The sequence below is a fragment of the Macrotis lagotis genome, chromosome 1 (assembly GCF_037893015.1).
Source record: "Macrotis lagotis isolate mMagLag1 chromosome 1, bilby.v1.9.chrom.fasta, whole genome shotgun sequence".
NCBI lineage: Eukaryota > Metazoa > Chordata > Mammalia > Peramelemorphia > Peramelidae > Macrotis > Macrotis lagotis.
The window spans coordinates 135,828,964-136,982,396 of NC_133658.1; the positions used below are offsets into that span (position 1 = coordinate 135,828,964).

General features: G+C 34.8%; 1 protein-coding gene, 2 long non-coding RNA genes and 2 pseudogenes across 17 annotated transcripts; 2 read left to right on the forward strand and 3 right to left on the reverse strand.

Annotated features, from left to right (window-relative positions):
- The first annotated feature begins 131,308 nt into the window (after positions 1–131,308).
- UNC5D (unc-5 netrin receptor D) lies at positions 131,309–920,732 on the forward strand. 12 transcript variants are annotated; one of them, XM_074208625.1, is made up of 17 exons: positions 131,309–131,682; positions 540,261–540,479; positions 577,336–577,479; positions 597,328–597,431; positions 749,288–749,468; positions 750,333–750,500; positions 754,691–754,855; positions 797,731–797,763; positions 811,710–811,895; positions 816,300–816,677; positions 824,579–824,663; positions 844,823–844,991; positions 850,450–850,677; positions 869,787–869,936; positions 878,043–878,207; positions 888,058–888,236; positions 913,907–920,732. In XM_074208625.1, exons 1-17 carry the CDS (start codon positions 131,565–131,567, stop codon positions 914,109–914,111), a joined length of 2,877 nt encoding a protein of 958 aa, XP_074064726.1. In that variant the 5' UTR covers positions 131,309–131,564; the 3' UTR covers positions 914,112–920,732. The 12 variants fall into 12 exon arrangements, with proteins under 12 accessions (XP_074064726.1, XP_074064743.1, XP_074064774.1 ...); XM_074208642.1 differs by having other exon boundaries at positions 811,710–811,856; XM_074208673.1 differs by lacking the exon at positions 913,907–920,732 and adding an exon at positions 894,576–895,063.
- Positions 139,333–185,816, reverse strand: LOC141503397 (uncharacterized). The gene is made up of 3 exons (XR_012472830.1): positions 185,560–185,816; positions 139,765–139,899; positions 139,333–139,575 (listed from the first exon to the last, which is right to left on the reverse strand). It is a non-coding gene; the product is annotated as an uncharacterized LOC141503397 (long non-coding RNA).
- Positions 497,887–543,220, reverse strand: LOC141503464 (uncharacterized). Of its 4 annotated transcripts, XR_012472855.1 has the most exons (6): positions 543,133–543,220; positions 524,407–524,513; positions 523,155–523,270; positions 512,504–512,570; positions 503,007–503,083; positions 497,887–502,097 (listed from the first exon to the last, which is right to left on the reverse strand). It is a non-coding gene; the product is annotated as an uncharacterized LOC141503464 (long non-coding RNA). The 4 variants fall into 4 exon arrangements; XR_012472857.1 differs by lacking the exon at positions 523,155–523,270; XR_012472853.1 differs by having other exon boundaries at positions 503,007–512,570.
- On the forward strand, positions 918,925–932,322 carry LOC141516450 (COP9 signalosome complex subunit 3-like; annotated as a pseudogene).
- A 35,728-nt stretch (positions 932,323–968,050) lies between these two features.
- On the reverse strand, positions 968,051–968,488 carry LOC141516558 (uroporphyrinogen-III synthase pseudogene; annotated as a pseudogene).
- Positions 968,489–1,153,433: the final 184,945 nt, after the last annotated feature.

A 1,153,433-nucleotide genomic window follows, 5' to 3' on the forward strand; every position in this document is an offset into this window, starting at 1 on the left:
ATATATATGTTACATCCATATATATACTTTCAACCCACTTCATAATACTGTATCATATACTGAAGTTTTGCAGAATGAGGGAAGGACTGAATAGAAGAACATGGAGAGACAGAGAAAGGAGAGGAAAGGGAAGGAGTGAGAAAGGAAGAGAGAGAAGAAGTTGATAAGGGGGAGAGGGAAAGGGAGAAAGAAGAGAGACGGGTGTGTAGACAGGGAAAGTGGGGTAGAAAAGAGACCTGTACATTGCCATATACATTTTAAAGCAGAAGCCTGATGTCCAAGAGCTTGGATTGCTGCCGATGGCATTCCCATTCAAGAATATGTTGGATGAGATGTAAAATAAGCCCCACTATTCTCTGTTTGCTTCTATTTATTTTTCCAGTTAGAAACTGATGGGGAGAAAAAAATTGCTCTTTCGGATGATTTTACTTCCCTTAATATATATTTGCTTGGAGTTGGTCTATTCTCTGTCATAATGAATATGAGAAATCACTTATGGACTAGTAAGGCTTTATGGAAAAGAGAATTGTCTGAGCACTATTTTTTTTCAAGGATGGCTAGGTGGTGGAGTGGATAGAGCACTGGCCATGTAGTCACGAGTAACTAAGTTAAAATCCGACCTCAGACACTTAATTACCTAGCTGTGTGGCCTTGGGCAAGCCACTTAACCCCATTGCCTTGCAAAAAAATATATTTATTTTTTCAAGTTTACCTTCATCTTTCAACATCTATTAGAAAATTTCGTGTCTTATCCTACAGAGATCTCCTGAAATAATAGTGAATGGAGAACAGAATTTGGAGTTAACATGATCTAAGTTTCAATTCTGCCTATGACACTCACTAGCTTCATGACCATGAATAAGTAAAAGACTCTCTGAGCCTCAGATTCCATAATTATAGAAGTGATATAAAAAACAAGTAAAAAGAAAGTATAATATAGAAAAATTCAAGCTCACTATAAGTAAATAATGGGCTCATCTATCTGTATAGTCCTTGACAAATTATTTAATTTCTCATTAACTCCAGATTGCTCTCTCAAGGCTATAATTGAAGTATAGTTGCTAGTGAACATTGGTAGAAAATTTTGTCAATTGAGATTCTTTAAAATGTTGAAATCTCAGGGCTGGACCAATCACATTCTTCCCCATTGCTCCTCCCCTAAAATAAAAATAAAAACCTACTATTTCTGTAAAGTTAAAGTAATATAATATTGTATATTTTCTAATGCTTTTATGTTATTTTATTATTGCAGTCAAAGAAAGTCCAGGATGTAAAAGTCAACATAGAAATAGTAGGCATCTAGAGAATTGGATGCTATCTTTATCATCTCTCCCCTCATTAATGATTTTTAAAAATGGATTATTTTTGGTTTCTGTTATTATTTAATCCTTGAAGAGGATCTAATCAGCTGATTAAGGCAAGAAGAAGGGCTATTTCATTAGAAGAGGCAGCTGTACTCTTCCTTATGGTGAGAATGATTACAACAATGCTAAGTTGACTGATTCTTTTTCCTCTGCTGGTAACAGCCCTCTGATGGGCCTCATTCAGCAGTGAAACACCTTTCTAACTTTACCTTATAATTATGACCCATAATAGGATGTTGTTTCCTGCCTTGCATTAGCACTGACTCTCATTTCCTGTTTTCTGCCTTATTTTCCCCTCCTAAACCCTCTCCATTTCCAGTCAAAGCCACAGCAAGAGATTTATCTAGAAAAAGAGGTAAATTTATCTTCAAACTGGTTAAATTGCCCAAATCAAGTAAAGTGGATCCTGTTGAATTAGGACTATGATCAGCTAGCAAGTTGCAGTTTCATAGTTCTCTGATGTTATTTCAGATTAACAACTGAACTCTTTTACTAGAAAAAAGGAACTTATATTTGATCAAATAGCCTCCAGGGAGGCTGCCAAAATGATCTTGTTTCCTTAGATTTACTCATGGACATGTTTGATCTTTCCCCTATAGGAATGATTCCCATGCAAAACCAGTCTTGTTCGATGCATGACTATGATAGGTATAGAAGTTCTTTTGAGGCATTTGTAGCCTCCAAGAGGCTCAGAAATAAGCACATTTGGATAGCTGCAATTTCCTTTGTTCTCCGGAGTTTGGGCTGATTTTGAATGATTGTTTAAGGACTCCTCTCCTATGGAGCCTATAGGTTGGTTGATTCCAACTTATTTGTAGATAAGTTAAGGACACTAAGCTCTTCATCATCAAAGTTCTTTTAGTGCCCCCCCCCAGGATATGTCCAGTATTCCTATGTTCCTCCCAGTTGAGATCTACAGCAGGAAGGGACGACAGAAAAGTGAGCCCAGAAACTGACAGGGATCCACAACTAATTCCTACATTGAATTTCAAGTTTCCTATTTCTCTAAAAAAGTTGGAAAAAGAAAAAAATTCAATTTGTATAAGTTCTTTGCAACAAGGAGCCAGTAGATTTCAGAAGCACTGAAGACCTTTTCTTAGAATTGGGATTAGAGTAAAAGAATGTGGGCAGTTCCTGATAGAAGTTGGGGAAAGGGTATAATATACCATTCTTTTTAATTTGAATTTGCATAAGTGCACATATTTCAGTGTTGGAATATATTTTATAGAATATAGGATTTTTTTCTAAGTCTCATGAGTTGAATACAATGAAGAATCAGTTTCTTCCTCTGGTGGACAGAAACAGAGATAGCCTTTGATTTTGATACTTTGCCAGGAAGATACTATTGTCTTATTCTTCTACCCTTCGCATTCATGATGTTTTCTATGTATTTTTAGAGAAAAGAGGCCTACTGCCTACTCTTCTATTTCTCTGTTCTTATATATCTTATTATTTACTTATTCTGTTCTCTATACCTAAAGAACCTTCTTTTATCCTTTTTTTTCTGTTAAATACCTATCCATCTTTTAAAGCCTAACTGATATGGTATATTCTCCAGAAAGGCTGTACCCTCTGTTGATAATGGTCTAGATTTCATAGAATACATTATTTTAATGGTCTCTATGTATTGTGTATTAATATATGTATTTTGTATTTCTGGTTTTGTTGTTTTTACTTTTTTCTAACCTTAGGAAGGCAAGTATAATGTTATGATGCTCTAAACCCTTTCTCCCCTAGCAACCAAATAGTACTTTGTTCAGAGTAGACCCTTAACAAATATTTGTCATACAATAATGCATTGCAATGAATTGTGTTAGAATAAATTCATTGCATCATAAGTGTTACTGTTGGAATTTTACTCAAATTCACTCCATACAAATCTTTCTAAAAATATTTGCACTAGAAATCAGCGAAAAAAACAAATATATCCATCTATCTGTCTATCTATCTATCTATCTATCTATCTATCTATTTAATAGAGTATATAAGTTATGTTTGTTAACACCTGAGGAGATATTAGAGTTACTTGGATACTTAGTCTGAATCTAGGGGAAAAGTATCCTTTTACCAACATCCAACTCCATATTTGGAGTCTTTCTGAGAATTTTCTCTAATAAAAGTGTGGTGGAGGCACAAATAATGACAGAGTTGCTGGTATTTTTGAAAAGTCTAAAAGAGAAAGTACAAATGTGGTTTGTGTGAGCTTGGGATTTGAAGTTGCTAGGTCATGTTTTATCCTTTGTACTATCCTTTGTATCTATTTTGCCTTAACTTGTCTATTTACAGGTCTCTCCACTACGTTAATAAGATTTAAACGTTTTAAGGACAGAGTTTGTTTCAGCTTAGCATGATGATACACTAATAGTACTTATTAAATTAATCTTTGTAAAAGATAATCAAGACAATTTGGTAATTTTCCCCTTTTATTCATACTCTTTCACAAGACCAATGTGAAAATATGTTTAATGTAATCACACATCTATAAACAATATTGTGTACTGTGTTGAAAAGGCAGCTGTGGGAAAGAAAGAGGGAAAATTTTAGAATTCAAAATCTTTGAAAATTGAATAATGAAAACTATCTTTACATCCAATTGGAAAAAATAAAATAACATTAAATGGAAGGAAAAAGAGGAATCTGAGAGACAGAAAGGTAAAGTGATGTGTTCAGTGTTGTTTCAGATGTAAAATTTAAATTCAATTCTTGTTCACTCCCAATTCAGTGCCCTCATCATTATATCACCTTACTTCTTGAAAAGTGTATTAGGAATAAATGTAAAGTTCTATATAGACTCAAAAGAAAACTTGAACAATTGAATTAAAGGTAAGATATCATATAAAAATGACCTGGTGGGGAGGGCATTCCTAGAGGAGCTAAAATGGTGGCACAAGGTTAGCAATCTCCCAGAGCATTTTCTGAAACAACTTTAGATGAAGCCTCTAAATAAACTCTAAAGTGATAGAACCCTCAGAAAAATAGAGCGAAATGAATTTTCAACTCAAAGCCCCTCAGAATAATTTTAGAAAACATATGTCTCACATGGGCATTAGGGGAATGTAACCATGTTCAGGTTGTGACCCAACAGTGCAGTAGATCAGCAGGGAGATTTCTGAAACTCAACTCAAAGAGCAAAGTTGAAACCCCAGAATACTAATATGGCATAGGCTACCATAGCCCAGGTGCCTGAGAAGTCAGAATGGTAAGCCAGGACCAGATCCCTGGCCCCCAGCATTAAAAAGCTTGAAAACATTCCCCTATGCCCCAGGTACAGAACTCATCTATCAAAATAAGTCCTCTGAAAAAGAAGACAACAACCATAGAAAGCTACTATTCTGATAGGGATAATAAAAAATTCCATCTCAGAAGAGGAAACGAGTGGCAAAATGCCTACATGTAAACCCTCAAAGGGATTTATGAATTGTTCTGAAATTGAAAAAAGACCTCTTAGAAGAACTCAAAAAGAATTTTAAAAACCAAAGAAGAGAGGAAAATGATATAATGTGAAAAGAAATGAGTCATATAGGAGAATTATGAAACATTAACTATAGAAAATAATACATTTAAAATTGAACAAATTAAAAAAAAAAGCATCTCCTTTAGAAGTAAAGTTACCCCCATACCAAAATAAGATCAAAATGGGTATACGATTGTGGCACAAAGAGCAAAACCATAAATAAATTAAAAGACCAAGAAATTATATGTATAAGATTTAAAGAAAGAGGAAGAATTTATAACCGAATATAAATTAGAGCACATTATAAACTGCAAAATGAATGGTTTTGACTATATTAAATTTACAAAATGCACTAATAAAATCAATGCTGCCAAAGTTATAAGGAAAGCAAGAAGAAAACTGGGAAACAATCTTCACAACTAGTAGTTTTGATCGAGGTTTCATTTCTAAAATATAGAGAATCGCATCAAATTTATAAGGTTGTAAGTTATTCCCCAACTGATATATGGTCAAAGGATGTGAAGACAGTTTTCAAATGAAGAAATTAAAGTTGTATGTAATCATATAAAAATGCACCAAATCATTACTGATTAGAGAAATGCAAATTAAAGCAGCAATGAGGTATCACCTTACACCTACTAGATTGGTCAAGATAAGAAAAAAAAGGGAAAATGATCAATATTGGAGAGGTTGGGGGAGGATTGGGACATTGATGGAGTTGTGGATGGAGAGCAATTTGGTGCTATGCCCAAAGAGTGATAAAACTGTTCATACCCTTTCAATCATAATTCCAATTTTAGATCTATATCTAAAAAAATTGTAAAAAAGGGAAAAGTTCTATGTTTCAAAATATTCATAGCAGCCCTTTTTGTAGTGGCAAAAAATTGGAAATTCAGGGCACCCATTAATTGGGGAATGGCCAAACAAATTATGGTACATAAATGATAGGGAATATTATTGTTCTATAAAGGAACCATAAATGGTTCAAAAGAAGCATGGAATGATCTATGGGATCTGATACTGAGTGAAAAACCAAGAAAATAATGTACACATTAGCAACAATATTGTGAGATGAACAAGCAGCAGTCCAGAGAGCTAGGATAACTGTTTTATACTGGCTATGGACAATTTTATCCCCATCCAAAGGAAGAAAAACAAAACAATGCAACACAGACACACACACACACACACACACACACATACAATAATGAATACTTTCTAAAAATTATCTTTTATGTATCTCTTTCCCTTAATCCTAACCCCTCATACCAAAAATAACTAATCTGTAAACATGTTTATCAAAAATATGTATGTACAATGCTAACCTGACTTTTCACTGCTTAGGGGAGGGGGGGTGGTTAGAGAAGTTGGAAGGAAATTTTGTAACTTAAAAATATATAGGAGTGTCTAGGTGGCACAGTGGCTAGTGCTCCTGGAATCAGAAGTACCTGAGTTCAAATCCGGCCTCAGACACTTAATAATTCCCTAGTTGTGTGGCCTTGGGCAAACCACTTAACCCTATTTGCCTTGCAAAAACTTAAACATTATATATATATATATATATATATATATATATATATATATATATATATATGCATATGAATGAAAATGAAAATAAATAAATTTTGTAAAGTTACCAAATTGGAAAATGAAACACAAAAGCTAACTGAAGACAATAAAAACCTAAAAACTAGAATTGGACTAATGGAAAGTTAAGGTCACTATGAGAAACTAAGATTACTGCAGACAAGATCAAAAGACTGGAAAAAGAATTTAAAATGTAAAATACTTCTAACAAAAAATGACCAAAGTAGAAAATAGATCCAGGGAGATAACTTAGAAATTATTGGTCTACCTGAAAGTCATGATGAGAAAAAGAGTATGGACAATATCTTTCAAGAAATTATCTTGGAAAACTGCTCTAATATTCTAGCACAAGAAGATAAAATAATCCTTTAAAAAAATCATCTATCTTCCTGAGAAAGCAATTCCAAAATAAAAAATCTTCAAGTAATACTTGAGTCAAATTTCAAAAATAACAGCTAAAGGAGAAAGCAATGCAAGCAAGCAACTCAAGCAAAACAATTTAAATACCAGGAAGGCAGAGTCAGGACTACATAGACCTTAAACTTCAACATAAAAAGGAGCAGATGGCCAGGAATATGAATTCTAGAGGGCAATGATTTTGGATTATAATAAAGAATCAAATACCTGGCAAAATTCAACATATACTTTGAGGGTGAAAATAGATTTTTAATTAAATAGAGGACTTTCAAACTTATCTGATTAAAAATCTAAAATTGAACAGAAAATTTGATGTTCAAATCAAAATCTTAAGAGATGCATTAAAAAGTCAATGAAAAGAAAAAAAATAGTAATAAGATCAAACTGTTTACATCCCTACACAGGAAGACAATACTTGTAGCACTTGAGAATTGCTTTTCTTTTAGGAAACTGAAAGGATCATAACTAAACACAGTGTGTGGGTATAAACTGATTGTGATATGATGGTACTTAGGTTTATGAAGGTTGTATTTCTATTGGGACAGTTAGAAGGAGTGCACTTGGATAGAGTTAAGAGTATAAATTTATCATGATGTGATAACACTAAGTTCATGAGGATTACACTACTATCATTTGAAAGGAGGATAAATAATACCATATGAAGAGACACAAAGACACTATTATAGGAGAGGGAAAGAAGGGAATGTGTGACCACTAAGTAAATTTTACTCTTACTAGAGTTGGCTAAAAGAGGTAAAAACACACATTTCCAATTGGGCTTAGAAATTTATTCTACCCTACAGGGAAGTAGGAGAGGAAAGAGTAAAGGATAGATTGAGGCAGAAAGCACTCAGAAGCAAACTACTGGTGAGAGGAAAAAGGGAAAAGGAGAGAGAAAAGTTGGTTTATTGTTTGGTTGGTAGTTATTTTTTGTTATCAAAGAAAACCCAAACGACATCGCTATCTTTATTTTATTTTATATTTTTATAGTAATGCTATTTTGGTCATCTTTGATAACAAAGGACAATTACCAACCAATGGATCATACCAATTCATCTCAGAATCCTCTATCACATTTAAGGAACAAATCATTCATGGGAACACCTGGGGTGGGTACTCTGAACTTATGTATGCACATTTCCTTTGAGTTGTTTCAATTCTGCCTTCCTTATGGAGCACAGCCCCCTCAGTGAGGAGGGTACACCATGCTAGGCAGTCCTGTGCCACTCCCATGCTATACAATCAATTCTAAAGTTCTGGATTTTTTTGGGGGGGTTGTTTTTTCAAATCAAGGGAGGGCTTAAGTATCACATAGCTAGTAATTATTAAGTGTCTGAGACTGAATTTGAACTCAGGTTCTTTTGACTCCAGAGCCCATGCTCTATCTATTGTGCCAGTTAGCTACCCCTAATTCTAAAATTCTTAAGAGAAACTTACAGGGTGCCATGGTATTGTTTCTTCTGACCCTCTTGTGAGTGCATACCCTGTGTGAGTTCTCCATAAAATAATTTTTTTGGCAGGCATACATCTGGCATTGTAACAATGTGTTCAGCCCATCATAGTTGCACTTTCTATAGTAATATTGGAATGCTAGGTAGTTTAGCTTGAGAAAGGACCTCAGAGTCTGATAAGTTCTCCTGCCAGGTGATCTTCAGAATCTTCACAAGGCATTTTAAATTATATGCAGTGGGGATAAGCTAGAAGCATTCTCAATAAGATCATGGATGAACAAGGGTGGCCATAATTACCACTATTATTCAGTATTTTATTAGAAATGTGAGCTCTAACAACAAGAGAGGGAAAAAAGTGAAAGAATTAGGATAAACAATGAGGGAATAAAACTCTGATCTAGCCAAAAAGATATGATGGTATAAGTAGAGAACCCTAGAAACTACTTGAAACAATAACTTTGGAAAGTAGCAGAATATTTAATAAACCCACATATATCACCAGCTTTTCTATATGCTAACAAAGTCCAATTGCAAGATATAGAAAAAAGAAATTCCATTTAAAGTAACTGCAGTCACATAAAATACCTCGGAATCCATCTCCCAAGACAAACTCAGAAATTATATGAAACCTTCCTCCTACTGAAAAAATTAATCTGTAAACATGTTTATCAAAAATATGTATTTACAATGCTAACTTGACTGTTTGCCACTGAAGGAAGAGGTGTGGGAGGAAAGGGTGGAAGGAAATTTTGGAACTTAAAAATATGCATATGCATATGAATGAAAACAAATGAATAAAGAAAAAAAGAAATTATATGAACCCAATAACAAAGCAGTTTTCACAAAAATAAAGTTAGATATAAACAATTGAATAAAATGTCAATTGAGCACAGGTAGACTGAGCTAAAATTGTAATAATGACAATTCTACCTAAATTAAATTATTTATTCAATGTCATTCAATGGCATTCTACTCATTTCACTCAACAGAACAAGAAGTACTAAATAATCATTTTAATTAGTTCAAGCATATCACTGGAGGAACAAAAAGTCTAACCTATCAAGGGAATTAATAAAAAAAAAGTAAAGGAAGGTAGTCATGCTATATCTGATCTAGAACTATATTATAAAGCAGTAGTCTTGAAACATGTTTGAAATATTGAATTAACTATTGAAAGAAATATTGAAGTGGATCACTGGCATAGATTAAGTATAAAAGAAATAGTAGCAAATAAAAATAGTAATCTATTGTTTAATAAACATAAATACTACAGGTTCTGGGCTAAGATAAAAACTGCACGGATAAATGGAAAATTATATGGTAGAAATAGACCAACAGTTCACATCCTATACCAAAATAAGGTGAAATGAGTACAGGATTCAGACAAAAAGGGTAATGCTCTAAACCAATTAGAGGACAACAAGGAATCTGTAAGAGAGGAGTTTATAACCAAAGAGATAGCAAACATTATAAACTGCAAAATGGACCATTTTGACTACATTAAACTAAAAATATTTCACACAAATAAAACTAATGCAACCAAGATTAGAAAAAGATGCATAAATTTGGGAAATTATCCCTACCTCTAGAGTTTCTGATTAAAGGATTCATTTCTAAAATTATATAGTGAAATGAGTCAAATTTATAAGACTACAGGGCATTCTCCATTTGATAAATGGTCATAGGATATGAATAGGCATTTTTTAGATGAAGAAATTAAAATTATATATATATATATAGAGTCATGAAAACATGATTGATTAGAGAAATGAAAATTAGAAAAACTCTAAGGTGCTACCTCATACATATCATATTGGCTAAAATTACACAAAAATAAAATTATCAATATTGGAGGAAAATGTCAGAAAACTTGGATAATAATGCATTGTAGGTGAAGTTATGACATGATTCATCCATCCTGGATTTACGTCCAAAGGGCAATAAAACTTTTCATACCTTCTAATTTAACAATACTACATGGTCTATATTCCAAAAAGATCTTTAAAAAAGGGGGAAAAGACCACATGTACAAAAATATTTATTTTTGGGGTGGCAAAGAATTGAAAATTGAGGGAATGTCCATCAGTTGGGGAATGATTAAACAAATTATGATGCATGAATCTCATGAAGTACCATTGTTCTGTAAGAATTCATGAGTGCCCTGATTTCAAGAAAGCCTGGAAATATTTTCATGAACTGAAGCTGTGTGAAATGAGCAGAACTAGAAATGCATTGTACATTAACAGCAACAATTGTGAGATGATTATCTATGAAAGACACAGCTCCTCTTAGCAGTTCAGTGATCAAGGACCATTCTGAGAGACCTTTTATAGAAAATGCCATCCATATCCAAAGGGGAAAAATTATGGACTCTGAATGTAGAACAAAGCATACTATTTTCCCCTTTAAAGTTTCTTTTATCTTTTTTTCTTTCTTCTCATGGATTTTTTTCCCTTGTAGTTCTAATTCCTCTTTCAAAACAAGACTAATATGGAAATATGTTATACCAGACTGTACATGACCAACCTATATCAAATTGTTTACTGCCATGTGGATGGGAAAGGGAGAGTAGTAGAAAAATATATAACTCAAAAACTTGCAAAAGGATGAAGGCTAAAAACTGTCTTTGATGTAACAGGAAAAAATAAAAGAAAATAAAATCTTTTAAAATAGGAAAAAATGACTTTGAAATTTTACTGAAATTGAGCTCTGGGGCAGCTAGGTGGCATAGTGGATAGAGCACCAGCCCTGGAGTCAGGAGTACCTGAGTTCAAATCCAGTCTCAGAAACTTAATAATGACCTAGCTATGTGGCCTTGGAAAAGTCACTTAAGCTGTTGCCTTGCAAAAACGTAACAAAAAACACATGTTTTACTGAACTACAAGTTTAATATGAGTCAACAACATAAAAAGAATTATTGGTATCTTGAATATCATTTAAAGAGACATTATGTCGAGAAAGGAGATGGTTGCCCAACTATATTGCGACAAGATCAGACTAAATTTGATGATTGTGTTAATTTCTAATGTTCACATTTTAAGAATAATATTTTCAAATTGGAATTGTCCAACAACCAGATGATGATCAGTGTAATTAAAAGGTCTTAAAATCATGGTATTTGAGAATCACTTGAAGCAACTAGAGATGCTTCACCTGAACAAAAGCAAAGCAAACAAAGAAAAGATTAAGTTAGTTACACAGCTGCATTCAGATTTTTAAAGGATGGTCATATGAACTAAGAATAAGCTTCTTTTTTCATTCCTTTCTCTAAGAGTAGAATTAGAAATAATGAATAGAACTTGAGAGACAATGAGAGCTGTCCCAAAGTTGCTCAGTAAGTGATAAACTCCCTTTTATTTAAGGTCTTCAACTAGAACCTTCTTGTGATAGAGAGAAATCTGGTTCAGGAATGGGTTGGACTCTTTAATCTCTGAGCCACCTTCCACATTGTGATTCCATTAATCAGCAGGTCTTCCATAGTCTTGCCTCAGGGTTCAAGATTACAAACTGTGGATTTGATGATTTCTTTTAACCTACTCCTAGAGCTTATCTAAAAATTCCTATGATTAGAGATCAACCAAAAAAGGACTAAAGAAAAGATTCAGTCATTTGGAGAAGAGCTCCTATGAGTTCTCATCTGCCCTGGGGACAGAAGTCAGTAGGATGCAACAAACATTCTGCCCAAATTGCTGAGCATTTCACATTTCTTTGGGGTTGCACTCAGAGAGCATGACATGAAGACACTCTCTGCAGTCAAAACACTGTCTTCCTGTCAGATGTCAGAACCCATCCTGCTGCTCCTGTACATAAAACAATAGGAGTCAGCCTCTTGTAAGAAGCTACATAGGGGTTAGAAAATTAGAATTAACTCTTTTTTTCCTTTGAATTCAGAGAAATTGGGGTCCCAGGATATCTCCCTTCTTATCAGTAAACATTTTTGAATATCTATCAACTTATGAACTGTGAGGAGGATGATGGAGAGGGTTTAGTAAGGATTTGCTATCTATGTAAGCACTTTAAAAAGCATTATCTCATTTGATCTTCAAAACAATATTGGTAAATAAATACTATTTAATACTCACATTTTTTAGTTCAGGAAACTGAAACAAGTAGTTTTAGGTACTTACAAGAGGATCACATAGCTGTTAATGACTGAGACAAGATTTGAAGTTAGATCTTGCAGACCTCAGGCCCAGCATCTATCCACCTAGCTGCTGAGGTAGCTAGGAGCAACTTTAGTTTTAAAAGAATAAATATTTCCCATCATAGCAAAATGAATGTGAGAACCTTGGTAATTGAGGATAAGTATAAATATAATTATATATATATATAATTATGAAAAATAAATAAGCTTAATTAAGGAAATAATAGATTTAGAAATGGAAGGGGCCTTTACAACAATAAAGTTGTTTTCTCAAAAGCCCTCATTTTATAAATCTGGGAAACTAAGTCTGAAAGAGGTTGTCACTTATCTAAGGTTAGATTGTAGAGATTGACAGAATTTGATCTCAAGTCCTCCAGAGACATAACCTGCCCTGTTTCTACTACATAAGTTTAGAAGCAGTAGCTATTCCTAGCAGTAAATCAACTTACTTTCCATTATAATAGATGGCATTAGTGACTTACTGTCAGCAACACACTGCAATAATAAGGTTCATTCCGACAACATCCCAAATAAAGATATTGATGTCTGTGGAGAAATAGAATTTGTTTTTAAAGAAGCCAAAAGTACTAGTACATAAGTCAAATTAGAATCATGGTTGTAACTGGAAGGGTCCTGACTTGTCTTGCTTTATTACACAAAGGATGAATTATTTAAATGAAAATTCATTAGGAAATGTAGAACTAAAAAAAATTAGCAGCAGAAATAATAAATTAAGACTTGGAAGTCAAGAAAACAGCAAAGTGTTTCAGATGCAGAATCTACAATTTTTAATATTTTGGAGGCAGAGAGTCTATTGTAGTAGAAGGACCCTTGGTACTCCTCTTAATTGCATATCCCCATCTCCAATTTTTATTCTCAGAAAAGATTCCAAGGAGAATTATTTTGGAACATCCCAAAGGAAGACATGAAGAGACTAAAGTCAGATTGTCCCCACTGAGTTGGCATGTGACAAAGAACATTTGAATTGGCTCTGAGTGGGGCTCAAATTGCATTGTCAAACTGAATTGCATCAAAGATGTTTGTTGTCTTGGAGCACCCTGGGGAGATGGTCCATTCAGTTCAACCCTAGCAGGATGTTTCTAGACTCTGGAAAAGCTGAGGCTACCTTTCCATCCCATATGGTGCTCCATTTATAGTTTATGCTTCAAAAGAAAGAAACAATAACAGATATTTTCCTCATGCATAAACCATACATAGTTATTGGTTTCTGCTAGAAGTAGTCCACAATCCTTAAAATAACATTTTATCTTATTTAAGCTCCATGAAGCATTACCTAATCTCCAATAGGAATAATAACCTTTTACTATTTGGTCCCTACATAGGACTTGCTTTATACATTTTTTTTTAAATTTGATCATCAAGGAACATATTTATTATAATTATCTATGCTTATCTATAATAGAAAGAGGATTGAACTTGGAATCAGGTAAACCTGGTTTCAAGTCTTGCTTCTCACACAAACTGTGTGGTGCTAATAAGCCACTTGACCTTTTAGTGGACAGTTACAGGCAGATTTGAACTGATAAATATTTAACAATTAGTTCTCATGGGTAAGGTGGGGGAGGAGAAGTGAGCAAGAAGAACTATATTATTAACATTTTTCCATCAATTTCTTAAGTTCAGACAATCATCAAAATAATAAATCAAGCGATTTGCAGCATTTGGTGGTTTCCAAGTTGTAAATGTTCACACTCTAAATTTAACAAGTGGTTTCCACTAGGCAGTTCCAGTAGGCTCCAACACTGAAGGAAATTTCCACATTGTGAATATACTTCATCAATGAAGGCTAGAACAAAGCAAACAGCAAATGGCTCATTTTGCTTCCTGGGTTAAGATCATTGAGGACACCATGTCTCATTTAAATTTCCAGTCCCCATCAATGCTCCTACAAGACAATATTTTTTTGTTGTTGTTGAGTTGAGTTGAATCAAATTGAATTGAATTGCTTTGGAAAATCCTGGTATGATGGAAAGAGATTTGGATCTGGAGTTAAAGAATCAGTGTTTAAATCTGGACATATGAAGGGAGGAGCCAAGATGGAAGCATGAAGGCAGAATTTCCCAAGAAGCCCAACACCCCCCCAGACTCCCAAAAAACAAACAAAGGATGACTCTAGCCAAAATTTAGAGGGGGTGGAACCCACAGAAATACTGAGAGATACATTTCCCCAGTCCAAGATAACTTAGAACTTCTGCAGGAAAAGTGTGAAGCCAGGTGAAGCCAGGATGGGTTGGGAAAAAAGCCATGGTGCAGCCCAGCCCAGCCCAGCACAGTGAGCACAGCTGAGCCCAGAAATTACTGGAAGCAGCTTGAAGGGGTGGTGAGAGAACTCTGCTGTTCCTGGGTGAGTGTGAGGTGAGGGAACAAGGACCAAAGAATCTGCTGGGAGAATCAGGAGAAAGCAGCCTGCAGCCCCAGAGACAGTAAAGGAAGTCTGCAGAGATTTCTCTGCTCTCCCTGGGGTAGGACTGGGCTGTTTGTCTACACTCACATTTTGCCCTTTGGGCTTCCTTACTAAGATAGCTGGATCCCACCTTATAGCCCCAGGGCAGAGGGCAGTGCTGTGGTCATCTAAATATCAAAGCACAGGCTAGAGAGCTTAAGATCTTGGAGGAATAAAGGTCTCAGGGAGCTGGCCCCCCAAAAAACAACAATCCCAAAGCCTTGGAAGTGTTGTAAATTAGTCTTGGGCTGAGGAAGTGAGTAAACAACAGAAAAAGAAGAATCTGACCATAGAGAATTACTTTAGTCCCATGGAAGATCAAAACACATACTCAGATGATGTCAAACTCAAAGCTTACATATCCAAAACCTTCAAGAGAAATAGAAAATTTGCTCAGACTATGGATGAGCTCAAAAAATACTTTGAAAAGCAATTAAGGGAGGTGGAGGGAAAAATTGGGATTAGAAATGAGAGAGATGTAGAAAAATCATGAAAACCAAATCAAAAGCTTGGTGAAAGATATACAAAAAAATACTGAAGAAAATAAAATGTTACAAACCAGTTTAGGCTTAATGGGAAAAGCAAAACCAAAGGCAAAAAAGAATGCCTTAAAAACCAGAATTGGGCAGCTAGAAAAAGAGATTAAAAAAAAACTCTGTGAAGAAAATAACTCCTTCAGATGCAGAATGGAACTAAAGGAATCTGAAGAAATCAGGAAGAAATCAAACTCTTCCAAAAAAGCCAAAAATTAGAAGAAAATGGAATATCTCATTGGAAAAAAACAACTAACCTTGAAAACAGATCCAGAAGAAATAATTTAAAAATTATTGGACTATCTGAAAGCCAAGACCAGGAGAAGATCTTAGACTGTATTTTTCAAGAAATAATACACAAAAATTGCCCTGAGATCCTAGAGGCTGAGGGTAAGATAGAAAGCAAGAGAATTCACTGATCACCCCCTGAAAGGGACCCCAAAAGAAAAACTTCCAGGAATATTACAGCCAAATTCCAAAACTACCAAATCAAAGAGAAAATTCTAAAACCTGCCAGAAACAGACAATTTAACTACTGAGTCTCCATAGTCAGGATTACACAGGATCTGGTAGCATCTACATTAAGGGGTCGTAGGGATTGGAATATGATATTCCAGAAGGCAAAAGATCTTGGTTTACAACTGAGAATCAACTACCCAGCAAAACTGAACATCCTCTTTCAGAGGAAAAGATGGACTTTCAATGAAGCAGAGGCCTTTTATATTTTACTATTGAGACAACCAGAACTGAGCAAAAAGTTTGATTTCCAAGTACAGGACACTGGTGAACCATAGAGGGAGTGGAAGAGAGGGACTAACTATGATGCTGATGTTGTTGATGATGAATTGTTTGTATTCCTGCATGGGAGAAGATAGTGATAACTCATATGAACTTTCACATTTATGAGAGCTGTTAGAAGAAACATATATAGACAGGACATAAGAAGGAGTGAAATATAAAGGTATGGTGTGGTAAAGGGATGGAGTCAATGGACAATGGGTGAAAGTACTGGGAGGAAGGAAAAGGAGATGAAGAAGAAGCTGAGACATTTCACACAAGAGTCAAGAAAAAGCTTTTTCAATGAAGTGGAGGTGGGGAAGGCAAGGGACAATGAGTGAGCCTTCATTCTCATCTGAAATGACTCAGGGAGGAAATGACATACACACTTAATAGGGTGGGGAAATCTGTCTTGCCCTGGAGAAGGATGGGAGGAAAGAGACAAGATGAGGGGGAATTCGGGAAGGGAAGGGGGAATAGGTGATAGGACAGGGCTAGGATGAAAGGAGAGAGAGAATAGAATAAATGAGAGGGGAGAAATAGAGTGTAGGTACAGCTAGTAAAACCAACTGAAGGAAAAATATTGGAGCAATTTCTCTGGTGGACTTACGATAAAGAAAGCAACTCACCTCAGAGACAGAGCCATTGAAATCTGAATACAGACTGAAGCACATTTTTTTTTTTATATCTCTCTCTTTATTCTTGAGGTTTCCCATCTTCTGGGTGGGGAGGCAGTTTATATTTACTCTTATAACATTCAATTTACATCAATATATGGCATGGAAACAATATAAAGACTGTCAGACAGCCTTCTGTGGAGGGGAGGGGAAGGGAAGAGATGGGGAAAATTGTAGAATTCAGAGCCTTGCAAAAAATGATGGGTACATATTACCATTGTATATAATTGGAAAACAAATAAAATGTTAAAATATTAAATTTTTTTTTAAATTTTAAAAATTCTGGCCTTATGTGATCTCAAGCAAATCATTTTCAATCTCTGAGCTTCAGTTACTTCATCCTCCAAATTAAAGCATTCTACTATTTTATCTACAAGGTTCTTTGGGGTTTTAAAATTAATATCCTATGAATCTAACTAAATGCCATGTCCCTGTAATTGTGATTACACTCTACACAGCAAATAGCATCATGGAAGTGGTGTGGGAGCTAGACCAAGAAAACCGGGGTGCAAATTCTTACTATAAGAATTAGTTGCATGATTTTGAGCAAGTCACTTAATATTTGATCTGCCAAATGTAGATACCAATGCCAGCATTTATCTACCTTACAGTGTTGCTGTGAAGAAGGCATTCTTTAAATATAGCACTATGATTGTTATTCCTATTATGCCTATTATTATTATTACTAGGAAATTAATCTAGAAAGTTCTTATTAAAATTCACAATGAGGAAATGGTTCATTATTAAGAATCACAAATGATCCTTTTGTCAGTGGGTAAGTTAACACTGACAAAGGAGAATGCTAAGAAATCCACTTCAACTTATTATTCTGGTGCTTAATTTCAGTTCATTATTCAGAGGCTTCCCAGTATCTTAATGTTTCACAGATTCATTGACACCCTGACTAGCCTCCTTGGGTGACAATTAATAATTAATTTCATATTGTGGAAAAGGACCCTACAACCTTTGGAAGGAAGTTACTATTACATGAGCAATGACTGTCATAGCCTTGGTTTTGCTACATCAAACCATCTTCTTATATATGACACACTAATCTTGTATAATTCAGGCTCTAGGTAACAAAGAGTTGTAGTTTTTTTGTGCTAGAGATTTAAAAGAAAACTTTGAATTAAAAAAGTTAATATGCTTAAAGGGTAAAGGCATTTTGTAATCATAACATGTGTCCAAGGAAGTGAATATGTAATGACTGATTTTTACTGCCACTTCTTTTATGACATCCACATAGTTCTGATACCTTAAAAAAGGAAAAACCAAAATAGACAAAGAAAATTATAGACCAATCTCCCTAATAAATATTAATGCAAAAATCTTAAATAAAAACATAAGCAAAGAGACTACACCAAGTTATTACTAGGATTATATACCATGATTAAGTAGGATTTATACCAGGTAGGCAGGGATGGTTCAATATTAGGAAAACACACAACATAATTAAACATATAATTGTAAAACCAATGGAAATCATAAGATTATGTCAATAGATGCTATAAAAGCCTTGATAAAATACAACATTCATTGATATTAAAAATGCTAGAAAGGTTAAAAATAAATGGAGTTTTCCTTAAAATATTAAATAGTATCTACCTAAAACTATTAACAAATATTATATGTTATGGGAATAAACTCAGAGCATTTCCAATAGAATCAGGGCTGAAACAAGGATACCCATTTTCTAAATTACTATTCTAATACTATATAGTATTAGAAATGCTAATAAGGGAAGAAAAAGAAATTGAAGGAATCAGAATTGATAATGAGGAAGCAAAACTTTCACTCTTTGCAGATGATGTGATGGTATGCTTAAAGAATCCAAGAAAATCATCTAAAAAACTCCTTGAAACAATTACCAAATTTGAGAAAGTAGTAGGATATAAAATAAACACACATAAAACATCAGGATTTCTATATATAAGCAACAAATCTACAGATATAAAGACAAATTCCATTTAAAATAGCTATAGACAACAATAAATACTTGAGAATCTACCTCTTAAAACAAACCAGAGACTGTATGAACACAATTATAAAGCACTTCTTACCCAAATAAAATCTAAATAATCTAAATCTAAATAATTGGAAAAATGTCAAATGTTCATGGTTAGGTCAAGCTAATATAATCAAAAATGACAATTCTACCAAAATTAATTTACTTATTCAGTGCCATACCAAGCAAATTAGCAAAGAATTACTTTACTGAGCTAGAAAAAAAGTAGGAAAAAAATTCATTTGGAACAACAAAGGGCAAGAATAGCAAGGAAACTGATGGGAAAAAAATGTAAAGGAAGGTGGCCTAGCTCTACCAGATCTAAAAGTTTACTATAAAGTGGCAGTCATCAGAACTGCCTGGTACTGGTTAAAAAATAGAGTAATGGATTAGTGAATTAGGATATGTTCAGAAGAAATTCCAACAAACGTACAGCAATCTACTGTTTGACAAACCCAAAGACATCAGCTCCTGGGTTGAGAACTCAGCATATGACAAAAATTGCTGGGAAAACTGTAAATTGTTGTGGCAATAACTAGGCACATATCCACATCTCACACCCTATACCAAAATAAGATCAAAAAGTTTGCAAAGATTAGACATAAAGAGCAACACCATAGATAAATTAATGGTCTAGAGTCACGAAATACTCTACTATCAGTTCTATGGAAAGGGGATAAATTTATGATGAAACAAGAATTAGAGCCAATTATAAAATACAAAATGAATGATTTTGACTATATTAAATTAAAAAGGGTTTACACAAACAAAATCAAGCTGCCAAAATTAGAAGGAAAGCAGAAAGCTGGGAAAAAATCTCCACAAGTAGGAGTTTTGATAAAGGTCACATTTCTAAAATATATAGAGAAAATTGCATCAAATGTATAAGGTCACAAGGCATTTCCCAATTGATAAATGGTCAAAGGATATGAAGAGAAAGTTTTCAAGTGAAGAAATTAAAACTATATATAATCATATGAAAAATGCTCCAAATCATTATTGATTAGAGAAACGCAAATTAAAATGAGGTATCACCTCACATCTGTCAGATCGGTTAAGATGAGAAAAAGAGGAAATAATCAAAGTTGGAGAGGTTGGGGGCATATTGGGACATTGATGTATTGCTGGTGGAATTGTGAATGGATGCAACTTTTGTGGAGAACAGTATAGAGCTAGGACCAAAAAGCAATAAACCTGTTCATACCCTTTGGTCCAGTAATTCTAGTGCTATATACAGAAGAAATTATAAAAAAGAGAAAATTCCTGCATGTCCAAAAATATTCATATCAAATCTTGACAGTGAAAAAGAACTGGAAAGTGAGGGGATGCCCATCAATTGGGGAATGGCTAAACACGTTATGGTACATGAATTATGGATTATTATTGTTCTATAAAAAACCATACCTGGTTGGACTCTTGAGAAGCATGGAATGAGTTGCAGGATCTTATGTTGAGTGAAGGAAGTAGAACCAAGAAAACAATGTACACATTAACAGCAATACTGTGAGACAATCAGCCTTGATGGAAGCAACTGCAGAGAGCTAGGTCAACTGTATTAGACCAGCTATGGACAATTTTATCCCCATCCAGAGGAAGAAAAACAAAACAAAACAAAACACATACACACACACACACACACACAAACACACACACACACACAAATCTAATGAACACTTTATAAAAATTATCTCTTATGTATCTCTTTCCCTTAATCTTAAATCCTCATTCCAAAAACAACTAATCTGTACACATGTTCATCAAAATATATATGTATAATGCTAACCTGACTGTAGCTGAGGGGAGGCAATGGGAAGGGAGGCTGGAAGGAAATATATTAACTTAAAATATACATGTGCACATGGATGAAAATAAATTTTAAAAAAATTCACTGCCATTAGAATGTGACAATGAGGGAGGTGTGTCAAAATTTAACCCAACTAAAAAACAGAACAATCATTTTAGGCCCTACTTTGCTCTAATCCTCTCTCTGCCTCTCCCTCTCTCTTCCATACAAATAAATAAATACACATGTGCAGAAACACACACACATGTGTATATATACTTAGCATCTATATAGTGCCATTGTTTGCAAAGCACTATACAAATATTATGCCATTTGGTCCTTACAAAGAATTCTGTGTCACCTTTGTGGGGGGGAAGGCAGAGCTAAAATGATTGTATGAGGGCAGAAATTCCCAGAAACTATCCCCAATAAACTCCCAAAGCTGTCAAATTATGACTCTAGCCAACATTTAGAGAGCAGAACCCACAGAAAAACTGAGTGATATGATTTCCCCATCCAAGACTACTTAGAAGGTTTTTTTTAGGTTTTTTTTTTTTTGGCAAGGCAAACGGGGTTAAGTGGCTTGCCCAAGGCCACACAGCTAGGTAATTATTAAGTGTTTCAGACCAGATTTGAACCCAGGTACTCCTGACTCCAGGGCCGGTGCTCTTATCCACTATGCCACCTAGCCACCCCTACTACTTAGAAGTGAAAAATATTTGCTTCACCGTGACTGGAGGTTGGAAAATGCAAAAGCACAGACAGGTACCAGTGCAGCTGGATCAGAGTCAACCTGCTCCAGCCTTCCAGGAATAGCCTGCGGCGTACCTGGGTCCCTGGGGGTGCCTGAATTCATGGCAGAGAGGTTGGTTTCTAGACTTCTTGGCCCAAGGATCGCTAGGGATGGCTTGAAAGGGTGGTAAGAGAACTCTGAAGCACAAGAGTGAGCATGGAGCCCTGTCCAACACTAGCCTCAAAGCAGCCCTGCTGGGGAAACCTGTGGTGGAAACCTGTGAAACCACCTAGCACTTCCAGAGCACACAGTCCAAAGACAGAAAGGGGGTGGAGAGAAACTGCAGAGGACTCTTTACTCTCCCTGGAGCAGGACTTTGCTATTTGCTCACACTTAGATCCAGGTGATAGGCTGGGCTCCCAAACCACCATATAGGAGCAGGGATCATCTTCATAGCTCCAGAGCAGAGAGGAAGACCTGCAGTCATCCACAGAAAAGAGCACTGGGCATGAGAGCAATCAGAGCCTCTCATAAGACCTTGAAGGATTTGAGGTACCAAGGAGGGGTATAGAAATGCCCCTCAAAGCCTTGAAAGTGCAGTAATCAATCATAGACTGAGGAAATGAGCAAACAACAGAAAAAGAACCTGACCATAGAAATTTTATTGGTCCCAACAACATATATACTCAGAAGATGAGAGAGTAGAAGCTTCTGTATTCCAAAGCCTCCAAGAAAAATAGAAAATGGGCTCAGGTAATGGAAGAATCCAAAAAGACTTTGAAAAACAAGTAAGGGAGGTAGAGGAACAATTGGGAAGAGAAATGAGAGAGATGCAAGTAAATCATGAACACCAAGCTTGGTAAAAGAAATGCAAAAATACTGAAGAAAATAACATATTAAAAACCAGTTTAAGTCAAATGAAAAAAGGAAACCAAAAAAAGCAAATGAAGAGAAGAATGCATTAAAAAGCAAAATTGAGGGGTGGAGCCAAGATGTCAGCAAGAGAAAAGCCTTTCCTAGGAGCTCTCTCCAAATTATTTTGCAAACCTTAAAATTATGACTCTAACTGAATTTTCAAGACAGAACACACAGAAAGATACAGTGAGACAATTTTCCAGTCCAAAGTAACCTGGAAAATTGTGGGAAGGCTCTGTTCCACGTGACTGGAGGAAGCAGCAGTGTGCTAGAGCAAAGGAGCTCTAGCCTTCTAGGAACAGACCACAGGACACCTGGGTCCCTGGAAGCCCTTGGTCCTGGCAGTTTCCTGACCTGTCAACCCAGGGAGTACCAACCACAACTTGGAAGATCAGCTGGGAAATCTCTTTCAAATCAAGCATGAAGCCCAGGCAAGTATGGCTCTCCTCAGCTCAGTCCAGATCACAGCAAATGGAAGCAAACCTACAGAGTTGCCCAGCAGGACTGCCCAGCAGCTACTTCCAGAGTGCTCAGTCCACAGAAAGTAATGGAGTTGGAGGGGAGACTGTGGAGGTCTCTCCTCTGTTCCTGAGACAGGAAGAGCCTCCCACATCACCTTGAAGGAATTGAAGTCCTTGTGGAGGTGTCCCAATAATACTCAAAAGCTCAGGAAGCACCCACAAATCAGGGCAAAGTCTAGAGAAATGAGTAAACAGAAAAAAAGGAACCTGACCATAGACAATTACTTTGGTCCCATGGAGGATTACACCACACATTCAGAACAATAAAATGTCCAAGCTTCTGTATCCAAGAAATAAAGAAGTTAGACTCAGGCTATGACAGAGCTCAAAAAAAAGATTTTAAAAATCAAGTAAGAAAAGTGGAGAAAAAATTGGGAAGAGAAATGAGAAAAATGCAGGAAAATCATGAAAACCAACTTAGCACCTTAGATCAAAAAAATGCTAAAGAAAACAACATGTTAAATGCTAGCTTAGATCAAATGGATAAAACAATCCAAAAAGTCAATCAGGAGAAGAATGCCTTAGAAAGCAGAATTGGCCAGATGGAAGAGGAGTTAAGAAAGCTCTCTGAGCAAAACAAATCCTTCAAAAGTAGAATGCAGCTAGAAGAAGCTGATTTGCAAGGACTCAACACAAAATAAAACAATATCAGAAGAATGAAAGACAAAATTCTAAAAATCTCATTGAAAAAACAATTGATCTGGAAAACAGATGCAGAAGAGACAATTTAAAAATTATTGGGCTACCTAAACATTATGATCAGGAAAAGAGCCTTGACTTCCTTTGTAAAGAAATTGAGAGAATTCACAGATCTCCTACTGAAAGAGACCCCCCAAAAAATAACCTCCAGAACTTCCAAGATAAAGAGAAAATATTACAAGCAGCCAGAAGGAAACAATTCAACCATCGTGGAACTACAGACAGGATCACATAAGACTTTGCAGCATCCACATTAAGGGCTTGTAGGGCTTGGAATGTAATATTCCAGAAGGAAAAAGAGCTTGGAATGCAATAGAGAGTCAACTACCCAGAAAAACTGAACATCCTCTTCCAGGGGAAAAGATGGACTTTCAGTAAAACAGAGGAATTTAAAATGTTCCTGTTGAAATGACCAGAACTGAAAAGAAAGTTTCATCTTTCAAGTAAAGGACTCAGATGAAGCATAGAGAAAGTGGAAGAGAAACATGAATTATGAGGGATTTAATGTTGATGAACTGTATGTATTCCTGCATGAGCCTTCTCATTTATTAGAGCAGTATGACAAGGCACAGGAGGGTGCTGAATTTGAAGGTATAATATATTATAAAAATGGAGTCAATTGGGGCGGCTAGGTGGCGTAGTGGATAAAGCACCGGCCTTGGAGTCAGGAGTACTTGGGTTCAAATCTGGTCTCAGACACTTAATAATTACCTAGCTGTGTGGCCTTGGGCAAGCCACTTAACCCCATTTGCCTTGCAAAAAAACCCCTAAAAAATGGAGTCAATGGGTGAAAGGGAAATGAACTGGGAGAAAGAGAAAGGAGAGGTAGAATAGGCTAAGATATTTCATGTAAAAGAGTCAAGATATAGCTTTTGCCATGGTATGGAAAGGGGGAAGTTGAGGGGCATGAGGGAGCCTTCATCCTCATTGGCAATGGCTCAGAAGAAACAGCATACATACTCAATAGGATATAGAAAATCTAGAAGGAAAAGAAAGGGGGCAAGGGGAGGGGAGGAGGGATGTAGGTGATAGAGAAGAGGTAGGTCATAGGAGTGGATATTTAGATGTAACATTATTTTTTTTTTACTTTTTGTAAGATAGTGGGATTGGGTGGCCTGTCCAAGACCAATGGGCTGGGTGGTTGTTGAGTCTCTGGGGTGGGATGTAGGCTTGGGGATTCCTGACTCTAGGACTGTTGCTCTGTCAACTGCACCATTCAGCTGCCCCACAGCACATTTTTGAAGAGCGACAAAGTTAAAGGAGAGAAAATATATAATAAATGGTAGTGTGGAGGAATGGATGGAGAGAATTATAATTCACAACAGCAACTGAGGAAAAATATGGAAGTAACTTCTCTGATGGACTTATGATAAAGAATGCCATCTATCCCCACCCTCCCCTCCCCCACAAAAAAGCAAAACTGACCAGATTGAAAAAGAGATTAAAAAATTTCTCTGAAGAAAATAATTCCTTCAAATGTAGAATCAAGCTAAAGGAAGTTTATGACTTTTCAAAAAACAATTAAACAATTCTGAAATAATGAATAATTAGAAGAAAATGTGAAATATCTCATTGGAAAAACAACTGAACTAGAAAACAGATCCAAGAGAGATAATTTAAAAATTATTGTACTACCTGAATATCATGACTCAGTAAAGCACTTAGGCTTCATTTTTCAAGAAATAATGCAGCAAAATTGTCCTGAAATCCTAGAAGTAATGGGTAAAACAGAAATTGAGGGAATCTACCAATCACCACCTGAAAGAGATCCCAAAAGAAAAACTCCCAGGAATATTATAGCCAAGTTCCAAAACTCCAAAGTCAGAGAAACTACTACAAGCTTCCAGAAACTAACAATTCAACTACTGTGACACTACAGTAAGGATTTACACAGCAATTGGCAGCATCTAAATTAAGGGCTCATAGAGCTTGGAATATGATATTTCAGAAGGCAAAAGAGCTTGATTTACAACCCAGATTCAACTACCCAGGAAAACTGAATGTTCTCTTTCACAGGAAAAGATGCACTTTCAACAAAACAGGGGACTCTTAAATTTTTCTATTGAAATGACCAGAACTGAACAGAAAGTTTGATCTCCAAGTACAAGACTCAGGTGAAGCATAGAGAGTGTGCACAATAAGCACTAATTATGAGGAACTTAATGATGTCAAACTGTGTATATATTCTGCATGGGAAGAAGATACTGACAACTCATATAAACCTCAGTTACAAGGAGTATATATACATATATATATATGTATATATAAATATATATACATATATGTATATGTAAATATATATGTAGCACAGGAGGGAATTGAATATAATAGATTAATATGGTATGAATATGGAGTCAATGGATAAAGTAATTTACTGTGAGGAAGGGAAAGGAGAGGTAGGATAGGCTAAGATATTTCACATAAAAGAGTCAAGTAAAAGCTTTTTCAAAGGAGTGAAAGTGGAGAAGGTGAGGGGGAATAAGTGAGCCTTCATTTCATCAGAAACGACTCAGTGAAGAAATAAATGTACACTTAATAGGGTATAGAAGTATATATTATCCTACAGAAAAGTGATGGGATAAAGGGGATGAGGGAGTAGAATGTGAAAGTAGGTGATAGAAGAGAGGGAACCACGTGGGAGATGGCAACCAAATACAACACACTTCTGAGTAGGGATAGTGTGACAGGAGAGAGAGAGAGGAGAATAAATGAGAGTGTGGAAGATTAGAATGGAGGGAGATACAGCAAGTAAAGAGGACTGTGGGAAAAGATTTTGAAGCAACTTCTTTGGTGGACTTAAGGCAGAAGAAGGCAACTGATCCCAGAGACAGAACTGATAGAATCAACACAGACTGAAGCACACTTTTTCTTTTTTTTCTCACTTCCTTTCTCTTGAGGTTTCTCTATCTGGAGGAGGGGGGATTATGTTCACTTTCACAGCAAGATTATAATAATTATATGAAATATACTATAAAAAAGAATTAAAAAAAGAAATCTGTGTTACTTTGCCCATTTTATATATGAGTTTCCAGAACACATGGCTTGAAAGTATTTGAAGCAAAATTTGAATTCTTCTTCCTAACTTATAGTCCCTAACACTTTGGATGACTAGCTGTGCCACCTACTGATTCTCTCTCTCTCTCTCTCTCTCTCTCTCTGACATACACACACAATTTCTGTGTAAATAAGAGAGAGGGAGGAGAGATTAATCTATTAAGTAGGTCAAAACACGAAGAGAAACACAAAGTAGTATAAAACCATATACATACATGCATGCTTACACACTTGCATGCATATATGCATACATATACATACATATAATTTTATATGTCTATACATACATCCATATGCATATATATGAACATATACTTTGTTTTATGGTTGGTTTTTTTAATGCTGGACCCAATTTTTTATCCCCACTATTGTCAAATTCTTATTTTTTAAAAGTTTTTGAGATTTTCATGTTTTTAGTTAATATTTTTCAAGACTTTTGCATCATATCCGTGGCCAAACACTCATGATGAAGAGTTTACAACATCTGAGATGGATTTTTCCAGGAAAACAGTGCCAACCACATTCAATTGTGATTTTCACAGAACCAGAAAGCCCAGCCCTATTCATGTTTGTAATGGGGCTGCCACAGAGGCTGCCTGGAATGTGAGCAATAAGATGCTTTCTATGGAATGGGTCTCTTCCAAAAGATTCAGCAGATTTTCAAGTTTCCAAGCAGCCAACCTGTTGCAGTAGCCATAGACCATATGCACTGGGATCCTAAAGAAGAGACAGGGTGAATGAAGCATGCCCTCCATGCTCCAATTTTGTTTTTAGGTTTGCAGTTGAGAGGAAATGCTGTGATTTTAATTTGAGTTTTGGTTATCATTTCAGAGAAACTAAATCAGAGGCTAAGAAAATAAAAAATGGTAACTGAATCCAAACCAATTTTGTATTTAATTGCCCCTCCCCTTCTCCATGTTCCTGTCCTCAAAAGAAGAGGAAATTGCCCCACACTTTTTTTCTTTATCTCCTAATGTCTTCTGACACCTGATTTTTGCACTCCTTAGCTAGCTCTTGAACGAATTCTTCTCCCAAGTACAATTGGACACATTTATGAGGAGTTCTCAGGACCCCCTGGTGCTTTTACAGATTCATTCTTCAATCCAATTTTCCTTGCTAGTGTTGCTGAAATCTAAATGAGCAGGAGGTCAAAAATTTTTCCCTTAAATGACAACAACTTTCCACTTGAGTTACTTTTGCTGTTATCTTTCTCATAGTAGGAAATTCCCTAGCTATTCCTTAAAATGTATAGTATTCCTCCATTATGACTGGTGGGGAGGAGGTGACAGGTATCTACTTTTATTATGGGATATGTGTTTCTTACTCAAGGATTGTCTGATTATGAACTAAGACACTCAGTAGAAAAATGACAACTGAGTGATTTCATGAATACTTTCTACTAAGGTTTGGTGAGCATTGTAATTTCTATCAGCAGAAAGAATGTACAGATGGGTGAAATCACAATCATTGGAAGTAATATTGTTCTACCACACAGTAACTATCTGAAATTACCAAAAGATTGTTCTCTTAAAAGGTCCTTCTGTTTTTCATTCCTTTTTTTCCCCTCCAGTTTAGAGATTTAATACTAATCCTACCTTTATACACAAAAATGCTTAGCTCCCCGAGTTAAGTGCTTTTCCAAGGTCACAGAAATTGTAAATAGCCAAACCTGAATTTTAATCCTGCCCCTGCTCTGATGCCATGGTCTTCTTCTTTATTACTTTACATGTCTCCACTTCTACTATTGTTGTCATTGTTTTGAAGTTATTGTTGCTGTTGAACAAACCTTAATCTATGCAAATCATCCTATAATGCAACATTATACTGTTGAGGCTTTCTTGAGAGTTTTTTTTTTAACATATTGGTTGTCTAAACTTTAAAAAAAAGGGGATGAGGTTTACTCAGAAAAGACTTTTACATCTAATAGATACAAACATGCCCTTTAGAGGGTTGCTTTACACGTATGGTATCCACACGATCCACTCCACTACCACCTATGGCTCCAAGAAGTCATAACATACACAGACACCACACCTTGGTAAACCATTTTGGCAGATGGGCTAAATCAGGTTAAGGGTAAATGAGGGATCTCATACTCTTGGATGAGATAAAGGGATGTCTTCCCCAAATATGTGAAGATTTCCCTCAGACAAAATGGATAAGTGTGAAAAATTTATGCCAGAAGCCATGAAGGTGACTGAAATACTTAGAACTTGTTTAGGCATCAAAGAAGCCAAGGGTCATCCACTATATCCCACACCATCACTAGTTGACTTTTGTCTTGCCACTGGATTTTGGTGACCCTGGAAGAGTGTGTGAGGTCATAACTACACCTGTGGATCATTTAAATGAAATTTAACTATAAGTCAAAAGACATACCATTTCCCATTTTTACCTACCTCAAAGTCCTATGGTAACAGACAAGTGTCAAAGTAGCAGGTGTGGATACAACTGGAGCTGGAATAATAACCTTGCATACAGGTAATCAAAGCAAGAGGACCAATCTTCTCGCTGGACTAAAGCTTTCATGGGATTTGGCTGTCACCTGAGAGGTGATTATCCTTTTTTTGAAGGACCATATTGCTCACTTCCTGGCATGAGAAAGGAGCTAGAAAAGATACCCTAAAAATTGTCAGCTCTGGCCTGTTTATCACAGCAGGGGAGAATCTCACCCAGTTGTCAAAACAAAAAAAAATGTAAAAATTTTTGCAAAGCTAATTCCAGTCACCATTGGTACCTGAAATGTGATCACACTTAAGGACAATGCAAAATTCAATGGTCCTGAAAGATAAATAGCTTTTATAGTGAGAGAACTAAATAGTTATATTGAACTAATGTGGGTTCAGAAATGGCACAGCAATGTTTGATAAAGTTGATTCTGACACTTCCAGGAAAAATGGCTGGTAAACAACAGAGGTCTGTTCACAATCTCATTGATCTGACCAAAATCTTTGACACTGTCAGTTATGAGCACTTGTGGAAAATTATGGCAAACTTTGGTTACCTGGAGAAGCTCATCAGGATTGTATGCTAGATTCATGATGGTTTGCTTGCCTGGGATCTGAATAATGGATGTTGTTTTTGCACTTTTCTAAAAGTGAAGCTAAACTCTGTGCTTGCTCCCATACTTGTTTTCAGCAATGTTGTTAGACACTTTCAAAAAAGTAAAAAAAATGGCATTAAATTCTGCTAGTGGATTGACAATAAATTTTCTAATGTGAAGAGATTACAGCCAAAACTAAAGTGGAGGGAGAACTAGTACATGATTTATTGTTATTGGATGATTGTACATTCAATGTAGTCTCTAAAGGTGAGAAGCAGCAATGTATGGATTGATGTTCTTCTGCTTGTGCTTATTTTGGTCTAACAATTAATATCAAGGAAACAGGTTTTCCACCAGTTAATACCTTACCATTCATATGTGGAACCATCAGCTACAGAAAATGTAGTAATTTTGAATTTGTAGATAAGTTCACTTACCTTGGCAGCATATTTTCCAAGGATGCTCACATATAATGAGGTTGAAGCATTCCAGCTCAATTTTTGGAAGTCTCCAAATGAAGTGTGAAAAAGAAAATGTATCAGACTGACCAGTTAACTAGAGATCTATAGAGCCATTGGACTGATCTCATTATTAAATCCCTATGGAACCTATGGACAATATGTTGGCACAATGCAAGAAAACTGAATCATTTCACTTTGAATTTTCTTAGGAAGATTTTGAATATCACCTAATAAGATAAAACAGTAAACACTGAGTTCCTTTCTTGAGCTAAATTGCCAAGCATTTAAACTGTACTATAGAAAGTGCAACTATCAAGGTATGACCACATTATTTGAATGCCAAATAGAAGTTTGCCTAAAAGATTGTTTGGTGGAAAACTCACACAAAGCAATTGTTTATATGGAAGTCAAAAGAAGTGATAAGAGGATATCATCAAGATCTATCTGAAGAACTTTGAAATTGAATGCATGTCATTGAAGACACCAGCACAGGACTGTCCATCATGGCATGTCTGCATCAAAAAAAGTTCTATGTTTTATGAGCAAAGCAGAATTGCAGTACCTCAAAAGAAATGTGAGATGAAAAAATTTAGACACATATCAATCAAAATGTTTATGTTGATTATTTGTGCCTGACCTGTGTTAGAGCCCTCTAAGTTTATGTTGGTTTGAAGAGCCGAAGTTGGACATTTGATCACAAAATGGTAAAATCATTTTTGCCACTTTTGAGAAGGAAGGGCAACAATTATTATTATATCATCCAAACTTCCAGTGAATCTTTTCTTCTCCCAGAAAGGCATCTTTTTTAACAAAGAAGAAAAATAAGGGGGAATAATTGAACAAAATTAACAAATAAATTTTAAAAAATCAATTATCTTTAGTGTTCCACCATTAAAGTTCCTGGAATATCACGGGTGGGAGAAAGGAAAAAGATCATTTATTCAGAACCTAATATGTGCCAGAAACTATATTAAGAGCAATGTCTCATATGATCCTCATTACAATATGGGAGGTAGTACAATTATTATCTCCATTTTGCAGTTGAATATACAGTGATAAATAGAGGTTCATTGTCATGCCCAGGATGACACAGCTAGTCAGAATCTGAGAACTAATTTTTAAATAAGGACTTCTTGAAACTAAGTCATGTATTCGGTCCATGTGCCTTCTAGGTGTCTTACCACATCTCTCCATGGAGGCAAAGGTTTGTTTATTGTAATTTCTCAGAATTCACTTTTAATAATTTTTGCTGTTATGCTTTCTATTCACATTATAGTAGCTATCACTGAGTCTATTTTCCAAGTTCTGGTTTATTTACTTTGTTTAAGTTCTTAGATCTTCCAACTCATCTATGTATTCTTATGTCCATTTTTTCCCTTATGAAAGAAATAATTCTTGTGGTCCAAGACCTGCAATGTAATATTTGAACCAAATTTACATATATTTTAGCTTCAATCTTTGCATAATCCCAAATTGCTTTTCATGGCTGCAAATGTGGTGCATTCATGTTTCTATCATTCCAGAACCCTACAGGTCATGGTATATTAGTGTTTACAAATTGACTCTCAACCTAAAAGAGATGGCATGGATGACACAAATCTAATTGGCATTTGTCTCCATCACTTCTTAAGTTGAATTATTCATGAACAATAAATTAACCTTGTTTACTTTTTTTGCATTTACCAATTTCACATGCCCAAATTTTTGCTCTGAAAATTTAACAATCAACTCTTGGAAGCCAGTAGAAATGGGCTGCAGCAGACTCATTACTTCCAAGTCTGCTTATTCCCTTTTTTTAGCTTATTTTCCAACTTTCTAAATGTGAGTTGAAGTCACAGAATTTATTTTTTCACAACTATGGAAATATCTGATCTAGTGCTCTTCTGTATTTTTAGAATTAATAACATTTTATATCTAGGTCATATATCCATTTAAAACTTATTGTGGTATATAGTAGAAGATGTCATAAACTTAATTTTTCTTAGATTGCATTGTAATTTTCTAATGATTCTTGTTAAATAAGAAGTAATTTACCAGAAATTTTTTTCCTGATATTTTTTGTATTGTTATCATATTGGTATACTGTTCTAATTTTAGAGTATATAATGTTGACCTGTATGTCTGTGTCTTTTTGTCAGTCAGGGTTAGATGACTCACAGAACTTGTGACTGAGGCCAGATTTGAACTCAGATGCTGCTGACTTCAGGGTTGGTGCTCTCCACTATGTTACTTAACTGTCCCTATGATTACTCTTTTAAAGGTAACTTGAGAATTAGAATTAGAAGTATTCTAAATTATTACTCTTTTCTTTTTCATTTTTTATTGTTTCACTGACTTTGTTGTGACTTTTTGTTCTTTGATTTAAAAAAATTATTGTGTTTTTCTCTATAAAATAGTTCCTGAGTACTACTTCTATAGTTGCTATACCACTAAATGTTTAATTTTGTTTGCTTAGTACTCTCATTTTTACTTTGTTAGAATACCCCAGATAAGAGCAATGAAATGACTACACATGTTTTTCTTAATTTTTCTAAGGAATATAAAGACTTAAAATCAAGTAAAAGACTCAGAAAGAAAATTGAGGATAGCAAAAATGATATGCAGCATAACTATGAAGTTTTTATAAAAAATTTAAAAATAGACCTGGCCAAATGGAAAAGGAAATACAAAAGCTAACAGGAAAAAATACTTAAAATTTGAATTGGAAAAGTAAAAGCCAATGACTCTATGAAACATCAAAAATCAGTCAAACAAAAAAAAGTGAAAAAAAATAAAAGAAAATAAATGTAAAATACTTTATTGGAAAAGCAACTGACCTGAAAAATAGATCCAGGAGAAACAATTTAAGAATTTTTGTACTGTTTAAAAGTCATCATCAGAGAGAGCAAGGGAGAGGGAGAGGAATAGGGGGAAGAGGAGTGAGAGGGGAGGAGGAGGGAATGGGAGAGGGGAGAAGGAGAGGGGGAGAAGGATAGGAAGAGAGGTAAATAGAGACAGAGAGAGAGACAAAGACACACACACACACACACACACACACACACACACACACACACATACACACACAGATCCTGCAAAGCATCTTTCAAGAAATTATGAGAGAAAACTGTCCTGATATCTTAGAAGCAGAAGGTAAAGTAGTGATTGAACAAATCCAAATCCACCAGTGACCTCTTGGAAGAAATCACAATATGAAAACAACAAGGAATATTTGAGCCAAGTTCTAGAATTATCATGTCAAGGAGAGATTACTACAACTCATCAAAATCATTCCAAATACTAAGGAACCACATTCAGGATTACACAAGACTTTGCAGTTTCAACAATAAAGGATCAGAGGACCTAAAATATGATTTTCAGAAAGGCAAATGAGTTTGTATTGCAACCAAGAATCAACTACCCAAAAAATCTTTCTGGCGAACAGATGGATATCAATTAAATAGAGGACTTCCAAGCTTTCCTGATGAAAAAAACCAGAGATAAACAGAAAATGTGATTTTCAAATAAAAGTTTGAAAAGATACTTAAAAAGGAAAATATGAAATAAACAAAAAATATCAACCTGTTATTCAGGTTATTCAAATAGACTGCAGTATTTACATTCCTACATGGGAAGATGATACAACTCTTGAGAACTGTTTATCAGGAGAGTTATTAGAAGTATACATAGACAGAGTGTGTGGGTATGTCAACTTTGATGGGATATTTAAAATATGCATAAAAAGATTTTGCTGGGAGAAGAGGAAAAGGATATGCAAAAGAAGGTGAAATGCATTGCATGAAAAGGCACTGAGGGCCTATTACAATGGAAGAAAAAATAGAGGGACTGACTTAGCATTGCTTAAAGCTTATTCTCATTGAACTTGCCTCAAAAAAGGAATAACATACATACATACTCAGGTTTATAAATATATCTTATCCTATAGAGAAGTAGGAGAGGGAAAGGAGAAAGAAAAAAAAGGAGTGACTGATACAAAGGAAAGCAGAGGGGCAAAAGTAGGAGAAGAAAAAAGGAAAAAAATCTAAGGGACTGATAGAAGGGAGAGCAGATTGTTAGAGGTGGTGGTCAGAAGCAAAAAATTGGTGAGGAGGCATAAGATGAAAGACAGGAGAAAAATATGGAAAGGAGGAAATAGGTTGAAGGGAAATACACAGTAAATATAAATATGAATGTAATAAAGATGTACTCTCACATAAAAAAGAGGCAGATAGTAGAGTGGATTAAAAAACAAAAATCCTAGATAATGATTTTTTTTTGAAGCAGAGAGATACACAGAATACATTTTACTTCAGAGGAAAGTTTTAAAAATCTGGGGTACAATTCTGATCTCAGATAAAGCAAAGGCAAAATTGGATCTAATTAAAAGAGATAATGAAGGAAACTGCATTTGACTGCAAGGTCCATTGGACAATGAAGTCATATAAAATACTAAGCATATATGTTCCAAAAGGTATAGCATGTACATTCTTAGAGAAGTTAAGTAAGTTACAGGAAGAAATAGATAGCAAAACTATGGTAGTAGGGTATCTCAGTCTCCTTCTCTCTAAATTAGATAAATCTAACTATAAAATAAATAAGAAAAAATGCTAAGGAGGTAATGCAATTTTAGAAAAATTAAATATAGTAGATCTCTGGAGAAAATTTAAAGAAAATAGAAAGGAATATACCTTTTCCTCAATGGGACATGACACCTACACAAAAACTAACAATATATGAGAACATTAAAACCCTTACAATTCAAAGCAAAAAGGAAGAAATATTGCATCCTTTTCAGATCATAGTGCAATAAAAATTGTATGGATTATGGAAAAATAGGTCTGAAAATAAATGGAAAATAATGACTCCAATCCAAGATAATGAATCTAATTCAAAGAACAAATAATAGAAACAATCAGTTCATTAAAGAGAATGACTGCTATGAGACAGCATATCAAAACATGGAATGCTGCCTAAGTATTTTTTTTGTTTAGGTTTTTGCAAGGCAAATGGGGTTAAGTGGCTTGCCCAAGGCCACACAGCTAGGCAATTATTATTTGAGGTCAAATTTGAACTCAGGTCCTCTGGACTCCAGGATTGGTATTCTATCCACTGCACCACCTAGCTGCCAATGTCTAAGTATTTCTTAGGGAAATTTGATTCCCTAAATTTTAAAATGAATAAAATAGAGAAAGAGGAGAACAATGAATTAGACATGGAGCTAAAAAAGCCTAGAAAAGGAAAACATTAAAAATTCCTAATTAAATACTGAATTAAAAATGCTAAAAATGAAAAGACAATAAGATATTTGAAAATAAGAAAACTATTGAACTTCTAAATAAAACTCTAAACTGATTTTAAGAAAAAAATAAAAATAGACAAACAAATGATAAATTTGACTTAAAAAAGAAGAGAACCAAATTACCTGTATGCAAATTGAAAAGGATGAATTTACCATCACTGAAGAGGAAATTAAAGCAATAATTGGCAACAAATCTGACAATCTAAGGGGAAAAGGAATAATATTTATATTGTCCAGATTAACAGAAGAGGAAATAAAAGATTTAAATGATCCCATTTCAGAAAAACAAGTTGAATAGATCATCAATGTATTCCCTAAGAAAACAATCTCAAAAATCAAATGGATTTACAAGTGAAGTCTACCAAACATTTAAAGAGCATTTAATTCTAATATTATATAAACTATTTAGAAAAATAGACAAAAAAGCATACTGCCAAAATTCTTTTACAAGCCTATGGTGCTCATACATATATCAGGAAGAGACAAGACAAAGAAAATTTTGATCAATGATCCTAATGAATATTAATGAAAAAAATTTTAAATAAAATATTATCAGAGATAAAGACAATTTCTCACCTGGATATGCACTATATACAGTTTAATTTTACACCAGGACTGGTTCAATATTATGATTCAATATTGACCAAATCAATCACAAATCTTACAGAAATCATATGGTTATCTCAATAAATACAGAAAACCCTTTTGATAAAATACAGCATCTATTCCTTTAAAAATACTCAGAATTTAAGAATAAATATAGTCTTCTATCAGCAAGCATGTTATCTAATGAGAATAAACTAGAAGCATTCTCAGTAAGATCAGGAGTGAAACAAGAATCCTCATCACCACCATTAATAAAAATTATACTACAAATTTTAGCTTTAGCAATAAGAGAATAAACATAAATTTAAGGAATTAGAATAGAAATGAGGAAACACAACTCTCATTGTTTGCAGATGATATCATGGTATACTAAGAGAATCCTAGAGAATCCATTAAAAATTACTGAAACCAATGAACAATTTTAGCACATTTGCATGATATAAAATAAACCCATATAAATCACCAGCAATTCTATATATTACCAATGAATCCTAGCAACAAAAGATAAACAAAATTCTAGTTAAATTTACTATAGATAATATAAAATATTGGAAGTCTACCTGCCAAGGCAAACCCAGGAACTATGTGATCATAATTACAAAATGCTTTTCATATAAATAAAGTTATATCTAAACAACTGGGAAAATGTCCATTGCTGAGGGTGGACAGAGTTAATATAAGAAAATGATAGTTCTACCAATTAAACACCAAAAATTATTTTATGGAAATAAATGAACAGTAACAAATTTCATCTGGAAGAATATAAGGTCCATAGTATCAAGAGAATTAATATAAAAATGCAAAGGAAGGTGGTCTAGTCATACTAGATCTAAAACTATATTTTAAAGTTACCATATCAAAAGTATTTGGTATGGCTATGAAATATAGTGAAGGATCAGTTGAATAGATTCGGTACAAAAAACAGTAGTGAATGACTATACCAATCAACTGTTTGAAAAATCAGACAGCACCAGGTTCTTGGATAAGAACTCACTGTTTTGACAAAAACTGCTGAGGAAAACTGGAAAATAGAAAGGCAGATATTAGGCATAGACCTACAGCTCAAACCCTATACCAAGGTAAGGTCAAAATAGGTATATTATTTAGACATAAGGGGTGATATCAGTCATTTAAGAGAACAAGGGATGCTTTATCTCTCAGTTCTATGGAAAGGGGAAAGTTTGTTGATCATTACAAAATGCAAAACTTGTAATTTTGATTACATTAAATTGAAAAAGTTTTGCACAAACTAAAACAGTGCATCCAAGATTAAAAGGAAAGCAGAAAGTTAGAAAACAATTTTTACAGTCATTTCTGAAAAGCCTTCATTTCTAAAATATATTGAGAACTGAGTCAAATTTATAAGAATCCATGTCATTCCCAAAAAGTTAATTGGTCAAAAAATATAAACAAGTAGTTTTCATATGAAAAAAATTAAAGCAACTTAGATCCATATGAAAAAATGCCTTAAATCACTATTGATTATAGAATTGCACATTAAGACAACTGTGGGGTACCACCTCTCACCTATAAGATGAATTAATATAACATAAAAGGAAAAAAGTGAATGTGGGAAAATTTGGACACTAATGCATTGTTGGTGGAATTGTGAACTGATACAACTATTCTAAAGAACAATTCACAACTATGTTATAAAAGGGCTATTAATCTGTCCATATCATTTAATCCAGCAATATCACTATTAGATCTATATTCCAAAGAGATCATAAAACAGGGAAAGGATTCACATGTACAAAATTATATATAGCAGTTCTTTTTGTGCTAGCACAGAATTGAAAATTGAGAGGATACACATATGATGAAATATTATTGTTCTATAAGAAATCACAGGGTGGCTAGGTGGCATAGTGGATAGAGCACTGGCCTTGGAGTCAGAAGTACCTGGGTTCAAATCCAGTCTCAGACCCTTAATAATTACCTACCTGTGTGGCCTTAGGCAATCCACTTAACCCCATTTGCCTTGCAAAAACCTAAAAAAAAATCATGAGCAGGATGAAGTCAGAAAAGAACTAGAAAGACTCATATGAACTGATGTTGAGTGAAATGAGCAGAATGAGGAAAGCATTGTACACATTAACAGTAACATTGTCAGTTGATCTAGTTTGGATATATTACACTTGGCTCTTCTCTTTTGTTGAGCAAAGAAAACTCTAAGAGACTTGGAGTTTCAATGCAGCTAAAAGCATACTAATTTCATTTTTTATTTTTTTTTGTTTGTTTTTACTTCCCCAAGTTTTTCCCTTTTCTTCTTATTCTTCTTTAAAAGCATAATTTATTCTTAGTATGGTTGTACATATATAACTAATATCAGATTACTTGATGTTTTGGAGAGAAGAGAGGGATGGAAAGAGAAAAGCTCTGAAATTTAACTCTTACAAAAAGAAATGTTGAAACTATATTCATATGTATTTAGAAAAATAAAATGTTAAATAAAACAAAAAATAATTTATCTGGTGTTTTATTATTTATTTTAGTTTTTTTTGTAGATAAACCTCTAAACTTATATCTCTCTTTTTTGACACAACTATGTAAAATATTTTTGATAATTATTTTCATTTATCCACTAATTCTCATATCTCCATTTATCAACTCACTATTTTTTTTTCTATTTTTTTCTTATGAATCACATTAACCTTTAATGAATGTGGGTGTCATGGAGTTTAGTACATGATAGTTTGATTTTGCTCCTCCATCTTCACTTTTAATCTTTCTTCAACCACTCCTAAGATAATTTTTTCCCAATTCATTCTTTTTATTCCTTGACATGTATTCTTATAAATGATTATAAATTCCTTATTTCTTCCTCATTTTTACTACTCATTAGTTCAGTCTTTCTTTAAGTTTAATAATCTCTAAACATGAGTTAATTGATTCCATTATTTATAGTTTCTTTTATAATTATATATATTTTTTAATCCTCATGTTTCTGTTGCTTTAGGTAATTGTAAATTGAATGGTCTATTCATGTTGATTGTTGTTTTTGTTCTTGTCTCTCTTCTTTCGCATTTGCCTGAAATGCTTAATTTTTGTTGTACATATATATTTTTATATTGAAGATTATTCTCATGTTTATAGAACTTTTCATCTTTGGGTAAAGCTTAAGTTCCTTTACTTTTGAGGAATTGTTAGCAAATCATTTTTGTAATATTTTAATCATATTATTTGAATCTCATTTCCATTTTAAGTGCAGATGTCTCCTTTCCACTGCCTCCCAACCATGGTTACCCTGTGAATTCTCTTTGATGGCATGTTATTGTCTGTATTAGTAATTCTGGGAAGATTTCTTCTATTATTATCTATACTATGGTGGCAAATTTTCTTATTTATCATATTCATCTGAATGAACTATAAGGACTTAAGTTATCTCTTAACAAAGTCTCTTCAATTTCACTCACTTTGATTTACATAGAATTCAAATTTCTAAAATATCATTTCCCTTTCATTCTCTTCTTCCAGATTTTCATCCATATCAGTATTTTTACATTTCTAATCTGTTCATCTCCTTTTGCATTGTTTTTAGTTTAGCTCAATATCATGTGTTTTTCTTTTTTTCTTTTTATTTAAGGCAATGGGTTTGAATGACTTGCCCATGGTTACACAGCTAGGTAATTAGTAAGTGTCAGGTTCTCTATCCACTGCATCACCTAGCTGTCCCCTATGTGACTTTTTCTTAATATCCTAATTTAGGTTTCAAGAGATCTAAATTCTGAGCTATTTTGAATCCTGTTCATTAATTTTGTTTCTCCTTTGAATCATTCTGGAGTATAGTAAATTATTACTGCTCCATGTTCTCTTCAGAGTTCATAGAAGTCTCTATTTCATTAAACTTCAGTTTGCCTTTCCTTGCTTTTCATTTTTTATAAGAGAAAGTTGTGCACTCTAAGATTTTTAGCAACTATGTACTAGTATTCTTAGAATTCTCTTGAAAAATTGGATGCTTCAAGGGCAGAGTCAAGATGTCAGAGTAAAAGAAGGGACTCCCACAAGGTCTCTCCCTAATTATACCAAATACCCTTAAATAATGACTTTAACCAAATTCTAGAGAGTTGGGATGCACAAAAAGCTGACTGAAACAATTTTCCAGCCCATGACAACTTGGAAGATACAAGGGACTGGGTTTAGAATGGGCTCACAGCATAACCTGGGTCATATCAGAATAAACTGGCTCCAGTCTCCAGGAAAAGACTGAAAGGAACTGGAGTCCCTAGGGGCACCTGGGTCCATGGCAGTGGTGGTGATTTCCAGACCTCTCAGGCCAAGGATTGCCAAGGACAATTGGGAAGTATAGCAGGAAAACTCTGCCACATGCGAGTGAAAGCAGAGCATCATCCACTGCACCCAGGGACCAGGAGTAGGGCTGTGGAGCCATTCAGCAGAGATCCACCAGCAGTTTCTTTCAGAGCACTCAGTCCACCGATGGTAAGAGGTTGGGGGAGATTGTGGGGGGATCCCTAAGGGAGGACACTTTTGCTTTGCCCATACTTAAATCCAGATCACAGTCTGAGCCCCAGTCTTAGGGAAAGAGTACAGGCAAACAGAGCTTGCTGCCTTTAATAGAACAGGGAATCATCTCATGTTTCCAGGGCAGAAAGACTTGTTTTAGGTCATTCCCAGATTAGAGGATAGGCCATAACACCAGTCATAGTTTCTCATAACACCTTAGAGGAATTGAGAATTTGAAGTTCCCTGGAAAATGTCCCTGAAAACAGGTGAAAAAACCTCCACCATGGAAAGAGAGCCCCACCTTAACAAAGACTTAAAATCAAGTCATAGGCTGGAGAAATGAGCAAAGAAAAACTGACCATAGAAAACAACTTTGGTTCTATGGATGACCAAAATACACACTCAGATCATAACAAAGTCAAAGCTTCCGAATCTGAAGCCTCCAATAAAAATATTAATTGGTTACAGGCTATGTAAGGTCTCAAAAATGATTTTTAAAATCAAGTAATGGAGGTAGAAGAAAAATTTGGGAAGAGAAATGAGAGTGATAGAGGAAACTCATGAAAACCATGTCAGTAGCTTAGTGAAGTAGATACAAAAGTATACTGAATAAAATAGCATCTTAAAAACTAGTTTGGATCAAATGGAAAAAAGACGTCCAAAAGAACAATGAGGATAATTCCTTAAAAATACAGACTTGAGACTTCTGGCCAAGATGGCAGAGAGAAGCCAGATACTGTGCAAAAGTCTACTGGCTTTCCCTCAGAAATAATATGAAAGAAACTTCTTATGAGAAATTCAATCAACAAGACCAAGGAAAAGAAGCTAGGAAAAGAGCATCTGCCAACAAAGTCTCTCTCAGGGGAGTGTGAACCAGCTGGGGGCAGAGAGCAGAGAGCCAGTCTAGGGTGGTGGGGCGAAGCATAGGATCAGCCCAAGGTCTGTGGGGTGAAGCCAGAGGACCAACCTAACCTGCAGAGGCTTTGGCTGTTGGAATGAGAATATGGATAAAATATAAAAGGGGAACATTATAAACAGAGGGAAGATAGCATGGAAGGCAATAAAGAGTTAGTAATTATAACTTTGAAATTGAATGGAATGAACACTCCCATAAAAAGTAAGCAAATGGCAGACTGGATTGAAAGCCAGAATCCTCCAATATGCTGCTACAAAAAAAAAAAACTCATTTGAAGCAGAGAGATACATAGAGAGTAAAGGTAAAAGATTGGGGCATAGTACTTTTGATTCAGCTGAAGTGAAAAAAGCAGGGGTAACAATCCTCATCTCAGTCAAAGGAGCTGTAAAAATAGATCTCATTAAAAGAGATAAGGAAGGAAACTATATCCTCCTGAAGCAATGTTAATATTAAATATGTTTCCACCAAGTGGTATAACATCCAAATTCTTAGAGGAGAAGTTGGAAGCTCCCACTCTCAGATTTGGTTAAATCCAACCATAAAATAAACAAGAATGAAATTAAGGAGGTAAGTAGAATGTTAAAAAAAACATAGACATGATAGACCTTTGGAGAAAGTTGAATGGGGATAGAAAGGAATGTACTTTTTATTTTTCAGTAAATGGCACTTAAAAATTTACCATGGACTAGGGCATAAAAACCTAATAATCAAATGCAGAAAGGCAAAAATAGGAAATATATATCCTTCTCAGATCATAATGCAATCAAAATCAAATGCAATAATGGGCCAGGAAGAGATAGACCTAAAACTAATTGGAAAACAAATAACCTTATTTTAAAGAATGAGTGGAGGGGTGGTTAGGTGGCACAATGGATAGAGCACCAGCCCTGGAGTCAGGAATACCTGAGTTCAAATCTGGCATCAGACAATTCATAATTACCTAGTTTTGTGGCCTTGGGGAAGCCACTTAACCCCATTGCTTTTCCAAAAATAAATGAGTGAATCAAACAACAAATTATAGAAAGCATTAATGAATTCATTCTAGATAACAACAATAATGAGACAACACATGAAAATATATGGGATAGAGTAAAGGCAGTTGTCAGGGGATATATTATATCTTTAAATGGTTCCATCAATTATTTGGAGAAAGAGAAAATCAATAGACTAAAATACAATTAAAGAAATTAAACAAAGAATAAATGAAAACCCTTCAATTAAATACCAAATCAAAAATTCTAAAAATTAAAGGGGAAATTAATAAAATCAAAAGCAAGAAAACTATTGAACTAATAAATGAATCCAAGAATTGGTTTTATGGAAAAAAATAAATCGATAAACATCTGGTTAATTTGATTAAAAAAAGAAATAGAAAACCAAATTGCTAGTATCCAAAATGAAAAAGGTGAACTCACTACCAATGAGGAGGAAATTAAAGTAACAATTTAGAATTATTTTGCCCAACTCTATACCAATAAATTTGATAATCTAAGTGAAATGGATGAATATTTACAAAAATATATGTTGCCCAGGTTAAATGAAGAGGGAATTAAATACTCAAATAACCCTATCTCACAAAAAGAAATTCAGCAAGCCATTATTGAATGAACCTAAGAAAAATTCTCCAGGGCCACATGGATTTACTAGTGAATTCTATCCAGCATTTAAGGAAAAATTGGTTCCAAATCTATATAAACTTTTTGGAAAAATAGGTGAAGATGGAACTCTGCCTAACTCTTTCCATGACACCAATATGCTGCTGATATCTAAAACATGAAGACTCAAAAGAGAGAAAAAAAAAATTAGAGACCTTTCTCCCTGATCAATATAAATGTAAAAATCTGGAATAAAATTTCAGCACAGCGATTACAGAAAGTTATCACTAGAATAATGCACTATGACCAAGCAGATTTTATCCCAGAAATGCAGGATTGGTTCAATATTAGGAAAACTGTTAGTTTAAGTAACTATATCAAAAATAAACCTATCAAAAATCATATGATGATATCAGTAGATGTTGAAAAAGCCTTTGACAATATCCATCACTCATTCCTACTAAAAATGCCATGGGGCATAGGAATAAATGGATTTTTCTTAAGAATGATGAGAAGTATCTATCTAAAACCACCAACAAGCATTATATGCAATGGGAATAATCTAGAGGTATTCCTACTAAGATCAGGGATGAAACAAGGATGCCCATTATCACCACAACTATTCAATATTGTGTTATAAATCTTAACTTCAGCAATGAGAAGAAAAATAAATTGAAGGAATTAGAATTGGGAAGGAAGAAGCAAAGCTCTTTTTTTTGTGGCCTTGGACAAGTCACTTAACCTCATTGCCTTGCAAGAAACAAAAAAATAGAATGGTGATAACAAGTTGATGACTGTGATAAATAAAGAAGTAATCAAAACCAAGAGAAAGAAAAACCTGAAGGAAAATATGAAATATCTTATTAGAATATCAACTGTCCAGGAAAACAGATATAGAACAGGTAATTTAAAAATTATTGGATCACCTGAAAGTGATGATCACAAAAGAGTTCACACATCATTTTTATTAAGGTTTTTTTTTTTTGCAAGGCAATGGGGTTAAGTGCATTGCCCAAGGCCACACAGCTAGGTAATTATTAAGTGTCTGAGGCTGGATTTGAACTCAGGTACTCCTGAATCCAGGGTCAGTGCCACACATCATTTTTCAAGAAATTTGATATTGTAGAAGCAGAGGGTAAAATAGAAATTGAAAGAATCCATCTATCACCACTGAAAGATATCCCAAAATTAAAACTTTGAATCTTAAACTCAAATTTCAGGACTCCCAAGTCAAAGAGAAAATATTGAAAGCAGTCAAAAGGAAACAATTCAAATTCTGTGGAACTGTATTTAGAATAACACAAGATTTAGCAATTTCTACATTAAGTTCTCTTAGGTTTTGGAATATGATAATCCAGCAGGCAAAAGAACTTGAATTACAGTCAAATATCAATGACCCAGAAAAACTGAACATTCAGGGGAAAAGATGAATTTTCAATGAAATAAGAGACTTTCAACTCTCCTGATGAAATGACCAGAATTGAACAGAAAGTTTGCTCTTCATATACAGGGCTCAGGTGAAGTATAGGAAGGGCAATTATGAGACATTTAATGATGTTGAACTACTGATATCCTGCGTGGAAAGATGATACTGATAACTCAAATGAACCTCATTTTATTAAGGCAGTAAGAATGAGCATATATAGACAAGGAATAGCTGCAAGTTGAATATATTCAAATATATTCAAAAGAGGGAGTTAATGGGGAGGAAAGAAATGCACTGGGAGAAAAGGCAAGGAGAGGTAAAATGGGAAGTTATTTCACACAGAAGAAGTAAGAAAAAGCTTTTGCAATGGAATGGAAGAGCAGGACAGTGAAGGGGAATGAGTGAACCTTCACTCTCATTGGAAGTGCCTCTGAGAGGGAATAACACAATCATTTGGGTTTATAAATCTATCTTTCCCTGGAGGAAAATAAGAGAGAAAAGGTATGAGAGAAAGAGGACAGGGGTAGAGGAAGGGGATGTATGTGATAGAACAGAGGGAAGATCATGGGAGAGGGTAATGAGATGAAACACACTTTTGAGGAGGGACAGGGTAAAAGAAGGGAGAGAGATAATACAATAAAAGGGGATGGGGGGAATAGATGGAGAGAAATACATCTACCAATAGTAACTGTGGGAAGAATACTGAAGCACTTTCTCTGATGGATATATGATAAAAAATGCTATCTATCAATTCCAAAGGCAGAACTAATAGTATCTGAATACAGACTGAAGCATGCTTTTTCCTTACTTTATTTTTCTTGAGATTTCTCTTTCTTTGGGGGGGGGGGGGTTATGCTTACTTTTACAACATGACTATTATAGCAATGTTTCTAATGGCTACTTTTAACTTCCATCAAGTAACTTTCTTTCTCAATGGAGGAATGAGGTGGGAGGAAGAGAATTCAAGATTTTGGAAGTAAAATGTCAAAATTTGCTTTTGCATATAGTTGGGGGGAAAGTTTAAAAATTTATTTAAAAAAAGATGAATATTGACTGTTTCATTCTTTCAAAGTATTTCATTAACTTTAATCAAATTCATAAAGCATATTTGTTGAGCACTTGATATATGCTAGGTACTATAAGTTATGAGAATTTAAGGGAAAAACACTGACCCCTCAGTAAGTTCATATTCTGATGGAAGAGACAGTATATAAATAACTCAATAGACATATGTGATGTATACAGAATAAATAGGAAGTAATCCCAGAGAAACAAAATGATCTAGAAATTGGGAAAGTACAACTGAAGAATATAGGAGATCTAAGATTTGAAGTCAAATAAATCTAGCGAGTCTAAGAATCAGAGGCAAAGAAGGAAACTATTGAAACAAAGATAATCTGCATTTAATGCAGAAATGTGGAAAAGGGAAACAATCTTGTTTAAGAGGAAAGCATGCAGGCTAGTTTTACAGAATCATAGAGTGCATGAAAGGGATTAAAATTGTAAGAAGACTGGGAAGGTTATGAAGAGATTTAAATAGCAAATAAAATTATTTTTTATTTGATCCTGGTGGTATTAAGAAGTCACTGAAGTACAATGAACAGGGAATGGTCCTGGTAAGAATCATTCTTTCAAAAAAATTACTTTGGCAGTCTAATGTATTATCAATTCAAATAGGAAAGGGAGTAAGGCAGGAAGACCTGTTAGAAAGTTACTACAATAATTTAGGGTAGAAGTGATGAGAGTCTGGACTGAGTTTGTTACTATATTAATACATATATAGATATAAATTTGTATATATATGACATACATACATACTTATACATATATATATTATACATACATACATTTATTTTATATATATAGATATAGTTAAATCTAGCCTATATATATATATATATCTATATATATGATATTGAAAAAAGAAGCAACTATATTTGCTAATGGATTGAATTGATACAATCAAAGAGAGTGGAGAATCAAAGATTACATCAATCTTATCAACCACAGTGTTCATTTACTTTCAGCAGTAATAAGGAAGTTCATAAGACAGGAAGAATTTAAAGAAAAGACAGATTGTATTTAAAATAACTTTAGGGCATGGAGATAGACAAAAGTCACTTAGACATACATAATAATAATTCAAAAAAGAGACTAGGGACATATAGAAATCATCGTCATAGAAATGATAATTAAACCCATGGAAGTTGATGATATTTAGAACACATGAATCCTCTGAACAAAGAAGAGACAATCAAAAGTGAAATCCTCTTAAATTAGTCTGCCATTGTTGATCCATGAGTCTTGTTGATACAGGAGGAAAAATCATATTCAAGGGTCAAGCACTCTTGGCATCATTCAGTTCATTGAGTGTCATCAGAATCCAGTGACAAGAAAAAAGTTGAGATTAAATGTAGTAACCCAGGATGTATGATATTATAGAAATATCAGAAGAGAGTACAGGACAGGGATGTTAGTAGATGTGAAATGAATCCAAAAATTAAAAAAAAGAAAGAAAATTAGCAAAAACAGTCTCAGAAGGATCAGTTTAACAACCAACAAGAAAAACATGGGAAAAACGCATCATGAAACCTAGAGAGGACAGAATATAAGAAGATACTGTTGCTTAGTAATAACAAATACAACAGAAAGGTAAGGAAGAAAATATCCATTAGTTTGGGGATTGCCCTTAAACATCCTCTATGTAATCAGGACCCAGGCTATCTTAGTTTTAGTGCCCTCTTCTTCAGGTCCAGAACAGTAATGTAATCTACTCCCCACACAATCAACCAATTCCTCCCTTCTCTGCCTTCTTTTTCATTTCTGTATTTAAATAATATCTTAAATAGCAGTTAATGTAATGTCTGAAACACTTAAAAGTGCTGACTTTTGAAAAAATGACAAAAGGTCAGCTTTTTTTCAGGACCCTTGCCTTCTTCATGTAAATAGACTAAATTGAGATCTACAATATTTTTTTTTTTTTGTGAGAAAAGGTCAGGTAGGTGGGGAGAAATTTGATGATGGAATTTCTCTTCAGGCAGAAAGTGGGGAATGTTCCACTGTCACAATACTGTGAGTTAGCTTTTATCTCTAGAGGAGGAAAATGAGGTCTGGGTGGGTAGGGTTCTGAGAGACTGCTGTAGTATTTAGAGTTCTGCAATGTGTTAATTCAAAATAATAATAAATAAAAATTACATCAATAGTTATCCAATTTCAAAAAAGACCATGTCAACTTTATTCATGGTGGCATAATTTGCACATTTATTTTTTATTATAAAAAGAGGTCTGTTGTGCAAAGACATTCTTCTCACTTATCTTTTCCAGAACCACTTTACACCATGGCTTGATTTGATAGACAACAGAACTTCTGATGATGGACTGGATGATGTAAGGGTCCTTGACACTTGAATATGATTTTTCTTCCTGTATCAACAAGACTCATGGACCAACAATGGCAAGTTAATTTAAGAGGATTTCACTTTTGATTGTCTCTTCTTTTCCCAGTGGATTCAGGTGTTCTAAATCATTCACTTTTGCAGGAATGGGGGTAGGGAGTAGAGTTAATACATAAAGAATGGAGAAGAATTAGTTTTGCATCAAAAGAGGAAGAACCCACAAGAATGAAGTTGTAGAGTTTTTGAAGAATTGGAATAAAAAAATGCCTCTTTATTGTAGTTTCAAAGACTATTAGTGAATTATGCTATCTTTTTTATTCTAATTTAACAAACAAACCACAAATAATAGGTTCATTTTCATAAACAAAGCAGAGTAGAAAAAGACTGACCCTAAAACTACATAGCATTATTAAGTAAGTACACTTTACTTTTTTCTTTTTCTTTTTTGAGGGGGAAGTGGTGGTGGTGATGGTGTATGGGATAGTCCATAAGAACTAGAACTTCTGGTATGAGGGCTTGCTGAGCTCTTTGCAAGGCTGCACATACACTTTTTGTTATCTACCAGCATCCAACTGTTACTTATGGTTCCAAGAAGCATAGCAAGCACAGAGTCCAAATCCCAAGAAAATCACTTCAGTACCCGGACTAAACTAGGTTAAAGATAATGGGAAAGCCTTAGACCTATTGGTAAGTTTGTTGAATGTCTTCCTCAAGTTTTTGAAGATTTCCCTCATGGAATCAAGAAATATGAGAACAATGATTTAGAATAGTTGTGAAAGTGGATTAAACAGGTGCTGTGGAGCAATTAGAGCTTGGTCAGACATCAAAGACATTACATCCTGGGTTACCACAGTTAGTCTCAACTTTTTTCTTGTGACTGGATTCTGATGACTCTTGAAGACATGGTTAGGCTGATAACTTTGTTCAACTCTACCCCCCTTAAATTCAATTCAGGGAAGAGTCAAGACAGCTCGCTGTGGTTTTATTAGTCTTTGAAAACAAATATTGAATAAAAACAACTCCTGGCTTTTCTCTTTTAATGTATGTTTTTGTCTAGGCCTTAAAAAGATGCCATGATGCTGCTGCTCTTTTTCTCTTCCTTCTCTGCCCTCTCTTTTCCCCTTCATCCAAGCATTTCCCCCAAAAGGAACAAAAACAAAGTCTTTGTAACAAATAATCAAATGAATTTTTCTTATCTACTCTTTTTTTTTTCTTTTCCATTCTTCTCCCCCCCTCCTTTTTCCCTTCTCTAACTTGACTTTTCCCTACTCTAATTATTCCTGACCTCCCCTTCTTTCCCCTTGCCTCACTAGAGACAAAAGATTGAGAGAAAGGAAGGCACATGTACTCATACACATACTCAAAGATAAGGGTTATATCTCTTCTTATCATGATTCTTCTAAAGACATTAGGAGCTCATTTTATTCCAGTGTCTAATATCCCAAGTCTTAAACTATGCAGCAGCATACAAAACAGTGCATATGATATCTGAAAGAATGTCTTGAGTGGCTTACTTTTATTACTTGAATTTGAAACATTTTTTTTTTAATTTTTGAAACCCACAATTTACAAATAGTCAGGCTGCTAAATTGCTTGTCTGAGTGGTAAAAACAACCCTGCTGATTTGATTTCCTTTGTTTTCTCAAGCAAGTATGAGATATCACTATGTTGTTTTTAATCACTGTCACTTTTGCTATCTCTCTCTCTTCACCTCTCCAACCCTGGCAGTTTGGGGCAAAAATACTTCCAGAAATTATCATTTTTAAAGGAACCATGTAAATAAATTAAAAGTGCCCACAAACTTGTTGTTCCTTATCTGTTTTATTACAAATATACTAGCTTCCTCCAATCCTCAAGTCTAAATTAGTTGGAGAAAAAACAGACATTTAATGTACTCATTTGGCATATAATGTAACTTGATTAAACCAAGTAGTTTTTCTAAATAAAGCTGTTTTAAAGGACTTTCTTAAAGACTACATGTAGAACTATTTTATCTTTGGTTCTTATTTATGAACTGAAGTCAACATAAGGAAACAGACATTTTGGTGTAGTGGGGAAAGCACAAAGTTGGAATAAAAGGATGCAGCTATAGTATCTCATCATCAAATCACATTTTAAGTCAATTTCTTCCTATTAAAATGGACAATAATACTTAAAACTAGGCAGAAAGATATAAAATGAAAATATTTTTTATCTGAAGTCTAACAATTTGGGTTTGAATCTAGGTTCTGTCACATAATGACTGGTGTGCCATAGGAAAGTTGCTTTATACTTCTGGGTCTCAGTTGACCTCATGTAATATTTTCATCTTACAGTGGAGGAAAACTGAGACTCAAAGAGTTTAAGGAAGGTGCCCCAAGGTCATAGTTACTATGTGACACAGCTCCAGAATTTGAATCCATTATTTTTGACTCCAAATTCAATGCCATTGATACCATGAAATCTCTATTTTCCTGGGCACCTAAAATCTAAAAAGTAAAGGTACTCATGATCATTCTCTTCAACTTGTATAGTAATAGATTATTAATGCCAAGAGAATTTCAAGAATACATGGCTTCTAAGAGTGACTGAAGTAGAAAGCCATTACAAATGAAAAAGCTTGATCTGCCATTTCAAATAACTTGAAGTTGATGATTTAAAAAACATCCACTGTGTTATAATTTTAATTATCCAGATAGAAATGGAATCCACTACTTTATATACCTAGTAGAAATGCAACCACTCTCAATTCTTTTCTTTAGATCAGATTCATTTTTTCTCTATACTAGGTGTCAATTATTAGTTATATTTCTGTATGGCAACATGTAAGACAGACAATTTTCCTTCATTGGGGGTATAATCTGCTTATTTAAGAAAAAAATATTGATTTTTATCTCCCCTGGAGTGCTGGCTTATGACTTTCCATATGGTTGCTTTGCTTGGAACTGTCTGATTTCAGCTCATTCACAACCTCATGACTCTACTTCACGTCCTGGATGATGTGAGAATGATTCTTCATGCTTTTGGATGAATAAAATAAAAAGATGAACACCACACAAGTTGCATATGCTTTAAAACTCCATCTGATTAAATACACACACACACACATACAAGTCAAAAACAAAAATTAAAATAAATAAGCCAAAATCCACTCTCTAATTTCAAGTGTTTAATGTGTTGATAGTGCAGTAGCAGGGAATGTTTGAAGTTAAAAAAAAAAACTATTGACAGTATAATTGAATTGAATTTAATATCCTAGGGTGTTTTCTGCATAGACATATTCCTAAGCACCTTACAAAATTATGAATTAAGTACTATGAGAACTATTTTTATCCTAATTTTACAGATGTGGAAACTGGAATAAATAGGGCTTAAATACTTAAGTATTTAAGGCCAAGGTATAGAGAAAGCAGATTGTGTCTTGTAAGAAAGGAGAAGGTCAGTTTTCCTGATTCCCATAGGAGTATAGAAGTAGTAAAGAAAAATAATACTGAAAGGATAGGGAAGAAACAGTTTCTAAAGAGATTCTAAAGCTAAACAGAGAACTTTGTAGTAATTATATAAAAAATAGGAACCATTTGGAGTTTAATTTGATCAGATCTCTTCCAAAAATCTATTTTATCTTCTCTTCCTTCAAATGTTTCACATATGTCATGATTTCTAGTTCCCTTGCTGTACATATTATCTCATCTGATTTTTCCAGAAGTAAATTCATATTCTACAATAAGATTGTAGAATTCTACATAGAGTGGAGCTATCATCTCCTTTTTTGTCTTGATCCCATGACAGCCTATGATAGCCTTAGTATTTTTGACTGCCACCTTATACCACTGACTTATATTGATTCTGCTTTCTATTAAAACCCTTGACTCTTATATAAACTGCTCTCTAGCTATGTCTCCCCCATCCTGTAATAGTATAATTGATTTTTTAAACCCATGTATAGGACTCTATGTATATCCCTTTTAAATACCATTTTATCAGATTTGGTCTATCATTATACCTTGTTGAAATTGTCTTGGAACTCATTTCTGTCATACAAGTCCTTAATTATTCCTTCCAGCTTTGTCACCTGAAAATTTGATATCTATTGATATCTAAATCACTAATAAAAAGTGAACAGAATAGAAACAAGTACAGAACCCTATCACACACCAATAGAGACTAGTTACTGTTTCATGTGTATCCATTAATCATTACATGTTTTTTTCTAGAATACAACAAATTCCAAATCCCTTTAACTGCACTCATGTGTTTCCATCTAGTTAACAAGAAGAGAATAAGGGTCTTTGCCAAATGACTTGGTTTCCAAGAATGCTACTCTCTCCTGATGTAGTTATCTTTCACAAATGGAAAGAAGATTAATTTGGCTTCACTTTGATTTCTTGATTGCTAGAGATGAAGGTGTCCAGTGATTATCTGGATCATACCCTCTATTTTAATATGATAAAACTTAATTTATATATGACAAAACTTAATAAGATTTTTAAAAAATTGTCCAAATTCAAAAAGATTGGTAAAATCTGAACCAAAGTGTTTGAACTATAAGTCTAGAAATCTTTTCAACTGTGAAATCATATTGATGCTTAGTAATCACTGCATCTCATTTAAATGTGTGCAAACCATCTATTCTGAAAAACTTCGTCCTAGAACTATTCTAGGAATAAAGGTCATGCACATCAATTTATACTCAATTAATCTACCTATTTCACATTTTTTTAAATTTAGAAAACATGTTCTCATCTCTATTCTTTTTGGTAACTTTTCCAGTTACCTCCAGTTCCTTAAATATCACCGATACCAATTTAGCCATCACAAAAGCAACTTTCAGTAGCCTAGATTGTCATTCATCTGAACTGAATTGAACTCCATGAACATAATGAGCTATTCTATCTCCTCACTCGCTTTGATTTCAATTCTCCCTTGAATTTCCATTTTTCCTCAAACCTCCCAATCTTGCAATTACTCTCCATGGTAGAGAAAAGAATAACACAATAGGAATATAGAAGTTCTGTATTTTTGTAATCTAATCATTATCCGATCCAATCCATATAATAGACCTATTTGCCAACCTATTTCTTGACAGCAATGTAGTCTTAAAATCTTTTCTTCTCATCCTTAACATTTTTTCCCCACAAAACTCAATTCATTCTGGGATTTAGCCTTTCTAACACTGTTCTTGATCTTACTTTTGCCCTAAATATCAAGTCATGGAATACCACCAACTGGAAAGACATGGAAAAATCACATTTCTGAAGACTAGAATTTGAGGATCATCCAAAGGGCAAAATCTGATGTTAATTAATGTGTATGAATATTTTGCTGAGCATTAAAGATAAGGGGACTATCTATCTTCCTAGCTACCTTAATAGAAATATGGGTGAATCTCAAGGGTAAAAAGAAGCAACATGTTATTTTACTGACACTTATTTCCCATCTCCATATCTCATAAGTTGACACTGTCTTGAACAGCATTGTGGGCATAGTTGCCATTGCTACTATTGCTGCTATCATCTGGGACTCAGGTGGAAAAAGAAAAAGGCATCCAGAGATTAGTCTAGGGAGTGGAATCCTCCTAATTGTGTAAAAATGATAGAAACCAGAGCAAAATCTCTTTGATTTAGTTGTTTAATAGTATATTCTAAAACCATAGAAGAATATGCTACTATCCAACTCTGGCCATTGAGTAGTGTGTACCTTGGTGCTAGTCAAAATATAGGTTATTGGTTTCATGTTTCCATGACTTTGACTGTTGTTTCCTATTTCTGGAATGTACCATTTTCTCACCTTTACTTCTGGGCTATTCTGGTTTCTTTTGTCAACCCAATCACAACCAAACTTACTTATTGTTATATGTGGAAGATGCTTTTTAGATTGCTGAAGAGAATGGTGACTCAATATTAAGTGCTTGCCTGGTAGGATTGAGAGCTAGAGTGAGAGCAAAACAAGGAAGTCAAATAGAAAAGAATGAAGGCAGGCAAGCAGGATGACAGGTAGGAAAGAATGGAAGCTCTCTATTCACCAGGTTGTTGTCAAAGAGAAATGAAACTAAGATTTTAGAACATATAATAGACAATAAGTATTTATGAAATACAATTTATTGCACTATTTTTTTGGTTGAATTAAGTTTGGATGACAGGTCATAATATTAAAAAAGTTTCTTAATATTTCCAATAAATGATTCCAAACATGTAATAAAGTGAACCTAGCAGTCTTAATATGTGTTCTTTAGAAGGTACATTGCTGTAGGGACAATAGGAAAAGTTGTATGTATACAATAGAAGGCTTAACCAGATTGTATTTGATCAAACCCATGGTACTAGAAAGTATTTGATGCTTTTGTTATTGGTGTTGTTCAGGTGTGTCCATCACTTCATCACTCCATTGGGAGTTATCTTGGCAAATATACTGGAGTAATCTGCCTGCAATTCATTTTATAGGTTAGGAAACTTAGGTAAACAGGGTTAAGTGACTTGATTTTGGGCCAGATTCAGGTCTTCCTGACTCCAGACCCAGTATTCCAGTCATCATGCCACTTATCATCTTCAGTACTACTTATTGTTACAAAAGACATATTGCTCCAAGCTTTTTGACCATGAAATTTATGAAAAGAATAAACTGTTTTTGTCCTTCTAAGATGATAGTAGATATCTTTGAGAAACAGAAAGTCTGTGATTGATAAGTTCAAAGAAAAGTTGGACCATTTGCTGCTACATATTTGGAGAACAGAAGTATTAAGTAAGATCTTGAAAATTATATACACTTATTTTTTGATCTCTATAAGGAGGTTGAGAAAAAATAATAATAGTAGTGAAATAACCATCATTTCACCAAATATGGCCATGCATACCTAAACAAGAGCCAGAGAGTTTCAATGGTTTCTAAAATGTTGAGGGAGAAAGTTTTCTATGTATATGGATTCCCTGCCAAGATCCATTCTAACCAAGATGGACTATCAGAGGAAACTATTCAAGCATGTATTGTCTGTGGTAGAATCAAGAAGTCTAAAATTAAAACATCATTCTCAAGGTGATCCATATTTTCAGCATTTTAATCACTTAGGCCTGAGAAGAAATCTCAGTGAAATTGCTGTATGATATTTCTAATCCATGCAAACAGTTCTAAGAGGAAATATATCACAGACCTTATTGATTATTTACTGTTTTGGGGAAGGAATTAGTTCTGTCAATTGATTTGTGCTTTGGATTCTCTGAAGATGAATAATTATAATGATTCTGCCCTTCTCATGACTGAGAGAAGAGTTGAAAGAACCTTAAAAATTAGTCATGACTTTAACTGTCAGAAATAAATGACAATATAGGATTAGTATTCAATAAACAAATCAGGAATTTATTAAATTCTAGGTCCATTAGAGGAGAAGGAATGTACAAAAAAGCAAAAGAGTTGGACACTGCCTTCAAGAAGCTCACCTTCTAATGGTAGATAATGCATGAAAATCTCCATATCCACTTATATATCATATAAAATTAAATGATAATTGCCTGATAATTGAATTGAGAAGACCCTAATTAGAGTCAAGTAAAAGAGGTAAACAAATATATTTTGAAAAAGATGAGATGTGACCCAAACCTTAAAGGTAACTGGGACAGTAAAGAGGGTAGGAATTCAAGAACATGGTGAGAAATGAAACAGAGAATGAAAAACTCTATTCATTAAATTCCATCAATTCCTTATTAGCTCCAGGATCAAATATAACCTTTGCTGTTTGGATTTTAAAGTCCTTTGTTACCTGTCTCTTTCCTACCTTTCTAGGCTTCTTTCATATCATCCCCTTCCATGTTGCCTGCAATTCAGAAACATTGGCTTCCTGCTCTATCTCCCAGTTCCAAGAATTTTCACTCTCTGTCCCCCATGCTATGTTTTCTCATTACTGCTAGTTTCCTCAGGTTCCTTTGAGTCTCAGCTAAAGTCTTATCTTCTATTAAATGGAATCTTTTGAAAAAAAGAAAAAAACACGAAAAAAGAAAATTTTCAAAGTCTTTTCAAAAAGTCCTAACTTCTGGAAGAAGATTTTTTGTGGTTTTCCTAATTCCCAGTGTATTCCCTCAGAATTAATCCCCAAGTGATCCATATATTTTTATCTTATTCATAAATAGTGGTTTACATATTGTCTTCCTATTAGACCGAGAGTAGGGACTGGTCTTTATTTTATTTGCTACTCATTCATTCATTCATTCATTCATTCATTTAAATGTTTATATTTTTTTAGGGTTTTTTTTGCAAGGCAAATGGGGTTAAGTGGCTTGCCCAAGGCCACACAGCTAGGTAATTATTAAGTGTCTGAGACCAGATTTGAACCCAGGTACTCCTGACTCCAAGGCTGGTGCTTTATCCACTACACCACCTAGCTGACCCTAAATGTTTATATTTTTATCTAGCTATCTGGCTATCTATCCATATATCTAAAAATCATCTTTCTATTTAAATATTTATTGCTGTCTTTGCATCTCCAGTGCTTTGCAGAGGGTTTAGAATACTGCAGACAGTTAGTAGCTTTTGGTGAATGATTAATAGACTTTTGCAGAGACAAAGAGTTAGAAGATAAAGTTTCAGAAAGAGAAGGAGTAATGGAAGGGAATATGTATTTATCAGGAACCTAATAGGTTCCAGGTACCATGCTAAGTTCTTTTTTTTCTCTTTTATAATGAGTTAAGTTTTTTACAAATAACAACTCATTTTATTCTCTTAACAAGTCATTGAGATAGTTGTTAATATTTTCTCTATTTTACATTTACTCAAGGCACATAGAAGCTAAGTAACCTTCCCAGAGTCACATAGAGAGAAATATCTCATGCAAAATTTGTACTCAATCAGTATCACCCAACTGTACCCCACCTGTACCCTTATTGTATGGATTATAAAATTGGCTACTATAGTTGAATTGTGAACTGCATGGAGAGAGTAAGAGGTGGCCAGGTTTGTTATCAAGTATTTCATTCAGTGACAGAATTTTTCTGAGACACCTTGGTATTCAGGGATGAGTGACACAGGGCAGTAACTTCCTAGAATAACTATCATAATCAATTATTTGAATCTAGACAGTTTGCCTGTTTATAAAATAACCCTGGAAAGTAAAAGGTTTATATATTTAATACAAATATAATTCATCACAATCATCTTCTTATGTTCAAGTTAGGCTAAGAAGAGAAAGGAAATGATCAGCTATTAACTTAGCCAACACTAAGCTGAGGAGACCAATCTAAATCTGTCGAGAAATATTCTATAATGGATACAGCATGAAAGATTGAGTTTCTATAAGAAATGACAATGAATCATAATCTAATAATACTATTTTGAACTCAAATGGACCTGAATCCCATTAGAGGTATAAACCTTGAATCCAGAGGCAACTCTTTTCCCACTTCATACATTTGATATGAAAACTCAGGATACAGTGAATGAGTTTAGTGATTTCAAATGCTGATAGTTAACATAAAGAAATTCAGGTTTGGTAATTCAGGACTAAAAGTATGATGGCAGGGATAATCATTCTGTACAATTAATCAGCTAAGGTATAGATATAAGAACATTTAACAATTCAGAAAAGACCTACAATTTTCAAAACACAAAGCAAACTAATTTATGACATTGTAGTTAATAACAGAAAATAATATCAATGATTGTGTATAATTTATTTTCTGTTTATAATTGCATGGTATATATTGATACTTAAATTAATTATTTCTAGCAATTATAGCATGTCATTGGTTTCCAACTTTTATTCATACATATATATATATATATATATATATTATTTCATTAGACTGTGAACTGCATTAGAGTAGGAACTGTGATTTGTTTTTGTTTTTTTGCCTTTTTGTGTATTTCCAGAACTTAATATATGGTCTTTCATATAATAGACATTTAATAAATGTTAGTTGATTTGGTGTTTTGCTTAATGAACTAATGTGCATTAATTGATCTTATTTATACCTCTTACTAGTTATGAATTTTTGCTACCTTAGGATAATTTTCTTGTGCAGGTGATAAACCTTGTGTATAATTTAGATATATGATCACCGAAGCATGATATAAAGAGGCAATTTGAATTGTGCTATCCTCTTTGTATATAATTATTGTTGACTGGATACAAAAAGTAGCATGGGAGGATTATCTGTGAGGGTGGGATAATTTTCTAAGATAGTTTGAGTTTTGATGCTTATTATGATGCTATAATGAGGACTTCCAGCAGAGATATCAACATGCAAGTTTCTACTAAAGGACAGTTCCTTCAATTACTTCTTCAGGAATAATGACAAATTGCAATAAATGAATCAGCGTTTCCACATATCTGATGAGAAATACAACTAGTATAATCCTTTCCTCCATGAATAAAATAAAAAAGCCTCAATAAAAAAAAGGATTATGGTACGATATTCAAATCTGAGTCAGTACCTAAGAGTCCCAAATATTGGATTCTAAAATACCATCTAGAACTATAAATGAAAGAATGGCACAAAGAATCAACCCCTTGCTTCAAGGTTTGAGTCAGGAAATTTCAATTTCTACTTCTTTCACCTTTGAGAGGAATATTATAGGCTGGGCCTGTAACCAAACACTAAGAAAACCTTATATCTGGAATGCACATTTTCCTTAACTTGGCCTCAGAGTTCTTCTCTTCTTTTAAATTTCAGATCAAGGGGCAGCTAGGTAGTGCAAGGAATAGAGCATTGGCCCTGGAATCAGGATGATCGGAGTTCAAATCCACCTTCAGACACTTGTTACCTAGCTGTGTGGCCTTGGGCATGACAGTTAACCACATTGCCTTGCAAAAACGTAACAACAACAAAACAAAACAAAAATTTCAGATCAAGCCTTTGCTTCTTAAAAGAATTTTAATTTTGTACTGCAACATATTCAAATATGTTTGATTTCAGCTTGAATTTTTTCTATTTTTGTTAAATGTTTCCATTCATCATTCAAAATTTGAACTTTGTAAGTTTCATTTTCATTTATTCTAATAAATATATAAGGTTACAATATTTAAAAAAAATTCAGATCAAACATTATCTCTTCAACCTTTCTTGTTCATTTTCCCTAACTGTTGGAGCCCTCCATCCCAAATTACCTCATATTTAACATATTTAACAATACTTTCTATAGAATTCAATTTATCCACTTTATATTTTATATATGCATATATATGCGTATATATTCATTTGTCTACTTCCTGTCTCTTCCATTGTAATGTAAACTATTTGTGAGTACATATTGTTTCATTCTAGTACAAAGCACTAGTACATAGCACACTATCTGGTACATTATAAGCATTTAATAAATAATTTTGATTGATCTCTATTATGATGCTTTCCAGAAATTTATGTGCAACCCATTTTTTTACTGAATTCTAGTCCCACTTCATTGAGGGCATATAAGACATAGAACACTAGGTATCCTGTATTTATCTCAAGTTCAACATGGGCATTTCAAAACTCATTAACTTTACCCAATGACCTTATCACTTTCATTAACTCCCCTATTTATTTTGAGGGCACCAACATTTTTCTATTCTCTCAGGTTTACAATTTCCAAGTCACTCTCAGGTCTTCACTCTTCATATCAAATCAACTGCTAAATTATTTCATTTCTTCCTCTACAGCCTCTCTTGCAACTGTACCATTTTACCCATTCATATGCCCATAAAACTAGTTCAAACCTTCATCATTTCTTCTCTACATTATTGTAATAACCTCCTAATTGAACCCCTTTCCTGATGCCTATTCTCTTCACCAATATGTATCCTCCATAACAGGCAAAGAGATTTTGTTTTCCTTCCTCTTTGCCTTTCCTTTCTTTTCGCAATGGAAATATGAAAATATATAGTAGGGTCCTAGCATCATAAAATCTCAAATTAGCAGGAATCATCAAATACTATCTATTAGGTAATATCTGGGTAAATTATGGCTTATATGTACAATTAACAAGTGTTAAATGTGTTCTATTGAATGACAAATACGAAGAATACAGATAAAGTTGAGCAAACTTGTATGAACTGATGTAAAATATGCATTACCAAGAGAATAATTTTCATCATGACCAAAATAATATCGAGGGAAGAGAGTCAAGATGATGGTCTCACTTGAATTCTTCCTCAAACCCCACTTGAGCTGATGGAAGCAATGCAGCTCATATCCACATCTTGGTCTCTTTTCTCTAAGAATTTTCATTTTTCTCTAAAGTTATTACTTGCACACTTTAGAATCTGTCCTTTGTTTCCCCCTCAGTGGGAGTTTTGTGGAGCAAACACTCATTATGCTATAGCAGAATAAAGAGGGCATGAAATTTTGATTTGACCATAAAATATAATCTCTTTTTTTGTCTCCCTTTGCCCTTGATATTTCAACTTTCCTGATTGCTCCACAGATAACTTGGAATGTGGGAAGCTTGTAATGGAATCCAAACATGGTGTTCATTCTGTATTCATCTAAAAGTAGTAGCTGTCATTAATTTTGAATAGCTGAGTTTTTATTAAGCAAGTAAATTGACTAAAATATCCAGTTTTTTTGATGCAGAGATTCTATAGGAAGACATCTATTTCAAGGTGATCATTGAAAGAATAACTACTCAATATGCACTATAATATTTATAGTAAAGTTTTAGTTAAAGCAAAGACCTTGAAACAAAGTGTATGCCCATTGATTGAGAACTGTCTAAATAAATTGTAGCACATGAGTTCAGAAAACTATTATTACACTGCTTGGTGTATACAGAGAAGTATGGAAAAACATGTACGAACTGATGCAAAGTGAATTAAGCTAACCTAGGAAGTAAACATAAAGTTAGTCAGTTAGTTAACATGTATATTTATTCAATGTTTACTATGTTGTAAGCCTGTGTTGATCTAGGAATAAAAAGAAAGGCAAACAAATTTCACAATTTCTGCTCCTAATTGGGAAAACAATATATGATAGTTAGATATGTAACATTTAGATTTAAAGATAATATGAAAGTGGAAGACATTAGCAATTTGAGGGACCAGGAAAGACCTTATGAAAAAGATGGGAATACAATGTGTTTTTTTTATTGACATTTTATTTTATTTTTCCAATTACATGCTATGGTAACATTTATCTATTTGCAAATTTATGAGTAATACATTTTTATACCACCAACCCCCTTCCCTCCCCTTTCCCTTTAGTTGTGAACAGTTTGGGAAAAGTTGTACATGTATATTTGTGTTTAATATATTTCCTGCTATTCTAAAGGAATTCATTGCAAATAAGAAGTAGAAATGAAGAAAAAAGCATTGCAGGCATAAGGAACAGTCTGTGCAAAGGTTCCAAGTTGGGAAATGGAGTACTCTATGTGAGGAAAAGCAAGAAGCACAAGTGAGCTGCATTGCAGAGTTTGTGGAGGGGAGTAAGGATAAAGAAGGATGAAAGGCAAGAAGTAACCAGGTCATCAGTGCTTTAAAGAACAAAGAGAGGATTTTATTTCTGGTCCTAGAGGAAACCACTGAAGTTCACTGATCATAAAAAGAAAATCAAAAGAGCAACGGTCGGGGTGGCTAGGTGGCATAGTGGATAAAGCACCGGCCTTGGAGTCAGAAGTACCTGGGTTCAAATCCGGTCACAGACACTTAATAATTACCTAGCTGTGTGACCTTGGGCAAGCGACTTAACCCCATTTGCCTGGCAAAAAAAACCTAAAAAAAGAGCAACAGTCAATAATATTTTTAAATGAATGTGGCAGAATTATAGAGAAAAATTTAGTCCCCAGGAGGAAGATATATGAAAAGATAAGTCTCATTAATTTATTGAAGTTTGTGTCTGTGTGTATGTGTGTGTATAGTAGTATTAGTAGTAGTAGTATTAGTAGTACTAAGTAGCCATCATCATCATCATTGTCATCGTCCTTGGATTTTGAAATATCACTTGTAGTTTGGTTGATTCCTCTTTTTCTTGTTTGAAAAACGTTTTATCATCAGGAATAATCTTTGTAGAGGAAGAAGTGATGAATAAGGGCAAATTGAAGTGATAGTGATATACATTCAAAATATCAGTTAAATAAATTGAACTGAGTAATTCCAACCATAGCTATGACAGCAACTATTTATATCACCTGTAACTTGAGACTATAGTAAGATTTTGTATGACAGTCCTAAGAGGCAGCACAGATTATGGAGTAGAGATGGGAGTGAAAATATTTGAAGGAGGGACTACAAACTTCAACCTGGAAGATTTTAAAGTTCTTCCAACTAGTGATCAAAGAACAGAAGACTTTATTCTTTTAAGGTTCTTATCTGCTTTCATATTCTTAAAGATTTCCAGATATACACTCTACTCCTATTCCCTTTCCAGTTGATAAATAAGTAAGTACCACCAAAGAACACACTGATCACATTCCAAAATCCGGGGGTTGGCAAGCAGGAAGACATTTGATAGATGCACATGGAAATGGATGACTACATATTTGAGTGCATAACAAAATTGCCTTCCATTTTTATTATGTTCAGCATACTATGTGATTGATCATATCATATTGAATATATGAGTCTTATAAAGGGGGAAAGGCATTGGTCATGAAAATGCCTTTTTTTAGGTTTTTGCAAGGCAAATGGGGTTAAGTGGCTTGCCCAAGGCCAAACAGTTAGGGAACTATTAACTGTCTGAGGTCAGATTTGAATTCAGGTACTCCTGACTCTATGCACTTCACCACCATGACAAGAATGGAAAATTCAAAGAAGTTTATAGACCATAGACTTTTTACTTTCAATATTTTGATCACTATCCTCTTTCACCTTTTAAAGAAATCTCAACCTAACCATCTATGACTTAATACTTTAGTGTTATTCAAGCATAAAACAGTTGGGAGTAGAATAGGATGATTCAACTTTTTGGAAGTTTATTCCATCCAAATGTCATGGAATAGAACAGAAATTACTGGTGGGCTGGTGACAACACCACTTTGTGGACAAGTCAAATACACTATTCCCTTATTAAAAATGTACATAAGGGCATGTGATTTTACAGAAGGATTAAGGAGAGCTGCATCCAAACTGAATCATCCTTTTTTATATGGCAATGTGCCCAGTTTGGTGAAACAAATGTCACACTCATAATCCTAAGAAAGTTCCAGGGAGATTCCAATCATTTTATGTGAACCCTCTTTAGCAAACTTATGGATTATAAATTAGGGGTTACACATGTTGAGTAGATATAGACAGATTACAACCTTCTGTCTAGAAGAAAGTACCAACATTCATGAGAATATATTTGTTTCAAAGACACTACTACTTTGATACTGGGTCATTGTTTTATGTACAATTATTCATTTTATACAATTATTCATCCTTAAAATATGAGCTTATAAGTGAAAACCACATGGAGATATTTGGTGCCTTTTAACCTGTTCTTCCTTATCTTTTTAATCATAATTGTTTATGACTAGAATACTGAGACTTCTTTCTGAATAGGACACATTAGAAAGAGTGATGCATCTTGATTTATAGGATGTGAAATCAAATCATGTTCCTGTTCTTTCTGACCAGTGTTACCTTGACCAAATTATTTTTTCTCTCATGACTTCCCTTTCCCTTCTATAAAATGGGGAGGGAGTGAATAGAATGATGTCCAAATCCCTTACAAGTCTAAATCTATGATTCCTCTTGAACTAACTTGATGTTAGTGTCTCATGTAATGAGATCATATTTTCATTTGAAATCTACTTTCTTAAAGTATAGAGCACACCTTAAAATATATTCAGTGTTTTCCTAATCTTATTTTACACACTAGTAGGTTTATATGGTTCCTTTGACCAAATGTAGGACATTATTCTGACCTTTCCAACTAAGCAGTTTATGGTGAGGGGGAAACAAAGAAGAAGAATACAAGCAGACATAAATTCTTATGGAGAAATTGCATCACAAAAGTCCAAATTCTAGATGATTCTTTTTAAAAGGGTGAATCTATTCTGCAAATTTAAGAGTTTTTCTTCTATGATAACTATTCACTATATATTTCATCAGGGCTTTCCATTTAGAATTTGCTATATTGGCTCATCTTAGAGTACAGAATAACATCACTAAAAAACTAATATATACACACACACATTTATATATGTGTGTGTGTGTGTGTGTGTGTGTGTGTGTGTGTGTGTATTAGTGTTTTGTAAGGCAAATGGTGTTAAGTGGCTTGCCCAAGGCCACTCAGCTAGGTAATTATTAAGTGTCTGAGGCTGGATTTGAACTCAGGTACTCCTGACTCCAGGGCCAGTGCTCTATTCACTGTGACACCTAGCCTCCTCCATCACTTTATATTTTGAAGAGGATATTTTCATTACTAATCTTACCTTTTGGTTCCATTAGGGGATATAGGCAAGTATAATTCATATAGTCTTACAACAAGAAAACATTGACTCCTGCCAACAAGTTGGTCAGCACTTGAAATATGCTTTTCTGGTTCACCAACTTCACTGATCATTATTAGAGAATTATACTTTGGCATGTAGTTTTCCATACTCATTTCACAACATGGTCACTTACCTTATCTACTCAAGGAAGGTCGCATACCCTGTCATGCCACACATTAGCAACTCTTGTCCTAAGAAATATTCCCTATAAACTCATGTCTTAAAATGACTACCAATAAATAAAGAGATTATTTAATGTATTTTATTTGTTTCAACTTGTTCCAATCCTCATCTCCTCCATTTAGTGAGATCAAAACTGGAAAACATATTTCATTCTTGGAAAGGATACAAATCTTATTTTCATGAGATAAAGAAGCAAAGTTCATAAATCTTAAATGCACATGCATGCATAAAATGTATATGGACACACAAATCTATACACATGATGCATACACATACATTTACCTAATTTTCTTCATTATGTGTATTTGGGAGAATTACAAAAAATAAACTGTCTTTGATATTATACCAATCCAACTTAAAATCAATCACCTGCTTGCATTTATTCCTAACTCTATAAATATGATTTTTACACTCAAAACAAGCAAACCAAAAGAAAAAAGTGGCTTGTGTTTTCAAAGAGCCACTAAATTGAAGGTCTAAGGCATTTGTTTATTAAGAGTACTGGTAACATAAATGATATATGCTTAAAGTGATATATATATATATATATATATATATATATATATATATATATATATATATATATATACAGCCTATTTATACAGCAATCTGTATGAAAGTTAACTGTCCCTGAATTCAAAATAAGCATCTCCTTGTTTGTTTTTTTCTTGGCCCAATTCAGCATCCTTGGAAAGGAATTGAGCCCAAACCAAAGAACAATGATTAAACAGCAATTAAAAAATTCATTAGGAAAACACATAAAAATGCAGACCTGTAACTGCAGTCTGTTATAAACTTCAGGGCAAAAGCAAATTCTACTTTGTTCCAGTCAGATGCCCTGCATACGTTATGCTGTCTATACATTGGTTGAAGTGGCATCTGGTTTACCCTGATGTCCTTCTTGTTCCAAGACACTGCCATTTGAAATGGAAGTGCAAAAAGGACAAACATAAGGTGATAACAATTATATACCATGTGAAAGGGAACAGCCCTGGGATTGAATAGGGACCAGAAAATCTTGTGCCTCGCTTCCACTATCTCACATCCCCTTCACTTTTAGGTAATGCTGGGCTCTTAGAGTTATTTTTTAAAATTTATTTATTTATTTTCATCCGTATACATGTTTACTTTTAAGTTACAAAGTTAACTTCCACCTTTTATTCCCACCCCACCTCCCCTAGCGACAAACATTGAAGTTAGCATTGTACATACATATTTTTGATAAACATGTTTACAGATTAGCTATCTCTTAGAGGATTTTAAATATGACTGCTATAAAATGACTGATCTTTGCAGTTCAATGTTTCTGTAACAAACTTGGAGCTTTGTCTTACACTTCTGTAATAATGGAAAAATATGAAATTATTAAAACTCAAAAGGGAACCATAGTGTTTGGCCATACCATCCTCTACCCCACATCCCCCATCTTGAGAGCTCCGCCACTGCTTTTATCATGTTTAACTGTTTTTTTTTTTTCTGATGAAAAGAATCACATGAACTCTAATAGAGACCTTGAAAAATTAAAGAAATCACAATAGGCAATTTATAAACCTAGGAGAGTATGGAAAAAGTCAGGGAACTAGTACACTTCTAAAGTAAGCTTCAGTGACAAGTCACAATATTTTACAGATTATATATGCACAAAAACAAACAAACAAACAGAAAAGCATATAGGGGCAGTTAGATGGAGCAATGGATAAACACTGACCCTGGAGTCAGGAGTACCTGAATTCAAACCAGACATTTGATACTTACTAGCTGTGTGACTATGGACAAATAACTTAATCCCATTGCCTCACAAAAATCAAAAAGTAGAAAAACAGTATATGCAAAAGTCAGTATTATATAGGGAAAAGAATAGAGCAGGATGTTAGAAATAGCATAGGACTTCAGATCAAAGTCATGGATTCATATTTAGGTTCTCACATTTCATACCATGAGGGAATCATTTCCCTTCTCTAACCTTATTTTTCTCATCTGTAAAAGGGGTAAAATAATACTTACACTCACCTTCACCATATCTGTTATAAAAAAAGTCTGTTGTAAACTTTAAAGCACTTTATGAATGTATACTATCTGTACCCTAAGAAAGAGCTGATAACTAGACATATATATATATATATATATATAATGATTTTATACATGCACATTTGTGCATATGTACCTGTGTTAATTTACATATATGCATATGTATATGTATGTATGTTTACCTTCATAATGATAAAAGAAGGCTATCCTTAACTTATTTTTTTAAAGGACATAAATGTGAATTCTTACTTTGCTTTTCTTTCTTTGCTCGATTCTATAGAAAACTCTCTGCTTAGGCAGTCACAACTTGATTCCCTTTTGGCAAACATTGTTCTTCTAGAGCTTTCCAGACTGCTTCCAATGAATCTTCTTTAGAAAAGAATTCAACAATTAACTCCACTATTACTCTTTTATAGTATGCCCCAACAGTCCCATGTCAGAACTTTTAATATTCAGGTAGGCTCCATGGCTTACAAGAGGGATGATTTAATGATCCCTAGAAGCATCTAGTTTCCCTTGAACTAGAGAACAGTAGTCTCTAGGGTCCTTGAGCTCCACTTGACACTTGAAGGAGGTAGTTTAGGATAAATAAAAAGGAAACACTCCTTTACATACTTAATATATCAAGAATTTGTGATACTTTTAGTATGGGTACTCCTGCCAATCTAAAATGATCTTATTTTCTGAATGATATGGGTTTATGGTTCTTTAGTTTCATTAAGGGTGAAAAGTTCACCAGTATATGCCCACATGAATGTATTCTTCATTCTCATCAATGATGCTGTCAAAGACACACTCCCCACATTCTTTCTCAAAATTTTTCTAGCGTCAGAGGACCTTTGGACCTACACTTCACTGGAAAAATCTGTGAGAATACAGGAATATGCCCATCATGAAAGAACAATAAAATCAACACTTCAGTGAATTGATTCCTAAAAAAAAGAGGGAATGAACATGGGGAATTTGTTATCCCCGGAATACTATCAATCCCAAAATGGAATCAATTAAAATGTTATATATAAAATATTAAGAGTTAAAGACCTTTATGGGGCTATTAGAAAAAGTTAAAAAAAATTTCATAGTGTACAGTTTAAGTTGCTCTCTAGAAACTGGATCCATCATATTGGATTTACGGTCAGACAGCATGAGAGAGATCGGGGATCAACTGTATGCTTGAGTCAGTTTGATGTCATAAAATCAGATTGTGAAATTTTCAGTGTGAGTCTTTATACTTCAGATATCAGCAAACATTAAAAATCACGAATTTATTTTTATTGTTTGATTGTCTGGATTTAAATTGATGGGAAATTTCAATAGTCATATTTAACTCAAAATTGCACTTTATATAACCCCCTTCACCCTGAGAAGTGACTGTTAAATACGTAATATCACAGTGTGGTCTGGGTTTCAGTATTGCCTCCAACATAGACTGACTTTGTGCCCATGAACAAGTCACTTGAAACTATTAATATAGCAGATAACTTTCTAAAATTCTAAAGTACAGAGAAGTTGTTAATCTCATTAAGTGTTTTCCTTGTTGTTGCTGTTTACTTGTTTTTCTGTGGATATGGTTTATTAGAGATAATGAGAGAGTATAAAAGTTATCCTAAGGTATCAGAGCAGGAACAGAAGTCATAAAAATTGAGTCATCAGTGGGTTTGATATTTCCCCAGTGTTTTTGTTTTTGTTTTTTGTACCCAGTGAAGGTCTGATAGGTTTCCTTCTGGAATAGGCCATACAATGATTTCATCCATTTTATATGAGTAAACAGAACCAACAACTTTTTTTTTGTCTTTTTTTTTGTTTGTTTTTGCAAGGCAATGGGGTTAAGTGGCTTGCCCAAGGCCACACAGCTAGGTTATTAGTAAGTGTCTGAGCCCAGATTTGAAATCAGGTCCTCCTGACTCCAGGGCTGGTGCTCTATCCACTGCATCACCTAGCCACCCCAGAACTAACACCTTCTGTTAGGATTGGTACCAAGTAACTTTTAGTCTTGCTCATTGTCAGTACCTTGTCTTTTCTATATAGAGAAAAGTCACAACTATGAAATAATCTATGCTATCCACCTACCCATCACTAAACGATAATGTTTTAAAGGTAGTAGTTATCACAATTACCTGCTAGATATTTTTGGTGCCATCAACAGAGAAATGATTTTGAATTGATATATATTATTTATAAACATACACACATGAAGTCTTGTGTTGTTTATACATAATAGATAATGAAATAAGTACATCTAATATTTTTATGGGAGAGAGAGAGAGAGAGAGTTAGTTGAAGGCCCTAAGTTCAAATTCAGTCTTATATTCTATATAGTAAGTCAATTGACCCACTTGATCTTACTTTTCCCATCTGTAAAATATGCTAGAGAAGGAAATGGAAAACAACTGTATCATCTTAGCCAAGAAAACCCCAATGGGATCAAAGAGAGTTGGATATGATTGAAATAACTTACCAACAACTATAAGCATGTATGTATAGAAATATAGTTACATATATATAAATATATATATATATATAGCTATATAGTCTTAGATATAGCTATATATATGTAACTATATGTGTAACTATATATATATGTAACTATATATAGCTATATAGTTTAGATATAACTATATGTATTTTATATATACACATGTGTATATTGATATAGATTTTTATCTGAGTTTATCCTTTTTCTAAATACATGAGGGGAAACTGAGTAATGCTAGAATTACATTTCATATATCTTCTCAGAGTCCCTGCAGGAAGAAATGCAGATATCTAATCAATAGCAGCTTATACATTTTTCATATTGAATATTTTCCCCTGTACCTTGGAATTCTCAGAATCATTTAATTACATGTGGGTAATTGAATAAATTATATTGAAAGGGAAGAAAAAACCCAGCAGATGTTGTATATTCAAAGAATGTCATATCTGCTGTACTGATAAAAACAATAGTATTTCTTTGAAATGGAGAGCCTTCACATTCAGCATGTACTTTCCCTCTCCTATCTCCACTATTTCTACCATCCCATAGTATAAAAATAAACTAAGCCTACAACAATTCCTTTCCTTAATTTCTGCAGGTTCCTTATCTATCTCTCATTGAAATTTCCTTGAATTTCCCATTCAGAAAGTCTTTCAGGATTAACTAGAAATGAAAGGATTCATACCTCATGCCATATAACTGTGATTTGTAATTCACATTTCCCCTAAGAACAGAAAAATTCCCCACATCTACATATTTACAAGATAAAATTTTCTACTTGATAAACATTATGGTTTGGGGGAAAGAATTCTGGTTTTAGATACAAGAGTCTTGAATTTGAGTTCTAGTGCCTATACTTACCAGTTTATTTTTTTTTAATTTTTTTGCAGGGCAATGGGGTTAAGTGACTTGCCGAAGGTCACACAGCTAGGTATTATTAAGTGTCTGAGGTCATATTTGAACTCAGGTCCTCCTGACTCCAGGGCCAGTGATCTATCCACTGTGCCACCTAGCTGCTCTGACTATATTTATTTAAGTCAGTGGACCTCAGAGAGGTCAGTTAACCTATCTGAAATTCATTCTTCACATATATAATATAGATAGAAAGAAACAAGAATTGATTAAGCACCTACTGTTTACCAGGTACTCTAATAATATTTTACAAACATTGTTCCATCAGTTTCAAAGGAACCATTATGTCTAATGATCCCTACTTCAAGAGATATCTGATGAACTCTGGGTATAAACTGAAACTGTTTTCCTCTATTTTTTTCTTGTTTTTTCTACAATATGGCTAATATGGAAATGTGCTTTACATGAATTAAGATGTATAATTGATATCATATTACTAGCCTTTTCAGTGGTTCGGGGGGAACATAGAAAATTTGGAATTCCATTTTTGAAATGAATGTTAAAAGAAAAAATAAATAACAAGTCTTGGCCTCCTTGACATTTTAAAATGATTATGGGAAGTAAATTCTATTATTATCCCTATTTTCCAGTTAAAGAAATTGCAAAAAAGAAAGGTAAAGTGACTTGCTCAGTGTCAAACAACTTATAAATATTTAAAGATAAATTTGAACTCAGGTTTTCCTGACTCTAGTTCTAGTGCTCTAGCTACAGCAAACTATATCTCCCATAATGCCTCCAGTAATACATGGATAATAACTCACAAATATGTGGTAAGTGCAATACTTTATATAATAGTAGGTTATCATACAAATTTCATAATTCTCTAGATTTGAGATTATTTCCTGCTTGTTTATGGTTTTTCAGTAGGTTCCTTCTTAATAATTCAAATGTCCTTTCAGGTCTAAGTTCCCGAGGGAGAAGAAATGCTAGGAAGAACAGAAACCTGACTTACAGTTAGAAGTTCAAGAGAAATGTTTGTGATCACTTAAAATCCAGGGCAAAAATAAGGAGAGTAATGATCACACTATTCCTTAGATCATATCACCTTTAAAGAACTAAAACTTTACAGACTCCCAGAACTAGCTCTGAGGGTAGCAGAGAAAAAACCATGAAGTTTCAGAAAGTTCTCTCCTCACCCCAGGAACAGAGTCCATCTGTAATATCAAGTTGAAGACAAGAAATAGGTTGAGAAAATGAGCAAAAAAAAAAACAAAAACAAATAAAAGATCAACTGACCATAGAAATTTATTATGGTGGCAGAGAAGATCAAAACACAAACTCATGAGAAAACAACAATGTCAAAACAATTACATGCAAAGTCACAAAAGAAAAATGTGAATTGGTCTCAGGTCTGAAAATATATTTTTAAAAAAAATCTCAAAAATATTTTAAAAATCAGAGAGTAAAAAATAAAGGAGGAAGGGGAAATGAGAACATTGTAAAAATATGAATAGAGAATTAACAGCTTGGAAAGGAGGCACAAAAAATACTAAAGAAAATAAAAACTTAAAAAAAGCCTTGAAGAAAAAATAAGAGACAAAAAAATCTACTGGAGAAGAATTCCTTAAAAATCATAATTATTCAAATAAAAAAGTTGTACAAAAATTCATAGAAGAGGTAAAACTCCTTAAAAAGCAGAATTGCTAAATGGAAAAAGAGACCTGAGTCAAATACTCACTGGAGAATATCATTCCTTATAAATTAGAATTGGTCAAGTGGAAGTTAGAGACTTCAGGAGATATTAAGATATAAAACAAAACTGAAAAGTATGAAAAAATAGAACAAATGTGAAATTTCTCATTGTAAAAAAGAACTGACCTAGAAAATAAAGATTGAGTAGAAATAATTTAAGAAATGTTGAACTACTGGGACAGCTAGGTGGCACAGTGGATAGAAAGCACTGGCCCTATGGATAGAGCACTGGCCCTGGAGTCATTAGGTACTTAAGTTAAAATCTGGCCTTGGATGCTTAATAATTACCTTATGGTGTGGCCTTCAGCAAGTCACTTAGCCCCATTGTCTTGCAAAAAATAAACTTAAAAAATAATTGTCGGACTACCTGAAAGTCATGAATGACAAAAAGTACCTAGAAATCATATTTCAAGAAATTATCGCAGGAAACTGCCCTCATGTCCTAGAACCAAAGGGTAAAATATAAAGTAAAAAGCTCTACTCATCACTACCATCAATCCACAAATGAAAATTCCCTGGAATATTATAGTCAAATTCAAAATCTCTCAAATCAAGGAGAAGATATTGCAAGCAGAAAGAAGTACTTTAAATATTATGGAACAGCAGAGAGGATAATAAGAAATTATCTACTTCTACATTGAAGGATAAGTGAGCTTAGAAAACAATATTCTGGAGTATTTAAAACTATATATACCACAAAGAATTACCTACACAGAAAAATTAAATATTGTTCTTCAGAGGAAATTGGTTATTTAATGGAATAGAAGTCTTTCAAACATTTCCTATAAAAAACCAGAAGTGAATATAAAATTTGACTTTTAAATATAAAGCTCAAGTGAAGCATGAAATGATAAATAAGAAAGGGAAATCCTAAAGTATTCAATAAGCTTAACCTATTTCCTAATGAGAAGATGATGCTTGTATCTACTAAGAACTTCATTATTATTAGACAGTTCAAAGGACTATTCATAGACTGAAGGGCTTGAGTGTGAATTGATTTTGATGGGATGATATAAAAATAAAATAAAATAAAATTGATCTACTTCTGGAGCAGAGTCAAGATGATGGTGTGAAGCTAGAATGCACCCTGAGCTTTTCCCAACACAATGCTAAATGAAGGCTCTACACAGATATTAAAGCTGAAGATCTCACCAAAACAAGACAAGATTGAGGAAGAACTTTCTAAGGGGCAGAGTCAAGATGGTGCTTTTGCAGGAGCTCTCTTCCAAAATATTTCAAAAACCTTAAAATTATGATTCTAACAAAATTTTAGAAAGACAAAACCTACAGAAAGATCCAGTGAGGCAATTCTCCAGCCCAAGGTAACCAGGAAGATTGTAGGAAGGCTCTGTTCTATGGGCTTGATGAGTGTGGCAGTGCAATTAGGAATACTGTGGGGCAGGGAGGGAAGGAGCTCCTGGCTTCTGGGAACAGCCCATGGGCCACTTGATTGCCTGGGAGTGCCAGCTCATGGTAGCAGAAATAGTTTTCTGACCCGCCAACCCAGGGAACATAAAGCACAACTTGGAAATTTGGAACATGAGTGGGGAAACCTTGCACAATGAGCATGGAACTCAGGCCAGAGTGGCCCTCAGCACAGCCCAGAACCTAGAAATGGAAGCAGGCTCACAGAGCCACCCAGCCAGGTGTTGCCCAGCTAAAGGTAAGTTGGTAGGGGGACAGTGTCGAGGTCTCTCATCTGTCTCTGGGATAGGACTCTGGTGCTTCATCCATATTCAGACCCTAGTCACAATTTGGCCCCAATACTGTCATAGTAGAGCATGGATACTCCTCACAGCTCCAGGGCAAAGGAGTGTGCTTGTGATCATCCACAGACCAAAGTAGAGGCCAGAAGAGCAGGCAGAGCTTCTCCTTAAACCTTGAAGGAACTGAGGTCCTTGCATTAGAATGCAAAAACCCCAAACCAGGGCCCAGGCAGGGGAAATGAGAAAACAGAAAAAAAAAGGAACCTTAACATACATAATTATTTTGATCCCATGGAGGATCAAAACTTATTTTCAGAAGATGACAAAGTTCAAGCATCCAAGAAAAATAGGATTTTGGCTCAGGCTCTGGCAGAGCTCAAAAAAGATTTTGAAAATCAGATAAGGGAGGTAGAGGAAAAATTGGGAAGAGAAATGGGATGCAGGAAAAAACAAGAAAACCAAGTCAGCAGCTTAGTCAAGGAGATCCAAAAAACTGCTGAAGAAAGCATGTTAAAAATCAGCTTAGGTCAAATGGAAACAGCAGTCCACAAAGGTAATGAGGAGAAGAATGCCTAAAAGAGCATTGGCCAGATAGAAAAGGAGATAAGAAAACTCTCTGAAGAAAACAACTCCTTCAAATGTAGATTGGAGCTAAAGGAAGCTGATGATTTTGCAAATAATCAAGAAACAATAAAGCAAAATCAAAAAAAAAAATAAAAACTAGAAAAAACCACAACATATCTCCTTGATAAAACAGAACAGATCCAGAAAAGAAAATTTAAACATTATTGGACTACCTGAAAGTCATGATCAAGAAAAGAGCCTTGACTTCATTGTTAAAGAATTTGTACAGGAAAATTGCCCTTGTATCCTTGAAGCAGATTGTAAAATAGAAATTGAGACAATCGACTGATCTCCTCCTGAAAGAGATAAAAATAAATGAATGAAGGAATGGATGGATGAAAAACAAACAAACAAAAAACAAACAAATAAATAAATAAATAAGCAAGCTCAGGAATATTATAGCCAAATTCTAGAATTCCCAAGTCAAAGAGAATATATTATAGGCAGCCATAATGAAACAATTTAAATATCATGGAGTTACAGTCATAATTACACAGGATTTAGCATCATCCATGTTAAGGGCTCGTAGGGCTTGGAAAATAATATTCCAGAAGGCAAAAGAGCTTGCAATGTAACAGAGGATCAACTACCCAGCAAAATGTAATGTCGTCTTCCAGAGGAAAAATGAATATTCAATGAAATATAGAATTTTCAAATGTTCTGTTTGAAACAGCCAGGGCTGAACAGAAAGTTTGTTCTTCAAGTATAGTACACAGTTGAAGCACTGAAAGAATGGATGAGAAAGGTAAATTATGAGGGATTTAATGATGTTGAACTACTTACATTCCTGCCTGGGGAGATGCTACTGATAAATTATGTGAAACTTGATCATTTCATAAAGTAGTTAGAAGGAGCATATTTAGACAAGGCACACGAGGGAGCTGAACTTGAATGTATAATGTAATGTAAAAATGGAGACAATGGGTGAAATGGGAATGTACTGGTAGAAAGGGAAAGGAGAGGCAGAATGGATAAGATATTTCATATAAAAGAGTTAAGAAAAAACTTTTGCAATGGAGTGGAAGGGGGGAAGGTGAGGGGGAATGAGGGAACTTTCATTCATATCTGAAATGTCTCAGAGAGTAAACAACAGGGGGCAGCTAGGTAGTTCAGTGAATAGAGCACCAGCCCTATTGTCAGGAGGACCTGAATTTAAATCCAATCTCAGACACTTAATAATTAGCTAACTGTGTGACCTTGGGCAAGTCACTTAACCCCAGTGCCTTGCAAACATAAAATAAAAAGAGAGTAAACAGCATACATAATAGGTTATATAAAACTAGAGGAAAAAAGGATAGGAAAGGGATAGGAGAAAGTGTACAGAGGGACAAGAAGGGGGATGTGGATGATAGAGGAGAGGGTAGATCATGGAAGAGGGTAGTCAGACACAACACAATTTTTCTTTACTTTTTGCATGGTGGTTGGATTGGGTGGATTGTCTGGGACCACATGACTGGATGGTTGCTGGATCTCTGGGATTGGATGTAGGCTTGGGGCATCCTGGTACCAGGGCCAGTGATCTGTCCCCTGCTCCACTTGGCTGGTCCATAGCACACTTTTGAAGAGGGACAGAGTGAAGGGAGAGAGAAAATATAATAAATGGCAGTGGGGAAGAATGTATGGAAGGAATTACAATCAGCAACAGCATCTGTGGAAAAATATGGAGGCAACTTCTCTGATAGACATGATAAATAATGTGATCCACCCCAGAGACAGAGCTGATGGTATCTGAACACAGAATGAAGCACATTTTTTTTTCTTTCTTTCACTTTATTTCTAGTGAGGTATTTTACTTTGGGAGGGAGAGGGATTATGTTTACTCTTGCAACAAGTCTATTTTAGTAATGTGTAAATAAAAATGTAAATTAAAAGATAAATAAATGTTTTTTAAAGAAAAAGGAAAAAAACCTCAAGATTGAAATAAGTTTTCAACTATGAACATCATGAAGAAGGTTCAGTGAAGGTTTGTCTCTTTGGGGTGAAAGTCAAAGTAAATCCTAGCTAGGCAAGAAAGAGGATTTTAGCCACAGTGCTGTCCAGGAACCATCAGCTTAGACAATAAGAAAGGTCACCACAGCTATAGAGCAAACCACCATGGAGAGTTTCAATCTCAAAGTCTGAACCTGAGAACAATGGAGAAAAAAAAGGAATGGGTTGGGAACAAATCACTGCATGGGCAGAATCTGGATTTAAAGGAGGAATCAAATCACTCCAAAGACAATGACTGGGTTCCATAGGGAACATCTTGAGTCTATACTCCCTATACCCCAGGAGCAAATCAAAATGACCAAAAACCTAAAAGAGTGCTAACCATAGAAAGTTACTAACCAGAAAACAATAATATAAAGGCTTCAGAAGAAGAAATCAGTGAAAAATTACCCATATAATAAGTCTCAAAAAAAGTCAATAAATTGAATCAAATCCAAAAGTTCATTGAAGAATTTTAAAAAAGGAATTAAAAACAAAGAAGAGAGAAAGAAGAAAAATGGGGGGAGGAATGAAATGATAATCATGCAGGAAAATTATGAAAAATTGACCAAAGAAATAAATTCTTTTGTTCATTCAATTGATATTTTATTTTATTTTTCTAATTACATGCTATGAAAACTTTTCAATATTCATCAACATGCATATGTATATTGTAAGTTACATAATTTCCTTCCACCCTCCCTTTCCATCCCCTCCACTCAACTGCGAACAGTCATAAATATTTTTGGGCATAAATATTTTTGTTAAATATATTTATAGATTTTTAATTTTCTGTATGAGGAATTAAGATTAAGGGAAAAGTAAAAAATAATGATATAAGAAAGAAATATATGAGAATTTTTTTTAAATTAATGTAATGTTCATTCAGATTACGTAGGATTTGTTTGTTTGTTTCTTTATTTTAGGTTTTATTTGGTTTTGCTTTTCTTGATGGGGATGGCATGGTCCATAGTCAGTCTTTAAGAGTTGTCTTAGCTCTGTGAACAACTGAGTGAAACTATATCCATCAAGGTTTATCAGTTTACAGTAGTTTTGTTAATGTGCACAATATTTTATTGGTTCTGTTCCCTTCATTCAGCATTAGTTCCTGTAGTTTATTTCATGCTTCTCTACAATCTAACCATTCTTGGTTTCATTCATATACCCCAATTGATGGGTATCGCCATAATTCCCAATTCTTTGTCACTACAAAAAGAGCTGTTGTGAATATTTTGGAACATGTAGGACATTTCCCATTTTTATGAATATATATATATATATATAATATTGGAATAACTGGATCAAGGGGAATGAAAATTTTTATGGCTCTTTGGGCATAGTTCCACATTACTCTCCAGAATGGTAGGATCCATTCATAACTCCTACAGCAATGTATCAATATCCCAATCCTCCCACAACCTCTCCAACATTGACCAGTTTTCCTTTTTCTCATCTTAACCAATCTGACAGATGTGAGATGATACCTCATTTTAATTTGCATTTTTCTAATCAATAATGATTTGGAGTATTTTTTCACATGATTATATATAGCTTTACTTTCTTCATTTCAAACCTGTCAATTCATATCCTTTGATCATTTATCAATTTGAGAATGACTTGCAACCTTACAAATTTTATGCAATTCTCTATATAGTTTAGAAATGAGACCTTTATAAGAACATCTAACTGAAAGTTGTTTCCCAGTATTCTGTTTTCTTTCTAATTTTGGCAGCACTGGTTTTATTCATGCATTTTTTTAAAATTTAATATAGTCAAAATCATTCATTCTGCAGTTTATAATGTTCTCATTTGGTCATGAGATTATCCCCTTTACATAGACCTGATAGAGTATTTCTTGGCCTGTTAATTCAGCTATGGTGTCACCCTCTATGTCTAAATCCTGTACTTATTTTGACCTAATTTTGGTATAGGGTGTGAGATGTGAATTTATGCCTCATTTTTGCATACTAATTCTCAGTTTTCCTAACAATTTTTGTCAAATAGTAGATTACTGTGGTCAGTTACTACTCTTTCTTTTGAAACTATACTAATCCACTGATCCATTGCTCTATTTCTTAATCAGTCCCAGTCAGTCTTGATGGCTATCACTTTGTAGTATAGATTTAGACCTGCTAGAGCTAGGTCATCTTAGCTTACATTTTTTTCCATCTGTTTCCTTGATATTCTTGACCTTTTGTTGCTCCAAGTGAATTTTTTTCCTATTTTTACTAACTGTGCAAAATAGTTATTTGGTAGTTTGATTGGTATGACACTGAATAAGCAATATAATTTGGGTGGGATTGTCATTTTTAATATAATTGCTGGACCTAACCATGAACAATTGACATTTTTTCAATTGTTGAGATCTGATTTTATTTGTGTGAGAAGTGTCTTTTAATTGCATTCATATAATTTCTGCATTTTCCTTGGGAGGTAGATTCCCAAATATTTAATGTTGTCTATAGTTGCTTTAAAAGGATTTTCTCAAGGGGCAGCTAGGTGATGCAGTAGATAGTGGAACAACCCTGAATCAGGAGTACTTGAGTTCAAATCCAGCCTCAACCCCTTAAAATTGCCTAGCTGTGTGACTTTGGGCAAGTCACCTAACCTCATTACCTTAAACAGATAAAATAAAAATAAATTAAAAGGTATTTCTCTTTCTCTCTCTTGCTCTTGAGCTTTCTTGTTCAAATATAGAAATGCTGATGATTTATGTAGGTTTATTTTATATCCTGCTACTTTGCTGAATTTGTTAATTGTTTCAACTTTTTTAGATGATTTTCTTGGGTTTTCTAATTATATCATCATATCATCTGCAAAGAGTGAAACTTTTGCTTCCTTGTTGGCAAATCAAATTCCTTCAATATCTTTTTCTTCGGTTGCTAAAGCTAACAGCTAGGTATAGCTAGGTGGCAGAGTGGATAGAGCACCAGCCCTGGAGTCAGGAGATTCCCAAGTTCAAATCTGAACCTCAGACACTTAATAATTATCTAGCTGTGTGACTTTGGGCAAGTTACTTAACTCCATTGCCTTGCAAAAACAAAACAAAACAACAACAACAACAACAACATAAAAGAATGAAGGAAAATATTAAATAGCAATAGTGATAATATGCATCCTTGTTTGACCCCTGATCTTATTAGAAATGGTCAATTTGTCCCTATTACATATAATATTTGTTGATGGTTTTAGATAGATACTGCTTATTATTTTAAGGAGAACTCGATTTATTCCTAAACTTTTTAGTGTTTTAATAAAAATGTATTTTGCATTTTATCAAATGCTTTTTTAGAATCTACTGAGATAATCATATGATTTCTGTTGGTTGTAGTTTCTGATATGTTCAATTACATTGAGTGTTTTCCTAATATTGAGACATCCTTATCTACCTGATGTAAATTCTATCTGATCATGTTGTAGTATCCTAGAAATAGCTTGCATCAATATTTATTGAGGAGATTGGTCCATAATGTTCTTTGTTTGTTTTGGTTCTTCCTAGTTTAGTGTCAGTACCATATTGGTGTCATAAAATGAACTTGGCAGAACTCCTATTTTTTAAAGTAGTTTATGTAGAATAGGAATCAATTGTTCCTTAAATGTTTTGTAGCATTCACATATAAAACCATCTTTACCTTGGGACTCTTTCTTGAGAAGTTTATTGATAATCGCTTCAATTTCTTTTTTGTAAAATGGAGTTATTTTAAGTATTTTATTTCTTCTGTTAATCTGGGCAGTATGTATTCTTTGTAAATATTTATTCATTTCACTCATATTATCATATTTATTGGCTTACAGTTTATCAAAATGACTCTGAATCATCTTTTTAATTTCATCCTCATTGGTTGACACTTTTCACTTTTGTTACTGGTAATTTGGTTTTCTTTTTCTTTTTTTTAAATCAGATTAACTGAAGATTTATCTATTTTATTATTTTTTTAAAAAACTAACTCAGTTTTATTTTTTAGAATAAATGGTTTTCTTACTTTCAATTTTCTTGATCACTTCATTGATTTTCAGATTTTCTAATTTGGTATTTAAATTAGAGATCTTTAATTTGCCCTTTTTCTAGTTATTTTAAGTGACATACTGAATTCATTGATCTCTTTCTCAATTTTATTCATATAATTATCTGAATATAAAATTTCTCCTAAAAACTACCTTGGTTGCATCCCAAAAATTTTGGTATACTGTCTCATTGTTATCATTTTGGGGATGAAATGATTATTTGTATGATTTGTTGTTTGATCTACTTGTTCCTGAAAATATTTATTTACTTTCCAATTAATTTTTGGTTTTAATTTCAATTACCCTCTATTCCATGTAATTTTTATTGCATCATGCTCTGAGAAATATGTATTTATTATGTCTTCATTTCTGCATTTAGTTATAAGTTTTTTTATGCTCTAGTACTTGGTCAGTTTTAGTATAGATGCCATATACAGCAGAGAAAAAGGTATATTCTTCCCTTTTCACCTTAGGTTTTCTCCAGAAATCTATCATATTATTCAAAAATTTTAATTCAGTTTCTTAACTTCCATTTTCTTTATTTTGTGGTTAGATTTATCTATTTCTGGGAGAGGGTGGTTGAAGTCCCCCATGATTAAAGTATTGCTGTCTATGTAAACTTGTAATTCACTCAGGTTTTCCTCTAGGAATTTGAACATTATACCACTTGATGCAAACATGTTTAATCATGATATAGCTTCATTGCCCATGGTACCTTTTAAGATATATTTTCTTCCTTGTATCTTTTTTTTAGATTATTTTGCAAGGCAAGTGGGGTTAAGTGACTTGCCCAAGGCCACACAGCTAGGTAATTACTAAGTGTCTGAAGCCTGATTTGAACTCAGGTACTCCTGACTCCAAGGCTGGTGCTCTATCCACTGTGACACCTAGCTGCCCCTTCCTTGTATATTTTAATGAGATTGATTTTTGCTTTTGATAAAGCATTTTTATTGCAATACTGAGATCAGGATCACCAAACCCTGATGTTTTTATTTCAGATGAAGAATAATATATTTTGCTCCATCCTCTTCCTTTTTCCCTGCAGGTATCTCTCTGCTTCAAATATATTTCTTGTGCACAATATACATATACATATACATACATACATAATACACACACACACACACACACATATATATGTGTGTGTGTGTGTGTATATATATATATATACGTATATATATATATATATATATATATATATATATATATATATACATGATTTGGGTTTTTAATCCATTTTAATCCATTCTTCTATCCATTTTGTTTTATGAGAGAGTTCATCCCATTTATATTTATAGCTAAGATTACTAATTCTGTAATTCCCTCCATGTAATCTTCTCCCATTTCTATTTTTCTCTTTCTTTTTCCTCTTATTCCTCTTCACCAAAGTTTTGTTCCCTTTTCCCTTTAACTTTTCTTTTAAATTTTAACTTTCAGTTTATATTCACTCATACTTTTGCCTTCCCTTTTATCAGTCCCTTCTCTCCTTCCCCCCCTCCTCCCCCAATTACCTGTGGAGTAGGATAGATTTTTAAACCTAATTGATAATCTTTCACATTCCTTCTCTGGATCAAATCTATTGAATAGAATTTACTCAGTTTTCACACCCTCCCTTCTTTCCTTCTACCATAATAGATCTTTGTGCCTCCTCACCTGAAGTTATTTTTCAATAGTAATATTATCAATTAAGTACTATTAATCAAAGTACCATCAATCAAAGATTGATTAATTGATTGCTTGACATCCTCAAAGTACTATCAAAGTACAATCATAAGTTGATTGATTGATTGTTTGATACAGCATTTCCTCATAGTCACTGACCCTCCCCTCATTTATCTCATTAGGAATGCAGTTCTCAAGAATAATAAATCACCATAAATTATAATCACTTAATACCTTATCCCATTTCCAAGTACCCTCCAAGGACAGACAACCCTCATGAACCAAAGCATCTTTTAAAGCCAAATCATTTCAGGAAACATTAGTACCCCCAAAGTATAGTATCCCCCTCAAATTAGGTCCCCAACCACAGTTGCTAAAATTTTTTTAACTGAAATATGGAATAATCCAGCCCTTCTAAATAGCTTCCCGTCCTATGACCCTAGAATCACTTCTGATTTAAGTAACTATAGAGTCTCAAAGTGCTCTAATCACTGGATCACTCTGAATTACTTAAGAATTTAGGAATTTTATAATTTATTTAAGGTATATCAGACACTCAATCCAGACAGCCAAGTTTAGGATGCCCTTATCAGAAAAAGTACTAAGCTTAATGAGCAAGATAAATTTAAATAAGGTCAAAAGAAACTGAGATACATAAGTTTAGAGTACACAACCCAGCTTTTCATGTGGAACTTCTTGTCTCAAATTTAATGATGTCATCTTGGTCCTCTTCAATGAAAAGACAAGAAACAACCCTACCCATGTCCTCTAAAGCCATATTCAATTATATTCAACCCTTTAAATATTATAAAAGAAATAGTCAATTATATTCAACCCTTTAAATATTATAAAAGAAATAGGAGGATCTTATTTCTTTTATAATATTTAAAGGGTTGAATATAATTGAATATGGCTTTAGATATCTTTAGAATCTTGAGAATTAAGAGTCACAAGTATTGTATCTTCCCCATGGGCTTCTATACGAGTCAGTATTATTGATTAATATTTGTTTGTTTTCCCCTTTCTGTTTACCTCTTTATGGATCTCTTTAGTCTTATGTTTGGAGACTGAATTCTCTGTTTAGATCTGGTCTTTTTATCAGGAAATTTTGGAAGTCCTTTATTTTGCTGAGCATTCCTTTTTTTCCTCTCAGAGAATATTCTGAATTTTGCAGGGTAGTAAATACTTGGTTATAATTCAAATTCATTTCCCTCTGAAATGATACTCTAAGTCCTCTGATCCTTCAATGTTGACAATGGTAAGTCTTTTCTTTGTATTTAAATTACTTCTTTTTTATTGCTTGCAGTGTTTTCTACTTTATTTTAGAATTCTGGAATTTGGTTATGATAGCCCTTGGAGCTATTATGTCATCCCTTTATGGAGGAATTCTGTAAACTATATCAACAGTTATTTTGTCTTCTTGCTCTAGAATATTTGGATGGTTTTCCCTCTTAATTTCCTGACAGATATTTTACAAGTTCTTTTAAATTTTGATTTAGGTTATCTGGTAGCCCAAGTTTCATACATTATCTCTCCTGAATATATTTTCCAGATAATTTGTTTTTCCTAAAAGTACTTTATGCTCTCTTAAATTTTTTCAGCCTTTTTACATTGTTCAGTGGAATCTTGGTAGTCTCATAGTTTCATTGGTTTCTATTTTTCTCATTCTAATGTTTAGACTTTTGTTTTCTTCTGTTGGCTTTTATGTTTCCTTTTCTAGTCAGTGAAAAACTCTTTGCTGAGTTGCACTCCTTTCCAGTTTATTGATTTTATTTTTTGAAGACTTACATTCTTTACCCAGTTAGTTATTTTTACTTTTTTTTTTAGTTTTTGCTAGGCAATGGGGTTAAGTAAATGGCCCAAGGCCACACAGCTAGGTAATTATTAAGTGCCTGAGGCCAGATTTGAACTCAGGCTCTCCAGAGTCCAGGGCCAGTGCTCTATCCACTGCACCACCTAGCCGCCCCTAGTTATTTTTGCTTTTAAAGGAGCTGATTTCTTTGGACAATTTTTCATATTTTTCAAAGAAGTTCTGTCTTGGTAGAGCCAAGAGGGCAGCATGAGGGTCAGATTTCTGGGAAAATCATTCCCCCCAAAACTCCAAAAGCCATCAAATTATGACTCTAGCCAACATTTAGAGGGGCAGAATCCACAGAAAGACCAAATGATACAATTTCACAATCCAAGACAACTTAGAAATCCACATAAAGGTGTGTTGCACCAGGACTGTGGTTGGATAGAGCCAGCACAGCAAGGTCCCAGTACAGCTAGGCTGAAGCAAATTTGGTCCAGCCTTCCAGAAACAAAACAGGGGTGTCTGGGTCCCTGGGTCCATGACAAAGGAGGCAGTTTCCAGAACTCTTGACCCAGGGATCACCAGGGATGGCTTGAAGGGGTGGTGAGAGAACTCTGCAGCACCAGAGTGAACATGGAGTCCCATCCAGTGCTGGCCTTAGAGCAGCTCTATGGTGGGAACCTGTAGAGCCACCCAGAACTTCCAGAGCATTCAGCCCACAGACGGTAAGGGGTGAGAAGAGATTGCAGGGGTTTTTCCTACTATCCCTGGAGCAGATATCCAGGAGCAAATCAGATTCTGGTTGCAGTCTGGTCCCTCATACTACCATAGAAGAGCAGTAGCCCTCCTCATATCTACAGAGAAGAGGGGAGGACCTGTGGTCATCCACATATGAGAGCACAAGTGAGAAAGCAGTCAGAGACACTCAAAAGCCCTTGGAAGATTTAAGGTCTCTGTGGAGTGTCCCAATCCCACCCCCCAAAGCTTTGGAAGTGTGGGAAATCAGTCATAGGCTGAGGAAATGAGCAAACAATGGAAAACGAAGAACATGAGTATTGAAAATTATCTTTGTCCCACGGAGGATCAAAATACATACTCAAACGATTTCAAAGTTGAAGTTTCTGTATCCAAAGCCTCCAAGGGAAATAGAAAACAGAGTCAGGTTATTGATGAGCTCAGAAAAGAATGTTTAAATACAAGTAAAGGAGATAGAGGAAAAATTGGGAAGAGAAGTGATAATGATAAGTTAAATCATGAAAACCAAGTCATCAGCTTAGTGAAAGAAATAGAATTACTGAAGAAGATAACAAGTTACATGCAAGTTTAAGCAAAATGGGAAAAGTAATCCAAATGGTAAATGAGGAGAAGAATGCCTTAAAAAGCAGAACTGGCCAGGGAGAAAAGGAGATAAAAAAGCTCTGAGGAAAATAACTCTTTCAAATGTAGAATAGAGCTAAAGGAAGCTGATGATTGCAAGAAATCAAGAAACAATAAAAGAATACTAAAAGAACAAAAAATTAGAAGCAAATGTGACATATCTCATTGGAAAAACAACTGACCTAGAAAACAGATGTAGAGGAGATAATTTAAAATGTATTGAGCCACCTGAAAGTCATGACCAGGAAAAGAGCCTAGAATTTGATTTTCAAGAAATAATGTGGCAAAATTGCCCTGAGATCCTGGAGACAAAGAGTAAAAAAGAAATTGAGGAAATACTAGGATCACCTCCTGAAAGAGATCCCAAAAGAAAAACACTAAGGAATATTATAGCTAAATTTCTAATTTCCAAGTCACAAAGAAAATACTGCAAGCTGTTAGAAATAATACAACTACTGTGGTACTACACTCAAGATTACACAGGATCTGGCAGCTTCTACAATAAGGGCTTGCAAGGTTTTGAATATGATGATCTGGAAGGCAAAGGAGCTTGATTTATAACCAAGAATCAATGACCTAGCAAAATTGCACATCCTCTTTCAGGGGAAAGGATGAATTTTCAGTGTATTGGGGGATGTTCAAACTTTCCTGTTGAAATGACCAAGGCTGAAGAGAAAGTTTGATCTCCAAGTACAGGACTTAGGTGAAGCATAGAGAGGATGAACATGAAGGACTAATTGTGAGGAACTTAATAATGTTGAACTCTGTGTATTCCTTAATGGGAAGAAGATACTGATAATTCATATGAACCTTCTCATTTACAAGAGCAGTTATAAGGAGCATATATAAGGCACAGGAGGGAATTGAATATAATGATATAATATAGTATAAAGATTGAGTCAATGGGTGATAAAGGAAAGTGTTGGGAGGAAGGAAAAGGAAAGGTAGAATGGGCTATGTTGTTTCAAATAAGAGAGTCAAGGAAAAAAAAACTATTGCAATGTTTTAGAAGAGGGGAAGGCAAGGGGGAATAAATGAGACTTCATTCTCATCAGAAATGGCTCATAGAGGAAATAACATACAATAGGGTATAGAAAGCTATCTTACCCCAGAGAAAATTGAGAGGAAAGAGATGGGAGAAGAGGAACAGGGTACAGAGGGGTAGTAGGAGATAGAAGAGAGAGGAGAGTGTAGTCAGATACAACACACTTCTGAGAAGGGACAGGGTGAAAGGAAATAGAGAATAGAATAAATGGGAGTGTGGAGGAATAGAATGGAGGGAAATATGGCTAGTAATAGTGATTGTTGGAAAAGATATTGAAGCAACAGAACTAATTGAATATGATCACAGAATGAAGTACACTAATTTTCTCTCTCACCTCATTTCTGTTGAGGTTTATCTTTCTTTTCGGGGCAGTGGGAGGGTGTTCATGTTTACTTTCACAGCAAGATTATTGTAACAATATAAAACAAATAATACATTAAAAATAAAAATTTTAAAAAAAGAATTGGAAAATTGTTTTCATAATTTTGCTGCATGACTCATTTATTTTTTTCCTTTTTTCTTCTTTCTCTCTTCTTTGGTTTTCAATTCTGTTTTAATTTATTCTATGAGCTTTTAGATTTGAGTACAGTTCATAGACCCTTGAGACTTCCCCTGTAAGTAATTTTTCACTGTTTTCTTCTTCTGAGTTGGCATTGTTATCATCTTTGTCTGCATAGTAGCTTTCTATAGTGAGAGCTGTTTTAGCTTTTTTTCATTATTTGTATTGCTTTAGCTCTGCTACTGGGGTATAGAGAGTACAGACCTAAGTTTTTTTTATGCTAGGGCTGTGGTCTGATCCATGGTTTGACATGTACCAAGACATTGCCTAACACAGTCGAGGTTTTGCCTTTGCAGAGGTTTGTTTCCTCCTTTATGTCCATATTCTACCTCTGCGATGGTTTGTTCCCAATCCAGTCCTGTCTTTTGCCGCAGTGTTCCTAGGATTCAGACTTTTTTGGGGTATGATACCCTCCCTGCTAGCTTTCTATCTAGTTGCTGGAACCTATTCTGTTGTCAAGCTGTCAGTATCTAGATTGCACTGTAGCTAAAAGTCTCCTACCTACTCTCCTTCCTATTTGGGTTTTACTTTCCCTTTTCCCCCAAAGAGACAGACCCTCACTGAAGATCCTCCACAGTGTCTACTGTTGAAAACGTTTTCTGCATCTTATCTTTTTTTGGTGGCATCTGTAGCTTTAATGTCTGTGCAGAAGCTTCAAGTGGTTTTCTGCAGGGAAAACTCCAGGAACATGCTATCTTCACATTCCAGAAGTCTCAATCAATTCCTTTAAAAGTATAAATAACCAACTGAAAAAGAATGTGACACTCCAAAGAAGTAAAGTCAACCAACTAGAAAAGGAATGTAAATCATCTAAAATTCAAATCATCCAACTGGAAAGGAAATGCAATTCAGCAGAAATTAAAATTAACCAAATGAAAAAGGAAATTGAAAAAAATAAAAGGATAAAAAATAACATTTGACAAATAGAAATCAGTGACTATAAGATTCCATCAAACAAAGTAAAAAGACTGAAAATTTGAAGAAAAAAGAAATTTACCTTTTTAGGAAAACAGATGACCTGGAAAATAGATCCAGGTGAGATAATTTATGAATTATTGGATTACAAGAAAACGTAGATCATTAAAAAAGGTTAGAAATATCTTTAAGGAAATTACAAGGGAAAACTATCCATATTGGCTAGATAAAAAAAGACAAAACAGTGATGCAGAACTCCTCCAGAAAGAGACCCAAGAATAAAAACTCTAAAGACAATGAAAGCCAAATTCCAAAATGTTCAAATAAAGGAGAAAATAGTATAAACAGCAAAAAAGAAGCAATTTCAGTACAAAGGAAGCACAATCAAACTTACAAAGGACTAATCAGCTTCAACAATGAATGTCTGAAGAATCTGGAATATTTGTATTTCAGAGGGTAAAGGATGTTAGATTACCACCAAGTACTTAGTTGCAAAATTTAGTATATTGTGTCAAGAGAAAAAATGGATGTTCAACAAAATAGAGTATTACCAACTTTCCTGATAAGAAGACCAGAACTAAACATGTAATTCAATCTCTATGAATATAAGACTCAGGTGATGAATAAAAATGTAAACAGAAAAGGGAAAAACTAAACCAACATTAATCAAGAACATTGAATTGTATACAACCCAATGGGAGAAAATACAGCATTTGTTACTGTTGAGAATTGCATTTCTCCTAGGAAAGTTAAAGTTTTGGATACAGGTGAAGAAATTGGCTTTAGAGGATATGGGTATGGATCAAGATCACATCACTATGTTTTAGAAAGATAGCCCAGGTGAAAAGTTGTGGTGTTTACTCTAAACTTATGTGTCTCATATTTCTGTTGACCAATTTTAATTCTGTCTTGTTCATAATGCTAAGCACTTTCTCTGATGAGTGCATCCTATGCTGATCCAGTGTCCCCTATAAATTATAAGCATTTGTAAATTTCCAAGTGAGACCTTCAGAGTATGACAGTATTAGAGTACTTAGAGAATCTATTGTTAATTAAATCAGAAGTGATTTGACATTACTAGATACTTAAAGATTAGAAGTACCAGAGGAGCAGAGGGTAGGAACCTAATTTGAAAGGTGGGACATAAAGAGACTAGAAAGTGACCTCATCTTAATCCATACTTAAGTTAAGGAGAATTTAAGGAGCATGGTTGGGGAGCTTGCTGGGGGGGGGGCAATACATGGTTCATGAAATAATTCGGCTTGGCATGATGCTTTTCCCATGAGGATTATGTGTCCAGGGAGGTTACTTGAAAGGGGATAACATATAAAGTGACTATAATGACTATAATTTTATGTGATTCATAACTGTTAAGAAGTGTATTTCTAATGAGATAGAAGAGAGGAGGATACTTAGTGACCATGAAGCAATGATGCTCATCAAACAAGAAATCAATCATCCTTTGTTCTTTGATTGATAATACTTTGAGCTTAACAAACAATCAAGCAATCCATTAATCAACCTTTGATTGATAATAGGTCAGACAAAAGGAGTATAATTTTATAAAAGTGAAGTGAGTACAAGGCATGTTAAAGCAATAAAAACATCAAAAGGAGAAAGCTAGATTTTAGTAGAAAAATAGTATCAGGTGAAGAGGCACAGAGATCTATTATAGTAAAGGGAAAGAAGTGAAGGTATGATCACTGAGTAAATCTTTTTTTCAATAGATTTGACACAGGGAAGGAATAAGATACATACCCACTTGGGTTTAAAAATCTAACCTACTCTCCCATCCTAGGGATCACAGTGATCACTGACAACAGCTTGAAGGGGCCATGAGAAAAGTCTGCTATACCAGAAGGAGTGTGGAGTGAGGAGCACCAGCTGAAGAACCTGCAGCGAGAATCAGGGGAAACTAGCCTGCACTTCCAGAACACAGCCCACAGGCAGTAATGGTGTCAGAAGAGCCAGCAGAAAGCTCTCTGTTCTCCCTGGGGCAGGACTCTACTCTTTGCCCACATTCAGATCCAGGTTGCAGTTTGGCCTTCCATACAGTTTGGCCTTCTCACAGCTCCAGGGCAGAGGAGAATACCTGTGGTCATCTACATATCAAAGCACAAGCAAAAGGGAATATACCCATGGAGGAATAAAGTCCTAGTGGGGTGTAACAAAAAACTCCCAAAGTGGGTGTCCCAATAATACTCAAAAGCTCAGGAATCACACCTAAATCAGGCACAGGCTGGAGAAATTAGTAAACAGAGAAAAAAAGAGGAACCCCAATTGAGAAATACATTGCCTATGATCCCAAGAAGGATCAAAATACTCAATCTGAAGATCAGGAAGTACAAGCTCCTTCATCTAAAGACTCCATGAAAAATGAAAGCTGGGCTCAGGCAGTGACAGTTCAAAAACAATTTTGAATATCAACTAAGGGAGTTAGAAGAAAAATTGGGATAAGAAATGTGAGAGAGATGCAGGAAAAACACACAAAAAAGAGGTCAGCAGCTTAGTCAAGGGGAAACCAAAAAATGCTGAAGAAAATAACATGTTAAAAAGCAGCATAGGTCAAATGGATAAAACTGTTCAAAAAGTTATTGAGAACAATGCTTTAAAAAAAAGCAGAATTGCCCAGATGTCAATTTCCTCTCTGAGGAAAATACATCCTTCAAATGTAGAATGGAGCTAAATGAAGCTGATGACTTTACAAGAAGTCAAGACATAATACAACACCAAAAGGATGAAAAATAAGAAGAAAATGTAAAACATCTCATTGAAAAAACAACTGATCTGAAAAACAGATTCAGGAAAGATATTTTAAAATTCTTTAAATTTCATGACCTGAAAGTCATGATCAGGAAAAGAGCCTTGACTGCATTTTTAAAGAAATTCAACAGAAAAATTGTATAGATATCCTAGAAGCAGAGGACAAAAGAGAAAATGAGAGAATCCACCAATTTCCCCTGAAAAGAGATCCAAAAAACAATGCCCAGGAATATTATATCCAAGTTCCAGAACTCCCAAGTCAAAGAGAAAATATTACAAACATCCAGAAGGACACAATTCAAATATTGTGGAGCTGCAGTCAGGATCACACAAGACTGAGCAGCAACTACCTTAAGAACACATGGGACTTAGAATATAATATTTTGGAAGGCCAAAGAGTTTGGAATGCAACCAAGAATCAAATACCCAGAAAAAACTGAACATCCGCTTCCAGGAGAAAAGATGGACTTTCAATGAACCAGAGGAATTTCAAATGTTCCTATTGAAATGACCAGTGCTGAACATAAAGTTTGACCTTCAAATACAGGACTCAGATGAAGCATAGGGAGTGGAGGAGAAGGGGAAAATATGAGGGACTTAATGATGATGAACTGCATGTATTCCTGCATTGAAAAATGATACTGATAATACTCATATGAAACTTCTCATTTAATAGAGAACTTAGAAGGAGGTTTTATAGTTGCAGCACAGGAGAAAGCTGAATCCAAAGATATAATATATTGTACAAATGGAGCTAATGGCTAAAGGAGAAATGCACTGGGAGTAAGAGAAAGGAGAGGTGGAATAGGCTAAGATATTTTGATATTTTGCATGAAAAATAATTTTATTTATTTATTTATTTATTCTTTTATGATGAGCTTTTGCAATGATATGGGAAGGGGGAAGGTGAGAGGGAATTAGGAAACCTTCACTCCCATCAGAAAAGGCTCAGAGAGTAAACACCATGTACACTCAATAGGGTATAGATATCTAGAGTAAAAAGGAGAGAAGAGGAAAAGGGGGCAGGGGGGATTGTGGGTGATAGAGGAGAGGGTAGAATATGGGAAAGAATGAGAGAACAGTCAGATATAACAGATTTTCTATTTTTATTTCTTGCAAGATGCTGAGATTGAGTTGCTTGTCTGGGAACACGAGGCCAGGTGGTTGCTGGGTCTCAGGGATGGCATGTTGGCTCACAGCCTATTGGCACCAGGGCAGTGATCAGTTAGGTGCACTACTCAGTCACCCTAAAGCACATTTTAGAAGAGGGACAGAGTGAAAGGAGAGAGAAAATATAATATATGGTAGTGGGGAGGAATGGATGGAAGAAATTACAAACAGCAACAGCAACAGTGCAAAATTATGGAAGTAACTTTTATGACAGACTTATCATAAAGAATGTGATCCACCAGAGACAGAGCTGATAGTATCAGAACACAGACTGAAACACATTTTCCCCTTTCCTTTACTTTATTTCTCATGGGGGTCTATATTTTTGGAGGAGAGGGGTATTATGATTACTCTTAAACAAGGATATTTTAGTAATGTATAAAAAATAAAACTTCATTTGTACAAAAATATTCATATCTGCTCTGTTTGTGGTGGCAAAAGTATTGGAAATTAATGTAAATATCCTTCGCTTGCAGAATGGCTTAACAAAATCTGATATATATATATAGATAGATAGATAGATAGATGTATATATATATATATATATATATATATATATATATACATTATTGCTTTATTAGAAGCCAGGAAGGATAGGAATTCAGGGAAGCTTGGAAAGATTTGCATGGATTGATGCTGAGCAAGATAAGCAGAACGAGAGGAAGATTGTGCACCCTGGCAGCAACTTGGGGGTGATGACCAACCTTGATGGACTTGCCCATTCCTTTAGTGCAACAATCAAGCAGAATATTTTTCCTTCCTTATGGATATGATTTCTCTCTCATCACATTCAATTTAGATCAATGTATACCATGAAAACAATGAAAAGACTAGTAAACTGTCTTCTGTGGGAGTGGGGGAGAGGAAAGCAAGTTTAGGGGAAAAATTGTAAAAATTCCAAAATTAAAATTAAAATTAAAATGATAAAAAACTAACCTACTCTAAAAGGAACTGGGCATGGGAGGATAAGAAAAGAAGAGACTGATAAAAGGGAAGACCAAATTATAAGTGAAAATAAACTGAAAGTTAAAATTTGAAAGAAAAAAATAAAGGGTAAAGGTAGTAAAACTATGGTGAGGAGGTATAAGAGGAAAGAAAAGAAAAAAGTATAATGGGTAATGATAGCATGGAAAAAATACAGAATTAGTAATCTTAGCTGTAAATGTGAATGGGATGGGCTCTCCCATAAAATGGAAGTGAATAACAGAATCCAAAATGATACTGTGTATAAGGAACAATTTGAATCCTAAAAGCCAGAATTCTACTATATGTTATTTATAAGAAACACATTTCAAACAGAGAGATACACTAAAGGTAAAGGCCAAAGTAAAGTATAGTATGTTTCAGTCAAAGCAAAAAAACATATATCAGGAATAACAATCCTTATCCCAGAAAAAGCAAAAGCAAAAATAGATCTGAATCAAAGGAATAAGGAAGGAAACTACATCTTCTTAAAAGGCATCATAGGCAAAGAAAGTATAGCCTTCTTAAACATGTATATACCTAGTGGTATTGTGACCAAATTTTTAGTGGAAAAAATGAGTACATGGAGACATAGGCAGAAAAACTTTAATAATGGGGATCCTCACCCTCTCTCTTTCTGAACTAGATAAATCTAAGAACAAAATTAAAAAGATAGAAGTTAAGAAGTTGAATAAAATCTTAGAAAACTTAGATATGATAGATATCTGGAGAAAACAATGGGAATTTGAAAGAATATATACCTTTTTCTCTGCCTTTATGGAACCAAGACCAAAACTGACCACAAGATGTTATTACTAGGATTATTCACCTTGATTAGGTAGGATTTGTACCAGGTAGGCAGGGATGGTTCAATTTTAGGGAAACACTCTGAATAATCATAAATATAAATAGCAAAACCAACAGAAATAATATAATTCTCTCAATAGATGCTGAAAAAAAACCTTTGATAAAATACAACATCCATTCCTATTGAAAACACTAGAACATTTAAGACTAAATGGAGTTTCCCTTAAAGCAATTAATTGTATCTATCTAAAACCATCATCAAATATTATATGTAATGGAAAAAACTTTGAGTATTTCCACTAAAATCAGGGGTGAAACAAGGATATCCATAATCACCATTATTATTCAATACAGTATTAGAAAAGCTAGCTGTAGCAACTAGAGAAGAAAAATTGAAGGAACCAGAATTGACATTGAAGAAATAAAGCTTTTACTCTTTGCAGATGATATGATGGTATACTTAGAAAAACTGAGAAAATCATCTAAAAGACTCCATGAAACAATTAATATTGAGCAAAATAGCAGGATATAAAATAAACCCACAGAAATCATAAACACATATATGTAATATATGCAAAAAAATCCCAAGAACAAAAAATTGAAAGAGAAATTCCATTTAAAACAATTATAGTCACATTAAATATTTGGGAATCTTTCTCTGAAGACAAACCCAGAAACTATTTGAACACAATTTTAAAGCACTAAAGTCAGATTTAAAAATTGAGAAAATGTCAATTGCTCAGGTTATCTCTAGCTGATATAATCAAAGTAACAATTCTACTCAAATTAAATTACTTATCAGTCCCATACTAATCAAATTACCAAATAACTACCTTACTGATGTAGTAACAAAATTCATCTGGAGCAACAAAAAGGCAAGAATAGCAAGGGAACTGATGAAAAAAAATGTAAAGGAAGGTGGCCTAGCTCTACCAGATCTAAAAGTATACTATAAAATAGTAGTCATCAAAACTGCCTGGTACTGATTAAGAAATAGAGTAATGGATCAGTGGATTAGTATAGGTTCTAAAGAAACCCCAATAAATGGCCACCGCAATCTCCTGTTTGATAAAACCAAAGAAATCAATTTCTGTGATAAGAACTCACCATTTGAGAAAAATCGTTGGGAAAACTGGAAAATACTATGGCAAAATCTAGGTATAGACCCACTCACACCTTCACAAAATAAGGTCAAAACGAGTACAGGATTTAGATATAGAGGACAACACCATAGATAAATTAATGGACCAAGAAATACTCTATCAGATTTATGGAAAGGGATAATCTCATGATCAAATGAGAATTAGAGTATATTATAAAGTGCAAAAAAATGATTTTGACTGTATTAAATTAAAAAAAATTTTGCACTATTAAAATCAGTGCTACCAAAATTAAGAGAAAGCAGAAAGCTGGGAAATGATCTTCGCAACTAGGGGCTCTGATAAAGGTCTCATTTCTAAAATATTAGAGAAGAATGTCATATTTATAACATTACAAATCATTCCCCAATTGATAAATGGTCACAGGTAATGAATTGATAGTTTTTGATGAAGTAAAAGTCTCTATATATAATCATATGGAAAAAAATATTCCAAATCATTATTGATTAGAGAAATGCAAATTAAAACATCAATGAGTAAGCACCTCACACCAATAAGATTGGCCAAGATGAGAAAAAAAGAAACGGATCAATGTTGGAGATGTTGTAGGAGGGTTGCGATAATGATGTATTGCTGGTGGAGTTTTGAATGGATCCTACCATTCTGGAGAGCAATATGGAGATATGTACAAAGAGTAATAAAAATGTTCATTCCCTTTGACACAGCAATTTCAATTCTAGGCCTATATCCAGAATAAATCACAAAACACAGGGGCAGGGAGAAGGGAGAGTGGAAGGAAATTATATAACTTAAAATATATACATGTGCACATGGATGGAAAAAGAGACTATTAATTCTGTTCCTACATAAACTATGTAAAAATAAGAGATCTGCCAAATTGCTTTTATGACACCAATATGGTGCTGATACATAAACCAGGAAAAGCCAAAACAGACAAAGAAAATTATGGAACAATCACCTCAATGGGCATTGATGCAAAAATCTTAAATAAAATAACAGAGATTACAGCAAATTATTACTTGGATGATACACCATGATCAAATGGGATTTATAGGAGTAGGGAGGGTTGGTTCAGTATTAGGAAAACACTCAACATAATTGAAGACAGATTTCTGGGGTGGAGCCAAGATGGTGGCAGGAAGCTAACACACTCCCAGAGCTTTTCCTTACCAAAGATAAATGAAGTCTTTACTCTGACATTCACACTACAGATACTACCAAGAAAAAGAGAATATTCAAGGAAGTTTTAAATTGTAGACATTGCAGAGGACCTTCAGTGAAGGTCCATCTCTTTGGGGGGAAAAGGGAAAGTAAATTCCAAGAGGTGGGAGAGGAGGGAAAGTCAAAGGGAGGCTTTTAGCCACAAGGCAATCCAGGTTCTAATAGCTTAACAAATAGCAGAGGTCCTGGCAGCTACATAGCAAGCCAGCAAAAAGGACCCCAACCACAAACAAAGTCTGAATCCTGAAAACGCCAGGGCAAAAGACAAGAATAGGGGTCAGGAATAAAATACTGTTAAGTCAGAACCTGGACAAAAAAGGAAGTGATAAAAACTTTCTTCAAAGGCAAGTCCTAGACTGCATAGGCAACATATTGGACAATGACAAGCCAGAGATAAGAACCCAGCCCCAGCAAAGAAAATAGCTTGGATCTATACTCCCTATACCCCAGGAGCAGAGCAAAAAAAAAAAAGAAAAGAAAGTTAAGAGTGCTCAATACAGAAAACTACTTTATAAAAAAAGATGACAGCAATGTGAAAACAGTCAATAAATTGGACTCAAGTGCAAAAGCTCAACAAAGAGTTTATAAAAAATCTCCAAACCAAAGAAGAGAGGAAGAAGAAAAATGGAAAAAAGAAATGAAAGTCATTTGGGAATACTATGAAAAAGATGACCAAAGAAATAAACTTCATTAAAAGTAAAAATAACTAACAGGAACAGGAAACACAAAAGTTAATTGAAGAAAATAAAGCCCTAAAAATCAGAAATGAACAAATAGAAACCAATGAATCTAGAAAACTATAAGATTCCATCAAACAAAATATAAAAGCTGAAAAAATTGGAAAAAAAATGTAAAGTACCTCTTAGAGAAAAGAAACTAGATCCAAGAGAGATGATCTACACATTGGACTACCAGAAAGCCTGGATCAAAATAAGAACCTGGAAAACATCATGGAGGAAAGTATAAAAGAAAATTATCCAACTCTACTAGAACTGCATAACAATATAAAGATTGACAGAATCCACTGAACCCCTCCAGGAAAGAGACCCCAGTTTAAAAATACCATAGGCTTTAATAGCCAAATTCCAGAAATCTCAAATAAAGTGAGAATATTGAAAGCAGCATAAAGAAACAATTCAAATACAAAAGAAAAACAATCAGACTCACCCAGGACCTATTGGACTCAACACTGAAGGATTAGATGAATTGGAATAAGATATTTTGGAGAGCAAACGACCTGGGATAAAACCCAGAATGTACTACCCTGCAAAATTCAGCATATACTGTCAGGGAAAAGTTTTATGCTCAAGGAAATATAAGACTTCTAGAATTTCCTGACACAAAGACCAGAACTCAACAGAAAATTCAATAAACAAATACTTGACTGAAAAGTTGCATAAAAAAGGTAAATTAAAGGGGAAGAAAAATACAAAACAAAAAAAAAATTGGACCAGTCCATAAAATTGTAAATAACCATAAAAAGGAAGATATAACACTTCTAATTGTTTATAACTTTATTTTTCTTAGGATAATTAAAGGGTAGAATACAATAGAAAAGAATGAACCAAAAGGATATGAATATAATTGGGTTTTCCCACACCATTGAAGAGGTCCAAGATGACATCACTATGTTTGAGACAAAAAAGGCCCAAAGAAAAGAAGGGGTATTAACTTTAAACATAAGTGTCTCATTTTCCTTTGACTCACTTTAATTTAATAAGAAGTTGCAGTAAATGACTACAGTAATATACTATTTAACAAATCCAAAGACATCAGTTTATGGGAAAAAAATTCACCATTTGACAAAAATTTTTGGGAAACTGGAAAAAATATGACCAAAAAGAAGGCATACATCCACATCACATGCCCTATACCAAAATAAAGTCAAAATGGGTGCAGGATTTAGACATAAAAAGCACAGATAAATTTCTACACCAAGAAATATTATATCTACCAGATCTATGGAAAGGGAGTAAATTTATGACCAAACAAGAGCACATTATAAATTGAGCACATTATAAACAGCAGAATGAATGATTTTGACTATATTAAATTAAAAAGGGTTTGCACTCATAAAATCAATGCTGACAAAAATAGAAGGAAAGAAGAAAGCTGGGAAAAAATCTTCATAAATAGGAGGTCTGATATTGGACTTATTTCTAAACTATATAGAGAATTGCATCAAAAATATAAGATCACAATTCCCAATTGATAAATGATCAAAGGATATGAATAGACAATTTTCCAATGAAGAAAGTAAAATACATATGTATATATGTACATATATATATTATATATAATCATATAAAAAATACTCCAAATTACTGTTGATTAGAGAATTGAAAATTAAAACAATGAGGTATCAACTCACACCTATTAGATCAGCCAAGATGAGAAAAAAGGAAAATGATTAATGTTGGAGAGGCTGTGGGAGGACAGGGATACTACTGCATTGTTGGTGGAATTGGGAATGGATCCTACCATTCTGGAGAGCAATATAGAGCTCTGCCCAAAGAACAATAAAACTGTTCACATCTTTTGACCCAGCAATTCCAATTCTGCGTCTATAACCAGAAGAAATTATAGAAAAAGGGACAAGTCCTTCATGTTCCAAAATATTCATAGCAGCTCTTTTTTGTAGTGGTCAAGAATTGGAAATTGAGGGGATGGCCATCAATTGGAGAATGACTAAACAAGTTGTGGTACATGAATACTATGGAATACTATCGGACTGTTAAAAACCACAAACGGTTGGACTCTACAAAAGCATAGATTGACTTATAGGATCTGATGCTGAGCAAAAGGAGTAGAACCAAGAGAACAATGTGCAAATCAGCAACATAGTGAGATGAACAACTCTGATGGAAGCAGCTCCTCTCAGCAGTTCATTGAGCTAGGACAACTGTGTTAATTAATTTTAGACTATATTATCCTCATACAGAGGAAGAAAAACAAACATAGCACACACACAAAATAAAACAACTCCTTAGAATCTGATGAATGCTTTTTTTTAGGTTTTTGCAAGGCAAATGAGGTTAAGTGGTTTGCCTAAGGCCACACAGCTAGGTAATTTAAGTGTCTGAGGCCAAATTTGAGCTCAGGTACTCCTGACTCCAGGGACCTGGTGCTCCTTCCACTGCATTATCTAGCTGCCCCTCATGAACACATTTTAAAAATTATCTGTCATGCATCTCTTTTCCCTTAATGCCAATTCCTCATACTGAAAATTACTAATCTGTAAATATGTTATCAAAATATGTATGTACAATGGTAACTTTACTGTTTTTCACTGAAGAGAGTGTGGCGGGAAGGGAGGGTAGAAGGAAATTCTGTAAGTTAAAAATACACATGTGCATGTGGATGAAAATAAATATATAAAATTTTTAAAAATATAATTGAAGGCATAAATAACAAAATCAATAGAAATCATATGATTACCTCAATAGATACTCTAAAATCTTTGACAAAATGTATCCATTCTTATTTCAAAACCACTAAATGTATAGAGATAAATGCTGTTTTCCTTAAAATCATAAGCAATATATTTCTAAAACAATCAACAAATATTATATGCAATAGGGACAAACTAGGTGCATTTCCATTATGATCATTAGTGAAACCAGGATACCCAGTATTGCCTTTACTATACAATATAGCATTAGAAATGTTAGCTTTAACAATAAGAGAAGAAAAAGAAATTTTAGGAATAGAAATTGTCAATGAGGAAGCAAAGCTTTTCCTCTTTGCAGATGATATGATGTTATAATTAGAGGACCAGAGAAAATCATCTAAAATCTGCTTGAAACAATTAACAAATTCAGCAAAGTATCGAGATATAAAGTAATAAACTCACAAATCATCAGTAAATCTGAAAATGAACAAGAAAACTCAAGAGCAAGAGATAGAAATAGAAACAGACAAAATTAAATACTTGGGACTCTACCTCCCAAGACAAACTCAGAAACCATAAGAACACATTCACATAACACTTTTCACACAAATAAAATCAGATTTAAACAACTGAATAAATTTCAATTGTTCATGGTTAGGTTGAGCAAATATAGTAAAAATGAGAATGCCACCCCAATTGAATTACTTATTCAGTGCCATACCAATGAAACACCTAATAATTATTTTAGAAAGACAGTAAAATAATATCAAGATTCATCTGGAACAATAAAAGGTGAAGAATATCAAGGAAACTGATCAGAAAAAATGTAAGCTAAGATGACCTAGCTCTACCAGATCTAAAACTATACTATTAAGTGGCAGTCCTCAAAACTGACTAGAACTAGTTAAGAAATAAATAGAGGAATGTGTCAGTGGAATTGGTTAATTTCAAAAGAAACAGGATAAAATGATTACACTAAAGTGTTTTACAAACCCAAGCTTCTGAGATAAGAAATCACTATTTGACAAAAAAGTGTTGGGAAAACTGGAAAAGAGTATGGCAAAAATTGGCATAGATCCAACATCTATGGGTAGAGAATTTTGACATAAAGAAAAATACCATAGAACATTTAACAGGTGAAGAAGTGCTTTGTCAGATCTTTGGAAAGGTATGGAATTGGAAAGGTATGAAATTATTTGACCACGCAAGAAATAGGGTACATTATAAATTGAAAAATGGATGATTTTGACTATATTAAATGAAATTGTTTTAGCACTAATAAAAACAATGGTGACAAAATTCTAAGGAAAACAGAATCCTGGAAAACAATTTTCACAGCTAGAGGCTCTGATAAAGGTTTCATTTCTAAACTAAGTAAAAAATTACATCAACTTTATAAGGTTGCAAGTCATTCCCAAATTGATAAATAGTTAACAGATATGAACAGACAGTTTTCAAATGAAGAAATTATAACTTTATATTATCATAGGAAAATGCTCTGAATCATTACTGATTAGAGGAATGAAAATTAAAACCAATTATGAAGTTCCACTTCACAGATATCTGATTGATTACAATGACAAAAAGGGAAAATAAAAAATAAAACTAAAATTAAGTGCTCAGAAAGAGGAATACCCCCAAAAAAGGAAGAAATCAGAGGTACAATGAGTTGAAAAAAAAACTTTTACATTAGATGGAATGATGGGTGGCAAGAAATGCTTGAGTCTTACTCTCCTAGGAATGGACTCAAAAAGGAAATAACATACATACTCACTTGGTTTAATAAATCTATCTCATCCTATATGAAAGTAGGAAGGGGGAGATAAGATAAGGAGATCTGATAGAAGTAATGGTGGATTGGGAGAGCCTGTGACCATAAGTAAAACAATTTTGAGGAGGAACAGGGTGAAAAGAGAGAAAAAGGATAGAGGGAAGAAAACAATAGGTTATCACATCTTTGAATGTGAATGGGATGAAATATCATAAGCAAATTAGGGAAGCAAATAATAGTTTATCTGTATGAACTATGAATAAAGAAAGAATTTATGACCCAACAAGTGATAAAATAATTACAGGATGTAAAACAGATTACATTTTTAAAAGTTTTATTCAAAAAAAAATCTTTGCAGTCAAGATTAGAAGAAAATCAGGGGCAGCTAGGTGACACAGTGGATAGAGCATGGGCCCTGAAGTCAGGAGGACCTGAGTTCAGATTTGACATCAGACACTTAATAATTACCTGGTTGTGTGGCATTGGGCAAGTCACTCTTAACCCAATGTCTTAAATTAAAAAAAAATTTAAAAAAAGATTAGAAGAAAAGCAGAAAAATGGGAGGGGGAAATATGTAGAATAATTCTCTGATAAAAGTCTCATTTCAGAATTTTATAGAGAATTAAGTCAAATTCATAAAAATAAGCTCTATTCTTCCTTTGATAAATAGCAAAAGAATGAGAACATGCAGCTTTCAGTTGAAGTCATATGAAATAGTTATGTACAGATAGATAAAAAAGTCCTATTTTCATTAAAAATACAAATTAAAAGACTTCTGAGGCTCCATCTCACACCTATCAATTTATTTTTATTATAGCAAAAGAAAATGATAAATGCTGTAGGACATGTGGGAAAATTGGGATACTACTTCATCATTGATGGAGTTGATAACTGATCTAGGCATTAAGTAGAGAAATTAAGAATTTTGCTGAAAAACTATAAAACCAAGCATCCTTTCTGTGTGAGAAGAATCAAAAAAAGGAAGAGAATTTTTAAGTACAAAAATTATTTATCACAGCTCCTTGTTGTGTGGAGAACAATTTGAAAGATGAAGGAGTACTCCCCATTTGGGAAAGGGAATAAACAAATGTGGTATATATATATATATATATATATATATATATATATATATATATATATATATATATATATATATATATATTTAAGATTTAAGGGTGGGAAGAGGGAGGTAAGATTAGGGGGAAAATTGTAAAACTCAAAATAAATAAAATCTTTAACAAAAAAAGATTTGATACTATAATTCTATAAAAAACATGAATAGAATGGTTTCAGAAAAGAAAATAAAAACCTGACAAGACATATTAACTGATGTAGACTAAAGTGAGCAGAACCTGTTGAACATTGTATGCAATAACTGTGATATACTATGATAATCAATTGTGAATAACCTAGTTATTCTCAGCAATGCAATGATCAAAGATAATTTTAAAGGAGTTATGATAAAAATTCCATCCACCTCCAAGAAAAGAAATGGAGTCTGTATACAAAGTAAAATATATTTTTCTATTTTGTTTTGATTATGATTTAGTTTTTGGTATGTTTCCATTTATAGCATTACTCATATGGAAATATGTTTTGTAAGACTACATATGTGTAGTCTAAATCAAAATGCCTTCTAAATGAGATATGACAGAAGGGAGGAAGGGAGAGAATTTGGTACTCAATTTAAAAAAACATATTTCATGTAATTATGAAATAAAATATTAATAAGAAAAAAATAAAATGAATTATTAGAAGTGCTCTATTTCATTAAATATCACTTTTCTCCTGGTTATGCTAAGTTTTTCTGGATGATTCTTGGTTACAATTTTATTACTTTTGTCTTCCAAAATATCATATTCCAAGCCCTCTGATCCTTTAGAGTAGAAGCTGCTAAATCTTGTATTATCCTGATTATGGCACCATAGTATTTGAATTGTTTCTTTCTTCTGTCTGTTATATTTTTCTCTTTGAATTTCTCTTCAATTTAACTATAATATTTCTTTAATTTTCCATTTTGAGTTTTCAGGAGGTAATAAATAGATTCTTCCAAATTTTAATTTGTCCTCTACTTCTAGAATATCAGTGAAGTTTTCATTGATAATTTCTTGGTATCTGTGCATTATGTGTGTGGTTGTGTTTGTGAACATGCTGCTATTTTCAGAACCAGCTCTTGAAATCTGCAAAGTGTTAGTAGTGTTGTTGTGAGAACCGTGTGGTCATTACATTCCTGTCTGGGCTCTTTTCTTGATGCAGAAAATGCCCTGCTACATTGAAGCCACAAGTACCAGTGTTCTTCCTCATCCTGGAACTGTGATGTGGGTCCCTGCTCCCTTATGACTTATCACAAGCACTTCTCTTTATCCTGGAATTGTGACCCAGAATTGCTTATGCGCAAGAGAGTTTTCTATCACCAGCAGCTGCACCCAGTGTAGTAAAGGGTCCCTGATAAGTTTTCAGACCTTCTTACTATCTCTGGCATAGACAGCCTCCAAAGTCTACTTTTGATGTTGCTGCAGAAATCAGAACTGGCACCCACCTATAGACTTCTCTTGTAGATCTCCTTAGTTGCCTCAATGTGGAAAACTGTCTCCCTCAGATCTTTTGCTAGCTCTGTTGCTCCAAAATTTGTGAGACATTATTTTGAAATTGTTTGAAAGGGATTGTTAGAATTCCACTGAGTTCTAGTCAAAATTTGTCATATTTTTGAAAATCATTTTTAGATATGTATGTCCTTAATATGTCATATAATTCCTGGTTAGACATATCTTCTACTAGTCTTATCTCTCTGATGCCAAACTGGATGTGCACTCTAATGTTCTGGGAGGGGTAAAAATGAGAAAGAAAGAAAAACAGATATGCTTTTTTTCTTTAAGAGTGACTCCTTAAAATTTGATGGCATTTCCCAACCCAAAATCTTTTTTTATGTAATTAGAGACCTCTCCAATTTGCCTGGTATCCTTAACTAGCAAACTCCAAATTGAGTTGTTTATTTTATACATGACTTGATCTGAAGCAAAGCACATGACTTGACCTGAACCATTCACAAGATGTATACTTTGAAGTATCATCTGTTTTCAGTCAATGCTCAAGGTACTACAATCTTTTTTAATTTAAGATTTTATTCACACATTAAGCTAATAGTGTAGGAAAAATTCTTAATCCCTACTTTAATTGTTGATTATTTCAATTGAACTGACTAGATCTTCTGTGATTAAATTAACTGAATTAGAAGTGTAACCCCACTCCTTAAAACAAAATCACAGAACTGGGACTGAAAGGGACCTTAGAGATGTTCTCTTCTAAACAGCTCATTTTCCTCCAGAAAGCTGTGAGGTCACCAGAATTTAGGTACCTCTTTGACTGTTACCAAGATTACTCCACTTTGCTTGACTTTTTGATATGCAAACTTTTGTTTGTAGTACCTCATCCAAAGATATCTGAGGACTATAACAATAAGCAACTGTAAAGCCTTAATATAGGAATTTGGTGTTGGATACATGAGGTACAATAGATTTTTATTCTTCAACAAAATAGACTGAATATGTTCCAACTTGAACTTTCCTTAGTAGATCCTAGAAAAATCCAATATTTGTGTCTTAGTTTTTATCATCTGTAAAACAAGGAACTTAAACTTGATTATTGTTTATCTCTGTCCTGGCATCATATCCTATTATCCTATTATTGCATACTTGCCTGAATGATCAACCATAAAAATTAAGTATACATTCAATATTCTGTGGTAAGCAAATACAACTAACTATATGACTAATTTGATACAATTAATTACATAAAAAAAGTTCCTGAGTATACAAAGCTAAGAACCAAATCCTCTTGCAGGATAGACATCATGAGGCTTTAACTGAAATAAATTGCAATTAATCATCTCAGTTACTACAAATGTAGTTATAATTTTACTGAAAAAAATGTAGGCATATCAAACAAACAGTTTATATACTTGAAACTTAGTTTTACAACCAAGTCATAATCTTAGTTTATTTTCTTCTTATTATATTGATTTCCTAGAATTCATAATCAGTTTCACTGTCAGTCATTTTTCCTGATACAGTGTCCCACTGAATCTTCATTATAATAATAAAAACAAAATTAGATTACATATTATACCTCAGATTCATCCCAAACTCTCCATTGTACCATTGCTCATATTTACTATTCTTGGAACAACATTTTTGCCAACACTACCTGTAGAACTTGTACTTATCCTTTTATCTGCTGCCTAAATGATTTATTCTCCAAAAAGTACTTCCTTATCCCTTTAGTAATAACCTTTCTACCTTTTCTCATGATGAGGACACTGAACATCAGAAAATATAAATAATAATAATAATAATGATGATGATGATAATGTCTAAGTTTTATAGCACCTTTAAGTTTATAAAATGTTTATGTCTTATCTCATTTGAACTGCAAAACAACCCTGGAAGATAGAAGCTATTGTTATCATAACTCACAAATGAGAAGTTGAGGCTGAAAGAGGATTTAAGTGACTTGCCAAGGGTCAAATAGCTAGTAAATATATGAGGCTGGATTTAAGCTCAAAACTTCCTGACTCTAATCAAGTGTTCTTTTTACTATACCACAATCCTTTTTATTTATTTTTTTTTTCAAGGCAATGGGATTGACTGGTTTGACCCAGGCCACACAGCTAGGTAATTATTAAATGTCTGAAGCCGGATTTCAACTTAGATACTCCTGACTCCAGGGTCGGTGCTCTATCCATTGCACCCCCTAGTCACCCCTATGCCACAATCCTAATGGAGTATTTTATTTGTACTTCTCTTAGACACTTATTTCATCTCATCTTAAATAACAGCATTATTTGTCTAAGTTGAATATATAGAAGTTTCACAGATGCAAGAGCTTTCAATATCTTAGTCAAGCAGAGGGCATATTTATGATTGTTGAATGACTTTTTCTGAAACTGATAATGATATTTAGATGACCGTTACTATTGATCATCAAAAAACAAGAAAATAAATATATAAAAGACTGAACAAATAAAGAAAAAATAAAAGAAACTGTTCCTTCGTTTTTCTCTATTGTACTGTCTTGGCATACTGCAATGACCAATATTTGATTGTGGCCTCTTAGTGAGATCTCGAAGGTCTCTTGTCTACAACTGAGAAAAGAGTCCCACCCTAGGGAGAAGTTCACATTTGAAAAGGAATGAAGTTATTGCCTCTGGAAAATAAGTGTTAATTTATACATTTAATTACAGATGGGACCTCTTTAAATTTTATTTTCAATGAAACATTCCTTAACATGAAAGGCAGGTCTTTTCATTTCCAAAATGAATGGAAGACATTAACTAATTAATGTTTTAAATGTACTGCCTGAGACTTAAGAGATAATAAATAATCATAGGATTCATTGCTTTATATAAGAGGGAAAGCAAAGTGGAATATAAGATTTAAACTAGGAATATTTGCTAAAGCTGAGGTTAGAAAATTTGGTCATGCTTCATTGTACCAAAAAGTTTTCCTTCTTCCCACTTTTTTACTTTAATAAGTGATGCACAGAAATAATTGAAATCCTATACTAAAGATACCAAAACCTGTTCCCTACAAAAAGAAGCATCATATTTATCCCATTGGACTGGCTCCATAAACAAAGAGCCACTGGACTCAGCCTTTGCCATGGAGAGTGGTGGATGATCAGTCCCTTCCTGACTCAAAAATCTGTATCTCAGGGAAGGAAAAGCAAGTGCCCTGCTCCCTTTCTGCAGAGAATGGAAAGACATCAAATACCTTACATTGTGTAGATTCATTTTAATTCAGCAATGATGAATTAATTCAACATACCCATGGACCAGATCTTTAATAAAGATGGATCCTGTCTAATTCTGATTCCTCCCCATCAACTCCTCCCTGGCACCATGTTTATTTAACTCTAATCAGTGGGCAGAGCAATGAGTATGATGGTTCAGTATTAAGGCTTTTAAATCTTATGAGTACTATGTCTGATGATGTAATCTCTGATTTCCTCTTCCATCATGGACTTACATTTTCCTATATTTTAAATAGTGAGAAATAGTGTTTAAGGGGTTTTGCCTCTGCTTCTAAAAATGTATCTTTCAGTCTTTGAGCATTGCAAATAGTGAAGGAGGTGAAAGAGGCTTCCATCAGCTTTCAATTAACTGTTCAGGACAGATCTGGATGGTTTTGTTAATTACCACTTATCTCATATGTAAATATAATTCCTTAGGGAGGCCTGAGACATTGAGTTTCCTTTAGAAAGTTCAATAATAAAACTGGAAAGTAAAAGTGATATAATATAGATATGTATATGCTCTTTAAATATTTATCCTACTAGTACATGTGAATATATATATATATATGTATACTCTCTAATGCAAATATCCTTGTCTCAAGAAATATTCTATGTTTGCTCTTAAAGTTATCTTCACATATATACAATTGCATTTGATATCTATATCTATATCTATATATGCTCACATATAATGCATATCTATCTTTCTATGATTTATCATCTATCTATCCATCTATGTATATCTCTCATTTTTGGATCATTCTTTTGATTTCATTGATTTAGGAAACTTCCAGGGACAACCTTATTGGATAGGGTCTTTTAAATTTTTTGTATTAGAGGCAGAGTTTCTTGATTCCCAGGCTGTCTCCATATATATACTGCCTTTCATATACATATATTGATATGTATATGATATAGGTGTATATGTATTTGGCATATCTGTATAATCTATGTGAATTTGCAGGTATATATAGGTATGAAATTTATATGCATATAATGTTATTTAAGACTATATGTGCCATTATAAAATTCAGGGTCAGATTAATGGTCTTTCATTTGAAATAGTATTTATACTTCATTGTCATATAATACCCATGTCAATTAAATTCCTTGGATTTCTGTAGGTATTTAATGATTCCTCTCCTCCCCTCCCCTCCCCTCCCCTCCTCTCCTCCTTCTTGTCCTCCAGGTAGGAAGTTGGAAACATGTAGCTTGTGAGAAAATTGAGATTGGTTAGACTGAAACAGTGTTGCAGTTTATAATTTCCTTTATGCTAGTAAAACAATTCCTGTCAATTCTGTGCATTTATTCAGCTATAAAATGAGGGTGATAACTTTATTTTGTCCTATGTAATTCACAATTTTGCTTATAGCAAAATATGTTTTCAACTTTAAAATACTACAGAAATATGAGTTGTTAATAATGTGATTTAATTTAATTGGATTTTTATTAAGTTTCCATAAAGCAACATGACTCAGGATATTAGGTTCTGTTGAGCAATGGAAGAAACCTTTGATCCATTTGAGCTAATATAGGGCCTGCATTGCATTCAGAGTCCATTGATGAATTCTCTTTGCTAGAATAGAGAGAGTGCTGAATTTCCAGCCCAAAAGATCTTAGTTCAAAACCTATCTCAGATATTTACCAGGTAACCTTGATAAGTGTGATTTCATCTCTGTATTAGAGGAATGGGCAAGTAAGAAACATAGTGGATAGAATGCCAGACCTGGAATCAGGAGGATCTGAATCCAAATCTGGCCTCAGTTACTAACTGTGCGAGTCATTTAAATCTGCTTCTAATTTGTAAATTGAGCTGCAAAAATAAATAACAAACCACTACAAGATCTTTGTCAAGAAAACCCCAAATATAATCATAACATGACTGAAAAGATTGAACAACTACAAAATATGCTTCATACAATCTTGTGAAGAACAAAGGAGATCATGCTTACAAAATGCTTACTAAATAATAAAAAACTATATATATATGTATATATACATATATATATATATATATAGAGAGAGAGAGAGAGAGAGAGAGAGAGAGAGAGAGAGAGAGAGAGGAGAGAGAGACAGAGAGACAGAGAGACAGAGACTTCCAGCCAAGAGGGCAGAGAGAAGACAGGCACTGTGTTAAGTGCACCTCTTTCCCCTCAAAAACAACATGAAAGAAACCTCTTAAGAGAAAGTCAATTGCCAAAACCCAGAAAGAGAAGCTAGGAGAAGTATACCTTCCAAGAAGGTCTGTCTCAGGGGACCATGTTTGATCTCAGAGACAAGAGCAGAGGTTCTTGCTGCCAGGGACAGCAGCTGGGGGAAGCCAGAGGGTCAGCCTCAGCCTAGAGACTTTGGTGAGTGGTGGGTTAGAGATCCAACTTTAGCTGTAGAGTCTTTGGTGGGGGGGGAGGGGAGGAGAGGAGTGGCAGGAGGGTGAGGGACCTGAGCTCCATACTTCCAATAGAACCCTTTGCCCAGGACAAGCAATAACTCCACCAGCATCCCTTCAGGCTAAGGGTAGGCAACAGAGTTCACTCAACTGAAAAAGAGATTAACTCCCTTGAAAAAGAGATTAACTCCCTCCCACAGGGCTCAGCACTTTCTTCAAGGTGGACTCAGAGCCTGCTGCTGAGGGCCCTGAACACTCTAGAGAAAGCAAACAGAGCTCTCTACTGACTAGTCCTTGGAATTACTAAGCCAAGTGAACAAAGCCTCTAGGATTGTCATAAGCAAACCTCTGAGAGCCAGCCCCCTTCCCCCCAACACAAGATCCTAGAAATATGAAGAAAGGCCAGCAAAAAGGGCCCCCCCCACAGAGAAATATTTAGAAGAAATGGATACTAACCCAGAAAGATCTAGAACTTCTGAGAAGAATATGAATTGGTCTCCAGCCCAGAAAGACCTCCTTGTTGAAATCAGGAAGGACTTTAAAAATCAATTGGAAAAAATGGGGAAAGAAACTCAAGAGAAAATTAGCACCTTGCAACAAGAAAATAAATCTCTGGAAAATAAAATTGGACAATTACAAAATGAGAATAACTCTCTCAGATCTTCAACTGGGTAAAGGCAAAAAGAAAATAATTTTCTCAAAACTGCACTTGGGCAAATGGCAAACTCTTTCAAAAATAGAATTGACCAACTGGAAAAGGAGTAGCAAAAGGTAAATGAAGAAGATTCTTCTCTAAAAAAAAAGAATGGAATCATTGGAAACTAATGACTTCATGAGACAAGAAGATTCTAATAAACAAAACCAAAAGATGGAAAAAATGGAAGAAAATGTAAAATACCTCATGTGCAAAACCAATGACCTTGAGAATCTATCAAGACAGGACAACCTGAAAATTATAGGCCTTTGTGAAAACATTGAAGAGGATAAAAGCCTGGACTTAATATTACAGGATTTAGTGATAGAAAATTGTCCTGATATCATGGAACCAGGGGGAAAAATAGTTATTGAAAGAATACTTTGGGGAGGCTAGGTGGCGTAGTCGATAAAACACCGGCCTTGGAGTCAGGCGTACCTGGGTTCAAATCCAGTCTCAGACACTTAATAATTACTTAGCTGTGTGGCCTTGGGCAAGCCACTTAACCCCATTTGCCATGCCAAAAAAAAAAAGAATACTTTGATCCCCTCCAGAAATAGATCCTAAAATGAACCCCCCAATGAATGTAGTGGTCAAATTCCAGAACTATCAGATAAAAGAAAATATCCTGTAAGCAGCCAGAAAGAAAAAAAATAAATACCAAGGACATACAGTAAGGATTATGCAGGACCTGACCACATCAACATTAAGGGATCAAAGTGCTTGGAATGAGATATTCTAAAGAGCAAGGGAGCTTGCAATGTAGCCAAGAAACCACTACCCAGAAAAGCTGAGCTTTCTCTTCCAGGGGAAAAGATAGACATTTAATGAAATGGGAGACTTACAATATTTCCTGATGAAAAGACCAGAATGAAATAAAAAATTTTCGACTTCAAACAGGAGACTTGAGACACATATAAAGGTAAAAAAAGGGGAGGAGGTTAAAGAAAAAAAAACTGATTCAATAAGATGAAACTGGCTTCATATCCATTTGGGAGAAATGAGTCTCATAATTCATGTAACTGTATTAGAAAATTATACTTAGCCAAAAGTGATGGACACAAATAAATTTTCTATGACTCAGAATGATTTAAAAACAATATCTCCTTAAAAAGGGGGGACAGTAAAGGAGATGGAAGGGTGAAACCTGAATGTAAATATCATTACATCAAGAGGTACAAAAGACCTGTTGTAATGGAGGGGAAGAAAAGAGGAGGTAAGAACTACTTGAATCTTCATCTCATCAGACTAGACTTAAAGTTAACTTAGACACATTCAGTTAAGAAAATTATCTTACCTTTCAAGCATTAAAAGGGGGAAAGGGTAGTGGAATTGGGGAAATGGAGAAAAAGGGGAACTAACAGAAGGAAGGGAAGAAGGGGAAAAGGGAAAGTGAAAAGAAAGGGGAGGAGGGTTATATACGAGGGCAAACATATTGAAGGTGGCTCTATTCAGAAACAAAACAGTGGAGAATAAGGATAAAGGCAAAAAAGCAGAAAATAAAAAACTGAAGGAAAATAGCATGGATAGCAATAAAGAGTTGGTAATTACTCTCTTAAAACATAAGCGAATAGCAGAATGGATTAAAAATGCAGAATCCTACAATATACTGCTTACAAAAACTCATTGGAAACAGAGTAAAAGTAAAAGGTTGGAGTAAAATATATTTTGCTTCAACTGAAATGAAAAAAGCAGGAGTAGCAATCCTTATCTCAGAAAAAAGCAGCTGCAAAAAAGAGATAGCATTAAAAGAGATAAGGAAGGAAACTATATCCTCCTAAAAGGGGCCATAGACAAAGTAATTTTAATAAAAGTAATAAAGTAATTTCAATACTAAATATGTATGCACCCAATGGTATAGCATTCTTAGAGTAGAAGTTGAAAGAACTACAGAAAGACATAGACCACAAAATTCTACTAATAGGAGATTTCAACCTCTTGCTCTCAGATATAGATAAATCTAATCATAAAATAAACAAGAAGGAAGTTAAGGAGGTAAATAGATTGTCAGAAAACCTAGATATGATAAACCTCTGGAGGAAATTGAATGGGGTTAGAAAGGAATATACTTTTTCCTGTACTTACACAAATATGGAACATATACTAGGGCATAAAAACCTAATGATCAATTGCAGAAAGGCAGAAATAATGAATACATCTTTCTCAGATCATAATGCAATAAAAAACATATGCAATATTGGGCCAGGGAGATATAGACCCAGAACTAATTGGAAATTAAATCAACTCATTTTAAAGAATGAGTGAATCCACTCAAACAAATTATGGAAAGAATTAATTATTTCATCCTAGATAATGACAATAATGAAACAACATACCAAAACCTATGGGATACACTCAAGGCAGCAGTCAGGGGATATATTATATCTTTAAATGCTTACATGAATAAATTAGAGAAAGAGGAAATCAATGAACTAAGTATGTAACTAAAAAAAATAGAGGAGAAACAAAAATCCCCCAATTAAATACCACATTAGAAATTCTAAAAATTAAAGGAGAAATTAATTAAATCAAAAGGAATAAAACTACTGAACTAATAAATAAAACCAAGAGCTAGTTTTATGAAAAAACCAATAAAATTGATAAAACCCTGGTCAATTTGATTAAAAAAAGAAAGAAGAAAACCAAATCACTAGTATCATAAATGAAAAGGTTGAACTCACCACCAAGGAGGAGGAAATTAAAATAATAATTCAGGATTATTTTATCCAACTCTATGCCAATAAATTTGACAATCTAAGTGAAAATGGAGGAATATTTACAAAACTATGTAGCCCTGATTAAATGAAGAGGAAATAAAAAACCTAAATAACCTTATCTCAGAAAAAGAAATTCAAAAAGCTATTATTGAACTCCCTAAGAATACATCTCCAGGGCCAGATGAATTCACATGTGAATTCTATCAAACATTTAAGGGGGGATGGCTAGATGTTGCAATGGATAGAGCACCAGCCCTGGAGTCAGGCTACCTGAGTTCAAATCTGGCCTCTGACACTTAATAATTACCTTAGCTATGTGGCCTTGGGCAAACCACTTAATCCCACTGCCTTGCAAAAAAAACTAAAAAAGCAAAAAAAACCCAAAGCCGCAAAACATTTAAGGAACAATTGGTTCCAAATCTATATAAACTCTTTGGAAAAATAGGTGAAGATGGAGCTCTGCTTAACCCTTTCTATGACATCAATGTGGTGCTGATACTTAAACCAGGAAGAGTTAAAACAGAGAAAAAAAATTATAGACCTCTCTTCCTGATGAATATAGATGCAAAAATCTTAAATAAAATCTTAGCAAAATGATTACAATAAGTTATCACTACAATAATACATTATGATTAAGTAGGATTTATTCCAGGAATACAAGGTTGGTTCAATATTAGGAAAACTGCTGGACAATTAATTAAATCAATAACAAACCAATCAGACATCATATGATCATATCAATTGATGCTGAAAAAGCTTTTAACAAAATACAGTACCCATTCCTACTAAAAGCACTAGAGAGTGTAGGAATAAATGAATTATTCCTCAGAATAATCAACAGTATATATCTGAAACCATCAACAATCTTTATATGCAATGGGGATAGGTTTGAGGCATTTGCAATAAGATCAGGGGTGAAACAAGGATGACCATTATCACCACTACTATTCAATATAGCATTAGAAATGTTAGCTTCAGAAATAAGAGAAGAAAAAGAAATTGTGAAGGAAGAGAGAAACTCTCACTCTTTGAAGATGGCATGATGGTATTCATAGAGAATCACAAAAAATCATCTAAAAAACTACTGGAAGTAATTGGCAGCTTTAGCAAAATAGCAGGGTATAAAATGAAACCTCATAAATCCTCAACAGCAGAAAGAGGTAGAAAGGGAAATTCCATTCAAAGTAACCTCAGATAATATAAAATACCTGGGAGTCTACCTGCCAAGGCAGACTCAAAACCTTTTTGAAAACAATTACACAACACTTCTCACACAAATAAAATCAGATTTAAATAACTGGACAAACATCAAATGTTCATAGATAGGTCTAGCTAATATAATAAAAATGACAATTCTACAAAACTAAACTACTTGTTTAGTGACCTACCAATCAAAATTCCAAAAAAAAATTACTTTAATGAGTTAGAAAAAGTTGTAAGTAAATTTTTATGGAGAAATAAAATGTCAAGAATTTCCAGGATTTCAATGAAAAAGAGTTCAAAAGAAGGTAGTTTGGATTTACCAAATCAGTCATCAAAACTGTATGGTATTGACTAAGAAATAGAGTGGTGGATCAGTGGAATAGACTAGGTGTAATAGCAGGAAATGATTATAGTAATATGCTGTTTGATAAGCCCAAAGAGTCCAGCTATTGAGATAAAAAGCCTCTATTTGATAAAAACTGATGGAAAATTGAAAGTTAGTATGGACCAATCTCAGATTACAACAATACATCACACCCTATACCAAGATAAGATACAAATGGATACAAGATTTAGACATAAAAAGCAATTATAAGCAAACTAGAAGATCAAGGAATAGTTTAGCTGTCAGCTCTATGGAAAGGGGAGGAGTTTATGACTAAGGAAGATTTGGAGAACATCATTAAAAGCAAACTAGATAATTTTAATTACATTAAACTAAAAGGCTTTTGCACAGACAAAACCACTGTAACCAAGATCCAAAGAAATGTAGTAAATTAGGAAACAATTTTTACAACTAGTATTTCTGACAAAGGACTCAATTCTACAACATACAGAGAACTGAGTCAAATTTTCAAAAGAACAAGCCATTCCCCCAATTGGCAAGTGGTCAAAGTATATGCAAAGGCAATTTACAGATGAGGAAATCTAAGCAATCCATGGTCATATGAAAAATTGCTCTAAGTCTTTACTTTTTAGAGAAATGCAAACTCAAGCATCTCTGAGATACAAACTCATACCTCTCAGACTGGGTATTATGACAAGAAAGGACAATGATCAATGTTGGAAGGGATGTGGGAAATCTAGCACACTAATTCATTGTTGGTCGAACTGTGAACTCATCAAACTTTTCTGGAGAGCAATTTGGAATTACACCCAAAGGGCAACAAAAATGTGCATACCCTTATACAGCAATACTACTACTGGGTCTGTACCCTGAAGAGATTTGAAAAAGGGTAAAAACATCACTTGTATAAAAATATTTGTAGCAGCTCTGTTTGTGGTGGCAAAGAATTGAAAATTAAGCAAATGTCCTTCATTTGGGGAATGACTTAACAAACTGTTGTATATGTATTTCATGGAACACTGTTGTTCTATTAGATACAGGAGAGATGGGAATTCAGCAAAGCCTGGAAGGATTTGCATGGAATGATACTGAGCAAGATGAGCAGAACCAGAAAAACATTGTATACTCTTAAATGGGAACACATGCTATTCTAATGGCCCCACCACCTGAACAGTCTCAGGAGCTGGCAAGTCTCCCTGGGAGATAAGGTGCACTGGAGTCCTTGGCAGCTTGTCTTTCCATCCCATGACCCAAGAGCACAGGACCCAGCTGTGTTTTATCACCTCCCCCCTAACATACCCCCTTATCCTGTAACAGAAGTGCTGCACAAAAATCCTGCTTGCCACATCACCCCATTCCCTCATTCTTCTTTGTTCTACCCTGGAAGACCTAACAGTATATATGTAGAAGCTAAGCAGTAATAAAATTGAGCTGGAGGCATAAGGCAGTGTGGCTTGACTCCTTATTCTCAGCTCCCCTCTGGGAGGGTGGGCATCACTGTTAGGGCCCCAAGTTGAAGCAAGCCACAACACTCTTACAGCAACATGGGGGTGATGATCAACCTTGATGGACTTGCTCATTCCATCAATGCAACAACCAGGGACAATTTTGACAATCTGCAATGGAGAGTACCATCTGTATCCAGAGAAAGAATTGTGACATTTGAAGAAAGACCAAAGACAATATATTACCTTCCATTTAGCAAAAATATACCCATTATCTTATTATGTAATTTTGCTATCTCTTCTATTTTATTTTTCTACCTTAAGGATATGATTTCTCTCTCATCACATTCAACTAAGATCAGTGTATACCATGGAAACAATGTAAACACTAACAGAATGCCTTCTGTGGGGGGCGGTGTAGGAGGGAATCAAGAATGGGGGAAAATTGTAAAACTCAAAATAAATAAAATCTTTCAAAAAAAGAAAGAGAAATTAGAACAAGGGGGGGCAAGAGAAAGAAAGAAAAAGCATAAAAGAAATTTTAAAAAGTGAACATAGTAATAAAAACCCCTATATATAAATAAACTATCATCATTTTTTTATTATTAGTACTTTGTATTGAACAGGTCCTTGTATTGTACATCAACAGAGAGTCTTAGTAAATAATCTTCTCATGAACAAGAGACAAATTTCCTCTTCTTTCATCTCTGATTGGCATTTATTAATTTTTCAAGCAACTTAAACTAACCTGTGTGGATACAGGATGTCTTCACTACTCTCATCCTCAGTTATTCTATTCACTTGTTAACATTTTATTCAAGAGGCATAGCTAGCTAGCATAGCTAAGTCTTTCATGTTTTAGGACAAGCTTAAGTAATTCTACTTTCCCCCTTTTATTGACAGTAATTCTTTATATGGAAATGAAGGATGGTAAAGAATAGACAATATAAGAGGTATTTTTTTAAATATACAAAATTTCTTCTCTTTATTGGGGGGGAATTAAAAAAATGCGAACTTTTAAAAATATACTTTGCCAAGTAAAACAATTTCTGTCATCAGTCAAGTTCAAAAATATCTGTCATTGCTTTTAATCTTTATTCTATCACTTCTCTGTTTGGTAGTGAGCAATGTTCTTCACCATTCATCCTCTAGAATCATGGTTTTTCATTGTATTGATCAACTTTATTGTCTTTCTTTGTTATGATATTTTTATTTATAAGTTATTTTCCTGGCTCTGCTCCCATCAATACATATTAAGTGACAAAGAATTGGAAGTGTAAAATTCTTTAAAATTGAAATTCTTTAAAGATTTGAAGATTAGAAAAAAAACATATCCCAAACAATCCCATTCAATTTCCACCCACAGATTTGTTTGCTGGATGATAATAATTCATTTAGGTAAAAAAGATATATTCTAGGATAATATAGTTCCAATTATAGAGGATCCTAGATATCTAAGCCAATGTCCTCATTTTATAAATGAGGAAGCCATAGACCAGAAATATAAACTGCCTTTAGGACTGTACCTTCAGGACCACTGATACAATTATGCTCCCCTTTTTCAAGTCCTAGGAAAGGCAATGATAGAGGACTACAATTTTTAATGTACCATGAATGGATGAGGAGGAAATATTTCTGTAACTTGTCTCTAGTTTCCAATTTCTATAATTTTACTCTCAAATTACAATCTGTTAATGGTATCCTTAACTTAGTTCCTCTGTCTCCTTCCATCAGAAGAAAGGGTTCTATTTGTAGGGAACAATATAACTATATAAATAATACCAATACTATTAATTACATCTCACTTTAAGAATAATGAAATGCTTTTCTCATGATTTAACAGCCATAGGTGGAGTTTGGAAGGAGTAGATAGAGACATATGAAATATTTGAGTCTGCTTCTCCATCTCCCAGACTCAGTGGACTCTTACCCCACCAATCAACCACTTTTCATTGACCTTGATGAACTGGGCTACCATAACCCAATTTAAGATTATTGTGTTCAGTTGGTTTGGGATTATTTTCTTTGCTTATTCTCAATACTAGGTGAAAGCTGTGTAATACCCAAACATATTCTGTAGTATCTTTTGAAAGAAAGCAAATAAGTTCTATTTTGCATCATTCCTTTAAAAAAAAAAGAAAAAATGTTGGGGTAGGGCTGAAAGACTTTAGCTATATAGTATACATAGTAATTTGAAGTTACCCCCATCACCACCTTCTCATTATTTTAAAATCCTTTTATTCATCTGTTCCAGCAGCTGTGGTTGAACTCCATGAGGCTCACTTCCAGGTATAATCTCTAGGGGGAAAGGCGCACTTTCCCTTTCAGGGAAAAACCTGTTTATTTTGGGTCTTATCTTGCTGCCCTGCTGCCCTTTTAAAACAAATGTATTGGACTTGTGCATTTTATTGCTGCTTCATAGCCCAATATCTAAAATAGACTTCTCTAATTTTGTGTGTGTGAGAGAGTTTACTTAAACAAATGATCCCATATTGCCTTTAACAGGCAAGGTTGTTAACCTGGATTATTGTATACAGATAGAACATGGCCTATGAAGCTCTCACAGCTGCCTCTTTTTTAACTTTTTTTTACTTTTTTCATCCTGTTGCTTCCTATATCTTCATGAATCATAGGATGAGTTCTGTGCAAAAAAGTGATGTATAAAATTCAACCTGCTCAGCTTACTGCAAAGGCAAGGGTATCTGAAATGAGCCACTCTGACTGAAACAGACCTTCCTAGGGAAATGACTGGCACTAAGTATTCCCACTGGAAATATCCCTTGTACAATAGCTCATTTAATTGTATCTCTGCATTTACCAATTGAAGTTGCCAGCTGTTGCCCTTTTGCCCACTTGATTTTAGTCCCCCTTTTTGTATTATCATAATTACATGATTAATAGCAACAGTAACTTTCATCTGAAACAGCAGGCAGTAGCAGAGCTAGAAATGGACACTTAGTTGGGCCTTTGGTGATGGTATGGAAAGTTTAAGAAGAAGGGAATATGCAAAGTAAACACCTGAAGTTATTGAGCCAATTGATTTAAAGCTAAAAGGGATCTTTTTTGAGGGCAGGCAGTACAACCCACTCCTTTAGAGATAGGAAAACTGAGTGATAGAAATGCTAAGTGAATGGTCTAAGGTCATGCCAGTAATAAGTGTCAGGGCTCACTTTCTCTGACTTCAGATTCAAGAGCTATTTTGTTGGAAGGTTGACCTTCCCAAGGTCCCTGTTCTGTCTCTACTGTCATGGTCTGCCAAGGCAACTGCCACCTACAGGTAAACAAATCAATGCACCCTGAAGGGAAAAAGAGGAGGAACATTGTTGTGCCAACTGGGAAAAGCCATCACATTGCCTCAGATTAAAACTCCAGATAGCAATAGTTTTCATCCCTTATAGGTCATCAGTTGCTTCTAAGACACACCTTCAATCTTTCTTAATACAGTAAAGCAACCCTTATACAGAAGCCATTCAATAAGGCAAATACTGTAGCTGATCCCTACTCAGTAGCCCACAGTGTTGAATACCCAGACAATACAATTCTCTACCAAAATTGCTGGCACTATGAAATGATCATTTTTGTCAGTGGGAATGGAACTAAAGAAAATGAACTATCACTTTTCAATTTCTGCTGTATTTTGTGATCTACTGAACCTTTTTATGTGCTCTTCGGTTTACTTCTTACATTGGAATGTGAGGTCCATCAAAGAAATGTTTGTCTTCATTTTTCAGAGTGCAAGATAGTTCCTGATAACATCAGTTTTCAAGAAATTATTTCCTTCCTTCCTTCCTTCCTTCCTTCCTTCCTTCCTTCCTTCCTTCCTTCCTTCCTTCCTTCCTTCCTTCCTTCCTTCCTTCCTCTTTTCATCCCTCCACAATAGTTTCTAATGAAAGCAATCTTAGGAAACATTATATTATAGAAAGCAATTGGATTTAGGAAACATGTCCAAATCCAAACAATTACTGTAAGTGTGTCACAGTTTCCCACTGGAATAAAAAAAGAACATGGTGAAATGTGGGAATAGTCATACTTTTACCTACCTCATAGCTTTATGAAGAAAACACTTTTGCAAAACTTAAAATCTTATATGAATATGAGCTATTGACAAAAAATATTTCTGTGATTCCTTTTTGTCTCTTGGACAAATAGAAACTCTAACAGTATTCAAAATCCTCTATAATAAGAAAGTGTCCAGATGACCAGTGGATAAAATGATGGCATCGAAAAGACCTAAGTTAGATTCAGTATCAAGCATTTTCTAACTATGTGACCTTAGACAAGTCATTTCACTTGCTTCATTTTTCTCAACTGCTAAAATGGGGTGATAATAGAACATGTCTCACAAAGTTGTTGTTTGAGAATCAAATGAGATGTTTATAAACCCCTTACCAGACATTTCCTGATGTATTAGATGCTGCAAACTGCTGATCATTTTTATTATTGTATTTATTATTATTATGTCTTTAAACTACTTTTTCAACATTTCATATTAGTTTCTCTTATAGATCACATAATTCAGTTAAATGAATCCACAGGGTCCACTCTATATATGACACTTCTTCTCACATCTCCATATCTTATCATGGACCTCTTCAACCTCACTTTGACCCATAGGAACCCCATCTACCCATGTATGCCCAGTTCTAGGGCTCCCCTTGCCCATTGCCTCCTTTCATCATTATTTACTAATGCCTGTTTTCTCTATTTAATTAAATACTCTGCATATGTTTTATCTTTACTTATTTATGAACATACTTTTTCCCACTGATATAATGTAAGCTTTGGGGGGTAAATATAAGTTTTGGGCAATGAAAGTTTCAGGGACTAATTCTTCTTTTTTGTCTTCTTCCCTTTTATACCTGGTACAAGTTTTGTATAGAGTCTTAACAAATATGCTTTGAACTGAATTCTAAAGCTTGAAGCAAGATAGAAATTCATTGCTATTTTTGTACTTGAGGTTTTGAGCTTTCATATGCAAACCCACTTATTAAAAATGACTATCCTGAATGTCTGACATTGACAATATCATTATACATCCCCTGTGTCTTGGTGACTGTCTACTTTGCCTATCACTGGATCCAAACTTTTAACCTGGAGATACTCAATAGTCTCAGGTAGGAGGTCTACCTACCTAACTACTAACCTACTTACATACCTAACTGCCTATCTGCCATTTCAGTTTCCAACTGTAGCTATACTTGGTCTTCTTGGGAGAATATGCCATTTTGATACACTCCTCCCCCAGATTCCAGCTTTTTTATACCTTTGCTTCTCTCATTAGACTGAAAGCCCCTTGATGACAGGAACAATCTTTTTTTTTTCTCTTTTCTATTCCCAGAACATAGCATGGTATCTGGGCACATAGTCAACACTTACAAAATGTTTTTTAATTTCTCTGTCTGTCTGTGTGTCTCATATTATCTTTCTAATATCAATTTACCTTTTTTCACTATCTATCATGCTTTCATGCTCCATTTCCCTTCCCCCAACCCTCCCCTGTGTCTTAACTCCAGTCAGAGCACAACCATTTTTGTTGTTTTGAGTCAAACTGAATTGAAGTCTCCCAAATTCTGATGAAACTAAAAGTCTTCCTTCTCCATGATCACTGGGTGAAAAAAAATTGAGGAATTGGATGACTTAGGGATAAAAATGCAATTGCACTAATTCTATATATTTTAGTTTTTACTGACTTGGTTCTTCCAGCTCAATGACTTAGTACCCTCAATTAAGTGTTACTTCATTATAAGAAAGTATGTTTTAAACTCATAATGCTTGTCACAGAACTATTTTAAGGTCTTCCATGAAAAACAAATAGGTGATTTGTTGTCCAGAGTATCAGAACTAATCATTTCTTTTCAGATCATAATCTTACTTCTAGGGTCTTAGAGTTGAAAGGGACCTTAGAAATCATCTAGAACTTTAGTTCACAGATGTGTAAAAGGGCACTCAGAAAAGAGAAGTAACACCTATTTTACAGGTTAGCAGCTTTTTAAAATGAGTTTATCTCCAAAGATTCTTCTGTCTCTAATTTCAATATTTATTAATCTCTCTATAATGCAATTTTATTTAAGATTTGTTTAAGAGGAATGAACATATAAGGGTTATAACAAATGCTCCTCTCATACCATAAATTAACACCTCTATTGAAATGCAGCAAGTCACAACCTTCACACTCACAAAGCATTTGTTCAGCTCCTCTATATATTATATTAGAATGCTTTATATTAGTTTCTCTATTGCTTGCCTTATCTATCTGCTAGAATCTAAGTTCCAGGACTTCAATTGTCTGTTTTGTCTATACTTTGTACCTCAAGACAAATTAGGACAATTCTGCAAGCATTCAATAAAAACATATTTGTTTATTATCTTTTCATCATGCATTGTGCTAGGTGCTAGATTTACAGAGAAAAAGACCCCTACCCTCAAGATGCTTATAATCTATTGCATGTAGCTATTTTTCAGTCAATACAAATTTACACGACCCCATGGAATCATAACATGAAAGGTTCTCTATCATTCACTTTCTCCAACAGTATTTTCAAGCTTATGTTTGCTGCTGCCATGATACTATTTCTTTATCTCATCCTGTGTTGTCCCATTTTCCTTTTGCCTTCAGTCTCTCCCAACATCAGAATCATTTCCAATAAGTCCTATCTTTTCATTATGTGACTAAAATATTTCAGCTTTAAGTTTAGTTTTTGAATTTCTAGTGAATAGCCTGAATTTATTTTAAGTATTGACTGATTTGATCTCATTGCTGTCCAAGGGACTCTCAAAAGTCTTCTCCAATTTGAAAGCATAGGTACTAAGTTTTTTTGTATAGTCCTACCTTGACAGTCATTTATTGCTACTGGAAAAATCATACTGTTGAATATATGAATCTTTTTTGGCAAGGTGCTGTCTTTGCCTTTAAATCTACTCTCAAATTTTTGTAGCTTTCCTTTTAAGGACCAAGTGTTTTGTTTTTTTTTTTATTTCATGACTGCAATCATCTGCAGTATTTTTTGAGTCCAAAAATATAAAATTGGGCACAGCTTCCATTTTTTCTCCCTCTATTTTCCAGGAAGTGATATGGTCATTTCCCTAGATCTTAGTTTCATTTGTTTATTTAATTTATGTTAAGCTTCAAGGTAACTTTTATATTCTCATTTTCCATTCTCTTCTAAAGGTAACTTAATTCTTCTTCTCTTTCTGCTATCAGAATATCTGCTTTCATTATATCTGTGATTGTTGATATTTCTCCTGGAAACCTTCATCCTCACTTTTGAATTTGTTCAGTTTGGCATTTTGCACGATATACTCTGCATGTAAGTTAAATAAATGGGACAATTATATAGCATTGCCTTAATCATTTTTTTCCTTCTTTAACTAATCAGTTCTTCCTTGTTAATTTCCAACTATTGCTTTTTGGTCTACATAGAGGTGTCTCAGGAGACAAGTAAGCTCACTTTGAGAACTTGCAGCATTTTGTTTTAATCAAATCCAAAGCTTTTGTCAATGAAAAAGAAATAAATATTTTTTTTCCTATAATTCCCTTGCTTTTCTTGTTAGCCATTGAATTTTGGCAATTTGGTCTCAAGTTCTTCTGCTTCTTCCAAAACCAATCTGCTCTTCTGGTAATTCTGATTTCCCATATTGCTGAAACATCGCTTACATAATCTTAAGCATAACCTTTCTGGCAAGTGAAATTAGTTCAATTGTTCAGTAATTTTATTCATAAAATATATTCAGAATTAATAAAAGGCTATTTTTTGTAGAAAACTGTGAGAATCAGTTAAAGTTTCATGTGGAAAGCTGAATCTTGGATACTGAGCTGCTGAGAGGAGGTAAGTCCATTATAGTTGATTATCATATAATGATGCTGTTAATATGTACAGTATTCTTCTGATTCTACTCTCTTCACTCAACATCAGTTCATGCAAATCTTTCCAGGTTTTTCTGAAGTCTGTCTACTCCTGATTTCTTATCAAGCAATAGCATTTCATTACATTCATATATCATAATTTATTCAGTAATTCCCCAATAGATAGACATCTCCTCATTTTCCAATTCTTTGCCCTACAAAAAGAGCTGCTATAAATATTTTTGTACATGTCAGTCTTTCCCCCTTTTTATGATATCTTTGGGATACAGACATAATAATGGTATTGCTGCATCAAAACATATACTTATTGTCCTTTGGACATAGCTCCAAATTGCTCTACAGAATGGTCAGATCAGTTCACAACTCTTCCAAAGGTGCATTAGTGTCTCACTTTTCCTATATCCTCTCTAACATTGATCAATTTCCTCCTAGCAGTTCAGTGACCTAGGATAATTCTAAAAGATTTTTTGATGGAAAATACCATTTACATCAAGAGGGGAAAAAACTAGGGACCCTTGATGCAGACCAAAGCATATTTTTACTTTTTAAAACTTGCTTCATGTTTTTTTTTTCTTTCTCATATTATTTTCCATTAGATCTGATTCTTCTTTCACAATATAACTAATATGGAAATATGCTAAACAGGAATATATATATATATATATATATATATATATATATATGTGTGTGTGTGTGTGTGTGTGTGTGTGTGTGTGTTTGTGTGTAAAACCCATATTAGATTATTTACTTTCATAGGAAGGGGGAGGAAGTTAGAAAAATGTGAAAGTCAAAAGCTTACAAGAAGATGAATGTTGAAAACTATGTTCACATGTAATTGAAAAAAAACATTCAAAAAAAGTTGAATCTAGAAGAATGTTTGAGATTCTAAGGATGAGTTACCTGGTATGTAGTTGTTATCAACCTACATTGAATGTAGTTATCAGTTATGTAGGATATATAAGAGTTATCAGTTATGTAGAATAACTGATTCAAAGTTATCAGTTATGTAGGATACCTAATTCAAAGTTAAGGAGAGGGAGCAGCTAAGTGGCCCAGAGGACAGAGCTCCAACCCTAGAGTTAGGAGGAACTGAGTTCAAATCTAGACTTAAACAATTGATACTTACTAACTATGTGATTTTGGGCAAGCCAGGTAACTACATTGTTAACCAAAAATAACCCAAAACAACAACAACAACAACAAAGTCAGTCAGGGAGAAAGGAGATAGTGTTGTATATGGGAAATGTTAAAAATATATACTGTGAAGCTGAAAGGTAGATTGAGGTCAGTATTTGCTGGTCTTTAAGTACATGAGACAGTTTACACAGAATCTCAAAATTTATAGAGAAATGACCTCAATGGTCATCTGTCAAAATTATTAAAGTAATTCATTACTATTAATTATAAAAGTACTTGGCTTGGGGTGGAGCCAAGGTGGCGACAGGGGAGGATCTTCTCTTAGGTGCTCTCTCTCAAAACTTATAAACTAAGGGAACTAACTAAATTTTCGAGAGATAGAATCCGCAGAGGGATCCAGTGAGGCAGTTCTCTAACCCAAGGTAACCTGGAAAAGAGTGGAAAGGCTCCACTCCATAGGGTTAGAGGGGTAACCTGCCAAAACAAAGGAGCTTCAGCCTCCCAAAAGCAGCTCCAGGGTGCTAGGAACTGTGGCTTACAGCAACAAGGGCAGTTTCCTGATCTACAACCCAGGGAGCACCCAGCACAACTTGGGGAATCAGCAGGGGTACCTCTGCCAGAGTGAGCATGTGAAGCCCAGCTGTCAGGGCACACAACGACTGGGGCAGCCCAGATCCAGGAACTCGAAGCAGGCAAAGCCAGTAAGCAAGAGCCCCCAGGGAATGAGTGCTGAGCCTAGAGAGACTGCCCAACTCTGTCCTCTGTCCCTGGAAAAGGACACTGGCATTCTGACAACATTCAGATCCTGATCACAGTCTAGGCCCCCCCCCATAGAACAGCAGGGCCCCCCCCACCTCAGTCCCATGGCAGAGGGGTGTGCTTATGGTCATTCACAGACCAGGAGGGAAGACAGAGCCTTACACACTGAGATCCTTGTGGGGGGGGTGTCCTAATAATACTCAAAAGCTCAGAAAGCACCCCAAAACCAGGCACAGTCTGGAGAATATGAGTTAGCAGAGAAAAAAGAGGAATACCATTGAAGAATACTTTGCCTGTGATCGCAAGAAGGATCAAAACACTCGATCTGAAGATGAGGAAGTATAAGCTCCTGCATCTAGAGACTCCAAGAAAAACAGAAATTGGGCTCAGGCTATGACAGAGCTCAAAAAAGACTTTGAAAATCAGGTGAGGGAGGTAGAAGAAAAACTGGGAAAATAAATGAGAGAGATGCAAGAAAAAATATGAAAATGAAGTCAGCAGCTTAGTCAAGGAGATCCAAAAAAATGCTGAAGAAAATACCATGTTAAAAACCAGCATAGGTCAAATGAATAAAACAATTCAATAAGTTATTGAGGAGAAGAATGCTTTAAAAAGCAGAATTGGCCATAAGGAAAGGGAGATAAGAAAGCTCTCTGAGGAAAACAAATCCTTCAGACAAAGAATGGAACTGAAGGAGGCTGCTGATTTTACAAGAAATCAGGACACAATACTTCAAAACCAAAAGAATGAAAAATTAGAAGAAAATGTGAAACATCTCATTGAAAAAACAACTGATATGCAAAACATATTTAGGAAAAATAATTTAAAAATTATCGGAATACCTGAAAATCATGTTCAGGAAAAGAGCCTTGTCATTATTTTCAAAGAATTACTACAGGAAAATTGCCCTGATATCCTGGAAGCAGAAGGCAAAAAAAAAAATTGAGAGAGTCCACTGATCTCCCTGAGAAAGACATCCAAAAAAACAACCTCCAGGAATATTATAGCCAAGTTCCAGAACTCCCAAGTCAAAGAGAAAGTATTACAAGCAGCCAGAAGGACACAATTCAAATATTGCAGAGCTGCAGTCAGGATCACACAGGACTTAGCAACAACTACATTAAAAGCTCATAGGGCTTTGAATATAATATGCTGGAAAGCAAAGAAGTTTAGAATGAAACTGAGAATCAACTACCCAACAAAACTGAACATCCTCTTTCAGGAGAAAAAGATGGATTCAATGAACCAGGGGAAATTCAAATGCCCTTGTTTCTCTGTGGAATGGCCAGAGCTGAACAGAAGGTTTGATCTTCAAATACAGGACTCAGGTGAAGCATAGAGAGTAGAGGAGAAGGGGAAAATATGAGGGACTTAGTGATGATGAACTACATGTGTTCCTGTATAGAAAAATGAGTCTGATAATAATCATATGAACCTTTCTAATTTAATAGAGCAGGTAGAAGGAGTTTTTCTCTAGATGAAACACAGGAAAAAAAGCTGAATTTGAAGATATACTGTTGTGTAAAAATGGAGTCAATAGATAAAAGGGAAATGTAATGGAAGAAAGAAAAAGGAGAAGTGGAATAGGCTAAGATATTTCATATAATAAGATTTTTCTTTATTACAATGAGCTATTTCAATGATATGGAAGGGGGGAAGGCAAGGGGGAATGAGGAAATCTTCGCTTTCATCAGAGGTGGCTAGGAGAGGAAACAGCATATATATACTCAATGGGGTATAGACATCTGGAGTAAGAAGGAGAGAAGGGGGACAGGCAGAAGGGGGGTGATGTGAGTGATAGAGGAGAGGATGAACCATGGGGGGAGAGTGGTCAGATATATTTTCTTTTTTACTTCTTGCAGGGGGCTGGGATTGGATGGCCTGTCTGGGACCATAGGGCTGGGTAGATGCTGGGTCTAAAGGGTGGTATGTGGGCTCAGGGCCTTGTGGCCCCAGGGCCGGGGATCTCTCTGCTGTGCCACTCAGCTATCCTACAGCAGAGACACAGTGAAAGGAGAGAGAAAATATAGTACATGGTAGTGGTGAAGGACGAATGGAGGGAGTTGTGATCAGCAATGGCAACAGTGGAAAAATATGGAAGTAAGTTTTGTGATGGACTTATCATAAAGAATATGATCCACCCACAACAGAGCTGGTGGTGTTGGAACACAGAATGAAGCACATTTATTATTATTATTATTATTATTTGGGGGGGGTTGCAGGACAAATGGGGCTGGGTGGCCTGCCTGGGGTTGCATAGCTGGGTGATTGTTGGGTGTCTGAGGACAGATTTGGATCTGGGTGCTCCTGGCTCAAGGGCTAGTGCTCTGTCTACCATCTGGTCACTATTATTATTATTATTATTATTATTATTATTATTATTATTACTATTTTATTCTATTTTGTGTCTTTTTTGTTTTTTGTTTTTGTTTTATGTAGGGCAATAGGGTTGGGGTGGCTTGCACAGGGTCATAAAGCTGGGTAATTTTTGGGTGTCTGGGGCCAGATTTGGGCTTGGGTACTCCTGGCTCCAGGGCCAGTGCTCTATCTACTGCACCATATGGCCATACCTACTATTATTATTTTTTTAATTTAAATTAAATTTTTTTTCTCTCCTCTTTGCTTTGTTGCTCATGTGGGTCAATATTTTTTGGTGGGAGGGGCTATTATATTTACTCTTAAACAAGAATATTTTAGTAATGTATAAAAACACATTTGTACAAAATAAGAATAAATAAAAAAATAAATGAGAAAAAATATTGAAAAAATATGTCCTCACCTTGAAGATCTTCAAGGAAAGAAAACCTGTCACCCCTTGGGGTAACTGCTTCCATTTTCGAATAGCTCTAATATTTAGGAAGTTTTTCCTGACATCAAGATTAAACTTGTTTCTTTATTGTTTCACATGTGACTCCTTGTTATTTCTTCTGTGGCTAAACCAGGGATGGGAAACCATTTTTTTCCTGCCAAAGGTCAAAATTCTTAAATTATTCTGCTATATTTTGTCAAACATTTAATTAATTTGTTCTTAAAAGGCTCCTACATTTGCTGAATATCAAGTCCTGCCTGCGTTACCTTGGCAGCACAAGAAAAAAATGATTTTGCAGGCCTTATGTGGCCAGACTTCCCACCTCTGGGATAAACAAAATAATATTAACTCTCTCTCAACATAATAGTCTCTTCAAAGACATGAAGACAATTCTGCTCTTTGTGTATTTTCTTCTCTAGGCTAAATGTACCAGATTCATTTCATCATTCTTTATATGGCTTTGAATTACAGACCTTTTCTATCTTGTTTGCCTCTCTGAACAGCTTCCTCTTTGCTGTCTTTCTTCAGTCATGATGCCTACAACTGGGCATAAATACTCTCGCTGAGAGGTATCAACACAGTGCAACAATCATTTTCTTCATTCAATAAGTTCTTGCCTTCTTAATGTAGTCCACATTTCTTTCTATTTATCATCACCCTACTAATTCATATTAAGATAGGTCTACTTCTAAGCACTCCTTGATCATCTTACATTTGTGCAGTTCATTTATTTTTTACTTATTGTTTTTACAGCCTGTCATTTGTGATGTTAGGATCTTGAATAGATTATCCAATGTATTAGTTATTCTAATACCACCCCAGCTTTGTGTCATTTGAAAATTTGGTGAACAACTATCTATACCTTTTTTAGTCATGGATAAAAATGTTAAACAACAGAAGTTTAAGTATAATTCTCTGAGTGACAGTGGAAATTTCTTAGCACATTAGCACTGAACCATTAACAACCACTTTGAGTCTGACCATTCTTCCCACTCTGAGTACATTAAAAGTGTATTTATATTCCTTTATTTTCCTCTTACCTACTAGTCAGTAATCTGGTCAAAAAAGGAAATGAGTTTATATCTGGCATGATCTGTCACACTGACTGTATTTTCCCCTGGAATCAAAGTAATGTCCATTGTGCTACTATTTGCAGACTCTGTCTTCCTGCCTTTTTGAAATGAGGCCAATTTACCTTCTCCCATTTGGTGGCATCTCTCCTGGCTCCCATGATCTTTTGAGCATTATTGACAGTGGTTCAGAAATCAAATTTTTAAATTCTTTCCCAGACCTGAGGATATAGTTCATTAAGATCAATTTTTTTCATCTTAGAGGTAATAAGAATTCATGGGATTTTATTGCATGTTTTAGGAAAATTATTATGGAGATCATGTGTTGACTATGTCAGAGAGGGGAATGAGGAATGGAAAACAACTGTCATTTTACTTGGTAGAAGTTGTACCAGTAGGTAGTCTGTATTATAAGTATATCTCATTTATGTTCTCAGATCCCTAGATCAATGGTGCCAAATATAAGTAGAAATAGATCTCTACAGACTACATTTTGGTTTAGAAAAGCCACAAATTAACATTTTAATGTGGTTTTTGGTTTCATTATGATATTGTGTAGTCTCATAAGATCCTTAGGTCATGGTATTTGAGTGTGACACCTCTAAACTAGGTTACCTTCTCCCTTCCTTCCTTCCTTCCTTCCTTCCTTCCTTCCTTCCTTCCTTCCTTCCTGCCTTCCATAGAAACCTCTATTATCATAATCCTTCAATAATAGTGCTGGGTAAGAGAAGTCATATCTTCCCTGTCATCTGATTTTATCCTAAGTTATTCAAATCCTAAGGTTTAATCAGATACATTTGCTCCTGCAACTAAGATGAAAAAGCAATATTATAGTGACACCTTAGAAGGAAAACCTATCTTGCTCATTAGTTCTACAAAATGTCCATTACTCTGGTTACAAAAATGTGAAACAGTCTTGCAGAGCAAGTAAGTAAAAATTAGATCACCTATTTTTCAAAAGAAGGGTAGAGATAATCCCAATATTTTCCATGGAGTTTCTTCTCAAAGATACTATTGTGATTTGCCATTCCTTTCTCCAGTGGATCACCTTTTTTCCCAGAATTCTATAGAGGGTAGTGTTCTATGGTCCATGGAGACATGAAAAGTTGGGATAATTGAGCAGCAAAAATTTTGGTATGTAATTCCATTGTATGTTTAATTTCCTTAATCACCTCCTAGGATCAGAATAAAGCCTTTTGAGGATTTTAAGAACTTCTTATGAGGATCTAGACAGATGTTCAGCTAATCCCTTTTATGTTGCTATCTCTAACTCCTAGATGCTCTGCTTTCTTGACCAAGCCCTGTCCATTTTTAGAGCCAATAGAAGATATAAGAAACAATCAGTTCATTCTTGCTGACATTCACACATCTCTGTGGCACTCAGGAGAGGGGATGGCATGTGTGCTTAACAGGGGAATCAATCTTTCTGCCTATCATCTTCTCTTGTCTCCTGAACAAAGTGTGTTAGTGCAATTACCTCACCCAGACCAATTACCTCACTGTAAACTGTCTTCTCCCCTGAGAAAGTTGTTTTTGAGCAGGTAGCATTTTGATAGGGGAGATGGATTCATTTTCTCTCTCTCTCTCTCTCTCTCTCTCTCTCTCTCTCTCTCTCTCTCTCTGTCTCTGTCTCTGTCTCTGTCTCTGACTCTCTCTTTCTCTCTCAATTCTCCTTATTCATCTAACAAAAAGTGAGTGAAGATAACAGGGACACTTCTGACTATAATGCTCCCCCTGAATGTACAGAGGGGGAAAAAGGGAAATACCTTTTATTTTTAATCAGAAGCTTCTTTTCTTCTAAGGTCAAAATTAGGCAAGAGGCAATATTTTACCCAGATGTGCCTTGGCACCATTTAGATAGCACCACTCACAAACAGTACCTGTAGTGGGTTAATAGATGAAGTACGTCCTTGGCCCTTTTCTCACTGTCTTTAATTTCTCCATGGACAAAAAAAAAAGAGAGGCAAAAGTATAAAGTACTCTGAATCATCGTTGGATTAAAAACATAACATTATGTAACTATTAAAACAAAAGTAAAAGCCTTCTTGGTTTAGTTTCACTACATGCATACAGCCTGACCTGGTCACTAGACTGAAAGGTACTTCCCAAAGTGCCACAGTAGGAAATGAAGGGAACCTCCTAGATAAGAGGGGCAGATTTGGAAAGTGGAAAATTCGGAGTTCATTTCTGTACTGTCAGTGGTGGAGAAGGCTTAGAACTCAGAGCAGTTAGACAATGCTCAAAGTTCATAAACCAAGTGGAGTCAACTTTGCGAGAGAAAATTCAGCTCCCACTTTGAAAGTGAAAAAGTCAAAGGCAGGACGGGATCCTTCCCCCGTACCCCACTTTCACTGCATTCCTATTTGAGTCGACCACCAGCTCTCCCTTTGCATTATTACCTGTCTCCTTCCGCAGCCCCCCCCCCCTTCATTTATTCCTCAGGTCTTGTTACTTCCAGTAGAGCATGGGAAGAAAGTGGGGGAAGAGAAAACTGTTCGTCAGTAGAAGAAGGAAATCTCCCTACTGGAAGGGAAATACTCTCTCACGCACCTAAGCTACTCTAGGGCTGGGGTACCAATCTCTGTTCCTTTTCATCCTCTTCCTCCTCCTCCTAGCCAGTCCCGCCCAGGCCTGGCTCATTGGCTGCTGAGGAGAAGGACTTGGGGGAGAAGAGGGGGGCTCTCATTAGGAATGCGGACTCCTTCCTCCGCTCCCGTAGTCTGGAGCCCAGCAGCAACGTGCGGAAGCTGGGAGGTGCTCAGCCTTGCCGAGTAGGGGAAAGGCAGCAGCAGAGGCGGGCGGCAGCTGAGGCGTGTGACTGTCTCCCCGCGCAGGGAAAGGGATGGGGGCCAGCGCTCCCTTTGGGTCCTCAGCCAGCGGCAGCTCGGGGCTCCCTGCTCTACAGCCTTAGGGAGAAGCTGAGGACTGGAGTCCCTGGAGAGCTAGGAGAGGCCACGCATTTTTCCATTTCTCCATCTCTGTCTCTTTCTCTCTCTCTCTCGGTGTGCCTCTCCCCCCTTCCCGTTCACCCCGAAGGAAGAAGCAGGAGTGCTGAAGAGGAGTCAGCCGGAGTACAAGAGCATGGGGGGAGCAGCCCGCGGAGGAGGAGGTGGCGGCGGAGGCAGCTGTCCAGCGGGGCTCTGCCGGCTCCTCTTGCTGGGGCTTTGCTGCTGGGCTGCAGGCGCTGCGGCTGTCCGAGGTAAGCGAAGCGATGGGGAGGCAAAGGGAGGGGAAGGAGAGCCCCGAGAAGGGAGCCAGATCGGCAAATGCTGCGTGTTCTTGACAAGTTGCGTCCCGCAGCTCCGGGAGCCGCTAAGCGGCTGCTGAATGCGCCCAGGGCTGTCGGTCCGAGGGGACGGGCAGACCCTCGCCTCGGAGCCCAAGTTTGCCATTTGCGGCAATCCTACAAGTTGCAGCAGCCTGAACGTCTGCCTGACCCCTCTCTCCGCGACCCTGTCATTTCACCCTTTAGTTTCCTTCCCGGCCTGGGCAGAGGAATCACTGCAGAGAAGGTGGCCCCTATAAACACCTGCTTTCCGAACCTGGGTTCTTTCTCCTCTTCTGATGGGGAAAACAGGTACGAAGCCTGGGGACAAAAAGACTCAGGTGCACTCACACTCCTCGACCCCTACTTGAGCTGTCCAGCACTTTCCACACAGGGCAGGAGTGAGGATGGGGAGTCAGTGGGGAGCAGAGAAGGTCGGGGAAAGTGACTTACTCCCCCACCCTGAACACTCCCCTGCATTGAGCTTACTGTTTCTGAGCGAAGGTAAACGGAGCCTCCAGAAAGCAATGTCAATGCAGGAGTTCCCTCTCGCCGCGCCCCTCCCATATATCTCGGATATCCCTTGTCCCCTTCCAGTCTATGGCACAGTATTCTACCCTATTCCCCCAAGCTTAGCCCGGGTTTCTTCCGAGGTTGGGTGTGTACTTGTGTTCATTGGATGGAGATCTGGGAGATTCCCTGACTGGTTTAGTAGATCCTGTCGGGCAAGAGGAGGACTAGGCAATTGGCCTGCCAGTCCAGTGACCCAGCCTTTCCTTCCTTCGTATCCAACCCCCAGTGGTCTTGTCACCCAGGGTCTCAGTTCTTGCTGAGCAGTCCCGCCGCCTCATGGAAAGACAGAGAAAGCTTGACTCTTCTTCGGTTGGAAATGCAGACACCTTTTGCCTGGAACTGTTGGACTCCAGCTGTGTGTCATTTTTGCAACTGGTTTCTGTTCCACCTGAGGGAGGCCATGGAACATCAACTTAAGGGCAAGACTGGGATTCATTTAAAAGATGTGCAGGTTCTGATGACAAATAACTCTAGGCTTTCTATGCTTTCTCTCCCTTCCAAATAAAATCACCGGGAATCTTCTTTTCTAATGTCTCTTCTCCCCTCCCCCTCCAAAGCCAGTTTGGCCATCGATTAGGCTTAGAAAATGTTACTGTTAGAAATAATTTGCCCTACAGTTGTCTGGTGCGTGATGGAGCACCGCTGCCCCTCTCGTCTTCTCTTTTGTTTCACTAAATCTCGTGTAAATATCAGGGAGGTTGGAAGACGAACCATGGCAGTGGAAAAGGCTGAGCTTGATCACAGAAGAGCCGATTAATACCTTTTCCCCCAAAAGCGCTGGCTTGAATCTAGCCTAGAATCAAGAAGAAAAAAGAAAAGAAAAGGTGGTAGATCAAGCAAGGTGGATTATAACCCTTTGTATTTCATATTTAAAAAGTTTTGGTTGATTGTTTTTAATGGAGTAAGCATTTAGGAAAACAGAGAAAGTTAAGAGTATCTCTGACAAGATTCTATGGATCATATGAAAGTACAGCTGTTTAAAAAAGACCAATGCTTTAGCTATTTCTTTCACTGTAAAAAGTATTTATGGGGAATACTCCGATTTGTCCCCCTTCTTAAAAAAATGGTACATTGTGACTGAAATCTTACACTTCATCTCATTTTCGCTATTGTGTAGAGTCCCACCTGCTCTAGCCCTTAACTCCAGTTACTGACCCCTTCAATACTAAGATCATAGTTTGTGAAATTGTCTTCCAGGCAGCTCTAAATAAGGGCAGGGAATGTGTCCAAAAGCCTCCTGGAGTGGAGTTTGCACTGACTGTGAAACTCAGGCTAGCACCTCTTATTTTCAAGCTGTCCTTTAAAGGGCTTCTGGAAAACATACTGCACACTCTACAGGCTTTTTTATTTACAACTAATGTCTTGCACAGATCATAGTAATGTTCAGTACACACAGACTGGAATGATAACTGACTAATATTTCTCTTGTAACATTTCATTCACTGGGGCATGTAACCCATTTCTCATGACCTATGTCAGAGATCCCTGAAGAAATTATCAAGGAGTAGACTTCTGAAAAATCCAAAGTCACGGGCCATTTGGTTCTTAAACAATCAAGCAGCTGTGTCCTATATGCTCTTGGTGTTTGCAGATCAAAGATCATGTCTCTGTACTTCAGGGTCTCTGAGAACCATGGCGACTTCCCATGGTTTTATATCAAAGAAAAGGACATACTTCTCTGATGTTGCTATGGAGGACATTACTATCATGTTCATTTTGATGGACAAAGGTCTGTCATTAAAGGTAGTCTAGGAGAAATGCATTTTGTTCTGAGTTCTATTTGAACTCCAAGGTGCAAGTCCATTGGGACTGTGTCTTCACCAATGACCAATAATAGAATACAGGGGAAAAAAGTCAAGTTGGACTATATGATCTCTAAAGTCCTTTTTGCCTCTAACATTCTATGAATCTGTGACTGTATGACCCATTTCCCCATTTCTTTTGAGGGATATTTTGACAAAGAAAATATCATTCAATGGCATTTCTCACTTGTGACCTTTGCTATCTTTACCCAAGGCACTATCTATTTGCAGGATTTTTTTGTTCTTTCTTCCCCACTCCTTTTCTTTTCTTTTCTTTTCTTTCCCAGTTAGTTAATAAATATCTCACTGAGAACCCATAGTGATATTTCCAGATGGTTCATGCTAATTGGATTTAAAGAAGACCTATGGGAGGAGAGCTAGAATGGAGTGAGGGTAGAGGCACAAGAGAAACACTGTTTTTCTCCCTTTGTTAGTCTGAGAATTGCCTACTCAGGTTCCTATGACTGCCAGTCAGCATGCTGGAGATGCATATTAGTTACTTGTGACTACTATGTATTTAACACTTTCCATCTTAAAAGCAGATGGTTTAAAAGTTATTTCTGACCTACCAAGTGTTAATTGAATCCATGTCTAGCTGTTATACTGATTGTATTTGTTCTGTACTTTAATATATATATATATATATATATATATCATATATGTTTTAATCAGATTTACTAGTATGTCTTGCTATGATTCCTGTGTGGGGAGAGCTTCAACAAAGGCAGTCAACTTATTGGATACAGTGAAGAAAAAAATCCAAGGAAGTCAGTCTAGCTTGTAATGAGTTGATTTTAATTAGGTCACCCATTTAGTCACTTTGGACATTTTCCCTCCCCCCACAACTTTTCACATGTACAAAGGGGTTAGGAAATTGATGATCACCATCTAATCATAATGTCATAATGTTTTTTTCAGTACTTCAAGAATTCCAGGATTCTATTGATATGGGCACTCTACATACCTAAATCTTAGCCCCTGCGGTTGATTTTCATAAACTGCTCTGATTAAAAAAAAATCCCAAAACAAAAGGGGTCTTTCTAATAAGTTTCAGTACTGTATGCTATTGGTGTTTACAGGTCAAAGAGTATTTTCTTCAGGGTCTCTGAGGCCCATGGTGGCTTCCTTTGGTGTTATATCAAAGAAGGGATGCATTTCTGCAATGTTTTCATGGAAGTTATTCATTCAGGTGATACACAATATCCACTTGCAGTGAAAACTTGAAAGTATTTTCCAGTTGGGAGGACATTACAGAAATTCTGCTTGATGTTTATAACTCATTTTTTTACGATGATAAGAAATTTTGGAGGATGAATGAAGTCATCTATAAAAACAAATTCATCAATACATTTAGTTTTATTTATTCTTTCATCTTTCTGTGTTTAATGCCTACTGCTTTTCTTATTCCAATTACTTTATCTATGCCCCATGGAACTATGTTTGACTAAAATTTATGTTTATTTGTTTATGCCTCATACTTTCCAAACCTTGAGAATATTTCCCACTTCCAGTATCCTCTAACTTTCTTATTTTGATCGCAGTGGTCTCCATTCTAAATGAAAAGTTCTTTGAGCTCCTCACTTTTCAAAATGAGACTTTGCCATTAATTACCAGACTTAACACACATATTCTGATATTCTAACATAGGATATGGCTCTTACTTTACTGTTTCTAATACCTAATTATTTTTATGGTACCTTAATTTCCCCCAATGTCACGGGGAAAGTCAAACCCCACTGTTCTTCCAGGTGTTTTTCTTATTTTTAAAAATAATGATAATTGAAAATGTAAGATGGACCCTGTGAAGTTTATGCAGAGAAATCATTTAACGTTTGGTTGTTGTTGTCTTTAGAGTACTACCTTATGGCTCTTGCTTTGCTCATCCCTTGTCCACTTTTTGACCCCCTGTACATGTAGCAGTGCCTATTCTTTGTAGTTGAAAGTATGGCAGGAAGCAGTTGGAATGGATAATTAAAAGAGATAAGCGTCATATTTCCATCCCTAATTTTAAATCTCCTCCATTACACCTTGTCCATTCAGGTAGATGAAGATTATATTAATGAAAGTTCCATCTTGAACACCAGTATGTGTAAGATGCTTTTGAGCTCATAGCTCATGATAAGGGGAAAAGGAGAATAATATGTAGTCTAGGAACATATACTTTCATTATCAAATAATTTTAGGTGTACCACCTTCCTGAACTTAAAAATCACTCCTGAGCTGTTAAAGGAAACAATCCAATTGTTTACGTTAATCCATCTATAATGGAATAATACTTACTTGCTTTTCTTCCTTTTTCTTTGATCTTTTTCCTAATGCCAAGATAGAAATATTGTTAATAACTTCCTCATAGCCTTCTAAATGATATATACTAATCAGAGAATGCCCCTCCACAACCACGTTATCTAGTTCCTTACTTCCTAATTCATAGATAGCACTCTTATGAGGAAAGTACTTTATAAATTAAAAACACTATATAAACATAAGTTATTGTCATTAAAATATCATTTTTCTCCTGCACTCCTTTGATATCTAACAATGGCATAGAGTTCAGCTTGAGCTCTCAAAATATGTTCTAGAAACTGGAAATGCTTGGAATTATGGTCTAAGGGACAAGCTGAGTCCCTTAGACTCTGTGGTCCAACCATAACTGCTTAACTAAGTACAATGGGGCTCATCCTGCGAATGTTGGATGGTAGTTATTGTTTGTAGTTTGTTTTTTTTTGTTGTTGTTTTGGGGATAGGGGTGGTAACAAATGATAACCAATTACTAACATGATTGCACTTGGTATCTGCAGAGGGACCACAGTCACTAATATAATCTCTGATTCATTATGAATTAGATTTTCAATTATCATAATTGAAGTTGTCATCATTATCAATACAAGAAGCCACAAATGGAAACAGGCCCCTGTCTCATTGTTTGAAGAGACCATTAAAATTATTGGCATGCCTGTTTTAACTGAACAAAGTATGTAGTCTAACATGGAAAGTGTTAACATTAACAGGGAAAACTGGGTAGATTATTTGACATTCAAGTTTTTTGTTTTATTTCATTTTTGCTCTTTTATTTTACTGGCTGTGGTAGGAAAAAGAAAAACAATGCAAAAATGGAATCCATATGGACATCAGACAAAAGATATATGCAGATATATATCATATAGTAGAGGGCTATGTAAGCAATTAAAGAAATCTCCAGATATTTTCAGACCAACCTCAGAAGTGCAAGTGGTACCAAAACAAACATTGGATCAGCATCCAGGCTGATGTACTTTAGACTTGGAGTAACACAATTCAGAATTCTGCTTCCTAATAGGATGGATGGATCTCTCTCTCTCTCTCTCTCTCTCTCTCTCTCTCTCTCTCTCTCTCTCTCTCTCTTCCCCCTCCCTCCCACCCTCTTCATTTTAGAATTTCAATAGAAAATACTACTCTCAGAGTGAACACTTTATCCATGGAATGGCAGGTCCCTGGAGACTATTTGTTGCATCTCTTGTATTTTTAGGCTTATTTATGGGGAAATGTGGAGCATGAGATTTGAGAATAGATTGTTAACACCAGAGGCTGCTGTTTCTGCTGTTTTGGGTACTCCTGCTGCTGCTCTTCTGAGGCAGATGGCTTGATTCATTTATAGAAAATAGATATTCGTTCCATTTTGCATTTCTACTTTCCAAAAAACTTTTAATTGTTTGTGCCACATTGCCTCATATGGTCTTATTGTGTGTGTACACATATACATGCTGTGTGTATAGATAATTTTCAGATTTAGACGGGTGTTGATGTACTCAGTTTGTACTGTAGCAGAAGTCCGTGCAAAACTCAACTATGATTTTGGAAAATGCTCCTTGAAAGGAGACAAGAACTGTTTAGTTACAAGTTTATTTAGGAAACTCGACTCTCACTATGTCTTCTGTTCCTTACTTCCACTTTCCCTCATTAGTTCACTGGCAAACCTTTGGCATTCCTCTTTCTTTTCTTTTTCTCTTTGTTTCTCCCCTCCATTTCCTATCCTCTTGTCTGCTCTTGCCTTCACCTTCCTCCTCCCCTCCCCCTTCCCTATCCTTCTCATTTCCCTTCCTTCTCCCCTTTCTTCTCCATCCCCTCTTCTCCCATTCCTTTTCTTTCCTTTTCTTCCCTGCCCTTCTCCCCTTCCTCTTATCCTTTCCCTTCTCTCCCTCTCCTTTCTATTCTTTAGAATTATGTTATATAACTATACACTTCCAAAGTAAATTGTTAGCAAAATATTCCTGTACTGAAGGATCCATGCAAAGTGGGAAAGAAGAAGCCTAGATTAGTAGCAATGGAAGAGGACATCACATTGTTGAGTCTGGGGTCTTTATCTCTCCCCTCCCCAAACTGAATATGCCATAATTCCTTGTTGATGTTCACAACAGGCTTTACTATTAAAAATTGCGTTTTGTGAGACAATCAAGGAGTGGCAGCTTCTAAGCTTGGAATATGATCAGGAACTTACAACAATCTTTTTAACAAATGAGGAAAATGAAATAGTATACATGTGTAAAAATTCTTCTCCCTGGATTTTGACTTGCTGGTTCCAATTTTCTAATTTGTATACATGGTGTTTAGAGGCAATTTGTCATAGGGGATAGAGAGTGGCTTCCAAGGCAGAAAGACTTGGATTCAAATTTCATTTCTGAGTTCTCTTTTTTTGATTTCAATTGTGTCCAACTTTTCAAGACCCATTTGAGGTTTTCTTGGAAAAATATTAGACAGTTGCCACAGTTCCTCCTTTATCTCATTTTATGGTTGAGTAATTGGAAGCAAACAGAGTTTAGTGACTTGTTTAAGGTCACACTGTCCGTAAGTGTCTGGGATCAAATTTGAACTCAGGAAGGTCTTCCTGACATCAAGCTTGGTATTCTATCTACGGTTCCAAAAAGTTGTCCCAAGTGCTCTAGGCACCAATTTTAGACTATAAGTTTTATTAAAGGGTCAATCTACATTAGTAGAGAAGATTCCCATGTAAGAGGTACCTATTTCAGAGGAAATCTTAATTCTATATCCTATCTGTATAAAGAGAGTAAGGAATATTTCTTGTTGGGTCAGAGCACCTTGGAGACAGAATTCTGCATGAATTATCAGTGATTCCCTGAATTTGTGAGAATGTATCACAATAGGCATATTTGTATAAAGAAAAGACTTCTTGGAAAACCCAGCTGTTGGATTTAAACTTTTCATTTGGGATAAGTTTGAAGGAAAATGGCATTACAAGATGGTTATTGACCTACTAGTAGAACCAATAAATAAATCCAAGGTGAAGCAGTCATTATGATCACTTGAAGTGTCCATTAAGCTCTTGGAGAATAGTATTTTGAATATTATATTTCATAATTTAGAGTTTAATTTTGATCTTCTACTAGTTTAGCGATTCTTTACCATAGTCATTTCATAGTCTTGTGAAGCCTGTGGATCCCTTCTCAGAATAATATTTCTATGAGCATAAAACAAAAGAAATAAAATATATTTCAATAGTTGTATCATATTTAGATTGAAAGTGAATTATATTTAAAGAAAAAATGTGAAAGAATGCTTATAATTGATAATAATCGGGGACTCATTTAATTCTTAGGTATATATATTTTAGGGCAGCTGGGTGGGGCAGAGTGGATAGAGTACTAACCTTGGAGTCAAGAAGATGCAAGTTCACATCCAGCGTCAGACATGGACATATTAATTGTAGGTCCTTGTACAAGCCACTAAACCCTGATTTTCTCACATCCAGAATCATCTTCAATCTTCAGGATTCCAGAAGGCACTGGAGAAGAAATTGAGACTGGTGACTTAACACATCACCCCCTCATTCATATCCAATTCATGGGCTTTTTACTGCATCACCTCCCTGATATCAAAGGCTTCTTTGAGAATGAAGGACAAACATTATTGTATACATTTCAACAAATTATAGGGCAAAAGAATGAATAGGTATTAAAACATTTTTTATAGATTAAGATACAAAAATTTTAGGTGGTGGTATAGGTATCAGTACTTTGAATTTTTACCATGATCCTATTCCATTTTCCCAGGTAAGGTGCAACCTTTTCACCTCAATCAGGGAGTTTAATGAGCCTCTGTGTTCATCCTACCATCTGGCCATTATCAAAACTATCCTTGCCTAGTGAATCCTGTTTCCATCCTTCAGAATGCAGTCCTTCATCAAACTGGTTCTTCTAGTCTTTTTAGTCTGATGGGGACTTCTAGAGTCTGTTTTTAGGCAAAGATATCAAGATTCACAGGTCACCTCCACACCTCCATAATTCAAATTAGACCTTATGAAAGATCAATAATATAGAGCAACCTGAACTTGACTCTTGCTTGGGAGTCAATGTCAGCTAGTTATTGGCAGCCAAAGCAGGAAATTCTCAGAAAGATCTTTAAAAGGCACAAGTGAGCACAGATTCTTTATGCAGATAAACAGTTACAGAATCTCATCTTCAATTGGTATTTTTGATTAGAAAATTCTGAATGTATTCTAGAAGTAATTCTTTTTTTTTAGAATCTTTTTTATTAACTTTTTTATTTAAGATACTGAGGTTAAGGGACTTGTCAAAGGTCACATGAATAGGCAATTGTTAAGTGTCTGAGGCAGGAGTTGAACTCAGGTCCTCTTGACTCCAGGGCTGGTGCTTTATCCATTGTGCCACCTAATCGCCCCTAGATTTGATTCTAAATGTACACAAGAGAGAGAAGATGGTTCTGTTTTCCACAATGACATCTTTTAAAAAAGACAATAACTTGAATCCTAAAGATTTCTGTTGCTGATAATGTTGTAAAGTGGGAAATTATAATCTAGTTCCATCCCTTTATTTTGCTAATAAGGTTATTCAAGTTTAATATTGCAAATAAGGTACCTGAATTGGACAAAGTCAAAAAGTTATTTAAGAAAATGGAATGTCTAGGCCTAAAACCCAGGTCATCTGATTCCTATTTTGTAATCTTTTTCAATAAAAACATAATATAAATAGTAAACATTATTTAGTATTTTAAAGTTTGTAAAATACTTCACAGTTTATAATAATGATCTTTATCCTCAAAGAAGAACATGACATCAGGGTAGTAATGCCATGACATGTACATATATTGTATTTGAATGAAGGGATGCTGTGCTTAGTCACCAGCCTCACTTTCCCTCTGGAGTCATCTGGTTCCAGTGACCAGATATGATTAGGTCCTCTGAATATAGCCCTGGATGCAAGGCAATCAAGGTTAAGTGATTTTTCCAAGTGACACATGGCCAGAAAGTGTCTGGGTCCTGATTTGAACTCAGGTTCTGCTGCCTTAAGGGAATGCTCTACACTGAATGATCTGGCTGCATATATACATGTGTGTGTGTGTGTGTGTGTGTGTGTGTGTGTGTATATATAATATATATATTATATATACACATATATAGGTATATATACCTATATATGCACACATTTGTGTATGTATGTTTATATATTCATATATGTATATGTGTGGGTATAAATCTGATCTTTAAATTAGGTCTATATTAGAAATTAATTTAAGCTCAAAAGTAGAAAGTTGGTAAAAAGTAGGTTTGTGTTAAACCTAAATTTGTAATCCAAAGGAAAACATGCATCATGCTCATGGGAAACCAATCTTCACTGCCACCAAATGGAGTATTAATGAGATATGGTGATTTCTTTGTTTTATTTTCTTTTGTTTTTTGGAGGTAAGACACAAAGATCTTAGGTGAATTTTCCTGCTCACCTACTTTACAAGTTAAGATACATAGGATATCACAATTGAAGGGAGAAGATCTTGTTAACCTCTGACTGAGATGGGGAGAGTGTTCTACCATTAAGCCTTTCTAAAAAAGATTTCAATAAACAAATTGCATCTTAAAGTATCTGTTAATATTTGTCCTTTCTGGAAGAAGACAATGGCATCAGGGAGGTGATTTCATGACAAGCACATGAATTGGATTTGAATGAGGGGATATTATACTAAGTCACCAGCCTCACTTTCTTCTCCAGAGTTATCTGGGTCCAGTGGCCAGATATGAATCAGGATGACTGAAGATGACTCTGGATATGAGGCAATCAGTGCCCAAGGACACATAGCTAGCAAGTGTCAAGTGTCTGAAGCTGAATTCAAACTCCTGTCCTCCTGACTCCAAGGCCAGTGCTCTATCTTTAGAAAAATGACTAGGATGAAACAATTCAGATTGATAATATAAGTTCCACCCTTCATTTTTATTTTATTCTATCATACATACACACACACACACACATATATATATATATGTATATATATACTAAACTATTTCTTAAAACACTTAGCTCATCTTTACTTGCTTCCTGGGATAGAGCTATCATCACTCCTATATAATGGGAAGAAGAGGTAGTTAAGACCCGAGAAGGTGATGGGTATTGTCCACAAACATCCTACTTGGTAACCCAGAATGGAATTAGATAACAAGTCTTCTATTTCCCATTTCCATATTCTTTTCACTCTCCCACCAATAACTTTATTTTTTTTAACTGAAGTAAAGTGATGTTGCCAAATAAGAGAATGTTTGCCCTTAGAGTGAATTTGATAAATGGGCTTTGGATGAGGTAAATGGAGTCTGAAGGGACAGAAGAAATAAAATTATTTCAAATCTGAAAACATTTCATCTTGCCTTAATGCTCAGAATGCTATTTGTTTAGCACTATTCTATTCACAGTGTTGTGAATAAAAGGGGCCACAGAGAATCTGTTGAAAATGAATGGGGAAAACATAATCATTTTTTGAATATAAAGACAGCAGAGTGAAAATAGAATATTTTGTTTTTAATAAGTTTGGGATTAACTGATATGCAAAACATTTCTAAGATAAATACTAAGTAGTAGTGGTTTCTTTAAAAAAGCTAAGGGATTAAAATAACTTATTCAGATAAGTGTGAACATAGCATTATTCATTCTTGTTTTTTAAACACCATTAGAGACCTAAAACTTTGCAAAAATATTGGTTTGCATAAAGCATTTCCTCAGTCTGTTTTACTTTTTAAATAACTTACTTTGTTTTCAAATTGTTTGTTTCTTTTTCTTTCAGTGTTCTGTTATAATGGGAGATTAAAGTATTCTAAATTGTGTCTGACAAGTACTGTAAAAGCACACTGCTGTCTGGCCCTCAAATAACAATTTCCATGAAGTGTGTCCTAAGGAATTATTTTATCTATTTTTTTAGAGAAAGCTGTTGGTTTTTTCCTATGTCAAAAGAAAATTCTTTGTATTATAAAAAGCAACAGAAAAAAATTACTTCTCAGGAATTTTTTGGGGGGAGGGGGTTCTTTAAGTTAGTTTGGGGGAGGAGGGGAGTACCTATAAACAGAGATCCATCCTAGTTTGCTTTGACACTATAAAGTTGTCAAAAAGGAAATCTCCCATGTATGACTGTTTAAAAGCATAAGGAGATTCACAGGTTTGTTAGTGTGCACTATGTGGGTAGGTGGTATTGTGGGTTTTATTTTAATAAAGAAAAAACATGAATAAACAAGACATTTCTTCTCCTCTTAGAAAAGCAAGAACTGTTTCTTTCCTTTATTTTCAAATTTGCTATACACATTGTGCCTATTTTCAGTCATTACTGCCTACCATGTTCCAAGTTTTGGGGATGCAAAGAATGAGCAAAAAGCAGACCCTGTCCTCAAAGAGTTCACTGTCAAATGCCTTATTTCATTCACTGAAAAACTCCAATAGATTGTATGGAAGAGGATTATCTGCCATACAATTTATTGAAATTTTTCAGTAGAGGAATGGAAAGAGTGAAAGACAGAGACAGAGACAGGCAGAGAGACAGAGAGGCAGAAAGACAGACAGACAGACAGACAGACAGACAGACAGACAGTGACACAGAGACAGAGAAACCGACAGAGATAGAGACAGGAGACAGAGACAAACAGTAAGAGAGAGAGAGAGAGAGAGAGAGACAGAGAGAGAGAGAGACAGAGAGAGAGAGAGAGAGAGACAGAGAGAGAGAGAGAGAGAGACAGAGAGAGAGAGACAGAGAGACAGAGAGACAGAGAGACAGAGAGACAGAGAGACAGAGAGAGAGAGAGACAGAGAGAGAGAGAGAAAGAGCGAGAGAGAACTATTATATCAGTTCTTGGAAAAATCCTTTTCATTGCTCTGCTTTTTTTACAATCTTAAGTTATCCATTCTACTATTATTAACAATTTATACCTTTCTTTTCAATGATTCTTCAAGCAGGACAGAATCCAAGTAAAATTGTAAAGCTAAGTTGAACTTTGGAAGATGTTGTCACCTTTCTTTGAATTCAATGACTGTCTCTCCTATATAAGCTCTTTCCTCTCCCTGCCTCCATTAAAATAATATTCAGATTATAGTGTGAAATATTAGTATTTAATGCAATATTTACATTTGACAAGTTTAAGCACCTTGAACTAGAGTTCTGATGCTGGATTTATCAATATGCAATGGCTAGATAAAGGAGTTTGGGGGATTTTGAAAGTATTTTAGGCCTTGACGATTTGGGTCTTCCCCAACCCCACAATACTTGTTTATAAGGTTCCCTAAGATACGGATTGCTTCATTTTGTCTTCTTAATCACACCTATTTGTATAATAAGTAAATGTTGATTGATTGATTCAAGTGGCAATCTCTAACCCTGGTCTGGAGCTCTTTCAAGCAAGTTCAGACAATGAAAAGAACTTGTTCCTTATGACCTGATCTCTCTTAAATGAATGTCTAGCTCACAGTTTAATCATGAGACAGAATTGATCAGGTAGCAATTGGTCTTGTTTGAGTTATGGGAGTTTAAAGACTTTTCACTAGGTGGCACATGGTTTATTGGCCAATATAGGAAAGCAGGACATTCTTAAAAAGCAATAGAATGTGAGCCCAGAGACCTAGACTTAGAAAATACTCAGAGTGTAGCATTTTAGAAAAGGAATTAGAATTGCATTCAGAAGGACTGGGTTTGCAGTTAAGCTTTTTCTATTTAATCATTTGCTGATTTTATGCAGGTAACTTCTGTGGGTCTCAGTGTCCTCTTCTGTATAATTAAAAGACTGAAATAAATGATCTCTAAATTCCTTTCTAGCAGCTTTAATTATTTTATGATGCTTTTCAAACTAATATGACTGACTCATCTTGTCTGACCCATTCACTTTATAGAAGAAGTGACTTGTACAGTGTAACATGGAAAGTTGGTAAAGAAATAAGCAATTACTAAGTATAATGCAGTTTTCAAATATACTAGATTTTTTTCAGTAAAGTGACAGTCTGTGAACTTGCTTTTATGTCCCTATAGGCTTTATTTCAATTTCATTTCTTCTTTAATCCTCCACTAAAGGCTCCCTCTGCCAAATTTTCCTGAGCTAGTAGACTTTATTCAAAGATTGAGGGATGGGCTATCACAAATTTCAGGGAGAATTATCAACAGAGGACTAACTATAATAATTATGGCATTTTGGCCATTGTTAGGACTAAGACTTAGAGGAATTTCAGTTTTCATTGGTCAAGAAAGTACCCACACTGGAGACATCACAGATATGTTGATGTACATAATATATTGTATATTTTGAGGTATATGTATCTAATTGAAACATAGATGGTGCAGTAAAGAGCCTACCTGAAATTCAGAAAGCCATGGATTTAGTGTCCACTTCTGATACAGATTGTCTATGTGATCCTACTTAAGTCTTTGAACTTCTCAGTGGTCTAGGTAAATTGTCAGGGACTCTAACTGACAAAGAAGTTGCTGACTTGTATTGACAAAAGGAATTTCATTACCCAGGTGTTCCTCATATCAATGAAATCACTAGTTCGGTCACTGTCCTTATAAATATTGAATTATGTAATTGACTGAAAATCATAAACTCTAGAGGGTACCTGCAATACAGAACTATCAATAATGCAGGATACTAAATAGTACTTTAGTTTTATAGTGTTAAATCACAAATTTTTAAAAAAATTATATTATAGCCATTTGTATGGGTTAGAGACTGAATGTATGCTTTCATTGGTATAAAAAATTTCTGAGTGAAGAAATTCTTCTACAATAAAAGTTGAGACGTGTTCTGATATTTATCATCTTGGAAATTTCATAGCTAAAACTTAAATGGGACCAGGGTCAGTACTTTTGAGTCACAGAAAATGAATTTGCATCTATCGGCTTCCAGACCATGCTGTCTCTATCAGTCTGGTGTCTGATCTTCCAAATGGAATGTAAACTCTATTGGGAAGTGTCCAGGTTTTATCTAAAATTTGTATCTTCCTCTGGCACGTCTAGCTTAATTCTCTTCACAGAAGACTCTACATGCTAAAATTGGAATCAGGAAAAGCAAAGTTTACATTTTACGCTGTCACTTGACAAATATATAATCCTAAGCAAGTCATTTAACCTATATCAACTTCAGTCTCCCAATCCTTAAAAAAACCAAGTTGAGATGTGCAAAAACTTTTGTGAATCTTAAAGCTTATATAAATTTTGTATAAATTCCATATGTCATGATGATGTTTATAGACCCCTTCTTTGAAAAATATTTTTACATAATTTAAAGTACTAAATTCCATCATTAGAGATTATTGAAAACAGATAAACTGATGAACTATTTTAAATGTGTGTATAATATAGGTATATATATATATATATATATATATATAGATAGATAGATAGATAGATAGATAAATGAATGGTATTTATTTATATAGATCTATAAATATATATACACACTATCTATAAGTATATGTAAACACATGTGTATATACACATATAGTAAGTAGTATATATGTGTACATTATATACATCTAGAAAAAGAGGAATATATCCTTGTAATATTTTGTATTAGTTATTTTTAGAGTATGAGCATTTTTTTCCATACTTCATATTTGCCATCCCAGTTTACTGACTCCCAGTAATCCAAATCATTAAACCTGGTTAAGAACCCCTGAGATAAATGTTAATTATTATTTTTATCATCATCATCATTATGAACATAATAAAATATTTTATTTTAAGGGTTATATCATTCTAAGCAAGTAATAGATTTAAGATTGCTATATAATCTTTTATATTACTATCCTCAAACAAAATACATAGTCAATGATAACTCTCAATTCAGCAAGAGTTAAATTGGTGACATTTAGGAATTTTCTAACCTTCTATATTAAGACTTGCAAATAAACCTCTGTTGGGTGTATGTATGTATGGAGATTGTATATGATGTCAATAGCTTTCCATTTTCTGGATATACAAACTATTTATAAGGTGGGGTAATCTGGCTTTGATGAACTGCTGAATATAATTGAGTTGATGTACAAATGGATGCAATGGTCATTCAGAGGACACTAGGTGGTGCAAATTTTTAATATTCATCTTATGCTGTGCTTTCTGGCAAAGGCTGTCAGTGTTGACTGAACAAAACTTATTCCATAACTTCAGAAAGATCCACCTGCTTGGAATTAACTTTCCAGAGGTTTAAAGGTGGCAATTTCTTATTCTTATTATTTCTTCTTCTTCTTCTTCTTCTTCTTCTTCTTCTTCTTCTTCTTATTATTATTATTATTATTATTATTATTATTATTATTATTATTGAAAAAACAAAAGTATTTGAATTCTGTTTCTGTCTTGAGGACAAGTAAAAACAATTCTTATGTGAAACTCAGCATGTGAAGTCAGAAAAGCACATCATGATGATTATTCCTATAGGAGCCACCTTGCTGGGGAAAGTGTTAGACGTTCCATTAAAGACTTGGGATTCTTGGAGATTAGGTGCCAAAATATTCAGGGGTTGGATATTTTTAGCTATGTTTTGGGAAAGAAATTTATTGGGAGAAAAGATGGGCAGTCGAGTTGTCCCTAGCCACCTGCCCAAGACATTTCCCAGATGAAACTGCTCAGGGGAGCATCTGTAGTGCTGTCACACAGAGTTAGGCGAGGAGGACTGCCGACAGGTGTTTTGAACACGTGTGGGCATTAGGATTTCCCAGCATAAACTGATATTTAATTGTTGCCATATTTTTAAACACTCTTATTGATTCATATTAGTTGAAAAGATGAACACTGAATGTTTCAATTAACTGCTGTTGATCGAGACAAAAAAAATTCTGACAAGGGACCAGAAGTGGTTTTGACTGATATGTCATTGGGGTATGAGCAGTAGAAGATGAGCTGTTGGAGCAATAGCCAAGGTTATTTCAAAGAAGTCATTTATAGTAAACGGGTAAGGCAAATATCTACTGGTTCTTAGTCCCTGTAGGGCATCTTTCAGTACAGGATCTCAAAGGGCTTTATAAATACTATCAAAGTTTCACAAATCCTTTCAAACAGCTAGGATCTTAAGCATTATCTACATGTCACAGAAGAGGGAATTGAGGCTCAAAAAGGAAAATTCGTAATAGAATCTTCCAGGAACCCCAAAGTGAAGACATCTCATAAAGACATCTATAAATTTTCTCTGGATGAGCTGCTAACTAAAATGTTATAGAAACTGGAGTTTCTTACATTTTCTTTTAAGCTTGCTGCCTGATTTCTTTTGCTTACTGATCTATCTTTGAATTTTAGAGCATATTTTAATGATCATATCAGAAGTTATCCTTTTGGCTATCTTTTCCTCAAACTGACATTCAAATAAAGCAAGGTGCTATGGATACCACAGCTGGGAAGCTCTGGGAAACCAGGGAGTCAGATGAAGTCATTTGCTATTTAGAGTGGCATTTGAAGGGTAGATAGAGGTTGCAAGTGGGATGGTGCAAAGGGAAGAGGGTGCAAAAAGACATCTAAGTCATGCTTTGTCCACTCTCATTTTTTTTCAGAGGCACTGTTAGGAACAGAATCCCTGGTTGCTTAAAACCTCAACATGAATTATTTTCTTTTTTTTTAAATAAATATTCTGTTTTCCCATTATATACAATAGTCTCCACCAGTCATTTTTGCAAGGTTTTGAATTTTGCAATTTTCCCCTTTCCTCCTTTTTCTCTCCCTCCCCCAACAGAAGGCAATCTGATAGTCTTTACATTGTTTCCATGATCTGCACAAACCAATATTAAATTTGTTGAAAGAAAAATATATTCTTAAGGAAGAAAGAAAATATTAGGGATAGCAAAGCTATGTAATACTGACGACAACTTTTTTTTTTTAAATTGAGGATAATAATCTTTGATCTTCATTCAAACTCCACATATCTTTCTCTGTATACTAATGGTACTCTCCATTATAGATCCCCCCAAATTGTCTCTGATTATTGCATTGGTGGAGTAAGCAAGTCCATCAAGGTTGATCCTCATCACACATTGTTGTTAAGGTGTACAATGTTCTTCTGGTTCTGCTCATCTCATTCACCATCAATAACATGAACATTTTCTAGTGGTATCAGTTAGGTATTAGAGACAAACTCAGAAATCCTGGTTCTGAATCATATTGTTTTCATATGTATATATTCTTTTATATGCAGCCAGGGGAAAGCCACTAGCACATTTACAGCATTGTGAAAAACAGATAAGCAGCAAGATATTCAAAGTGAATATCTTATAGGCATCTAAAAAGTCAATATGTCAAAAATAGAATTAATGTTTTCCCCCAAATTCAGCTATATTTTAATTTTTTTGATTGATTGAATAGTTGAAACTGGGAATCCATTCAAGGATGTTGAGGTGAAGAAGAAGAAGATCACAGGCATGGGGACCTTTAAGTCCCTAAGATCCTGAGAACTTTTTTTATCTGTTCCCTTCTTTGCCTATATGTTTTATGGATTCAATGTAAACTAGGGATCAAAAGATGCAGAGGTAAGCAGGAAGAGGATCTATGGCTTGGAGAACATTCAGACTACAACCTCCACAACAACTTTTCTATTTCTCCCTTTCTCTGAACTTGCAATGATGCCATCATAGTACAAATCTTTATTACATTGCATTTGAACTCTCACGAACTACATAATTAGTTTTCCTCCAATCTATGTCACTCCTTTTTCATCTTGGATCCATCAGTGAACTAAAAAGGACTACAAAGACTTTCCCCATTAGAATAGGAAGATAAGAACAATCTGTTATAAGGGCCACAAAAGTTGAAGCAAGCTCTGAGGAATTCAGGGAGTTTTATCAGACATCAAAGATGCTAAGGTTATCCATTGCTTCTTGGGACAATACTATTCTTCTTGACTTCTGTCTTTCTATTTACCATCAATGTTTATGGAAGTGAGAATAAAGGTGATGACTTTGTGCAACTCTATCTCACTTAAATCCAGTTCACTTGTAAGTCAAGGCATCGCCTCATAAGGAAGGGTGAACAATTCCAACATCTCTCATCTTCAAACTCTCTCTTCAACAGTTGCCAGAGCATAATATCTGAAATAAAAGCATGACTCTGTGATACACCTATGTGATAAATTATAGTGGCTCCCTACTATCTATGATGCAGAGAAACTTGGGCAAGGGAAGGATGAAATCAGAGACAAACTTTGTAAATATTTGGTTTGCATTGTTAAGGGAATCTTCCTTTATCATCTCATTTAGGCTCCACTGGAGGGCCTGACCTTCAACATGACTTATATTACATGTCTTCTGTTGGGGCAGCCAGGCAGCAAAGGCACTGGAAACACCCAAGATCACCCAAAATCGACCCCTCCCCAAAAGGCAAAATCTCCAGTGTGGGACTTGTGCCACTCCCAGGTCACCACCCCTCCCATGGACTCTGGGGGAAAATTTAAGGAGATTGAGGATGGGGCTCTGTCTCTTTTTACCTGCAAACCTCCTGTTGAAGCCCTGGTCATCTGGTCTTACCAGTTCAATCAGCAATCCACATGGTTTTCTCTTTAAACTCTTCTTAACTTTTCAATCACTTAATGTGTTGTAACTTCTATTAATAAATCTCTATTTTCTTTCCAAAACCTGCATTACTGATTCTGAGTTTCGATTCATCTCGAGGCAGAAATGAACTCAAGAAACAAATCACTGACAACATCTCTATGATCAAATACATACCAAAGTTAAGCATTTAAAGTTCTTCAAAACCTGACCTCCAATTTACTTTTCTCATTTTATTTTATATTACTTAACTTTATATACTCTAGCTTTAAGTTCAATTGGCCTTCATGTTTCACTCACAAAATTCCATTTCCATTCTTTTTGACTTTACCCTAGTTGTCTTACCTATCTGGGATGCAGACTGAAGCATCATTTTATGCACATAGTCTTTTCTGATCTATATGTTAGTGTCTCTCTATTATCTTATTCTTACATATGTTCTACATACTTTAAATATGTTCCTCTTGTCTTCCCTGAAATAATGTAAGCTCTCTGAGATAAGAAAGTATAACAATTTTGTCTTTGCATCTCTAGTATCTTATCATACTGCCTCCAATTTAGTGGTAATTTCCTCTTGGTTTATTGTTACTGCTTAGAGGAAGCCATGGGAAGACTATTGTGTCAATGAAAGGAAACTAAAATGGCCATAGCCTCCCATCCTTAATGGTATGATATTAGCAAGTGAAGTTAGCTAAAAGCAAAATTGGGTGCTCCAAATGTAATCTGTGCCATTCTAGCTGAAGCAATACCATCAAGAAGTTGGATTTTTTCCTGTTTACCTCCTTTAGTAAATTTCTGCTAATACCTCAATACTCTAGACCTGGTAGCTTTTCAAAAACATGTTGTTTTGTTCTTCATTCATTTCAGTCATGTCTGAATCTTTATGAACCCATTTGGGGTTTTCTTGTCAAAGGTACTGGGGAGATTTACCATTACCTTCTCCAATTGATTTTACATATAAGGAAACTGAAGCAAACAGGGTTAAGTGAGCTGTACAGAGTCACATAGATAGTAAATTTCTGAGCTCAAATTTGAACTCAGGAAGATGAGTCTTCTTGACTCCAGACGTGGATGTGAACTGCACCACCTTACTGCCCTCAAGAGCGAATACTGAGGGTTATAATATATACAGCCTATTAATGTTTACAAAGAACTTTCTTCCCATCAGCCTGGTAAGGTTAACATTTTCTTTCTTTTCTACTCTACCCAAAAGGCTTAGGGTTACTTATTAATTTTTGAATGACCCTTATTTTGCTCTAGATCTAAAGTTCATCTCCTAGACATGTCTTGGATTCAGCAGGAGCAGATTCTTTTAACTACCCAAGGACACATATACACAGTTATAAGATAGAGCATTGTGTTAATCAAATAAAAGAAAAGAAATTGAAAGCATTTTATCTTTCAGGATCCAGGAAGGTGAGGGAATAGGATTATTTCATTGTTATTCAGAATAGATCCCTCCTCAGTCCCTAGCATAAGTCCTTCAGGAAAACCTTGTAGCACAACTTCACTATTCCTAGCAGGATTATTAGCAGTTTTGATTCACTTTGTCATTTTCTGGTTTAGTTTTGATTTGAGAATGAATCAGACCCTGGCATGATGAAGCTCTTCAAACTACTGTTAAGGAGAAAAGAAGGAAAAAAAACATTTATTATATGTCAGGTAGACTTTGTTTTGGCTATTGGAATACAAACAATAAGAAAGTTATCCTCTGGCAAACAGTACAGGAAAGGTAACTGAAAAGGGGTGATGGGGAGATAATAAATGTACTTAGTATGGGCCATAGTTCTGAAGTCCTGTGGCCAGAAATAGTACCAAGTGGGAAATAAAGACCAGATTAGATCTTTCCACAAAATGGACATCCAAGGAAGCAATTGTCAATGGGATGGGAGATGGGGGAGAAGTATGGATTTCATAAAGGGCCACATATGCAATTAAATGTTCCAGGATCAGAGAGAAGTATTAACATGAGATAATAGCAGACGAATGGTTTTTAGGTCCAGAAGCCAAGAACAAGTCCAGGGGAGGCAGGGAGTGGGAATGAAGGTTTTTAAGATAACAATTTCCTTTACTTATTTGGAAATCTTGACTTCCCCAAAACTTAGATGCCATATGAGTCTCTAGAGGTCATCTGATTAGGGCAATACATGATTGTCAAAATGTAGACAAGAATAACACAGAGAGCTCAAATTCTATTCTGTTCTCCTCTCTCTCTCTCTCTCTCTCTCTCTCTCTCTCTCCTTTTTTCCTTCTTTATCTTAATCCCTATAATTGAACAGTAAGAAAAGAACTGGTGGAATTTTCAGAGACAAATTTAGTTAAGATTAAAGTAGTTCCTCTTCCAGTTTCCTATTCACACTATTATTTATAAAATTTATCTTTTTTGGATAAAAAAGGTGTGCTTGTTTTGTTTTGTTTTCCATTTAGATGGGCAATTCATTAAGTTAGATCATCACTCTGTGTGTGTGTTTGTGTGTGTGTGTGTGTGTGTGTGTGTGTGTGCATATGCATACCTTTATGTTGAAATCACATTGTAAATAGAGGATGGAGACCCAAAATTGCCTAGAATAAAAAGAGCTGGTGGATTGCATTTAAGAAAATATACAACAGATTGAATATACTCAAACTGCATCCTAAAACAGAAAGGCATCTTTTTAATACTCACATTCTTCCAGCAATACAGCATAGCTTTGAGTCAGGGAATGCCATTTAAAATTGTGTGTTGAGCCAAAAGCAGTGAAGAGACACATTGTTGGTAGAAGTAGCCTTCAACATATTACCATGAATGATTTGCATCCATAGAGGATGCATAATGAAGAGAACAATCCAGGAAGTATATAATAGAACATATAAATTGTCTACAAATATAAATATTTATATATCTAGAAATATAAATCTAGTGAATATGAGCATAATTATAATAGTATAATATAAATATTTAAAGAAGTAGTTTATACTCATGTATATAATGGAAGGGAGACTAGAAAGTTCCCATAGTGTTAAAAGGATCAAACAAATGCCTCCAGTGAGTTGGGTAGAACCTTTATGGACATCTGATGGGAGAATTTAAAGAATTGCCCCTTCCCTCTAAAAAGGCCTGAATGTGTTATCTGCATCCATAGATAGACTGCTAACTAGAATGAAATCACTAACTTATTAATGAATTGAGTTTTAATTGGGATCACTGGCTTATTGATGAATTGAGGTTTTTTGGTAATTGTGAAGAAGGTGATAATTACGTTAGGTCCATAATCTAAAGAATGCCCTGCACAACTTATTTTCTAGTACTCAATTTCCTGCTTCATCTCTTCCTAATGTGAAGTTGTGTAGAGTCTTACAAATATATTGTCTAAAGTGTCACAGATATTTTCCATCCAATGGTATGATGACATACATAGATAGGAAGCTTCTTTTAAAAACTTTTCCCAATTGGCTTTTAAAACAAGTTTTAATATTTCTTTTTAAAAATTGAGTTCCAAATTCTATCCCTCCATTTCTTCTTCACTCTTCCCTGAGAAGGCAAGTAATTTGCTATTGGTTATCCATGTGCAATCATTTAAAACATTTTCATATTAGTCATTGTATACAAAAGATTAGAACAAAAAATATAGTATGCTTCAGTCTGCATTCAGACAATATCAATTCTTTATCTTGGAGTTGGATAGCATTTTTCATGAGTTAGACTTGTCTTGAATCATTGTATTTATGAAAATTGATGAAAATGACTTCAACATATAGGTATGTAGACACACACATACATACTGATGATCTAACTTGATGAATTGTTCATCTAAATGGAAAATAAAAAAAAACAAGCTTACCTTTTTTTATCCAAAAAGATAAATTTTATTAATAATAGTGTGAATAGGAGATTGGAAGAGGAACTACTTTAATTTTAATTAAATTTACCTCTGAAAATTCCACCAGCTCTTTTCTTACTGTTCAAACAGTGAAATCATATAATCAGTTTATATGCCTAGTTGATCTGTATTGCCTTTTAGCTCTAAAACACATCATAAAATTAGATCAGGACTCTATTTTTGTCATTCCAATATGTCTCCTAATTTCTTCCTCTTCCTCCCCTACTCTACAATTGCCACAAAGACAATGTACTATAGCAGATAGTGTCCTAGACCTAGAATCAGTAATTATATTTTTAGGAGCAACTCATCTTTCATAATATAATTTTGCTTTTGCTGTTTTCAACCTTTTCCTGTTTTGCTCACTTCACTTACATAAGTTCATATAAGTCTTTCCAAGTTTTTCTGAAATCACTAATCTTGTCATTTCTTATAACATAATAATATTCCATCACAATCATATACTGCAACTTGTTTAGCCATTTTTTGAATTAGTAAGCATCTTCTCAATTCCAAATCTCAGCAATCACAAAAAGAGTTGCTATAAATACTTTTGACCAAGTAGGTTCTTTTCCTTTTTTTAATCCCTTGGGGAAAAGACCCAGCAGTAAATTGCTAATTCAAAGGGTATGCCCATTTTTATATCCCTTTGGGCCTAGTTCCAAAATGCTTTCCAGAATGGTTGTATGAATTCACAACTCCACAAACATTGCATTGGTTTTTCCCACAACTTCCCTAACATTTTTCATCTTCCTTTTTTGTTATATAAACCAATTTAATTAGTATGAGGTGGTATTTGCATTTTTCTATTCAATAGTGATTTAGACCATTTTATAAAATAATACATTTGATACTTAAATGTAATCACAAATTGTGAGAGTTCGAATGTAACTTTTAAGTTTACTTAGTGAAAATCTCTTCTTTAGCAATTATGGATATTGAGTCCTCATGTTTAGAAGCTAAGATTACTTTTTAGTTAAATTCATATTTATATATTTTCACTATTTTTCCAGTATCTTAATTCTGTTTTTATGAGTTTACATGTTTTAGACTGAACTCTGAATTGCATTGTTATATTTGCTGGGTCTGATTGGGTGGGGAAAATCAGTGTCCAGAAGGAACTTGTACATGAAAATGTTTTTTTTTTTTTTTAAAGAGGGGTGTTTAGCATCCTGAAAAAAGACTTTTTCTAAAAAAGGTATGCCTAAGTGACCACCAACCAAGGTGAGATGAAGGGTTTTTCTTAATCTTTCAATCAACTTTCCAGTGACTGTTAATTTCAGCATTGATAGTGAAGATATTTTTCTAAAATCTTTTTTCAATCATAGCCCCATAGATTGGAAAATGATTTTCACTATGGGTTTTGATAGACCTCCCATCAGTCAGGTATCTTGACTATCTGTGTGTGAGGTTTAATAAATGAAAGACTCTCTTTTTCAGCTTTGTTTATTCCCTCTTTCTCATTCTTCTCAACTTCTTCCTTCTTTCCCTTCCTCCCTCCTTTTATCCATCTATCTTTGCCACTCTGAGAGGTAGCACAGCATAATAAAGAGTGGGCCTCTGTTTAAGAAGCTCTCCTTTAAGGTCTCTCTTTGTCACAGTTTTATGCTCTCAGCAAGTCAGAATGTCTTTATGTTCTGGACCAGTGGTGTCAAACTCAAATAGAATGGACCACCAAGGACCACATATTGACTTATAAAACCACAAATTAACATTATCTTTGTTGTAATGTATTTTTGTTTATTTTGTTAAGCATTTCCCAGGTATATTTTAATCTTATTTGGGTTGCTCTGGTACTTTTGCTGGCTCCATGTGGCCATTGGGCAGCAAGTTTGACACCTGTTTCTAGGAAACTCTAAGATTATAAATTGTAGAGAGGATATCGACCTACATTCATAGAGGAAGTTTCCTCATCAGAAAGTTCCCCAGAAGAGTGAAGTCATATGATCAGTTTATATGCCTAGTTGATCTGAATTGTCTTTTAGCTCTAAAACACATCATAAAATTAGATCAGGACTCTATTTTGTCATTCCAATATGTCTCCTAATTTCTTCCTCTTCCTCCCCTCCTGTACAATTGCCACAAAGACAACATAATATAGCAGATAGTGTACTAGACCTAGAATCAGTAATTATATTTTCAGGAGCAACTTATTTAACACAACATAGCATAGCATAGGTATATAATTCTGTAAATGACAACACTAATAGTGGCAATGCTTACCCAACAGGATTTTTGTGAGACTCAAATGCGGTAATGAAAGAATGAATGAGTGAATGAAATTAAAAAAAAAATCACTCTATATTGGGTCCTGGGAACCAAATAAAAGAAAGCAAGATAGTCCTTGGCCCTCAGTGAGCTTACATTCTAATTAAGGAACACATATTTATAGGGGAATGAAAGTTAGAAAAGTGTGACATGAAAGAAGATTTGCATAGGGTGAAATGTCTTGGGGATAATGGCTAGAAAGTATCTTTGTGTGGTAATCCAGACACTTGGTAAAAGAAGGGAAAAGTTCACTGATCAGAAGTTTCTTGGGGTGGGAGGTGGCTAGGTGGCTAGGTGGCTAAAGTACTGGCCCTGGAGTCAGTAGTACCTGGGTTCAAATCCGGTCTCAGACACTTAATAATTACCTAGCTTTGTGGCCTTGGGCAAGCCACTTAACCCCATTTTCCTTGCAAAAAAAACTAGAAAAAAAGTTTCCGGGGACAGAAGTTTGAGATTATTTGCATAAATTCACTAATTGCAACCATGGAAAGAGGTTTGAAAATTTCAAACTACTATATGAATGCTGATTACTATTATTATGTTAACATCAAGGTCCCACTGTGTCCTCCCATCCCATACCTAGAATTGAACGCCAGAGGATAGACCTTTCAACATAATAGACTGTTAATACTTAATTTTCTATATCCTTTGAGACCAGTTCCTCCCATCTAGGCATGACCCATCATAGATTTCTAGGAACAGTTTTTGAAACACGTTTGTGCATATTATTTTTTTAGTTTTATTCTTATTTGCCTTGCCTCAGAATCAGATTAAATTACTTTCATTAAGACTAGATAAAAAAAAAGGTCAAATGCTGGAAGAGTAAATATCTAGACTATGGATCCAAAGAATAACTTTTTTTATTATAACAACTTCCATCCAAGTAGGGGTTATGAAATGACCTTGCTCTGGGGAAAGATTGGGCTTCAATTGATGCCAAATCCCTTGGCATTAATGTGGATTGTTTATTTGGGTTGCTTTCTTATATAGTGATGGAGACTGAGGGAAGAGGGGCAGTTTTGATTATAGTATAATTACTCTCCTAGAGGTAGAATTGTTTCTCATTTTCTATATGGTTCTTGATGAACTAATCATACAGGGATATTGTAATATTCATTCATTCCTCAAAAGACTAAGCATACTTAGATTGGAGTGAAAGACATTTAAGAAATACCTAGAGGTTTGTAAAAGTATATTCTGCACTAGAAAGGTGATGTCTAAAATTACTTTAACAGAAGACAAAAGTGATGTGGTCACATAAACACTGAATTAGGAGTTAGAAAATCTGCATTAAAATTGCCTTTTCATTATCCCTTTAACCTTGTACAGGTTAATTTATATCATTGGGGGGGGGGGGGGTCTCAGTTCCTTTATTTATTAGGTGATAGTGCCATCTAGATGATCCCGAAGGTTTATAAATCTCTCCTTCCAGATTAAAATATTATAGGATCAGGGCGCCTAGGTGGATAAAGCACTGGCCCTGGAGTCAGGAGTAACTGAGTTCAAATCTGGCCTCAAACACTTAATAATTATCTAGCTGTATGGCCTTGAGCAAGCCATTTAACCCCATTGCCCTGCAAAAAATAAAAAAAATTATAAGCTCATAGACTGAAACCTATTGAGGAAATGAGAGATCATCTAATCATATACACCCATTAATAGTTTAAAATCTGAAGATCAGAACAGTTAAAAGTTTAAAGATTCTTTCTTTTTACTTTTTTTAAAATGGAACAATGTGGTTAAGTAATTTGTCCATGGTCACTATCTAGTAAGTATCAAGTGTCTAAGGTCATATTTGAACTCAAGGCCTTCTGACTTCAGGGCCAATGTGCTATCACTGTACAATGTAATTGTCCCAGTTTAAAGACTGTAGCACCACCATTCCCACCCTACTGCCCTCCTAAGTGAGCATAGTCTAGAAAGCAAAAACACAAGACCATAATTAGAATTCTGGCAATTCTAGGATTATTTAGAGGGGGGGAGGGAATATTTTATTTGTTGTTATTAACAATGTCTCTGTGTCAATAGAAGCTTTGATCTATTAAAGCAAAGTTTGTGTGAGACTACATTTAATCAAGTCAATTTAGCAATTAAAAAACCTGCTTAGAGAAAACTCTCTTAATTAAAATAGAGGCTTCGTCATCCCATCAAGGGCATCACCAGACTATACTTTGATTTGCTCCCCCCGTACCCTCTTCCTTGCTATGTTCCCCTTCCTCTTCCTAGGTTCAGGGGAAGTGTACCCTTTTTTGACTGGACAAGTCAGATGACATCTTCTGGTGGTCAAGGTTATTTAAGGAAGACATTAGTCTTCCATCTTGGAAAGTCTAACTTCCCAGCTAGACTCCCTGCCCCCACAGGCCTTCATAATTCTTGATTTAGACAAATGTCATTATATGTGCTTAATTCTGCTTTGCTTTTTCCTTAAAGCCAAAACCTCTGGTGACCTTTGTCTTTGATAAATACAGACTCTGAGAAGGTTACCACATATTTATTTACAATACATCAAAACTAAATGAAACTTGAAATAAACATATTCCAGGATAAGGTAATTTCGTGATTTAAGATTGAAGTACACATTTAAGTATAAATTTCATGACTTAATAACATTATCAGGACTATGTTTTGTCATGAAAATTTCCTCGCTCCTGGTTCATTAAATATTGTGGAGGAAAGAGAAGTGATGCTATGAAAATAGAGAAAAGACCCAGAAAAGGGAAGTCTAGGACATCAGTGACACCATACTTGCTTTCTATGTTTTCTGAAGAGAGTCAGTTAATACCCACTCAATGCCAGTAGCTCATGAGAACTAGAGCCAGAGCTGACTTGATTTCTTTAGATCCCTATAGAAACAAAACACAGTTTTTGCTTTGCCTAGTCTCTCATGTTTAGCTTTCGTGTGTGTATGTGTGAATATATATATATATATATATATTATATATATATATATATATATGTGTGTATATATATATATACACACATATATATATATATATATATATATATATATATATATATATATATATATATATATATATGTCACTTTAGGTGTTCTGACTCCTCTCCAATGCACTGGGGGAGGTCATTTCTTCCTTTTCCCAAGAGAACACTGAGGCAATTTGATTGCTTCCCCCCACACCCTGTTCACCCCTGAAATAGAAGACTGATATTTAGCACTTTTGCCTTTTGGAAATATAAAATCACTCAAGGGCTTTCATATTTTCAAAGGGATGAATCAAGTTTAGGAAGAGGAAAAGAATGCAAAAACCTAAATGATGAGGTTTTTAAAATGCTAAAATGAAGATACGTATAAGACATATCCTCTGGCCTCTTCTCTGTGGATATTGGTAATGAAGGAGGTACAAAGTGTACTCTGAAATAATGGTTTCATGGTCTGTTGTGTTTCGGTTGCTTGTTTTTGTTTAATAGAGAAGAAAAATTCATTAATCTTCTTGCTATGCCTTCCAAAAAATAGCATAGCTCCTCAAGTTATGAATTCAGAATCACAAATATTTTCACTCTTTGTCATTATTGGCCAACCCCTATCTCTGCAGTAAATGCAATCACAACCATCAAGAACCTGGCAAGACTACTCTTAAGTGAGTTTTGCCTTCTGACGTTCCGGAATCACTATGTCTCCTAGAAATGGCAGAGAAAAAGGTACACCTGTCATCTCAGCAACAAATAAAGGAGCTACTAGACAATCACGTTATCTTTGGTCTCTGCTGCACTATCACACAACTTGAGAACAGTCCATCATCTGGAGTTGCTGTATTTCACAACTGGTAGACATTTACCATGAGAGCTAGAGAAATAATCAAATAATTCGGAACTCATTGGCAGTACCTTACTATGGCATTTCATGTCAGAATAGGCCATAGGCTAACTCTTTTTCAAGCATGTTATCTCTTTCAATATGTTTTCTTCATATGTTGTTCAATTATTGTTTGTACGCTTTAGTACACTTATTCCAGATAAATGGGAACTATTATTATCATTACCAATTATAATGATAAACATCACCAGTGCTGGAAGTAATTGTTTTTTTTTTTTGGTCATATCAATAGTGAAAGCATTAATCACATTCCCTGAAGAGATAATTTGATGACACATTTTACTGTGGCTATCCTACAAGCAGCTGACTTCATTAGAAAGAATTTGTTTCGAGCGTTAGCTTGAGTTAGGCTCTGGTCAATATGTTAACAGTATTGTCACTTTAGTGACTTGGTGGAATCATAATGACATCCCTTTTAAATCTGCCTGCACAGGCAAATTTGGTTCTGAACAGGCTAGAGTCCTCTGGGCAGTAAAGTCAAGCTTTTCCTTGAGTTTACTGCAGAGAGACAATTAATTGTGAAACCATGTAAGAGTTTATGATGCAGCTTCACATGGACTTGCCCATCAAAGGACCACTTAAAATTCATGCAGAGTAGCTACTGTGAAGGAATACCTAAGACTCATAAATAAGGCAAACCTATCTTAATTTATTGCTGGTACCTTCTCTACCCATTGAGCCATTCAGAACCTTGCACAATTGATGTTTCTTTCCTCCAGTTATTTCAGTAAAAAATGAACTCTATTTTATGCCACACAAGCATACTAATAAACTACTGTTTTGCTGCTTATAAAGGCAAACTGTCACCTGTTAAAATATGTAACTGTCATAGAAAGATAAAAAAGGATCATTTAATCATGATGAACAATGTGTATGTGGCATAAGTAGAATCCCAAAGGTAAACAGCAGTTTATTATGTTAGGGCCAGTCAGAGCTATTCTTCAGGGGAGGGAGGAGCTTACTCCTTCTTGGCTTGTCCTTTTCTATTGGAGGGAAGACATAGCTGGGATTGATAATGATTTGTTAGATTTTTTTAATGCAATCTCATTAATACTTCAGAATGTGATCTGCAATTGTTAAAGAAAATACAGGGCTTTTTGTTGTTGTTGAGGAGGAGATGTTTTTTAGTTTTTTTTTTTTGCTTGCTTATTTTTTTACACGTTGTTTATATAATTCTGAGCCTGATATTATTTAGTTTTCAATCTCAGTCATCAGAGCTAGTTGATGATCTTGAAGTTTCTTGGTAGCAATTGGAAGTAGAGAAGTAGAGAAGTAGGAAGTGGAGAAATTTTTGTCACTAAGATTTTTAAGCTACTTTTCTAGGATTCTTAAATCCCGATATGTGCAATAGATTTTGGAAATACAGACTTGTATTCGTGTTTGGACTCTATCAGTTCTAAATTGGGCAACCTTGGGTAAATATAGTCAAATCAAGACAAAATAATAATTATTTATTAAGCATTTACTGTGTCCTGGGTATTATGCTAAATTCCAGACCAGTCACTTAACCTCTCTATGTTTCATTTTGTTCAGTTGTAAAATAAGAAGCTTGAATTAAATTCTCAATGATATTACTTCCAACTCTTCAATCTCATAATTCTATATAATAAGGACTAGTCTAATAATAATGACTAGTCTAATGTTAGTAAATATAACACTTCAATCTTCAAGAGACAGCTGAAGGAAGTGTCTTGAACTTTTTCACTAGAGAGAAACTTAAAGATTATCACACTCAATCCCTTTACTTTAGAGACTAAGAACATGAACCCAGCTCCTCTGGCTCCAAGGGTAGCTCTTTTCCTTCTGTATCAAGTCAGAATGGCCAATGGAAGGTTGGAAAGATCTTACAATACTTAACCATGAGTATGTGTATTATGCAGCTAGATGATGCAGTGGTTAGAACAAGACCTGGAGTCAGGAAGATTCATTTTTCTGATTTCAAATCTGGCCTCAGATAATTATCAGCTGTGTTACCATGGAGAAGTCATTTGCCACAGTTTCCTCATTTGTAAAATGAACTGAAGAAGGAAATAGCAGTATCTTTGCCAAGAAAACCAAAACAGATTCTGAAGAATTGGACCTGACTGAAATAGCTAAACAACATTAGGTGCATTGTCACTTTATATAGGAATTATTAGCTCTCATAATTTGAAGGGGTTTCAGAGGACATCTAATCTAGTCATACTTGAGCAGAAATTCTTTCTTTGGCGTCTTTAACCATAATTACCTATTCTACACTTAAAGACAACCATTGATAGCAGAATAAATAAGTTGTGCGTATTTTCACATTCCTCAAAGGTCTTTTTTTTGCAGTATGTGCTGCTAAATAGATGTTCATTTGATTCTGTTAAATATTGATCAAGTCCCTGAGATCACCTCATTTGACCTTAAGAAGGTCATTTAGTGTAGAGATAATCCAAAAATACAAAGAGTGAGATAAACAGCAATTCAATCTCACAACACAAACCCTTATTCTGCCTCTTCCAAAATGTCTGTTCTTCCCATTCCCAATGAACATGTGTTTACACTATATAGTGTGCTGAATAAACACTGCATATTTTAAAAATTATGTAAATATTTGCCTTATGGCTGGCCCTGTTTTCTTAAATATTTGGCCTTGTTATAGTAAATGTAATTTAGAAATGATTTAAACACTTCAGTATTTATATTATTGAGAAAAACACTCCCACTAAGAAAGAATAATTTTCATCAACAAAAGAATACTATTATTTGTGCATCATAGGAAACTTGGCTCTCCACTAAGAAGCCTAAGAAAGTAGTAGGAGAACTAAGTCATATTTCACTTCTTATATGAAGAATCCAGGTGCTGTAGAATCATGGATGAGAAATCAGGATTCCTTAGGTTTAAGTTTTGTTCCATGGACTTCATTAATACTTTGCTTGGGGAATGTGGTGATAAAACCCGCTGCCCTATTTCTATAAAATGATTGAAGGCTATACTGACTGTGAACATTACAGCAATTAAAGATGATGTTTGTAAGGCAAAGCATCATGAAGACATTTTGGTCAATTGACCTATTAATGAAAGTGATCAGTTGCAACACCATGAGTACATTTCATTTAAGGCACAGAATAAAGACTCTATTCCAAATGTATGCACAGAAAGTCAAAAATAGAATCTGGATTTAAAAATAAGACTTAGTAATAGCAAAATGACAGAATGAATGAAGGAAAAAGCAATTATTAAAAGACTGAAATTTAAGAATTCATCAATTAACTCACATACCAGAAACAACTGAAATTATTTATTTTGAAGTAAAATTGTAATATCTTCTTTTAGCTATTAGTATTTAAATGTATTTGGATGCACATGGGAAATAATAGTTGCATAATATCACTTAGTATTAAGATTAATTTAATATTAGTGTTATATCATGTTAATAATATAATAATAAGATAATTCAGAAAATCAACTTGCCTAATTTTTTTATTAACTTGACATGCCTAATCTTTTTAATGTTAAGTTGATGATATTCAAAAGACTCTATTAAGCACTGGGGTATGGAAATAGAACAGTGAGATATCTCTCAAAGAGTTTGCATTCTAATAGAAGGGGTTAACACATGTAGATGAGTATTAGCTAGGGAAGGTTTTTTGGAAGCCTTAAAGACCCAGAATGAATATTTGGTGAGTTGATTGACAAGCCCTTTCCAGGATTAATGGCATTATTGATTTGATTATGAACCCTCAGCTTGATAGAGAGAGAGAACAGGATTTTAGAAGTACTAATAGACTGAAAATATGGAGAATTGACTAAGAATATTATTGAGAGGAAGAGTTTTCTGGATGTGAATCATGGCTGGGCAGACTTCTTTATTCTTTGAGATAAGAGAGTAAGTAGTAGGAAATGAGTAAAAATATGGCAAAATTTAGATGAGAACAAGAGGGAAACTGACTGAAATGATTGAATCTCAGAACTGTAACCTGAGATCTAGCTTACTGGATAGCTCATAAAAGATGTTTGTTAAAATTATAAATGTTTAAAGACTATAGAATCTTGTTTTTTAGGTTTTGTTTTTGGTTTGGGTTTTTTTTTTTGCGGCAAACGGGGTTAAGTGGCTTGCCCAAGGCCACACAGCTAGGTAATTATTAAGTGTCTGAGACCGTATTTGAACCCAGGTACTCCTGACTCCAAGGCCGGTGTTTTATCCACTACGCCACCTAGCTGCCCCAGACTATAGAATCTTAATATATTCTTATACAAATACGTACAATGTCAAATGACATTCTATGGCATAATATACAGTGAAACTAGATAGCATGAATTCAAGAAAATTGATATTTAAGCCAAAAATAAAATTATATTGCTTGAAAATTGAGTATAAAATCTTAGGACTTCTGACCTTGTTATGGAATATTCTCACCTCCCTCCCTTCCACCTCATCACTTCCCCCAAACCCTCCATACTTCTGGGAAAGAACAAGGGTATTTTCTCTCTTTTTTAAATTCTCTTTATGATTTACATCATTTGATGATAATCTTCCTATAAAACTGAAGGTGTCTTCTCAATCTGGCAAACATGACCAGAAAGGACAATGATGAATGTTGGAAGGAATATGGGAAATCTGGGGCACTATTTTGCTGTTGGTGGAGCTGTGAACTCCTCTAACCTTTCTGGAGAGCAATTTGGAATTACACCCAAAATGTTCATATCCTTTGATCCAGCAACACCACTACTGGATCTATACACTGAAGAGATCATGAAAAGGGGCAAAAATAATCATAGCAGCTTTGTTTGTGTTGGCAAGGAATTGGAAATTGAGCAAATGCCCATCAATTGGGGAATGGCTGAGCAAATTGTGGAATGTGTACATTATGGAACACTATTGTTATAGTAGAAACCAGGAGGGATGGGAATTCAAAGAAACCTGGAAGGATTTGTATGGTCTTATGCTGAGCAAGATGAGCAAAACCAGAAGAACATTGTACACTGTAGCATTAACATGTGATTTATGATCAATCTTAATGAACTTACTCATTTCATCAGTGCAACAATTAGGGACAATCTGGGGGTATCTCTGATGGAGAATACCATCTGTATACAGAGAAAATTGTGGAGTATGAACAAAGACTAAAGACTATTACCTCTAGTTTTTTAAAAAAAGTTATCTTACTATATAAATTTTCTATCTCTTATACTTTATTTTTATCCTTAAAGTTATGATTTCTCTCTCAACACATTCAATTTGCATCAAAGTGTAGCATGGAAACAATGTAAAGACTATCAGACTGCCTTATATGGGGTTGGGAGAAGGGAAGCAAGATTAGGGGGAAAAATTGTAAAATTCAAAAATAAATAAATTAAAATATCGAAAAACCCATGAAAGTGAGTTAATACTTGAAATATCAATGCATGAGAGTCTAGATTGGAATGAACGTTTATATGAACAGGAGTCCATATCACACCATGCAGCTAGGAATACACGTGTTTTAATTCTGATAGAATAGTAGCTGCAACTTGTAGAGGAAAAATTACTTTGCTATTATGATTCTTTTACTCAAAATAATAGAATTTTAGTGTGAAGAAACTTCAGAAACCATTTAGACTGACATGAATCAGCATCTTCCCTACAATATATATGGTAAATATCATCAACTTTTTCTTTGGTATCTTCAAACAATGCCTTGTTTCATTTTTGTCTTTTTCTTTTAGAGGTAATCAGGATTAAGTGATGAAGTCAATAATGGTCAATGGCTGTAACTGAACTCAAATCCCTCTGACTGCAGCACTGATGCTCTGCCCCCAATACCTTGTTTTCAACTTATGATTGTAACAACTCATTCTAATGATGGTACTATATATATATAATGGAAGTCCATGTTCATTGGATAAAATTAAAATAATAAAATGAAAAATAAATTTGCTTAATTTGCATATATGATGTTTATCCCAATGTTTTATCATATTTATATCCTATCTTTCTCCTAGAAGAGATATACTGCCATGTTTTTAAATGCAAAAAATGAAATGGATCACAAAAGAAACCATTTGAAATACATTTAGCAAAATACTAGCATCAAATTTCACAGATCCAAGTTTAAGAACACTTTTCCAAGAGAATTAGCAAACTCTCAACATGTGAATTAGATTTGAATGTACTCTGTCTGCATTGTTTCATAGTCTTTCTTGTCTACACCTTTTAAACACTTCTTTTTGCTATTTGGCTAGTCTTCTCAACCAGCCTCATTAGTCATTATAGCCTCAGCTGTAATGACCAATTATAACATCAGAATTCAATTGTTAAGTGGATGCTGTTTCTGCATTCACATTCTTAACTTTCATTTCTGGGTGCCTCACAGGAAACATTATTCTTTGGGGATCTAGAAAAATCTTTTAATTTTGCTCATTTGGAGAGAGAGAGAGAGAGCGAGAGCGAGTGAGAGAGAGAGAGAGAGAGAGAGAGAGAGAGAGAGAGAGAGAGAGAGAATAATAAAAACAATTTATTATGTATATTTTATCTATCACATTAGAGTGAAACAGTAGTTGCAATTGTAGGACAATTCAGCAGAACTTGTTGAGATACACAGGAAAGACTTTAAGGTGCATTAAGAAGAGGGAATATAATATTGGAGGTAGCATTTCTCCCTAGCTTGTTCCTAAGATTTCATAGTAGTTTTAAATTTGAAGACAGATAGAACTAGTAAATTTTCTTAGAAGTGGTTATCTTAATGAAAAAAAATTTCCTTAGTGAAAATGACTACCCTTGATAGACCCAATCTCATAATGTTTCTGGTAAGAAGACTTGTCTCTTCTCCTCTGCTTGCTCCCATTGTTTCTCTGTAGGAATTTACATGAAAATACAGGACTATTGTCTCTTTCACTCCTTTTCCTCTCTCTACACTAAAAAACTTAATTAAAAAAACTCACTGTGATTTTTATAAAGGAATTAAGGGATCTTTTTGTCTTCTTTTTGTCCACAGCCATCATATGAATGCTTAATCAATAATGTTGATTATTGATTATATAATATATATAATATATAATACATCTTCTGATTATTTAAAGATTATAATTAACTTTTAATTATCCACATGTAGATTAACACTTTTCCATTCTGAAATATATTACTTATTATGGTTAACTTATCCCAAATGATTTAGGCTGTTACTCTGGATACTTCTAGGCTACTTTCCTTTCCCAAATTCAACTAGCATGTAACCAGGAAATAAATTAATTTTAACTTCTCTCTAAGCAAAAACAGAGTAAGTTGACAAATCTAATCTATAAAATCCAGTGAATTTCAAAGCCAACCAGTTCCTGGTAGATTCAGTGGAAAACATGTTTGAATAAGAATCAGGAGATTCAGGTTTGAGTCAATGGACAAAGGACTGGCCCTACAATCAGAAGATGGTGGATAAAACCTCAGTTCTACTAAGTACATCCTATGGAATCTCAGACAAGTCCCTTCACTTACTGAAACTTCTGTTCTTCATATGTAAAATGATGGGGATTGACTAGACCTTTGAGTTCCTTTCCAACTCTAAATCTGTTCTCCTATGATGTACCCTTGCCCCTGCTTTAGCTTAAAGAAGAGTATTCCATTTTTGAATATCTCTGATTGGTATTGGTTTACTTAAGTATAAAATCTCCCTCTCTGAAACTCTATATTTCTATGAAATAAACCTTCCTTGGACCATTTCATCTATATGTTTGTCTGTCTGTCTGCCCATAGTTTGATTACTGCCTTTTATCCATATGGCATAGTAAATTTCTCTAAAATCTTGCCTTTCCTTTTGAACCCTTTGTTGGTACAAAGGGAAAAAACAATATTGCTGCTCAAAATAAAATCATTGCATTTTTTATTTTGGTTTCACTATTAGCTGTCATCTTTCTTATATTGTTTTTATTTGATTAGTTCATTTTGAATGCTGAATGACCTTTTGTCATGCACAAATGACAAAAATAAGAATTTTCAAAACATTGATTGTGTTATAAAGTTCTTCGTTCCAGGGAGTGATAGCCTGGTGTGTTTCTGTGTGTGTGTTTGTGTATGTGTATGTGTGTGTGTATGTGTATATATGTGTGTGTGTGTGTGTGTGTGAGAGAGAGAGAGAGAGAGAGAGAGAGATTTCATGTCTGCAAAGTTACTTGCATAGAGGCTAGTGGTGTGGTATTTAAAAATAAAACTTTTGTATCCTGTCAGATTTTGAATTACAAGATGTGAGACCAAGCTTAGATATTCATTTGTATTTTTATGAACCTTTTAGTTTTGTACAAGTCTATAGCAGACACCTGCTTCATGGCCCTTTAAAACAGTGCTTCATAATGTACAGTAAATTTATAGGCCGTCATCTCTTCAAATTGCCAGCTTATGCCACTACTTGTGACTGCAATAAAAAAACAGCTATTTATTTCTTTAACTTTTAACATTGCAATGCTCCCCAAAAGTATATTACAATATATTTTGGGAAATGGCCGACTGCCATTCCTCATCAGTAGAACTCATTCATTTGGGTCAGTCATGTATTTAAAGTACACACACCACAAAAATCCCAAATAATTCAAATTAGATTAATGACTTCTGCACTTATATTTACCTGGGTGGAAATTGAATCTTGTCATCTATTTGATAATCAGGTAGATTTAAAAACCAGATTTTGTATAGAAGTTTAAAAGAAACCATAGTTGTTAAGATAACATTTGGATACCTTTTTTTGCCACTGTTGTGGGTAAAACACTGTTGGGTTGGCAACAGTAGAGATAACAGCTCATTTTCAGCCACATGTGTTCTCCAGTCTTACCTGGATATAACATATGGTCAATTTGCCCACCACTGAAATACAATCACGTCTCAGGGAAAACTCAGCAGCTGTAGAATGGAGTCAGATAATATTGTTTTTGGCCCAAAAGTACCAACTTTTATTTTTAAGAAAGAAACAGTTGAAGCTATTGCAGGTATTTATACATACAGAAACTAAAGATCTACATCTTCAAAATATTTTTTAGAGGAAAAAGATTATAGTAGATTATTAACAAAATGTGTTTTCTCTTAATAATTTTTATTGGACCTCTTTTCTCATTGATATGGAAGCTCCCCCTACTGGTATAGACATGTTTTTTCATTCTATGTAATTCCCATTTAATGGCTTTCCAGAAATTCTGTCTAAAGTAGGGGCTTTCAAACTGCACCCTGGACCAAACTATCTATCTTTTGTATAGCCTTCAAGCTAAGGATAGATTTTTACAATGTTTTTTAAATAATGGGTCATTAGATTTTAAAATATTTTAAAAAATCATTCTTAGCCTCTGGGACAGCCCTCTAAGAGAATCCTACCAGTACACAAGAGGCTTTATTTTGATTCTTAAAAATTATTGTAGATTCTAGTCATAGTCAAGTCTACCTCATCACCAATTCATTTAGTTATGCCAATCATTGAATAGATTTGCCCTTTTTAAAGTTACTTTTTACATATTCTGCATCTATCTTTTATACACTGATTAATCATTAACTTCTCAATTAAAATGTCAGTTTCTTGATGGCAAGGATTGTTTTTGTTTTTTCTTCTGATTCTCAGAACTTACTATAGTACTCCAAACATAGAAAGAATTTAATAAATACATATTGATTGTTAACCTGGTTGTTGCCGTAAGTATCTCTTGTCATTTGGATCACCTCCACTTTTGATCCATCCAGGATGATTAGAATTATTAGTAGCAATATAACATCATCATCAGAAGATTTTTTTCTACTGCATGATGATGGTGATGATGATTATGATGACAATGACAGGCAGCATGGGGAAATGAGTTGAGAGATTTCTGAATCAAATCACAACAACACTTTGACCAACATACTCCCTCGACCATAATGGATTCAACCCAGGAACTTGGAAATAACAGTGTCCCCAAACCACCATTTCTGTTTTCAGTCCAGTTCCTATGGCCATGATAGGAGAGAGAAATCATTGTGGAGACAGGAACCCATACTTTGTCACCATCAGGAACAAATGCCAATCAGCTGCTATCAATAGGCAACAGAGCACAAGAGCTTTAGTAATAGCAATGTGACCCAAACCACCAACTCTGTTTCCAGTCATCATCTGGGAAAATAACTCCAGTGGAGAAGATACCAGTCATCTCCACCAAATTACCAATGAACTTCCATTCTGTGGCCAGGCAACTAACTCGTCTTGAGCAGCAAGTCATCCTGAGGGAAACATGAGAGGTAGCATGTGCCAGCAAAGTCAAATAACCACCAACAACTTAATTAGTATCCCCATGGATCCTGATGGAGTTAGCCCAGGACCTGAAGCAATGCATCCAGACCTGCTGAAAAATGACTTCCTGTGGAAATGAAACTCTGCTTCTGCAGATGCTTCAGCCACATCTACTAAAGACCCTTCTAGAGAAGAAAGTTCTTGTTCTCACAAATGCTTTGAAATTGTCAAATGGTTTAGTGTCAAAAACCGATATGATTTTTGGCAGTAGAAATGCCATTCCTGATGAAGTATTACTTTCTTCTTTGCTATTGCATCAGAAGGACCATGAGAACTTTCCATCTAACTTGCATTTGAAAAACTTCCATGTGTGCTACCTCGCCAATTAGAATGGGAGCTCCTTGAAAGGAGAGAATTTCTCATTTTTATATTTCTAGCCCCAGCACCTAACTTCACACTTTGTGTGTAATAAGGTATTTAATAGATGCTTCATTCATTTATTCTTTCTCACAATCCCACCTCTGACACTTACCACATTTTCCCATGTATAAGACACACATTTTTTCAAAAAATTTTGGTCTAAAACCTGGGAGTGTCTTACACAGTGGTTGTAGATTTTTTAAATTGCATTTCCCACTTTTTTGCTCTTGCTGTTTTTGTGCTCATTGCTTTGCATTTGTAACTGCTATGTTAGATTAAATTTTGCCACATTCTGCCCAGAAATGGCTCAGAAAAGATTTTCATCCAGTGCTGAATTCAAGTTTAAAGTAATCCAGGTGACAAAAGGGAATGGAAATTTTACTTCTGAGCAGAGGTTTGGTTCTTCTCCAACTGAGAAGAAAATTTGAGACTGACTACAGAGTAAGAAATCCTACTGAAAATGCCCAGGTAGAAGAAGGCTATGAGAGACAAGTCAGTCAAATAGCCTGAATTAAAGAGGGAATTGAAGAGATGGATTGAAGAGCAGAGGGTAATTGGAATTCCTGTGTCCACAAAGATAGTTCAGCAGGAGTCAAGAAGGATTGCTGATGAAAAAGAAGTGACTGATTTCAAAGGAGGACACAATTGGTCCTTTAGGTTCATGAAATAGAATGGACTAAGCATGCGTCCATATACCAGATTTGCACAAAAGGTGCCTGAAAGCAATGAGCAGAAGGTCTTTGAATTTCATGATAAATAAAACTTCAGTTCAATAACTTCATGTAATACATTTTAAAAATTTTGTTCAAAAATTAAGGTGCGTCTTATACATGGGGAAAATAGTATGTGATGGTGGGCAAAACTTAAAGAATCTCAGGCATCATTCTGAGGATATAATTTGCATAAGGGGTGATCATCTTCATTGGTGGAGTTACTTTCCTCTCTGTGAGGTACCTTCATGAATATCACAGGTACATAGGGAGAGGGGAAAAGGAATAACTGATATTTATATATTATATCAAGTATAGCACTATAAGGGGTGAAAAATTTTACTTTTATAATCGTATTTTGAGGTCCTCAACCACTTTTCTTATCCTTGCAGATGAGGAAACTGAGACAGAGGTTAAGTGACTTGAAATACAGTCATATGGCTAGTAAATGTCAAATGTAGAGAAAGTATCACCTTTACCACAATCTGCCTACCACTTCTCTGGGAATATCTAGGGTCTCTGAAAAGAAAAATTCTAAATTGATTAGCTAAAGCCAATTAAATCAATTATGATAAGTGCACAAAAGTATATATCTTCTGAGTTTAATTGGATTACTCTGGTACTCAGCATTGCTTAAGTAGATAAGGGCATCAACACTTTGAAGGGCACTCAGCTTCTTAGCTAGCTGGAAAAAAATAATAGGTTCAATGGTGGATATTTATATTTTACTTTAAGCTTCACAAACCACTTTATATTATCCCAATTGACCCTCATAGCAATCCTGTGAGCAACAGTGTGACTGTTATTTACATTTTATAGATCAGTAAACTGAAAGGTTAGTGGTTTGCCTAAAGAGTCACCTCTCACCAGTGAGCATGTATTAGAGTCAAGATTGAGAGATAGCTATTATAGCTTTGGTTTAATTCTTCTTTCCATTATACCACAGCTGCTTCTCATGTAGAGGGTACTTCAGGCTGAAGGGGTGGGGGAATAGAAAAGGAATAAGCATTTATATTTCTTCCATCATGTTCTGGGCTATATAAGTACTTTTTTGCTTAACCAACATTAACAATAAATAACCCACAAACAAACAAATATTACCTCATTTGATCCTCACAACAATTCTAGGAAATATGTACTATTAGTTTTCTCATTTTGTAGTTGAAGAAACTAAGGTAAAAAGAGGTTAGATGACTTGCTCAGGGTCACAAAACTAGTAAATGTCTAAGACTGTATTTGAACTCAGATCTTCTTGACTCTAGGACAAGTATTCTACCCAATGATATAACATTAATTATTTTGATGTAGGAATTCTGGATATTTGATATTACATTGACCTTTGGAATCATAATATATATATATATATATATATATATATATGCATATATACATATATATTGTTTGGTAAACTATAATCTTTGTTAATTTTTTATTGTAGTTTGGTAGTTTTTTGGTTTGGTTTTGTTTTTTAGTAAGTACATCTCGGTATTCTGAAATAGGCATCAACTCAATGCCATTGCATGTTAAAAACCTGGCTCATATAGACCTGGCCAATTTCATTTCCCTTCAGTAAGTATGTATTAAACTTCTATTGTATGCAGATCCTATCTCTTGGGGAAATGTAAATCAAAGTTCTGAATCACACAGATTGTCATCTAGTAGGTGAATAAAATAAACAAATAACTATAAAGCACAGTCATCCCTATTAGAAAGCTATTAAGAAGAGGTCTGAGGGAAATGGTCAGTACTGAGGAGGAGGCAAGGAGGGAGTTTTCATTGGGAAAATAGTATTAGAGTTAGTTTTAAAGAATGGGTAAAAAATGAATGGATAGACATTCTCCAGGAAAGAAAGAAATAGCATAATCAAATATACAGAGGCAGGAAAGCACAGAGTATGTTGAGGGTGTAGGGAATAGAATTGTTTGGTTGGAGCATAGTACATATAGAAAAGAAAAAAACATCAAAGACTGGAATATTTTTCAAATAGTGTTTTTTCAACTGCATAAAATTAAATATAGATAGGATTACATAAGAAATAATTTTTACTGAAATAGTCATGAAAAACCTATTTAACATATTAAAAACAGATACAAGTTTAGGAATTTTTGATTATGCAAAATTCAAACAAGTTTATAGATTACATTCTCTATTAAAGAGAATATATATCCTGAAATATGATAACATGTAAATTGAATTTTAGACAGTTGAATGTTTGAATTTGTAGAGAGACAGAACCAAAATTCCTTTCAGTGTGGAAAATGAGGAGGAAAAAAACAGTTTATTTTTCTTTTCAAGAAGTTTAGGACACTTCTAGATGGATTTTATTTTTTTGAAATTATTCCTTGAGCCCTTCCTTGAAGTAATATATTATCAGATGCCAAACTTGTCTGAGAAAGGGAGAGAAAATGGCAATCTGGAATAGATTGAGTTTATAACTTGTTTACCAAACAAATAATGACTGGCATTCAGCAACTGGTTTTCAAAGAGTAACTAACCCTTTTTGGGTGTGTTGGTGTTTGCCAGTGGGTAGACTTGACATATGGACACATAGAAAACTTGTTTTTCATCCAGGAATACTACACCCCAAATCCCCTTGCTAGTGACATCCCTGTATGCTTCAAAGTAGTTTGTCTTCTAGGGGTTTGATTAGAACATTAATTCATTGCTATAGTTATTCTCACACACATATGGAGTGACCAGCTGTCTGGTGCAGCCTCACAGAATAGAGATTATTTTTTAAGATGTCCAAGTGTTTGTAGCCTCCAATGACTGTAGCCGTCTTCCCCTCCCTCCAACCCCCCATCAAAAGAAGTATACAAATCTGGTTCCCCTTGCCTCTGAACTATTTTTCTCAGTAGTGGTCCATCCATTTAATTCTCACCTGGCTTCTTCCCAATTCTGAAGCAGGCAACATTCAGTTATTGCTTTTCCTATTTCAATTGCTGCTATTTACGTTTAAGTCACCCCCACAGCATCAGACTAAGGGCAGACTTTAAGTTGAATTCTAGCTTTTTATCCCATTATCTTCCTCTTTGCATCTTAAAAATGGTTTCCCTCATTCATATCATTTTCTACCTAGCTATACATCATCCACACTAGCCTAATATCTGATGAAGTCAAACACAAATGAGAATTTTTACGTTTGGGTTACATTAAGTTTCACCCCACTTACATCCTTCCTCCTCCTACTGAAGGGATAGTGCAAAAGACAATACATGTTGTGGAGTACTATTGTTCTGTTAAGAATTCATAAACAGCTGAATTTTAGAAAGGTTTGAAAAGACTTGTATGAATTGATGCTGAGTGAAGCGAGCAGAACCAGGATATTGTATCCATTAAAAGCATTATTGTGAGATGATCAGCTGAAATGGATGCAGCTCCTCTTAGAAGTACAGTGATCAAAGACAGTCCTGAGAGACCTGTTATAGAAAATGCCATCCACCTCCTGAGAAAGAACTATGGAATCTAAATGAAGAGCAAAGTATACTATGTTCCCTTTTTAAAATTTCTTTTACGTTTTTCTTTCTTTCTCATGGCTTTACCTCCTTAGTTCTAATTCTTCTTTCCAACAAAATTAATATGAAAATATGTAAAAAATAACACTTAAATTTTCTTAGCATCTGTTTTTACACTTGTAAAATGGATGTAGAGTGGATGGCAGTCTGCCTAATTGACAAAAAATCCATCAACACATTTATTAAGAACTAACTATATATGAGACAGTGTGTTATGTGTACAGGACACAAATACAGGGTGACCCACAAGGCTTAGCAAATTTTTAATCTTGCCTATAAAAGTAGTTTTGGGACATTTCCTAAAGTAAAAAATATTCCCTTAAGGAACTAGTATTCTAATGGGGGAAATAAAAGCAAACAACTGTTTATATACAATATTTATGCAGGGAGAATTGAAAGTAGTGATCTCAGAGCCTTAGCCATGTGGCACTGGGATTGGTGGAACAATCAAGAAAGATATTTTATAGAAAGCAGAATCTGAGCAGAAACTGGAAGGAACACAGGGAAAACAGAAGACAGAGATAAGGAGGGAAAGTAGGCCAAATATGAGGGTTAGTCACTGGTAATCAGGAAATGGGATGACACATGTGAGAAACTATTCCTGGAAGTGTGGGAAGGGGTCATATTGTAAAAGGGTTTGAAAGTGAAACAGAGCATTTTATATTTGATCCTGGGTGCAATAGTGAACCACTGATGTTTATTGTTTAATAAATATGGTCATGGTCAGACCTGAGATTTAGGAAGATCACTTTGGGAACTGAAAGGAGGATGAACTAGAGTAGGGAGTATTTGAGGCAAGGGGGTAAGCTAGATACAAATCCTGCCTGAGACATTTCTGACTGTATGATCCTAGACAAGTTATTTTACCACCTACTATTCCTTGAAAATTTTTGAAGACCATAATTTTCAGAACAGTTGCTAGATTGTATTGGTAAAAAGATTTCTCAACAGGAGTGACCCATAACAATGAAGTCACACATTCTGTGCCATCCTAGAGGCCCTCCTCTCCCCATACTCCCTAAAAAAAATCTTTTCATTTCTTCACAGGGCTATTAATAGGCAGGTAAGTGGTACGAGAGTGAAGAAATCTTGAGGCTGACTTTGACCTAAAATTGATCCACTCTATATATTAATTTGCTACCTGTATGACCTAGGGCAGATCATTTAACATCTAAATGTCTCAGTTTCTCCATCTGTAATTTGGGATAATAACAGCTACCACTTATGGTTGTTGCATGATAAAATGAAATAATATTAGTAAGAAAAGCACTATTATTATGGTGACAAAAAAGGATAAAATGATATAAGGTATTTAGGACATTTTGCAAACTCTATGAAGGTATATAAATTCCAGTTGTCATTATCATCATTATCAATAATAATTAAATGTATTAAAAATCACATTTTTCTCCTAAGATAAATTCAAGGAAAAGAAAGAAAAAAACAGTTTCAGATCTTTTTAAATGTAATTTTGCTTTATAAACTGTGAAATGCTATGTAAGCATGAGCTATTATTATTATTATTATTATTTATGATGATGATTCTCAGGGTTGTCTAATCAGAAGGTTTATTTGTAGGGAAAAAAGCATTAAAAATAGAAAACAATACTATTTAATCTTCATCATCCACAGGTGAAAAGTCTGAAAGCAGTAATAATAAAGTGTTCCCCAAGGTACCTCTGTCTTCCTGAGGCTCTCATCACAGATCAAGTCCCTTGGAGCAAATCAAAGCTTTTGTTTGTTTGTTTGTTCAATTACTTGCAAATATTCACCTTAAAACCAACAACCATAAAATGAATACAATTAGAAGTTGGGAAGGAGTGTAGGAATAAATGTATTGTTCCTCAGAATAATAAGCAGTATTTATCTGAATCCATTAACATGCATTATATGCAATGGGGATAGGCTAGAAGCATTCCCAATAAGATCAGGGTTGAAACAAGGATGTACATTATCAACACTACTATTCAATATTGTATTAGAAATTCTAGCTTCAGCAACAAGAGAAAAAAAATAATGGAAGGAATTAGAATTTGGAAGGAAGAGACAAAATTCTCACTCTTTGCAGATGACATGATGGTATACCTAGAGAATCCCCCAAAATCATCTAAAAACTACTAGAAATAATTAACAACTTTAGTAAAGTCACAGGATATAAAATAAATTCTCATAAATCCTCATCATTTCTATTTATGACTAGCAAGATACAGCAGAAAGAGCTAGAAGGAGAAATCCCATTCAAAGTACCTTCAGACAATATAAAATACCCGGGAGTCCACCTGCCAAGGCAGACTCAAAAACTTTTTGAAAACAATTGCAAAACTTATCACACAAATAAATTCAGATTTAAATAGCTGAGCAAACAACTGTTCATGGATTGGTAGAGTTAATATAATAAAAATGACAATTCTACCAAAACTAAACTACTTGTTTAGTGCACCCAATCAAAATTCCAAAAAAATTACTTTAATATGTTAGAAAACTATGTAAGGAAATTTACATGGAGAAATAAAAGCCAAGAATTTCTAGGGATTCAATGAAAAAAAGTGCAAAAGAAGGTGGCTTAGCCTTACCTGTTCTAAAATTATATTATAAAGCATCAGGCATCAAAAATATCTCATATTGGTTAAGAAATAGAGTGGTGGATCAGACTAGGTACAATAGCAGCAAAAGATTATAGTAATCTGCTGTTTGATAAGCCCAAAGACCCCAGCTATTGGGATAAAAACTGTTAGGAAAATTGGAAGTTAGTATGGAAGAAACTTAGATTAGACCAACACCTCATACCCTATGCCAAGATAAGATCATAATGTATACAGGATTTAGACATAAAACATATTCTAAGCAAACTAGAAGATCAAGGAGTAGTTTACCTGTCAGAAATATGAAAAGGGAAGCAGTTTATGACCAAGGTAGAGATGGAGAACAACATTAAAAACAAACTAGATAATTTTGATTACATTAAATTAAAAAGCTTTTGCACAAAGCCACTGTAACCAAGATCCAAAGAAATGCAGTAAATTGGGAAACAATTTTTACAACTAGTATTTCTGACAAAGGAGTCATTTCTAAAATATACAGAGAACTGAGTCAAATTTACTAAAAAAACAAGCCATTCCCCAATTGACAGATAGTCAAAGGATATGCAAAGACAATATATATATATATATGTATGTATATATATATATACATATATATATATATATATTTATATATATGAGGAAATCAAAGCAATCCATAGTCATATGAAAAATTGCTCTAAATCAATACTTATTAGAGAAATGAAAATTAAAGCATCTCTGAGTACCACTTCACAACCTCTCAAACTGGCCACTATGACCAGAAAGAACAATGATCAATGTTGGAAGATATGCAGGAAATCGGGAAATCTGGGACACTAGTACATTGTTGATGGAGCTGTGAACTCATTCAACCTTTCTATAGAGCAATTTGAAATTATTCCCAAAGGGCAACAAAAATGTGCTTACCCTTTGATCCAATAATACCACTAGTGGGTCTGTGTCCGGAAGAGATTAAGAAAAAGGGTAAAAACATCACTTGTACAAAAATATTCATAGCAGCCCTGTTTATGGTGGCAAATAATTGAAAAATAAATGATTGCCCTTCAATTGGGTAATGGTTTAACACTATTGGAACACTACTGTTCTATTTGAACTCGGAGGGGTGGGAATTCAGGGAAGCCTGGAAGAATTTGCATGATCTAATGCTGAGTGAATGAGGGGAACCAGAAAAATATTGTTCATCCTAACAGCAACATGGGGGTGATGATCAAACTTAATGGACTTGCTCAATTCATCAGTGCAACAACTGGGCACAATTTTGGGCTATCTGCAATGGATAATACCATCTGTATCCACAGAAAGAATTGTGGAGTTTGAACAAAGACCAAGGATTATTACCTTCAATTTAGAAAAAAGAAACTTATCTTATTATGTAATTTTGCTATCTCTTATACTTTATTTTTCTTCCTTACAGATATGATTTCTCTGTCATCATATTCAACTGATGTCAATGTATACCATGGAAACAATGTAAAGACTAGCAATGCCTTCTGTGGGGGGGTGGGGGTGGGAGTAAGGAAGCAAGAATGGGGGAAAAATTGTAAAACACAAAATAGATAAAATCTTTCTAAAAAAAGAAGTTGGGAGGAATTAAATAAAGAAGAATGAGCATTTTTTGTGGGAGTGTAAGGTATTTGATATTTAAGTGGAGCAAATTTACAGCACTAATATGTAAGCTCTGTCCCAAGGCCTATTGGTATGGGACTCTTTCCCTGTGTGAGGACAAGTTAGTGAGAGGCAAGACCATCAGTTCTCGAGCAGTCTTCCCTTTGGAGATTTTTCAAATAGAAACACCATGTCAATTAATGGAATGCCCCCAATTTGGTTACTTGGGTCTAGTTTTCAAGATGTTCAAATGGATGAATTTTCATATTGCTATGATGGTTTAAGTCTATCTCCACATGGGTTGGGGATAGGGAGGGTAGAATAAGTCATGATTCTAAGGCTCTTCCAGTGTTCAGATTTTTTAATATAATATTTTTAGATATTGAACTTTTAGAATTTCTGTTTAGAAAAGGTATGGTGTGTGAAAAGGTATGGTGGTGGGAAAAGAAATTGAATTCCAGAAGTTTGGGTCTTAGATCTAGTTCTTTCATCAAAGTTATTTACTTTATTCATAAATGGGAATAATGATGTCTTTTCTCTATGAGAATCTTATAAGGTGAGGAGGACAATTTTTTATTCTATTTTTAAAGATAAGGAAACTTAGGGTCAGAGGAGTCAAGTGATTTTTCTAAGGTCCTACCACTGGTGGTAGTTAACAGTTAAAGCTATTCCTAGTTAGTAGCTTGAAGTCAAATCTAATTTCAATATCAGAGCCCTTTCATAAAACAAAACTATCTCTCACAACTATTGTGTGACCTTGGGCAGGTCTGTTCTCCAATAGGCTTCATTTTTTTTCTTCTCTAAAATGAGAAGGACATCAATATGATATTGATATACTACAAATGAAAGGAGCCTTGACTCTGCAGAAAGAGGCCCTGAGATAAAACTCCACCTCTGATGCTTTTTTATTGTGCAACTAGAGTTGCTAAAACTCCTATGGTCTTAGTTTCCTCATCAATGAAATAAGAGGGTTGACTAGCTGACCTCTGAGGTCTCTCTTCCTTCTTGATCCAAATACTAGAGAATTTCTAAGGCCCTTTTAAACCCTACAATTCCATCATAGGATTTAAAGCTAGAAAATATCTGAGTGTGTTTAGTCTACTACTCTTCATTTTACAAATGACTTGAGCAACCTTAGGACAAGGGTTGCTTCTTAAAGTCACTTGGCAAAGCTAGGATTTGAATCTATATCCTCTTTCTCAAAGTTTGATTCATACACTTTGTTGCTCCACTCTGAATTCATTCAACGGATCTCAGAGTTTCTTGGGGAAAACAGAAATTCTCAATGATATCTCCTAGGTGAATGACAAGACCTTAGTAATCTCCCATTTCATTTGCTCAATTAATATTTTCCTTCTGTAACAGTAACACAAGAAGCATGGGACATATTGCATAAGGATGATTAGACTTGGGATTCAGTGGTCTAGGTCTGAATATCAGGTCTGGTACTGTGGGACTTTATTCTGTACCTTCTATTAAAAAAGAGAATAGTAATACCTATGTTAACCAATTCAGGATTATACAAGTAAACTAATGAAAATGTATATAGAGCATTTTACAAACATAAGCCATTAGACAGGTGCATTATTCACAGAATCCTAGAATTGCAGGGATCTAAAAATCTAAATTGTTCCTTAAAAAAAAATTCACAGGAGAACAGATTTAGATATGGGAAGGACTTTTGAGGTAATTAAAAACAAATTCCTCATTTTTTAGAGATAAAGAATCTGAGGTGTGGAGAGCTAACATGATTTACCTAAAGTCATACAGCTAGTAAGCAATTGAGTCTAGTGTGCTATGTCAATAATGTCAAGAAAAGTACATAAAAACTAGGTTTATAAAAGAGAAATGAACATGCCAGAGCAAAGAATTCACAATCTATACAGAAGTTTATACATTATGACAGTATAACAAAGGTAGGAGGAAAGCACAAATCTCCTAAAGGGGAGAGTCATAGGAAGGGGGAAAGCGGAGCAAAGATGGGAAAAGGACAAGACTCCTTCCAAAGTCAAGGAAACAAAGGGGAGCTGCATTCTTTTCTCTTGAGATATGATAGTTCCCTTATCTATAAGGGTAATTGCACAAGCAAGTATTCAGCTTGGAACCCCTTAACATTATTTAAGATTTCCTACTCCCCAATTTAACCTTTCTCACTTTCCCTCAAGTGATCATCCAACTTTTGCTTAAAGATCTTCACCATGAAAAATCCATTACTAAGACGTCACATTCCACTTTTAAATAGTTTAAGTAATTGTTAATAATAATAATAATAATAATTCCCAAGAACATTCAGTAATAGTTGGATGAAAAGTTATCAACTCAATGATTTTTCTAGTTGAGAAAATAAACAATATAACACCTCTTGCATTGAAGATAGAACCTCGCACACTGATTTTGAAAGTTAAAAGGAACCTTACTGATCATGTAGTGCAAAACATACCCCTAAAGGAATCCTTACTATAGCATTAATAGCCATCATCTAGTGTGTGATTTAAGAGGTCTATGGAGAGAGGAATTTATGATCCCAGAGGCAACCTTGGACACCCTTGGACAGCTCTGATTGTTAGAAATATTTTCCTTCTATTCAACCTAAGTTTACCTCTTTGCAAATTCAAACTATTGTTTCTGGTATTGCCTTTACAAGTCTAATCTCTTTTTCCATGTGAGAGTCCTTCAAATATTTGAACACTGATATCATGTTCCCACTGAGTCTTCTCTTCTCTAAGCTCAATATCCCCAGTTCCTTCATTTGATAAATGCTAGTTGAATTTCTTTAGGCATAAGTTTGCCTAAGTGACTCTCGAGATTTACTCCACCTCTGGGATTCTCTATGAGCAAAAATAAGAAAGACAATATTTGTATAACCTTCTAGACCTGTTGAAAATACTATAGAAATAGTAGTTATTGACTTCTGAACAAGCCAAAATGAAGGTCTGTTGAATGAGGATTCCCTCTACTGCCTTTGAAAAATGTTCTACTTGCATACTCTCAGACAACCACTCTCAGGTTTGTGCACTTTGTGAATTGTCAGTCAACAATAAAAGTAATTGTATAACTGTGACCAGGCAGAGAAAACCTTTAGATTTCAATAGTGTCCACTGTTGAAATGCAGTGATAAGGCAGACTACAGAGCCTGAGTTCCAACAACTTCCAGTGAAAATTCCTTTTAGCCTTCCTGCTCAACTAAGCTTTTAATAGGTAAACACTTGATTCTGATGGAGTTAACAAGTTGATGCTTCTTTATTGGCAGAATGTTTTCTAGAATGGACTAAAACTTCAAATTAATTAGAAAGAAAGGGGAGGAGAGAGGGATAATGAATAAGAGAGAAGAACAGAGAGAAACAATTTGTGAATAGTCCATAGTTAAGTTTAGTTGTTTTTACGTGCATTTGAAATGGTAAAGGACAGGACAGTTGAATATTAAGAACCAACTGCCTCTCAGATTTAGTTCTGTACTTGTAATACAAAGAGAGAAACACACAAATAAAATCAGTTTCTTATGGGCTGTAAATTGCTCCCAGGCTGCCTTCCCCTTCACAGAGTAAGGAGCACTTATTTGTATTGTATTTCATGTCACACCAGTGATTGATGAGGTGGGAATCCAAGTGTAGAGAACAGAGAAATCAACTTTCTCTTAGGTGGCTATTTCCTTATTGCATCTTTGTGGGTGTTGACTTGGTCCTCTTCCACTCCCCATGTGTTTCTCTCTGTATGATGAGCAACTAACTCTTCAATGACCTTCCCTACCTTCAGAAAGGCAGGGTCTTGTGAAGGCCAGTTGCAATTGCTGCTGGCTCTCCCACAGGCAAAAGATCTCTAGATTCTAATTATCTGTAGAAAAACTCAACCATTACAGAGAGAAGTTTAAGAAGGATCACAGAATTTTTATCCCCAATGCCTTCTTACACATGATTGCTACAGCATTTCCTTTCTGGCCTTGGTATATAATATGAATAGATTATGTACTGAGTGTATATATATGCTATGAAAGTTGAAATTTATATCTTTAACTCTGAGGGATGGAATTATTGGTTAATTTGAAGCATTATCTCACATTCCTCCAACCCTTCCATACACACCCAGCCCAGGCACTGGTATACTAGATTTTAGCATCAGCAACTAAATGAATTAATGACTAGAGCTTGGGGCCTGGTGTGGGAAGGACCTGTATTCAAAATCTGACCACCCTGGGCAAAGTCATTTAACCCTAGTTGCCTCAGTTTCCTCAATGTAAAATGATCTCTAGAAAATGAAATGGCAAAGCACTCCAGATTTTTCCCAAGAAGATACTAAATAGGATCATCATCAGATACAATTGAACAACAATAAAAACAAAAGAACTGAGGTCAAATAGAAAAAACAGGGGCAGCTAGGTGGCATAATAGAATAGAGAACCAGCCCTGGAGTCAGGAGGACCTGAGTTCAAATCCAGCCTCAGACACTTCATTGCCTAGCTGTGTGACCCTGGGCAAGTCATTTAACCCCATTGCCTTAAATAAACAAATTTTTAAAAAAAGAAATAACAAATAAAAAAAAAACACTGAACACTGGATTTATAGTCAGTGAATTCAAATAATTAGTCTGCTTCTATTTGTAGAGTTGCTTCACTTCTTGGATCCTCAGTTTTTTCTTGAAAATGGGAATAATAGTTGCATCATCAATTTCAAAGTTGTCTTGGGGAGAATATTTTACAACCACCAAAGGGTTAGGGAGACTAGAACTATTATTAAAAGTGGCTCATCAATATTGATTGGCCTTCTTCCTAATAAATCAGTGCAAATAATTTCATTTCTTTCTTCCCAATATGATACCCTAATATCAATCAACTAACTGAGAAGTAAGGACTTCAAATAGAATCAACTGAACTTTCTAAATAGACTAATTATTGATTAGGCTTTTAAAATTACAGTGAGAGGTTTTTAAAAAGAATTCTCTACTTCTTTGGGCATATTTATTATTGCATTGAAATATCAATAACTTTATCTACTAGATTTTCAGTTTAAGTGTGACAGTGTTTTATAAATCCTTAAATGTGGCTCTTGCTTATTGAAGAACCACTGCCTAGTATACAAACTTTTCCATCACTTTTTTGGATTTGCCTTTGAAAATGAAAGTAACATTTTCTTCACGAAAGGGACAGCAGTACAATAGGGTAAACTGCTGAAAGAAGAGTAACATTCAAAACAGGGAAAAGATGAATCCATAATTTTCCACAATTTGGTAAAATAGATTTTGAAAATTCTAATTATATATTTAATAAGTTTTAGTAGAAATCATTAACTAAGAACTCATGATATTCCTAAAGACAAATTTCTGAAAGGCATCATGTGAGAAAATTATGAAAACAAGTTCTATGAGATTAGGTACCATTTCACATTTTATTTGCATCTTCTGATATCCAGAGCAATTCTTTGTATATAGAATATATTTAGTAAGTACCTATTAATTGATTGATGGATTGAATATTACAATGGAAATAATATGAAATTTTGAGTTTCAAGAAAAATTCAAATTCTGTTTCTGTCATTTATTAACAATATGATCTTCAGCAAGAAACTTAACTTCCTTCATGCTCAGTTTCCTTATATGTAAAATGAATATAATTATCAATATTGAATAAAGCTTATATCACAGAAAAATGTTCTAGATATAATTACAAACCAGGGTCTTGTAGAATTAGTATGTTTCCTCACCTGTATTCTCCTTGGCAGTGATCAGTGGATATCTTTTAGTGCGGGGTCAGGAAGTGTTCAGTTCACAGACCATTTGATCTGGTGCTGCCATAGCAACCACTGGAAGGATTCTTCAATAAATTTAGAAATTTTTCTCTGTACATACTTCTATGTCTGCTAAGAATTCTTGCAGAATTGCCAATGTATAAACATTGTTACTCAGACAGCTAAGTGATTATAATGGAAAGAGAATTGGGGGAGAAAATGAGGCTGGTGACTTTGCCCATCCTCACTTAAATCCAGTTCTTGCGCTTATTGTGACATCACCTCCCTGAAGTCATGGGCTTCTTCTAGAATGAAGGACAAGCATCAGCAATAACAATAACATTGTCAACCAAGTTTGCAGTACTGACATTTACCTTTGTGTCCTTGAAGAATGGAGGATGACCAGGTTTGACCTGAAGTAGTTGGTGGAGGTTCTGAAGTTCTTTGTTCTTGTTTCCTGCCCCTCTTTTTGTTTTAACTAGTGACATTCTCTCTTTCTTTCTCTTCTAGTGGCTAAGGAGAAGTCCCTCTGAATTCTTCTGGCCTTTTTTCCCTACCCCTTGAATTGAGTGAAGGACTAGAAGCCTGGCTTTCTGTCTTCTACCCTTAAGGCTAAAAGCAAAGAAGTGACTGCCTGGTGTCCCTCTTTCCTCTTTCGTTGCCCTGACCCAATCCTTTTACTATGACTGTAGTAGAGGATTTAACCCCACTTTATTCTATTATTTTCTTTCTTAAATTCTTCCCCTTTACCTATAATCATCTTCCCCTCCCTCTTTCATCTTTCTTTCAACACACTTCTCAATTCCCTTTCTTTCCTTTCCTTCTCTTTCTTCCTATCTTCTTCTCCCTATCCCCTTTCCAAAAAAATAGGCCTATAAATGAAAAAAAAGTAAGATAGTAGGAAAAAAATATTAATTTGAAGTTAAAAGAACTGTATTTCAAACCTAAATCCTGACTCAACCTCTTCCTACTTATGTGATCTTAGTCAAAGTTTCGAGAAGATAACTCTATGTTCCTTCTAAAGCTAAAATTCTTGCAAGTGATCTGAACATGATTTGGAAAAACTGTAACATTCATTGCTGCTGAGGCACAAGACCTTTGGGCAGCAAAAAAAGAAAACCATGGCTTCCAAAGCAAAATTATAAATTCAAGTTGTGGAAGGATAGTTTATTTTTTTAATTTTATTTATTAACGCAATGGGATTAAGTGACCTGCCCAAGGTCATACAGCTAGGTAATTATTAAATATCTGAGGTCACATTTGAACTCAAGTCATACTGACTCTAGGGCCTGTTTTCTATCTGCTGTGACACTTAACTACCCCCTGACACAAGAGGTTTTCAAATTATTTTCTTCACAAGTTATGTTTGGAATGTGATGAAAGTATCCTATTTTACAAATGAGTAAAAGGAAAACTAGAAAATTTAAATAATTTCTCCATACTCTAATATCTCTTAAGAGGAAGAACTGACAACTCAACACTCAATATATAAAGTCAACCCCTTTTGAGCTAGTTGAATCATTCCATATTTTAATAATCCACATTGATTGTATAGAAAGTCTTTTTTAAAATTTTCTTAATCTGATTTTACAACTAGCCATTTTGAAATTTAAAAAAATATGCACTTCTTTGTTAAAATAATTATGATGATTTTAATAGAATTCATATGAAAAAAAAGTTCAGTTTGTTGTTTTAATCCAATTTAACCCCATAAAGATTTCTTAAACATCTACTATGCCAGTGCCTATGCTAAACTCTGGGAATACAATTGCTTGGCAGTCCCTGCTCTCAAGTCATTTACAATCCAAAATATTAGAGACTGTACACAAAAGGTCAGAAAGGTGGGGATCCTGATATAAGTAGAAAGGGACAACTGACAGTGGGGCATTTTGTTCCATGGAGTTGAAACCAGGCAGTGCAGGTAAAGCGGAGTGATTGTTTTAATCAAATGATGTGTTAGCTTATATTTTTAATTATGCTTATATCCATTAGTAATCAATTAAATTATAAATCATTCATCTTTTGATTATTTTTGCAAGCATTAACTCCAGTTTTGATGTGGAAATAAACATGAGATAGAGACTAGATTTAGAATTTCTTTTAACCAGGAATTTCAGGGTGAGGAAATTCCCTCTACTAATGCACCACAACCTTAGTATTAAGGTTTGTTTCCAATTATAGGTTTATCTCCAATTATAGGTTTAGCATTGGGAGCTTCATTAACTTGCCCCAAATCTATCATGTATTAGATGTATGACTTGAACCAGGTCTTCTTCACTTCAATGTTTACTATCTATCAATTTGATCATGCTCCTCTCATAAAATATGAATAAATAATTTTAAAAAACATTTTATGATTTTTACTATAGAATTATCCTGAAAAAATAGGAATTAAATAAACAGTATATGCTGGAGAAATAGAATGTCTAGGCTTCAATAAAATATTTCAAAAAGTCTCTGCAGCTATTGATTTGAAGAAGGCAAGAGAGAGATGGGTTAAGTGGTAATAACATCAAGTTGCTTTGGGAACTAGTTGAATAATAACCCCAAAAGAGGACTAATAAATAGGTATACATAAATTTGGAAGAATATTCCCTTTGGAAGGCCCCAGTGATCTGTCACTGGCCCTTGGGACTATTTAATAATTTTATCAGTGACTTGGATGAAGCTGTTGATGAAATGTTTATATGATTTGTAGATAACATTAAGCTGAGAAGAATTACTAATATTTTACTATTTAAGATCTCTTAGCAAACTAAAATGAAAGGCTAAAGTGAGCAAACTGAAAACTAATAAAGGGTATGGTATAAAAGTAAAGTCCCTGTTTTTGTAGACTGGGTTAGTACTTTGAGCAGTCTTAGAGGCCATTTGGTTTCTTTACTGCCTGAGGCATGAAAGGCCAATGCTTTAGGACTATTTACTTCAAAGGATTTAGATGATTCCCCAAGCTCTATAAGAATGTCTATGTGACTGGCCTTATGAACTAGAGTGGCTGCTTTTTGTGGTGAAAGGAAAGGGAATTTGGGGTGGGGAAGCAATCATTTCATTTGAATTGTCTTTGTCAACTTTAGTAATTACATCTCTTTCCTTTTTCTGATTAGAAAACCCATTCTGCTATACTTTAGAGTTCTCAGGTATCTCATTGTATTCTTTTAAAAACTGTTATTTTTAACAAGCATTTCCATAATAAAATATAAAAAAATAAGATGGCTGCACATGAAATTTAATTTAGAGTCCATGTCTGGGTTAGGTCTGCCTGGCCTAAAACAAAGATAAATGTAACATTCTATACTTAGGTTAAAAAAAAACTTCAGAAACACAAAATAGGGTAAATACAACACTTCCCAAGACATGATATAGCTGGGCTATATGAATGGGATATAGGATGGTGCAGGGACTGGATGCTTTATCCTAGAGAAGAAAGCATTATGAAGGACATTATAGGTATCTTAAATATTCAAAGGAACTAGTACATGGAAGAAGGATGAGCTTTGTCCATTTTTGCTGCAGAGGACAGAAGTGGAAACAGTGGTTACCTTATAACATAGGTTTAGGCTAAATAGAAGAAGAAACTTCTAGATACTAATGTTTGGTTCAGTGGGTTGAATCTCCTAAAATTATACAGTACATGAGCCCCCAATGGCATGCTTAATAGTTAGCCAGTGTAGAAAACTAACTCAAAAAAAGGTATTTACTAAAATTTACTAACTTCCTCCAAAAACATATTCTTCCACAAAAATATATAATGTTTATCAGGAGACAAATTTAGAGCACATGATAGTGAAGTACATATAGGGAATATACATGACCAATGAAGTTCATACTTTTTGTACTTAAAGGTTCCAAATAATCCTGTCTGCCTTGTCCAGTCATTTCTGAAACCTTTGAATCCATTAGTGGCTCTCCTCTCTGCTACCAAACCTCACATTCTTTTGAAACTGGTTCTTTCAAAGAATGACTACCTCCAAGTGACCATGTCTAACTGTGGAATATTCTTGGGCTGTTTGAATGTGACAAACTCCTAAACTGATGGCTTACGTTTCAACTACTGGATGTATAGTTTCCTTGTTAGATATAGTGGCTTATGGGGGTAATCATGTTATATAGACCTAGAAGTCATATTCTCCACGACCAGTTTTCAAATACTCGATCCTAACATTGCCTTAAAATTAATCAGAGAAATATTTAAAAGCTTTGTAAGGGACCACATGGCATAGAAACATCTTAATAGTTCAATTAATTACTTTGGACATCTGACCTGATTTTCAATGACTATATGACTGAGGTATAGGGAGGTCAAGTGGAAAGAGAACAAGAATCAATGGGTCAAAAACCAGCTTCTTCAAAATCACAGTTCTGTTCTTACTATAAAATTGAAACATTAAAGCATACTTCTAAAATATTAAAATTAAATTAAAATATTATAGCTATCCTTTCCACATCAATACTTTGTTCACTGCAGTTTCACTATATCAATCAGCATAAGAAATTAGCAATTTTTGGAGATTCTTGCAGAAGTCTCTGAGGACTTGAAAAGATTAACTGATGACACAGAATCTCCCACTAAATATTTAACCCAAATTTTTTAATAATGCACTGTAAACACCCCATAAAAAATGAAGATTTCTTCTCTAGTATGAAGGAAGTACCAAAAATTTTTACACAGATTTTCCAGATCACAAGGGTGCAACACTCATAGCTCTCCACAATATAGAAGGGATAACTGTATTTCTAAACATTAAAACATTAAAATATTGGAACATTTTTTGTGACATGTGAAGAGTAAGCATTATGATAATATCTAGTAGGAAATAAAGTTCTATTCAATAGGAATAATTTTATAGTAGGCAATATTTAATAAATTGAATCTTTTTTATTAGTGAAACATCAGATATAGAGGACAACTTAAATTATGGAAAAAAAGAAAAAACCCTCAGTGTCAAAGGGGAATTAGCTCCTGAGAAGTCCAATCAAAAGGAAAAAAAGCAAACAAACATCTGTCTCCAATAATATGATATCATTTTATTTAATTTGCTTGGATATAACTGGTATATTTATATTATAAGTGGATTCATGGTTTCCCCTAGTAGAACAGAAACTTCTTTAGTGTCAGTGGTTCATAATTTTTTTTTTTTATTCCTGATGCATAGGGAAGTATAAAGTAGGTTTTTTTTATAAATATTTGTTAAATTGATTAGAAGGCAATCCTTGATGAACTTCAAACTCAAAGTTTCTGAGAAACTTTATATAATAGCCATACCTACAGGTATCTGGGATAGATATTATGGATAGAAACCAGTGAGATTTGTATGAAATAGTCATCTTAAAATTGAAAGAGAAAAATGAAACCTCCTTAAACAATTTTGTTTATTCGTACCCAGAATAAGAAAGTCACTCTTCAAAGTTGAGGATCAGAATAGAATAAGAAAGAGCTTGGACTTAAAGAAAGCAAAGCCCTTAAATGGTTAGGAGGTGGTAGAGTATTCTCCTAAGGGAAATGGTACAAACTTCATTGCTTAAGATGTTTCAGCATAGACTGGCCAGAGCCCTGGGGAAAACTCTGTATTGCCTCAGGCAGAAAATGACCTACAGGAATTTATCTTTCTTCTCCCCTTCCATATTTCTGGTAATGAGCCTATCAGCATTGCAAAAGAGTTTTATTCCTATCTAGTTGGAGTTTGAGTTTCAGAGGCAGTTGAAGATGACAATATCAGAATTAAGTTTAATATATACTCTTCACCCGGGTGATCCAGTAGAAAGTGTGATCCAGTAAAAAGAATATTTTATTTGGAGTCAGGAAACCTAGTATTTAATCCCTAATCTAAACTAGCTTTGTGATTGTGGCCAATTCATTTCTTCATCTATGTGTCTCAATTTTTTTCTCCATAAAATGGAGATGTAGATACACTACATTTCTCACCTTTTCTTATGAGAAAATCACTTTTTTTATAGGTTTTAGCATGGCAAATGGGGTTAAGTGGCTTGCCCAAGGTCACACAGCTAGGTAATTATTAAGTGTCTGAGGCCGGATTTGAACTCAGATACTCCTGACCGCAAGGCCGGTGCTCTATCCACTGTGTCACCTAGCTGCCCCTAAAGTCACTTCTTTTGAACTCAAAGCATTGTAGAAATGTATGGAATTATTATTAAAAAAAACATAAGGAACACTATTTCTTTTTTTAGAATTGTGTTTACTAATTTATTTACTTTTATTTTTGTACAAATGATGTTTTTTTTTATAATTACTAAAATATTCTTGTTTTAAGAGTAAAATAATACCCCCTCCCCCTAAAGAATATAGACCCTCCTGAGAAATAAAGTAAAGGAAAGAGGAAAAAATGCTACTTCCATATGTTTCCACCATTGCCTTTGCTGTTCGCAACTTCATTTATGCCTCCCCACTCCCATATACTCTATTTTCTCTCTCTTTTCACTCTGTCTCTCTTCTAAAATGTGCTGTAGGGTAGCTGAGTGCCACAGCAGAATGATCCCTGACCCAGGGGCCAAGAAGCCCCGAGCCTACATACCACCTCTTAGGTCCAGCAACCACCCAGCCCCTTGCAAGAAGTAAAAAAGAAAATATGTCATATCTGACTACTCTCCCCTACCTTTTCCTCCATCACTCACATCCCCACCCTTCCCCTATCCCCCTTCTCTCCTTTTTACTCTAGATGCCTATACCCTATTGAGTGTATATGCTGTTTCATCTCTGAGCCATTTCTGATGAGAGCAAAGGTTCCCTCATTCCCCCTCACCTTCTCCCTTTCTATATTATTTCAAGAGCTCATTGCAATTAAAAAAAAATCTTATTGTACAAAATATCTTAGCCTATTCCACATCTCCTTTCTCTTACTCCCATTACATTTCCCTTTTAGTCATTGGTTCTATTTTTTACAATATATTATATCTTCAAATTCATCTCTCTCTTGTACTTCATCTATAAAAAACTCCTTCTACCTGCCTGATTAAATAAGAAGTTTTATATGAATATTATCAGTATCACTTTTCTATGAAGGAATAAATTCAGTTCCTTATATTTTACCCTTCTCATCCACTCTCTATGCCTCACCTGAGTCCTGTATTTGAAAGTCAAACTTTCTATTCAGCTCTGGTTGTTTCAACAGGAACAATTGAAATTCCCCTGGTTCATTGAAAATCCATCTTTTCCCCTGGAAGAGGATGTTCAGTTTTGCTTGGTAGTTGATCCTTGGTTGCATTCAAAGCTCTTTTTATCTTCTGGAATATTATATTCCAAGCCTTACAAGCCTTTAATGTAGTTGCTGCTAAGTCCTGTGTGATCCTGACTGAAGCTACACAATATCTGAATTGTGTTCTTTTGTCTGCTTGTAATATTTTTTCTTTGACTTGGGAATTCTGGAGCTTGGCTATAGTATTCCTGGGGTTTGTATTTGGATCTCTTTCTAGGGGAGATCGGGGATTCTCTCAGTTCTATTTTGCCCTCTGCTTCTAGGATATCTGGGCAATTTTCCTTTGGAAATTCTTGAAAAATGAGGTCAAGGCTATTTTCCTGATCATGACTTTGAGGTATCCCAATAATTTTTCAATTATCTTTCCAGAATTTGTTTTACAGATCAGCTTTTTCAATGTGATGTTTCACATTTTCTAATTTTTCATTCTTTTGGTGAAGTATTTTTTCTTGACTTCTTGTTACATCACCAGCTTTCTTTAGCTCCATTCTGTATCTGAAGGATTTGTTTTCCTCAGAGAGCTTTCTTATCTCTTTTTCTATCTGGTCAGTTCTGCTTTTGAAAGCATTCTTCTCCTCAGTAAATTTTTTAACTGTTTTATCTGTTTGTTTTATCCATTTGTCATCTACTTGTTTTTAATATGTTATTTTCTTCAGCATTTTTTTTGGATCTCCTTGACTAAGCTGCTGACTTCATTTTCATGTTTTTCCTGCATCTCTCTCATTTATTTTCCCAATTTTTCTTTTATGTCTCTAACTTGATTTTCAAAATCTTTTTTTGTACTCTGTCACTGCCTGAACCCAACTTCCATTTTTCATGGAGTATTTAGATGCAGGAGTTTGTACTTGCTCATCTTCAGATTGAGTATTTTTATCCTTCTGGGGATCATAGACAATGTATTTCTCAATGGTATTCTTCTTTTTTATCTGTTTACTCATTTCTCCAGCCTGTTCCTGATTTTGCAGTGCCTCCTGAGCTGTTGAATAATATTTGGACAACCTCCCCTACAAATATCTCAGTGTGTGAAGCTCTAACTTCCCTCCTGGTCTGTGAATGACCATAAGCACACCCCTCTGCCATGGGGTTGAGGTGGGGGGGGGTCTGTACTGTGGTGGGGGGGGCTAGACTGCCATAATGATCTGAATATGGTCAGAGCCCCAGAGTCCTGTTCCAGTTACAGAGGACAGACTTCTGAAGTCTCTCTCCACTCCCCTACCTTTGGTGGGCTGAGCACTCAAGGCTTACTTGCCTGGGGGCTCCTGCTTACCAGGCTCCGTGCTTGCTTCAGTTTCCTGGATCTGGGCTGCCCCTGCAGCTGCTGATGCTGAGTTCACCATGTTGACTGCTGCAACTGCCCTGAAGGCCTGAGTTTTGTGTGCTTGTTCTAGCAGAGGTCCCCTCCGCTGATCCTCGAATTTGTGCCTGGTGCTCCTGGGGTTGTAGGCCAGGAAACTGCTCCTGTTGCCGTGAGTCACAGCTCCGAGGAACCCTGGGGTTGTCTCCAGGAGGATGAAGGTTCTTCTCTCTGGCAGGCCACCCTCAAATCCCATGGAGTGGAGCCTTTCCACTATTTTCCAGGTTACTTTGGTCTGAAGAATCACCTCACTGGAGATTTCTGTGGGTTCTGTCTCTTGCAAATTTAGTTAGAGTCTTAATTTTAAGGTTTTTGAAATACTATGGAGAGAACACCTAGGAGTGGCTTCTTCTCCTGTCACCACATTGGCTCCGCCTAACACTATTTCATAGATGCATTTTAGGGGAGAACATTTAAAGACCGATTTAGGGAAAGATGAAAAAAAGTACAGAATTATAAACTTCTATTAAATCTTTCTTGACAACTGTTAAAATGCATTATCATCAGAAATCGAGCCCCATTTTGCTCTATCAATATCACAGAAATAAAGCCAGCATAAATGTTTTCAAGAAAGTGTAAAAAGGATAAGTGTCTAAAGTGGTTAGAAGAAAAGATTCATAACCAATTATGTCTGACCATTTGGAAAGGTATGAGGTTAGCATTGGAATATGAATTACTGAAAAGGCAAATGGTTATTGTGCTTCTTGAAACTGAGTCACAGAGAATGAGATATAATGAAATGATTTGCAGTCAACTTGATATTTTCCTTATGGTTTTATTAATGAGTCTGGAATTGAACATTGAACTTGTTTAAAGTATTAGATAGTTTGATTACTTTTCTTGCAGATTTCTAGTCTCTTTCCTGATGGTCTTGGAAACAATGAATCCATTATACATTATAAGTAGGAGAACCTACTCAAATTCCAACTACTTTAGAACTATTTCTGAGAGAGGAAACCTGATTTTAATGGTGAGAAAAGCTCTGAATAAGAAGCTACATGTTCTGCATTCTTGTATGTTTCCTTTCTTAACTATTTATGTGATCTAGTACAAAGTGATTTCAATTCTTTCTTGGGACTTATTTTCTTTATAAAATGAATTTGCAAATTGTAAATCGTATAAAATGAATTTATTAAATGAATTAGAAATGCCTTTCTAATGTCATCTAATGGTTTATCACCATTATATTCGAGGTTTATGTATCTATCTTGTTGTCACCATTGCCTTTTCCCTTTTGTAAACACTTAATTTTTTTATGTCACTAATCTACTTCCCAAATTGGTAGAATATTTTTTTCTGTGAGTTATTTAGTCTATACTTCCATACCATTACAGTGCATTATAGTTGTCAGTCTTTATTTCTTTTCTTCTTCTTAGATGCTAAATTCCACAAGGCAGGGATATTTCATATATATATATATATATATATATATATATATATATATATATATATATATATGAATTCTTTCAAGAAATCACTATCTAACTAACATAATGTTTTGCTCACAGTTAATATATTTTTTGCTCATAGTTAATATATTTTTGTTGAATGAATGTCATCATATGTATTTTGAAATTTTTTTAAATAGAAATATCATCTAATGACATTTAAGGAAAATAAGAATATTTACCTTATTTTGAATTCATTTCAGATGGGTATGTTTTAATTACAATCATAATACATGTGTTTTATATCTCTGTATATGTATATAAATATATATATATACATATACACACACATATAAACTTTGTTGTATTACTCCTTCCATTGGTTTTAATTTCCTATTTTTCTAAGGAATCTAGTTATCTCCTCTCCCTCTGTGAATGAATTCATAAATCAGATATAGACCATTAGCCAGAGAGACCAGGAAATGTAAAATTTTCATGGAAAATTTTAAGAAAAAGTATACGCAGAACCCATAATTCTCAAGGCAAGAATTAGATTTTGTGTCTTTTTGTATCTCCAGCACTTAGCATAGGAACCTGGAACATAATAGATGCTTAATAAATGTTTATTGGTTATTGACTCATGTAACTGAGATTTGTGTTACTTTGCTTATGGTTGTTTTATTTTTTCTTTTGTTTCCCAAGTGAAATGGAATAGGAGTTAAATCCTTTCTATGAATTCCAAATAGCCAGAGAAGAAAGACTTTTTTTTAACTTTCCCTGCACCTCTAATTTATTTTTATCTCTAATGTTAAATTTAACTTACTCTGCCAATTTTTATTTAGTTACAAAGCCAATTAGGTATCAGATAGACCATGATGAGCATTCTGGGTATTTTCAAAGAACAAGCTATTTGTCTGTTTGTAACAGTAAATTTTTGCTCCAATTATTGTGGTGAATCATGGACAGGCAATGGATAGTGACTCCAAGAGTGGCAAGATAACAACTTCACTTTAAGTATGTCTTTCTAAATGGGTTGTTTTCTGGTGACTTAAAATCAAATAACAATAGCATCAAAAAACCAACACCCAAATTGTAGCTTCAATTTTATCCTTACTTTCTTTCTGTATATTACCTGATATAGAAGACAATTAAATACAATAAAAACAATTCTGAATTTATGATCCCATCTCTGACACTTAGGATCTGGAAGTCACATCCTCTCTGGGTCTTACATCTTCATCTGTAAAATAAGGGAGTTGGATTTGGTGAATCCTTGTATTCCATCCACCTTTAAGTTTTTCATTATGCTATTTTAGGATCCCTGATAGAGTAGACATTGACAGAATTACAGAAATTAAAACCTAAAAGGGACCTCATGAAAAATTTATCCTAAGCCTCTCAACTCAACTTATAGATGAAGAAATTAAGGCTTTATGCAAAAATCTTAAATAAAATTTTTGCGATAAGACTACAGCATGTTATTACTATGATAATACACCATGATCAGGAAGGATTACACCAGGTAGTCAGGGATGGTTCAACATCAAGAAAGCACTCAACATAATTAAATATATCAATTGTAAAACCAACAGAAATCATATGATTATCTCAATAGATGTTGAAAAAAGTCTTTGATAAATACAACATCCATTCCTATTAAAAACACTAAAAAGTTTAAAAATAAATGGAGATTACCTTAAAAAACTTATAATAATAAATAATAAAATAAAAATATCTAAAGCTGTCAACAAATAATATATATACTAGGAATAAACTCAGAGCATTTCCCATAAAATCAGGGGTGAAACAAGGATGTCCATTATCACCATTATGATTCAATACAGTATTACAAATGCTAATGGAGCAGGAGGAGAAGGAAAAAATGAAGGAATCAGAATTGACAATAAGGAAGCTAAACTTTCACTCTTTACAGATGATATAATGTATACTTAGAGAACCAGAAAAAAATCATCTAAAAATCTCTTTGAAACAATTAACAAATTCAGCAAAATAACAGGGGAGAAAATAAACCCACATAAATCATTGGAATTTCTATATATGAATGACAAAATCCAAAAGTAAGAGATAGAAAGAGAAATTCCATTTAAAATAACTATAGACAACATTAAATACTTTGGAAACTACTTCCCAAGACAAACCCATAAAATGAATGAACATAATTATAAAGTACTTCTCACCTAATTAAAGTCAGATCCAAATAATTGGAAAAATGTCAATTTTCATGGTTAGGTTGAGCTAATATAATAAAAATGACAAATCTACCCAAATTAAATTACTCATTCAGTGTCATACCAATCAAACTATTGAATAACTACTTTATCAAGCTAGAAAAAATAATAAAATTCATCAACATCAAAAGGGTAAGAATAGCGAGAGAATGGATAAAAAAACTGTAAAGGAAGTTGGCCTAGGGGCAGCTAGGTGGCACAGTGGATAAAGCACGAGCCCTGGAGTCAGGAGTACCCGGGGTCAAATCCAGTCTCAGACATTTGATAATTACCTAGCTGTGTGGCCTTGGGCAAGCCACTTAACCCACATGCTTTGCAAAAAAAAAAAAAAAAAAGAAGTTGGCCTTGATCTACCAGTATATTCCTAAAGGCAACAGTCATCAAAACTGTCTGGTACTGGTTAAGAAATAGATTAATGCATCAGTGGATTAGGATAGGTTCAAAGGAAACTGCAATAAATGACTACAACAATCTACTGGTTGCCAAACTCAGACATCAACTTCTGGAATCTGAACTCAACTTTTTTTCAAAATTTGTTGGAAAAACTGAAAAATAGTATGGCAAAAACTCATCAAAGATCCCCATCTTACACTCTATACCAAAATAAGGTCAAACTAAGTACAGGATTTAGACATAAAGGGTGCCATCACAGATAAATTAATAGACCAAGAAATACTCTATCAGATCTATGGAAAGGGGATAAATTTATGACCAAACAAGAATTAGAGCACATTATAAACTGCAAAATGAATGATTTTGACTATATTAAAATAAAAAGGGTTTACACTAATAAAATAAATGCTGCCAAAATTAGAAGGAAAGCAGAAAGCACTAAAACAATCTTCACAACCAGGAGTTCTGATAAAGGTCTCATTTCTAAAACATAAAGGGAACTGCATCCAATTTATAAAGTTAAATGTCATTTCCCAACTTATAAATGGTCAAAGGATATGACCATATCAAATGAAGAAATTAAAACTCTATAAAATCATATGAAAAAATGCTTCAAATCATTATTGATTGGAGAAATGCAAATTCAAACAACAATGATGTATCATCTCACACCTACCTATCAGATTGGCCAAGATGAATAAAAGGGGAAATGATCAATGTTGGAGAGACTGTGGGAGGATTGGGACATTGATACATTGCTGGTGTAGTTGTGAATGGATCCAACCTTTCTGGAGAGCAATATGAAACTATGCCCATAAAACAATGAAGTTGTTCATATCCTTTGACCTAGCAATTCTAATTCTAGGTCTATATCCAGAAGAAATTACAAAAAAGGAAAAAAATCCTATAAGTTTCAAAATATTCATAGCAGCTCTTTTTGTAGTAGTAAAGAATTGGAAATTGAGGGGATGTTCATCAACTGGGGAATGGCTAAAGTGGTTGTGATACATAAATACTATGGAATACTGTTGTTCTATAAGAACATGCTTCTAGAGAAGCATGGAATGACTTAAGAGATCTGATTCTGATCAAAGGAAGTAGAACCAAGAGAAAAACGTACACATTAACTACAACATTGTGAGATGAACAAACAACTCCTCTCAGCAGAACTGTATTAGACTACCTATAGACAATGTTATTCCCATCCAGAGGAAAAAAAGCAAAACAAAACAAAACACACACACACACACACACACACACACACACACACAAACAACCCTTCAGAATCTGATGAACACTTTATAAAAATGATCTCTTTCTCTGAATCCTAATTCCTGTTCCCGAAAATAACTACTTGGTAATTATATTTATCAAAAATTTGACTGTCATTGAGGGAAAGGGGGTCAGGAAGAGAGGGTGGAAGGAAATCTTGTAACTTAAAAATATACATGTGCATGTGGATGAAAATAAATAAACAAGGGGGGGAGAGGAAATTATGGCAAAAGAGGTGAGGTGAATTTTCCAAAGTCATTCAGGAATATAAATGGTGGAGTTGGTACTATTTCAAGTCTCTCAAATCTCATGCAAATAGTTTTCCATGGTATTCAGCCTTGAAATAAATTTAAATTAAAAAAAGTTTAGGGGTGGCTAGGTGGCGCAGTGGATAAAGCACCGACCTTGGAGTCAGGAGTACCTTTTCAAATCCGATCTCAGGCACTTAATAATTACCTAGCTGTGTGGCCTTGGGCAAGCCACTTAACCCCATTTGCCTTGCAAAAACCTAAAAAAATGAATGAAGTTATAAAAAAAGTTTATCTTGAAAAATTGGATCAAATTAAAAGAAATTTGCATAAATAATCAAGTAAGTAAATATGTAAAGAAATTTTATGAAGGAAAACAGATTTCAAAAGGAGAACTTGATCTGCCAGATTTTGAATGTATTACCCAATAACAAGTTATTAAATTTTTATTGGTATTAAAGCCCAATTCTACTCCCAAAACAAAAAAAGAATACAGGAAAATAGTTTGGTTGAATAGAATGTAGAACTCAGAATTAAATAGATACAAAAAGATACAGAGTTTGACAAATCCTTTTTTTCTATTTCTATTTTTAATCAAACTTTATGGAATAGAATCATTGGTTAATACTAGCTAGACCTAGATTAGCATAAATAAATCATGAAGTGTTTGAATTATTTGAATTTTCACTGCATATTTCCGTTGAACTGGACTCAATTATATATTTTACATAATTATACCTTCTAATATTGTGTATTTAAATATATATGATCACTTCAGAAGATGTATTATTCAAAATAACCATAATCCCACTATACATACTGTTAGAAAAACTAAATGGCCTTATGTCCAAAAATAAATTTTGATCTATACATTGCACTGTTCACCATAATAATTTCTGCTGGGCCAAAGCCTTGAACATCAAGATAAAATGAAATTAAAAATTGGAAGAAAATAAAAGAACATATTTATCCTTTGTGGGAGCTAAATTTATTTCTATTGAAAATAAAATTAAACAATTAAAGCTATTTGATGAATAAAACAGTATAAATTGAAGACCATGAAAAATAATGTAAACAAATTATTTTTAAAAAATTAAATAATCAAGTGAAATATTTGTAGTAAATATGTCAATGAACATTGTTTGATATTAATAATTTATCGGTCATGAGAAAAGCATATAGCTAAGTTCACTCAAAGACTTTTTAGCTTTGAAAGATAACACCATGTGCTAGTTTCTATTTCTTTAAGAACTAGGCAACATTTAGATCTCAAACTGATAGTACCTGTGATTACTTTATGAGGGCATGTAGGAAAAGGTTGAACTAAGTATTTACAGCAACCCTGACTTGATATTGTATGAAGATCAGAGAACCCTGGACCAAATATAATTCACCAATGAACCTACAATTTGGATTATTATCATACTCCAGGTCAAGAATTCTGTGCTTTTAGAAGCTTAGAACTGTTATTGCCATGAACAGAAGAGAGGGAAACCCACCTAAAGATAGAAATTGGCAAAGTGCCAATCTGCAAAATACTTTCATAGCAGGAATAAACTCTCACTAGCATTTTCTTTTTTAACAACATTGGATGTTCCCTGCATTGAAAGCAGAAAACAAAAGCCGGAAGCTTCTAAAATGCGATGTTGAGCAATTACGTTGTTATCAACTGAAAGAATTGTGCATTTTGCTTTAGTAATATACATATTTTCCTTCTGGAGATGCTGTGCAGTCTCACGAGGGCTTTTAGAGCATTTTTACATGCCTCTTTGAAACATACACACTTCTGCATGGGTTTTGGTCAACAAACACAACAGAAGAAATGTAATTTATATATGTGTGTATGAGTTCGAGAATGCATGTGAGAAAATAAATATGGCTATTATGTCAGACTTTAAATCAGGAGAATTGTTTCAGTTTTTTCCAGATTCTTCTCATTCTATGGCAAGACATCCTTTTGGTAATATAAGCCTTCACCTGTCTATTGGCAGGTGTATTGCCAAAGGCAAACTTTTGAGAATTGGTTCAGCACTAAGTCTATGCCTGCATCAAATAAAGTAAGGGTAATAAAAGAAAGGATCAAATTTGATTTTAAAAGATGTCATTCTTTTGAATTTTTAAGATTGAATTATAAATTCAGTTTCAGAAAGAAGTTTTAGAGATAATCTAATCCAGTACTCCCAAAGACATTCTGGGTAAGTCCTCCAGTTGAGGGTAATAATACATCATTATCCTAAACTGACCTGGTGGCAACCTATTTCATTTCAGGGAAAACTCTTGTTAGGAAAGTGTTTCTATATTGAGTGGAAAGTATTTTTTTGGAAATTCTCACTCATTTATCTTAGTTGTGCCTTCTGGACTTTGGTAAATCTTGTCTAAACTCCCTTCTCATTATGGATTGTCCTTCAAATATTTTAAAACATTTCTCCCATGCTCTTTTAAGGCTTTCTTCTTGTCTTTAGACTAATTAGTTTTCTCAGATGTTATTGATTCAAATAATCTCATCATGCTGGCTAGCCTCCTCCACATTTAATCCACTTCTCAATGTCCTTCCATAAGATGTGGAACTAAATATACTATTACTGTAATTAATAGATTTTGCATGAAGTAATAATACTTGGTAGTATTTTAGATATGAAGACATTTAGTTGAAATAAGTTTTGGTCTAGGTTAGTCTTTTTTAGATTTTGTTTTATTATTCTCTTTCTCAAAATTAGAGTATGGTGAAGCAGACAGAGGAAATCTTTTGTGGGCTAACATGTCACCTATTTTTGTCCTCTAAGTTCACTTAAGTTCATTTTGGACCATTCACTTCCCTCTTGGAAGTTTATTTTCCTTATCTGTAACATAAAATTATAATAGTCATATTTTCACTACAGATTGTTTTGGGGGAAATATTTTATAATCCTTAAGGTATATTATAATAATGTTTGTTCTTCATTTTTGAAGAAGACCACATCAGGGAGGTGATAACATGACAAGCACATGAATTAGATTTGACTGAGAGGTAGCATCACCGGTGTCACTTTCTCCTTCGGAGTCAGCTGGGTCCAGTTGCCAGATATGAATCAGGACTTCTGAAGTTGGCCTCAATGGGAGGCAATCAATGTTAACTGACTTGCTCCAGGTCACATAGCTAGTAAGTGGCAAGTATCTGAGGCTAGATTAGAACTCCTGTCCTCCTGAATCCATGGCCAGTGCTCTATTCACTGTGCTGCTTAGCTGCCCTTGAGGTATAGTTACCAGTGGAGTTCTTGATGATGTTTCTTAAATACAGGCAGTCTTTTTAATAAAGAAATGCTAATGGCTGGAATTTTGATATTTCCTCCTGGGTAGTAACCCAAAATATTTTAAAATATTTCAGAAAGATTTTTTGAGGCAACCCTTTGCAGAGCAGGAAAGTAGAAATAAGAGTAACCATACTAGAAACATCTCTTCTTCCACAAACCAACACACTAATGTACTTCTTATTTAATCTTGATCATTACCACAAATAAAATTGGAACAAAAATATAAATGGTCAGCAAAACCATTTTCCTCTAGAGGCTCATTCCACTTTAGCAAAATTCCCTAGTTGAACTTCATTAACAGTCCAAGTTGTTTGTCCTTGTCATGGCCCTTTTAATTTTGTTTGGTACATTTTGGGGCTCTTTCATGTTAAAAAACAAAGGCTATTAGTCTGTCCTTCTCAGGGGAGGCATATTGATCTCCTCATGAGGAGGTTTGGCTTATAAAACAAGTACAATCCAGCTGAAATCCTTTGATTGGCAGGGAAAATTGCCGTGGACTTGACTTTTCTTCCTACAACCCCACCAGAGGATCATTTTGATGCTGTCTTGTTTCCCACTAATATAAAAACAAAACTTGCTGCATTTCCCAATAGCTGCCTATCTGTTGCAGATGAGGTCCCCAGAGGAGACATTTCCTCATTAGTGATTTGCATTTTTGACAGCCGTTTTTTTCCTCCACTTTAAAACGCATAAGGCGATACTTGTTGACAAAAGCAAAAAACCCTTTTTCTTGACTTGACTACTTCAATTTTTATTTTTTTCCATTTCCTCCCCTGCAGAAGTCAGGGAAGGAAACTGAGAAAGAGGTAAGAACTGATTGACAAGCATACTATTTTAGTTAATTCTCTAATAACTTAATATATGTCAGACAATGCAAACTTATTCAAAGCATACATGTAAATGGTTTTTATTGAAAATAGTTCAGGCATACCACTTCCATCATTTGAGTGTGTGTATGTGTGTGTATGTGTCGGATCTGTGTGACCATATTCTGCTATTTCAATAAGGAAATCAGTAGAACAAAGAAAAGGAATGAATATTAAAATGCTATAGTGATTTTCCAAATCATGGTTGTGTTTTTCTTTAAAGCTTTATATATGAAATGCTGTATGCAAATTATAAGGGATAAAACTATTGTTCTCTCCTTGAACTGTGGTCACACTGTGACCCATCAGACTTGCTCTATTTACGGTTTCTGTGGCATAATTATGAAGACTTAGCTGCTCTTCCAAACAGTTACAGATGTAGAAAAAAATAAATTACTTTTGCATGCCGGTCCTAGAAGTCTTGCTGTTGTAATATAATGTAATTGGCCATGAACAAAAGAAAGTTATTATACTCATTTATATTGGTCTGAAAGCCTCAGAAATGTATTAAATTCATTTAAGCTGAAGGAGCCAAGTAACACCATTGATGGTTTCTTCTGGAAACAACATGCTTTACACTAAAGGTCACAGTCATCCCATAGGAATATATTTTTAGTTTTTTCTTTCAGGCAATAGGGTTAAATAGATTGCCCTAGGCCACACAGCTAGGTAATTATTGTGTCTGAGGTTGGATTTGAATTCAGGTACTCCTGACTCTAGGGCAGGCACTCTGTCCACTGTGGCACCTAGTCGCCCCTGATAGGAATATTTAAAACCATTAAAGCTTACTGAAGACTTAGGCTTGTCTGCTAGCTATTGCCAGATGGTGGTATCTCATGCACCAAATCTGAAACTGGGAAGTACTTGAGTCATGTGGGTTCTGACATTGGTTCTGTGACTGACAAACCATGACCTTGAGACAAGTACTGTTAATATGTTGTTGTTTCATCATTTAAGTTAAGTCTGACTCTTCATGACATCATTTAGATTTTTTTTCTGACAATGATATTGGAGTGATTTTCCATTTGAGTCTCCAGTTCATTTTACAGATGAAGAAAGTGAGGCAAACTGGGTTAAGTAACTTTCCCAAAGTCAGACAACTAGTTCTGAGATCAGATTTAAACTTAGGATAATAAGTCTTCCTGACTTCACATCTAGCATTCTCTCTATCCATTGTACCATCTATTGTCTCTATTATTGACATGTCTCCAATTTGTAAAAAGGTAAATGAAATGAGGGGAGAAAGAGTAACATTCTTCATATAATCCAACCCATTCTAACAAACATTTATTAAGCAAATCTTTTTGAAGAAACAAAGACAAATAGCCCTTGTGCTCAAGAAATTTATATTCTATTATATTAAACCTTCAAAGAAATATGGGAAACATCAATATATACATCTTTGTGAAATGATTTGGTTCAAGATTTTGTTTTTAATGAGTTTAAAGTAAAAGCCATTACATCAAGGTTTTCTTGTTCCTTAGTTTTCCTTTTTCCTTTATTTATTTATTTATTTTTCCGTTTACATATAAGGATAGTTTTCAACATTCTTCCTTTTGCAACTTTTTGAGTTTCATATTTTTCTGCCACCCTCTCTTCCCTCCCTTCCTCCATGGCAGCAAATAATCTGATACCATAAACAATCATGTTTAACATAGTTCCATATTAGTCAAGATGTGAAAGAAGGATTAAAAATAAGGAGAAATAACATGAGAAAGAAAGAAAAATACAAAAGTTGTAAAAAGTAAACATAGTATGCTTTGCTTTACTTTCATAGTCTATAGTTTTGTTTTGTTTTTTTCCACTGGATGGGTATGACATTTTCCATAGCAGGTCTCCCAGGATTGTCCTTTATTACTGAACTGCTGAGAGGAGTTATGTGCATCATAGATAATCATCCTACCATGTTGTGTTAATGTGCACTGTGTTTTCCTGGTTCTGCTAACTTCATTTAGCATCAGTTCATGAAAGTCTTTCCATACATTTCTGAAGTACAGACACTTCTGATTTCTTACAAAATAATAGTACTCCATGATATTCATATATCATAACTTTCTTTAGCATTTATATTTTATAAAGCACTTTATGTTTCACATATAAATGATTTCACCAGATTGTCTACTGGGCATTGAGTTGTATGAACTCAGTTATTTTACTTCTGGGTTTCAGCTTCCTCTTCTGAATGGACTAGGTTAGCTCCTTCTAACTCCATAGCCTTTGACCACTGACCTTTATTATAAGGGACAGTTGCAAGGAGATCACATGAAAAAGATCTATTCCTTTAGTGCTTCCAAGTACTATTATTTCATCAGAATAAGCATTTTATTCCCCAATTCCCTGAAACAAAATTGGAAATTGTCCAAGACTACTATGACTGAAAGATTCTTCATCTAACTAGATGTAGCTTTATGGATCATGTAAAGGTAGTTCTTGAACAAAAGCCATACAATTCATACTATCTTTAAAGCCTTTCTAATTTAAGAGAACTCATATTCTTCTAATATAACCTTCAAGAACAAACCATTTTTGAAGTTGTTTTTCCCTCAAAGTAAAAATTTTCCAATGTAATATTCTCTTTAAATAAAGAATTGACAAGCATTACAAAAATATACTTAAACAAGTCTAAAATATTTGTTTATTGAACACTTTTACTTTTGATTTGAAGAAACATGAAAGCAGGTCTGGAGAAGGGGAGAGGGAATGGTTTTATTCAGAAAGAGTAATTCCATATCTGATAATTTTTGACATGTGGTAGGCCCTTTAAGAAAGGAAATAAAATAACATATTGTGGAAATAATAATTTGCAGTGAATTTTAATTTAATTAACTTTACAAATACCTTTTTTTGCTATTCTTTTTATAGAGAGGGGAGAAGTTTTCCCAATTAAAACGACCTTGGCTAAATACACATATACATGTATATTTGTATATGCACACATTCCCATATATATATACACATAATGTATATAAATGCCATGCAGAGGCTTTCCAATTAATGATTGATTTTCTGTCAGAACAGAAACATTGATTACATTGGAAAAAACAGTGGGGGGGGGGGTGGATGAATCTCCTGGAACTTTTGTTTGGAATACATGAAAGTAAAAGCTTTGATTATTTACTTATAGAAGTGTTTTTAAGGGTTTTTAAGATCTGGTTTTGGAAACTATGAGGATTCAATATTTATGAACTATAGAGGCAGTTTTTCCCCTACTAACTAGAATGTAAGGTATGACTTTGTTACTAATAAAACCTGAGTCTTTATCATGACTTCATTTTCCCATTCCATAAAATGGGGGGTTTATATAATATATATAAGGTCCCTTTAAATTCTGAATCTAAATTTGTGATATATATATATATATATATATATATACATATATCTATACATATATACATACATTTATTTTAAATGCATGTGATGGTGTATCTTAAATCTATGTGGGTATGCACGCATAGATAACCACATGTATATCTACATATAAAATGCAAAGAATGAGCAACCTATTATTTGGAATTTTGTATACCATGGTGTAGGATATGGATAATGTAAATATTATGACTCTGCACCAGCTGGGTTGGGTCACAGAAGGTTAGACCAATAGCCATGATTCTTATTCACAATTCCTTTGTCAACTCTATTTATTCCTTAAACTGAGTTTTTTTTTTAATTTTGCTTCATTGAAATTGTTTTACTATGAGTTCAAAAACTCAAATCCTACTTCCGCTACAAGATAAAATATTGACTGTAACCAAGTTCTTTCACTTCTCTGAGACTTCCTCACATGTAAAATGGAAATGATAATTACATTTACTGTTGCCTAACTCATAGGGCCATAGAATTTAATATTGAAGTCATATAATCAAAACCCTTCATTTACAACTGAAGAACCAAATTTCATCTGAACTGAAGGGACTTGCCTGATTCATACAATCATAGAATTTAAAGATGGAAGGAAATGTAGGAATCATATAATCCAAAGCTTTCATTTACAAGTGAAGAAACTTGGGCCCAGTGAGATAAAGTGATTTATCTGAAGCCACATTTTTAGTATCAGAGTCATGATTAGAGCTCAAATATTTTGATGGCAAATGTATGGTTCTTTCTGCTCTGCAGTCTATACCATATGAACTCTCATAAGTTGTTCAGAAGAAAGTGTTTTGTTAATCTTAAAGCACTAGATAAATTCAGGTTGAGTTTCAGAGTTTTTATATGGCAGTGGTCTAGTTCTTTTCTCTTTTCTTTACTCCATCTCTTTCTTTCATTCCTTTCTTAGCAATGGATAAGTATTAAATACTTTGTTCTTTATTTTTGTTGTTGCTCAGTTGTGTCTAACTCTTTGTGGCTACATTTGGGATTTTCTAGGTAAAGATACTGGAGTGGTTTGCTATTTCCTTCTCTAGTTCATTTTAATAATAATGTATTCCTTCATTTTCAAAGAAGACCATGACATCAAGGGAGGTGATGGATTGACAAGCACATGAAATGAATTTGAAAGAGAGGAGTGCTGTGCTAAGTCACCAGCCTCACTTTCTCCCCCAGAGCCATCTGGGTCCAGTGGCTAGATATGATGACTGGAGATTGCCCTAGATAAGAGGCAATCAGGGTTAAGAGATTTGCCCAAGGTCACACAGCTAGTAAGTGGCAAGCGTCTGAGGTTACATTGGAGCTCCCATCCTCCTGAATCCCAAACCAGTGCTCTACCTTCTGAGCCAAGGAAAGGGAGGCAAAAAGGATTAAGTGATTTATCCAAGGCTATACAGTTCATAAGTGCCTGAGGATAGGTTGGAACTCAGGAAGATGAGTCTTCTGAAATTCAGGCTGATCCCAGTAAGTACAGCATTGTGTTACATGCTAAAGAGGATTTACCCTCAGGGGATTTATAATCTGATAGGATAGGTAGGTAGTATTTGGTGGTTAATAACTTGGTCACAAACAAGCAAGTACAAAATAGCAGGAAACTACTAATTACTAGGAGCAACTGAGTTTCTTCTTTGGTGTAAGAATTTGCAAAACCAGACCCGAAGAAGAAATGCATTAAAGAAATAGGGTATAACTTGAGAATGGCTACTCTTAAGAGATTCATATATTTTCAATATATATAGAAAAATCTTTAAATTATCCTTTTCTGTTTGTGGCTAGTTGGTGTAGTGGATAAAGCACTGGCCCTGGAGTCAGGGGTACCTGGGTTCAAATCCCGTGTCAGATATTTAATAATTACCTAGCTGTGAAGCCTTGGGTAAGCCACTCAACCCCATTTGCCTTGCAAAAAAAAAACAACCTAAAAAAATTATCCCTTTCTGTAATAAGTTCTAATGCTATTGTCCACACACGTATATCAGCCTTAAGCTAGGAATTCACAGTTGGAAAATATTCTTAACAAATTACCACAGAAGAGACAAAAATTATATGTTTTGATAGGGGAGAAAAGGCAGTGAGAGTTCTTAAGTTCTAGAAGAACAGGTCATGATAAATAAAAATAAAATAATTTTCAAGATACAGATTGGACAAGAATTGAAAGAGTCAGTTTTCTCCTACTTGATAATGGAATTCATTAGCAGTGGATGATGACAGAATATCTCTGTACATTCCCTCTCAATGGGAGCCTTATGTGATTAATGGAGCCTAAACATGGTAGATCCACTAAGGAGTTGTGAGCAGTTAAAGGGAGTAGTGGTTTGAAATAAGTTATATATGTCACAGAAAGATGTGGGTTAGATAGGAATTCTGAGCATTCTCCCAGATTTTTTCAGGCACTAGGTTCTCTGTTGTTGTTGTTCACTAGCTAGTTTAAGGAAACCTATCAGCCAGTGGAGTAGGAGAGGGGTTGACTAAACAATATTAAGCTCTAATCTCTATAGGAACTAAATATGGTAGCTTTTCTATGCTTTAACATACAATTAGGGCAACTTCAGCCTATTCAGTTTAGCCTATAAAGATTGCACACCTTGGTTTTTGGCCAGGGTGGGTGGGGGAAATCAGTATTGTGAGTTAACATGGTACTTGATAATGACTGTATACAAGCAGCTATCTTATTACTTCTCTCTGGGTTTCAATGTCCACAACCATAAAATATAAAGACTGGACCTCCAAGGACCCTTCCAACTCTGAATTTATGCCTCTGTGTCACATCAGTGATCCCTATATCAACACAGTCAGAATACATACTGTCTGTATATCTTCCAGTCTTGCTTCCAGAGTAAAGAAGAACCACCTTAATTTAAAAAAAAAAAAAAAGCTGAGCTTTTATGCGAGTACTAAACCCTGTTCAATCAGCATTTCATCCTCGGAGGAAAAGTCATGTTCCCCAAACTAGCATTGTTTTTCAATTAATTAAAATCAGTTAAGAACAATTTAATTGAATGCAGTCACAATCACCATAAATCATTGTGATGACTTGCTGTCATCTCAGCCCTTCTGCAAACCTCTCTTGTGGCACAATCCTACACATCTTACAGGAGTATTCAAAATGTTTAACTAGGATGATATAATTGTCAAATATGTAATTGTGTTTTTACTGCCACTATCATTTACTACTATTTGAAAATGGCAGGCATTGCTGCTTCTAAGCTTGGCACACATATAAGTATCTGTCCAAAATGTGGTCTCTGCTGAGATCAAAAAGCATCAGTTTTCCTGAGTGACTTTAAAGTTTAATGCTCTGTGTATCAGCAAATGTCTTCCTTTCACTTCATGCTTCATTTCAAGTTTGGAAAGAAGGTAGCTTACTTCAGATCAGACTGCGGAACTCAGAATCATTAGGTGTGGAAATTGGATACAGAGAGCTTTTGAAGGGGCTAAGGAAAGGACTTGTCACAATGGGTAATATTTTTAAATGCACTTTTACAGATAGAATAGCCTTCAGAACAATTGATTAATATCTCTGAATACATGTGAACTACAAAGACACAAGCTCATTTCCATAAGATACTGCCAGCAGATCAGTCCTCTAGAAACAAAGGAAAACCTTACCTCTCCCTTCCATTTCATTCTCCCTTCTCTTTCCCTTCTGCTTTCCTTTCTATTGTGACTCCTGCTTGGTCAACATAGACCCCTACTAATGTAAGCTTCTGTTAATTTCTAATCATACTTTAGTTTGGTTTCCTGAATAACCTTATAGTAGCATTCTGGTTTTCTTTCCCTGATAAAGAGCCTAGACTTGGTTTCATCGTGAATTTCCAAACCAGGTGAATCCAATTCCTAGGTAACTAACTTAACTATTCAACAAACATCTGTTATGTCCAGGGCACTGTGCTATGTTCTATGAATACAAAGACAGAAGGAGGAAAAAATTACTAACTTCAAAAAGCTTAATTTTTGAAGAATAAAAAGGCATAGGTTATGCACAACTGTTTCCTTAAGATTATGACTTCCTTATTGATATCTATAACTAGATCAAAGTTCCTTAGGTTGCTATCAGACTCAATGCAATCTCTTAAATATAGTAATAAAAAAGAAATTAAACTCACCTTTTTATATCAATTATAATTTAATTGAATAATCTCAATAATGGAAGCAGTTTCAATATATATTTATTATGACTAATCCCAGTGTGTTAAAAATATAGATCTATAAGTTATATCAGGTAAAAAACACTTAAAAAGGTTTATGATGTGCTAGGTACTATGCTAGAGATATAAAAGAAGGACAAAAAAAATTAAAAAAGAATCAGAAATTTAAAGAATAAACAAATTTTTGACTCATGGTTTATTGGAGGCTACAACATGAAAAATAACTCAGTATAGACAAGATACACACAAGATAACCTGGAGATAATCAGCAGAATTCTAACCTAAGAGTGATCCATGAGGGCTTTTCTTATGCTTGTCCTTCATTTCTTCTTCTTCTTTTTTTTTTTTTTAGATTTTCAAGGCATTGGGGTTAAGTGGCTTGCCCAAGGCCACACGGATAGGTAATTATTAAGTGTCTGAGGCCTGGTTTGAGCTCAGGTACTCCTGACTCCAAGACCAGTGCTCTATCCACTGTGCAACCTAGCTACCCCTTGTCCTTCATTTCTGAAGAAGACCATGACATCAGGGAGGTGATGCCATGACAAGCAAATGAATTGAATTTGAGTGAGGGTGTAATGTGCTAAGTCATTAGCCTCACTTTCTACTCCAGAGCCACCTGGGTCCAGTGGCCAGTTATGAATCAATATACTTGGAGATGGCCCTGGATTTGAGGCAATTAGGATTAAGTGACTTACCCAAGGTCACACAACTAGTAAGTGACAAGTGTCTAAGGTTGGATTGTGGGCCTTTAAGGAAATCAAGGAATCCATGAGACAGAGGTGAGGAGGAAGAAAATTATAGGCATGGGGAAAAATCACTGAAAATGTGGGGAAATCAAATATTTTATTCAAGGTACAGCACAGAGTAGAGTATCTACCTAAATATCAGCAATATACTAGCAAATATCATGTATCCATCTGTCATCACTTAGAAAAGAACATGTTCCATGGAGATTTTTTCTAAGTCATCAAGCATAATAATACTTTTAAATATCACAATGTATTTTCCTTTTGATTCTGCATTATTTCTGCTGAACTTCAGTACCCCAAAAACATTTGAAGACATTGTATACTGCACATCAAATTTCTTCTTCCATGAAATGAAAGAGAAGTATGTCCCATGTGATGGAAAATTACTATAATTATCCCATTCATATTGGAGTGCCATGATTGCTCATAGGAAGACGAAAAGACAACCTTTCAAGTCAGAGATGGCCAGATTATTCTGATGATGTTTAAATGACACTGTTCCTTTAGTGGGCTTGAACTAAAGCTTTCTTTCTTGGAGCCAAATAACTGAACATTTCTCCAGGTAGGATGGGTGAACTACTTTTGATCATTTTTCTGAAATTATGGGAAATGGGAAGAAATCATGGGAAATGAGAGAGGTACTAGAACACTCATAGGATAAATAACTGTTTTTTCAAGATGTGGATTCTGGAAACTGCAGACTAATGAGCTTCATATCAGTTACTCCCTAAATGCTTGCTACAAAGTGAATCTAATATGATCTTAGCTGTGTTTGAGTTTTTCATTCATTTCTAGGTGCTGCAGTTTAGAAAATACATGGATAAACCAGGGAATGTCCAAGAGATGACCATCAGAATGGTGAAAAATCTTATATCTAGGTTATAACAGAATAAGTTGGAGGAAATATGTATAATCTAGGGGAGAGAAGGAAGGATGTGGTCTCCATGTAGTAAAACATTGTTTTGTTCTGTTTGCCATTAGAAGGCAGAACTAGGATCAATGGGTGAAACTTATGAAGAAAGGAATGTAGCTGTGTCATAAAGAAAAAAAAACAAACAAAAAGAAAACTTCATAACCATTAGAATGATTTAAAAGTGAATTGACCTCCCTTGAGATGGTCTCAGGACAATGTAAATGAATCACACTTATCCATTAATCAAAAGATCTTTCAGTGACAGAATGGGGAATTTAACTTATACTAGAGACAATAGAGAAAACCTTAAACAGGAAAGTGAAATGGTCTGACCTAGAGAACAATTTAGGAATATTTTTTGGTTGTTATTTAAAGGATAGGAAGGAGTTGGAGGAAACTAGAAATAGGGAATAATTAGGGAATAATTCAACTATCAGGCAAAACATTTTGAAGACCCAAATTGGTGTTTTGATCATGTAGCTAGAGAGATGAAAGTTGATGAGAGACTGGAGTTGAAAAAGTGATGAAGATTTGATAACAGAATTATAAATTTATATGTATGAATATCATAATGAAAATATAGACCCTGATGATAGACTCACCAAGAGAGTGAAGAGAGAATAAAAGAGTACCTGGGCCAAAGGCCTAGTGTATACTCATACTTAAAGTTTAGACTATTGATGGGTATCATGCAAAAGAGATTGAGGATCAATCAGATAAGGAGGAGAGATTTAAGAGAAAGCAATTTTATGATAACCCAGGGAAAACAGTGAGTATACAAGAGGAGGGAATGGTCAACCATGTTACAACCTACATAGAAGCAATAGAAATGAAGACTGAGAAAAGACCATTGAATCTAGTCATTAGACGACTTCTGACAATATTATACTTAAGGAGTTTCAGTTAAGCTGTGGAGTGAGATGCAAGATTGATAGGAGCTTAGAAGTGAATACTAAAATCAGAGACATCACCTTGTTGAGAAAGGTTTGTATAGTCAAAGCTAATTGTTTTTCTTCGATTAAGTAATGAATGACTTTAAAAGTAGGATTATAAGGAAAACTGAGTATGACAGGATTGATGCTTTCAAATTGTGATGTTGGAGACTTTTGAGAGTACCATAACAGCAAGAAAGTCAGATCAGTCAGTGCTTAAATTAATTTAAACTATTCACTGTGAGATCAAATACTGAGGCTAAAGCTTACATACTTTGGCCATGTAATGAGAAAATGATATTCGTTGGAAAAAGCTTTTATGTTGGATAATATTGAAGCCAAAAGGAAGAAGGAATGGCAAAGGATAATCTGGGTAGATAGTTTAATGAAGGTAAACTTGGATAGACTTTGAGAGGTATTGAAGGATAGAAGGTCCTGGTATACTATGGCCCTGGATGTTATGAAGAGTCAGAAGTGATTGAATGATGGAACAATAGCAAGAAGTAAATAGGAGATAAGGAAATAAAGGGAAAGAATGGAGGTATTTGATTTCAAATAAACCTATGTTTAGCCTTAATTGACAAATAGAACATCTCAGGATCATAGAGATAAGATTTCAAGGAATCTCAAAGTTCATACATTCCAGCTTTTCATTTTATGAAGAAAAACAAAAACAAAAACTGAGCACCAGTTTCCTTAAGATTCTTGCTTAAGCCAAAGCCAGGTTTGCTCAGTTAATAAATGCCATTGCAAAGATTAGAACCTAGGTCCTCAAGCTCCAGATTTTATTACTCTTTCTATTTACTATACCTTTATTAAGCCCCTACTTAGATATTTGGTGTAAAATTCAGTGAAAATCTATACTTTTTTGCAATAACCTGTTCAGCTACCTGAACATCTATGGAAATATTTGTTTTGTTCCATTTCTATGCTATTTTATCAATAACTAGGGAGAAATTGGATGGCTTATCATAATTGTAAAAAGATAGTGTTTTGTTCTGTTATTTTATTTAATGATTCTTGGGCATTTGATTTATAGGATAGTTTATGAGAATCTGAATAGAAATAAACACAATTTAATTGAATGTATAGTTTATTTAGAATAAACCTATTGTTTCATTTGCAATATAATAAGACAATAAGAGAAGTCACATCCTAAAGGTTCTCTTATTATTGTTCTCCTACCCCCTTCCCCATTTCTAAGTATTTACCTCAATGTTCACATAGTATCTTGTCAGATGAGTTGGAAGCATTTGAGGTATCCCATTAATAATTATTTAATTATTGAAATTTAAGGTATCATCCATGAGCTAATGTTTTCAAAGAAAATGCCCTCACATAGCATAAAATAAATATTACAACTTGTAGAAGACCAACTATAACTTTAACATAAAATTTTAGAATAGCCTTCTTAGATGATTATTATAAAGGACTTTAGAAATGTTACAATCAACTAGACCAAATCCCTCATTTTACAGATGAAAAAGAATCTAGAACCATGGAATGTTTTTCCCAAGATTACCTAGCTAATTTAATATCAGATAGTGGTAGGAAGAGTTCTTAGGTTTCCTAATCTTTCTACTTTTACCAGTGAATTCAATTGTTTCTGAGTATGTGTACCCTTAATAGAAAGAGCTTCATGAATCCCCATGTGATAGTGGTTGGGTTATTAATACATATTGATTGAGAATATACATGATGATAAAAGGTTGCTTTGCTTTCAGTAACAATCTTTGCTTTTTCAAAAAATATATGTGCAGATTAAATTCAATAAATATTAATTATATTTGTTTTATATTCTATTAATCACAACTGTACCTGTATACTTGTGGAAAAAAGTATTACCCATATTATGTGGCATATTATTTATTCAGCCTACAGATGGTGAGTTCGATTATTAATCACCTTGAGTCATTAATGTGATGGCTGTTGTATATGTGGATTTGTAGATGTCAGAATACAAGCTGGGCAGGTTGGAAACACTGTATTATATTATGCTGCTTCCAAATTTTCAAAAGTGTAGGGCTATTCTGCATATATAATTCTATATTATATAACATCATTCTCCCTGCTGTAAGCTCATCTGTGAAAAGTTACCCATTTGGAGATAAATAAACCTCCCTGTAAATGGCCAGATGAGTTCTGCCTAGATGTCAAAAATTGTTAAGGGCTTATAGTCCTAACAAAAGTGTCAAAACACTTTGAAAGAGGGCTTTTAGTAATGTAAGTGACAAATCACCTCTGACATAACTCACAGAAGGAACAAAGCAGTGAATCCATTATAAAGCTTTGAGGACTATATTTTGGTGACTTTCAAAGCCAGAGAAAAGAAGCTCCCACTTGGGAAAGAGATTCTGCTAATTGGCTTAGTAGCTTTGAACATCAGCAGTGATTCTTTGAATTTGGCCAAGGTCTACCTGACATTAGAAATTCAATAAATGTCAATTGAATTAGATAACATAAAATGTAAAGATATGAAGAATTCTGAATAATAATAATAAACTGCTGAAATTTATACAGTACTTACTATATGGCAAATACCGAATTACTCTTAGCTCATTTGATCCTCACAACAACTATGGGAAATAGGTGCTATGATTTTCCCCATTTTACAGAAGAGGAAACTGAAGCAAGTAAAAGGTGACTTGTCCAAGGTCACATAGCTACTATGCTTTTGATTCTGGATTTGAACTCAGGTCTTGCTGACTATAGACCAATATTTTTATCCTCTTAGCCACCTAGCTTCCTCAGTGAAGAACTTGGCCTAGTACTTGGAAAATAGTAAGCTTTCAATAAATAGCTATTGACTGACTTAAAAAGATTATTATGCATTCATTCTATGCAAGGCATCCATTTAATATGTCTGTGATAGAATGTATGTACTCACATATGTTATATATATCCACATTAATACCATATATATGTGTGTATACTTATAATTATATATGTTTTGAAGTCAAACACAATGCAGTAATTTATGTTTGGAATCCAACGGCTAGGTAATTATTAAGTGTTTGAGGCTGGATTTGAACCCAGGTACTCCTGATTCCAAGGCCGGTGCTCTATCCACTGCGCCACCTAGCCACCCCTTACATAACCCCTTTTTAAAGGATATTATGGCAAAGAGTGCCTCCAAAGCATATTCATCTAATGTTTTCTTTGGCTCTCAGGGAAATTCAGCAATCTAGACCTCAGTTTCCCAAGGTATCCAGTTAGGATGATATGTGTTGATTTTTCCCTCTAGTAAGAAGTTCAGTCACATTATAACTTATTACTAAAATTTACCTGCAAGACACTCTCATTTATGTAAAACTGAATAGGTTTCTCCCCTCCCACCCTTGATCTGCACATTTTAATTCATTATGGTTTCCAAACTGTATTTTTAATTTGCTTTGCTGCTTGTCAGTAATAGACCACATTTTGTTTTTGTTGTTGCATGAGCCTCAGCCAAGAATCCTGAATGGTTGAATGTGAAACTGTCTGAAGCCTTGAGATAATGTGCACTTGGATAAAGGGAGGATTAACCTGCTTCCTTCAGTAAGGATGTATATTTCCATGTGGAATATGGTGTACTTCTACCTTGGATATGGATTGCTGAGATTGTAAAGACCTTTATCCCTTGTGTCCAAATGGATTTTCTGCCTTTTTCTATTTCAAAATGGATGAATACTTGAAAGAATGACCAGATCCTGCTAAGACAAGCTACTCTTAAATTAAAGATAGGAGTCAAACAAGAGTCTTTATTGATTGAATTGTGAATGGAGTACTGAGAGGGGGTTTTCCCCCAAGGAATTATCCAGGGAAACTCTGGGTTGTTCACCTTCTTCCAAAGGTTGTTCATTCGATAATAAGGAAGAACTAGATAGCTGCAGCATACAGCTTGCTTTGCTATTATAATTGCTCTATTTAATCAACACTTAGTTTTTCAGGAGCTGATTTTCCAGTAGATGAATGATTCAAATCTGTCACATATCCTCCTATCACTTGATGCCAACAAATCTGCATCATTTTTCCCTGTACCTCCTAAAGTAGACAAAGTTGTAGATGGAGAAGATAGATTATTTTTTCTTTCTACTAATGTAAAATTTTAATGAAAACTTTCATTTGAAGTATAGTGATCTAATAACATAAATATATGTTTAGGAATTATTTGTAGAGTCTAATTGCTCATGATTATCCAAGAATAATCAAGAATTAATATTATGAAATGTTTTTCCTTAATGACAAAAGTAAAATTATATTTAATTTACTGGAATTGGAATGAAGCATATTTAGACATTCTTGCAAAGATAGTGATGGGATAGAAATTATCTTTCCATATAAAGCTATTTCTGTGCGCAAGGATTTGCCTTAAGGATGGTATGAATCCTCATTTCTATTGCATTTGTGTAACATAATTTACTCAACCATTTTCTCACTGATGAACACAAGAGATCTTGTTTATTCTTTCTTTCTTTCTCTGTCTTCCAGCCTCAATCCCTGCTTCCTTTACTTCTTCCCTCCCTTCCTCACTCCTTCCTTCCTTCCTTCCTTCCTTCCTTCCTTCCTTCCTTCCTTCCTCTCTGTCTACTTCTTCTTTTTTTTTTTCTTCTTTTCTTTTTTCTTGTGATGAGAAGTAGAGAAAGTAAATTCTTGGTAAATGAAAATTATTTAATTTAAAATAAAGATTGGGGGTGGCTAGGTGATGCCATGGATAGAGCACCAGCCCTGGAGTAAGGAGTACCTGAGTTCAAATCCAGCCTCATTCACTTAATTACCTAGATGTGTGATCTTTGGACAAGCCATTTAACCCCATTACCTTGCAAAAACTAAAAAAAAAAAAAAGGATAATAAATGTGCTTAAATCTTTTGCCTCTCTGACATGGCAATTTTCAATTAATTGAACACTCATAGACTTCCAAAAATCTAGAGATAAAATAGTCTAAGAGGTCATTTATTTATTCAGTAATTTATTCATTTATTAATATTAAGTACTTACTAAGTAAAACACTTTATGAATACTTGAAGGAATGACAAGATCCTGCTAAGACAAGGTACCCAAATTAAAGATGGGAGTCAAACAAGGTATTTTATTGATCAATTTCTGACTAGAGGTCTGAAGGTGGTACTCTATGAATCTAATGATAAACACAAAATGATATCTAAACTCAAGAAGCTTGCATTATTTGATGAGGAAATAATATATATATATATATGCATAAAAGTAAATGGAGTGTCATTTTTGTGATTTGTGACCTCTATGTGCATCAAAGCAGGCCTTCTTTGGAAAATATCACTTTGAAGGGATTATGAGACTCTAATAGGTAAAGTTGAGAAAAATAATTCACGTACAAGGGAAAACCTAGTCAAAGACTAAGATTCAAGTAACTTGATACTGTATATGAGATAGCAAGTTGCCCAGTATCATTAAAACAGTTTGTGTTGATGAAAATGTCACAATTAGTTAATATTGCTGCCAAATAATAGATATATGATTCAAATATCACACTCACAAATATATTATTGTTATATAATAACCAACAACAATATCAGATATATGCAGCAACACAAAACAAACTATTTGTTCTACCAGAGAGCAGTTTTTGACATTGAAGAGGCACTTATTGTCTAAGAATGTTGTGTTTTACAGATATTATCTACTTTATCTCATTCAATTTGAAAAATCCATTTTATTGTTTGAAATATATTCTCCAAATAATATATGTTTACATAGATGAACAAAATGTGAGATATTAATAAAGATGCATTTTCTTCTCTTTGGCATAAATAAATGGAATTTTTAATCTTATTAGAAAGTGATGCCATTCTATGACTCAGTGTCCTCAAAGAATGGGAAGTATTTATAATAACCAAGCAAATAATCTTCCCCTATGGGTGAAATCTAAGCAGTTATTAGCACTTTTGTAAGTCATTGAAAACAAAGAAAAAGTAACATCCCAATGTATAATATTATTGAGAAGAAAGAAGTTAAGAATTCAAAATTAGATTTGTCGTAAATTATCTATTGGACTTTAAGTTACTTAGATTCATAATGAAATTAACTGAACAAACTTCATTTAGCTTGGTCTTTTCTATAAAATCGTTGCTTGCTTAGGAGTATCTGGAATATAGGTTGGAAGTTCTAGGGTCAAAGTATTATCGAATCTGAGAGTTGGAAGAAATTTTTCATGTCAATTTGTCCAACTTGCCTCCCAGTGAAAGAATCCCTTTTAACTTATACACTGTAAACTTAGCCATAATGCAATGAAAAGAAAATTGAATGTGGAAGCCATGGATCTGAGTTCAAATTATAGCTCTGCCATTGTTCATCCATGTGACCTTTGGCATCTAACTTCTCTTCTAGATGTTTCAGTTTACTCATATGCGAAACTGAGTTATAGTGGTTAAAGTAGATGTTCTTGAGATACTTTCCACATGTAATGTTCTCTGAGTTTGCATTTTGCTTTTGTTTTCACAAAATACCTTCTACAATGGCACTTCCTCCTTAGAATGAAAAGCAATGTTTGTTATGCTTTCATTTTACATACTCATCCTTTCAGTTTCTGAAGATTTTTTTTTTTTTGTTGGAGGCATTTTTGACATCTTTTACTTGCTTTCAAACTGTTACTTTTACTTAATGGATTCTTAGATTCCACAAGGAGGAGGTGGGAGAGTTGAATGTATATTTTAATCCTCTTCATCCCTGTGTTCTCATCTGAGTACTTGATAATGATGTGAATAGGGAATAAGTAGATGTTTATGCCCCTAATTTGCAATGCATGCTGTGTCTGCCTCTTTAAATAAAGTAAAGGTTAATATGTTGATTTCCTATTTATAGTTAACTTAATGTCTTTAATTTCTTCTAATTATGACACAAGGTTTTGGATCAGTTCCTATGATTTTTAGATGATCTTTCCAAATCACTATAATGTTTTGATGAGTTTAATACTCTCAGAAGAAGCATGATTGGCAGGCTCAGGAATTTCCATTATTTTATGCCATTGTATAGCATTTTATTTCAGGACAAACTTATTAATATGTTTCTTATTCAAGTTCACATTTGATTATAAAGCAACCAGATATAAATACTAGTGACTTGGTGAATACTTCCCTAGGGACTTCAGAATAAGAGGCAAGTTTGGGAACTAAATGAAAGAAATAAATTCTTATTACCTACAGTGACCTATAATTTCCAAAGTCCAATTACTTCTGTCACACATATGCACACAGAGTGGTAAAAGTTAAAAAGGAATTCTCAGGGTCAGTCTTTGACTGACCATATGACAGTGTCATCATAACCTGGACCTTATGTTTATTCAATACATAAAATTTCAGAAAAATTATGGACAAACCCATGTACAAAACTTTTCTGAGGAACACATGCTATAAGATACCTAGTTAAAACATCTTAACAGAGATTCCCAAACTCCCTCAGACTGTTCTATTCTGTCACAAAAATATCTTATAAGAATCATTTTTTTTTTTTCTTTTCTTCCTATTAACAACTCATAGAGTGTGCACAAAGATATTCCAGTCCAAAGATCTAAGCTATATCTAATTTTATAGGCTAGATACAGGTCACTTCAAAGTAGAAGAAATGTTGATATCTGATTAGACATATCAATTCATAACTTCCTTCTTCAACGGTCCAACTGTCCTACCTCCATGATTTGGCCTTGGCACCTCATAAAAAATGATACGCACTTACTTCCTTTGATTATGGGGGTAAGAGGACTAATGGTAGAGAACATTGCATAAATGAGCAAATGTGATCACTCATTTGGTGATTTTTGCTTGATAGTTTTTCTTTGTTAAAATTAAGAGGATTATTATTATAATTATATTGTGAAAGGACCATAGTATGGAAAATGAGACATCATTAAAACATTCTAAAATAAATCAAAATATGCTCTATTTGGTATGGCTAGGTGGTGCAGTGGATAGAGCACTGGTCCTGAAGTCAGGAGGACCTGAATTCAATTCCAACCTCAGATATTTAATAATTACCTAGCTGTGTGGCCTTGGGCAAGCCACTTAACCCTATTGCCTTACAAAGGCCTAAAAAAATTCTCTATTTTTTCCCCCATAGACTTCAGGCATGATATATATTTATAGTTCATCATGATTTCTCAAATATCATTGATGGCAGTAAAACAATCATATCTATGGGTCTTTCTGTACCTTGGAAGTTTAATTGATCTATGCCTGGTGACTTGACATCATTGAGGGAAGCTATATACTCCCTTATTATACTTCATTTGTATTACATCATCCCAATTTTTGTTAAATGTTATGTTTTATTCTTCACAGTTTAAGAAATCATTATTTTCTCTTAATTTCAATTAGTGATCCAAAACCAAATTGGGATGTTCTGATAAATAGTGAGTTTTTTAATCACTGAAAGTCTTCATGGAAAGGTTTTATCACTATCTGCCAAAGATACTGAATTGATGAGGAAGTTATAACCTATGGCACTATATAAACCCTGAAGTCCCTTCCAACTCTAAACTTTTATCATTTCACATTTTAAAATTTTATTTATTCAAGGCAATGGAGGTAATTTTACTTATCTTAAAAATGCAGCACAACCATTAATATATTATAGAAGTTTTATATCTGCCTATCTTCCCATTCTTTCTTTTTATTTATTAGGTGATTATGGAGAATGCCATCTATGGTGGTACATATTTCTTCTTTGTGGACATAAAACTAATTATAATTACCAGTTGGACAAGGATTGCTTTTGATTTGCTTGCTTGTACCATGCACTGGGTAATTGGACTCTGATATGATTGTATGAAAGTAATGATGATGAAGAGCAATTTTTTGTTGTTTTTGTCATTTTTTTCACTTACATTCTCTATCTAAAAATTAATTTTTCTCTTATGTGTCTGCCATTTTTATTGAAGATCATCTAAAAAAATTTACAGGTAACTTGTTCAGTCAACAACAGAACTAATTTAGACACAATCAGTCCTTAAAGGAAATGATAGGACAGAAAATATGACTTCCAAGTGTCCTCAATCAAACAAAGCATTATTATCGAGCTTCAGGGAATCATTTCTGGCCCCACCCAACTGCCTATGATTCCTGGATTCCACATGGTTTATCTTTTGATGATCTGATCTGTTCATTTCTTGACTTTCTAACAAAGACATGTTATATTGCCCATTCAGACTCCAAATGAAATATTTCTAAGGCTCTTTGCCTAAGAAGTTTTGCACTATTTAGTTCGGTTTTTACTTTACTGCAGGGAACATTTCTGCTCCTCATTTTTCTAAGTATATTTTACTTAGGTCACTTTCCCAGTTATTTTTGTAGGGGTTTGTGACTCTTACCAGCTAAGGTATGCATAGGGTATACAATCACACTCTCTTTTCTTCCTTCAGGTAGGCATAGAAATGGTTTTCTTATTTCAGTAGCATTCCATCTTACTGAATAAACTTGGGGTTTGTGGTTTGTGCTTATTGTGTAATATGATGCACACTCAATTAAATATGCAAAACTAATATTCAATATGATATGGCCCTGTTTCTTAATGAAAATGAATATTGTATGATGAAGGGAAGTTGCAAATTTAGTTGGATTTTTCTATCACATTAGTGGCTTGCCTGTTACTTAAAATGAATACTAATTAATTCTGGAAATGTCTGATAACATCCCACATGTGCCCTTGTGTGGTGTTTCCAAAATAGGCTAGTTCCTCTTTGAAGCTGATTTATCTGTATCATCCTATCAGCACAGAAAGAAAGGTACTTAATTTTAGTAAAGTTGAAACCAACCTTAGAAATGTTGAGAGTCAGGGGCGGCTAGGTGGCACAGTGGATAAAGCACCAGCCCTGGAGTCAGGAGTACCTGGGTTCAAATCCAGTCTCAGGCACTTAATATTTACCTAGCTGTGTGGCCTTGGGCAAGCCACTTAACCTCATTTGCCTTGCAAAAAAACCCTAAAAAAAAGAAATGTTGAGAGTTACAGTTAAAACAAATCATAAACTATTAAAAAACACAATAGAGAGGCAAGCAAAAAGATACAGAACAAGAGCTAGTTCAATTAAATAAGCACCGATCCAAGAATTCACTAGCAGGGTTAGCAAGATTGGTAAGATTGTCTAATTTAATTGAAATGACTAGAATTGATCTATTATTTTAAGATTTAAAAAATATTGTTACATCTTCCATCTCATTTGATCGTACAGCAACATGGAGATGTTATTTCTATTTTTCCAGAGAAAGAAACTAAGGCTGAGAAAATTAAATTGATTTATCTTAGGTTTTCAAATCTAGTCAGTTTCTGAGGAGGACTTTTAGCTCAGGTCATCATGAGTCCAAATCTCACATTCTATCCTTAAATCACCTAGTTGCCTCCAAATAAGCTTCTGAGCTAAAAGGTTACCAGACTGTCTTTTTTATAAGGTCAATTAAGAAAAGCAGCAGAAGAAAAAAATGGAATGAATGAATATATATTTGAACTATAAATACCAGAGTATCTTAATCTTTCTTTTAGTTCATTAATCTTAGTCCTTCACGCTACTGCCCTTTTGGTGTGTCAGTGCAAAAAACAGTAGGTTTTAGCAAGGTTTGTTTCAAAGGATTTTGCCTCATGTCACCAGAACAGAATTGGTGATAGCTTGAGTGAGTAGGAACAGGATAGGAATTGTAATTGAGGAGATCCGGGAATGTGTTTGTTGAAGATAATGGTGTAGATCAGTTGGTATGTGAGGTGCCAAGCAATAAGGTAGAAGTCCAAGAACTAATACAATTCAAAGCTCATATTGAAATAGAAGTAAGAAAGAATATAACCCAGTAGAAGGTAAGAAATAGGTCAAGAATAGGAAATAGAAGCAAACACCAAATTAGCGGAGGTAATAGTACAAAGACCATGTAGAAAACAAAGTAAAATCATGTGGTCATGTATACTGATAGTAGAGAAAGTTCTTGTCATCAAAGCCATTGGCATGGTCAAATGGTATAATTTTTGCCAATGGAAATGACATTAAAGAAGATACATAACTAGTAGTTTTGATGCTGTATCCCAATGACTATGGAACCTTTCCATCTGATCTGAAGTTTAAACATTCCCTATGTTCCCCTTAGAATAAAAATTCCTTGAGAGTAGGGCTGTTTCCCTTTTCTTTTTTTTTTTGTATCCTGAATCGCTAGTACAATGTTTTACAATGAGTGATTGATAAATGCTCCAGTCATTCATTCTTTCACAGGCTTCAGAATTCACAGAATCAATGGCTTATTGAATATTCATACAATCAGGAGTAAATAAAGTTACATAAATCAAAGAATAAGGTTTAGACAGGGATGAGATGATTCTAAAGCAAGATTTTGACCCAAATGCAACCTTATATATTTCTTCGAAATGAGACAATGATAGATGGCAGGTAAGGATTTTACTCTGATAATAACTTAGTTTTGGAATACTTAAATTTTTTTCGGTTTTTGCAAGGCAATGGGGCTAAGTGACTTGCCCAAGGTCATAAAGTTAGGTAATTATTAAGTGTCTAAAGTCAGATTTGAACTCAGGTCCTCCTGACTCCAGTGCTGGTAGTCTATCCACTGTGCCATTTAGTTGCTCCAGAATGCAAAATTTTTTTAAAAAAAAATTGATTTGCCAAAGTTTTCTTGATTGTGATACATTTGTGATAATCATTGGCCTTGAATAGGTTGACTTGAGAAAAATGCACAAAATAGAAAATTGTTGAGCACACATCTCTATTAGTGGCAAATCACAGAGAGTATGCTACTACAGTGCTTTGGCAGAAGGATGCACAGGAGCAATCTCCTGTTAAAATTAGACTCCCACTGAGTTCTGCAGTATGCTTCTATAGTAGTTCTTTCTAAGCTCTGTGTCCAAAAGGATTTCCCTAAGTAGCATGCAATATAAGTTCAATTGTTATAACTCTGTGAATCCTATCAGTTAATTTTTAAGTTGGCTAACTGGTGTCTCTCAATGGTTTTGTTCTTTCATTTCTCATGGAAAAATAATTTCCTTCTTTAAATACATTTTCTTCTATATCTATCACTTTTTATATACTCTGCTGTGTCTCAGTGGAATAAAATGTATACACATATGATGCACATAAAAGTGATGAAGAAAAAAATGATCATTGTTTTACTTTGCCTACTTATCTGAGAATGTGGAGATAAAAGGAACCTTGTAAATCAACTGGTCCAAATTTTCATTTTACAAAAAAGGAATCTAAGGCCCAGAGGAGTTAGTGCCTGGTCCACAAACTACAGACAATAGAGAGAGAGTCAAATCCTTTGACCTCCAAAGCAAAAGCCCATTCTTCTTCACTACAATTCAGTGATAAATACTGCCTGCCTGGCCATGGATTCTTGAATGAGACAAGTGTTTATGGTTTTGGTTTTTAAGTCCTCAATTGTATATTTACTATGGAAATGTCTATTTGGAGTAAGATGTATTTTTATGTTAAGTTGTAGAGGAGGTCAGAAAATTGATCCCTTACTTTTGTAATTGACCAAGACTCCTCTTGAAAGAGACTAACCTGGCTCCAGATGCAGCACTGTAACCTTCCCCAATCTGCAGTGATGGATGGAAGATGACAGTGTGAGTTAAAGTTCTGAAATCCCAGCTGGTCAACTGGTTTCACAAGTACACTGTTGCAATAATCATTTGTCAGAAGTGTGAACTGAGAGAGTGGGGTGTCTGAGGTGACAGCTCTTCTACATGCCACATGGAAATATAATTCATAGAAGATTAGGATAAGAGGATATTTGATGGATTAAAGCCTGTATTTCTTCCCAGTGATCTTGTGGGTTAGGGGTGAAGGCAATTCTCAACAGATATTAAATCAATTAAATATCAGAATAATTGCTTTCTTTTTAGTTATTGGGATAACAATAGAACTTCTTACAGCCTGTATGAGACTGGGGATGTGATCTTCAATTGTGTGTGTGTGTGTTTCTATGTATATTTTTTGTTTTATATTAAATGTTTAACATCACTGAAGAAGCCATTGAACTCTTTCTCTAATAAAGGTTGATTTATTTTCAGTTGAGGCCTTCAATTGTAAAAGAGAGAATCATGTCTAATTCTTTTAAAACCTTTTTGAACGTAAATTTGCCTCAAAATGTATTTTCTGTGTATAATGTTCAGAGAGTAAGAAAAATGAGAAGAAAGATGAAGATAATCAATGTCCTCATGTCCACACCTGAGAATAAAATGAACAAATTCATCATTCAGAATTCTATTTATTCTTCTTTTATCGAGACCAAATCATTTATTTTAAGTAAGGTACTTACTTTTAATTTCACAAATGGAACCAAGGCTAATAGTTGTTGTAGTCAGGACATAATATGTGATTTAAATTAGTATAATTATGCTTCACAATATGAGTATAATGAAGTACCACAATTAATTCACATCTTGCTTGTTCTTCCCTATCATTTGGTCAGACTTTGATTCAACCATAGCACATGTCTTCAAGGCAGATAAACTAATTTTGAGATGAGATGTTTATATAAGACATCAGATAACAAATTTTAATTTAATAAGGTCAGTTCCTCCCAGAAGGTAAATTTTCTTTTATGCAGTCCATCTCTGTCCAGAACTGCATTTTCTCTTTCAGGCCACAAGGGCACTGCTAAGTAAAATAGTTACAGAAATGAACTAATTCTTTCATTATATAGTCCTCTATCTTTTTCTTTCCTTCTTTAGATTGATCTCACTTTGTCTCTTTTTCTGTCTCTGTCTCTGTTTCCATATCTGTCTCTCTCTGACATGTGGGTTCATCAAACCATTTAAGTTCTTTGAAAGAGACAAATAAATGGGATCCTGCTGTGGAGGAGAGAGTATGATTGGTTTTTTAAATCTAATATCATTATCAAGAAGGTGTCAGTAAGTCAAGAAACTGGAAATTTCTTGCCTGGTCTAGGCATGGAAGATTCATGATGTTGAATTGTGAGGAGTTTTCAGAGAAGGGTCAGGTCACAGAAAAGAAAAAAAAATGACCTTGCCTTTCTAATCCAAATAAAACAGAGCATTTTCTCCAGCAGATATGTTGAGACTAGAAAAGGAAGATTACCTATGTTTTATCCAATTTTTTTTTCCCCAGAGATCATTAGGAAAGAGGTGACATTTGAGGATCAATGTAAAATCATGGATTTTGCCACTAATATTACTCAAGCTAGAAACTCATGGTCTAACTATAAATAGAAGCTCTCTCTCTCTCTCTCTCTCTCTCTCTCTCTATATATATATATATATATATATATATATATATATGTATATATGTGTATATATATGTATATTTGATTTATATAAAGTTATAACATAAAATCTCTCCTTATTGATAGCTTGTTATTAGTAATAAAATATATTATAAATGGAGCTCTCTATGTGCAGTGGGTCTTATTCTTAAGATTGATGACCTGTAGGTTGAAATTTTTCCTCTGATTTTTATTTATAACACTAATAAATATTGTTGAAGTAGCTTTCAAGAAAACAAAGTTTGATTCACCCACCAATCCTTTATATTAGACTCTTGAACTCCTTTTGTGACTGTAGAGGATGCACCTTTCTATGAAGCAATTCAGTGATCCCCTGCATTGTTAAACAAATTCATCAAAGCACTATTTACTGAGAGCTATATGGCAGAACCCCACTTTAAGAGTTCATCTTTTTATGGTCACATCTTATATCAATTAGGAAATTCAGCCAATTCAAACTGTTTGGGGGTATTTAATTAGACAAATGAATATGAGATGTTCATGAGCTCCACAGAAGCCTAGAGGACATGGAGTCCTACCACTTCATTTCAAATGAGAAACTGAAGCTTAAAGATGGTAAGTTATTCAATCAAATTTACATGAACAATAAATTCTACCTGGGAGATTACAATCTAGTTCTTCTTATTCCTATTCTGGTGACATTTCTGCTTTAACACATTTGGTTAGAATAAAAATTCAATCTATAATTTCTTTGGAATTTTGAACTACCATTGAGAACTCTCAACAAAGGTTTGTTGACATCTTCTCTGCTATTTACTGTCTTAGAGAATTGCCTAGATCATTCAGAGTTTAATTGATTTGCTCAGGGTCACATAGCCTGTATGTGTTATAGATGGGACTTAAATCCAGGGCTTCCAGATTTTAAACCAGTTATCTATCCATTATATCAGACTACCTCTCAATATTCCATATGCTAGCTGATATATTTTAAAAGGAATTGCTTTGAAGTTCTTGAAAGGCCTTAGTGTTTAGCCTAGCTAGTATAAGCTGTCCTCCTAAATCCATATTGTCTTCTGTCCTGTTTTGGATATAGAATTAATCTTCCTCCTCCAAACTGAAATGGGTACAACAATCAAATCAATAAAACCAATGTTTCCAGAAAATTCATACAAATTGAATTCTCTATTGACCAATTTATCATGTCTGAGATTCATCAAATGCAAATGTCTTTCTCTAGATACCAGATTTCTATCTGTGTTGCTTCTTCTTTTTTTGCAACACAAGCTTGGAAAGAGTGAAGTTAACCAAGCTTTTGTATTTTTATTCCCAGAGCTTTCTCTCTGACATATGGTAAGTTCTCAATAACTAAATGCGTATTCTGTCTTTCCTTCATGACATATTTACTAGAAATGTTGCTTTCCCTTTTAAGATCAAATTCTATTCTCATCACAAGGGGATTGAACATTCTGGTAAAATGAAGTGTAGGTGAATGTCAATATTCAAGGTCAAGTACTAATTAATTAATTCAATAAATATTTATTAGCTCCATTTGATTCATAAGACACTCCTCCCTGAGAATTAATCAGGTATCTAGAGAAAATAAAATAAAATAAGATATACAAAAAACTAATTACCACTTAGTTCCTGGGGGTATTTCAAATTCAGTAGTAAAAGAAATGTATTTTCTAATCCTTAAAGGCAATTTTTTAGATTGACATTTGAAGGTGCTATGACATAATGGTGAGGATCCGTTCTTACATTTTTTTGACCTTAGGCAACTTGCTGAACTCATAGGCAATTAATTCTCCTAAGACTAAGTTGGTGGGGTAGTGAGGTGGTGAAGTGAATAAATCACCAGCCCTGGAGGTAGGAGGATCTGAGTTCAAATATAGTCTCATGACTACAATGTCTTGTCAAAAAAAAAACTAAGAAAATAGACTAAGAGATCTTGATCTATACTGTTTTTTTAAGTTCCTGACAGAGCTTCCTATGCTAATAAAATCACAGAGGCAGTTCCTTTTCCTTTTCTTATTTTAGTAAAGAACTTTATAAACTTCACTTGTCTTTACTGAGGAAAAAAAAGCGATTTGTCTGAGTTTTTGTTGCTGTGTTATTTTGTTTTGAGCTATTTTCTACCTTAAAACAACCATATCTAATGATGATGATGATAGTTAACAAGTACACAGTACCTACTATGAGCTATACACTGTGATCAGTATTTTAGAAATATAATTCCATTTAACACAAACAACCCTGGAATGTCTATCTTTTATTATCCCCATTTTATATTTGAGGACACTGAAGCAATTAGAGGTTAGCACAGTTAATGTTTGAAGTCAGATTTCAAATCAGTTCTTCCTCACTTCAGTCTAGGAACTCTATCTGTTGCATCACCTTGATAGTTATATCTGAAATATTTCATTCAATACTACAGAATAACTTTAGTAAAGACCTTAACAAGATAAAAAGTAAATATGTTGGGATGATCAGGGTGGCAAACAAACAAGGCATCATGCTATAAGAAGAGTCATTGAAGAAACTATTCAGCTTTATTTTGATAAAGAGAAGATTTAATTAAGGACATGATCTCCATTTTCCAAGAGAGGATATATAAGTCTAAAAAATTTAGAGTAATGGGCAAACATTACAGAGAGGCAGATTTTGACTTGATATAAGGAATAAATTTCCTAACATTTAGAACTATTAATTGAGTACCTCTGCTTACCAAAGGCCTTCCATGGAAGCTTGCACGACAGCTAGAAAAGTTTCAGAGTGACTGAATGTTTAAATTGGGGCTAGGCAAGATTGTTATAGAACCTTTGGAATTCTGAGAAAGTCAGATAGTAATTCTGTATTGGAACAACTTATGAAGTTCTAAGAAACATAACTAATGAATGGTAGATTTAGGTGTACAAATGTACATTTTCTCACTCTCTTCCGAAGAACTGACTACTACAATATATGGTGATACATTTCCTATACTCTCAAATGTTATTTTTTTTTATTGGATCATATCATAGCTGAAAACTGGTTAAAGAGACAAGTCATCTTCCTCATTCCAAGTCAAATTATGGAATGGGTGGGAGTTCAAGGAGGAGGAGAAAAATAGATTCACAAAAGAAGATGCCACACAAGTAATTTCACATAAAGAGGGGTACAGAAGGAGAGAGAGTCTGAACTTAAAAGAATAAGAACAGAGGCAAGGGCCAGGAAAATGACTCAGAATCAGTTCAAGTACAAAAATGACTGGGCAGAGAGTACTGCATAATTCCAGGAGCTCTTCCTGCTAGGCAGACGTGGCATCATTCCATTTAGATCCAATCTAGATACGTTTCTGCCAGAGCCCTATCATTTCTTCAGAGTGTTTGAAAAACAAAATACATTTAGGCTTCTAACCCTCCATTTGAAAACCTGAAATATACATAGGCTTGCTCATATCATTCAAACTTTGATTACCATAGAGTGGTGGAGCTGGGGGCTGTAATATAAAAACCTATAAAATTGAACTTGATATGAACCATGACAGGCCTCCTTAACGTGCTGATGCTCTAGCTTTCAAGTGGAATCTTTCACTGTATTATTCCAAATGTGGATAAAGTGATAAGTGAATTTTAAAATGATTGTATAAGTGAAGTGCATTGTCATTCTGTAAAGCATTTTGCCCTGGGGGATCAGAAAAAAATGTAACAGCCTCATTTCCTTTCATCAAAGTGCCTAAGGTTTTGGAATGGCATTGGAAGAAAGTTTTGCTATGTGTCTTTATGTGTGTGAGTGTCTGTTTGTGTGCCTGTGTGTGTGTGTGTGTGTGTGTGCGTGTGTGTGTGTGCATGTGAGTATATGCATACATTTCTTTTAATAAACTACCTTAGTTTCAGTCCAGATTAATTAGCCAACATATAAAGGAATATTGTCAAAAGGAGAGGGGGGAAGGCACAGAGAGAAAAAGGGAAATGCGAGCAGAGAGAGAGAGAGAGAGAGAGAGAGAGAGAAGGATGAGGAGGAGGAGGAGGAGGAGGAGGAGGAAGAGAAGGAGAGAAGTCTCAAGAAGAAACTATGGAAGCAAGGAGATGAGAGGGATCATCATATGAAACTTCATTTTCTGCCCATTTTCCACATAAGAGACTGAGACTCAGTGAAGTGAAACCAAATTGTCAATATAATACAGTTATTAAATTACAATGTTAAGTTTTGAAGCCTGGTCTTCTGTCTTCAACCCAGTGTTATTTCCACTTTATCAGGGGAGAGTCAATAAACTGTTGTGTGTGAATTTGTGATAGCGTTGACATTTGAAAAGGGACAGAAATATCAAGAGAGACAGAGAGAGAGAGGAGAAATAGGAAAGTTCAAAAAGGAAGGAAAGGATAAGAATGAGAAAGAGGAAAATGGAAGGAGAGAAAGAGACAGAGGTAAGAGGAAAAGAGGAACTATTTGCCCATATAAGCCCATGAGGAGAAATTACATAAAAGTTTAAGAAAAGAAAAAAAACTAAATATCATTTGATTTTTATTTCCAATTTCTTTTATGAAGAACAAAGCATGAAACCAGCTAAGGAATAATCATAATTTTAAATATTTAAGGGAGGAGGATACTTCTGTATGCTTTTGATTCACTATGAAGATTTATGTTTGTGCCCCCTAAACTCAGATAAGACCCTCCCCACCCAGTAAAAGCTAGATCTTTTTTCATCGGAGGGGGTGGTAAAGTAATGTTTTTTTTTAATTTTTATAATTCATTTTTTTAAGTTTAAATAGAAAATCTGAAAAAAAAATTTCCAAGTGCACAGCAGAACATGAGAATATTCAAATTATAAAGTAATAAAATTCTATTTTGAGAAAACCTATAGAATAAATGCTATATATTGTATTCAAAATTGTTCATCTTTTCTTTGCTTCCTTATAGGTGTTCTTTTGTTCTTTGCTGCACATTTTAAAATTTTCCCCTCCTCCCAAGGCATATTTATAAATATACATATATGCAAATAAATGCATACACATATATGCCCATACATAAACATATATATTACAACATATTTACATACACCTATGCAAACACATATCAACATTCATACATATAGACATATATGTTATATATAATATTTATAATCACAAACACATTTATATGTTCATATACATTCTTATTTACCCCTTTCTGCTGTTACTTTGAAGGTGGATAGTATCTTACTTCATAATTCTCTTTCCACATTTTTCTATATCTACCAGCTCACTATTTCTCCCATCATAATAATATTTCTATCATACACCATCTAGTTATTTTAAATATTTCTGATATCTAAGGCAGTTCTCTTATTTTCCTTTTTTTGATTTATATAATAAATTCTACTTCTGATTTGTATTATATTTGAATATTCTGTAGAAGCATCAATCCTTCTACACTCCTCTGCTTTATTCTTATCACTTCCTTGCCCTCCACTTCCTTAACCTACTCTATCTCCAAGTCCCTTCCACTCACACCCATCTATATCCTTCATTCCTGTTAGTCTATACATCCTTCTATACCCATTTTTTCTAATTTCTCTATCTCTTCTAACTCCTTTCCCTTTAGGATCTTATTTCTTTCTGAAAATAGTAGATTTTTATACCCTTCTAGACATACATGTAAGATTCCCTCTTCATACCATTCCTGATAAGAGTACAAATCCTCCTTCCCCATCTAATTTCATTGTATTAGTCCTTTCTATCACATATCATCTGTATAATTATTCTTTTTTCTTTTTCCTATACAATTTTAATTTTAGAATCACAACCTACACAACTCTACCCCAATCTTTTATTCAAACTACCTAATTACTAATAACATTATTAGACTTATAGTTTATATACTAAACAATGGTAAACAATCTGTCCTTTTTGAGAGCTTGTAATTAGTCTTTACTGTTTCTCTGTGATATCTCTGGATCATAGTGTCAAACTTTCTTTTAAGTTCAGGTCTCATTGCAACAAAATTGAGAAAGTCTAGGAATCATTTTTTTTCATTCAAGATTTATGCTTAACTTTGCTGGGTATGACACTTTTGGCTGCCACCCCAGATCTTTTGTTCTTTGATATATAGTCTTTCAATACCTATAGACTTTTAATGCAACTAATGCTAGATATTGTGTAATGCTAATTGTGACTCTACTGGATTTGAATTGTTTTTATTTCTTGTTACTCAATATTTTCTTCTTAACTTGGGTATTTAAGAATTTTGCTATTAGAATCCTGAATATTATCCTCCTAAGATCTCTTTCAAGTAGTGATTAGTGATTTATTTCTATTTCAGTTTCCCCTCTTGTTCTAACACTTAGGACAAATTTCTTGAATTATTTCTTGTATTATTGCATCGATTCTATTTTTGATTGCAGCTTTCAAGTAGTCCAATTTTTTATGTTTTCTTTTCTTGATCTACAGATAAGTTATTTTTCTTATATATATTTTTCTTCTATTTTTTCATTCTTTATATTTTGTTTCATTATTTCTTGGTTTCGTAACTTTGCTTGCTTACACTTGATCAATTCTAAGGCCCAACTTAAAACTCAAGATCAACTCAATTTCCAAAAATCTACTTTTCCAGTTGGTTGACTTTCTTTTCATAATTCCTTAGTTTTTCTGAGATTATTCTTACTCTTAAGATTTTCCTCAGTCTTTTTTGATTTTTAAAATTGTTTTTAACATTTCCTGTATGAATTCTTTTTTTGGGGCAGCTAATCATTTGATGGGCTTTTTTTTTTTTTTGATTCAGTATTCTCTGAAGATGAACCCAGGTCTTCTCTTTTCCCATAGTATTTGTCTATGGTGGTGTTCTTTCTCCTTTGCCTGCTAAATTTTGCTTTTTTTAGCAACTTGTTTTACTCATCTCTAATCCTAGGAATAGGGGATATTTTCTCTAGCCTCAAGTCCTTCTTACTGGTTTTTTTTTCTTAGTCTTGTCCTGGGCCCACATTCTTTCCCCCTTTTAAATCAGAATTAGGATCCTCAGTAAACTGTCCCGGAAATGCTCTTTCTCTCTGAGAACCTTTCAGTGGTTAAAATCATCAATCCTCCCTCTCTGGTTTGGAACCAACAACCCAATTCTATAAGTATCCACAACCAGCTATGTACCTCATGTCATTGCTTTTGTACATACCTAAGATGCACTAGTTTTTTTGCCCAGACCACATCTGGCAGCTTAGCTGGACTTGGCTTCCCTTGTCAGCAGAGGTTCTCTCATTCTTCCCCCATTCAGATATCTGACTCTCTCCCACAGTGTTCCAAGAATGAAAATCCCTATGGCTGAGATTGTGGCACTCTCCCAACCCAGCTGCTCCTTGTTGTTTCAATCAAACTAATCAGGAGCTGTTTATACTTACTTCTCTGGTGCTGGACTTTCATCCTGGGACCTTTCTTTGGATCTTCTCTAATTGTCTATGGAGGATTCCTGTTCTGACCCCACTCATGTATTTTTTATTCATAAATGTCTTCAAACATAAATGACTAAGATAAAATTAAGAGACTTAAAATTTAAAATAGAAAGGAAAGTTTGACAATTCATTTCAATTTATGGAAGTCATTTTGAAGTATGATTCAAAAATTAAATCTTAAAAATCACTTAAACTTCTTTCTTTGGATAGAAATGATGTTGGAGCTTCAGTTGTCACCTATGTGTTATATTAAAGTCCTAGTATTTGCATAAAAATTATTTAAAAAGCTGGGTGAACTTGAAATTAAATTATATTTTTTATTATATGAAACAAATACTATATTTTTGAAAGGTAGATTAGGATTTAAGTGAAATTTAATTTTAATCAATAATTTGTATTATTCAAATTCCTGACACTTTTAATTATTAAAAAAACCTTTGGACCTAGAAGGGAATCTGAAATATTACACAGGAAAATATTTCTGAGCACATTAAATACAGCTTTCATAATACTCTTGCACTTTATTTCATAGGAGAGTATCTCTTGTTTTCTTAGATATAGACTCCATGTTCCTTGATTTCACAGCTGTGTTCAGTTTCCTATGTCTCCTAAAGCAGGTATGTTCATGTTTTAAATAGACTTCAGTTTTCATAAATAAGTAGATTTAAGGTATTCATGACTGATGGACTAATTCACATTAATTTAACAAATAATTATGACTGTCTACTAAGTACAAGGCAATGTACTTGCCACAAGGATAAAAATCAAAGCATGTATATAAACATTCAGATAATGAGATAGATTATGTTAAAAACAACAGGGAAATCTAGACAAAATGCCCCAAGAAAATTTGTTAAAGGACAAATCCATTCAACTGGAGATGTCAGCAAGACTTCATAGAGGAAGCTGAGACTTGCAGAACAAAGAGAAGTATTTTCCAAGTAGGGATCCAAGTTTTGCATTCACAGAGATGAGACATTGTAGCATGAGCCTGGAAATGATAGAATATTTGAAAAGAAAAGATGCAAATAATTCTGGGAAAGTACATTTTAACAAGATTACAGAGGGCCCCAGAGAAATAAGCTCACATTTTGTTCAACATGTGGTAAGGAACTACTGAAGGCATTTCATTGCTAGAATGAGATATCTGGAATAAAATTGATGATGTAGAATATCTGGTTTTTGAGAATGATAAATAAATGAAGTGTATTGGACTGAGGAGGTAGGGTTATTTGTAAGATGAATTAAGACCAAAGCAATTAGATAATGTAGCAAGTAAGCCAAAGAGCATTTATTTTGGAATGATAGACCTCATTTTTGAAATAACATATATTTGTATATTAAAATATGATGAGTATGCATCTAATTAACAAAGTGCTGGCAGTCCTTCACATCTCTCCAACCATTTATAGTCTCCAATTGTTATTTTGGTGAGCAGCCCTTAATATAAAATAAATATGGAAATTGAAAGCACTGAGCTAAAGGAAGTTCAGAGGCAACTTTGGTGCAGTGGATAGCATTCTGGGCCTTAGATGAGAAGACCTGAGTGCAAATCTATCCTCAAGCTCATACTAACTGTGAGCATAAAAAAGTCCCTTAATTTCTGTTTGCCTTAATTTCCTCAAGTGGCAGAGTTACTGTGAGGTTCAAATGAGATAATATTTGTAAAATCAGTGCTTAGTACATTGCTGATACTCAGTAGGGGCTAAATAAATTCTTATTCCCTTCTTTTCCCTGTATCAAGAAATTGCCAAAAAATCACAAAACCAATAGCTAAATATCTTAAATTTAAAAAAAACAACTAAAAAGAAATGTCTAAAAGACTATTACATGCTCAAACTGATAATGTTTGCATAAAAACTGATAAAGGAAATATATCATCAGAGAGTTCACTTAATGAGTTGAGAGTACAGAAATATATTTAACTCACTGAGTGAGTTAAAAAGAAGATGCTTGGCTAGAGTGAAAGTTAACACTTGAACAACTCAGTTTGAGCAGGTATACTTAATAGTTTTGGAGAAAGATAATAAGCCTACCCAAAAATATTTGGGGGGCCCCCCGCAGAAAACTTGTGGAAAGACACAAGTGAAAATATCACAGGATGGGGCAGGCATGGGCGAGTTTACTTGTCTCAAATGAATAGCTAAATAAATGAGACCACAGACACATCTGAATATTTGAATTAAAATCTATGCCATACTCTTTGAAAGCTTTATTACTACCAAGCAAAAGATATAATACATCATTGATATTTTTATGACATAAAACATCTCCAGACTCCTCAAAGACCTATGAGTATTGTGGTAGACACACTTGAGCTCTTTATTTAGAGAAGGTTTAGATCTAAGTAAGAATTTCAAAGTTCAGGTTTGTGGAGTAGAAAGAAATTAAGCCTTGCAATGAAAAGACTTGAAGATGAGTTCAGGCTCTGCTACTAAATCTTGGGAAAATCATTTCACCTCTCTTATCTCAATTTCTTCACCTGGGAAATTCACTTTCCCTATAAGCTTTCAGGGTTGCAGTGAGGAAAGCACTTTTATAAGTTGTTTGAAAAAAAATATAAAAATTTTAATAATTTTATTATTCCTCTCCAGCTACATTTTAAGACATAGACAATATAAAATTTGGACACCCCTTTATATATATATATATATATATATATATATATATATATATATATATATATATATATATGTAAAATATACTCAGAGGAAGCATAACAATGTCAGAAAATGGTCCATGCTAAAGACAGGATCCCTGCCCCTTCATGGCCTTTTGTATTATATTTCCTTCTAACTAGTACTTGAGTTTTTTTCCCCCTACCTCTCCTCAGCACTATATAAAGTTAACTATAATCTTGGTTTTAAATTGATGCCTTCTTTCTTTCTGTTCAACTAACAGCTGCATGAACAGATGCCAATGAAAGAGTGAAGTCCAATAATGTAAAAGGCTTGATTCTGTCAGGAATTGCATTTACATTCTTTTCATAGTTATTTATTTATGTGTACATCTATTATTCTCCAAGTAACATTCAAAATGCTGACCCCATCATATGTGTGTAATGATTTAGAAATACCGCAGTGGTTATAAATTTTGACTTTTAATATATCACAGACTTCAATTCCTGAATGATATGCATTTGGGCTTCCTTTAAGATATGTGCTTAAAGAGACACCAGTTTATTTGATAAATTTTTATTCTTTGCCCCACCCCTCATCATGCCACACACGATTTTCCCTGTCACTCAGTAGGTATAAGACATCATTTGTTGGTGAGACATAGCAAGCGTTTTATTGGTACCTCCTAAATAACAAATAAATATGGTGTACTTTTAATGTTTTCTTAGTGAAAAACAAATTAGCAAGGGTCTCACTTGATTATTGCTTTTAAACAACAAGGTTCTTTCTCATGATGAAATAGAGAAAACAGGAACAAAAAATTCCACTGTGGGGTCACCTCTGAAGTGAAAATTATACAGTTAAACTATTTAAGAGAACTGTTGCGACTGGGCAATGTTATTGAGATGAGACTTCAATGATTAAATGAAATTGTCCTTTTTACTACTAGGTTAAAAGAATATGACTTCAAGTTATGGGTAAATATACCCTTATAATATGCAATAGATCCTATTAATTTTGTGGTGCATCATTTGGCAAGCTCTGAAGTCTACCGAGTCCTAAAGAGCATTCTTCAGATACTCATCATTTCCTTAACTGGCAAACTTAGTTGGGGTTTTCTTAAATGAATTTCAAACTGATCTTCTTTGTGGAAAAGCATAGGGAAGATTTATTCAGCATTCATTTTTTCCATGAAAATATAATAAAAAATTACTTTTGAATTTAATTATATCTCTTCTCCTTTTAAAAACAAAAAAAATTATTTGGATAGATCTCAATAATTTAAACATGGAAATCTTATTTCCAGTTCTTAGTGGGTGGCATATAAATTTATATTTCTATATATGTGTATATGCATATGTATGTATATATGAATACACATATATGCTATACATAAAATAAGTATATCATATATACAAATATATCTATGTGTACATGTGCGTAGAGGATATCAGGCAATAACAATAATTCAAATTACTATAACCACATAATAACTTGCATTTCTGTAGTGCCTATTATGAAACAAGCACTGTGATAAGTGCTTTAAAAATATTATCTACTCTTAACTTCACAAAAACCCTGGAATGTAGATACCATCTCTCTCTGCAGATAAGGAAGCTGAGGCTAATAGAGATTAAGTGACACATGATCAGGGTCATACAGTATAAATGTCTGAGATGGAATATGAACTCAGATCTTCCTGACTCCAAGTATGGTGCTCTGTACCACTTACTTGCAAAAATAAACATTCCTCAAAAGTCTATTATGTTCCAGGAATTGTGCTACTAAGATCTAAGGATATAAAGAATGGGAAAATTCGGTCCCGGCTCTCGAGGAGCGCACTGTTTAATGAGGAAGACAACAGGGAAAAAATTATGTTCCAACAAGTAATCTACATATAAACTAATAAATTGGAAATAATCAACAGGGCGGAGATAGTAGATTTAAGAGGACTGGGAAGTGGTTTCTTGTAGAAGGTAGGATTGAGTGAGGACATGAAGGTTGCCTGGGAAACCAAATGAAGGAAGAGGTCATTCCAGGAAGAGTAGACAGGCAGGGAAAAAGCCCATGGTCAGGAAATATAGTGCTATGATCGAGGGCCAAGCCTGGTAACATTGTATCACAGATTACCTGGCAGAGGTAACAAGACTGGAAAGATAAGGGAGGATGATTTTATATGTGATCTTGGTGTTGGATCTAATGAAAGCCACCAGAATTGATTGAATGTGGGTGGGGGGGTGACATTGTCGGACCTGTTATTTAGGAAGATTACTTTGAAAATTGAATATTGGATGGATTGGAGTTGGGAGATACTTGTGGCATGTGTGTGTGTGTGTGTGTAAGAGAGATTTTTCTTTTCTTAGATTTAGTTTACCATCTAGAAAATGAAGAGGCCCCTCTGATTCCAATGATCCTCTGAAAAATCTTCTCATGGACTACTTGGTCATTTGCAGTCTCTATTTTGATTATAATGAATTGTTATGCAAATAATTTGCATTATATATGTGGGACTTTGGATGAAAATATGAATTTTTTAAAAATGGGAAAGAGAAGGCCCTGAAACACCTTTCTTGAGGAGGCCACATTTTGTCTACAATTGGCTGGAAAAACCTGAGGCATTTATTTTTGTTATTGTTCATGATTTTGGTTCCTATATTGGGACACATAACTAAGATAAAAGGATTATATACTTTCACTCATCTTTTGACCTCTCAAATATCTTCAAAGTAAAAATTATGTTGAAGAGTTAAAATATTTTTAGTTTTTTCATGATCTGTCACTAATAATTTTAAGGAGATAACAGCATGATGGATTAATGAGAGAAAATTAATTAGTAATAATTTATCCAGCCCTCAATCAGCCATCATGCACTGGGAGAGGATTGTGCAAATCCAACCCATTAGGCTTAAAACAGAATTCAGCTGTGCACCACATTCTCTTCTTAGTTGTGAAAAGACAAAAACAAGAATGTTGTATAATGGAGAATAGCAGTGTGGTAGTACATATGATGCTGTGATACTTAGCAGAGAGCTGCAGAATAGAAGGAACTGAGGCAGTACAACAACACTGGTAGATCTGAAGCAAAGGGGACTAGTATTTATCTGGAATTGATTCTTCCCTTCCTAACTTGCAAATTCACTTGAGACAGAGATAAACCTGACAAAACATGAACTGTCCATGGTAGGAGAAGCTTTGATAACTTTGAGATCCAAGCTCTGACAAACTATCATCAAAGGAAGGGAGATAGAAAGGCAGAAAGTGATTGTCAGAAGAATATAAGGGGAAAAAATACTGAAATCACAAAGGGCCCACTTTCTGTCTTTGTCTGTCTCTGATTCTGTCTCTCTGTTTCTGTGTTTCTCTCTTTGTCTCTGTCTCTTTGATTCTGAATCTGTCTCTGCCTGTCTCTGTCTCTTTCTCTCCCTCTGTATCATTTCTCTCTCTCTCTCTCTCTCTCTCTCTCTCTCTCTCTCTCTCTCTCTCTCTCTCTCTCTCTCACACACACACACATACCCCACTTATGCATCTTTGTAATACAACAATATATGATCACAGATCATAGAAGTTAATAAATTTGAGTTTATTGGATATTACTTGGACATAACAGTCAATATTAAAAAAAATTAAAAAAACAGTGCAGAAATATGTTCTAGACTTGTGTTGAAGAATTGTTAAAATAAAATATTTGCGAATATATTATCAGAAAAAATTGACTGGTCACTAATTGATAATGCAGACAAAAGTCACAGAGTATGAACAAGTAATCCACTGAATATTGAGGGGAGTATGGATAACCTCTAGTGTAGTGGGGAGTGGTTGGGTATAGTATAGAGATTTTTGTTTAGGGAGGACTTGGGTTAGAGTACCTCTCTGATCTCTTGTACCTGTGAGATCAGGTAATTTTGTGAAGGCTTGAAGTGATATCATATATACCATTAGACCATTAGAGGAAGTATTCTTATTGAGGAGATCATCTAACAATGATTTCCTTTGATTTCTTTTCGAAATATAGATTCGTAAAGCTTTGGAAGAGAGATAAAAACTTTGGCACTTTCACCCAAGCTGAGAAGGTGGTATAGATGTAGTAATAGATTGTGTCCTTTTTTACTTTTCTTTTAATTACCAACCAAATTAAGGAGATCATCACCAAAAAAGGTTCATAATATTAATTTACTTGACCACTAAAAATATGAAGATAATGCATTCTACATCTCATCATAGATTTCATCTGGAGCATTAAGTATTGTACCAATTATACCCTCCCCTCCCCTTGCCTCACAATACACAGAATTGGAATGACTTCAATTCTGATGTGTGAATTATGGCAATCATAATATTATTACTGAGCAAAAAGCTTCTATATTTTTGAGACTAGTCTTTATATCTCAGATCATTGCAATGGGAAAGTTTGATTAAGCTCTGTTTTTGATATTAATGATGATGATATATTAATAATAATGGTAATTACTATTTTTCATTTTAATTTATTGAACTTTCAGATTTACCATATGTCTTCCTTATAGAAATTCTATGTAGTTATAGAGCATAAAACTGGGGAATACAGATGCTGTGTCTATATATGTGTGCACATTTACATGTACGTATATGTAGACATGCGAGTCAGGAAAGAATGAATCAACCCCTACCATCAAAGAATTTTCATTATATTGTTAGAAAGAAGAGGCCTCTCATACATGAGGATTATGTTAATGGTTCAATGAATCCCTCATTGTGGAGATACTCCTTTCTTCTTGCCCCTATTTTGCCTCTTTGTTCTCCATTCTTTATCTTTTCATAGGGAAGAGATATATAGACTCAAAAAGACAGGACCTATGTGCTTTGGCTTTAATATATGTTTAATTTAAATTGTACTGATTTCTATTTCCCTCAATGCAAGTAAATTAAATAAACAATAAATCAGGAAAAAGGAAAACTGACTATAACTTGGGATGAATTATGAGAGAGTTTCCCCCTAATTTTTGGCTAATTATATAGTGAAAATTAGCAGGGTATATTCCACATTTTGTTTCAATAATCCCACAAATTAAATTAATTTCTCTGGGAAATTCTGAATACTTGTGCTCTAGAAACCTCTATAAGTTACATGTGTGTATGTGTATATATATGGTATGTAGCAGACACAATATGCTATTTAAGATATAATCATATTATATATAAAATATATGTATATTTATTATTTATATTTATAAGGTATATAAATTCCAAATTTATTTATGCAACAGATATTTATTGAGTTTTCCAAATTTGTTGCATGGAAAAATGGAGAAATTTGTAAAAACATTCTGAAAACCTCAAATTGATATGTAAGTATTCATCATCATTAATATGTTTGGTATGGTAGTAGGTGTTCAATGATATTGGAAAAGAAATATAGGACATGAGCACAGTCTTCCAACAGTTTAGAATTTTGGATATTGTGTCAGTCAGGAAAATTTTTTATCTGGCAGTATGTAGTTCATGATTACCTTTCATGTTGATAACCAAACTTTTTTTCAGCTATCATTGTTGGGAATTTATTTCTTTGGTGAAGGGTGGTAGGTGTGTAGTATATGGTACAATCTTCCTAGGAATTGCCACAAAACAATTAAAATTATGCATTAAGGGTCTTCCTTGAATACAATACTCTGTTGGATATTGTTGCCTTTAAGGACTTTACCTTCAGAAAAAATACAAAATAAGAATAATGAATATATCTTATTTTATCAAATGAAATAATATTTGTAAAGCACTTAGCACAATGTCTGATATGTAGCAAGATCAATATAAATTTGTATTTCTTTCCCTCCCACATCTTCAGTTCATGTGGTTGTTTTAAATATATATTTCATTTTTTCACTAATGACATGGGTAGTAGACATACTAGAAATAATCTGCATTGTTTCCACCTATAAATACTGAATTTTCTCCTCATGGTCATTATGGAATTTAATTCCACTAACCACAGGATCTTGCTCTCTTAATCACAGTAGGTATTTTTCCTTCATTGGTCTGAGAATCTAAAATATAAATACACAATGTAGTTTCCTTCCTCAAGTTTGAGTGGCATGGGATTGCATGTATAGGAGGGTGTTTTATAGCAGTATTGGGATTTTATAGCTCTGTTGAATGATTTTCACTTAATTGTTCTTCTAATGTAGGAATCATTGTGGGGTTTTTAAGTGGATATCCAGAAATGATTATATAAATTTTCAAATAAATAATGATATTTTTGTTTTGTTTTGTTTTTGCAAGTCAGTGGGGTCATGTGACTAGCCTAAGGTCACACAGCTAGGTGATTATTAAATATCTGAATCCAGATTTGTACTCAGGTCCTCCTGACTCCAGGGCCAGTGCTCTATCCACTGTGCCACCTAGCCACCCTAAAACAATGATATTTTTAAAGAACACAGTCTATAATGAAAATACTTGAAAATACAACAATATCCTTGATGTGTACCACTTCATATCATAGTCTAGTAGCATTTATTGATTAATTTCAACAGCAAATGTTAAGCAACTCCTGTTACTAAATATCATTCTCCATTCTGATCTTCAAGAGCTCTTTAATTACATTTTAATAGTATTCATTATTTCTATACTCAATCTATTTCCAGTGTAAAATAGAACTTTCTGTGAACTCTTATTTGCCTTTTGAGACCAAAAGTTTAAGGATACTGATGATAACTCACCAAAAATCACAATTTAGAGGAAAGATCTTTTATTACCTTTCTTTTTTTCCATGACTTTTGTGGATTTAGACTTTGGGTAGTAGTCATCATAAAACCAATAAATCAAAATACTTCAGGAAGACTATGAATGCAAAGAATTTCCAAAACTTATAGTACAGACAGACCATTGCTATAGAAGTGCACAGGATCATATATTTATCACTGGATGAAATCTTAAAGGTTTTATTCAATCCCCTCATTCCTTATTTTATAGATGAAGAAAATGACCCTTTAGAAGGGAAAAGATTTATCTATGATAACAAAGTTTATAATAAATAGCAAAACTGAACCATGATTCCTATTGAAAGTCCCTATTGGGAAAAACCTATTTCTTCTCTAAATCCAAATGTTTTTCCTATTACCCAAAAAGCAGCTATCAATGCAAGTTGAAATTTTTGGGGGGAAAATCTTTTTTTAGATGGAAACTTGACAAGCAGAGAGAGAAAAATGAAAATTTTGGAGGAAGTACACCCTTTTACTTAATGTACATTCTACTTTTGGTGAAGGAGTATCATAATTATTGATGCCTGTCATAGCAAGGAATTAATAATAATATGGTTTAATAATGATGTTTTTCCTTCATTCATTTTCTACATGTGTTCCCAAAGAATGGAGAAAGGAAAAGTAAAAATACATATAGTGGTCATCTAAAAATGCCACAAATGAGTCCCAATGGCAGCAATTTTTTTTATAATATGTCAAACTGACCACAATCACTGTATAGGCCTGCCAGCAGAATTTTCCAGGTCTCTGGTTTGTCACATGGCATAATGCTGTGTGACTCTGCATATTGGGAATTGTGACTCTTATATCTTTATTTTAGTCTCTCATCTTTGGATTTGGTTAATCACTCCATGTAGCTCTCAAAGACTTTAAATGATATTTTTGATATGCCAAATAGCTATGCTGGAATATAAATAATATTTATGAGGAAGTTCAGAGTGCTTTAAATATTGTGAAAATGCTGACTTTGACACATTGAGGATAATGATGCAGAAACAGTAGGCTCTTTGTAAACCATTTAATAGCAACAATTTTCTAAATCAAAGCAATCTAGGCTTCTCCATTTACAATCTCATCCTCAACTACTACTGTCTCATAAAGAACTTTACAACAGTGATTCTTGTGCTTCTCTGAATGATTATCTGGAATTTAGAGGCTTGAAACTATTTGTTGTGTTTTATCTTTTCCATGAACAGAAAAGCTATTGAAAGAGAATAGTGGTAAAAGTAGGGGAAGCATAATGTACATTTGTGTATGTATTTTTTTTGTAGATGTATCATTAAGAGATATAGAATTTAAGAAATACCATGTTAAGGATTTGAAATGAATTTCCAGTTTGTGTTGCAGTGTTAGTGCTCTATATAAATGTTAGATGTTAGTATGAGTAGGTTTTGCAGGTTGTATACAAAATAATATAATGATAATCTTTGTAGGTTTCTGGATAGTTATCTTTTGGATAGTGTGGTTGTTGTAGGAGCAAAACAAAAGAAAAGGATTACTGCAATGCAACTTATTTCTTTTAATGTAGCACTTTTGGCATAGTTTAATTTGTATATTAACTTCTATATTTGCTAAGTCCTAGATATTACCACAGAAAACATTTTTCCTCAGTAGAGAAATGAATGTCTTCTATTCTAATTATATTTGATGGTAGCCAATAGTGTTTGGATTTCATAATACCTATATTTATTCATGACCTACTGTATCTTCTACTAATGTATCTCCTCTTAAACCTTCTATAACACGTTTTCCTTCAATCAGAAGGGAAAATAAACTATCTTACATAGAACATTGGAAGACTGGGGCTCCCAAGTTCTAGGAGGTCACACTAAATTTATTCCCAGGGAGCCAGGGAAGGTATGTTTGTTCCTGACCAGAGGGTAGCTTTTGAAATACCTCTGGAGATAGAACTTGCTTGGATTGCATTTTCTTTATGCAATTCAGTGTTAGAAAGTTTCCTGGGTTATGCCTAAATTTTCATTTGCAGGAGGCTGGTATCTTTCAGTCAGAAAGGAAATATGCCGTATTATCTTTGAAGCATTTGTCATCTTTGGCAATATAAGCCAAAGAAAGACTAGTAAATCCATTTTAAACATAGCTTATGTGCTCAGCAACACAATCTGCTGTCTTTATATTCTCGGGACTTCCCTATAAAGTTTTATTTTAAATATCCTCCTGAGGACTCAAAAAATATAGGTAATATGCATTAGATTTATTTCTACTTAAAAATGGGGGGGGAATAAAAGAAATGGGCATGGAAGTGTCTAGTAAAACTGATATTGGCCATAGTTAAAAATGGGGATTTTATGACTCTAATTTCACCCCGTCAAAAGAATTAAGTTTGAATGGCAAATTGAACTGTTTGTGAAAACTGTCAGCCCAGAGGGAGCTGGATGTTAAGGAAGATTTGTGCTTTTAATTTCCACAGTTAACTTTCAAATCTTCGTGCAGTCCATCTTCCTCCATGAGAATTTCACTTTGCTTAGTTGCTGAATTCATTTGGAGCCATTTTCATCAGGTTGAAGTCAGTGAAAGGGGATAGTTCCCCTCAGTTCAAAAATACACCCACATTTCTTGCATTTTTAGTTTGTTTAGGTTTCTGGGGAAAAGAAGCAATGAATTTTAACTCAGGATGTGGTGAGCAAAATTTGTCAGTGAAGGTGTCAAACTTTTTTTTTTGTTTTACAAAAGAGGGAGAACTAGCAACACTGAACTTGGTGTAGAATTACCCTTAAGTTATGTGGTTATTTAAATGATTATAATTAATTGCAAGTATTCTTAAGTAGCAAAGAAAAGAACTTAATTAAAACTGTGAATTTTTTCTTTGCAAAAATTTTTAAAAAACCAATCAATTTTTACAATTTAGAAATATTGAAAATTTAGAATATTGACAATTTAGAAATCTTAAGGTGCATATCTTTACTAAACATGTTCTTTTCTTCTCCAGGGAATGACTGAAAACAAATAAATATTAAAAAGTGACATTAGGGCATATTTAACAAGCAAAAGTGGAGAAAGTAGGAAAGAAAATCACCAGTGGAATTCTAAAGGGTACTTTGTTCATGAAGGCAAGAGAAGATAGAACTAAGAGGGAACTTAGTATAGTGCAAAGAATCTGGATTTAGAGATGGTAAGAGGACCAACTCAGACAATTACACAGTGTTATAATGGAGAGGTTACATCAAATCTTTGAGAAACATCAGTAGAATAGTCATATTTTTGCTGACTATTTCATAGGATTGTTTTGAAGAAAATTTGCTTGTAACTCATAAAGTGCTATGTAAATGTGATTTTAGAAATTTTGATGCAGTTATATTTCATTAATACATGAAGTAACATGTCATTAGTTCATACAGTTGCACATAAAAATACTTAAGTATAAGCATTTAAAATTTTGAGATTGTGGCTCTTTTGCTTGGAAGTCCTATGACATAAGCAATTCCAAAAGTGATACCTAAATAAATATTATTTCTTTGGACATGGGTCTGAATATACAGTATAATTGTAGAGGAGGAGAAAAATACATTAAAAGTCCTGAAAATGGCAGTTAGACTATTTTATGTAAACATATAAGCAATTATAGTTAAACAAATGAGTTAGTAAAGTTTCTGCATGTCTCTAATTTGTTGAGTATCTCCGTTGCAAATACACCTGAGAATGTGACATTAAGTGATTGTATATTGATCATCTTAAATGTTCTTAGCTCTGGAAGACATAGCTAAGTATCCTTCCCTTTTTACTGCTATTTAAATAATTTGTATATTGAGAATATTCAAAATTATAACACTTGCAAATTGAAAGCTTTTAAACAAAATATTTGGCCATTTTGTGCTTTCAATATTATTCCATTAAACATTTATTAAACTCCTATTATATACTAGGGACCATGCTAAGTACTGAGATGCAGATGCAAAATGAAACAGTCTCTGTCCTCAAGGAATTTACATTCTTTTGAAAAGGGGGAAGATAATAATAATGTATACTCATGTAAGCAAAATATAATATAAATAAACACAAGCATAAGCACAAAGATGCACAGGTACACTATAAGTTGCAGTTTGTTAACAAAAAAAAGGAAGTTCCAAAAAGCAGTTAAAGGACAAAAAATGTGACAGGAACAGTGGAGGTATGATGCTGAAATGGATGGATAAGAACAGGGAATGGAATGGTGATGGGGAAAGGAGTTTTCACCCAGACAATCTACAACACCATATCAAGAAGAAATGTTTTGTTGATTTGATTATCTATTACAGAGAAAAAAAGTAGAGTGATAAATTGGCAAGAGATGGAGATGGTGAATGGTATGTTTATGGTTCCAAGGAAGAAGTTAAGTGTCTTTTCTTATTTTACAGTCAAGAAAGGGGCTGATAGAAGCTGAGGATAGGCTGTTTAAAGGAGTAGTATTTGAAGTATTATCATCTGAGAAGAGTTCTCAAGTCATCTCTGTTTCAGAACTCACTCCAGTCACTCTCTGCCAATAGTCTCTGAACTCCTTGAAAGCAGGTATCATTTCTTTGCTTTTTTTTGTATCTCCAACCCAGTTCCTGGTGTGTTACAAGTTCTTAATATATACTTAGTTATTTGTTGATTGACAATGTTAAATAGATCATCTTCCCCAGGTTTGGGGAAGAGTTGGCTATTAGGAAAGGTTTAAGTATAACTTTCTCTTGTTTTTTCTTCCCCCCCCCTTTTGTAATAAAAAATTTCTTTTATTTTTCTGATTTCATACTATGATAGTTTTTCAAAATTCATGCATTTTCAAATTTATGAGTTTTACATTTTTTACCATCTTCTCTTACTTCTCCCCTCCCCATAACATTGAAAAGTCTAATAATAGTTGTACATATGCCTTTGTGTTTAACAGATTTATATCTTAGTCATTTTGTGTAAGAGTTATTAGAACTAAAGGGAAAGAAAGGAGATCATAAGATAAGAATGAAAAAACATAAGAGTTTTTAAAAATATGCAACCATATCCATGGTGTTTTTCCCTCTGGATGTGGATGACATTGTCCATAGAACATCTCTCAGGGCCATCCTTGATGTCTTACCTATTGAGAGGAGCTACATCCATCATAGTTAATGATTTCACAATTAGGTGCACCTTTCTCAACAGAATGCTACATAAAGTAAAAATGATGAATGTTGATTGAAATCCTGTATCTGAAACTTATTAGAGGCATTACCCTATATAAGTCACTTACACTTCTTCAGTCCTAATTTCTTTACCTATAAAATGGATATTGTTATAGTACCTGTGAAGCCTTGAAGTTTAACAGGATTTAATGAGAGTCATGTGGATAAGATATTTAAACCACTTTGAAAATTTTTAAAGGTCTATATTAATGCTGGCTGGAATTATCATTATAATTGCTATTGCAATACTAATGCCATAAGAAAAGAAAATTATATGGCAAAGTCTATCCAAGTTGGATTGAGCTCTGCTTAGTGGCAATCATCTCTGTTCTCTAACCCATTCTATATCCAGAACTCATTAATCTTTAGGTAAAAATACTGAAGAATAACAAAAAATACAAGTATTAAGATCATGTGATCTTATACAACTGTGGATTGAAGTTATACGTCTGAGACTTGCATCAAATTCCAAGTCCTGTATCAGCAGAACACTATTCTAGTCCTGTGCCTATCATATATCTATGCCTATTGCCTGGAATTCTTTGCTTCAGTGTTGTGCCTCTAGTTTCATTCAAGATATAGCTCAAGTCCCACCTTCTTTAAGAGGCATTACTTGGTCCCTCCTACTGATGCTTTACCTTTTCAAACTACATTTCAACAAACACACACATACACACACAGACATGCACATATGTACTATTTGCATTTTATCTTCACTGTTAGAATGTGAGTAGCTTGCCTTAATAGGAACAATGTTGGACTTGAAGACTGAAAAAACAAACAAGTTTAGAAATGTTTGCTAGTAGTAGCAAAGGGAGTAGAACCAAGAGAACAATGTACATATCAATAACCACATTGTGAGATGATCAACCTTGATGGAAGCAGTTCCTCTCAGCAGTTGAGCTGCATTAGACCAGCTATGGACAATGTTATCTCCATCCAGAGGAATAAAAACAAAACAAAACAAAACACACACACACACACACACACACACACACACACACACCCCTCCTCCAAAAAAAAGCCTTTCAGAAGTTGATGAACTCTATAAAAATCATCTCTTATGTATTTCTTTTTGTTAATTCTAATTTCTCATACCTAAAATAACTAATCTGTAAATATGTTTGTCAAACCTGACTGTTTGTTGCTGAGGGGTGGGAAGGGTGGAAGAAAATTTTGTAACTTAAAAATATGCATGTGCATATGGATGAAAACAAATAAAAAGTGATACAAAAGAAATGTTTGCTTTGACCTCAAATCTTATATCTTATTTAATTTTTGCTAGTTTAAGTTATCTCATCTGTAAAAAGGAGAGATAGATAGCAGATACCTTGTTAAGATCTTCAAATGAGAGAAAACATATATAAAATATTTTGTAAACTTGAACTACTATAGTCAATTATTATTTTTATTATATCCCAAACAAGGGAAGGAATAGGGTGTATGTTTGTGTGTGTGTGTGTGTGTGTGTGTGTGTCTGTGTTAGGTAGATTGAATTCATCCATCCACATCTAGTATAGTCTGCTCTATAATAAGCACCTTATTTTAAGAAAAGAGTATATCCAGAATAACAACTAAAACAGTTACATATATATAATATAGTACTTTAATAATTGCCAAACACTATAAAAATATTAGCAAATATTGGCAAAAAAATTTCTTCTCACAACAATCTTAGGGGGTAGGTACTATTATCTCCATTTTCATATGAGGAAACTGAGGCAAATAGGTACCCTTGTGTCTGTGGGTGGATCTGAACTGTCTTCCTGACTCTAAATCAGCTCACTATTCACTGTACTACCTCAGTACCATGAAGACATGCAGATGAATGACAATGTCATAGGAGAAAAGTGGAAGGAACTTGGAATAATTAACTTGGAGAAGTGAATAGTTGTGGAGGCATGATAGCTATCATCAATCATCTGAAGGACTGTCATGTGCAAGAGGGATTAGATTTGTTCTGTGTTGCTTCAAAGGACCATTGGGTGTTAATTAAAGGGAAGCAGATTTTGCTTTCTAATGATTAGAAAGGCTCCAAAATGGGATCCTTTTTGTCAGGAGTTTCTTTCCTAGAGTACTCTTAATGTCACTCCTTTGCCCTCATCTCATCCTATCTTGTTTCATATTTTTTGTCTGTATTACATAGCCTCTATTAGACTGGAGATGCCTCAAGGACAAGAACAGTTTTTATTGTGTATCCCTGTTGCCTGGCACACAATTGGTCCATAATAAATGTTAATTGAATTGAATTTTCCACAAGGCAAAGAGATATATCTCCCCAAAACAATCAGGGATAGGAGCCAAGGTAGTGGGATATAATCAAGCAATTGTCAACATAAGCACCAGGTTTTGCAAATTGTAAAAGCATCCTTAATTTCTTGCACTCCCCCCCACCCCACAAAAAAGAGGCCTTGTCAACTTTGCAGTAGAATAGCAACATTATGAAGGTGATAGAATTAAGGACCTAGGTGGTCTCATTTCAGGCTGAGTTAAACACAAACTAAGACTTTTTTTTAAGTCATGCTTCAGTATGCCAGTCACCAGGAGAAGCTTGTTTTAGCTCTTTGGCTCTGATTCCCCCATGCCTCCAAGAACATAATTCTAAACCCTACCCCTACTGTAGGGAAAATTTAAGAAAAAGAAAGCAGAGGAAGGATTCGCTTTCATGTGCCCATTCACTTGGACTTCTGTGTTTGCCTTTCTGTTTCCAAGGACACTTGAATTTTGCCTTCCCAGGTCTAATAGATCATTCAACCTTTGCCAACACTTTGGCCTGGAATTATTGTCTGCCTAGCGTCGTATATTGCCCAGTTCTTTTTGCCCCATATACCTCTCTGCTCTTCACCCAGTGCCTTTTTGAACTGTGATTCCTGCCAGACTTGACTTGTTTAATTGTGCTCTTCGTTCTGGCCCCTCCTATGCAACCTTGCCCAGCTGCCATCCCTGCTGAAACATGGTGCAAGATGCCAAAACAACCATTCAATTTGGTTGATTTTGTTCAGGGCAAACAAATCAGTCCAACTGGCTGGTTGGTATCTTGTAAACACCTGGTTTGTTAACCGAATTGTTTGCCTTTTCCAAATGTTTCTTTGGCATCACGTAGACAGTCTAAATATCTGTACTTCTCCTTAACACCAGCCCAGCACAGGAAATGCCAGAACTAGCTAATTTATTCCTTCCCAGTAACAATCTCTTCAAGATTATAGAGAGAAATTCACTCTCTCTCATATTCCTCAGCTGTTCTGGTGAGAGGACTCACACACAGCTGGTTGCTGATCTTTTTTTTTTCTTTAAACATGATTATGAACTCTCTTGCCAGTAGACAGATTCTCACACCCCATTTCACAGGAGATTAAAAGGCTCTGAGAAGACAGCAATAACTCTGGGACACCACTGTCCTTGTTCGGATATAAACCTGTAACTTGAGAGACCCCTGTAGTTTTATAGACACGTTAAGAGCATGATTGTCAGTTAAAACACCAGACCTAGGGGTGAAAACCAAAAATTTAAAATATAATTCCCCCCATTTATAGAGTCTTAAAATGGAGTTAGAAAGGACCTTGCAGAACTTTTGGCTAAACTCCCTCATTTTAATCAAGGCAGAAACTGGGGTTCATTGAGAAAAGATGACTTAAGATCCCAAATCAAGGTAAATCAAAACTGATGATAATGTTTGTCCTTCCTTTTCGAAGAAGACCATGTCATCAGGGAAGTGATGTCAAGCACATGAATTGGATTTGAGTGAGGGGTTGCTGTGCTAAGTCACAGTCTCACTTTAACCTCTAGAATAATCTGGGTTCATTGAACAGATGACAATTAGGATGACTGCATAGCCCTGGATGAGAGGTAGTAAGGATTAAATGACTTGTCCAAGGTCTTGGAGCTAATAAGTCAAAAGTGTCTCAGGCCAGATTTGAACTCTGGTTCTCCTGAGTCCAGGGCTGGTGCTCTATCCATTGTACCACTTAACTGCTCATTTAATAGAGTTTTGTAATATAACTCATTATTTCCTGAGACCATTGTGCATTTTCCATTGTCCTTTCTGGTAGTTCTGATAGTTAGAAAGACTTCTTTGCATTGTCTGACTTGTATAGTCTTTGTTGAGACTCTAAGCACTCCATACCATACCAAGAGTCCATATTGGGAAAAGTTTCTTATGGTGGCAATTGGATGGCTCAAAGATCCTGGACTTGTTTGTAGAGGGAAGGGTTACTTTCCTCCAAAGACCATCTGGCTCAGTAAAGCACATCTCCCCTCCCCCCACCCCAAATTGCCCTAGCAGTATTGTTGATGGAATTGTATCCTGGGCGGGGTAGTCTTATTTAGTCATCATCAGAAGAAACTCAAAGTCAGGGAGGAATTGATGCCGATCTGGTTAAACAGAGGGGACTTATGGCAAATAGTTTTCCCTGGCTTACTTGCTGCTAATGTGTACATTAACCCTGACCTGGTCTTGGGAAATTAAGACCTTGAGATCAGGTGAATCCAAACTCTCATGAAGGAGTACAATCCTAGGTCATCAGAGCTGAGAAAGACCTTAGAATACAGATCAAAGGTGGAAGAAGCCTCAAAGACCAATCAATCAGCCTTTCCATGTTTTTACAAATTATGACTCTGGGATTCAGAGAGAAGATTCCATCCTACCATAATCATGTTCTTTTCATATATTAGGGTATGAGCTCTTACAAAAGACAGCCCTAAATTGTTTCTTGTTCAGGTTAAACATTCCCAGTTCTTTCAAATAATCATTGAATAATTTAGAGTCCAATTACCTAGGTTTTTAAAGATGGGGAAACTGAGACTCAGAGAGTGGCTGTGGCTTATTCAGGGTCACAGAGTTAAGAGGCAGAGCTTTGCTAGAGTCTAGGTCTTCTGCTTCTCAAGTCATGGCTATTCTATGCTGCCACTAGGAGCTGACCAGCAAGTCAAGAAAGGTGAGAGAGGTCTGAGAATTCAATTCTAAGGTGGCCCCTGATAAGGGATGTTCCACAAATCTGCCAGATTCTCAAGAGGCAGCAGAATACAGAACAAGGGTAATCAGCTCAGGCAGGAAAGACAACTGCTAGCAAAGATCTTAGTAGGTCCTTGGGGCCAGAATCTAGCTAGGGCTAGGATCAAAATATTAGATTACCCCACCCCACCCCAGAACCCTACAGAAAGAGGGCCAGAAGAATAGTTTGTAAGATCCCTTTTTCATGACTGTCCTGTGATGGAATTAATGTAAATATTAATATTATCATTTTAAGAGTGATGATTCTGATATCTTAGAAAGTTAAGTGACTTGTCCATGGTCACCCAGAAAAAGAATACAAATCTGATGATGCCTCTCCCTTCCCCCAAGAGGCTATAAAGCCTCCCTTTTACCTCAAAGATGAAATAGTAGTTCCTCTGATGGCATTTAAAACCCTTCATAATCTGGCTCCTGCCAATATTTCCAGGTTTAATTCCAATCCCCTTTATGCAACAGATTTGATTAATCATCTTAATCCATCAACAAAATATGAGAGTACAACTAGAATACAGACCATCTGATTTTAGTCCTCTTGGGGAGTTCTTTTTGTTTTCTGTCTTTCCTCTATTTCTTTCTTTCTGCTTTTTCTCATCTTCCTCTTTCTCTTTTCTCTTCTCTCTCTTACACTTTCTTTCTCTTGCTTTCCCTCTTTCCTTTTTTCTCTCCCCTTTTAAAGTATTTATTTATATATTCATCCACATGCACATGTATTTTTTAAATTAAAATATTTCCTTCCATTCTTCCTTCTCACTCCCCCTCCCCTCAGTGGAGAGCAATCAGTTTAGCATTGTGTGTGTGTGTATTATATATAACATATTATACTATATAATTGATATATATTATATAATATATATTTACATATTAGTCATTTTCTGTATGAGGAATTAGGATTAAGGGAAAGAGACACACAAGAGATAATTTTTATGAAGTGTTCATCAGACTCTAAAAGATTGGATTTTTTGGTTTGTTTTTTTTTTGTTTTGTTTTTCTTCCTCTGGATGAGGATGACATTGTCTATATTTGATTTGATATGGGCGTCCTAGGTCTCTGAACTGCTGAGAGGATCTGCTTCTATCAAGGTTGTTTATCTCATATTGTTCTTGTTAATGTGTACATTTTTCTCTTGGTTCTTCTTCCTTCCCTCAGCATCAGAGCTTGTAACTTATTCCATGCTTCTCTAGAGTCCAACCATGTATGGTTTCTTATAGAATAATAATATTCTATAGTATTTATGTACCATAACTTGTTTAGCCATTCCCCAGTTGATGGACATTTTTCTTTCTCTCTCTCTCTCTCTCTCTCTCTCTCTCTCTCTCTCTCTCTCTCTCTCTCTCTCTCTCTCTCTATCTCTCTCTCTCTTTCCTTCCTTCTTTCTTTCCTTCCTTTCCCTCAAACTTATGCAAGAAAGAGGAGAAATTTATACAATTAATTATGACACAAAGGAGAGTGAGATGAGTTTAAAAAAGAAGACAAAATATTTATGGATATTTGGGGACAGATTATTTTCACTTATGAGTGAATTTGGTAAAGCGCCAAGAAAATAGTTGTGGCACTTGGATCGAGTCTAAAAAACAGGGGGTATTTGATGAACAGAGAGGGAGGAAGATCCTCATTTAGACAGGGAAGTCAATGTGAGTAAAGACACTAAGATAGTCAAGGTAGGATTTCGAGAGCACTAAATACTTCATCAAAGATACAATGATGGACTTTGTCCCATCAATCAATCCCCACTCTCTTCTAAGGGTAGTAAAGAAGGAATGAGATGAAGCCAGCAAGAACTTTTACCATGCACTTACCTTGCTACAATATTGAAAGATGGTACTCATTAAGGCATTAGTAATGTGCCTGGCATACAATTTAATCTAGACAGAAAAGTGAAACAAACTACTTAATAAGAGGTTTTTATTCTAATGTGAGAAACATCAAGTTCAAGCATAAGTGTATAGAGCATAAATAACTTTATTTTAGCAGATCTGAATTCTTCCTAACTCCAGGGCTGGTACCCTGTCCACTATTCTATGTAAAATAAAAAAAATGCAAAATGGTTGAATACAAGTTTGGCAAAGAGGGAGCTAATAAATTGAGGGATCAGGAAGGGCCTCCTGAAGATGATGCTTTAAACTTAGAGAGAGATTTGAGGCAGAGGGAAAGAGGGAGTGCAATGATTTAATGAGTGAAAAATATATTCAACACTTAATAACTATGGTAAGGACTTGAATACAAAGTTAAAAGTTTAGACATTCCTTTCTATCAATTGGGAAGGAAAGGATAATAAATAAAAACAAGTTTAGTTTTAGGGCAGATACTATACCTTGAAATGCTGAGGGTATATTGATAGAGCAGATAGAAAGCCCTAACAGTACCTTAGAACATTCACTTAGTTGAGATGAAAGTTTGAGGTGATAATATGCCACAGAGATAGGCCAAGTGGTAAGGCCTGATAATTTGCTATCTCACCTGAAAAAATAGAATTGTTGATTTTCTTTTAATTAAAGGTCTATGACAGGTCATGTAGACCAGACAAGGTGCAGTGGGGGAAGTAAGGAGGGAGAATAACGCAAAGTGGTGGTAATTTCTTGATTCTTGATCAGAGATGGGTCTGCAACTTGAACATCCAATGCAAAGTCATGAGGTAGGAGATATAATACCCTGTGGAAGAAACAAACAAACAAAAAAACCCCCAAAAGTTCTGGTGGATCTCAGAGTACAGGACAGGAGGTAATTTATAACAAGGTTAGAAATATTAATTATGTCAATAAATAAATATGCTAATTCCAATTTTAGAAATGTAGAAACTGAGGCTTAGAGAGGTGAAACTAGTAAATACATCTGCTACCTATCAGAGATGGAATTTCAGCTCTAGTTTCCTGTTACAGCATTTGGTACTTCTCTTTAATTCAATGGACATATTAATAATGGATGCATGTCTGCCCATTAATTCGGGAATGGCTAAACAAGTTATGGTATATGAATGCCATGGAATATTATTATTCTGCAAGAAACCAAAGATGGTCAGACTCCAGAGAAGCATGAAATGAATTATAGAATCTGATGCTGAGTAAAGGGAGCAGAACCAAGATAACAATGTACACATTAACAACAACAATGTGAGATTAACAACCTTGATAGAAGCAGATCCTCTCAGCAGTTCAGAGACCTAGGACAACCATATTAAATCAAATATAGACAATGTTATCCCCATCCAGCAGAAGAAAAACAAAACAAAACTAAACTAAAAAAAATCCTTCAGAATCTGATGAACACTTTATAAAAATTATCTCTTATGTACCTATTTCCCCTAATCCTAATTCCTCATATTGAAAATGTAATCTGTAAACATGTTCATCAAAAATATGTATCTAGTGGGGCAGCTAGGTGGCGCAGTGGATAAAGCACTGGACCTGGAGTCAGGAGTACCTGGGTTCAAATCTGGTCTCAGACATTTAATAATTACCTAGATGTGTGGCCTTGGGCAAGTCACTTAACCCTATTTGCCTTGCAAAAAACTAAAAAAATATGTATCTATACATGTATACACACACACACACACACATACACACACACACATACAATGATACAATGCTAACTTGACTGTTAGCCTGTTAGCCACTGTGGGGAGGGGTTTGGGAAAGGAGGATATAAGAAAATTTTTTAACTTAATTTCCATGTGTATATGGATTAAAAAATAAAATTTTAAAAATAATAGGCACATATCTCTAGATGCTTATGCATACACATATAGTCATTATAGGCTCAGGTTTATAAACAACCCAAAGTGATTTTAATAATTCAAATTCCTATAATACATTGAAAGTGTGTCTTTTGGGTTTAGAAGTTTTATTTCCCTAGTGTGGCTTTATGGGCTACCTATGCCTGTCCCTGAATCTTCTCTTTCTGACACATTCATCTCATCACTAGTCAGATACTGAGGTTCTCACCTGCACCCTTACAGAAGCATGTGTCTCCTGTTTTTGCTTTTTTTGTTGTTGTTTTATGCTTCATTTTCCATATATAGAATATGCAGCCCTCTTTGACTAAACACAAACATTTGTCGAATTCCTCTACCTAGCATGAAGAGCTTTTACTTTTGCAGCAAATGTTTTAATTAGTGAATCTCTGGGCTCTAAATTTGGTTAAAATGTTTCTGTGTTTGTCTCTGTGTGTGTGTGTGTGTGTGTGTGTGTGTGTGTGTGTGTGTGTGTGTGTCTGAACCTTATTAAATTGGTGCTATGGCATATTCAGACTCTGAATTTGGACTTCACTGGACTCATTGACTTCCTGATAAATTCACTCCACATTTTCTAGAATGTTGAGTATGTATCAGGACTCTCTAATATCTTATTTAATTCGGTATCTATAGGTTACCAGTCATTTCTATGAAAATGAGTCTATCTATTAAATGAATCTGTACTTTAATTATAACTGCCTGATAAGTGTAGTATGTACAACCCTGAATTGTACCTATTAATTTCTTCTTGATACTAGAGTACTTCACTAGCAGTTGGGTATTGCTATGAGTGCCAGCACTAAAGCTACTATATATTCTCAATATATAGGAGAGGAGACTTCCACATGTTCATTTTATATATTCATATATTTAGATTCAGATTGAAATATAATAATTGAAAAATTAAATCTTTTCAAAACACATAACAAAATTTTTATTAGAAATTGTTTTCTAGGTTGTTACTGCTTTAGAGAATTTTATTTTTATACAAGTGTTTGGTTTTTTAAAATAATGTAGGTGCTGAATCTGGGCTTCTGGGCTGATGTTTTCTTAAAGAAAAATTAATGCAATGAATAGCAAAGATTCTGTTATAAATAAGGAATATGATCAGTTGGGAGAAGGAAAACTATATTCAGCAGACATTCCACTTAAACATGATATGACAAAAAGGACATATGAGAAAGGAGATTTAATGCTAGTTCTGTCTCTGTGATATACTATAAGACTTTGAACAGATCACAACATCTCTGTATCTCAGTTATTACAACTGTAAAATGAGAGAGTTAGACTAAATTACCTCTGAGGTCCATTCTACAACTAGACTGTAAATTCAAATTGGTTATAATCTCCCTGGACCCAAATTTTGGTACCTATAAAATAATAGATTATGAGAATTGATATCTCATGTCTAGTTTTAAAATTCAAAGTCTATGCTTGATTTTGTAATATTCTAAACACTTCCTGCTCTACCCTGAAGTTACCAGACTGGCTATGTCTACAAAAACAGCAAAAACTCCAGATCAAAATGATCGATATTCAGTTATTAATCCCTATATTTTGCATATTTAATTCCAAATAACTGTGTACATGAAAAACCTGCATTTTTTAGTCCAACTATTTCTCTAGTAGACAACTTAAGTATTATTTTTAGCTTTTAGGGTTTTGTTTGTTTGTGGTTTTGGAAAAATGTGAGGATGAAGATATTGAATGGAAGAAGAAATAACTGTTTTCTGTGCTTTCTATTTTGTTCCCAATGGTACGTATAAGTCTCAATCTTGACTCTGATGTTTTGCAAGGTGGACGTTGTATTATCATCCAATAGGCAACACTAGAGACAAAAAGAACCTTAAAAATATAAACTGCTCTGTTACAAATATGTAATTTATTATTATTATGGCTGCCAGAGAGATTTTAATCTAAGCCACATTCCAAATAAGGTAGAGATGGAAGGTTGAAGTACATTCCAATATCTTCTGAACTGTGATTCACAGAATGATAGAGATTAAATCATCTCCTATTTCATTCTTATCTGTAGTGGTTTATGTTTTCCTTAAAATCTAAATTAAAGCAAGATTTTGCTTAATTTATGTACCCAGACTTTGAGTGAACACTATTTGCTTCAAAACTCATGGCCATAATATTATGCATGTTTACATATTTTGAGACAACTGAGTGATTCAATGAATAGAGCAATGAGCCTGGAATCAGAAAGATATGATAGATTTTTGCTAACCATGGCAAATCACTTAACCTTGTTTTATACCATATTTGATATTTATAAAGTTTTATAAAATTGCTAAAGTGTTTAACAGAGTTCCTGGAATATAATAGATGCTTATTTCCTTCCTTTCCTTCCCTTTCCCATTCACAAATAAGTATAATTATGTACCTCCCTGCCTCACCCTTTAGTAACAACAGACTACATTAAATGAAGCATAGTATCAAAATAGTAACCTAAAAAACAGTGTCCTGCTCTGATTGTTTTAGAGTTAGGATATGATATTCAGTTCTAGAAATTACATTTTAGGAAAGATGGATAAGTTATAGAACATGAAGAGAAAGTCAAATAAGATGCTAAAAGGTCTGAAGTTAATGCCATACATTGGGACCAGTTGAAACAACTATGTATTTTTAAAGTAGTAGAGATATGACCTTCAGGAAAGATGGCCTTAAGCATCTGAAGAGATCTCATTTACCAGTTACCAGTCTGGGAAAAAAGATTTAGATACCCAGATGTGACACCTATGACTTGTGTGACCATGGACAAGTCACTTTACCTTGTTGTGTTTAAAATTCTTACTCTATAAGATGACAGGAACAGAGCCCCCCAGATTCCTTCCAACTTGAAATCTATGATCCATTGGACTGGCCTACAGAGAAGGCACCAAGGTATGGGGAATTCCAGAATTTTGAATCCTAGTTTAACATACTAATAATGACCTTGGATAAGATGTTTAATCTCAGTTTCCTCATCTATCTAATAGTTTGGAACAGATAACCTTTGAGATCCTTTCCAGACTTCAATCTACCATCTTAATTACAAAGAAAAAGTCTGTGGTAACACTTGAAATGGTGACAGCCAGAATAGGATGAGTTAGTCAATGATTCTTTCAGCTAAATTTCAACTCTACTATTTAACCTTTTAAACTATTGTTCACATCTGAGTATAAATGCTGTTATCTCTGATGTTGATGAACCAGGGAAGTGATCTTGAGGATTGTCTGTAGAGGTAGAGAAGAAGATTAGAAGAGAAGAGGGAAAGTAGAAGCAGTAAATGCATTGTCATTAACTGCTCATACCAAAGTTCAGAGTTGAATGAGTAAGTTTCTAACAAATTTCTGAGCATGAACGTTTAACAGACTGGGATTCAAGAACTGCCTTATTCAGTATTTGTCAACTACAATATCCCAATACTGGGGCTGAAAGTTTTTCACTTTAAGTTCAGGTCCGCCTGCCTCCAGGCTGGTGCTCTTTCTACTGCAACACCAAGCTACCCCCTATTATATCCTAATACCAGTGCTAAAAGTTCTAAAAGATCAGAAGTATTGTGCTATTGCCCCTAACATCTGCAAATGCAGAATAAAAGAAGAGAACTCTCAAATTTCTGATGAGTAGCAAGTTATAGAATTATTTTTTGTAATCTGGAAGGTACTATAAATTTCAGCTTGGCTAATTTTCTCATTATCCCCTCATTTTACCAATGTCACATAGACACAAAATAGGGGAAAATGTGGCTCAAACTCAGATGTGATCTTCTACTTCTTTTTTTTTTTTTTAGATTTTGCAAGGCAATGGGGTTAAGTGGCTTGCCCAAGGCCACACGGTTGGGTAATTATTAAGTTTCTGAGGCCAGATTTGAACTCAGGTACTCCTGACTCCAAGGCCAGTGCTCTATGCACTTCGCCACCTAGCCACCCCCATCTTCTACTTCTTACATCACCCTAAAGTCTAAATCTATACATCTAATATCTAAAACAATTTTCATATATATGTACATAAACACAAATATATGCACACAAATAGACATTTATATAATATAAAATAGACCCAAATATATATACACACACACATATATATATATATATATAAACATATACATACACATTCCTATCTCTATCTTTATCTATAGCTATCAATCTATCATTCTACCCTCCTGTGAATTTAACCAAGTAACTACAAATGCAGCAGCATCATTCTGTTTGTGTTGTGTTCTTTGCCAGAGGTTTTGACAGTTATGAAGGTACTCCAATTCTTCTTATTTTATTTTCATCTCTGTACCATTGGCTATCCCTGTGTAAAAGTGCTCATGAGAATTCATGGAAGTGTGCCAGGGGAGTAAGTCTGTAGTTAGAAGGAGGAGCGGATTCTGAGAAAAGCCAGGAGCTCAGAAAATCTACACGTTGAATCTAATTGACTGTTTGATGGCAAAGAAACATTTAGGATGAGAATGTATTGGAAAACAATTGAAAGAGAAAATAGGTTTATTAGTGCCGATTAGTATCACTTGGATTCATTACATATTCTCCAGTGTGGCAGGTTAGACAGGTTGATAAAACCCTAATAATCACTTAAGATTAATGGAAATTATTTTTTCAGCTATGTCATAACAGTGATCATCAGCCTTATGCAATCTTCCTTTATGCAATCCCTAGTGGGATAAGTTTGAGGAAATAATTTCAAATCTGTAAGTACTTGACATGCCTGTAGTGACTCTAATTTACTAAAACAGGGAGCAGTGACAAAGGGTCTTATGTCTCTATTTATGAGGTTTCAGCCACTGATATCTTATATTCTTCAAAGGTAAAAGGACCATAGTTTATGACAAGGTTGTTTATGTGACATTAATGAAGGAAATAATCCCTGTTTGCTCTCTTTGATCTCCTTATTTTGTCCAAATGAAGCCCAGGAGCTTGGCATACTGACTTTGCTTATTTTTTAACATATGATATGAGATGAAATATGAAGACTGCCATGCATAAATAGTATTTATGTGAATTAGTTCTTGTCGTGAGCATCCTTCTACCTCCTTTGCAACTTCTTCATTCTCATATCTTTCCTCTTTTTATTATTTTATAAATTCTTTGCTTGCATATTTGATTCATTAAGCCAAGACCTATTTCAAAGAAAAGATTCTAAGAAAATAGAGACCAACTCACTTTAAGCAAATATTCTAAATATTTGCATTAACAGAATGATAAAGTGATGGGCTTGAAACATATTTCTTCTTGAAATATTCTTCTTTGCACAGCTCAGTTAACTTTGTCAGGGCCTCAATTTATTCAGTTATAAAAATGGGTGCTTCATAGTAGATGATTTCTAAGCTCCTTTCCAGATCTCAATCATTTGCTTTTCCTTTACTGGATTAAAAGTTGATTATTTATATTGAAGGGATTTTTTTTTACTTTACAAAAATGCTGATATAGTTAGAACTTTCAGTTGGAGTTTTCTTGGCAATGATTTTGGAGTAGATTTCTATTTTTTCAGATGAAGAAACTGAGGCAAACAGGATTAAGTGATTTGTCTAGGGTCACAAAGCTAGTAAGCATCTGAACTCAGGAAGATGAGGCTTTCTGATTGCAGACCTGGTACTCTATCTGTTATACCACCAAGTGCTCAAACGCTTTAGAACTGCCTTTTCTTATCTGTAATGAGAGGTGAACCAGATAGCCTAAGAGGTACGTTCAAACTCTAAATCTCTTTCTAATTTTCAAAAATTCTGGGTTTCTCTTACCATTGTGTATCTTGTTCCATGATGTTACTTGCCATCATGGATCGGATCCATACTAATTTGGAATAATATTGAATTCTCTTAGTGGTGCAAACATACATAAATGATTCTTGCCAGCTGCATATTGGCTTCATTTTAAATGTGATGTCATCTATATTTTATTGTATTTTTATTTATTTTTTCTGGTTCATTTTCACCACACACATGAAACTCCAGTGGTTAGGTGCCTATATTAAATTAAATTAAAAATAAGTTTTAACTGTGGTTAAAACTTTTCACCAGTCTTGGGATATTAGGTAGATCTCATTTCACAGTTAGGAAGATGCAGGTTCAGGAACTGCCAGTGCTTACTAATTGGAAACTTTAGAAAAGACACTTAATCACTTATTATCTAAGAACTTAAGTTGCTGAATTTTTGCTGCTCTGCAATGTTATGGGGAGTTCCAATTTTCAACGCAATTATATCACTGCCCTCTCCCTCCCTACTCCCCTAAAAATTATTTTTGGCAGATTCGAACTTGTGATCCCATTTAGTTATTTTGTTTTCCATTCATTTTCTTGTTCCCTTTTTCTTGTTTTCATACTTCTCCAATACAGACAAGGCCTAAGTTCATTAATTTTCACATAAATGTTAATTAAATAGAAATTGATGGAGCTAGCATTTCTGACACGGGTTAGATTTCTAGTAGAATTTCTAGTAGAATTCACTATTCAAGAGATGACTAGTAAAGATATTGTGTCATATAATTGGAAAAGGCCATAGCATTATTCTAACCTTCTTCTTCTGATTGTTCCCCAAGATAAGAGCAGATTACATTGAATTACCAAACTCCCTGTCCCTAAGGAATTCTAACTAGTATTGAATGGCTATTTTTCAACAATGCCACAGGTTTGTTTTTTTTTTTCACTATGTGGATGCTTGAACTAGATGACTTTTTATTTCCCTTTCAACCCTAAATTTTGTAGCGCTGCAGATCAGTGGTTACAACTATGACACAAATTAAAGTGAAAAGACTTGGGGAAAAAGTCAAAGCTTGGCTTTTCAAGCTTTTAAAATACTGGAGGAAAATAAAAATATTTTTGCAAGTAAAAAAGTGTTGAAATTATAAGACTTTTAACAGTTTCTTGGGATAAAAGCTTGAGATACTATTTATAATGGGAAAAAAAGTAAAAATGACAAAGGTCATGAATGCTGTTTTCTAGGAGTCTGAACACAAATAACTATTTTTAAAAATGTGAATCTTTTATTGTTTCTTTCTCTTCCTTTTTTTTTCAATGAGAAAATAGTGTTGTCATTTTAAGGGTTCCTCTTAAAATGCTTTGTCTCACATATTACTTAAAATTCAATTTAAGTTATTTGGGATAAAGGGCAGCATCACTTAAATTTCCAAGGCAATCAGTTTCAGATTTCTTATATCATTCATTGAAAGGGTGCCATATTTATTTAAGGAAAATATTGTGGAGGTACTTCTCATTTGAGAGTAAGTTTGGATCAGAATAGATGATACTGTGTATTTCTTCCATTCATGAAAATTCAATGAATGAATCTTTGAAGAAAATATCAGGCCCTAATAATTTTGACTAGCTTTATTTCTTAGCCATGAGGGTCTAGAAGAGAGTAGGCATATTGGAGGAATATGACTGGCTACTTCTTAGACTCCATACCCATAATGGGAAAATCAAAAACACAATTTATAAGATTGAAACATAGCATCTAGTCAAGTCAAATTCATGTCATGACTCATATTAAGTTTAAGAATGAGGAGGAATTCAAGGAAAAATTTACACATGCATACATACCCAATCCATGTTCTTCCAAGTCATCTCTATATAAAGTAAGATAGAATCCTATTATAGGATCATAGGATTAAAAGTAGGAAAGGTTCTTAGAGATGATCTAATATAACACTTATTTTAGAGATGAGGAAGGGGCAACCTCAGAAAGGTCACATATGTCATAAATTCCAGAATCTGGATTGAAATCCAGGTCTTCTAACATTATTTCCAGCTTTTTTCACTACTCCTTTATTTTTCTGAATTTCTTTAAAATCAAGCCTTATTAGTTTCAATCAAATGGAAAGGAAAAAAAGTGTGCATTGACACACACTTTACTGAATGAATGTTCTCTTTTAAAGAAGAGGAATTCTTTATGTGTTTGTTGCCAGTGACCATTCATTTCTAAGGGAAAATTACAAAATCGAATGCTGAAACAAGTTTGATGATTGCTCCATGGCATATGGCTAAATGAGGAAAAAGAAAAAATATAGTTTATAGTAACAGATGGATTTGAACTATACTTGGGTCTGTTGAACACTTTTTAATATTTAATTTACAATGAATCTTTAATATAACATTTAACTAAGTATTCTGTCATATTCCTTTTAAATGTATGAAGCTTTTTTACAATATAATTGTGTCTAAAAAGAGCATATGAATATTGAGTGGTTAAAATTAAAACCATCATTGGGAAAAATATAATTTCCTTGAAATTTTTATGGTTCACTTATATTTGTGTCATTTAGAATGTTGTATATTTTCTTAACAGTCTGTCAACCACTTCTTTATTTCTTGTAAGCTTGAGGGGATAAAAGAGAGAATGGAGCAATGAAAGTAACTTTGAGATCTGAAAATGCAGTGAAAAAGGAAATCATATTTAGGTTGTTGAACCAATTGTGTGTGTTGATCTGGAGCCAAGTGTGACAATAGTTTTAAAATGATGTCAGAAATGATGGGTAGATCATAATCATAGTGGTTATACAGTGTAAAGATCCAGTGCATAAATAGTCACTTAGTAAGCATTTAAGCACCCTTGTCATTCACATCTGAAGAAACCCATGAATAATTTTCATGTAATTACTTACAAAGTACTTGTTAAAACATTTCATACAAAGTTATTTTTAATTTTTTCAAACAGAGTATTAAACAGGAGATACTGGGAATCGGGCAGTTAAAGTTTCTTTGTTTTTTGATTAATACCTCATGCTGCTTTGCCATTGGATTGCTATGTCTTAATCATGATGATAACACCTGGGTCCCATTAATGTAGCAAAGGAAGAAAGGAATTTAAAACAGCATTTGTTTCTTTTAGACCAATACTTATTGAATGACATTTTCTCTTGAATCTAATAATGCTCTTTATTTTGACTGGGAGTAGGGCTAGCATGTTCTTTTAAATTTAAGAATAGTATGGAAGATGTGCAGGCTTATTGAAAAACCTATTGTAAAATCTTACAGAATTCTAGAACTGAAGGCAAGAGATAGACTCAGGTTAAAGTTGCTTACCTGAATATGGAGAAAAAACAAAACAAAACCAACAAAAAAAGATTATCCTCTGTGAGGGACAGTGTTGTAGTTAGATAGCGATATGGGATTAGAGGAATTTTCAGATATCAGAATTATCTTATTTTGAGTAAATATTGTGTACATAATTATGTATTGACATGTTATGGAAAATTCTTGAGGGTAAAGACTAAATCATTTTGTTTTTGTATCTTCATCATCTGGCACAGTTTCTGGTGTACAACAGGTACTTAATAATAAATGCCTATTAATTATAAAAGATTATAGGATCAAAGAATTTTGCCTAGGTATGATCATATCCTGCCTCTACCCAGGAAATTTAAATTTCTCCTTCTTGATTCAAAACAAAAGACACATTCCTTCCTTTTTTGCTTTTAATAGTTTTCTCCATCTGCCTCTCTTGTATTTTCTTTTTTATTAACACACTGTTTTCTTTCACATACTCCACCAAAACTGAACTACTTACTCTACCATAAGTAAGTATACTTTTGAATCATTTCCTTCACCTTTTTCCTTGCCTTTGCCCAAGGACTATGGCCTTGTATTCAATCTTCTGCAGGAGATAAAGTACCAGACCTGAAGTTAGGAAGACTCATCTTCCTAAATTCAAATCTGCCTCAGACACTTACTAGCTGTATGACCTTGGGCAAGTCACTTAATCATGTATGCTTCTGTAAAATGATATGAAGAAGGAAACTGCAAAACTCCAAATTGGGTCTCCTTTCTCCTTTTTTTCCTTTCTTTGCTTTTCTTCTCTGCTCTGCTTTCACTTTTCCTCCCATATCCTTCATCTTTCCGTTTTTCTTTTGCTTCATGCCATTTCTCTTCCCTTCCCATGACTGTAACCTCAGAAATAACAATAGTAAGATTACAAATTCACTGTGATCTTTTCTCCAGTCTATATTTCCAAACTTTTCACTCCTTTAAAGTTCACATAACTGGAATTCTAGCCATTGCTTAAACATGTCCTATTGTCACATTCTGTCACCTTTATCCTAATATCTCCTTTGCCTGAAATATCCTTTCTCCATAAATACACTTTTTCAGTTTTTCTAAGATCATATACAAGGATATATTCCTCTATGAAGTTTAAATTCATGTCCCCAATTAGGGATACTACTTCCCTCCTTTGAATGTTTTTAGCTTTGTACCTCTTATTCATCTTCTAGAACAGAGTAATTTGTGTGATTTCATCTTCGTTTTGGGATTACATACATTTTTGCTATATTATGAAACAGACCAAAGCTTTCAATGATGGCAAAGGCATCGTCTTATCAGATCTTTCTATAGCCTTGATGATTAAGAACAGGGTAAATGTTACATTAATATTACTGAATTGAATTGAGGACAAAGCTCTATGCAATAATTCATTTAGTATGCCTACTGTGTACAAGCAACTATGTTAGACATTGGTTTATAATTGTGACTCTTCCCCATTATACAAAGAACAGTTTCTTGTCCACTGTAGGTGCTTAGTAAATAAATGATCATTAAATTTATAAATGAATTCAGTTTGTGGGAATTCCATCCATTTCAATCTGTTTAGTCCTGCCATTTAAACTTTGAGGCAAGCAACTGATATAAAACAGTATTTCAAACATAGATGGATCACTTAAGATTAAATATTATATAGCCTGACTTGTACTGCCCATTTAGGATGTTAGACTCCATTCTCCTTATTTCTTAAGGTTCATAAGAGAAATAATTTGATGCCTATTTTAAAAGCTTCAAAAATTTGTAAAGAGAATAAAGCATTTTGTGTCTCATTCTGCTTTATCTCAGTCCACAATTTGGAGCAATGGGTTGAAGTTATAAGGTGGCAAAAATAGGCTTAACACAAAAAAGTCTTTCTAAAGCTAAGAATTTTCCCAAAGGGAAATATACAATCCTACGGTATTCTGCTTCATTCCAAGTAAAGTCCAGATGGCCACTTACTTGATTATATTTAGAGAGGATGTTTTTTTTCAGATATGTCTTGAACTACATGACCAATGAAGTCACTCCTAATTTTAAAATTCTTTGGTTGTAAGATTAAAGAAAATGGAGAATTAAAGCAGGGGCTGACCTATAACTCACACATGCTGGCATCTGCTCCTATCTTTGACATCACCTCACTTGGTGTTTATAGGGTAATCTCCCTGCTTCCCCTCCCTGCTTTGGTGTCATCTTTTGTCAAACTGGACAGAATCACCCATGTTCACCCTATCTTTCCTCTGTTGCAAATGAAATGACAAACTCCGTTTGCTATTTAAACAAACAAGAGTACAAAGTGAAATGAATTCAGATTTATTTGTGCCCCACTGTTCAATGACATTATAGCACCATATGGTGCAACACTGAATGATTTCAAACATACTGGGAAATGTTATCTACTGTACAGTACAATAGGCTTTACTTTCAAAAATGTGTAGCAGCAAAATGGGGGGGAGGTATTTATCCTTTTCTTCTCCCTGACAAACACATTTTAATGCAGTTTTTTTTTTCCTTATTAATAAGTTAGCTTTCCTGATAATGAGGTACTGTATGCTTTATTTGGAGTCAGGAAAATCTGAGTTCAAATGCCACCTCAGATTGTGTGATGTTTGGCAAGTCAAAAATTTCTCTAAAGCTCAGGTTTCTTAACTGTAAAATGGGGATAATAACGGCACCTACTTCACAGGGTTGTTATGAGGATCAAATGAGATACCATATGCACTGTAATTTGTAGAACTTAAAGCTCTATGTAGTGATCATCACCATGATTATCATCATCACAGAGCATGTAGCAGTTCAGTTGTTCTGCTTGACTTGGAAATATTCATGAAAATTTTACATAATTCTAGTTCAATAAGGCAGAAAAAATGATGCATCCAAGGGCTCTTGGACAAGTCAGTAGATGCTTTGATACTAAGTTCATCCTACCTTGAAAGTATATAAAATAATTCACTGAGAATTTTTCCTGAATTTACCCTGAAAAAGGATAGTGACTTGAGGCAAGAGTTATTGAGTCATTCAGTCATATATGATTTTTCATGAACCTGTTTGGAGGTTTTCTTGGCAAAAATATTAGAGTGCTTTGCCATTTCCTTTTCCATTCAGGATGGAGGTATTGTTGTTTAAGCTGTTTCAGTTGTGCCTGACTCTTCATGACCTTATTTGTAATTTTCTTGGCAAAGATGCTGGAGTGATTTGCCATTTCCTTTTCCAATTCATTTTACTGATGAAGAAATTGAGGCTAACAGGGTTAAAATGATTTGCCCTGGGTCACACACCTAGTGAGTGTCAGTAGATGAGTCTTCCTGACTGTTGGCCCAGTGTTCTATCCTCTGTATCACCTAGTTGCCCATTAAGGATTTAAATATATGCAGTTGCATAACTCTTGGAATTTTAAACCTTTAAGTTATCTCAAGGTGCCTGAGTTTGAACACATCTTCATTTTTGTGTTATTGTCATGGAAAAAAAATAATGATGATGGATTCCACAGAACTGGCATTTACTTATCTTGGCTAGGCACCAGAATTATAAAAATCCAGATGATCTTTCATCTTCTAGTGTGTTTTATTTTTCTAAATGGACTGTTATTATTTTTTTCTTAAGGACAAACCAAGTTGGGGAATGAACAATGTGAATTTAAAAGGCTAATTTTTTACAGGTTTGATTTACTTTGAAAGATGTTGTAAATGCTGTAGAGAAATAATGCATTTTTGGGTGACATACTGGCTATTTAGTACCAATCTTAAATATGTATTAATGATCTTGCAGTCCAATTCAGAGAAATTTCCATCACTGTTCATTTTTTTCTTTAACCATAAATGGCTCTTTTGCTTTTTGGTACTGGAGGTAATTCACTTAAATGATGACAGAAAGCATCCAACACAATTCACTGGGTGTTTCCAGCCAGGTGTCTGTTCATGATCATGTGATACCAAGAATGGGAAAGAATTTTGACATTCTGCACTCAAAGTTCCTGGTATTAGAAAAAGGGGGGGGGGAAAGCAATGGGCAAAAGTACTGAGGAAAATATACAGTGTATGTTGGTAGGGAATGGCTGTAGTTTAAAGTGCACAGAAGGAAAGATATTGCCAGTCCACAAGCCTTCATTAAGTTTGTGCCAGGCCCAGTGAATGACTCCATTGTGGAGAGATTTGAATGCAAGGCAAAAGAGTTTATAGGTCTAGAACAGAATGGCAGCTGTTTGACTCCATTGTTATATAAATACTTTGAAATAGAGAATGGAGCAATAAAAAACTTAGAATGTTGCCAGTGTTTTACTCATTCTTCTCATCTACATTCCATTAATTACAATGATATGTAGACTACAAAGATTATGAATTCACATTGAATTAGTGAATTGACTAAATTATTAGGGTATTTTTTGCAGAACTGCCCATTTTTAATTATTCAAGCACATATAATATATTTCATAAAAATTCTGAAATTTTAAAATGTGCTAATGATATAGGAATGTTTCTCATATTCCAACTATAAAGTAGATCAGAATCATTTGTAATTAGAATATCATTTTATATATATCTATTTACATATATATATAAAATTGATGGTTCTAAAAGTCTCAAGGTCTGTTCTTTTAAATAAATAAATATTTCCCATTCAATCTTATATACTCAGAGTAAGATAAGCAGGACCAGGAAAGCCATATATATGATAAATAAAACTATTTATATAAAATACCAATAAAAATGAAATCATAATTATGATCAATGAACATGGCATTGGGAAATTATCATGGGAATGTACCCCCTCCCTCCTTTTACTGAAAAAGTTGGGGCTAAGGGTATGGAATATATGCACTGCCAGATATACTCAATGTTTTGATTGAGTTTCTTTATTTTATTTTGTTTTAATTTTATTACAAGGAGAAATGGTACATGTATACAGGAATAACTATAATGCATAAAAACATATTAAAATTTGAACTTTTTATCTTTTTTTTCAAGAACTTCCCCTTTCAATAATGCAAATGTAAACTTTAGCCTATTCTTTGGCAATATTAATAAAATACATAGGTCAAATCAAATTATTTTTTTCTAAAGAGTAAATTACCTTAAGAATAAGCCAAGAGGAGTGGTAAAATATCAACTAGAAAAATTTCCCCCCCAAAAGGGGAAAAATAACAGCCATGTACCCCTGAGTTTATTTGTTTTTGCTGTCTTTTAGAACTGCAAAAGCAACATATCCTTCGGGAAACATATAAATGCTCAGTTATTGACTCTTTGTAAGGGGAAACCCAGATCACCAGTAAGATGGTGTTAAATACACTGGTGATGTCCACCCTTGCTGTGTATAGTATAAACAACAGAAGGAAACACCATATCTAGTAAATTACACACATCATGTTTGGGATTCTGATGTTATGGTTCAACCTATGTTTAAAGGGAATAACACATTCTTCATTCAGTACAATAGTAACAAATAAGATTAATGGAGTTGGCTTTGCGATCTATATTCAATTTTAACAGTGGGAATTCCATTTGTTAGAAATGTACCTTTTTTTTTCATTTTAGAAAGCAATAGAATAAAGAAAAGGTCACTAAGTTTTCTGTTTCCCACATCATCCTCTCTTTACCTTCACATTCTCCAATTCAAACTGTTGGTTATGTTGTTCTACTTGGAGCCTATAATCTCTGAAAATTAGAAATGCTGAAAATTGTATCTTTCCTCTTCAGACATAGTTTTGAAAATAGAACTTATTTGTTTTAATTTCTTCAAAATACAATCCCAGCACACTTTGGAATAATACTAAAAAGGACTCCTAAACCCAAAGGTTTTTGAATATGTTTTTTCTCATGAATTCCTTTGACAATTTTGCTACACCTATGGGTCCTTTCTCCAAATTACTACTGTTGCCTATAGTCATGATTGAAAGAAATGAAAATGTCATTTAGAGGTTAGTGAAAATAAAGATTTAGTCTTCCCCCATTCTAAATTTAAGGACTCTGAAATCTATGCTCAGATAGATTGAAATTTGACACTAGGTTAAGATTCCCTGTCTTAAATTTTTCTTTCACGATGAAGTTTCAAGGAACAAAATATTTAATTGAATTGGGCTTTGCTGTGGGTCCTGTAGCTTTTTATCCATAGGCGAAGTCTTGAAATGTTAGTTCATACCATTTAAAATCTCTTGTGGAGAAGCTTTATTTCATAATGGAAAGAAAATTGGGAGTGGAGTTTGGAGATCTGAGTGTGAGGATCATGGGGGTGTTTGGGTTTCAAAAGAATGAGAAGGGAGAATTGTTAGTTTACATTACAAAGACTGGGGTCTGCTTGTATTGTTGCCTATGAGCAGGTGTTGAATTAAGACAAAAGATTTAACCTCAATCTGAGTAAAAACTGAGATTAGGCCAGGTCTTCCCCACCAAATTCTAAATTAACCTAGTTTCTGTGACCTTCTCCTTTGGGCATGCTCAGGGAGATATCTGTTCTAGCTCATTAGTATAATGAACATGGTGGGGAAAACTTATGGGGACCAATCTATCAATTAGATTGTGATCCCAGTCAATGATGGGCATGAAGGGGAAGGAACAAACCTTTCAGAGTGCATAAAAGACCTAACTTTTTCAGAATTCCTTGCCCCTCCCCACTTGAGAGAGGTGTGCCATTTATTAAGATGTCTTAATAAAAACCATTTTAATCATACTGAACTAAGTATTCACAAGCCATTTATAACACTGAATTTGAAATTCAATTTGGTTAATGGTTACTAAAGTAAGATTTGGTAAGTTTCTTTGACACCCTAAGTTAGTACTGTTCTCATCAATAAAATGGTAAAAGTAATTCCTGTACTATTTAACTCACACAATTATTGTCATCCAAACTACTCTAAACTTGTGAGTATCAATTATTTTCTCATACTATGAAAAATTTTGCTCTCTATGCTTCTTGGAAAATCAAGTGCCTAAAAGAAAATGAAATATGGTAATTAATAAACAACTTTAATTGTAGTCTGAGTTAGGGAGCCCTCGGAATTATATTCACTTTGATCTGATATAGTCAGGGATACCATTACATTTTCTCTTTAATAATGCTTACATGCCTCTCCCCAAACACATGAACCCTAAGATGGTTGTTAAATTGATTTAGGAAGAAGGTTCAGAAAAAAAATAAATCAGATCCTGTATAATAAGAATCTACAATGAAAGTTGATCCAGAAAGTTTCAGAAACATTCAAGAATAAAAACTTGAAGATGGAAAGAGAAAAATTCCAATGAAGTAGTAGAAAGGTAAAATTGTCTGTACAGACTTATGTAGGTGCCTCAGGAACTTAATTATGAATTTAAATTTTAAAAAATCATATCAAAAGATGGAAGCAAAAGCAGATGAAAGAAAATGAATATAAAAGGGTGATATGGTCCTCTAAATATAATTTTAGTCATGCTAAAGCTTCTCATGAATTGATTACCTATGAAAATTAAGGACAATTATTAGAATGATGGTATTTGATTTTGGTGATGATGATAATGATGATGACTTGTTATTGTTATTGAAAATACACTGGAGTAAAGAGAATCAATGAATGTAAAATTAAACAGTTTTGATAATGATAGGGAAAGATAACATGATAAAAGGAAGATGATATTGCTCAACTCCTACTTATTTCAATTTAAAAGAACACATGAATGTTAGACTGGACAAGACTTAACAAACATGGCTAATAAAGAGTTGATTCCCTAAAAACAGGTAAGGATAATTCAGGTCATATTGCTCAGATGACATACATTTAGAATTAGCACATATGATGCTTAGTAGGGGGCTTGGTATAGAGTATACAGTTAATAATTGGTTACCCCCTCCCCCCAATTTGATTCTATTTCATTTCATGTATTTTTTGAAAATTTGTCACTTATTGATGAGAAATCATGAAGAATGGAAAAGGAAGAACTGGATTTGAGAGTGACAAATGTTCCTATTTTCATGAAAGGGAAGAGAATGGAATGTGCAGTTCTATGAGCTTGACTTAACAAAAATGTATTTTTGTAAAATGTACAAATATAATCTATTATTAATTGTATGTCTAATGAATACTAGAAAAGGAAGCAGTGAACATTAAGAATCAGCATTGTTGCATCAAGAACAGGTCATGTCAGACTTTATTAACTTTTTTGATAAGATTATTAGATTATTAGGTGAGGGGACTGTTGTAGATATACTTAGGTATTAGTTAACCCTTTACTTTTGATTTAAAAGAGATGGGAAAATGTGAGCTAGATGAGAATAAAGGTTATTCTGAATCAGTTTGAAAGGATAATCTCAAAGAAGAATGGGTTGATGTTAAAACTTTCATTTCTCTCTACTTATTTAAATTTTCTGTGTACTCTTTATTTTCCAACTCTTTTAACATAGATGCCCTTGATATGTTCTTAAACTATTTTCATTTTTTTTGCCATAATCTCATTCAAATCTGAAACTTCAGATCTCATATCTAAGCAGAAATTTCCATTGAGAATTCCAAATAAGCATCATCATCATCTGTCTGCAGGATATCTGGTTTCACCATTGCTTTAAGGACTACACCAGTCAATTATTTTTTTATAATTTTATATTTTATTTAGTTTTATATATTGTGAATGTAAGCCCTGTGAGAAAAAGTAGTGGGATTCCCCCCCCCTTTTTTTGATGTTCCCATTCCTTCATAAACAACTGTCACTTAATAATACTTTTTTCTAATGAAAATTTTCATATTTTATTTTTGCTTCCAATTACATGTTAAAGCAATATTGATATACATATAAACATGTACTTTGAATTCCAAATTCTCTTCCTCTGTCCCTTTCTGCCTCCTTGACATGGCAAGTAATTTGTATAGATTATATATATGCAGTCATTAAAAATTAGTTCCCTATTAACTATGTTACAAAAGAAAATACACAGACAAATACACACAAAACCACAAGAAAAAGTAAAATAAAAAAGTATTCTTTAATTTGCATTCAGACTCCACATGCTCTTTCTCTGTTTGTGGATAGCATTTTTCATCATAAGTCCTTTGAAATAGTCTGGGATCATTATATTATTGAGAATAGTTAAATAATTAACAGTTGATCACTGTACAATACTGCTGTTATTGTATGTTCTCTTGGTTCTGCTCACTTCACTGTATATAAGTTCATGTACATCTCAGGTTTTTCTGAAACTGTCCATCACAATCACATACCCCTCAACTTATTTCCCAGTTGAGGGACATTTCCTCAATTTCCAATTCTTAGTCATCACAAAAAGAACCAATGAATGTTTTTTTATAAATATAGGTTCTTTTATTTTTAAGAAAAAAAATCTTTTAGGGCTATAGGTCTAGTAGTCATATTATTTGGTCAAAGCATATAGTTTAAAATTGCTCTCCAGAATGATTGAATGGATGAGTTCATAACTCTACCAACAGTGCATTTGGGTACCAATTTTTCCACATTCCCTCCAACAATTATCATTTTCATTTTTGTCATTTTAACCAATATTATACATTTGTGTTTATACCTCAGAATTGTTTTAATTTGCATTTCTCAAATCAATAGTGATTTAGAGCATTTTTCACAAAACTATAGTGTTGATATCTTCTTCTGAAAAATAGTTTGTGGAGCAGCTAGGTGGCGTAGTGGATAAAGCACTGGCCTTGGAGTCAGGAGTACCTGGGTTCAAATCTGGTCTCAGACATTTAATAATTACCTAGCTGTGTGGCCTTGGGCAAGCCACTTAACCCCATTTTCCTTGCAAAAAAAATAGTTTGCAATAAGTGTAAAAGAAACACTTCTTAGTCAATGTTTCTTAAGAAATTTTTCCAGGGCTCTATGTTTGGCCCCATGTTTTTTTGATATTTTTTCAATATTTGGAGTAAAAGCATAGATGGTGTGCTTTTGAAATGTTCAGATGATCCAAAACAGGGAGGAATATCTTATATGTCAGATAACAGAATAAGAATTTGCAAAAAGGTTTGAGCAGTCAAGAGAAGTTGGTTGTTCCAAATATGAACCACCAACTTATTTTTATATATCAGACAAGTTAAGAATGGCTTACTTGGGGAGCTAGGTGGTGCAGTGGATAGAGCACCAGCCCTGGAGTCAGGAATACCTGAGTTCAAATCCAGCCTCACACACTTAATAATTACCTAGCTGTGTGGTCTTGGGCACGCCACTTAACCCAATTAGCCTTGCAAAAGCCTAAAAAAATTTAAAAAAAAGGATGATTTACTAGTCATACAAAAACTGGTAGTGGTCTGGATTTTACCCTTGGGACATGAATTACTGACTTCTTGGTATAGAATAAATATAATTAAACAATATAAAATTTGAAGAATAGATGTAATCATATGATTATGTATCAAAAATAAACTTCTTATATAATACATAGGAGAATTATAGTAAGGTGGCAATTGACCAAAAGAAAAAGATCTGAGGGTTTTAATGGTCTCACAGTGAATCATATACTAGACGACTTGAAATCAGGAAGACTCATCTTCCTGAGTTCAAATCTGACCTCAGACACTTAATAGCTATATGACCCTGGGTAAGTCACTTAACTCTGCTTCAGTTGCTCATTGTAAAATACCATTCTGGTATCTTTGCCAAGAAAATCCCAAATGGAGTTACAAGGAGTTGGACATAATTGAAAAAACTCAACCAAAGCAATAATATTCAGTCATGAGCCAATAGTGTGATCTAGCAGCCAAGAAAGTTAATATTATCTCAAACTGATTTACAAAAGGTAGAGTGCTCCGAAATATTCTTACTGTACTTTGTTCCATACTATTATGTATATTTATGTTTAGAAAATGATTTCAGGAATGACATGGATAAGCTGGGGAAGATTCCAGAGGAAGGCAACTCAAATTAGTGGAAAACCTTTAGTAGAAGTATCAATTGAAGGAACTGGCTGGAAATGTTTAATCTAGGAAGGAGAAACCTTGGGGTGGGATGGGTGCTTAAGTAGTAATAATCATCTTTAAGTATGTGAAAAAGTGTCATTTAGAAAGGACATTCAATTTGTTCTGAGGATCACAGAGGGTAGAACAAGGAACAAGGAGGGAAAGTTATAGAGAAGCAAATTTGGTTCCTTAGACTTAGAACTACAAAAAATGAATGGGCCATCTGCCTCAAGTAATTATGGATTTTTTTCCCCTCATTGAACATCTTCAAGAAATATCTGGATGGCCAGATTGGTTTAAATAATTTTATTTGGACTAAATCCAAAAGACCTTTGCAGCCTTTTTCATCTTTAAGATTCTATAGCATTTCACTTAGACATGTGATTTTGTCCCTTCGCTCAAACAATTTCTCTATAATTTCACAAGGTACTTTACAGAGTTGTGGTGGCTAAAAAAAAATTCATCATTCTCTGATCATTCTCCAGATGGACATTCTCAGCTTTGCTAGACTGTTCCTCAGATAGTAGAAACATTATGCCCATACAGTCTTTCCTGCTTGACACAAATTGTCATAGCTGGTGTTCAGTTGGCATTGACTTTGACTTTGAGAATCCAGGTTCAATGCCATGCTGTAATGAAACATCAGGATAGAGGTCTTTATTGGAGTATTACTTACAGCATTATATCAATAGCGGTGGGCAGGGGGGACAGAGAGCTGTGCAAAACAATATCTTTCAAGGATCAAGTTCCACTACTGCTATATTGGCACTCATCACATCCTGAAAGGTAGGTTGAATTGTTTGCAGGAATTTATCCAGTTTCACTTGTGTGAACTGTGGCAGCATAAGTAAACATTTGTAGGTTGTCTGTCAGTAGCCCTTGGGTGCATTTCCTCTGGAGCCTACTCCCTGTGGAGTCAGCCATCCACAAAGCAAGAAGTGATCAATGTATCTCTGCAGAACTTTAGCTTGGGGTTGTAGAAGTGAATTGTTTCTATAAATGTGACACCATAGGAGAAATGTCCACATCTGGTTTCTGGAACATTGATCCTGGCTCCCCCCTCCCCCAATGTAGAGTAATAGTTCTCCACTATAGAATTTCAAGGGAATGTTATATTTCCTGCCTCCTGTTTCTGATGCTTTGGTTTCCTTGAGTTTAAATGGAGAGATCAAGGTGTAAATGTGAAGGTCCCCAAATGATTCACTATCAAGGGAGTGTTGCATTGTGTCTTTACTGTTGGAAGGGAAAACACAACAGAAACAGCAGTAGCAGTAATGGCAATAACAATAACGATAAAAGTAATAGTTTTCCAGAGACATTAAGAAGTCAGAACTTAATAACGTTTTTCCTTTTTTCCCAATTCTTTCTCTTCCCTACCTTCCCCCAATTTAAATTTCCCTAGAAGTATCTTCATTTAAACTGAACTGGTTGGATAAGATTTGGAAGTGATCTCAGAGTCCTAAGAATTAATGGACAGGATTTCAACATACATGATCAGTTTTTATCCTATCTTTACCTAAAAACCATTGGTAAGTTTTAATAATGAAGAACTTTTTGATTATAATTTGTTTATTTTCCCCTTGCTTATACCTCCCACTTGCATTGCAACCCAAACAAGAATTGTAAAATGTGGCTACTTCTTAATTTATAGGAGTCAGAAACAGTTATTGTATGTCTCTCCTCCCCTCATCCTTCGAGTCTTTTCTTCTTCTGCCTAAATTTCTCCAGTTCTTTCGGCAAATCTTTGCATGAACTTTGGACCCCTTATGATACTAGCCTATTCATTGTACTATGAATCTGCTTTGGTTTGACACTAAGGTTCTTGCTAAAATGTGGCAGCCAGAACTAACTAGATCTCTTCAGTTCTTTTCAACTCCAAGTTTCTATGATAATGTTTATTTCTATGTGGCAATTTAAATAGGGAAAGAGGAAAGGAATAGGCATTTATACAGCACCTCTCATACATAAGATATTGTGCTAAGTGCTTTTACAAATATTATTTCATTTGATTATTGCAACTATGGAAGGTAGGTTCTACTATTATTTCCATTTTACAGTTGAAGAAACTGAGGCAAATGGAAATAAAGTGACTTGTTCAAGGTCATACACATTATAAGTGTCTAAGACTAGTTTTGAATTTAGATCTTCTTGACTTAAAGATCCCTCATGACACTATATATATATACATATATATATATATATGTGTGTGTGTGTGTGTGTGTGTGTTATATATATATATATATATATATATATATATAATATATATATGCTTTTCAGTAATTTTGTTCCCCTTGTATGCACATTGTGTTTTGTCAACTAATTCATTTTCATTTTACTCAAGTTACACTTATTCTTTCTCAAATTTTCTTGATCTTTTTGTCTTTCATACAAAATCTATGCTTCTAGGATATGCATAGTAACAACTTTCCATCCAGTCCATTGCCTGTGACTTGTTTTTGTGATACTCTGAGGATTCATTACATTTTAGCGATGAAGAATTATCTGAGTATTATTGACTACTGTAATTGAAAATACCATGTTATCACAGTTATTATATAGTGTGATAACTCATACCAAAACATCAGTTATATTAAAACCGTGCAGATTTACCAGAGGAACCAACCTTTGGCCTCTTTAAATATTAGCATGTGCAGAGAACTACCTGCTTCAGGAGAGCAGCACATATATTCCTGCCTTATCTGACCACAGTAAGAAAGTCCTTAAAACCAGGGCAGTGAACAAAAGTATAGAAATGGTCTTGGACTAGGATCATTAATCATTCCTTGACTTTTCAGTAGCATGGAATTGCCCAGCAGGACCACATCCTATTTTTTGCTTCTTCTCATCTGCTCAACTTGAAACCTACCCATATTTACTGATGATGTTTCTGCTTGGTTTGAATACCTGGACATTAGCACAGACACATTTATTGAGATTTTTTGTCTATTCATTATGATTTGAATTAATACTTCACACTTGCATCTCAACTTAATCCTATGAATTAATTTTATGTCCATGTTTTTACTTTCTCAATCTATACTATCAACTTACTAGCTGAATCATCCTCAATCACCCTCCTTTTACACTGCAGGTTTCACCATACATTGCCAACCTTTCTCCCATCCTTCATAGATTTAAAAGAAATCTTAGAGATCACAGAATCATCAGCACAGTAAATACAATGGTAATCTGCATAATATTAATGCCACATAATGAATGGCAATTTAGATAAAGACTAGTTTGTGAAGTCAATGAGATATTTCACATTTTCTTCCAGTTTATGTTCTTTGAGTTCATTTTATTGTTTCTTGATTTCTCACAAAGTCATCAGCTTCCTTTAGCTACATTCTACATTTGATGGAGTTATTTTCTTCAGAGAGCTTTTTTATCTCTTTTCCAGCTGGCCAATTCTGCTTCTTAAGGCATTCTTCTCCCCATTTGCCTTTTGGGCTGCCTTTTTCCATTTGACATAAATTGGTTTTTAGCATATTATTTTCTTCAATTTTTTTTATATCTCCTCACCAAGCTGCTGACTTGGTTTTCATGTTTTATCTCATTGCTCTCATTTTTCTTCCCAATGTTTCCTCTGCTTCCCTTCCTTGTTTGTCAAAGTCTTTTTGAGCTTTTCCATAGCCTGAGCCCATTTAACTATTTTTTCTTAGAGGTTTTGGATATAGAAGCTTTGATTGCTATCTTCTGAGTGTTTATTTTGATCCTCCATGGGATCAAAGTAATTTTCTTCTTTTTCTGTTGTTTGCTCATTTCCTCAGCCTATGATGGATTTACTGTACTTCTAAAGCTATTGGGGTTTTTTGGGATAGTCCCTGCCACCTCTTATAAGAAATTCTACTGCTCTCCTGACTTGTGCTCTGCTCTGTGGATGCTCACAAGCACTTCTCTCTACCCTGGAGCTGTGAGGGGAATCCCTGCTCTGCTATGTCAGTATGGGGACACAGACAAGTCCCCTGGACCACAGTATGAACAAAGCAGCAGATTCCTGCCCTAAGGATGACAGAGAGACCTTTGCAATCTCACCCCACCCTCTTACCAACTGTGGGCTGTGTGCTCTGGAAGCACTTGTTGGATGGCACCTCATCTTCCTGCTGTAGGGTTCTCTTCCTGCTGACCTGGACTCTGTGCTCACTTTGGAGTGACAGAATCCTTTCATCGTCCCTTCAGGTCCCTTGAAATCCTTGGGCTAAGAGGTCTGTAAACTGCTCTGTTGCCAGAGACCCAGGTACCCCCAGGGACCAAAGTGCTCTGTAGGCTGTTCCTAGAAGGCTGGAGCTGGTTTGCTCTGGTGTGGGGTGGCTGCTGCCCATCTGAGCTGTCCCTCTTTCCAACCCTCAGTCACAGTGAAACATATCCTTTCCCATGGATCTTCCAAGTTGTCTTGGACTGGGAAATTGTATCACTCAGTCTTTCTGTGGGTTCTGCCCCTCTAAACTTTGGCTAGAATCATAGTTTTAAGGCTTTTGGAGCTTTTGGGGGATGGGTTTCTGTTATCCTTCATTCTGTCTCTACTTGTGAAACCAGGAAGAAGAGTGTATGAAACCTATCTCAGTAGCTGTTTGGCCCTGAGCAAGTTATCTAAAGTATCTGATCATCAGTTTCTAATTAGAAATAAGACATGCAACTCAGGATTTTGGCACTACCAAATTATGCAGAGCATTTTGCACCCTTTAAAACTTTATATAAAACCTTTTGCCCTTTGTGGTATTTATTAGGTACTCAATTCTTTCATTTTACAAATGAAAATCTGAGGCTTAATGGGGGCTAACTGCTCAAAGTGGTAAAAAAAAATAAAGATTCAATTTTGGGCTTTCTAACTCAAAATTTAGTGCCCTTGCCACTGTACCACATTACACCTTAGCTTACTCTGGCACATTGTTCTCATAGGCCAGATGCTGGCACAATCAACTCCCTATTTCACATCTAATTGGAACAATCATGGTGAGCAAAAACATCGGAGTGAAGTGGGAAACACAAACATCCAATTCCTGCACCTGGATTGCAAAGGTCTGGTGGGCCAATGGGATGATGGTAGATGAAAATCAGATGATAGAATCCTTAGTCAAGGCAAGGTGCCTGGCCCAGATTTGGGCTATGACTGTTTTTAAGGCAGATCTTTTAATTCTGCTCTCTCTACTCATTCACTTGCAGTGTAACCTCAGCCAAATTGTCTATCTTCTTGCTGTGTTTTTCTTGGTTTCACCTCCACTTATTCCTCCCACCAATCTTCCCAACACTTTCACTCTAAATTCCAGGCATTAACAGAAGGTGCCCCAAGGTGAAAGTTGCCTCATTAGTGAAGAGGCTTCCCAGTTGGAGTGCTCATTCAAGGAAGGTCTACTTGCAGTAGAATAGGAATACTTTATTCAAGATTCCCTTCAAGTCTAATTTTCCATTCCTGTGCTTAGAGAACAATCATCAGTTCTTTGTGTACTATCTTTTAATTTGGATAAATATGAATGATTAAATTAGAATTAAGATTAGACTGATGAGTTTAGCATTAAATTAGAATGAATGAAATAGGAAGGGACTTCAGGATAACATATTCCAGCTTGGTCCACATACCATTTTGTAGAGAAGGAACCCGAGATTCAGAAAGGAGAAGTGCTTTGCCCTAACTTATAACAGAGTCAGGACTAGAATCCAGGTATAATGAGTCCCTGGTTACTGTTCTTTTTACTTCAGCCCAATGCTTTCCAAATTGCTTTTATTGTTATTATAAATTTCAGAAATGGGAGCCAAAAAAGAATTTGTTTGTGAGAGGTAAAAGCTATGTGCATGGGTTATATCAAGGAGTCTTGAGAGGAAATGCTACACTTGGAGCCCAGAACTAAAATTGAACTGAGTTGTGAAAAAAGGGGAAGAAATGAAGCAAAAAAGAGTAGAGCAGGTGAGTGGATAAGAGGACAAAACCAACCAAGATAATGAGATTTAGATAAAGTTTGAGTTTATAGGTATGAGACTGAAACAAAAGGAATATTACCAGCTTGTAGAAAGAGTAGACTATCCAGTTCAAATAAAATGAAATACAGGTCTAAGTCATTTGGAAGATAGCCTTTGGCAAGGATGTGCCTTGTTATTTTGAATACAACTTTATTTAGAGTTATTGTGAATAAATAGATTTATTTGTTTAGTAGGGATCTTCCAGGTCCTCCTCTGCCTTTATCAGTCCTCTTAAGTTCCTCTCTATCAAAGCAATGAAAACCTCTGCAATGTGAAGTTTTAGCCTGGGCACCAACAGGTTAGACAACTGATCCAGAATTACAGAAGAATGTTGAATTTGAAGAAGGAATGTCAATCATTAATGGAGTCTTCCTGATTTCAGTGGTTAATTCTCTATCCAGGAGATAACACTCATAGTGTTATCATAGTGGAGTGTGATTACAAGGATTATCCTGCACATTTAAAGTGTGATATTTAATTAGGAGGCTTGCTGATATCTTTTCAGAAGGCGTGATGAAGGGGTGCTATCTAGAAAAGATCATTCAGAGGAACCACCATGGTGGTGAGGGTGCTGTTATGTGCTTAGCATTTAATTTTATGATCTCTAAGGTCCCTTCTTGGCTCCCAAAATCTTCTGTGTCACTAATGATGTGGAAATGGCCAGGTGCTCTTGAAGTCTATGTTAGTGGAGTAGAAGCTTTAGCAAGTCCAGTCCTAATGAGAAATTCTGGTACTTAGGGCAAATTCAGTTGAGATCAAAGATTTAGAGCTTGAAGAGAAGAACTTTGAACAATATCTAATCCAACGCCCTCATTTTTCAGATATGGGGAACTGAGACCCAGAAAGATGAGGTCATTTGATTGTAGTCTTATGTGGTAGAGTCAAATTGATACTTAGAGCCTTTAAATAAATCTAGCAAACTCTTAATTGTATTACAGCAGAGGATGCTTCTCAGAACACAGTGAAGAGGGAAGAAAGAATGATAGGAAGAACTAAGAGCTGGATTGAATATAATACTTGAGAGGGGCAGAACATCAGTAATTAGCTTATGAAGTTATATCCCCTTAACTAATTTCTTGTGGATCTGTTGTCATCCAGTTGACTGCAGATGGATTCTTTGAAGGATGGAGGATAAGTCTAGTCTGTTTCATCTAATAGGAAAGGTTCTGGGGGAAGGGACATAGCAACCAAGGCTGATCTTACACAGGATTCTGAGACAGGATATAGGCATGTGGAACGTAGCCCATACCAATTCTACCTTTTTAAGCAGGTGCTAATTAGCAGTCTGAACGTACATCAATTCAAGGTCTGTCAAAAGCCTATTTCCTATTATCTGTGGCCCAACCATGATTCAATATGGAATTTTTAAAATCAAGAGATTGTTTACCAGGTGTCCATTCCTGCCCCTGTGGCCCTCCCCAACAACAGCAATTCAAGAAAACTCTTAAGATATAGAGGAGTCACAGTCTTCAAGATATAGACAATATAGAGAATCTATTTCAGTAAATGTGGGTACTTCAATGGAGGTCCCTTCCCAATTATGAGTCTATAATCCTATATGATGCCAGTATTTTTTAGATTACAGATTAGATTATAGAACATTTACACCAGAAAGTAAGATAATGGGGACTTGAACCTTAAAACTGCCAAGACCAAAGACTCTCTTTTTAAAATCATATTTTGTACATGGGATGAGATTCTTAGATCTAATTTGTCAGTGAAGCAAAGAAACCCATAGAGGTAACTGTATTCATCAGCCACCTGAACTCTAAAGTTGCTTCAGTTATTCTCATCACCTCCCTTGAGGAATATATTGCCATATATATATATATATATATATATATATATATATATATATATATGTATATATATTTATATATATATGTATATATGTACATATATATATATGTATTATCAGAAAGAAGGATCAGGACATTGCTATTATTGTGCTATTATTGCTATTATTTGTGCAGACCAGGTTGATTCACCTTGAATCAACTAATAATCAGTTATGTGTTTTGCCTCAACTATGCAAAGATTCTGAGCTCTAATTTCTACCAAGAAAAAAAGAAATATGCAATCATATTTGCCCTCTGGTATTTGTCCTAATCTATCTGGAAAAACAAGGCTTTTATGTGAAATGTTAAGTAACAATACATTAAAAATCATAACATTTAAATAGTGCTTTTCTCACAACTCTTGTGAGATTGACAGTGCTACAAATATTATTTGGATAAGGAAACTGGGACTCAGAGAGGTCATTTGCTCTTAGAAAATAGGATTATAAATTGAGAATTGTAAGATGCCTTAGAAGTCATTTAGTGCTAAGAGCAAAGGACCATAAAGTAAGAAATAGAAGGTATTTTGGAGGTTATGTAGTTAAATTCATTCATTTATATAGGTAGGTGATATAGTGAATAAAGTCCTGGGTTGGAGTCAAGAAGACCTGACTTCAAATTTAGCCATAGATATTTACTAGCTTTGTAACATCAGGGAAGTCACTTATCCTCTGTTTCTCTCAGTTTCCTCAGCTGTAAAATGGGGATTATTATAGCAGTTGTCTTGCAGGATTGTTTTAAGGATTAGATTAGTTTATATTTGTAAAGTGATTAGCATAGTAACTGCATATATGGCAGAGTACTATATAAAGGAAAACTATTATGAACATTATTATTGATACAATTAATTTTTTTTCAAATGAGGGAACTGAATCCCATAGAAGTTAATTTATGTCTCTAACCATATGTGGAACAAAGTAAAAGTCTATGTTATGACATTTTGCTATACCTTATTTAAATAATGTGAAAAATGATATATGTATCAGTTATTTGTGCTATCATTATCACCATAATCATGAACTAATTTTCCAAGACCACATGAGTAATTATCATCTTAAATGCAATCTGACTTAAAATTTGGTGTTTTAGTTTGATTTGTTTTATTTTTATTTGGTTACTTGTCATATGCTTCTGCTCCTATCTCTTTTAAATATCTTTTAATTTTAGTGAAATAAAACAAAGTCCCATGTTGATTATTTAAAGAAAAGTTTGTTTATGCTCTGAGTTCATTTCCTTTCTTTTAGGAGATGGGTAGTGTGTTTTATCATGAATCTTCAGTAGTCAAGGTTGGCCATTGCATAGGTCAGGGTTCTTAAGACTTTCAAAGTTGTTTATCTTTAATTTGATGATACTACATAAATTATTCTACTGGTTTTGCTTGCTTCACTCTGTACCAGTTCATAGATGTTTTTCCAGATTTCTCCAAAAAAAATCCCCTTTGTTAGCTTTACTTTTTAATTTTATTTTTCCAAGTATATGCAAAGAAAATTTTCAAGATTCATCCTTTTGCAAACTTTTGAGTTCCATATTTTTCTACAATCCTCCCTTCCCTTCCCCTCCCCATGGCAGCAAGAAATCTGATATAAATGGTATACTTCATTAACTTTTTTAGTGTAATAGTATTTTATTCCATTAATATACCACAATTTCTTCAGTCACTCCCTAATTGAAGGGACACACCTTAGCTTCCAATTCTTTGCCAAAATGAAGGATTGCCATAAATGCTTTTATACAAAAGGATCCTTTTCCTCTTTCTTAGATTTCTTTGAGATTTATAACTAGTAGTCCTAGAGTTGAATCAAAAGGTATACAGAGATTAATAACTTTGGGGAGAGGGCTTAGTTTCAAACTGTATTCTGTAATACCTGGACCAGTTCCTAGCTTCACCTATAATTCATTATTGTATCAATTTTCTCACAGCCTATCTGCATCTGAAATTTTTTTTCTTTTTGTCAGCTTTTTTTTTTAAACTGATTGGAATGGGATAGCAACTACATTACTTTCCTCATCTCTTTGAGACTTTACCCACAGTCAGACAATCAAAGCTGTGATTAGAATTCAATCTGCAGGTATTTTCTATTTTATTGAAGTTGCTTTCCATAACACCTGCCTCTACATTAAACTGTGTTGGACACCCAAGTGTTTGACAAGTAATATAAATAATTTCTCATAGGAGTTCAAAGAGAATAGATTATGTATATTAGGCACTAATAAAGGAAAACTACTTATTATTGACATTATTACTGATACAATTAATTTTTTCAGATGAGGGTACTGAAGCCCATAGAAGTTAATTTCTATCTCTAAAAGTATGGGGAACAAAGAAAAAGTATACATTATGAAATCTTGCTAGACTTTATTGAGATAATGTAAATTTAGCAAAAAACTTCTAATGAAATTGTTCATGCTATTCATGTGAAGGAGATGGAAAGATGTGAACTACATGATAATATAATTCTCTGTCTTTAGAACTGGTTGCTAGTTGAACTTAAACAGTAATGGAACAAAAAAAATAATGCAACAGCATGATTACAGAGATCTCTAGTGAGTTACCTTAGGGATCTTGAGATGGCCTTCCATTGTTTAACATTGTTTTCAATGACATTGATAAAGGAACATATGGTGCCCACATCAGATTCCCTGATGATACAGATTTGGGATTCATAGCTAACACAGTAGAATTAGGATCCAAAAAAAAAATACTTGACAGAACAGGACATTTAAATTTATCTTAAAATATGAAATTCAAAAGAGAAAATGGTAAAGATCATACACAGGAGTTATAGAAAAAAAGTAAATTTCACAAATACAATATGAGAGAGGCATGGTCAGATAGCAGTTGTTCTGAAATGATAGTGGTTTGCAAGCTCAAAATAAGTCAATTGTGTGATATTACATCCATAAAAGCTGATAGTACTGTATGTAAGATCTCATCTATAGACTGTGTTCAGTTTTCAAGGCCACAGATTAAAAAGGTCATTGGGAAATCAGAAAATATCAAGGAGAGGGAAGCCTGGTTGATGGAAACTCTTGAGTCCTGTCTTCTATAAGTTGAAAATAGAAGACATTGGTCATGTTGAGTTTGGAAAAGAAAAAAACTGGAATTGAGAAGAAATCTGATAGCTCTATTCAAGTATTTGAAGAGCACTCATATAATTGAAATATTAGATTTGATCTGTCTGACTTCATGGGGGAACACCAATGGGAAAATTTAAGTTTCATGTAAGATTTTTTATAAGTCCAAATAATTGATATCCAAATGTAAAATGAGTAACTCCACAAAGATGCATGTGTTTGTGTGTGTGCATGCATATTTGTGTGAATGTGTGTCTATCTGTATAAGTAGTGGTCTTATTGAAGGTCTCTTGGTCTTCACTCTGAGCCTGGATAGCTGTTTCTCAAGTTTAATAGAAATTTTGCTTTGGTTATGGGTTGAGGTCCCTTTCAAATATGTCTCATTTTGGTTTTCTGTGAGGTTACTGTTGTTTAGTAGCAGTCCAATAAGACTCCACAGAGCATTTGGGACTTGACCTCGACCTTTAATGACACTCACAGCAAATACAAGAAACATTTACTTAATATATGCAGAGCACTGCTAGGTCCTGGAATGGATAAAAATTTAGATAAAGCAGGTTCACTGACCTGAAGAAAGTTCAAAGTTTTTTATCCAAATTCTTCCTTCCTCCAGATTTTAGAGAACCCCTGAATAATAAGAGTTTTAACAACAGACCTTGAAAATGCACAAGGAAATAGGAGAGGTACGTATGCTATGTTAAAAAGTCCCTTCGGCTCTGAGAACTTATGATTCCCTAACTCACTGCTTCAACCTGGTTATAGCCTATTACAACCACCCACAAGGTTGCTAATCCTTCTATGATTCTCAGTCATGGCCTTTTATTCTTCACTCTCATTATTTAGGGTGAGTTTCTTAATTCACAAGGAGCTGATCTATTTTTTAAAAGTTTGATTAAGTAGTCATTAAAATGCCTAATCTCATGCATCTTTTTGCCAGTCTGAAGCACTGCCATTAGTTTAGACAGCACTTATTAAATTCCCAGTCCTGCCAAGGCACTGTGGTAGCATGAAATATTGAATTTTTGCTACTTTGATTCCAACATAAAACCTTCATCATAAAGCATGCAGCCAGGGTGTGCTTTGCACATTCGCCTAGAATGGAATGAATAAAATTAGGCATTCCTTTCCTCCTCATTGACCTCCTTGTCATGCATTTCAGTTGCTTTTGTTTCATGCCAGAGGTTTAATTTCACATTAAGTACTTCTTAACTTGAAAGGTGAGTTGATATGGCTCAGAAATAATGCTGGCATGACATCTTTAAAGTCACAACATCTTAATAACAGAAATTAAGACTACAGACTTTTGAAGGAGTACTGTTGCCCTCTTGGGCTTTTAAAAGGACCTTGTAATTGTGGCTCACTTCATACCAATATACTTTCAAGTAACCAATGCCTAGAAATCTATCTGTAGTAAATTCTGTGCAAAGCAATCTCAAATAACCTTGCAGAGTTCTTCCCAGTTCTGCGCAGAGAATGATAAAATCTGTCAAGGTGATTTGAAAGGCATTAAGGAGTCCTGAGTTTGAGGTCCTGTTTTTCTCCCTACAGACGTTAATGACATTTCTGATACCCAACACAGGTTAGACAATTGTATTTCTTATGCTACTTTGGAGTGTCCGTGATTTCTTAGACATAATAGAAGCGATATAAGCAGAAATTCAACTTTATTTACTGCAAGTCAGCAAAGGGTAGTGAAAAAGTTCCTGGAATAGATGTCAGAAGATAGGTGCTAGTCCCATTTCTGCAACTTACTAGCAATGTGACTTTGACCAAATCATTTCTTTTTTAAATGCCAATTTTCTTCTCTATAAAGTGGGAAGTAATAATCTTTGCCTACATCAGAGAGTATGGCCAGAGAAGAAAGAAATAAAATAATGTTTGAGAAATTGCTTTGTAAACTGTGAAGCACTACATTGGTAGAAGGTGGCCTGTTATAATTTGCATCATGATCATTAATATTAAAGGTAATATATATTACTCATGCAATTAGGAACAGAAAAATATTTCAAATTTTCTTACTCAAAATATACTTTGTAATAAGCCTCAAGTATTGCCTTACTTTATAAAAGTGTGTACAATTGCATCAAGATGCATAATATTTGTTTTCTTGATGATATAGCTTCTTAAAGAGTTTTTATTTTTAAAAATAAAATAGTTTTCCATTCACCTTAAAGTTTATTGGCTCAAGTATTTTATATTCCGCATTGTTTTGAGACAGAACTTTAATATTTCATTGGTAACAAATTTCACCAATGAATAAGATTCCAAAAGGAGGGTTTTTGCTTTGTATATTTATAATGGATCTAACTGAATTTGGCTCCCACTATCACACCTCTCAAAGCTCCAGGGCCATTTGCCAACCTAAACATTGTTTGTGTATAGAGCCAAGGCCTCCTGGTGGAGCTTCTCAGAGCTGTGTTATGGCTGTGTTTTGGATGTCTGTGAATATAAATAGCCTAGAAGAATATATATTTGCAGACTCTTGATCTCTAGTCAATATTTTGGCAGTGTCCCACCATTTTTGCAAACTTGTAACTAAAGTTTGATTTAAATCTCATGGGATTCTCTACTGGCAGACTGGACAGACTCTCTGTTCAATAAGACTTAGTCTTTCTTGGATTCCTTTAGAAACTAGGAAGTAAGAGAATAATGAAGAATAAAAAATCTTTTGAAGTCAATTTGGCCTAGCCATGCTGAAACTTGCCAAGAATAGCACTGACTTGATTTTTTTTCCTTTCAGTTCTACTCTATCCTTCCTCTGCTATCCCATGGGTAGTTTAAAGGGGGGGCAGATTTTGATTTTGGAAACTGAAGGAAGACTATTATAAAACTATTGTGTGTTTAACTGAACTTTGGATGATTTGGCTTTGCTTATAGTATGTTGGTCTTTTTGTTTTGTTTTGTTTTGCATGAACTGGCCTACTTAGAAGTCTGTTCACAGCCTGCTATGTGGCCACTGGAGGTAAAAGGTCTACACTCAAACATGAAGTCATATTTTCTACATTGTTTCCATTCTTTACAATGCTGAGAGCTTAGTAAAAGTTCAATTTATTTCAAGTCAACATGTGTAATCTTAGAAAATATATGCTATATAGAACATATACATATATAGCATATATAATGTATGTTTTGCCTATTCTGTGCAAAGATTACAAGATTAAGAATGAATGTGGAGTTAACAGAAACAAAAATAATTTTAGTGCAAAAATAATTTAATATATAGATTTTCTAAGGAAAAAGAACTTTGTTGTCATTATAGAACTTTATGTGATTGTTATTATCACAATGATAGTACAAGATAAATGCATTAGGTTCAAAATGCAGAAATTTGTGAAGTTCTAGCGAGGAATTTATTATTGGCTGAGGTGAATGAGGGACTTTCCTGTGAAGTAGCATTTGTGTAGACAGAATGGGGAAGATGAAAAGGGAAGATGATACAGGAAATTGTGTGAGCAAAGGGAGAGAATATAATCCAGGCAATGAGTAATTTAGTCTAGCTGAATCATAGGTCGAATGGAAAGAAGTGGCATGAGATAAACTTGAAAATGTGGATGAATTGAAGTCTGTGAGTTCCAGGCAAAGAGATCTGAACTTTACTTGTTTGAACATAGTAATAAGGAAAGAAGAGTCCATCTACTGCATGGTTATGCTCAGGATATCAAGAGAAAAAGGAAGACCTCTGGAATATTGGTCCTGACCCCCATAGTGAATATATGGACAGGCTTAGAAAAGAGTATTCTAAGATGAAAAGTTATAGATATTTGTATTGTTAGAAAGAGTGCATAAAATGATGAGTTTGAGGTCAGAGATGTTTTGTAGAAACATAGCAATTGCTTGGGTATCCAGGTATCTATGCACAAAGATAATATTGTTCTCAGTCCCAACTACTTTGACCTCATCCCTTGTTAACTTGCAAACCATCTCTTGTCTTTTTCCATTAACAACCTAACTGATGGAGTCAATCTTCTGGGCCAGCATTTGCCCCTTGATTTAAATTCTCATCTTTTGTTGTTACTCTGCTGTGGCCTGCCTGTTCCCCCAAGCACTTTTGTCTTCCTAAAGAAATGCAGAGCCTTTAATCAAAGATACAGATGGTGGCAGTTGTATAAACCCAAACTGGGACAAAGAGAAGAAATGGGGGGGGGGGCAACTGATCTAAATTTAAATATCCTATTAATTAGCAAATGCAGAGTTTCAGATATTCACATTATATCATTCTTTTTCTTTTAATTTGAAAAATCTGGGCAGAAATATTTAACCTCCCCCCAGGGGGAGTTTTAACTACCAGAATTGCAGTAATCATCATTGAAGTGGGTAAACTTATAAGGTTATGCATGACAAGGTCCAGACAGCATTGGAAGTCTTGGCGTTTAATCCTTGTTTAGTTTTTTATATTGTTAGTAAACTGAACAGGAATTCTTCAAGACAGGTACTGAGGTGGAAGTGATCAGCAGAGCATGGCTGTTGTAGGTGTGGAGCTAAAAAACTAATGCAAGAAAAGAAGTTGGGGGAGGGGGAATGGAGGAAAGGGATGTTCTGAGAACTCCAATGTGAAGTCAAAATAGACCTGGGCAAGAAGCCAGTGCTAACAGTCTGCCTCCTTAGTGAAATTATCTTGGCTCTGATGGTGCTGTGAAATCACAGAAATTAGAGATGGGGAAGGCCTATTAGGTTATTGTCCATCCTCTCCCATTCTGTCAATGTGGGAATTGTTCCTTCCATTTTACTTACCAGTGCTCTGTCTAGTCTACTTTTCAGTGATTCTTGTAATAAGGTATTGATCTTTCCTGGTACAGAATTTCTTTTGATTTGCTCCTGTTGTCATATTGCACAAAAACTCCAATATCTTATCTCAAAGACTTTCTTAACACCCTTCCACCAAAAAAAAAATCCACTTGCTGCCAATCTTAGAAGTGAATTGTGGGCTTTAAGGAGAAAGGTCATGCCCTTTAATTTTAATATTTTTTCCTTCTCTCTGCAATACTGATGAACTAGTACTAAATTCCTTGTTCAGCCTTATGACCATACATTAATAGAAAAGCATATTGCTGACTGAATTATTTTCTCTCTCCCAAAAGTTTGCTTTCTTGAGCCAACTCCAATTATACATTTTCTATCTGTATTTACTAAATTGTTTCAACTTTCATAGGCCCCCTGGCCCCATGCCTCAAAAATACTCTCTCCTTTTTTCCATCTCTTAGAATCTCTGGTTACATTCAAAAGCCAGCTTAAATGTGATTTTCTATGTAGACTGTTTCTAGAGGTCTCAGCTGCCCATGATCACACCCATAAAATTACCTTGTCTTTTTTGCATATTTTTGAAGTTATTTTTACATTTCTATTCCATTTCTCCTGAATGAAAGTAAAATTCTTCAGGACAATGTTTAGTTTTTACTTCATCTTCAGCAGCCCCTAGAATAGGGTTTGGCACAACCTAATCTTTCAATAAATTATTACTGATTCATAAATTCAAAATATATGGATACTTTTTGAACAATTGCATCTTCATGTAGTGGCCTATTTGAATATAGGGTAGAAGACAGGAAATTGGAGAAAGTGACACTAAGGAAGAAATCAAATTGGGGGACTTCAGAGTTGGAGGAAAGTCAAAGAGTGACATCAGTATGACAAAAGTTACTTGGGTGCCCAAACATTGGTAAAAACTTTCTTTCAGGACTGTCTGACATTCAGATAATTGATGGACTTCGATTGACCATAGCACAGTATAATTGAATAATAACTATTAGAATTAAAGAAGAGATTATCATCTTAAATTTCAGTTCCTTTGATTTTTGTTTTTTTTCCCACCATGTTCCATTATTTCCTGTAAAACATGTACTCAATGATTCATGTTTTATCTCAGCAAGATATTCCTCCTGTCTCTGAGCATTTTCACTGACTGTCCTATATACCTGGAATGCTCTCCCTCTACATGCTGATTGCCTTGGTTTCCTTGTAATACCAATTAATATTCCACCTTCTACAGGAATCTTTCTATACCTCTTAATCCTGGTTCTTTCCCTGTGTTGATTATTTGCATTTTATCTTGTATAATGTTTATTTGTATATAGATATCTGCATGTTGTCACATCAGTCTGTGAGGTCCTTGATAATAGGGAATGTAACTTTAGGAGGTAAATAAATGTGTCTCTATGGAAAGGCAGCACCAAATCCATCTTTGATCAGAAAAGTAAGTGATCCTTTTGATCCAATAATTCCAATTCTAGCCTATATCCAGAAGAAATAACAAAAAAATTCCCACATGTTCCAAAATATTCATAGAGCTCTTTTTGTAGTGACAGGGAAATTGGAAGTTGAGGGGATGCCCATGAATTAAGGAATGACTAACAAGTTATGGGACATGAATGCTATGGAATATTATTGTTCTATAAGAAACTATAAATGGTCAGACTCTAGAGAGGCATGGAATAAATTATAGGATCTGATGCTGAATGAAGGGAGTAGAACCAAGAGACAATGTACACTTAACAACAACATTGTGAGATGATCAACATTGATGGATGCAGCTCTTCTCAGCAGTTCAGAGATTTAGGGCAACTGTATTAGACCAACAATGGACAATGCTATTCCTATCCAGAGGAAGAAAAACAAAAAGAAACAAAACAAAACAAAAAAAATTTAAACCTTCAGAGTCTGATGAACACTTTATTAAAAATATCTCTTATGTTTCTCTTTCCCTTAATTCCTCATACTGAAAATGACTAATCTATAAACATGTTTATCACAAATATGTATGTACAATGTTAGCCTGACTTTTTGCCACTGAGGGAAGGGGGGTGGAAACAGAGGGTGGAAGGAAATTTTGTAACTTAAAAATATACATATGCATATGGATAAATGTTGAAAAACTTTCATAATGTAAAAAAATGTGTAAAAAATAAAATATCAATAAAAAAGAAAAGTGAGTTGGTCATGTAAGAATGTTGTCCTGTCATTTGTGAAATATATCTTTATCTATAGCTATAGATCGATATAGATATATGTGTATATGTACACATGTAAGTTTTTACATAATTTGTGAAAATTTGTGAAAATTTTTATATATAATTTAAAATCCAGAGAAAGATCCCTGGCATTTTTGAATAGCTTCTTTGTGAAAACTCAATAGAAAAATGTGAACAGGAGTTTTATAAAGTGAGAATGCATGGATGAGTTGTGATCTATGCAGACAGCTGGAACATGTATGCCAGTGGGATCACTGAGCCATTGAGATATTGGCATCTTCAGTCCAAGTCTGAAGTGTGAAACACATCACACATAAATAAAAGAAAATTAAAACAAAACAATGCATGGATCACATGCTATTGAGAAAGACAAACCAATCCAGACCACAAAAGCATGGTCTTCAATTTTAGAACCATCATTTAAGAATATTAGCTTTGGAGTTGAGAGGACTTGGGTATAAATTTTTTTTCAAGCAGATGAAGTACATTTCTTAAACTTTATAAGCCTCAGTTTCCCCATATGAAAAATGAAATAATAAAAGTAGAATTCATTGGAGGTCTTCAAGTATAGGCTAAATCGATACTCATTGGATAGGTTAAGATGAGGATTATTTTCCTGGTTTGGTCTGGACCAGAAGGCCTCCTTAGTCCTTACTAAGTACCAGGTCTTTGAGTCTGGGATCCTATGATTCATTAAAAAGTCTATGTGTGAATATCATCTAGAAAATGTCTCATTTGCTATTCTGGAGAGAACAAACAGAAGTATACAGGATATAAACAAGAAAATCATTTTGCCCAGTAAGCTTATAAATCAATTGTTTGCATTCTGATCACAATGCCACTTTTGTTTTGTTTTTTTTAACTCTAAGATTGTCTGTTAATGATTTAGGTGAAGGAAATTTAAGATTGTGAAAAGGAAATCAGCTGGAAACATGAGAAAAAATTCTGCATGTTTAAATGTATATGTTTATGTGTTAATATATACATATCTATAAATATATATTCACTGTTTATATGAATTTATATGGATTTTAGATGAGACATCATTGTATTAACCAAACCCAGCTGTACCAGGTGATCCAGATCTCTGACCTATGAAAAATTGTTTGGATTCCCCTCATTTATCTTGTTTCAAGAGCAAAGAAAATTTAATTGAGGAGATGGCATTGAAGAGTATCCCTGGTTACTCTTCATTAAGGTAGTAAATGGTGAATTTTTACACCTTAAATATATAAATCAGGAAATTAAATTTATAAGATTGTAAAGGGCCCAAATGACTTTGCTTTCTCATTGAAAATATTGGTAGAGGTAGGGAGTGTCTTCTTCCCCCTCAGTCTAATTTTAGATGCTGGAGGAGAAAAATTACAGCAGTAAACCATTTCCTTAATTGCACAAAATAGGAGAATTGAAAAATTATACGTGGTGAAATAAAAAGTTTGTTCCATGAGGAAGGCATGTAGGTGGTGTAGGTGGTCACATATATGGTATCTGTGGGGAGAGTCTTTCTATCCCCCAAAATATATGCTTGATCTACTCAGAAAAAGACTTCTTCCATCTGCTTCCTGATTCCCAAGATTTCTTTAACAAGGGACAAAGATTTTAGTTTCAGAAGAATTTTTCCCATTTTGTGTAAAATATGAAAACTTCCAATATACTTCAAATAATTTAGCAAGGAGTAAGTAAACAGCATTACTGCATTACTTTTATAATTCTATAGTAATACAATGAACATGAATACATACATCAAATAATTCCCATCCCTTCTTTGTATTTTCTTTTGACAATGTTCTCCCAAGGATGTGTTATAAATAATTTACTCAACATGCTGGAGGTTTCCTAGGTCTTCTAACAGTTTTTGTGGATAATAATATAGCAGATATGTGGACCATCCTTCGCTCTAACTAAATGACTAATTCATGTCCTTTCTCATTATTGTTGTTATTTGGTTATAACATCAGCAGCAGCAGAATTTTTTTGATCATCTTATATAACTTGCATTGATATTTATGGCTCATATCCTAATATCCTTTTTTCCATAAAGAATTTCAATTCTTTGGCAATACTAAGTTCTGTTCTTTGTAGAAACATAGTATCACAGATTAATATTGATATTAATTTTTGGCAGCAGTTATCCAATCTGTATGCTTGAAAGTACAACTCCCATAAAGTGCTGTAAAATTTCTCAAATATGGTACAGCCTGTTTTCTTTTTCATTTGCATTATACGCCTACCATATTTTTAAAAAGTATTTATTCATTCAACAAAAATTAATCTGTGCTGGATACTGGGCCTACAATGTAAAAAAGTCAAACAGACTGAGTATTACTAATTAATAATTAATTAATAAAGTAATGATTTCACATTCTATTAGGAAGAAAGTAAATAAAGTACTTATTTTGTAAGTAAAAAGAAAATATCTTTCAAATAATATCTGAGATGAGGATGATAATAAATGGAATATCAAGATTGTTGTCCTGTAAAACACTTAAACTGAATTTTTGCTAGATACAGTGTTTCTATGAGGTGGAGATGAAGATGGAGATATCAAACTGTAAAATTAGGTGGAGATGAGAGACATATTTTTAAGTATAAGAACAATAAGCAGGACCCTTGGACTGGAATGTTAGCCAGATGGCACAGTGAATAGTGCTTGGATTCAAGAAACCTTGCTTTAAAATCCTGCCTCAAACATTTATTAATGTTAGGACCCTGGCCAAGTCAGTTAACCACTTGTAGTTGCAATTTCCCCATCTTATAAAATAGGAAAAACAATAAAATAGACATCACAAATTTGTTGTGAGGATAAAATGCTATTTTAAATGTAAAGGTCTTTGCATACAGTATAGTGATATGTAAATCCTAGACATGCCAGCTATCTAGAGTTCATGAGTAGTATACAAAAAGCCTGGAAGGGCTACCTAGAGTCAGATTATGAAGGGTTTTAAGTGCCTTATTCAAGAACTGAAGAGATATTAAAGAGACTACCTACTGTTCTCCACCAAGAATTGTTATTGCTACTCTAACACCCAAGAAACTCAATGCATTCCGAATCTAGGAAAATTTCCAAGAGAAAAATAGAATATTTAGAACCCAATAACACTGAAAATCATATTATTTTGCTTGCTAGAGAAAAAAAATCATGTAATTAGAATTATTAAAGTTCAGAAAAATTTCTTTTTTTATTTCTTTTTTTAAATTTTTTTGCAAGGCAAACAGGGTTAAGTGGCTTGCCCAAGGCCACATAGCTAGGTAATTATTAAGTGTCTGAGACTGAATTTGAACCCAGGTATTCCTGACTCCAGGGCTGGTGCTTTATGCACTATGCCACCCAGCTGCCCCAGAAAAATTTCTAACAATGTAAGTCATAAAAATTAATTGATCATTAATAAATATTTATTATGAAAACAATATATCTATATATGTATATATTGAGAATGATACTGATTCTTGACTGTAAATTAAAATGAAGTATGCAGGTATTTTTGAACAAAAGGCAGGAATCACATTATTAACTGGTAGTTTTTTTTTAAGACCTGATAATTCTTCTCTTGTAGTCAACAGTGAAGAATCATTGTGCTGATAATCAGAAGAAGAGAGAAGGGAAAGAAACTCTCAGACAAGAGGATATTGCAAAAGTTTGCAATCAGACTTTTTAGAAAACTCTCTAGTAGAATTTGGTTTATTGTAGAAAGGATCAGAAAGAGAGAAATAACAGACTGTGTTGTGTTTCTGGAAAAAGAGTGAGAAAGGTCAGTGGTGTATCTCAGAATTTTACAGCCCGTGCAGTAGTTGTCATTTGTATATAATCAACCTTCTAGAATTCATAGCCAGCATCACAATTGCTATTCAGCATGTTCCCTATATATGCTTCATTTTCCAGATGTGCCCTGGGTTTTTATCTGCACCATGGATCAAAGCCCCATGCATGATATTTCTGAATATTCAGTCTGAGTATATGTGTATTTTTGAAATAGTCAATTCAATTTTTATGGGGAAATATTCAACTCTTAACCATTAATTATGTAAATTCCATTGCTTTGAATTAAGTGGGCAGCAAGGTGGTACAGTGTATAGAATGCCAGGCCTGTAATCAGGAAGACACATCTTACTGAGTTCAAATCTGGCTTTAGATACTTGCTACCTGTATGATCCTGGGCAAGTCACTTAACCCTTTTGCCTCAGTTTCCACATGTATAAAATGATCTGGCAAAGGAAACATTACTCCAGTATTTTCCAAGCAAGAAAATGACAAATTTGGTCACAAAAAGTCAGACACAACTAAAATGACTAAAGAATAAGCACTGTATAAGTGATTAACTGGGAAAAAGTAAAGTATATGATTTAGGTCTTGTGAACTATACTTCAGAGAAGATTTTGACCTGCAAAATATGTACAACCATGGCTCAGACAAGAATGAATGGTGCCATCAAGTCCCATGAATAGCTACTTATTCAGAGTCTAGTATTTCTTCTCCTCTACCTCTTAAAATTTCCATTTTTCTCCAAAACTTAAACAAGATCTTCTGAGGACCTTTCTGGTTTTCCCAAATTATTCTTAACTACTTCCCCACTAAATGCTTTGTAATTATCTTGTATATACATACATATATATATATATATATATATATATATATATACACATATATCATATGTATGTATATGTGTATAAAACACATGTATATATGTGTAGGGATTATATAAATATAGATAATAGAATATTAACTCTTTGAGGTAAGCTATAGTATCCAGCATAGTTTCCTGTAATTAGTAAATATTTTTTAAATGCTTTTTGATTTAGAAAATATGTTCAAGGGTTCTGCTTTATGCATTGGAGATACATGGACCAAAAATATCCCTTCCGTACTTAGAAGAAGTTCTAATCGACTGACTTGTTGTGGAGAACGTTTTGTAACCCTAAAAGCTGTGTATCCTTGGGAATTAGGTGAACTGATATTCTTAGCTCATCTTTCAACTTATCAATGCTATACCAAAATCATGTCTAGAAGTGTAGTTAATAACAGACACTCTCCTATCCAAATGGAAACCTGTATGTTCTAGTAGTAACCTTTATCATTCAATTCTGGTCTTTCTACTGATCAGAGGAGTCATTTGTGAAGTTTGTGTTGCCTTGACCTCTTTGGAAATCAATTTGGGTATGAGAAGAGAGATAAAATTCAGTGCACTGGATTTAATAGAGAAAGGGAATTTCTAGTAAATGCTGAATGACTATGCTGATTTCCAACATTCTGGAAAATTTCAGTTCATTGTTGCCTTTAGTATCACAGGTTTCTGATCAATATTCATTGAATGATTTAATGAATGAATTTACTTTCTCCTCTTCCCCTAAGGAAAGGATTGATTAGTCCTGCTATTGGAAAGTGGATATTGGGATGTTGGTCCTGGTTCTGACATTAATTTGCTGTGTGATTTGTTGCAAGTCATTTCTGCATCACAGGTGAAAAGGACCTCATCTGTAAAATGAAGGGGTTATGTTATCTCAATACCTCCTTTAGTTTAAAATTTCTATAGTTCCTTGATTCTATGCTTACCATTCTTGCTCCCAAATGAAATTCAGAACTATTATTTGGGCAGGAAAAGCACCATTTCCATTTTGGAGGAAACAGGGTTTATGATCCAGCATAAAGTGTTGTTTATTTAGAATGTTCAACTCTATTTCCCCTAATTATGAAATATATAGTATATGATGATATTTTTCTCTCCTGAAATTCATAGTTGATATTGAAAGGACAATAGAATTGTGAAATAGTTGACTTTTTTTTTTCTGGAGTCGGTAGAACCAGGATCTTTTGAGTCTTGAATGCATTATGCTAAATCCCAGTTTCTTCAAGGATCTTTTCAGGAAACAGGAGTCAAATAGGGCATCATTTACATTATGGCCAACTGAATCATAGTATAATTATAAATGGGTAAAAATCTCTGGTACACACTATTTAAGCTGTAGGGAAGATTATGGCCTTTTTGTCTCTCTTTTTATAATTGAAAAGAAAATTTCCTGCTGAGGATAGGTATTTTCTTTTCTTCTTTACACACTGGAAAAATAATGATATAGTGACTGAGAAGTATAATGCACCATATCAAGAATGTTGCAACTGCAGTTAAATTCCTTAATAGAACATTAGAAGTTTTTGTTTTAGTTTGAGAAAGAGGTCAGTTTTGTGGGACACTATCTAAGATAATCAGAAGCTGAATCAAGAAAATTTTTATGAGTTTATGTGAGGGTGTCTGTTAGTATATAATTGCATATATGGATATATATGCATAAATACACATTCTTATGAACACAGCAGTGGACTTGGAGGAAAATCTGGATTAAAATTCTGTTTCATATATTTACTAGCTATATAACCCTGAGTAAGTCACTTAAGCTTTCTCAGTCTTCATTTCCTCATCTATAAAATGACTATAATAATATATCTATAACATTTAGTGATCGAATGAATTAATGTATACAAAAGTGTTCATAAAACTAAAAGTACTACATAAATGTCTATTTCTGTCCTATTATTCCAGGCCAAGTTCAACTGGGTCATTGCTTGAATCATGATTTGCTCAGAGTGAATGTCAATTACTTCTGCTTTGACTAGAAACAAAACATAGAGTGTTTTCCCATCTTAGATTGATTTTTTTGGAGAGACTATATAAAAAGGGACATTCTTTTCTTCATTTCTCTTTCTTACCTAGTCTAGATCACTGAATGAGCACTGCCTCAGTGAAAATTGAGATCTGTTAAAGACCTAAGTTTAAAAAAGGCCAAGGCCACTTCAACCAAGGTCAACTCCAGTCATCCTGATTTTTATATTGTTATTGGACCTAGATAACTCCAGAGGAGAAAATGAGGCTGGTGATTTTGCACAGCCCTCCCTTACTTAAATCCAGTGCATTTGCTTATCATCACATTCCTGAAGTCAAGATCCTATTTCATAATGAAGGAAATAAACAATGTCTTTATACTTTTTATCAACCAAGAGGATTCATCACCATTTTGAAAGGTATTATAGTGAGGAATCAAATGACTTGAAGTGACTCAGTTTATATTAGTGTTAATAATAATACAGCTAGCTAGGTGGCAAAATAGATAAAACCATAGGCTTGGAATGAGGAACACTCATTTTCCAGAGTTCATATCTGGCCTCAGACCTTTAGTAACTGTGTGATCCAGGCTGCCACTTAACCCAGTTTCCTTCAATTTCCTCATCTGTAAAATGGGCTAGAGAAAGAAATGGCAAATCATTCCAGTATCTTAGCCAAGAAAACCGCAAATAGGTACAAAATTGAAATGACTGAATAACAATGATATTGCAGCAAAGCAACTTCAGTTTGAGCAAATTTTTGTGAAAGATGCTTGAGATAGCTTCTACAAAGAACCTCTTTTGATACATCATCATGATGTGGAAATGATTATGGGTATTCACAAGGAAAATGTCAGCAAAGTATGTTTTGTCTTATAAATTGAGTCCTAGAATAAACTAGAACTCTCTTGCCTGAGGCCTAGCTAGGTGGAATGAAACTAGACAACACAAGGTTGACCAACAAATGATTTTTTTTAGGTATATCAAATTCTAGAGATTAGAGGCAATGAGGACTTATGATATATATTGATAGAAGGAGACCAGATTCCTAGAAGTTATTACAAAGAGCATTTATATTTATTTATGGATTCTTGAAAACTTGAAGTTTATGTAAGGATACACTCTCATGCAAAGAAATATAGAGAGAAAGAAAGAGAAAGAGACACAGAAATATAGGAAATAGAAAGTATTTAAATATGTATAAATACTAAGACTTTTACCCATTAAAACTTTTGTTTTGGGAATGAGTGGATCTTGGAATCTATGATTTCATTGATATGGGGAATTCTTTATATGGGAACTCCTACTCTTTCCACTTTGGCTAATAACCAAAAAATCTGCAATTTATAATCTTAAAAAGTTTCCTAGAGTATCTACACTCATGCAATATTATTTGTCAGAAGCTTGAATTCATTTCTTCCTGGCTCCAGTGCCTGTCTCCTACCCACCATACACTGTTGTCTTTCATGACCTCTTTATAGGACTAAGTCCTGATTATTGGAGAAAGACAAGTGTTCTCAGCAGAGAAAGTTCAAAAAAAGAGAAGGAAAAGCTTAACAATATTGCAGCCAAATGAATTTTGAAAAAAAAGAAAAAAAGACTTACAAAAAGGTGAAATTGTTTCTTTTGGTCAGTAAACAAATCATAAGAAAAAAGCTTTCGAGAGTGTTGACAACATTTTAGCAGTTCATTAATCCCAGTAAAATCTCTCCTAATTTACTGATGCGTGGATTCCATTTTCAAATATCTCATTAGTTCCCCTTTATGGATTAAATGCTGATGTTCACTAGTGAAAGCCCACTGCTTCAGCTGACGGATGTAATTGGTCTGTAATGGATTTTAGCTCTTCTTCCTTGTCATCTAATCTGGCTCAAATACTGCATCAAACTGTTCTCCCCACTATTCTGTGATAGGAAGGAGGGTAAGGAGTCTACGAAGGAAAAGACAGCAGGTTTTTATATGTTGTATCTAAATATTATAGTCTCTTTAAACTTTTTGGTATTGTTTACGGATAGAAATATATAAATACGTATATATGTATATACATTCATATGTGTTTGTGTATATATATATTATGCATGTAATATATAATATATATATATGTACAAAGAGAGATAGAGAGAAATTACAGGATTTTCCTTTCATGTTTGATCATTTAAAATTCCATAATTTGCATTTGGAGTATATAACTAAATAGGAATATAGCAGACAGACATAGAGATGGAGGGAGGGAGGGAGGGAGAGAGAGAGAGAGACAGAGAGATGAAGTGTGTGTTCTTAAAGCAAAATTCAAATAATTCATTGATAAACTTCCCACAGCATTTGAGGAGATCAGTGTCCCCCACACCATGGATGGATATTCCCTTCACCATTGCCTTTTGTCACCCTATATGTACCTTATAATATAATTGTGAGTTTCTGTGTCCAATGGATATCTTTACCTGATATCCAGGTGACTCCCTCTACACTTAACTAGACTGGCTAGCTGATAAGATCTGTCACTAGGTCTACCTTAAGCTTTTCAAGTTTGAAGGAACCCATGAAATATTGTACACTCCTGTCATAGTGTTTGAGAATCCAGGTTCAACTCCATATTGTGGACCTCAGTGGATGACAAATAAACATCCTCTAAGTCAATGGAGCTGCCTCTATTTGGGAACTGGGGCAATGTTTTTTGATACATCTCTTCCTGTGTCCACCATAGGCATTTCTCATTTCCTGTCATACTGGTAACAAAGTTTTGGTGAAGGAAAAGGAAGAAACTCTTGTATTATTCCTAGATATGTTTATAGGTATTCTCTCTTCTTTATCAGTAGAATCCTGATGGTTTAAGTTTAACAGCTGGTTTGAATTTTCATACCTTTAAAAATGCTTGTGCTCTGATGCACCTTAAAAGACCATTTGTTCCAATCCTCCAAAAAACAATGAGGAATTGATAACCTGCTGAAAATTTCATAGCAAGCTAGTGACATAGAGCTTTGTACCAAATCTCTTGATCCCTTTCAAACAGATCATAGCCACAACACAAAAGAAAGTAGAAATCACTTTGGAGAGACGACACCATATAATATTATAATAATATAGCTGGTTATATTATTTACTATAAGTGTGACTTTGTGTAAGTCATATGACCCTTCTTTGCCTCATAAAATAAAGCTTCCTCATAAAATAGAGTTGTTGAACCTTTGCCACAGATGATGTTGCACAATTCTTTCCTTTGATTGAGAACTGATGGTTTGGCTAACTGATTTTCTTCACTTCAAGGAAGACTTCCATGGAGGAGTAGGTGGATATTAATAGATGATTGTCTTGTAAAAACACACTTGTAAAAACAAAATCAATCAATATTTTTTCTTAATAGATCTAGGAGTGATAAATTCAATTTTAATACCTCAGGGAATGCTTTTAAGTCTGAAAGAGAAAGAATATCATCAGTATTCAATAGCTGATAAATATTGATCAACCACCTACTATGTGCCAGGCACTAAAAAAAGTGCTAGTGACATAAAGAAAAGCAAAAGACAGTCATTGCCCTCAAGACATTCACAACTTAATGAGGAAAATAGCATAAAAAACGAAACTGAAAAAGTGAGCAGGCTCCTCAGTGTGAGGTCAAGATGAAGTGAAAAGGGAAAATAAGAAAAGAAAAAAAACAAATTTAAAAAAATGGTTCAAACAAGATGGAGTATAAAGGATTGCCTTCAGGTAAGATAGTTGCCCTCCTTAAAAAGAATTCTGGGAGGAGCACTCTGATGTTCAACTTGCAGTTGGAGGGAAGGTGGAGTCCCAGGGGCAGCTGGTACTGAGCAGATAAGAATTTTAGCTGATGTACTTTTGCCTCATGATGAATTTGTGGAAACTATGATGAAATATAGAATTGCAGTCAAGTGGGGAATGGGAGTTTCCACTAAAACTCCTCTCTCCTAATTCCTTTTTAATTTTTAGTCTTGTCTACTCTGTTTCCTTGGGTTTTTGCAAGGCAAGGGGCCCAAGATCAGACAGCTAGGTAATTATGAAGTCTGTGAGGTCACATTAGAATTCAGGTTCTCCAGACTCCAGGGCCTGGGATCTTTCCACTGTACTACCTAGCTACCCCTGTCTTTTTGTCTTTTGCCTGATGCTTTGGAAATCCAAGTAGAAAGCTGGAATGCCATAAACAAGGAATATGGAGTCAATGTTTTGAGTACATTATTACCATTAGTTATATACAGGAACTGTGCTTATTTGGGGAAATATAAATACAAGAAATCCAGATAAACTTTGCCTTCAAAAGTGTAGCTTAAAAATGACAAGGATATGATATGGATGTCTGGTTATAGACAAGCTGAGGTGAAAGTTCATCTATCAGAGCCCCGGGTCTCAGGGCAGAGTGTAGGATTGTACATTAGTAATAAAATTTGGAATGAAATAATAAATATAGGGCTTTGACTACAAATACTCATGTTCCCTTCCCATCAATTCCTATGAATTAATAACCCTTTCATTCTAAAATATTTGAGAAAGCATCATTAACATTCTACAAAATACTTGTTTGAATGGATTTATGAATATAGTAATTTTTCTACATGTGATACAATGAAGAAATCAGGTACATGAAACCCCTGACCCTTGAAGAATTCACTTCTAATAATCCCGGTGTTTCATTTTCTCTTGTGGTAGATGAACTCACACTGGTTTAAAAATATCTCTGATGAATACTATTCATGTTTTCTTAGTCTGGTTTAATTTCAGTTGTGCTGATGGATGAATTGTGCTGAGTCAGGTAACCCTGATGACTGGGAAGGGAAGATGAATGTATCAGCCATGGGGAACACCTCATCTTCCTTCAGCATTTGGCTGTCAAAATGACCTTGCAGTGTCTATAATTCCATTGGCAAAAAACTGACTTCATTTATTTATGTATGTGGAAAAGAAGAATATTATGCCTACATCACTTGGAGAAGAGATAGATGAGTCTCAAGTGGGATAATTAACATCTTTTTTTTCTTTTAAAAGTTTGAACCATAGTAGTTTTTTTGTGAAGGACATATGCATGTATGTATATTTTCATATATGCATGTTAAAATATATGCATTATTTTATTTGTTGGTATATTTCTTAGTTGTCAAAGCACTATTCTACTTATTGTCTTGCTAGTTGGGCCCCAGAGAACATCACAAGCTACTTTACATGATTATGCAAATACAACTAAATATCTGAATACCTGTTCCTACTTTTTATCCTCTGTAATCTAATGTCTCCCTTGACACGATACTGTTTCAAATTATCTTCAGTGAGTAATGACTTGCATTTAGCTTTTTATATCAAACTGTCATATAGATCATTTTCAGTAATGCTTTACATAAATTAGAAGTCCTCCCCCATTGCAAGCTCACTGCTGCCAGTGGGTCTCGCCAAATTAAAAGCGCAAACAGCATGATCTGGATGTAATTTGGAAAGCACCAATGACATATAGGGAGCTGTAATATCTTCATTAGTTGCAAAGAATTTAAAGCACCACTGCTCATGGTCATTCAATGGGGGCATCTTCCCACACTCTTACTTTTTCTTATTCTCTTACTTCTTAAGCAATAGATTTTTTTCTCAGTAGATGTCCCAAGGATGTCCAATCATCTGACTAGTATATCAAACAAAGAAGCCTTTTTGGCAGCTTTAACAGACAGGCTTGAATTATAGTGCTGAAATCAAGGAAACATAGCAAATTTAGGTCTTTTAAGCTATCATTTGGATGGGAAATGTGCTAAAAACCTTAATAGGTTCTTGGGTGGCATGGGAAGAAATTGCTTATTCCTTACTGCTTATATTCTAAACTCTATATAGGGTGCTCCTCTATATATTTTTTTCATCTCTAACATTTTATGTGTTCCATTTATATACAATAGTAATAAGTACCTATCATTTTTGTAAGGTTTTGAATTTTAAAATTTTCCCCCACCCTCCCTTCCCTCCCCCCCCAAAGAAGGTATTCTGATAGACTACATTGTTTCCATGCTATACATTGATGTAAATTGAATGTGTTATAAGAGTAAACATAAGGGGCAGCTAGATGGCACAATGGTTAGAGCACCAGCCCTGGAGTCAGGAGTACCTGAGTTCAAATCCAGCCTCAGACACTTAATAATTAACTAGTTGTGTGCCCTTGGGCAAGCTACTTAACCTCATTGCCTTGCAAAAAAAATCTAAAAGCAAAAGAATAAACATAAGAGTAAACATAACCCCCCACCCCAAGAAGATGAGAAACCTCAAGAGTATAGAGAGGAAAAAATATACTTCAGGCTGTGTTCAAATTCCAATGGCTCTGTCTCTTGGGTGAGTTGCTTCCTTTATCATAAGTCCATCAGAGAAGTTGCTTCAATATTTTTCCCATAGTTGATATTACTAGCTATACCTCCACTTTATTTCTCCCTACTCTCATTTATTCTGTCCTCTCTCTCCTTTCATCCTGGCCCTGTTCAAAAGTGTATTGAATCTGAGTACCCTCTCCTTTGTTCTTCCCTCTCTTCTATCACCTATTCCCCACTTCTCTCCCCCCATTGTTCCTTATCCCAACCCTTTCTTCTTATTTTTCTCTAGGGTAAGATAGATTTCCTCACTCTATTAAATGTATTTGTTATTTCCTCTTTGAGCAATTTCTGATGAGAATGAAGGCTCACTCATTCCCTCTTGCCTTCCCCCCTTTCCACTCCATTGAATAAAGCTTTTTCTTGACTCTTATGTGAAATTTTTTGCTTCTCCTATTCATTCTTCCCAGCACTTTCATTTACCATGCATTGACTCCATCTTTTTACTATACTATACAATTATATTCTGCTCCTTCCTATGTCCTGTCTATATACGCTCCTTCTAACAGCTCTTATAAATGAGAAAGCCCATATGAGTTATCAATATCTTCTTCCCATGCAAGAATACAAACAGTTCATTATCATTAAGTTCCGCATAGTTAGAACTTCTCTTCTACTCCATCTGTGGTTCACCAGAGTACTGTACTTGGAGATCAAACATTTTGTTCAGCTCTGGTCATCTCAGTAGGAAAGTGTGAAATTTCCCTGCTTCATTGAAAGTCCATCTTTTCCCCTGAAAGAGGATGTTCAGTTTTGCTGGGTAGTTGATTCTTGGTTGTAAACCAAGATATTTCGCCTTCTGGAATAGCGTATTCCAATCCCTACAAGCCCTTGATTTAGATGCTGCCAGATCCTGCATAATCCTGACTATGGAGCCTTGGTAGCTGAATTGTTTGTTTCTGGCAGCATTTAGAACTTTCTCTTTGATTTGGCAGTTTTGGAATTTGACTATAATATTCCTGGAAGTTTTTCTTTTGGGATCTCTTTCAGGAGGTAACCGGTGAATTCTCTTGATTTCTATTTTACCCTCTGCTTCTAGGATCTCAGGACAATTTTACTGTATTATTTCTTGAAAAATGAAGTCTAGGCTCTTCTCATGATCATGGCTTTCAGATATCCCAGTAATTTTTGAATTATTTCTTCTGGATCTGTTTTCAAGGTTGGTTGTTTTTCCAATGAGATATTTCACATTTTCTTCAATTATTTTGTTATAGTTTTATTTCTTTCTGATTTCTTGCAAAGCCATCAGCTTCCTTTAGTTCCATTCTGCATTTGAAGGAGTTATTTTCCTCATAGAGCTTTTTTATCTACTTTCCCAGGGCCAATATGGCTATTTAAGACATTCTTCTCTCATTTGCATTTTGTGTTGCTTTTTTCCATTAGGCCTAAACTGTTTTTAACATTATTTTCTTCAGTATTTTTTGTATATCTTTCACCCAACTGTTGATTTGGTTTTTATGATTTTTCTGCATTGCTCTCATTTCTTCTCCCAGTTTTTCCTCCAACACCCTCAATTGCTTTTCAAAATATTTTTTTGAGCTCATCCATAGTCAGAGCCCATTTTCTGTTTCTCTTGGAGGTGTTGGATGTGGAAACTTTGATTTTGTCATCATCTGAGTATGTGTTTTGATCTTCCATGGTACTAAAGTAATTCTCTATGGTCAGATTCTTCTTTTTCTGTTGTTTATTCATTTCCTCAGCCCAAGACAGTTCTTCCAAGGCTTTGGGTTTTTGAGGGGGACACCCCACTTTATTCCTCCAAGGTCTTATGCCCTCTTGGCCTGTGCTTTGATACATAGATGGCCCCTGTACTTCCCTCTGCCCTGGAGCTATAAGGAGGATACTGCTATCTTAGTATGGAAGCCCAAACTGCAAGCTGCATCTGAGTGTAGGCAAACAGCAGAGTCCTAGAGGGAGAGCAGAGAAATCTCTACAGTCTTCCCTGATTGCTTACCATCTCTGGGGATGCAGGCTGCTTTCTCCAGATTCTCACTTCAGGTTCTGTGGCTGGTGCTCTTCACACTCATTCTGGTGTAGCAAAGTTCTCTCACTGCCCCTTCAAGCTGTTGCCAGTGATCTCTGGGCTGCGCTGGGCTGCACTGTGCTGTGCTGTGGCTATGGGCTGTTTTTCCAACCCCCAGTCCTTGTGAAACACACCTTTCCTGCGGAACTTCTAAGTTATCTTGAACTGGGAAAATTCATCACTCAGTTTTTCTGTGGCTTCCGCCCCTCTAAATTTTGTCTAGAGTCATAATTTTGACTTTTGGAGTTTGGGGGATAAGGAGTTCCTGGGAAATGTTGCCTTCATGCTGTCATCTTGGCTCCACCTCCCTCCCCTATATTTTTGATAGTTCTCTATTCTTCCTTCCCACCTTGTTGGAGCAAGGAGAATAGGAGCACTTGCTAAAACATTGTAACAAGACTAACAATAAATGGTAACTATACTTAGGTTTTTGTAGACTCACAGACTTTGATAACATGAGATTTTATTGACTAAGATTGAAAATAATTCCGTGCTTGATCTTAAGGATACACTGAAATTTTGAAGTCACTTGGGCAAGTTATTTTACCTTTTTGAGTCTCAGTGTCCCATTTGTATAATAATGAGATTGTACTAAGTGTCCTAAAGTGCCCATGGCTCTATCATTCATTTCATAGTTTTAAAAAATATTCCCATCTTTCACAAAACTTCCAGTTTTGAGAATGACATTGATATGGGGTGCATCTTAGGGAGGTAAACCATACCACAAAAGGATTCACTGAAGGAACCTTTTAGTCTACTGACGAAAAGACAAAGAAGGGCATGATGGTCGACTTCCAAGTATTTGAAGTGTCACATAGGAAAGGCATCAACTTTTTTTCTACTTGATCTATTAGAACAAATCTAGGTGTGATGGGTAGAAGTGACAGAAAGAAAAAAATGGCTATTTGTAAGGAAAAAATAATACCCAACAAAATCTAAACAAAATGGGTTTCCTTGGGAGGTAGTGAGTCCATCACTATTAGATCATGAAGGGGAATTGAACATAATAGGTGCTTCATAGGTACTTGTGTCTTAAACTGAAATTAATTGAGATTTTTATGAGATATGGCAAAGGCAGTTACAATTAAAGAATGAGTGGAGCTAGCTATAGAAGTTAAAACAAGAAAGGAGAAAAACATTTGAAAATGATTTTAGTAAAGCATTATTATTTTTATCCTAAAACTCATTAATAGTGAGGAAGGGATGTATCATTTATACCTTTTCAAAAACATAAAAATATATATATTTAGCTCTTAGATCTATTCACACAGTAATTGTTCAATAATGTTAGGTTTTCTTTTCTGCCTCTGTTCTCTCATCTATAAAAAGGAAATAATAATATAGCTCCATGTGCAATGGTTAGAGAACTGACTCCAGAATATTCCTCTGCCTGAGTTCAAATCTGGCCTCAGACACTTACTAGCTATGTGACACTGAACGAGTCACTTAACTCTATTTGCCTCCATTTCCTCATATGTAAAATGAGTAGGAGAAGGAATTGGAAAACCAATACAGAATCTTTGTTAAAAATATCTCCAAATGTGGTCACTGCTACACAACAACAATAATAACTCTCTCCTATGATGATTGTGGATATAAAATGACATAATTTTAAGCCATTTTGCAAACCTCAAAAATGCTATTTAAATGCTAGTTTTTCTTGTTGTTCTCCTTTTGGATTGACTTTCTCTGGTTCTTTTTTTTTCCCTATTTCTCTGGAGTGATAAGAGAATATATGAAAATCTACAAGGAGTCATTTTCAGTGCTGTAAGGAGAGATTTCTTCTCTTTATTCCTGGAAAGAGATGATAGCCTATTTTAATAGGTAAGATTCCAGAATATGTGTATTATGCAACATTGGGTAAGGGTGAGATGGACTTTATAAGAATCAAGAAAATTGAGATTCAAGGCCTTCTCCTAATGTAGCCTATCTGTTTGACTACAGGAAAGCTATTTCATCTCCCAGTGTTCTTGGAAACTCTTTAAGATTAGGTATGTGCCAATCTTCATTAGTGGTAGACAGGTTTCCCTCGAACATTCCTAGAAGGCATGAGTTTTCTCCTCTGTCTAAATTCTGCCTGAAACAGCAGCTGAACCCAGGAATGTGTGTGTGTGTGTGTTTGAACACAGTCAATACTATTTGATGACAGTCATGAAGAAGTGATGTTAATATTGTCTTTCCTGAAGATGTGGTTTCCAGCAGACTCAGGGGTTATTTTTAAAAAGCATTTGCAAATCCAACAATCTAAATGGAAAAAATCCATTTGTTGCATTTAAAGAGAGAGAGAGAGAGAGGGAGAACTGATGTGTGTCTTAGCATAATTATATTAGCCTCTGAATTTGGTTGGATCCTCTTTTGTTGTTGTTTTGAATTTGAAATCTGCTTTCCCAGCAGAATGCTTTTTTTAGATTGAGTGCCAGAGAATACATCCTTTCTCTTGAAGGAAGCAGAGCTTCCAGAATCAGCACTGCCCACGCAGGCTACTCTTCTCAAAGCCAGGCCATGTCCTGGAGCCAGTCCCATCTAGAATCCATAGGCAACAACTGACATACCCTTGTTATCCATAACTGAGACAACACAACAACTTCCCATCAGCAAAAAAAAAAAAAAAATCCATAAGCCCTTCTTCAACATCTAACATTTTTTTTAGCTTACCTCTTGGCCAACCTTATTCTTCCACCACTACTAAATACTGCATTCCTTTTTCTGTCACTCTCTTCAAGTAATGCTTTGTGTAACCCACAGCTGGAGCCTATAAACTGGATTCTTCAGTCAAGTTCAGAGCCAGAGTCAGAGGCCTGGGGTCATTTCTGCAAAGAAGGAAAGGAGTTTCTATTTAGCAGACATATCTCTTTCAAAGGAGGGAATCATTTTCCCAAGGGAAGAAGGAGTCAAGCCTGACATCTAATTGGTCATTATTTGTGGGATAGCTAACCGGCTAGAGAATCTCAGAAGTCATAATTTTGCTGATTATTTTCTGTAGTGACACATTTGATCTGCATTGTTAATTTCTCCCTTATTTTTTTTTTTTAGATTTTTTAAGGCAGTGGGGTTAAGTGGCTTGCCCAAGGCCACATAGCTAGGTAATTATTAAGTGTCTGAGACCAAATTTGAACTCAGGTACTCCTGACTCCAGGGCCAGTGCTCTATCTACTGTGCCACCTAGCTGCCCCTTCTCCCTTATTTTTTATCAGACTTTTATTTTCCTTTCTTATATATTTCCCCATGTGATCTAAATTGTCCAATGTAACTTCCAAAATCTGTACCATCACCTTCCTCCCTTTCAAAGAAAAAAAAAAGAAACCATAAACTTATCAAGGACAGGACAGCCTGGTTTAGAGTAAGTAGGGAGAGGACTTAGAATGAGGAGCACCTGAAATCTAATCCTCCTTATGCCAGTAACTAGTTACTTCATTCAACCTCCATATAATGGCGATAGTCATACCTCAATTACCTACCTGTATTAACCAGTGCTTAGCAAAGTGACTGGAACATAGTAGACAGTTGATAAATGCTTGTTAACTTACCTTAACCTAAACACAGGATCATTGTGAGCCTCAATGTGGATATGATAAACACATATAAGAACTATAGTTTATTCATGACTTACTGTGAGTTTTCTTGAGGGTTTTTTTTTGTTTCCATTTTCTAAAATTAGCTTATTTTACAGTTGAAAAAAATAAGGGAAATGGTGTAAAGTGGCTTGCCCCTGTTGACACGGTGGCTTGCCCCTGTTGACACAACTTGCAATTGTCTGAGGCTAAATTAGAATTCGGGAAAAGAAGATTTCCTGACTCTAGATCAGGCATCTATCCACTTAGCTGCCCTATGCAAGAACTATCAGCTATTAATTATTCTTAGGTTGTTTTTTTTGGCAAAGCAATGGGGTTAAGTGGCTTGCCCAAAGCCAAACAGCTAGATAATTATTAAGTGTCTGATGCCAGATGTGAGCTCAGGTACTCCTGACTCCAGGGCCAGTGCTCTATACACTGTGCCACCTAACTGCCCCTATTGACTATTCTTCCAGAAGACCATTCTCCATCTCTACAACCTCAAGACAACAAGCACAGGGCTAGGCACTTTGTAGGGGCTCACATCTATGTATTCATTTGAATGGTTACTTTATATCAGTCTTTTCCTGTTTGATGCTGAATTATTTTCCCAATCCACTATCCTGTTTTAAAATTTATTTTTTCAACTTCATCTGTAATTGAGAAGCTCTTAAATAAATTATAGGACTTCTCTTTCAGGTGGTGGTTTGTTTAGCAGAACTGAATAAATAAAGTATTAATTTGGTGATATGATAAGGACTCAGTGATGAAATTTTGTACCTCTGAGGATAAAAAAGGGGAAACAGTGGGCATATAGTTTTGAAAGTGATTTGTAAATCTGTGAGTAATTTCTTTAAGGGCTCAGCACATAAATGAATAGCAAGGCAGAGGGTCCAATGCATAATTTCCATGCCTGAGTAATCTTGTTTATTTTTCATCTAAAGCACTAGCTAATAAATAAAGTGGCTATGCATACTTGTAAGTGAGTGTCATGGACTGGTACCCATAAAGTACATATGGCCTTAGGGGAAGGAAAATGCCTTTCGTGGTGAGCCTCAGCCAGGCAGCCATTAGCAGTATCTTTAAGTATTCATCATATCTTACAAACAAACAAAAGTTCCTTGGCCTTGGCACTTGGGGAGCTGATTACTTCTAATGCTGCAAACATTCAAGGAGTCCTTGAATACATCCTATAGTCAGAGATGCCATAGCAAGACACAAAAGGGGGAAAAGATACAGAAGGGAAATTCGTGACTGTATTAGCTTTAATTCTCTGAGGATACCACTCTTGGAAAGTCATAGCCTTTTCTGGATCTGTTTCCTTATTTGTAAGATAAGGGCCCTTTCAACTTTATAGTAATAAATTTATGATATAGAGAAGGGGTCATAGGTTATAAATCTAGAGTTAACAAGAACTTTGGAAATTCTTTTAGAGCTCATCAGTCAATCTATTGTTATAAAGATAAAGAAACAAAGTCAAAGGGAGATTGTGACTTACCCAAGTGTCCACGTGGAGAGTAATTGTCAGTTCAGATTTGAACCCATGTCTTCTGCCTTTTTTCCCATACCATACTATCTCCATTCTGAACCAACTTGCTTTTCATATAATTTCTATATAGTGCCACCTTATTTTCCATTAAACTGGAAAGTGACGTTTAAGGTTAAACTTGCCTTTCACCATGTACTTCATATGTTTGCATTTAGGCAGCTAGATGATGCAGTAGACATTGTTGTACTTGGAATCAGGGGGACCGGAGTTCAAATTCAACCTCAGAAACTTACTAGCTGTATAACCTTGGTTAATTAAGTTACTTAACCTCTGTTTGTCATTGGAGGCAGAAACACCAAAATACTCTAAAATCTTTACCAAGAAAACCCCAGGGATACCTATGTCTGGGAAAATCACAAAGATGCAAACATAACTGCAACAACTGAACAATAACCACCATAAAGTATGTATGTTCCAACCAGATCTGATCCTCTCTTCCAAAACTGAAGCTTTTCTCCAACATTCTCATTGCCCACTACAATCTCCTAGTTGACCAAAGGTGTGGACTTCAGTTTGAGTCCATGCAAGCCCTTCTTTTTAATTTTTTTAATTTATGGGGAAAGACAAGAATTTCCATATTATTGTACAGACAATAAGTAGATTGTACATGAAACTCTAACTCTACTGTGCACAACTTGCTATTCCATTCAAATATACAAAAATGTTATGCAAATTTATATTTTTCCTTTTATTTCTCCCTTCCTCTGCCCCAGAGATAAACACGTATGTATGTTTGTATGTATGTGTATATATGTGTGCATATATATATATATGTATATATATATATATATATATATAATTTACTTTTATGTTCTTTCTCTGGATATAGATAGCATCTTTCTTCTTATGTCCTTTAAAATTAATTTGAGTATTAATCTCAATCCACTGTGCCACCTAGCTTCCCCAACTAAGTCATTCTTAAATTAATATTGCCATTATATAAAATGTTCACCTGGTTCTACTCATTTTGCTCTTAGGACAAACATTGTTTGTGTGTGTTTGTGTTTGTGTGTGTGTGTGTGTGTGTGTGTGTGTGTGTGTGTGCCTTTTTAAGATATCCAGGACAGCTTTTTATGGCTTTTTTGACAAATTTACCAGCTCAAAGTAAAAAAAAAAAAGAAGAGCTATAGCCAACCAAGAAATATTGGTTTACCTCATTCTTGACCAATTCTGCCATGAGTGAGTAGTATATTTTTGACAATCTGAGAAACAGATTGAAAGTTCATTGATTCTTCTTGCTCTTTGATTTGTGTTTGGTATGTGATAAGCATTTCAACCCATTTCTTTACTAGAATTCTTCAAATGGATGAGATAATGTGTGCTATATGAACCCCTATTGCTATTTTATCTTCATCAGAATATAGCAAGTCTATCAGTGACTTCAATCACAAGTATTTTTTATGCATTATCTATAGACCACACACTATGCAAGTGCTGGGAAAATAAAGACAATATCAGTCTTTACCTTCAAGGAATTAACATTCTATAATAGACAGCATTTAAAAAGTTATCTTACAAAGACTCAGTAGAAAGAGTCTGAGTCTAGAATCAGGAAGAATCTTCTTCTTGAGTTCAAATTTTTTCTCAGACACTTACTAGTTCTGTGACCCTGGGCAAGTCACTTCACTCACATTGCTTCAGTTTTCTCATCTTTAAAATGAAATGGAGAAGAAAAAAGCAAACCACTTTAGAATCTTTACCAAGAAAACTTCAAATGGGGTAACAAAGAGTCAGGCACAGCTGAAACAACTGAAGGACAGCAAAAGGTGGATCATTAGATCATTATGCAGATTAATTTATCTTTCTACAGCTATAGATATATTGAAATCACCCAGTCATATCTCCCAGAAATAAATTATATTGACACATCAAAATATCATTTATTTCTGTCTCTGTATACCCACTCATACAAAGTGGATAGAAGTAAATCTTAGAATTGAAGACACTAGCATTAAAGGCTAGAAAAGAAGAGGAAAAAAAGAGAAGGTAGGATTTGAGCTGAGTCTTAAGAAAGCCAAGGAAACTAATAAATCGGACTGAAGTGGCACAACATTTCAGGCATAGAGGGCACAGCCTGAGAAAAGAAAGGAAGACAGGAGATCAAGTATATCATAGAGTTTATAAAAGGGAATTGGAAAGGCATAAAGGGGAAAAGTAGTGAAGAAATTTAATTGCCAAACAGAGACCTTTCTATTTAATCCCTGAAGTAATAGGCAGCCACTGGAGTTTGAGAGGAGTCAAGGTCAACTTTAGAAAAATCCCTTTGCTGACTGAGAAGAGTAAAAATTAGAGCAGTGAGATTCTTGAGGCAGAGAGATCCATTAGAAAGCTGTTGTGATATTTCAAATAAAAGGTAATATGGGGCATGAACCAGAGGGGTAGAAGTGGAAAGAAATGGGAAGTAGAAGCAGTGTTGTGAATCTGGATATAAGATCAAGTGCAAGAAGCTATCAACTACTTGACTCTCATTGGTAACTTTCGTTGCAACAATTCTTTTCATATCCATAAGAACAGTTATCATTCCATATCATGAGGGTTAAGGGCTCAGTGCCCCTGCAATCTGGAAAATTGACATAAAAGATTTTGGCCATTCATTCATACCAGAGAAGTCCAAATTATTATGGCATTAAAAGATAAAACATGTTGATGTTATATAATACTAAACATGTATTATAGTATTTCTAAGTTTTTAAACTACTGTGTCTTCTGGTCTTTTTAATGTCATTTGTGATTTTCACAAAACTCTCCCAAAATTCCCACTCAGTTTCTCATGTGGTTCTACACTATATTATATTAATGATCGAAAAATCTGTGATGTGGATATAGGAGCATAGATACAGAGCTGAATTTAGAGAGAACTAAGAGGTGATCTAAGACTTTTTTATATTAGAAGACACTTTGGAACATGAAGATTAAGAGGCTTATCAAGGTCATAAAGATGTAGTTTTCTTAGTCATTTCAGTCATATGACCCTTGTTTAGAGTTTTCTTGGCAAAGATATTGAAATAGTTTGCCATTTCCTTCTCCAGTTCATTTTATATATGAGGAAACCGAAACTGTGTTAAGTGACTTGTCCAGAGCCTGAGGTCAAATTTGAACTCAGGAAGATGAGTCTTCCTGACTCCAGGCCTAACAATCTCTCTGCTGTGCTACCCAGTTTCTGGGCTATCAGCTATTCTGTCATACAAAAAAAAATATCAAAAACAAAATGTGAACCCAGGTCCTCAGACTCCAAAATTAGTGCATCCTCCATATCAGTAGTGACAAGTGAAAAAAGAAAAAGAAAATGGGATCTCTGATCTATCCTTAAGGATTTTTGCAGGCACAATTTGACCTAGAAAATATATACATATATATATATATATATATATATATATATATATATATATATATGTGTGTGTGTGTGTGTGTGTGTGTGTGTGTGTGTGTGTGTGTGTGTATATATATATATATATATATATATTCTATGTTCTATGGCATTTTTATTTATTTTGTGAGCATTTTTCAACTAATCTGGTTCTGCCACACTTAGGAGTGTTGCAGGTAGATACCTATATTCCTTTCCACACCTAGCATATGAACCATTTATCTTCCCCAAGGGCAGGATTGAGCCTCAGTCCATAGGCCCTCTCAGTGACCTGCTCTTAAGTATGTCATGGTAGGCCATATATGGCAAAGTCCCTAGAGGATCTCAGGACACCCTTGAGTTGGGATCATTTCTTGTTCTTTCTCTAATCCTCATTTTTCCCTCAGTTAACTGATGGAATAGTGGGACTCATGCCATAATAAACAACTTGTCACCTGCTTGAATATCCCTTAAATTTGCTAAATAATGCATTATAGTGAACAGATTCCTCAGGTGGACCTGACACATACTAGTGTGACTTTTTAGATGATTTTTAGAAATATTTGTTAAGACTTTCCTGAGTTCTGGAGATGCAGAAAAACCAAAATCATTCCCAGCTCTCAAGGTTATCACCCCACCCCACCACCCAAAAATATTAATGTCATTATCATCACTACCACCACCATCATCATTATCATCATCATCATCCTCAAAAAACACCAACTGCCCTCTCTTCCCCATTTTCTTATTACTGTAGAGGGCAGCAGCATCTTTTCAGTATTTCAGGCTTAACCTAGGTCTCATCTTTGGTTATATACCATCTCTCACCATCACCCTCCCCCAAATTCAGTCTCTTTCTGATACCTTTACAATAAGAGTAAGAGATACTCTGGCTTATCTACAACTCTGTTACACATCTATACTACCTTTTAATTTGATGGTTACAGTAACTTCCTACCTCAAGGCTAACTAATTACCTATCTCAAGGCTCTCCCCACACCAAGACATTCTCCTTTCAGTAACTAAAGTGATTTACCTAAAGCACAAGTCTGACCATATCACTGCCACCCCACCCCACAAAATCTATTATTTCCCTTTTGTCTCTAGGATTGTCTCTTTGGAATGCAAAGTCCTTCATAACCTAACTGCCTCCTACTTTTGCAGGATTTTCACATCTTCCTTCTACCCAGCTCAACCCTCCATCATGTACTCTTCTGGGACATTAGCTGAGATCTGAAGGAAGCCAGAAAGAAGAGTTGGGGAAAGTGTGGGGTGGGATGGGGGAAGTGGAGAATTCCAGGGATAGGGGACAGCTTGTGAAAAAAAAATCTAGCTATGAGTCATTTAAGTTCTCTTTGACCTAATGTGCCTCATCTACAAAATGGAGTTAATAATATTTGAAGAATCTTCTTTACAGAGTGATTGTGAGGAAATCATTTTGGACACCTCAAAAAATACAACAGAAATGTGATCCCTTATCCTCACTGCCCCAAACTCTTTAAACACACATAGACACATCTACAAAAGCATGTATGTAGAAAAATTTTCACATAAAATTATATACATACACACACACACACATATATATATATATATATATATATATATATATATATACAGGCATACACATTTAATATGTAAATACTAATTATATATATTTACTGTATGTATACAAGATATATCGTAAGCAGATAGTCACTATATATAGTATAAATATTTGCTATATATATATGTTTATTACATAAATGGGAAATATACACATATTATAGATGCTATGGATATACTATTTATGTATATATTAAATATATATTTATAATATATACATATGTATATATATGTATATATATCCATATCTTTCTATCTATTTTTAATGGAACTTTTTGAACTGTGTTACATGCCCCAATTTTCTACCTTGCTCATCTCTCTACTGCTGACAATAAGGGAAATTTTCACCAAGAGAACATCACATATTTTACATTTCAATTAATGAAACCTCACAGCACTCCAGTTATGAATTCTCTGTGATCTTATGACTTATAAGTGGTCAGACTCAGTATAGTGTCCCAGAAGCCTGGCAATATACTAAAAATGCTAAGCAGGATGGCACGTTTTCAACTCATTTGGTGTGAAGATCGAGACAATATCCACCCTTACTTCAAAGGCAGGCAAAGATAAAGTGCTTTTGTAAGCTGTGATCAGAATTAGAATTTTGTTGAACATCATTTCTCTAGTACAGTTCTTCTCTAGAGAGGGAGAGCTCTTGTTCTATTCATAACGAATCAGTCAAAAATGAAGACGTGAGTATGCATAGTCTCGGATCACATTTCTATAAGCAAACTTTGCATACTGAGGTATGGGCATGCTTACACATGTGGACCCCCAGACTTATGTATGTACATACTGACACATATACACACATATACATCTCTAAAGTGATTTCATTTAATATACGTTTTCTCCCTTGAGGATATTGACTCTATATATGAGTTGGTCCATAGGCAGAAATTCACTCAAATTAGCATAGAAAACATTTACAAGTTATGAGAAAGAACATTGCACTTGAATTTTAACTGTTATGCATTCCCTGTGACACAACTCACTTCACTGATCTATGCCTCAGTTTTCTACATAGTAAAATGTAGGACTTATTACTAGATGACACTTTAGGTCCATTTAAACTCTAAATCCTGTGAGATATGTAAAGAGTTTTCCAAAATGTAGAATTCTATACAAATTCCTATTGTTTTCATTATTATAATTGATGCAGTCCTTTTAACAATAACAACAACAACAACAACAACAACAACAACAACAATAATAATAATAATAATAATAATAATAGTTGTCCTTTAGTATTGAAGTTGATCACAATAATAAAATGATTGGTGGCATGACTTGCACAATTATATTTATTATAGTGAGGAATATGCACCACAAGATACCCTTCTCAATTACTTTTTCAAGAACCATTCTACCACATGACCTGATTTGATAGGAAACAGGAAAATTGATGATGGTCTATAAGCTGTTGGTCTTTGGATTGATTTCTCTTCCTTCCATATCAGCCAGACTTACCATCAATGCCGGGCAGGCACCAGCACATATCTAAAACTGTCTTTCAGTGAAATTATCATCAGTACAATCTTTCCTCTCAGACCCAGTGTAGTGGATTGAGTATTGGCCCTGTAATCAGAAAGACTCATTTTCCTGAGTTCAAATCTGACTTCAGACATTAGTTAGCTATATGACATTGGACAAATCACTTATCCCTGTTTGTCTCAGTGCTTTTAAATGAAATCTAATTAAGAAAAACATGCTTCCTGACTGATAAAAGATTTTTAAAAATCTTAAAAATAATCCAAAGTTTCAAACAGAAATAGCAAGTAATAAACACAAACTTTGTCCAATTAACAACTTTGACCAGGGCCTCATGGTAACTGGTATGGATTGCCAGTGTCTGAATTAGGATATCAGAATGAATTGTGAAGCAAAAGTTAAAAAGAAAAAGTCAGTAATGCTTAGTTTCCATACTGCACCCTCACCCCAATTGTCCTAGTCCACACTCTCATTTTTGAGTCAAGTGATAAGAGTACAAATTTGACATCGTAGGCAATTCCCTACTATGGGTCTCAAATTCTATATAAATCTATTTTATGAAGAAAGAAGGAGAAATAAAGGATATGAATCAGATGATTGCTAACATCTCTTGCAGTTCTGTATCTAATGATCCTAATTACAGTCTCTTATTTACTATATCCATTTATATGCATTCTACTCTCCAAACTAGATCCTAAGCCTGAATGTGGAAACAAAGTTGTATTCATCTTTTATTCCCCCATAGGAGAATACAAATATAAGTGCTATGGATTCAGTAGCTATTTTTAGTAACAATAACTACCATTTTATAATACATTGCATTTTTCTTTCATCTGTAAAATGAGGATTATGATGACCATAGTACTTATATCACAGGGAGACTGTGAAGATCAAATGAGATAATATATACAATGTACTTGTCAAATTATAAAATGCCATCAAAATGACAGTCCCTATTACTTATTCTTATCCAGTTAGTTAATTCATTTGAACCTTAAAATAATTATCATATTCATTTTATTTATGTTGCTGTTGAAGATTTGCTCAGGGTCATAAATGTCTCTGATCAGATTCAAACACACATTTTCCTGACTCCAGGTTTAAATCCCTTGCAACTTTGTCCAAAAGTAGCTGCATTGCAGTAGTTAAAAATCAACTCTACAGGATTACATGCAACAGATATTTGAAGAAGGAGGAAATCATGGTTTACTAAAATAGCAGGGAAGCAAATCACATTTGATGATCTTTGTTCCTCACCAAAGTGAACATGTAATGTAGAGGCATATTTTTCTGTTCATATAAGTGATCCCTAACAAACTGTTAAGTAAAAAAAGTAACATAAGAATACAAATGCTTATTTCCTCTTCAGATCATATAGTACTTATTTCTCTATGTGCATGCAGTAAACTGTAAAATCATTTAAAGAAAAGCATTTCATTCCAATTTTTATTTCTAGCACCTCAACATGATGCCTATCACATAGTAGAAAAAAATAATGTTTGTTGACTTGATTCATTGTTGACATCTGGTCTATAAAGTGGTAAGACAATAATTAACATTTCTATATTAAGATACTTTTTACAGAGCTCTTTCTTATAACAACCCTATGAAGTTCCTTGGAAAAATATCATAAGCTCCATTTTTGAGAAGAAATTAGAGACAGAAAGTGATTGAAAGACAGCCAGGGTCACGGGGAATGATAGCATGAGTGAATGATCATGCTGAGTCTTGAATCCACCACCTCCAACTTCAATTTCAGTGTCATTTTCATTTCACCATTGCACATGGAATCAGAATCTGTAGTTTCATTAGTAAGAATATGTTCTTCACAGATGGGTAATATAACCCTTTTCCATTAAAAAGTCATTTCATGAATTGCTATAACTAAATAATAAAACTGATATTAATGACTATAATAATTTGAAAATCATTACTTGAGGTCAGACTCCTAGTATTGAACATCTATATACTAGGTTATTTCTCAGACAATAGACCCACAATTCATTGTTAATCCTATAAGCAAACCCTTTCCAGTTTAGTAGAACCTCTCATGGCTGGCCTTCAGCGTAAGCAGCCTTGCCAAACACAAGATAACTTTTTCATCACAATGAAACATAAACATTGGCTATTCATAATATCACCTTTCTTTTAGAGGGTTGGTTACTCTCTCATTTTCTTCCATGTGAAATTATCAAAGCAATTCCTGTACCTTTTTTCCTATATCTAAAATTATTTTCTCAAAAAAGATAAATCTTACTTGCATCTTTTAAACCTTTTTATTTTTTAACTATTTATCTATTTTTGAGTTTGCTTCCCTCCCCTCATCCCCCAAGAAGGCAGTCTGCTAGTCTTTACATTATTTCCATGCTACGTTGAATGTGTTGAGAGAGAAATCATATCCTTACGGGAAAAAAATATAAGAGATAGCAAAATTACATAATAAGAAAACACGGGCTTTTTTTTTTTTAAATTAAAGGTAATACTCTTTGGTCTTTGTTCAAACTCCACAATTCTTTCTCTGGATACAGATGGTATTTTCAATCACAGATAACCCAGAATTGTCCCTGATTTTTGTACCGATGGCATAAGAAAGTCCATTAAGATAGAACATCAACCCCATGTTGCTGTTAGGGTGTACAATGTTCTTCTGGTTCTGCTCATCTGGCTCAGCATCAGTTCATGTAAATCCTTTCAGACTTCTCTGACTTCCCATTCCTCCTGGTTTTTAAAAGAACAAGAGTGTTCCATAATGTGCATATACCACGATTTGTTCAGCCATTCCCCAATTGATGGACATTCACTCAGTTTCCAATTCTTTGCTGCCTCAAATAGAGCTACTGTGAACATTTTTGTACAAGTGATGTTTTTACTCTTTTTCATGATCTCTTCAGGGTATAAACCTAGTAGTGCTATTGCTGGATCAAAGGGTATCCACATTTTATTGCCCTTTTGGCATAATTCCAAATTGCTCTCCAGAAATATTGGATGCTACTTGTATCCTTTGAAAATGTTTCTTAATTCATCCTCATTTGACCTTTTTCACGGAGGTGTAAAGTAAATTAACCCATAAATATGGGAAGCAGAGATTGTTTTAAGACCAAAAGATATCTATCTCTATCTCTGAATGAAATCAGACTAGACCAGCAGTATTTCCCCAGAATCAGATGAAGAGAAAAATGTGTCCAGTTTTACGGGTCTCCTAGACCATTAGACAGATAAAAATATGTGACAGGACATTCACCAAATCTCAGTTGAATGAATCAGCAGTGTCTGCATTATCTTGGACAAATACTATCATTCTTAGTTCTTGCTTCCAGCAATTTCAATGTTCCCTTACTGAAATGTGAAGAATATGGATCTTAATTTTGTCTTATAAATAATGGATTAGACAGAGAAGTATGTGTTATCCTTTCTCTGTTGGTCTCTGTCTCTTTCTGGCTCTCTCTCATTAGTCTTTTCTAGGATTAATTTTTGGTTTATTTATTATTATTATTATTAATAATAATAATAATTATTATTATTATTTTTTCCATTATCATTATCCTTTCTACATTTGGATCATTGGAAGGTCCAGAAAGTTTGTATTTTAAAAATTAACTTTCATCTTCCCTTTATCTTAGGCAGACTGATGTAAATGTAAATGTAACTTCCATCTGATCTGCTTTTTCCCAATCTCATCTTCCACCCTAAAGACAGGATTTGAAATTTATACAAAAAGAATATCCATAGAGTGTCCAAAGGAGTCCAAGCGATACCCCACTAACTTGACATCTGGACCAGCAAGTAAATAAAGAGTGAATGATGCTTCAGGTTTAGTCAGGTAATGGAAAACCAAACTATTGAAATGTAGGAGAGGAGATAGGACCATCACATGGGTAAACTGTCTTCAGTGACTCTATACAGGTCAAAACCCCCTAAGCATAGTGAATTTTTCAACTGACATAGCTCTAGAGGGACAATGAAGCAATATTGGAACTTGTTGCATGTCTCTTATTCTTGAAAAAGGCCATGACATCAGGGAGGTGATTCCATGACAAGCACATGAATTGGAATTGAGTGAGGGGGTGTTGTGCTAAGTCACCAGCCTCACTAACTCCTCTGAAGCCATCTGGGTACAATGGCTAGATACAAATCAGGACAACTGGAGAGGACCCTGGATGCAAGGCAATCAGGGTTAGGTGATTTGTTCAAGGTCACATAGTCAGTAAGTGACAAGTGTCTGACGCTGGATTCAAACTTCCATCCTCCTGACTCCAAGGTCAGTGCTCTATCCACTGTGCCTTTATTTGGAACTCAGTGATCCAAGAGAGTTATAAAAGTACAGATTTAAGGGGAACTTCAGCAATTAGACTGTTTCATGTGGAGACCAAGGGAAGATAATGGTCCCATTGTACTCAGTCAGCCTTGATCAAACTACTCTAAAATATTATTTTCCATTCTGGGATTCACATTTCAGGAAACTTGATAATGTCGAGCAAGATATTATCCAAAAGATGGTGACTAAGAGGATGAGAGGATTGTAAACTCTGCCATAGAAGGATCATGGGGAATGTTTAAACAAGGGAAAAGAACACTTAAGATCTAGAACAATTTTATTCACAATTTGAAGGGCTTTTATGTGTAGAAGAAGGATTAGACTTCTTTTACTAGGACTTGGAATGAGGCAAAATTTGCAAAAGAAAGAGGAGCATTTGGACTAGTTATAAAGAAAAACTTCCTCACAATGAAATGGGTTTCCTCACTAATTTTGAGTTGCCCTTCACTGCCAAGGTTGATATGTGATTGGGGATTCCTAATTCAGTTAGAGGTGGGAAATAAATGACCTTCTGAGGCCCCTTCCATCTCTAAAGTTCTGTTTCTTGAGCTTCTTTGAAATCAAAACTTTGTCTTCTTACTCTATATACTCTTCACCAAAGCTGCTGCCTTTGTGTTCTGCACTGATCTCGTAGGGACTTACCTGACTATTCATCCAACTTTTTCTGTTTCTGGTTTGAAGCTAAGTATCAAAATGTATGTTTATATTAAGAGGGCCAATTTTCCAAGTGTGGTCACATGCACGTGTGTATGCACATGGCACACACACACACACACACACACAGAAACACACAAACATCCCTTCCTAAAACTTATCATTTTCTTTCACATTGACCATGAATTTAGTTTTGTCATTTTGGCTTTGGGTTTCCTTTTGTAGTTTCTCCATACACCCTGGCTCCTGCTCCATTTCTTTTCTTTATCCTTAATGTAGAGAAATGACTTAATGACAGAAATTCTTTCCCTATAGAAGACCATTTGAGGAAGGAACTTTTATGAAGTCTTCAAATCACACAAACATCCAGTGACAATTTGTATGGTCTTTCTGAAGAACAGAATTAAGGATTGTTGCAGCTTTGAATATATTTTGAATTCTATCATTCTAGCATTCTCCTTTAACATTATATTTCCTTGGAAAATTGTGTATATTTGCATCTTAATTTTTCCTCATTGACTAAGACATTCCAGCCACATCCTCTCCACTCAGCACTCACACCATTAACTCAGTAAAGCTACGCCTGTGTGCACACTCATCATTATCAGTTTCTAGTAGTCAGTGTGTACATGGCTATCTCCTGAGTTAACATTGCCCCCGTGGTGCTGCTTCTGCTTGCTGTCACCTATATTTATTAATCAGACCTGGCTATCACATTCCACAGTGTAAATCAATGAAGAAAAAGTATGCCATTTATAATACTCTTGTCTCTTAGCAAAGGCAGCCTGGCCTACAAACAGTGTCACAATGTCACAATTACGAAACCTGTATTCAGGGCAGGCACCTCCTCAGAGAAAGGAGCAGAATTAAAAAAAAAAATTAAGTCCCCAACCTATATATATGTCTCTCTCTCTCTCTCTCTCTCTCTCTCTCTCTCTCTCTCTCTCTCTCTCTCTCTCTCTCCCCCTCTCCCTCTCCCTCTGCCTTTCTTTCTTTCTTTCTTTCTTTCTTTCTTTCTTTCTCTCTCTTTCATTCTTCCTTCCTCCCCCTCCCTTCCCTCCTCCTTTCCTTCCTTCCTTTCTTCCTTCCTTCCTTCCTTCCTTCCTTCCTTCCTTCCTTCCTTCCTTCCTTCCTTCCTTCCTTCCTTCCTTCCTTCCTCCCTTCCTTCCTCCCTTCCTTCCTTCCATCTTTTTTTAAGGTGACAGAACTCACGATGTCCTCTGTTCTGGACTACTAGTTAATACAGACTAAGGAGGGTATGGATAGAGGAATAATACATATGGTATCCTGGAAGGGGAAAGAGATGTTCAAAACTCAGGACTCCTAACTCCAGGTGCAGTGATGTGAAAAAGGCAATAATGACAGCCAGAGCAAACTGTAATTCTTCCAATAATATGAAACACTGTATATTCATAATCTCAGTTGATCATTACTATAATAATGGGAATTATATCCTTACAGATATTTTCCTTGGTTTACTTATAAAGAGTGAAGCTCAGAAAGATTAATTTGCCGAAGGTCACAAAGTTCCCTAATAAGTGTCAGAGAGAGGATTTGCACCCACATATTTCCTATGCCAAATTATCTGTATCATCTAGAATCTAAGAACTTGTCATTACAATCCCATATAGATAAGAGTGGATTAAATGATGTCAAAGACAAGAACTAGGGAGAAAAAAGGTTTCCTGTGCAAGAATGGATTATTAAAGTCACCTAAGTTTCATTACTTGTTTCCCTGCTTTCAGTCTTTCCCCACTCGTATGCATCAACAAAGCTATTCCTCATGCACAGGTTTATATGCCATACCATAGTTCAAATGAATCAACTAGGTCCCTATTTCTTACAAAGTAAAATTCAGGCTCCTTAAACTGGCATTCAAGTAAAAATATTATTTCAAATTATACATTCAAATTTATTTTATACTTCTCTTCATATGCTCCAGTCAAGTTGAGCCATTCACTTGTTCTCAAATCTGTTTGCTCTCTCCTAACTCTGTCTCTTTGTGTGCATATTAGCTGTAATAGACATAACCCTCTTAACTAGTCCACCAAAACTCTACTTTTATCTTAGAGATCTTCTAATTCATATCCTAAATTTTACATGTTAAAAAACTGGTTTAGAAATGTATTTTCTTACTAATATCCTTTTAGTGACAAAATTGGCAATTGTTATAAATTTTAAAAATGGAATTGAAAGCCTATTTCCTATGTTTATATGCTATGATTGACTGAAAAAAACTGCATATTTCTTTGTAAAAATACTTTAGAGAGAAAAATAAAGGGAAGGAATGAAATGGAAATGAGAGGCAAGGAGAGAAGAGAAGAGAGGAAGGAAATATAAAGGATGAGGGAAAAACACTTGTTTCTGTTTTCTTCTGAAGGCAAAGTTATGGCACTGGGAAACTAATATTCAGAAGGTGATAAGTAAAAAATGAGAGAATACCAACAAGGCAAGTGGTAGGTTGTGGGAAGAAGCAAAGAGAGGGACATTACAATGAATATGAACCCCATGGCAACAAAAGTAACTACCAAATTTCCAAGAATCCTTGCATGTAAAATAGTTTACCAATGAAGTTACATTTGCATAGTCTCTTATTTCACAAATAGAATGGAATCATTCTGAAAAAATGGTCATCCCATTAAGAAAGACAGGTATGGAGTAAAAATGGTTCTGTTCCACATACTTAAGAATCCCTAAAAAAATAGGATTGTGAATGGTTTTAGACAAGTCAGAAAAATGGACAGAAGAGCCAAAGTCCTATTTACCTGAGCTGTGTATCCAAAATAGCTTCAGAATTAATTAAGAACTCTATTGCAAGGGTAGTCACAATAGGACAGAAATTGACTTTTTAGTGAAACATGGAGTGATGCACTCTTTGTATTCTGCTATGTCTCCATACAGTGGTCTTCTCTAATTAGTGAATTGTCCTTTTTCTCTTTAGAATAAACTTTTTTTTTTTAGTTTTTTGCTAGGCAATGGAGTTAAGTGACTTGCTCAAGGCGACACGGCTAGGTAATTAAGTGTCTGAGGCTGGATTTGAACTCAGTTACTCCTGACTCCATGGCCAGTGCTCTATCCACTGCACTACCTAGATGCCCCAGAATAAACTTTTATTTCCATTCTGAGGAGTTCTGAAGGACTATGAGTATACTTCTGAATTACCAATACTCCTTACTTTATAAAAGGGCTATGTTTCAGCAAAATTGATGTTACAGTAAATTATGTAATTTAAATCAGTTTCTTTTCCAAATGTGGTTATCATAAATAAGAAAATTTTAAAAAGTAGAGGGATAGAATACCCCAACAAGAACAATCAGCTCCGTCACCTATCATATGAGTTGGAGTCAGTAAATATCTAGCAGGTAGGACCACTCCAACCTCAAGAGTAACTTCAGATGAAGTGGAGATAACAAAACATCTTTTCCTCCAACTAGAACATTTAAATTGTTGAAGAAAAGGTTGGGGGTCATGGGAATAATAGCTATCCTCAGACATTAGAAGGGCTCTCATGTGGAAGAAAGATTAGACTGCTTTTGTGTATCCTCAAGGGGCAGAATTAGGAAAAGAAAAAAGAGGTTAATTTGACAGAGCAGCAAATTGTTGCTTGATAAAAAAAGGAAATATACCAATAATTAGAATTGTCCCTAAGCAGAATAAATTATTGCAGTGATTTGTGAGCATATTCCAAGGTCATTCATTGGGAATATGAATTGTGGAGGGGATTTCGGCTTCATGTAAAGGGGTGTGCTTGATGAACTCCGAGATTTGTTCCAACTCTGAAATTTAAGAGTGTATGACTAGGCAGTCAGTTGACCAAATCTTTCTTCTTCTTTGATGAGTATAATTTTGTCAGAGAAGTTCCATGCTTCCTGAATTTTGCCTTCTGCAGTTGTGGTCTGGACACTATGAGTTCTAGGGGTCAAAAAAAATGAAACATCATGAGTTTAACTTCTACTTCTGTGACTTTGAGTTGACTCATCAGGGCAGGCAAAATTTACATTACTCTAATAAGTCATTTCTATCTTTTTTATTTTAAAGTTCTATAGGATTGATATTATACATCTTGTGATATTTCTAGTTAAGCTCTGTCACTCTCGGTCACCTAATACGATTTGCTGACTCAACTAGGTTTGTAGAGTAGCATACCAAGTTGTACTGCCATTAAAAAATATTATGCATTTTCATTTTTTGTGTAGGTAGAGATAGAGATATATTTATATACGTATGTAAGTGCTTGTGTTTGATATGTAAAAAATATACAGTGTCCCCAAAGCTTAAAATGTCTTATAAAAAACATGGAATTTTTTGAAAATATGGCCAAGATAAAAGTGAATAAGAGCAGTCAATGTTGTTAGAATTGTGGGATGATGAGAACTCTCAAAGTATTGCTAATGGAGTTATAGATTGGTCCAACCAATCTAGAAAGTGATTGAGATTACATAGGGGAAAAAGTGAGTAAATATCTTCAGCAAATTCAGAAGATATCACTGACATGTAGGAAGGTTCCAGATACCCCAAAATGTTTACAGAATCATATTTTATATGTTTGGAAGAATTGCAAACAAAATAGATCTCTTGATTGAAGAATAGTTAAACAAAGTATGGTACATGAATCTAATGGAAAGTTATTTTGCTTTTAAGAAATATTAAATATGGGGCAGAGTCAAGATGCTGTAGTGAAGGCAGAAAATCTCAGAAACTCTTTATCAGATCACTCCAAATTCCTTTATATTATTACTCTAACTAAATTTTAGAGTGGCAGAACCCACAGAAAGACCAATTGAAACAATTTTCTGACCCAAGACAACTTGGAAGATCAACAGGAAGAGTCTGTTCCATCAGGTTTGAAAAGGGCCACAGCACAGCCTGGGTAAGGCAGGCCACCAGTTCCAGCCTTCTCAGAACAATCTGCTGGGCTCCTGGGTCCATAAGCAGTGGGGGCAATTTTCAGACCTCTCAGTCCAGGGATTGCCAAGGACAACCTGGGAGAACAGTGGGAAAACTCTGCTGTACCAGAATGAGAATGGAGCCCAGGTCAGCATAGGCCTCAGTGCCGCCCCAGCCCTGGGAAACAGAAGTAGGCCTATGTATAGAAATTTAAGAGAGAAATTTAAAAAGAGAGGAAAGGGATGGGAGAAAGGGCATAGGGTCAGGGGAGGGTGTTGTAGGATAGAAGAGAGGGAAGATAGTGGGAGAAGGTAGTCAGGTACAACACACTTTTGAGGAGGGACAGGGTGAGAGGAGAGAGAGAATAAATGTGGAAGTGGAGGAATGGGATGGAGGGAAATATAGCTAGTAATAGCAACTGGGGGAAAAATATTGTAACTACTTTTCTGATGAACTTATGATAAGGAATATAATCCTTCCCAAAGACCAAGCTGATAGTGTCTAAATACAGAATGACATATACTTATTTTTCCTCTCACTTTATTTTTTTTTTTTTGAAATTTATCAGTGTTGGGGCAGGGAGGTGAGATTATGTTTACTTTCATAACAAGACTATTGTAGTAATGTGAAAAAAGTAAATAAAAATAAGTAAAAAATAAAATGTGCTATACAGAAAAACAGAACCATTAAATATAATGAACAGAGGAAGTCTTATATGGTTTGATGCAAGAATCTACAACTTTCAGTGACCATAGCAATCATCTAATATAATTACCTCACTTTAAAGAAAAGGGAATTATAAATCTCAAAGAGGTAAAATTATTTACACCAGGTCTCTCACTTGGTAATGAGATAAACCAGAAATTCAAGCAAAGATCATCTAATTCCATAGCCATTTTCATTACAGCACACTACATTTCATACATGAATCATAATTAGTTTCACAAAAACAACCTATTCATAACTACCATTCTCCATTGTTCTATGGGTCATTGACAATTTTGAATCTTCCAATATTATATTGTTCTGTAATTGTTAGTCGACTAACCACAATGAAAAAATATTGATGTTGAAGAGCTGGTCTTCTTTCAAAAGTCAAGTGTGTAAAGGAATCTAGGAATACTATAAGACTCTCTAGTCCACCCTTATCACTCAGAGATTTGAAAAATGAAACTTTATCAAATAGTAGGAGATGGATTGGTTAAAGAAAGGATCCAGTTGATCAGGAAATATTTTGTTATTAACCCTTGAAATTTTGAGAATTGATTTGCTATATATTTCCATAGAATTTGAGGAACAATTTAATTTCCATAGAATACTTTTGGTGGGAAATTTGCAATGGGTGCAAATGAATGTTTTAAATAATTTCCCAAGTTTCTTGATATTTGATGATATAACCATAATTCAATTTAGTGTTATTCCACTTTACAGCTGAAACTGAGAACCAGGCAAGATGTCTTGATGTGTTCAATGTTATTCAATTTATAAGTGACTGGAGCTTAAATGTGAACCCAAATTGATTCCACAAACATTTAGAACAGATCAGGGAATCTCACCACTATGGTTCTCCCACTATGATATATATTTTATGTTCCTTAAGTCTCTCTGGCAATGTTTGTGAATGCCAGAAATAAAGTAATTTAGTTGCTGGGGGAGAGTAGCAATTACTTTTTATCATTACTTTTTATCCATAAGAAAATCTCACCAATTTAAGAAGTTTTATTCTCAAATAGAATAGATTTTTAAGTGAGAGATGAAAAGGAAAAGTAAGGAATTGTTTGCACTTTGAATCTTAAGAGGGAATCACAGGAATAGTTCTGTTTACATAGGAGACATTCTTCAACTATTCAATGAGTATGGTTCATTGAATTTGGAAGTATGTCCTAGTTGTACATAGAAGTCCTTCATACTAAGAATTATGTCATGAGTCAGTATCATTGAATGGCCAGTAGACTTCCCAATGAGACAAAGTAATTTACTTGGCACCCTAAGAGGCAAAGTGGATGGAACTCTGAACCTGGAATTAGGAAGGTCTGAGTTCAAGTCAAGCCTCAGGTACTTATTAGCTGTGTGTCTTTCAGCAAATCATTTAACTTTTATCAGTCTAAATGACTGTAAAATTCAGGTAACAATAGCATCTATTTTTCAGGGTTATTGTAAGGAACAGGAGAAATAATATTTATAAAACATTTTCAGATTGTAAAGTTCTATATCAAAGCTAGTTAGAAAAAGGATGGAGATTCTTTTATGTAGTGCTGCCATAGAGAGTATTTTAAAATTAAAGAATCCTGCAACTTCTTAACTTCATAGCTTTTTAAAGATGGAAGGGTCCTCAGAAGCCATCTACTTCAATCTTGACAAAGAATACCTCTATAATGTCATCCAGACTCTACTAAAAATCTTCTTCAAGGGAATAGAATTTCTGTCTCCCACAATTTTTAGAATCAGGCCACTGCCCAAAAGACTGTGATAATTCATATCATTCTCATATCTGATTCATTTCATTATAGAAAGGAGTTTTTAATAATGGGGTGATAGCCTTCCAAATTCATTTGAAAGCTTCCCATGAAATGAATGGCTTGGTGGCAACATAAACCTTTCACACCCTCTTTCTTATTCAAACCCAAGTTAAAATTCTAAAGAGCTCTTTTCCACTTAGTGATTTTCCTGATTTTTCTTCCTGTTCTAGTCATGACAGGATAAAGACAAGCCAGGAATGAATCCACTCATTTTAATAATGAGAGAGTCTGAACTGATACCAAGTGAAATTTGGGCAAGGCTATATTTTGAAAGTCTAAAAGTCCATTAGGGAAGTTCCCTTCCTGTATGGGTGTTACTTTCTTTCAATGTAGTAAACCACAATTTACAAGAGAAAGCCAAGTGACAGAGAGGCAAATAATTTGCCCTAATGACATTCCCTTATACTAAGGGTATTTGCTGTTCATTAACACTTTTTATCAGTGAGGTTAAAAGGTGTTATTGAAGGAGAAAAATAGCATGGAAATGTTTCACCTTTTATGCTGAAGTGTATGAGTAACTCCTAAAAGCTCCCAAGACACCTTCATTTTGCATTCTCTGTCTCTGTATCTTTCCAGTCTCTGTATCTATTGTCTCATGAGCTCTGGAGTAATACAGCCTATTTCAAGCCAGCAAGACTTTATTAAGAACTATGTAGGCACTGGAAATACAAAGTGAAAATGAAGAATAATCCTTGTGCTCAATTTGAGGAGGCAAAAAACAAGTATTTATCCCTAAGTGGCTCAGGAAAGGAAGGACAAAGTAGATGAGCTAAAACTTGATGTCAGCTATGGTGATGAAAAAGTAGATCTATGTTTGTGTTAATATGTGTGTGTGTCTGTTTGTGTGTCTGTGTGTCTGTGTCTGTGTCTGTGTATGTGTTGGTTTAGGGAAGAAATTTTTTAAGGTCCCCCCTACTAAAATCAACCCATCCTAATACCTTGATTCCAAGCAGAGCCATGAAACTTAGTTCATTGGGTCCAGTTTGGTTGCCCTGCATTACAAAGCTTTCTGATAATCTACCTTTTTCCTTGTCCTCTTCTTCTGGCTCTGTGAGTCTTCTTACTTTCATTAAGCTAGGTGATTTTGTATTTTGCATCAAAAAGACACAAATTCAAATCTAGTCCCAGACACTGGGTGTCCCTGTCTGGTTCAGTTTCCTTAACTATAAAACATCTCAGGTTTCTTGTGAGAATAAATGAGATAACATTTATAAATAATTTAATATGATTTTTCCTTCCTTTCTTCATTTTTCTGCTGAAGAGATGATGGTATAGGTTTGCTCATTGAGAAGTGAAAAAAAGAGGGACAAAAATGAATGAATCAACTCCTAACTGGAACACTCATGAAGTTTGAATTTGTAAATCATCTAAAAAAATATTCATGTTGTATGTAGACAAATATCACAAACAAATGTATCTTGATTCTATTGTATATTAACCTATTCTACTCAATATTGTTTTTTAAAATTCTTAACTTCTTTCAAGGCTCAGCTCCTGTATGGTTTCCTGAATGAAGCCATTTCTGTTTCCTCTATTGTTGCTGGTAAGAGAGATACACATACACACACACACACACAAATCCATATACATGTATGTACACATGCATTTTCAAATTTACTCAAATACACACATACATAAATATACATGAACTTATGTATATACAAACACATATGCATGTATACACATGTATATGTATGTATATATATATATATATATATATATATATAAAATTGATATATTGTCCTCCACCCCCAGTTGAAGGTAACCCCTTTAAGAGCATGAAGATTCATGGGAATATTACAGCAGAAAGACCGTGCTCTGGAAGATGCAAAGTAAAAATATCACAAAGAATCCTTTGTGAGCCCCCTTTTCCTCCATGCTGTTCCTTATCATTCTATTAGACTAACATAATTTTTTCTGACTAGAAATTGAGGAGGGAGATACACTCATAATAAAATAATGTATACCATATCTTCCACAAGGCATTAAAATCATCTTTCAGTGATCTTTGCCTTAGAGTATATAATCTGAGTTCTGGTGGCTGGAGGAAAAGAAAAACAACAAGAAGAAAATAAAAGAAAAAGAAGGAGGATGAGGAGGAAGAAGGAGGAGGAGGAGGAGGAGAAGGAGAAGGAGAAGAAGAAAAGAAGTTGATGAACAAGAAGAAGAAGAAGAAGAGAGAAGAGGAAAAGAAGTAAACAAGAAGAAAAAAGAGTGAAGAAGAAGAAGGAAGAATCTAATAGCCAACTTTCTGTTCATTAAGTATCTGCAAATTTGTCAAGATCAAATAGTAAGCCTTTCCTTATGGGAGTTTACAATGAGTATATGGTTTTGAGGGACTCAGAATTATAAGAAGCCCTTTAGAGATATTCTGAATTACACTTACCTATATTTTAAAAATAAACTCCCAATATTTAGAGATGTATGGAACCTTAATGATTATCTAATTTAAGTCCCCTATTTTATAGGTAAAGAAATAACTTTACTATGATAAATGGCAAAGTTGATAGAGCATCAGGCCTGGAGTCAGGAGGACCTGAGTTCAAATCCAGCCTCAAACACTTAATAATTATCAAGCTATGTGACTTTGGGCAAGTCACTTCATCCCATTGCCTTGCCAAAAGAAAATAAATAATTTAAAGCCTAAAGAAATCACTTGTCCAAAGTCACATAGCTAGTTAATACTAAAAAATAAAAATAAAATATAAAATCAGATTGAAAGCCAACTCTTTTGACTCTAGATGCAATATTCCTTCCCTCATATGTAATTAAAAATATTCTAAGGAGATACCATATTTTTGAGGTTACTTAGAACTAGTGAGATTATTGAATAGTTTAAGAATGGGATATGAAAGCTTTCTGGTTTTCTCCATTCACTATTTTACATGACAGTGACAGGATGCTAGGATGGAATCCAGAGTAACAATAGAGAAGTCACTTCTTCCCAAAACTTTATCAGAAGAATGGACTTCCTGAAAACCCTAGGAAAGAGGAGAATTTCTATGTTGGGTCTGTAACCATTCAAAATTTAAAACAAACAAAAAACACTACCACCAACAAAAACTTTGAACTGCAGTTTTTGTACTGCTGCTGATTCTGCAAGGGTAGAGTATAATGGTTTTGGAAGGGATTTTGTCTGGGAACCTGTTAAGGTCCTTTTCTAGAAAGACCAAACCTCATATTTTTGTGCCTTGTAGTTACCAAAAGAAGTGGCCTTACCCTATGGCTGGAATGAGTGATGCTGGGAATTTCCTTTTATAACCAGATATCTCCTTTACAGATGCCAGATATTCTATCTTCAGGAACTTTAATCACCACCCTCTGTTCCTCCTATTTTTAAAATGTCAACTCCCCCTTTCCTACATGTAACACATTGTCTTTGACTTGAGGATGAATAGGTTTTCTTAAATTTCTGACAGGAGAGACAATGCAACATAGGAAATACCAAAGTTGTGGAGAGAAGGCATTGAAGGGGCAGATCAAAAACAGTGAGGATTGGCAGGTGCAAGGGTGGCTTTTTTTAGTCTCCTGAATTGCATGCTGATTCATCTCATAGATGAAAAACACTCTGATATGTGTAGTGTAGAACAAAAGTTTTAAGTAAATATTAATCTGTCGTTATGCTTCTGCAGCCTGCTCTAAATTTTGGAGACTTGCTTGAGGTCGTTAAAATTGTCTTATATTTAAATCACAAAAGAATTAATGGATCTTTGTTTTGGTTTGTCCTTTGCTCTTCCTAATACCTCCACAGAATAAAGTTTTTAAATAAATACTAGCCATAAAATGATCAACATTACCAATTATGTTGAAATATACTTACCAAATTATAAAAATAGTTCATTTAAAGAACCCATTTTAAGTAGAGAAAACTTTTGGTAATGTTATAGCCCATATGGAGAACTATGGTTTCTCCTCTATGTAAGAGAGTAAAAGGAGCTTCAGACTTTTGTCTATCATACTTTCTTCTTAGATCTTTATCCCAGCTCTTACTTATCCTGTGAACTCAGACACTTTCTTTCACTAATCCCATTGGAAGTGACTTGGAGGTCCAATCAGCATTTGGGACCCTATGCCTTTCTGTGACCAACAATCAATTGATTATTACAAAATGTTGTTTACAAAAAATGTGGTTTCAAAATTATTGCCCATTATATATTTTCTGGTGTAACTACTGACAACACAAAATTACCTCTTTAGGAAGCATTTGCTGAAAATGGACAATGGAACCTGATGGTATTAATTGATCCCAATAAACCGCTGATTCTCAAATTCAATTGAGTTCATTAAATATAGTTTTGCCTAAATCTTAAGAGAGGTAACTTTATGTTTCTTTTCTTTGTATCTTGATTGACTAGGAAAGTGTCTGGCGTATATTATGGGCTTTAAAAATAATTTTTTGTAGGGCGGCTAGGTGGCGTAGTGGATAAAGCACCGGCCTAGGAGTCAGGAGTATCTGGGTTCAAATCTGGTCAAAGACGCTTAATGATTACCTAGCTGTGTGGCCTTGGGCAAGCCACTTAACCCCATCTGTTTTGCAAAAACACTTAAAAAAAACCTTTTTTATTCATTGAATGATTGATTGATTCTTCAGCCCCACTCATGAGGGGAATGTTTGGTCTTGTCAGAATGAATACTTAATAAATATGGGTTGAATTAAATTGTCACCTTTTAGAAATCAGTGAGTGCAGTGTAGTGGGAAGGGTTATATATGGTAGAGAGATAGATAGGAGTTATAATCCTTTCTATACAATTAAATTTACTATTTGTCATTTTTATATAAATGAAAATTCTGAATTTGGAGTCAGAAGACCTGGGTTCAATTCCTATCTGAGTAACACTAAACAACTCACCTTCCTAGGTTTTCAGTTTCCTCAACTATAAAAAGAAAGTGTTGTATTAGATGACATTTAATATCAATCCCTGTGCCAATTCTATGATTATATAGCATCCTTAATCATGTAATCTCTTAGTCCAATGATTCTTTCAAAATTAGCTGATTGAACCCAGGCTAAATAAAATCTCTATTATCAAGCTGTTGTCATGTCTTTCTTCTTTCCCCTCCTCTTCTTCTTACTTCTCCTCTTCCTCTTCCTCCTCCATGATTTTTATAAAATACCTAAGTATATACAGTATATAGGCAGTTCCAATCCAGTCTCAGACACTTAGTGACTGGGTAATTGTGGAAATCATTTAACTTCTTGCTGTTTCAGTTTCCTTAAGTGTGAACCAGGGACAATAATAGCACCTGCCTCAGGAGTTATTGTGAGGATCAAAAGAGATAATATTGACAAAGTGTTTCACACAATACCTGGCAAATGGTAAGAGTTTAATAAATGCTTTCATCATCTGTATGAGGACTTCCCTCTACCACTGCAGACCCACACTTGATAATTAACTTAATTATTTTAGAGAGTTGCCAAGTTGCCTGGAGAAATACAGCTCCAATACAATACAATACAATACAATACAATACAATACAATACAATACAATACAATACAATACAATACAATACAATTCAGTACAGTTCATTTGCCAGCCCAGCATCACACATCTGAGACATATGTAAGACAGGATATGAACTCAGTTCTTTCCTACTCACAGATAAAGTCTATCCACACTATATCATACTGATCCTCTTTAATTCTAATGAACTCTTATTGAATAGAGAAATAAAATGAAAGCTGGTGTAGTGAAATGAGTAAAATGATTAGTGACAGAACCAGTACTTGACTTCGTAAATTCTCCTGACTCTCAGTCCAAGCTCATACCCCTATACCTTAGCCCCTGGAACTACAAGGGACAGATTTCTGCCCTGCCAGCAATCTTATGTATGCTAAGTGAATAAGCATTTTGCTCTCCAGCTAGAGGCTTGAGGGGTGAGACTTCAGGGCCTGGCCTCTGAATTTATTTATCTTCCCCTTGGAGGCTTTTCAATGACTCAGCTTAAATCATTTCAAAGAATTGGTAGAGGGTTTGAAAGAGAGTGACCAGGATGATAGAATAATTATAAAGAAGGACTTAGAAGAAAACGTTAAGGAGTTATTTATTTCAGTGAGAAAGGCATTCAAGTTCCTGAGGACAGTGAACAGATGCTCTCCATTTTCAGTGAAGACAAAATAAAAGGAAATGGCTTTAAGCTGCAACAAGGAGGATATTAAGTGATATAAGGGAACATCTCCTGGAAGTGAGGGTTGTTAAACATTGAACTGGTTACAAAGAGTTTATGGAACCTTCTTCCCTGAGAGGGTTTTAAAAACAGGAGACTTCCATCTGCTTGGGACAGTTTCTGGGTGGTCCTACTAAAGGACAAGGGATTTACAAAAAAGATATAAAGATTTCTTCTAATATTATCATTTTATAATTATATTGTTGGAAAAAATGAGGAAGTATCTTCTTTGCACTCACTTTCTTTACCATAAAGTGAATCAACCTAATGCTTGTAAAATCACACCTCCCCATTTCCTGTGTCATCTTCAATGTGTTTTCTTTCAGTTGTACTAAAACTGAGACTGGCTCCATGTCCCTGGTCTTCTTGACCTCAGCTTCCCTAGTGTCAACTCCTCAGATTGCAACAAAAGATATTAGCCTCCCAGGGTGTGTATCTTTGGTACTCTTCTGAGCATAAGCTAAAATGCAACATTTAGCTTGTCCACATCGACACTAATTGCAATAAGGTGCTCCACTTGTAACTATACTACTGGCTACTCTGCTATTCTTTCTTCCAGGAAAACTCAAAGTGTATGCCAGAGAGGTGTTAGACATGTACCTTAGTGCTACAGAAGGTACCCACTTTATATTTCCCAAGGAGTCAGCTCCTTCTGGAAAGAACTCTACCCTGTTCTGAGTTAGGAAGATACAAAAATATCTTTGTATCTTGCTTACAGCTAGGAGAATGGAAACTCTCCAAGATTTTACTTTTGTCTTTTAGCCTAGCATAGTTGTTGCTCAGTTGCTTTAGTCATGTTGACTATTTGTGATCTCATCTGTGATTTTCCTGGCAAAGATATTGGAATGGTTTGCATTTCCTTCCAATTCCTTTTGTAGATATGGACACTGAGGGAAATAGGGTCAATTCTGGATCAAGCAGCTAGTAAGTATCTGTGGCAGTATTTGAATTCAGGTCTTCCTAACTCCATTCCAGGCATTCTATCTACTATACCCACTAGCTGCCCTTCTCCACCGTATTTAATAAATGTTTACTTAATTGAAGTTGCAAAAATTAAATCCTAGTAACCAAAAAAAAATCTAGCTGTCTTGTTTCTTCCCTCTTGATTTTGGGAAAGAGGATTTTAGCGATCTATGTATCATTTTGTTATTCTTTACCTCATTAAGATTTTTCTCTCTGGGACTGGGGAAGAAGATGAGAATGCAGACAATCCAAATTTTATGATCTTCACTCTAGTGGTTGCAGAGTGGACCTCCAATCAGCTATAACTCAGTTCAGGTGCTATATCTGGCACCTATTTTTTCTGTGACTGTTGCCTTCTTTTGAATTCTTAGTGCTCCAGGCAATGCTCTAAGACTAAACTCTAAAGACAAGGTGACAATCAACTGGCAGAAGATATTTCCTTAAAAGAGTGTCTTAAACCAATGAAATCATAGTTCAAGTCTTTATTCCTATAGATGAAAATTTGAAGTTCTGAATGATAGTATGGTACAATACAAATATCACTGGGTCTAATTCAGAGAACCTCAGATTCTTCCAGATTGTTAGATGAGTAACCTCAGGTCTAATTTCATCAATCTGTCAATCAATAAATAAACATTTTTAAATGCCTATTATGTGCCAGGCACTTTGCTTAGCAATGAGGATATAAAAAGAGGCAAAATGCAGTCCCTATCCTTATTACTATCTAACAGAGGAAATACCTTGCAAACAAATATATACAAAGCAAGCTATATTGTGATAAGTAGGAAATAATCAACAGAAAGAATGCAGTAGGATTAAGTCAGATTGGGGAAGCTTCCTTCCTTAACTGCATTAAGTGAAGGTCTTGGGATAGATGACCTCTGAAGATCCCTTTTATTTCTAGTCCTATGATCTGATGATGTCATAATTTGTTCAGAGTTACATTGATAATATGCACCATTGTGGGCATGATTGGGATTCAATATTGCAAATATTTGGTGAATACCTGCTTTTGTGGACCAAAAAGATGTAAAGAAAGAAATGAAACCTGGGAGAAATATGTATATAATTTTAAAAGGGCATTAAATAACAAATAAGTAAAGTGCAAATTGTGTTTAAAATCAAGTAATTTTAGGGAGTCCACTAATAATTAAGTGTATTATGAGAAGTACTATCTAAAGAGGATATATTAAACAGATATATTTAGGAGGGAGGCACACCTGGGCCTTTCATCTAACATGTAACAGCCCTATGACCCTGAATAAGTCCTTTCAACATCTAGTGACCCTAAAATTTTCTAAGAAATATTGATTGTGGAGAGGTATCTATCTACATTGGTAAAGAAAATTTCTTAACTAGCAGTTTCCAGCACCAAGTGAATGAAAGGTGTCGTCCAAAATAAACAAACAAGCACAAGCACTCCTAGAAAACAAAGGAAAATAAGGCCTCCTGCAAGAGGTGAGAAAAAACTATAAAGCAATCCAAAAGTTGGAGGTAAAAAGGAAAAAGTATTCCATGTAAGGGAGATAGTACAAAGGCATAAAGGGGATATAATTGAACTGTTCTGTATAAAGCAATGATAATTTGGTCTTATGGATTAGAATTCAGAGCCCTTAGAGGCAGAAAGATAGTGGCAATGAAACCTTTGACACTTTAAGAAGAGAAACATCATTATAAAGGAAAAATAAATAAGATTTGGATGTATCTTCAAAGGCTCTTTTTTTGCCTGCCAAACAAAGAGAAAATCACATTCTCTGGATTGAAGTATCTACACTATTTCCTTCAATTCATGTTCTAACCATTTTTCATAATAGTCTTCACTTGCTTTAAATATTAACCCAAACTACTGTCTGTCCTATGCTCTAGCAGGCCTTCTCCATCTTTATGCCTTTGTTCATGCTCTTGGAATGAGCCTTCTCCTTCCCCAAATAGCTGCTATCTTCTGAAGTCAGTCCCTTCTTTACTTAAAGGTTCAGATTTGGGTATATGGACCCATTAAATTTATCTCCTCTTATACTCTTCAGTCAAAATAATTTTTTCCCTCAATTTTCTGGCAGCCTATTTTTTCTCTGTCTCTCCTTTGCAATTTGTTTATTCTACCTTTTATTTTAATTTTCTATGACCATGTATTTTCCCCCATCAGACTATAAACTTCCTGAAAAGAATGTTTGTAGGATGACTTTCTTTGTTGCTGGACCCTGCACATAGTAAGGACCTAATAATGTGACTGTTGCAGTGAATTAAATTGAATTGGCCACTCTTTTAGACTACCTCCCCTGAGAGACTTCTTATTCTCAGGTTCATCAGGAAGTTATCTAAAGTTTTACTCTTTATCATGCACAACTGTTTGTGAGTGTTTTACCTAGCAAGCCTTGTAATCTGGGAAATGCACCTAACTCTTGTTTCACTGAGAGCTATGGAAAACTGTTTTGGAAGGAAAGGTAGGCATGAGGTCTTCAAAGAGAGTTTGAAAGAATGCATGCAGGCCTCACTGGATTCATCTTCAGCATATAAAATGTTGCTGTACAATTGAGTTTCCCTGTCAAGGCAGTCACTTGTTTACATTTGGTGGCTGCAAATGTACCATATCAGAAATTTGGTTTTGTTGATGCATACTGAGTATTTCAGCAATGATTTTTACTAATATCCAAATGTAATTGTAAAAACAACTAGAAAGGTAATGTCAGAACATGAATGTTTCTTAGGTATACCTTGTGAAAATAGCTTCAATCTCTGAGATGGCCTTATTTAGATTTTTTTTAAATTTGTACTTGCATCCCATTTGCAAAGTCTTGAGGCAAAATGGAACTGGGCATTTGTAGACGAAGGGACTTTAGTCCCTTAAAGAACCTTAAGAGGAAACAAAAATCATAAAACCTATTCTACTGTCCCCTACTTCTACTTGCAAAAAAAAAAAACCCTGATTCTATTAGAATCTGGTATATAAGTACAAAAGTAGCAACAGTGTGTGTTGAACATTAAAGCATTTAATAAATGTGGGGAAGAGATAGGAGGAAGATGATAACTTTTGACATTCTGTAGCCATTTGAATCTTAGAAATAATTGAAGAGATAAAGCAGTGATGATAAAAGAATCTCATTGTCCAGGAAGTTGACTTGAACTCAGTCTGAAATAATGGTCAGATATGAATCAAGATTCATGGAGACAGACCTGGATGGAAAGCAATCAAGGTTAAGTGACTTACCCAAGGTCACACAACTAATAAATATCTAAGGCTGAACTGGAACTCAGGACTGGCACTCTACCACTGTGCCCAATTAGCTACTATTACCACTACTAATACTACTTCTACTACCATTGCTAATACAATTGCTACCACTACATCCAACACCACCATGACTATCTAAAATTTATCTAGTGCCAGAATCTAGCTAAGTACTGTACAATTATTATCTCACTGGATCCTCACAACAAGCCTAGAAAACAGATACTATAATTTTCCCCATTTTTCAAATTAGGAAATTGAGGCAAAAAGAGTTTAAGTGACTTTCTCAGTCTCACATAATGATTAAGAGCCTCAGGTTAGATTTGATCTTGGGGCTTCCTGAATTCATGCCTAGCACTTTAACTACTGAGTCACCTGCCTACCCACTTACTGTATGGCAGACTCTGTGCGAATCACTGAGGGTCCGAAAAAAAAAAAAAGGCAAAAATATCCTCTGCTCGCAAGGTGCTTACTTTTTAAGTGTAAATAACTAGATACATACAGTTAAAGCTAGAGTAGATACAAGGCAACCTTAGGGTAGAAGTCATGGGGAACCAGTCAGAGAGTAAAGACCAGGAAAGGCCTCTGGCCAGCTTATACAGAGAGTTTTCAGTACCAATGTCTTTTCATTTCTGTTTCAGAAAGCCATTAAAGCTTATGGAAGGAGCAAGGTAATGGTCAAAATTTGTCTTTAGAGAAATGACCTTAGCAACTGAGTGGAGGATGGATTTGAATTTGAAGAGACAAGAGACAAGGAGGTCACTTATAAAACTTTGCCAAAGTCAAGGGTAGAAGTGGGAGTGCAGTGCAGGAAGATGATGATTTTGTGAATGGAAAGAAGGTGAAATCTAAGCATATTCTAATGTGGATACAAATACAATAAATGCAATGGTTTCTAATTCTAAAGACCTTGAATTCTAATGGGAGACAACAAATCACATATATGCACATTATACTCATTTATAAGTGTGTGTGCACACACATTTATTTTATTTGCTTGGGATCAATGTACATGCTATAGCTTCTTGAAGCCACAGGTGTGGGTTAGGTGCAGGTAGAAACCAAAGCTAGATGAACAACCCTGAAAAGGATTCAGCAACCCTTACACTGGAAGTGCAAGCAAAAGTTGTAACTCAACTGGTTTTAATTGTAACAAGAACCAACAAGTATGTGTATCAGACATGTTAAAGCAAATTCCAGGAGGCAGTTGAATTGATAATGATGTTGCAAATGGTTAACTGAATGAATGTGTAATGAAAACACAGGTGACCTGACAGTCTTTTCCTTTTACTTTATGTAACAAATGATTCTATTCCTGACATTTTCTTTCTCCTAAAAATGAAGGTGTGAAAAGTAATTGTTGAGATTTTACTAGAAAAACAATGAAAACTGGAAAAGGAGAAATATAAATGACCTTGATTTCCTAACAATTACAATGCCATATTTAGTTTTGCCTCCAAGACATAGACAAATTTATGTCAAGAGCCAGTAGGATAAATATAGGACTGTGATTTGATTGTCTAATTCTATGGTTCAAGAAGTATATCAGTCATTCATTTACCCTTGGTGGTAGTAGGGTTGCTATTTCTTGGAAATCTCTTTGAAATTAACCATTTAGGCATAGGTCTTCAGACAGTGAGGAGCTCATTCCAAGGATTTCTTGTTGAGGATAAATGGTTTGCAGGAATTGTCACATGAGATTCACTGGAGCATAATGAGGTTGGCTTCTACTTTTAGGTTTGGATATATAGATTATATATATTTTTAAAGTAGGATTGATGTGGCCAAGAATCAAAGCTGTACGAATGATTTATTTTCTCCAGCAGATCTATTTGAAAAAAAGTTTGCGTGCAGAAAAGCAATATAATATAGAATGAAACATCTACTATAGCACTCCATTCTGATTTTGCTTGAAGTAACAGGTCAAAAGTATAGATTTTTGAAATTTTGAATATATGGGTATGCTTTTTTTAAATGACCCTAGTCTATATTAGCTAAATACATTTTCCTTCACATGTAAATACTTTTATTTTTTTGTTTAGTCCACCCTTCTCAATCCCCTTATTTACCTTTTATTTACCTTTTAGTTGTTGAGTTACTTTCTCAAAATGGAAATTGTATATATTTTGCAAAGATTATTGAAGAGACAGTTGACAGATGCAGCTTCAGTTTTCATATTTCCAAATAAATTGATAAAAGAATCTTTCTTGCAAATTTAAAAATATGGGAGGAGGAAGGAGGATATAAGGGAGAGAAATAATGGAACTCCAATCACTGGACTTCTGACATCTGTTTGTGTATTTTAAGCATGCTCCTTTGCTACTCCAGTGAACAGTGCAAAGGTGACTAGGATGGCATCAAGTTAATTTTTCACAAAATGCTGAAAACTCTTCCCCACTCTAGACCAGTTGTTAGGTGGCTACTGATCACATCAGCTGGAGCCAGGAAAAGTCTGCTCCCCCCATTTTCCCCCCATCCTCCTTGGTGAAGGGATGAATTATCTTAGCAGGAGCATCTTCGACTATAGTGTCTGTGTTGTTTTATTTGTATCTTATTCCTTTTTGCTCCATTATCAGATCTCTTAGCCTGCTCATACCTATGATGTTCCTCAAATAATCTCAGTATTTATTATAGTAACCCCTACCCCTGTTCGATTGCTAACAGCAATCTCACTACCCTGAGGGAGCAGTAGCTATCAGAGACACAACCTGTTCCCTTACAGGTGTAAGACTGCTGTTGCCAGCATTTCATTTCAGTCTCAGCTGCCACTTCTAGGAGCTTGTTTCATGTGATGGTGTTTGAGGTTGTTTTACTGTTAATTCAAAAATATATGAATAATCATTTAAAGGCCCTTTCCACAGTCCCAAATTCTATATTACCTCACAACGTGTAGAGAGATTTAACTTAATAAGAAAAAAAAGACTTGTCAATTATTTTTCATTTGGGGATAGAGGGAAGGGGGTGATAATTGCTTTCTTTTCCCATCAAGCAACCTCTTTGGGACTCTGATGAATGGAGCAGAAAAAAGAGGGACAAAAAATGGTAAAGTTTTTAGGTGGGGCTTGAGATGGATGGGTATGGAGAAAAATTTCCCCTTTCTCTAAGTCATTATTCAGACTTTCTCCCTATCTTCCCTTTTAACTTATCTATTTAGGAAATTGCATATCATGACTTGGCTTTCCTCCCCACCCTTACTCCCACTCCCCACTCCACATAAGAAAGTTCGATAGCCCAGTGGATAGACTCTGGGTCTGGAATCAGGAAGACCTGAGTACAAATTTTACCTCAGACACTTACTAACTGTGTGATCTAAGGCAAGTCACTCAACCCCTGTTTACCTAGGAGACAACTAGGTGACTCAGTGGATAGAAGCTAGGCTTTAGGATCAGAAGGGTCTGTGTTCAAATCCAGCCTTATATATTACTAGTTGTATGACCCTGGAAAAATCATTTAATTTCTGTATACCTTAATCCACTGGAGAAGAAAATGGCAAACTATTCTAGTATCCTTGAAAAGAAAACCCCATGGACAATATGGTCCACCAAGTCACAAAGAGTTGGATGTGCCTGAGTGAATAAATGAAAACATCAATAATACAAAGAAATGAGTATATCTTCAACTGAGACCTGCACAGAATTTTTTGCTAGCTCAGTGCATATACTTTCATTACTGAAAGGATGACAGGATCTTTGTATAGACTAGAAGGAATGAAAAGAATTTGTGTGAGTTAAGGGTAATAGGAAGATCTTCAGAAGAAATAGATTGCCAGTCAATAAAGTAAACATCAACAGGTGCCAAACAGAAGACTTACCTCATAATTGAGTTACTGGTGTTATGGAAAACAAAATGGAACTCTGCAAATAAAAATAGATGTCTATATTCTTTGATTCAGATATTCTATTTCCAGACAGATAAGCCATAGACACTAGTGGTAAAAAAAAGCCTTTATATCCACCAAAGTACTTATATAGTTCCTTTATTGTCATAGCAAAGAAATGGGGTAAAAATCAAGACTGAATGATTTGTGACTGGATAAGCAAATAACAATACATGCATATAATAGAGTCTTACTGGGTTGTAAGAAACAAAACACATGACGAATAGAAATATAGAATAACACAAATTAATATTATGTGAAACAAAAAGAACCAAAAATTGAACAACTATAAGAATATCAAAGGAAAGATTCATTAATATAAAATAATCTAAGTCAAATACTGTGAAATTATGAAAAATAAACTTGCAAGGCTCCAATAAGAATGCCTATTCATGTTCCTTCTCTTGGGGCAATGAGATTGCTATTAGCAAATGAAGAGGGATAGGGATTACTAAAATAAACTAATGAGGATTTTTTTTTGAGGAATACCATGGGTATGAGCAGTCCTTGTGAATTGTCTAGGGTCAAACAGTTAGTAAAATTTGATACTGGATTTGAACATAGGTCTTTCTAATCCTTGATCTTACTTCTACAGTTGTTTCCTAGGCAGACAGGGATTAGGTAACTTGAGTATTATTGATTTGTCTCTTCTTTCTCTTTATCATTTTTAATCACAATATTTCTATCTTTCATGTATATTTCTATATTGATACTTAGCATCTATCCCAATTTCTATATCTAGAGAGAATTATTATAAGGTATTCTCTGGGAGGGAGAATTCTCAGTAGGAAAGGGTTGTTGAGAATTCTCTGTAGGAAAAGATTATTGAAAGAAATCTAGATGATATGAAAACAAATTAAAATTTTGGGGGGGATTTTGAAAGCCAGTGGGATTAAGTGACTTGCTCGAAGTCTCATAGCTAGGTAATTATTAAGTGTTTGAGGCCAGTTTTGAACTCAGGCCCTTTTGATTCCAGGGCCAGTGCTCTGTCCACTGTGCCCTAATTAAATTTATTTTTTAAAAAGAAAGTTAGAAAAACTAATGGAACTCTAAATCACATAGAGACAAGAAACTACTCTCTGTTAAGCAGAGTGTAGAATTTGATGTTTACTCCTTCAGAATAAAAGTTGGTGGCACAGAAAATATCATGATGAACAACCTTTCCTTTCAGTGGATGACAGTACTCACTTCTTTTCTTATTTATCTCATGAATGAATTCATATTTGCTTTCTCCTTTAGACCAAGTCTTCTGATTTATACTCCCATAGTTTACTCCTGCTCCATCCTCATAGTCCAGGTGGGACACTAGGTAAACAGGCTGTTAACAAGTCACAGCAGTGGTTTGGAAATCTTCAAGGAACACTTATTAGCAGACAAAGACCACCACCCTACATGACTCCCAAAATAACAGCTGTGGGCATCACAAAAAAACTGACTCATTAAAATCTACTTTCTAACCAGTGTACTTTATAAACAGCATCACTGGCTTGCAGTAGGCCTTGAACAAATTGCTAGTGGATTTCAGGGACAATCTAGCATCACCAGTTATGCCAATTAAATGGCTGGGTAGACTTCCCATGGGAAGGAATATTTCACATCCTTGTGACCAACTAATGAAGAGTCATTTGACCAACCTTTTCTTCTGACTTTGATTTTTAGTTATTTTTTTTTAAAGGAAAGTATATGAAATTAAAGGACTTCCCTGGAAAAGCTGTAAAGTTTGCATTATTATACATTTTAATAACATTCACAATCCTAGAGAATGGTTCTCTTGATTAAGAATTTAAGGACAAGCTCCAACCTCCTAGGAAACACCTCATTATAGCTCGCTAAAACAACTCTCTTTGCTTTTTATTTCTCCTCTATTAATGCTTCTCTCATTGTACACAGGGGTACTTGTTGTTGTGGGAATGGCACATGCTGCTTTGCAAAGCATCAAGGAAAGAGTATGAAAATGAATCTCAGGCTGAAGTGTATGTAATCCCCATTAATTTGGATACAATTAGTTGTGAGTCTGGGGAAGCAGTATCTCAAGAACAGAGTAGCAGATGCATTTATGAACACACCACTTTTCCCTTAGGGATCCAGATGCTCCTCCTTTCCCTCCTAAGCCCTCTCCCTAACTGTAATAACCTATAATTTAGGATGTAAATGAGTGGAAAATCATACTGATGCCATCTTAATTGAATGACAGGCATTAATAGTATGGATTTTTGAAGGAGATTGGTGTTCCATTTCCTTGGAAGGGAGCCTATGTATTTCTTTCATGCTATAGTATATAATGTGTAGTCCCAGAAGATCTATAAAAAATCGCTGTAATATAAGGTACATGACAAATCAAATAGGATTCAAGTTAGAAATGATGTGTGATTATTTTTTTTCTAGAATTACTTGAGACTAAAACTCAATTTATAGGTTTGCTACTGTTATCTCATATATCAAGGACAGTTGTGGGCAAAATTGGTAAAAAGGAGAAGACAATCCTTGTCTTCTCCAGAGTCATTTACTTACTAACCTGATCATACTTAAACTTATATACACTCATTGACACCATGCTTTCCCTATTTTCCCTATCAAATCCTCCTCTCACAGAAGGATATATTTTTTAAAATATATTTATTCATTTATTTATTTTCATCTATATGCTCATGTATATTTTTAGGTTACAAAATTTCCTTCCACCCTCCCTTCCCACCCCACCTTCTCCTCAGTGTCAGACTGTCAGGTTAGTGTTGTACATACATATTTTTGATAAACATTTTTACATATTAGTCATTTTCGGTATGAGGAATTAGGATTAAGGGAAAGAGATAAATATAAAAGATAATTTTATAAAGTTTTCATCAAATTCTGAAGGGTTGGTTTTTCTTTTTCTTTTTCTTTTTTTTTTTTTTGCAGTTTTGCTTTGTTTTTGTTTTTTTTTCCTCTGGATGGAGAGGACATTAATTGGTCTAATCTCAGCTCCCTGAACTACTGAGAGCAGCTGTTTCCATTAAGGTTGATCCTTGGGGCGGCTAGGTGTCGTAGTGGATAAAGCACCCGCCTTAGAGTCAGAAGTACCTGGGCTCAAATCTGGTCTCAGACACTTAATAATTATCTAGCTGTGTGGCCTTGAGCAAGCCACTTAACCCCATTTGCCTTGCAAAAACCTAAAAAACCACACACACACAAAACAAACAAACCACAAAACACATTAAGGTTTGTCATCTCACAATGTTATTGTTTATGTGTGCCTTGTTCTCTTGGTTCTGCTCCCTTCACTCAGCCTTAGATCCTCTAAGTCATACCTTGTTTCTCTAGAGCCAAAACATTTATGATTTCTTAGAGAACAATGATATTTCATAGTATTAACGTCACTGTTTAAACATTCCCCAATCAATGAACATCCTCTCAATTTCCAGTTCTTTGCCAGGTCAAAAAAAGCTGGAATGAATATTTTGGAACATGTAGAACTTTTCCCATTTCATATAATTTCTTCTGTATATAGACCTAGAATTGGAACTGCTAGGTCAAAGTGTATAAATAGTTTTATTGCTCTTTGGGCATAGTTGCACATTGCTCTCCAGAATGGCTGGATTCATTCACAACTCCTCCAATAATATCTCCAAATTTGATCATTTTCCCTTTTCTCATCTTGGTCAATCTGATAGGTGTGAGGTGATCACTCATTGTTGTTTTAATTTTCATTTATCTAATCAATAACGATTTGAAGCACTATTTCATATGATTACATATAGCTTTAATTTCTTCACTTGAAAACTGTCCATTTCCTTTGACCATGTATCAATTGGGAAATGATTGTGACCTTATAAATTTGATGTAATTCTCTATTTATTTTAGAAATGAGAACTTTATCTGAACTCCTGGTTGTGAAGTTTCTTTCCCAGCTTTCTGCTTTCCTTCTAATTGTTGCAGCATTGATATTATTAGTGCAAAAACATTTTAATATAGTCAAAATCATTCATTTTGCTGTTTATAATTCTTGTTTGATTATAAATTTATCCCTTTTCCATTGATCTAATAAATAATTTCTTAGTCTATTAATTTATCTATGGTGTCACATTTAGGTCTAAATCCTGTACCCATTTGGCCTTATTTTGATATAGGGTGTGAGATATGGGTCAATGCCTAGCTTTTGCCATATCAATTTCCAGTTTTCCCAACAATTTTTGTCAAATAGAGAGTTCTTATAACCAAAGCTGATGTCTTTGGGTTTGTCAAACAGTAGATTATTGTTGTCATTTACTGTCATTTACTGTCATTTACATTTTCTTTTGAACCCATTCTAATCCATTATTCTATTTCTTAACTAATACCAAGTAGTTTTGATATAATTTAGTTCTAGATCTGGAAGTGCTAGGCCACCTTCCTTTACCTATTTTTTTTTATCAGTTCCCTTGCTGTTCTTGCCCTTTGGTTACTCCAGATGGGGTTTTTTTACTATTTTTTCCCTAGCTCAGTAAAGTAGTTATTTGGTAATTTGATTGGTATGGCTCTGAATAAGTAATTAAATTTGGGTAGAATTGTCAGTTTGATTATGTTAGCTTGACCTAACCATGAACAATTGACATTTTTCAAATTATTTAGATCTGCCTTTATTTGTGCAAGAAGTGTTTTGTAATTTTGTAAGTAGTTTCCCAAGTATTTAATATTATATATAGTTACTTTAAATGGAATTTCTCTTTCTATCTCTTGCTCTTGGGCTTTGTTATTCATATATAGAAATGCTGTTGAATTATGTGGGTTTATTTTAAATCCTGTTACTTTGCTGAATTTGTTAATTGTTTCAAGGAGTTTTTGAGATGATTTTTTTCAGGTTCTCTAAGTATACCATCATATTATCTGCAAAGAGTGAGAGTGTTGCTTCTTCATTGCCAATTCTGATTCCTTCAATTTCTTTCTCTATTCTTACTGCAGTAGCTAGCATTTCTGATACTATATTGAATAGTTATGTTGATAATAGACATCCTTGTTTCACCCGTGATTTTAGTGGAAATGCTTCAAGTTTATTCCCATTACATATAATATTTGTTGATGCTATAGATAGATATTATTTATTATTTTAAGAAAAACTCCATTTATTCCTAAACTTTCTAGTGTTTTTAATAGGAATCAATATTATATTTTATCAAAAGCTTTTTTGGCATCTATTGAAGATAGTCATGTGATTTCTGTTGGTTTTGCTATGGATATATTCAATTATGTTGAGTTCCTAATGTTGAACCCTCCTGCCTACTAGGTATAAATCCAACTTGATCATGGTGTATTATCCTGGTAATAATTTGCTGTAGTCTCATTGCTGAAATTTTATTCAAGATTTTTGCATTGGTATTCATTAGGGAGATCATTCTATAATTTTCTTTGTTTGTTTTGGTTCATTCTGGTTTAGAAATCAGCACCATATTGGTGGCATAAAGGGAGTTTGGCAGATCTCCTTTTTCTCCTATTTTTAAAAATAGTTTATGTAGAATAGGAAGTAATTGTTTCTTTAATGTTTGCTAGATTCCACTTGTAAATCCATTTGGACATGGAGACTTTTTCTTAGGGAATTAATTGATAGATTTTTTAATTTCTTTTTCTGAAATGAGGCTATTTAATTAATTTATTTCCTCTTCTGTTAATCTGGGCAGTTTGTATTTTTGTAAATATTCATCCATTTCACTCAAGTAAAAAAAGGTACACCTTTAAGGCAAGAAATTGGTAGTATGAATTTGAATGAATGTATCACCACTCCCAGGGTTATTATGTTTTAAGACTGATCTGTACAGGAAAATACAAATTAAAACAATTTTGAGATATCATTATACACCTATCAGATTGACTAAAATGATTGGAGGGAAAATGAAGAAATGTTGGAAGGCATATGGAAAAATTGCAACACTATTTCACTGTTGGTGGAGCTGTGAACTGATCCAAGCATCTTAAAGACAAATCTGGAATTATGTTCAAAAAATTATATAAGTGCTTTTATACATTTTCGTCCCAAAATACCACTTCTAGTTGTGTTTCCAAAAAGGTAAAGAATCTAATTGTTCTAACATATTTATAGTATTTTCCTTTTGGTGGCAAAGAACTGGAAATTGTGGGAATGGCTATCAATTAGGCAGTGGATAAACAAATTGGCATATAATCATGATGGAATATTCTGTACTTTGAAAAATGATGAACTTGAGGATCTTAGAAAAACTGAAAAGATTTGCATGAAATAATGAAGATTGAAATGAGCAGAACCAAGAAAATTTTGTATACAGGAACAGCAATATTGTTTTCAGAACAACTTTTATTGACTAAGTCATTTTGACTATTATAAACAACCACATTACTACAAAGAACCAACCTACAGAGGATAATGCTATCTGCCTCCAGAGAGAGATAATAAATAGAAGTATTTTGAGAATGATTTTACATATATATATATATATATATATATATATATATATACACATATTTTTGTCAACTAGTAGTCATCACTATGGTTGGGGGAGGGAGAAAAGAAAAAATGTTAAATGGTAACACACACACACATACACACACACACACACATATATGGATCAACAAACTATACATAATATATTTGAAATTTCATGTGCAATATTTTTTCTATTTTATTATGTTTCAGAAATTCTTATTTTTTTTCATATGTTTATAAGATAAATAAAATTAGCATAAAAAAGACCTCTAGTCAAGAAATACATTGAAATAACTGAAAAGGGATTGTTTGCTTGTTTTTTTTAATTTTTGTAGGTCTAGTGAAATGATCAAGGAAACAGTCCTATCATCTCCAAAAGTGTCTATTTTTAAAGTTGGCCTAGCGCCTCATGTCCATCTTCCAAGTAAAGGAGATTTGGATCATAATCCTGCAGGAAGCACTGGAAGAAGCAGAAACATGTTAGTTACACTTTGAGTCAAGAAACTTTTGATAGGAACAAATTTTTTTTGAAGTTAGGAATGGGAATATGCTGTTCTGCAGTATAAATTCTTTAAAGATAGAGACTTTTATTTCAATCTTTATTCCATTTTCGTCTTCCTGAATCTAGCTAATTATTGGCATATAAGAGGTGCTTAATAAATGTTTGTTGAATTGAATTGACCTGTCTAGCTATTTCTAAGAGTATGTAAAGATGAAAAAGAAGAAAAATAAAAAGGATTTGAAAAATATTTTATGGGAACCTGTTTTTGTTTTCTTGAAGACAATAGAAGTTCCATATGAATTTAGTATCATAGCCTAAATTTTGTTCATAGAAGAGGTAGAAAACTACTAAAGAAAACAAAGATGAGGAAAGCACCTATTCTAAACCTAGAATGCATAAAATAATTCAATTTGGAAGTAAAGATTTGGGATAGTTTTGAGGAATTGATTCAAAGATAGTCAATGTCTTGAGATGGTATTAAAGACATGAGAGTGAAAAAAGTAAAACACTACCATAAAATCATGTATGTCAACAACATTTATCTTAAGCATATGGCATAATTATTTATAACACAAAAGTTTTGTTCCTCAACTCTGATCCTACATATCAACTGAGGCACAAAAAAGGAGATGCCTGCTTTCAAAAAGAAAACACCTCTTGTAATAGAGGAGATCTAGCATAAAGTCCAAATTAAAATGGATTCCGGGGGGATGATAAGGTCCATAATGTTCTGTTACTTGGAGATGATATTATGTTACATTCTTCAATCACAAACATTTTGTAAAATTTCTTGGAATACAGCGGCAACCATACCAAAGAGTTTAGTCTGAACATTCAATCAGGAAAAACTAATGTAGAGACAGTAAGAATGTTTATACTTAGATTAGAGCATGAAGTTGAATATCTAGAGTTTGTCTATAAGTCTGTATATCTGGGACATAAAGTACAGATGGACCACATATTTATCCTATTTGAATAGGAGGCAAAGAAAGATCAGGTCTCTCTTAAGCAAATCTCAAATGAAAAAACCTTATTCACTTAATGACTCTATACTTCTCTCAAAGGATGATTTTAGGACCTATATTCTATAGTTTCTATTGAATAACTGTTAGTAGAAAGAATGGAAGAGTCTTCAAAGAAGAAAATGAAGTAAATGTGATTATTGCACAATGGACAAATGCAGAATGACTTTGGGCAATTTTTTTTGTTTGTTTTTGCCAGGTAATGGGTTAATTGACTTGCCCAAAGTCACAGAACTTATTAATAATTAAGTGTCTGAGTCTGGATTTGAACTCAGGTCCTCCTGACTCCAGGGTCAGTGGGCAACTACACCACCCAGTTGCCCCAACTATGAGCAATCTGCAACAAAAAATTAGTAAGAATCTTTGAAGCAGAAAAGAAGGAAATGTTGTAATTAGAGCAATGTATGGTAAGAATGGAAAATGGGCTAGTCACATGGCAAAGTTGAGGAATAAAAGGTAGAGAGTTTAAGTCTTCCAGTATTAGGAGACCAGAAGGATAACTTCATAATATTTCCTGGATGCTGTGTGGGAATAGTAGGAGAGATCATGGTCATAAAGTATAAAAGTGAATAGGTTGTGTTATGAATACTTGTTCTATAAGATGACAGATCTATTTCATTAGCTGAGTAATTAGCAGATATATACAATCCTAATGGAGAAAGCCCAGGACACTGAAGCCAAGAGACTTGGGAATAGCAGTGTGCTCCAAACCACTAGACATGTTCCCAACTTATGCCCCTGAAACTATCAATGAAGGGAGAAATTATTGCTGATAATAACCACCTTCTGTATCACCACCAGTAAACACTGTTAACCAAATTCCACCAATCATTAGAAGAGTAAAAGACAACTGCAATGGTAATATCTCATTCCCCAACTATTGGTTTTTCTTCTAAGATTGCTTAGAAAAGTTTGCTTCTGGGGAAATAACTCTTGTAGAGAGTCCCCACCAATTCCAATCAACTGTTATTTACAGTGGGAAGACAACCTAGTCAAAGCATTGGGGGACCCTGAAGAAGAGACGTGAGGAAGTATTTACCAGGAAGTCAAACTACCACTCTGATGCAACCTTCTCTCCTCAAAATCTGATGGGAAACAAATAAGAAATCTTATCCCTAGAGCCTTTGGAATGCCAAGGCTTCCAGATGATGTTCACAAACATCATTTTGAGAAATAATTTCTGTGGACATGAAGTTTATCAACCTTCATGTACTACAGACATATCTATTGAATACCAAGGCAAAAAAAAATCTTATCATCTTTATCCTTTGCATAGTTGACAGTCTTGACTTAAGAAATAATTTATTCAATCAGTGAAAATGATTAAAGAAGATTCATCACCATCACCTTTGTTGTTGTATTCTAAACATCATGGAACTTTCCCCATATTCCTTGTATCTGAAATTATTGTATGTGTCTCCCCATTAGAATGTGAAGTCTTTGACATCAGAGACTGTCTATTCTGTATTGCCAGGACTAAGCCCGATGTTATGCACATAACATATTCTTAAGAAATACTTCATTCATCTACTTATTGTCTCTCTTGGGAGGTTAAAAGTAATCAATTATGAATATGCCAAGTCCCTGCTAGTGGTCTCTGATTTAGCTTGGAGAAGGGGTAAAACACTATATGACCAAAGAAGTGTTCATATCCCAATTTATAAAATGAAAGAAAGTGGAATCTACAAACTACTGATTAAAGAGCTGGAATGTGGTTCCAAAAAATTCGAGAAGATATTGGTAAAACAATTCTTGCTTCTAAGATGACAACTAGCTGCCTTCCCTCTTCAAAATTCATTTCTTCTTTCATGTCTCTTCACTATTTTTCTCAAAGTATGCCACTAGGGAGAAAACAGATATGTAACTTGTTCCTTGCTTCCCCCTCTTTCTCACTATCACTCAGAAATATATCTTCCTTTTGAGGTTCCCTCTTCCCATCTTTATTATCTAATTAAAATTTTTATCATAATTATCTGTAGACTCCCTGATTTCTCAAGTACATAGCAGTGACTAGTTCAAATATTTTCTCTGTCCCTAAGTCATTGACTTTGTCTTCACTTCAAATCCTCTTCCCATAGTAGGGATTTAAATATGAATACTAATGTCTCTGAACATCTTTGATATATATTTCAATACGGAGTAAATTCCTATCACTTTAACATTTACTACAACACAGCCATACAGAGGGATGGACATGACTGATTCATTTTCATGGTCTCGAATTCTGAAATTATACATTCCCATTGACAAACTCCTAGTTTTCCAAATATTTTCCTGCATTATCTCTCCTAAAATAAAATATTCTTTTTTTCTCTAATGTCTCTACACTTCCTTGTTCTTCCATTCTTTTTCTCATATTTGCCTCCCCTCTTTCCCTTCACAGTTTAGATACTGTGTTTGAATCTAAACAATTAATTATTTAATTTCTTGCCTCCTTGTTCTATAACCAAAACTTCCTTGCAAAACTCTACTTTTGTTTTCCTCTGCTCACCATCTACCTTCTCTGTTCTTCTTCATATGCTAGAAAACATGAATGAGATAATTACTCACTAAAGACAACTGGGCTCATTATAAAGTCTGCTTTCTAAGCTCAATTAGGCCCTTACTGCTACATGATATTCCTTTTCTATTTTTCCAATTGATTCACTGCATATGAATTCCAAACATCCTCCCTAAAACACTTCACTTCTCTCTCAGCCTTAACAGAGAATCTTGCTTCTAACTTTATGAGAGACTCCATCTAGCCTTCCAGATAAAAAAAAAAAAAAATTGGAAACATCCCTTCATGTCCTTTTACTTTCCAATTCCCACAAGCAATCAGTTGCCAAACATCATTCCTACCTTCATGGTATAAATAAATCTGCCCTCTTGTATGTACTCTTACATTCTCTAATTAGTTTTAGGCATTATCCTCTCTTGCTTGAAATACTTCCATAGCCATCTGATTAGTTTTCTCCCATTCTTTCTCTTCTCCAGTTTACCCTCTACAAATAACATAGATCTAAACATATAATCCCCCATTCAAAACTCTTCAATGATTCCTTAATTCTTTTAGGGAAAAAATCATTTAAATCTCTTCACTATCTAGCTCCCACCTACCTTTTCATTCTTAATTTCATATTAATTTACTTCACATACTCTCTGTTTCAGTGAAATTGGTCTTTCATTTCTGATCTCTGTGTTTTTACAAAAATAATCTCCCATGTGTACACTTCTCTTTTCTGTCCAATTATAAGGAGCTAATAAATGAATGGAATATGAGGAATAGAAACAACTAATGCAGAATTACTCTTGTCCCCTCAGAAATTTGGCCAAGAAAATGATGGAAAATCTAAGATGACTGCTTGAGGGAATGAAATGTCAACCTTTGAAAACACATGTACCACTTATCACAAATACTTCATTAGTTAGGTTTGAATTAATGAAGTTAGATATGAAAATCACTATAACCAATTGTTAAATCCCTTTGCCTTTGTTAACCTCAATTAAATGAAGATTCTGATAATGATTAACATTTTCCTGTTTAGGCTTTACGTAATTAGTTTCTGTGGTTATATACTGATATACTTTTATTTAGTTGAAGCATAAAACAAAGATTTATCTGAATATAGGAGAAAAAAAGCAAAATTAATTCTTTGAAAGGAAAAAATAAAACACAAATGTTCTCTTCTAACTGATCTTTCCCCCATATGTCATAATCACTAATGTGTTTTACTTTTTTTAAGGTTTTTGCAAGGCAATGACAGTAAGAGACTTGGATAAGGTCACACAACTAGATAATTATTAAGTGTCTGAGGTCAGATTTGAACTCAGGTCCTCCTGACTCCAGGGCCAGTGCTCTATTCACTGTGCTACCTAGCTGCCCCCCACTAATAAGATTTTATGGGCTACTATGTGGTTCAGTGAATAGAGCACCAGCCCTGGAGTCAGGGCTTCAGATACTTGATGCTTTCTAGCTGTGTGACCTTGGTCAAGTCACTTAACCCCAATTCTTTTGTATCTAGGACCACCTTCAGTCATCCAGATTCATATCGGGCAAATGTAACCAACTGAGTCTTGAGGGGAAAGGAAAGGTGCTGACAGCACAGTCCCACTCCCCTCACTCAAATCCAATTCACTTGCTTGTCATGGCATCACTTCATTGTTATGATCTTCTTCTAGAATGAAGGACAAGCATTATCAATGACGTGCAATTATAGACTACATTCAGTTTTTAAACAAAAAAGGTATGAAGAGAAATGTGAACATTATTTAGACCAACACAATATACTTTATAAGCTGAATCACTTATAGAATGGGAAAGAACTATAAGACTAGAGTTAGGTAAATGTGCATATTTTTAAAAAAGGAAAACTTAAGAGTAGAAGTTTGGGATTATGCTACCTATAGATGAGTGAATTTCTCTTAGATTCTGAGTAAATTTTGTACATGATATCTCTGAAATGACGATAAATACTTAGAAAGGAAAATTAAAATTCTTTAGAGCTGGTAAGGCTGCCACTGATATATCAGTGACAAGAGAGACCTAAGTCTGGACCTGAATTCAAACATATCTCGGGCACATACTCAACTGTGAGATGCTAGGCAATTGATTTTACCTCTATATTTCTCAATTTCCTCAATTCTAAGATGGGGAATATTTCATACCTACCTCCTAGACTTCTTATATCACATGAGATCATATTTGTAAACACTTTACAAACTCATGTGGATCTCTTATTTATGAACCTATAACACTGGTAGATAGAATTGATTTTTTTAAATTGGAATTTAATTCACCCTTTTTAATGAGATTTAATTCACTCCTTTTTAACTAAGAGGACAGATGACTTGGGAATTGTCATTGTCTTCATATATTTGAGGAAAACTTAGAATCATTTTGCTGAGGAGAGAGGGCAAAATAGGAATAAATAAAACTCATTGAAAAGCATCATTATGCAGTAGAAATGGGTATTTATTTGAGAATTATTGGTCAAGGATTAAAATCTTGTCATTTTTTCTAAGTGAGGAACCAGGGTTAAGTCCCTTTCAGTTTACTGAGGCGATCCCCTATTTTTAAAACAAGGGGGTTGAACAAGTTTCTATGATCCCTTCTGATTCTGAGGGGAAGGTAACTTTAGTTTTATGTCTGAAATGTGTCATGATAGATGTTAATTTTTGACATGTTCAGATCCTATCTCAAACACTAACTATTTAACCTTGCTCAGATCACTCAATCAACTTCAAATTCCTTATTTGTTAAATAAAAGAATTGAACTTTAGGACCTCCAAAAGAACCTAAGATCCTTGAAGTGAAATGCAAAATAAGTTCCTTATAATTATACCTATCCAAATATGGAATGGCATACCATTTTAGGGAATATTTTCCTGATCACTTTATATGTTCAAGTAAAGGTGAAATGACTACCAGTGGGTGTATAAAATCATTTATTCTACAAGAATTTGTCCATGTGATCTCTTTGAAACATTAGATTCTATAACTATTTATATACAAATATGACAATATAAGGGAAGAACCACCCAATATTTCCAACCCATTGAGGGTTAAAATTAATATCTTGATTATTATCTTAATTATTATTAATTATTTATTCTCTCATGTACATAGCTAGGGATCAAACAAGTATTACGTCCAAGATATGAACCCAGGTCTCCTGATTTTTAGATAAGTGATAATACTAATTCTTTCTTGATGCTTCAAGATTCATCAATGTGAACAATAGCTTAATGTACACAAATAATATTCTCCCTATACCTTAGCAGACAAATCCCATGAGTGTCTGAGATCAAACATATATCTGATGATCAACTGCCTGGTGTTAAACCTCTCTGAATTTAGCTAGGTTAAATTCATATGAAATTAACTATTAGAAGGTCAGTACTTAATTGTCTTTTTTGTATATGTATTTTATTCTTCTAACAGTGATTTCTGATTAAATCTAGCAGAAATATGGTATGTAGCATTAATGAGCAAATCAAGAATTTGTTGCATAAAAATTAGTGTTTATCATTGTGTTGTTTCAGTGCTTCCAGAAATTGTGATTTCATCAGCATAATTTTTTTCTCTACTCTCACAAGTATCCTAGTCCTTCTTTGACATAAGATGTGGTTTAACAGAGTTGCTATAGTTTGAAAAACATAATCACTAAATACTGTTGCTGCTGCTGTGCCTCTCCACACATATTGAAGTGGACTTGTGGAGAAATATCCAGTCTGTCATTGGAACAACACTGCATTCTTGTGTCTTCATAAAGACCTGAATTCAGTCTCTACCTGTTGAGGAAATAAGGATTAGAATCATGGTTATTGGCTGTATATTGTAACTACAAGAATTCCTAACTAAATCGAAATGACTTTACATCAACTCTCATTTAGTGCAAATAATTATGAAGGGATCACGTTATTTGAATTTGTACTTTGTATTCCTATTAAATAGAAGTCAAATAATGTATCTTAAATAATCGTAGTTTTGAATAGTTTGAATTCAATATATAAAACCAATTCACTGGGCTTCATTATTTGCCATAATCAAAGTGTGATTGCATCATTTGGAGTATTTATATTGTTGGGTTGTTTTTTTTTTTTTTGGTAAGGATCATAGTTCTGATAGTTCCTAGCTGTGTGACATTGAGAAAGTAATTTTATTTCTCTGGGCATCAAATTTTTCAACTTTCAAAATAACTATAATAATGTTCTAATAGCTTCATGGAAATAAGGATCCCAATTCACATCAGACTTATCATTTGCTTGTATTTTTATAGATTTCAGGGTGAGATATATCTCAGGATAATTTATAGGTTTCTAGCAGTATTGAGGTACTTTCTGGGGAAACAAAGTGTCAGCGGGGAGGGGGAAATTATGAATAGTATGAACCATAAGGAACTGGGAAGTCTCTGTAAAGAATGAGAGGACAGGAAATTGGTGTCCTTAGAATTTCAGTCCTTATAGGTGTCTTACATAAGGATAAGGAGAAAATTTCAAAAGTTCCCTGATTTTATTCTGTATGTAAATTACATTTATTTAGTATATATAATCTCAAATGGAGTTTTCTTGGCAAAGATACTGGAATGGTTTACCATATCCTTCTCCAGTTCATTTTACTGTTGAGGAAACTGAGGTAAATAGGGTCAAGTAACTTGCCCAGGGTCATGCAGTTAATAAGTGCCTGAAGGCAAATTTGAACTCAGGTCTTCCTGACTCAAGGTCCAGCACTTTATATATACCATACCACTTATTTTCTCCCTTTAAACACTGTAATTATTTAATTTTTTAAATTTAGAAATGAAAAAGTTTTAGTACTCCCTCCAAATTCTTAATCTGGAATTGGAAGAATTCAGCTCCACATCTTACTAGCTTCTTAGTCATGTGCAAAACACTTAAAAGTGTGTGAACCTCATTTGTTTTATATATTAAAATGGAATAGTAACAAATATTCACTGTTCAATATTTATTATGGAAAAAGTGTACTAAGCAGTATGCCTTTTTATATTTTGAAATAGGATGTGTCTTAGGCCACATTCTTTCATACTGTCTGTGATGGAAATCTCACTTATGGATTTAGAGTGTTTGGGGAAGTACTCACTTGGGATCAATGGATTAGAAGAGGTATACTATGGAATGCTTTCCTTTCTATCAGAATAGCATCTGTCAGTCAGATTGTTGTGATATAAATCTGTCATGCAGAATTAACTATTTAATGAGTCAATTAAGCTTTCTGGGATTCAATTTGATTATTAGTATATGGCACTAATAATGATACTTTCTATGTACCCCAATGGATTGTGAGATTGTGATGAAGCTCAATTAAAATGATATGTGTAGAATACTATACAAACTTGAAAGCACTAGAGTAATGCCAGTAACTGATATTATTTTTATTTCTTTATACAAGCAACAAGGTTCAAACTACCATTTTTGAAATTAAGAACAGAAAATGGTAGAGGTAATTAAAGTGAATATGTTTGCTGGGATGAAAAGTAGAGCCTTAAAATAAGTCTTTAATGGGACTGTTAGCTAAAGATGTTGCAAAAATGGGGGAATATGCTGTTTTTTCTGCCTTGCTCCCTTGAATTTCATTCAAATACCCATGGCATGTCAAACTTACCTGGATATCCAAAGAGACAGTTGGAAGTTAAAATGTCTTAGGCTTGCTTCCAACCTAACTTCTAGTTCAATATGAGATCTTCTCTGCTAATCTCTTCTCTTCATGGTGAATTTGCTTATCCAACCACAAAATGAAGTAAATGCTGACTTGCTCATCATCTGAAATCCTAGGGCAAAAACACTGCTCTGCTCAACATACCATGTAACCTTTGACTTATGAAGCTTCTACAACAAATTCTTGTGTTGGGGAATCTAAAGGGCTTTAACAATTTGGAGCAGAATTTTTAAGGACAAATAATTTTTCGAAGGGCATCCTATTAGATGGTGATAATCAGATTGGGAAAGTCCCCTCAATTTAAAAAAGTTCCATCTTATTCATCTTAAGGAAGAAGGAAGACACATCTAGATCATCTTCTATAATCCTTGTAACTGAACTGATCCTTAGAAAACAAGCAACAGTTTGAGTCTATAGCTTTATGCATTTCTTAATCATTAATTTATTATAAATATTTTACATGTGGATTTTATTAGTTAAAGGAGCTAAGGAAAACAGAAAGCAGACATAAAATGGTCATATTCTTATCATATCACTTAATAATAAGGAAAAATAGCTGTAAATGTTCTCTCTTTGAGAAACATAAGTCTCTATAGACATTGAATTTGGAGCCTGTAGAAATGGGGTTTGAATCCCCATTCTGACACTAATTATGTCACTTTGGACAAATTATTTATCTTTTGTGAACTTCAACTTGCTCATTTATTAAAGTAGAATAAATAGAATAACATAAGAACTATAAGGTTCCTATCTCATAGTGTTGTGTGGTGAAATTACATCATGTCATAAATAGAGAAACATAATACATTATTATTATTATCATTTTGTTTATGATGATGGTATAATCCTTTCATTCAATCTTTTTTATTTCCTCATAAGATTTACATGGAATAAAATTTTCCCTCCATCACCAGTCAAAAATTCCCTTTTAGTTAAGCCATTAAGGGAGTCATTATGGACACAACCTGATTTAATTAGCAAAATATTTTGATAGAATATCTTGAAGATACATTAAGCTTGTGTTTTTTAGCTTGAAGATTCACCTTTCTTATTTGTACAGTTAACAGATTTAAAACTATAAAAGGGCTATATTTTTAACTTCAGAGTTTTGTTACCCCCACATGCCCCCTTTTAATGTTTGAAATTAAACAGCAGGGAGATTTAGGCTGAATGTTCCAGGGCCATTAGAGTTAGCTAGACCTCTGAGATGCATTCAGATCTGCAGAGCTAACCAAGCACTTAATCCACGTCATTGCATGGACTCCAGGGTGCATGCCCAGTGGAAGGCATTTATTTACCAAATTAAAAGCACAGCAAGTAAAAGCTAGGGTATTATTTAAACACATTTATCGACTCCTATTCTGATGCTATTTGCTAAATTTCTCACTGATGGAAGATGATGAACGAGTTGATTCTCACAATCACTTTGCTCTGCTAAAGGTGAAATACATCTTCCATGATTTATTCCTCTTGAACTGACAAAATATCTTTGGTTGAATAGGAGGATATACAACTTTGGCTGGATACCTTATACAGAATTCAGGATTAGTTTGTGTTTATGTCTGTGTGTGTGTGTGTGTGTGTGTGTGTGTGTGTGTGTGTGTGTGTGTGTGTTTTACTTTGTAAAACTTGCTGAATGAAATTGCCTAATACTAAAGTACATACTTGGGTTGTGATGACAATCTTGCTATAAAAGATTTATCTATTCTTTCCTTATCTCTCTTGGACACACCTTTTCCTTCCTCAAGGGAAGACATTCCAATGGATAGATGATACACACTATATTTTCAAACCTCTCAACTTGGAATCAGGAACACTCATCTTTGTGTGTTTAAATCTGGCTTCAGACAATAGCTGTATACTGGGCAAATCAGTTAGCCCTTTAATGGCTCATTTTCCTCATCTGTAAATGAGCTGGAGAAGGAAAGGGCAAATCACTTCAGTGTCTTTGTCATGAAGACCTCAAATGAGATCACAAGAATCAGACATGACTAAATAACAATATACAGATAGGAAAAATAAAGTGGGAATACTAAATAATTTCAAAATAGAGATTTAAATTACTTCTACTGAATAAAAGGTCTTTATTCTCAAAGAAGATTCTAAAGATAATTCAGAAAATTATACAAAAGCAGGGCTTAAAGAGATTGAGGCATAATGGAGAAAATATTGGCTCTATAGTTAAGAGAACTTGGCTTCAAATCTTACCTTTGTGGTTTACTGCTGTGGATGACCTAGGTCAATCACTTAACTTCTCTCGACTACTGGCAACATAGCTTCTGAGTTGTCCTTTAGCTCCAAATCTATGATCCTCAGGTACACTATATGTAATACAGTCTTAACTAAACTGTAGCAGATATCCTCTTTACAATACCCATAGGATGTGGTAATTCAATCTTTGTTGAAAATAGGCTAACCTACCTTTCTTTAACTGCCATTCTTGTACTTAATTCAAGAGAATAACAAGAAAAACAAGCAAGCAACACCAAAAAATCATCCACTTTGTGAAATATTTAAAGCAGTGATCTTCTCCCTTTTATGTATTTTCTACTTGAATTTCTCAGCCCTAATTTCTTTATCCTTTCCTTGTATATTAGTTTCCAAATCCTTCACCATTCTGATAGACATACTTAGCTTGAATTCTAACTTAAGTTCCTTCCTAAAAATTTTGACCAAGAAATAAAGGCATTGTAATAAATAAATAGAATGAAAAAAAAAACACAAGAAGGAAACTGATGATGCCACTCTTAATGCAGCAAGATAGCTTAGTCTGTAGAGCCCTGGATTTGAAGTCAGCAAGACTTTGAATTTTGCCTAGGATACATAAGAATTATGAATCTCTTGTTAGGTCATTTAAATTCATAAGAAGCAGTTTCTTAATCTGTAAAATATCTGTAATTATAGTACTTCTATTAGAGGGTTATTTAGAAGATTAAAGAAAATAATAAATATACATATAACATTATTTTGCAAATTTAAAATTGCCATATAAAGGCTATCTATAATAACTTTAACTTGTCTTATCATTATGGTTGTATAAATATAGCATGAGTCACTGATAAATTTTGTTTTTAACAGGCAAAAAGAAAAAAGCCATAATATTGAAATAATTTGACAGCTGGTTTAAATAATATGAAGAGTGATTGTGATATATTAATTATCCATGCAACTAGAAAAGTTTTGTAGTTCTATCATTTATTCATTTATTTATTTATCTATCTATTTATTTGGTTGGTTGTTTATTGATTGATTGATTGATTGATTGATTTAAGGTTTTTGCTAGGCCAATGTTGTTAAGTGGCTTGCCCAAGGCCACATGGCTAGGTAATTATTAAGTGTCTGTGACTGGATTTGAACCCAGGGCTGGTGCTTTATCCACTGCGCCACCTAGCCGCCCCCTGTTCTATCATTTATTAATAGAAAACAAAATTTGTACTTTAAAATATACATTTTGAATAGTAGGTTGTGTTTAAGATGAGTTTTTAGTCATTTACCATTATCATCATTTTCACAGTTGTAGTTATTGGATGAGTTGTAGTTTTATTTATGCCTTCTTTTCTTTCTGTATTAGATTTCTTCATATTCGTTTTCCCTATATCACAATATTTCCTAGATTTATAAGTATAATTTCTTCAGCCATTCTCTCTTTGTTGAACATATATTTCATATACAATTTTTTTGCTTTTACAAATAGTTTTTCTATTGATAAAATATAATTTTATGTTGTTTTCAATGTGATTTATTAAGCTAATATTTCCCTAATATTTTTTGTTATAAATCAAAATTGGTCACATATTGGCTTTAGTCTATAAATCTCTTTCTCTGAGCTATGCATCTCTAGACTGAGCACCTAGAAACTATTTATGTCAAAGATAATATTTGGTTGAATTCCATATTAATCTCTTTTTTAAAATGTTACAGGATGGGATTATTTGTTCTTTAAATAATTGATAGAATTAACCTAAGAGACAATGGGATACTGGAATTGTGTTTTCCATACCTGTCCCATAGAAATTCATTCATCACTTAATTTCCTCTTGAAAATCAGGTCCTTTAATTTAATTATTAATATTTCACAAATTTGAAATTTGTGTTTTGCTTTAAGATTTTTATCTAGATCAATATTAATCTATATTTAGCATGGTTATAAATACAACTTTTATCAGATTGTTTTCATGTCAGTGGGAGGAGGAAGGGAAAGGAGATAGGGAGAAAAATTTTAAAACTCACAACCTTCCAAAAAAAGATTTGTGAAAAACTACAGATGAATGTATTTGGAAAACCAAATAAGATATTTAAGTTTTTATCTAGTTCATTAATAATTTCATTGCTATAAAACATTATTAAGTATAATATGTTGGGATAATTTTATGCATTTGCTCTTTATTTATTTTGCTTTTCTCTTATTTGAGATCTAGTTAATTTTATTTTCTATCGTTTGATTTTTTAATTAAATGAGATGTCAACTTATAGGGTTTTGCTAATTATTTGAATACTAGATATTTTTGTTTATTTCATCTATAATTTTCAAAATTTTATCTACTTTAATTGCTTTGGAATTTATATTGTTTATAACTTGCTGAAAGGAATGCTCATTTCATTACAATTTTTTTTATTTTTGATTATATAAGAATGGAAGGATATAAATTTGCCACTTAGCACTGATTTAGTTATGTCCTATAAATGTTGGCATATTGTATCTCTCTAGTCATTAGCTTTAATATAATTTTTGTTGTTTCTATGATTTGGTCTTTGATTCACTCATTATTTAGGAGATTATATTCTAGTTTCCATTTAGAGCTTTGTGACTTTATTGTGTTGTGTTATGTAAGAGATTTCTTAAGATTTTTCCCTTTCATATCAATCTTGAAATTCTTTTTGGGCAAGAACATGATAAAATTTTTTTTTCTAAAAGTATCATACATGAATCTCCTTCAATACATTTTCTAAGATAATTTTCCAGTTCTCTCCATACTTCCATAAAATACAGATTTTTTTTTGACCAATCAGTTTGAGTTTAGAATTTCATATTTAACTTTAACATAATTTTTTTGGTAAGGCAATGGGGACTTGCCCAAGGTCACACAGCTAGGTAATTATCAAATATCTTGTGCCAAATTTGAACTCAGGTCCTCCTGACTCCAGGGTCCAAACTCTATCCACTGCACCACCTAGCTGGCCCAAACATTAACATGAATTGAGGAACTCAGCTCATTATTTTTTGTATTTTGAGTTTTGTATTTCAATACATTTTTATACTAAGTTCTTGGTTGTTAATGCCATTCTTGACACTGATATTTTCATTATTTTCTTATCACTTATGCATTATACTGTCTCCCTTATTATCTGCATGTTATCTGTTATGATTTCCAATTAATGTAAAGTTTTAATATAAACTTCTACTTTTATGTTTTAAGGTATAAGTGAAGTATCCTATAGCCAACTTTATCCTAATGTTAGAATGGGATGGAATAATTTATGAATCACTTTCTCTTGCTCTGCCAACTCTTCATTATCTTCCTCTTTATATGTGGAAATCATCATAATGGTCTAATAGTTATCTTTCCATCTTTATACTCTTCATTCTCAAAATTATATAATTCTGTCTTTTTTCTTTCTATGAGTTTTGCCCTTCAATTTATAACCATTATTTTCTGTTTCATTCATTCTTACAAAATAATAGCTCATGTAGGCATTAACTTTTATATTTCTGATTGCATGGAAACATTATTAGTTATCCCTTATTCATTTTTTTGCTTTAAAGTTGGCTTATATTGTTAAGATATACATGGCAAAATACATACCAAGAAATGGCTTCTTTTGTAGAAAGGTCAAGAAATTTTTGATTATACAAAAAATAACCATTTTATAATAGAATGTTAAGATTTAAAAACAAGACAAAATGAATCTAACTCCTATTTTTCTTATAAATATGAAGCATTATCTTTCATTTTTCATTTCCTGAAATTTTGGATTGGTGTTTTACCACATGAGATGTTTCTTCCTGAATACTATTAAAATTTTCTCTTTGTCACCTAAACTCCAATATCAGATAACTATTTTTAAATTAAGTAAAATTCAGATGTGCTCTCTGATAGCATTATATAGCTTCTATACACTTATAAATTACCCATTTATAATATTTATTGATAGTTTGCATTTTTTAAATATGGTATTCACAATTCTTATATTTTGGTATTTTTTTCTAGAGAGATCTACAATTCTTAGATTGTCTCATTGAAGTCTATTGTGCATCACATTCACAGTTGGCTTATCTTTCTTCTCATCCTGCATTTGGAACCTCCATAGGAGAACATTATTTCTGAACACTGGTCTTAGAATATTTTCTTTAGTGAGATAATTTCCCTTTTGATGACATTGATGTTTTGGTATTGATATTTGGTTTAGCACTGTGTGCAAGTAGTTGGAATGTAGTGGAAGTTGTGGTGGTTAGAAGGATGAGAATTACAGATAACTATCAGATATTCCTTCCTTATCCAATAGAAAGGCAGAGACTAATATTTCACTTATAGTATACCTACATTTCAGAGAGTATACCTCATATTATAAATATGAACAGATGTGTCCAGCACAATAAAAAGACATAGGGTATAAAGAATCAAAGTATATGACTGACCTTACAATCAGGAAGTCCTACCTCTAAAAAGTTCTATTTGTGTAATCATGGAAAACGTAGTTAAAGTAAAAGTAAACACAGTAAATTTCAAATACCATGAAACTCCTCTTCTGAAATTTTAGTATAAGGCACCCTTTAAACTTTAAAAAATAATTGAGGCTCCCCCAAAAACTTTTGTTTATATGAATTGCATCTATTGCTATTTACTATATTAGAAATTAAAACTATTAACTTAAAAATCTTTATTCAAATAACAATAATAAAATAATTTCTTGTTAACATAGTTTATGAAAAAATATATTTTTTCAAAAACAAAAAAAATTTATTCAGAAGAATGATACTGTTTTACTTAATTTCTCATACAGAATTCCTTAATTCTTTCATGCAGAAATCAGATGAATTCTCATCTCTATTTTTGTATTCAATGTAATTTTATATAAGTAAATCTTGCTCCTCACAGAAAAGTATTTGGAAAATAAAAGAGGATTTTCATGTGAAAATTGAAAGTCTTCCATAAATTTGACACTTAGTGCCTAGGAGTCTCCAGTCTCTTCCCCAGAAAAATTTTTGTAATCTACCCAGTTTGACTGAGGCATTTTATACATATTTAACAGGTCTCCAATAGACAAGTAAGCAAGCAAAAAATTCTAAGGGCAAGGAGATCTATAAATATGTTGCCTTTTAACATTTGACTTTGGCTAATATTTATTGGTTAAAAAGAATAGTTTCAGAGAAAATATGATAGTAATAAAAATAGCATTTGCTTCATTTAAATTGTGAAAATATGCATATTGGTTGGATTCTAGAATGGAGAAGTAAAATTGCTTCCAATTCAATATCCCTTCCTTCTTATTACTAATCCATAATCTAAATTAGTGATATAGAGTGGGTCCAAGAATACAAAAGAATATGTTTAACTCATGGCAAACAAGAAGGCAAATATGGACAAAAGTAATTTCTTTTAGAGACATGAAACACTGAAAAACATAGATTTACATCTGGAAGGTCATTGTTATCAATTTAGTTCAACCTCCTAAATTTTATAAATGAGGAAATAGATTTAGAGATTTAAGGAGGCTTGCCCAAGTTACATAGGAAACAAATGGCAGAATCAGTATTCAAAACCAGGTCCTCTGACTACACATCCAGGACCCCTTCCATTGTATCACAATGTATTTATAAAAGAATGCACTTTTATGATATTGCCCCGATATCCCACTATCTCATTGTCCTCTTCTCATAAAAATGAATGAAATTTCAAAATAATTTAGTATTTGGTCTGTGATAATGAAACAGTGAGGTATTCTTTAAATATATCTACAGATTTACTTGAAAGCTCATTCATAATTTTATCAACCATTAGTTTTTTACAAATGACTTTAAAATCTATTTTCTTATGTTCAACATCTTAGAATTGCAAATACCTATTGGGTATTGATTTACCAAAGCTCACTACATGTTATATTAAAGTAATCTGACTTTTATTAATCCTAAAACTATTCTTTTCAAGCTTCGAAGACTAGCTGCTAATCCTAGTGTTTTGGAATTTGGGGAAGGAATGCATTTTTCCTGGGTATAACCTTCATGCTTAGGTAGGTTTTTATAATTTCCCTTCTCTGAATTAATCTTTCTAGAGGTTTAAGATAAGCTGTTTCCCTCAACAGATGCACAACTCCAAAAGAATGATAACAGTACCTTACAGATAAATGTGGACCTTTATTTTTTTTCTCTTTTGTATAAGAGTGTTTGGGGTGCTTTGGAGCTCTTAGAAGAAGCTTTCAGTAGGGTAAAAAAAATCAAGAAATATTTCTGTTAGAAATATTTGACACTTTATTTCCTAAAGACATGTGGTGTTGTCCATGGTGCTTTTCTTTCGCCCTTAATAGATTCTTTTTAAAATAGATTTAATTTTAAAGATACTGGCTCATGAATTTTGCAAGGCAGTTAATTGTGTATCAGGCAGCAGCAATGAATATGTAAACAATTACTGGAATCCTTCCATTATGTGGGAAAGAAATCAAGTACATAATGCTACTTGATTAATGTTACACATTTGGGATGTATGTGTGTGTGTGTGTGTGTGTGTTTGTATGTGTGTGCGCACATGCGTGCAGGGGTGAAATGAGGGAAAATGATTCAGTTGTCTCCCAATCCATTTTATCAACCCATTTAATGATTTTGTATTTTCAAATTTTTCATCAAAGTAAGTACTTCAAGGATCTTGGTATAAAGAAATTAACTTGTTTGGAAAGGAATAGATGGGTCAAGATTTTGAATGAGATGAATTTTTGCATAGGGACAATGCAGTGATTTGTTTTGCTCGACAACGAGTATTTCTTAAAGAGTCTCTCTCACACACATAAACACACACACAACACACACACACACACACACAGACACACATATACAAACTTTTCTTTGTGTGTGTCTGTCTCTTTCTCTGTCTTTTTCTCCCAACATTGATGATTCATCACATCAGATGAATTCTTCTTGAAAAAGAAATGAGGCAGGTGTTGCATGGTTTTAGTGCTTGACTTTCATAGATAAATTAAAAATGCTAGATTTTTTTTCACCTAGATTTTCATTATTTCCCGATTCATATTGTTGCTACATTGAGAGAAAACAATCAATTTCGCCATGCTATAATTTGGTGATCCCTGAACTTCATGTTTTGTTTTGAAATAGAACCTCTTCTAACTCCACATTTAATGAGGCATTGAATTGATCAAATGTAGTGCGTTATAGAATAGTAGTAAATACAGCAAAGTAGCAGGAATGAATAAGGTAGATGATATTAATTGTGAGTTAAAGTAAATAATTAAGAATTTCCTAGTAAGTCAGAAATCCTGATGTAGATTAAAATTTTGTTGTTGTCATTGTTGCTGTTTTGTTTTGTTTTGTTATTAATGATGTCCAATTGAGGCAGTTCAGTAACATGGAAAGGACACGGAAATTGGAATCAAAAGATTTGATTTTTGTTAATTTTGTTAATTTTGATTTCAGTCTTTGCTCAGGCTTTTGCTTTTCTTTTCTTTCCTTTCTTTTTTCCTTTTCTTCCTTTCTTCTTCCTCCCTCCCTCTCCTCCCTCCTTCCCTCCCTCCCTTCCTTCCTCCTTTCCTCCCTTCCTCCTTTATTTCCTTCCTTCCTTCCTTCCTTCCTTCCTTCCTTCCTTCCTTCCTTCCTTCCTTTTTTTCATCTTTCTACCTTAGGACAAATCACTTAATCTCTCAAAATTTCATTAAAATGGAGATAATTATGTCTTTCCAAAGTCCCTCATAGGGTTTTTGTGAGTATTATGTTTTGAAATAATATTTTACTATATAAATATGAGATAGTTGTTTTGGTAATGTGTTATATGTTTATATTTTAAAATAATTTTATAGTTATATACAGATAGATGACCAAGCAGGTAGAATGCTTCTGTTTCAAGCAAGGAAGACCTGAGCTCAAATTCTGCTTCATATACATACTAACTGGGAAGATCAAATATGATCATATAAAAGGTCCTTTCCAAAACTTTAAGCACTAAATAAATGTAAATATGAATGTCAAATTAATTTTACTTGAGCTTGAATCTGTCCATATAATACCCTGATTCTATAAACTCAAGTAGTTTTCTATGACCTTCAATATAATATTCATCATTTTAACTTTAAAGTATCTCAGAACCCTAGATGCAACTTACTCTTGTAGCCTCTTTAGACATTACTCCCCATCATGTTCTTGGAAATTCAGTGAACCTGACCATCCCTTTATTCTTCACACATGATAGTCAATATCCCTTCTCTACCACTTATGCCTGGAATGTACTCCCTTTTCAACTCTGCCTCATAGAATCTCTCTTTCTTTATAATTCATGCTTTACCTTCTGCCTGAAGTCTTTTTAGCAACTCCCAAAGCTATTGCCCCCACCCCCTTGCATTTAACTACTCTGTACCAAGTCATATTTATTAAATGTATATAGATAGATAGATATGGATAAATATATATATATATGTATTGTGTATATGCACACTTTTTGTTTCCTCCATTAGAACACAAAATTCTTGCAACCAGAAAATTTTTAATTATTTGTACATATATCCTCAAATCTTAGTGCAGTGTCTAGCAGTGCTCCATAGCTAATTGATCCTCAGAATATTGAAGATCTAACTTGTTGAAACATGGATTGTTGAAGTGCTGAAGCATTGACTGAAAAACTTTTTTGCTTTTGTAGTTACTGTAGTTATTGTTCACATATCACTCTTTGTGATACCATTTGAGATTTACCTAGTTTATCTAATTCAGTTTTTACATTTTGAAGTTAGAAACTGGAAAATGTTATTCTTTCAATTTTATAAGTAAAACATAGAGGCTCAGAGAGACTATGTCCTTGAAACACTTGTATAGCTATTGAGTCAAAGATTAGAGATGATCCCATTCTTCTGACTTCAGATACTCCTCATTAAGTATAACAAAGTTTCTAAAGCAGATAACATTAATGAGTAGTTACAAGGATTAAAAGTCTTTTTTTAAAAAAAGTAAGGTTTAATGTATTGAAAGGTAAGCAGAGCAAGGCGCCTGCCAGTTTTGCTAAAACTTCCTTTCTAGATCAAGTTGCATTTGAGAAAAAAAATGTAAAAATTAAAGTTCTACGTGTTTTACTTGAAAGGAATAAAAACAATCTGCTGTAATCACTATGTCAATAATTAATTAAGGGATGTGGCACCTTTTTTTCTCATGTTCCTTCCCAATCCTGAGACATATGTGACATTTCTTAGCTTAGCAATAATAAACAAAATGCTCCAAAAAATTGATAAGATCATTTAAGGTTTGGAATAATTTTACATTGTCATGGATACCTGAAGTAATTAACACTCTAGTTTCATCTAAACATAAATTCAATTGACATTAACAAAGGGATATTTACTGAAATGCTATTTCCTTTATCCTCTTATGTTTACTTATTTCTTCTTGTGTAGTCATTTGAAAGCATATTTTATTGAAATCTTTTTCTCTTTATTCAGTTTTTCTAATGCACCCCTTTTACTTTCTCTCCCAGAAAATTAATCCTTATAACAAAAAATTAAAAGAAAAAGAAAATGAAGATAAAATAATTTTAAAAATACATTGAAAAAAATTTGATATCATATGCAATGCTCATTTCCATGAACTCCCCACCTCTGAAAGAGAGCAAAAGAAGGTAGCTTCTTATATCTCTTATTTGGGAATAGGCATGTACTTCATCACATTTTATTTTTTTCTTCATGTTTATATTTTATGTTTCCCCAGTTACATGGTAAAATGAGTTTCAATATTCACTATTAAAATCTGAACTTCAAATTCTTTCTCTTCCTTCCAAACAAGTCTCCCTCATTGAGAAAGCAAATTATTTCATATTTCATATAAAAATGTTCAGTAATGAAAAACATTACCACAATAGCCATGATGTAAAAATAATCATAACCCTCCCGTTGAATAGAAAGAACCTCAAGAAAAATAAAGTTAAAAAAGTATACATCAATGTATGTTCAGATACCATCAATTCTGTTTTTGGGATGGATGGTATTTTTAACCAGAAGTTCTTCAGAGTTCCTTGGGTCGAAGCTTTGCTGAGAAAAGGTCAAATATTCACAGCTGATCATACTAAAACTTTGCTGTTATTTTGTGAATAGTGTATTTCCCATTGAACCTGCTCTTGCAAGTTTTTTAAATTAGGTCATCCTGTTCATCATCTCTTATAGCAGAAGAGCATTTCATCTTAATCACATGCCACAATTTGTTCAGTCATTCCCCAAGTGATGGGCATCCCTTCAATTTCCAGTTTCAGGCTGTCAGAAAAGAATTGCTATAAAGATATTTATACATATCAATCATTTTTCTTCCTGTTTTACTTCTCTTCTGGAATTTGTAGTGGCATTGCTGGATCAAAGGGTGGGCATACTATTATAGCCATATTGGAAGATTTCCAAATTATTCTACAGAACTATTGAATTTTTTCATAACTCCTCCAACAGTGCATTAAATTCTCATTTTTTCTGATATTCATTGAAACATTTGCCATTTTCACTTTCTATCATATTAGTCAATCCATTAGTATAAGTTGGTACCTCAGAATCGTTCCAACCCACATTTCTCCTGTCAATAGTGAGATAGGACATTTTTTTGCAAATTAAAACATCTCTGAGGTACAACCTCAGTCCTCTTAGATTGACCAATGACAATGGTCAATGTTGGAAAGGATATAGGAAATCTGGGAAACATACATTTTTGGTGGAACTGTGAACTCATCCAACCTTTCTGGAGAGCAATTTGGAATTATGCCCAAAAGGGCAATAAAAATGTGCATACCCTTTTATCCAGCAATACCACTACTGGGTCTATACCCTGAAGAGATTATGAAAAAAGGGTAAAAAAAAACAACACCTGTACAAAAATCTTCATAGCATCTCTGTTGTGGCAAAGAAATGGAAACTGATTGAAAGTGCATCAATTGGGGAATGGCTTAACAAACTGTTGTATTATGTATGTGATGGAACACTATTCTTCTATTAGACAGCAGGAGGGATGGGAATTCAGGGAAGCCTGGAAGGATTTGTATGAACTGATGCTGAGCGAGATGAGCAGAACCAGAAGAACATTATACACCCTAATAGCCACATGGGAGAGATGATCAACCTTAATGGACTTGCTCGTACCAACAGGGCAGCAAGAAGGAACAATTTTGGGTGTCTGTTATGGATAATGCCATCTGTATGCTGAGAAGGAATTATGGACTTTGAACAAAGACCAAGGGCTATTAATTTTAATTTTAAAAATGTCTTATTATGTAATTCTGCTATCTCACATACTATATGTTTCTTCCTTAAGAATATAATTTCTCTCTCATCACATTCAACTTAGACCATTCCATACTATGAGAATGATGTAAAGAATAACAAACTGCCTCCTATGGGGGTGGGGGGAGGGAAGTGAGATTGGCGGGAATATTGTAAAACTCCAGATAAATAAAACATTTCTAAAAGTTTTTTTTAGGGTTTTTTTGGGGCACGGCAAATGGGGTTAAGTGGCTTGCCCAAGGCCACACAGCTAAGTAATTATTAAGTTTCTGAGACCGGATTTGAACCCAGGTATTCCTGACTCCAAAAACATTTCTAAAATAAAAAAAAAAATGATTCAGCTAGATAGCATTGATAACCATATATGAAAACTATTCATATCTTTTAATCATTTTATAATCATTTTGTAAATTTGACTCAGTTCTTTATGAAAAATGAAGTCTTTATTGGAGAAATGTTTCAATATTTTCCCACAGTTGTTATTGCTAATTGTGGTTCCCTTCATCTTATTCTCTCCAAACCCATTTATTCTATTCTCTCTCTTTTCACCCAATTCCTCCTCAAAGGTGTTTTGCATCTGACTGCCCCCTCCCACAATCTTCCCTCCCTTCAATCACTTACCTCCCACCCCTTTCTCCCATCCCTTTTCTCTAATAATTTCTTCTGGGATAAGATAGATTTCTTCACCCAATTGAATGTATAAATGTTATTCCCTCTCTGAGCCAATTCTGATGAGAATAAGTCTCATGCACTATCCTCACCTTCTCCCCCCAACTGCAAAAGATTTTTTCTTGCCTCTTTTATGTGAAATAACTTACACCATTTACCTCCCCTTTCCCTTTCTCCCACCCATTAACTCCATATTATTAATATATTATCCCTTCAAATTCAACTTGCACTTGTGCCTTGTCTATATATGCTCCCTCTGACGTAATAAAGGATAAAGTTCATTTCATTAGGCAATATCATCTTTCCATGCAAGAATATAAGCAGGTCAACATAATTAAGTGCCTTACGATTTTCATTTCCTATTTCCTTCTTTGTGATTCATTTGAATCCTATATTTGAAGGTAAAATTTTCTGTTCTGGTTGTTTCATCAGGAAAGTATGAAAGAATGCTATTTCTCTCTTTTCCATTGAAAGAGTATGCTAAGTTTTGCTAGGTAGTTGATTCTTGAGTGTAATCTAAGTTCTTTTGCCTTTTGGAATATTTTATTCCAACTCCCACAATCCCTTAATATAGAAGCTTCTAAATCTTGTATTATCCTGACTGTGGCTCCATAATATTTAATTCCTTCTTTCTGACTGCTTGCAATATTTTCTCCTTGACTTGAGAACTCTGAAATTTGACTATAATATTACTAGAAATTTCCATATGGGGATTAATCAATTCTTTCACTTCATATTTTACACTCTAAAATATGAGGGCAGTTTTCCTTGATGGCTAGGTTCATGACTTAAAGGCATTCCAACAATTTTTAAATTATCTCTCCTGGATCTGTTTTCCATGTCACTTCTTTTTCTTCTTTTTATACTATTTTTTGCAAGGCATTGGGGTCAAGTGGCTTGCCCAAGTCCACACAGCTAGGTAATTATTAAGTGTCTGAGGCCAGATTTGAACTCAGGTACTCCTGACTCCAGTGCCTGTACTCTATCCACTGCACCACCTAGCTGCCCCCTCAGTTCTTTTTCAAATGAAAAATTTCAAATTTTCTTCTATGTTTTTCCTTCTTTTGGTTTTGCTTTATTTTTTCTTGATTTCTCACAGTTATCAGTTTCCCTTCGCTACATTCCAAATTTTAAGGAATTATTTTTTCAGTGAACTTTTGTATCTACATTTCTATTCTAAAAGCAATTCTGTTTTTAAGACATTCTTCTCTTTATTGACTTTCTGGATATCTTTTTTTCATTTGATCTAATTTGGTTTTTAAGATGTTATTTTCTTCAGTATTGTTTTGTATCTCCACCAAACTGCTGACTCAGTTTTTATGATTTTCCAGCATCCCATTTATTGCTCTTTCAAATTTTAACTCTACCTCCCTATCTTAATTTTCAGTTCTCCTTTTAGAGCTTCTTTTGGAGCTCTTTCATAGCCTGATTACGGTTCATATTTTTATTGGAGGCATTGGATGTAGAAGCTTTGACTTTGTTACCATCTTCTGAGTGTGCATTTTGAGCTTTCATATGACCATAATAATTGTCTGTAGTTGGATCTTTTTCTTCTCTTGCTAGATAATTTTCCCAGCTTGATATTCACTCTTTGTTAATGGGGATCTCTGCTTCCAGGCTGGAAGATTCATTATCCCAAAATTTGATTTTTTTCAACAGTTTTCAGAGATATTTCTGGGGACGTGCAAATTTTCAATTCTTCTAAAGTCTTATGAGAAGTTATAACTACTCCTCTGGCCTGTACTCTAGTCTATGGGTGACCTCAAGCAATCTTTTCTGCCCTGGAACTGTGAGGAGGGTTCATGCTCTGCTGGAACAGTAAGCTCTGTTGTGCTTCCACCCTGTTCCTGGGACTGGGGTCTCAGATTGCCACCTGGATCTGAGTTTGGGCAAAGCAGCAGAGTCCTGCCTCAATGATAGCAAGAGACTCCTGTCATCTCCTTCTAACTCCCTTACCATCTGTGGGATGATTGTTCTGGAAATAGCTGCTATTGATGATTCAATGGCTCCTGAGGCATGTTCCTGGTCTGCTCCAATAGGATCTGCACTTCTGAAGCCTGCTATGAACTGTACTCCAAACTCACCTTGGTGTGGCAGGCTTTTCCTGCTGAATTCCCACTTCGTCCTTGTCCATCCCTAGCCCAACAGGTCTAGAAACTTCCACTGTGTAATGAATCCAGTCACCTGGCTTCCAGTTCCTGGATTGTTGGGGTTGGTTTGCTTGGACATGGATCACTTGATCTATGCTCCTCTCTCACACTAGTCCAAAAGAACCTTCCTGTTGGTCGTCAAATTCTCTTGGGTTGGAAGATTGTTTCACTCTGTCTTTTTGTGCATTTTATCACTCTAGAATTTAGTTAGCATTGTTATTTAAAGATATTTTATTTAGGGGAGAGATTGGGCACATCCCTGCCTTTACTCTGACATCTTCTCTCTCATGTACTCAATAATTTTGTGGAATTTATCTATGATTACTTTGTGGTAGTTGTTCTTTCCATTTTCAATGATGTAGTCAGTATTTATATTATCATCATCCTGTCTTTTTTTTACTTTTTATCAGTTCATACGTCTTTCCATGCTTCTCTATATTCATCATATCCATTATTTCTTACAGTATAGCAATATTGTGTTACATTCATGCATCACAATTCTTTGTCATGTGTCAATCATTGGGGAATACCTCCAGTTCCTTGAACACACACGCACACACACATGCTATAAATATGATATCTATATGAAGTCTTTCTTTTTATGTATGGCTTCGTTGAAGTATAGACCCAGTTGTGAAATCACAAAATCCATGAGTGGTCTGAAGATGATGTTTGGGAAATCCAGATGTAATAAGAATGATTTGGGGTTTCTTAAGTAGCATTTTTTATTATCATGGACTTCAGGTTTATTGGGGATATTAATATTGCTTAGGGGGAATTTACAGGTTTTCCCCCACCCATTAATCAAATTTCTTATTTGAATATATTAGCTATTTTAAAGAACTGTAGTCAGGGAAAGGAAAGAGAAGAAAATTATCCTGCATTAATCACTCTCCAGTTTTATTGTGGCATGTCATGACATTTCTGCTGTAATTTCTCAAACCAAGTACAGTTATTGTCCGAATTTTCAAGTGCTTTATCTTTAACATATACATGGAACAATTAGTTGATTCTAACAGTCCTTCTACTCTCTTTAAATATTTTAATATTCCAAGCATGAGACCTGGGTTTATTATTTAATATACCTGATATTATTTTATCTGTATTTACAGACAGTATGATGTAATGGTAAAAGCACGGTCCATCTTGTTGGAAGCCCTGGGTTCAAGTTCAATTTTTAATTTTTTTTATACTTAACATTTACATAGATATTTAACTCTTGCTACTTCTAAAATAAAATTCAAGCTCCTTATTTTGACTTCAAAGTTCTCTAATGTCTGAATTCTTCCTGTCTTTGAGTACTTACTTAATACTGCACTCCTTTATGTACTCTGCTTTCCAGGCATTCCTGGAAAATTATTAGGTGGCCATTCATAGTAGGAATGCAACATACATTCTCATCCCTGCTTTATAGGATTCTTAACTCTCTTCTACATTCATAATCTCAAGTTCCTTTAGGAAGGGATTCTTCCCTGATACTCTTCTTTGAACTCAAAATTTGTTAAATGATTTTCTATTTTCTGATCTGCAAGAAATCATAAAATTTATATCCCATCCCCCTATTAGAAGACTAGAAAGACTCATTTCCATTTTTTCTTCTTGCACTTTAGAACTTTATTTTTTAAGATTAATTTTATACGGATTATTTCTTTTGAGCCTGTTAGCAAATTGTGGAGATAAATGGCATAATTCTTATTTCCATAGATGAGAAAAGTGAAGTTCAATGAGATTTACTTACCCAGACCACATAATAAGAAGTAAGTAAAATTTGAACCAAGGACATACTGACTTTAACCTTAATCTCTCAACTATTTGATATAGCTTTGTATCCTTAAGTAAATAATTTTAACCTGAGAATGAATTTCCTCATCTGTAAAGTTGGGATAATAATTACAATGCTTACTTTCCATTATTGTGAGAATTAAATAAATAAATTTAATTTACAAATTTTTTAAAGTATACTCTTTATTTTTTTTAGGTTTTTGCAAGGCAAACAGGGTTAAGTGGCTTGCCCAAGGCCACACAGCTAGGTAATTATTAAGTGTCTGAGACCAGATTTGAACCCAGGTACTCCTGACTCCAGGGCCGGTGTTTTATCCACTATGCCACCTAGCTTCCCCAAAGTATACTCTTTAAATAAATCATTGTGCTAACTACTGAGGGAGACATAACATTTTAAGGGTGATAACTATGTCTGCCATCATGGAATTTCCAGATTTCAAGGTGATATGACTATATGTATATACATATGTAAATAAATAGTAATATATATCATTTTAATATAAAATAAAGCATTGTAAATGTACAAAGGGATTTTTAAGACTAGATGAAATTTAAGAAATGAAAAATATTATTGAATAGGGAATTAGGAAAGGCTTATCAAGGAAAAGGTGTCTTGCTCTGGGCTAGTATTTCAATAACTTGTTATGGGAGTGGAGGAAAAAATCCTCAGTCAAGATAACTTTTAAATTTCAGAACTTCAAACTCAAGAAACAAATATCAAACAAAACTCATGATTTTTTTTTCTCAGTATTCTCCTGAATTCATTCTTTACTCAGTGGTACCAATAGTAATACAGTCCTACATAAGTCTGGACATTTATTCAATATATCAACTTGAGATTTTTCTTTATTTTTCCCTTTCTCAAATCTGTCACATTCAGTTTCTTTGATATCTCCTGAAGTAGCCTACAATACCACTCCCCTAATACAAATCTTCCTTATCCCTCAATTTGAACTCATGCAATAATCTTCAAACAGGCTCCCTACTTCTGTAATATTATTCTTCCAAATCATTTTTTATCATTGTCAGAAATAAATATTTTGAACAGATTGGGTCAGATGAATACTTGCTCAAAAATGCTTGGTGACTCCCTATTGTCTCCTGAAAAAAATTCAAAAATGATTATCTGGAATTTAAAAATGGCTATAACTTGATGTTACCCCCACTTTCTCAACTTTATGTCAACCTACTTTCTTCAAAAATAATTTAATTATAAAATCTCATAGCTGATAAAGACATCAGGAGTCATCTAGTTCAAACCTGAGAAGGTCTTTTTTTGAGTATATCTAAGTACCATGGAATCTGCTTTTTTTCTGAAGACTTCAGTGATAGGAATCCTACTTGATGGGAACCTTTGCTCAGAAAGTTCATTAGATTTTATTAGAGCTCTCACTTTTAGGCAGTTTTATTTCTTCTAAGTCTAAATATATTTCTTCATAACTTTTATCTATCACTTCTTATTCTCTTGTAGGGGTCCAAATAAGACAAATCCAATTACTGTTCCGGTTCACAGCCTTCAGTTCATAGGTAAAGAGAATTATCATGTTTTCTCAAGAGTCTTCTCTTCTCCAAGCTAAATATCTTTATTTCATTCAGTTGACATTCATGTCTTTTCTACACTGTATATTTCCTGTACTAGATAAAGCATTACTCTATCTACAGTAGTTGTTTAATAGGAATTCTATTTACCTCTGGCTCTATTTATCATAGTACCAATTGCAGAAGTAAGATACTTTGTAATTTATCTTGAAAATTTTAAATTATAATATACATGTTTCAGTTTGAAAAGAAACAGATTTGTATTTCCACTGATATATGAATATGGTATATTAAGGTTTTATTGATAAGAAAGAACATATTTTTACATTATAAACACTGGCTCAGTCATCAGCTAACTTGGATTCACATCCCTCCTTTTATGTTTGCTATCTATATGCCTTTAGTCAGTCACTTAGCTTACCTATCTGTTTTAATTTTCTCATCTGTGAAATAAGGGAACTAAGACTAAAAGTCTTCAGATCTAGGATTCCATGGTTAGGGATATATATTAGACCGGTGAGTTCATTTTTATATGAAACTGCAGGATTAGGAAACTATTTCTATCACTGTAGCATGAGTCTCTGCAATTTATATGCTTAGAGAATTTCCTAGAACACTGTAAATTTAAATGATTTGCCTAGAGCCTCATAGGTAGGAAATGTCTAAAAGAAGACTAGACCAGGTATGTCTAATTTTCAGTTCTGCCAAACTGCCTCTAAGGAGCCTAGGATCTAGAATACTTTGCCAACTAGTTAAAAGTTCACTTTAAGAGCAATTAAAATGAACGTGTACATGTCCAAGTATTCATTTAATGATCCAAATGTATTTGTTTTTACTGACCAAATACATAAGTTCAATCAGGTTATGAAGGTCATTCAATTCTTCAGAATAGAATAGTTGATGGAAGGACATGTTCATGTTTATCATGAGGAAGAGAAATGAGTGGGAATGTGAAAGCTGCTTTGAAATATCTGAAGGATTGCCATATGGAAGTGGGATTATATTTATTCTTCATCATCCTGGACAACAAAACTAGAACAATTGAATGGAAGTTACAGTGCAAGATTTTAGCTCAACAAAGATATCCTAACAAATTTCAGCCAAATCTAACAATCAGAGCTGGAGAGAGTGATCCTATTTCAGGGAGTTATGAATAAACTATCCCTGAAGACTACCAAAAAGATCTCAGAGCCACTTGCTGATTGTATTATTGAAAAAATGAATGATTTTTGTCAAGGTTTGTACTGATTAACCTCTGCAATCCCTTCCAAATCTATCTTTATGAATCACAATATATTGATGTCTCTCTGACTGAGGTTTCTCACTGGCAAAAGAGTTATCATGGAATTCCCATTGATTTCCTCATAGGTTCATTAAACTAAGAATGACTTAAATAGGAGATATTAGTGCTGAAGCAAGGCAAAAACTATAAGTCCATAGAATAACTTCTGAATATGGAAGGAAATTCTGAAATGATTGATGCTAAACAGGATAGAGCAATGACCCTAACATTAAGAAGACCTGAATTCAAATCAGCTGTATGACAATTTGATAGCTAGGTGACCCTTGACAAGTCAATAATTTATTGCTACTTCCATTTCCTTATCTGTAACTGGGGATAATAATAGCTACTACTTCCTAGAGTTGTTGTGAAGATAAAATGAGGTATTATTTTTAAACTACTTTATAAATATTAAAGTGAGACATGAATGTTGTTGATCAGATTGCTATTACTAATAAATTATCTTGAAATCTCTACTTGATATAAATTTTTCTCAGTTTTTGACACCTATATAGGAAAAATACACTTGCATGATTGTTAATCAATAGAAATATATGCAAATGAAGTGAGGTGCTAAAAGGTTTTCAAGAGATCTAATGCAATAATAGCAAGAAAGAAAATATCATAATCATGTATGCCTGGGTGCAAATCCTTCCTCTAACACATACTCTATCTTGGCATTGTTTGTTTTAAATGATACAGCCACATAATACTATATATTGCAGATCAGGGACTTAACTTTCATTGATAGAGGGAGTGTACTCCATGAGAGATTCCAGTGTTCCAATGGCATCACAAGTCTACTGCACAGTCAAGAAATGATGATAAAAATGAGTTTGTTCACCAAAAAGTTAGAAAAAAGTAAAGCTGCAGTCTTTGAATTAAGTGCTGAACTAGAATCATAACTATAAAACAATTTTGTAACCGTCACCCACCAGGAGGATAGGTTAGGGAAATAAAGTGAACATTTTCTGCAATAGTTCTATAATTTTATTCGACATCTTTTGGAAAAGAGTCATGGGATTTACAACTAGAAGAAACCTTAACGGTCAGCTGCACAACCCTTTATTCTGTAGATATTTAAAAAAAAAAAAACCCAGTCAACCAAACAAACAAACAAACAAACAAAACAGAACCTGAAAAGTCTTTTATTGGGGATTACCTATCCAAGGTAAAAAGAAAGATGTGAGCACAATGTCCATATTGACCCCAGTCTTCTACTGCAATTCCAATGTATTTATTCCATTAATTTTTCTTGCCTTGTTGTGGCAATTCATTTTGAAAATAAATGCCTTTATTTCAGTGGGAAATTTGTTGTTTAGGTCCTTAGAGTAAATTCATGGAGGTTTCCGCTTTAGGAAATTTTATATTGCTAAGTTTTTATTGTTGAAATTTTAATGATTAATATCATCATTTAGTGATTTAATATCATCAGGTAGATTGTGGTATCTGAACTTTAAAATTACCTAACATAAAAGTATAGTATTGTGAATTAAAGTGTCTCTTTAGAAATCACCTAGATAAATGTTTACATTTCAGATAATCATAAAGTTTACAGACAGGACAATTGAGTCTGTCATTTGCTTAATTTTAACTAAAAATTATCTATAAAGAAACCATTAAATGTTTTCTTAGAACTGTTAATAAACAAGTGTTCCAACTGACTTATGTTTTCCCTGAATCTGAAAATGTAGACCAAAGGGAGGAAGTTCATTCATAAGGAATCTCCTTGTCTATGTATAAATCTCCCCCTTCCCATTATTTTTCCCCTCTCATTCTTTTTCAATCAAGAGAGAGCTCGAAAATGGCCTATTTAATTTGTCTTTTCTCCTGGTATTGCCTCTTTGCAATTGGTTAAATATCCTTCTTAACTATATATCTCTTAGCTTTGAGCTTTCTAATTTGAGTTTTTCAATGGATAATGTTCTTTTTTAAGGAAATCATTCAATTTTTTAGTTCAATATATTATTTTTATGCCTCTCCTTTGCTTGTATAGAAAATCACATCATAGTGGAGACATGCAAAACTGAGAGAAGACATGCTTCCTGCTCTTCTGGAGTTTATTTAAAGTAAAGAGATGTCATATATATATATATATACCAAGAGCTATAACAATACTACATTAAATATAGATCAATTACTGTGTGAGATTTGAGCTCTGAAAGGCCATTCCAGCTGGGAGATTTAGGGAAGAATTCTTGAAGGAGGTTAAGGAATTGAATAGACTGGGCCTAGGGAAAACTCTACATTTCTTTTTCATTGGTGAAGAAAATATACATTTTACAGATGACTTTTGTTTTAAAGTCATTTTGTTTATGAATACATTCCTCCCATCCCATCACAAACTCAGTCTGTTCCTTATTTAAAAAAAATTAGAAAGAGAAAAAAAACTTGTCAGTAAAATCAATCATTATGTATACTATTGAAAAGATAATATTTATCTAACCAGTGGTAATATAACACATTCATTGGTATATACCACATTCTACATCCACATTCTTTCTAATAGTCCACTATCTTCTTCAATGAAGGAGCAAGGTGCATTTTCTCAACTTTTCTCCAAGTCCATGATTGGTAAAAATAATTACATATTGTTCAATTTCATTTTTTTCTTTTGTAATATTGTAGTCATTAGGTAAATTTTAGTTCCTGAATGTGATTATTTCTCACAGCATCAGTTCATATGAAACTTCCCATGCTCCAATAAATCCCTTCATATTTATTGTTGCTTTTTATGGTACAATAATATTCCATTACAATTATGTTGTATACTTTGTTAAGCCACATTTATTTTCTTGAAAAAGTGCAGCTATGATTTTTTTATTTCTTAAGACATATCTTTTGAGTGAATAAACATACACGGTGTTTCTGGTAGGTGCAAGGTATAAGTCCAGATGTATTAGAGAGGAAGACTCAGAGTTGATTCAGAGAGGGAATGACTGAAAAAAATAGGAAAAAATATCTCTTGAAAGATAGTCTCTTTATAAAAGTCAAGAAAAGTCTCATCAATAGTGTTAAAACCTAAAGAAACCAATGAGGATGAAGAATGAAAATTGATATATCTCATAATTACGAGGTCATTTGAGTACCTTTAAAAGGCAGTTTGACAAACAGTAATTGAAAAAGAAGTTATTTTACAAAAAGTTTGAGAGTTGATAATGAAAAAGTATGTTGGAGAAGCTAAATTAAGTTGTAAGAATTTTCTTGTTGGAGGAGGAAGAGGAGATGAAGGAAAAAAGAGAAGGATTGAAGAAAGTTAAGTGAATTTTCAGGCATGTGGTTAAAGAACCAAAGGTCAAAGATTGAGATGTATTATGAAGATCATATTATATTATTATATTAGAACAAGTCCTTGAAGATTGAGGATGTAGTTGATATCTAGTACAAATATAAGTCTTAGATAAAACTATATACAAGGCAGATATTACATTTTTAAACAGAACATTACAGAATATTTTATATAGATATTTTTAGTGATTTATTTATTTTCAATATTCAGGATTGTGTTTTCTAGGAAATGAATTGAAGGAATGGTTAGAGGAAGTGTTTTACTACTGAACAAAATTTCAGGAGCTTTACTTATTAGGTAACTTTAAAGTAATACTGACCTAATATTTCCTCCAACTGAGCAAAATTCAAAAAAGGACTTCAATTAGCAAAAAAAGATTTAGTTCAGACCTAAGGAAGAACTTCTCAATGCTTTTGAACAGCATTAAAAAAAAAGCTTTGCATTAAATTGATCCTCTCATCTAGTTCTAAAAATGACTTCCAATTTATTTCCCTATGTTGATGAATCTGATGATCATCGATTTCTCCCCATCTCTGAATAAACTCAATGTATTTCCCTTTTAATATGGTTAGTGTCTTGCCTTAGTAATCCAGGATCGCCATCTGAGCATGAACAATAATAGTTGCAGATCTACACTCAACCATACCAAACGGAAACTTAAATAAGTAAAGTTTCAGGATCAGATATCCAATTTACTATCCAGAAATATATTGTTCAATATGCTGAACTTAGACTTATGATATCTGGATTCAAATTTTAATACTTATTAGTCAAGGGACCTTTATTGAGACACTTTACAATTGCTTTCACCTTTGTGTAGTAGCACATAAAGAGCAATAATATGACTTGGTTGCCTAGTATGACTGACATTGAGACTATGTCGTTTAACCTACTTAAGGTATTTTGCCTCAGGTTCTTCATCTTTAAAATGAGGGATTGGACCAAATGGTCATTGAGATCCCATCCAACTTTAAATCTCCATTCCTTCCCTTGATCATTCCTTACATTTTGATTTGTAAAGAGAGGAACAGTGATAGTTTTACTGGCTATCTAACAGGTTTTTGATGGAAAGAACTCCAAAAGTGATTAATAACTACATAAATAGCAAATATTGTGGTGATGATGATGATTGTTATTTTAGAGGGCCAGCCAAGGGTTTCATTTATTGGGGAAGAGGTCATTACCTTAAGCTAAGAAGAAAAGATTCTGAAAGAAAATCTACCCCATGTTCCAGGTCTTGCAGACATACTACTGGAACCCCTGCTCATGCTTATTGAGAACATAATTTGAGGACTCTTCTCTAATTACCAAGGTTCTTAAGTCCTCTGTATTGTTAATACTTATAAGTGCCTTTCATTTATAGATTAGACTAGCTAACCTCTGAGATCCCTCCCAACTCTGAGAATCTGTGATTCTATGATTTTGTGATCTTTATCTTTCCTTTGTACTTTTTATCAAACACATTTACTATATATAACCTCCAAGATCCAGAAATTATGAAATTCTTCTCTTTACCAAATCATATCCTTTGATATTCCCCTATTTATCATCCATTCAAAAATCTTATTTGTCCTCAATAATCTTTACTATTTTCAACAATCTCCTTATTTCCCTAGTTCATCAGTTCTTTTCTGTCCTCATAATTCCTTTAAAAAATGTATGCTGTCTTTTACCTCGAATGCCTTGGCCCATTTTACTATCATTTTAAAAAAATTTTTTCCCCAGTAGATAAATGGTCAAAGGATATGAACAGACAGTTTTCAAATGAAAAAAATTAAAGTCATGCATAATTATATCAAAAATGCTCCAAATCATAATTGATTAGAGAAATGAAAATTAAAACAACTTTGAGGTATCACCTCAAATCTATCAGATTGACTAAGATGGAAAAAAAGGGAAACTGATCAATGGTGGAGAGGTTTGCTAGGTTTGGGACATTAATATATTACTGGTGAAATTGTGAACTGAGCCAACCATTCTGGAGAGCAATATGAAACCATGTCCAAAGAGCATTAAAACTATTCATCCCCTTACCCAGCAATTCCAATTCTAGGCCTATATATCCATACGAAATCATAAAACAAAGGAAAAGACCAACATGTGCCAAAATATTCATGGCTGCTCTTTTTGGAGTGTCAAAGAATTAGAAATGGAGGAGATGCCCATCTCTTGGGTAATGGCTAAACAAGTTAATGTACATGAATATTATGAATTCTGTTGTGCTTTAAAAAACCATAAATGATCAGACTCTAGAGAAGTATGGAAGGAGTTGCAGGATCTGACTAAAGAGAGCAGAAGCAAGAGAACGATGTACAAATTAACAATGAGAGTTGACCAAACCTGATGCTTGTAGCTGCTCTCAGCAGTTCAGAGAACTAGGACAACCTTATTAGACTGACTATGGACAATGTTATCCCATCCAGAAGAAGAAAAGCAAAACAAAACAAAAAATCCTTCACAAGCTGAGGAACACTAAATTCACTTTTAAAAATGTCTCATGTATTTCTTCCCCTTAATCCTAATTTCTCATACCAAAAATGGCTAACTTTTAAACATGATTAACACAAATGTGTAAGTGCAATATTAACCTGTCTGTTCACCCTTGAGGGAGGGGGATGGGAAGGGAAGGTAGGCATATGAATGAATGTTAAAAAAAAAAACTTTCATAGCATGTATTTGAAAAGTAAAACACCAATAAAAAATCATAATCCAACTATTTTATCTAGCCCTATTCTTCTATTACTGAACTGTTCTAGAAATCAGACAATCCTGCTGACTGAGTCCACTGTGAATTTATTTATACTATCTAATCTCAATTTAATCCTCACTACTCTATGGCAGTCCTTTTAATTTTCCTGAAGTGACTTTCTACAGTAGTTTCTCTAAATGCTTTTATCCCCAATATTATACACATCCCTCATTTTACTCACTCATAAGGACAGACCTCAGATCAACTATAATACAAAAAAAAGTACAACAAATTTAGGCACAGCATTCCCTTTCCCCTCAGATCTCAAATCCTTTCAATATCATCTTTCATTTTTTTAAATTGCTATAAGCTCTAATCAAGGTACCTCCCTTCTTCTTGCCAAGGCCAAACTTTCCATCTGTATACTTTATGACATTTAGTCGCATCTCTTTTGGGATGCAGGAATGAATTTCATAGGAGATAGTAGATTTGTTGAGTCATCTACATGGAGATAGTAATTAAATACACTGATATTGATGAGTTTGTCAAGAGAAAACCTGTAGAGAAGAAGACTGTCTAGGACAAAACTTAACTATATATATAGTTTTAAAAAACAATTGAAATTTAATTTAATTTTTCACTTACATATTATGAAAGTTTTTCCACATTCAACTTTCATACTTATGTTATACATTTTTTACCACTCTCCCTTCAGGGGCAATCTATTAAAAGTTGTACATCTACATTTGTGTTTAACATGTTTACATATTCATCATTTAGTGCATGAATAATTAGGACTAAGGAAAAGGAAAGGAAACCTTGTACAAAGAAAAAAAACAAGGGAATTTTTTTTTTAAGTGAGCATAGAATGCATTCAAATTCAGTGGTTTTAATTTTGTTTGTTTGTTTGTTTTCTTTACATCAGGGTGGTATTGTCTATAGCAGGTCTGCTAGGATTGTTCTAGATCACTGAATTACTGAAAGGATCTGCCACCATCATAGTCAGGCAACTCAAAATGTTATTAATGTGTACAATACTCTCTTGATTTTGCTCCCTTTGCTCTGCATTAGCTTGTGTAATTCTTTCCATGCTTCTCTAAAGTCCAACAATTCATGGTTTCTCTTATTTTTCTTTTTCTCTTTTTAGGTTTTTGCATTACAATGGATTTAAGTGGTTTGCCCAAGGCCACAGAGCTAATTATTAGGTGTCTGAGGTCGAATTTGAATTCAGACCTTCCTGAATTCAGGGCCAGTGCTCTATCCACTGTGTCACGTAGCTACCCTAAATTCATGTTTTCTTATAGACCAGTAATACTCCATAACATTCATAAGCCAAAATTTGTTTAGCCATTCACCAATTGATGGGGATCCCCTCAATTTCCAACTCTTTGTCATTACAAAAAGGAAGTGCTATGAATATTCTGGCACATGTGGTTCTTTTCTCATTTTTTAAAAATTTCCTTTTGATATAGGTCTAGTATTGGAATTGCTAGGTCAAAGGGAATGATCAGATTTATTGCTATTTGGGCATAGTTCCATATTACTCTCCAGAATGGTTGGATCAGTTCACAACTCCACCAACAGAGAATTGATGTCCCAATCTTTCCACAACCTCTCCAACATTGATTATTTTCCCTTTTGATCATCTTAACTAATCTGATATATGTGAGGTGGTGCCCCATAGTTGTTTTAATTTGTATTTCCCTAATCAATAATGATTTGGACCATTTTTTTCATATGATTAATTTAGTTTTAATTTCTTCATTTGAAAATAGCCTGTTCATATCCTTTGGCATTTTTTCAATTGGGGAGTAACTTGTAAATGACTTAAAAATCTGTGTTAACTCTCTGTATATTGTAGAAATGAGACCTTTTTCAGAATCCATAATTGTGAAAGTTGTTTCCCAGTTTTCTGTTTTTCTTCTAATCTTATCTACATTAGTTTTATTAGTGCAAAACTTTTTAATTTAATATAGTCAAAATCAATTTTGCATTTTTAATATATTTCACTTTTTGTTTGTCATAAATTTCTCCCTTTTCCATAGATATGACAGCTAGAGTATTTCTTGATCTTTTAATTGATATATAGTATCAACCTTTTTTCAAAATTTGAACTCATTTAGACCTTATTTTTATTTCAATTATGAGATGTGAGTCTATGCCTAGTTTTTGCTATAATATTTTCCAGTTTTCCCAGAAGTTTTTGTTGAATAGCTAATTCTTAGTCCAGAAACTAATGACTTTGAGTTTGTCAAAGAAGGGATTACTATAGTCATTTACTGCTGGTTTAGGAATCAGCATCATATTGTGTCACAAAAGGAATTTGGCAAAACTTTTTTTCTACTATTTTTAAAATAGTTTATGTAGAATTTGAATTAATTTTTCCTTAAATGTTTGGTAGAATTTCTTATAAATCCTTCTGTATCAAAAGATTTTTTTCTTAAGGAGTTTATTGCTGATTTCTTCAGCAATTTCTTTTTCTGAAATGGGGTTATATAAGTTACATAAGTATTTTATTTCCTTCTCGATTAATCTGGGTATTTATATTTTTGTAAATATCCATCCTTTTCACTCAGATTGTCAAATGTATTGGCATATAGTTGGGCCAGATAACTCTGAATTATCTTTTTAATTTGCTTCTCATTGTTGGTGAGCTCACCTTTTCATTCTTAATACTGGCAATTTGGTATTCTTTCTTTTTTTAATCAGATTAACAAAAGGTTTATCTATTTTATTGATTTTTTATTTTTTGTAAGATTTCATTTATTTTGAATTTTACAATTTCCTACTCAGTTTTATTTATTGGAACAATGGTCTTCTTGCTTTCAATTTTCTTAACCTCTCCTTTGATTTTCAGAATTTTTAATATGATATTTAATTGGGAATCTTTACTTTGTTCTTTTTCTATTTTTTTAGATGCATTCCCCTTTCATTGATTTCTTCATTCTCTCTTTTTTATTCATATAAACCTTTAGTGCTTATAAAATTTCCCCTAAAAACCACTTTGACTACATCCCATAAATTTTGGTATGATGCCTCACTGTCATCATCATGTTGGTTGATTATTTCATTGATTTGTTTGTTGTTTGATCAACTCATTCTTTAAAATTAGGTTATTTGGTTTCCAAATAATTTTTTTGTTTTCTTTCCATGATCCTTTATTATATATAATTTTTATTGCGTCATGATATGAAAATATGTGTTTACTATTTCTGCCTTTCTGCATTTGAATGTAAGGTTATTATGCCCTAGTATGTGGTCAGTTATGGTATAGGTGTCATGTTATGTGGCTCAAGTGAACATCAAAAGTGGAAAGCAGGGTACAATAGCCCTCACAACAGAGTTACCTGTCTTCCTTGAACACACCCTACAACCCAGGTAGAGTTGCGTGAAGTCATCTGCCTTACTCTTTCTCCCAAAGTCATCATGATACAGCATGGCAACAGAGTCAAGAAAACAGATGATGCAGTGGATGGCCTTGCCATCTTCCATCTTACCAAGGTCTAAGCACTCCATACCCACTTCAGCTGCCTTCATAGTCTTTGCAATAAAGTGTTCTCATCCACCCAATCCAGCGGAATATTTCACATGCTTGGGATAGATACACCCCATAACTCACTGATGAGTTTGAAGCTCCCTCAGTTACCCTCAACCTTGTTTAACCCATATACTGAAATGGTTTATGGGGATGTGACTGCTGGGCATACCACAGCTTCTTGGAGCCATGGGTAAGAGATAGACTGAATATTTCCATAGTGTTCTTAACAGACTGTCTTCAAGCAATAGAGAAGTCATTGACTATTTACTTTAAGTTGAAGTCAATCAGTTCCTAGCTGAAGTTCAAATTGAAGAAGAGGTTTTGAATGCCATTAGTCTCCTTTCACGTGGCAAAGCACCTGGTTCTGATTTTATCCAAGCTGAGGTCCACAAGGTGGGGGATCCATTGCTCATCTAAAAGCTGACTGAAATTTTCCCAGTTACATGGCATGAAGAGGTATACCCCAAATGCCTCCATCATCCATTTCTATAAAGGTAAAGGGACTAGACCATTCTGTGACAATGACAGAAGTATTTCTCTTTTAGTCAATACTGGTAAAATTCTTGCTAGAGTTCTTAGCAGTGGGCTGATCTTTTATGTGGAAGATGGTCACCTCTCTAAGAAACTGTGTGACTTATGAAAGGATTGGGGAATAGTCAATATGGTGTTTGATGCCCAACAACTCCAAGAAAAAATGTCTGGAAGAGAACAGAGGTCTGTATACAACATTTGTAGATCTGACCAAGGTCTTTCATAAATCATGTGAATTTATGGAAAATATGTCAAAATTTGGTTGCCTGGAGAAGTCCATCAGTATTGTGCGTCAATTTCATGACAGCATGCTCGCCCAAGTTCTAGATAGTGGATGATGCTATCAAGAATTTCTGGTCAACAATGGAGTGAAACAAACTGTGTCCTTGCTCTCATGCTTTTTTTTGTTTTTGTTTGTTTTTGTTTTTGTTTTTGTTTTTTTGCAAGGCAAATGGGGTTAAGTGGCTTGCTCAAGGCCACACAGCTAGGTAATTATTAAGTGTCTGAGACCGGATTTGAACCCAGGTACTCCTGACTCCAAGGCCAGTGCTTTATCCACTATGGCACCTAGCCGCCCCTCTCATGTTTTTTTTATCATGATGCCTTCAGTCAAGTTTTCAAATGCTTTCACTGAGTATGAATGTGGCCTCAAGGTCAGCTACCATAGTGAAGGCAAATTTTTTAACTTGAAAAGGGAACAAGCCAAGACCATAGTGTAGGGTGTATTGTTGCATGATCTTCTGTTTGCAGATGATTTTGCACTCAATGCAGCCTCAGAAGCTGAGTTGCAACAAAAAATGGATCAATTCTCTGCTGCTTGTGCTCATTTTGGTTTAACAATTAAAACAAGGAAACACAGGTGTTCCATCAGTTAGCATCACACCATTCATATGTAGAACCATTGATTGCAGCAAATGTTGAAGCTTTGAGTACTCTGGATAAGTTCACTTATCTTGGCAGTGTCCTTTCCAGTGATGTAAACATTGACATAGCTAGCTTAGTATTTGGGAGGCTCTGAAAGTGTGGGAAAGAAGAGGTATTAGACTATCAAATTGAAGGTATAAAGAGCTGTTTTGTTGACTTTGTTGCTATATTCCTGTCAAACCTAGACAATCTAACATTGCCTTAACAGGATACTGAATCACTTCCATTTAAATTGTCTTAGGAAGATTCTGAAGATCACCTGGCAGGAGAAGAGTCCAGACATTGTCCAAACTGTCTGGCATTTCAGCATTACCAGAGAGTGAAACTATGATGGGTTGGAATTGTTAGAATGCCAGATGTATGCTTGCCAAAAAAACTATTTTATGGAGAACTCACCCAGGATAAGCATTCACAAGAGGATCACAAGTAATACTGGGATACCCTGAAGATCTCTCTCAAGAACTTTAGAATTGATTGCACAGCATGGGAGACATTGGCACAAGACTGCCCATCATGGTGTGCTCTCATCAGTGAGGGTGTTGTATTCTATGAGGAAGGTAGAAGAGTAACAGGTAGGAGGAAAGGTGACATGCAGAATTTTCAAGAGGGCACTCCAGGTGTTCACATGGACTACTTGTACCTGACCTTTGGTAGAGTGTTCCAAGCTCATATTGGTCTAGTCAGCCACACTCAGACATACTGTAATTTTCCCAAATATAGTGATGTCATTTTGTTCTTTGATAACAAAGGACAAGAACTAAAGGTGATATCTTCTACAGAAAAAAAAAGATGTGTTCTTTTCTATTCTGATCAGTTTTCTCCAGAGGCCTATCATATCTAAGTTTCCTAACATTCACATTCTTAATTGACTTCTTGTTTATAGGAAGTTGAGGGAAGAAGAGGTCCCCTACTATTAGAGTTTTGCTGTTTTACTTCCACCAAAGCATGTTATATATTTTTTTCAAAGCATGATATATTTTGCTACAGCCTTTTACTTTTTCACTGTGCATATTTCTCTGCTTCAAATGTGTTTCTTGTAAACAACATATTGTAGGATTTTTGTTTTTAATCCATTCTATATCTGCTTCCATTTTATGGGAGAGCTCATTCCATTCACATTTATGGTTAAGATTACTAACTCTGTATTCCCTTCCATACTATCTTTATACTTTTTCCTCTTTCCTTTCCTCTTATTCTTCTTCACCAATTTTTTTGCTCCCTTTCCCATTTACTTTTCTTTATTTTAGCTTTGACTTTACTTTTACCTTTACCTTTGTCTTCCCTTTTATCATTCCCTTCTTCCCCTCTTTTTTTCCTTCTTCCCCACTTCCCTGTATAGTAGGTAGATTTTTAAACCCATTTGGGAATGTATGTAATTCCCTTTCTTGGTCAAATCTATTGAGTAGGATTTCCTCAATGCTAACATCTTTCCTTTTCCCCTATACTTTTTGACTCTTACCTGGTGTTTTTTATCCAGAATGCTTAATCTGATCCTACTATAGACTTTCTTTTTATGGTTTTATTGTTTTAATCAAATCTCATAAAAATTTTGTTAAAATCTAATTCTTTTACCTGTCTTGACAGAAATACTATTCTTAAAGGTTGATTGATGGCTTAATTCATTGATAAGCAACATTGTCTCATAGTCACTAACAACCTTCCACTCTTCTGTCTCATTTGAAATACAGTTCTCAAGAGTCATGAATCACATAAAATTGTATTCAATTTATACCATTACTTCACTTTTCAAGTACTCTTCATGGACATGCAATCCTCATGAACCAAAGCATCATGCAAAGTCAAAATATTTCATGAACCATTTATGCTCATACCCCCAAGTACCTCCATTTGTAGCTAAAGCATCAAGCAAATCAAAATCTCTTCATGTTTTCATGTCCAGTACCTCTAAGTATACTCTCTCTCTCCACGTCTATAGTTCTCCAAACATAAACCTACTACCCTCCCTGACCAGAGTATCAGGTATACTCTCTCCTTCTGTCCCTTTAGCACCCCAACTATGGTACTAACACTCATTGATTTAAGTATGAAATAATTTATTTATTTCCAACCCTCTAAGTACTCTCCTACCCTCTGCCCCTATAGTACTACAACATTCCTTAACTAAGATATCTAATAAAGAAAATCACTTCTTATTTAATTATAAATGGAGCCTTTAAATACACTAAGTAATGGGAAACCCTAAAAATCTCTCTTAAGAACTTTAGAATTGATTTTAAGATATGGAGGATACTGACACAGAACCACCTAGAATACTGTGCATTCATTACAGAAAATGTTGAGCTCTATGAGCAAGGTAGGATTAAAGTAGTTAAAAGGAAATGTAGGATATTTAAGTTTAGAGTAAACACACCAGATGTTCACCTGTGGTAGAGCATTTTAAATTCATATGGGTCTGAACAGCCACAGTCAGACTCTCTCTAATTTATCTCAAACATAGTGATGTCATTTTGGTCTTCTTCGATAACTAAGAACAAGGACCAACAATACTCATACAATCCCTTCCACTCTTCTCAACCCTTTAACTATCCTAAGAAAAATACAATTCTCAATAGTAGTGTTTTCCTCCCTTTTAGGGAATTTATACAATTTAATATTCTGGATTTATATTTTTATTTTTGTTCCTCCCCTTACCATTTGCTTTTTTATTCATCTCTTGAGTCTTGTATTTGAATATAAGATTTTCTTTTCATTTCTTGTGTTTTTATATGAAAACGTTGGAAGTTCTCTATTTCATTGATATCTTTTCCCCTGACAGACTATGCTGGATTTTACAGGGTAGTTAATTCTTGATTGTAATCCAAGGTCCTTTGTCTTCCAAAATATGATATTCCAGGCCCTCTGGTCTTTTAATGGTGAAGTTGTTAAGTCTTGTGTAATTCTGATTGTTCTTCCTTTGTATTTAAATTGCTTCTTTATGACTGATAGAAGTATTTTCTCTTTTAATTAAGAATTGTGGGATTTGACTCTGATAGTCCTGGGAGTTTTTATTCTTTTATTCTTTTTTTTTGAAAGGCAATGGGGTTGAGTGGCTTGCCCAAGGCCACACAGCTAGGTAATTATTAAGTATCTGAAGCTGGATTTGATCGCAGGTACTCCTGACTCCAGGGCCAGTGCTCTATCCACTGCACCACCTAATTGCCCCAGGAGTTTTTATTCTGAAATCTCTTTCTGGAGCTGTTCTGTGTATTCCTCAAGGACTGTTTGTCCTCTTGATCTAGGATATTGGGACAGATTTTCATGATAACTTCCTGAAAGACATGTTCCAGACTCATTTTTTTGATCTAGGCTTTCAGATAGACAGATATTTCATCAATTAACTCTTCTGGATCTATTTTCCAGGTCATTTGTTTTCCCTAAGAGATATTTACATTTTCTTTAATTTTTTCAGTCTTTTGATTTTGTTTGATGCAATCTTATGCATCCTAGAGTCATTAGTTTCTCTGTCTAATTCTTACTTTGAAGGTTCTATTTTCTTCAATTGATTTTTGTTTTCCTTTTCTAGTAGGTTGATTTGATTTTTTGATTAATTACATTCTTCTTCCAGTTGATTATTTTTACTTTTTAAAAGACATGATTTCTTTGGTCAATTTTTCATAATTTTCCTGCATGGCTCTCATTTTGTTCTATTTTTCTTTTTCTCTTCTTTGGTTTTTAAAATATTTTTAAGCTCTTACATGAAGTATTGAATTTGAGACCAATTCATAAACTCTTAAGAGTTCCCTTGTAGGAAATTTGTTTCAGCTTTCTTCTTCTGAGATAATATTTTTGTCATCTCTATCTGAACAGTAGCTTTCTATTGTTAGTGATCTTTTTTGTTTTTTGCTCATTTTGGTAGTTGAACTCTATTACTGGGATATAGAGAGCATAGTCCTGAGCTTTTTGTGCTGGAACTGGGGAGTCTGGTCCCTGACTTATCATGTGCCAACATGCTGCTAATGTAGCCCAGACATCACCTATGCAGAGGTTTGCTTCTTCCTCTAAGTCCAGACTCTGTCTATGCCTGGTTTTTTCCCCATCTTTGTCCTGTCAGTTGCCCCAGTGCTCCCAGGGCACAGACTTCTCTGGAGTTGGGACCCTACCTGGGGCCTGCTATCTAGCTGAGTGTGGACCTGGGCTGCTGTCTAGCTGCCGGGATGTAGACTGTACTGTAACTAGAAGTCTACTGTTGACTTTCCCACTCTCTTGCCTTTCCCTGAAAAGACATATTTTCATTGAAAATCTCCATGATGTCTATAGCTGATAACTTGTTTTGCTCTTTTTGTGGTAAAATCTGTAGCTTTAGTGTCTTTGTAGAAGCTTCATTTTAAGATTGTACAGGGAAAATTTCTAGGAACATGCTAGCTTCATGCCATCATCAAGACTCCACCCCAGAAGTCCTGGAATATATCTTTAATTAATTTCCTGTTGTTATGTTGGACCAGCAGAGGAGACAGGGAAGAATTGACTTCATAGCTAAGAGGAGAACATGGAGATAATAGTGATACAAATAACGCAAGGGAGAAAGGTGGAGGTCAGTAATTTCAAACTGAGCAAATAGTTCAAGAAGGATGAAGACTGTAAAAAGATCACAGTCCTTTTCAGTAAATTGATTATTGGTAATTTTGGAAGGAAAAGTTTCAGTAGACTGAGGAGGCTATAATACAGATCACAACTGATTGAAGAATGAAAGGGGAGAGAGCAAATGAAGCAATAAATTTGAATGCCATGTAAGCCAATATAACTAGAGTGTGTAGAAGAGAGTAATACTTATGATAATTGAAAAGTAGAAGTTAATTTATCTCATTAATTGCTATATATTGCTTTGATTTCAACTTCCCATCTTTCTTTTTATTAAATAGATTCCATAGTTGCCACCAAACATTTACTAACTTTGAATGACTTGACCATTTAGACCAAGCCAGTAGGTGGTCATCAGTGTCTTAATGTCCACTGAAAACAGAAGTTTTCAAACATCCATTCATTGAAAAAATTCAAAATTTTTTTCTGGAGTCTGTTTAATTCTCTTTCTTAGTGAGAGAAAGTATGTATTGCCAAGTGGAGGAAAGAAGTTCAGATTCCTTGGTTGGCTGAGAATAAAGCAGACGCTTCTCAGTTTGGCACATAGAAATTATGGTAAACAAGATATGGTAGGAAAAGGTTTCAAAGTTTTAGGGATCATTACATAATCACCAGGGTTTACCCAGATGCCTTGATTTCTTTCTTTCCTGGAGTGGTCTTAATCTCATCCTTTTTGCTTCTCCCAGGATAATAATCCAAGTAGACAACTCTTTGTCTGGTGGCCTTTACTTCAACTGAGTAGCAATAGTTACCAGATTGATAGATACAACTTCGATTTTGTTTTTGTTTTTGTTTTCATTTTGGAGATATTTTTCCTTATATGTAAGAAAAATATCCATCTCCATTTGGACTTCTTTGAAAGCCAAAAATGTCTTCTGAATATGTGTTCCTGATCTTATTTTGAAAACCCAGGTCTCTATTCCAGCTTATCATAGTAGCAGTAATCACTTTTAAAACTTATATTCTTTCCACTTTGGTCAGGCCAAATGATTTTGAAACTATGTTTTCATACTGTTTTTTTGCTAGACTACTTTTAATTCAATCTGAGACAGAATTTATTTACTAAGTGCCTACTATGCATCAGACACTGTGTTAATCAGTAGTAATATGAAGAGAAGCAAGAAAATAGCAATCCTTACCTTCAAGAAGTTAATGAGGAAGACAATGTAAAAATAGTTATATGAAAAGGAGTTAAATATGGGATCAATCAGAGATAATTATGGGTGGGGAGACCCTAGCATAATTAAGGGGGATTGGGAAAAGCTTCATTCAGGAGGTTGAATTTTGGCTGAAACTTAAAGTAACCTAGGAACGTCAAGAGGCAGAGATGAGGAGAAAGAAAGTTTCAGGCACTGAGTGAATATGCATAGAGTCAAATTTACTTTAAATCAAATAGTAGTTTGAAATATTCTTGATAGGTACTTTTGGGAAATAACTGTCACAAGTTTGATTCTGAATATACCCAGACTTATAAAATGCATTCAGTGATATAATTCTATTGTTCAATCCTAGTGATATTTAACATTGCATCACAGGATTTAAAGGGATATGGCTCCTTAGATAAGATCCTGTTCAACTAAGAAGCTAGTTGACACAGTGAATGATAGCATGTTCAATTTTAAATAATAAAAAGAATAATAAAAGATACAATTTTTAATCCTCTCTCATGCACTTACTGCCTGTGTAAGCTTGAGGTAGTTATTTACTCTCACTCTCTCAGTCATAATTCCATTGTCTGTAAAATTCAGATGATAATATTAGCATCTCAATTCTAATATTGGTTCTCCCTCGAGCTCTCATAGGGTTTTTTTAGTGTCTAATTGTGAAATTGTATATAAAGTTGTTTGCCAGGGGCAGCTAGGTGGCACAGTGACAAAGCACCAGTCCTGGAGTCAAGAGGACCTGAGTTCAAATCCACCCTCAGAAACTTATTACCTAGCTGCGTTACCCTGGGCAAGTTACTTAATCCCATTGCCTTCAGAAATTATATCTATATCTATATCTATATCTATATCTATATCTATATCTAGATTTAGATCTAGATCTAGATCTAGATGTAGATCTAGATATAGATATAGATATAGATATAGATATAGATATAGATATATGTAGTTCTTATTTCCATAGTGGATATAAAATACTTGTGATGGTTTAAGGACAAGAACCACATCTTTATTCAGGGTGATGGATTTTAAAATTAGAGAGAGGACTTTAGAGGTTGTTCTGTCCAACTACCACATTGTGCAGATCAAGAAACTGAGACTGAGAAAGATTTTTACTTGTCCAAGTTCACAAAAATAGTGACTAAATGAAATGAACTTAATATTAGGTCTTTTGACTTTAAATTACTTATGGCACTATGCCTAGAAATTCTGTTTTTGAGAATATGCAGAAGATTCTCAATAAATAGTTGCTGGAATAAAGATTTTCAGATCTCCACTGATTACATTAAGAAGGAACATTCAGGTGACCAATTTAAACTATTCCCCCCAAATCACTAAACTTGATTGAAAGATAACATCATTAGGTGTGTATAATGAAAAAAAAATTAAGAGGGAAAGATCACAAATATGCAAAAAATACATATAACAGTTCTTTTTATGTAGTTTTAAAGATTGGGGTAGTTCAAAAGAAATAAATACAAATTGAAAAAAAATAAGAAAAAGAGATCTAGTTTGAAGTTAACTTTTCCTTTCTCTAAGATAGTTTCAATTTTCTTGGTCATTCTTTAAAAAAACGCTAAATTTGAGACTTGGGTTATATTCAAACTTTCAAATAATTATTTTCCCCTTTGGAAATGGGATGAGGAAAATTTCTCCTCAGCAGCTAAAGCTTTCTTCCAGTTATAAAGACTAATAATATCAAGGATTCTTCCCTCAAATGGGAGAAAAGAGAGGTTGTTTCATCCTAATTTTATCACTTCTTGCTGTTTTACCTGAGGTAAATCACTTCATCTATGTGAAGCTCAGTATCTTTCTCAAAATGGTATTGTTATTGCTGCCCTATAGTACTTTCACGGAAGTATTATATGAATTAAATGAGTCATTGGATCTGAAAGTGTATTGTCACCTATATAAGATTATATAAATAAGTTTTATTGGGATTTTCATGTCAATCTCCATCTAACTTCATCATTGGATTAGATTGTACAGAAATACATGGAGGGATATAAAGGCTACTTTCTAAATTGAGGCAAAGTAATCTTAGTCACCTGATAATGCATTATAAAAATTTACTTCTATTCTTCATGATCTGGGATAATATTTCTATTAATTAAACCTTTTAGTTGAAGAAGCGTAAAAGATTAGTTGAATTATTAATCAGGAGTATAAAAGCCAATAAACTAAGTGGTTGACTTTTCTCTTTTCCATGATACTTTTTTCCCATAGAGTAATTGTTTAGAATTCTTGCTCTTTCAGAGGGTGAATAATGAATGATTTATTGAATTTTGATCCCAGAAGATACTTGAGAAGAGAGAGAGAAAGTTTTACTATTTGTATTTTCTTTATACATATTTCATACTTATTTATACATATCTGCTATATCCCTTCATCAAAATGAATTCTCCTTTAGCTAAATAACTGTTTACTTTTTGTAAATTTATTTTTAAGTCCCCCAAATCATACCTAGAATAGTAGTCTCAATAAGTACTTGCTTAATTATATATATATATATATATATATATATATATAAATGTTTAATTTATATATAGAAATGGTTACATCATAGACTAATCAGGCTTAGAGTATATGCAGGAGAGATTATATTGGAAGGAAACTACAAATTGAGAGACCATTAGCAAACTATTGGAATAATCCTTATGAGAGGTGAAAAAAGCCAAAACAAATATAAGTGTCATATGACTGAAGATAAGGGAATGTATTAAGTGATGTTGTGGACATAGGATTAGCAGAATTAAGCAATGGATTAGACTTGGTGGAGGAGGGAGAATAATTATGTGAGATGGACTCTGAGATCATGTACATGGAAGATACAGATAGAAGTTTGCTGATTCCCTCAAAAGAAATAGGAAAGTTTGGGAATGAGACATGTTTTATAGAAAAGGTAGTGAATTCTTTTTTGGACATGAGGTGAGATAGAACACATCTTGCTATATCAATAGAAATAGTCAAAAAATAGAAGAAGCCATAAGGCAAGTTGATGCTATGAGTTAAGATATATATAGCATTTATAAAATAACATAGGTACCAGTTATTGTCATTATTATAATCTTATTCTCATCTTTTGTGGGATACAGATAGAAAGAATGCTGGAGCAAGCAGTTATTCTACTATTAATCTCTTCTACTTAATGTTTTATAGACTACAGAAAAGGCAGATAAAATCACTGTTTTACAGTTGAATGTGAAAATTAGGATAGAAATATCTTCTCTAGGACCACTGAAAGAATTCTTAGTACAAGTCCAATAGAATAGAAGACAAATGGAATTATATGTGCCTGTTTCTATTCCAAAAGAAATTAGATATTGTATTTATTAAGAAATTATCAAGCCAAGATGGCGACAAGAAGGGATTGAGTCTTAGGCGCTCTCTGATAAAACTTGAAACTAAGGACTCTAATTAAACTTAAGAGACAGAACACACAAAGGCACCCAGTGAGGCGGTTCTCCTACTCAAGGTGAGCAGAAAGGCTCTGCTCCCTGGGGTTGGAGGGGCTGCCCACCTGAGGGGTGGCCCCCCAGAGTGAAAGAACTACAGCCTCCTGGAGGCAGCCCCAGGGCTCTGGGAGCCTCGGCTCACAGCAGCAGCGGAGTCTCCTGAGCTGCACCCCGAGGAGCACCGGGCACAAAGTGGGGGAACAGCGGGGGACCTTTGCCAGAGCAAGCTGGGGGAGCCCATCCCTCAGGGCACACAGCTAGCAGCTTGGTCTTTCAGTAGCCCAGATCTGGAAACAGAAGCAGGCAGAGCCAGTAAGTAGGAGCCCCCAGGACATGAGCCCATTGAGCTGAGGGAGGGGAGTGAAGAGAGACTGCAGAGCTCTGTCCTCTGCCTCTGGAATAGGACTCTGGGTTTCTGACCACATTCAGATCCTGATCCCAGTCTACGCCCCCCATAGAACAGCAGAGGCCCCTCCACCTCAGCCCTGTGGCAGAGGGGGGGGCGCTTATGGTCATTCACAGAGCAGGAGGGACAACAGAACCTCACACACTGAGACCATTGTGGGAGTGTCCCAAAAGCTCAGGAAGCACCCCAAAACCAGGCCCAGGCTGGGAAAATGAGCAATCAGAGAAACAAGAGGAAGACCATTGAGAAATATTTTGCATATGAGCCCAAGAAGGATCAAAATACTCAATCTGAAGAAGAGCAAGCACAAGCTCCTGCATCTAAAGACTCCAAGAAAAACAGAAATTGAGCTCAGGCTATGACTGAGCTCAAAAAAGACTTTGAAAATCAAATGAGGGAGTTGGAAGAAAAACTGGGAAAAGAAAGGAGAGAAATGCAGGGAAAAACATGAAAATGAAGTCAGCAGCTTAGTCAAGGAAATCCAAAAAAATGCTGAAGAAAATAGCATGCTAAAAACCAGCTTAGGTCAAATGAATAAAACAGTTCAAAAATTTATTGAGGAGAAGAATGCCTTAAAAAGCAAAATTGGCCAGATGGAAAAAGAGATAAGAAAACTCTCTGAGGAGAACAAATCCTTCAGATGAAGAACAGAATTCAGGGAGATTGATGAATTTACCAGAAATCAGATATCAATACTTCAAAACCAAAAAAACTGAAAAATTAGAGGAAAATTTGAAATATCTCATTGAAAAAATAACTGATATGGAAAACAGACTTAGGAAAGATAATTTAAAATTTATTGGAATACCTGAAAGCCATGATCAGGAAAAGAGCCTTGACATCATTTTCAAAGAATTACAACAGGAAAATTTCCCTGATATTCTAGAAGCAGAGGGCAAAATAGAAATGGAGAGAATCTACCGATCCCCCCAAGAGATTCCCAAAAACAAACCCCTAGGAATGTTATAGCCAAGTTCCAGAACTCCCAAGTCAAAGAGAAAATATTAAAAGCAGCCAGAAGGACACAGTTCAAATATCATGGAGCTGCAGTCAGGATCACACAGGACTTAGCAGCAACTACATTGGAAGCTTATAGGGCTCGGAATATAATATACCAGAAGGCAAAAGAGCTTAGAATGCAGCCAAGAATGAACTATGCAGCAAGGCTGAATGTTCTCTTCCAGGGACAAAGATGGACTTTCAATGAAGCAGGGGAATTTCAAATGTTCCTTTTGGAATGGCCAGAGCTGAATAGAAGGTTTGATCTTCAGATACAGGACTCAGGTGAAGCATGAAGATTGGAGGAGAGGGGGGGAAATATGAGGGACTTAATGATAATGAACGGCATGTATTCCTGCATAGAAAAATGACATTGATAATACTTATATGAACCTTCTCAGTTAATAGAGCAGGTAGAGGGAGATTTCATAGTTGAAGCACAGGAGAAAGCTGAATTCGAAGATAAAATATGGTATAAAAATGGAGTCAATAGATAAAAGGGAAATGTAATGGGAGAAAGAAAAAGGAGAGGGGGGAATAGGCCAAGATATTTCATATAATAAGATTTTTTTATTACAATGAGCTATTGCAATTATATGGAAGGGGGGAGGAGGCAAGGGGGAATACGGGAACCTTTGCTCTCATCAGAGGTGACTAGGAGGGGAAACTGCATATATATTCAATGGGGTATAGGCATCTGGAGTAAGAAGGAGGGAGAAGCAGGGGGAAGAGGTGGGGATGTGAATAAAGGAGGAGAGGATGGACCATGCGGGGGAGAGTGGTCAGATATAACACATTTTCTTTTTTACTTCTTGCAAGGGGCTGGGATTGAAAGGACTGTCCAGGACCATAGGGCCAGGTGGATTCTAGCCCTAAGGGGTGGCATGGGGGCTCAGGGTTTCTTGGCCCCAGGACCAGGGATCTGTCTGCTGTGCCACTCAGCAACCCTACAGCAGAGTCAGAGTGAAAGGAGAGAAAAAATATAGTATATGGTAGTGGAGAAATATGAAAGGAGGGAGTTGCGATCAGCAATGGCAATGTTGGAAAAATATGGAAGTAACTTTTGTGATGGACTTACCATAAAGAATGTGATCCACCCATAACAGAGTTGTTGGTGTTGGAACAAAGACTGAAGCACATTTTTTATTATTATTATTTGGGGGAGGGTGCAGGGCAAATGGGGCTTGGTGACCTGCCTGGGGCCACATAGCAGGGTGATCTTTGAGTGTCTGAGGCCGGATTTGGACCCGGGTGGTCCTGGCGCAAGGGCCAATGCTCTGTCTGCCATCCATCCAACCCCTACTATGATTACTATTTTATTTTATTTTGGGTCTTTTTTTTTCTTGTTTTTGGTTTTTGCAGGGCAGTGGGGATTGGGTGGCTTGCAAGTCACAAGGCTGGGTGATTGTTGGGTCTACATGGCTGGATGTGGGCTCTGTTGCTCTTGGCTCCAGGGCTGGTGCTTTGTCCACTGCGCCACCTGGTGCACAATTATTACTATTATTTATTTTATTTTAATTTTTTTCCCCTCCCCTTTACTTTATCGCCCAAGCAAGTCTATATTCATGGGGGAGGGGTATATTGTTTACTCTTAAACAAGAATATCTAAAAAAAAACATTTGTACAAAATGAGAATAAAAAAATAAAAGAAAATAAAAAAGAAATTAGCTATTAAAAATTATCCTTAATTTTTTCATCATCCATGTGATTGCTAGTAACAGTTTACTCTGCGATGATTCAGTTTCAATATGGTTTATTGGCTGTGTTTGCTAGAATATTTAAAGTGTATATTTTTAGTATGAGAATAGGGCAACTATTCGTCCATGATGCAGAATTCAAATTTCTAACATAGTATTCTTGCTATTCATGTATCACTAGGTATTTGGTATTAACTTTTGTACAACCTACAGTATTGATATTTGCATACCTTTCAAGTTTCTACAGTATCTTGACATAATTTTTACTTTTCACTAAATCCTTAAGGGTTATCCTATAATTTCTGACCTGGTCCTGAAGTAGTATAATAAACCTCTATTTCCACAAACAAATCAGCTTGACATAACTATTGTTTTAAAGTTTCTTTGTAAACATATTGTTGGTTGAATTCCTGTTATGAGTGTCCATGAAATATGTTTTGATTTTCATTTTAAATTTGATCCATTTATTTCATTCATTTTATATGGGTTTTGCAAAGGATACTTTCTAAATATAATACATATATTAAAGTCCATTTCATATTTCTAAAATGTACACTAAAGCTTTCATTATATAGATGCCAATGGTTTGAAATATGTGCTTCCCCTTCAACTTTGCTATTAGCATACCAATATGTTTCTTAATATATTCAGTCAATCTTCTCAATACTTTTATACTCGAGTCTTGCCTAGAGGAGGTCAAGTTGATTGTATGTATTGTCTTTATCCGGTGGTTCAAATTGACCTCAGGATTAAAGATAGAAGCATTTAATCAATACTTTCCCTTGAAACATATTAAGAATTTTATATTTAACAAGCTCAAACAACAATCCAATGTCACTGGAGAATTATTTTATGAAATGAAATAACTGTTTAATGTATTTTTCCCTTTCAATGATAATTAATATCATCCATCATTACATTCTGGTTTGACTCCATCTTGAACTTAGAAACCATACTTGGTTATTTTTAAGAGAGAATAATCTCCCTAAGTCTAAAGAGAACCATAATGTGTTTAAATTGTTTCCCTGAAAAATTCCACATTTTACATCAATTATTCTTGTTGTTGACATAGTATAAAGACCAATTTATTTTTATATGTACATATATGCATTTATATATATACAATATATGTATAGTATGCACATGTAAACACACACATATGTGTCTGTTCATGGGTCTATGTCTACACACATCCAAGTACAATGAGAATTCTATTATATCATACATGGACATATGCAAGTGTATGCAGGCATTTGTTTATTCATATAGTACATGAATAATCCATGAGTATAAGACTAAGCCAAAAGTTTTGAGACAATCACCAAAGTTAGTATATGCATTTATATATATACAATATATGTATAGTATGCACATGTAAACACACATATGTGTCTGTTCATGGGTCTATGTCTACACACATCCAAGTATGATGAGAATTCTATTATATCATACATGGACTTATGCAAGTGTATGCAGGTATTTGTTTATTCATATAGTACATGAATAATCCATGAGTATAAGACTAAGCCAAAAGTTTTGAGACAATCACCAAAGTTAGTATATATTTTATAGCCATTTTGGACAACTTGTTCAACAAATACCAAATCAATATGTTGCTATATTTATATTCTGAGACTTTTTGACTCACCTGTTTTTTTTCTTTAGTTAATTATTTTTGCATTTTTTATTGATTTTGTAAAGTGATGGTAGCTGTGAATACTTCATATAAAGTACATGAACACAATTTGTAGGACTTGGTAGTATACTCATCCTTTGATAATAGATATGTGATACTTTCTACTAATAAAGAAATAATTGAAAAAATCCCTTGATTTCAATTCACATTAACTATGAAACATTTGAGCCAATAATTATTGATCTTCTCTGTCCTGTCTCAAACCTCTCATGTTTTCAAGTTTTGTAGAGAAACTGAAGTTTTAGTGAATTTTCTAGATGTTAATTATTCTGGAATTCATCATCTTAATGTCATTTAAGTTTTCTGCTTAATGATCAATCCATCTTGCATTTATGATGGACTCCTTTCTATCACAGAGATTTTTTTTAGTCTTCATTTTCTTACAATTCTCTATAGCTAAGATTTTAATTTGGATTGACTTCTTTTGTGAATCTTCTACTGTGACTTTAATCTTCTAACTTTTATATTACATTATGATGAAGTAAACTTAGAATTGCTTATATGCTTTTGTATCTGAATTGCCTTTCCACATATTCTTTGTAACAAACTCAGGTGTCCTCTGAGGCAACTATTAGGGATTTTGAGTTGGATGAAAATATAGCACTATATTATTATATCTTTTGTTTCTTAGGTTCATAAGAATACTTTTATCACACTTTGTAAAGTACACATTGAATCATCAGTAATAACAGAACCAAATTGGCCAATGCTAAAGTAGTCTTACAATTCCCCAGTGTGAATCACCATGGCTGTCATTCTTTTACTTTACCACTTATACAAACCCCACATATATGATGTTATTTCTTACCTCTCACATAAGGGATATAGATGAGAAAAAGTATTAAGATATAATCTCATCTTCTATTGATTTAATGAAAGTATCCTCTGTTTATTTCATTTAATGATGAATATTATTATTCATTATATTTTTATTTTATCTTCATGTTTGAAATATATTATTAATAATACTATCCATAGGGGTGAAACTTGAAATAAGAGGAGTATCTGTATAGTAGGGGTTCATAATGGTCCTCCCAATTTCTACCCCCATTCCTTTTGAATTTTTATTGGGGAGAGGGAGTGGGCAGAAGATGAAATGTATAATCTTAATTTCTGAGTAGAGTTGGAGAGATGCTGATAAAAGATTAGATTCATTTGTCATCCACTATTTATAAACATTACAAACATTTCTATCCATTATTTTAAAATATTGTGTCAAGTTTCCTTAGGAAGGGGATATTTTGGTTGCAAAATGACCCATTTTCCTGCTCTTCAGCTTAAGTATTCACCCTAGAGATTCATTTTTGTGTATACTGGTAGCAAAAGCATGGAAGAACTTTAATTTTTGTGATTTTTTTTTTTTGCAAGGCAAAGGGGTTAAGTAGCTTGCCCAAGACCACACAGCTAGGTAATTATTAAGTGTCTGAGATCAGATTTAAACTCTGGTAGTCCTGATTCCAGAGCCAGTGCTCTAGCCACTGTACCACCTAGCCACCCTGATTTTTGTGATTTTTTTTAAAAACCTTTAATCACATCTGCTTTAGAAATCAGCACTATTTCTTAGTTACTGCTAGAAAAAATGTAGAGACAATCTTCAGACAAGAATAGGGAAAAATGTTCCAAACATAGCCATCTCTTCAAATCTTAATGTCAACAGGCCATAATATCATGATTGAAAATGTGTAGATGATTCAGGAGTCATGATCCCAATAATCAAGCCACACTATCCAAAGGAAGTTAGATGCAAGAACTGATACAGTAATATTTGAGTCCTTCAGCAACCAAAGTATGTGCACCCAAAGAATCAAAAACTGGGAATAAAAAGACTTAGCTTACTTTTGGATGACTCATCTGGGGTTTGGGTGAGTGTTCTTGAGGTTGGAAATTATCCATTATTTTAAATGTAGGTCACTGTTAAATTGTTCATCTTATTCAAGTTCTAAATTTGAATTAAAAAATCACATCCAGCATTTCAAAGTCTAACTTTTTTTACTTCCAAGTACAGGCTGTGACTTTCCACTGACCCCAAACATCCCTTGTCCCCACTGATCTGACTTAATTGTAATACTTAAGAGGAATAGCTTACTCAAGCACTAAGCAGGCCAAATGAAAATGACTGGATTTTGGCAGTATTAATATTTTCAGGGGTCTTCAACCACAAAACTAGAAAATAATGCTGTGTTTGACTTGTGACCTGCAAATGTGGAAGCTGTTGCTCTGCATAGCTAATCAATAGAAGCCAATGGTAGAGATAGATTAGGAAGCAATAAAACAAGGCTCAATTATCATGGAGTTAGTGAGTTTGGTTCCTTGGAAACATTAAATTGATACCAGGCATTTTATGTTCCTCAGAGATATTTGAATGGGGAATATTCAGTGGCATTCCAAAAGAACAGTATTTGGGTTGAGTAACTATTTGCTGTTTTTCTCTGTTTGCTTTTTGGGATAGAAGCAGACTAAAATGAATGCTTTGGCTAACAACTGGTGGTTACATTTATGTGATGGACTTACAGATATGGATTCGTTTGAGTCATTCCCTAAAGCTATAATTATTGTTCTAAGTGGATCCTAGGAAAGGAATCTAGAATTGAACTTGTCCATGACCTTCCATGTGTAAAATGTAATAGGAATTAGGTACCAACTGATCCTACTTTTAAATTATACACAATAATTCTTAAGAAAAAATAATTAAAACACTTATAAAATTGCTAAATAAAGTTTTACATAAAGTCATTAGTATTAACAAGGAGAACTAACCAAAAGAATAACATACACATTAACAACAACATTGTGAGATGATCAACCCTGATGGATGCAGTTGCTCTTACAGTTTAGAGAACTAGGACAATCCTATTAGACAGGCTATGGGCAATGCTATCCCCATCCAGAGGAAGAGAAACAGAACAAAGCCAAACTAAATCCTTCGAAATCTGAGGAACACTACATTCATTTTTAAAAGAAAAATCTCATATATTTCTTTGCCTTAATCCTAATTCCACATACCAAAAATGGATAACTTGCAAACACGCTTAACACAAATGTGTAGATACAACATTAATCTGACCATTCACCACTAAGAGGAGGGTAATTGGAAGGAAGGGTGGAAGAAACTTTTTGAAGAAATATATATAGGCATATAGATGAATGTTAAAAAATCTTTAATAATAATAATAATAATAATATATATTTGGAAAAGTAAGACATCAATGAAAATATAAAAAAAAAACCAAGAACTGAATTAGTTGGAAAATAGCCAACAAGAAATCAATAAACATTTATTAAGCACATACTGAGCACCATGTATTCTGTTAGCTGGAAATACAAAAAGTGGCAAAGAACAGTTCCTGTCAGGAGCCAAGAAGGCAGAGAGAAGCCAGAAAGTTTCTGGAGCTCTCCTCTGTTTCCCTCAGAAACAATGTTAAATTAAGCCTCTTAAAGTATTCTAGAGTAACATAATCCACAAAAATACAGAGTGAAACAATTTTCTAGCCAATGAGAACTTAGAAAGACTTCAGGAAAGGTCTGTTTATTTGGATAAAAAGGGAGCAACTCCAGAAAAGTTAACAGGAGGATTTTAGCCACAAGACAGATAAACATTCGAGACCCTGAGATCCTGGCTCAGCAGACCAGAAACCTCCAATCCCAAAACAGTGGTTAAACTGCCAACCCAAGAACCCAGGGAGCAACATATGCAACTAGTCCCCACGAGGTAATCCCTAAAGCAGTGGGCAAGCCACCAGTACCAGAAATCCCAGAGCAGAAAGTTAGTGAACAGACCCTTGGCCACCCAGTACAAGAATCTTTGGACAGTGTCCAAAGAACAGAACTCAACTTTAAAAATAAACCCCCCTCCAAAAAAACCCTAAACAAACTTGAAAAAGAAAGCTACAATGGCATTGTTGTTTGTTTTCTGTTCTCAAAAAGGATAATGACATCAGGAAGATGATGCCATGCTATCCAGTGAATTGTATTTAAGTGAGGGAGGATTGTGAAAAGTCAGTAGCACCATTTTTTCCTCTGGAGCCAATTGAGTCCATTGACAAGATATGGATCAGGATTCCTGATACTGTGATGACAGGAAAGATCAAAACACAAATTCAGAAGAACACAGCTATATTAAATAACTGTCTAAATGTGAAGTCTCAAGGGAAAATGTGAATTGGTCTTAAGGCTCAAAAATCTTGTTGGTAGAGTCCAAAAAATAATTTAAAATTCAAATGAGAGAAGTAGAAGAAAAATTGGGAAAATTGTTAAAAAAAAGTATGAATAGTTTGGAAATGTAAGAACAAAAATTGACTGAAGAAAGCAACTCCATAAAAATTGAATTGGTCAAATATAAATAAGAATCCATTAAAGTAAACAACTTCTTTAAAAGTAGGATTGAACAAATAGAAAAAGATATACAATTAATTGGGAAAAAAATTCTTAAAAATTAGGACTGGACAAGTGGAAGCTAAAGATTCCATAAGACATCAAGAGCAGTCAAATAAAATCAAAAGAAGTAAAAAATAAGAAAATATGTGATAAATATTAAATTTTTTACATATACAAATAGAAGAAAAATAATGTAATAAAAAGAAAAAATATATAAAATATGATTCATGGTTTTGTCTTAGAAGGTAGCTTTCCAAATATTTTGTACTGTCTATAGCTATTTTAAAAATAGGTTCTTTTTAGCTCATGCTACTAAGCTTTGTAGGCAATATTTAGAATTGCTGAGGATTCATGTGAGTTTATTTTATATCCTGCAAATTTGCTAAATTTATACCATCATCTACAAAGCATGATAGCCATCAATGTAATGCATAAGAAAAAATCTTGAGTCAGATGTCTTTTCAAGGGAATTCTAGCAAACATTTAAAGAACAATAAATTCCAATGTTCTATAACTATTTGTAAAAATAGGTGGTCTCACAAAATTTATTTTATAACACAAATATGGTGCTGATATCTAAGCCAGGAAAAGTAAAAATGGAGAAGGAAAATTATAGACCAATTTCCCTAATAAATATTATTCAAATTTAAAAAAATAAAATGTTAGCAAAAATTACACAGCAATTTATAACCAAGAAAATTCACTATATTTTGTTTTTGAGGTTTTTGCAAGGCAAATGGGATTAAGTGGCTTGCCCAAGGCCACACAGCTAGGTAATTATTTAGTGTCTGAGACTGGATTTGAACCCAGGTATTCCTGATTCCAGGGCCAGTGCTTTATCCACTGTGCCACCTATCCCCCCCTGAAAATTCACTATGAATAGATGGGATTTATACCAGGAATGCAAGAATGGTTCAATAAAAGGAGAAAAAAATGTAATTAATCATAATCAAAAACTAAACCCACAGAAATCACATTATTATCTCAATAGATATAGAAAAACTTTTGACAAGATGCAGCACTCATTTCTACTAAAAACACTAGAGAACATAGGAATAAATGGTCTTCCTTAAAATAAGTATTATCTATCTAAAACCTATAGCAAACATTATTTGTAATGAAGATAAACTAGAAGCTTTCCCAATAGGATAAGCGATGAAACAAGAAGGTTCATTATCACCACTATTGTTTAATATTGTAACTAGAAATGTTAATTTTATTAGTAAAAGAAGAAAAAGAAATTGAAGGAATTAGAATAAGCAATGAAGAAACAAAATTATCACTCTTTGCAAATGACATAATGTTATTATACTTAGAGAATCCTAGAGAATCAACTTTAAAAGTACTCAAAATAATTAATTGAGCAAAGTTGCTATATATAAAATAAATCTATTTTGATCATCAGCATTTCCAATAAAGCTCAGTAACAATACTAAGAAAGAGAATTTCCATTCACAATAACTGTAGATAATATAAAATATCACTTGCCAGTTTAAAATGCTGCTTTCAAACCCAGGAGCTATATGAACAAAATACAAAATGCTTTTCACAAAAATAAAGTCAGATCTAAACACTTGGAAAAATACCATTTATTCATAGGCCAAGATAATATAATAATGATGATAGTCCTATTTAAATTCATTCATTGTCATACCTATCAAAGTTCCAAAAATCATTTTATAGAACTAGGAAAAAATAATAAAATTCATCTGGAAGAATAAAAGATCAAGAATATCAAGGGAAATAATTGGAGAAATGAAAAGGAAGGTTAGATAGTTATATCAGATCTAAAATTATATTATAAAGCAGCAAACCAGAACTATTGGTACTGGTTAAGAAATGTAATAGTGAATTTGGTTAGGTACACAAAAGAAGTGGATAAGGTTAGGTACACAAAACTCAGTAGTATGAGACTAGTGATCTACTGTTTGATAAACCCAAAGACTGCAGGTTCTGGAGTAATAATTCCTTATTTAACAAAAATTGTTGAGATAACTGGAAAATATTATGGAAGAAACTAGGCAGAGATCAACATATCACGCCCTATACTACGATAAGGTCAAAAAAGATATTTGATTTGACATAATGGATGATACCACAAACAAATTCAGAGAGCAAAGAATAGTTTATTTTTCAGGTCTATGGAGAAGGGAAGAATTTATAAAGAAAGAAGAGATAGATCACATTATGAAATGCAAAGTGAATGGTTTTGATTATGTTAAATTCAAAAGTTTTTGCACAAATAAAACCAAGACAATTAATATTAGAAGAAAAACAAAAAGCTAGCAAAAAGAATGGTCCCATTTCTCAAATGTATAGATAACTGAGTCAAATTTGTAAGAATTCAATTCTTTTCCCAACTGATAAATGCTCAAAGGATATGAACAGAAAGTTTTCACATGAAGAAATTGAAGTTATCTTTAGACACATGAAAAAGTGCTCTAAATCACTATTGGTTAGAGGAATGAAAATTAAAACAACTTTGAGTTACCATTTCACATCTATCATATTGACTAATATGACAGAAAAAAAATGAGAAATCTTGGAGGTGATTGGGAAAATGGGGACACATTTATGTTTGGTGGAGTTGTGAACTGATTCAATAGTTCTGGAGAGCAATTTGGAACTATGCCCAAAGTATAATCAAATTCTGCATACCCTTTGATGTAGCAATGCCATTACTAGGTTTTTATCCCAAAGATATCATTTAAAAAAGTGAGGTAAGCACAACCAGGAGAGCATTGTACACAATAACTGGACCACTGTGGGAAGATCCACTATGATTAACTAGCTCTTCTCACCAATACAATCATCCAAGACAATTCCAAAAGAATCTTGATAGAAAATTTTGTCCAGATCTAGAGAAAAACTATGGAGTCCCAATGCTCATCAAAACATATTTATTGTATTTTTTTTGTTTTTGTTACTTTCCCTTTTTGTTCAGTTTCTTTCACATCATGAATATAGATTAAATATATTTACATGATTATATATGCTTAAGTTAACATCAAAAAACAAGACAATGCCTGTCTTCAAGGAGCTTCTAAACTAATGGTGAGACAAGATGCAAACAAATATTCAAAAGTAAGCTATGTGGTCTATACCCCTTTCCATATCCATACTTCAGCTATTCTTCCTTTCTACCTCTCTCTTCTTCTTTACCTTTCTCTCTTCTTTTCTCTCTCACCCTCTTCTTTTATCCCTCTTTCATTTTCTTCCCTCTTTCAAATCACTTTGTTCTCCCTAGCCCTCCCTTTCCATTGTCTTTCCTTTCCTTACCCCCCTCCTCTTTATTTTTCCCCCTGTAAATTTATTTTTCTACACCTCTTTTCCAATCATTTTCTTCGTCTCTTATCTTTCTTTTTTCTTTTTTCCTTTTTTTTCATTTTACTCTTTCATGCATGCAATTAGGTACCTGATGTTCTTCCTACATATCATACATAATCACAGGTTAAGTCCTGAAGGGGATCTTAGTTTTTATGTGACAACCTCTTGACTTAAATATGGTGAAACAGTTTCACACAGAAAAATTAAGTGACTTGCTGAAGGTCACTTAAGTAGTAGAGAACCCAGAACAGGAATCCAGGTCCTCTGGCACTAAATTCAGTGTTTTTAATATTGTGTGTCATTCTGCCATATTGATATGTGCCATATATTGTTTCTTTAATATTTATTTTAATGGAAAGATCCCAATTTAATTTATGAATTATTCAATAATATTATATCTATCTTTATAAATATTTACATATGTCTTATATAATTATTAGCTTCCTTCTAAGCATATCTCAGATGCTACTTCCTAAGACCATTCCTTTCCCTTACTGCTTTTACTTTCTTTTTTGAAATAACTATGTAAACACCTTGTATTTACATTTTTTTAAAGTTTTAGGTACCTCTAAGAAAAGTAAACTCCTTTTAGGCAAAAATGGTTTGACATTTAGCTTTGTATTCTTATATATAATTGCCTGCTGAATTGAATTGAATTGAATTTTTCCAATCTGGGTTTATATAAATAAACCAGTTTTGGGTATTTAAGTTCTGATTATTCATTTTTCTCTTTATAGTATTTTTAGGGAAAAATTAAAGCAGGGGAATAGCAGGTCTTAGAGATGTGATCAGTTTTGTAACTCTTGTTGCAATAACACTCTTCCTTTTCAAATTGTTTCCAGCATCTGCAATGTCACTAATGATGTATGTCTATTTCCCTGCAGTCTCAACATCAAAATTTAGTTTTAACTTTTTTCTTTTACTAGTTCCTATTCTAGGGTATGTAAGGTAATATTTTAGGGTTGTTTTGATTCAAGTTAGCATGATTAATAGAGAATTAAGATATTCTATCTGTGGTTCTAAAAACTTTATATATGTCCTTTATAAATTCTCTGTCTATACCCATCATCAATGGCTACATGAAAAACATGAATTGTCAGTCTAATAATTTCATATTTGTCCATTATAAATATTTGACATCACTCCTTTATCTGACTTATATACTATACAATTTTCACTAGTATAATTCTTTTATTTTTAGAAATAGTGTTTTTATTTTCCCCTTAATTTTTAATTAACTCTTAAGAAAAAGGCAAAAAAATTATCAAATGAAAGTTTTCTATTAAGGACATTATTTTTCAAATTCATTCATTTTATTCTTATGCTTAAGTTGTACAGTTGCCCTACCTTTTTTTTTTCCTGAGGTGACAGAGGCTAGTCACTTGGTCTTAATCACAAGGTCAAGAGACAATGAAACCAATCCTTAACCTACTGATGCTACACATTTGTATCAGTGACTTTTACTAAAGTATGGATTACCCACTTATCTCATTTGAAGATGAAACAATTGTGGAATGAAGATCTAACATGCTAGATAACTGAGTTAGGATCCTCAAAAAAATCTTGAAAATAAAAATGTTGCCACAGAATCATAGACTTTCAGAGCTAGGAGGGTACCTTTATATTTATCCACTTCAGCCTCTCCTTGAACAGGAATTCCCTTACATCATCCCTCATATAGCTGAATTCAGATTGACTTTGGAGACTTCTAGAATCCAGAAGATTCCTATTTCAATTTGGGACAGGTATAATTAGGAGAACATTTTCCTTGTATTGATTCAATATCTACTCCTTTAAAATTCTACCTATTGGTCCCAGTTCTACCCTCTGAGGTCAAGTAGAATATATCTAATTCTCTTTTAATAATTCTTCAAATATCTGAAGACATAGCACATGCTCTAAATATTTATTCTCTTCTCCATGTTTAATGTTCTCTATGATAATTATATGGAGTGATCTCTACTGCACTCCTTATCCTAGTCACCATTTTCTAGATGCTTTCCAGTTTGTCAATTTTTTTGGTTGAAATGTGGATCCTGAGCCTAAACATAATATTGAAAGTGCTCTTATAAAGCAAGGAACCATAGGATTATATTTTTCTTTTTTGTAGATATTAGGGACATCCTCATTCTACACATACTTCTGGGTCACTCTATGAGGAGCATTTCAAAGAACTTGCTGATTTGGATTTTTCAGTACTATTTGCTTAAAAGAGTTCAGAATATGACAGGGAGCCCTTTTCCACGTAAATTTATTCATTCATTTGAATTAATATTCTTTACTTATTTTTTTTGGCAGTGTCCTGATACTTTTCCCCTTATTGGTAAAGAGGGAGCATCAATACATAGGGAAATAAATGTACTCAGTAAAACATACACAAATACACAAATCACAAGTTCTCCTAACTCATGTCATGTGTAAGTAGAATAGTTTGTCCTAAACTGTTGCTGATTTTCAGAACATCAGATGAACAAAATACTTTCTGACAATTTCCAAAAGTACAGAATAGAATTCTCAGGTCAATCCCATGAGAATCACTGTCATAAATTTCCTTGGGATAGCCTGTTTAAAAAACAAAAATAAAAAGGCAAAGGAATGGAAATTTCAAATAGCTGTTTCTTTAATTTCCTGTGATTTAGATAAGAGAACTCAACCTTTTCCTAGGCTGTAGCCTAAGGGAAACAAAGAAGGTTATACTCTACTGGATGAAACCAGTCTTTCTAATGTCAAAATTTTCCTCAGACTTTCTTTATTCCAATACTTCTGGTAAATTGAGTGGTTAATGGCTGAATCAGAGTTTATTTGGGGAAAGGAGGCATAAGTCCTGATGATACCTTCATTAACATTATAGGGAAATTCTTATGTGGAGGTTACTGATAATCCAGCTGTGCTCTGAGTAGGGGGTAGGAGTCAGATGAAGCTGTCTTGTGAATAATGTCCATTTCTAATGTTAAGGGATCATGTTTAGCTAGGATATTTTATAAGAACTGAATGTTTGCTACTGGTATTGGATGTCACTAAGCATGTCCACCCACCCCTCCTTGCCTTTGTACTATTTTAAAGTAGTGAAAAGAAGAAATGTTCTTCAAATGTGTCTTTGAGGATCATGAAAGTATCCATTTACATGTGGACCTTATTCCCTAGAATGTGCTGTTTGGGTAAGCTTCACTGATACACCAGATATGCAGAAATAAGGATTGTATGCCTATCTATATGTACTCATCCATTCCTCCAGCATATAGTACACTATGGTGGTTTTGTACCTTTCTTGCATTTGGAGTCACCCCAACAGAAAGGAGACTTTGTGATACATAGTAATTTATATTCAGCCTATGTTTAATATATGGTAAGGCAAGATAACACTGTTTTATCCCTATAGAGACTATTTGATTGATCTCTAGACAGATTAGTAATTATTCTAGGTTATTGAGATATAACAAAAAGTTGGGGGTGGGGAGTAGGGCTCAAATTAAGCTTTGATCAAGTATTTTATTTTCTCTATAGTGAAGGGGATTTATTTTTTTTAACCTAGATTTTTCCCTTCTTTATTCTGGCTGAGTCAGTTATATTCTTTCTTTTTCATTGATTATTTTGGATATGAATTTAACATTGGAAGAAATGCCAAAGGTAAAGAACTTCAAAAACAGTCTCTCTATGAACATTTATAGTCAGTTGTGGAGCAAAAATATTGAGGTTAAAATTCCTGAATTTACTTCATCACTTTGACACTTATTAACTGTATAACCTCAGGTCAACTTCTCAACCCTATAACTTCAATTTCCTCATCTGCAAAATATAGTTAAAAAAAATCTGTTACCTACTTCATATAGCCTTGTTAGATCAAAAAAGATAATGTATGCAAGCGTCTTTGTAAACTGCAAAGCATTAAATAAATGTCAGCTATAATTATTTGTCTGAACTTTCCCCAGAAAATGTGAGTTCTTTTCTAGCTCTTTCTTAACCATATTTAAATTTTCTTTATATATGGCTAAGAGAACAGGATTATTAGTCATCTTTTCCTCTCACTCATCCCCATTCTGTTACATTTTGAAACTGCTACTGACAGTAGATTTGACCTATAGACCACTTTGTAGGAGAATTTCCATTTCCAAAAAAGTTTTGAACTTTTATTCTTATATAGTTCTGGAGCCAGTAAAGTATGGTGGCTTTACCAATTCAACAGAGAGATGGAGAGAAATTTTTGAAAGAGCACAAGAGACAATTATTAGGGGGAAACTCATTTATTCAAAGCTGGAGAATTAGCTAATTGTTTAACTTTCTGACCTTTTGACTTCTCAAAAACTGGTATAGTTATGTAGGAAACTGATATTCACAATATACCTTCCACTGTATAGACTGTATTTTCCTTGCTATTCATATTTTTCCTTGAACCTAAGTTCCCTCTCCCTCTTAATGTCTCTCCAAGTCTTTAGCACTTTGCTTACAATAGAGAGAAAAAAAATAAGGTTCTTTTAAATCTTCAACATTCTCCTAGAACAATATTAATTTATTTCTTTTTTGTGAAGGCTTTCATTACATCCCTTGTGGTCCACAGTGATTTCTTTCTTCTCTGAGGTACTCTGTCATTTATTATCCATGCCATTCATCCCCTTGGCCTTATGACATTTCTTTCTTATAATCATGAGATATAATTTATTGTTTTATAATTGATCTTTTGATGAGTCTGCTCTGTAGTTATGAGATTCTATGATTCTTGATTGTAGAGACTGTAACTTAATCATCTCTTTATTGTCTCCACAAAGATCAGTTTACTATCCAGCACATTTTAAGTATTCAATTAACATATTGATTGAATAATTAAGCATCATATCACAAGAGATTCTATATTTAGAACTAAATAAAATATGTAACACATTGTTGATTCTCCTTACCTTTATGCCTTTTGTCATATACATACAGAACTTTGAATATGTGGACTATTTTAATTTGGTTGTGCTTAACTTCCCCTTATGGAATAAGTGGAAAGCAGCATGAATTTAAAAACTGAAGATTAAAGTTGAGTTCTAGCTCTGAAATTTACTAGTGGAGTGACAAAAGGAAAAAAAAAATTTGCTCATCTAAAATTAGAGAAAGTAGTAGCTTTACTCATAATCAACAACTCCCACAAGGCAGAGATTGTTTTATTCTAGCTGGATAAAAGCTAAAATGAAGCAATCTCTTCCCTCAAGGAGTTTACATTCTATCAGGGGAGACAACAAACCCATGAATAAGTACACATGAAGCATAGACATATGTATATATGTATATATACATGCATATATAATATATATTACACCTAAAATATATGTATACATATATGTATATACATATATATATATATATGTGTGTGTGTATTACATCTAAAATAAAAATCACAACCAAAGAATCTCAAAGTTGGACAGGATTTTAGAGATCCAATCTAGTTCATATTGACCCCAAATCCTCTCTAAGACCAATTATTCATCATAAATCTTTCACTAGAAGACCTCTAGTGATGAGAGTCCACAGCCTCTTGAGTAGATAATTTTGTATTTGCCTATCTCTAATTGTAAGGAGCCTAAATTTGTCTCTTCAAAGCTTCCTCCCTTTGCTACTAATACTGTCCCAGGGGCCAAGATAAACAAATTTTATCCCTATTCTTCAGTCAGAGAAATATTTATTACCTACCTATATAGGCACTGTAGACAAAAAAAAATGCCAAAGACTGTCTCTATCATCAAAGATCCTTACTATCTAATCTGGGAAACAAAATATAAGCAATAATGTACAATCAATATGTCTCTCTGTGTGTAGGGGGGTATAAATTGGAGGAGGACTTCCTAAGAATTTTTCTAATACTATTGTTCCTTGCTAAAAGTTAAATGCCATGATACTAGGAGAAATTATGTCACCATGGAAGGATGGCTGGAATTAGAAATATAAGACCTAAAATGGAAGTCCAACTCAGAGATTTACTTCTATGACTATAATTGCCTCTTTATGTCTTAATTCATATTGAGCTCTTGGAATTTGCTTTCCACACTGAGGTCTGACTTACCTTTTAAATGGGATAGTGATAGCAGGGTTATAAGAAGGCAAGTATTTTATGAACATTAAAGAGAAATGTGAGCTAAATTTCTTATGTCAGGAAGGGGAAAGTTAATGTTTTAATTTGATCATTTAAAAACAATTAAAATGATGATGATGTAAATGATTTAAATGATCATTTACAAACAGCTAGTAACAAATGTAAGTTGTGTAAGATGTCATACAAAAGTTTATTTAATGACCTGGTCTCTGTTGTTTTGTACTGATGTATGCTTGTTTGGCCTATGAATACACAAAGAAGGAATTTTGAGAAGAAAGAGTAACTATTTGGCTTATCAAAAGCTGTATTTATTAACTACTGGGAAGGTGGTCTACTTTTTTTAAGCTTTGAAAATATATCTTTTTCTAATCATTGGACTCTTTTTGCTTTGGAAAATTCTAATGTCAGAATGCCTCCTCCCCACAAACAAACAAACAAAATCTGTTTGGGGAAAGAAGGAAGGAAGAAAGGAAAAAAGGAGAGTAGGAAGGAAGAGGAGGAAGGAAAATAATGCATTTCTGCCTTAGGCTTTGAGCTCCAATTCTTATGCAAAAATTCACTAGAATGCCCACTTTTGGGGGGGGTGATATATGATCTTTATTTTAAAACTTCATGGTCTACTTAAGGATTTAGCTTTTGCAATGTAAAGGAGAGGATATATTCTATATTCAAGCTTTTTTATTCAGATTACCCAAAGTACAGGGAAGCAGAAGTTAAGCAAGTACATGGTGTTTTTCCAGTTTCTAACAGAGTCATACAAAGACATGAAGCTTAGCAGCTCACTTCTTTTTTACTTCATCAAATAATATTGGAAAGTTTTATAAAGTGAGATTTGTTTGTTCTGGGATGTGAAATGAATTTGACAAATATTTATTAAATATGCTCTATGAGGTGATCATAGGGAAACAAAGAAATAAATGAAATGGTCTTAGCCCTTCAGAACCTTACAATCTTCTGATAGATATAGACAAATAGATAAATTAATTATATAGATATAGATTATTAATATATATACACGTGCATATGTGTATATATAATTGTGCATATGTTGGTTTATACATATCTTAATATTGCACATATATGTGCACATATATTTATGTGTTTTTATGCAAATATGCTGTTAATCTAAAGTTATTTTAGAGAGGGGATCCAGCCAACTGGTGTAAAAAGAAAGGGAATATTAAAAAAAAAGAAATTCACAAAGCTTTCTTAATAAAGCTCCTCCTGTGCTATTGAATAAAATGCAATATCTATCTGAACATTGCTATCACTAGCTCTTTTGAAGTAGAAACTGTAGTAAGTGGAGAGTATATCATCATCCTGTTTCACCTAAACTCTTCAGTAGTTGGCAATTAATGGAAGAGCCTAGCAAGGAATTGAGCAATTCTATTTCTTTAACATTTAATTTAAGAATTGTGTCAGGGGAACAGAAAGAAGGGAGAGTAAAGCCCTCTGGCATTTTCTCAGTTAATTTCTTCTCTTAATTGCTGTTTGGCCTAGTTCCTTTTTTTTGTCTAAAATGTTTCCTTGCAGTCTTCTTCCATGCCATCTCTCTCAAGGATAGGGGCTCTTCTTGGGAACTTGGGTTTCTAAAAGGCAGAGTGAGACATCTGCCACCCACCCACTCCCACCCACAAGGACATTCCTCATCTTCCTTTAGTTTAAGTTTAAAATTAACCTCCAGCCCACACACAACAGACTAGTCTGACTTTGTCTCTCCCAAGTGTTTTGGTAACATCAGAAAAATGTAATGTTGGGGGAAAATAGAAATTTATGGAAGATTTTTGTTAAAGCTTAACTCTTTCTATGTGTTCTGCTAAGCAGAAAACTAAGAAGGAGCCATAGATTTTGAACCATTTATTTATTGGATTAGACTAAGTTTTTCTTCTTTATATTAGCTTTATGTAATACTGACTGATAGAATAATAGTTCTTCACCATTAGTTACTTTTATACAACAGTTCTATAACCTTCCCATTCTCTAGCACTGCCACACTAATAATAGCTTACATAGTATTTTTACCACGTGTATTTCCCAAATAAGAATCTAAGCTAGTTAATGTAATTTTAACTATCCTTATTTAAAAAAAAATGAAGTGACTGAACCTCAGGAAGAGGAAGTATCTTGCCCATGGTAGAAAGCTAATATATTTTGGTGCTTAGAATGAAACTCAAATATCTTTATTCTGAGTCCTAAACTCTTTCCAGAACATCTTATTGCTGTTCTTAAAAAAAAAAAGGATAAAGGTCACCATTAGTTATTTGTCCTGCAATAGTTTTGCAGTCAGCAGCCAATGGTCTGAAAGCGAGGAAATTCTTGTTGTCTTGAATGAGACTGAAAGAAGACTTCAGGCGATATGAGTAACTCAATACATATCATATCAAATTCACCAGTTACTGTCAAAGAACAACTTGGAGCTCCACCTCTATTGTCCCTTGATTGTTTCCAAATTGCCTTAAAGGTCCCAACCTTCAAATTGAAGATCAGTTTTGCAGGGGTAATGTGAAGATGAATTAATTCATTTTAGCATCTGCTTTTCAATTATATGCTAAGAATCATGGAAATTTTTCATATAACCTACAACTGAAAGCTTCTTTATATCTTGTATCCTCTATTAGAATGTAAGCTTCATAAGAGGAGGGGTTGTCTTACTTTTCTGTTTCTGTCCCTAAAACTTAGAACACTGTTTGCACATCATAAGCAGTTAATAAATGTTGTATCCATACATTCATTTTTTATTAATCCATTCAAAAACTACTGCTATATGGAGCATTTTAAATCCTTTAGAGCAGTTGGTGTTTATTAAAGGTTTTATGCATTTTATCTATCTTAAATCACTGGATCTTTCCAACAACCTTGCAAGGAAAGGTAGCAGCCATATTTACTATAACCAATTGATAGATAAGGTCAATGAAGTCAAGAGTGTTTAAAATGGCTTGTGTCAGAGCTAATAAGTACAAAAATTCAAGGATGCCCACCTGATTCAAAGGATAGAGTATATGACCTAGGGTGCAAAAGTCCTGATTTGAATTCTGCCTCAGACACTGCTGAATGACTTTGCACAAGTTACTTCACCTCACTCAGGTTCAGTTTCCTCCTATAAGATGAGAATAATATTAGTACCTACAATTCAGGGTTGTTTTGAGGCTCAAATGAGATGTCACAATGTGTCTACAAAAAAAGTACTAAGTATATGCTGCTATTGCCATATTCCACTGAAAAAATGATTCGGAGAAACCAAAGTAAGAGATCACAACTCAAGACATCATTAACTCAAGTCATTCTTCATCTCTCATTTTTAACTCTTATTGATCAGTATTATTATTCTCTCCAGGTCGGCAAAAGAAAACTAAAAATGGGTGCTTGAAAATGAGCTATTTTGTCTCACTATGGTTGCTTGGAATCCTGATATGACTCTGTAAGACAGTGAAGAAATGACAGGATAGAAGACCCTCAAAAATCTTTGATTTTTCTGTCATATTCTAGAGCAACGCTTTATTCCCTAATGAAAAGTGAACTAAGTGAGGTAGAACCAACCACAGTACTCCAGACAGCAGGACGAAAGGCTATCTATATAATTGACCTTATCCGTCAGAGCACTGGGTGAGAGTTGGCATTTGTTACACCTAATAAAGCCTCTTCACTTCTCTTCAGAGGAGGGCTTGAATCAGGAAGATGGGTTTTAATGCCACACTCCTTGGTAATTTGCTCTGACTTGTCAAATAAAGGATGATGGTAAATGTGCTTTATGGGGTGGATCTTGGCCTACCAGGCACCTAATTCCAATTTCATATACCTTAGAGTTTTAAAATGCACACATGCATATATATATATATATATATATATATATATATATATATGCATGTATGTATTTTTCTTTTGATTTTCTCTGGTTTCCAAATGCACTAGGGAAAATGAAATCATACCATGCACTTATACTTTACATACAGATTTCTACCTAGTTTACCTATATCTATTTGTCTTTTATGACATATTCATAAAGTGAAAAAAAAATTCCACTGAGACCTCCCCATTACAGAGGTGGATGAAGTTGCTCTTAACTCTCAAGATATTTCAACATTTTTCTTAAAGACATGATTCTGAATAGTATTCTAAACCTGATATGAGTTTCACCCTACATAGTAGCCTGAAGATTATTGAATATAAAAAAACAATACTAAGACAACAACTTCTTTGGCAATTGCTATTCAAACAGCATCAGAAAAGATGAGAAGAATTATTTTAGTGGTAATAATGTAGGAGGCAAGATTGCTCAAGAACTTAGTTATTCCTGAGTCCAAATGTAGAAATCTATTTGTTATCCCACCCTAAGAATGAATTTAATGTTTGCTGTGTACATCTTTGTATATATATATATGTGCTTTCTTTATTTTAAGTTTTTGGAGATTTGAGTCATTTTTCCACAAATGTCCAATTCAATTTCGAAAGGGGCTGAGGTTACCTATAGATGACAACATTGGATTCCTTAATAATGGGGACAAGAGATAGATTCATCTGTCTATTTCAGTAGTTGTAATCTGGGGAACAAAAAGGTAGAACACAGGAATTTCATCTGTCAGAAATGAACCTGGGGCCAATAATGAAGGAAGCAAGATAATAACATTTCAATTCCATAATTCTTATACCTGTTTTTCCTTCATGCTGAAATGTTATTGAAGTATACCTGCTAGTTGAGCACAGATTAATTCTAGAATTCATAGTGAATCCAATTGTACATAGCTGAATTTGCTGGGCTGACTGCACAACCCTTTTGACATTTGAGGCCAGATGTTCAAATCACAAAACTGAAGGTTGTGCCATGTATTAGACAGGGCAGCATGAAGGAGATGTGGAGCCCACACAATCTCAGATATACAGCTCATGCTAAACCTGCCACCGTTCCCCATGCATTATTCATCAGATTATGTGAACTAAATGTATTATCTTCAGATAGGTAGGAGTGTATATGTGTATGTATTTATGCATGTATTTATTTTAGGCAAGAGTCCATCAAATGAAGAAGCAGCATCATGCCCCCCCCCAATTCAGACCTTTCATGTTGCACTAATGAGCCTTTTGTTTTGATTTTTAGTATGTTGTTTCATATATTTTTAGCTCAATTTAGTGCCATTGGACCATCCTTCTGTAACTGACAAACATTCAAATGTTTCCCATTAATGTTGCTCATTAGATATTTTTAGATCTGCCATGTCCTTTAGACACAGTTAACTAGCTAGAGCTTTCCCAATCTGGAGGATTCTCTTCCCTTTTTGGAAAGCTTTGGAAATGACAGCAGCCAGTGAATGTCAGCATCTAAACTGGTGAGTCCTTTCCTAAATGATTTGGAAGTTTAGGAGTAGGATAGAAAAGAAATTCTATTTTGTTTTTACAGCCCCCAAGTTTGATTGTTGAACTTGGCTTATCAGATTGCATCTATTCAGGGGAAAGCAGAGAGATTCTTAATTGGGCAGCAGGGTCCTGCCAATTTCTGAGAAACAGAGTAAAAATATTCCCTTTAAAGAATGTTCCTGAGACTTCCATGAGCCTACCCTGGAAGAGGTTATAATCTCCCCAGGGAGTCTGACTTGACAACTTGAGAGATACCAGAGTTGATGGACTCAAGATTCCCCATTGAAATACAGGTTAAAACAGATTTCAAAGTAGGCACTATTCCAGATGCAGCAAATTGAAATGTGAACCTGGTTATTGTTAACTTCACCACTCTTTGAAATCACACAAGACCACAACAGTCAGAAATACACAAAACTTCATCAAATTACTCCAAATCTCTAGGGTAGATAAAGTTTAAACCATGGCAATAGCATGGCTACAATACTACACCACAACTCAAGTTACTTTTTATTCATTGATTTGAGGAATATGTTTTATTTATCAGCCACATCTCTTTTGCTGCTCTTGTTTTTTTTTTTCTCTGCAGGATTCTGTTATTTCTATGTCTCCAAGTCAATTAAAGCTTGGATTACTCTCTCTCTCTCTCTCTCTCTCTCTCTCTCTCTCTGGATCTCTCTTTCTCTCCTCTTTCTTTGTTTTTCTGTTTGTTCTTGTATCTCTCTTTTCCTGTCTCTGGTCCATCTTTTTCTCTCTTTATCTTTTGCTGTCTCTCTTTTTTGTCTTTCTCTGTGACTGTCTCTTTCTCCCTCTCTCTCTATCTCTCCTCTTTCTTTCTCCTTTTGTCTCTTTCTCTGTGCAACTCTCATTGTCTTTCTCTATCTCTCTTAATCATCTCTGCCACTGTCTTGTGCATGTGCTCATACATAGACAAACACACACACACACAAATTTCCTCACTCTATTCTACTTCCATATTTCACATTTAAAGTTCTTTTGCACAATTGTTTAAGAGGTTTTCTCTTTCTGAAACCTTTTGTATATCCTTTCTATTAAAACTATCTCTAAGAATATTAAACTGAGTTGAAAGAATACAAAGTTGGCTTTTAATTAAATCATTATTATCATTATTGTTATTTACTGCTACTACTACTACTACTACTATAACATCCATAGCAACAACAAATAGGACATTGTTACATACCAATGTTATTCAGCAAAACTAGCCTATAGTATTTCATTTGATTCTCTCATAAATCCTGTGTTATTGAGGCTTTCGTTAACTCTACTTAATAGATGAAGAAACTCAGGGAGGATCAATGATTTTCCCAAAGTTACAAAAAGTACCATTTGAATATATGTCTTTATTCCATGCACAATAATCTGTCCCCTATACCTGCCTGCCATTCTCTTGTATACATTTTAGAAATGGAAGTGGAGCAGGTTAGAATTTTTTGTATCATTATAATGCACAATGTTGTGTTCTTAAAATGTATTTTGTATGTCCTGTGGCCCCTGCTTCATGAACAGTATTTTATTGTCAAGAAGATGCTGAGCATACTCTGCAGGTGATTTTGGGAAACTCAAAGTTCATTCTCTATCTTGACAACAGGTTTAGAATCTACATGTTTATTGCTTTCATTCCACGAGTTGAACTCAAGCAGTATCATGCCCCAAATGTGTCCTAAAGTCCCATTATTCTGCATCCTATAAAGTCAGAGACTTAACCCAACTCCTCTGCTGGGTTATAGGGAAATGATCACTGCCAAGCCTGGAACTACTCCAAGAGAAGGAGTAGGGGAGAGCAGTGTGCAGTGTTTGTAAGCCCATTCATCACTTGGAGGAGGCTGATAAAATCCAATATACAGAACCATTAATGGCTTGTAACAAATAATAATAGCAATTCTATTCCTGTTGGAGAACAGATGCATCCATTCCACCTTTAAACATTGTTCACACGTACCTTTTAGCATTGTGGAAACAAGCTAAAGAACACAAGGATGCTAAGAGCTCATCTCCAAGAGCCTGCAGTTTATAAACATTGCTTCATTAATCCTCAAGGCACCACTATGAGCTAGGTGGTGGCAAGACTTTTTCTCTGGGGAGAGATGGCATTACAAGGGAAATAACATGCCTAAGGTCATAGAACTAGGTCTGTGGCAGGAATTAAAATCAGATCTGGTTACTTCCTCCAGGAAACTATGTTAACTGCAACCAGTGTCACCAAGAACCAGAAATCTAACAGAGTGAGCATCCTCTACATTCAATCAATCTCATTAGATGTTAGAATTTACTCTTCATAGGGTTTGGATCTAATATATCATTTACTAGATGAATTCTGAGATCATGAGAAGTTAAGTGGCTTTTTCCTGAGGTCACAAAAGAAGGAGTGGTAGAATTATGATTCCAAACATTTCTAAATGTAGTACTCATTCTACTATAACATTTATTTATAAAACTGTCCCTCTTGGAAAATGTTTTTAAAGAAAAAAATTGAGGCAGAAAAAGAAATTAATACATATTTATCTCCAGCTGAGAAGCTAAAGGGAATATGAAAACTTAAGAACATCAAAGTAAAGCCAGTTATTATCATAGCAATAGGGGACTGAAGAACTATCATGTTTTACTGGCAGTCCATAAGACAACCCAAAAGGCTATATCCCTTGGAGATTTCAAACCCAACAATAACTCATTGTAATATTCTTGACTAGTAAGCATCACACTGTTAATATTCTTATTTTAGTACTTCAAGGATCTCTAATTTCATTGGTTCATGTGCTTCCTCCATCAAATCATATCCCAAACCCTCTACCTCATAGCACATTGCCTTCCTGATTTGCAATGGCAAATAAATAACAATAAAAATTTTAAGATAAATAAATCCATCATTTAGAGTCTGACAATGGTAATAAACAGATCCATAATCAGATAGGTCTTTAGATGAGAGATAGTCTGTCAAGAAGCCAGTACTCAAAATGTTTATAGCTTGGGAGATCCCACTAGCAGAAGCTTCAATTATCCATGTCTATTATGTCAAAGCATCAGGATAATATGGCAGTAAATATTAAATTTTTGTTAATTTCAAATTAATTTGAATAATAGTAATATCAAAGGATTTAGATATGATGAAAGAGAAAATTCTATCCTTGACTTTTAAATTACATTATAACCTGTCCCCTTCCCACCTTTCCTGTATTCTTTCCTCCTTATTCTCTTCCATATAATCCACAATCTAATGACACTGGTTTCCTTGATGCTATCAAAAGCCTCCACTTTCTTCCAACTCTGTGTATATTCACTTGTTGTCCTTCATGCCTGGAACCTTCTCTTTACTTCAACCTCAGTTTCTGCAAGAAGCCTTTCCTGGTACCTGGTATGAAGGTCATACTCGTACCTTAACTTTGATGATTACTTCTAACTTATACTTGCATGATGTATGTACATTGTAGTTTGCATGTTGTCTCTATCATTACACCCTAAGCTATTTGAACACAGGAAGTATTTTTTTTCTTTCCTTTGTATCTCCAATTCTTAGTATAGTAACCTATAGTAAGCTGTTGACTTCCTTGCATCTTAGATATCTTCTATTTCAATGCTATAACACAAAACTGAGGATCATCAAGGTCAAATGATTTTATCAATATAATCCTAGTCTACACACTCATCACTATATACTATCCTTTTAAACAGGGACTATCCCTCAAATTTGAAGTGTAGGTCAGAGTATATCACCTTATTAATCAATGAACTCTAATGATTCGATATTATCTCTTGGCTCAATGATCATTTAAAACCTTTCACAGGGGCGGCTAGGTGGCGCAGTGGAGAGAGCACTGGCCTTGGAGTCAGGAGTACCTGGGTTCAAATCCATCCTCAGACACTTGATAATTATCTAGCCCTGTGGCCATGGGCAAGCCACTTAACCCCATTTGCCTTGCAAAAACCTAAAAAAAAAAAAAACAAAAAATCTGCTTCCCTCTATCTTTCCACTTTTCTTATGTTTTAAAGCCCTCCACCTTCTAAAAGGAGGGATTAAAAACCTTTTTGTTCCTAAATTATGGACCCCTTTCACAATCTGGTGAAGTCTATGGACCCCTTCTCAGGGTCATGCTTTCAAGTGCCTAAAACAAAATGCCTGTGATCAGAAAGGAGACAAATTATATTGAAATATATTTATTAGAGTATTAAAAAAATTCCTCTATTATAAATCCTTGCTTTACCAGGTAACCGAGCAGACCTATTTTTTGGTTCTTGCACAGGACACTACATATTTACATCCAAACTCTCCTACTACCACCTATCCCCTTACATCTGCAGTGGGTGGATAACTGGGTACAGTTGGATAGAGCACTGGACCTGGAATCAGAAAGAACTAAATTCAAATCTGGCATCAGACACATTACTAGCCATGTGACTATGGGCAAGTCATTAACCTGGCTCTCTGCCTTATTATCCTCCACTATAAATATGTAGATATATAGTTTCAGACTCAAGTACTCACATGGTAAATCAAGCTTATAACAATGCTCAAGATATGGGACCATTATTTAATTGAAATAGATAGTTATAAGATGACAGTGAATGTCTTTGGTTGTGAAAATGCAACACAGTCAATATGGTCTTGGACAGTTGTCCCATAAATGTCCACAAGATGGGAATGTTTCTCTTGGAAAGTAAATAATCCAATGCTACCATGTGAGTGTATCTCTGATTTCCTGGCACAGGAGATTTTTTTTCTATTTAAATTTGAAAGCAAGACAATATTTTCCAAATTTCGTGCCAGCAATTTCAAAAGATACAGTCTCGGCATTTTATATAATAAATAATGGTAATGCTTTATCATTTTACTGAGAGTTAAATCCTTTTAAAATGGCTTAAAATGCATTGTTTTTTAAACTGAAAATAAGATATTAAATTTATTCTTTTTTTGGCAAATTGCTGATTTTTTTTTTTTTTGGATATTGATTCTATCACCAAATATAGCCCTCACAGCTACATGTCATACATAAATAGATAGATGATAAAAACTTTCAATTAAGTTCTTTCCAGGCATGGTGATAACTGCTCAAGTTGCTTTAAGACAGTCCTCAGTCTTGTATTCTGATGGGGAAGTCAGAACATAAAAGAGAACTGGAAATATGGGGAGAGGAAGCATATGCATGATATTGAGGTGGTGTTGAAATGGAGTAGATGCCTAGTCCTAAGCAAATTAGTTCTAAAACCTCACTTTTTAGAACCAAGGGAACCAGGGATGAGCTCAAGTTTAGGAAAAGAAAATGACTATGATTACAAGAATAAAGGCAATAAAATGAGGAAACAGCAAGCAAGTTATGCACAGACTTGATAAGAATATCATTTATGCGCTTCTTCAAGGCACTGTTAAAAGTTTTGAATAAAATATGGCCAATAACGGAGTGAATTTTCATGTGTATGAAATAGGTGGGGTTTGATTGTTCTATCACTTTCTATCATTGAGTATCCTTAATGATCTTATCATTCAGGTCATGGATCTCCATCTTGTCCACAAAAAACAATGTCAGAGATTATATATCAAAAGCCTTCCTAAAATCCATATATGCTTTGTTTGTGACAATCCACAGTGTTAAAACGTTATTTCTTTGTGAACCCATAATGATTTCTAGGGATCACATTTTATCCTCCATTTCAAATTAGTACTCCATTCTATTGTGGAATTCTTGGTCTTGTCTGAAGGTCAAGAGAAGGATTTCAGTGAATACATATTAAATCCATAATAGAATGGAAGGGATAAACCAGATTAAGCAACCAAATTTGAATAAATCTAAATTGTGGATAAAGAATGCTGAAAAGCAGAAACCATATTATTGTATATTTAGCATTATTACTACTGTTATTGATTGTCCTTTGGTTTTGAAAAAGACAATGACCTCAGGGAGGTAATGCCATGACATGCAAGAGAGTTGTAATTAAGTGAAGGGGTGCTGTGCAAAGCTACCAGCCTCACTTTTTTTCCTCTGGAGACGTCTGAGACAAGTTAACTGACATGTATGATGACCAGAGATGGTCCTCATTTAGAATTAAAAGGAAAAAAAGATTATATGGGAAATTAATCTTTAAAAACATTCTTCCCCCCCCCCAGTTGGCACTATAATTCATTAATAGTAGCATTCTATTATTTCACAAAAAAAATCACAGATAATAAATTGGAAGGTCCCTTGGAAGACAAATAATCCAACTAATAACCAAATCGGTAACACCATAACAAAATATGTGATCAATGGCCAAAAAAAAACTGCAAAGAAGAGGAACCCTCTACCAATCAAAAGAGGACGCTTTACTTTTGTGGAAGACCCTACAGAGGTCTCTTACACCTCACATGTAGTCTTAATATGCCTCTTTAAATTCTGTCTGCTTTTTCTTTCTTCTAGGGAACCAAGAAGAAGCAATATAATAATAACCCCTCTTCCATATGATAGTTTTTCATATCCTAAGACATTTCTTTAGGGATTGAACATCCCCATTCCCTTTTTTCATCTTCACATGGCATTGTTACTGGGTGCCATATTATTTATGCTTCATAAAAATATCGATGTACAAAAAAACAATCAAATGTTGTGATAGGCTTTGGACAGAGTAGAGTATAGGACTCTTAATTCCTTTATCATGAATATTTTGCCTTTCTTAATTCTTCCATGTCACATTACTGAATTAGAGTGACACTCAGATTTTTCCCACTATAGCTATTTTCTACTTATGCTTCTTCTTCTGTCTTTGTGAAGTTGATTACTTTTTTTTTAATCCAGGACTTTATCATTAACCCTATAAAAATTGTTCATTAGATTTAGTATGTTTCTCTGGGCTACCCTTTCCTAACTTTCAGTCTTCCCACTAGCTACCTTTGCATAATATAAAGTATTGATTAGAATACTGTATCATTTCAATTTGCTCCATTTCAACAGGAATTCCCAAAGTGCCAAGTAGGCACCAAATATATTGTCTAGGTATTGGGAATTTAGATTTTCAATTTTCAGAGGTTTATGTTAGGCTATAGAACAAACTAAGTGAAAAATACATACTCTGAGTAAAGACTGAGCATTAGCATCTAAGGGTAGCTGTAAATGCTTCACATGGAAAGTAAGGTCTGAAGGGAATTTAGGATTCTATGAGAAAATAATATAATGCCAATACAGAAGACAATCTTTATGAAGGTCAACCTGTTGCTGACAACACCAATGATCCTATTATTATTTAAGTTCAAAATCAACATAACATATACTATCGTCTAGTCAGCATCTTTAAAGGTGCTCAGAAAGTTAGTCTGAAAGGCTTTTTCATATGCAGTCCAGAAATCTGGGGATCATTTGTAGCTATCATTTCTGCTAATCTACCAATCTAATAATCCTGTCAAGAAAGTAGTTAGTCTGCCATGACTTGTTCTTAATGGTGCTGTTCAAGCTCTGATCCTTTTTTAAATGCTCACTAATGATCGCTCCTATCAATCAAACTAGGATTTTGCTAGGTACTGAAGTCAAGCTCATTGCCAAAAGTTCAAGGACTTTATTCTTTTACATTATCTGGAAATTGCAACAAAATTTGCCCTTCTCTTATCTTTCCTTATTTCTTCATAAATGCTCAAGTACCACTGATATATGGGAATATATTTTGCATGATCTCACATATAATAATTGAAATCAAATTTCTTGCCTTCACAAAGGATGGGGAATATGTGGAAAAGAAATTGGAACTCAGTTAAAAAATTAATGTTAGGGGCAGCTAGGTGGCATAGTGGATAAAGCGCTGGCCCTGGAGTCAGGAGTGCCTGAGTTCAAATCTAGTCTCAGACACTTAATAATTACCTAGCTGTGTGGCCTTGTGCAAGCCACTTAACCCCATTTGCCTTGCAAAAACCTAAAAAAAATTGTTAAAAATTAAAAAATTGCAAATTTTAAAAACATAATTGACAATGAATAAAAAGTTATATTTGGTAATTCTTCCAGGAGTGTTCTTTCAGGGTGTATAAAGCATAACCTAGATATACTAGCATCCCCGGCTCACAGTCTATGAATATTTTGGATAAAATTTCTACCACATCTTGTGACTTGAAATTTTGAAGGGTTGTTTTGTGCCCTTACCATTAATTTGAAATTGCTTGGAAAGAATTCTCAACTAATCCATTATATATTCTACTATCCCTGGATAAAAAACCATACTCTCTAATGGAGCTAATAAAAGCAAAGTTAAAGTTGGATAGTTCTACTTTTCCTCAATTTTCTATGATGATAATCCCATTTACCCTATGAAGCATGTCTACTTATTCTTAGATTTTTCTCTAGCTACCAAATATAGCTTTAAACTATTTTTATGGTTGTTTCTTGCTTCCTTCATCTGTTCTTCTCATTCCAAGAATTTGTACATTAATTAATTTAGCATTTAATCAATATAATTTATCCTATTCTGTGTACTAGACTCTTTGCTAAGGATCAGATATACAAAGAAAAACAAAACAAAACAAAAAAAAAGAACATCATGCTCCCTGCCCTATACAAGATATATATCTGGATATATATAATATATGCCTATACATATAATATATACATAATTCTAACCAAGAAGACACTCTAGTATTCTGGGATAGAGAGAGGAGAAATGGCCTCTCCCCAAAGATAGAATCTGAGTTAAGTACTAAAGGAAACAATGAGATGAAAGTGAGGAGGGAGAACATTCCAGGCATGGAAATAACCATTCAGGAGATGGAGTGTTGTTTTCAAGAAACAGTAAGAAGTTTAATACTCCTGGATTGTAGAGAACTTGAAGGAGAATAAAGTACAATGAAACTGGAAAGCTAGGGGAAAAGGAGAGTGAAGAGTTTTAAAGGGGGGAAAAAGGTTTCATCTTTGGAAGTTATAGGGAACCATTAAATTTTATTGAGTAAGAGGTTGACCTGAGAGCAGCACTTTAACATCAGTTTGGAAGCTGAATGTAGAAAGGGTTGGAGTGGAAAGTAATTTGAGGCAGAAAGACTAAGTTTTGAGAGGGAGGGAGACAGAGTTTTGAAATAATCTAACCATGGGGTGATGAGAACATAAACAGGGATGTTATTACTGTTTCTAAAGAACTATGCCTACTTTTATACTCATTCTCCAAAATCTGATCTTAATTTTATCTTTTGTACAGAGGAAGTATATCATATTATGATATGATAGAATGAGTAGAATGTCAGGTATTAGTCCAAAAAACAGATTTCACATGAGAAATCTACATGAGAAATCTCTAGTCCTTAGTTTCTTCATTTGTAAGATGGGGTTAGGGATACCAATCTCTCAAAGTAATTTTGAATCTAAAATGACATATTTAAGTGAAATATTTTTCATATGTTAAACCACCATATATACACTTGTTATTGTTGTGTGCAACTTTGTAAAACCAAAGTTGGCTTTTCAGTTACCTGTACAGTCATCCTCATCTCTTTTCATTTTGAGAATTGTTAGGTTGTGTCTTGATTCTTGGGAGCTGTCTAAAGGGTTATCTCCTATAGGACTTTTGACCATGGCAATAGACTCATTCATTCTCAAAATAATGTTAATGTCTGCTCTGCCTAAATTTCCCTAGATTCACATCATACTATATTTGACTTTCTTCCACTTCCATTTCCACTTGTGACTTTCTGTCACACAAGTTCTAAGATGCAATGATCACTTTTCCCCAAGGTTCCCATCATTTCTACTTCAGCAACCAGTTCCCCTTCTTGGTCAGAATTATGTCTTAACTAGCATTTCCTCAAGCTGTTTCCTCTGTCTGTGGAAGAAGGAAATTTTCAATAGGGAGAGAGAGAGAGAGAGAGAGAGAGAGAGAGAGAGAGAGAGAGAGAGAGAGACAGAGAGAGAGAGAGACAGAGACAGAGACAGAGAGAGAGAGAGAGAGAGAGAGAGACAGAGACAGAGACAGAGACAGAGACAGAGAAAGATAGACAGAGACAGACAGGGAAAGAGAAAGAGACAGAGAGACAGAGAGACAGAGACAGACAGACAGAGAGAAAGAGAGAGACAGAGAAAGAGACAGAGGGAGAGACAGAGACAGAAAGAAAGAGACAGACAGAAAGACATACAGTGACAGACAAAGACATAGAGAGAGAGAGACAGAGACAGAAACAGAATCAGAGTTAGAGAAACAGAGAGAGAAAGGCAGAGACAGGGAGACAGAGGAACAGAGAGACAGACATAGAGAAAGAGCAAGAGAGGCAAAGACAGAGAGAGAAACAGACAAAGACAGAGACAAAGATAGTGAATCAGAGGCAAAGAAATACAAAGAGAGGGGGGGGAGGGAGTTTCAAGGGATGTATAGATAACTGAAGTCTACTTTTCCTTCTAATTTTGTGTCTTATAATTACTTTTTAAAATTCTCTAAGCTTATCCTCTGAATATTCTATTTTATATCCAGGTATCCTTTAATTTTCTACTATGACAATATCATTTTTCTTTCTCTCAACATTGATTTTCACCCTATAGTTCTCCATAATACTTTCATATCATTTCTTCAGTGTTTTAGCATCAATGAATCTTCTTTAGTTAAAGAACGTCCATCCTTTTTTATACATATTATTTTTATTTTAAATAAAACATAACCTTCTATATTTTTATAATCATGCTCATATCATGAATCTCATCTCAGAGTCTCAATACTACCTTTTGGACCAAATTTTGTTCTTGAGTTAGGATTGCTACTAAACTGTTTTGTGCATTTTGGTTTGGACATATGAGATCATGAATTTTATTCTTTTTCCTGTCACTGGGTATTTAATTCTTCACATTCATTGTCTTTTCTTCTGTTCTTTGAATATTGCAACTACCCCTCTGTATGGTATGACTTGGGAAATATATTTGGGGCATCCATCTCCTCTTCCACCTTCCTTTTCAGGAGAGAATTATAATGGCCCTTTTTTGTTGTGGAGGAGGAACTTGGTTTGTTGTTTATACTTCTTAAACATAGTTTAAAAACTTTTTTTTAAAATCATGCATTGATAAAGAATCAGAAGTAGAGAGCTGGAAGATACTTCTAAGTCTATCTAGCTAAAGTTTCTCACTTTACAGATGAGGAAAACTAAAAGCTAGAAGGATAAAATGATGCATGTAAAAGTTTTGTGGATCACATGAAGCCTCATGGATCCAAGTTTCCTAAGATGGAATGCAATATTATTTCCATTATATCATATTGTCTTTGTCCAATTTTTGCCCCTTGATATAACAGGCTCCCTCAAAAGGTAATAAACTCATCATTATATTGGGGGTACTTGATTATAACCTAAATTCTATTATAAAGGGTCCAAAGTTGAAATAATGATAATTATTGAATTTATATATAACTTTATATTTGCTTTTATATATAACTTTAATGTTTACAAAGAGTTTTACAAATAGTATCTTACTTTATCCTGATATCAGCCTTGGTAGATAAATTTTATTATTATTCCTATTTTAATGATATGGAAACTGAAGTAGACAAAAAGAACTAGTAAGTGACTGAGACTTAACTGGAAATCAGTTTTTCCTGACCTGACTCCATGTCCTCTTTTCTATTCATGTCTCTTAACCTCTCTTGGCCTTAGTTTATCCATTTGTAAAATGAGAATACTGCACTAGATTTCTTTACAGTTTCCTTCCAGATGTAAATCTATAATCCTATGACCTCTATTGTTCCTTCTTCCTCCAAGATGTGAATTGTTTATTTGAGAGATATGGCTTTCTCCAATTTCAATTTCACCCTCAGTTAATTTTTGTGAAGTGTTTTGCTTTTTGACAATGGGAATATGTACCAAGTTAATTCTTGGGGCAGACTCTCAAAGCTACATTTTCTTTCTTTTTTCTTTTCTTTCTTTTTCTTTTTCTTTTTTTTTTTTTTTTTTTTTTTTGGTGGAGAAGAGCAAAGTGAGTGCTATATAGAGAACCTACTGAATATAGACATCACCACTTCCTGCTGAGTCTAGGACTATTACTCCTATGGAGTGATTAGTGATTGCATATTAGTGATTGCATTTTAATAGCTTAAAAATAAGTTATAGGGAAACCAGAAAATGGATCAGACTATGTCATGTTATAGTTTCTTAATATACATTCAGTCTCTGATGCCTCTTTCATGAGCAAGACATCTCTGAGTAAATACCATTTGATGATGATTGTCTTAAAGATACATGCTGGGAATATAAAGTATACTTTTAATTTACTTAATTTTGAATACCCAAGTCTGATTCTATATAGTGACTGAAACTTCATAATGCTTAGTTACCACTTGACAATGATAGGAGTAAGAGAACTTTGTATAACACATTTAATTCTTGCAAAAGGTTCTTAAAATAATAACTTTATTTTCACATTTTTTTTCATTCTAGTTATTCTCTAATATAGCCCCCAAGCTATTGCTGAAAATGACCTTTCAAACATATATATATATATATATATATATATATATATATATATATATATATATATTCTTTGTGACCCTATTTTTGGATTTTCTTAGTAAAAATGTTGCAATAGTCTACCATTTCCTTCTCCAACTCATTTTACAGATGAGTAACTGAGGCAAACAGGGTTAAATGACTTGACCAGAATCATATAGCCTATATATGTCTGAGGCCAGATTTGAACCTAGGAAGCTGAATCCAACTGACTTTAGGCCTGACATTCTATCTACTACACCACTTCTTTCCTGTATCAAAACTAATAGAATCTGAGTGTAATTTGAAGTATTTTTATCATCATCATCATCATCATCATCATCATCATCATCATTATTATTATTATTTATTCCTGCTTTTTATTCTCAACATGAATAATGGAAATATTTTTCGTGACATCATGTGTAAAATGAGCAGCATATATTTCTTGCCTTCACAATGGATAGGGGAAGTAGTAGAGGAAGAAAAGATTTGGAACTGAAGATAATAATTAAAAATTAATTTAACATTTTTTGAAAATAGAAAAGAGCAAACTCTTTCAGATTACTATTTTAGTTTTTATCTCTGCACCCCAAGTGCTAAGTATTAGACTGAAATTTAACAGATGTATAATAAAAGCTTGAGGAATGCATAAGTAGGAAAATGAATAACAGATTGTGATAATTTTTTATCATTGCATTTTTATCATCAAGATAGACTTTGATCTGTAGGCCATCATGCTGAAAAGGCAAGAAAAGCCTTGCTCACCCTTTGAAAAAGGATAAACATTTGTCTATGATCTGCTGTCATGAGTTAACTACATTAACTACAAAACTAGTTGTTACTTCTTAAAGGGCCACTAAGTTGGCGAAAACCTCCCACAATTTTTCTTGACCACTATCCACATTTCTAGGAGAAAAACATAAACAAAACCTTAGCCTAGGAATCCCTCATTACCTTTGCTACCTAATTTCTAAATTAGCTGATTACACACAGCATGTACCTCAGTTTCCCTGCCTCAAAGACAAGGTTAAAATTTTTATCTTTTCTTGAATTTCACAGTGACACCTTTGGGAAAAATGAGATTTTAAAAAATATTTCATTTCATTTAAGTGAAGGACACATCAAAGTTACTATAATGTATTTTCCTGAAACACACTGATTAATCAGCACCAAGATTCAGTTTAGAGTCAGATTTCTTTCCTCCTATTATTACATTGTTAGCTGGCTGACATCTATCAAGTCCTTCAATGTGGTCTTACTCCCAATTTTATATTATTTTAGAGATTATCATTGTAGAAGTAGTTAAACGAAATATATCAGTTCCTATCTAGTTAACTTTAGGTAAATGTGATAACAGCAATAAACATAATAACAAATAATGATAGCTAACATTTATACAATGTTTCAAGGCTTTCAAAACACTGGATGTACATGTATATTATAAGTATATATACATGGATGTGTATATGTGCATATTTTTAGCTATGCACTTATGTATATGTGTGGTTAGGTGGCAGAGTAGATAAAGCATTGGCCTTTGAATCAGGAGGATGGGAGTCAGAATCTGACCTTAGACACTTCATACTATCTAGGTGTATGAACTTGAGCAAGTCACTTAACTCTGATTGTCTTCCATATCCATCTTCGATTGTCCTTATTCATCTCAGGCCATTAGACCCAGAGGGCTCTGGAGGAAAAAGTGAGACTGGTCACTTAGTGCAACACCCCTTCACACAAATTCAATTCATGTGCTCATCATGCTATCACCTCCCTGATGTCATGGTCTTCTTCAAGCATGAAGGACAAAAATATCATGTGCACATATACAGATATACATATTTGTATATTTGTGTGTGTATGTATTTGTTATTTACAACAACTCTGTGAGGTAGGTACTATTATATCCATTATACCAATGAAAAAATTAATGGTAAAAGAGATCAAGTGACTTTTCTAGGATCACACAACTATATAACATCAGAAGTCAGATCTGAAGGTCTGGCTTTTTGACTCCAGAACCTGAACTCTCTCCAACATTCAATCAGATGACATAATATTTGTAAAACACTTAGAACAGTACTGGCACATAAAAGGAGCTCTCTTAATCTAATTCCATCCCCTTTCCACTGTGCCTCGATCTGCTTCAAATATTATCTGATAGATGGAAAAGGGATTTTAGTCTCTTCCAGGATTATAAATCTTTGTTAAGCATATTGTTAATGGAAGCCTCTTCATTTTCTTATAATACCTTGATTGAGAATTCTCAAATTGTGTATAGATGACTCTCAAAAAGACTTTGTCTAGATGAGAGATTATGAATAAATCACTAATTAGTGATACTTTTTTTTAGATTTTTTTGCAAGGCAAATGGGGTTAAAGGTGGCTTGCCAAAGGCCACACAGCTAGGTAATTATTAAGTGTTTGAGACCAGATTTGAACCCAGGTACTCCTGACTCCAGGGCTGGTGCTTTATCCACTGCACCACCTAGCTGCCCCCTAGTGATAATTTTCAATTATCATTTTTTTAAAAGATTTTATTTATTTTGAATTTTATGATTTTCTCCTAATCTTTCTTCCCTTCCCCCACCACTCACAGAAGGCAGTTTGTTAGTCTTTTATTTCACTTTCTTTTTTTCTACTTATTTGGCTTTCTTTATTTTATATTATTGCAATAAATTTATTATGAGTAAACATAACCCCACCCCCAAGAAGATGAGAATCTTCAAGAATAGTGAGAGAGAGAAAAAAAAATGTACTTCAGTCTATGTTCAGATACTAATGGCTGTCTCTGGTGTGAGTTGCCTTCTTTATCATAAGTCTACCAGAGAAGCTGCTTAAATATTTTTCCCACAGTTGCTATTACTAGCTATATTTCCCTCCACTCTATTCCTCCCCACTCTCATTTATTCTATTCTCTCTCTCTCCTTTAATACTGGCCTTATTCAAAAGTGTGTTGTATCTGAGCATCCTCTTACACAATCTTCCCTCTCTTCTATCACCTATTGCCCCCTTTCCTCCTCCCATTCTCCCTTATCCCATCCCTTTCTTCTTATTTTTCTGTAGGCTAAGAAAGATTTCTATAACCTATTACGAGCATATGTTATTTCCTCTCTGAGCCATTTCTGATGAGAATGAAGGCTCACTCATTCTCTCTTGCCTTCCCCATTCCAATCCATTGAAAAAAGCTTTTTATTGACTCTTATGTGAAATATCTTAGATCCTCCTTCCTCTCCTTTCCCTTCCTCTCAGTACTTTCCTTTATCACCCATTGACTCCATCTTTTTACTATATCATTATATTCCACTCCTTCCTGTGCCCTGCCTATATATGCTCCTTCTAACAGCTCTTATAAATGAAAAAGTTCATTTGAGTTATCATTATCTTCTTTCCATGCAGGAATAGAAACAATTCAATATCATTAAGTTCCTCATAGTTAGTTCTTCTCATCCACCCCCTCTATGGTTCACCAGAGTCCTGTACTTGAAGTTTAAACTTTCTGTTCAATTCTTGTTGTTTCAATAGGAAAGTTAGAAAATCCTCTGTTTCACTGAAAGTCCATCTTTTACCCTGAAAGAGGATGTTCAGTTTTGTTGGGTAGTTGATTCTTGGGTGTAAACCAAGATCTTTTGCCTTCCCGAATATCATATTCCAATCTCTACTCGCCCTTAATGTAGATGCTGCCAGATTCTATGTAATCCTGACTATGAAGCCTTGGTAGTTGAACTGTTTGTTTCTGACAGCTTTTATTATTTTCTCTTTGACTTGGGAGTTTTGGAATTTGGCTATAATATTCCTGGAAGGTTTCCTTTTTGGATTTCTTTCAGGAGGTGACCAGTGAATTCCCTCAATTTCTATTTTTACCCTCTGCTTCTAGGATCTCAGGGCAATTTTGCTGTATTATGTCTTGGAAAATGAAGTCTAGGCTCTTTTCCTGGTCATGACATTCAGATAGCCTAATAATTTTAAAATTGTTTCTTCGGGATCTGTTTTCAAGGTTGATTGCTTTTCCAATGAAATTTTTCACATTTTCTTCTAATTTTTGGATTTTTTTGGAAGAGTTTTAGTACTTCCTGATTTCTTGCAAAGTCATCAGCTTCCTTTAGTTACATTCTGCATTTGAAGGAGTTATTTTCTTCAGAGAGCTTTTGTATTTCCTTTTCCAGCTGGCCAATTCTGCTTTTTAAGGCATTCTTCTCCTCATTTGTATTTTTGTTTTGCTTTTTTTCCCACTTGGCCTAAACTGTTTTTAACATATTATTTTCTTCAGTATTTTTTTTATATTTTTTTCATCAGGTTGCTGATTTGTTTTTAGTGATTTTTCTGCAACACTCTCATTTCTCCTCCCAATTTTTCCTTCACCTTCTTTAATTGATTTTCAAAGTCTTTTTTGAGCTCATCTGTAGTCTTATACCATTTTCTATTTCTTTTGGGGGTTTTGGATATGGAAGCTTGGGTTTTGTCATCATCTGAGTATGTCATCATTTGATGTTATCATTTGGTCTTCCATGGGACTAAAGTAATTTTCTATGGTCAGATTCTTCTTTTTCTGTTGTTTACTCATTTCTTCAGTTCAAGACTAATTTACATCACTTCCAAGGCTTTGGGTTTTTTTTTTTTATGACACCACATTGAGACCTTTATTCCTTCAAGGTCTTATGCTCTCTTGCCTGTGCTGGAATATGTAGATGACCACAGGAACTCCCCTCTGCCCTGGAGCTGTGAGGAGGATCCCTGCTATCTTAGTACAGAAAGCCAGACTGAAACCTGGATCTGAATGTGGGCAAACAGCAGAGTCCTGCCCCAGGGAGAGCAGAGAGATTTCTGCAGGCTGTGCTCTGGAGTTGCAGGCTGGTTTCTTCCAATTCTTGCTGCAGGTTCTGTGGCCAGTACTCCTCACTCTGCACTCATTCTGGTGTAGCAGAGTTCTCTCACCATCCTTTTAAGCTGTTCCCGGTGATCCCTGGACTGGACTGGGCTGCACTGCAGCTAGGGCTTTTTTCCAACTCCCGTCCTGGTCCCAGTGAAACATACCTTTCCCACACAGCTTCTAAGTTATGTTGGACTGAGAAAAATGTATGACTCAGTCTTTCTGTGGGTTCTGATCCTCTCAATTTTGGCTAGAGTCATAATTTGATGGATTTTAGAGTTTTGGGGGGAAGGAGTTCCCTGGAAATGCTGCCTTCACTCTGCTATTTTCATTTTGTTAATCTTTACATTGTTTCCATGGTATTCATTGATCTAAGTTGAATGTGATGTGAGAGAAATCTTGTCCCTAATGAAGAAACATAGAGTATGAGATATAGCAGAATTACATTTTGACAAAGGACTGTTTTTAAAATATACAGAGAACTGAGTCAAATAAAAAAAAGACAAGCCATTCCCCAATTGAAAGGTGGTCAGAGGATTTGCAAAGGCAATTTACAGATGAGAAAGTGATCCATAGTCATATGAAAAATTGCTCTAAATCACTACTTATTAGAGAAATGCAAATTAAAACATCTCCGAGGTACCACCTCATACCTTTCAGAGTGGCCAATATGACTAGAAAGGATAATGTTCAATGTTGGAAGGGATGTGGGAAATCTGGGACACTAGTACATTGTTGGTGGAGCTGTAAACTCATCCAACCTTTCTGGAGAGAAATTTGGAATTATGACCAAAGGGCAACAAAAATTTGCATATCCTTTGAACCAGCAATACCACTACTGGGTCTATACACTGAAGAGATTATGAAAAAGGGAAAAATATCAATCATCATTTTTGATTATTTTTTAACCAACTTTGACATTTTTCCTTGCCCTAGGTACCTTGTCTGTTGGTGCTACAATGTACTCACAGTCATTGCCATCAGCATGGATTGCCTATAAAACACTTAGTCTGTGCTGGCTGTTTTTCAAAATATTTTTATCCTCTTTAGGTCTATTTCTAACTTTTCTATAAACACACCTGTGATTATTTTATTAGGTTCAATGTAGTAGTATTATAATTCTTGAAGGAGAACTGGACTGCTATTATTTTTTGACCAAATCTTTCCATCTTTCTTGTCTTTGTATTCCTTCCCTTTTCATCCTTGAACATCCTTGCCTGACTTTGCTTAGTTGAACATTTTGCCAAGTTTTCTTTAACTTGGTGTTATCCTTCACCTTCTTGATTTGTGAGACAATTCTTAATTTTGCTAAACCTTAGTTTCCATGAATGTAAATGAATTTATGCATCACCCACCTCAGAAAACTGCTGTGATGATCAATATGAGACAAAGCATGTATGACTAATCAGACTAAAGGTGGAATTTGTAGTTTTTTGCTTTATGAGACATTACTGCTTCTAATTATCCTTCAGCATTATTCCTAAGAGTATACAATTTTATATTCATTCTAACCCAGTTTTGTCTTCAGTGGGCATATCTCTCTGCTTGGCAAATTATTTAGATGCTTGATAAGTAAAACACTTTTCTTTTATTCTCTTTGAGGATATTTTACTTACATGGCTACACTTTTTAGATTAAATTCTTATAGTTGGTGCCAATGTAATTTTTGTTGTCCATTCCCATTGTTTACTTGTTTTATCATTTAAATCAACATATTCACTTGTAAACATTATAATATAATAATAAAAGCTTTTGATACTGCCTTAAGACCACACTGTCCTAGATTTGGAACTGAAAGGAAGTTTAATTGTCTACATTCTCCCTCATTTTATAGACTGAAAAAACTAAGGTCTAGAAAGGCTAAATTGCTTTCCTGTCATTCTATAGTTCTTATAGAACAAAGATTCAAATTGAGGTCCTCAGTCTACACATTCCTCCCTTATTCTGTTTGGTCACACATATACATTATCTCATGTTGATCATCACAGTGATTTCCTGAGGATGGTAATGCATGTATTCATTTGCATACATGGAAACTAAGGCTTAGAAAAATTAAGTAACTTGATTAAAATTATACTATAACAATCATAGAAAAAAATCAAATCCACTTAAATTTTGATTACAAACCTAGTATTCTTTCAATATATAAACGCTGTTTTCTTTTAATATTTTATTTCTCTTATTTTACCTTTTTAGTGTAGGATTTTAATAATACTGTTCTAGCTATGTTGAATCTTAATAAATAACAATTAACATTTAGAGAGTACTTTAATGTTTGTGATATGTTTTACAAATATTATCATTTTATCCCCACAACAACCCTGAAAATCAAGTACTATTATTATCACCATTTTACAGATGAGGAAACTGATGCCTAGGGAGGGCATGTGATTTGCCCAAGATCACATAAGTAATGTGTCAGTGGTCAGATTTGTTCCTCCTTCCATGTCCAGAGCTCTATCCAAGTGATGATTTAGCAGCTATGAGTCTGAACAAAAATCTTTAAATTTCAGTCTCTTATTTTCATATTTGCAGTGAGGACTTCAAGCTCATAGTATTAGAAAAAAAGCTCTACAGTTGACAGAGGACTTAAGATTTCTGCAATCTGTTGTTTAAAATTATTCTTGTTATGTTTTAATACAAGATATATTAAACTAGCTGTAAAGCAAATTCTGTCTGTGTCTATTAAGCAGTCTTGCAAAAACAAACTTTCATATTCTTGTTACAGATCTAGAGGCAACAGATTATTCTTCACCAAGTCCATTCCCCTTTTGAATAGTTTCATTCCTATTCTGGGTAGGTAGGCAGTTCAAGGGCTAGGCCTCCAATTCTGGAATCAGGAAGACCTGAGATTAATTCTGACCTTGATACTTACTTTCTATGTAATCCTGGCCAAGTCATTTACCCCCTCTTTGCCTCAGTTTCCTCATTTGTAAAATGAACTGGAGAAGGAACTGGCAAACAAATCTAGTATCTTTGTCAAGAAAACCTCAAAAAGATTTATAAAGGAAAGGACGTGACTAAAACGCCTGGAGAACAAAATTTCTAATTAGTTTAAAACTTGCAAGCAAAGGCAAACCCAATATCAGACTAATGCTGTAGCCAGACAGAAAAAAAGAATTTCCTCAAAGCTTCCTGTGGTTAAGGGAATGTTTCTCCTGATTGATTTCCTATTTTCATCTTAAGTTCTCTGAAGGGGAAAGGGGAAATAGGAAGTGGGGTGGGAAGTTTTGCTTGACTTTTCAGTTCATTCAATTGGAGAACATTACAGTTTGCTGTTACCTCTATAATAGTTCTCTTGTTCCTGACCCAAAAGTGCAATGGGAAATCTAGCATGGGATGCTCAATAGTAGCCAGAGTAAAGAATTTCCAATCAGAAAGTTCAGTGTAAATCATATTCTAAATATTTAGGCAAGAGTTGAAGAGGGTGTGAACTGTTATCAGTTGCTTAACACGACAGTCAAAAAATCCATTTTGAATCCTCTTACATTAGAAGCAGCAAATTTTCCAAAGTGAGTGAGCATTCTACCAGAGTCAGAGAGCTGGAAGTGTCTTATAATGTCTTATAGTCCAATCCTTCCAATGCAGAGATGAAGGAACTATGGCACAAAGAGGATATATAACTTCTCCAAGATCACGCAGATTTAAGATATGAGATCTGAACCCAATTGGTTCTTATTACTACAAACCCAGAGTTATTCCCTCCACTACACTTACATTACACTATACTATTCTCTCCAGTTCCATGTACTGCATTTGAAGCAAAACCAAACAGAGCAAAAACTTCCTCTAAAAAATTAGGATACAGAGGTAGTTTTATCCATTTAAGAATGATTGAAGATGATTATGAGGATGAGATCCGAAGTTGACCTCCACCCTCACCTGCAAGGTATCTCCAAGGATGGGAGAAGTAAAATTATATGGCCTTTTTTGGAAAGTCATTACCCTCATTGCACAATAAGGTATAATGAAACTGATTATTAAAAAGTTCATGGGGGCATGGGTAGGGACCTATCTTTTGATCATGAGGGAGAGTGGAGTCATGACCAACACTGATTCAGGCCTAAAAGACTAGTGAACAGGTTTATCTGATGAAAAGACACAACAAGGAATCTTAGACAACTGATACTTCAATCTTCAGTTTTGTTATGTATCAGTAATTTTTCTGTTTTATCTGACTGTAACTTCCTTTGGAATTTTCTTGGCAAAGAAACTGTAATAGTGTGTCATTTACTTCTCCAGTTTATTTTACATATGAGGAATTTGGAGCAAGTAGGGATAAGTGACTTGCTCAGGGTCACACAGTTAGCAAGTGAATGAGATCAGATTTGAATTTAACATGATGAGTCTTTCTGACTCCAAACCTAATGCTATGTCCACTGCACCACCTAGTTGCCCTTCAATCTTCAGCTAGCCTTCTGTAATGATAAATCAAAACTAAAATTTAAGGCTTCATATCTGACCTTGCTTCTTATCTCCATATCTTAGGGCAATAGCTATTATAATAGACTGTAGGCTTTTCTAGAAGAATGATGGAAAGACCATGAGGTATTAACTTAACCTCTCATTCTTCTCCTCTCATGGATGTCAATGTTGTTTCTAATAATAAGCTGGATGGAACAATGGATAAAGCAATGGGCATGGATGATCTTAGTTGAAATTCAGCCTCAGACACTTACTAGATGTTGCGATCTTGGACAAGTCACTCAGCTTCTGCCTGCCTCAGTTTCTTTAAATCTAAAAATGGGTATAATAGCATCATGACCCTTTAGGGTTTTAACAAAAATCAAATGAAATCATATTTCTAAAGTTTTTTTTTAGTACAGTACTTAGTAAAAAATGAGTGCTTATTATTCCTCATAGATACAGATCATTCTCAGATGGTACACAGGGTTAGTGTCTTGCATTTGTATTCTCTAAAAGAGGAATAATTTGTTTGTATTTGTCCTTGTTGGATAGTATCTTTTTGCTATTATTATTGTTTTGTTTGCTTTTTTTGATGGGGGGGAAGGCAAAGGGTTAAGTGACTTGTCCAAGGTCACACAGCTAAGTAATTATTACTAATTGTCTGAGGTCACATTTAAACTTAGGTTCTCCTGACTCCAGGGTCAGTGTCTATCCACTGTGCCAGCTAGCTGCCCCATGGGATAGTATCTTCAGGGAAGTAGAAAACTGTCTTGATGAGCTTGGATTTGTGATGATGAGATTAATCTGCAAAATTGGCCTTGTTTGTCTTTAGTCTAAGAGTTCACCTCTGAAGACATGCTATATAACTAAAATGGAAGGACTAAGTACATTCACAAATGAGGACATTCAAAAGCATGTCATATATGTATAAAATAAGCATTTAGTATGGGGATGTTTTATTTTAGAACAAAGAATATGCCTGTTGAAAGACATGATTGATATATTGAAAAGGAAGTTGTAGGGAAGCAAATTTCAGCTTAACATAAAATAGAACTTTTTAATTCTAAGGTTTGTTTCAAAATTCAGAAGACTGTCATATTAGTGAGCAGACATATCACCAATAATTTCCAGGCAGAGATTAAAAGGTCTTTTGTGGATGATGGTTTTAGTGAAAATTCTCCCATTGAACATATTCATGAATGCTGGATTAGATGTTTTCTAGTTATTTATGACTCCAGGTCCTTTATTTCCATGATTATTGTGGACTCAGAGAGAAATAAAGGGAAGGGGAAGAGGAGAGAGAAAGAAGAGAAAAAAGGAGAGAGAAAAGGGGAGGAAGAGCAGAGGAGGTGGGGGAGGGGGAGGGGAAGGAAAGGGAAGGGAGAGAAGAGGAGAGAGAGGAAAGAAGGAAAAAGAATATGGAAAAGGAGAAAAGAAGAGAGAAGGGAAAAGGAAAAAAGAAAAGAATTTAAGGATATTTCCAAAAGATCAAGACTGTATTGGTTGGTGGAAAGATTCCCACAATTTATTTCTTAACTACCTTTTCCAATCAGCGGCCTGTTAATTGGCCACATAGGATTAAAAGTTGCTGTATTAAAAAAAAATCTTTTTTTTTTTCCTGAACTGACAGAATTCCCTCTCTTGACTAAAGGGCCCCACTGTGATTCCAACAATGAAGGGAGGTACACCGTGATCTTTCACCTCCTTATTAAATTGGTGTATTCAGTTAAGAATTCAAATTGATGGAGAATTGAAAGCACCAGGATGATAATTAGCTTACATGTGCTTTCAGGTGTTGACATGGAAACTGCCAGATGTGCAGAGCACTGACCACACAACCAAAATGATTTCAGTAAAGCCTTTTTCGTGGGGGGGGGGGGAGGTAGGAAGAGGTATTTTTGAGAGAGTTTTGTGTTTTGTGACATGTAGATAATCATCCTCTTTTCCCTCAGCCTCTCCTGCATAAGCTTGATGGTTCATTTTTATTTGCCTTCATTCTCTTGCTTAAACCCTGATACTCTGGGTTATGAGTTGGGTGTGATTACCACATTTTAGTTTTGTAAAAAAGGGGAAAAATTGCTCCTTCTGGGTTTACACACTTTTCTTGAAAGGCTTTCTACAAGGGCCCTTCATGTCTGAAAGTGTCAGCCCTGAAATCCTGGTCAGGAAAAGGAGGGTTGATTACTTCTCTCAGGCAGAGATACTGCTCAAAGATGGAGATGTTTAAGGACTGATGAGGCACCCAAATTTGATTCTGTTATTGCAAAAGCTTTATTTCCCAACTTTTCCCTCTTTTTTTTCCTTCTTCCCAAAGGTCCATCTTTGTAGCAATGAAAAAGGTGGGGGGAACTACCCAACACATTAACTAAGCCTGACAACATATGGCTGCTCTGCACCCAATCTTCCACCTTCATAAAGAAGGGAGGGAAGATAACATCAGATACTTCTAAAAATTAAATAAATAAATTAGCCCAGACACCACATTTTTGCCCACTTATAAATATGACAAAGAAGAGTCAGCTCTGCCCATATACTGTGCATCTGCTGCAATTTTATAAACCAGACTGTACCTTAAAAGGTAGCAATATTTCTTTCTATTATTGAGAATGTATTGAGTCCCAGCTTATAATGGTACAACTTTCATTGTCATCTAGTGGCTATGAAATGCCACCAGAGTCATGATCTGGACTAGCTGTTCTGTGTAGATCAGAGTTATATCCACTCTCAAAAATAAACCCAATTTGGATGGTACATTAATATTTATAAAGTCCTTATCTCAAAACTTTGAGGGGTAGCATATACAAATGTTATCGCTGATTTTTCTATCTTCCTTGTGGAGTGGGGGCAGATAGTGGTGATGGTCTAAATTTGTAATTTCCTCTAGAAGGGAAACTTTGAGAATGGAAACTCCCCCTCATAGATGAAGATAGATAATATACATCTCATTATATTCTTTTGAAGTGGTCTGGTGGTACTGAGACAGTATGCGACTGGCTTATGGTGATACAGCTAACAGGTATCTAAAACAGAATTTGAACTAGAAGTTCCTGACTCCAAGACTATCCCTTTATCTGCTTTCTTAATCTACTTCTGATTCCCATTTTCATCATTGCCATGATGAAACTGAGGCTGTAAGACACATTGACTCTCCTATAATTACAGAGCTGCTTCTGTTATACTACAATGTATTTTGCATTCATTATCTTATGTAAATGTGACTGCTTTTCTCTACCCCCCCACCCATTTGCTTCAGTTTAGGATTTGCTCAGAAAAATAATTTTATACTATATAGTATATATGATATACTCTGTATGTATGTATAAATTATATATATATATATGTATATATATATATATATATATATATATAAATATATATATATATATATAAATAGAGAGAGAGAGAGAGAGAGAGCAACTAGGTGGCACAGTGAATAGAGAACCGGCCCTGGAGTCAGGAGTACCTGAGTTCAAATCCAGCCTCAGACACACTTAATAATTACCTAGCTGTGTGGCCTTGGGCAAGCCACTTAACCCCATTTGCCTTGCAACTCCCCCCAAAATATATATATATATATATATATATATATATATATATATATATATATATATATATATATATGTGAAAGACACTAAATAGGAAGAAATTGAGTATCTTTTTAAATTATTTTTTCTTTAAGGCAATGAGGTAAAGGTCACAAAGCTAGGTAATTATTAAGTGTTTATGGTCACATTTGAATTCAGGTCTCCTGACTCCAGGGCTGGTGCTCTATCCATTGTGTCACCTAGCTGTCCCTTGGGTATCTTTTTGATAGAGACAGATATGATTTTCATTTGAATATTTAAGGTACTCTGCCAAAGTGTCCACTCTGAAGAACTACCACTGACAGTTATGATTTGTTGGTTTATGCCCAAACCCAGTGTCCCGTTTTCTTCCTTATCTGCCCCCCACCAGTTTCAATGCATTGTTGATTTGCTGAATCAGTCTCCAGTGAGATTTAAACTTCAAATGAAAACCAAGGCAAGATCTATCTACAGGCAGCCCTTGACTCTTCCTTTACTTATTTTTCTTCAAGTTGAAAAGATAAATGATTGTTTCTGCATGCGTATCATCTCTTCTTGAAAACATCACAGCCCTGTGGTTTGGTGATTTGTTGGAATGCTTGGTCCAACATTTCTGGCATTCATATGATTTCCATTCTGCTTCTTATTCCCTCCAATCTCCCTTCCCCCTCCCCAGTTTACTGGAAGTCTGTCAACAGCTCCAATGTTTGTATATCCTCCCTTTCTCTGATCATTATGCCACGAGACTCATTTAGATGGTTAGCCAAGTCTACAGCAAACAGGTCCCCTTCCTCCCCCTTCTCTTGTTTCTGATGTGCTATGCTTGAAAAGATGATTTTTTAAATCCCCATATAATTTTCTTTGTATGTTATGTTTTCCTTCACATGCTCTCCGTCCCCTACCCGCCCCCCCCCCCCGACAATGCTTCTTTCCAAATTTTGTAGTTGTCTGAGGGCTTATTTGTAGTACACTCATGCTTTCTGGGACTGGCTTCTCTTTTTCTCCCTCCCCTCTTTCTCAATTAGCTTTAAGATTTTACTTTTCGTTCTCTTTTTAAAATGAGTCCCAATGTTCTCATTTTTCATACCATTCATTTAATTTCCCTCTCTTTTTTGTATGTGGTTGTGTGCTTACCTGTGTGTTCTCTTTCCCCTTAGGTTTTTCTCCTCAATTTATCTCAGTTGAGGTTTTACCTCTTTTCATCATTTTCAAGATACAATGATTTAAATCAGTTTACCTCTCTTCACAAGATGATTTGTATTACATTTTTATATAAAAATACTGCTATTGTCATTGATATTTTTGGACTTAGAATTATGAGAAGAAAATATACTTGATTGAGAACATCTCAGAGACAATTTACAATGTAAAGCAATAGAAAGTAAACTTCCTGAGTTCAGGGTATGGTTTGTTTTTGTATAATTATTCTAATATATTCCACATAATAAATGTTTAATAAATATCTCTTGATTTGATTTTAACAAAGAGCAATGAGTGAAATCTATAAAGCTGCATATATAGGTTTGATATAAAGAAAAATAATTCTAGTGATTAGAGCTGTTCCAAATACTACCATGAAGTAGTGGGCTCTCATCCATGAGAAGTATTCAATTTGAAGTTATGACCTACATTAAATATGTTGCTATGTGTGTGTGTATCCTGTTTCCAGTTTGTTGTCTGTCCTTCATTTTCAAAAGACCAATAATATCAGGAGAATGTCTTGACTTGAAGTGAATTGGATTTAGGTGAAAGGGGGTAATTCACATCTCTCTAGAAACATCGGAGTCCAGTGACAGGTCATAAATCACAACAACTGGTAATGACTCCCCATTTCTGGTATGAATTGTAATATGTCTGCTAAAACTTGTGCTTGGGCACATTCTTTTTTTTTGGACTTTTATTTTAAGTATTTTGTAAGGCAATGGGGGGTTAAGTGGCTTGCCCAAGGCCACAGAGCTAGGTAATTATTAAATGTCTGAGGCTGGCTTTGAACTCAGGTATTCCTGACTCCAGGGCTGGTGCTCTATCCACTGTGCCACCTAGCTGCCCCACTTGGGCCCATTCTAAAACATACTTGATGCATGAATGTTTTCAGAAAGTTGTTCTAATGTACCCATTCAACTTGTAGGCAACTTTAATGATAGAAAACCATTTTTGGTTTGTCTGTTTTTCCCCCTTAGATTTATCTGTAATGCTTCCCCCCTATCCCTACCCCCACATGACTTTATTCCTAGTTCTTCCCTCAGAAAGCAAGGAAAAACCTCGAATCCTTCTTCTAATTGAACTTTCAAAATCCAGAAGGTAGGAAATATGACTTTCTTAAGTCTTAAATTCTCTAAGCTAATTATACCCAGTTCTTGCAAAAGATGGATATGACATCTGGGTGACCCAAAGAATAGAGTCATGACTTGAATTTGGATGACTTCAATTCAAGTCTGCCTTCAGACACTAATTAGTTCTATTACCCTCAGCAGCTCATTGAATCTCTTTCTGCCTCAATTTCCCTCATCTTCAAAATGAGGATTATAATAGCCAACATGGTTGTTGTGAGGATCAAATAAGACAACAATCATGAAGTGCTTTGTAAACTTTAAATATTATATTTATATATTATTGCAGAGAGGAGAATGGGAGATTCTGGTGAGGGGAAAGGAGTAGAAAGGGAAATGGGAGAGGGTGAGAGAGGAGAAAGGTAGAGAAGGAGGAGAGAGAGAGAAAGGTAAAGGGGGAAGAGAGAAAAAGGGAAGGAGGAAGAAAGGGAGAGGGAGAGAGGCAGAGAGAGAGAAAGAAACAGAGACAGAGACAGACACAGAGAGACAGAGAAACATTTATTAAGTGTGTATTATTTATTAAATGTGTATTATGTTCCAAATACATATGAAGGTCTTATATTTGTAGAAACAAAAGCAAAAGGATAGCCACCAGGTTCAAGGATTTTAAATTATAATGAAAGACAACAGAGAAAGAAGTAAATAAAGTTTGGCCAATTATGTTTCAGTTTGGTAATATTTTATACACTCATCATCTGAGTATACAACAGCCCATGAATGTTAGGCAATAAACATTTATTAAGCATCCACTGTGTACAGGACTCTATATTAAGGGCAGGGAGTATGTAAAAAAGCAAAATACACTCCTTGTTTTCAAAAAAATCACAATCTAATGGAGATGTTTAAATAAGATACATACAACATACATGCATGTATGCATACATACACTCACATATATATGCGCATATATGGCATATAAACAACCCATTGTTCCTTCAGTAATGAATACCAAGAAAAAAATGACATTTTCATAATTGCCTTCCTAAGTATTACATCTTCTACCTCTTTATAATATAACATGGCGGGTAAAAACAGACCAAGGCAAACAGAGCTTGAATTTTCTATAAACTTGTCAAATGTTTTGGTTCATTAACTACATTAATTTCAAGTAAGATTTTATGAAGTTCTACTTTCTAGTCTAGGTGTGCTTCAGAATTCAAGTGTAAGACAGTGTTTAATTAGTACAGTGATTGTTCAAAGATTACATCTTCCCTTCACAGAAACCAAAGATATTCTTTCTTTTATGAGAACTAATATTTCTCATAATGCTTTAGGGTTTATAAAGGCTATGCTCAAAATAGCTCTGTGGAATAAGCAGTACAAAAAGGAGTGTCCTCATTTTGTAAATGAGGTAACTGAAGTTGGATGAGATGGAGGGAAATGTCAGCTCATAAGTGTTCAAGCCAGTTTTTTAAATAAGACCTCCTGATTCTGAGTCTAGCTCAACATCTATTCAAACCTGACTGCCTATGCAGAGGTTCTTCATTTGGATTTAATTTCTAAATAGTTCTATAGATCACCCCAGGAAACAAAACCATTGAAATGTGAAGAAAAATGTGTGAAAAAACATTAAACATTTTGTTTTTTGATCCAGTGTGAGGTACCTGAAGAAGTAAAAAAAAGTGAAGTGCAGCATTATTTAACCTACATTTAATTAGAACATTAGGGATTTTAGGCTCTACTGGATAAATTTTCATTGGAGCATTTCACTTTACACTAGTGGGTTTACTTAAATTATATTTCCAACTGTGCATTACAGAGGAGAGCTTAAGGAAATTACCTACATGAAAATTAAGGGCATCTTTTAGGAGAGTTTGATGCCTTTAACTTGAGAACACTAGAGAATGGGTGTTTTCATGCAAGGGATCTTGGTGGCATGATTACAGCTAGAAAGAACATTCTCAATTTGGAATTTTGGTTTGACACTTTAATTTTTGTCTCTCTGCAATATTCTATTTGCATGTTTTTACTTCTAAACAGATCATCACTGAATCCCTTTGTGGGAGGATACCAGAAAGGATATTTTGCCTCCGTACCCAGTCACCAGACTTGCATATGGTTCATTACATGTTGAGGTGTTTTAATGGTGGTTTTGGCCACCTTCAAATAAGAAAAAACCATCAAAAATTTCAGGAGGCATGAAATTGCATCTGGAAGATATTCTAATGACCTAAAAATAGCAGATTAGAAGTTAGATCATTTTGCTCTCTAAAGGGTTTTTGAAAAAATTAAGATAAATAACATTAAGTTTGAGACTATGCTTTATCCATCATGGCAACCCCCATAGCACTTAGCATAGATATTCAGAAATATTAGTTGAATGAGCCTCCAAAACATAACATTACTAATTGCTTTGCCTTACATTCCATCAGCAAAGTCTATTAACTTGCACTTGCTTCCAATGTTGAAACCTTAGGTCAACTTTGATTATTTACTTTTCTTCATCCTCCAACTCCAGAGAAGAATTGGCAAGTCTCAAAGATTCTATTTTTTTAAGATCTCTCAGCAATGCCCCCTTTTTTTCCTATTGTCCAGTCATTGGTTCTCTTTCTCATTAGTTCTTCTCTGAACAACCACAATAATTTAAATGATCTTTCTGCTTCCTATCATCCTGCATCTACAATCCAACTTTGATAGGACTGCTTGGAATTCTTCACCATGCAGAGTATTAACTCCTTGACACTACCCTATTCTGAAATCTTTGTCCTACAGTCCATTGAATAAAATGCACAATATTTAAATTAGTATATGAAATTGTTCATGATTTGGCTTGGACCTTCCTTTCTAGCTTTAACAAACACTACTTCCCTTTACTCATTCTAATAATGGATCACTTACTATTCTTCAATTGGGTTTTGGACATTTCTTGCTATCACACCTGCATCCAGACTGTGCTACAGAGTTGCACCTTTCTTCAATCATCCTGCCTCCAAGATTCTTCATTTGATCTCTCCAGCCAGTGAGGAATTCTCCCTCCTCAAATCTTTCAGACAACTCTGTTTAGAGCTCTCCATGTATATACTTTTACTACAACATTAAAAAAAATGAGCTTTTGCTGTATTCTTTTTAGTAGAATCAGTTTATCGATTCACATTTGTATCCCCAGTGTCTAACCTGATTCATTGCATATAGTAGTAGTCACTTAATAAATGATCATTGAATTGAATAGTGCTGATCACTCATGAGACACTGGAAAATTCTGAAGAGCAGTCTAAATAAATCATCAATGATTCGACTATGTTCAGGAGAGCTTTGGTAGTAAGTATATTTTCTCAGTTTGATGATAATCCAAGTGAGTTATACATGTATTTTCTTAAGCAATTTATGTGATTAATTGAAATACCCCTAGTTCTTAAATATCCTGAATAATGCAAAATTTTTCCTTATTTATGCCATGGACATACAATACCAAATAGTTCTGTATCCTTCTGAGGACTGGAGGAACACAGAATCTAAAATTATATATATATATATATATATATATACATATATATATATATATATATATATATATATATATATATATATATATACTACTAAACATGCAGGAAGGAAGAAAAAGGAAAAGAAGGAAAGGATGGAGTTAGGGAATGAGGGAGAAAGCATTTCCAATAAAAAGAAAATTTCTAATCTTTTAGCAAGATTTGGGTAAAATACCTTGTTTTCATATGTAAGAAGGTCCTTTTCCCAAGGTCAAGCAGCTAACTGATGGTATAGCTAGGACTTCAATTCAAATTTTTCTACCAAAAGCTTAGTGCCCTTCTTTTACCCCTCTTTCTCTGACTCTTTTATCCCTTTGAGTTATTATCCCTTCTTTCATTAAAAAAACTTCTTTAAAAAATAGTCTAAATATTCTATCAGTCTGTACCATTGTCTTACCTTAACTTCTTCCACCACCCCACTGCCTCTTTCATTCTCTGTCCCTCAAAGGTCATCACTCTGAAGTATTTGTCACAATCTGTCATCCTTAAAACACTTCCATCTCTTGGATTGTATTCCACTAAAGTACTTTGTTTAGCTGTTTGACTTTATCTTCTCTCTCATTTCATTAGTCATGTTTTATTCTTTAAAATGTAAACGTAGTTATGCCTCAATACCCAATTCTCAAATCAGTGCTCAATCTCACCTCATCTCCCCCCATCTTGTGTGTGTTTCTGTCTCTGTGTCCATCTGCCCTGTCTCCATCTCTCTCTTACCCCTTTATATAGATGACTCTATAAACTAAGCAATATGATTAAATTTGGATCTCAGATGGGAATCTATATCCTCCAAATAATGGTATAGTTATTCAAACTATGCTAAGCTACCTTCCACTCCCACTTTTTTCTTGAACTACATTCCCAACTATTCAATAGCTCAAGAGATAGCCTTTTAGGTCCTCATCATCTCAAACTCAACATGTCTCAAAGTGAAACCATCACCTTTTGTCCAAAATTATCCTTTCTCCTAGGACCTTCTTTCTTTGAGAATTAAATTTCAAGCAAATGTAGCTAGGAAGTATGACAGTTAATATACATCAAGAATTACTTTTCCATGGTGGGGGCAGCTTGTGGGAAAAAACGTTTGATTGGAAGACAGAGCCTGAGTTGGGGGGCAATTAATTTGGAAAGCTTGTCCTCTCCCCTTAAAAATAGAAATGAACATTTTATAGTGGAATAGAGGAGACTGGTGAGCGGGGCAGGTACACAAAGTAGTGGCTTATTGGAAAAATCAATCAAGTCTGTTTTAAATGTCTTCTTTTGCTAGACAATGTATTGGACACTAGATTTAGAAAGAAACGAATCTATGTAGGGGCTGCTAGGTGGCGCAGTGGATAAAGCACCGGCCCTGGAGTCAGGAGTACCTGGGTTCAAATCTGATTTCAGACATTTAATAATTACCTAGCTGTGTGACCTTGTGCAAGCCACTTAACCCCATTTGCCTTGAAAAATAAACCTAAAACAAAGAGAAATGAAACAATGTCTACCACCAAGGAGCTAATCTTAGTTTATAGAGCATTCATCTTTCCTGGATAATCTTAAACAGAGACTGGATGACTTTGTTGGGTATGTTTTAGGAGAAATTACTGATCAGAGTAGATGCCCTCAGAGTTCCTTTCCAACTCTGAGAAACAATGATTTTTTGAATCTTCTACAATTCTGTTTGGATTGCAGTATCAGAGTTGTTTGAACCTCAATTCCTTGATAATGCCAAGGCACAAGAGAGTGTCAAGTGATTTCTTGCTTTCCCCTCAGGCATAGGGATGTAATGGTTTAGAATCAGTACTCTTAGGCATAAAGGGGAAATGACTACATTATCCTAGGAGGAGAATCAGGGACAGATAATAATATTTTAATTATTTTTCTTTAGGCATGCCTTTAGAATGCCTCTTTGACTTTCAGACGTCTGGGAAACAGCTAAACTCCCTGGTTTGCCAATCTGAACTTGTAAGCAGGAAAGCACTGCTGCATATAAACACTCCAAAGATTGCAAAAGCTCTTTTGGTCTGATTAATCGATCAGCTACCTCAAAAGACCAAGCTTCAATTTATGATATAATCATATCTGGATAATGACTCTTAAGTATGGACTGAGTTTCTTCATCTCTGCATGCAATAAATTAAGCACATTTGTATGCAATCAGTCAAGAAGAGAAAAAGATGGAGAGAGAGGGGAGGTGAAGGAGGAGGGAAGAGGAAGGGGGAAAGAAAGAGGGGAAAGGAGGGAAAGGGAGGGGAAGGGAGAGGAACGAAGATGAAGGAGAAGAGAGGAGAGGAAGGGAGAAAAGAGGAGGGGGGAGAAGAGAAAGGGGGAGGAGAGAGCTGTTTAGAGGAGAAGGGAGAAGGAAAGGAAGAAACAGAAGACGGAGGGGGAGGAAGAGGAGAGGATTGGAGACGGGGAGAGAGAAAATTTTAATTCATTAATTGAAGCACTCAAAAAACCCCTCATCTTTGATCTGTTAACAATATGGTGATTTCTATGCTATTCATTCAGAAATACAATTTCTCTATATGTCTTTCCTGTTAAGAAATAGAAGTTTAGTGTGTGTGTGTGTGTGTACACATATACATATATGCATATATATAATATATAATACATGTATTATTATATATAGCCATTGAATGGCTACGGTGGCAATACCTTGTCCTTTACACTTAAGTATCAGTGAATTTATCAGATAACTTTTTCTCTATCATGATGATGGAGATCTGGGACACAAGAATTCTACATGCTTATGAAGGGAAACTTCATTTTTAGTAGATATTTATTAAACATCTACTTTGTTCAAAGCACTGTGTTAGGTACCCAGTTGGATGTAAAAATTAAATAAAGACACGTTCTTTTCCCTCATAGTGTTTGCCAGCTGACTGTGAAGAAAATAATTCCAAGAAATATAGCATGCAGAAAGAAATGGGTTAATGAAGAATGCTGAAAAACAATGACTTCTTCATAATTTGACCTGGGTTCTGTTCTCCTTTTTTGATGCTAATGATGATGATGATAATGATATTACTAGTGGTGGTGGTGGTGGTGGTGATGGTTGTGGCAGTGGCAAGAGAAGTTCCTATTAACTTTCTAATCATAGGTTAGAAATTGTCAGCTTTTACACTCTTTGAGGGGAAATGTTCTGCAAAGGAAGAGATATTCAGTTCAAAAACAATTCAATATGACAAACATTTATGAAGGACCCATTGCATGCCATACACAATGTTTAGCACCAGTAGAAATGCTACCATAGTATCTGCCTTTCCAGAATTTGCCGTCTAATATAAGTACTGGATTATCTGTGATATGTCTTCCATTATTATCCTTTGCTACCATATAGTACCACCCAAAGATATTGGTTCTAATTGCAAGGCCTCTTATATCAGATGCATGTTTCAGGGGAAATGTTGATGTGATTTCATGTATCTGATTCATTTGTGGTATCAAAGTCCACTGATTTCTGAGGCTATGGAGTTGTACAAGGGAATATCTTGATATTTTCCAATATTTTAAATACTGTATTACTTCTTTTCCAAGAGGCAATTTATGTTTGACAGTGATTGACTGTTATTCTGCTTTGATTCATAGCAGGGCTTCCATATAAGGAGAACATGGCATACCAATGAGGAACTCTGGTGTTTTAAATATGGGAAATATTTTCAGTAATTTTCTAATTAGCATGTGTAGGTATAAAAGCCATCTCAGTACTCAGTGAGTGATGTATTCTAACACTTATTATGTGTACATGCAGCTGAAACCTCTCTGCCAGTCAATGTAGATATCAGTGGTGCTTTATCTATTAATTGGTACCAAATGGAATAATCTAGTTAAAAGAACTATGAGCAAAAATTAGAAATCTACCAGTAACACACAATGTACCCTATAGAAAAACATGTAAATGCTCTTATGTTACATTCATGCTGTTCAATTAGAAGGAAAATTGATGGCTTTTTCAATTCATTGGAAAGAAATCAAAATGACACTCCTATGAATTAGAAAGACATGTCCATGTAGTGGAAAAATATATAAAATTTAGATATTATGGATTCATATTTCATTTGGTTATATTTACTATATACTTGACCTTAAGTATGAAGTAGCATGGTTTCAGGGAAAGAAAACTGGATCCTAAGTTAGGGAACATAGCTTCAAATACAAGATTTACTATGTTTGTGGCTTCCCCTTAACTTCAAGATGAGGTTGTTGAACTAGATGGCCTCTGTCCATTCCAGATTGACATCATGTGATCATGTGAACTGGAATTTGAAACTTAAATTCTCTAAGGTGCTTTCAAATTCTCAATCCCATAATATTTGATGATAGATTTAAAATACTTAGTATTGATAATAGATTTAAAACACTTGGATTTGCTTTGGAAGCTAAAATGCATTCTTCTACATTCTTTTTTTTCTTTTTCTTTTATTTGAGGCAATGGGGTTAAGTGACTTGCCCAGGGTCCCACAGCTAGGCAATCCTTAACTGTCTGAGACTGGATTTAAACTCATGTCCTCCTGACTCCAGGGCCATTACTCTATCCACTGCACTACCTAGCTGCCCCATACCACTATCTTCTTTAAAAAATTAATAAATCTAATTCAAAATTTTCTTGATGAGTCAAACTTTTCCATATGAATACTGAATTTTGTCCTGGCCTGCAACATGCAGATGACATTATGGATTTTTGTGCCCTATAGGGGCTTTGTACATTTATATCAAAAGTCCCTAAAATATATAATACATACATAAAGTTTTATATAAACAGTGATTATGAACAAATGAGCAAACAAATAAATGAGTATTTTTCCTGTTAAAATAGTATTCCAATATTTCAAAATGGGCTAGAAGTAATCCTGAGATCTGAGAGGCTATACTAAGTGTAACTCCTGTGGGGTTCTGAAGGGTAGAAATTACAGCATTACAATTTTCTGAAGAGCAGACACTGGCTACTAAGTGATATCTTTGTTTCAATTTGTGAGATCATCTCTCAAATACTCAAATGTATCTGGAGTTCATTGGGTCTGGAACTCTTCTTTCTAGTGATACAGGTCACACAAATCATACATGTTTGCTAATCTTGTGTGTCTTTCATCCATTTTCTATGAAATAATAGCCACAGGGAATCAACCCAATATGCTGAAGGCCTTCCTTGGTTTCTCCTAACAACAGAAGTATACCAATCAATCACTGTAGCCATCTGACTATCATCCTCACTCTTCCCACTTGATCCAAAACCATATCCTTTCTGTTAAACTATGTATTGATGACATTCTTTGAAATAATCTTTTTCTTTCTATCTAGCTTGGCAGAACAGACACACTGATAATCACTGAAAGAAAAGGAATATCTACAATTAGTACTACTTTTTTGTTTTTATCTCTTACAAATTCATTGTTAGATTAAAAATAATACAATGCTGGTAGATTCTATTCCTTTATATATCTTTATACTTCACTGCTTGAAAGACACATACTATAACTTTATTTCACAACTAAATGTCATAGATCACAATTGTAACTGGATGAAGGAGAGTAAATAGATTAATGTACAATATATCAACAACTTAACACACTGCCATGACCAGAACAGGGGCTTAATACATATTTATCTAATTGACCTTATTGAATATGAGGGAGAAAATACTCAAAATATGTCCTATATACCTGCCTATCATATTAATAACCCCTGTGGGAGTGAAGAATAAAATGTATGACTTGGATTGGCAGGTTTAGGAAAGGGATAGGTAGACATAATCACAGTATTAGAATTAGTAGGAAAATGAGAAAGAGTATAAAATTAAAACCTATTTTGGTTTTAAGTCATGAGTAAATTGCCTAGGTCAATTAAAAGTTTAAAGAAAGTATTTCATGGAGGCAGCTAGCTAGCAGTATAGACAGAGCACTGGACCTCAGGTTCAGAATACTAATCTTTTTTTATTTTGAATTTTACAATTTTCCCCCTAATCTTCCTTCCCTCCCCCCCAATGGAAGGCAGTTTGTTAGCCTTCACAATATTTCCATGGTATACATTTATCTAAGTTGAATATGATGAGAGAGAGAAATAATATCACAAGACTAATCTTTCTGAATTTTAATCTGACCTGAGACACTTACTGGCTGTATGACCCTATACAAGTCACTTAACAGTGTTTACCTCAGTTTTCTCATCTATAAAATTAAGCTGTAGAAGGAAATGGCAAATTACTCCAGTATCTTTGCCAAGAAAACCCTACATGAAATCATTTACACTTGGATAAAATTGAAAACTGACTGAACAGTCATCCATGATACACTAAGATCCAGGAGAATAGATAGAAAGATGAGGTCTGAGTTTAAGGAATGGTGCCTAAATTGATGAATGTCACCATAGAGCAGATCCAAGAGAAGAAGTAAGAAAATAAGGATGATTTATTTCACCATAAAGACTAATTGAAGGAAATAGTCTTTTGTGGCTCTCACCTTAGGGGATATTTTCCAGGGGTGGCTGGAGGGCACATTAAACTGACCCTTTGCTCATGCTGTCATGTGTCAAGGTGTTTAAATTAAAATCTCAATTATTGTTGAGAGGTAGTATGTTGTATAGATCAGAAAGGTGACTTCAGGTCATGACTCTGACACATAGTTATTATGTGATAACGGGCAAGTCACTTACCTTTTCTCTCCCTAAATAATATGCTAAGATTAGGTTGCAGAATAGTTGAAACTTTCCTATGTCAAAGAAATCACAGGTCTAGAACAAAAAAGAAAGTATTTTTTTTATAAAAAAGATGATTATCGAGAGGGAACATGGCTTGGCATACTGAAGAACTCTGAGCTCTGAAATTAAAGTTTGGAAGCCTTGGATCAAGTTCCACCTCTGGCAAATACAATGGCACCATGATCAGGTCATCTTTTGCAACTCTCTATGGTCATAAACTACAAACAAGATGCTGAACCTTTTGTCTCAGTTTTCTCATCTCTACCTCATGGTTCCTACAAACTCTAAGTCTATGATGCTATTTTTTTTATCAGACTGGGAATTTCCCAGATCGATAAAATCACAGAGTTGGATGACTATTCCTATATTCTAGAACTCAGCAGTCAAAATAGAATTCCACCAACTTCAGTGTAATTATAGATAATCTAACTTGAGTTCAGAGATCTTGGAATTTAGTCATTGGGTCTCAGTATACCACAATGGGACCAAAAATATATACCTTTTCCATCCAGGAGTAAGTGTGTCATGTAAATAAATAGAAGAGCTTTAATATTTAGTGACCATTTTCCATTCAGATCCTTTCTGCCAACTTATGTAAGCTTCCTGTTTGAGATTGGGTGGCTAAAGTGTAAATGACAATCCTTGATCATCCCCTTGTCTTCTGGCCTACTTTAGCATCACAATGAGTGATTATTTGACCCCAGGCAGATTGCATAATACATTTACATTCAGTGGCAATTAAATCTAACATGATTATTTCAGTAAATGTTTTGTCGAAGATGTAAATGTTTTGTAATTTCAAGAGCCTGTAAATATGTTTCAATTTTTTAATAGTGGAAGAAAAGGAAGAGAGGAGAAAAATATGTTTTAATGGGCTTTAATAAGGGAGAGAGAACATGTGCTTTGCATGTAAACATTGATTTTAGCAATCATAAAAATAATTATATAATTTTAAAGTCATTGTGCAAGTGAATAAAATCCAATAAGCATTTATGATATCACTGTTGTTAATTTCTGTGGCTAAAAAGACAAAAGGAAAAATTGCCCCTGCTCTCAAGGTTAATTCTGCTACAAGGACATATGCAAATAAAAACAAATCTATTCCTGATAATTTCAGAAAGAAGAGACTATAGACAGCTAGGAAGATGAGGAAAAGTTAACCTAGAAGACAGAATATGAGCTCAATCTGAAAGAATCTAAGGATTCTAAAAGGCAGAAGGATGGGAATATTGCATACTAGGAAAGAGGTTTTCCTTCATAAAGACCAGGAAACACTGGAAACAAGTCTCAGTTCAGGGAAACTTAAGTAGGAAAGTTCAGCTGGAACATATAGAGTACATGAAGATGAATCAGGGCATAAACTTGGAAAGGCAGGTTGGAATTTGTTATATGGGTCTTAAAAAAGCAAAGTTAAACAACTTATATTTTTGTGCTAGAGGAAATAAAAAGCCTCTACAGGTCCTTCAGTTATATAGAAGGATTTGCTTTTTTTAGATAAGGATTTTGGCAGCACTGTATTAGATGAATTAAGGAGGGAAAATATGGAATCTAGTTAGAAAGTGATCATTATTAGAGCACATGAATAACACATTGAGAAACTAAAAAAGATAGAATTGGCAATTTATTGGATATAGGAAATAAAGTAGAGGAAAGAGTACAAAGATTTTGAGGTTGTAAATTTAAGTGACTAGATAGTAGTTAATGCCCATGATTGAAACAGGTGCACTTGGAATGATGAGTTTGGAGAATTCTGTAATGGTCATGTTGATTTTGACATGTATATGAGATATATTCTCTTACATTTATTGTGTATATAATTGAATATGTATTGTCTGTCTAACGATATTATAAATTCCTTGTGAATAGGGTTTGTTTAATTGTTTGTATTTGAGTCAGTGTGGCGGCATATTAGAGTAAGGAGCCTGAAGTTAGGGACACCTGAGTTCAAACAATTATTGTCTGTGACAGTGGATAAGTCACTTTACCTCGAGTGCCTCAGTTTCAACTATAAAATTGAATAACAAATTGAGTAACAACTAGCACTTACCTTGCAAGATTGTTTTAGAAACCCAATGAGATAATATTTGTAAAGTGTTTAGAAAAGAGCCTAAAATTTACAAATCCTAATTCCCTTCTTCCCCTCTCATTTATATGTACATGGCCTAACAAATTACATGACATGTGATGAGTTCTTAATAAATGATTGCTGATTGATTGATATGTGTAGCAGAAGTCCCATAGAAAGTCTGAGGTTAGATATATAGATCTTAGAGTAATCTGCATGATTGAAACATTGGAGGGTTGGTAAAATAAATGAGACAAATAAGGGGGGGAAAGGAGTTAAGGTCCCAGAACAGATCCTTTGGAGACATCTAGAGTTCAGGGATGAAACCTCATTGAGAATAAAGTAAATAAGAATTATACTTATTATTGCTCATTCATTCAGTTGTGTCTGATCCTAGGTCCTTCTATCCTCCATTATCTCTCAAAGACTATCCAAGTTCATGCTCATCATTTCCATGTTGTTATCTATCCATTTCACCCTCTATTATCATTCAGTCTTCCCCAGCATCAGGTCTTTTCCCCATCTTCTCATTATGTGGTCAAGGTATTTAAGCTTCAGCTTGATTAGTGATGTTCAATAGATGGTACAAGAAGAGCAGATATATATGAGGCAAAAACCATCTAGTACCCTTCATAATCCCCACATGCTTAAATATACCATGAAGTAAAATGATACCATAAATCAGTGTTGTATTGTAAAAGGAACTGCAAACTACATTTTTTTTAAGTTTTTTGTAAGGCAAATCGGATTAAGTGGCTTGCCCAAGGCTACACAGCTAGGTAATTATTAAGTGTCTGAGGTCAGATTTGAACTTAGGTACTTTGGACTCCAGGTGCTCTATCCACTGCTCCATCTAGCCGCCCCTGCATACTACACTTCTAAATTTTTCCAAACTCTTGTGTGTTGATTTATTGATTCTTCATGACAAATTATTTTGTTTTGAAACCATCAGATCTATTATTGTTCCTGGAAATTCTCTGTAAAACAAGTTAAAAGGTTTTCTCATTCATCTCATATTCTAAGGGAAAAGAAAGTTAACTTCCCCTATGCAAGAAAATCATGGAATTTAGTTATGTAAAGAACATTAATAACCATCCAATCCAACCAACAATGAAGAAATACCCAATCTAACATGCCCAATAAGTGGTCATTAAACCTCCACTTGAAGATCTCCAAGGAGGGGAAATCCTTCATCTCCTAAGGGAAGCCCATTCTGCTTTCAGCTAGCTCTGATTGTTAGCAAGGTTTATTTCCTCTCTAACTAAAAGGCAAGATTTTCCTCTCTGCAACTTTCATCCATTGTTCTTGGTTTTGGCAGTGATTGTGTTTTCTTTGAGTTTTTTGCTTCTCTAGGCTAAACATGCTCAGTTCGTTCAATCCATCTTCAACCCATGGACACATGGCACTTTATCATCCTCATTGCTCTTCTATGGGCATTCTATAAATTATCAATGTCCTTTTTAAGCAATGATGCTTAGAAGTCCAGAAATGCACACAATCATCCAAATGAGGTGTGAAAAAAGCAAAGAATAACTGGGTCTATCTCATCTTTCTATTCTTGGAAGGTATACCTCTTTTAATGTACTTCAAGATCACATTATCTTATTATTACTATTATTATTATTGTTATTATTTTAGCTGCTCAGTTGTGTCTGAGCTGTTATTCCACTGAAGTACTCAGATTGTTTTTGGGATGACTGTTATGGCAGCATGCCTCACCTTGTAATTGAGAAGTCAATTTTTTGCACACCAAATATAAAAAAAGAAATTTAGATGAAGATCTTTCTAAAAATGCATCAGATACATCTCTACTTCTTTAAAGAAAGAAGTTTCAATCCATTTAAACTTTTGTTAATAATTTATCATCATCATCACAAAAGACATTTATAACATTATGCTTAGCCAAAACTATTATTCTGGCTATTTTATGGATGCTTAACTAAATTAATACAAGACTAGAAGACAATAACTGTCTTTTGAACTAAGGGTAATGTTTGACTCCATTTATACTTTGCATTGAGTTTATATATATATATATATATATATATATATATGTACACATATATATATATAATATATACATATGTATGTATGTATGTATGTATGTATGCATTTTTCATTACTGGAATTGCAAGATTTTATCTAATTTCCTACAGCTACTTTTATGGGCTTGGGTAAGAGAAACCTCTTTTGTAAGTTATAACTTCTAACTCTACATAGCGACTGCAAAGACCAGATGGTTTTGAACCATGGACAAACATTCTGGGCATGACACAGATGACTAGATCAACTTTGATGCTTCCTCCTGTTTTTAAGTTGAATATGATATCCTTCCTATCCAGACCTCTCTACTCCTCCTTTTGAAAGAACAGCTGCTATCTCTCTATTTCTTTTTGGTTGGCAAAAGCAATAGTGTTGTGTGGATGAGAACAAGCTTTCACCATGCTGTCAGTCCTCGATTTAGCATCAGAGGCCTACTGTCAATAACAATCTGTGGACTGTTTTCTTTTAGAGATAAAATTTGAAATTCTCTCATGTCCCTCCATTATATTCAATATCTTTTCCAAATGCTAAAACTTTTTTTCCTTGCCTTGAACCATTGCATAGATAATTTACATAAATTTCCATGTAATAATAAAGAAATAACATGTGTAGAAGTAAAAACAAACAGACAAACTAGTTCTGATTGAAGAGTTGTTTGTATCTTCAATCTTACAAAATTGGGCATTTTTCCAATACTTAATTGTTTTGGTGGATCTGAGATCTCACTGACATAGGTAGTCCTTCCAATACGGCAGATCATAATCCATCCATCCATTCTCATATTGTGTGATTATTGTGCATGTCCCTCAAGAAACCTTCTGGTGCTTCCTTCCCTGGCATGCTAGAGACTATCGTTAGATTCTCTTGAAATTGAATGGTTATGAGTGAAGTAAATGGACTGTCCAAAATCTATACCATACTCTTAGCATAGCTTCTCATCATTTATAGGTAATGTTTTTGTTTTTGGAGTTGTGCTAGGTATTATAACTAACAGTGCACACTTTTGGTGTACATAGACATTTTATTTTTTATTTCTTCTTTGATATTAATAATCAAGAATTTCTAAAATGTTATCTCCATTATAACAACTTAAAAAGAATCTTTTATGATTTTAATATTCATTTCATGAGATCTATAAAGTTTAAGATAATTTCTTCAAATAAAATGAGTTATTTGCTTTTAATGTTTAACAAATTCTAAAGCAATATAATTAGTGCTATGCCTTTTAGTCTATTGTGTAAATTTAAAGATGACACCTACTTTAAAGTATTATTTAAGATAAATCTAATGCCTTCTCTAAACTTCAATCAGGATATGTTCAATGTGTATGTGGATTATTTCACAAATATTTGTAAAACTATGAAAGTCAACATATTGGTTAATTATTTTATATTTTCTTGTTTTGGGGGGAGGCAAATGATGATTTCCATGATTTTCCTAAGCATTCTTCTTCCCCACCATGTTTTCAGAATTTTATTGTCTCCAGAAAAGATATCCTGACTATACTTAGCCTATACCTTCCCATCATTGCTTTCTTTAGAGTATATCTGGGATATCTAGAGACATTAAGCTAACCATTTAATTTTATTTGATTGTTATATATTTTCTGTAATTATTTTAATTTTTGTGATGATTTGAGTTCATTTTTCAATAATTGTATATAATTATTGTCTAATAGTCTCAAACTTGTTTTCACTTAGGCACTATTTTAAAAAATGGTTCATAGTTATTTCCATTCTACTAATTTAATATAAACAATGAGATACAATACAGACTTTTAATAAATAGTTGGACTCAGAGTCAGGATGATTTGGGTTCTCTCTCTGGCTCCCTTTGTCTTCCTCTTGTTCTCTGACTCTGGCTCTGACTCTGACTCTGATTCTGTCTCTCTGTCTCTCTGTGTCTGTCTGTTTCTCTCTCTCTCTCTCTCTCTCTCTCTCTCTCTCTCTCTCTCTCTCTCTCTCTCTCCCTGTCCAAGTTGCTCTGTTTTTGCTTTTTCAAGGTTTGGGCTTGTTCCACATCTCCAGGGATGTGTTGCACAATTTTTGGTTTTGCATTAATTTTTTCTTATATTATATTTCTTTTCTCAGTATGCTAGTAACACAAATGTTGCCCTATTTAATAGATATAGAGGAGAGACTGAATAACCAGATTCATGTGACAAGTACACCTACAAAAATACACAATTCAGGCATTATAACTTGTGAAGCACATTTTTTTTTCTACCTTAGCCTAGTGAATTAAATGTGAACAATTTTTTTTAAAATAAGAATTCCATGGCTATATAAGTTTATATAGACTGATAGGGATAAATAAGTGAATAGTTGATTTGAGATAAATCAATAGATAAGTATAAGAATAAATCTTTTGAGATGATAGCAAGATAGTCACAAATCAGTAATCTAAGTAAATATAAGACATCAAACCCTGCTTTCAAGGAGTTTCTGTTCCAGTGAGGGAAGACAACACACAAAATGATCAATGAAAAGAAGGGAAACAGAGTAGCTAGGTGGCACAGTGGATAGAGCTCTGGTCCTGGAGTTAGGAGGATCTGAATTCAAATCCATCCTCAGACATTTAATAATTATCTAGCTGTGTGACCTTGAGCAGGTCACTTAACCCCACTGACTTGCATAAAAAAAAGAAAAGAAAAGGAGGGGGAAAAATATGGGGTTAAGTCTAAAGAAGCAGGAATGACTGGCCTAGGACTCTTCCCTAGAATGGAATTTCTGGAAAGAATTCATCAATGGCAAAAGAGTCCTATGTGAGTAGGATCATGATCCAACTTAGGCATTATGTTCATGTCCAGAGAAGTAGGGCTTGCTTGACAGACAGATATCATGGAACAAGTCAAAAGAAAAAAACCTTGATTATTTATAAGAGGTGCATGATATTCTGTACTGAAAACACAAAGTGGGAAGAGAATGACTGCTTTCAAAAATAATTTTGCCCCTAACCAAGAATAAGCTACGTAGGACACAGAGCTTTGGGCATTGGGGGTTCCCAGTACCATTCTGTGTATAATAAAGCTGTGAGCATTTGCTCTTACTCTTGCATTTATTTCGTTAACAATTAAGATTTGCTTCAGTGAAGCCTGTGACAAAGCACAGTTTGCTTTGTAGTTAAGCATCTGTTTCTGGTCTTGAGAATAGGAAACATAATATCAATCTCACTGGTAGGAAGCATCTAGATTGTATGTGCTATGAGATGTGTTGTCAAAGTGGATCTGGAAGACAAGAGTTTAAAATTGGGATAGAATATTTTAATATCTCTGATGCTTTTTTCAAAATCATTAACTATTTCTTTTTGAGGGACAACATGAGATGAGGAAAAAACCACTAGATTGCAATCAGTGCACTTGAGTTCAAATTTCTAAGTGTCCTTAAGCAAGTCACTAAGTCTGTTTTGTAATTAGTAACTTTTTGTGCAAAACAATGAAACTTGACAAAGATGACTACTAAAGCTCTGTCCAGATCTAAATTCCAATTATTTTTTGAAGCTTGAATCTTTATTTTTAATCTTTTTATTTTTAATATCACCATCAAATCCAACTCTATCCTTCTCTCTTCCCTGCCAGTCATATTATTCTTTAGAACAAAGAATAAAAAATAAGGATGGAGAAAAGCAATTCAACAAGAATAAGGAATATATTAATGAAGTCTGACAGTATATGATGATAGACAATCATAAATCCCCTCCACCTCTTCAAAGAAGAAAGGAAGATGTATTTTTGCACCTTTTCTCTCGGGATCCAAACTTAGGCATAATTTATATGACTTTCATTTTCATCTTTTATGATTATTGTTATTATGATCCCTAATTGACAACTTCCTTTCTTGTCCTATTTACATTGATTTTATTATATAAAACTTTTTAAATTTAATTTAATTGAAATTATCAATTTGGGGCAGTAGGTTGCTCAGTGGATAGAGCACCGGTCCTAGAGTCAGGAAAATCTCAGTTCAAATCAGGCCTAAGACACTTAATAATTACCTAGCTGTCTGACCTTGGGCAAGTTGCTTAACCCCATTTTCTTATGTAAAAAGAATTTTAACAAAAGAAATGATCAGTTTTATCTCCTGTGATCATATCTGTCTCATATTGGTTAAAAGCTCTTCTAGCCATAGCTGTTCTAGTGAAAGTTACTTGATCTGGTTCTATATTTTTGATGGTATAACTTTAATATTTGTTACTCATCACTTTTTATTTTATTGTGGTGTTTATATAAGGTAAGAGTCTAATCCTAATTTCTGCTAAATTGTTTTCCAGTTTTTCTAGTTCTAGCCAAAGCACTATTCTTATCTAATTAATGTATGTTCTTCATCTGATTAAATACTACATTTTTAGTTTAGTTTCTTCTAATTTGCCTTAATCTAGTCTGTTATATTCATCTGCTTTTTAACTAGTACCAAATAATTCTGGAAAATAGTTGCTTTAAAATAATTTAAAATGCATTTTGCTATTATTTTGTCTAAATCTACCAAATATCTCCTCAGTAGTTTGAAGTGTATAGCATTCAAATAATAATTTACTATAAATACTATCATAATTTTATTGCATAGGTGTTGTGGCCCAGTCATGAGAAATGAATATTTTTCCAATTATTTAAACTATTCTATACTTTTTAGATAATATTTCAAAATCACAATCATAAAGGTCTTCAGTGCAATAACTCTTGTGATAATGAGGACCACTTTTCTGTCACTTGGGAAAAATCTAAATTAAAAATCTAAATTAAAAGGAAATATTGAGATTACAAATATAATTTATTTAACATTGTTCTTTTAAAATTATATACAACTGATGAACATTTTAATGCTTTTTAATTTTGAAATTTTTTGAAAATTTGTACTGGATATTATAATCTCCTTCTTCTTCTTCTTCTTCTTCTTCTTCTTCTTCTTCTTCTTCTATTGGCAATTTAAAATCACTCTGTATTTTTAATATCATAATACCAGAGCACTATTCAGTTTACAAGAATTAATAAAGAATTATTAGGTTGCATAATGGTTAGAGCACCAACCCCGGAGTCAGGAGGACCTGAGTTCAAATTCATCCTCAAACACACCTAGCTGTGTGACCTTGGGCAAATCACTTAACGTTCCATTGCCTTGCAAAAACAAAAAAAAATTTACAAATGAATTAATAAAATAGAAGTCTACAAACCTTAAGAAGAAATTTGCCTTCTTTTGCACCAAAGATAAAAAAGAATCATTTTATGTATTTTTTAAAATATTTTCAAAGATCAACAGTTGGTGACACTCAAAAGGGCCATAAATAACAACATTAATACCCACAACTTAAACCACAACTGCAATAACAATTTTTTTCTATAAGCAGTTCTTCAATATTTTCTCTTGTCCTTCTAATAGTCAAAATGAGACAAACTGTTCATTTCCCATTTAGTCAAGAAGCACTCATCAATAAACATTTGGTAAATATTTGCTATGTAGTACACCCTGTGTTAAACTCTGGGGAGACAACTACACACACACACACACAAACACACACAAAACACACACACATACACATATACACACATTTACATATGCACACATCTATAAATATATTTTCTGTATATGTCTGTGTATATACATGTATGAAAAACATCTAGCAATATGGGTTTTACTCCCAACCAGAGAAGTTCCTTTTTCTCCCCTCCTAACTATATCTACTCAGATAAGACTTTCTTCCTCCTCCTCCTCCTCATTGTCATCATCATCACTAATATTTATATAATGCTTTAAGGTTTACAAAATACTTTAAAAATCTGAGATTATTTGATCCCTACAACTTACTTGAGATTTAGGCTCTATTATTATTTCCATTTTACAGTTGAGGAATGTGAGCTAGAAATTAAATGACTGGTTCAGAGTCATCTAGCTGGTATATATGTCTAAGGGCAGATTTGAACTGGATTTCACTTGTCTCTAGTTCCAGGGCTCCAAACATTTTGCCACCTAATCTTCAGTTACCACTGTGGTAGAGGAATATGAACTAGATTTGACATCAAGGTATCAAACTACTTATATGACCAAGGACAAATCATTTAAGTTCCCTGGGCTTCAGCTTCCCACTTTGTCAAATAAGAAGTTAGGAATATTTAGCACCTAAGATCCTTTCCCATTTTATGTACTATGAATAAAACAGAAGTCTCTCTAAAGTGCCATGGTACTCAGAATTGTCAGACTTTAATCTGACTTATTTTTCATAGCTTTATGGATCATTAGAATAGAAAAGGGTCATAGAAATAATCCATTACAATTGCTTCTTATTTCAGGTAGGGAAACTGAAGTCTAAGGAAGCCAAATGATTAATTTTTTTTATTTTTTCAATGTAAAGGATTAGAGTTAGGTAGTATATTGGATTGGGCATTGGGCCATGCATTCAAATCCACCCTGAAATGATAACTGACATTGTGACCGTACACAAGTCTGTCTTCCTCAATAGCCTCAGCTGTAATATGGGAATAATAATAGCACTTGCCTCCCAAGGTTAATGTGAGGATCAACTAAGATCTGATTGTAAAGTGCTCAGCATATAGTAAGCACTTAATAAATGCATGTGTCTTCCTAATTTCTATGGTTAATTGTAAGAATTGAATCTCATTGCTCCAAGTAAGCTCTAGTTATTTGGCCACTTCATTTGGTCATATTTATAGTCTTGTTTGCTAGTAGGCCCTTCTCTCCTTTTTCTTAAAATAGGAAATATATTTGGGCCATTTCTCTATGAGATTCCTGGCATTTATTAGGAAATATAACAAAAAAAAGAAACCATGTAAAATGATGTAATTCCTGCTAATAGTCTTTAAATCCAGCCAGGATCAGTCTGGTCAAACAATTTCGATTAAAATGTTTAAATAAATCTAAATAACTCATTGATCATCATGGAAACTGACAGAACTGCAGGCTACCAGGCTGCCATTAATAATCCTTGGCATTTCTTGCATTTTTCATCTTTGTGGGTTTACTTGCCACATGATTATTAAACAAATGGGACTCTTAGTATTGACTTGAAAATAATGACATTACCTTAATTTTATCATAGTTCTTCTTCCCCACAACTCAGAGCTTCTTCACCTATCTTACTGGACTCAAAGGAAGGAATATTAAATTGCCATGAGTTCAGATCCTATCCTTGACATTTTTCAGCTAGTTAGCCATAAGCATTTGTATTATTATGCCTCAATTTCCTCATCTCAAAAATGAGACCGATAATGCTAATAGCACCATCTCCATCACAGGACTGTGGTGGAGAAAGTGCTTCGTAAGTTTTAATGTGCTATCAGTGGGAGGCTAGGTGGCGCAGTGCACAGAGCACCAGCCCTGGAGTCAGGAGTACCTGAGTTCAAATCTAGCCTCAGACACTTAATAATTACCTCGCTGTGTGGCCTTGGGCAAGCCATTTAACCTCATTTGCCTTGCAAAAAAATAAAATAAAATAAAAAATAATAAAAAAATAAAGTGCTATCAGAATATGCCTAATCTTTGTCCTCACAAATTTTCCCGGGGTTTGAAGGGTTAGATATTAACATCCAGATTTTACAGATGAAAAATCTATGTCCCAGACAAGTCAAAATGATTTCTCAAGAGTCTCTCATGGAGAGGAGCCAGGACTAAAATCAGACCTCTAATTTGGTCTGATGATTTAAACTATCATTTGCAGTGGCCTAATTCTATCTGGAAAAAGCTGTTTTATTTTCCTAAATTCCAAAAAGAAATGGAAGTAAGAAACAAAGGAAGAAGGGAAGAAAGAAAGAAGGAAGGAAGGAAGGAAGGAAGGAAGGAAGGAAGGAAGGAAGGAAGGAAGGAAGGAAGGAGTAAGAAAAAAATAACTAAGAAACAAAGAAAACCTGAGTCACTCATGAAATTACTTTGAATCTCCTATTTCTGAGAAGAAAGGGGCCCTTTCTTTTTACAATTGTTTATGAGACCATGAATATTTTAACCTTGTGTAAATTTTAGAACTGAAAAAGATGCTAGATCTCATGTAGTCCAGATAAGGAAACTGAGTTCCAGAGAAGTATAGTGACTTTGATGTGTTTCAGGTCATTCACAATTTTATTTAGGAGAGCAAGAATCATAGATTCTTGGGGCTATAAAGGACCTCAGAGGTTATCTAACCAAATCCTTCATTTTACAGATGAGGAAACTGAGGTCCAAGACTACAGTAGTATCAGAGGCAGAATGCAAACCCAGCCCTTTGACTCCAATACCAGTGTTCTTTCTACTATATGATACTACCTCTGAACCAGGTCTTTCTGGTTCACTTGCTTTGGACTTTGGATTCATTGCTTTGGAAAGAATGCTGAATGAAAGACATGTGACAGAAGATTGCCAAAAAGACCTTTTTGTTCATTTTGGGTTCTCCCACTTTAAGTTCATTTGAAGCTTTATTATTTGAGGAGAGACTGAGAGTTTCCATTAGATTTTCCAAACAGTATTCTTGATTTACTTACTTGGGCTCAACAGCCTACTGCAGGAGAATGTTAAAATTAAACTATAGTTGTTTTTTTTTTTCCCTTTGCCTAGTAAGTTTGGCCTTAAAGAGCTCCTGGATTTGAGCTCCAGAGATGAGGAAGCTAGGAGGTCTGTCAAACTCTCTCACCATGGTATTGAAACAAATATTGAAGCAAGTCGCCTCAGAGTACAGCCCAAGGCATGGAAAGGAATGATCGAAAATTGGGGTTGGAAACTTGACAGCTGAAGATGTTTCCAGGTGATAGCTAGGAGCTTGTTTTTAATCACAAGAGAAAGGGAGCCTGAAGGATCTGGACTAGCCTTAGGTGCTGTCACCCTTGCCTCAGAGAAGAACCACTGGGATAAGTCAGGAACTGTAGAGATAAGGAGGCAATGTAGAAAAAAAAAAGAAAAAAAAATACATTCCCCCTCTCCTTACAGCAATTTTGAAGGATTGTAAACATTTTCCTTTGGCTGGTGATAGTTTTAACTCAAAAGGAAAGAAAATGGAAGTTGATCCATAACATGTATGTGTTCAAATCACTCTGCCATAATCTGTGGGAAGAAAATACTAGTTATTTGCATCACTGACAAACAAAGGCGATCAAATCTGTTCAAGGTCACTTGAGTATTGTACTCTGGGGCCTTCAGCAAGTAAGACTTTATTTTGCCTGCTATTCAAGGGAATTAAAGAAAATATTTTATCTATCTCATAAAAGTTAAAAGTTAACACAATTTTGGAAATATTTAGCAAGGAAGTTAGGGGAGATAAATCATGTTATTTGAGAACAAGTTAAAGGAACTAGGGGTGTCTAGTCAAAAAGCCTAGGAACACTTAGTTGAACTCATTCCAAGTAACCATCTCAGAAAAACTATGCTAACATTAACATTGTACAAGAAGCACTTCTGGAAAATTTAACTCTGATTAACACAGAAACAAATCCTAATTCCAGAATACAAGTTAGGAAACATGCCACCCACCTTCTCACAGAGGTGAAAAATGAGACATACATTTTTGGACATAGCCAATGTGGGAATCTACTTTGCTTGACAAATCATATTTAGTCAAGGATTTTCTTTCCTCAATTGGGATAGGGATGAGCAGATGGGAAAGAGAGGAAATAACTGTTAGTTAATTGGGGAAAAAAGTAGTTTTTCAAAAGAGAAATAAAGAAGGGTTATGGGGGGATAACTATATTTGAAAATGTGACAGGCTACTTCATTTCAAGAGGGATTAGGTAAATTTTACCAGGCCCTGGAGGACCAAAGGGTAGCAATTACAGAGAAAAGTAGAGTTATATTATGGGATAAGTTTCTGGCAATTAAAGGCATCCAGAAGTACAACAATCTGTTTCAGGAAGTAATGAGCTTTCCACCATTGGAGATCTTCAAGTGAGGACTATATGACCCTTTGTTTGTAGTTATTATACCAGGGATAGCTTTTCAGATACAGACTAGACTAAATGACCTGTGGGATTCCTTTCAAATCCTGAGATTCTGTGATTCCATGATTTAATATGATGGTAGCAGTTGATAGAGCAACAGGTGTGGAATCAGAAAGAGCTCAGTTTAAATCAGTTCCTCAGATACTTAATAACTGTGTGACCCTGGACAAGTAGCTTAATACTGTTTGCCTCAATTTCCTTATCTATATCTAGTATCAGTATTTGTATCATCTAGTGTCTCTACCAAGAAAACACCAAATGAGTCACAGAGTCAGACAGGACTGAACTGACTGAAGAACAACAAAACTGATTATGTAAAGATAAAAGTACAAACCTAACACAAAATGTTGATTTAAACTGTAAGCATGGGGAGACAAACCTTTATACAGGCCCAGAGGTTGTAAATTGAATGAATACCAAGTTTGGGGAAGATTTTGCCAGTTTGACTAGAAGATAGAATACACACAAAAGGAATATTAAGTAAGGCTTTAAAAATAGGTTAGGTGAAGTTACGGACTTGAAATACTTAATAACATTGTATGTTGTTTGTGTTTTGTTCATTTTTGTTTTTGATTTTATCCTAAAAACAATAGAGAGGAAAAAAATTCTTACTCAGAAAAGAGACATGATTAGATTTATACTTTGCAAAGATTATTTAGGAGGTAGATTGGAGAATGCAAAACAATGGCCTGATAAGGAAACTGGTTGTTTAAGAAATGATGGTGGATGTATGAGAGGAGAGGAGAGAAGAGATATTATGAAAGGCTTTAGAGATGACTTGATGATGGAGACTTGTATTCACTTGCCTCTGAAATGAAGAAATATCATCTAAAATTTCTTCCATCTTTGTGACAGTCTCCATTTGACTTAATAGGTACATTGTGGAATTTGGGAGCCATAACTAAACTTTTCAAATTTGGGGGATAGAGTTACATCTTCATTACCACTGTCATCATCATCATCATTCCCATCATCAATACCATCATTGTAACCATCATCATCATGACATTTATGTAATGCTTATTATGTGTCAAATAGTGTGCCATGCACTTTATAATTAATCATTGTTCTCTATTTCCTTTTCCTTCACTTTCAAGATTCCTCTTCCTTCTCTTTTAGATTGTGAGCTTATCAAAATAACAATGATAAGTAAAAAAATCTCCTTTGAAAAAAGCAGGCATAAATGTACTGCAAACACCTCTTTCAACATTTGCCATCAGCTTTTGACCTTGCCCAGTTTGGTCTTAGCCTATCCTTAATTGTGATAGCTGATTTCCAAATAGAAATTGTTAGCAGGTTAGCACTGATTCTTGGTCAGTTAATCAAGTGCTTCTTTTGGAGAAGGATGAACTCCATACTAACATAAGCATATTTATCAACCCCAAATTCACTTTTGATCAGGGTAGGACTGATCTTATACTTATTACCACTCTGAAATTCCTATATCAACAAAACAATTCAGGTCCAGGGTCTTATGAGTATCTAAGTTTATAATTGCACTTGGACCAGAATGTTGTGATGGTTATTTTGTGAGGAATTGAGAACTGGTCTTCTTGCTGGATTAGTACTACCCCATGGAAGTGCAGTTCTTTGGTAAACTTAGCAGTATTACTCAAAGAGTCATTATTTCTCTCTATCAATGATTTTGTGACATAAATGAAGTCCAGATTTTGTGTGTGTGGGGGGGTGGACTTTGCTCTCTTTAGATGGAAACTTTCAAATAAATACTTCAGAAAGAATGGATTCTGTTCTCAACCTGATTAGTCCTTGGAAGCATTTTCTACAGAGACCATTTATTTAGGCTTCTCTATTAAGGTTTGGTTTTAATGCTGCAAAGCTACTCAGAGCTGAGGTTTCAAGGGAGAGGGGAGGGGAGGGCAAGAAGGATGGGAGCTGTACAAGATGTTTATAATCAGCATGTAAAATGCCTGTCTTAATTCCCAAGCAGTGCATTAATAATATGTAACAGTTAATACCCTATATTGCTTCTCAGCTATTGCTCATTAGTCGGCGCATTACAGGATGTTCAGAAACATTGGTGAATCACATAGAATCAAACATCTCATTTTCTCATTTCCCCCCATCTTTTCATTAATGTCTATGCCAGGAATGCAAAACATCTGATAGTCTAATTGGATTTTGTGAGTGAGAAAATATCAAATTGGGAAGAAGTAAACATCATCTTGCATCACTTGGCCCAAGATGACATTTTTAAAAAAACACCCCCCATCACCCTCCTTTTTAAAATAATTATCATCATTTGTGAAAGGCACTGAGCAATGTATTGTGTCAGTATCATTTAGTTTTTCAGAGACAGGTCCTTACCTTAGTTACTGAGCAAATTAAGCTTTTGAGCTGCCATGCGTAACACTGTAAATTCCACAGCTTGAGATTCAGAATCATATCCTAAAACTGTACTATGCTGGAATTCAAGTCATCCTATGTATAGTAAAGTAGTACATTGATGTTGTTTCTTCTTGATTCTCCAAGAAGACCAAGACATTGGTGAGGTGATGCCATGACATACAAGTGAACCATATTTGAGTGAGAGGGTGCTCTTTTAAGTTACCAGCTTCACTCTCTCCTCCTGAGCCATCTGGGTCCTATGGTTAAATATGAATTAGGATGATTGGAGATGCCATAGATGCAATGGGAAACCTTGGCCTGTTAAATTAAGGTCTTTAGCAGATCTCAGTTTGACATCCATTTGACATCCATTGACATCCAGGTAAGAAAGATAAGACAAAGAGGCAAAAAAAAAAAAAAAATGACCACTTTTACCTAATCTAAAACAAAAATCAAACCAGGAAGGTATAAATTGAAAAAGGAAACTATTTCCCATTAATTTGTTTGATCTTCCAGGACAGGGAAATGGTTTTGTGTTCATTATCAGAATGTATATCTAACATAGAGGATTACATACAAGCATGCAGAACTGAAACACAAGACACTCTGCCTACAACCCACTTAGTAACAGTAACACACTTGGGACACAATATTTCTTGGTACAGTGATAGCTAACTCCATTAAAAAATGAACATGAGCACTAAACTGGGATAATAATCCCAAGGATTATATATTGATTTAAAAATGCATATTAATGAAAGCACTTTCTGTTGTATTTTTATTTATAAAGTTGGAAAAGAGAGCTGCTGGTGTCTAACTATATGTCAGATCTCCATATATATATGTGTATATATATATACATATATATATATATATATATATATATATATATATATATATATATATATGTAAACCCAGTGACTGGACCTAATGATAGAGGAATTTAGAAAGGTTTCATGTAGGAAATAGTACTTGAAGTAAATCTTTCAGACTTTCTGAAAGGTATAATTAAGGAGAAAGAATGTTCCAAATAAAAGGGAAAGCAAGTGCAAAGGTATGTTCCAAAAACAAGGTACAATTAGAGTGTACGTTGACTGATTTGAACAGTATGTAAAGGTGAATTACAAAATTCATTTAGTCATATTAAACTGAGATCCTTGAGAGCCTGCCCTCTTTGGGGGGTGTTGGCCTGTTTTTTGTTTTTTTTTCATATACCCAGTACCTGACACAGCCCTTCTAGTTGACTTAGTTATATGACCATGGGCAAGTCCCTTAACTTCTCAATTTTCCAGAAAATCATTAATACCAAAAGTTGAAAATCATTTCTGATATATTGATGAAGAGGTAGTTTTCTCATTGGAAATTCTCTAACCAGAAATTAAAGGCCTGAACCAAAACCAAACTCACATTCATGTAGCATTTTCAGGTTTGCTAATCACATTCAATATAATGTCTTTAAACTAAGCAGTGCATTGTGATCCTCATTTTATACATAAGAGAACTGAATATCAGGGAAATGATGTGACTTGCCTTTGATTACTTCTAGTCAGTTGGGTGGCACTGTGAGTAGAGCCAAGAACTTTAATAGAGCCTAAAAGACCTGACTTCTAATCCTGTTTGAGATATTTATTCTAATTGATCCTAAAAAAATCATCTAATCACTCTGCACCTTAGTTTCTTTATCAATAAAATGGAATGATAATAACACCTTGACTCTTTTTCCTTCCTACTCCTTTTCCCCCAACCCAATTGTTATCAACAGAGTTAACTAAGTAAACTGCTTTGCAAACCATAAAAGTTATATAAATACTAGCTTTTACATCCTTATTCTTCTTATTTTTGGTAGCTATCAGAGCCATAATCTACGTCCATCTATCCTAATTCCCAGTTCAAGGATTTTTTTTAAATTACATTCTCTTTTGGACAGGGAAGCTAGGTGACTCTATAATGCATAAAGTGCCAGACCTAGAATCAGGAAGACTCATTTTCATGAGTTCAAATTCTGTCTCAGACACTGACTAGCTGTGTGACCCTGAGCAAGTCATTTCACCCTACATGCCTCAATCCTTATCTGTAAAATAAACTGCAGAAGGGAAATGACAAACCCCCCTCTAGTTCCTTTGCTAAGAAAACCTCAAATAGAGTCACAAAGACATGACTGAAAAATATATATCTTTGAACAAAATATGTAGTTTAATCTAGGATGTAGGCCTCTCATTTGGAATCATAGTATACCTGAATTCAAATCCTGTTTGTGATTTTTACTGCCTTAGTAACCTTGAATAATTAATATTCTTCATCTGTAAAATTAACTCTAAGCTTACTTCCATTTCCACATGGTCAATTTTATGATAATATAACTTTTGAGATGCTTTTCAATATTATTATGTCTCTATGTGCATCTAATAAATAGATCTTTATTGAATGGATGGATTTCTACAATTCTATCATCTACAATTTTTTTTGTCAGGTCAACAAACATTTATTGGTGATCCCTATGTATGAGGTTAAGCTAAGTGTTGAGGATGCAAAGAATGTAAAAAGAAAGTCCCTGCTCTTTAGGATCTTGCAGGACTTCATATATAGGAAAATATAAATGAGTTATAAATAGAATAAGTTGTAGTAAATAAACTGAGGGAAGGCATTAACATTAATAAAATTCAATTTAAAAAATTAGACTTTTAGCTGGAATTCAAAGGAAGACAGGAGGTGAAGATGGGGAGGGAGAGAATCCCAGTCATACAGGATAGCCAGCAAAAAAAGAAAAGAATTGGGAGTTGGAGCACTTTATATGAGGAGAAACAGTGACCCTGGATTAAAGACTACTTGGGGTAAGTAAGGTGTAAAGAAGACTGGAAAAGTGTAAAGAAAAAGAACAAGTTATATAGGACTTTGTGCAGGATTAGATATTTGATCCTGAAATAATGGGGAGCCACTAGAGTTTACTGAATGGATTGTGTTAGGGCTTGGGTCAGGGAGTGATAACATGGTCACTTTGGTAGTTGAGTGGAGGATGAACTGGAATAAGAGAGACCTGTGGCAAGATCAACAAGTAGTCTATTGCAATGTTCTGAATGCAAATAAGATAAGAGCCTACAACATAGTGTGATAGCAGTGCCAGAGGAGATAAAGGCACAGATATGAGAAATATTAAGAAGGCAAATCCGGAAGACCTGGCAAGTTTCCTTATGTTCAAAATAAAGGTTGACACTAATGTCCACTCTCTACCTAATTCTAGATGATGTCTGGTCTAGTGTCTTGCATCACATTACACAAACTGGAAAGAGAAGGCATTCAATTACCATGTTTCCTTTTGATTCAGAAAGCTAATTTTCTCACTGTTAGTTTTCCCTCTTCTCCCCATGCTTTTGATGTGCTCAATACCTATTTGAAGATCTTTCAATAGAAGTCATGAGGATGTGGATGGATGTGGTAATAATGGCATTTTCTAAGAATATACTTTTCATTTAAGGTCATTAATTGGTGATAAGGAATTAACCTGGACATGTTCATGAGCAAATGCAATAAGACTTTCTTTTCACTGAGTGGATAAGAGGATATGATTTGGTGTATTCAATTGAGTTACACATTAAGACTCTCCTAACAGGCTAGGTGCTAAAACTAAGGAAAAAATTAAAAGTCCCTTTCCTCAAATAACATATTCTATTAACAGGATTTATCATTATGTGGATAAATACAAGTTAAATTGAGGAGAAAAAAAACAAAAGCAACTAGCAGGTTAAGGAGAAGCTTTAAAACAAAATTAGTGAATTTGACCTTTAATAAAGAAAAAAAATTTATGAGAGATGGAGATGAGGAAGGGACATATTCCTGATAAGGCAAAGCAGCCAGTGTGAAGATTCATAGATGAGAGAGGTCATTGAAAAGTTAGGCTATAGTTAGTAGAATAGTTTATTCAAACTATTCTAGGATTGAGGGAATGATGTTAAATAAGGCTAAAAGTAAGTTAAATGAGATTATGAATACCTTTAAGAATCTGATTAAAGTTTGCCTTGGTTTTTGGCTTTTTCCTATAGTTAATAGTGTGACCCTGTGGATATTGAACAGAATAATTTGATAGAGTTATCATACAGTGCCTGAATTTTTGAAGTTAAAAATAAATTTTTAAAAATAATTTTAATTTAATTTTTAAATAAAAATGACATCTTTGACACTTATTTCCAAATATCTCGCTGCCTATCACCCATCCAAAAATCTCATATCACAAAGAATAAAAAAGAAAAGAAATTTTAAAAATTTTTCTAAAAAATAATTAATAATTGAGTCAGAGAGCATATGCCACATAATATCCCCACCCTTATCTTTTCAGTGAAGGGAGAGAAATACATTTTCTCATGACTCCTTCAGGGCAGAGTTTAGTGATTATCTCTTGTATTGGTTTCATAATTTTCCCATTATATTGTAGTTTTAGTAAACTAAATGTTGTTTTCCCTCACTTTGCAACATATGGGTCCCATGCATCTCTCTTATCTTTCCTGTTCATCATTTCTTATGGGACCAGAACATTCTATTATATATGTCATTCATATACCACAATTTGTTTAGCCTTTCCCTAAAAAAGATAGCCATCTACATTGTTTGCAGTTCTCTGCTACTAAAATAAAATGTTACTATAATGTGCTGGTGTATATTGGACCTTTTTCCTTGCTTTTTTGACATCCTCTGCATGTATGCCTAGTAGTATAAAGATATTTTATTTCTTTATTAGCCTGATCCCATACTGCTTTTATAGAATAGTTAGAACAATTTAAAATTTCACTATTACTATATTAGTGCTCCTGTAATATTTGTCTAGGACAGATGACCCAATGATTTCCTGAATCACTTTATTTATTATTTATTTTAATGTCATGCAGAGTTTTTTACTAAAACTGAGAACTGAACAGAGTTTTTCTTTTTTTTAATTTACTGCATTTATTTTAAGAGCTATTTATCTCAAAGATATTCATGTGGCTTACAATATAATTTTTCTGTGGTAAAGTATTCACATAGATTTTACTTGTCTATTTTTGCTTTTTTATTTTCTATAACTCTCAAAGACTCATGGTCCCATGGTAAATCAGAAGGATCATCAGTCTGGGAATCAGTATTTTTTTTAGTATTTTTTTGGCAAGCCAAATGGGGTTAAGTGACTTGCCTAAGACCACACAGCTAAGTAATTAGTAAGTGTTTGAGGTCAGATTTGAACTCAGGTACTCCTGACTACAGGGCCAGATAGTACTCTATCCATGGCACCACCTAGCCACCCCTCAGCATTTTTTCAATCTCAGTCCAGCCATGAACTACTTTTATGACTTTGGGAAAACTCTTTTGTTCACTTTGAAGAAGGAATTAGTGCAATGGAAAAGTTGCTCCATCAGGAAGACTTGAGTATAAATCCTTTCTTTGATACTCATTATATTACTCTGGGCAAGTCACTTGACCTGGTTAGCTCCGTTTTCTCAGCAGGAAAATAAGGAAAATTAGTATCTTCTTCCCATTGCTCTGAAAATAAAAAAACCAAAAAACTAAAACAAAAACTAAAACAAAACCATTCAATGCTTATTTCCTTTCTTGCCATTTAGTTTTTTTTGATTTGTAAACTGGGTATTATCCTAGATTACCTCCAAAGATATTTCTAGCTCAATGTTAGCTTTAAAAATTCAAGACTTTATGTATATGAATATATTGACTTGGAATGAATGAAATACATACATGTAGAGTCATGGGTTAGAGGCCAGGAACTAAATCTCAGCTTAGATTTAGCTCTTATCAAGTTACTTCTACCCTCACCTATGAATAGAGTGATGTTTGTCCATCTTTCCCTACATTGTCATAGTGGTCAAATGAGAAAATGCAAAGATTATTTTTAACTACTAAAATGCTAATGATTATGATTGTAATCATTCCTTTGGAGAATCTGTAATCTTAGCAGTGTGAGTACCCCAGACTGACCCCTTAATCCATGCTTTTTAAAAGTTACCAGTAGGAAATCCATGTAATAGAAGGGTTTTCATTATTGGATACAAATTATCAATGGCAATGATGATGATAAGTAAAAGATTGCAAAGATCAGAATCATGCTTGCTCTTTCATTTTTAAACCCTAAAATTTGTATAACTAAAACTGTAAAAACAGTATGATATACTGGATGGCAACTGGTGACTGGAGTCAGGAAGAATTTTGTTCAAATCTTGCCTTTAATATGTAAATAGCTGTGGGACCCCAGTGAGCCTTAGGAAATGGTCTAGAACTGAACTAGTGAATTATAGATGGACTGAGAGGGATTTTCCACTTAAACAGTTCCCTGAGTTAAACTTTCATTCACTAGAATATAAAAATGAAGTGACTAAAAAAAGTCACACAGGTACCAAGAATCAGGAGATAGGAATAGAACCCACAAGTCCATATCTCAACTGAATGGGTATCCTACCTCCAATAGTACCAAACAGTGGCTATTTAGTGTTTGTTTGAGAGAATCCCATAACTTACTGAGTTTGCTTTTTCCAGTATTAGATTTCTCTAACTGTTAGGCAGTATTTTAAATTCCCTTGAGGCACCCAACCCCAAATAGTCACATTCTCTAGTACACCTAGAATTCTAACTATGAAGTCAGTGGAACTAATGCCCCATTTGAAATATGAGCAAATTAAAATTTGTGTTTATTTTGAGGAAAGATGCATGCTCATAGTCTCTGTTTTCTTTCTTTCTCTCTCTTTTAAACTCAGTTTTAAATAAATGTGTGGATGATTCTTGGAGATAACTTGTACTTCACTTAATATTTAATATTTGAATATTTTATAAATATGTATAACTAAAATATAGATTTAAAATACATAAGAGATTGGAACAGTGCAATGCATTCATCTCAGCTGGCAAAGAAAAGGCTACCAGTGTTTTATGAGCATATTAATCCTCTTTGGTTGAGATAAATGTATTAGCCTCCTGCAACCAATTATAAACATGTTTTATAGGAAGTTACCCCTCTTCATTTCTGCAATGTCTTTGTTTAACATGGCACTGGGGAGAGGAGGACACCAAAACCTTAGCCTATCTAAAAGCATACTAACTCCTTTTGAAATATACTTAATCCTGAAGTTCTAAAAGGTGGTGGTTACGGGGGCGGGGGGGGGGGGAGTCAGAGGGAAAAGAGTTTTATTACTGTTGGAAGTAAAAACCCTTGAGTTACACAATGGAGAGACACAAAGAGTCATCATTTTTCTAGTCGTGGTGGTCAAATGGTTTACCTGACACTGCTACACTCTCCCTGTGTGACCTTGAACAAATCATGTGCATCCTTGGACAAATCACTTGTATCATCTCTGTGGGCTTCAGTTTCCTTATGTACAAAACAGAGTTGGACTGATGAGCCCTATGATTCCTTCCAATTTTAATATTCATAAATAATAACAGAATTAGAGTTTGAAATATAATAGAGTCTGAATAAATGATTATTTATTGATTTTGTCTATTGCACAGATAGGAATTCCAGTACTCTGTTTTATTATTTATTCATTTATTTATTTTTGTTTTTTACAAGGCAATGAGATTGAGTGACTTATCCAAGGTCACATAGCTAAGTATGTATTAATTGTCTCAAGATGGATTTGAATTCAGGTTCTTCTGCCTTTGGGGTTGGTACTCTATCCACTGTGCAATTTAGCTGACCCAGTACCTTATTTTAGAAAGTATAAACGTATATTGTAGTCATACTTTGCAAAGTGGCATGGCTTGGGAGTGAGTCAGAGTCATACTGAAAAATTTAACGCAAAAATTGAAGCCATATCCCACTCCCAAGAAACTTGGTTCAACAATAAAATCTTCCTATTCCTTAATTTCCCTGTAAAGAAAATATCTATATATAAGTTAACAGTTCTAGAACTGATAGGAGCCTTCAAAATCATTGAATTTAACTCTCAAACTAAAACTAAGGAACATTTTATTCTGTAAAATGCATGAAAGTTAATGTCTGAATCATTCTTTCAATTGTGAATTTCAACCTCTAAACCCACTTCTGGAGAAATAGACTTTGTCACTGTCATTGAAACACTTTTCAGTTTCCTAATTGTGCATATTTTATGTTAAGTGGCACAATGAAGTGGGAGGAGGAAGATTTATCAAGTATCTGCAATGTAACTAGAAAGGACACTAAGTACTTTAAAATATCTCATCTGACTCTCTTATGAATTCTGGGAGGAAGGTATTATTATTTACTTCATTTACATTTGATGAAACTATTAGAGAGAGCTTTAAGTTAAGTGTTGGGTTGCATAACTGGCATAACTGCATATCTGAGAGTGAATTTGAACTCGGGTCTGCCTGACTCCAAGATCGCTACTAAATCCATGACCCTCTTTGTAGCTTCCTAGACCTATCCTTGGAGTCAAATCAATAAGTTTTTCACATCAATAAGTTTTTCACCTTCGTCACCTTTCAACCTTTCAGATTCTTGACCACATTGCTGACCTAACTGATCTAGTAGCTCAGATTCAAATTTAGAACAAATGAGACTCTCATAGTTTATTCAACATTTAACAGGAGGTTTATTTAGCTATAGCAAGGGAAGGACATTTAAAGCAGGAAAAAGAGATATATATCAAGGGTAAAGCCCTGATTCAGCTAAGCACAGCTTTCCAGTGCTGGTGTTTGTCATTCTACTTGTCTGTGGTCAGAGATCTGAAGGAGAATCACTCATGGCCTGTTTTTGTACTGATGTTACTAGGAAATGATATTGGTGGCTAAAGTTTTAGTACCATGATCTAGTTTCAACACATATGTAAGAAAAACTAGCCTAATCTGTATAGATATTGTACCACAGATATTAAGTAACAGAAAAGATATTTGCACTCATATTTTATGATTCCAAATTTTGTTCTATTCTACCATTGGATGAAAGAAAACATATTCCATTTCAAACTTTACAAACTACTAAATAAATATCGTAAGTGTTTTATGGTGATTTTTAGGTAGAAATGATAAATAGAAATGAGATATCCTGATAAATTGCTTTAAATGCTATCTGACTCAATTTACTCCTATGTAAAATGAATTGGACCAAAAATTGTATTACATTTAAGTATTCATTTAGATCCTGGCTTGCTCTGGAATTTTTTGATTCCTTGAAATTCATTAACTTGTTTTGGGCTTAACAAAATTTAACTTAGAAAGTTTATGTGATTGCAAAAGTGCAGAGAAGAGAAGAATTTGGGATAGACATTTGGTTGTCTACCAAACTTAAAAAATGTATGGTTAACTGTCACATTTCAAAACAGGAAAGTGTAGTGGAACCAGAGTGGACTCCATTATGGCTTAAGATATTTGGCAAATAAAATCAGTATAACTTAGTCTTCACATTGGATTAACCTCAAAATTGTTTTTTCTGCCTCTATTCTCACTGTTTCTTTAGTTTATCTTACATGGCCCATTCAAGCTTAAATTTTTAATGCTTACATCAAACCATGTCACTCTGCTACTGATAAAGTTTTCATTAAATCAAATCAAAAAGTATTTATTAAGTACCTACTAAGTCAAATATTGGGCGTATGAAGAAAGTTAAAAAACAAACCAAAATAGCACCTGTACTTCAGAAGCTCAAAGTTTAATGGGGAAGACAACTTGCAAATAACTAGATAAAAACAAGATATTTACAATATAAATTGAAAATAATTTCTCATGGAAAGATCTAACACAAAGGGAGATTAGGAAAATGCATCTTGCAGAAGGTGGCACATTTTAACTGGGATCTGAAGGAAGTCAAGGAAGACAAAAGAACAAAATGAAGAGAAGAGAAGTCAAGGCAAGGGGGATAATGAACAGAAATTCAGAGTCAGGAGATGAAATTTCATATTCAAGACATCACAAAGAAACTAGTATCAATGGACCATAGAGTCATGATGGAGAATAAAATGAAGACAAAAAAAAGTTAGGAAGGGCTTAAGTTATGAGTGATTTTATAAGACAAATAGAAAATTGTATGTACTATAATGGGTATGGATTTATCAAGTGAGTTTTATTTTTCCTGAGGATGGAGGTGACATGGGAATATTTATAAGCAGCAATAGGCATCTACTAGACAAAAGAGATTGAAAATTGATGACAGTGTGAACAATAGAGATAACAATAAGCAGGAAATGAGATGCAATGTACAGGGGTTTATCTTGGTAAGGTGAAGGACTACATATGCATCTAGAATAGGAATAAGGAGGAAATAATGGCAGATGAAATCTGAATGATGTAAGATTGGGATGATGACATAAAAAGGAGCTCTTGGCAAATAATCTCCTTTTTTTCAGGAAAATTTTTAGTGGAATAAATGGAGAAAAAAAAGCCATGGGAGGTTTGAGATTCCCTAATGTCTCTAAGATAATAATGTCTCTGGCCTTCAAATTCCTTTTTCAATTAGGTCCACATATCTATATAGGTTGATTATACATTATCCTTATATGCTACTTTATTGTCAAGCCCATTTATTTGCTTTTTCCCCATGTCCAACATATTTCCACCTTTGAGACTTTGACCAATCTATTCTCCATGCCTAGAATGTTCTCCCTCCCCAATTTCTTCCTCTACAATCCTTAGATCCAAAGGTCTGATCAGTTCTACCTCCTACAGAAACCTTACCTGATCTACCCTAAATATTAAAAGCCTACAATTATTTCATATTTGCTATGCATATAGTCATATTAACTAGGCTTTATACATATTTGGCTATTCTCCCCTGTCCCTGTAACATAATCAACTTGGAGACAGAAATTTTTTGTTTATGTCAAACGCTAAAGTATCTAAAAGTGCTTAGATCACAGTCAACAATATTGCAATCTTGTTCAAGTCAAGTAAACACTCATTTTTTAAAATTGCCTTTATATGTGCCAAACAATATGTGAAGAAATAAGGATACAAAGAATGGAAAAAACAACAACAAAAGTTTTTGCTTTCATGGAACTCACAGTCTAATGGGAGAGACAAGATGCGAACAATTTTGTACGAACAGAATATCCATTGGATAAATTAGAGATGATTAAAAAGTGAAGGTAACAACACTAAGGGGGATCAGGAAAGAATCATTGGATTGAACTGATGTTCATTTAATCTCAGCTAAAATGCAAGAAGTGAGGTTTAATGATAATTTCCTTCTTTTCCTTATTCATTTTTTGGAAGCTGACAAGACTGTTTGCTTTATTGATCCTCCTCCTACCCCAGCCTATTCAGCAGATCTCGTTGCTTAGTGCTTTCTTTCATATTAATCCTTATTGATTTTATACAACATAGCAGGGATATGTATGAGTGGTGACAGAACCCATGTCAATTCAAGCTTTGTTCTATGTAGGATAAATACTCTTCATGAAAGAGGTAGGGACTAAAATGCCATAATAAGACAGTCTTTGAGGAGCTAGATCTATGACTGAGTACAAGATTATTAATTAGTGAGAAAGGAAGATGGTGGGAATACACCAAGAAACTCATCTTGCCTAGAGTGAAGGTTGTACCTGTAATAATTAGTGCAGGTGAATTTTGACTCAAAAACCAAAATAAGATATTTATCTAATAGGTAATCTGTATTTAATAGTATGGGTAGCCATTTACTAGCACAGGTGCTATTGAAAAGGTAGCACCTTCCAGCCCACAGAGCATCTTTTGATATATCAAAATAACAGATTTGAGTTTTACAAAGAATCTCATGAGCCATAGACTCCAACTCTTACATGGAAGAAATCTTTGCTGTGGCATACCTGACAAATGATCATCTATTGTGTTAAGAAATTTACTATCTAGTATCTCCAAATTCTCAAATGAATCTGTGATTTCATCATTTTGAGCATTGCTTCCAACTTGACAGATGGCAACCTTCTTTGACTATTGTCCATTTTCACTAACAGAGGAATACTCCTCAAATGCTGGAAACTTTCCTCAATATATTCTGATTTTGCTCACACATTGGTAGGACCCTCTAGCCATCTAACTATTATCCCTCACCACATGAACAACATCTTCTTTGAATTGTACAATTCCCTGCATACATTTTCTGATTCTTCTTTGAACTTCCTTATGGGTTGTTTGTCTCAGTCTACTTGCATTCAATATATGCTTCTTCACTGTTAGCTGTTAGATAATTCGTCTTTATTTTTTAGCAGATTATTGTATTGTATGGCTAACCCATGCCATAGCGATACTAATAGAATGGTAGGATTAAGCTTCCATAAAAAAGTAAGGGTCATTAAAAGACATTTGCAGTTTCCAGAAGCTATTCTAGACAAACAACTTCCTTACTTTGATACTCATTTATCTACCCAATCAAGTTATTAAATGAATATTATTATGTCAGGGACTATTTCATGGGGTGAGAAAAAAAGAATACAATGTATTATTTCTTGTCTTCAAGGAACCTAAATTCTATTGAGGGAAATGACATACCTGTAGACTATTTTAGTGACTTATTTGACACATATTAGAAGATTAATTTGAACTCTTGTTTAAGTGTCTCAGGGGCTAATGCTTAGATTTCATAGTAAAGCACCACAATTGTCACAGTGGGAACAAACATATAATGATAAACGACTATCTACTACTGCTGATTCCATGATTTCCTTTGAAATAGCAATGCAACTGCAAGTGGAAATCCTAAGTCATCCCCATTAAAACTACTAAATAAATAGGGACTTGCCTACCAACACGACAGTTTGTACAAATTATGAAGTTTTCCCAGGAAGGAGAAACTTGGAATTGTTTCTTCTCCTACTTCCTTCTCTTAAAGTGAATTTCTGCTAATGAAATATAGTGGCAGAGGACCAATCTTGTTAGATTGTCAGGTGCATCAAGGCAGGTGACAGTTCCTCTTGGGATGCCAGTTTAGTACTAAGACTCCCTAATTACTCTATAAAGCCACTTAGCTTTAGCTTAGGAGAGGAGACATTTTGAAAAATAAAGGTGCAAACTGAAAATTTTTCCCTCTGCCAATAATGTGGAAGTAAATCTGTAACTCTAGAAATTTTATAAATTGATACATGCACCTATATGCATGAGATGATAAGTTTAATGACATTTATTCAAAATATTTCCAATAATTACTTCAATTATTAAGAGTCTTTGATTTGTTAGTACTCAAAGGGTCAGGGCCCAGACTGGATATATATATATATATTTATATTAATTTCTCTAAGCCCTTCTTTCTCTGTTGCAGAAGTGGTATAATGAATAGAATACTGTACTTGAAGTCAGAAAGACCTGAGTTCAAATGTGACCTCAGATATTCATTAATTCACTCAGATACTAATACATTTGACTTCTATATGACCCTGTTAACTCATTTTCAAAATGTAGATAATATTAGAATTCACTTTCCAATTTTATTGAAATGATTGAATGAGATAATGTATAATGTTTAGCATAGTATAACTTATGCTTAGCACATGGTAGCTGCTACATAAATGTTAACTATAATAATAACTATTATTATTGTTATCATTATTATTATTAATCATACCTTTTTAGTTCTGGTGAATGGAAACAGAAGGGACATTGACATGATTTGAGAAGGGGACTGAGAATGCAGAGTACAATAACCAGTATATATTTCTTGTCAAAATCATATTTACAAATGATCAAATAGTCAGTTATGTAGTTGAGGATTCAAGTATGTAGCAACTTGTAAGGGTATTTTTCCTGTATACTGAGCAGATAAAAAGGTGGCACTGAAATGCTATTAAGCAAGAGTGTTTATTACATTCAAGCCTCCCTTGCCACTTGCTAGTTGTAGTTCTCTCCTTGGGCAATTTGAAATAAATGGTTTATCTAATCACTTCCAGGTATAAACCATTATTTAACAATGTTTTCTTGTATTCTAAAAGTAGTTCTCATACATTTCATTTCAACAAACCACACGTTAAGTTCACATAGTAGAGTGAAGGAAGCAACAACAACACTAGGTTTGAAGTCAGTGAACCTGTTTAGTAACTTGCTACCTGAGTGACCTATGGAAAGTCTTGAGCTTCACTTTCCTCCTTTATAAAGTGATGAGCTTGTAAAAGGCTCTTTCCAGTTTCAAATCCTGTCTTTGTTTAGATAAACTTGTTTACTCATTTCTAATTTTTACTGCAAAAAAATATCACCAGAACTAATGGGTAAAATAGTGGTGCATTGGATGACACCAATGAACCATAGTCTGTTTTTTATTTGATATCATACAATTGATTATTTTATGCTAGATACAAATGTATAATAAAATTCTTTGATTTTTTTAATTTCTCTAAATTCTTTAATTGTCTCTGACAACAACTATTTGTCATTGTTCAAACCTTTCTGTGTTCCTGATTTTGTGAATTCATTTGGTTTTCTTGGGAAAGATGCTGGAGTCATTTGTCATTTCCTTCTCCAGCTTATTTTATGGATGAGGAAACAGACTAACAGGATTAAATGATTTGCCCAGGATCACAAGCTAGAATAGAGGTCGAATTTGAATTCAGGTCTTTCTCATTCAACATCTAGTGTTCTATTCACTAAACCACCTAGATCCTTTCTAATTGAAATGATTAACCATATTCTCTCCTGCATTTCCTCTTGAAGAAACATGAATCATAAAGGAATGAGGTACTTTTATAAATGGATGTCAAAAAAATACATTAGTAATAAAAGACATTTATGTAGTATTTAGAAATATACAAAATATGTTTTATGTTCTCCTTTCCATTAAGTCATACAAAAAACTCAAAAGAGTCTATGTTTAATATGCTTTGAAACTTTCGAAGAGCAATATTTTTATCAGTATTTGTGCTCCCTCTACAGATGCAGATGACATACATCTACACTTTGCTTTGTGAGTTGCCACAGCTGTCACATTTCTGGTGATGAACCCCTTTAAACTGAGCAGTGTCTCATGATGGACAGCAGAATTAAGAGTTTGCAGCAAAGCCATAATCACCGCATTCTAATTTGGTGCATGGACTGCCAAAATTTGTCCTGTACAGGAATAACTTTTGAGTTCTTAGGGTTCCTTTTGTTCTATGATAAGCCATTGGGTTGGGGTTTTAATAGAGTAACTTTCTGCATCCTGTATTTGAAAAAGAATAATTAGGGATGCAGTCCTTTCATTAGTTACCTGCTTATACACTCTTTTGTTCTTTAAAAATGATCACCATTATTCATAAGAAAACTAATTAGATTTACCAAGTAGAATTTAAATTATACTCTTTCCCTGGGAAGTTATGAGTTAGGATTTGTTGAATCTGGCCAAAAGCAATTTCTTGAACTTTGGAGGGGTGTACGGAACAGGGGAAGAAATTGGTCAGTCCAATTGTTCTTTGAAGAAAAATATCCCGTCTATTCTATTGATTAACTGGCTCACCATGGGAAGTACTTTCTTTCCTTAACTCCCATCCCCTAAGCTTTAATTAATTGCCTCACTTGGTGACTAATTATTGTTCTTTTATTCCATGGATTGTTTTTTTCAAGTCTTGCCTTTTTGACAGTATAGAAGCTTTGTAGAAATGTATTTAATTTTGTTTTTTTTTTCCACTCTGAGATTGTTTAGTGTGAGGGTTCCCCCCTTTATCTTCCTAAGGGAAAACCACAAAAGTCATGCCAATTAAAATTTATAATATTATGGAAATTAGACATATTAAAGGAAGTAGTACAAGATGGAACATGTTAGGACAACATGGTATCTTGAAAAAGATGCTTGATTTGAAATCAGACGCCACAAGTTCAAATTCTGTCTATGTTACGAAATTGCATGTCTTTAAAAATGTCAATTGCCATCTTTTAGAGGACATCTGAGTTTCTTTTTTTGGTACTACTACAATGTATTTGTGAGATAATAATATCCTTCCCACTGTGAAAAGGAAGTGAAATTTAAGGAGACTGTTGAAGGAATAGAATAAAATTTGTTGACCTTCCTTAGGGTGATATGAAGTAAAATAACTAAGTCACTTTGATAGCATGAAGGAGAAAACTGATCTGGGAAGCAAAAACTTCAAGTTTTAGTTTGGTTTTGAACCATGTAAATTTGGACAAGCATATTGGTGAGAATGTGGAGCTTAGATACAAAGGGCCTGGATTAAAATCCTTGTTCCTCTCCTTACTAACCATAGAATTATATTTAATTCACTTAAATTAAGAGAGATGAAGATTTGGTATTGCTCCTATCACAGGATTATTGCAGGGAATTTATGGGATAAACCTGAAAATCTTACTATAAAAACAAAAACAACAAGCAATAACTAATAAGTCCAATATCTTATATCCTAATACATTAATTCAATTTCAAACAATGGTAGCTTATTAATCACAACAATAAACTACTAAAATAATACAAAGATAATAACATCCTAGAACCATTTCTTTATTGCCCTTTAATGATGATGAAGAAATAACACACAAAAATAATCAAACTAGTGTTGTTCCATTTTCAGTGAAGCTATGGATAACCTCACATTTCAACATTTTTCTCCATTTAAAAAACTTAGTAATTTCATTCATCTGCTCAATAGTTCACTAAACATAAAACATAAAGAATTACCAGTCATGACTTATCCCAGGATGTCTTATTTTATTAATTCCATAGAATATAATGATGATGGTGAATTGAAATAAAGATTATTTCCATAGTGATACACACATGAACATAAGCTTTATTTTGACAAAACAAGTATTTTTAAAGGGTCTAACTCATGTAGATTTGTTTACAGAAATAAAAGCGTTTATAATGACTATTGAAATTTAAGTTATAAGACTAAGATTTCATTTTTATTGATTAATACAGATTGCATAAAGAATGATATAACTCATTGCAAATACAATTGTGAACTGTGAGCATTTAACACCTCCTGAATATTTAGAAAGATACTGCTTGGTGGTCAAAAGTGTGCATCAGAAATCCTTATTTTACAACTATATACTTCAAAACATCATTGAGAATTAAACATACTAGAAGTAAATCTAATGTTCCTGTCAAGAAATAATTAATCACTTCCTTGAAAACTCAGGGAATCCCAGATTTCCAGAAATCTCCTGAACATAACATTGGTCCTTTCAAATTTAAGAAAAGTTTAAATACATATCTCTATAGAAAATCATCATTATCTCTATGATATGTGCAATGAAATAGTTTGAAATGTAGTAGCCTACCAGAAGAAATCAAAACTATGCAGTAATGAAATGAGGTACATATTGTCCCTATCATCTTGTCAACTAAATGAGTTTACATCTCAATAATTTTTTAATTCCAGAAATCTTGTCTTTTGTCCATCTGTGTAATAACTTGCAAAATGCTAAACATAAAATATTAATATTAAAATATTTCCCAGAATCATTGTCCTATGAATTCCAACAGAAAAGTTGAATAAAATAAGATCATTATCATCAGCAGCTGCAGCATCTTTCAGATTTTTCCATCTGCAAAAAAAAGAATGTTGGTGCAGTGGATAGAGCACTGGTCTTGGAGTCAGGAGGACAGAAATTAGAAAGTGACCTCAGAAACATGACACTAATTAACTGTATGACCCTGGGCAAGTCATTTAACCCTGCATTCCTTGCATCCAGGGCCATCTCTAGTTGTCCTGATTCATAACTGGCCACTGGACCCTGATGACTCTGGAGGAAAAAGTGAGGCTAGTTACTTAACACAGTATCCCCTCACTCAGATTCAGTTCACATGCTTGTCATGGCATCACCTCCCTAATAACATGGTCTTCTCTGAGAATGAAGGAGAAACATTAGTACTAAAAACCAGATAGTCCACTAAGAAAATAATATCTCTTATGATTCACTTGTTAGAACTATAAGATTATCCTTGGAGGGCTTAAATGAATGTCAAATAAAATTGCAAAATTTGAGAACTGGAAGATTCATTGGTGACAAATTAAATAAGACACCTTCATTTAACTGTTATAAAAACAGATTCAGAGAGGGCAAATAGTTTGGAGTTGCATAAATAGTTTGAACCCAAGTTTCTTGATGTGTAGATTATATGTAAGCAGGAAAAAATTTGAGCCTTTATGAACCTTTTTATTCTGTTTTTACATAATGAGGGTAGGGGAAATAAGGAGAAATATACATAGAAAAGAGGTCTGTACAGATAGATTCAGAATGTGAAGCTCAGGGATTTCCTACACTTGACAAGACAAAGGACTACTATTAAGTTTTATGGAACCATAGTAGCCTAGAATTGTGAAAGTGTAAGAGAAATAAAGGGTTATTTTTCCAGGAGTCTTCAGATTTGACAGTAGATGAACAATATTGGATTAAAGTGCTCGTGTAAGGAGCATCAATCAATGAATCAATGGGAATTTATTAAGTACTTACTTTTTGTCTTTGATTTTGCTAGAGGTTGCATATATAAAGACAAAAATGAAGCAGTCCTTCCTCTAGAGAGACTTACACTGTATGGAGGAGAAACATCAAATAAGCAAATAAAAATCAAAACCAGCAATTTTAGCTGAAATTTTAACAAGTCCTTAATGCACATTTAAAAATGCACTTAGTATAGGCCAGCAAAACACAGGACAATTTGAGGGATGAAGTAGAACATGAAGAACCACTAGAACTGAGCTCCTCCAATTAATATTTTCCAAATGATATCATAAGGCAAGTGTCAGAATTGATATAATGTCAAGACATAAGATCACATCTTTTCCTATTTTTATATTAACAACTCAATAAAACACTTGGCATTTATACATTAGAATATAATAGAATATTACCACACCTGCTTAATAGGAGCAAAGGTTAAGACTGAATTATTAAAAGTCCAATTTATATTTTAATGTTTTAGAAGGAGTATTCTTACTCTTGAATACATACTGCAGCTCAAACAAGGTTAATGAGATGTTGTCTACCAAAGGTCCTTTGAAAGAATACTTTAATGAATGGATAATGATTTGTAATGAACATATCCCACATAGGGTATAAAAGGATACATCTGATGAACCTGAACACATTTCTCTTGATTAAAAATGAGGCTATACATCTGTTCTATAGTCTCTATGATAGCAATTTGCAAAACAAATTAAAATTTAAAATTTCTGAGTTAATAGAGGCTGAATTCATAAAATTTCATTGTAGATAGAAGTCACTATGAAAGAATAACACTGAAAGAGGAGGAGAATCAAACTAAAATGATCCATTGTTGTTTGTGTCATATACATATGCAGATATAGATATAGATTAGAGATATAGATAGATAGATAGATGATAGATAGATAGATGATAGAGATAGAGACAGAGAGAGACAGAGACAGAGACAGAGATAGATTGATAGAGATAGAGATAGGGATAGAGACAGAGACAGAGACAGAGAGAGACAGAGACAGAGATAGATAGAGATAGATAGAGATAGAGACAGAGACAGAGATAGATAGAGATAGAGATAGATAGAGATGAAGATAGATAAAAATTGTTGTGCATTTCTATGTATGTATATATACATATGTGTTTTAGTATGGTGATTTGGTTGTATGTGGAAGATTGGTGGGTAACTCCCTTCATTTCTGTCTGTTTCCATACTAGATGTGCCACTATCTTGAGCTTCTTAATGTTATGACTTATAGAAACGCACAGTGAATTTAACTGTGAAGGTAAGATTGTATGCATAAGATTTTAGACTCCTATTCCTTCCTAGATCATAAATTCAGTGAGAGCTTTTCTAGCTTCACCACACCTTTATGTATACATTCAATGCACATTATCCTGCTTCAGGATGACCAAATGAGGGGGATTAGTGAGAAACCTTTAAAAGAACCATTAACAAGGAAACCACTGTAATCCATCTCTGCTGCATAAGGCAGATGGAAGCAGCAACAACCAGCCACAAGGAGGGCAAGCCCTCTTTTAGTTTTCTTGCCCTTCTTAGGAAACTAATAGTAATTTCAAGGATTATGTTAGTAGAGTGTGGTAGGAATGAGTTAATGATAGAAAATGATCTTTCCATCCTGCCCCCAAGAGATACAGCTGATACCAAGAAGCATTTTAGCAACAGTTTAGCTTCTCTGTGAATTTAGCATTCCCCTGGTTGTTTGCATCTGAAAATATTATTCATTTTCCTGGTACCAATTCAAACACAAAGAGAAACCAGCATTTTAAAATTCTGATAAGCAGGAGTTAGTTTACAGTTTAAGATTTCGAGCACATTGCTTTTGTGTGATAATATTTGAAATTTATTTCCACAAGTTATTGCACATTCATTTCTGGAGTTTTCATTGCAGAAAATTGCCAGAAGGAATGGATTTTGTCTTCTTCAGCTGGCAGAACAATTTTCCACCTGTCGCCCAAATATTTGATGAGAAGGATTATGTTGCAGACTCTGAAAGTTTATACTGTAGATCCATAGGAAGCGAGAAGGTCTGATGAAAGTACTATCCTGATATCAGAGTCTGGCCTGCTAAAGTATCTCAGAAGCAGCATGTGGATTTCCAGGCATTAGAATGGTTTTTGATAGACTGAGTACAAATTTGTGACTTGCACAGTAACAAAAAAAAAACAAAACTAGCTTTTAGGATACCCAATAAAGGATCCCATTCTTATAATAACTCCTTTATCCTGAATTTTAACATAGAACAATCTTGACCTTGACAAGTATCTGAATTAATTGCCTGCTGGGATTGCTGTTTTATCATTCAAGTAAACAGAAACAGAAACAGAAAAAGAAATGGCACTAGAATAAAAGTAAAGTTGGAATGATCAGTGTGCATCATGATGAAGTAATTTCCTTTCCATCACTGAATTACATATTCCTCTTTGTATAGTTTATGTTAGGTCCTTGCCCATAGACATTGGAATTTCCAAAAAACAGACTTTAAATAGCTTTAAATAGTGGCAGAATCCTTGTAAATTCTTGAGAGAAATGTAAGGATTTCTTACCCATAAGAATCTCATATAATTTATTGAAATCAACACTGTCAGTAATGCCATTGTTAACATCAGTACACTGTTATCACATTCTCATCTTTGTTGATGGACTCAGCTAGGTGGCTTACTGATTGAAAAGCTGTTCTTGGAGTCAGGAAGACTTGAATTCAAATCCAGTTTTGGACACTTGCTAGAACCTGAACAAATCACTTCTGTTTGCTTTTCTTCACTGGGAATGAATATGGCAAATCACTTTGATTTCTTTGACAAGAAAATCCTATGGACAGCCCTTTTGTGCTATGGTTTATGGGATCACAAAGAGTTGAATTTGAACAACATCTTTGTTGATGGAGTTCAGGTGAAATCAGTTTATGTAAGAGACCCTATCCTGCAGAGAAGAAATGCTTAATTTTCTTTTTCAGTTATGAATATTTTGGTACTCTGATGAAGACTATGGGAATCTCCTTAGCATAATGTTTTTAAATGAATTTAGCAAAATACATGGGATTACAAAGAAAATAAGTCATGTTGAAATGCAGTCATCAAAATATTTTCAAAGACAACTTAATGGATGCTAGTTTAAAAAATATGCCTGCTGTTTATATTCTTTCATATAATGTCCTAAAGACTATTGCACAGAGGAAAAAATGCTATTTTTTTAAATTAAATGAGATTATTGAGCCCATATTCTGCTGGTTCACTGAAAACATTTTTGGAACAATTACTTGTAATAGACAGCACAACAGGGATGAAATGCATATTATCTTATAGTCACATACTTTTACTTTCTTCTCCTAGGCCTCAATGCTTTGAAAGCTTTTTATGACATAATGTTTGCGGATTATGAATATGGCATCATTTATCAAGAACATTTTTTCTTAAATTTATTTTGAAACGTGTTTTTTTATATATGGAACAAATGCCGTAGAATAAAAAGGGGCAAAGCATATTAATTTTCTAATTAAAAGATATGATAACATAATTCAGCTATTTTTATTGTCTTATACCTGTATGGCCAAGAATACTGTCTTTAATGATGTTCTTGTTTCAGAACAATTAATTTGTTAAATTCTTAATGATATTTTGATTTTCATATCATCAGCAGAGGGATTTTTTAACTCCTCATTTATAAAGGGATAACAAAATTCGGATGAATAATTCTAGCACCTGATGACATCTTTCTTGTTAACTAGTTATGCTTATAAACTATTGTATATGATACACTATTTTTCCACCAATAATCCATACCATTGTTCTTAACAATAACATATCTATATTAATATTGACATCCTAAACCTTTATTACTCTTTCTATTTAAAAAATAGTTATAATGACTGCTTGTTCAACACATTTCTTTTTGTCATCATATCATTTAAGTTTATATAAATATCTCTCCTGGACTACCTTTTAATGCCATGCTCATATGTAATCCATCTGATAGGTTCCTACCAGAAATAAACACCTTTCAGTTACATGGACAAATTCAATGATATATACCTGTTTTTTAGCTTTGACTCTTACTTTGTGAATAAGATCTATTTGTTTCAAACATATTTCAGTAAGTTTTTATCCATTCATCAAGAGCTCTGAAGACATGTATGAATCTTCTTTTTTTTTAAACTGAAATATGGTTAAACTTTCTGTACTCTATTGTAGATAATCATCCCTGTGTTTTATTAACATTGTATAGGATAATTATCATTTTATTAGCAATAGACTAGTTTCAGTGGTATTGGTGGTAGTATTTTGGTCTAGAACTGTGATTTCATTTGTCAGTCAGTCAACAATAATTTTAGGTGCTTACTTTGTGCCAGTCACTGTACTAAGTTCTGTCAATATATATATTAAACAGAAAGAAAACTGTCCTCACAAGGAGCCCACATTATGATGGGGAATATAACATATAAAAGGAAGCTATAAAGGGTGGAGTAAGAAGGAACTTGAGATGAGAGCACGATGGCTTAGTGTGGAAATAATGTCCAATGAGATTATTCCATCACATCAGAAACTGTACTGCAAAATTTTTAAAGAGGCACCTAGAACTTTGATAAGTTAATTGACTTGCCAGATTTCCAGAGCAAGCATAAATTAGAAGCATATTAAGTACAACTGTAATTGATTCTGAATTCAGCTCTCTCACCACTATGATTTTGCTAATTATTATTATTATTATTATTATTATTATTATTGCTAATATTTTAAAACAATGCATTTTTTATTTATAAAATGCCCAGGTAGGAACTCTAAAATAGAGAGGCTACAGATCCCTAGCTCTCTTATATTTTAGGAGTTAAATCCCAGGAAGCTGTGAGACAATCAGAGATTTAGTGACTCAGAATCACATAACTAATAAATGTCATAATTAGGACTTAAACGCCTTCCATATTCCAATTCCCACTCCATAAATGAGCTGATGCATGTAATATCATTTTCTAGTAACAGTATCATTACTGTTTCTGATACTTTTATATACTTTTATCAAAAAAAGAAGGAACCAGGATATGTTTCCTTATTTAATCAGTAAGGCAGGTGAAAGGTAAAGTCATTAATAGTCTCTTAGTCACTTAGAGGCCAAGCCAGAAATTAAAATGTAATTCAAACTTTGGATACCTGCTATTTGAAAGATATCAACCTTCTCCCCAAAGGTTTACAATATTCTGTCTCTGAGGTCACTCTTACATGTTTCTCCCAAAGTCTCAAATCTTTTTAATGTCATATTGACTCTTTATTCCATTCTACAGGGGCTCCTCTTGTTCCTCTGTAGCAAATGGCACTCTTCACCCTGTCCCTGTTGACTCCCTTTTATACATTGTTTGCACCTCAGCCTTCAACTCATGTTTCTATTTCAAACTTCACACCTTCCCTTGTGTTTTATGTACTTTCAGAAAGCCTCCCTCTATCTTATCCAACTTCACCGATCCCCTCTTCCTTCCCCATGTGGAGACCTTCTAAAAACGAAATTCCACCTCCTCCGCAAATGTCTTTCCTGACTATGTGGAAGTGAAGCACAGAATTCCCACCCCCATTTGCAGTTTCAGCTCTTGAGATATATGTTTCCCAACTCAAGAAGACACTCACAATGCTTTTCATGTATTCATCTTTGTGGCTAAGAATAAGAATCACTCCAATTTGTATAACATGCTGCAGGATTTCAAAGTATTGTCAATGTCTCACATCTCATTTGATCCTTCCTCTAGACCAATGTAGTTGGCAGGGAAGATGATATTATGCCTTCTTATAAGAAAACGGGTTTAGAGAGGTCAAGTGATTTACCTGAGGTCATAATGACCTCTCAAATTAGATTTCTAGTCTATTGCTTTGGCATACTTAATGAGAATTTTTATGCCCCTCTCTGTCAATCACCTCTTGTAGTCTGCAAGTTTCTGAAAGAACTATCTTTATAAAACATATTTTGTCAAGGGTCCAACCATTACTTCCACAAGGTCATGGCTATTAAGATTTACAGCAGGGATTGGAAAATTAGTTTTATAGTCTGAATGTAACCCAGCACCTGTTTTTGTATAGCCTATGATCTAAGAATAATTTTTACAACTTTATTTTAAAATTTATCAAAACATTCTTAGCTCATGAGCCTATATAAAAATAGGCTGCAGGTCACAGTTTGCTAACCCCCAATTTAAGGGAAAAAATAATTATAAAGTTCCAAATTTCCTCAGATTTTATATTGTATCTTTGTTCTTTGTCACTTTTTTTGGATATCCTCCATTAAGAAGACAAACTGCAACAGAAAGGCAACCCTTATGATTTTCAGAAGAATTTTTGGATGACCTCTAGAAGAAATGACCAGAAATCATTTTTAAGTGAATTATACTCTAAAAAATGGAAGTTTCCTCAGGGTTTCAAATTAATCCTTGTTTTTGTTTAGGATAGTATTTCTGGATCTTCCTAGACAAAAAGTATTTGGAACCTCTTTAAAAAGTATTCTTCAAACATTACTACCTCTTTCTGAACTGCCTCGCCAATTAATTTGAAGTGACCCTTTCAAGGGTCATCCCTTTAACTGTAGTCATCACTTCAACATACATTCATTGCACTCTATATTTAGAGTGAGGAACTGAGTGAAAAATCAAGTTTATATTAATTTGAATCACTGCTGTCATTGAACTTTTGGTGTAAGAGACACAATTGCATATAACTGTAACATACAACAACATGTAATTAATAATTTAGAAAAATAAAAATATAAATTGATATGGGATTCCCAAGGGGAGGTTTCTGTTCAATAGCTACTTTGGATATTGGGTAGATTTTAAGTGAAACTTTAATAATGGATCATAATTCTACAGACAGACATGGAAAATAAAGGTCTTCCAAATACAGGATACTAAGATGGTCCAAGAAAGGTACCAAATGAATATGATTGGACAGTCAATATAACTACATTTCACTGTGCCAAATTCTGGGGGATACAAAAAGAGGAAAAAAACAGCCCCTTGCCATAAAGAAACTCACAATCTAATAGGGAGACAATACACATTACAGACACATAAACACACACATACACACACAAAACATATACACAGACATACATGCAAGCTATATACAGGACAAATGGGAAATAACTAATAGAAGGCACTATAAATCTAGAAAGACAAGTAGACATGAAGAAGGGAGAACATTCTAAGCTTTGGGAACAGCGAGAGAGAATATTGAGAGCTGATAATTCCTTGTTCATGGGATAACCTAGAGTCTAGTGCCACTGGATCAGAGTATGTGTCAAAGAACAAGTGAAAAAAGACTGGAAGAGTAGGAGAGGGTTGGGTTTTGTAGGACTCTCAATGACAAATAGAGATGGGCAGTAGGGAGCATTAATCATTGAAGCAATATTCAATGGTACATTTTGAATGGAACAAAAAATACAAGCAAAACAGTGGTAAGCAAAAATGAAAACATAGTTGATAGAATGTCTTGATTGCAGATCAGTGATGCTTGTCCTTTGTTCTTGAAAAAGACAATGGCATCATAGAGGTAATATCATGAAGTACATGAACTGGATTTGAGTGAGGGGATTCTGGGCTAAGTCACCAGTCTCACTTTCTTCTTCAGAGTCATCTGGATCCAATGGCTAGATATGAATCAGGACAACTGGAGATGGCCCAGCATGTGAGGCAATTAGGGTTAAGTGACTTGCCCAAGGTCACACAGTAAGTGTAAAGTGTCTGAGGTCAAATTTGAACTGCTGTCCTCCTGACTCTAAGGCCAGTGCTCCATCCACTGCACCATCCAGCTGCCCCAAGGTTTATTTTATTTCTTTTGTTTAACATCATATTCATTTCTGAATATGTTCCTCTCTCTCCAACTCAGAGAGTCTTTTGTAGAATATGAAAAAAACCCAAAACTTCATGAAGAGTAGCCAATGCATCTAGCATGTCTAATAGCATAAATAGCAGCAATACCCATACCCTTCCTCATCTTCTGCAGAAAGGAGTTCACTTTTGCAACTCGTCCCCAAAGCCAATCTTCAGTTAATTCTATTCATCTTTCCATTTATACTAGTGCAGTAATTCTACATATTTTCCTACTTCTAAATACTTCATTCTTTATCAGATCATTTAAGTCTAATCATGTTTCTCTGAATTTCTCTTATTTGTCCATTTTTATAGTTCAGCTAAATTCTATTAGTTTCATATAATAAGATGAAACATATCACAATGAATGTGACAAGATGTGAGTTCAAATCATGTTTTCACAGAACAGACTTTGTGAAGCCTATAGGCACGTTCAATGAGTCTATGTTAAAAAGCAGATGTTTATCTGTTTAGTTAATCATGTTTCCTCATCCAAGAATGTTTCTTCATCTTACTAATGAAACCACAGGTTCAATCCCCATCCTTTACATTGATATACCAGAATTTATTTAGTCATTGCTCATTTCATTTTGAGGAGCATGCTTCCACAAAAATTCACTTATACTTTTAAATATACCTATCAATATTTGAATATTTAGAATATATACCTATTTGTAGGATTTCTCTGGGTCAAATAATAGTTTAGTTCTTTTTGTCATAATTGCAAGTTGTTTCCCGGAACTTTTAAAGCAATTCACAGCTTCACTAATAATGTAGTAGTTTGATTGCCTTGAAAACATCCTTCTAATTTAGACTATTTCCATTTGTTGTCAAGTTTTTGATTATGGTAGAAAACATTAGAATTATTTTCATTTGAATTTTCCTTGTTAATAGTTATTCAGAATAATCTTTCATGCATTTGTTAATAAATTTCAATTCTTTGAAATGGTTTATATTCTTTTCTACCACATAACCTCTAGGGAATTGTATTTGGTCTTATATATTTGCATAAATTCCCTATATAATTTTGATATTATCACTTTTTAAATATATTTGACATATTTGTTCTCTTATCTTTAACCATTTATTTTGTTTTTATAAATTTTTCTCAATTTGATGTATTCTGAATCACCTATTTTTTCCTTTCTGATCTCCTCTGTCTCTTATATAGTTAAGAGGTCTCCCTATTAGACATTTATTTGAAAGGGCATTTCATTTCTTTCAATTTCTCCATTTTATTTTATTTTGTGTGATATAAATACTCATATTTAGCTTGTATATTCTTTTAGAACTTATTCTGATATATGGTTTAGAAAGGTAATTTAAATAAGCTTTTATTACCAGACTGCTTTCCAGTTTTGTTTTGATTGTTTTTTTGCAGAAATTTTTGTCAAGTAGAGAGTCTGTCCCCAAAATGCCACTGGTAAATTTTTTGCTGAAAAGTGAAATTACTAGATTATACAAAAACATGAAATTAGCAGAGAAAGAGAAAGAAAGGGAAGGAAAGGGAATGAGCATTCATATAGTACTTACTATGTCTATTATATCATTTGATCCTCATAATAGCCCTGGTGGTGATGACTACTGTTATTATCTCTTCTTTATGGTTAGAGAAACAGAGAGGCAAATAAAGGTGTAGTGACTTACCCAGTCAAACAACTAGTAAGTACCTGAAGGTGAATTTGAATTCAGGTCCTTCTCCCTTGAGGTAGTGCTGTAGAAAGAGTGGTGAATTTCATGTCAGAAGACCTAGGTTTCATTTTTGCCTCTGCTATTCACTACTTGTATGATTTTTGTTAAATTATTTAACTAGCCTTGGTCTCAATTTTTCAACTCTTAAAGAAGATGGACTGACTGCATAATTATTTATAATTTAAAATCCTGTAATCAGGACAAGCCAACAATTTATTAGTTAATGTGGACCCTGGTAGAAAAATTGGTTAACTCTTTTCTATGATAACTTTATTCTATGTCCATGTCTTGAAAGTAATTTTACCATTCAAAAACATAAAACTCTATACATTAAAGGGAGACTATAATGAGAAGAGGCTCAGTGTCAAGAAATTTTGGATTTATCCCCTCAAACTTCAATCCTTCATTTTATGTCATTCATATTAGGTCTTCCCCTTCTCCTCCTCCCCCTTTTAAATAATACATTCTAAAACTATAATCCTACCTTTTTCTTTCTTTTTTCTTTTTTTTCTTTTTTTTGTTTTTACAAGGCAGTGGGATTAATTGACTTGCCCAAAGTCATATAGCTACATAATTATTAAGTGTATGAGATCAGATTTGAATTCAAGACCTCCAGGGCCAATGCTCTATCCACTGCATCCAGCTAGGTGTCCCCTCTGCCTTTTTTCTTAACTGACTAGGAAAATGCCACTAATCTAAAAAAGTTCTAAATTTGCAAATTTCTAAATTCCTATTTTATAGAAAAATTCTTTGTCCTTTTCCTCCCTCTTCCTCCTCCTCTTCCTCCTTCAGCTATTATGTAACAATCATTCACTTGCCCAATCCCATCACTAATGTATATGGAATTTGAAGAAGGAAATTTTATCCTAGTGGCTATTGCAAATTGTCTTTTGTCATCCTTCTATCTTAAGGTAATGAATAATGTGAGACTTCTAAATAGATTTTCATTTATAAATTGTTTTAGTCATTTAAGAGCTACTTTTGTTCATCATTTGAATGACACTCTTCATTAGGATTCAGACTTGGGCATTGATGAATATTTTAAGACTCTAGAGTGAGTGGGAACCCACATTCTCTGCAGTTGAAGATCCCTGAAATCCACTTGACCTTTTCATTCAACATACTAATTCTACTTCCAATGCTATGATTCAAACCCACTCATTCACATTTTTCACATTTTTCCATTTCTGTCATTCCAAGCTTGAATTTCATTGTTTGACTCTTCTTTCTCAACAGTTTTCTTCATCAATTCCCCTTATTCACTTTCACCTAAATTAAGCCCTCTCTGTCTTGACCCTACCATATTATTACTATGTAATGATCTAAATATGCTCTCCCATCTCCCACTGTAAGGATTTCGGAATTTCCTCAGTCATTCAAATCAAACTTTCTAAGATTACTAACTAGTTGAACACTTTACGAGTTTCTGGGTAAGTTGCAAGGCAAGTTAACTCTTTAGTCTGATTTGATTTAATGTTTACCAAGTTGAAATTTTAGCAGCTGATATATTTAAAGAAATAAAAGTGGTAGATAAGATTAAATATTTGATTGAGGCTTCATATGAGTAAATTTTGATTGGGTTTAATTTTGGTCTGAAAGGGACTTTAGAGATCATATATTCCAGAGGTAGTGTATAGTGTAGAGCAATGCAAAATTCTACATTTGGAATCAAAGGACGTTATTTGGAATCTTAGATCTAGCACTCTTTACCTGTAAAAACTTGGGTTAAAACATAATATCTCAGGGGCAACTAGGTGTCCAGTAGATAGAGCATGGACCCTGGAGTCAGGAGGACCTGAGTTTGAATGAGACCTGAGATACTTAATAATTACCTAGATGTGTGGCCTTGGGCAAGCCACTTAACCCCATTGCCTTGCAAAAAAAAGCTATGCACAAATTTGTATGCCTTTGGACTTAGTTCCAAATTCTTTTTCAGAATGGTTAGGTCCACTCACAACTCCACCAATAGTGCATTAATGTATCTATTTCTTTTCTCCTTCCCTCTTGGTATATGTCATTTCCTTTTATTAACATGTTAGCTAATGTAATAGTTATGGGAAAGGTTCCTCAGAGTTAAAATAATTGCTATTTCTATATCACTAAGTCATCCCTTTTAAAATTAAGTTAACATTTTGAAAATCTAAAATCTATTCTATCATCTCAAATTTTATTTTAATTAGGTGAAAAAGCAATGAATTACATCAAATGTATATAGTTATAGTATAAGCAAGTTTGGTTATTAACAAAGTCATTCAGTTCTGTCTGTCCTGATATGTTCATAAAGAATTTACAAATATGGTCTATTATATGTTACGCATTGTAAATATAAGTGACACTTGTTTCATTAGACATTACATTCTTCTGTGAATCACTGAAATGTGACCATTACCTGGTAATAAAGTTGTTGCCTGTGATAGTAGAGGGCAACTAGAAAAAAAGGGGAGGAAAGGCTATTGGAGGTTGAGGGTAAGATGGAATTCCCAACTATTATACCTACTAGCCATGTGGCCACAGGCAAATCCCTTTTATGCCTTCGTGCTCCAGGTAACTCTCAATGGTACTTTTGGAAGACTTTCCAATCTTCATCAGTGGAAGGAATTTATACAGAAGGAATTTTTCCACAGAGAGGGATACAGTCATATCTTAGATGTGGGGGAGAGAGGGAGAGAGAGAGGGAGAGAGAGAGAGAGAGAGAGAGAGAGAGAGAGAGAGATGGATCAAGGGGGACTGGATGAATGAAAAGATAAATTATAGATAAATAGGTACACATGTATGTATCTATACATGCATATATCATACATATAATAGTAAATATGGATGCATACATATATGTGAATTTTATATGTAGAATATGTACATACAAATATATAGTATATTATGTATGAAATGTGATGATGATGTTTACATATTCTATTCATATCACTTATGAGGAAGATTATGACATCAGGGAGATGGTGCCATGACATGCATGTTAATTTTTTTGAGTGACCTCACTTTCTCCTCCAGAGTTATCTGAGCCCAGTGGCTAATCAAGTCAATTAGAGATAGCCTTAATGTAAAGCAATCATGGTTAAGTGACTTAAGTCACAAGAATTTGAACTCATCATCCTAACTTCAGGATCAGTGCTCCAGCCACTCGGCCAGTATACACATAGATATGCATGTATAATCATATTTGCATTTAAATGCATAGGTGTAAACATATGTAACATGTGTGCATAGTAGGTATGTATATATGTGAATATGTATGTATGTATATATATATATATATATGTTATATAGATATATAACCCAGTTCTTGATCTTGTGATTCCCTACTTTTTTTAAGAAAGAGCTTACAACCTGCATTTGCAGCAGACTAGAAACTTCAAGCAAACCCAGGGCCTACATCCATCTTGAAGGTTTGTTCTTTCCCTCTAGTCATAACAAGTGCAGCACATTCTTCAGAAAGTGACTCTGAGAGTCCTTGGACACTGGAGTTATAATAAGATGGGGAGTTTGCCTCATCAATCTCACATGATTCTGTAATGTGAATGCTGTCAAGGAAGCACTTTGTACCTCTGAAGCAAGTGAATTCTAAGATTGCTTGACCATTTTGCCTACTTTTCACCTTCTTTATATCTTTAGAGCACTGGGGGTGTTTGGAAAGGAAATAAATGCTGTTTTGTGCTGTGTTTATATTTTCAGTCTCTGATCTTAGTCCTAGGAGAGATATCTGATATATAATGAAATTATTTCCAAGATTACTTTTAACAATTGAGAGGTGTAGGATTATAAACGTTGTCCTACCCCGCTCCCACCAGAGTGAGGGTTCCTGATTTTTAGGGAAGGAGAATTAATGAGAAGAGTCTAATATTTGTTTCACTAGTTCACATTAGTTTTGAATAATCAATGTCCAAAGTATTTTTAATTACTAATTCACTTAAATCAAGGGTTCTAAATGTGCCAGCGTATGTGTTTGTGTGAGTGAGTGTGTGTATGATGGACCCTTTAGAAGTAAGATGAAGTTATTTCAGAAACATCTATTTAATATTTATAAAATAAAATACATGGACCTATGAAGGAAATCAATTATATTAAAATACAAATAAGTTCCCAGACCTCAAATGAAAAATTCTTGGCTTAGAGAAACATAGATTGTGCCAGTGAATTTAATTTATGTACTTCAGACATCTATCTTAGAAGCCTCATTGAGGCATGAAGGTTATGATCTTTGCCTGGCAAATACAGACTTTAAAAAGTCTATATACCTTGGAAGGACTATGAGTACAGACCCAAAGATATGCCAATATGGGTGAATACGTCTATTGTCTAAAGTTCAACCTAGCTAAGTTTAAAGGGATATCATCACTAGAATACTAGGCAATTCAATTTTTTAAAAAATTAACAGAAGTTCCCAAAGGTGATCTACTAAACTATGTTGTTGTTGTTTGTCTTCTATTTTCAAAGAAGATCATGACTTCAGGGATCTGATGCCAAGACAAGAACATAAATTGTATTTGAGTGAGAGTGTACTGTGGTAAATCACCAACCTCCCTTTCTCCTCCAGAATCATCTGAATTCAGTGGCCAGATATGAATCAGTACTTCTGGAAATGGCATGATAACACAATCAGGGTTAAATGACTTGCCCAAGGTCACATAGTTAAGACTATATTTGAACTCAGATCAAACAGCTGCTCACCAAGTAAAGTCAAACTTGCTATTGTGATAATCAAGAACCTCTGCAATCTCTAACTTTTCAGTCTTAGCTCAATCAATTCCCTTTCATATATGTTTCAACAAACAAAATTATCCATCATCGTGCCTAAAGCCCAATGTATTGTCAGGTTTTTCCTTTATTCATGATAGCTATCCTGAAATATCCTCACTTTCCATACCTGTTAAGATTTTGCTCATCCATCAAAGAGATGTTCTTCATATTGGAAGGTAAAAGCTCCTTGGGGGCTGTTGTCCTAGGGAGGCTGAGCCTGACCAAAGTATTGTGAGATCAACCATTTGGAGAGTAGAAAGACAGATTCTATCATCCCTTTCTGAGAAAGAAAAACTTAGAGCTTGTTTCCCAAGCAAAAATCTTGTGACTCTATCCCTCAGCACCTTCTCATGCAGTCCTTTACTCTGCTGCATAAACTCTCAACTTTTCCATAGTCTGCATCCTAGTTCATTTCACATCCTTCTTAAAGACTTGATTTTGATTTTTGGTGCAATGTCTAATATGTAAGAGCAATGCCTGCCTCTTTTCATTTTGGACTGGAAAACATGAGTCACAATGGATGAGCCAGCGTGGACAGATTGTAGTTCCGACATCACACTAACTTTTCCACTAAACCCACTCATTCTGAAAATTCTTTACTACTGTTGAAAATGCCACCATCTTTGCAGGACTTCATATATTCACAAGTTCAGTGTCATTTTTCATGACATTTCTATGTAACCATGGATCGAGATCTAGGCCTATAATCAAAAAGATCTGAGCTCAAATGCATCATTATACATTTACTAGCTTTATGACCCTGGGCAGGTAAATGCCTCAGTTTCTCCAAGTGTCAAATTTTGATAATAATAATACCTGTAACTCCGAGTTGTTGGGAGGGCCAAATAAGGTAATATTTTAAAATTTTTTAGCATATTGTGAATCATATAATAAACATTTACTTGTTTTCTTCCTTCTTTATTCCACAATATTTATATTTACAAATCTTGTCACTTCAATCTTCAAATCTCTCAATCTTTTCTTACATAAACATGAACTTATTTCAAGTCCTCATCATCTTTTCTTTAGATTATTGTAATACCTTCCTAATTGGTTTTCCTGTATTAAGTTTATCCCCCATTCCATTCCATCTAATAAGAAGTATCAAAGTGATTTTACTAAAATGTAAGTCTATACATATAACTCGACTCAATAAAATCCAGTGATTCTCTCTAGGATTTATTGTATGTAACTTTATAATGTGCATGATTATTAGTATACTCATATATTCACATAATTTTAAAAATAAGTATATGTTTACATACACACTCACATATTTATATATATAATCTTATGTATTCGTGGTCTTTTATGATATAGATGCAAAATGATTAAAACATGGAAACTGCTGCTTTCAATAACAACACAATCTACCACTTTCCCTAATCTCACTAGTTCAGTAATGTTCTTACCCTTTGAACTTTATCTTTATCTTGAAACTCTATTGAATGTATTACATAATATTGAGTATTACAGCTATCTATATATTCTATGTCCCACAAAGCTGCCAACTGGGGCAAATGCATCTAAACTGTGGGTCACTCACCCTTAGCTCCAAGCATAATATTCTGAACATAATATGGTTTAATAAATATTTAATATATAGAATTAAAATTATAAGGTTAAATATTTGTTTAAGTTGCAGATGGAAATTAAGTTAAGAACAGCATTATCACTGGATTTTTAAAATAGATTTTTTTTATTTTATCTGATTTTTATATTTCATTTCTTTCTCTCCTTGTCTACCCAGTGAGTTATCATTATAACCAAGATTTGAAAAGGAAAAGTGATTTTTAGCAAAACCAATAAACTATATATTCAGTAGTTCACATCTCTAGTCCCCTACTTCTGCAATGAAAATGAAAAAGTATTTGTTCTTAATTCTTCCCTGGGATCAAGCTTAATTATTCTAGAGTATTCAGTTTGATTTTTTATTCTCTGTTTACAGTATGGTAGTCACAATGTTCTGAATAGAATTAGAAGATGGTTATAATCCTAATTTCATTACTTTTTATCTATATGATTGTAAATAAGATCAATTTTATCTATGCTTCAGTATTTTCCTTCAGAAAATGAGGAGAATGGACTAGATGATCTCTCAAATCCCTTCTTGTTCTGCCTTACTTATGGGAGTTTGAAAAATATGAACTGGTGGACTGAAAATTCAATATGAATAAGTGGAATGTAATGGCAGAGAAAGAGACCAATACTACCTTAGTCTTCCATATAAGGCTTAATGAAGTGAATATAGGAATTGAAATTTATTAGGTACTTTACCTCAATCAGAAAACAACTAGAGTTTTATCTTATGTTCAGTGTGCCTTAATTTAGGAAGGTCATTGAAAATCTTGAGTATATTGCAAAGTTAACTTCCATGATGGTAAGAGGATTGGAGATGCTACAGAAGAAAGATTAATAGAAGGAACTCATGATTTTTAGTGTGGAGAATAAAAAACATAGCAGTCAGCAATAAACATTCATTAAGCATGGACTATGTTACAGTCACTGTGCTGTTAGACATGGGAAGAAAGGAAGGACATCACTTTTTTTCCCTTCAAGTATTGAAGACTTTTCATGGGAAAGGAGATAATCAAAATGTTCTTCTTTGCTTCAGAAGGCAACACTAAGTTGAAGTTGTAAGTTACAGAGAGGCAGATTTTGACCTATTGAAGGGAAGACAAAGCCAAAGTAAAAGCACGGATTAACTGTATACAAGCTCTAAGTGGAAGATGGATTTTCTTGGGGAGATGCTCTTCACATAGGAAGAGGACTATTCATCAGTAATATAATAAAAGTATTCTTGGTCAAGTTAGGGATAGATTAAATGAATTATGAAATTATAACCAAATCTGAGATGCTGTGTGCTGCCATACATATGGAAATCACAGACCTTTTGAAGAACTGAAGAAATAAAAAAATGCATTTCATGTTTTTCAATTTTCTTTTGTTTCTTTTTTGTTTGTTTTTCTGAATCTTGATCAGGAATATCATGTAAAGATCCAGGAACTCACTTGAGGTATTATAGAAGCTAGCTCGATTAAGGCTTTTGCAACTGTAAGCCTTCAGGTTATTTTTTCTTCATTGGGAACGCTGTAAGTAGCATTGCAGCTTCCATCTTGATGCTATGAGTTAGTGATTGTAATGTCATTCTTGTCAATAGCCACTGATATTATTGCCTCATTTTATATCTATTCAATCATCTGTTCAGATAATTATTCTTCATGTCTGGGCACAGCAATTCTATATTTCTAGTTATATCCTAGTGTAGTCGTATTTCTCATTTATGCTGATATTGGCTGGTTTTCTCTCCAGAGCATGAAAGGAATTCTCTGTCCCTGCACTGACATTGGCTTTTGTTGAGTCTTGACACTGTTACTATCATTCCTATTCCAGATCCTTTCCCACTGGAGCATGCCCTCCTAGAACTGAAATTGAACAATTCTAATGGACTGGTAAAGAAATAATGCACAATGGGGAACATCAGAGGCAAGATGGGTTTTCAAGACATCTTCCCCAAAATGAAATACAGTGGCAGTAGCTCACACAGAGTTGTCTCTGTAACATGCTAATTATGTTGTATTAAATGGATTTTTTGCATTTCTTTAATTTAAAAAAATGAATTATGCTAACTAAAATTTTTCTCCTGTGATGTCTCAGTGAGTCATGAAATTCTTAAATCAGTTTTTGGGAGGGTGAGAAAACATATTTGTATACAAAGGTATAGAGAACAAGACACTGGTCTTAGAGCTAAAAGACTTTTCAAGACTTGTCTATCATTTCTAAGACCTCTGGCAAAGAAATGTAATTCCTGGGCTTTTGTGCTAAACACTTTGCAAATATTAATTCATTTGAGCTTCACATGAACCCTGGGTGATAGGTGCTGTTATTATTATACTCATTTGTAGTCAATAAAATTGAATAAGCAGAACTTAAGTGACTTGTTCAGGTTCACAAAGCTGTTGAATGTCTGAAACACATTTGAGGACCTCAGGCCCAGGACTCTATCTCTACAATGCTTTTTGGTTGTCTCTAAAATATCTCTGAGAGGTAGCATGAAGTAGAAGAAGGAGAGTTGACTGTAGTATCAGGAATAATTACAGTATAAAAAGCTAGTGCAAGATTTGTGAAACACACATTTATTATCTTCTCTTAGAAAGGCCAGGTTAAAATCTTGCCCCTGACCCACACTTGCCTCTTGATTCTGGGCAAGTGACTTGATTTCTTAGTACCTGACAAGTTATTCTTTCTGAGATTAATTGTAGATTTGCATTGGTAAAAAAGATTTCATCACTAATTGTTCCCTACAACAGTGAAATCTCAGGTTCAGATGAACTCAGCTTAAAAAAAAAACTTTTAAACTGACTATTTCAAATGAAATCTGAGGAAATATTTTAGAAATTGTAGACTTTACTATAAGCAAGATGTAAGTTATCATCTATATGCCAACTTAGACTCCACAGGACATTGAATTAGTACAATTAGCAGCTGGGTTCCTTCTCCCCCAAACTTTCTGTGCTACCAAACCCTGCTCCCCTCCTGGTTAAATATTTATCCTTCCTCCTTATTCCTAATCTGGAAGGAGAAAATACAAAAATTTTCCTAGTCTCATACTCGTAAACCTATTTTTATCTTCTCATTTGTGTAGGCCCTTCCATTCTATAGCTCTCCCCCATTTAACATAATTCTTCACACTGTTGGATGAATTGCAGGTGTCCAATTATAAGCACTTTTGTAAAATGGAAAACTATCAGACAAGAAGGCATTCTGGGCATTTCTACTTACACTCATACTTTACTCATTGGTCCCCTGGCACTCTGACCACTTTATTGATGCATATTAAAGATTTCTGTGCTTTATTATCTACCTTATTAGTAAAACTAGAACCTTTCTATTCTCCCAATGGCTTATCCTCCAATATGTATTGTTATTCATTCCTTTGAGGATCAAGTCCATTCTTTGCTTGGGTGGTCAATGTTACTTCTGGGTTTTATATTATACATGAAATGAAGGCAAATGTTGTTCTAAATCGAGTATATGGCATTTGATTAAGCAATGTGTATTGCTTCTCTCAATTTGACTGTGAGTGTTTTAAAGTCAGGAAATATTTTACTCTCTATTTGTGTCTCTAGTTCTTGACACAGAGTTATGCACATAGTCATGTTTTGTTTTGTTTTTATTCATTCAGTCCTTCATAATGAGAGCCAAGATTTTTTCAAATCCTTTTGAGCTCACATTTGGTTCCCCAAAAGACATGGAGGAAGAAGAGTTAAAAATGGTGGTGTGTTCCTTCAAACACTATTTGCTTCCTATCTCCTTCCCATTAAGCAAGCCTGGCTCTGTGCCTTCTGCTTTCTTTGAGGATCACCTTTAAGTCCTAAGCAATGGTTCTGCCCTTGGGTGGCATAGTGGCCCATTTGATTGATTGTTTAATATCTCCCCCAAACATCCAATGAGTGTTAGTTCTTTTCTTTAATTTCAAAAATGGTTCACTAGTGATATAGGTCATTACTGTTCTCCTGACCCAGACCTGGATGTCAACAAAATTAAATGCTCACTATAAGCGGTAGATTTCTTTGAACTAACTGCCCAGTGAAGATAAATAGCAAAATGTGGGTGTTTCCCAGCCAAAGCAGGGTAGATGTGGTTGTCTGTTTCATATTCATTTGTACTTGGTTGGGTGGTAGGAGGATGCTGAGGTAGCTAAATCATCAAATCACATAATGCAATTACAGCTACTTTGTTAGAGTGCTCTTTTTCCCCCCCCTTTCTTGCTGACAGCATTCATACCACGTTTCACCCCAGTGCAATTAAGCTGATTAGGTAATATTAAGGGACTCAAGTATTTTCTTTTTACCTTAAAGAAGTCAAATGGCACATACTGGAGGCAGAACCTCAGGTACTTTCATTTCATATATAGTATAAAACCCAGCAGTAATGTTGACCACCCAGAGAAAAAACACGGACTTCATCCTGAAAGGAATGAATAGATTTGGCATCTCCTATTTCAATTTATGATACTGTTTATGAATAAAGAACAAATAAAACATTCAGGCATTACGGAGGTTCTTCTCCTCATCTACAACTCTAAGTTTTAAAATTATCACATTTCTAGTAGAAGACATTATATTAGAGAGTCAGAATGGAATAAAGGAGCAAGAATTGTAATTAAAGGACCTGGATCTGCATCTCTGTTATTTACTACCTTGGGGACCTTAGCAATCTGTCTAATATCAGTAGGTACAGCCAGGTGGCTCAGTGGATAGAGGATTAGCTCTGTAATCAGACAAAATTAAAATCAAATTTTGCCTCAGGTAAAATTTGCTAGTTGTGGCAGCTAGGTGGCACAGTATATAGAGCACTGGCCCTGGAGTCAGGAGGACCTGAATTCAAATTCAGCCTCAGACATTTAATAATTGCCTAGCTGTGTGACCTTGGGCAAGTCACTTAACTCCATTGCTTTAAATAAACAATTTTTTAAAAACAATTTACTAGTTGTGTGATGCTTAGCAAGCCATTTATCCTCTGATTACCTCAACTTCCTCATCTCTAAATAAAAATATAACCTACCTTCCAACGAGGTAATATTTCTAAAGCACATTATAAACTTTAAAGCACTACTTAAAGGTCAGGTATTATTATCAAATGTTATTATTAATCTTTAAAAATAAATGGATTAGAGTTTTGATAGTCTCTAAGAATCTTTCCAGCTTGGAATCCTATATTAAGCTGATTCCTTTCTTTGAACTAAAATTAGGGTACAAGATGGGACGGTTCTTTTCTTGCTATAAAGCAAGTTCCAGGAAGGCATGAGTATGACAATTTGTTCTTGTCAGGTATCTGCTACAGTGTAGTGACTCCTGTTCATTGATTCAGGAATGTGAAGCAGCATCTATATCTCTCATGGACAGTCTGGGAAACAAAGTAGAATATGCCTTTCAAGAAAATGTCATGTGTTTCTCTAGGTCCTGATTGACTCTTTCAATGCAGCTCAGAGCCCTTTTCCCTATCAACTCTGCCCCCATCTTTCTGTTATTCCATTAAATGAGATGTCTTTTCCCAGGGGAAAGAAGGAATGTGTTGTCCTTTACTGTGTAGATTTCACTTACAAAGCAGGTGCCCACATGGAGTCAGAGAGGGTCCAATTTTCACTACTGGCTGCCCGATAGATTGTCAATCTTGATGAAATACTGAGTCCCGGCAGGCTTCACTAGATCTGTGTATTGGAGGAAATAACAAAAGAAATATCAGATTTCACAAAGTATCAAAGTATCATCCTCACATGCATGCTTTGTGTGACTTCCAAAAGAAGGACTTGGTGGTGCAAAGGAGGTTCCCTCATTTCAAAAAGGGACTTGAATCCATGGTATAAGAAATTTCAAGGTACTGGGGATATTTAGACCTAAATTTAAAAAGAGTCCTTTAAGGGCCATGTGGTATAAGCATTAGGTTTATTTTTTTTGATTCCAGAGGCCAGAATCAGGAACAATTATCAGAAAGTGACATTTTTAATCTTGATTTTAGGGGGGAAAGACAAAAGTATAAACAAAAACTCTCTAATAATTAGAATTATTTAAAAAGTAGAATGGATTGCCTTGAGAAATGGTAGATTCTTTTTCCTTTGAGGACACCAAGAAGTAGCTGGGAAACTTTCAGGTATATGATAGTGAAAATTTCCATTATGTATGGATAGAACTCATGACTACTGAGATGCAATATTAAACTGATTCTCTGAAAAAAGAAAAAAATATGCCCACAACATACATTTGTTTGGTCTACGTCAATAACATTTCCTCTGCCACTTTTTGGTGTTAACAAAAACATTAAAACAAGCCTTGTTTTGTAGTGTTCACAGCCAATATGACCTGGATCCAGCACATTTCTACTTCTGACTATCAAATTTTATGGTAATACTTTGAATGAAATTAAGGTTATAAAGAACAATTAAATAACTTCTAAAATATTTTGAAAGACATATATATAATATTTTCAGTAATAACAATAGCTAATATTTGTTCAGAGGGAAGGTGACAAAGGGATTAAACATTAATATTTGTACAATATTTTTGTACATGAAATTAAAAATTTATTATGAATAACTTGCTACTCTTTAAAAATATATTATAAAGTTATATAAGTTTCTTTTTTCTCTTTTTTTCTCTTCCTCCCTCCCCACATGAATGGTGGCTATCATTAGACCCAAATATGTACATATGTATATAAACATACATATATATATATATATATATATGTATATGAATACACACACCTATATCTATGTAAAATCTATACATACTTCTATACTTCAATTCTTTCTCTGGACACAGCCTCTTCCTTCATAGGTTCTTTGTAGTTAGTGTATTTATAATAGTCGAAATTACTTAGTGCTCAAAGTTGTTCTTAAAAACTATTGCTATTACTGTAAACAATTTTCTCTTGGTTCTACTCATTTTGCTCTTTATTATTTCATGCTTCTATCTATGGTTTTTCTATAATCAACAATCTCATTTCTTATAACACAGTAATATTCCATCACGATCATACACATCAATTTGTCCAGCTATTGCCCAATTGATGAGCATATCTGCAATTTCCACTTATTTGCCACCACAAATAGAATTGCTATAAAACTTTTGGAATATATGTCTTTTTTTCCCTTTTCCCTAATGATCTTCAGAAATAAAACCTAGCAGTGATCTTATTTATCCAAAGCACTACAAGTATTTTATGGATATTATATAATATTATATAATATTAAAATTACATAATATGGATATTATATAATAATAATAATAGCATTTGTGGTATTTCTAGCATTTGTAGAGTATTTTAAGTGACGACCATAGTAATTGTCTGAGATCAGATTTAAGCTATCCACTGAGTCAGCTGGCTTTTATTCTTAACATTTTAATAAAAAATAATTGGCCTTTATGTACTTTTGTTTCTTTGGTTGGTTAGTATGGTAATACTAGTGTGTTTCTTTAGTATAAGAAAGTCCTATTGAGGTACTTCCAGTAGCAGTGCAACTTTTGTGTTTACAGAATAGCCAAGTGTTAACCCAGGTTCAGAAAGCTAGGATATATTGGGCATGGTTTGAACTTAGGTTCCTAACTCTGAGATCAGTTATTTCTCCACTCTGCACACTTCCATTCCTTGATAGCAAATTTATAATTTTAGAAATAAATTACATACATTAACATTTGTAGATTTTATATCATTGTAGAGATTTGCCAAGAGCTTTTCCCACAACATACTTGTTAAGTAATCTATGTAAGTATCATTATCCCCATTTGTTAATAATAAGGAATTAGAGACTCAAACCAAAGATGCAATTTGCTCATCATTTCATAACTAGTGAATGCCCAGAACTTGTATGACCTGGTACAAGTCAATTGATTTCCTTGAGTCTCATTTTTCTCATTTCTGTAATGCAAACACTAAACCTGATGAAGTCTATGGCTCTTTCCATCTATAAATTCCAGATTTGTATCATGTTAATTACCATAAGAACCAGGAAGGAATCTAGGTCTCTAGGCTCCAAATGCAATTCTCTTTCCAATACATTTCAATCAAACTCTTTGAAGTCCTTCTAAAGAAGGTATTCTTTCAGCTCAAGGTCTATTAAATGTTACTTTTGTTTGAAAACAGACCTTCCTTATAACCTTTCCCCTTTTAAAAAAAAAACTAAAAATTATTTTTGACCACATTTATTTAGCAAACTTGCTGGATACCAAATTAGCTTAAAGGGAAATTTAATCATATTTTAATCCTGTCAAGGTTCCCCCAGAGTCCATACAAAGACTTTAGAGATGTGAAGTCCTACATCTTCTCTCCTTTCCCAAATGTTTTTACCCAGAAGGTTCTTGTGTGTGTGTGTGTGTGTGTGTGTGTGTGTGTGTGTGTGTGTGTTTGCAAAAATTGGTCATGCTAAGCATGCCATTCAACTTCAAAATGACATGTCACTATGATTCAAATTTCAGAAGAGGTATCTAGAAGCTTATAATCAAGCTTTTTAAAATATGACCTGACACAGATACAGACCTACTTACATCAAGAAAGAATGTGTCATTTGTTTGTTGTTTTCTTTCCTCTTTCTATTTCTTTTTGAATGTCTTAACATGATTGAGATTCTCTATTATAATAGCTTGTATAACATTGAACACAGAGCTCTTTCTAAGAGGTAATTTCTAAGAATGAAAAATATGAGAATGCCATTTGATTATTTTGTTTTCTGTCACTCATGGTTTTATTAAAACAACCATTTTATGTAAATATGAATGGCCTTCTTCTTAAAAAATGTCAGTCAGAAATGAGAAGAAAAAACAATTAAAGATAAAACCTTTCCAAAATCCTGCTGTTTCAAATGAATTTGAAAACTTGTCAAAGCATATTCATACACAAAAAGACACATAAACAAAATGTATGCACATGTATGCTCATGTAATGCAATGGATCATAAAGAAAGAATTAAGAAGCTTCCTTGTATCAGCTGCAATCAATAATTGAGGTCAGAAAGAACATGTGCATTAGTTCAGGAATCTGGAAATAAATATCTTTCAAAAAGTGTTGTCTCTTTCCTCAACAATATTTGCCCCTGTGCCATCCACCTCAACAAATAAAACTTCACACCATGCAACAAAGAAACTTCATTCTTTCTCTGAATACTTTCTGTAACAAGTCACAGTTTCTCAAAGGTCATCTCTGGATTCTGTCCTTGGAAGAGAGATTGCTTTAAGAAGAATTACAAAGTCTATATCAGAGTGACTTATTGGTTTCCTCCTATGCCTACATGTACAACAACTTTACTAGATTGTCTTCGTAATGAGTACTGTAAGACTTCATGTCTCAAGACTAAGGCATGGCACAGAAGATGACTTGATACAGAGCCATTGCATCTATGGTTTTAATCTAAAAACTACTTTTGGCTATAATCTTGGGGTCATATGACCAATGGTGAGATTCAGTTGATTTGCACTGGCTCAGCAGAATGGATAACTAATTTTATGTTCAATTCAGCAAACTGGTTGTTAATTTATTTGAATACCACTACTGCCTATGACCCTCCATCTAGAGAGACAAGAGACCTCAGAAAGGTAGAAACTCAAATAGGAGTTATTAAGGAGTCCTTCTGTATCAGATACTGTGCTAAGCCCTGGAAAGATAAAGGTAAGGATAGTTCCTTCAAAGAATTAACATTCTATTGGAAGAAGGCAGTACATAAAAGGGAGAGAATGGTGTAGGAGAAAAACAAAATCCTATTTGGAAAAGGAACTGTAGATAATAAGAAATGACTAGCCTGGGATACTACTTAAATGGATTTTATAAGGAATAGCCATCTAATAAGAGGGAAAGATGACAGGAGTGAAGAATATTTCCAAGGGGTTAATTCTAGTGTTAAAATGAGTCTACATGATGAAGATTTGGGCCAAGGTAGAGAAAATTCAGGACAAGGCATGGAGACTTATCCATCTTCTTCTCCACTCTTATCTCCATTTACCCCACCACCACCACTACCATAGACACACCTCCTATAAATCTGTCTTTTGGATTCCATTATATTGGTCTCTCTTACAGCAAAAAACCATCTTTCATAAAGTTTTTTTCTTATTTTAGCTACTTTAGAAGCTTTAATTTTTTGCTTGGGGGATTGGAGTACATGGAAATACAGTATAGGAAGATGCAGTTACCTGCACTATCTGGTACATCAAAAGAAATAACTTACCTGACCTTCCTATAGCATTTTAAAATTTCAAAGATCTTCCACTTAACATCACTACTTTTGATTTTCACAATAATTCTATAAGGCAGGGGGAGTAAGAATCATGATGCTATTTTAGAGAAGGGGAGAAATTCAGCTTAAACAAGTCAGTGATCTAGCTAGTATTCTGTTATCCAAATCCTGTAGACCTTTAAAGTTAAAGTTCAATAGGGAAAAAGAATAATCAGTTACTCTTAATGCATGCATATAGCCTATATTTATACATGTGGAATCATATATTCTTAATTCAAGTTTTCTGTCCAGATTAGTGCCTGGGAAACAAAAGAATTTTAGACATTTGGGAGACTATAGACATATATTTTACAAAAAGGGAAACTGAAACCTAATAAAACAAGGCACCATTCCAAAAGTGACAGCAACTGAAGGTATGAGCTCAGAATTGAACCCAAATCCAAGATTCTTTCATCTATAACACATTACTTATTGAAATATACATTTTATCCTAAGTATCTCCAAAATCTGGAACCTTTCCTTTAGGGTAAGAGCATGACCATTAAGATTTATGTTTCATTTTAATTTAGTTTTCACTTTTTAAGAAAAATTCCATAAGGGTTACTGATATACTCAGTTAACTAGTATCTTAGTTGGCTTCATATGAAATCCAAGATAAGTAAGGTGAAATTTGTAAATATACCAATATAAAGAATTTCCATTTTTATTAGAGGAAGGAAAGAATGTAAAATGATTTCAGTGCTCAAAAATAAAAAAATAAAAAATAGAGCTTTAATGGGGCCTAGGGAAAGAATATACATTTCATAAATTGCATAAAATATTTTGTATGCAAAATTCTGGCTGTTGTAGCACATTAAATGGGTACAAATGCACTCCCTATCTAATTAGGTAACCATATGGAAACAAGTCACATTTACATAAGCAAAAAGCAGAGAATGCAACTCTTTTTAGGTGATGCAACTTGAGCTTTGAAGACATGGTTTATAAGAGACTAGGGTTGTAACTATCTTGCTGTAGGCCAGTATATTTCCAGACAATGAAATAGAAGTGCTATTTCTAAAGGCCATCATATGCAGATTGGTATGGCAGGAAGGGACCAAGGGGAAAAAGTAGTAAGTTTGAAACCTATATTATATTCTTGTTTTTAAATCTTTTTTTAATTATTTGAGCTAGGCAAATAATTATTAAGTTTATCCACTATAGGCAACCCCACCCCTTGCTCCCTCATACCCCTAGGAGTACAAAGATTCTGATGTCATGGAGCTTACAATATAACATGAACAAAAGTAATATGTGTAAATATCTTTGATGCAAGGTAAACAAGGTAGCCTAGTTGAAGAAGCAGGGGGGGGGGGGGGAAGAAGGAAAATGGAAGAAAGGAAGGAAATAAGGAAGGAAAGAAGAGAGAGGAAGGTAAAAAGGAAGAAAAAAAGAGGGATGAAGAAAAGTAAAAAAGAAAGATACATTTATTTAATAGCATTATGTGCTCAGTGCTTTACAAATATTTTCTCGTTTGATCCTCATAAGAACCTGGAATATAAGTGCTATTTTTTAATACTTATTTTACATTTGAAGAAAAGGAGTCAAGTAGCACTTAAATGATTTATCCAGGGTCACACAGCTAATCTGAATCTGAAGCTGGATTTGAACTCATATCAGTACTCTATTCATTGTATCATTTAGTTCCATGTGGGAAACTCAGGAGGGAAGAATGGTGATATACCAGGCAGGTCAAACCATCACTACCTCCCTTTCCTACCGATGGATAAAGCCCAGTATCCTGAATCTGAAAATCTTAGAAACAGAAGTTCTATCCAATTTACTTATGCTGCTTCAAGTCTTTCTCTTGAAGGAATCACCAATGGTAATGATCACTACAATGAAGGGCCCCAATTTTCATAAACTTAACCAAAAATTAAAAACTTTGAGAAGGATAGTACCCCAGACTATGGACCTTACTTCCATTTCCATTTCTATGTCATTATTCTGCAAAACAAACTTATGAAGATGTGGTCTAGCAACTGTAGCTGCAGCTACTGCAGACCTAGAAAAGAAATTTCTCATTACCAAAGTCCCTGGCACTATCAAATAGTTCAACATTAGTAGTGGAAATGATTTTATCAGTGAGAATAACATTAAAGAAGATTCAATACATATTCTCAGCTGCTGCACCCTAACATGGGACCTTTCCTGATTTCTCTTATTAGAAGGTGAGTTCCTTGATTTCGGTGGCTGCTTATCTTTTAATTTTATCCCAAGTGCCTAAAGCAGTGCTTTGCACATAGTAAGAGCTTAACATGTTTGTTTGTTTGTTTGTTTGTTTGTTTGTTTGCTTGCTTTTTGGTTGTTGTTGGCAGCTTTTTTTTGTTTTGTTTTGGTTTGCTTTAATTTCTTTCCAAACTTTTCTTAAAAGTACAAAGGAGAGCTCTGGGCAAAGGTATGTAAGAAAACTGAGGTGAAAAAATATCATTTTTCACTTGGAAGGTCAGAAGAGATTCATGCAGGAGGCTGCATATAAAGACAGAGATTTGAACTTTTGGGGGCAGTCCATTATGGACATGGAGAATGTATGGAAAAAACATAAAGAGGCGAGAAAGGACTGAACAAAAAAAGAGAAATGGGCAACTGAGTGGTCCAGTGAATAGTTCTGTAGTCAAGAGGACCTGAATTCAAATTTGGCCTCAGACACTTGATACTTACTAAATTTGTGAGTTTGGGCAAGTCACTTAACCCTATTGTCTTGTAAAAAAAACAAACAAAAAAGAAATTAACAAAAAATAATAGACAGTATTTCATTTTGGATGACATATATTGTGTCCAAAGAGACATAATTAGGATCATAGATTTAGAAGTAAAAGGGACTTTAGAGAATGTTTATAATAATCAAAACTCTTAATTTTGTAAAAGACTAGATTTAATCACTTGGCCAAGATCATATAGCTAATAAGAATCAGAGGAGATAGTTTAACACAATTATTCATGTGTAGAGCCCAATATTCTATCCATGCCACATTACTGAAAAGATTCACTAGAACTAAAATATGGAAGGCCTGAAATACCAGTCAAGAGCTTCTAATTTAATTAGTAGGAGATAGGGAGCCTCTGAAGTTGATGGAGTTTGAAGGTGATGTAATTAGAGTGGTGCATTAAGATTACTAGAACAGTAGAATTGAGTAAAGATTGGAGAGGAGATAAAATAGAGGTAGGAAGCCCAATTCATGAGCTAGAAAAGAAGAAATAAATGTTTAGACAAGAAGAAATAGGGTGTGAATTAGGGAGATTGTAGTAGAAGTGAAAAGAAGAGACATTGCCATTAGAATAGAGAAGGTGTTGCAAATAATAATGTGCATAAATGAAGGGAGGAAGAGGAATCAAAATGATTCTGAGGTGGTGAAGCAATATTAAAAAAATATATCCTTTTACCAATAACTGTGTTTGTCAGTTAATCATCTATTTGTGAGCAAGTTCACTGTTTACATGCCACATCTTTCTTGGTCAATATTTAAATATCAAGTGAAGTCACAGAGCCCTTACATTAATAAAAATCTAAAATCATTGTAATGTTGTAATTTTATGTTATAACTGCTAATAGAAATGATTTGCATTTCAGTGTTTTTTGAGGGCTAGATAGTAATAGAAAATTTTTTAAATATCAAGATAATAATTTAATTTAACTTCTATATAGGTTAAAAGAATCCATAATCAAACGATGCCATGGAGTAGCTAAATAATGCAGTGGATAGAGTGTTGGCCTGGAGTCAGAAGCCTCATCTTTCTGAGTTCAAATCTGACTTCAGACATTTACTATCTATGTGACCCTGGGCAAGTTGCTTCACCATGTTTGCCTCAGTTTCCTCATATGTAAAATGAGCTGAAGAAGAAAATTGCAAACTACTACAGTATCTTTCAAAGATGACATGAGAAAATATGACCAAGAATCATTTAAGATGAGATGTCATGAAATGGTTCTAATATGTATCATTAAACGCAAAACTTGTACTGTACTAATGATATCATGGATCCAAGAAGTACAAATGTTCAAATCAATAGACATTTATGATCCCTAGGGTCCTAAAGCTGCTGATATCACAGTTTTAAACCTCTAGACTACAATGGTTCAGATTCCAAAGTTATAGCTAGGTCCTATTAGTCCTGCTTGTCAAATATCACTTTTATCTAAATAAAAATTTTAATTTAGCAGATATTTAGTAAAAGCTGATAATATCCAAAGTATAGTTACAGTATTTCTTTATGGTGTGAGGTGGGAGAATAAATATCTCTGTCCTTTAGAAACTTACAGTCTTCTTTGAAGATATAGTGTTTATGGATAATGTGAGGAGACAAAATTTGAATGTCTTCACATAATTCATATCTGAGCTGAGCTTTGAAGGAAATTAGATATTCTAAGGCAGAGGTGTCATACACTTGGCCATCTGGCCACATTGGAGAAATTAAAATTTAATTGGGAAATATTTACCAAAATAAATTAAAATACAATAGAACATAATATTAATGTGTAGTTTTCTAAGTCAATATCCAGCCCCAGAAATCCTTCTTATGTTTAGTTGCCCCCATTTCTATTTGAGATCGATACCCATGATGTAAGGGAAGGTGAGGAGGGCGTGCATTTCAGGTTATGACATGGAAACTTACTTTAGAATATACCAGTTTCAGGAGTCTCTTGATCAGGATGGCTGACAAGTATAATGTGTAAAGAGGAATAATGTGAAATATGTCTGGAAAGTTAGGGGAGGACTTATGAAGGGCTTCTACTTGTCAGACTTAGGATTTTGTATTTTACACTGAAGTGATAAAATGTACTTATTATTATTGAGTAGGGAAATAGTATGCTCATATATGTGATGAAGGATTATTAACTTGAAAGCTAGATGGATGATGGATTGAAGAGAGGAAATACTGGAAGTTAGAGTAGCCTAGAAAAGAAATGAAATGGGTCTGAAAGGGTAACTGTTGCAAGAGTAAAGAGAAAGTCTTTCTCAAATTAATGTGTACTTAACTATAAAAATATTGTGCATACAAACCCACATGCACATACACACACACACACACACACACACACACACACACACACACACAAACACACACAGCAGAAGAATATAAAGTGGTTGCTGCCAGTGTATTGTAGTAGTGAAAGCATTAGATGTGGAAGCAGAGGATCTTGGATTCCACATACCATTTATATGAAGTTACTTTCACTCTCTAGGCTTTGTTTCCTCCTTTGTAAAATTAAAGACATAGACTACTAAATAACAGCTAAGGTTCTGCTAGTCTAACTCTATGAAGCTGCAGCTACTTTTCATTTTGTATTTTTCCCAGAACCTAGCATGGGGCATACAGAGTGTAAGTACTTAAATAAATGTTTATTGAATTGAATTGTGGGACAGTGTAGGAACTGAAGCCTCATTTATAATTCTTTTTTGGTTGTAGATGAATGATTTAGGGGTTTCAACCAACTAACTTCCAAATGAACTTTCAGAACATTACTCATTTATTGGTTTGGGACTGCCTTCATGTTCCCATTCCCAGCATTTTATTTGTATACATTCTCCCCATCCAGGTTGTAAATTCATTGTTGTAGGAATTCAGTCTTTTATTTCTTTGAAATTCCCTTGCCCTAGAGTTTTCAGTATATAGCAGCTGCACAATAAATGATTTTTGATTGATTCCTACTGAATATGTTATATTACATTGGAGTTTCTTAGTATGGTCAGGACACTATTACTCTGGATTTTCCATTTGACTCCATCTTTTCATTAGTATGGAGATTTTTCCACTATTAAATACTTACTCTCATACCTCTTCTTAGTGTGAAGTTATCACAGGTTCTCATAGCCAATTATAGTAGAGAGCAAATTCTAACAAATCCTACCAAAATGGAAAAAAAAAACTTCTGCCGTAGACTTAGCTCAATATTGCATCCTCAGTGTGTAGAACAGCTGAGTTAAATTCAAGGTGATTCATCTTTAAAGCATTAAGCATCAAGGAATGTATTAAATTGATTATGACAACTCATGATATTTTGAACATTGTACATTTATTTTTACTGCATACAAAAACTGATGTTTCAAATCTAAAATCACTTATAAATTATCATATAAACTTCATAAATAAATTAACTATAATATGTATTCATCATAAAATACTAGTAGTAACGCATATTTACTTCTCTTTTTCCCAGCATTAAATTATCCCTTATTCCCTTATTAAATTATCCCTTATGATTTCAGGAAATCAAACAGGCAACACTGGGTCAAGCTACAAGGCTGGGCTTCATTCCTTGTATCTTAGGGTAATTTTATATATATATATATATATATATATATATATATATATATATATATATATATATATATACATATATATACACATATATACATACATGTATATATATATGTGTGTATGTATGTATGTATGTATGTATATGGGAAGGCACATCATCAGCAGATGTGTCACCCTGGGATCAATTTTTTTAAATTTACATATAACTGCTACCACAAGTAGATAACCAGTCTTTCCACCACCATCATCAACCACTACCACCACAACCATTAATATATTTCTTGCCTAGGAATCTCCTACACTCATGAAATCACTAGTCCAGTCCCCATATCTTATTCCTATAACATTATACAGAATGTTACTACTAGCATTTTATGATTAATACATATAACATGCAATTTATAGCATGTGATCATCATAGGAAGACTTACTATTGATAATCTTCATTCATATAGGAAGCTCTTTCAGAAGGAAAAACATGTAACTTTTTAATATATACCAGTAAGACTAGATGATTAATGCATCTAAAAGGTATTTATCTTGGTAAAACATCAGAAATCTTTATCTGAGAAAGGCTTGTATAACGCTTTGCTAAATGGATAGTTGGCACCTTTTACTTGTCAATTACTGTAATGTATTCATGTTCCTTCTCTGACATTTTCTTCATGCCAGACTATGCCAGGTTGCATATTTACTTACTCACTATTGTTTTACCCTCTTGGTTTCATGTAGATTTTCAGGTTGGTCATGCATGAGATGATACTAATAGTGAAGCAAAACAATATCATTTGCAAGAGACTCTGCCGGAAACTTAGTACTGTCACTGCTCATTAATGCTACCACTATTTAGTTTATGGATATCTTCTTTATCAGGTGACCCTTTTATGCAACAGCATGCTTGCTGCTCTGGAAGAGTCTCAAGCAGATGATGGGAATATGAAGTTTTGATGCCCATATAAAATCTTTTAATGCCTTTGTCATTTCCTCTAATGCATGGATTTACTAAAGCCTGAAGGGACTTGGTATTTACAAAGATAGAAATTGGCATGAGCAGTCAGTAATAAAATGATTTAATGTATGGTATATTTTATGAACTTCACTATAAATATAATTTTTTAAAGTCAGAAGGAAAACCCTGTGGTTCTCTCTTGCATCTTTCATTCTGTGAGAGTTTAAAAAAAAAATAAGTGACTTCACTGTATTTGCATAGCATATACACTCTGTCCTGTCTTTAGTATTTAAAGCATTCAAGATTAATTGATTGTTTGGTAGTACCAATTAATTATAATAGCATTAGTTTTTCCATTATAAACTTTGATTCCAGAGCTTCCATTATCTTCAATTATTTGGCACAAAGTCTATTTTATGTTAGCATAGTTAAGGGGGAAAATTATGTTTGGTGGATTTCAGCTATTGTTATAGGTTTAATTTATTTTAGTGGGGAACAGTGTTTGCATGAACTGGTTTGTCAAGAATCTCTTTCAGAATTCAGAATCCTTTCTATTCGCTCCTCCACAAAATATAATTATAGGAAGTCATATTTTGTTGAAGTACAAGCCCCCTCTTGGTATTTAGAAATGGTCCCAAAAGAAACTTGAAGCAAGAAATCATTGCCTTTTGCTGTATGTGATGTTGACTCTTCACATGACTTGCCTACTGATACCGGTCATTGACTTTAGCAGGAGTAATAAGGAGTCATATTTGCACAGAGTGATATTGATGGGTATAAAGAAAGGAGGGTTCTGGTCAGATCTAGTACTAGTCCTAACCAGTTCTCAGGGGAACTAGTTATAGTAGTCAGAATTATTTCCAACAATTGCAGGTCCTACACCTTTGTGCAGTCCATTCCAAAAAGACTTGGTAACTTCCTTTGGGAGAATGTGAAGATGTGCTTTGTGTTACCTGATTCCTCCCCAGTTAAAAGTGATTTCTTTCTTCCCTTCTTTTCCCTTCCTCTCGTCTCCCCTCTCCCCTCCTCTTTTGCTTTCAACTCCCACCTCCCCCTTTCCTTTTCCTTCCTGTTCTCTCTACTACCCTCCTCTCTTCTTTTCCTTTCTGTTCTCATTCCCCCTCCCCCTTCTTTCCCTTCTCAGTACCTTTCTCTCTGTCTGCCTCTGTCTCTGGCTCTCATTCATTCATACACACACACACACACACACACACACACACACACACACACACACAGAGAGAGAGAGAGAGAGAGAGAGAGAGACAGAGAGAAATAGATTATTAGGTTTTAAGTCCTTTGAGAGAAATGGCTAACACTTTCATCTTACTGTCCCCAGCACTTGCACATAGTGGTCATTTAACAAGATCATGGAGTTTTCAAATTTGAAAGATTTTTATAATATTTCACAGTGAGAAGAGCCACTTATTGAGGGGAAACCCACTACCTTGCATTTTACTTTTGTATAGTTCTTTCTTTATATGAGACTTCAATTTACTTTTTTGACATGTCCACCATTGTTTCAAGTTCTGTCTTATGGACCCAATAGCAACTCTTTTTATACCTGAAAGCAAAGATCATGAATCTTCTCTTGGATTCAGTGTCCCCATTTCTTTCTTTGGATTACAGGAACTCAAAGTCCTCTGCCATATGAGTTTGACTTTTTTGAATAGTCTTTGACTTATACCTCTGTCCTTTCCATAAAAGAGGTATCCAGAAATAACCACCCAGAGATGAAAACTAGAAATCATATAGCCTACCATCCTTTTGAGAAAAGAGAATGATTTTACTTGTCTTTGCTCATCAGTTTCCTAAATGTAATAAGAGAAACACATCTGCTTCTTCCTACCCTTTCTAGAATAGTTATAATTGTAGCTTGCAGGCCATAAGCATGGGCCTGTTTGAGTTTGGTTTGTATAGTTAGTCCCTGGCCTATTTAGTATAATTTAGGTTTTGTTTCTGTGTGGGTGCAGTGGGAAATAAAATATATTTGGATGGTTCTGAGGAGGGGTGTGAAGGGACTGAGTTGCCAGATATAACTCTATCCATAGCACGAAGCATACAGCCTCAAAAGGTCTTCATGGGGTGGAAATAAATTCAATTTAGACTTTCAAGGACTTTCCCCACTCAGTCCATGAACCACAGAAGTTACTTAGGTCATTTTTAGAACTCATGGACAACCTGACCATCTAATTAGACTTTAGATCAGAAAAGGTCCAGGACATCTCATAGTAGATCATGCTATTCTATGGCCTTGTAATAAATACATGCATGCTTACATACAAATATACAGTAGCTAGGTGATGCAGTGTATAGAGCACTGAGTTCAGTTTTAACCTCAGAACTTATTGTGTCTGAGCACAATTAATTGATTGACTGACCCTGAGCAAATCACTTCACGCTTTTTGTCGCAGTTTCCTCATCTATAAAGTAAGCTGGAGTAAGAAATGGAAAAGCATTAAAATATCTTTGCCAAGTAAATCCAATTGTGGTATGGAATAATAGTACACAACTAAATCAACTAAATAACAAAAACAAATACATATATACAGATATATGAATATAGAGGTAAATAAAATGTTTGAACTGAGAAAAACATTCTAGTAGGTTGTTCTGGTACATAGTACAATAGGAAAAAAGAAGTCAGATTATCATAGTACTATTATTGATACTGGATGATTTTCTTAGTATTGATATCTCTTCTGGCTCTAATTAGATTATTCTGCATTGGGGGAACTTTTAAGTTCTTAAGTTTTTATCTTTAACCAATTTATACCCAACACATGATGAGTATTCCTTTGTTTTAATTTCCAAATTGTAAAATATGTCCAATGCCTCTCTAGTGTTATGTTCCTTACAGAATTCCTTTGAAGAAAGCATTACTAAAATTGTAAATGACTATATAATCATTATCAATGATCAATATATTTGTTATCATGAACCAATGACATTTTCTCAGTCTTCACCTTCTTTGACAGGTTTTGTCACTGTTAATGACCATCCCCTCCATGGATTCATTTGGCTTATTTGATACTCCTTTCTCTTAATTCTCTTTCTACTTCTCTGACTGCCCCTTTTCAATTTATTTTAATTGAATTTTGTTTATGTCATGCCCTTTATTTTCATATGTCTTGAACAGTCTTCTATTTTTCCCTCTATACCTTTTCTCAGAGATATCAGTAGCTCCCATAGGTTAAAGCATAATCTCTTTGCACATTATCCCCAATGTATATAAATGCCTCTCCTACTGAACTCTCTCTCCTTTTCTTAAACCTTAAACTTCTTCCCATGTGTATGACTCTCTAGTAGCATTGGTCTCCTTGCTATTCTTTGAACAAAACGTGTCATCTCCCTACTCTTTCCCTCCTGTCTAGAATACCCTCTCCCCTCATCTCCCCAAACTGGTTTCTTTGGCTATCTTTGATTCTCTGCTAAAATCCCAACCAGGAAGCCTTTTCCAATTGCCCTTAATTCTAGCATAATCTCTTTGTTGATTATTTTCAATTTAATCTTTAGATAGCTTGTATGTACACATTTATTTTCATGTTGCTTTCCCATTAGACTGTGACCTTCTTGAGAGAAGGAATTGCCTTTTACCTTTCTTTGTATCCTCATTGCTTATTACTGTATCTAGAGCATAATAAGCCTTTAATAAATGTTTATTGATTGACAATGAGGTCAAGATGAATAAGGACTAAAAAAAGGATATTAGAGTCAATTAATATGGCATTGACAAGTTTGGAGTGACAGTTAAGTCAAATGATGAGGGCAGAATATCTATTGAATTAAATCGGTATATCTAGTATCTAATTCACCCCTTCATGGAATTCCAGAGTATGCTGCATGAAATATATTGAATTGCTGCAAAGTGAACATCTTCAAGTACAAAACCATGCTCCCTTACAACCAAGTGAAAATTGGTTTGCCCTTTAATATTTGCATGACTAATATTGGTTCTGTTCTGATTTGCTTTTCATTTTCTACAGGAAGTGACAATGGTGATACCCTACCTGAGTCCATTCCATCAGCACCTGGGACACTGCCTCATTTCATGCAAGAGCCTGATGATGCCTATATCATAAAAAGCAATCCAATTGCTCTCAGATGTAAAGCCATGCCCGCAATGCAGATTTTCTTCAAATGTAATGGGGAGTGGGTTCATCAAAATGAGCATGTATCTGAAGAGAGCCTCGATGAGAACACAGGTATGACTGTAGACCAATTAAATGTACTAGCATAGATCCTTAACTCAAGAAGTTGAATGTATTTGGAGGGGATTACTACCTCTACACTAACATTCTCCTCTAATGCCTCATCATTGTATAAGCTGGTTCTTGGCTTTAAAAGGCTATGAAGGCCCAGTACCTTTCTGGTAGGTAAGAACTTACTGGAAAGACTTTCTGTGCTTCTCATAGTTGGGCCAATCAAGCCCAGTGAGAAGAGGCTAATAACAAGGCCAATAGATAGAGATTTGATTTGATTTTGCCATACAACTCATGCAGACTGACTACTGAAATGAGTGAAGAACTCCACCTGTGCTGGTAGATAGACTATCCATAGAATAAAATCACAGATCTCAATAAGTTCAACAAATATATGTGAAACATCTACTACAGGGCATTCTGCCTTGCACATGGGGAGATACACAATTTAGGTGAACAATAGCTCCATCCTCATGGAGCTTTTAGTCATTTAGTGGTGCAAGAAACAAAAATGGAATATTGTAAAATCTTTGTGTAGTTATAAATTACAAAAGCTTATAGTGGCTTTAAGAATTTTGTGACATTATGTATGGAAAATAATACATAAGAATTACTTTTTTAAGGAATGCAAAAAAATACTTCATGCTGTCTGAGTTGAAAGGGCCATTACTATTTGAGAGGATCATCTGAAATACTTCAGGGAAGAAATAAAAGAATGTTATAAAGATAAAAAGTGGGATGAATAAAAGTATTGTGATTGGTAAAACATAAGAGAATCATATTTATTTGGATAGGTTTGATATGATGCTTCAGAATTTGGGGTCTTTCTGCATTTTTCTTATTATTCAGGATTCAAAGCAGTTTTCATTTGATTTTACATGCTTATGAAAGTATATATGCATATTTATGCCTATATATCCATAACTGACAACACACTGTAGTCTGTGGGATAAGAATGGTATCTAAGGTAACAATAGACATAATAAGAGACAAAATGGAAGCAAAAGGTGAACAGATTTTGAAAATAAGAACAGCTACATATTGTACTAAGTTTATAGTGTCCAGACATGTAGTAATAGTAGTCAGGCCTAACTGATCACCTTGTACAAGAATAGAAAGACACTAGAAAAATGATTTTGTCATCTCCTTGTGAATAAATTAGTCCATAACTTATATGATTCAAGAGACAGATATGATACAGAAACCCAAGAATCAGTCAACACTTCTTCTACTAATCTGTTCCAATGCAGAATTAAGAAATTTTTTTCTTGAATATAACATATTCCTAGTATTGCTTAAATCATTTCATAATGGGGATGGAGAATAGCTGACTCTTCTTCTCTACCCTCTATAGGTGAATTCTAAATAATATACTGTTAAGTCTCCCGTTAAAAGCACAATCTTCAAGCTGAACAATCCTAGGTTCTTCTGTTCTTCATAAATCTTATCCTTTAAAACTTTAATTCCTCAATTATCCTAATAGGGAGTCTTCCCAAGGTCTTATCAACTTATGGGGATCATCCTGGACTAGTTTTTAACTAGTCATAAAACAAAACTAAGGATGGGGAAGACAATAAGCAATCATTTTCTAGTTGATTTTATTCCATTTTGGCAAAGAGGGTCCCAATTTCTTTAATAATTGCAGATCTATAATTGTTGACGTTTTGTCACTTCTCTGATTATCTCCACGTTTTTAATGTGAGACCAAAGAATAAAATCAAATATATGCAAAAGTCCAGAACAAGAATAGCCAGCATTTATACAAAAATATTATTTTTATAGTGTTTTAAATTTAATTCAACCTGGCAAAGATAGGTGCTATTATTATCTCCAGCACCCAGACAAGCAAACTGGAACTCAGAGTGATTAAAGGACTTTCCCAGGAACACACAGCGAAGATTTGGGTTTAGGCATTCATGACTCATAATTTCTACCTTTTTTCCTACCTAGTCCCTTCTATAAGGTTACTATTAGATCCAAGTCATATTTTCTAAGGTAATCCCCATCCCTAAAAGCAGTTTAAGGCATTCCATGTCATTTCACTAAAATCAAGTTGGTAGCTTACTTTCTACTCCTTTTGGAAGAACATGAGATTCCTATGATATTTTTGCTGTGAAATTACCTTTCCTGAGTGAAATATCTAAATTACCCAACATTTATTCTTCTCATACTTTATTCTATTTGTTTTTCCAATTTACTTAAAAACCAGTTAGTGTTTATTAGAATAGTACCAGCCACACAGTTTGAGAGAGAGAGAGAGAGAGAGAGAGAGAGAGAGAGAGAGAGAGATTTAGAATGTTGAAAACAGATTCATGCTCAAGTGGTTTCACAAAATTTAGGAAATAACTTAAAAGGAAAAAGACAAAGGAAAATCCAAAATTAAAGATATTTCATTATGTTTAAGAGTTTTGTGAAGAGAGAAGGTGAAAAAATAAGTCATATAGTTTATTCAACTTGAAGTTGTAAGGGGGGAAAATTCCAATGCTCTTAACATTGTTAGATAAACTATATCCTAGAAATTCATTTCAAACCCAAAAGTTCATAACAAGGGAGAAGGGGAATAGTGCTGAACAGAATTCAGGGTCCAAATGTAGGTCTGGATCTAGACCACAGAAAATAATGAATAGATTTGGGGGAGAGATAAGGGACAACTCACACTCATGGTCTTCTTAACAGTCCAGAGATTTCACAATGTCTTGGTTGCTCCATTGCACAATGGTCCTTGACTGAATGCTCTTTGTACCTTGTACCTTCTCAAAAAAGAACATAACATTACAGGTTAGATGTCATGGCTAATGATTGAATTGGTTTTGAGTGAGGGAGCTATGTTATATAATCATTCTTACTTTCTCCTGGGAGTCATATGGGTCCAGTGACCAGATACGAAACAGAATGACTGGAGATGATCCTGGGTGTGGAGCAATCAAGGTTAAGTGACTTGCTCAAGGTCATCCAGTAAGTTTAAGGTTTCTAAGGTCAGATTTGAATTCAGGTACTCCTGAATCAGGGGTTCGTGCTCTATCACTGCTTTAACTAGCTGCCATCTTCACCCACATAGTTCTGATTCAAATACATGTACAGTGACAACATATCACTCCTGAAGCCTATAGGAATAAAGAGCAAAAGGCAAAAACAGACTTGTACATTCTAAGTCCAAAATTTTGTCATGAAGAATGGAATATAAGACAATAAATGAGGATGAGTATTTTCAGAGATTCTGTTTTTCTGAACTCTTTTCTTCAAAATTATATTATTGGGAAACATTAATTAGGATATCAGAAAAGATTATTAGCATGAGTCAAAATAGTGCAGTATTTTGGCATTTTCAACATATTTTCCTTAAAAATAATAGTATAAGCAAAACTTTCTATGCCACTTTTTTCTCCATTTAAACACTTCCTGTCCATTTCCTAACTTCTTGTTTTCTTATTGCCATCCCCACCTCTCAAATAAAGCATTCTCTCCATGGTCAACAGTGACCACTTTATTTACAAATCCAGTGGCCCTTTCTCAAACATCATTCTTTGTGACTTCACTACAGTATCTGACAATGCAAATAAGCCATCTCCTTTTGGAAACTTTCTTCTTGAGTTTCAGAACATTGCTCTACCAGGGAACTCTATCTGCCCTTCATAGCACTATAATTACCATGTAGTTTCTAAGCAAATGAATGCAGTGCAAGACTCTGGGTCTTTCTCTCTATATATACACTTTGTTTTGGTGACCCCAGGATTTCAATTATCATCTTTTTGTAGATGACTACCATATTTATACATGTAACCCTCATTTCCCTCCTAAGGGCCATTTCTGTATCTTTGACATGTCTAAAATAGAGCACATTATTTTCTCTCCTACCTATCCTTTTTTTCCTACCCATCTCATAATTTGCCTTTAACTATAAAAGGCACCTCCATTTTTCTAAGTCAACCAAATTCAAAACCCAGGTATCAAATCCAGTTACTCAACATCTTTCACATTCATCCCTGGTTTAAACTCTCATTATATCTTTTTAAACCTTCATTTGGAATATTGCAGTAGTTTCTTTTTTTTGTCTTTCTTTTTTTTCATGCTTAATAGAATTTCATTTTATTCCATTCGTGTGTAAACATAGCTTTCAACATTCATTTTGATAAGATTTTAAGTTCTAAAATGTTCTCCCCTTGCCCTCCCCAAGATAGCAATAAATCTGATGTAGGTGTACAGGTACAATCATTTCAAAGATATTTCCACATTAGTCATGTTGTGAAAAAAATCAGAACATAAGGGAAAAAACTTAGGAAAGCAAAAAACAAAAACAAGTGAAAATTCTATGTTTCAGATTGCAGTCAGACTCCATAGTAATTTCTCTGGATGTGGAAAGAATTTTTCATGATGCATCTCTGAAATTTTCTTGGATCATTGCATTCCTGAGAAGAGTCTTTTCTATCATAGCTGATCATCACAATGTTGTTCTTACTGTATACAATGTTCTGATCACTTAACTCAGCATTAGTTCATGTCTATTTTTCCAGGGTTCTTCTGAAATCATATTTTATGTCATTGTATATTCCATTTATATATCAAACCTGTTCAACTATTTACCTATCTCATCAATTTTCAATTCTTCACTATCACAAAAAAGAGCTGCTATAAATATTTTTGTATCTTCAGATCCTTTCCTGTTTTTTATAATCTCTTTGGGATAGAGACCCAGTAGTGGTATTGTTGGATCAAAGGGTATACACAGTTTTATTGCCTCTGAGTCAACAGCTCCAAATGGCTTTCCAGAATGGTTGGATCAGTTCATAATTCCACTAACAATGCATTTATGTCCAAATTTTCCCATATCTCCAAAATTTATCATTTTCTTTTTCTGTCATTTTATCTGATCTACTAAGTTTGAGGTAATACTTGAGATTTCTTTTGGTTTGCATTTACTTAATAAACAGTGATTTAGAGCAATTTTCATATGATGGTAGATAATTTTAATTTCTTCAACTGAAAACTGCTTTTCACCATGGTTTCTATTGGGGAACGACGTTTTATAAATTAAAAGCTCTGATTGTAAAAATTGTTTCCCAACTTTCTGGTTTAGTTTGTGCAAAAACTTTTTAATTTAATATAAACAAAATTTTTCACTTTGCATTTCATAATATTCTTTATCTTTTGTTGGGTAACAAATTCTTCCCCTTTTCATAGGTCTGATAGCTAAATTATCCATTGATATCCTTTATTTTACATATGATATTACACTTTATGAATGGTGTACCTACTTTGAACTTATCTTGTTACAAGGTGTGAGATGTTGGTCTTTGTCTAGTTTCTGCCATCCCATTTTTTAATTTCCCCAGCAGTTTTTTTCTTTATCAAATAGTGAATTTTGATCCTATAAGATAAGTTTTGGAATTCATCAAATAGTAGATTACTATAGTCATTTATTACTATGTTTTGTGTACCTAACCAAATAGAAATATAGATGCTACTTATTATTTTAAGGAAAACTATTAATTCCTATGTTCTCTAATATTTTTAATAGCAATGGGTTCTATACTTTCAAAAACTATTTCTGCATTTATTGAGATAATCAGTTAATTTCTGTTGGTTTTGTTATTTATGTGCAAATTATTTTGTTATTTTGCTTGTTTTTAATATTGAACCATTCCTTCATCTTGGTATGAATCCTACCTTATCATAGTATATTATCCTAGTTATGAATTTCTGTAATTTCTTTGCCAATATTTTATTTTAAATTTTTGCATCAATATTCACTAAAGAGATTGATCTATAATTTTCTTTGTCTGTTTTGGCTATTCCTAGTTTCGGTATTAGCATCATGTTGGCATCATTAAAGAATTTTGAAAAAACTCTGCATACTTTTTCTCAGTTTATATAGAATTAGAATTACTTGTCCTTTAAATGTTTGGTAAAATTAACTTGTAGATCTATCTGGCCCCAGGAATTTTTTTCTGGTAGTTCATTGATGGCTTTTGTTCAATTTCTTTTTCTAAAATGGAGTTATTTAAGTATTTTTCTCTTCTGTTAATCTGGTCCATGTATATTGTTTTGCAAATAATCATTTTAATTAGATTGCCAACTTTATTGGCATACAGTTGGGCAAAACAGCTTCTAATAATTGCTATAAATCCCTCTTCATTGATGGTGAATTCACCCTTTTTATTTTTGTTACTAGTATTTTGATTTTCTTCTTTCTTTTATTCAAATCAAATTAACCAAAGGTTTTTTTTTTCAGAGAAATCAGGTCTTTTGATTTTTATTAGTTCAATAGTTTTTTCTTACCTTCAGTTTTCTTAAAATCTCATTTGATTTTCTGAATTTCTAATTTGCTATTTAATTGGATATTTTTATATTTTAGCTACATGTCCACATCATTGATCTGCTCTTTATTCATGAAAGAATTAATAATCTAGAGATATAAAATTTATCCTAAGAAATGTTTTGTCTGCATCCCATAAATCCCCCAAAATCCTATTATTGTTTTTCTCTTTGATGAAATTACTGATTTCTTCTTTTTGCTTCTTTTTTTCTTATTATTTTTTCCAATTATATGCAAAAACAATTTTCAACATTCATTTTTGTAGTTTTCTTCCTCCCTCCCTTCTCTCACCCTATCCTAAGATACGTAATATGATAGATGTTATACATGTACATTCATATTAAACATATTTCCATATTAGTCACACTGTGAGAAAAGAATCTGAACAAAAAAAGGGAAAATTATGAGAAAGAAAAAAGAAATTTTAAAAATGAAAATAGTATAATTGATGTGCATTCATATTTCATAGTTCTTTCTCTGGATGTGGATAGCATTTTTCCATTAGTTATCTTTCAGAATTCTCTTTGATAGCTCTGTTTCTGAGAAAAGCTAAGTCTGTAATAGTTGAGCATTACAAAATGTTGCTGCTCACTTCAATCGGCCTCACTTCAAGGAAGTCTTTCCAGGTATTTTTCTGAAATCTGTCTGCTCATCATTTCTTATAGCACAATAATAATCCATCATATTCATATACCAACTTGTTCAGTCCTTCCCCAATTTATGGGCATCCCATCAATTTTCAATTCTTTGTCACCACAAAAAAAGCTACTAAAATATTTTGAGGGTCCTTTTCCTTTCTTTTTTTAATGATCACCTTTGGATAGAGATCTAGTAGTGTTTTTGCTGGATCAAAGGACATGCACAGTTTTATAGCCCTTTGATTATAGTTTCAAATTGTTCTCCAGAATGGTTGGATCAGTTCACAACTCCACCAACAGTCAGATGACCTAGTTTTTCCACATGTCCTCCAACATTTATCATTTTCCTTTCCTGTCATAGTAACCAATCTATGAAGTGATACCTCTGAATTTTTTTAAGTTGCATTTCTCTAATTAATAGTAACTTTGAGGTCTTTTTATATAACTATAAATAGCTTTAATTTCTTTATCTAAACATTACCTGTTCATATCTTTTGACCATTTACAGTTGGGAATCACTTGTATTCTTATAAATTTGACTGTTTTCTATACATTCTAGAAATGATGGTGGCTAGGCGGCACAGTGGATAGAGCACTGGTCCTGGAGTCAGGAGAACCTGAGTTCAAATCTGACCTCAGACACTTAATAATTACCTAGCTGTGTGTACTTGGACAAGTCACTTAACCCCACTGCTTTGCAAACACTAAAAAAGAAAAAAAAAAGAAATGAGAACTTTATCAGTTAGAAACTTTTTCCTGATTTCTGCTTTCCTTCTAATTTTTGTAGTATTGGTTTCATTTGCTTAAAAACTTTTCAGTTCAATGTAATCAGAATTATTCATTTTATATTTCATAATATTCTCTGTCTCTTTTTTGGTCAGTAATTCTCCATCATTCCATATATCTGACAGGTAAATGATTCCTTGCTGTTCAAATTGGCTTATGGTGTCATTCTTTATGGCTAAATCCTGTTACCCATTTTGACTTTATCTTTGTAAAGGGCTCACTGTTTCTATGATTTATTGCTTTAACCACTCAATTCTTTAGGATTAGGCTATTTTGTTTCTAATTAATTTTTCATCCATCTTTATATATATATATATATATATATATATGCATATATATATTGCATATTGCATCATGATCTGCACCATGCACTTATCATTCTGCCTTTCTACATTTAATCGTGATCTTTTTTTATGTCCTGGTACATGTTCAATTTTTGGACCACTGAGAAAAACTATATTTCTTTCTATCTCCATTCATTTTCCTCCAGAGGTCTAGCATATCTAATGTTTCTAAAATTCTATTCATCTTCCTAATTTCCTTCTTATTTTTTGTTGAGATTTTGAGAAGGGAGACTGAAGTCACCTACTGGTGTAGTTTTGCTGTTTATTTCTTCTTTTAACTCTCTTAACTTCGGGGCAGCTAGGTGGTGCATTGGATAAAGCATCGGTCTTGGAGTCAGGAGTACTTGGGTTCAAATCTGGTCTTGGACACTTAATAATTACCTAGCTGTGTGGCCTTGAGCAAGCCACTTAACCCCATTTGCCTTGCAAAAAAAATAAATAAAAACCTTGACTCTCTTAACTTCTCTAAGAATTTGGATACTATTGTACTTAAAGATCAAATTTTATGTTTAGCTCAGGTCTTTTTAATCTAGAAAGTTTGAAAGTCACCAATTTCATTGAATGTCCAACAAAGATTAAGTTCAATTTTACAGCATAGTTGATTTTTGTTTGTTAGCCAAACTCCTTTACCTTCTGGAATATCATATCTCAAGTCCTATGATCTTTAATACAGAAACTTCTAAGAATTGTGTAATCCTGACTGTTTCTTTTTGAATCCTTATAGTATTTTCTCCTTGACCTGATCATTCTGGAATTTTGCTATAATATTACTTGGAGTTTTTATTTTGGAATCTCCTTCAGTTTATTCCTTCAATGGTTATTTTGTCCTGGAGTTCTAGAATATCAAGTCAGTTTTCTTTAATATTTTTGAGGTGCTGACCAGGCTTTTTTTTTTTGATCATGGGTTTCAAATAAATGAATAATTACTAAACTATCTCTCCTGGAGAGATTTTTCCAATGTTTTCCAATGAGGTATTTTATATTTTTCCTTATTTTTATTTTAATTTCTGATTTTGTTTGAAAGATTCCTGATATATCATTAGCTTCCATATGCCCAATTCTAAGTTTTAAATAATTCTTTTCTTCACTTAGTTTTTATACCTCCTTTTCCACTTGGCCAATTTACTTTTTAAGTAATTATTTTCTTCAGTTAATTTTTTCCAATTTGGCCAATTGTGTGTTTAAGGAATTTATTTTTTCAAGTTAATCTTTGTCCTTCTTTTTCCAATCTGTTGACTCTCTCTTGTATAACTCATTTCTTTTTCCAGTTTTTCCTTCAGTTTCTCTTATTTGATTTTGTGCTTTCCAAAGAAGATGTTTTGGACTTGATATCAATTCATTTTCCCCTTTGAGGCTTTGCTTTTAGGCATCATAACATTGTAGTCTTTCTCTGGGTTTATGTTTTGATCTTCTCTGTCCCCAAAATCTTGATTTGCACATGAATTGGATTTAAGTGAAGAAGAGACTTGCCAACTCATCCACTTCATTCTCTCCTCCAGAATCATAGAAGTTCAGTGACAGGACAAGAGTTAACACTTCAGAACTATTTTTGCCCTAAGTGAAAAATTGCTAGGTAGCACATAATAAGCACAATATGACCATTAGTAGTTTATTATTATCACAAAAGTCTTATTGTTATTTTAAGCTAATAAATGGTAATCCTTGATAGTGGGTCCCAAAAGTCTTAGTTCAGGTTAAGCTTAGAATGTTTAAGAGCCCTATCATGGTTTAAAGTTTGCAAAATACTTTATGTATGTTATTTTAATTGACCCTTAAAATAATCTTCTGAATTCTGTCAACATACAATCACTGCTTCATGAAAATTAGGTGAAAATCCACTTCATTATAAGAATAAATGAACATGTATATGGAATGTAAAGAGCTCACAGTTCTTATAGAAGTTTTTTGTTTAATTTGGGTTTTTTTTTTGTTCATTTGTTTGTTTCTAAGGCAGCAAAATAAAAGGAAGAGGAGAAAGCAGTAAGGGGTGCATCATAAGGGGGAAGGTGCCAAAAAAAACCCTCTCAAAAGAGATGAGCTAAGCAATGGCAAAAGATGAATTATTTTCCTTTGGGAACCCCTAGATTATGAAGATAGGAGAGGTTACTTAAATGCATCAGACTCTAGCTACACAAGTATTTTCCTAAGGTTATGCAAGAAATTCAGTTTGGGATGCAAATGACAAATAGTGTCAGGATGGGAGGTTGGTACATTCAGGGTCTCCTGAGAGCTTTGGGTCCAGTCAAAAAAGACAGATTTATCTTTTACAAGAAAATCCCATGGACAACATTGGTGTGCTGTGGTCTTTGGGATCATGAAGAGTTAGAATTGACTGAACAGTGACAATGCCTTGATCACACTCACATTAAGTATCAGAGGCAAAATTCAAACTCAGATTTCTCCTGAATCCAAGGGAAATGCTCTTTCCATGAAATCATGTGGATATTTATCATCTATAGGGCCAAGGATCTAGAACTGGAAGATATGTATAAGGTCACATAGTCCAGTGGCCATGCTTAAAAGATAATGAAGCTGAGACCCAAAGAGTGACTTTCTAAAGATAACATAACTAGTTAAGCAGTAAGACTAAGATTTGAACCCAGATTATCTGACTCCAATGTGGTTCTTTCCACAACACCAGGTTTATATTGATAATTGGAAAGGTATTCATAGATTACAGATTTTCAAGTGCTAGAAAAGAACCTGAAATCCAACTTCACAATTAGTGAGTACAACCCAAATTTTATAGATGAAGACATTGAGGTCAAAATATGTTAATACTTCTTACTTCAGGACTTTCAAAGGTCTATGATTTAATTAATATTGGTATTCCCTTTATTGATAGAGATCAAAATGTCTCCATACCTTTGTATAAGGTTTTATAAATTATTGTGACTAAAAAGTTCATCACTTTATAGTGAACCTACTGATGTGGAGTCAGGAGAAAAATGACAGTGATGACTTTGGACAAGTCATTTACATTTGATGTAATAGAGAGCTGGTCTCATACTCTGCAAGACATAGGTTCAAATTCTGCTTATGATTTATAAATGCATGTACTGACTCTATGACAAGATGCAGAGAAGGTTTTTATTTGAATTGGTAGAGTAAATTCTCCTACAAGGAAGATCATAAATCATCATCCTGGCAAAAATATAAATAAATCTGAGCCACATTTCCTTCACCATTAAATTAATAATTTTGATTTTCTGATCATTAAGTCCCCTTCCTCTTCTACAATTTCATTGCCTTGTTCCTAGAAGTATTTAACTAATCTCTAATATCCCAAAGCATCTGTGATATTGATGCTATGGGTATTCTTTCCAATTATACAATTAATGCTTGCCAATTTGGTTTTAAATTGAAAGAAAAATTAATCTTTCTTTCTAATACTTATAACTCCTCAACACAACTTGTGATGTTATTGATATCTTTTGAAAATAATAGACAAACAACAAATAAAACTTCTCCCTTAGAAAAAGAAGAGTTTCTGAAATTTGATGATGGAAGAAACATTAAATTTTTAATCAGGGGAATTGAATTTGAATTCTGGCTATACTACTAACCAGCTGTGTGACCTTGGATAAACTACTTCATCTCTGACACTGAATCTCCCTCAATTAAATAAGGTATTCAACTGGAAGATTTCTATGCTTTCTTGTGTGGCTCTAAATTCTGGAATCTTAAGAAACTAGAAAACAGCCAACCATGAACTGGCTGTATTTCTATTTTCCAGTTAGACCAAAAGAGACAAAAGCCAACATCTCCCAGACTCCTTGATGCTTTTTTTGAGCAAGAAGTCCCATCTTCAAAAAGTCTTTGCCCTAGATTTTTGGACTGTTAATGAACTTGAAATAGAAGAATTCCATTGGGTAGAACTGTAGCAAATAAAAGACAGGAAGAACATTGAAAAATGATCAGCCGATGTTTATCATGCTGCTAGCAAATCCTATATCCGCTCTCACTTAAAGACCTTTTGATAAGTATTTCAAGCCAATTTGCTGCTGTACCCTCTTGTAATTTCACAACACTCTGCTCTGTTCTTGCCTCCCCCCCCCTTTAATTCCTGGCATTGCTAGGCAACCCCATGTCTCAAAAATAGCAATGTTGATAACGCTTTTCTACTGCCACGTGAAAATTCCCTCCACCCTCCATCTCTTCAGAAAAGACTAATAAAAAAGTCACATATTTCAAAGTCACATAGTGGAGCAAAAATACACAAATGACAGAATTTGAAAAGATTATATACCAATTTTTTAGAATGCTGATGTGGAAGAATTCAGATTTTTAGCAGTTGCCTCTTTGAAAAGAATTTAATAAACATAACCTTTCCTTCCAAGGTGTTTTTTTATTGAATCAATAAGAAAGAAATGTCTCCCCCTAAATATTTTTTCTTTCTGTGTATTTAATGAAAATCTCTGTTTACCACATATTGCAATTATGTTTTCCAAACTCTGTATTAATAGTGGACCTGTGGAAAGAAGTGTGAGATGAGTACTCACACACACATACTCAAACAAAGACAATATATAAAAAATCAATTTTGGTTGGAGACTACATGACCCAAAATATTGAAAAATAGATACATTATCCCCCCACTCTCATAAGAACTGTAGACAGGGACTTAAGTGTCCTTATGAACTTTTGGTCTTTTGATTTGAAATGAGATAGAGACTTCAAATTGTTTTCTAGAAGGTAGTGGCAGTAGAAAAGAGGAAGTATTGTTTTTTTTAAGTCGATTCAGTTCATCAAAAATGTGTGAAGTGTCTGCTATGAGCAAATCTTTTTCTTGCAGAATGGACCTAGAAAGACAGAAAGAAAAATATTTCTTGCCCTCAATCAATTTACATTCAACTAAGATATATACAAAGTAATATTACACAAGTTCACAGATATATATATATATATATATAATGCAAAATTAAGAAATTTTAAAAGTGAAGAACACTAATAAGGTATAAGAGCATATGATATATGTTGAGATATGAGTAGAAGACTCCAACTAGGTCTTATGTATAAAATGTATTTTGAAGGAAGTTAGGAAGTCTACTAAATATAGATATGGGAAGAGTATATTCCAGACATAAGCTATCACTTGTTTAGGAATATAAAGTAGGAAAAAAACCCACTGAATATAACAGGAAATGAAATATAATAAGTGCTCCTGATGGTGAATTGTCCAAGTGGAAGAGGCTAGAGAGTCTGTGTCTGTAAGACTTGTGATAAGGGTCTCTGTGTATATTACAGTTCCCAAGAAATAATGTATAGGCTGTCTGACTATAACTTGAGGGTAAGAAATAATACAATAGAAAGCAAATTGCAAAGGACTTTAAAAAGACTGTGGCACTCATGGTCACATACATTTGGGGAACTAGGTATATTTCAATCTTTCTAGTTTGTTTAAGAACTAGTTTCTAAGATACTTAGAGAAATCATAAAAGCTTTTTAATGTTAACTCCTTGAAGCAGCTTTCCTAAAGCACAGGTTCAACTATTTCACACCCCAAACCCACCCGTTACAAACACAGACACAACAGACACAAAGATACACACCTAGACACACACACACACACACACACACACAGAGAAAGAGAGAGAGAGAGAGAGAGAGAGAGAGAGAGATAAACAGACAAAAGACACAGACAATTTCTATAGCTCTCTATTGTCTCTGATATCAAATGCAAAATCCCCTGGCATTCAAAGCCCTCACCCTTTCCTACTTCTCTAGTCTTCTTTGCCACATAGTCTTTAATTCAGTAACACTTTCCACCTTGCTGTTCCTTAAAGAAGAAACTTGATCTCTCATCTCTGAGTATTCTCTCTGGCTATCCCTTACACCTGGAATACTCTCCTTGATTATCTCTGAATTCTGAGTTTCCTGATTTTCTTTAAGCTTTAACTAAAATTCTGTCTTTAACAGGAAGTTTTTCCTTTTAATCCTATTGCCATCCCTTTTCTATTTATTTCCTAGTTTCAATGAATATAGCATACTTATACAAATTTGTTAGCTTGTTGAATTCCTTAAGGGCAGGCACTATCTTTTGCCTCTTTTTGCACTCCCAAAATGTAGCACAGTGACTAGCACATATTAAAAGTTTAATTAATGTTTATTGATTAACTGGTTGACTAAAGTAGTGAAATGAGTGTAATTCTTCTAGTAAGATGACAAGAGATGAAGTCCCAGTTTTACTACTTATTAAATATAGAACTATAAGAAGTTATTTCACTATTTTACCTCTTTGGCACATAGATACTGATTTTGTAATTGGGAATAATTATATCTTGCCAAATGATCAAAATGGTCATTCTGAAATAATTTAAATAAAGCTATTGAAATAATTTAGTGATTATGCTCAAATACAATATCCCCAACTAAAATGTAAGATCAACATGGGCAGAAACTTTCTTACTGAAATCTTATATTTCCTTCAATGCCTAGTAGAGACAATAATTATTTTTTTCTGGAATTATTCATGAGATCATCTTTTTCCCGTACCATTCATTTCTCAGAATAAAGAATCCTTGACAAATAGTAAGCCTTTAATAATGGGAGTTGATTAAATTGACTAATGATACCATGTCATCTGTACTTTTAATTTTTTTGATTATTTCATTTTGTTTTGTTTCTTCTTTTCTTTCAATGTATGAATTGACATCTCTGTCTAATGGAAAACCTATTTGTGCAGAGTGGAATCAAAATCCTCTAGGCTTAGAATTGGAAACATAAGTCCTGTCAGTTGTTAAAGGCTAAAAATTGACTTTGGTCTTTCTGGCAAGTTGGTCTCACCATCTAACAGTTCCTATCAAAAGAAAAAATTGTAATTTTTAAAAATATAACTTAGTTTCAGAAACTCAGAGTCAAAGTTCCTCCCCGGGGTGGGGGTGGGGTGAGGGAATAACACTATTTGAAATGGCCTCTCTGCTTTCACAGATATGTTTTACCTCTTTGTAGTACCTTTGAGTAGGAATACTTTGAATTCTCACCAAAGCAACTTTTGGATCTTCTTGCCTTTCACTTCATAATCTTTGGTATTCTCAAGTTGCTTCTTTCCAAGATTCCTATTTTGGTAACAATATGGAGCATGAAATTAAGAAGTATTTCCCACTTTCAAATTCTCACTCTCCTAAGAAAAGAACTGTTCATGCTACAAAAAAAATAAGAGGACCAAAACTTCCAGGAAAAGACACAAAAAAAAAAAACAACTTGGCAACTGTACTAATATTGCCTGTGGGAAGCCTGATTATCAATAAGCTAAACCACTTCTTTATTGTTCAATAAAAATAGGATCTCCCTTAGCAACACTCAATGGCCCTTATCTTATTCTACCTCTGAGATGTTGTACTCTAATGAGTGAACTAATATGTATTCCAGTGTGTTATAAGAAAAAAAATCTAATCTCTAGGAAACTATTTGTAAAGATATCATTTCTTGGGTTTTTGTGTTTTTATTTTTTCCTTTCTTTTAGAATAATTAGAATCTATCTCTGGAGATATAAAAAAATTAATAGATCAGTAGGGTGAAGTGAAGGGGAAATGTATGTAATCTTCCAGGTCTTGACCTAAGGTCTTTACTGTATTGGTGATGAGCAAATAAGCACAGTAACTTCCAGAAAATGTCAATAAATGAAAGGTGAGGTCTAGATTCAAAATTTTCCAAAGTAAAGCTGAAAAAAACATGACTTGTTCCTAATTGATGTGAATAAAAAATTCTTTAAAGTGGTTGCATATATATACGAATCTGCAGCATTTGAAGCAAATACAGTTGTTTCCAATCCAATAAAATATGCATTGTGAATTTAAATAATGCAATTATTTCAGAAGTCATTATTTTCAAATCAGTAACTAGATGAATTTAAAACCATTGATAAAAGTCATTTTACTGCTATACAAGATAAAACAAGTATGACTGCAAAGATTCATAACCTCAGTGATTTTCTGTGGAATGAATGACCATTTTCTTTTACATGTCAATCAGATGAGAATGATTGAATCATAGGATATTAGATTGCAAAGGTTGACAAAAATCATATAGTACTACATGGATCTCAGCAGCAAAACCTTTTGCAATATTTGAAATTCCCTGGTTATCACTTAAGTAGCAGGATGACAGGAAGAGTATACTACTTTAAAAAGATAGAATTCATCATCAAGGGTGGTTCTAAATGTGTATATATGTGTATTTTAATATATATGTATAAATAATGTGTGTCTTCATACATATACACTTATATAAAATATATTCATAAAAATATTCTTTGTGAATTTTGAATGAGTTTTTGAAACAGAAAGTTTAACAAATCAGTAAGTTCATTTATGAGTATTGCTATCATGTTAAAGCTTGTGAAATGTTTAAATATTTTATATGTGTATCTGTGTTTTTATGTATTTATCTGGAATCATGAAAATGTGAGGATGAAATTAAACATAAAAAGAATGGGAGAGGGACAAATTATTAAAGCGGTATAATACATGGTAATACAAAGAGTAGTCTATACTATTTAGAGGGAAGTATAACAGAAAATAATACTGTCTATAACAGATGGTATAAAATAAAAGATATGGCAACAAAATCAACCTATTCATATTTAAGTGCAGACCTTATTTATAATGGGGGAACTAGAGAACTTGATACAAGGAGAAAAAAAGTAGCATTTATAGGGTATCACTGATGGAACAGAACTGGAATGAAGATTGGTACTTGCAGGAACTATCTTATACAAATGAAACAGAATAGGTTTAAAAAGGGGTTTTGTTTTTTACATGAGAATGCATTCTTGGTAGAATAGTATTGTACATCAAGAATGCCTTCTCGTGTAAAAAACATTATCAACCCCAAAGGAAAAACAAGGTGTAGAACATTCTGGTGAGGATGAAATAAGGTTGAAACAACAGTGACATGTCCCTGGGAGAGATTTGAAATTAGAAAAGTTTGGAAAACTGACATGAAAGCACAAAATCATAATGATTGGACTTCAATTATTTGGATCTGAGAAAAGCAGAGCAGATGATGAATTTGTGACTTACCTTAATTATAATTCTATCCCTGAAAAGGCAGAAGTAACAAGGAGAACTGCTATCCAAGATATGATACTCATGCTGATATAGAAATATGACAGAAACAGTTTTTTCCCTTAAAGAGCCCAATAGTTGAATATTTACTAGCACATTCCTGAATTTCTCTATTAAAAGCAGGAATTCGAGGGAAGACACATGGAATGAAGTTATCACTATGCTTAAGGTCTAGTAAATTTATAATATTTATTAAGGACAATAATAATAATAATTTGTACTTAATAAAGCTCTTTAATATTTTCTAAGTGCTTTACATCCATTATCTCATTTGAGCATCATAATATTCCTGGGTAAAAATGTGAAGTATTACCTAATAGAATGGTTGACAAAGTACATAGTACATAGTACATAGTATATTAAAAAAATACCAAGTAGTTAGAATGAAGAATCATCTAAAATGAAAATTAATAGAAATAGCCATGAAGTTGTACATTTTTACTTAAAAGAAACTTCATAGATATTAAGATGTGGTTGATATGACTAGACTATTTAGAACTAAACGAGTTCTAATGAAAAATATCTAGAGGCTTCAATGGGCTGTCAATTCGGTGTATGCTAACAATGTGGTGTGTCAGCCAAAACCAACTAAAATGATCCTAGGCAGCATTAAGGTAGGCATGGTTTCCAGAGAGAGGAATTTACAACTTGTACTACATTCAACCTTCACCATGTGGTTAGGTTACATCCACAGCATTAGATAAAAGATCCATTTATCATAATTTAGATAAGACATAGATCCAAGCTGAAGTATGTCTAGGAGAGGGTTGAGAAACTTGATGGAGAAGCATATGAAAATGTTTAGCCTGGAGAAGACAAGACTGAGGAAATAGAGCAATGGTCAAGTGTTTGAAGAGCTTTCTTAGTGAAGAGACTTCAGAATTGTGTATAGGCTGAGGAGGTTTAAGTAGGAATAATGAACAGATGTGGAGCAAGGCATATTACACATTAATATAATAGAGGTGGGGCAGGAGAGACTAAGAATTCTCTTTTTTGCAATTTGAACAAGGTCAAAACTGCAATGTACTCCAGAGATGACAAGTTCCCTTTCCTTGATAAACTTCAAGATGAAATTAGACAATCACTTATGGGATATATTATGCAAGGGTTTTGTATACTTGTCTAAAAAACTTCTGAGATTACTTACAGTTCTTTAATTCTATGATTCCATGATCCTTGACATAGGATTTCCAAAGATAGTTACCTTTTCTTTTAGGTTTTTGCAAGGCAAATGGGGTTAAGTGGCTTGCCCAAGGCCACACAGCTAGGTAATTATTAAATGTCTGAGACTGGATTTGAACCCAGGTACTCCTGACTCCAGGGCCCATGCTTTATCCACTGCACCACCTAGCCTCCCCAATAGATATCTTCTTAGCCAATTCTTCTTGTGGAAAGTGCTAATGCTAGGAAGTTTAACCTTATATCTGGCCAAAACCAACCCGGTTCTCTGGGACCAAATAAATAAATGCAATTCCATCTCCCCAGAACTCCTTCCACATACTGGAAAACAGGTCTTATATCCCTCCCCTCATGTCTTGTCTTAACTGGAATAATCAACTTTCTTCCTTTTGGTGATATTTTTTAAGAAGAACTTACTGGAGTTAGCTCCTATTAACTTAGGAAAGCTGGTTGTTAAATTTCCATTTTAAAGTATTTACATATTGGAAATAGGTAAACAGTACAGATAAAAAGCTGATTGTTTTGTTGATTATCTAGATTTAAGAAAATAAGGAGAAAATTTTAATAATGGACATTAAGCTTTGTGTGATCTGAGTACATTTCTCCCAGAGAAAGCCAGTTGTTAAGTGTTTTCTAACTATTCTTGGCATTTAAGTGAAATAGTTTTAGTCAGTAATAATAGCTAGCATTTATATAGTGCCTCCTATGTGCAGGCACTGAATTAAGAACATTAAAATATTTCCTTACCTGATCCTCACAGCAGCCCTAGGAGGTAGGGCTATCATTGCCCTTATTTTGTAACTGAGAAAACAGGCAAATTGAGGAAACTGAGAGATGCCCAATGTCATACAACTAATACATGTCTGAGTTCAAATTTGAAATCAGGTTTTCCTTATTTCAGTCCCAGTACATACCTAACTACCTTAATATTTAAATAGGATCATTCTTCACCCTTTGAACATGCTCAATCTTATCAATGTATTTCTTAAAATGTTATGCTGAAAACCAAGCAAAGTATTCCAGATATTATCGGAGGACAAAGAACAGTAACAAAATGACCATTATCATTTTTCAATTAAAGATTTCCTATGAAAGATTACAAGGTCTTCTTTGACTTTCATAATATACTATTTGGAGTCCAATAAAATCCTTACTTTTTTTTTAAGGACAAACTGTAATCTGATCATTCCTCTCTATTTCTTTGTCATGTTGATTTTTGAAACCAAATATAAGATCTTAATAACTTCATCTTATTATATTCAACCATCAATATAAATTTGCAAGTATCTAATATTCTATTTTATGGAACTTTTATGTCTACTATATTTGAAATCTTTACAAATGAAAACATAATGCTATTTACTTTCAAAATAGGAGATGTGCTATCAGTTTCAGTAAATAATTCTTCCTGTATTTACAAACATTATCCAATGCGAAAATAGTTTCCTTATCAGTATATTTGGACTTTTTCATTCTTTCTTACTCATACCCATCTTGAAAACTATAGCACTAATCTTGATTTTTCGAAATCCTTCCATGTCTTTATTTATTTCAAAGGGCATTTTGAATTTTAAAAATCAGTCTAGGTTTTTAAAATCATTTTGAAAGAATGATGCATTTTAAACAATACAATTATGGTCCTCCTTCATAATAGCTAGATAATGACTTCAGAATCAGGAAAACATAGATACAAACCTGTCTCTAAGCCAAAATAGCCATGTCACCTTGAGTAAGTCATTGAATATCTCGGTGCTCTTTAAAACTCAGATTACTAGGGGCAGCTAGTACTGGCCCTGCAACCAGGAGGACCTGAGTTCAAATCCAGCCTTAGACATTTAATAAGTACCTAATTGTGTGACCTTGGCAAGTCACTTAACCTCATTGCCTTGCAAAAAGAAATAAACTCCCCAAAAGAAATAAACTCAGATTACTAATCACAAGAAGATGATAATCTAAATTGACAAAGGTTTCCTTCTGAGAAGGTTCCCCATACCAGTAAAATCACAGGTCCATCCATCCTTTATTTCTTTCAATTCAAACCCTACTGAAGAAAGCACGATTCCTATGAACTGACCATGTTGTTCAAATGCCAAGTAAGTTTTTCTAAAACTATTTTACAGAGAACTCATGCAAAATGAGCACCATCCACATGGTGGTCAGAAGAAGCAATACAAGTACTCTCTCAAGGTCTGTCTGAAGAACTATGGAATAGAGTGTGTGATATGATATACATTAGCAAAAGAATAATCACCATGATATGCATCTAACAAAGAAGACACTGTGTTCTATGAGCAGAACAGAATATCAATAGTTCAAAACAAACATGAAATACATAAATTTAGAGACATCTCCACTCCAAACATTCAGATTTATTGTAGTCTTCCAAGTTTGTAGTAGTCTGATAAGCCACAGGTGGACACTCTGTACCTTGATTCCAAAGTAGTGATGTCATCTTTATCTTCTTTGAAAATGAAGGACAACAACAAACTAACCTTTAAAGAACCAAAATTTTAATTTTAAAATTTGGAAAATAAAACTTAAAGTTTAATTCTACCTTTATTGTTTGTCACTTCCTATCCTTTAACTATCACCCTACATGTGTCCCTGTCTGAGAACCACTTTGTTGGTTCTTTTTCAAAATAACAATATGAGTTATTATCTAGACATCACTTATTATCACAAATAATTATATATTGGCAATCAACATTTTATTATTATTTTGAGTATGAGCATTTTTTGGTTTTTTTGGGGGGGGTAGGTTTTTTGCAAGGCAAATGGGGTTAAGTGGCTTGCCCAAGGCCACACAGCTAGGCAATTATTAAGTGTTAAGTGTCTGAGACCGGATTTGAACCCAGGTACTCCTGACTCCAGGGCCGGTGCTTTATCCACTACGCCACCTAGCCGCCCCCTAGGATGAGCATTTTTAAAGAATATATGTCACAAGTCAAATGAAAAGATTAGATATTCACAGATCCAAAAAGAATAGGAATCAATGTTTTAACATTTAATAATCAGAGTAATTATTCTGAACTTTCAGTCCAAACCCTTACTGTCTTCTTTTTTTTATTGAGCAATTTTAAGAAGAACATAATCCACAATCAGTAGTAAAAGAACATTTCAGTAGATATCACAAAAATATAAATACCATGCCTTGCCCTCATGTAGTTTATATTCTATATTATATTTGTACAAATATTTCTAAAGACATAGCAGTATTTTATATTATAGGATTTGGAAAAATAATTGATTTTACATAATATCCATTAGCAAGAGATAATACCTGAGATAGTCAGAAGGCATAGTCCCCAATGTCACCTTATTGTGCCTTGTATTTTTCCTTCAATGTGTCAAGCAATACTGTCATGTTAATTTGCTGCTTTCCTGGAAGCATTTCTGTGCTGATTAATTCTGCTCTTTTGTGTAGAAGAGGCTGGAAAACTCAAGTTTAGTTTCTTGTTTTGGTACTTGATGTTGAACTTGTTCATCTCCTGAAGTACATATGTTGAGTGATTATCATTCTCAGGAAAAAAATAGGATAATATTTCTTAGAAAGAGAGAGTATATGGGGGCAGCTAGGTGGCGTAGTGGATAAAGCACCGGCCCTGGAGTCAGGAGTACCTGGGTTCAAATCTGGTCTCAGACACTTAATAATTGCCTAGCTGTGTGGCCTTGGGCAAGCCACTTAACCCTGTTTGCCTTGCAAAATCCTAACAAAAAGAGAGAGAGAGGGAGAGAGTATATAAAGGTCTACTTTGTTTTTATACCCTTTTTGAGGAGGTATAAAAATACATTTTTTTTTTTTTGGCAAGGCAATGAATGGGGTTAGGTGATTTGCCCAAGATCATACAGCTAGAGTTTGAGCACAAATTTGAACTCAGATCCTTCTGACTTCAGGGCCAGGGCCAATGTACCATCTACCTGTCCCCAAATACCCTTAAATTTGTCACTAGGGTGAAGTTGCAAAGACATTATAAATCTTAATTAATCATCTGCATATAAAATAGAAATGTTTTTTCTTTAATTATCTCCATTTAATTTACTTATTTTTTGTGTGTTGGCTAAAAGCTTTCCAAACTCCCAAGGAGAAGACAATTAAGCTCCATTAAAGTGGCAATTCTATATGTGCCAGTATAATGGATACTTAATAGAAACTGAGATATTACTTCTCTATACTTTTAAATTAATTTATTGGAGAGAATCCTTTTTATGGTCCTACAACTTACAGATCATATAGTTATGATGCCAGCATGATGGAAGCTGGTACCAAATGGGACTATTTCCAGCATAAAACTAAAAATGTTTAGTTTTGAGCCTCATATATGTTGTTCATTCTTGGTTTCTCTGTACAACCCATTTACTATCAAGTTGGTATCTCAATAACAATATCTTTCATTACAACTTTGTGGATTTTTTTTGCTCTTCAAATCAATGTCACATCTGGGCACTTGGGGGAATTACTCTATTTTCAATTTTGCCTAGACTTAACCTCTTACAATCCACATACCCCACCTCTGAAAAAAAAGAAATCGGAGATAATTTGTTTCATCTTCTGCCTCATATAGTGTTATTCTGTTTAAATACAATTGGTGGCCTTGATGTCAGTGAGGAGTGTCTTAACAATGTTACTATGTATTCTTCCTAACAATGCTATATTTTTTTACAAATGTGATAAGAAACATAAGACAGTAAACATACTTTGCTAATTTTGCAGATTGAAACAGTAATAAAGTTAAGCCATGGATAAATTCTCTAGACTGGCTGCTCAACCTGTTTTTTCCAACGTGTTCCTCAGTATGAAAAAGGATGAATGAAGTGAAAGATGAAGGGTTCTCATTCTTGTTTCCTGTACCTTCTGAAGCAATGAATTCAGTCAGAAAGGTTCTAAGAAAACAAGTCTAATACATGCCTGAGTATGTGACCCTTTTACAAAATCCCCAACAATTGATCATCTAACTTCCTTTTGAAGTACTTGAGAAGTAATAGGGAAGTTATTAGAGAAATGCCTTCTATTTTTTGCTTTTCTCTAACTCTGTGGTTAGGAACTTTATTTTTCCACTTCCTTACATCAAGTTGAAATCTGATTCTGTCTGACTGACCTCTAGGACTGAATGATTCCAGCCTAATGCTTCTTCAGTGAGATAGATTTTTCAGGTGCTTGAAAAATAGTTGTCTTTGAAAATACCTTTCACTTCTCCAATCATAAAATTTCCAATTTCTTCAACTTACCTTTTATCTATTTGATATAGTTTCCAGACCCTTGGTCATGCTTTTCTTTCTTTTTTCATGTGTATCATATTGTTAGCATTGTCATCACATTTTGGCATCCCTAGACAGACAATCTTTCAAAGATGGTGTGATTCAAGCAAAGTTTATAAAGACAATAACTACGATATTTTGTGCACTTGACTTATTACAAGACCTGGGATAGTATTGATATAGAAGACTATCAGTAGAGAAACAGCCTCTAACAATATAGATACATACATATATATGCATACATTATATATATATATATATGTGTGTGTGTATACATATATATAAATATATATATAATATATATATATATATATGTATATATATCTCAGCAACTGCTCTACTTAAAGACACTGAGAAAATGAGGGACTTTCCAGGGTACACAGTCAATACTTGTCAGAGGTAGGATTTGAATTCAGCTCCTTCTAACTCCATTCCTCCATGCAGCTTTTCAGGATCCCAAACACTGTTTTTATCATTAAAATAGCAATTGATTTAGGGGCTGATGAACTCATTGATTCAAAATGAGTTTTCAATTCACTTAGCCCTCAAACCTTTTCCCCACAGATTCTTGTCTATTTGGATTGTGCAAGCACTGATCAGTCCTGTGAATGTTCCAGTAATCGACGTACATGGGATGTAGGAGGAAGACTTCTCACATTTATTTCAAATCCCTCTTTTAATGCTCATCACCAGGTGTATCTGCATACCAGTTGGCAACAGTACTGGAGACATGATGTTACTGATGGGCTTTGTGTAAGTGTGATAATGAGCTGTAGATAAAAGGCTTGGAGGACAGCTGTTAGTAGGCACTGGGCTTGTGTTGGCATGGTAATGAATGTTAAATACCATTCCAGAATTTTTATGTCCCTCCTGCACAAGTGATCATCATATGCTAAGGCAGCCACCCTTGTATTAAAGTTATCCAGAAAGATCCCATTTAAAAAAAATTCTCTTTTCCTCTCTTTATCTTTCTTCTTCCACTTTACATTTTCTTCTTTTGAACATTGAAGTACATACCTTAAATTAGCTTTAAAATACTCTAACTTTTGAGATCCCAATAGGATTAAGACTGCTAAGAGTAACTAGCATTTTCTGTCTGATAAATAAGGGGATTACGGCAATAACTTCTGTCAGCATTTTTCTCATTTAAACAAATAAAGCTGACAAATGATGAAGTTCTGGGCTGCCCTGTTATGTTTAGTACATGCCGGGCAATTATTCATCTGCTGCCAACATTAGTCTATCTGCAACTAAACCATCCAACAGCACAGAAAGCTTATTAGCATATCAGTGCCATAGTCATCATTTTATATTCTGTAAGATTCCACTCTATAACAAAGGCTGATGGTTATAATTTGCACAATAATTTAAAGGGTTGGACTTTTCATGCTTATTAGAGTTATATGTTTTCAAGTATAATGCTGCTCTTACTTAGGACATGTCATATTTTATTAGTGTGGAGTATAGGTTGCCTGGTGTCAGTTCTTATGAATACTTTTCCTTCAGTTTGGAAATGCAGAAGTGGACTGTATTACAACTTCCCACCTTATGCTTAAAAGAACTTAATTGGAAACAATTAATTGGAAACAATCTTCAAGTGCAGAATTGTCATATGCTTTAATGCCACTATTCTACCTTCATTAAATATGTCCTTATGCAAGAAATAATTTTCCCTAAATGCAAATTAAAACAACTCTGACATACCACCCCAAATCTATCAAATTGTCTTATATGTCTAGAAAAGGTAAATGATCATGTTGGAGGGGATATGGGAAACTGGGACACCAAGCTATTATTGGTAGAGTTGTGAACTAATCCTACTATGAAGAGCAGTTTGGAGCTATGTCCAAAGAGCAATACTACACCACTACTAGGGCTGTATCCCCCAAAAAATCATAAAAAAGGAAAAAAGATATAAATTTACAAGAATATTCATAGCAGCTCTTTTGTGGTAGCAAAGAATTAGAAATAGACGGGGTGCCCATCAATTGGGGGATGACTGAACAAGTTGCAGTATATGAAAATAATAGAATATTATTGCTTTAGAAGAAATCATGAGCAGAGAGATTTCAGAAATACCTGGAAAAACTTACAGTGAACTGATTCTGAGTGAAATGAGCAGAACCAGGAAAATGTTGTATACCTTGATAAGCAACACAACTCAGTGACCAACTATGATAAACTTAGCTCTTTTCAGCAATAGAGAGATCAAAGACTGTTCTCAAAGACCTGCTATGGAAAATACTATCCATTTCCAGAAAAAAATATATATATATGGTATCTGAATGCAGATCAAAGCATACTATTTTAACCTTTTTTAAATTTACTTTTTTACTTTTCCTTCTTATAATTTTCTCTTTTGGTTATGATTCTTCTTTCATAGCATGACTAATATGGAAATATGTATAACATAACTGTACATGTAATATCCTTAAAAAATGAAAAAAAAATTCTCCTAATTTATACTTCGATGCCTCCTGGTATAGCATGGAGGTAATTTTGGCCTCTCCTATGCAATAAATGCCAACAGGTCCTACCAAACTAGAATGTCTCCAAATAAGAGGCCAGTAAAAGAAGATTGCATGTCTACTTATCGTCTAAGGACCAATCTAGACATACTTAGAGAAGGACATCACCAGGTTGACCTCAGAAGACTATCACAATGATCAAAGACAATCAGTCAATTCTCATTCAATATGATCCAATTCAACAAAGATTTATTAAATGCCTATTCTGTGTTGAATATGATGCTAGAAATACAAAGATAAAGGCAAAAACAAAGCTGGCTTTGCCCTCAAGGACCATTCTATAGCAGGGTGAGAAGTGGAAGGAGCTTCATGGGGAAAGTGTGAATGCAAAACTATATACAAAATAATTTGGGGGAGTAGGGCATAATATAATATGAATGACTTTTTCACAATAGAATGAAGAATATAAAAGGGAAACAGGAGGTAGAGTGGAGGAAGATGGATATGGGAGGGATAGGTTCTCATATGGATGGATATATTATAATAGGGAGTGGTGATCAGGAAGGAAATCTTGTTCTTAGGAGTCTGTGCATTCAGAATAGCTGAGATTCTAAGTGAAGTCACAGAACAGTATATTGTCACTAACAGTCATTAGTAGTCACAGTATATCAATATTGTGAAAATAAGATAAATTTGATTATCTGTCCTTCATCAAGACATTCCAAGAGAGATTGCTATGTCTATCTAGCAAGAAACTGCCCACCTCAATGAAAGTATGAATTCTTGAAATATTGGCTCTTAAATTGTAAGATTATATACCATTGATAGCTTGACAAATAAAGTCAAAACTTTTGTGTCTTGACATTCAAAGTCTTCTATGACCTAGTATCATCTTCCTCTTCTAAACTTATCTTCTATTACATCTCTTCCAGTATATGTAGTCCCCAAATAGAGTAAGAGCTCACACTTCCCACCTGTACCACATATAATCTTGCTTTCTTGCATCTCCTTTAAGCTCTACTAACTCTAGGCATTTATAAATAGGTAAAAATACCTCTGCTATGGGGATGGGGACTATATCATATCTGGAAAAGTATTGTAGTTTAATGGAGAGAAGACTGGAAGTTGCATAAGGAAGGTCTAGGCTCCTACTACTTACATTCACTAGTCTTGATACCATTCAAGTAAGTCACAACCCCTTTTTCATTTATGGAATAAATTTATTTTAGAATAGAATTCATTTATAGAATTAATTTTAAAAGATCTGTCATACCAATCCCCCTGGGTTACTGTAAGTATTAGATGAAATAATGTTTTTAAGGGCTCCAAAACTTTAAAGGCTATGACAAGGATTCTTATCTTCACCTGCATCAAATAGTGCCCTATACCTGATATTTTTTTGATTATATGTGAACACAAATTCCACTTTTAAGCAATATGCTTCCCCCCCCCTTAATTCAACTTAATTCTCTTTTAAAATATGAAGGAGATATTTGGCCAAGAATAAATTGCAAAGCTTGATTATCCAGAAGATGACCAAATAGAACGATAATTTCATAATACTGAAGATTCCCATTAACAAAGACAGGCTGAGTTAAGATTCAGCAGAATTTTTTGCATGGAATTACAATACCATTTACTGTGATTAAAAGAGAAGCTGAAATAAGTCAGAAAATAGCATGGAGAGGGGAAGAATAGATATTATTCTAGGCACACCATTCAGATATCCCTGGAAAGATCTTTTAGCTGGACCATATTAAGTGTGCCTAATATCAGGGTAGATGCTAGGGTTAATCTTGTCATTTCATCCCCCAGCATCTGTTAAACTGCCTGAGTAGAACATAGCACTACATTAGAATGAGAAAGCACATGAGGGCGGTTATGACCCTCATAGTGGAGCTCTTTGCTGCTATTTATTGAAGGAATAGGCTGACTTCCTAATGACTTCCAAAAGCAAAATGCCCAGCTGTTAATGATGCCTGAGATTAAGTGGCAGCCAATTTGGGAGGTTCAGCTTTGGAAATTTCTTCCTGCTTTATAAACTTCATAAGCCTGAAATACTTCAAGATTGTGTTTTCATTCATTTCCTGCCAAGAAGCAATGAGTATCTTGGGAATGTGCAAGGAGAGAAGAAAGTGACGAAAAATGAATGTGTTCCCTGTTTTTAAATCAATACCCTGCCTTTCCACTTATTCGCATGCTTCCTAATTCAAACCAATACCTCTGCTCCCCAGGGAGGACATAATTCATGTTTCTACAGCTCTGCCAATAAATTGTGGCACATGTCAATCTCTCAAGGTGGGTGCTTCACCCTTCTGATGGGATCATTAGTATATGGGCTTTCTTCATCCTCAATCCTTGAAAAAGACTGTCGTCCACCATTGGCATGAATTTAAAAAAGGGAAGGAGAGTAGCCAGTAGCAAATGTGAGAGAAATGTTATTTGATGTTATTTTTTTCCCTTTATTCTCAAAAAGGATCTCATTGACATCAGGATGGTGACAATATGACAAACAAGTGAATTTGATTTGAGTGAGGAGGTGTTGTGCGAAGTCACCAGTCTCACTTTCTCCTCTGAAGTCATTTGAGTTCAGTGGCTAGATATGGATTAGTAAGACTGGAGATGGCCCTGGATATGAAGCAGTCAGGGATAAGTGACTTGCCCAAGATCACATAATAAGTGTCAAGTGTCTGAGGCTGGATTTGAGCTCAGGTCCTCCTGACTCCAGAACTGGTGTCATATTCAGTGTATCCCCTGTTTGCCCTATTCATTATGTATAGGAAAAATAATAGCAATAGCTGCAGCAGCACTTGTGGCAAAAATACTAATGATAGTTATGATAATAACACATATGATTAGACAAACTGACATGATACGACCTTAGAGTGAGAAAGGACCAGATTAGAATCCTTACTCTGTGACTTAATATTACTGTGTAATTTGAAGGAGTTGAATAACCTCTTTTGGCATTATTTTTTTTTTCTTTTAATATTCAAAATGGGAGAGGTAGGGTTGAATTAGTTAATCTCTTTTTGTTGTTGTTTGTTTTTGCAATAGGGTTAAGTAACTTGCCCAAGGTCACATAGGTAGGTAATTATTATGTGTCTGAAGTCACATTTGAACTCAGGTCCTCCTGACTCCAGGGTCAATGCTCTATCCACTATGCCACCTAGCTGCCCCCCCAAGCTAGTTAATCTCTAAGATCTTTTCAAGCTCTAAGTAATTTTGTGACCCTACCTGTGACACATATGTGTCACCATGTGTGTAACCATGGGCAAATCTGCTTAATTCTCAGTCCTTCAAGAGATTACAAAGAATATGTTGTTAATAAGTTATAGATATGCATTGATGGAAGCAATTTTCATAATAGGATCCTCCATTTACTGATAATCTCACAGTCAGCTCTACCCTGATTTTCACTCATAATTATTTTTATAGTATTTTAAAAATTGCAAAATATTTGGTATGCATTATTCTATTTGAAACTGAAAACAAGTCGGTGAGGTAGGAACTACCTGTCACCACCAGGAGCACCACTGTCCTTCTATTGTCCCACTTATTCTTTCTATCTAACACTATGCTTTGCCAGAATTCATCTGGAGCTAAGTGTAGTTGCTGTCAAATGATCATGTCTCCTCTTTGGCCCCTCCCTTCATGTCCTCTCCATTTGGGCTGCCCAGAATCCATTTGGTCTGTTTGACTTACTTACATGGCTTAGATTCTAAAGACACTAGGATATTAGCATCTACTTTGTAACCCTATTTTATATGTTGTCTTCATCTTTGAAACATGTATGAGCTTCTTAAATGTAGATTTTTTTTAGGTTTTTCTGTTTGTATCTTCACATGGCATACTTCACAGGGCACTAACCCTGTAGTCAGGAGGACTTGAATTCAAATCTGGTCTCAGACACCTGACATTTGCTAGCTGTGTTACCCTGGCCAAGTCACTTAATTCTGACTTCCTTGCATCCATGATCATCTCCAATTGTCCATATCTGGCCACTGCACCCAAATAGCTCTGTAAGAGAAAGTGAGACTGGTGACTTAGCAGAATATTTCCACACTCAAATCTAACTCAAGGGTATATCATGGTATCACCTCTCTGATGTCACAGTTTTCTTAATAAATGAAGGACAAAAAATATTTATATCTCCAATACTTAGCAAAATACTTTGCACAGAGTTAGTACTTTGTTTTTTTCAAATGATTCATAGATGAGGAAAATAAAACTGAGAAAGTTAGATCTCTTGATATTGTCACTCCGATAAGTAAGTTTCAGTGGTATGATTTAAAATTCAGTTGTGACATCTTTTCACATTCAATCATTTTTCCTCCATGGTAATTTGGTCTAGCAGACTTTCTACCTGCCCTAATGATCATTTCTGATTCTGTCTTTGTTCATGTTGTTTCTTCTACCTTGAGTATTCTGTCTTCTTTCATTTATGTATCCAAATCTTACCTCTTGTAAGATGAAGAGAAAAGCCTCACTTCAGTCTTCAAAGAATCAGATGATCTTAGAATTGTTTAGACTCTTAGCTTATCCTTGTTTTAAAATTATTTTTAATTTTCACAAATACCCCAAAATTCATAAATATAGAATGACAAAAAGGGAACTTTATATGTGATAGTTAATCTTCATTTCATACATTTAAAAATATAGATATAGATATAGATATATTATAAATTCTACATGTTATCTAGTTTCAAACTTTCCCATTTGCTTGTGTTTTCTTCTGAACATCCTTCTGTCCTTGTCTAGTATTTTTTTTTAATTCCAAACCCCTCCCTTTTTTCCTTTCTTGGATCACTACAGCTATATCCTTGCCCCAATAGTAACCAACAGAAAAAGAAAGGGAAGTGTGTGTGTGTGGGGGGGCCTTTTAACAAATTAGCCTAGTTTAATAAAACCCATCTACACAGTGGCCATATCCAAAAAAAATGTAGGTATCCGAGTCTTGTTTCTCAAGACAGGTGACTAATATACTTTATCACAACTTTTTTGAGATTAGTAATTGCAAGGATCAGTTTTTAAATCCTTCAAAATTAATTTTCTCTATGACTTGCAATCTTTGTATAAATCATTATCTTGTTTTGTTTACCACTCCTTTCATCAGTCCATACTACTCAGAATTCTCTGAGATCATGTATTCTATAATTTCTTATGTCATTAACACTATCTCATCATAATCATATGCTAAAATTTGCTCAGTCATTCTCTGAGAGTCAGTCTAAGGTATTTCCCATTTGATTCTGGTTTCCCCTCCTCCACATCATCTTCCATAAAGGATTAATTTGAGGGAGATAGGTGGCATCACAATGCATAAATTACCTTGGGTGAGGAAGACTAATCCTCCCAAGTTCAAATCTACCCTCAGTCAGTTATAGATTTGTGATCCTGGGCAAGTCATTTAATTCTTTATGTCTCAGTTTCCTCCTTTGTAAAATGACTCACAGAAGGCAATGGCAAACCAGTATCTGCCCCACCCTCCAAAAAAGGGGTCATGAAGAGTTAGGTACTACTGAATCAATTGAAAAACAACAAGGATCAGTTTGAGATGGGAAAAAAGTCCATTTTGCTTGTAACAGTTCCCTCTCTAGTAATTATAAAATAAAGGACACTTCACAAATGAGTGTGTGAACCTTGTTCATGGGCCTTGTCAATTTCTTCAGCATTTCTATTGTAGTAAATATATCATTAGAGCCAGAACCTGTACCCTCATTTTATAAATGAGGAATCTGGCATAAATTTATGAAAGAGGAGGGAGGAAATAATAAGGCAGCCATGTTGATGAGTGTCCAGGCCAAGATGAACTATATAACTTGTGAAAGTCATTACTGAGTTGCGATGAATGATCTTTAAAGAATGGGTTGACAATAGAAGAGGTGTTGCTCATGTGGAGAAGCAAATGTTAACCCAATTTTCAAAAAGGTTAAGTTTCTTCAAACTCTAGGACAGTGAGCTTGACTTTGATTCTTTTCAATATTCCAGCGTGCATTATTAAAGTCATGGTTAGAAAGGGCATTGCTGATTCTTTCTTGCCAGCTTGGGTTCATCAAGAATAAGTCAAACTAGTATAATCATATTTCCTGATCTGAAAGGGCTACTAAACTAATAGATCAAAACTGCAAAGACAGAGTCCTGGGTTTTTAACAAAGAATAAGACACAGTGTTTCACAATATTCTCATGAGCACAATGAAAAGGCAGGCTTTCTAATAGTCTAATGAGGTAGAGCCCAAATTACTTCACTAATTGCACCCCGAGGGAAGTTAATAGTGTAGTTTTGTTACTAATATTTGTCCTTTTGTCTCATTTTCATCAAAAAATTTTTAAAGAATGACTGAGACCAAAGAAATGCTGAAATTATATAGATAAACATCATCTAAGGAGAATAGCTAATGTGCTGTATGACAGAAGGTAACTAGTTGGCACAGGATAGAAATTTAAGATTATTGTCAGAAAGATCTGAGTTCAAATTCTATCTCAGAGATGAGTTATATGACTGTGGCTAAATTACATAGCACCTATCTCCCAACATTTTGGTTATATATTTAACACACACTAAAAACATTCACAAGCATAGCATAACAAAAAGGTGAATTTATATGTTACGGTGAGTCTTCATTTCATACTATTTAAAGATATAAATATATTGCTATAATATTTGTAAAGTGCTTAGCAGAGTACCTGCTACTCTTACTCTATGACCATGGGCAAGTCAAACTCTGTTTACCTTAGTTTCCTGAACTATAAAATGAAAATCCTTGTAAATTTTAAAAATAGATATGTGTATAAAGTGTCAGTACAGTGTTCAACACATAGTAGGCACCATATAAATGATAGTTATTGTTATTGTTACTGATGATGATCTTGATGATAATGATAATGATCATTTCAATTCAAAAAGATATTAACAGACAAGAACAATGGTTCAACTAAACCAAAATTAAATTTAAATATAATTATTATAAATTAAATTTACTTTACATAAATTAAAAATATCAGCAGTCTTAAGTACAGAAAAGGGATGATTAGAATTCACATGAAAAAGAACTGGGTCTTTATCTTCCTTTTTACCTCTGAGATTCCAGTTGCCTTAAGCATATAGTTCAAGTATCCTCTTCTACGTAAAACTTGTTCCAACTCACCTCAGTCTCCAGTGCCCTTTCTCCCAACACTGTCTCTTATAACTTTTGCATCTATACTATGTATTATATGAATGCATGTTGTCTTCTCATTAGAATATAAATTCTCAGTTCTGGGTGTTTCCCCAACAGTGCTATGTTCTTTTACTTCTAAACAAATGTATTTGTTATCTTTATCATACAATTTTTATTTCTTAAATGATGCCTTATATAGTTTTATTTCATATGCACAAATCATGTATCCTTAAACTAAATTATAATTTCCTGGAGGTCAGGGATTATGCTTTCTTCTTTTACATATATCACAGAATCATTACTTAGTAGATTTATAGTGGATCACTTGCAAGGATATATTGAATCTTATATGCAATCCTTTCTATTAATTCTTTCTCTTTTCATTTTCTGCACTGTCAAGTTGCATAGTTTTATACATTTACTGCTGGAACCTGAAATTTATTTGGAATGCCAACAACTAAATTAGTTTATTCCCTTTTTCTTAGGGAGCACCAATTTTTTTTCTGAGAAAAACCTTTTTTTGTTGCCACTAAAATTTCTCATCTTCAGAGGTTAACCCTTCTGACCCTATTCCTTCTATAAACAATTATAGATAGCGGCTTCCTTGTTACTCCTAGTTGAAGTCTTCAATACTCAGAAACTTGACAGCTCAATATAAGTAGAAAAACTTCTAGGCTAGAAGTTGTCCCTACTGAATTCCCAAATTCCCATTCTTTGCAAGAAAATGAGTCAAGACATATTTTGTGCTATGGGTTTTAAATTTTTGCATGGTTTTCCCATCACTTTTTCCATGCCTAATCTCTTTTTCAATAGTAAATTATGGTAGAAAGTAAACAGTTATTTTTGATAATCTAACAATTTCCACAAACTGTATAACATTTTTCTAATCCACATAGTCTATCTTCCAATCACCACTGGACCATAAGCTTTCCTTAAATCATCCCCTTTGTCTGCTATTATCTATCATGATTTCTATTTATTAAAATACTAAGATTACTTTGTTATTATTCCCTTCAAAACTCAGGACACATATTATATTTTTCTGATCAATAAAGACCCTGGAATCCCAGATGGTCTTAGCTCCTGGCTCTTGTCTAGGTTCAGTCTGTAAAGTACAAATGAACATACTATAGGATTCAATACATGAAATGTAATGTTAGATCAGACTCTTAGCATCAGCAGGGGCCTCAAGATTTTTCCTCCCCTAATCTGAACCTTATTTCTGCTATAGAATACTTAAGTCATTATTTGTATTTTGCTTGAAGAATCATAATACATCCAATAGAAGGAATCATAATCTGTTGAGGCAGTCAATAATATACTTTATTTTTTTAAGTTTGTTTTTTTTTACAAGGCAATGGGGTTAAGTGGCTTGCCCAAGGCCACACAGCTAGGTAATTATTAAGTGTCTGAGACTGGATTTGAACCCAGGTACTCCTGACTCCAGGGCGGGTGCTCTATCCACTGTAACTAGGTGGCGTAGTGGATAGAGCACCAGCCCTGGAGTCAGGAGTACCTGAATTCAAATCTGGCCTCAGACACTTAATAATTACCTAGCTGTGTGGCCTTGGGCAAGTCTTTCCAAAAAAAAAAAATAAACTAAAAAAAAAAAAAAGAATAGCTATAATGATTAGCCAGCGATTCATTACTTCAAATCTAAGTTTATTTCTTTGAATTGTCTATCCATTGCTGCTAAGTCTTCTTTTTGTGGTGATTAAGAACAATTCTAATCTTTACCCTCCTACATACCATCTGAAAATGCTTTTCTTCTTCAGGTGAACATTCATGTTCCCTTTATCCCATTCTCACATGACAAGATCTTAAAGATTTTTTTTAATCGATCTATGTTGTCTCTATATGTTCTCAAGTTTATCAGTGTCTTCCCTGAAATGTCATCAGAACTGAAAGCAAATGTAAGTAGAGACCAGAAGTCAACATAAGGATAAATTGGGGGTCTTGTCAGAGACAGGGCACTAAGAACAAGAACTGAAAAAGTCAGCAGGTAGAACTTTAGGCAAGAATTGAAGAAAATTGGGGAAGTTTAGAGGGAGAGATGAGGAGACACTATCATCCAGGGATGGAGAATATTCAATGAAAACACTCAGAATTGGAAAATGGTATTGTGTTGGGGGACTCATAATTGTTAACAACTTGCATAGCTTCTTTTAGAAACTGATTATCCATTTGTCCACTTGCTATTAAGGGTAGAGATGGTCTTATATGTTTGTTAATTTCCTATGTAGCTTAATTATCAGACTTTAACCAGATTCTTTTATCCTCATTTTCAATTTCCCTTCATATATGGATAGATACATACTTACCTGTGCATATATATATGTGTATACTACAACTATATATTCACAAGCATGCCCATTTTATGGACTACATGTATACATTTATGTATTATGTGCTTATAGATAAACATACACGTATATGTTTATGTATAAACTATTCAGATCTTCTCCACTATTCAAAAATGAATTAAGTCCCAGATCTCAGAAAGCCTTCCTACATAAATCCAGCTTATATTAATGTATTGTGTTTATCTGGCATCTCAGGAATCCTTTTTCAAAGCAGTGCTAAACAATTTAGCACAGAATTGATCCCCAGCTCTTTTATGTGTGATATTCTTTTCTATTCTTTTATAACAGAAATATTTTGGAATAAAACAGTGTCTGGCACTATTTAATAAATTCTTTTTATAGCTAAATCAAATATTATATATAATGTGTGTAAATATTATATACATAAATAACTATATGTATATATTATATGCTAGGCATTTAAATGCTTAATAATAATTCATATTTACATAATTACCTGAAATTACAGAGCATTTTTCCCCACAGTAGCCAAATGAAATAAGTGTATTGGAATTATCCTCATATTACAGATTAGGAAATAGGGTGGGAGAGATGAAATAACTTGTCCAAGATCATGCAGCTAATAATAATCAGAGCTGGAACTTTCTCATATCTCATATCTCAAATCTCATCTCCAAGTTCTGTGCCTTTTTCCATTAGACTACGTTGACTTCAGACTCAGATATCTATTGCTGCAGGATCATGGCATATGTTTCTTCTGGGTCACTCTAACATTGGATCTGTTTGGAGTCAGTGAATTTGTATTCAAATCTTGTCTCTGACGCTGAATACCAATATTTAAAAGGGTTGGATGGACTTTAAGATCCCTTCTTAATCTAAAGTTTTGATACTATGAAGTTCTGGACTCAAATCTTACAGTGGCTGCTTGAATCCTAGCTCTAGATCTATATATGACAATAAACTCAACTATTATTGTTTGTCAGAGCAGTTTCGGAACACATGTGTAAATGTGCCCACAAACAAAGTCAAGTCTCTGAGATACCTTTGAAACCTCACCAAAACCCCATTGGTTGATAATCCTTTATATGGGTTTGTGTGTGTGTGTGTGTGTGTGTGTGTGTGTGTGTGTGTGTGTGTGTGTTCTGGCCTACTCAGCTGTTAGAATTTAATTAGCAGTAATATATTATTGTCCAAGTAATTAAAGCTTTCCTTTGATTAAAAACAGAATTGTTTAATTAAAAAAGAAATGGGTTGGCTCACCTTCACTTTCTGCTGGAGTAAGATATCCATATCAGATGATTCTCTCTATCTTCCTCCTTCAGGTCTGAAGGTCCGAGAAGTGTTCATCAATGTCACCAGGCAGCAAGTGGAAGATTTTCATGGACCTGAAGACTATTGGTGTCAGTGTGTTGCATGGAGCCATCTGGGTACCTCTAAGAGCCGGAAGGCATCAGTTCGCATAGCTTGTAAGTAAATTTTTCATTTGCTTTTTTGTCCTCCCCATCCCCCACCCCCAAGGAATGTTTTTGGCTCAGTCAATGTTATGGGGATTCTTTTAATGTATGATTGAACAATATGGTTGCTACGTTGCCTTTCAAATTTCAAATTCTATGTGAGATACTATGATTATCTATATATGAGGCATGTGGTCCAGAAGACTTGGGTTCAGTTAGCTGTATGACCCAAGTCAATTAATTTAACTTTTAAGTTTTTTAAACAACTTCCTAGTAATTGTCTGCCAGTTAAAGATGGCTTTTTTTTCTGCGTTTATAGAGGACATTCCTAATCCTACTTTGATGCATTTATTGATCATTTTTGTATCTGTATGATGTTTTTGATAACTATCCTCTTCTGGTGCTTTATGGAGAATTAGAGGTGGCCCCAGGCTCTTGGAATTCTGCTAAAAGGATACAAGCTTGCAAATTCTAAAAAGGTGAAAAGTTTTCCAACATAGACCTGCCAACAAATGATATTCCTTCCAGTCTAGGATCATTCTGGTTAGATTCAAAGAGGTTTATCCCCAGGTTGACCATAGAATGGTGAGTTTTTCAGCCATGGTAATTCTCAAGGACCAACTACTAGTTCATAGATGGGTTGTGATCTGCAAGAAAAAATGGCCTACATCAGAAACAACAGAGATCCTTGAAGTCTTGAAATATTTCACCAGATTTCAAGAGGAAAAGTAGGCTTTTTGGTGATACTACATGCTTTTTTCCCCAGGGTTCTAAACTATTAACAATGAGACAAAGATTGACTTGTCTGTATCCTTATTAGATTCACTTACTTCTCTTAAATCCCTGCTTAACTGTTTCATAATTTCCTCATGAGTGTATTCAGCAAGTCTGTTTGGCTAAGAGTTTATGTTTAGATTGTGAACACATGGGTGTCACAGTAATGCCAGGTAAGGACTGTTCATGCGAGAGGAAAAGCTGTCAGAATGGGCTGCTGTGTATGACACCCAAAGGCAGCAGTTAAGTCGTTTATGGGAAAGCACAAGCAATATTTTGCTTTGATTTTTATCCTGTAATACTCATGAAAATCTACAAAAATAAGAAGGCACTAAGGACTCTTTCTGTCCCATTGCTAAATCTGTTCTCTGAATTTTAAAACATAGAAATTGATTTTAAATGTGCACTAGCTTTGTCTCAGAGAAAATAGGGAAATGAAAATAGGTAGAAACTGAAAGTATGCCTTCACAGGAGCTCCTGATTTCTTCATGTTATTTCTATTTTAGGCTCCTATGACCTGTGACACAAGCTTGCATAAGAGAATAAGGAAAAATTCAGACACTATCATGAAGTACCATTGCTGATCTGATATGAGATCACCACTGTACAACTCTTAGGTCTATCCTGTACCTATTATCACATACAGTTTATGGTATGGCCCACTGCCTAAAACTCTTCCTAGGGACACTCATGAGATGACTACCCAGGTAATCAGAACCCTCAGAGCTAAATTCCTCTTCTATGCAAATCTTGCATTGTTTTCTTATTCTCTCTCCTGACAAGCTAATAGATTTACAATAAAGGGTAGTCTTCATAAACACAGGTCTAGAAACTTGGACTAGTATGGTTTATATAAAATGACCACAGGCAACCTCAGATAGGGATAGAGATATTATTATCTACACCAAGCTTTTTAACAACAGCTCATGTTTTTAGATATGATGGGGAAAAGTACCCTGCTTTCTTGGTTGTGGTGACATGAAATGTTTTCTCTTCTTTAAAAATGAAACAAAAGAAACCTCTCATTTCTACCTATAAGTGGTTTCTCTCTGGGGGAAGTCACAATAAAATGCATAGACACTTTCTAGTAAGTAATCGAGACACCAAGGACAGTGTCAGTTATTACAGTCTTATTCAAATGACTTCTTGTGAAAGTGCCATAAAAATATGGGGCAAGAGGGATTTATTTGAGAATTCATGGAGACTGTTCCTAGAATATGTCAATATTACAGGGAATTATAAGGAGAATTGAGTTGCTGTTTGAAGAGACATTAGAAGAGACATTTCTTTTTTTTAGTTTTTTTTTTGCAAGGTAATGGGGCTAAGTGGCTTGCCCAAGGCCACACAGCTAGGTAATTATTAAGTGTCTGAGGCCAGATTTGAACTCAAGTACTCCTGACTCCAGGGCTGGATCTCTATCTACTACACCACCTAGATGCCCCTAGAAGAGACATTTCTCAAGAAGTTATATCTTCCTTTTAAATTTGCATTTTATTAAGATATACCCTCATTGATTGATATGAGGTAATGGGGCCCCAGACATCATACTAGGATATAGTGGCAGAGGTGAAGAGTTGGAGATAGGGAATGATGGTCAGAACCACCTAATGAATTGTGCTGCCCACTTGATATACATGTGATGCTTCCTCCCTATAGTCTTTTTTGAAGGTTCTCAGCTTATCAAAATAAAATTTTATTATCTAACAATAAGAGCAATATTAACCCCTTCGGACCTCAATTTACCTAACTTTAACCTGATGGAGTTAGAAAAAAATGGCCCTAATTCAGTTCTTTATTAGTTTTATGATTAAGGTTCATAACCCTTCTTGGTCTTAATTTTTTCATCTACACCAAGAATTAAATAATGATTAAAGTCCATTTTTCAATCATTTCTGGCTCAATTTGGTAATGAAGTTCATTTATTCTGACCTAGAAAATCTATTCTATCCATCTAGTAATCAAAAGGTTCACCTGAGTCTTTTGGATCTGTTCAAACCAATAAGTACTAAATAAAATGTTGCTTATTATGACTTTGTAAGACAAGGATAATAGGATTTAGCGGAGGGAGGGACTTTAGAAATCCTTTAGTCCATTAATTTTACAAATGAGGCCAAGAAAAAAGAAGTGGTTTGCCCAGGTTGATGCAGCTAACAGGCTTTGGGCAAAGATTGGATTCAAACATAGATTGTTTAAGAATATGGTATTTTTACCTGCAGTGCTGTGTGTCTGTATATAGGGTATCCCAAAAGTCTTAGCAGAATTTTGAACTTTACTTAAAACTTCAATAAGACTTCCTAAAAGATTGCTCTAGAAAAATATCAATGCTTGTTCTCAGTCATAACATTATAAAAAAAAAAAGCTCAGTTTCCAAAATGCCAGACTTGTTTTGTTATCAAAGTTTTCTTTGAAGTAATAGAAGCTTAGTTGGTGCCTTAGTGATCACAGTATTTTAATGATAGCAAAACTAAAAAAAGAGAGAATTAAATGACTTACTCAAGTAAGTTAACCCATAGTTAGAACAAAGTCATAACTGGAACCTAATCTCTCAACTCTATTTAAGCCATTTGCTTTCAAACTAAGCTATCTTCTACTTTTCTTACTCAGGAAGTTGGATGGCATAGTGGATAAAATATTGGATCTGAAATCAGGAAAATCACCATTCAAATCTAGTGTGAGACATTTACTGACTGTGGGACTCTGAGCAAATCACTTACCCTCTCTTTGCCTCAGTTTAACCATTTGTGAAATGGAGATAGATGTCCAAGGATTGTTATGAGAATGAAATGAGAATATTTGTAAAGATCTTTGTGAATCTAAAAGGACTATGGAAATATTTACTATCATCTTCATCATCATCTCACTTAAAGCACCATTAGAATGTCAGAAACATAGTCCATTGGAAAGTTACAGAATCACAGAATTTCAAGGTTGAAATCATCTTGGTTCAGTTATGTGTTAAAGAATTCCCTCTATAGCATCCCAAAATAAGTCATCCCACTTTTGTTTGAACAACTCCAGTTAAAGAAAAATTATCACCTCCCAAGGAACCTGTACTTAACTCTAATTGGCTCTAATTGGTGGGAAAATTCTTTAAATTGAGACTATATTTAACTCTTTACAAATTCTATCCATTGGTCTTACTTCATTTTGTTTTTCCTTCAGGAAAATAGTAACTGTTTCTTTAAATAATCTCTGGCTGCACTTATGGTGAAGTGATAGAACATCTATCATACAGTCATGCACCATTCACCACCTGAGTGACCAGCAGCCAATAGAGGCTTTACCCTAAGAGTAAAGCATTCTGTCACCTTGAATTTTTATTACAGCATCATAACTACACATTGCATCATGAAAATGTTGACTCTCCAGTTAATGGCAGGAGCTGGGAAATACAATACTAGAGACAATGCCCCCCCCCCAAAAAAATGAGTGGTTATGTATCTGTTTTAAGGTAAAAATAAATAAGTTGAATATCTAACCCTTCACAAAGTTGGCACAAAGCACTCTCAGGGGAATTACTCCCACAGGACCTCACAAGTCTGTTTGGTTCAATCAAGCCAAAGTTAGACAAGCACGCTGCTGCATCTGTTACTTCTGCTGCTGGACGGTTGTCAAGAGTTGAAATATTCAATTATTCGTGGTTGTTTATTTCTGTGTGCGAACATTTGGCCACTTTGCCCAAGCTTTCCCTCCTCACATTCTCCCTTGCATGCTTCTTCAATTGCCTGAAAAATATTGAGCCTGTTCTATTAACCCTTAGGTGGCTCTACTTTCTGTGAACTCATCTTTTTCTACTCTCTCTCATTATGAGGAAACTGAGGAAGAGGGTCATATGTCCCCACATTCCCTACCTATAACATAATACATGAAGGGAAAACAGTTATTTAAAAAGTCACTGAAATGTGATAAATCCTGAGTAGAAGCATGAAAGAGTCTCACTTTATGGAACTCAAATATGCTGCATGCTTCAGACAGCCCTAAAATAACCCGTGAAATTATGCTAAAAACCAGAGGAAACGGGAAAAGATAACGTTCAAGTCTCATTTTGGTTTGTGAAATTCCTTCCCAACCTTCATCAGCCAGCAACAAAAATACCTGATGGCATGTGATGCTGGAAACAAGTAGGGAGAAGAAACTTAGCACAATTGTATTTAGGAAACAGAATGGTGCTTTCAACGATCACAGATTGTCAACTGTTGGGGGAAAAACTAACATCAATATTCTCTCAGTGAGAATAGGATTCTATGGCTCTGAAACATGGAAGACCACAATCTTGGACAAAGTAAAATTATAAATAAACCCAACTTAAATGTAAAGATCTGTGGTGGGTGCATGTAGGCTGCCATAGGTAAACAAAGATGACTTGATATACTGGATATGGCTTAATAGACATTATCAAAGACTTATAGGCGTAGAAAGGAAGTGAGCCAATCATTCTGTGAGCATTAGTATTACTCAAATAATCTTAAAATATCTCTCATATTTGGTTCCCTTTCCCCCAGCCATATAGCAACTGACCTAATTCAGGGTCTCATCACTTTTCTATTGAACTATAGAAAAGTCTTATAATTGGTTTTTGGATTGGTGGAACTGCCTTCTCATGAACATATTTGCCTTGTCTCATCCTTTTATAATCCATCCTTCACTCAACTGCCTAAATGATTTTCCTGAAGCACAGCTATAGCCTCCCCCTATAAATTCATAAACTCTATTATTTTCCTATTATGTCTTGAATCAGATATAGAATCCAATAGGGTTAGATGGCACAGATGATAGAGCACTAGCCTTGGAATCAGAAGGATAGGAGTTCAAATCTAGTCTCAGACAACTGACACTAACTAGTTGTGTGACCCTGAGCAAGTCACTTAACCCTGATTGCCATGCATTTAGGGCCATCTCCAGTTGTATTGATTCATATCTGGCCATTGGACCCAGATGACTCAGGAGGAGAAAGTGAGACTGGTGACTTAATCCAGCACCCTTTCACTCAAATCCAATTCATGTGCTTGTCATGGCATCAGCTCCCAGATGTCAAGGTCTTCTTCAAGAATGAAAAAAAAAACATTATTATTATTATTATTATTATTATATATTCTACTAGCATTTAAAGCCTTTCTTAATCTGTCCTATTCCTGAATTTTCAGAATTCTTATATGCCAAATGCTCAACAATCCAGGAAAATTAACCCATTTGCTTTGCATCTTCATTTCCTCTCTACTGTTTCTCCTGGCTGTCCCCATACCTGGCATGCTCTACTTTGATGACTCTCAGTTTTCTTATAACTCATTTCAGATCCCATATTCTGTAAGAGACTTTTCTTTTCCTGTAGCCTACCTTCAGTGCCTTATCTTCATTTATTCCTTTTATGTTATATATTGAGTCATTTCAGTCCAGTCTGACACAGTGTCTGAGGCCAGATTTGAACTCAGGAGACGAGTCTTCCTGACTTCAGGACCAACATTCTTATTCTGTGTTAGCTAACTGCCCATTTTTATGCACCTAGTTATTTAAATGTATCCTTTCTCAGGAGAATGCGAGCTCTTTGAAGACTGAAACTTTTTTTAAACCTTATTGAATGATGGATTGATAATAATAGAACCAGACTAAAATCTCTTTTGTATAAGATAGTCTATGGAAGATTTGTGTTTTAAAATATAAGGGGGAATGAGAGAGTGTCAGGGGGCAGGGGGAGGAATTAACAAGTTTTGCAGATCAAAAGAGCATTGGGGTACTGTGATCTGCAATTGTAGAATTTGAAAAACCTCTTTAACTTTACTCTTTAACCTTTAACTCATATCATTAAAATGGAGTAGCATGAAATGGAATTGAAAATAATTTTTTAAAAATACTTATTGTGTGATAATTACTATGCTAAACTCTAGGGATACAATTATGAAAGTGAGACAGCTTTTATTCTTAAAAGGTTCACATTTTATTTGGGGGCAATAATTCAAAAAGAAAAGTTCAGTAGCAAGTTATATGGGAAATTCCTATGGTGTTTAGAGTCTTAGAGAAGGTTAGAAGGCAGAGCCAATAAGTCTTTAGGGTTGAATGGTACAGCAGATATCAATTCTAGTATGCTAGAGAGTATTTCAGCAGAACAAATGATAAGACTTAGTGGTCCTTAGAAACCAGGTCCTCCATCTTCTCTGAAGAATTGTAAGTATTGATTCCCTGTTTATCAAAGAGCTGATATGAGCTGTAATGTCCCTCCATCAGCAGAGGAACCTCAGCCAATGACCACTAAGAAGCAGACTTGATGGTGAGATCTGGGTGTATGGCTGTCAGATGGAGTCCTTCAAAGTGAGAAATCCTATGCTAATATAGTGGCTTCTACCTTCCATCACATGGAGTTAGGCTTGAGTGGGCACAAATTGTTCTGGGGCTCTTTGCATAAGAAGTCTTGGATTCTAATCCATTAAAGTATTCAAGTTAGAATACAGTATTACACTAGAGGATACATTTTTCTGTCTCTTTCCAATAAAACAGATTTATAGCTCCCTTAAAAGATTAAAGAAGATAACTAATTGAAGAGTACAAAGAAAATTTCACCATTGAGCTGTCTTTATGGATCTCCATCTGCACAATGTTCTTCCACATGCAGGGTGCATCTTCTGGAAAGGACATTTTGCAGGTAATGCTTCACAGTGGAATCATGTGGTTGACTTAGCATCTGGCTTCACAGTCAAGCCATAGATCAAAAGGACAAGTCCCAATAAATATGATGCCTAAGGCATGGATATCATTGTCCTCCCTGCCCCGTCCAGCTGCTCCTTAAAAGCTGGGGTTTAGTTAGAAAAAGGGAAAGAAGAGCATGAAACAAATTGTTCCTAATACTAACATATCACAAAACCCATATTAGTATTCTCCCTATATACTTCTATACAACTTTTGTTCACTTAGAAACTAACCATACAGACTGATCTTTGTATTTCTAAATATATACATTCCTTTTTTTCTATAGGAGAAGGTTACAAAATCCAAGGGAGACCATTGTTCTAGTCTGTCAATGTTCAAAAAATACTCTTGAGTTGAATTGAAATGGCTTGACCTGAGTTGAATTTAATTGAAATGAAAGACAGAGACCAGGTCAGATGAGAAATGGTTGAAACAATGAGGAATGTCAGAGTAGCCCCAGTAGACTCCTTTGGGATGTAGTGAGTTCCTTATCACTAGAGTTCTTCAAGAAATACAGAGAGGATAACAACTACTGAGAAATTGTGTAGAGAGGATTCATGGACAAATAAGGATTGGATTAATTTCTGAGATTCATTCAGACTGAAATTCTATGACCAAGGATCAAACCAATATCCAGCTCTCTACTATTTAGTCGATGCTGTCGTGAAGAGGGAGTGAGGGCATAATTTGTTAGAGCACTTTGCTCATCATAATGTATGAATACATACTTTGTGATGTCATATTCCATTATAATAAAAGTATGAAGTCTATATCAGTCATAGTAAGGAAAGAAATTTGCAAAACTGGCCCAAGATTACTAAGATTAGTAAGGATCAAAATTATGCACATGAGGGTCATTTGAAGAAACTAACATCTTCAGTCTGGAGAAGAAAAAGCCAAGTTGAGACAGGATAGGTGCCTAAAGTATATGGAGGCCTGCCATTTAGAAGACAGAACTGTACCTCCTCATCTCTGCTTTATTTAATCCCTTAGCTTTCTTAAAAGCTCACCTCTAGAGTCACCTGGAAGTCTGGTAATCTGTTCCTATTCCTGCATCTTCAGTGGCTAATAGCATTCCTCAAAAAAAGTACATATATATTCTTTAAGAGAAGGTATTGTTTTTCATTTCTAGAAGGAATGATTCCAATCAATACTTAGCTGTTGTTTAGTCATTTTTCAATTCTGTCTGACCTTTTGTACAGCATGCAGGTTTGAGAGATTTGCCCAGAGTTGCATAGCTAGCAAGTGTCTGAGACCTGGTTTGAAATCAGGAAGATGTCTTCCTGACTCCAGGCCCAGTATTCTACGTAGTGACAGACCCTATACTAACAGCTGGAAATGCAAATTAATGCAAAAAGAATTGGAGGGTGGCCCACAAATAGGGAAAAATAATATTTCTATCTGGGAGAAAATAATTAATAAAAGTCTACAAGGAAGATTGGCCCTAATAGGAGTACTTGACATGGAAGTAGGTGCAAAATAAGAGAACCCAGAGGAATTTCTCACTCCATGGATGTCTTTATTCACCAGTAACCTTTTGCAACAATGAAAAATTAGGTATAGGAGAGAAACTCAGGTGATGAAAAATAAAGGATTTTTTGAAAGACATTATTTTCATCATCTTTGACTCTGAAAGATTCACAAAAGGTGGAGGGTCTTTCTTAGAAACATTTTAGCTGGAAATTCCTCTCTGTATAATACTTATAAATACCATCTTTAGCCAACTAAAGAATATTTTAGCAGATTAACCACACCAGATTTGGAATTCCACCCTCTATCTTCTTCAGTAAACCTTTAATTCTAATGCTTTCCATCTAGTATTTATTTCCTATTAATCATGTATATAGCTTGTTTATATATTTCTATTTGTTGTCTCTTTTATTAAATTATAAACTTCTTGAGGACAGGAAGTGTTCTTTGCCTAATTTTGTATCCTCAACCCTTAGCACAGTAATTAGCACATGAGAGGTAGTTAATAAATATTGATTGATCGAGTAATTGTTTCTCCTTATCTTGTTTACGTATATATGTATATGCATGAATATATGTTTATGAGCATGTGTTTATTGTCTCTCCCATTAGATTGTGAGCTCCTTAAGGGTAGGGACTGTCTTTTTCTTTTTTCTTTTTGTATCCCCCCAGTTTTTGGAACAGAATATGGGACAAAGCAGACACTTAATATATATTTCTTGATTGATAATTAGTATATTACAGCTTTCTCAATCTTTGTACTAGATAATGAAGGTGGTCCCTCTTTTCCCAAAGTTCATTTACTAAAGCACTATTACCATGACTAATATCAAGCATGAAACTGGTTAATAGACATAAATACACACAAAAAAACCCATATATACATAGATATATATACACACATGTATGTTTATTTATTTATTTATTAGCATGTTTATATGTGTGTATCTGAATAAACAATATCTTTTGTTTTTGTTTTTGGAAGGCAATGGAGTTAAGTGACTTGCCCAAATGACTTGCCATACAACTAGGTAATTAAGTTTCTGAGTCCGAATTTGAACTCAAGTCCTACTGACTCCAGTGTCGGTGCTCTATTCACTTCACCACCTAGTTGCCCCTGAATAAACAATATATTAAAAAAGGACAGGTCATTAAAGGACAACCAGACAGACATAATTCATGGGAAGTGACTGTTATCAATTCCAAATACTTCTGACTGTGGAAGCAGGAATGACTTTTCTCTTTACTCTCTCATGGGAAGAAGGGGAAAGTGTCCTTCAAAGAGTTGCTCAGTTACCCAGATAGCATCCTTGACAAAAGGAAATGGACTGAGTTCTCACCAGTTATCTTTCTATAATTATCTCTTCATGGTAACTACCTTACCTAATACTCCAGCAGTGGGTATCATGGTGACTGTGAACAATAGCCCTCTAAGCTCTGGAAAGTCCTTGTGTAATCAAGATGGACACTGAATTGTGAATTTTCTTTATCTTGACCCATCTTCTCCTTCTTCTCAGAATGCAAAAAGTTCTAGATATCCTATTTTCATAACATCAGTGATGGGTGGATTAGAGGAAAGTGCTTCCATCTCCAAACATATGGTCCTGACACAGAATCACAGACACAAAATAGTCCCTCTCCTCAAGAAACTTATATTCTAGTGGCAATTGCATAGAGAAATTTCAAACCAACATCACTTTCTTAAAAAAAGTGAAATTTCAACCCAACTCTACTTTCTAAAAAAAGGTAAATTTCAACTCACTTTCTAAAAAAGTGAAATTTCTAATAGCTAAAGTTTCCAGAATGGTTTTATTTTTCTAAGATATTCATTCATCATTGGAACTGTTCAAATAAAAGCTCAATTCAAAGGACTATACTCAGGTGCACACACACACACACACACACACACACACACGTAAATATATATAAATATTTATGTTTGAATATACATGGGCATTGTATAATATATATGTATGTACATATATGCACATATATACCATATATTTAAATAAGTAGATTATATATATATATATATATGCATACACACATACACACACATACATAAACACACACCTATTTGTCAGAATCATGATTTAAATTTGTCTTTTACAGTCTTTTGGTCCTTTTATAGTGTAGGTATCAAGGACAAAGAAAGTTAGAATTCTCAGAGGTCTCTTTGGCAATTTACATACTCACAAAGTCTTGACTTAGTACATTGTTCTATTGGCCTTACTGACTTAGAAGGAGATCCAGGGACTGGTGAAAAATAGAAAGCTAACCATGTTGTTTTAAAAAAATGCATTTTATTTCTTCTTGCTGCTGCTATGTTGACTTTTCCTTTTTAAGCTCTTCCTTTTTTTTGCTTCCCTTTTCCTTTTCAAGAGTGGCCCTGAATCCTAATGAGGCAACTAGTAGTAAAAAAACCTTAGGTCGTTTTTAGGTCATTCTTTTTATAAAATTTTTGCAAGTTTTTTTTTGCTCTGATAACCTGCAGAGAGTTTTTCATAATGTGAAGGGAAAGGAAGGCATTTCTCCCAAGTTAAAGTCTTAAAATCTGTCTTTGTAACTGATTTCAGTGTATTGCCATCCCCCCACAATCATGTGAAAATGCCAGGAATGTGGTGACTAATTGATGCTCACTCAAGCCCAATTTGCCTTAATCCTAGTCTTTTTCTTAAACCAGAAACTTTTGTCACTTTGTTACAAGAAGGTAGTCCCCAGAGACCTTAAATGGTTCAGTTCTCCAGGTGACTTCCTATGGCCTCCAAATGTTCATGAACATTATGAACCATGATGAATTATAGGTTGCCAGTTGAAAATATCAGGGCAAGGAAGAATCATGGATCAGTAGTGGGCAGGCAAAAACAAAAACCTGAAATGATAAAAAAAAAAAAAACCTTAATGATCTCTTTTACTTTTGTTGTCTTTATTGGCTCTCCATAGGAAATGGCAACAGGACAATAATGATGCTCACGTGGCTTTTATACTTTAAAGTTTATAATGTGATTTTACAGTTGGAGAAACTGATCCTTGGATATATGAAATGATTTGACCAAGGTTACAAAGCCAATTATGATTAGCACCAAGACTTAAACTCTTGTATTCAGGTTATGAGACTTGTGCTCTTGTCACTACAATATCAGGCTGGCATAGCATGCTTAAGATTTGCAAAGACATTGATGTTTGTTGCTGTTGTTCACTTATTTTTAGTTTTGTCTGACTCTTTAAGTCCCTGTTTGGGATTTTTTTGGCAATGGTACTGAAATGATTTGCCAGTTTTTTCTCCATTCATTTTAGAGTTTAGGAGAGAGAAAAATAGGATTAAGTGACTTGATAGGACTTGATAAAACACATAATAGGTGCCTGATGCAAGATTTGAACTCAGAAAATTGAGCATTCCTAGCTCTAAGTCCATCATTCCAATGCAGGACCAAGGTGTTCCATTTTTGTTATATCATTTGATTCTCACAATCACCCTATGAGCAGGGTCTATTATTATCATCATCATTTTACAGATGAAGAAACTAAGGCTGGGAAAGGATGTTACTTGTGCAAGATCATTTACAGCTAGTAAATATTGAATATAGAGCTCCAACTGTAGTCCTCTTATGTGAATTTGGTTCTCTTTACCTTATAGCCCCTAGGTATCATATGCCATATTACTGACAATTGGTATGTGCTTAGCACTTTAAAGTTTGCAAATACCACACATATATTTTATACATATATATATATATATATGTATATATGTATATATACATATATACATATATATATATGGATGTGTATGTATAGTGACAAGAGCGCAAGTCTCATTGCAAACTACTGTGCAAAATAGGTGTTTGTTATAAACAAACTTGTTTTGTTAACCTTGTTTTATAGATGATCACAAGCCTAGAAAGATTGACTGATGTTTCTATGATCACAAGGCTAGTAAGTGTCAGAGGTTGAATCCCTACCTCATATCCTAACACTGATTCATTTGTACCACGCTGTAGCACTTATTTCAGAAATGGCATTAAACACACTCATTGAAATGGGAAAAGTCTAGTGCTTCTTGAAAAGATCATGTTTTCATTAGTCATGAGTTTGTTATTCATATATCATGAGTTAAAAAACAAAACAAAACAAAAGCCCAGTAAGAAAATGACCAAAACAATAATACTTCACCAAGAAGTAGTGTATTTACTTCTGGAGTATGCATGGTGATGGGGGCAAAAGTAAAAAAAAAACAATAGGGGAAGGGATGGAATCAGTATAAAGTTGCAGAATATTTAGGGATTTTTTTCCCTTTACTTTATATAATAGATTATGAAGAGGAGGACAGAAGGTTCCTAAATAAATTGATTTATAATATTATAATCTTTTATGATATTTGTTGCTTTGCTGAAATTTTGACTACTTCACTAGATGGAAACACAATATTTTATATAAATCACTTTTTTGGAGAATTTATGATCTGGAAAATATTTCCATATACTTCTTTATTTCCCAAGATATATAATTTCACTCTTGTGGATTATTCTTTCATTGTTGTAGTTACAACTCTTCCCCTAACTTCCATAGCCACCCATGTTCAGAAGTTACTGAGGTGAAAAATTTATCACTTGCTGGTTAACTAACTTGATCTGAGCACATAAAGCTGCACTGGTCCTTAGATTATATCTCATTGCTGACTCTGTATTTAAAATCTTCCTAGGATAATAGGACTCCCAAAATTTGGGCTATATTGATAGACCTTTGGGAAACCATCACTACTGTGCACCAGGGAGATATGAGTTTTATGTATTGAAAAACTCTGGTGAAGAACATATAAACAGATAGACACACATATGTCTGTGAAAGTGTATGTATTGTCTTTATATGTGTACATATATATATATATTAAATTAACAATTAAAAATGAAAACCAAACTGAAATAAAGTATGAATATCATCTGTAATAACTCTCTACCCAATGATTCACTATCTCTAAGTGAGGGGCAGGAGATGTCTAGCCCTCAGCCATATAAGCTGTGAAATTATTTGTTCTCACACTGCCAAGGCAATTGCAGGCAGGACTCGAAGCTCAATAAATCTAGGAAATTTGGGGGGTGAAATAATTAAATGTTTGACCAAATATAGCAAGTTAATTTTAAGTTGATAATTTTACATGGTTCTTGAATTATATTACAAATATACAAATGACCCTTGGCAGAAAAAATATTCCCCACCTCTGCTTTAAGTACTCTTGAGAGGAAGGACCATCACCTACTCAAACACCTCCTATTCAAACACTTCCATTTACAAGCAAACATCCCTTTCCAATTTTGATCGGTCCAGATCTACTTGATTTCCTATACAAAATAAAACATGATCAGTCTATAGTTTTGATCCCTTAATCATTTGACCTGAGATCTTCCTTTCAGTCTTTTTAAAATATTGTAAAATTAGGCTAATCTAATTCTATATTACAGTTCTTCAGATATTTGAAGATAAAGATAATATAATAGCCAACATTTATATAGCACTTTAAGATTCACAAAGTGTCATACACATATTTCTATGTATACGTATATTGTGACATGTTATACACATATATCCATATGTATGCACATGCATATATATATATACATATATGCACACATACACATCTATATAAATATATAAACATATTTGATTCTCACATTTTGGCAAGGTAGCTGTTTTTCCATTTTACAAATGCAAAATCTGAGACTGACAAGTAATGAGTAATTAAAGCAGAATTCAAATGCAGATCTTTATTCAATGTTTAGCATGCTATCTAATCTGCCACCTAGCTTTTCACAATATTTAATATGAATTTTCTCTGCCTGATGTGAAGCATCCCCATTCTTTCAATCAATTTTCATATGAAGAACAATTTTGATTCTTCTCTCTAGCTACTATTCTGTGGATAGTCTCTCCTTAGTAATTGGCTTTCTTAAAATGCAATCCTTAGCTTGGAATACAATATTCTAAATGTAGTTTGACCAGTATTTATTAAGAATTGATATATGCAAGAGCTAGCTAGATGGCATAGTGGATAAACTTCTGGGTCTAGAGTCAAGAACACCTGAGTGCAAATCTGTACTTGGATACTTACTACTGTGTGACCTTTAGCAAGTCACTTAACTCTATTTGCCTCAGTTCCCTCATTTGTCAAATAACCTGGAGAAGGAAATGACAAACCTTTACAGCATCTTTGCCAGGAAAACTCCAAATGGAGTCACAAAGAGTCGGACACAACTAAAAATGACTAAGCAACTACAACAACAGCAGCAAATACATACAAGTTACATCTTTGCCTCTCTCTTACTGGGAACATATTTCTAATGAATGAATGGAGCGAACCCTTCAGAAATTTTGGATCTCTGGTGTTACTCCTTATCACTGCTGCTGCTGCTGCTGCTGCTACTCTAGCTTTCACCTTCATCAGTGCAGGGACTGTCAGTCCAATGTTGCTACTGAGTCAATAACTTGGCAATGAATATGGAAGAGATGTCAGTGATACTTGGAAATACTGAGGAATAAGAATACATTTGTAAGAATAGGGAAATTACAGATTCTGTGTAGGAAATTTTCCTTAATAATTAACTATCACTCTCAACTTGTGGGCATAAAATGGTTGAGGATAAAATGCTAAATGCTGTGAGCAAAAGATCCAAGGCAAAGGCTGGGAGTATTTGGAAGTCAGAGGTTGAGATGGAACCATCAGTCAAAGCTGACCAAGCAGTCAGAACAACAGAAGCAAATATGATGCACAAGTCCTTATTTATCTCTATGAATACTTTTGACCAAGAGAAAAGAGGACCTTGAAATTAAAAAGGTCTACCTTAAAAAGTAAGCCTTTTATGCATATCTTACTTCAGCAAGATCTGATGACTGCCTTCTTAGAGCATTAATAAGACAATAATAATAATAGTAATAATAAATAGTAAATAATAAGATTTAGGATTATAAATTTAGAACTAGAGAGGACATTTAAATTCATCTCTTATAGGCCCAGTATGACTCAAGCCAGTCTGGTGGTCAGGATATGAACAGAATGAGATCATTGGAGATTTTATATACAAATTAACAAAAAGAAGCTCATTTAGCCATTGTACTGGAAAGGTTGTTTGGCAGGGATATATCATTGGTGGTATATAATTTCTCTGCCTCTGTGTTGGCTATCATCGGGAGCAGTGGGCAGGGAAGAGGTCTGTCATCTCCTTGCTTAGTTTTGTTTTTGTTTTTGTTCTTGTTTTGTTTTTACTTAGGAAACTATGTCAGTGATTCAAGTCTTGGTCAATCATGTGTCAAGGATTTTTTTCAACAACTTTTTTTAGTTTTTCTTGCAAGGCAAATGGGGTTAAGTGGCTTGCCCAAGGCCACACAGCTACGTAATTATTATGTTCTGAGGCTGGATTTGAACTCAGGTACTCCTGACTCCAGGGCTGGTGCTCTAACCACTGCACCACCTAGCCACCCCTCAACAACGTTTAAGCATCAGCTAACTTAATGTACATGAGCCTTAGGAGATTGCTACAACCACATCATAGGATCTAAATTCTTCAATTAAAAATGAATAAAAGGTTCTACAAATTGTGCTCAAGGTCATACATATAGTAACAGAACTGAGATCTAGACCCAGACCATGTGATCTCCAAAACTACAGCATCCTGTTGTCTCAGGTTGGTTGTTATAACTCAGGACTTCATTGTTGTTCAGCCACTTTATGTGGCCAACTCCTGTGTGTTTTCTTGGCAAAGATCCTGGAATGGTTTGCCATTTCTTTCTCCAGATCATTTGACAAATGGAGAAACTGAGGCAAGCAGTGTATGTGACTTACCCAGGGTCACCGTGAGTGTCTAAGGCCAGATCTTTTTTGGCAAGACAGTGCAGTTAAGTGACTTGCCCAAGGTCACCCAGTTAGGTAATTAATAAGTGTCTGAGCTCATATTTGAACTCAAGTCCTCTTGACTCCAAGGCCAGCTCTATCCATTGTGCCAGTTAGCTGCTCCCTCTAAGGCCAGATTTGAACACATGAAGTTAAGAGTTTTCCTGACTCCAAGCCTGGCACTCTATTCACTGTGCCATCTAGATGCCACTCAGCAACTGATTACAACTTGTAAATCCAGACATCAACTTTACTAAAATGCATTTCTTCTACATTTTGAGGGTCCCCAAATATCACTATAAGATGATCTAAAATAACTAGTCTGCTCATTTCTTTTGATTAGGGGAAATATAATTTTGTTCCTCTATGAAACCAAAATGAGGTGGACAAGTTCAACTGATAATTTCAATGCCAATGCACCTCAACAACTCATAGGAGTTTCTGTCATCTCCCAAAAATCTTAACAAATAATTCTGACTTTGACTATAAAAAATGACTACAATTTTTCATTGGCTGATTTGGTTTGAATGAGTAAATTATTTTTATATCATTGCATTAACTCCCATAACATTGAATGAGCTGATAACTCCCTAGTGTTGCTGAGCAGTAAAGGACTATTATTCTGAATTGAATTTTTATTGATTTTCTTGTGCTACAATGAACTTTCTAACATAGTAGCATGAAAAGAAAATGAGAGCTAGACCAAATAGCTTTAGAAAAAAAGAAATCTACTGCTCTATGTGTTGACTTGATATGGTACCAAAGGTTCTTCTTATTGGTCACTACTGATTTCTCCAGGTATCAATTATCTACCTTGCAAAAACTGTTGTCTTTTAAAGTTTTGTAAAATTGGATATGGATGAGTTTAATTCAAATGTAGTCATGATAACCTTTTCTATATGTAAAATCACAATAGTTGGTTTTAGGCAAAGGTTTTTGACAAGTTCTTCTGATTTAATTTTGTATAAGGGCATGGTAAAGATAGAAGTTGACATATGATAATTCAGATGAAATCTTTTTTTCCCCCTTGGCTTCCTGTTTAGTTTATTGTGGTATGGAGAATTCAAGTAGTACATCAAGTTTTGAAATAATCTAGAAATATGATTAGTCTCCATTTCCTTGCTCCATGTTGAACATATGTGGATTCTAGCCATTGAAATAGTTTAATTTTATCCAAAGTGATCATGTTAGTAGTGTTGAATGAGTCTTCCCTTGGGAACCAGTCAGTTCAAACAAATAATTTTCCATTAGAAGACTCTCTACCACCTCATGGATAAGAGTAGCTATCACTTTCCAGTAGATCTGTGTTTGTCCCTTCCTGATAAATAAGCCATTAGTGTAATCTGGAGCATGGCTTTTTGTATTGAGAAAGATACTCCCAGGGGAACAGCAGATAATAATTTCCAGTTCTAATATGTGCAGAAAAAGCTGAGTATTCCATACCAGAGCTCATTCACAGTAACTATTATTACATCATTCTCTATATGGTCTTTCACTGTACTGCAACCCAGTAACTGAATCATAAGTTTAAAGGGTTATGGAATTTATGGATCCCTGAATGGGAGAAAACTATTCGTTATAACTCAAAGGATAAGGAAGAAAATGAGAAGATGGATCTCATTACCTCTTTGCTAATAATAACCATCCTTTACATCATATGAAATAATGAACAATTTCATAATTATCTCACCCAAAAAGGACATTGCTTATCTGTAGGAGAAAGAAACAAGAAGGAAAAAATCTAATGAAGGGGAATACACAGATTGCTATTTTAAAAAAGTGTCCAACTGAACTTTTGAATTGCTAAAATCAAGTTTAATGTATTTATATAAAATTATGAAAAATATATCATTTAAAGCCTATTCCTTTCTAGAGACCTTCTTTCATGTTATTAAACAATGAAGAAAGTTAAATTAATAAATTCATAGTTTGTATTTTGAAATACTCAAATCAAACAAAAAATGCATCATCACACAGAGTAGGGAGGAAAAAATATTTTTTACTCAGGAAAGCATTGTAAATAAGCTTCCTAGCTTTAATATTCTATATAGTTCAGGGACAGCTGGAATTGTAAATGTGCTATGAAATTAGCAAATGTTCTTCTAGTCTCTCAATAGTAGAAAATTCCAAAAATCCCTTTAAAAAATAATATAGAACATGATCACATGAATATCACTTTAACATGGCCCCCTAAAGAAGAGTATTGGGGGAGTGAGGAGTGTGGATGTGTGTGGATGTGTGTGTATATTTGTGTATATATACATTCATTGCCAAAACTAAAGAACTCTGCTTTGCCAAAACAAGAGGTTAGCAATCGGAGATTGGAATTCAGGAATCTCAGGTTTTGTTCTGGCACTGACACTCTCTGAGACCAGCGGCAAGCCAATTAACCTCACCATGCTCCGGTCAGCCACGCATCAAAGGCTAATGGTGCAACTTGTTTGTAAAGTGCCTTGAGCCCCTAGTAAAGGGCACCACACCAGTGCAGAACATTTCTATTGGACTGGAGGGCATTGTATTTTTTAATTGTATGTTTGGTTGGATAGGTTATAGATTTTTGGTATTGTTTTTGTCATTGAATGCCTCCCCTCATCCCTGGTTACAAATAAAAAAGCTAATAGGTAATCTCATTCTATTACCATTTTCCAGGGTCCCCAGAGGCCTGAGAGAATGGTACAAATTACATATTAATAATGTATTCTTTAGTTCATAATGATAAAATATATTACATTTTTAAAAGAACTATTGTAGCTGTGCATTTGCCATGGATTCATTAGAAAAGTGTTATATTTTTTGTTGTGTAGATAATACAAGTATAAACTTACAAACCAATGAAATTTTGGTATTTCTTTGGTATTTCTGTTTTAAAACTCTCATGGAAAATTGAAAGACCTAGAAAGAGGCAGGTGGGCATTCAAAACTGATTCATTGTATTTGAAACAATTCGGTTTCTCAGAAGTCTCATAGAGCAGAAAATAGATTGCTTTATTTTATTTTGAGCAAATGTATACAAGATTAACTTCTCAAGATATCTAACCAGTTTGCTGGACTCTTTGCAGATTTAAGGAAAAATTTTGAGCAAGATCCTCAGGGAAGGGAGGTGCCTATTGAAGGGATGATTGTCCTACACTGTCGTCCTCCAGAGGGTGTCCCTGCCGCAGAGGTAAGATGGATTTGACTCGTGTCTACAGGGTGAGATTATGCCTGAGATCAGCAGGTGAGATCAGTTAACTGTTGATGTTAATAGGTGCATATGCTATGTGAAACTAAATATTTTAAATGCTAAGTAAATAGTCAGATAGGACAAATAAGAAAAACTAGGGAAAGAATGTTTGCATTTAATGTAACATACCCATTGTCTCCTTGTCACAAAATCCTACATATGAAGAGGCTATTTTTTCCCATAACTTTGCTTTCAGAATCTAATTATCATTAAAAGAAGATAGCACTGTCCTTTTTTCTATTATTTCATAGAAACTATTGATGTTACATTATCTTAAAAGTATCAAAGTCAGACAAGGTCATAGGAGAGGACCGACAATTGTGTTCATGAAGGTCCTGGAGAGATAATTTCTGATTTCCATGGTGGTATTATGTTATCATATAATGTGCTTCTTTTCTTATGGAGCACTATATATGAAATATGCAATTATTGAAATCAATGATATTTCTTAACTGTTTTTACAAAAGGCACTTAGGTGACTCAGTGGATATTATGTTAGACTTATAATCTAGGAGTTCTGAGTTCAAGTTTGACCTCAGATATTTACTAGCAATATGAATCTGGCCAAGTCATTTTACCACTGCTTCCCTTAGTTTCCTCATCCTTAATATGTATCTTTAATAGAACCTACATCCTATAATAGTTATGAAGATCAAAGGAGATAATATTTATGAAGCACTACACAAAACATAAAGCACCATATAAATGCCAATTATTGTTGTTTTGATGATGAGAAAGATGATGAGGATGGTGGTGAGGATGAGGATGAGGACAAAAATGAGGATGATAAGGAAGATTATGATTATAATGACATTCTCTAGCTCTTCTATTACATTGTAGGGATACAATCGATGATAACAACACAGTAGTTACTGTTTTAAACTGGCTGAGTGTCATTTTTCTTATCTGAACTGTGATAATATTAGTACTTTAACTGCCTGCTTCAGTTGGTGATCGTTTAAGCCAGATAAGAGAATTGCATAAAGTTCTCAGTGCTTTAGCATAAATGGGTAAATAATATATTATAATCAGATCACACCAGTAATATTCTTCTAAGATTATAAGCCAGATAGTTGTCACCAATGCTGTCTTTGAATTCCCAATAAACACAGAGAAATGATTAGTAGAACACAGAAGCTATCCATTGCTCTCATCTCTGCTCATGTTGCTGTGGTATCTTGGAACTGGAGGGGCAAAGGCAAAAAAAAAACAAACTAGGTTTCTGCAAGACAAAAACATATGTATGCATATTTAAACTGAAAGCATACTTGGGCAGGCATCATCTAAAGCCCAGGGAAGTTGGAGAAATGAAGCAAATGGGAACTAAAATGAAATTGAATATTATATATATGTGACATAAATTTTAAATCAATAGAAAAACAGATTTATTTCCTATTTTTAAACGAAAAACTGTTGGAAATGACTAATACTAGTCTTTACCTTTGATAATGTATGAATATAATCTCCCTAAAATAATTGAAAAAATAGTGTATTGGATGTAAAAGTAAATATACATCTTTCTTTTATGGTGGATGTTGAAAAACACATAATTTAGAAGATAGGGCACTTGTCATGGACTTTATGGGATATGGGACAGATGATTAGAATAATGTATACATTAGCCCTAAAATCAAGAAGACCTGTGTTCAAATTTGGTCTCAAATTTACTTACTAGCTTTGTGACACTAGGCAAATCAATTACCCTATGCCTGCCTCAATTTTCTCAGTTGTAAAATGAGAATAATTTCACATGTGTCTCACAGAATTATTTTGAGGATCTAACAAGATATTTGAAAAGATCTTAGCACAGTACTTTACATACAGTGGGTACATAATACATATATGTGTGTGTGTGTGTGTTTGTTCCCTTCCTTTCAAAGGCCCCCACCTCAATCCCAAGTTAATTCAACATCTTGTGTTTCAGTTACCTCATCTGCAAAGTAGATAACAGCCAGTATCTACTTAGTACCTTAAGGTTTGCAAACCTCCACAGATGTTGTCTCATTTGGTCCTTACAACAACTTTTAGAGTCTGATATTCCCATTTTACAGATGAGGAAACAGATTAACTGTTGCCAAGCATCAGTTGCCCAGCTAGTGAGTACCTAAGTCAGATTTAACTAAGGGCTGCCTGACTTCAAGTCCTATATTCCGACTAACCCACCTATCTGTTAACTGACATAATTCTAAAATATAATACTATTTATTTGCAACCATAACAATTCTCTGTTATTGATCTCTACAGTTTCCAATCTTAAATAGATTCATGATATTATTAACATAGGTACTTCTTTCAATATTACTCCCCGATTCAATAGACCTTAATTATATGTCTATTAAGTGAAAGACCTTGACAAAGCAATTCCTTCCCAATGGAGCTTGCATTCTTCTAGGGCAGAGGAGTGAACAAAAAAATCGTAGGAAATTGGAGGGGTTTTTTTTGGTAAAAGTTGTCCCTGATCTTTTGGGAGAAAACAACAACTCTAGGGGAAAATAAAGATGGAAGGGTAATATTCTAAGCTTAGAGAAAAAAAAATTGAATTGGTGGAGGGAAAGCTGAGTTGGGGGAATAACATAAAGGCCAATTCACCTGTTCTGTAAAATTATTGAAGAAAAATAATATGAAATTATGCTTAAAGGAGAGATGGAAGCTAGTTTACTATGGGTCTCAAAAAACAAGGAGTTTGTCTTTTTTCTCACCAATAGTCATTAAAGGATTTTGAACAAGGTGTGACATGATTAGCCATGCTAAATAAATAATAAATATATGATTCAGATGAGGAATCTGATGAGTCCAAAACTAAATATGGGAAAGAAACATAGTGGATCAATAGGAAAATAATTATGGGAGTTGTGTAAAGGATGAATCTTACAAGAGAAGGAGAGAAAGAAATGAATTGTGTTATAGTAATGAGGTGAGAGGCGGTGAGTACATGCCTCAGAATGGCAGCTGTGTGAGTAGTAAGGTGACACATTCAAGAAATATTATGATGTCAGAATCATTTAATTTGAGAGATGACAACAGAGAAGTGTTAGCCAGTAATCTCAGGTTACAGGAAGACCAAGAGGAGAATGATGAGGAGAATGTAGCAAGGTTTAGAGAAGGAGTATGAGAAGGTGAGGGAGACAATAAGTTGAATTTTGAACAAGACCTGTTTAAGATACATTATGGACATATAGGCAACATTTCATAGTCGTTAATTATCGAACTCTTAGTTATAACCAATGCACCTTTTTTCTTCATTCATTGAACTTTCTGTCATCATTACCTCATAAATTCTCCATAAAAGATTGACCCAATGTGCTTTTTGTCTTCCTTAAGAAGTGTTCACATTCTCTGGAGATCCCTACAACCCTTAGAGTGACCATTTCTTTTCTTTCACTTCACATGAGCAGCCCATTTTAACTTCTGATCAGAAATTTCCCAGATGGTATCTTTTTAGTACCATTTTCCACACATGTTGAACTCAACACTGTATTTTGCAACATACTTACACACCCATCCTCAGATCTCAAGTGACCTTTTTGAATCACTCACAATCGGAAGTTTTTAATATGATGGTGTACATTTATTTGCAGTCCCATGACATCACTGAAGAATGTTTCTATTCCAAAGATGGGTCTCTCTGACACTGAGCTTGTTGGGATTTTGAAAAGTGCTGTGCCATTTTCCAAAGGTAATGCAGGCCACTCTTGATGTGATGAGTCCATTTCTGGGCTCATGATATTCCCCATTTATACTGTTTATCCAAGATTTATTCATCTTCTATGTATTTATATATGTATAAGACTGAAGAGATGTAGTTTATAAAAAATTTTCCAGAAAGGAGGAAGAATGAAAAAGAGCATGAGAGAGAGAGAGAGAGAGAGAGAGAGAGAGAGAGAGAGAGAGAGAGAGAAGGCACAAGGAGTATTTCACTTTTATCTTTCTATCCTCAGTGAGCAGTTAATTTAATTCCTGGGTATAGGAGGCATAAATAAATGCTTATCATCTGATTGATATCTGAAAACAAGCCATTCACTTATTGGTCAACCAAGTTCTGCCAGGAATTTGAGGAGTTAAGGAGCAAAAGAAATATCAACTATCATCACATCTTTGGGAGAGTAGACTATAAATTGTCCTTCATTTTCAAAGAGAACTAATAATTCTGTGATATCTTTATCTGTGTATGGACTAGATTTAAGTGAAGCAGAGTTGTAGCAAGTCATCAAACTCACTCTTTCTTCTTGACTCAGCAAAATCCAATGGAAGACAATAGTCAGGATGACTGACAATGACCTAGAATGCAGTATATGACCTTGGCACCTTGGATATCTGACCAAACTTTAAGAGATCCACAGCATCTGCTCCAGCCCACCTTCATGGCTACTAAAACAAATTTTCTTCATCTGCCTATCCTGCTGGGGATGCCTTCATAATCTTGGGGTAGACACCCACCCTAATTCACCAATAAATTTGAGGCCCTTTGATTTCCTTCAAAGTGGTTTGGTCTGCCTACTGAGACAGTTTATCAAGATGTGGCTGCTGTCCATGCTATAGCTTAATGGAGTTACAGGTGAGAGTTGAGTGCCAGGGAGGTATCAATGGTAGATGAGCAGTCATCACACCAAAGGTTCCAGTTCTCAGCACCACATATATGAATTATAAACAAATAGTCTCAAAATCAAATGGGCTTCTTCACAGTGCATATTTCTTAAACTGAAAAGACTGAATTATAGATAGGGTGTATATCATAAGATATAAATTGGAAATTCCTTTTTTAGTCTACAAGATTTTTAGTCCAGGTGGACAAGGAGGTTTTGGAATATGATCCATTCAGAAGTTGGTTTTTGTTTGTATTTATATAAACTAAGAGTCTTCCATAATCCCTTCTAACTATGATTTTTCTTTGATTCTCTTCTAAGAAGGAAGTCAAACTATTTATATTATATAAGATCTTTATAGAATAAATAAAGAAAAGATCAGAGATTCTACCCTCTGGCACAATAGATAGAGCACTGAACCTGGAGTCAGGGAGATCTGGGATTAAATATGACCATAGAAACAGACTAGCTATGTGACTCTGATTTCTGGGTTTCTCATCTGTGAAATGGAAAAAAAAATAGTACTTAACGCCAAATGGAGTTGAATGAGATAATATTTATGGATTTAATGAGATAATATTTGTGATCTTTACTGAAAAAACTTACAGCTATTGCATAAATTCATAGTAATAGTAATAGCTGTAGTTTAATTAGCATCAGTAGTAATAGTTGTCTTTCATCAAGTTATTCTTCATACCCAAATGAAACAGTACCTGGTCTCAGAAGTCATTCAATTTACTGAGAAAATATAACATATAACCAGAAAAGTTCATAAAAATATTTTCACAATAAATAAAGACTAAATACTTGAGAGGGCAGCTAGGTGACACAGTGGATAGAGCACCAACTCTAGAGTCAGGAGGACTTGACTTTGTATCTAGCCACAGACACGTAATAATTTCCTGGCTGTGTGACAATGGCCAAGTCATCTAATCCCATTGCCTTGCAAAAAAAGGGTGAAAAAAAGAACTAGGGATTATAAAAAGTAGAGGTAGAATTCCAGATAGTAGGAAAAGGACTGGAAAATTGAAGAAGAAATGGTTAAGAATGGTCAGTTTAGGGGTGGCTAAGTGGCACAGTGGCTCTGGAGTCAGGAGTACCTGAGTTCAAATCCAGCCTCAGACACTTAATAATTGCTTAGCTGTGTGGCCTTGGGCAAGCCACTTAACCCCATTGCCTTGCAAAAACTAAAAAAAATCATAAGTCAGACATATCACAAAGTCCATTAGTATGAGATTCTCTCTTTATTGGTTTCATTAGGGTCAAGCAAGAATTGGTGAGACACTATAGGACTCTAGCTAGCCTTTACCAGTTTTCCATCTACCACTCTAGCCCCTTGTTTCAGGACTTTCATGGTCAGTCCCTCTTCAAGACTCTTTGGGGCTAGAGTTAGAGCACCAGAGTTCTTTCTACTTCATTAGTTTAATAGTCTCTACTTTTATACTTTGTAATCAGTCCAAGGGACAGCAAGATGCAGGGTGGATAGAAAGTTGGCCCTAGAATCAATAGGACCTGAGTTCAGAAACTTACTAGCTATGGCCAAGATCCTGGGCAAGTCACTTAACCTTGTTTGCCTCAGTTTCCTCATCTGTCAAATGATGTAGAGAAGGAAATAGCAAACTACTTTAAGATCTATGCCAAGAAAACCCCAAGTGGGGTCATGAGAATCAGACACTGTTGAAATGATGATGATGATGATGATGATGACAATGACAAATCTAGCCAAATCAACTTTCTCTCTGTTCCTTATACATGTTACTCTATCTCCTATCTCCATGCCTTTGGAATGTACTCTCTCCTTATTTCCCTTCATAGAGACTCCCTTTAACAAATACTACCTTCTACATGAAGACTTTCCTGATCCACCATCCCAAATGCTAGTTACCACCCTCCCAAACTAACTTATGTTTCACTGCTTTATATATATTCGTGTTATTCATTTTATATGTGTTCTTAATGTTGTCTTTACTCTTGAAATATGTTTATTTGGGGTAAGATATGTTCCATTTCTTATACAGATATCCCCAGGTCCTTCAACAGGTTCTGGAACACAGAACTTATTTAAAAATGCTTGACTGATTGAAATTTTAGAAGTAAATTGAAGCCATTCCTTGAAGTTGTTTGTGTGTGTGGTGGGGGGTGGGAAGGGAAAGAGACACAGAGAGACAGAGACAGATAGAGATAGAGACAGACAGAAAAAGGAAGGGAGGAAGGGAGAGAGAATCAGAGAAACAGAGAGACAGACAGAGAGATAGGGACAGAGAGACACAGACATAGAAATGCCTTCTTTTATACTTTCATTTTGGTAGATATGTGTCAGAGGAATCAGGTTGGAAAGAGACTGGAAGTAAGCAGTAGGTCTGTCAGAAGCTTATTAAAGTATTAAAATATTCTGGCCTAGGACCAATAAAAACTGAATTAATATAACATAGTTGTATTAGTTAAGAGGGCAGAAGGAAGAAGTAAAAGTTGATATGTAAGACAATGAGTTGATGGTGGAAGATGAGGGAGCTAGATATGCTTTGCTGTCTCTTAGAAATGATAATGGTTAATTAATGTAACAATGGGGTGAGCATAAATGCTTCTCTCAGGTGACTTACATTCCCATGGGGAAGACTAAATAAACAAACAACACATGAGAATGAGAGTGAATGAAATAAGTCTAAGAAGAAGCAAATTATGATGAGAAATTTCAGGAGAGAGGAACCATATTTAACTGGAGTGGGAGAAGGAAGAATTCATTGAGATGGAATCTGAGATGGACTTGATAGAAGGAACAGATGTGAACAGAAGAAGAGGGGAAGGGCTCAGGCTAGACATAATAGATGGAATGAACAAAGGTACTTAGAAGATATGGAAGAGGGCAGAAACAGAGCAAAGAAAATAAGAGACTGAGAAATGTCCAGTTTGATTAGATCATTGAATAAATGTAAGAGTGGTGTGAGGTGGGTCAGTTAAACAGGTAATTTGACACCAGATAGTACAAAGGTCAAGAGTGACCACTCTAAAGCTGACTCAGTCACTGATAGTTGATTCCTCTATAGCTCAATAATATTACATTAAGAGCCAGGCATTTTCTCTCTCTCTCTCTCCATAGAAATAGAGCTTTCAACCATCACTTCCAACTAGCAAAATCCATTTTATTGGAAGGCCAGCCAAAAATGATTTCTTCCTCACACAATTAATAAGCACATCTATAGGGAGAATCTATTGGATGATAGGCTGCCAAATCTCCAAGCCAATACTGAAGCAACAATTAAAAGAAGAGTTCCAACTCTGCTAAACCTGTGCCAAGAGAGACTCAGTTATATTTAAATCAAAAATACACCACAGCAGGGGATTGTCAGATGTTCAGTTCAGAATGTTGGATGTTTTCTCTGGAAGCTTAGCTGATACAACCAAGTGGATTTGGGTTGGAAAGGAGTGCTAGCTATGCAGCTGCTAGTCTAGGACAGCATGTATCTAATCCTCCACAGGGATGGCATTGCTGAAACTTGCATCTTCCAAGCTCCATGACCTTCTACTAGAACAGCTATGCTAATGCCCTTTACCCAGGGGAGATGTTCTGATGTTTCTGAGGATCACAGAATGAGAAGGCTGGCTAAGCTTACCTAGGAACATCTCCATTAGGGTTGTGTACATGTAGGGTGGAGTTAGAGGAGGAAGAAGAAGAAGACTCAAGGATTAAAGCAAAATTGTAGCAACACACCTGTATATATTTGTGTGGTACCTTGGGCAGGTGTTTGCTCTGCATGACTCTCCACTACCCTGCGAGGCCAAGATGGGTACATTCCGTGAGACGAGTGGGTGATGCCTGGATCCCCCATAGCTTTACTGCACATTCACACTGCCCACAGTTAACTAAAAGCAACAAGCATGATTCAAAGTGTTGTTTCTAAGCAAACTAAGAGGACATAAGGCAATTAGAATCTTGGGATTGCATCAGTGTTTTAAAAGAATAGGTTTGTTCATTTCTGTTTGTGGGAGGGGGAGTCCCAACTGACAAAGGCAGCCCACGTTTGATGTTAAATGAATCAGGATAGTATGGTGTGTTTCAAAGCAACATTAAAGCTAGTGCTGTCTCAGCAAGATTGGGAGCACTTGATTCATGCTGGTATAACATTACTGCTGAATTACAGTACTGCAGTTCCTTATTTGTAGGCCTCCCAGACTGTTTTTACTTCTGTGTAATTCAGGATATAAAGACTGTTTATTGCTGCTAAACTGTGTGTGGAGACATAGGACAGAAAAATAGCTTCTTTGCCTTCATTAAGTTTATTCAGAAATTGCTCTTTTCTACTACATTTAATAAAAAATATAGTGTACAAAATGAGGGAGGTTATCATCCCATTGTCCTTTGCCCTGATCAGACCACATCTAAGGGATTGAGTTCTATTCCAGATACTGCATTTTAGGAAGGCCATTAATAAACCACAGTGTGTCTAGAGATTAAAGGAAGAGGACTATGCTACCTGAACATCAATTGGAAGTCAGTATTATTTTAGAACAAAAAGGAGAGACCACTTAGTAGGAACCTAAATGCAGCACTAAAATCTGTAACATGCTACAGAGTAAATGTGGGATTAGGCTTGTTTTTCTTTGCCCCATGGCAATGTCAAGAGAAGTGGATAGAAAACTGTATAGAGTTGAAGGATGAGTTGATATAAGAGAAAATGTCCTAACTATGTAAATGTTATGCAAATGAACTGTTTGGGAATTCTCAGCCAGATACTAGATGGCCACTTCTGGAGATACTATAGAGGGAATTTCTGTTTAGTTAAGAGTTGAACTTGATGTCTTTGGAGGTGTTTTTCAGTGTATGATTCTGAAGTTTTTACTGGAAATTCTCTCAGCTCCAACTTTTAGTAAACCCTTCTCTGGGGGTAGAGGGAACAGCTGGAAATGAATATGTAAATTTGCTTTATTGATTTGGAATGAGATCACATTGTCACAAGTTTTTAAGATCAAAGTCAAATGCACTCTAATAGGTAAAATAGTCCTAGTATTAATCAAAGCTGGTCAAACTTTTAACAATTCTCCATGAATGAAACGTAACCACTAAGCACATCCATCAAAACTGCTGTCAAATTTGAACTACAGTTCAGGGGCTATTTTAAACCCTGATGAGAGAAATAAGACAATTCATTTCAGATTCGATTTCTGCTGAATCAAGGGATCAAAGGAATTAGGGAAAAGCGTGGGGACTCAAATCAGATCAAGGAGAGGAAGGCAAGACATGGGTTGAGCATCTGTGCCTAGGGATGTGAGTAGTCATTCATTCAACCAGGAATTCATCAATACGTACTATATGCTCCACATTGCTTCAAGAGCACAGTGGATGGCCATAGTAAAAGGAGTCAAAGCTCTCCTATATGGTGATTATTTGAAAAGAATTCAAGATATCTTAGCATTACTTGAAAAAATATGTGTGTGCTGTCTTGTACACACCTGCACATACACAAAATGAACTAACAAAAAAATAACATGAAAGACCAGAATGAATGATTACAAAGTGTTTAGGCCAAGAGCACCCAGTACTAACAGTTTCTTATATTGAGATCTGGGCATGTAGATTTTCTATTTGAAAAACTGTCAATTTTCTCCTCCCTCCACCAAGTCCTTCTACATTTGCAATTTTATCTTGGACCTCCAATATCACTTTGATTCTTTCTTATGAACTTAGGTATTATTTTTATTATGCTATTTCTCTAAGTGTAATGTACACCTACTAGAGAATAAGCTTCACAAATCATTCAATCAGCAAACAAGAATTTATTAAATATCTCTTATGTACTAGACATTATGCAAAGCAGTGAGAATACCAAGACAAAATGAAACAGGCCTGCCCGCAGGAAGCATATGCTCTATTAAGGGAGACTTCATGTATTTAAATAAGTTTATGCAATCTGCATACAAAGCAAATCTGATGAGGATTCACTAATAGTTCAGAGAATATGGGAACAACTGAACTGAGTAACAGACACAAATATATACACATATATATATAATTTATGCTAATATTTATACACACATATATATGTATACAAATATACATATATATATGTAATGTCATTTTCTCTAGCATGCCCCGTAGTATTCTGCACATAGCATCAAATCAAATGAAACCCTAGAATTGAAAATCACTGTGGCTTAGAATTGGCAATGAAGACTTCTATTTAATTTAATTCAAAATAATAAATTACATATCTACTTCCTAGGTGTAAGGCAATGTACTTGATGCCAAGGGAAAATATAAAAATGTCACAATTTCCATCTTCAAGTAATATATAGTCTAACATGGATAGTGGTGGGAGAGTAATTGAACACAAATAAATAACTGTGTTATAAGTTAGAGTGAAATAAGTACAAAGGGGAGATCTAGTGCTCCAGTCTGTCAATAAGCATTTATTAAGCACCCATTATGTGCTGGTGATAGAAAAAGAGGTAAAAGAAGCTCACAATCTAAAGGAGAAAACAAAGCAACAAATATGTACAAACAAGATGTATTTAGGCTAAATAGGAAATAACTAATGAAGGAAAGGCACTAGAAAGATTGGGAAAGGCTGTAAAAGATAGAATTTAATTTGTTATCTGATGTAAGTCAGGAAAGCAAGGACATGAAGATGAGAAGGGAGATCATTCCAGGCATAGGGAAAAGTCAAAAATATGTTCAGAATTGAAAGATGGAGTAGTTCATGAAACAGCAAAGAGGCCAATGTCACTGGATCAAAGAGTACATGACAATGAGTAAATTAAGAGGACTAGAAAAGGGTGGGAGAAGTTTATGAATGACTTTGACTAGCAAACAGGATTTTGTATTTGATCCTGGTGATAAGAGGGAGCCACCAGAGGTTTTTGAAGAAAGGAGATTAAAATAGTGATAACTATATTTAGGAAAATCACTTTGGCATTTGAATGAAGGATGGGTGAGAATAGGAAGAGGTTTGTAGTAGACAGATCCACTAATAGGCTATTTAAATAGGCCAATCATGATGTTATGAGGGCTGTATTAGGGAGATAGCAGTATCAGAAGGAAGGGCACAGATGCAAGATACTTTGACAAATTCAAGAATGAATTGATCATTTTCAACCTGGGATAAAGGAAAAAAGACAAGACATATCAAGGGATGCTTTATGCAAAAGTTTATATCTGATTTTTATTCCTTAAGTATGGATGGAAATGAATATTATTATGGGGAGTTAATCTCAGAGATGAGATGAGAAGTTAGGTAAAGATACATGGCTGAGTATCAAACAGAGTATTGTATTCAATTGCTTCCCCAGGGCTTTGAAAAGAGTTTGTGAAGAGGAACAGTGTGAGATACATCTAGAAAGTTAAATTAGCTCCAGATCTTTGAATGTCAGGAACAGGAGTTAATATTTTATTGACAATGGAGAAGGCAATGACACTAAAACTTTAAAATTAAAGAATTGACATGATAAGAAGGGTTCATTATGAAGATTACTCAAGTAGTTGCATAAAGATGTATTGGAGAAAGGGCTTTTGGGGGGGAGGAGGGAAAATACTAGGGAGAAATCAACCAGTTAAAATTATTGTAATCTATATGGGGGGAAAATGGACGTCTGAGCTAGGATGATTACAGTGGAAGTGGGAAGAGAAGAAGTAGATATAAGAATTGTTGTGAATATGTGATTTGAACATAGACAATGAAGGGGAGCAAAAATTCAAAGATGATTAATATTAACATTAACCAACTTTGGAAACTGGGGGGGAATGGTAGTACAAACAAAATAAATACATTTGGGGCAAAGTCCAGCTTTGGAAGAGGGTGGGAGATGAAGATTTCAATTTGAGATATTTTGAGCTTAAAGTCCTAGAAGAATTTTTTTTGACTATTCAGGAAAAAAAAAATCCTGGACATATAGGGTTAAAGTTCTTAAGGAGAACTTGAGGATAGAGGTAAAGATTACATAATCATTGACATGGATATGATCATTAAAGCTATGGAAGTAGACATCATGGAGAAGGAATTTAAGATTAATAGAAATTGGATTTATGCTAAAGAACATAATGTGGTATATTAGGAGTGGGTAATGACATAGAAAAAACCAAGAATGTCTCTGTTTTCAGGAAACAATCCTAGAAGAAAGAAGACTGCTATTTTGATTAATTTATCTTAGATATATATACTTTTTTTTTTCCTAAAGAAAGCAAAAAAGAGGGAGAAAAAGAAAAATAAGAGGAGGATTAAAAGAGGAAAGAAGAAAGGAAGAGAAAAGAAAGACAAATAGAAAAACAAGTACCATTTCCCATGATTTAAAATTGAGTCTCTATCTTAGGATCAGAAAAACTTGAATAAGGATTATTAGATATCATTAAATCTGACCCATCATTTGACTAAACCAGAAAAAAGATGAAACGACATGTCATGAGTCCCACAAGGTATCAAGCGGCAAAACTGGAATTGAAATCTAGGTCTTTAAAGACCAAATTCAGTAATCTTTTCATGCCACAACAGATTTGTGACCTTCTCATTTGGAAAATGCTAATCTAACTTCACTACTTACTTGTCTTTTGAAAATACAACACAGGCTAGACATAGAAAATGAAAACCAGTCTGTGAAATGCATGTTCTCTGTCTCTCATTTTGGAGTAAATAAATAAAACATTATGACTATAGACATGATAAAAGTCAATGTCCATGATCTTCACTTATGGACTGATATTAATGATCTGGCCATTTGGGCTCACAGTATTCACTTTTTAAACAGCTCCTGCTAACCTCATTCCCCCCCCCCCCCCCCCCCCCCCCGCACTATTACAATAGCAATTCTTTGCAGGACTGTTTTCCAAGAAGTAATTTACTGGCACTTAATTACTAGTATTTAACCAGTTCAACATTTCCCTTTCTTTCAAGTTCATTAGGTTTCTATTACAATATTATACATTCTAAGCAAATGCGGCTTTCTGCAAAGGTCCTCATTGTCAGTCTCCTCAATGCAAAGTTTATCTGGACTATTAGACATCCTCTCTGGTTTGAATGCACAAAATTAGATTAATTATTTATATGTGAGGTCCATTGCCTTAGTTCTTTGGCACTTCACATAACTTTAATCTAGTGAACTGTTATTAAGAATCATAGAATCACAGATTGTCAGGACTGGAGGATGCTCAGATGACTTTTTCCTCTCAGTATTTAGATGGCATAGTAAACAGAGTGCTGGGCCAAGTCAGAAAGACTTAACTTCTTGAGTTCAAATTTGGCATCAGTCACAGTAGCTGTTTGGCTCTGGGCAAGTCATTTAACCCTGTTTCCTTATCTGTCAAATGAGCTAGAGAAGGAAATTTCAAACTAATCTAATATTTTTGCCAGGAAAACCCCAAATGAAGTCTTAAATTGTTGAACACCACTGAAAAGTGACTGAACAACAGCAACAAAAATTCACTTCTGAAGCATCCTTGACAGATGGATGTTCAGCTCTGCTTAAAGACAGTTTAATAATGGGGAGTTCAGTATTTTCTTAACTGTTGCATGGCTCTAATTATTAGGAAGCTTTTTATACTAATAAGAAGCTAAAGTGTGCCTCCTTAAAACTTTCACTCATTGGTCCTAGTTCTGCTTTCTGCTCTCTGAAGTGAAGCAGAATAAGTCTAATCTCTTGTAATCATGATATCATTTTGCATATCAATAAGTAACCAATAACCCAGTCTTCTACAAAGTGACCATTTCTCAGTTCCTTTCTTTAATTCTCATTTAATATGACCTCCTATCTACTCATCATCTTGATTACCCTCCTCTAGATGTGCTCCAGCTTGTCAAAATCTTTCGTATAATATATTGGCCAGAAATTAATACAAAACTGCAAATAGTTCACTGTTGTCCAACATAAAGTGATGAACTAGGAGTCAAGATGATATGAGTTCAAATCCCACCTAAAGTACTACATGTACAAACTTGGACAAAATAGGGACAATAATCTCACAGAGGAACTGTGAAAATCTAATGAGATAGTGTATGTAAAGTATTTTGATAACCCTTTAAACCCTAAATCAGGGATGGGGAAAATTTGTTTTTTGCCTGGGGCCATTTGAATAATTATAATATCATACTCAAGTTACATTTGATCAAACATTTAATTAATTCACCCCTACATAGCTCCTAGATTTATTGAATTTCAAGTCCGGCCTGCAATAGTAGTAGTAGTAGTAGTAGTAGTAGTAGTAGTAGTAGTAGTAGTAGTAGTAGTAGTAGTAATAGTAACAATCAGTGTAGAGTATGCTGAAATAATCCTTTGCCTTATTCTGGATCAAGATAATGATGGTTGTTTGGGGTTTTGTTTGTTATTTTGTTTAGTTTCTGGCAGTGCCATAAAACTCCTAACTAACATTGAGCTTTTTAATTCACTAAAACTACTAGGCCTTTCCTATACAGAGTCTTTTTTTAGGCTTATTCCCCTCCTACCATCTTGATCTTTTGCAGTTTAATTTTCAAACCCAAATAGTGATTTAATATTTTTCCTATGAAGTTTAAATATCATTTCATTGTATGAAATCCATGACTATTGAGATCTTTTGGCATCCCTGAATCTATCATCTTAGATATTATCTATCTCTGCAGTTTCTTGAAATCCTCAAAAGAAATAGGAGTGCCCTTTATGCCTTTGTCCAACCTATTGCTTTTTCAAATTCTATTAAAAAATCTCATCTCATATTCATTTCAAATGCAGCTAAAATTCAAGACTTTTGATTCCCTGAGTTAATAATTCAGTCAAATTTTCCTTTAATAGAATGAATTTTTGATGGATATAGATATTATAATAAGAATATTAACCCTTATCAACTAATAATAGCCATCTGACTTAAAAAACAAAAACAAAAGCATTAAACGAGATCAATGTATAATGGAATTAGATATTAAAAGTATATAGAAACCATCCTGAAACAGTAGAAAAAGTGTTAAATGACTCTCTTAGAGTCAGAAAACCTAGACCCTGTCACTAATTATCTATGTAATCTTATTCACTTTCCCTTAATTATCTTGGTTTCTGCATTTGTAAAATGAGGAATTTAGTCTAGATAACCTCTAGAGTCCTTTCCAATTCCAAATCTATGGTACATTTCCAGGTCATAGTATCTCATTATTCAGCCAAGATCACTTTTGAGTGGTTTTCTAATATATCAGTTGAAAGATAGAATCAATTTTAATTTTAATCAATCAACAAGCATTTATTAAGTATCTTTTTTATTCCAAGCATTGTGCTCAGTTATAGAGATACAAAAAAGAAAAAGAAAAATCAGTATCTACCCACATAGAGTTTACATTCTCTCAGAGGAGATAATTCATAAACAAAGGACATAACAAAATTGAAATAAGATGTATGAAATAGAAAAACCATTGATAAGAAAAAGTTCTCGCACATATCAAAATATTGATAGCAATACTTTTGGAGATAACAAAAAATTGTAAAGTAAATGCCCATCTATTAGAGAATGACTAAAAAAGAAATATATGGAAAATTGCTGTGGTTTAAGAAGTGATGAATTTGATATGTAAAAAAAAATCATAGGAAGATCAACATGAACTGATACAGAGTGAAATATACAGAACTAATAAAACACTTCATATATATGTATATTCATATATATTTTTTGATATATGTAATGGCTATAGCAATGTAAATGGAAAGAACAATTTCCAACAACAAAAATCAAAAGTTAATATAAAATTACAAAAAAAAATTACTCAAAAGAAGACATATGAGAAGAAGGTGGGAGGTCAACAAGTATGACAAAGGACATTTTTTTGTCATGTATTTGTCAGGTTTTTTTTTTGCTCTTCTTTTCTCTTTAAAAATTATTTGATATTTGAGATGACTCAAGAGATGTGAGTGATACTAGGAGAAAAAATGATGATGCAAAAAGCAAAAAGAATTCAATAAAGTATTTAAAATTATATATACATGTAAATTTCTATACAATTTCTACAAATCACACTCCTCCATGTCCACATTTGTATTTAAGGTAGAGGGAGATGGGAAAAGTGCTCATATTCATCTCATTTTTCCAAGGTTCTCTAAGTGGAAAACAAGTCATGCTTGACTTTGGGAAATTTTCATTGTGTCAGAGACATTCAAAATTATTGCCCCAGTAGGGGTGGCTAGGTGTCCCAGTGGATAAAGCACCACCGGCCCTGGGTCAGGAGTGAGTACCTGGGTTCAAATCCAGTCTCAGACACTTAATATTTACCTAGCTGTGTGGCCTTGGGCAAGCTACTTAATCCCCATTGCCTAGCAAAAACCTAAAAAAAAAAATTATTGCCCAGTTTGTAGTTAAGGTACTGAAGGAGGAACTTGCCTTCTCAGTCAAAGAACTTCCTCTAAGAAACTTTCTTTTCCTGAGAAGAATTTCCTTGAAAGACCAGGCTTGTCTCCTTGGTGAGGTCAAATTCAAAGGAAGCCATGCATACCATTGCCCAAAGCTAGAATCTGTCAATTGCTCAGCTTTAGGCACCCTAATTCCCAAAGATATTGAATTGTTTTGAGTAGGCTGTTTACCTTGATGTGAACAGAATTAGCCTTAGATACTAAGCCTTTATGGCAAGTTTTATTGTCCAAGGCAAATATAACCTGTTAAGATTTACAGTCTTTATTAACAGCAATAACCATTTTACAACCAACATCAGTAAATCAGGGTTTATTGAGAACTCTACAATTTTAATCTGTGGAAAACCATTAAAATGTCGGATTTTCATTGGACATAATTCCTAACTTTTATGAAAGATAGATTTTTCATTTAATTGTAGAAAATAAAAAAAGTGCAGTCCAGAATAATGAATTGTTTTGAAAACAGAAAATTGGTTTGGCTAAACAACAAATGTCAAGAATTGGAGCTGTTATCTTTAGTTAAAAGTGTTCTCAAAGTTAAGGTTAAAAGTAATTGCAATGACAAATAGGCCCTCACATTCTCTGCCTATAGAATGAGCTCATGTCTTTTGGCAGAGTTTGAACCATCAAATTCCCAGGCCTTGTGATGGTTTAGGAAGAGCTTATTTGACCTATTAGCTCATCCAAAATACTTTCTCTCCAAGTATCTATTTTACAATGTGCATGGACATAGAGTATTGTTTATGAAAGTAAAACTGCATGCTTTTTAAAAATACCATACCCAAAGGACTTGCTAAATGATTTCATCAGGTCTTAGTTGGCAAATGTATATATAATTTCAGTGATGAGTTCTGAGAATGAAATTGGTGGCATTTGATGAATGACATCTGATTCCAAGTAAAATAACAGTACTCTTTTTTGTTACTGTCTCTTAGTTCTGTGGTCATTGTTCTGTTTGTTGGGATTGAGAGGGCTGGTCAAGATAGGCCATATTGACTCATGTGGAAAAGAAAGAAAAAAAAAGCTATGGTGACATTATCTCTGGGATTCCAGAAGAGCTTGGTTGCTTTAAGGAGAAATTAAATGATGTTCATTTGGATCTTAGGACCATATCATGCATCTTAATATTTCAACAAGATTGAATGGTTTATTCAGTCATAGAGAATGGCATAATTGTGATAATGTGGTGCTGTTTGTGTCACTGTAATCCTCTTCTGCTCCAATTCTGTAATAGTTACAGCAAACTTTGTGGCACAAACTTTCAAGGTTCTCTCACCTAAATAATTTTTAGAGTTGTTCTTCAATGCTAGCTGTTATCTCCTTCACTATTATCCACCTCAACACTATCCCCATCACCATGTCCAACTCTAGATCTTGTTAATTCCTCCAATATGATCTCTGGAATTTTTATTTAATAATTAATAAGCTACCACTTCTTCCATCTTTTGGTACTCCCTGATCTCTGCTCCTCCCTGATGACACTGTATCCTTTGGTAACCTTTTCAGAATTCTCTGTCCATTCATTCCTATCCTGGATTTATTAATCCCTGGGGGACTAAGAACACTTCTGAATCTCCCAAATGTTATTTTCTGACTCTTCCTGAATTTCCATCACTCAGTAACTTCTTTTTTTATATTAATGCAATATAATTTATCAATCAATCCAGAACTTGGTGAGCATAATTGCCCTCTTCCCAATACTTTCTTCCTCCTTTCAAAATGAATTCAGTGCCGTACTCATAGTCCTCTACTCTTATTCTAAGGGATTTCAACATCCATGGTAATGTTTTCTCTACTATTCTAACTACCAATTACTAAATCTACTCAGTTCCTATAACCTAGTGTTCTATTTGGTCTTAGCTATTCAAAGAAATAATAATAAAGAAATAATATTCAAAGAAATAAATAATTTCAAAGAAATAATTATTGACCTTGCCTATGTTTGATTTCTATGCAAGAACTCCATAATTTCATTATCTAACCATGATCTTTTAACTTTCCCTCTCTCTCTCTCTCTTCATGTCTTTCTTATCCTAAATCTAATCTTTACCCTAATGATGCTTGCTTCTCTTGATACAATCTGAGAGACTCTTGCTCTCCTCCCTCTATTTACCCCTGATCTATCTAAAGTCTTCTCCTATTAAATAACTTACCCTATGGTGAATCATTTCAACTCTAAATTATCGTCTATTATGAAATTTGCTGTTTTCTTCAACTATCACTCATTATACTTTGAGAAGCAACAACCCTAGGTTATTTCTACCACTTGTATTCTTTGTGGTTGGTGATGGTTTTTCTTTTTAAATGAAGCTGAAGTAAATCATGAAACCATACTAACTTGGTCAGTCAGTTTATAAACATGTGTGTTCCAAGCATGATCAGCTAAGTAGTATAATGGATAGAGTAGAAAACCTGGGGAAAAAAGGACTCATCTTTCTGAGTTCAAACCTGAACTCAGACACTTAACAGCTGTGTGACCCTGAGCAAGTCACTTAACCCTCTTTGCCTCAGTTTTCTCATCTGCCAAATGAATTGAAGAAGAACATAGCAAATCACACCACTATTTTTGCCAAGAGAACCTCAAATAGGATCATGAAGAATCAGAATCAGACAAGAGTGAAACAATTAAACAATAACAGTTGCCAGGCACTATGTTAAATGATAGGGGTTCAAAGGAAGACAGAAAATAGTCCCTGCTCTCAAAGAGCATACAGTCAAATAGTCAGCTGCAAATCCATAATAGTTCATCTCCACTGAGCCCTCACTATCTCAAGACAAGTTTACTATTCCCCACCTAATTGATGGTCTATCCTATTCATCACCGCTACTCTTCTAAATCTTCAGTTCTCTCATTATTCTCCTCACACCAATCCTTTCCCATACTGTCAGCTGAGTTTCAAATTTGACTAAAAGATCTTAATCCATTTGCAAAGTTTTTTACTTTCTCACGCTCATTTCATATCCCTCTTACATATTTCCCTGCTATCTTCTCTTTTACTCCAGTCTGTGATGATGAGGTGCCATCATGCTTGCCAAGGCCAACCCAACCACATATAAGTGTAATCCTATCCCCCTCTTTTTTTTCTCCAGATGTTATCTCCACCATTATCCTTACTCTTTAATATTTTACTGACTCTTTCCCTGCTTCCTACAAATATATCCACATCACACTCAAAATTCAAAATAAATATTATAACTATCCCTTTCTTCCCCTTTTCAGTTAAACTTCTCAAAAAAGTCATATTTCTTCCTTGCTTCTATTACAATCCTCTCATTCTTTTGAAACTCTATCAACTTGCCCTAAGGCAAGAACAGCTTGGCTTCCATTCTCCTCATTCAAGTGTAACTTTTGTCTCCACAGTTACCAATGATTTTTTTTTTGACTATTAAATCCAAAGACCTTTTTTCAGTCCTCATTGTTCTTGATCTCTCTGCTGCATTTAATACCACTCACCACCTTCTCCTAGACATTCTCTCCTCTCTGGATTTTAATTATTTTCTCTCTTGGCTCTCCTTCCATCTGTCTGAGTACTCTTGCAGTTTGCTTTGCTGGATTTTCATTGATCATCCTCACTCACTCCAAGAATGTCTCTATATTTCCTCACTTAGTGAACTCATCAAATCCCAATGATCAGAGATTAATCTGGTAGAGAGAAAGCATGTCATCTAAGAAAAAATGTCAAACCTGGAAAGCAAATAAATGAATGAACATGGCCTCCAGTTCTTTCAGTGGGTAGAGATTAAAACAGAAGTATGAAATATAGCCCCTCCTCACTCAACACATGTAGACTCCATTAGTCTAGAGTTCAGACAACCAGATTAAAATATAAGTGGGAAATATTGAACAAAATACGTAAAAAGAAAACAGACCACATATAATATCACATTTTAAAACTAAGTCAACATGCAGTTACAATTCAATCATATTTGGTTTAGTGTCCCTCCCCAGCCACTTCCTATTTGAGTTTGATACTACTGTGCTGAACATTATTACAATTAGTTGATTTTAGAACTGATTGAATGAATAGTAATTGAACTAAAAGAAAGAATAATAATTGGTTCAAATTCACAATTCTAGTACTAGAAGAAACTTGAGGAACCATCTAGTCATTTCATTCCACTTTAGAATCTGTGTCCTTAGTAGGCTAGCTTGCCTAAGATTCTATGTGTAATTAGGAACAGAAGTAGAATTTTAACCCAGGTCCTCTATGAGGAAATTGCTTGCTTGCATTATAGTAAGAGGTATCCCAGGAAATATTTCCATGGCTTTGTGCTATTTTTAATAATTTAGATAGTGGCATAAATATTATACATATTAAACTTTCAGATAGCAAAAAGGCTACATATATAGCTAATACCTTAAATGACAGTCAGCATAAACAATGATGTGAAAAATTAGAATATTAGTCAGAATCTAATTAGATTGAATTCAAGAGGAATAAATATAAAGTCTTATACTTGTGCTCAAAAAAAAATAAATACACATGTGAAAGGGGGAGGGTAATAATCATTTATATATTTAGGAACTGTGCTAAGTGCTTTACAAAATATTATCTACAGGATGAAGAAGTGAAGTCAGGGGATAACTCATCTGAAAAAGATGCATGGATTTTACTGGACTCTCAAGAGGACAGAACAATACACTGACACAAATATGAAATAATGACTTATACATTGTGTTCTTAGATGCCATTATAGGCAGTATGGTACATAGAACCAAGAAGATAATTTTGCCAATGTATTTGTTCGGCTTAACCTACATCAGAAGGTTAGAGAATACCCAAAGGAAGTAGATTACAATGTTCATAGTGTAATATAAGGATTAGTTATAAAATTGGGGATATTTCATATGGGTTTATAATAATTATCTTCAAATATTCAATGTGCTGCCTGAGAAAGGGAAATTAACATTTTTTTTCATTCTAGGGGGTAGAAATAGTAACAATTCAAAGCAACCAATAGAAGTTGCATAAGGGTGGGTTTTGATTTCCTGTAAGGAAATCTCTCCTAATAATTAGAACTATCCAGGGGTAGAATTAATCATTTAGGGGAGTAGCAATCAGTCAGCTATCCATTCAATTATCTAGTATTTCTTAAGTGACTTCTATGTGCTAAGCAAATTCATGAGAAGTCTTCAAATAAGAATAGAATGACCATTATTTTGGTATGTGGTTGAACGGATTGCTGTTTTCAAGTGGTCACTGAGGTCTTTTCCAACTGCCTTTTTGTGATTAGGGAGATGACCTTTAAGAAAAAAGATTATTTGAATTTATAATCACAGCTCTAAATCATACGTAGGAAGCTATCCTTACCTGATTTCACATGTCAAAAAGAAATTAGACTGGGGCTTTCTGAGTCTTATTCTTTTGTTTTTGTTATTTTTTTTCTGCATGCCCTTTCCAAATTTGCCTCGGATTTGTTTTGATTGAAGACCCTGTACCCTCTTAAAGAATTGGAGTCACAGGTTTTGGTCCTATATCATCTTGGATGTAGCCTTTTTGAGTGACAGCATCTGTCCTATGGAGCCTATGCAGCCAACAAATAGATGCCCTTTTTTCCCCTCTGACACAGCAAGAAACCAGTAGCTGAAGTGTTAAGTCAAAGAGCTGGATGTCATTAGAATCCACTCCCCCCCCCCCATCCTCCTCCACCCATTCATTCAGTCCTGTATTCAGCTTGAACTTTGAAAGCCACTTGAGGTAGCTTTTGAATGCTTCCTTTTCCTTCTTTCTGTATGGCTTCATATTATCCTTGAACCCTGCTGAGATACATCTATTTACTAGTGACTTTGATCCCATTAAAAGCCTGTGTAGGGCCAAGAAGTCATAATGCAGCCCTCTGCACCATCTCAGCTCCTTCTATCTAACTGGCACACATTTCCTCCAAAACCTGCTTAAAGGGCAAACAAAGGCTAGGGGAGTTTGTATTGTTTCAGTGTACTGGGCTTCTTTCAGGCAGATAATGTAGATATTCTATCAAAAGGTTCCTAGAGATTGCTGACTAGATGAAGAGCTGTTTTGGTTTGCCTCACCCCAGAGTTGCTATTCATGTTGTGACCTTTCCCTATTGTCTCAATGACCCTCTACTTTCATTGTGGTTTGTATGCTTTGGTTTGGTCAGGTTTCTTTCCATTACATTGCTAACTCTAGTATGACTTTTCTTTGCTCTAACATCAAAATAACTGGGGCTGTTTTTTCCCCTTATTTGCTTGCTTTAAAGTTTGATTTTTTTTTTACCTGAATGGTCTTCTTTCTCTTCCCCCAAATTAAGCCCTTTTCATTATGTTTCTGGTTTCTCACTGTTTGCTCTGGCTTCCCAATTGATCACAAATGCAATTAAAGATATTCAATATAATACAATACAATACAATCTTATCCCATTCAGTTCAATGACTATTTGTGGAGGTTCTACTATAAAGAGAAGTTAATAAGTGAGTGGCAAATGGTGGTACTCCAGTGAAAATCACACTGGTTTTGAATTTAGAGGACCCAGTTGAAGTCCTGTTTCTTTTGTTTACTATATACATGACTTTGGTCAAATCACTTAGCCAAGTGACTAAGAAAACTAAAATCAGCTTTTAATTCTTCAATTGTTAAAAAGGGGGTTAGACATCTGACATCCCTTCTAACAAGTCTGTATTACTATGATTGAGATCATTGATTTTTAGATTATAACATTAGTGCTAGATGCATTCTCAGTAATAATTTAATCAATATTCTAACTTTACAGGTAATGAAATGGAAATAACAATAGATTTGGAGCAAGAGAACCTGGGTTCAAATCCTAGCTCTGCCACTTTTTAATATCTATGGGATCATAGGCAAGTCATTTCTTATTTTCTAAGTCCTTTTTGGCTAGGAAAATTCGGGAATGGATTAGGATTAGGAAAGAGATATTGTTGGACATCTAGAAAGAGAAATTATCAGCTTGAACAAGAGCAAGTCCTGGGGGGGGGGGGGGCAGCTAGGTGGTACAATGGATAGAGCACTAGTCCTGGAATCAGGAGGACCTGAGCTCAAATCTGGTCTCAGACACATAATAATTACCTAGCTTGGGCAAGCCACTTAACCCCACTGCCTTGTAAAACCTAAGGGGAAAAAAGACTCCCGTTGTTTCCTATTTTGGTGTAATTATGAAATGAATGCTGTGAATATAGTTTGTCTAGATTTTTAACTGTTTTTTTATAAAGTATGTCATACCATCCCTATAGAGAAGCTGGCGATGTGGGAACTAGATGCTTAAACAATCAGAAAGATTCAGAGTTGATTAGATGTTCTGAACACAAAGAGTAATAGGATTCTCTAATGGAGAATCCTAGAGATCTCTGCTTTGCCTCATGCTATTTAATAATTCTATTCATGACTTGAATGAAAGCAATAATTGTATGCTCAACAAATTTGAAAATGACACAAAACTGAGATGCATATATACTAGATAAATTATCTAGTTTCAAAAAAAGGAATCTTGACAGAGTAGAGCATTGAGATGAATCTAATAAGGTGATATTTAGTAGGAATAAATATAAAGTTTTATCCTTAGGCACAAAAAAAATCACCTTCTAAAGTATAATATAAAGGAAGCATTTTTTCCAGCAGTTCTGAAAAAGATCTGGGAGTCTTAATAGACTACAAGTTCAGTATGGTGAGCACTTTTATATGGAAGTCAGCAAAGGTAATGTGATTTGGAGGGGGGAGAGTGGAGAGGGGAGGGGGGACATTAAGAGATTATAGCTTCTAGGAATACTTAGATGATATTCACCTTTATACACAATTCTCATCACACCTCATCTGAAGTATCATGTTCAGTTCCCTGCCTTGGTTATTATATCCACTCTGATAGTTTAAATTATTAGCTATGGAGAGAAGACTCTCAAAGCCATATCTCAATCATTGGTCTTTCCTTCAAACTCCAGACCCACAATTCTAACTACCTACAGAAAATATGTGTTGCTAAATGTTACCCCAAACTCTAGGTGTCCTCAAATGTGGAAGTTTTCTTTTTCTAATGCAATCAGAGGCATCATCCTGTCTTTCATGTTGAAAAATTTGGTGTTATTTATACCTTTTCCCCCTCTCTTTTTTTTTTTTAGGTTTTTGCAAGGCAAATGGGGTTAAATGGCTTGCCCGAGGCCACAGAGCTAGGTAATTATTAAGTGTCTGAGACCAGACCGGATTTGAACCCAGGTACTCCTGACTCCAGGGCCGGTGCTTTATCCACTGTGCCACCTAGCCACCCCTTCCCCTCTCTTTACATGCTTTTCTCCTCAGCTATGAAATCCTTTTCATTCTACCTCCACAAAATATTCCTCTTTCCTCCTCACCTTCTTTGTCCTGACCTTGGAGAAAGTTTAAAAATTGTGCCACTATGTGTTTCAGAAGCCAGAGATTTAGAAACTTTAGCATATGTGACTAATTCAAACAAAATAAATCTGTTTGCCAAAGAGAATAGGGTTTTCTAGAAATATAATTATATTTATTTATTAACAAAAATAATTTAAAGGGTTCACCCCTAAACTCTTTGCTACAGTCCTCCTCCATCCTCTATTTATCCCCTATTCTCCTCAGTTTGGCCTATACCTAATCTAGATTCTGAATACAGACTATATTTACCATGCTCTTACAATAATACAAAAGTCTTTTTAACAACATGTCAATTGCAGGCTTTTTCCATTGAAATAAATCTATACAACTAATCTCCTTGCATAAATCTGATCATGTCATTTCTATACAAAAATTCCTTCAAGTCTTCCTCATTGACTAGGGAATGAAGTTTAAGCTCCTTAATCAGGCATTGTTAATATTGAACCCATAAACTCATTCTTGAACATCAACATCCTGATTCTGTTAACTTCTCCTTGTGCCCCAGAAGACAGAATAAGTACAAGGGGTGGAAGCTTCAGAGAAGTCAAATCAGGTCATTAGGTAAAGTGATTTCCAGGATAGAAGAGGAAGAGAAAAGAACTTTGCCAGGTGATTTTTTCCCTGTTATGTTGCTATTCAGTCATTTTTCATTTATTTCTTAATCTTTGTCCTCCCATTTAGGACTCTCCTAGCAGTTACTGATTTTTCCTAACAAAATGTTTTCCAAAAGTGAAATGGACTATTTTCATGGCTGGTGCATTCACCCCCCAATGGAGGTTCTAAAGTAAATGTTGTAGTACTTGTTCAAAATGTTGCAGAGATAATTATTTCCCATCTGATTATGCTCCCAATAGACTTTTCTATAATGTCCAGGAACCTGTTCATCCTGCAAGATCTCACTACCTTGGAATTTAAATCTTAAAATTACCCTCTGTCCCTGGGGCTTCTCTCATTGGAGGGAGGGACAGAGAACATCTCCTAGAATATCTATTAAAGAAAAGCACCCAGGCAATCTATCTCTTCATTTCCCATTGGGTTATACTCTTTTGTTTGGTGACCCCTCTCTGGCTACTGAACCTTTCTCTGACCCTTTCCAGCTTCCTTTTGCATGACATCTTAGCCTCATTAAATTGTAAACTCCTTGAGAGTAAGGACAGCCTTTCTTTTTCATATACGTATCCTCGGGACTTAGCAAAGTATCTGGCACTTGAATGAATAATTTAATTTTCCTTTTCCTTTGGGGACTCAGAGCTGTGCTGATTTAGATATCATATTAGTGAAGACTCTTTTGAACATCTTCCTTCCAATGCTGCCACTGTGCTGTTGGCTCCAGTCAGTTCTCAGTTACTTGACTAATTATTCACTGGAAATCACAATGGTTTTGAAGTCAGAGGACCCAGTTGAAGTCCTATTTCTGTTGTTTACTATTTATTGGCCAAGTGACTGAGAAAACTAATAAACTCAACTTTTAATTATTTAATGGACCAGGAGAGATATTGGACATTTAGAAAGAGAAGTTATCAGCTTGATCAAGAACAGGTCCTGGAAGACTTACCATTGTTTCCTATTTTGGTGCTCACACGACTCTAGACTGCCAGAATCCAAACTTACTCTCAAGGATCTGAAAAGTCAGAAATGTTCCACTTTAATAAGGTTAACCTCTAGTAGAGGGATTCCCAAATAAACCTATTAATATACTCACACATACACCTACAACACACACAAACACACAAACACACACACACACACACACACACATACGCAGAGGCACATACATATATACATTTATATCCCAGTGTACTGGAAGATTAAATCATTACCTGAAGTTGCCTAAACTTTCTGTTTGGCTGGTACTTAGATACATTTTATAGCCATGTCTATTAATTTCCTTCTAATACCAGTGCACACACTCAGGCTTATACGCTGACTCATAATATCTTTATTGTCAAAAAAATAAATTTCCCACTGACATAATACCAGAGGCACACAATTTAATTCAATAAATATTCATAGGCATATTAAAAAAAGAGGCAGAAGGGAATCTCTGTCTTCAAGGAGTATATAATCTAATGGACAACATGGAAACAAAGCAAATTATACATAGGATAAATAGGAAACAAGGAGAGAGAGGAAGCACTGGCATTAAATTTAAATTTACACTAAGTTGTCTACAATTTTCAAATTTATACTTGTGAAACTTATCTTATTTGGTAACAAATATCAGCATTGCTCTCTTTATTGTATGGTACTTGGGGATAAGTCCATGGATCACTCATGTCATGGGGCCAGTTTTAATCCTGTTCCAGTTATGCCCACAGTTATTCATCCTTCTATTTCACATTAAAAACCCTTACCAATGTTACATTTCTCTGCATAATGTTCTAGTCAAAGCAAACTAGTCACTGTTTCTAGTAGACTTCACTCACTTTCTTGCTTTTGTGCTTTATTCACAGTCTCTAACTTTAGTTGCATCATAAAATTATTCAACAAGAATGTTTTACACATCTATGTTCTAGACACTGTGATCAGGGTGCTTGGTCAAAACTGAAACAATCTTTAATCTCAAGAGGCTTTCATTCTAATAACAGATACAGCATTAACCAATCAATCAATCAAAAATATTTATTTAACACTTATTACAGACACATTAATTATCAATCAATAAAGATTTATTAAGCACCTATAGCAGATACATGAACATATATTAAGTACCTATTATTTTCTGGGAACTGGGCTAGGCATTAGAAATACAAAAAGAAAGGACAAAAGGACAGACCATGCCCTCTGAGTTTATAATATGCCATGTATGTATTTAAACTTAGTAGATAGCAATATCTTAGTCAATACTTTAATCAATATATGGTAGATGGTAATAAAAGTTCATTAATTTAGATCTAAGTATTTTTCTTTGTTTTATGCAAGGCAATGTGGTTAAGTGAATTGCCCAAGATTACACAGCTAGGTAATTAGTGAGTGTCTCAGGCCAAATTTGAACTCAGGTCTTTGACCCCAGAGATCAGAATGAAGGACAGGGGCAGAAGTTGCAAAGAGGCCAATTAAGGCCTGATAATAGAAATCATTCCTAAAAAGAGGATCTTTCCAAAAGTGAAATGAATTCTCTGTCTCTATTGCCAGTGGATTCACCCTTATTAGAGATTTTCAAGCAAAAGCTAACATGTTTGCTGATTCTCTCATAGAAAGGATTCTTTATTTTTCAGTTCTTGGCTGTTCCAGATGCCCTGATAGATTCCCTTGTAATTCTTAATAATGAGGGGAAGTTTTTGGAGTAAATAAACCCTGATAGAGTTAAGGATATTGGCAAAAAAGTAGGGAATAGGGCATGCTAGTTCTAAGCATTGTGAAGGGATGACTCTGGTAGGATCAGCACCTGGAGTTCATCGTAAATCAAGAGTCCTTAATCTGTTTTGTGTGCATCATGAACTCTTTTGGCAATCTAGTGAAGTCTAAGAACCCTTTCTCAGAATAACATTTTTAAATACTTAACAAAATACATAAACTCACATAAGAAAGTAGTTATATTAAGATACAAATATTGGGGCAGCTAGGTGGCGCAGTGGAGGGGTAGCTAGGTGGTGTAGTGGATAGAGCAGCGACCCTGGAGTCAGGAGGACCTGAGTTCAAATCTAGCCTCAGGCATTTAATAATTACCTAGCTGTGTGGCCTTGGGCAAGCCACTTAACCCCATTGCCTTGAAAAATAAAAAAAAATACCAACCAAGCCCATGTTTACATCTTTAGGTGAAGAACATCCCTAGCATTATAGCTAAATCGTAATTATTTAAGGTTTAGTTAAGATTTAAGGACTCCCAGACCATACAACCATGCTCTGCTGGGAGAAGAAAGTCCTCTTTCTTCTTTATTCAATATTATAAAACTCTATACAAATAACACCATGGGGACCAATTTTAAACACTAGCAATTGAAGTCCTTTTTCTTTCTGGTTTTTTCTTCTTCTTTTTCTTTGGTTCCTACAAGCAGCCCCTAAAGAGTAGATGCATTGATTAGGCCAAAGTTAGAACTAGTTTGGAGCAAATGGGACTTTGCCCCTAAACCACTGGCATGTGGGCAGGCAAACTTCTTCCTTACAGAGACTCTTTTCCTTAAGCTTCTGTTCAGTAATCAAATAGCTTCCACTGTCATGTGCTGGAGGAATGCTCTTTCCTAAGATCCTATTAACATCTTTCTTATATAACTACACTGCTAAATATCATTCCATACCAGCAATGTAGTCCCAAATCCACTTTTCTGCTCAACTATTTTTGCCTCAAGTGAAAAAAATTCTAATTACAACTGTGATTGGAGTTTCTACCTTCCAACCCCTGCAGTTCATAAGCTCTGGCTTCCTTGCTGTTCTTTATAACCATACTACCACACATGCCTTCTTTTCCCTATATGGTTTCCAGGTATCAAGTATATAGATATTGCAGTAGGGGAGTATTTAGTTTGCTTAGTGCCTTTGGTTAGAACATAAAGATAATGAGGCCAAGGTTTCTGGATTTCATTCTGCCCTTTTCTCTTAGCTTCTCACAGGAAAAAAACAAACAAAACAAAAAATCCTGTTGTACAACTACATAAAATAGACTAGTTTCTGACAATTCTCAAAAATGTCTACCATTAAGAGGTTCACATGTATTCATTTAAACTATTAGAAAAATGATAAAGGCATGTGCAGTTTATTATGCATTGTATATTTAGGGGGAGAGCTCAAGAGAAGAGGAGGAAACAATGAGAATTTCTTTGAAATAGATTCTTTTTTATATTTACAGACATTCTCCATGCCAGATAATCTCACTTTTGGTGGAATATTGAATCCCCACTACTTCTAGTGGAAAGCAACCCAAAAAGGAGTAACCCAAATAGGAGTTGCTATATAACAGAAGGTATTAAATGTTTGCTGAATTAATTCATATTGCCTAGTTCCTATTCTCATAGGACCTTATCTAACTGAAGGAATGGAGTTGGATCAGATGATCTCTTGAAGTAGCTTAGAATTATTTGTGCTTTTACATTTCTATCTATTTCTTCTGAGTGCCTGCTCCATGGTCTTTGGAATAAGGTTGAATTGGAGTTTGTGTTTCCTCTGAATCATCTCCTTCTTCCTACTTTCAGCAGCTTGGCTGATATTATTAACCAGAACCTAATATAGATAGGGTTGGAGGAGGGGAATGCCATTGCATTTGAGTCAGTGTAGATTCATTCTTTCCAGAGGCTCTTGTCTTTGCTTTTTAGGTATGTAGCAAATGTGAGAACTGTGGTTTCTCAGTGACAAACTCATTTACTTTCAAAGCAAAACAATGAAGAATGTGACTGACTTGATTTTTGTCATTGGATGTTCTCAGTACCAGCCAGGGTGGTATATCTAGGATCAATATGACTAATGGACACTGGCTCCTGGTGATAGAGTCAGTAAGCAGGATAAATTATCACATCCCCTCTGTTTCATTGATGATAATTTCTTCTTACTGTCTGATCCATGGTAGCCAAGATGTCGTTCACAGTAGCAGCTGTCAAACCAATCTCTAGCCACCTGATAGGAAACACTTGGTCAATACATCCAGTGTCAAATTTTGTGTTCTGTTTAAGTCATTCTGTTCTGCCATATTGCTTTCTTGGGTTAAGTAAAATCTCTATTATTAGGGACACAGAGACAGGATATGTACTATGAACAATCCATTTATTTTTATTTGATTTTATTATGTTTTTAAATAATTCTCTGTTGTCCTTCATGTCCATTTCTTATCCAAATGATTTCTTGCACTATTTTCTCATTCTCTTGTATGCCTGAAAAACTTGTCATATTTCTCCAGTTACTTATCCCAGTTTAAATTAATTCACTCATGAATTAATTCAGCAAACATTTAATACCTTCTAGGTTATATAGCAACTCATTTGCCTGAAATTCAGGATCCTCGCTCACCCCTCATTCCCAATCTTATATTATTGCCCTTGAAATATGATATAATTCCAACTAAACTTAATAACTCTCTTCCCTCTAAACCTAGATTTCACTTTCCCCTCTGTGTATCTTTATTTATACTATGTCATATATCTGGAATATCCTTGACTGCTGTTTTACTTGAGAATTATACCCTTTTTAAAATTCTAACTCAAATGCCATTTCATTCATAAAGACTTTCCTGATTATACCGCTTTTTAATAGGACCTCATATGGTTCTTTATTTTATACTTTTATTAACTACTGAATTTGTACTTTTCTGTCTAATATCTTTTAATATTGTATATGGTAGTATAAAGAACATGTATCAAATTCACAGAAGTGCTGATTTTATACTGACACTTAGAGAGAATGAAAGAGTAGGTACTTGGGGGGTATTAAGTTGGGATAGTCACCAGATGTTGGGATGAACTCAAAACTACCAGCTTCAGCAATTGCACATATTCTAAGTCCTGAATATATTTCTATTATTTCTATAGATGCACAGATGGGATCTATATTTTTTTTCACTTTTAGTATAGTACTGGACTTTTATCTATTCTATGATATGATTATTCCTACTAATAATTTATAATTTGTCAAATGTGTCTAACCTCCAATTCCTACAGATCCTAATCTCTTTCCCAATTTCATATGATTGAAAATAATTACTCACCAATATATTAAAGTTCATGTAAGGAATTAAATCAAAAGTACAAAGCTACAAAGCCAAAAGATTTAATGCTTGAGTAAGCTGCAGTAATTGTTATGAGTCTAAATCATTAAACTTATATCCTTCATTTCTTTTTCTTTGGTCATATATTCATCATTGCAGTAAAAGAAATCCAAAGTTCTTTTACAGTTACAGAATTTGGTAGAAGAGGCTGTCACTTCACCAAAACCACAGTTGACTTCTCTTGATATTGATCCACTCCAAGTCTTTAGAAATACCATTCAAATCTTGAACCATATTTTGAGAAAACATTTGGATAGTGTTTCTGAAACCATGCACCATATCTACATTTCTCAGGGTCTGCTCCTTCATACCCTCCCAGGAGGCCCCATTTTAGTGAAACACAAAGTCAACTGATTTTCCCTTCTCATTGGCCTGTGGAGTCTTTGGCATCTATATTGTAGCCAGACAGCAGAATGTAGGTCCTCATTCAAACTAAAAGAGCAATCAACCATTGAAAACAGAACTGCAGTTCCAAATCTCTGGAACATGTGAGTTCTGGCACAGCACCTCTGGGATCTTTTTTGTAAAACAAGAAGATATCTCATGATTTAGATAATTCTGTTTATATTAGTCCACACGGGAAGCATGTATATTTGCACAGCAAGAAACTGTCAGAACAGATTTTAACAGAAGTCATTTCTATTTATCTTTTTCTCTCTCCTAGAATAGAAGGACCATGAAGGTAGAGAATGTATCTCACTTACACTGATAACTTGGTAACTCTCTCAGTATCTAGGACAGTGCTTTACATATAACAGGGAATCTAATAAATTGGTGTTAAATGAAAGAATAATATTGTCTAAAATGTGAAGAGTAGAGGGGGGAAAAGATGTTCCCTGTTCTCAGGAAGCTTACAGTCCCAATACAATTGTTGTTTGTTTTTAATTTTCAAAAAGAACCAATAGCATCACTGTGGAGGTAGGGAGGGAAGAAGGAGACTTTGACTTCCCTTGTGAATTGGATTTTAGTGAGGCACAGGTGTAAAAAGTTGTCAGCCCCACTTTCTCTTCCAGAGTCATCAAAATCTAATGACAAGACAAAAGTCAAGAATATTAACAATGGTCCAGAATGTAAGGAATGAATTGGATGACCTTAGTATCTTTAATTTCTGAGCTCTCAATGCTCTATAGAGACTGATTGAACCACCTTTGTGGACACTGGAATAATGTGTTCTAATTCACACATTCCACTAAGGAAAGTACTCTTTCCCCTAACTCACTAGTGGGTTTGAGGCCTGTCATTTGCCCCTAACCTGGTTTAGATGAATTGCCCAGCATTCCAACATTACTACAGAGAGTGCAACTACAATGGATTGGACACATTGTTAGAATGCCAGATATACACTTGGCAAAAAATTATTTTATGGAGAATTCACATAGGGCAAGCACTCACTAAGGGGTCAGAAGAAGCAATACCAAGATATCCTGATGGTCTCATTGAAGAAATTTAGAATTGACTGTACAGCATGGGAAACACTGGCATATGATCACCCAGCATGGCATGCCCTCATCAGTGAGGGGGCTGCATTCTATGAGGAAGGCAGAATTGAAGCAGCTCAAAGGAAATGTGACATCTGTAAGTTTAGAATACCCACTCCTAGCATTCACATGGACTATTTGTGCCCAACCTGTGGTAAAATATTCCAAGGTCATCTTGGTCTGATCTACCACAGTTGGAGGCACTGTAATTTATCTCAAACATAGTGATATCATTTTGGTTTTCTTTGATAATGAAGAACAAGAACAAAGCCTTAGCCTGCCTGCCAAGATGGTTCACTGGGTTGTCTCTGATGAACATGTTATAGCTTTATTGAGCCAAAGGTAAGTGTTGAATAGAAGTTTGGACAGCAAAAATGGAGGGACAGCCCTAAATAGAGCTAAGTCATTCCTCATACTAGAAGTTCTAGTACTCTCAATACTTCATATATCCCAAAACAGTCCAATGGAAGATCTTATGGATGTATAAACCATCTCCTCAATGTCCCTTCATCACAGGATTGGCTACATACTGTCAACTCGCACACTTGAAACTACCAAAAACTCTTCATATAGCAGAAATTATTTTAGCAATGAAAATCACGTTTATTTGATCCTATTTTCAGAGTGTTTTTCTTGTTTCTTCACTGAAAGTAGTCGACAAAGAAACATTTAAGAGATTTTTTTTGTGTATATATATATATAGATATAGATATAGATATGGATATAGATATAGATATATAGATATAGATATAGATATAGATATAGATATAGATATAGATATAGATATAGATATAGATATAGATATAGATATAGATATAGATATAGATATAGATATAGATATAGATGATCCCAAAGTGCTGGTGACTTCTAAAACACTGAAAATTCCCATAGTGGACATATTTCATTTGCAGAACTACATATATATGAAGTTTCTCCATGTTTTAAAATGCCAGTCTAAATAAGGTGGTCTAATAAATATTGGCAACTTCTCTTCTGAGGAACAAAAAAATCCTCTCCTCAAATTGATGTAGACTGTCTCCACATGACCAGATTTATGCTGTCCTAATCAGTGGAAGTATTTAACTACCTAAACCTCCTTGACCTTAAAAAACTGAATACTAGTTATTCTATAATCTTGTCCTGATCTGAATCTCTACTTTGCATTCAAATAGCCTTCTCTTTTTCCATGTCTGGAATGTACTCTCTCTCCACTTACTGAAATCTTTCTCTTCCTTCTATAATGCCTTTGATCCCTTCCCCACTTTGCCATTACTACTACCAAAAGGAAATTAAATGCCCCTGCCAAGAGTTTTTAGAGAAAATTGACAGGATCTCTTTTGTCCCTATCACATTCTAACTTAAATTATCACTAGTTATAAACGTGTTGAAGCTTCATTAGCTGGAAAACACTTTGAAGGCAAAAGCTTATACCCTGTTTCCATCTTTGGATCTGTATCAGTGTAGAGTAGGGCCTATCCATAGGAGAGACATTAATAGATATTTACTGAACTGAGTTGAATGTCTAAATTTGAATCTTTCCAATTTTGAGCTTGTTGATTATTATTTATCATTGCCAAATTATTGTAGTTGACGTCTTACTTGAAAAAGCTGTCTCTCTATCTCTGACTCATCTCTCTTTCTCTCCCTTTCTCCCTCTTCTACCTCCTCTCCCCAGCAGACTATGAACTTCAGTAGTCTCTAGTCACTACGTATTCAGACATCCAATGTCATAGTTTTAGCTTTGACTCTAAAAGGGCATCTGGCAGTGATGAGCTGTATAGCTACATTACAGGCAAACATAAACTTGTGTTGATTTTTGAGGGTTCTGCAGTGGCTAGAGCAGTATTATAAAATATCTTTAAAACTCTATCACTTGGAAAAAATATTCGAAATGTGCCTTATAGGTCCTCTTTTATCAAATGTTTAACACTGGGTTTGGCACTTTAATAGGCCGCCCTAGATGTTTGAGTGGGTATCTACATAAACTCTGATGGTTTATTTACAACTGTAGCTTTTAATGGAAATGTAAAATAATTTCTCTTCTGGGCAGTCCACATTTCATTGCAAGCACATCAACAAAATGTGAAATTCACATAAAATGCCAAGTCGCAAGTATCATGAAAGCTGGGAGAGGCATTGCTGCATATTTTAGATGGCCCTGTGTATTTATAGTGTGGGTAGGCATACTGTAAAGCCTAATATGGTAGTATTGCTCTATTGTAATAAAACAATGTGGTATTTGAGAGGTATGAAAAAAAGGTTGTTAAATTATAGCAGTCATTGTACCTTGTTTCCCGTTATTGAAAATGGAGTATGATTATCAAATATGAGCTGTGTGCATTTTATACTCTTAGTTATAGATCTCACTTTTTATGTGTGCCTAGAATATCAATATTTGTTTTACTTTTAAGGAACATTAGTTACAAATACAATAAGTGTGTTTCATTTTTCATCTAGGACATACTGTCTTCAGTTCCTGAGTCAGGGCAGACAATATATGTCTCAATGATTATTGATCTAAAAGCTGGTTGATAGCAAGCAAGACTGGTTTGTAATAAACCAGTGCATGAGCTGCTCCTGCTCTCTGAAACCCATGGAACTGGAGTGAGTAGCAATAAATAAGAGCTTAATTAAATTGCTCCTTGGCAGATTGCTGGACTGTCTTTCAGATTGGGCTTGGAACCCGTGGGGTCTCCTTTTCCCCTTGATGTATGCATAGAGTTCTCATTAATACTAATGGGAGCTATGTGCAGTAAGGGGAGGCTGACCCCACATTCTATTGTGTCAATGAAATACCAAAAAGGATTTTTGTTTTTCCCTTGGGCTATTCGGCAATAGATTTAAAAAAAAAAACAGGCTGAGGCACGAAAATATGTAGAGTATGGCACCTAGCCTCTTTGTGCTCTCAACACATGTTTAATAGGAGCAATAATGGTAATAATAATAACAATATTCCTAAAATATATAAAAATGTCATATTATATTTTCTGTGCTGGTTGGTTTTAGATTGTAATTGTAGACCAAAGATTAGACTGTTAGCTCCCCTTGAAAATATCCTCACTCTCTGTTTAACTCCACGTACACTTGATTACAGTGCTTAGTAAACCACAGAAACTCTGCTTCCAGCTAGAAATGAACGAAAATGATTAATTAGATCTTTTAAGGTATTGCATTTATAGGAGGGCACGTATAGCCTTCAGCTCATTTGGGTTCAAAGCTATCTGAAAGATATGAATGCTTGAAAATGAGGAAAGACAAGTCTGCTAGGAACAATTTCAACTTGTATGCTACTATTGCTTTTTCCAGTATGTGTATTTCAGAGGAATTGTCAGTCTCATCTCTCACAAATTCAATGTAATTTCAATTAAAAAATCATTTTTTTGTATTTATTATTTTCTGGGAAGTGTGTGAGGCACAGGAAATAAAAAAAGACAAAGTCAAACAGCCCTATTCTCAAGGAGCTTTGTATGTGACAAGGAAAGGGAAGGGAGGGGGATACAATATGTACACAGAAAAATAAATTCAAGGCAAAATAAGTAAGGAAAGAAAACTGACAAGGAGAGAACAAGAAATGCTTCACCAAAGATGAAATACCTCTCTTGACCCTTGAAAGAACCTTTTAAGAGACAGAGGTGACAAGGGAGTACTTTTGAAATATGGAGTGCAAGAGCATGGAGATAAGAGATGTACTATAGGGTTTTGAGACAGTATGTCAGAGGGTGCAATATAGAATAACCCTGAAATTATGGGTGGGCAACAGGTTAAGGAGAGTCTTAAAAGCCAGGCTGACAAGTGTGTATTTTGTGTGAGGCCATAGGGAGTCACTTTAGACTTTTGAGTGAGGGTATATCACAGTCAAACCTGTGTTTTACAAATATTAATTTGACAGCTGTGTTGAAAAATTGTGGCAAAGGGGTAGTTTTCTTCTCTCTTTAAATATGTATGCACATTTATTGGAAACATATGATTGTAATGATAGGCCAAAATAGGCATATATCTCTATATTCATTCCTTTAGTTATTTTCACTTGTGCCTGACTCTTTGTTACCTCATTTTGGGGGTTTTCTTGGCAAAGATATTGGGGTAGTTGCTCATTTCATTCTCAAGTTCATTTTACAGTTAAGGAATTGAATCAGTAAGACTCCAAGGCCAGATTTCAACTCAGGAAGATGGGTCTTCCTAACTCCAGACCCAGCCCTCTATCTACTGAGCCACAAGCTGCCCTATATTTATAAACAAACATGTAAAAAGTAATAGGAATGGTAGTTGTATTTTTTAGTAAAAGTGATAATCAACCTAATATTTCTTGTCACTGGACCCAGATGATTGTGGAGGAAAGCATAAGCCTGGTATCTTTGCAGAACCCCACCTCACTAAAATCCAATTCAATTCCAAGTCATGCCCTCACCTCCCCAATGTCATGGTTCTCTTCAAGAATAAAGAACAAACAACAATAACAATAACAGGTGTGGTGGTGATGGTGGTGGTAGCAGTAACAGCCCCAGTAGTGGTAGTAATTTTCATTTTTACAACACTTTAAGTAATACAAAACACCATGCTCACAATATTTCTGGGTGGTAGGTATAATAAATATTATTATCATCCTTTGGCAAATGGAACTTGAACTTACATTAAATGACTTGTCTAGAATTTCTAGAACTACATAAATATAAGTGGCATAACTGGAATTTGAAATAAGTTTATATTAAGATACATATTCAAACATGGTTATAATTCCTTAATTCTGGAACAAGAAAAAATGAGTTCATTTTTTTATTGTTTCTTTGATTTTTCTTTTTTTGTTTTTTAAACAAATCATATATTTTAGAGCTAGAAAGGATCCAGGATGTCAACCAATATACTTTTTTCATTTTGCAGGTGGGGGAAAACTGAGTCATGGATAGTTAATGTATCTATATTGATCAAGATCACAATTTAGTAGGAATTAACAGATTCAAAGTGAGGTTCACTAAATCCAAAATCTATTATATTGCTGCATTGTCACCCTTATATCAATCAATAAGCACTTACTACAGATCACTCTTCTCATGGTAATACATATATGTTCATAACCAAGTCTTATCTTCCAACCATATATCTAATTTGTTAAATCCAAAAGAAAAAAAGTCACCAACCTAAACTAATATTGTTTCCTTGCCACAGTGGAAATGAGCAGAAGATATTGATTTTAAAGAAAGCTTCTGTAAGGTGAAAATGCCCAAAGAAATATTTCAGAATTTTAGTGCCCAGGTGCATAGCTTCAGAAACAGCCTAGGGCTACTTAATAGCAGGAAAATATACTCAAGTCATTTTTTTTCAAACAAATTTACTTTGTGGGAGGTGATACCTCATAATATAGGACTCAACACTTAAGAGGTTAGAGATCATGGAGTCTTATGGAATCACAACAAAAGAGGGAGTTAGGCAGGGTGCAGCCAAGAAGGAACTTCCGAGTTGTACAGACTTACAATTTTCCTATTTGAAATAATCATTCTCACTAACTTATTAACTAGTATAGGTATTACTAACTACTAAAAAAGTAAAATGCTTACAGTACTTTAAATTTCAGCATTCTGAGAAAAGTTTCCATTGCCCACCCTAGTAACAGATATAGATAAACCATGTTATTAATCATTTAAACTATTAAATTACTGTACTTCTGACAAGTCCTAAAAAGTTCATTCACTTCTCACCCACTTTCCAGGAGACAGACAGTTTGGAAAAAGCATCAAAATAACATAATTCTTTCTAAATACACCATCATAAACAAAACCTATTTCAGACTTAGAGTTCAAACTTAGAGCCAGTGAAAAGGTCTTTCAATAGGAGCCATAAAATTAGCCTTTCCTTCCTTAATTCCTTTTATCAGCTACATACATATCCTGCAGGGTAAAATGTAATGACCTTTAAGGTACTGGGCAAGCTTAATACAATAAAATTCCAGCAGAACTACCTGCTTTAATTATTATAGTAATTTCTGCTCTAATTTGTGTGATTCCTCATCTTGGCATGACAAAAGAAGCCAGGCATCCCAGGTCCTGAGCACACTCAAGGCTTTTTTACCTTGTTAATTTGCCTTCATCTCCAGCAGGGTATAAATGTACTCTTTTGCCAGAGTGAATTATTTATTGACTGTTGAGTTTTGAAGATGTTAGTAATAATAAATGGCTATTATTATCATCATTATCATCATCATCATCATCATCATCTTCTACATTATCTCATTTGACCCTCACAACACCCCTGTGAAATAAGTAATGCTCAGTACATAATCTCCATTTTAAAGATCAAAAAGATCTTCAAGAGATTGTGCTCTATGCCAATGGTCAGCCAGCTAGTAAATTTTGGGAATGGATTTTGAGCCTTCATCTTGCTGATTTAATATAGTTATCTCAATTTTCTATGTAGCCATGTGGTTAGATTCCTGGATCTGGAATTAAAAGGGTCTAAGTTCCAAACCAGCCTCAGTCATTTATTTGCTATCTTGTTTCCCTCAGTACAGCTAGGTTGCACAAGTGAATAAAGTATTTTGTCTTCAAAAAAGGAAGACTCTTCTTCATGAGTCCAAATCCAGTCTCAGACCCTGGCTGTGAGAACCTGGGCAAGTCATTTCACACTATTTCTATTTTCATCTGTAAAATGATTTGGAAAAAGAAATGGCAAAAAATTCTAAATGGGTTCACAAAAAAGTAGGACACAACTAAAAGCGTCTGAACCACAAGACTCTGGAAAAGTTACTTAATCTCTATCTACCTTAGTTTCCTCACCTGCAAGACTGGATTAAAAATTGCACCTATCTTCCAGGATGGTTTTAAGGATAAAAATGAGATATATTTGTAAAACACTTAGTAAACCTTAAAGTCATCTTCAAATGCTAGTTGTGATTATTATCATTATTATTAATATTACATGAAACTAGTTTTCTCCCCCCCCCAATCTTTTGCTTAAAAGGTTGAAAAGTTCATTATTTCAACTTTTTCTCTCTGTGAAATATGTGGAATGTGAAGTCATGAATTCAAATGTAACCTCTGACAACCTCTAGTTTTGGGATCATGAAAAAGGAACTTCACTTTGAACCTCAGGTACTTCCATCTCTAAATTGGGGTGGGGTTGATTCTAAAACACATGGTACCTACATCAAAAAAACTGTTGAGACTCAAGTGAAGAAAGCCCCAGGGAAATCTAGAATAGACTACTCTTGACACATTGTTAGTTTTCTTAGTTTTTGCTCAATCTTTTCTCTTCTCTTCTTTCCCCCCCCTCTTCTTTTCTTTTCCTCTTCTCTTCTTTTCTCCCTAAAGCATTCTGAGTATATTGCTCTCACATAGCAACATCTAAAATTCTATTAACCCTAGAGTGATCATTTTTGATGTTCATTCAGAAGGTGGTTTTAAAAAGAAAATAGTTTGGGAATGGCTAGGTGGCACAGTGGATAGCACTGGCCCTGGAATCAGGAGTACCTGAGTTCAAATCTAGCCTCAGACACTTAATAATTACCTAGCTGTGTGGCCTTGGAAAAGCCACTTAACCCCATTTGCCTTACAAAAACCTGACAAAATAGTTCATGGTCATTGATGCTTATGGAAGCTGTTTTAATTCTGTATCACTATATGATAAAATAATGAATATGAGATGCAGGACTTGATTTATAGTTTTGTTGATTGTCCAGACTTCAGAAAGTTACAGAGAGAATGTCAACAATTTAGATTAAACTTATGTTTAATTAAAATTATGTTTTTAATCAAAGAATTCATTATTAACCACTTCCTAACATACTCCTACTACAAACCTCTGCCCATATAATGCAATCATCTTATTTTAAAAATGAACAAATTTAAACACAAGAGATTAAGTTAGTCTTCTGGCCAAGATGATGGAGAGAAGACAGGCACCATGCTAAGTGCTCCTGGTTCCCCCTCAAAGATAACATGAAAGAAACCTCTTAACAGAAATTCAATTGACAAAACCCAGAAAACAAAGTTAGGAGAAGAACATCTACCAACAAGGTCTGTCTCAGGGGGCCATGGGTGAACCAGGAGCATAGACCAGAGGGCCAGCACAGGGAGAGCAGCAGGATGAAGACAGAGGATTGGCCTTAGCTGCAGAGGCTTTGTTGAGTGGCAGGAGCAAAGACCAACTTTAGCCATGGAATCTTTGCTGGGAGGAGAGGAGGTCTGGTGAGCCTCAGTCAATGGAAGGGTGAGATCCAGCACAGAGAGTTGCAGGCATGCCTGGAAATCAACCCAGGGCTAGGGGTCTGAGCTACATAATTTTGTATAGCATTCTTCCCAGAATGAACAGTAATGGCCCCCCCATGCCCTCAGACTCAAGCATGGGCAACAGAGTTCACTCAGCTGAAAGGAGGATAAACCACCGCCTCTACGGCCCAGCCCTTTGTTTAAGGTCAACTCAGTCCCTGCTGCTGCCCCTCATCACTCCTTCCAGGATTAGGGAGAGGGATTCAAACACTCCAAAGAAAGCAACCAGAACTTCCTATGGGATGGCCCACTTGGAATTACTAAGTCAAGTGAACAAAGCCTCTAGAGTTTTCAAAAGCAACCCTCTGAAACCTAGCCCCTCCCCTGACACAAGATCCTAGGGAAAAGAAGGAAGGCCAGTGGAAAGAGAGAAATATTTTGAAGAGAAAGATCCTAACCCAGAGAGATGTAGAACTTCTGGGGAGAATATGAATTGATATCCACCCTAGAAAGTCTTCCTTGAAAAAATCAGGAATGAGTTTAAAAATCAATTGGGGGGGGGAGCCAAGAGGGCAACAAGAAGGGATTGAGTCTTAGGAGCTCTCTGACAAAACTCATAAGCTAAGGACTCTAACTAAACTTTCGAGAGACAGAACCCACAGAGGGACCCAGTGAGGCAGTTCTCCTACTCAAGGTACCAGGAAAAGAGCAAAAAGGCTCTGCTCCCCCTGTTTGGAGGGGCAGCCCGCCAGAGCCAAAGAATTTCAGCCTCCTGAAATGCAGCACCAGGGCGCTAGAAGTCACAGCTCACAGCAGTAGGGGAGTCTCCTGAGTTGTACCCTGAGGAGCACCAGGCACAAAGTGGGGGAACAGCGGGGACCTCTGCCAGAGTGAGCACGGGGACCTCAGCCCTCAGGGCACACAGCAAGCAGCTTGATCTTTCTGCAGCCAAGATATGGAAACAGAAGCAGGCAGAGCCAATAAGCAGGAGCCCCCAGGGCAGGAGCACATTGAGCTGAGGGAGGGGAGTGAAGAGAGACTGCAGAGTTCTGTCCTCTGCCTCTGGAACAGGACTTTGGGGCTCTGACCACATTCAGATCCTGATTGCAGTCTAGGCCCCCCCCCCCACAGAACAGCAGGGCCCCCCCCACCTCAGCTCTGTGGCAGAGGGGGGTACCTATGGTCATTCACAGACCAGGAGGGAGGACAGAGCCTCACACACTGAGACCCTTGTGGGAGTGTCCCAAAAGCTCAGGAAGCACCCCAAAACCAGGCCCAGGCTGGGAAAATGAGCAAGCAGAGAAACAAAAGGAAGAATATTGAGAAATATTTTGCAAATGAGCCCACAAAGGATCAAAATATTCAGTCTGAAGATGAGGAAGCACAAGCTCCTGCATCTAAAGACTCCAAGAAAAACAGAAATTGGGAGCAGGCTATAACAGAGCTCAAAAAAGACTTTGAAAATCAAATGAGGGAGTTGGAAGAAAAACTGGGAAAAGAAAGGAGAGAGAGAGATGCAGGAAAAACATGAAAATGAAGTCAGCAGCTTAGTCAAGGAAATCCAAAAAAATGCTGAAGAAAATAGGATGCTAAAAACCAGCCTAGGTCAAATGGATAAAACAGTTCAAAAAGTTATGGAGGAGAAGAATGCTTTAAAAAGCAAAATTGGCCAGATGGAAAAAGAGATAAGAAAGCTCTCTGAGGAGAACAAATCCTTCAGAGAAAGAATAGAATTCAGGGAGATTGATGAATTTACCAGAAATCAGGAAGCAATACTTCAAAACCAAAAAAATTAAAAATTAGAAGAAAATGTGAACTATCTCATTGAAAAAACAACTGATACGGAAAACAGACTTAGGAAAGATAATTTAAAAATTACTGGAATACCTGAAAGTCATGATCAGGAAAAGAGCCTTGACATCATTTTCAAAGAATTACTACAGGAAAATTGCCCTGATATTCTAGAAGCAGAGGGCAAAATAGAAATGGAGAGAATCCACCGATTCCCCAGAGAAAGAGGTCCTTAAAAACCAACCCCTAGGAATATTATAGCCGAGCTCCAGAACTCCCAAGTCAAAGAGAAAATATTACAAGCAGCCAGAAGGACACAGTTCAAATATCATAGAGCCGCAGTCAGGATCACACAGGACTTAGCAGCAACTACATTGGAAGCTTGTAGGGCTTGGAATACAATATACCAGAAGGCAAAAGAGCTTAGAATGCAGCCAAGAATGAACTACCCAGCAAGGCTGAATGTCCTCTTCCAGGGAAAAAGATGAACTTTCAATGAACCAGGGGAATTTCAAATGTTCCTTTTGGAATGGCCAGAGCTGAACAGAAGGTTTGATCTTCAGATACAGGACTCAGGTGAAGCATGGAGATTGGAGGAGAGGGGGGAAATATGAGGGACTTAATGAGTATGAACTGCATGTATTCCTGCATAGAAAAATGACACTGATAATACTCATATGAACCTTTGCAGTTAATAGAGCAGGTAGAGGGAGCTTTTATAGTTGAAGCACAGGAGAAAGCTGAATTTGAAGATAAAATATGGTGTAAAAATGTAGTCAATAGAAAAAAAGGGAAATGGAATGGAAGAAAGAAAAAGGAGAGGGGGGAATAGTCTAAGATATTTCACATAATAAGATTTTTTTTTTATTACAATGAGCTATTGCAATGATATGGAAGGGAGGAGGCAAGGCGGAATGAGGGAACCTTTGCTCTCATCAGAGATGGCTAGGAGAGGAAACAGCATATATACTCAATGGGGTATAGACATCTGGAGTAAGAAGAAGGGGGGGGAGCAGGGGGAAGGGGTGAAGATGTGAATAAAGGAGGAGAGGATGGACCATGGGGAAAGAGTGGTCAGATATAACACATTTTGCTTTTTAATTCTTGCAAGGGGCTGGGATTGGAAGGTCTGCCCAGGACCATAGGGCCAGGTGGATTCTGGGCCTAAGGGGTGGTATGGGGGCTCAGGGCTTCTTGGCCCCAGGACCAGGGATCTGTCTTCTGTGCTACTCAGCAACCCTACAGCAGAGTCAAAGTGAAAGGAGAGAGAAAATATAGTACATGGTAGTGGAGAAATAAGAAAGGAGGGAGTTGCAATCAGCAATGGCAACATTGGAAAAATATGGAAGTAACTTTTGTAATGGACTTATCATAAAGAATGTGATCTACCTGTGACAGAGTTGTTGGTATTGGAATGAAGACTGAAGCACATTTTTTGTTATTATTATTTGGGGGAGGGTGCAAGGCAAGTGGGTCTGGGTGGCCTGCCTGGGGCCACATAGCAGGGTGATCTTTGGGTGTCTGGGGCTGGATTTGGACCCAGGTACTCCTGGCTCAAGGGCCAATGCTCTGTCTGCCACCCAGCCACCCCTACTATTATTACTATTTTATTTTATTTTGGGTCTTTTTTTTTCTTGTTTTTGGTTTTTGCAGGGCAGTGGGGATCAGGTGGCTTGCATGTCACATGGCTGGGTGATTGTTGGGTTTATGAGGCTGGATATGGGCTTGGGTGCTCGTGGCTCCAGGGCTGGTGCTTTGTCCATTGAGCCACCTGGCCATACCTACAATTATTACTATTATTTTTTTATTTTAATTTTTTTCTCTCCCCTTTACTTTATTCACCCAAGCAAGTCTATCTATATTTGTGGGGGGGGGTATTTTGTTTACTTGTAGACAAGAGTATTTTATTGATGTAAAAAAACATTTGTACAAAATGAGAATAAAAAAAGTAAATTAAAAAAACAATTGGAAAAATTGGGAAAAGGAATTCAAGAGAAAATTAACATGTTGCAAGAGAAAATTAACATTGCATCAAGAAAACAAATCCTAGTAAAATGCAATTGGACAAACACAAAATGAGAATAATTTTCTCAGATCCTCAATTGGGAAAATGAAAAAAAGTAGATAATTCTCTCAAATCCTCAACTGGGCAAATGCAAAAAGAAAATAATTCTTTCAAAACTACACTTGGGCAAATGGAAAACTTCAAAAATAGAATTGACCAATTGGAAAAGGAGTTGCAAAAGATAAATGAAGAAAATTCTAATCTAAAAAAAGAGTGGAATCTGTGGAAACTAATGACTTCATGAGACAACAAGATTCTGTTAAGCAAAGCCAAAAAATCAAAAAATAGAAGAAAATGTAAAATACCTCATCAGCAAAACCTTGAAAATAGATCGAGAAGGGGCAATGAGAATTATAGGTCTTCCTGAAAACATTGAAGAGGAAAAAAAGCCTGGACTTAATATTACAGGATTTAGTAATAGAAAACTTCCCTGCTATCATGGACCCAGAGGGCAAAATAGTTATTGAAAGAATACATCAATCCCTGCCTTGAAAGAGGTCCTAAACTGAAAACACCAAGGAATGTTGTGGGCAAATTTCAGAACTATCAGATAAAAGAGGAAAATCCTGCAAGTAGCCACAAAGAAACAATTTGGATACCAAGGAGCCACTAAAGACCTGGCTGTATCAACACTAAGGGATCGAAGGGCCTGAAATGAGATATTCTGAAGAGCAAGGGAGTTTGGAATGCAGCCAAGAATCCACTATCTGGCAAACCTGAGCCTTCTCTTTCAGGGCAAAAGATGGACATTTAATGAAATGGGAGACATCCAATATTTCCTGATGAAAAGACCAGAGCTAAATAGAAAATTTGGACACCAAACAGAAGGCTCAAGAAACACATGAAAAGGTAATAAAACAAAAGGGTAAAGAAAAAAACTGCTATCCAATAAGATAAAACTGACTATATCCCCATCTGGGAGAAAGATTTTCATAACTCTTGAGAATTGTAGCTCTATTAGAATATACTTAGACAGAAGTCATGGACACTCATGACTTATCCATGAAACTGTTATCCAGTAAGATGAAACTGGTTATTTTCCTACCTGGGAGAAAGACTCTAATAACTCTCGAGAATAGTAACTCTATTAGAGAGAATATACTTAGTCAGAAGTGATGGACACTTGTGACTTTTCTGTGACTCAGATAGAATGATTTAAAAATGATACCTCCTTAAAAGGGTATCAGTAAAGAGACAGGAGGATGGAGGAGATAGAATGGAGTAAATCTCATTATATTAAGAGGTATAAAAGACCTATTGTAATATAGGAGAAGAAGGGAGGAGGTGAGAACCACCTGAATCTTCATAGCATCAGACTTGGCTTAAAGTTACACTCAGTTAAGGTAAGAAATTTATCTTACCTTTCAAGTATTAAAAATGGTAAAGGGGAGAGGGGATGGGGAGGGGAAGAAAAAAAGGAACTAACAGAAGGAAGGGAAGGAATAAAGGGAAAAGGGAAAGGGAAAAGAAAGGGAAGGGGGTTGATAAAGGAGGGTAAACACAATGAAGGGGGTGATATTCAGAAACAAAATACTGGGGAATATGGATAAAGAGGGAAAAGGTGAAAATACAGAGGTAAGATAGCATGAAGGGCAATAACGAGTTAGTTATTATGACTTTGAATGTGAATGGGATGAACTCTCTTGTAAGTAAATTCATATGGAGAAATAAAAATTCAAGAATTTCCAGGGATTCAATGAAAAAAAGTGCTAAAGAAGGTGAATTAGCCTTACCAGATCTAAAATTATATTGTAAAGCATCAGTCATCACAACTGTTTGATATTGGCTAAGAAATAGAGTGGTGGATCAGTGGAGTAGACTAGGTGCAATAGCAGGAAATGATTATAGTAATCTGTTGTCTGATACACCCAAAGAATCCAGCTATTGGGGTAAAAATTCTCTCTTTGATAAAAACTATTGAGAAAATTGGAAGTTAGGATGGAAGTAAGATCAAAATGGATACAGGATTTAGACTAAAAAACAATATTATAAGCAATTTAGAAGATCAAAGAGTAGTATACCTGCCAGTTCTATGGAAAGGGAAGCAGTTTATGACCATGGAAGAGATAGAGAACATCATTAAAAACAAACCAGACAATTTTGATTTCATTAAATAAAAAAAAGCTTTTACACAGACAAAATCACTGTAACCAAGATCAAAAGAAATACAGTAATTTGGGAAACAATTTTTACAACTAGTATTTCTGACAAAGGATTCATTTCTAAAATATACAGAAAACTGAGTCAAATTTTCAAAAAAAAAGCCATTCTCCAATTGACAGATAGTCAAAGGATATACAAAAGTAATTTACAGATGAAGAAATCAAAAGCAATGCAAAGTCATATGAAAAATTGCTCTAAATCTCTACTTATTAGATAAATGCAAATTAAAGCACCTCTGAGGTACCACCTCACACCTCTCAGACTGCCCATTATGACTGGAAAGGACAATGATCAATGTTGGAAAGGATGTGGGAAATTTGGGACACTAATCCATTGTTGTTGAAGCCATGAACTCATCCAACCTTTCTGGAGAGCAATTTGGAATTACATCCAAATGGCAACCAAAGTGGGCATACACTTTGATATAGCAATACTGCTACTGGGTCTATAACTTGAAGAGATTATGAAAAAGAGTAAAATCATCATTTGTACAAAAATATTTATAGCAGCCCTGTTTATGGTGGCGAAAAATTGGAAATTAAGTGAATGTCCTTCAATTGAGGAATGCTTTAACAAACTGTGGTATATGTATGTCATGGAACACTACTGTTCTATTAGAAACCAGGAAGGATGCGAATCAGGGAAGTCTGGAAGGATTTGCATGAACTGATGCTGAGCAAAATGAGCAGAACCAGAAAAACATTGTACAACCTAACAGCAACATGGGAGTGATAATCAAACTTCCTGGACTCGCTCATTCCATCAGTGCAACAATCAGGGACAATTCTGGACTATCTGCAATTGACAATACCATCTATATCCAGAGAAAGAATTGTGAAGTTTGAACAAAGATTATTACCTTTAATTTAGGAAAAAAAACTATCTCTTATACTTTATTTTTCTCCCTTAAAGATATGATTTCTCTCTCATCACATTCAACTTGGATTAATGTATACCATGGAAACAATGTAAAGACTAACAGACTCTTCTGTGGGAGGGGGAAGCAAGAATGGGGGAAAAATCATAAGATTCATAATAAATGAAATCTTTTTTTGCAAGCCAATGGTATTAAGTGGCTTTCCCAAGGCCACACAGCTAGATAATTATTAAGTATCTGAGACTAGATTTGAACTCAGGTACTCCTGACTCCAGGGCCAGTGCTCTATCCACTGTGCCACCTAGCTGCCCCCATAAATGAAATCTTTTTTTTAAATGAAAAAAGAAGTTAAGATTATTGTCCAACATGAAACCTATAATGACTGACAGAACTAACATCCAGACATTGCTCTTCTGACTCTAAACGCATGCACTATGTCTGAAGTACAGTTGTTAAGAATCTTAGAATTCATTTATTACAATACCTTAATTTTATACATAAGGAAACTGAGATCCAGGGAGATCTATTAGCAAAACCAGTATTCAATCAAAGCCCACACAACTCCAAATGCAAAACTTTTTTTCATTTTGTAAAGATCTATGTAAAGAACTCATAATCCTAAAACCAACCTTAATGTTAACACATAAACCCCAAATACATACATACACACCAAAATAGCTTTTCTATTACTTTTCTTCATTGTTTTGCTAAAAAAATCATTCCCCCTGATTCTCTCAACTGCAAAGACGGAGAAAGAGAGAGAAAGAGAGAGAGAGAGAGAGACAGAGAGAGAGAGACAGACACACACACACACACAGAGAGAGAGAGAGAGAGAGAGAGAGAGAGAGAGAGAGAGAGAGAAAATTTCTTCATTACATTTCAAAATTGTCCTCAAAAGAACATAGTGTTCTTCTGCCTCTTATAATTCCTGAAAAAAACTTGAAGAGTCTAGACAATTATTTATAAATATAACTCTTGGAATAATAGATAAGACTATTGCTTCTGGGAATTGTGAATTAAATTTTTAGGATTCTGATCCATCTGCCAACTACAAAGATGACTGAGTTATCTTGAGTTGGCAACATAATTTACCAGAAGCATCAAGTATCTGAGTCCATGCTTTGTCACTATCTTGTGATCTTTTAAGTCTCTAACTTTTCCTGTACTTCAACTCTCTCATCTATAAAATGGGGATAATAATGCTTATATTGCAGACTTCATAGGATTATTGGGAAGAAACCAATGTGAAATTAAGTTAGTTTGCACTGGTTTGAACATAATTTTATGTTCAACTCAGCAAACCAGTTGTTAAAATGGCACTTGTAATAAGGGTTCTCTTTAAGGTGGGCACCTGGGCAGTTACCCAATGTGGAAATCACAAATTTATATTCTTTGCTCTTTTTCAATATTCATTTGGGCAGCAGCATTTTCTAAGCATCTGTAGTAATGTTCATTCTGTCCACAGGTGAAAAATAAATGATGGAATATACTTGTAATATATATTTATTCATTTCTTAAAACATTATACCATTGATAAAATACTATTTTTAAATTCCCTATTTTTTATTTCAGTAAACAAATATATAACTTAAATAGAACTAGTGCCAAACAATTAGGGGTGACATGCAGGCATTTGTTTCCTCTTTTTATTACCCTCAAAATTCCCCCGAGAGATTATGAATGCAGTGGTTTTCCCTGAACAGTGAAACCAATAGGAAGCTGGAACACAATGAACCAATAGAAATATTGATATCAAGGGTTATATCATTGCCCATGTCAGAAACCATGAAAGTAGAAGAAAAAGAAAGAACAGGTAGAATGAATTTTGGTTCTGCATTATGTTCCAACATTGCCTGCTGTGGTCACATGACTGCTTTCACTCCATAAGGATATCTTTGCTTATTGTATATTATAAAACATAATCTAATTCTGTGTACCTCTTTTAATCTTCTTATTTGAGTATTAACTCCATGAAATAAGGAACTACCTTTCAGTATAGCTTTTCGTATACTTAAAAAGGTCATTAGGTCAGAGAACGATTTGTTAATTTATATGAATGCTGCTACTGGAAGAAACTGAAAACCACAAATTGTTGTTGAATTTTTTTAATGTCATTTTTTTAAACTTTGTTGTTTGTGTTTAGTTATGGAATTAATATGTAAAAACTAGATATTCCTTGGAATTAGGAATGTTTGAAATGTTTTATTCAATACAAACTACACTGGGGTATAAATACTTTAACATCATTTGTTTGATTTTTTAATTTGTTTTGTTTTATTTTGTTTTGAATAACATTCCTATAGCAGCATATTGCTTAGTACACAGTAGAAATTAAATAAATGTTTGCTGATTGATTTCTTAGTATAGGCTTTGCAAGATATAAATGATACATTTGTTTCTTTGACTAGAAAGAACTTCTAGACATTATATCCTCAACTTTGAGGATGTTTGGTTATTTTTAGTTTTGCTTTTTTAGAAAAGCACATTTCTATTTGATATATGGTCAACAGAGAAGGCTATGTTGAAATTTCATTGAATATAAAATCTCATTCATATATATATATATATATATATATATATATATACAGAGAGTACACTTCTATGTGTTACTAGATAGTTGCAAGGATGCCAACTTGTACCTGTATTTATTAAAAATATCAGGTATGAAAGGAAGCCTTCCTAGGGCAAAAGTCCCATTTAACAGAAGTAAACAGAAACCAAAGCATTAAGAGATGGAATTTTTTCTTTGAGATATCAAAGTCCAAAATGTGAGGCAATATTAGCAATAGAGGACAAATTGTAGGATGGCATAGATTTTAGTGAAATGACAAACTAATATATATTTACAAGTCATGGTGCCATCCTTTAATGGTGTCAGGAAGCATCCCTTCCACCATTCTGTTTCAAACATGCTGAAGAAGCTTTGCAAGTGAATGCTTGCCCCTTTCCTCTGATCCTTGATTTATGTTTTCAGAAGCTTAACCAGCATCCATATAACACTAAGCAAGTCCAATTCCAAGACTCAAGGCTGTTATTATGAAAATTTTTAAATGACATCACCAATTGGTGATTAAATTGAAGAACACAGAGGTAGGGAGGTAGGCACAGGGAGATCATTGTAACTACAATATAAGAATGTTATTTGGAAGGACTTAAAGCCCCATTTATCTACACAAAATCACCCTACAGTCCAATATATGTATTTCCTCTAGAATATTCTTACCTAAACTATTATGACAATGGGCAAGCACCAAGACCTTTCTGGGTCTTAGTTTCCTCATTTGAAAGATTAAAGTTATGTAATAAGAAGGCTTCTGAGATGCCTTCTAGCTTGTAGCTTTACTTTCAAAATATAAGAAACTGAGTGTCCCAAAAGTCTGGGTGCAATTTTAACCCTATATAGCTTAAAAGTACACTAAACCTTTGGTTACACCCAGTATCATGATTGTGAAGATAATATAATTAACAGTTCAGCACTTTAGTACACATTATGAGTTATAGAATATTATTTCCAAAAATTTTCCCCTAGCAAGTTCTCAGCTCACATTAATATTAATATTATTACATTAATTAATATTATTATTAATATTAATATTCTCTTTAGTCCCATAGATACTTTCAAACTACTTAGCTCACTGTTTATATTATCCAAGTCTCAATATTTATTTTATTTTGTCAGAGAAAGACACTAAAGATAATCTCAAGGTTCTAGATTTAATCTAAATTAGCTTGAGAGGAAAAAAATAAGACAAAGTCAAAATTGGAAAAAAAAATAAACAAATTCAGTCAAAAGAAGAAACAAAAACCTCTCTTCTCTATGACCATGAATTATATACCCTTAACCAGTCAGAGCATATTCAATGTGGTTTCCAATAGAAATGGAACTAGAGAAAATAATTTTCCTATCGCATTATCCTTTTATGTATGGTATTAAATGAAATATTACATAAGAAGATAAAATAATTGAATGGGGGAGGAACTGAATGAAAGTATTGAATTATATATTCATCTTCTGTAAACTTATTGAAAGCATCTTTGAAACAACTCCAATATTCAAAACAATGGAAATGATACCTAGAACCTCATATTCCTACATTCTTTTGCTTCTTTTTGTATCCCTAGAACTTAGCACAGTGCCTATGGCATTGTTTGTGCTTAATAAATTTTTTATTAATTGATCCTTTGGTTTCATCTCTACATTTTGAAACAATTTTTAAATTAATTCCAAATAATTTAAAGATTATGAGTACTTGGAATGGTAATGTCTAATGAAAGCATTGTTCTTGAATTTTTATGGATTAATGTTATGTCTAGACTATGGTTGACAATAACATTGTCAGTAATAATTCTCTGATTCCAGAACAATTAATTTTCTGAATTCTCAAGGATAAATTGTGCAAGCTATATTTGTAGTTCACGGATTTCTTCTCTGTCAATTCATGAAGAAAGTTTCTAGTGTTTAATTGCAGCTATAAGATTATGTTTGTCTATGTTCAATGAGTACAAAATATTGGCTTACTGGAATGATATGTTATAGAGTTTCTACTCTTTATGCATAATTCAGATTGATTAATAAAATCAGATTCCTTAAGAAAAGACTTTCTGTAATATCTGGTAGCAATGATTGAGTCTTATATCCATGATAAACATTGATCAAATCCATACAACTAAGCCATTTGTTTGACTCATGTCCACATTTTGTTGATTGAGTTCATGAGGAGGTCCCCCTTTTAGGGCTTCCTGAATCCACTTTTGGATCTTAGGGTTTTTTTTCTTTTTTTTTTCCATAGGCTTTATTTAGAGGTAAATCACCTTCAGTTTGCTTCAGTAAATCAAATGGAGTATTCCTAATGTCAGTCTTTATGATTAGTCTGTGAAATGATGTCTATTTATTGCAGACATATTTCTGCAAATTTTTAGCCTGTTCATTTTTTCTTTGATTATGCCAAAGTGACCTATCAATCATATTCTTCCTTTTTGACAAGGAAATATTAATCTTCCCACTGTTGCCTTAGGGGGAAGTATATATTCATTATTGTTATTGTGGTTGTTATTATCTTATAAAAATTGTAGGGAATAACCTTATTTAGAGATGAAGAAACTAATAATAGGATTATATAACTTCTCAACTATCACATAGCAAGTAGCAGAAACAAAACTCAAATCTAGAAACCCTGATTTCAAAGTCAACTCTCTATGCATTAACCTGAACAAGATAAATAATCATCAATAATTCAGTGAAGATCCATCAATAGTAACAATTAAGAGTCAAACACATGATGAAGAGTCATGTTATTATCTGCTGGTTAGGCAACATTAGGTATACCACTGTTAAGAAAGAGGTGATTTGGATACAGATCCTGTAGGGTGTTGGAATCAGTTTGTTACTGCAATTGTGAAAGATTTAGGGCTATGACATTATGTTCTTTACAAAATATTATTATATTCACCTTGAATATAATGCAGTAAACCTCAGATATACTTAATCTGACTCTAACCATTCCTAGTCATAAATAGATGTCATGAATTAAAAATTATGCCTATGTCACTATGATTTCTATTTTTCTCATCTCTTCAACCCAGTATCACTCAACTCCTTATTGTTCTCCAGTGGGATGCTTCATTTCTTGGCTCCTGACATTTTCACTCCCTCCTTATCACAGCCTACAACCACACCCAACTTCCATTAAATCCTAACTCAAATCTCATCTTCTGCAGGAAACCTTTCTCAAATTCTTTTTATTTCTAATGCTTTCCCTACTTGAATTATTTCCTATTTATTCTTTATGGATTATCTTTGAATTTATTTGTTTGCTTGTTGCATTGTTGTGAGTTTCTTAAAGGCAGTGATTATCTCTTGTTTCTTTTTGTATCCTGTGTGTTTAGTACATAGTAGGCATTCAATATTGTTTATTGACTGACTGGTTTAAACCATTTTTTCTTTTATTTATCATTATTACTTCTCAATAGGGTTATATCCAAAGAAATATTTCCCAGTATGAATAGAAACAGAAATTTTAAATACCCATTTGAATTTTCTTCTCTTTCCAACTTAGCAAAATGCTTTGAATGTGCTTTGAAAAGGAGTATACTGAGACTACATATTTCCACACATCAGTAAGATAAATTTGGTTCTTTGAAATAGAAAAAGGCTAGGTGGCACAGTGGATAAAGCACCAGCCTTGGAGTCAGGAGTACCTGGCTTCAAATCCAGTCTCAGACACTTAATAATTACCTAGCTGTGTGGCCTTGGGCAAGACACTTAACCCCTTTGCCTTGCAAAAAAAACCCCCCTAAAAAACAAAAGAAAAAGAGAAATAGAAGGGAAGAGAGGAAGACAGACAGCAAGAGGGAGGGAGGAATGGAGGGTGGGAGGAACGGAAGGAGAGGAAGGGGCAGGGGGAAGGGGAGGGGAGGGGAGGGGGAGAGAGATAACATTAAATAAATAAGAATATGAATGCCACTATATTAGATTACTAAAATTAAAATAGTATTTAGAGCTAGCACAAAACAAAGAAATAATTTATTCAGACTCCTTTATTTTTCTGTTGGGGAAACTGAAGCCCTGAGAAATTAAGCAATCTGGCCAAGGTTATCACACAGGTATAGGTAACATTTTTCTACCACACAGGATCTTTATGTTTAAGAACAATTAAACTACTTAGGTGCTTCCCCTGTCTCCCATCTCTTGGCCTAACCATCATGTCAGATACAGACTATGGTGAACTTTACCAAACAGCCCCTCTTCCAAAGAGAGCTCAAATTGTTATATGATAAGACCCTGGAGGATACAGACCCAATTTAACTGTTATTTTTTCTGCTTTATGACAAGAATTCCCTGCCTCATTACCCTCCATTCCTGTGCCCTATTTCCATCTAGGTATGCTCTATCTTCTGCCTCTATTGCCTTCTGCCCTCCTTGTCCCTTATTCCCTATAGAAACCCTGTTCTATTATTAACAAATTCCAGTTTTATCCTCATTCTCTTTTCTTATACCCTTTTTGTCCTCTGGCACTCATGAAATACTGTGCTAGGTCCCTGAACCTCCTCCTCTTGAGGTTCCATGCATTCATTCATTTTTACATTACTCTATCGAAATCTTGATTGCATTCTTCTCTTGTCCATCAAGTGATTCTCTGATTTCTCAAAATATTCAGTGTAGAGTTTATTGTGTTCCTCTTCATTCTTATCTTTGTTCTCATGCTCAAAGTCTTTAATAAACACCACAATATTCTCTTAAATACTGTTTTCATTATTCTCCTCAGATTCCATGACCCATAAGAGTTGTTTATATTTGAGATCAAAAGTACTTAACTTATAGGAGGCTGGGGGGGTGGTTCAAGGAGGGGAGACATTTGTGAATTTTAAAAAAGTTTGTGTGACTATTTCAATATAATTGGTTTATTTTGAAATCCTGTAAACTTCATTTTATGCATTCAAAGCATTACTCTGGGATAGGGACCATAATCTACAGCAGACTTTGAAAGGGGTCCATGACATACATGCAAAAGAGATTATGAAGGACTTTATTAAATCTCAGTAATATTAATAACCTGTAATTCTCAAGTCTACAATCCTTCACTCTGATCATAAGAATCAGCACTTCTGGGTGTTTTCTGTTCTTCATATATGGTTCTTTTGACAACTCCTGTTTCCTTTGCTGACAACATTCATTTCTCCTCCTTGAATGGGCATTTTCTAAGACCTTATTTTGACTTCACTTCTCTTCTATACTCTCTTGGTTAACATGAATTCCCATGAATTAAATGATCACAGCTATAAAGATGACCCCATATATAATGAGACCTAATCTCTCTGTTAATCTTTTTGGTCCATATTGCTAAATATCTGCAGTACATTTCCACAGGGCACCACTGTATTTCAAATTTAGTATGTCACAAATAGAACTTAATCACATCCCCCCCCCACAACATCACAATGCTGTGTCATCATTGACTAAATACCTTTCTTCAAACTCCATAATTCAAAAAAAGTTGCGAAGTCTTATCAATTCCACAGTCACAGAATATTATACTCCTTTACCTTCTGTTCTTCTACTAAAATCCAGGTTTTATAACATAGATTGAAGATTGTCTTCTTCCTCTTATCTTAGATGCTTTGTCTTCTTTCAAGACTGGGCTCAAATCCCATCTTCATTAAAATACCTTTGATAGGGCAGCTAGCTGGCACAGTGGAGAGAACACTGGCCCTGGAGTGTTCAAATCCAGTCTCAGACAGGAATTTTTTTAGGTTTTTGCAAGGTAATGAGGTTAAGTGGCTTGGCCAAAGGCCACACAGATGGGTAATTATTGTCTGAGGCCTGATTTAAACTCAGGTACTCCTGACTCAAGGGCTGGTACTCTATCCTCTGTGCCACCTAGCCACCCCTCAGACATGTAATAGCTACCTAACTGTGTGACCTTAGGCAAGTCATCTAATTCCATTGTCTTAAACAAATAAGTAAAAAAAAATACCTTTCATAATCTGGCTAACTGCTAGTGTTTTCCACCTGATATTAACTTCCATCTATATAACTAGTTATTCACCTGTTGTCTCTCTTCATTAAATGGTGAACTCCTTGAGGGCAGGGAAATTATTTTTCCTTTTCTTTTTGCTTTTCATTGTATCCCCCAGTCCTTAGCAATGGTTATAAGAAAGTAAGCTATTAATATTTGTTTTTTGAATAACTAGCATCCATATCTCCCTATTTTTCCCTCTATTCATGGAGCTAGTACCCTAATTTAGACCCATATCATCTCTTCCTTGGAGATTATTGAAATAGCCTCTTAGTTATTTTCCCTACTTTTATTCTCTCACCTTTCCAAATAACCTCCTTAAAAAGTATGTCTGTTACTCCCATTGTCAAAAAATCTTGGGTGGCTAGGTGGCACAGTGGATACTGGCCCAAGAGTCAGGAGTACCTGAGTTCAAATCTGGTCTCTGACACTTAATAATTACTTAGCTGTGTGGCCTTGGGCAAGCCACTTAACCCCATTTGCCTTGCAAAAACCTAAAAACAAATCTTCTGTGGTTTCCCAGTGGTCTCTAGTAAAAACTACAAATTCCACAGACCCTCAGCATTGAAAAAGCTCATCAATCTGGCTTCAGTCTCCTTTTATAGACACAATTCACATTTCTCCCCATAATGTTCTCTGTATTTCAAGGAAATCAGCCAACTAGTTTTTCCCTAAACACAGAATAGTTCCTGAACCTTAATAAAGTCATGGCTGGAATTTGACCTCAATACCTCAATTTCTTAGGATTTTAAGCTTCCAATAATGCTCATCTCAAGTATTTGTTCCCAATACTCCCTCCCTCAAATTATTAATTATATTTTTCCTCAAATTATTTTTTTACTTAGCTTTTTATATATTGCATCTTAATGTTCTCCCTACCCTCAAGTATAAGGTAGCTTCTTGAGAATAAGGATCATTGGTCTCAGTGTTCTCAGTTTCCAGTATCCAGTATAGACAGCTAGATGGCACAGTGGATAGAGCACTGGCCTTGGAGACAGGAGGAAGGGAGTTCCAATTTAGCCTCAGACAATTGATACATACTAGTTGTGTGACCTTGGGCAAGTCACTTAACACTGATTGCCTGGAATCCAGGTTGATCTCCAGTCATCCTGATTCATATCTGATCTTTGAACCCAGATGGCTCTGGAGGAGAAAGTGAAGCTGGTGACTTAGCACAGCTCCACGTCCACCTCACTCAAATCCAATTTGTGTGCTTGTCATGACATCACCTTCTTGATGTCATGGTCTTCTTTGAGAATGAAGGACAAAATACATCATCTAGTTCTGTACTTATCCAATATTAGTGAATATTCAATTGCTTAAACTAAACAATAATAATAATTAATGATGATTGGTACATAGTTTTCCTGTGATGACAAGTATTGAGAGTAAAGGACTTTTCATATCTGAACCAAGAATAGAGTTATAGCCAACTAAGATGCCCAAATATGCAAAGAACAAAGATTTTTTTAAATGATTGGTAATTTTGGATTATTGTTATACTCTTATTTCTAGGAGACCTTCAATCTAGACAAGAATCATTGTCACCACACATGTAATTTCTCATACTTTTAAGTGAGTGTAAGCATCCTTTATGCACTGTTAAATATTAAAACTGTAAAACATAAACAGGGACATTGCATTAAACCATCCTGGGTCATGATTATTCTACTGTAAAATAGAGAGATTTCAGGCCTTAAATAATCATCTAGGACATGATATAGAAATTAAGTAATACAAGTAATTTAAGAAGTAACCTGACATGATGGGGAAATCATTAGATTTGATTCAAGAAGACTTGGTTTTTAATTCTTCCTATACAACTCATTACATAGATGACTTTGTATATGTCATTTCAGTTTTCTGGGCCTTAGTTTCCCCATCTGATAGGGAAAGAGGAAACCAGGGATCAAGTCTCACCTCTGAGTTTACCATCTATGTAGCCTTAGGAAAAGCATTTAATTTTCCCTATGCCTCAATTTTCTTATCTAAAAAATAAGGGAATTGTACTCATATAATTCCTGAGTTTCCTTTTAGCTCTGTGTCTAAGATTCTTGGACTTAGATATTAGATAATATCCCTTGCTGCTCCAAAAATGCCTATGATTTCAGGAATAGTATAACTGTAAATAGTTGCTTCCATAGAACTTTGATCTCAATGTCCCATTGCTCTTGACGTTCTTACAGGACCTATTAGAAAAAAAATTTGTTGTAGTAGCTTTCTTCTATTTAATATTATTTTAAACTTGCTAGAAAAGAAGTCAAACTGTAACATTTGCCCAAATTGTGAATTGGTTTTCTGAGACCCATAAAAACATTTGCACTCTGAATGCATCTGACATTGCATACTATCCTTCATGTTTATCCTAAAAGTCTTGCCAATCTTCTCAAGGTCCAAGACAAAAATCTATTGCATTTCCACAGAGCAATCAGAGATACCTTTCACTAAAGACCAAAAACAAAATATAACCCAATTATTTTTTCCTGATATCTGTGCATATTCGATGAAACCAGTGGTGAATCTCTAACCACGCTTTCACTGTTTCTGAATTTATTCTGTGTCTGAAATCTCTTTTTCCCAAACAGGTCAGAATTTAGTCATCCCTCTAAAAGGCATTTATTTCCTTGTTGGAAATGACCAAGTTAGCCCCAGGGCCTATTAAACATATATGTCTAAGAATCAAACCTTTGGGGTCAACATATGCATTCCTCCTAGTGCAAATTGCATGGTAGTGGATACCATTCTTTATCATGCAAAGTACACATTTGGTTTTCATCTCATATGTTTCTCTTATTCTAGCATGCATAAAAATATCTTGTGGCTTCTAATAGGGTATTCTCATAGAAGAGGCATAATGTTTCTCTTCCTCACTTTATAGTGATATCCTATCATTTTGAATGGACCTATTATTAGTTAGCTTCTCATTTGTCCTGAATCTGGTTTTTGAATTTGGTTATTGGAACAATTAAAAACAAACAAGAATATGAAATTACTACAACAATATAAATTAAAAGAACAAAAAAGAGCTAAGAGAAAAGATTTACCTCTTCTCATTTGCAGAGGTGAGAGATCCTTAGGTATAGAAATACTTTGGTAGAGATGAGGGGTCCTTAAGTGTGGACCTGCTTGTATTTTCAGAGTTTTTTAAATATATAGATCAGTTTTGTTGATTGTTTTTATTCTCTCTTTCCTTTTCTTTTTTCTTTAAAATATTCTTTGTTATACAGAGGGTTCTCTTGGAGGGGGAGGGGAAGAATACAAAGATGTAATTATGCTAAAAACAATATTTATAAAATTTTTTAGAAAAAATCCAGTTTTCTTAAATAGTTAATGAGGGTTTTCTGCTTTTTTATTTCTATTTTTTCTGGTTATTATGGTACTATAGTAAAACAATTGAAAAGGGAATTAAAATATTTTGTTTCAAACTCCAACTTTGATACCTGTGCATCATTGGATGAAGTCATTTATATCTCTTCCTCTACAAAATATTGTTTAAATTCTCATTTAAAGTCTTCCTTAATTCAAAATCTCATGATTCTAACTGAAAGAGCAATGGATTAAAAAAATCAATTTTATTCAAAAGCTTTATATTCAAATCCTGATGACATTTACTATCTTTTTTTAAATTTTTTTTTGCAAGGAAATGAGATTAAATGATTTGTCCAAGATCACACAGCTAGGTAATTATTAAGTGTCTGAGGCCAGATTTGAATGCAAATCCTCCTGACTTCAGAGCCAGTGCTTTATCCACTGCTCCACCTAGCTGTCCCAACATTTGATATCTTCGTGCCTCTGATTTTCAGTTTCCTCTTGAATGAAAAAGAATAATTCTTACACTACTTTTTTCAATGATGTGCTATGAGGAAAACACTTTATAAATTTCAAGAAACTATGAGCATGTGAGTTATTTTTATTCCAAATAGTACCGGCAAGTGGATGTGGTTCCTATTTCATAAGAATAGTTTTATATTAATAATTTCTTATAAATAAATTACAAATCCTGGGTCCAACTGTAAGAAAAATGGAATAGTAACTAGTCAATAAATATATATTAATCATTTGTTATGCACCAGCAATTGTATTAACTTCTGGGGATTTAAAAAAGCCAGCATTAGGCCTAGAGTCAGGAAGGCCTGAGTTCAAATTTGACCTCAGACAATTATTCAGACTTGGGCAAATTTCTTAACTTTGTTTGTCTCACCTATAAAATGAGCTGCAGAAGGAAATGGAAAACCACTCCAACATCTCTTTCAAATAAAAAATAAAACCCAAATGGGGTCATGAAAAGTTGGACACAACTGAGAAATTAACTGACAACAAAAAAGATAGAGCTCATAACTCTTTAACATGCAACAACTATTTGCAAATGAAAATTTATAAAATGGATTGGGGTTAGTTTCAGAGATTAGAGTCTGATATTAATGAGGACTGGGAAAGGCTCCTTATAGAAGGAACGAATTGAGCTGAGACTTCAAGGAAGACAAGAAAACTAGGAGGCAGAGATGAAGAGGGCTAGATTTTTCAAGCCTGAGGGGGAACCATTGAAAACACTACAGTATATTTATAGAATGGCAAAGGTTGCAAAATAGAAACATAGAAATAAAACATTCTCACTAATGCAATTGCTAACATCTTTGAATCACAGAATCCCCTAGAATTGATGAGATAGCACCTATTAGAGCTATTATGAATTTATTATCAAATCTTACACAGATATAAATTCATCTTTTTGAGTGAATTAAGAACATTTAAAGAAATATACTGAGTACCGAAAGACCAGAAGTCATTTAGTTTGAAAAGGTTACACTTAATAATAGAATATTCACATAGTTTTCCCAGACTATATGTGTGTGTGTGTGTGTGTGTATGTATGTTTATATTTATATAGGCTACCTAATAGGTTGATTTCTGACCTAATTTCTACCTTTGGATTTCATGCAAATATTTTCTTTTTTTTTTTTTAGGTTTTTTTTTTGCAAGGCAATGGGGTTAAGTGGCTTGCCCAAGGCCACACAGCTAGGTAATTATTAAGTGTCTGAGACCAGATTTGAACCCAGGTACTCCTGACTCCAGGGCCGGTGCTTTATCAACTGCACCACCTAGCTGCCCCGCAAATATTTTCATATCATCATGTTACTGTGGAAAATGTACTGCATGACAAGTAAGGTGACCTTCCTCAGGAAGAGTCCTGATTCTATCAGTTTCTCCTATATGACTTTTTTTTAATCCTGGTCCTCAATTTTCCTATCTGTAAAATGAAAGTGTTAGACTAGATGGTCCAGAAAATTCTTTCTTATTGTAGTCACCTATAGGAATGAAAAAATTAGGTATTGATAATAGAAGTTTGTACTTTACTCATGTTAAGACATGGGCAGTATGTGGAAAGAGTAGAACTGCCCTGCCATCTGCCTCTTCAATGGCTCTCTCTTTCCTGAATCTCAGGATACAGCATTTTGAGAAGTTATATTCTGAGAAATGTGTATGAGTATCAAGTGATCATATGTAAGGTGCAGTTGGTCTGTCAAAAATCAATTGACATGAGATGGGAGACTAGGTAGTAGTCTCTATGGCAGTTTCAGGTCTTAATAAGAGGTTGACATGAGGTTAAAACAGTCCATCATTATATCTCTTTGGAAAACAGGAGAAAGCTTCTTGGTTATAAGAAATCATCTAGAGCAGAATGGTACCAGCTCATTGACCAAAGCTGACCCAAGACACCAATTAGAAAATATTTCTCCTGTATAGCCAGGTTTGGTAGGGATTTTCAGGTTAGTGATCCAATAGAAAAAAATAAGAATTCAAAACTGTACTGGAAATGCTGACCATAGTAATAAACACAAGAAAAATAAATTGAAAAAAAAGAAAAAGAAATTAAAGGAATATTTATGAACAAGAAGACAATAAGACTATCATTTTTTTGTAAATGATGAAATGGTATATTTAGAGAATCCTAGAGAATAAACTAAAAAAGCTAGTTAAAACTTTAACAAAGTTGCAGGATAAAATAAATCCATAAAAATCCTCAGCATTTCTATAAACTATCAACAAAGTCAAGTAGGAAGAAATAGAAAGAGAAAGTCCATTAAAATAACTTCACAGTATAAAATATTTAGGAGTCTACCTGCCAAGACATACTTCAGTTACAAAACAGTCTTTATACAAATACAAATTTAAATGATTAGAAAATATTAATTGTTCATAGGTAAGTTAAGACAACATAATACAATTTATAATATTCCCTAAATTAATTTATTTATTCAGTTCTAGACCAAACTACCAAAAGTTACTTTATGAAGTCAGAACAAAAGGTAACAAAATTCATCTGGAGAAACAATAGTTCAAAACTGTCAAGGAAATCAATGAAAAAAAAATAAAGAAAGGGATAAAGCAGTGACAGATCTCAAACTACACTTCACTTGAAATGATATGCAGTCTTCAACTTGAAAATATATAATCATTGAAATGATTTGCTCCTGTATAAGAAACAAAGTGGTGGATCAGTGGAATATATTAGTTGCACAATATAAAGACTTATGTAATGCTACTGGGGAAAGAAATATTTGTCAAAACTGCTAGGAAAAATCGGAAAATATTTTAACAGAAAGTAAGCATAGATCAATATCTCATACCACATACCAAGATAAGTTCAAAATGGGTACATGATTTAGACATAAAAGATGATATTGTAAGAAAATTGGGAAAACATGGAAGAGATTGCTTGTTAGATCTTCAGATTAGAGGAAAAGTTCATGATAAAACAAGAGGTAGAGTGAATAGGAGATTGCAGAAATAAAACTAATGCAGCCAAAATTAGAAGAAAAAGTGTTTACAGACAGTTTCACTGATAAATATCTCAATTCTCAAATATAAGAGAGAACTGAGCCAAAATAATAAAAATGGGAACTATTATTCAATTGATAAATAATTAAAGGATAAGGACAGCTTTCAGAAGAAAAAAGCAGAACTATTAATGACCATAGTAAAATGCTCTAAACAAATAATAATAATAAAAGAAATGCAAATTAAAACAATTTGAGTTACTAACTCATACTCATCACATTGACTAAAAAAATAGAAATAAATGAAAAATAATGGAAAGCAAGTGGGAAATGGTGACCATTAATTTACTATTGGTGGATCTGTGAACTAGTTTATACATTCTGGAACAAATTTGGAATTATGCCCAAAGCTACAGAACTGTGTATACCCTGTGACTCAGAAATCCTGATAATAGTTCTCTACCTCAAGGAGATGAAAGAAAAATAAAAAGGATGGATATGTACAAATATATGTAAAGCAGCTCTTTCATGATGGCAAAGAATTGGAAACTGGGGAGATGAACATCAGGTGAGAAATGGTTGAACTAGATATATAAATAGGATGAAAACTATTATGTTGTAAGAAATGATGAAGGCATGGTTTCAAAATATCCTGGAAAGATAAATATTATATAACTGATACATGACCAGAAGCAGAAGAACAATCTATACAGCAACATACAGCACTGGCCCTGGAGGCAGGAGTACCTCAGTTCAAATCCAGCCTCAGACAATAATTACCTAGTTGTGTGGCCTTGGGCAATTCACTTAACCCCATTTGCCTTGCAAAACCCCCAAAAAATATTCTAGCAAAAGAAAGAATAAGCTATTCTGTTTCTTTCCATCTCTAAATTATTGAGTATCATAAAGAAATAAATCAATTCACATGCATTTATTGGTACTACTATGTGCTGGGTTCTATGTTAGGTCATATGGATACAAATACAAAGAATGAACAATTCCTATTCTCAAAGAAAATGCATTTTACGTTAAAGTAAGATGTATTTATTTAGATTTCCTAGGTTTCAATTGAAGGATGATTAACTGAGTTCTATTAGTTTTATGTCTTGGACAAATCCTTTATTTTTATAAGGTCTTCATGTCTAAGGTTAGATTTAAACTCACGAAGATGAGACTTCCTGCCAAACAAAAGGGTTTATGTTTTGTCCTAGAAGCAAGAGGCAGTCAATGAAACTTCAAAAGGAGGGAATTGACATAGGAAGATCTTTGCTTTGGGCATATTAATTGGGCAACTGTATCGAATATGGGCCAATGTGGGATGAGGCAATCATATCAATAATCTACGTGAGTTGTAGTGAGTGCCAGATTTAGAATAGCTGTGGTGAAGAAATGGGGAGAAATGCAATAAATACTGAGGAGACAGAATCTATCAGACTTGGCAATCAATTGTGAATAGGGGTTGGGACTTAGAGGAATTTAAGAACATCTAGAATTCCAAATCTCGGCCCCCTAAAGGACTATAACTTCCTTTGCGGTGACTAATCTTCTGATAACCAGCTTCTCCAAATTTGGCTAAACCAGGCCTCAGACAAAAAAAAAGATCCATAGTCTGTTTTTATTCTTTCTAGGACTTGTTTTAGTTCAAGTATGACCAATTCTTCATGACTTGTTGACCATGTTGTTCACAGGGCTTTCTTGGCAAGGATTCTGGAATGGTTTATACTATTTCCTTCTTCAGTGGATTAAGACAAACAGGATTAAATGACTTTACTGGGATCACATAGATAATCAGTTTCTGAGGCTTAATTCTGAACTCATGTGTTCCTGACTCCATATACAGTGATTTATTCATTGAGTCATCTAACTGCCCCTTGGTAGAATTTACTAGATTACATGATCTATTAGCTTAGAATACAAGGTTACCTCAATGTTATAATTAAATCTTGGAATAGATTTCAGTGAAGGAAAAATTGATATGGCTAATAAAAATGCTAATGTTCTTTGTAAGATTGTTTGTTTTATTTGCTTTCCTAATATTAACAACCATTTCCTTAAATATAATCTGGATGATAGTTTATTTAGAGATATTGATACAAGATATTAGATACAGAGAGCAAAGAAGGCACTTTTCAATCCTAATATTATGTGATTTTATTGTAATCCTTCCACCCTGATTTTCAGTATAAATTTGTTCAGAAAACATTTCTTCAGAAACAATACAAAAATTCACTATAACCATAGTCCAAGTCTAATTATCACAAACTGAATTAATACAATAAGTTTTATTCTATATGAAAATTTGTAGTATCATCATTATTGTGTCTTCTTCTTCACTTTTCCTACACATTGTCCCCCCAAATTAAAGCACTACTCACTTCTGCCCTCTCTGTAAGTTATGCAGCATATTGCTTTCCAGCATATCTACAAGTGAAAAGGGAACACGTCTATTAACTTCAATTTTAAAAGAGACTAAACTGAGAATCATTCAATAGTTTACTCATGGGGAAGGAGTACTAGTAATCCAATTTTTTTTTGGCTCAGAGCACGATTTTCTATTTAAAAATAAAATAAAGGGGCAGCTAGGTGGCACAGTGGGTAGAATACCAGCCCTGGAGTCAGGAGTACCTGAGTTCAAATCTGACCTCTGACACTTAATAATTACCTAGCTGTGTGGCCTTGGGCAGGCCACTTAACCCCATTGCCTTGCAAAAATCTAAAAACAATAAAAAGATAAAATAAAATAAAACATGGGCTCACTTGTATTGCTAGTTAGGGAATACTGTAGAGTAGCAGAGTAAAATGTTGATCATTAAACATATATGTATATATGTACACACATGTGTGTATATGAGTATTATATATGTGTATATATACATAAAGATGTATATGCATTCATTAGAATCCAGGATACTCCTCTCCAATTAGGATCTTTGACTCTTATTGGGTTTTTTTTCCCCTGTTTTAAACCAAGAGAAAGAAAATGTGTGTGTTCCCTTGCCTAGGAAAGGTCTCACCCATTATTGACTGGTAATAAGGGAGTTTTCAAAAGACACTCAGCTTCCAATACTTATTCAAGAGCTGGTGTTTGAACTGCAAGGATTGCTGACCCTGCTGTTTAGTCCCCCTGTCACAAACTAAAGTAGAACATGATAGACCATGTCAGTCCATTATGTTTTCAATTCCACACCAGATGTCACTCTGGGCCCCTAACTGTCATTCAGTTTGTCTCTCTCAGAGGATGCTGTCTGTGCTCTGAGTAGCATGGGAAGGAGAAAAGAAAACCACTGATGGCAGATCTTTGATTAAACCTTCCTTGTCTATGGTTTCATTCTGAGACATTATGCAAACTCAGAACTCACTAGAGGATTTCCTCCAATGTAATAGTGGAATGTCATTGTCTTCTGCTTAAGAAATGGTTAATGGTTTTCATTTGGAATCACAGTAAGAGAGAAGAAGAGTCTGTTCTAATTATCTTTCACTTCCTTTTGATACAGGAATTTATCAATATTTCCTGTCACACAGAAAGTATCCCCATAATCCAAAGCTGCAGAAGCACTATTGTTTTACTATTGAGAGAAGAATCATCATTGCTGTTCTAAGTAGCATGTTGTTTTCTATTTCCTGTTGTGATTTTTTTGTTGTTGTTGAGTTATTTCAGTCATGCTCAACTCTTTGTGACTCTATTTTGGAGTTTTCTTGGCAAAGATACTGGAGTGGTTTGTCTTTTTCTTCTTCAGTTCATTTTATAGATGAGGAACTGAGGCAAACAGGGTTAAGTGACTTGCCCCAGGTCACATAGCTAGGAAGTGTCTAAGGTTGAATTTGAATTCAGGAAGATGAATTCTGGTTCTAAGCTCTATGTACTGTACCACCTAGCTACCCATTCCTGACTTAAATAGGTATAGAAATAAAGGACCTACTCTTGGGCTAATGTGAGAGATTACACTTAGAAAGAAGTAGTTTCCAGACAAAGTTGTGGCTGTGTTCCACCCTCATTGTTCACCTAATTTTTTGCTGAAATCAAGAGACTGAAGATTAGCATTGCATCCAATGCTGGGCATTACATTTGAGATAGGACAATTACAAACTATGACATTTTCAAGACAAGCATGGAGACATGCCACATGTTAATCTCTTCCAGGATCAGTTAAAGGAACGGGGATATTTAGTGTGGAGAATATAAGAATGAGAGGAGAGGATAATTTTCCTTAAGTATTTGAAAATGTAGAAAAGTAAATAGATTGGTTCTATTTGGCTCTCATGGATAGATATAGCAAAAGGTAAATGTTGCAGAAAGAATGATATACAATTTTAGCTAAGGAAAAACTTCCTAATAATTAGTGTTATCCAGCATGAAGATAGCTTGGGAAGTGATGTATTCTCTATTAGAGGGAGCATGGAATACTGGATTATGTCACAAAGATTGGGATTAAAACCTTGCTTCCTTTATTTATAAACCATATGACTGACTAAGTCGCTTACCTTCTTTCAGTATTCATTTCCTCATTTGTGAAATGTTGGTAGCAATAGCAGCTACTTAACAAGGCTGTTTAAGCAACATTTTATATCAAGTATTTGCAAAGTGTTTTATTTGATATATAAAGTACTTTTTTTAAATCTAAGATTTTTTTTCTGTTTTCAAAGGGATTATGCCTTAATTAAGAATGGTCTAAGATATTCATTTTTGTCTTATAAATCATAAGATCATAGGATTAGGGATCATCTAACCCAACTTCCCATTTTATAGATGAGAAAAGTGAGGGGGAAATCTATAAAATATATAATAAAGGTCACACATATTCTGAGGTAGAATTGAAACCAAGAATAGGATTTGAATGAGATGGACTATGGTAGATTAGAATAAGGTCTTGACTTGAGGTTGGAAGATATAGGCATAATGATGGTCATTGCTGTGTTTCCAGTATTTTTCTATGAAGAATTGGGTTGGAATACTGCCTTACATATTTATAATTTGTGTGACTCTTGTAACTCAACAGTAAGTGCTGGTATAAATATTTTTGTACATATGGGTCCTTTCCCACTGTCTTTGACTTCTTTGGAGAATATTACTATTAGTAATATAGCTTAATAAAAAAATAAGGTTATGTGCAGTTTAGAAATGGGGGGGCATAGTTCAAAAGTTGTTTTATGAAATAGTACCAATTTATGCATGATCTAAGCCCATGCAGAAATTAGCATTTTCCTTTTCTGTCTTGTTTGCCAATCTGATAGATGTGAAGTATAAACTCAGAGCTGTTTTCAGTTGTTTTTCTATTATATCTGGCAATTTTGGGACATTTTCATATTGTTGTTGATAACTCATGATTCTTTGAGAATATTTAGAACTTGGGAGGGCAGCTAGGTGCAGTGGATAGAGCTCTGGCCTTGGAATCAGGAGGTGTTCTAATCCAGCCTCTGACAGTTGCTATGTGACCTTTAGGTAAGTTACTTAACCCTCATTGCCTCCCATCTAGGATCATCTCCAGTCATCCTGATCTACATCTGGCCATTGGACCCAGAGGGCTCTGGAAAAGAAAGTAAGGCTGGTGACTTAGCACAGCAACCCCAACCCCAATCCAATTCACGTGTTTGTCATGGCATCACCTCCCTGATATTAAAATGTTTTTTGAAAATAAAGGACAAAACATTATCATCATTATTATTATTATCATTATTATTATTATTATTATTATCATTATCATTATCATCATCATCACCATTATAACTTGGGGGATTTTCTATTGGGGAATGGGTTTTGTGTTCACTTATTTGTATCAATTCCCTACATTTCTTGGCTATCAGACATTAATAAGGGAAATTTGATGTGAAGATATTCTTTTTTCTGATAAACTTTCTTTTTTAATTCTACTAGGATTAGTTTTACTTTTTTTTTTTAGTTTTTGCAAGGCAATGGGGGTTAAGTGGCTTGCCCAAGGCCACACAGCTAGGTAATTATTAAGTGTCTGAGGCTGGATTTGAACTCAGGTACTCCTGACTCCAGGGCCAGTGGTCTATCCACTGCACCACCTAGCTGCCCCTTGGTTTTAGTTTTAAGAAAATTTCATTTCCTGGGGTATAGACATCTAGAGTAAAAAGAAGAGAAGGGGGACAGGGGGAAGGGAGGGTTGTGAATGATTGAGGAGAGGGTGGACCATGGGGGAGAGTGGTCAGATATAACACATTTTCTTAAAAGGACTGGGATTGGATGGCCTGTCCATGAACACGGGCCAGGTGGATGCTAGGCCTTAGGGGTGGGGTAGCATGTGGACTGGGGGCCTCTTGGCCCCAGGGCCAGTGATCAGTCTGTTGCTACATTCATGCTACCCTACAGCACATTTAAGAAGAGGGAAAAGGTGAAAAGAGAGAGAAAATATAGTATATGCAAGTGGGGAGGTATGAATGGAGGGAGGGGGTTGCATTCAGCAATAGCGATGGTGGAAAAATATGGAAGTAGCTTTTGTGATGGACTTATCATAAAGAATGTGATCCACCAGCATCATGACAGAGCTGGTGGTGTTGGAACACAGACTGAAGCACATTTTTAAAATTTTTTTTAAATTTTTATTTTTTTTCTCTTTTATTGCTCTTGAAGGTCTATATTTTTGGGGGGAGGGGTATTATGTTTACTCTTAAGAATATTTTAGTAATATATTATAAAAACATCACTTGTACAAAAAATAAAAAATTTATTTTCTAACATATATTATTGTTGTCTATTTTATTTTCAACAGTAGTCTCTGCCCCTTTCATAATATAACCTATTATATTTACATCATATATGCATTTGAAATTTATTATGGTCTGTGATACAAAATACTTGTGTAAACTAATTTCTGATTGTTCAGTTTTCCCAGCAATTTTAATGTCCTTGCTCTTGGTACCCTTAAATTTAGCAAACTGAATTCTACTATACTTGGCTGCTTTTGAGTTCTATTAATCTATGTGTTCTATTAGACAACTTTTTTTTCTATTTTTAAGCACTATCAAATAGTTGTAATGATTACCCCTTTTTATATATAGTATATCTTATACTGAAAATGTATAAAGTATATCTCATAACAATAGATCTTTCTTTTATTCCTTTTTTATTGTTTCCCTTAATAGTCTTAATTATTTATTTATTCCTTCAGATAATCAACTCCACCTACTTAAAAACTCTAGCACTCCTTGATTTATAGTCAATCATAAGACATCACCAAACAAATGATGGTCTTAATAAAATGGGTCTTTTTTCTCTGAGTATTTTTAGGTCATTAAAAACAATGGATTATTTCCCAAAGGCAATTCAGTCCACTCTCCTCCTATTAGATTCAGGGCCTAGCTTATTAATATCTACTGTATAAATGAAGAAGAATTACAAGTTTGCTGTGTATATTTAGCTATTTGTCAGTACATTTATTGCCCCCATTCCTCCTAATTTCACAAAGTTAATCCTTGTTTTTCAGAAGCTTTGCCCTTGAAGCATATTCTCTGACTGGTCTTCTAAGCTGGAAAAGCTTCAAGAGATTGGAGAATTTAACAAAATATCTATCCCTAGGAAAAGATTTCCCACTCCTCTAGCTTTACTCATTAAGTCTTGCACCAAGGCACAGGAAAAAAAAAGTTGTTATCTATATGAGAAAATGAAAATATTCTCAAATTGTAAAATCACAGAAATTTTAATATTATTCAGATGAAATTTGCATTAAGTCTCACTTTACTTTATGTAAGATACTGATAAAGAGCCAAAATCCCACCATATAGGCTTAATTCCTACAGTTGTGTACTGGCAAGGATTCAAAAAAGAATTTTTGAACTGAAATTTTATCTCTAAGGAGAAGTAGAATTCTCCTTACCCCATCCCTAACTTTTTGTATTCTTGGGGTCCTAGGTAGTTTGTTAAACGCGTGTTAATACATCCTGGACATTGTCAGTTCCTTTATTTCAGATTATAATCATTTGAAAATGCCAGCAACCAAGATTTCACCTACTGTGAAAGTCAGAATACTGGCTAGGTGTTAGCTGTCTGCTCTATGAGTGGCTAGATCTATTGCCTGCTACTTGTGAGCAGAAAGGGGAAAAAGAGGAGAGACCAAGCTTTATCAATGACTTTCTAGGTCACATCCTTTCTATAATATCTAGATCTAGCACATAACATTTATGTTACAGTGTCCAAAAAGAGGTATAATTTGTGATCCCCAAAAGGTACTGTAATTTCCTAATGTTTCAAAGAACATTTATTAAGTATCTACTACTGTATACCAGACTTTGTACAAACTGGAAAAAATAGGAAAGAAGATCATTTCTAGCCTCTATAAGAAACAGAAAACATAAAAAAGATACAATATAAATGAAATTGTAATTATTCAATTCATCAACCATTTATTAATCACTTCTTATGTATGTATTCTAGGAACTGAGGATACAAAGATGAAAGGGTAAAATTCTTTCTCCTAAGGATCTTATTACCTTATAATAAGTTCAAAGTGCTTTAATATTACTACAGAAAAATATCACTACTGACTTGGAAGTTAAGAAAATATTCTTGGAGATAGCATGCCTTATTGAATATTACAGAGAACTTGAACTCAAAACTTTTCTCTTATACTTAAAACTGTGTAAATCTAGCAAATCATTTCATATCTGAGACTGCATTCACCATTTAAAAATGGGAGTAGAAGTGTCTGTAAAACCTGCCTCATAAAGTTTGATGGGGTTAAAATTACACACACAAGCGGTGACTAGGTGGCAGTGAATAGACCACTGGCCCTGGAGTCAGGAGTACCTAAGTTCAAATCCAGCCTCAAACACTTAATAATTACCTAGCTGTGTGGTCTTGAGCAAGTTACTTGATCCCATTGCCTTGCAAAATACCTTAAAAAAAATTACGCACATGCCCAAATATATGTATAGATATATATGATGATACAGATATCAATATCAATAGTACTGGATAGAATATCTGAACTCTTACAGAAGTCATCTAATTGTTTTCCCTGCCTTATCCCATCCCAGTCCAATCTAATCCTTCCTAGAGCTTCCAAAATGATTTGTCCTGAAGTGTCACTCAATCTTAGGAAACTCCAGTGGCTCCCTATTAACTATATGGTCCTCTCTTTGTCACCTAAAACAATTCATATGCCATTCCAAACATACCTTTTCAGTCTTATTATGTATTACTTCCTTACACAAGTGCCACAGATCCATCAATGGTTCCTCCTTGCCCTAGTCATGAAATTTGATCTCTCATTTCCATGCGAAGTTCTCACAGATTTGACTTCCATATCTAGAAGCCATTTTCTCCTCATTTTCATCTTTCAAAATTCCTTGAACTCAAACATTCCCTTCTACACAGTCCTTCCCTGGGTTCCCCAAATCACTATTGCTTTACCCCCAAATGACTTTTAACCATTCTATATAAACATACATATATACATTTGTTTATTAGCTTCTTGAGGGTTGTTGTAAAGTTGTTTTTAAATTTTATCTGACTCTCTTGTGTAATGTTTTGTCATTTCCTTCTCCAGCTCATTTTACAGTTAAAGAACTGAGGAAAACAGGGTTAAGTGACTAGCCCGGAGTCACACAGCTAGTAAGCATTTGAGGTGGGATTTGAGAAACTGTTTTCTATCTTTGTATTCCCAGTGACTACTACTATCCCTGATACATGATAGGTAGTTGCTTTAAAAATGCTTATGGATTTATTCATTGATTGAAAGCATTATATAAAGACTACTTGTTATTATCATAAGGAAAGAAACTCCTGAGCTGAGCTTTAAAGGAGGAGTAAGATTTCAACAGTCAGTTGATGGAGATGAAGTGATTAGAATGGGTGAGAAGTCTTCAATGTAGTTATATACTTAAATGCAGGGGTAGCTCGAGGATATTTATGTGCTCCATTCCCCCAAAAAAACACAAAATTAGCAGCTCCACAACACTAGCTTGCTTTTGACATAATGTGATATGAAATGAGTAGTATAAATCTTGAGTATCACATTTAATCTCTAGTGGATGACATGTAACTATTGTGCCTGACTTTTCCTAGAGCATGATGCTGTGTTCTTAGAGATATTAGGGCTCTCTCACAGTATCAGAGACCTGTTTTGAAAGAGATAACCTAAGAGGAAATTGCAGTTGAAGCTGAGGCTAGAACCGGAAATTCTGCCCTGATTTGGAAATCGTGTCTAAAATAAAATAAAAACAAAAACATAAAACTTGTGAACAGAGAGTCTTCCTTAACCCTGAACTTAATTACCATGTCTGAGTCAGTGATCCATTTGCTCAAGTGTAATGTAATGGAAACGACTTTAAATAAATGCTCTTCTCTTTCCCCCAATGATCTATCTTATGCTAAGCTGCATAAAACTCCCCCTGAATCAGATTTATTTTGGAGGAAATTTTTGTTTCATTTTGTTTTAGTTTAAGATTCATAGTCTTTATTTCTTAAGGTACAAATCTTTTGTGACTGTGTAAATGTGACATTTCTTTTCTCTTCTGGTCCCCTACCCATACCCCTATGCAGCAAAATACCACATAGAGATACACAGTCACAGACACACACAGACACACAGCACATATAGGCACACACACACACACAGACACACACACATCCTGAGTACAAATTTCCCTTGATCATTGCCCTTTTCTAAACTGTGGAAGTTGGATTCAGAGTCATGCTCAATTTACTGTGGTTTAAAATAAATATTCACATGGCATAGGTTGAAGGCAAAGGTGAGGAACCTCTTTATCTGAAGGTAGTCAGAAGTCATTCCAGTTAGAAATGGACAACAGTTTAGTCTACTGAAGACAGTGTGAAAAAAATACTCTTGAAAAGATTTGTGACCTCAGAATTTGTGGGCTCTCCTTTTAATCTAGGTCTTCTCCTCCTACGTAATGCTTCTCCACTTCTTATTGTAAATCATTCTCAGAGGAAATTCTTAGCATATCAGAGACTTTTACTTAGTCTTAATATTTTGCTGGTGGACTAAGGGTACTGTACTTTTCAGAGAAAAGGGGTGGTGCATTGTTAGATGCAGTTGTACCTATGTGAGATTTGGGGGTTTTGGTTTTTACTTTTATAGAAGAGGTTTCTGTAGGGACTGTGGTATATCAAGGAGTGTCAGTGTTGTAAACAAAAAAGCACTGACATACAATTAAAATATTTGTGTTGCATGCACAAATGGAATGCTTTGGCATTCCAGATATTCCTCAGTTTTGCTCCATAACTACATTGATTTCTTTTCTGGTTCTATATATTGGTTATATTCTGGTTCTATATATGAATCCTATCTCTATCCCTTATGATATATGTGACCTTGGGTAACTAACTTCTCTCATACTCTATCTCCTAATTTGAAAAATATGCAAGTTGGAACACATAGCTGAGGTCCCTTCCAAACTACATCTTATGATCATTTATTTGTGTTTTATGATACTTCTCACATGAAAGCTATCAATGATAATATACTACCATCTGCTTATATCTACCACATCCATTGCTCTTTGAGTCTCCTGGAATTTCAATTACTCTAAAATTATTGTTTTCCATAATTTGATATCATCACCAAGAGAACATTGTTGTTTGAAAAGTGGACTTTTTTATAACAGACAGTAGCAGTTTAGTATCCTTAAAAGAACTCTTTAACTTCCAGATATAATGTATCCTAGGTATTTTCATTTTTTTTATTCTTAGATTAGTTCATTATCCTTCTATAATGTCTAGTAAGTGTGAACTTATGTAGACATGTATATATGTATATAAACACATATATATACACATATATGTATACAAATATCTGGATATGAACAAATTCAAAGGATTGGTCTTGAATTACAAGTCTAAGCCTGTGCACTGTACATTGTTCATTTACTTTTTCCTATAGAGATGATGAGGTTAATATTTTTTGAATAAATAAGAATCATATTGTGGAGGGCCCCTTAGTATTCCAGGACTTCATATTATCAAAGGAAAATATATTTTATTTTTCCAACTACATGCTTTGGTAGCTTTTCAACATTCATCCATTGGCAAATATATGTTACTCATTTTTCTACCATCTTCCTTTCCGCCGCTCCCCTTTGCAGTGAAATGTCTGGTAACAGTTGTACTTGCACATTTCTGTTTAACATATTTCCATAATAGTCATTTTGTGTAAGAAGAATTAGAACTAAGGGAAAAGTAAGATAGTCAGGAGATAAGAAGGAAAAACCTAAGACAAGTTTTAAAGATTATACATTTTGAATATCTAGTTTTGTTTTTTGTTTTTTCCTCTAGATATGGATAGTAGTGTTCTTAACTGGTCTCCCAGGGTTGTCCTTGCTCTCTGAACTGCTGAGAGGAGCTGTGTTTATCATAGTTGATCAATTCACAGTGTTCTTGTCAATATGTACAGTGTTCTCTTGGTTTGCTTCTCTTCATTCCATATCCATTTAGATAATTCTTTCTGTGCTTCTCTAGAGTCCAACAATTCATGGTTTCTTATAAAACAATAGTGCTCCACAACATTCATATACTATAACTTGTTCATCCCTTCTCCAATTGATGGGCATCCCTACAATTTCCAGATCTACTAAAAATATATTTGAAAATGTAGGACTTTCTCATATTTTTAGGATTTCTTTTGGATATAGGTCTAGTTTTAGAATTACTGGGTCAAAGGAGATGATCAGTTCTATTGTTCTTTGGGCAATAAATAATTCCAGATTGCTCACCAACTGTGCATTAATGTCCCAATTTTCCCACATCCTCTCCAAAATTGATCATTTTTCTTTTTTTATCATCTTAGCCAATCAAATAGGGATGAGGTGGTACCTCATAGTTGGTTTAATTTGCATTTTGCTAATCAATAATGATTTGGAGCACTTTTTCATATGATTATATATAGTTTTCATTTTGTCATCTGAAAAGTGTTCATATCCTTTGACCATTTATCAATTGGGAAATGACTTGTTTTCTTATCAATTTAATTCAGTTCTCTCTCTCTCTCTTTGTGTATGTATATATGTATATATATATATGTGTGTGTGTGTGTGTGTGTATATATATATATATTATATATATGTATATTAGAAATGAGACCTTTAAGAGAAACACTAGCTGTGAAACTTGTTTCTCCTGGGGAACCTTTTTACTGATAGGGGAAAGGGAAAAGAAATTGTTTATAAAATGCCTATTATGTGCAAAGTTTTGTGCTCAGGGCTTTTACAAATATTGCCATTTTATTCTCACAACAAATGTTTAAGGTATTATTATTATCCTCATTTTAGAGTTGAAGAAATTGAGGCAGACGAAAGTTAAGTGATTTGGGTTACATGGCTAATAAATGTCTGAGGTCTAACTTGAACTCATGTCTTCCTGACTATCCACTCTGTCACCAGCTCATTTCCGACCTCATTATTGTTATTCAACTGAAACTACTCTTTCCAAAGCTATCAGTGATCACTTAGCTTTACAAACTGATCATCCCTTTTCAGTTCTCATTTTGTCAACCTATTTGCTACATTTTGCATCAGATTATTATATACTAATACATGTGCATATATGCATTTATATATGTATGAAGAGAGAACCTGAGGTTGTATATATATATATATATATATGTATGTATATATATGTATATATATGCACTCATAGAAATACATACAAATACATATATTGTCTATATGTGTGTCTATACGTTAACTATCATAAAGTCACAAATTTGTCAACAAAAATACCATGTTGTCTTTCTGCTCAATGTTACTGCAATGCCATGGTACCTCAATTATAAGGGAACCACATTTAAATGGCCAAGGCCATCCATGTATTCAGATCATCACCACCAATAATCATGTTTCCTATAGTAACAGTATTCAAAGTATAGTTGGTTTTGGAAAAGGCCATGAGAAGGATGCCTTTGCACAACATTCCCCTCACTTTAATCAACCTAATATTAATGTCATGCCATCATTCAGTTGATTCCATGGTCTTCTTAGAGTAAGAATAATAATCAATCATATGTATATGTATTTACAGAGATATATATCTTTCTATTGCTATTTTTTCATATATATGTATATATTTATGAAATCTGCTTTCCCTCATTATTAATTTTCCATTAAACTTTTCAATTATACAACCTGGTAGCACCTCAAAGTCAATGTGTTCAAAACTGAACTCATATTTTCACCCCGAAATCCACCACTCTTCTAAACTTTCATGTTTCTGTCAAGGATAGTACCATCTTTCCATTTTCCATATTTGTAACTGCATTATCTTTAATGCTTCAATATCTGTCACCCCATCAACATTTTTAACCTTCACATCATCTCTTGTATCAGACTCATTTTCTCTACTTATACATCTACCAGCATGGTTCCATTGCCTTATCAGGTTTCACCTAGATTTTTGCAGCAACCTCCTAATTTTTTTCTCCTTGCCTCGTTTCTCTCAATGCAGTCTATATTGCTGCCAAAGTTATTTTACCTAAGTACAAATTTGATTATATAACTCTTATATTGACTCAATTTCAGGGGCTTCTCAGTAACTCTAGGATAAAATATAAACTCCTTTGCTTGACTTTTTGAACTCTTTACAATCTAACTCCAACCTATCTAGCTTCATTAACATTATTTTTTCCCATACTTTTTGATCCAGCCAAACAGTCCTTTGGTGTCCTTCTCATATATAACCTTCTATTTCCTATCTCTATGCTTTTTGCACTGGTTATCTCACTTGCCTGGAATGAACTATTCCCTTTCCTCTGCCTCACAGAGACCTTCTTTCTTTCAAATACAGTTGCAGTTCCATCTTTTGAATATAAGCTTTCCTAGGTTCCCCTTTGGTTGGTACCTTCCTTCTGAAATTATTTTTAATTACCTTTTATTAGCATTTATGATTATGTTTTATTTCATGTATATATTATAAATATATATTTGTATGTACATATATACTGTGCAAGGTTTTGTGCTCAGGGCTTTTCTGGATATTACCATTTTGTATGTGGACTTATTCATATGTTTATATATATATATATGTATATATATATATATATATATATATACATATATATATATATATATGTATGTGTGAGTATTTGTCTTTCCCAGTATGTGTAAACACTCTGCATGTAGGGATTGTTTCATTCACTGCACTTGTATCCCAAAACCTAATATATAGTGGGAAATTCATAAATACCTGATGATTGATTAATTGAATGATTGCATTTTCCTCATAGTATATATTATATAGAAGTCACTAAAGAAAATAATGTTGCATTTTTGACATTTATTGAAATTAAAATATGGTGAAAGATAAACAAGTTTGTGCTAGTTTGAAAATAACATAAAAGTCATTTTGTTTCTGGCAGATTTGAATATTAAAGACAGGACAATATTACAGGGACTCATTGGTTTCCTCTTGCTTCATTTGCATAACAATCAGAGAGTATCTCCTGAGAAGGTCATCATCACCCCAGCTTCCCACACCTTTTCTGTGTAGCTTGAGAGATGGAGGAACTGACATGAGTTTTGGAAACACTGACTAAAATCAAGAATCTAACAGGAAGAAAAAGAAATATTTAAGCCCCAAATAGATCATTATATCTGAGGAAGAATTTAGCTTTGCGCCAGGAGTAAGGAAGTCAAGGAATAGATTAAATCTTAGCCTCAGTTTTTTTTTTGCTAAGCACAGAAGTTGAAAGATAAGTTTAGTGCAGCAGCTCATATTCAGATTCAAGCACTAAAAGATCATTAAGTTATCCTAGTCAGAGGGAGAATTTTGAGCCATTGAACTGTCCTAGATGATTGCAGAGGGCAAAAAAAAAAATGTACCTTAAAAGGCTAAATGATTGAAAACAGGCAGATAGTTTAAGATAGTAACATGAAAACTATGATATCTTGGGAAATAGCCAGCAAGGAAGACAGGTCAAAACAATGCAGCCACTGGAAAGTGAAGATGAGACACCCAATAAAGATACTTGGTCACATGGGCTCCATTTGTGTATGTATTCTGGGGATACACACTGAATGCATGTTTTCCCCCCAGAATATCTTGAACCTGGCATAGATTTTCTGTGGGGCCACAAATGAGAAAATTCCAGATATTACCAAGAAAAGTCCTTAGAAGATAAAGTAATTTTAGTCATTTTGTTTTGAGAGTTGTTATTGTTGTTTGGCAGGGGTTGAAATGACCTGGAGGCAGGAACAGAACAAATCTGATTGTTGTGCACTGAAAACCTGATGTTTTGTTCCAATTTTGTTGCCTTCAACTTTAATTAGTTTTCAACAGTTAAAAAAAAATAAAGGTAACTTGGAGTAATAAATATATGTGTTAATTGCTTTACAAATCTTACAGTACTATCTAAGTACTAATCCTAGTGTTATTTGTATTATTATTATTAGCATTACAAGGATGGGAAGAAGGAAATAAGCACTTATATAATGTCTACTGTGTGTTAAGTTTAATGTTTAATTTTTTCAAATATCATCTCATTTGATCCTCACAATACCCTTGTGGGATAAGTGCTAATATTTTCAGTTCAGGAAACTGAAACAGAGGCTAAGTGATTTGCCCAGAGTCACACAACTATCAAATGTTTAAGGACACATTTCATCTCAGATCTTCTTGACTCATAGGCCAACACTATCTACCATCACCAGTAACCTCATTATTATTATGATGATGATGTTGTAATTTGAATCAGAAATACCTAAAATCAGTACCCTGTCTGACATTTGCTAGGTTTGTAATCCTAGGTTGATCCAGGAATAATGTATGAAGTACTCCAGAGCTTCCTATCTGCTGCAGGAACAGGGATTCTCACAAAAGCTCCTCAAGTGAGCAAAAGATTCCCTTATAGATCCTTCGTCTGATTTTCAATACACAATGTTTTATTCACCTTTTATCAAAATTGCATCCAAGTTTGTTTTTTCAATCATTTTTCCAAAAAAATTATCATTTGGGGTTATAAAAGGCATTAATATTGTCTGAATACAGCAAATCCCATATCCTTGGTTCAGCATATAGAAATTCAAAATGGCAAGTTTTTCACCTCAGGGAGGCATTACAGTATCTTGAGTTTATAATGAAGATGCATTCTATACTATCTCTACTCCTAGTTATCAGTTGATCCTTATGTATTTTTAAAAGCCACTCTGTATCAAGCATCCTGCAAAGTGCTGGAGTTACAAAGACATAATGAAACAGTCCCTTACTTCAATCAATCAACTTACATTCTATTGGAGGAGACTATCTACATATATTAGTACATTGAAAACATATGTGAAATAATAATTAGAATTCAACTGTGATTTCATTGCTATGTGGAACTCACAGCTAAGGAAACTATCTACCAATTCAGGTTTGCACCTTCTATGCAAATTATTAATTTATAGAATTACTCTTTACACTTAGAAATTAAATGACTTACTTAAGATCACACAGTCAGCATATTTCAGAGACAAGAGTTGGACACAAATATTCTTGTCCAACCTTCTATCTACTTTTCTGAGATATTCTTTAATAAAAATAAAAATAATCTATTGTAGTGGGAGAAAGGAAAGTATATTAGTTAAGAATATAAAAGAAGGTATCATATTGAAGGGGTCATGTGCTATTTTTAGAGTAATTTTAAGAGACAGAAGTATGAGACAGAGACTGTACCAATAATGGGAGCAAGACAGTGCAAAAAGACTTGGAGTTTTTTTCTCTTAACCAAGGCTAAACCTTCTTCATCTATCCTTGATTCCATAACTTCCAAATTTCCCTAGATTGCCCCTACCATCTTCTCTGCTCTCTCCAATCTAGTAGTTCTCTGATCTTTTTATCTCAGAACCCCTTTAAACTACTGAAAATTAGTGAGGACTCCAAAGAATTTTTGTTTATATGGGGTATATGCATCTATATTTCTCATATTAGAGAACAGGACAGATAAATATACAAATATATTTATATATAATATATATTTAATTTATATATTTGTTATATAATATATATTTAATTTAAAATATATATATATATATATATGTATTCACTTCCTTAACAACAAATCCATTGCAAGTTAACACACATATTTTACATAAAATAACTATATTTCCCAAAGCTAAAATATAGTGGAAAGCATTGTTTACATGTTTTTGTACATCTCTTCATTATCTGACAATAGAAGTCAAACAGATTTTCTATCTCTTCCTACTTTCAATCTGGTGCTATAGATTGTTTTGTTTGGAATATACAAAAAAAATCAGGTCTCACACAGACATGTAGTTGGAAAAGTAGAGATTATTTTAGTAGACAAATAATGTCAGCATTAATAAAAAAAAAAACTGATTTCAAGGAGCCCCTAAAGGATCTCAGATTCCCCTGTTACTTTGCAGGTTCCAAAGAATTTCTATTCCTGTCTTTAGACTCTCACTCTCCTTTCCATACTACATACAGATATTCACAATTATTTCCTATCCTCAATAAGCTTTTATTAAACTTGACCATCCCTTCAAGCTGTTATCTTCTATTTCTTCTTGTTTTTCACAGTGAAACTTCTTGCAAAAGCTCTTTACATTTGTCTTCCCCAGAGATTTTTAATGGAGAAAATAAAGAAACCAATATCTATTCAGTACTGTCTTGCTAAGGAATATGAGATCAGTTTGTTGAACTCTCAGCCTTAGCTATGTGGCTCTTGACATATCATGTATCCTCTTGGAGCTTCAGTTTTATCTCTTATAAAATAAGGATGATAATATACTTCTGTCTCAGGAATTATTGGGAGGATCAGTTAATTAATGGGTATAGAATGTTTAATAGTGAAGTATAAAGAAAGGAATGCTAGACTAGAAAATAGGAAGTCTTGATTTAAGTTCTATCATTAGATCATTTGCCTGCTTTGGGAAAACTTGGTTTTACTCTCTAGATCTCAGTTTTCTCCTCTGTAAAATAAAAGCACAGGAATAAATTTTAAATCTCTTCTCTGAAATTCCATGGCAAAAATACTGGAATGGTTTGCTCTTTTCTTCTCCAGTTCATTTTATAAATGAGGAAACTGAGGAAAGCAGATCTAAGTGACTTGCCTGTAATCATTCAGCTAGTAAGTGTCTGAGTCCAGATTTGAACTCAGTAATATAAGTCTTCCTGATTCCTAACCTGATACTCAATACACAGAGCCACTTAACTGTTCTAGTTTAGGGGGTAACTCTTAGCACATATGGATAAAATGTCCCATGCATTTTTTCAAATGCCAATTATATACTAAAACAAAGGAAACAGTTAAGCAATCAGTTCCATTTGCCCCTAACTTCCAAATGTCCATGATTTCCTTTTCAGCTTTAAAGCAGGCCCCCTCTGTGGGACCCATTTCTGGTATCTTTAGGCAAAGATGAATCAATGACATTTGGGATGTCAGAAGACATGGGGATGAACAATCTGATTAGGCTTTTGCCAAATGACTAAATCGATGACCTAGAGGGGAGTAATTATCTTTCCTAAGTGAAATCACAAATATTCTTCATTTACCAAATATTGTTAGTCTTATTAAGAATTGACTCCTCAAAGAGAGGCATGTGGAGTAGTATATTCAGAAATAAAAGTCTTGGATTCCAGGCTCTGCTTTTGTCAATTGTTAACTCTGTGATTCTAGGTAAATCTCTTAACCTCATGAAACTTGTTTCCCCATCTATGAAAGGGGGAAACTACTTTAAATATGCCATTTTGAATAGTTATTGGGATAACAAAATTATTACAGTACATATAGAAACTATAAAGATCTGCACAAAAGTAGAATATTATAATTCCTATTATGCTATTATATTATTTGGCTTTTGTGAGATGCCTCTGCCATGCTATATGAAAAAACAGTGAGTGAACATTGCAGGATTTTCATTTTATTTTTTTTAAGATGAAAGAAAGCTAGAACTTAAATTATGGGAATTCTCACAGATCCCTATATAGAAGGGTTATCATCATTATGCTGAAAAATGTTTAACAACTATCTCTCTGAAAAAATACTCATTTTAAGGTTAATTTGCATTTTAATATGTTGTCCACCATTTTCTTAAGTTCATACAATCCAAAAATAAAACCACATTAAAGTAAGCCCTTATTTTTTAATGTTTGCTGATTGACAATCAGATCTTGTGAGTTGGTTTGAGATGGCTCCAGCACTGCTCTGAATCACCACATCAAAGTAGGTAGGTATAACTATGCTCTTCAAGAAAGGGGTGATGTGCAGGAGCAAGAGTATTAGACCTGCTGCTTAAGGAACTGAGTTCAAATTTTGACTCTGTTTCTTGTTCCCCATGTATTATTGGGTAAGACACTTAACCACTGTAATTTTCAGTTTCTTCATCTGTTAAAAACAAGGAAAGATAGATGGTTTCTAAGGTCTCATAGTTTTTACATCTTCCATTATCAAAACTGTAAGGGGTTTTAGAGCACAGAATGTCAAATCTAGAAGGGATTTTTGGAGACCCACAAAACCAAACTACTTTATCTTATAATGAAATTGAATTCAAAATAAATTTGATCATAGTCTCAAAGCTATTGTAGTAGTGGCATGATTGACATACCAAGCAAGTTTTGCTGAGTCCTAAGCCTGTATTCCCCCATCTTTCTATCATGGAGCCTTTCTGTTATGTCTGTGTTTCTCTGCCTGTTTCTATAAGTTCTGTCAGAGCAGCAGGTGGGACAAGATACAAACATTTCTACAATGCCAGTTTTCCTGCCTCCCCCATGGGTCTCTTAAATTGTGAAATCCTTCTCCATAGCCTGTGGGAGTAAGTGTGTATGCCACCACCAGTTCCCCAATGTCTGATGAAGCCTTGCCCACCTGTTGAACTTTTTCCCCAGTACCCAATGGCACATATCTCAGCATGCTCCATCCTATGAGGCCTCAGAGGTTCAAAACAGCCCAATCTGTTCCCAAAATCAAGATAGATATCAGAAAAGAGAGTGTCTTGGCAGATTGCTTTCTTAGCTGGGTTCCTTGCTAATCTATACACATTTGCTAAATTTAATTAGTGCATACTCCAAAGATTACTTGAAAGTACTGTTTTTTTGGCAGGTGAAGATTTAATTTTAATGAGACATTAAACACCTATAAGACATTTTAATGATGCATTAAGCACAAAGCAGAGCTATTTTTGCATAATGACAAAACATGAGCATTTTTTACAATCGTTATTTACCATAAAAACATAGCCCCCATCTCCCCACTCACCAGACTTGTTTCAAATCTAAAACAAAAAGAATCAAGGCAGTTTCTCTACCTGATCGGTCAAATCACTCAGGACAAAGACCATGCAGAGCCAATGATCTATTGCCATAAGAATGAAAATTTGATGGTCTTTTTATATGATGTTTCTATTTGTCACTATCCTAGGACTCTAGTTAAGGATGTGCAGATTTTCCTAATTCATGCCCTACTTCTTGATAGGGAGGATTTTCAACTTCCAGAAAATAATTTGGAGTTGTGTAGTAAAGAGGGAAAAAAATTCATTAGCCTAAAAGATAAAGTTATTTTATTTTGAATTCCAACTCTACTACTTCTTGACTTTGGGACCCTGGAAAGAGTAAGTCACAAAATCTCAGCAAGTTAGAGCTCAGAAACCATCTTGTCCAAACCATAATTAATCAGGAATCCCTTCCATCTCATATCTGTGAAGTGGATATTTAGTTTTTTGCTTGAAGACTTTCAATGAAGGAATTACCTTCATTGCACTTTAGATTATTTATAGTAATTTTAGCCATAGATATGTTGGAAGTCAGGGAAAGCTAGATTGTGCAGTGGTTAAATCTTTAGGCTTAGAGTCTAAAAGATTTGTCTTCTTGTGTTCAAATCTGGCATCAGAAACTTATTAGCTATGTGAAGCTCAAACTGTTTGCTCTAATTTCCTCATCTGTAAAAATGAGATGGAGAAGCAAATGGAAACTACTCTAGGATCTTTGCCAAAAAATTCCCAAATGGGATCACAGAGTCAGACATGACTGATAACCTTGGAGGTTATCTAATCCAACCTCACTTTAGAAATGAGACAATCAAGGCCCCTAGAGGTTAAGTGGCATACCCAAGACAGTAAGGAAACAAACATTTATGAAGGACCTATGCTGTGCCAAATAGTATAAGCACTTTACAAATATTATATCATTTGAACCTCACAAAAATAAGGACTAATATTATCCCTTTTTTAATATGTGAGAAAGCTGAAACAGATAGCAATTAAGAAACTTGCACAGCTTTGCATAGCTAGTAAATGTCTAAAGATAAATTTGAATTCACAGCTTTCTGAACTTTAGCTGCTATGACACTGAAATTATTCTAAGCTCATACAGGGAGTAAGCAGCAGAGATGGGATTTGAATCTAGATCTACTTACTCCAAATCTAGTGTATCATGCTATGTTTTGCTCTTCTCACTTAAAATGAACAAATTTTACTTCTTGCTTATGGTTTAATCCTTTGTGGACAAATAGAACAAGTCTAATCCCTCTTCCCTTTAAATATTTGAAAACAGTTGTCATTCCTACAGATCATTTCTTGTGCAATATAAATATTCCCATTTCCCTGAGTGAATACTCATGAAACAAACTTGAGTCCTTCCAAAATTCTGATTGTTCTCCTCTAAACAATGTCTAGTTGTCCATGTTCATCCTAAAATATATCATCCTAGATGTGGTCTAAGAAAGAATATAGTGGGATGATAATTTTCATATTTCTAAATACTTATATATGTTACAGCCTTAGATACATAATGTCATCCACATTTGAAGATATAGCTGTTAATCAATAAAATGTTTTTTCCTCCTATAGTAGTGACCAAATATTGGAGTCATTCATACAGCTTCACTCTCTATTCCTCAAAAATTTACTTGACATTTGAATTGGGATGTTCCATTGATATTATAGTTTTCTCTTTTCTGCAGAACCTTTCTAATCAAAGTGAAAATAGCTCTAATACAGGTCCCCTTCTTTGATTTCCTACTTTAGACCCCAGAGAACAAGTTTCCATAAGTTCAAGGCAGTGGAGTTGTCTTGACTGGGTTACAGACCAATTATTTTGGATTAATTTACTGTATTTGAAGAAGCTGAGGCAGCAGTATGGCCTCCCTAATTAATCAATTACTGAATTCATTGGGCGTGCATTGTGTTCTATTAAGAAGATGCATGCTTGCTGCCTGATAGGCAGTTTTAGCTACCGGAGATCTCTTTAATGGGATAAGAGGACAGAAATCAAACACATTCACCCACACCCTGTTAGTAAAGTCATTTGTTGTTTGTCCTTTTGGTATAGACTTTTTAAATTCACTTCTGTTGTCCCCATCTTCATCTATAATTTGTTTCATCTTGGTAAGTGCTCCAATACTGGACAGATTACCTAGAAATTGTAAAACAGCACATCTCTCTTCCTAAAAAAAGCAGAATGGTATTCTGGAAGAAGCATGAGACTAGGTATCAGATGCTGAACTTGTAATATGATCTCTTCTTGGGCTAGTAGTATGACTGGTGGAAAGAAACCATAATCTGAAGAGAAACATTTTATTTCTCACCTGGTTTCACTACCTTGAGATAGTTCTGAGTTCTCCACCCCTACCTCTCCCTTTTCAGCTTCCTTATTTGTGTGTTTTCTACCACATTAGATTGTAAAAATGTAGTATAATTCCTGGGACATCCTAGGTGCTTCATAAAGGCTTATTGCTTATTAATCATTGACATTTGGATAAGTCATTTAAATTCTCTGAGCCTCGGATTATTCCTTTGGAAAATGAGGGTATTGAATTCAATAACCTCCAAATTCCTAAATCCTTTTCAGTTCTCAAATAATTCAGTTCATTATGTTTGGCAATCACTTTTACCATCCCACAGCTAGTATCAAAAATCCAATTTGAACCTTAGTATTCCTGACTCAAAACTCAAAGTCCAACAATCTCTATTCTATCTATCCAACAACCACTATGTGATTTTGTGAAGAATGGTTTCAACCACAGTTAGAAGAAGGGAAATATTTTATGAAGAGGGACTCCTTCAGGGTTTTAATAATCAGGGGGGCAGAAAGGGAGATAAAAGAGGAGCAATCACATGGTGTTTCTCTACTCATGGGACTGCTGTATTAACCAACTTGCCAGTTAACCTCGTAGTTAAGAACTGTTGACACAAAATCATGAAATTTTACCTAGTCCAACCCATACACAGCAGAATCACCATTATAACATAATTGACCTCCTAAGTCATTAGACCACTAAGGAAAGACTTTTTCAGACATTCCTTTCCATTTTGAAAGGCTTTTGCTGTTAGGAAGTCTTTCCTGACAAAGCCTAATTTTTCTTCTTTGTATCTTCTCTTGTTCCTGGGGCTCTGGATCACTGGGGCAGATTATTATTGTTCAGCTGCACCCTACTCTTTCTGACCCTATTTGGTATTTTCTTGGCAAAGATGCTATAAGAGTTTGCTATTTGCCTCTTCAGCTTATTTGATAGTCTCTTCACTGAGCCACCACCCTCCTTCTAGTGCCAAATAGAATGAGACCCTGTTCCACCTGATAGTCCTTAAAATACTTAATGCAGCTATCAAGTTTCACCAAGTCTTCTCTTCTCCAGGTCAAACATGTTCCTTCAGTCAATTTTGATGTTGTGAGGAATATACTGCCATCCCAGTTACCATCCTCTAGAGTTGCTGTTCCATTATTTTTAAGTTGTCTCCAACTCTCTGTGAATCCATTTGGGGTTTTCTTGGCAAAGATAATGGAGTAGTTTGCCATTTCCTTCTCCAGTCAATTTGACAGATAAGGAAAATAAGTCAAAGAGGGTTAAATGACTTGCCTAGGGTCACACAATTAACAAGTGTCTGAGGTCAGATTTGAACACAGGAAGATGAGTCTTCCTGCATCCCTGCCAGGCACTTTATCCATTGTGTCACCTTGTTGCCTTCCTCTAAAGACTCTCCAGTTCATCAATGTTCTTCCTAAATTAGAATACCAAGAAATTAATACAATATTCCAAATGAAATCTGACATGGACAAAGGACAATGGGGTAATCATCTCCCTATTTCTTGGAAGTGAACTATCTCCTAATGCTGTCCCAAATCACATTACCTATCTCAGGTGCTACATAATATTTCTGACATGTTCTTATAGTCTAATAAGACCCTAGATCTGTTTCTGAACAATTATTCTATATTCATTCTAACCCCATCTTATTTTGATGAAGTAGAATTTTTTGTTCTCAAGTGCAAGATTTTAGACTATTGAATTCCATGTTGTTGATCCATATCAATGCTTTCAAAAGAAAGAAAATGGATTAGCAGTAAAATATATCCAGGAAATCCTTTTAAGTTAAGTGACTTACCCAGTTTAACATAGCTAATGTCTAAAGCCACTTTTGAACTCGGGAAGATGAGTCTTCTTGACTCCAACCTTTGCATTCTTTCTTTTGTATCACCTAGCTACTCCTCCAGATAGTGATGGTCAATTCTGCTATCACATCACATTGCAACATATCACTGTGACTTAGACTTCTGGTAGGTCAGGTTAAATGGGAAGATAAAAAATTGCTTTTTATAATTAGAAGCTCTTCAAGTTAACATGTTCAAAACTGGGCTTATATTCTCTTCCTTATCCCTTTCTACAAGCAAAAACAAAACCAATGGAAAACCGAAACATTCCTGGCTTGTTGAGGAGACCTCTAAGTCACTCAGTTTGGTAGTGCTTGTGTGTGTTGGGGGGGGAGGGTTGAAGATGATAACTGCTCTTTCCAAAAGCACTTACTTAGCAGGTAACCCAAAATTGTAAAAAAGCAGGTAAAAGTATAGGCAAAACACAATACTTGTACATGAGAGATTCAGTTAGGACTTTATGTGCCTACTAGGGAAATGGACGTGGAATAATTAGCTCTTTAGGTTACAATAACCTACATGAGTGAGCAGATGTTACTGCAACTGCTGTAATGCAGGGTCTTTGGACATCTGTGAATGAACCATAGATGTTTCAAATCCTGAGAAGCCTAAAAGATTTTCTAGCATATGTGCAAGTAGAATTTGCCTATATCCTATTGTTCTTTGTATCCCAGGTTAGTTGTAATTGTTGATGTTGCTTTCCCTTTAATATTATTTATCAACAAAATTCAACTCCCTTTAATTTGAGACGCCCATATTCTCTCCATATTATATGACTATAAAAGACTACTCATACACATATACAGGTTAGAATATATTTCCTGCGTGAGGTCAAAAGGGAAGGGAATGCTATTAAAAATGCTGCGTAGATGACAACCTTCTACCCTAGAGAGATTTGAAATCTCAGATGTCTACCTTCTTCAATGAAACTAAAAAGGAAAGGAAGGGAATAAGCATGAATAAATCCATACTATGGGTCAGGCAGTATGATAAGGTTTTTACAATTAGCTCATTTGATCCTCATAGTAACCTTGGAAAGAAGGTATTATTATCATTATTATTATTATTATCATTATTATCCCTGTTTTACAATTGAGGAAATTAAGGCAGACAGAGGTTAAGTGATTTGCCAAGGATCACATGGTTAATAAATTTATGAAGTCAAATTTAAGCACAATCTTCCTGACTCTAGAACCAATACTCTAAATACTCTGTCACCTGTACCTGCTTCAGCAGTGTGGACTTTAAGATTACCAGCCAGTGGTACTCTCTTTAGTGTTTGTAAGTAAAGTCTGAAATCTCAACTTCATCTTTACATTTGTCCTGGGTTTTTTTTCAGCTGTGTCCAAAGACCTTATTGGTCCCTCAGGTATTTTGATCTCCAACTTCTGGGAAATAGAGTAGGTTTTGTTTCTGCCTTTATATCTGCAGTAGACATATAAGATATGATGAATTGAATTGAGCTTGATTGAATTGAACTGAAACTACACATAATGGCTTTTTGAAGAAAAAGATTAAAATGGCAATGCTCTTATGAATCTAAATTCACATGCACACTCGTACTAATGTGTTTTGCCTGAAATTATATTGGACAGTTAGCTTAGAATTCACAGCTTTTTTCCTAGCCCAAAACAGTCATGTTAAACATTCAAACAATAATACCCTTTAAGTATAATGTTTATTAATGAATAATTGTATTTCTATAAATAATAGATATAGCATTCAGTTCAAACATCTATTCCTAGCATGTATAGGAAAAAGATTCATTAACAGAACTTAATGTTTCTATTTGTCTGATGTCACTTGTATCATATAAACAGCAAAATGTAATATTTGTGTATTACCATTCTCAAGGGAACCTGAGTTGCATCACATATCTTTACCATTTCCTATATCACCAAACATAATCACATGTGGATTTTTAGCTATCATGTAATCTATAGAAGCCTGCAAGTCTGTAGTAATCAAGACTGAGGACCAGGCAAGCAAGCAAGCAAGCAGCCAACTGGAAGTAATTTATTGCTTCAGGCCATGGTGCATTTATCATGACGCTTTGTAATGTCTCACAAACCCTCATTTTGAGTGCCAGATGTGTGTGTGTATAGTGTGTGTGTTTTTGTGTGTTTTCAACATTGTATAGGTATTGTTAACTCTCTTTTCCATTTATTATTCTGTTTCAGTATTGTATTATTTTAGCTTTAACTGGGAGAAGTGTTGGGAGGAATTAATGATGAGATTTGGTAAGGGAAAGGGGAGACCTTATGGGTGTGCATTTATTTTTCTTTGATTAGTTCTCAGATACTCATCTTTGGAAACCTTGCTATCAGAGAGTGCCTTGTAGCCCAATGCTATCTTAGCAGCATGGTCCCTAAATGCAACCACCCAGTGGCCTTATCTAAAAACATCCCTGTGTCTGCTTTATCTGTTGGCAATGAACAGGCCTTTACTAGGTAATTATAAATGTAGTTAAGCTAGAAAAAATTCAAGTGCAGCACTACTTATAGAGCCCAATGCTTATCTTTCAATCAAGTCAGTGAGAAATCTGCTTAAGTCACCCAAGCCCAAATGCTTGGGGCCCTTTCAACCCTCACCTCCCAGGTTAGAAAGATAAAACACATCAAAGTCAACTCAAAAAATGTGCTTCTCTCCTACACCTGAGCTACTACAAGGGGGCCCAAGGTTACAGCACAAGTCAAGCCATTGTTTCTTACTCACTAAAAAATAATTGAAGGCAACTGATCCATGAGCAGTGTGTTACTTAAAAGCATACCTCAGCTACCTCCTGAACAATCTGAAATTCCTTCTGTGTTCAGTGAATCACGGTTCAGGCTTCCAGCAAGGGAAGGAGGATCAGACAATCCAATTAAAATGGGGAGGGGGGGGAGCACTGAGTGCTAAGAACTTATTTTTCACTGGATACTACCTTCCTTAGCCTCTTCATCCATACTCTGAATAACTACATCATATCATGACTCCAAAATATATCTTTGCCATTATACAATGCTCTTCCATATCCCCTACTATCAAAGGTATACCTGCTATCTAACCAGATGCCACAGTTCTGAGAGTTGAAGAGAGGCACCTCCACCTCTAACACTCAAGAGCCTGTTAGTTCAATATTCCAGTTATTACAAGTATTGTGATCTGTTACTTGAAATCCAAAAAGTAGTTTATGTAAGAGAATTAGACAAGCCACAGAATTCAGAAAACATTGGCAATGGGCTCTCTTTATGTGTTAAAGAGAAGGTCATGTAAATTAACTAGAAAACTCCCAAGGTTGATGACAAAAGAGGGGACCTAAGGGAAACAAGTGGAGGTCCTAAAGTAATATACAAATCTTCACCCATTCCCAATATTCAAAATGAGAACAGCATTTATCTTCAAATAAGGACTAAATTTGGCATCTCCAAAGCTGGGCAGAAAAGGGTTATAGATAAATTTAACAAAATATTAACAACTTCATTTTCCATGTACCATGTACAAAGCTAAATATTCAGTATCGGGGTGGTTGTCAGAGATCCTTGGATATCATGGTCTTCAGACTAATACAGGATAGATTTGTGATTTACCAAGATGTCATCACTTTGACAACTATGGTACTTGAGTCAGAGATTGTGTTACAATTAGAGCAGTTTAGAGATCTATAAGAGGTTATGAGGTTTCAATTGGATCATTCTCAATTGGGCTTGATGAGTTTCTCACTTCTGATGTCACATATAATGAAAGAACAAGTTGGATATTTCTAGTTTTGAATAGTCCAGGTATAGATTATACTAGATATGAAGTATTCCAGAAAAGGGGCAATGTAGGAAGAGGAGGGTAACAGAAGAGAGTAGAGCTATGATTAAAGATGGCTTGTCAGAGAAAGAGTAAGCCTCTCAAATCAAATTTTATAGACTAGAACAGCAAGATAAAGAATTTCTTCTCTATTTCTACATGCCTAGAAAATAATTAGGGTCCTATGTTGAAAAGAGCACTGAATTGAAAGTCAGAGAATGGTGTCAAATCTTAGTATTTTTCCTATGAACTCAGACAGGTCACAACATCCTTGAACTCTTCAACCATAAAAGGAATTTGGATTCTATATAATAAAAATAACACTGAATTTTAAAATCAAAAGACCTGGATTTGCTGGCCAGCTCTGTAATTTGCTATATCTATGTGAAGCCAGAGTTTTTGTACTCTTCCAACCATTTGTTTCTTTCCAGTAGTATTAGTCTCAGCCCTTCTGCCCCATCCTTAAACAGATAGACATAACCATTTATAACTCCTGATGGAGGAAGCATTCATAGTGTCTCAGTTTCATTATCTGTAAAATAAGGTGGTGGACAAGACGATCTCTTATCCAGCTCTATGCCTTTGATTTTCTGATACAATGAACTATGAGGTCCCATCTAGCTTTAAATATCATTACTTCCTGTGAACTCTCAGAGCGATGCTATTCTAGCAAAAGAAAACGTGTTGCAAATGCAGTAGAGTTGACATGGATACTCTGTAGGAGAAGCAAGGAGAGAAAAAAATAATAACCAGTCAGACAGTTTTCAAGATGCCAAACCAGACACTATTTGAATGGATATGACATGGAAGAGAGATCACATTTGTCCTACATGGCACCCCAGGGGAAAATGAAGAGCAGTAGACGGACTTTGCAGAGAAGATGATTTCTTATGCCTAAAGGAGTCACTTATTGGGATAGAAATGGAAATTTCAGCAAATCCAGTAAAAATTTCAGGGAAATAGATTTCTTCATGAGAAAAATTTCCCAACAAATAGACCTATGCTAAACTAGAATAGCCATTTAGTGGAACTGGATCTCTTTAAGCAAAAGTTGGATGATCCTTTGTTTAAGTAGCTACAGAAGGGACTTTACTATGGATGAAACTGAATTCTATAGCCCCTCAAAGTCACTTTCATCTCTGAAGTTCTATGGCTCTAAGACTAAATTATATCAAATAATCACTTAATGCAAACCCCACAGAAGGTTCTGAAGCATGTGAACTACAGAAGAGAGAGTAGTGGAATTTGGAGATCTTTATTTCAGCTCTGTTATCATGCTGGAAAGAAGCTTAGAGATCAACTTGTTTAAACCTTACATTCTATGTATAAGAAACCAAGGACTAGATACAGGATGTAATTTTACTGACTTAAAGCAAGGTTTGTTGGGTTGTGGGCCTTTGCCTCATTTTTCCCCCTGAGTGGGGTAATGCTAACTTACTAAAAGTGTCAAGAACCTCCTTTTGCCCTGTTAAAGCAGGTTCTGATTTATTGGTCTCAGGCAGGATTGTTTTGTTATTATTTAATGATCATTGCCTCAAGTTACAAAGTGAAGGTCCTAGCTTAAGAACTGCTCTCCCACAGAGATGTGTTACTTCTCTGTGGCTTAGATGCTTGGGCACTTGTATTTGCATTGCTAATACCCTTGAGTATCATTACTTTTAGAAGATTGTCCATTAGAATTAGATCCTGTGTCAAGAAGAAAGTTTGTTTGTATCTGCTTTCCAACAATGCTCTTGTTACACATGCTTATTATATAGACTTATTGATGATTTCCTAGGCATGAAGTTAATTCTTTTCCTGGGAGAGATCTTGCAAACCAGGACAATACCTACAGATGCTAACATCGGAATAAAATTCTACAGGGGAGGGGAAGTGGTTTAAAGTGAACTATTCCTATCCATCGTTGACTTAGATCAGAGTCAAAGGATGTAGAAACTGAGGAAGTTGACGAACTGAGACACCAGGGTTGAAAATGATTTGGGGGTTTTAAGTGACAACTATAATCCAGGGATTGAATTTTTGGGGAAGGAAGTAATCTGGAGACCTATGGTACAAGATAGAATGAAATTAAAAGGAGATGAGGTGATGGCAAAATGACAATAACTATGGGAGACTCTGAAAGTTCCATTGTGAAGCAAGGTGTATGACCACTTCTTTCGGACCCTCTCTACTCAGGGCATAAGAAAAGAAACTACCAGATTTGGACATGCAAAAGATGAGGAAAAGGAAAGAGAAATGCTTATTATTCTGAGTACTGTGCTAAGCACTGAGAATAAAAGTACAAGAAAATAATATAGTTCCTGCCTTCAGGAAGCTTTCATTCCAATGAGGGAAAACAATGGGAAACCACTATATAAATAGATTCTGCTAGAGTATTAGTATTGGGTATTAAGAGAAAAGGTTGGTCCATTGGAAATGGAATGGAAGACAAGGAAGACTCCAATAGAGACTTTCAGAGCCTGGAGAACCAGCCATAGGGTGGAATATACATTTCCAGTGGGTAGAGATGGTTGGAGGATAAAGCCAGTGCAATCCAGTGGTGAGCACTAGAAAATGGAAGGAATATGGGAGGAATAGATGGATAATGAAGGACAGTTTATTGACTTTCAGTATCTTAGTGACCATACAAATTTTTTTTTATTCGTATTGAACTCGTGGTCCACTAAACCCTCAGATGTTTTTTCATAATACTGTTACCTACCAATAATTTACCCCCATTTTATACTTAAGAAATGTAAGACTTCACATTTATCCCTAATCTGACTTTTTTTCATTGTTTTCTTAGTTTTTAACCACCTTTTTTTTTCTTTACCTTTCTGCCTTCCCCATCTTGATCATGTGTTTTTTCAGGTTTTCAAAGTATAGTTTTTACTGGGGCACGTTTGTGATACAATGGATAGAGCACTAAGCATGAAATCAGGAAAATTGAGTCTAAATCTGACTATAGACTCTTAACTAGCTTTGTGACTCTGGAACAAATCACTTAACATCTATTTGCCTCAGTTTCCTCATCTCTAAAACCAGAATTTTTGTAATGGCAAAATGATGCAATTGTAAAGGGCTTAATGCAGTGACTGGCACATAACAAGTACTATATAAATATTAACTATTGTTCTTGTCTTCTGTTTTGTTGCTGTTGTCATTGCCTTGACTTACTACATTTAAAGTTATCCAACTTCACCTCAGTCTTTATAAATGCAAGAGAATTTTCTTCCTCACTCCCTGAAATCGTTGCTCCAAATTATGTACTCATTCCTTAATTACTATACATCTGGTTCTCTTTCCTTCATTTTGCATTATTCATATGTCTTTCCATATTTTTTTCTTTTTCTGAAATGTGGGAAGTAGAAAAATTATAGTTTAGATTTGAGATTTTATTAGCATAGGGAATGAGAATAATGAGTGAGGAAGCTATTCTACTAATGTTGGTCAACAATTTCTCTATATTTTTGACTTTAGAAAGTTTCATAGAATACTTGGGAGTTCAAGTGACTCACTCAAATTATTTTATGATCCCTTTATAACCCTATATACTTTCTAAGTACAATCCCTCCAATTATATTCAACCCTCATTAGCTAAAGTATTAACTAAAGATGCAATACTTTCATGGTCATCCTATAGCCATACCCTCTAAGTATATTTCTTTTAACTCTCCCAAGAGAAATAAAATTCTCAAATGATATAGGTATTATATTACTTTTTAGGGATCAATATAGTTTAATGGTCTTGATTAGCATTTTCCCCCTTTCCATTTACTTTTTTACATATCTCTTGAGTCTAATATTTAAAGATCCAATTTTTTTGTTTAGTTCTGGTCTTTTTATGAGAAAATTTTGGAAGTTCTCTATTTCATTAAAAATCCATCTTTTCCCCTGTAAGAATATGCTGACTTTTACAACGTAGTTAATTCTTGGCTGTAATCCAAGGTTCTTTGCTCTCTGAAATATCATATTCCAGGCCCTTCAATCCTTTAATGTTGAAGCTGATAAGGCCTGTGTAATTCTGATTATGGTTCCTTAGTATTTAAATTGCTTCTTTTTGCCTGATCCTATAGCTGAGAATTATGAAATTTAACTACAATATCTCTTGGAGCTTTTTTTCCTAGGGTCTTTTTCTGTAGGTCATTGATGTATTCTTTCAAGCACTATTTTGTTTTTATGTTCTGGGATATTTGGGCAGTTTTCATGTTAATTTCCTGAAAGATATTTTTCAGGCTCTTTTTTTATCTAGGCTCTTGGATAGATAAATGATTTGTAAATTATATCTCTTGCATTTATTTTACAGGTCATTTGTTTTTCCTAAAATGTACTCTACATAATTTTTACTTTTTTTCCAAACTTTCAATTTTGTTTGATGCATTCTTTTGTTTGATGGACATAGTGTCTTTAGTTTTCATTTGTCCAATTCTAATTTTTAGGGTTTTATTTTCTTCAGTTAGCTTTTGTGTTTCCTTTTCTAGTTGGTTAATTTTACTTTTTGATGAGTTAATTATTTTTTCCAGTTGGTTATTTTTAAAGGAATTGATTTCTTCAGCCAATTTTTCATAATTTTCCTGTATGATATTTCTTTTTCTTAAACTTTCTTCTTCCTTTTTTCTTTGGTTTTTAAAATCCCTTTTGAGCTCTTCTAAGAGGTTTTGGATTTGAGACCAATTCATAAACTCCTTTGAGACTACATGTGTAGGCAATTTGTCACTGCTTTCTTTTTCTGAGATGGCATTTTTATCATCCCCATCAGAATATGGCAGCAACTAGTTGTTTTCCTACTCTCTTTTGATTTATCTTAGATATCAACTCCTTGTAAGCCAGTTACCTCAAGTCTTATTTCAAGTCCAATAACAACAAAAGAGAAGAGTTGTCAGATCTATTTCTTTCTTCAGCATTTTTCTGCCCACTAAAACTTTAGCCTCTTAGTCTATCCCTCCTTTCTGTATCCAATGACTGGTGAAGGACTATGTGTTGTGAGGCATGCAGACCAGTGGACTTTATTACCTTAATGCCTTAGACAAAATTTTATCTATTGATCCTGAAAAGCCTCTTATAACTGACCCACTTTCCAGACAGCAAAGCATCATGATCTAGCAAGTAAAATTGGAAATTAGAAATTAGAATACATCTAAAAAATGGAAATAATATCAAACTAAGTCTCCTAACTGCTTCAGAAGAAAATTACAAATTTGTATTCAAATAATTTGAACTTTTTAATAAAAAGAGATTCTATGTGCATATTGGAATAGTAATAGCACAATTTTCAAATTCATCTGGTTTTAACAAGTCATAACTTTGGGCATTAGCCAAGTATATTATTATCATCGATCACTGAGATTAAAATCTTCTAAATATGTGACAAGTGTTCAGAGTTCCTGCCTACAAAATTGGTGACAGTTTGTGAATTTCTCCTCAAGATTTTTTTTGCCTTAAGAACTAGCTCAGTCATGCTTAGAAATAGTAGACTTTTAAAATTCTCCTCCAATATCTTCATCTCTTTTACTAAAATCAAATTCTTTACCTCTCGCCATATGTTCTTAGGCTTTTGTCATCATCAAAAAATATTTATTCATCATTTACCAAGTTAAAAACCACTGAAGGGGATACAGAAAATAAGATATGATCCTTGCTTCTTAGGAGCTTAGGGTAAGTTAGTGAGAAAGGATATACCCTGGGAAATGGCTATTAGATATATTTCTGTTTCTTTCATAATAGATGCTTAATACAAGTTGGTTTTGTTATTGTTGCTGTTTAATTGAATTCCCTTTGTCACCAAGAGTCAAATTAGTATCAGTTGTTGAGAGTTACTGAGAAATATAGTCGGCATCAGTATATGAAGTAATTTCCTATTTTTAGAGTTATCAAAAAATTGAATAAATCAACTTCATCCCAGGACTGAGCTAAATCCAAGCTGTAGGACCTCCTGTTGAAGGGATATTTAGATATTATTTAGATGTACAAGAGATTGTACTAGATATTTTATTAATTCCATTTCATTGTTTAGATTGCATGATTCTATATATTCAAATCTTCTTGCCTCTGTCACTTACTAGACTTGTAGCTCTGGTCAAATTAATTAGTCTCCATGTTTATCCAGGCAACTACTTAGGGCTTATATATTAAATCCTAGACTGATTATAGTCTGGGATGATGAAGTTTATTCTCACAAGAGATATTTCCTATGCTGACAAAATTCCTAGCTTCTTTGAGGATTCTTGTATGTGATATTAGAGAGAGAGAGAGAGAGAGAGAGAGAGAGAGACAGAAAGGAATGAAGGAAGGAAGGAAGGAAGGAAGGAAGGAAGGAAGGAAGGAAGGAAGGAATTGAAGGAGGGGTAGAAAGGAAGAAAAAGAAAGAAAGATAAATAGATAAATAGACAGACAGAATGAAGGAAAGAAAAAGAAAGATGATGAAAGAAAGAAAGAAAGAAAGAAAGAAGAAAGAAAGATGACAGAAAAAAGAAAGGAAGGAAGGAAGAGAAAGGAAAGAAGGAAGAAAGAAAAAGAAGAAAGATAAACAGACAGAAAGAAGGAAAGAAAAAGAAACAAAGAAAGAAGAAAGGAAGGAAAGAAGGAAAGTAGAAAGGAAGAGAAAGAAAGAAAGATAGATAGATAGATAGATAGATAGATAGATAGATAGATAGATAGATAGATAGATATAGATAGATATAGATAGTTATAGACACAGGCATACATATATTTTGATTGATTCATTATCACATCAAAGTAGATATTCCCTCTGCCAGTATAGATCATTACTCATTCAATTTTTTAACCTATTCAAAAATTTCCCTTAAGTTCCATAGTCCATCAAGAATTTATCAACTTGCTAAAGTTTTGTTGTTGTTATGGTTGGGGGTTTTTCCCATTGCCTTCCTTCCATTTTGAAGCTAACAGTGTAGTCTTCAAACTCTTTATCTTTTAATACTCTTTCTTATCACAAAATGTGTCCATTTCCTTTTTTTTCATTATACATATCCACAATAACTATATATTCATTAAAATTCAGCAGAAAAACAAAGCATCAAAAATATAACCTCCAAAATAAGCTACAACCACTAAAGATAAATGCTAATAGTACAGATGAAAAAATCTACATGAATTCTGAGGAGGAAGAAATTACAGAAATCACAAGTTCCATGTGAAAAAAAAATAAAACTAAATGAGTCATTCTGGTCCTAATTCATCTTTAGCTATCTTCCAACACACTTTCAGTTTCATACCAATGATTTGATATTAAAAACATTTATTAAGCATTCATTATATTTCAGGTATAGGAATGCAAATAAGAAAAGGTATTTCAAGGAGCTTACAGTCTAATAGAGAAGATAATATACAAAAGGAAGCAAATGAGTAAGTACGGAAATGCACAGGACCATAATGAAGATATGATGGAGTGGAAACCAAGCAAAGAAGCTGGTGGCAAATGAAGAAATGACTGAGCAGTGAAAGTAGATTTTCAGTTGTCTCAAGACTTATAAACTAGGCATACAAGTGAGGAACTCAGCTTTTCACCATCTCTCAAAGCCTCTTCCTACCCACCCCACCACCACACATGTATTCAATCTGTTGCCAAAATCTGTTGACTTCACCTTTGCAAAAATCTCTCCATTATGCCCTTTGTGCTTCTCTGATACAGCCAACATTTTGGTGCACGTTCTCATCACTGTACTCTGGTACTACTGCAGTAATCTGCTGATGGGTCTGTCTGTCCTCAAGTCTCTCCACACCCAGTCTAACTTACAGTCAACCACCAAAGTGATTTTCCTAAAGTATGGGTCTGCTCATGTTACACACACACACACACACACACACACATACACACACACACCCTTCCAGGGTCTGCATTCACCTCTGCAATCAAATACAAAATTTTCTTTTTAACATTCAAAGCCCTTCATATACTGATCTCTCTCCTACCTTTCCAGTTTTCTAATATCTAATTCACTTCCCTGATCATACTCTCATCCAGTGACATAAGTCTTGCATCTGTTCCTCAAACATAGCACTCTGATTCTTAACTTGGGTGTTTTCTCCAATTGTTTCCCAACACTGGAAAACTTTCTCTCATCCATTTTAATTACTGATCTCTTTGGCATAAATTCCAACTAAAATCCTACCTTCTAATGAAAGTCTTACCCAATTTTTTTTGATTCTCTGCTTTCCATCACTTTCCTCTTTATTTATAAAGTTACAGGACAGCCAGGTGATATAGTGGATGTAGTACCAGGCCTGGAGTCAAGAACATTCATCTCAGAGTATCTGACCTCAGACACTTATTAGCTGTGTAACTCTGGGCAAGTCACTTAACCTGATTCCTGATCTATAAAAGATAGGAAAGAAAAAAATGGCAAACCAATCCAGTATCTTTGCCAAGAAAACCTCAATTGGGGTCCATAATTATTAGAAATCAATGAAATGAATGAACAATAAATTTAAACTTACATACATATTTGCTTCATTGTTGTCTTGCCCATTTGATAGTGAGTTCTTTGAGGGTAGGGATTATCTTTTGCCTTTTTTTTAACCAAGAGAGATACTTTACTGAAATATCTATAAATTTTCAAGATCAGTTCTCATGCTCAGATGATCTAACAACCTGCTATAATATGTTATTAAAGTGATGATTAGGGCATGTCTTGTAAAAGAATTCACAGAAAACCAGAGTAAAGTGATCAATAATTGTTTATACCAGACTAAGCTTATTTCTTTTAGCCAAATGACAAAACTGGAGAAAGATAGTGTGTTATAGTCAATATTGAGCAAGCTTTGGAATCAGAATGATCTGGGTTCAAATCTTGATTCTGATAATAATTAGTTGTGTGATTGTGGGCAAGTGATTCAGTTTGTCAGTCCCTACAAAGAACTTCCTAAAACTACAAAGTGCAATTGAATTGCCAACCTCGTATCAGTGGAATGACACAAAATCACACATCCAACAAACAAGCAAGAAAATCACATAATAAATTCAAAGTGGGATCTTTGGAACAAAAGGCTACACATTTTTCCAAAAGAATCATGCTCATTTTCCTCAATTATTCAATCCCAGGCCCTACTTCAATGTCTGCTTATATCATTTTTGCACATATACACATATGTGTGTAGACACATTCATATCTATACACAGAAGTATGGATTAATATAAGTATATATGCATATATATCTACAAACAACATAAAATGACTTGTTAGTACAATTCCATTTCATAACCTGAACACTAAGTAGTTTTTCATTCATTTTAATTTTTCAGTATACATAATTAGGCAGATGTGTTTTGAGTGACAATAAAAGCTATCTTCAAATATTTGAAGAACTTTCATGGAGAGGGATGATTAGGCTTGTTTTAATTGGCCCTCGTGGATAGAACCAGGAGGCAATGGATAGAATTTTTACGGGGAGAGGGAAATAATTTTAGGTTTAATGTAAGAAGACATTTTCTAATAATTAAAGCTGTCCAAGAATGGAATGGACTGCCTTGAGAGATAGTGAGTCCCTAATCATTGGGGTGTTTTCACTTAGTCATGGAAATCTAGGATAACAGTGAGAATTCTTTCTTATAAGTCAATTACCACTGAGATCTCTGTTTTTTTTTTTTAGGTTTTTCCTTGGCAATGGGGTTAAAGTGGCTTGCCCAAGGCCACACAGCTAGGTAATTATTAAGTGTCTGAGGCCGGATTTGAACTCAGATACTTCTGACTCCAGGGCCGATGCTCTATCCTCTGTGCCACCTAGCCAGCCCTACTGAAATCTCTTCTAACTCTCACCTTCTGTGATACATTATTTAATTGAGGGGGATTTTGTAGTATTCCAGGCATTAATCCAATCAGTATAGTGCCACTGTGAATGGGCACATTTGATGAATATCACTTGTACTAAGGAGTTCTGAAACTAAATGAATTTGGACTCTTGTTCCCTTTCTAATCTTTTGACACCTTGGTTCCCCTCTATGAACTTTATAATCCAATGATGCACTTATTTGGACAAGCTACTGCATCTCCAAACTGGTCATTTCTCTATCTTTGTCTAGAATTCTTTCCCTCCAAGGCCTTGCTAAAATCCCATCTTTTATAAGAAACTTTCCCCATCTCTCTCTCTTTTTTTTTTTTTGGTAAGTCAAACGGGGTTAAGTGGCTTGCCTAAGGCCACACAGCTAGGTAATTATTAAGTGCCTGAGACTGGATTTGAACCCAGGTACTCCTGACTCCAAGGCCGGTGCTTTATCCACTGTGCCACCTAGCCACCCCTCCCATCTCTCTTAATGCTAGTGCTCTCTATCTATTGTTTGTCTCCAATTTATCCTCAATATATCTTGTTTGTACATAGTTATTCAATTTGATAAACTGTGAGGTCCCTGAAAACTGGGTTCCTGAAAACTGAAAACTTGCTTATTTGGGGTTTGGGTTTTTTTTGGCTCTGTACCTCTAATTTCTGGCACATAATACACACTTAATAAATGCTTTTTGATTTGATTTGACTCTGCACAGGTTATCTTACATAATTATGGCTAACACCTTTAGGGAGCATCTCTTTTTTATGCCTCTCTCAATGTTGATGTTCAGCAGATTGGTGAACACAGTTCTTTTTATTTATCATCATCAATAAACTTATGGATGATTTAATAAATGTATGGAAGATGCTTTATTTGAACAAAATCTTTAGAACTATGTTTCTTTTTCTACTTAGTCAAACTTTAAAAAAAAACTAGACAGTAGACACACCTGAATTTAATGTTCTTTGTATCTCTCGGTCATTTCTGTAATTTTGAAAAATGCAATCTTCTTTAATCTTCTGAAATAATTTATTTAAATTGGGATCTTTGGATTGAAAGGCTACATAGTTTTCCAAATGTGAATCATGCTTATTTTCTTCAATTATTCAATTCCAGGTCCTATTTTAATGTTTCATCAAGGGATCATAAATGGAATAATTTCATAGAATTGCATAGCTAAAAGCTTTGGTTTTTAAAACAGCTTGTTTTTGTTCAGTTGTTCAGTCCCGTCTCTAACACATATACAACATCCATGGGGTTTTCTTAGGAAATATAATAGAGTAATTTGTCATTTACTTCTCCAGAGTGATCCCATTTTGCAGGTAAATGAAGCAAATAGGGGTTAAATGATTTTTTCAGCGGTTACATAGTAAGCATCTGAGACTGGATATGAACTCATATCTTACTGATTTTAAGGGCAGTTGAAGGAATCTCAGAGCACTTTTAATCTAACTTTTTTTTAAATGTGAGAAGATTAAAATCAAGAGTATGAAAATGACTTACCTAAGGTTATATCAACTAATGGAGGCTAGGAACAAACTACTATATGAAGAAAAGTCTAAAGGAAAATAGAGATATCAGTGGAGGAAAAAAATCATATAGATGTATAGCATAATTTAAATCTTGTGTGGGTATGGCACTGCTACAGAACCATGTGGTCCATATCTCAACTTTGATTACTCTCCAATGTCTCATAACTTTGCTACTGGCAAGTGTGGAAAGGCTTTGTAATACTTGGTGGGAGTTAAGAGGTTTTTTAATGTTTTAATATGTAGTTGTTCATGGCCCTGAATGTATATACATCTGCCTAGGAATGGTTTTAGAGATGTCTTTTTTTGGAAGCAGAACTATACAATAAATGGACTCCAGATATAATTCCTTAGGTGATAAAATGTTGTTTAAAATAAAAAAACTAATATTTGTTTAAAAAATCACTACTTTAGAAATTATGCATTATTTTAAGGGAAAGTAAATTATGCTAACAAATAGGGTTTCCACTGAATAGGTAATATGTAAGCATGCCTATCCATATGTGAGTGTTAGCATAAACACTAACACACTTGCCAAACCTATTTGGCCAAGACTATGTTCCATTTTGGAATTATATACTATTTTGCTAATTAATTTCCTGAGTCTGTTCTTGTCTAGCTTGTAAGTAGAATGAGAGAGTAAAAAAAAGAAGTAGTGTTAGTTTCTAGGGTCCTGGATTCTAATCCAAAGAGTGACTAGGTGTGAATTTGTAGGAGACATTTCTGTCTTTGTGTTCATATCTTTTGATTGAGGATGAAAATACTCATATTGCCCACACTTTATAAGATTATTGTATGGATCAAACACAAAGTATCCAATAGTTATAAAGCTTTATATTGCGTATTATTATCTTGGACTCCTTGAGGTAGAAATCATGCTAACTTGGTCACCCCCCCCATCTTTACTCCCTTGCCCTCACATCATCTCCTAGGTTCACTTGCTGCTCCATGCTTCAGTTTCCACATGACTACCTTTGTGGTACAATGGATAGAGCACCACCCCTGGAGTCAGAAGGATCTGAGGTCAGCTTTAGCCTTATACACTTGACTAACTAGATAACTATGTGACCTTGGACAAGTCACTTTACCCTGACTGCTTAGCATCCTGAGCCATGTCCAGTCATCCTGATTCATATCTGCCCACTGGATCCAGAAGGCTTTAGAGTAGAAAGTGAGATCAGTGACTTAGCACAGTCCCCTTCCCTCAAATCCAGTTCAGATGCTTCTTGGTCTTCTTCAGGCGTGAAGGACAAACATTATCACATTCAATTTAACAAATATATGTTTAGTGCTATCATGTTCAATACACAATGTTCCTTATAGGGTCCTGTCCTTTGTACTTATCTCATTCTATATTGTTTTTTTTTTTTTTATTTTCGCAAGGTAAAGGGATTAAATGACTTGCCCAAGGAAATATAGGTATGTAGTTATTGGATTTGAACTCAGATCCTCCTGACTACAGACCAGTACTTCTATGAGGGTGCACCACCTAGTTGCCCCTCATTTTATATTACTTAATAGTTATTTGTGTAACTTTTCTTCCACTCATTATTTAAGTAAGTTCCTCAAGGGCTTACAATCCCATCCTTCAATAGGGCATAGGTCTAGTAAGGTAAAGAGAATTGCCTCACCTGTGGTAAGTAATATTTTCTGAAGCCAGAATGATATAATGGAAGAAGCACTAGGTGTGAATTCAAAAGAAAGACCAAGTTTTGAAGAAGAGCCTTGCAATTTAGTAGCTTTGTGGCCTTGGGTAAATCATTTTCCCTCTTTAGGATAGACAATTTAAGTCATTTATTTACAAAAAGGTTTCTTGGTACTTTGGAAGTAGTGGTCCCATAACATGGAAGCAAATAATAAAAAAAGAGACTGAAATATATAAATAAAGAGAATATCAGGCAGAGACCCTGTACTACTTTATTAGAATGATTTCCATAGTGTTTATTACAAAAACACATTTCACCATAAAATGTATTGTAGATTGCTCCCCCCCTCAACCTCCCTTTGTGCTTAGAAGTAGATGTATAGACTGATTTATGAGTTGAAGGTCAGTATGGGATTGTCGGGTTTCTATAATGAGATTATATATTAAATATAATGAAGGGAAAATATGCTTACCCAACCTGGATGGCGGCACCATGATTAAACAACTCAAGGGCCCTCGATGGATTTGTTTAGACAATGCAGCAGATAAAGTGACCTCCTTCTTTTAGTGTTTGTGATCAATTCTGTAGAATGAAGATTTATGTCCCTGGTTATATTGATGACACAACAATACATGGAGGATACATGAATGAAGAAAAACTAGGAAATCATGTATGGTGGTAGAGGGTTTGGAAGAATATTAAATTAACCAATGATGTTATGTTTTATGCTGACCACAGACTTTATTCCCTGCCCATTCCCACCTCCTACCATGTTCCCGGATTTCTTTTTATTCTTTCATTCTCACTTCACATAGGGGTATATGTGTGCCTGAGAGTGCATTTATTTATACACACACACACACACACACACACACACACACACATCACAGGAACATAGGCTTAATTTCATGCCACAGGAAAGAGAGGAAAAAAAATAGTCAAACCACTCAACTTAAGGTGGGAGGGGGAACTGTTTTTTCTATACTGGGAAGTACATTGGATTTGGAGTCAGGTAACCTGGGTTTAAAAACCAATTGACCTTAGACAAATGACTTAACTTCTCTATGGCTCAGTTTCTGCCTTTATAAAAGGATCATTATAAGTGACTATAATGCCTACTTCATAGGCTCCTTGCAAGTATGAAGTGAGACAGGGTCTATAAAGTACTCCTTAAACTATAGATTATAGGATTAGGCATCTAGAGCTGACCATATAGTCTAAAAATCTCATGTTACATATTAGGAAACTGAGACTCAGTGAGATAATTGACTTGACCAAAGTCATATGTGTGGTAACTATTAGAAGGATTTGCACACCTGTCTTCTAATTTTAGAGGTAGTATTCATTCACTGTAACACACACTTCAAAGGTCTGTGAGAGCATTAGTGACACATAGCAATAGTCCACACTATATTGGAGAGTCTTAATGAGTTATTATTTTCCTTCCCTCCAAAATTAAAAGAAAAATACTATGACTATATGATCAGATAATAAGCTTCTCTATTCTTAGCTAAGCTAGTGTTTGGAGACAGACAGATTGATCTTTACAGAAGTCATACTTAAGGCCTTCTAATTGGTACAAACCACTAGAACCTGTCTTTCATTGGCATAGCCTTAAAGACCCCAGAGTTACCTCTCTGCCACCATGGAACATCAGAAAAGGAATTTAGTGAAGGAAAGTGTTATATGAATGAAATCTCTCATTAGTATTTAATTGAAACCACTGCTAGCCCTAAAAAATGCGACCAATTTCTCTAGCACCTTAAGATATATGAAGCAGGTCTTTTTTTAAACCTTCCAGGAGGCAAACAGTATAAGTATTATTAAGATCATTGGAAAGATGAGAAAATTCATACTCAGTGGTAATAACTTCATTGTCCAAGGTCACACAATTAATATGAATTGAAGCAAGTACTAATACCTACCTCTCCAGTCCTGTTTCCCTTTTTAAAAAAAAATATTTTGAGGGGACTTTTTGCAAGGCAATGGGATTAAGTGACTTTCCCAAGGTCACATAGGTAATTACTAAATTACTGAGGCTGGATTTAAAATCAGGTCCTCCTGACTCCAGGGCCAGTGCTCTAACCACTGGAATACCTTGCTGTCCTACTCTTGCCATTGTACAGCAGAAGTGGAGAGGAAATACATGAGTGAAGAGATATATCTAGATAAGGGAAAGGAAGGAGCTCACACTGCAAGAGGGCAAATGATAAGGGCTAAAAACCAAAAAAATAAAAAAATAAAAAAACTAAAATTTACCCTGTAGGTTCTTGGATAAGAAAGAAAATCTAAGGTAAGGTTTAACAAAAAGGACACTGGCTTGGAAATAAGCAGGCTTGGGTTCTAATTCCCGCTGCACCATGACCTAGCTTTGAAATGTGGGATGAGTCACTTCCCTCCCCAGGACTTCAGTTTCTGCATCTGTAGAATGAGAGGATTTGACTAAATCATCTTGGAGGTCCTTTCCAGCTGTGAGCCTCTGAATTTCTCTACTTCACAGTTTTGCCTGCGGCTCGCCCACTGATAGGAAGTCAACCTAGTGAATGTGGCTTTTTTTTTCTTTCTATACATTTATGTGCTCCATCTTAGTTGCCCTACTGCTGTTTTCCTCTTTAATATTAATGCATCTGAGGGCCATGATATGTATCAGAGACTTCATGGTATTTAGCATTGCCACATGCAGATACTTTTAAAAACAGCTCCATTAAAGATCATTCCTCCTAGAGCACATTCTCTGCTCTTTGGTGCTGTTTATCACCCAACATTTACTTTTGATCCCTTTAATGTGTACAACACCAAGGAGACTCCTTTATCACTCTTAATTCTGCAGGGAGTTGGTTTATGATGTAAAATGTGCAAAGAAAATGGGAGAGAAGAGAGCTGGGGGAAAAACTATAAGCATTCATATAGTAATCCATCGAGATAAAATAATGCCATGGGACTATGAAGGTGGGGAAGAGGTTTAGGTATAGATGGAGTTTCTCCTCCCTAGGCTGTCTATTCATATCCACATCCAACCCTGTCTGGGAGCAAAGGATCATAGGATTCAGAGCTAGAAAAACTGAATAAACTTACCGCTAGTCACATAGTTAAGTAGAAAAATTGGAATTACAACAGAATTTTCCTGGCTATAAATTCAATGCCTTTTCTACTTCATATACAGGACTACTGATTAGAAGTCAACCCAATGAATGCATTTTTCTTTCTATATCTTTTTGGTTCATCTTAGTTGCTCAATGTGCATGTCTTCTTCAAGGCAATGGTCTGGAATGAAGTAAAAAGGATTTGGGACTTTATAAATTGGATGACTATCCAATAATGGATATGAATCAGATTGAGTTGAAAAATTCAGAAGTCATCTAGTTTAACCTGATCCAGAATAGTAATGACCCAACAATATTCCTCACAAGTGATAATCCAAAATTTCATTTGAAGATCTCCAGTGTTGGGGAACTCAGGAACTTTAAAGTTGACTCATCTCATTTTTTGACAGCTTTTGATATAAGGAAGTTTTCCCTATAGTAGGGAAAGTAAGGAGTAATACAAAAATAGTTAAATTTGTAGTTCTGGGACTTGGGTTCAAATTTTACTTTTGTTATTTGGTACCCTGCACTTTGTTTTCTCATCTTTAAGATAAGTTGTCCCTTTCAACTCTAAATGCTTGTCATTATGAGAGAAAGTTTAGAGTAAAATATTAAAAACTAGCTGCCAAGATCTGAGTCCAAGACTCCATGACTCCTATTGGTTATGTGATCTTAGATAATGTCACTTAACTTTAATACTTCAGCAACTCTTAAAAATTATAATATTATAAGGTTTTATTGCATTCATGATGAAGCTGTGAGCTGATCCAACATTCTGGAGAACAATTAGGAACAACGCCCTAGACTGTGCATATCCTTTGGTCCAAAAATACCACTACTAGCTCTATAATCCAAAGACATAATATAAAAAGGGGGAAAGACTCACATGTTTCTAAATACTTTATAGCTTTTTTGGTAGTGTTAAAGATTTGGAAGATGAGGAGATGCCCATTAATTGGGGAATGGCAGAATGAAATATAGCATATAAATGTGATGGACTAAAATTGTTTTGTAGGAAATATGAGCAGGAGGACTTCAAAAAAGCCTAGAAAGACTTGCAAGAACTTATACTGAATGGAATAAGCAGAACCAGGAGAATACTGTACATATTAATAACAACTTTGTGAGATGGCCAACTATGATGGATACAACAGTTCCTTTCAGCAGTTCAGTGATCAAGGATAATCCTAAGTCTTCTGATAGAAAATGTCATCAATCATCAGAGGAAAAAACCCTGTGGAATCTGAATGTAGGGCAAAGCATACTAAACTCATTTTTAAAAACTTTTTTTGTTTTTTCTTTCTCATGGGAAACTCAAATAAAAATTGTGCAGTAAGCGGCCCTGAAGTCAGTAAAATGTGTGTTCAAATATGGCCTTAGATGCTAGTTGTGTAACTCTAGGCAAGTTACTTAATCCTATTTGCTCCTATGATCTAGAGAAGGAAATGGCAGAATCCAGTTTTAACAAGAAAACCCCACATGGGTCATAAGAGTTATCTATGATTAAATAATTACAATATAAAATTTGATTAGAGAACTAAATCTTTGTCCAATGGTTAGGAATTTTCTTAATTGGGTGTTTTGAGTTATTGTGTTTGAATTAATACCTTAAATAAAGTAGAAGAGAAAGGGATGAGTACTAATATATCAACACCACTACCACTACTACCAAAACCAAGCAAACTAGTTATTATAATGGGGAATAGTGGGTAAATTACATTATCAATTCTGTTGTGAAAAAGAAAGAGGAACACAATGAGATAGTTGAACCTGAAAGTTCAACCCTACTTCTTCTAAAAAGGAGAGGATAGAAATCCTATCTTTCTTGTCCCTCTAATCCTTTCAGAGACTACAATCTGCTGTTTCTCTAGTCTTCTTGCCTAGGTCCCTGCTATCTTCAATTTGGCTTTCTTGAAACCTAAGCCTGGATCAGAATAACTACTTCCTGCGTTTAAGACCTCCCAGCCTTCCTATTCCTCACATACTCTGCTTGTTTAGTTTCTGGGTCCTTGATAGCAATCTTCATATGGTCTTGCTTCCTATTCCCTAGTCAGAACAAACTCCTTTTCACACCATCATGATTGTTTGTGTGTGTGTGTGTGTGTGTGTGTATTATTTTTGTTTATCCAATACAGATTTAGGCTCTTGTATTATATGCTTTCTGCACCTCCTTAAAGAGTTTAAAAGACTTGGCATGGACCTAGGATTAAGATTATATAGGGGATTATTGATTTAGAGGCAAAATAGAATTTAAAGATCAAAAGCTTTTCTTTTAATATTTTACAAAGCAAGAAAATGAGCCTCATACAGAGAAGGGAAATTCTCCAAGGTTACTCAAACCCTACTTTTCAAATTTCATATCCAGTACTATATAGCATACTGATTTAGTCTTGGATTTTGCTGCTCTGTGTATTCTCTAAATATTACTCTAAATCAATCAAGTGGTGAGTAAACAATTATTAAACACCTACTATGAGCCAGGTATTTCACTGGGGACTGGTAATACAAACATACCAGTGAAATAGTCCATGACCTTGATGTTACATTCTCTCCAAAGAGATAAGATGTAGGGGGGAAAATAATATTGAAAAAGAGAGTCACAAGATGGTTGAGGCTATCTGAGGTGGGGTAGAACTGAATACCAACCACAGTCTAAGCTTAGCTCTTTTGTCACAATACTGAAATACCAATTGACATGTGTAAGATACAAAGATGAAGAATGGAATTGTCCCTGTCTTCAAGGAGCTTAAAATATTAATATGAAGGACACAATCTGTTCATAAACAACTGGGACAAAATAAAATGTGATCAGGCAAAGAAAAAAGGTATAAGAAAATTTGATAAGATAATTTCAACTTGGGGGATCATGGAAGGTTTCATGGAGGAAACAGTACTTTAATCTTGAACTTTTTAAAAAAACGATTCAAAAATGGAAAGATGAAAAGAGATTGAATGGAGGCCTAATGGGGATAGTCAGTGAATGTGAATAAAGTTGAGAAAATATACAAGTGCCCAGTCTAGAACATAATAAAGTTTATGAAGGGAAGTGGCATAAATTAATGATGGGAAAGTAGGTCAGAACCAAATTATAGAAGAGTAATAAATTCTAGACTGAATAGGTTTTGTCTCAATTTGATTTGTGCTTTGTTATCTTATTTTCTTTTGGGATCTGGACTTGTGATTTCACTGACATAGGAAGTTTTCATTGAGGAAAATCATCAGCCACTGTTAGCTTCTTAGGAACTTAGAGAATTGGTGGTAAAGCAAGGGGAGAAGGCACTGACAGGAAAGCTAAATTATCTGAATTTTAAAAACACAGTTCTTTCTGACATCAAGGATGACTCTCAATTAATGAAACACTAAGTACCTTTTATTTTATTCTTCTAATCAATGGGGAACCATTTGAGTTTCCTAAACTGTGAGGTACTACATGATTGACTTCCCATTTTAAAAATTTGGACCAATATAAGTGTTGGGGCTGTTCTTGGTCAATTCCCCCCTTATCTTATAGCTTTTGACAGCATTAATTTAGATCGAATGGTTGCTTGAGAGAACTAACAACTTCTGGACTAGGGGTGGAGGGAAGAATGGAGAAGTTTAGAATTAGGAAGCTAAGAAAAAAACCCCCCGAATGTTATGTTAGAGTCAATGAAAAGGAATGTATTCCATTACTGTTTGCTAAGCCCCTCCTAGATGGTTTTCTTGAGGGTGTAAAAGCATGTGGTTTCTTCCCCATGGCTTTATTTCCTCCCAGAAGAAAGAACAGCTGTGGGAAGACCTGCTTTTCTTTGCCAGGGCTGAACAATGTCTTGAACACTTGTAAGATTCTACTTATTCTCAGAACAAACTCTTTACACCTGCTTTCACCCAAGCCCAAGGGGAAGATCTGCATCTTAATTTAAATATGTGTGTATTTATGTGTGCTGAAACTCACTTGATACTAAACACCAGCCAGGGCCCAGAAATAGAATGTAACCAAGACAAATTCTTTATTTATGGGAGGTAGGGGTAGGGAGTGGGGTTGAAGTAGAAGAAAGAAAAAGAAAGAAAGAAAGGAAGAAAGAAAGGAAGAAAGGAAGGAAGGAAGGAAGGAAGGAAGGAAGGAAGGAAGGAAGGAAGGAAGGAAGGAAGGAAGGAAGGAAAAAAGAAGAAATAGAAATAGCTTTTTGATGCTGAAAGTTCTTTAAAACAAAACAGGGGTGAGAGGGGGAAAATTTAGACATTTTGAGTATCACCTCTTCTTTTTCCTGATCCTTACATTCCTAAACCTGAGTTTTGTTTTGTTTTGTTTTCCTGTTGTGACAAAGCTCAAAGTGCAGCTAAGGTGACACCTTGGATAAAGCCCTGGCCTGGAGTCAGTAAGACCTGAGTTCAAGTCAGAACTTGGATACTTGTGTAATTCTGGGCAAGTCACTTAGTTTTGTTTGCCTCAGTTTATTCATCTGTAAAAATGAGTCAGGGAAGGAAATAACAAACCATTCTAGTGTCTTTACCAAGAAAACTCTAAATCAGACCTGGAAGACTAGAACTGGACTAAAAAGACTGAACAACAGGGAGTTTCCATTCTGTTAGTTGCAAGTCAGATAGTCTTGTGCAAAGAGTCCACCCTTCCCAGATAATCCTTTTAGTGGTTTCTGTAATAGAAGCACTCTTTAATCTACCTTTTTTCCTAACCCCAAATTCCTTCCCCCCTTTAGTCCAGTCATTGCAGCAATGGAGGGCAGAGGTGTACATTTGCCCTGGTCTATATAGATTGGGAAACACCTATTGCTGCTGAATTAAGTGAAGTCCTGTTACTCGGTACACTGCAGTCCTGCTGCCACCATCTACAGTAACAGAGAATTTATTGGGAGTGGAAAGCAGTGGTTCTTTTTTTATTGAAGCTGAGGCAGTTCATAAAGCAGATGATGCCCTCCGGTGATATTGTATTGCTGCTTAAGTTGATAGCAATTGCAGATGTGTGGATGAAGAGTGAGCAGCTACCTTCAGCCTGTGATTTGTGCAAAAAATATGGGCTTGTAAGAAGTGGTTTCAGTTTATAGCAGAGAAAATTATTATTAGTGCAAAAGAAGATGATCAATGAGACTATGGAACTAATAACTTATTTCCATCTTAAACCTCAAGAATTTAGGTAATAATGACTAATGAGGGAAGCTTTAAAAGGGAAAATAAGGCAGAATTCCAGAGTCTGTGGGAAGAAGCTTCAAGATATTATTTGTCCTTCATTCTTGAAGAAATGGATGACATCAGGGAAATAGTGCCATGAAAAGCACATGAATTGAATTTGAGGGAAGGAATGCTGTGCTAAGTCACCAGCCTCACTTTCTCCTCTGGAAACATCTGATTCAAATGGCCAGATATGAATCAAGATGACTGGAGATGATCCCAGATGGGAGGCAATTGGGTTAAGTGACTTGCCCAAGGTCACACAAATAGTAAATGTCAAGTGTTTGAGACTAGATTTGAACTCCTTTCCTCCTGACTCCAAAGTCAGTGATCTATCCACTGTGAAACCTAGCTACCTGGATTCAAGCTATCATTTATTCCAGCTATCTAGTGAAGAGGAACTTGCATCCTACCACAGTCCATTTTGGGGGGGGAGGTTAAACTGACTGAAATAATTGTCTCATATTGACACCATATCTGCATGCAACTGTCATTCTCTTTGTAGCTTGTTCATGCTATTTTTGCCTTTTAAGGCCAAAATAAGTTAATTTCATTCAAAAAGCATTTATTAAGTTTCTATCTTGAGACCTGCACTATGATAGGACCTGGGTATAAAAACATAATGGAAAAACAGTTCCTGACCATTAGGAGCTTTTGTTCAATTCTGTCTGCTTGGGGACCCTATTTGGAATTTTCTTGACAAAAAAATGCTGAATTAGTTTGCCATTTCCTTTTCCTACTCCTTTTGCAAATGAGTAAACTGAGGCAAACAGGGTTAAATGACTTGCCCAGGATTACATAGCTTGTAAATGTCTGAGACCATACATGAACTCAAATGATCCTGACTCCAGACCTGGTTCTCTATCTATTGAGCCATGTAACTACCCAAAGAGCTCACCTTCTACATTTAAAGTACATACAGATAAGTAAAAACACAACCGTCAGCTAGCAAACTACCAATTTCTTTCCATTCTAACAAGGGATAATCTTCAAAACTAGGCAGGAAATCAAACCAGGTAACACTTAATTATTCTTCCCCTTTCAAAGTCTTCTTCAGGCTAAACACAAACACTTCAACCTATGAAACCTGTGCTTGGACTTTCACCCTGAATGAGGCAAAACTTAGGGGAAAGAGAATTAAAAGGAGTTTATTATTAAAAGCATGTTAAGGTGACAACATATGGTCAGTCTGATCATTGGAGATCAGTGATGATTTCAAGGAGGAGTCAGGTTTTATTGGTAATTTTATTGATAATTTATTGATAATTTTCTTAATAAGATAAAGACAATTCAGATTTAGCAAAAGAGTTTGGGTATTTGAATCTTAGTTCCTCTCTAAAGTAGCAAGTAAGTCACAATTTCCAGGTACATACAGTTAGGGGTGTCTTGACTATATTACAAATATCAGGGGACTGGGTGATGCCTCCCCCCAACACTGATAGACAGCAAGTCTGAGAACAAAGGTTCATTGAGTCAGTATAACTTTCAAGAACCCCATCTTCTGGTAGCAGTGACAGGTTTTGAATGTTTGCACCTTCTCTGGAAGGTTCCAGCTTGTCAATATTGCTTCTGGGATGTGTTTAGGGAAGTGCCTCCCCCCCCCCACCCCACGGTACTAACCCCTCCCTTCTTTGATTTCTTAAAACTGGAAGAGAGTTAAGATCTTCTGGGAATGATTGCATGCACATAAGTTTCAGTTTTTTCTTTTAATACCCTATCCTTTTCTCCCCCTCCTTTAATAATCCCAAATGACCCACTACTCAGATTCCAAGTAAATTCTAATTCCCTGAACCCTGCCGTCTTTCTCAGGTTGTGAATATTTGAACGTATTTGTTCTTTTGAAAACAATGGCAGCTGTAGATATAGCATATCTGCTACTCTGTGATCTTTTTTGCTAATATATGTACTGATCAGATAAAAATCCAAATCTGCAAATAAGGGTGTCCCTGTTGGCCACTGTAGTAGATAAAATCAGTCTTTCTCTCATTCCAGTAGATGGGTATGTTTCTAGCCTGTGTCTGTCTCTGTTCTTTCTCTTTCTTCCCTTCCTCTCCTTTTTAATTATTAAGGTTATTTTAGAACTTAAAAGACAAGAGACAGCATCTTACACAAGAAAGGGCATTTATTCTGTAGTCAGAAGATACAGGTTCAAACCTCACTTAGGATCCTGGGCTTCATTTTCCTGAAAAATGATGATGTTGAACAACTTCTGAGGTCCCTTTCAACTCGAATATTAAAACGCACCTGTTCTTATAACAAATGACAACATCTAAACAAGGCAACATTGAACATTTTCAAATAATTTTTATAGTAGCTTATTAATAAAAATATATATAAAACTAGGAAAATTGAATGATCCTATGAGGAAGATGGAAATTGATTACAATGATCACCAAAAGCATGATCCTACCTCCAAATCCCATAGAATCTACAACTTATTCCCCCCACTGCACCCAAAAAAATGTCCTCTTGAATTGCTATGCATATTATGTGCCCTATTTGTATTGAAAAAAATGTAGATGGCAAGTGCTTGTTATGGAATATATGTGAAAATGGAAAGTAGGTTGAGAGCCATCTATTAATTTTCCTTTTTAAGGAGACCATGATTTAGTAAATGAAAGGTAGGGGCTGTAAGAAAATTGTTGTGACTGCTAGCCAGATATTGACCTTTCTTATAGTAAACTGGCCACAGTTTTATCTTGCATCCAGAAGACAATTGATTTCTCTCTTCGAGGAGAGCTGACATTCTAGATGCATTACTTCTGATGCATGTGTGTATGTGTGTTCTCTGGTTATTGACCACCCTAGAGCGTCAGATATATTTAAAGGGAAGACTGGCCTCATCTGAACTGCAGAACTATAAAGTTATTTTGTAGCTCGACCTATAAAATTATCACTCATGACCTAAGGATTGCAAGCTCACATTGTTTCTGTTGATTATTGCCTAAAGAGTCTGGTGTTAAAGGCTTTTTGTTTTCAAACCAGAGATATCAAGGAAATGGTTATATGTTACTCTCTGTAGCATTGACTAGGTATTATAATTAAGGGATATCTCTTAAGAATAAACTTTAGTATTCTTTTTAATGCATCTTTCATGGCTGTTACTAATAATGCATGCAGTTTGCACATCCTATTTTCAGGAATTTAATTTTGTCAATGAGGATACTGAATTTCAGAGTTCACAAGTGACTTGCCCAATATCATAAAACTAGCTGGTGACAGAGATAATACCAGAATCTACAACACTTGACTCTCTATAGGATAACCTTTCCACTGTGCATAATTGAAAAGTATTGTATTATCATATACATGAGCCTAATTGTATCATCCTATATATGAAACATTTATCACATTTGTGCCATCCTTTAGATATTTTTCTTAAAAGAAAATGTGCTCATTCATTTGAAATGAATTAAACCAGAACAAAGCATCTGTATCTTTATAAAACATTAATGCCCCACTAATTGCCACCAACTAGCAAATGTTCATTAAAAATTAGCCTATCATTAGATTATACTTGTTTTAGCAAATCCAGTAATTTAGCCAACAAGTCAACAAGTATTTAAGTGGCTGTTATGTGCTAGGCACTATGCTAAATATGGAAATACAAAGAAAGACAAAAATAAAAGCCCCTGCTGTCAAGGAAACATGTGAACAATTATGCCTAATCGAGATTATATATGATAAATATAAAATATTTATATATTATATATAAAATATAAAATAAATATAAAATCTTATAGCAAAAGTACTAACATTAAGAGAGATTGGAAAAAGCTTTTTGCCAGTAGTGGGATTTTAGCTCAGACCTAAGGGAAACCCAAAGGAGGAAATGAAGGAGAGAATTTAAGCATAGAGGACAGCTAAATAAAACTATATGAAATCTGATTTGTAGTATCTTTTGTGATGAAAAAGAGAGGACCCATTGTCATTGGATTTAAGAGTATTTATAGGACATATGATATCAGAAGACTAGAAAGGTAGGAAGGGGTGAAGTTATTAAAGATTGTAAAAACTAAACAGGATTTTATAATTAATTCTGAATTTAATAGGGAGTTCCTGGAATCAATTGACTAGGAATAAATAAATAGTTGAACTTGTACTTTAGGAAAATCAATTTGACAACTGAGTGAGGGATGGACTAAAGTGTAGGGAGACTTGAAAATGTAAGGCCAAACAGAATTCTACTGAAAAAGCCAGCACCCAGATGGTGGCAGTGTCATAGGAGAGAGGAGTAGGGAGTCTATATATAAGTTGTTATAAAGGTAGAATCAATAGAACTTGGCTGCTAATTGAATACTGTAATAACTATCCAGTTGGATAAGAGTGAGGAGTGCAGGATAATGCCCAAGTTTTAAATCTTGGTTGTTTGGAAATGGTAGTTCCCTTAATTGTAATAGTACATTAGAAAGAGGAGAGGGAGTTGGAGGAAAAGATAATGAATTCAATTTCAGACACATTAAATTTAAGATAACTATTGGACATTGAATTTGTGATCTCCATTAAGCAGTTGGAGATAGAAGACAGAAGTTTAGGTAAGAGTTTAGGGCTGTATAAACAGTTCTAAGAATCATCTTTATAGAAATGATTATTGAAACCATTAGGAATGGCTGAAAATATCAATCAATCAAAATAATATAGAAAAAGAAAGAAAGAAAGAAGAAGGACCAGGATAGAATCTTAAGGACCACCCTCATTTAGTGGATATTCAGGAAAGGATACTGAGAAAAAATCAGAGAGGAGAACTAGGAAAGAGCAATGTCACAAATGCCTAGAAAGAAAGGAGAGGGATCAACACTAAGGGGAAAAGATTATAGTGAGATCAAGAAGGATGAGAATTAAGAAAAGGCTATTAGGTTTGATCATAGACAACTATTTCAATTGAATGATGAGGGAGCCAGAGCAGTGTTAAGAAGACAGTGAAAGGAAATGAAGTAGTTGGCCTTCTCAAAGAATTTGGCCACAAAGTAAAAGAGATATGTACGATGGTTGATAGGAGGCATCTAGTGAATGTTTTTTGAAGATTGGAAAGATATAGGTTTGTTTTTAGATAGCAAAGCAGTCTAGAGGAGACTGAAGATTCATGAGAAAATGAGAATGATAAGTAATCTGCTGAAGAGTGGAAGGAATGGAATCACTTGTACCTGTAGCAAAGTTTGGCAAAGAAAAGGGCCTTTATCATATATGAGAACAGTAACGGACCAGAGATTGGAAGAAAATATCTAAATGATATGAGAAGGATTGAATAGAGCAATCTTGGTGAATGGCCTAATTATTTCTTTAGTAAAATATGAGATAGAATAGTGGGAGAGGAAATTAGAGAAGGTTTGATGAGGAATTAAAATGTTTGAAAAATTCAGTGAGATTAAGTGGTATGATAAATCCATTAGGGAGGTGTACAAAGAAATATTTTGTTGCATTGAGGATTTAGATAAGTTAATAAATTTGGCGTTGACCTAGTTAACATTGTTTCTTAATTTTCTCCAGCTTTGTCCAGTAGTATTTGAGGAAGAAAAAGGGCAAAGGAGGGTGGAAATAATCCAAGGCTAAAATGTATCTGGGCAATCTTGCAGGATTTGGTGCAAGGAATTTAAGAGAAGAGAATGGCATAGAGTCAGACTGATTTACCAAGGTGTAAAGAAAAAGAAGGGTGGAAAGTATAGTTAGGGCAGTGATGATAATCTGGAGAGAACTGAGTAGTGAATGAATTAGAGAACTCAGAAAGGACAAGTTTGGGGTTCTCAAGGCAGAGGGGAAAGCCAAAACACAATCGATTTTGATCAGATCAAAGAATTTCAGAGTTCATGAACTTGGAGATGGAACACTTGTAGGTGATGGCAAGATGAAGAGAATGATCATCTCTATGAATAGCTGTGGTGAAATGAAGGATTAGCTCATGGGAAATGAATAAATTGAGGAACGTGAATTTTGGGAGTTTGAAAGAGTATCATTAAGTACATCGAAGACCTCAAGGATGAGAGCACAGGTTGGGGAGGGTAGAAAAATTATGAACCAGATACTAGAGAAGTTAGGGGGGGGAAACAGGGTATCCAAGGTTTCAGTGGATGATAGCTGCTAGAATTTTGATTGGTAACAATATGACAATATAAATGGAATGAGCAATGTAACAAATGGAATGAAAGAGGAGGTAGCTTTAGAGTCAATCAATAGGAGATGGGAATCTGGGATTGGTCAATGGGGGAAACAGAATAGGAGAATAGTGTTTAGAGATTATCAGGTCCATCATTTAATAGTAACAGAGGTGAGGTAGTTTCCGCATGCTTAGTGATTGGTAGATTCAGCAACAGAATTCAGATGAAGAGATATTCTAGAGCAGAGCCCTTTTCATTATGCCAAGCTTCCTTTTCTTAGGAACTTGTTTCACTTAACAGCTGCTATCTTCATTAGACCTAGTTAACAGTGCTGATTGATGTGATATGATAAAGTGTTCTTAGATTAACTCTTTAGTGTCTCAAAGCTATGTTTTAAAAACACTCTGATGTGCTAAGAGTCCCTAATGGTAGCATTTAAATAAGCAGGCTATTAACATGCAAACAGAATTGCTTACCCAGGCTAAGTCTACTGAAATGCTGATAAGTGATGAGCATTAGCTATGACACAGACCCCTATCTCCAGTCAAAGGGGACTACTCTTATCTATCTCTTTTTGGCAGTGCCCCAGAAAGCTCTCAGTTTACACAATAATTCATAGAATATTTGGGGACCTGTCACCTATTAAAATTCAAAGCAACCTCAACTCCTTGGTAAGATCTCTATATGGAGACTGACAATGCAGAGAGCACAGATGCTGGCTTACTCAAACCTGGCTAGCTTTTCTGAGGAAGGTATAGTTGATGCTGAAATGACAACTATCTGATTTCAATAAGAAAGTCCTTAATTCTCTCCTGAAAACTGTTGTCTTCTGTTAAAACACTCAAGGGATTTGAAATTCACACGGAGATCTCCTAGACCTGCTTGTAGCTTCCCTGCCACTCAATTTGGAAGCCATGTTTGAGGCAAAGACCCTACAATTTTTTAATCTCATTCCCCTTTACTTCTTTTCCACTAATGAGACATGGGACTTGAAGGACTCAGTAGGAGTGAGTGAGGCTGAGGACTTTGCATAGTTCTGGCTCACTTAAGTCCAGTTCCCCCCAGCACCAGCAAGTAAAGATGGCACTGTTCCTCTTAGAGGATGAGGATGAAGGAACAATGAGCTCTAGGAGTTGGTTAATTCTAGTTCCTCCAACTAAAATTTCATAGCTATCACCCCAATTCTTCCCCAAGATGAAAGTATACGTCAAGAGCTGAAAGGCAAACAAGGTTTCATTTTTATTTTTGTCCTGTCCTATTTCTAAAATTAGCAGAAAACAATTAGGATGTTTTGTGAATATTTTAAAATCATATTTTGTTTTTCATTTTTTTATTTTATATTTCCCTGGCTACATATAAGAATAAGTTTTAACATTCATTTTTTTGTTTGAATTCGAATTCTGTCCCTTTTCCTCATCCATTCCCAATCATTGAGAAAGCAAGTTATTTGATTCAGGTTAAAAATGTGTAATCATGCAAGACATTTACATAATAATGCTGGAAAATAAACATAGACAAAAAAAAGAAACCTCAAGAAAAATAAAGCTAAAAAATAGTATGCTTCAATCAGTATTCAGACACCATCAACTCTACCTTTGGGATTGGATAGTATTATTATAAGTCCTTCAGAGTTGTCTTGGATCACAGCATTGCTAAGAAAAGGTAAGTCATTCACAGTTGATCTTCCTACAATGTTGCTGCTACTTTGCATGTTGCACATTTCCCATTGCATCTGCTCGTGTAAGTCTTTCTAAGTTTTACTGAGAATTTATCATCTCTTATCTTCATTGTCACCTTATCATTTCTTATAGCAGAATAGCATTCCATCATAATCACAAGCAATTTGTTCAGCCTTTCTCCAGTTGATGGGCATTCCCTCAATTTCCATTCCTTGCAATAAGAAAAGAACAGCCATAAATATCCTTATATACATAGTTCTTTTTTTCTCTTTGGTTTTCATCTTTTCTGGAATACAGACCAAGTAGTGGTATTGCTAGGTCAAAGGGTAGGCATAGTTTTATAGCTTTTTGGGCCTAGTTCCAAATTGCTCTCCAGTATTGTTGAATCATTTCACAACCTTCTCCAACAGTGCATTAATGATTCATTTTCCCTACATCCCCTCAAAGATTTGTTATTTTCTCTTTCTGCCCTATTAGCCAATCCAATAGGTTTAAGGTAGTGCCTCAGAATTATTCTAATTTGCATTTATTCACTTGAGTGAATAAATTTTTTTAATATGAATATAAATTGCATTGATAATATTATCTGAAAATTATTCATATATTTTGATCATTTATCAATTGGGGAATGGTTTTTATTTTTTATAAATTTGACTCAGTTCTCTATGTTTGAAGAATGAGGACTTTGTCAAAGAAACTTGTTTCAATAGTTACTATTGCTAACTGTATTTAGCTCCATACAATTCCCCCATCCTCCATTTTTTCTATTCTCTCTTTCCTTTCACCCTGTCCCTACTCAAAAATGTTTTGCATTTTACTATGCCCTCCCAAAATCTTCCCTCCCTTCTATTACTTTCTCCCACTTTTCCCCATTCCTTCACCTTATACATTCCTCTAGACTAAGACAGATGTCCATACTCACTTCACTGTTTATGTTATTCTCTCTCTGAACCAATTTGATGAGAGTAACCTTCAGTCACTCCCCCTCAACTCCCCTTCTTCTATTCCATTGTAAAAGCTGTTTCTTGATGCTTTTATGTGAAATAGCTTATCCTATTCTACTTCCCCCTTTTCTTTTCTCCCAGTACATTATTCTCTCACCCCTTAACTCCATATTTTTAATATATATCCCTTCATATTCAACTCCCATCTGTGGCTTGTCTATATATGTTCCTTCTAACTGTTTTAATAAATGAGAAAGTTCATATTCATTCTAAGTATCCTCTGATACATGCAGAAATATAAACAGTTCAACAGTTAAGTCCCTTATTATTTGCCTTTCCTATTTTACCTTTTAATGCTTCACTTGAGTCTCATAACTGAGGATCAAATTTTCTGTTCAGCTCTGATCTTTTCAGCTGGAAAATGTGGAAGTTTCCTATTATATTAAATGTCTATTTTTCCCCCTTAAAAAGCATGCTCACTTTTGCTGAGTAGTAGATTCTTGGTTGAAATTCAAGCTCTTTTGTCTTCTGGAATATCATATACCTATGATCCCTGAATATGGAAGCTATTAAATTTTGTGCTATCCTGACTATGATGCCATGATAATTGAATTGCTTTCTCCTTGTCCTGAAGCTCTGAAATTTGGCTGTTATATTCCTGACAGTGTTCATTTTGGGATCTCTTTTAGGAAGTTATCAATGAATTCCTTCAATTTCTTATTTATTCTCTGCTTCTAGAACAGGGCTTTTTTAAAATACAGCCCACAGTGCGATTTTACACAGCCTGTCTGTGGGTTTTAATTTTCACAAGTGAAAAAATGAAATAATAATTTGTATGAAATGTATATTAGGTTTTTAATTCCCTCACAAATAAATAATCTCATTGATGTTAATTTTCTTTAATGCTTTTAAGAAGTGTTACAGACAGAATATATATCACACATGGAATTTTCGATCTTTCTGTGGGATGCATTCCAACTGTATGATGCAGAATAGTCAGCATCACCTACCTTTATACTGCTGGGTTGACACTTCATTGTTTTGTGTTTGCTTTCATGCTTTATGCCTTCACCTGTCATATTGATGATACGTGTTTTGCCACTTTCTAGGAAGTTATAAGGCAACCTTTTTTGTTTCAATTAAAAAAAGTGTTAAAAGTATCTTGACATTTTGTAACACTTGCTAAACTTAAGGTAAGATTGCAAATTATTATATTAATATGTGTATTTATTATTCTGGATGTGGCCTTAGAATAATTATTTTATTTTAATGTGGCCCTAAAATAACCTAAGTTTGGACAGCCTTATTCTAGACTATTAGGGCAATTTTCCTTGATAATTTCTTGAAAAATGATGTCTGGGTTCTTTTATTTGATCATGGCATTCAGGTAGTACATTAATTTTCAAATTATCTCCCTGTATCTATTTTCTAGGTTTTTTCCAATGAGATATTTCATAGTTTCTTCTAGTTTTTCATTCTTTTGGCTTTTTTTAAATTTTTCTTAATTCTTCAAAAGTAATTCTTAATTTTTCTTAAAATTCTTAATTCATCAGCTTTCCTTTGCTCAATTCTAGTTTAAGGAATTATTTTCCCTCAGAGAACTTTTGCATCTCCTTTTCCATTTGGCCAGTTCTGCTTTTTAAAGTATTCTTTTCCTCACTGACTTTTTGGATCTCTTTTTTCCATTTGACCCCGACTGGTTTTTAAGATGCTATTTTCTTCAGCATTTTTTTCTGACTCTTTCACTAAACTTCTGACTAGGTTCTCATGATTTTCTTGCATCATTCTCCTTTCTCTACCCAATCTTTCCTCTACTTTCCTTACTTGATTTTCAAAAATCCTTTCTGAGATCTTCTGTAGCCTGAGACTAATTCATAATTTTCTTAGGGATTTTAGAAGTAGAAATTTTGACTTTGTTATCTTCCTCTGAGTGTGTATTTTGATCTTACTTATCACTATAATAACTGTCTATGGTCATATTTTTTTTCTTCTGTTGTTTGCTCATTTCCCCAGCCTATGATTTACTAAGCTAAGACCCTGCTTCCAGTGTAGAGGGTGTACTGCCCCAAGGTTTTGGGGTTTTGTGTAGCTATTTCAGAGATATTTCTAGGGACCTGAATGTTTTCAGTTCTTCCAAAATGGTATGATCTAAGGAGAGGTTTTTACTAGTCTCCTGGCCTGGTCTCTTATCTGAGAGTCATCTCAACCACTCCTTTCTGCTCTAGAACTGTGAGGAGGGTCCCTACTCCCCTCTTGCAACAAGCAGTATTGTGCTAATGCTCTTGCTCCTTCTGGGACTGTGATCCAGGACTGCAACCCAGATCAAAGTATGGGCAAAACAACAGAATCCTACCTCAGTGATAACAAAGTGATTCCAGTAATCCTACCTCAGTGATAACAAAGTGATTCCAGTAATCTCCTTTTGTCCTTTTTACCATCTGTGGACATAGAACTCTGGAAGCAGCTACTGCTCTGATTCAGTGATCCCCAAAAGTTGTCCTGTCCATTGGGACCAGGTCTGTGTGACAGTAATCTGAGTAGGACTGGCTTTTCTCTTATCTCAATGTGTTAGACTTTTCATGTTGACTTCCCAAGCTGTCCTTGGAAATCTCTGGACTGAGTTTCTGGAAACTACCATGACTGCCACTATCCCAGTCACTCTACAGTCAGTTACATGATGGCTGGAGTCAGTTCATTCTGGTGTGGCCCCTGCTGCATCGCATTCCTCTTTTACCCTAGTGCATCAGATCTTTTCTGCTATTTTCCAAGTTGTTTTGGGGTGGAAAATTATTTTACTCAGTTTTTTTCTGGGTTCTGACACTCTAGAATCTGTTTAGAGTCATTATTTAAAGGTATTTGGAGTGATCTGGGGGAGAACACAGGTAAGTTTCTGCCTATACTCTGCCAGCTTTGCTCTGCCTCTGACAATTGGTGTTTGAAAATTATCCCCCACCCCACAAATAAATGGGGTATATAATAAAAAATATAAAAAATATATATAATAAAAATTTCAAAACAGAAAGAAAAGTTATGAAATTACCATAAAATGAGTCTGCATTTCATGCTAAAAGCAGCTAGAATTTATTTTTTGCTTCCTCTCTCTCTGTGTCTAACACTTCTTTTCCAGATGCTGGTTCTAGCATTAATTATCCTTAGTCTGGATTGATGGTTAATCCAGGTTCCTAGTCTTTCAGTCTTAGGTAAATTCTGTTTAAAAATTGTGTATGTTTCCCTTCTAGAATCAATTTCCCTAATTTTTCTTTAATGCTTCTCATGATTCCTTTCATGGTCATTATAATTTATTTTAAGGCTATTTTGGAATCTCAACCCAATCCTTAGGATGAGGGAAAAATAAAACAAACAAGAGTCATATTTCACAAAAATTTTTATCATCAACCCATGAACATTTTACTTGATATATTTTTTGACTTGATTAGTTGACTATCACTATCACTGAACATGTTACTTTACTTTAGACTATCCTGTCATTTAGTTCATGAATTTTCTCTAACCTTTCTTTGCAACAAATGTCCACATACTAGCGATAATTACATTCATGGTGATATTTTTGGTAATGCTTATTATGAGCACTATAAGACAAGATGACCAATTATATTATGAAATGATATTTTCTGTGGCTTTGGGACCCATGAGGAAATCAAGTATGCCAACTCACTTATTTGCTTCTTCAAAGAGACCATATGAGTCATTCAGGTTAACAGAACTCCTATTTTCTGGTTTCATTTGCATGAATATTGTCAATATTGATATGGTTCAGTTTCTTTAGTTGCATGGCAATATGTCTGGGCATGGTTGTGATATTTAGAGAACTGATAGATAAAAATGAAGCAGCATGACATAATGGTCACAGAGTTGAGCTTGAGGCTAAGAACACTTGCCTCTGACATATATTGACTATATGACCCTTTGCAAGTCATAGGTTTCTGGACTCGGGAATATATGGAGTTTAAAAATTTGTATTTTGTTAAGAACTACTTTATAGTTAAATGTAATCCTTGTAATCCTATATATTTCACTTGATACATTTATAAACCTTATTGTGAGAAGAGTTCTTTTAAGTTTCACCAGTCTATCAATAGGATCCATGTCACAAAAATGTTTAAAAACTGTTATCAAACAATGAGTTACAGAGAAGGTGCTGAACTTCACTAAGAGTACAAGTTTCCTCACCCAGTAGTTCTCCAAAACAATGAAATCACAGGTCATAGCCCTCACCCTAATAGAAAATCATATTTAAAGGAGGCCTAAATATTGTATTTTTCATAAAACTATCTGCCTCCTTTTCTAACTTTTCCACCACTGCTGAAAACATAGAAAGCAGTCACACATGATTGAGTGCCATTTTGTATTTTACATTATTCCACAGGTTACCATGACCAAAGTCTTCATCACCTACTGGCCAATGGGCTTCTTTATACTAAATTAACTAGTCCTTGTATAGAAAACTTACATCACTAGAATGATACTCATTCCTCTTTCTGGCTTTGATAATTTAATATTCATTTATTCTCATTTTGTACAAATAATGTTTTTATACATTAATAAAATATTCTTGTTTAAGAGTAAACAAAATACCCCCTTTCCCCAAAAAATATAGATTCGCTTGAGTGATAAAGTAAAGGGGAGAGAAAAAATTAAAATTAAAAAAAAAAACAGTAATAATTGTAGGTATGGCCAGGTGGCGCAGTGAACGGAACACCAGCCCTGGAGCCAGGAGCACTCGAGCCCATATCCGGCCCTGTGCACCCAACAATCACCCAGCTGTGTGACATGCAAGTCACCCCAACCCCACTACCCTTCAAAAACCAAAAAAAAGAAAAAAGACCCAAAACAAAATAAAATAGTAATAATAATACTAGGGGTGGCTGGTTGGTGGGCAGAGCACTGGCCCTTGAGCCAAGAGCACCCGGGTCCAAATCCGGACTCAGACACCCAACGATCACCCTGCTATGCAGCCCCAGGCAAGCCACCCAACCCCATTTGCCCTGCACCCCACCAAAAATAATAATAATAAAAAACGTGTTTCAGTCTGTGTTCCAACCCCACCAACTCTGTTGTGGGTGGATCATATTCTTTAGGATAAGTCCATCACAAAAGTTACTTCCATATTTTTCCACCGTTGCCATTGCTAATCACAAGTCCCTCCTTTCGTATTTCTCCACTACCATGTACTATATTTTCTCTCTCCTTTCACTCTGACTCTGCTGTAGGGTAGCAGAGTGGGGCAGCAGACAGATCCCTGGCCTGGGGCCAAGAGGCCCTGAGCCCCCATACCACCCCTTAGGCCCAGAATTTACTTGGCCCTGTGGTCCCAGACAGGCCATCCAATCCCAGCCCCTTGCAAGAAGTAAAAAAGAAAATGTGTTATATCTGACCACTCTCCCCCCATGATCCATGCTCTCCTCCATCATTCACATCCCACCCCTTCCCCTTGTTCTACTTCTCTCCTTCTTACTCCAGATGTCTGTACCCCATTGAGTATATATGCTGTTTCCTTTCCTAGCCACCTCTGATGAGAGCGAAGATTCCCTCATTTTCCCTTGCCTTCCCCCCTTCCATATCATTGCAATAGCTCATTGTACTATTTTTTTTGTAAGGCAAATGGGGTTAAGTGGCTTGCCCAAGGCCACACAGCTAGGTAATTATTAAGTATCTGAGACCGGATTTGAACCCCAGTACTCTTGATTCCAGGGCCGGTGCTTTATCCACTGCACCACCTAGCTGCCCTGATAGCTCACTGTAATAAAGAAAAATCTTATTATATGAAATATCTTAGCCTATTCCTCCTCTCCTTTTTCTTTCTCCCATTACATTTCCCTTTTATCTATTGACTCCATTTTTACACCACAATATATATCTTCAAATTCAGTTTCCTCCTGTGCTTCATCTATAAAACCTCCTTCTACCTGCTCTGTTAATTGAGAAGGTTCATATGAGTATTATCAGTGTCATTTTTCTGTACAGGAATACATGCAGTTCATCATCATTAAGTTCCTCATATTTTCCTCTTCTCCTCCACTCTCTGTGCTTCACCTGAGTCCTGTATTTGAAGATCAAACCTTCTGTTCAGCTCTGGCCATTCCAACAGGAACATTTGAAATTCTCCTGGTTCATTGAAAGTCCATCTTTTTCCCTGGAAGATGGACTACCCAGTTTTGCTGGGTAGTTGATTCTCGGTTGCATTCTAAGCTCATTTGCCTTCTGGTATATTATATTCCAAGCCCTATGAGCTTTCAATGTAGTTGCTGCTAAGTCCTGTGAGATCCTGATTGCGGCTCCAGGGTATTTGAATTCTGTCCTTCTGGCTACTTGTAATATTTTCTCTTTGACTTGGGAATTCTGGAACTTGGCTATAATATTCCTGGGGGTTGGTTTTTTGGGATCTCTTTCTTGGGGAGATCAGTGGATTCTCTCCATTTCTATTTTTCCCTCTGCTTCTAGGATATCAGGGCAATTTTCCTGTAGTAATTCTTTGAAAATGATGTCAAGGCTCTTTTCCTGATCATGACTTTCAGGTATTCCAATAATTTTTAGATTATCTTTCCTAAATCTGGAGGACAGAGCCTCACACACTGAGATCCTTGTGGGAGTGTCCCAAAAGCTCAGGAAGCACCCCCCAAAACAGGCTTAGGCTGGGAAAATGAGCAAGCAGAGAAACAAGAGGAACACCATTGAGAAATATTTTGCCTGTGAGTCCAAGAAGGATCAAAACACTCAGTCTGAAGATGAGGAAGCACAAGCTCCTGCATCTAAAGACTCCAAGAAAAACAGAAATTTGGCTCAGGCTATGATAGAGCTCAAAAAAAGAAAAATTAGGAAAAGGAATGAGAGAGATACAGGAAAAAACATGAAAATGAAGTCAGCAGCTTCATCAAGGAAATCCAAAAAATGCTGAAGAAAATAGCATGCTACAAACCAGCTTAGGTCAAATGGATAAAACAGTTCAAAAAGTTACTGAGCAGAAGAATGCTTTAAAAAGCATAATTGGCCAGATGGAAAAAGAGATAAGAAAGCTCTCTGAGGAAAACAAATCCTTCAGACAAAGAATAGTACTCAGGGAGATTGATGAATTTATGAGAAATCAGGACTCAATACTTCAAAGCCAAAAGAATGAAAAATTAGAAGAAAATGTAAAATATCTCATTGAAAAAAAAACTGATATGGAAAATAGATTTAGGAAAGATAATCTCTTTCTGGCTTTGAAGCATTTGTTTTCTACTAATAACCTTTAGTAATCCTTATTGATACTTTTGTCATGATGAAATATTTGAAAAATTTTTGTTTTTATATTGTAGACATGTCCAGAGAATACCCACTCTGTGAAAGTTCTCTTGAAAAAAAGTAAAACAATTGAATAAAACTAATAATACAGTGGCTTCATCTGAAAGTACATACAACATTCCATATATGTAGCACTCACACAAATATACCTCTATTAAGAAAACAAAAACAAAAACAAAAACCAAAGACTAACAAACCTATTTTCTCATATGAATTATTTCTTAAGAAATTGTTCTTGTATCTTAATCATCATTTCTCTTTTCCAAGCAGATAAGTCACCCCCTTAATAACATGGTCAAGATTTGTTCTAGAAATTAATGTCAAGATTATTGTTAATGTTTCAACAATATTATCTGACAGTATTGTGTTTTTACTGGCCAGAGTGACTTGAAGTTGTTCAGGGAACTGGGTATTCTTTTGATCTTAAATATAAACTCCCACTTCTGGTTATAAATTTATGTTCTATTCTTCCTGATCAGAAAAGAATTTTCCTCTGCAAAAGTTAAAGATCATAATCCATCCTTGATTTTTTTGATTGTTTGTTTGCCCCAAATGTAGATTTTAAAGGGCCATGTGTATTCTTATTCACTTGTGCCTGCTCTCTCTCTCTCTCTGTTTCTGTCTCTGTCTCTGTCTCTCTCTCTCTCTGTAGCTTTTTCTTTCTTTATCTCTCTGTTTCTCTCTCAATTCCCAGAGGCAATAATACCATTTCCCTCAGAGTTCTGAGTGTACACCAAGTGACTAAACTTTGCAGAATAGTTGCTCTTGAGTCCCCATCTGGGGGACACTCCCCAATCGATACCTATCCCCTACCCTTATCAATCAAGTTGTTGATATTAAATAGTCTCCAATTATACATGTTTTTTCCAAATCTATCTTAATTAATGAGGTCCCTGTGCAGTTACATTGTATTTAAATAATTCTCTATTCTTCATTTTTTTCCCCTTGTCAGAATTTTATTCTTGAGATTCTATTCATTTTAGGATTTCTTGACCCTCCTGTTGAATTTTGTTCCAGTGGATTCTACTTTTTGTTTCTTGAGGTTCTTTGAAACTTTCTGAAATTGATTCTGCTTCTTTGAAGAGTTGCTACATTATGCTATGTGGTTGGGTCTTAATATCATGGAACCAAAATTTGGAGGTTCTGATAACACTTATGCTTCCTCATTAACCTAATAATTGATTACCAAGAATATAACATAAGAAGTCCCTGAATGTTAGGTTTCTTCTCACCTTCAGAATCCCCATATGGTTCCTCACTGGTCCAATCCCACCCTATTTCCTGCCCAATGTGGATATTTGGGGTGATCTTTCCCAACACTGACTGTGAGGTTTCCAATTGTGTCCATCCTTATGGGCTGGTAGTCTAGGGTTTCTCCCTTCTCACAAGGAGAATATCTCAGAAACTTGATCTCTAGCAGTTATAAGGTTTTGGCTTTTGCTTTCTTTACAATCCCTTTCTAGAGACTAGACCAATTTAGTCTCCCTATCTTTGCATTGTGTGCAAGCTATCTCACCCTGAATGATGTAGACTTTCCCCATGGGTCCCATATTTCACTCTTCAGTTTCCAGGGAAATTTTCCTTGATTGAATTCTGCCAAATTGGATTATTCTATGATGATCCCTTAATATTTAGAGCACTCAGTTTGAATACATATGTTTTGTTCCCTTCCTATTATACAAACAACTGAGTTGACCATGCGAATACTCCAAGGTAGTTCTAAGCTCTCGTGTGCTCTTTGACCAATAACAATTTATCAAGGTTCAGGAGTCACATGGCTTTTTAATTTTTTTGTGAATAAACTATGCAAAGAGAGAGGGAAGGTAGACAGCAGTCTTTTTTCCCCCTTTTCCTTTCAATAAAAAAGAAGACTGAATCTATTAATGTTTTATGCACAGGCTACATGCAAGGCTAAGATAATGTAATAATAAAAAGAGGAGGGAAAGAGAGTGTGGATTTTAGAATATTCTGTCAGCAGCAAGGGAAACTAGTGTTTCCCCTCAGTGACATTAATGGAACATTGTAAGCTGGTTTTAGGACCAAAATTTAAATTAAAAAGGTGGGGAGGGGGAAGGCATGAAAAGCAGAGGAGGTTGAAAAATCCTATTTTCACTAAGTTAAAAAAAAGGCATGAAAGCAATTGAGTTTGTTTTTTTAAACATTCCCTGCAGTCTTGTGAAAACCAAACTGTAGCTTTGTGTAAGTTCATGAAAATCAGAATACAAAGGAAGGGATAAAGTGGCTAGCAACATATAGGAACCTGTTCAGTTTAATTGACCACTGATTAAAATGAGAAATGTTAACAGCCTACCCAAAGGAGAATATGCTGGATATGTGTTTAAATTACCCTTGAGATGTGAGTGCCCTCATGCTATTTTTTTATTTGAAAGTATAAAAACGGGGTGGAGCCAAGATGGCAATGTGAAGGCAGCATTTTCCGGGTACTCCTTCCCCCCAAAACTCCAAAATCCATCAAATTATGACTCTCACCAAAAGTAGAGGGGCAGAATCCACAGAAAGACTGAGTGATACATTTTCCCAGTCCAAGATAACTTAGAAGATCCACAGGAAAAGTGTCTCACCAGGAACTGGAGTTGGAAAAAGCCCAGGTCATAGTGCAGCCCTGGAACAGCTTGAAGGGGCGGGGAGAGAATTCTGCTATACCAGATTGAGTGTGGAATGAGGGAGCACTGGCCACAGAACCTGCAGTGAGAATCGGGAGAAACCAGCCTGTACTTCCAGAACACAGCCCACAAATAGTAAAGGGGGGCGAGGAGAAAGCAGAAATTTCTCTGCTCTTCCTGGGGGCAGGACTCTGCTGTTTACCCACACTCAGATCCCACCTGCAGTTTGGGCTTACATACTAAGATAGCCAGGACACCTCTTTACAGCTCCAGGGCAAAGGGGAGTGCTGTGGTCATCTACATATCAAAGCACAGGCAAGAGAGCATAAGATCTTGGAGGAATAAAGGTCCCAGTGGGGTGTCCCCCCACCAAAAAAAAAACCCAAAGCCTTGAAAGTGCTGTAAATTAATCTTGGTCCAAAAAAATGAGTAAACAACAGAAAAAACAGAATCTAACCATAGAGAATTACTTTAGTGGCATAGAAGATCAAAACACATACTCAGATGATGACAAAACCCAAGCTTCCATATCCAAAACTCTAAGAAAAATAGAAAATGGACTGAGACTATGGATGAGCTCAAAAAAAGACTTTGAAAAGCAATTAAGGGAGGTGGATAAAAAATTGGGAGGAGAAATGAGAGAGATGAAGAAAAATCATGAAAACCAAATCAACAGCTTGATGAAAGAAATACAAAAAAAAATACTGAAGGAAATAACATGTTTAAAACCAGTTTAGGCCTAATGGAAATAGCAAAACAAAAGGCAAATGAAGAGAAGAATCCCTTAAAAAGCAGAATTGGCCAGCTGAAAAAGGAAATAAAAAAGTTCTCTGAATAAAATAACTCCTTCAAACACAGAATGGAACTAAAGGAAGCTGATGACTTTGCAAGAAATCAGGAAGAAATAAAACTCTTCCAAAAAAGCCAAAAATTAGAAGAAAATATGAAATATCTCATTGGAAAAACAACCAACCTCAAAAACATATCCAGAAGAAATAATTTAAAAATGATTGGGCTACCTGAATGTCACAACCAGGAAAAGAGTCTAGGCTTCATTTTCTTAAAGAAATAATACAGCAAAATTTCCCTGAGATCCTAGAAGCAGAAGATAAAATAGAAATTGAGGGAATTCACCAGTCACCTCCTGAAAGAGATCCCAAAAGAAAAACTTCCTGGAATACTATAAACAAATTCCAAAACTCTCAAATCAAAGAGAAAATTCTAAAAGCTCCCAGAAACAAACAATTCAGCTACAGAGACTCCATAGTCAGGATTACACAAGATCTGGCAGTATCTACATTAAGGGCTCATAGGGTTTGGAATATGATATTCTGGAAGGCAAAAGATCTTGGTTTGCAACCAAGAATCAACTACCCAGCAAAACTGAACATACTCTTTCAGGGGGAAAGAGGGACTTTCAATGAAAGGGGGGACTTTCAGACTTTGCTATTGAAACAACCAGAGCTGAACAGAAAGCTTGATCTCCAAGTACAGGATTCTGGTGAACCATAGATTGGGTGGATGAGAAGGATTAACTATGAGAAACTTAATAATATTGAACTGTTTGTATTCCTGCATGGAAAGAAGATATTGATAACTCATATGAACTTTCTCATTTATAAGAGCTATAAGAAGAAGTATATATAGACAGGGAACAGGAAGGAGGAGAATATAATGGTATAATATAGTAAAAAGATGGAGTCAATGGGTGATAAAGGAAAGTACTGGGAGGAAGAGAAAGGAGATAAAGAAGAAGCTAAGAAATTTCACGTAAGAGTCAAGACAAAGCTTTTTCAATGGAGTGGAATGGGTAAAGGCAAGGGGAGGAATGAGTGAGCCTTCATTCTCATCAGAAATGGCTCAGAGAGGAAATAACATACACACTTAATAGGGTATAAAAATCTATCTTACCCTACCTAGAGAAAAATGAGAAGAAAGGGATGGAATAAGGAGGAATGCAGAGAGGGAAAGGGGGATTAGGTGATAGAAGAGAGGGAAGATTGAGGGAGGGAGTACTCAAATATAGCACACTTTTGGACAGGTCCAGTTTAAAAGGAGAGATAGAGAGAATAGAATAAATGAGAGTGGGGGGAAATAAAGCTGGTAATAGGAACTGTGGGAAAAATATTGAAGCAACTTCTCTGGTGGACTTATGATAAAGAAAGCAACTCACCCTAGAGATAGAGCCATTGGAATCTGAACACAGACTGAAGTACATTTTTTTCCCTCTCTCTCACTATTCTTGAAGTTTCTCATTTTGGGGGGGGGGTATGTTTACTCTTATAATAAAATTATTGTAATAAAATAAAATAAATCTAGATCCTTAAAAATATAAAAATAAATAGAATACAGAAAGAAAAAGTAGAAAAGCAAAATTGAATACTTCTAGCTATTAATCATAGTATATGGTCAATGAAAGTAAATATGACACATGCAAACAATATAATTTCATTTATATGTGCCCTCAGTGGAGTTAGAAACCACAGTTTAATGTAGTAAGTTCTCTGCCACCAGTACAAGATCACAAAAAATTGATTGTTCTATAGGTCAGGGTGTAGGAGTAAAGTGATAAATATTTAATTCCTGACTCTCTGGGGGAGAATATACATAAATATATGAGTAGGTACATGTATGCATGTGTATAGGTACATGCTCATATGTATATACTATATATTGTTATATTTATATATCTGCATATATATATATATACATATATATATATAGTCATGTGTTTGTATTACCATGAGGCATTTTTAAGTTTAATCTGCATCGTTAGCATTTTCTCCATTTCTTTCTTAAGTCTACTCAACCACCAAAACAATCAGTTAAGTCCTGATTTATAATGTTTTATGAATTAAAAGGTATAATGTTCACACTGAAAATTTCACAATAAGCTCAGCATCCATAGGATATGTTTCCAGAACACCACTGAGAGGAATTATGATTCAGTGAAAGGAATTCTAGAGATATGAAATAAAAGATCTTGGTTCGTCTTTCAACTTTTATATCTTTGAGCCAAATGAACACATGGAAATTACTTCCTCTCTCTGTGTTTTAATTTCTCCCCCTTTAAATATTGGTACTGAACTAGATAATCTTTATCCTCTTCTCATGCCAACATTCTGTGATTTAGATTAAAATGACCAAATAAGAATAATTCTGCAGATGAAATAGAAAAAAGTTATTTATATCATGAAGTGATTTCTTAGTCTAGCTAGTATATTTGGATATTGTATATTGCAAAGCAATGGATTGTCTTTCCAAATGCCCTATTGGAAGGGCTTCCATTTTCAGCAACATATATCCCAATCTTAAATGAATTTCCCCTCCTCATTTCTGTCTTAGATACTTTACAATAAAGATAGACCTTTAATAGCTCTATGCCTATAGGTTCTTTTAAATCAGAATGGTATGATACTGACCCAGTCTCACTTAAGTAAACTACCTCACAGTTAAATTGAACTGAAACTCAGATGTGGTATCTTCTTGGGAGGAGTGATTCTTAATTATTTTGGTGGTAGCTTCTCAGATACTACATCCTTTTGGGATATGCTTTAATAGGGATATCACTGAACATGCCTTGATAGAGAGTGAAGGAAACTCAGGCTCACTTATACTTCTACTTAGTAAAAAATCATTATTGACATGAACTCATAGGCCACTAATAATGTCTCTTGCATCAGATCATGGAACTCTTCTTGAGAGAAAAAGGAAGGGAATTAGCTTTAGAAATACATATAATATACCCAATAAATTACTGTGCAGGTTAATAGTGACCAATAGAATCAGAAAATGTTAAAAATTGAGGGACATTGAAAGATAATCTAATCCAGAGGATATTAAATTTTAGTGAGTGTCATGGATTTCTTTTGTAATCTATTGAAGTCTATCAATATCTTTTCAGTATAACTTTTTATTGAAAAATTAAATGCATAGATTACAAAGAAAATCCATTTTATTGCAGCACCATTATTTATTTATGTTTGCTAAAGGTTTACAGCTTTTCCACTTCAAGAACCTTTGACTAGACCTACTCCCCCATTCCTTCATTTTACAGATGAGGCCTTCTCTTTTTTTATTTTTTTATTTTATTTTTCCAATTACATGTAAAAACAATCTTTAAAAATATTTTGAGTTCCTTAACTTTTGCTTCCCCCTTCCTTGAAAGTAACAAATTTTAAAGAGATTTCACATGTGCAGTCATACAAAATATATTTTCATATTAGTCATATTGCAAAAGAAAACATAGACCAAAAAAAAAAGAAAGAGAAAAAAAGTTAAAAATATGTTTTGGGGGCTGCTAGGTGGCACAGTGGATAGAGCACTGGCCCTGTAGTCAGGAGTACCTGACCTCAGTCACTTAATAATTACTTAGCTGTGTGGTCTTAGGCAAGCCACTTAACCCCATTTGCCTTGCAAAAACCTAAAATCAAAAATATGTTTTAATCTGCATTCAGATTTCATCAATCCTTTCTCTGGAAGTAGATGACATTTTTCGTAAATCCTTCAAAACTATCTTGGATCATTTTAGTGCTAAACCTTCAGTTGATCATCATATAATATTGCTGTTAATTTGTATAATTTCTCCTGCTTCTGCTCATTTCACTTGTCTTAGTTCATGTAAGTCTTTCCAGTTTTTTCTAAAAGCATTCTTCTGCTATCATTTCTTACAGCACAAAAGAATTCCGTCATGGTCATATGGTGCGACTAGTTCAAGCTATTCCCCAATTGATGGACATCCCTTCAATTTCTAATTCTTTACCATCAAATAGAACTGCTAGAAATTTTTTTGTACATATACGTCCTTTTCCTTTTTTTTAATCTCATTGGAACCCAGGACTCTGTGTGTGAGTGTGTGTGTGTGTGTGTGTGTGTGTGTGTGTGTGTGTGTGTGTGTGTGACAGAGAGAGAGAGAGAGAGAGAGAGAGAGAGAGAGAGAGAGAGAGAGAGAGGCAGGCAGACAGCAGACAGACTTGGGTCAATTTTCTTCCAGAATCATGGTTTTGAAGGTTCCTCATTTACCCTGGAAAGAAAAGGAATGCTGAATTTTACTTAACCAGGCTGACTAGTGATCTAAGGAATGAAAGAAAGAGTCAGAATATATCTGTTCATGCCTTTGCCTCAGGCAGTGAGGGTCCAAAATAACTTAACTGATAGGATCATAGATTTAATGCCAGAAAGAGACCTCTGAGGTAATCTGTTCCATCTTCCCTCATTTTACAGATAAGGAAACTGGAGCTGAGAGAGGTTATATGACTTGCCCAAAGTCACAAAGATAGTAAAGAACAGAGCAGGGATTTGTATGCCAGTTATCTGATTCCAGATCAATTCTATTTTAACTATCCAACAGTCTCACGTAGGGCTATTTGAATCTATGGGGTAGTTGCTAATGCTAAAGGAAGACAATAAGACAAGAGATTGTGTATTGACTTAATAGATATGCCACTACCTATGCAAAATAGTACTTTGTTTCCAAAATATAACACTTTTACTAGAATAGGTAATTAAAGCCTTCATCACTGTTTATTACCAATCAATATTTTGAGACTAATTATAAATTTAAGGGAACTTCAAACATTCCATGCCCTAGCTGAGTGACCTTGGACAAGTCATTCAATATTCATAGAAATTTGATACAAAATACTTGACAAAATATACTTGGCAAAAATGCTTGACCTCTCCTTAGTAGAGGGTAGATTCAAGTCACACCTCTAACTTTAACTAGCTGTGCATTCCTGAGTTTACCTCCTTTTGAATGCCAGACTGCTATGTAGCACTGTGGATAGCACATGCCCATCCATGTAGCACTTGGATTTGGGGTCAGGAAGACTCATCTTCATATTTTCAAATATGATATCAAACACTAACTGTGTGACTCTGGGCAAGTCACTTAATGTTGCTTGCCCTAGTTTCCTTATCTGTAAAATGAACTGGAGAAGTAAATGACAAACCATTCCACTATCTTTGCCAAGAAAACCCTAAAGGGGGTCATAAAGAGTCAGATTTGACTAAAGATACTGAGCATAACAATGACAATATCCTTCTCACAGGACTGGAGTCAGGATGAAACATAATAAAAAATACAAAATAAATTGTAAACCTTAAGCTATTATATAAATGTCTGTTATTAATTTCTATTGACCTCAGTGTTTTGTGAAATTCATGGATGTAGATTAGATGTCTTATAATTTTTCTTTAATCCTCAATTATTATCTAAGGAATTTGGCCCCAGAATGTGGATTTCTTTCTTCATACCTTTGTGTCTCTGTAGCAAAAGGGAGTCCTTATTTAGAGTATAGAGTGAACCAATGGACTCAATATGAAATGACATTAAAAAAACAGGCTCATCAGCCCTACTTCATCTACCTGGAATGCAGATGTACTTAACTGATTTCATTTTGCTAATGCTGTAAGCTGGTCTCTGATAATTGCCTTGTGTAATTGGAACAAATTTATGATTATGCTAATACATTCTTAGCCACCCAATATATAGCAAGCTAATCTATATCTGTCCCTGCATTTCTTTTGTAGATCATTACATGATTAGCCTTTCCCTACATTTGATGGCAGCATTCTGATTCTGAACAGATTTGATTTCTCCAATGTGTTATGTATAGGGTATTATATCTAAATGGATGGCATACCCTAGACAACTGATTTCAAACTGATTTCATGATATAAACAGTTAAACTCATTCAAAGTTTTAATCCTTAACAAGGTAGCTATTTTCAGCATCTTATGAGCAATTCTATGACATCCATTGATAAAGAATAAAATGTTAAATGGAAATGAAATAATAATCTTACATTTCAAAGAATCCTCCATATATCCCATTAATACAGAGAGGAGAGATGAATAGGGAAATTTTGTGAATATCATCTTTAGAAACAAGCTCTTTGTTTATTGGGGTGATGCTCAAAACTACCTTCCCAATGAAGATCACCATCTTTGTAGTTATATTGTGCATAATGGACAGAGGACTGGTCTTTGAAGTAAAAGGACTTCACTTCAAGTTCTCACTTTACCCCTTAACTATGTGTCTCTTGTCCATAAAATGGAGATAATAACACTTCAAGTCCAGGATTATTTTAAGGATCAAATAAGTTAGAACATAAAAAGCATTTTAAATAAATTGGAGTTTGTGTTTTTGTTTGTTTTTATTTTAATGGCATTTCACTATTCAGTGGTAGGAGAGAAATATTGCATTTTTTCCTATGTCACAAAAAAGACTTCTGGCTGTCCACCAAATTATCATTCTAAGAAATGGTTTAAAAATATCCATTAAAGTTTTCTTCTACCTAAAAAATTCACCATGATATATGTTTAAAATTCTGGAGAATTTTGAAGGTAATGCTAGCAGAGTCTAAAGTGATAGAAAAGTTTTGAATTGTTTTATAATATGAGATAAGCCTAGAGATAGTCTATGTGTCTGTTTCCAAAGATTACCCCAGCGAAGTAGGCTACTATATGATAATTGTTTTAATATCTGATGATCTGGAAGCATGCCAGAGATGGTATATCCTTAGAAATTCATCATCAGATTATATTTCCCTCAAGCATATGGGAATAAGTAAATGTAGGAAAAAGGAGAGCTATCCATTATATCAAGAGTTCTTAACCTTTTATATGGTTGTATATTTCAATGAGCAGCTAGGTGGTTCAGTAGATAGAAAATCAGACCTGGGGGCAGCTAGGTGGTACAGTGGATAGAACAGTGGACCTGGAGTGAGGAGGACCTGAGTTTAAATCCCATCTCAAACAGTTAATAATTATCTAGCGGTGTGACCCTGGGCAAGTCATTTAACCCCATTCCTTGCCAAAAAAAAAAAAGAAAGTAAAGAATGCCAAGCCTGGAGTAAGGAAAAGAGTTTCCTAAATTCAAATCCAGGCTTTGACACTTACTAGCTGCATAACTCTGGGCAAGTCACTTTACCCTGTTTTCTCATCTGTAAAATGGTCTGCAGAAGAAAATGGCAACCACTCCAGGATTTTTGCCAAGAAAACCACAAATGAGATCACATAGAGTTGGACAAGACTGAAAACCAACTCAACTACAGGTGTGTTTCACAGACCCATTCTGGCAATCTGAGGAAGCCTATGTACTTTATATTATTACTTAATTTCTTTTTTTTAAAAAGTACAGTATTACAAAGGAAACCAAATATGTTAAAGTAGAGTTAACAAGAAAAAAAATTTTAAGGTTAAGGATATCAAATGCCTCCTGTGAAATCCCTGACAAATTATCTTTAGATTATTTATCTCCCTCCATTCCTGCATTTATGTTCCCGCTGTTTAAAGCTATTCTGTAAGTGTTTTACATTAATGTAAACATGCTTCATTTTTTATTCCTGGCAATATCACAGTTGTAGTAAACAATGAATCAGAGTGTTCTCTCTTTTCCAGAGAACATTGAAATGTCACAAAGAAAGAAAAAGTAAGATGAGATAATACCTGGCCTGCATGCCCATAGCAGAGATGAGAAAGAAAAACATCGATCTATTGAGAGGCATAAGGGGTCAGAACACAACATTTTCCATCACCAGAATTGGGCTTTCTCTGGAACTATATGTGCCTCTCATTTCATTGAACCTAAATGAGTTTTATTCTGTCTGTGATTGTTAGGTTTCTATCTTTTGACTGGTTCTGCTGTGATAGTTTCATAATTAAGGTGAATTTCGGGCTTCTTTTGTGAGATATAATCAGATAAGTAGAGCTAAATTGCAGAAACTGCAATGTAGGTGGTTTTGAAATCAATCTATACAGTCTAGAAAGAAAAGCAAGAGACAAAGGGGAAACATGATAGCAGTGTTATAAGTAACTTGAAACGAATATTATCAAGGGTAGAGGAGAAGTCACTCCTTACATCATCTGAAACTGCTTAAGGAAGTAATGGTGACCTAAGGCTGAATTTAGGAAAAAGAAATAAGATACAGTGTTAGGGAAAGAACATCATATGGCTGAATCCTAATCTGGGCCTGGAGGAGACATCTAAAAAAAAAAATTGCCCAGCCACTATTATTGCTTGCATTTGAATAATAGCCTTTGCACTGCAGTTTTCAAGGTACTTTACAAACATTATCCCATCTAGTTCACTCCTTACCACAATGTTGTAAGGTGGAAATTTGACCTCAGGCATTTACTAGCTGTGTGACCTTGGAAAAGTCATTTGACCTCCATCTGCTTCAATTTCCCCAACTATTAAATAGGGATAATTATAATACTTCTCATGGTTGTGGTGAAGATCAATTGATATGATATTTGTAAAGTGCTAAGGATAGTGCATGGTACATAGGTAAAATATAAACACTGTAATAATTATTATGATGATGATTATGATTATTGTTGTTGTTGTTGTTATCCCCACAATACCAATGAAGAAACTGAAGTTGAAAGATTTACTTGCCCAGGGCCACAGAATTAGTCAGGGTCTAGGAAAGAACTTGAATAATCAATAGAGCTCACTCTGAAAAGGAAAAGAAAATATATTTCATCTTACTTTTTCTTTCTTTGTGACATTTCAATGTTCTCTGGAAAAAGAAAAATTTTAAGTTACTCTTTGAAAAAAATAGATGTTTTCTGTTTTTTACATCATCATAGTATCCCTCTTCCTCCCCTTCCTTGTGAGCCTCATGTGACAAATAGTAATTTTTTTAGGGAGAAAAAGTGTACAGAACTAATCAATGAATTTAGAAAATCCAAAAATGTGTAATATGTAAGCCCTGTCACATGGACTATTAAACAGTAAACTATGAGTCAGATAAACACACTCCTAGACTCAAAAGAAAACTTTCCACTAGTTTAATATCTGTGGATACTGTGTCTGACCTTGAAGTAAGAAGCCCTGGGTTCAAGTGTGATTCACTCCAACTCTAAGCATGGTGCCATTCATTAAAGAATTATTATATGATATTATAGGAAACATTCAAGAATGTCTTCACAGAAGTCCTGTTCTGTTGCCTCATTGTGGAAATGGTTCTAGGTTCTCAAAGGTTATAATTATGACATTCAAACTTTGGTGGGTTCTACCAAACTAAAAATGGGAAGGTAGGTGGTATAGTAAAGAAAGCACTGGTCTTAGAATCAGCTTCATCTTCATGACTTCAAATTTAGCTTCTAACACTTACAATTTATATGACCTTGGGCAAGTTGCTTAACCCTATTTGCCTCAGTTCCTTATCAATAAAGTAAAATGGCAAATCACTCTGGTATCTTTTCAAAAAACATCCCAATTGTATACTCAAAGACTTGGGTGAAGCTGAAATGACTCAACAACAACCAAACTGGAAAAAAAAGGCATCAAGAAGTTTCTGGTGACAGATTTTCTGTCCATATTACAAGGATCGGATTGACTATAAATGTCCATCACAGAAAGCTCAGCTACCAGCAATGAATCAAATTTAGTCATGGAAACTCTTAAAAGCATGAAGAAGCTGTTATCTATTTTGTTAATAAGCAAGCTCTACATACTGATGAAATCACACCTTTTTATGTTTGTGTTAGGGAGAATGTTGGTAGTATTGTGAGCTCTAAGGTTAGGGAGGACATCAGGTGATAGATACAATCTAAAATGAATTATAGGATTATTCATGTTGAGAACATGGAGAACATGAAATAAGAAGTTTCATCCTTTCTTTTTCTTAGGAACATTATAATTCACTGATGTTGATCAATCAGGATGTCACATGAATTCATCTTGACTAATCTTATGTTCATATTGAATCTCAAGCACATCAGACCCTCAAACCAACTTTTTTTTTTGCAGGTTAAACACACGAGCAGTGATTGCCAGTATGCTGGCAAATGTTTAACAAGAGTGTCTCCAGAAAATAAAGTACCCATATCACTCTTAAATTTAATCTACAGTGTTAACATTTTCTCCATTGCCTTCTTAAATTTAAACAATCAATAGAACAATAAGTCAATGCTCACACTGAAAATTTAACAGTTAGCTGAGAACTCATGTGACATGACTCCAGAATTTCTCTTAACTTAGGAAAATACTTTACATTGTTGCTACATCTATGATCAGAATGCTAAACTTTGAGGCAAGAAACCCTAAGTTAAAATCCAGCCTCACATACTTATTAGTTGTGTGAACCTAGGCAAATTGTCTAACTTCTGTCTCTCTTAGTTTCCTTATTTGTAAAACAGGGGAGATAAAACTACTGGCACTGCATGGGATTTATAAAGTTGAAATATATTTGTAAAATGTTTTGCAAAGCTTAAAATGCGATGTAATGCAATGTCCTAGTTATTACTATTGTAGCTATTGCTACTATTATATCAATATTTATATTTAGGGTGATGGACATCATTTTAAGAGTTTAATAAATATGGGCAAAAGTGTCACTGAAAGCATTTGTCATCACAGATCCAGTTCTTATAACATAACTGACCCCTTGCCATGCACAGATGATTTCAAGTGTTTACAAAGACCAAAGGAAGATTCTCATAAACTCACATCTCCATCAGTTTCCAAGCTGAAATTTCTCCTTAGGAAATCCAGACAATGCAGGGACATACTTGCTTACATGGGTCTTATTATCACTGTGAGCAATCTAAACTGGCTTGAAGCAAAAATGTTGACTAGTTTAATTAAATCACCTGGTTATAGCAATAGCATTTTCTACTTATTCCTTATTTCTGGTAATCCTTCCATTTCATATGTCCACAAGGAAGGCACAATAGAGCTTTACTATGACATTTTTAATGTAATCTACCATCACAGAGCCCCTAGAAATATCTACTTAATTTAATAACATCTACTGAATAATCTTAGTCCCAGGTGCTATTTATGCTTTTCTCCAAAAAAAGCTAACATCTAGCCTTTTATGTCTCTGTGTGTGTGTGTGTGTGTGTGTGTGTGTGTGTGTGTGTGTTTGTGTGTGTGTGTGTGTGAGAGAGAGAGAGAGAGAGAGAGAGAGAGAGAGAGAAGCCTCATTAGAACAGCTACTTCTCTTGAAGAGACTTTAGTGTGGTACACTTGGCAGATACACTGTAGAGATATTTTAAACTAACTATTGATATGAAAAAAAGAAACAATGACCAAGTGAAGCTTGGGTTGACAACTATTGTTTGTCCATCAGTGAGAACCAGAGTAATATGGTTTTAAGGTATGGCCAAGTATTCCATTTGAACTCCAATGGGTTTTATCAAAGCTTGGTTTTCCAATGCTGTTTTTCATGAAATCATAAAAGAAAATAAAATGGGGCAAGAGTTAATTATTCTAGTCTTTTTTTATGATAGAGTAAATACATAGGAAAGAGAAAAAAAAGAAATCTAGTTCATCAACTCCAAGATATTTTGGGAAGTTTCAGCAATCAAAATTTTTATTCCTTTGGACAAAATACACATTTCCTATGTAAATATGAAGGGAGAGGGAAAGGAGGTAGGAAGGAAGAATTCATGGTAAGAGGAATTGAGTGCTCAGAGTCAACTGACTGACACTCAACCAGAAAATCTGAGGATCTTACCCTCCAGATAGAATTTTTGGTTTTTTGATTAGATAAGTCATTTTTGCCTCATTTTTTACCTAGTCTTAATCACTGTAATGTTGTTTCCTAAAACAAATTGAGACCTGGAAAGGCTTACCTAGAGGGGAAAATGAAACTCGTGACTTTAAATAGCCCTGTTTCACTTAAATTCAATTCACTTGCAAGTCAAGACATCACCTTACTAATGGCATTGGTCTACAAGAATGAAGAACAAACAACAAAGGAGAATCCATTTTTCATTAAATATGAAGTTAATTATAAATTCATGCCAATAACAAAAATTTAGAAATCATATCATATAACTGATTTTGTCAATATATTCATTTTATTTCTACATAAAAAGAATATTTTTCTCCTTAAATTGTTACTAGGAAAATTATAAATTTATTCTAATGCTACTATCATTGCTAAAACAGATTTCATTCATTCAATAATACTTTTGAGTTTAAGCACTTCTTTTTTATTTACCTTTAGACCCTGTGGCATTTTCTCTTGAATATCCACAATCATGGTAAATCTTTTTCATTTAGAGTAGATGTGAATTTTAGTAGACATCCAACACATATTGTTGAATGAATGAATGGGTGATCTGCTTAAGCAGGTGTCTGTTTTTTTCCTGTAGATTTAGATGCTGCTAAAGCATAAATCCAATACAACTTGATTTAGGGAGGGGGAGGAAGGATGCAAAAGTAAGCCTTGTAGTTTGTGGGCAACCATAACTAGGTGTTTAAGCAATTAAAAGGAATACCATTCTGGTGCAGTGGATTTAGAAATTGCAAATGGCATCCAAGTAATCTGTGAGATATTTTTTCTGTGGTATTTTTGTGTAGTCACATATTCACAATAATATACAAATTCCCTGAAAATGAAAGAAAGAGTTGTATCATGGCATCTTTCAATGCATATTTGCTAAGTGAATGGATAAAATGTATTTTTCACTAACTACAACCCAGTAGTACCATGTCAACCAATAGACATATCTGCACACCAATATTAGGTAGAAAATTCATCCATCTGTCTGCTCTTTCAACAAATATTTACTGAGCAGCTACTGCTTGACAAACAATTTTGTCTGGTCTTCAATACTGCTGGCATTTTAGTAGTCAATGAATTATCAGACTCAAGTCTGGAAAATGAAGTGTATGGTCAAGCTGAGCAATACTGTTTGGCTCAAACAATAACAAAAACACAGTTTGGGGCTAAAGAATAACAGGATCAGTTAGACCAATATTCTTATATGACCTGTAGATTCACTCTAAATATACAAAATTACCACCGTCAGGAGAATATGTGAACCTTTAGGAATCTTTATGTGATTGCATATAGTAGGAACCTAATAAATTCCCAGTTGAATTCTTTGGTATCGAAAATTTCTCTCCTATAAGAGCTTAAGAGACTAAGGGCCTCTCATGAAGAATACAAAACTTCCTCTGCCATCAATTTTAAAATACAAATATTTTAAGTAAAATACTTATACCCACCAATTTTAAGGAAAATATTCAATAATTCAAATGCACTTATTGGCCATCTAACCTGAACAGGGCAGCTAAGTGGTGCCATAGTTCTCATTGCCTGGCCAAGAGTGAGGAAGATCCATCTTCTTGAGTTTAAACTTGACTTCAGACACTTACCAGCAGTGTGACCTTAGGCAAGTCAATTAACCTGATTTGCCTCAGTTTCCTCTTCTTTAAAATGATGGAAGAAATAAATGACAATCCATGCCAATATCTCCACCAAGAAAACACCAAATGAGGTCATGAAAAGTCAGATATGACTGAAAATAACTGAATCAGAGAAGAAAACTAGCTCATGTGTATGATGTAAAGGTGATAAGATCTCTGCTCTCTAGAGTTTTTATAGGTCTAGGACGATTAAGTAAGATTGTAAAAAGACATCCATCAGTGTTTGGGGGCACTGCTTGAGCTGTTTTTGACTTCAAAAATGAGTAAATTTGAGGCATCATTTATAACATTTCCATGTTTTGTTGATTTCTAACAAAATTGCACTGGAAAATTGTTGAACAGGGAAAGCCAAAGGTTGTTAAAAGTGACTTATCTGTCCTAACAAGTTTCAGTTTCATCTGAAAAGAGTTTCTCCATAACTCCAGCATTGCTGCCCTGGGGGATGGTTAGGTCACTTGTGATGGGAGAACAAAATAGGCTTAGTGGGAAACCTAGCATATACAAGTTATTTAATAAAAGATATTTGAATGAGTAGACAAAGTGTTCCTTTATAACATCTTAACCTTGGGTCTTCCAAGAACTGTTTTTGGGCTTATGATAATTTGCTATTAATCTTTGGAGTTGGAGTAACTTTTTTTAACTTCATTATCTTTTCTGAATATGAACCCATATCTTCTTTTACATCAAAGTAGCTATGATCGGGTTCTTTTTTCTTTTGCTTACTCATTTTTGTTTTTTATTATAATCAAGTTTTAATCCTGAGCTGTAGGTAATATTGCCCTAGGACTAAAGTCTTCCTTATTGACATTTTATCAATTCTGTTGGGGAACCCGACCTCAGGGCCTCTTTCTTCCCCTAAGCCATAGTTACTACATGGAGTTTTAATCCAACTTAACTTTAGATTTAAAGTTGAGAGGAACCTTTAGGCTCATCGAATCCAAGAATTTCATTTTATAAATGAAAAAACTGAGGTCCCCAGAAGAAAACAAAGACTTTGTCAAGGGTTCACCATTAATAAGTAAACTGAAGAGGAATTTGAAATGATGTGTATTTCTTTGAGAGTAGAATCTTAAGAAAAAATAGATAAGGACAAATTCTAATAAAATCCTTTAATAATTTAAGAAGAATTGGTTGGTTTTTTACCATGAGGATAGAAAGATTTATTTAGGCACCACTTAATATTTACTAGTGTTAGCAATGACCTCTTCAATTGCTTTCTGCTTCATTAGCCTATAAGACTATTCTCCCCATGAACACTGAAGAGAGCACACAGACAAGAGAATGTTTATTAAATTTCTAATTGGCTTACTGGTTTATTTGTTTTGATTCTAACTTTATTTCATTCAGCCAAAGTGTTCATCCCTACACTGTATGCTGCTAGTTATCTGGCATTCTTCATAAAGCATTTTGCTTATATGCCTGAAAAGGTTGTTCATAAACAATTCAAATTTCTAGAAGAGTTCATGTTTCAAGGCAGAAATTCACTACTACAACACAGTCTGCTAATGATGTTAGGGGAATAGGGAGCCACCAATTCTTGCAGCCTGCTGCAAACTTGCCCAGGGCTCTGCAGAAACCCTTTGCTTCTCTGTTTCTCAATTTCTTCATCTGTCAGAGTGATAGTAATACCACTTGACTTATTTTTCCCTCATGGCATATTGAGAACTAGTAAAGTGTTGGGCAGGCTGTGATATAGTGGTATCTGACACAGATATGCTCACATGCATGTCTATGTAAATTCTAAGGAGGTCTTGGTGGAAAGTGCAATGTTCTATACACCAAAACATTCAGATACAACACAAGATCTCATGCATTTAGGAACTGGGGTCCTTATCTGAGGGGGCCCTGGTACAGTTTTGTGAAACTCTATGGGTGTCAGTGGCACACCTTCTGTACCTACCTAACCACAATGACTGATGGCCCTGGAAAAGGATCCCGCTGTCTGGCATGAAATCTAATTGGCTTTGATGGTCTGCCTTTGCAGATTTGTTTATAAACTGGAAAATCTACAAATTGCAGACCATCTGCACATAACACTGTGCTAATGAATGCCTGCATCCTGCAAATCCATAAGCTCATTAAGTCAAAGTAACTAGTCTTTCCACAAGCTTCTAACTGGGATTATCCATTGGGAAGCAAAGGAACAGAAGGAGTAGGATGATTTGTTTGATTGTGGGGGGTGAAATGTCCCCCATAAACTTCAGGACAGCTAAACCCCATTACTGAAGAGATGAGCTGCTGGCAAAGGGTCACTTAGATTACTTGATATATACATCTGCTGTCCTCTATGCTCAATGCATTGATCCTATAATGCTAATTTGCACTGCCTTAGTTAAGTGGATAATTAGAGCTTTCCAGTTTGGAAGCCTCCTACAGAGTAATTTCTGGATGAAGCATGAATATTACAGCATTATACCTCTTCCCTACCGTAAGCATCTGTAAAGCAAGTTCCCTGGTTCACCCTAGCCATTGCAGTCTGAAAGAAAATCTTGATGGTAACTTGTCCCTTTCCTCAAGTATGGCAGCATAAAAGAATTTTCTTCCCCCCCCCCCCATGCTACTTTGGTTTCTGGGTAACAGACAACTCTTATATTTGATTTTTTAAAAAGGAAAGAATAATAATGGAAGTCTTTAAGCACTGTCTATGTGTGTGTATGGTAATGCCCAGCCTTGATCAACAAATTAGTATTTTGTGCCCCTAGAGAGATTTGTTTTTTCTCTTTTGTATTTTTGAATATTTTAAGGTATCTCAGACCACCAAAAGGTATTTAAACATTTAGCTTTAGGGACAAATGAACAAATGCAAGCACAATCTGTCATTTTTTCTAGGTTCAACAAACTCCAAACAGATGTACTAATGAAGTTAAATGAGTGAGTCATTTTAGTGAAGGAAATAAGCCATTAGGTTAGAACACAAATATTGGTATACAGTGAGATCTCCTTATTTCTTAATGGTTTATTGGGAGTAAGTCACAAAATATATAAACATATAACTTAATACTCATTTATCTGACAGCATCAGAAAATAAGATATTATTTAAGAGTGCATTGATTGTTCAGCTAAAGACATTTTATTTTTAAAATCTAAACTTTTCTTAATCTTGCTCCATCTTTTTATGAAATATACTATTATAAATGTTGTATATACTAAAAATGTACTATTCTCTTAAGATACAGTGAGCAAAATTTTATATAACTGTTCTTTACTTTTTAAAGTAACTTGCATTTCCCCTGCGTCTTACCTCATATACCTGCTCCAAAATAGAAAAATAAAAAATAAAAAGCAAAAATAAATTTTTTGTAATGAATATAGTCAAGGAAACACATTCTTGCATTTACTATGACCAGTATTATTCGTTCTTCATTCTGCATCATGTCTAACAACTTTTTTTCCTAAAAATTGGTAGCATACTCAAAAATCAGTCCTTTAAGTCATGTTTGTTTGATCAATGCATTGAACATAGTCCTTCTAACCTTCAAAATTGTATACTGAATATAAACCTGTTGCTGATGATGCAGAGAAAGGAAAAATAAACATTCTAATATTTTGTAACAAGACAGTGTTTTTGGTATCCTCCTCCCACCAAGAGAGAGGGTGAGAGGCGGAACAAGAAATATGGGTCAACTGACAATCTTTCATTGTTCCTGTGGGGATCTCTTAAGGCCTAATATCACTGGAAATGGGATCCATCAAGAAAAGGTCAGCAATGAAGCATTCCGAGTTTGTGAAGAATAAATAGAGAGAGGAAGATAGCTGATGAGATCAAAGACACATTTGTCATTTAGAAAAGGCTAGAAGGCAAGAGACATGTTACTATCTTGTGGTAATGCACTCAACAGCAAAAAGTGGGAAAGATCCAAGAGAGGAGGAAAAATCAATAAACCAAGATCAAAGTGAAGGTCAGTAAAAACTGCTGTTATCCACAAGTTCAAGGCAAGACCTGAATTTGAGCAGGGATTTTCAGTTTATCATATTCAGTAAATGAGGTATATTTGCAATCTTGTATTCAGGGATATTGGGGAAATGAATAATTCTGTTCCCTTGATTTTCTCAATGGGTTACAACTATGGAACAGCAATCCACCTCCCCAACCCTCTTCATTTCCCTACTGAATGACCTCATCAACAATCTTCTTTGAAAGACAGCTAAATTGGGAATGACTTTATTGTTAAGCTTTTATGTCAAATTGACAAGCATTTATTAAGTGCTTAAACTAAAGCCCCAGGCACTGTGCTAAAATTGGGGTTTCCTATCCTCAAGTGGCTTACCTGGAGTAGCAGAAGAGGATATGGAGGAAATGTCATTCACAGGTGTCCGGTGGAAAAATTTGAGTCAGGAATGAGCCTGAATAAGAAGCAAGACATGGTTAGCCTAAGAATTTCCCTTAAAATTGAGACTCTGGAAGGAGTCCTCAACCAACCAGAGAAAGGTGTTGCAGTACTGAAACATAACTCTAGCATGTGAAGATCCAGGGTCATTATAATCCTTTGGTCAATTTTTAACAATTTATTCTGTCTCTCTTTCCTCTTGTATCTCAATGTAATTGGTTTCCTTTGTAATCCTTTCTATTTTATTTTGTGCATTTAATTTAATGGATCTGAGAAATACAAAGGCTTCATTCAATTGTCATAGGGGAAAATGACTTTAAAGAAAAAAGTAAAGAATCCCTGTCCTAGATTAAATTAAAAATCCAATGGGAGAAAAAAAAAAGTTTACATATAAGCAATCTAACTCAATGTCCCTGTGAATCAAATAAACATACCAAAATGTTGAATAGTGTGTGGTCTAGCCCATAGAACTTCAGCAATTCCTTACCCTTTGCTTTGTTTCCTTCTCCCAACTAGGTGGAGTGGCTAAAGAATGAAGAGCCTATAGATTCCCAACTGGATGAGAACATTGACACTAGGGCTGATCACAACTTAATTATCAGGCAGGCACGTCTCTCTGATTCTGGGAATTATACCTGCATGGCTGCCAACATTGTGGCCAAGAGAAGAAGCCTGTCAGCTACTGTTATTGTTTATGGTAAGGTCAAAACAATAGTCCACATTAGGTTGAGAAGCAGTTGAGAATGGAGATGGTGGGGAGAGCATGCAGGAAAGGAACGAGCTGGGTTCATCTACATAATGGAATCAAAGCAATTTAACATTAGAAAAAACCCTTAAAATTATAAAATTTAATTATAATTATAAAATATAAACTATTAATTTTATATTCAAAAAGTTTTCTTCAGGAAATTTTTATGTCTTGACTTCTATAAGGGAGGTCAATGGAATTCACAAACCTTTTTATTTTTCATAATTTAAAAAGTTGTTCATTTTTGAATGATGTGTTTATTATATAAGTGAAGGTAAATCAGGTTACATTTTCTGTTTCCCTCCTTCCCCCAGACTCAACATTAGTCAGTTAGGTTACTTATATATAAAATTTCACTGAAGATAGACAAGATTATCTGGGAATAGCAACTTTTATAGAATGGCATCCTAGTGCTATGAAGTAAAAGCAAATGCCCCCAAGTTGATTGCCAAAGCTAAAATTTAAGATGAAGACTTGACTACCTTAAAACCATGTCTTGGATTACAAAGGATTTCCTTATTCCTTCTGCCTTTTCCTCCCCAGTAACATCTCTGTGAAGAAGGTTGGTATTGTTTTCTTTATGCTTTATTTGAGGAAGTAGATATAGAAAAGCTAAGTGGTTTGGTCTGCAGATCAAGGGGAAAAGCAGTAAAAAAAAAAGTTTGAAGCTAAAGAATGTTCAGTAGCCCATCTCATGCCACTCACCAAATTGGGTGCCTTGCCCAGAGTAGGCACTAAACAGCTCCCCTTCAGTTCAATTTAATTTGATACCTCTCTCCTTCCTTTCTGTCCTCCCTTCTTTCTCTCTCTCAGTGAATGGAGGCTGGTCTTCCTGGACAGAGTGGTCAGCCTGCAATGTTCGCTGTGGTAGAGGATGGCAGAAACGTTCTCGGACCTGCACCAATCCCGCTCCACTCAATGGGGGTGCCTTTTGTGAGGGAATGTCAGTGCAGAAAATCACCTGCACTTCTCTTTGTCCTGGTGAGATATACATATACATATCTACAAATTATGGTTCCCCCTCTGACCCACCCACAAAAGCTGATGAGAATGAAATCAATGCCATCCTTCCTCTTCAGTGATGACTCTGTCTTTCCCGTCTTCCCTGATAAACAGAATATCTGTCCGAGGTTATTTATTTGTGGATCTCTGAAGTTAATTGTCATAAGGGAATGCACTTAATTTGAAAAGTCTTTACATTAGTGGTGAATTTACCTTGAGTTATCCACACTTTGCTTCTTCCCATATATATAATAGTAACTGTCATAGAATTAGATACCTAATAAATGCTTATTACTTAATTGATTGTTTAGAATTCATTTTTAGTAGCAAAAGCTAGTGATAGCGATATAGACTCTGACTCTGGACATGAAGGCTTTTGTTTTGTTTTTAAAATCTCCACCAAACCAAAGCCCTCCTTTGATGCTTCATCTGGAATGGAAGTAAAGCTGGGTTTTTTGAAGGTAATGTCTCAAAGTCCCAACTCTGGCAATATCTACCAAGCTAGAAAGACTTTGGCTATTGGTTCTACCAATAACCAATTGTGCTATCCAGTACAAATGAGTTCAGAACAAATAATCTCACTTTGACCACAACTTAATACATTTTTCCTAAACAACAACAGCCTATGAAAGTTATTTAAAAAGTTATGGAAAACATGAACAGGAGGGGGATGGAAAAAGTATCCATGATGATAAAATCATAGAACATTGAATTATCAAAATATTTTAAAAGTATTTTTCTTTTAAAAGCCTGCTAATTCATAGAATTATCAGCTCTACAACCTTCATCCTAACATATTGTCTTATTCTAACAATTTGACTGTTTTCTCTAGTTCCAGGTTTATGTCCAATAAAATCAGCAAAAAAAAAAAGATAAATTATATAGCTCATGTATTTTTGAGTTAGCATGTTTATCATTCTTTTTTAATAGATAAACAACTCAGTTACTAACAAAAATTATTTTTGAACACTATTTTACATCTTTAACTTTAATTTCTTTCTATCTTGTCCAATTTACAGAATCATAGAATTTCACAGCATAAAGAGTCCTCAGCTGCCATTGATTCCATCCCATACATCAAAGGAATCCCCATTATTATAAGCTTTGCAAGTGTATATCCAACCTTATTTGTTATTATTGTTATTATTATTAATTTTTACAATAGTAATAACTCATTTGATCTTCACAACAATCCTGTGAAATTATAAAACAAATTGTGTGTATATGTAAGTGGGACTATAAGATGATTTTTTTCTATGGACTTCATGTTCACACACTGAGACAAGTATTGATCCCTAGTGCCTAACATTATATTGTAGATCATTAACTCCAAGGACATAGAACTAGTATTTCTCTCCTATACATTTTAATTTGACTTTAGCTCTTAGAGGAAAAACCCTCACTTATTTCATATTCATAGTTATATTTTGGAAGACTGTTTCCTTTAGAGGAAGATTCATTGACTTAAGTACTCCCAGAAAGCATGGTGGCTCTTACTTATAGGGAAAAGTTAGCATTTTGTAGTTGGCTTTTGAGGTTATTTGTCCTTTGGGTAAAAGGGTAGGGGAGAAAAAGAAATAATAATCACCTTTCTACTCAGGAACTACAACACAAAGAAAGTGACATGTACTAAAATTTTTACAATATATAAAGAGAACACTGGTTGTAAATCTGGAATGTAAAGAAGAAAAAAGACAATGGAATCCCTGCCATGGAAGCACTCAAAGCCTAATAGAAATATGTACCATGTGTTATTACTAATGATGATGCAATTTAGAAAGATATTATTATGTAGTTTATAGAGAAGTGACCTCAGAGTCAAGGAAACCTGGGTAAAAACCCTATCTTTGTCATATACTCTCTGTGTTACCCTTGACAAGTCACTGCCCTAGGGAACTGTACAAATTGAAAGAAGATACCAACTTTTATTAATTTATTAATGAAATAAAAGGTGTAACCCCTATCTTACTCCTGTAATTTAAAAAAATTAATGTGTGCATAAACTACTAAGGTGACTAGCCTAAGACATTGAAGGTTGGGAGAGGGCTCATTTCGAGTTAAAGGAATCAGTGAAAGCTTCATAGACTATACAGAACCCAAGATAGACCTTTAAAGAAAAGAAACAAGCATTTATTGAGCAGCATTAATTGAATTTACTACTTGGCAGACACTGTGATGAGGACCTTACAAATCTGGTGTCATTTGATCCTCTTAACAACACTGGGAGGCTGGTGCTATCATTATCCTCATTTTTGCAATTGAAGAAACTGAGACAGATCAAGGTTAAGTGTTTTACTCAAGGTCACATAGCTCTAAGTGTCTAAGCCTAAATTTGAACTCAGGTCTTGCAGACTCAATACTCTATCCACTGGACCACCTACCTGTCTCTAGATGAGGGAGGGGGAGAAATATCAAAAGCTGAATTGGGAAGTGAAGGGAGGGCAGAGGGATCTGATCCTATTCCATGGATGGTGGATATCCAACATATAGAAGAAGGCAGGGTAAGTACAGGGAGTGGTCCCACTTGACTGGAGGACACAACACATAAAGAAGAAAACCATTAAATGTTTCTGGATAGACCAGTAAAATAAGATTATTGAGGAAGTTAGGCAAATGAGGAAAAATTGATGCTTTTTTCCCCTGAGTTTGAATCTTTTTTTTAATTAAAAGATTTTATTTATTTTGAACTTTACAATTTCCCCCCCAATCCCGCTTCTCTTCCCCCCCACCCCAATTGGTGCTTTTTTTAACAAGTCAGTGACATAGAAGTCATAAGTTTAGAGCCACAAGGGACACTGGAAATTATCTAGTCCCACTTTTCTATTTTATACATGAGGAAACAGAGACCCAGAGAAAGACTGTGACTTGTCTAAGGTCAAATAAATAGTGAGATAAGGAGCTAATCCTGTCAGTGTCATACAGTAGGCAGAAGATTGGAAGGAATCAATCAATCAATAAAACAAACCTAACATATATTTAAGAACCCTTGAGTTCATTGAGTCCAGTGCTCTCATTTTATACTTGAGGCAGTAGAGGTTCAGAAAGATAAATTAACTTCAATATATTTCACTGTATCAACCTAGACAAGTCACTGCCCTGGGGAACTGTACAAATTGAACAGCTGAACTCCATTGCTAATTATTATGTGTGGCAGAGTTGGAATTCGAATGCAGAAGTTGCAGCAACTAATCTAGTTGTTCTCCTGTATGACTACATTATACAAGCAGATTGCATTGTCAATGGGTGCAAGATGGATTGTCAAATTCATCTAACATTGATGCATCCCTTTGATTGTTGTTGAATTCACAGATTTGGGATTTTATTTTGAGGAGATTATATTATTTATTTTTTCCCACTGAAACCTAGAATGTTCCATCCATCTCCTGCTAAAGCCATTAAATTTAAAGAAATGATCACTTTCCTGTGGTCTTTGTCTAAGATTTCTCTATCTATGCAAAGAATACTTGGTCATAAATAGCTAAGGCAGGGAAGGGAAGGGAAGGGAAGGGAAGGGAAGGGAAGGGAAGAAAAGAAAAGAAAAGAAAAGAAAAGAAAAGAAAAGAAAAGAAAAGAAAAGAAAAGAAAAGAAAAGAAAAGAAGAAAAGAAAAGAAAAGAAAAAAGAAAAGAAAAGAAAAGAAAAGAAAAAGGATGGTGGCATCATTAACACAACCAAGAACATTTGCAATTTGTAGTCTTATCTGCATTTGGTAATTGTTTTTGAACTTGAAGAAGTAAGAAAGTTAAAGGGGCAGCTAGGTGGTGTAGTGGATAAAGCACCAGCCCTGGAGTCAAGAGTACCTGCATTCAAATCCTGTCTCAGACACTTAATAATTACCTAGCTATGTGGCCTTGGGCAAGCCACTTAACCCCATTTGCCTTGCAAAAACCTTAAAAAAAAGTTAAGCATCTGTTCTTTGATCCTAGAGAGAAACCAAAGTCATTTCTATGTTATTATTTTTGCTTTCTTGTGTCATAGCTGCAAGGATGCCAACAAGCCTTGGGAAGGGAAAGAGTGGTAGGAAAAAATAGCTTATTAGCATATTCTAATGGATACACATGTCTCCACACATATTTGTATGTGTATATATATATATATATACATATATACATATATGTGTATACCTAAATACATATATTACATATAAGTATTTTTGACTTTCCTTTCTAGTTGATGGAAGCTGGGAGGTATGGAGTGAATGGTCCGTGTGCAGCCCAGAGTGTGAACACCTGAGAATAAGGGAATGTACTGCACCACCTCCAAGAAATGGAGGCAAATTCTGTGAAGGTCTGAGCCAAGAATCAGAGAACTGCACAGATGGACTCTGCATTCAAGGTAAACAAAGGGAAAATTCTTTATTTTTTCACTACTTTTAATTAAGCCATGAAGCTGATTTTGAACCCCAGATGTGAGGCCAGAAGAAAAGGAATTTAAAATAAAATGATAGTAATGATGGTAATAATGATGAAGAAAACCATGTGTAGAAAAGTAGAAACTGTACACACAGGTAAATATATACACATATACATCTCTGTGAATAAATGCCTATATAATCACATATATATGGAAATGCAAACATAAAATACACATATACATATATTATCATTATCATCATCATCATCATCATCATCATCATTATTAACCTCTAAAAGGTTAATGAAAGATCCCTCAAATGACTAGTGTTGAGGTTTGTGGGTTATGGCTTTTTAGATGAATAGTTTTTTTTAACATAAGAATGCTTTCGAAAAATGAGATAGTATAATGGATAAAGAACCAGTCTTGGAGACAGAAAGTTCAAAGTTTAAGTATTGCTTCTAACACATTTTGGTTACGACTTCTCCCTGCCCCAGGCAACAACCAAACACTATAAATTACAGATGAGTGCTGATCTGCATTGGCATAAGGTGTGTCTTCACATTAAGATTTCTCTATCCTAATGATATTACAAGTCTGAACCAAAATTGATGACAGCTCTGAACCAGTGCTTTAATTAGTACTTTAATACATCAATCCTCTTCAAACTCTTTTGAAAAGGGTTGGAACACTTCTTCTTAATAACCAGATGGGATTCTGGTGCTGAACACTAATTTCTTTTTTTTAAGAAGAGAGTGTTTTACAAATGTTCTTTAAAGAAAGGATTTCAGTGATCTCTCAAACGTCACTGTGTAACAAGAAGCAGCCATTATTTCTTTAATTTTATAAACAGAGCCTAATAGCAATGAGAAAAACTGGTACACCCAGAAAATTAAGAAACTGAAGAATAACTGGAACATGAATTTTCAGACTTTTTCAATCAGTCCTTGACTCCTCAAGAAACAGCACATCACTTAGATTCTAGGTGACCATCTATTTGGCTGAAATTATTGGGTAACTAACTTTATGAGGCTCACTGAGAAAACTTACCTGGGACAAGTCAGTTAACCTCTTTATGACTGAGTTTCCTCATTTGTTAAATGAGGATAATAACACCTAGCTCCCAGTGTTGTGAGATTCAAATGAGATAATTACTGTAAAGAATTTAACAGTGTTGGTGCCATATCAGTGTTAGCTATCATCATCATCATCATCATCATCATCATCATCATTACTTTTATGGCAGGCAACATAACATAGAGCTCTGTCTCTGAGTATCACACTAGTCACAATGATAATAGCTAACAGGTACTTGGATGATCTCATCTGAATCTCACAGTCATCCTTTCAGATAAATACTCCTGGTACAACTGGGCTGATAAGAAGATCAAATAAAATCCTTTGAAACTTTGCGAATATTAAAGTGCAAACAATCTTGAAGATGAGTTCAGTCATCTAGGCATTATTCTCCCAATTTCACAGATGAGAAATCTTAGTCAAAGTAATTTTCCAAGGTTATTTATAAACCAGTTAGGAACAAAATTCAAACCCGGGTCTTTCTGATTTTGTGTCCAATATCCTCAGTATTGAATGTTTTTTAAAAAATTTTATTGTAATTTTTAAATTTTTTTCTACTATTGGTACTTTATATCATTACAGTAAAGAGAAAATTTTTTCAAGACTTTCTTTATATAGTTGCCTTTGTCCTCCAAACCAAGTCTTTTTGAAATGCATATATAATTTGTCATGACAGGGACCTTACCTTTTACTAGTATATCTTGTATAGTACTTGGTATACAATAGAGAATTAAACTTCAGATAATAATAATAATAACCACTTACATTTATACAGGTTTTAAGGTTTATAACATTTCTCTCACAATAAATTTGCAAGGAAGATAGTATGAACATTATGTTACCATTTTATAAATACAAGACAATTAAGGATCAGTGAAATTTAACTTAACAAGCTTAAAATAAGAAAAGTAAATAGTGGTTCCAGGACACAAAGCCAGATTTTCTAATTCTGAATCTCATATCCTTTCTGTGGTATCAGGCAGTAAATACCGTTATCATTGAGCAAAAATATGGACTTTCACACTTAATAATAAGTTTGTTATACATTTTCATAGGTTACTATTTTATGATAGACCATCCACCAACTAATGAATGAGGATTAGGTTAACAGTTTTGTTAAGAATAATTTGTCATATCAAATAACTTATTAGTCATCAAATATTAAGAACTATGTTAGATATTGGGAATATAAAGGAAAAAGTCAGAGTCCCTATCTTCAAGAAATTTTTGAGTGAGAAAATATACACTTATACAGAGATATGCATAGACTAATCATAAAGTAAATACAGATAGTTTGAGCTTTATGTAATAGGTCATTCCTCAAATCTCAACATAAAGTGATTTTATGTGATAGAAATTTGCCCCTAATCACCCATTTCACTTAAAACAGACATATGCAAAATAAAAATTTTACACAAATCATAAAATGTACTAAAATGTAGACATATTAAATACTGTACCATGATAATAAACAGAATTGTAAAATGAAAAATAAAGTTGATGATAAATTATGTAAAATGCTTTATAAGAAAGTTAAACATAGTTGTACAGAATTTTGCCTTTCCCACCCTCTTCACCTAGTCTTCACTAGAGGTTGTTCTATGCAACCATTTTTATGAAATTATAAAGTACTATTTGTATAGCAACTTCCTTTTTTTCCTAATATATCCTCAATTAGTCTTTGAACTTTTATAAGCCTTGAAATATTTGGATCCAACTCTTCAACACACACATAAAAAAATTCACTCATGACCAAATGCTACTGCTATGAACCTATTTTGGTTCCACCTCAGGTTTCAAAATTTCCTTTTTTTTCTTTTGTAAACTTTGCAGCTAGCCATTCAATCATATCTTCATTCAATAGTTCTTTTCTATGAGACTCAAACAACTCCTCCTCATAAAAATTTCAGAATTCTTTACTTAAATAGACTTACATATGTAATTTATGTAAAGTGAAAATCATCAATATAATATCATTTGGTGAGGGAGTTTACTAGTAGATCAGGAGGTTTCAAAGAAAAATATAGTGCATGATCTTATGATTAATAGAATTATGAGTGTATTATACAGAAGTAGGGAGTAAGAATGATCCAGTTCTGGGCAATGGTCAGTGAAAAAGCATGAGGGGGGGGAGATAGGTGGCGCAATGGTCCTAGAATCAGAAGTACCTGAGTTCAAATTTGGCCTCAGACATTTAATAATTACCTAGCTGTGTGGCCTTGGGCAAGCCACTTAAACCCATTGCCTTGAAAAAAGAATCTAAAACAGAAAAGAAAAGAAAAAGCATGAGGATGAAAGATTGAATAATGTGCGAGAGGAACAATAAGACCAATTACACCATAGAATATGATGACAATATTATGTCATGAGTCTGGAAAGGTATGCCTCTTTTTCTTCTCTATTTTTATGACTTCTTTGATTTATGTCACAATTTCATCTTGTTCATTTACTATTTTGTTGACTAGAATTTCTATCCTCTTCAGATCGGCTTTTTTTTTCCTTTGGTTTTTGCAAGGCAATGAAGTTAGTTAAGTGATTTGCCCAAGATCACAGCTAGGTAATTATTAACTGTCTGAGGCTGGATTTGAATTCAGGTCCTTGTGACTGGTACTCTATCCACTGCACTACCAAGCTGGCCCGAGATTTAAAGAACCAGCTTTGCATTTTATATGTCATTCTATACTCTTTTTGATTCTATATTGTCCATTTCTCTAGCTTTCAATAATGCTTTTTATGTTCATTTTAGTTTTATTTGCAGATTTTAATTTTTTAGATGCATATTCAGTTCCCTTTTCTATTTTATAAATAGATACTTGCAGGGATGTGAATTTTCCCATTTAAGGACTACTTTAGCTGCATACTAGAAATTTTATTATATCATTTAATTATTATCTTGTTTTTTACATAATTATTAACTGTATTATAATTATTGTTTGACCCACTCATGATTTAGAATTTCAGATTGGATGCTTATCTTTTGTCTGTGCACCATAAACTAATTACATGTAAAAAGGAGGTTTATACAATTTATGTTTTGTTGGATTTTTACATTTGTTTATGCTATCCCTGTGCCTCAAGAGATGGTCAATGTTTTTTTAAAATTCTATGTGGTACTGAGAAATATGGATTTTTTTTGTAAAGCACTTTAATTTATTTTTTTCACATTGTTACAATAGTTATGTTGTATAAAGTAGACACAATTCTCCTCCACAAAGAAAGAGAAACTTCAAGAGAAATAAAGTGAGGAAAAAAAATGTGCTTCCATCTGAAATCAGATACCATCAGCTTTGTCTTTGGTATGGATAGCCTTCCTTATCATAAGTCCATCTGAGAAATTGCTTCAATATTTTTCCCTCAGTTAATATTACTAGTTATATTTCCTTTCATCCTATTCCTCTATACTCCCCATTTATTCTATTCTCTCTCTCTCTCTCTCTACTTTCTCCTTGTGTAGGGAAACTACCCTCTCTGACAATCTTCCACTCTTCTATCACCTACACCCCACCTCCTCCCTACCTGCCTAGGTCCCCTGTCCCCTTTCTCCCAACCCTTTCATCTCCTATTTTCCTCTAGGGTCTTAGAATTCTATATCCAATTGAGTTTGTATGTATTTCCTCTCTGAGCCACTTCTGTTGAGAATGAAAGCTCATTCATTCCCCCTTGCCTTCCCCCTTCCACTCCATTAGAAAAGTTTTTTTCTTTTCCTCTTTTATGTGAAATAACTTAACCCATTCCTCTTCTCCTTTCCTTTTTTCCTAGTACATTCCTTTCTTGCCCATATTTTTATAATATATATCTTCATATTCAGCTCTCTCATGTGTCTTCTCTATAGATGCTCCTTCTAACTACCCTATTAAATGGAAAGGTTCATATGAGTTATCAGTACCATCTTCCCATGAAGAAATAAAAGCAGTTTGCCATCATTTAGCCCCTCATAATTTGCTCTTCCTGCCTATCCTCTTTATGCTTTACCTGAGTCCTGTACATGAAGATCAAACTTTCTGTTTTGCTCTGGTCATTTCACCAGGAAAGTTGAAATTCTCCTATTTCATTAAATGTCCACCTTTTCCCCTGAAAGAGGATATTCTGTTATGGTGGGTAGTTGATTCTCAGTTGTAATTCAAGTTCTTTTGCCTTCCACAATATTATATTCCAAACCCTATGGGCCCTTAATGTAGACAGTGATAAATCTTGTGTAATCCTGACTGTAGCTCCAAGATATTTGAATTGTTTCTGGCTGGCATCTTATAATATTTTCTCCTTGACTTAGAAGTTCTAAAATTTGGCTAAGATATTCCTGGGAGTTTTTATTTTGGTATCTCTTTTCAGGAGATGGTTGTTGGATTCCCTTAATGTCTTATTTTACTCTCTGTTTCTAGGATATCAGGGCAATTTTCCTGAATTATTTCTTGAAAAATGAAGTCAAGGCTCCTTTTCTGATACTAATGTATATTTTTTGCAAGCTTTGGATACAGAAATTTTCACTTTTTTATCTTCTAAATATGTATTTTGATCCTTCAAGGAATCAAAGTAATTGTCTATAGTTGGATTTTTTTTTCTTCTGTAACTTGCTCATTTCCCCAATCTATGACTTGATTTTAACTCTTTATTAAGATGAGGCTCTGCTTCCAGGGTGGAGGATACACTGTCCCAAACTTTTGAGGGTTTTTGTAGCTGTTTTCAGAAGACAACCCCCCTCCCCCCAAACAGACCTCAATTCCTTCAAAGTCTTATGAGAGGCTCTGACTGCCCTCCCGGCCTGTGCTCTGGTCTGTAGATGACCACAAACTTTCCCCTCTGCCTAGAGTTGTGAGGAGGATCCCTGCTCCACTATGGCAGTATGGGGCACCACACTAAGACCTGGATCTGAGTATGGAAAAAGCAACAGAGTACTGTCCCAGGGATAGCAAAGAAATCTCTGCAGTCTCTGCTGACTCTCTTTTCATCCATGGACTGAGCACTCTGGAAGCAGCTACTAGGTGGCAGCTGTTCTTGGTCCCTGGGGTTGGGTCTACACTGAGTTTTGTGCTGGATTGGGCTCTGTGCTCACTCTGGTGCAGCAGAGTTTTCCTGCTGACATTCCCAGTTGTCCTTGGTGATCTCTGGGTTTAAAGGTCTGAAAACCAACAGACCCAGGCACCCCACAGGCTGTTCCTGGTTGGCTTGAGCCCTTCCTCTCCTGTGTGGCCAAGTCTGTGCTACAGTCTTTTCTAACCCCAGTGTAACAGACTTTTCCCCAGGATCTTCCCACTTGTCTTGGATTGGCATATTGTTTTACTCAGTCTCTCTGTGGATTCTACCACTCTAGAATGTGGTTAGAGTCATTATTTAGAGGTATTTGGAGTGTTATGTGGGAGAGCTGCCAGAATTTTCTGACTTTTGACTCTGCCCCTCAAAATATAAATATTCTTAGACGATGGCATTAGTATTTTAGCTCTGGTTTCTTCAATATTTTGTTACATTCTATATTTTCCCTTTTGTTTATTTTTTTTGTTAGTAGGGAAGTAAAGAGAGAACTATTAAAATCACCTGCTACTATTTTATTGCTATTGATTTCTCTTTTTTTTATTTTTAGATTTTTTCAAGGCAAATGGGGTTAAGTGGCTTGCCCAAGGCCACACAGCTAGGTAATTATTAAGTGTCTGAGACTGGATTTGAACCCAGGTACTCCTGACTCCAGGGATGGTGCTTTATCCACTACGCCACCTAGCTGCCCCATTGATTTCGTCTTGTAATTCAATTAATTTTTACTTTATGAATTTAAATGCCAAAGCATGTGGAAATATATACTTAGTATTTTTTTCTGTAATTCCTTTCAGAATAATATAGTTTCCTCAATTATCTTCTTTTTTAATGTTGTAAATGCTTTGGCATTATTGTTGCTTTTATGCTTTTTTAGATCCCCCACATCTCCATTTTACTTTTTATTAAGACTTTGTTTACAAAAAAAGAATTTCTTGTAAGGAACAGAAAGTGAGGTTTTGTTTTCTGATCCAATTTATCACTATTTTTTTGTTTAATAAAATTGTGTGATCTATCCACATTTAAAGTTATGTGTCACTTTGTCCCTATCTCTTCACTCTCTGTCTCTTCTCTCTCTCTATGTCTCTGTCTGTCTTTATCTTTATCTCTGCATCTCTTTGTCTCTCTATCTCCTGTCTTTGTCTATCTCTTCTCTCTCTCTCTGTCTCTCTGCCTCTATCTAGGTCTCTATCTGTCTGTCTCTCTGTCTAGATAGATAGATAGATAGAATCTAGATAGAATCCCTCTTTCTTTTTCTTCAATAATTTTTGTTCCACAACAAGTGGAAAATTAGTAAAGTTGTAATGTTTTGCTGAGTGTTTTTCCCGATAATTCTGATATGCTTATGCTATAGTGTCTCCAGTATGGTGAATAGTAGCAAATCTACTGCTGAATGAATGCTTTACATGTAGATTAAGCTCTATTATTAGTTTATAGAACTTTTATAAAATTGTTATCTTGTTAGGGTCCATGGTATCCCAGACTCCAGTCTAGAAGTTAAATTTGCTTAATCTCATACACAAATTTGCTACTTTGGATAGGATAGGGAGAAAAAACAGTTTTTTTTTAATTTCACTTTTTTGTTTTAAGTTATGGATACACATCTTGTCTCTACATTGTGTTTTGGTTGTTTAGAGATATAGCTTTCTTTTAATATTAATTTTTGTTTCTCTTCTAGTTTGTCCTTCACTTTTGTTTATTTCACATTTTTAATATAATTTATCTTTTATTTCTTTTATGAGATGCCACCATGGATTAAAAAGGATATTTTTTCTACCCTGCCAGTTATTTCTGTTCTATACACCATAGATTTTGCTTTTATAGCTCATATTTCTCTTTTTAAAACATTGAGGGTCATTCTGCTGTGCTACGATGTTCTCCTGGTAATTCAAAGTGTCCTGTGCCTGATGAGGAGTTAGTTTATTTACCTCTATCTTACAGTATTTATTCCCAAGTGCCTGAAATCTTTTATTAGCTTTAGAAGCTCTATTTCTTTGTGTTATTAATGTTTTCCCTATTATTTTATCTGCTTGTGTTTGAAGTCTTTTATTGAGTTTTCTCCCTCCTTAGATCTTTGGTAATTTTATTATTTTATATTTTTTTCTCTTCCATTCCTCAAATACTCACTTTCTGATTCCTTTCTCTTTGGTAGTTTCAGGGGTGGAGGGCTGTATTGAAAGTCAGTCTCAAATCCTCACATAATACATGTATCTTTGGCTTCAGTCTCTGACCCAGACTTAGTAGGGTAAAACAGCCACACACATATCCTACCCAAGTTCCATTTTTCCTTCATTTCTTTATTCCCTGGCTGAGATCCGTTTCATCAGAGAGCCTTCCATGTTGACCTGTCCCAGTCAATACAAGTTTCTGCAAGGGGGAAAGAAATAAATTTGAGATTTTTTGTTATTTTTTTCCAACAATTCTAATATGCTTATGAAGCTCTAGTGTCTCCAGCATTGTGAATGATTGCAACTCGAGTGCTAAATGAGTGCTTTAGGGACTGTGGATTAACTTCTACTGTTATTTATAGAATTGTTACCTTGTTGGGGTCCATGGTATCTTAGACTCCAGTCTAGAGGTTTAATCTCATACACATATTTGCTACCTTGGGTACAATAGGAGAAAATTTAAGCCCTCCTTCTTGTTCTTTCCTTCTCTACCCCTCTCCCCTCCACCTCCCAATATGGACCTGCAGTGGTAGTTTATACTTTCAGAGAGTGAACAGAGGCACTGAAAAAATAAATAATTTATTTAAGGTTGCACAGCCAGGATATCTCAGGGATTTAAACTCTCTAGGCCTGCCTTAAGGCCAACTCTCTAACCACTCTCTCATGATGGCTTTCAGTGGCCTTTCAAAGACCTTCCATGCACATGCCAAGAAGAGTACACATACATACAGCTATATAGGTTGTGTGTATAGATATATATATATATATATATATATATATATATATATATGGTTGTATCATTATTATTATTATTATTATTATTATTATTATTGCTATATTTTTACTTTGTTGTAGTAGAAACAATAGCTAGTGAACTTAAAGGTCAGAAATTTACTGTCTGTAGGAAGACAGATCTCCATCGCCTTTCCATAACCTCCACCACTGGATGGAAACTTGAAGTTCATTGTCATTCATTTATGAGCTGAATGCCCCAATCCACTAAAGCTTATTTTTCCTAGCATCCTTTCACTTTCTGTGTGGTGAACATCCAAGAATCCTTCACTTACCACCTGAGGCTCTTTGGGGGGGTTGAAAACAAAACAGATGGGTTATTTGAAGAGGAGTTGAGGCAAATCTGACTGAGTACAGTAATGGGAAGCAGAATATATTTCCTCTGCAGTGAAAATGGGGCCTGGGTGGTGACTTTGCGGTGAGCAGGAAATCTAATGGCATTTTATTCATGGGCAGTCAGTTTAATTTATTCTAAACTGAAGAGGAGTAATATCAATTAATCTAAAGGGTCAGGAAATAACATTCCCTCAAGTAATTTGTGGGTGTGTGTGTGTGTATGTGTGTGTTTGTGTATATGTGTGTATATTATCATTTGATCAAAATGATAATACCACCCTTTATTTCTGACTAGTATTCTCTTGGAAGTACTCTAAGGGAAGCCTATTATCATTAGAGAGGTAAGAACCAGTAGACAACTAGATTTAATCAAAATTATATTGTGGACAATGAGTATGATAAAGGGAGCTAGTAGAAGCATAGAATCTCAATGCTTGAAAAGATACCAGAAGTCATCCAGCCCAATTGTACTATATCTGGAGCTGCTCTTTATCTTTCTTTAATAGTAACTAATTGCATCTATGTAGCATGTCAAAGTTGGTAAAACACCATAGGTACACATCACAACACTCAGTTAAAGTTGGCACCACAGGGTTAGCTAGCTCAGTTTTACCTTGAAAGGAATTTTTTTTTGTGGACTTAACGTTAATTAATGTCAGAAGTAGGATCCTTACCCAGGTCTTCCTGAATATAATACTAATACTCATATCTGCTAGACTGGGAGTGAGGAAAACCAGAGTTCAAATTCTGCCTCAGATACTTATTACTTGTGTGATCCTGAGCAAGTCACTTAAATTCTTACTCAACATTCATATCTGTAAAATGAAAATAATAGCACCTCTCAGGATACTTGTAAGAATCATAAGATGTAGTAGATGTAAGGTACCATGCAAATTTGTTTTCTTTATTCTTTTTTTAATTTATTTTCATCCATATGCACATGCATATTTTTAAGTTACAAAATTTCCTTTCACCCTCCCTTCCCATCCCTCTCCCCTCAGTGGCAAATAGTCAGGTTAGCATTGCACATACATATTTTGATAAATATGTTTACAGATTAGTTACTTTCAGTATAAGAATTAGGATTAAGGGAAAGGGTTACATAAGAGATAATCTTATAAAGTGTTCATCAGATTCTGAAGGGGGTTTTTTGTGTTTTGTTTTCTTTTGTTTTGTTTTTCTTTCTCTGAATGGGAATAACATAGCCCATAGCTGGTCTAATAGGTTTGTCCTAGTTCTCTGAACTACCAAGAGGAACTGCTTCCATCAAGGTTGTTCATCTCACAGTATTGTTGATGTCTGCATTGTTCTCTTGGTGGTGGCCATGCATACTTTTAAGAAGTACAAAAGTGGTAGCTATTGTGACATTGAAAAAGTTTGATAGATAAAGTTTCTGTGTAATTTATAATTTTAATACCATGTTAATTAATAGAAGAGGTCAGTGGCAATCTCAAATGCCAAAGACCCCTCATGGTGGTTGGCTCATAATTTATATGCCCTTGGAAAGGTGAGTATTCCTGAGGGTGGCAATCAACTCTGATTAGTTAACAATGAATGAAAGAATGAATATTATAATGAGAGGTGGGTTATATTTCAATGAGGGTCTTGAAGTACATGACACTAAGTACCCAAATCTTGGTTAAAGAGACTAATTTCCATAGTACCTGTCTGACAAAAGGGAAAAATTCACATTTTTCTACACCTGTGTGAGTAAACACATTGAACAGTAATCTACCCAGTCCCCTAAACTTAGTATTTCTTTTACTGTCTTTGATTAAATCATAGCATGGGTAAATCTTTGCCCAAGATTTCCCTCCACTAGTTGCTTTCTGGTTAAGGAAGTAGAATGAGAAAAAAAAAACTTGATCCTAATTCAATAATTAGTTATTAATAAAAAAGAGAAAGTTATTTCTCTCACTGGTATTAGTATTAGTCCATGTTCCCCTATGCACTGGATAAGATTGTGACTCCATTGGTGCTTCTATGCCAGGTAGGTATCTGGCTAGATGTCTCAGCCTAAGACACAACATAGCAGAATTAGCCATCAGAGTTTTAGCCTCGTAAATCACCCTGTTTGTCTGGAGTTGATTTCTGCTTACTTTTTAGCTTTTGATTAGTGAAGCCTCCTCTTAGAGCCAGAGTTGTTGGTTCTGAATGATCACTTTAATATATGGGGTGATTGCTGTTTGATCAGTTGTAACAGGAGCATAGAACCTCTGTGTTTGGCTATCATGAATCACCACACCTTAAATGCTTTAAGCTTTGCAAAATGTCCTCAGATAAAAGAAAAAGGCTCTGAACGGTGAAGTTCAGAAAGGAACCATAAGCTCTGAAAGTGATTAGAAATTTTTTTAAGTTTATGTATGTATACAATTATTTATTCAATTATCTTTTTTATCTATCTTTCTATCTATTTACCAAGAACAGAGTTATCCAGTAGGAAAAATCAGAAATGTGAATTGAATCTAAAATGCCTTTACAACATGACTTTACATTAAAGAAAGGAAATACAGGAACAGCTAGGTGATGTAATTGATAGAGCACCGACTCTGGAATCAGGATGACCTAGTTCAAATCTGATTTCAGACACTTAATAATAAACTACCTGTGTGACCTTGGGCAAGTCACTTAACCCTATTGCCTTTCAAAAACCAAAAGAAAAAAAGAAAAAAAGAAAGGAAATTACAGTAAAGAAGGGAAATATTAGGGTCTAGGTTTGCATTCTGTGGGTTAGTGGCTAAGTTACTGGAATTGGAATTAGGGTGATGGATTCAAATCCTATCTCTAAAATTTACTGCAATGCATGTAATCATGAGCAAATCGTACTCAATGAACCTCAATTTCATCTGTAAAATAAAAATAATAATAGTTGTAGTATCTACCTCACAGTACTGTCATGAGATTCAAATGAGAAGATACTTGAAAACTTTAAATATAATGTACCATAAATTTTGAAATGCTACATGTCAGTTGTTGGTCATTATTTTTATTATTACCCAAGAGTCAAAAGTATGATGGTCTCTAATAATTCACCCTTCTACCTTTTAAGTGCATGAAACAACTGGCACTTAGCTCTGAATATCATATTTGGAAGGCCATAATGTACAAACATTTTACCAGAAGGAAGAGAGGATAAAAATGGTGAATTTGACAGTCTTAATAGCTTTGTCTTATTCAAGTAACTGATAAGAAACCAGAGGTTTTATATTTGTTAAAAATTAAGCAGACTTTCCTTAGAAAGGATTAAGGTCTTCAATTGAGTTAAAATCATGAGTTTAGGGCTGAAGGAATCTTGGAGGTCAGCATGTCTAACCTCATTTCTCACTTGACATTTCTGGAAACAGAGGCAGATTTAAAGTTTCAGCTAGGCAACAACTAAAGTTGAATTTGAAACCAGAAATCCAATGCCTTAATCCATCACACTACTCTGTCTTTTTGAATCTGGGAGCAAAATATGAATAATAAAGCCATCGCCACAATAATAACAACAATGATGACATTTATATAGTGTTTAAGGTTTGCAAATTGCTTGACATATATTTTAATTCATTTGGAAATGCCACTGAGATTTGAAAAAAGGGAAGAAAACATCCATACTGAGGAGCCCAGTAGCAAATATGTCTCCTCATTGAAAAATAAGATAGTTCATCCAAGCATTGGCAATTTAAAAGGAAAAAACCAGTTGAGACACCAGTCTCTTTTGCTTAGTAATGAGAAAAGTGAACACTGAAACCAAAGACCATTATATGTATACAGATAAACAGCAATAACCGAATATCCTGAGAACTCTCCAATCTGAAGCCGCTACCACTCTCTCTCTCCATTTAATGGCCCATTAAAAGCAGCTGGATAAGATACCTCAGAAAGAGTATGATGTATAATTGGTGCAGGTAATTCCCTGGTGAGATTCCCTCTGCTGATGGAGATCAGCAGCTGTTCTAGAACTTCTATAATTCAGATTCTTGTAGAGTTGGGGGAGGGGGACTAAGGGGTTTAAGAAACTTGCTTGGGGATACCTAGCCAATTTGTGTCTCAGTTGGAGGCAGGACTTGAACCCACCTTGATCTGGCTCTGAGGACAGTTCTCTATTCATTACACATAGTTGCCTCTCATAAACAATTTAGGACCACTATGGGATCTCTGCTGGGGAGGCTGCAGCAAAGAGGAAAAATGAACCAGGACAGTGAGGAACTCACATGGGGTTGGGAAAAGGGGGGAAGGGAAGAATAGTGAGGAAGCTGGCCATCTGTTAGCTCCTGGTTTAACTAGCTCTTGTGGCTAAATTAGATGCTGAGTTCTGTTTCTGTGCTGCTGAAGGACAAGTGCTTTCAAGGTCCTCTAAATTAGGCATTTTAGGGCAAAGCTTGGATTATACTCTCCCTTCCCTCATTACCATCCACACATAGCTAGTTAGTGCTCCAGAAATGCAATACAATGCAAGCCCCTTGTAGGAAGGGGCCCTTTCATTTTATTTTGCGTTCTCAACACCTAGACCAGTGATTACATAGCAGGTGCTGCCTTCAAGTGTCAACTAAAATCCGACCTTCTTCCTCAGGAAACCTGTCTCAATCCCTCTTAATCCTAATGTTTTTAATCTGTTTATACTTAGGTAGCTCATTGGTGGTCAGCTAGGTGGCTCTTTGGATAGAACACAGGACCTAAAATCAGGAAGTCTGGAGTTCAAATTCAGGCTCAGACAGTTACTAATTCTGTGACCTTGGAGAGTTCATTTTCTGATTGCCTCAATTTCCTCATCTGTAAAATGAGCTAGAGAAGGAAATGGATTTATACCTAGAAGGAAACTTCTCCCTTATTTTACAGAGAAAACTGAGACTCAGGTGAAGTGATTTGCCATTCTTGTAACTTAAGAAAACCCCAAATGGGTTCACAAAGAGTGAAAGACTAAACTACAACAAGCTTATTTTAATTAGTTATCTGCATGTTATTTCTTCTATTAGATTAAGAACTCCTTGAGATCAAGGACTTCATATTTCTTTCCACCCCCTAACATAGGGCCTAGCACCTAGTAAGTATAGTAAGACTAACTGATTGATTGGTTAATGGATTGATTAGCCAGAACTTGAGTAGTGACATTGTTAGATGATTCTCACTGACATAAAAATTGTATATTATTATTATTAATTATTATGTCACTTGAATACTTATTTACATTTTGTTGCTATATAATTTATATTTCAGATTTTGTTTGGATTTCAGATACTATACAGCACAATTGCTTAATTACAGCCTGGTGAAAGATATAGAAAAAGAATTATGGAGTACAGACAAGAAAATGAGCAAGACTGGTGTATGCTCATGGAATCACAGTGCTTCCTGACAGGAGCTACTTCTAACTATTTCTAATTGATTTGCAGAGCATAGTAGGTGCTCTTTCTTCAGGATTACTCTGTTTGGAAATGCCCTTTCATCACATAATTCTCACCTGCCTAGCAAACGAACAATGAAGAAGGAGAAGCCTCTCTATGAAATCTCAGTCATTCCTAAATTCTGCCATGATCCCCCAGGCCCACAAGCTCCATAAAGGCACAAGATCTGGGCACACACTGTATCAATAGCAGCTTAGCAACCATCTCTCTCCCATGCCCCAGTAGAAGCATTACCCGTTATGGGTCATAACAACAAGGAGAGTGAGTAATAACCTTCAAAGGGACAGAGTTAAGTGGCTCAGGACTAGAATTTCCATCTTGTTTAATTAAAAACAAAAACAAAGCAGGGCTTTCTCAATACACTGGTGATTCAAAGAAAGCATTTTTTTTTTAAGTTCTGTAAGGCTGAACCTATTAGCGGTGTGCTGCATATTGAGAGCTAGGATAAGAAACCATGCATTCCAATTTCCCTTTCTGAATGGAATGATGAGTAATAATAATAATAGCTCAAATTTCAATTACACTCAGAGGTTTGCAAAGTGCTTTCCTTACAATAAGGCTAGTGAGGTAGTTAGTACAAGGGTTAATACCACCATTTTACAGACACCCCACTTTCATATAGGACTTTCTCTGGAGTGAGCCTGCAGAGTTGTTCCCATTTTACAAAAGACCCTCAATTCTCCTATTTGCACAGCTAAAAAGTGACTGCAGTCAGATAGGATTACAGATGTCAGACTCTGGGAACAGAGGATCATGGATTTATAGCTAGAAGAAAACTTTTCCCTTATTTTACAGAGAAAAACCAAGGCTTGGGTGAAGTGATTTGCCAAGTTCTCAGATTTCCTTTTTCTCAGGTCTTGGTTTCTAACTCATGAGCTCCTATCCAAAATTATCTACTCCTTTCTCTGTACCACATTGACTCTCAAGCATCAAAAGTGACAAAGTCCTTATGAACATGATTTCATCTGAACCTTAAATACAGTCCTTACATCAATCTTGGGGAGGTAGGTGTGATGGATGATATTCTCCTCATTTTGCTTTATGGAATAAAGTCTTTTGCTGGTATACTTTGTACTCCTTCCCATGTTTTCTTACCCAAAGTATTGTGAGATATGAATTACAATTGGGTATGTATGTAATATAGATACATATATCTATATATACATAGATATATGTATACATCTATTATGTAGAGTACATGTATGCACATATATATGGATATGGATATGTGTGTACATATTTGTATATATATTATGCAGTTCATTAATTACACTGTTCTAGGAAATTTCCAGTGAGGAAAGTCCTTCTTTCAAAGTAGCTGAATAGCTGCTCTGCAACTTAGACTTTTGTAGGTAGTTGCCTTAGGGCACTGAAAGAAGAAGTGATTATTTAGGGTCATATAACCAGTATTTGTCTGAGATGAGACGACCCCAAATCTTCTTCAGAATCAAATCCCCAGGCCCTATACCATTTGCTGTTAGTAAAAAATATAAAAAGGCAAATGAGACTTAGATGGGTGCTATGATTTACCAGTTTTTCTCTGAAAGTAATAGTAGGAGCCAGGACTCATGCCCAAGTATTCACTATTAGACATGAGTTCCTTTCTCTATGCAAAAGCAAAAATAACAGAATAAACTGAAAGTAGAAATTATTACAGGACTCTCTACTAATTTCTAGGCTTACTACTATCTTGTTTGTAAGAAGAATATGTCCTTTTTTTTCCTAGAATGATTTACCATTCAACCAGGGATTAGATACCCACAAGATAGCACTCATGCTTATATCACATGGCATTTAAAATCAATGCCCTCTCTTATCACCCTGCTCAGAAGCATGTCATGTGACTTGTCATTCCAGAAGATCCTGACTTTTGTTTACATTCCTATTTTATGTACTTACTATAGTTAAGTAGATTAACATCAAGATAAAAATTTTTTAGATAATAGAAAGAGAAAAAAATGATCCTGCCTGTCTTCTTTCACCACTCTGTTCCTAAGCATCTTCCTCTTTCCTTAACTCCCACTCCATCAGTCCCATTGCTACATGTGCCGTCTTGTGGCTGTATTTTGCATTTCATCAGGGAATTGGGGAGGAAATACTGCAGTGCTTCAGAAAAGTAATCTCTATGAGGTTATTCATCTCGGGCATAAGTTCTTAACTTTGTTCCTATCATGGCGGGTGGGGGGATGAAATGCCTCTTCCTTGAACAGAATGGATTCCTTAAAATGAATTTGGTATAAAAACCAGACTCTGTGACTCAGGTCATTTTACTTGGAGGGAGGGAGTAGGAAGTTTCCTTGTGAGGATATGAAGCAAAGAAAAAACTTGATAGTGCAAAAGCAATGCATAAATTGAAATTTTGACTACTAGGACAGAGAACCAGGAGCACAACCATTTCACAAGACCTACAAAGCTCTTTTGTAAAGGGCATTTTCAAATCAAGCAAAGAGTTTCTCCTGGAATAGCCAAATGAGTTAAGATTGGAAAGGAAATTGTAATGAGCTTCCTTGGGGGATTAGACTCTAGAGAGAATCTGAGGTGATCTACCCTCAAAGTGAATTCACAGAACTTTAAAGGTAGAAGGGATTTCACTGAAAAAGTTATTTTGAGTTATGTTTTTTAAAAAATATTTCTTATACGATATTTCTGTTAGATCACTCAACCATCACTTATAGACCTCCGTGAGGGAGAAGCAGAGATGGCCTGGAGCCAGGTCAAATTGACTTAGGAACAAATTGTTATATTTTCATTGTGAGCATTTACACCTTGGAAACCAGAAAATGTTAAAAATCATGGCTTGATTTTTTTTTTATTTAATTGTCTGGACTTAAGAAAGTAATAGATAAAATGTTAATAATTCAACTTAACTTAAAAATTGGGTTGTTAATACAATTGCTTTTCTGAAACTCAGTTTTATAATTACATCCTTGTATAGAAACCCCTACCTCATAAGGTATACTTTTGAATATCTGTGATTTTTAAGAATTGCTTTTTCTTCTTTCTCTTTCATCCTTTTCATCTTTCCTTTCTTCTTTCTGCCTCTCCTTCATTTCTCTCTCCTTCCTTCCTTCTTTGCTTGCTTCTTTCTTTCCTCCATTTGTCAAGTCTAAACTTGCCTCTTCAATTTTTACTCATTTCTCATTGTTCTATTGATAGTTCATCTTTTATATGATATCATTTTAAAAATATTTGAGGAAAACAATCTTGTCTCCTTACCTCCCCCTTTTACCTTCTTAATTTCCTCAAGTATACTTCCTATGTGCTCTCTTCTAGAAGCTGTATTACTTGTCAGTGTTGTCCAAAGGTTTAGCTCCAGAAAATACTGAATTTTAAGTGAGAACTAGGTATAAAGTTGTATTATGCTATTGGAGGAAAAATGGGAAGCTGACACATCTGCAATATTAATCAAGATAGGGATTGGATCTGAGTCTTAAATTTAGCTTATCATATCTAAGTATCATACTCCCAAGATATTTTTAAGAGAATGAGGAAAATAATAGTCTTATCTCCTGATTCCTCCTTTTTGCTCAATACTATTGAAAGGTTAAAATATCAGTATTTTGTAAATAAAGCACTTAGAGAATCTGGTTTAAATTGTTACCTTGTTATTCCTTCTCTTCCCTTAACTTCTGTACCATGACTTCTCTTAGTTCCCTTCCAGCTCTATATTTTATAAAATCAATTTGTTTATATAATTTACAGTAATTTATACACATATGTATACTGCACATATGTTCACAAACATGTGTGTATGCACATAAATGTACATGTGTACATGTTTGTGTGGGCATGTATACCTATTTACAAGTGTGAATATGCATATAAGCATACAGAGAGAGGAGAGAGAAACAGATAGGAGAGGAAGGGGGAGGGAGAGAGAGAGAGAAGGAGAAGAGAGATGAGGAGAGAGAAGCTGACAGACAGGAGGGAAGAAAGAGGATGATGTCTGGGATAGAGACAGGGGAAAGAGGGAGAAAAAGAGGGACAGGCAGACCGACTATCTCTCCTTGGGCTCCAGTCCCTAGCTCTGGCTCAATGATGCCTTGAATTAGTCAGTCAGTGGTAGATGTCCTTTTCCTGTTTAACCTGAACCCGTTCTTTGCTTTCTACCTTTTAGAAAACATGACTAGGGACATGATACACAACAAATAAACTATAAAGACCTTGGCTTTGCTATCCCTGTGGAAAATCAAAGCCTCTAGGTAACCCCTAGCTTTATTGGTTCTGAATTTTTCCCTTGAAAATAAGGTTATTTTCTTTAGCCAGTTTCACTGTCACTCTGGGATCACCTTTTCTACTTTGCAAAATCCCTGTGAGAATGGGATTATTGGCATTCAAAAGGTAGTGCTGCATAGCAGGCAGCAGACAGAAAACTTTGGCTTTAGCCTGACTTTGACAATTGTTTTCTGTATGGCAATGGGTAAATCTCTTAATGTCTCAGAACCTGGTTTCCTCATCTACATATAACACAGGGAGAGTAATACCTTTAATACCTACCTCAAAGGACTGTAGGGAAGCTCATATGACATAATAATGTATGTAAATCTCTTTGCAAATTTTAAAGGGAACTTTGGGGATTATCATTGTTTCCTGGCAATATGCAGCAGGTTATTGACTCTTAACTCACAAAAATGCATATGATCCAATTAAAGTGGACTAAAATTCACTAAGTTGACATGAAGTACAAAGGTGCATTTATTTTGGTTGGGGAATAAATTGTATTTAAGCCACATGTGTAAGCCTTCTCCTACAAGTGGCTTACATTGCAGAGTATTTGCAAACACAGGGAGCATACCTTCAGAATTGTCCCACCATTACTAAAAGAAAAAAAAACTAGAAAATACATCCCTACAAATGGGCACCAAGCACTTTCTTTGACTAGAGGTAGCTAAGAAGTAAAAGAGATGCAGCACTGAACTTGGAATCCTTAGGACCTGTGTTCAAATCTATTCTGACACTCACTAACTGTGTGTCTGTGCATAAATCACTTCATCTCTGTCTCAGATTCTCCATATATAAAATGGGGATAATAATAACATCTACTTTCCAGTTTGTTGTGAGTATTAATTGAGTTAATATGTGTAAAGTCACTTGAAAATTTTGCATAAATGCTAGTTATTTGACTAAGGGACAGCTCTGGAATATCAATGGTATTAAAAGGTTCTCCCTCTTGCCCCACTATGAGTCTTTTTCTAATTATCAGAACTAGAGCCTTAAATTATTTTATAGATCTGGGTTTTATCTGCTAATGTGCATACTTACTTTACCTCCTCCTACAGTGGGTTCTTTCACCATTCAGCCCTGGGATTTCATTATTTGCCCAGTTAATTCCAAGAGAGAGCTCACTACTTCTCTGGCTGAGACGTTAGCGACTGGAAAGCCCTGGGAAGCTCTAAAAACTTCATTCCTCCTTCTCTTTCCCTATGGACTTGCTCAGATTACTTTTTAAAAAGGAATAATAGATCTTGTGGAGTCTGTAGAGTCAGGGAAGTGGGGAAAAAAGCTAGAATAAAACTAACCCCAAATCACACCAGTAAATAGTAAAGTATGAAAAAAAGGAAAAAATGAGCTTCTTGAGGTTGAGTTCCATGGCAATACTTTTAAAAAATGAACTTACAAAGGTGAGAGAAAGAGGGTAAAGAGGAAGAGTAAAAAGAAGAATGGAAAATAGATTTTTTTGGTGTTTATTTTTATTTTTGTGTATCCTGAAAGCACTCTATGTATAAGAATGTCTATCTTCTACTACAGAAGTGAACTTTACAATTCACCACGTCTAGGACGACACAATCCTCATTTGTTACCCTCAGTGCCTTCCTGACGTATTTGAGTGTGGTGGCACAACTAATGCAAAACAGGACTTGTGCTTGCCTAATTATCTTCCCATGGTAATATAAGGCAAATTTGCCAGAATGTGGGATTTCCAGCAGCTTTGGATGGCTTTCAGAGGGCATAACACAAAACTCTCAATTATCTGTAGTAATAAATGAGAAGGAGAGAATGGCAAAATGAAATCCACTGATAACCCAAAATTGTCTCATGGCCAGAGACTTCAATTTCCTTTTCTACCAGAGCCATTGAGAAATAATGTAGTCAATCAATTTGAATTTCCTCTCTGCTCTTTCCCCCTTCTTAATATCTTGTGGAGATGATAAATATAAAATAGTATTCATAAGAGTAATAATTATTATCCTTATGCACAGTTTTCATATGACTTTTCTGTTCAAACACCTATAGGCTCACCTTTACTATATGAGAAAATATAACCTCCTTAGCCTTCAAATTTGCGCCATCCCATTACAACTAGTTTGCTAGAATGTCTTTCCATCTTCTTTTTGCTCTTTCCAAACTGAACTACCTTTGGTTTCCTTTTTATATTCTCCTCTCTAGCCCAGTGCCTGTACAGCATTCCCTTCAAGTCTCTGTTAAAATTCTTTACTTCTTTTCTTTACAGGTCAGGCTAAAGTGCCCTTTCCCCCAGTAAAATCCTTCCTGATTAATCCCAGCTATAATTTCTCTCATCACCTTATCTTAGACTCTTTTTGTATATATTAGTCTGACACTAGGTCTTATATGTATAGTATGACTTATACTCCAAACTTGTATGTAAGTCTTTGTTTTCCCAGGGCTGGACAAAGGATGCTTAAATGGCATGTATTTGTTAAAAATTTCTTTTTATTAAAATTTTACTTAATCAATCAACAATATTTATTGAACACCATATAGGCAAGTATTTTGTATTCCTCTGACTCTCTAGTTCTTCCCTACCTCTTTTTTATGTGATATTTTCCAATTTTGAACATAAGTTCCTTGAGGGCAGATGTTGTGTTTCTACTTGTATTTACCTTCATAGAACAGTTACTAGAATATAGTAGTAAGTATTCTTAATAAATATTTGTTGCCTTCCTATCTGTTCAGTACAAAATATGGGCAATCAATAAATACTTAGGTCAGCTAGGTGGCACAGTAGATAGAGCATTAGGCTTGGAATAAAATATTTACTGGTTTTGTAATCCTGTTCAAATCACTTAGCCCTGATTGCTTTCTTAACTTCCTCAACTGTAAAATGAACTGGAGAAATAAATAGCATACCACTCCAGTACTCTTGTAAAGCCAAAACCAAAACCAAACAAACAAACAAACAACAAAAATAAGGGGGTCCTGAAGAGTTGGATACAACTGCAATTTAACAACAACAAGAACAATTACAAAATAAATTCTTGCTATTAATTTGCCTTGCCTGATACTATGCCAAGCACTTGGAGTGGATCAATAGAAAAAATATATAGTTTCTTCCTTCAAAAGGTTACATTACCTTTGCTTGGAAAAGAAAATTAATACCTGTGGGAACAAGTAGTATTAGTGGCCAAAATTAAAATCAGTGGAGAGAACTTGAAAGGAAGTAAATATAGGTTTGACGTTAAAACAAAAAATAATCACAACTACTCTATTTTCCCCATGTATAAGGCACACATTAATTTGGGGGCCTGAAATTTGAAAATAAATGTATTTCATAAAGTTATTGAACTCAAGTTTTATTCATCATGAAATTCTAGGACCTTCTGCTCAGCTTTCAGGCATCTTTTGGGCAAGTCTGGTGCATGCTTAGTCCATTCCATTTCATGAACCTGAAGCACCAATTGTATCATCCTTTCAAACCAGTAACTTCTTTTCATCTGCAATTCTTCTTTCCTCTTCCTTAACTATCTTTGAGGATACAGGAATTCTAGTGGCCCTTTGTTCTTCAATCCATCTCTTCAATTCCCACTGTAAATCAGGTCTTTGGCTGACTTGCCTGTCATGGCTTTCTTCTACCAGTACATTTTCAGTAGGGTTTCTTTTTCCCATAGCCAGTCTCAGATGGTTTTCTTAGTTGAAGGAGGACCAAACACATTCAGCAGCATGATTTTCATTCACTTTTGCAAAGTGGATCATTCTAACTTGAATTTAACACTGTACGAAAATCTATTCTGAACTATTTATGGGCAGAACTTGGCAAAGCATAACTTAATGTACCAGTAACAAATGCAAAACAATGAGTGCAAAGATAAGAAGTGCAAAAAAGTGGGAAATGAAAATAAAAAAATCTACAACCACTGTATAAGACACTCCCGGTTTTTAGACCCCAAATTTTCCAGAAAAGGATGGTCTTATTCATAGGGAAATAGGGTACTTCCTGAGGTTGAGTATTCCAAAAGGAGAACTGACTGCCTTAATGGGCAGCACATTCCCTATTGGGCCAGTCTGGTAACAGAGGGATAATATGAGAAAATTTGTGTTCAGGTGTGGGTTGGACTCCTGATGTGCTGGGTATCTCCTTCCTTTAAGATACTGTGATTTTTCAAAAATTTAGTTTTGCAAAACTTGCCATTGTGGTTATTCAGGTGTGATTTCTTAAATATAAGGAAATCACTGATGGAGGAACAATACTCTGATAGAAACAGATTTCCATAACTTAGAGAATTAGAATATCTTAGAGCATCAAGAGCTGAAGTGAAGCAAGCACTAGTAGGTCAAAGAAAGGAATTAGACTCAAGTCATTCTAACTCCAGAGCTAGGTTTCTATCTTAAGATTTTCCTGCTTCTTCTAACTGAATTAGTAAAATGGTGAGTTCAGAGAATGGGGAAAGAATTTGAACTTGGCTGGAGCAATTTAGGAAAATCCCTAGGGAGGGAAGAAGTAGAACAGGGCCTATGCCTTAATGATCGATTATGATTGAGCAAAGCATAGCAGAAATAAAGATATTCAAGACATAGGGCAGAGAGCAAAGGCAGAGCTAGAAATGAAGAATAAATAAATCTAAATGGAATCAATTAATGGAAACCAGAGTAGCAAGAACAGAATTTCCAAACCCTTCCCTGAAATCTGTCTTCAGTAGCTCCCCATTGCCCATTGGATACAATAAAAATGCTTCACTTTCTAGTGCCAGCAGGAGCCAGATGATCTCTATTATTCCTTCTGGCTCCAAGCTTATACACCTTTGATATATACACAATTGGACTCCAACCTACTTTGCTTTTCTCATTTTTTCCTACTCCCCTTCACCACTTTGACATTCAATCCAATCTGGTCTTGAAAGTCAGACAAAGTAATTTGTATTTAATGGAATAAGTAACATTAGAAATTCATTGCAGTTTATTGACAAGGGATTGAACTCATAAAACATTCCAGCATGGGGCAAAAAATCTAATTCCTGTTTTAAGACACTGTTTTAGAGGAAAATTTCTATGAATATGGGAAGGACCAAATAATAGGCCATACAAAAAAAGAGCATGATCTACAGATTTCATATCAAAGACTCAATTAATTGAAATTAACTATATTTTTCTTTAATTTTTATTTTCAGTTCCAAGTTCTTGCTTCCCTCTAGTCCCTCTCCCACCTACTGAGAAGGAAAGCAATAGGATATACAACATTCATGTAAATCATACAAAACATATTTCCATATTAACCATATTGCAAAACAAAGGAAAAAGGCAAGAACAATAAAGAATGAAAAAATAAATGCTTCAATCTGTGCTCAGAATTCAAGTTTTATGTCTTGAGGTAGATAGCATGTTTTAATCATGAGTCCTTTGGAATGGTTGGAAATCATTGAATTTCTCAGAGCAATTAAGTCTTTAACAATTAATTATTGTTACAATATTGATGTTACTTTGTACAATGTTATCTTGCTTCTGTTCACTTCCGTTTGCATCAGTTCATAAAAATTTTCCCAGTTTTTTAGAGCACAAACATATTCTATCACAATCATACACTACAATTTATTCATCCATTCATCCAACTGTTGAAGTAATTGCTGATTCTTTGCCATCACAAAAAAGAGCTGCTATACATTTTTTCATATTTAGTCATCTGTGATTTCTTTGAGAGATGGACCTGCTAGCAATAATGCTGGCTTAAAGGGTATACATAGTTTTATAGTCCTTTGAGCATAGTTCCAAATATAGTTGGACAAATTCATAACTTTGAAATAGTGTATTAGTACACTTATTTTTCTTCACCTCATCCAGTATTTGGAAGTTGATATTTAATGACTGAGACAAAATTTAAATTTGACTAAGTTTAATGAAATTAAGGCCCACTATGGAAAACATACTTTTCAATGCATAAGATAATTTAAACTATAAAATATGTAAACTGTTTTGCATACTTGAGATACTTTTGAATGCTGGTCATCAATTGCAATATTACTCATAATATTTTGTGATTAATAATAATAGGTTTTGTTGAGGGGATACCCAGACAATGGGAAAGACTTATACTGATTCTGAGTGAAGTGAGCAAGAACCAGGAGAACATTATACAGACTAATCAAAACATTGGGTGATGATCAAATTATTATAGACTTAGCTCTTCTTATCAGTTCAATTATCAAAGACCATTCTAAAAAACTTGTGAAGGAAAATGCCATCAACATCCAGAGGAAAAAAACTAGGAAATCTGAATACAGGACAAAGTTTATTATTTTCACTTTATTAAATTTGTCCATTTCTTTTTCTTTCTCATGTTTTCCCCCATTTGTTCTTATTCTTCTTTCACAAAATTACTGATATAGAAATATGTTAAATACAATTGTACATGTATAAACTATATCAGATATCATGCTGTCATGGGAAGGGAAAGAGAAGGGAGGGAGGTAGAAAAAATAGAACTCAAAACCTTACAAAAATAATTGCTGAAAACTATCTTTACATGTAATTGGAAAAATAAAAGAAAATTTTAAAATAATAATAGTATTTATATAGCCCTTTAAAAAGGTGCTTACATGAGTTATTTTATTTGATACAAAAGCCCTTTAATATAAGAGCTATTATTATCACAACCTTAAATATGAGGAAACTGAGGTTGAAAGAAGTTAAGTTTTTTGTTCAAGGTCACAGCACTAGTAAGAGTTTAAGACTTGAAATCATGATTTCCTGATTATAGGTCCAATGTTCTTACCATTTCACTTCATAGTTATTTCATAGTTAAGATTGGCTATGTATGTGGTTGAAAGAGAAGAAAACATAATGTATGACCAAATTATGGCCACTAAAATGGAGTATGGAAAACCTAATTGAACATTATCCTTAATGTTCTACTGGTTTGCTGTTTGAGAAGAAATATTAAGGCAAAACTTACCTTGGGGGATGTTTTACAAGATATTTAAAGTTGTTTCCCTGGGTGTTTTATGTAAATGAGAGAAAATCAATGATTCAAGGATATGTGTTGATATGGGTGGGGGGGGGGACCTTAGATTTCCTGGACTTTGTCATTGTTCAATCATTTTGCAGTTGTGAACAACTCTATGTGATACCATTTGAGGTTTTATTGGCAAATTTACTGGAATGGTTTGCTATTTCCTTCTCCAGCTCATTTTACAGTTGAGGAAACTGAGACAGACAGGGTTAAATGACTTGCATAGTGTTTGAGGTCAGCTTTGAACTCCTGACCATGAGTTTTTCTGACTCCAAGCCCAGCACTCTATCCATTGTGCCTCTTAACTGAAATGATTAAGACTCACCAGTGTAATTAAATAAACAATAACAAAATTCATGAGGCAAATTTCAGATTAACCCAAAAGACATTGAAGAGCATATTCTACCAAAATAAAATTTATTTTTCAAGAGGATATTTTTTTCTTTCATCTATTACTCAAGCATAAAAGAGTGTTTAACATTCGAGTTTGGTTATTTATGGTTTCTGAGGGGAAAAAAATGGAAAGATGTATATAGAACAGTTTTAATTGGCTCATTTCATCCAAAATACTGAACCGCTCTTGCAATTGGTTTGTTCAGCAGCATCAAATACAAGAAAGAAAGGAAGAAAGAGAGAGAGAGAGAGAGAGAGAGAGAGAGAGAGAGAGAGAGAGAGAGAGAGATAGTATAGAATCCAATTATATTATCCAGGTGATAAGATACTAAGCTGATAATGAGACTAGCTGAATAGTATAGTGAAAATAACACTACTTTCTGAAAACAACAATAACGAAATTTATATTCCTTTTTTTATATAAACTGTGAGACCATCGACAAATCACTTAACCTCTGTGCTGGTTTTCTCATCTATAAAATTAATTTATTAATTTATTCAACAGATATTCAGATGCCTACTCTTTTCAGAGCAAGTGTGGGGTGTAAAAACTCTGGAAGATAAACAAAATTTAGATCAAAGATGCCATCACTATTCCAAATGGATATTTCAGTCTAGTAAATCTCAAGGATATTGCGAATCATTTTATACAGTACAGCTAAGTGATTTATTTTGGTATAAATAAGTGATTTATTTTGGTATAAAAAAGTGATCTATTTTCGTATTAAAATTCCTGGGTGAGGAAATGCTAATAGTGTAAGTCAGTTGATCTTCTCTTGTCTTAAAGTGTTGGTTAGGGCACTGGGGAAGTTAAATGACTTGTATGTGGCAGGATAACTGCCAGTATGTGTCAGAGGTGAGACTTAAACCACAATCGTGTAGTTTTGAAACAAGCTCTCCATCTACTACATCATGCTATATTTCTTGATTAAATGCATAGTATTTTACAACATATTATAATTATATTAGAGTTACAAAAGAAAATGCCTTGTCATATTCTAAAGATGGTGTTATGCACCAAGGATAAGGAATGAATTCATGGAGAAAATTGCATTTGTTTTGGGTTTTACAAAATGTGTAGGAATTCAGTTGGTAAAGACAGAGAGGGAGAGCATTCCAGGTACAGGAAATAATAAAAGTGAAGGCACCTAAGCAGGAAATAACAGATCTTGTTAAAGAGCGAAGAACAGACCAGATTTGCTAGACTTCATTATGTGTGGAAGGTGACAATATGAAATAATGCTTTAAAGGTAGACCTATATCAAATTGTTGATCTTTTCTATCCACCTCCAGGGACAGAACTACTGTAGTCTGAATGCAGATGGAGGCAAGTTTTTTTTTTTTTTAATTTTATGTTTCTTAGAGTTTTTTGAGTCTGTTTTCTTTCACCACATAACAAATATGGAAATAAGTTTTGCATGACTGCACATGTAAAACCTATATTAAATTGCTTGCCTTCAAAATGCACAGGGAGGAGAGGAAGGGAAGGAATTTGGAATAAATTGTTTTAATGGTTAAAAATATTTTACATGTAAGTAAAATAATAAAATATATTAATTTTTAAAGATACATCAGGATATAACAAAACTGCTATGTTTGAACTCCAGAAAAAAAACTTGTTGATCAATCCCAGGTCAAAAAAAATATTAATTTTACACAGGAAGATGTAGCTAACCCCTAAACTTTTTGAGGAAAGTACTGACATGATTAGAATTAAGAATACTTTTATTACCTACAAGAGTCCTTATGAGAAACAGCTATCTGCATACATTAAAATACTTTATAGATGCAAGTTATGCTCAAGTAAGATACTGTCCTTTTCATCTATTAATAATTTCATTGCTGAAAACAAAATTTTTTGTATAGAAAAATCAATTTTTAAAGGATAAAAAATTGTATTTTTCATATGTATACAGTTTGTTTACAAAAAGACAGAAAGAAAACTTTGGTACATGGCACACAAACTGATAACATTTAAGTATAAAGAAATAATAAAGACTAATGATGATAGTAATAATAATAATAAAGAACTGAGAACCTTTGAAGACAAAGAAATGCCTGAGGCTACAGGACATTGTGTTTCATCAATTTATTTGATTATAACAATTTTTATAGTATTAGAAATTAAACCTTATTATACTCAATCAAATAACTGTGCAGAGACTATGGGAAGATTAAATATGAACAACTGGGTGTGTAATTACAGAAAGGACTTTGTGAGTTATATTACATAAAGGAAAGATGAATCATGAGCAAAAAGTAGGCTCTAATTTGATCCACAGACTAATGAGTAATCCAGCCTAACTAGACTAAACAACTATCTAGAGGAGATAAGTAGAGAAAACAGGAACTAGTTAAGGAGGTAGCAAGAGTCCGAAGGCAGAACACCTTCAGCTGCTGCTGTGGGAACTACTCATTGGCTGCATGAAGGTTTAAGCTTAGTGGGAAAGAGTTGAATTCTTCTTGCACTCTATACCTTGAGGGAAGTGAATTCTCAGAGGTTATGAAAGCTATATTTCCATCACTTCTTTGATAGAAACAAAAAGAAAAAGACAGGCTCTACAATTACAGTATTATAAGAAAATCTGGAAGCTGACTAGATAAGAGAGCCTCCTAGTCATTGAAGATCTAGCTATGTTGTTAGAATCTCCCATAGAGGAAACAGTGAGTTTCACTGTGACCTCTGTTTTTGATGTAAGGAAAATTCAGAGTCTGATTGGATGACCCAGCATTCTGTGGAGTGAAGAGCTGGTTAGTTTTGTCTGCTTTGTTCAGACAATTAGTCTGAAGAGCTTTTCAGTTTTCCAGTTTAAGGAGACTGCTTATCTTTAAAATAGTGGAACATGTCTCACCTCCCTTTTTAAGAGTGATGGTGGTATAGTGGATAGAGCACCATCTCTGGACCCAGGAGAACCTGAGTTCAAATCCATCCTCAGACACTTAATAATTACTTTACTGTGTGACCTTGGGCAAGTCACTTAACCCCATTGCCGTAAATAAATTTCTTTTTTTTTTAAAAAGTGATTCTGATCTAAGAGATCTTGTCATTGCTTTATTCAAGAGTGGTTACCAAGCCCCTTGTGACAATGTACATTGCATATACACCACATTTGTAATTGGTGGAAAAGGAAAACATTTCCTTTATATGTTTTGTTTTTTTATTATATTTCATATTATTTTTATCTACATGGAAATACAAAGTGATTATCAGGTTGGCCAAATTATTAGATACAATTAAAATTCTCTATCTTTGCTTTTCCCAAGAAAGAGATTCTCAAGGCATAGGTCACATCTAGGAAGATTAACTTTCAGGCTACCACCCAATTAATGCAGATTCAATATAGAATTTCAGTGCCTCCCAGGGATAGAACTAAGTGGTTAGCAGGTCCCAGGTCAGAACATCATTACATATCAAAGGTACTTTCTACAGAGAGGACCTATATTCTATGATTTTCTTGTGGGAACATGGCTCAGAGAATTGACACCTGAGCCTTGTGTTGGTCTGGCAAAAGAAGCCTCTATGATTGCAAATGCATAGGTAACTGTAAGGAGTTGTCAACTCTCTCAATAGTTCCAGCTCTCTACAATCCTACTCATCCCCAGTATGCACCTCCCCAGTTTGAAGAAACTATTCTAGTCTGTGGAAAATTCAAGTTCTCTCAAGCAGTAGTTTGCTAAATGAGATTCTAGTGACCCATAAGCATAACAGCCCCTCCTTTAAGCTCCCAACATGCTGGGAAAAGCTAGGTGCTAGGAAGATATAGTTGATTCCTGCTGAGAGCATGACAGACCTAAGGAAAAAAATGCAAACAATTATGCAAATATGACCACCAGGAGGGTGATGGAGGAGGTACATTGCAAATATAGAATTCTCCTGCTGTCGGGTCTCTCAAGTGTTCATCTTAAGGAAAGAAGAGAACCACCCAAGATCATAAGAAATTAAAGAGTGTAGAAAATACTTTCATGTCCACAAACATTTACCAAAGCAGCATCTTTTTGTTAATTTGATTTTTTGCCAACAAAATATAGTAGGTGGTCATTAACACAATGATGATAAAAGATGTGGATTGCTTTCTGCCTCAATAGGAGGTGGTGGGGAAGGATGGATATGATATGATCTTGAAATCTATAGTACCCTGAAATGACAGACTATTTCTATGCATCAAACTTTTCTTATCTGAAAAGTGAAAATGATCCTCATGGCCTCTTCTAGCTCTAAACTTTTGAAACTTGCTACAACTTATATTATGCATCTGGATTTAATTTTGTTAAATCATTTTAAATTTATTAATTAGTATGATTTTGGTAGCCCTTCCTTTCATCCACTCCCTACTCACTCTTCACCCCTCCTGATCACAGAATGTTATTCCTGGAAGATCCCTTAGGATATAGAATGTCAGAAGTTTTGAAGAAAACTTAGTCAAAGTTGAAGGTATGTTATTGGAAGACAACACATAGACTAATGAATAAGCCAGCCTAACTAGAGTAAACAACTATCTAGGGGAGCTAAATTGAGAAAACAGGAACCAATTAAGAATGCAGCACGAGTCAGAAGGCAGAACAGCATCAGCTGCTGCAGAAATAAACATAATATAGAATAGGGTGAGTTATAAAGATCTCATTTTATAGATAAGAAAAGTGAAACAAAATGGTACTTGATCACACAACTGGTGCTAGGCTCCAAGGCAATATGATATCTATTCCCATGTTCTTTCTCTAATGTCAAATTCTTTCAACAATTGTTGTTTATGATTTACCCTTTTTTTGCAATATCATGACTAATAAATATTATAGTCAGCATTTCAAAGATCTGTGATTTCTTTAATGTGGATATTTATTTCTTCAGGTGATACAGTTTGTGATTCATTTACATTTGCCTAAGCCATGGAACTTCATCCATGCCATCCCATAAATTCACTAGAGGGTTTCACCAAACATGCAGAACTCCTTTGGCATAATGGATAGAACACTGGAGTCAGGAGGACTGGAGTTCAAATCTGGAATCAGATACTTGACACTGTGTGATCTTGGGCAAGTTACTTAACCCTGATTGCCTTGCATTCAGGGTCATCTCTAGCTGACCTGTTTCATATCTGGCCACTGAATCTGGAGAGCCATAAAGGAGAGAGTGGGACTGATGACTTAGCAAAGAAACCCCTCATTCAAATCCTATTCATTGTGCTTGTCATGACATCATCTCCCTAATATTATGGTCTTCTTTGAGAGTGAAGGAAAAACATCATCAGAACTCATCCCTCACTATTTCTTGCTATCACTTGAATACAAAATGGAGTATGTTAGCCAAGCAGTTACTTCTTCCTCTCAATGTGACTAGATCTTCATTTTTCTTATTTCACATTTCTTTCGAGGCATCATTTCCTCCAACAAACTTTTGTTGTTGTTATTTTTCTTTATTTATTATACATTGTAATCTACTCATTCTTATTCTGCACCTCTTCATTGCCCTTTCCAGTTGTACTCAGTTTTAATTCTATGGGGAATATTGTGTTCCATAATTGTCAGACATACACTAATACTTATATGACTCATGTGAGCTATGTGACCATGGACGAATTACTTATATTTTGTTTGCCTCAGTTTTCCCTTTATAAAAATGGAGTTAATAACAATATCTGTCTTGTAGAGTTATGAAGCTAAAATGAGATAATCCTTATAAAATGCTTAACCTAGGGTCTAGAAGTTAACTCACTTTCTCTCCCTGTCCCACCTTGATTTTGCTATTAAGAGAAGGAAGCAAGCATTTGATAAAGTCATAGAAAAAAATGGAAGGTACTATATAATGAGGTATTAATAGTTTAAACTGCATAAAATATATGTGTCTATACCCCGTTTTCTTTATATAAAGTATGAAAAAGTTTCCTTTTGGAATTATAAAAACAGCTAATTATTGGATAGCTAGACCATATTGCTTCTGATTTTACAAAACTAAACTTTTCAACCCTAGAGGGAATCAAAACATAGTCACAGCAAATTGTAATTTGGTGGAATTTAATCTTTAATCTTTACTAGAGGGCAGAAGATGAAAAGATGGTGTGGTATGTGTGTGTGTTTTGTGTGTGTGTGTGTGTGTGTGTGTGTGTGTGTGTGTGTGTGAGAGAGAGAGAGAGAGAGAGAGAGAGAGAGAGAGAGAGAGAGAGAGAGAGAAAGTAGGGAGTCATTTCAGGTATCACTCTTTGGCAACAGCAAAGAGAGCAGACTATGGATTTAAGAGAGGATTAGCTATGATAATTAGGAGTGTTGAGCTATGAAGAGCAGATCCAAAAACCCAAGTAGAGCAATCCACTCAACAAAGCTACTATAGCTATGGGGGGTAGTATAAGGACATCATGTAATAGAAAGGCCATTTGGACCCTGACGTTGTCTGGGTCTCCTATGTTCCCTATGTTTGTGCCTTCTAGTATACTCTCTATTTATTACCCTCTGTGTGTGTGTTCCTATGGGAGATTGTACTTTCTGGTATATGGCTTATGGGGGGGAGGGAATGTTTTGTAGATACTACTCTTCCTAATTCTGTATGAGTAAATTTAGTCTTTATTTTATGCTAATTGTATCTACTGACTGCTAAATTTAAGCTCACCAGAGGAAACGTGTAAGACAAATTTTAGTAATATAGGCCCAAAGAGTACTTTTATACTCAAAGAAGCAACTGATGCCTTAGGGCAACCTCCAGCCTAGGAATACTAAATTGAGGTTGGAGATCCAAAGAGGTATTACACTGGTATTAAAAGGATGGGCCTCTTATTTCAGGGAAAGGTTCAATGGTAAATAAATGCTGCAAATTTTCATACAGACTAGTTCTTTCTCTTCCTCCTATTTATTTCTAGGTCTTGATTTCTTGGCCATTTGCAGTATTTTTCAGGTTATAGATGAAACTGAATGAATTTTATACTGTCCATCCAATTATACAGCTTGGTCTGAACAATGGGAATACTTGTATCCACTTTGATTTTCCTCTGTGTACAGTTTATTTTGAATGAGTATGATTCTCACCCAGGAGTCTCAGCAGTGTTCTAGGACTTGATTCAACAAAAACAATTTCATTTGTAAAAAGAGCAACTGAAAGATATTAATGTCTATAGTGAATCCCTTTTACTCTTGGAGTCTTCACAGAATTTTTCTCTATGACAGAGGTGTGAGAAGACTTTTGCATCTCCCTGCTTTATTCTTTACCTTATGATAATTAGAGGTTTATTTCTGTTGTTATATTTATCAAACTATCTCAATTTTGATTTCTGCATGAGTGACATCTTATGAGGCAAAAGCCTTTAAGATGGTGCTTCATTCTGTCAAATCCAAACTTTTTTATAGTCAATACATTATAATTACGGTGGAATCCTGTGTTCTTTACATTTGTCAGTTAATTTTATGAAGGTTAAGACATTGACTACAGCTTGAAGTGCCCCAATTGAAGCATTCATCGTGCATTTCATCAATGAGTGTGAAGATAAGACTCATTAAAAATTATTTAGTTGAGAAAGTAGGCATAAAGGTTGGTAGATAGTAATTTTCACTTAGTAGTCTTTTTTCCTAGCTTTAATAAAATCTGCATTTCCCCCCCCTCATGATTTTGGTATCTTCCTCTACTTCAGATACCTTATTCATAGATCCTTCAATGCCTATGAATTTATGTCAACTTGAATAAACATCACTACTATGTAAACTCCATCCAATATAGGTGTTTAATTCTTTGTTCTCTTTAGTGTTATTACTACCTTCATTATAAGCACATCTGGAACTAGAAACCAAGTGTGACATCTCCATTTTCCTTCCTTGTGAAAAGTGTCTGTTTACTTACATATTTAGAGATCTTCTCATCATTTGTCTGCTTTTCTTCTATCTTTATCCTCAGGTGCATTCTCAGAATGATTTTGCAAAAGTCAAAACTTTCCTTAGATTGACATTATTTTCCACTACTTTCTGTTATACAATCAGTAAAAATTTATTATCTACTATGTATCAGCCACTGTTCTAAGAACTAGGATTTCATAAAAAAGGCAAAAGACAATCCCTCCCCCCAAGTAGCTTATATTCAATCATGAAGAAACACTCTTAGCTATTTAAAGATAACATCATATACTATCATTCTTCTTTAATTTATTTTACACATAGTAGCGTTGTTCAGTAACTCCTACCTCCCTTTACCCAACTCATTGCCTAGATATGTTTTCAGTATAAATATTCAACCTTCTTTGCTCTAGAAATTTCAACAGAAGTATCTATAACTTTTCGACTATTATTTTAGAGATAAACTCCCAATCAGAGCAAGTACTTTTAAAAAATCCAAGTTTTAAACCAGTCTCTCTCTATTAGATTATTAAATCTTTTATTTAACTCTTTCCAGGTAAGATTCCTCTCAGTCATCTTCCCTCAAATGCATCCCCCCCAAAATAAACCCAAAAATCAAAACCAAAACCACTATGACTAACAATTACATATAAAGATATTGTGAGCATTTCAAGCAGAAAAAGATGAATTGACTTTTAAGAAATATTTTTTCCTTGCATCTAAGGAAAAGAGTTTAGACTCCTTTAAAGGAAATGCAGAGATTTCCTTAGCATATAAAACAGTAGGATCAGTGAGATCTGTCATGCTCAATTGGTCCCCAAAGTTTCATTTCTAGAGTACGACTGCTTGGTGACTGCCCTTGATCTCAAGTCAGCAATCTGACTACATGGATTCAGGAATGACACCTTCATCAGGAGCAAATCATCTCCTTCCTGTTACAGTGTCATCAATTCCATCTTTAGAATGTTATGTTTTCCATGTTTAGTACCTTCTGGAATTAGACTATTACTTCCTCCATCCATATGATTAGTATTACTACTACTGTGACTATACTTTCTACTATTTCTATGAATATGACTATAATAACTACCTAGAACTTTGTGTAGTTATTAAATAATTCCCTACACCCATGATCAAGCATTTGTTTAATCTCCAAGTTATTAATCACTCATCCCAGAATTTAAGACCTGAGTTTGACTTCTGAACCTGCCAAGTTAGATCAAGGGATTCTGAGAAGGTAATGGACTTGGAAATTCTGCGGGTTTCCTTCACACACAACATAAAAAAGCAACTCAGGGTGAACCTAGAGTGGCAAAAATAAACAAGAGTGGGGTCAAACAGTGGTTCTCCTGAGTAGAGAAAAATCCAAAGAAAGATCCCTGTGAGTTGTGCCAAAGTGAAGTGTTCACAGCTCCAGGTCAACTGCACTGAAATAGCAAACCTTGGGAAGAGCTAGATTAGTAGGGAGCATCAACCACAGGAATTCTTCCCTCTGGACAGTGTGAAGTCAGTTATCTGACTCAGGGAAGAGGGATAAACTCTGCTGATTAAGGACACCAAGCTGGCTGTGCTACAGAGAAGTGGTCCTGGGAAAGAAGGTACCAGCACACTTCTGGTGAGTGCAAAAGCAATGGCTCTAATATGCTGCTGTCTATTACAGAATTGAGTTCCTGGTCTCAGTATTAGGTCAGAAGAAAGTACTGAAGGTAATAAGCATTGGAAGGTTCTCTAGGAATAAGATCATTTCCCATATAGTGTCTTGAGGGCTCAAGCTGTCGACTGGAGTGGGGAAAGGAGAGCAGAGGTTGGCTAAGGAGAAAGATAGCTGTGATGGAAATAGAGAAAACTGAGTTTCATTTTCAAAGGTGGATACTGAAGCCAAAAAGACTTCTACTCCAAATAGTAATGTCAAATGGTTATCTACCCAAAAAGAATTCATAGAACTCAAAAAAAGACTTTAAAAATCAATTGAGAGACTGGGAAAAAAACTAAAAAAAAATCCAAGATAAACAAGATTATAAAAAAAGAAAGTCAATAAGTGAAAAAGGAGATCCAGAATCTTAAGGAAGAAGTGATTCCTTGAAAATTAGAATTGGGTAAGAGGTATCAGCAAAGTTATAAGAGAACAAGAAATAATAAAATAAACTATAAAGAATGAAAATAATAGAAGAGAATGTGAAACATCTCATAAGAAAAAGATCAGTTGCTGTTTAGTAATTTTAGTCATGTCAGATTCTTTATAATCTCAATTAGGATTTTCTTGGAAGTTTATGGGTACAGATTTGAATTTAGGAAGATGAATCATCTAGATTCCAAGACTGGCATTCTATCCATTGTACCATCTAGCTGTTCCCAAATGTCAAATACAGCCCCTTCATTCTAATCTTAAATATTATAAGACTCAATTTTCTCATCTGTATAATGGAGAAAATAGTATTTACATTTCTTATCTCAGATTAGTTGTGCATAAAGCACTATTTAAATTGTAAAATGCTCTAGAAATAGAAATTTATTGGGTATTGGAATAAACTAGTCTTTTTTTCTTTTCTGGGTGATGAAGTTGAACTTATTTTACCTATTATCTATTCTCTCTGTCCCCAAGTCCTCCCCATGTATTTGTTTCTTTGTGTGACTCTAATCTTCTCTGTCTCTCCTTCTGTCTATGTATCTCTGTCTCTCTAAGAGAGTGTTCACATTCTTTGATTCCAAAAGCAAGATTATATTGCTATTACTTTTTTCAATAGAAAAGGAGAGGTTGTTGACTTAAGCCCCAGTTCTGAACAGGTGCCTAACACACTGCCTTGTGCTATTTATAACACATTACATTTCATGTCCAGACTTCAATCTGCCAGACATATAAAATGTTTTCTGATATAGTAGAAGAAACAAAACAAAACAAAATACCTTTAGGAAAGCTAAAGGGGAACAAAGAGAATAATTTCCTGGCACTCTATTTAAAATCAAGAATATCTGAATTTAAGTACCTGGTCTTGTACTTATTGCCTTAGGCAAGTCATTTAAACATATAAGACTCAATTTTCTCATCTGTAAAGTGGAGAGAACAGCATTTACATTAGTTAGATTAGTTTTGCATAAAGCACTATATAAATTGTAAAATGCCCTAGAAATGCAAGTGAACAATTGTATCCATTAATAGTGGAATGGAATGCATATATCAGAAAGTAATATTAGTTATGGTTGCATGAGGATGAAAATGAAGTATGTTTTTTAAACTACTCTACTAAAATTGGATCTCAAATAGATTAATTGCATCATTCATTTTATCAAATACTATTTTATTTTATAAAAAAATATCTAAAAAGGTCTCCTATGATTTTATTGACAAGATTGTATCTCTGTCCATATTTTAAAAATCTAGTTCATGTGTATAATGAGAGACAACATGGTACAACAGCTAGAGGGCTACCCTCAAAATCAGGAAGATTAGGGTTCAAGTTGCCACCTCAATGTGATTCTGGTTCTATGATTCTTGGCAAGTAATTTAATTTCTCAATGTCCCAAGCCCAGCTTAAATACACACACACACACACACACACACACACACACACACACACACAAATTTTGTTGAAGAAATGTGAGGACAATAGCATATTTGCTGTGAGTTTAGATTTATTAGGTATTGGAAGAAATTAGTCTTTTTTTTTCTTTTCTGGGTGATGAGGATGAACTGCTATTTATACCTATTATCTATTTCTACTTTCTTAGAGAAGAATGATGAAAGAGACTTGTTTAGCTAGAGATTAAGTAGGAATGTCAGTAGAACACTAAAATTCCACTAACAATCAGTTTGCTGAGAGTAAATCTAGGATTGTAGAAAAAATAATTAAGTTTAATCCAGAGTACACCCAGGTGTATTAATCCCAGTTTGGTTAATGAAAATTCCAGATTCATGTTCAGATCAGAATGGGATGCATTATATTGGCAAGATAAAGATCTCAAGAATAAAGAAGCTGAGACATTACTGTGAATACCATTCACTCTGTGTTAGTCACTTGTATTTAATAAGCACCTTTTATATACCTTTAGTCCTATTTCTGATATATTTGCATATTATTTACTTGTCATGTGGGAAAAAATGTCTATTCTTGCAACATGGAAAGTGAGGCAACAAGGGACAAGAGGAGAAAGAAGAAACAGGCACTAGAATAGGGTACCAAGATATATTGGTGGATTAAAGTGGAGAGGGGACAGTGTGAAGAAAGGAGCAGGATGTGGTTGGTCCCTGAAATGAGAGATCCAGAAAGGAAAAGGGTCCAAGAAGGTCAGGATCCTCAGGTTGGAGTTTAGAGAGAACTGAAGTTTAGACTACAGTAAACCTCTTAAGGAGAAGAACGGATTTGAGACAACTCTTAGCTCTTGGCATAACTTCTTGGTCCCAGTATTCTCTAACAGTTTTCCAAGCTTTTAGCCTTGGAGTTGACTCTTCTCTTTTCCTCATCCAATACATCCAATCAATTGCTAAATCCCATTAATTCTGTTTTTATAATATCTCATATTGACCTCAGATTTCTGCTTTCCCAATAGCCACTCTAATTCAAGCCCTGATACTGCCCTAAATATTCATAGCCAATTGTCCTCCGGAAGCTTGTTTACATATCTCTTGCATTGCTGCTTGAGAAATCTTAATTCACAGTTAGCTTGGTTTCCCTCTGCTGATTTATTCTGTATGTAACTTCTTTCTATATAATTGTTTAAATGTTGCCTTCACTATTAGATTGTAAACTCCAAGAGGGTAGAAATTACCTTTTATTTTTCTCCATTTCCCCAGTTCTAAAAATGTTGCCTGGCACAGAGAAAGTACTTAATAAACATTAACTGTTGTAAAAAAAAAAAATCCGGTGGCTCACCATTGCCTACTCAGCTGAACTACTGATTGGAAACATTCATTGTATTCCAAAATCTGCTTTCAAATCCCTATTTTTACCTTGTGTCTCACTCTTTCCCCTGACATAATTGATTTTTTAACCATTGAATCTCTTTCTGGCACTGGTTTCCTGTCTTCTCTCATCTCCATGCCTTTCCTCATTCCATTCCCCATGGCTAGATCGATTACCCTCCTTGAATTTTTTCTTCATCTATTCAATTTTCTCCCTTTTTTAAGGCCCAATTCAGATATCACTTATCTGTGAAATCTCCTCTGACCAATCCTGGATAAAAGTAATCTCATTCTCCTCTAAGTTTTCATAGCATTCTCTCTCTCTCTCTCTCTCTCTCTCTCTCTCTCTCTCTCTCTCTCTCTCTCTCTCCCCCATGTTACTTTTTTCTTTTTCTCTGTCTTGATCTTTTTCTGTGTCTATCTCTGTCACTCAGAGGGCAATAAGCTCATCTGAGGGCAAAGAATAAACATCATTTTTTAACTTCATATCCCCACTTTTTGTGCATTGTGTTTTATGTGACAATCTTCTTTTTTTCTAATAAACATAAAATCATAAAAAACTTTTTTCCTCTATTCATTCCACAATTGAGAACAAAAGAAAAACAAAACCACTGTTACAGACATGTTTTGTCAAGAAAAACAAATTTACACATTGATCATGAGAAAAAGAAAAAAAAAATTTTGTAGAGTGGTGAAGAATAGTACTGCTTGTTTCTTGGAGGAAACTCCCCAGGAAGCTTCTGCAGTTTAAAGCAACAGACTTTACCTAGGTATATAATATAAAGGAGAATTTTGGGGAAAAAATAACAGATAATAAACAGTCCTTGGTCCTAATTATCAAAAACATTTTCAATGTATAAGACTTCCCAACAAAAGAGTTATTAAGGGTTGGGATGGAATATTAAATTGGATCTTCTTCCCTGGAGGTCTTAAAAGATAAAATATCTCTCTAGGAGCAGTCATTCAGATCAACAAAATTTATGAAACTTGCATATATGTCCAGGGACATGCTTGATTCTTTATAAAACTTAATCCAAAATGACAGGGTCTTTTCTCATGAGGCTTATCTTCAGGCAAAAGGGAGGCAGATAGTCACCTGAGATGATCTTTCAAGGTCCCTGTACTATTGTGGAATTCTTTAACATTAGGAGTAAATTCCACCTTAATGGTCACATAGTCTAAAGGAAAAGAAATCCCTGGAGGAAAAAGAGACAGAAAGATAAATAGCAAGAGTGCTGGATCTGAAGTTTGAAAGCCTAGTTTGAAATACTGACTTATCATTCACTCTTTGTATGACCTTGGATAAGTCATCTATACATTAAGCGATTGGGAGAGATGGTCTCCAAGATCCCTTATAGACAAGGGTACTTTAGTATATATTTAAAAGCTAACTCTCCAAGGGAAAAATGTATTTATGGCACACTTTTAAATTTAATCAGCATTATTGGCATTTTTTTTCCATTGCTTTCTTCCATGTAAATTATCAATAAAACAATAAACCAAACTGATTTATAGAAATTTTTTCAGATTTCTGAGGTATAAGTTAATGCTCACACTAAAATTTGGCAAATGCCTCTCTGATCTGATTATGGTACCTTCAAATATAGTGTGAGATAGATATACTACAAAGTAGACAAGGTAAATTCAAAGGTTATCAGAAATTAAATCTTTTACTATATACAATGAAACTTTCTACAACTTCTCTACTGTTACTCTCCTGTATTTTTCAAATAATCTCTATTATGATAAGACTCATTGTCTCATATCACAAGTCATTGCATTTGTTGTTGAATAGTTCTAAATTGCTAGGAAATTGAGGGTTTTTTTCTCCTTTATACTGAGCAGAAATTTTCCTTCCTAAAACTTCCACATACTGATTCTAATCTCCACAGCCTTTGTAAGTTTGGAGGCATAAAGTAATAGTGAATAAGGGAATTGGTTGGTGTAATGGGTGACCAGGGATTCAGCATCTTCTTGAGAAAGTCACATTTGCATGATAGAAAGATGGAAAGAGTGTGTGATGATGAAATCTAGGATGGAAGTACAAAGAATCAGGGGTTCAGGGGTTCCATAGGACACAATGAGATGAAGATACATAGAAGGAAAGGGATTATCAAGAGATAATTCTGAATTAAACAGGGATATGAGTTTGGGGAGAAATAATTATTTTGATAAGGCCAAGTAACTACCTTAAACATTATTATCATTAATTTTTTTTAAGTTGGGGCTTTAAAAAAAGTTAGGTGGTTCAGTGGATAGAGCACTGACCCTGGAGTCAGGAGGACCTGAATTCAAATCCAGTGTCAGATACTTAATAATTGCCTAACCATGTGACCTTGGGCAAGCTGCTTAACCCTATTGCTGCTTAAATAAATTTTTTGAAAGTGGAATGGTGTTCCTCAGTTAACATTAATCTGATGAGGTAGTCAATTATATTAAATTTTAAGTTCACTAAAGCTGTCTCCCAATCCCTCATCTGCCAGTACTTTATTCATAGGACCAGATTATAATTTCATTGGTATAGATTCCTAGGAGCAGAAAATGCCTTTTATCACAGAAATGCATAGAAGACTATATCACTTCCATGGTCACATAGCCTATATGAGTCAGAGTCCAGAATTATACTCAAGTCTTCCTAATTCTAAAACTGCCTCGTTATTCACTATTCAATATATCACACTACTTCTTTTGGATATGGAAGGTACTTGATGAATGCTTATTGATTGTATGGGAGTGAAATAATCCTTTCATAATTTTAAAAAGCTTTAAAATGATTTAGGGCTGGGATAAAGAGTTTGAGAATTAAGTTTAGTTTATGTACTAGCTAGCATATCCCAAGTATAATATCAAAAGATAGTTGTTGCTGCTGCTATTCAGGCATTTTAGTCATATCTGACTCCTTGTGATCCCATTTGGAATTTTCTTGGAAAAAAGACTAGAGTGGTCTGTCATTTCCTTCTCCAGTTCATTTGGCAGATGAAGAAACTGAAGCAAAAAGGTTTAAGTGACTGCCCAGCATCACACAGCTAATAGGTAACTGAGACCAGATTTGAACTCAGGAAGATGAATCTTCCTAACTTCAGGTCCAACACTATAGGCACTGTGCCAAATAGCTGTCCTATAAAATGTCAGAACCTTTGTTTTAATCTATCTCCTGAATTAAGCATTGCCTTCAGAAGTGGTCATGAAATGTTATCATTTTCTACTAGGAGAGACAGTATAGATATTGACAAGTAATGGATAATGGGAAAATTTGGAAGAATTTCTTTAAAGCTAAATACAAATAAAATCAAAATCAAATATTTGTTTACCTGTTTTCTGTGTGCATGATTTTGAAGTAGGTTTTTCCTTCTTAGTGATTATTATAGATTACTGCAAGATTTCTTTAAATATTTATTCATTGCTCCTTACTTATATCATCATATGGAGTGAAATGATATCCTTTACCTAAGCAGATAACTATCTGACTGTATGTAAAAATCAGCAACCCCACTACTAGTAACAAAGTGATAAACATTCAAAAATATAACAGAGATATCCCAGTATTCCTTGGGGTGAAATTGGGGTTGGGGAATGGGAGTGGGACAAGCAAATGAATCATCTAGTAAGAAATTTTAGAGGAGGGAGAAAATGAAAAAAAATTAAGATAAGAAAAAGAAAACCATGAACAACATAATTCACATTTTCTGCAAACAAGAAAATGTTTCATTTATAGCGTCAGACAGAAGTGATATAGGAAATATATCTGCTCCGTGTAAATTTATTAAGTACAACTTTCTTTCTCTCTTTCTTTCCTTTAGATAAAAAACCTCTTCATGAAATAAAACCCCAAAGTAAGTTGTTTTTCTTCTTGTGAATATAATTTATTCTCATATTTGCTGCCTCACTGTTGTTATTTGTTTAGGAACTGAACAAAATTGAAGGTTGTATGAAAGACACAGGGCCCTATGTGACTTGCTCTTGAATATTGGTGGTTTTAAATTGAAAATAAAGACACTCTCCGCTCTCGCTCTCTCTCTCACCTTACCCCACAATGATAAAAGTAAATCTTCTCCCTGTTTCTACCAACATTAAAATCTGCTTCTTGTCAGATGCCACATGGGATTCTTGTTGCTTGTATCTCTGACTTGTAGCTCTGGAATTAACAAATATTTGGTGGTGGATTTTCATAAAAAATATCTTACAACTGACAAATCAAAAGCTTTTCATTTCTTGAGATGAAGTGGGAAAAGGAGAAGAGCCCCAGAAGTATGACTGAAGTCTATTTTCCTAGTGTATACATCATAAATGGGTAGAGGGGTCTTCCACTATAGGAAAAGCAAAAAAGAGATTATATGATCATTATAACTGGACCTCATGTAGTCATTCATCGATTCCGTAGAAGAAGTTATCTTTATGTAAGGAGATTTTTGACACTAATCCCCTTGGAGAAAGGATCCTGAATTCAGCAATCTGAGAGTAAAGATGGGGCTGGACAATCAGTTGGTTTGGTTCAAGGGTATACCAGTTGTATCAATGTACAAAAGATGAGACCTAGGGGAAATTCACCAAGGGGAACAGGATTTGAGCAGGAAGAAATTCAGTCTTTAAAGAGATAAAGAATTGGGAACATCATAGGGTATAATGAGGCAAGGAGAAGGAATCACAGAGACCCAGCTTTGTGAGACCCTATCAGATGACTTTCACAGAGTAAAATGAGAGGATTGAACCAGGGTGTCTTGATTTTAAGTTTAAGACAATAAGTGAAGGAAATATATTTGGGAAACGTACCTCAAGCTACCCAACTAGAACATAAATCATGGACCAAAGTAACAGTAGAGGTCCTTATGGATCATAACACAAGAAACTCTAGTTAGAACAGAAAACAAATGCATGTGTCTTGCAGGCTAAAGTCCAGGAAAAGACATCTTTGGAAGTCAGTTCTGATAGGGGCTTTCTCATAAATGGATACAGAGAAAGAAAGGAAGACAGGGCTTCCAATGGTACTATGGAAACCTCCTGGCATGCCAAAAATATAGGAGAACTCTCTTTGCAGAATTAGGTTGAGATAGAAGAAAGATGCCTTTTGTACTTGGCCAAGAGTTAGGAAAAAGAAATTCTTTGTTTTGAGACATGTATAGATTAAAATGACATTAGCAAGAAATTTGAGATGTAACCTACCATTCATTAAACATTGAATGGTCCTACAAAATCAGAAGTAAGATTTAGGAGAAAGGTCTCACTAAAGAAAGACTGGGAGACAATGAAAGAGTCTTAGTTCTGGGTACATAAGTATGAAGGAGCAGGTTTAGCTGATGAGAATTTTATAAATCTATAAACTTTCCCTTTATGGTTATTTGCCTTTCTTCCAACCCACTCCTTTATATTTTTTAGTGTTTAATAGTAAAAATCTGAAAATCACCTAAAAAGATGAGTTTTGTGCTATTTCCAGGAAGAAGGAAAAATTTCCTGCTGTGATGGTAGGAAAGCTATATTCAGACAGAAAGGTGATAACAGTGAACCAAGGCCCAGGGTTTGCTAGAGGAAGACAGAAGTAAGATCATAGGCATAAGAACACAAGAATAATAATTTGGGAATCAAAAATTTTGGATTTGAATCCTAGCTCAGACACTCAGTCTTACCCATCTTAAGCAAATTACCTAGTTCGAATAGTCATTTAAAACAGTATTAGACATCATACTAAGCTAAAGACCAGAGACAAAATGACCAGTCAGATATGTTAAAGGATTTTGTATTCTAATGGAAGAAAACAATATATAACTTGGTGGGTGAGAGAGGTGAGGTTATGTTTATGACATAGACATGACTTAGAAGTAAAATCAGTCTAGTCTAATCTACTCATGTTAAAGCTTCCATATAATAACTAGGAAACCTGGGTTGTAGTTATGCATTTATAGTGGGTGGGGGTGGAGTTGAAGGATGATGCTGATGGTCAGATTGTTGGAAACATGGTGAGGACATAACCAAGAAGTGACATGGAGGCCTGGTTTCCAGAATGATAAATTGGAAGCTTGTAAATGACAGCTTGGCAACAGGTATGGAGTTCAGGGTTGACACTGCAAAAGGTAGAAGGAAGGGAAAAGGATTGATGACTAGAATGAAGGCAGCATATTTGGAGATAGCTGTTATTTGACATCCAGTAACATGAGTATACTAATCTGTAAAATGAGAATAATTATCAAACTATGTAACATATTAGGATGTTGGCAAGTGATATTTTTTAAACATTAAGTATATTAATAGATTGGAATAATTGTTGTTGTTAGTATCATTTTTATTAGTAGAAAATAGTACCCATAATTTGCATTGCAATTAAACTGAACTCAAAGGATAATAGAAATAGCATTGTATCTTAATCTACTATGGTCTTTGGCTTTAGTTGTAACTAGACATGATAAGAACCTCAATAGGGTTGGTTACTCTCATACAATATAATTAAAAGAGCAGAGAGAATGCATAAATTTACCAGTAATATCTTCCTCCATGGCCTGAAATATCAGCATTAAAGAATTTTTTTCTTTGAACTTTTAATTATTTTCAGTCTTTAAGAGACTCTAAAAATACAAATACTGCCTTATCAATAATCCTCCTCTTAAAAAAAAAGATTGTAGATCTATAGATATAAGAGATACACTTTGGGGTGAAGTGGAGAGGATGACATCCAGGAGAGATAAGAAGGATGCTGAGAGTAGAGGTAAATGGGTGAGTAGAAGCAGGCCAGAAAAAGCTTTTCCTTGCTTGGCTATATTGCTTGATATTAGGTTAGCATAAAAAGATAGAGGGTAGAAGAAATCTATTTGATATTTCTACTTTATTTTTTTTTAATTTTACTGATGAGGAAATTAAGTCCCATAGAACATAAAAACCTTGCTGAATGTCATTCAGGTAATAGGTGTCCCAATTAGGATTAAGCCCAAGTCTCCTGTCTCTAAGTCCAATACTCTTTCCATTACATCACATCCTAAAATATTACTCCTTGAGGAATACTTCCTAGAAAAACAGATGTAATCATATCCTTCCCATATTCCCTTGAGGAATACTTTCTAGAGAACAGATGTAATCATATACTTCCTATTTAATGCAGAAACATCAGAAAATCAAATTTTGATAACCATTTATAGAGGATCATAAATTTAAACCTAGAAGGGGCTTTAATACTCAGTTTGTCCAATTCTCTCATTTTACAGGGGAGGAAACCGAGGCCTGACTTCCCCAAAGTCCACATAGACAAATTTAGTCTTGAGCTGTGGTGATAAAGTTGTTGTTGGGATTCCTCCATATCTCCCAAGGTCATTTGTTTTGCACCTTTGTTTGTGTGTGAAAAAAGTGAGGATTTGACCCTGCAGCAAGACTTAGATCAATACTACTCAATCATCTGAGCAAGGGACAGCTCTCCTCTTGCTGGGCAGGGGGCAGAGGCCATCTGCTGCTGCAGGTGCAGCACACATTAAACATCATGAGCATTAATGCAGAAATCAACATGAGAGTTACTTAGGGAATGTTCTTGTTTTGTTTTTTAAAATAATTTCATGCTTAGTTTGTGTGTCCTGTGCCATTCTAATTTGGTTACATCTGTACTTCTAGCTGAAAACCCCACAGTAACTATTCATAGTCCTTGGGGACCACTGAATTAGCTTCTGCTTCGGGGTTCTTGCTCCTGAGCATCATGCTTAATTGTTGGATATTGTAATAGAGGCATTTAAACCATTTTAATTTGTGGTTTTTCTAAAAATAAAACCTGCACAGAAATGATGTGCCTGTAAAAGGCTTCTCAAGGGATCCAAGAAGATTCTTGAAACTGCAATGGGTTAAGAGTACAGTCCACAGCCACTCTGCATAGATGCAGGACTTGGCTTTGGATGCTGTGAATTATCAGTGATGCAAAATCAAAGTCAATTATGAAGATAATTGAGAAACAACCTGTTCCTATAAATATCCAAACACACATGATCCTCCAAAAGCCCTAACAGAGAGCAAGCATCCATCAGAATCTTGTACAATGAGCACCCTGGAGGCCGGGGGAGAGCCAGGCATTTATTTCCTGGAAAGTCTAAAAAAGAAAAGTAAAGTCTTAAGTGATCTGTGAGCAAACTGTAATGACAAACTAGGGGAAGTATGTGCACTGCGTAGCTCATGAAAGCACTTATTGTAAATGAGATAATTTAATCAATTACGTTTCCTAATGTACTAAACCGAATGTTTCATTTTCTGCCTCTGCACATCTTAAATTATCTTCAGGTGCTTTATGAGATTTAATCATAGTTAATAGAAACTTCATTACCATCAAATGTGCTTTCAATAAATGTTGTGTAACAATGTCAGGAGGTGCAGTAAAATATGGGTGGTTTGGAATGGCAGATTGTACCCACCCCTGGAGCAGGGCTAAGAAATGACTTTTTACAGAAGTTAGACCTCTTCTGAGTAATAAGAAGAGTGACTTCCAAAGCACTGGGTAGTGGACGTTTTAGGAGAATCACTCTAGGGAAGAAAACCATTCACATTCCCTGCATAAAATAACTCAGAAACACGCATTCTACTTCAATTCAGTTCCCTCTCCCCAAGGGCAGGCTTCTTATTATATAACAGGACCCAGAGTGATGAATGACCCCATTTGACATACACAAGTACAATGACAAACCCCTGTTGAAACTGAAAATACAGAGTACATCAGACAAGTTTCACAGAATAGGGTATCCTGCTAGATCCTTAAAGGGCCCAGTGCCAATGGGTGACAGAAGCTAATCATCTTCTCACCAACTGATTCATTTTTTTTTCAAAAAGTTGACTGCAGAGAGAATGATGTGAATGAATTAAATGGTGGAAAAAATGTCAGAAATACACATAAAGATAACTCGGTTGTAGGGGCAGCTAGGTGGCGCAGTGGATAGAGCACTGGCCCTGGAGTCAGGAGTACCTGAGTTCAAATCCAGCCTCAGACACTTAATAATTACCTAGCTGTGTGGCCTTGGGCAAGCCACTTAACCCCCATTGCCTTGCAAAAACTAAAAAAAAAAAAAAAAAAGGTAACTCGGTTGTACCACTGGCAGATACAACAATCAGCATTTTGGTCCAAGTTCTTTCTTGCTTCTGCTTCAACCAAATGGCTTTTATCCCAACTATCACAAAGCTACCTTCTTCCCTTCATCTCTGGGAGGACAGCTGACTGTTGCTGTCTTGTTGGTTTTCTTTCTCTACCTCCTTTAATGAATATTTATTATGTGGACACCTGAGTACCTCACTGTCTCTTTCAACTATCCACATATCATCATTGTTTCTGGGAAAAAGTGCAGAAACCAAGCTCTTTCTGTATGTTGGCAGAGATAGAAGAAAAGGCTGAATTTCTGAGGGGCACTCTTAAGGATCCTCTGTGACAGAAAGATCTTTCAGTTTTACAGAATTAATGGAAGCACATTTGAGGTAATAGGTGGCATTTATATTTCTTTACATTATAAGTTGTTCATAAATTTGGAATACTAATTAAAAAGTAAGTAAAGAAAGAGAAAATAAATGAAACAAATTTTGTTATTTTTTTCAATCTTTAGAGGGTAATAATGATCACTGTGAATAACTGAGTAAAAACCTAGGGTCATTGGTTTAGTGCTAATATTCTTTAGAGACCATTTTATACATCAGGAACATAAGGTCCAGAAATATTAAATTGATTGGCAAAAGGAAAAAAAGCTATTAATAGCAGAGCAGAATTCCAACACAGGTCTTTTGACTTGAAGATCAACATTCTTTCCACTATGCCATATTGTTTTGTGACAGAGAAAGTTGCCATTTTTTTCATTATAATGGTGAAGAATTTGGGGGGTGGAAGTAGCTATTAGAGGTCATGAGGGAATAAGTCAGACAGGACCTTAGAAGAGATCTAATGCAACTTCCTCATTGAACAGATGAAGAAATAGAAAGGAAAGGCTTATGAGTAGAGAATTTGAGTTCAAATCCTTCATCTGACTTTCATTATCTAACCTTGGATAAATCACTTAATCTATCATTGTTTCTGTTTAATCATTTTTTTAAAAAGTGGCTAGATTAGATGACCTCTAGGGTTTATTTCAAATTTAAATATATAATCCTATCAAACTGATACAGAGAAGTGAAGGGATTTTACTAGTATTTGAATCTGGCTACCCCCCTCTTTTATTCCAAATCCAGCAACTAGTGGGTATAATGGATAGAACATCAGACATGGAGTCAGGAAGGCCTGTATTCAAATCCTTCCTCAAACAGTTACTAGCTATGTGACACTAGAGAAATAATTTAACCTATTTACCTCTGTATCGTAAATGTAAAAAGGAGACATGATAATAGCATCTCTGACTATTGCTGTGAAGATAAATAGCACTTTGCAAAAGTTTAAGGCTATTATGTTATTATATTATTATATTATATATTATTATATTATATATATTATATATATTATATTATATATTATATATAATATTATTCTATTCTATTATATTATTATTTCCTCTTGCCACTTCATCTCTCTTTTCTTCTCTATATTTAGATCATTTGCTTTTTTCCTACAAAAGTTCTTACCTTCCCCTCCCTTCTTTAGCTTTGAGACTTATTTCTCAATTCCTAAAAAAAAAAAAAAAAAAAAAAAAAAAAAGTAAAATTTCTTGATGGCACATTAGACTAGAGGCCATTTGCTCCCAATCTTTATCCTTAAATGGGTGGCATATATTAAATGCAAAGACAGAGTGCTTGCCAAAGAGCTTTTGCTCCTGAGTCTCAAGAATTATTCAACAAAAATAACTCAACACCATATGCTGAGTCCTCATTCTCCTTTCAATAGTGATAAGTATACCTGATTTAGCCCAAACCCTTGGAGATCAATTCTATTTTTTTAACACTTCCAAATAAGAGATGTAAAATTTTTTCTTAGTAATGGAATTCAATTTTTAATAATGTTCACAGTAGAAAAGATATTTATTATATTTAACCAAAGTAGAAAACTTTGCATTGCTAATAGGGAAAGACCACATTTTTTCTTTCAGGTGCTAGTTTGCAATCCTTATTTCCATGTTTATCATCTTTCACCCTCATCTTTAACATTAGCATTGCTATCACCCATAAATATAGGTTTGCAATCTTTTGTATAGTAATCCTTTATGGTATCCTAAAATTTAGAATTGTTTAGGGGCTTGAGCGATTTAGTTTAACCTGATCATTTTATAAATAAGAAAACAGAGAAGCTAAGGAAAATAAGGTGAGATTCCCAAGGTCACACAAGCAATAACAAATATAGCAGAAGCACTGCTGGATATGGAATAGCAGGACCTGGATTTGAATTTTAACTTTTGCTACTTAATATCTCAGTGACTTTGGATAAGTCACCTGAACTCTGTGTGCCTTTTTTTTCCTCATCTGTAAAATGAGATGCTCACACTAGTTAGTTTGGCTTTGATTTCTTCCAGCTATAAATAGATGATCCTATAAATCATAATTTAAATCTAGTTTTTCTGACCCTGGTTTTTTTTTTCCAATACTTTGCATTGCCTGCATTGGAGATAATTAATAAATCATCCTTTACTTCTACTAGATTAAATTACTTTAGGTTCTGCTAAACCAATAACATTAAATTCTCCTCATAGGTATTTGGTGCCAAATCTCCAGTCCTCTCAATGATTTTCCCCTGAGTACATGCAATAACCATCTCAGAAATTAAGGACAAGGAAAAGAAGATTTTGACCTACACTGAGTATAGATGTTTTCTCTGCCCAATTGGGACAAAATGTTTTTCCTTTTTCATATGAGGAAATGGGGCTCCAAATGAAAAGGAGACTAACTTTTGTAGCCACACAATTATTGTGTTTTTCTTCAGTTTCTTATCAATTAACTTTTCTTAAATATAGACCAACATCATGTAAAGTTACTCATTCTTGTTACTGATTTTATTTAAATATTAGTAAAAATAAAATTTTCTTATTTCCTAAGCATTGTTCTATCCAAAAATATAAAATTAGAGTCTAGAAAAATACATCAGAAATGTTATGCAAATATAGGATAAATATCTGGTGCTTTTACTTCATTCACTATACTAGACATTGAGTGACACAGTAATCAAATTTTGCATGATCACTATTGTTCTATCAAAAATTATTTTATCTATGAGGAAATAAAGGAAAAAAGAAATTATAGGGATGGCTAGGTAGCACAGTGGATAGAGTACCAGTCAGGAGGACCTGGGTTCAAATCTCACCTCAGACATTTAATAATTGCCTAGTTGTGTGTGTGACCTTGGGTAAGTCACTTAATCTCATTGCTTTAAATAAGTAAAAAAAAATTTTTAATGAAATTATATTTGCTTTCCATGAACATCTATAGGTAGCAGAATGATCAGATACCCATGTTCTTTTTTGTTTTTGATACATTGGTACCCTACTAAATATTTTTCTATCTCATGCTGGTTGAAGGTACTGAACTTATTTAGTCTGGTAAAGAAAAGATTTTAGAACATGAACATTGTCTTCAAGCTTTGTTCCATGGAGACTCTCTTTGGGTGATTAGAGTGGTTTTATTTTGGTCCAAGAGGGAAGAATCAGGAGTAGGTAGGTGGAAACTTCAAGGAGGCAAATTTAGTCTAATAATAAGGGAAAATTTCCTAAAAATTAAAACTGTACCAAAGTAAAATATTTCCTTTAATGAAGGCAGGTTGACCCTCCTTGAAGATTTTCCATAGACTGGGTGACCAAATGTCAATTATACTATTATGAATATTCCTTTCTTATATATATTGACTAGGTGACTGAAATCTCATTTTAATTCTTAAATACTGAAGTTCTATATTTTTAAACAAATACATACATACAAACACACATATGTGTATGTATGTGTAAGTGTGTATGTAAAATTTAGCTAAAGAAAACCCCAAAATCTATAGGGCTAATCCAGACAAAAGGACTCTGTTGTCAGTATCAGTGTTGTCATTTTCATCATCATCATCATTATATTTGTAAGCAATTCCTCCTAATTAGGTCACCAGGTGACATTTTATTTTGGTCATAAAAAGGCATGAAGAAAATTTATTAAGATGTGCTTATAATCTACTACCCTTTGTATCATGGATTCTTTTTTTTTTCTTATGAGAGAATTGAGTTAAATGACTTGCTCAAAGTTATATAGCTAGTAAGTGTCTAAAGCCATATTTGAACTCAGGTCCTCCTCACTCTAGGGATAATACTCTATTCTCTGGACCACATAACTGCCTCCATATATCATGAATTCTTGAAGGTTCATTAGCAGCTTTCTTTCAAAACAACCTGATAGATAAATGGCAAAAACTTGGAGACAGCAAGACAAGTTAAAATTCCACATCAGACACTTAGTAGTTGTGTGACCCTGGCAAATCATTTAATCTCTCTCAGCCTCAGTTTATTAATCTAAAAACTGAGAAGAATGATAATAACAGCACCTATCTCACAGAATTGTTTGGGAATATAGCACTGTTCAAAATTCAAGTGCCATGTAAATGATAGCTATGATTATTATAGTATCATGAGGCAATGAATCATTACTATATGAAAAAACTCAATTTGACTTGATATTATGACTTCTAGCTTTGATGGATAGTGGCAGGATCAGTCGTTGGAATAAACTGTGGCCTATGTTTATATATTTATATAGGATTTCTGTTCCTATACAACTCCCCAACTGATTGAATAATTAAAGTATAAGCAAAATAATCTTTTTTCTTCAAAAATGCAAATAATTCCATGAAACCTTACATATCAATTTGTAACAATCACCTGAGCCTCAAAGTCATTTTTGAAATCCTTTATTTTCCCTTTAAAAACCATTAATATTATTTGTTTTCTTTTTTAATTAGCAAGAATTTATTTTCACTCCCTCACCCCCAACTAAAAAAAAGAAAAAAAATTAACCTTTGTAACACATAATCTAATAAAATCAATTCCCACATTGACCCTGTCCAGAATGTACATCTCATTCTGCATTTTTGTCCATTGCCTCAATGTAAAGAAATGTCTCTGTGTAATCCAGGAAAAGGGTGGATCCCAATGGCTAAAATGAGCATGAAAAAGGTAGGCACAAACTTGGGACATAAGAGACAGTCAAAAGCAAAAGTTGCCTCTATCCCTGTGTCTCTTGGCTGATTCTAGCCAGTGGTATTGATTCCAACAAGCAAAATTCTAATAAATTTTTTCCGTCTTTTTTTTTTCTTTTTGTCAGTCCTGCCTTGATGCTTGGCAAGCCAGAATCTCCTTTTGAATCTTCCTCTTACACATCTCAGCTGCATTCACCAGGGCTAGATGTCAATATTTCAGCTGTGACCCAACTGTGTTCTCCCTGCATATAGCCTCAGAGGGTGTCAACATCGTGAGGCAGCAATACCCAAGGATTTGAAAGGCAGAATGAGGGGGAAAAAAAAGTCTGACAAACGTGCTTTCATTGAATTGCCCTTATCAGTCCTCAGCCCCTGGCTTAGTGTGGCTCAGTTTTTCCCTCAGTTCACTGCTCTTTAAATGTTCTGTTTCCTGTGTCCTTGTTCTTTTCATCCAGAGGATATAGCTTTGGGAAAATGGGGAAAGGAAACAAGAAAATTTTCACTCACCTCACTAAGAGTGACCTTGTAACAAGTTTCTGGGGTTCTGGGATATATAAACAAAGGGCAACATGAAAAAATGAAGTCTTGGATTTTAGCCAGAGGACAGAAGTTCTAATTTTGGTTCTTCCTCCCTGTGTGACTTGGAGAAAATCATTATCCTTTTCTTTTTTCTTTCTTGAAGGAGTCACTTTAGACCAGTGGTATCAAACTCAAAAAGAAATGGGGAAGTGGGGAGACACCAAATCATGCATAGGATACCCGTAAGCCACTTATTGACCTAGAAAATCACATCAATATTATGTTTTATTATGTTTTGATTTATTTTATTTGATATTTCCAAATTACATTTTAATCTTGTTTAGGCCACACTCAGGAGCATTGTGGGCTTCCTGTGGCCATGTTTGAAACCTCTCTTGTACATTTTCAGTAAGGTCTTCTAATTTTGGGACTTATGAACTAGATTTGTTGTATGTTATTACCTCAGACAACTTTACTTTGCAATCCTATACAAGACTGAAAGCGGATCTACCCCAACCCTCTTTACTGCTACCTTTCAGGCTTTTCTGAGTGGGAAAAGTACCATACATGCTTCTGCACTCATAATTTCTGTTCCCTTTGACTCTCTCTATACTCTATAATGCCCCCTTTTTTTTCCTGATCTGTTTATTGCCCTATGTTGGAACTGGTTCTGCTCGAATTCCTCCTCACTCTTAATTTGGTAACACCTTATTTTACAGTCCACTGACTTTGTTTTAAATAAATTCACTTTACTTGTGTGCTAAGTGCTGCTCATTTGATAACATAAGTACCATATTAGGGTGCAGTAAAATGCATAGTAAGTGGCATACAATTACAGGGTAAATATATGATGGGCTTATTTTATCCACTAAGCCAGACTTTGGGTGACATGGTAATTACTTTTGACCCTATTAAGTCTACTTACCAAGTAATCTGTAAGAAGATTAATTATGTAGCTAGGTGGCACTTACCTCCTTTTATTTCCATGCACCTCCCAAGATTACGTCTATTTTTGAAGACCATAGTCCAGGCTAAGGTGAAATCATGTATATAGGACTGCAGGAATCATTTTGAATCTTTTTAATAAATGAAACACAGAGGCAGCTAGGTAGTACAGTGGATAGAGCACCAGTCCTGGAGCCAGGAGTACCTGAGTTCAAATCTTACCTCAGACACTTAATAATTATCTATCTGTGGGACATTGGGCAAGCCACTTAACCCCATTGCCTTGCAAAAATTAAAAAAAAAAAAGGAAACACAGATCTATAGTTGGTCTAGAATAAGGGATCTTAACCTAGGCTCCAAAGAACCATCTCTAGTTCTTGTAGACCTATGAACCAGGTTTCCTACATGCTACTTTGCTATGCAGTCCCTTACTTCAACTAAACTGAAGGGAGCCTACCCCAATCCACTTTACAGCTATCTTCACCTTTCCAAGCTATGAATTTTTGACTGGGAAATATATGTGTGTGATTGTATATATGCATGTCTGCATGTTCCTATATATGTATATGTGTTATATGTATGTATGCATATCCCTATTTCCACTAGGCTATAACTGAACTTTAGCATTTCCTTCAAGTATGATTTTTTAAAAATTGTTCTGAGGAGTTCATATGTTTCACCAATCTGGCAGAAGGGTTCATGGCACAAAAAAAGGCTAATAAACTGGTCTAGTAAAAGGGCAAAAAGTCTAGACTTTTTTTTAGTGAGAGGTAGAGAAAAAACAAAATATCTAAAGCCTTGTGATTCTTTTATTTGCTTTAAAGAATATCTTATCTCTGTCCCAGGAAATGATAGGTAGTACATTATCTCAACTAATCTCTTTCACAGGTTGAACCTGTAAAATAACTCCAATTAGAGCTCCTTTGATAATTTTTCCATTGATATCAGATTGTCCTCAAAGTTGCATAACCCACTTGAAATAAATATTTGATCTAGAGTTGATTGCTTGGGCTTGTATTCCAAGTCTGCCATTTCTTACTTGTGTGACCTTAGACAGGTCCTTTACCCCTCAAGATATAGTTTTGTCATCCATGAAATGAGGGAGGTCAGAGTGGATGACCACCTTAAGTTTTCTTCCAGCTATAAATCTATGATCCTCTGAGTCACTGAAATATCTTTGCTGGTATTCTCAAATAAAGGCAATGGTTCTGCCTTGAGCTAAAAGCTTCAATATCCTCTCAAGCTAAAGGATTCTAGCACAAAAGTAATTGTTATAGTTTGTGAACTGAGGTCAAATTTCAATGGCCTACTAAGCCTGAAGGATTTAGAGTAGTGGTTGTTGGTACAATGGGGGAATGGATGTTTCCTCTTCTAGCTCAGTAGTTACAGTCATAGTAATAGCCTGAAAGATTCTATGTATCCCTATGGGGGGAGAGGGAGGGGGCTGTTAGAGAAAAGAAAAACAAATATTGGATTTAGAATTGGGAAATCTGGAAATTTATCAAGTCACTTCTCCCTCTGGATCACTGGTCTTCATTTATAAAATGAGAAGGTTGGATTGTGGTTGTTAAGGTCCTTTTTCTTTCTAAATCCTACCATCTCTTTACTCAAATGCTAGATAATATCTTCTTCACCAGGGCTATGATACAAATTTTCTGTGATCATTTACATTAATTGATTGTGTGTATGCATACATATATATATATATATATATATATATATATATATACTATATACATGCATAGATAGGTAGGTAGATGTATATATGTGTATAGGCATAGTCCTTCCTTCCTATCTTCTCTCCTACTGTAAGAAAACTTAGCATAAGAATAAGTCAGAATCAAAGCGTCTAGAGTTAGAGGAGATATTTAGTCATTTTCTCTAGTACTCTCATTTTACTGTTGAGGAAACTGAGGTCCTTTGATCAGCATTGATTTGCCCAGGGTCACACAGGTATGATAGTTTTGGAGAGTCAAATAGTAAGGGGACTGTTATTTGCATTACAAGGAGATTCTTTGTTTTACAAAGGTGTTCTTTCAACTAAGCACTCCTTTAAATAAAATATGATTTCATTAATAGTTATTTGATCTACCTTAAGCATGTAAGAAAGATGATTATTATGCAGAGTAAGGTGGCTTATCAACACCATTCAACAGAATTTAGAGGCCCTTTACCCCTTTTCTTTCAGAGTCCTCTTGTCTTTTCATGTGCCATAAGAGGGTTTCTTTTTCTCTTATTCAGGCATTGAGAATGCCAGTGACATTGCTCTGTACTCGGGATTGGGTGCGGCAGTCATCGCTGTGGCAGTTCTAGTTGTTGGTGTGACCCTCTACAGAAGGAGCCAGAGTGATTACGGCGTGGACGTCATTGACTCCTCTGCACTGACAGGTGGCTTCCAGACCTTCAACTTCAAAACAGTCCGTCAAGGTCAGCGACAGGGACCTTCCTGAAAAATGCTCCTCAGAGCCATAGTCTATATTCTCACGAGAGCCCCAGGTCACTTCATTGCTCTGGTGTGAACATAGCTATTGGGACTGAGAGTGGCTACCAAATTATCATCATATAATAGGAGACCAGGCTCCTTCTAGAATGCTTCAGTGTCTTCTGCCACTGTACAAGCTTGTAAAATTATGAACCTGCTACCAAGAATGATGAAATAAGAAACCATGAACAATTTAATCATTTATTAATTTCTCAGTGTGCAATTTTGGCTTCTAAACTTATTTTGAGGCAGCTCAGTATAGTGGATAGAGAGCTAGCCTTGAAACCAGAAAGATCCAGGTTCAAGTCCTGTTGCTGACACAAACTTACTGGGTGACCTTGAGCTAAAAAGCTCACTTGAGCTTTCAGTTCCCTAGAAACTCTTTAAGTAAGGCTCTAAGTTGCAGAAAAAGGTGCCTCCATTCATTGGTGGGGAAGGTGAGGGGAAACAATTTCTTCCCCCCCCCAGAAAGCTCCCTATGTCACTGAACTCACAAATCCAGTTTTCTTACCCTTTTGTATATTCAAATTAGCTAAAGCCCCATGCTCCCTTAAAAGAATTTTCAAAGGAGACATTAAACTAATGAGCAGACTTTTCAAGTCCTGTGATGGGTCATTTCCTTATGAAGGAAATGGAATCTTCAGTCATAACTAACACTCAACTATCTCCAAATAAACAAAACAGGCATCATTTTTTTCCTTTTTTTTTGATAAGTAAAAGGAAAAACAATTTTTTGAAGCAAAATGATAATCATATCCAAAACAGAATACCATTTTGTCTTTCCTATGAGTCAAAGTTAGAAGTAATGGGGCACATGAGAATGAGGCATACACACATGTACAAGAACACATGCATATAAATTTATGCTCACTCCATTTCTCCCTCTCTACAAAGGTATAAGAGTAAAAGCAAGGTTCCAACTGCTATTCATCCAAATTATTTTATGTTTGAGAGAGATTACTAGGCAGGTCCTAATTGTTGCAATAGCCTCAAGCAGGAGAAGCATCAAACAGTCTTTATACATATTCATCTATATAAACACATGCAATACACACATGAATATTTATACACATGTTTTAGAATAATTATATGTATATATAATATGTATAGTTTAATACACATATATACTATTTTAGGATATTAAGGACTCTTTCTCAAGGACATGACATTTTGCCTCATTCTTTCTCTTTAGTGTCATTATCTTTCCTTTTTCTATTGAATACCAAGAAGAGTCTCTAAGGCACAGAATAACCTCCTACATGGGTAGTAGAAATAGCACTCTAGGCTTGAACCATAGTTTTTAATAACCTGTGTGACCTTGGACAAGTCACTTTCCCTCCTCTGACACTCTTTCCTCATCATTTAAATGAGGAAGATCAATTAGATTATCTTTTAAGTTCCCTTCTGTTCCAAATTTTATGATCTCAGGAGAACACAAAACTACCTAGTGGAGACAGAACAAACAGAGGTGTTTGGAGGAAAAACCAGGGCACAGTAGGATATTAATTAAGGAAATCATACTGTATTGAAAGAGGGCTCATTCCCCACCTCTCCACCCTACCCTCATTGACACATACACACTATATTTTATTATGAGTCTTTGCAATGATATGTGCTACAAGCTTCATGTGTTGGCTCTTGCAGGCATTTGGTTTTATCATGAATTTTTAAAATTAAAGCATTTTTATACGTTATAGCCATTTCAAAACCTTATCACACCAACACACAAAACAAAAAACATTGTGCCACTTCTGTGAATTATGACTCTTTGAAAAATGTTTAAGTTTCACAGAATTCAGAGCTCAGTTCATAAGTAAAGTCCAACCCTTTTATTTCACACATGAGAGCAAAGTATGCTTCAGTGAGAATCAGAAGCTGACAGTCAAGTCCCAGTTGTGTCAATTACTGGCCAAATCTTTGGCTGTGGTCACACAATTAGGAAGCAATAGCAGTGGAATTCAAACCCAGATCTTCAAAATTCAAATTTGTTATCTCTTCACCTCATTATCCTGCCAGAGTTGATGATCATGCTCACTTTAAAACTATTTTAAAATTCATTTTACAAAAAATTTCATTAACACTTTCCCACTGCCATCCACATAGTGTGTAGTTAATTTCAAATTTTACTTATAAAAAAAGGACACTATTCCTCTGTCATTGGTGAATGCTGTGATGATGCTCCCTGGCAAGCAAGAAGTGAGAAGGCTTAAATAAAATATAAGAGCCCAGAGGCTAAAGATAAATAGCTTTGCAGGAAGAGATGATAAGGGTAACCTGGTGAACTATCCCTTGCCGGGCTCAAGACAAGTTGTCAGTTAACTTCTCTTTAGTAGATAGCATCACATAACAGACCATTTCCATCTGAAACCACAATCATCTTCCATTTCAGTATTGTCTGAACTGGGAAAAATGTCTTACTACTTTTCCCCTCAAAGCAAATAGGGGTTCATTAGACATACTATCTGGAAAAATAATGAACTTAAGAAGTTTTGATGATAATAATTTTAGTTTAAAAATAACAAGAAAGTCAGGGACGCTGAAAGCACTAGACCCTATTGGAGGCTACTCCTTCAAGTCTATGACCAACTGTCTTCAAACTGTGGCCAGCTTTCCATTTCTCCTTGCCTACAAAGGCACTGAGAAAAAGCGAGGCTCCAACCTCTATTCACCCAAATGAGTTTGTGTTTGAGACAGATTCCTGGGCAGGGCCCAAGTGCGGCAACAGCCTCAAGCAGGAGAAGGGAAGCATCAAGCAGTCTTTAGATCTACAACATTGTTTCATCTCATTTGGCTCATATTCCTCTGTGATTCTAGTTTCTGAGAGCATCAGAACAGGGGGTGAAAGAAGTCAGGGGTTATGGGTGTCCTGCTGGCTTTCAGACAAATTATGACAATAGAAGAGAAAAAGGGGGGAAAACACATTAGAAGCTGATATACTTTGTCCTGGAACTGCAGCATTTTCAAAATATTCTGCTTTGAAGAATTTTGTCAGGCCCCAAAGGAAAATTGTTTAATGTGGTCTCTGTTTCAATTTAAGATGTCACATTGACGGACTGGAAACAGTATTGTGGGAGAGGTTGGGAACAGGGAGGAATGGTTATTTTGTTATTTACTAATATATGAAATTACTTCATCACAAAAGAGTATCACAGCACTTCCTTTTAATATTTGGCTTTGAAAATATTCTTGAACTGGGATAGATGACAGTTTCCAATTCTTTTCTGTCTCTCTCTCTCTCTCCCTTCCTTCCTTCTTTCTTTGTTTGTTTCTTTTTTCTTTCTTTCTCTCTTTCTTCTTTTGTTTCTTTTTTCCTTCCTTCCCTCCCTCCCTCCTTCCTTCCCTCCTTCCCTTCCTTCCTTCCTTGTTTTCTTTTCCATTCTTCCTTCCTTCCTTGTTTTCTTTTCTTTTCTTTCCTTCCTTCCTTTCTTTCTTTCTTCCTTCCTTTCTTTTTTCTTTTCTCTTTCTTTCTTTCTTTTCTTCCTTCCTTCCTTCCTTCCTTCCTTCCTTCCTTCCTTCCTTCCTTTCTTTCTTTCTTTCTTTCTTTCTTTCTTTCTTTCTTTCTTTCTTTCTTTCTTTCTTTCTTTCTCCCTCCCTTCCTCTCTCCCTTCCTCTTTTGACTTTCTTTATCTTTTTGAAAAGATGACTTTCTCTTAGGTTTTTTAGACAGAAAAAAGATATCTATGCATTTTTGGATGTACTTACATGAGATGTAGGGGTTTATCTTGGAGACATTTTCACACCCTATTCATTAGGAAACCAGGAGAATTCTTTGGAACTGAATTCCAAGAATCTATCTAGACCTGATGTTATCTTCTCCAATCCTGATCTGGTCACAGGTGGCTACATTTCTTCACCTAACTTCTGCAATGTATTGGTGTCCCAGGTGAATGCCTGTGGTAAATCTTTGAGTTGTAACTAACTCTGCCAAATCATCATACTCTGTCACATTTTGCCATTTTAAAAGAACAGATGTTATTTTTCTCTTGGATCTGGGTTTTTAAATAATATTTTTATTTTCATTTATCCTCTCCAGTTAAAACAATAACATTAATAATACCTGGATTTTGACTTGGAGGAGAGTTAAAAGCATTTGTTGGCCCCCCTCCCCCACAGACTCATTTTGATAGGATTTACTGAGAAAGCCAATTCTCTTTTTTCCAAAACCCCAATCTTTAATGACCAGCCTGTTGTTCCTTCTCCAATTACTCAGAATGAATGTGGGTAGTTTGATCTGTTGGAAGGAACTGCTGGATGTGTAAAGGTTTGTGCAGATTTAGTAGAGACAGATGTAAAGTGGTAAGGTAAAAGTCCTGTGGTTTCAGAATGACAGATCAATTTTCTCTTGCCAGGCAACTCGCTCCTATTGAATTCCTCCATGCAACCTGATCTGACAGTGAGCCGTACCTACAGTGGGCCCATCTGCCTACAGGACCCACTGGACAAGGAACTCATGACTGAATCTTCACTTTTTAACCCATTGTCAGACATCAAGGTCAAGGTCCAGAGCTCATTCATGGTTTCCTTGGGAGTATCAGACCGAGCAGAGTACCATGGCAAGACCCACTCTGGGACATTTCCCCATGGGAATAGCAGGGGTTTTAATACAATACACCCCAGGAATAAAACACCCTACATCCAGAATCTCTCATCACTGCCCACTAGAACCGAGCTGCGTACTACTGGTGTTTTTGGCCACCTGGGAGGGCGTTTAGTGATGCCCAATACAGGTATGTTATGATTTTAGCATTCTATTCACATGGTTTATATTGTGGAGCAAGATCCTAAGATCTAAAGAACAAGATCCCAATTCAGTTGTCTCAGATAATGTAGAGAAAATGTTGCTTACATAATCTAGAAGACATGGATCCCAATTATTTCTAAAAATTTTAGTAGCCTATGGCTATTGTCAGGGCAGTTAATTTCTTTACAACGAAATTTCTTCAACTGAAAAATTAAAATTATACCTGACCCTATCTTGAAGGGTTGTTGTAGGGTTCAATTAAGATCACTTGAAACACCTTTTGTTCCTTAAACCAATGTTAATTATTATTATTGTGATAGTAATATTATACTAATATTATCATCATCATCATCATCATCATTATTATTATCCCCTTAACAAAGTGGCAGAAATAGTATCAAAGAGTCCATTTGAGTCAGCAGCAGACCAAGCTTGGAGCTATACCTGCTATTCCAGAATCAAAGAATAACAAAAATCACAGAATTTGAGAACTGGAAAGGCCATCTAATCTAACCCAGTAAGCTAAAGGAACCCCTATTATAAGATACTCAACAAGTGGCCATTTTAATCACTTAGGTGACTTTCCTTAGTGCCTGAATACAAACACATGGAAGAAAGCTTATGGATAACTAGATTAACAATTGAAATTGGGGCCTGTAGAGATTCCCCAGAGTTTAAACACTATTCAGTTTCATCTCCCAGGGTACTGGTAGAAAGTATAAATAATATCTTTCCCCAACACTAATACATGGAAATAATAGGAAGGAAAGAAGCATTTATCTAGCCCCACTTAGGTATTGTTCTGCCTATTTTCTCAAATAGGATTAATAATGTCACCTCACTTTCTTCTCCAAAGTCATTAAAATCTAAAGGCAAAACAAATGTCTAGATGATTGAGGATGACTCAATGCAGTGAGGGATCTGGCCTTTCTAAATTGATGTCTTTCCTAGGTCTCAGTTTGTCTGAGGCAACACCCATGCAATGACAAAGGGCTGGATAAGAATTGAGACAAAAGATGGCTTAATTTACCATTTGGGAGGGGAAGACCTTCAGAGCTTTAGGTTATAACAGAAAATAATTGCTACTTATATTTATTCTAAGACATCAGAATCAAAGGCTTGGGCAGGGGTAGAGAGTCTTAGTAATCATTCAAAGAAAGTCAGAATGATTTGGGTTTAAAGAAATAGTCTAGTAACTCTATTTGAAACACAATGGGCTTTTCTAAAACTGTTTTTCAGAGATATAAATCAAAAATTCATAAATGAAAATTGCACAGGATAAAAAGTAAATTATTCCAGTTTGGGGAGGAAAAATAAAACAAAAATATTATTCATAAATAATGTTTCATTTGGTCCTTATAACCACCTTGGGAAATAAGTGTTACTTTTATGCCCATTTTACAGTCCAGGAAACTGAGCTAGTCAGAACTTTAAAGACTTCCTTAAGGACATGTAAGGGTCTGAGTCCATAGTTTAACTCAAATCTTCCTGACTTCTGGCTCAGAACCTTATATCTGCACCACCTAATTGCCTCTAATAGTTAACTGGTAAGAATTAGGAGTAACCTAGATTTCTAGGTGACACTTACAAAATACTCAAAGTCTAATTTGATAAATAGCTTAATATAATAAATATAGCCAGACACTCAATAACCTGCTGTAATATCACATTCTAATCAGTACAAATAGGGATTACATTGTAAAGTCATTCAGGATAAAGATTTCATGATGGGTTTGTTTGCATATTTTGTTTGAAGGATAAACTTTTTAATAGTTTAGACATTTTTAGCTTTCTGAATTGAGATCATTATTACAAGGATCTGATTTCAATGGCTAAAGCCTCATCAGAAGATCAAGACCCAAGTATCCTGTCAGAGGGAGTCAGAGAGAGGGAGGGAGAGAACTCTTTCCTGATTCTTTGACTTAGAAAATGAAGAAGGGCACTGAAAGATTGCTCAGGTGCCTGCTGAAAAGAAAGAGTTCCCTCAAACTGAAAGTGTTATTAAGTAGCAAGTTACATCAGCTAGAATTCATTAGGCACACCTGCTTATGGTAGATTTTTCAAAACTAATGTGAAACTATCCTGTTTTTTTAGTATCAGGCATTTTTTCTTGTGAAATGAAATCTGTAACAGGACTGACCTGATGCCACCATATCAACTAATTGGACAGCTTTGGAGTCCAGTGATCTTTTCTCAGACAGTCACTGGAGACAAGGATTTGATTTCAAAACAGTTCCACTAAAAGGAAAGAGTATTTTCAAGTATCTAACAAGACACTTGGGCACTTAAACACTTGGAAGGATATGGCTCAGCAAGAATGGATTGGGCAAGAAAGAAGGAAGGAAAAGGAAGCTCAAAGACTAGTATTTAGAAAGCACAAATGAAAATAATTGACATTTACACAGCACTTTACAGTTTGCAAAGTATTTGGTCATACATTTTAACTTGACAGCACCCTATGAAGTATTTACTACAATTATTATAACCCTTCTTTCTCCTAATAGGGAAATGGAGGGGCAAGGGAGATAAATATCTTATTTGTGATCACATAGCCATTATGTCACACTGACTGAAATGCTTTTCAGTATAGCCAATGCAATTCAATACACAAATGGGATTTTCTCATCCATATTCTCAAATTTTATCTAAAAAGACAGAATAACCTTTCCTATTTTGGAAAGCATTTGTTTTGCAAAATTGTGAAATGAAAATGCTAATGTTTACGTTCTTGTTATTTCTTAAACTCAAAGACTGTCTAAATATTTTCTTTCTGAAATCCTCTTCTTAGACCTTAGAGTGGCACAGAGACCATCTTGGGTCATTGAAGGCTATTCCAAATGATCACAGACTTTCACAGGTCCTAAAAAGCTAAGAATTTTCAGTACAGGCTATGTTTCTATCTTTAGAGGAGCAGTTTAACTAAGTGCAGAAAGTCTCCAGAAGCCTGGCTATTATTTGGCCACAGTGATCCACACACACAGAAGGATACTGATCTATGTCAGTGAACAGAACACCAAGACCAATGAAATCATGGATCTCAAAATAATTAAAGTTAAGGTAATCAGCTTCTTTGTTGGGGATAGGTCATTCAAAATGGCCACTTAATAAATGTTTCTTGATGGTTTTATAAAATGGTAGCTAAATCATATACTTTATGTTTTTATGTTTTTGGGTTTTTTTTTGAAAGGCAAATGGGGTCAAGTGGCTTGCCCAAGGCCACACAGCTAGGTAATTATTAAGTGTCTGAGACCGTATTTGAACTCAGGTACTCCTGACAGGTCTATCCACTGAACCACCTAGCCACCCCTTGATTCATATACTTTAAATGTAGGTCCTTATCCATTTTGGGAAAGGGAAAAATGTGTCCATTTATATGTTTATGAGGAGGTTAGTCTTCCTTTATCAGAATAAAGTAGAATGATACTGGTAAAGGAAACTTCTTTATGAAGACTTAACATCAAGTTAACAATTGATGTCTTAAGAAACAAACCAGTAGCAGCAAGGCGGCACAATGGACTGTCCCCTGGAGTCAGGAAGAGACTCAGACACTTATTAATTGTGTGATCCTGAGCAGACACTTAACCCTGATTGCCTAAAACAAAAAGGAAGGAAAGGGGAAGGAAAGGGGAAGGAAAGGGGAAGGAAAGGGGAAGGAAAGGGGAAGGAAAGGGGAAGGAAAGGGGAAGGAAAGGGGAAGGAAAGGGGAAGGAAAGGGGAAGGAAAGGGGAAGGAAAGGGGAAGGAAAGGGGAAGGAAAGGGGAAGGAAAGGGGAAGGAACGGGGAAGGAACGGGGAAGGAACGGGGAAGGAACGGGGAAGGAACGGGGAAGGAACGGGAAAGGAAAGGAAAGGAAAGGAAAGGAAAGGAAAGGAAAGGAAAGGAAAGGAAAGGAAAGGAAAGGAAAGGAAAGGAAAGGAAAGGAAAGGAAAGGAAAGGAAAGGAAAGGAAAGGAAAGGAAAGGAAAGGAAAGGAAAGGAAAGGAAAGGAAAGGAAAGGAAAGGAAAGGAAAGGAAAGGAAAGGAAAGGAAAGGAAAGGAAAGGAAGAATAAAGAAACAAAAGAAAAAAGAAACAAAAGCAAAACTGTATAATAGCCATTTTCTCTTTTTAGAAGGCATGTTTTAATGATTTCATTCATCTCCACAAAAAGCTTGTGCATTTAGTAGGATGCATAGTGAGGCTGAAGTAATCATAACTCACATTAATATAGTATTTTCCACAAAAACAGACTTGAGTTAGTACAAATATTATCATCCTTAATTTAAAAGGACCAGGCATGTTAATTTATACAGCTTTTAAAGAAAATTTTATTATGATATCTACTATTTGTATAAATATACTTTAAATATAAATAATTATAAGCAGATATATCACTTTGAAATAAAAAATTTTCATCCTATTATTTCTATTTTTTAACCACATAGATTTAAAAAAATACATTGATGTATCCTGAGCATTTGAACTTTTCTTAAATTTCTGTCTTCAAAGGTAAGGATGCTAACTTTCTAGGAGGAAAAGAAACTTCCCAATAGTCATACAACTATTAAATAAATATCTGACATGGTTTTGATCTCAGGTAGCCTAGATTAAAATCCATGCCTCCATTCACTTCTTTGTGCTGACTCTCAGTTGTAAAACTGTTTACTGAGATTAATCTGAAAAAAAGTCAAAATTCCCTTTAGGATCTATACATTCAGGTAGACTTTCAGGTTGAATATAAGTGACACTTCAGTCTTAAGCTGGAAATTATGTAAAACATAGACTTTATAAAAGTTTTCACTATTATATAAGAAGAAATAACCCCAGCCATTATGAGCAGTCAGGTCTTAAGAAACCTGTGGGATATACCATACTTTGTTTTTGTTTTTATTTTTCCTGCTTTTGAGACATTTTGCTATGAAAAAGAGTCTCAGTTGCTTATGCCTTTCTCATTGATCCTCTAGGTATGTCTGAAAAGCAAATTTATAATAGCTTATAAAATAGCATCATGTAGCTCAATGAAACAAGATGTTAGGCCCTTTTTGTATACTGTTCTTCCTCATGTAAGGGACAGAATCCTGATATTCCTTTTTGCACTGAGAATCTCCTTGGAATCTCTAATAGCCTAGTAGAGGAATCCAGAAACATTCTATGTAGAATTACAAATCTCTTTGTCCAGTAAGGGACTGTTGCCTGTGCACTAACAAAATAAACCAATGATCTATTGTTTGGGGTTTTTTGTTTTAACAAGGCAATGGGGTTAAGTGACTTTGCCAAGGTCTCACAGCTAGGTAATCATTAAGTGTCTGAGGCCAGATTTGATCTCAGATCCTCCTGACTCCAGGGTCAGTGATCTAACTAGAATCTTGAGTGATATTCATGGAGGTTAATGAGCTAGTTTATTCCCCAACCTGGTTTATTTTGTGGTATATGATTGAGTAAGTGCAAGGGTAACTGATCAAAATGAAATTAAGAAATATTTAAAACATAGGTATAAAAAAAAAACCTCAAAAAACAAACAGGACATAGCTGCCCCATTAACCATCTATTGTTAGCAGGGAAATCATTTCAGAACACCAATAGACTGAAGTATTGTTTTGTTAGGAAAAGTTTGTTTATAAATCAAATGTAAGGAATATATTACAAAGAGAGTTCTAGATCACCCTAAATGGAGAAGAGCAAATGCCTGTGTGGTATGGTCAAGTCTCTACCTTAAATGCTTTACATTCTATTTAAAAATAGAGGATGTGGCTTGATAGAAGTCACTTTATTTGGCAATTGCATTTAAAGAAAAGTAGGACAGGGAAGAAGGAAGTTGGAATGAGGTCCCTACGGCAATTATAGTTCTTGACACTGTTGACATTAAGGTCTCATTTATAAATGGATCCTTCTGCCAAGAAGATGTAAGCAAGATTTAAATGTGCTTCATTCTTAATGCCAGTGAAAGGTATTGATGATAACTAGTATGTTACTGAATAATACTCATAAATATGAATCACAAATAACTTATTTTGCAATGAATCTCAGATTGCATGACTATACAGTGGCTAACAGGCCTATAGGAGTGTATTAGGAAAGGCTGTCATCTCTGGATTTAAATTATAATCACCAAACTGAAAGCTTTTTTGTGCTATTGCCTTGCTTCTAATGGAATGAAAGGTAAGAGTTCCATTATTCAAGGAGGAAAGGAAGACACCACAAGGTTTTATTTGTAACTAGTTTATTTCTCCTTATAAATGAAACAGTAAGTTAAAGAGAATCACCCTTCCCAGATTTTTATTTCTTGACTAGGGTAGAAGATTTACTTTAGAGCATCCAGGTCAAGAAGGAAGGAAATGCTACATAATATGGGAAATGGATTGGTTCTAATCCTGGTGTTGTATTATTTTACTATGGTGATGCTCTTTGAGTTTCCCATTTCTCTTCCAACTGGGTAGTAGTTAAGGAGTAAATGCTTTTAGTTCTTGGCTGAGGCAAGTTTTGCTTTGAGGCGTCCAAGAAAAGATAAAGAAGGAAGGAGCAAAATTTTAAACAAGAATTTAAGTAATGGTAGTGATCATTGCTTATACTGGTTTCTGTTGTCAAATTCAAGAAAAATTCTTTAATATAAGATTAGACATGGCTTTTTGAAAAAAAAAATGTGTGGTTACTCCTAGGAGCTATGTATGGATATATGTAAGTATGATTATATGATACTTCCTTTTTGATGCTGATGACTACCCCTCTTCACTTGACACATCATGCCTTCTTACTCTCTGCATTTCTGGTCCATATCTTCCTGTATAAAAACCAAACTAGAGACATCCAATTTACTCAAAGACTCGTCCAGTCTCTCTTTATAGTTATACATATCCTCAATTAAATCTTCTTTGTTACTCCTTGTAGAGAAATGTTACTTTGTGCCTTGGGACCAACCTATATCTTTCTATAATACTTTAGGTTATTATTTGTCATTTAAATTCTTCCAAATTGATAAGTTCTGGATTTCACAACCATATGGGCTTGATGTGAGATACTTGGTAGTAGAGATATGCTTCTGTTCACAAAAGGGTTAATGTATTGGGTGATAATCTCATGCAATGTTTTTCTCTTTTTCAGTTTGTTTAAAAGCCTTTAGCCTTCCATTGAATAGACAAAGAAAGTGCTTCTTGTTACCTCCATCTTAGTAGTTGCCTAAATTAAATAATCATTTTAGCACAATTTTTAGCAAAGCTTTAATTATTTTGTCACAGATCAAACTTTTGGTTATTTTAATTGAGGAGTTCAAAGATTGAATAAATGTGAATCTTCCTATAAACAGGATCTTGAGTGATATTCATGGAGGTTAATGATCTAGTTTATTTCCCAAACTGGTATATTCTGTGGTATATGATTGAGTAAGTGCAAGGGAAATTAGATTAAAATGAAATTAAGAAAGATTTAAAACATAAGTTAAAAAAAACTCAAAAAAACCCAAACAGAACAAAAAATCAATTAAAAATATTAAAAACAAAAAAAAAAACAGAACATAGATAATGCTAATAAGGTGGTTTTCTAAGTCAACAAACACCCAGCATTAATTTATATATATATAGTTTAGTGCCTCCATTTCATTGTAAGCTTTATTTTACTGATCTAAGTACCTTTAACAGTTCTTGAAAAAAATTTTAAAAAGATAAAATAAAATGAAGTTCTTGAAAAAAAGAAGAATGTACAAACAATTGTTTTCCAAAAAAAAATCTTTGTTTTTTTTTTAAAGTTCTTTTCCTTTCTGTGTAATCCCCTTCAGTAATGTATCCTCCTGGTAGAAAAGACCTATGTATACATTTACAAAATTATGAGACATGATTAACAATTCTTTGTTTTTTAACTTTACACCAGCAACGTAATTGATAGATCTGGAAATAACCATTGATTTGGTTCTATTTTAGGGGTGAGCTTACTCATACCACATGGAGCTATCCCTGAAGAGAATTCTTGGGAGATTTATATGTCCATCAATCAAGGTGAAGCCAGGTGAGAGATAAATAAGATGTAATGGCATTGAGATATCCAATAAGAAATAGATATTCCATACTAGAGAATTCAAAGAATGGGACAGAGGGGGTAGCTGTAGGTGAGGGGGCTTATGAAGTTCCTCTCCTAACTGTGAATGGAAGAACAATTTCTAGAGACTATGGGAAATCCAAAGAGAATGCAAGCATGTAGATAGATCTTCCTATCTTTGACGGGATCAAGATCACCATTGCCTTAAGTGCAAGATACTCAAATAGAACAATAGATTGATGAATAGTTTCAAGCAGATCATTAAGATGAAGACTGACTACATATTTTTTTCTCAAAAGAAAGGAGACAGACAAATAGAAAAAGAAACAGACACATACAGATATAGATGCAGAAACAGAATGACAGAGACAGAAACATAGCATGATACAGAGATAATAACAGAGAGAAACACAGTCAGACACAGAAACCGAATGACAGAGGAACAAAACCACAGACACATAGAGACAGACAGAGACAGAGAGCAATGGAGACAAACAAACAGAAAGAGAAAGAATACAGAGAGAAAAAGGAAAGCAGAGAGAGAGAGAGAGAGAGAGAGAGAGATGGAATGTTTCTTATTTCTCCTCCAAAGCCAAAGGAAATCAAAGACAGAATGGAAACATTGAAATGATAGATACTACAAAAACACATAAAATGATTAACCTCTGCCACCCTTCAAGGTCAGCAAGAGAGTTTACTATAGGCTGGGAGAAAAACTCCTCCAGCCCCTTTTCACTCACTAGATAAATTCAGTTCTAAGCTTTAAGCTTTTAGTTGTGGTAAATTCCAGCAGCAATTAGAACAAATTACAAATCTTGTCTGATGTCATTTTAATGAAGAGGTAGGTCATTTTCTTTTTACAACTATAATATTTGTGGAGACATTGCCTTTTTCTCCACATAAGAAGAACCAAATTCCTCTTTAGAAAGCAATTTCTCTCATAAACTGGATATGTACCTCTGGCATTCTTAGTCATAGCATCTTGGTTATTTTAGAATATACTTTTTTTTTTTATTATTGTTAGGAAAGAGCCCATGAAGGAAAAACACTTGAAGGAAAAGCAGCCAGAGAAACAGATGGTTTTAACAGATTTTTGATAGCTGTGCCCATAAAAGAATTTGTTGGTTCCCAATGGTTTTAACTTTCTGCACAACAGGGATTGTGAGGGATTGAGAGAAAGGCTCTACAAGTCAGTTGTTGCTGAGGCTGTTATGGGTTTTGTTGGTATGCTATACTAAGTTGGGCTCTCATGTTATTTCCTTAGGTCAGCAGAGCTAGATTCTTCACTCGGGCGCCTGAAAAAGGTGGTGGTGTCTTATAATCTCCATTTGACAGATGGGAGAAACTGAGGCTCAGAGAGGTTTGAAGGGTTTGCTCAAAATCTCAGATAAGTCAGTTTACCAGACTTGAAAATAGGAATTCCCAGGGTGGGAAATCACCTCACATTCATTGTCACAGTTATTTTACATCAAAAATATACCTATGTAAGAATACAATCATAGTCAATTATGTTTATGCTTCCAGATTTATCATGTTGCAATTGTTTGTTTGCACATCTCATTGGAAAACAAGAATAAGGCAGAATCCTGAGACTTCCTCCTCATCAAACTTCACCTGTACCACCTTGCCTTGAATCTAGCCCTTGCCAACTCCTCTCCCTTCACTCCAATCTAAAGAGCCTACATTTAACTATCTACTTTCAAAGCCATCACGCACAGCTCTACCTGGTCATATATATCAACATTCTTCCCATTTACTAAGTCATCTCCTTCCTTATAATGGAAAACTCAACACAATTCCTTTCTCCTTTAACAAGCTAGTCCTTAAGGTGGGTTATGGTAGTCATCCTTTAAAAATCCATTTACCATATACCAAAAAGTATCACATAAAAAAAATTCTTCCAAAGCATAGGAATGGAGAAATCCTGAAATTTTAAAATGAAAGGATTCACCAGAAAGAACTAAATGCACTAATAATCTAGTTGAGCTACTTTTGTCACCTTAGAGAAAACCTTCAGCTCTGTGCACCCTTGTTTAATGGACCATGCTCATTCACCTTTCTCTAGCCCTGGCAGAGGCTGGGATTCACTTATGGAACAGGCAGTTTCAATACTGCTCACTCTGAAGTGAGCAAGCAAAAGGAGTTGCTTGTTGTAGAAGTTAAATCGGTGAACTATGCCTTTCTCCATCTGTTACATCAAGAAAATAAAATTAAGTTGCAGAAAGCATGCATCCTTCTTCAGTTTCCTGAAAGCTTCCTAGATGTACTCTAGCTACTAAAGAAAGACCTGTCCCTGGGGAAAGTGCCATTTAGTTTCCTTAAGGAATCCACAGTCTCTTCTGAGCAGTTTTAAATCACAGACAAATGAATAAGTCCTGCACATGTCTCTCTGCCACCTTGCTGAAGGTTGAATCCCATTTTCTTTCCTCTTGCCCCTGCTAAAAGGTTGTTGAGATTTGTGTGCATGCTCCTATAACTAAGTACATAGAGTTGAGAAAAAGAAAAGACCATTTACATAGAGACTCAGTGTCATCTATGTTTTATGATGTCACTTGGAAACCCATTTTCATACTGAGCTCTATCACGGAACTGAGTTCTATCATTCTGAGCTGGTGCTCATATAAGACCCATTTTCTTTAAATTCTACTGAACTGCCAACAGCACTGATATATTTCTCTCATCTTCCCCTTAGGGCCACAAAAATCCATCCCTATCCACCATTGTCTCCCCCCAACACACGCACTTTGAACTCTGTAGGTATGAGAATTAGATTAACTATGTCCTCTATCTCCACCTAGCTAAACTAGGATTCTCCAAACAACATTCTTATGCTGTAATTAAATGAGTGTCTATTCCATCCTTTTTAGGATTTGCTTTCCAGTTTACTTCTGTTGCTCTTTTTGTAAGTTATATTCCAGTGTTGTAGAGCAGTCATAATATTCATATTGTATTAGATGTAAATAAGCCAAGCCCTGAACCAGATTCTTAGAGACTTGATGGTGTTATGTGAATCAAGCAGCAAAAATAGTCCCCTATATTTAACACCCTCGTATGATATGACTTTAATTTTTTTAAGTGAAATCATTAATGTGATTGAATTTAATGTGAATTCCTCAGGGTATCCTACATGCATTCCTGGTAGAACTATAAGTGAACACTCTGTTCCTTACATTGCATGGAAGGTTTCTTTTTCTCCTTTGTTTTTTGAAACAACTCCCTTTCCTCTCAGAATTTCTTTCCCTGTCTATTCTCAAACTTGCACTGTCACAATGATGACCATCCCCTCATCCTTTTCCATAAGTCTGATCCCTTGGCTAATTACAACCATTTGGAAAGTGCCTATTTTAATGGAGAAATTTGGAATTTCATAGTTTTGCATGTATTTTTTTTAATCTTCTTTAGAGGTCAAAAGATGAGGAAACATTAAGGAAGGGAGATTTTTCTAAAACTTTTTAAAGTCTGATGATTAATCCTTAATCCTACCATGGTGTTTAATGTACATTTAGAGCAATGTTAGACTATCTCCATAAGGCAGTCAGAAACTTTCTTAATGGTCCATAGGGTATTATAAACTATTTGAGTCTTAGGTTGCTGGGAAATGGAACTAAGAGAAAACAATTTTTAAATATAAGTTCCCCTCTCATGCTGGAGTTTGGTTGATCCAAGTGGAGACTTCACTGATTACTTATCAAGGATATTTGTAGAGGGAAGTCTTGGTCAGATATGGTTTGGAATAGGTGACCTCTTAGTAATGATTAGCACAAATTACTCTATGGACCTTATAGCCTAATCATTTACAAAATAAAGGTCTTGGTGATATTCTGTTTCCATTCCAAATAACATTTTAGATCTTGGATCTTCATGATACTTTCCAAGTGCCTAATATATTAACTGCTCTTCTAAGGATAGCGAAGTACCTTACATCCATGTTTAAAAAGTATTCTTTGAGTGAACTTGGATATTTATCCTGTGGAGGAGAAGAGTTGAGTTTCAAGATCTGACATTTGTTTTCTAGCATTTAAAGGGTTTATGACTTGGAAAAGTGTTAAATACATCCTATTTGGCCTCAGAGAGCAGATCAAGAAGCAGTGTTCAAAGTTATAGAGAGACATAGCTTTAAGGCCAGGAAAAATAAACACATTTCTAACAATTAGAACTAGACAAAAGTGGAATGAGCTTCTTCACAAGGTAGTGAGTGAGTTCTCCACTGCAGGAGATGGGGAAAAGCAAAAGCTGGATTACCAATAGGTACATTGCATGTCGGTGGAGTGGAAGATTTTTTGGAAGTATGAAATACGTATTTGATAATACCCCTTACTTAGTGAAATTCTGTCAGATTTTGATTATGTGGCTCTTCTGAAGTTATCAGGGACTCTCACTAGCATATTCTATCAGCAGCAATTATTTGGATCTTAAGGACAGGGTCTGTATCTTATCTTTACTGTATATCACATAGTAGTTAGTATAGTACTTGAATATTGCAGTTTATAATTAATGTTTGTTGATGATAATGCTTAAGGTTCTCAGAGATAAATTGTGTTATTGAAAATCTATCTTTGGATCCCTTGACATAGTAGGTTCTTGACTATCTTCTCAATACTAAGAACAAGGGAATCAACCATTCCAAAACTCAAGAATGAGGACGATGCATTTTTTTTGTTGTTTTTGGTCAATGTGGTTTAATCTACTTGAAGTAATTAATGAGTCCAAAAGAGAGTGACTGGGATTTCCAGAGAAGCAGATTTAAATTGGGTATAAGGAAAATATCAGCAACAAAACTTCATAAAAATTAGTGCTATCCCAAGATTCTCTTCAGTGAAAATCTTCTGGCAAAAATGCCCATTTGTTGGTGATAGTATAATTCCAATCCTTCACAGTTCTGGGATTCCATGATTCTGTGGTTCACTAAATACAGAATTCAAAAGTTTAACACCAACCCAAAGAACTCCCTTCCTACACCCTAAATGTTACAATTTTAAAAAATATCACTTTTTTATAGTTTTATAGTTTTATATTTTTAATATTAGTTTTTCTCATATAAATCCATGTGTTGCCAAATTGGAAGACCTATTAGTAAAATACTAAGAAATATTTTCTGTAGGAAATAATCCATCTCCTTCAATTGACTTATTTCTCTTTATCATCATTCTCCTCCAGAATTACACTGGTCACACAAAATCACAGAATCTCAGTGTTGGAAGATCCATAAACATCATCTAGTCAACCCATATTTGACTAAGAATTCCCTAATCCTTGACAAGTAATCATACATATATTCATTGACACCACTGAAATCATTCATTGAAATACAACCAATTACTTCCCAAAATGGCCCATTCCACTTTGGGGCAGATTAAATTGTTAGGAAGTTTTTCCTTATACTGAGTAATATCCAGATATTACTAGCTCTTCCTTCTGTATCTATCAGAGCAATCCTTTTCTGCATAAAAGCTTTTCAAGGACTCCTTGGTTGCATCTGCTTGGGAAGATTCTTTTTTTTTTTAAACAAGCCTCTAGTCCCAATCCTCATGTATGGTCTTCTCCTTGGGGTTGCAGATGGGGTGGACCATCAGTGGATATTTTTCTGACTGCAGTACTCAGCTCCATTGAAGATAGTTTGAACAGTTGGGTTTCTGCATTCACAATGAATATGAGTCTTAATGACATGACAGGAATAGAAACTCCAGAGGCCTTAGCCCTGAGGGAAGACAATGATATGAAATCATTATTCCTGAAAGAACCCTCTGCTTAGACACTCATGGGCTCTTCCTGGATAGCAGTCATTATGCAGCCAGCTAAATGTCAGACTATGCCTCTTTAAAAAGGAGCTCCTCTGGAGGGGAGAAGAGCAGTAGGGATAGCTTCTAATCCTAGGAAAATGGCTGCAAAATGCCAGTCTCTAAGATATTTCCAAAATTTGATTTGAAAGGTTTTAGTTCTCTCATTCTTTCTCTGCCTCCCTAGGCACATTTAGAAAAATTAGCATATTCTACCCTCATTGCCTTGACAGGGTTTTGATGAAAAATTAAGATAAATCCAGGAAAGGGACTAAAAAAAAAAAACCCTAACTTTTGTTAGAGTTTCTATGTAGATTCAGTAAGATAAGTCAGTGAAAATAAGATTGTATACATTCCCTAGTCTTGCTCCAAATTTTAGTAGGAGAATGTAGTGAACTGAACCAGAAAATTATTGTAAGGAGCTTTCTTCTGAGAAGCAATAACATGAAACTGAAGACAAACATTCATTTCTTTTTCCAATTACATTGCTGTATGGATATTTCTGCCCAAGTTTTTGGGCTGGAATCTGCAATGGCAAAAACAGTTTTATTGAAAAAGCTTCTATGAAAGTGTGTATATTAGGTTCAGTCCCCTCCCACATGGAATCTTGAGCCTTTTCTCCCTCTTTATTTCTTGGCAGGACAGGGGGATTTCATTTTCTACATAGACCAAAGAAGGGTTTGCCCTATGTGATCCCTAAGGCACATTGTCTGGCTTTAAATTGTATAATATAAGAAAAATGTCCACTGTAAGAAAGTAAGGATGCTATTTCCACAAGACCTTGACATTGCTTGGTAAATTTAGAGAGCAGAATTGATCTAAGGCAATAAGCAGAGCAAGAAAAGTAGGCAGTGATACTATACCATTTAGAGAAATAGAGAGAATAGAGGAGAGGGGATCAGTATTCAACTTAGTAACAGACAGGTGCTAAACTGAAAATCATCTTTTTATGTCAAAATTTAAAGTCCAATTCTGCTGTATTACCACTTTACATCTTTTCACAAAAATGGAGTTTTTCTCACATTCCCTTAGCCTGGCCTCCTAAAGAAAGACAATAGTACTTTTCAATCCAGGTAGCATCATGGACCAACTTTTGTTCATAAAAAACCACTTCTATGTAGCAAGGGAGAGGTTTGAGACAATTATGGAACCCTTTGATCAGTCTTATGATGCTCTAAGATCTAGGACCCCTTCCTGTTCCTGCTCCTTCACAAACTAAATGGGCCTTCTCCTAATGCTGAGTTAGAATATTCAGGTTCTGTTTTCTCTAAGAATGCTGATATAAGAATTCCAACATTAACTCCATGACTATAACTCAGAGAGATACTAAAGCTACCCAGATGTCATACAGAAATAGCCCAAATCAGGATGCAGTTTCTTGCCATTCCTTCTTCATCCTTTTGTGCCTTTGTGGGATGGGAATGGATTATAGAAACTGTGTGTTTGTGTGTGTGTGTGTGTGTGTGTGTGTGTGTGTGTGTGTATGTGAGATAGAAAGACATGAAATCATATGGTCAGGCCCTTACTCATTGTGTAACCCCAACCAAGTCTCTTCAGCTCTCAGATCCTCAGTTTCTTATCTATAAAACAAGAATATGTACCTTCCTTCTCCATTTTGTATTGCTATTATGAAGAGACTGCTTTGTAAACTTTAAAATGTAAATAAACAAGAGAAGTAGGCCTGGGAAAAAAGGATAGAATTCCTGGTTAAGAGAATTTAGGTTATACAGTACAATATATATATATCTACATATAGATATATATAGATAGATAGATAGATACAGATATATAGATATACACATACATACAATATATATACATATATATGTGCACACATACATTTTATCTGTATATACAAATATATATCGCAGGCATGGATACATATAATACATATATACATACTGAAGATGACATTCACAGTTCATATCTTTCTGACATCTTAAATTTCTGGAGGGAGAATAGGCCTTTATTATTGCCGATTTAAATCTCCTGACCCAGTTTTTGGGCAAGACTTTACAGTTAGAACTTATCTCTTTATTTCCTTTAACCTCAAACCTACTGGAAATAGAGTAGCTTCTTTCCAACAAAAGTTTGATACCAACTTTCAAACCCAATGATGAGATTATTTACTTTAAATTTGGCTAATATGGCCTAAGGAGATTGTTGTAGGAATGCTAATAGCAATCCAAATGATTTGATAAGCTTAAAGACCCTCAGGTTTTAGAATATAGTTTCAGCTTATGATCAAGAACCCCACATTGCCCTTTGACCTATAATTGTATGATAGATAATATCACTTCTTCATTCAACAAATTTTTTTGTTTATTTTTAAACTAGGAACTACTATCTTCAAGAGCCTGTATTATGTCTTGGGGATACAGGAAACAAATATTTAAAAGTCTCATATTCTAAAAAGAGAAGCAACATATGCATACAAATATAAGATTTATTCAAAATTTTACCAGCAAATAAATCTATCAGCAAAGTATTTATATATAGAAATTGACATTTGAGCTGATCTTTGAGCTAGGTATTCTGATAGACAAAGATGAAGAGGGCTAAGGTACAAAGTTAGTTCCTGGAATGTGATAAAACCCAGAAATTTTTCTATTTCTGAAAATGAAAATGACTTTGCAAAATGTTGCTAGGCTGCTGGTTTTGTCCTATGGACAAAGGCAAGGAGAAAAGACTTCTGAAACTAGGTAGAGTAGAGTGGAGAAGCATACATATTGCTAAGGTTAGACATTTACCTTTTTATTGTTAAAAATGTGTCTAGAGAATTGCGCCTTTTAAAATCTTAGACTTTAATCCACAAATACTTTGAGGATATTTTAATAATCTTTAAATTATTATCATTTCTTAAAAATACTATAGAAATCCTTTTAATCCTTTGATTAAAAAAATTCAACAGTGACACAAATGCTTTATCATCTATAGAAAGTAAACTTAACATGCAAGTTTGTGTCTAGTCATATCCAACTCTTCATGATCCCATTTGGGGTTTCTTGGCAAAAATACTGTTGGGATTTGCCATTTATTTCCCCAGTTCAGTTTAAGTGACTTACCCTGGTCACACCCCTATTTGTAAGTCACCCTTCCTTAATTTACCGATGTCTCTCTCTTCCAATGTATACAGATCCTGTCAAATGGAATAAGAATATAATCATCTGCTTAAAGCAAATTCACTAAAGGTGTCCTCCCTGAATGAAATTTCCATAAAATAAAAAGGGAATAAAGCAGAACAGAGCTGGCCTTTCATGAGTTCACTCACTGCTCTTTCCTTTAAACTTGTCTTTATTTCTTATTATTCTCCCAGGTGGTGAGCCTGTGCATAAGTTCCTAAATTATTATGCACGTCATTGGATCTATTTCATGGGGTAGAATGATGGATTCCAGGTGGGCTCATGATTAGATCAGGGCAGCAAGGCCAGTTCTTTGCATGCAAAATGACCAGTGTAGGCTGAGGAAGTGTTTTTTCCTAATTTTGACAATTTGCAGGGATTGGAGTCAGGTCAATACCATGGCAATGATCAGTATGCAGTGAAAAGAGCACTAGGTCTGTAGTCATAAAAGCTGGGATAAATTCCAGCATTTCCCTTTCTATCTTTGTGTTCATGGTAAATCATTTTCCCTCTTGTGCCTCAGTTTACTCATATATCAAATGAGGAACATTGGATGTCTAAGATTCCTAGCAGCTCTAAATATTTGAACAACAAAGACTATCAAATTAAATATGTCTCTTTTACCACAAGCAAATCTATTCTCCAGTCTTATCAAAGTATTCGGATTCTTATGGACCCTATATAAAATTTTTATTTTTTTCCATCTCCTGATGGGTAGAATAGGAATGGAATTACATGTGTGTATCCACCCCTCCCATGACAGAAAGTTAGTTTCCATTTAATTACTCAAATTTTCTGTGGTCCTCTGAAGAAATGTGTTCTCCTAAATAATAAACACAGACCTGTTGCTATTCAAAGGAAAAGAGTGAATTGCTCCCATTTAGGAAATACATTAATTCTTCCTGACCACCCAGCCTATTCAGTGTAATGGAAGAGGCAATTTACTAAATGGTATCTTAATGGTGGGGAAGGGTTAATGCACCTTTGTAACTCTGCTATCCTTTTCCATGGTAGAATTGGGTCCATTATTTCACCAAGTTATCCTGGCATAATATCATTAGAAAAATATAATAATTACAAAGGGGAATGAAAGGACATTTAGATCTTCTCAAACCAAGGATCTATGTTATTTTAAAGTGAACTTTACTCCTCCCACACTCTCAAGCTCTCTTTATATTATCTCCACCACTACCACCCCCCCCCCCCAGGTAGGGGGAACAAAATACAAATTGCTGTCATTTTCATCAAAGCCCATTTAAAGCCCCAGTGCTCACAATGTAGAAGTGATTAGAGTGGTCCAAATGAGGCTTTAATTAAAGATGCAATTGACAAGATAACAATGGCTTGTGAATGTTTGCTAATAGATCTGAATGGAAGGTGCATCTCTCTTCAATAAAAGAAAAGTCACTGAGAGACAAATTTGATTGCACATTGTAAAGGGGCCCCCAAATACTGTAATTATTTTTATTTTTGTGTTTCATTTCTTTTATTGCGCATAGTGAATAGCTAGCCCTATGATGATATTTAAGATAGATTATCATTTCCACTCCAGTAACTACTGCTTAATAAAAAGGCACAGTGAAAAGAAAAAAGCATACCACGGCCTTACATCTGGGTCTCTTCAGTGGCCAATGGCAGTATGACCTTCTTTGCTTATATATTTTTATGATGAACCCATTGGGTTAATGCCCAATAAGTTTCCTCTCCTACTATAAGATATGAGTAGAAGTTTACTTGTTTGTTGTTATTGTTTTGTTTTGTTTTGTTTTAGATCATATACAGGTCAGATACACTAAAGAGGAGAGCTAGTGAACATGGGAACTGATCTGTATTAGAAAAGATCAGGCTCCTCAGAGAATGCTTTCCCAGACTTTTCTCCATGATCCTCTCCAAGTCTGGATTTTAGTTCTGTTCATACTAAAAATGATTAGGAATGAAGAACAGAATAAAAAGAAACCTTTGAAAGTGAAGAACTCCTAGCCACAAAGCATCTGTATCCTCCCTTGGATCTCTATGTATATTTGTTGATGAATCCAATAATTCATTGGTGTGAATACTTTTTCCACCTGGGCCAATCACAGTTCTTATTATCATTCTGTACAATTCCTATTCATAGCTTTCCATAAATCCTCCATAAAGGATCAAGTGAAAATATTGGAGGCCTGCCTCAGGACTAGTTCATAGTTATATGATAGTCAGACAGTCCATCTGTTGTCTCTCATTCTCAATAACACCTTCTCAAATTATTACTATCCCAAAGAACAAAACCAAACCAACAAAACCAACTTAAAGAACTTATTAGAGCTAAAAGCAGCAAAAAATCTGAATGATTAATTACTAGAGTCCACCCCTCCCCCATCATCTTATTTTCTCTCTCTTCTGGACCGGTTTATTTTCCAAGGAAATGTGGTGATGGTTCAGTGACAAATACCGAGTGTGACACTGCATGAAAGATGAGGTTTAAATTGTATCTAAGAAGTCATGATTTACACATGCTTAGTGATTTCTTTGATTTATTAATGGATACATACTCTGTGAAAGTGGGTGTAAACTTTGACCATTTTACATATGTAAACAATTTAATCTTTCAGTTTGACTTGACCCTGTAACTTTTCAGCAGCATTTGATTCCTTCCAAGCTTTCACTTAACGCTCTCTCCCTTCCCTGCTCCTAGGTCTGCTTTTGCCATATCCTCCAAACCAAATAAACAGAGATTATGCTTGGGAAAAATCTGGACACAATTTCAGCATTGTTTGAGACCCTAAATGGATAAACAATAAATCATTTAATAAGGGCTTACTTTGTTCTAATACAAAACTCAGATAATCTTTTATAGCAGAGTTTTCATTCTAATGAGGGGAAAAACACATAAGGGGAACTAGAAGAGGTTGAAATGCAGTGATAGTATAGAAATACCAACTTGAACAGTCTTTAAGAAATAGTAGAGAATAGAAGGAACTGGTTCTGTATCATCCATGGGTCAGGAAGAATCTGACAATACTAAATGTAAACACAACAGAAAAAGTGAGAAGGTGGGACTGTCTCCCTCCTAGTGACTAGGTTGTTTCTTTTAGAGTCATTTATTAAATCCCATTTATTAAGCTAAGGTAAAATCTCACTCACCTCTTAGCAGAATCACAGAAGCAGAGTCCAATATTTCAGTAGAAGGGGGATGAGGTCATTTGTCTTGAAGATGCTTCACTGTCAAAAGTTGCTCTTTTAATGCCCTTTCCCCCCACCCCCTCCGGAACACATTCTTTCCCCCTTCTTTGCCCAAGCACTATAATCCAATCACTCTTTATATTGTTTCTGGAAAGGGCTGAACTGATTAGGTATTATACTGGTTGTCTTCAAAATTACCAGACTATAATTTCTTTCCCTGTTTAACATTTCTCAATATATGTTAGGGTCCCCATTAGAATATAAACTCTTTTGAGGACAATGACTGTCTGCTTTTGTATTTGTATTGACTTTAATAAGTGGGGTAAGTAACTAGGTGGAGCAGAGGATAGAGTACCAGGCCTGGAGTCAGGAGAATCTGAGTTCAAAATCAGATGCATACTTAGCAATATATCCCTGGACAATTCATTTAACTCTATTTGCCTCAGTTTCCTCACCGGAAAAAAGAGCTGAAGAAGGAAATGGCAAACATTCCACAATCTTTGCCAAAAAAAAAAGCCTAAATCCCCATTTAGGGGAATTAGAATGAAGAATTAGACATGAGTGAACAAAAAAATTGTATAATTTATTACATCAGAAGATACTTTCCAGTTCCTAATACAATATTTGTATAAAATTAAGGGAAGCAAATGTTTATCTCCTCTACCAGTCTTCTCTCCCTCATTCTATTCCATTAATCCTTTCTCCTCTTCAACTTTAACACCTCCTCCAAAAACAAATACATAAGCAAATGAATAAATCCTCTTTAGGACTCAGATGGTAAAAAGTATGTTCACTTTATTTAGAAGTATTTAGGAAACTTCCATGAGCAATAGCATCCTCAGAATCTAAGCAAGCTGGACTATTATAGTAATAGTGGAATAGTAAAAAGAATTCTAGATTTGAGTCAGAAAACTGGAGTTCAAATACTAGTTCTGTCATTTTACCCTGTGTGTGACCTTGGGTAAATCACTTTATTTTTGTTAGCCTCTGTCTCCCTATTGAATTAAAAGATTAGTCCTGCTAGCTTCAAATGAGATAATATTTGTAAAGTGCTTAGCAAGGTATCTGACATAATAGATGCTTAAGTTTGTTTTTTTTAACTTATCTCCCCCATCCCCTTAAGGTGTTTTCTATGTCTTGATAGAGCTTACCCAAATTCTCTAAATGAAGTTCATAGGTAAAGTAAATGTACTGGTTCAGAAAAAAAAAAAAATGATGAACCAGAAGAATTTGAAGTTTCTACAGAATTGACAATAGAGAAAAATACTGGTAAGTTTAAAGGCAGTAGGAAAAAAGCTAAAACTTGGTGTCTACATTTGGCTTGGTAGTGGGAGGACAGAACTGCTGTCTTTCTTAAGCTCCTCCTCATTCTCCCCCATATCCACGTTTTTAACTAAGTACAGCTCCCATCCACCTACCTTTTTGTGTTCATTCTACTAAAATATGATTTAATTACTTATTGACTTGGGGTTTGACATTGTAAAGTGACCATTAATAGCTTGTCTTAACTTCCTGAATGATCTGCTTAGTAAAGGTGATCAAACCAAAATTAATCTATAGTATAGACCAGACCGTATAATATATAAAGAGGAAAGTAGGGAGGAGTAAGGAAATAGCCATGGGGGTAATACTGGTCTAGAATTTAGGAATTGACTCTTCTGCCTGGAGGAGATGACAGTTTACTTGTCTAGCTGCAGTATCTTGAATCTTAAAAGCAGAGATAAAATCAACTTTGAAGCCCTTCCTGATTTATTTTATTAAACGGTTGCTTTCCTAAAGTCAGTCCTGTATAAAGTCATATTTTTCATCATTACTGTCCTACAGAAAGTGACTAGACATACATAAATATAACACCTCACTTTTACAATATAACTCAGCCCATCAATTCCTTTCCTTACTTCATTCCCATTAGAACTGTCCTTAGGCAAGGGGCAGTAGAGAAGCAAGGTTCCCTCCCTTCCCATCCTGACATATGCCTTCCCTCTTTACCCCAACCCCAAAATCTTAGTACAGCATTAAGCGTTAATAGCTCAAAGGCATATAAGCCCCCATATGTCAGAGGCAGAACTTAGACTCAGATCTTTATGGCTTCAGATCTACTTCTTTATGCACCTTGCTGACTTTCAGAAGGCTTTGAAAGGAATTGTTAAAATGTAACTAAAATTAGACGAAAAACAAAACAAAAATAAAAATAGAAGTTTCCTTTGAGCTCAAAAGACTTGGGTCTTAATTCTCTCAGCCTGCAGGCTACTCAATCTTTAACTTGGGGCAAATCATTTAAATTCTCCAAGTCTCTTTATTCTACTTATAAAGTACTTATATACTTATAAAATCCTTACCTTGCCCTACCCTGACAGAGTTGCTATGAAAATCCTTAGACAATTTATACCAAAAAGCTTTGAAAATCATCATAGGCATTATAGATAAAATATATTTTTACCATTAGTACTAATGAAGCTACAGTAATATAATATATTAAGGCATTATGAGCCACTGACCCTAGAATTATTTATCATATTATCCCAAGCAAGAAGTTAGAGTGGACTTCAGGACAAAATTATTTTGAAGAAAAGGAAAAATAGGAAACAGTAGAGCCTAGAGGCAGAAGAAAACATCAACAATGTCCTATACCAACAATGGAAGATTATCTTGAGATGCTCTCCATAGCATTAGGAAATAGAAGAGAACTGTTTAGCATTTGATTTCCCTGGCCTTTAAAGGAGATAGATAATGAAAAGGGTATAGTCATTTTCTCTCCAAATGAATTCTATTTAGTGGGGAAAAGCTAGAGTATCCATTTTTGGAATGGATTCAGAAGAGGCTAACAATTGAAGTTAGCTAGATATGAGGCCTAGATTCCCTCCATGTGGTGTTGGCACCTGGATCTCTTCCATTTGTGTGGTCATTGGGTAGAGTGAAAGTCTTCATATGTTGTTTACACCAGGATTGGGAAAGTTAGCAATGATGAGAATTATAATCTGAGCCATTCTAAAGCTGCTCCTATGAATTTTATCAATTGCTCATTATTTTCCACTGAAAGAGAAAACACCCTGACAGTAGTGGGCAGGAATTTGAGAGAGGGATCAGGGAGTTCCTATATTTAGAAAACTACTAAAGAGGTGAGACTTGAGCAGAATCCTGCAGTTCAACACTCTGGGTGATAGGTGGGTTAAATATGGTTGCTGAGTACCTAAAGGATCCCATAGAAGAGAGGAGAATGATCCATAAGGAGAAAGGAAAGGACAATTAAACAATACCCTAGCACAACATACAGTAGGCACTTAATGTTTGTAATTAAATTGAATGGTCATCTATTTGTGGGGATTAAAATTGTCCCAACTAAAATAAAAAAGACTGAGGCAGACTCTGAGGCAATGTCACTTTATTAAGTTTGCATTAAGTGCAAACTTCTTCCAGAACCTTGTATCTATAGAGTTTGATTCCTGATACCTGGATAATTTAGAGTGGCTTTATGAGCTATAGAATAATTCTATTGGTTGACATATGTTCCATATCCTAAAATAGGCAAAAAACTATGTCAGCTGGGTCATGATTTGGGTGAAGTAAGGAATATCTCTATTGACTTTTAAAAGATGATCTTTAGTTCATGATGGACAAGATAGAATGTTCCAGAGGTACAAAAATAAAACTGACAGACTTTCTATGTAATTGAGTCATTTCTACCACATTGGGTTTGGTCATAATAATAAGGAAAAACAAGGGTGGAGGGTCTCTTTAGCTAGTTTCAGATGATTACACAAGTGATCTTACAATTTGAAGCTCAAAACTCTGAGATCTAATATATAAAATTTATAATCATTACCCCTATTGAATTCTATCAGATTGATTGATACTGATTGCAATAGAGAAGGGGTCCAAATGAATTGTATCATACATATTGCCTATTTCATAACTTTTTCCAATGCTGTCCCTTCCTCACAATTTTGGTAACTATAAAATATAACAAATGTGACCATTTCTGCTTCACCAGTCATTGTAGCTCCCATATGTCTTCACAAGCATGTTATTCTACCACTTACTTTTTTAAGATGAAGAAAGTCAAATATAGGAATATAAAGCAATTTACTCTTCAGCAGCTCAGTGAGGACTAATATTTGAATTTACAGACCTATTCTTCCCAGATTAGCCTTTAAGAAGTCAATAGCTTCAACAACACTCGACTTACAATAATTATAAATTTTAGAGGCTTATACAAACAGGACTTCCCACTGTGTCTAGATGAACTCTTCTTCCCATAAACATTGTATCCTATAGATTGGATTACAGTGTCATTTTGGTATAGTGATAAATCCCTGGTATTGGCATCAAAAGGTATGGGTGCAAAACCTGACTTTGCTATTGGGAGTGTAGTGACCTTGTGAAAGTATTTAACCTCTTTGGAACTCAAGTCTTCTTCTGTAAAACTAGGGAGTTAGATTACTAGTTCTTTAAGATGACTTCTTTCCTAAGTATTTTATGTTGTGTTGCTAGTGTGTAATACACAAGGGTCAAAAAGTCTAAGACTTTTGGAATACTATATAACAGAGGTGTTAATTAATTGATATTAGTAATAGAGGTCATAATAGAAAAAGCATACCAATACAACTAACAGTCATGTATCAAATAATGTTTTCTTTAAATCTCTCTTTTGATAAAAATTTCATATTTGCTTTTTAGTTAGGAGTTTTTAGCACAAAATTTCAAACTTTCTTTCAATAAAACATGTCCATGATTTCTACATTTATGATTTAGAATTTTAACTATGATTCACAGGGTTATTATTGTTGTTTCTATAGTTATGGCGATTTTTGTGTATTTGTTTTTTCCCTCAAGAAAGTCTAGGTGGCAGGTCATCTATTAAACTGAAGCTTTTGAGAAGGTTATATTTTTTTTAATAACTCTCTGGGCCTCAGTTTCTTCCAAATGTTTTTAATTTTATTTTATTTCATTGTTATGTTACTCTTTGCACTAATGTAGTTTGCTCCTCCTCTCTGACTTGGTAGGCAGTCCATGAGTTGCTCAGTTGACAAAAATTCTCAGTAACTAACTTCTTTAATCTTGGACAACAGACACATCATCTGCCAACATGCCTACCTTCCAATTATTTCCACCTAATTTGGATTTGTCAAGAATTTGTGTTCAGGTCCTTCAGGAGCTCAGGGTCCCAATGAGGCATCAAGGCAGAACCCCAAGAAAGAAGCATTAACAGAGAAATAAAATACAGGAGAGTATGAGTCAGGTATTTTGAGTTTTGGCCCCATCAGTTTGATTGACTTCTCTGTGACCTTATGCTTGAAACACCTGCCTCCACAGGTGTGTGATGAGTGTTAATTAATATTTGTAAAGCCCTCTGATTGCCACAGATAGAAGGCGGCAGGAAAGGGCAAATTATCATTAATCATGGAAAAATAGAGAGATTATATTTTGTTCTTTCACTGGAGACTCTACACCCACTCACATTATTTTCACTGTAGGGGGATTAGATATAAATCTTGATTTACTTACTTTGTACTTATGGAAATAGCCAGTATCTGCTTTATGCAAAGCTCCCATCCTTTGCTTTGCTTAATACCCAATATGGACTGACTCTGACTCCTAATGCTGTTTAAGTTATTACAGAAAGGAGTCTTTCTATTCACAATGAGTGTGAGAGTTCATCTAATTAGCTGATTTCAGTTCATTTGGCATTAAATAATTCCCCAAATTCCCATATGTTTGAACAATATGTTCAACAAGGGGGATGATTCTCTCAAAGCAATTAAATAGTTCTTTTAGGAGAGCTTGTCATCGGTCACTCACAAGCATCCCTGCTATTCCTGTACGTGATAAATGCAGGCACCAATTATACAGAAACCGCTTAACCCTCTCTAATGGCCCCTGGCAGTGGTCCACGGCTGCTGCCGCATGCTGGTTATAGCTCACATTTAAATTTTACGTTTTTCAAACCTCGAGCACATTGTTCTAAGCCATTCATGGAGACTTCCCAATGGCTAATGGGCCACTTTCCAAACCCCCTCTTGCCTGGCCCCCTCTAGCCCTCATAGAAAAACACCTTTGTTTTTGCCCTTCTGCTCCAAAAGCATGACTTGCTTCCTTTGGAGAAGCATCACCTGTAGTTTCACTTAATCTTCTGATCATGATTCCTGAAAGTCAATGCAGGATGGTTTTCAGCTTCACCTGTATTTTGCTCCCAGCATGAGTAGGAATCATCAAACTTGGGGCTGTAGTTAACTTTAAGTAAACTTGAATGCCTTTGTGTCTATACAGCACACTGCTTTGTGAGGCAATAGTGAAAGGGTATGTGTCAGATGTGGATGTGATCACTGCTATAGACTTGAGATGATGAACCTGCTGAGGCAACTATCTAAAGTTTCCTGCAGCCACAAATCACAGATAGCAAGATAAGACAACTGTTAATATGTGGGGGGAGAGACAGAGACCGGAGGTAAAAAGAAGAAAGAGAGACAGAGAGAGAAAGACAGAGAGAGAGAGAGAGAGAGAGAGAGAGAGAGAGAGAGGATAAGAAAGAATAAAGGAGAGAATCATCAGAACACAATGTCAATAAAATAATTTAGAGATCAAAGTGTGAATAACCTGTTTCATGAGCTTGTATAAAAGCTGTTAGAAAACAAGAAACATAGTGCCTTGTAACAGGATTTCTTTATTTTATCAGGAAGGCAGCATTTTCAGTCACTGATGACACTATTCATACTGGTGGCATGAAAAGAGTGCTGAATTTAATCACAGGATCTGTGTTCAAATTCTGACTCTGATAGTAACTGCTATTGTCATCTTGAGCAAGTCATGTAAGCTCTCTGGGCCTCAGTTTCTTCTTCTGTAAAATGAGCAGATTGGGCTAGACCACATCTAGCTATAGATCTGTCATTCTACGATTTTGAAAGTGAAATTTAGGTACCTTAATATTTTCTCAGTTCCCTTACTGCTCTTTTCATCCAAGAGTCTCCAAATATTTATGAACTCTACTCTGCATAAGTCTCTATTTTCAAATAAAAAAATAAAGCAAAGAAAGATAAAGTAGATTATCCAAGACCACCTAGCCAAGCATTGGGGAAAGGGAGGGGAAAAAATGCCCCAGGGTCCTCCCCCTCACTACTGTACTCCAAGTCACAATTGCCTCCTGAGGGGCAAAGAAAAAGAAGAAAGGAAAGGAGAAATGAAATAGGGGCTCATTCAGTGAGGTGGATTTTTTTTTCCTTCTGTTAACTGTCATTTTATTTCATCTGTCTCATGACTCTGCATTCCCATTATGAATTATTCACAAAACAGAGAACAAAATAAAAAAATGTGAACACCAGGTTTGTGTGGGATGACGTTAAATTTAGATTCCAAACGAGGGAGATTTGAAAGATCTATATTCATATATTTGAAAATGCATATTTATAACTAACTGTCTGCTGTGCTGTCAATATGTATAACCTATGTATTTGTGCATTGGCAGAAAATACATTTTCAAAATGAGGGAAGTTAACACTCAATCTGCACATAGCTGAAGGGCTGTTTTGTTATATAATAAGTTATTGTCATTATTTACTACTATGAAAATATTGTCGATAGTATCATTGGGAAGAAAGAATCTGGTGGCAACATTGTCAGCATCAGCTATTTTCATCATGTTTGAACATTTGGACTTGGGTGTTCCATCAGTAAGACTCCAGCAATGCAGCTGGGAGAGGGATTTGGGTGGTTCTGTCCCCCCCACCACCAGATTTTCTCCAACTCTGCACTGCAAATAAAAACAGACATTTGTCAGTTTTCCCTATGTCCAAACCCTGGGTTTGAAATGTGGGCTGTAACTCACTCCATAGGTATCAGTTGTTAAGAGCCCTGTTCTGCTGTTCTGCTGCTAGGAGTAAATAGAATTACTTTGCATGTGTGTGACCCACCTTCTCAGCTGTAAGCAGTGCAGCAAACTTGGTTTATGTTCAACCCTCAAACACCATCCATCTCTCCCCTACCCCACTTGTTAAATGAAGTCTGACTCTGCCATGGCTGACTCACCCTTCTTTTTTGGCTCATGTTTCCTCTTTTCCTCCAAATGTTAACAAAGCCTCCAGCCAGATGGATCAGAAGTACTCCTGAGTCCTGAAGTCACCTGTGGGCCTTCAGACATGGTAGTCACCACTCCCTTTGCCTTGACCATACCCCACTGTGCTGATGTCAGTTCTGAACACTGGAATATTCATTTGAAGAAGAGGACCCAACAGGGCAAGTGGGAGGTGAGATCAAGTGTTCTTTTTTCAAAATAATAAATAGTATGCCTGGTGGGGAAGCATGGTACACTAACTAGGAGGTGGATTTAAACTCCATTCCTAGTCTCATGAAGTAGTTGTGTAATATTAAAATATTTCTTACTTTAAACCCTTCCAAATATAGTCAACCCTTTCATCACCTTGATAATAGAAGAGAAAGAAGTTGTATCTAGACAGTTGATAATGGCTGGCCCAACTTTGGCTCTCTCCTATTTAGACTTAAACGTAAACTACTAAGTAGAAGACCAGAAACAATAACATTTCCAAACTCCTAATTAATGTCAGAATAAACTGAAAAATGCTGTACATTTTCCAACAGAATATACAATTAAGTACTGTGTAGTTCCCTAATGATGAGAGTGACCCTAACCTTGTCTTAAGCTCTCTTCTTTTCCCCCTCTATAATCTTTATTCAGTGGCATCATCAGTTTAATTATTTCTATGAAGATGGCTACAAGATCTTTTATAGTAACCAATACATCAATATGCATTAAGGATCTATAATGTGCTAGGTTTCATATGCAATCATCTTTTTATCATCCTGCTGTTATAGAAATGTTTGTTTTGTGGTACAAACTAAAAATAAAATAAGATTAAAGATTGAAACAATTTTCATTCAAGGATGCCTACATTCTAATGGGGGCAAACAATACATACATATATACACATGCATACATGCATACATATTTATGAACATATACACAGTTATAGCACTAAACTTAAAGTGAATAAATATAAAAGCAGACAAAATACAAAGCAATTAGGGAGTGAGGATTAGCAAAATGATTCTTATAGAAGATAGTGCTTAAGCTGCATTTTAATGGAAGTGAGAGACACTTAAGGAAGAAGGCAGTTTAGTCCAAGTCTGGGGAATGGCAGTGCGAAGGAATGGAGGTAGGAGATGGAGTGTTGAGTGCGAGAAAGAGTAGTAAGGCAATGCTGGCCAAATTGCAGAGCAAAAATGTTCAGTGAGGATAAAAAAGAGTGATTGGAATCAGGTTACAAAACAGAGTTCATATTTTATCCTTAAGGCAATAGGAAATAGTTTTTTTTAAAAAAAAGGTATCATGTTGTCATATCTAGACCTAAGGAAAATTACTTTGACAGCAATTTGTGAGACAGACTGTAATGGCGAGAGATTTGAGGTAAGGAGATTAATTAGGTGGCTTTTGCATTAATTTGAATAAGTGTGATGAGGGTCTAAACTAAGTTTAAACTGTGTAAATGGAAAGAGGACATAGAATGCATGAGATATTTTGAAAGTAGAATTGGCAAAATTTAGCAACTAATGGGACTTATGTGTGGTAGAGAGTTAAGTATAATGCTGGAATTATGGACTTGGAAGACTGGAAGAATAGTGATACCTTTGACAGAAAAGGAAATATGGAAGAAGCATGAATTTGGTTGGAAAAATAATGAGTTCATCTTTGGATATATTGAGTTTGAGTTGTCTTTGAGAAATCAAGTTTGAAATATTCAACAAACAAATAGTGATAGGGTACTTAATTTAAATCAAAGTAGATAATGGGAATGAATATGGAGATATAGAGGCTATAAGGATAGATATATCTGGGTTTTTATCTGCATAGAGATGATTGGTAAATCTAAATGAGCTGTCAAGGTTACCAAAGAAGATATAGAAAGAGAAAGGGAGCAATCATAGGATGGAAGCTTGGGAAACACTTATACTTAGGAACTATATTGTAGATGATGAGTCAACAAAAGATACTTAGCAGTGGCCACATTATTTGGAGGTGAGCCAGGTTAGAGTACAGCTACAAAAACACAGAAAAGAAAATATGAACAATAGTTCCAAAATGCCAAATGCAAAAAATAGTGGAATAAGGATGCAAAAAAGAGGTGTGGTTGTGTGTGTTTGTGCACATGTACATATATCTTTTCTTGATTCATCTCTCTCTCTTTCTCATCTATCTCATCTCCATCCTAGTCACTACTCTGAGCTCCAGTCCTTCAAATGACTATTGAACATTTTGAACTGAATGTCCCATAGGTATCTCAACTTCAACATGTCTAAAATAGATTGCATTATCTTCCCCCTCCTCCAAATCAAACAACTTCCAAATTTTCCTATATTGTGGGGGGGGGGTCTTCAATATAATTATAATACCCTAAATTCACAAGCTTTTGTTATCTTTCTCTCCTTATTCTCCTCAATCCCACATAACCAATAGAATCCCAAATCTTACTGCTCTGCCACCAACCACAATATCTTTTGAGTGTGGCCATCTTTCTTCTCTCATGCAGCCTCTCCTTAATTCATCACCTCTTGCCTGAACTATTGTAAAAGCCTCTTCCAATTGATCTCCCTTCCTCAAATCCATCCTCCACACAGCTGTCAAAGTGATCTCCTGAAAGCACAGGTTTGAATGTCATTCATTACTCAAACTCTACTTACTCCCTATGATCTCTAGGATCAAGTACAAATTCCTCTGTTTGGCATTTAAATCCCTTCAGAGCCTAGCTTACTAGTGTTGTTACACTATACTCACCTTCTCACAATATGTAGTCCTTCTAAACCTACTATGTACCTCTTCCCCCTTACCCTGCAACATGTATACAACATACACAAAGCATTCACAAACATTTCTGTTTTGTATTTTCTGCTGTCCATACCTTGGGGTTCACTCATTCTTTAGCCTTATATCTGTGAATTCCTATTTTTCTTCAAGGTTTGCGCCAATTTCTACCAGCAACATTTCCTGATTCACCCAATTGCTAGTGACTTTTCATGCACAAACATACATATATACATACACATGAACTAGCATATATTTTGTATATCTTTATATATATATATATATATATATATATATATATATATTCTCCTAATACCTGATGGATATGTCTAAAGAGCCTTATGAATAGCAATTCTTTCAGCTCAGTGCCCTCAAGCATCATTCTAAAAAGAAACCAACCCTTGTGGAGTTGCTTGCATATAATAAATGCTGCAGCCATAGCTACTAAAGACCCAGAGAAGAAAATTCTTGACACCAATGTCCTTGACAGTATTAAATGAATTAAAATCAGCATCTGTCACTGATGTGATTTTATTGGTGAAAATGACATCAAAGAAGAGGCATTGCCATCTGCTTTGCTCCTGTACTCTAAGGACCATGGGACCTTTTCATCCAGTTTATAGCTGAAATGTTTCATTATTGTTGTTTCCTCCATTAAAATGTGAGCTCAGGGGCAGCTAGGTAGCACAATGGATAGAGCACCAGCCCTGGAGTCCTGAGTACCTGAGTTCAAATCCTACCTCAGACACTTAATTACCTAGCTGTGTGGCCTTGGGCAAGCCACTTAACCCCATTGCCTTGCAAAAACCTAAAAAAAAGTGAGCTCTTTGAAAGGAGGCACTGTCTTACTTTTCTATTTGTGTATCTCTAGAGCTTAGCACAGTGCTTTTTTTATATAACAATCACGTAATAAATGCTTCTCATTCATTCTTTCATTCATTCATTCTTTCATTTTTCCACCCCGCCCTATTTACCCTCAGAATGTAAGTTCCATGAGGATAGGGGCCATTTATTCTTTTTTTTTTTTATTTTTTGGTGAGACAATTGAGATTAAGTAATTTACCCAGGGTTCCACAGCTAATTAACTGTCAAGTGTTCTAAGACTGGTCCTCCTGATTCTAGGTCCGGTGCTATATTTACATGTCATCTAGCTGCCCCTGGCTATTTGCTTTTGTCTTTGTATTCTCTATACAATAGTACAGGGTCTGTACCACAGTAGGGATTTAATGAATGCATTTTAATTGATTGATACACACCTGCTCATATTAACCATTTCTTAATTCCACATCTTATGTTTCACTTAGTTTCATTATATTCTTGTTATTGGGAAGGAAACCAGAATGAAAAAGGAATTTATGGGTTGTAACTATGTTTGTCACAAACAAAAAAAAATAGCCATTTGAAAAATATATTTGAGAGAAGGGGGGAAAGGATGGAAAAAAGACAAAGAAAGGGAAATGCTAAGTAGCTAAAAAGAGAAAGTAAGGTATAGTCTTTGATTTTTTTCTGTGTGTTTGTTTTCATATCTGTATATAATTAGCCATCATGAAAGCAGAGTAACTCTCACTTTGGAGTCCAGGACCAGTTCCTACCTGAACAGGAGATTGTTTTCAGGAGAAATTTTCAGAAGAAGATAGATGAAAAGATTATTTATTTAAAAAAATACCAACCAAGCCCATGTTCACATCTTTAGGTGAAGAACATCCCTAGCATTATAGCTATTTCCTGATTCAAAATTTTACTTACTGAATTCATAAATACATCCTACTGCCATTTCCTCATTGTCATTATATCTGGAAGAAGTTTCTTTGGAAAAGTGAGATTTAATAGAACTGACAGTATTGAAGAGTGTATTAGTTTGAGGAGTAGTGTGGCACAGTCATTAGATTTGAAGTCAGAGGACCCAGTTTAAAATTGTGACTCCGCTACTCACTACCTGTGTGACTTTGCATAAGTTACTTTCCCATTCATGGGCTTCAATTTCCTCCATAAAACATGATAGACAGATTCGATAATCTCTTTTGCACTTTCTAGGTCTAAATCCTATAATCACTTTGAATCCCAGTTCTACTATTTTTATTACTTGTATGACTTTGGACAACTCATTTTAATATTTTGAGACTCAGTTTCCTCATCTGTTAAATAAGAGGCTTTGGCAGACTATGTAACACAATCTCACATTCTGAATTTTATGATCCTTTGTGATAATTCATTTAGCATTTTAAAAAAATACTTTTCTCTACTTTTACCAACTTAAATTCTCTTTCATTGTGCTGTTTCATTGGCTTGTAATTTCTCTTTTGCTTGTTTGTTTTAAAGTTTTTTGTTGATAAGAGAGATGGTATTAGGTTTCTGTTTTTCCAGTGCTAGCAAATTGCTAATAGCTAAGAGCTAAATGGTGAAAGCTACTCAAGCTGAGTATTTGATAGGGCCTCATGAATGGAGCTGCTATACTGAAGGGCAAAAAAACAACCTGTGATGAAAATGTGAATTTACCTTGATGGATACCAGAAAAAGGTAGCCAAGAAGCAGACCAATAGAAAGATTTCACTTACTGACTTTGATGTTCAAGTCAATTTCTTAACTTGACATTGGAAAAAAATTAGCTAAAACTACTAGGACATTCAAATTGACACTGAAATTGCTTACACTTTGATATTATTACTTATTAAGTAGAAATTCATTGCACTATACATAACCATAACTACAGTTGCTGATTAAAGTATTTATCATGATTAATGAAAGATTTGTATTAAGCATCAAGCCAATTAGAACAATAAAAATATCCCGAGGGGAAAATGTGGACTTGTAGAATGAATCTTAAATAGCATGTCACCTAAAGTTGAAAGACTTTTTGTGTGGGCTGGGGGGACTTGTTTCCCTAACAGGAAGTAATGTCAGTGGAGGATGAATCGACTTCTTGTTATTGCCTCTTGGATCCATTCGCATGTCACGTCCTCCTGGACAGCTTTGGGACATATGCGCTGGCTGGAGAACCCATCACTGACTGTGCTGTGAAGCAACTCAAAGTGGCTGTCTTCGGCTGCATGTCCTGTAATTCCCTGGATTACAACTTGAGAGTCTATTGTGTGGACAACACCCCTTGTGCATTTCAGGTTAGCCTTTAGTTTCTGTCCTTCCTGCATTTTCATAAAACAAAGTGGTTTCTGATCACCTAAAAGGTATGGAAAATTTATTTCTTCACTCAGCAGACATTTGTTAACTACCAACTGTATGCCGTCTCAGTGTCTAAAGACAAAGTTAGGTAAAATATGGTCCCTATCCTTAAGAAACTTAAACTTTTGGCAGGACATAAATCATATACAGAAATACAATTTTATATAATGATGCATCAGAGAAATTCCAATACAAAATCCAAAGGATATGGTTATTTATTTGGGCTGAAAGAAAGTTTCAAATGAGGTGGCATCTGATTTGGAATATAAATGATAGGTAAGATTTCAATGAGTAAAGTGGAGAGAGGATAGGTCTCAGCATTAGAAGTAGTGCATATTGACCATTATTTATAGAGTAAATATATATATGTGTGTGTGTGTGTGTGTGTGTGTGTGTGTGTGTGTGTGTGTGTGTGTATGCCTATACATTTATGTATATCTAAATATGCATGTCAATATTTTTGTTTATACATGTGATTTGTTTATACATATGTATGCATCTATTTATCTATAGATTCAACTATATACATATATCTGTATGTTTTTATATAGACATTTACACATGGTATATATATGTGTGTGTGTATGTATATATACAAACATATGCATGTGTGCATATTCACATATGTGTATATATGTGCAAATATTATTTCTAGATATCTAGGGGAAAAGTACATATCTACATGGATTTGTGATCATGAGGGTACCCAAATATAGGTCTTTATGTCTTCATGATGATGATGATGATGTTCTTGTCCTTTATTCTCGAAGAAAACCATGATATCAGGGAGGTGATGCTATGACAGGCAAGTGAATTGGATTCAAGTTAGGGGATGCTATGCTAAGTCACCAGGCTCACTTTCTCCTCCAGAGACATCTAGGTCCAGTGACCAGATATGTATGAATCAGAACAACTGGATGTGAGGCAATCAGGGTGAAGTGACTATCCCCAGGGCACACAGTTAGTGGCAACTGTGAGGCTGAATTCAAATTCCTGGCTTCCTGACTTCAAGGCCAGTGCTCTATCCACTGTATAGACACATATTCATATACACTTAGAAGCTTTGCCCCAAGACAGTTTAGAGAACATTGAATACACTACTACCTCAGAATAAAAGCTTACCAAGAATAAACTTAGAATAATTGGTTAAAATTGGAAAGTCCCAAGTAGAGTTTTAAGCAAAGTGCCTCCTTAATCCCACCACCCTATTCCCCTTGAACTGTAGCCTTCCCAGCAATGATCCCTAAACCATCATTATCCATGTCTCTTTAGGAGAGCCCTCCTAAAAGCCAATGTGCCTCTCCTTTGTTACCATAAAGTTTCTTCCTCTCATTTATCCTTGGATCAATTTGTAGTACTTCCATACAGCGGGACTTATCTAACAATAGCTCTGGTAAAAGCTCAGACACAAATGAACATGGCAAGGGAGGGTCCAGTTCTGGGACAGTGAATGTTTATGTGTGTGTGTGTGTGTGTGTGTGTGTGTGTGTGTGTGTGTTGTGTGTGTGTGTGTGTGTTAATGTGTGCATTTTTCTACTTAGGAGCCTATGTATAGATTAGAGCAAAGTGGATACACAGGCTTCATATTGTGTATTAAATTTCATAAATTGTGCCTCTAATCATATAGTCATTTTATGCACTGAATTGAGCAATATACACAAGTTCATTTTCATTGTTGTTTTTAAACTTGTAAAAATTCATCTTAAATGAATTAGTCATTGACAAACCTATTAATAGTTTTGTAGAAAATATGAAAATATTTATACATGTTTAGTCTCTCCATAAAAGTCATATTTCTTCTGTCATACCTTATTTTGCATTCCTACTATTGCAGGCCTGGATCATTAAGTTTATCTCAAAGAATATTTATTCACTCTTTGACTTTTAAGACAAGGAGCTAGAAAACACATGTTTACCAATAGAGATGAGATAGTGCCTGAACACTGAGCAGGAGTAAATGAAGGTGATGTGTTAATGTTTGTGTTCTCCATAGCTGTTCCTTGTTTATTTTCCACCTTACAGATTTATATGTGAAAGTTTTATTAATTACACTCTTCTCAATCATCAGCATGTATATTTCTAGCAAAGGCATCATCTGGTAGTTTAAATAAATTCAAAATCAGCTGATAAATTCTCATATATATATTGTCTTAGAACTATCACCCTCCAAAGCACTCTTCAAAACTTAGATTCCAGGGTGGAGTCAAGATGGCAACAAGAAGGGATGGCGTCTTAGACGCTCTCTGATAAAACTTGAAACTAAGGACTCTAACTAAAATTTCTAGAGACAGAACCCACAGAGGGACCCAGCGAGGCAGTTCTCCTACTCAAGGTAACCTGAAAAGAACAGAAAGGCTCTGCTCCCTGGGGTCGGAGGGGCGGCCCACCAGAGGGGTGGCCCACCAGAGCAAAAGAACTTCAGCCTCCTGGAGGCAGCCACAGGGTGCTGGGAGCCGGCTCACAGCAGCAGAGGAGTCTCCTGAGCTGCATCCTGGGGAGCACCCGGCACAAAGTGGGGGAACAGCAGGGACCTCTGCCAGAGCAAGCATGTGGAGCCCAGCCCTCAGGGCACACAGCCAACAACCTGGTCTTTCAGCAGCCCAGATGCAGGAACAGAAGCAGGTGGAGCCCGTAAGCAGGAGCCTCCAGGGCATGAGCCCATTGAGCTGAGGGAGGGGAGTGAAGAGAGAAAGACTGCAGAGCTCTGTCCTCTGCCTCTGGAACAGGACACTGGGGCTCTGAACACATTCAGATCCTGATCGCAGTCTAGGCCCCCCCATAGAACAGCAGGGCTCCCCCCCCCACCTCAGCCTCATGGCAGAGGGGGTCTCATATGGTCATTCACAGACCAGGAGGGAGGACAGAGCCTCACACACTGAGACCCTTGTGGGAGTGTCCCAAAAGCTAAGGAAGCACCCCAAAACCAGGCCCAAGGTGGGAAAATGAGCAAGCAGAGAAATAAGAGGAAGACCATTGAGAAATATTTTGCATATGAGCCCAAGAAGGATCAAAATACTCAGTCTGAAGATGAGGAAGCACAAGCTCCTACATCTAGAGACTCCAAGAAAAACAGAAATGACAGGCTATGACAGAGCTCAAAAAAAGATTTTGAAAATCAAATGAGGGAGTTGGAAGAAAAACTGGGAAAAGAAAGGAGAGAGAGAGATGCAGGAAAAACATGAAAATGAAGTCAGCAGCTTAGTCAAGGAAATCCAAAAAAATGCTGAAGAAAATAGCATGCTAAAAACCAGCCTAGGTCAAATGGATAAAACAGTTCAAAAAGTTATGGAGGAGAAGAATGCTTTAAAAAGCAAAATTGGCCAGATGGAAAAAGAGATAAGAAAGCTCTCTGAGGAGAACAAATCCTTCAGAGAAAGAATAGAATTCAGGGAGATTGATGAATTTACCAGAAATCAGGAATCAATACTTCAAAACCAAAAAAAATGAAAAATTAGAAGAAAATGTGAAATATCTCATTGAAAAAACAACTGATATGGAAAACAGACTTAGGAAAGATAATTTGAAAATTATTGGAATACTTGAAAGTCATGATCAGGAAAAGAGCCTTGACATCATTTTCAAAGAATTACTACAGGAAAATTGCCCTGATATCCTAGAAGCAGATGGCAAAATAGAAATAGAGAGAATCCACGGATCCCTCCTGAGAAAGAGATCCCCAAAAAACAACCCCTAGGAATATTATAGCCAAGTTCCAGAACTCCCAAGTCAAAGAGAAAATATTACACACAGCCAGAAGGACACAGTTCAAATATCATAGAGCTGCAGTCAGGATCACACAGGACTTAGCAGCAACTACATTGGAAGCTCAGAGGGCTTGGAATATAATATACCAGAAGGCAAAAAAAGCTTAGAATGCAGCCAAGAATGAACTACCGAGCAAGGCTGAATGTCCTCTTCCAGGGAAAAAGATGGACTTTCAATGAACCAGGGGAATTTCAAATGTTCCTTTTGGAATGGCCAGAGCTGAACAGAAGGTTTGATCTTCAGATACAGGATTCAGATGAAGCATGGAGATTGGAGGAGAGGGGGAAAATATGACAGACTTAATGATGATGAACTGCATGTATTCCTGCATAGAAAAATGACACTGATAATACTCATATGAACCTTCTCAGTTAATAGAGCAGGTAGAGGGAGCTTTTATAGTTGAAGCACAGGAGAAAGCTGAATTTGAAGATAAAATATGGTGTAAAAATGGAGTCAATAGAAAAAAAGGGAAATGTAATGGGAGAAAGAAAAAGGAGAGGGTGAATAGGCCAAGATATTTCATATAATAAGTTTTTTTTCCTTTATTACAATGAGCTATTGCAATGATATGGAAGGGGGGAGGCAAGGAGGAATGAGGGAACCTTTGCTCTCATCAGAGGTGGCTAGGAGAGGAAACAGCATATGTACTCAATGGGGTATAGACATCTGGAGTAAGAAGGAGGGGGGAGCAGGGGGAAGGAGTGGGGATGTGAATAAAGGAGGACAGGATGGACCATAGAGGGAGAGTGGTCAGATATAACACATTTTCTTTTTTACTTCTTGCAAGGGGCTGGGATTGGAAGGTCTGCCCAGGACCATAGGGGCAGGTGGATTCTGGTCCTAAGGGGTGGTATGGGGGCTCAGGGCTTCTTGGCCCCAGGACCAGGGATCTGGCTGCTGTGCCACTCAGCGACCCTACAGCAGAGTCAGAGTGAAAGGAGAGAGAAAATATAGTACATAGTAGTGGAGAAATAAGAAAGGAGGGAGTTGCGATCAGCAATGGCAATGTTGGAAAAATATGGAAGTAACTTTTGTGATGGACTTACCATAAAGAATGCAATCCACCCATGACAGAGTTGTTGGTGTTGGAACAAAGACTGTAGCACATTTTTTATTATTATTATTTGGGGAAGGATGCAGGGCAAATGGGGCTGGGTGGCCTGCCTGGGGCCGCATAGCAGGGTGATCTTTGGGTGTCTGAGGCCGGATTTGGACCCTGGTGCTCCTGGCTTAAGGGCCAATGCTCTGTCTGCTACCCAGCCACCCCTACTATGATTACTATTTTATTTTATTTTGGGTCTTCTTTTTTCTTCTTTTTGGTTTTTGCAGGACAGTGGGGATCAGGTGGCTTATATGTCACACGGCTGGGTGATTATTGGGTCTACGAGGCTGGATGTGGGCTTGGGTGCTCGTGGCTCCAGGGCTGGTGCTTCGTCCATTGAGCCACCTGGCCATAACTACAATTATTACTATTATTTTTTTTTAATTTTAATTTTTTTCTCTCCCCTTTACTTTATCACTCAAGCAAGTCTATATTCATGGGGGGTTATTTTGTTTACTCTTAAACAAGAATATTTTATTAATGTAAAAAAATTTGTACAAAATGAGAATTAAAAATAAAATAAAATTAAAAAAAACTTAGATTCCAAGGGTAATTGTGAAGGGGTAGGATGAGAAGAAAAACCTTTCACAAACAGTAAGTGTGGAGTACTTAGTACTTAGTAGACCCTCAGTGAGAGCTGCTGAAAAAAACAGAATGATGTACAAATCATCTTGGACCATGAGGCAGTAAAAAGAGGGTCTCTGAAGGAATTCTTTCTTAATTTAGATGCCCTACTATTCTCTTGTCTGGTCCATTAGGCAACTTTTTAATAGCTCTACAGGAGGAAACATCCCATCTTTCCATTTGGAAAAACAATGATTTAAGGCAGACTAGTTTCAGAAAATCCTCAAGACTCCATTTAAAAAAAAGTTTAAAACATTCCCTCAATGATCAGCATTTTCTCAGCTTAGCACCAGCCTTGGGTCCCAAATACCTACTGCCATATCAGTGGGGTTTTGTCTGGAGTCTCATGAATATGAGGCCTTGCAATGATCACTGTGTCAGGCCTAGTCACAGTGTTTCCTTTTGTCTTACATTGATATCAGTGTACATTATTCATAATTTTCATTGAAAGGGACTCCATATTATTATTGTTATGGTTTTCACTTATAGAACTTTCCTAGGAAATGTGCATTATTCATGAAGTCTACTCCTAGAAACTTTGGCTAGAAAATGAATGTCATAACTTTCAGTGCTTAAGGGTTCACATTTTTATCATTTTCACCAATAGGGACCCCACAAGGGTCTGACAGGGTATGATTGGTAATGAAATGATTTTCAAAGCATCAAGATTGTGAATGAAAGGGAGTATAGACAGAGCATAGATGATGGCTGAGAGCTTAGAGATAGATAAAGGTGAGTTTGCAAGGTCATTTTAGGAGAAGTGAAGTACTAGGAAAGATGGAAAAAGCAGAGGTTTGGATCAAAGAAATTCATAGTTCCTGAATGTGGAAAGCAAGCAGTTTTAGGTGAAAGCAGACCAAATTAAGTCAATAAACATTTATTAAGGTCTTCCAATTTGTCAGGATTTGTGAAGTACAGAAAATACCCATCAAGTAAAAAGACATTTATAATCTCAAGGACCTTATATTTTGTAATGAGAGAAGATAATACATAAAAGGCAGTTGAAAGGGAGGGTAAGGGAAGAAGCCAGCCTCACAGGGTTATGGTGGTAAAATTTGGAAGAATGAGGTATATGTCTTGGAAAAGAATGAAGATGGAGGTCACCTGGGCATATTCTCTAAAGTGGAGGTTCTGGGAGGCATCAGTCAATCTCATACTCCCTATGTGAGAAGTCCATGAGTGGAGTGAACTTTAAGGGAGAGACATAGAAAAGAAAGTCCAGAGAATTAGCAGTGAAAAGTGGAATGGAATGGAATGAAGAATGCAAGAGCAATTGTACAGTCATCTTATGATGTGTCTGAAGAGAGTAGAAGAGACGCTAGGAAATGAGTAATTGTCCCAAATGAGAAGTTATTATATTTGAAGAAATGTTGGCACATGTAAATTTAGAATAAGGGGAAGAGTCAGGATGTAGGGAAGATTATAAAAACAAACTCCAAAAATCATTGAGGAAGGAAAGAGAATGACCTGGGGGAAGTAGATAATGCCTACCAGAATCTTGATTAGGTAATACATTTGAATTAAAATTGCATCTAAGGAGGAGCATTTCCTGAGTTATAATAATAATGATGATGATAGAGGAAGAATTATAGAAGTATCCTGGTGGACTAGAAGTATTCTGACATTTCTATCATGACCAGTGAGTGTGGGTGGGTTGCTATGAATCAAATCAGGATTATAAGTTGCCAACACTAGAAAGAATACCTAAGGATTCAATGGATAGGGTTGGCAGACATGGAGTGGGATGTTTATGGTAGAGATAGAAAAAGGAATGGGCTGAAAAAAAGACAAGAATCACTGAATAGATAGCTAGGGTTTATAGAATGGTTGTTTGTTTTTGGCAGCTGAAGGGATGGGTAGAAAAAAAGAGGGTTGAAACAGACTAACCACTGAGAAATGAGTCAGAGTAATAGCAAAGTTTTGTTATGAAGATTAGCAATTAGAAGGTTCAAAGTTAAGGTTTTTGTGTAGGTACAGGCTTCAATGACCCATCTGCTATGTTACTAGAAATTAGGGACAGGCTTGCTGAGCTCTGTTGCCAAGTGTGACATGGCTTTATCAGTTCAACCATGAATTCTAGTGAAAAGGAACAGATATAAGCTCTGTTCCTAATTATACTTTCCTGCATTGGGCTCTTGGGTCTATCTAGAAATCATAGAAGGAGTTATGGTATGGTAGGACTACAGCTGATCCTATTTGTCAATAAAATTCTCTGTGCCTCGACCATCTACATAGCACTCTTCAATTGCTATAGATGTATTATGATCTATATAGCTTAAGAAACTTCCCACAGGTAGAGTTTCCTTTGCTGATAAATAATATTTCATCCATAGTAATTTCATACCTATTTTTAGTCTCAAGTTCTTATCCCCATTATGTGTGTATAGACTTGATTGAATCCCTAATATTGATTTTCTAAAGAAAATTCTTGTTGTCTCCTTCATCTACAAATGCCAATTTCTTTTGAAAAAATAATTTGATCATTTGTGGATTGCCTATTATCATCAACAGTCAAGGACAGCCCTTCATCTCCCTCATCCTAATGCACAGGAAATGTATAATTAGTTAATTAATTACCCATTAACCACTGAACAATAACTCAAGGACTTATACCTTTCTGACTCATTGATGACTTATTTTATCACACAAAGAATCTCAGAGCTGGGAAGGATCTTAAGAGATAGTCTAGTACAATATGCGCCTTAAGCTAGTATTCTCTCTATATCCTCAGTGAGTGTTCTTGAAGGTCTCTAAATGAAACCCTCCAGTGAAGGAAATTTACTTGCTTCCCAGGTTAATTACTTTTGGAAAGCTAATTAGTGAAGTTCTGCCTCCTTCTCCCAGATATTTAACTGAAACCTCCCTTTCTACAACCTCTACCATCTGCCTTGAATGCATATCTGATTCAATGGACCACCCAGGCCATGAGATTTGGGAAAGATATTTTTCTAAACATGGATATAAATGAGCACAGCTTCACTTCATCTTCTATGACAACAAATTTATAAAAACTGACAGGTAAAAGCAGCTTAAGAAGTTCCCTAGAACACTGAGGGGTCTTTATCTAAACTGCCTTAGTCTGTTTCACAGTAACCAGGTACATAAAAGCCTTGGAAAGGGGAGAGGGGAGAGAGAAGGGGAGATGGGTTAACTCAAAATGTTCAGGGCATAGTCAAGTAGCTCCAAGATTTTAATTTAGAAAGGCTAAAATCATACACTGTATCCTGTACCATCACCAGTCATCTTGACTTTCATCTTGACATTGGACTTTAATGACTCTAGAAGAGAGAGTAAAACTGATGACTTTGTGTAGTGCTGCTTCACTTAAATACAAATCAAGCCAAGTCAAGATATCACTTTCATGATAGCATTGGTCCTCTTTTAGAACAAAGGATGAACATCAACAACAACAAAATGTTCTGTCTGCACCATAGCATCCTGGACCATAACATCATTGTTCTGAGTCATCATAACTAATCTCATTTTCATATACTGGAAGAAAGTTATCATTGGCCCCTTTCCCCCTCATACCCCCACCTAATCTTCCATCCCTGTTAGTGAAACTCCAAGACAGATCTGTAGCTTGTCTACAGCTTAGTCTTAGAGAGCAACCCAGAGATATGAGAGATGAAATGAGTTGCCCAAGGTCACAAAACAAGTATTTGTCAGAGGCAGGACATAAACATACAACTTCCTGAATCTAGGTTCTGGTTCTTATTCTGCTTTTCAGAAAATTGAGGAACTATCAACCTTATTCCAGGACTATTTTTACATATACTGTTTGTAATTATTTAATTTGAATTTGTACATGTTGTTATAGAGAACTTTCTTGAAAAGGAACTTGAGCTATTGTCATCAATTGACCCATTAAAACTGTTGCACTATGTACAAATCTGGGAAATAAATTTTATTTTGAAAAATCAAAAATGACATGAGTAGAATGACATGAGCTGCTTCTCTCTCTCTTACCTCTCTCTGTCTCTTTCTGTCTCTGTCTGTCTGTCTGTCTCTCTCTCTCTCTCTCTCTCTCTCTCTCTCTCTCTCTCAGAGAGCTAATGATTGTGTATTCTGTACTAACTGATTTTCTGAAACTCCAATGGAGCCCTTGGGTATTTAATCAAAATTAGTATGTATTTTTCATGGGACATTTCTGCAGAAATTGTCTGAGTTACAGTTTGCCACAAAACTGTAATGAAAATGCTGTCATCCTCTGGGAATAGAGGCAAGGCTGGTTGTGACAGCTGATTTTCTATAGCAGGGAATATTTTACATCCTAAAGAAATAGGCATCTGAACCAAAAATATGCCAGCCAAAACTGAGCTTTCCACAAAGAAGAAAATTTCATTTGGACAGAAAGTTTAATACCAGTCATTAGAAACTTGATTTTGTCAGAAAAATTGAGTTTGAGCCCTGGCTCTGATATTTCCTAGCTCTTCATAGCCAAGTGAACATGGGTTTGTCATTTAAATTTTCGTGCTTCAAGTTCCTCATCCATAGAACAGTAATAGTAGTATTTGTATTATCTCCTTCCCAAGGTTGGGAAAACTTAGAAATATATATGAATTTGAACAATTATCCTCATTGGATCCTTATACAGCATAAAATTGAGATGTTTCACATCTTAGTAACCCTCTGCTAGACACACTCCAATTTATCAATAATATATCCTTACTAAAATGTGATGGTGATTGTAATTGCTTGCTTTGAAGAGTTAACATACATAGTTTGTGTATGTGTGTGTGTGTGTGTGTGTGTGTGTGTGTTTGTGTGTGTAGAGGTCAATCCCAATTAATCATAGAAGACCTAAGCATCTTGAGTAAATCAATCATTCAACAAAATGAATAATTCATTAGTCAGTTTGAAGGTATCATAAGGGTGTGGGGTCATTAAATAAAGACTGAAGCTATCACCCAGAAAATATCTTGTGATTGGTGAATGAAGATCAAATAAAACCTCTTGAGCTACATCTGAAAAGAGCAAGTTAGTTTGGAGGAAATCATGTGGGGAAAGATCCAAATTTAGGAGCTGAAGATTATGTGTCCATGGATGAGAACCACTTTTTAGGGAAAGAGAATTAGCTTTCTTCTCTTTCTTTCATTCTCTCCATAAACTATGTTACGAACGACTGAAAAAGAGCTGCCCTCTGTGGACCTAGCCTGTGTGTGAGTATTGAGATGTAGCCCCAAAGGTCAGTCAGACAATCGAATAGACTGAATTAGTAGAAAACAGTGCATCTAGCTGAAAACCAAGAGGGACATAATGAAGACAAACAAAAAGTGTCCTAAAAAAACTAACTAAACATTCAAAAACAAATTAAACTAGGCTATGACCATGTAAATCTTAAAAGGTCAGAAGAGTTGGAGGTACAGTTGGAGGAGTAAGCAACATCCCTGGAGAAGCAGGGACCGAAGTCAGTATCTGTATCAGGGGTTGAGGGACCCTCTGAAAACAAACTGCACATACTAAGGAAAGGCAGTTCAGGATTCTAAAAGGACATTTATTCTCAGAACTTAAAAGTAAGCTCTGTCAAAGAGGAAATCAATGAGGAATCCCCAAAGGGGAACAAGACTTCTAATTAGGGCATGTGAGCTACACCTTTCACAAATGGTCCACATATCACTTACTAATATTTTTCTATTGGTTTGACTGTATTGTTTTGGGACCTTCTGTATGTAGGAAGAGAATGACCCACTAGTTTGGGAAGAATTATTTAAGAATTATTTAAGCTAAAATCCAAAGTAGGGTTTTTTATTTGACCTTTGAGGATATAAGGAGCCATTGGCATTCAATTTATTCCATGGCATAATTATAAAAATTTTCCTATTTATGGAAAACTAGTGCCCATTTTTTCCCTCATTGCTGAGCATAGGTAGTATAATTAAGCCTGAAGGTGAATAAAGGTGAAAAGAAGAATTCTAAATGACCTTTCATCCTTTCTGACTGTATTTCTATGAATAATTAGAATGCCATTTTTTGTTTGATATTCCTTCCCTTTCTTTTAATAAATTCAGCTCAGAGGTTGAAGAACAGTGGTATATTCTGACATTTGCAAATTCTGTTGAGTTTTTTCCCTTATTTCAAACCCAAACAAATCCTGATTTAGTAATGTCAAGAAATTAAGCACTCAATCAGTCTTATTAAAAAAAAAAAAACTCGATTCTGTCATACTTCTCTTGTACTCTTAGCCATGCCTCTTGATATTCATTACTTACTTGGAATTAATGTGGATTTAGAATCTAATTTCAAAGGATTTTCTAGAGAAATATACTTCTTGTGTTTATCAATAATACAACCTTGGGAAATATTGTTCAGGTAACTCATTTAAAGAAAAAAACAACAGAAACATGATTTTTTAAAGAGTTCAAACAGTTTTGTCTTATAAATATGTAAATTCACCTTGGCTGTTTCAACTTCCCCAAAGCACGTTCTATCCATATCCATCTCTCTTCAGTCAATATGAAGAGCTTTTTGATGGTGCCATATTTCTTGAAAGGAAAGTTTCCATGTTTCTTACTGTTCATTCTGTCTATCTGGAGCCTGCTATAGGGTCTAGTTTCTAATTTCAATAATTCAGATGTCTATAGGAAAACAAAAAACAATCAAGAAAACAGAAGGTAGACATAGGATTTCAAAATCATGTCACATATTTTAGAATAGGAAACTGCAAGAAATGCAAGAATGGTTTTAAAAATACCCCTTTCCTACATGCTAATACCAATGACTTGAAAATAGAACAGTAAAATAAGACTGAAAATTTAAATTCGAAGCTCAGCTCTTTCACTTAGAAAGGTTATGATATGATAACCAAGCAAGCAATCATTTTCCTTCTCCTTTTTTTATCACCTATATTGTCCCTTCAATTTCCTCAGGAGGAAGAATTATGCTGACATCATTCTTCCCTTTCCTATCTCTCCTACAATTTAGGCAATACCACAGATCTGACTTAGCCTTAAAGATGGACCTGATTTTATTAGAGTATGATTTTCTCTGCACTGGTGAGAACAGGAGCTCCTTCAGAGCCAAGAAGGGCTTAAGATTCTCTAATTCTTAAGACATTTGTAATCTGATTTTATCTTTACATTTGCTTCAGTCCTAGAATTCTGAGCTTAGGTGAATGTAAAGTGGAACATTGGTTTGGGATCCTGCCAGTCATCTAGACCAGTCACTGAAATATGTAATTATGGTCTAACCCCAAGAGATATATGAGTCTCCGATATGAAGTGGGGACTGGTGGAGAAAAAGTAATCTCAAACTAAAACTCCTCACAATACTGATCACATAGCTTATTTTTAACCCAACCATATTTATTCTTATCTGTTTTGCAGCTTCTTTCCTCTGCTCTACAAACTCCCATCATCCCATTTCTGAATCTGTGGTTGACCCCTTGCATCAATTATAAGATAAAAAAGTTCCCATAGCAGCACCAATCTAAGTGTCCTTGATAAAATTGACCCTTTTCTCAACATATTTGCCATAAAATCCACTTCTATCACCTGTAATTATGAAAGGAATCCATTGAAGAGCTACATTTTGACTTGGCCCTTTGGGTAGGATAAAGATAGACACACAAGATGAACATGCATGGATGTTTTGATATTGGTCTCACAGATTGACTTCACACATTACATTATCTTTTCACTCCTTCCCCCAGGCTACCTTTGTAGACTTTCTAATTCATAATCTTAGCATCATCCTTTATTACTCATTCTCTGTTATGTCCAAACAATTGCCAGACTTGTTTCTACCTTACCATACATGTCTTATAATCTATCTCCTTTCTACTCACTCAAAGAGAAAGTGAACACGTGGAAGGATAACTGTACACAGGAATGTGTTAGTCAGTCCAAGTTGACTTACTTAAGAGGCATCTGTTAAATTTTCACTATGAGCATTTATGCCTCAGAAATAGGCAAATGCCACAACTTGGAACTTGATTTATTGTTTTCTTAATTGTCTAGACAATAAAATGATGAAGAAAATATTTAATAAGGTGAATGAAATTTGAAAGTATTCTGTGGTATTCTTCCCTCCCCAGATTTTGTTGTTAAACATTTACAACCATTGCCTATCTTATTACTGTTGTTTTTTTCCACATTTACCTTTGTGTCCCCAAAATTTAGCATAATGTCTAACACATGGTAGAAATATGAATGAGATGAGATCCTTGATTTCATTGCTGTAGGGAAATCCCAGGTGAGGAATGGGATAGGCCTTTAATAAATACTGGTTAATTGATTAATCAATTGATTGATCCTTTCTAACATTTTACAAATGAGTTTGTATTCTGAGCCACTATTGCTCTTGGCTACCATTTATCTCTGCTTGCCAAGAAGGTTTCTAGGCTCTTATGGCCTCTTTTCTGTGATGACCTTTATATCTATTAAAATTTTATAGAAAATGATGATAGTCTAAGTCATTATCTTTGCCATTTATTCCTTTTTCACTTCTGTTATGAATAAAGTGCTTTTTAAAAAACTTAAGCCACTATATAAATATAAGGTATCATTTTAACTCATGGTCCCAACTGCCTTCTTTTCCCTCACTTCCAAGTTTGGGCCTACATGGAATCTTATCTAACCCTAGGAACAGACTTTAAGAGAAGAATTTACTATTTTTGTTTTATTTCCATTAGCTGAAATTACTCTGGAAAGTTTTCTTAGTATACTGATAAATGGAATTCATAGCCCCCCCCATAAGCAATAAGGATAATAAACACACATTAAGTACAATGCAACTTTTTATTTAACTACATATAAATGCAGAAGATATAACAGTTCAAATATGGGAATAGAGAATACATTTGTTATTATTTAGTTGTATCAGTCATCTCTGACTCTCTCTGACCCCACTTGGGATTTTCTTGGCAGAAATACTAGAGCGATTTACTATTTCTTTCACCAGCCCATTTTACAGCTGAAGAATTAAGGCAAGTAAGCTAAATTGACTGGCCCATGGTCACATAGCTACTAAAACTTAAAGGATGAATTTGAACACAGATCTCCCTTACTCCAGCCTAACATTCTTTCCACTACACCACCTAACTGCTCAGTAAAAATACATAAGTACTCAATAGCCAATCATTTCCCACATTAACCCTTTACTATTTCACTAAAGTACATTTTTCCCTAACCCTCTATAGACTTCCTAAGTTAGCTTACAGTACTACTCTGTGGTTTACACTTTCCTGCACTAACAAATTAATTCATTTTTTTTCCTCACTGAGTAGTGTACTGTTCTGGAATTATGCAAATGATCCTCTACATTCTTCAAGGACTATTCTTCATCTGGAAATTCCCTTCCTTTTTTAGAAGATCCAATATCAAATTCTCAAATTTAGGGAGTCTCAAAATTGAGAGTTCTCCACTCAGTTCTTAATCTTACCTCTCTTCTGCCTTCTGATCCTGCATCCTTTTCATAGCTTGTATTTTATGTTCAATAAATGTCTGCTGATTAGAATTGAATCTCTGGTGTATCCCATTCCTTCCATAAAAATGCTCTAGAAGGTTTTTAAGGGTGCCTATAACTAAATATAGAAATCAATATTGATATCCATTTCCACATCTACATCTGAATCTCTACCTGTATCTAAAGATTATATCTATATCTATATATCTATATCTATATCTATATCTATATCTATATCTATATCTATATCTATATCTATATCTATATCTATATCTATATCTATCTATATCATCTATATCATCTATATATCATCTATATCTATATAATCTATATCTATATCTATATCTGTTTGGGGGTATATTATGGATGCCATGAAAATTCCTCTTCCTCTTATTTTGCAGTGTTAATCAGAAATCTATTTCTACTATCTTCTAGTTTGAATGGTTATAAATTTTGATGGCATTAAAAGGAGTTGCAAAACATCAATTTAATAGGAAATTTAAAGTCCTTGAGGTCAAGATCTGTGTCATTTTTGCCTTTGTGACCTCAGCATATTGTGCAAAGTAAATATTGACTAAATATTAGTGTTAGATTCACTAAATATTAGAGTTAACATCAAGATTGAAACAGAGAATTGGAGAAGAGTACTTTTTGTGAAAATAAGGAAACTAGCACATCTTTAGCTGGTTTTAAAAAGAGAACAATGACTCATTGATAATAGGCTAGAGTTTATAGGTAGATAATAAATGGAGGTGAAATTCTCATTGCTTTCAAATTGTGGTGCAATGAAAAAAGACTGAACTAAGCAAGATCAAAGAAATTTTGGCCACCCTCCAGATGTATGGATTTCCATTTCTTAAGCCTAAATCCCTCAAGTGAAATGCTAGGTGCATGAAATTCAACTATACATGAGGAAAATTGAATATATTAACATATACATGTACCTACATATGAGATATGCATATGATCATCTATACAACTTATACTTTATTTCATTCCTTTTAAATATGAGATTACATAATATTTGAAATTGGTTCCAAGGAATATTCTAGTATTCTTTATTTTTTATGATTTTATGAAAATGATTTGGTCAGGATGTTTCCAATGATAGGCAATGAATGGATAAGGTATCAGAATCATGGAATCTAGAATTTGAGAGTATAAGTGGACCTCAGAGACTTACTTGTCTAACCCATACATAAATGAATTCCCCAATAATTCAAAGTAATCTTATCCCTGGAATCTGAGCTATCTGGAACTATAGAATTGCTATATTCAAAACACTGTTTTGTATTTTTTTAAAAATATAGTGCATATTGTATACAGTATCAAAAATATTTTAAAATCATTACCTTTTTTTCAAAAGTAACTAGCATTTATATAGGATTTTGAGGTTTGTTAAATACTGGTAAATTTGATTTCATTTGATCCTCATAAGAACACTAAGAGGCAAAAATGCTATTATTATCTTACAGATAAGGAAAATGAGGCAGATAAGGGTGAAGTGATTTGCCTAGATTCATATATCAATATGTGTTCAAGGCTGGATTTGAACTCAGATCTCCAAGCCTGCAACTCTAGAATTCTAGTCACTGAGACACCTGTCAAGATGTTTAGAAAATTTCTTCAAGATATATTGCCAAAAAGATTCCTCTGCTGCAGTACAGGTCAAGTTTGAAATCTTTTGGTATCCTTTCAAAGGCCACAAATTTAAGATTATATAACTCTATGACTTGAGTTTTTCCTGAGCCCACATCTGTTAGCTAAGTATGGGATATAAATGAAAGTAGTCTTAAAATACTAATTTAAAAATATCTCTCATCTCCTACGGTTCTTTTAGTGTAAGTACTTAGTGGCACAGCAAACAACTCAACTTGACCTTGATGGGTCAAGCACAGATCTAGAGATGTTAACAAACAACAGTTTGTTGATTACTTGTGTTATGTCAGAATGTATGTGAATGTGCCATAGAAATAAAATAATATTCTTCTGCCTCCTACCCTAAATGAAAAGTGCATGTGAACAAGATGACTGTATTTATATTTTACTTCTATCTTTCTAAGAAAAATATCTATTCTGTTTCTACCTAGCTTGAAATTGATTAAAGAAATTATGATTTCTCTTATTCTTATTTATTTATTGCCTTTTGTAAACAAATGTAAATTTATAAAGAACTGTCAATAACATAACTTTTCTTCCCAAATATGACAGCCACTACTCTATCTGTATAGTCCTAATAAGATATTAGCAGAATTAGCATAATATATACATGTATGTGTATATATATATAATATGTGTGTACATGTACATATATGCATATAAATAAATTAACAATAATAGGAATAGGGAACAGATATGATTTCATTGATAAAGGGGAATTATAAAAGGGGAAATTCTCCCTAGAAGTACAGATCAGTTAAAGGCATATTCCAACATGAAAGTGTTTACTAGACCTATGTCTCTGCTGTTCAATTATACTTGCAAAAATATTTCTGTTATTGAGAATTTTTGAGTTCTAGTAGCTTTAATAATAGCAGAATGACTTTCTTAAAATAAAAAAGAATAGAATCATCCTTGTCAATGGAAATTCTTATTGTGAAAAGGGCAAACAATACCTTAATTAACTATTATTATTATTAATTTTTCTAATTTATATTTTATTTCATTTTCTAATTGTACATTTTGAAAGTTTTTTAATATTCATGCACATGCATATATATTTTTTAAAATTACATAATTTACTTCCAACTTCCCTTCCCAAGACCTTCCCCTCACTGGTGAACAGTCTGGTGAATACTGTACATATATATTTGTGTTTAATATGTTTACAGATTGATAATTTTCATTATGAGGAATTAGAATTAAGGGAAAAGAAAGAAAACCTTGAAATAGGAAAGAAAAACATAAAAGAAAATTTTTAGAAGTGAATATAGTGTTCCTTCATATTCTGTAGAGTTTTGGGGGTTTTATTTTGTTTTGTTTTTCTTCCTCTGGATGTGGATAGCATTGTCCATAGCAGGTCTCCTAGGGTTGTCCTAACTCTCTGAACTACTGAGAGGAGCTGCAACCATTATAGTTGATCGAATCACAATGTTGTTGTTAATGTGTATAATGTTCTCTTGGTTCTGCATCCTTTGCTCAGCATCAGTTCCTGTAATTCACTCCATGCTTCTCTAGAGTCTCTAGTTCATGATTTCTTAAAGTACAATATTATTCCATAATATTCATATAATTCATATATCATAATTTTAGCAGCCATTCCCCAATTAATGAGCATCCCTTCAATTTCCAATTCTTAACCACTACAAAAAGAGCTGCTATGAATATTCTGGCATATGTCAGACTTTTCTCATTTTTTATGATTTCTTCTGGATATAGGTCTAGTATTGGGTCAAAGGCTATGATCAGTTTCATTGCTCTTTGGTCATGGTTCCATGTTGCTCTACACAAAGGTTTAATCAGTTCAGAACTCCACCAGCAATGCATTAACATCCCAATCTTTCCAAAACTTCTCCAATATTTATCGTTTTCACTTTCTGTCATCTTAGCCAATCTGACAGGTGTGAAGTGTAACCTCATAGTTTTTTTTAATTTGCATTTATCTAATCAGTATTGATTTGGATTATTTTTTCATGTGATTATATATATAATTTTATTTTTTTCATTTAAATACTGCCTATTCATATCCTTTGACTAGCAATTGGGGAATGATTTGAATCTTATAAATCTGATGTAATTCTCTATATATTTTAAAAATGAGATCCTCTCTGTGAAAATTGTTTCCCCACTTTCTGTTTTCCTTCTTATCTTGGCAATATTAGTTTTATTAGTGCAAAATCTTTTTAATTTAAAAACTATTATTATTATTGTTGTTGTTGCTTTTCTTTGATAGGCACAATTGCCAGTGTTCTGAATTTAAGCAACTTTTAATATAGTCATGGATGCATAAGTAGCATGTGCCCATTCTCTTTCTGTTGATCATGACATTTGTTATATATACACACATATATATATATATGCACATATATAAGTCAATGAAAAATGTTAATGAAACTGATTTTTTCATTCTCTCTCTCTCTCTCTCTCTCTCTCTCTCCTTCCTTCTCTCTATCTCTCCTTCCCCCTCTCTCCTTTCTTCATCTTTCATAGGAAGTTGTTTCAGATGAAAGACATCAAGGGGGTCAGCTATTGGAAGAACCAAAGTTGCTGCATTTCAAAGGGAATACCTTTAGTCTTCAGATCTCTGTCCTCGATATCCCCCCTTTCCTTTGGAGAATTAAACCATTTACTGCATGCCAGGTATTTACTTGCCAATTGTTTAGTTGCATTTTTGTGTTGTTGCTTTTTAAACACAAGCTGTTCCATGTTGACCAGCAAAAAGATAACAAAAACCTCAATGAAGGTCCCTTTGATTTACCCTCTCTTTGCTCTGCCACCTTAAAAAAGGTGTGGGTTTAATCTCAGTGCTGTCATGGAAATGCACCAATTTTAGAGAGACAACAGGAACAAAACATGTTACGAATTCAGAGGTTTTTAAAAAGAATTTGTCAGATAAAACATTTCTCCCCCTTATTCCCGTTGAATTTGTTACTCCATTCCGATTCACATGCCAACCTAGCTGCTTATAGTGAAGTGTTTTGTATTCAATTCATCTATCCATCCATCCATTCATCCCTCCCTCCCTCCCTCCATCCATCCATCCATCCATCCGTTTATCTCTTTTCTAGTTTCACTGGAGAGTTGAGGAAGAATGCTGATGTAGTCATGAGTCCAAGTCATAAGTCTATTGTTTGCTTTGGGTGGGAAACAACTGATATCATGTCAGACCTCTGAGGGATTTGCTATCATGTGAAATAAGTAAGAGAAAATGAATAAATCAGAAATAAAAATAAAAAAGAGAAGACCATTTTCTAGTCTTATACTCCCCAGTGAAAGCACTAGAGTGCAAATATGTTATTGCTCACTGAGACTCATCCTAGATCTACTACTTAGGATATACATGAGTTGACTTTATACTATGCTGCAAAACTGTTACTTAGTAGGAAACAGTTACTTAGCATGCAACCACCCTCATTACCTAGTGATTTACATGCCTGTAAACATCAAGAAACCTAAAAGTGATCATTAAAATCACTACAACGTGTCAGGGAGGCTACAGTTACAGATCCTCAAAACAGAGGCAAATATAGCACAGATGGGCATAATGTCTCTAGCTTCTCCATGATGTCTCTTATTTGGCTACTACTCAGCCACCATTACAAAGTGACTTCTGATCTCTTGGCTTTGCCTGTTATCATTACCTGTATGGCTCAGTGGTTTGGCTATGTTTTCACTTTGCATATCATTCCTATTCCCAAACCATGTACAAGCTATACCAATCTGTCAGAATAAAAACATACTGAATCAAGAAGAGAATACTCTGCCTGGACTGTGAGATTGAGGAGAAAGATGAACCCTTTACCCTCTAAATGTATCAAATTTAATACTTCCATATTTGGTAGTTTGCCAGATTCAAAGTTTATTTTCTATTTATTTCAATAGACATGATAAATTACTTTAGAGAATTGTCACCTATTTGTGAATTATTAGTGTATTCAAAGCACTGAGAACAAATTTAGCCTAGAATTTTTTTTTTAAATGGACCAGCACATTTCTTTTTGGAACAAATAGTTTTCTATGAATTAATGTTTTACTTGTAGGATATAAGACCTGGATGTCTCTGTTCTTCAGTAAGCATTATTCAGAGTTTCTCCTTCTAATTGAACTTCAGGGTATTGTTAAAGCAAGTCTTGATAGTCTTGCAAATCCTTCTGTATTAATCTTTATGGTTTATAAGGGCCATATGTCACTGGAGCTAATATGAATTAATCAGTCCAAAATAACTATGAAGTTTACTGCTTAGAGATAAAAATTCTGATGAGAGAACTCTTACCCTGCAACAGTATTTAAGCAAAATTGGAAAGTTGGGGGTTTTATTTTTTTTTAGTCAAGGCCCCTATTAAAAAAAAAAACTAGAAAGATTCATTTGATTGTTAATTTTAAAAGAGGCATTGGTGATGCTCAAAGTCAAAAAGTTAGAGGCTTACAAAACTGTTCCACATATGTTGACAACCACAATGGATAAGTTTAGAGTCTGATAGTGAACAGGTATAAATATTTATATTTTAAATCATAGGTATCTGCTTTGGAAGGTTGAGACACAGTTTAACTTTCTAAGCACAAAGAGGCCTCCCCTGAGATTTCATTTCCACTCTATTTTCTTTTCTTGGGTCCTGGTGTTCCAACATACTCTTCATTTTCTTTCTCACACCTCCACCTCAGCCCTACAATCTTCATTTAGTCAATTTCTGGAGGGCATCTCAGCCCTGGGAAATCTCAGTTTGTGTCAGCCTACATGTCATTGTGGCCTTTGTTGCCTATGCACTACCTCTTCCTAACATTAGAGAATCATAGAACACTTCTCGTAGGCAGTCTATGTGACTCTAATTTTAATCGAATTTTATACCTAAGTTACTTAATCTTTCAGTGGGCCTGAAAACTCTCTAAGACTGTTACAAGTAGAAGGATTATCTACTTCAGTGGAGGTCATTTCCATATAAGGAATTCCCCACACTGATGAAATTAGAGATCTTGGTTAAAAAACAATCTCAATAATGATAATAGTTACAACAATAGTAATAATGACTCATATCCTTACATTTTTAATTCCTGAAGGTTTACAAAGTGTTTCCTTGGGGTAGCTAGGTGGCACAGTGGATAGAGCACTGGCCCTGGAGTCAGGAGTACCCGAGTTCAAATCTGGCCTCAGACACTTAATAATTACCTAGCTATGTGGACTTGGGCAAGCCACTTTACCCCATTGCCTTGCAAAAAAAAAAAAGTGTTTCCTTCATATTGACCTTGTGAAGAATACAGCATTACATAAGAACTGAGAAACGTCTGTGTGAATAATGATGATTTTTTTCCCCTCAAGAGCTTAATTTTTATAAACTGAGCTCATAAAGAAACAAGGGAAAAAATACAAGGACCATAAAATTCCTAGAATTACCCTTGTCTTTCAGCTGACTAATTCTATCACTTATTTTTTTTAAGTTCACTGACAACTTTGCATATTTTAACTCACTTGACACAAAAGCAATGAAGATATAAATTTTGTTATCCCCATTTATAGTTGAGTAAACTGGGTATTAAGGAGAGTAAATAATTTCCCTATGATTATACAATCTTAATGTCAAAAGTTGGATTTAAATTAAGACCTTTCTTTGGAAGAAGAAAGAGAAAAATGACTGAATGAATAAAAAAATGTTGAACACTTACTATGTTTTAAGCACTATACTAACACTAAAGATTCAAGAAGAGACACTTCTTTTAAAAAGCTCACATTTAAATAGGTAGGCAGCAAATGTATAAGGTTCATCTATAGAGCAGATGTGGTGGCAAAGACACATAGTTAGGGTTGGGGGTTTGAAGGGGATGAGTAAAGAGGGGCACTATGTTACATTGCCTCATGCCCCTCTCTTCTTTCTTTCCAAACATTACTACCCTCATACCTCCCATGAGAAGTCAAAACTAAATAGCACCTCTTCCAAAAATAGTATAGCTTCCCTAAATAGAGTGTGGGATACTAAGAAAGCCACCATCTAGAAGAATGTTGAGAAAATAAGAAGTTTGCTCTGACACTATTTAGTTGCACCTGGGAATCACCATAGAGATAAACAGTGCTGCTGTCTGGTTGGAAAACCTCCAGGTCGAGAAAGCTGAGAGGTTTTGAAGAATGGAAAATCAGGCAACTTCAGAACTGGTGGTATATTTCCATAGTAACCCCTTTGGGTTGGAGTATATGGTTACTTAAGTTCTTAGAGAGAAGATGTAAATACCAAAGGTTCCTAGGATCTTAGGATTTGCATCTGGAAAGAAATTTAGAGATCATTTTGTCTCAAATTCACAAAAACATAGAGTTTAAAACTAGAAGGGCCCTCAGTACAAACCATATACAAAAATATTTTCCTATTATAACATACCTAACATAAGACCATCTAGCATCTCATCAAATGCCTCCAATGTGGGTGAACCAGCTACTCTCAAGATCTACTGCATTTTTGGATAGTTCTGAGGTTTAAAGCATTTCTATGAACATTAGCCTAAATCTGATGCTTTTCTGTCCACAAGTCCTACTATAGTTTGACCCTCTAGGACCAAACATAATTATAATTCATTGGTAAGTACTTAATGAAGCTGGTGGGTTTCTTTTACCTTATCTCTAGTCTCTTCTCCAGACTAAACATTTGTATTTCCCTTTATCTGTCCTCATATGCCATGGACATGAAACCCTTTATCAATTTATTCTCCAAGTAGTATGTTTGAATGTTTTCCAATTTATCAATGTCCTTTGCAAAATAGAAAGAGCTCTGAACAAACAAAATGTGGTTTTATCAATGTAAAGTAAAATGAGACGATCACTCTCCCTATGCCTAGAGGCTATACCTCACTTAATGAAGCCCACTTTAGCTTCCATATTTTATTATTGCCTCACATAAAATTTTTTTGTCTACCAAAAACTCATTATGTTTTCGAACAAACTCCAGCCTAACCAAATAGTCTTTAAAATTTCGGGTGAGTTTTTTTTTTTAATTCTAAAAGGACAATTTTATCCCTTTTGGATTCTATCTAATTAGATTCAGTTCAGTGCATTAGCCCAAGATCTTTTTGGATCCTAGCCCTGTTATTCCTCCCACGTTTGTGTTATCTGCAAAGTTGATGAATATTTATTCTAGTCATTAATGAAAGTCAAATAGACAGGGCCAAGAACAGATCCCATGTCACTCTACTGGAGAGTTCCTGCCAAGTTGATATTGGGCCATTAACTCTTTTTTTTTAGGTTTTTGGTTTTTTTGCAAGGCATTGGGGTTAAGTGGTTTGCCCAAGTCTACACAGTTAAATAATTATTAAGTGTCTGAGGTTGGATTTGAACTCAGGTACACATGACTTCATTAACTCTTTTGAGTCTAAATATTCAACCAGTTTCACAACCACTTAGTATAGTTCATATTTCTCTATCTTTTATACAAGAATAGTGTAAGATGGTTTATTAAATGTTTTTATAAAAACTAGGTACAGTATACTTTTGGCATTTACATGAATTACCAGTTCAGTAACTTTCAAAAATTGGAATAAAGTAGTCTTGGTCCAACAACCATGCTTCTTTTTCCTCTATTATCTTATTTTTTTTTTTGATTTTGCAAGGCATTGGGGTTAAGTGATTTGCCCAAGATCACACAGCTAGGTAATTATTAAATGTCTGAGGTCACATTTGAATTCAGGTTCTCCTGACTCCAGGACCAGTACTTTATCCACTGTGCCAATTAGTTGCCCCCAATCCTCTATTCTTTCATTGCTTCTATCTTCTATTGTTGTTATCCCTTTGTATCAGGTTGTGTCCAACTCTTCATAACCTCATTTGAGGTTTCCTTGGCAAAGATACTGGAATGAATTGCCATTTTCTTCTCTGGCTCATTTTGCAGATGAAGAAACTAAATGCCTAGGTTTACACAGGTATTGTCTGAGACTGGATCTGAACTCAGGCCTTCCTGATCTTGTCCAGGAGCCTGATTGTTTTTTATTCTCTTTGTCTATCTCTTTGTTTCCCTCATATGTATATACATTTCTATCTATCTATCTATCTATCTATCTATCTATCTATCTATTTATCTATCTATCTATCTATCTATAAATACGTATATATCATTAAATGAAAACTCTTAGTTGGCGCTCATATCAATTATTCAATACAATTCCTGTTTTTTCTCTTCACTGAAGTTTTCTTTAAGTCATTTTTCTGATCACTTTTAATCAGACTTCCTCTGAAGAATTTTAGTTCATAAAAGTCTGCCTAGGGGCGGCTAGGTGACAGTGGATAAAGCTCTGGCCCTGGAGTCAGGAGTACCTGGATTCAAATCCAGTCTCAGACATTTAATAATTACCTAGCTGTGTGGCCTTGGGCAAGCCACTTAACCACGTTTGCCTTGCAAAAACCTAAAAAAAAAATCTGCCTATCCTTTCAATAAAAAAAATTTGAAATCTCCCTTTTCAATGCCTAAAGCACAAGTCAAACAAACTTGCTTTCCTCTATATCTCTATCACAAATTCTAGGAGAAATAGTCTCTTCTGCTTAAATCTCAGCTCCCTTCTATGCCTCATCTTTTCTACCCTAGCAAAAAAAAAATACAGTATAATTCCCTTTGTTGGTTCTTTCTGTTTTTAAAGGTTAGAATTATCATTTAGGGCAAGTAAATGAATGCTTTGTTTTTCTGGTTTTTTTCCCAGAATATGTTCTGGTATATATATCTGGATAATTGAACCATCTTATCATTACTATATCACAAATCTGTGCAAGGGTTCTGATAAATTTCCCAAACTCATCTACTTCCTCCTTCTCATCAATTGGTCTATAGTTTATACCAATAATAAACCTTGATCTCCAATCATAGATCTTTATCCAAATTTTTTCTAATACATTTTCTACTCCAGGTTTTTTTTAATTTCCTCCCATGAGTTTACTTTCTCATTGTGTTACCACCCCACCCCCCATTTTGTCTACTCTTTAAAAATAAGTTATACCTATATAGAGCCATATTCTGGCTTAGTTTTATTCTACCAACTTTCTGTGACACCTATAAGCTCAAATTAGTCTATAATTCCTAAATTTAGGTTCTAGGGTAGTTTTACTTTTTTCCTTAACATTGGGGCCCTGTCCTTATGTACTTGCCAAGAAAATATTATGGATTATAAATAATTCTCCTGAGAAAATGCCTTTTCATCACTCCATGTTTAGCTCTCCAATTATCAAGACTCATCAGAAATAGACATTGCTCCACTTTGATCAATCATTCAATCAATCAATATTTATAAGTGCCTACTGGGATTATGAAAAGAAGTCAAAAACAGTCCCTGCTCTCAAGAACCTCACAATCTAATGAAGGAGACAATAAACAAACAAATACATACAAGCAAGATACATAAAAGATAAAGGGGAAATGATTAAAAGAAGGAAGGCCAAAAGTTACAGGCCTCCTCTGGAAGATGATCTACTCTCAACAGACTTACTGGAACCATATATCTATATAAATACTTTAATCATGTTTAACTTGATTCTGAGCTGAAGGGTATAGTAGGGTCATGTAGTGAAGAGAATCTGTTATACATGATGTATAATAAAATATTTTCAAAATATGCATTAAGTCAACAAAATACAAAACCAGGCTGTCACCTCACTGGGATGAAAGCAGCTGTCTTTTCCAGCATGCTCTGCATCTTAGAGAACCCAGTGCCTGTCTCCTGCTAGGAGATGATTTACATTCTCTCCATCTGCTAGGAACCTAATTATAATGGGAATCAAAATGAAAACATTTCCGGAATATTTTAAACACCCATAACTTTGCCACACGTTGTCCTCCCATATTACTTTCTACATATTTCCTTTTACTTCAATGATCTTCTTTTTTCCTTTTTTTTCTAATTTTTAAATAAATGAAAGCAAAGATGATTGCCCTGGAAAAACACTAATCACAGTGGCTCTAATTGTATTATTTGTTAATGTTTTGTTTATCACTATTGGCAGCTGCTTCTTCAGTCAACAATAAAGAAAATTCCTTTGAAACTAACTTAAAATAGGATATGTAAAATGTTTTGATTTTGTAGAGAAAGAAGGAAGGCAAAAGAGAGGACTCTAAAATAAGGAATGCAGTATAAAAGAAAGGGCACTAAAAATTGGGAGAAACAGGGTAAATAACATGTAGGAAGTGGAACTTGAGTTAAGCTGGGAAGAAGTTTAATTTGACCATTCTAAGAACCAGAAGTGAGGAAGAAGTGAATTCTAGATATGATGTGTGGGAAGTCCTTTCTAAGACCCTGACAGGAAAATGAGAATGGTCAATTTGGCTCAAGTTGACAGTGCATAAATTGGAATAATATTCATTAGTCATTGCTTTCTGTTTTGAAGTGAACAGAGGGACAGATGAGGAATGCCACATCACCACCAGACTCAGGAGTCCTTAGCCATGGTCCTTGGAAAAGGGATTTTAGAGCCCTCAAAAAAGGAAGCATTTATGTGATAGAAGAGTGAGATTCATTATATAGGACATTCTTCCTAATCATTTGTACTACAGAGTGAAACTCAAGCTTGCGGTTGCCTTGGAATACTAATATTATCAATTGGAATTGACATTAATGAGTTTTGTTCTACTTAGCATATACTGGAACATTATTTCAAAAACAATTCCATCAAAGACATGTATGCAATTATCTTTGCTGCCATTATTATTATGGTCGCCATTATTTTCCTGTCCTCTGCTCCCGTCAAATGGGTCCCCTGACAGTCTCCTCTTCTCTGTTCCATCTTGCCTGCAGGAAGTCCCATTTTCTCGGGTGTGGTGCAGTAACAGACAGCCCCTGCACTGTGCCTTCTCCCTGGAGCGCTACACTCCCACCACCACCCAGTTGTCCTGCAAGATTTGCATCCGACAGCTCAAAGGCCATGAGCAAATCCTCCAAGTGCAGACCTCCATCCTTGAGGTAAGGTGTTAGTCTTTGTAGTTTCATTGTAGGACTAATAAATAATAAAGTAATAATAAAGATGATGATGATGATGATGATGATGATGGTGGTGGTGGTGGTGATGACAGAAAGGGAATAAACATTGATTTATCACTTACTCTGGGCTAGGGATGCTTTTTCCAAATATTATCTCATTGGATCTTAACAACCTTGTGAAATTATTATCATCACCATTATATAGTGGAGGAAACTGAGGCAAACAGAGGTTGAGTAACTTTTCTAGGGTTGTACCATAATTACAACAATAGTAACAATACAGAAAATGGATAGTGCTAGACATGAGATTTCATTGATATAGGGAAACCTCAAGTGAAGAAACTCCCTCTCCTAATGCAATTTGGCATCCCTTATTTGCAAGTTTTAATCTTGAGTTTGCCTTGAGCATGAAGAATTTAAATTGCCCAAGGTCATACAGCCAGGTATCAGAATCAGGATATTAGTCTAGGGCTGGTTTTGAGACCAGCTTTCCAACTTCTAGGTCTATAACCAGTATAACCACAATCAAAAGACTACTGCTCCAAACCAAAGGCTATCTCAAGTGACATTTCTTTACCAGATTTGCATCATTAAAATCAATTAGGACAAGTCACCTTAAAAAAGATGAATCAATTATAAAGCTAGCATCCTACAGGCATTTAGACTACACCTCAATGACTTTTTACTATTAGCAAAATAGATACACACTCATTATATCATTTCCATCTTATGGCAATCTTTTGGGGCAAGCGGAATATAATATTCTTTTTACAGAAGGTTAAGTGGCAGATAAAGAAATTGAGGCTGAGATGTTAAGGGATGCATCCAAAAAAACACCAAGTAATGATAATAGTTTAAGTAATGATGATAATACTAGCATTTAGGTCAGGGGCTGGGAATCTTTTTTTTCTATCAAATGTCATTTGGATATTTAGAACATCATTTGACTGCTATATTTGGTCAAACATTTAATTAATTCATCCTTAAAAAGTTTCTAGATTAATGAATTTTGGGTCCCTCTTGCATTTACCTTGGCAATGCCAGACCAATACAGTAAAGGTTTATCATCCCCTATCCCAATTTAAGTAGTAGTAGAGGGTTATAAAGCTCCTAACATATGTTTGCTCATTTGATTTTCTCAACTACCCTGTAAGGTTGCGATTATTATTTTACAGATGAAGAATCTGAGATTGACTGAGATTGAATTATTTTCTCTAAGTAAAAGTCTAAGGCAGGATTTGAAACAAAGGTATTCCTGATTTCAAGTTTAATACTTAAATGCCTCGAATAATGTAGCCAATACTCTAGGTCTGATCTTTTGGTGTTTTTCAAGTATGGAACCTTTCTTAGATCCATCTCAAGAAAAGCCTCTTATTTGTAGACCTTGGTTTATATGTTCAACATCACAATATTGTTTCCAAGATGTAGCATAGGACAAAGTACCAGCTTTAGAATTAAGAGGCCTGGGTTTGAATATAACCTTAGGCACTTTGAAGCTATCAGTCTCTGGGTACATTACTTTGAACTGTCTCTCAGATCTCCAGTTTTGTCATCTGAAAAAAAAATATTATTCATGTTGTCTGTTTCATAGGCTTGTAAAGATATAAAAATATAATTTCTTATTAAGGCAATTCTTTCAGAATGACAATAGGAGTTATGCTAGGATTAAACTACTTATGTTTAGGATATTCTCTGACCAGTCAAGTCAAAGCTATATTTTGGTTAACCCTACTCTAGGTGATAAGAAAAACCTATTGGATTTGGCAGAATGGTTAAACCACATTAATAAACATAATCCATTATCAATGAGGGGATACTTTTAATTAGTTAAGTCTATACTTCTATTTAATTCATAACCACATAGTTGATAGTCAATATTCAAACACATTTATTAAGTACCTACAAGTGCCAAGCAAAAATGCTTAACACTCAGGCAAAAGATATTTCCTTCCCCAAGGATCTCATAATATAATAGGGAAAGATAACATATAAATAGTTTATAATAGAGAATGGGAAGGCATGTATCCAGGAGCCAATGGATTGTGGGGGAAATGATGAGATTATTGCCCTGGGCCCTCTCCTTAAATGGAGGATCTCTTTCTAAGGCCCCTCTTCTATCCTTCCCAATCAAATGGAAGGATGCTGTAGAAGACCAAGAGACATTGAAGAGGAGTAAGTGAGTTACTGGAGATAATGGGGAGATCAGTTGAGTGGGGCATGTAATCTTGCTGTTTCACTTGAGAACCAGTCTTTTTTTGTCTGATGGTACTTAAACTCAAGGAAATTGTTGAGCATTTTCCAAAGGACCACTTCTCCAAACTAATGGCTATCATAAGTGACATATCTGCCAGATTTGCATTATTGCATTCAATTAGTACAAGCCACCTTCTTGGAAAAGAGGAATCAATGGTAGAGCTAGTCATAAGCAGAGATGATGAATTTTTTAACTTGAATAGTAATGGTCCATTTAGCACATTGAATTTCAAATTAAAATAAAAATTGCAAAAATGTTAAAATCATTACGAAAGGGAAAAACTAGGAAGAACAGTCTTTCAGAAATATGGAAAGGCAAAGAAAGCACAATGTTGGTTCTCTTCAATGCCAATTACCCTTAGTATCAGTTAAGAAGCTGATAAAAGAATTCCAGGTAGAGGCCTTCTAATGGCAGGTTAGCTATAGTGACACTTCAGCTTTTGCAGAATATTGATGTTAAGAAAAATTGTGTTAGGATTTAAAATCTTTAACAGGTATTTCTTATCATCACTGAGCTCTTAGTTCAAGGGAAAACATAAGTTAATGGCTTTTTTCTTCTATAATATTTGTCAACTTTAAACACAAATTATACCATTTATTTGTGGCAAGGATCTGAAAGTTTTCCATGATAATAGTGTCTTGTGAAGTTTTTCAGACCTAAGAGACCCCTAAGATGGGGTCTAATGTAATATAGAACATTTAGAGTTATAGAATCTGGATTCAAATTCTTGCTATACAACTTTTCAATAGTTAATCAATCTCATCTGGCTCTTTGTGACCCCATTTGGGTTCTTGGAAAAGATAAAGGAGCAATTTGCCATTTCCTTCTTCAGCTCATTTTATAGATGACAGAACTGAGGTAGATAGAGTTAAGTGATTTGTCCAAGGTAGCACAGTAAGTAAATGTCTGAAGCCACATTTGAATTCAGTAAGATGAGTCTTCTTGATTCTAGATGCTGCATTCTCTGCATATAATACCACCTAGTTACCAGATCTACAACTATTTAACTTTAGATTACTTCATTACTTTGAGTAAGGACTCCCTTTTGGGTAAGACTCCTTCTTTTTGTATTCTAGCACCTAGCAGTGGTTGGGACATTAAAAGATGCTCAACAAGCTTTTATTGATTATTTATCTCCTAAAATGAGAAGACTAGATAACCTCCAAGGTTCTTGTCAGATCTAAATATACAACCCTATTATCCAGTGTTTTGGTCATTCTTTTTTTTTTTTTTTTTGGTCATTCTTTTAAAGAAAGGATGGGAAATCGTTTTTTTCTGTCAAGGGCCATCTGGATATTTATAACATAATTTGCAGATTATACAAAATTACCAACTTAAAAGTTAGCCTGCTATATTTGTTCAAACATTTAATTAATTCATCCCTAAGAAGCTCCAAGATTTACTGAATTTCAAATCCCATGCAAGACCAAGTGAGATGTTTCAAGCCTGTTTTAAATAGATGAATGCAAATCCTCTTTAAACTCTTCCTTTTTAGATGGTGTATTTGCATTTACTTTTTTCCCATAGGTAGGATATCAATGACTGATAACATCAGTCCCTTATATAATGATAGAATGTCTTACAGTGTTTCTATTAAGTAGAGATATTTGGTTCATTGTACTGCGCATCATAAATGCTGCACTTGTTAGCAAGATGGCACCTCTCCTGGGCAATATAGACACTGTCTTCATATGTACAAAGAATTCCTGAGGAAGGAGTAGACAAATCAATAAAATATAAATAAAGAAGGAATAGTTTTAGGCTAAAGAAGGTGGAATTTGGGTTGAAACAGCATGACAAATATGGACAAGGTTCATCAACACTTCAGTTTTTACTATATATAGAACATTCTGACCACATCTCAAAATCCTAGATTTAGAAATAGAAGGGACCTTAGAGAACATCTAGTCTAACCTCCTACTTTTTTGAAGGAAAGAATACTCAGAATCTGAGAAGTCATGTCACTTGTCCGAGATCATGTCAGTGACAATAGTAGCATGCTGGGGGAGAAAAAGGTTAACCTAGGTTATTGAATTGAGAAGAATTTCAGAGGTCTTGGCCAACCTCCTCATTTTATAGAGGAGGAAAATAGGTCTAGAAAATGATATGATTGTACAAGGTCACACATAAATGCAAGAGCCAGGAGTTAATGTCAGGACTTCTGATTTGAAAAGCATTATTCTTTTTTTATACAATCTAGAATTTGGGGGAAAATTAACAAACACCAATACATACTCAAACAATGCACAGTAAAAGATTTGGGAAGGTGCAAAACAAAGTGTTTTGATGTCCAAATGCAGAATAGTCAAAAGCATCTGGGTAGATAATTTAGTGAAATAATATTAAAGATAGTGCATTACCATTTTGCTTGCTGCTTATAGTCATCCATTTCACATTGCAACTTTTTTTTAAATCAAGATTTTGATATATCACAGATTGGCATGAAAAGTTAAATGGAAATTTTTGGAGAGTTTTGCTGATTCTGCAAATGGCACAGGAAGGCCAGTAGAAGACACAGAAAAAAATTTAGAAAGTCAGGAATGCATATGATAAAATAAACAAATAAAAAGTAATGCATGAAATATAAATATACTATTGTATAATATTAATACAAATTTTACAATAAGATACAATAAAAGAAGAAAAAATTCAGAGCTACTCTGCTATGAAGAGAGGCCAAAAAATTTTACATGAATTTTCCAGATCATGGAGGTGTCACCATTCCTCTAAATCTCCTCAAAGTGGAAGGGATAACTGTATATGTTTCTCCCCAGTTTTAATTCGAGCTCCTTGAAAGCAGGTATTGTTTTGCTTTTCTCTTTTCACATATAGAGCTTTGTACATGGTAGGTATTTAATAAATGATCTTTCATTCACTCATAATAATGTGATAAAATCTGATCTTTAGAAAGTTCCATCTTGGGGCAGTTAGGTGGCATAGTGGATAAAGCACCGGCCTTGGAGTCAGGAGTACCTACGTTCAAATCTGGTCTCTGACACTTAATAATTACCTAGCTGTGTGGTCTTGGACAAGCCACTTAACCCCATTTACCTTGCAAAAACTTTAAAAAAAAGTTGTAAAAAAAAAAAAAAGAAAGTTCCATCTCAGAGAACATCACCAAAATCAAACTAGATGATTTTGATTATGTTAAATTTAAAAAGCTTTTGTACAGTTAAAAACACTGTAACCAAGATCAAAAGAAATGTAGTAAATTGGGAAACAATCTTTACAACTAATGATTCTGACAAAGGACTCATTTCTAAAATATACAGAGAACTGAGTCATATTTTAAAAAAAAAGCCATTCCCCAATTGACAAATGGTCAAAGGATTTGCAAAGGCAATTTGCAGATGAGGAGATCAAAGCAATCCATAGCCATATGAAAAATTGCTCTAAATCATTAATTATTAGAGAAATGCAAATTAAAGTTTCTCTGAGGTACCCCCTCATACCTCTCAGACTGGCCAATATGACCAGAAATGATAATGATCATTGTTGGAAGGGTTGTGGGAAATCTGGGACACTATCACACTGTTGGTGGAGCTGTGAACTCATCCAACCTTTCTGGAGAGAAATTTGGAACTACGCCCAAAGGGCAACAAAAATGAGCATACCCTTTGATCCTGCAATACCACTACTGGGTCTATACCCTGAAGAGATGGTGAAAAAGGGTAAAAATATCACTTGTACAAAAATATTCATAGCAGCCCTGTTTGTGGTGGCAAAGAATTGGAAATCAAGTAAATGTCTTTCAATTGGGGAATGGCTTAGCAAACTGTGGTATATTTATGTCATGGAACACTATTGTTCTATTAGAAACCAGGAGGGCTGGGAATTCAGGGAAGCCTGGAGGGATTTGCATGAACTGACACTGAGTGAGATGAGCAAAACCAGAAAAACAGTGTACACCCTAACAGCAACATGGGGGCGATGTTCAACCTTGATGGACTTGCTTGTTCCATCAGTGCAACCATCAGGGACAATTTTGGGCTGTCTGCAATGGAGAACACCATCTGTATCCAGATAAAGAGCCATGGAGTTTGAACAAAGTTCAAGGAATATTCCCTTTAATTTAGGGAAAAAAACAAATATCTTATTGTCTGATGTTGTTATCTTGTATACTTTTTGTTTCTTCCTTAAGAATATGATTTCTCTCTCATCACACTCAGTTTGGATCAATGTACAACATGGAAACAAAGTAAAGACTGACAGATTGCTTTCTGTTGGGGGGGAGGGTAGTAAGATGGGGAAAAATTGTAAAACTCAAATAAAATCTTTAATTAAAAAAAAGAAAGTTCCATCTCCAAATATCTTCAGGAAGAGGAGGGAAGCTCTCCTAGATTTAGATGTTGCCCTACCTAAAGGAAGGGCCTGTATCAGATAGTGTCTCAAGGTCTATTCTATTCTGTGATCATTTGACAGTAGATGAATTCTCATAGATAAAAACTGTTTATCTCCCTCCCTCATCTTTCAACAAAACCAAGAAGGATTAAGGGATTATTTCCTCTAAACCTTTAATAAATAGTTTGGACAAAAAGGCAAAACAAAACTGGAATCACTAAGTCCCCAAGCTGGGGAAAAGACAGACTGCATTCTGTATGTGAAACTTTTTATCTTCCATCTTCTTTTCCTGGCTATTGAGATGACAGTAAATGGCTCACTTGCTAAAGGGCATGACACTCCTGTTTTAGAACCTTAGGTCATCAGCAACTTATGCAGACTAAAACAGTGATATACCACATGATGCCCCATTTACTATTCTACTTACAAGGAAGTTACCCTTGGGCAAAAACAATGTGAAACCCAGGTTTCTGAAGTTCTTCAAACAATACCAACAAACATGAGGATGATGTTGAGGATGAAGATATGAACAGGATTCACAGTTCTGTAGTACTTTAAAACTTAAAGAGCACTTTCCTTAAACCACTTTATGGGTTGCTTTAGATTTTATGGATGAGCAAACAAATTTAGAGAAATGGAATGACTTCTCTATAATAAAACAAAGTTGTTTGTCCTTCATTTTCAAAGAGGAACACTGTTATCATGAATGATCTTGACTTGTATGTGAATTGGATTTAAATGAAGTAGAGTAGCATAAAGTTATCAGCCTCACTCCTTCTTCCAGAGTCAATCAGGTTCAATGACAGAAAAAAAGTCAAGTTGATTAATGATGGGCCTAGGATTCAAAGACTGACTTCAGGATCTTCAGTGATTGAACACACTCTAAGGGTTCCACAGGGCCTGTTTCAACCATGGTCTTGATGGTTAGAAGTGTTAGAGATTTTTCTCATCTGCTCATTTGACTGGGGAACGTCTTCGAATGCTTGCAGTAGCTATTCCTCGAACTCACTGATATGTTTGGAAGTCTAACTTATCTGCTGAGGAGGTATATTATAGTGTGGCCATTGCTCATAGCTTCTTGGAGGCACACCAAGATGAAACAAATGAAAAAGTATCAGAGACTAGTCCATGTTCTCTAATTCTATTCTTCTGGACTTATTTTCTTCCAAAGGAGAATTCAAGGCTTCTTTGCTAAAGGTGCAGATACCACAGTACCATTAACTGCTTCTGTGGTTTACAACAAGACAAGAAGAATAAAAGATTTGCTTTGATAGGTCACAGTTTGCCTTAACTTTGAAACCACAAATATCAATATTCTATTATTTCTAATTTAGATAAATTTGGTAATTTAAGTAATTTACTTCCTTATGGCTTACCCCACATCCACTAACACCTTCCATCCTGTTAAATGAAATTATTTTCCAGGAAAAGCTAACATTTCAACTTGCTTTCATGCTTTAATATTCTTTAATGGGTAGAAGAAGTATTTGGTTTGTGTTTTAATAAGTAAAATTACGATAGACAAACTTCGTTATCAACTGGTGTCCCTTCAACATAAGTCTCTTGGTTAGTTTAGGAAAGCCAATTAAATTGACTGAGGACTACTGGTGAATTATACCCTTCAGAGTTAGCGATGACACTTAGTATTATAGATGGTAAACCAAACCCAAGGAATTCTTCTAAAGTTGTAGAGAAAAGGGGGGCACCTCCAAGCAATTTTTTTCATCCTTGTTCTTCAAATAATACTGCCAAAGAATCATCTTTTGGGGGGAAAGAAGTTTAAATGGGAATTTTACATGTTACAATTTCCTCTTCAAGCCAATTCAATCATGTGGCAAGTTTTCTTATCCCATCTCCAAAGGTGATGGAAGTAGGGGGATAATTTGACAAAATAGACTGAATACTTGGAGTTCCTCATTGCTTTACAATTCCCTCAGCTAACCAGGGTAGCAATTGCTTATCTCAGATGTGCAGGGCATGAAATCTACTCTTCCCTCTGCATATTTAATTTAAACAATCAGAAAATGTGATGTATCTACAGGATTCTTATTACCTGGTCCAGATGCTTTTTGGAATACATCATAAATGTTATATAAAGTGACTGGTGGCATCTCCATCCTTGTGCAATGAACTGATTTAAAATAGAAAAGTTTCTAAGTGAAAGCAGGAAGGAAGGCCACTCATCAAACTGCCATTAAAAGTCAGAAAGTTTTTTTTCTTTTTGTTTGCTCTGTGAATCCATAGTTATACATTTAAAAATGCATATTAATTGGTATTCATTCTCATGCAACCCAGTCTACTTTGTTCAGTTTCTGTTGCTAATTAATTCCACAAGGTCCCCAGGATCACACCATCCTGAGACTGGTGGTGGAGGTCAGACAAATTTCTGCCAGCAGTAGAACTTTAGCAAGAAGATATAGTTTTTTTTTTTAATAAGTACCTTAATAAAAGTAAATTTTTGATGCTTTACAGAAACATTTAAAGAAATATTTACTCCAAATATCTGTCCCACATACCTATGATAAATACTATATGTACCCAATTATTTTCAAATGTATAGGACTGGAAGAGCTTCAGTTCTTAGCTTTCAATATTTCTTTGAGTCGACATTTTAGATATATTAGGGACTTGAGAAAACATGTAGCTTATCATCTTTCCTATGATATTTATAATTATTTGAAAGGTCTTTCTATATTGAACCCTCCCAAAAGAGATATAAATCATAGGAACCTCTGTATGAAATGGGACCATCAAAGGGCATCATCACATTCCAGAAGTGATGGGATTTGAAAGTCACCACTATGAGACAACTCTCAATAGCCTGAGAGTAAAAATTCTGTAAAAATACCAGTGGAACTTATACCTTAATCATTAATTTTAAAAATCTGATTCTTCAGGAATCACCAAAAGAAGGAGAATAAGACTATGTCTAACTACAAATAGTCCCAGCAGAGAAAGGTGCTAACCTATTTTAGTATTTGATGAATTTATAACCAATTGGGACTATGGAGAACTTCTAGATTGAAGGAACCTAGATGATGTCAAGAGTAGTGGTAGATTTTTAGGAGTTATTTTTCTAGGCTCATTTTAAAGAAAAGGAACCACCTTCCATATTTTCAATGCAATTAAACAGTAAAATCTGCTAAGTGCATTTCCTCATGTGAATTGATTTTCTTGAAATTGTGGTGCTAACAGTTGGATCTGATCACAGTTTTCTTTTTTTTTTTATATTTGTAGAGTGAAAGAGAAACCATCACATTTTTTGCACAAGAGGACAACACATTTCCTGCACAGACTGGCCCCAAAGCCTTCAAAATCCCCTACTCCATCAGACAGAGGATATGTGCAACATTTGATACTCCCAGTGCCAAAGGCAAAGACTGGCAGATGTTAGCACAGAAAAACAGTATTAACAGGTAACAGTTTCTATCAAGGGGATTGAAATCTTTTAAAGGAGGGGAGGGGGAAAGCAGTGGAACTAGAGTGAGAAGTAAATGAAGAAGAGGTGGAAGGGAGACTATCACTGATTAGATTTCACTAGGGACAAGTAGATAGAGAAATAGAGTTCTGGGCTTGGAGTCAGGAAGACTCATCTTCCAGAGCTCAAATCTGGACTTAGAGCCTTACTAGCTGTGTGACCCTGGTCATATTATTTAATACTGTTTGCCTGTTTCCTCATCTGTTAAATGAGCTAGAGAAGGAAATGGTGAACCAATTCAATTTCTTTGCCAAAAAAAACCCAAATGAGATCTTGAAAGTTGGACAGAACTCTAAATGACTGAACAACAACCACTTCAATACATCCTCTTAGCAGATATTTTAATGAAGTTACCATTAATGTATTTTCCTATTATCTTTTCTTTTTTTTCTCATGGAATCAAAATGGATCACAATTCTAATATTCTACATTCTATTACCAATTTTACTCACTGAGCTATATATGCTAGATGATGAACATGGTATATTCTGACTGGATATGGTAAAATATAGGACCACATATTTAGAGTAAAATTGTCACCCATAGAACAGTACTAAAGATATGAGCCATCTATGTTCATCTCCTTCCTTCCATGCTCACTTTTTCAAGGAACACCTGCAATCTGAGGTGCATACCTATGCTGTAAGTAGTAAACAGTAAAAAGTCAAAAGTGGGGATTACAGAAACCCTCATTAAGAATTGTAGTACTCAGACCTAGAAGGCTGAATATGTAGGAATAAAACCAATATGAAGTCTAAGGCAAAAGAGAATTTAAGAAGTTAATTTGTTGCCATAAATTAAGAACTTTTATTTTGGGGGGAATGGGTAGAGAAGATTGGATGGTTTTGTTAACAGGCTGTATATTTACCTCATATTTTAAAAAAGTGATGAAATGATGAAGATATCAGAATGAATTATCTGATAACATTATATTTGTTTGCTGTTTCACATATCTAACTGAAAGGATTTTAAAATTAGGAAAGCTATTTGAAAATATAATGAATGAACAACTTATAGAGGTAATAAGTTCCCCATCACTAGAATTATTTGAACAAAGGTTAAATGTGGGTCACTTGTCAGGAATGCTAATGAGAGAAAGGGTTGGAAATATTGTTAGAATGCCAGATGCTTGCCAAAAAAGCTATTTTATGGAGAATTCACACAGGATAAGCACTCACAAGGGGGACAGGAGAAGTGATACTGGAACACCATGAAGGTCTCAATGAAGAACTTTAGAATTGATTGTACAGCATAAGGGACCCTGGCACAGGACCACCCAGCATGGCATGCCCTTATCAGTGAGGGTACTGCACCCTATGAGGAAGGTGGAATTGAAGCAGCTCAAAGGGAACGTAACATGTAAGGTTAGAATACTCATCCTAGGTGTTCACATGGACTTTTTGTATCTGATTTGTGGTAGAGCATTCCAAGCTCAAATTGGTCTGATCAGCCACATTAAGATACACTGTAATTTGTCTCAAACGTCTTTGATAATGAAGGACAAGAACCAATAAAAGAGGGAATTTTTGAGGTGATGTAAGAGGATTTTTTATTCTGTGAATTTGCAAAGTTTGAGAATATTTTTGAAAAAAAGAATTTTAAGTACAAAATTCTCTCCAAAATAAGATAACTGAAATAAAAAAATTATCAGTTTTTACAGAATCTTTTTCTTCTCTTGAGATTTTGATTCCAGTTTTCTCTTATGAGTCAAAAATCTCCCTCCTTTGCCATATGGTTGTTTTCTAGAAGAGTCCTATGCTTTAAAAAAATGAATTTTTTATAAACAATTCCAAATCTTTCCATTTTTTCTATGAAGGAGAGTCAAATTTTGCCAAGCGTGTTTATATTTTACTCTTCTTTAAAAGGAAAAATGGAAGAAAAGAAAGTTTAAATAAGAAACACTGACTAACGCATAACAGAGCCAAGGCTATAATTTGAGGGTAACAAACACAAAAGGAGAGTAGCAGACAGACCAGATGAAGAGGAAAGTGTTTTTCTATAGAATAAATGAAAATACATTTATTAAACACATTTTGGGAATTTAAGGAAGACAAATACCAACATAAAGACTAAAAAAAAAAAGACAGTCCCAATCATTCTTCTGTGTCATTACTTCCCAATTTTATCTGGGAAATCACAGAGAAGGTCAATGTAGTCATAGGATAATTGACTGACATGTCCTTTCTAGGAATGGCTATATTGATTTCATTACTGTTCTAAGGAAAGGGGAGAAAGTAAAAAAGCAGAGTTAGTAGAATGTATATTGTATATACTGTGGAAGGTCTAGAGGTATCTAACAATTATAAATGCATCAGTTAAATGTACAATATCTGATAGTAGGTGCTAAAGTGACAGGTGATAAAAATATTGAAAATAAAATAGGATTAAGAAATAATGAGACAGGAAGAGGAAAAAATATTATGAAATATTATACTCAAATGTAGTCCAATGTTTAGAATTAAGAATATACATTCAAAATTGTGATCTAGTTAATGTAAAATTAATCCACCCCTCCCCTATTCCCAGTTCAGCCCTGCTGAAGGACCATATGTCATGACTATTCTTACTAAAGTGTTGATAAATTAGATTAGATTACCTCAGGTTTCCATCAATTCATTTGATAAGACTTTATCAAGCATATATCTTGTGCCATGTACTTGAAATATAAAGATATAAAGGTTTATCTCTACCTACAAGGAATTTGGATTCTACTGAGGAGATGAAAATGTTTGTGTAATTATAATTGGAAAAATAAATAATTAAAAAAATTAAATAAAGTATTGTTGCCATCCCTCTAAGCACTGGTTAATCCTGTGCCAAACAGCTGATTTACCTGAGTTTTAGTCTTATATTTTTCCATAGGTTTTTTCCTTGTTTCTTTAATTAAAATATATTTTATTGATATATTCAAAAATAAGAAAAGAAAATGTATGTGCAATTTGTGTACAGAAAGATGTAATACAAGTCAAGAACTGATGAGATACAATCCTGAGAAAAATTCAGCAAAGGCAAAAATATAGTAGGAAAAAGTGAGGAGGTAGGAAATGTTTAGTTCAGTAACAACTAGTAATCAGACATGACTAGAACATTCAAAAAGAGAGAAAGAGAATGGCCTGGTCTCTTATTTCACTGGTGCAGGGAACTCCTTGGTGAAAAAATATCCACTACTGATGCAAGTTGACATCTTCTCAAAAACATTAAGTCTTCAAGAGTTGACTGCAGGACTCAGAAGTTAAGTTATTTGCTCAGGGTTACACTGACAGTATATTTCAGAGGTAGGACTTGAATCCAGGTCCTCTTTTTTTTCAAGGCTCTCTATATCCTGTCCTGCTTCTCACATATTTCTCAACTAAGGGGAGAGATGTGAAATAAATTTCAAAAGGCAGATGGATGCCAAGTCCTAGAAGATGTAAATGCCAGACTGAGCAATTTGTAATGTATTCCTTTGGAAATCAGAGGTAATTATAGATTTTTGATCAGAAGAATGATATAGATGAACCTAAACATTAGGAATATGAATCCAGCTGTGTGCTAAATGCACAAAATTGAAATCAATTGAAACAAAACAACAAAAAAGGTAGATTATAAAATAGAGAAGGCAACTATGCTAGCTGGTGGCAGTGGATAGAGTATTGGGCCTGGTGTCAGAAAGATTCAGCTTTCTCAGTTCAAATCTGGCCTTAGACACTTACTAGCTATTGATTCTGGATAAGTCACTTAATTCTATTTGCCTCAGTTTTCTTATTTGTAAAATGAGCCAACCACTCCAATATCTTTACCAAGAAAGTCCCAAATGGGGTCACAAAGAGATGACTAAGCAACAATAAAAGAGAAATAAGAAATCAAGAAAGCTTAAATGGCGGGGGGGGGGGGCTGGTATTATAAGTGTGAGAAAAACAGATGGATATGAGAGATAATGAGAGTTAGCAACAATAAACTTTGTACCTGATAGGATGTAGGTAGGAAAGGGGATGTTAAGGTGCAAAATAACTAAAGTTTTCAAGTTGAATGATTAGGAGAACAGTGTTTCTATTCACAGAAATATGGAAAATGGAAAGATAGACAGGTCTAGGGGACATATTCAGTTTGGACATGTTTAATTTGAGATTCTGGCAGGACATTCACTTGGAAATAGCAAGGAACCAATTGGAAATATTGAGAAATTGGGACTGGGTAGATATAGATTTATAAATACATTGTATTAATAATGGCAGCTCTCTAAATAATATTTCATAGATGCCTATGAGATCACAAAATAGAGGATATATGTTGTATATATATATATATATATATATATATATATATATATTAAGAGAGACAGACAAAGACATAGAAATTCAAAGAGAGAGGCACAAAAACAGAGAAAGAAGCAGCGAATCAGAAGAGAATAGAGGAGAACAAGAGAGAAGAAAAGAAAAAATGATCCTGAACAGAGTCTTATGTGATAACTACACTTAAGGATAGAAACAGGATAAAATTAATCATTGAAGGAGACTGAGAAAGAACTGTGGCACAAGTAGGAAGACAATCAAGAGAGATCAGCATCCTGGAAGCCAGGGAAGGAGGATATATGTAAGAAAAAGGGATAGACAACAGTGTTAAATGGAGAGACAACAGTGTTAAAAGTTATAAAAAGATCAAAGAGAATGCAAACTGAAAATTTTTGCAGTTGAAAATCATTAACAACCCTTAAGAAAATATTTCAATACAGTGGGGATATCAAAGACCAGACCATAAGGGCTTGGGAAAATTAGAAGCAAAAAATTGTTGACTATTTCTTCAAGAAGAATAACAATGAAAAGGAGAGATATAGGATGTTAACTTGAGAAGATAGTCATATCAAGGCAAGTTTATTATTTGTTCATTGTTCTATTTATTCATTCATTTATATAATAGCTATATGCATATGTTTATATACTTATTTTTAAATATGGGAGACACCTGATAACAGTTTCAATCAGTAAAGAAGGAGCATGTTAATATGGGAGCAGTATTGGTGAGAGATAGAGGTATGCTAGAGCTAGCTCATCTGGGCTGGTGAAAACCCATTGTCAAATTTTCAGTGTGAATATTTTTACCTCAGAGATTTGCAAACAATACAAATTAGGGCTTAATTTACTGTTTAATTGGTAATCTAGACTTAAGATGGAGAAAATGCTTTGAAGAAGCAAAAGAAAGAAAAAGGTTAGCCTTGAGAAGGCTTATGAGCTTTCACATACTCTGAAATTGGAACAAAGTAAGAGAGTGTAAAAGTTCAGGTGTCTCCCAATTCAGAAATTTTATGAATCCTAAGGCATTTCTCAGTATGTATAGTCATTAATATTGCTACATTCAAAATATATGTTTACAAACATATTTTATATATATATATATATATATATATGTATGTATGTATATATGTAGTCCTGATAATGCACTAGTCTTTTTCACAGACATGTTACCTCATTGTCCCTTGGAAAATTCAACCAGAGGCTAAATGACCACTTGTCAGGGATATAATAGAAGATTTGTATGCATTGGGTGAAATATGGGACTAGATGCCTTCTAAAGTTTCTTCCAACTCTAAGATGATATGCTAATTCTTCCTTTCCTTACCCTTTTGAGTCTCAGTCTACACATCTGTAAAATGAGGAGGTTGGACCATATGACCTCTTATGTCCCTTTCTGCTCTAAATCTCTGTTCCTATTATATCCTCCTCGGATCTATAAAACTGACTATAATTATGCCCTTACAGATTTCGATCTTTAAAACACCTGGAACATCTTCAGAAATAACTTGCTATAGTGCAAATTCCTATCATTTAACACATTTCTGAGGATTGGTCAGAAGTTAACTAAGAGTAGATACCTGTATAAATAAGTAGGACAGGATGAAAGTGTAAATATTTGGAGTTGAAGAGTGAGTCCAATAGCAGGGGTGGTGGAGATGGAGGGGAACAAGTGGGAAGGTCACTTAAAATGAGAGCCATGAGATAAATTTGTTCCTTAAGAAATTTGCCAAGGGCCAGGCCTACATTGTAATATATCTATTTGAAGGTCTGTAAGTTCTTCCTTGCAGAGAAATTTTTATGAGTTAACCTTTGTGACATGGAAAACTGACAATTCTTGAATATTAATACTGATGGGATAACAGAGAGGGTTTGACAGTCATAATCCATTGTAATGGGAGCAAGTGTAGAGTTCTATAACCTTTTCTCCACCAGAGTTTTATCCAGTGCCTCATCAGGAGCAAAATTGAATCATTTTAGGATCATTTCCTTTTATTCCCCCTCCCCAGCCTCCAGCTAAATATCAGTTAAGCAGCGAAATAGGCAAAAATTTGGAGAGCAGAGTCAAAAGAGAAAAATAAGAGAACCTGAAAAATTCAACACCTGGAAAACTGAGGTCAGTGAATTTTAATCAAAAGTAGCTACTAAACTAACTGACTTTGGATGACAAGGAGAGAGAGAGAGAGAGGGCGGAAAAAAAGAGAGAGAGAAATGGCTGGTTTCCATGTATCCTTTAGGTCTATAGTGACCAGTGACAATAGACATTTTTATTGTTGTTTATCTGGTTTGGCTGTGATTTTACCAAATGAATCCCCAGTTATTATTCTTTTAGCTGTAGGCTAGGAAAGATTCTAATTATTTAACAGCACCCCCCCAAAAAAAGTAGAGTAATGCACTCTGTGTGTGTCTAAGTCATTGCCAAAGTTGAGTCTTCCCAATGCCTTAGGGGAGAATTGAAGCTTAGAGGATATTACACAGTTAAATGACTCCCCGTGGAAAGAACAACTCAAGACCCTAATTAAGTATTCTATCTCAAGTCAAGTGAGCCAAGAATTTATGTAATGAAGGTTCCTCCTAATCAAAACAGGAAGACCCATGGCACCAAAGCACAGAATACTGGGGGGGGGGGGGGGATGTTTCAGGGTAGGGTTGTGGACTAGACTGTTAACTTCTCTGGAACTTGTTTTCTTCAACTATTATATAAATAATAATCCATTTCTTTACTAGAAATAGTGTTCAGTAGCTTTGATCTGGTCAGATCACTTCTGAAAAAGCATGTGAACTTCTGAACATCCTATTTTTGAATGGGCTTTGAGGTAGAATGAATTGCCTATAGTTCGAGGTTTAGAAGAAAAATAAGACTAATTCTACTTAGCTCAAAGAAGATATTCCTAAGAGCAATGAGTTCAATTTGCAGGGGGAAAAATAAAAAGATTTCAGCTCTATGCATCCCATCCACCTGTATTCTATGCAAATACCTCAACAGTTAGAGTTGCTATGGAGAAACAGATTGAATTGAGTTGGAAAAGCTTTTTTTTTAATTAGAGTTACCATAATAAGTAATAAGCTATCTCAGGAAGGACAGAGCTCCACATAACTACAGGGTTATTAATATGGCATTTATTAGAGATATTTTAGAAAGGCTTACTTGCACAGGCTGGGCAAGTTATCTACTAAGATTCATTCCAATTCTATATTTTGGGGGTATGAATCTCCTACCAAATCTGAGAATTTCTCAGCTCAAAAATCCAATTCCAATAAATCTATGAGTACCACACTGCTAAAGACAATGACTTATAAAACTTCATTCACTTTAAAAAGAAAAGTGAAAGCAGAAGTGTTAGTACCTAGAGTACAGGTTTCCATTTACTTACCACAAGGAAATATGCTTCCAGGGAAAGAAACTAAATATGTTAGTAAATCACATTCCATGTACCATGGTTATGAAGATTATCCCTGTTAGAAAGATGTCCCCTTCCTATCTAGTCCTCTTTTCTCCTTATGGTAAGGCAGCTTACAGTACATCTGGGTTTGCTGCCAAACTATCCTTTTCTCTCATTCAGCAAGTATGCTTAGAACTGGATGAGTGCCTCAATAAGACAGTAGAACAGTCATTTGGGAAAGTTTATTGAAAAATGTAGTATTAGTGAAGTGGTGTTTCTCTAACTCAGTTTGATTGGAACATTTTAATGTATATATATTTCTTTATGTTATGAATATGTAGTTTCACTGACTTTAGTATGAAATACTTTTTCAAATCCCAAGAGTTTATCACTCCTCTGATTCAAATGATCATTAATATTGAGCTGTGAGCTTAGAGATTATCAAAGTTAAATAACTTCATAGAATTCTTTCTTGCCCTTACAACTTTTCATATATATATATATATATATATATATATATATATATATATATATATATGTGTGTGTGTGTGTGTGTGTGTGTGTGTATATATCCCATGTCTCAACTTATATACTCTAATTCCAACCCTCATCACTTCTCACCTCTCACCTAAACTACCATAACCTCCTATTTGATATTGATTCACATGATTCCACACATCAATCCATCTTCCACTCAGCTGCCAAAGTTATTCCTAAAGCACAGGTCTACCCTTGTTCCATACCCCACTATTCCTCAACAAATTCAAGTGACTCAGTTATCAAGAATCAAGTTCTCCACAACTTGGCCCCTTCCTTTATTTATAGTCTTAAATTCCATTCATCTCTACAGAATCTCTGAACCAAATATATTTGCTTGGTCTTTGATGTTCATTGAAGAAGATAATCTCCTTTTCTTTGCACTAGCTGTCACCCTTCCTCCCCCTCATTCCCCCAAGATACTTTCCCTCTTCTCCTCTGCATCTTTGCTTCCTTCCATAAAGATTCAGCTCAAATGTTACCTTCTAAAGGAAATCTTCACCCCTCCATTCTGTCCCTAGTTCCTAGTTCCTTCTACTTTAATTTTAACATCCAAATGTTTGTGTGTATGTGTGTGTGTGTGTGTGTGTGTGTGTGTGTGTGTGTGTGTGTATTATATATCTTATATAGAGAGCAGAAACTTTAGTATCTGTCTACTTCATTAGAATGTGAATTCTTTGAGGACAAGTATCCTTCCACAGGCCAATGTTTCTTTGTATCTTCAATACTTAGTATGATAATTGGCTCAGAGTAATCATTTAATAAATGTTTGTTGACAGTAGGTTCAAAGAGCCAGTACATATTTCAGACAGGGTCTGTATCTAACTCTTCCTAACTCAGGGTTCGTCACTCTGTGTGCTATGCTAGGAATTTGTGGAGATCTCATTTCTCTGTTATGTGATATCAATTATACATGCAGAACATATTCTCATTTTAGTCATGTTCCAAGAAACAAAGCACGAAAAATAAAGTAAAAAATGTTTGTTTCACTCTACGCTCAGAATTCAACAGTTCTTTCTCTGAATATGTATAGCTTTTTTTCTTCATGAGTCCTTTGGAACTGTCTTGGATTATTGTATTGATCAGAATGGTCAAATTTTTCAGATTTGACTGTTATTACAATATTGTTTACAGTCTTCTGGTTCTACTCATTTCACTTCAGCTTTAGTATGAGCCTGGGCAAGTCAATTAACCTCTGTCTCAGTTTGCTCATCTGAAAAATGGAGATAATAATTGTACATACTTCCCAGAGTTGCTGTGATGATCAAATGAGATAATATTTGTGAAATGCTCTGTAAACCTTAAAGAGCTATATAAATTATAACTATTGATTGTTTAGTTCTCTTAAGTTTTACAAAGCACTTTCTCATTCTTTTCCTTTCATTTCATAGCCAAAGCATGACTAAATAGTTCTGCTTTCTACTCAAGCCTTGTGAGAAATTTCCCCAGTTTACAAAGGAAATGGGAAAATTAAGCAAGCTCCCAAACTTCCCACTGAAATTTTCTGATGCAAAGAAAAATGGGGTTTGATTTGATAGACGATTTCTTTTCACTCCTTGATTAGAAAAGACAACCTTTTCACTTCCTGTTTAGAGTTCTACAAGAGGACCCAAATTATCTGACCAAGCAGATAGAGGCCTCAGAATGAGGCTTCTCTGTCAAGAACTAAATGGAAGCTCAGAAACCTTTGGCTTTTGTTAAATTGGTCTGAGTATAAATTACGTTTTGCTCCCTCATCTGACTTGAATAAAATGTGACTGTTGCCTATTGTTTACAGGGCTTGTTCCATGAACATTTATAGAATCTTCTCTAAAAAAACAATCTCACTTTGGGATAGGGGTGTGGAAGGGATCCTATATTACAATTTGGCAACTATAGAATCATCCTAGTTTGGTAACTCATGGAATAAGAGGTGGTATGGTATAGTAGATAGAAAAATAGGAGTAAAATAATAATCTTGACACATCAAAAGAACTTAAAAAATATTTTGTTGTCAGACATAGTAATGCTTAATAAAATGCTCTAAGTTTTACAAGATACTCTATAACTAGATCCCTGTGATGTAGCCACATTCTTTGAATTCATGCAACATTTTTCTGTTACTCTAGAAGCAATTATCCTATTTTACATAATTATAATTTTGAATAGTTGAATTCCAATACATGAGAGCACTTCATAGAACTCATTATTGGACCTAATCAGGACCTAGCTGTACATATATTGTTCCTCGAGTCCTCCCTCTGATACATATCAGCTTCATGACCCCAAGCAGGGCAAATAACTTAACATCTTGGTCCCTCCCCTTCCTTCATCCCCCAATGTTTCTAAGATTATAAATTACGGATCAATTAATAGTTTCACAAGTTTTCTTGTTCTCCAAAACAAAACAAAAAACATATGGAAAAAAATTCCTTAAGACCTCAGAATTATTGTACAACTTGCAAAAACAGTGACCTTCCTTGCTGCCCATCCTCTGCCCTCCCCATTGACTAATAAAGGCAGAAGGAAACTATAATGTTCCAAGATCAGTCCTGTGACTCTGAATTGTGTGAAAAACTGTCAGGACTGCAAAATGAAGAAAACAAAAGGATCTCAATGGGATAAATGCACTGGAGAATATTTCATAAACTCCTAGATTTTTAAAATCATCAGTGGACCCACCTTTGGACGAGAGAAAACCAGGTCAGAGAAGGAAAATAACTAGCTAAACCTAGCACACAGAAATTTGCCAGAATCATCACATTTTGTATCCAAGGAACAACTTCCATTCATCCCATAAAATCAGTGAATCATTAAAGGAAGACTTGCTGCAGGATAGAGGTTCTTAACCTTTTCTTTTTGTCCTAGACCATTGTGGCAATGTTTTTTAAGCCTACAGACCACTTCTCAAGCAATATCTTTAAATGAATAAAACAAACCACACAGGGTTACAAAGTAAGTCAATGTTATTAAAAAGTTATCCAAAATAAACAAAGAAATTTCAGAGACCCCTAGGTTAAGAACCTCTGCTCTAATCAAAAGATTCAGGCTTCAGACATGGATTTAGTCTTATCTTTGCTTCTTACTATGAATAAATTACTTTTCTTTGCTAGTTCTCAGTTCTAAAGTAAGACTCCTGAGGGAAAAAAGACAAGTGGCCCTACCACTTAACCTATGGGACCTTGGGAAAGAAATAAAAGACTTCTATTTCCTTAATATAAAAAAGAGAATTAAAAATTATTTCTAAGAGCTAATAACTGACTCTAAATACATGGTCCCATGTCTGGATAATTTTTAGTATCCTTTCCAACTCCAACTCATCTGATCCTCCAAAACCTCAGAACTGGAAGGAATAACAGAAGTCATCTGAATCAACTGACTGGTACTTTTTAGGATTCTCCTGGACAATGACCAAAAGTAGTAGTCATTCAATCACTACTTGAAGACCTTCTAGGGATAGAAAACTCACTACTTATCAAGACAATACATTTTACTTTTTTAAAAATTTTAATTGCTAAAATATATATCTTTACACTGACCCCAAACCATTATACTATAGAAACTCAAAGTGAAAAGTTGATGGCAGGAACCAACTAGTCCAGATCTATTTGAATAGAAGTCTAGTTTACATCATCTGCATCAAAAGGGGGTTCAGAATACTCAGCATCCCTAGTTTGCTTTTTCTTTCCAGTATCCACCTTTACAATATATGGATGAGTGCAATTTTCCTTCATTTGTATCTTAAAGACACAAGAGAACTATATGCAAAATTGGATTCAAGTAAGATGATATAGCCCCTATTTTGATTTTCTCCAGGAAAAAAATAATTAAAAAGCACTGATTAGCTATACCTCGAGGCTGCTTATGTTCCTTGGATACCCAATGAAATTGCAGTTTGGGAATGAATGCCTGATGAATGGGCTCAACTCAAATAGAGTCTCCAAATGCTGCTGTTGAGTTTAAATGACTTTTTCCTTCTATTTGCATTTAAAGAACCATATGGAGGGTTGGTTTTGGTCACATAAGAGGTTTTCATTAAATGAGACAATTATAATGATAGCAGAGATATTAATATTTTCCATTATGAGTGTGTTTCAATTCCCTATCTGGTACTACACAGTAGGATTATGTACTGTTCTTGTAATGATATTTCTCTATTTGTTACAAGAAGCTTAACTTAGTTTTTACTTTTTATAACTGCTGTATTACTGAAGAAGTACATTTTATGGAAAAAACTTTTTAGCTTTTTAGCTGTTAATAAAGGTAGAATAAGAGAAAAAGATCAACTAGTATAATCATATTTTATACATGGAAGTACAGCTTCCTTAATAAGGAAGTAATATATTCTCTCACAGCTAGAGTATGATAGTTTAGGGCACCATGCTTTAGAAATATCATTGACAAGTTGGAGCATGTGCATGAATGGGAAACCTATATAATAAACATACTCAAAGCTGAACTATAACAAGATTGGCTATATGGCAATAGGACTGAGAAGACTTGGAATGAGAAAGATCTCAGATACTTACTAACTCTTTGACCTTGGGCATTGAGCCTCTTGTGGACCTTAGTTTCTTCACATATAAAATGGAGATCATAATTATACTTGCCTCACACAGTTGATACAAGGATCAAATTCATTAAAATCTATCTAAAGAGCTTAGGGACTACAGAGAGCTAAAGAGATTAAGTTATTATTCTTAGTGAAGGAACTAGGTATACTTTTCCTAGAGAATAGAAGACATATGTAGGAATAAGAGATGTGCTCGAGTATTTCTTGGTAGACTTCATATACATATATACCTACATGCATACACATGTGCATGTACACATTTAATTTTAGATATATACACATATATATTTAATTTTATATGTACATATAATAGATAGATAGATAGATAGATAGATAGATAGATAGATAGATAGACAGACATAGATATATATGTTCTTTTTCAGTTGTTTCATTTGTGTCTGAACCTTTGTGATCTTATTTGGGGTTTTGGCAAAGATATTAAAGTTATTTGTCATGACTTTCTCCAGGTCATTTTATTAGTTAAGTAACTGAGGCAAACAGGGTTAATGACTTTCCCAGGGTCACATGACTAGTGTCTAAAACCAAATTAATCTCAAGAAATTGAGTCTAATTCTAGTCCCAGTACTCTATCCACTATACTACCTAATTACATATATAGATGTATATTATTCAATATGTGAAGTATCCCAAAAGTCTTAGTCTAGTTTTCAGCTTTTAACCTACAATGACTCTTTGTCACATAGGACCATTCTATGCCAGGTTTGCTTTTAGAAATTAGACTCAATAACTTCTATATAACACATATTCCTTTATGGTGCCATCCTTGTCCCCTGACATATGTGTTATGAGACATTGTCCTAACTAAAATCTCCAAACACAAAACAAAAAGTTTTATATTCTAATACGTTGAGGGGCAGGAGATATAGGTCTCATAGTCACCAATCATGATTAACTAAAAATTATCTGAAACCATCAGTGTGTAATGGGTGGGTGGGGGTATCCCTTAAAAAGGTTTTATGAAACCTAGATTCTAGCCCTAGTTTTGTAATTAAGGAGTGTGTCATCTTGGATGAGTCACCTCTCCTCTCTAGGCCTTATATCTATAAAATGAGACAGCACACTTGATGATGGCCAAGCTGTTTACTGAATTTGGACATTTTACAATGCTCATACCTGTTGTCTGCATTTGTTTACCCTTTCATTGCTACCTTCTTTCTTAAAACATAGGAGGCATTTTAAGTCCCGTGATATATAAATGGCATAATAATACAAGAACAAATAAGAATGAAAGTTTTAGGCAAAACTATGAAGCAAATTTCTCTACTTCCTAGAAGGTCTAGAGTCAAATTTGAACCTTGACTACCTGGGAAATCTTAGGAAGCTAAAGGAACTTTCTGGGACTTTTTTTTTTCATGTAAAATGACCTAATTGGATTATGATCTCTAAGGTCCCTTCCAACTCCTAGGGGAAAAAACATCCTTTTGCCTGTCCTTTTTAATTCAAGGGTCCTTTTTTATTTTGCTCTCAATGACTGATCACCTAATCCCCACTGAGATTATTAACTGATAATCACTTACTGTAAAAGAGCTCTCTACTGGAAGGATGTAGAAGTCTCCACAACCCAAAGTAATGAACACCAAGATCATACAATTTAATTGTTATTTAAGCAGGAGACCCTTATATAACATCTATGATTAATAGTCATTTAATCTATGACCATCATAGTAGATAAGAGCACTGGACTTGAATATAGAAAAATTGAATTCAAATCTACCTTCAGAGACTTTCTGGCTATGTGACTGAAGGAAAATCATATAATTTCCCTCATTCTCAGCTTCTTTATATATAAAGTTTGTATATAAATTGAGGATAATAACAGCTCTTTTCTCAAAGGACTATTTATGAAATAGCTCTTATAATGTTTTAAAAACTTTAAAGCATCTATGTAAATGCTGTTTTATGGGCAGCTAGATGGTGCAATTCTTAGAGCTCTGGACTTGGAGTCAAGAAACTGTGAGTAAAAACTGGTCACAGATGGTCACTAACTATGTAGCCTTGTTCAGGTAATTTAGCATCTTTGGAATGCAATTTCCTCTTATGTAAAATAGGCATGATAAAAGTACCTACCTCCCAGGATTGTTGAGAAGATAAAATGAGATAATATTTATAAAGTAAGCTTTAATAAAAATGAATGCTAGCTATTAGTGATGGGAAAAATAGTATCTCCCAAACCCATTCCATTTCTGAACCACCTTCCAATAAAAGTAATTGCATTGATCCTTTTATTGATTTGAACTCTGCTTCCCTATAACTTCTATTTGATCCAAGTTCCGTACTTTTAAGCAAAGAAAATAAGTCTTAACCTTGATACGGTAAATCCTTCAAATATTTGAAGGCAGGAATCCTCTCCTTATCACTCTTTTATTACTAAGTATGTGCTTCTTAAGGCTAAAACTCTCCCAAAATTCAAGCAATTCTCATTTTGTATGACATGGGGATTGGCCATCATTTTTCTCATGGGGAGGATATAACTTGATATCAGTAGGGGCCACCATTGAGTACAAAGGAATTATTGGGAAGATAACTAAACACATAATTATCAAAGACCTGCAAAGCATTTTAATGCATTTATCACTAAAATTATAGGAAACAAGCTGCATCTTCTTTGAGAAAAGTAGCTCTACCTCTTGAAGTGCCTCCAGGTAATCATTTTGAATAATATTATTCAATAGAAGTAGAGAAATTCTTCTTAACAAGATGCCAGGTAACAGAGTGTCTGCTATATTTTTTCACCATAAGGCTGACATGACATTACAAATTCATCTACTAAATGTAGGCAGCAAGTTAGCTTTTCATATCATGATGCCTTGTTCCTCTATAAATGCAAAGGGTGAAGCTAATCCTTGCCTGGGGGTAGGAAGGAGATCAGCTGAGCACATTATGACAAGCACAGAGTAGACAAGGAGATCTACTGCAAAGTATAGTTATGTATTTCTATCTCTTGAACATTCATCACCTGCAACCACAACTGTAGTTTTTTTCTATATTTAGGACAATTATAGAGGATTTCACAAATCCATAGGTGGAATGTCATCACCTTGTTTGCCCTTTGTCTCTAAACAGTAGTAGATCCATCCCATCCCCTTTTATTTTATTTTAAGTTCTTAAAGAATTAGGATCCTAAAGGGTATCCTAATGACTTGGTATGCTAACATCTATTCTTTGTTCCTCATGAAAATGCTGCTTGCTGAATTTTAGATCCACTCATCTCAGTCTTCAGTTGAGCAGAAATAAATGAAAGAGGGTCTAATTACATGATTCATGAAGATATGAAGCATCCCCTTAGCCAGAATTTTTTCTCACTTCAAAGGCTGAAGGTATAGAATTAAGTCAAGGAACTACTAAAATAGCAATGACTTTCAAACATCTGCCATATTTGGCTCTCTCACAACTGAGGTTTCACATGTGTCAGAGGAAAAGGACAATCAATTCTAGTCTTCTAACTGCTGCTCTTGCATAAGTAGTCTACCATGGTGCAGGTCCAGTCAGGAAGGGCTGGGTTCAAATTTGACCTCAGATATTTGCTTGCTATGTGACCTTGGATAAATAACTTAACCTTCCTTTCTGCCTTTGTTTCTTCAACTATAAAATGGGCAATGGGGTGGTAATAATAATTTTCCAAAGATTGCTGTGATGATCAAGTGATATAATATCTGTAAAGTAAATATTTGGCACATATATAGGCACTTAGATGTTTCCTTCTTTACGTTCTCTCTCTTCTCTCCTTTCCTTCGTTCCTCTTTTCACCCTCCTTTGTTTCCTTTTCTCCTCTTTCCTTCTGTCTTCCTTTTCTTCCTTCCTGACTTCCTTCCATTTTTCCTTTCTTGTTTCTTTCCTTCCTTTCTTTTTATACCTAAAAATGTATACCCTCTCACTTCTGACTCATAAAATCTTCCTTCAAACTTCAGTTCAAGTGCCTTCTTCTTGTTGAGGTGCTACAGTGTAGTGGCTGTAGTATTTGACTTTGAGTCAGGAAGACCTGGGTTCAGATCACACCTCATACACAAACTCTGGCCAAGTGACAACCAATTTGGATGTCAACGTCCTCATCTAAAATGTGGAGATTGAACATGATTAGGTCTAAGGTTTCTTAATTCTAGATCTATGATCCTACCTCATGGCTTTCCCAGTACCCTCCAAATTGCTAACATGTTGTCCTTAAATGTGTTATTTTTATTTCACATATACTTTTCCTGTGCATGTTATCTCCTCTGGTGAAATGAAAGTTCTTATAGGGAAAGGTTAATTTCATTTGTTTTTGTCATTGTATCTCCAACACCTAGCACTTTGCCTTGCATAAAATGATAATTAAAACATGACTAACTGACTGATTGCATTCTAATATAGTCTTACCAGTTTGCTCACTGGTGCAAAATATAATTTTTGTTCTAGTTTATTCTGCGTAACTACATGGGAATCTATCACCATCAATATATGTAAAGTCAACCAGTATTTATTAAACCCTTAACATGTGCCAGGCTCTGTACTAAGTGATAAGGAAACAAAGGTAAAACAGTCCCAGAGCTCACAGTCCATTGAGGGAAATGATGTTAACAACTAGTCAAAAGTAAAATATATAGGAATAAATAGGAGTAATTTTAGTGGGTAAACACTAGCAAAGACAGAAAGACTGAAACAGGTTTCTTGCTGAAGATAGAATTGTAGCTTAGACTCCAAAGAAATTAAGAAGAATTGACAAAGAAGGAAAGAATTCTAGGCATGGGTAACAATCGATGAAAAAGCACGAAGTCATAATGGCTGGTGTTTTATGTGAGGAACAGCCAAGAGACAGTGTCATTAGCTCACTGAGTACATTGAAAGGAAGAAAGTATAATAGGACCAGGCATCATAATGCACAGAATTCTGGACCTGGAGTCAGAAAGACTCATCTTCCTGATTTCAAATTTGGCCTCAGACACTTGCCAGCTATGTGTTCTTGGGCAAGTCATTTCACCCTGTTTGACTGAAGTTCCTCATCTGTAAAATGAACTAGTAAAGGAAAAGTCAAACCACCCCAGTATCTTTGCCAAGAAAACCCTAAATGAAGAGTTATACACAACTACAGAAACAATAGAATCAGCAAAGTACAAAGCGTCTGAAAAGATAGGAAGGGATAAGATTATAAAGGATTTTAAAAGTCCAACAGAGGATTTTATAGTAGACCCTGAAAATCAAGGAGAATGATTGGAGTTTATTGATTAGTGAAGTTAATATGGTTAGATCTATGCTTTAAGAAGATCATTTTGATGGATGAGTAAATCAAGGAGAGACTAGAATGGGGAAAGACTTGAGGCAGGGAGACCAACCAGAAGGTTATTGCAGTTGTCTAGGTCAAAGGTAATGAAAGTCTATACCAGGGAGACAAAAGTATTAGAGGAACTATAAGAAGGTACATGGGAAGATTAGGTAGCCAAGTGGATTCAGAGCCAGACCTAGAGTCTGAAATAGGAGGTCAAATGGAGCCTCTTACTAGTTGGATAACCTGGATAAGTCACTTACCATCTGTGTGATCCTGTTTGCTTCAGTTCCTTATCTGGAAAGGAAATGGCAAACTTTTCCAATATCTTTGACAAGAAAACCCCAAATGGAGTCAGAAAAAATTGGACTTAACTGAAAGGAGTGAACAACAAGAGGTAAAACAGTCCCAGATATTGGGTATCATTGACATGATTTGGCAAAAGACTTGATATCAGGGAATGGGGAGTGGTAATGAGAGAGTCATCCCAAGGACAACACTTAGGTTCAAATCTGTTACTGAAATATAATTAGAAAGAGAGGAAATTTTGGGAGATGATGATGAATTAAGTTTGGACATGTTAACTTTAAGATGACTATGGGATTTCAAGTTCAATATGTAGTTGAAAATGAGAGACAGGGAAAAAAAATAGAGAGCCAAGGGCTGAATAAGTAGATTTGACAATCATCGTTTAAAGTGCGCATTCAAAAGGGTTACTGATGAGGTTATTAAATGAAATACTATAGAGAGACACACATAGCAGGTGTAACCTGGATATCCAGCAAAGGAGAAGGAAGAGAAGTCAGACATGTAGAAGAACTTGGAGAAAGCAGCATCATAGAGAGAAGAGAGTATCAAGGAGCAGAGGGTGATTAATAATGCCAAAGGCTATAAAGAATTCAAGAAAAAAGAGGATTGGGAAAGGATCACTGAAAAATTTGGACATCATAACTTCCATTGAATGATGAAGTCAGAAGACTTCAGAAAGTTAAGAAGAAAGTAATGGGAATGGAAGTGATGGCACCAATTGCAGATAGCATTCTTAAGAAGTTTAGCTATGAAAGGTCAGAGAGATAAAATATATAGCAGTGTGACTGGGCAGGCAACTACATGGTACAGTGTTTAAAATGATGGACCAGGAATCAGGAAGACTTATTTTCTGAGTTCAAATATGATCTCAGACACTTACTAACTGTGAGACCCTAGGCATGTCATTTAATCCTGTTTGCTTCAGTTTCTTCATCTGTAAAATAAAATAGGGAAGGAAATACAAACCACTCCAGTATTTCTGTCAAGAAAGCTCTAAATGGGATCACAAAGAATGAAAACAACTGAATAACAGGTAGGGATGGGTAGATCAAATGAGAGGTTTTTAGCTTTTGAGGAGAAGATATGGGCATGTTTTTAGATAATGGGGAAGAATCCAGTGTATAGGAAGAGAGATGGGACATTAGTGAGAAAATGGGAAAGATAGAGAGGTCAATCAGCTAGAGAAGAGAGGAAGAAATGTAATCACTTGCACAACTAGAGGAGTTTGCACTATCAAAAAGAGCCACCTTTTCATGTGATACTAGAGTAAAGGAGGAGATAGTTTCAGAAGGTTATTAAATGATTTTTAAGTAAGGTGGACTCAAGAAAATGGTCTCTCTCTCTTTTCAATGAAATATGAGTCAACATTCTTAGCTAAGAGAACAGGAAAGGAAAGCCATTAGGAGAATTTGAGAAAAGATGAAAAAGTTTAAAGTTGCTAAGATGAGTGGAATATTGAATCAATTAGGAAGGCATAAATAGATTGCCTTGTGGCAGTGAGAGGTCTAGTTGAGACTGTGTAATCTAAACTTGTCCTGGAAGCAGTAAGCACCCTTGTGATTTTCTCCACCTTCAATCAGTAACATTTTAACAGAAATGATGCAAGTGGATTTAATAGGTGTAAATCAAGGTTAGGGATTGGTAGAGCAACACTGATGATAGGATAAATATATATTTGGGGTTGAGGCGATTATCTCTGTAGAATAGTAGTTCTCAATATTTTCTAAACTTCAGACCATTTCCTTGGTACTCCCATGCCACCATCTTTCCGAGGACATTTGAAATATAAAAACTCCATTAGAATTAATGAAAAGACTAACACTGCTTTTGATGAGATACCAATGAGGGAAAGCCTAATGAAATGACTAACTCATAAGTATGAGAATATAGAAAAATACACAGAATTTATGGTTCAGAGCCTAATCTGGCACTTAACAGCAATATGACTATAGACAGAAAAGTCAATGTAAGTTCCTTGGAGTCAGAATACTTTTGTTTCAGTATTTATCTCTCTAGCACCTAACACATTTTTTGCCATATATATTCAGTGTCAAATAGGTGCTGTAAGGATTAAACTGAATTGTATAAGCCACAGTTACTACAAGAGATTGTTCTTACATACCCTTTTCACAGGGTGGTTGTTAGATATGCACTTTGTAATCCTGGAAAAACTTTATAAAAATAAACTTTTAGGGGTGGCTAGGTGGTACAGTGGATAGAGCACTGGCCCTGGAGTTAGGAGTACCTGAGTTCAAATCCAGCCTCAGACACTTAATAATTGCCTAGCTGTATGGCCTTGGGCAAGCCACTTAACCTCATTGCCTTGCAAAAAAAAAAAAAACCAACTAACTTTTAGAGGTAGTTTAGCACAATACTTAGACATGGGGCTTACTTTTAGGGTTCATTGACTGTGTAACTCTAGGCAAATTAATTAACCTCTCAGTTCTCTATATAATTCAAAGCCTAAGAAACATAGAAAGGGTTGATAATGCATTTCTTCTTTAGGGGTTCCCTGTAACAAACCCCAGATCCAGCTGCACCCCATTATTATTATCAACACAAAAAGCATATGAATCCTGGTTCTACCTGGGGGACTTTCTTGGATCCTTAGTTGTCCCTAGGCAATAGCCTGAAAATCTCTGTATGAGCTTCCCTCAGCTCACCATCCTCCCTGTTCTTGACCCTTGTTTTTCTGGCATCCTGAACATGCATTGTTGGATTAAATGATGTCTAGTCTGTGGCTTACAGATATAGGAAATATCTTTATGGGTGGCATAGAAGACTGCCTAACAGGCAACATTCACATGACCAAGTGTAAATGGCATCATTCCCAATGTACATTTAAACCAGGTAGTTGAGGCATCATCCCCAAACTACATTTAAACCAGGGAGTTGAGGTGCATTTCAAATCCACAAACAAGTAGCCCAGTGACATTTCTATTAGTGTAGAAGTAAATAAGCACAGTAGAATCAAACTCAGAAAGATGAAAAGGACATTGTAGGGTGACCTCTCTCCTCCCTATTAAAGATACACATGCAGGCAGGCAAAAAGTATAAACACTGCTTCTGGTATTTATTATAGTCAACCACTCAGCTTTGAAGGGCCCTTTGGGATCTTTGAGTAAAATGTCATAACCTTCTTACTGTTGTTTTGGTTTGCCTTTAGAGCGAATCATCAAATAGTATAGATGAACAGTAATGTGCTTTCTACATAATTTTATATAATGAATGGGTACCAGTTATAAAAAGGGAACAAGACTAGGATCTACAAATCTTTGTTTCTCTGTTGTGAGAGACCTAAGTAAGAAATCAGAATTGTCCCAGAGGTGACATTTTTTTCTACCCTTGATGGAACAGAAATAAGCAAGCAAAATCAAACTTCCCAAAATAGCAGTAGGAATAACAACAGACAAGCAGAAGTCCAATATCCTCATGTTATGTATAAGATAACTAGTTAGGCACTTTGTATTAATTATGTGGCATTGATAATTCAAGTTGAATTTGTAGTCCATTAACAAAATTCCAGAATCTTAATGGTGCAAGGACCCCTAAGGTCATCCAGTCTAAGTCACACTTTAACAAGATTCTTTTGTACATCACCAATAACGGAAATGCAATCATCACTCAGAGACCTGATGTGCCAAGGATCTCTCCATCTGAGGCAGCTCTTTCCATTTGAAGATAGCTCTAATCATTAAGCAATTCTTACTGCTTTTGAGTTAAACTTCTTTCACTTTTAGATACTATCCCTAGTTCCGTTCTTTGGGACTAAGCAGAACAATTGTTATTCTTCTAAATGTTACTACTTCTCAAACAATTGAAGTTGGGGTTTATCTCTCTCTCTCTCTCTTGCTCCCCTTCTATACCTCAGTTACCAAAATTAAGCATCCCTAAATTCTTAAACTAATTTCCAATCTCTTCATCTTCCTGATCATCCCAGTAATCTGAATATGACTTTAATTGTTAATGGCCTTTTCAAAATATGGCACTTCTAACACAATATTCTGAATGTAGCTGGGTCAGAACAGTGAACAATACAATTATCTTCTTCATTTTCAGACTTCTAAAAATGCTCTTTTTCTTTTTTGCAAGGCAATAGGGTTAAGTGACTTGTCCAAGGTTACACAACTAAATGAACATCAAGTGTCTGAGACCCAATTTGAGCTCAGGTCCTCCTGACTCCAGGGCCAGTGCTCTACCCACTATGCCACCTAGCTGCCCCCCAAAATATTCTTAATGTTGTACAAAAATAATGTTTTTTGGGGGTGAGGGGAGTTTGTTATACTGAACTGATATCTTTTATCAAATTTAGAGTTCATTAACCCTCCATCTGTTTCAAGTACATATTTTCTTGTTAACTTCAGTATATCTATAGCTATATGATATCTGCTTCAGGGGATATAAAAAGTCAATTTTAATTCAAATAAATGTTTACTAAATACTTGTCGTGTACAATACAGTATAAATAAATAGATGAAAAAATTAGTCCCAAACTTCAAGGTTCTCTTAATCTAAATGGGGTGGAGGGAGAGAGAGAAAAAGATTTATGTGTATGCATACATACATACATTTATAAAAACATATGCATATATGACAATTATAAGACAATTTGGAAAGTATAGAAAGTTATGAGGAAATATAGAAAGTTTAGAAAGCGATAAGGAAAAATATTTATTAAAAAAGCTTGGTATGGTCCAGGAACAATTCTAAGGAGGAGATGATACTAATACAAAAATTAAGACATTCCCTTTTCTCTATTATATATTCTAATGGATTAACACAAAGCACATTTTAGCCAAGGAAGATAGATCTGACCTAAGAAGTTGACAGGACTGGTAAATAGAATTGTAAAGAACTCATTTCAATGCTGTTGCAAGGAAGAGTTGAAAAGTGAGACCAGGTAGAGAAGTGGTAAGGAAGAGCATGAATCGAACACACTTCCAGAACATTCATAAGGAAGTCAGTGATGGTTTGTAAGCAGGTAAATTACATAATTAGAAACATGTATTGGGAAGATTGTTTTGCTAGTTTTATGAAAGATAAATGGAGAAGGAAAAAAGAAGAAAGACTAACTGATTAGAAAGCCAAATCAACAAGACTGATGGCATGTGACTGAAAGGCCATGAGAGACACATGTGATACTAAAGAAGAATTGACAGACTTGAGAATTAATGTGATCCCCTTCTTGAGAGGCTTGCTGTCCAGCTATGGAGGGATGTAAAATTAAGGCACAAGAAACAGAGAATAGTTAAGTGCTAACTTGTATCATCTTAATGATGACTGCAATCATTGTTCTGAGAAAGGAGAATTCCAGGTGGACTGGGTACTCAGAGTTTCTTGAGAAGATGGGAATTGAACTTGACCTTGAAGGATGAGTAAATATGATATAGAAAATAATACATGGGAAAATCAGCAGGAGTAAAAGAATGACAATGCAAATGGATGTTTTCTGGGAGCAGTAAGTAGATCTGCTTGTATGGAGGAGGAGTAGTTGTAAGTTGGCAAATAATGACAGATAAGCTAACTAAGATCACCAATCAGCTACCTAAAGGGCCTAGAATGCCAAGAACTTATATTTTCTGTTGAAGCAATTGAAGCAGAATTTATTTTAGGACTGTGGTTATTTCATGAAGGGGCATCTAATACTGGTAAACAGAAAGGAGTATATCAGGGCAGAAGAGGGAGAGCAGTTAGATATTAAATATCTAGATACATTGTGATAAGGACCTTGATTGGTAGATTTCATCGTGAATGAAGACAAAGGAGAGAAGCAAAAAGAAATTTCAAAGGTAGAATAAAAGATGGATTAATACACACACACACACACACACACACACACACACACACACACACACATATCTATAGGAGATACATGAGAGGAAGGGGTTAAAGATAATTATAAGGTTCCTAGCTTTGGAGAGAAAAGGATGATGGAGAATAGAACAGTTACTTCAAGAAAACAGCAATAATAGTTCACATTTCTATAGTACCTTACTGTTTAAAAAGTACTCTTCTTACAGTAGCTCTGTGAGATAAGTAGTATACCTGTTATCATTAGCCCTTTGAGCCATTGAATTTATACCACACAAGAGTTCACACTCATATCTCTTGATCCCCAGGCCAAAGGATCATAGATTTTAGAGTATAAAGGGATCTTATAGGTCACCTATTCCAATTCCATATAATTAAAGAAACTAAGCTCCAGATAAGTCAAATGGCTTGTCCAGGATTTCACAGAAAGTGTCTGAGTTGGAATGTGAACCCAAGTACCCTTATTCCATATGCAGAGTTCTTTTTACCCCTATACCATGGTACCACTCAAGTTCCTAAACCTATCATTTGCTAATTTTACTTTCCCACCTTTTTTTTTTGAAAATTAGATTTTTACTACATCATGAAAGAAATTACAGAGTGGTTCAGGGAATAGACCTAGAATCAGGAAGACCTGACTTGTGTCTTAGATATTTGCTAGCTGTGTGATCTTGGGCAAGTCACTTAACTTCTTTCTGCCTCAGTTTTCCCCAAATGTAAAATGAGGAGAAAAATAGCACCTAGCTGACAGGATCAAATGAGATAATATGTATAAAGTTTTTACTAACAAAATACCTGGTAAATAATAGGAACTTAATAAATTCTTGAAGTGACAGTAAGATATTCAAGGTAAAATGTCCTGAAAACTGAAACCAAAAGATGAGTTTTATAGGCTTGATTACCTGTTGAGGGGATAGTTGAAGTCCCAGATTTGAAGGAGCTTGCTAAATGAGAAAAAAAAAGATGAAAGTGTTGGTCATGGTCTTTGTAAATACAGAGAATGCTTCCATGGGAAAGGAGTGATCAGAGATCTAGAACAAGAACCAGGATGAGTTAGTGTCATAGAAATACAAGATAGAAGAATGTTTCAGGTTGACCACAAAATATAATACAGAGGTGAAAGAAGATGAAGGCTGAGAAAAACCTTTAAAGAAAAGAAAGTCATTGGAAATCTTTGAAAGAAACATTTTGATAGATCTAGGAACTCAGCATATAATATAAGATTATTTGTTTTAGAGCTGATTTCCCTTTCTCCCATACCTCTGGAATACAAGATGTTGAACAGACTAGAAACACCCTTACCCATTTACTCAATTTCACTTAACATAGAGGCAAAACATACCTTTAATAAGAGGGATCCAACAACTTCTTTGAGTCAAGTCATAATGTTCTCTAAAGCTCCTCTCACTCTAATCTAACTTTACTGTTTTCTTCCCATGAGATTTTATTGTTATTTATCCTTTTACTTAATTTGCCTTTCTTCGTGTCTAGGAATTTATCCTACTTTGCTACCCAAAGTAGTCCATCTGCTGTCATTTTGAACCTGTGGGAAGCTCGTCATCAACATGATGGTGACCTTGACTCCTTGGCCTGTGCCCTTGAAGAGATTGGGAGGACACACACAAAACTCTCAAACATTCCTGAAACTCAACTTGAAGAGACCGACTTCAGCTACAGCAGGCAAAATGGACTTTAGTCCATCTCCTCTCATGAACAGACCGATGGCCAGCTTTGTGACTTTTTTTATTAGATGGGGAGGAAAGAAGTGGCTTTTAGCCCAGTGGTATTTGGAAAAACTCAACTTCATTTATAATTAAAAAAGGATGTAACTTGAAGAAACTGAAGGTTATCTTGGTAAATCATGTTAATGTTGGGAAGGTCCAAGCTTGCATCCAAAAGGTCCCATTGTCCCATCTGAATTAAGACTGTCTTAATTCTACCATTTCTGTAGAGGTGAAGTGAAAAAGAGACACACAATTGCCTTTAAACAGGCTTATATTTTTGGAATTGTTAATGGGTCAAAACATATCAGGTGCCAACATAGCAGAGACTGAATAAGTATATGATTTGGAAAAAGTTCATACAGTAATGATGTTCCCCAAGGGCCAAATTATTCTGTTATCAATGTCAGATTGGTATTTTTTTTAACCAAATGATATTTGCAGTGTGGGAATGTGTATAAAACTGACCTTTATAAGTAACAATATTGCCAGTCTATTTTTATGATTTTAACCATATCACAAGTTTGGAACTGAGGATCTAAGTAACTCAAACCAGCACTATCTCCCCACCTCACCTGCATTTTTCTATCTTTGTCAAGTACTGCCAGGAAGAATGAATGGGACGATTTATTGGTTAGCTATATCCTATAGTCACTTCCAAAAACTAAGTCTAACCTCACTCCCTTCTGACATTCTTCCTCAATGTAGAATAGTAAGGCACTGTTTCCAGGTTCATCCATGACCACAATTAATCATCACTGCACAATGACCTAGGATGATAACCATTGCTCATAATCTACAGAGCAAGGCCCCCAACCCCACTCTATAACCAACAGTTAAGCCACACAATCTTAGTAGAATCAAATCTGTTGTAATGCAGCTGGGAGGTTGGATTTGGATATGTCACTGAACAGTTTCTTTCCCAGGAAACATGACTCCTTAAGCTGAAGGTCTCAAAAGAGCATTATGGTTAGTTTAAAAGGTAGTGGGTGTTAGCCAGATTCTCCTAATAACACTGTAACAAAATAGAGTTTCACTATGGTTTTTGATGAAACTTACTGAAATTTTTCTTGCATTTTTCTATCATTGAGAACACTTTGGTAAAAGCTCTGGTCCATTTTATCTAAAGAAAATTATTATTATTATTATTATTATTATCATCATCATCATCATCATTATTTTAAGAATCAACAGAATCATTCACTTTGAACCGTGTCTGATATATATTCCATTAAAGTCACCAAGTATTAAGTGACTACTAAAAAATAGGCACTATGAATGCAAAAATAAAAATGAAATATCTCCTCTCCTCAAAGAGGTCATCCTGTAACACAAGCTATGATAATGTCCTCTAGTCCCTCAATTTTAAAACTAATATCATTATGGTATAGTTAATTTTTAGACATATAGAGGAAATAGTTAATTTAATTACTTAGAAAAATCTGAAATCCTCAAGAAATTCAAGAACTTTATTTTTAACCTTCTTTCTCAGAGAACCTTTTTGACCAAAACTTCATGCAAATAGTCAAATGGATTCTCTTTGGGTTGACCTCTGCTCCCTAGACATGCTAATAAGGAAACATCATCCCAAAGAGTAACATTCATCCAATGAAGACAAGGGACAGGAGAATATGAAGGAGGCCACAGGTTGCAAAAGCAGACTCTGAATATTTGGTTTTATACCAGCAACAGGTGGAAAGGGGAAATTTATAATATCCAAAGAGAAGAAAACAGCTAACCATTTAAGCGTGTTTATCCAAAGAACAAGTTTCCTGAACAATTATTAAAATGTATATCCACTTTTATTAGAGTCTCTAAAAAGATCCAAAAATAGAACCACAAAGAAAATGGTCTAAAGGCTTGGAATTTATGATGCCATATTTAACACAGTCTGGGGCATATTGACTCTTGCATTGGCTTTGCTACATGAAATTCCACAGAATAAGACTTTTCTCAGGAACTGAATGGATTATTGTATAGATCAGACAAAACCACTTAGAACTGTCAAACCTATTTTCTGAAATACTGTCTCTAGATCAGGAGAATACCCTTTCCTTAATAGTCTGTTCAACATGTTTATCCCTTATAGGGAACAATGGAAAGAATTCATGGGAGTGTGTCATTTGACATCTCTGAAATAGTTTCTTGAAGAAGCAGCAATGGGGAGAGTCAATTATCAAGACAAATACAGAACTGACTTGGGTAAAGGGATTGGAGGAGAATTTGCAGAGTAGCTGGTTTTTTTTGCTTCTCAGAGAAAAATAGACGCTACCACTGCTAACCCTATCTTTTTTACCTGCCCTTAAATAGACACTCAGCATTGTTCTCTTATTTCCTGAATGGTCTTCTAAGCATTTCATCCATTGATGTGCATTCAGACAGACCTGAATGAATCTCAGTTATATTCAAGGGTACTCTTGTATTTGACAACAAACTCAAAATGTAACTAAGGATGATGGAAATTTGTTTTGTGCATTTAAAGACAAAATGAGGTCATTTTTACCCTTTGAATATTAACTTAATGACCTTTCTTCTTTTGTTTTTTTTTAATTTAATGGCTTAAGCTGATAGACTCATCTGATAAAAAGATAGACTATTTCTTAAGATCATCAAGTTTAACTCTGATTTTTATGGATAAGTAAATGGAGGCAAAAAGGTTGAATTAAGACCTTGAAATCTTGTCTGACTAGCAATCAAAAGATTAAACTAACCCTTTGATTCATTCTTTCTCTTTTCCCCTTTTCATATTAATCTCCCATCTTTGGATATCAGCTGCAGAAAAGAATAAAGTTGAATTCTTTTAGAGTCATTCAACAAACCTTGCAAGATTTACAAAGCAATGGGATTTAGGAACAGATAAGATAAAGCCTTAGATCACAATTTGAATGTTGGACTACTTAGCCCAACTTAATCCCTTGAATGGGCTTTGATGCTTGGCTATCTTTCCTCTGAGATTTGCCAAGCAAATGCCCCTCTAGAGAAAGGTTTTTGCTCCTTATCCTGAGGCCTTATGTTGATAAAAGGTTTTACTCATTCTTTGTACAGAGAGACAGAGACTGAGAGTGGTAGAGAAAGAAATAAACAGACAGAGAAAAGAAAAAAGTGATGGAGAGTAGGAGAAAGAGAGAGACAGAGAGATTGAGAGAAAGACAAACAGAGAGGGACAGAGAGAGAAAGAGAGAAACAAAGAGAAAGAGAGACAGAGAGAGAACCATTTAGTTTTTGATGATTTATTTAGAAAATCTCATGACATGTCTTAACCTATCCCTGCCATTTTGAGTCCTATGCGTAATTTAAGATGAATAGGTGTACTTTCAAAAAGACTTAACAATTATGTCACCAAAATGGTATACTTCATAGTTTTCTTGGACTGCAGCATCATAAAACTAATTTATGGTTTTTACAACATTGCTTGTGCAGTTTTTCTAGTTTACATTAAAGTCCTTTAAGCCAAAAGGAAGCTTGCTCTATAGATTTAAATGCAAACTTCATTTACCGGTGCACAAAGTCCCATAAAACTAGGTTGTACTCCCACAAAAATTTTATTGGCCTTTTTGTAAGACATGAAAAAGAATTGACACCATTCTCTTTAAAGAGGGGGGAACTTTTTTATTATTATTTTTATCTTCAAAAGCAGCTGTTATCCTTTTCTGTGGCCTATACATTTTTCTTTCAGAAAATTCTGAGAGAAGCTATTACTTTTAAATCACTAAAACGGGGTTTTCTTTGGATTAAAATCTCTGGACTTAAAGACCTGAAGAACTTGTCTCTCTGAAAGATGTTATCTTAAAAAAAAAGTTGAAAGACATGGCATATCCATTCTGTTTCAGAAAGCTTTCTCCAGATGCCAAACTTGTAGCAAAGGTATCTGTGAAGTTAGAAAATGTTGTGAAATATATCAGTGCAATGTTCTTTTTTCCCCTTTTAGTCATTTCTCTTTCCTGTCTATTAGTAGTGGGTCAAACTGCCCTCTGTAAATGTCTTGAATAATATAGTTGACAGATGCAGTAAAGGAAGTTTTCCCAGAGGCTTTTGTTCCGGCTATATCAAGTTCAAAAGAACTGCAGATGAGCTAGAAATGTACCTCTTTGGCCTATTATATGACTTACTTTCCTTATTTTTCCTTCATGTAACATTGCAAGATTTTGTCTTCTTAGTAGCTCCCATTGTCTTTATTAGAGATAACAGCTGCATAGAAATGGGAGAGCAAAATGTTGTCCTAACAATAGTGGCAAAAAAAAAAAGTAGTAGCCCTTGGTGTTAGTTGCCATAGCACTGTATTTGAAAATTGATGCTTTAGTAAAAGCTGAATGGGTGCGGTTTCCACTGTTTTGTCCCTATAGAAGTTTCCAGAACAACAAACAAAAGTGTATTTTGTCAACTGTCACAAAAGTGAAAATGTTAATTGATCTTAGACGTGATTGCATTTTCTTTGTGTGTTTTTAATTTCCAAATAATTTTAAAAGCTGCAGTTTACCAAGCTGTTTGGGTGTATTAAACAGCATGTGGTGTTTTTGCAAGCGATTCTAGGCAGGCAAGGGTCTACCACATAGTCACATGGTCTTCTTACATCCCCCACAACAGGGTCATCTATCCCAATAAGATGGCATTAGAAAGAGAGACTTTTTTTTCTTTTCAAGAAAGGAAAGGGGATGGAAGACTAACCCTTGCCAATTAGTCACTAGTGTGTAATTTTGTAATCTGAAGTAGAAAGTTCAACGCACATAAAGTAATTGTAATTATTTAAGCAGCTGCTTAGCCTTTATTTTTCCTCTTGCTGTGAAGACCATGGATTTGGAATGTCCTCATGAGGTGGGCCTAGGAAGTGAATATCAAGCTTCATGTCTTAGAACCCACCCACCATCTGAACCCAAAGATAAACACATGCAGAATGCTTCCTGGTTAGATCTGTACTTTTAGAATCATCCTCCCCACCTCCACCCCCATTAAATTTAAATCTAGAAATAAATGATTTAATATGAATCATACCATAGTCCCTAAAAGATGTAGCATTTAATGATAATGGGAGCATCTTACAGAAAAGCATGTCATTTTGGGGGGATAGCAACAGTTTTATGTTAAATTTTATTAAAATGGGGAAAATTGTCCTTTTAACCTCTGTTTCCCAAATTCTTAGATAGCAATTCCATCGATTCAAGAAAGATTCAATATAATATTTTAGCAAAACAAAATAAAATAGGAAATTTCCTTGGAGTTTATTATGACTGGGTTTTAACTTTAGAATCCTACATTTTAAGAGTGGAGAGGAAGCATAGCATTTCAGAGATGGAAAGTACATCTTGAGGTCATGTGGTCTGATGATTTCCAAGCAGGAACATTTAATTTGTTTCAATATAACTCAACAAGTATTTGTTCAGCACCTTGTCTGCAAAGATGTTGGGGGGAAAAAGGCAAAAAAACCCCCCGATAAATTCCTTGCCTTCTCTACAGCATCCTCCATCCTGTTTTTGAAGACTCCCTGTGTTGGCTAAGTTCTATTGGAAGTAAGATAACAGACCATATGATCTTTGAGGTGTCTTCCCAACTCTGTGATTTAAGAATATAAGACATGTTTATCATGGCAAAGAGAACAAAGCTGAGAATAGCTCCAATGGTATTCTTCTATTCTCTCTTCCCAAATAATTCTAATGGTAGAACAAATGGTGACTCAGTGACAATAATCAAGCCCTTCGCTGAGACTTCTTTTAGAGAATCAACAACAGAAATCTTTATAACTTGCCATCACTCTGTGACCTTGCCATTGGTTCTCCCATGTATTCAGGGACAGAAGAATATGAAGAGAATATACTCCAGATAACCACATTTCTGACCAAGAAATTCTCCTTGCTTTTTCCAAAAATAAGGAGTCAAGCTTCTGCTTCCTCTTGTCCATATTTCATAGTTGCATTTAATTGTTCTTTTTTGGGGGGGGGTCTATTAAATGCCCCCTCATATATACATACACATATGTGAAAATACAAAGGGAAACAGCATCTTATTCTCCTGACTCAGATACAAATAATAAAACCAATTGTTTTTTTCTATATTTCTGTATTAAGAGACTTAAGGTTTTTGTTTTGTTTTGCTCTTTTTGGGGGAGGGGAGGAGGAACTGGTTTATTTTTTCTCTTTGGTAGTGGTGTGGTGTGAGATCAGTCTGCAGGCACTTTCTGAACAAATGACTAGGATCTCCCCCCTCACTCCCTGTTTTATTTAAATGTGTTAAGAACTGGAAGAAAACAGAAACAACAAAGAGCTGGTTGAACACTTGGTTTGACATGAAGCTGAAGGAGCAAGCAAGCCAGAGAAGATAGTTTGAATAAAGCATGGCCTTGGCTTCATACCACACTTTCTGTGCCTTGTACTATCAATGTAAATTCTGAATGTTGTACAGTAAATACTTGGATGGACTCCTTAGAAAAGGCTGCACTGGCTTCTTTTTCAGCACATGTACATATATATAAATATATATATACATATATATATATTTGGTAATGCCCAACAGCTGTGTTATATTGTATTGAAAAAATGGACAGTTTGGATGTTTTATGTAGAGTATGCAGAAATTGGATGGCTACAGACTTTTGAAGAAAAATGTACAGACATAAATTACTGCATATGGGTTATTTATGAATAAAGAGTCTTTTATTGACATCTTAGATTACTATATGAGTGGCACCTTGAAATCATAATGAGGTTTCTTCTTCACAGGGTTAACAAGACAAAATATTCATCACTACAGTAGCAGTTTTTAATGAAGTATAAATATAAATATCCTGACCTCATAATGTCATTTCCCCTCTGCTACATCTTCAGAAAAATAGGGGACAGAAAAAGGAAAATCTCCTCATAATTCTTGGAATGGAAAAAAAGTAGGAAGTATATAGTTGAGCCAATACTTGTGAGGTCAAACATTTGATAGTTAATGTGTAGAATTTGAGAAATGATGACTGCACAATTTCTTCAATTTGTTTGGAATATGCTGATGACATTTTTCAGGTATTAGACTTGGGAGAAACAAAATTTTATTCTCATGGTTTGGAGGGTGAAAAAAAATGAAAGGTATTAAAGGAAAAGGTATTCACTCCTTTCTCCTTTCTCTGAACTCATTCAATTGTAGGACAGGTTCAGAAATTCTATTTATTCTACTCCTAAATCACCACCCTCAACTAATCAGAGTTTATCTGCACATGTGTAGTAAGGGAAGAGGAGCAACTAAGGAGAAAATGTTAGTGAACCAACAATCCAGTTTCCTTCTAAACCACAATGATCACTAATTTACTTTAACCTGAAAAGGGAAAAAAAAAGTATACATACATATACACATATATAATACAATTTATATGTAATATACTTGTATATATATATGTATGTATATTTATATATAGGTATATATGTATATATAAATATATATGTATATATGTGCATATATAAACATGTATATAAAGTATATACATATATATATATATTATATACATACAATATAATTCCCTATCTTTTGGTTTAGAACCTTAAGTCAGTATAGAAACCTGGTATTTTAGACTATGAGTTCAAACATTTTTTTTCTTCTCTCTGAGTTATATAACAAACATCTTACTGCCTGCTTTATCTTTGCCTTATCCATCATGGATAATAAGTCACACAACTAGAAAATTTAAAAATTTTAATACTAATTTAAAAAGTCAAGGAAACAACTTTAAAGAACAGAAGACACTAGCTTATACATTCAATCAGAAGAAACAGGAGGATTTGGGAAGGGACAAAGAGGACTTTTACCACTGACAAGAATTCTAGATTAGGGGAAAGTCCACTAGTGTTCACACAAATCCTTTATTCTGTTCACCATTGTAACATAAACCTTGGTGGATGAAAGTTCCCTGACACTACAATACCACTCAAGTCCTATCATCACTCTCCTGTCTCCCTTCAATGTCATTTTTACTACTTCTTCTTTCAAGTACCCAGACTCTTCTTGGAGCCTTCTATCTATGTCCTCCAAAATATTTAATCCATGGATATCTGAGGTTCTTCTATTATGTGGGGAAAAAAACACAAAGCTATTTGTTTCAATTTATAATTCCTGGAAGATACAAAGAATCTTTTCTCTCTACCAATAGAACACTTACCTAATTTGTGTTGGATGATGGAAGCCACTGGCAATATATAGAAGTCCTTTTTAGAATAATGTTTTTAAATGCACAAAATAAAATGCATATTAAAAATAAATAATTACATTAAATATAATTATCAAAATTATTTTTAAAACAGATTTCATGGACTTCAGATTAAATGCCTTAAATTTCTTCTCTGCCTAAAACTTCAAACAGAAATAACAACATACCCTGACCTTAGAGCTTGTAGAAAGAATTTTTTTTCTTCATCTATAATCACTTTAGATCAAATAGCCTTTTACCTCTTCCTTCTTTTTCCTTTAGATATTCTCATGTATTTGCTTCAGTATCTTACCTCTCTAGATTTGATCAACATTTTATCATTCATTGGTTAAGTTATATAGCAATTTGTTTACATATTCCTTTTGCACCTCTTCAGATTCATCTTGAATACATTGGTGATTTGATCTGTGTGGGTGCACCATTCACCTTTCTTGGAGACTGCAATTTCTCCTCATCTGGAGAACCTACTTTTATCAGTTTCTATGACAAAAAAGTAAAAATAAAAACAATACCTTCTAGTCATCCCTCTGGTGATAAACATACTCTGTACTTAACCACATTAATTACTCTTGTGATGAGTCTGATCCCTCTTCCACCTGACAGCTCTTTATGTACTTCCTAAATCTGCACTTCTCCAGGCTAACATTCTATCTTCCTTCTTTTGAGCCTTTAATGGCGAGATATTAAAATCTTTCACTTTAACTGATTTCTCTAATCTGGATTCTACTCAACTTATCACAATCCTTCCTAAAGTGTGGTTCCCAAATCCAATCATGCTATCATGAGTGTAGTGTGACCAAATCATAGCATAATAAAGTTATCAGCTTCCTAATCCTAATACATTAAGCTTTCATTTTATTATAAACATTATTGCTCTATCTCACTAGCCTACAACACTACATTTCCTAAAGCACAAACTATAAAAAGAGGAAACAGTTTTTAAATAACAAATTATATGACATTCTAAAGATCAGTGGGTGATTGATTTATTAAATGAATGGTGAATTAATTCATTTCTATTTAGACTCCTATCATTTCATATTAGAAACCATGTTCTAAAGCCCCTAGTATTAAATTCAAATGTCACTGGGATCACAATTAGGACATCCTTTACCTCAGTGGTTTCAAATTAAAATAGATATGAGGTATACTATTCCATACATAAAGATCACTGTGAACAGTATAATGATATTTTAAAAATTTAATGCTTTCTGTTTTATTATATTTTTATTTGATTAAATATTTTCTAATTACATTTTAATTTGGTTCAGGAGGTACTTGGAAATATCAGAGTCCCTGTTTCCTTTTCCTTTGTTCCGCCCCCCCCACACACACACAATGGAAAACCCTGGAGGGGGAAAAGTAGTTCAAAGCAAAAATATGGATAGATGCTTAAATCTTATCTCATATTTATACCTAGTTCTTCCATTTCACAAAGTCCTTTTGTCACAACTATCCAGTTTCTAGATAGAGTCACAAAGTAATACTTAAGATTTGAAGTTGATGTGGGAGAGATGGGCAGTGCTGCCACAAAGATCAGGTTTCTTGGAAGTGAACAACAACAAGTCCTGGAGGTATGAAAACTCAGGATTTTTTATTCCACTAGTCTGCAGAGCTCATAGATTAAATTTTTTTTTTCAGGTAGAGACAATAAGTTTCTTGAGGATAGGTTGAAAAACAAAGGACTAGGCTAGAATGCCTGAGGGAAAGAGAAAAGAAAACCGCCATAAGAAGTGGCTGGGCTCAGAATTCAGTGAGTGAGGGTGGCCTTGAAATGTAAACCAAACTTTTATAGTCTTGCCCAATTCTTAGGCATGGAAGAGTCAGGAATAAATGGTAAAAGGGGACCCCATTCCCTTTAAATGATTGGAGTCTTTGGAAGACTGAAAGACAGAAATCTGGAAGAGGAGTAAAGGGATGAAGAGCAGTTACTCTTATCTTGGGAGTTGTACATTTAACAAAGAAGTTAAATAGGAGGGAACAATAGGAGGGATTTACATCTGATTAGGGTATATGGAAGTCTTCAGAAAATATAGACAGGCACAAATAACATTTCCTAATATTAAAAAACTAGACAGTTATTTCTCCTTCAACAAAGTGATCTTGGTGGTTATCTAATTAAGTCCCTCATTTAAGAGGTGAGAAAAATGAGAGTGAGAAAAACTGATAAATTAATTCATGGCTCCATAAAATTATTTTCCAAAGGACTTCACTAAGAGTCTACTCTGATGTAGATTGTGGAATAAATAAGGACCCTGGTGTCTTGACGGTGCCAGTCCTAGCAGAGGAACTAAAATCCTTGAAAGTTCAGAAGTTGGAAAGATTTCAAATATAAACCCAATAACCCATACCTATTTACATACATACAGATCTAGATCTAGATGATATAGATACAGATACAGATATATACAGAATGCAATTTTTTTTCTTTTTTTTTGGAGGAAGGATGGCAACTGGGTTACTGTTCTCAGAAATGGGCTCTTTGGGATAAACAATTCTGCTGTCAATCACACTATCAAATTTGACTACTCAGGAGTCAAATTAGTTGCCCTGTCAAAATGGAGTAACCCCAGCATCAGATTTATAAGTAGAAGAGATTACAATAAAGGTTCTATTTTTTTAATAAAATGTTATAAATGGCACTAGAATACTTAGTCCAGAGTGTTTAAAATGTTTTTTATTAAGATATCTTAACAAAATGGCACACCTTTCTCATGGTGGGAGAGAGGGGATGGGAAAATCCCAACATACAAGCTCTTTTATGCACTTTGAAAGACTTTGTTCCTACCCTTTCATGCTAACCATAGTCTGGGGTCACAAATCTAATTGATACATTGGTTCCTATACATTTCCCCACACTGCTCATTAGAACAGATAGATCTCTTTGATCTTGTGCAAAAGAGAAGGTCAAGACTAGGTCACTCTTGACCAGTTAAGGACTAATTTCTTCTAATCTAGTTTGTCATTTTTGGAATGAGATTAGGAGAACTCTCCCAGTTTTGTGATTGAATGGGGCCATTCCTTCTTTGAAATGGATTTCAAAGGGTGACCCTCTCCACACCCTGAGAAGGCCAACAATGTCCTTCATTCCTCACATCAAATAATCATAAGAGTACTTTTCAAATCATTTAGTAGCATTTCATCAAGGCAGATCCCTAAATGCAAGTAATACAAATTTCCTTTTTTTTTTTTTAGTTTTTGCAAGGCAATGGAGTTAAGTAGCTTGCCCAATGTCACACAGCTACGTAATTATTATGTGTCTGAGGCCAAATTTGAACCCAGGTACTCCTTACTCCAGGGCCAGTGCTCTATCCACTGCTCCACCTAGCTGCCCCAAGTAATACAAATTTTCAATGATGTTCCCAAAGTATCTTTAAAGGAAGTTTCAGAGGACAGTCTTTTTGACTTCAAAAAGTCAACAATTCAGGGGGCACAGTGGATAGAGCACTGGCCCTGGAGACAGGAAGACCTGAGTTCAAATCTGGTCTCAGACATTTAATAATTGCCTAGCTGTGTGACCTTGGGCAAGTCACTTACCCCATTGCCTTAAATAAATATTAAAATAAAAAAGTCAACAATTCTTTGGAGAATCAGAACTTTGGAACTGGACTAGAGGAAAAATAGTTGGGCTTCAAATGTCACCTTTTGCCAGAGATTTTCTCTGGTTCTTCAGATGCAAATGCTTATTCCTCAAATTACTGGTTATTTATTTTAAAGATAATCTTTATATAGCTATGTGTATCTTTCCTAACATCTTTTCTAAGCATCTTTCCTAATATATTTGAACTCCTTAAGGTCAGGTGTTATCTTTGTCATTCCAAGTTCTACATAGTACATAATATTTAGTAGGCACATAATAAAAAGCTCATTATTTAATTGATTGAAACCAGGAAACCTTAGTTTAAATCCTGCCTCTGGAGAAGAGCACAGGATCTTGGAAAAAATGCCTTTATTTCTTGTGCCCTCAGTTTCTTCCAATAAAATCAAATGGAATAACACATATTCTACTTGCTACAAATTTAGCATTTTTAAAATCTCAAAGTAATACTCTAGTCTAGTAGTGGTGGAGAGGTGTAGTGAGCCAGATTGTTCAATCACTTTGACATGAAGCTCCTAAATTACTACTGACTTGTCCAGATCAGAGGTTTTGGTCTTTGAACACCTTTACTTCCTTTTTTCTCTTACATTTAATTATTTATCTTTATTTTTCCAATTACATTGAAAGATCATTTTCAACATTCATCCTTTTGCAAGTTTTTGAGTCCCACATTTTTCTGTAGCTCTTCCTTCACTCCCTCCTCTCCATGGCAGTGATTAGTCTTGTATTGTATAGATTGTAAAGGTAAATTTGTGTTTAACATATTATCATATTAGTCATGTTGTGAAATAAGGATTAGAACTAAGGGGGGAAATATCATGAGAAAGAAAGGAAAAAACATAGAAATAAGTTTTATAAAGTGAACATAGTATGCTCCATAATTTTTTCCCCTCTTGTTGTGGATGGTATTTTCCATCTATTATAATTGTTCTTGATGATTGAACTGTTGAAAGGAGCTGAATTAATCACTGTTGATCATCTCACAGTGTTGCTACACACACACACACACACACACACACATGCATATATATATACATATATGTATATATATATATGTATACATATATGTATATATATATACACACACACACACACACACACACACTTCACTCAGCATTAACACAAATTTTTCCAGGTTATTCTGAAGTTCATAACATTTATATAACATAATTTGTTTAGTCATTCACCAATTGATGGACATTCCCTCAGTTTCCAGTTCTTTGTCATTATAATATTTGCTATAAATTATTTATGATGTCTTTGGGATATAGCTCTAATAGTGGTATTATTGGATCAAAGGGTAAGCACAGTTTTATTACCCAAATTACTCTCCTAAAAACTTTTATTTTGCCTATACCTATGATATTTACCATTTTAGAAGTTAAAATACCTTAGTATTTATTATTAAAACTGCTAGGTGGTATAGTAGATACAGTAGTGGGCCCTAGAAAAATTCAATTGCCTGAGTTCAAATACTGCCTCAGACTTAATCGATTATGTTTATTTCAATTCCCCATGTGTAAAATGAGTCAAGGAAGAAAATGCCATCTCTGTTATTAAAAACCCAAATGAGGTCACAAAGTGAAATATAACTGTATAACAATTTAATAAAGAGATATTATTATAAAAACTTTTAATTAGATGATTTCCCTGAAAGGATCTCAGGGACCCCCTAGATGTTTCTGGACCATACTTTGAGACCCACTAATTTAATAATAATGTTGGGCCTTCATTTTTGAAGAAGACCACAACATCCAGGAAGTGATGCCATGACAAGCACATGTATTGGATTTGAGTGAGGGGTGCTGTGCTAGGTTACCAGCCTCACTTTCTCCTCCAGAGCCATTTGGGTCCATTAGCCCGATATGAACAGGATGACTGAAGACAGCCCTGAATGAGGGACAGTCAGGATTAAGTGACTTGCCCAAGGTCACACAGCTAGTAAGTAGCAAGTGTCTGAGACCAGATTTGAACTCCGTCTTCCAGATACACTGCACCACCCAGCTGCTCTCCCACTAATGTAGATGCATTTTAAATACAATTTCCAACCCAGAGAAAAAGCATCAATTGGAAGTTTTTTCCTCTCTTTGAGAACCCAACAAGAGTGATACATTAAAATATCTCTTTATAAATCTATCTTCATTTTGTTTGAGGATTATCTTCTAGCCCCATTTTCTTTTTTTTCCCTTCTTTTTAAAAAAAGATTTTCTCTATTTTGAGTTTTACAGTATTCCCCTTAATCTTACTTCCCTCCCCCCACCCCACCCCCACAGAAGGCAATTTACCAGTATTTACATTGTTTCCATGGTATACATTGATCCAAATTGAGTGTGGTGAGAGAAATCATATCCTTAAGGAAGAAACAAAGTATAAGAGATAACAAGATCAGACAATAATATATCAGGTTTTTTCCCCCTAAATTAAAGGTAATAGTCCTTGGTCTTTGTTCAAATTCCACAGTTCTTTTGCTGGATACAGATGGTATTCTCCATTGCAGACAGCCCAAAATTGTCCCTGATTGTTGCATTGATGGAATGAGCGAGTCCATCAAGGTTGATCATCACCCCTATGTTGCTGTTAGTGTGTACAGTTTTTTTTCTGGTTCTGCTGATCTCACTCAGCATCAGTTCATGCAAATCCCTCCAGGCTTCCCTGGATTCCCATCCCTCTTGGTTTCTAATAGACATACATATACCACAGTTTGCTAAGCCATTCCTCAATTGAAGGACATTTACTTGATTTCCAATTCTTTGCCACCATAAACAGGGCTGCTATGAATATTTTTGTACAAGTGATGTTTTTACCCTTTTTTGTATCATCTCTTCAGGGTATAGACCCAGTAGTGGTATTGCTGGATCAGAGAGTATGCACATTTTTGTTGCCCTTTAAGTGTAGTTCCAAATTTCTCTCCAGAAAGGTTGGATGAGTTCACAGTTCCACCAACAATGTAATAGTTAGTGTCCCAGATTTCCCACAATATTTCCAACAATGATCATTATCTTTTCTGGTCATATTGGCCAGTCTGAGCAGTGTGAGGTGGTACCTCAGATAAGTTTTAATTTGCATTTCTCCAATAAGTAATGATTTAGAGCAATTTTTTTCTTATGACTATGGATTGCTTTGATGTCCTTATCTGCAAATTGCCTTTGCATATCCTTTGACCATTTGTCAATTAGGGAATGTCTAGCCCCATTTTCAAAAAGTACACCCAGTTGCAATGAAGGCCTGTAGTCAATACATTTATAAAGATAAAGTAAATATGAAAACAAATAAAAGTAAATGGAGAGAAACTAAGAGAAAAATATATATATATAGGATTAATACCGAGGTATCTTTGTTCTGAGGCTGCATTCCTGGTCAGTTCAAAAAGGCTCAGTCCTGAAGTACTAACTCCTTTCTTCATGGTAGCTCTTACCCACGTCCCCTAAAGCCCCAGCTCCAGCCAACCCTTTGGGTCTCCTGATCTCTAGTTTCCTGTGTCTTCTATATATATTTCTTTCCTCTTTTATTCTGATTATCTAGACTGACTTTAAAAGGTCACCCAATGTATATGACTTATTATTGTTAAGCTTATCACATTGCTAATTCACACAAAAGAAGTCACCAAAACATTTATCAAAACCCCCAAACAAGTGCCAGGTAAAACACTGGAGATATAAAGAAAGGCAAAAGATAGTCTTCTCTCTGAGGAATTCACAGTCTAGTGAGGTTTGTGTTTTATGTACAATCAAGATGTATACAGGATCATTTGAACTTCACACCTCATAAAAGGATCACTTGATTTGACTACATTTTTCCAGTTGATTTAGGTTATGAATCTCCTTTCTGTGATTAGATTCTAAATGATGATGATTTTTTTTTGTCCTTCCTTCTTGAGGAAGACCATGACATCAGGGAGATGATACCAGAGGATTTGAATGAGGCATGTTGCACTAAGTCATCAGTCTCATTTTCTCCTCCAGAGCCATCTGAGTCCAGTGGCCACATATATGAATAAAGATAATTAGAAATGACCCTGGATGTGAGACAATCAGGGTTAAGTGACTTGCCTAAAAATCATATAGCCAGTAAGTGACAAATTCTGAGAATGGATTCAAATTCCTTTCCTTCTGACTCCAAAGCCTGGATATTCAAGGACAATTCCCCTATAAACTCTCTCTAGGCAAATCAGTTGGGATGATTTGGGCCATACTTATCCATAACATCAAATTCTAGAAAAATATTTGGTGACTTAAATGCCTATAACCTATACAACATAATTTGCAAATATAGTTTGTGACTAAATCCCTAGAGGATAAGTTGAATTGACAGTTTATTATCCATACCAGTGCTTTATCTGAAGGTGTCAGAGTAGCTCACATATGAAGAAGATATATTATACATAGTGTTAAGTATTCAGTTTCTGATTTCCAAATCTGCAAAAATAAAAGTCATTCAATTATAAGTTTCAAGAATTGCATAATTCCCATTTGGTCAAAAGGAACCTTTTCTTTCTTTTTTGACTTTATGTATGGAAGTTTCCTGTTCTTTTGTTAGGTTAATTAAAAATTATCCTTATTCTATTCTTTGCTAGTCTGAATACTTATAGCAGAAACAAGAACCCTTCATAGGAAAATAAAAGGAGACTGACAGAGTTTTCACTGGTGGGAGGAACAGTCATAGAATTCTTTATGGGAATTGTTCTTTCCCTTTTCCCAAGCACTAGCACTCAAATAAAACATGGGTTACTGATGGAAAATTCAAAAATTGCTTTAAGTCAGAAAAGGTCCAGTTAAGTTCAGAAAATATCAATTTGTAATAGATTTAGTCATCATAGCTTTGTCACTTCCTCAGATGGCAAGTGACATCAGCATTAGAAGAATAGATAGTAGTGTTGATCCAGGGATGAGAATAAATTGGTTTTAGCATGAAAGGGTAATGGATTCAAGGTTGGAGGATAGTATTTGAACTGATTAACTATAGGCCCAAGATTATGAAAGAAAGAATATGAAAGAAGGAGTAATGGCCTGAGAAAATAGAGAGAGATTAAGGCCATAATGACAATGAATATTGGGGTTTAAAAGGAATATCTTAGAAGAAAACATGTTTGTTTCAATTGTGATCAATATTGAGAATTTCAAAGGTCAAGATCATGGTGAACCATTTACAAGTGATGGTAAGATCTAAGAAATGTCCACTCCTATAGGAAGTTAAGATAGAATGAAGATAAAGATAAAGGTAATTAAGAAGGCTAAATATCCAAATTGCTGCTAGACCACAGAGTTCCAACCTTTTCCCTGACTGAGGAATTGGCCTTCCCAATCCCCCATGTTGTATTTCCATTTCTTGGTGATGAATATGATGTCTTCCCTGGAGCAGTTCATGAACAGAGTTCAGCAGCTCTTAGATCAAGGACAAATTACTCAGATTCATGAATTAATTAGTAAAAGTGGAGAACTTAGAGCAAAAAAAAAAAATCCCAACTTGATATAGTATTTGGAGCTTTGGATGTATTGGGGGTCCTTGTAGTTCTGATTGTGAAGTTTTCTTCAAAACATTATTCTCACAGGTTCAGCTTTTTAATCAGCACTTGTAATAGGAAACATGATAAATATGCAACAAACGCTTTTGCTCATCTTTGCCACCAGTTAACAAATGCTCTGGAGGAAAGAAAACAGCACCTGCAAGGAATTGGTATCCTCAGATAAGTCATAGACAAGATCTAGATGAATACAAATCAAATGACCTCCATATAGGCAGATCTCTGCCAGCTTTGTTTGTTGACAAATGCTTTAAGCCTGTCCTCTCCTATCTGAATGTGAATTTGATGGACATTTGTAAGGAGAATGGGGCTTATGATGTGAAGCACTTTTTATGCTACTGCTACTATTGTGGAATGATCTACATGGGATTAAAGAACAATGAAAGAATACTCTACTTTTATAAAGCCATAACTACTCCTGCCTTGGCTATGAGTTACATTATGTTGGAATCTTAGAAGAATATATTCTAGTTTCTTTGATATTAGTGGGAAAAGTACAACAGCTGCCAGAATACACTTCTCAGATTCTTGGTAGATTCATTAAGCCCCTTAGCAATCTGACCATGAATTAGTACAAATCTATTCAATTGATAATCCATCAGAATTTTGAAATCTGGTAAACAAATATAGTGAAAGTTTCACTAGAGATAGTAATATGGAGCTGATTAAGCAATGTTTTTTTCTCTATATGAAGAACACACAAAGGCTAACAAAGATTTTTAATATTGTCATTACAAGACGTGGAAAGTTGTGTACCCTTGTTAGAATATCAGGAGGCAGAAAAATATATCCTTCAGAGAATAGAAAATGGTAAAATTTGTAAGAATTAATCAAAAGGATGGTATAATCAATTTCCTGAAAAATGTAAATATTAAGCAATTTTTGGGGGGGTGATGCCAAATGGCGACAGAAGAGCCTCTTTTGGGTTCTCTCTCTATAATATTTAAAAAATCATAAAATTATGACTCTAACTCAATTTTCAAGAGAAAGAACGCACAGAAAGATCCAGTGAAGCAGTTTTCCAGACCAAGGTAACTTGGAAAATAGTGGAAAAGCTCCACTCCCCAGGGTTAGAGGAGCAGGCCACCAGAGTGAAGGAATTTCAGCCTCTTGGAAGCTGTCCCAGGGCACCTGGGAGCCACACAGTAGGGACAGTTTCATGACCTATACCCTGGGGAGCACAAGGCTCCCCATGGGGGGACCTCTATCAGAGTGAGTGTGTGAAGCAGAACCCTCAGGGCACTCAGCCAGCAGCAGTGGCCTCAGCAGCCCAGATCCAGGAAAAGCTAGTAAGCAGGAGCCCCCAGGCAACTGAGCCTTGAGTGCTCAGCTTACCAAAGGTAAGGGAGTGGAGAGAGACTTCTGAGATCTGTCCTCTATACCTGGAACAGGACTCTGGGGCTCTGACCACATTCAGATCCTAATCACAGTCTAGGCCCCCCCATAGAACAGCAGCCCCCACCTCAGCCCCATGGCAGAGGGGTGTGCATGTGGTCATTCATAGACCAGGAGGGAAGACAGAGCTTCACATACTGAGATTCTTGTCAGTGGGGGGTGGGTGTCCCAATAATACTCAAAAACTCAGGAAGCACCCCAAAACCAGGCACAAGCTGGAGAAATGAGTAAACAGAGAAAAAAAGGAACATCATTGAGAAATACATTGATCCCAAGAAGGATCAAAATACTCAATCTGAAGAAGAGGATATACAAGCTTCTGCATCTAAAGACTCTAAGAAAAATGAAATTGGGCTCAGGCTATGACAGAGTTCAAAAAAGATTTTGAAAATCAAGTGAGGGAGATAGAAGAAAAACTGGGAAAAGAAATGAGAGAGGTGCAGGAAAAATATGAAAAAGAAGTCAGCAGCTTAGTTAAGGAGATCCAAAAAAATGCTGAAGAAAATAGCATGTTAAAAACCAGCAAAAAGTCAAGTGGATAAAACAGTTCAAAAAATTATTGAGGAGAAGAATGCCTTAAAAAGCAGAATTGGCCAGCTGGAAAAAGAGATAAGAAAGCTCTCTGAGGAAAACAAAACCTTCAGATGTAGAATGGAGATGTTGACTTTATGAGAAGTCAAGACACAATACTTCAACACCAAAAGAATGAAAAATTAGAAGAAAATATGAAACATCTCATTAAAAAAACAACTGATCTTTTTTTTTTTGCAAGGCAAGTGGGGTTAAGTGGCTTGCCCAAGGCCACACAGCTCACACAGCTAGGTAATTAAGTGTCTGAGACTGGATTTGAACCCTGGTACTCCTGACTCCAGGACCAGTGCTTTATCCACTGTGCCACCTAGCCACCCCAAAACAACTGATCTTGAAAACAGATTCAGGAAAGATAATTTTAAAATTATTGGGATATCTGAAAGTCATGATCAGGAAAAGAGTCTTGATCTCATTTTTAAAGAATTCCTACAGGAAAATTGACCAGATATCCTAGAAGTAGAGGGCAAAATAGAAATTGAGAGAATCCACCAATCTCCCCAAGAAAGAGATCCAAAAAACCCAACCCCTAGGAATATTATAGCCAAGTTCCAGAACTTCCAAGTCAAAGAGAAAATATTACAAGCAGCCAGAATGACACAATTCAAATATCATGGAGCTGCAGTCAGGATCACACAGGACTTAGCAGCAATTACATTAAGAGTTCGTAGGACTTGGAATATAATATTCTAGAAGGCAAAAGAGCTCAGAATGCAACTGAGAATCAACTACCCTGAAAAACTGAACATCCTCTTCTGGGGAAATGATGGACTTTCAATGAACCAGGGAAATTTCAATTGTTCCTATTGAAACAACCAGAGCTGAACAGAAAGTTTGATCTTCAAATATAGGACTCAGGTGAAGCATAGAGAGTGGAGAAGGGTAAATTATGAAGGACTTGATGATGATGATGAACTGCATGTTTTTCTGCATAGAAAAATGATACTGATAATACTCATATGAAACTTCTCATTTAATAGAGCAGGTAGAAGGAACTTTTATAGATGAAGCACAGGAGAGAGCTGAATTTGAAGATATAATATATTGCAAAAATGGAGTCAATGGCTAAAAGGGAAATATAATGGGAGTAAGAGAAAGAAGAGGTGGAATAGGCTAAGTTATTTCATATAATAAGATTTTTTTTATTGCAATGAGCTATTGCAATGATATGGAAGGGGTGAAGGCGAGGAGGAATGAGGGAACCTTCACTCCCATCAGAGGTGGCTCAGAGAGGAAACAACATATATATTCACTGCGGTATAGACATCTAAAGTAAGGCGAGAAGGGGTTGGGGAGGGGGGGGATGTGAGTGATGGAGGAGAGGGTGAACCGTGGGGGAGAGTGGTCATATATAACACGTTTTCTTTTTTTACTCCTTTCAAGGGACTGGGATTGGATAGCCTGTCTGGGACCACAGAGCCAGGTGGTTGCTGGACCTCAGGGGTGATATGTGGCCTCTTAGCCCTAAGGCTGGTGATCAGTCTGCTACACCACTCAGCTACCCTAAAGCACATTTAAGAAGAGGGACAGAGTGAAAGGAGAGAGAAAATAAAGTTTATAGTAGTAGGGAAGTATGAATGGAGGGAGTTGTGACCAGCAATGGCAATGGTGGAAAAATATGGAACTAGTTTTTGTGATGGACTTATCATAAAGAATGTGATCCACCTGTGACAGAGCTGGTGATGTTGGAACATAAACTGAAGCACATATTTATTATTATTTTTTATTTTTATTTTTATTTTTTCTCTTTCCTTTACTTTATTACTCATGTGGGTCTATAGTTTTTGGGAAGGGGGTATTATGTTTACTCTTAAACAAGAATATTTTAGTAATGTATAAAAAAATCATCATTTGTACAAAAATAAAAGAGAAATATAATAATAAAAAAAGAAAAAAATTAAGCAATGTTTTACAAAATTGATCAGGAGATGCTGAAATGTGTAGCCTTAGTGAGCAATTCAAGATTATGGATCAAGAAATCACAGTGAATTCTCAGTTTGTACAAAAGAATATAGTTCAGGAAAGAAACCCACCAATTATTCTTTTATTTTTAGCTTATTAATTTTATTCCCCCCCCCCTGCTCCCAGTTACATGAAAATGCAAGTTTTAACATTTACTTCCAAAACTTTTGAATTCAAAATTCTCTCCCTTCCTTCCACTCCACACTCCCTCACTGAGAAAGTAAGTTACTTGAAAAACATTGCTACAATAATCATGTTGTAAAAGCAAACATAGCCACCGCTCTGCACATACACAAAAAAAGAAGCTTCAAGAAAAATAAAGTGAAAAAAAGTCAGTCTCTATTCAGAAACTATTAGTTCTGTCTTTGGGATTGAGAGCATTCTTTTTCATAAGTCTTTTAGAGTTCTCTTGGTGCACAACATTGCTAATAAAAAGTAGGTCATTCACAGCTAATCCTGCAATATTTCAGTTACCTTGTATAAGAAACATTTCCCAATGCATCAGCTCATACAAGTTTTTTATTGAGATCATCCTGTTCATCATTTCCCATAATAGCACAGCATTTCATCTCAACCATATACCAAAATTTGTTCATCCATTTCCTAACCACTGGGCATTCCCTCAATCTCCAGTTCCTTGCCACAAGAAGAGAGCTGCTATAAAAATTCAAATATATATGGATTTTTGCACATTTTCTCCTTTTGTCCTGATACCAATCCAATAGGTATAAGGAGTACCTCAGAGTTGTTCAAATCTACATTTCTCTTGTCAATTATGATGTAGGACTTTTAGAATACTTAATAGATTGCATTGATAACATCATCTGAAAAACTGTTCATATCTCTTGATCATTTATCATTTGGGGAATGGCTCTTATTTTTTTTATAATTTTGACTTAGTTCTCTATGTTTGAGAAATGAGATTGAGAAATATTTATCAGAAAAACGTGTTACAATATTTTTTCCACAGTTGCTATTGCTAGCTGTATTTCCCTCCATATTTCCCTCCTATTCCCATTTATTCTATTCTCTCTCTCCTTTCATTCTGTCCCTACTCAAACATGTGTTGCATCTGATTACCTTCTCCCACAATCTTTCATACCTTCTATCACCTACACCCCCACTTCCCCCATCATTCATCCCCCTTTCTCCCATCCCTTTCCTCTCCTATTTTCTTCTAGGATAAGCTACATTTCTACCCAATTGAGTATATATGTATGCTATTCTCTTTGAGTCAATTTAGATGAGAGTAAGGCTCATTCACCCCATTCCTTCCTTTTCCCCTCTTTCATTCCACTGCAAAAGCTTTATTTTGCCTCTTCTATGTAAAATAACATAACATCTCATTCTACTTCTCCTTTCCCTTTCTCCCCCATTAATTCTTTTTTTTTAATATATTATACTTAGAAATTCAATTACCTCCTGTGTCTTTTCTATAGATGCTCCTTCTAACTGTCCTAATAAATAAGAAGGTTCATATGAGTTATCAGTATCATCTTCCCATGTAGGAATAAAAGCTGTTCAAAATCATTAAATTTTTCTTAATTTGCTCTTCCTGTCCACCCTTTCTATCCTTCCTCTGAGTCCTGTACTTGAAAATCAAACTTTCTGTTCAACTTTGGTCATTTCATCAGGGAAATATGAAAGTCCTCTATTTCACTGAAAATCTCTTTTCCTCTAAAAGAGTATATTCAGTTTTGCTTAGTAGTTGATTCTCTTCTGTAATTCAAGTTATTGTGCCTTCTGGAATATCATATAACAAGCCCTGTGAACCCTTATTGTAAAAGTTACTAAATGTTGTGTTATACTGACAGTAGCTCCATGATATTTGAATTGCTTCTTTCCATATTATTTTCTCCTTGACTTGGGTGTCTAAAATTTGGCTATTCCTGGAAGTATTTCTTTGAGGATCTCTTTCAGCAGGTGATTGATAGATTCCTTCAATTTCTATTTTAGCCTCTGCTTCTAGGATATCAGTGCAATTTTCCTGGATAATTTCTTGAAAACAAAGAGGTCTAAGTTCTTATTTTATTTTATTTTTTTGGCAAGTCAATGGGGTTAAGTGACTTGTCAAGGTCCTAAAGCTAGGTAATTATTAAATGTCTTGAGGCTGGATTTGAACTCAGGTCCTCCTCAATTCAGGGTCATTGATCTATCCATTTTTCCACCTGGTCGCCTCAATCTAGGCTCTTATTTTGATAATGACTTTCAGGTAGTGAAATGATTTTTAAATTATATCTTTGGATCTCTTTTTCAGGTCAGTTGTTTTTCCCAAAGAGATATTTCATATCATTTCTTGTTTTTCATTCTTTTAATTTTGTTTTACTGTTTCTTGACTTCTCTCAAAGTCAACAGCTTCCCTTAACTCCAATCTATATGGGTTTTTTTAGTTTTTTTTTCAAGACAAATGGGGTTAAGTGGCTTGCCCAAGGCCACACAGCTAGGTAATTATTAAGTGTCTGAGGCCTGATTTGAATTCAGATACTCCTAACTCCAGGGCCAGTACTCTATCCACTGCACTACCTAGCAGCCCCATTTGTTTTGTTGTATTTTTCTTCAGCATTGTACATAGCTGATATAATAGAGTTGTCCTAGCTCTCAGAATTGCTGAGAGGAAATGCATCTGTCAAGGTTCATCATCTCACAATGTTGTTGTTAATGTGTACAATGTTCTTTGGATTCTGCTTAGCTTCAGATCCTGTAATTAATTCCATGCTTCTCCAGAGTTTCACCATTTATGGTCTCTTATAGAACAATAGTATTCCATAATATTCATATAGCATAACTTATTCAGTCATTCCCCAATAATTTCCAATTCTTTGCCAATACAAAGAGAACTGCTATGAATATTTTGGAACATGCAGGATTTTCCTACTTTTTATGATTTCTTCTGAATGTAAGTCTAGAATTGAAATTACTGGGTCAAAAAGTATTAGCAGTTTTATTGCACTTTGAGTATGGTTTCCTATTGTTGTCCAAATAGTTGGATCAGTTCACAACTCCACCAGTAATGCATTAAGGTCCCAATCTTCCCCAAAACTCTCCAGCATTGATCAATTTCCCTTTTTTTCATCTTAGACAATATGATTGATCCCTTATGGTTGTTTCAATTTGCATTTCTATAATCAATAATGATTTGGAGCACTTTTTCATATGATTATATATAGCTTTAATTTCTTCACTTGGAAACTGCTTATTCATATCCTTTTACCAATTGGGGAATGACTTGTGACCTTATAAATTTGATGCAAAAGAGTCCTGCCTCTAGAATAGCAAGGAGACCTCTGCATTCTCCCCCAACTCCCTTATCATCAGTGGACTGAGCACTCTGAAAGTAGCTACCAGGTGGCTCCCCAAGTCTGCTTCTTGTCTCCTGGGGCTAGGTCTCTTCTGAGGCCTATGCTGGACTGGGCTTCTCTCTCATTCTGGTGTAACTAAGTTTCCCTGTTGAGCTTCCCAATTCTCCTTGGCAGTCCCTGGGTTGAGAGGTCTGGAAACCACCATCACTGTCCTGGACCTAGGGACTCCATAGTCTGTTTTCAAGAGCATATCTTTATAGTTATGCTCCCAATAACTACTTAATCATATCTCACACTGATCTCCATCATGTCTCCTATACTCAAGCTACTAATCATTCTCTGAATACTTAATGAGCTATCCTGATTTTAAGTCTTTGAATATATCATTTCATATACTTGGGAAGCCTTACTTCATATACCTTCTGAGTGCTAGAGAAGAGACAAAGATATATCAAACATTTTTCCTGCCCTCAAAAAGATTAAAATCTAGTAGTGAAGATAAGTACAGTAACAAATGAAATATAAAATATCATTAATTGCATTCAGAACACAAAGCATTAGGAGAACATACTAGCTCTGGCTTAAAAGATTTCTTAGATTCTCTTTCCTTGTATGTTTTCTTTGTAATTTTAATTCTACATACAATTATTATAGTCATTCTTTTACTATGTATTTGGAGAGGCAGAAAGGCATAGGGAATGGAGAATTGGTCCCAAAGTCAGCAAAACCTGAATTTATGTCCAGTTCTTGAAACATACTGGAGGAAATTATTTAAATTCTCTGTGCTCTAGGTAACTCTCTAAGACTTTAAGTGCAGAAAATTTTATGACTTGTATTGATAGAGAATTCTTTTTTTAACCTGATTTTCCAATTTGAATGAAATCATAGATCCAGTCCTTTTATATTTATATAATATATAACATCAACCATGCTCCACTTTGAAGGCAGGGACAAGGTTTTCTTTATTATGCTATCTTACCCAAAATAAATAGATAATCATATCTTGAAATAATATTTATTGAATTAATTGAAGTAGAAAGTGGTATCCTATTATTGCCCACATATAGATCCCTTGGTCTGTTAATAACAACAAAAAAATAACAACAGCTAGTATTTATATAACACTTTAATGTTTGCCAAACTCTTTTAGAAATATTATCTCATTTTATCCTCACAATTCCAGTGGGGAGGGGATATTATTGTCCTTGTTTATAGATGAAAAAACACAGGTAGATAGAGCTTAAATGACGAGCCCAAAGTTACTTAACTATTAAGTAAGTATCTGAGGACACATTTGAATTGTCTTCCTGACTCCAAATGAAGAACCTTATCACTGTACCATCCAGCTGGCTTTATTGAGTAAGTCCATTCATAAGTTGTCTGTAACCTACATTATCACTTTCTATTTCATATTGGTTCTTGTCCTTTATTACTGAAAAAAACCAAAATGACATCACTCTGAAACATGTAATTACAGTGGATCTTACTGTGACTGATCAGAACAATATGAACTTGGAATGTGCTGCCATAGATCAGGCACAAATAGTCTATGAAAACACCTGTGGTGCTTACTCTAAACTTGCATATTTCATGTTTCCTTTGAGCTGCTTCAATCCTGCCTTCCTGAGAGAGTACAGCATCCTCACTGATGAAAGCATATCATACTGGTCAATCCTGTGCCAATGTCTTCCATTCTGTACAATCAATTCTAAAGTTCTTAAAAGAGGTCTTCAGGGTGTCTCGGTACCACTTCTTCTGACCACTCCCTCATCTCACCTCCCCACCAGCCCCTCCCCCCCACCCCCACTGCTTCCTCTGTGTGAGTTCTCCAAAAATAGTCTTTTTGAGAAGCATACTTCTGGCATTCTAACATTGTGCTCTGCCCATCATAGTTGCATTTTCTGTATTAATGTTGGAAAGCCAGACAATTAAGCTTGAGAAAGGACCTTGGTGTCTGGTGTCTTCTGTCAAGTGAATTTCAGAATCTTTCTAAGACAATTTAAATGGAAGTATTTCATTTTCCTGATGTAGTGCTGGTAGATTATCTTGAGGGTTTATGGAAAATTATATCAAAATTTGATTATCTGGAGAAGTTCATCAATATTGTATTCTAATTTCATGACAGCATGCTTTCTTGGGTTCTGGATAGTAGATGATGCTCTTGAGATTTCCCAGTCATCAATGGAGTGAAACAAGGATGTGTCTTTGCTCCCATACTTTTTAGCATGATGCTTTCAACCATGTTATCAAATGCCTTCACTGAAGATGAACATGGCCTCAAGGTCAGCTATCACACTGATGGCAAATTCTTCTACTTGAAAAATCTTAAGACAAGACCAAAGTCCTGGGAGTGCTGGCGCATGATCTTCTGTTTGCAGATGATTGATTGTGCTTTCAATGCAGCCTCTAAAGTTGAGATGCAATAAAGTATGAACTGATTCTCTGTTTCTTGTGCTAATTTTGGTCTAACAATTAGCACCGAGAAAATACAGGTGCTCTATCAGTCAGCACCACACCATCCATACATGGAGCCAACAATTACAACAAATGGAGAAGTTTTGAGTACTGTGGACAAGTTCACTTACCTTGGCAGTGTCCTTTCCAAGGAGGTACACATTGATAATGAGGTTGACATACACGCCTGAGCTAGTTCAATATTTGGGAGACTCTGAAAGAAAATGTGGGAGAGAAGAGGTATTAGACTAACTACCAAATTGAAGGTCTACAGAGACATTGTGCTGACCTCATTGTTCTATGCCTATGAAACCAGAACAATCTAGTTCATATTATTTCGATGCTAGTTAGTCTGGCAGTTGTCCATCAAACGTAATATAGAATTTTCCCAAATTATTTCACTTCTATTGGTCATTCCCCCTTTCTCAGAGTGCACTTCCTCCTTGGTAGAAATGGGTCAAAACTGTTTTCATAAGTAACTAACCCTACTTGAAGTTTCCACGATTCCCCTGGTTATAAATCCTTTTCTCTCATATTCCCTGGAGAGTTTTGTTTAGGTTACTACCTTTTATTATAATTATCAGAATATATATTATTTCCCTTGGTTTCTAAAATGCAAATTTTTGGAAGAAGAAAATAAGCCATTTTACGAATCTTTGTACCTGTAGCATATATTCTTCCCCTCTAAAAATCAGATGTTTAGAAAGTGCTTTTTGAATTAATAGAAATGAACTGTGATATATACAAAATTTGAGAGATACAGTTTATGGGTAATTAATCATTTTATTAATCATGCTAGGTTGTAATTAATAAAAGGGATCAGTGACATTAAACTGAATAAACCTTCATGGAATCTAATCAATACTTTAAATGCCCTTGAAAGAGTGGGTGTACCTTAGTGTGGCAATCAACTTCGACTGACAAGTAATGAAAGAAAATGACTATTACAATGGTAAGTGAACCTATTCCAATGAGATGCTGGGGGGACTGACCTTGATATTGTCATTTATTTCCAAATCACCTATTAGGATCACCCTGCCCTCAAAGAACTTATGTTCTTCTAAGATGATTTTTTTGCTCTAAATTTGAAAGGAAAACTGCTTAATCAAACATAAATGCCTATACATTTAAAAATTCTTATTAGCAAAGATGAAAAAGCAGCAAGCAGCTAAAGGTTAATAACATGAGCCTCTCTGCTTTGAGGCTTTTCATCATTTCCCACGTCCATCTCTCCAAGCACTGAAGAAAGTTTACAGATGCAATTAAAATGATAATTATTCTCAACCCACATGTTCTAGTAAGGGATTAGTAGATGCATTAAGTCTGGTTGTAACATATGTGATGAATAGATGGCTGTTTCCACCCATGGAAAGGTTCGTGCCCAATTGGATCACTGATGCAACATATGTCACAATGCAGAGCCAATATAGGTCAGGACTTAGGTACTAGTGAGAAACAATTATTTTAAAATGCAATGGACCATAAATCAGAAATACATGAAAAAATAAAAGGAAATATCTTTAACACAATAGAAAACTCTCTGTCCTGATTAACTTAGGTGTTTCCATAACGGATTTAAATAAACCAAGTGATATGGAGAAATAGAAGTAGCTCAGCAAAAGAATTGGATTAATTAACAAGCATTTATTGAACACCTATTATATGAGAGGAAGTCACTGTTCAATCATAGCAGCTGCATCCTATTATTTCTAAATGCACTTTTGAATTGAAAAATAAGAAATGGACAAAAGGAAAGGAATCGACTCTAGTACTATATAGTAGAAACAAAAGTTTCCACAACAGGCTCAAAATGTACAGAAATTGCTTCAGTCAACTAATTATTCTAATCTCTGCCAAGAAGAGGAACATGGCAGCCAAAAACAATGCACTTGCAAAGTGTTCTAGAAGACAATGACAGAATATTGTCAGTAATGTTGTTTCATTAACCAACAAAGAGTTATAGAGAAATGAGCAATTTTGTTATTGTCAGTAATGCATGACAAAGGTATCCATATAGAACAAAGAAGCTAGAACAAAGGTGGTCAACTCCCTTCACTCTTGCAAGGACCTTTTATTCCAAGTTGATTTGCAAGGCAACCAGAGGATTTGTGGGCAGTATAAAAGGAGCTTCCCTGTTAACTCAGTTCCACTTACCTTCTTTATAGATTTGATAAGATATTTTGAAGTAATATAGATCAGTAATCATTAGTAAGCATTTTTATTCTTTATTTTGTTTTATTTTTATTTATTTATTTATTTATTTTCCATTTTTGCAAGGCAATGGTGTTAAGTGGCCTGCTCAAGGCCACACAGCTAGGTAATTATTAAGTGTCTGAGGCCTGATTTGAACTCAGGTACTCCTGACTCCAGGACTGGTGCTCTATCCACTGTGCCATCTAGCCGCCCCTAGTAAGCATTTTTAAGTGCCTTCCATGTTTTATGTTTTATCTAGATTTTGAGATTACAAAAATCAGAATGAAATAGTCCTTCCCTGAAATTTGCATTCAACTGTTTGAGATTATATCTATATCCTCATCTATCTATCTATCTATCTATCTATCTATCTATCTATCTATCTATCTATCAATGTGTATATATATATATATATATATATATATATACATATATATATATATATCCACACATGTATATAGAAATATGTGTATAAGAAATGATTACATGGGGGGGCATGGGGGGGATGAGGAAGGCTTTTAGCAAGGGAAATCAGGAAAGGTTTCATGTTGAAGTTGATGCTGGATCTGAGTTTTGAAAGACTAGGGAATTTGTACTTAAAATAATTTTCTAACTCCAAAGCATGTCACATCTCTCAGGGATCCATATCCAATAAAGAAGAAAAATAGTTCAAAAGACTAGTTTTAAGTCTTAAGAGCTTCTCTAACCAGCTATTTAGTTGTAGCTGGCTGGAGTTTGAAGCATAAAAGAATGAACAATGGTCTCTATCTCTTAAGCTAAAAACAAGCTGACACCTCTATCTAGGGGGAATGGGCTCACATGGTAAAAAGAATAGTAGATGTTGGGAAAGAGACAGAGTAGTCACAGTCAAGATTCTTAATAGATAACATGGCAGTAAAGACAAATAGCAGAGAACAGCATGATAAGGAGACCAAAGGAGCAGGAGATCCAAATTCAATGGAGAAATCAGTTAGCTAAAATTAGATAATACCACCAAAGTACATTGCCTGCTTTGCAATGATTTCAGTTGGTCATTTGTGAAGATGGGATTTGACTCAGTCTTATGATCTCTGTCTATGTGCTTCTTTGCTCATATTCCCTGGATCTGCTATGTGTGTCTTTCTATGTGAATTTTATATTTTTAAATGTTCTCTAAATGTATCCCCTAACCTATGAGAGCACCACTTGATAAATGCAGAATCTTCCCATCACTTATCTTGTCATGCTGTTTAATTAACTGTCTTTTGCTTGAAATAAATGGATACTCCATTTGACTGATAAAAGAAACACTTCAATGGAGGCTGGTGAGCTATCAACAAAACAATCAATCTGCAAGCATTTTATTTTTTAAGTTCCTATTGCAGATCAGGCATTGAATTAGATATTGAAAGTGCAAAGATGAAAGTAAAATAGTTGCTATCCTAAAGGATCTGTAACATATACAAAATAGAAAATAAACAGAATAAATACATGACAATTTTTTTCTGAGGGAGGGAACTAATATTTGGATTTTTACTATGGAAATTTGGAGGAATGCCATGGTATTAGAAGTCACATTTTAGCAGCAAAACTTTTCTAGAGCAATGGAAAAGATGAGTGAGGGGGGGATTTATCCTTCTAAGAGCAAAGGGAGATCTCCATACCTTGTTGACTTTATGGGGAATTCTTATCTTCAGGGTAGATGTCTCCCGGAGGCTTGAATATGGTAAAAAAAAAATGTTTATAATTTTTAGCTGCCACAGAGGTTGAAGTTAGCAAATCTCAATTGGGTATGGGTTGGCAAAGGTCCATGATGATAAAGTGTCTGTACTGTTTGTTATTAATAGAGTAAGATGTAGAGAATGTTGTTTTTAAAAAGGGTAAAATTAGTCCAGGTTAAAAAATGGACCAGGGTTAAACTTTCAGACCAATTGAGGTAGTATCAGATCAGTGAGTAGCACCTGTACTTCTAGTTTGGAAGAAATGGGAAGACCCAGTATTCAAAAAATTAAAATAAAATTCTCCCTGACCTAGGCCAAACAAGTATTTTTTAAATGAAATTGAGTTTTTATGCCTAGGTCCCAACCCAGCAATTAGATCTGAAACTATAGGTTTTAACTGGTGATTTAATCCTGGGATGTTACACATCACATAAGTACAAGTAAGGGAATTAAAGTAAATAGGTTCAGGTAAAGTTCACTATATTGCTGAGACTAGAAGAGACCTTTTTGATAAATTTGCTTTACATAAATCAACTCTTTGCTGATTCTGGATCTGCCACCCTGAGAGTTCAAGAACAGCCTCATGTGCAAAGTATTTTGATTTCTGTCTGAAGTATCTGAGACTATAGGATCAAAGATCATTTGTAGGGAATTAAGGGACATTTGGGATTCCTCATGTCCCTCAGATTCCCCCCCCCCCATTATCAAGTAATCACAGAAAGAAGGGACAGATAAGTAAGGCAACTAAGCATTATGATAATAAATGGCAAAGATTCCTCTACCTACTGTTATCCCTTTACAAGTAAGAAGAAAATTTCTCCCATTGAAAAGGAAAGGGAGCTTGATATTGACTTGCCAAAAACTGACCAGATTCCTGGAGGTCTCTAAAAAGCTAAACTTGACAAGTCTTGAACTGAGTGGACTGTGGAGACTTATTCAAGGCAAGAAATAACTTTGTGAAGTATAAAACTTGCACATCTGCCAGTGAAAGGAGTCTTCTACACCTCTTCCTCATTAGATACAGTATCTTTTTTTAAGTTCCCAATTATTCATTTTCTCTATATTCCCATCCCAATTGAGAGAAAAACAAAATCTTCAAATGTAAATATCCAATTATTCATTTTCTCTATGTATACTACCCACCCAATCCCATAGAGAAAGAAAAAAAATAAGAAAAACAAAACCTTCATAACAAATATGCATAGTCAAACAACATATAGCTCTTCATTGACCCAAAATGCCCATCTCATTTTGCATCTAGAATTCATCACCTCTCTTCCAGGAAACTGAAGAGGATTCCCTATAAGAAACATAGGTACATGGGGCAGCTAGGTGGCATAGTGGATAAAGCACTGACCTTGGAGTCAGGAGTACCTGGGTTCAAATCCGGTCTCAGACACTTAATAATTACCTAGCTGTGTGGCCTTGGGAAAGCCACTTAACCCCGTTTGCCTTGAAAAAACCTAAAAAAAAAGAAACACAGGTACAGAATCAGAGAACTTGAAGAATAAACTTGAAGTGTGACCTCTTGGCAACAATTACTCAGTCACTAAAACATTTATTAAACACTCTATTTGGGTTACACACTGCTAAATCCTGAAAAGAAGAGAGGCCATAATGAATTCAGAGTTCTCACTTTAAGGAAGAACCAGCTCTGGTACTTGAATTGAGTTTCAGAGAGGAAACCCAGAGTGCCTGACAGAGCAACCTCCCCCCAACGCCCCCAACCCCAGGAGAAATGTTCAGCACAATAGGAAAAGACCACAAGAAAAAAAAGGACACTGAAGTATTCAAGGGCTGGAGGCTTGAGTTACTTTGGCCACCTATGTTCCCTATATGTGTGACTCATTACTAGTATACACTAAGTTGATGCTCACTCTTCCCATGCATGCTGTGTATATTTATGAGAGAGTGAATGCCAGGTTTAAGGGAGGGAAAGTGTTTTGTTACTACAACCTATGTCAGCTTAATCAACACCTTTGCTTTGAATTAATTATGTCTTTGTGAGTTAATTGTGCTATCTGATTATTAAAGTATAGTCATAGATAGAGGTCCATGAGGTAAGGTTATAAGAGAATAGAAACAGAAAATTTTCAGGATACTCTTTTGAACACTGAGGTAGCTATTGTCTATGAGAGCAATCCAAATTATGTGGAAAAGTTGGGAGATAAGTAGTTCCTAGTTGGGACACTGATCCAGAGGTCTTAGATTTAGAGTTAGATGGAATCCCAGAGTCCATCTAATCTAACCACCTCATTCTTCAGTTGAAATATTGCATCATGAAGAAGTTAAGTGACTCACCTATTATCACACAGGTATCAAGTTGGAGAGTCAGTATTCAAACCCAAAACTCAAATCCAACAATCTTTCACATGTATTTTGAGACAGAAGTTAGAAGAGATTCCATTAGAGAACTTGTCAGTTCACTGTGTGAGCTAAAAGAAGGGAATGAACTTGAAATACATTGTGGAGTCAGAAATTTCAAGCTTTGGCTATTGATTATAAATGTGGATTAAAAGAGAATGAGAATTTGAGGATAATGTCATGGTTCAAACCCGGTGATTAGAAGGATGGTAGTTTCATTGACAGAAAGTAGACCAGATAACTAAGAATTATCACAACAGGATATGTGCATATGGCCTTCCTGATTCAAAATTGAGAGTTCTTTCTGCCTTGCTATACTTATTCTCAAAGGAAAATATACCTTGCTAAATTAAAAACAAAAAACCCCACCAAAAACAGAATGATTCATTGTTGATGAAAATGTTCTCCAAATGTTCTAATTTACAGATAACATTTTACTAATTTCATTGAGGTCTGAACTGTTATATTTCTGTCTTAGAACTTCAGAGCCAAGGGTCACCATTCAAACAGAAAGGGATATCAAAGACAGAAAATTAAAGGAAGCATTTTAAAAATAAATTTAATAAAAATGGTCTGCCCACAGGAGACCTTTGAGATATTCTACTCCTCCAAACCCTCTTTTAGATATGTTTGCCAAAATACATCTGCATAATCATAACTAGGAAATCTAGTACCTGTGGCAAACTGAGTACAGTGACCATTAGTAGGGTATGTGTGGGGATCAGGATGGAGTAGCATTATTTCTTTTGTGGTTGATTAAGATAAATTCAATGTAAAAAAGAGGAGGAAATGGAAATCTGGGGCAGGGGTAGAGAAGAGGATTGTAAGCCAAGCACTGAATTAATAAGGGAAATGGAAAGAGATTTAGAAATTTAAAGAAGAAAACAACATGGTGCTGGAGAGCAAGGAATGAACTATTGTTTTTGCAAGGCAATGGGGTTAAAGTGACTCACTCAAGGTCACACAGCTAGTTAATTATTAAGCATCTGAGACCAGATATGAACTCAGGTTCTCCAGATTCCAGGGCCCATGCTGTATTCACTGTGCCACCTAGCGGCCCCAAGGAATGAACTTTTAATGAGGAGAAGTAGTTGTTGAGTGATAATGGCAAAGGGAGTGTCTGAAGGTGGCAATAGAGAGCTTCTGTGTTACAGGGTATAAGGAAAGGCAACGGCTATCCTTGAAAAAGGTAATAGGCATGGTCTTTAAAAGAAAGTCAACTTTTTCTTTGCATAAATGAGGAAACAGGTTTGAAATATTGCATATGAAAAGAATTTTTCAATATGTTGACTAGCTTTTTTGTTTGTTTTTTTTTTTTTTGCAAGGCAAATGGGGTTAAGTGGCTTGCCTAAGGCCACACAGCTAGGTAATTTTAAGTGTCTGAGGTCAGATTTGAACTCAGGTACTCCTGATTCCAGGGGCCCTGCTCTATCCACAGCGTCACTTACCTGCCTCTGTTGACTACTTTTGATGAACATTTTTCTTCATCTTTTTTCCTTCTTTATTTGAAAAAAATAGTAAATGATCTCTAATTTCTCAATAAGTATATAAAAAGGTCCTCAGTTGAAAGGATAGGAGGAGAAGGTGGTATGGGATAAGAGATATGATAAGTGGGCAGCTAGGTAACCAGTGAATAGAGCACTAGGCCTGAAGAAAGAAGACTAATCTTCCCGAGTTCAAATAAGCCCTCACGGGATGGCTAGGTGGTCTGGTGGATAGAGCACTGGCCCTGGAGTCAGGAGTACCTGAGTTCAAATTTGACCTCAGACATTTAATAATTACCTAGCTGTGTGGCCTTGGGCAAGCCACTTAACACCATTTGCCTTGCAAAAAAAAATTACACCTAAACAAAACCCCTCTTTTAAAAAAAATAAGGCCTCAGATACTTTCTAGCTGTGTGACTCTGAGCAAGTCATTTAATCCTATGTACCTTAATTTCTTCATCTATAAAATGAGTTGGAAAGGGAAATTGCAAACTATTCCAGTATCTTTGCAAAGAAAAGCCCAAATGGGGGTCATGAAGATTTGAGCATGACTGAAACAACTAAGCAAAAAAAGAAAAAAAAAATAGAGCAACTATTCAGAAATAAAAAAAAAAAAACAGCCCTAGATCTAGATCATAAGGACCCCATCAGAGGCAAAAGATGGGGGAAGAACAAGAACTATAACAGCTAGGTGGCATAGCAAAAATATGCCCAGAGTGTGCCATAATGCTGTCTTGTGGTGGAAAGATCTGGTGAAGCCTGACCAATGTGGTGATTTAGTTCCAGTCTCAGAGATCATCCAATCTCTCTGAGTTTTTGTTCTTTTCATTTGTAAAATTTATGAGTGGGGCTATATGATCTCTAGATTTTCCTTCTTTTCTTGGGTTTATCATTTCCTTAACTTACTTAATATAAATCCTTAACATGAATGCATAGAACTTTCCAAACTGAGATGTAAAATGGGGCTTAGAAGGCATTTTACTAATCTATCAGTTTTTAGATGACGAAAATTAAAACCCAAAAAGACAAAGGGACCTGTACAAGGTCACAAAGATAGTCAAAGAGCAAGTGTTCTGATTCTGAATCCAGTACTCTTTCTTTTTTTCTTTTCTTTTTTTTTTTTTTAGCTTTTTGCAAAGCAATGGGGTTAAATGACTTGCCCACACAGCTAGGTAATTATTAAATGCTTGAGTTCAGATTTGAATTCAGGTCCTGATTCCAGGGCTAGAAGTGCTCTAATCACTGTGCCACCTAGCTGTCCTACCAGTACTCCTTCTCTGACCAATACCTAGGATGTCTTTTCCCTCTATGATAGCATCCAGGGGAAGTATGAAAGCAGTGATGTCAGGTGAGAGTAGGGCAAGAAAGAGTGATGAAAGGTACACATGATGTCAGAAAGCACCTTATCTTCTTGTCCTTGACGATGTTACCCAAAAGTATTTTCAGAGCCACACTGTTTAAAGATATGAAGGGTCCCAAATAATAACTATCATCCATTCATCTGTGGAATACAAACTTGTCATGGGCACTGTCTGAAATCCCACTGAATATGAAGACATTCTCCTGTTTTCATCTCTCTGAATCTTGCTCCTTAGACATCTAGTTCCTATTGCAATGATCTTCTCTACCTCTGTATTTCCGGAGACCCAGTTTCTAATTCATTCTCTCTCTCAGTGTCTTTTAGATATTTCCCTAAATAACATTTCCCTATTGAAAAACCTTGCCTTCATTCTACTCATCACTATCAATTGAGCATCATTGGATTTAAAGTTAGAAGGGAATCTAATATTTCACTACATCTAAAAAGAAATTGTAGAAATGGGAAGTAACTAATCCAAGGCCCAAACAGTCTTTGAAAAATAACCTTCATCATGGCATAACCTCAGCTATGTCCCTGTTAGTCCTTCATAAACTTCCTTGTCCTATCACACATAGATATGAAGATGACACTCAAGTTTTCTACCCTTATTACATTTACTGCTATTGAATGATATATTAACCATGTTTCAATCTTTTCTGTATCTTGCATATAGTCCCCTGGAAGGCAAAATAAATGGACCTGGTTTTTAAAAGCATCTACCATTAGTCTAGCTGATCTTGGAAAATGTATTGCCCTAGGTAAAATGCAATGATTATTTTAAAAGCCTACCAGTTAAAATCCCATCTCATGAACATACTAGTCTATATATGTTCAGGACTCTGACATTGGAGATGATTCTTAGTTTCTTTCTCCAGTCTCTGATGAGCATAGAGTTTAAATAACCTTTTGTTCTGACTCATTCCTAATAATCTCAATGAGGCAATAGAACTGTCAATATGGAGTTAGGCAATAACATAGCAAAATAGATAATATCAAAAAACAATGTTGTTTATCTGGCACAGAATCACTCAATCATCAACTTGCAAAATAAAAAATGATCTCAAAAGTGGAGTAACGTTGAACATGCATGTATGTTTGTAAATACCCACATGCATGCAGGCATGTATATACACATAGGTTTCCATATGTGTCTATATATAAACATACACACAAATGTGTGTAGGTACATATAAATTTACTCTAATTTTATTAAATATATGTGTAAGAAAGCTATGTATACACATATACTATTTATATGTGTTAAATATGTTTATATGTGTTAAATATGATAACATAACTTATTATATATAATAATATAATATAATATAATATGATATGATATGATATGATATGATATGATATCATATAATATAACATAACATAACATAACATAACATAACATAACATAATATAATATAATATAATATAATATAATATAATATAATATAATATATCTTATTATAGGACTAATAACATATTGTATTATAAGACTCAATACACTAGATTGTTGCCTGGGACGCTCGGCTAATAACTTACCCAAAAAATCACACAACAAGTTTGAATCAAAAATAGGAAAAAACCCAATTTTTCCAGGCTTCAAATCCTGATCTATATTCCCTACATCATACTATATCTTTTTGATGTTAATAGAAATAGAAAAGAGAACCTTTAATTTCAATGTTGTCTCTCTCTCCTATCCATAAAGCCTTTCCCTCATCTTAAAAAAATATGCTAAATTTCCCCCACTCTGTTTGGGAAAGGTACAGATAGATAGACAGACCAGATAATGTTGCTGTTTGTTCTTTATATTCAAAGAGGATCAAACATGGGTGACTTGCTCAGGAATGATATTTAAGTGAGGTAGAGTTACAGAAAATCATCAGCCTCTTCCTGTAACATCAAAATGCAATGGTAGGACAAAAGCAAGATCACTAGTGATGACCTAGAATGCAGTAGTTGATTTTGGCATTTTTGATGCCCAAATAAGCTCTAAGTATCCAGAGTCTCCTTCATTTGGTTTCATGACTTTTGCAACAAATTATTCTCATCTGACCCTGCCTCTGGGGAAAATCTTCAAATACTTGAAGTAGACATTCCTCTAATTCACCATCAGATTTGAGGCCTTTTGGTTACCCTCAACCTAGTTTAGTCCATGTGCAGAGATGGTTTGCTAGGGTGTGGTTGCTGTGCATGCTTTAGCTTCTTGTATCCACAGGTGAGCGTTGGATGAATCAGGTGGACAGGAAAGTTTGATGAGTAACCCTCATCAAAAGACTTGGCCTACCCTCACATCAGAGACACTGGTATTTCTGAACACCTCATATACCCAGATAGATAGAAGAAAGACAGATAGATAGACAGACAGAGAGACAAACAGATATGCCCACATATGTGCTCTCACCCACATATAAATGCGCATATATAAAATAATTGCAGATAGCAAATAAAATCTCAAAACTATGATATGATCAAGATATATACACAATACATGTATATACAACACATGTATACACCCATGGATGCAGACACACACACACACACACACATATATATACACACAAAAAAGTTACTGGCTAATAAAGATATAATATATATAACATCCACATTATATGTAATATCATATATTATATGTAATCATATTTATAATTCTATGTTTTATTCTGCACATTTATAAATTGGTAGGGACTGTTGTGTGTGGGAATACTGTAAATTATCATCACCTTGTGCCTTTGAACATCAGAACCTTGTTTTACTAAAAGTCATGGGCATGGGAGTGGATTAGGGTCTGGGAAGGATATTTAAGTACTGGTATTCTAGTGAATATACACAGAACTTGGAGATCTTGATGGAGTACTTGTCTCCTTTTTCATCCTTGTCTCCCATCCCTCCAATGCTTGTCTGGGGAAGATTGAGGGAGTCCAGAAGTGGGACTCAACAATAAATTACATGTTATTTTATTATACATAAAAATAAAAATATTTACTTTTATTGTGCACATATATAAAAAACTTGTCACTCATATATGTGTATACAAATATATATACTTTTATTATATACATATTTATTTAAATGGAGCAAGTTTTTGTGGGTGTATATACATGTATATATGAATCCACACATGGGCTGAATTATACACATATGCATAAAATATGTTTATATCTCTTTATAAACTTTGATAATATTTTTATTTTTGAGTTTTGAGATCCTTTTTATTGTGTGAATATAATTATATTTACACATATATAAGTCTGTGTAAGTCTGACGGTTTCGCTTTCTCTCTATCTCTGTCTCTCCCTCTGTCTGTGTGTGTGTGTGTGTGTGTGTGTGTGTGTGTGTGTGTGTCTCTTTATGAGTAGGAGAAAGACAACACTGAAATTAAGAATTCCTTTTTCTATTTATGTTAGTTTTACAACTCTACAGCATGGTGTACTGGATAGAGATCAGACTGTGAAGCTAGGAAGAATTGGGTTCAATTCTGACTGTGACTCTGGTCAAGTCATTTAACACCTTACTATTATAGACAATAATCTAAAATTTTAAGTAATGAGAAAGTAATGATTTGAATTCTTGACAAAGGGAGTTTCCTATACCAATGAAATTACAGGTCTAGTTCCTGTCTATTTTAAAGGAGATAGAATAGATAAGGTTATGAAATATCTAAAATAATTGAACTAGAGAGGAGTAAATAAACCTCAAACCTAAATTACAGAGGAAAAAAACTATAATTTTAAAAGAATAACGGAATAATTATAAAGGAGTCTGGTAGAAATTAGGGTTAGGCCAATAAATTATACTATAAACAATAATAAATTAAGAATAAATGTATTCCCTGAATATTAAAGATCATATCATTAAAGTAGAAGAATAGATGCTTTCATAGGCACATAGGTAGGAAACAAATTCCTAATTGAATTAAAAAGATTAAACAATTTTGTTTACACAAAATTAAAAAAATTTGCATAAACAAAATTAATGAAACTAGGATAAGAGGAAATGGCTGGAAAAAATTCATAGATAATATTTCTGATATATATTTATATTTTCAAAAATAAAGACAGATAACTGAAATACGTTGAAACCAAAAGCATTCCTTAATAGATAAGTGGTTGGGGGAGGGGAAAGTAAACATATAGTTCACAAAGAAATGCAAAAATTTAACAACCAGTATAATAATTCTATAATTTTCTAATGTAAATTATATAAATCAAAAGAAGCCTGAACATTTATCTTTGAGGGGTTGTGGTAAGATAGATCCAGTATACAGTGTTAGTGAAATGATAATTGATATAATTCTGGAAAACAGTATGAAATTATATAAATAATGCAAGCAAAATATTTATTTCTTTTGGCCTAGAGATTCTTATGCTCAACATATACTCCAAGAAGAACCACTGATTAAAGGTATGATGCTTGGGACGGCTAGGTGGCATAGCAGATGGAGCACTGGCCCTGGAGTCAGTTGTACCTGAGTTCAAATCTCACCTCAGACACTTAATTACTTAGCTGTGATATGAAAGAGCAACTAGGGGGGTGGCTAGGTGGCACAGTGGATAGAGCACCAGCCCTGGAATCAAGAATACCTGAGTTCAAATCCAGTCTCAGACATTTAATAATTACCTAGCTGTGTGGCCTTGGGCAAGCCACTTAGCCCCATTGCCTTGCAAAAAAATTAAAAAAATAAAATATGATGCCTTAAAAGCAAAAGTATTTATAGCAAATTTTTTTGAGGTTGCAAAGAACTAGAAATAAGGTTTATACCAATTGATTATTAAATAAATTAATATTATTAAATTTAAAATTAAAGATTAAATATTATTAAAGAAATTATGGTACATGAATAAAACAAAGTATTATTTTCCTATATGGAGTAATGAGTAATGAATATGATGAATAAAGAGAAACATGGACAATTTATATAAAGTCATAGAAAGCAAAGCAATCAGAACCAGGAAAGCAATATATCGAATGACAAACATAAATGGGAAAAAATGAAATGGAAACCTACAGCATTATAATAACCAAGAAAACGCATCTTCTCTTTCTTTGGAGTGGTGGTGAATCATAATTGTAGAACATGAAATATTAATGTCATACTTTTTTGATATATTTGTTAGTTTTCTTGAATCTATTTATTTATTTGTTTATGTTTTAATAACAAATGCCTCTCTGTGAGGTTGTAGGGAAAAATTCTGGTGGAAATTATAGGTTATATAATAACAGTAATAAATACTTGTCTCAGTTCAAGCAACAACTTTAGTGTAAGACTTTTCCTGTACTTTATATCTAAACCCTGTACCCATTTTGACTTTATTTTGGTAAGGCTATGAGATATAAGTCTATGCCCAGAAGAAATCATAAAAAAATGGAAAAAAGTCCCACATGTTCCAAAATATTCATAGCAGATCTTTTTGTAGTGGCAAAGAATTGGAAATTGAGGGGATGTTCATCAATTGGCAAATGGCTAAACAAGTACATGAATACTATGGAATATTATTGTTATATAAGAAACCATAAATAGTCAGACTCTGGAATGAGTTACAGGAGCTGATGCTGAGTGAAGAGAGCAGAAGAGAGCAATATATTCGTACAACATTGTGAGATGATCAACCTTGATAGAAGCAGTTGCTCTTAGCCATTCAGAGAGCTGGGACAACCGTATTAGACTGGCTATGGACAATCCCCATCCATAGAAAAAACAAAACAAAGCAAAAACAAAAAAATATTTAAATTAAATAAAATGCTTCAGAATCTGATGAACACTTTATAAAAATATCTGTTATGTATCTCTTTCCCTTAATCCTAATTCCTCATACTGAAAATGACTAAGATGCAAACATATTTATCACAAATGTAGTATGTACAATGTTAAATTGACTGAGGGGAGAGTGATGGGAACTGGAGGCTGGAAGGAAATTTTATAACTTAAAAATATACATGTGAATATGGATAAATGTAAAACTTCTGTTAACATATTTGTAAAAATAAGAAATTCAAAAAGATAAAGAAAATTAATAAAAAAAAGAAGAGAAGGAAAAAGAAGAAAATGAAATTTCTCTGGAAAGATAGCTTAAAACAAGAAGGTGAAGGACTTTATATACTAAACAAAAAAAAATTGTGTTTTCCTAAAAGCAACATCTAGTCACTAAATGTTTTTGAGCCAGGGACTTCCATGGTTGGGTAGCTAAATGGTGCAGCAGATGGAACATTAGCCCTAGAGTAAGAAGAATGTGAGTTCAAATCTGGCTCAGACTCTTTAAATTTACTAGCTGTGTGATCATGGGCAAGTCACTTAACTCTGCCTCACATCCAGGGCCATCTCTAGTTGGAGATTTATTCTGATCCCTAGCTAACCATTCAATTTATATAACTCTGGAGAAGAAAGTGAGGCTGGCAATAGCACAGGACCCTGTTACTCAAATCCAGTTCACTTGCATGCCATGACATTACCTCCCTGATGGTCCTCTTAAGGACAAAGGACAAACATCATCATTATCATCATCTAGGTGGCTCAGTAAATCCAGTGCTGAGTCTAAAGTCAGGAAGAATCATATTTATGAGTTCAAATCTAGATCTGAATTCAAACGTGACCTCAGACACTTATTAGTGTGTGAATCAAATCATTTAACTTTGTTTGCCTCAGTTTCCCTAGGAACATAATGAGCCAGATAAGAAAATGGTAAATCACTACCAAGAAAACCCCAAATATGGTCATGAAGTGTTGGACTCCACAGAAAAATTACTCAACAAAAAATGACATTGCTTGATCTATACATTTGATAAATGTATGAAGGATATATATATATTAGAGAGGGGAGAAACTGAAAGTAGAAAATATGATTAGAACTTTCAGGTGCCTGGAAAAGGACTGGATTTTCTTTTTTTGGTGGGAGCCTGGATGTACATGCTGAGTTTGGGATGCCTAAAAAATATCAAGTAGTGATGTCTAAAAGGAAATTTGTGAATTTTTACTTCAGAAAAGAGATCAGGAACCAGATGTATGATGTGAGTGTCATCTACACGACTACCATAACTGAAGCCATTGGGAACTGCTGAGATCCCAGAAAGATGGAAGACATTAACTAGAACCTTGAGTTTCATACATGGGTTATACATGATGGTCTACCAAAGAGGAGGTCCAGGTAGGAAGAGAACCAGTAATACAGTATTTCCAAACCCAGAGAAGAACCAGAATGCAGGAAGAAGTTAGCAATTAACAATGTTAAACATTGAAGAGAGGTCTAACAGAATCAAAGAAAAGGTAGTTGTATTTTGTAAATAAGAGATCATTGATAAATAAAAAAAGAAAACAACATGACTTATTTTAACTTTATTGTCCCATTGAGTGTTAATAACAGATGAACTGAGTTCACTTCCCAAGCTCTGTCTTCAGGGATTGCAGCTTCTCTAATTGTTCCCATAGGGTTGCTTCTCACTAACAAAGGCATGCCACACTAATAGGATCAGCAAGACTGTTGCCTACTGTATGTGCCTAATCTCTCCTTTGTAATTGAATGCATCTTTCCAAAACATGTAGAATTTTGGATGACAGCCTTTCTGGGTCCCCTTTTGTGGGATAACCAGATCATTAAATCCTGACACGAAGGGTATTTTATTATAAAGTGACACATTCAAAGATTTATTTTCCCATTTTTCACCTGCCTTCCCCCTCCTACTTATGCCTTTATATTTGTTAATGGCCTTTCTGTAAGTTATATAATCCTGTCAAAGGTGGAAAAAAAATCATTCTGGGCTGCTCATTTGGTCTAAATCATTCAGCCTTTAGCTGTGACAGGTAGTAGGTAGGCACTTTCAGTTCAGGAGGACAGCTGTCCCACTCCCCAGTCATTGTCACCATGTGCTAAGGAATTGTAAGATTTTAATGAGATTGTAAAGGAGAATGACATGAACTAGCATGATAGGTCATTTTCATTAGCATTCAGAATATCTGGGTTCTGTGGGATAATAAATTAGAACTGTTGAGCAGAAATAGGCAATGTGATGATTCAATATTTTTTACTATACCAGCAAATGAAGTCAGACCCAAGTAGTTATGTCTCCTGGACTCCTCACCATATAGTTTGGAGGCATTTTCACCCCATTTTGGACTGCCAAAAAACCAAATGCCCATATGTAAGGACATTAATGATAAAGAGGAACGTCTTCTTGTGCAAGGATGTAGAAGAGCAATTTTTAACCATTTTATCTCCTGAGATTCTTTAGTAGCCTGGTGAAACCCATGAACCCCTTCTCAAAAAAAAATATTTTTAAAGTTCATAAAATAAAATATAGAGGGTCACAAAGGGAATCAATTATATTAAAATATAGTTATCAGAATATTTTAAAAAGTACATGTATTCTAGTTTAAAAATCCTTATAAAGAATGAAGCTTCTTTTAAAACAGTCCATTGAGGATGATAATTTCTTTATTATTATTCTCATATTTCAGATGAAGAAAATGAGGATTAGGCAAGTAAAAAGATGAATAAATATACATTTTTAACTAGAAGGTCTTTAGAAGCTATTTATTCTAACCCACTCACTTTATATATATTTTAAGATCATAAAGATAAGAGGGCAGGGACAAAATTTGAACCCAGGTATTGTAAAACCAAAACCAGTCATTTAATGTATTTTGAAAATCCATTGTGTGCAGAAGTATTTCTTACTCTTGCTGTGGATGTTCCCAGAAATAGGAGTTAGTGGTTAAAATGATATTGTTCTTCAGTCATTGCAGTCTTATTCAATTCACTGACCCCATTTGTGGTTTTCTTGTGCTAAAGTGGTTTGCCACACTCCAGCTCATTTTTCAGATGAGGAAACTGAGGCAAATAGAGTGAATTGGCTTACCCAGATAGATTTGAACTCACAAAGATGAGTCTCCCTGATTATAAGTCTAGTACCCTATCTCCTGTGCTACCTAAATATTAGGAAAAATAATTTGATTTTCACACAGAAGCAATGATATTAAGTTGTGTCCCTAAAGGACTGACTACCACTATCCCATGAAAATGAACATAATCACTTCAATCAACTATGAAAATCATTTCAGGCGACTATATTAAAGGAGATAATACTCATTGATAAGTGATAGTTCTGAGACATCTATTCCAAACAGTTGATTGTTTAATTTAATTCTGGTTAATTAAATAAGCTTTGCATTTATCATCACCAGTTTAAAGAATTACCAGGCTCAAAGTTTTCAAGAGATTTGACTGAAGTCATAAAGTTATAGTAAGTAGTAGCATAAGAATTTGAATCCAACTTGCATTAAGATACAGTCCTGCTGTGTTTCCTTTATGTCATGCTGCTTCAAAAGCTGAAGCAGACTTTCTACAGGGTCATGAAATTCATAAGGTCTTAGGGGGGATTTTTATAACTTTGAGATGTTTAAAGCCTTTCCGAAGTAGACTAAAATCGACTAAACACAACAACCAATCAAAGAAACTTATCTTTAAAAAAAAATAGAAGCTACGTCACAATACACTGTACAAAGTTCTAGTCTTCACTTTTTCTTGCTAGCATGAATTATAACTCATATTTCCAGTTCACCTAATGGATGTGAAAGTCCTATTCTACTCTTCCCTAGTTAAATTATATCTGAAGCAATATGGACAGGTTCTTTTTCTTTTTTACTAATCATTTTGGGAAACAGACTTACTATTGGGCATTGCTGGGTCAAAGGGCATAGGAAATTTTGGCATTGATGGGTCAAAGGGCATAAGAAATTTAATAACTCTTTGGTATATTTCTTCAGAAAGGTTGGATCATTTTCCAGTTCCACCAATAGTGAATTAATGTCCCAGAGTTTCCGTAGTCCCCTATAATACGTGTCCTTTTCCCCTACAATTATTTTAGCCAACCTGGATAGGTATAAAATGAAGTCTCAAGTCTATTTTAATAATTTAATAATTTTAATAATCAATAATGATTCAGAGTATTCTTTAATAGAGCTATAAATTATTTTAATTTCTTCATTGGAAAACTTCTTTTCTTTTTAAGGTTTTAGCAAGGTAATGGGGTTAAGTGGCTTGCCCAAGGCCACACAGCTAGGTAATTATTAAGTGTCTGAGGCCAGATTTGAACTCAGGTACTCCTGACTCCAGGGCTGGTGCTCTATCCACTGTGCCACCTAACTGCCCCTGAAAAACTTCTTGATCATATCCTTTGACACTTGATCAATTAGGGTTTCACATATATATTTGACAAAGTTATTTATATATTTCAAATATAATAAGACCTTTATCTGAGAATATGTCTATAAATTATTTCCCCAATTTTCTGCTTTCCCTCTGATCTTGGCTACATTTGTACATTTATAAAAATTTTAATTTAATGAAATTAAAATTATATTTTCTATGCCTCACAATGCTCATTATCTATTAAATATGATAGATGAAATATTATTACATGTTCTTTAAATTTTCATGTAATATCTGTCTTTTTATCTAGGACATGTATCCAATGTGATCTTGACTTGGTAAATGATATAAGATTTTATTTTATGCTCAATTTCTGCCAGATTGCTTTCTAGTTTTCCCAACAATTTTTTACAAAATAATGATTTTTATCCCTAAAACTTGTCTTTACATTTATCAAATACACGGGTGCTATATGTTCTAAGAATTGCATTTGAAGGACAAAGGTAACCTGAAGACCATCCATAGAAGAGCCAGCAAGATGGAAAGGAGACTGGTTTGGTATTGTGGAAAGAGCATTGAATATTAAGGGAAGGAAATCATGATCTTCAGGGAGATCCACACCTGATACTTCTCGATTGTGTTATATTTGATAAATTACCATTTCTCTGAGCCACAGTTTCTTCATTTGTAAAATGAAGTTAATAACCTCAGAAGAATATGAGGAAACCATTTTTAAAATTTAAAGAAATGAACAAACTAGTTCTTACTCTTTTTGACTACATGAAAACCTCTTGAAGGAAATCTTGAAGGTATCTTTAGAATAAAAGATTTAGAAGGAACAAAAACTTGAAGAGTTCTATTTATTTGATGGCTATCATCTAGAAAACTACTAGAACAGCACCTAACAAGGTTCATTTTGAGCAGTTGCACTGGTAAATTGGGTTCCTAAGAGAGCAGCTGGGTACTAGTCTCCTTAAGATTTTTAAGAGTGTCAATGTTTGGGGTGGCTAGGTGTTGCAGTGGATAAAGTGGATAAAGCCCTGGAGTCAGGCCGGTGCTTTATCCACTACGCCACCTAGCTGCCCCTCCAACTATGCCACCTAGCCGCCCCAGAACTTAACTTTCTGTTGACTCCAAGGATTGATGACCTTATGGGGTACAATTTCTCTCTGTCACAAGTTGTCACAAGCCCTAAAACTGCTGCTGTCCACTGTTTTTTTTTTTTATTACCATCTGCAGTTACTTCCTCTAGCATTGACTTCTAACTGTTCTTATGTACCACTACCAATTCTGTTTTTTTTTTGGGACCTCTGATAACTTTGATGCATCTCCTGGTTTCACATATTTATACAGGTATTCCATCTCATGATAGCCATTCATTTAACATCTGGGAACCTTAATACAGTAGAATAAAGAAACAATATGCTCAATGACATATAGTGGCTGGCAAGGTGGCTAGGTAGAAGGGGAAGCAGCCAACTTTTCTCCCCTATCTGACATTCCATAGCTGTCCTTCTCTCTTGAAATATGCCAAGGAAGACTGAAAGAAGGAAAAGGAATTTTCCTATCCCTTTGTATGTTGTCAGTTCTGACTCATTTTAGTAAACAATTCTGACTCACCACCAGCTGAGTCAACAGTTTTTCTAACTTCTCAGCAAATAAGAACTTTTTTGTTCATAAACAAGTTCAACCCATGTCAAACATGGTTATAAAGGAGATACTCAAAATTCCACAGTTTGGATTGAAACTAGATAAGGATTATTTGCACAATCTTTATATTACCTATAACAGGGCTGACCACCATACTTGAAACAATAGATAATATATTTTGATTAGCCATTTTAGTGAGAGTTCTGCAGTGGTTCCGCTTCATATACTAAAGTAAACCTACAGGGGACCACATAAAATCGCACTGCAGGCAGCATGTGACACCCCCTCCCCTCAACCCACAAGAAAGGACAATTAGGATCATTTTTAAGGACTGGGCTCTCACTAACTCATTCCCTCATATTAGTCTATTTGATATAGCACCAAAGGGAACAGTCAAAGTAAAAATAATGAGAGTTAGTTGCAAGGAGGCAGATCTGGAGAAAATGAAGAAATTATTACAAATGAAGCAAACCAATAAAACAATATACTTACTACCTACAACTTTGCAAAAAGAAAGGACAAGAGACACCAAATAATTGGGAAAAAAAGAAATTCAAAAGCTTAAGCATAGTTCCAAATAATCCATAGAAGAAGCTATCTCCCCCTTCCCTCATGCTCTACTCCTTTGTGGAACTGGGGGTAGAGGAGAGTCCATGAGTGGAAAGACTTGGATGTATTTTCAATTGTTTCTATATATTGATTGAATTTTTTGGAATTTTTTTCCTTTTATCTTCCTTTGAGATTTATATTATTTAGGTTGTCTCTGTTAGCTAGGAAAGAAGGGAAGATTTTGTGCAATTTCAAAACAAAAATAGTAACGCAAGATGCATTATTTATTTATTTTAAACAAGAGAATGTTAGAAGAGGCAACACATGAATAGTTTAAATTTTTTCAGCAAAGTAAAAGACAAGATTATCACATGAAGGAGAAAGAAAGAGAAAACCTGGAAGGTTGGAAAAGAAAAGTTTATAATAGTTTCTGTGGGGAATAAAATAGGGAATCAATTAAGAAGAAATGAAAAAGACTGCCTTGCAGTCTTTAGGGTGCATAACATGAGTTTCCAATTATGTTAGAGAGATACAAAATGTAAATAATAGGAAGAACAAGCCTGCAAGATGGAAGAATAGGAAAGAAATACAACTGGGATTATGATGTTGGTATTCACATGTAGTTGTCCTACTTTCCTTAAAGGTGAAAAATAATGCCCTACAATAATCTTATGTATGTGGTAGTCAAAATCTGGGAATCTGACTTAGGATTCTTCAGAAAATATAAACTATCTTGAATAAATGTAAACAGCAAAACAAGCTCCAACCATCCTCTAGGAGAATTTGCACATGACTATGGTCATCCCTGACACTTTTTCCTCTTGGTTGTGTTTCTATATACTAACTGGCCTGACCTGGACTTGATATTGGGGATACACCATGTTATATTGTCCTTCAGCTGCCCAAGATGACTGATGTCTTATGAATAAATTTCCCCAATTTACCTAATTAATAAAAATCTATGAATAACAAAGTAGGCTTGGGCTTCTCTTTATTCAGCATCTCAGTATTCCACCCCACAATTAGTATAATTAGTGCAGAACAGTTTGGCCCTCTTACATCTTACCAATTTTTTTCCATTTTTCCTCCTTCAATTGATGTTCTTAAATGCAATGATTTGCTTATTCGAATCTCTTGCTAAACTTTATTTAACTGTTTTTACCCTCACTTATCCTTTCTACTTTCAGAGAAAATTCTCCTCATTGTTCCCCACCACCCTTCTTCATAGAAACTTGCTTTTGGTGTTAATCTCTCTCTCTCTCTCTCTCTCTCTCTCTCTCTCTCTCTCTCTCTCTCTGTCTCTACTTGGCAAACAAGTCCAATGTTTGCTTAGGATATTTCTGGGTTTTGGTCTTTTAATTGTGTAATAGATTTGCTATAGTTAAATTTTATAAGAAAATATTTTAATTAGTATTAATGTCTTTCTCATTTCCATTTTCAATTTTTCTTTGTTAATTGCTTGTTTAATTAGTTCTGAATCAAGTTGTTGCAATTGTATGTCACCCCCCACACTTTTATTCTATTTTCTTCATTCTTACAGTTCTTTTCACCTACAAATCAGTGGTCTCAAAGACAGCTGATTCACAGATTACTCCCACAATAATAATTCTTTCCCTACTTATTATAAAATATCTACTTTGTTTTGTGGTGATACTTGCTGTTTACTATGTTCAGTGCTTGCCTTGTTTTTTTCCAAAAATATTATTAACAGAAAAGAGTTTTCTGTATGGTTTATAAGTACCCCTCTCATTTCTTTCCCCCTCTTGAATCATACCTTCTCTATTTCTTAGCAGCTGATATTAGTTCATAAATTATAATTACTTTAAAGGTGTTCTCTTTGAAAGTATTGATCAACATAATAATCCCTGAAATTAATGCTTTAGGAGAAACTTTGAAGATTTGTGAGCAAGAGATAGGACAAGAATTGTGCTTAATGATCAGTTTCTCAATTGGTTAGTATGGGTATCCAACTTTTTAGCTTTTCTGGACTGCATCATCCAACAGAAATTTAACAAGGGTCAAGGGTTCACTTGACAAGGGATTTAATATTTATTAATGACTACAAAAGAACTCATATTACCAAAGAATATCATAGTCAAATGTAATAATTTTGCATGAGTGGACTTTGAGATTCACATGTGACCAAGAGGTAATGAATGTAAATAGAGCCAAGAAGACTTAGAAGGCGGCTGTTACAAAAGGTCAGTAACCATAGTAGGGTGAAGACAGTGGGAATGGAAAGAAAGGATAAGATAGAGAAAAGATTGGCAATGATAGAAAAAGAGAGAGATAGAGAAAGAGACAGAAAGACATACACATACAGAGAGAGAGAGAGAGAGAGAGAGAGAGAGAGAGAGAGAGAGAGAGGAGAGAGAGAGTTTATTACAATGAATTTCAATGCTTCAATTCTTAAGTATCTAGTGAATTCAAAGTCCTCTGCTAAGTGCTAGGGATGAGCAATTAATTAATCAACAAATGTTTAAGCTCTGAGATCTTAATGACAGCCAAATGATGACTCAAATACAGAAGAGATTGTCCTTGCTGTCAAGGAGTTAACATTTTACATAACATTTAGAGAAACTAGAGTGAGTTCATCAATAAGCATTTATCAAGCCTTTATTTTTTCTTTGTATTGTTAATGCACTGGAAATACAATTACAAATTAAAAGAAAGTCTATAACTTCAGAAAATATTCTAAAGGAGAAGAAAACACATAAAAGAAAATTGAGAGAGGGTGGGGAGGATGAAAGAGCATCTGGGAGAGGGAGGAAGCAACACAGAAGATGAGGTCCAGAGTGAAGTACAAGCCTTGTCCAAATATCTGTCATAACAAGATATGCAAATGATGATAACTTTATCCAACTGTTGAGCACTGGTGGTGTAGTGACCCAACTTTTCAATAGGACTAAACCTGAGAAAACTAGGTTCTGTTGTGACTGAGCTCTGTGAGTTAAATTGACCCTTGAGGGTCAAAACAGACAAAAGAAAATTATAGAATGATATTCCTAATGAATAATGATGTAAAAATCTTAAATAAAATTTTAGCAATGAGACAACAGCAAGTTATTACTAGGATAATATACTATGATCAGGTAGGATTATACCAGGTAGGCAAGGATGGTTCAATATTAGGAAAATACTCAACTTAATTGAACATATCAATAGCAAAACCAACAGAAATCATATGATTATCTAAATAGATGCTGAAAAATCATTTGATAAAATACAAATAAAAACACTAAAAAAGTTTAAGAATAAACGGAGTTTTCCTTAAAATAAATAGAATTTATCTAAAACCATAAACAAATATTATATGTAATGGGAACAAATTCAGAGCACTTCCAATAAAATTAGGGGTGAAACAAGGATGCCCATTATCACCATTATTATCCAATATAGCATTAGAAATGCTAGCAGTAACAATAAGAGAAGAGATAGAAATTGAAGGAATCAAAATTGGTAATGAGGAAACAAAACTTTAATTCTTTGCAGATGTCTGATGGCATACCTAGAGAACCTGGGAAAAGCTTGAAACAATGAACAAATTCAGCAAAGTATTAGTGTATTAAAAACCCCACATAAATCATCAGCATTTCTACCTATTAACAACAAAGCTGAAGAGCAAGAGATAGAAAGAGAAATTCCATTTAAAATAACTATAGACAACATTAAATAGTTGAGAATCTATCTCCCAAGACAAATCCAGAAACTGTATGAAGACAAATATAAAGCACTTCTCACCCAAATAAAGTCCTATTGAAATAATTGTAAAAATGCCAAAAGTTCATGACTAGGTCAAGTTAATATAATGAAATTAACAATTCTACCTAAATTAAATTACTTATTCAGTGCCATAACTATCCGACTACCAAATAATTACTTTACCAAGTGAGAAAAAAAATAGTAACAAAATTCATTTGGAGCAACAAAAGAGCAAGAATAGCAAGGGAACTGATGAAAAAAAAATTTAAAGGAAGGTGGCTTAGCTGTACTAGACCTAAAACTATACTATAAAATGGCAGACATCTAAACTGCCTAATACTGGTTAAGAAATAGATTAATGGGGGTGGCTGGGTGACACAGTGGATAGAGAATCAACCATGGAGTCAGGAGTACCTGAGTTCAAATCTGGCCTCAGACATTTAATAATTACCTAGCTGTGTGGTCTTGGGCAAGCCACTTAACCTCATTGCCTTGCAAAAAAAAAAAACCCTAAAAAAAAGGAAATAGATTAATGGATTAATGGATTAGGATAGGTTCTAAAGAAGTCACAGTAAATAGTTATAGCCATCTATTATTTGACAAACCCAAAGACTTCAGTTTCTGGGTTAAGAACTCATTATTTGACAAAAATTCTTGGGAAAATTGGAAAATAGTATGGCAAAAACTAGGCATAGATCCACATGGGTACAGGATTTAGACATAGAAAGACATAAATTAATAGAGCAAGAAATATTCTGTCTATCAGATAGAATGGAATTCTATGGATTTCAAATCTTCTGAATACCACTTCCATCAGTGTGTTTGTTTCCTTCCTGCCTTTTCTTTACTCCCTTTCCCTTACCTCTGCAGTTCTCCCACCCTCCCCACAAACCTTTCCCCTCCAAATACTTGAAAGGTAAGATAAATTTCTAAACTCAACTGAGTGTGTGTATTAATCCCTCTTTGAGCCAATCTGATGAGAGTAAAAATCATCCTCACTTTAGTCCCTTCCTTCCCTCTATTGCAATAGGTCCTTTATACCTCTTCATGTGTTGTAATTTACTCCATTCAGCCTCCCCTTTTCTCCCATCTCTTTATAATTCCCTTTTCTAGTGAAATAATTTTAAAAAAAACTCATTCCATTTAATTCATGGACATACCATGAATGTCCCTATCTTCAGTTTAAGTATATCCCCCTTTAATAGAATTATACTTCTCAAGAATATCCCCAAGTGGGGATGTAACCAGTTTAATTTTATGGGATAACAGGTTTTTTTTTTTCCTTTTCCCCCTATTTATCTTTTCATGTATCTCTTTAGTCTCCTATATGAAGATCAAATTTTCTGTTTAGCTCTGGTCTTTTCATCAGAAAAGTTTAAAAGTCAGCTATTTCTTTAAATTTCCACCCTTTTTCCTTGAAAGAAAGGCTCAGTTTTGCTGGATAGTGAATTCTTGGTTGTAATCTAAGCTCCCTTGTTCACCAGAATATCATAGTCTAGATCCTTCAGTCCTTTAATACTGATGTAGCTGTTTAATCCTGATTGTGGCTCATTGGTCTTTGAATTGCTTCTTTCTGACCACTTGCAGGATTTTCTCCTTAATCTGTTAATTTTGGAGTTTGGCCAGAATATTCCATGGTGTTTCATTTTGGGACTCCTTTCAGGATGGGAATGATGATTTCTTTCAATGAACACTTTGCTCTCTGGTTCACGACAATTGTCCTTAACTAAATCACAAAGTATGGAATCCAGGCTTCTTTTTTTTTTTTTTAAGAAATCTCTTTCTACTTACATGAACAAATGCATTCAGCAAGTTTCTCACCATTTCCACAATTTTCGCCTTCTGTGGCCAAGCCGATTTTTTCTCACAAGGGAGGCAGTGGCGTGGCCTACCACGTACGCTGGCTTGACATGCCATTTTTCTTTCAGAGACTTTTTCCAGACATCCAGTTTGTTGTCCTATTCCAAGCACAATTTCATTGCTTCCACTGAACATGGATTGGTAAAAATGAGCCCCCCCATAAGCTTCTGGATGAGACAGCTTCTCAGAGAAACTTTGCAGAGACAAAAATTCAAAGGATAAAACAGGTATCAAAGTGGTTTCAAATCCACATGATCTCAATTCCTGAATATAGGGATCCTGGCCGGAGTCATCATCCTTAGGGTCTTTTAATAATAGAATCTTCATTTCTTTACCAAGCTGATTCCTACAAAAGGCTGGGCGGCGGCCCCCGCCGCTCAGCGCCGCTCCATCCCTCCAGCCCCACTGCGCTGGGGGCCCCGGCTTCGTCTAGTCCTGTCTGCGCTCCCTCCCGGGGGGGGGGGGGGGGGGGGGGGGGCTCCGGAGGCCCCGGCGGCCCCGGCTGGCCCTAGGCCCAGGGCTCCGAGGAATCCAGGCTTTTTTATTTTTTTGATCAAGGTGTTTTTTTTTTTATCAAGTCCTAAGATTATTAAATTATTTTTCCTATATCTATTTTCTAGGTCAGATGTTTTACCAATGACATATTTTACATTTTCTAATATTTTTTTCATTTTTAAAATTTTGTTTAACAGAGTCTTAGGGTTTCATGAAGTCATTAGCTTCTACAGATTTCAATGTATTTTTCAAAGAATTTTCTACATTTAGCTTTTCCATTTCCTTTTCCATTTGGCCAATTCTATTTTTGAGGGAGTTATACAATTGCCAAATTGTGTTTTTAAGGGAATTGTTTTCTTTTTGCATTTGTCCAATTGTATTTTTAAAGAATTTGTTTTCTTGGGTCATCTTATGTTGTAAGATGCTAATTTTCTATGGTATTTCTTTTTCAAATTTTTCTATTTGATTTTTAAACTACTTTCTGATCTCATTAAGAAGTCTTTCTGATCTGGACACCAATTAATATTCACCTCTCAAACTTCACTTATAGCATGACTTCGGTCCTCTTTTCTGAGTTAGTATCCTTATCTCAAGAGACCCTGCTTTGATGTTGGCCTTTTTTCAATTTGAGATGTTAGCTTTCCCTAGAGTCTTATTTTGGGAGAGACATGGGTTCATAGATCTTCAGTGTTGAGATACCTAGAGGTCTTGCTTACTGGGGTTAGGGACTTAGGGAGTTACTCAGTAGACCTACCAGTAAGGAAAGTCAAAAGATTTCTCTGGATTGCTTGTTTTGGGGGTGTCAACATTCTACTCCCTAGGCCTAGGGCTGGATCTGGGCTGTCCTCACTAGATGGGCTAGATGGTCAGTACTAGAAATGCCAGAGGGTCTCTCTGGATAGTTAGTGCTGGGAAAGTTCTGCCACCCACATTTGGACCTTGGTGCAGGAGATGTGGGGAGTGCAGGTGGTGTAGAGGTGCAAACACCTGGGGATGTTTCTTTGTGCTGGAGAAAGTTAGGCCCTTCCACAGGAATGCCAGGGGTTATTTGGGCACTTGGAGTTTGTGGCCTGGCCTTTCAATTAGTCGAGATGGTGAAACAACTGTCCTGAGTAACCCCCATTGGAACTCTCCCAGGCTGCCCAGCATACACACCCCACCAAGGTTTCACTCCCACTGCTCCAGTTCTCAGGTTTGTTCCCTCTCCCTGTCCCACCTCCCCCTTGCTCTGATTCTTTGCTTTCTGCCTTGGACACACCCATCCTCCCCATGACAGACCTTGATGTTTGCTTCTGGTATTTTTGTGGGTTCTGTTGATTCAAATCTTTTAAGAGGTTTGATTCATGTTGGTAGCCAGGGAGCTTAAAACTGTGCCTGGCTTCTCTCACCATGTTGACTGAAAAAAAATAACAACAAAAACATCCTGTGATGCCTTTTAATAGATGTAGTTTCCTTCCTTGCCCCTTTTAATGAGAACTACTTTTATTCTAGCTTTGTATAAATTTAGGACCATTAGATTTTTTTTTATTTCTGCTGAAGCACAATATATTTTGTTCCAGTCTTTTTCCTATTCCGATTTTTAATACATTCTTCTGTTCACTTCTGTTTTATGGGAGAGTTCATCCCATTCACATTTATAGTTAAGATTACTAATTCTTTATTTCCCTCCATGTTACCTTTCCCCATTTGTATGTTTCGCTTTCCTTTCCTCTTATTCTTCCACATCAATGTTTTGCTCCCTTTTGCCTTTAGCTTTTCTTTTAAATTTTAACTTTCAGTTTACTTTCTCTATACCCTTGACTTCCCTTTTATCAGTCCCTTCTTCCCCTCTTTCCCTTTTCACCCTGACTTCCCTGTAGGGTAGGATAAATTTTTAAAACCAACTGGGAATGCATGTTGTTCCCTCTCTGGGTCAAATCAATTGAATAGGATTTACTCAGTGTTCAGACCCTCCCTTCTTTCCCTCTACTATAACAGGTGTTTGTGCTTTTTAAGCCAGTGTTATTTACCCACTAATGTCTCACCTTCTCCTTCCCCTTATGTTTTTATTGTTTTAAACCTGTCTTGTACTTACAATTTTTTTTTTGTCAGCTTATACTCCTTTTATCTGACCTGATAGAAATACTATCATTCAAAGTACTATCAGTCAAAGGATGATTGATTGATTCCTTTTCTAGTTGGTCAATTTCATTTTTTTTGAAGAATTGTATTCTTTTTCTAGTTGGTTATTTTTACTTTTAAAAAGGAGTTGATAACTTTGGTCTATTTTTCATAGTTTTCCTGCATGAATCCCATTTCTTTTTTCCATTTTTTTCTTCTTTTCTTTAGTTTTTAAATTATTTTAAAGCTCTTTTATGAGATTTTGGATTTGAGTTCAATTCACAGTATCTTTGAGACTTCCCACGTAGGTAATTTTTCACTTATTTCTTCTTTGGAGTGGCATTTTTATCATCTTTCTGCTTAGTAGCTTTTTTATGGTTAGTGCTCTTTTCATTTTTTTTCCCTAATTTTGATTGTTGAGCTCTACTCCTAGGGTATAGGGAGCATAGACCTAAGCTTTCTGTGCTGGGTCTGAGTTCTGATCCCTGGCTTTTTGTTGGCCAAGATTTTGTCTTTGCAGCCAGGCTCTGTCTATGCAGTGGTTTGTTCCCAACCCAGTCCTGTCTTTTGTCCCAGTGTTCCCAGAGTGCAAATTTGGTTTGGGGTTGGGCTCGTCCCTGCTGGTTTGCTATCTAGTTGCTGGGACCTGTGCTTTTGTCTAGCTGCTGGGGTCCTAGACTACATCGTGACTAGAAGCCTCCCACTGATTTTCCCACATTTCTGCCTAGCTCAGCTTTACCTCTCCTTTTTCCCCTGAATAGACTGACCTTCATTCAAGATTCTCCACTATATCTACAATTGAAAACTTGTTTTGATCTTTTCTTTTTTTTGGAGGTATCTGAAGCTTAATGTCTGTATAGATGCTTCATTTAATGTTGTGTAGGGAAAAGATCCAGGAACATGTTAGTTTCATGCTTCTGTCTTGACTCCACTAAAACATTTTTTCTGTCAGATTTAAATTCAACTCAAAAGAAATAAAAAAACAGAGATCAGTTAAAGAGGCATACAAATTAGTCACATCATACTTAAGGAATCATATTTGGGGCAGTGAAGCACACAATAAAATAAGTTTTGGGGGGATATAATCAAGAATTGAAACAATTGCTGGAAATGTCTCCCCAATGGCAGATTTGTAAGAAAATGATTTAGGGAATGATGAGATTGCTCCTAATAGATGATTACCCTACAGTGTGTATTTTGCCTCTTGCCTGTTGATATTTAGAAGAATCTTTGTTGTCAAGACCTTGGATTGAATGTTGTCTTTGATGCTAACTGGCTCAGTGACCTTGGGAAAGTCACATAATTTCTCATGTGAATGAAGAGAATAGAGCAAATTAAAGTCAGATTTAGAACAAGAGGGAACACAAGAGATCTAGTTTACCTCTGTTTTTTCTCAAATGAGGAAACTAAGGTTCAAATGATGATTTATCCAAATTCTTTTGTTGTACAGTTGTTTCAGCAATGTTTGACTCTTCATGTCACCATTTGGAATTTCCTTTGCAAGGATACTAGAGTGCTTTGCCATTTCGTGCTCTAGATCATTTTACAAATGAGGAACTGAGACAAACAGGGTTAAGTGACTAGCCTAGGATCACACAGCTAGCAAGTGTCTGAGGTCAAATTTGAACTCAGTTCTTCCTGAGACAAAGTCCCATGGTCTTTCTACAGAGCCACCTAGCTACCCCTCTGAGATCAGATTAATACTAGAGCCATGATTTAAATAATCTGTCAGTCTAACTCCAATTCCCTTCTATTACAGCAGGCCAACTACATGACAATAGAAGTGGTATTGGCTTTAACAATATAAGATTCTAAACTAGTGAGGACAAACTTAAATAGAAATAGAGGATATTAAATACACACACACACACACACACACACACACATATATATATGTGTGTGTGTGTGTGTGTGTTTCCTTGGGGTTTTATATTGACTTTAAAAAGCCACATTACCTGACCACATAGATTCATGTCTTTGACACCTTTTCTCTAAAGTTTTATAATTCTCTGTTACTACTTATTTCCTCGAATGAATTTGCATGGCCTGAAAGTGTCATCTTCCCAGAAACAATCAGACAGGGTCCTCAGATTTTCTAACTCACAACCCTTTCCTGAAAGAGAAAACTCCCTAGTCTATTACTGTTCAGTTGTTGAGTCATGTTCCTATGATCCCATGGACCATACTGTTTCATGGGGTTTTCTTCATTTTCTAATCCACAAAATCACTGAAATTTCTCTCTTGCTTGCTTTAGATCTCTCACAGTCCTTCATGGTTTGTTCAGAGCACAGGAAACCTTAACTGACAAAGTTACTAATTAATTTATAAAAGCTGGGATATAGAGAGAGAAATGGATAGAGGCCTGCTTTCAGAGTCAGGAATAGATTGATAAGTATGTTCCAGTTTTGCCTCCATTGCATTTTTACTGAGGATCCCTATGCAAGTCATTAACTGTTTAGTGCTCTAGATATCTAAAGCCTGAATAGTAGAGACTGTACTGACCTGTATTGGTAGAGAGAATTCCCTCACCTACCTAGATGCTGTCACATATCTCATCTTTATCCCATTAAATAACTGGAGTGGAGAAGGGAAAGAATCTTGTAGTTCGAACTCTCTAAATCAACCACACAACAGGGAATTGAAAACTGACACTAACCACTTTATCCATGGGGTAAGAGGTTTTTCAAGCTTGCCAACAGGAGGAAGCTATGTAATCTAGGAATTAGATACCATGCCAGAGAAAAGAAATGACCCTTTCCCACCCCCTGAGTCTGCCACCATAGGAAACCTGGCTCCTGAGAGTTATTATTGCCATTATCTCTTCTTCCATGAGGAATCCTGGCCACTGTCTACATGTTCTCTCCTGAATTGGTGAGTGTATTTATTAAATGGACTCAGCAAGTTCTATTCTGCTTTGCCTCAGTGTTTGCCCCACTGGTGACAAAAAGCCTGTCTGTGTTGTATAACTTCCAATAACTGGCAGTAACAAATTAATTTTTTCAACTTCATTAGACTAATCTGTTGAATTGCATCTAATTTGGAACACCTGAAAACATCACTTCTGCCTTCCTCTCCTCCTCCAACTACAGTCCCTCATCAATCAGAAACTGAGTAGCAGGGAAACAGCATATGGAAACCTGGGTAGTCTTGGTCGCAGTCAGAGTTTATCTAGTTTATTCTATTTTCCTCTAAACCACTTAATAAAATAGATGGAATGAATAAACCCATGCCCTGCCTATGGAGGGAGGGAGTGGACATGCATAGAAAATTCACAATGTGAATTGTCAATGGCACATGGCAAAGGAGAGTAAGTTTGTTGAGTGACAATGACTAACCAATCAATCAAGTAATCAATCAATAAAATATATATATATATATATATATATATATATTAAGTACGTACTATATGCAAAGCACTATGTTTAATACTATGGATACAAAAAGAGGCAAATTATATTTCCTGTCCTCAAGGAGCTTGCAATCTAAGCAAAGCAACCAGGTAAAATTTCAAATTTTCATACACTCCTCCACAGAGAGAATATTTCAGTGAAAAAGTAGCCTCAGATCAGAGTATTTTGCATGTCTATACATGAGAAGAAAAGTTGTTGGAGGAAAGACTCTAATGATGATATTTGTTCTCAAAGAAGACCATGACATCAAGTATGTGAATTGGATTTGAGTGAGAAGTTGCTGTGCTTAGTCACCAACCTCACTTTCTCCTCCAGAGCCATCTGAGTCCAGTGGCCAGATAGGGATCAGCATGAGTGGAGATGTTCCTGGATTCGAGGCAAGCAGGGTTAAATGATGCCCAAGGTCACACAGGTAGTAGGTGGCAAATGTCTGAGGCTGGATTCGAACTCCCATCCTCCTGACTCCAAGACCAATACTCTATCCATTGCATCACCTAGTTGCCTGAGGAGTCTCAAATTTGTCTCAAAGTTGGAGTGTATTTTAGAGTCCTTCCATCTTTGAATAGAAAACCCTCCTATAATAGTCTTCACATGTAATCTCTCAGAATCAAATCAAGCAACCTTTAGATTTGGTGAGCTCTCTAATCCATTCTTCTATTGGAAATGTCTTCTTATTAAGCTGTATTCTTCGTTACTTCTTATAGACAAACATTTGCCTCACTATGACCTCTACAATTTCTCCTTCCTCTGAGGGACAAACAAATCAAGTAAAGTATTTCTTCCTTAGAAAATATTTATAAATCCAAAGGACAAAATTCAAATCTGCTATAAATTTTTTCCCAATGTCTTGTCTTTTTTCTCTATTGGGTTTTCCCCTAAAGGAATTTTAAATTCAAAGATTTATTATGAACAAATATTGCAAACTTCTCTCCCAGTTGCAAACCTTAAGTGCATATTCCCCCCTACTTCAAGTCAGTAAACATGTAATAAGTGCCCATTATATGTAAAAAGAAAGACCCCAATGCAACAAACAAAATAACAGTTCCTGTTCTTATGGAACTCACAATCTAATGGGGGGTTGGGGGGGGTAGGAAGGGTGGCATGTTAACAGTGGTATACCATAATACATTGGAGAACATTTCATAACCAAGGAAGTAGGTCTAATGGTGATGGGAAAGGCCTCTTACTAGCTGAAACTTGAAGGAAGCCAGTTGTATAATCATCTCCAACTCTTGGGGAATAGGACTAAACATAGCCCAGATTCAACACAGTATTTGTCTCACTAAGTCCACAGACAAAGGGAACATTACTGCTGAGTGGAACCTCTTAGCTTTTGTTGGCCAGGCTCCAGAAGTTGCTTCTGAATAGCACTCCTTGCTCCTCAAGGCAATGAGTTGCCTATTAGAAATACCCAAACATTATTCTAACAGGTTCATGCATTCACCCATTCTTTCTATAAAATAATCTCCAGTCCTTTTTCTTTCATAGCCATACTCCTCTGAGTGTGCTCTAAACTCAGGAGGGAAGCAATTCCTTCTGTTACCCTTCCCAGAGGGAAAACAATGTTTTATTTTGACAAATCAGAAAATTATGGAAAGGAATTCTACTTTCAAGACTCCAAATTGTATCCCAAAGACCACTTTCAGATGATGTTTTTGAACTCCTAAGCAGTCAGTCAAATCTGTGAATTCAAATTTAGATTTTCCAACTATCCTGTCCAGCACAAGTGCCAATTTTTCCCCTAGTTTTACCTAGAGGACCCTGATGGAAAACTAGCACAAATAAAGAACTCTTAAAACTTCTTTTATATCCATGATGCACTACTCCCTATAGGTTTTAAAAGATAAAATACTCTTTTCATCATAAAATGCTCCAAGAACCTCCCTGCCCTAAAAGCCCAGGTTAGAGAATGAAGCTGGGGAGACTGAAAAGGCAGATAAACAAGATTTGATGGAACCAAAAAAACTTGAACATCTCAGGCTTATATCTCAATATAGGAGTTACACTGTATAAAAGCAATTCTGATACACTTTGTACATGTAGTGCCTGTGGAAATAGCTTCTTGGAGCTGGAGCTGGAGCATGCAGGTGAACATTACTTTCAGAACCTTAACTTGTGTATTTTGGGATTGCTTTTTAGCTATTTGTTAGAGCTTTAGAGATGGTATTGCATATACAATTATTACTTTTTTCACCCCTTTATTTCTTAGAGTTTACAAATTACTAACTTTTTTCTTCCCTCTACTTTCATCTTCACATACATGTGCAGCCTTAAAATTAGATAACTTTTAGAAATCTTTTAAAATTAGATAACTTTTAGAATCTCAAATCTGGGGAGTGGAAAGTAACTCTGTGACCATAAATTCCAACTCCTCTAAGGAAAAAATCTCCTTCATAGCACACCTGACTATAGATATTTTACCTATAAGCAGTTTAAGTGGAAAAAAATGAATAGATTGCTGAGAAATACCTGAATTCACCTTTGACTGGGCTCAGATTCTTATTTTCTGTGTGACTCTATAGAAGTCATTTCCCTTCTCTCTGACTTAGTATCCTCAATAACAAAATGATGATAACAGCAGCTACTTCTTGTTGTAGTGAAGATAAAATAAAACTATATTTCTAAAGTTTTTGCAAATCAATGCTAGATATTGCTGTTGCCTTTGCTTGAAAACAAATCTTCAGCAAGGATACCAATTTTTCTTGGGGTAGCCCATTTCACTTTAGTTGAGCTCTAATTATTAGGTTGTTTTCCTCAACATCAAGCCTAAATCTACTTCTTCTCATTTTTATACCCATTCAACATCATTCTGCCCTCTACAGTCAGGCAGACCAGTCTAGCAATACATATTGCCTTTCTGAAGTCTATTTTTCTCTCCACAGATAAGGAACTTCAGGATGACACAGTAGTGAGTACCTTGTTCTATGTCTCATAGAGAATAGTGGACAAAATCATGAGTGAATACAGTTCTCTTGATTTCCAGATCTTTCCACAAAGCTAAAAACAAAACAAACAATAAAAAAAACTAGGAAAATCTTCATTTTTTCCCCACATTCCCAACTTCACAGTTGTAAATCATACTATCAAAGGATTGAAAATTAGGGATTACTGAATCCAGTATCCACGTTTTATAGCCAAAGGAACTGAATAACCTAGTTTCCTTTAAGACTCAACTATCAGCTCAACTTGAACTCCTTAAAGGAAGGGGCCATATTTTTGTCTTTATTGGTATTCATAGTGTTTTGCATAGTGTCTGGCAGAGAATAAACAATGGACAAACTATTTCTGAAAATACTGCTCATGCTGATGTTGTTGCTGCAGATGAGGCTGCCCAGAGAAAGAAAATGACTTGACCAACTTCATCCAGAGAATATTTTACAGGTTGAATTTGTACTTGGATGCTCTGACTCAAACTTAATTCTCTTTCCATTGTATTATTTCCTCCTTCCTCCTTTCCATGACTTATTTCCTTCTCCTCGATTAGATAATTCTCTTTTAAGGTATATGTGTATAGTGCCTATATGTGATTAGAGTGTCTGTGTAAATACTACTGGAGGGTGGATTGAACAGATTCATCTCAATCCTGCCTACCCCTTTTGAGGAAGATTTTGACTCCTGTGAGAGGGAAGCAGGAAAGTAGAGATATGAGGCAAGCTGTTTTATAATCCTTGGAGAGGATTGGACTAGAATTACATCTATCTATCTCCTAATTATTGCTGGTCTAGGGAAAGAATTTTTACATTCATGCCACTTTTCCTGGTTACAATTTCTTAATAAAGAAGTATCCCAAACTCTATCCAAAGGCATAACTTGTTCTCTACCAAACTCTAGTTACATAAAGACCATCACAGTGAAAAGCAAATAAATCCATTTATCCAAATCCATAGCAAAAAGAAAGCAGAAAAGTCATACAGATTAGAACACACTCAACAATATACAGGATTTCTCAGCTCAACTGTGCAAAACAGTTTCCAATCTCTCCCAAGGGGAAATTCTGCAAAGTCTATAATGTAACAAGCGAGGGGAAAAGTATATGCTTGAAGTATTTGTTTCTCTATATGTTCATTTTCTACCATAGCCTTTCTCTTCCCTTAGGTTCCTGTCCTTAAAGAGAGCCTCTCTTTAAGAATCTCATCTCTTCCAAGCCTTCCCTATTTCCATCCTTCATGTAAGTATCATATATTTCCTCTACCAATGAAGAGATTCTTAGGTAAATTAGAAACTAGAGAACCAGGTTACACTGCTAAGGTACTTGACACCTTACTATGGAGAAACAGAAGAGGCAGAAGACATAGCCTTTGTAGTTAATATACTTACAGACCAGTTGAACTAGAGGTAAGTAACAAGATAAGTGAGATAGATATTATAATTGCTTTATGGCTCATGGATGTTAAATTCCTTTCTGAGTATGTCGCTATAATATAGAAAAACCAGGAAGAAGCAGTAAAGAATATGGGGGGAAATTTATGAAGATATATTGAAGAAGGAGAGTGGGAGGGAACTAGAAAGACCTAAATAAAAAGAAATTGTATTGATTTATAAAGAAGGGGAAACTAAGAGGTAAAGAAGCACTGTAGTACAATGCAAAAAAACCTTCAAATTTGAAATCAGGTGATCTGAATTCAATTTCTTGAGAAGATTATATCTATGATCCCTCTCAACTCTACTGGTAAATATAACCTCAAAGAATACAAAAGTTTTGGATAAAAAAAACCTAACAATGTTTCTAAGGCCATCAACCAAGAGAAAAAGAATTAGACTAAAACAGGGGATACTTTCAGTGGAAAGTGAAAACTTCCTGATTATAAAGGGAATAAAATGCTGGAATGATTTTGGTTTTAGTTAAGGACTTTCTAAAAGAAATTTGTGAAGATCCTTTTCCAAATTTAGGGTTTAGTGAAAAATGTGACGGGTATAATTCATTAGGGAGATTGGACTCAACTGAATTTCTAGAAAATGCACCAGACCCTCAGATTTTGAATATATTTTCTACTCCATATTCTTTCACTCTCTCTTTTCTCTGGGTTTTTATGATACTGCCCTCCTCTCATTCTCTACCAACCCATCATTTCTCAGTCTTATTTCTTCACTTCACATAGTTTTGCTTGCTATTCCTCCCTCTTTGTATTGTCTCCCATAGCTGTGTTTTTGAACTGGCTGAATACCATGTCTAGAATATACCCATTCTTCTAAACTGCTTATAATGCCTAGTTTTCTTCAAGAGTTGGCTTGATAGTAATATTCTGCGTAGAACCTTACCTGCTCCCACCAAGTTGCTAGTACTCCACTGTCCCAAATAAACATATCCTCATTTTTGTACATATTCTATAACTACTTATTTATATCCATTAAAAATGAAGACACTTCTTTGAGAACAGAGACTTCCTGTATCTTTGGGTGTCTAATGTTTAACCCAGGGCCTGGTACATAGATGAATCATAGATTGATTGACTAATGATGTGAATATGATGTCTCAATTATCCTAGGACTTCCCATTTTCAATAGAAAGCATTTCCTAACTACCAACCCCAGCCCCCAAAAGAAAAGAAACTTAACTGCCTGCTGTTGTTATTCAGTCATGTCCTACTCTTTATGACCCTATTTGGGTCTTGGCATAGATATTGGCATGGTTTGTTATTTCCATCTCTAGTTTATATTACAGATGAGGAAACAGAGGAAAATAGGGTAAAATGACTTGCCCAGGATCACACAAGTAATAGGTGTCTGAGGTCAGATTTGAATTTAGGAATTTGAATCCTCCTGACTCCAGGTATACTATCTACTGTGTCACCTAGATGCTTAATAATTAGAGCTTTTTGGGAATGGAATATGCTTCTTTGGGATCTGACAATTTCTCCTCTCATTGCAGTTCTTCAAGGAGAGGCTGAATGATTATTTATCAGGTGGGAAATGCTTTGGGCATGAGCTGAAAGAGATGGTCAATCTAAATCTCAAATTCTACTACTTTATTATTATTAGCAATTGTTCTCTTCCCCTCAAATGATGGGATATGTTCTTAGGTGTTTAATATTGCAATTCCTAGTGGAATGTAAGCTCTTTAAGGGAAAAGACTGCTTGTTGTGTTTGCCTTTGCATTCCTAATGCCCAGAGAACCTAAAATATCTTTGCTGAATTGAATTAGATTGGATAAATGCAATATATATATAAGAATCAGACAAATTTCCTGCATATCTTTTTATATATTTCTACATATTTGCAAAGAAAGTAAAGCATGGAAATTATAAAACCACAGTAGGATTATTGTTCTCTACAAAGAAGGGATTTGGGGATTTTTAATCAGTTGGTGCATAAAACCCCGCTGTGATGAAACTGTAGCATGAGATGTAACTCACACAATGGGACTTAACTTTTCACATTTGTAGTTATGGAGTCTATTGGCAGCCTCAGTCTACTTTTTGCTTTCCCCTCCATCAGGCTGAATACAAATTAAAAACCAATTGATACAAATAAAGCAAAGCAACACCTTTTAAAAGTGAGCAATGGGTTTCCCTTTTAGCAGCTATTTCATTTTAATGTGTCAAGATTAATATTTCAAACATACCAGCTCATTAAAAAATAACCCTGAAATATGGTGTCATATGGAGATTTTCCCCCCTTCTTTTTTCCCCCTAAGATCTGCTGACAATTATGAAGCTTTAAAGAACATTCCCAGTAATTATCTTGGTGTGCACACATTGTGCTGACCAGTTTGTCATCCTGTTGGAGCTGGAAGTATTAGGTGAGCCCTTCAGTTCTTTCTGAAGCATTGTCTGGCTCCATTTGAACCCATGCTTACTTTATACTGTACCAGTGTATGCAAAACTGCTAATGAGACTAGTGAAGGTTATTTAGAAGTACAGAGAACTGGGGAATGATAAGAGCTCTAGCAACCAAGGAGGCTGACCTCAGGTTGTTTGAAATTGAAATTTAGGGGCTAAATTACTAACTCTACCTGAGAACATGTGGTTAAAAAAATCTATTAGCTCCAGGGTAGAAATGATAGCTTTTGACATAAGGAAATCTCTACCTGTGGAGAAGGGCGGGGGGGGGGGGGGGGGGGGGGGGGGAATGACCTGATGAGAGATGATCAAAGGCCAAAGGCTTTTTTTTTTTATTGGGACAGCACTGCCTTCCTTGAGTTGGGTTGGCAGTGGTTGTGGTGAGTAGCCCCATAAATCTAGATGCTTTTGGAATGTGTTTCCTAGTTCTCCCTTTAGAATCTATGTAGCACAGTGCATTACCACATAAAGGGATATGTCTTTAGTGAAACAAGATCTTGTCATGGTGTGTGTGTGTGTGTGTGTGTGTGTGTGTGTGTGTGACAATATAAATAATAATACCATTTATTTAGCACTTTAAGGTTCACAAAGTACTATACAGGTGACACAGGAACATTTTAACTCCCCTAGGAGCCACTAGTGATTTTATTGTTTCCATTTTTGAGGATGAGGAAAGTGTTTAGTAGATTAATTGATTTACCCAGGGTCACATAGCTATTGTATCTGGGGCAGGACGAAAAACTAGATTTCTACTGATTCTACAATACTATATTCTGTGTGTGTGTGTGTGTATGTGTGTTACATGAAACAAGATCATTCTTCTTATGATCCTGTGAGGATCATCATTGCTCAGCTGCTAAGCAAAGCCAGTGAAGGAGAGAAAATGTAATGGCTGAAGATTCAGTCACAACTGGATGTTTCCTCTGCATTTGCTGCTTCTAGGTCCAAAAACAGTACAAGTCTTCTAATAGACTTGGTATAATCAATATATTATCAATGTGTGATAGTTTGGGATTATAAATTTAATGGAATATATTAATTAATCCTTATTTTTTTCTCTTTTAGGTTATTACTTTCAATTCCTTCAACTGATTCCCTTTGATCCTGTCCTTCAATCTTCTATTTGCTCACTCTCTTCTGAATATACCTTACATTATTTATATATATTTTTAGTTTGTGGTGCCCAAAACTCATTAATGCACTGCAGATGTGGTGTGATTGGAACTTTTCATACTACTGACTATTGTAGTATTAACTTTGTTGACCTTCTGCTGATGCATACTGACCTTGCAGTCCTCTAAAACTCTCTGGCCTTTTTCATAAGAATTATTGTCAAGCCATTCTCCTTCCATCCCCTATGGCTTGCTAAAGTCAAAGAAGTAGTAGACAGTAGTGGAAAGCCAAAATAATCTAGAAGACCGAATGTTGGGTTTGGGCTCCTGAAAGTCTAGATTTGAATTCCATCCAGTGCTTATGAACTTTTTGACCCTTGGGTGATGCTTCTCTAAACCTTAGTTTCTTCAACTGTAAAATTGGGAGGTAATTCAACATAGAGTATTGTCTACCTCACCAGGGCTATTAGGAGAATCAATGAGATTTAAAAGTCTTCTATAAATGACATGCAATGTTATAGTGTCAAACTTGGAGTCCTAACACCTAAATTCCAATTTACCTAACATTTACCCAAATGTGTGACATTGGACAAATCACTTAACTTCACTAGGTCTCAGTTTCCTTGTATTTAAAATGAGGGGGTTGTACTAGATAACCTTCTGAGGTCCCTTCTAACTGTATAACTTTATAATAAACTCATAATTATTATTAGTAGATAGAGAATCTGTAGATTATCCACAGATTCTCTAACTACAAATCCAATGTTCTATCCTCTATACTATACTATCTTTTCATTTAATCTATATCTATATAATCTCTCTGCCTCTCTCTGTCTCTCTTACTCTATCTCTGTCTCTGTGTCTCTGTCTCAGTTTGTTCTTTCTAATTCTCTGGTTCTCTTTCTCACACATGCATCTCTGTGTCTTCATCAATCTACATAGGACTTATATTTAGAATGTTAATTTCCTGCCTCCTGCCATAAGTGGATTTCGAAAAGATTTATATTGATTTTTGAGGTGTGGGGATTTCCATAAGCTTTGATATTAGAAGGGAGAAATACAGTCTTCTTCCTAACCATGTCTCTTTCTGCCATTACAAAAGACAGAATCTTGAGCAGTAGCAGTATGGGCTGTGGAAAATATAACTTAGTGATGCAGTTTTTATATTTGTAAGTATTGTTGTAGAGGAATGAGCCTGGGATGGGATAAGGTCTTTACCAATCTTGTAGTCAGTAATTTTGCATGTCCTTATAATGAGCAGTGTTCATAAAAATAACCATTTCAGTATTGTACCTCATTTTTTTCCTTGTTAGAAAGAATTAGAATTTGTCATGCTCAAAGTCTAAATCTTGGAGCTTGAGGGAGCACACACTGAGGTTATGCTACCTAGTCATAGTAAGGGAAATCTTCTGGGAAATCTTTTATGTGTCTGTAATTCTTGAATTGCAGATTTATAGTGTGGGATGCCTAAGGAATACCTTAAGTGATTAACTGGATGTCTGACTGAGACTTTTTTTTTTAAAGAATGCCTCAGATATAGAAGTGCTATAATGAAATCATCATCTTGCACCCTGATGGGAAGAAAGAAGCAACATTATAAAACCAAGATAGTATACTTCAATATACAATCGATCTGTGATCTCATTGAAATGGGTATTCCTTCCAAAAAGGAAGTTCAAAAACCTATCAAAACCTTCTGCTCCTATGTCATGCTTCTTCATGCCCTCTTAGGTTTTCCACAGGGACCCTCTTGATGTATTAGAAAGATTTATCTGTTTTTTCTAAGATTATAATATTATCGCTTGACCTATGAATGACTCAGATTCCTTTTCTATAAAATGGAAATAATACTGTACCTCCCAGTGGAATAAAAAGAGATATCTGTAGAACACTTTTTAAACCTTACAGACTATTTTAACATTAACCATTTTTTTCCATATTAGCCTCCAGAGTGCTTATTGGTTAGTTTTTGCTCCTATTTTGTGACCAGCCTATTTTCTTTTGCACTGCCTCTCTGACTCTATCTCTCTTTGTCCCTCTGTCTGTCTCTGTTTTTCTCCTCTCTCTCATTCTCTCTCTCTCTCTCCCTCCCTCTCTCACTCCCTCTCTCACTCATTTCCCTTTTGGGTATTTATTTGATGTCATCATTCACCCTGTTTCTTCTTTATTCCTGCTTCTTTGTGATGTACTATTGCCAGCTCATACTAATTATTAACCTCCTTCTTGTCCTTTATTCCATATTCCATCTCAGCTCCTTAGACAATGAAATGTCCTATTATTTAGTCAAAGAACATCAACAGCAGAATAGTGGAATTAAAAGATGCAGTTTTGTTTTTTGAAAAAGTGAGGGCTTAGAAAGACAGTATTTGTCCCAAGGCAATGCAGACAAATTTCTCCTATTGTAGGCCTAATGTCCTTGGATTTAGCATAGATATTTCAACAAATTTAATTGTGTAGAAGGTCCTTTTTGTACTTCCTTATAAAGATCTTATATTTTGTGGATTTAACTTCTTCTACTCAAGAGTCAAATTCTCAATAAAGTGAGGCAAGAACAGGAGGATGCAAGCAAAGGATATACAATATATATGTGGTTGTTGTTCCTTATTCATGGAGTAGTAGAAGGTAGAGTAATAGTAACAGTAGGACGATTTTTAAGTGGAATAGAGAATTCAGAACCTACTTGGATTCCTTCTGGAATCTAGCTCTCAGTTATGAAATAGATAAAGTTGCTTAATTTGTTTGTTCCTATTATGATAAGTACCTATACTGTTAGGCTTTGAGATTAATTATATTTTATTTTCATTAAATAGAAGAACTTGGTCATCCAAATTAAATTCAAAAATCATTTATTTTTTAGTGCATATGACAAATAATTAGTCCAATAGAAAGAGTACTGGAACAATAGTCAAAAAGACCTGAGTTTAATTGTACACCCTAACAGCAACATGGGAGTGATGATCAGCCCCGATGGACTCATGCATCCCTTCAGTGCAACAGCCAGGGACAATTTTGAGCTATTTGCAATGGAGAATATCATCTCTATCCAGAGAAAGAATTATGGACTTTGAACAAAGACCAAAAACTTATTACCATCAAATTAGAAAAAAAAGTGTTATATTATTATGTAATTTTACTATCTCATACCTTATTTTTCTTCCTTAAGGATATGAGTTCTCTGTCATCACATTCAACTGAGATCAATGTATAACATGGGACCAATGTAAACACTAACAGAATGCCTTCTGTGGGGGGGGTGAGGGAAGTAAGAATAGGGGGAAAATTGTAAAACTCAAAATAAATAAAATCTTTCTTTAAAAAAAAGACTTGGGGTGGCTAGGTGGTACAGTGGATAGAGCACTGTCCCTGGAGTCAGGAGTACCTGAATTCAAATCCGACCTCAGACACTTAATAGTTACCTAGCTGTGTAGCCTTGGGCAAGCCACTTAACTCCATTTGCCTTGCAAAAACCTTGAACAAAAAAGACCTGAGTTTAAATCTGACCTCAGGCACTAGCTGTGTAACTTTGGACAGATCACTATAACCTATAATAGTTGTAAAGCTCTTAATAGAGTATATTCTTTAGAATGTAAACTTTCTGAGGGTAGAGGCTCTTTTGCTTGCTTTCATTATATACCCAGAGATTAGCCCAGTCACTGTCACATGGAAAACATATAACAAATGTTCTATCATCCTCTTTCTCTCTCTCTCTCTCTCTCTCTCTCTCTCTCTCTCTCTCTCTCTCTCTCTCTCTCCCCTTTCTCCTCTCATCTATCTTCTATCTTTTTCATCACCCACCAACACCATCATCACTACCACCATGATCATCATCACCACCACTACTATCTATCTATCTGTCTATCTATATCATCATCATCATCATCATCATCAATCTGCATGTCCCCCGTGTCCATAAGCAGATTCAAGGGGAGTGTGTCACCATATATGTGAAGCCCAAAGGGAAATAGTGAAATCCATTGTGTGGAGAAGTGAAAACTTCTTGGAGGACTTTACAATGAATGGTGCTTAAAACAGATTTATTTTATGTGGAAAATTGTTATCTTTTCTTTGTAAAGTTCCAGGACACTTCAGTTCAGCAGAAACAACCAAGAGAGGCATTCCTTTCTATTTCCCAGAACAACCCTAAATAACTAGAGGCTCCAGAGGATCTAGAGTCTGGAAGATCTGAGTTTAAATCTGACTTTAGACACTAATTAGCTGTGTGACACTGGGAAAGGCCCTTAATTGTTTGCCTCAGTTTCCTTAACTGTAAAATGAGCTGGAGAAGGAAATGGTAAACCATTCCAGTGTCTTTGCCAAGAACATCCCAAGAAAATTCATGAAGAGTCAGATATGACTGAACATCAGCCACATAACTTTCAGTTTACTTCCCCTTTTTGGTCCATTTCCCTTCTAATAAGTAATGGGCATGCTCTCTTGCCCAAAAAAGGGTGCAAACATACTTCCCTCCTCAGCCCTAATGTTAGCATCTCTAGCTTACCCCACAGCTGACCATCAAAGTGTGCACAATTTTCTAAAATACCATGCAGCTTCTATGGCACGGTATGTCATGCATCTTGTTCCCTTGGCCATTATTCTCTTAGACTTTAATGGTTTTCTGAAGTTGTTTAGGATTAATGAGGCAAATGTCCTCAATCAAGAAGCAATTTAAGAACACACTGCTAATTTCAATGAGTTCTGTAAATGAACTAATTTAATACCAGTTGACCTTTTTATTTGGAGGAATGATTTGTTGCTATATTTTTCCTGATTTGTGTCCTTAAGCTTTGACAGTTGGAATGCATATTATGAGCCTGAGGGTGAACATTAATCATGTTACAAGGACAGTAGGCATGTACATTGAACATGTAACATTCCCCTCAGGTACAAATTGGTTCACTGCCCTCAAAAACTGGTAGTGTATCTGAATCAATGCTGGATTGAGGATTAGGAGAACTGACTGGCTGTGTGCTTTGGGGCTGATTTTCCCTTCTCTTTCTAGTCCTCAATTTCCTCTTTTGTAAAATCAAAAAATTATACTAATTGACTTCCAAGAAGGAAGGAAAGAAGCAAACATCTACTAAGTACCCACAATGTATCAGACACTGTACAAATATTATTTCACTTAATCATCCTGACAACTCTGGGAAGAAGGTGGTATTATTATTATTATTATTATTTTTTTATTATTATTATTACCATTTTACAGTTGAGGAAACTGAGGCAGGTAGAAATTACATGATTTACCAAGGTTCACACAGCTAGTAAGTGTCTAAGGCTGGATTTGAACTCAGGTTTTCCTGATTCTGTGCATCTTTCTTTCCATTGGACTGAGTTCATGGTCTATGTCACACAACCTATTATTCACTAAACTTTTCTTATCTGTTGTTTTTGTCATTTTTCATTTGCATCTAACTATCTGTGAACTCATCTGAGGTTTTCTTTGGCAAAGCCTCTTGAGTAGTTTGCTATTTCCTTCTCCAGTTAATTTTACAATTGAGGAAACTGAGGCAAACAGGATTACATGACTTGAGCTAGAAGGTGTCTAAAGTCAGCTTTGAATTCAGGAAAGTTGAATCTTCCTGACTTCAGAACTAGTGCTCTATTCACTGTAGCACCTATATGTCTTACTGCTTATCAAAATGTTGCTTAGCAATGATTCCTCTCAGCACACAATAAGCATCTGTGCAACAACTGTGCTTTGTTTGTTTGTTTTCGCCAGATATGAAGTGGAACTAACCAGTGATTGCTAGAGTAAAACAGATTTAGTAAGTAAAAACAAAAAGCCAAAGAAAATGCCAGAAGATTTTTTTTTAGTGGTTAACTACTTTTATTTTGCTGTTCAATCCTTCCTGGACCTTAGGGAATTGTGGGGCAGTAGGAAAGGGAAAGGGGAAACAAGAATGGTTTAAAACACTAGAACTAATATGGGATCAACTAGTTGTATAGCTAGAGGTAATGAAAAGGTTCCTTGATTCTCAGGTTACCCTGAATGATTAGAGCAATTATTGATTACAACAATTACTAGTTGTTTAAAAATGAATGTTACTTCCTTCTGAATTTCCTCCTTTGTGAAATTCAAATGATGATACATGCCGCAGACTTCTTATGCTTCATCACAGGCAATTTATCTCTTATCTCATAAGCTGTCAGTAATCCATGCTTAGAATGAACTCCTACTTCACCTGTTTCCCCTATGTTGTGCTTAATGCTGCTGATATAAAAATAAATTCATTAATTAAAGTAAATATTCCTTGCTCTCAAAGAACTTATATTCTATGGAAATACAACATGTAGATTCATAAATATATGTAAAATAAACACAATTTAATTTTGGGGGAAGGGACTTAGTCAATACTACAGTGGATAAGGAAAGGTCTCATGTAGAAGGCAGTAACTGAATAGAGTTGTAAAGGAAAATGGGATTCTAAGACATTGGAGGTGATTCTTTTAAAAAATGTTGCAATATTACCCAGAATTTTACAGGCTGTAAAAAGGGAAGGCAAAAGGTATAAGTCATAAAAAAGTAAAAGTTAAATTTTAAAAGAAAAGTTTAAGGGGAAAGGGAGTAAGCCTTTGGTGAGGGGTAAGGAAAGAAAAAATATAAATGGGGAAAGAAAGCATGGAGGGAAAAAATAGAATTAATAATCTTAACAGAAAATGTGAATGGGATGAACAGTCTGATAAAATGGAAGTGGATAGCAGAATGGATTAAAAACCAAAATCCTACAATATGCTGTTTACAAGAAACACATTTGAAGCAGAGAGACACACACAGGATAAAGGTAAAAGGATGGAGCAAAACATGTTATGCTTCAGCTAAAGCAAAAAAAAAGGGTAGCAATACTGATCTCAGTTAAAGCAAAAGCAAAAATAGATATAAATAGATATCATTAAAAAGGATAAGGAAGGAAACTACATCTTCTTAAAAGTCACCATAGTTATTGAAGCTATATCATTATTAAACATATATATATATATATATATTAAACATATATTATATATATATACTTCGTGAAATAGCATCCAAATTCCTAGAGGAAAAGCTGAGTGAATTCAAGGTGATAGTTAGCCAAACCTTAATAATGGGGGAACTCATTCTCACTTCCTCAGAACTATCTAAATCTAACCACAAAATAAACTAGAAGTAAGTAAAGAAGGTCAATAAAATCTTAGAAAACAGAAATGATAGACCTCTGGAGAAAACTTAATAGAGTTAGAAAAGAATGTATCATTTTCTCAGCAGTACATGGCACCTACCAAAACTGACCATGTACTAGGGCCTAAAAAAACTTATAATCAAATGAAGAAAGACAGAAATAATAAATGCACACTTTTCAGATGCAATACAAATTATGTGTAATAAAGGATCATGGGAAGATTAAACCAAAGACTAATTGGAAACTAAATAGCTTAATTTTAAATAATGAGTGGATCTAACAGCAAATCATAGAAGAAATCAATAATTATATCCAAGAAAATAATAATAGTGAAACATATCAAAATATATAGGATAAAGTTACAGCAGTTTTGAGGGGAAGCTTTGTATCACTAAATGCCCATATGAAAAAAATAGAGAAAGAGGAAATCAATAAATTGGGTATGCACCTGAAAAAGCTAAAAGAAAAACAAATTAAATGTTGCAATTAAATACCAAATTAGAAATTCTTAAAATCAAGGGAAAGATTAATAAAATTGAAAGCAAGAAAACCTTTGGTCTAATAAATAAAACTAAAGTTAATTTTATGAAAAAAGCCAACAAAATAAATAAACCTTTGGTTAATCTGATTTAAAAAAAATAAAGAAGTTAACCACATTACCAATATCAAGAATGAAAAGGATGAATTAATCACCAATGAGGAGGAAATTAAAGAGATAATTGGGAGCTACTTTGCCAAACTGTACACCAATAAATATGATAACCTGAATGAAATGGATGAATGGTGCAAAAATACAAACTGCCCAGATTAAGAAAAGAGGAAGCAAAATATGTAAATAACCCTATTTCAGAAAAAGAAATGGAAGAAACCATCAATTTACTCCTGAAGAAAAGGTCTCCAGTTTCAGATGGATTTTCAAGTGAATTCCACGGACCATTTAAGGAACAATTAATTCCAATTCTATATAAATTATTTTTAAAAATAGGAGAAAAAGGAGTTTTGCCAAATTCCTTTTATGACACTAATTTGGTACTGATACCTAAACTAGCAATTCCAAATCTAGGCATATATCCAGAAGAAATCATACAAAGTAGGAAAAGTCTCACATGTTCCAAAATATTCATAGCAGCTCTTTTTTTTATAGTGGCTAAGAATTGCAAATTGATAGGATGTCCATCAGTTGGGGAATGGTTAAAGAAATTATGGTTCTTGAATATTATGGAATACTATTGTTCTATAAAAAACCTGGACTCTAGAGAAGCTTGGAAAAAATTACAAGATCTGATGCTGAGGGAAGGGAGCAGAACCAAGAGGACAATGACAACAACACTGTGAGATGATCAACCTGGAGGGATGCAGTTGCTCTCAAGCAGTTCAGAGAGCTAGGACAATCTGAATTAGATCAACTTTGTACAATGCTATCATCAGCCAGAAGAAGAAAAACAAAACAAAACAAAAAAGTATTCTTCTTCTGCTTAACACTACATTCATTTTTTTAAAAAATTACCTCATGTATTTCTTTCTCTTAATCCTAATTCCTCATGCCAAAAATGACTAATCTGAAGTGAAATGGATGAATATTGACAAAAAATATAAATTGCCCAGATTAAATGAAGAGGAAATGAAATATCTAAATAACCCTATCTCAGAAAAAAGAAATTTAACAAGTCATTATTGAATTCCCTAAGAAAAAATATCCAGGGCCAGATGACTTCACAAGTGAATTCTATCAAACATTTAAGGAACAACTAGTTCCAATTCTATATAAAATCTTTGGAAAAATAGGTGAAGACAGAACTCTGCCTAACTTTCTATGACACCAATATGGTGCTGATACATAAACCAGGAAGAGTTAAAACAGAGAAAGAAAATTATAGACCTATCTCCCTGATGAATATAGATGCAAAAATGTTAAATAAAATCTTAGCAAAATGACTACAACAAGTTATCACTAGGATAATACATTATGACCAAATAGGATTTATCCCAGGAATGCAGGTTTGGTTCAATATTAGGAAAACTGACAGTATAATTGATTATATCAATAACAAACCTATCAGAAATCATATGATTAAAGCAATAGAGTCTGAAAAAGCTTTTGAAAAAATACAGCACCCATTCCTACTAAAAACACTAGAGAGCGTAGGAATAAATGGATTGTTCCTTAGAATAATAAATAGTATCTATCTGAAATCATCAACAAGCATTATATGCAATGTGGATAGGCTAGAGACATTTCCAATAAGATCAGGGGTGAAACAAGGCTTCCCATTATCACCACTACTATTCAATATGATATTAGAAATGTTAGCTTCAGCAATAAGAGAAGAAAAAGAATACAAAGGAATTAGAATAAGGGAAGGAAGAGACAAAACTCTCACTCTTTGCATATGACATGATGGTATACCTAGAGAATCCCAAAAAATCATCTAAAAACCTACTAAAAATAATTAGCAACCTTAGCAAGGTTTTTAGGATATAAAATAAACCCTCATAAATCCTCAACATCCTCTATATATGACTAGCAAGCTGCAGCAGAATGAGCTAGAAAGAAAAATCCCATTCAAAGTAACTTCAGACAATATAAAATACCCGGGAGTCTACCTGCCAAGGCAGATTCAGAAACTGTTTGAAAATAATTACAAAACACTTCTCACACAAATAAAATCAGATTTAAATAACTGGACAAATATCAACTGCTCATAGATAGGCTGAGCTGAAATGGTAAAAATGACAATTCTATCAAAATTAAGCTACCTGTTTAGTGCTCTACCAATCAAAATTCCAATAACTCACTTTAATGAGTTAGAAAAAATTTTAAGCAAATTCATATGGAGAAACAAAAAGTCAAGTATCACCAGGGATTTAATGGAAAAAAGTGCAAAAGAAGGTGACTTAGCCCTGCCAGATCTAAAATTATATTATAAAGCATCAGTCATCAAAACTGTCTGGTATTGACTAATAAATAGAGTGGTGGACCAGTAGAATAGACTAGGTGCAATAGCAGGAACTAATTATAATCTGCTGTTGGATAAACCCAAAGAGTTCAGCTATTGGAATAAAAACTCTTTCTTCAATAAAAGCTCTTGGGAAAATTGGAATTTAGTATGACAGAAACTTGGATTAGCCCAATACCTCACATGCTATACCAAGCTAAGATCAAAATGGATACAGGATTTAGTCATTAAAAAAAAAACAATATTATAAGCAAACTAGATCAAGGAGTAGTTTATCTGTCTTATCTATGGAAAGGGAAGCAGTTTATGACCAAGGAAGAGATGGAGAAGATCATTAAAAACAACCTAGACAGTTTTGATTACATTAAATTAAAAAACTTTTGCACAGACAAAACCACTGTAACCAAGATCAAAAGAAAAGTAATAAATTGGGAAACATTTTTTACAACTAGTGTTTCTGACAAAGGACTCATTTCTAAAGTATAAAGAGAACTGAGTCAAATTTTTACAAAGAAAAGCCATTCCCCAGTTGACAAATGGTCAAAGGATACACAAAGTCAATTTACAGATGAGGAAATCAAAGCAATCCATAGACTTATGAAAAATTGCTCTAAATCACTACTTATTAGAGAAATGCAAATTCAAGCATCTCTGAGGTGCCACCTCACACCTCTCAGACTGTCCAATATGACCAGAAAGGACAATGATCAATGTTTAAAGGGAAATCTGGGACGCTAATGCATTTTTTTGGTGGAGCTATGAAGTCATCCAACCTTTCTGGAGAGCAATTTGGAATTACTCCCCAAAGGCAACAAAAATGTCTATACCCTTTGATCTAAGCAATGCTACTACTGGGTCTATACACAAGATATTATGAAAAAAGGATAAAAATGACACTTGTACAAAAATATTCATAGCAACCCTGTTTGTGGTGACAAAGAAATGGAAATTAAGTGAATGTCCTTAACTTGAGGAATGGCTTAACAAAGTATGGTCTGTGTATGTGATAGAACACTATTGTTCTATTAGAAACCAGGATGGAGGGGAATTCAGGGAAGCCTGGAAGGATTTGCATGAACTGAAGCTGAGTGAGATGAGCAGAGCCAGAAAAACAGTATACACCCTAACAGCAACATGGGGGTGACAGTCAAATTTAATGGAATTGCTCATTCCAGCAAGGCAACAATCAGGCACAATTTTGGGGTATCTGTGATGGAAAATACCATCCCATCCCCAGAGAAAGAATTGTGGAGTTTGAACAAAGACCAAAGACTATTACCTTTAATTTAAAAAAAACGCATTATCATATTATGTAATTTTGCTATCTCTTATACTTTATGCTTCTTCCTTAAGGATATGATTTCTCTCTCATCACATTCAACTTAGATCAATGCATACCATGGAAATAATGTAAAGACCAACAGAGTGCCTTCTGTGGGGTGGGGGGAGTGAAGTGAGATTAGGGGAACAATTGTAAAATTCAAAATAAATAAAATCTTTCTTAAAAAAATAAAAGCACTACATAAAATTAAAGAAAAAGAAGAACCAGGATTTGACTCTGTACTTCTAGAATATTTCCATTGCATCACTTTGATTCAATTTTTTCAAAGTGTTTGGTGTTAAACTGTTAAAAAAAACCCCAAAGTTTACTGGCTAGTGCTTAGAGTTTTCAAAGAATCAACATGACCTTAAATTAAAAAATGAATAAAAGAAAAATAGAGATGTCTCTTACTAAATACTGTGACAATTTTCAAAGGTAGTATTAAAAACAAATTTGGTTAAAAAAGTGACTAATCTGTAAATATGTTTAACACAAATGTGTGTACATAAAATATTAACTCTTCATTGCCTGGGGAGGAGGATGGGAATGGAGGGTGGAAGGAAATTTTGTAACTTAAAAATATACATAATCACATGGATGAATGTTGAAACACTTTCATAAGATGTATTTGGAAAAAAAGTATCAATTAAAAAAATACTTGTCCTTATCCAGATGGGACATCTCCTCAAATTGAGGAACATGCTTTGTGCAGATAAGGTCTTCTCTCCAGTTTCATCAGCCCCAACTGCTTATCCACTACCACCAATGAACAAGAAACTCCTGGACCACCTTTTTCTTCTGGGCTTATCCCCAAAGCTATGGTCCAGGCAAAAAGCCTTTATTTGCTATTTGGCAACCCCTGCCTTCTCACATCTCCAGCTAGTAAGACTAAGAAAATAGTTGGAAACAAAATAGTTGACACAGTCAAAAGGTCCATCATCAGAAACAAATATGATTTTGTCAATGGAAACTACATTACAGGACATACATTATTATCCATTTTGCTTTTGTTTCCTAAGGACCCCTGGACTCTTTCCATTTTACTTTAGGTTGAAACTAGATGTTGTCTGCTTTAATATAAATGTGAACTTCTTATGAGTAGACAGTCTTGTTTTTCTGAATCGCCAGTTCTTGGAACATTGTCCAGTATTCAGTAAGTCCTTAATTTTATTTTACTTCTTCATTATTTTAAATTAAATTGGAACTAAGTCCTAGGTAAAACTGTGCTTTGTTTTAAATACACTTTACCAGGCTTTGCCATTTTCCCTCATCATCAGTAAAAATATCAAATGAAGAATAGGCTTATGTAGATTTTTATCTAAAATGGGTTCTGAAAATGTTATTATTTCTAACAAATAGAGGAAATATGGAATAATACAATGAAAAATTAGACTTTTATTTTGAAGATTTAGACTTGAGTCTGATCTATCTTTACAACCTTAGGGATTTCATTTCATGTCTCTTAGCCTAACTTTCTCATCTACAAAATGAATTGACTAGGTTAGATGGTTGTGATTTTTTTTAATTTTCTGGGCCAAGGGACTAGGATCACCCCTAGAAACAATAGACTTTTATGCCATTTTATAGGATCATAGATTTAGGGCTGGAAGGAAGCTTCCTGGTTATGTTATCAAACCACTTAATTTTAAAGATTTAAAAAAAACTGAGTATCAGAGAGGTTAAGAAAATTATCTAAAGTTACAAAATAGTAGGTAATGTTCAAGATTTGAATTTGTCTCCTCTTTCTAAGTCTAGCACATTTTCCATAGTATCATGTTGCCTTCCATATAGAGAATCTTTTAAGTCTTTTCATTCAAGTCCTCCCGTTTAATTTTCAATTCTCTTCTACAACATTCAGGATAAGTTGTTGCTCAATAATTTTCAGTCATGTCTAATTCTTCATGACCCATCTGGGGTTTTATTGATAAAGGACTGGAGTTTCCTCTCCATCTTATTTTACAGATGATGAGGCTGAGCAAAGAATTTTGAGTGATTTTCTCAGGGTCACATATCCAGTAAGTCAGATTTGAACTGCTCCATGCTCAATATGCTATCCACTGTGCCACTTAGCTGCCCCAAGGAAAGTAGTCCCCTAGTGTTCTAGTATTCCTTTCCATGAAAAGTTCACCCTATTCATATTTCGCTCATATTTCTGTATATATATATATATATATATATATATATATAAATATGTTGTCTGCCCCAATTGAATATAAATTCCTAGAAGATACAGAATTCTTGAAGTTTAATTCTGTATTCCAATTACTGATTACAGTGCCTTCCATAAGGTAGGTATTTAATAAATGCTTTTTTGATTGATTGGTTGATAGTCATCCAACATCTGTTTGAATATCTCTTCTAGAACATTGAAGAAACCAAAAGAGTAATCAAGATCCTCATATGAACATCCTCATATGAGACATATGAACATTAATTAATTAAAAATTTTTTATTTTTATTGAAGAAAATTAAAGAGGACCATGATAATTCTTCAAATATTAAAAGAATTATGTGGAATCCGTTAAATAACAATAACAAAAACAATTTTTGAATCATCTACTTTGTTCCAGGAACTGTGGTAGAGATACAAAAGTGAGAAAGACCCTACCCTCAAGAAGCTTATATTTTATAGAAGGTATATTAGATATGTTTTGCTTGACTATAATGTTTATAGAAATTACAGTTGCTTTCTAGTTATACACAAGAAAATCTTCTTAATAATTAAAGTTAAGCAAAAATAGAATAAGCTATATTGGGAAGTATTGGGTTGCTCCACATTAAGACCAAAAAAGTAGATCCCCACTTGAAGGGATTTTGAATATAAGATAGCTGATCAGGACCAGTTACTGAGATTGTCTCCATCTAGATTTTGTGATTGTGTGATTTTCAATGATAGGGAACTTTTCTAACAAGGCAGTCTATTTTATTTGAGGGTAATTCTAATTGACAAGAAAACCTTTTATTGACTCAGAATTTCTCTTTATAACTTTTCTGAATGAATCTAGTTTTTCCCTCTGAAGAAACCCAAAATAAATTGAATTTTTTTTAAGTTTTTGATTACAATAATCATCTCCACCTACAGTCTCAGATTTTCTCCAATGCAAGAACAGATTCACCAATGAAAGCAAGCAAACCCCAAAGCTATCACAATATCTTAGTTTTCAAAATGACTTCAAAGTGTTTCTAATCTGACCTCTATCTGATCAAGTATTCCTTCTACCACTTCCATGACAAATGATTACTCAGTCTTCCATTTTGGAATAACTCTAATTATAAGGAAGGTTTTCCTTACATGAAATTTAAATCTGCCTATCTTCAGTTTTTATCCTTTGATCTTAGGTCTGCTCTCTAGGAACAAATGGTGTATGTCTAGTCCCTCTTCCATGTCTGACATTCAAATACTTGAGGGTAGCTTTTATGTCATCCTTTAGTTTTCTTTTTCTCAGGCTCAACCTATCCTGACTTTCAACTGTTCATAATTTGTCAGTGATCACTGAATATGTTTCAATCTATTACTGCATTTCCTAAAATTTGGGACCTAGAACTAGACAGAGTGTGTTACAGATAAGGCCTGACCAAGATAAAGCATATTCATGGGATCACTTTCAGTACTGTGAAATAAGATTAAGGGTGATGAAGTCATTTTGAACTTGATATGCTATGTAAAATTACTTCCTATTGTCTCCTGCAATCTGTTGCTTTCAATATACAATATAAATTCCTGTTTAGCTTTTAAAGATCTTTTCACCCTGGTTCCAATAGATTTTCCACTCAGATTATGTAATACTCCCTTACTGTGCTTTGAATACCCTCCAAACCAGATCATACAGAACTTCACTTCAGATTTTCTTCATGCCTGGAATATACTTTTTCATTCCCTCCATTTCATAAAATCTTTTCATTTAAGGTGTATGTAGTTCAAATGCTAGCATCCTTCCTCCCTAATTGCTTTGTATTTATTGTTTTTATCTCTTGAGGATAAAACTAAAATTCTATACAAAGTGTCTAGCCCTTGGTAGGTGTTTAATGAAGACTAATTAATACTTGTTGATTGATTTAAGGATCTTTGATTTCACCAGCATCATTACCCCCAACAAGAAATACAGAAACCATCTAATTAAACAATTTAGAAGAAAAGTCTATGGCATCTTCCCTTACTCCTTTATAGAAATAAAGAGTTCATGAATGCAAAAAAACACCTACATGTTCAGATTTTTCAATATATTAATTGGTTTTACTGATCTTTCTCTGTTTTTTCCTTTTGAGAAAAAATATTGTTTCTTTTATTGTTGTTGCTATTTGCAAGGCAGTGTAGTTAACAAGGTCATACAGCTAGGTCAAATTTGAACTCAGATCTTCCTGTCACAAAGGCTGGTATTCTATCCACGGTGCCACCTAGGTGACCAGAGGAAAAAAATTAATTAAACTGGATGTTTCTCTGGAAGGATAGAATGACAGTGAAAGTTGTTTGGTAACATAAAAAAAAAATCTATCTTTTAAAAAAAACCCACCCACATCTTTCTAAGATGAAGTAGCCAAAATAATTCCTCAATTATTAAGCCTTTCACCAGTAGAATTTCAGCCTTCAATAAGGATGACAAACATAAAATTTATCATAGAGTCTTCATTTAAGCCTTTCTTGCCTTGTTGGTCCTAAAAGAGCTTGTTATTGTCTGGCATAACCTTATGAGACATCAGGGTTATCTCTGTGCTACAATAAAACATTAAGGTTTAGTGGAAGGACTTTAGTGGAAGGATAGACTCTATATATTTCACTCTTTATATATTTTCATTGAAAGGAAGACAGTGGACTAGAAACTAGGACCTGCGTTGTAGTTCAAGCACTGACAATGATTTATCATGTGACTTTGTCTTGGTTGTTGCTGAGCCTTAGTTTCCTCATCCATTGAATAAACATGCTGTATTAGATGACCTTTAAGGTTCCTTCCAACTCTAAGATCTTTCAGTTCTATGAATCTAAGTCTATTAATTTTGCCACTGAATCAGTTTATTGTTTCCTAGTACTTGTTCTTTTAAAACCTCATTTTCAGATATGATTGAGTTTGCCAGGAGGCTATAAATTGCTGATTCAGCCTAAACTCAAAAAATATTTAACACTGACATGGAAGAAATTTCTCCAAGGACATTGAATGGATGAAAGCCGACTCTAGTTATGACAGGGCTCTCTTTGGGACCTGTCGAAACTGGGAAATTAGTGAAGAAATAATTCCTCTGAGAAAAATGCTTGAACTTTAGGCTGACTTTGTCTGCTAGATGACAGACCACTTCCCCAAGTGAGGTATCTAACAGGAAAACATATTAGCACATCTTCACCAGGGAGCATCAGATATGATGATATGATTCTTGAGAAATCAAGGATTATATCTTGAATGGATTGCTGAACTCCTTTCATATTGTATTCAGAAGCTGTGAGTTCAACTACTGTATTTCTCTGGAAACCTTGGAAAAAGTCACCTCTCCTATGAAATCACTATGGACTTCAGTTTCTTGGTTTTTTAAAGAATTAGATTGTTAAAAAAAAAGAATTAGATTGTTTATAAAACTGAATCCACCTCCATTATGTATGAATCTATGAGTCTGAGAACTTTACATGTAATCCATAAGGTGTGCTAGGAAAAAACCCAAAGTCAAGGGATTAAAATTCTGGTGAGGTAATGCTTCTTACTCACTGGGTAACTTTAAGAAATTCTCTGTCTCTCAATCTCTTTAACTCTCTCTGTCTCTGTCTCTGTCTCTCTCTCTGTCTCTCCCTCTCTCTCTCTCTCTTTCACCCTTCCCCTCTACTTTAACCTTCAATTCTCTAATTTCTGAGGCTAGTGAAATGGATTGGATTATTTTAAAAGTCATTTTCAATTTGAACATTAAAATAAACTTATTAATACAGAATTATTAAAGTACCACTATTTGTAAATTACTGTACTAGGACTACAACTGTGAAAACTGACATAGTCCCTACACTTAAAGATCTCACAGTGTTAGGAGGTCTATTGGAAAATGATAGTGGTAGCGAGATGTATTGATAATAATAGTAATAATTATACCTGTTACTACTTTAAGGATGTGAAGTACATTAAATATATGATTTAATTTGATCCTCACAACATCCCTATAAGAAGTAAATGCTATAATTTTCTCTATATTACATATGAGGAAATTGAGGCTGAGAGATATTACATAATTTTTCAGGGTTACACAGCTATTAAGGGTGAGGTAAAAATCAAATTTATTTCTTCTTGATTCCAAATCCAATGCCTTAAGACATATAATAAATATTCATCAACAAATGTATGTCAAAGTCAAATAAGATTGCTGTAAAAATTGTAAGTAATTTAAGAACACTCTTTCTAGCAGATAGGAGTAAGGGAAATTTCAAGAAAGAAATGTCATCTGATGATGTGAAGGAAGACGTTTTCAACTGGATACTATTGGGAGGAGAGAGTCACAAGTAGCAGAGAAAGTTTGGAGGCTTAAAAAGACAAAATAAGATTAGGAAACATGAACTAATCCAAGATGACTGGAAGATAGACAACCACTGACCCTAAGGAGCTTATAGTTTAATAATAAAAAATATCTGCCTTCTCTACCTCACAGAGTTGTTAGGTGGTTCAAATGAAAAGACATGAGCTGACTAACATTGGATTTGTTCAGTTATAACTTAGAGCCTAGATAACTGCTTATCAAGGTTCTAGTGGGGTGATTTATTTTTTTCATCTGGGAATTCACTTTAATATGTGAGTTGAAGGGGTGGCTAGGTGGCATAGTGGATAAAGCACCGGCCTTGGAGTCAGGAGTACCTGGGTTCAAATCCGGTCTCAGACACTTAATAATTACCTAGCTGTGTGGCCTTGGGCAAGCCACTTAACCCAGTCTGCCTTGCAAAAAAACCCAAAAAACTAATATGTGAGTTGAATCCCAATACTCAGATAATATGGTCCCAATCAGAGATTGCTGAAAATTCTTTAAAGATTATAATATAAATAATTTTTCTTGTTTTTAGTTATTTTCAATCATATCTAAGTCCTTGTGACCCCATGTGGGTTGGGTTTTTTTTGGCAAAGATACTGGAATGGTTTGCCATTTCCTTTTTCAACTTTTTCAGTTTTCAGAACATAAGGTAAATATGATTAAGTGGCTTGCCAGGGTCACACAGCTAGTTAAGAGTTTGAATTTGAACTCGGGAAAATGCATCATCCTAGAATTAGGCCCAATATTCTATCCACTATGCCACCTAGCTGTCTTACTAATAATTAGAAATATGTAGAAATAAAAGTCTCTAAAGTCCTAACTCAAAATATGATAGGAAAAGAAAATAATAACTGCAAGAAGGGATACAATAAAACAGACAAATTAATGCACTGTTGGTGATTTGTGAATTAGAACAATCATTGTGCATTACCAACTATGATTCCAGAGGACAGATGAGGAAACATACAACTCATCATCTGATAGAGAAATAAAAAACTCAAGGAATAGAATGAAAGATACATTTTTGGACCTATCCAACATAAAATTTTGTTTTATTTGCCTATGTATGCATTTGTTTTTCACTAGGCCAGAGGGAATTAGGAAAGACGAAGGCTAGCAATAGTTTCTCATCCTCCTTTCCCAATATCCCCCAAAAGAAAGGGGGTCATGAAAGGTTTATTAAAATGACATAGAGAGTAACAGATAAGTTAAACAGACCACTACTATATGTTGAATTTACTGTATATTTAAAGCAAAGAGAAACAGCATATAATACAAAAGAATACATGTATAATTCTCTTTTCCTGTTTTACTTTTTATGAAAATGCTCATTTGATTTGGAGTTTGGTAAGTTCCAAGTTAAAAAAAATATGCATTTTTTAAGAAGGAGAAATTTATTTAATTCTTTATGACTATTAAGAAAGCAGCAGTAGTGGTAGCAGTGATGTTAATAATAAGTAATAGTAACAATATATTTTTGTTGTCACTCTATTAGTAATGGTGAGAGTACTGTAATAATAGAATCGTACATGGTGACAGAAGTTCTTATATTAGTATCATTATGAGTTATAGTGGTGGTAGCACACATGGGACAATTTTAGTACTGGTAGAATTACTAATAGTGTCAGTGAGCCATAGGAATTAATAATTTGTGTTGATGACAATGTTTCTTCATTATCAGTGGATACTTCAAGTGACAAATTAGAATTATATCCTACTACTATTGCTATCATTACTGCTACCTACCTTGATGAAACAAACCATAGATCTCCAAATTACTTAAAGTCCTTACATTTTGCCCAGGAGGATAAGGAGAAAGCTGATCTTAAAGTTAACTTGAATCTCTTTGAAAGTTGAAGCCAAGTTTCAAAATCACATCATTCCCACTCTAAGCAGCATTCTTGTGTTAATTTCAACTTCTGCTTCTTAGGTAACCCTTCTACCTAAACAATTCAACCATTCTGCCAGTGACAACGCATATTCTCTATGTTAAAAGCAGTAACCATTGTCAAATGACAGCCAGTCAGTAATGCAGTCATTTTAACCCTGCTATGATACTACAAAGAGGATCTTAGAGAATATAGCATGCCCTTATCAAGAAATGTACAATAAATGGATTTTCTGAGGGTATTTTTTTTAAAAATTTGTTTCTTGAGTTGAGTAATGGAATCTTTTCCCAAAATTTGCCCAAACTCTTTTGTATTAATACAATTCTGTAATTCATTTTAAGTTTGAGGAGCTTCAGTGACAAGAAATAACTAAGTTACCAATGTTACTCCAACAAGAAATAATAGTGTTTCAGATTCACACATCAATAGAGCCACATCTCAAGAACAAAGGGATCAAGAAAGCAAGGATGTCAAATGTGTTTCCTTTGTTAGTCATTTTCTTTGTTGCTGCTTTCCCTTCCCTCCTTTTTTTTTTTTCCATTTGGGACATCTGATTAATTCCTCTCTTTCTCTCTCTTAAAAAACAATTGAATTCAGAAAATGGAATTAAAAAGTCAGACTGGGGACTTTGTTTCCACATTTTTTAACTCAATGTCATTTACTGGAGGATTAAATCTAGGATTAAAAAGTCTGAATTGACTATCTCTAATTTCTTCAATAATGAATTGCTTAGAATAATAGAATTTCAGACTTTTGGAACTGAATTAGTAAGTCTAACCCCTTCATTTACAGATGAAAAAGTTGAGATACAGTAATGGAGCAATGACTCTCCCAAGATCTCATTACTAATTAGTGGCTAAATCAGCATTCATATACAGATCTTCTATCTCCCAATTTAATGCACTTTATACTTAGAACCACAGGTCTTAGTCTTAAATCTTGTAGTAAACTCATCTATATCAAATACCTGTTTTATAGATGAAGAAATGGAAAATAACAGAGCTTGAGTGACTATTCAAGGTCACCGAAATAGGTCTTCTTGACCCCAATCTCACCACTATATATACTACACTATGATATTTTTATATTATTATATTTTCTATCATAATTTTCCTTTTATTATTATCATTATAATCTTATTATTATAAAATTATGTTATCATAATTTTCCTTATCTTATTATTATCTTATTGTTATATTCTTATTCTTTATCTTATTATTATTGCTAACATTGTTATGATAGTAAATTATATTTGCTATCATAATTTTCCTTATCTTATTATTTCATCATTTTATAAATAATATCTTATTATAATTATCTTATTCTTATTATCATTGTAGAGAAACCAAGAATGAGGCAATGCATATGATACTTTACACACATGTATTCATGTGTTTAGTTGTGTCTGAGTCTTTGTCACCCCTTGAACATGAAACCTTTCTTTTCTCAACTGTCTTTTAAACTGTCCATATCAGAGTCTTTTCCAATGAATCCCATCTTTTTATTATGTGGTCAAACTATTTAAGCTTTAGTTTCAGGACTTGACTTTCTATTGAATAACCTGAATTAATTTCTCAAAGTATTGGTTGATTTGATCTTCTTGTTGTCCAAGAGACTTCCAAGTCTTCAGCACCACAGAGCAAAATTATTGATTCTGTGATACTCCTTATACAATCATACACTACTATTAGGGAAAAAAAACCCATAGCTTTAAATATATAGAACTTTGTCAAAAAAGTTTTGGTTCTGCTTTTTAATATGCTGTCCAGATTTATCATAGCTTTACTTCTAAGGAGGCAATAAAAGGTTTAGAAGCTAAGATGTCTGATATGTTTCCTTTGGTAATCACTTTCTTTTCTTTTTTCCTTTTTTAATTGGAGATCTATCCACCATATTATGAAAGTTTTTCAACATTCATCCATATGATTATGTATATTTTTAAGTTAAAAAATTTCCTTCCAACTTCCCTTCCCACCTTCCTCCCCTCAGTGGTGAACAAGTCAGGTTAATATTGTATGTACACATTTGTATTAAACAGGTTTATAGATTAATCATTTTGGGTATGAGGAATTAGGATTAAGGGAAAGAAATACATAAATATTTTTTAAAAAGTGAATATAGTGTTCATCAGATTCTGAAGGGTTATTTTTTTTTGTTTTGTTTTATTTTCCTTCCTCTGGATGGGGATAGCATTGTCCAAAGTTGGTCTAATATGGGTTGTCCTAGCTCTCTGAACTGCTGACAGTAGCTGCATCCTTCAGGGTTGATCATCACATGGTTGATGTTGCTGTTGTTAATGTGTAAATTGTTTTCTTGGTTCTGCTCCCTTCCCTTAGATCCCATCAGATACTATAATTCATTTGATGCTTCTCTAGAGTCAGAATATTCATGATTACTTATAGAACAATAGAATTCCATAGTATTCATGTACCATAACTTGTTCAACTAATCCCCAGTTAATGGGAATCCCCTCAATTTCCAATTTTTTGCCACTACAAAAAGAGTGGCTATGAATATTTTGGAAAATGTGGGACTTTCCCTGCATTTTTAAAATAATTTCTTGTGGATTTAGACCTACAATTGGAATTGCTGGCAGAGTTTTGGCAGAGTTTCATATGGCTCTCCAGAATGGTTGGATCAGTTGGATCAGGTCTCAACTCCATCAGTAATGCATTACTGTCTCAGTCCTCCCACAACCTCTCCAATATCAATCATTTCCTTTTTTTCTCATCTTAGCCAATCTGATAGATGTGAGGTGATACCTCAGACTTATTTTAGTATGCATTTCTCTAATCAATAATGATTTAGAGCATTTTCTTCAGAGGATTATATATAGCTTTAATTTTTTCATTTGAAAACTGTCTTTTTATATCCTTTGAGCATTTATCAGTTGGGGAAATAACCTTCAACCTTATAAATTTGATGCAGTTCTCTACATATTTTAGAAGAGACCTTTATCAGAGTTCCTAGTTGTGAAGATTATTTCTCAGTTTTCTGCTTTCCTTCTAATTTTGGCAGCATTGATTTTATCAGTGCAAAAAGTTTGTAACTTAATATAGTCAAAATCATTCATTTTGTAGTTTAGAATGTATTCTATTTCTCAGTTGGTCATAAAGGTGTTCCCTTTCCATAGATCTGATAGAAAAGGTATTTCTTGGTCTATTAATTTATTTGTAGTGGGACCCTCTATGTCTAAATCCTGTGCCCATTTTGACTTTATTTTGGTATATAGGATGTGAGATGTGGGTCTATGCCTAATTTTTTTTAAATGCTCATGGTCAGGTTGAGCTAATATAATAAAAATGACAATTCTATCCAAATTAAATTACTTATTCAATGCCTTACCCATCAAATTACCGAAAAACTACTTTACTGAGCTAGAAAAAATAGTAACAAAATTCACTAGGAACAACAAATGAGCAAGAATAGCAAGGGAACTGATGAAAAAAATTTAAGGGAAGGTGGACTAGCTAACACCATAGATAAATTAATAGACCAAGAAATTGTCTATCAGATCTATGGAAAGGGGAAAAATTTATGACCAAACAAGAATTAGAGCACATTATAAACTGTAAAATGAATGATTTTGACTAAATTAAATTAAGTTTTTACACTAATAAAATAAATGCTGCCAAAACTAGAAGGAAAGCAGAAAGGTGGGAATCAATCTTCACAACTAGGAATTCTGATAAACATTTCTGTTGGGAACCAATGTAAATTATAAGTTTCATCACCTGGTGCCTTTGAGCATCAGAAGATTGTTTGGCTAAGTACCACCGAAGGAGGAGTGGATTAGAGACTGGAAAGGTATTTAGGCACTGTTGCTTTGGTAAATAAATGGAACACTTGGAGATCTTGATGGAGTACTTATCTCCTATGTAATCCTTGTCTCCTGCCCCTCCAATGCTCACCTGGGAAAGATAAGGGGACTCTACAAATTGACACCGGAACAGAGACTAAACATATGCTTATTGTCTGAATAAAGTCCTTAAGAAGGACAGAGCAGCAAGAGAACCAAGAGACATCCCAGAGAGGAGGACTATGAAGAAAGTAACAAGTTGCTTTGTTACTTAGGGGGCTGATTTTAAAGAGCAACCAGCAAAAGTGAGAAAACGATAAAGTAGTTAACATTGTGGAGTAAGCAGGAAGTAGGCAGTGCCCTAGGGGATGAAGCTTCTTGCTCAGCAGGAGTCTATATGCCATGAACCATGCGGAGGACATGCTAGCTGTTCTTTTTGGCTGTAGCTGCCTTCCTGACCATGCTGTGTGCTCAGGGGAGACCCAGCCCCCTGCAACTGACTGCAGAGACCTTTCATCTCACTAAAGCAAACCCTGATGCAAACTCTGACTTGGAACTTGATGCTGACAACGAATTTCACTCTCTATAATGGTGTTGACTGCTGTTTACAAAATGCTACAACTCCAGATTGTACTGTCAACATCTCAAGTTATTTCAAATGCTCTCTTTCATTCTCTGCCCTTCTCACCCTCTGCAGAGAGAGGGGGGAAGGGAGAAAGGAAATCTTCCTTTTTGTAACTTCAAAACTCAAGCTTAGATCTCAAATGGAATGCAGGCTTTCCTACAAGGACAAGACTCCTCCAAAAACCTATTTAAGAAATCAAGGGACCCGCATGTCTTCTTCCTGGTTTGGGGGGTTGGGCAATGACTATGTTTTTTAATAGGTTATTGATTGGGAAGTTTCATGGTTCAGTTAGTTAAGAAAAAAGGGGAAGAAGATTTTTTTTCTGGGACTGGGAAATTTGGATTTTGTCTTTCAAATGAAGTCTGTGACTATGGCTTATATATCTGTTGATCAGTCTTAATTGGTTATATATGTATATGTGTATTTGATCATCAATAGGATATTTTTGCATCTCTACTGTCCTAGAGAGGTGGGGAAATGTTTTTGTATTTTGAGATTTTGGTGAGGTACAGGGTGTCCTGGACTTTGGTGTTTGAAATACAAAAGAGATGTTTACTGTGTTGAGAGTGTGTTAGTGTCTGAACTCTGAAATAGGTAAAGTTAGATGTTACTGCTTTTAGTTTGAATTTGATTGCTTTGAAAGATTTTTTGTTGGCAAAAGAATAAAACTTTGTAATCTTTGTAAGTTGGGGATAAAATGTATTTCAAGGAATTTGGGAATATTGATTTTACTATTGTTTAATCGACATTTGTACTATTTTTGAAATTTTATTTTTAATTTATGTGGTGTTCATTATGTAATAATTTTATTTCAAAGACAAGAAGGGTAATATGTTGGGAATCATTGTAAAATATTATTATCATCACCTCGTGCCTTTGAGTATCAGAAGGTTGTTAGGCTAAGTACCACGGGAATGGGAGTGGATTAGAGACTGGAAAGGTATTTAGGCTCTGTTGCTTTGGTAAATAAATGGAGCACTTGGAGATCTTGATGGAATACGTGTCTCTTTTGTAATCCTTGTCTCCTGCCCCTCCAATGCTCACCAGAGAAAGATAAGGGAGTCCAGAAGTGGGACTCTACACATTTCATTTTTAAAATATATAGAGAACTACATCAAATTTTATAAGGTCACAAGTCATTCCCCAAATGATAAATGGTCAAAGGATAGGAATAGACAGTTTTCAGCTGAAGAGATTAAAGCAATATATAATCATATGAAAAATGCTTCAAATCATTATTAGAGAAGTGCAAATTAAAACAATAATGAAGTATCATGTCACACCTATAAGGTTTTGGTCACGATGAGAAAAAGGGAAAATGATCAATGTTGGAGAGGTGAATAGATCCAACCTTTCTGGAAAGCAACATGGAACTATGTTCAAAGAGGAATAAAACTGTTCATACCCTTTGACACAGAAATTCCAATTCTTGGTCTTTAACCAGCAGAAATTATTTAAAAAGGGGAAAACTACATGTTCTAAAATGTTCATAACAGCTTTTTCTGGAGTGGCAAAGAACTGGAAATTGAGGGGCTGCTCATCAATTGAGGAATGGCTAAACAAGTTATGGTATATGAATGTTGTGGAATATTATTGTTCTAGAAGAAACCACAAATGACTGGAATCTAGAGAATCATGGAATGACTTAAGGGATCTGAAGCTGAGTGAAGGGAATAGAATCAAGAGAACAATGTACACATCATCAACACTGAGATGAACAACCTTTATGGAAGCAGCTCTTCTTAGCAGTTTAGAGCTAGGACAACTATATTAGACTGGCTATGGATTATATTATTCCCATCTAGTTAACGAAAAACAAAACAAAACAGCGCGCGCACACACACACACACAAACACAGAAAAAAACCCTTCAGAATCTGATGAAAACTTTTTAAAAATTATCTCTTCTGTATCTCTTTCCCTTAATCCTAATTTTTCATATGATAATTACCAATCTGTAAGCATGTTTATCAAGATATGTATGTAAATGTTAACCTGACTGCTGCTGTAGGAAGTGGGGTGGGAAAGGAGGATGGAGGGAAATTTTGTAACTTAAAAATGTACATATGCATATGGATGAAAAATAAATGAATTTAAGAAAATAATTTGAATTTAAGAAAATAATTAATATACTCCATAGAGCAGTAGAGGAGAATCATCATTCTTATTATATTAACTCTACCTAACCATGTTATTTAGATCTGATTTTATTTGGGTGAGAAATGTTTTATAATTGTGTTCATACAGTTTCTGGGATTGTCATGGGAGGTAGATTCCCAAGTATTTAATGTTGTCTACAGCTACTTTAAATGGACACTGAATCCCCTTCTATTTGCTAGGAGGTGATTAGACTAGTTAGTATGATATTCAATTTATTTTGCTTATGATAAGCTTCAAGTCAGCCCACCTTTTTGACTCTCATCAAGAGGCTGCTAATTTCTTCTTCACTTTCTGCCAGAGGAGTGGCATCATCTGCATATCTCCTGACAAACTTTATTTCAGCTTTTGATTCAACCAACCTGGCATTTCTCATGATGTATTTATTCTGCATATAAGTTAAATAATTTAGGTGATGAAACACAGACTTGTCATACTCCTTTCTTAATTTAAACCAATCAATTGTTTCATGTTTGCTTCTAATTGCTACTTCTTGACCCTCATATAGGTTCTTTGGGGGACAGGTAATATAATCTGTCTTATTTTTAAGGACTTGGCACATTTTTTGTGATCAGTAGAATCAAAAACTTTAGTCATAGAGTATAGACTCATAGAGCAGAAATGGATTTTCCTTTTCTGGAACTCCCTTTCTTGTTTTTGTATACATCTCCAACTACATCTACACAGAGATAAATGTATGTCTTAGCTTGAATATTATCTATTTATATCATTTATTTACATCTGTCTATCTATCTATCATCTATCCATCTTTTTAGGGATATATGCCATAAATAAATCATGAGCTGGGAATTGCCTTCGAAAATTGAACAATTCTTTTAATGACCCCAAACTTCATATTTAAAAAAATAAAAAAATATTTTTAATACTAATATTCTTCCAATGTACTACTAGTTATTATTTTATAGTATAGTATGAAACAAAGTAAATTAGATAATCTCAAAATAGGCAATGGAGTAACAAAGACAGACATGAGAAGTTTAGAATGCCTTTCATATAAACTATGACATAGGAGAAGTTGTATAAAAGTTGCATTTAAAAATATATGATTTAAAAAGATGTTCTTGTCACTTAGAACAAGTGCCTGATAACTTGGACAGCCTATTATGAATTGTTATCATTCATGGGATGCCAATAGAAAGTGAGAAAGGACCTTCAGCATGTTATATTGAATCCCAGTGGTATAATTATGGAATGATAAGAGTCACACAAAATGAATAGCCATGAATGGATTGAGATTTAGTTTGTTTAAAGGAAAGCTCACATCAATGACATGAGATTCCATTGAATATTGGAAAATTTATGTAGAATTTTACTATTTGTAAATTGATTTCCTCCAAAAATCTTTTTAAAGGGATATTACAAGTACAGTTTTATTATTTTCTTTCACAGATGAAGGAAATAAAACATCAAAAGAGTAAGTAATTTAAAATATTGGACAACTAATAAATATAGGAGTCAATATGGTAGAACAACTTAGAGCTAACCTAAAAGTACTGTAGTATACAGTAGGAAATATTTAGAAGATTGATAGTACAGGTCCTTTAGCAGATTACTATACAGAAGGAATGTGATATCAAATTATACATACCACATACTTGTCATCATAAAATCATTAATAGGCTAGAAATACCAGGTATTTAGAGAACATAGAAGACAGTTATCTAAAAGCAGAGAATAAATGTAGGAAAATAATAAGAAGTGGGATAGTAGGAGAAAATCCTGGAACACTAGGGAAAAGTCATATTATAAAGGCCTTAAACTCTAAACTAAGATGTTTTAAGTTTTACTTGACAGTCAGTAGGGAAACAGTTTAAGGTCCAACCAAGAATTGCACAGATAAGATCAGCAGTGGTTTAGAGAATTAATTGAAGGCTGAGAGTGGAGATAGAAATATTTTATTTATTCATCTATTTATTTATTCATTCATTCATTCATTTATTAATTATATCTTTTTTTGTCCCTCAATTACATGTTTAAAAAAATTTTTTTAACACTTTTGATGTTTTGAGTTCTGCTTTCTTCTTGCTGAAACAACAAGCAATTAGACCTAGGTTATATGTGTAGAATCATGCAAAACCTTTCTACATTAGTCATTTTGTATAAGAAGACTCAAATAACAGAAAAAGAAAGAATAAAAGAAGTGAAAATAGCATGCCCTAGTCTAAAGTCAAACAATATTAGTTCTTTCTTGGGTGGTGAATAGCATGCTTCATTATTAGTCCTTTTGGATTGTTTTAGATAATTTAATTGCTAAAAATAGCTCAGGCATTCAGAGTTCATCAATCATCAAACAAAAATATTGTTGATACAGCAGTCTCCTGCTTCTCTTCACTTCACTTTGTATCAGTTCATGAAAGTCTTTCCAGTTTTTCTGAATTCATTTTGCTTGTCATTTCTTAAAGCATAACAGTTTTCCCTCGTAGTCATTTACCACAGCTCATTTAGGCATTCCTCTTCTTATAGACATTCCTTCATTTGCTAATTCTTAACCACCACATATAGTTGCTATAAATATTTTTGTCCAAATAGGTCCTTTTTCCTTTTTTTTGGATGTCTTTGAATATATGGACCCAATAGTGGCATTGCTCGTTCAAAGAGTATGCATAGTTTTTTAAGCCCTTGGGCATAGATCCAAACAAATTGCTCTCCAAAATGGTTGGATCAGTTCACAACTCCACCATAATGCATTACTATCCCAATCTTTCCACATCTTCTCTAAAATTCTTCATTTTCCTTTTTTTAAATGTCACATTAGCCAGTCTGTAGGTGTGAGATGATACCTCAGAGTTGTTTTAATTTGCATTTCTCTAATCATGGAAGATCTATTTATGGATTAGGCATGTAGTGATTAGAACACATAACAAATTAACAACAATATTAAGAAATATTTTAGAAGTGCAGCTGGCAAGACCTGGTAACTTGCTAAATAAAAGTCATGTTTGTTAGGGAAGAGTCTTAGATAACAATACGGAAATTTGGAGAATGGTGATACCACAGTCATCAGAAGAAAAATTATAACAAAATCATCCCCTCTTCTTGAGTTTTCTTTCCTCCTTGTCATTTTCTGACATTATCCATTTTCTTCTTTTTTGCATTTAATATTTTTCCAATCACATGTAAAAATATTTTTCACATTTTTGCAAGATTTTTGAATTGCAATTTTATCTCCCCTCCCCTCCTCCTCAAGATGGCAAGCATTCTCTTATAGGTTGTACATGTCTGATCATGTTAAAAATATTTCCATGAGTCATGTTGTGACAGAGGAATAAAAACAAAAAAGAAAAAACAGAAGAAAGAAAAAATGGCACAGTAGTATGCTTTGATCAGCATTTGGACTCATAATTCTTTCTCTGGATATAGATAACATTTTCCATCATGAGTCGTTTGGAATTGTCTTGGATTATTGCATTGCTGAGATGATGAAGTCCTGACTTTTTTTCCCTCTAGTTACTATGGCTATTCCTTCTAGGTCTCCTTTGCTAAATCATTAGCCACGCACCAATGCTTTAACTATGACTGTTGCCCTAGGATCTCTCTTATGAGGTCTGTTAAGATTGTAATCTATAAGCAGATGGCTTCCAAATCTATATATCTAGCCTTAGTTTATTTATTGAGTTCCTGTCTCCCATCACCAGTTGCCTTTTGGATAGTTGCAAATACATTTCATGTAAATATCTCAAACTTAGCATGTCTAAAACACAACCTATTGCTTACCCCTAAAATCCAGAAAGCATTTCCTAGACCCAGCAATTGTTAGTATCTAATTAATGCCATCCCTTACAAACTACCTTGTACTTAATTTATACTATGGACTTTACTTAATTTTAAACTATAGACTTTAGCTTAAACTATGTATATATTTGGATTTGTTTATATTTATCCTGTATATATTTTTTCATATACTGATCTCTCCTATAAGAACATACCACTCTTTATGCAGTGATGTTTCATTCTTTGTACTTCTATCTCCAGTGTTTAGCTCAGTGTCTGTTACTTAATTGATATTTAATAAATATTTATTTATTGATTAGTTCAAATTAAACAGTATTTATTAAGCACTTAATATTTATCGATTAGTTTAAATTAAAAGAAAACATTTATTAGGCACTCACACAATCAATAAGTACTGGGATAACTGATAGAAAATGTGAGGACTGGTTCTACTGACAAAGGGTTCACATTTTATGACTCAGCATATAAATGAGGCTTCATGCCCAACCCATAGCAGATGGAAAGGTCAGGCATCACAGTGTAAAGAACAAGGCCCTAAGGAAGTTGGGGGCAAAGGAAACAAAAATCATAACTGACCAAGAGAACAGTGAGTCCAAGGCTCAGAGAGGGTTCAGACTTGGGACACCTGTAGTAAAAATGGGAATGGATGACATTAGCTTTCAGTTATCTCCAGTGAAAATTGGAAAACAAAGTATTGAGAGTTAAAGTGGGAAGGGAACATCAACTTTTTTCCTTCTCAATAGTTGCAGATCTCTTTTCTGGGTGCTTGTTGGTAGATTTGGGTTGAGAAGGAGCAGAAGTCTTTAGCTTGTACCAATTGTTAAATTTCAGTGTGAGCATTTACACCTTGTAAACCATAAACTCTACAGATCAGGACTTGAAGATTGTATTGTTGATTGTCTCAACTGAAGTGATAGAAGAAAGGCAGATTAAATTTAAAATCATATAATGAATTTCCAAAAGTAATCCATTAAATTATCCTAGCACCCCACGGGAAGGGAGGGAGAAAATTCGCAGAACCCCAAAGCTCCTATAGATGACGTTGACTGGTCCTGGTAGAATACTCATAAGTAAACTGGGATAGTCCTCATCTTGAAAAACTTTTTTTAGAGCAAATGTTAAATTTTAATGTTCAAAGTGGAATTTTCCTCTTGACTTAGATTTGAACTGTAATTAGACTTTTGACAAAAACTTGATTGGATGCAGAGGTCAGCAGCTTACATGTAGATGCATCCCTTAGGTAAATAGTTGATTTCATCTGATTTGGTAAACTGTCATATGGAAACTCTATGTTGGACCTGACCCCAGGAGTCAGCACTAGTGATCTGGGTAGAATTTGTAGAGAAACTGCTTAGGATTAATAAAAGGGGAAAAAAAGTAGAAAACATCCTCTAATAATTAAATTGGCCCAATAGTGGAATAGGAAGAAGTAAGACAATTTTTTTTTTATTCAGGATCTTCAGGTATAAAGTCTAAATAATTTTAAGTAAAATGTATTATAGAAGGAAATCATATTAGAGTATATGACATTGCCTCTCTCACTTAGGGGCTGCTGGGTGACAGAGTGAATGAAGCCCTGGGCCTGAATTAAATTTCTCCTAAAATTTACTAGTTTTGTGACCTTGGGCAAATCACTTAACTGTAAAACAAGGGTAATAATAACACCTATCTATCCAGTTGTTGTGAGAATCAAATGACATAATATTTGTAAGCACTTATCACAATGCCTGGACCTTAGGAGACAGTATATAAAATATAAATAATAATTATTAATATTATTGGTATTATTATTACTCTTTCTTAGACTATTCCCCATGCCTATCTATCTATTGGAAGTAAAAGCTGAATTGCAATAATCACTTACACTTGCTTAGCAATATTTAGGTGCTAGCAACAAAAGTTGAAAGAACTTTAGACATCCATTAAAACTGTACTCTGAAGACCTGATAAACTACCCAACTTTGCCATTCTGTCTCCATGTTCAACTCCTTCTCAAAGCTTATTCCATGCTTAATTTGGACTTTGCCTCCTCCTAGAGTGATTAAAAAACTACTCCTTCCTATCTAAAACAAACAAATAAACAAGGAAAAAGATATTTATTTTTCTGAAATTACTAGAGGATCATTTTCATTGCATGAGTTTATTCATATTTCATCTTAAAAGTGCTAATTAAAAGCAAAAACTCTCTTGCTAATATAAGCAAAAGGTCATCATAGCTAAGAAGCATAGACAAGGGATTACATAGGTCTTTAGAGTTGGAATCCATTGATCCTAAAAGCCTTTACTTTATAGAACAGGAAACTGAGACTCTGAAAGTTACTTGTCAGAGAATAAACAATTGATAGATCCCCCCCCAAAAAAAACCCATCTAACTTTTTCACTATAGCACAGTCTCCAGATAAATTTGTCAAATTTCACTTGCCTTTCTGCTGGTTGTTCTACATTTATCAAAAATCCAATACAGTAAATTTGGAAATCTTCTTGTACAGAGATGTCAAAGTACTCATTGTGGCCTGGGGAAGTTTAAAAATCATATTATTTCAAAATTGGGAAATAGTTATCAAAATAAATTAAAAATACAATAGAACATTGAGAATTTTAATATGGTTGTTTTTTTTTAATTAATATGCAGGTTCCAGGGATCCATATGAATGGTTTAGTGACCCTCTTACTATTTATGCTCAACACTTTTCTCAACTGCCTCTTGAAGATTAGATTTCTCAAAGACTGTGCCAACATACCAGACCAGGTCTTGTCATTTTAGAAATGCCTCTAGCATAGACTGAATAATGGATGATGTGTCTCTTGTCAGAGAAACAGCCTGGCTAAGCAGGAAGAGTTTTATCACGTTTGCATTGGTCACCATGTATTGATTTTTATTTTTTTTTTTTGCCAGAGCAGCACACAAAGGTCATTTACTTAATAAAGCATGGAGTGATTGGAATCTTTATCAGCAAAGAAATTGTTCACATCAATGAAATTTTAGATACTTGTAGGAAATAAGCATAGTAGGAGACATAAATGTCCTAACCTCTCACCTTGTGCAATAATCATGGTGAAGAAACAAGTAATAGACATATATTAACAAAATAATTATTCAGGAGAAGTAGGCTGAATATATTATTTTTTATCTTGTTGTTTGAGGTTAAAAGAAAATGGACTCATTCACCCCTCCCATCTCACATCATCTGTTTATAAGCCCAAGGGGACTCAGGATAGGCTTTTTAGAAGAAGTGACTTGAAATTCAAATGGACTTGAAATTAGCATTGCTCTTTGAGCTCCTGGCTCTCCATCTCTCAGTATAATGGATGATGTTGTCAATGATTCACTCATTTTTCGGAAATAAGTTCTGTCACTTAAGGTGTTCTCTCTACTGGTTCATATTTTAGGCTCATGAATACTGAGTGGATTATGGGTTGCCTATATGGAAAGGAGTGAAATTCAGGACAACTTTCTTACATTCTTTGCTCTGATGGAGACTTTGTAATTTACCTTGAATAGGACATTTCTATGAGGGATAAACAGAAATAGAACCGATTATCTTACCTGGAAGTTAGATTGTGAATATTCTGGAGGTTTCATGAAAACTTGGAGCACTTTAATATGTGGAGGATTGATTTGAGATTAATCAAGGATTAACACTGAAAAATCCTAGTTACATTGTCTCATATTTGGGAGGGAATATGTAGATTCATTTATTCACAGAATTTTTGAGTAGGAAGAAAACTGAAAGGTCATCAAATAGATTAGTAGTTTAGGAAGAGTTCTCCATACAGCATCCTTAATGATGGTAATTCATTTTGTATTTGAACTCCTTCAATGATCAACATTGATATCTTTTTGACAATTCAATCCACCTTTGGACAAATTTAGTAACAATATTAGGAAGTCTTTTCTTATAATGAGCTGAAATTTGATTCTGGAAGTTCTATCCTTTTCTTTTTCACTGTGGGACAAAGTAGTACAAAATTCATTTCTCTTCCATATGACTGCCCTTCAATATTTGAACATAACTCTTGAGTACCCCTTAAATATTATTTTCTATAGGTTAAACTATTCTCTTATGTTGAAGTCTCTAAATCTTTTGCCATTGTGTTTTCCTTTGGGATACATTTCCAGTTTGCAATAAAATGTGTTGTCCAGGACAAAACTCTAGTTGTGATCTGGCTATAACAGAGCACATTAGCACCATCATCTCCCTCATTATGAACACATTACTGCTACCAATGCAATTGAAGCTCATGGTAGTCTTTTAGAGTGCCTATCTCTTAGTCTTGAGTCATGATCAAATGTTTACAAAATTCTTAAAGATTCTCATGGTTGGTACCATTAGAAGCTCAGCAAGCTACAATGAAAAAGAGATGGAATATTTTTGTATCTTGCTCAAGTGTCAAGAAGCTTAATTCATTAGTAGTTGAAAAAGTGCTTGGAGTTGATGGGGAAAAAGAGCACTGGAGAAATGTGAACTGCTATTCTTAATAATGAAAAATTGCTCATGAGTGGTTTATTTTCCCCAGAAAAGAGGCATCAGTAGTCATATTGATGCCAAAATAACTGAACAAAAAGTGAAAAACAGAAATGATTCAAGGAAAAGATGGAGAGAATTATGAATGTAGCAGAAACAAAATTTGTAATTTTAAAGGTTGTTAAATCTTGTTAAATGGATGGAGATTCCCCATTCTTAAGATAATCAACTACCATTGTTTGATTGTTTAATGTAAAATTTGTATACTGTTCTACTCCGGCTCCTACCCTCTACCTAATTTCAGGTCCAGTAAGGGGGAAGGGAATTCACCTTTTGCCCCCTGGGTAAGGGTGCAAGACTATAAAAATCTGGGTTGGACCTCTGCTCAGGGCTAGTCTTCTCTGACTCTCTGGCTCACTCAACTCTGCTTGACTATTCTTTTATTTCTGTCATTCACTACCAATCACTTTCTATTGTGTTGTAACTTCTTTTAATAAATCTTTGTTTCTTTCCACACCGGAATTCCTGGGTCTGAATTGTGATTCTTCTTGAACTCAAATCTAGCCAGGATACTCTCAGTCCAGACCTGGGAAACTGGATAGATCCTAGATTTTTAGAAAAGGAGGAAAATTAGTGGACCTCTAGACCTCCTTCAGTGTTTCCCTTTTTTTTTTTTTTTGATCCTGGAAAATGAAGAAAGGTTAATTTTTGTGGGGAATCAACTAAGGTGTGGTGTCAGACGTGGTCCATATGCTGAGCCTGTTTGGTGTTTTCAGCTGCCCTTTTTATGTGGGCCTGCCCTGTGTTTTTTGTTCAGGCTGACTGGTGATGGCAGTCCTTAGGGTTTTGGTTTATAAACCACTGTGAAGTGAGGGTTTTTAAGGAAGGACATTTGTTTGCCTATCTAGAAGTTTAGGAGAATTAAAACATGGGGAAAACTTGGTGCCAAAGACTTCCATCCCCCCCCCCCAAAAAAAGTTAGCTATTTGAAAAAACATCTGAAATTATCTTTGGGTGGAACTCTCTTTCACTTTGAAATGCTCTCTCACTCTATGTGGTCCTCACCCACTGCAGGGGTGTGTGTGGGGGCAGGAAGAAGGAAAATTCTTCCTTTTTAAAACTTAGAAACTCAAACCTCTGTCTCAGATGGAATGCATGCTTCACTGCAGGAAGGGTGGGATTCCCCCCCAAACTTGTTTTAGCCCCATTGTTTAAAATAGGGGACCCCCAAGCCTTCTTCTTGGTTTAGGGATGAGTGGGGGCTGTGTGAACTACCACATTTTACTTAAGACTCCACATAGTTATCAGTTCCAAGCCCCATTTCCTAAAGGCATTAACTGGGCTGAGAAAGCCCCACCCTTGGGAAGGGGAAGGGACAAGGGCAGATTGATTGAGAAGCCTGGTGGTCAATTAGTTAAGGGAAAAAAGGGGGGTGGGAAGATAACTTTTTCTGGGACTAGCAAATTCAGATTCCATATTTTAATTAAGTCTGTGCTAATAACTAAATCTCTGTAATAGAGTAACTGAATTTAAACTTTATAAAGTAACTTAAGAATGAATTCAATTTTAACTATTGCTTGACTATTTCAAAATATTAATGAATATATAAGAGGTTCATCAAGAAATTCTGATTGATTCTAAATATTATTTTTTGATTGGTCTTAATTGGTACATTAAAAAATTGTAATAAATATAATAAATAAATTTAATAAATGTGTGTTTATGTGTGTATTTAAACATCAATTGGACGTTTTCATATCTCTCCACTTGCCTGGAAAACTGTTTCTATATTTTGAGATTTGGGGGCTGGCCAGGGTGTCCAAATAATCTCACTTTGTTAAATTTGAAATCTGAAATTTGAAAGAGTTGTCCCTGTCTTTGTGTTCGTGTGTGTTTGTGTGTGTGTGTGTGTGTGTGTGTGTATGTGTAATTCAGATCTGAAATAGTTACAATTACCACAGTTAAATGTTACTCCTTTTAGTTTGGGTTTTGAATTTAATTGCTTAAAAAAAAGGTCTAATTTAAAATTAATTATTAATAGAGTTGGGAATCTGAGTTTATCCCTTTAAACCATTTGGACACTTAAAAGTTTGTAAATTGCAAAGTTTGTGAAATGATCTCATCTGTGAGCTAAGCTTTTGTTATTGATTAACAGCTGTATTCAATTTATGTTAATTGAGACTTTTAGGTTTAGGCAATGTAGACTTCTTGCCCTCTAGAAGCTCCTCTCAAAAGAGGGCCAGGAAGGCCTTTGATAGAAAAGGCTCCCACCTTGTGTTTAAAAACGAAAAACTATCTGAGAGCTAAATGAGAGTAATTTAGTCACTTTTGAGTTCAAAGAATTTTAAAGTTGTGTAACAAGTCTGAGAATTTGTGTTATTAAGAAGAAAAATATAATTGGGATAAATTGTATGTCAAGGAATTTGGGAATATTGAATCATATATAATTATTATACTTATTTATTTTGAGAAAGAAATACTACACTAAATTTTGTAATCCAATTTGTCTTGATGTTAAATCGATATTGATAATACATTGTCAACAATCTCATGTCTTTTGTTAGAAAAGGAAGAAAGTTTGTAATAATCTATTTAACATCTGTTATTTGAAAATACGAAAACATATTAACATTGCCTAGCATTTATAGCATTTTGCTCTTGTTCTAAGGGGAATGATATGTTTAAATAAGAATATTATATTCAATATAAATTAATAATGCATGTTTAATTTTAAAGAAGTCAAGAATTTGACTTTCGCATAGTAACTGCAGACAACTGATGTGGGGGGGGCCTCTGACTGATGACTGAACATCATAATTGTGTGGCCCTTCTCTAAGATAACTTATTGTTGAGTAAGATGTATTTATCAGTTACGTGAGATTCTTTTGTAATTTCAAAGAAATTATATTTGTAATGTTTGGTTGTCTCTTGTGACCATGTAAGCTATTTGAATCCTGTAATGTTAAAGTCTGGAATTAACATGTGATTGCTTTGAAGGGGTGGTAAGGGAAATGTCACAAATTATAATCCCCCTTTTTGGATAATTCTATGGATTCATGCAAATATGATGATGGAAATATTCTTTTGTAAAATTTAAAACTCATGTATTAATTTAATTGACTTGAATACCTGGTTCTTTTTACTATTGTTTTTATTACATTGGAGTCAATAATACATGTTAGAAATTTAAAGGCACCTAAAATGTTCTAATGATTTTTAAAGAATTCTGAAATAATTTGTATTTTGAAGATGGCTAGCAGTTAAAAGTTTCCCATCTATATATGTAACTGGGACTAAACTTGTGGTTATTTGCTTTGAGGGAAAAATACCTATGTAACATGAGGAAGATAAAATAATGGTGATAATCTGAGATTTCTCTGTGGCAATCTCTAGCCAATTGTTATGTGAAAGTCTGGAGATGACGGCCAATCTCCTATCCAAAAGCAGATGTTTAGTTATTTTAAACGTAGTTAATAACTAAATGGGTTCATTGTAAAAAGTTGATTTTATAAAAAAATTCTAAATATGAATTAGAGTTATTGAATTAGAGTTATTGCATTTTACATCTCAAAATCTGTTTATTGCATTTCATTTTATAGCATTATCCTTAGCATGAACAACAATTGAATTAGAATTTTTTTCCCTGCATCTCTTATGCCAAATTACAGCCTGGCACACTCTTGGTTCCCCTTAGTGCTCAAGCCACCTGAAGCTCTGGTTATAGGTAATTGCTATGTTACAATGTATTTATTGATAATTGATCTGTCTGACATCAGATATGTGAAAACAGAAAGACAACAATATGCCAATGAAACCATTAACCCTATTGGGGTTTAATGTTAAATGCTGCAGATGTAGTGAGTGACCTTTGAAAGAATGACCCTAGCTTCAACTGGGGTAGGATTTTCTTAAGGAATCCCTTACCTGGCTCATTGAAAAGGATCGTCTGTATGACTTTATAAGGGGACATGTCTTCATGTCCCTCTCTGCTCTGTAATAGCAAATTGCCATGATCATTCCAGTTGCATCATAATTATGAGAATGAGCCATTGGAACTCTATCTTAAATGTAGAATAATTGGCAAGTATTTTGTCTTAGCCTTTTAACATAGGATGTGACTTTTTACCACAAAATGTTCCCTTAAGGAAAAGAAATATCAGTATGACTGTTTATATTAGGATAATGACTATTGGTATATTTTTTTAACTCCTTTAAAAGAGAGATTCATTCTTCAACTGGAATTTTTGTTCCTCCTGGCCAAAGCAAAATAGAAAATTTTCTTTCAAATCACCTTTGGGACATGTGTAGCTTAAAATGCTTATTCAGTATATTTGTTTAAACTATTCTTGAGCTTTTGGTTACAACCTAATGTGGGTAATAAACAAATTTGTTATATTAGAACACATATTCTTATAAAAGGTATCCTGATATTGGCTTAGGATCATAAAGTATAATTCTTGCTCTTTATAGACCTACTTAGTCTTTCCTAATTATTAGACCTCTGGTAAATAGCCTTCTCTGTTACAATATCTCTGTTTTTCCTTGCTCAATTTTTTTTCCCCTTGAGTTTTGTCTCTTAGCTGTGTAGCTCCAAGACCAGTCTCTGCAGGATGCCAGTCAATTTGCCAGTCAACCATTCTCTGGATACTGCCTCAGTGAAGTCCTTGCTGTAATGCATTCATCTCCAAATGGACTCTGAAAGGCCCAGAAGAATTTGGGTCCCAAATAATTTCGAGAGGAGAAATGATGCAGGGAATGATATGTAGAATTATGAATGAAACAGAAACATCATAATATCTTAAAGGCTGTTAAACCTTGTTAAATTAGGTAAGAGTCCCCACTCTTGAGATGTAAATGAAGTACCATTGCTTCATGTATCCTCCTCAGGCTTCAACCCTCTACCTAATTCCAGGTCCAGTAATGGAGAAGGGAATTCACCTTTTGCCCTGTGGTTAAAAATCTGGGTTGGACCTCTGCTCAGGACCAGTCCTCTTTGACTCTGGCCCAGTCAACTCTGCTTGGCTGTTCTTTTATGTCTGTCTCTCTCTACCTATCACTTTGTCCTGTGTTGTAACTTCTTTTAATAAATCTTTATTTTTCTTTTCACACCTGCATTCCCAGATCTGAATCATGATTCATCGGGTGGCAGTAATCGAACCCAAGGAACCAGAAATTAAAATTTGGCAAGCCAGTTAGGATACTAACCTAGAAGCTTCTAACAGCAACAGAATCAGTCTTCTGGATGTTTCATTTATACCCCACTGAATAATCTACTTGGATAAGTCATTTCTCTACTTTGTCCTTCAGCTTCATCATTTTAAAATGTGGAAAGGAGAGCCATGAGGAAGATGTTATTTAAGGTCCTTTCTAGTTTTTAATATTTTAAAATGCCTTTTCCTCCCAATGAACTGGGGAAATTCCCTCTTCATCTAACGATTTGGAAATAAGTTCCTCTGTGCACTGTCTAAACAGAAATCAGAGACTAGGGTCTCTTTAATTAGTAAACTGTACTTTGTTCCCTCATAGTACAAAGATTTGCTATCCTTCCCTACCCATCCTCCCCCTAACCCTTTAAGACCCAAGAGCCCTTTCTAATTTGAGAAGGTTTCTCTATTTATTTCCCTTTACATTGTAATTAAGATGAACTTGTCTGAAGAAACTGTAATGGATAGTTCAGTATTTTTGCAGATTCCCTAGAAGATGAGGTAGATTATTGCTTTGTTCACATTTAGTTTTCTTTTTCTTCCCCCACAATAATGTTGAACTGAGAATTAATGAACACAATTAGAGCTTTTTTGATATGGTAAAGCTTTGAAACTATTCATTATTCTGTTAAGGGAAACTTGCTAATTTTCTTCTAAATTAATGTAGTCCTGTTGTGATGTAGATTGTGTTTTATAATGCCATTGAGGTAGCTTTCATTCTGCTTCCTTTGTTCATTGATTTCAATCTCCTTTGTTCGTAATGTCATTCAGGTGAGTAATAAATGGTAGTAACATTTGTTCATATTTCAGAAGAAGAATTGCACTTTTCTCCATTGATAACCATTTATCATTACATTGCTCATTTAAAGCATTTCCAAAATGCCAGGATGGAGGAGAGGGGAATAGTAACCCTGATAATAACACTGGGAAAAAAATTCTTCTTATTAAGTCCTCTTTTCAATGGCACTGAAACTCCCAAACTCCTTTCTCCTTCTGGTTAGTCAATAAATTACACTTAATGTCATCTGTCAGGGCTCTTAACACAACTCATATTTTGTAATTACTTTGTAAAGGCAATGTAAACTGCCAACAGAAACCACAGAATATGAACAACCGAGTCTCCAGACATATATTATGTTGATGCTTTTTGGCCTCAATAGCAAATAATTCTACATGGGGAAATGGAAAGGAGCAAAGGTTAAGTGTCTGACTTTCAATAAATTCCAACTCTGAGCATACCTCACTGGATGTTAACACAAAAGTAAGGCTGGTTCATGCAAGCTCACAGATACTTGGGTTTCCAAGGAAAAAAAGTCTGATTATTTCTGATTGATATTAATTTCATAAATACTTCAACAAGCTAGAAGAGCAGGCAGCCCACTTCAGATAGCCCTCTTGGTGGCATAGACAGAACTTCTAATCAATAAGACTGAAATTTAGATTTGAAGTGAAGCCAAGAAATGAGCAGTTATTCCAACTAATGTTTCTATGGGAGAAGAAATAAAGAAGGTTGGAAGGAAAGCTGTTTTCCACAAAATATAGAAACATATTTCCTTAGCACTTGGTCTCTCTGGGTCTCTCTCTGGGTCTCTCTCTCTCTCTTTCTCTCTCTCTCTCTCTCTCTCTCTCTCTCTCTCTCTCTCTCTCTCTCTCTCTCCCTCCCTCCCTCCCTCCCTCTCTCCTTTTCTGTCTTTATGTCTCTTTCTCTTTCTCCCATTTTCTCTATTTCTGTCTTTTTCTATCTACCTCTTTCTGTATGTGACTATATTCTCCCTCTCCACCCTCTGTCCTGTTTCCCTTTCTGCCTGTCTTACTCTGTCTCTTTCTCTCTTTTTGTCTTTCTCTCCCCTACCCCCCTTTCTTCCAGTCTTTGTCTCTTGGTTTTTGTCTCTTTCTTTGTCCCTTTCTTTGTCCCTCTAACCTCTCCCTTGTTATCTCCTTTTATTCATTTCTTCCTTCCTCTCTTTCTATAGTTCTTTATCTCCCTTCTTTTCTCTCTGTTTTCCCCTCCCTTCATCCTTCTCTTTTGCTCTCTTCCTGTGTTCTCCCTTATCTCTTTTGCTCTCTCTACCTGCCCTTCTCTTTCCCTCTCTCCCTCCTCCTCCATCTCTACCCCTTACCCCTTACCCCACCCTCCCTTTTTCCCCTTCTCCCCTCTCTTCTGCTTTCTATCAGTCTGTTTTTTCTCCTCTCCCCTCCTCTCCTCCCCTTTCCCTCTCCTCTCCCTCTCCTCTCCCTCTCCCCTCCTCTCCCCTCCCTCTCCTCTCCTTTTCTCATAAACTGTGCTCATTCAGCTTTGGAATAATCCTTACTCCTGTTTCCTCCAGTGGATTTCTAAATTAACCTGGAGAAAGAGTACTGAACTTGAAATCTGTGTGACCATGAGCAAATCACAACTTCCTTAGGTCTCTGTTGTCTCATATTAAATAACCAAGAAATTAGACTAAATGATTTCTAAGTTCCATTCCAGCTCTAACATTCTGTGGTTCTTTGGTGGTAGATGAGTGTGAGCACAGGTGGGCATGAGCTGGACTTCTTTTCAGCCAGCTTTAATGATTTAAAATCTCTGAAGCATAATCAAATTTAAATTCAGGAGAATAGAAAACCCCACCGAGGATTAAGATGCGTGCATTGTAATAGCTACACTGGACTTTTGTCAGAGCAGCATTTACAAATGTGACTCTCAATGGTCCCAGGAAATTACATTTCCAACCTTCTAAGAATAATTCCTGGTGGCCCTTTAAATTCTCTCCTTTTACTCTTGATTACCAAAATTCCTTATAAATGGCCAAAATGCTATGATTGCCAAGTGAAAAGGAAAGAGGTATAGTCTTAAGAGGGAACTTGGAAAGTTGGTGTCTTGAATTCTGCTGCTTCAAGAGTCTGAGTATGACTGAAGCTAATTGACTTGTATTAAAAAAAAAAACATAGACTCCCCAGAAAAATGTCACATTCAAGCAAAAAATTAGAAAAGTTCTAAATCCAATAATTAGATAGAATTAGATAGATTTAAGTCTTTTCCCAACAAGAGCTGTTTGTCTGATCCTAGCATATTTCTTTTGGTGAAGTACAGAAATTAAAGACATGTACATCAAACTTATGAGGCTATTAGCTAAACTATGAAATTCAGAGAGTACACACTTTTTATACAAATTATTAAGGTGTGTAATTGTTTGCATATGCATATGCATTTTTCACCACACTTGAAATTCTAGGGACATTTAATTTTCACAGCAGTTTCGCAACAGGTCTCATTATACTCATTTGGCAGATGAGTAAATTGTAGATACACAGTGAATTGGTGGTACCATCAGGTTCAATGTTCATATTACCAATTTATACTTAAGGAAACTAAGAGAAGCTAAGTTCTTTGCAAATATTCATACAGAACTAAAGTGGGAGTGTAAGTTTTTATACTGATGTTATCTTTGTCTAAATTGTCATGAGGAAAATGCTTTATAAATTTTGAGCAATTATTTGAACTTTTTATCTTGGAAAGTAAACTACCTTTACAGTTGGATCATGGAATTTAAACCAGAAAGATAATTGACTGCAACACCTTTATTTTAAAATCGAGATAAATTAAATAACTCAACTAAGTTTATAGAGATAGTAAATTTTTAAAGTGAAATTATTATTTGAACCTAAATCTTGACTCCAAATACCAGACTCTGTATTGTAGTTTTGATGCAGATAACCATGGGCATAGGGAATATTGAAAAAAAATAGAAACAAATTTCGTAAAGATTTTGTTTGCACTATTAAAAAAATCTTCTTTCTTCCTTTATCCCCCTGTTAAAATACTCCTTCAGTATAATCTAGTTCGTGGCCTGACCTTCAACTCAATCTAGATTGAGTCCTCTTTTGGTTAGGAGCAGCAAGGTTGTACAGGCTCTGGAAACAACATCTGAGACCATCCATACCAAAGACCCTTCAGCTCCTCCCCAAGACAAACTCTCCAATGTAGGACTTGGGCCACTCCCAGGTCACCACTTCTTCCCATGGCCTCTGAGGGTGAATTTAAGGAGATTTCAGGAGGAGTTAGCTCTCCTTTCCTTTTCAGACTTCTGCTGAGCCTGGCAGCTGGCCTGCCAAGGTTAATTAGCAATCCAAGTGGCCTTTCCTTAATCTCTTCTTAACTTTCCTCTTACTTTCTTTATGTTGTAACTTCTTTTAATAAATATCTATTTTCTTTTTATACCTGCATTCCCAGGTCAAAGAGTGATTCTTCACAGCAGAAAAACTGAAAAATTGGCAACAGATTGGACTGTTCCTCTTAGTGTATTAATATAATCATGCCAGTTATCCTATATTGCAAAATTGCTGTATCAAAATCCCTCATACAGTAGTCCAGCTAACATCTGGAAAAGGCCTTCTAAGAAGTCAATAGAATAAAAACTATGCATAACAAGAATTCAGATGGAATTAAATATCATGAATTTCAAGTGGATCCAGTAGGCATAATTATAGATGTTATAGGATTCTAAAGTTGGAGGTGCCTAGGTGATGCAGTAGATAGAGCACCGGCCCTGGAGTCAGGAGTACCTGAGTTCAAATCCGACTTCAGACACTTAATAATAATTACCTAGCTGTGTGATCTTGGGCAAGTCATTTAACCCCATTTCCTTGAAAAAATAACAAAACCAAAAAAAATTGCAAAGTTGAAAGTGAGATAAAAAATGTAGTCTAATACATAATTCAACAAGAATTCTTTTCTACAGTAAGTATACTATGCGAGATGATTCATGTGGATCCCTATTCAATATTAAGTACTTATGGTAGACTCTTATCATAAATCTCAAACTTTAATCCTATGTTCACCATGTCTTTCCTTATTATGACATTTGCATAATCTCAAGAATGCTGAGATAAGTATTTCTATCCTCTTTTATTCAAATTCCATGTCCAAATTTAGCATGGATGGGAGACTTTTCTGTAAAATGGAAAGTCCCATAGTTTTGTTTTGTTTTTTTAAACTTCTGGAGCAGTCTTTCTTGTCCAACATGAGCAGGTAACCATCTTATGACCACTTAATCAGTGGAGATGACCCTCACTTTGCCCATTTTATGACCACCCATACTGTCGCATCATTCCTGACTCTTCTAGAGAGTCAAAATCAAGGTCTGGCAACCAATGAGATAATATACATGTCTCTTTTGCATGTTCAGGGATCAAATCATATAAAAAGTAAGACCTTGGGGAAGGGAGGCAACTCAGATCATGAGGAAATTCTTAGGTCTGTTGCATTAAAAAGGGCTATTGACTTAGCACTTTGCCTCAGTGATTTTTCCTGCAGATTGGACAATTTTGTACTCACTCCCTTTTGGATTGAAAAATCTCCATTTATAGGCAAACCACAATCTGCTATTCAGTAGTTCTAATTATTACAACTTCTTCAAGTGGCACCTATTGTAACAGCATGAGAAGAGTGGTGGAGGGAATAGTCTTGTAAGATAATCATGATTTAATAATGGTTGGGAACAAATATAAGTAGAATAAAGGATCAAGTAACTCAAATATGTAAGACACAGGGTGAGTTTGAACTCAAAAATGAGAGAATCATGACTCTGAAGAAATGAAAGTGAAGACCAAGCAGAAATGAGGGGTAGATGGGTTTAAAAGGAATAAGAATGAGAGATGAAAGAACGGAACATTATTATTAGAAATTAGAATTTCAGAGCTTAAGATCTGTAATTGTGGATAGTGTTGTGTATCATATAACTTTCCCTGTGAGTAGATGATGTAGGGTAAAAATGTAGGTCTTGTGAGTTAAGGGGGGGGGGGTTGGACAGCTGATGGGCTAATCTGTTTGAAGTGACATAAATATGCTTATTGAAGTCCCTGAGTATGAGGATGAGAATTTACATGAAAAGAAAGATAATGATTCAGGTGTATCTTGAATTCCTTGAGAAAGAAAAAAAAGGGAAAATAAAGGTAAAAAATAATTAGAAAAATGCAAAAAAATCTATTAGAGTGACAAAGATGCATAATTAAGGAAAAATTGGGAAGAGAAATGAAAGCAATGCAAGAAAACCATGACAACCAAGTCAACAGTTTAGTGAATGATATTCAAAAATTAATGAAGAAAATAATATCTTAAAAACTAGTTTGGGTCAAATGGAAAAAGTAGTCCAAAGGTCAGTGAGGGGAAAAAAAACTTGAAAAGCAAAATTGGCCAGATGGAGGAGATACAAAAGCTCTTTGAGGAAAATAGATCCTTAAAATGTAAAATGGAGCTAAGGGAAGTTGATGATTTTGTGAGAAATCAACAAAAAAAAAACCCCAAGAAGAATGAAAAACTAGAAAAAAAATGTGAAATATCTCATTGGGGAAAAAACTGACCTGAAAACAGATTCAGAAGAGATCATTTAAAAATTATTGAACTACCTGAAAATCATGACCAAAAAACATCTTGGACATAATATTTCAAGAAATTCTCCAGGAAAACTGCCTTGATATCCTAGAAGCTGAGAGTAAAATAGAAATTGAAAGAAACCACCAATCACCTCCTGAGATTCCAAAATGAAAACTGCCAGGGAAAGTATAGTCAAGTTTCAGAACTCCTAAGTCAAGGAGAAAATACTTCAAGTAACCAAAAAGAAACAATTCAAATATCATGAAACTGCAGTCAGGATTACACAAGATTTAACAGCTTCTACATCAGGGGACTTAGTGATGTTTTACTGCTATTCCTCCATGGAAAGAGGATACTGAAAACTCACATGAATCTTCTCATTTATAAGGACAACTAGAAGGATCATTTATTGATAAGGTAGAGGTGGGAGTTGAATTTGAAAATATACTAAAATTATTGGATAAATGTGGGAAAAGGAATGTACTTGGAGAAAGGGAAAGGATAAGTAGAATGGGATAAATTAAATTATTTCACATAAAAGAGGCAGGATAAAACTTTTGTAAGGGGATAAATGAGGGGGAGTAAATGAACCTTATTCTCATCAGAAGTGGCTCAGACAGACACTCTTAATTGGGTATAAAAATTTATTTTACCCTAAAGGAAAATAAGAAAGGAAAGGGATGGGAGAAAGGGGAGATGGGGAATGGAGAGGGGGTGTAAGTGATAGAAGAGAGGAAGGATGGGGGTCAGTAGTCAGATGCAACACACTTTTAAGGAGGGACAGGGTGAAAGGAGAGAGAGCATAGCATAAATGGGGTTGGGGAGGAATAGGATGGAGGGGAATAAAGCTAGCAATAGCAATTGTGGGGAAAAATTTTTGAAGCAATTTCTGTGATGGACTAATAGGAAAAAGAATACTACCCATCTCAAATGGTGTCTGAATACAGATGGAAGCATGCTTTTTTCCCTCACTTTTATTTTTTCTTGAGGTTTCTCTTTCTTTGTGGTGGGGGTTATGTTCACTTTTACATGACTACTGTGGTAATTTATTCATGGTGACACATTTTTAATCTATACAAAGTAACTTGCTTTCTCAATGTGGGGAATGAAGTGGGAGGAAGGGAGAGAATTTTTAACTCAAGGTTTTAGAAGTAAATGTTGAAACTTGCCTTTGTATGTAGCTGGGGAAAAATTAAAAATGAATTAAATAAAGAAAAAATGATTGTATATTAATGTAGTTAAAAAAATAATGTGTTGTGAAGTGAGCAAAATGATAAGTTCTAAGAAAACAAGGAAGGGAGGGGCAGCTAGGTGGTGCAGTGGATAAAGCACTGGCCCTGGAGTCAGGAGTACCTGGGTTCAAATCTGGTCTTGGACACTTAATAATTACCTAGCTGTGTGGCCTTGGGCAAGCCACTTAACCCCATCTTGCCTTGCAAAAACCTAAAAACAAAAAAACAAAAAAAAAGCAAGGAAGGTAGAGGGTAAAGTGTACACACCACCAGCAATAATAGACATTGACATTATATATAAATACATACATGTAACCATGAATGTATATATTTATACACATATGTATACACATACAGACAATTGTATATACGTAAACTCATTGTAATGACAGATAAGTACAACTTTGAATGATCTGAGAGCTACTATTAAAGTAATGACCAATAAACATTCCAAAGGACTGAGAACTAATGATGATCTGTGCTACCTACTTCCTGAAAAAGAGGTGTTATATTCAAGATGCAGATGAGTTATTCATTTTTGGAGATAAACAATCTGGGAATTTGCTTATTTATATTTGAGACAAGTATTTGTTTTACAAATTGAAAAATGAGAGAAAGAGAAAATATTAATTGGGAAAAATCTAATGAAATGATAAAATGAGAAGAAAGAGTGACTTGGGTGTAGCTATGTTATGAAGAGAATCTGAATCAGGTATCACAGGGGGAATAGTGTAAAAATGAAAGGAGCCATGGGAGGGTCTGAAAATGACAATGAGGACCAATGAGAGTGGCACAACATTTTCTCCTGGATGTGTTGCCTGGAGCTGGGGGGGGGAACCCATAAAGGAACAATTTGTAAAGCAGTAAGTGATGTAGTATCTTGTTGAAAATAGCCAAGTTTTCTTAACATAAGAAAATGGAAAGTCAGGAAGAGATATCTTGGTTACATTTAACAAAAAGGAAGAAATTTCAGAGTACACAGTATATAAAGGGGAAAATAGAGGAGGAGGTGGTCTATGGAGAAATAGGGTTCAGGTAGATTAGGATAAGCATGTTGGGAGTAGGAATAAAATAAAATAATATTTACCTTAGCAGATATAAACAGAACTGCAGTAATGAAGTAGCTTTCCTGCCACAAAAGAAAGGAAAACCTAGGTGGTTATGATATGGTCTCTATTTTTCTCTCTTTCCCTTATTTCTCTCAAGTACCTATTTTAACCCTTCTATGCAGATTCATAGTATCACCTGGCAGTTTTCCCTTCCTTCCCCAAAAGAGGGAGGATCTTGAGGTTTCCATGGAACTTCCTCCTATATCTATATAAGGAAAATTTCAAAAACTTTGCTCCTTTACATCATGGCTCAGATCTTTTCAACATGCTCTTTTATCTCTGGGTGATGTAATAATAATCCAAGAATTCTTGTCATTCACTTATCTCAAAGATCAGAGATTCATTAATTTTTAATACTTCTCCATGGATCAGTCTTATCACTACTTAATGGTAAATGCGAGATTTCCCCTCACTTTGTCATTTATTCCACAAAGTAGTTATGCCCCTGTTTCTCTATGAATAAACCCAGGCACTTTAGGTCGAGCAATTCTCTCCTTGAACCATGTGTGTAAGAATATGTGTCCCTGAGATGTACAATTATTTTCCAAGGCAGTTATTGGGAATCTCTGGAGTAGAAAGTGGAGTGGAGGCTTCCCTTCTTCCAGGTTCATTTCTTTCTCCAGACCCTAGGTTCAACCATAGCAATACCTTACTCTGCCCTATGTACAACTTTTTCAAGATCACTCATAAAATGGCCCAACACTTTAACTAACCCCTTTGTATTGTTAAGCAAATAGAAAACCACACATATAAAATCTTTGTACATCTGACCCCCAAGAACAATGTGAGCCCCTTGAGAAATCAATGAGAAGCTATCTCCATAGATGAAGATATTAACATGGAAACTTCCTTCTACTGCCAAACTTGAATCCTGTTGAAAAAAATTTTTCCCTTGTGCTGATCAATCCTGACAAGTTTGAACCAATTCGAAATTCCACAAGTATATCTATATCTATCATCTATCTATCATCTATATTTCCATTTGTTAAAGAAAAAAAGTAGGATGAAAAATCAACTAATTAGTCATTAGTCATTTGCTAATCATCTCCAAATGTGCTAGAAGTATTAAGTGATAAGGATACAAAAGAAGCAAAAAGAAAAATTTCCTATCCTCTAGGGCTTACAATCTAATGGGAAAGAATGCATATATGTGTATGAATGTGTATTTCTATGTGTATGTATGCATATCCACCTATAATAGAAAATATTTGAAAGAAGGAAAACACTGAAATTAAGAGTAGTAAAGATAGCCTTTCTGTAGAAATTGAGATTTTAGTGGAAATTAAAGCAAATCAGGGAAATCAGTACTTGGAAAAGAGGAAGATGATCATTAAGACATGGGAGACAGCAAAAGAAGATGCCTAGAGATGAGAGATGGAAAGTCTTGTTCAAGATAAAACCAGGAGGTCATTGTCACTGGATTGAAAAGAAACTTTGGGGAATAAAGTATAGGAAAACTGGAAATGTAGGAAGGAACTAAGTTACGAAGGGATTTTAATGCCAAGCAGAATCATTGCTGTTGTTGTTCCTAAAGGCATTAGGAAGCCACTGGAATTTATTGAGTAAAAAAGGATGACTTCTGTCATAAAGCCCCAGCTACAAGCTAATAATTAAGCATTCTTGTTTTACCTAAGCAATCTCCCTGTTTTATATCCTTGACCCCTTATCCTCCACAATGAAAACTTTCTTTTGGGTTATGGGAAAGTTGAAATCAGGCTTTGTCCTAGGGGGGAATGGGATTCAAGGAAAATCACAGAAAGCCTAAGAATATATATATTTCATAGATTTATTAGAAAATAGTGTTCTTCTCTAATCCAACTGTGACTCTGGCTTATTAGTCTTTCTTATATTCATATTTGTGGGTGCACATTGATTTATTTACAATCACTTAAGATGACTTTGTTTCTCAAAGAGTTATGTAACAGAGTGCACTTTCTATATCTTTGCTTTTAATTATACATATTGTTTGTTAGGAAACCATATCATGCTGTCACAAGTGGCCTCCCTGTTGAACTTTGCCTTGTCAAAATAGTTTTATCATTCATAAATATTTCAGTGAGACCCAAAGGCTGCTTATGAATGATTGATTCTTTATAGTTCATTGACCTTTCCTGTAAAGCCTTTTATTAAAATTCCAGTATCCCATCCTAAATCTGACCATTAATTGTTAATAATGTGGTTATTGAAACCAAAGTCTTCCAAGAAATGAGAAAGTAAATTGGTAGGTAGGATAGTATATCAATGTAAAATCAAAGGAGATCGTCACAGTTCAAATCAGTTTATTCTTAATCATGGTACCTCAGTAAAGTCCAAATTAAATCCAGCAAGTTTTGTACCTGGAAGGTATCTGTAATCATAAAATCCTAATAAACAACTGGATAAAAAAAAACACAGAGTTGAAAATTGAGGGATCACTTGTCTATGTTGTCAGAACCTGGAATTTTAGAAAATAGGAAAGGACTTCTGGGGATACTAGTGAGTGCTACCCTTGCCAATGCTCCCAGGCATCTTACATGGCATATGTCCCTAATCCTAGTAATGTAATTCAAGCATCATTGTAGCCATGCACCTAGACTCTTAGTGAACCAAGAACAAAGGTCAAGTTAGCAAAAGAATCCTTCAATTGAAGGTCACCTGGGGCCAGCTGAAGAAGTGTGGTCCCATCCCCCACTTCTAGAGGGAAATATGTACTATTCACAATTATGACTATATGTTTTTCTATTTTTTTAAATTTAGAAAATTATCTCTGAGATAATCACAAGACTTTCATTGGGCTCTGATATTCATCAGTTAGTCCTTAAGCTATAAAGTCTTGAGTGAATTATCTTCATTAGATAGCTGAGTGAATCTTTGATAGAAATTCAAGACTAGTAGTTGCCATTGCATTTGCTCTTTTTTACTGTGTTAAAACTATGTAAGGGTTTGTGGAAAAATCTCTCCAACAGAGAAGTTCCAAGTCTTACTATAATTGAAGTTATTGTTGGATTAAATTTATTACTGTCAAAGTCCAGCCTCCCTTGGATATATTTATGAATACCAGATGGAGTTTTTTTGAACAACAGCACAGTAAAATAATGGCAGCCCTTTAAGGTCATTAAGAGAAGACAGAGTAGAATTTATGATCAGTACACTCCCATTTATGAACCCAAATAGGATCTATAAACTACAAGATAATCAGACATTGATTTAATTTCTAATCTGAGTGATTGTGTAGTTTGGCACAGGAACCACTGGGACAGTATACTTCCAGGGATTTCTGGGCACTTTGGTAGTGCTATCCATTTTTTTTCTTTCTATTGATTATCATTTCCACCATGTTTTTAGGAGATTAAATGAATTCGTAACTGGTGGATTCCTGATTTCAGTCAGTTAATGGTATAAATCTGTTTACTACTTGCCAGATGGTTTCACAGTTCTTAGCAATGGGACAGATATCTACCAAGCAGTGGCTTCACATTTTCTTTTGTGACAACCTAAGCATCTAAAAAATCATTTTGGAGGGCCCACATACTGATATCTAAAGCTGGAAAAGAACATTGAAGTGGGAGGGGGAGGAGGAAGAAGGGACAAAGGAAATATAAAGACAAAAGAGAAACCTCTCACATAGCTATAGGCAATTCCTATTAAGAAACACTAATAACAATAGGAAATAAGTCTATGAAAATCAATAGATTTCTGCAAAAGCCTTATTTCTTATTCCTTAGACAGTGTACCATCATGGTAACAATGCTGCATTTGAAACTAATGGCCCTGGGTTCAAATCTCAGCTTGGCTATTTCATGATATTAAGCAAATCATTTACAAATTTTTGGAAGTTGAATTCAAATCCTCTAAGGACCATGGGAATTCTAAATTTATAATGCTATGAGTTATTATACATCTTTATTACTCCAATTATTTCTGCACTCCCTACCTCCCTCAAACACATTGGTTTTGGCACAGACAAGAGGGAAAGGGATAGGGAACTTGGCAAGTGACAGAGAAAAAAAACAGGTGTTTTTGGAGAATCTGTCTCAAAATTTTATTTATACTCATTGAATTCGTACAGTGGTTTTTCTTATATGACCTATATGGGGCTTAACTTCCCTTCATGTTGTTTGTAATATTCAACCAAGCCAAATGCTTGTGGCTTATTGCAATGTATTGTGAAGGAGAGAGTTATAAGCAGGGAAGGGCAGCCTGAGGCTATTTTCAGTAACTTTTTTTTCATGGAATTCTTTCACGAGTAAATTTAGTGGGGACTGAATTTGGATGGCATGCACCAAAAGTCAGTCTTGTGGAAGAGGGAGGTAGCTGTTATGTTTCCCTGTATTAGAGAATGATGTGGAAATAATAAAACACCTAAGACCAATGCCCTCTCCTTGTCAAAGCTACTGGCTTCTGCAGAGACTTGTGTTCATTTTCTATTGATACTGCCAACTTCCTTCTATCAGTCATCTCCTCTTGCTGCAGATACAGTATGGCCCCAGTATGCTAAAACCTTTCCATCAGAGAGTAGATTCCCCTGGGGCATGAGGGTGGCAACAACAGAAGGCTCAAGAATATTTCTCTTCATTCAGATATGGTAATTGAGTATAAAGAAGAAAATGGGATAAGATGGGGTTATGCCACCAGCAAGCCAATGACTTTTACCTAATAGTCGTTTTGGTTTTGACCCTAGCCAGGCTGATAATTCCACCCTGGAGGGAAGAAGGATAGAACAAGGCCTGTATAGGAGACCAAGTCCTGAGAACCTGAAGAGTGAGAGGACACCACACTGACCACTTTAATGCAAGAAAGGCATTTGGATGGACAAAGGGGCATTAATTGTGATAATGTGATAATTTAATCACAATAAACTCCTAGACTCTCCATTCTCTCACGTATCTGGGATCTTTCTTTCTGTACCTGGTCTCCTAGAAGAACTGGAGGATAAGACAGCTATACAGGGTCACTTATAGATACAGAGTTCTGGCTTTATGTTTGACTCTTTTTCCACTAGCAATTTTTCTAAACATGGCTTAGCTATGAAGATGCACACTTGATAATGCAGATAGGATGAACATTTTAAATGTCACTGTCTCCTTCTATGATCACCTTGGTAGAATGTTTAAGTACTTTGCCTCATATCTTGGGCTTCAAGTAAACATGATAATGGTAGAAAGAGATGTGGGTATGTGGATAAGCATATGCTATTTTTCCTTCACTTCATGTCCACCATTCTAATTAATTGAATCAGTCTGTATTATAAAAATGCACAAATATAACAATGGATCTGGGATCTTATGAGCTTGGGAGTTCTCTCCTTTGTTATATAAAACAAACCATTCATATCTTCCTAAAATTCATTACAGTGGTCCCACTCATTATGTTATAGTGGTTCAGTCTATTCCTGTGAAGAATCACTTCTTGACCCAGGAAAGCAGGTGTAAAAAAAGAAAACAGAAATTTATTGAGAAGTAGTTACAGTGATAGAGAAGTTAAAGAGAGATTAAAGAAAAACCACATGCCTTGCAGTCCAACTGAAAGATTAATGTAGAAGTCTGAAAGCAAAGAGAGTCAGAGCCTCTACCAGAATCTCTTTAAATGCCCCCTCAGGTTCATGGAATATATACATATACATATACAGTTCTTTACTTCTGTCCTTCTCTAAATAACTTCATTGTTTACATGCTGTAGTCTTATCACATCCATCATATCCAATGGGCTTTCTACCATTGCTCTCCATGTGCTTAGTTTATCTTTCTACCATTGCTCTCTATGTGCTTAGGTTTTCAGAGGTGCCAAGTCTCAATGACATATAATAATATTGGTAAAATCTTTGTAGAGAAAAAAATGAAGATTTGTTATGAGAAATTTGGGAATAGCAAAAATGTTTATCAATTTCCCAAAATACTTCATCCTACACTTCCTTTTCAACTGCAAGTTCTAAAGCACACATGTTAAACTCAAGTTTTCCCCTCTTTCAGTCAGTGAAATACAAAACTCTGTAGGATGGCTCAAACCAGATAAAAATAAAATTGGAAAAATTTTTAACAATCCAACATAGATAGTTGATATATGGTTTTCTAAGTCAATATGAAATTATTTCCATTTTCTTTACAGTGATGATTGTTCAAATTCTTGTTGGATTCTGAGCAACAAAAATTTTTAATCCATTTGAATTTTTCCTGTGTGGTTAGTTGGTTAAGCCTAGCTCTTTTCAATGAATACAGATCACTTCCAGGAAGGTCTTCATTCTCTTGGTATAAGCAACACAATATCACTCATGAAATGGTGCATCTGTAGAAGCTCACTATCCAGAGAAAACCTTTTTTTCCTGACTTATAGACTTGATCTCTTCCATCCCTGGTGCATATTCCACTTTTGGCGAATATATGTCTTCTTACTTTATACCTCTCTTGGTCCTTACCTTATTGTTAGAGAGTTATTAAATAGGATTATTTCTGTTTTATATTTTCTTAGTTGTATGATTCTTGATGATTCCATTTGGGATTTTCTTGTCAATGATAACTGAGTGGTTTAATAGTTTCTTCTCTAGACCATCAAGATCTTCATCAAGATCTCTTGATGAAACTAGCAAATAGGGTTAAGCAATTTGTCCAAGGCCACATAGTAATTGGTTGAGTCCAAATTTGAACTTAGGAAGAGGAAGTCTACTTGACTCTAAGTTTAGCATTCTATTAAGTATGCCACCTAGTTGCTTATATTTCCCAAATAATAATGAACAATCTTGATGTAGGGATAGGAAACAATTTATTACCAAAATTTATAGTAGTTACTAAAAACCACTTGTTTAATTTATAACATTGTTCCTATTTTATAAATTACAAATATAATATAGTCATAACTAAAGTTATCCCCCTGTGATTATGTTTCACTTAACATTATATTTTCATGGACACAATATTAGTTGGGATATTATTATACTTCTGAGTTTCTGCCAGTAGTACTACCATGGAACCAGAGACTGATCATAGAATCAAGGATTTAGAATTTGTAAGGACCAACTAATTAATAGGTAATCTAATTCAAACCTATAATTTTATAACTAAGGACAAGAAAAGTTAAGTGATATGGCCAGAATCATATAGGTAGTGATTGATAGAAATGAGATCATTTTGATGAAACTCCTAATTTGAAGATGTATAAATGGAGAAAGAAATTAGGGATAAACTGTTTGGTGCTTAGTTTCTTATTGGATGAAGAAAAACCTATTCTAATGAGATTTTGTGGAGATTATAGAAGCGTCAAAAAAAAAGACAGAGTTTGAAATAACATCTCTTTGTAAAAACTAATATAACTGTTTAGATAAGTCATATTTATTTTTATTTGTTAAAATATGAAAATATTTTAAAATGTTTTTAGATACTTTTTGAATATGTCTTCTTTTACTGGTCTCAGAATGCAATGAATTTACCTTAAGAGTAAATATTTTGTTTTAATGCACGCACACACAAATTCTCAAATCCAAAAATATAATTGAGAATTAGGAAGAGTATCTAAAACTATTATTGCATCTTAACAAATCACTTATATTAGGTTACTGCTTTTGCTCCTATCAATATTTTGAGGAAATGGGATCCAATAGTTGTAGACTTTATTTATTATGATTATAATTCTTATTATTTTCACTATTTTGGGTGGAACTTGTGTTCATTAAGGATAAATATAAAAAATATCAGATTTTTCTTTTTTTACCCAATTACTCTGTTTTGACTTTTATTTATTATTTTAATTTCTGATCTCCTTAACAAAATTAATGAAGACATTAGTGCCATTTCATAATCCATATTGCTATTACATATAATTCATAAAGTTTGATAAAATAAAGCTTTTCATTGACCTTAAACTTTTATCCTTTCAGATTTGACTAGCCCCCTTGTTTCATCTCTTTTCTTATATAATCTTGACTTAAGTCTATAGGATCTTGCTTGTTTCTGTCTTAATGATTTCCTGTCTTAATTGGAAATACATTGTTGTGAAACAGAGCTGTAGTTACTATTGACAAAAAGCAGCATGAAACCTTTGCTTATAACTGGTGATAGTTGTTTCTAATTTTGATATGATAGTACTGCCCTATAGTGACATATTAATGTTTTTGATCCAAATCATATGCACTCATGGTTTCCCATCTTTAAGTGTCAGTGTACAATCTGTACTGAAGCATTTCCAGCAGGTAGGATATTGATGTTTCTTTTCTTCATTTGAATCTTACCTTTTTGGTTTTACTAGCACCTGATGAAAGGCCACTAGATCCACTATACTATAATGTTTCAGGCTTATCATCTTAATGGTTTTCAAAGGACCATCCTTTGACTCATGAGCAGTTGTTGCACACTAGTCAAGTGGATACCTCAAAAAGTGGTAGCAATAGGCCCAATTTTTCAACATTTTAGAGCTCCTGATAGAACTTGATTAATCTTGGTGTGCCTTCTCTAGATCACTTTTCCTCTTCCCTTATTTTGCTCTTGCCCCATGATCTTCATAACATGGAAAGTGAGTTAAACTTTGAGAGGTTGTTGTTTTAGTCATTTCTATGATAGGACTGGCTTCTCAGTTTTACTTATATTGTATAAATGTTGAGGTTATAAAATCAAAAATAAAAGTAAACATAAATAATCTTAGCTGATTATCATAACTGTCATGTGGAACATACTCTACAAATATTTCTCCCCATTTTTACTAATGAGAAAAATGACATTCAAAGAGGTTGAATTTTTGGTAATTATTAAGCAAGACAGCATCAGAGATGGAATTCAAATGGAGGTCTTCCCTACTCCAAATTAAATATTCTCTTTATTAATCATAATAGATGGGGATAGGACATATCATTCTACAATGGTGAATTCTTAACACCTAGGAACACTGAGAAAGCTCAGGACTTGAATGATTACTGCTAGTGGTGTTAATAATATGTGAGACTTGGAAACACTTGATCAGGAGACCCCAAATTAATAGTTTCCTCCTAGACCTCTAGAAACATTATTAATGACAAAGAGGTTAAAAGGTATTTACTATTTTAAACAACATGAAAAAGACTGATTTTTTATGACACTCAGGAAATATAGAAAGGTTAACCAATGACTGGTCAAAGGGTAGGTCATATCCCTGAGAACCCTCTAAAAAGAAAGTGTGAGGTGACAAGAGATAGCGCTTACATGTGTGACCTCTTACAGCAAAAGACAAAGACACTTTGAAAATAACCAAAGTCTTGAGAGTCTTTTATCATTTCCCCCTAGTATTTCTTCCAGAGGCAGCAGAGAAGAAGAGAGAATTTTTTTTTCTCTCCTTAGTCTCCCTCTTCCAATCCAAATTTATTATGACATTTTATAGTGGAACTATTGACCCAATTGGAGCTACCACGTTCAGAAGAGAAGAGGATTAAAGTCTATCTAGAAACTGGAAAGTTAACCTTGAAAGTTGAAAATTGAACTGCAGAAAGGAAGTAGGCATAGGGAGTGCATTGGAGCAATCTGCTCAATAGGCATTGTAACCACAGGAGAAGTGTAAGAACATCATGAGGAGACAAAAGACCTAAGAGCTTTTAAAATTGGATACATGTTCCCTAAGTGTATACTAGTATAATCTACTAAAATACTATGTGTTTACTGCTGATATTTGCATTTATGGGAAAATATGCCCCATAGTTACAAGGAAATATTTTGCAATTATTGTTTTTGTTTTGCTTTTCTTTACTTTATCATCTTGTTAAAGACCTTTGATTTGAGTCAATTTATACTAACTCTGTTGAAGGTAAATCACTGATGTGGACTGTTGAGCAGCAATCTTAGGAATCTGGTACTACCTTGGGGTTTAGGATGAACTTCCCATTAGAAACTTAACCTACAAGCATGAATTGGGGAAAAAGTAGTATGGAAGAGATGCTTCAATAATTAGTATTTATTTGGTGCTTTACATATTTACAAAGTTTTTATCTTACAATTATTGCTTGCCTATAGTCACAAATACAGCAGTCATCAGAGGTAAGATCTGAAATAAGAGGGATTGAGGGTCAAGGAAGATAAGCTTCACCTTCCTCTCCAATTTGTCTGGAGCCAAAATTGTCAAGGACTGCTTTCTCTAGGTGCTTAGCCCCATTACAGGTAATTGTAGTTGTGTCAATGAAGACTGATGAATGGTGATGAGCAATGTATAAAGATGACTTAGGATCTCTAGAGAGAGACTCAGAACAAAATTTTTAAGAAATCAGATTAGCAAATGAAACATCCCATCACATAATCACTTAGTAGTTACCTCATAGTCTAAATATATAGTATTTATTTAGAACCTAAGTGGGATTTTTGCATTCATAATTTGACTAGTTCTATTAACTCAGTAAAATAATGACAGCCACAAAAGCCTTTGTCCTTAAGCCATTAACTAAAGGCTGCTAATGATAGGTGTAATTTATAATTTCTTGGCTTTTTGCTTCATACCACTGTTCAACATGGTGCTAGAAATCCATCTATATTCAAAAGATTGATTGTTGAACATTAACTTCATCAATACCAAACCTGCAGTTTAAGAAGGAAGTTGAGTTAGATGTTGCATTGGGACTGTCAGTTCTGACACCTGGAAACACAGTAGAATATAAACGAAATGACAATATTTATTTATTTTTCTTTTTTTTAAATTACTGGTTGTGTTGCTTTTTTTCCCCTGTACCAGAATATTTTCTTTCTGATGAATAAATAATTAAGGCAACTTTTTAGGTCTGAATTACTCATGTATATTTTTTTGAGGGGAGATGCCAGGATTTTGAGATAGATGCCAAGGCTTTAATGATGAGGAGACAGACACTGGAAAAACCTGATTAAACTAAGGTTCTGATTTTGCTATTGTGAATACCAATGGATTTTCAATTTTTATTTTTTAAAAAATCAGATAGCTTTTTTACTAAGAAATGTAGTATGACATGGTGGAAAGGGAGCTAGTCTAGGAGTCAGGAAGAAATGGATTTGAGACCTGTCATCAATACACATTGACTGTATGACCCACAATAAGACATTTAGCCACTCAGCGGGCAATCAGTTGCAGAGCAGATGCTGATTTGTATAGGTATAAAAACTTTCCTCATCAAAATTCAGCAATAAAAATTTAGGTTCATTCCAAACAAATTACTGTATTTCAGATAGCATAATATATATGACATTATTTAGCAGATAATGAAAAAATATTTACCTGCCCTAAAGAAGTTTACATTCTAATGCATTGCATTTCTAGGGAACCCTGAGATTGGCAATGTGCTTCCTTTATTACAGAACTGAAATTAGAGTTGTCACTAGGAATTTTGGCACCTGGGGCAGTTGAGGATTGAAATAAAGCTTGAAAAAAAAGCAGAGAAACAGATTTTCTTAGAAAGGATATTTGTTCCCTTTTGAAAGAATTTATAATTTACCAATGTACAAGAATTTAGAAAGCCTGAGATCAAGAACAAGGCCTCAAATTAGGAAGACTGAAACTTGCACTCAGACATGTATTAGCTGTGCAGCCTTTTGTAGGCCCTGTATCCTTTCTGCCTCAGTTTCCTCAACTACAAAATTAGAATAATCACAGAACCTTTTTCTTTCAGGATTCTCTAAGGACTGAATAAGATTATATATGTAAAAAGTCTTCTTCTGATGATGATGATGATTATGATGTTTGTCCTTTATCCTCGAAGAAGACTGTGATATCTGATCTACACTGTGTGACCTTGGGCAAGTCACTTAACCCTGATTGTCTTGCATCCAGGGCAATCTCCTGTTGTCCTGATTCATATCTGGCCATGGGACCCAGATGACTCCTGAGAAGGAAGAGAGGTTGTTGATGACTTAGCAGAGTACCCCCTCACTCAAATCCAATTCATATGCTGTCATAGCATACCTCTTTGATGTCATGATCTTCCTTGAAGATGAAGGATTAACATCATCATCATCATTTGTAAAAAGTGCCTAGCATATAGTAGGTACTATATATATATTCTTATTCTAATTCAACAGATATATCATGAATAAATATTGTTCTCTGTTCAAGACATGTAAGCATTGAATGAAAAAGTGAAAAACTGTCCCCCAGGAACTATATTCTCCTGGAAAGTTATAACAGGGAAACAGATACTTATATAAGTTGTAATTTGGGGAAGGAGGCAATACTAACAAATAGAGGTAGCAAGGAAGCTTCCAGGAGGAACTGAATCTGAAAATTATGACTTTGATGTGCATTTCAATAATGAGGGATGAATTAAGTAAAGGCAAGTAGCTCAGGCCTTTTGATTCTTTTAGAAGAGAAAATTAATACACAACTAAAAAGGAACAGGTCAAGATTTGAATTCAGGATGTCTGATTCCAAAGTCAGTATTCTTTCCATAATATTATGTTCTTTCTACCAAGGAGACTTTCGCTGGGTGATGGTGGGAAAGGGAGGATAATTTATTTTCTAAGATAACATGTATTTAAATGAGGAATGTGAAATATTTGAGAGGAAACCCCAAATGGGGTATCTTCTACATAAGGTGAAAGCTGCTATTTCAACATTTAACTTAGTATAGAGTTGCACTCTTGGACAAAGAGCAGTGAGGCAATGAGCTCCTTTCCAATATTGCAATTAATTCCAATGAATGAACTCCAAAGGTGTGTTAAGTGGTAATGTTGTGGATCATTAAGTTTAACAATGGCACCATGTTCTCACTATTACATTTACCCTAATTAGCATACAGATTATGTAATAGCAGTGATGCATGAATTGCCAGAGATGGTCCTGGCGGCTGAATCAATAGTGAAAGCACTTTTTATACACTGTCAGTCCAAAGGGAACTTTGCTTCTAGATCACTCCTTTCTTAGGGAGGTCGATCTTACATGGCACTAAGCAGGATGAGCTGAGAATTATGGAAATACAGAATTGGAAGGAACCTCAGTTGTCATCATGTCTAATTACATTATGAATAGGAAACTTTCTATGTCATCCTAATAACCAGGGATCATCCAAACTGAACTTGTAAGGAAGTAAATATATCTGCAATATGATTAATTACTGCAATTTTTAATTTTTAATTTTATTTTTTCCAATTACATATAAACATAGTTTTCAACATTAATTTTCTGTAAGAGATTTTTCCTACTTCTCTCCTTTCCCTCCTCTTCCTACGACAGCATATAGTCTGATATAGCTTATACATTTAGAATCATGTTAAGCATATTTCCATATTATTCATATTGTGAAAGGAGAAACACAATAAAAGGAAAACAAAAACATAAGAAAGAAAAAAAAACATAAAACAAATGCATTCACACTCCATAGTTCTTTCTCTGAATGTGGATAGTATTTTCGGTTACAAGTTGTTTAGAATTTTTTTTGATCATTGTATCACTGAGAAGAATTAAGTCTATCATAGTAAATCATCACTCAGTGTTGTTAATATGTTCAATGTTCTCCTGATTCTACTCACTTCACTCAGCATCAGTTCAGGTAAGTCTTTCCAAGTTTTATTTTCCACTTGCTCGGGATCTCTTACTGAACAATGGCATTCCATCACATTCATATGCCATAATTTGTTCAGGTACTCTCCAATTGATGGACATCCCTTCAATTTCCAATTCTTTGCTACTACAAAAAGAACTGCTATAAATATTTTTGTACAAGTAGGTCTTTTTCTCTTTTTTTATCTCTTTGGAATACAGATCCAGTGATGGTATTGTTGGGTCAAAAAGTCTCATACTCTTTTTAAGAAACTAATTGTCATCTTAAAACCTAAAAGAAACCCAATATTCTTTGAGAGGAAAGGGGCAATGCTTAACAACTTAAGGAGACCAATAAGGTAACATTGATGAAAATGAAAAATGACAAGATAAATATTTTATGGATATCTACATAGAACAGTAGACAAAATGCTGGACTTGGAGTCAAGAAGACGAGTTCAAATCCAGTCTCAGACACTTAGTAACTGTGACCCTGGACAAGTCATTCAATCTTGTTTGCCACAGTTTCCTCATCTATAAAATGAACTGGAGAAGCAAATGACAAACTACTTCAGTATCTTTGACACGAAATCCTCATTTTGGGGTCATTAAAAGTCACGTGGGACTGAACAATAAATATGACAAAGCTAACCTTTAGCTGTCATTTTGTGTTTTTCAAAGGCCTTTATGTGAATTATCTCAATTGATCTTCAGAATAACATTATGAAATATGAACAATTTATCGTTAGCCTAATTTTACAAATGTGGATTCTGAAGTTCAGAGTGATTTAGTGACTTTCCTAGCATAATCTATCTGGCAAATGTTTGAGGCAGTTTTCAAACACATATATTTCTGACTCTAAAACCTGTATCTATACACTGGCAATTTAAAATTGGACTTTCAATGAGAATTTGGGGTAATAGTAATAGCTAGTATTTATGTAGCATTTTAAAATTTACAAAGCACTTTATAGATATCTTCTTATGTTCCTCATGAAAATCCCTACAAAGTATTATTATCTATATTTTATAGTTAAATGAAACTGAGGTAGATAAAGGCACAGTGTAAAATAAATAGGAAATTTCTGAGATGGGATTTAAACTAGAAATTTCTAGATTCCTGGTCAAGAGAAAAAAGTGGAGAGAGAGAATCAGGAAATCTTGAGTTTAGTAGTGTGATAAGTAGGGAGGAGACAAAGGGAAGAAGTCTAATGAAAAAGAATGGGTAGCCCTAGTAGTAACAACAAAAACAACTCTAATTCACAGTTGCTTTAAAGTTTCCACTGTTTTCTACCATAGAAGAAGGATGTGATTTTCAGTCAAAAAACTTGGGATTAAGTCCTGGTTCTACAGTTTAGGGCCAAGTCATCTATAGCAGCCAAAACAGTATAATTAAAGAAAGGACCAGTCTGAACTTCTTCCTCTGAATAGCACCCCCAACATATCATTCATTTTTATTGTTTTGATTCTAAAATCCAAGGGGTATATTCTAGAATCCCCATTAAAATGCAAGCAATTTTGAGGAGGATTATGCCTTGTCAGTTAATATTTGAATTATCAGTTATACAGAAATAGGATATGAGATAGACTTTTCCAGCTATTTGTACTGGATATCCCAGGATAGAGGACACCAAATATAAATTCATCTACTAATTTTTCTTGGTCGTAATATCCCACTGGAGTCTATTGGTGATGATCCAGTAAGAAATGTTCTAGACATTTCATTCATATTGAATGTTTAGTTAGCATAATAATATAAGTGAATGACTAATAGTAGTTGTTTAATAAATGCTTGTTGATGTGACTATACATAATCCCATTTCATAGGGGCAAAAAAGAAACTAAGAATGGTTGCACAGCTTTCAGAGTTAGAATTCAAAGTCAGATGCTTTGTCTAGGTCCAGCCTTCTTTCTACTGCACCAAATTGTCTCTATGCATGTAGGACTTTTCTTTAGTCAATCTCCTGCACCATTATAGATCCTGATGTGTTTTTTTTGGGGGGGGGGCAAGCAATGGGATTAAGTGACTTGCTCAAGGTCACACAGCTCCTGACTCCAGGGTCAGTGTGCTATCCACTTCATCACCTATCTGCCTCCCAACATGTTTTTGAAACTTCTTTATACTTTTAAGACCCCAAATATGAGAATCCTCTTGACCAATTTAGTTTGTAATATAATCTGTATTTTCTAATAATGTTCAAGGTTTGCTTTCTTCCTCCCATCAATCCTCTAAATTGAATCTGCATAATTCAAGGACCATTTAAATTTCCTCAGGTATGAGTATGTGATTCACACTGTCTCTCTGTGATCCCTTGCTCTCATCACTATATTAACCAACTATATTAACTTCTTTTCAATCACAAACATGCATATATTTAGTGATATATTTTCTTCTTCTTTTCTTTCATAAGTCTTCATTTCAGATGCAGACTCTTTACACCCACTATTCAGTACCCATTGGTCTTAAAACTGAAAATTCTGTGTATCTATGTGTGTGTGTGTTATCTTTTTTGCTATGATTAGTGATTACTTGCCCAATTGCTTTGAATACTTCTAGATTAATGTCTTTTCCAAAGTCATTAACCAGAACAGTATCAGAGAAGGGACTTGCACCCTTCTCTTCTTAATTCACAAGTCATATTGTTTCTTCGAATAATACTCAGAGTTTAAAATGAACTAATAAAATTTTGGTTCTTAGAAAACATCTTTTTGAAACCAGCATTATCACTGGTTCAGAAAGTGAGAGTTCTGGGGGCATTTCCATTGGGTAACAGAATCCTTTTTCTTAGTTTAAGAGGAGCTAGGGGAAAAAAGCCAAGAAGCAAATGCTATTATCTTGTTACAGATCACATCTGCCATGAGAACACAGCCCTACCACATAGTCATTAAGTGCTGGGATTTGAAGCCCGATTCATATATCCTGCAAAATGTCTTAGCTCAGTCATTCTGTGAATCAACACATTCCCCTAAGACACCCCCCTAAGAACTGCTGGCAGAGAAAGTGAGCTGTTCACTGCTGTGTTTGCCCACAGCATTCCTGGTAATCTAGTCAACAGTGCAGAGGTAACAAATTGCATTTGCTTATTTCTGTTGTTGTCTGGAAGGTGAGAGGAGTTATCATTTAACTTGAGTAGACTCCTATTGCTTGGCTGTGAGCCCTTTCTGTGAGATAGTCTGATCAAGTCCTTAGTAGTGATAGAAAGGCCTTGGGTGCTACAAAATCCATCAACACCAATAAAGAAAAAACAGAGGATACTGGACTCTATGGGCAGGAGGAAATGCTTTGTTTCAGAATCTTCATTTTGGGATTTAATTCTCAAACAATTAAGATTTTGGTTTTTATTGGTTTTTAAAATCCATGTGTTTGGGTATTAACAAACTTTCATCTGATCTCTTGTTCCTCAGAATTCAGTCTCTTATCTTATTTCTCAGTTTTTCCCCAGGGTTAATTGTGAGGGGTGGTATATAGACAGAAAATAAAAGCATTTTTTATTTTGTTTTTTAATTTTCTTTCAATGTTTGAGAAGTATCTGTACAGAGGACTGTAATTAAATATAAGAATTACACAGAACAAGGTGTGGGGGGGAGATGAGTGATTCTAATTGTAAGATTAAGATGTTTAATGAAGCTGAAAAGGGGAGATTCAAGGACTAGCTGAAATGCTCTCCTGACCAATTCGATAGTATTAACCAAAAATGCAGTAAGCAAATACTCTGTTCATGCTTAAGCCTTGGAGATACAAATACAAAAGGAAAAAAATATCCATTCTCAAATAACTATAGATAAAAAAGAGAGGATAATATTGCAAGATCCTCACAGACCATAACAGGCAGATTATGATAAACACAAAGGAGAATATGGTGTTGAAGAAAGGACATTGGACTTGTACTCAGAAGACCTAGGTTAAATACTGACCCTAATTCTTACTAGCTAAATTGCCTTGAGCAAGTCAGTGTAACCTTTGGAATCCATTAATAGTTTTGTAAATATTTTGTGATTAATATTTAAAAGTTTTCAAAAGAAAATGTTTATTAGTATTTTCAGAATTATAAGAGACCTTGGAATGTTCAGATATCAAAGTTGGAAAGGAAGATATTTGACTCAGTTCTTTGAGGGGTCATTGAGTCAATCAATGTGGGTACTTCCTCCACTGCTACACCTTTAGAACAGCCCTAGGTCCTCCAGCACTCAGTGGATCAGTTGGAGCTTTTCCTTTTAATTTTCTTGTCATCACCTCCTTTCCATTTTGCCTCATGGATCCTCATTCTCCCATTCTCTCTTTCTCTCATTCTTCCATCCCCTTTCCCACTGAAGAAAACTCAGAATTCTTATTCCACTTTGACATTGTCCTTTGCTCAATGATTATAGTCCTGGTCTTTCCACTCTCAAAATATACATGACCATTTGCATCACCTCAAAGAGAGAAGAATCACTAAGTATAATCTTTTGGTGAAGTGAAGGGCCTATCTGTCCTAATTCTATACCTTCTAGACCCTTGGATCTGTCACTGCACTATTGGGCTTTCCCATCTGTCCTGTAACTCCCCTTATTTAAACAAGAGATCCTTGATTTTAGTATAGTCTCCTTTTTCATTTGTATCCCAAATGTTATGGTCATTTGTGCATAATAATTGATTTTTTATTCATTCATTCATTCATCCAATCAATCATTAATTCACTCATGGTACAGATCACAACCAATGGACATCATATGATCCTCTGTATTGTGAAATTGTGAGTACCTCAAAGGTGGTTTAATTTGCATTTTTCTCATCATTAGAATTTGGGGCTTTTTTCATCTCTTTTGATAGCTTAAATTTTTTCTTTTGAAAACTGACTGTTTATGTCCTTTGATCATCTAATAGATAGGGAATGACTTTTATATAGATGGATTTATCTTGCACATTTCAAACTTCTTCACTAGTCAATACAGGGATATTAAATACATATCATTTTGTCTTTTTACTCAGTCAATATAGATTATTCCTGTTGAATGAAAAGTGAGCTTTGTAATAAGAACATTTTACCTCCAATCAAGGAAAATTGATCTCCCAATGCAAGCTCATCTTTATATAAATACCTTTATTTCAGGATGACATAAAAAGTTACAGATATAATTTGGTTTTACAAAAACTAGATTTCCAGTTGGAGAATATAGGTTGAAATTCCAGCTGTGTCATGAAATTGAATGAATCATAATTTCTCTGGGTTTGTTTTTTTTCCAACCTAGAAAATGAATGGATTTAGCTAGAAAAAATTTTAAAATTCCTTTGATCTCTAAACCAAATATCCATCTAAAGAGTGATTCTGGTCTAAGATTTCTGCAGTGCCCACTATGCCATAAGCACTCAACAATATAATAATGGATTGCATTCATAAAGTACTTTCCAGTTTGCAAAGTGCTTTCCTCACTACATCCCTGTAGAGTAGGAGGCAGTAAAAGTATTATTCTCCATTTTGCAGATGAAGAAACTCAGTCTCATAAATGTTAAGTGACCTCCTCCTCTCCAACTATATTACTAATAATAGGTAGTCCTATTCCATTGCAGCTGGACTTTAGTACATTGCAAAATGTTGTAAATGGAAATAGATCTTTCTTTGGTATTTTTTAATCCACAAGGATTGATTAGTCAAACTCATGGTAATGGGGTAGATATTGATGAAGGATATATTAGGTTTAGAGTTATCTAAGAGATAAGAATCACCTTGATCTCTAGATCAAGGGGAAGATCTAGTATGGAGAAGATGGTGGTCCTTGACTAAAATGATCTTAAGACCAGTGGGAGGAAGGGAATCCATAATTTTGAGATACACATATTGGAAATAACACCTAGGCTATTTCAGCCATCTTAAAAAACCTTTTTGTTTTAATTTAATGAGAAAATATCTGTCTGTTTCATGTAACAGAACTGGTTCAGGGATACAAAAGCAAAAATGAAATTGTCCTTTCCCTCATGGAATTTATATTCCATCAGAAAAAAAATCATCTGTTATAAAGATACCAGGTATCATGGAGAGGAAGGACCTAAAAGCTGGCACCAGAAGACCTTTTAGAAACCAAGTCTTTCCTAAAAAGTCTAGTTCTGAAAGTAGCAACAATATGGTAAGATGATCAACTCTAACTGACTTAGCTATTCTCATCAATACAATCATCCAAGATTAACTCTGAACGACTTATGATGAAAAATGCTATTCATCCCTAGAGAAAGAATTAATTGTGTCTGACTACAGAGAGAAGCATACTCTTTTCAACTTATTTTTTTCTTTAGCTATATTTTCTTTCACAATCTATTTTGGAAATGTTTTATATGACTATACATGTATAATCTATATCTAATTGTGTTCTCAATGAGAGTAGGAATGGGGAGGGAGAAAGAGAAAGAATTTGGAATTCAAAGTTTATTAAACAAATGTTAAATTGCTTTTACATGTAATGGGAAAAATAAAAACTAAATAAATTTTTAAAAAAGAAAGACATTCTCTTTTCACTATTCAATGTGGTATTCCAAATGTTGGTTTTCTTAACTTCAGAAGAACAGAACAAACCAAACATAATCAAACAATTCATCAAGAAATGTATCCAGTTAAGTAAGTTCATGTCTACATACTCCATGTGCCTTAAATTCATCTGGCCTAGAAGATATTAATATAGCATCTAAAACATTTTTGTAACTTGAATTTATCTAGATGCAAATATGTTAGAATACCTGGCTATGATTGGTTTCATTTTTAAGGTGGTAAATTAATTGTCACATTGCTGGGAAACAGATACCGCCATGCTTGATTGACTTTGTTACATTATAACTTTAAGAAGCCTGTGATGTACTGCAAAGACCACTGGTTTTAGTTCCAGCATTTCTAAGACTGTCTTCAAAGTATGACTTTGGTTCTTACAAACTAGTGTTCCTTCAGAGTTAAATGGGTGACAAGGGAAATAGTTGTCTGCTCTGGTCAAACTACATGTGTAACATTACGTCCAATTCAGGGGTACAAATATTTAAGAAGGTTACTGACAAATTGTAATACCTTCAGTTGAAATATAGCAGAACACCAAAGAGTCTGGAGACCATGACTTACAAGGATGAGGTGAAGAAAATGGGAGAGTTGAACATGGGGAAGACTAGAGAAAAGAGACATGATCACTTTCTTCTAACATTTGAAGGGTTGTTAAGTTAAAGAGAGATTAAGCTTGTTCTAATTGGTCCTAAAAAGATAGAAATTATGAGCAATCAATGAAAGTGACATGGAGACAGGTTTGAACTAGATATAAGGGGAAGGGGAATTTTCCTAATAATTAGAACTGTCCATTAGTAAGATAAACTGCTTCTAGGAGAAATAAACTCCTTTCCATAAGATCATATATTAAAAGTTAGAAGGAATTGTAGAAATCCTGAATCTCAATACTTTCATTGTTACATATGAGGAAACTGAGGCTGAGAAATGTTAGATTGTCTAAATATTGCCCAAATATTTGTCCATGTATTATCAGATGCCGGAGTTAGGAAGTGTAACTAGATTTAGTGTCAACAAATCGAAGATCCTTTCCACTATCTCAGGCTGCCAGAGAACCAATTCAAGGATAGATAGTATGACCATTTATCAGGGATGATGATCAGGAAATTCATTCTCAGGTATGGGTTGACATTAAAGTCCATTCCAAACCCCAGGCTAGGATTCTTACACTCTTACAGTTGTAAAACAGGGATAACCAAACCTAGAATATATCTCACAGAATTGCTGGATTAAATGAGAGTACAAATGTGAAAGTGTTCATTATTGTAAAGGACTCTAGAAATATGAGCTGTTATTTGACTTGCAAAGTTCTTTCATAGCTATTATCTCCTTTTATCCTCACAAATTCTCCCAGTTGGGTTTAGCAAGCTTAGAAAGCATGAATGAGTTATTGGTCTAGCAGAGACCTAGAAAGCATAGCCTGCTACTACTTTTCCTCATGGAAAATTTTCAGCAATTTTAAAGAATAAAGAATGGCCCTTTTTATTCCTTCTCCAGATTCTTTAATTAGATGATTTTTAAAAAGTGCACAAAAGGAATATATTTAACAAGTTACCTGGACAAGGACACTCAGGAATGTTTGCATGTCAAGTTATAATTTTGAGGACTGAGGCAGAATAATTGAGGTAATAATTGAGATTTATAAGTTCTCTCATCCTAGAAATGATTGGAGTGCTAGCATTTACTCAACACTTATATATTTGGCACTCTACTAATTGTTTTATAATTATCTCATTTGATTCTCTCTCTCCTTTTTCTTGTTTGTTTTTGCAAGGCAATGGGGTTAAGTGACTTGCTCAAGTTCACACAGCTAGATAATTCTTAAGTATCTGAGTGCAGATTTAAATTCAGGTCCCTCCAGGGCTGGTGTTCTGTCTACTGTGCCATCTAGCTGTCCCATCTCATTTGATTCTCACAGAAATTATGAGTAGGGGGAAGGTCATATTATAATCTCCATTTTACATATAAAGAAACAGGCAAAGACATTAACTGACTTGTCCAGGATCACATAGTTAATAAGTGTCTAAGGCTAGATTTGGACTAACTCCCAATTTCTGACTCATTTTCAACTGACTCCTTCCTTTCATGGAAATGCTGTCCCAAACCCTCTTGAGTTCATTATCTTCCCCCTCTGTTGAGCATGTTCTCTTCAGTCTGTGACTAGCATTTCCAAATTCTTAAAAATAGTAGGGGGCTCTGGCTCAGCAGGGATAGTCATTGCCCTTTTTTGATTCTCTAATGCTTGCTCCAAACCTTGTGCCTTGACTCTGGTGGGTCTTTCAGCTTCTCAAAGATGCTTTGATTACCAGTCTGCCCAAATGGGGAAACCCATACCCAAAGAAAATCCAACAAAGAAGTCAACTCCAATTTCAGCACTCTATCCACTACATCACCCAGCTAGCTGCTGGAGCAATTCTAGGTCCACTTCAAGAAGGTAAAATGATAAAAGTTGTTTAAATAAAATAACCACAGTGTGGTGAATTTTGATACTGAATTGCTATGTGTCCTTGATCTGGAACATAATAATAGCTTTAAAAAAGTCTATTGTTTAACTTCTGAACTTCACTTTTCTGAGTCACAGATTTATGACCTTGGAAATAGAATGAAATTCTACTTGTATTGTCTCCTTCACAGGACTGTTTTAAGAAGAAAGTGAGAATAAACATGTCAAAGCTCTTTCTAGTATGTTATATGTCTCAGTTATTATACAGCAAAAAGAAGATATCTTAAAATATGAGATAGAAAGTCTACATGCTAATTGGAAAATACTGTTTTTAATAAAGAGGCAGTTTGGTTGACCTGTTAATCCCAAGAATGTTTGTGAGAAAGAGGTCAAATACATCTGCGAACAGTCATATAAATCACATGTACACATTGTAAGAAAGCAAGAGAACATATCTGTAATTGCTTATTGGTAAACATAAGGTCATAGATCAAGGCCTGGAAGGTAACTTAGAGGTCATACAAGTCGACCTCATCATTTGACAGATGAAGAAACTGAGGAACAGGAAGCTTAAGTGTCTTCTCCATGGTCAAAGAATGAATATCTGAGATAATCTGAGCAGTCCTGGAACCCTAGATTCAGTGCTCTTCCCTCCACACCAAACTGAGAGTGCATACATATGGGAACTTCTACATCACTGATTTGGCTTTCTCCCCACCCAGCAAAAATACTAGCAGGCTCCAGTAAATTCCTTCTTTATTACCTCTTCTTGGTAAGGAGGGAACTCTGGATTCTCAAAGGCAACATTATGATAACAAAAACTGGAAGGAACAATGAGTGGTGATGGGGGTGTTTTCAAATATTTAGCAATTGTCTCTTCAAACAAAAAAGTTATGCATAAGTTTAATGTGCTTTGATAATATTTTCCCCATCATTTTCTTAAGTTTTACCAATGAATGAAAAACAATTAAGGCCTGATTGGTAGCATTTGCCAATTTCCCTAAGTATAAACACTCACAAAGAAAATTTAACAATCAGTCATCTTGAGCTAGTTTGAGTTGACCAGCATATTGCTGATCTAAACAAGATAGATGAGGGAGGTTTTTATATTTCTCTTGTTCTCTATTAAGTGCTTAGAGATTCATAACTGTCTGGTAGTCAATTGATAATTCTATTTATTTACATATTTCTCCAGTTTCTTGGTTGGGAGCTACAAGTAGTATAATGAGAAAATCCCTTTAAATTGACCATGGGTCCTTGGCAATACAAGAGAAGTTCTACCAAAAGTGTTAAAAATTCACTACAAAATGATGTGTAGTTAGGTGTTACATTCTGTGGAAAAGATAATTAAAGAAGGTCAATATGTAATATAGGGTAGATTATGCAGGAATGAAAAGGAATAAAAATGTAATAAGAATTCTCAAAAATGTGAGCAGAGATCTTTAGGAAAGTCTTCAATTGTTTACCTCTGCCATAAATCTAGGGGTTAATTGCAAGGTCAATTAATCTAACTAAGCCAAAATGTGTTCATCTGTAAATTGGAAATTTGTTTACATTATCTAACCCACAAGATTGTATGGATCAAATCAATTAATTTATGTAGTGTGTTTTGTAAATATATATATATATATGTATATGTGTATATACATACATACATACACACACACACACACACACACACACACATATATATATATATGTATATATGATACCATGAAACTCAAAACCTTGATTCAAATCTCTCCTCAGGGAATAATGACTGCTTGACTATAGGAATGCTATTTTTGTACTTAGTGTCTCAAATCAAATCTCTGAAATTATAACCTGGTGAGAAGATGCCCAATCTGTATTGGTAGAGGGAGTTTCTTCCCTGAGAATATCCTTAACTAATAAAATCATGAATTTATTACCAAAACAAAATAAGATAGTGTTATTTTCTTGATGGGGGGAAGGTAGGACATGAATTCATTTTTGAAGGATGGGTAGGATGTGACTAGGCAGAAAGGAGAGGATAAATTTTCAATTAGGAAGTTATAGTATGAACTGTAGCAAATCCATTTCGGAATTGAATTATTGCTCATTGCAGTCTGCAGATAGAAGTAAGAATAAAATTTTGGAAGATTGGATTAACTAAGCAATGGGGAGGTATCATAGGCTCTTGAGTAGGGGAGTAGGGGAAAACAGAGTAAGTAAACTATAGGCCTGTAGACTTGATTTTGATTCATAGGAAAATTCTAGAATAGATTATAAAAACCATCATTTTCAACATTATGGATAGGAAAATAGTGAAATAAAGAACCAGCATAATTTTAGCAAGAACAAGTAATATAATACTAACTTTTTTTTCTTCTTTCTTTCTGTACAGGATTACTAAACAAATATGTGAGGAATACTATGGATATAATTTACCTAGATTTTAATTAGTCATATGAGAATGAATATAGTACATAGATCTTGATTTGTAAGGGACCTTAGACATAATCTAATCCAAAATCTTTATTTTATATATGAGGAAAATGAGACCCCTAGATATTGGTGATTTGTTCAAGGTCAAACTCTCAGAACTAGTGGAGCTAGAAACTGACCCCAAGTTCTCTGACCCTGATTAACTCTAAGGTATGCAATGAAGATTTTAATGAGTTATATCAGTACAAACTTCTGTTAAATGGATTGCCATTCTCTAGAGTGTTTTCTTGTGTACTTGTCTGTCCTCATCAATTTTATGATATAAGCTCATTGTGGGCAGAGGTTGGCCCTATGGTGCCCTGCCCACTTCTGGGCACTTGACTGATAAAATGAAAATAGGACAATCCTCTAAAGCAGCTGCTAGGTTTTACCATCATTTCTCATGGCAAAGGAAGACAAACAAGCAAAACCTCATTGAGCCAGTGCTTAGTGGTATTCACAATACAATTATAGGATTATAGAGCTTTAGAGCCTGAAGAGACTGGAGAGAACATCTAATCCAACCTCCTTCTTCGATTTATAATTTAGGAATCAGAGGTCCAGAGAAGTGATGTGATTTTCCCATTTTCTCCCAGGTTATTAAATATTAATGACAGGCCAGTATTGAACCCATATTTTTTGACCCTAAACTCAATGTTTAAAAATAAATAACTACTTATTCTAGTGCCTGTTACTATTGACAAAGATTTTTAGACATGATCAAAAACCCTCAAAGAGAAGGACATGATTTATTTGTAACAGAAATGAAGTAAGTTAGAAAATTCAGTACTGACCAAAGGTTCTTAGAATATTGAAAAGGTAAGATAAGGGACATCAGGAAAACAATATTGTCAACATAATAGACCTGTATTTTTATTATTTTGATAATAAGAAACTACTTATTAAGTTTCATGAATTTAGAGTTTGTATGCTCTATGAAATGTGGGTTTTTGGGGTTTTATAATTGGGGTGGGATTGACTGTGAGTTTTAGAAAACAGTCTTTCTCTTTGCCTAAAAGTTCTTGTTTGTTTTGTATGGGTAAGATTTACTCTCAAAATCTCCCTGACTCCTTTTCCTTCTTGGTAAATGAAAAATACTCACCTAAAAAAATGACCAATCAAACAACAAACAAAACACTCATGGAAAATGGTCCTGAGAATTCATCTAATTCCCATTTCCCTTCTCCCTCTCTAAATTTTGTCTCTCTTATACTTCCTGCTGTGACTTCAGTTCTCTACATAGGACAATCAATAGTTATTTTTAGACCTTTAATACACCATGAGATTGGTAATTAACCAAGGCAATGTTTCTGAGAAGGGACTGTTTCTATTGTATATGAGGATGATATTTGCAGGAGGATTTTTTTTCCTCCAAAAGCAAATGTTTATTAGCTCATTGTAGATTTTAATTCTTGACAGCCATGTACAAAGGTCATGGGCAACTCTCCGTAAAACTGTCTCTCTGCCTCCTGCTTATACTTTCTGGATTGGGAGGAAATATAGAAAAAAAGAGAACATAGCTGATAATTCTGTGTTCTAGAGATGAAAAGGAAGGCAGTGCTATGATCATTATTTTGGGGACTAACTTAAAAAATAGGGTCCTTACTTGCAAATCAGCTCAACTTGTTCCATTTACAATGATTAGATTGTTTCATTTTAAATTAACAAAGATGATTATTCTGTGTTTAGCAAGTAACAAATGAAAAATAAGATTATTCCTTTCATTCTAGTCTGTCTATAGATGCAGTCTCTTTTCTCTTCTCTGGTTAGGATAGCAGAGTGAAAAAAGAACTGGAATCAGTCAGATGACCTATGTAGAAGCACCTCTACTTCTTGTTGCCCAAATGACCTTGATCAAGTCATTTTACCTCAATTAGTCAGTCAATAGCTAATAAGTGCCTACTGGGTATTAATTACCGTGCTAAAAATTCTGAGGAAACAAAGAAAGACAAAAGATAGTTTTTGCTATGACAGAAATCACAGTCTATGGAGGAGACAATATATAAGCTAGCAAAATTAGAGTTAAGCAAGAAAGAGAAGGTACTAGAATTAGAGAGAATTGAGAAAGGCTACAGGTGGGATTTTAGTGCAGACTTGATGGAAGCAAGGAGGCAAACATGAGGAAAGAGAACATTACAGAGAGGGAGAATATTACAGAAAGGAAGACAAGACAGAAAAACTGTTGGGACCTGAGAGACAGATTCTTATTCTCAAAAATCAAAGAGGTTACTGGATTAAAAATTATGTGGGGAGAGTGGCATCAAGGATAATATGGAACCATGGTATGTGAGGGTCTATGGGTGGGGGAATGACATAATAGGCTTTGAATGTCAAAAAGATGTGAGTGTATTTGAGAGAGATTACAAATGTGAAATCTTAAAAAATCTAGGCATTAAGATATTCAAAGTGAGTGAACAGTTGGAGATGACTGAAAGATTGCAACTCTGAATGACTAGAAGGATGATGGTCAGAAACAGGGAAGTAATTGGGAAGAGAAGCTTTTAAGAAAAAGCTCTACTTTGGAAATGGTGCATTTGAGATTTTTATAGTACATCATGTTGAAAATGTTCATGAGACAACTGGTGATCAAGATTTGAAGCTCAGAGAGTGACAAGACTTTATAATGAGAGAGGGTGTAATGTTCATTGCTTTGAGAATTGAGTACATGGGAGCAGACCTCATTAAAAGAAGTGTAGAGTGAGAAGAAGAGAAACTATAACAGAAGCCAGAATATATGTATACATGGAGTAGATTGAGGAAGGGATAATGATACAAACTGAGTAGAATATATTATTATATATTATGATTATCTATGTTCAGTAATTTTTGATGTCATTAGTGTAATTGTTTTAGGGTATCTTGAATTGTGCTCGATTAAGATAGCAAACTTAATTGACAAATGATGTATGTCTTAGGACAGTTCCACAGACAGGCTATTCCCCCATTAATCTTCCTCTTCTTGGACCTCCCTATTCATTGAGTCACAAATAAAGCAGGAAGGAGGGAATTTGGGAACCACAAAGAGGTGAAAAAAATTTGAAAAAAAGTACATATTATTTGGCAAGTAAAAGACCATTGATCAGAGAAAGCAGATTTAACTAAATGTGGAAGTAGTTACTAGCTTACAAGGAGTTGGGAAATATGGTGAGGAGTTGAATATAGTGGATATATAACCATTAAGGGTTGCTGGACTCCTCTCACTTCCTCTTCCGACAAGATATACAGAGATTCTAAGATGACAGTGACCATTGAGGATTTTCTTAGTTAAAAGGGAAAAGAAATGAAAGCCCCAGGTTGCAAAAATCTGCCTTTTAGCAGAGTTATGAAACTATAAAGAGAAATGAAAGATCACAATCAACTCATTTCACCCTCAGGTGACAACTAAACCTAGGTAGTTAGGTAGATTCAGCTATTTATACTTTGTGAGCTGAACTCCAGGAGTTTGCACCACCCACATAGTTGCCTATGAATGAGAACAAACACAGAGAGAACAATGGAAACTGACCTCATTTTTTTTATCTAAAAAAGCCAAATTTAATAATCCTATTGAAACAATAGAGAAGGGTATAAAGATGAATCCTAAAATTTAGATTTACATCTTTATCTGAAAAGTTAGAGCTGGGACAAAACTGGGAAAGATACTGATTGCATTCTCAGAGATGGACTGTTAAGTTCATTCTCAGAAATATTTCATTATGATCAGAAACCATAATGGGAAAGTTCATTATAGCCAAGAATGGTTTTCTATTCTTTTGCAACTTCCTTGGGTATGAGAGAAGAGAAAGTACTCACTGTTATTGTTGTTCAGTTGCTTAGGCCCTTTGTCCTCCTTTTTGCTCCAGATATGCATATATCTCATTTCATTGCACTTCACAGATACTGCTTTTTTTTTTAACTTATTGAAGGTTTATAATAATTCTGCTTTGATCAAGTCTATCAGCACCATTTTCCCAAAAGCATGTGCTTCCATTGTATCTTTATGACACTTTTTGGTTTTCCTCTATTTATTATATATTATGATTATCTGTGATCAGTGATTTTTGATGTTGTTAGTGTAATTGTTTTAGGGTATCTTGAATTGTGCTTAAGATATCAAACTTAATTGACAAATGTTGTATATCTCAGGACTGCTCCAAAGACAGGCCATTTCCCCATTAATCTTCCTCTTCTTGAGTCTCCCTATTCCCTGAGTCACAACAATATTGAAATTAGGTCAATTAATAACCCTACAATGGCCTCTAAGTGTTCAAGTGAAAGGAACAAGCACTTCATTGCTGTCTTATATTAAGCAATTGACACAGCCACCATAACTTTCAGCAACCATCATCCTCATCAACCAGTAGCAAACAACATGTTGGCAAGACGTCCTACCAGGAAAAACTTTATGACTCATTGAAGGCTCAGGTAATTTTTAGTAATAAGATACTTTTTAATAAGGATGGGTAAATTTTTTAAGATGTAATACTATTGTACATTTAATAGGCTGAAAAATATTGTAAATATAACTTTAATATGCACTGGGAAATAAAAAAATGTGACTTGCTTTATAAAGTAGTGGTCTGGAGCTGAACTAACAATATTTCTGAAGTTGTTCTATGGTTCCCAAATCATCATGACTCTCTAGGAGTTTTCTTGGCAAAGGTACTAGAATGGTTTGCCATTTCCTTCTCCAGATTATTTTGCAGAGGTAGAAACTGAGGCAAACATGGTTAAGGGATTTTTCTAGGGTCTGGTAAATGTCTTTGGCCAGATTTGAACTCACAAAGATAAGTTTTCCTGACTCCAGGCCCAGCATTCTATCCACTGCACTACCCAGTTACCTATATAGAGGAGGAAATTTTTAGAGGAGGTATATTTACCTCTCCATATTGAATATACTTTTATTCTTATTCTATCAGCCCTGTCAATTAAAAAATTTTGTGGATATGTAAAAAATTTCAACCAAATCCAAATCATGCAATTTTCCTTCAGATTTCAAGCCACAAATCCCAAACACTTGTACATTTTCTCCCTAGAGACTTGCTCCATCTATGGAGATATACAAGAATGGTATGGTTATAGCAAGTTCTTTTAGGAGTATGACTATGAAAGAAAAGAGAGCTAGAGAGGACTATTACTTGTGAGAAAGGTATGTCAAATAAAGGTTTTTCCTTTTCTTTTTAGATAAAGGACCACCCATGCTAAAGGAAGTGAGAAATGAATCTTTTTAGGTTGATAATTATGGGAGAAATTTGATGAAAGATATACAAGGGTTTGGAATCAGAGATCCTCAGGACTTGACTTTGATCAAAAAAAGGACTATTAGATTAAAGAGCAAAAGAGGAGAATATAAGGAATGGTATAAAGGCATTTTGAAGTATAGAATATGGGATAAAAGAGAATAAGGTTGGGATTAATCAAGAATATTCTAGTTAGTTTTCTGTCATCTGATTCTAATGAATGTACCTAAGCTTATTATGGGGGTGGGTTATCTCTTTCCATGTAAATGAATACATGTAAAAAGCATGCATGAATTTTAGATTATGTAACAGAAAAGAAAGAGGAAAATGGGAAATGTAGACTTGAAGTTATATATTTCAGTTTGGGAATATTTAGCGGATCAGTTGTAGACATGGAAGGAAAAACACTGAATGGTAGCATCGACAAGATTTGTAGAGAGAATGATGATATTAATATGTAAGAGAAAAACCTAATGCCCATTACAGTGTTTTTTGGGGTGAGTCCAGAGGGTGACCTCATTTTTCTCCCCAGGAAGTTAAAACTTTCAGCAGGATCTATGGTCATTAATATCCACCACCCACCTACCTCATAATTAGTGGATCTGCTTCACAGGCAAACAATACATGGGAAGAAGATGCCAGGACATTAGCACATTGTGAACATCTGACCCTTGATTTGGGGAAATGATGAAAAATTAATGGATGCAGATGTGCTTATCCCATGGTGGACAGATGTTCACTTTATACAACATTTAGAATTCCCTGCTGTGACTGCCTACATGGTGATAAATAAAATGGCTAAATGATATGAGGATCAACAAAAGTACTAGTAAAATACATTATGCTCTAGAGCCTGTTCATGTCATTTTTATAGCAGTGTAACTATATATGACATTTTGCTTCATCCTGTGCAGTGCCATACCTTAAGAGTTTGAACTACTATATCTCTTGTCATAGTTTCTTTTTTTTTTTCTGTTCAAAGATTTGGCTTTATTAGTGTTTCTTTTTTTAAATTTTTATTAAAGATATTTTTTGAGTTTTACAGTTTTCCCCCAATCTTGCTTCCCTCCCCCCACCCCCACCCCACAGATAGCACTCCGTCAGTCTTTACTTTGTTTCCATGTTGTACCTCGATCCAAATTGGGTGTGATGAAAGAGAAACCATATCCTTAAAGAGAACAGAATTCTCAGAGGTAACCAGATCAAACCATAAGACATCTGGTTTTTTTTTTTTTTCCGAATTAAAGGGAATAGTCCTTGTACTTTGTTCATACTCCACAGCTCCTTATCTGGATACAGATGGTACTCTCCTTTGCAGACAGCAAAAAATTGTTCCCAATTGTTGCCCTGATGGAATGAGCAAGTCCTTCAGGGTTGAACATCACTCCCATGTTGCTGTTAGGGTGTACAGTGTTTTTCTGGTTCTGCTCATCTCACTCAGCATCAGTTCATGCAAATCCCTCCAGGTTTCCCTGAAATCCCGTCCCTCCTGGTTTCTAATAGAACAATAGTGTTCCATGACATACATATACCACAGTTTGCTAAACCATTCCCCAATTGAAGGACATTTACTGGATTTCCAATTCTTTGCCACCACAAACAGGGCTGCTATAAATATTTTTGTACAAGTAATGTTTTTACCCTTTTTCCTCATCTCTTCAGGGTATAGACCCAGTAGTGGTATTGCTGTGTCAAAGGGTATGCACATTTTTGTTGCCCTTTGGGCATAGTTCCAAATAGCTCTCCAGAAGGGTTGGATGAGTCCACAGCTCCACCAACAGTGTAATAGTGTCCCAGATTTCCCACATCCCTTCCAACAATGATCATTATCCTTCCTGGTCATACTGGCCAATCTGAGAGGTGTGAGGTGGTACCTCAGCGAAGTTTTAATTTGCATTTCTCTAATAATTAATGATTTAGAGCATTTTTTCATATGGCTATGAATTGCTTTGATCTCCTCATCTGTAAATTGCCTTTGCATATCCTTTGACCATTTGTCAATTGGGGAATGGCTTTTTGTTTTAAAAATATGACTCAGTTCTTTGTATATTTTAGAAATGAGTCCTTTGTCAGAATCATTAGTTGTAAAGATTGTTTCCCAGTTTACTACTTTTTTTTTGATCTTGATTACATTGGTTTTATCTGTGCAAAAACTTTTTAATTTAATGTAATCGAAATCATCTAATTGGTTTTTAGTGATGTTCTCCAACTCTTCCTTAGTCATAAACTGTTCCCCTTTCCATAGATCTGACAGGTAGACTAGTCCTTGATCTTCTAATTTGCTTATAGTATTGTTTTTTATGTCTATGTCCTGTAACCATTTGGATCTTATCTTGGTAAAGGGTGTGAGGTGTTGATCTAATCTAAGTTTCTTCCATATTAACTTCCAATTATCCCAGCAGTTTTTATCAAAGAGGGAGTTTTTATCCCGGTGGCCTGACTCTTTGGGTTTATCAAATAGCAGATTACTATAATCCTCTCCTGCTTTTACACCTAGTCTATTCCACTGGTCCACCACTCTATTTCTTAGCCAATACCAAACAGTTTTGATGACTGATGCTTTATAATATAATTTTAGATCGGATAGTGCTAAACCACCTTCGTTTGCATTTTTTTTCATTAAGCTCCAGGTAATTCTTGACTTTTTATTTCTCCATATGAATTTACTTACAATTTTTTCTAGCTCAAATTCCTGAGAGTTATTAGAGTCTTTCTCCCCAGTGGAGTTAAAGCCAGTTACATGCCATTAGATATCAGTCTCATGGATAGGTCATGGATGTCCATCATTTCTGGCTAGGTATATTCTCTCTGTTAGAGTTACATTCTCAGGATTTATGAGAGTCTCTACCCCCCCCCCCCCCATGCTGGGATATAGCCAGTTTCAACTTGCTGGATTGCATTTTTTTCCTTTTACTGCCCCCCCTTTTGTTTTTTACCTTTTTATGTGTCTCTTGAACCTCCTGTTTGATATTCAAATTTTCTGTTTAGCTCTGGTCTTTTCATCAGAAATTTTTGGAATTCTTCCATTTCATTAAATGTCCATCTTTTTCCCTGGAAGAGAAGGCTCAGCTTTGCAGGAAAGTAGATTCTTGGCTGCATTCCAAGCTCCTGTGCTCTTCGAAATATCTCATTCCAGGCCCTTCGATCCCTTAAAGTTGATGCAGCCAGGTCCTGCGTGATCCTTACTGTGGCTCCTTGATATTTAAATTGTTCCTTTCTGGCTGCTTGCAGGATTTTCTCTTTTATCTGATAGTTCTGGAGTTTGGCCACAACATTCCTTGGTGTTTTCCTTTTAGGATCTTTTTCTGGTGGGGATCGATGTACTCTTTCAATAACTACTTTGCCCTCCGATTCCATGATGTCAGGGCAGTTTTCCATCACTAGATCCTGTAATATTAAGTCCAGGCTTTTTTTCTCTTCAATGTTTTTAGGAAGTCCTATAATTTTCAGGTTTCCCCTCCTCGATCTATTCTCGAGGTCAGTGGTTTTGTTGATGAGGTATTTCACATTTGCTTCTATTCTTTCTATTTTTTGATTTTGTTTAACTGACTCTTGCTGTCTCATGGAGTCATTAGTTTCTGTAGACTCCATTATTTTTGGGGGGGAGGAGTTTTCTTCATTAACCTTTTCCAATTGGTCAATTCTACTTTTGAAAGAGCTTTCCATTTGACCAATTGAGGTTTTGAGAGAATTAATTTCTTTTTGCATTTGCTCATTTGAGGATCTGAGAGAATTGTTCTCATTTTGTAATTGTCCAATTCTACTTTCTAGGGTTTTGTTTTCTTGTTGCAAGGTATTGTCTCCCCCAAATTTTCCAGTTGATTTTTAAACTCCTTCCTTATTTCTTCAAGGAAGTCTTTAAGTGCTGGAGACCAGATTGCATTCTCCTCAGATGTTCCAGGTCTCTCTGGGTTGGGGTCTTTCCCTTCCAGGAATTTTTCTGTGGATCCACCTTTCTGCTGACCCTTCTTCATTATGCTAAGACCTTGAGTTGGGTGGGGCTGGTTCACCTGGGCTTGGGATCTCTAAAGGCTTTACTGAGTGCAGTTTCTCTGGCTGGCCAGTAGGAGGTGCTGGTTGCCCTCTCTGGGATTTCTGTGACCTTGGTTGCTAGGCCTTCTCCCTTTGCTTGAGGGAGGGAATTGGAGCTATTGAATTCTTTTGCCTTCAATCAATGGTGGGCTTTACCCTGGCCTGAGGTGATTCCTCAGAGCTGGGCTGGTTCTTTTGCTCACACACCTGGGCCTGAGGCAGAAATAATTTGCATTTGTTTGGGAGGAGGCCTCAGTGCAATGGAGGCATGGGCTCAGAGTTTCTCAGACCTGAGGAGCCCAGGGATGGTGTCAGCAGCTGTCCTGCACCAGACCTCTCCCTGCATCCCCTTCCCCAAGCTCCAGGGGAACAGCACCAACACCAGCGCCTCTGCTTCCCTGCGGACCCAAGCCCCCTTCGTCCAGCCCCACCGCTGATCCAGCAGGTCCGGCTCTCGGGCTCTCAGACTCCCGGTTCTGATTCAGCTGTTGGTCTGGCTGATCTTCCCTGGGAGCTCAGACTCACCTGCCGGTACTCAGCCAAGGCTGCTGCAGGAGACAAATCCTGAGGTAGATTTTTCTCTCCTAGCTTTTCTTTCTGGGTTTCCTGGTTCGGAATTCTTTTAAGAGGTTTGTTTCATGTGATAGATGGGGAAGGGATCAGGAGACTTTAGAACTGTGCCTGTCTTCTCTCCGCCATCTTGGCTGGAATTCTCCATAGTTTCTACAAAAAGAGATACTTTCATTTCTCTAGATTAAGTTATGTTTAAGTTTAAATTAAGCTATCTTTGAATGCCTTATGTCTCTTTTGATCACAGCAATGTCTAGGTTTAGTTTTGATTTTATTCATCTTGTTGAAAAGATTCTTCTATTTCTTGCTTCTTAAATAACCTCTAACTTAAAAACAAAGAGTTCATCCATCAATCAATATACTAAGGATTAGAAACTGTTTCAGACCCTGAGGATATGAGTATTAATAATAAAACAAGTACTATTCATAATGCACTTATAATCCAATGGAAATACATATAAAGGACACATATAAGTACATGTAAAATATACACAATATAAATATAAAGTCAATAAACAAAAATATTTATAGTAGTTGAATGCCTAGTAGTTGTCCAGAGAGAATACGTGAGAAGCAAATCAGATAAGGTTTGATGCTTAAGCTGTTATTTGTCTTTTGTGTTTAAAAATAACTAAAATGACATCATGATGTTGGGTCATACTAAAGATACATCTTGAAGGAAGAAAGAATGTACATTCCAGTCACAGTGGATGAATAGAACAAAGTGATGGATATGGGTCATGGAATGCTTAGTGTTTATAACAAAAAGTTCTGTCTGACTGGATTTTTGATGATGGTGATATTCAATAGTTCTGGAATGATAGTTTGGGAAAAATTTCTATATGTCTTTGTAAACAAAAGATAGAAATATTTGTGTATGTTGCATATACATATGCATATATATATGTATTCTGCTTGTTTGTATACTCCTTTAAAAATAGTCCTTGTTTGTATGGTCCTTCAAAAATGATTAGAAGTTACTGGAGTTGATTGGATAGCAGAGTCTACATGGGAAGAATTTTCTTTAAAGAAAACCATATTTGTAGTAGGGTGTAGGATGAGAATCAATAGTGAAAGACTTGAAGAATGAGATAACTTAGGAGGCTGTTGTATTAATGTAGACAAGAAATGATTGGAGATGGAATTAAGGTAATAGCTGTGTGAGTAGAGAAAAAGAGCTGGATGTAAGAGAAGTGAAATTAAAAAGCAGTATTAGACAATTGACTGGATACATGGAATAGAGGAGAATGGAATGCTGTAAATAAGAATCTGAAGCACAGGGTGCAAATCCAAGATGGCAGAGAGAAGCCAGAAAATATTCTGATCAGTTTTCCTTGGAAACAATGCTAAATCAAGTTTCTAAAAGAATTCTGGATTGACAGAATCTACAAAAAGATAGACTGAATTAATTTTCCAGTCTAAGAAAACTAAGAACTTTTTAAAAAAGGGTTTGTCACACTTGGATTGAAAAAAAAAGGAGTAAAAACTCCTTGGTGTAGGTAGTTTCTAGGCAAGCTGGGAAGAGTTGCTTAGCCCTAAGACAAAGAAACACCCAAATCCCAGAAGTCTTGGCTCAACAGACCAGTGGTATTGCAGACCAGTTATGAGACCTCAGCTCCAGAACAGCAGACAATCTGCCAACTTCAGTGCAGTGGGCAAGTCACTAATCCTAGAGGCCCCAGTGAAGAAAACTAATGACCAGTTCCTTATGTCTCAATGCAAGAAGCTTGGGACAGTAGCCCAAGAATGGAACTCAACTTAAAAAATTAAGCAAAAGATTCCCCCAAATCAAAAAAGGGTCCTGATCATGGAAAGTTGCTAAAGGTATGAGGAAGGTCTAAACACAAATTCAGAAAAGAACCACATTGTCAAAATGCCTCTATATTTAAAGGGGAATATAAATTGTTCTGAAGTCCAAAAACTCCTCTTGGATAAGCTCAAAAAGGATTTTAAAAATCAAGTAAGAGAGGTAGAAGAAAAATTGAGAAAAGAAATGAGAGTTATCTAAAGAATTTTGAAAAAAGTCAAAAATTTGGAAAAGAAAGAACAAAAATTAACTGAAGTAAACAACTCCTTAAAAACAGAATTGGCAAAATGATAAAAGAATTCCACTGAATTAAACAAGTCTTTTAAATGTAGAATTGACCAAAAGGAAAAGGAGGTACATAACCTTAATGAAGAAAATAATTCCTTAAAAATTAGAATTGGACAGGTAGAAGCTATTGACTCTATAAGACATCAAGAATCCATTAAGCAAAATCAAAGGAATGAAAAGAAATGGAAGAAAATGTAAAATACCTCACCAGAAAAAGACCAGACCTGAAAAATAGATCCAGAAGAGATCGTTTAAGAATTATTGGACTACCTGAAAGCCATAGTGGAAAAAAGAGGTGTGATAGCAAGTTTTTAAGAAATTATCAAGGAAAATTGTCCTGATAGCCTAACACCAGAGGGTCAAAATAGCCACTGGAGAAAATATACCAATCACTGCCTAAAGGAGATTCCCAAATGAAAACTCCAAAATATATTGTAGCCAAATTCAAGGACCTACCAGGTCAATGAAGAAATATTACAAGGAGCCTAGTCATAAAGAACCAACTCAAATATCAAGAAGCTACAGTTAGGATCACACAGAGTTTAGCAACTTTTACATTAAAGGATGGGAGAGTCTTGGAATATGATATTCTGGAAGGGAAAGGAGCTTGGAGTATAGCCAAGAATCATATATTCAGTAAAACTGAACATAATTTTTCCAGGGTAGAAATTAGAAATTTAATGAAACAGTGAACTTTCAGACTTTCCAAATGCAAAGACCAGAACTGGACAGAAAATTTGACTTTTCAAATACAAGACTAAAAAAAGCATAAAAAGATAAACAGTAAACAATAAAATAAAACAGGAACATGATATTCAATGAAATGAAACTTTTTATATCCCTACAATGGGAAGATGATAGTTGAAACTTTTAGAATTGTATTTGTATTAAAGCCTTAAGAAGGACAAAATCACGTATAGTTGAACTTAATGCAATGATAAAAATAAAAACTAAGGAATGAAAAAAAAGATTGTATTGGGAGGACAAAAAGGGGCATGCAGAATGAAGAGGTATGAAAGGTATATTTCAGTAGATGGAAAGAAAGTCAAGGTGAGCATTGTTTGAACTTTATTCTCATCTAATTTGGCTCAAAGAGGGAATAACCTACATAGTCAATTAGGGAAAGAAATCTATCTTGACTCATAGAGAAATAGGAGACAAAGGGAGGGAGGGGGATGAGAAAGGTGTTGTTCATAAGTAAAATACTGTTGAGGAGACTCAGCATGGAAGGAGAGAGATAAGTCAAAACAGGGAAAAAATAGAATGTACAGAAATGCATAGTTATTAAAAAGAACTGTGAGTGTGAGTAAAATGACTTGTCCCATAAAACAAAAGCCAATAGGAGAGTGGATTAAAAACTAGAATCCTAAAATATTTTGCTTACAAGAAACACATTTAAAACAGATTGATATACAGAAAGTAAAGCTAAAAGGCTGCAGCAGAATATATTATGCTTCAGTTTAAGTAAAAAAAAAAACCCAAAACAAACCAGGTATAGCAATCCTGAGCACACACACACACACACACACACACACACACACACACACACACACACACACAATAGATCAAATTAAAGGAAGTAAACAAAGAACATCTTGCTAAGAAGTACCAAAGACAATGAAGCAATATCTATGCTAAACATATATGCACTAAATGGTATAGTATCCAAATTCTTAGAGAAATTAAATGAACTACAGGAAGAAATAGAACTATGCTAGTGGGGGACCTAAAGCTCCTCCCTCTCAGAACTTGATCTTAGCACAAAAAAAGACCAAAACAAAATAAAACTAGAAAGGAATTAAAGAGGTGAATGTAATTTTAGAAAAGTTAGAGAGATAGATCTCTGAAAAAAGTTGGAAGGTGATAGAATGCAACATATCTTTTTCTCAGTCATGCAAGGCATCTATACCAAAACTGGCAATGAATTAAGATATAAAAATTCCACAATCAAATGCAGATAGGAAGAAATGCTAAATGCATCCTTTTCAGATCATAATGCAATAATTATGTGTAATAAAGGACTATGAAAAGATAGATTAAAATTAATTGAAAACTAAATAATCTAAAACTAAGTAATCAGTGGGTTAAATAAAAATCATAATAATAATCAATAATTTGATCCAAGAGGATGACATAATGAAACAATATCTCAAAACTTATAGGATATAGCAGCCAAAGATGTTCTTAGGCTAAATTTTATACCACCAAATGCTTATATAAATAAAATGAAGAAAGAGGAGATCAATGAATTGGGTATGCAACTAGAAAAGTTAGAAGAAGAACAAATTAAAAATCACCAATTAAATACAAAATCAGAAATTCTGAAAATCAAAGGAGAGATTAATAAAGCTATATATAAGAAAACTATGGAACTAGCAAACAAATCTAGGACATTTTTGAAAGTAAAAACAAAATAACTAAACTTTTAGTTAATTTGTTTAAAATAAGAACAAATACAAATTAACAGCATCAAAATGAAAAGGGTGAATTCATTATCAATAAGGAGGAAATCAAAGTAATTCAGAAATTTTTTCCAACTATATATTAATTAATCTGACAATCTAAGTGAAATAATGAAAATTCGTCAAAAAAAATTACCCACATTAACAGAAGAGAAAATAAAGTTTTTAAGTAACCCTACTTTAGAAAAAGAAATTGAACTCCCCAAGAAAATCCTTCAAGACCAGATGGATGTACAAGTGAATTCTACCAGATATTTAAAGAACAATTCATTACAATATTATATAAATTATTTTTAAAATTCGTCAAAGAAAAAGTCCCACCAAATTCTTTTTATATCACAAGCATAGTGCTAATATGGAAACTAGGAAGAGAGAAAACAGAAAGAAAATTTTAGACCAATTTAACTAATGAATAATGATGCAAAAATTAAATAAAATATTAACAAATGGTTTAAAACAATCAATCATGAGAATTATGGGCTGGTTCAATATTAGGAAACCTATTCAGAAAGTTGATCATATCAATAACCAAAGAAATAGAAATATTTTTATTTCAATAGATACAGAAAAAGCTTTTGATAAAATAAAAACACCCATGACTATTAAAAAGCACTGGTGAGCAAAGGGATAAATTGAGTTTTACTTAAAAAGATAAATAGTTTATATCTAAAACCATCAGCAAACCTCATCTTCAATGAGATTAGGTAGAAGCTTTCTCAATAAGATCAGGGATGAGAAACAACCAGGTGGTCCAGTGGGATAGAATACTGGCCCTAGAATCTGGAGGGCTTGAGTTCAAATATGACCTGAGATGTTTAATAATTACCTAGCTGTGTGACCTTGAGAAAGTAACTTAACCCCATTGTCTTACAAAAAACAAAAACAAAAACAGATCAGGGATAAAACACTATTACTCAATATTGCACTGGAAATGCTAACTTTAGTAATAAGAGAAAAAAATGAAGAAACTACAATAGGCAATGAGGGAACAAAACTATACTCCTTGCACATGATATGATGATGTACTTAGAGAATCAATTAAAAATCTTTATGAAACAATCAACAATTTTAGTAGTTTCAGAAACCCACATAAATCATAAACGTTTCTATACATTACTAAAAAAGCCCAGCAGCAAGAAATAGAAGGAGAAATTCATTTAAAATAATGGTAGATGAAGAGACAAAGCCAAGCCTCTCTCCCCAATACCCTCCAATAGATTATTAATAGATTAATTATAGTTATTAATTTAAGTTGATTAAATAATTATTCTAACCAAATTCTTAAGTGACAGAACCCACAAAAAGACAGTGAAGCAATTCTCTAGCCCAAGATAACTTGGAAGGTCCTCAGGAAAGATCTGTTCTTCCAGGAAGAGAGGGGAACACAAGCCAGTAAGGCTCATATCAGGCCCTAGGAAACCAGGAGTAGGCCTCAGGGCAACTGAATGAGTGACAGCAATGACTGGGCTAGAATTTTCATTTCACCAAAAGCAGTTTAGAAGGTGAGCAAGAAAGATCTGTAGCTTCTGGTTAAGAGTGGAGCACAGTCCAACATAGGCCATACATACACAGCCCCAATCCCAGCTAACCAGGAGCAGACCTTGGGAGGTACAGAATTAACCATAACAGTAAATACTTTGGTACCACTCAGTTGAAAGACAGGTTTAATAGCTGGTCAGAAGGATATTACAAGACTTTCTTTCCTAGCCCTGAGTCAGGAATCTGTTGTTTTTCCCACACTTGGATCTGGGTTGCAGTCCTTGGTGGTAGTTCCAGGATGAAGGGGAGAACTATCACACCAGAGTTAAAAGCTTCAGGGGAGTAAGAATCTTTTCACAGTTTGAGGACAGAAAAGTGTGCTTGTGGTCACTCATAGATCATAGCACAGGGCAGGAAAATCACACATCTCCTTAGATCATACCACCTTGGTTTGAAAACTTACAGGTAGCTAAAAGTTATCTCTGAAATAACTGCACAAAAGCCCAGAAGCTTGGGGTGGTATATCTTCCATCCTAGTTTGGGGAAATGAGCAAACAATAGAAAAAAATCTGACTATGGAAAGGCACTATGGTGACAGAGAAAATCAAAACACATACTTAGAGAAGATAACAAAAGTCAAAACTCCTACATTGAAATCCTCCAAGAAAAGTATGAATTGGTCTCAGGCCATGGAAGAGCTCAACAAGATTTTTAGAAAAATAAGTAAAAGGAGTTGAGGAAAAACTGGGAAGAGAAATAAGACTTATGCAAGGAAATCATGAAAAGAGTCAACAGTTGGGTGAAGGAGAAACAAAAAAAGCAAAGAAAATAATACACTAAAAACTAGACTAGGCCAAATAATAAAAGGGGTACAAAAAGCAAATAAAGAGAATGGTTTAAGAAGTGGAATTGGCCAAATGGAAAAAGAGGTACAAAAACTCACTGAAGAAAATAATTCTTTAAAATTGGAATTAAGCAAATGTAAGTTAATGACTTTCATGATAAAATTTAAAAAACAGTAATACAAAACCAAAAACAAGAAAAAACAGAAGATAATGTGAAAAAAAATTTTTAAAAAGTGAATTAGAAAATAAATCCAGAAGAGACATTTTGAAAATTAATGGACTACTCAAAAGTCATGATATTTTAAAAAAAGGATTTAGAACTCATTTTTTTTTTTCAGGAAACTAACAAGGAAAGCTGCCCTGCTGTTCTAGAACAAGAGGGTAAGTCAGAAATGAGAAGAATATAATGGTTACCTGAAAGAGAATACAAAATGAAAGCTCCCAGGAATATTATCACCAAATTCCAGAGTTCCCAGGTCAAAGAAAAAAATTTCAAATATATAGAAAGAAATAATTCAAATATTGTGCATTAACAGTCAGGATAGCACAAGGTTTAGTAGGATTAGAGGACTTGCAATATGACACTCTGGAGGGAAAAGGAGCTAGAATTATAACCAAGAATTGCCTACCCAGCAAAAATGAGTATGATTCTTTTTTTTTTAACATCTTAGCATTTTTTTGGTTTTCCAATTATATACAATAGCAATATGTACCCATAACTTTTTTCAAGGCTCTGAGTTCTACAATTTTCCCCACCTCCTCCCTTCCCCTGTCCTACCACAGAAGGCTTTCTGACATTCTCTACATTGTTTCCATGCCATACATTGATGTAAATTGAATGTTATAAGAGTAAGCATAAGAATAAACATAACCTCTCCCCCAAGAATATGAGAAACCTCAAGAAGAGAGAGAAAGAGAGAGAGAGAGAGAGAGAGAGAGAGAGAGAGAGAGAGAGAATTGTACTTCAGTTTGTGTTCAGATTTCAATGGCTCTGATTCTGAGGTGAGTCCACCAGAGAAGTTGCTTCAATATTTTTCCCATAGTTGCTATTACTAGCTGTACCTCCACTCTGTTTCTCCCCACTCTCATTTATTCTGTTCTCTCTCTCCTTTCATCCTGGCCCTGTCCAAAAGTGTGTTGCATCTTAGTACCCTCTCCCTCCATCTTCCCTCTCTTCTATCACCTATTCCCCCCTTCCCTCCCCCCATTCCCCTTCATCCTGTCCCTTTCCTCCCATCCTTCTCCAGGGCAAGATAGATTTCCTCACCCTATTAAGTGTGTATGTCATTTCCTGCCTGAGCCATTTCTGATGAAAATGAAGGCTCACTCATTCCCCCCTTGCCTTCCCCCCCTCCACTCCATTGAAAGAGCTTTTTCTTGACTCTTATGTGAAATCTCTCAACTTCTTCTTCATCTCCTTTTCCTTCCTCTCAGTGCTTTCCCCCATAACCCATTGACTCCATCCCTTTACCACATCATACCATTATATTCCACTCCTTCCTATGACCTGTCTATATATGTTCCTTCTAACAGCTTTTATAAATGAGTAAATTCATATGAGTTTTCAATATCTTCTTTCTATGCAGGAATACAAACAGTTCAACATCATCAAGTTCCTCATAGTAAGTCCCCCTCTCCCACTCCCTTTATGGTTCACCAGTGTCCTGCACTTGGAGATCAAACTTTTTGTTCACCTCTGGTCATCTCGATATGAAAATTTGAAAGGCCCCTGTTTCATTGAAAATCCATCTTTTCCCCTGAAAGAGGATGTTCAGTTTTTCTGGGTAGTTGATTCTCAGTTGTAAACCAAGATCTTTTTGCCTTCCAGAATATCATATTCCAATGCCTACGAGCCCTTAATGTAGATGCTGCTAGATCCTGTGTAATTCTGACTATTGAGCCTCAGTAGTTGAATTGTTTGTTTCTGGAAGTTTTTAGAATTTTCTCTTTTATTGGGAGTTTTGGAATTTGCTTATTAAGTTCCTGGAAGTTTTCCTTTTGGGATCCCTTTCAGAGGAATGAATGGTGTATTCTCTCAATTTCTATTTTACCCACAGTTTGTAGGATCTCAGGCAAATTTTGCTGTATTATTTCTTGAAAAATGAAGTCTAGGCTCTTCTCCTGGTCATGGCTTTCAGATAGCCCAATAATTTTTAAATTATTTCTTCTGGATCTGTTTTCAAGGTTGGTTGTTTTTCCAATGAGACATTTCACATTTTCTTCTAGTTTTTGGCTTTTTTTGGAAGAGTTTTATTTCTTCCTGATTTCTTGCAAAGTCATCAGCTTCCTTTAGTTCCATTTTACATTTGAAGGAGTTCTCTTTTTTTTTAGTTTTTTTTTTTTTTTTTGCAAGGCAATGGTGTTAAGTGGCTTGCCCAAGGCCACACAGCTAGGTAATTATTAAGTGTCTGAGACCAGATTTGAACTTAGGTACTCCTGACTCCAGGGCTGGTGCTCTATCCACTATGCCACCTAGCTACACCGAAGGAGTTATTTTCTTCAGAGAGTTATTTTATCTCCTGTTCCAGTTGGCCAATTCTGCTTTTTAAGGCATCCTTCTCCTCATTTGCCTTTTGTTTTGCTTTTTCCATTTAGGCCTAAACTGGTTTTTAACATATTGTTTTCTTCAGTATTTTTTTTGCATATTTTTCATCAAGCTTTTGATTTGGTTTTCATGACTTTTCTGCATCATTCTCATTTCTCCTCCCATTTTTTCCTCCATCTCCCTTAATTGCTTTTCAAAGCCTTTTTTTTTGAGTTCATCCATAGTGTGAGCCCATTTTCTATTTCTTTTGGAGGTTTTAGATATGGAAGTTTAGAATTTGTCATCATCTGAGTATGTGTTTTGATCTTCCATGGGACTAAAGTAATTCTCTATGGTCAGATTCTTCTTTTGCTATTGTTTTCTCATTTCCTCAGCCCAAGACTAATTTAAAGCATTTCCAAGACCTTGGGGTTATTTTTTTTTTGGGGGGGGACACCTCACTGGAAACTTTTTCCTCCAAGGTCTTATGCTCTTTAGCTTGTGCTTTGATATATATATGTGACCACAGCACTACCCTCTGGTCCTGGGGCTATAAAGAGAGATCTAGCTTGGTTATTTAGTATGGAAGCAAACTGCAACATTTGAGTGTAGGCAAACAGCAGAGTCCTACCCCAGGGAAAGCAGAGAAATCTCTGCAAACTTTCCTTACCATCTCTGGGGGTCCAGGCTGCTTTTTTCCCAAATCTTACTGCAGATACTGTGGCTGTGCTCCTCAATCCACACTCACCCAGGGGCAGCAGAGTTCTCTCCCTGCCCCTTCAAGCTGTTGCCTGTGATCTCTGGGCTGTGCTGGGATGTGCTGGGCTGGGCTGCACTGGGCTTGGTTGCGGCTTTTTTCCCAACCCCACTCCTGGTGGAATACACCTTTCCTGTGGAACTTCTAAGTTATTGTGGACTGGGAAAATGTATCACTCAGTCTTTCTGTGGGTTCTGCCCTTCTAAATTTTGGCTAAAGTCATCATTTGTTTGGGATACATGGGTTGGAGTTCTCCAGAAATGCTGCCTTCATGCTGCCATCTTGGCTCCACCTCCCACCCCCCCCCAAAGCTGATGAGTATAATTCTTCAGGGGGAAAAGTGGATATTCAATGAACTAAAAGATTTTTAAGCATTCTTTTTTTTTAGGTTTTTTCCTTTTGCAAGGCAAATGGGTTTAAGTGGCTTGCCCAAGGCCACACAGCTAGGTAATTATTAAGTATCTGAGACTGGATTTGAACCCAGGTACTCCTGACTCCAAGGTCAGTGCTTTATCCACTACACCACCTAGCCGCCCCAATTTTTAAGTATTCTTGATGAAAACGCCAGAACTGAATAGAAAATTTGACTTTCAAATATAAGATTGAAGAGAAGCATAAAAAAGTTAACAGAAAAAGGAAATTATGGGATTTCCTACATGAGAATCTTCCCTAGATGGAAAGAAGAGACTAGAAACTCATAAGAACCTTCTCATTATTAGGATAGTTAGAAGCTACTTATATATAGAGAGACCACAGTTATTAAATGAATGTGAAGGGAGGATAGCTTAAAAAATAAAATTTAGAGATGAGAGGGGAATGTACTGAAAGAACCAGTAGTATAGAAGCATAATGAAATAAATTATCTTGCATTACATCAAAGGAGGAGAAATGCGAAGTAAGGGAAAGCGAGTGAATCTTTCATCAAAATTGACTCAGAGAAGGAGTAAAATACATACTCAATTGAATATAGATATCAATCTTAACCTACAAGAAAGTAGGAGGAAAAGAGGACTGATTGGGTTAGGGCATAATCAGAAACAAACTACATTGAGTAGGGACAGGGTTAAAAAGGGGGGGGGGGAGAAAATAAACAGAGTGGGGAAATAAGATAGAGGTAGATAGCAAAGGTAATGTAAAAAAAATTTGAATAAAATTTCAGTATTAAAAAGCTCCATTTCCCAAACAGATAGAGACTGAGTTCAATTTATGAAAATAAGAATTGACAGTCAAATGATGAAATTGATAAATGATGACAAGATATGAACGATTTTCATATAAAGTAATCAAAGTTATCTAAAGATATAAAAAATGCCTACTCACTATTTATTGGAGAAATGCAGATTAAAAGAATTCTGAGATATTACTTTATATTTAGTATGACAGAAATGGAAATTGACAAATGTTGAAGGGGACATGGGAAAAATGAGACATCAATGCCTTGTTGGTGGAGTATTGAACTAATTCAACCATTCTATAGAACAATTTGGAACTATGACTCAAATTTATAAAATCATGCATACCCTTCTACTTAGTTATGCCACTACTAAGTCTGCATCCAAAAAAGAGATGAAAAACAAAAAAGAAAAAAACATATTTGAATGAAAATATTTATAGCAGCACTTCTAGTGATAAAGAATTCAAAATTGAGGGAATGCCCATCAAGAAGGGAATGATGGAACAAACCGGTAATGTGATTATGATAGAATATTCTTGTGGTATAAGAAAATATCTTGCAGGATTCAGGAAAACAGTATGCTCTCAGAAAAAACCCCCAAAGACTTGCATGAGCTGATATAATGTGGAATCTACTATATACAAAGTAAGAGTAATCCTGTAAGATGATCAGCTCAATGTGCCTTAGCTATTCTCAGCAATAAAATGATACAAGATGACTCTGAAAGACATATATTAAACAATTCTATCCATCCCCAGAGAAAGACTGATGATATCTGAATACACTTTGGAACATTTTTTGTTTTGCTTTCAAAAAATAAAATAAAACAAAAACTGTAGACAAGTCTAAAACAAAGAAACTCTTTGAACTCCTTTACTAAATATTTTTCATGCAAATAAAATCAAGTCTAAACAATTGGAAAAATGTCATCTATTCATCAGGCTAAGATAAAATATCAAAAAATGACAATTCTACCCAAATTAATTTACTTATTCACTGTCATTCCAAAGTACAAGAAAAAATATTTCATAGAACTAGAAAAATAATTACATAATTCATCTGTAAGAACAAGATGACAAGAATATCAAAGAATTAATGAAAAAATGCAAAGTAAGGTGACCTGGTCCTACTCAATATGAAGCTATACTTTAAAGCAGCAATCATCAAAACTATTTTTATTGACTATGAAATACAGTGGTGAATCAGTGGAGTTGACCAGATACATAAGATACAGTAATAAATGACTATGGTCATCTACTATTTGATATACCCAAAGATATTACTCATTATTGGCAAAATCTGCTGGCAAAACTGAAAAATACTGTTGGCAGAAACATAGGTATTCCACATGCTATAGCAAGATAAGGCTGAAATGGGTACAGGATTTATTGAAAATTTATTGAAAATATTATTGAAATATTATTGAAAAAAAGTGATTCCATAAGTCAGGAGAACAAGTAATAGTCTATCTGTCAGATCTATGAAAATGGAGGAGTTTGCAACTACAAGAGATATAGAACATTGTAAATTGCAAAATGGATTATTTTGATTACATTAAAGTGAAAAGGTTTTACACAAACAAAACCAACCCAACTAAGATTATAAGAAAAGCAGAAAGCTGGAAAACAATTTTTACACCCAGCATTTCTGATAAAGTTTTCATTTCTCAAATATATGTAGAAAATTTAGTCACAGTGATAAGACTACAAACCATTCCATAATTATAAATGATGAGAGGATATGTATGGGTAGTTTTCAGATGAAGAAATTAAAGCTATCTGTTGTAGTCATATGAAAAAAATATTCTAAATCACTATTGATTAGAGAAATGAGGATAAAAGCTACTCTAAAGCACAGCTATCGGTTGGCTAATATAAGAGCAAAGGGAAATGATAAATGTTGGTGGGATGTGAGAAATATGAGACACTAATACATTGTTAGTGGAGTTATGAATTTATCCAACTACTTTGGAGTATAATTTGGAACTCCGCTCAAAGGAAAATGAAAATGTACATACCTTTTGATTCAGCAATACCACTACTAGGTCTGTATTCTAAATATATCATAAAAAGGGGGGAAAGCACCTATATGTACAAATATATTTATAGTAGTTCTTTTGTGCCAGCAAAGAATTGGAAATTGAGGGATGTCTATCAATTGGGGAATAGCTGAACAAATTGTGATATGTGAATGGAATGGAAAAAAATGTATTTTAAAAAGTGATGAGAGATAAATTTCAGAAAATCCTAGAAAATCTTTCATGAACTGATGTTGAATGAGGCGAACAAAATGAAGAGAACATTGAACACACTACAGAAACAATATATGATGATCAATTATGATTGAATTAGCTCTTCTCAGCAATACAATGATTCAAGAAAATTCCAAAAGAGTCATGATGAAAAAAGGTTATACACATCTAGAAAATGAACTATAGAGTCTGAATGAAGATCAAAATTGGTATTTTTACTGAACCTTTTTTTTGTTTTTCATGACTTTTCCCTTTTCTTTTCTTTCTTCTTTCACAGCATGACTAATGTTTACATGATTGTACATTATAACCTTTATTTGATTGTTTGTTGTCTCTTGGAGGAGAGATAAGAGGGAGGGTGGGGATGGAGAAAAATTTGAAACAATATTTCTATAAAATGAATGTGGAAAACTAGCTTGTAATTGGAAAAAATAATATACTATTTCCATAAAAATATATTTAAGAAGAATAGAAAATATGGAAGGTGGGAGGTTTCAGGGAGGTATAATGGCAAGTTCGTTTTATATATTTTGAGTTTAATATGTCTCTAAAACATATAGTTTGAAATGTCCCATAGGCAACTTGTAAAATGGGAGTGAAATTCATGAAAAGACTATTGCTGGATATATAGATCTAGAAGTCATTTAAAGATGATTGCTAAACCCATTTGAACAGATGAGATTATCAGGGTGAAGAACATAAATGGAAAAGAGGACCCAGGACAGAACTTTGGAGAGAAATCATAGTTTAGAGGCATGATATACCCAGTAAAGGGTCTTGAGCATAAATGACCAGAGAGATGGGAGTAGAACCAAGAGACAAAAATCCAAATGGAATAAAGTGTCTAAGAGGAGTTAGTCAGTAGTGTTAAACATAGTACATAGCTGAGCAAGGTAAAGGCTGAGAAAAACCACAGCAGATTTCATAATTAAGAGATCACTGTTGGGACAGGCAGGTGGCACAGGGAACAGAGCACCCAACCTTGGAGTCAGGGGGACCTGAGTTCAAATCAGACCTCAGATACTTAATAATTACCTAGCTGTGTGACCTTGGGCAAGTCACTTAAATTGTCCATTGCCTTAAATAGATAAATTTTTTTTGTTTTTTTTTTGCAAGGCAAACGGTGTTAAGTGGCTTGCCCAAGGACACACAACTAGGTAGTTATTAAGTGTCAGAGACTGGATTTGAACCCAGGTACTCCTGACTCCAGGGCGGATGCTTTAGCTACTATGCCACCTAGCTGTCCCTGATAAATTTTTTAAAAAGAGCGATCACTGTTAATTTAGGAGAACAGAGTTTTAATTGACTCCTCTCATTGGAAGAAAATAGAGACAATGTAGGCAATGTAATAAAGGTACCTCAAGAAGACTTTCTAAAGATCAGTGATATCTGAGCACATTTGAAGGCAGAGACAAAAAAATGGTTGAAGAATGAATATCTTTTAGGGAGGAAGCTGATTTAAGATGTAAGACACTGGAGAACACAGGAGAGGATGGAATCATGCACAGATGTAAAGGATTTGGTCTTTGGAGGTAGAAGAGCCATTTTTTTTAGGGAAAGGAGGGAAAGAGTGTGAGAAATAAAGCCAAGGGGTTTTGAGATGGTGAAGAAAGAAGAAGCACATGTCAAATGGCTTCAATTTTTCAAGTAAGAGACATTCTTAGTTTAATGGGTGGGGATAGGAAACTTAAGGGACTTGAGGAAGTGAGAGAAGGTTTCACATGAATTCTGTGGAGAGGGGGACAGGGAATCAATTACTTGCATTGAGGACCTAGTTAAGATAATGTGAATTTCTAATATATTCAGAAAGCAAATTTTTGAGATGTCTTTAGCTTTGCTCAGCTGCTTATGAGTAGAAGTGAAGGAGCTATGAAAGTATGTCCTTTCCAACATGATGAAAAAGGAAATTAAAATAAGTCTCAAGATTAAAAGTTTTTTTTTCACTTGATACATATTTATCGAATGACTGCTTCTTTTTTTAAGAGTTATTGAATCCTAAGGATTGAAAATAATCACAGAGGTCATTGAACCAGGGACCACTCCTTAAGGTCAGAGGTAATAGAGTATAGTAAAAAATAAAATGCATTTGAAATTCAAAAAGCATGTTTATTCCTGAGTTATTGGACAAGTCACTTAACATCTTTAAAACCTGATTTCCCTAGTTAAAAAATAAAACTGTTTGTCTAGATGACTGAGATTATTTCTAGATTTATATCCAAGTGCACATTAACAAGTAGTTCCACTCTACTTTTGTAGTCTTATTTCACATTACTGACCTATATTTGCTTTATATTCTACTCAAACTGGCCTACTTTCTGTATCCCAGTGATAACATTTAACCTCTCAGCATCTTGTCTTTGCACAGATTGTTCGCTTAATATGAAACCAGAACTTTTTTTACTTATGCCCCTTAGAATTTATACCTTGTTTCAAGGATCAATCCAAGTGCCCTTTCCTACACAAGGGTTTTCTTGCTTTCCAAGTCAACAAGTGCTTCCAATTCCAAAATATATTTTAAATTCAGTATATATACATTTACTAACCTGTGCACATGATGCATCCCTCCCAGAAGAATATACTCTTTTAAAAGGAGAGATTGTTTCCTTGTTCTAAAAATCTCCAATATGTAGCATAGTATCTTGCACATAGTGAGGTAAGTACCTAATAAATTCTTTTTGCTGAACCACACAATCTGAGAGTTGAAAGTGATCACAGTGACTATCTAGTCTAAGTCATATATAAAAGGGATCTCTAGCTCCAGTGTAACAACCTCCTCTTTTTGAAGACCTCAAAGATGGGAAACACATGCCAACTCAAAGCATTCCAGTTCCTCTTTTACAATTCCCCTTAGTTGTAGTGACCTTTCCATCTTCATTATTTTGTATTTACTTATATGTTTATCCATTTTTTCCATAATGTAATTTAAATTCATTGTAAACATGGATTGCTTATGTCTAAAAGTGGAATGGTTTATCTCAATGACTAGTAGTTTTATTTCCCCTTCTTGGAGGTCTTCACATAGAAAAAGATGGAAACCTAATTATATATTGTACATTGTACCTTGTAGTGAGAATTTATTTTAGTAATGGATTGTACTGAAGGAATGCTGATCTATAATAATATTTCATTGTAATCACAATCTACAACTTGTTTAACCTTTCCTCAATTGGTAGATATTTTCTTTCTTCCAGTTTTTGCTGCTAAAAAAATTCTATAAATATTTTGATGCAAATAATATCCTTTTTTAAAATCATTGACCCCTTTGGGGCACATGCCTAGCATCTGAATCATGAATTCAAAGGGTTTCAGCATTTTAGTCACTTTCTTTGCATAATTCATAACCATGATTATTGAACAAATTCATCACTACAACAATAAATCAAATGAGCCCATCTTGCTACAAGTTCTTCAACTATATCCTATCTTTTGGTCATCTTGCTAATTTGGTGGTTGTGAGTTGTGAGGGATACCTTGGAATTGTTTTGATTTGCATTTCTCTTATGAAAATTGTTTGGAGCATAATTTCATATGGTTGTTAATAATTTGTACTTTGGGGGAAGCTTGGTGGCACAGTGGATACAGCACTAGCCCTGGAGTCAGGTTCTTTAGTTCAAATCCAGCCTCAGACACTTAATTACCTAGCTGTGTGACCTTGGGCAAGTCACTTAATGCCATTGCCTAGCAAAACCCCAAAATAAATAAATAATATGTATTTTTAGAATTTTTTGTGTATATATTCTGGCCATTTATCAATTAAGAAAAGACTCTTAGTTTTCAATATTTCTATTAGTTTAGTATATATCTTGGATACCATTCCCTTTATCAGAACTTTGATGCAGTTTTTTCCCATTGCACCACTTCCCTGCTTATTTTTTATGTACATTAATTATATTCACTCAAAAGTTTTTCAATTTCATATGATCCAAATTATCTCTTTGAATTTGATAAAGTCCTGTTCTTATTGATCACTGCTTTCCTTTTTTAAGAGATCACAAACTATCATGTTAACAAGGAAGTCTAGAAATTTGCCAGAAATCAAAATCAAACACCCTGGTCTGTAGAATCTGAACTCTTCTCTTTCAAAATTCTGGACATTTTCTCATCTCCCTCCTATGACAAGTATTCCATTCTTACAATTGTTCAAAGTTAAAAGGCAATCATATCAAGTTCCTTTTATATCCCAGTGTGAATTTCATCCAGGGTTGCTTACTTGAACTCATAGAATCATAGATTTAAAGCCTAAAGGGATTTATTTGTGAGGATATCAAGTTTAATCCTCCTTATTTTATAGATGAGAAAACTGAGGATCAGAGAAGTTCATTAATTTGCTCAAGGTCACACAGGTATTAAGTGTGATCTTGCCTCAGGCAAGATTTAAGTCAGGATCCAAAGGGAAAAATAATAAAAGCAAAGAATGAGTCAAATGTCAACTATAGAGCAAGGATGGTTATGGTCAAAAGTTCATTGTGGGTTGATACTGGTGAAGAATAGAGTTAGTATATATAGAGTAGGTCATGAGGATCATTATGGAGAGAGCATCACTAGACACTTGAAATGCCTTGCACAGAGTCCAACATAGCATCATTTAATGCTTTCCTATGCTGACTTTTCTTCACTAGAAAAACTGAAGTTAGATAATTTTTTACTCTAGCTGAAAACATTAAGAAAAACTACAAGAAGCTGAAGGGAAAAAAAATTACTTTCTTCAAATCAAATTGTAGAGGGCCAGCCCCAGGGAGTGATATTCACCTATCCTTGGTGATCTTCTTCATCAAATGTATGTATGGATTATTGCTCATTGTATGGATGTGTTGGCTCACCAGTGAACCCTGACCTAGGATAATCTGTGGCTCCAGGATGGTTGTAAAAGGTCACTTTGATAGAGAAGCATGCATTTTTCTAAGAACAAATATTGTAAATTTACCCAGGAAATTGTAAAACTGGGTTTCTTTTTAACCTGTCATTCCTCAGATAAGTTTACTCTATAAAAAGTCTGAGATTCCAAAAGTAAAGTTGGTAGATTGTCACTTCCCAATCTTTCGTGTTTGGGTATGTTTGTCTACCTGACCTAATTCTTGGAAATTCATGTCCAGATCCACATCAGAGCTATTGCAGGTGATATCAAATGACTGTTTCTTTCAGAAACTTTGCTAGATAATAGAAAGGTGGTGCAGTAGATGAAGCCCTGGGCTTGGAACCAAGAAGTATCATTTTTATGAGTTTAAATCTGGTCTCAGTCACTTACTAGCTGTGTGGCCCTGGGCAAGTCTGTTTGCCTGAGTTTTTTTTTTTTTTTTTAGGTTTTTGCAAGGCAGATGGGGTTAAGTGGCTTGCCCAAGGCCACACAGCTAGGTAATTATTAAGTGTCTGAGACCTGATTTGAACCCAGGTACTCCTGACTCCAGAGCCAGTGCTTTATCCACTGTGCTACCTAGCTACCCTTGCCTGAGTTTTTCAACCATAAAATGAGTTAGAGAAAAAAAAGACAAACTACTCCAGTAACTTTGTCAAAATGGGATCATAAGAGTTGGATACAACTGAAATGGACTGAGCAACAACAAATTATCAAAAGCCAATTTGGCTTTGTTTGATTTTGGGTAAGTCACTTCCTATCTCTGAGCCTCAGTGCCTTATGAACAAAGAGGGGTTGGGATAAATGAAATCTAGGTTCCTGTCTGAAAGGCAACATGATTCTGTGAAAAGAAATAGCTGTCAATATAAAAATGTATAAATCATTTCAAAATTATAATTAAGCCCAATATGGAATGATGAAATACCCTGGTCAAATACATTTGGTCAGTGTTGGTAATATGCTGTCTAATTTAAAGGATGCATCTCTTCTTCTGTTAATAATCAGCACACTTTGGGGAGAATTATGTATTGAATTGTTTGTTAGGAAGGGTTTGCTGTATCAAAGAAATATCATCAATATGTTTATATAACGAGTCAGTCTTTGAAGGAAAACCTGACCTGCAACAAGATGCCAGAATAAGCTGCCTTAGGTTATATAGTATGTTTCCTCTCTGTTGAACCAAGGTAGATGTTGTCTTGTTGTGGATGATATAGGAGGTATTCCTGCTCAAGGCAGGTTGGACTAAAAGGTCTGAGAGGTCCCTTCCATTTCTGAGAGGTGTGATTCTTTGAGCAGCTGAATTTTTGCATCACAGTCTGTTCTATTTCTTTAAAGGTGAGAAAAGGGCAGGGGAATTCTATTCTCTGAATAGAAAAATAAACTAGGTACCCACATACAGGCTAGAGCTCCTTTACCTACCTGCCTGTCATAAGACACCACCCAGTCTGCTCCTTCTTGCTTGAGAAATTTGCTGTCTTTTCTCAACTTCTTTTCTCCTCTATTATGCTTGTCCAATGTGGCACTTATACTTTAATGCCTTATAGATAAAATGGTCTCTGTCAGTCTGCACTTCTCATGCCTAGAGAAAGTTTTACTGCTTCATAAAATCCTGTAATGCCCCAGTGTTTAAAAAAGATCTATCACTCTATCAGCGAGTCTTTATGGTCTCTGTGTACATTCTTTGCAATGCAAGGTTGGTTCTGGGAGCAAAAAATGAACAGAGATAAATGGATTGGTGTGTGCTAATGAATGTCAAGAATTTGACTCAGTTCATACTGAGGGTGTTATTAAATAGCTAAACCAAATTTTAGAATTTCTCACATAGAATGGTATGAAGAACCTGGAAAGAGAAGAAATATAAGACTTCTAAATGATAGAAGGAAGATGAATTTTTTAGACATTAGTTTGGTGGTAGAGTAGGGGAGAGAGTCAGAGAGAAATAGAGATGACAGAGACAGAGGCAGAGGTAGAGGCAGAGAGATTCTTGTGTTTTCCAGATTAAAGTGGATAGAGATATGACCTTCGATTAGATTCAAAACATAACTCTGATACATATTGGTCATTTAACCTTGAATCAAATCAAACTCAATCATTTTACCTCAATCTCCCAGACGATTCTCTAAAGAGTTGTTGATCTACATTAGCAGAGAGTATTTTCTCATCACAAGTTCCCTCTTCTAAAGAAATCCAAAATCTTGACCAAATCAAACACACACACACACACACACACACACACACATACAAAAGCTGTTCAGAGTTATGTTATAAGTCGAGTTCAGAACATGGACAAAGGACAGTGGATGTGGCTAAGATTATTCCATATCTTGGACTGGAAGAGAACATGTCTAGCTTGAATCTAGTATCTTTTGGCCATTTTCAAGATATATTTCTCATTAGCTTTCTGTGTAATATGTATACACACACATACACACACACACACACACACACACATATATATATAAAACCATATATGTATATGCTATATATACATGCATATAGGTTTCAGGAGCAGAAAAGAGTTCTATACACAATGTTCATCAATCTGATCATGGCCTTCGATCCTTTCAGGAGGGTTTGTGGAAAATTATTGGAAAATTTTGTTTCTGGGAAAAGTTCATCATTATTGTATGTCAGTTTCATTATGACAAGATTGTACAGGTTCTGGATGATGGATGATGGTTTTTCATTTTTCCAGTCACCAATGCAGTGAAGCAAAGCTGTGTATTACTTTCATGATTTTTAGCATGTTATTTTCAGCAATATTGTCAGAGCCTTCAAAGAGAACAAAAGAGCATCAAGTTCAGCTACTACACTGACACACAATATACACACACATACACAAAAATATTCATATGTATGTACTCTGGCTCCAAAAAGAGAATTCAAATTAATATAACCAAAACTCAACTTCTTGGCTATCATTCTTCTTTATGTCTTGCCTTCCACTATTTGAATGTGAACTCTTCTAGGTCTTTGCTTTTCTTTTCATCCCCAACATATATTGCAGTACTAGAGTATAGAAAGTGCTTTATGTGGGGTTTATCATTCTTTTGATTTTTTAAAATTATCATTTAGTTCAACCCACACTTTTTGAAACAGGAAATAATATTTTATTTTCCCAACTACATGCAATGGTAGATTTCAAAAATAATAATTACATCTTTCTTCCTCCCTTCCTCCCTTCCTCCCTCCTTTTCCTTCTCCTCCCCCAACAGAAATCAATCTAACATAGGCTATGCATGTATAACTATGCTATACATAAATCAATATTAATCATGTTTTAAAAAAGAATTAAATCAAAATGGGGAAAAGCATAATACATAAGATAACTTTTAAAAATTGAAGTTAGTAAACTTTGGTTTGCATTTAAATTCCACAGATGGTATTTTCCATCATGAATCTTTTAGAATTGTCTGATTATTGTGCTATTGAAATGAACAAGTCCATCATAGTTAATCATCATCCAATTTTACTGCTAGTGTTTTTCTGGTTCTTCTCACTTCACTCAGCAATAGTTCATGAAAGTATTTCCAGGCTATTCTGAAGTCCCATCTCTCATAATTTCTTAAAGAACAATAGGACTCCATGATATCATATTCCACAATTTATTCAGCCATTCCCCAGCTGATGAGCATCCTCTCAATTTCCAATTCTTTTCACTACAAAAAGAACTGCTATTAATATTTGTGTACATCCAACCCACTCATTTTGTCATTGAGGAAACCAAGTCTCCAAGAGAGCAAGTAACATTCCTAAGGTCATTCAGGCAATATTCTGCAGTCACAGATTCAAACCTAGGTCCTGTTTGTTCTCTGAAGACCTCATTTGCACTCTTCTTCCAAGTATAGAACTGGATTAGAGGGCAGGTCACTTTCTTCCCCACTCAGTTTTATCAATGATTCTACCCATGTACACATGACCTGTTCTTGCCTCTGATGCATGTCCAGATGTACCAGGAGGTTTGAGGAGATGTTTTTAATGCTAACTCTCCACTTCAGCAATGATGAATGACTGATGGATCCTTTCTGAGCAGACCTATGGTCATTCATTTGGTTGCCAAACCCTGTTCCTGTGTAAGAGCAAATAAGGAAACCTCTCCCCCATTTCTTATATTGTGTGGATGGATGTGATCTGACAACTTGGTGACTGGTACATGGGACAGCTTGGATACCAGCACTCTCCAGTGGAAACTCATTTTTTCTTTCACTACCAAAGTTTTCTGGGGATATTTGAGCATCTGTTTTGCAACACTGCACAATTTCTTGCATTAGGTCTGGAAAGCATTTACTAAGAGTTTATTTATGCTTTGTGCTTTGATAACAGCTATGATGAATAAATGTAGAGCAACAGCAACCAAAAATGGGAGCTGATGCAAGGACATTTTGTCATTAATTTAAAGTAAATAACATAAACACTTAATGCAGAAAGATAGAAAACAGAAGTCTGGCACTTCCTTTATTATCCTGCCTTTAGATGCTGTCAAACATATTTTCTACATCCTTCCATTCAATAAAAGACTCATAGAGTTATATACAGAACTGGAATTGGATGAAGAGAAGTGACCTGAAGTTGGATATCTTCCTTCAAAGAGTTTACAATCTTATTCAGGAAACCACTTCAATAATGACATTCAAATGATGATAATTTATAATTCAATATAATATTGTTGTTGCAAATTGCTTTTATTATATTGTTATGGTTCTAGAACTGGAAGGGATATACAAGTACATTACTAGAGGGAAGGGTCTCTATATATGTGTGAGTAAATTGAATTCAAGTGATTCAAGAGTTGGATCAGTCTGTCTATCTTGCTATGCTTCCCAAGCATTAACCTGTTAATATAGCCATTGGGTTATGGCACCTAATATGATCTCTATTGGCATTTACCCTCCCAAGATTGCTATCCTTGTGTAGTAGTATTACTTTTTATCAACAGCTTCTTTCCCTTTTGCCTTGCACTTTCCTCCTGGAAATCAGTGGAGGGCATCTACTTGCTATTGTTACTGTTTAGTATGCTATAGTTCCATAAGTGATAAAACAGTCAGAATAATCCTTGCTAATTGGTATAACCTTTTGATTTTCCCTCTAATTCCATCACCTATCAACATCTCCTCCTCAAAGGAGGAGATGTATTAATATCACCTAATTGAGATCTGAGTGACTTTTATCTGACAACCCCCAGCATACTCACCTTCCTGTTTCAGTCTTCTCCCTGCCATTATCCTTCTCTCATACTGGGAAACTTAAACATACATATTAATGATCTTTCAAAGACTATAACTTCTCGGTTCATTTAATTTCTAGGACTTACTCCTCCACTGCACTTCAGCTGCACAATAATGGTCATATCCTTGATTTGGCATCGCCCACGACCATTCTACTTTGATGTATATAAACTCTAAAATTCCTTTATCCAGTAATAATTTTTTACTATTCCATATTTCTGTGAGTTCCTTTAGAACAGATATTTTGTATGTCTATTTTTGATCTCTCTTTCTATCTCAGATCTTAATAAGTGGCTAACACATGGTAGGGCCTTAATAAATATTGGTGACTGATTTTTTTTTCCTATATATTCTCTTACCCTTATGTAAATAACCCTGTTCTTCATTATTATTCTGCCCTCAATTCCTTCTATTCCTCAGTTCCTTCCTAGAATATTTCCCCCGAAATTGGCTATACTCACATTTCTTCTCAAACTCGATCTTCTGGTGGATAAGTTCAAATATTCTTATGACCCCTTTTTCCAGTTGACAAACATGACTTGTCAAACCCCATTGTTTGTTGGATGACTTCCCAGTATCTGACTCCTTCCTTCCTTTGTGTATGCTTCTTAATGGAGCTGGAGAAAATAATGAAAATTTATTGATTGTGTCTGCTACAAATTTGCATCATAGAGTCCAAACGGGGCCCTGCCTGCAGCAAGGCAACTCTTTTTACAACTCCCTAATGAATTTGCTATTACAATTACCACAGAGGAAAATTCAAACCTTTTCATCTCTCCTCAGGTCTTATCCCTCATCCTATCATTTGATGTCTTTTTGAGTTAACTCCATGAGAAAACTTTTTTTATAATTCCTTTTCTCTTGCTTCTAAATCCTCTTAAATATGGTTTTTGATTTATTTCATCATTCAGCTAAAACTACCTTCTAAAAATTATCAATATTTTCTTAATTGCCACATTTAATGACCTTTTCTCAATCTTAATCCTCATTGATTTTTCTGCAGACTTTGAAGCTATCAATCCTCATTTTCTCTTTTTCTGTACTAGATTTTCTTGACACTGTTATCTCTTGGCTTTCCTCCAACATGTTTGACCACTTCTCGGGCTCCTTTTCTAAATTTTTATGTGAGTGTCCTTCTATTTGAGAATGTCTGATCCAACTATACCTGAACTGGAATATCCTATAGTTCATATTTAATAGTACCACCAGTCTCTGCTAAACATATCTGGTGAAAGACGAACCTTTCACCTCCAAAAGCAGACCACTCCTTTATTTGGACAACTCAAGCTATTCAGAATTGTTTTCTTATATTAAGTCTACCTAAGTTCTCTCCAGCATCTACCCATTGCTCAAAGTTTTACACTTTGAGTCCAAGAAAAACAAATAAAAATACTCTTCTGTTTCAAATGCTTTATTCTTGAACATTATATACTATGTGAATCTTTCCAGGGTAAACATCAGAATTTCCTTGAATTAATTAACATATTGACTTGGCTTAATGTCCCTCTCCATTCTAGAAACCTTCCTTATCAGTAAATTTAAATAAAATATGGGCACATATAGATGCTACAGATGTCAAAAATGTTTAATGGGGATGCATGTAAATTGAACAATCTCTGTGTCTTGGCGACTAGTTCACCTTTCCTAAGACTGATACCACACTTCTCTAAGGCTAGAAACCTCCTAGATAATTTCAAAATGGATCTTCAATAGACATATTAAAGTCAATATGCTAAATATTGAATTAATTTTTCTTTTCCCCTAAAGACTCTCTCTTCTGATCTTCTAACCTCCCTGTCAGCCAGGCTTAGTCATTCTCAATAATTCACTCTCTCTCATTTTACTTCCATATTTAACCTTTGTCTTTCTAACATCTTTCATATATGCCTCTTTCTCTTCTCAAAAACTATGACTATATTTTGTTGCAAGACCTCATCACTTCATATGCAATAATCCTCTAGTTGGTCTCATCATCTCCAGTCTCTTCCTAATTCCAATCTATTTTCTACCCAACTGCCAAAATTATCTTCCTAAAGCACAGATTTGATCATGTTACCTTCTCAATAAACTTCAGCAACTCTATTACCTCCAGGATCAAATAGAAAATCCTCTGTTTATTTCTGAAAACCCTTCATAGCTTTCCAGTCTTTCACTGTGTTTTACAACTTATTCTCCTCCATATAACCTACCATGAAATGATACTGACCTATTTGTTGTTGCATGATCAAGACATGCAACTAATTGGCCTCTTTGGTTAGTGCATTTTCATCAACTGTCTTCCAAGCCTGGAATGGTCTTCTTTACTGTTCTTCCCTTCCTGACATCCTGGTCTTCTCAAAGTGTCAGCTAAAGTCCCACCTACTTCAAGGAGCCTTTTCTAATCCTTCTTAATAGTCCCTTCCCTGTGATATTACTTTCAATTTATCCTCTATGATTTTGCACATACATTGCTACTTATATGTTGTCTCCCTCATTACAATGTGTACTTTTTGAGGCCAGATGCTGTTTTGGTTTTCTTTATATCCTCAGTGCTTAAACACAATGCTGGAAATTTAATAGTTTTTTTTTTAGTTTTTTCAAGGCAATTTTGCAAGGGATTAAACTACTGGCCAAGGACCCACAGCTAGGTAATTATTAAGTGTCTGAGGTCATATTCGAACTCAGGTCCACCTGACTCCAGGGCCAGTGCTCTTTCCACTGAGTCATCTAGCTGCCCCTATAGATTCTTAATAAATACTACCTGATTTAGTGATACAGCAACTATATCATTTGGATGTACCTGGTGATGTACTCTTCATCAAGGGCAACTAAGTGATAAAGTAGTTAGAGGTCACATTTGGAGTCAGGAAGACTTGAGTTTAAATCATCCTTAGTCCTTATGAAGGGTGTGATCCCAATCAAGTTTCCCAATCTCAGTTTCCTCATCCCTAAAATAAGGTAATAATAGCAGTAGGACCTATCTCATAAAGCTGTGGTTAAGATGTGGTTCAATGAGATAATATATGTAAAGTAGTATTGTATTTTTCTACAGATGCATTGTGTTAAAAGTTGGTCCTCATTATTTTCTTGTGTATATTTGCTTTAAATTTCTATTGATCATTTTTCTTCTATTCTTTCAGTTCAAAAGATTATTATCCTTGGCAGAAGAAGCAGAATCAAGATCAGAATTGAATATTTTCTTCTTTTCCTGACATTGGTTATTTTTTCCCCATCCAAATCAAGAAGCAGTCTTTTCTTCTTCTTTTCTCTATTACTCTCCTCCAACATAGCTGAAAACAAAATAAAACTCCCCAAAAGAAAGCAATTTTCCTGTCTTTACTGAGCTCATTATGCATTTTAGTCTCATTACATTATTCTTATAAGATGAAGTCATGGTTTGACATTTATATATTTTTCTGCCCCAGTTTCCATCATCTAGACATGACTTTTAAAATTCTATGTTGATTAATGAATTCTCTATGCATGCAGATCAGTCTCTTTAGTCAACTCCTCTTTTTTGTTCTCATCAGAATTGTTGTTTATGTTATCAGAAATTCATTCTTGGATGTTAATTTTCCTTTCAGCACTGAGATCTTCAGTGAATGTTAAGTCTTGTACTCCTACTTCTCCTTTACCTTTATCCTTTAAATTTTGTTCTTAAATCTAGGTATGTATTAGACAGTTCTTGGTTTTCCTGTCCTCTTCTGAACTTTCTTGTGAATTTTAAAAAGCAAGATTCTCTTCCTATCCTACAGGGTTCCCTTAGTCTCTACTTTGTCAATTATTTCTTTGTAATTCTAAATATCCTCACTGCTTCCTCTTCTCTTGATAAGGTAAGTATATAGTGTAGTAGAAAGGGCAATGAATTTGGATTCAGTGCTTTCCTGGGTTTGAACCCTGGCTCTAAGTCTATTCTTAGGTCACCTCATGCCTAGATTATTGTAACTGTCTGGTATTGAGTTTGCTTGCCGTAAGTCTCTTCCCACTCAAATTAATCCTCCCTTCAGCCATGAATATAAATTTCCTAAAGAACAGGGGTCTACCTATTGCCTCCAGAAGAAAATACTTAATGCTCTATTTGGCATTTGAAACCCTTCATAACCTAATACTCTCATTCCTTTCCAGACTTCCCATGCCTTGTTCCTTGACATGTGCTCTTCTATCTACTAGTCTCACTCTAATCCTGGCTTATCTTTCAGCTTCAATCATTCCCTCTGACTGCCCATATGCTTGGAACACTCTCTCTGCTCTGTTTAGGATACTGACCTCCCTGGCTCTCTTACAGAGAACTAAAATTCTAATATAGGAAGCCTTCCCTAATCTCTCTTAATTCCTTCCCTCTGTTAATTATTTCCTATTTTTAATAGCTTGCTTTGGATATTCTTCATGTTATCTCCCATATTAGATTGTAAGCTTTTTGAAGTCAGAGATTTTCTTTTTTTTCCCTATTTTTTGGTATTCTTAGCTTTTAGCACAGCTAGTAGGTATTTAATAAATGCTAATTAATTAATTGAGAGATTTTTGGACAAGGACTTCAACTTCCCTGGATTTTAATTTCCTCTTTAAAATATATGTTTTTTTAAGTTCTAAATCATATACTCCCAATTGCTGATTGATATATTCATTTCAGCATGTTGAAAAAAAGTCATAACTTATTTCTCTAAGGAGTCTGAAAATATAGTTTCTCCAAAGCTTTAGAGAAATTATTGAATGAATTCATTGTGTGTTATTAAAGGAAATCAGGATATTTGGGGAATATAGCCCTAACCTATGAATTTAATATGAAGAAGGATAATTATATTCTTCCACAAGCTTGATGTGATATAGATAATTTGACTGGATGAGGAAAGGTTTTGATCAATTATTGCTATGATAATCATGATGATGATGATGATGATGATGATTTTAGCTAACATTTATATAGAGTCCACTTTGTGCCATTATGCTAGGTGCTTTATAAATACTCTCTCATTTTCTCTAGTAATAACCCTGGGCAGGGGTAAATGCTATTATCATTTCAATTACAGATTTTGTTCTTAAATCTAAATATGTGTTAGACCAAGTGGTTTACCCAGGGTCATATAACTAGTGTCTGAGGTCAAATTTGAACTCAGAATTTCTGACTCACTTAGCAGTTCCCAATGATATTCTTGAATTGAATTATAAACACATATCAAAATGAATGCATCTTTGCTTCACATAAAATTAAATGCTCTTTTAAATCTGGGAAACTGGGATTGATGCATAAAAAGGTCTTGTATAGAATTATATTTGCATGACAATAATGAAGAATGAGATGAGTGTTTCTATGAAACTTAGTGTTTTAACCTTCTCACAATGGAACTTCCCCCCTATAGATCATCCCCTTCTTCCCAAAATATGGTCCAGGCTCTCCAACTTAGAGGGGACAGGCAAATAATCTTTCAGGTCTCTCCAAGTTCTATTTCTGACTCACGCTCCACATTTTGGCACTATACCCTCAAGCAGGTGCCTCTTCTGCATCTTTTCTTAGCTCCCTTCTTTGTATTATAATTCTCTATTAGATTGTAAACTCTTCAAAGATAATCTGCTTTTCTATTTACTTATTTGTGCATCCTTAGCACTTAATATAATGCCTGACATTATCTATGGCAATGTGTAATGAATGCTTTGTTTTTGCATTTTTAACCTGCAAGTTTAAATATCTAGGTTTGGGGTAAATATGTGGTCAAGTACTTACTAAAGTACTCCTTGCACAATGCTTATCAAATTGCAAATGAAAGCAAATAGGTTAATCACGAGAAGAATCTGCTTTATTCTAGGATTAGTTAGATTAGTCAGTAATAAATAGAATTGATTTGCACAGATCATGCCTACTTGAGATATGGAAAAACCTTTATTAATCTTCAAGGTTACTGGAAAATTGAGAGACTGACAGAGATAGTATAATTGGTCTCTAATATGCCAAATAAGAAATATAGTCCAGGGCCACAGAAAAGGACTTTGTAGGAAAGCCTTTAAAGAGCTTGGGGAAAGGAGAGGGAGAAGGTATGTCTCATTTATTACTTATTACATTTTTTCCATCTGGAACTTTTATTACTAACGATAATGTCTTATAGAATCATCAAATATTAAAGCAGGAAAGGACCATGGGATCATTTAATCCACACACTTCTCATGTTATAAATCAAAAAACTGAGACACAGAGAAGGGAAATGACTTACCTATAGTCTCACAATTAATTATCAGCAGCAATTAATTATCACTTAATTCAAATCTGGGTACATAAATCAAACCTATGCTTCTGATTAAGGTCTCTTGAATATCAGTTTGTAACCAATATTGCCACAAATTTGTAACCAATATTGCCAAACATGGGTTGCAGTGCCATAGGAAAATTCTCTACTCTCTCTATCCTCCCCCAACCCCAAATACACACTCCCACTTCCATTTGAGACAAAAGAAAAAAGTGGAAAAGAATTCAGTTTGCATGTCAATAAATGTGATTTGAAGTGTGATCTTATTGCCTGGAATCCAGTATCTCATCTGCTCCATCTTCTTTGCATCCCATACAGTGGAGGTGACAGTGTCATCCAAGAACATTAATTGTCTTAATTTCCCCAAAATGTTACTGATCAAACAGATTTTATGCTGAAGCATTTATAAATATATCTTTTTGCATAAAATTGCTTGAAAAGTAATCTATCTTCAGAGAAAACCATAACAAAGAAAACATTTTTCTGAGCTTCCATTGGTCTTTATCCTTCTGTCAAATTTTTGAAGACAAAACAATGCTTACAGGATTTGCAGAAGGTCATTACCCCTAATTCAGGTCCTTTCATGATATCCTAAGAATGGTCACAGGATTCCAGGTTGAAATCACCGGAAGAGATACAATATATGCTCATGTGATTACAGAGGTTCAGCGAACATTAGTTCTTGAATATTATCTTTGGAGTTTATGGGGGGACAAATGATGATTTATTTATCATAATAGAAAAAAATCACCCTATTTTTCAACTTGGGGTGGGGGGACTCCTTTGAGCATAAGCAGATTGCACTGTTTATACATGAAAATATTTTTTAGATCTACAAACTCACTATAACCAGGTATTTTAATTAATTGTGGTGGTTGCTATAGAAACCCTTCCTAAAGCAATTATAGGTCTGCAGGAAGGTGCAGTGTATTTATGACTATGATTCAGGTAGCTCTCTGCAGAAACTAAAGCTGAGCAGATGCTCAAAAGGTTTAAATGTTCTAGAGGCCATGGGATTGTAGGGATGGTTATTCTTTAAGAACTTTCTGATCCATGTTGTTTAGAGTGGTTTGATTTAGGGGCAAGAAACATGGAGATAAATGTTGAAGGGCATTGGGTCACTATAAGCTATGAACTCACAGAAAAGTACTCAATTACAGTCCTATGGTTTTGCATGTTTTTTTGTGACTGCCTGGTTGACTCCCTGATGAACAAACAATTCAGAAAGGGAATTAGGACCTTGGAACCTAGCTACCTCAAGGGACAATCCGAAGGTAGCTGGGAGGAGAAGAAAGTCACACTGTTCTAATCCCTCAGGATATAAAGAGCAAGAAGAAAAACAGTCCTTATCCTCAAGAACTTTACATTTTAATTGAGAAAGACTACCCAAAAGGAAGTTGAAAAGTGGGAGCGATGTAGGCTCTATGGGATACTCACCCAAGGATGTTTTATGAAATTAAAACTAAGTAGAATAGCTGTTAGAAATGAGTAGTTGACTGGTGAATTCTGAGCAGTCTATAAAAGAAGACTTTGAGAGGAATTTTTTTTTCTCAAAGTGTTTACAGCAACTCTCTTAAAGAGATATTTTTCCATTATAAATTTCCAATGGATCATTTTTTTCCTGGGGAGAAAGTAGGCTGTATGAGACAAATTGGGCAGCTAGGTGATAGAGTGCCAGACCCAGAGTCAGGAACAATCATATTCAAGGGGTTCAAATCTGATCTGTGAGACTTTGTGCAAATTATTTAATACTGTTTGCCTTAGTTCCTCCTTTATAAAATGAACTGGAGCAGGTAATGGCAAACCATTTTCACCTGGAAAATCCCAAATAGGTCACAAGGGATAGGATATGACTAAACACAACAAATTAGGGCAGCTAGGTGGCACAGTAGATAGAGCACTGGGCTCAGATTCAAGAAGATTTATCATCATGTTCAGTTCAAATCCAGGCTCAGACTGGATATGTGACCCTGGGCAAATCAGTTAAGCCTGTTTATCTCAGTTTCCTCATCTGTAAAATGAGTTAAAGAAGAAATTGGCAAACCATTCTAGTAATTTTGACAAGAAGACCTCAAATGGGGTCTCAAAGAATCAGACACAACTGAAACAACTAAACAACAACAAATTGAGATAAGTAAGAGATGATGGGAACGGTGCAATTATTATAGTTGAGAATAGAAACAGATGTTCATTCTGTTCTCTCATCTGAACCAGTAAATGTGAGCAGGAGTTGGTCTTCAAGGGACAAAAGAAGAGAACATAGATGTGGATAGATCTGAGAGCAGCATATTTAAAAAGCCCAACTTCTGATGTTAAGGTGATTTTGGTTCACTGTGTAGGAGATTTTATCTAACAGGATTTTGATTTTTGTGTTTCAGTCTTCCAGAATCTGCTTCCCCAATTCTGGGAAAATTGTTTAATAAGAATGGAAGAGGAAGACCTAAATCCTAACAGTTGATATATAACATCCAAATTTATTTTTTAGGCCATTGTGATCTTTTTTGATCATTTTTTATTTACTATTTATTCTCATTTTGTACAAATAATTTTTTTAAATTAATAAAATATTCTTGTTTGAGAGTAAACAAAATACCCCCTCCCCCCATAAATATAGACTGGCTTGAGCGATAAAGTAAAGGTGAGAGAAAAAAATTAAAATTAAAAAAAATAATAATAGTAATAATTGTAGGTATGGCCAGGTGGCGCAATGGACGGAGCACCAGCCCTGAAGCCATGAGCACCCGAGCCCACATCTGGCCCTGTACACCCAAAAATCACCCAGCCATGTGACATGCAAGCCACTGGAACCACACTGCCCTGCAAAAACCAAAAAGAAAAAAGAAAAAAAAAGATCCAAAATAAAATAAAATAGTAATAATAGTAGGGGTGGCTGGGTGGCAGGCAGAGCATTGGCCCTTGAGCCAGGAGCACCCGAGTCCAAATCTGGTCTCAGACACTCAATGATCACCCTGCTATGTGGCCCCAGGCAGGCCCCCCAGCCCCATTTGCCTTAAAAAAATGTGCTTCAGTCTTTGTTCCAACACCAACTACTCTGTCACATGTGGATCACATTCTTTATGATAAGTCCATCACAAAAGTTACTTCCATATTTTTCCGACATTGCCATTGCTGATCGCAACTCCCTCCTTTCGTATTTCTCCACTACCATGTACTATATTTTCTCTCTCCTTTCACTCTGACTCTGCTGTAGGGTAGCTGAGTGGCACAGCAGACAGATCCCTGGCCCAGGGGCCAAGAGGCCCTGAGCCCCCATACCACCCTTTAGGTCCAGTATCCACCTGGCCCTATGGTCCCAGACAGGCCATCCAATCCCAGCCCCTTGCAAGAAATAGAAAAGAAAATGTGTTATATCTGACCACTCTCCCCCCATGGTCCATCCTCTCCTCCATCACTCACATCCCCCCTTCCCCCATCCCCCTTCTGTCCTTCTTACTTCAGATGCCTATACCCCATTGAGTATATATGCTGTTTCCTTTCCTAGCCACCTCTGATGAGAGCAAAGACTTCTCATTTCCCCTTGCCTCCCCACCTTCCATATCATTGCAATAGCTCTTTGTAATAAAGAAAAATCTTATTATATAAAGTATCTTGTCTTATTCCCCCTCTCCTTTTTCTTTCTCCCATTACATTTCCCTTTTTTTCTATTGACTCCATTTTTACACCATATTTTATCTTCAAATTCAGCTTTCTCCTGTGCTTCAACTATAAAAGCTCCCTCTACTTGCTCTATTAACTGAGAAGGTTCATATGAGTATTATCAGTGTCATTTTTCTATGTAGGAATACATGCAGTTCATCATGAAGTCTCTCATATTTTTCCCCCTCTCCTCCAATCTCTATGCTTCACCTGACTCCTGTATCTGAAGATCAAACCTTCTGTTCAGCTCTGGCCATTCCAACAGGAACATTTGAAATTCCCCTGGTTCAGTGAAAGTCCATCTTTTTCCCTGGAAGAGGACATTCAGCCTTGCTGGGTAGTTCATTCTTGGCTGCATTCTAAGTTCTTTTGCCTTCTGGTATATTATATTCCAAGCCCTCTGAGCTTCCAGTGTAGTTGCTGCTAAATCCTGTGTGATCCTGACTGCAGCTCCACGATATTTGAACTGTGTCCTTCTGGCTGCTTGTAATATTTTCTCTTCGACTTGGGAGTTCTGGAATTTGGCTATAATATTCCTAGGGGTTGGTTTTTTTGGGATCTCTTTCTCAGGGGATCAGTGGATTCTCTCCATTTCTATTTTGCCCTCTGCTTCTAGAATATAGGGCAATTTTCTTGTAGTAATTCTTTGAAAATGGTGTCAAGGCTCTTTTCCTGATCATGACTTTCAGGTATTCTGATAATTTTTAAATTATCTTTCCTAGGTCTGTTTTCCATATCAGTTGTTTTTTCAATGGGATATTTCACGTTTTCTTCTAATTTTTCATTTTTTTTTAGTTTTGAAGTATTGATTCCTGATTTCTGGCAAATTCTTCAATCTCCCTGAATTCTATTCTTTGTCTGAAGGATTTGTTCTCCTCAGAGAGTTTTCTTATCTCTTTTTTCCATCTGGCCAATTTTGCTTTTTAAAGCATTCTTCTCCTCAATAACTTTTTGAACTGTTTTATCCATTTGACCTAAGTTGGTTTTTAGCATGCTATTTTCTTCAGCATTTTTTTGGATTTCCTTGACTAAGCTGCTGCCTTCATTTTCATGTTTTTCCTGCATCTCTCTCCTTTCTTTTCCCAGTTTTTCTTCTAACTGCCTCATTTGATTTTCAAAGTCTTTTTTGAGCTCTGTCATAGCCTGAGCCCAATTTCTGTTTTTCTTGGAGTCTTTAGATGTAGAAGCTTGTGGTTCCTCATCTTCAGGCTGAGTGTTTTGATCCTTCTTGGGCTAATATGTGAAATATTTCTCAATGGTGTTCCTCTTTTTCCCTCTGCTTGCTCATTTTCCCAGCCTAAGCCTGTTTTGGGGGTGCTTCCTGAGCTTTTGGGACACTCCTACAAGGGTCTCAGTGTGTGAGGCTCTGTCCTCTCTCCTGGTCTGTGAATGACCATATGCATGTCCCTCTGCCAAGAGGCTGAGGTGGGGGGGGGGGGCTGCTGTTCTATGGGGGGGCCCTAGACTGTGATCAGGATCTGAATGTGGTCAGAACCCCAGAGTCCTGTTCCAGGGAATGAGCTTGGCAGTCTCTCTTCACTCCCCTCCCTAGGTTCAATGGGCTTATGCCCTGAGGGCTCCTGCTTACCAGCTCCACCTGCTTCTGTTCTTGGATCTGGGCTGCTGCAAGACCACACTGCTTGCTGTGTGCCCTGAGGGCTGGGCTCCATGTACTCTGGCAGAGGTCCCCTGCTTGTCCCCCAATTTGTGCCTGGTGCTCCCCAGGGTATAGCTCTGGAGACTCCCTCGCTGCTGTGAGCTGCGGCTCCCAGTGCCCTGGGGCTGCCTCTGGGAGGCTGAAGATCTTTCGCTCTGGCGGGCCACCCCTCTGGCAGCCTCCCCTTCAACCCTGGGGAGCAGAGCCTTTCTGCTCTTTTCCAGGTTACTTTGAGTAGGAGAACTGCCTCACTGGGTCCCTCTGTGGGTTCTGTCTCTTGAAAGTTTAGTTAGAGTCCTTAGGTTATGAGTTTTATGAGAGAGCACCTAAGACACAATCCATTCTTGTCACCATCTTGGCTCCACCCCAGAAGCTTCTTCCATTATGATCTTTTAAAGTTCTTTAATCTCCTTTTTTTGCTTCTCCCATATTCAATTCCATATAGTGAGTGGTAGCAAAACCTTTAAAACAACTAAGAAGAGACATACTGTTTTTATTAAGCAGGAGAGAGAAAAAAATGAAAATGACTGCCCCTTCCTATGCTGGAATAATCATGTTAATAAATAATTCCTGCACCTCAATTCATAGTAGGTTGATAAAGACACACTCTTGGACAAGGTAATGTTCCCAGATTACACTATAGGAGAAAGAGATGTTGCTGAACCTAATTGACAGAATAATCAAAGAGCTGTACTTAGTACATAGCAAATACTTTATTAATGTTTATTAAATTAAATGGAGTTGACCAGTTCCATGATAGACTGCATTTCCTACCCTGATCAAAAAAACAGGTTCAAAACATGGTCAGTATCTTCCTACTAAGTTACTACAGGCCACAAGCTTATTATTCTCAATTTCCTCATCTGTAAATTAGTGATAAATAATATTGATGGTACTTTCCTCAAAGGAGGAATGCTAGCATAGTACAATGACATCCACATCCACAAGGGAAAACACCTGTTGGGAATCAAAGATCACACTCATGGTATTAGTGCCTAGTATGGTAACCACATTACTTCCCTGCCCTCATTTGATCTCTCCCTTTTGGATCTGTTATTTATTTATTTGTTTTTTATTCATTGATCTATTTATTTAATTTATCTATATATTTATTTATCCATTCATTCATCTACTTATTTACTTACTTGCTCATTCATGTATTCATTCATTCATTTATTTTTGCTATGACCACTTATTGGACAGCATAAAAGTCAAATCAATGCTTACAATTCTAATTTCCATTACTTATTAAGCAATTAGACTGATTATCAGTTAACTAGCATTTATTAAATACCTACTATATACTAAGTTAAAAATAGAATACAAAGAAAGATTAAATAAGTTTCCTTCCTCAAGGATTTCACAGTCTAATGTAGGAAAACAACATGGAAAAAAGCAAGCAAACATACAATATCATGTCCAAACAAGATATGTGCCAGATAAACTAGTGACAATCTTAAAAGGTAAACTCTAAGATTGAGAATAACAAAGGCCTTCTTGCAGAAGGTGGGATTTAAACTGAGACCTGAAAGAAGTCAAGGAAGACAGAAAACTTCTCACTGGGCACAAAGGTTGCAACTATTTTATTCTTACTTGTCAGTTCTTCTGCCTTGCCCATTGCTGTGCTAACAAAATGAGACATGGTGGCAGCAGAACTCAAGTAGTTTGTATCTTCCTTTCAAAACATAAAATTGATTTTGGTTTTTTTTTTGCAATGAAGAAAAATACATTTTCTCTCCCTCCCAATTCCAGATTGAAAAATTAACACAAACAAAAATAAAAATCTCTTTAACAAATCTGCATTCTCTGACCATATACATATAACCTATATCAAATCAGTTGCCTTTTCAGTGAAGGGAAAGGGACAGTAGAGAGGGAGAGAGGGAATCTGAAGCTCAGCATTTCACAAAAAAATGTCAAAAATTATTCTTAATGTGTAATTTCTGGGGAATAAAATATTAAATTGAATAAAATAAGAAAAAATGTAGGCTCAAGAATTCCTTTATTGACATTATATCTGGGTTTGTATATAATATTAAAAATGCATATATATGTATATACACACACATAAAGGCAGATATAGATTAATACACATATAAATTTGGCATCTTTAATATCCTGAATATATATCACCTCTCTGTCAGAAGGTGCTGGTATAAACACACTTTATCATGAATTCTCTGAAGCTGAGGTTGGTGTTTGAATTGTTCAGAGTTCTTAAGGCTTTGAAAGCTGTCAGGGACATATATCAATGAACCAAGTGATAGGAACCCAGAATATGAGAGGACCTTCATATATATGTGTTTATGTGTATATATGTATATATACACATATACAGAGAACACATGTGTATTTTTATGTATGCCTATGCATGTGACCATATATGTATATATGCATATGTGGATGTACTTGTACACATAAATATAAGGACTTTAATATTTATGTCTATAATTTATAGAAAGACCTTCAATCTATTCATATTCTATTTAGATTTGCTAATGGAAGAAAAAAAGAGAGGCATCTCATAAGGCACATGCTGTATCTATGGTTTTAATAATGATAAAGGTTCGGGGCAGCTAGGAAATGAGGAGGACCTGAGTTCAAATGTGGCCTCAGACAATTACCTAGTTGTGTGACCTTGGGCAAAGTCACTTAACCCCATTGCCTTTCAAAAACTAAAAAAAGAAAAAAGAAAAAGAAAAAAAAATAATAATGATGATAAAGGTTCACATTCTTAAAGTGTACTAATGTTTGCAAAATACTTTCCACAAAGCAACAATGGGAGACAGGGAGGTCAAGGACTATTATCCCCTTTTTATATGTTTAAACTGAGACTCAGAAACATTAAATGGCTTGCCCAGCATCACGTATCTCTTCCCTGTCAGAGGAAGGTTTAAAACCAAAGTCTGCTGACTTTCATTACATTTTCTCTCAACTGGCACCACAACATCCAATAAGATAAGACCAATAATATCTGAACCCAGTTGCTAAAACAATTAAAGGTAATCAACTATTTCCTACCTGTGTGACTCTGGAAAAATTAGCACATCCCTAGACCTTACTTTCAGTTTAGGTCAATGTTCCTTACCACCAGATTTTTTTTATGGGGGGGTGTCACACTGCTAATCAAGGCACTCAGGTGTCCTTTCTTATTCTGAGAGTTAGGAATCCATCTAATTCTGTTTTAGTAACTGTCAGCAAGTCATTCTTCCTTACCACCACATTGCCCTACCATGAATCAAGGGAGTCAATTGTTTAGATCTGAACATTGGGGAGAGATTTTTCATAGTGTTTAACAGTATCTAAACCTTTCTGCCAACTCTCTAATATGTTTCTCAGCATAGCTGAGTTGTGTTCTACTTCAAAAATAGATGATGGCAAGCAGAATATTGACATTATTGCCAGGTATCTGAATTAACTTTGAACAAATGCCATTTTCCACTGAACAGTTGTGTCTCAGTTTTATCTGAAATTCCACAGAGGAAATGGGAACATTGTTGGTATGGCAGGAAACAAGTGGTGTCACTATTGTCTTCCTTGTGTTTTGCCTCTAGGGACATTATCCAGGGAGGAGATTTCTGTCCTTGGTAGCCAGACCAGTCTGGTTTCATACCACAGCGCTTGGCTCCTTTGTCAGTATGAGAACAATTGAAAATGGAATCATAGCCATCAGATGTCAAGATATGTTTTAACATTTAGTTTTTAAAGGCCACCCTGCTCCCTTAGAGAAGCATTTAGAGCATTTAGTCTGACATTCGCAATCTGAACTGAAAAGTCCAAACTGAATCAGGAGAGGAGCTTGACTGATGAGTGAAAAGTTCTGATTCCCAGAAATGGCCTCAAGGATGAACCTAAACTAAGTCAGCAACAAACTTCTAGTCTCCCAAAGGTTTGTGCTTCGTTTTTCATATACCAAATCAAGCTATTTTTAATAGGGATGAATAACATCTACATAATGGACATCACCATTCAAATTGCCTTTTCTAATATTTAATTTGCTGCCAAAATAAACTTTCTAATGTCAAGGTCTGATATTTCCTTACTCAAAAAAATTTTGTGGTGCCCTATTGTCTAAGGAATAAAACACAAATTTCTTAACCTGACATTCAATGTCATATACAATCTCTTACTTAAATCTGCCTACTTTTCCAGTCTGTTCGTATGTAATTCTTCACAGTGTTTGAAATCCAGTCAACCTAATTTCTTGAACTTCCATTCTGCCCTTTTCTGATAATTGCAACAATTGTTGATCGCCTGAAATGGTCTTCCTCCCTATCACTCTTTTCCCAAAGCTTGGAGAGACACTTGAGACCATCTCCTTCAATTATTTCATTTTACAGATCAGGAAACTGAAGTCCAGATACTGAAAGTGATTTTTTGTTCCTTCTCAGATAGAAGTTATTTTTCTTATCCTCCTTCCCCTCCCATTTTGATCTCTCCTATGCTACTAATATACTATAAATATGGCTTAGAGCTATCTCCCTAGATCCTCTTAATAGACCTCTAAAGTAGGAAAGGATATGCCATTATTCCCATTTATTAGATGGGAAAAAAAAGAGTGGGCAAGGTCAACATGTGATAGGTCACGGAATGACTTATTGTTGTTATTATTGCTAATAATTTTCTGCTACACAGTGAATTTATATCTGCACTGGTAAAGAGATTTTGGGGGCATTTAGGTGGTGTAGTGGATAGAGCATTGTCCCTGGAGTCAGGAGAACCTGAGTTCAAATATATCCTTTGACACTTAATAATTATCTAACAATCCAATTGCCTTGCAACACCCTCCTGTCCCCCCAAAAGAGTGGATTTTGATGAAATCAATAATCTTTTGAAATCTTTAAGTATCAAGAGCAGTACCCCCCTTGCCAGTTGTGAAAATAAGAAGTTGAGCTGACAAAGACTTTTGATAGCATTCTAAACCCATTGCTCAGTTGGTAAAGGCTACAAGTATGGTGTAAGCCTTAAGATGAACTTTGAAGGAAAGTAAGAATAATAAGGATGGGATTACATCAACAAGACTAGTAAATTAGCTCTTGACCTGCAACCTGAGAAAGGAAAATTTGTGGGAGACAGAAGGATAAGGGAAGAAGTTGGCTTGAATAAAGAGAAAGAGGACATATAGATTTGGAGTAGTCTATATGGAAAGTCAGAATGATGCTCCTAATGACTTGGGAGGAAAATATGAATCAAGAGGTTTTGAAAGATATGAAAAACTGAGAAAGGTCAAATGTTTGGCAACAATGGTTAGGTTTAAAAGGCATAGAAGCAAATCATGGATTCTGAACTAAATTCTGACTCTGGAATTCCTGGCACATTTCGTTCCCTTTCTAGACCTTGGTTTCTTCATATGTAGTATGATATGAGGGACAATATGTTGAATTTGTCATCAAACAAGTTAAATTTTATTCCTCAGTCTTCTATTCACTACTCATGTGACCCTGGGAAAATCATTAAATCAGCTTTATCTTTCTTTAGTAACCTACAAAATGGCAGAGTCAAGCTAAATGACCTGTTTGCAGATATAAATCTGTAACATGATTACATGATTTCTAAGAATTGATAACTTTAATTCATATGAACCTATGATTTTCTGAAAGTTATTAAGCAGAAATATTACCAACAACTCATAGATAGTGCTTCAAGATCTAATACAGCCTCCCTATGAGTTGGGTAATGGAAGAATTCCTGCTCTATGCCCCCTCAACTACCCTCCTTGTTGATGAGAAAACGGAAATCCAGGAAGATGCATTGAATTGCCAGTGATCACACACCTAGTAAGTATCAGAGGTATGACCCTAACTCAAGTAATATTATGCTAAATTGACTTGTCTCTTTAAAATTAGACAAATATCTATTGAATTCACTCTGCCCCTCTTAAGCAACATTAGTTACTCTCTCCATGTGGAAGGTATAGAACTGAAAGCAAAGAACAATCGCATAAGCAGAGAGAGAGAGAGAGAGAAATAACCTTTCCAAACAAAAATATTTCAAACTTAAAAAGGTTCATGTCTAAATCTTAAATGCAGCAACAATTTTTCAACAACAAATAGCGACAATAACAATGTAAAAGCAAATTCTAGCCTATGCAACCTGCCCCCCCACACAGACACACACCACACACCACACACACACACAACACACACACACACACACACACAAACTTAACAAGCTCTATATAATGAGAAGGATATTGTTACATTGGCATGGTTATAATGTCCTAATTGCTTTAGTTGCCTTCATAAAAATGTCACCTGATAAATGCATTTTTTTCACCAGATTTGCCATTTTTCTTATCAGCAGTTATGGGGGCTATTTTTAACCAAGGCTGAATTTTATTTTTTTTCTCTTAAATGGGTTGTCTCCCTATATTTCACTTTTGCTTCCATATTTTTAAAAGAAAAAAATCTTGTGATATATGTGTGTATAATTTTCCTTTCTTGCAAAGGTATCTTCAGTATGATCCTTTTTTTTCCTTTTCCATTAGTCAAAATAGAACTAGCTACACATAGTAACCTTCATCCATTTTCTTAAAGGTTACTTTTGAATTCTAAGAAAATGTCTGATATTTGGTGATTTAAAGACAAAAAACCAAACCCAGTCTTTCAAAGTAAGCAATATTTTCCTTTCAAAATGGAGGAGAGCCAGGAAGTTGCCTGAGTTTTCCTTAGCTTTCCTCAGAAACAAAGTTAAATCAAGGCTCTAAATGAATTCTTTAGTGATAGAACCTGCAAAAAAGGGGAAAAAATCAGTTTAAGATCATTTAGAAGAAATTCAGGAAAGTCCTGTCTCACTTGGGTAAAAGGGGAGCACAGTCTTGCAAGGTAAGCCGGGGGGAAGTTCTTAGCTACAGAACATATACCATAACATATACCATAATTCCCCATATATGATGCACCTTAATTTTGGGGTCCAAAATTTGAAAAAAAATATGTCATAAGGTTATTGAACTCAAGTTTTATTCATCATGAAATTCAAGGACCTTCTGCTTTTAGCTTTCAGGTGTCTTTTGGGCAAGTCTGGTGCATGGACACACACTTAGTCCATTCTGTTTCATGAACCTAAAACACCCATTGTGTCCTCCTTTGATATCAGTCACTTGTTTTTCATCAATCATTCTTCTTGTCTCCTGCTGGACCAAGTTTGTGGACAGAGGAATTCCACTGGCCCTCTGCTCTTCAATTCATCACTTCATTTCCCTCTGGCTGCCTAGGCTTTCATGGCCTTCTTCATGGAGTTTTTCAGGAGGGTTTCTTCTTCATGTAACCAGTCTTAGATTGTTTTCTCAGTTGCAGGAGGACCAAACTGATGTTCAGCAGCACAATTTCAATTCACTTTTGCAAAGTAGATCACCATAGGGCAGCTAGGTGGTACAGTGGATACAGCTCCTGTCCTGGAGTCAGGAGTACTTGAGTTCAAATCCAGGCTCAGACACTTAATAATTACCTAGGTGTGTGGTCTTGGGGAAGCCATTTAACCCCATTGCTTTGCAAAAACCTAAAAAAAAAAAGTAGATCACTTTGAACTTGAATTCAGCACTGGACAGAAATATTTTCTGAGCCATTTCTGGGCAAAACATGACAAAACATAACTTAAATATATGGGTAACAAATGTGAAACAATGAGCACAAAGACAAAACAATCAAATTTAAGAGGAAAGTAGAAAAATGGGAAACAATTTTTATAGCAATTATTTCTTATAAAGGTTTCATTTCTTAAATATTAAAAAAATTGAGTCAAATTTATAAAAATACAAGTCATTCTCCAATTGAATAGGCAATTTTAAGATGAAGAAATTAAAGCTAAAGTCTTATGAAAACATACTCTGAATCACTATCAATTAAAAAAATGGAAATGAAAACATTTCTGAGGTACCACTTCTCACACACACACACACACACACACACACACACACACACACACACACACATACACACACTAAATTGGCTAATATGACAGAAAAGGAAAATGATAAATGTTAGAACGGATGTGGGAAAATTGGGACAGTAATGTATTATTAGTGGAGCTATGTTTTTAATCCACCCATTCTGGAAAGCAATTTAGAACTGTGTACAAAGGTCTATAAAATTGTGCATAGCCTTTGATCCAGCAATACTACTACTAGGTCTGTGTCCCAAAGAGATCATATAAAAGGGGAAACAGATCCAAATAAATAAAAATATTTATAATAGTTTTTAATGACAAAGAATTGGAAATTGAGGGAATGCCCTTCAAACTAGGGATCAAGTGGACAAGTTATGCATAATATACTAATGTATAGCACTATAGTGCTATATATAAAATGTATTTCAGGTGGATTTCAGGAGAAAACAACCTGGCAAGACTTACATGGACTGATGCTGAATGAAGTGAGAAGAACCATGAGAACCATATACAGAAGCTTGGTATGAAAATCAACTATGATAGACATTTCTTTTCAGCAATACAATGATTCATAACAATTCCAAAAGACTCATGAGGGAAAATACTATCCATATCCTAAGAAACAGGTTTGGAATCTGAATGCAGATCAAAGCATACTTTTTTTTCACCTTTTTCTTTTTATATTTTTTCTCATGGTTTTCCTTTTTCTTCTGATTCTTCTTTCATAACATGAATAACCCAGAAATGGTTGGATGTCTGAATCTTGTCCTTTGTTATTGAAGAAGAACAAAATGACACCACTACATTTGAGACAAATCACAGTGTGTCCAACTGTGGTTGATCAGACCAATACAAGTTCATAATGCTCTGTCAGAGGTCAGGCACAAATAGTCCATGTGAATACCTTGGTTGCTTACTCAAATCTTGCAAATGCCACATTTCCTTTTAGTGGTTTCATTTCTACCTTCCTCATAGAGCACAACACCCTCTCTCATGAGGGCACACCATGCTGGTTCATCTTGTACCAGTGTCTTCTATGCTGTACAATCAATTCTAAAGTTCTTAAGAGAAATCTTCATGGCCTTACATCTTCTGACCCTCTTGTGAGTGCTTGCCCTATGCGAGTTCTCCATAAAATAGTCTTTTGGGAAAGCATACCTCTGGCATTCTAACAACAGTCCATCATAGTTGCCCTCTCTATAGTAATACTGGAATGATAAGCAGCTTAGTTCAAGAAAAGACCTCAGTGAGTGGTGTCTTCTCCTGCGAGGTGGTCTTCAGAATCTTCTTAAGACAATTTAAATGGAAGTGGACATGGAGTTGGTAGACTGTTCGGGTTTCACAGGTAGACAGCAATGAAGACAGTACAACAAGCTCTGCAGACTTTCAGTCTGGTCACACTTTCTTTCTAAGTCTCCCAAATGCTGAGCTAGTTCTGGAAAAGAGAATATTAACTTCATTATTAATGTGTACCACACTGGAAAGGATGCTGCCTATTTACATGAAATTGTCCACAGTACTCAAAACTTCTCTACTTACTGTAACTGATGATTCTACACATGGTTGGAGTGGTGCTGACTGATGGAGTACCTGTGTTTTTGTGGTGTTAAATGTTAAAAATTAGCACAAGCAGCAGAGAATTGATCCCTACTTTCTTGTATCTCAGTTTCTGAGGCTTCATTGGGTATACAATCATCTGCAAACAGAAGATGATGCAACAATACTCCCTCCATTTTAGTCTTAGCTTGTAGTCTTTTGAAGTTGAAGAATTTACCATTAGTGTGGTAGCTGACCTTGATGCTGTGTTCATGATCAGTGAAGGTGTCTGATAACATTGCTGAAAACATCATGCAAAAAAAGCATGGGAACAAGGACACATCCTTATTTCACTCTATTGGTGACTGGGAAATCTCAAAAGCTTCATCCACTGTTCAGAACCCAGGCAAGCTTGCCATCATGGAATTGATGTATAATACTGATGAATTTCTTTGAGCAACCAAATTTTGACATAATTTTCTATAAATCTTCACAAACTGACAATATCAAAGACCTCTGTCAGATCTACAAATGTTGAATACAAACCTCTGTTCTGTTCCTGGCATTTTTCCTGCAGTTGTCAAGTAGCAAACACCGTATCAACTGTTTCTTAATCCTTTCTTAAGCCACACTGGCTTTCAGGTAGGTGACCATCTTCCAAGAGAAGGATCAGTCTATGGAGAAGGATTCTGGTAAGAACTTTACCAGCAATGACTAAAAGAAAATACCCATGTGATTGTTGCAGGATGATCTATTCCCTTTAACTTTATAGAGATGGACAATGGAGGATAATTTCTTCATGCCATATAACTTGGAAAATATCAGTCAACTTTTGGATGGAACTGTGCCTTGTAGATCTCAGCTGAAATAATCAGCATAGGGTGCTTTGCCACTTGAAAGTAGCCTAATGGCATTCAAAACCTCTTTTTCATTTGGAACTTCAGCTAGGGACTGATCAACTTCAATTTTTCAATTTGAGGTAAATGGTCAATGGTTTCTGCATTAATTGATGACTGTTAAAAACACTATGGAATGAAATTCCCAAATAATTATTATATTGAGCTAGAAAAAAATAGGAACACAATTCATCTGGAGCAACAAAAGGTCAAGAAAAAAATATAAAGGAAGGTGATCTAGCTCTGCCAGATCTAAAACTATATTGTAAAGTAGCAGTCATCAAAACTAGTTAAGAAATAGAGTAATGGGGGGTGGTGCAGCTAAGGTAGCACAGTGAATAAAGCACCAGCCCTGGAATCAGGAGGACCTGAGTTCAAAGCCATATTCAGACACTTAATAATTACCTAGCTGTGAGATCTTGGATGAGTCATTTAACTTCATTGCTTCACAAAAAAAAACTTAAAAGAAATAGAGTAATAGATCAGTGGATTGGGATAGGTTCAAAAGAAAACACAGCAAATGACTACAGCAATCTACTATTTGACAAAGACATTAGCTTCTGGGATAAGAACTCACTATTTGACAAAAATTGTTGGGAAACTAGTATGGCAAAATTTAGGTATAGATCCACATCTCACACACACCCTATACCAAAATAAGGTCAAAATGGATACAGGATTTAGATATAAAGGGTGAGATCATGGATAAATTTATAGACCAAGATATACTCTATCAGATCTATGTAAAGGGAATAGATTTATGACCAAATAAGAAATAGAGAATATTATAAACTGCAAAATGAGTGATTTTTGACTATATTAAATTAAAAAGTTTTTGCACTAATAAAAATCAATGCTGCCAAAATTAGAAGAAAGCAGAAAGCTGGAAAACAGTCTTCACAACTAAGAGTTCTGATAAAAGTCTAATTTCTAAAATATATAGAGAATTGCAATCACATTTATAAGGCTACAAGTCATTCCCCAATTGATATATGGTCAAAGAAAATGAATAGATAGTTTTCAAATGAAGAAATTAAAGCTATATATAATTATATGAAAGAATACTCCAAAACATTATTGATTAGAGAAATGCAAATTAAAACAACAATGCACTATCACCTCACATGATTCAGATTGGTCATGATGAGAAAAAAGGAAAATGATCAATATTGGAGAGGTTGTGGGAGGACTGGGACATTAATGAATTGCTGGTTTAGTTGTGAACTGATCCAACCATTCTGGAGAACAATATGCAACTATGCTCAAAGAGCAATAAAATTGTTCACCCGGCAATTCCAATTCTAGGCCTATATCCAGAAAAAATCATTTTAAAAATGGGGAAAGTACCACATATTCCAAAATATTCATAGCAGTTTTTTTTGTAGTGACAAAAAATTGGAAATTGAAGGGATGCCCATCAATAGGGGTGATTAAACAAGTTATGGTACTTGTATATTGTGGAATATTATTGTTCTAGAAGACAACATAAATGTTCAGACCCTAGAGAAGCATGTAATGAATTGCAGTATCTGATGTTGAATGAAGGGAGAAGAACCAAGAGAACAATGTACACATTAACAACATTTTGAGATGATCAAACTTGATGGATGCAGCTGCTTTCAGCAGTTTGGAGAGCTTGGACAACTCTATTAGACTAACTGCGGCAATGTGATCCCCATCCAGAGGAAGAAAAACAAAAACAAAATAAAACAAAAACCCTTAGAACCTGATACATTAACTTTTTAAAAAAATATCTCATATATTTCTTTCCCTTAATCCTAATTCCTCATATCAAAAATAACTGGTCTCTAAAGATGTTTAACACAAATATATTCAGCACTGAGAGGAGGGTAGTGGGAAGAGAGGATGGAAGGAAAATTTGTAACTTAGAAATATACATATGCTTTTGAATGATTGTTGAAAAACTGTCATAACATGTATTTGGAAAAATAAAATATAAATATAAATATATATAAATATAAATAAAAAATAAAAAAGAATACTGGGGCGGCTAGGTGGTACAGTGGATAAAGCACCGGCCCTGGAGTCAGGAGTACTTGGGTTCAAATCTGGTCTCAGACACTTAATAATGACCTAGCTGTGTGGCCTTGGGCAAGCCACTTAACCCCATTTGCCTTGCAAAAAAAAAAACACTTATGTAAATATTTAGCTCATCTTTCTAGCATCATGTCCATATCATTAATTAATGTGACTCCATCAGTGCTGAGTACTTGAGATGCTTAATATGTCTTTGACCCATAATGGACTTTGTATTGTTAGTAGCGTCATAAAACTGAATTTCTTCTACCTTCTTACTGAGCCAAGTCCTGCATCTCTCTAAACTTTGCTGGCAATTTACTTTTGATTAAATTAAATTAATTAATTAAATGCTGCCTTCTTAAAAATGGATGAACTATCCTGCTGATAAATCCTGTTGAGTTTTTGTTTTTCATTTCTTCTGCCTTTATCCATCATTTTCATCAAACAAATCTTGATGTTTGTGAGTGTTTTGGCAGTATACAAGATCTCTGAAAACTTCCCACTCTTTGTTTTGCTCCCCTGTTACCAATTGTGTGTTTGCTCAGTTTTCCCTCCAAGTTAGCAACAAATTATTCCTACTCAGGCACTCTAGTCTCTTGATATTAATTCTAGTAGTCATTTTGCCTTGGGGTCATTTCTTCAGTAGAATATGAATCTTTAGTTTGGAGAGAATGAGTCTGTGATCAGTTCAGCATTCTGCACCGCACATTGCCTTTGTTACACTCACATTTCAATGTCTGATACAAGAGTACATCCAGGAAGTTTCATTGCATTTAGGTAAATGGAAGACCATGTTTATGATGAAAAGTTCATAAGGTACACAAATCTCCAGTAGTAGGAGACCATTGCTGTTGTTGTTTCCAGCTCTATTCCTCCCAAGATCTCCCTGTCATATCTGGTAGCCTGAGTCTGCTCTAGTATTAAATTCACCCAGAATTATAAACTTATCCTTGTTTGGTACATTGAAAATAAGGGTCTCCAGGTCTTTATAAAAAATTTCTTTGATGTCATCAGAGTTCCTCATTTAGAATCCCTATTATATGAAGTAAGGGAGGGATGGAGAAAAATTTGAAACTCAAAATCTTATGAAAATGATTGCTGAAAACAATCTTTACATGTGATTAGAAAAAAATAAAATACTATGAATAGTGGAGAAAATGGCAGAAATGTATGATATTTTGACAGTAGGGAAACAGTGTAAGAGATATCAACTTTCTTACCCATGGAACTTTATCTTTTATAGTAAGTTTATAAGTGCTTTAAAAAAAATCTTTCATCTAGTCTTATCCCCTAGTAGACTTTCATTACTTGGTAGCGAGGAAAGGGAGATTTCACTTTCATCCTAACCCCTTAATTATAACCATTCATTCTCAAGTTTATCCATCTTTAAACATTTACTGCCAAGATAGAAAATACTCCTTCCTGAATGAATATATTTCAGGCAATGAGCACTTATATTCTTAAAGTATGCCGGGCCATTTGTATGCCTATACACAATATATTAAACATTGTTCAGTTCATAAGTCTTTCACAAAAAATTGAGATAGATATCTCTTCCTCTATATAGTCAAGAGTACACCAACCTTGGAGTCAGGAAAATTGGACTCCAAGTTCCTCTGATGACATAAGACTGATATGCAACCCTGAGAAAGTTTTATCTTTCAGGAAACAACTGGACCTTTTTGAAATTTAATTTTGAGGTACATGTGGGAGGGAGTTTTTCCAAAGGAAGTTTCCATATACAAAGAAATTATAGATTCTTCCCTATCACTTATTGCATCCATACCTCACTCAACCCTTATCTGTTTTTTCCTATAGAACTTCTATGCTATTGTTAAAAATCTACCTCTTTCCATTTTATTTTGAAACTTAAAAGATAACACTTTTCTAGCTTCCTTTTATGTGTGTGTGTGTGTGTGTGTGTGTGTGTGTGTGTGTGTGTGTGTATACACACAAACTTCTTCTTATACCCTCATTAGATTTAGATTTCAAAGTGGATATACCCTTCATCATCCTAGCTTTCTTCTTCTGTATATCATCCTTTTTTATCAGTAATCTGGGAAAGATCTTAACTTAAAAAGACCAAGATCTCTCACTATATCTGAGATCATCACCAGTCATCCTGATTTATATCTTGTGACTGGACTCTGATAACTCTGGAGGAGACAGTAAAGTTGATGAATTTGCACAACTTTGCCTAATTTAAATTCAACTCACTTGAAAGTCAAGACATTATTTTCCTAATATTATTAGTCCTCTTCAAGAATACAGAACAAACAGTAATAATAATTCTCAATGTCCTTCTAATCTATGATGCCCAGAACTCAACACAATATGCCAAGTGAGTTCTGATAAGAGTAGAATGTAGTGGTATTACCACTTCCTTCTTCCTGAAAGCTCTGCCTACATATATTACATATATGGCCTCAATGTAACCTACATAAATTACATATATTATAGAAATGACATTAGGTATGTATGAAAGTATATTTATATATATATATATATTCATATGTTACATTTATACAATATACGTATATACATGGATATATACATGGATATGCATATACATATATAATATACGTACATATTTTGAAGTGGGTAGTTTATGGAGGATTTAATAATATGCTATGTATTATATTTGATAATATATTATATATATTTATGATGTAAAAATTCTTTTTTTCCATCTAGGACTTGGCAATTTGAGGGAACAACATTTGCTATTTGGGCTAAAATTATTTAGTCTTGTTCTGCATCTAGAAACAAAAGGCTTTACAAAGTTTGCTGATGCTCATTTCAGCTATTTCCAGATGATCAGAGTGGGAACACATACTGTTTTTCACATTATAGACACTTAGAAAAAGCAGTTGCTAAAAAGCCTAGTTCACAAATAGGATACTGGAAAAGAAAAGTGAAAATAGTCAACTGAACCATCTTTTCTAGTTTGAAAATGAAGCCTTATATTTCCTTGTTTTGGAAATTCTCTTCATAACAGTGTAATTTTCTTAGACACTTAGCAGTTAAAACTCTGATAAGGAAATTTAAATCTTTCTCCTTTCAAATGTTAAGTTAAAGTTTGCAGACTTTGAAACTCCAACTAGCATAAGCCTGAATTGTGAACAACTACTTTTTACTCAATTTTTGGAAGACATTTGCTCTCCTTTGCCACATTTTGAAGTGTGCCAGGATAATTCAGAATGGAATGACTTCTTGCTTTCAGCTAGTAGATAATGATATGAATTTTAATGGAAATTAGAGACTCAAAGAAGTATTTAAAATGTTCTTAGACAATGGTTAGATATTCTCCATAATCTAGGGCACTTATTTACTTGGATGGATCTGTGATCTTATACATGTGGGCTATCCCACCTCATAAAAAAATGGCAGCTCCCCAAAACCTTCTTATTTTTGCAATTCTTGCCCCTGTCTTTATTAAATCCTCCATAAAATATCTCATCCAATACTGAAGACTTCTGCTAGTTTTCTGAATATCTCTAGAGCAAAGTACAAATTGATTTTTGGAGGTGCAAGAAGAAATTATTAGCATTTCTATTATATTGACTATATATAATTTACTAATATTAAATACAATCTACAATACAATGGTACTTTCACTCTTGTATGTCAGATGGTCCAGGGTCATGTTAACCCTTCCCACTCTCCCAGTGGCTATAAAATCTGAGAGAACTGACATTTAATATACTATTTTCTCAGTAACTATTAAGTGAGATTAAACATTCAAAACTGATGTTTGACAAATAGGTAGGAACTCTTTTGTACTATGAAGTTACCCAATCAATTTGGGTTTTATCACCCTTCCTGGTCAGTACTTGACTTGGGTCCTATCCACATTACCCTCCTCTTTCCATTCATTGTCATTCTCAGTGACACTTTTTAAGTGCTGCACCCTAGAAAAGAACTTGAGGCTATAAGGGGTTCTAGCAAGTACTGACCTGGAAGACAGATTCTTGAAGGCCCTAAGACAGTAAATAATTGAACTGATTGCTGTAGCAAAGTACTAGCAATGTTTCATTCACATTCAGTTTGAAATACGAGAAGGCTGCAGTAGAAACTCACTGTGAGCTAGAGCATGTCAAGATTTTTGTTTTTGTTTTTGCTTTTTTTCTGGTCTCCCAGTTTCTTTTCTCAATGAGAACTTCTCTTTCTTAAACTATTCACATCCCAGTTCAAGATTAGAGTGGATTAAAACTTTTATTAAGGATTTTGGATTTCTCAGTGGGAACAAAAGAAGGAAAGAAAAAAGCAATTTAAGTACCTAGAGAAAACAATCCTAATTTATGAAATGTCCTCAACTCATTTTTAAAAAGATAAATTAACTCCAAGAGGATAAAGAACAAATGACTAAGGGCTTTATTCTGTGTGTGAGGAGGGAAGAGGAATTATGATCCATGAACCTATAGAGGAGAGAGTAACTAGGGGGCAGTTTGAGTCCACTGTTAGGATGAGAGGAGCAGGGCAGGGTTGTTTGGTAGGAGCTCATCTCAGATGGAGCTCATCAAATGATAGTTTTCTTTTTTCTTTCTTTCTTTTTCTTTTAAAGGTTTTTACAAGGCAAATGGGGTTAAGTGGCTTGCCTAAGGCCACACAGCTAGGTAATTATTAAGTGTCTGAGATCAGATTTGAACCCAGGTGCTACTGACTCCAGGGCCAGTGCTTTAGCCACTGCACCACCTAGCCTCCCCATGGTTTTCTTTTTAAAGTACTTTCCTCTTATTAAACACTGCTAATCTCAGTTGTTTTTTCTCTTCGCAGGGGAGAGTGAAGTCATTGCCCTCTAAATTTTGTTGCCTAGTGCCTGAGTGCCCTACTTGAGTTAAAACTCTGAGGAAAGCAATATTTTTGATATAACAGCTCTACTTCCAAGGCTTATTTGTTCCATCCCAAGGCTGCTTAGGTCTCTAGATATATAGTGATTATAAGCTAAGTCTAACATCTAATAAGTTTTGAAATGCCTTCAGACTTGTTTGATACTTCTCCATGCCCTTCAACAAACCATCACAGATTTTTAGGATAATCAATAGAATTTGGGACTTCAAATTAAAAGAGACAATAGCAGGCAGTCTATGATGAAAAAATGCAATCATGGTAGAGGGAAGGGTGTGGGGGGGTATATGTCTTGATTTGGAATGAGGGAACATATGCAGAGGGCAGATTGTGGAAAAGCAACAAAATCCATTAAAAATTGATTCCACAGCTCCCAGAAGGGGGTCTGAGTAGTCTTTTTTGAGCAAAATTACATTCTATTCACCAGGCATCAATAATTTACATAAACTTGGGAGCCAGTACAAACATGCCTATGGGGTTCTGGGTACATAAAAAGATAGAAAATTTAGAAAATAAAAGCAGCAAGTCACCAAATGAAGAGCACTACCATCATATTTACACTGACATCCCCATATTTCAGAAATTTCTCTCCCTCTTTTTAAATTTTTCAAGCTCAAATTATTTTTAAAGGAAAATGAAATATTTGAATATTTCCCTGAGACTTTCTTCTAAAAAGTCTTTCTCTAAAAAAGTAGCAGAGCCCAAGCAGAGACCAAACTCTGATAGTTTATGCTTACTTGAAAAGTCAAGTGTGATGATGCTCATAGAATCAGTCTAATGAATACTGAGAATTTCCATAACCAGAGAAATGACTTCTGGTAGATAAACTTTTGGATTTCTTCAATTATTAGTATTATTATTATTAGCCATAGCTAGGGATAAGCATTATCTGCTAATGGATAGTGTATTGCCCACCTCAACTGGAGGGATCACCTGAAAGGATATCAAGGGATCTGAAAATTTTTGAGTCTACATTGCTAGAAAAATTTAGGACAAGATGCAGGGGAAAGATAAAAGAGAATTGTGATTATAACAGAAAGAAATTGGGTGGAGATGTAAATTGACTACCACCTACTCTTGAGATGTAAAGTGACTATAAGTAGAGAATGGATTGTAACAGAAATAATTTGTAATCTGTTCAAATTGGGTGGAGATTCCATTACCATTGATTCATTGTTTAATGTAAAATGTGTATCCTCATCTCCAAAGACTTTACCCTCTACCTAATTCTGGGTCTAGTAAAGGGGAGTACATCTTTTGCCCTCTGAGAGACAAGACATAAAAACCTGAATTGGACTCTAGCTCAAGGCCACAGTCTTCTCTGACCACGGCCCAGTTGCTTGGCTGTTCTGTTATCCTCTCTCTCTCTCTCTCTCTCCCTATCACTTTTTATGTTTTGGAACCTTTTTACTAAATTTTTGTTTTATTTCCATCCTTGGATTCCCAAGTCTGGATAACGATTCATCATAGACAGATCTGAACTCAAGTAGCCAGTGGCTACATAATTGTGAGCCAGCCAGGATACTCTCTTGCCCAGACCTGGGAAACTGGATCAGGCTCCATAGATGAGAAGCATACCCCTTTTTGAGACCCTAGATTTTTAGAAAAGTAGGAAAATTATTGGACCTAGCCCTCCTTCTGTGTGTCCCTTTTTCTTTTTTTTAGGTTTTTTTTTGCAAGGCAAACGGGGTTAAGTGGCTTGCCCAAGGCCACACAGCTACGTAATTATTAAGTGTCTGAGACCGGATTTGAACCCAGGTACTCCTGACTCCAGGGCCGGTGCTTTATCCACTACACTACCTAGCTGTCCTGTGTGTCCCTTTTCCAGGAAAGTGGAAAAAGGTTGAGTTTTGTGGGCAATCAGCTAAGCTGATCCCATGTGGTGCTTCACAGTAGCCCTGGTGTGGGCCTGCCCTGTTGTTCAGACTGACTGGAAAAGGTAGTTCTAAGGTGTGTTTGGTTTATACCCCACTGTGGAGTGAGGGTTGTTAAGGAAGGATGATGGGCATATGTCCAATGGCCATGTTTGCCTACCTATAAACTGAAGGAGAAAAGACCAGGCCCCGCCCCCCCCCCCCCCCCCCCCCAGCTGTGTGCTTGTTCCTTGGAAGGAATTAGATTGGATAAAAGCAAAACACCTGAGCTCCTGGACATTCTCTTTGGGTGGAATTCTTTCTTTTGCTCTTTGAAATGCTCTCTCTCATTCTCTGCTGCCCCTACCATCTGCGGGGTGGGGGAAGGAAATCTTTCTTTTTAAGAACTTCGAAATTTAAGTCTATGTCTCAGATGGAATGTATGCTTCACTACAGGAAGGGTAAGAACCCCCTCCCCCAAAACAAGAAAACCCAACTTGTTTTAGGAAACAGGGGACCCCCATGCCTTTTCCGTGGTTTGGAGAGGAGGAGAAGGCATTGGGCAACTACCATGTTTTCAATTTCCAAGCCCCATTCCCTAAACAAATTAACTGGGCTGAGAAAGCCTCAGGATTGGGAGGGGGAAAGGGGAAATGGGCTGATTGAGAAGCCTTGTGGTCAATTACTTAAGAAAAGAAAGGGAAGATAACCTTTTCTGGGATAAGGAAATTCAGATTTCATATTTTAATTAAGCCTTTGCTAATAACCAGTATTTCTGTAATAGAGTAACTGGATTTGAACTTTATAAAGTTACTTAAGAATGCATTCAATTTTAACTATTGGTTGGCTAGTTCAAAATCTTAATGTATATATGAGGTTCCTCAAATTCTAATTGATTCTAAAAATATTTTTTTGACTGGTCTTAAGTGGTGCATCAAAAAAATAATATAAATATATCTGCATATATTGTGTACATGCATATTTAAACATCAATATGTTTTCACATCTCTCTACTGACCTGGAGAGGTGGGAAAAATGTTTCTATATTCTGAGATTTGGTACAGGCCAAGGTGTCCAACAATATCACCTTGGTAAATTTGAAATCTTTACATGAAAGAGTTGTGTCTGTATCTAAATTCCTGTGTCTAAACTTTCTGTGTGTGTGTGTGTGTGTGTGTGTGTGCAGATCTGTAATAGTTACAATTACCTGAGTTAAATGTTACTCCTTTTATTTTGGGTTTTGAATTTAATTGATTAAAAAGGTCTAATTTAAAATTAAGTAATTAATGAAGTTGGGATCTGAGCCTATTCCCTTATACCATTTGAAAGTTTGTAAGTGGCAAAGTTTGAAACGATTTCAGCTTTGAGCTAAGTTTTTGTTAACCTAATATTGATTTGAAGGTTGTATTCAATTTAGGTTAACTGAGACTTTAAGGTTTAATAAATGTAGATTCCCTGCCCTCAAGACACTTTGAAAAGAGGGCAGGAAGTCCCTGATAGGAAAAGGTCACCACCTTGTGTTTAAAAAAAAACTGACAGGTAAATGAGAATAATTTAGTCACCTTTGAAAGTTTTGTAACATGTCTTGAAAATTATATGTGTTGTTAAGAAAGAAAAAGTAATTGGGATAAATTGCGTGTCAAGGAATTTGGGAACATTGAATCATATATAATTTTGTGATTTCTATTGGGGAAGAGAAATATTGTACTAAATTTTGTAATCTGGTTTGTTTTGATGTTAAATTGATATTCATTGTCAACAATCTAACAAGGTCTTGTTGGTAAAGGAAGAAAGCTTGTCATCTTTGTCTCATCATCTATCATCACATGTTTATGGAGGGAACATCAGTGATGTGTGTTTGGTTCTCTTGTGAACATGTAAGCTATTTGAATACTGTAATGTTAGCCTCGAATTAAAATGTGATTGCTCTGAAGAGGTAGTAAGAGAAATATCACAAATTATGACCCCCTTCTGGGATAAATCTGTGGATTCATGCATAACTCATGTTGTTAATTGATTTGAATGTCTGGTTGTTTTTACTATTGTTTAATTGCATTGGAATCAATAACACATACTAGAAATTTAAGGTTACTTAATTTTTTTTTTTTAGAATTTTGGAAGGTTTTTATTTTAAGTATTCTGAAAGTAATAATTTGAATTCTGAAGATGAATAGTAGTTAAAGGTTTATAGAATTTCTAGCTATATATGTAAACTGGGACTAAACTGTGGGGGGAACGCACCTATGTAACTTGAGGAAGATAAAATAGTGATAGTTTGAGATTTCTCTGTGGCAAGCACTAGCCAATTGTTATGTGAGAAGTATGGAGATAATAGGCAACCTCCTAGTCAGTAGGAGATGTTTAGTTATTTTAAACATAGTTAATAACTAAATGGGTTCATTACAAACAGTTGATTTCATAAAAAATATGAATTAGAGTTACTACATTTTTTTACATCTCAATCTGTTTATTGCATTTCCTGTCCTTAGGTACATGAGAAACAATTGAATTATAATTTTCCTCCTTAGATCTCTGACACCAAATTACAGCCTGGCACACTCTTGTTTCTCCTTAGTACTCAAGTCACCTGAAGCTCTGATTATAGGTAATTGCTAATCTGATTGATAATCTGCCTGACATCAGGTATGTTAAAATAGAAAGACAATATGCCAATGAAGCCATTTAGCCCTTTGGGGTTTGATGCTAAATGCTGCAGATGGAGTAAGTGACCTTTGAAAGAATGACCCTAGCCTCAACTAGGGTAGAATTCTCTTAATGGAATCCCTAACCTGGGTCATTGAAAAGGATTGTCTGTTTGACTTCATAAAGGAACATGTCCTCATGTCCCTCTCTGATTTGTAATAGCAAATTGCCTTGATCATTCCAGGTGCTTCATAATTAAGTATGAGAGTGAGACAGTGGATCAGGATAATGTCTATTGGTATACCTTTTAACTGCTTTAAAGAGAAATCCATTCTTCAACTGGAATTTCAGTTCATTCTAAAAATGGCCAAAGCTAAAATAGAAAATTTTGTTGCAAGTTACTTTTTGGATATGTGCAGTTTTAAAATGCTTTTCTCAGTACATTTGTTTATACTATTTTTGAGTTTTTGTTTACAATTTATGTAGCATCCATTAAGGAATCTGTTATATTGGAACCCATGTTTTTAAAAGGTATTCTGATACAGGCTTAGGATTACAAAGTATAATTCTTTCCCCTTATAGACCTGCTAGTTTTTTCCTAATTATTGAACCTCTGTTAAATAGCCTTTTCTATTGCAATACCTCTGGTTTTTGCTTGCTCAATTTTTTTCCCTTTGAGTTTTGTTTCTTTTAGCTGTATAGCTTCAAGACCATATAGCTCTGCAGGATGCCAACCAGCTATGCCAGCCAATTATTCCCTGGACACTGCCTTAATGAAGCCCTCACTATAATAAATCCATCTCCAAATGCACTCTGAAAGGCACAGTAGAATCTGGATCCAGAATAACTTTGAGGAGGGAATGATGCAGGGGAAAGATGAAGAGAATTGTGAATGTAGAAATTGGGTGGAGATGTAAATTGACTAGAAGCAGATAACAGAAACAATTTGTAATCTGCTTAAATTGGGTGGAGATCCCCATTATCATTGATTCATTGTTTAATGTAAAATTTGTATCCTAATCTCTTTAGGCTTTACCCTAAGGGAGTTCAATTTTTGCCCTCTGGATGAGAGGCAAGACATAAAAACCTGAATTGCACTCCAGTTTAGGGTCATGGTCTTCAGACCATGGCCCAACCAATGCTGTTTGGCTGTTCTTTTATCTCTTTCTCTCTCTCCCTATCCCTTCCTATGTCTTGTAACCTTTTTCATAATTTTTTGTTTTATTTCCAGCCTTGGATTCCTAAGTCTGAATAATTATCCCTCATATACAGATCCAAACTCAAACAACCAGTGGTTACAACAATACGGCTTATGTGCTTCTGATAGTGTCTAATATATGTGTTTAGCTCTTACACAGAAATGTGCTGTTTGTCCCTTGTTACTAATGAATAAGAGGATATAAAGCAGTATGAAGTTGTTGGGAGCTGAAAATCAGTATTCCTGGGGTCAGAAATATTCTGGTTAATGTTAAAAAAATGATATTCTGAGTATATGTGAACTTTTAAGCTTAATATGTATTATTAGCATTTTCTCCATTCCTATTTTAAGTCTAAACAATCAACTAAATAGTAAATCAAAGTTTTGATTTCTTGTAATTACTGATTTCTAAGAGTAAATACTCACACTGAAAAGTTAACTATCAGCTTTCCTGAGGTGGTTTTGGATCCCTCCCACAAACCTCTGACTTGGTTTTAATTCCTAATCTGTCATTAGTTACTATTGTGCCAGTAGACATGGTAAAACAATAAGGTAGGTCAACAAACTTTACAACTGAGAGTAACAGTATACATTACAAGTTATTGGAGTCTTTTCAGAACAACCAGAACACTCTCACCAACTGTGAGAAGTTAATGTTTTACTATCATATTAATAATGAAATGTTAATATTTGATCTATCCTCTTGCCTTTTATTTTTGTTGAAATCCAACTTCTGAAAAGGTCAGTCAATCCTTGAAAGGCATGGCTGATTGATGTGATTACTCCTAACCTTCAAGTCACATGTCACTAAACTGAGAAATCTAATTTCCATATCACATATAATCAGAATCCAGACTGGGAAAGTCTTTGCTTAGAGGAGGAATCCCTTGTCCTTGGTCCCTAAAAAAAGAACAAGCTAGCCAGAGAGGTCCTATATGGAATGTCTTTTCATTCCCAAATACATTGAGTGGTTTTTAGTTTATCTCCTCATTCAGTGTCCATCAATAAGGTTGAATTCCCATTCAAGGTGGGCATTAAAGGTATCTGCTGGTGTCTTTAGTTAAGGAGACAAAGCACTGACCCTGAAAATAGTGCTTGCCTAATTGATCAATTTATTATTAATTAAAGAGAATCTGTCTCTCAGGGATTTCATTCACTTCAAGATTTAAAACTAAAAATATCCATCAAAGGTATCTGAGATGACCTGAAGTCTATGAAGGGATCTGGAGAGGACAAGATCCTTCTAATTTAATTTTAGTGTCTCTCAAATTTCCATATGCCCAGGGAGGCTGGGTTCCTAGAGCACAGCTATTACTTTTCTTTTTGAGGTTCAAGGGAAAGCCTTGAGGAGGCTGAGGTGATTTCTTTTTTAGTATTTATTTGTTTGGATTCTTTGGTTTGTTTTTTGTTTCTCTTTATACTTTATTTTTTTAAATTTTATCTTGTTACATGTAAAAACAAGTTTAAATAATCATTTTTTTAACTTTAAGTTCTGAATTCTCTCCCTTCTTCCTACCCCATTCTTCCTCATTGAAAAAACAAGTTATTTGCTATAGGTTAAAATGTGTACTCATGCAAAACATTATGATCATAGTCATTTCATGAAAGTAAATATAACCCCCTCTCCCCCCCAAAAGGAGAAATCTCAATAAAAATGAAGTTTAAAAAAAGGGGTGATTGGATCTGTTTTGAGATCTCTAAGGATGGAAGTATTCTTTACCATAAGTGGGAGGAATATGTGGGTGTTTGAGTTCCACAAGAATGTGAAGGCACAATTGTTAGTTTACATTAGAAAGATTTAGCCTCAATCTGATCAAAAGCTTAGATTAGGCTGGTGTGGCCCATCTATTTCAGTTTTTTTTTTGTAAGGTTTTCTTTTCATTATTTTTTTATTTTCATCCATTTGAACATGCATATATCCAAGTTACAAAATTTCCCTCCACCCTTTCTCCCCACCCCACCTCCCCTCAGTAGGAAATAGTCAGTTTAATATTTTACATACATATTTTGTCAAACATATTTACAAATTAGTAATTTTTGGCACGAGGAATTAGGATTAAGGGAAAGAGATATATGAGAGATCATTTTTATAAAGTGTTCATCAGATTCAGTAGGGGTTTATTTTTTTTTCCCTCCGTGTTTTGTTTTGTTTTTCTTCCCATGGTTGGGTATAATATAGACCATTACCAGTCTAATACAGTTGTCCTAGCTCTCTGGACTATGGAGAGGAGTTGCTTCATTGTTGTTCATCTCATAATGCTATTTATGTGTACATTGTTCTCTTGACTCTACTCCCTTCACTCAGCATTACATCCTGTAAGTCATTCCACACTTCTCTAGAGTCTGACCACTTATGCTTTTTTTTAATAGAGTAATAAAATTCCATAGTATTCATGCACTATTAACTTGTTTAGCCATTCCCCAATTGATGGGCATCCCCACAATTTCCAATTCTTTGCCATTACAAAAAGAGCTGCTATGAATATTTTGGAACCTAGGACTTTTCCCAATTTTTACAATTTCTTTTGGATATAGTCTTAGAATTGGATTTTTAGGACAGAGGGTATGAACAGCTTTATTGCTCTTTGGGCATATTTCCATATTGCTTTCCAGAGAGGTGGGACCCATTCAAAACTCTACCAGAGCATCAATGACCCAATCCTGCCACAACCTCTCCAGCATTGATCTTCTTTCCTTTTTCTCATCTGGGCTAATCCAATAGGTATGAGATGATACCTCATTGTTTTCATTTGCATTTCTCTAATTAGTAGTGATTTTGGAGCATTTTTTCATATATGTAGCTCTAATTTCTTAATTGGAAAACTGTTCATATTCTTTGACCATTTATCAGCTGGGGAATGACTTGTGATCTTATAAATTTGATGCAATTCTGTATATATTTTAGAAATGAGACCTTTATCAGAACTCCTGGCTGTGAAGATTATTTCCTAGCTTTCTGCTTTCTTCTAATTTTGGCAGCACTGATTTTATTAGTGCAAAACCTTTTTATTTTAATGTAATCAAAATCATTCATTTTGCAATTTATAATGTGCTCTAATTCTTGTTTGGTCATAAATTTATCCCTTTTCTATAGATCAGATAGATAAGAGTATTTTCTGGTCTATTAATTTATCTATGGTATTGTTCTTTACATCTAAATCCTGTCCCACCTATTTCTAAGTTAACTTAGAGTCTTGACTTTCTCCTTTGTGCATGCTCAAGGAGATAGCTGTTCTTGCTCATTAGTATGATGAGAAGGGAGGGGAAAATGTATGGGGACCAATGTATTAATTAGATTGTGACCCCAGCCTATGATTGGCACGAAGGGGCGGGAACCAAGCCTTTCAAACTGAATAAAAGACCTTCCATTTCTGGGATTACTTGCCCTTCTCTCACCTTGAGAGATGTGCCATTTATTAAAATGTCTTAATAAAAATCATTTTAATCACTGTGGACTAAGTATTCACAAGCCATTTATAACAATTAGTCCTTCAGAGTTCTCTTGGGTCAAAGAATTGTTGAGAAAAGGTAAGTCATTTACTGCTGATGATTATCTTACAGTACTGCCACTGTTTTGCGTATAGCAATTTCTCATTGCATCTGCTCATGTAAGTCTTTCCAGGTTTTCCTGAGAGCATTCTGTATATTACCCTTATAGGAGAATAATATTTCATTATAATTATATACCACAATCTGTTCAGCTATTCCTCAACTGATGGGCATTTCTTCAATTTCTACTTCCTTGCTACCAGAAAAGAGCTACTATAAATATTCTTATACATACAGGTCTTTTTCTTTCCTGTTTTTCTTCTTTTGAATATAGAACAGGTAGTAGGATTACTAGGTCAAAATGGTTTCATACCATAGTTCATAGTATCAAATTACTCTAAAGAATTGTTGAATCATTTCACAATAACTCCCAACAGTGAATTAATATTTAATTTTTCCTACATCCCTTTACCAACATTAGTCATTTTTCTTCTTCTATCCTAATAGCCAATTCAATTTAAGGTAATACCTCAGAATTGTTCTAATTTGCATTTTTCTAATCAATAGTGAGTTAGGATATATGTTTGTGTGTGTATATATATATATATATATATATATATATATATATATATATATGTATGTATATCAACATAGCCATAGGTAGTATTGATAACCTCATCTGAAAACTGTTCATATCTTTTGATTAAATGGGAAGTACCTATTATTTTTTTATAAATTTGATTTAGTTCTCTATGTTTGAGAAATGAGATCTTTATCAGAGAAACTTGTTTTGATATTTTCCCCACAGCTACTATTATTAACTGCATTTCCTCCCATCCTATTTCTCACACTTTCATTTGTTCTATTCCTCTCTCTCCTTTCATATGGTTCCTCTTCAAGTGCTTTGCATCTATCTTCTCCCACAAATTCCCTCCTCCTTTCTCCCTCCCTTCCCCTCATACTATTTTCTAGGTTAAAATCAGTTTTTATACCCATTGACTGTGTATGTTATATCCTCTTTGAATCTTTTTAATATATTATCCTTTCGTATTCAACTTCCACTTCTGCCTTGTCTATATATAATTCTTCTAACGCACCTAATACATAAGAAAATTCATATGAGTTATCAGTATCATCTTCCCATGTAGGAATACAACAGCATTAAGTTCCTCATTATATGCCTTTACTATTTCCTTTTTATGCTTCACTTTCATATCATATTTGAAGATCAAATTTTCCATTCAGCCTTGGTCTTTTCATTGGGAAAATTTGAAAGTCCTCTGTTTCATTTAATATACATCTTTTCCCCTGAAAGAACATGCTCAATTTTATTGGGTATTTGATTCTTGATTGTAATTGAAGCTCCTTTGCCTTCCAGAATACCATATTCCAAATCTTATGATCCCTTAATGGAAAAGCTATTAAATCCTCTGTTATCCTCACTGTGGTTCCATGATAATTGAATTATTTCTTTCTGGTTGCTTGAAATAGTTTCTCCTTGATCTGGGAGCTCTGAAATATAGCTATAATATTTTTGGCAGTTTTCATTTAGCATCACTTTCAGGAAGTGATGCAAGGATTCTTCCAGTTCCTATTTTGTCCTCTACTTCTAGCATTGCAGAGCAATTTTCCTTGATAATTTCTTGAAAGATGATGTTTGGCCTTGTTTTTGAATTTTTAAATTATCTCTCCCAGATCTATTTTCCAGATCAGTTGTTTTTCCAAAAGGATATTTCACATTTTCTTCTGGATTTTCATCCTTCTGTTTTTGTGTTATTGTTTCTTGATTTCTCAAAAAATCATGGGCTTCCCTCTGCTCAATTCTACATTTCAAGGAATTGTTTTCTTTAGTGAGCTTTTGTGACTCCTTTTCCATTTTGCTAATTTTTTTTATCTCTGACTTTGTGAGGCAAAAGGATTAAATGACTTGCTCACACAGTTATTTAGTATCAAGTGTTTTCAGATAGGTCCTCCTGACTCCTGTGGTCAATTTTCTATCCACTGTGCCACCTAGTTGCCCAAAATTCTGCTTTTTAAAGTGTTCTTTTCCTTAATGACTTTTATGGATCTCTTTTTCCATTTGTACCAGTCAGATTTTTAAGGTGTCATTTTCTTCATTATTTTTTTGTATGTCTCCTTCAGTAAGGTGCTGCTTTTTCTTGATTTCCTGTATTCACTCATTTCTTTTCCTGATTTTTCCAGGATTTTCAAAATCCTTTTTGAACTCTACCATGGGTTGACACCACTTCATAGTTTTCTTGAAGACTTTGAGTTTAGAACTTTGATTTTGTTATATTCTTCTGAGTGTGCATTTTGATTTTCCTCATTCCCATAGAAACAGTCTATGGTCAGAAGTTTGTTTTTTTTTTGTCTTGTTGTTTGCTCATTTCCCCCAGCTTATAATTTGATTTTAACTCTTTTTTTTTTAAGGTGGGGCTCTATTTCCAGAGTAGAGAGTACACTGTCCCAAGTGGATGGGTTTTTTTGAGTAGCTGTTTTCAAAGATACATCTAGTTACCTACAACTTTTCAGTTCTTCCAAGGTCTTATGATCTCAGGAGAGGTTATGACTGCTCTCCTAGTCTGTGCTCTGGTCTATGGGCAACCACAAGCATTTCTTTCTGCCATGGAATCAGGAGGAGGATACCTATTCCACTGGGGCAGTTAGTTCTATTGTGATTTTGCTCCTTTTACTGGGACTGGGTACTGAGTATGGGCAAAGCAACAGCCTTGCCTCAGTAATAGCAAAGAAGTCCCTGTAATCCTCTTTCAATCCCTTTACTATCTATGAATTGTGAGTAACTTCTGCTGTGATTCTATAACTACTGATACCCCTTTCATGGTCTGCTGGGTTCTTGTCCGTGCTACTGAAACTTGAGCTGGACTGTGCTCCATTCTCACCCCAGTTTGACTGACTTTATCTGCTGACCTTTCAAACTGTCCTTGTGAATCTCTGAGCTGAGATGTCTGGAAACTGCCACCACTGCCATTGATCCAGTTGTCCTGCTGTCTATTTCTGGATTATTAGGGCTGGCTCACTCTATCTAACCCCTGTATCTCTCTACTCTTCTCTCACCCTGGACAGCAGAATCTTCCTCCCAATCTTCCAAATTGTCTTTAAAAAATTGTTTCACTCATTATTTTTGTGTTTTTTTTCCACTCTGGATTTTGTTTACACTTATTATTTCAAAGTATTTGGAATGGTTTAGAGGAGAACTGGGACAAATCCCTGCCTTTACTCAGCCATCTTGACCCCCTCCCCCAAAACCCTTTTCATAAACCTCCACTAATATGCTTCCCCATTGATTTTTAGAATCAACCAAATACCATATAGAGAGGGTGTTAGATGTTGATTCAAGAAGAAGGGTTCAAATTTGATATTTATCACTTATTTCTGTTGTGTATCTCTGGGCACATTACTTTTGAGTTCTAGATCAGAGGTGGAGCTAGGCATATAGGTGTTATTACATTTAGATGGTCAGGAAGTATTCAGGTGACAGTTATGCAACTGAAAGTCAGGTCCACAGATCAGGAACAAGAAAAAATGAGAAAACTATGTGTACAATATAGTTGCCAAAGCCAGCAACTTCTATACTTAAGGATGATATCACAATAAAACAAAACTATTTAGTATAGGAAGCAAGAAAGCATAGGGTGGAGCCAAGATAGCTGAGAGAAGGTAGGAAATTCCAACAACTCTCCCCCAGACCACTCCAAATGCCTTTAAATAATGACTATAACCAAATTGTAGAGGTTGGAACCCACAGAAAGAATAAGTAAAACAACTTTCTGGCCCAAGACAACTTGGAAGATCCACTGGAAAAGTCTTTTACACTGTGTTTGAAAATGGCTGCAGTGCAGATGTAGTGAACCAGCTCCAGTCACCCAGGAACAGGCCATAGGGAAGCTGGGTCCCTGGGGGTACCTATGTCTATGAAAACTAGGGTGGTTTTCATACTTCTCAACCTAGGAATTGCCAAGGACAACCTGTAAGGTCAGTGGGAAAACTCTGTCATGTCAGAGTAAGTGAGGAGCCCAGTCTAGTTGCATGCCTCAGTGCAGCCCCAGTCCCAGGGATCAGGAGTGGGCTTGGGGAGACATCTGGTAGGGAGACACCCAGCAAATGCTCCCAAAGTACTCAGCCCACAAATGGAAAGGGGGCAGGGGAGGCTGCAGAGGTTTCTCTGCTATCTCTGAGGCAAGACTGTTACTTTGTCCATACTCAGATTCCAGTCTCAAAAAAGGGAATATTTACTCCAGAATGGAACAGGGACTCACCTTGTAGTTCCCAGGGAAGAAGGAGAAGCTTGTGGTCATCCACAGAACAGAATAGAGCACAGGCAAGAGAGTGGTCAGAGCCTCTCATAAGACCTTGAAGGAAATGAGAACCTTGGGGGATATACCTGAAAACAGCTACAAAAACCCTCAAAATCTTGGGAAAGTGCCTTCTCCACCCTGAAAACAGAAGTCTACCCTAACAAAGAGTTAAAAAATCAAGTCATAGGATGGGGAAATGAGCAAACAATAGAAGAGAGCAAATCTGACCATAGACAATTAACTTTGATTCCATGGAGGATCAAAATACACACTCAGAGGATAACAAAGTTAAGGCTTCTGTATCCAAAGCCTCCAAGATATATATGAATTTATCTCAAGCTATGGAAGAGATTGAAAAAGATTTTGAAAATCAAGTAAGGGAAGTAGTGCAAAAATTGGGAAGAGAAATGAGAGCAATACAGGAAATCATGAAAACCAAGTCAGCAGTTTGGTGAAGGAGATACAAAAAAAAAAAAATAATATCTTAAAAACTAGTTTAGATCAAATGGAAAAAGCAGTCCAAATGGTCAATGAGGCAAAGATTGCCTTCAAAAGTAGAATTGGCCAGATGGAAAAGGAGGTTTAAAAAGCTCCTTTAAAATGGAACCAAATAGGTAGCTGATGACTTGCTATAAATCCAGAAACAATAAAACAAAACCAAAAGAATGAAAAATGAGAAGAAAATGTGAAATGGAAAAACTACTGACCTGGAAAACAGATTTAGTGGAGATAATTAAAAAAATATTGGGCTATTTGAAAGTCATGACCAGGAAAAGAACCTAGATTTCATTTTTGATTTTTTGGTTTTTGCAAGGCAATGGAGTTAAGTGACTTGCCCAAGCTCACATAACTAGGTAATTATTAAATGACTGAGGCTGGATTTGAACTCAGGTCCTCCCGATTCCAGGACCAGTACTCTATCCACTGTACCATCTAACTGCCCCCACTAGACTTCATTTTTAAAAAAACTCAGAAAAATTTTCCTGATATCCTAGCAGCAGAGGGCAAATAGGAATTGAAAGAATCCATTAATAACCTCCTGAAAAAGATTCCAAAATAAAAATTCACAGAAATAGTATAGTCAAATTCCAGAACTCCCAAGTCAAGGAGAAAAATATCACAAGCAGCCAGAAAGAAATAATTAAAATATTGTTTGAATTTAGCAGCTTCTACTTTAAGAGCTTGTAGAGCTTGGAATATGATATTCTGGGAGACAAAAGAGCTTTGGATTACAACCAAGAATCAGCTACCCAGCAAACCTAAATATACTCTTCCAGGGAAAAGATGGATATTGAAATAAATAGAGAACTTTCAAACTTTCCTGTTGAAATGATGTGAGCTAATCAGAAAGTTTGATCTTCAAGTACAGGACTCAAGTGAATAATAGACAAGGGGGAATGGGAAGGACAAATCATGGAGGACTTAATGATATTGAACTATTAGTATACCTGCAACAATGAACCTTTTCATTCATTAGGGCAGTTAGAAGGAATATGTATAGAAAAGGCACAGGAGGGACCTAAATATGAAGGTATAATATATTTTAAAGATGGAGTTAATGGGCAAGTAAGGAACATACTGGGAGAAAGGGAAAGGAAAAGGAGTGTTGGAATGGGCTAAGTTATTTTACTTAAAAGCAGCAAAAAACAGCTTTTGCAATGGAGTGGAAGTGGGAAAGTGAAGGGGGAATGAGTGAGGCTTCACTTTCATTGGAAGTGACTCAGAGAGGAAATAACGTCCACACTCAATTGTGTATAGAAATCTATCTTAAATCTAGAGGAAAAAAAGGAGAGGAAAGGAATGGGAGAAAGGGGATGGGGAGGGGAGGGGTAGGTGATAGAAGAGAGGGAAGACAGTGGGAGAGGATAGTCAGAAACAACATGCTTTTGAGGAAGGATGAGGTGAAAGGTGTGAGAGAATAGAATAAATGGGGATTGAAAAAAAGTAGAATGGAGGGAAATACAGATAGCAATAGCAAATGTAACAAAAAATATTGAAGCAATTTCTCTGATGAAATTATGTTAAAGATTGCCATCCATTCCAAAGACAGAGTTGATGGTTTCTGAATAAAGACAGAAGGACATTTTTCCCTCTTGCTTTATTTTCCTTGAAGTTTCTCTTTCTATGTGTTTGTGTTTGTGTGTGTCTGTTATGTTTGCTTTTACAACAAGACTTGTAGTAATGTGAAAAATTAAGTTAAAAAAATTTTAAAAATGAAACAAGAAGGTAACAATGTTTTTCAGGAACCCAAAGGTGAGCATCAAATTCCAACTTAACCCCAAGCTTTTCTTTATTCAAGCAATAAGAATCAGACTCTCTAGAATAATATGCTTAAATTAATCCTTAAACTGTGGAGATAGAACTAATTGCTTTTACAGAAGAGAAATCATGCACTGCCTCATTGTGGAACAGCAATGTGGATCTAGGAAGTATGTTTACTTGGATGACTTTCTTCCTAAATCTATGTGTACATTCCTAAATCTATGTGTACATTGCTGAGTATTGCCCAAAATTTTTAGATACATAAGAAACCAAAGGGGCTAGAAAATTATGTTGGCATTTCCAAGATTGATTGTTTCAACTTTTATAAGCTCTTTTCAACCTTTTCCTCTTCTTTTAGGTATTCCTCTTTCAGAGATTGTTGGAAACTGTATGTTGACATTCATAAGAAAATTATGAAGAAAACTATTCGAAAAGCTTACTCTGTAAGAGCAGACACCTACATCTGTGCTCAACTAGAAAACAGAATTTGATTTAGCCCATGCAAGATTGGGCAGGCAGGCAATGAATCCTCATCAATTCTTTTTAATCCTGTGACTCTTTTTGTCTCAGTTTTCTTATCTGCAAATAAGGGAGTTTGGATTTGTGTCAAATGATAATCATGTCAACAGGCTATGAGGATTGAAGAAGAGAAAATTTACCTTAGGGACATAATGGCTATCTTTAACTATTTTAAAGGCTATTGAAGAGAAATATTCTGTTTAGCTGGGAAGGGAATAGCATGGAGTTTCAGAAAGACAAATTTACAATTGTTACAGGAAAGAACTAATTAACAATAAGAGAAGTCTTCAAACTGAAATCAGTCGTGTGGGAATGATAATGGGGTCTCTTCACCAGAGATTTTTCAGCAAACATTGATGACCACTTGCTGGACATAATTTAGAGATTTTTTTTCACAACCATCTTGGCCTAGATAGCCTCTTAGATTTCTCCTAACACTTGAAAGACTTGGACTATGGACATCACAGCTAAAATTATTTATATATCTAATATTCCACATTCAAATAAAGAGGCTGTCAGACAACAAAGGGGGAACCAAATAAGAACAGAATTTTCATCTTAGAACTTTTACATATAAAGTCAGAAATAATTGACAAAATTTCATAAAATTATTTTTTGCATTTAATCAAATGCCTCCACCTCCATTTTCCTGTGGGTGATTTGTATTTTCTTTTGTTTATTGCCTTCCTTGATTTAAGTTCTGTGAAGTTTCCTACATTTTGATGTTCAAAATTTTCAATTTGTCATATTATTTTGGGAGATCTGTGATCACTATGTAGTGTCAATTCTGTCTTCAAGATCAATGACTTTTACTTGTATAGATATCACTAAAATTATTGCTATTTGCTTCTCTTCTAGATTATTCTTCACTTCAATATATTTGTAGGATTAATATAATGTTCTCTCTTTTTCTACTTAAGGCTTATCACTGGTTTCAAGATTCCTAATTATTTTAACTATGATACCCTAAATTCTGCCATTTCCCCCTTCTAATTTGTCTTAAAATTCTTTTGTCTCTTTTGAAACTATCTGGAAAGTTTTGCCTGAGGTTCCATGTTCTGGAATCCACCAGGTTTTATGTTTTAATGGGTTTTAGTTACCTTTATTTCTTGAAATACTAAAAAAGAGTTTGTAATCATTTGTGTATTTTGATACTTTCTTCCTTCTAATTTGAATATCTTCTCTGTTGATTCAATTCTTTGTATTATATGTCTTCAAGTGAATTTCTTTCCTCTTGAAATCTTTTATGATCTTTTCCCCATATTCCCTTGACATTTACTTTCTACTTCTTCCCCTTTTGATGAATCTCAGTAATGAAAAAGAACTTCACTCTTTTTCCATATTAGGGTGTTTAGATATCAGTGACTTTGGTTCACATCCCAAAGTTTCTTGGGGAGAAGTCTGGTCAGCCTAGCCAAATTTCAGTCACTTTTTCTTCAGACCTGCTACAGTAGACTCTGCCCTAGTTTATTCTGTTTTTGTTTTCTGACTGAGCTGGATCAGCATCTATTTATTCCCTTTCATGTATTTGTGGAGCGTGGGATGGATGTTATGGATTCCTCCCACCTTGGAGTTCCCTAAAACCAGAGTGGATAAAGTTAGAGAGAAATCCACCTACCTTTCCTATAATTTCCTTTTCACCTATTTAAACATTCAAAGTACATTTCTTGTTAAAACTGATTGGAGAGCTAAGGGCAGAGTACTCACAATTACATTTCATTTTTCCATGCTGCATTTATATGGAGTTGGGAGGATAGAGTGCTAGATTAAGAGCCAGAAATACATAAGTTTGAATCCTGATTCAAACACTTATTGATTATATGATGTTGGGCAAATAACATAACATTCTTTTACATCAGATTTCTCAACTATAAAATAGAAGACAATAATTAACCACTTTCCAGAATTGTTGTGAAGTTTGAAAGGATGTAAAATCTTTTTGCAAAATCTAGAGCATGATATAAATGATAGTTCTCTTTGTTATTAATAATATAAAATACCTCTTAAAAGAAAAATACCTTTAAAAGAAAAAAGTTAAAGAAGTGGGGTTATTTTTATGAAGTTATAGAAGAAACTTGCTTAAGTTTTCTCAACTCAATTTGAATCCTGCCTTAGTCATCTATAATCCATGTTACCCTTGGCAAATCATTTAACTTTTATCTGACTCAGTTTCTATATCTTTAAAACTCAATTCAAAAAATACTTATTAAGAACCTACTATGTGCTAGGTGATGTACTAATACTGGAGAATCCAATGTAAGTATATAAAACACAAACACACAAAAGAAAATAGGAAAGTAGGGGAGGAGAGATATCAGGAAGATCTAGTATGTAGGGCATTTTGTTCTTTGCTGGTGAAAAAAATAGGGCAGTAGATACAAAGTGGAATGCTTTCAAAAGTCTACTTTCTACTCTCTAAAAAGGAAGGTATTGGGTGGAGAATGATAGAATGATTCTCCATCTTCATACCATCTTCCTTTAAATCAGAAGGAAGAAGAGGCTGAGGATTTATAAGGATAATGCTAGGATCTAGTTTCTGGAGTTATTGTGATGATTTAATGAAAGAATATGTTGTAAAGTGTTTTGCAAACTTTAAAGTTCCATGTAAATATTTGCTATTATTATTAATAATGTTAATTATAGTAGCTAACATTTACATAGTGCAAAGCTCTTAGTGTCATTTTCATCATCATCACCATCCTTACTGGACCAAATTGCATGGTGAGAGACTGATTGGAAAGAAGCAATAGTATAAGTTAAACTAAAGTGAAACCATTAAATAAAGTCCTTGGAATTTTTAATGGAAAATAGCCGAGTATAAGAGCCTCATCAAATAGAATTACTTCTATTTCAATTTTAACCTCATCTTAAGTTAATAGGTAAAGAAAGTCAGTTTTAAACTCAGATTTCTTAAAATCTAAATGATTACGCTTACCACTATTTCATTCTATTTCAGAATATAACTATTTTCTTCCCTTGAAGTTTTTCTTAAGAGAGAAGTGAGCAGTTTAATGGTCCTTTGGGTCAGCAAGTTCTTTTGTTTTAAAAGATGGTTTCTGAAGATCTCATAGAGAAAGAAGTAGTGTTATATATATGGGGGAAGGACATGTATTTAAGAGTCAAAGAACCCGAGTTCAAATCTGTTGCAGACAAATGCTTATCCTTGAATAAGTCACTTAACTTAGGCCTTTAATTTCTTCATCTTTAAAGAGGTTGTCATAATACATTGCCTTTAAACCCTTACTGTTCAAAATTTGTGATTCTATAATGGACAGAGCTTCACTAGGGAATTTTGTACCTTTGTTACTCAAGCATAAGTTTCCACAAAGCAGCATATTAGTGTATGGAGTAGGAGGAATGTGACTTTACAAACACTTAAAATCCCTCATTACAGAAGCTGTGGAAAAGATTCCATTGTGACATGCTAGGGCAAAGTAAAGTCATTTATACACTTGTCCCTACCTTTCAGAGTACCTGGTCTTAGCTTCCTGGAGTTCTTCCATTCTAAACATTTCCATTTTCTAATATCCATGCATACCAAAATTAATAACTACCAACTTAGTGAGCAAAAATTTGGCAGTCCCACTGTCACCGAAATAAGATGTGCCCAAATAAAGCAAGAAAAGAATAATTCAACTGTTCCAATTTTTATTTGGATATTTTTTCCATCAATAATTGTTAGAAGACTTCCAGCCAAGCAGAGTTCTAAAGTCCCCTGATCTTTCCCCATCTATGATATGAAACAAGCCTCTTAACGGAAATCCGATCCACAAAACCCAGAAAGAAAAGCCAGAAGAAAGAACATCTACCTCAGGATTTGTTTTCTGTGGTCCTGGGTGGGTCCAGGCTCAGAGGCTGGATCAGCCCCGGATCAACCTGTTTAGTGGTGGTGTTGGAGCCCAGGAGCCTGAGGACCTGAGAGCCAGACCTGCTTGATCAGCAGGGCTAGAGCCTGGTCAACCAAGGGGGCTTGGGTCAACTAGGGAGCAGAGGCATTGGTGTTGGCGCTGACCCTCTGGAGCTTGTCTATAGGGCTGGGGGGGAGAGCTCCAGTGCAGCAGAGGACATCATCCCTGGGCTTCTCTGGTCTAAGGAACATTGAGTCTACTCCTCTATTGTGGCTGAGACATCTTCCCAGAACAAACACAATTACAGACTACTTCTGCCCCAGGCACAGGTGTGTGAGCAGAAGAACCAGCCCAGCTGACAATAGGGAGAGGGATGACCTCACCCCAGGGTAGAGCCCACCATTTCTTGAAGACAAAAGTATTTAACAGCTTCAATCATGCCCTCCAGGCTAAGGGAGAAGACCTCAATCAAGGTCATAGACACTACAGAGAAAGCAACCAGCACATTCTATAGGCCAGTTGGAAATATTGCACTCAGTGAGTAAAGCCTTTAGGGATCCCAACACCAAACCTCTGTGAACCAGCCCCTCCCCAACTCAAGGTCTTAGCAAAATGAGGAAAGGTCAGTGGAAAGGTGAATCCATGGAAAAATTCTTGGAAGGAAAAGACCTAACAGAGAGATCTAGAACCTCTGAGGAGAATATGATCTGGTCTCCAGCACAGAAAGACTTCCTTGAAGAAATCAGGAAGGAGTTTAAAAATAAATTGGAAAATTTGGGAGTCAATTAACACCTTGAAACAAGAAAACAAATCATTGGAAAATACAATTGGACAAATACAAAATGAGAATAATTCTCTCAGATCCTCAACTGGGCAAATACAAAAAGAAAATAATTCTCTCAAAACCTCAATTGGTCAAATGGAAATGTCTTTCAAAAGTAGAATTGACCAATTGGAAAAGGAATTGCCAAAGGTAAATGAAGAAAACTCCTCTCTAAAAAAAAGGAATGGAGTCTGTAGAAACTAATGACTTCATGAGACAGCAAGAGCCTGTTAAACAAAATCAAAAAATAGGAAAAAATGTAAAATACCTCATCAGCAAAACCACTGACCTTGAGAATAGATCAAGGAGGGGCAACCTGAGGATTGTTGGACTTCCTGAAAACATTGAAGAGAAAAAAAGCCTGGACTTAATATTACAGGATCTAGTGATAAAAAGTTGCCCTGATATCATGGAACAAGAGGACAAAGTAGTTAATGAAAGAATACATAGATCCCCTTCAGAAAGAGATCCTAAAATGAAAACACCAAGGAATGTTTAGCCAAATTCCAGAATTATCAGATAAAAGAGAAATTCCTGCAAGCAGTAAGAAAGAAACAATTTAAAAATCCAAGGAGCCACAGTAAAATATAAAAGTCATATGCAATATTGGATCAAGTAAGGGACCTGGCTGCATCAACATTAAGGTATCAAAGATCCTGCAATGACATATTCCGAAGAGCACAGGAGCTTGGAATGCAGCCAGGAATCCACTATCCCAGAAAGTGGAGCCTTCTTTTTTTAGGGGAAAAGATGGGCATTTAATGAAATGGAAGAATTTGAAAAATTTCTGATAAAAGAACAGAGCTAAATAGAAAATTTGAACATCAAACAGGAGGTTCAAGACACACATGAAAAGGTTAAAAAAAGGGGGGGTAAAGAAAAAAACTGCTATCCAATAAGTTGAAACTGAGAATTGTAACTCTAACAGAGAGAATATACCTAGCCAGAAGTGATGAACACTCATGACTTATCCATGAGACTGCTATCCAATGGGAAGAAACTGGCTATAACCCTACTTGGGAGAAAGACTCTAATAACTCTCATGAATTGTAACTCTGTTAGATAGAATATACTTAGCTAGAAGTGATGTATACTCACAATTTTCTATAACTTAGCTAGAATGATTTAGAATACCACCTCCTTAAAAAAGAGGGACAGGAAGGAGATGGGAGGATGGAGGGGGCTGAATGGAGTAAATCTCATTACACTAAGAGGTGCAAAATACCTATGGCAATAGAGGGGAAGAAGGGAGGATGAGAAACACTTGAATCTTCTTCTTATCAGACTTGGCTTAAAGTTAACTTACACACATACTCAGTTAACTTAAAAAATGTCTAACCTCTCAAGTATTAAAAGGGGGGAAAGGGATGGTGGGGGATGGAGAAAGGGAGGGGGAGAAAAAAGGGGAACTAACAGAAGGAAAGGAAGAAGGGGAAAAGGGAAAGGGGGGAAGGGGAGGGGGTTGATATTAGAGGGCAAACACACTGAAGGTGTCAGTATTCAGAAACAAAACCCTGGGCAATATGGATAAAGGGAAAAAAGGGGAAAAATACAAGCATATACAAGGTAGCATGGGGGACCATAAAGAGTTAGTAATTATAACTTTGAATGCACATGGGATGAACTTTCCCTTAAAATGTAAGTGAATAGCAGAGTGGATTAAAAATCAGAATCCTACTTTATGCTGCTCACAAGAAACTCATTTGAAGCAGAGAGATACATATAGAGTAAAGGTAAAAGGACAGAGCAAAATATATTGTGCTTCACCTGAAGTGAAAAAAGCAGGGGTAGCAATCTTTATCTCAGACAAAGCGGCTACAAAAATAGATAGCATTAAAAGAGATAAGGAAGGAAACTATAACCACCTAAAAGGTACCATAAACAATAAAGTAATTTCAATACTGAATATATATGCACCCAATGAGATAGCATCTAAATTCTTGGAGGAGGAGCTGAAAGAATTACAGGAAGACATAGACAGCAAAACTCTACTAGTGGGAGACTTCAACCTCCCACTCTCAGATCTAAATAAATCAAATCATAAAATAAACAAGAAAAAGTTAAGGAGGTAAATTAGATTGTTAGAATATACGATAGACTTTTGGAGGAAATTGAATGGGAATAGAAAGGAATATACCTTTTTCTCTGAAGTACATGGTACTTATACAAAAATTGACCATGTACTAGGGCACAAAAACCTAATGATCAACTGCAGAAAGGCAAAATAGTGAATACATCTTTCTCACATCACAATGCAATAAAAGTCATATGCAATATTGGATCAAGGAGATATAGACCCAGAACCAATTGGAAACTGAATAACCTCATTTTAAAGAATGAGTGGATCAAAAAACAAATTATAGAAATAATTATTTTATCCTAGGTAATGACAATAATGAAACAACAAACCAAAACCTATGGGATTCATTTAAAGTGGCTTTCAGGGGATATATTATATCTTTAAATGCTTACATGAATAAATTAGAGAAAGAGGAAATCAATTAACTAAACACGCAACTAAAAGAATTAGAGAAAGAACAAATTAAAAATCCCCAATTAAATACCAAATTACAAATTGTAAAAATTAAAGGAGAAAATAATATTAAAACAAAAAAACCTATTGAATTAATAAATAAAACCAAAAGGTGGTTTTATGAAAAAACCAATAAAATTGATAAGCCTCTGGTCAATTTGATTTAAAAAAAGAAAGAAGAAAACCAAATTTCTAGTATCTTAAATGAAAAAGGTTAATTCACTACCAGTGAGGAGTTAATTAAAGTAATAATTCAGGATTATTTTACCCAACTCTATGCCAACAAATTTGACAATCTAAGTGAAATGGATGAATATTTACAAAAATTTAAGTTGCCTAGGTTAAATGAAGAGGAGATTAAATACCTAAGGAACCCTAACCCTATCTCAGAAAAAGAAATTCAACAAGCCATCACTGAACTCCTTAAGAAAAAAATCTCCAAGGCCTGATGGATTCACAAGTGAATTCTCCCAAACATTTAAGGAGCAATTGATTCCAATTCTATATAAACTCTTTGGAAAAATAGGGGAAGACCGAACTCTATCTCTTTCTATGAAACCAATATGGTGCTGATACCTAAACCAGGGAGAGTTAAACCAGAGAAAGAAAATTATAGACCTATGTCCCTGATGAATATAGATGCAAAAATCTTAAATAAAATCTTAGCAAAACGATTACAACAAGTTATAATTGGGATAATACATTTTGACCAAGTAGGATTCATCCCAGGAATACACGATTGGTTCAATATTAGAAAACTTAGGTTTCAGAAATTATATGATCATATCAATAGATGCTGAAAAAGCTTTTGACAAAATACAACACCCATTCCTACTAAAAACACTAGAGAATGTAGGAATAAATGGACTTTCCTTAGAATAATTAGCATTTTCTATCTGAAACCATCAACAAGCATTGTGTTCAATGAGGAGAGGCTAGAGGCATTCCCAATAAGATCAGGGGTGAAACAAAGATGCCCATTATCACCACTACTATTGAATATCATATTAGAAATGTTAGCTTCAGCAATTAGAGAAGAAAAAGAAGTTGAAAGAATTAGAATTGGGAAGGAAGAGACAAAACTCTCACTCTTTGTAGATGACATGAGAGTATACTTGAGAATCCCAAGAAATTATCCAAAAAACTACTGGAAACAATTAGCAATTTTAGCAAAGTTGTAGGATATAAAATGAATCCTCATAAATCCTCAACATTTCTATATATGACTAGCAAGATACAGCAAGGAAGAGCTAGAAAGAGAAATCCCATTCAAAGTAACCTCAGACAATATAAAATAACTGTGAGTCTATTTGCCAAGGCTGATTCAGAAACTCTTTTTAAACAATTATAAAACACTTCCCCACAAATTAAATCAGATTTAGATAAATGGCAAACATCAACTGCTCATGGAGTAGAGCTAATATAATAAAAATGACAATTCTACCAAAACTAAACTATCTGTCTAGTGCCCTACCAATCAAAATTCCAAAAAATTACTTTAATGAGTTAGAAAAAGTTGTAAGTAAATTCATATGGAAAAATAAAAAGTCAAGAATTTCCAGGAATTTAATGAAAAAAAGTGCAAAAGAAGGGGGTTTAGTCCTACCCAATCTAAAATTATATTATAAAGTGTTAGTTATCAAAACTGTCTGATATTGGCTAAGAAATACAGTCGTGGACCATTGGAATAGACTAGCTGCAATAGCAGAAAATGATTAGAGTAATTGGCTGTTTGATAAACTCAAAGAGTCCAGCTATTGGGATAAGAACTCACTGTCTGATAAAAACTGCTGGAAAAATTGGAAGTTAGAATGGAAGAAACTAAGATTAGACCAATACCTCACACCCTATACCAAAATAAGATCTAAATGAATACAGGATTTAGGCATAAAAAAAATAGTGTAAGCAAATTAGAAGATCAAAGACTAGTTTACCTGTCATATCTATTAAAAGGGAAACAGTTTATGGAAGGAAGAGATGGAGTACATCACTAAAAACAAACTAGATGATTTTGATTACATTAAATCAAGAAACTTTTACACAGGTAAAACCACTGTAACCAAGATCAAAGGAAATGTAGTAAACTGGGAAACAAACTTTACAGCTAATGTTTCTGACAAAGGACTCATTTCTAAAATGTACAGAAAACTGAGTCATATTTTTAAAATAAAAGTTATTCCCCAATTGACAAATGATCAAACGATATGCAAAGGTAATTTACAGATGGGAAGAACAAAGCAATCCATAGTCATATGAAAAATTGCTCTAAATCATTACTTATTAGAGAAATGCAAATTAAAGCTTCTCTGAGGTACCACCTCATGCCTCTGAGTGGCCAATATGAGCCGAAAGATAATGGTCATTGTTGGAAGGGTTGTAGGAAATCCTGGTGGTGCTGTGAACTCATCTAAACATTCTGGAGAGAAATTTGGAACTAAGCCCAAAGGGCCACAAAAATGTGCATACCCTTTGACCCAGCAATACCACTACTGGGTCTATACCCTGAAGAGATGATGAAAAAGGGTAAAACACATCACTTGTACAAAATATTCATAGCAGCCCTGTTTGTGGTGGCAAAGAATTGGAAATCAAGTAAATGTCCTTCAATTGGGGAATGGCTTAACAAGCTGTGGTATATGTTTGCCATGGAACACTATTGTTCTATTAGAAACAAAGAGGGATGGGAATTCAGGGAAGCCTGGAGTGATTTGCATGAACTGATGCTGAGCAAGATGAACAGAACCAGAAAAACTCTGTACACCCTATCAGCAACATGGAGGCAATGATCAACCTTGATTGACTTGCTCATTTCATCAGTGCAACAATCAGGGACAATTTTGGACTGTCTGCAATGGAGAATACCATCTGTTTCCAGATGAACAACCATGAAGTTTGAACAAAGTCCAAGGGTTATTTCCTTTAATTTAGGGGAAAAAAAACTATCTCATTGTCTGATCTTGTTATCTCTTATACTTTATGTTTCTTCCTTAAGGATATGATTTCTCTCTCATAACACTCAGTTTGGGTCAATGTACAACATGGAAACAATGTAAAGCCTGACAAATTGCTTTTTGTGGGGGTTGGGGGGGGGAGTAAGATTAGGGGGAAAATTGTAAAACTCAAAATAAATAAAATCTTTAATTAAAAAAAAGAATTGTTAGAAGATTTAGCCAAGTGGCTCATTCTGTGGTGATAGGTCAATAAGGAAGAAGGGGAAGTGCATTGAAAAAAGAAAAGTTTAGACAAACCCAATGAAACTGAGTGGAACAAAATGTGCTTCCTTTGAGTCAAGATAGTTCCTTACATTTATAACTTCTTTAACAAAGAGCTGGGCACCTATACAGGTAGTTTCCAGGGCAGAGCCAAGATGGTAGCATGAAGGCAGGAATTCCTGGAAACTCATTCCCCAAAAAACTCCTAAGCCATCTAATTATGACCCTAGCCAAAATTTAGAGGGGCAGAATTCAGGGAAAGACTGAGTGAAACAATTACCCAGTCCAAGAAAACTTAGAGGTTCCACAGCAAAGTTTTGTTCCTCTGGGCCTGATGGATGGAAAAAGCTGCAGTACAGCACAACCCAGGTCCATTACTGGAGGGGGCAGTTTCCAGACTTCTTGGCCCAGGGACCATTGGGGACAGCTTGAAGGGCTGGTGAGAGAACTCTGCCACATCGCAGTGAGTACACATTAGAGCACCCACCTCAGAGCAGTCCTTCGGTGAGAACCTGCAGCAGGAGTAAGCAGAGCCACCCAGTACATCCAGAGCTCTCAGCACATAGATGGTAAGGGGTTTGGGGGAGACTGCAGAGGTCTATCTACTCTCCTTTGGGCAGTATTCAGCTGTTTGTCAACACTCAGATCCAGGTCACTGTCTGAGTTCCCATACTTTCATAGAGAAGCAGGGACTCTCCTCACAGCCACAGGGCAGAGGGGAGGGCCTGAACACAGACAAGAGAGTAGTCAGAGCCTCTCATAAGACCTTAGAAGAATTAAGATCCCTGTGAGTTGTCCCCAAAACTCCCAAAGCCTTGGAAGTTCAGTAAATCAGTCATAGGCTAAAGAAATGAAGAAGATTCTGACCATGGAAAATTACTTTGGTCTCATGGAGGATCAAAATAAATACTCAGTTGACAACAAAATCAATGCATCTGTACCCAAAACCTCCACAAGAAATAGAAAAATGGGTTCAGGCTGTGGATGAGCTCCAAAAAAGACTTTGAAAAGCAATTAAGGGAGGTAGAGAAAAAATTGGGAGGAGAAATGAGAACAATGCAGATAAATCATGAAAAGCAAGTCAACAGCTTGCTGAAAGAAATGCAAAAATATCCTGAAGAAAATGGCATAATAAAAACAAATTTAGGCTACATGGAAAAAGCAACACAAAAGGCAAATGAGGAGAACAATGTCTTAAAATGCAGAATTGACCAGCTGGAAAAGGAGATTAAAAAAAAATTCTCTGAAGAAGAGAATTCAGGAACTCATTCAAGAACTCAGGAAGAAATAAAACTTTACCAATACCCCCCACCCCCCAAAAAAGAAGAAAATGTGAAATATCTCATTGGAAAACAACTGATCTTGAAAACAGATCCAGAAGAGATAATTTAAAAATTATTTGGCAACCTGAAAGTCATGATCAGGAAAAGAGCCTAGGTTTCATTTTTCAAAAAATAATAGAGCAAAATTGACCTGAGATCCTAGAAGCAGAGGGTAAAACAGAAATTGAGGGAATTCATCCATCACCTCCTGAAAGATACCCCAAAAGAAAAACTTCAAGGAATATTATAGACAAACTCCACAACTCCCAAGTCAAAGAGAAAATACTAAAAACTTCCAGAAACAAGTAATTCAGCTTCCATGGCTCTATAGTCAGGATGACACAGGATCTGGCAGCATCTACATTAGGGTCTCATAGGGCTTAAAATATAATATTCTGAAAGGCAAAAGAGCTTGGTTTACAACTGAGAATCAACTACCCTGCAAAACTGAACATCCTTTTTCAGGCAAAAAGATGGACTTTCAATGAAACAGGGAACTTTCAAACTTTCCTATTGAAACAACCAGAGCTGAACAGAAAGTTTGATCTCTAAGTACAGGGCACATGGGAAACATAGAGGGGGTGAAAGAGGACTAATTAAGAGGAATTTAATGATGTTGAACTGTTTGTATTCCTCCATGGGAAGAAGATACTGATAACTCATGAACTTTTTCATTTATAAGAGCAGTTAGAAGGAGCAAAAAATAGACAAGGCACAGGAAGGAACGGAATATAATAGTATAATATAGTAAAAAGATGGAGTTAATGGGTGATAGAGAAAAGTACTGAGGCAAAAAGAAAGAAGAGGAAGAAGGAGCTAAGATATTTCACATAAGAGTCAAAAAAAGAGCTTTTACAATGGAGTGGAATGGAAGAAAGGCAGGGGTAATGAGTGAGCCTTCATTCTCATCAGAAATGACTCAGAGAGGAAATAACATACACACTTTGATAGAGTATAGAAATAGCTTACCCTAGAGAAAAATGAGAGGAAAGGGATGGGATAAAGGGGAATGAGGGGGAGAGAAGGGGTGGAGTAGATGAAAGAAGAGAGGGAAGATTGTGGGAGAGGGTACTCAGATACAACACACTTCAGAACAGGGACAGGATGAAAGCAGAGAGAGAATTTTATAGCTGAGAGTGGGGAGGAATAGAGTGGAGGGAAATACAGCTAGTGATAGCAACTGTGGGAAAAATATTTAAGCAACTTCTCTAGCTATGATGGGGAAGGTAACTCATCCTACAGACAGAGCCATTGGAATCTGAACACAGACTGAAGTTCACATGTTTTTTTCACTCTCATTATTCTTGAGGTTTGTCATCTTTTTTTGGGGGGAGGGGGGTTTATGATTGCTCTCACAACAAGATTATTATAATAAAATAAAATAAACAAAAAAGTAGTTTCCAAAATAAAAGAATTGATGGAAAAGAATATATCAGTGAGAATGGTAAAACTCTCTCAAGTCAACAAGTCAACAAGCATTTATTAAGCACTTATGTTGGGCATAATTCTTAAGAACTGAGTGAGAGAAGGAGGAAGAGGAGAACAAGAACAAGAAGATACCCCATGCATAACATTTTTCTCTTTTAAAAAATTACATGGCTTTTTTTTCTTATATATTAGTAAATGGGGTAGATAGACCAGTAGATCACAGGAGAGCTAGATATAGTCATTATTTGATCTGATAATAGTAATTACAATAATAATAATAATAGTTAACATTTATACAATACTTTTAAGCAATTACAATTATTTTCTCATTTACGCCTCAAAACAACCCTAGCAGGTAAGTGATGTTATGGTTTCCATCTTGTTGATAAAGAAATAGGCAAAAGAGGTTGATTGACATGTGAGGGTCACACTAGTAACTAGTCCATTACAACTATTAAGAATCTGATGACAGATTTGAACTCAGGTCTTCTGATTCCAGGCCCAGAGCTCAGTTGCCCAGCTACCTCTTGCAATCTATGGTGTTGCTACAAGTGAAACTGAAGATGTGGTTACACAATTAGGCAAATGACAATACTTATATTTACTATGTAAGCTATGCCTTGTGTCTAATTGCATATGTTTATTGATGCATGTGGTAATTACTGTATATTTGTGTTCCATTGATACATTTGCCTGCTAGCTATGCATAATTTTGCAGTTTATCTATTTGCATATGTTTATGCATATTCTGTTATTATGTAGACCTACAGATGTCATTATTGCATAGCTTTGTTTTGGTTATTATGCATATTAGCTTATATGGATATGCGTATACTATGGTGAAATATATTTGTAATATGGTTTATACTGGAGAGTTATTCAGAATTTTATATTATGGATGAATATGCCCTAAAGCCCTATAGTGGATTTGCTGGAGACAACAAAATTTTAACTGAGGGGAGGATATAAGGGTGTAAAGGATATTATAAAATAATGAACGCTGAGTAGACTTCTTGAACTCTTTGAAACTTTTATAAGCTCATCTGCAAGTAAAAAGGCCACGAAAATATCTGGTAAACCAACTGAGACAAAGATCTTTGTCCCAGGGCATAAGTCACCTCAGTACCTTTTTGCTACACAATTTTGCATGGACCAATAGGAAGCAATTATAGTTAAATAAGAAAACTATCATCATCATCTGAACCTCAATGCTGGTAATGATTATTGGATAAATTCCCATTACCTAGTTATAGTCTACCTGCAGAGGTGAAGATTTGAGGAATGCTTTAAAGACTTGCACTGGGTCGCTCAGAAGTCTCTCACTAAGATGACCCATAGGTGAAGCAGAAACTTGTTGAGAGAACCTTGGCATTATGTTCTTCTGTCTTCTGCCTTGGAGATGATAGACCTCAGAGTTATAGTCCTTCATGGAGAATACTTGGAAGCTTCTATAAGTGATTAAGGAAGGATTCATGCTCTTTCTAAAAAAGAATAGAAGTGCTACATTTGAGGAATTGAATCTGACTCTGAAGCTAGAGATGGTAGAAAATATAAATACCCATTGAAGTTAGTTTCTATGAGTCCTGAGAAAGAGAGAAGAGTCAAAAGGAGTACAGATACTCATGAGATAAGGAGAATTAAGGTTAATGAATATATGGTAAGGATTCTAGCATCTAAGCTCTTTGGACTGAATAGACAATGAGGAGAACTAAGACAAATACTATTAAAGAAATTCTCTGAACTTATCATCCAATATGGTAAGTCTATGTCACTTTTCCCTTTTGCTCTTCCTTATGGAAGTCTAAAGACTTTTTCTCTAGACATGGGAGTAAGAAGAAGTGTAAATTTATTTTCTTTTGCTTTAAGCCTTTGTCTTCATAAACATTTTAAATTATAGGTCTTTGCTAGTCTGCATGTTCATTTGGAAGAAGACAACTGGAAGGTATTCAAAAAAGAGAGGGTGAGAGGTAAATGAAAGAAAGACAGAGCCAGAAAGGAAAATATAGAGACAAGGAGACAGAAAAAGAGAGTTAGAGTTGCTCTAACAGAGTACTCTAAACAGAAACAGAAAGAAATAAAGATTTTTTTTAAGTGGGGTATTTTTGTGAGAGGGTTGTCTATGACTATAGACTCAGAACTAAAAAAGAAATAGAAAGAAATATAGATCCTTTGATAAAGCTTCATGGAGTGGAGAAGGGGTATGAACACCAGAAAATCCATCTAGGTAATGGGTCACTAGCAGAATAAGGAGATAAAATAGGGATGATTGAAGAACCCTGTTCATCATCACACCCTAGAATTTCTAAATTCGTAACACTGAATCTCTAGATAGACTAGGCAGAAGTGGTGATAAATTAATGGTCACTACTAACTGTTGTCCTATATATATCTTTTATTCTTTGTGACTAGACTACTTGAAAGGGCCCTCTACAATAAGTACCTCCATATTTTCTATTCTTAACTCTTCACAATCAGCAAAGAACCATAGGTATGGGAAATATTGAAATAAATTGGAAACAAATTTTGTAAATTTTGTTTGCACTGTTAAAAAAAATCTTCCTTCTTCCTTTATCCCTCTTAAAATATTCCATCCTGACCTTCAGTTTAACCTAGGCCAGGGTAAGGGGCAGCTAGGTTGTGGAGGCACTAGAAACAACATCAGAGACCATGCATTCTTGAATCCCAGACCCTTCCACCACTCCCCAAAAGGCAAACTCTCTATTGCAGGACTTGGGCAACTCCAAAGTCACAGTCTTTTTTCCATCGATCCTGAAGGGGAATTTAAGGAGATTTCAGGAGCTCAAATTCTTCTCCCAGACTTTTGCTGAGCCTGGCAATTGGTCTGCCTAGACTAATTAACAATCCATGTGGTGTTTTCTTTATTCTCTTCTTAACTTTCCTATTACTTTCTTTTATGTTGTAACTTCATTTAATAAATCTCTATTTTCTTTTTATATCTGCATTCTCAGGTCAAGAGTGATTAGTCACAGGTGGAAAATCGAACAGGCATCATCATCATTCCATTGAAACTACTTTCTACAAAGTCATCTTGACTTTTGTATTGTCACTTGATTTCAGTAACTCTGGAGGAGAGAGTGAGGCTGATGATTATTTAACTTAAATCCAATTCATGCACAAGTCAAGACATTGTCCTTATAATGCAGATTAAAAAATGAACAACACCAAGGATTCTGCAGGAGTCGCTATACCGAGAGAAGAATCTCTAAAGTCAGGAGGTGTGAGTTAAGTTTTTTCATGAATATTTCTTACCCATGGGCCTCACTATTATTATGTTCCAATTACTTCTCCCATAGATGCTGTATATATGTATTCTTAAAAGAAGGTTTATTTTTTTGTTAACTTTCTTTTCTATGTTATTTGAGAGTAGTGGTAACTGCCTTCTGGGAACCCAACCTGCCAATTCTAGCAGGAGTTGGGGAATGTTGCTATATTTCCTCCTCCTCCTCCTCCTTTTTCTCCTCCTTTTATTATTTCAAAAAAAATGGGATAATTTACTTTTTTGTCCTCTGCAGTTTTCATTTTTGAGTTGAAATATAGTTTTGAAAGAACAGGCTTTACAAAAGCCTATTGTGTTTTAAAAGGAGCTACTTAACTAGGTCTTTAAACCCAAATAACTCTGGCTTTCATTGAATGGCCAATAATTGCCCCAAACCAAGTCTCTGTGGCTCATTGTTTAGGTTTTGATTGCTCAGAATGAGCATAAACAAAAATTGTTTTCTGTTATGGTAGGAAAATTTTGAAGGTCTTGCCCTCCTACATTGATATCTACAGTAAATTGAACCATCTTTTATCTCAATTCTTACTTAACCCTTATTTATAGAATGGACATGGCCTCAGATTGGGGAAAAATTTTAATTTCAAAAGACCACAGTTACTCATTCATCCTGGTATCATCATTTGCCTTGATCTTTGTCTTGCCATTGGACTTAGAAAACTCTGGGCAGTATGAGGCTGATGAATTTGTGCATCTCTACCTCAATTAAATTTAATCCCATGAGCTAGTCAAGGCATCATTTTCATGATATCAGTCCTCTTCAAGAACAAACAAAATCAAAATGATTTTCTCCAAGATTACCAATGCTCTTAATTGACAAATTCAATATGCTTTTCGCAGTCTCCATTCTTCCTGATATCTTTACATTCTTTCTTACTATGGATCACTCTTGATTAATTGTGACAGAATGATTTATTGAGGAACAGTGTCTACCTGAACAAAAAGAACATGTATTAGATGAGAACAACATACACATTGGGAAGCAATAGACCAAGCATAGAATACTCCAAAAATTGGGTTTTAAGAACTATTCTATATGTTTGTTTGTTTTCAACAAGGGGAGGCAGGAGAATAAGGAAGAATGAAAAGTATCTGGAACTAGGATGTTTGTGCAAGCTCTGCCCATTTGGAGTCAGTATAACCCAGTTAAAACTAATCCTGTGATTTTTGGCACAGAAGTGATCTAGGATTTTGGCACAGAAGTGATCTAGGTTGACCCACTGGACACTGGAAAGGATCACTGATATGTCAAACTCAAGCAACACTTATAAAATCTTCTGATTGATTCTCAAGTTATTTTGACCTCTCCTGAGAATAAAGGAGCTCAGGTAAATCAAGCTGATTAGTAAACTCATTTTTTCCTTCTATTTCCACAGTTTCTTCTCCTTTATACTCTCTTCTCTCTAGTTTTTCAGGATGCCAGTCTCTTCTGGCTCTCCTTTTACAATCCAGACTGCTCCTTCTCAGGCTCTTTGCAGGATATTTATCCACATCACTCTAAACATAGGTGTCCCACTGGATTCTGTCCTAGCCCTTCTTCTCTTCTCTTTTTATACTACTTCTTTAGGTAATCTCAACAACTCTCATGAATTTAATTATCATCTCTATGCTGATAATTCTCAGATCTACCTATCCTACCCCAGCCTCTTTAACTGATGTCCATTCTCATATTTTTAACTGATGAAAAAAATGTAAAGGAAGGTGACCTAGCTCAACCAGATGTAAAAGTATACTTTAAAGCAGTAGTCATCAAAACTGCCTGGTTCTGGTTAAGAAATATAGTAATGGAACAATAGATTAGGATAGGCTCAAAAGAAACCTCAGTAAATGACTACAGCAATCTACTGTTTGACAAACCCAAAGATATCAGCTTCTGGGGATAAGAACTCACTATTTGACAAAAATTGTTGGGAAAAAATGGAAAATAATATGGCAAAAACTAGGCATAGACCTACATCTCACACCCTATACCAAAATAAGGTTGAAATGCATATAGGATTTAGACAAAAGGATGACACCATAGATAAATTAATAGACCAAGAAATACTCTATGGAAAGGGGATAAATTTATGTGATCAAACGAGGATTAGAGTACATTATGAACTGCAAAATGAATGATTTTGATTATATTAAAAATATTTTGCACTAATAAAATCAATGTTACCAAAATTAGAAGGGAAGCAGAAAGCTAGGAAATAATCTTCACAATTAGGAGTTCTAATAAAGGTCTCATTTCTAAAATATATAGAGAATTACATCAAATTTTTATGGTTACAAGTCATTCCCCAATTAATAGGGTCAAAGAATATGAACACAGTTTTCAAATGATGAAATTAAATATATATATATATATATATATATATATATATAAAATAGTATGAAAAAATGCTCCAAATCATTATTGATTAGAGAAATGCAAATTAAAACAACTATGAGATTGAGTGAGATGAGAAAAATGAAAAATGATTAATGTTGGAGAAGTTGTGGGAGGATTGGGATGTTAATGAATTGCTAGTTTAATTGTGAACTTATCTAACCCTTCTGGAAAATATTCATGGAACTATGCCCAAAGAACAATAATAAAAATATTTATTCTCTTTGACCCAGCAATTCCAATTCTAGACCTACAACCAGAAGAAATCAACAACATTTTGAGATGATCAACCTTCATGGAAGCAGCTCCTCTCAACATTTCAGAAAGCAAGGACAACTATATTAGATCAGTTATGGACAATGTTATCCACATCCAGAGGAAGAAAAACAAAACAAAACAAAACAAAAACAAAAACGTGTTCAGAATCTGATGAACACTCTATAAAAATTATCTTTTATGTATCTTTTTCCTCTCATCCTAATTCCTCACTTGGAAAATGACTAATCTAATGTCAACCTGACTGTTCATTGCCAAGGGGAAGGGAGTGGGAAGGGAAGCTGGAAAGAAATTTTGTAACTTAAAAATATACATGTATATATGGATAAAAATAATTAAAATAAATTTTAAAAAATACCCAAGGTTAGGTATTTACAAAATCCTCAAGTTTAAGGCCATTTATAAGCTTTTTCCTTTCTAGTCTTCTTCTCCCTTATTCCCCTGCACACTGTTCATTCCAGTGACACTAGTCT

Coding starts and splice junctions, on each gene's coding strand:
- UNC5D (XM_074208625.1), top strand. CDS start 131,565: ATGGGGGGAGCAGCCCGCGGAGGAGGAGGTGGCGGCGGAGGCAGCTGT. Junction 131,683..540,260: donor AGGCGCTGCGGCTGTCCGAG/GTAAGCGAAGCG, acceptor CATTTTCTACAG/GAAGTGACAATGGTGATACC. Junction 869,937..878,042: donor AACCATTTACTGCATGCCAG/GTATTTACTTGC, acceptor TCTTGCCTGCAG/GAAGTCCCATTTTCTCGGGT.